Raw genomic sequence first — 1,041,863 nt, forward strand, 5'->3', positions numbered from 1 at the left:
CCCCATGAGATATTGGCAGGGATATGGGTGAGGATTTCATCATAGAACTCTTCATAGTTTGTATAGACATGCATATGCTCGTCCTCTGCCAGTGGTTCAAATACAAACATGGCAGGATTCACTATTCTGCATCAAACTATTTTGATCGCTGGATTCGATATGACTACCTCATAGGCAGAAGCCCTTTGAGAAGTCAACGTGACCTTTGGTTTCTCTAAAATGGCAAACAATGCATTTTTAACAAATAACATCATAGACCATTCCATCACTATGCTTGCAGCATTCTCCATGGCGAATGGGGCGGCTGCCAGCGATTGCTCACACAGAAAATGACCCCTCATCACTGGGTCTAAAATCCCACTGTAATAAGCAAGGGGCTTATACCCCAATGTGGTTCTCTGTATAAGGACTGCTGTCATAACAAAGCCATCCGTGTGCGAAAACAAAAATAATTTTGCAGCATAATTAGGAATCCCTAAAACTGGAGCTGTGCAAATCGCTTTTTTCCACTCATCAAATCCTTCTTCCATTTCCTCAGGCCACATAATTTTTTCCTGCGTTACCTGTGCTTTCTTTAAAGCCTGCAATAAAGGCTTTATATAAGAACTGTAGTCCAAGACCCATTCTCTGACATAATTACATAATCCCAGAAATTCTGCATGTTCTTTTACGTGTGTGACTTTGTGGTTCTCAAAATAGCCTCAGCTCTCTCATGAGTAACCTTATTTCCTTCATGTGAAATCAATTGGCCTATGTACAACACCTCTTTTTGACAATACTGTAACTTCTCTTTGTCAACCTTATATCCTTTGTCAGCAAGTGTAACCATCAGCTGAACAGAATCGCGTCTGCACTCTTCCTCTGAAGTGCTGCAAACTAAAATGTCATCCACGTATTGCAACACAACACTTTCCAAATAAATATTGCTTAAGTCCATCTGGAGGACTCTATTGAAAATAGATGGACAATACCCCTGAGGTAATCTCGTGCTTTTTAACTTAGTCTGTCTGAACATATATGACATCAGATTTTGCAAGTCTTTGTCCAATGGGATTGAGAAAAACACATTTTTCAAATCAATCACAGTGAAATATCATGCTTCAACAGGTATATTACATAAGATTGTAGCCGGATTAAGAACTAGAGGGAACTTGGCCTCGACAATCTGGTTTATCGGGTGTAAATCTTGCATCAGTCTCCACGACCCACTTTAGATTTCTTGATAGGGTACACCTCAGTATTGCATGGTGACTCTAACATCACTAAGATGCCCTGATCCATCATGGCAGAAATTGTCTTAAAAATACCTTCATCTGCCTCTCGAGACATAGGATACTGTAATGCTTGAGGTAAGATTGCTCCTGGTTTCAATTTAATCTTTACTTCTCCAACCCCCTTCAACAGGCCCACGTCATTGGGGCCTGGGGTCCATAATGAAACTGGCACTTTTGCCATAGCTTCATCAAAATAATCAGGACTTTTTTGGCCAACATCATTTTCTGAGGCACTTATCGTTTGATTGCTCACACAATAAGTGATGCTCATGTCAAATATTACTTCATCAGATAGATGATCTCTGTAACCTTCCCGGATGGCAATTACTGCACACCATCGTCTGCCCTTATCATCATTCCCATCAAGCAAAGCCATTTCGCCTCGCACTATGGCTGCTTGTAGCTCTAAGGGAAAAACTTGTACCTCTTTTTCAAGCATAGGTATTTTCGGTCTAAACAAAAACTCATCAGGTATTCTCATAGTTCTTCCTACTAGGCCTGGTAGCCATGTCAACGGAATGCATACTCCATAATGGAAAACCTCTGGTTCTAGAGGCGTTGCCTGCATGGCCATTTGTCCCGCAAATGCCATAATAAATTTGCGCACGTTTAAATAATGCATTCCTGGTGTTGCACACACTATGCCTTCATCAGTAAACGAAATTGTCATATTCAACTTTGTCATTAAATCTCGACCCAAAATATTGACAGGTGTCTGCCCCGAATAAAGCAAAGGCGCCGACATGTCACTCTCTCCTATAGAGACAGGTAAATCTTCAGTATAGGAACTCTACAACACAAGTATAGATTTTCCCCAAGAGTTGCGTGTCTCCAAGGCCCACTGCTCTTGGAAATACTGAATGTAAACAAGCGGATCATCCCTGTCTTGCATCTTTTTCATCATTATAGCTCCCACATCGGACGTGTCCGGATACAGTACTCTAAGCGATTTCTAGACTGCCTCTCTACAGTTGTTGAACGGTGCTCCATCGTGAACAGTGGTAACTGTAGTAACACCAGCATATTCTGCCCTCGTCCATACGTCATCAGCTCTCTCACCAAGGTCGGCGATGAGGATTCCCTTAATGTCCCCTATAGCCAATAGCCAATGTGTTTCCTGTCGTCATTTTCTCTAACTCATGTATGCACTTCCCAGCGCCAGAAGTTAAACTCGGAAGTTTACACCTTAAAGTATCCTTGTCCATCTGCGGCCACAGTATATACTGTGGTCTGGTCCCCCTTTCTCTAGCAAGGGAAACTGTGAAGCACCAAACTCATTCTCATCTCTCATCATTTGTCTGTCCACCACAGGGACAATATTCCCACATCGCCTTCTTCCTGGCAGCGATCTTAATCTGCTTACATATGGTGGCGACTCCCCCCTCTCATCATGGAGTTGCCCTTTAGGTTGGTCTAACTGCATCAATGATTTTGATGACTGAGGTATAGGTGTGTCCAAATCTGACCATCTGACTTCCTTATCAATTGAAAAACATCCCTCCGGACCACATACATCCCCTCTTTCTTCCCCACGGAAGGTATCTCTGGCTTCGTCTGACATTTCCTGTGCCCAAGTCGTATAACTTCTCTCCTCTTCGTCTCTGCCTCGTACTGCATGAGGCTCCCCCTGTGTCGTATAACTGCGTACTCTCGAGTCGATCATTTTTTAACTTCCCTTTTGATTCTTTCTGGGATTTCATTTCATGGTAGACTTTATCGATCGCTTCCCTAATGCTCCTAGTGTGAAACTCATCCTGTAGATTTACTCTGGACGGGCCTGGTAATGACTAGTATTCTGGAAAGTATTCTTCTATGTCTTCCCATGCTACTTCTGGTTCGGGATTCCTCATCTCTTTTTCCAGGTGATCGAGATCACATGCTCTCTGTCTTCTTTTTCTTTCTATATCATCATTAAGCTCTCTATGCTTTCTTGCTTCCTCCCTTACCCTGTCTTCCTCTTTTTTCTTCATATCCCTTCTCTCGTCTGCTCTGCATATTTCCTCATCCTTTTGTCTTTGTATTCTTTTATCCCTTAACTTCTGTTCCTCTTCTTCTATTCTTTTTTGTTCTAGCCTTTCCCGCTCATCAATTGCTCTTTGTCTATTATCACATTTTCTTTGCTCTTCTGCTCTTTCTTGTTTTCTCAATTGCTCATCTTGATATAACTGCTCTCGTCTTTGTCTATCCTTCCTTTTCGCTCTTTTGTCTTTCAGTCGTTCCTTTCTTTATCCTTTTTGTCTTGCTCATCTTGATCTTCCCTATGCCTTACATCCTCAATGCCGTTACCATTGAGTTTAAGCAAAATGTGACCACCCATCCATTTGTTCTGTAGAAGTGCTAACTCATCAGCCTTATTTCTTTCTCCCTTCCATCTCTTTATTTCCCTTCCTATATCTAGAGATGTGCTTGCTCGATCACTTCTCTCTTTATCTCATCTCTCCTTGTCCTTCGGGACCTTAGAAATTACATCTCTATCAGTATTTTTCTCTGGACCCTCGTCACTGCTTTGCGTAGGTGACTCATATGCCAGATTGCTGTACCCTGGTGCCGCCATAAGCTCCCTCAATGGGTATAAACCATTATCTTTCTTATTTTTGTCTTCTATTTCAGCTGGGGCGGGGGGAGCAGAGGGCTCCTCACCCTCCTCTTTGCATACATTGAGTATCCAATCTACAGGAGGCAGCTCATCTGGCACCTCTTGGTACATCTTCCAAAGCTCTAAGCAAGCTGGTCGATTGTCTAACATGTTTCCCGTATATGCTGGAAATATGTCGTCATATGCTGCAGGACTGCCTTCGACAGTGACTCTCCTTGTGGAGAATAAACATTTGATCTGCGGTTCCTTTAACCCATTCTGCACTGTACTGTCTAAGCTTAGGTGCATGTTTCGGCAATTGCCTGCAGAGGTGCACAAATGGAGTAATATCCTCCATTCTCAACTCGTTTTTACTCTTAACTTGTTTGACACTCGCTTGCTTTAATCACAGATTTAAAAAGTACATTTCAGAAAAATAACATAATATGAGCGTACAACAACCGCCGCAGGCTCGAATCCCTTAAGTCACACTTTTTACTTTAATCTTGCTAAAAAAACAACCACCAAGTTCAATTTAAAACAACCAATTAGTTTTTTCCACTGATGATGTCATCATTTTCATAATCACGTAAAACAAACATACAAACTCAACCGGTCACATATATTCTTCTCTACAGTTTTCTCTAAGATCTGTCTTGCCCTCTACAATACTCCATACGGAGTGTAAATTAACCTCTTTAGATTCGCTTTTAATCGAGTCTGTCTTCCACGTCATCCACTACGGAACTTTAGGTTCAAATTTCTTCTGATACTTTCTTTAAACTGCAGGCCACAGCATACTCTATTTATCGTGGCCTCTATCACGATATTTATCTTGCGTTGCCACACTCAAGTCAATATCTACTTACTATATACATATAACAAACATCCTTATTCTCACGTTACGTTTATCCCGCCTCCCACCGTTACTCACTTTTTTCTTCACTCATCACCCATACGTTTTGCCAACTATCTCAGTTTTTACTCACCACTCTCATTTTTTTCTTCTGACGCTCGGGATTGTACGCCTCTTTTACCGCCTCTACATCCTTCCGTCCGATCAGCTTCTCGTAGACGTCGGAGGGGATTCTGTCTGAAACCAGGGGACCCGTCACACCACGCTTGCAAACTTTTTTAAATTACACTAAGCACTATCTACAGGGAGCTTCACATCCTTTCAGCTGAATGGCAAAGGTCGTTCGATATTGCTGGGACTCTAAAGTTTACTTATGTCAATGGCTCTGAACCATCCTCTCCACTACCATGCGAACTGGATATCCCAACCCTTTAAGGAGATTCGCAATTAGCCTGGAGATGGATGGGGATGCAGATATTTATTCATACATCAATAATCAAACCAACGCAGGTAGTTGGCAAAAGAAAGACTGTTTTAATATCAATTATCTAAAACAGGGAGCATAACAAACATCAACAAATTTGCTCGATCCTCTTACTAAATGCATTATAGTAAAAACTGAGATCTTATACACAAAATTCATCATCAATGACGTTGACCTGCGAAACTACCAACGTCATCCTACGTGGCAAACTACAAAAACCTATGAGTATGGGTGATTGGCTCTGAGTGAACATCTAAGTATACGATCCATAGCTGTCTAAAAAAGTGTGAATATGTGATTGGTTACTTAACATCAGGAGAGGCAACTAAGCCCTCCCCTAAAAATGGCCACTATAAATGTCACTAAATACACAACGTCCCATTGGTTTACACAACAATAGGACCCCTAATTACGTGGTCCTCTACAATTGGTTGGCACTCTAACCTCATCAGTACTTTTCCATCTACGTCTAGCAGCATGCAGGCTGGCCATCCAGGTGCTGGTGAGCTTGCCTTAACTATTGCTTCCCACCAATAAGCATATCAATCTATCATCAACTCAGTGGTCTACTGTCAATTAGGCTTTGAAGCTTGGCTTGAGAGTGTTCTTAGCTCTGAGAAAATCAGGGAGTGAAGGCACGCTCTGCCCTCATGCATAGGGGTGAACATCTTGTTCGTTCAACTTCATCCTTCCATGTGACTAGAGATCATGGAATGGAGCTTTTAGTGCATTTTAATTCTATTTTTTAATAGACCTCTAACGTCTTCCTTGTCTGGTTCATATCTTCTGAACAGGAGTTCTGTTCTTTCACATGATTTGTATTCAATGTCAGTTTACTCCCGTTTGATAAGACCGTGGCTTCTTTGGCTTGTCCAGCCTTGTCTGCCAAAATTCACTTAATAATTAAATTTGCTTTTTAAATGCGACACTCTGAAAATTAGGCTTTTTTTCATCCAGCACTGCAATAATGTGTAGTGGAAACATCCATCCTTTACTTGTCCATATCATATACATATGTATATATATAGGCGTTTGCCGCAACCTATTCACTGTAAAGCCAGCCTTAAGATTACTTAGTATGCTTGTGTTTCTTTTGCATCTGTACACGTGTAACATAGCATAATGTCTTCATATGCTCTGTGGCATAAACTTCTTCATCTTGATCCCAAGATGTCACATATCCTTGATACTTTCTTGATGCCTCATAGAATATCTGCATTCTCTGGACTCTGCATCTCTTCTCAGGAATTCAGTTCAGCTCTGTGTGACGTCACCATTTATCTTGACCATTCATTTGCTCTGCTTCTTCAGGAATCTCATTTAAACAACCATCATATTTCCTTGTATACAGGCATATGTTCCTCAATGGGAATCATGCCTCTAGGATTCCTTTTTCCTTTGTCGTTTCAACTGCTCCGTGTATGTCACATACTCTGGTTTCCAACATACAGGCAGGGACGGAACGGTTGAGGTGGGCGTACTTGGCTCCTCCTCCACACCACGCAAGTAAACTTCACCCTTTTTGCCACAAGATATCATCAGACCAGCATAATAAATAACATACCTATCAGAGAGTGCCAGTGCCTGGCTAAAAGAGGAGAACAATAATTCTTACTGATAATTGTAGTACTGGGATTTTAAAAGGAACTCAAGTCCCACAAAGTTAGAAAAAGTTGAAATTGTTCCATACGTTGATCCGCTAAATAACAAAGCAGATGAACAAAGTACATTTCCAGAAGGCACTTTTCAAATTATAGGTTAAGCAGACCATGAAAAGGAGTTTCCACACAAGCGCCATGATGCCTCTGGGCGACCGTGCACTTTACAAATTTATATAACATAACATAACATGGTGGTGTACACCGCTACCCTTGATCTTCAGGTTGGTGCTTTTGACTACATGAGTAAACTTCAGCAGTGGCTCCCCACAAATCCTCCTACAAAATTTCTGATCACATTTAATAATTTTCATAATCCCAATCAGGCAGCAGTAAAATAAAATGTATTTTGGTTCCTTTAATAGCCAATCGTCCTGAAGTATACTGGTTTGCAATTCCATGGTGGTGGATAAGTCCTCAACACTAGGAAGAGTAAAGTCCACATCACAAGCACAATCGTCAATCAGTAACGAAGATGCTTCGGTTATTTCTGTGTGTGATATTTCTGATTTGTCCACATGTATTGAGGAAACTGGGAACGTTCGGCCTCATAACACCCTTACCAGTATCCTGGCTGTAATCCACCAGGATTCTGGCTAAGGCTGTGTGTGGGAGTGATGGGCCAGTAGGCCCCCCGTCCCTCCTTTCCTGAGTACAAACTTGGACCATGTGCCTCCAATGGTGGGGGGTGTCCCCGTGCCCTTATGCAATGTCAGCACTGGTTGGCATTTGCGTAGATGGGACCACCGCGCAGGACACAAGGCATCCATCTTTGTGCCCCCTTGATGCCATCTTGGTAACCAGGCCTCACTGCGATAATATGAAAAGGCTTCTCGCCCTTTTGCAGCGCCACGCACCCAGCACACATGGCCCCCACCTTTTCTCTCACTGTGTCTGGAAACCTCTGCGGCTCCATTCTCACGCTGAAGCCAGAAGTAATTGCAACAAAAAACAAATGTAACAAACCAGTCTTCCTCTGAGATCACTGCCCTGCAAGTGAACCGCTTGAGCCAAACATCCATCTTCACAAATCTGTCAATGCCCCCTCACCCTCGTCATTTGAACTTGACTGCCGCTATACAACCCTGTGCCCTTGCAAAGTATTCACTTGATGTACCAAATATGTGACCCACCATGATGCCTGCCAAGCAGACCCTCGACTAACATTAGACCCCTGTCACAATATATCGACTCCTAATACTAAGAAATGCCAACGTGCCTTCGAGTCTTTACGAGTCCAGACCCTAGCTTCAATCAACCCTATCATGATGGTCAAAGCTCTTTAACCTGATGTTCGATATAACCCTCTGTTATTGACTATGTAAATACATATAAGACATGTATAGGTCACAGTGATTTGTTCAAATGCATTGCAAAATAATTATTTAGTGCATGCTTCATAGAGATGTATTATGTTAGCTTAGTTGAGCGATCACCCCACCCCACAGCAACCTGACCTTCACCCCTCCTAGACACCGGCGACAGATCATGCAAAGTTCATCCTCCCGGCAAAGGAACAACCAATCCAGATGGAATCATAACATCATCGCCATATGTGCCTACATTGACTAACCAATCATGTACCGCTTTGACACCCTACACTAATTGCGTCATGTATGACGAAATGTACCTTTATAATGTGATGTAACTGTGATATTTGTTAGAGCGCTCTCAGGCAGCAGAGTTCTTTGGATGCCAAATATATAAACTATTTTTGAACTCACGCAACCTGTCCTCTTAGCCTTATTCCCCGTCTGGGGAGGGCACCTACATTTCTGGTGACCCCGCGACGTGATTTGGGACAGGTGCCTCGAGGTCCGTGCAGTGCAGCGAGATCTGGGACCCCCCCCCCAGTAAAACCATTGCCTCTGCGGCCGACCAGCCTGTGCGGACAACGAGAAGGGGTCAAGGGTTCCCAGTTAACGAATACCCAACTGTAAAAGCTGCTCGCCAAGGCGGGCCACGGCTTGGTTGGGATGCAGACCAGATTGTGGATAAACAGTGAACGGTGACTCTTGGACCACCCGACTGAACACGTGAGTACCGGTTGCAAAAGTTCCCAAGAGGTAAGGGAAGGGTTAAGAACGAAGGAGAATAGGTAGCAATTCATTGAAAGAAAGTTAGGGTCTGGGCCTCATTACGACCCTGGCGCTAATGGTTTAACAGCGCCGTAAAGAGCGTCAGCGCCGTTAAACCATTAGCGCCTGATTACAAGGTCCCTTAGCGGGTTGGAGGCTTTAACGCCTACTTTTTGCAGGCATTAAAATCCAACCCGCTAAGGGACCTTGGAGCTAATTACGGCAACCGTAATTTACGGTGCCGTAATTAGCGCCTTCCCCATCCCCATTATGCCCTATGGGGCAAAATGGGAATGGGGAAGGTCAAATGGTGAATGGGGAATTACCGCCCCCGCCAACCTTGTGATGGGGGCGGTAATTCCACCATCCACCATGCCGGAGACCGGCATGGACCATGGCACCGTCCATGCCGGTCTCCGGCATGGTGGATGGCGGAATTACCGCCCCCATCACAAGGTTGGCGGGGGCGGTAATTCCCCATTCACCAGTTGCCCTGGTCCATGCCGGTCTCCGGCATTGTGGATGGCGGAATTACCGCCCCATCACAAGGTTGGCAGGGGCGGTAATTCCCCATTCACCATTTGCCCATCCCCATTTTGCGCCATAGGGCACAATGGGGATGGGGAAGGTGCTAATTACGGCACCGTAAATTACGGTTGCCGTAAATAAGCTCCAAGGTCCCTTAGCAGGTTGGATTTTAACGCCTGCAAAAAGCAGGCGTTAAAGCCTCCAACCCGCTAAGGGACCTTGTAATCAGGCCATAATGGTTTAACGGCGCCGACACTCTTTACGGCGCCGTTAAACCATTAGCGCCAGGGTCGTAATGAGGCCCATTAGGTTTTGTGGAAATAGAGAAGTAAGAGAAGAGTGAGGAAACCTAGGCCGAACGGGGTAGAAGGCAGCGCCGCGTAGCATTGTCTCATCCAGTGCAGATAAATAAGTGGAGATAAAGAGAAAAATAGTAGGGGTCTCATATATTTAGTAGACTCAGAGTAGTAATTTAGAATAATCTTTTTCTGTGTGAGCAGGATTCTTGGTAAGGTAGTAAGAGAAAGTAAGAGGTGGGGAGTGCATGAGAAAGTAAGAGGTGGGGAGTGCGTGAGAAAGTTAGAACAGAGGGGTAACAAACTGAAATAATCCAAAAACTGTGAGTAAAAGCACGGAGGTAGTACATGTTACATGTGATATATCTTCACGTTGTATGTTTTCATGTGCGTCAAGGTGTTACATTTTGATCTGTCAGTAACTGTTTACGTGCCAATAAGTGAAGAACAAATTAAGGTTGATTAAGAAAATTGAAAATGAAATGTATATGAAAATGTTTTGAATATTAGCAAATGACGGATGTCAATAGTTGAAATAATTTGTGCTCTGCTCTCTGTAAGTGGTGAAAGAGGAAAAGTTGTTGAAAAATATTGGTAGCAAGGGGAAGGAAAAAGGTTGCATACAATATTGAAAGGAAGAGAGTAAATCAAGTGTCTGTATATTAATACGCAGGAAATTGTGTTATCATGGGGGGAGTAACACCCTTAGCGCACATCTGTCAACATCTCCCATTGTATAGTGAAAAGATACAGAAATACCACAACCAGTGGGTGACAGAGATAAAAGGTGACAGCGTAAACCCCATATGGCCAGAGGGAGGATCCTTTGATAAGAGGTTATTGGACTTAGTATCGACACATTTGTTGGCCAGATATAAGGGAAAACAGCTGCCGAACAGAAGAGAAGTGTTAGATTTGTGGCGGATGTTTGAAGAAATAGCACCTGCAGGTGAGGTAAGTACAAACAAAGAAGCAGAGAAGGAGAAAGCGCCAGAAGAGGTAGGTGGGTCAGCGAGAGGAGAGTGTACGACAACCACGACTGAGAGTGATACCACTAAAACATACCCTTTGTTGACAAGGCCCACGGTAGGATACAGTGAGCCTCAATATGTGCCAGCAAGTCCTGCCCCGACTACCTCAGCATAGGCAGCAGCCACAGCACCACCTCTTTATGACAGGGGGGGCTGTACAGCCCAACTAGTGCCCCACCTGTAAACTTAGCACGGTTAACTGGGGCTTTAGATAGACAGCTCGCACACGCACAGATGGAAATAACACGATTAAGAGCGTTATGCGATAGAGGCCAAATGTTGCCAGGGAGAGGGGAAGTGCCACCATTAGCAGCAGCTGATCTAACGCCCCCACCAAGTGTCGCAGGAGAGTTGGCGCCGGCAAAGCCAGCGCCATCACAATCAGTGCCATCACAGTCAACACCCATACCAAGAGGGTAAGAGCAAGAATGGCAATCAGGAGAGTTCCTGTTCCATCTGAATGGCAAGCCAGTAAGAATAACACGCCCCACAACCCCAGATAGTCAGTGTGGAGAAAGACAAGAAGAAGAGAGGGAGCAAGAAGAAGAAGTAGAAGAAGTATGGAGCGATCTCGATGAATATGAAGAAGGGGTAGCGGCAGTGGGATCCCCACTGCCATTTCATTTTGATGACTTAGATGAAAGATCGCCGCCAAGATGGCAGGGACGGTTAAGACAACGGGTATGGAACATGCTGGTGAGCAAGACAAAGAAGCGGACGGTAAGTAAGACAAGAAGAAAGCACAAACTACAAATGCCACTTATAGACAAAGGGTCAGGAAGGCCGCACTACATCCCGTGGGCTCAGATGGACAAAAACAACTTGCTGAAACTTCTCCCCCTACTTTCGGGCGGGGCGGGAAAGTGGATACATGCATTCGAAAAGAACACAGCAGGAGTCCCATTAGCAATAGGAGATTTAAAAGGTTTGCTGGTATCAGATGTCAGGGATCAAGCAGATGCGGTGTTGGTGAAGGCAGGGTTCCCGGGAGTAACTATGAGTTGTGACCGCCATGATGGATCGCCATTTAACAACGTTAGAGCACAAGTTTGGGATGCATTGTGGCGCACGTTTCCAGTCATTCCAGACTTACACTTAGTGATGCAGTGGACGATGGGAGAGGAGCAGGAGCCTACGCAATTCATCCTCCAGGTGCAAGACCTGTGGAGAAATTAAACGGGTACGGTGTGGGATTAATCCACCGCCCTGTTCTATTTTATAATCAAAAAGGGGCTTCCGAAGGAGGTACAGAAGGCCTTAGATAAAATAACTGGGATAGAAGCCAAGGGCTGGCCTGAGATTGAAAGCATAATTGTACACCACTGCAGGAGGATCAAAGAAAGGGAAAAAGCAGAAAAGGTTGGCAAACAAAGCAAAGTTAGTACAGAACAAGCTAGTGAAGGTTGCAGCGTTGAACGCAACCACATCAACTGACAGGAGTAGTGAAGGAGATGACGGAGCAGGAAATGCGCCAGTCAGGATGGCTGCAGCATAGGCTACAGGAGGGCAAGAACAGTGGGACGGAGAGGAACAGTACGGAGGGCCCCAGTGGCAAGAAAGACCAGCAAGAGGACGAGGTGGGTACAGAGGGCCACGAGGGGTATTCGAGGGAAGGGGGAGCAGAGGTTTCGGAGGGCCTGGGATGAGAGAAGGACCACAAGGATCATACTGGAATTGTGGTAGATGGGGCACTATTCAAGAGATTGTAGAATGCAACCTATGGGGTATTACCAAGGGCAGCCCCCTATGGGAAACGAACAACAATACGGACATCCACATCCAGGCAGCCCCTATGGGTTACCTATGGGAGGGGGCGGACAAGGTGATCAATACTATAGTGAGCCCGAGATGCAGCAAAGACAACAACCTCAGCAACAACAGCCACAGCAGAGGGGAGCACCACAGCCCATGGCCAGACAGAATACAGTAGGAAACACAAACAACAACATTTTCGCAACATCAGCAAGTGGCACACCTGCTCCTTTTCGCGGCACAGTAGTGGTAGGAGATAATGTTTTCTCGGTACCAGGAATTGAAACATATGCAGACTAGGACAGCCCACAGAGAGAACTTCCGTGTCCAGTCCTATCTACTACCCTACGTGCAGAAGAGGAACCACTAGTGGGAGCAAAGATAGGAAACAAGCAGTTCATCTTTATAGTAGACCCAGGAGCAGAACAATCATGTCTCATGGAAGGGCAGTTTCCGCTCTCGGGAAACATTTTGGAAACGCAAGGGTTCTCTGGGGCTATTTTAAAAGTTCCTTACACAAAAGATCTTGACGTAACAGTGGGGGGGGGACAGTGCGCGCACCCTTACTGTACCATGAAGACACACCAATCAATCTACTGGGAAGAGAGTAAGTTAAATATGACCATCTCCTTTACTGAGCGGGGAATAGTGTGTTCAACTCCAGGAGTGTGTCCCATACGATCAATGCTAATGATTAGCACAATGACAAATGAAGTTGTAGTGAGAGGGGTGCCCATTGCCATAGACATGTTCATTTACGGCATCAGAGTGTTGGCCTGGGTGGTACCAGAAATAACAACAAAGGAATGGAGGGTGCCCGCAGATTTCATTTTCCGCCCAATAGTAAACACAGATGTTGTACCAGGAACCATCCAGTCCATTGATTTAGAGGGGGTTCAGGTCTCAAGCAAACGTATCACGGTAATAGGACTGGACACACATGGCTGCGAATGGAGAACAGTACTATGTATAGATCCAAACATAATGTTGCGCGATTTGTGTGATGAAGAACTGTTCACTGATAATGAGAGTGATGGGGAAATAATAATGGAAATAAGTATACCATGTGACATCATGATTCAATACAGGGAAATGCATATCCCACTCATGGCCAGCGTTGACATCCCGCCTACAATTTTTGAAGAAGATATGAAAAAGCTACTGCCAGAGGTCTGGACCACAGGTCCCCACGATGTAGGGTTATTGCATGATGTAACACCAATTAAGATAAAATTGAAGCCAGGTGCCATACCTCCAAGAGTTAAACAGTACCCACTATCAAAAGAAGCGGAGGAAGGAATAAAAAAAACAATAAGTGCTCAGTTGAAAAAAGGGATAATAGTACAATCCAACGCCCCACATTTTTTTTTTTTTTTTTTTTATTGATTTAGCTGTTAAAAACAACTTTTCAATATACAAAATTCAAACATTTTAAAACCCAACAAACATTTCCATTTAAAATTCATTTAGGATGTACAAACTCAAACAGCGACAGTACTATTATTGCTTTAACATCACGAAAGACATATTGGTACATATCAGTCAGTCTACACCCCTCAGGTAGCTATTACATCACAATTAGAACATTCATAAAACACAGTTTATCTGGTAGATGACTTAGCAAACAGTTACCCCTCTTTAAGTCGGTCGCTGCTTGAGATTGGAACCGCCTCTCAGGTAGAAATGTCCCAGTTTATGGCCATCAAAAAATTACTTAAGGCCACCTTGACAGAGTGATTGTTAGACCACAATAAAAAAGACCAGCGCATGTCATAGGCAATGATTGTTAACGTACTCATCACCTTTAAAAAATGTTTTGATCTTAAGATAGATAATTGGGCACAATTGCAGACCAAGTGCTCAAGAGATTCAATCGTGGTGGAATCATTACAGAATCTGCATGACATAAGTGCTCGAGGTCTCAAATTGTGTCTCACTTGAACTTGATGAGTGGGCCATAGATCAAATCGTGCCCTCATTATTCCTGATCTTAATGCTACTGATGGAAATTTTACTAGATAAGACTCTGGACTTTTTACCGGTTTGGGCCAGAATCGATACTTACATGGTTGGCGGTATTTTTGGCATTTCTCTAAGGTCTTAATCCAGTCTAGTTGGTATAAAAGATTTTTTGCCTTTGTTGGATTAGATATTATCAAGGCTATTGGTATGCTTGCGGCCGCAAGAGCTTCTAAACAGAAGTCAATCCATAGTTTTACAAAGGATTTATCCGATGTTAGCATAAAGCCAGAGATGATCGACAGAATAGTAACTTTTTGAGAAGCCACTATGCATTTACGCAGAAACATACAACAACGCCATGTATAAATAGCATGCATTGAGACGAGTCCCAATTCATAACGCAGCCAAGGACCGGGAACACAGTTCGGCAAAGATAACACCGCTCGCCAATATTTTCCCTCGAATCTATCAAGAATAGATTTTCTAAGATTTTGACAATTCAGGATGGATTCCGCTCCATATATAAACGAAGGGATGGCTTTTACAGTCCAGAAAACTATTGCCGGTTTAATGGAAAATTTCCCAAATTGGTGCAATATTATTCTGGTCTGCGAAATGGTCCCGGTCAGCTTTGCCTCCATGCGCTCTATCTGGCTGCGTGAATTGGTTAGGCCATCAAAATCAACGCCTAAGTAGGTGTAAATTGGCACAATATCTAGTGGTGTATTATTTATTGACCACGCTAGCCTGGAGCTACTAAGTTTGTTAGCTTGGTAGACTACAATCTGGGTTTTTTTAGTGTTGACCACCAGTTGGTTCTTATATAGGTACAGGTTAAACGCATCTATAAGATTCTGTCGGCCCTTCAGCGTTTTAGAAATTAGGACAATGTCATCAGCATAGTTCAAGTTAGTAATTTTAAACCCTTTCAAGACAGGGGCATCAGAACATATCTGTAGAAAGGAAATACTCAGGTCATGTATGAAATAGTTAAAAATTGCTGCCGCTAATAGGCAACCTTGTTTTAAGCCTCGCGCGGTCTTAATAGGAGCAGATAGCAACCCCTCCAAAGTAAACCTTACGCGAATAGAGGTTGCACCATGAAATGCATGGATGATATCAAAGAGGTCTGATGGACAATTATCTTTTATTAATTTCGCCAATAGTAAGGGACGAGAAACAGAGTCAAATGCAGCGTGCAAGTCAATAAACGCGAAATAGACTGACTGCTTATGAGACTGGCAGAGGGCTTTGATTGTGTTCAACGTAAATAGATTGACACAGGTGCCCATGCCCGCAACAAAACCCGTTTGGTGAAGGTCACGTTTACCACAGGTTTCTGTCCATTGATTGAACTCTGACAATACTAGTCTTGCAAACAGTTTACCTGGGGTATCTAGCAGGGCAATTGGCCGGTAATTACGAGGATCAGAGCGGTCACCCTTCTTATAGATAGGGACTATCACAGAACTTAGCCAAGAGGCTGGGAGTCTGCAATTAGTCAACACTTGTACAAAGATTGCATGAAGGTTTAAAGCCCAAAGTCTTGGATTGTCCTTCAAGATGACATTATGGAGGCCATCGGGACCGGCAGCTCGTGATGAGCTTAATTTTTTGATCATTGCTTTGAGAAGATAAGGGGAGCAATGAATGTCCCAGGGTTTAGAGGACTGGATCTGGTGATCGTTCGTATCAAATTCTAGATCACTATAGAGATCAGAGAAATGTGATACCCAAACGGCCTCTGTTACAGGATTTGATTGCACATGGGCTTGAGCTACATTTGGTTTTTGATTAAGATATCACCATATTTCTGCTGAGTTTTTAGACCAAATTGCAGATAGCATCGCTTCACCATCTTGTTGGAAAAGCTTGGCTCGGTGTCCTCGAATCCAATTCATGTATTTGCATTTAGCTGTTTTTAGGTTGCCATTAATGTTAGCGTTATTTGTCATAAGAATTACTCTTTTTTCCTTGCGATATTCGGCCTTGCGAGCTTTAATTGCAAAGTCAAATGTATGCTTATGAGTTTTTACATTTGGATTTGGGACAATTGTGTGCCGAAATGGATCAAGAAAATCAATATACTCAATCAGTTTAGATGATTTATCATACTGATGAATTGCATACGTGAACTTCATAAGATTTCCATGCGTCCATCTGAGCCGATTTTTGGTATTATTGACCATGAAATGCTGGTCAAGCCATTGTCTAGGGGAATTCATAGGCGTCCAAGCTATCTGAAGGGAGAGAAGATGGTGATCACTTACAGACCCCTGTATTATCTCAAACAGGAGAATGCGGGTAAACATGGTTCGCTCAACATACATGTAATCAATGGTACTTTGACTAATGCCTCGCTGCCATGTTGGATTCGGTGGGATGTCACTATCTACAGAGCCATTTACCATACACATATTGCAGTCAGACATTATGCAGGACCACGTGGTAACAGCCCTCGTCTTATTTCTATTAGCCAGGGATAAACAATCCATGTTTAAATCGCCCATGATAAGGGAGTCAGTGATGCCAGGTGTGACTGATATCAAATCAATGAATCCTGTTAAGCCCTCAAAGAAAGCCACGTCTGATAACCCGACCGGGTTACGGTAGATGTTGACAAGGGCTATTGTATGATTTTTACAGGTAATTTTCACCAATTGCATATAGTTGCTGACATGCTTCCAGGCTTCGACTTTAAAACCCAATTTCTTATTAGCAGCCACCAATAACCCTGACGAGGGCCGACCACGTGCTCCCAGCTTTGCAGATAATAAAATGACATCAAAATTGTCCCAGGTTGGAGATTCCAAATACCAAGTCTCTTGCAGGGCAATTATAGCATAGTCTGCTAGTATTTTTAATGAAGTGTGTAAATGCGAATGGCCACGAGTATTCCAGGAAGCTATTTTAATGACATGAGGCTGTAGTGTAGTTGATGGTTAATATCTAGATGTCTGCATGTCATCCCGGGAGCTCATGTAAATTTGAGATTGGTGAACTGAAAGGGCATCTACATGTTTTGTGATACGCTCCGGGTCTTGTGTCAACAAGAAACCCATTTCAAATAGAGACATTTTAGCAAGCCATATAGTATTTAAGACTAATCCTGAGGGGATCCATAGTCTCACAATTGCTGTAGTGGTGTCAGAAATATATTCGACTTGAGCGTGTGATGTTAGGTCTTCTAGTTCAAGTACGTCGCCAAAAATATTCAAGACACTTTGCCTGTTTAGATTGAATTTAGGAAAAGGGCCATCACGGCATTTCAAAATTAGCGTGTGGCAGGCTAGCACAGTAGTAATAAGGTGGCGAGATTGCCTATTGCTGACATTTTTCGTCTCAAGATTATTGAATGAGATGTTGTTTCTTTCCGCGGTGTATTTTTGGTGTTCTAGAGACAGACATGGAACGTGTTTAGATATAGACAAACCTCTATTATTTGGTCGATGTGGAGAAGTTTTAGATTGAACCACCGGGGAAGTCCAAGAGACTGATTTGGTTTGGGAATCCACTGCTGGATTCAAAGCGTAATCATTCAGTGACGGGCAACGCTCATCCATGTAGGCGTCCAGTGCGCGACGCATTTCACTCAAAATAACAGACCGTTGTAATTCAGTATCATGATTGCTAGGAGTTGGTAACTGATGAGCAGAAGATGTAGCCCGAGTGTCAGTCCAGATCGGATCATCAATGTTATCAGTATGGTCAGATTCAAGAGCCTCAACTAGGGCGTCTAATGGGTCATAAACCACAGGTACTGCAGGTAGAGCATGTTCATCAAGATTGGTAGATACAGGACAGGCTGGAAGAGGTTTTACTATTTCTGCAGCTACAGGACGGACCATAGTAATTTTTTTAAAAAAGGCATGTATTGAGGCTTTTGACATTCGTGCAGCAGGCATGTTCTTAGTCTTTTTTTTGGCGTTGGTTTTGACAATCTTCCTAAATTTCGAAGAAACTACAGAGGGACACTCATCCAGGACTGTGGGGTTCATTACAGGCAGAACGTTTTCCAACATAGGGTTAGAAATTGGTGAGTCTTGCACACTCACCCACGATTGATTAGAGGAAACTGGGGGAACAGCCGGTTTTGGAGGACTTACTGTGATAATATGCGCAATAGTGGGCAGCGCCGGGTAAGGCGTGGGCAAAGATGTTAAAGGGACTGGGTCAGCTACCATCCGAGTGCCAGAGGTATCACCACACAGCGTCCCTTCTGTTGGGCATGGGTGAAGGGGAGGCACCAGTTTTACTTGCTGTGTCCATAACAACAAACCATCTAACTTAGATTCTTGGTTTGTTATTTTAAAGTTCAATACTTCAAAGAGTTTAAACAGAGACATTAGTGTGGTATTAATGGCTGTCAATGTAGTTTGTAACAACAGAGATTGAGCCACTGCAGAATCACCTTGAGGAGGTGCACAGGGACAACGCGGTGTAGGGTGTACATATGATATCGCAGACAATGAATGAACTGGTAGAGACACGTTGGATTTTTGGTGAGAATTCTGCGAGTTGTGGATCGGTATTGGGGATTCACACTGACTCGCGTAGAGAGAGACCTCTTGATTCTCATTAGGGTCATTAGAGTCTGAACTGTAATCAGTAGACATAGATGATTGAATGGTTCGGTCTACTATTACTGGTTGGGCGTGACAAGGTGAATTTAACATAGTATTGTCTGAGAGTTCACATGGTGTCTTTAGATCAGCCACAGTTCTAATGAAAGGTCCCTGAGGTGGTAGATCGTTGTTATTATTAGACTTGAGTGACTTAAGTGACCGTGGAAATTGGGTGTGCAACTGAGCACTTTGATTAGGGGTTGACAGACACACAGGATGAAACATGGTAGTACTGGGACCCTTTGGGGTCATGGGGCAAGGAGTCAGAACAATAGATTTATAGGAAGACATTTTTTTTTGTAAATTATTTTGGTTACCGTTAAAACTATTGCCAACATTTACCGTTGATGGCATGTCGGTTTTTAATGAGTAAAGCCGACCCCGCATCAACATTTCAAGGAGACTGAAAGTATCAAATAGAACGGCAAGGTAACGCCAAAACAAAATACTCAGAGCTGTTTATAGACTGAGGTCTGAGGGGGGGCTAAAAGGGGCACTTACTCGTGAGTCAGGATGTAAAAGAGACCACCTCAACCGTCAACGCGGCAAAGCGGGTAAGCGGTACTCAATCCGGTCCTCGCCCGTGTGCACGCGCGCTGTGCGCGTGCGCAATAGATTTGAAGGCTAGGCAGGATCACAGTGCAGCCAATCGCTGCAAGAAGGGGTGGAGCCGAAAAAATGCTCGCACAATTCTGGCGCCAAACGCCCAAATCAACTGAGAAAACAAACAAACAAACAACACAGTGTCACTTCAATTTTGTTGACAACAGTTGCAATAAAGTTTTTTTTCAATTTTGATTAGTTCTTCGCATCACCTCCCAAGTAGAACTACCAGCTGCAAAAATCAATGTCCAACAGTTCGGCACTGGAGACACAGATGCGTAAGCAGGAGCACAGGCAGGAAACAGTGCGGGTAAGCGGTACTCAATCCGGTACTCGCCCGTGTGCGCGCGCGCTGTGCGCGTGCGCAATAGATTTGAAGGCTAGGCAGGATCACAGTGCAGCCAATCGCTGCAAGAAGGGGTGGAGCCGAAAAAATGCTCGCACAATTCTGGCGCCAAACGCCCAAATCAACTCCCAAGTAGAACTACCAGCTGCAAAAATCAATGTCCAACAGTCCGGCACTGGAGACACAGATGCGTAAGCAGGAGCACAGGCAGGAAACAGTACGGGTAAGCGGTACTCAATCCGGTACTCGCCCCACATAATACAGCATTTTTTCCGATCAAAATGGCAAAAGGAGGGGCATGGAGAATGATGCAAGATCTCCGCCTACTCAATGACGTCATTCAGAAAGAGTTCCCATTGGTCCCTAATCTGGCATCAATACTGTGCAGTATTCCCAAGGAAGCTACATGCTTTACCGTGGTGGATTTGAAAAGTGCTTTCTTTTCCATACCACTCGATCCAAGCTCCCGTTACCTCACGACGTTCAGGCTAGGAAGAAACAGGTACGAACACTGCAGATTGCCACAGGGATATTGTGAGAGCCCCAGCATTTTCAATAGGATCTTACACGAAGATCTCAGAAATATTGATGTAGAGAGCGTGATAATACAATACGTGCATGACTTGCTCGTCTGCAATACAACTGAAGAGAAGTGCAGAGAAGACTCCATAGCGTTGCTGAGTCTACTAGCTACAAAAGGATATAAGGTAGATAAAGGAAAATTGCAATACTGCCTAGCTGAGGTCCTATACCTAGGACAGCTAATATCAAAAGACGGCAAGAGAATACTTCCCGGCAGGGCAGCGGCCATACGCCACATGATAATACTGAAAACTGTAAAAGATATGCAGAAGTTTCTTGGCATCTGCAATTACTGCCGCACCTGGATACTTGATTATGCAGCCTATACTCGCCCATTGCTATAGTCATTGAAAGAGTCCCAAAAGAATAATGCCCCAATAAAATGGACACATGAAATGATGACACAATACTTTAAGCTACAAGACATGATCACACATGCACCAGTTCTCGCGAACCCAGATTTTGACAGGGAATTTTATCTATTCTCACACTGCAATGGCACACTGATGACTGCAGTATTAACACAGAAAACGTCCCTAGGTCATAAGCCATTGGCCTACTACAGCGCAGTAATGCAAGGTCACTTCACGTGCGAACAAGCTCTCGCTGCAGCGGCCTTTGCGATTGAGAAGAGCGCCACAATTGTAATGGGCTGCTTGGTAACACTGTACGCAGAGCATTCACTCTTTGCAATCTTAGAGATATCCAAATCAACATTGACAAGAGAGCAACAGCGTATGAGATAATAATTTCCAGCCCGAATATGCATGTAGTGAGATGTAAACTGTGCAACCTACGAGGGTGAGGAAGATGATATCCCGAATGCAAGTGAGAAAGCATTACAGGAAGGTGAAATATACTTCATAGATGGGTCAGCATCCATAGATACTGAAACGGGGGAGAAACATGTAGGGATGGCCGTGGTAAGAATGGAAGAAGAAAGTTATGAAACGATTGTCCAAAAACACCTCCCTCTCATTTTTCCGCACAAGCAGCCAAACTGGTAACATTAATTGAAGCACTGCACGCAGCAAAAGGGTGTGAAGTAACAATATATTCAGATTCAGCCTACGCCACAACAACAGTACATTCAGGATTATCACGATGGCGATGGAGAGGGTTCCAAAGGGCAGACGGGTCGCCAGTTCAACATGCTACATTGTTAAACAAACTAATAGAAGCATTAGCAGAACCATCAGTAGTGGCAGTGGTGAAATGCCAGGCCCATACTAACAACACAGATGCGATCTCATTGGGAAACGCGGCGGCAGACGCAGCAGCGAATGGCACCTCATATTTCAATGTAGCCCCAACAATTGAATGCATTGCCAAGACACCCACTACACAACCATTAGAAGAAGGGTATAGCAACACACCAGTAATGCAGATAATAGAACTGCTGAGGAGAGCACCAACAGAAGAGAAAGAACTATGGGCTATACAAGGGTGTAAACAATCACCTGCAGATCTGATCTGGAGACAGGAAATGAGTGGGAAAGTGGTGATGCCAGTGGAGCTATTAGATGTAGCATTCCAGCAGTTACATTTCCCGGCCCATGTGACAAAACAACATATGACAGCAGACATACAGGAGCACTGGTTTATTCCCAACCTGCAGGATCATTTATCAAAATTCATCATCGAATGCACCACCTGCCAGACATACAGTTCAGGAATGACTCTGAGAACATTGCGAGGAACTTTACCACGCCCAGTGGGGCCCTTCAGGGAACTCCACATAGACTATGCGGACATGGGGGAAAGGTGTAATGGAGCAAGATACTTGATTTTGGTGGTATGCCCCTTTTTGAGATGGGTGGAGGCAGGACCATGCCCCCACCCAGACGCAAAGTGTGCTGCCAAGTTTTTGGTGCGGGAGGTGTTCTCCAGGTCGGGAATTTGTGATGTTATAAGGTCAGACAATGGCACGCATTTTGTGAATGACCTCTTCAAGGAAGTGACATCACTTCTGTGGGTCAAGCACAAACTGTGTTCTATTTATCATCCCATGGCTAACGGGGTGGTGGAGAGGATCAACAGCCTGCTCAAGAGTAAATTGCCCAAATTGTGCAACACACTGAAAGAAACTGGGTGTATTGCCTACCCCTAGCACTGTTCCAGCTCAGAACGCAACCGAGTAAAGAACACCATTTAAGCCCCCACAAAATTGTAACTGGCAGGCGTATACACACGCCACTCTCCCCAATACAAAAAGCATTGGATGTGCATCGGGCTGCTACAGTGTTGGGGGAAGGATTTAAAGAATACCTTACTGAGTTGACGTGCGCAGTGCCTAGTATAGCGCACCAAATTGCACCGCCCTTTACTGAAAATGCTGCAACAGACACTGTAACTCCAGCCCCAGACAGCCCAGGTGGCCCATTAATGACAGGAAACAATGTAACGTGAGGAGTTTCGTTCGGAGATGGAACTCGCCACGGTTTTATAGACCTTATGAGGTCATATACTGCACACTCACTGCAGTCAAAGTAAAGGGACTGAAGTATTGGGTGCACCTCTCAGGAGTGAGGAAGGCACGCGATACAGCACTCCCTCAGTGTGAACAAGTGAGCAACACTGAAATGGTGAATACTGATGAAACATAATTATAAGGGATTTAACAGGAGTAATGTATAACAATGTGCTTGCATGACTCTCTTTCTCTCTCTCTCTCCCCCTCTCTTTTCTCTATCTTTTTTCCTGTTCTTTCGCTCTACCTCTTGCTCACACGTCCTGCACCCACTATCAAGGTCAAATGAAAAAAAAAGGGGGGATTAGAAGATGTATAGCAGTAAACAGTACGCAAATGACTACTAAGAAGAAAATCACGAACAATAGTAAAGTATGCAATGTGAAAAATGAATATATGCTCGCCACTTAACCATTTTATATCGTCCCTCCAAGTAACACATTGGCCGAAAGGAGTGTACTCCCAGAAAATGGCTTACTGTTAGCGATAGGATTGCTAATAGGGCTAACAAATATAACACTGTTGAATTCAGCTGATGACAATTACGATAATGTAACACGCATTATGATGCACTTTAATGATATGTCAATTGTCCCCCCCTCATTAGTTGCTGCTATAAGGGAGTACGATAACAATGAAACAAACAAATATGATGGTGATTATTTTTGGCCGAATGAATTACATTATCGAAAGGTTAGAAGTTATTATAAGGGAAGGGGAAAAGGGAGGGCAGATAAGAAAAGGTATGACATCTACCATAGCCTGGGATTAGATGAAATAGAAGACCCCCGCCATCCTGATCAGTCAAATAAATGGTATTCAGACATGAGCGCCACAGCAAAACAAGCATCCAATGAGAGCTGTTATGTTTGCTCTCTCATCCCACATGCATCAGGAAGGCCCAAAATACTTGTGCCTCAAGAGATACCCTTGTCAGATGTCCAGTGTTTCATTCATCTTATATTGTGTAGGATTCCGAGCACCTTCCAGGCACACACAGTTACAATAGAAATGCTGGAGAACGAGAGGACATGCACAAGCAGACGCCAAGGAGTAATTTGCATCAAAGAACCATTCTTCGTCATAAAAAGGACAAGATTTGCAGAGAACAAATGGCATTACGAAACGATCCAGTGCAAAGCTGAGGCACCGAGGACTGGCTGACGAGAACTTTCAATGGATAAAAGAAACGTGCATGCCCGTATGGTCTCAGCACATTGCCAAACTCATGTGGGTTACCGCACTAGAAAAACCGATCAAAAAGCAGAAAGAAATACCAAATGAACTATGCTTCCACAGAGAGGGAAAAGTGCCAATGGGTGCCAACAGACAATGCAATAAGACAATCATAATTCCAGATATGAAGAAGGGAACAGCAGCCCTCATGGACATGTATTGGATCTGCGGCAAACAAGCATACCCGCATCTCCCGGCGTCATGGAAAGGCACTTGCGCCCTAGCCACACTACATTCGGCTCTGATGGTGATACCAGAAAGTCACATCCGAGGTGGAAAAGGAGAATCGGCTGGCATATCGGCAGCAGGGCAATCGGCTGGTAAATCGGCAGATCCCTGACCAGAGGTAACAGAGCCTCAAGCGTATGAACTGTTGGCAGAAAATTACTTGAAAGATAAACGTTCTCATAAAAAGAGATCATCCAATTACATCTCCTCTGAATCATCTGCCCTTCTTGCCGCAATCCCACCAGAATACAAACTCTTCAACTCCGCACAGACATTATTTGCATCGCTCCTAGCACCAGGTCTCCAGGCCCGAACTAATGCCAAGTGGTTACAAATCATGCGCTGGGAGCTGATCCAACTGGCCAACGACACTGAAGAAGGGTTTAACGTGATAAAGGTGGCACTTCATGCCTTGCGCCTAATGACAATGCAGAACCGGTACGTCTTAGATCTCCTCATAGCGATGGGCGGCGGTGTTTGCCGAAAAATCGGCAGCGCATGTTGGACATTTGTGCCATCTGAAGATGCAGATAATGGAACACTTTCCCATGTCATATCAGCAGTACACAGCCTGGGAGAAATAATGTTGAAAGAAGGGGGAGTAGAACCAACTACCTGTTTTGACAACATGTTCAGCTGGATACCGTCCTGGTTCAACACAATGATGAAAATGTTTGTTCCTATCATCATCTTCATAATGCTATTTTTCTGTGTGTGCCAATTAGGTATCCGATGTTGTGCGAAATCTATGCCTAATTCCGCTATGATGATGGTAACAATGGGCAGACAGACAATGGTAACCACTATGATAGATGCACAAATGCAAACTGGGGAACTTAATCCACCAAAATATCGCATGACAGCAGTATACCATCAGAATGGGGACAGGGTCGACAACCTATATCACACCACTATAAAAGAACCAAGATAGCTGCAGTGGTACAATGAAGTATGGGTGGACCTGGATAGGGATGGGGGGAGTTATATGACATGTACCCCTGATGAATATGCAACGAAAGGGCACAGCCTGAAAAGTGTATGTAGAGCATGGATACCCATAAAAGGCACACCAGCCTGGGATGAAGCAGTAGCTGAAGCTGAGTATTATCGGAGGGAGAATAAAAGGAACTAATAGTTTGTTACTTTAGATGTAACGAAAGGGGGGAATGTGTGGAAGTGAGGGGCCAGTAGGCCCCCGTCCCTCCTTTCCTGAGTACCCTTATGCAATGTCAGCAATGGTTGGAATTTGCATAGATGGGACCATCGCGCAGGACACAAGGCATCCATCTTTGTGCCCCCTTGACGCCATCCTGGTAACTAGGCCTCACTGCAATAATATAAAAAGGCTTCTCTCCCTTTTGCAGCGCTGCGCACCCAGCACACATGGCCCCCACCTTTTCTCTCACTCTGGGCCTCATTACAACCTTGGTGCTAAGTGCACCAACTTTACCACCATGGTGTAAACTCTGTTTACACCATGGTGGATGGCGGATTTACCGCCCCATTCCAAGCTGAGTGGGGCGGTAAATCCCCATTTCCCATTTTCCCTTCCCCATTCCCATTTTTGCCCCATAGGGCATAATGGGAGTGGGGAAGGCGCTAATTACGCCGCCGTAAATTACGGCGGCGTAATTAGCACCATGGCAGGTTAGCGCCATGGATTTTAACGCCTGCTAAAAGCAGGCGTTAAAATCAGAATCAGGCGTTAAGGGTTAACGGTGGCGTTAACCCTTAACGCCTGAGTTGTAATGAGGCCCTCTGTCTGGAAAAATCTGTGGCTCCATTCTCACGCTGAAGTCAGAGGTAATTGCAACAAAGAACAAATGTAACAACCCAGTCTTCCTCTGAGATCACTGCCCTGCATGTGAACCAGCTTGAGCCAAACATCCATCTCCACAAATCTGTCCATTCCCACTCACCCTTGTCATTGGAAAATGACTGCCGCTATACAACCCTGTTCCCTTGCAAGGTATTCACTTGATGTACCAAATATGTGACCCACCATGATGCCTGCCAAGCAGACCCTCGACTAACATTAGACCCCTGTCACAATGGGCCTCATCACGACCTGGGCGTTACCGCCGGTGGTATTACCGCCGGTGATAATAGCCCTACCACCAAACTCCCCGGCGCTAATAGCGCCGGATCACAAGTTCGGTGGTAAAGTAATTCCCCATTTCCCATTGAGCCAGTTCGGGAATGCCCCATTCCCCATTGGGCTCAATGGGGAAAATTCGTGCTCTTACCGCCGGGGGATTTCCCGCCAGCGGTAATAGCGCAAATTTTCGGCGGATTTCCCCCCAGCTAAGAGCAGGGGTGAAATCCGCCAAAGTCCTGATTTGGCAGACCCTTAAATCCGGCGGTAATAGCGCTACCGCCGGGTTTAAGGGTTACCGCCGAGGTCGTGATGAGGCCCAATATATCGACTCCTAATACTAACAAATGGCAACGTGCCTTCGAGACTTTACGAGTCCAGACCCTAGCTTCAATCAACGCTATCATGATGGTCAAAGCTCTTTAACCTGATGTTCAATATAACCCTCTGTTATTGACAATGTAAATACATATAAGACATTTATAGGTTCACAGTGATTTGCTCAAACGCATTGCAAAGTAATTATTTAGTGTATGCTTCATAGAGATGTATTATGTTAGCTTAGTTGAGCGATCACCTCACCCCACAACAACCTGACCTTCACCCCTCCTGGACACCGGCGACAGATCATGCGAAGTCCATCCTCCAGGCAAAGGAACAACCAATCCAGATGGAATCATATTGTCATCGCCATATGTGCCTACATTGACTAACCAATCATGTACCGCTTTGACACCCTACACTAATTGCGTCATGTATGACGAAATGTACCTTTATAATGTGATGTAACTGTGATATTTGTTAGAGCGCTCTCAGGCAGCAGAGTTCTTTGGATGCCAAATATATAAACTATTTTTGAACTCACGCAACCTCTCCTCTTAGCCTTATTCCCTGTCTGGGGAGTGTCTCATTTATTCTTTTGCACATCTAAAGACGGGGAATGGCGCCTACAGCTGTTACCGTTTCTGCCACTTGGATTATGAGTGCCGGAGGGACGGAGTTAATCCCCATTTATAGAGTAAATGAGGACGGTTTTTGCCGGCAGGACACCTGGTTTACCTCCAGCTAACCCAGGTGCTCCATCAGCAAACTCATAGTCAGGCGGTCCGGTAAAGTGCCGGTATCCCCGAATACCAACACTAAATTACTAGACGGCCCGACTTGGAATGAGGCCCATTGTCTGTTTCTTAGATAGCATTTCTTTTAGAGGGTGTGGATTGTGTGAGCAATTCTGCAAGCAATTCTGAAACATCTTCTGTGTTGTCTGTTTCTTCTGGGTGATGTTGTGTGCTGTAACAATGATCCAGGGTTACTTTCCAAGGGTCACTGCTGACATTCAATTCAAATTCCAGCAACTGGACATCTGCATCACGACACTGAATCTCGCAAGGACCATGTCGAGCCTCAAAATGCAGCTGCTCCCAAGTGACAACTGTTTGGCAAGCAACATTGTTAGTTTGTGTTGTCTGAGTCTTTATGATCCTTTTCATCCTAGGCCTCTAATCGAAGAGAAAAAAAATGCTTAATTTATAGCACACATACAGAATATATGAATTACAACATGAAAATGGAATATCAATGAAATAACTAATAAACAACTCATTTTAAATAAAAACTTGCTGTTATGTACCCTTTTTTCCAAATTGTCCTTGAAACAGTCAAATTAGATTTGCTGACCACCAGACCAAACTGAAAAACAGCATTTTTAAATTGTATAAACCTTGAAATTTGCTCTTCCATTATAAGAATCATATATACATATGTACATATATAACAATATGTCAATATGGAAAACGTTAGAACATATCAAATATTACATCACAGTTAAAATGGATGATAACTGATATTTTACAATATCTTATGTATACCTATAAAGATGTGAAGCACGTTGGCTACCAATCAAAGCTAACCTATCACCCATTGCTGTCTCCATAACACAGCCCCCCACCTCACCCATCGCATTGCAAGGAAACTCAAACCTCGCCTCTTGCGATCCTATTCTGCCACTGACCTGACCAGCTCGAGATACACCAGAAAACAGGCCAGAGGGATCAGCTTTACTGTCATCACCCCCACTCTGTGGACTACTCTCCCCCCTATACCCAAGATGAACCATCATATCTGATTTTCAGGAAGAAGGCAAAAATAGCACTATTTAACAAATACAACTAACCGCCATTGCGATGCTCTGTCTCCACCTCTGTCGCCTCTACGTTATAATTGTCTGCATTCATAACTGACCTGTTCTTGACCCACTTTTTCTGTCTCTACTCTTCAACAAAACCTCTCCTAACCGTGACCGCTCTGAAACCTACCGTCAAAATGTACTTACTGTAATTCATCCTGTGTAGTGCTGTGATACCTCCAGGTCTGGGCGCTACGAAACAAATGAAATAAACAGATACATAAATACCTACAAATACATAAATACCTCTTGTCCATGTGTCTCTTCAATTTCGATCGCTTCAGTAGTACATTCCTTCTACATAACAAATTCAAAGAACATTGATTAAATTGTTAAACAATTTAATGTAAAAATCTTTGATCACACAAAGTACATCTTGAGAAAGTTGATTTAATGATTGTCGACCTTACAATACAAGTTAAACTATGTAAAAAGATATGGTTAATTATCTGATTAACATTTTTAAATTAGTATTGACATAAGACAAACACTGTGCACATGTAACATTTTAAAAAGACATATTTGAAAACTGTACCTGATAATCTTCAGAGATGTTGCAGGGAGTTGGTGTGAGATCCTCCTGTAAAACATTTTACTTTACTTTTACTTTTATAAATTTATATTGCACTGGCCATGGACCCATAGGCTTAAGGGCACAACCGGACATGACATATAACAAAAAGGAGATCTGAGGGCAAAACCAGATAGTCGAATAAGATAGCAGGGTCTCAAATTCCTTAGGCAAAGAGGAGTGTCTTCAGTTTTCTTTTAAAGACGTCAGTAGAAACAATGCATCTCAACTCTAGAGCAACGCCATTTCAAACCCTGGGCGCAGCAGCGAAGAAGGCTCCCTTTGAGGCCTTCATTGTTCTGCACCTTGGGATCATCAAAAGGTTCTGATTACTAGACCTAAGAGCTCCGTTCATTTTGTTAGCTAAGAGAGCCTGTAGGTACGCGGGCATGTTTCCCTGCCTACATTTCTGAGTTATTACCAACAATCTATCAGTAAACAACGAAGAGCATACCTTGCCACCGAAACATGGGGCCTCATTACGAGGTTGGAGGTAGCCATGGTGCTATTAGCACCATGGCTACCCCCTTACCGCATTCTGGGTCCGGGTTGTCGGAATAGGGACTTACCGGGTCATTCCAACCTTGGAGGACCCAGTAAGTCCCCATTCTGAAAACCATTCCCCATTCCCATTCGAGCCCCCATAGGGCTCAATGTGAATGGGGAAGGAGCTAATAACGGGCCCGCAACGCAAATAGCGGGCTCATTATTAGCTCCAAGGTCTCTTAGCGTCTCCTGCTAAGGGCAGCTGGTAAAACCAGCCAGCCTTAGGTGGACCCGCTAAGGGGAAACCGGCACCGGCATCCTTACCGGTGCCGGTAACCCCTTACCTCCAACCTCATAATGAGGCCCATGGTCTCTCCCAGCGAGTCCCATAACTACTCTCACAGCTCTGTTTTGGGTGACCTGCAGTTTGTTGCAGATATATTTATTAGTGCCCACAAGTAGGCTGGAGCAATAATCAATTTTAGGTCCCACTGTCGCTCTAGCGATTGTCTCAGCATTTGATATAAAAGGCACAAGATGACACCAAACTAGAGACATGTGACTTGATACTGAGGTATTGGTCAAAAATTACCCCCATTGTTTTAACTTTCCGGAGATGGGTTAATTCAGCTGCTCCGATATAGAAACCTTCATAAGCTGACCCCAATTTTCTTTTTTTTCTTTTTTTTAAAACTTTTATTTATTTAGCTTGGCAGCACAGGAACAGGTGAGTTACATACGTGACAAGTATAATCAGAGCTATGCAGGCAATACAAACATATATAAATCAATTAAAAAAAAACAGTTTGCACATGTGGGAGACATCCAAGGTGGGTGTGGGGGCAATAGGAAACAATTCAGAGGGTTTTGCAGGGAGAGAGGACTGGAGATGTAGAGTCCGAAGCGGAATCAGTGGGAGCTATGTATGAACAAAACCTTGACCAGACATCTCTGGATCTTGAGTGGGCTGACTGTTGTATAGCCCAGGATTCTTCGGTGTCTGAGGCCCATGTGACCGTCCTGAGCCACTGTGCATGGGTGGGCGTGGTAGGCCGAAGCCAACAAAGTAAAAAAGAGCGTACAGCAAGTAGCATGCAAAGGCCAGCCAGTTTTTTAGAATCTCGGCCGAGCTCAGAGAAATCATGGAAAAGACAACTCATTGGGGATGGGGCAATAGGGTGATCCAGGATAGCTGACACGGTAGCACATACTGTGTTCCAAAATTGAGTGAGACGGAGGCAGGACCAAATCATGTGTATATAGCTGCATCATCGCAGCCACACCTGGGGCACCTTGGGGAAAGGTCATTTGAAATGTGGTGCAGCCTGCCCGGGGTATAGTGGTGGTATCTGTGAAGCACCTTGAATTGAATAAAATTAAACTGGGAGTTAAAGGATACCGCTGACCCCAATTTCTGAAGCATATTGGGTGTGCCAAAAACCATCAGCTCAGTTTTATCTTTGTTCAGCGTGAGTTTATTGAGGACCATCCAATTCTCGATCAAGGCATAGATTTTATTAAGCAATGCCTCATCCTGATCGTGGTTTCCTGACATCGGCAAATTTTGATTACATTATGGCCCCTTTTTAGTGCATTTTAATGTTATTTTGTTTCGATGATACAAATTTTCGCTAAGCTGCTAAAGTTTATAAACAATAACATACACCATTCATATAGTGAAAGGGTTTATGTTATTCAGTGACAAAATACATTTATTGAAGGTTTGCTTTCGATGTTGCATGTGTTTCTGCGATAAATACATCAAGATTGTTGATGGAATGCTTTGCAATGTAATGACAGTATTGCAAAGTATCAAGAAAATATGTTCTCTTAAATGTAAAAAAGATATTTTTAATCATTAACCATTAGTATAAATCAATACATTGGGCCTCATTACACGGAAGGCGGTAGGGGATTACTGGCACCGGTAAGGGCACCGGTGCTGGTAATCTCCACCGCCCTACTACGAGGTCCCTCAGCGGGTCCCGTCCTTAACGCGTGGTCAGACCACACGTTAAGGACAGGACCCGCTGAGGGACTTCAGTGCAAATAACGGTACGGCAAATTGCAGTACCGTTATTTGCTCCTTCCCCATTCCCATTGAGCCATATGGGGGCTCAAATGGGAATGGGGAATGGTTCCCGGAATGAGGACTTACCGGTCTCGCAAAGGTCAGAATAGGCCGGTAAGTCCCTATTCCGGGAACCCAGCCTCCGACGGTAGTAAGGGGGTAGCCATGGCGCTAATAGCTAATAGCGCCATGGCTACCACCTTCTGTGTAATGAGGCCCATTATCACTTCTCATACCTCATCCTCCAGACCGTTTGCAGTAGAAGAATAGTACATTGTTTAAGTTCCAGGCTCTGCCTGTTTAACAGTAATTGTAATAATAAAGATGTAACATCGAAAAAGAATTACATGTAAAAGATGGTCGATATTGACAAAGAAGCCTACAAACCAGATTGTATCAAAAGCTAATATTATACATAACAATAATCAATATGTTTTAAGTTGAACTTGAACAAATACATATTTTGTATAGTCGCATCTGAAGGAATATTCTAAAATAATTACTTGAAAGGCGAGTGAGGTTACTGGAATAGTTACTGGATGTAGCATCACGGTCCTATAATCAATGTATATATTCATACCATTGTTCAATGGAAAATGGGCATCATTATTATAATTTAGACCATATCAAAAACTATAAAAAAGTTTTATGTGCAAGCTGCTTCACCTCAACATTAGGATGTTGGACATGTCTGTGGTTTCCTCCATGGTAAGGGTCTGTAATTACCTATTTTTAAAGGACGCAATGTGAGTGTATGTTTGGAAAGGCTCTCATTGCACTGAACTATTCGAGTATCTCTAAAGTAGGGCTACACAAAGTAATCTAAAGTTCAAAATCTACAAACCACAGTACATTGTGTCACAAAGGAAACTTGTGTAGTAAAACATCAATGGAAATATTCCCCAAAAACTAAAAAACATTCATTATGTTACCTGTTCACAGATTATTTCAATATATATTGAGTGGTCATTTATAAGACACAATGTACAGGCACATTTATAAAATGGTAAAATACATTTAAAAATTCAGCGTCCACTACTCACCTAGGTCAGCGTGTGCTGAAATTCAGTTGGAACTGCATTGGGAAGTAATTTGCGAAGGAGTTTGGGGTGACGCTTTTTATTGTACTGTGATAGTTCATACATATCTTCTGAGAAGTGCATGCTGCAGTCACGTAATCGATTGCCCCTGACATCATCCAAGACATCCTTGGCTCTGCTTTCAGTTTCAGACACTGGAAATCTGCAGCTCAAGAGCCACTTTTGTATTAAATTTAAATCCTTTAAAAATTCATGCAGGACTATAATCTGACGTTTAGCATGGTTGTTATTAGTGCAACCCAAAATGATACAGGAAGGCATTGTTGGATTCTCCTTATGATATGTAAAAGAAATATAAATAAATATTACTATTAAAAAAGTATCACAGTTATTAAATCAAACATCATATTTCTTTGATAATAAAAACAAAATGTACTTTATAAAAAATTAAACCTAAAACAAACATGCATTGAAAAGATGCACTAGTAAAGATTACATATGGAAACAATACTCTGTAATGTTATGTGCTAATTACAGAGATAAAAATGCATAGGACGGTTGATAATGGTGTAGACTTTTTGAATAAAATAAAGTGAGAATAGGGTGTACATTGAGTATAAAGCAATAGAAAGTGGTCTAGCAGAGAAAGTCGACACTACAGAAAACAATAGCCAAAGTTTACTAACCGTTACTTAGAAAAACAGATGAGCCGACTCAGCAAGCAAGGTAAAAAGTGGAGAGCTGGCAATATCTGTTGTTGATATCAAAGATGTTTTCTTGTTAACTCCCACAGTGTTTATATATAAAGGATTACAGAAGTGATCTATCTGATCTGATGACTTTTGGCTGATTCAAACGAACTATAAGAACATTGTTGGATACTTATAGCCATAACCAGATGATAACTGATCTAGCATCAACAACGACAGCAGAGTGCTTCTTCCCATACATATTGGTAAGACAATTCACCCCTAAGTACATTCAGAATTTCATTGGTAACCATCTAGTATGGGTCTATCTATGCATTACATTTAATGCTGTCAAATCATTTGAAACAACAGGATGCTGGCATAAGGTAGAAAGTCACCATACACTTTGCCGGATTTACAGTGACCATACTATTGAATCTGCGCAACACCTCCTCTGAGTGTGGTGCAATGGCAGCCCATCAATGGAAGGCCATTGCTACTGCTGGCCTCTAGTCGATAAAAAGCTCTACTGACCTTTGGGAGTTATTCATGTCTGGGAATCATTACGTTAGTATAATTTACTGATCCAGGCTATGGAACTAAATCTATGATAGAATTGCTATCATTAAAGCATGAATTTACAGCCGAAGTGAATCCCTTTTTATTTCTTTTCTTTTTAACAATGCGATCAACACTTTTATTTATACTACAACTTGATTTGGTGATTGATGTAATGTATTAAAAAGTTATTAATCTAACTGCATAATTTTTTTTTTTTAAGAAGTGGGTGGGGTCGTGGCCAACAGCACTGATGATGTGGACACTCTGTTGATGGCATCTGTACGAAGCCCGTCGTAAGAATAGATTTTAATGCACTTTTCCCTTGATGCGAAGAAGCAGACCCCCAGCAATGCCGAGCTGAAGGCATAAGGCACATTCTGGCAGCCTTGGGGGAGTGGGGCAGCCCGGGGATCTGAGCAGGCTCTGCGGCCTGCGTTTCTTCAATGTCCACACCCATGCAGAATCCACAGGGGACGCACACGCACAGGCAGCCCGGAGATAAGCTACGCTGCAACCAGACAGAGTGAAGCAACAGAAGCTCTGATCGTGGAATTATCCACTGACCTGCATAACCATCTGGCCAGTGACAGCATGTGCGGCCCGTGAAGCTGCAGCACCGGGTGAGGGACACAGACACAGACCGCCCCCCAGCTGGGAACACTTTCCCACTACGGACTGGCAGCACGCACAGAGCAGGAGTACTCTTGGGATGCTGTGTGTCAGATCGGCAGAGCAGTGACTCTGGCCTTCCCCCACAGCACCCCTCCTCCTCCCCATGGGGCCTCCAGGTCCTGCAATGTGATTTCATCCCCTGCTGTGTGCCCAATATTTTGCACTGTTACTATGAGGAACTTTGCCCTCCTCCCTCTTTCTGCAGTTTTGCCGGGCTCCCTCGACACTGAGAGATTTCACAGAGGGCCACTGAGGGATCTCCCCTTAACCTGCTGCCCCAAGCTGGGAACAATTAGAGAGGGCATTGCAATCAAGCACACGCTGGAGTAGGTGGTGTCTGGGCAACCTCCCTCCCGCCTCGGAGACAACAGACAAGGGTAAGCCCACTTGGAACTGAACTCTTTGGCAGATCAGAACCAGGTATAGCACTGGCATTGAGGGTTCCCATATTGAGGGAACCTTACCATGTCGAAACACTCGAAGACACAAAAAAATGCGGACATCTCTACAATGCTGCTCCCAGCAGAGAAAAGTAAGAAGCCGGAATTGTCAAAATCCTGCATGGCCAAACTCTCTACTAAACTGGAGCATACCGATCAGAGGTTGGTGGAAACGGAACAGAGACTGGGGGAGGTGGAGGAAAAAACCCAGGACCACGCAACCACGTTGCTGGAGGTCCAACGCAAAATCCAAACTTTGGAGGACAGGAATGAGATCCTGGAATTTAAACAGGAGGACACACGGGCTACAACAATGTCTGCTCTCCTCAACACGCAAGAAGAGCAGACGGGCTCATCAGGCGTGGAGGCGGGACCAGACTGGATCCCGGTCCTCCTGCCTGCAGACCAACAAGAAGCCAGAGGCCCGGCGCTTGTGCCGTGGGTGGGCTGAGATGGAGGCCATGACAGCACTTGGGGTGAGTGAAGACATCAGAGGGGGCCCTGGGCACCGGCAGGTCCCTGCAGCGGCAAGAGGACTACAACGCAAGGCACAGGTGAGCGGCACAAGCTCCAGCAGAGCCGCGAGGGACACTAAGCACTGCAGAGTCCTCATATATAGCTAACGACATAGGAGGCCACAATCCACCACCAGCATACACCGGCATGGAGGTGCATCGAGACACTGGACCGGGTCCGCTGGGCCGCACCAGGGGCGCACCTTTGTGGCAACACAGAGCTTCCGGCCAGTCCAAGGGCTCAAGGCACACACAGGGGCATGAGGACTAGCCCTCCGGGGTCTTCGTTGCATAAGCACACAAGAGGGGCAGAGCACCTCAACGAAGGGAGGGCGTCAAACACCTGGCCCTCAAGACAATTCGGCATGTACACAGAGGCAAGCCCAGAGGGCCGCCTGGCAAGGCGAACACGATGGGGGTACAGGATGCATAACGTCTCACAGTAGAGAATGCCAAGTAAATCAAAAGGTGGAAGAGACAAACAAACCAGCATCAAATATTTTGCCAGAAAGTCAGACAAAAGCCAACCCAGTCCATCAAATGCAAACATGGCTTCCACCAGCTCTGCACAGCAGGTGGGAGGCGATGGTGACAGCCCAATATTGGAAGCCATAGTAGCTCTGAAGGCGTCTCTGGAAAACAAGCTGGACACGGTTATGATGGAAATGAGTCTCCTCCGGCAAGATGTAAGGACCCTGGCAGACCGAGTGGGTATGGCGGAACAGCAGGTGCAGCAAAACACCACTGACGTTGCAACTACCCAGACCCAAATGTCAGAGGTATTACAACGGGTGAAGATCCTGGAACAAAGGGCGGACGGTGCAGGGCATGAAGGAATAATATCTGAATTGTCAGACTACCAGAAAGAGAAGAGGGCAGGGACCCCATGAACTACATAGAGAATCTGCTGCTGCAGGAGATCGGGGCAGGGGTACTGTCCCAAGGTTTCACGGTAGAGAGAGCCCACAGGGCTCTGACCAGGAGGCCCCATCCGGGAGCCTCCCCAAGATCAATCATCGCAAAGATCATGAACTTTAAAGATCGGGAGAAAATATTGACATTTTCAAGAGAAGGGGCGTGATAACTAGGAACTCCTCCAGAATTACAATCTAACCTCACTATACAGTCCTGGTCTAGAAACAACGGGCGCGCTACAACCCAACCAAGGGATGCCACAAATCAGCAGGGATACGTTACATGCTGCTGTACCAGGCATAACTGAAGGTGATACGAGATGGCAGATTGTACTTCTTTGAGCCATGGAAGAGGTTCATGAATGGATGGACCAACAGGGTATCCCTCAACAGAGACCCAGAAATGCCAATAACTATGAAAACATACCCCGGGGACAGCAGGTGTGAACCTAACATGGAAAAAGAATGTTCCAACACCATGGATATCACGTAAGCCAGATGGAATATAAATAAAGGAGCAACAAGCTTTGGTTCTGCCGCAGAGGACGACAGGACACGTAACCCCAAGAATTATAATAGTTTGGATGTCAGCTTTAAGGCATCATGCTGCAGCGGGCCTGCCCCACCTAGGTGGGCAGACCAAGAGAAGCAGTGAGGCCCGAGCGGGGAGAGGGTGGCTGGGCATTTGTTTAATAAGTATAGTTAGTCAGTTGTTTGGTTGGTTGGTCGAAGGCATGAGCAGTGGAGGAAGCAGTATACAAAGAAGAAGATGGCAAGGCGCAAGGGGTGACGAAATCGACGATGATCAAAAGAAGTAAGGCTGGGACAATATCCCCAGTCTGAGGCCCAAGGAGACACTGGTACACAATGACATTAACGGTAGAAGAAAGGAGAGGTGCCTATGGGGGAGATGGACAGCACAGACCTGGGCTGGAGTAACAGGAATCAAGCAGGCGGGCTTGTACAAGACTGAGGGTGAGGCTTGGCCACAGGGCACACAAGTAAAATGGGTCAGGAAGAAGTAATCATCGCAACTTGGAAAGTAAGGGGACTCAATGCCTACGTCAAGAGACTCAGAGTGTACACCTGGCTGAACAGGATGAAAGTAAAAATAGCGATGTTGCAAGAGACTCAACGCCAGAGAAACAGTCCAAGGTAGCCAAGAAAAGGGGCGGCCAATTGTACAGCTCAACGTACTCTAACTATGCTAGGAGCGGCCTGATATGGATTGCCCCGGGGGTCCCGTTCCAGCTGATAAAACAAGACAGAGACCCGGAGGGCAAACACGTGATAGTACATGGAATGCTATAGATCAAGGACATATGCTTGATAAACACATATTTCCCGAATCATGACGCAACAGAGTTCTTTAGGAAATTAGCACCCAAACTGGCCCCATACAGAGAGGCAACATTCATCTGGGCATGCGACTTCAACTGCACCCTGGACCCGCTTCTGGATAGATCAGATGACAAGCATGGAAAACCTGCACCGCCAGTGAAGGCTTTACAAATGATCCTGGACCGATTGCATTTGGAGGATGTCTGGAGGAAGGTACATGGAAATGCGAGAGGGTATACACACTATAGTGCCCCCATGGGATATTCAGAAGCATTGATTATCTGTTCACGGGTACTGAATCTCAGGGGTAAATATTAAAGCACAAACACTATCAGATCACCTACCACTGCTAGCATCATGGGTACATACTTACAGGAGGGCCCCAATACCAATGTGGTGGTTGAGGGCAGAAGCGCTGACAGAGGGTGAATATCAGGAATATCTGCAGGACACGATAGATGGCTACTTTGAGCATAATATGGGAAGTGTAGATAGTATCGGCACAATCTGGGATGCCTTTAAAGTGGTGATAAGGGGGGCAGCAATAGGGAAAACAGGGGAACTACGAGGGAGCGCCTTGGCAGATCTCTGGCAGGTGGAAAGGGAGAAAGAACTAGCTGAACGCCAAGCGGGTATGACAGGCGAGGAATCGGGGGAACTTACAATGTTGAGATTGAGATATGTCGCAATTTGGGAGAGACTGGGCAGATTGGATTATGGGAAGTAAATACAGAGATTGCATGCAGAGGGAGATAAGCCCGGCAGGCTCCTGGCCTGGTTTACCGAGCAGGAGAGTAGGAGAGACCCTATCAACGCAATAAGAGATAAAGCAGGGGAAGAGGTCAGGACCCAAGAGGGTATTAACAAAATATTTTCACAATTCTATGAGCAATTGTACGTCCCCAATCCAGTGGTGGAATCGGGCGATATAGCCGATGCCCTGGCCGAGATCAGCCTACCAAAGTTAGCAAAAGAGCAGGTTCAAATACTTGAAGTTCCCCTCACGGTGGAAGAACTAAAGGCCGTAATTTCTGAGCTCCTGTCTGGCAAATCCCTGACAGGCTCCCAGGTGAGTTCTACAAGGAATACAAGGGCACCCTGGTACCTAGACTGTTGGAAACATATCAAGAGGCTTATGAGAAGAGGCAGTTGCCCGGACAGTATGTCAGAATATGTCATAATACCTATCCTTAAACCAGGGAAATCACCACTGGACTGTGCCTACTATAGGCCAATCTCCCTGATTAACCAGGACTCCAAAATCCTCACGGCAGTCCTCACCAATTGGCTTAAAAGGGTGATACCCACGCTGATCCATTCAGACCAAACGCAGGAAGAAACACGACGTGGAATCTGAGAAGACTACACCACGTGGTGGACCAGATGCACCATAAACAGGGTAAATGCACCATAGCCCACTATCACCAGTGTTGTACATACTGGCCCTCAAACCGCTGGCGGTCTTCCTTAGTGCCGAATACAGAGACACTAGGATAGACATAGACGGGGTGATACACCAAACCTCTCTATATGCAGACGACATGCTCCTCTTTGTGGGGAACCCGTGGGTACACTATCATGCATACTGGAAGCAATAAGTGCATATACCAGACTATCAGGAGTAGCCATCAACAAAGATAAGTTCTCCCTATTCCCCTTGGCCGATCTGAGATGGGTCCCCCCAAACCAACTTCCAGACATGGGACTCACATGGGCACACGTTCCTTCCGCAATTTGGGGACAGAGGTGCATCACGATACGACTAACACACACATATTCAATACACGGGTAGCCCACGTTAAGACACAGAAAGCCGTGGCCTTCTTGAAGACACTCCCACTAGGAATGATAGGGAGGGCGGCTGTCATAATCTGTGTGGGATTGATTATGGCTATGAGTGTTGTCTTGTGAAGGACGGTGATGTCACTAACATTCTAGGTGGAGTGTTGATGTGGTGATGTCACTGGGACTCTAGAGGGAATGTTGATGTATGTTTGCTGTGCAGGGTTCTACTGATGTCAGTTGGACCTAAGGTACTGGACTGGATGGATGTCCCAGTGCTTTCTCTACTTTACAACTAAGAGAAATAAACCTACATGTAAACTACATACCTTCTGGTGTCCATGATTGGGAAGGAGGCATAGTTTATATCACTGGCGACGAGGATGGTTCCAATGCTGCTGGGAAGGGGCAGCTGGTGAGAAGCACTGCCTTCCAAGGAAACATCCATCGAGCAGGAAGAGGCTGCAGGCCGGGCGGTGCAGTGGAAGTCCAAGTTGGGGCCTAGGTCCAGCGGAGGCATTCAGCAGAACGGGCGGTGCAGAGGTCTGGTCAGGGTCCAGGTTGGAGATCCTGAAGGTCCGATTGCCTTGTGGCCGGATGTTGTGGCTGTGAGTATCGCGTTCGGCAGCGCAGTAAAGTGACTAGCGAGCGCTCTGCATTCAGCCGGTGGAGCTGCACACAAGTCGGTGCAGGATTGGAAGTGGACCAGTGAATCAGTCGCTGTGGGCCCTCTGTGTTGGGGCCGGTGATATTGTGTGGTGCAGTCGCTGTCCCGGATCTTACGGATGGGCACGGTGGATTTGTGGAGGGTCTAACCTGCGGTGGCCAGGCGACGCCGTATCAATGTGAGCAGTTCCGTTGTGGAGAGGAGCAGTGAGGTCATCCGATGGAGAGCTCTGCGGGCTGATTCTGGGGATGGAGGAGCTATGGAGCGCCGAACTGCAGGCACAGTGGTTGCTGGCGCAGCGGAGCCAGGGAGCGATGTTTCTCCCGTGGCGTTGGGAACAGCTGTGATGACGTCGGCTGGGGCAGGTCTGACGGCGATTGGAGGAGCATTTGTGCTTGGTATGGTGCTCCAGCTACGCCAGCTGGAACGCAGCGCTGAAGGCCTATCTGGCGTGGGCGTGGAACGCAACGTTCCTCAAGAGGATTACGCTGTCGCTGAATGCGGAAGCTGCGGTGTTACGGAAACGAGCGATGTTTCACTCATGGCGTTGGGTACAGCTGTGATGACGTCGGCTGGGGCAGGCCTGACACCGATTGGAGGACCATTTGTGCTTGGTAAGGTGCTCCAGCTACGCCAGCTGGAACGCAGCGCTGAAGGCCTCTCTGGCGTGGGCGTGGAACGCAATGTTCCTCAAGAGGATTATGCCGTCGCTGAATGCGGAAGCTGTGGTGTTACGGAAATGCTCGACGGTTGGATGGAGGTACAGGCTAGAGTTTCATGCTTCACTGATGGTCCGGGCAAAATCGGATTAAGAGACTTTTTAGCACATGTGGAGCCCGTGGATAGCATGGATGCTAGAAGAGATTTCCTACGGGAGATTGAGGGAAGAACGGACATTGTGTCTGAAATTATGGGCATATACAATGTGTGCGCTAAATGTCGGTGGAAGCCACTTGCAGGTGATTTGGCAGGGAGGCAAGTAAAGTGGCGAGCGATGGATCCGGACCAGTGGGGCATATGTAACGTGGAGAAGGACCTGTCTAAAGACTAAACAGAGGTATGTGTTTGGGGGAGGCCGGTTTTAATTTTTAATGCTGTTTGTGTTTTGTTGTGGCCTCTGGGTTTAGTATAGATATGGTTCGGGTCATGGGTTAATGTTAGCAGTTTAAGGCCTGTCGTTTATGTGTACTGCTGTTGTGTATATGTGGTGGCCTAATGTTTAGGACTTTCATGGGGTTTACAGTATGGACTCGTGGGTAGAGTTCTTGGGCAAAGTTGTAATGTTTGTTTTTTTGTTTTTTTTTACACAATGTTTTTCTTTGTAGGTTGGTTGATTTGGACATGTGGGTGTGGGGATGGCGCAGGGACTTTAGCGCCAGGTAATTTTTTGCATGTATTAGCTTTCACTTCATGCACATGTGGAGTTTGGCGCAGGGACGTAGCGCCTGTTTTTACACACTGTTTTTATTTGCAGGTTGCTTGATTTGGACATGTGGGTGTGGGGATGGCGCAGGGACTTTAGCGCCAGGTCATTTTTTTTTGTTGCATGCATTAGCTTCCGCTTCATGCACATGTGGGGTTTGGCGCAGGGATCTTAGCGCCATGAACTGGATCTGGTTATCGCTTACTGTAGGATTTACATGTTGTCCTGCAGTGTTTTGTTTGTCGTGTTCGTAGGGGCATTTCCCCTGGTTATGTGTGGATGATGCCAGTACTTTTAGGGACAGTGGGGTGCTGTCTGGATTATTGCTTTCGCTTCATGCACATGCAGGGATGGTGGCGCAGAGAATTTGCATTTATGTTGTGCATTTCATGGATATTTTGGGGGTGGCGCAAGAAGTTTGGCGCCACGATGTTATTTAAAATGATTTTCATGGGATACATATGTTGTCCTGTGTGTGTGTTATGTTGGTTGTTGCTTGTAGGGGCATGTCCCCTGGTTATGTGGGGATGATGCTGGTGTTTTTGTCGTAGTGAGGTGCTGCCTGGAATGTTTTAAAGTGGTAGTGAGGTGCCATTTAGGGTTTTAAAGGGGTAGTGAGGTGCTTCCTGGTTAATTTTAAGGGTGGTTAGGTGCTGGTTATTTTAAAGGGCAGTGTGGTGCTGCCTGTCGTTTTTCAGGGACTCTGAGGTGCTGTCCATCAGGTGGTTAGTGAGGTGCTGTCTGGTTGTGTTCTGGTGGTTTAGGGACAGTCAGGTGCTGTTTGGTGTGTTGGGACAGTGAGGTGCTGTCTGGTCGTTGGTGGGGCAGTGAGGTGCCGCCTGGTTGTGTTCTGTTGTTTCTGGTGTTTTTAGGGACAGTCAGGTGCTGTTTGGTGTTTTTAGGGACAGTGAGGTGCTGTCTGGTGTTTGTAGGGGACAGTGAGGTGCTGTCTGGTGTTTGTAGGGGACAGTGAGGTGCTGTCTGGTTATTTTCTGTTTTTAGGGACGGTGAGGTGCTGTCTGGTGTTTGTAGGGGACAGTGAGGTGCTGTCTGGTCGTTTTGGGGTAGTGTGGTGCTGTCTGGGTATTTTCTGTTGTTTTTAGGGACAGTGAGGTGCTGTCTGGTGTTGGTGGGGATAGTGTGGTGTTTGGTTGTTTTAGAGGCAGTGAGGTGCTGCCTGGTGTGGTAGGGATAGTGAGGTGTTGTTGGTTGTCTTAAGAGCAGTGAGGTGCTGTCTGTGTAGAAGGGGCAGTGAGGTGCTGTCTGGTCTTGTAAAGATAGTGAGGTGTTGTTGGTTGTTTTAAAGGCAGTGAGGTGCTGTCTGGTTGTTTTAGGGGCTGCGAGGTGTTGTCTAGGGTTGAAGGGGCAGTGAGATGCTGTACACATGCTGTCAGGTGGGGTAGCGAGGTGTTGTGTCGGTTTTAGGTTTTTGAGGTGCTGTCTGGTGTTTTAAGGGACTGTGAGGTGTGGTGCGGTTGTTTCTGGTGTTTTTAGGGACAGTCAAGGTGCTGTTTGGTGTGTTGGGACAGTGAGGTGCTGTCTGGTCGTTGGTAGGGGCAGTGAGGTGCCGCCTGGTTGTGTTTTGTTGTTTCTGGTGTTTTTAAGGACAGTCAGGTGCTGTTTGGCGTGTTGGGACAGTGAGGTGCTGTCTGGTCGTTGGTTGGGGCAGTGAGGTTCCGCCTGGTTGTGTTCTGTTGTTTCTGGTGTTTTTAGGGACACTGAGGTGCTGTCTGGTCGTCTTAAGGGCAGTGTGGTGCTGTCTGGTTATTTTCTGGTGTTTTTAGGGACAGTCAGGAGTTGTTTGGTGTTTTTAGGGACAGTGAGGTGCTGTCTGGTCGTGTTAAGGGCAGTGTGGTGCTGTCTGGTTATTTTCTGGTGTTTTTAGGGACAGTCAGGTGATGTTTGGTGTTTTTAGGGACAGTGAGGTGCTGTCTGGTCGTGGTAGGGGCAGTGAGGTGCTGTCTGGTCTTTGTAGGGATAGTGTGGTGTTTGGTTGTTTTAGGGGCAGTGAGGTGCTGTCTGGTTGTTTTAGGGGCAGTGAGGTGCTGCCTGGTGTGGTAGGGGTAGCAAGGTGTGTTGATTTTAGGACAGTCAGGTGTGGTTGTTGGTTGGGCAGCGAGGTGCTGTTGTTGATTTAAGGTTTATTTAGGTGATGTCTATGTCTTGGGTAAGGGCAGCTAGGTGCTGTCCGGTCATCCAAGGGGCAGTGAAGAGATGTTTGGTACTTTTAAGGGGCAGGGTGGTGCTGCCTGTGTCTAGGTTAAGGGGCAGCCAGATGATGCTTGGTCATAAGTTTTATTTTTGGGTTCCTTTCTCCTTTGTTGTTATTCAGCTGGTTGATAGTGGAGTGCCTTCAGACTTTGGGGAGGGCCTGTGGTTGGGTTTCCAGCTGTGTGTTTTCAATTTTACAGACTAGGGGTTAGAATTGTGGTGTAGCACAAGGGCTTGGTTGGGAGCTGCTTGGAGATGGTTGGGCCATTTAGTTCGGAGCATTGATTGGCGGTGTTCATCCATCCTCATGGTGGGTGATGTGATTTGTCAGTGCAAGGGAGGGAGACTTATGTCATAATCCGTTCTGGGCCCGATTATGGCTATTAGTGTTCGGTTGGTTGAAGAGAGGGACATATATGTCATAGTCTGTGTGGGTTTGGTTATTGCTATGAGTGTTGTATTGCTTGAAGAGAAGGACATATGTCATAATCTGTGTGGGATTGATTATGGCTATGAGTGTTGTCTTGTGAAGGACGGTGATGTCGCTAACATTCTAGGTGTGATGTCACTGGGACTCTAGAGGGAATGTTGATGTATGTTTGCTGTGCAGGGTTCTACTGATGTCAGTTGGACCTAAGGTACTGGACTGGATGGATGTCCCAGTGCTTTCTCAACTTTACAACTAAGAGAAATAAACCTACATGTAAGCTACATACCTTCTGGTGTCCATGATTGGGAAGGAGGCATAGTTTATATCAGCGGCCCTGCTGAAAATAACTGTGTTACCACGCATGCTACACTACTCCACAAACAACCCACATCATATACATAAGGCATTCTTTACACAGCTGAACACAATGACACAGGAATTCCTGTGGGGCGGGAGGAACAGGATTGCGCTGAATACTTTGCATAGAGACCACGAAGCGGGGGGCATCGGAGTAACGGACTTTGAACGATATTACCTTGCAGGGCAATTGCAATTCGTGGTGAGATGGGTGGGGGATGAAACATCAATAGACTCACTACTCTTCCAGCTGGAATTGAGACAGTACTATATGAGGGAAATGTTGTGGATCGACGAGTCCCTGACTAGTAATCTACCAAATATGGTCAAACTGGGTCTGATCCTGTGGAAAAAAGCATGGAAGATCCAGGGGACGAAGGACCCCTGCTCCGCACAGATCCCCCTCGCAGGGTTTGCCAGCGCGGACACAGGGACCCTCACAACATATCGAACCCATTGGGAAGCCAAAGGTGTAGCTCAGATTGGAGACCTGAGGAAAGAAGGACAATGGGTGGAATTCCAAACCTGATAGAGGAGCATGACACACACTGTGGCCATATCATACTGCACAACAGCATGGTACGGACAATTAAGAAGATATGGACAGAATTGCCAGAGGATGAGGATCCAAAGGGGTTGTTGGATATGTGGTATGATTTATCGGAAAGGGACATACGGTCTCTACACTGTATGATCACTACTGGAAAATAATAATGAGCGGGAGCTGTAAACGTGAGTATGTTGGGAAGGGGAGCTGCAGAGGCCCTTCACCGACCAGGAATGGTCAAGAGTCGTGCGAAACCCTAAGAAAGTGTCAAGAAATGCAAGATTTAGACAAGCACAGCTTTACCTCATGCACAGAGCGTACCTCACACCTAGGACAATGTCTGCGATGGGGGGTGGGAGAACCCTGGAACTGCCCACTTTGCACTGCAGAGGAAGCTGACATGCTACACATGTTTTGGACCTGCCCAGTGATAAGGTTTTTTTTCGGAGGGAATCAAGGAGAGGGTCGAGGGGGTATGGAATCCACATGCAGGCGTGGACACCAGTTCTTACCTATTGGGCCTCTTTCCTAGAGGAGACAGACAGAGGACACATCTGGCCAAGATGAAGGACTTGGTGTGCATTCTGACAAAGCGCTGCATCGCAATAGCATGGAACTTCACCTCGGGTCCGAGCATAGACTCATGGTGGGCTGACCTGAAGAAATGGTCGGTAGCGGAGACGGCAGTGTGGACAAGGATGGTGCAGAGGAGAAAGTGGGAAAGTGGACCTAAGATTCTTACATGGAACTCCCTGATACAAGACTTATTCGGACAAAGGTATGAGAGCAGCACAGGCGGCCCTGGAGAAGCAGAAGAACATTGTAAGTGGACTGGCATAAGGGCAGGGTACTCCCGACAAGAGGAAAGACAAAGGATTCAGACCTGAGACTCGATGGGATACGAGGCCACTGAACTGGGTAGCATGGCCAGAGTACCGCGCCACGACGGAAGACTAGCAGAGCGGAATCCACGAATGAGTGCTAGTTATTTCTTATGTTTGTTGTTGTTGGTTAATGATATAAAACAATAAAGAGTACACAAAAAAAGATGTGTTTTCTCTCTGCAGGAGGCCTTGCTAAACGATGATACCTCTTCCCCTCCCCCCGAGAGGTAAAAGAAAGAAGAAGAGCATATTTTACATACCCACATGGGAAGAATTCAGATTTTCCACACATTTGGTACAGAAAGTCATAATTCTATTAAAGACACGGAAGCGAAGGATTATGCTTAACTCTTCATCTTTACTGTCAGCAGCAAAGAAAACAACATGTAAAATAGCTTACAAAAACCAAGAAAAAACTACAATAACCATGAGGTTTTTCGGATTTTGTAGTCCATCCCTATAGGTCCTTAAACTGACCACGTGTTCGCAACAACCAATAAACAAATATCAGTCCTCTCATAACCCTTGTCCTTTATTCTCCCTCTTTCTTTGATCCTGCGAGGGTGTGTTCAGTACATCTTCAAACTTTATCCACGTCTTGCATCAAACTCCGGTTTGTTTGTTATCCGTCGCTCCTCCTACAAAATAAATTAGGCAAAAGGTGACTATAGACCAAAATAAGGGTGGGCAATCGTATGCATCAAAACATTACTACCGTCTCATCAAACAATATTACCAATAATGCAATATTTTTATCATAAACAGTACATATATAAACACAACATGATGCATATCATTCACATCTCATACGATTGGTAGGGTGGGATAATCCTTCGCCTCCGTGTCTTTAATAGAATTATGACTTTCTGTAACGAATGTGTGGAAAATCTGAATTCTATGTCAAGACCGGAGGCTCGGATTATGCTTGTTCAAAGCTTACTTACCACCAACGATGACGCACTTTCCATGGGTTTAAAATAGAAAGTTTTAAATGTCGACTCATTCGACCAATCTGCAGCTCTCATAATATATTCTATCCTAGCTCCTATGTTATAAGCTTTAGTCGCCATCGCTCTCCTCTAGCTGAATGGGCGCCATACCTCTCAACATCTATGCCCGCTTGAACCATCACCCATCTAAGCCATCTAGCGATAGTGGCCGGTACCACTGCCTTATAGGGTTTGCAAATCGCTATCAACAATTGAGACACTCCTGGAGGTCTAACATCCCTCGTCATATCCTCGTAAACTTCTATACACCTGACTGGACACAATTTTGGTTGATCCGGAAAAGACTCATAGGAAATAGATCTCAAACCTGTTTTGGTCCTTTTAGTTATAAGAAAGGTCACTCCATTCGGAGATATACTCTTCCTGTCAACCTCCAACACTCTCACATCAGAAGATCTCTTAAATGCCAACAGACATAAAAGCATCGATAATTTGCCGGAAATCGCTTTCCGGGATAAGTCTTGATTATCCGGCCAAGATAAAAACAGTTTCAAAACTTTATCTACATCCCACAACTGGTTATATTTAACACTAGGTGGTCTCAACATCTTTGACCCTCTACTCTAGGGTGCCCCGCAGATATCGGCGACCTGGTTGTATTGATCGTTCTGTAAGCCTTGCCCTGTGCAGCCATCTGAGCTAAGAAATTGGTTACATGTACCACATCTGCTCTATCGGGATGAATATCCATACACCAGCTATACCATTTATCCCACGCTGATCTATAAGCTTTGTGAGTCCCTCGGGCCCATGATTCATTAATGATGTTTTCAGCTTCATTCGATAAACCTGGCCTAGCCCAAAATCTCCTGAAATCGCCCAAGCCACTAACTTGAGTCCTCCTGAGTCCTCCTGACCTCACCAGTGGATGACTGCCCCCTCTGGGATCTCGAATGATAAATTCTGTGTCTGGTAGAAGTACTGGGTTGTGATATGTCAGTTCTAACAAACTGGGAAACCACGCCTGTCCCTTCCAGTCTGGCGTGATTAGAATTATGGATGCTTTTTCACGTCTCACCTGTGCCAGCGTCCTCGCTATCATTGAAAAAGGAGGGAACGCATAATTTCTCTGGTGTTCCCAGGATTGTAGGAAGGCGTCTGTCGCCTCCGCTTCCGGATCCGGTCTCCAGCTGAAGAACCGAGGAAGCTGTCTGTTCAACCTCGAAGCAAACAGATCGACCTGACAAGGACCCCACCGTGTCATAATTTCTTGGAACACTACCTCGTCCAGCTTCCAATCGCTGGCGTCTCTGAGGTATCTCGAGTTCCAATCGGCCACCTCGTTCATCTGTCCCGGAAGATATTCCGCTGTCACCGAAACTCTCCTCTCTAGACAGAGTTCCCAAAATTCTTTTGCCAATTCCGCCAATAACTTGGACCTCGTCCCCCCCATTCTGTTGATGTACCTGACTGCGGAGACATTGTCCATCTTTAGCAGGACGCAACAATGTGCTTTCTCCTGAGTCGAGCATCTCACTGCAAAGGACCCTGCCAACAACTCCAGGCAGTTTATGTGGAGTCTCGTCTCCTGGTCCGACCACCTGCCACCTGTGGACACGTTCCCACATCTGGCTCCCCAGCCCCATCTGCTGGCGTCGGACTCGATAATGAGGTCCGGGGATGAACCAAATATGGCTCTCCCGTTCCATGCATCCATATGAATGAGCCACCATTCTAGCTCCTCTCTCACATCCTGTGAAATATTCACTCTTGATTCGTAAGAAACGCCCCTCCTGAGGTGAGATATCTTCAACCTCTGGAGTGCCCTGTAATGCAGAGGCCCTGGGAAAATCGCTTGAATTGATGCCGCTAGTCGGCCCACCAATCTCGCTATGTCCCTCAACGACATCTCTCCTTTCGCTAGAGTATGTCTCAGTTGTTTCTTGATGTCGTTCACCTTGACAATAGGTTAACTGAGAGTTCCCTGTAACGAGTCCACAATGAAACCCAGAAATTCTATTGACTGAACAGGGATTATATTGGACTTTTCCCAATTTATTAGGAAACCCAGATTCTCTAACACCTCTATAGTTATCTGAATCTGTTCTATCAACAATCCCTTCTCTTGACACATCAGGCAAATGTCGTCAAATAGATTATCAGACTTATCCCCTGAGCTCTCAGATGAGACACCACGGGTTTCAGCATCTTTGTAAAACACCACGGTGCTGATGCCAGGCCATAGGGTAGACATCGAAATTCCCAAATCGTTCCCTCCCAGAAGAACCTTAGAAATTTGCAGTGCTCTTCTGCGATGGGAATGGTCAGGTAAGCATCTTTCAAATCTATTCTGGCCAACCAATCTCCCTGAATAAGGGTATCTCTCAACAGATGTATCCCCTCCATCTTGAAATGTCTGTATACCACATAACCGTTTAGGCCTCTCAGATTTATGATCGGTCTTGTCTTGTGTCTTTATTTTACTATGAACATATTGCTTATGTAACCTCCTACCTGAACCGCCGCGGGTCGTATAGCCCGTTTGATTTGTAAAGCCTGTAACTCTTTTTCCAGTAAGGCCTTGTCTTCGCTGTTCATTTCTAAACCTCTTGGCGGTTCTCTCTGATAAGGAGTTTCTATGAAATCTATATAAAAGCCTTGAGCAGTCTGAATCACCCAGGGATCCCCTGAAATGTTCAACCAATTTTCCAAAAATTGAGCGGTCCTCCCCCCTACCTCTGGGGTCACCGCACTTGTACAAGGCAATCTCACCTGTGTTATTTTGCTGACGCTCCCCTTGCCAGATTCTGCCTCTTCCTCTACTCCTCGATGGGAAAAAAGGCATTTGTCTGCGCTCTTCTTGATCGCGCCAATTCGTTCTATCTTGAAAGGATCGGTTGAAATGGTACCGGCCAGCCGAGCGACCCCTGCCTCTGCTGGCCCGTCCAAAAACCTGTCTCCCAAAAACGCTCTTCAACGATGCTTGCGCCTTGTCTAAGGCTGCGTAGGAGTTCACAAATCTGGTGAGCTCCTTGATGAAGGAGTCTCCAAATAACTTTCCTTTAGCTGACGAAGCTGAGTCAGAAGATGCTATCTCACTCAATTTTGGGTCGATCTTGACTAACAAAGATCTCCTCCTTTCGGTGGTTATGGCATGATTAGCATTACCCAACATGCATATCGCTCTTTGGGCCCAACCTATGAGGATTGTCGGGTCTATCGGTTCCCCTTTTATTTTCGCGTCCTCACCCATCTGGAGGATCTTAGTGAGGGGTCCCGTCACATCAAGCATCTTGTCCTGACAGGATCGCCAGGATCTATCAAGTCCTTTCCTCACATCTTTTGTGAATTTACCCATAAAGGTAATCATTTTTTCGTCAATTACTGGCGTATCAGCTGCCCCTTCAGGGAGGAGTGGTCTTGGGCATTCTGCCCTCATTTTGCTTCTAGCCTCTTTGGCTAGCGGCGCCCTCAGGAGTTTCTTTAAATATGACGCAATTCTTTTGGGGGGTTCCCATTCTGAAGATCTGGGATGAATCAGTGCCTCCGGATCGAAATCTTCATCATCCGCACCGTCCCCCTCAGTCTCCTCATTTTTCCTTTTCTTTATCGCCTCATGGCTTTCTTCACCTGAAGAGGATATCGATAGCACTTCCTCCTCTTCAGGGTACTCCTCTTCCCACTCTTTTTCACTCTCATCTGAGGTATGAGATGATTCTCATCCCCTGCTAGGCGCCGCTTTACCTTTTCTTTTTCTCTTTCCACCTTTCTTCTCTGGTGGATTGCATGGGGGGGTGTGGGCTTCCTCCGCCCTACGGGCTGCTTTACTGCCCCCTTTGGATTTCATTCGGGCTTTCAAACCCTTGACCTCCTCCAGGCTCTGAGAAAAACTGAGCCAATCCTCCATCAGCGCTCTCTGCTTTGGATCATGTCCCAATGAAGCCCCCAGGGCTTTGTGTAGGACGTCTGTCATGGCCATGTGGCTCCTCTTTTAGCTAACACTAGCCTTCCCCTCATCACTGGAGGAACTCATTAGTCTCAGGCCCCGGGGAAAGCAAAATAATAATAATAATGTTATATTTGTATACCAGGGATTATCACTCTCTCAGTACAGAGAGCCAAATATGTAAAAAAAAATAGAAATTAAATTCCCTGGTTCTGAGTATATAAATATATACAGATATGTTAATATCCAATAACAGGTTTTACCTGGGACTGTGCCCGTATGACTGCTGTCTCATCGATTGCCTGCAGGGGCGCTGTAGTGGTCCTGACACACAGGACGATACGCTACGTTCGTCTGAACGATGCATAATGTTATGGAATCAAATTGTGATTCGAAAAAGGATTTAATGACCAAAGTCACCAACACTGTCTGACACAAACTCCTCTCAACATGAATCGGCACGGAAGAAGTGAGCGCCGGAACTGCGCGGTCCCGTCGCGCTCCTTCTTCCGTACCGCAGTGCCCTCTTTGACGGTTCTGCGAAGTTGCGGCCGCCGGTGCCCCAGCCCCGTCGCGCCCGCAACTTCTGTAAAACTGTGAATGTAGCGGATATGCTCCGCCCGCAGGCACGATATATTATCAACGTATAGTTAAAATCCACTCTCAGTACATACACACATTTCAATATATAAGAAGAAAAAAGGTACTTAACTCGCTGCCGAGCAGCAAAGAAAGAGGGAGAATAAAGGAAGGACAAGCGTTATGAGAGTACTGATATTTGTTTATTGGTTGTTGGGAACACGTGGTCAGTTTAAGGACCTATAGGGATGGACTACAAAATCCGAAAAACCTCATGGTTATTGTAGTTTTTTCTTGGTTTTTGTATGCTATTTTACATGTTGTTTTCTTTGCTGCTGACAGTAAAGATGAAGAGTTAAGCATAATCCGAGCCTCCGGTCTTGACATAGAATTGGCCCGTAACAAGTAAGAGCTATGTTCCTGCAGAATCTGTCTTGCTGGAGTGCCATTTTGTGGAGGCCTGAGGCCTACATACTCTGTATCCTTGACTGCAATACCTTCTGTGCGCCATTTTAAAGTTTGGTTGCGTACTTTTATGAGACACACAATTGACTGAAATAAAATTGTAAGGAAAAGTCGTCTTTTGCCACTAGCTCAAGCCCAAATGTTTCACTGCTCCAAAGTAGTATATATAGCTCATAATCTGCAGACATTTTATTATTAGGATGAGTCTTGTCACAGACGAAACGTGCACCACGCTCATGACCCATTGTGTGCTCAGAAGGATTGTATTGCATGCTTGAATTGCTGTTCTGGAAATATTTGTCAAATCGGTGGTCATTCCTATGCTCTCAAAATGTACTTTGGTTTTATACAAAGCAGACTTCATTTGCCCCTGCAGGCCCGCCCACGTCCCTCTGACAAATCCCGCACCTTTCTGGACGGAAGTGATGCCTGCTATGCATTACTTTTTGTTGGTGTAACTCTCTTGTTTAAAATAAAGACTATGCACAATGATGGAGTGTGTTGCATAGTAACCCTTGTTGTCATGGGTCACGTGGTAGTAGCCACGTGATCAACATAATAAAAGTAACTAGCCGATTCCGGCTCGTCAGTCACACTCTACTCTGGCTCCGGTGGTGTAGGCCCAGGGACCCTGCTGGGCAACGCCGACCTCCACTGACTGTGGGCCACGTGAACATGGCTGCTGGGGACGACCCGGCCTGGGTGCCCCAGAGCTGGGGCCGTCGTGTGCTGGGTGCCCCCAGCCCAGTGTGGACTCCAGTGACCTGGAGCGCAGTGGGGTGATCCCCACTGCATTTGTGATCACAGCCCAACGGAACCCCATCGGGTGACCCAGAGCAGGCCCCCAACAGAGTGTGTGTGTAAACATTTTGCTAAATTTTTTTAAATGCCCATAAGCAGGACATACACAGCCGGCAATCCCTCCTAACATTTATTTCCGTTTGGATTAGATGACGAATTCGGAAAGTTTGATTGTGTTTCTTTTCAACATTCGAATAATCTAATAATCTTTATTGTTACGAATCGCTTTCAACGTTAGCATGATTTTTGACACTGCAGGGGTTTATAAACCGTCTCCCACTCGGTTTCAGCAGCCACAGCTCGCCTCTTGTTTTATTAGCACCAAGCAGCGCACCCCTATGCACTTTCTTTGGCTTTCACGGTATGCTAATTAAGAAGACTCACATCTCCATGAGGATTCTCCAAAGCTGCTGCGTGGTGTCAGCATCCTTGGTAATACAAGAAGGTGGAGTTATTCAATTGGCAATGGATTACCGATAGGGCCAAAAGGATACTTGAATGTTTTTATATTTTGGGGGATCGAGCACTTTGTTGTATTTGTGCCCGGAAAACACGTTCACCCTCGTACACAGCAAATACACTTTGTCTGGTCTTTATCGTCATGATGCATTCTGAAAAGATGCCGCAGACAGTGGAAACCTCTTCATTACGCGACTTAATTGAGCCAAATAGACTTCCTCTCAACTATTTAACACATTTTAACCTACAAATTATCACCTTTTATTCATACAGATTATCCTCTCATCTGTGAGTCAATTAACTGGTTGAAATGAATGTGCTTTTTATTCTCGCGGTTTTTCCTTCAGTTCATGAACATATGGCAGATAACTAACTGCTCTTGTAACATTTGGCAGGATTCCTTTTCAAATCAAAAGCAACGTTGTCATGCACTTCATCCTGTTATTCTCGTATCTGAAGATAACGTTATTGATTTTTATTTTTTTTTTCATTTCTTATTTTTCTTGTCCTATCAAGAAGTTTTATTCCTGCATTAGCTTATATTGGTACAGAAAATAAAAGCGTACTTCAATTGTGTTTACATAAAGCTCAGTTCATTGTATGACACTGTGTAATATGAAAAAAATGTAAAAATCCAAAAATGTACACTAGATCACTGGTATAGGTAATGAGTTCCGTGTTGTATTGCTGAATAAAATAAAGATGCAAGAAGTTGGCAATTCAATGTATTGAGCAAATTACTGCAGATGTAGACCAATTACATCTGTAGGCAATAATGCAGACCACGCTGCTCAAATATGCTGGCATATACTCAACAAATATATATATTTTTTCCAAAGCAGTTAATTGATTTTAAAATTGACAAGACAATATTGACATGGACTTGCAATGACATACCAGAAAGAGATGAACAAATAAAAACACAGTGAGCTATGTGTGTTAAGCAAATCCATCGTTCTCTTTAACAAAAAAGAGCTTTCCCTCCCAATTCTCCACCCCTCCAACCCCTGCCAAGTGTCTCCCCTCCATCCACCCCAACTTATTAAAGCTGTAATTCTTAAGAAAATAGTTTCGGCCTAGGGAGCCAGATAAGATAAAATGTACATGATCATAGGTTTTCCCACAGGGCTGATCACAAATCTAAACCATCAAATAGGTTTAGCGCACGGAACCTGGGGGGGCAGGCAGTAGGGTATATACATTTCTGATGTCATAAATGATATCGACAATACCCATTTCTGTCTAAACCACTCACTCACATCATTTAGGTCTGCAGAGATCTTTTCCATTGCTAAGATCAACCACAATCTTACTCATCAAATATTTATATCGGGTGTCTCCTTGTTTTTCAGTTAGATGTGGTACCATCTTTGTAGTTAGAAGTAGTGTCATCATCGTCCTGCCTACTAACGAATATAATGGGTAATGGGTTTTGTCCGGGATGCCCAACAGTACTAGGCCCGGGTCAAAAGGAAAGCAGCACCCAATGATTCTAGACAGGTATGCAAGTGCCTATTTCCAAAACTCTCTTATTTTTGTGTACTCCCACCATATATGTATCAGTGTCCCTCTATTTCCACAAGCTCACCAGCAGTCCCCTGTAGAGTCTGGGTCAATATTCTGCAATCTGTCTGGTGTCAAATACCATCTCAACAGCACTTTGTAAGCAGCATCCTTCAGCTGAACTGCTGCAGCCACCTTACCAGTTCTCCACCAAATACCTTCCCACTCTTTCTCAGAGATCTGCCTACCCAAAGCTTTTCCCATGCAGACATGTGTGAGGGGTCAGAAATGTGAGGCGGACAACTTTTAGATGATTTCTCATTACATTTTATTAAATCATAGGTTTCACTAAACGCCTCACTATCCCTACCCTGATGAGGGCTTCCCTGTCTAAAATAAACGAAAGGAAACACTCTAACAAAGGATATCTGGCCCTCACACATCTACATAAAATATACAAGAAAATATATGGCAATTCAGGACAACAACAATTGCATTTGTAATGTATTCACAGTTTCTCTTTATAACCTGTGTGAACGTCCCTTGCCCAGGTTTTAAGCTGGATTCAGTGCCAATGTTCAACAACAAAAAAACAGCAAATTTGAGTTTGTAAACGAAGTTGCAACACAGTTCACAGTTCTTTGTACCTTCAGCTTGTCAAAAGAAAGTTCTATTAATCAAATGTTCAACAAAAGAGAGATTCCTTTTCTTCCTTGAATACTGATTTTCAGTTAATCAAATAGCATCAATGATATTCTTGGTCAGGAGGATTTGCCACAATTTATAAGATTCAAAGAAGCACAGCTTTTTGTAAGATTCAAAGAAACACAACTTCCTGATGTCAGCTTTTCTTGGCTCTCCTTTAAACACGACACATCACAGTTTTTGTATCTGTCAGGACAACTTCACAGCACTTTTACTTCCACCTGGTTTAGTCTCATACCAGGCCCACTTTTATCAGAATTCACCATATGGGTCTACTCGCCTGCCCGATAGTTTTCCACAATCAACACTGCTTCTGAAGTTCTAAATCTACTGATAACCAACAGTTTACCACAGCTTCAGCAATTTGCAATTTTGTGATTTTCAACAACTTTTCAGAAAAGCCTCCACACTTTCAAGTAAGCAAGGTACTCTTCTTCTGAACATTCAACTACCAGAAGGGCAGACTCTTTGTCACATTTGTCCTTCTGCAACATCATTAACCAAATTGCCTTTAAGGATGTGATTCTACCTTTCCTCCTTTTGGCTTTGGCACTGTGAGTTTTTATACCAACTTCAATTTTATGGAACAGTCGCAATCAACACGCTTTACCATTTTTAAAACACTACATTCGCTCCTTCTCTTCCCTTTTGCCCCATTGGCTTAGTGGTATGCCTTATTGTTAGTCTCTTTTTTGGCTCTGGACAATAATTGTGCCACTCTTGGCTTCGGGCAATGATTGTACTACTCTTGGCTTTGGGTAATGCTTGCTTGTTCAGTCACTTATGTTCAATGCTACAATGTTTTCTACTGCTTTACAAATTACTCTTCAGTTGGCCTTTACTTCAGAATCACTTTTAGGTACACGCGATTAGCGGTTTTCTTCAGTTTCACATTCATTTAGTGCCATTCAGGTAGTTTCCCTGATACGCGAGTGCTACATTTGTTGCATTCTTTGTCCGACAAGCAATGGTTGGGTTAACGGCGCTGTCACTCGTACGCAAGTGATTCTCTTTTGCTACAGTTGCCTTCCTTTGTTCGTGCAAGGGATTAGAACGCTCTGTAACACTCATCAGCTTCTGTCTTCGATCCCTTTGCGTGATGCAGGACTTCCACTGCTTTGGTTCCTATTGAACTGACAGACTTTTTTTGTTAAAGCTGCCTTAGTTTCCGCCAGCTGAAGTCAGAGCGCGACTTGCTCCTTAGACCCTTGGGTGCACACCAGGCCCCTGCCACGGTCTCAAGCAGGCTTCCTGCTGCACAGTCTCTTTAATACAGTTGACATGGGGGACAGCCATCTTCCTACACGCTTTGTGTTGCGCAACCTCTGCACTTTAGATTTAGGGGGAAAATGACCCTCTCAGGACTGGCACTCTACAGTGGTCCCGGCACCCTTTCTTTCCTCCAACTTCTGTGTGGACTGCCAACAATGTGCTCTCCTTCCACGGATGCTTCTGATGCTACTACTCCAACTCCACCTCTATCAAATGTCCTGCACCTGAGGGGGCCTCTTAAGCCTCTCTGTCTTCCTCAGGTGTGGGTAATTTGCCTTAAAAAGTGGCCCACTCCAGAAAGGTTGCTCTTGAGCCCTCTTCCTCATCTCAGTACTTAGGGTATTATGGAACTTGAAGTTCCGAACAACAAAATTAAGTTTTCTTATTTCTTCTATTTGACAATAATCCATAAGAAGTGTGGGATTTCGGGGAAAATTAAACAAGGGGGAGTTCCCAGTCTTCCTGACCTCATGTGGCCAGGGAACTGTCCACATTCCCTGGCCACATGAGAAGGGTCCCGGGCCAGGTTTTCTGGAGGAATCATTGCTGATTCATCACACATGTAAGCCCATTTCTTCTTCCTGCCCCATTTTGCAGAAGGTGATAAATATTGGAGATGAACCCTTTAGTAGTGTTAGTTTCTGCCACAAACTTATCAAACGGCAGCAAATTCCTAGTTGCAGCGTCTTTTTCTATCCTACCCATCACCCAGTGACTTAACTGGAATTATTGGAAGCGGTCGCTTTCCTGTAATTTATATTCTTGTTTGCATTCCACAAAGGACTTAATTCCACCTCCTTTGAACACGTCTGATATACACCATCCCCTGTTTTCTCTCCAACCCTTAAAGGAGCCCCTTTGCGTACCCGGTGCAACGTCTGGGTTTTCGTGTATCAGTGTGAACAGTGATGGGACCGCAGTTGGCTTCCCCTCACTATCATCGTATCCCACGTTTTAAAAGCTGTCCTGCTTAACCTGTTTCTATACACTGACTTCAGTCTGTTGCATTTTGGTTGCCAGAGTACTCTCCACTATGGGATACCTGTGACTGCTGTATCCATGTTCCAACACTGCTTAGCGGATTCTATTTGGCACCATACTTTTACTATCCGCATCTGAGCTGCCACATAGTGCGCTCACAAGTCTGGCATCTGCAATCGTCCTCATCTAGTTCCTGCACTCAATAATGCTCTAGATAACCCGCCTCTCTTCCCCTTCCAAATAAATTATGTGGCATCGCTTTGTAGTGCACAGAGCGTCTTGTTTGTTTGTTTGTTTGTTTGTTTGTTTATTAATTTGCATGGCGCACCCAACCCAGAGGTATCTGGGTGCCTTTCCCCAGAGTTACAAGTACACTTTCAGCATAAGTTACAGTAGTTACAGTAGATTTATATATGAGACAATGAAAATATACATGCAGAACAGGTGCAGAAGAAAATAACATTAGTAGTCAAGGCAGAGGTTACAGTGCCAAGGAGTCATGTAAACACACATATACAAGTCTCGAACTATCCAGTTGTGTCAGAGATACTTAGCTATGAGCCAATTTATGGTGTTCCACCTGAAATTTAAAAAGGGTTGGTTAGCTCTCAAGGAAGGAGAGAGGGCATTCCATGCTTCCCCCTGCTTTTTGTTTTATTTGAATCTAGGAACGACCAGACAGAATGAGTTGACTGTCCTTGTTTTTTTGTTTGTTTGTTTGTTTGTTTATTCATTTATAAACCGCACCGAACCCTTAGTGATCTGGGTGCATTACATTTACAGATAAGTTACACAGTTTCAATTAAATTATAGTTTACATACATTGAGTAAGGCAAGCAGATATCAGGTTATATAGAGATACAGTCTGGAGATATTGAGTAATTTCTTTGGGTATATTATAGAGTAACATTGTTTTAAAACACACATATAAAGATTTATACAAGAAATAGCTGTCCAGTGGGGGTACCACCTTGGGTATACTATATAGTAACATTGTTTAAGAACACACACCCAATAATATATACACGAATTAGCTATACAATAGAAGATTGAAAATCAGGAGGCAGGAGTAAGATAGAGCAGATTATTGTGAACATTTGCCTTTCAGATGTTCCTCGTGAGGAGACAGTTCTTGGCATTTTTCCTAAAACTGTAGAATGACTAGTCAGTTCTCAGAGAGGTTGGGAGCGAGTTCCACAGTTGGGTAGCCAGAACTGGGAAACTGCTGCCTCCTGATTTTTTTGTTAAGTTGAATCTTGGGACTGTAAGGCAGAAGGAGTTGGCTGATGTGGTTGGGCGTGTGGACGTTTTTTGATAATGTTTTCCATTAAGTTGAACAGGGCAGCGTTATTGAGACATTTGTAGGTGAGCAAAATAGTTTTGAGATGGACTCTGTCATTCATGGAGAGCCAATGAATATTCTGCCTTGCCTCTGAGATGTGTTGTCTCCTGGGTATGCTAAGGGCAGACCTAAGGGCATTGTTTTGGAGAATTTGGAGCTTCTTGATAATGTATTTACTCGCCCCTATGTATAGCGTTTTACAATGATCAAGTTCCAATTATCAAGTTCTGTGAAAAGAAATGGTTTGCAAGCTTGTATCAGCTTGCAGGTATAAGCTGTTGCCGAAGCGGTGGCTTTGACTTGTTTGTCTAGACTTAAGGTAGAATCTAGGTAAAAACGAATTGTTACTAACAGATACAGCATTCTTTCTCTTCCTCTGAACTCATTGCCCTGTGTGTGACCGGGGCGAATCTTGACTTGTGTACTCATCCATCTCCACAAAACCGCATGTGCCCTCTCAACCTCCACCTTCACACCCACTGCTCAACAAACCCAGACCCCTATGTCCCTTTGATGTTGATACCCCTCTAACCCCCTGTAGTGACCAGAGCACCCACCAACTGCGGTCCTAAGTCCCCCCGTACCATATAGCCGATGAAGAGACAACACCTATCAATCTGTATCATGAGGCACCGGGTAGATCAAACCCCTCCAAGGGGGGCGCTGGGATTAAGGCACTATGTTTTATTGTTCCTTGAGGGCAAAGTATATGCTGGATTTATAGTTGTTAGATTCACTTTATTGCACCTTCAGTAAATGTCAAAGTTTAATGTTGATTTGTTGTTTCTAGCCTTTTGTCATGTTGTCAGAATAAAGAGATTAGTTAGCAGATCGGTGCCCGGTGCCTCTGACCTTCACCCCTCCCAGATGAGCCCAGCTGATCATCGTGCTGCGAGAAGCAACAGCTCAGTACCAGCCAATCAAGCTGCATCATCCCAGTATGGTGCATACTGCAACTATGTAGTGAACCAATAACCATGTAGTGTTCATCACCTATACTGTTTGTCACTGATGTCGAAGATTGCTATTATAACGTGCTGTTTCTGTATTGTGGGCAGAGCGCTCTCAGAGCAGCAGAGTCCTCTATGTGCATCTTTAGTCTGATATAAACTTTGTTCACTTTGCAATCTATCACCTGGTCTCATTCCCTACTGTGGTATGTCTATTTATTCTGAGTTTGGGATTTGTATTTTGGGAATGGCCGCCTTCATCCTTTTGCTGAGGAAAGAGTGGATCCAGGCTGTGGCTTCCTGGGAGAAGTGGGCTGCTGTCGAAAGATGTTTACAAAGCACTTTGTGGTCTACCAGATCGAAAGCAGCAGTTAGGTCAAGTAAAAGTAGTAGGGCTAGTTTCTTTTTGTCTTTGATACGATTAATTTGGGTCTTTAAATCCATAAGGGCTGTTTCTGCCCCATGTTGTGGCCTGAAGCCAGATTGCCGAAGCCCTAGAAGATTATTGGTCTCCAAGAAGTCCTGAATCTGGTAGTAGGCTGCCTTGTCTAATATCTTAAGTAAAAAAGGGTCTGAAGTTAGTAGGTATAGATGGGTCCAGGGATTTTTTTTAAGCGTGGCCGCTCCCAGGCGTCCTTCAGATTAGTGGGGACGTTGCCTGATAGGAATCAGGCATTAATACATTTAGTGATGAAGTGAGCCAAATCTCTGTCTGCTTCTTTAATAATCTGGGTTGGGCATGGTTTAAGTGTGGCAATGATCTTTACCACCTCTTGGGCAGTGACTGGAGTAAATTTGGGAAGGGAAGGGTTTCGTGGTTTGATCTTGGACTTTTTGGTGGGGACCTGTAGTGGGTAAATTAGCGTATTTATCTGAGATTTCCTTTGGAGTAGTGACATTTTATTGGACAGGGCATTCTGAATGTTAGTGCACCATGTTTAATCCTTAATACATGAGTCCTCGGGAGGATTAGGGTATTCCGGTTCTTATAGGTCATGAGGTGGATTTTTTGATGATTCTCTCAGAGAGGTAGTGAGGGGCCGCTTTATTAAGACATTTATGGGTGAATGAGAGAGTTTAAGCATTTAAGCAAGTCTTCACAGGGATTCTCACCAGGAGGGCCTGGCAAAAGTACAAGAGACATGGAAGTACAATCTTTTTCAAAACATCAATATGCCCAAACCAAGAGATGGGTTTCTTACTCCATCTCGGTATGTCAGTTTTTATTTTCTCACGCATGTTCAGGTAATTAACGTCATAAAGTTTGTCTAAGGCAGCAGTTAGTCGCACCCCCAAGTACTTAATGCTCTCTTCAGCCCTCAGATCAGAAGGCCCGTGTTAAGCTGGGTGTACACTAGGAGAGGTGTGGTTACGATTTCTGCAGGTTACTTTGAATCCATGTGATCACTGGGCCGCCCGTAAGTGCGCCGACAAAAATGTTGACGCCAATTACGGCGCAGCACAGTAATAAAATAGATCCGTTTCCCCACCTTCCCCCCCTGCATACCCCTACCCGACCTCCCCACACCACTTACCTTCACGGCGGCACACTTCTGTGTGCGGAGCCGACTCCCTGCTATCCCTGCAGCATCGGTTTCTCCTGCGTGGGTCGGAGCTAACGCCACAGGGTGCTTTTTTTGTTTGTTTTTAGTTTTTTTTACCTTTCTTGTCACCCCTTTACCACAATGGTAAGCAGGGGACACCCCCGCAGCCCCTGACTCCTGTTACTGCTCCCAAGGAGAACGGGGGCAGTAATGGGAGTCAGTATTTTGTGCACCCCCAAAGTTGCAGTGACAGTGGGGCGCAGAAATGGGGGCAACATTTTTGTATATTTCCAGTTACTTTGAACCCTGACGCCCGCCCATAGTTCACAAGTTCATCTTGTACAACTGGTAGGGACTTAAGAGGATCTCGGAGAGACAGGATGATATCATCTGCAAATAAAGCAAGTTTATACTGCGTCCCCCCAAAACATATCATCTGGCTGTCCGTCGGTGTCCTCACACTCTGCAAAAAGGGCTCCATCACCACTGCAAAGAGGAGGGGTGACGGGGGACATCCTTGTCTAGCTCCCCTACCTAGGACAAACGGGGCAGAGAGGACACTTTTGGCTCTAATTATTGCCATGGTTTATTATATATAGCAACTATCCACTTGATCCAGTTGGGGCACATCACCATCCCCACCATTAACTCCTTGAGAAAAGTCCAACTGACCCTGTCAAACGCCTTTTCAGCATCTAAAGAGAGGATGTTATGCTCACCTGACTCCCACAGAGGCGCCGGTCTGATCTGGGCTGCTGCGGCCTCCTACAGCGTAATGCGTAGGGCCGAGATGTGTCGTTTATCTGGCCGGTAGGAGTACTCTTCTGTGAATGGAGAAAGGGGAATTAACCACCCGTGGAGTTGAGCGTAAATTCCCCCCAAACCCCCCGGTGTTCTCCCCATAGACCACCTCTGATGTCCCCTCTAAAGTCTCATCTTATGGTTTGAAAGGATGAGCTCTCCATCCTGCTTCGAGCGCAGGGGCGCGTGATGGACCAGTTGCTCCACTGGTCGAAGGAATTGGTGAGTTCCAGGGCTATTTTGACTCTCCCGGCAAGACGCCGTAAGTATGCAGTTCGTAACAATTCAAATGCCTGACCATCACTCCTATCCAATCCCGTAATCTGTGGTCTTCTCCTTTATTCAGGTGCTGAGAGAAAACCAGAGTCGAGGAGTTATACCTCCGGCGATAAAATTAGGTAAGTCTATGGCCGGAGGTGGCTCCTCTTGATTGTCCTTTTGGTTCACCCTGTTGTGCTTTTGTTTCCCCTTAGGGGCCGGGGTACGGCGATGGTGCAGTGGGAGCTGCGCCGACCCGAGGAGAGGAATGGTTTCCCCGGTGGTAAATCAGGTAGGTCTTAGGGTGGTAACCAGTATTCCTCTATATGTTCCCTTGGCTCACCTTATTGTCTTTATCTCCCCCTAGGTGCCGGATTGCGGTGGGAACATGCAGGAGGCTGCGGTGAAACGTGAAGATGCTTCGAGGAACGGTGAGTGCAGCGCAGCGCTGCTGCTGGCGATGCAACGTGTTTTAAAATAAAGTTTTTCCTTTTGTTCGACAATGCGATGGCTCTGAAATCAAGTAAGAAGCTGGTAAATGTTCTGGTTCTAACCTTTCCCCTTCTTTCCCTTGTTTATAGGTGCTCCGGGTTCGAGGCGGGCGTGGCTGAAGTCTGGATGCTGCTGCAGGCACGGTGAGCGTTACGCTGCTGGATGCAGAAAAACGCGAAGTGTGTGCTGCTCTTTGGGCGTGGTTTAAATAGTCTCCAAAGTAGTTCCAGGTAAGTATTCCTCCACCGCCACACCCGAGTGGCAAAAGAGTTCCTAGGTAAAGTAGTCCCTTCTAGGCCTCTTGAGGGCTTGGATCCCTTGCAGCATGGTCTGCATCAGGTAAGTCCAGGTAAGTTTTCCCCTTATGAGCCTGGCGCCTATGGCGCCAGGACTGGAGTCTCATATGAGCCTGGCGCCTAAGGCCAAAGGCGCCAGGACTGTGTCCAGATGGCCCCTAACAGGGGTCACTGGGCCTTTCCCCGGGAATGTGATGCCTGTTCCCGGGGCTGCTGGACCTGGTCTGGTTCCCCGGGGGTAGGCATCATGACAGAGGAGTGGTGCATGATCTAGTGGTCTTATCAATTAGGTGAGTGAGTTTTCTAATATTATCGAATGTCTGGTGTCCTGCTATAAAGCCATTTTGATCCGAATGGATCAAGCTTCGAAGCACACCTTCCAGTCTCATTGGAAGGATTTTAGAAAAGATGTTTTCATCCGTATTCAAGAGCGTAATGGGGCGGTAGGATCCATAGCTTTCCATGTCCTTGGCTGGCTTATGGATAAAACTAATCACGGCTTGGTTCATATCTCAGAGATTGTCCCAAATGTTAAAAAGGAGTTGAATCCAGGGAGTTCAAGTGGTCACCAGTGCACTTTAGGTATCTGGGTATCATAGTATCGACTAACCGATACCACTCGCTGTATATGGACAACCATGATTCCTACTTGCAACAATTGACCAATAGGCTATAGTTATGGGCTAAGCTCCCAATCTCATTGTACAGTTGGGTAGCCCTGTTAAAGATGGTAGTCCCCCCGAAGTTATCGTATTTTTTTGGCAACGTCCCCCTGTGGCCAGGGCAAGCATTTTTTTCTAAACTAAAATCATTAGCCTCCATGTTTGTATGGGGTCCCGGGGTGGCGAGAATCAGCTGGCGAAAACTGTCCGAACCATATGAACATGGAGGCTTAGCAGCAACTGATTTTTAATTATATTACCTGACAGCCCAGACTCAATTCGCAAAATACTGGTATAGCAGTGGGCACACAGCAGTACATATGTCCTTAGAGAAATATGGGGCGTCCCCGACTGAGATTGGTTCTGTTATTTTCAGTGATAGATACGACGACTCTTGCGCCTTTGAGCCCGTGAGAACGACCATTGAAGCTTGGTCAAGAATCTTCAAGAAAATTCAGTTAGTGGTTCCCTACAACTGGGAAAGTCCGTTGTGGGCATATCTGGGCATTTCCCCCACATTTGATAAAATTCTACAGAGATCCTTAGGGATTTCTTAGGGCAAATGAAGATTGGCGACAAGTACGCAGAGGGACGATTTCAATCCCAAACCGAATGTATCGATATCCTGGGGAGTGGCCAACTGAGGGTACTTCAATATCACCGAATGCGATGTCAATCTGTCAAGGAAGTGTGGCAAAAACAAGTGGGACTCACAATAGGGGACGAGAAATGGAGCAAATATTGTCAATTAACCAAGTCAGTATCCCTGAATGATGGGCTGCGATTTATCCAATTTAAGGTTCTGAACCAATTACATTACACCCCCGCCAGAATGGCCAAGTTTACTCCAGGTTGTATGGGCGAATGCTTGCAATGCAGGAGCCCGCATGCGTATGCCTTCCACATGTATTGGGTATACAACCCGGTCCTGAGATTCTGGGGCACGGTAGCCGATGCCATAGAGGACATAATGGATATCCCATTTTCACTCACTCCCCTTAAATACCTGTTTGGGGATATTGGGAAAGCTGCAGAGACTAGGAAGAGATTGTTTAATGTTGCTTCTGTAATTGCAAAAAAGTGTATATTAACAAGTTTTGAGGACTAGCTGCATGAATTAACATATGTAAATGAATGCGGAGAGAAATGTGTTCTGTCTGTATCCTCAACATACTGCCCTAAAGATATTTGGGCTCCATTCAGACTTACCTGACTGAGACGAACTATGAAACCGATGTTGTACCCTTGTAAGTGAAACAGCTGCTGCTTTACCAAGAATACTGAGAATATGCTATGCACCAAATGTTTGTAATTGTATATGCATGAGCTGAATACATGACTGTTGAATAAATAAAGTGTTAAAAAAGGAGTTGAATAAGTTAGTTAGTAGCTTAAGTAATAACTCTGAGACTGTTTTATAGAATTGGTTTGTCAGACCGTCGGGTGCTGGGGCCTTGTTAGACTTCAAAGCTTTAATCGCACCAACAACTTCCTCGATCGCAATAGGGCTCTCTAGCACCTGTCTTTAATGTTCTGTTATTTGCCTTAGTGACGCTGTATTCTCTAAGGGGCTTGTACTTCCCCCCTGTCTGCAGTGTATAACTCCTTATAGAAACCCCAGAAAGCCTCTACAATACCATCAGCATCATATTTATAATTTCCCCCTGAATCTTGCAACGCCACAATCTGACTTTTGGATTTGTTGGCCTGCAATGTTCTGGCTAGCATTTTACTGGGCATATTGCACCATTCGTAAAACGTACTTTTCAGATTTAACAAAACATCGCTCTGCCCTGTTCACCTCCATCGTGTTTAGTTGACCATTAAGCATTATTAATCTTCTTCTGACACATGTCCACCTGCTTTCCCTATACTTTCATTCTACCTTTGAGATTTCTTCAAACAACCAGTCTTTTTCATCTCGCCTCATTTTAGCTCGATGGGCGGCCATGGATAAAAACATGCCCCTCAGCGCCGCTTTAAGTGCATCCCAATTCTTATTAAATTAAGTGTCTTATGACTTATTGTATTAAAAATATTCCTTATTTGCCCTTCTATTTCCTCTCTTACAGTAGCGTTTCACAATAAATGTTTCGGTAACGTCCACAATCGTTCATCTTTTCTCAATTGCGGAACGTCTAATTTCAATAGCATAGGGGCGTGATCTGACAATGTAAAGTGCCCAATATCAGTCTCCACCACATTGCCCCTCCAAGACTTAGCCAATAAAATATAATCTACCCTTAACTGTCTTGAGGTGGGCCAGGCTGGGCATTAGGTCTGGCCAGTGTCCCTGATGGTCCTTTCATGATTCCGTCCATTCCCAGATCGATACAGCCTCCATCCAGAAGGGGCGGGGGACTGGTGCCCCCCTGGCCCTGTTCCCTGTGGCATCCGCAAGCAAACAGCCATCCAGAACCAGTGCACCAACCAGTCTATGGGACCACACGTATTAGCCTTGATAAAGACCCTGAGAGGTTGAAACACGTGTCAGCTGGCCACTCAAATCACCCTAATAATAAAAAATAAAAAGTATACAACCCATTACAAACAAAGATGTAAAGAATCCCTTCTTTCAAGAGCAAGGTATCCGGGAACAAACAAATACTAATCCTAAGAAAAGGTGGGGCAACACCTCCACGACCAGTGACCTCGAAGCTAATCAATCAAATAAACTTACCAGAAATTATCAAGTGCAGTGCAAGTGGATTCAAAACCCTATTGCCCAAACATCTCTACTCACAATTCTCATAATTATCCAAGCGTTATCAAACTGATATCAAACATGTGTCAGCGTTGTGAGCCCAGCTCCACTGTGGAAGGGTCATGTGTAATCTGGTCAGATATCCTGGCCCTATGAAGTGACAGGGCAGGAAACTGGAAGAATGTGCTCACCTTTTGATCCCTTGTGAGGTCAGGGTAACACTTCTCTCCAGTGAGGCAACATGAGCTGGGCTGGGAAACAGGAATCAAAGGTCACACCCATTCCAAAAGGACTAGCCTCACACCAGGGTGCTGCATACCAGAATGGCCTTTTAATGCTATTGACAAGGGAAGGGGTGGAGACAGGGGGAGCTCAAACCAGCTGGGGGAATATTCCACCATCTTGTTTTCTCTGAATATCTCTCTTCCTTTCTATCCCCTCTACTTCCTTTAACACAAAGCACTTTGGGTTTCATGTCAGAAGGCAAAGTCGACTTGTTTCAAGGGCAGTGATTTGATCCCTAATGCCGGCTTGCTTTAGTCCAATCACCTGTAGGCTTTTGCCTTTAAAAGAAGGGGGTTCCACATGCTACTCCACACATGTTACTGCTCTCCCTAGCCTATGAATAAGTGTGATAATTCAAACCTCTAATGTAGGAAGATATGTGCTCTAACCTGCCGCTGTTGAAGTGTAACATCACTGGCACAGGTTTGGGTGGAGATCCTTTTGCATGTTAAGCTGGAGCAACTGTCAATGTGAAGTACAGACAACCCAAAGTCGGGCCAGATGGACAGTAACAAGTGCCGTACCACAGCAGTCACCGCATCACAGCACCAGTCACAGGCAGAAGGAACAGTGAGGCAATGGTGCTCAACAGATCCCACACCTGGGCAGGTATGAGGCTTCAGATTCTTGAATGTAACAAGAGTCCATAGGGGCTGTACGTGGCTTCTCACCCATAGAGATTACCGCACACCCTGGAGCAGAGTCTCCTTGCCGGTAGCCAAACCTGCTTCCTTTGTTGCTCCAGCATCGCCACCTACAACGGTATGCCAAAGAGGTAGCCTCAAATGGAGGATTTCATGATGGATACGTAAGTGTCCATTGGAGCTTTGCGATTAGGTGGCCATGTTGGTCGTGTTACCCTAGTGCCCCCCTGCCATCTAGTGTAGAACTTCCATCCTGACTAAGGCCTCCCTGACCCTGTTTAGTACATACAGAAGATTGGTCTCTACTGTCTAGTTCTATTGCCTGCTAATGTTGAGGACCTAAAGGCTGAACAACTTATCTCACTAGAGTGCTTCAAGGTATTCCTAATTTTCCCTACACTATCCAGCTGTAAGTGTTCTCATAGGAGTTTGGTGGTGCATTGCATTTATGCATTTTGAATCAGGCGCTTTCTACCACGCCCATGCACACCTGTTCCTTTCTACCCTTACTGCTTTGCCCCTCCACCTCACTCCTGTGTTCTGTTTCTTCAATGTTTCACTTTTCCTAGGTCTTGGCTCCACAGTTAGATTTTACTTCTCTTTCCATGACTGCTACTCCCTCCTCTTCCTGTGATTAATCCAATTGAGTCGTCACGGATTACCCAGCGATAACCTCCTCCCATGTGGCCAGACACCGCTAGCCGCTACCTGATCCTGATCCTGGGGCCGGCAATATGAGGTAGGATCACATGGGAGGAGATGGCCACCGCAGAGATGTCATGGCTTCATTGGCTGAGGTGTGGTATCCCCCATTTTTCCATGAGAAAGCCCACCTGTTACCCAAAACCCTAATGGCCCATTGCCATATGTCTGTTCCCCCCTCATAGGAAAAATAAGGAGTCCTTTCGCCAACACCCTTTAGCCCAAACTCCCATCCATAAACTAAAGATTACAAGCTCCAAGAAAACCATTTTCAATTCTAGTTTCCTTCATGTAGAACTGATCTTCCATATGGAATCATTAAGAAAGACTCTCCAGGTTTTATGCATCAGAAACCACCAATGCACTTCAATTCCCACAACCACCTAAGTACTGAGACGAGGAGGATGAAGGAATGATGCAGAGTGGCAGGAGTGTTAAGCTTAATGAACATGCTAGTTGTTGGATGAACCAATTCTCTCAACCACACACCCCAGGTCCCTGATTACCGGGCAGACTACGTCCGTGAAAAATAGACTGTATGCATTGATATATCAAAAAAAGATAATGTACATTTAGTCAAAAATATATATTCAATGTTAAAACATAAATTGACCCAAAACACAGAACACAGTGAATACAAAAACTAATACCTAAAAAATTAATCTAAAACATCCTAACACAATTTGACAGACAAAAATGACAATACACTAATACATTCAACATTCTAAATGTGTCGTAAAAATGATTCCCGACATGTTTTTGTTCTTCCAATTCCTCAAAGGGTGAACATTCTTCAGGGGAACTCTGTAAAATATTGTAGACTGCTTCAACACTGTGTTAAGGGGGGTCATTTCACACATCACAGCAATGGATGTCAATACACCTAAAATACAAAAAAGGGATCCTTAGGATGTGGATCAAGTGTTTACAGTACTAACTATACCACCCCACACTACAGAAATTACTTCTGGAGTATGAGGACTGGAGGCATGGTCCACAACTCGGTCACCCTCCCAAAAGTTCTATAAGTGAACTCAAAATTACTTACGTAATCTTAATAATCGCTACACCAGACTTAACCATGTGATGGATCTACTCACCAACAGATACAGCGACAAGCGGAACTCTATACGCCAAAAGGAGGAACACTGGCTATATCCGATACGGAACTTATACTCTCCATTGCGGCGCGGGTCGGGAAACAAATGACAGACTCGACTCCAAGCTCGTGAATGGTAGCCACAAACAAAGGACTACTATATAATTTGAACATTGTGAAGTTACAGAAAATGAAATAACAAGAAGATGGTTTGTGAATTGAAAGGGCAGAACGCCAACCCGAACCCCCAATAAGAAGTGAATGCAGATGGGGGGAAAGTTTAAAAGAACTGTGAGAACAAGTATATATTCCAAGCTAAGAAAGGTACATGCTACTTGGATTTAAAGAGGAATGATGAAATATGAGAAGTCCTGGCAAAGCATACACCAGGCAGTTGAAAGTACAAGAAGAGAAGCCCTGGCAGGAGTGTACACCTGGCAGTTGGAAATGCACAGAGTCTTGGCAAGGGCGTTCAGGCAAATTGCAAACTTGCAAGGAGTGGCAATCAGAAACAATGAGCCTCATTACGAGTTTGGAGGTAGCCATGCCCTTAAAAAGGGCATGGCTACCCCCAAACTTGGGTCTGGCTCTGGGTCCCGCAAAAGGGGACTTACCGGGCCATTCTGACCTTGGAGGGACCAGTAATTCCCTTTCGCGGGACCCGGAGCCGTTACGTACCCATTCCCATTTGAGCCCCCATAGGGCTCAATGGAAATGGGGAGGATGGTAGCAGCGGTACCGTTCATAACGGTACCGTTGCTACCATCCTGGTCTGCTCGCAGGTACTGCTCTGCGTGCCTGGTCTGACCAGGCGTTCAGAGCGGCACCCGCGAGCAAACTCGTAATGTTGCAGCATGGCAACAACGTCGCCGGGAGCACTACCGGCGCCATTGTTGCCTTACCGCAACAGTCGTAATGAGGCCGTTTTTAAACAAACAAAAAAACTTTGTTAAAGAAGAACTTATAAGGCTGAACAATTTGTATCTAATAGGATTGTTGTGGGCCAAGAAAGACACATAGAACTGTTAGACGCAGAGACATTTGTGATACCAGCGAAGAATCACCCTCTGGAACTAAGGTCTTTTCAATTTCTGGAGAACATTTACATTGGTGCTATTCTTTTTTTGTTTAAGAACACGTTTTGCAAATGCCAGGTTAAAGACATTTCCCTTGTCACTTTATTATTTTATTTTAGTGCGAGGGTCAGAATAGAATGTTAGGACACAAGGACACTGTTTGATTTATGACATCCTGAAAAAAACATATCCTTCGTTTTTGTTTCTTAGGTAGGGAAACTCCTCTTTAGAATAGGGCCAGAGAGGTATTTTCCCAACCCATTTAAGTTGAATAGAAGTATTTAACCAAAAACATGACAACTTTGTGTCCGGCTTTTATTTCTGACCCCTCAGATTCCCTAATGCTCCCACCCTTCTCTGACTACTCCCTCCTCTATACTACTACTATCTACCTACACACTACTAGTTTCCTCATCCACATTACTACTTTCTCCTCTCTCCTAACTATTCAAATACACTCCTTTCACCGAGTGACTTTCTCTTCACAAGCACTCCTTGCACTACTCTTCCTACAGACTCGCCACACAAACACACATGCTTACACCGCAGTGCCACTACCCCTCTCTAGCCAATACCTCACCTGCTCCACAGCCCAGCCCCCATGCTGGTTTCTTGGTCATCCTCCACCTCGACCTCTGACTTCACCTGAATAACCCACACTCCCTCTTTCCTGCTGCTTCCTTTTATCCTCCTCCCTCTCTTTGAATGTGGCTCCTGTTCCTAGCCAGTCCTGTCCTGTCTTCCCTTCCCCATACATGGCAGAATCAGGAAATGTAATATGTAGGGGCTTTGCCCCACCCACTTCTTCTGTGCAGATGTGCAGTGGAACTGCCATGACGGCCCGAAAGTGTGAATATCCAAGTTTGGTTTGTGGGGCTTGCTTTCCAGGCCCCCACAAGTGAATATGGTGGTGAGGGAGGATTGAACTCCCACCCCCTGGTGGGCCTGGTGTTAGGAGCAAGATCGCCGGTCTTCCCCAGCTGCTCCCCTCAATGTATAAGTTGTGCGTGTGTAACCACTGCTTGTAATTCTCCATGACCAGCACTCCCATATGAAACCGACGGGTGGCTGCTGCTTCTTTGTATCTTGCTGGGCTCCTCATTTCCTGCGATGGGTGGCAGCTAAACAATGGTGGCAGTGTGTCTTTGTTCTTTGCAGGTTGTGAGGTGTCGTGTCCAGACACAATGGAGTTAACCCTACTCAGGGGATGCTCACAATGTGCGCATCAATCAACGCACAAAGAAATGGGTTCTGAGGCGCGGTGCATGCGCAGCATAGATAAGACAGTTTGTGCAGAAAGAGAACTAAAGCAAGACGCAACCTTGATGGTGCCTCATACTCTTTTCTGACCAAGTGTGGTTTGTATACATTTACTCAGAATATGGCAACATGGCGACAAGGATGTGGTCCAAAATTCTGCAATCCAGCGCATGAGAAAGGCAGTGACTCTTGTATCAACCGGCTGTGTTCAGTGTGCCTTGTTAATTCAAGTTAAAGATTCCGTAAGGGGCAGTGTTCCTGCTCTATCATCGCTGGGCTCACTTGGGTCTAAGACCTATCATGCAGCTCACATATCTGTTGCAGCAGAGCTACCGAGATAACCGTCACGATGTCTGATACTGAAATTTCTGGTGCTAAGCTCCGTAATGCAGCTGCATTTCGTCGACTCGACATGACTGATCAACAGGCTCTGGGTCCATGTTGGGAACGTTGGCTGCGAAGTTTTGAAAATTACCTTGTGCTTACAGCGAAAATGCATCTGACATATTCACTGCGCGTTTACTTATCAATCTAGTAGAGGAAAAAGTTGACAACCTCATCCTCACTCTCCCTCCGGAACAGATTAATTCTTGCACAGGACTGAAAGATGCACTTAGTGGCAATTTTTACCCCCAAAGGAACATTGACCATGAGAGGCAAACGTTCAACACTGCCTGTCAGTCCCCAGGAGAATCCATGGATGCAAGCTAGTGGCTCACTGTGATTTGCACAGGTTCATGAATGAGGAGGTCATTTGGCTGCAAATCAAAGGAGGGTGCCTTATCCTTGTTCAAAACTGTTCTCCTCATGGCCCGAACTGGAGCAAGGGCAGAGGCGCAAGCCACCCAGAGAGAAACTGGAAAGGACTCCAAAGGTAAGGAACTATACCAGGTTTTTCATTCATCTTCTCACTTGATGAGGGGCCTATATGGAATTAGTACCCAGCGAGAGTCAAGCAGAATTCAACATGCATTCTGATTGGCTGTCGCCGGGTCCTTACCTGGCTGAGAATCCTTCGATTCTCGGCCGGGATTCCAGCAGCCTTGTCTTCGGCGTGGGGCGTGGCAGCCCCTCAGCCAATGAGGAGGCTCGAAGTGGGGCCATCCCCGCTCCGAGCCTCCCCATGGCTGAGAGGCTGCCTTCGTCCCCCGCCAGGGACTCAGGTAAGCTTTTTTTTTCGCTCTTCCATCCCTCCTCCCTGCCCTCCCCACCCCACTTACCTTCTTGCTCCGGCGTTCCCGGTGGGGGATGATGGCAGCCTCCAGCAGTGTGGAGACTCAGAGCAGGGCCATCCCCGCTCCCTGCCTCCACACGGCTGGAAGCTTTCATCGTCCCCCGCCGGGGAAGCAGGTAGGTTTATTTATTTATTTTTTTCTCTCTTCCCCTTCCTCCATTACGCCCTCCCAACCCCACTTACCTTCTGCTTCTTTTTCTTTTCAAGAGCGGACGCGCTGGGAACACTTCTGTTCCCAGCGCATCCACTCCCGATGGCCGCCATGGAAAGGGAAAACAGACTCTGTTTTCCTTTTCTCGGCGGCCATTTTCTTGGTTGTTTCTTTTTTTAATTTTTTTTATGTCCCGATTGCTTTTAGTGCCCCGGTCACGCATATATTGCGGGCCTGGGTACTAATAGCAATATGACCCTCGCTTCACTCTGGCCTATAACTGTGGGCCCCGGGGCATTACCTGAGTCGGTAATGCCCTCGCTGCTTGGGTCATATTACTTAAATCAAGCACCCGCAAGAATGCATTCCCCCCCGAGATAGATGTTACTGATTCCGTCTTCCATTTCCGTATGAAGAGGGAGTGAGATGTCCTGATATAGGACAAAGATGCGGCAACTGTTATGGGGAAAATCATTTCGCAAAGTTATTTAATTCAATACCCTCTAGACATGAAGGAGGCAATCCGGTGATGATAGCGTGAAACTCCCACATACAGTCCTGCACCTGCATGTCGAGACACGAGTGCCAAAAAAGGCATGGTGAGTCATGTTTGTCAAATTACAGTTCATCCTTCCTCGCTCCTACCATCTCACCGTGGTGAAAAGGTAGAACATGCCCTGGGTGAAAGCGAAGACTATGCCTATATAATGACCGATCCAGTGGGATCGTATGGCAGTGATGTCAACGTCCTAGTAGGTAACCTTGTGGCCAAGTTTGTCAGACACTGGGGCAACGCTAAACATCATGTGTGTCTCCGAATTTAATAAAATGGTCCACCCTCCGACACTGATGCCCTCTGAGATGACAGTGTGCCAAAGGGCTGCCAAGGGCCAAGTGATCATTCATGGCAAGTTCCAAACTAATCTGCAATACAAAGAAAAACGACTACAATTTCATGCTCATGTGCTTCAAGATAAAGTCCCAAATATTTTCCAAGCTTAATAAAGGGTACCATCAACTTTAACTGGATGATACATCACTACCTTCTCCTCACATCTAGTGCTATTTCGGTACAAATGCCTCAAGGCATTTTGTCAGTAGCCGAAATCTTTAAGAAAGCATTCACAAGGTGATACGGCACATAGCGAACTGTTTCAATTATAGCGATGATATTCTTGTCTATGGGTCCAATTTGGAAAAACGTGATCGAGCATGCCTATAAGTGTGTGCCATGCTTGACGAAGCAGGATTGAACCTAAGTGCGGAAAAGTGTGCATTTCACAAATCTCATCTGAAGTTCTTCTCTCACATTTCTCTCAAAAGGGGATGGGACCGGATCCGGGAAAAGTAAAGGCCATTTCTGAAGTTTCTGCTCCTAATGACACTACTGAAGTCCATTCTATTCTGGGGATGGCCAGTTACTGTAGCAGATCTAGCCCAGATTTTGCCACCACAAGCACGCCATTAGGGGAACTCGCCAAACAAGGTATACCATTTCAGTGGTCCTCTAGGTGCCAAGAAGCATTTCAGATAATCAAACAAGACATTACATTGGCTGAGTACATGGCTTATTTTGACCCTTCTATCTGCACGGAACTGACAGTTGATACTAGTCCCGAGAGTTGAGGACTGTCCTTGCTCAGCACAAAGAGAGGAGGTTTACACCTTGCTCAGTGATTGTGTACGCCAGCAAAGGTTTATCTGAGGTAGAGTCGATAAACAAGAAGGGTTGGCCAAGGTATGGGCTTGTGAACACTTTCAAATGTTTCTGCTTGGCAAACCATTCACAATAATAACGGACCACCAGGCCCCAATAACGATCTACAGTAATCCCCGGTGCAAGATGCCACCAAAAATAGAACAGTGGGTTCGGCTACAAGACTTTCATATTGTTCACAAACCGGAAAAGGAGTACAGTCGGCAGATTTCTTTTCACCGCACCCCCTTTCCGACTCAACAGTTGACCCGTCCATGGCTGAGGAAAATGTCAATTTAATTATGCAGGCATTGCCATCTGGACCACTATCCATATCGCTCATTGATTAACATGTGCATTGTGACAACCCTTTACTCAAGGTGTTTCCAGGCAGTGGGGACCAGTATTCATGGGAAGTGATCCTGGTAACCAGACATTGACGACAGATGTTTGTGCATTCAAACAGGTGAGAGATGAACTGTCTTGGGAGTCCCTCGAGTGCTAATTCTGAAAGAGCTTCAACAACAAATCGTTGGCGTGACACATGAAGGGCAGAGGGGCAGTTGCAACCAAGCAGCAGATCAGAGATACCATGTGGTTCCCAGGGTTAGTCGCACTCATGGAGTGTACAATACTAGCATGTCATCTGTGTCAGAGTATCATGAGACCAAAATGACCGGAAGGGCTCAGAATGTCTGTATTGAATCAAGTAGCAGCTGATTTCTGCAGACATCTCAAGAATGGCGAGTGCATAATGGTAACAATGGATGAATATTCCTGATTCCTGATTGTGCAGATGGTTTCATCCACTGCAGTAAACAGAATAATTCCAGAACTAGACAACATATTCTCAGCATGGGGTATTCCGGAAGTATTTAAGACATACCATGGACCTCTATATAGTGGACATGAATTTTCCAGGTTAATGCAATACATGGGCGTTCCTCACAGGAAGATAACTCCCCTATGGTGTCAGGCCAATAGCGCGGTCAAGATGTTCATGGGTAGGCCCAGGAAAGTGATTCAGCAAAATGAACTGAGACCGATGACACTAAATCAAGCACTGTGCAATATGCTGCAAGACTAACTCGCCCCATGGCTCCACATACAAGTGTCCAGCCGAGTTAATGTATGGGAGGAAGTTCAAGATGCGCTTGCCTCATATATCACTGAGAGAGGAACATCTTGTGAGTGAGGAATTGAGGCATCAAGATGTAGCCAAAAATGATTGGGAGCGGAAAGAGAAGATGAACAAACATGCCGATCAAAAGAGGTATTCTGATGGGCGCCCATACACTCTGGGGACATGGTACGTGTCCATTGGAGGCAAGAGTGGAAAGCGGATTCAGTATTCAACCAAATATCATTGACGGTATCACATGTCCCCTGATAGGGTGATTACCCGCAACATATCATACTTCAAGAGATACCATGGGGAGGAAGGAGGAGAATCGAAGGTTGAGTCACCTGAGGACACATCAAAAGGTGGACAAAACATAGGAGACGGGAAGGAGCAGAGAAACATGCCTTCTCGGCCTGTTCGATGCATTAGAATGCCAGAGTGTCTAATTGAGGAAATGATATTATATGGCATTTATAACGCACCTGTACACAGGTGTTTCTAGGTGCAACAAGACAAGGAGGGGGAAACAGAGGGAGGATAAAAGAACGATCTTACTAGGCCTTGTGTCATTCAGATCGCGCAAGCACAGTGAAGGGGAAGGGGAGAAGTGCAAAAGGGTGTGGGGGAGAAGTGCAGGTAATCAAAGTGCAGCCAGTGGGAGGCTTAGTGCAGGTAATCAGAAAGTGCAGCCAATGGGTGGCTCATAAGTGCAGAGAGAGGGGACTGTAGGGTTACAGATATAGACCACAAGTGCTGGGAGAGCCAAAAGGCAATGCGAGGTGCAACTGGACAGGCAGGAACATGTGCCCAAATTCAGAGGGTGGCCAGGCGAGCAGTGCGAAGAGAAGACGGTTCATCAGCAGGGGAGAAGAAGAGAGAAAGTGGAAGCAAAGATGAAGGTCTTGAGTTGCTTCCGAAACCGAAAATGGTTCTGCTCAAGTTTGAGAGAGGCAGGGAGGCTGTTCCAGACGGAGGCTCCAGCTGAGGAAAAAGATCTTCCCCCAAATCTAGAAAAAGGAGTAAATGGGCCTCATTACGAGGCAGGAAGTAAGTAACGGTCCTTTCCGGCATGGAGCAAATAACGTGTACGTGTAATAACCAGCCCCCTAATTGCATTCCATTACAAGTACGCGCGCACGAACTTTGTGCCGTGCCGGTAAGGACACTACCGCCATGCCGGTAAAGACCCGAAAATTTCCCTTTGCGGCATCAAGGAAAGCGCTGATAGCAATAGCGCCATCCATGATTCCAGCATTAGCGGTGACCGTAAATAAGCAGAACCAGAAGTAGCATCATCGCACAGGAACGGGAAAGAGCACGGCGCCTATCATTAAAAACACAATCCATTGCCATCCTCAGCCCCCAGGACCTGCAGCAACACTACAGCTGGCCAAACTTCATCCAACAACACTTGAGAACGCCCAAGGCCTTAAAGCAAGGTGCCTCACGCCAGCGCAAGGAACAATTCTCTAATGAGGAACTACCATGCTTGCAGATACACTAGCTGCAAATGCAGAGGTTGTGTTTGCACAAGACATGCGGCGTCACGCCCAGTTAAAAAAAAAGGAGATCTGGGCGGAGGTGGCACGGAAAGCCAGTGCGGTGGGCTCCACCCCCTGCACTGTAAAGGACGTCCGTAAGTGCTGGGATGACCTGCGCCTCTGTGTCCAGAGCATACTTGCAGCCAACAGGAGCCAGGCCATGGGTACAGAAGGCGGAGGAGGATCCCCAATTAAGATGCAAGACTGGGAGGAGACATGTGCCAGCACTATTGGCATAGAGTCACTCGAGGGAGTGGGGGAAATGGAGCGCGGTGTGCCGTCATTGGCAGATGGAGGTGAGTGTCAACACAAAACACTGCAATGCAAAGCATGAAGTTCTCTCCCAAATGTGACTTGAAAAGAGCTAATGCATGGGGCATCACACACACATGTACACAACCCTGCCGATATGCTGTGCACATCCCCATCACAGCTCCATGCATGCAGCACCTCATACATGTGTCACCCAGATGTATGCCTGTATGACCCACCCATATGGCAAACAACCTGATGTCCGAACTCAAAGTCCAAATGCTCAGAACTGCAGCAATAACAACATATGCATGATGCACGTTGACCCAACACCGATGCTATCCCTCTCTTGGTCTGCCACAGGCTCACACTCTGACACTGAGGAGCAGGACTCTGCGGTGCAGGCCCCAACACCGAAGAAGAAGGCCAAGGGCATGGAAGGAGGCACCAGGCCTAGCACATCGAGGGGCACTGGGAAACCAGGACTGCCGCAGAGGGCCAAAGCCACACATGTAGCCACGTCACCAAGGCGTGAAAGGGCGGCCGACAATGTTGTAGCAACCACACCAGCCACTCCCACCACACAGGAGCCAGTGGCAGAAGGCTCACTGTCTGCTGCCAACAGCTCGATTGGCGAAGCAGCTGCCACAGACCCCTGTCGGATATCGAGGAACCATGCATAACACCCGTAGGACACCGCACACCCAGCCCGCAGCTGTCAGGCCACCACAGCCCACACGCCACATCCAATGCCAGCAGCCATGAGTTGTCTGGTGGTGAGTCAGCTTGGAGATGGAGTCCCATGGAGTTCTCACCTGATGGCGGACACATGCCGCAAGCTGCGCCAAGAACAACCAAACGCAGGCCCAGAGACCAGGGAATCAGCATCATACAACAGCGCCAGGAGGAGCTCACTGCACTGGTTGGCCAGCACGTGAGCGATGGTGCCCTGGTGAGGAAGGAGTGTAGGGAATATGCTAAGGGCATAAATCTAGCTATAGAAGCCAGCACTACACTCATTTGCGATGAGTTGTCAGCTGTGAGGCAGGTCCTCAGTTGCAACGCGGATGCAATGGAGAGCCAGCGTCCCGCACAGGGACTGGAGCAACCAAGCTCCTCCTCCTCTGCCGCTCCAGGCTGACCAGCCCCCTTCGCAGGTCCGTGCGGTCCATGCGGCGCCCATACTTGCAACCACCCAATGCTGGTAGAGAAGGTGGGAAGAAGGGGCAGCCTGATGTTGGAGATTCTTGCACACAAATGCTGGACTGAACTGCACGCCATGTTTGGGGCAGTTGTGGGTGGAGGGGGGTAGGGTGTTTGGGGCAGTTGTGGGGGGAGGGGGATAGGATGTTTGGGGCAGTTGTGGGGGAGGGGGGATAGGGTGTTTCAGGCAGTTGTGGGGGGAGGTGGGATAGGGTGTTTGGGGTGGAGGGTCCATGCACTTCAAAATCACTTAATGCTTAATACACCCGTTGTGTCAAGAACAATCACATGAGTGGACATTCTTTATTGTGTATGTGTGCTTTATTGGTGAACAGTGCACAGTGTTCATTTCCCCACAACACACAGTGTCATGTGTCCCACATCCATTGCACCCTCTTCATCCATGTGTATTAGAAATATTGGTCTATCAGATGCTGGCGCACAGCACGTCCCTCCTGTGCATCTCCACCTCCCTGACCTGCAGCCCCATCTTGTCCCTCCTCCTCCTCCTCCTCACCAGGTGGTTGCAGTTCAATGTCAAGGCACGTTCCGTCTGATGCACATATTGTGCAGCATGACACATGCCATGATGATCTTGGCCACCTTCTCATGCCCGTACAGGAGTGCCCCACCCGACCTGCTGAGGCAGCGAAACCGTGTCTTCAAAAGGCCAAATGTCTGCTCGATCATCAAACGGGTACGGGTATGTGCATGACTGTAGACTGTAGTCCTCTTCGTGCCTTTTCTGTGGGTTCCGGACAGGGGTAAGGAGCCACCTCTTCAATGGATAGCCAGCATCACCTGCATGGGTGCAACAATGGTTATGTGTAAGTGATTTCATCTAATGGACCCTGTACCTATCACACACAAGCCTGCTTTGATTTCTTGATCACATCCATATATCCCTGCATGCATGGAGGTAATCAAAGTAACTGCAATGTGTGAAGGTGTCCTATTCCTTGTGAGTGTTCATGCACTGTGCATGCCTACGGCAGTTGTTGCCATGATCTATTTTGGGGGTCGCCTGCCATGGTCGTCCGGCAGGCGCCCCTGGGTGCTATCTCTGTGAGCATGACACAGGCCCACTATCTGTGGGGGTTGGGGCCTGCCCTGGACATCCGGCAGGGCCGCTGGTGCTATGGGACATCAGCACCATGTGGTGGGGTCACAGCCTGCCAGGCCCCTGACAGCGCAGACATCGGCTGCCATCCTGGCATGCGGGTCCCACGGCACCAGGGCATGCAGGCCTGTGCCTCCACGGGTAGGCCTGCGGCCTACATCAATAATGAGACATGGACTCAGTCGTTCCTCTTTGGGAGTCTGCAGCCGTTCTGTCTCACGTGCCTGCAGGAGCTCCTTTTATTAGCTTGGGCCATGACAAAGTCATGGCCCCTCTTAAAGGGGAAATACACGTGGGAGGGACACATCCCCTTAAAGGGGCAATGCACACATTGGGAGGGTCACCCATAACAATCTAGGTGATGTGTAGTCATTCATATCCTTTGATCCTGTCACCGTTGGAACCAGACTCTTAGTGATCTGCCATTCCACCCTTGATGTCCCCATGCTGGCATGCTGCACTTCTGTGGTGGTGTACGAGTGAGAATCTGTATATTAGCTTCATGTGATTCCTTTGTACGCACTCATGGACGCATTTCCGTTGTGATGCTGTTCAGCGGTCATTTGCATTGGCCATATTGGCAGCATGTCGCTGCATTGTGTTGTAGAGGGTACGGTCTGATGATGTGCAGTGTACATGTGGATGGATATGGCATGGTTGCAGTACTGGCTTGTTGTCATTGTTGTGCAGCTTACGTCTTCCATATTGTTTTCATGTGTCAGGTTCAGTCTGGCCTGCTTTGGGGGGCAGTGTATTTCAGTATGGGCATTGTTCAGTCTCTCAACTAATCTCACACAGTTGATGTATGCATCCCTCCCCCCCAATCTCACCCAGTTGAAGTATGCATCTCTCCTCCCCAATCTCACCCAGTTGAAGTATGCATCTCTCCCCCCAATCTCACCCAGTTGAAGTATGCATCTCTCCCCCCAATCTCACCCAGTTGAAGTATGCATCTCTCCCCCCAATCTCACCCAGTTTAAGTATGCATCTCTCCCCCCCAATCTGCTCCCCACATCACACTGCCATGTGCTTGCCATGCAACTCACCGAGTAGCCAGGAACGTTGCCCGGCATGTCGCTCCATGTAGCATGGTATCGTTGAGTTGCGCAGAACCATTGAATCATGGGTTGATCCGGGATATCGGGCACAACAATGTGTAATGATCTTGTTTGAGTCACATACCATTTGCACGTTGATGGAGTGGTATTGCTTTCGGTTTCGGTTTCGGTACACCACCTCCATGGCATGTGGGACCACCAATTCCACATGGGTGTAGTCGAGGGCACCGATGCAACTTGGGATGCCTGCCAGTGAATGGAAGCCAACTTTGGTGTTGGAGATCTCCTAGGTAGTCCGTGGTAGGGATTTGTGTTCACTTGTGTGCTTCAGGAGGGCATTGAGCACTTGGCTCAGCGTGCATGAGAATAATGGTTGTGATATGCCATGCATCTGCCCTACCGTGTGCTGGTAGGTGCCTGTGGCCAGAAAGTGGAGCTCAGACACCATCTTCAGTAGAGGGGGGATGGCGGTACGGATGTCTATGAGGCTGAGGATGTCATTATGTATCATGTCCACAATGGTGGTGATGGTATCCCGGTCCAGACGGTACAGGGTGTGGCTCTCCCCAGGGGTTAGGTTGAATGGACTGGCTCTGATTCTAGGGATTGGGGGCTGCCTCTGTGGTACAACTGCCTGCACTGGTGGGGCATGCTGTGCATGTCTCGCCCTCCTCCTCCTGCGTCTCCTCTGCACTGCCTGTTGTTGTTGTTGTTGCAATACAAGCATGTCCTCCAGCCCCAGGATTGCTACCAGTATTGGCATCATTTTGATGTGTGAATGGGTGTGGGAAGGGGTGTGGTGTGCTCCTTTTGTGCTGGCCCAGTCTACATTGCCTCGTCCTGTGCTGATTGTGTGCACCTGTGGCAGTTGAGAACACTGCACATGGCCGTTTACAGATGGTTCGCGATGGCGGTATTTCCGCCATGCCGGTATCCACTTTTAGCGCCTGCTTCATGCCGCTATTTGCATGTCCGCCTGACTTGTGATGTACTCCTGTTTCCGCCATGCCGCTATTGCCGGCATGAAGGGTTGCGTGCCCGCGCCCATGCCACTATTAGATGCACCGTTCTTTACGGTGCAGCTAATAGCGGGAAGGCAGGTCATAATAGACCGGAGCGGTAAGCGATGCCGGTAATCCTTTACCGGCATCATTTTTCCCTTACCTCCTACCTCGTAATGAGGCCCAATGACTTTACTAAGGTACTTTGTTTCGCACGAGGGAGATGTCATGTCCCAGATGGAGTTAACCCTACTCAGGCACGGGGCATGCGCAAGCACAGCATTGTGGCAAGGCGTAGGCAAGGCAGTTCACGCATAAAGAGAAATAAAGCAAGATGCAACCTTAATGACTCCTCATTCTCTTTTCTTGCTGGGTATACTGTGTATACATTTACTCAGAATGTGACATGAGGTACTGGGTCATCTCACATTTTGTATTCTTTGCTGGTAAACCATGCTGTTATGTGTTATTACAAACATTTGAAAAACACTGGCAAGGATCTGGGAAAAGAGGCATGGCTTGAGATAACAGTGGTCTGCATAGGAACATGCTCATACAGTGTGGGAGGGCATGAGTTCTAGCCCTCTCAACAGATTGCTCCCCAAGGGTTGGAGCTGGCTCTGGATTTCTGCCTCCCACTGCCCATTGAGAGGGGTTATTCACCGTCTTTGACAAAGCCAAGGACATAGCTGCATGTTTTCCAAAACAATTCAATAATGTGATTTTTAGAAAGCACCTTGCTTTCTTTTAAAATTATATTTTCTGATTTTTGCAACAATCAGACATTTCCCTTAAAACATTCTTCTTTGATCTATGCTTGACTCCAAAGAGAGATATGGGGATTTAGGATGTGCTACTAATGCACCGTTATTATCTTGATAAAACAAATGAGATCAAAATGTCCAAACCACTCGTTTTAAATGATGGAGGGATCAGAACAGGTTGGTGTGGTAGTCAAACATAGGAGACAGACAAGAAGAAGGATGCTGGTGCCTTTAACCCCCTACTGCCGCATTCTGAGGTCCCTTAGCGGGTCCCACTAAGGCCGGCAGGTTTTACCAGCCGCCCTTAGCGGGAGCAATTTGCGGGCCCATTATTAGCTCCTTCCCCATTTCCATTGAGCCCTAAAAGGCTCATAGACCATATGGGCTTTCTGGAAATCCTGGTCCCTGCCACCACCTTCTGAGGAGGGGGTGCTGACGGAGGCACAATCCAACAAAATGTCTGAGAGAAAAGGGATTGTCCTGCCCAAAAATGTGCTAACAGAGGCAAAGAGAATCTGGAGTAAACCACATTCTGTTTCTCCCACCAACCGTTGAAGGCTATTGCAGACCGAGGAGGTTGCACTATCCGCCTGCTGGCAGCGGTCTTCTTCATTTGTCACTGCAGCAGCAATGTTTGTGTAGCCAGCGTCTGCGACATCCTTTACTGCATCACAGGTGCTCAGCAAGGAGGATCATGTCCTTGAGGGCCTGTGCAAGAAGGTTTTTGAAAACTCTGCCTTTCACTTGTGGTAAGCCACCCCACGTTGCTGTTCACAGCCACGAACCAACAGTTATGGAAAGATCTGGTAGAGTTTGAAAAATTCATCCCTCAAGACTGCTTGGACAAGTTCAAGGGCGGTTTGGCGGATGCTAGAATGGTCACGCAGGACCTTCTCAAGGCGACAGCGCACCATGTTGTCATATCAGCAAGGGGAGGGGCGTTGGGTGCGATGGGTGCCGGCAGGCATGGCTGCACGCTACAAAATTCACAAAAGAGGTGCAGGATAAGGTGCTCAACATCCCGTTTGAGGGGGTGGATCTGTTCCACAGCTCAACAGACGACAAGCTGGCTAAGAGGGTCAGTATCCTGACGGCAAAGTCGCTGTCAGTGCTTACACATCCTGCCCCTCACAAGCAAAGGCCCTTGTTCCGGTATGAGGCCCAATCCAGATCTATTTCTGGATTCAGAGGTTTCCAAGAGCGAAAGCGAGCTTACAGGACAGATCAACCACTATGCAATGTAAGAAGCAGCAGAAAACCGCTACTAGGGTTTTTTTCTCCCATCAAGCTGCCTCAAACAGTTCTTCTAGCTCTTCCACTGATAAGACAACTCAAATGATGGCCTTGTCCATTCCCAAGGGACACCAGTGGGGGGGTGGAGGATTTCCCTCCACATGGAGGCCTGGAGGACCATAACGGTAGACTCATTGGTGTTGTCCATAGCCAGCAAAGGGTTAAGGCCCCCTCTTCCTCCTGCCCCTTCCTTCCCATTAAAGCAGGCTGGGTTCTCCTCATTTGGGGTGGAGATTTGCAAGCTCCTGGAGATGAGGGCTACCAAACGAGTTGCAACCCCAGAAACTGGACAGGGGTTCTATTTTCATCTGTTCGCGGTGCCAACATCCAACCAGGCAGGCCTGCACACCATTCTGGGCCTTGCCGACTTCAATCTTTTCCTTCACCTTCAGAAAGTTAAGATGATCACACCCACACAGACCCTGTTGGCCTTGCAGCAGGGGGAGTGTATCTGAAAGATGCTTACCTGCTTATCCCCAAGGGGAGTTTTTGAAGTTTTCGGTGGGGGAGTCCCATTTTCAGTTTCGAGTCCTACCTTTTCGTCTCAACTCCACACCCAAACTGTTCACGAAAATGATGGGCGCAGTGGCCTTCTTCCTCCTTCCCAGGGTATTCACATCTACTCGTACATTTATGACTGGTTGGTAAGAGGGCAATCCCCGTAGAAAGTGAACTCTCACTGTCTCCTAGACTTTCCTTATGGCCTGGGCCTTTCAGTCAAACCTGGCTGCATGGCAATGATTGGTCTCCAAAGGCTGTTAAGACTGATGGCCTCCTGAGTCCAGGCAGTGCAGCTAGCCAGTCTGAAAATGAGGAGGACTCAGCTAATGCTGAGGTCGGCCTGGTCGCAGGGGGTGGATCATTAAATTCAGTTGATTCAAATTCCTCAGGAGTTGACTCAGGACCTTCTCTGGTGGGCAGAAACCCAGAATGTGTTGCAGGGCGTACTCTTCCATGACCCGTTGACCCAGGTGTCTATCTCAACAGAGTTGTCCCTGCTGGGATGGGGGGCAATGCTGAACGGTCTGCAAGTCTACGACTTGTGGATGGGGGAGGACCATTCCTGTCACATAAATTATTTGGAATTTAAGGCCATCTTTCTGGCATGAAGAGTCTTTCTGCCTAACATTCAAAGCGAGACGGTGTCCATTACAGATGGACAATATCGTCCCAATGTTCTACAAGCAGGGGGGCACAAAAGAGCAGGACTCTTATGAGTCCTCTCCTCATAAGTCTAGCACTGGAACTGTGAGAGTGGGCTATTGCTCACAATGTGTGGCTCCAGGCAGTCCACCTGTGGGGTGCATTCAATATAAAAGTGGACCAACTGAGCTAGTTCACGGAAGCCAGCCACAAGTGGCAGCTACACCCAGAGGTGGCGACGGAATTCTTCCACCGGTGGGGTTTCCCCAGGTGGATCTTTTCATCTCCTGCTTGAAAAGCCACTGCCTACCTAAGCATCCATGGGGGCACTGGGAGGAAGCTCTCTGCGGACACACTAGATATCTGGGGAGATGGGCTGATAGCTTACACCTTTCCCCCGATCCTACTGATGTATCGGGCGCTGCAGGAGTTTCAAGAAGCTGAGCACTGCTCTCTCATTCTAGTTGCACCCTGGTGGCCAGTCAGGTTCTGGTTTTCAGACTTAGTGAATCTGATGGAGCAGACTCCAGTATCTATACCAGTTCACCAGGACTTACTGGCCTTAGCGGAGGGAAAGATTGTCCACCCCTCCCCAGAATCGCTGAGCTTGACAGCATGGTTCCTGAGGTCAGGTCCCTAGGTCCCCTTGGGCACTCAGATGACAACATCCAAATATTACAGGTGGCTCAGAACGATTACACCAGGGCTCAGTACAAATGTAAAGGGCTAAGATTCTGCCACTAGTCATTTGGGAAACACAAGAATCCTTTATAGGCTGCTTTGGATGACCTTCTTTCGTTTATTTCCCATCTGGCAGAGTCAGGTAATAAGCCTTACTGCTTTACCAACCTACTTTTTAGCTCTAAGGGCCTACCTGAATTCGGACATTGAGAACTTCTCTATCACGAATCCGATGGTAAGGCGACATTTTGAGGGACTGTACAGGTTGTTTCCAGCGGTCAACCCTCATTATCCCAAATGGGATTTCAATGTTTATTTAACGGCCTTGTGTCACAAACCATTTGAAACAATGGCTTCTGCAGATATCAAGACCAAAAGGTTCCTGTGGCAGACACGTAGTTATACATGTTCCCCACAGGAGCTTTTTGTCTAGATTTCTATCCCGGTTGAGGGACGCAGTAGTCCGGACCCCACCTTTTTCAGGTTCTGCAGATGTCAGACTGGTGTCTTGGAAGACTGCATTCCTGGTGGCCAAAACTTCAGCCATAGGATAAGTGAAATACAGGCTCTAGCGGTGGATAAACCTTTCACAACCTTATATCGTGACATGGTGGTGCTAATATTAATATATGAATAATTGGATATTTGTAACAAGCTTATCGAACCTGTGTTGCTCCACATCGTCTTGCTTCCAAGGCGAGCTCGTTGCCCATGAGCTATCCTCCCAAGTCCTGCACACATACTTCGTTCCTACCCAAGATAGTATCTGAATTTCATATTAACAAGGAGATTTTCCTCGTATTATTTTTTCAAAATGCAACTTCTGAATTGGAGAGAGTTCTTCACTCCTTTCACTTCTTGGACATTAGGAGAGCCCTGAAGTTCTACCTCTACAGGAGCAGGGAATTTAGGAAATCTCCTCAGCTCTTTGTTATGTTTTGGAGGCAAGCAATGGTGCATCAGTTTCGAAAGGCGACCGTTGCCAGGTGGATTGTGGTGGCCATTCTGGAAAGCTATTCGCTACAGAAACGCAGACTCCAAAAGGTCTTCATGCCCACCTTGTCAGAGGTAAGGCATCCTGGGTGGCATTTCAGAAACATGTTCCGTGAGACACTATTGTGAAGACAGTAAACTGGACTTCACCATCAGCCTTCTGTAAACACTATTGTCTGGACATGAGCTTGAGAGCCGATGCTCAGTTTGGTCTGGCAGTATTCGAAAATCTCTTTGGCTAAATTAAGGAGAGGGACCTTCCGCCCTTGGGCGACATATGCTTGCGAATCTCCCACAAGTACAAGGGAAAGGGGACAGGGCGTACGTAGGAGTAAGGAAAAGTCACTCACCGTAATGACTACTGTACTCCTCATCCATAGTCTCCTTTCCTCCATACGCCGTCCCGTCATCCCCCTAAAATGCCCTCAGTTAGTCACGATATACCGACCTACGCTGTTCAAAAAGGACTGAGGTGTGAGGCTAGTGGAGGCAGAGCCTGTGACTAAGCATGCGCTTAGGCCCACAACATAAAAGTAGGACAGAAGATTTTGTGTATGGTGCTACAAAAAGCTCTGGTCTCGTCCCGAAGGATGGAATAACCCACAAGTATGGAGGAAAGGGGACTATGGACTGGGAGTAGAGGAGTCACTATGATGAGTAACTATTCCTGTTCCTTCCTGAAATGCAAGAGAGGATACTGTTTGTCCTGGGCTTCATATAGGGGCGTTACCAAAATGGAGTCAGAAACCAACCCAAACCCATTTAATGTGCGATCCATCGTATGACAAGGCTCTACTGTCATATATCCTGCAAAGATGGGAGAGTTAGCATAATAGGGAGGTATGGAAGCATCTCTACTTGGGAATGCCTTATCCCATAAATTCTTGCTTGCCCTGTCCCCTAAGGAGTATATTGCATAGCAGGCTCGCCTCCCTCGTCCCAAAGGGGGCGGCTCCCCCTTGCATAGAAGGGATGAATGCCCTGGGTTACACACATGTGCTGGTCTCCAAATAATCCAAAGTCAGATTGAATATGTTCTGTAGTATGACATATTATCCTAATTTTAAGAAACCTCTCACATGGAAACCATGGGCATGTTCTTCAAAAGGAAAGGTGTTGTTGGATGGTCTTTTATTGAATGTTTCCAATTCTGAGATTTAGAATGCAGCTGTTGATGCCAGACTTGTTTGGAGCGTACCTTTGATTTTGTTTTCCTGATCTGTGGACCACCTTGATGGATCCATGTGCACACAAGCTATCATCAAGAAAACATTCATTTTCACTTCTACATCATCCAACACCTATGTCTGTTGCATTTCACCCACACTTTCCCATCCTCTTATCATCTCTCTACTCCTTTTCCTCCACAGACTGAGGTCTGGATACCCCGGACTGGTACACAATACAGCAACCCTTAGATAAAACAGTGTGATGGGACGGCCGGCAGCAAAGAACCAGATTGACTCCCAGCCAAGTCCTCATTGTATTTATTTAAAAATCTTTGCAGGCAGGATGGCTGTACCTGCTGGGCAAAGGTATTTTTGGCCTAGCAGGGATTGAGACTTTGGCACTAGGGCCACCCCCCTCTATCTTGTGTACCGCAGCCTTTTTGCGGCCTCACTAACCTAGGCATCTCTAATGGGGGTCTTAGTACTACAACCAGGTGAACCCCTAGTCTCTATCGTTCTTCCTGGAGCTAAGTGTGGCTTCCCTAAGGCGTTGGCTACATGACTCCCTAGGGATCTCCAAACTCTCCCTCTCTGAGCCCGCAAAGTTTTCTAGGGATGTTAGCGATGGTGCTTTCTGTGAAGGTAGTTTCTACTGTATATGTTCCACCATATGCTTCTTTTGGACCCACTAAGTGGACATGGCCTTAGGCCGTGGCCACTCTACATGTCTTTCGGGCCCACTAGCCAGGGCCTTTCAGCCCTGGCTTGTGAGCTTGGCCTTTGGCCATGCCCACTGTATATTTTAAAACACTACCGGGCCGCTTGGCATTGCCTTCCGTCGTGGCCACTGTACATGTTTCCACAATATGCTTCTTTTGGACCCACTAGGTGGACACGGCTTTCTCCCACGGCCCGCCACATGTCTCGGGAGCCCAGTAGCCAGGGCATTTCAGTCATGGCTTGTGAGCACAGCCTTTAGCCGTGCCCACTGTATTCTTTAAAATACTACCAGGCACCTGTACATGTATATCCAACACGGGATTGGTGAACAGCGTTTATCTTATCATACAGGCATGGATGGCCACCCATGGCCTCTGCCTGAACGATGATAAGACTGAGCTGATAATCCTAGGCACTCATACCAATATTAAAAAACTTGGCCAAGAATTTTCCTCATTTAATATTGACGGGAATATCATTCAAGTCTCAAAGGAAGTAAAAACCCTTGGTTTCTACCTTGATTCCACTTTGTCATTTAATAAACAGGTAAAATCCTTGGCCTCTACAACGGCCTAGACTTGCAAGCTGATAAGAGCCGGTAAGCCATTCCTCTCCAATGACAGCTGCATGATCCTGGCTAGAGCCTTAATACTCTCCAGAATTGACTACTGTAATGCCCTATACAGCGGTGCTAATAAAACCACCATCCAGAGGTTACAAATATTACAAAACAACGCCTTGAGAGCAGCACTCTGCATAAATAAAAGAACCCATATATCCTCTATCAGATGCCAATATAAATGGCTATCTACTGATAACAAAATACAGCTAAAGATGCTATCTCTGACCTACAAATCTCTAAACAACACTGCCCCTAGTTACCTTACAGACAAACTCCACAGGAAAATCTCTCCCAGACCATCCAGAGCTGGCAACGCTAACTGCCTGGCAATTCCTAGATACAGGCTTACCACGATCGGTGGAAATAGCTTCCCAGTGAAGGCAGCCAAAATCTGGAACCTACTGCCACAAGACCTGAGAGTGGATCACCCTTACCTACACTTCAGAAGAAGTGTAACCAAACATATCATCTCCACTGACCCCTAGTAGCTCACCACCTGACGCTCCCCACCCCCATTTGCCCTTGGTGTCATTGCTTTGATGACTATGTGTTACCTAATTTAGGGTAATACCAACGTACTGTATATATCAAGTGTATTATCTGGTAATTTGTACTCTTGTATATTGTATATTTTGTATCTATGTGAGATTTATATATGTATATTGGATATTGTATAACTGTTCTATTCTGCAACTTATAAGCTTTGCATTTTATTATCGCTGCGCCCTGTTACCCACGGATCTGGTGCACATAAAAAGTGAATAAACAAACAAACAAACATGTTGCCTCAACATGTTTCTTTTGGACCCACTAGGTGGCCACAGCCTTTGTCCGTGACCACTATACATGTCTTTCTGGGCCACTGGCCAGCGACTTTGGCCCTGGCCACTGAGCACTACCTTTGGCCAGCCTACTGTATATTTTAAAACACTACCAAGCCACACCCTTTGGTTGGCCATGTCCACTGTACATGTCCCCCAATATGTTTCTTTTGGACGCATTAGGTGGCCATGGTCTTTTGGGACACAAGTCAGGGCCTTTGACCCTGGCCAGTGAGCACGGCCTTTGTGCTCACTGGCCAGGGCCATATTGCACCCCTCGACATGTTGCTGAATAGATCACCCCACACCTCATTGTAAAATTCCACTTTTTTGGTATTAATCTCATTTTTTAACTGTCTCTTTTTTTTTAGAAAAAACGTTTTTTTCCATATCGTGGTTATTTCAGCAATTAACTGAAAATAACCTCTAATATGAAAAATAACCTCTGATTTGGAAATAACCTTGAAAATGAAAAAAGTAACCTCGAATATCCGAAAAAGTTTGAGCTCTGAACTTGACCCCCAAAGACACCCCCGACCCCATCTCCCCCAATTTCACATTATGTCCTCTTTCACCCTCCCCACCTCTGGCCTGATGCCAGTTCATCCTTTTTCTTCCTCTTCCCCCAAATTGCATTGTTTTTTACTTTTTCATTTTTCGGATAACCTCGAATATTACCCAGAATATTCAAGAATATCTCTTGCACCGGAAAAAAAAAGATGGCATTTTTTTTTTTTTATTTCGGAAAAGCCTCTCTGCTGCAAAGCACCATCGGAGACATCTCAATCATTTTGGGAGAAGGGGGCACCCCCTTCTCTGCCAAATATTTTAAAAAGTCCTGGACGCAACAACCCCAAAGCACACTTCGGAATTCGTGTCAAAGCTTCATACCCAAGTTGTTTCGTACCTGGTCCAAATCCATCCAGTGGTTTTCGCTGTGTGGACCGACAAAATCGGGCAATTTTTGTATACAGGAAAATGAATGGGGACTAGACCAAAATGTTTTTTGTTTTTTTTTAAATCGATCTTTCCCAAAATGTCCAGGGTGTTGGTGGGGGGGTGAATGGAGGGGTGTAGGGGTAAGCCAAACCGTTGTATGACTCAAAGGTTATTAGCAAATCATTTTCCGGATTTCCTATGGTACTCACAACATGCACCTTAACTAAATATAAAATCCTGGTGGTTTAGTGGGTGCTATTACGGCATTCATGGGTGCCTTTACTTATTTAATAGAATTCCTGGGGGGCTAGTGGGCCCGTTCTCCAAAAAGGGGTTCCCTTGTGGGTTAGTGGAGGCTCCCAAATGGTGCCGGCTAAAGCAGACATGATCTGCCGGAGCCGCGCCTGTGCTGTGTATTGAGTCAGAACCCCATAGTGCTGCATCCTGCGGTGCTGTTTCTGGGCTGCACTGACATACGCAGCCCGGTAACCTTGCTGGTATCCTTCTGGGTGCAGCAGGACTCCCCCTGGCCCTGCTGCCAGTGTCTGCTGCTTCATGAGGGGTGGCTGCCCCTCCCACGCCCACCAGGTGATCCGCCACAAAGAAGGCGAGTCCTGTTTTCTGCAATGGCTCTGCCGCCATCTTTACAGATAAGGTAGGGCTGGTAGGGGATCTGCCCGCACTCGAGCACCTTGGTCAGATTGGGGTGGGCTCCCTCCATCCCCCTGACAGGGCCACGGCGCTTGCCCTATCCGACCCGGCATTTTGAGACGACTACGGTTGTGATTTGGCATAGTATAAAGCCTTGTAACATAACTTAACAGTGGGCCTCATTGCGAGTTCGGCAGTAACCCGCTGGTGCTACCGGCGGTTTGCCTCTGAACTCGTAATACTGTTTCTGCAGCCTGATATCCCGGTGCCACCGGGATATCAGGCGGCGGAAAATGTAAGTCACATTGGACTCCATGGCAATGGGGACACAGAAGCAATGGCACTGTTGCTTACAGTGCTGGTGCTTCCGTGACAGCTCTGCATACTGGATGTTGCGCCCGTCAAGTCAGACCTGCCAGGCGCTATGGCCTAGGAAGGCAGAGTTGGAGTGTGGTGGTCCGGACAGGGTGCCCGTACGGCGCGACTGGCACCCTTATTTCCAGACTGCCACACTCGGAATGAGGCCCAGTGCCTTGGAAAATGTAAGTCACGTTGGACTCCATGGCAATGGGGACACGGAAGCACTGGCACCGTTGCTTACAGTGCTGGTGCTTCCGTGACAGCTCTGCATACTGGGGCTGTTGCGCCCGTCAAGTCAGACCTGCCAGGCGCTACGGCCTAGGAAGGCAGAGTTGGAGTGCGGTGGTCCGGACAGGATGCCGGTACAGTGCGACTGGCACCCTTATTTCCAGACTGCCACACTCGGAATGAGGCCCAGTGCCTTGGAAAAAGCAGAGGCACTATTTAAATCAATATTTACAGCACACTTTCCAATTTTGGTACCGTCTGTCAGTAATTCGACCATTGATTGTTATATCTATACTAGGAGAAAGACTACCGAACTCACGGAATGACACTTTGAAAAAAAAGAGTATGGAGTTTCAGCTGCAGCAATTATAAATACTAGGAGGTAAAAGAATAAGGAGAGATTCACATTTCGCTTAATGAATTAAATGTCCATCCTAATACCTTTTTCCCTACCTGCTCTGTAAAACAAGGCAAAATGTACGGGACAGATGGTGCAAGTCCTGGTATCACTATCATCCTGACAAATACTCTATTGTGTTCTGACAGATAGTCTATTCGAATAGTGTCTGTAACCCTGGCACTACCCACCTCCAGTGAAAACCTAAATGAAACCACTCATTGATGGGAAAGACCACGGATTATATGACACTTGAATGAACAGCTGATTTTCTGGGAGCATCAGTCAATGGAAAGAGTGAGCAGCTTGATGCCAGTCCTGGCAGTCAAGGGGCAAAATACACTGGCCTTAAGGACATGGTCTGACAGCGGCTATTGGATAGATGTGTGCATAAAAGCAACTCGGATAACGTAACCTAAGCCAGTGGGCAATGTCGATCGAATGGCATAAAATACGGATTCAAACCATGGGGCACAAGTTAAGCCAAATTATGGTTAACAAGGACCACTAGAGCGGAATGACCAGCTGCGGCAAGTACGAGCTCCATCTCATTGACAAGAATAGGGAACAGAATATGATAACCAGAATTTCAAACCCTTCTGCCAATGAAGAAGACCTGGTACTTACTCTGTCCCCTAGGACAGTGAATGAGAAGAAAAGAACTGTGCTTGAATTTCTATCCCACCTAATCATTAACCTAGTTTCAAAATAAGATGGACCTTTTTAAGGTTGTTTATAAGGGGAATTTAAGCTTTTTTTTCATAATTACCACAAACCAAACACACAATGGAAGATGAATGTCAATATGTGGTGTTCAAACCCCAACATATTTTCAGTCCTATGGTGCATATGCCTACAATTGACTTATTCCACCAGTCAATTCCCATCAGTATGAGAACAATAACATTTAAATTCAACATAGCTTGCCACTTGCTTCCCACTGCCGCTTGGGGGAGGGGACCCCTGTCACCCACATATGTAAGTGAAGGCTGTTCAGACCAAAAAGCCTAGCTCGAAACTCACCCCCCTTCCAACGCAACCCCAGACCCTCCATCTCTTAAAAAAAGGCCTCAAACCACCCCCTGTGGGTACTCTAACTGAACCCTGAAAGGAGGAAAAATGGCGCTGCGACCTGCTTGCAACATTTCCTTTATTTATCTAACCTCTCTCCTTACTTTACCGGCCCCCATCTTTTTCCCCCAGCGAGGTGCTCCCTGAGAGGGGTCCGGCCTGCAACACTTCTGGCTCACAACACCTCCCACACACGTGTCCTTACGTACATGTCATATTTACTAGTGCTTCATCCCCTTCATTGAAAACTTTCATCTTCGCTCCTCTTTTCCAGTTGGTCCATTCTTTCGTTAATTCCTTTTCACGTGCGCCTCTCTCTCATACTCCTGCTTCTGTCACTTCCATTCCACCTCCTTCTGTCCAACTTGCCACAGCCTGGGATAACCCTGTTTCACGTGGTAAACTACCATCAGGTCCCCAGATGTAACTTCTGTGGCGGTGTGTGGCATGTTTCTGTACTTTCGTAGCATCCTGCACAATTCTTGCTGTATTGGCATCCCTTTAATCATATCCCTCTGGAACATCCTTTTTATCGACATGATGAACTGCTCAGCCATCCAGTTGGCCTGGGGCCACAGCAGTGTGGCCTTTTGGTATACAAACCCTAGATTTTTGGCAAATACGTGAAATCCGTGGCTGTTGAATGGCAGTCCATTGTCTGTCTTCACTGTGTGGGGAATGCCACACTTGCTGAAAACTTCATCAATTATCCCTCTGTGAATGCAGTCGAGACGGTCCTTTGTACAAAGGGAAACCTTGCGAAATTGTCCCTGATGACCAGCCTGTTTTGTAGCGGTTCTCTTTTGGATGTGCACTGGCACGGGAAACACTTCTTGACTGCCTCCTCCACCATGTTGTCCATGAACGGAAACCATACGGTTTGTCTGAGCAGCTTCTTGGTAGCCTCCACCCCCTGTGACCTTCATGTGCTGTCAGCACAAGGTTCCTCCTGAGTGCCAAGGGTAAGACCAGACGTCACCCTCTCAGCCGTATCCCTTGATGTGACATAGTTGCCAGCTCTGTGCAGACTTTCGCTAACCATTCTATCGCTTTCCTGTCGGCACCGTGGTGCAGGTGTAGCCGCCGCCTGCAGTCCTTCTGCTTGTTGGCACTGGTCAGTTTGATCGCCATGACAAGAGAAGGGTCCTCTAGCTCCTTTAACATCAAAGCCGGGGCTGAGCATAGGTAGTGACGTAGCAAAGGGATTCCGCATCTCCTTGAACTACGGCTCCGCTCACGTATGTCACTGTGCAAGATATACGATATGCAAATTATGGGCAAAGATTCAGTTCAGAGGGTTTTCCGGAAGTGACCCTGCTGAACATGAAGATACTGCATGCCATGCGATTCTCTAAAAGCGGCTGGTATCGAGAACTGGTCCATTCTGTAACTGCACATCTGAAAGAAATATGAGTAGATACGCTGCACATAACATGGCAGAACTTCTATCTTCTAAAACTGGGACAAAAGCCGAGATACTTGGCTATATCCCAAGCTGGTAACCACCTATCCAAGCTGCGAAAATATGTAATATACTCTCATCAGGGTTTCTCTGTTGACTCCCCCAGGAGTTTTTTGACCAAACGTAGCTCTCCTTCTCTGACCAGATTCATCCTTGCCTTATGTTTAAATACTCTTCCTGTCCTAGAAAACACTGGATCCTGGCTGGGCTTCCCACGGGGACAGTGGCTATGTAGAATCTGCTCTAACCAAGCGGAGACTCAGAGGCATTTCCTCACCAACTGAGGTGCTCTCAATAGGGAAAATGAGAAGGGCTATGGGAAGTTCAGGCTATACTCATCAGACGAAGGTTGGAGTATGATTTTCAGTGCAGAATCCTTGTTAATAGCTTCTGCCGCACACCATACATGGCAACAGGTGATGATTAAGATAATTAGATTAACAGAACACCAAACTACTGGGTCGTTAATACCACCAGGAAAGGAATAGTTATTTAAAAGATGAATTGGCCTTTACTGGCAACCTTGGAATATAAGCGTAGAAAGTTTTACGTTTTGATATAATCAGTTTTAAGGTATGGATGTTTTTATAGGTTGAAGTAATTAATTTGTTGGATTGGTTTTATAATGTTTTTGTAATGTGTTTTTGTTGTAAATTGCAGTAGTGTAAAAGGTCGACAATATTCTTCCAAATGCACTAAAAAAACAAGTTAAAAAAAAGATATATATATATATATATATATATATATATATATATATATATAATGATTTTTTCTCCATTTGAGTTGAAATTTTTAGTATTTATTTCCTTTTATCCAGGGCGGGTGTTCGCCCACGAGCAACCCACGCTCAGCATGGGGCTGGCTGGCTGCAGGAGCCCTCAAGGCTGGAGGATGCTGTGGACCACCTGAATGACTGAACGCATCAGGGGAGCCCTTGGGCGAGACGTGTTGTATGAACACAATGCGAAGGATGCCGGTGGAGAAGATGGGATGCTACAGCAGGGAATATTGCCGACATTGCTTGTCGGCCGGACGTGATAAAGGAACACCTTCAGATGGACGCCACGCTCGTGGTTGATCAGGATGCTGTGGTAACAGCCAGCAGCGGTGGGCAGTCCGTCCTCTTCGTCGCCACTTGTTGGCACTGTAACTCAACAATGAAAGGGGGACACATGGAACCGCAACCTGCTTGGAACATTTTCTATATTCATCTAACCTCTCTTCTTCCTTTTCTGGACCCCACCTTTTTCTCCTGGCGCGGTGCTCCCCGAGAGGGGTCTGGCCTGCAACGCTCCTGACTCACAACACCCCCTTCCACCATGACCCCAGCCTCTCCATCTTTAAAAAAATAAAGGCCCCAAACTCACCCCCGCTTCAGCTGTGACCCCAGTCCTACCCTCTATTTAAAGAAAAGCTCCAAACCCTCTCACAGTCAGCCCCCCCCAGGCCCTGATTGGTGTTGCTGGGGGGTCACGTGTCCCAAACAGCAACACCAAGATCACTTGGACAAGCAGGCCAGGGAAGACACTTGATTCTCAATGCCGCTTGGGAGAGGAGAGACCCCTGCCAGCCAGCCAGGTAAGTGAACGACATTCTGGCCAACAACCCTAGCCCCAAACCGAGCCCCCCTTCCACAGCGTCCCCAGCTCCTACATCTTTTTTTAAAGTTTGGAAGCTCTGTCTCTCTAACACTTTTGAACTCAGCCATCTTGCTATCCGACAACTCTAATACTCAAAACCCCATTGCCAACTCTGACCACGTTATACCTCCTGCAACAAACTCTGCCACTACGGAGTGGGGGCCTGTCATCGCAATAATTCTTACAACTGAGAAGCAACCGCCACAGAGAGTCTGCCCCTGGGGTAATCTGCCCCTGAGACGGTCTCCCCCTGGGATAGTTCTGCCACTAGGAAAGTTATACTCCTGAGATACCTGTGTCCCTTAAATTACTTGAGCACCTGAGACGGCCCCCCTCTCAAGATATTACTGCCCCTGAGATGGAATAGGCTTGCCCCTGGGATATAGATTTTGCCCCTGTGCCAATAGTCTTGCCTCTGGGATAACTGTCTGCCCCTGGGATAGGTATCACCTCTGGGATAGTTTTCCCCTGATAGGACTAACCCATGGATAGGTGTGTCATAGGATAAATTCACCACTGGAGAGGTTTACCAACGGGAGAGGAACACCGACAAAGGAAAATAAGCCACCACATACAATCGGTGGGAGGGAAAAAGAGGAGAACCCTGTAGACAAACCAGGTGTGAAGAAGAAAACATCAACTCCCCGAAAACACTAACAAATGCACTAGCAATGATGCATCTACAGCAACTGGTGAAGGGAGCAACAAATACAGTACGGTACACCCTAGATGCAGTGTTTTGCAAACGGCACCATGGTCACAACGGCACCCCCAATGCATATTCTCTGGAGCGGCCACCTCATATTACCCTTCGTAATCCACCCGCCAACACGACTAATAACTAAGATCACAAAAACCACTCAAATTCATAAAAGGAACTGGAGATCAGTAAATATTGCAGACCTAAATACCAGACTGGAATCCATAAAATCATCAGCCTCCTTCTTGGACTAATAATCGAAGAAAGAACTGAGACAATCCAATCATGGATCAGAAAAACACTAGATGACATCGCCCCAGATAAACCTCACACCCCCTCGCTGAAGAAAACAGTAGCAAAATGGTTCACACCCCACCTCAGAACACTGAAGAAAACAAACATGAAACTGGAACAAGAATGGAGGAAAAAATACGGTCATCAAAAAAACTGAAAATCCAGAGACTGATACAACTACAAAAAGCCGAAATACTAAAAACAAAAAATATATACTACAGCTAATGCATCACTAACTCAAGCAACACCCAGAAAGAGATGTTCAACATCATTAACAAGATAAGAACCTCGACAACCTGCAACAACACACCCACTCCTCAGATAATCGTGTGATGACCTTCACAAAATTGTGCAATGACCTTGCAAACCACTTCAAAAACAAAATAGCAATCATCCAGCAAGTCATCAAGAGTATGCCCAAAAACACCAACACCCAAAAACAAGCCAACACTAGAACCAACCGCTAGATTAACAGACTTCACACCAATCTCAACAGAAAAATACATCAGCCTAGTGAACAAAAGCAACACAGATGGCTCACCTGCAAACCCTTGCCTGCCAAATATATACAAGACTATCCTCACTCAAAACACAGATGGGGTGCTTCCACAACTTCTTTAACCATTCATTAGCAACATGAAATGTGTCATGCGCCTTTAAATCAGCATACATCAAACCACTCATTAAAGACCAAGCAGGAAACAAAAAAGACCTTACCAACTTTAACCAATTTCAAACATCCCGTACCAGGAAAAACTCATAGAAAGCTACATCTATGAACAAATCCTGAAACATGTAGAAAATAACTTGATTCTAGGTCAGGCACAAAATGGCTTTATACTTTATATCTCAGAAATATTGGCCGGCAAATGTTTTTTGATATGTAAGAGTGAGATGTAGAATTAAAGCAAGTAGCTGAGCGAAGTGATCGCGGTAAAAGCGAGTACGGAGAGTGAGTGTGAGTAACGACTATGACATTGGGAAGGGAAAAGAAGGTTTTTTTTGGAGAAAAAACGTTGTGTACCGCAGGTTCAGTTTCTGTGCTATTTTTTGTATTGAAAAAAGGGTTTGGATAAACTGGGTTAGAGCATGGTGACTCTGCTGGATCATTTGTGCCAGGTACTTCCTATATGGCGAAGATTCTAAAATACCATAGGAAATGGCTGCATGAAACTCAGGGTAAAATGTTCCATTCTTGGCCTATCGAGGGGACCTATGATACAGCAATATTGGAGCACCTGCATACTTTGTTAACTACAGGACATAAGGGCTCGAAACCTAGAGAAGAGGTTGAACATATTAGAGCTATGGAGGATGTAAGAAAAAGGCGGGAAGACCCATTGTGTTAATATCATGGAAGAGGGGCCAAAAAAAGGAGGGGGCTGGAATTCCTTCGGCCCCACCCCAATATGGGTGCTATCCTTTTTCGCTCGCAGAGGAGTATAAAGACCTTGAGTGTGAACCTCCATTTTATGCAGTGACCACTACAGCGGTTGCAAGAGAGTCACAGGTAAGGGTTTAGTTCGGGGGGGGGTGTGTGTGTGTGTGTGTGTAAATTATCGGGGCTGAAATGTCCAAAAACAAAGTGTTCGAACTTTTAGTAATTCGAACATTTTGTTTTTGGATATTTCAGCCTCGATAATTTCGCCTTCGGTCAAATCCATCTGCTATGATTTCTAGAAATTGGGATATCAAGGAAAGTGGAAGGGTAACTCATTCAATGGTTAGGGCTGAAGAAAGGTTGAGACTGGAGAGCGGAAAGAGAATGACTCCCCCCACTGCTAAATTAGCAGACAGATTAAGGGTGGAGGAACAAGAGAGAGTGAGGTTGACAGCTAGAAGAGCGGATGAAGGATTGAGAAGAGGGAGAGGGAGGAGGTTAGGCCCTTTCCTGCTAGACTATAGGATATATTGCATAGAGTGGTAGAGATACAAAGGCACGAAAAAATTGAAGAAGTGCTGGGGCTAGCAGAGAAATAAGTAAAACTGTTACGGCAGCAAAGAAAAGAAGAGGGGGAAGAAGTGAATAGGCAGGAAAAGGATGTAGAGAAAGGAAGGTGGGGGCATGGACACGTTCTTGTTAGATTGAATGCATCGATTATTAAGGAGGTCAATGTGGACATGGAGAACAGACACTTTGCCAGGGGTACAGGAGTCAAGAAGAGAGGAAGAGAGAGGGCACACTACAGTAGTGCTGAGTATGCTTCTGTGCCTGTAGAAGTGTCAGATGTGATAAGAGGAGTAAGAGTTGAAGAGGAATGGGAATCAGATGTCGAGCAGGGAAAAGCAGGGTGTAGCCGCCCTACCTCCAGCACCAGGACCAGTCATAGAGAATGCACCATGCAGTGTTAGAATGCGCCAGCATACTCGCATGGCTGTAGTAGGTAGCAGGGGAGAGGTAAGGGAAGCCCCAGTAAGAAAAGGTGTAACTCAGTTTCCGTTACTCCAGAAGGGTCAGGGAATGGCGTATTATGCCCTGTGGTCACATATGGATGGGAATAACATGATAAAGACATTCCCTTCACTCACTGCAGGGGTGGGGAAGTAGATTTATGCATTGGAGAAACATACCGCCAGTGTCATGTTGGCCATAGGGAATATGAAAAGCCTATTCACGGCTCTGATGGGGGAGGAGAGGTCAGACGAGCTTTGTAGAAGAGCTCGGGAGTTCAGTTAGATACAAATACCCACGGCGGAGCAGCTTTTAATAATTACAGGGCACATGTATGGGGGGCCCGGGGATTATGTATCCCAATACACTGGATATATATTCTATTTTAACAAAAGTAATGAAATTGGATGATGACACTGCCACACACATCCAGTTAATTCAGGCGATGTGGAGGGCAGAGACAGAGATGCCTGTGACAAGAGTGGGACGATTCTTTACCACATGCTGAAGAAGGTACTCCCCAAGGAAGTTCAGCATGATTTACGTAAGGTAGTAGGGATGAGGCCAAGAGTTGGCTGGAAATTAGAGACAAGAAAAAGAAAAAGAGAGACAGCTGAAACCGCAGCGTGAGAAACGGCTATCCATGTGCAGAGACTAGATTCCAGCGAGGAACTGCACCGTTGGGTGGCCCTGATGGTGCCCTTGCTCAACCCTGAGTTGAATGATAGTGAGCTGGGTGGAGAGGGTTTCCCAGACCTGTGCACGGACTCGAGAGGAACAGTGAACTGACCGTGGTCTCGGGCAGAGGGTGGGGGCTGTTGTGGTTATTTCTCTGATATGCTTGACCAATTCCTAATGATATCGGTTTCTGTTACCTCATGTTATTAAACCAATAAAGACATTTAAAAAATAAAAATAAAAAAATTTAAAAAAGAGAGTATTGAAGAGGCACAGAAAGCAGAGGCTAAGCTTGAGTAGAAATTGGCAAAGAGTTGATGGAATGGGCAGTAATTACTAACTCCATGGAGGGACAGCAGTGACAATTAGGATAAGAGGGACATGGTGAATTGGTATGACACAGGGTTGGTTGGATGGGTATGCCCCCGGTCCAAGGCAAATAAGAGGGTTTCAGAGGGGTGAGGAGAATTTCCACGAGGAAGTGGGTCATTTGGGGTGTTCGGAGGAATGCGTCCCCAGTGTAATGGGCCAATGGGAAATAATTAGGGAGGGTTCTATGGGATTCCGTGTTGGTTGTGCGAGAGGTTTTGACATGTGTCACGGGATTGTCAAAATAGGTCACAGTATTTTTAACCTGGGAGCTCAGCAGATGCAATCTCCAACCCTGCAATATGCCCCAGGTTCTGTGCAGTCACAACAGGCAGAGGTGGAACAGAGCCCAGTGACTGGGGCTGCACAGACCTATGGTATCTCACAGACTATGCCAGCACAGGCACCAGTACAGACATGGGAGAAACATTCTTTACCCCAATGATTACACTTGAGCAAGTGTATTTGGAGCGAGTCCTGTTTCGCTCCCCGGTGATAATATATACCAGGAGTAGGACAGCCCAGAGGGGTATCTGATGTGTCCAGTCCTGTCCGTTACTACCGTTCTGGTAGAGGAACCCCAGATAGGTGTACAGGTAGGTGACCAAACGTTCTCATTTATGGTCGATACAGGTTCTACAAGGAAGGTGAGTTCCCCTTGTCAGGCAAAATGATGGACACACGTATATTCTGTGGGGCTATCCTGTTGGTTCCTCATACTGAAGATCTATGTAGTAAGGTAGGTACACAAAATATATCTGCTCCTTTGTTGTATTTTACATATACCTGTGATGAGTTCTCACAAAGATCCTAACTAAAGTCTACTCCTAGGTGGTCAGGGGAAGGCAGCCACTTCCTGATCCGACCCTGGAGATGGTATTAGCCAAGAGAATCACCTAGGAGGAGAAGGGCCCCGGGGGAGCAGGAGGACTTTGTTGGGTGAGACGTGGTATTTGTCTTCCTCAATGAAGGAAATATCAGTGATACCGCAATATGTAGTGTCTTGCTTTCAGAGAGAGCTGTTATTGCCCAAAGATAACTATATTAATGTGAGTGCAAACCATCATAACCAGTTATGCATTGGGAGTAAGAAACCCTCTTTTAAAATCACTGACATCTATAGAGGTGAAAGCGCCTATAACCCCCAGGGGAATAATAAAAATAAGTGTTTGGGCCTCATTACACGGATGGCGCTAAGGGATTACCGGCACCGGTAAGGGCACCGGTGCCGGTAATCCCTTAGCGCCATACTACGAGGTCCCTCAGCGGGTCCCGTCCTTAACGTGTGGCCAGACCACACGTTAAGGAAGGGACCCGCTGAGGGACCTCAGGGCAAATAATGGTACCGCTAATAGCGGTACCGTTATTTGCTCCTTCCCCATTCCCATTGAGCCCTATGGGGGCTCAAATGGGAATGGGGAAGGGCCATGGTGAATGGGGAATTACTGCCCCGCCAACCTTGGAATGGGGTGGTAATTCCCCCATTCACCAAGACGGAATCGGTAAAATACCGGCGGCAACCATGGCACTAATAGCGCCATGGTTACTGCCGTCCGTGTAATGAGGCCATTTAAATATTAACAGTTTAGACTCTGAAAACAATAATTCCCCTGTAAATTCAAACACTTTCTTGAATCCTTATGATATTTCTTTAGGGGATATAATTAAGGATGGAAATCATTTTGGTAATTATATTCCCATTAGAAGAGATTATTTGACCATTGGGGACTTCAAGTCCCACAATGCCCAAAGTACTGGGATGAAGAATAGGGCTCCAGAGGCATAAGACTGCAAGTTGCAGCCCAATAGAGTTAATGATACACACCTGAGGGATTCTGAGAGGCATACAAGGCCCCCTCAAGTGCAGGCCTTACTTAGAGAGCAGTAGTAGGAGGTGGAGTAGTCATGTAACCTTCATGTTGCATTGGAAGCAAAAGCTGAAAGAGAGCACAAATGCTGGTACCACCGTCGTGTGTCAAACGGATTCCAGTCCAGAGAGGATCTCTTCTTCCCAAGACCTTGTTTGCAGAGGTTGCACTGTGGGAAGCGCTGGGTTTGACAGCTTTCCCCCTAGACAGCGTAGCTGCAGAGGTCGCACGGCAGAAAATGTGAAGATCATAAGCTTGCTCCATAACAAGTCGGACGCCGGTGGCGTGGGCCGTGGAAGGCAGATAGAAGCAGTTTTCCGGGCCATGCAGAGCAGCAGATGCAGAAGACCTGGAGGCAGCGAGGCGAACGGATGCACATGCCAGGCCCAGTGAGTTCACTAGAGTATTTTGACACTGGAACACTCTGTGACCGCCGGCTGGCCAAGTCTGGGTGCATTAAGTACAAAACTTAAATAAAGAGAGTGAAGTGGCAAAATAACTGTTATTTTGAAGACCGAACTGATGTAAAGAAGACTAATACTCATTTTGAAAACCAAGCTGACTCAAAGAGGAGAAGCTTGCAAATTAAGAACTTGACAAGCAGACCAGAAGAGTGTGATGGTGTTTATGTGGGTCAGAATAATTGCCAGCTACAAAAGAGTGCAATATTACGAGAAACAAATATGCAAACAACTATTGCCAAAGCCAAAAGGGAGTAATATCAAGGCAAGTTAAAAAGACCCAACTTTGCCAAAGCCAAGAGAGAGGAATAGAGAAACCAAGTGTGTGTAAACCGTATTGCCAATGTGTAAAATAATCTATAGGAGGAACTGGCTTAAACTCACATTGCCAAAGCCAAAGAAGTGTAAGAGTGAGAGAAAACCATTGTCAGCATTTGGTTAATGCGGAAGTGAGGAAACAAGAGTGGAAGGAAGGCTCTCCTTTTGACAAATGATATTCAGGAGGAGTGGAGCATAGCCTGCATTGCGTTTGGCAATCACAAGTGTGTAACAAACAGCACCAATGTGTTTATTGTCTTCCCAGAAGAAGTATTCAAATCTGAAGGAGAAAAGCGAAAAACATTGCTAAACTGTTGGAAACAAACCTTTACCACAGAAGTACTTGCAGTAGTTAGTGGTTTTCATGAGTCCTGTCAGGAGAGTACACCAGGGGAGAAGATCTTGTAGTAGTATAAGTGACAGATAAGAGGACAAGGTGGAAGTCATTGAAGTACTGTGGTGTGGTTGGTTCAAAGTGAAGAAGAAGTAGCAGAACCACTATTGTATTTTGTGCCAAATGTTGAAGAAGAAGTGGGCGCATCACTATTGTGTTTTGTGAACTGTTGCAGAACCATCCTGACAAATACATTGTTATTAATTCTAATTAACTATGGAAGTATTCTTCATGAGAATAAGTTGTATTGAACTCGTTGTCACAAGTGGAAAGAGGGAAAACTTGTTCAACATTGTGAACTGTTGGTGGAGTTCAATTTGGAACAAAATTTACTTTATTGGGACTTTGTTGTGAGACGGGATTTCCTTATTCTTTTTTTGCAACAGTTGAAAAAGATCCTGCTTGAAGGGGAACTCACCGAGGTTATAAGAGGAAACAGTTACGAGGTTGTGAACATAACTGTTATGTTTGTTATATTGGAAATGCCATATGTTACCTTGTTAAGTCTGTTATATGGATAAGTGTGAGGGACTGAAAACCTTTGTGTTTCCTTTAGTTTATTTTAGGCAGGGAAATCCTTGTCAGGGTAAGGGTAGTGAGGCCTTTAACCAACCTTTTGAGTTACTAAAATGGCATCTTTTGAAAAACCTTCATAAAGTTGTCCTTCTCACATTTCTGACCCCTCACATACCCCAGAAAACCTTCTGGGTAGATACCTCTTGAGTAAGTTGCGAATGTCGATTGTTTTCACAGAAGATGGTATAGTATGCTCAACTCCAGGTTTGTATGCGGTAAGGGAAGCAGCGCGTTTACATGCATATTGTAGCGAAAGCGCAACAAGGGACTGCCTATACAAAAAACATAGCTTATTTATGCATCAATGGTTTTGTTGAGTTGGGTCCTGTAAGGAAGGCATGGTATCAAATAGGAAGACAGACAGAAGTGACCACAGTTCAAGGGTGCTTATTGAACTTTGATTGGGTTTGAAAAATGCCTATGTAAACCTAAATCTAAAGATGGGAACAAGCTACAACCATCAAATAATATTTTTTTTTTTATATTTTTTTATTGGTTATATTACAAACCTTTAAAAAGACAAAAGAAGAAAAGAAAAACCAAGCTAAGAATGTATGCATTCATCTTAAATCGATTCAAGGCCTCCTCCCTTCATCTGTTTCCCATAACATAGTCTCGGGTGCAGACCTCACGTCATCCCAGCGTTCAGGTCCACCGAGGTATCGTGTAGACGGTCTTTTATAACGCGAAGAAAAGAAACCAAAGCATATAACAACACTCTGTTTGATCCATCAAACAGTGCTCTCCACCAGTCATCACGGGTGAGGCACTGAAAATTCATTGTTACTGGGCTGAAGATGTTAACTCTCTCAGTCTCAAACTCGGGGCACATTATGATTAGATGTTTAAGAGTTTCCTTTGTGAGGGAACAGAATCGACACACAAGGTCCGAGTCCGAAGATTGAGACCAATAACAGAGACGTTCTTTAGTTGACATAGCATTCAGCCTAAACTGAAGATAGGCAGCCCGAGCCCATTGGTCCGGGAAGCAAGCTATGTATGGAGATACATATCCGTATGCTCTTGCCTCGACCGGCACTTCACGCATGGATTTAGAATTAGCTCTTTTGTCACAAGTCTGGATCCAGTCACTTCTCCAAAGCTTTAGTTTTGCAGCATCAGGGTTTTCAAGCAGCAGTTGCATCGTAATATCATATGAGCTAAGCACATCATAGCATATCTTATTCCATTGAAATGCAATTGTAGGAGCTTTGGCGAACTGTATGCTATGTAGAATCTTCATCTGAGGCAATACGATGTTAGAGTTTACTTTCCTAAACATACTTAGAAGATTCCAAGCGACTCTTGCTTGCATGGATATGTAGCCAAGTTCGTATCTAATACAAGCAGTGGACGTGCCTTTAGGGAGATGGAGAACCCTGGTCCAGAAGATGTTTTCTAAGGAATTCCACACTTCAAACCCACAACCAAAGGCGTTATCGCCAGCATAAATCAGAGACGGTACCACCTTCTGCTGAAAGAAGGTTAGCGTCGGTTTTAACGTAAATTTCCCAAATTTTTTGTTAATTAAGACTGCTTGGCACGCTAATTGACGGCATTTTTTCTTGGCTAGGATCACCCAATGAGCGTCATTTCTGCTGGCACTTAGTTGCATTCCTAAGTACCTGGTGGTGAAGACGCATCTAATGGGTTCTTTATTTACGTACCATTTAAATTTCTGCTGGTTCAGATTGGATCCTTGCAATCTTTCAAGGACCATTATTTCGCATTTCCCTCTGTTGATAACCAACCCATTATCTGTTAGATATTTTTCCGCGGCATTTAGTTTTCGCTGTAGACCTATGGGAGTCTATCAGAATGATGTCGTCTGCATAGACTAAATAGTCCACATGGGAGTTGTGGAGTTTTGGCGGGAAAGTGCGTAGGCCTCTAAAAACATCCTTGATATCGGATATGTACAGGTTAAATATAGATGCCGCAAGCGGGCAACCTTGTTTGACACCTCGGGAGGTGTCGATGGGTACAGAGAGATTACCCTTTTGATCTAAGCGGACTCTAATGTTCGTGTTCGTATGTAGTTCATGAATGGCGGCCAGCAGACTTGCAGGGCAATTCCATTTGGTCAATTTAGACCACAGTAATTCTCTGTTAATACTGTCAAACGCCTGAGACAAGTCCACCAAGGCGAGATAGATCTTGGAATTCGATCGTAAAGCTTCCATTTTCAATAAATTTAGTATTAAGAGGTTAATACCGCAACCCAAGCCTTTGACAAATCCTGTTTGTCTTGTGTCCATCTGGTTGCACTTTGTTAGCCACTCCATCAGTTTTTGTTGGAGGAGCGTGGCATAGACCTTACCCAATACATCGAGTAGGGCAATTGGTCTATAGTTCTTGGGATTACGACGATCGCCTTTTTTGAAAATAGGTACGATCACTGCTGATTTCCAAGACAAGGGGGTCTTGCAGTTGTTGACAATTCTTTTGAACAGTAACTCACAAAAGGTAGCCCATAATTCAGGTTGGAGTTTGAGCGTAAAGTTCGTTAAGCCATCAGGACCGGGGGCTCTTGAGTTGTGCAGGTTCCTAATGACTCTCAATATCTCCTTATAATCAAAAACCAAGTCCCAATGTGGCAACGCTGGGGGACTCCAGTCAACAACCTCATTGTTGCCACAAAAAAGGTTGGTATAAAAGGACACCCACTCAGACTCAGAGACCAGGTTTGCCGGTAGAGCATGTTGCGGAGCAAGGTTGTCATTTATCAGTCTCCAGTATTCGACAGCATTAGAGCCTTTCATTTTTGATAGCATCAGCTCCGTGTCATTCTGCAGCATGATAGCTTTATGGGACTTAAGCCAATTCTTGTATCTTTGTTTGAAATTTCTTACAAGCCCATTTGCAACAGAAGGCGTTTGTTTTTGGGCTAATCTTATCTGCCAACGTAAGAGGCGTTTCCGCTGTTGCACCTGAAGATCAAATTTGTGCTTTGGAAAGAAGAGACTGTTGCCCATGTGATTCTTGCGTTCTTGGTATTGGGTTAGGAGATGGCTATACTCCGTGATTTCCGAAATCTGAAGACCTCTCAAGATATTGCCTGTCTCAGTATGGTCTAGGTTTAGGCGAATCCTACCGACTCCTGTTCTGGTTTGAATGGCCCAGCGATCTTGGGGCCTTTTGTCAATTGCCGCAAGTGTCAGTACAATCATGTCATGATTGCTATGTTGCATTGTTTGGACAGACAGGCTGGTCGTTCTCATATGAATCCCACTGGATACAATGATGTAATCCAAGGTTGAGCTTAGGTCACCTCGTCTCCATGTGTGGGCAGCAGGAATGTCGCCTAACCTTTGGCCGTTCAGCATCGTCAAGTCCCGTAACTCCATTTCCAGCCACCATTGGGTTGCCAAGTGTGATTGTAAGTTGTTGGAGGTCTTCTTGAGATCAGATGTATCCTGGTGATCAAAATAGTCGATATTGAGATCTCCACAAACTATCAGGTCAATTGGGGGGCAGGCTTCCAACTGCTCATCCAAAGACTTGGTGACTTCGTCTATGAAGTTTTTGGCTCCACTGGCCACATGGTTCCAGTAAAGATTAAAGATGCAGATGTTAGTTGTTACGCCAGCAGCTATGCTTCCAACCCCGACCGTGGTCATTTGAATGTATGGGGAAATGTCGATTGAGTTCAGGATCCGAAGTCCTGAGTTAATCCTGACGGCAACCAGAAGGCCTGACATCGGTCTCCCCCTAGTCTGTTTGAGGGCTGGTGTCTAGGCAATTTCGAAACCTTCCATAATGGGTTTTTCACATAGCCATGTCTCCTGTAGACAGATAAGATCCAAATCATCAGCCCAGGTGGTATCAAACAGATGTCTAAAGCCCCTTGTATTCCAGGAGCCCAGAGTAAGAGTTTTGTCCTTATTAGAATGCTTGGGGACCTGGCGTTGGCATGGCATTGTATTGTTTAGCGTTTCAGCAACCCAAGCCCACTCCTTCCCTTGTACCCTTGGCTGCGTGTCAGAGCCTAGCAGGTCTTCGGTTGCATGTGCTTGACTTGCACCTGTGATTGTAATCTTGATGTTATTTAGACTAGATGTCTCATTCATGGGCTTGCTGGTCTTCTGTGCCAGGGGGAAGGATCTTAAGTGAGAACCTACAGGGACACTCTCACACGAACGAGCTGAAGGGTTTTTGTAGTCTCTTCTAACCTCCATCGAGTTCGCAGCTTTATTCATTGCTTCTTCAGGGATCCGTATTGGGGCTAAAGAAATATCAAAGCCCAGAGACATTAGGACCGGTCCAGCTTGGAGCAGTGTAACCGCTATCAGTTTAGATTGGACATGTAGAATAACTGCGTCATTTTTACTTTCCTCAAAAAATTCTACAATTTTTATGTCATCAGATTCTATTGCCCGTAGGCTCGGTACCAGATGACAAAGCCGCAAAATATTATGCCGATTCATTATCAAGTCATCAGCAGAGTCGATACGTTCCAAAAGTACTTGGTAGTGAGTAGGCTCAATCGGCCAATGTTTGCTCTTCAGGGGTTTGTTTACTATTTGCTTTTTCATAGATAGATTTCTTTGCGCAACCCCAATGGCCTTAGGTTGCAGCGACTTAGGCAGAGTCCCCCTGGAATTGGCGCCTAATGAGTCATTCTTGGCGACTACAGAAGATGGTGGGTTGATGCAAGGGGCAGAGGGAATTTGTGCGTCTGGAACTTCCGTTTTGCTTTGGCCGCTGTAAAATAGGGCACACGTCTTGCGACGTTTCTCCTCTAGCGTCATAAAAGATTTTGACCAGATGTCTGTGTCGTCTGAGTAAATAGTAGATGGCCCAATTATCTCGCATAGGGAAACAAATCTGGTAGATTTTGAGGCTGGCACTTGTGAATGAGTGATGTTATGGCCAGACAATTTTAATCCAGTGTCAAGCTGGTTAATCAATTGAGGACAGGCTAAACTCAAAGGATCGGCTGTGCTGCCCGTCTGCTTGGATGCATCAAGTGGGCTAGCCGTTAGAGTGTCAAGCTCCTCGGGCCCCTCCACGTCCTCAGCAACTTCATCTTCATATACAGACATGTTTAGCAAGTCCTCAGATAAGTCACATAAGTTGATTATTGGTTCAGCGGCCATGTCCAGGTCGCTGGGGGCAGCATTTAATAGAGATTCCGGTCCATCCTTTGTCCCTTTTAGAATTGTCTTGTTAACATTTACATTAATCGTTTTTATGTTACGCAGAAATTTCTTAGAATTATTACCTCGGTTTCTTTTTTTCATTGGCAAGTTTTTTGGTTTTTTGGCATCCTTGCCTCTACAGATTCTAGATTTCGGATCTGTACTGGGGCCGCACGTGGGATGCTTGAAAATGTCGAAGACTACAGCAGCAGCGTTGTTTCCATGTTTTTGTACAGCATTGAACACTTCTTTAGCGGGATCAAATTCAAGATTCTGGTTATGAGAGACAGCCAATTGAGGATTCTGAAGAGCCAAATTCGCTGCAGCTTGAGTTTCCGCAATAATGGCCTGGAGATTGGCCGATAAGGGTGGAATTGGATCAATGTCAGAGGGGGCAGACTCATCCGTTTTCGAACCTGAAGGGCGTAGGGCCGGCAGCAGCGAGTATTGATCCTGACCAACTTCAGCGGTCATTTTTCCATTACATGCCAACATGTCTGGACTTCTATTCAATTCAATAGCAGTGGCTTCTGCAGTATGAGCACATGTGGCTAGAGGACCCTGAACAGATGAACAAGCGGCAGGGTTGTTTGGAGTTTGAGAGTTTAAAACTCCTCTATCTTCGGGGATACCAATATAGCGAGGCTTGTCGACTTTTTGTTGGAAAAGGTGTAAAGCCTCTTTTGCCACTTCAGCCAATAATTTTCTGTCTAAAAAAGCGTTTTTGTTACTGTCTGTTAATACACCTAATGCCAGTTCCACCTGTTTATCAGTATATAAAGATGTATTCATTAAAATCGTTTGAGAATTCTCCAGTTCAACAATCTTCGTCTTCATACCAAGAATTAAAGCTGTTAAATCTTTCATGTTGCCGTTTATGTGTTCATACATTTTCAAAAATGGCGCCAGAGCAATTGAAGTTGATGACAGAATAAGCGTCTGAAGGTCTTGCATGCTTGGTAATGGGCGTTTATTGCCAGTGCTATTGGTTTGGAGGCCTTTAGATCGCCTTTTACTCAACGGAAGGCGTCTGATTTTTGGAAAAGGACGCTCCATTAATGATGAGTCTGATGAAAATGACTCTGACGTAACGTCGGAGAGAAAGCCCACGGTTGAAGGTCCATCCGTACGTTGGAACAAATTCGTCACTGTAGCATTTTGCGGTGTGATGGGGTCAGTTCTTTTTGCTGTAGTAAGATTCTTCTGTGAGCATTGAATGCTCGGAGAGAGACTCGAGAGTCTGTTTCTTCTTTGATTCACCTTGGCCATGGAACAGCTCTGTGGAGGACTTATATCCCGCTGTGCAGATGGGTGCGTCCCGGCCACAGATATAATGGACGCCCCCACAATGGCTGTAGCACCCGGCATACAGTTTTTTAATGCCGAGTTGTTCAATCTGCTTTTATTCAAGTGCTTGAGGTCCATTAACAGTTTGTTCACTACTTCTAAGGAATTTCTTCGATTATTAGGATCTTTTTCTTGCAGGGCCGACAACCTCTCCCGCTCAGCATTTGCTAAGGAACCACGAGTAGAAGATTCTGACTCTAGATTTTGAGCTGATTTGTCCACTTCATCAAATGTAAACGCTGTGTCAGAGGGCCCAACATCGGGCATTGTGTTCGATAACATTGCCGGCGACGGTAGCAGCTTGTCATGTGCACTGTAGAATCTTGTACGCGGAGATCCACTACCTGTTTCTTTTTGCGTTGGAGCACAAACTGCCTCACATGCACCTGGGCTCTTTTGAAGAACATGAACATTAGACGTTACGCCAGTAGGCCAACAAGAAGGCAGTTGCGCAATACCACAGACGTGTTGCATTGTGTTATTGTCATGTGGTGCGGCACAAGTTAGGAATGCAGCAGATCCATATGTTGAAGCCAAGTTAGACATCGCTATCGGGATGATCTGTGCTTCATAAGGGCTGTCACGCTTATCGGATGGCTCCTCCCGTTTACTATGACACAGGGAGCCTGATGGGGAGTCATGGAGGGTGTCCATTTGGGATGGGCTAGGCTGGGTACTAGCAGTGTTAATAGTGTACTGTGTTGCAGATGGCTCGACCACGAACTCCGGACCCCTACCCTCAATGGACCCTCTTGTGTGCGCGACATGTGTAGGAGCGTCTAAATTTACTTGCGAGATAGCAGGCACACAAACACTTACTATAATTTCATCGTTGTTGTGTGTGGGAGTCAAGTTCATGGTTGACTGCATCAGACATTCCGTTTCATTCATGGACTGTACGCATTCAGCAGCAGCAGGGACCGGGACAGGTGTGCGGGGTGCCTCCGAGGATTCCGCCGAGAGCCATGAGCGTTCAGAGTCGTTACAGGCAGACTCATGCGTACGCTTCCTTTGGGCTCGAGTCTTTATAGCGACACTCGTAGACTTGCCTTTCACCTGAGCCGCTGTAGCGTTTGTTCGCATTGTAGCCTCTGCAGCAAACAGTATGTGCGGGGAGCAAAAGGCGGCCGGAGGGGAACCGAAGAGAGAATCCTGCAGATTCCTTAAACTCTACCGGACTCCGCTTACCTTTATGCAGCGGCCCCAGCGTGCCAAACAGCCGCACAACAGCCGGTGGGCTTGTCTCCTGTCGGGCTTAACGCTGCGAGGGTGGATGTCCCAGCTTAAGATGGGCAGGTGGGTCACGTGACTTGTCGCGTGTCTTGAGACAGCTCCGCCTCCTCCAGGAAGCGAGATGTCCACAGCAAGAGCCCCTAGTCAGCTCGCAATGCCAGGAAAGAGAGAGCAGTGAAGCGAGGTTTTCCACCGTTCAAATTCAGTTCGCCTTTTACAGCATACGCACGCCTCTCGGGCGGATGTCCCAGCTTAAGATGGGCAGGTGGGTCACGTGACTTGTCACGTGTCTTGAGACAGCTCCGCCTCCTCCAGGAAGCGAGATGTCCACAGCAAGAGCCCCTAGTCAGCTCGCAATGTAAGGAAAGAGAGAGCAGTGAAGCGAGGTTTTCCACCGTTCAAATTCAGTTCGCCTTTTACAGCATACGCACGCCTCTCGGGCGGATGTCCCAGCTTAAGATGGGCAGGTGGGTCACGTGACTTGTCACGTGTCTTGAGACAGCTCTGCCTCCTCCAGGAAGTAAGATGTCCACAGCAAGAGCCCCTAGTCAGCTCGCAATGCCAGGAAAGAGAGAGCAGTGAAGCGAGGTTTTCCACTGTTCAAATTCAGTTCGCCTTTTACAGCATACCCACGCCTCTCGGGCGGATGTCCCAGCTTAAGATGGGCAGGTGGGTCATGTGACTTGTCACGTGTCTTGAGACAGCTCCGCCTCCTCCAGGAAGCGAGATGTCCACAGCAAGAGCCCCTAGTCAGCTCGCAATGCCAGGAAAGAGAGAGCAGTGAAGCGAGGTTTTCCACCGTTCAAATTCATTTCGCCTTTTACAGCATACGCACGCCTCTCGGGCGGATGTCCCAGCTTAAGATGGGCAGGTGGGTCACGTGACTTGTCACGTGTCTTGAGACAGCTCCGCCTCCTCCAGGAAGCGAGATGTCCACAGCAAGAGCCCCTAGTCAGCTCGCAATGCCAGGAAAGAGAGAGCAGTGAAGCGAGGTTTTCCACCGTTCAAATTCAGTTCGCCTTTTACAGCATACCTAGACAAGTCTATCAAAATAAAAGGGCCCATAATTAACCTATTGCCAATCCTTATTTCTGAACACAAAATAGTGTGGGAAACGTTATGCAAAAGAAAAGTGTTCAAGAAATGATATCTCAGATATTCAAGCATTGGTCTCCATTGCCCACGTTTTCAGCACGGGACAAGGATGCACACTCAAGCTTAGCACAGCCTCTGGCTTCTCTAGCACGAGGTTGCAGTTCAAATCTTAGTATCAGGGCCTTCTATGTCAAAGTCTTTTTGCCATTCAAAGTCTCTTACTTCAGAGGGCCTGATGTGACAAACATTGAAAAGTTATTTTATCCTCAGGATTGTAATGCACAACTTCTTGGGTGATTTTCGATTCACCCGGGGCCCCTCTGCCGGGCTCAGACCCACTTTAACACAAAACTTTCAATGTATCTCCCTCTGTCAGGCTCGGACCAAATCCAGGTACTTTTCCAAACCTTCTCTACTTCATCAAAATTGAAGACTTTTGACGGTGCATGGGATTTGACTTGACCCAGCACAAGACCACTTCGATTCACATTTATTAATTTGCTTTCAATCGATTTCTCTCTGCCGGGCTCGGGCCAACTTTATCTACTGTTATTACATCTCAGCTGTATACCTTAGAGAGACCTTCGATTGAGCATCCACATGTGCCGGACCACTCCGTCAAAGGTATCATAGCTTGCTTCAAAGTTCAATCACTCATGAGCAGTTTAACTTCATTCACGTCTCTTATCACATGCGTTTTCACAATGTTAATTCCAGCGCTCGCCATACAATGTTGTTGCTTCCAACCTTGGTTTCCACACAGACCGGTCTTGTATCAGTCTTTCCAACTCACCGGCTGTGTTGTCTTCACTGAAGCTGCTTTGTTCTTGGAGCCAAGGACAGTACCATAGTGGCTGGAGATTCTCCCCACCTTATTTACTGATGCGGGAGGGTGCCCGGTACCTCGACACACAATGCAGGATTCTTCAGCCTGGTTTCCTGGTCTTACGTTTTCTGTTCTCGAGGCTTCGTGAAAGTAACAGTTCTTTGTCGAAAAGGTCAAGGGAACTTCCCATCTTGCGAACCCCTTCTGTTTAGCTGTCTTTCTGTTACGCTCACCTGGTATCCACGGGGACGCCCTTATGCCCTGGTTGCCAGATTCACCCTGGACGTTCCCAATCATGGACAATGCCTTCTATGGTGGTTGCCCTGAAAACACAGGAGGACTGGACTTAGGAACAGATTTGTTTCCTCCCACCAGCCCCCTGACTCGACCTGTTGGCACACACCTCACCTTGTTATGATGTCTGGCATGCTCTCCATCCTGCCTTCTGTGCAGGGGCGCGTAGTTTTCTGCGGGTTGAAGCGACCGAGTTAACTTCACTGGTGCTAACCCATTCAAGTGTCTTTACGGAGGTAAGTCTGCTTATTGCAGTCTTTAAATGTCCTTACTTTCCTTTCCTGCTATTAATGTCTTTTCTTGTTTGTTCCCCCTTAGGTGCACGGAGGTTTGGTGGATGCGCTACTTGGATCAGGCTCCTGCCAGGATGAGGGACGCAGGAAAGTATGATGGATGGTAGGTTAAAGCGCAAAGTGCAGCGCATTAATGTCTTTTCTTGCTATCCTGTATTCTTTATTCCTTTTCAGGTCACGATGGTCTTTCTGGGCGTGTGAAGATTTCCGGAGCGGAACCAGTCAAGAAATGCCAAGCCAAGTGAGGATTTTGTGATTACTGCCGTGAATGCCGTGAGTAACCTGTTTAACGTTGTCCTTCTTTCTCTCTCCCTCCAGGTGCTTCGTTCCGGTGCGTGCGTGGTGTCCGGATGATGCTGCCAAAGGGATGGAAGACCGCAAGCAGCAGGGATCGACGGATGGAAAGTTGCAGGTAAGCAGAGACTGCTAATGATGTTGTTTTGTCTCCTCTGCAGGTCTGCTATTTAAGGATTGCCGGGTGCTGGTCTCTGGACACGATGAGCGTCACGCTGCTGGCTGCAGAATAACGCAAAGCACATTCTGTAGCTGGGTTGTGGCTTATATAGCCCTCTATAAAGTAGTCCAGGTAAAGTAGTCCGGGCTACCACACCCTAAAACACTGCACGGCACAGTCTGGTTCTCAGGAACTAGACTGTATGGGTGCCTCCATGTTGGCTGCAGGCCTTTACAGAAAAAGTAGTCCCTTCAAGGTAAAGTCCCAATCTGAACATGTGCCTGGCGCCCAAGCCGCCAGGACTGACTCCAGGAGAGTCCATGATGATAATGCAAGGCCCTTGGGGCCCCAAATGAACCCTGAGCCCTAACCCTACCTGGCATGTGAACATGCCAGTGGGGTTCTGGGTCACGGGTCGTGACAGCACTTCCCCCAAGGCCCCTCCTAAGGTGATTCTCCTGCCTGGTCCAGGCTTGTCTGGAAAGTTTCGATGAAACGTTCTAATTAAACACAGTGCATGAATGTTCTCACTAGGTTCCCAAGATCTGTCTTGAGGGCCGTAACCCTTCCAATCGACTAGATAGTATAGTTTGGATAAGGTATATTTGGAATCCAGAATTTCTTTCACTTCGAATTCGGGTTCTCCATTGATCATTATAGATTCAGGTGGTGGTTTAACTCATGTACCAGGTTGTACTGGCTTTAGCAGTGAGACGTGGAATACTGGGTGAATTTGCATGTTGGCTGGTAATGCTAGTTTAACTGCTCCTGGGTTGATGATGGCTTGAATAGGATAAGGTCCCAAATGGCGAGGGCGAAAAGTCTGGGTTCCTTTTAGCGGTATGTATTTTGCGACTAGCCAAACTCTGTCTCCTACCTGATAGTCAGGGGGCTTTTTCCGATGTTGCTTATTTTTGGCTTGGATTAACTGTTCTGTTGCCTTTTTAAAGGCTTGGGTGATGTTTGCATGAAGAGTCTTTACAGCCGCCTTTTCTAGACTGGGAGGGCTGTCTAGTTCGGAAGTACGTGGATGTCTGCCGTAGAGGGTGTAGAAAAGTGTTTGACCAGTACTGGAATGCAATGAATTGTTGTAAGCATATTCGGCTATCCATAATAGATCTCTCCAGGTTCCTTCGACTTGGTGCAGCATGCATCGTATGGATTGTTCGAGAGTCTGGTTGGTCCTCTCTGTTTAACCATCCGTTTGTGGGTGATGGCTGGTGGATAGCCGGATGTCAATGTGAGCCAGCACATTTTCCAAAAGTGAGATACGAATTGGCTGCCTCAATCAGAGACCAGGACTGAAGGGAATCCATGCAGGTTGATAATGTTTTCCAAAAACACCTTTGCTAGATGGGATGCATCCGGAAGGCCTTTGAAAGGGATAAAGTGTGCCATTTTAGAAAATAAGTCCACTACTACTAAAATGGTATTGAACCCTTGGCTGGGAGGTAAATCGGTAATGAAGTTGAGAGAAAGTGTGTGCCATGGTGCCAGAGGTATTTCCAATGGTTGCAGGAGGCCAGCTGGTTTTTGCTTCAATTACTTGTTTTGTGCACACACCCCACATGGCTGAACGTATTGGATGACGTCTCGACGCCAAGTGGGCCACCAGTAATTGCATTTCACTTTGGCTAGGGTTTTGGCAATTCCGGGATGACCCTCCATCAAAGAATTGTGATAGTCAGAAATGATTTGTCATTGTAGCTCGGTTTTAGGCACGTGCAGGCGTTCATCAAAATATGGCAGTTGATTTTTAACAGTGTATTGTTTTCCTTTGGTATGCCATTCCAGTAACTCGCTTGGGGTTATTTCACATTGGATCACGTTTCTAAGCTCAGTTTGTGTTAAAGCTGTGGTGAGGCCTAAAAGCTTGTCCTCAGGTATAATTGCCACTGGATCTGGGGTTGCATATTCTTTTTCATCGATGCCCATACGAGATAGTGCGTCAGCTTTCCCGTTTCTTACGCCTGGTCGATAAGTGATTACCTAGTCATACTTGGCGAAGAAAAGGGCCCATCGTAATTGGCGTGAGGATTGTGCTTTTGCTGTTTTTAAATATTGTAAATTCTGATGGTCTGTAATTACAGTGACTATATGCCTGGCCCCCAAGAGGTAATGTCGCCATGCCTTGAAGGTGGATTTTGTAGCAAGCAGTTCCTTATCGGTGATGGCATAATTGAGTTCAGGAGGTGTGAATTTTCGTGACCAGACGGCCACAGGGTACAATTGGCCAGTTTCAGGGTCTTTCTGAGAAAGAACCGCCCCCATAGCCATGCTGGAAGCATCCGTTTCCACGATGTAAGGGAGATCCGGACGAGGGTGTCGTAAAATTGGGGCTGAGGTGAACCTTTCCTTAAATTCTTGGAAGGCCTTTTCAGCGTTTTCTGTCCACATGAATTTTTTATTGGATTTTCACAAAAGTAACGTGATCGGATGCACAATCTGAGAGAAGTCCGAAATGAATCGACGGTAGAAGTTTGCAAAGCCCAGCATGCTCTGGACCCCTTTTAACAAGGACGGAGAGGGCCATTTAAGAATGGCATCCACCGTGTGTGCATCCATTCGAATGCCTTTCGGAGTAAGAACGAAACTAAGAAATTCTACTTCGGTTACGTGGAAAAAACATTTTTCAATTTTGCATATAGTCGATGTTGGCGCAGTTTGGCAAGGACCGCACAGACGTGCTTGACATGGTCTTGTTTTGAGGTTGAGTACACTAGGATGTTGTCTATGTAGACCAGGGCGCAAACATCGATCAACTCCCTTAGGACATTGTACATAAAATATTGGAAGGTGCCGGGGTATTGCAAAGCCCAAAAGGCATTACCTGGTACTCAAACAACTCATATTTAGTACGAAAGGCTGTTTTCCATTTATCTCCTTTTTTAACTCAGACCAGGTGGTATGCTCCTCTGAGGTCTAACTTAGTACAAATCTGGGCATCTTTGACTTCATCCAACATCTCAGGAATCAGCAGCAGGGGGTAACGTTTTTTTACGGTGATCTGGTTCAGGGCGCGATAGTCAATACAGGTTCTCAAGTCCCCTTTCTTTTTTGGTACGAAGAATAGGGGACTGGCTGCCGGTGATTTGGATGGGCGAATGAACCCATTTGCCAAATACTGGTCCAGATAGAACTTTAGATGCTGGTTTTCTGGTTCTTTGAGCGCATAGATTCTGCCACAAGGGATCTGTGCACCAGGTATGAGGTCAATCTGACAGTCATAGGACCTATGCGGTGGTAGTGTATTGGCTTGTTCCTTCTGGAACACATCCTGGAAATCTTGATATTCTTCAGGGAGCGTACTGGTTGCGCCAAGTGTAGATATGCCGATTCTAGGACTCGTAGGAACCTTGAAAGTGGACTTGTTTTCTTGGAAATAACAGGTGGAAGCGCAATTACGAGGAAAAGTCTATTTTCTTGCACGCCAATCTATCCGAGGGTTATGAGCAACTAACCATGGCATCCCTAATATTAGCTGAAACTGAGGCGCCTTGATGAGATCAAAGGAAATTGATTCCCGGTGTCCATCCTGGCACAGCAGGGTTGTTCCTGGTGTACATTGGGTTAGTGGTCCGGAAGCAGTTTTAGTCCCATTCACTGTGGTTACCTTTTAAGTGTTCGGTTTAAAACTTAAGGGAAGCCCCATCTGTGCGGTCAGGTCTCGATCAATATAACTCCCAACTGCTCCGCTGTCTATGTAAGCTTCAACGGAATGCATCCTTGAAGGTTGTTGGTGATTGATTAGGATCACTGGTATTGCAAAATGTGAGGTTGGTGGCTCATTCTTCTCACTCGACAAACTGACCTCTACTTTTGTCGAGCTAGGCAGTTTTCTGACTCCTTACTCTCATCCTTTTCTGTAGCTCCCACAATTCGCTTGGGGGGTTTTATCGGACAGTCTTTTAGGAAATGCCCCGATTGTCCGCAGTACAAACATAACTGCTGTTGTCTTCTCTTGTCTCTTTCAGCTTTTGTTAACGGTGGTCGTATGCCTCCAATTTGCATTGGCTCTGTGGTATTCTCTGACGTGCGCAGAGTAACATCCTTGGTTCGTAGATACACGGGCCGTGTGTCTGATCTGGACCGATCTGCTTTCTGATCTTGTAGTCGATGATCTAGTTGCACCACCAGATTGATAAAGTCACTACAGTCTCTAGGTGGATCAACTACCTGAGCCAAGACGTCCTTTAATTCCCCTCGAAGGCCTCAGTGAAACAATGTGGTTCTCTTGTCTTCAGGCCACCTGGTTTTGGCAACTAACCTATTGAAGGTTGCTATGTATTTTAGTACGTCCTGATTCCCCTGCCGGAGTGATAAGAGTTTGTTGTCTACAGCTTGTCCATGGGTGTGTCGAGCAAAGAGCTTGTCCATTTCTCTTTGGAAGCCCCAAAAGTCACGTAGTAACGGATCATCATAGCCCACAAGCGGCACTGACGAGTCTGCCGCGCTACCACTCAGTTATGACAAAATAAATGCTACTCGTGCCTGATCGTTAGGGAAAGCGCCCAGTCTGCAGAGGAAGTGGAGGCGACATTGATTCATAAATGCAGCATACTTCCTTGGATCACCTGAAAACCTTTCTGGCGGTGCTAACGGTATTGTTCAGGGTAAGGTGATTTGCACTGGAGCGGCAGACGACGTGGTTGCCTGTGGGATTTGTCCCGGGTAATGGAGCTTGTCCGGCCTGTGATTGCAGTAATTGCCTGCTGATTTCTTCGGTGCGATCCTTGGTAACGACACAGTCCCTTCGCAGGGTATTAGTCTCTTGCCTAGCCGAATGTACTTCGGCGCGTAATTGTCCTAATAACTGAGCCAGTTGGTCCATTTCTGAAGTCTCCATGGTGCCCAGGTGGATAATGTTATGAGGCTTCACGTTCTGTTATGCTCACCTGGCATCCACGGGGACGCCCTTATGCCCTGGTTTCTGGATTCACCCTGGACGCTCCCAATTCTGGACGATGCCTTCTATGGTGGTTGGCCTGAAAACACAGGGGGACTGGACTTAGGAGTAGATTCGTTTCCTCCCACCAGCCCCCTGACTCGACCTGATGGCCCACTCTTCACCTTTTTCAAGTGTCTTTAAGGAGGTAAGTCTGGTTATAGCAGTCTTTAAATGTCCTTACTTTCCTTTCCTGCTATTAATGTCTTTTCTTGTTTGTTCCCCCTTAGGTGCACAGAGGTTTGGTGGATGCAGTACTTGGATCAGGCTCCTGCCAGGATGAGGGACGCAGGAGCATATGATGGATGGTAGGTTAAAGCGCAAAGTGCAGCGCAGTAATGTCTTTTCTTGCTAACCTGTATTCTTTATTCTTTTTCAGGTCGCGATGGTCTTTCTGGGCATGTGAAGATTTCCAGAGTGGAACCAGTCAAGAAATGCCTAGCCAGGTGAGGATTTTGTGATTACTGCCGTGAATGCCGTGAGTAACCTGTCTAACGTTGTCCTTCTTTCTCTCTCCCTCCAGGTGCTTCATTCCGGTACGTGCGTGGTGTCCGGATGATGCTGCCAAAGGGGTGGAAGACCGCAAGCAGCAGGGATCGACGGATGGAAAGTTGCAGGTAAGCAGAGACTGCTAATGATGTTCTTTTTATCTCCTCTGCTGGTCTGCTATTTAAGGATTGCCGGGTGCTGGTCTCTGGACACGATGAGCGTCACGCTGCTGGCTGCAGAATAACGCGAAGCACATTCTGTAGCTGGGTTGTGGCTTATATAGCCCTCTATAAAGTAGTCCAGGTAAAGTAGTCAGTGCTACCACACCCTAAAACACTGCACGGCACAGTCTGGTTCTCAGGAACTAGACTGTATGGGTGCCTCCATGTTGGCTGCAGGCCTTTAAAGAAAAAGTAGTCCCTTCAAGGTAAAGTCCCAATCTGAACATGAGCCTGGCGCCAAAGGTGTCAGGACTGACTCCAGGAGAGTCCATAATGATAATGCAAGGCCCGTTGGGCCCCAAATGAACCCTGATCCTAACCCTACCTGGAATGTGGCCATGCCAGTGGGGTTCTGGTTCACGGGTCGTGACACTTTCTCCTATCGTTAAACTGCCAACTTGGAGTTGCTGTTTCCTCATGTGCTTCACCCCGCTCAGAGTGCGCTCTCGTGCACCGCCTTTCATCCGTGTGGGGAAGTGTAATGGAAATCAGGTGTGTGTGAAGATCAGTAATTGCCTGACCATGCCCGACCATTGCATTAGGACACATCAGTTATACGGCTCAGGTGTTAGTCCATTTTCTCTCAAAGCAGGCTGTCCATGAGAAAGTGTTTGTGTTGTAAAAAGGGGGAGGTAAAGTTCCTGCATATCCTACTTGGTAGGATGGGGAAAAGGTGTAATAGGGAAGGGGATACCGTGTCTCACCATCCGGTGTCCCATTTCCACTACCCGAAGGCCCCTCCCCCAAGTGATCCTCTCGCACTGGTCCACCCCCAGGAACTGGATCCAAAAGCGATGGCCGTGTCTTGACCACCTGGATGACTAATCCCCAGGGACTAGCGGGTGAGACACTTTCTGGTTTCTCACAGTCCCGGGAATCAGAAATCAGACATGGCGGGTACCGATTGAATTTTTGTTTTGGCCTGTTGTGTTGCAGGAAGTAACACCAGGCATCATTGTTCTGATTCTCTTAGAGGCGGTAGTGATCAAGAACAACAGGGTGGTTCTCTCAGGCACAGATAAGGCAAGCGGAGAATGGCGCACAGTGCTCATCTATCCGACCTTCTCGTTAAGGGACGTGCCGGATGAGCAATTCTTCAAAGACACCAACAGCACAGAAGAGATGGTCTTTGTAATTGGGGTGCCTTGCCAGATAGTGATAGAGCAAAGGGAAGTACCACAAACCATGTTCATCGTTTGAAATACATCACCACATTGGAAGGAGGATTTGGAAAAGGTGCCTGACTATTCATGAACCAGCAATCCTCATGATGTGGGGCTGCTCAAGAGTGTTGGAGAACTCGCAATAAAATTGTGGCAAGGTGTGGTATTACCACGGGTTAAGCAGTCCCCCAGGTCTAGAGAGGTGGATAAAAGGATTTATTAGACCATTATGGCATTGTTAAAGCAAGGCATAATGCAAAGCTCTGTGTCCCCATGTAATGGAGCCATCTACCCTGTGAAGAAAGCGAAGAGGTGTAATATGCCTACTGGGTCGACCCACCTCATGGTGATTGATTTAAAAAATGCATTGTTATTGGTCCCTTTATCCCCCGATTGTCAGTACCTCACAGCGTTTACGTTTCGTGGTCAGAGATTTGAGCACACAAGGTTGCCCCAGGGGTACTGCGAATCTCTGAGTGCCTTTAACAGGGTGGTTCAAATGGATTTGGGGAAGTTACGTGTCCAGTACAGTACTCCAGTACATGGACGATTTGTTAGTCTTTAGAACTTCAGAGGAGCAGTGTTGAGAAGATTCAATAACGGTCCTCACCCTGCTCGCGAAGAATAGGTACAAAGTGGACAAAGAGAAATTGCAGTACTGCCAGACATAGGTAGTGCATTTAGGTCAAATTATATCACCTGCAGGAAGGAAGGTAATGCCAGAGAGAGCCACCATAGTTCAAGTCATGGTGAAACACATTCAGCAGGTTTTGGAGCTCTGTAACTATTGTAAATCATGGATCTTTGACTACTGTAGTTATGTGAGGCCCTTACAGCAAGGGCTTAAGGAAGCACAGAAGGAGAAAGGTCCGATGGAATGGTCTGAAGAAATGGTCACTTGCTTTCAGGAATTCAAAGCTGCAATCAGTAATGCTCTGGTCTTGGCGACCCGGAATTACAAGAAACCATTTTATTTTTTCTCTCATTCAATGGGCAGGTGATGACAGCGGTGCTGATCCTGCAGATATTACTAGGCCACAATCCTTTAGCGCACTATAGAAGATTCGTAGACCCAGTGATGCAGGGACAGCTCCCTTGTGAGCAAGCTTTAGCCGCAGGGGATTTTGCAATTCAAATGCCTTCAATCATTACCATGGTTTGCCGGTGACACTGCATGTGGAGCATGCAGTCTTTGTGATCTTGGAAAAGTCCAAGTCAACTCTGACGACCCAAAGAGTTTTGGGATACAATGTCATTTTATCAAACGTATCGATACATCCTGTGCGTTGTCACCTTGTCAATCCTGAGACATTTGTAGCCGAGCCAGTAAAACCTGATGACATTGTTCATGACTGTGCAACCTATGAGGGAGAAGAGGAAGAGAGGACACATGTTAAAGAGGGTGCCTTGGAGGGAGGTGTGGTACTGTTTGTTCATGGGTCCTCAACAATTAATCAGGACACTGGTCAAAGGCATACGGTTGCAGCCATTGTGGGCCAAGTGGAGGGAGAATACTGTGTCAGACTGAAGAGATAGTTGCCTTTGTATTACTCCGTGCAAGCAGCGGATCTAGTGGTACTTATAGAGGCGCTAGAGATTTGTAAGTGGAAGGCAGTAACTAATTATTTTAGCTCTGCGTATGTCACCTCCACTGTGCATTCAGGGTTATCAAGGTGGCAGAGAAGAGGGTTTAGGAGATCTGACGGGCCCCTGTCCAGCATGCAGTGCTGCTATCCAGACTAATCAAAGCGTTAACCCTGTCTGCAGAGGTGGGCCTAGGTAAATGCGCTGCACACAATAACCATACTAATCTAATAGCCCTCGGGAATGATGCAGCAGACAGTGCAGCGAAGGAAGTGGCATACTTACCATTTACAGATTCCCAGAAAATGAAACTGTGTCCCAGCAGGTACAGTTGACAGCCCCATACACTGTAGTCCCTACAGAAGAACAGGATCTCTGGAAAAATAGAGATTGTGTCCTCTTGCCCACGGATTTGCTTTGTAGACAGGAGTAGACAGTGAAGGTAGTAATGCCAGTAGAGCTGCTCCTTGTGGCTTTAGAGCAACTGTATTATCCATCACACACTTCTCGATGAAAGATTGCAGCAGAGCTCCAGAAGGAATAGTTTATACCGAACCTCCAGGAACAGGTAAGTAGATTCATAGGAAACTGTCTAGTTTGCAAATAATTAAATCCAGGAAATACCATGAGGTCAGTAAGGGGAGTCTTGCGTAGGCCCTCTCGGCCTTTTAGGAAGCTCCATATAGATTTTGTAGACATGCTCACAAGATGTAACAATTATCGGTATTTCATTGTAATTGTTCATTCTCCCAGTGGCTTGGGTCGGTCCCTGCATACATCTTGATGATAAGTCTGCAGCAAAATATCTGGTGAGAGACGTGTGTCCACGTTAGGGCATTTGTCAGGTCTTAAAATCTGACAATGGAACCAACTTTTTTAATGCTTTGTTTTTCAGAAATGACCTTGCTTTTGAGAATCAAGCAAAGATTGTACTCACTATACCACCCGCAGGCCAACAAGTTCTTGGAAAGATTAAATGGGATCCTTAACGCCCGGCTGGCGAAAATATGCAATGATTTAAGAAAGTCATGGTATTACTGCTTATCCTTAGCACTGTTTTATTTGAGAAATCAGCCAGGAAAAGAGCATCACCTCAGCCCCCATGACATGAGATTGAGACAGGGCATAGGATACACACACCTCTCTCACCTGCATGCACTGCATCAGATCCACAAAAGACTACTGAGGTCCTATGTGAGGAGTGTAGGCAGTACCTTAGGGATTTAGCCAAAAGTGTAAAGATTATGGCCCTCATTACAAGTCAGGCGGTGGACCATGGTGCTATTAGCACCACGGTCCATGCCGGATTCCGCCATGGTGGATGGCGGAATTACCGCCCCATTCCAAGGTGATTGGGGTGGTAATTCCCCATTCACCATTTGCCCTTCCCCATTCCCATTTTTGCCCCATAGGGCATAAAGGCGCTAATTATGGCACCGTACATTACGGTGCCATAATTAGCACCAAGGTCACTTAACGGTGGCTAACCCAAGATTTGGGTTAGTTTTACTGTACAGCATCATCTAGCTCCTCCCCAGATGATTGTACAATAAACTTGCTTTACGCACAAATGTGCACTCATTCCTTAAGTGGTGGGCCTGCTTGGGTGAAGATGATTAGGGGCCCATCTATACACGTCCATGCAGCTAACCTTTCTATTTTACATTCATCTCATTAATGTCTCTATTCAACAGTACACAAAAATGCTGTATCATTGCTCATTTTAAGTCTTGGATACAAATATATTCTGGTGACATTAGAAATAGTTGTTACACTCACCTGGTATCCACAAGGACGCCACCCAGCCGGGTTACTCGCTGGTATGCTTCTCAGCTTTGCCCTGATGTGGTCTGCGGGGAAGGTTCTGCCTTGTGGTAGAATTAGGCGTGCTCTCCGTCCTGCCTTCTTTGCAGGGGTGCGTTGCCTTTCATGGGCGAGTGCAGTCCAGTTACTTCACTGACACCGGCCCGTTTGATATTGTTCAGGTAGGTTTTATTGCTGTTCTTTAGTTTTGTTGCTATCCTGCATGCCTTTCTTTGTTTAAGGTATGCAGAGCTTCAGCACGACGAACTGGCCTAGTTGAGCCCCGCTGGTAAAAGTTGGTGCATTAAGAGCACTATGATGCGGTAAGTAAGCGCTATGCGCAGCGCTGCGAAGTCTTTCCTTTGCTAACCTGTGTTTTCCTTCCTTGTAGGTGCGGTGTTCTTCAGCGCAAGTGGAATGTCCGGAGTGGTGCCAGCCGAGAGGCGACCAGCCAGGTAAGCCATTTGAGCAGTTCGTAATTTGTAAATGTCTCTACAGCTTTCTTTAATGTTGCCTCTATCTTCCTCTTTCAGGTCGTTCTGTCCGGGAGGCGTGCAGATTCGAGGATTCTCAGTAGCTGCAAGTGTTTAAAGATGAAGACTACAGGTAAGATGCTGCTGCTAATGATGTTCCTTTTGTCTCCTTGCAGGTTCTGCTGTTCCAAGGTTCGAGGGAATAGCTGGACACGGTGAGCGTCACGTTGCAAGATGCAAAGTAACACGAAGCATGTTCTGCAGTCAGGGTGTGGTTTATATAGCCCAGGTAAAGTAGTACCAGGGAAAGTAGTTCCAGGCCTGCCAAACCCAAAACACTAGACCACATAGCTTGAAGTCTCCTGCCAGGTGGCCAGGGAAAGGCAGACGCTTCCTGATCCTGGCCCTGGGGGCGGTGGTAGCCGGGAGGATCAAATGGGAGCAAAAAGGCCCCAGAAAAAAAGGAGGACTTCATGGGATGAGACGCAGCACTTGTCTACCTCCAGGAAAGGAATATCATTAATGCCAGTACATACAATAGCATGTTATCAAAGAGAAAAGGTACTCCCTAAAGTTAGTTAAAACAATGTGAGTGAAGACAATTATAACCAGTCATGTAGTAAGGGTGAGAAAATCTCTTAAAAAATGATAACACTCCTAGAAATAGAAAATCCTATGAGTTTCAAGAAAAGCTTGCAGGGTGGTCTTTAAAACCTACCACAGGGAAAATCTCAACCCTCTGTAAAACCAAATATACATGTGTATCATTGTGATACACATTTGATGAAAATCCTTAAGGAGAAACAGGAATTTGGTGTGCAAATATTATTGAGAAGGCCGACCTTTGTATTAGGGACTTCAAGTCCCAGAATTCCAAGAGTACTAGGACGAAGCAGAGGGCTGCAAAGGCACAGGGTTGCAAAGTGTAGCCGATTAAGATTAATGGCCCGAGATTAATGACCCACAACTGAGGATGGCTGAGAGGCATAAAATGCCCCCTTAGTTGCAGGCCATTAGATCAAGGCAGAAGAAGGCAGGGTGGCTGCGGTAGCAGCAGCAGGAAAGCAGTAGTAGTAGTGTGTGGAGGGGTTTTGAATCCTCCTCGAAGCAGCAGAAGAAATTGCAAAAGAGCCAGGAGGCTGGGACAAGAGTGGCAAGAGAAGTGATGCCAGTCCTGAGAGGCTCGTGTGGGCTCGAGATTTTAGCTGAAGAGGTCATACAGCGGAAAGCGCATTTGTTTGTAACTTTCCCCGAAGTGAAGCATTCAGCAGTGGCAGGTGAGCACTGGATTGCTGGGGTATCCACGAGGGATCTGGGACATGGGAAGCCATACAGGAAAGGAGAAGAAGTGAACCAGATATGCTGGGAGCAGCGAGGTACACGGATGTGCACACCACAGGTGAGTTCACTGTTATATTGTGACCCCACAGCGCTCTGTGGTTACTCGTTGCCTGAATCCAGACTCCCTACTGAAAAACGTACTAATGTAAAACAAAGTACTGATTATGACCTATACCAAGCTGATGTAAAGGAAAGCAGTTGGCAGACAGAGATTCTAAGTGGGAATAGAGGGCACAAGGATGGCCAAACATACAGGCTACTATAGCACACTATTGTAAAAGGAAGCATTAGGGTGAGACAGGCGGCCGAAAACACGGCAAAGGTGGAAAACAAGCTGGTACAGTAGAAGCTTGCTAAGTTTGTGATGGAAGGGGCCATGCTCATACCTAATGCTGCTGAAGTGGGCCCCGCCCAACAGGGAGGGTTCACAGTAGGGAATGTGCCCCAGCACAGGGGAAAGGGCCGTTGCAGTATGTTCTACAATGGGGGCGTACAACCACTGGGGAGGTTATCTAGAAGGGAGAGATGTACCCACCTATGGGATATTATCCAGTGGGAAGAGGGTACTCAGAATGGAGGAGAGGGGGAGGATATAGAGGTGCAGGGTTCTGGTTCCATGGACCATGTTTCATGTGCGGGCATCAGAGACATTTTGCTCATATCTGCCCATTTGGGTAACAAGAGCAAGCATATCAAATAGCACAACAGCAGGGCTTGGTCATGCAGCAGACTCAGCCACAGCAGTTCCAGCATCCGCAGATGCAGCCCCAACTAGTACAAACACAGCAGGGACAACCGCAGCACCCACAGGCGAAGGCTCAAACATCAGCAGGACAGGTTGGGTTCAAGGCGATACCCCGAAGCATACTGCAAGCACCTGCAAAGGCAGCAGAAAAAGTAACATTGCTGGGACAGAATGTGGTACCCCACTACACCAGAGTAAGTGTTCTGGGTGTAACTGACAACCAGCTTTTCTGAGAAGGGGAGGAACAGAAGGAGGGGCAAAAGTGATCCTTCTACACATTCTCTGGCCCATAAGAGCATTAGAGAGGCTAGTACTACAGCTGAAACAACTGGCGAAGAAAGAGGCCAGATACACACAAGAGGATTTAGTAAAGGTCCCTGGGAAACTGTGGACAACTGGACCCCAAGATGTGGGAGTGATAAAAAGAGCAGGGGTTATAAGAATAAAGTTGAAAGAGGGAGCATTGTTACCAAGAGTAAAACAGTATCTACTGTCCCGTGAAGCAGATAAAGGCATATACACCACCCTCCTTGCACTATGGTAACAGGGCAGAATACAGAAATTCATTTCGCGTGCAACACAGCCATATACCCCATAAAACAATCAATGGGGTGGTCGTGGAGATTCATACAGATCTCTGCCCCTTAATAATGTTGTAGAGGCCGAGTTAATGCTCATGCTGAATCCAGCCACACTACTGTGCAATATCCCACCGGGAGAAAACTAATTCACAGTAATTAACCTCCCACTACACCCAGATTCCAAATACCTGACAGCGTTTACATATAGGGGGGTCCAATTCAAACACACAAGATTACCACAAGGGTACTCTGACTCCCCCCAGTATATTTAACAGTGTGATCCAAATGGACTTGAGCAATTTGCAAATGCCAAATACGGTGATACAGTATATAGATGGCTTATAGGTATGCAGTGAGTCTGAGGAGCAGTGCATACTTGATACACCTCTTAACACTGTTGGCTGACAATGGATACAAGGTGGACAAAGAAAAATTACAGTATTGCCAGCAAGATGTTTTGTACCTGGGACAGATCATAACTAGTGAAGGACAAAAGATAACACCAGAAAGAGTAGAGGCAATCCACATACCCCTATCTCCCGCACAGTAAAAGAGATGCAGCAATTCCTGAGGTTGTGCATTCATTGCAGGGCATAGGTCTTCGACTAATCCACGTTCACAAAGCCCCTCCCCCAGGCACTAAAAGAAACACAGAAAGAGAAAAGACCCATAAAATTGACTTCAGAAATTAACAAGAATTTTTCTGGACTCAAAGAGTCTTTGACCCATGCGCCAGAGTTGGCAGCACCGAACTAGAAGGAACAATTCTACCTGTTCTCCCACTCAGACTGTTCAGTGATGACAGCAGTCTTCACTTAGAAGAAACCACAGGGACACAAGCCTCTGGCCTATTACAGCGGTCTCTTAGACCCAGTGATGCAGGGACATTTTCCCTGTGAGCAGGTGCTCGCAGCTGCAGCGTTTGCCATAGAAAAAGCAGCAATGATCACCATGGGGTGCCCAGTAGTGGAACACTCCCTTTTAGCCCTATTGGAGGAATCCAAATCCACTCTCAACACGCAGAGGGCTTCCAGTTATAGGATTATACTGACAAACCCAGCCATTGAGGTTGTTAGATGTCCTGTGGTAAGACCAGCAACCTTCATAGGAGAGTATATGCATGACTGCGCTGAATACATTAACAGGATGGAAAGGAACATTCAGGTAAAGGAAGAGGAAATAGAGGGAAGAGAGATGGTTTTCATTGGCGGGTCCTCGAACATAGACCCAAACATAGGACAGAGACACACTGGTGCTACAGTAGTATACCTAGGATTTCCTGGTTTAGGGTTTTCTTTTTGTTTACTTGTGTGTGTTTTTCCAGGGTTTTCAAATATTTTCAGAATCTGTGTTTATCAGTGGTTTCCTGCTTGCCCCCGTCAAAAAATCACACATAACTGTTTTTATGTGAACACACAAATATTAATTTATTGTTTGGGCACTGCTGGGATAACAATGTGCCCACCTCACAGAACAATGCTGCTAAACGTTGTTGAGACATGCCTCATATTTTTTCTTTGTGCATTTTAAAATGCTGCGCTTTACTATGCTAAACTGGTATCTATTGGAATTTCTTGTGTTTTCCTCTACAAAACTGATACAAACTGCATGCCTCTTTTTACCCAATTTGTCAAAAATATACAGTGGAAAACACACCGTTTCAACGTACTATTTATTTTTATGATCCCCGTTTTATTATTCTAGCTTTCCTCTTTGAATGCCCTTTCCTTTTCTTCTCCTCATTTTTCTGTGAATTTTACTTTTAACTCATTTGTGTGCATTTTCAGTGAGAAAGTCTTGCATTGATTTTGGATGTATTTATTTTGATTGGTTTCATTTTGGTTGTATTTAGATGGGGGTTCCCCGAATTGCATGGGGAGAAATGCTTTGTATTCAGTTCTGCAGATATTAAAATGCTGTGTTTTGAACTACAGCACAGCACGTTTTGGCTGGATTGTGAATGAGATATTTTCATGGCCGAAACAGGGCGTGTTTTTAACCCTTCCTCACAGAAGAAAGCGCCTAGGTCACGGCTTGTCATTCCCACTGGGGGTCATGTTCTTCTTTCATTTCATGGGTCAGGTTTTGGCAGTTAAAACAAATAGCACTTCACAGGTCTGACCTTTCCTCCTGCAGCTTTTGTTGTGTTTTCTCTGTGAGATGCCCAGTTAAGATGGGTGTGCACCAACAGTGTCCAGTTCTGCAGTTTCGAGCCAGCAGACTACTGAGCTTTGCTCTTGATTAGTCACTGTGAGTCCTTTCAATGAGATATGAGTGTGTGCATTTAAAGCCAGAATCCTTTTTGCAGTTACCCCTTAAAATATAGCTTCCAAGTGGTTGTGCCATGCATGTCATTTTCTGCAAGCTCTGGCTTTTCACTCAATAGAAATTTGCATTTTGACTTCTTGTGTTGCCCATTATAAGAATGTATGAACAAGTGCCTGCTTGAAGCCTGAGATTGGTATAGCAATATAGAAATACATGACTGGTTTATATTGCTATGCCAAATCTACCCCAAGGTAGCAATAGTGGTTATAGTAAATCAGGCTATAGCAATGTCAGTTCTAATAATAAGGACAACAAGAGCTGATTGGCAATGCATCTGTCTTGGCAACAAGACAACGCAGAACTACAGCGGTTCGAATCTGGCTCCCGCATTCAGATGCTATGTGGAAATTAATAAGTCATATGTAATACCGATGTTTATCATAGTCCCCCAAGGAGTATAAAAATAATCACGGGAGACATTCATTGGATTTTTTCTGTACCCTACAAAAATCGGAAACCCTAAGTATACCATAGCGACAGGGAATTTTGGATTGCCTCCCAGATGAGATTGCCATCACACTATTCGGCGCAGGCAGCGGAATCCACCATGCATTCAGGCTTGGCCAGCTGGGAGTGGAGAGGGTTCACAAGGAGCAACGGGTCCCCAGTACAACATGCTGAATTATTGAGTGAACTAATTAAAGCATTAAAACGGCCTACAGAAGTAGCGATAATAAAGTGTGCTGGACTTCATCTCCCAGGGGAACGACATGGCCACAAAGCAACAAAAGAGGTGGCCTACCTACCAGAAGGGACCACCAAGTTATGCCAAAGTGCAGAGGGGAGGGATATTATGATGATTGCAGGTGAAAAGAGGAATAAAGGGTTGGAGAACACAGAGCATTTCAGCTCAATACCCATTGTACAGATAATTGACCTACAGAGGGAAGCTCCCCAGGAAGAGAAGGATTTTTGGGTACAGTGGGAAGCTCTCTTTCTCCACCAGATTTGGCATGGAGATAGAATAGCACTGGGAAACTAGTGATGCCTAGGAAATTATTGGCTATAGCATTGGAGCAGCTCCATTTTCCCCACCCATGTGGAACAAGTGGCGACAGAAATAAATGATGGTTGGTTTGTCCCCAATCTCCATGACCTAGTAGCAGAGTTTATGGGGAATTGTGTGGTGTGTCAATGACTTTGGGCATGTCATTCATTAAAAACAATATAAGGAACACTGCTGCGACCGGAAGGACCCTTACGACACTCGCATATTGACTCTGTCAATATGCAAGACCAACGTGCGTCCTATAGGTACATGCTTTTTGTTGTCTGTCCTTTTTCACGTTGGCTTGAGGCGGGAGCCTCTGCTCATATTGGCGCAAAGTCGACGCAACATTCTTGGTGAGAGAGGGTTTTCAAGATTGGGAGCATGTGATGAACTAAGGTCAGACAATGGGCAACAAGCGAATGGTGTGGTGGAGTGATTAAATGGCCTGCTTAAGGAATGCTTAGCAAAGCTAACAACATCTTTGGGCAAACATTTTCTTTATTGCCTCCCATTAGCGCTTTTTGCATCATGTAAGTCACCTGGCTCGTATCATCATTTGAATCCGCATTAAATTGTTACTGGCAGGATAATGCATGCACCTTCCTCTCCTGCACGCACAATTTTGGATGCTAATCTCTTGGATTCCACTGGGCTACACTTTATCAACTACGCCGATAGCACTCAGCTAGTCTTTAAGCTGAGTGGAGACCACAGAAAAGACTCTGACCTTGTCATGTCTGTTTATGACAAAATACAAATTTGGATGATTGGAAATGGGATTTGTCTCAATAGTGAGAAGACCGACCTTCTTATCTTTGGCTCATCTCAAGCTAGGGAAACACTAGGAACTGATTATGCTAATGTTTGTATTGGTCAGCACCTTATAAAAAAAGTTAGTAAGGTGAAAACACTTGGTGTTATAATTGGGGCATCTCTTAATGTTGATGCTCAAGTTACCAATGTTAAGAAAAGTGTACAATATTACCTAAGGCTCTTGCGCTTGATCAAGCCCTACATTTTAGACAAGAATTGCACTACTTTGGTCAGAGCCTTAAATCATGCCTAGATTGGACTACTGCAAAACCTTATTTGGTGGAGCAGGTAAATCTTGTGTAAAAAAAAAGCTTCAGATTTAGCAGAATGACACAGTTAGCGTTGTAAATAAGGTTCCCAAATATAATCACATATCATCTTACAAAAGGGAACAGCACTGGCATCCGGTGGAAGCCAGGATAGAGTTTAAAATTAATACCATGACTCACAAGTACTTGTTTGGCGATGCTCTTATTTGCTTAAAAACACGCATCACTGTCCAGAATCCTGTCAGGACTACCAGATCTAGAGACTCTAAGAGATTGATTTGTCCTAGATTTAAAATGAGCCAAAGGGAAAGAGAGGTCCTACCCGGTGAGGGCTCCTGTAGCATGGAACAAATTACTGATAAACCTTTGCTGCAAAGAAAATCTTCCCGCCTTCAAAAAAGCATTGAAAACACTTCTCTCTTCTTAAGCATCTCAATTCACTGTTAATGTCCTTGTTCTTTTGAATCTCTTTTGACCTGTCCTCTCCGCGCCCTGATGCCTGCAGGCTGCGGCACGTAAGAAATAGACAAATACAAAATACAAATACAAAATAACACAACAGCACATGTTCTGGGGGAAGAATTCAATGCATATGACTGAAGTCACTAAGTCATTGAAATACGTGTCTCATCATGTTCAGTGACCAACCCGCTGGCCAGTCAACGAAAGAACACCCCTTCAAGTGCCCACAATGAGGACTAATTTCCACAAGCGACACCCCTGTATCCCGGAGAAAAGGTGTTCATCCACAAATTTGTGCGGAAGTGGGGAGATCCTAGGTTCCCCGGCCCCCACGAAGTAGTGTTTTCGACACCTGCAACAGTGAAAATTAAAGACAGAAGAGCATGGATCCACGTGTCAGACATTTGCAGAGACAACACTGTCGCCCCCTCCAGAGAGGAAGAGAGGGGACCAACTTGATAGAAAGTTTAACCCAGCTATCGCCAACACTTTTTTCTGCTACAAGACTTTACAGAAGGTGCATAGAAGAGGACGACAATGGGCATACAGTGGGTGGGCGGAATGGAAGAAAATGTTAAAAAGATGTGCCATGGAAAGGGATATGATTGTTTTGCATTTTTCTGCTGTTTCTATTTCTCTTATTGTTTCTATTGCACAATGAGTCTGGCAACATGCCCAAAGAAAAAGAGAAAAGTATGAGAACCATATGTGTATTTAAAGTAGACAAATTTCATGAGACGAACGGGAGTGGGGGCAGGATGCGACATATGGGAACGTGTGGTATGAGGAAATGAAACGTGTGGGGCAAGAGAGGGCTAACGGCACCTGCCATGTGAGCCCTCTAATCCCACATGTTCCAGGTACACCCAAACTATTCCTTCCCTAAGAAGTAGCAGAAGGGGAGAGAGATGAATAATTCACCTGTCTCTATACAAGACTCGGGGTAAAACGGTAGCGGTTCATTGGATAGATGAAGGGGAAGAAGTATACGCTGATAATTATATACAACTGGAGAGAATGTCCAAAAATGAAGCCACAAAGCACATAATACTAGAATATGTAACAGACAGGGCAAGAAGGGGTGAGAAGTTGTTCACGACCCACAACAGAATACACTGTAAATATTTGATGAGAATACAGGGTTTGGTGTTTCACAATGGAAAATGGGAAGGAGGATGGTACAGTGCCGCGTGAAAGGGATAGTTGGATTTCAGGACGATGTGGTGAGAAAGATAAATGACAGTTGGCCATATGGAATGACCATTTCAATGCTTTAACTTGGATAGATGAGAGAAAACTGGTTCATCTTAGACATATTAACAGCCATGGCAGGCAGCGTCTGCTACATGATAGGCAGTAGTTGCTGCACAGCAATAGCCGCCAACAATGCAGTCAAATGGAGACTACCTGAGGCCGTCGAGGAAATTTGGACACTTGATGAGAAGATCACCAAAGAGACACACAATACCACATCTGACAGTTGGCTGGACACACTGTTTCCCTGGGTGCCCAAGTAGCTGGCTGTGATGTTCAGGGTGACTGTCCCCCTGCTTGTCGTGATGCTCATCGCCTTCTTTGCAGGTCAGTTGATTCTAAAAAAACTGTAATTGCAGCAGGAAAATAATTTGTTATATAATGTCTGCTACTGATGGGGTTAAGGAGGGTAGAGCAGGTGGTCATTGCAGTGCCACCACAAAATACAGAGGATTATGATGCATTTTGAGTAGCATGTTCCTCAGATGGGTGCGTGCAACTGCATGGTAAAAGGGTTCCACCTTAGAGGGGTATAAAGAAGAGGCAGGGGACATGGACAGGGTAACAAAGTTATGGATGCCCAAACCAGTGAGGAGGAATGCAGTGAAGGTGCTGATCTAGTGCTATCAAGGGGGCGTACCTACCAGCTGCAGGAATGATGGGAGCGGGTCAGGGCACCCCTAGATGGGATAATATATAATTGACAGCTGTAATAAAGGTGTCTTAGGCACATATGCAGCTCGAGAAGTCCGGGGACAAGATTAGGGTGGAGGTAATCAAGGGGGGTCATGAGGGGCTTCAGGAGCAGCTGACTGTTCCCAGGAGACAGTAGTCGCCGGGAATTGGAACTAACAGATACATACAAGGTCAGAGAGCTAGGCTCTTGGGCACTCGCTGGGACCGGGGAGAATTAAACTCATAAAAACCCATTCAGGGAGGCACTGATGCAGTGTGGTCAGAAGATTCAAATTGCCCCCTTGGCAGGTGGATATGGGAAGAAGGATGTGGGACAAGGGGTTGATAGAGGAAGGAGCCAATCAGAAGGTGAGTTTTGGTGTCCCTGAAAGGTTACAAATATATGTATTTATTTATTTATTTATTTATTTATTTATTTATTTATAAAGCGCACAAACAACTTGGAGGCATTGAGATGCTGTTGCAGGTCCAAGTCAATGAAGCGTAGTTTGTCACAGAGTTAACTGAATTACATTACAAGCAAGGGAAGCGTATATTGTCATACAGTTAGCAGAATTACATCAGTAATGAGAGCAGTAGAGAAATTACAGAGAACAGAAGTGGTATCATGCATGATGGTGAGCAGACTACAGTTAGCATTTTCATGTCTGGGGGATGGGTGGGAGGGGTTGCAGGTTATGAGAAGAGCTGGGTTTTGAGCTTTTTGCGGATTAACCAATATGATTTCTCAGCTCAAAAGGAGGGGGGGGTTGTTCCAAAGTTTTGTGGCAATGTAAGGGAAGCTGGAACATCCTGCTTTGCTTCTCTTGACTTTGGGCCCGACTAGGCGGTCATGGTAGGGAGACCGAGTGGGTCTGGAGGAGGGCGCCTTGGTGATCCTGTGTGTGAGGTATAGGGAAGCTGTGTTAGATAAGCATTTGTGGATGATGGAGAGAGTTTTAAATCGGATGCACTCCTGTCTGAGGAGCCAATGTGCTTCTCTTCTTGCTTTAAAGATGTGATCTCTTTTTGGGATGTGGAGGGCCGCTCTCAGGGCTTTGTTTTGTACCACTTGTAATCTTTGTATATTTCTTGCTGAGGTGCCCGTGAAGAGGACTTTACAGTAGTCGATCTTGGAGCCAATGATTGCGCGGGTGATTATGAGTCAATTATTTTTGGTGAGGAAGAGTCTGGCTGCGTTGAGAACCTTTTTTGAATACGCAGCTGCGGAGGTAATGGCGCTTTCTTGCCTGGACATGGTAAGGGAGGTGTCAAGATAGACTCCTAAGGTCTTCATGGCTGATGAGACGGGAATTGTGCAGTTATCTATCTTGAAAGCAGAGAACTGTTTATCCATGGACTTCAGGGCATTTGGAGGGCCGACAATTAGAATTTCTGTCTTATCGCTGTTAAGGCAAAGGTGGTTGGCTGCCATCCATGCCTGTATGGTCGAATAGTTACTGCTCAGGGAGATGCAATCGACTGTGTAATTCCCAGATAGAGGGATCACAATTTGAATGTCATCAGCATAGTTGGTGAAGGCTATGGCTAGTGAATCAAGGATGTTGAAGAGAGACCTGGTGAAGATATTGTAGAGAGTTGGTGCGATGCAGGAGCCCTGTGGTACGCCGCAGGTGATTGGGGACAGCGAGGTGTGCGCAATGTTGGAGAAGACCTTCATGACCCTCCCTTCCAGAAAGGATGCAATCCAAGCAGTGGCAGGTGGGAAGAAGTTGGTGTGGGTAGTGAGGTGGTGACACAAGATTTGGTGGTTGACCAGATCAAATGCCGTGGTAGGTCTAGGAGGAGGAGCAGAGCAGAGTTTCCTTTGTCTCGAATCTCGTCAAGTTGATTCTTTAAATCGAGAAGGGCAGTTTTGGTCCCATGGACTGGGCGGAAACCAGATTGACACATCCCTAGTATTTGGTCATCTTCCAAGAAGGGCTATTCCTGCAGATAAGCTGTGCGGTCTAAGATTTTTAGTAATAAGGGGACTGTGGTGATCGGCCTATAATTTGATGGAATTGCAGGGTCAAGGGTGGGTTTTTTAGGAGACTCCGCTCCCGCTTCCACAGATTTCCCCTCACAACTACACCTCATAAACTACTTAAAAGAAATACCTCCCTTCGCTCACGCACACGTCTTACAACACCCTGCCATCAATCTACGTCTTCTGTCCAAGAGCGAGCCTCACTGGAAGGGAACGAAAGAACAATAACACGCACGCGAAAGAATTTAAAGCAGGACCTACCACAATGAATCACCGTCAGGTTCAGTGTACCCCGCCAACTGGCACCTAAAGCTGCAATTGAACATTCTAAGCACACTAAACCCCTCTCACAGTGGAGAAGACATGGATGATTCATTTTTGCAAATGGCTGATGCAACTGGGGATCTATTAAAATAAATTATTGACTTAGAGATGCCAATAAGATTTCCAGAATCCAACCGGAAAGGTTTAAGGTTTTGGAGGGGGCTGCCTTTTTAGAATTCCCCAAAATCATAAAAAACAAAACTGTCACAGATCTTACAGGGGAACGGGGTAAGGAAACTATAGGACCTCGATGTATAGAGAAAACGTACGACCAGAAGAAAGCTTCTTTGCCCACTAATGTCAAAGAGGGTGGCACACAAAGTTTTGCGATGGATCAGAAGCCCGGAGTGAGAGTGTGGATGAGGTCCCAGATAGCGAGTCCAAAGCATATGAAAGCCTACCCTGTATTCCTGTCACAACGGAGCAAAAACCTACAGCTAATTGGGGAGGTGGCGACATTACTTTGTTCCTCCTCGCTAACTTACATATTAGTTTGAATTTGGCTCTAAAAACCTTGGGGGAGACACAGGAAACCCTGGAAAGTGTCTTGGCTGGGCAAAAATTGGCCTTTAATGAATGAACTTTACGATTGGCCTTTTTGGAGGGTCTTGTAGAGGGAAAAACAAAGAATGTGCTTAATGTGAAAGAGGATGACAGATGGAGGGTCGATCAAAACATCAGGCTGGCTACTATGGACGCCAAACTCAGTACATTACTGGAATTAATGATTTCAGGGGATCGGCCATCTCCCTCCTATAGGGGGGAAAGAGTTGAAGAAACCATATGCCCTTGTTGCAATACTGCAGAGAATTTCCAGGACGGTGGGAGGTCAAATGCTCCAGATAGTCCATCTCTTCTGTTGGATGTGATGGTAGAAATGGAGGAGGTTAATCACAAACAACACATAGAACCACCAAAGAGAGGGATGATTACGAGTATTGGTAGTGAAGAATCAGGCGTAGTACACCAGACTCCGCCACCTAAAGGGACTAAGTGTAAAAGAAATCCAAACATACAAGAAAAACAGTGGAATTTCCACACGAGGAAACCTCAGATTTACCGAACTTGCATAACCAGGGGGAGGTCCCTCTTAATGTATCTAATTACGACATTAATGAAGTTCCTCAGTCGCCCGTTCATAGGAGGAAAAAAGGGAAAAGAGGGGCGAGAATGCCTAAGAAAAAATATGCCAGAAACGAAAATTAAGGGGAGAAATTCCAATCTTAGAGCAATCAGAAACTTACAAAACTAAACTGCCTAGTACTGGGAATAACCCTTCTAGTATTGATATGGCCCATCCTGGGGAAGGGTCTAAGGGGGGGCCCTTCAACTGGGAGGGAAGTCTTAAATGACAAAGAGATGCAAACGCTATACGATAGGGAAGAAAACCAACCTAGAGCAGTGCCTGTGCAAGACCGCCCACAGACAAAACAAACCAAGATGACAGCCTGCACGCCAGACTTTGTACTGGATCACAGCAATTGGGGGTTCCCCCCTCGCTCGGCCCACAGTCCTTAGTTCCTGTAGCGAGCGAAATTCCACTGACAGGCTTACAGATAATTGGGGCACAGTCCATGGTTATCAAAGAAAGTGGGCTGGTCTCTAATAATACGACTAAGGGTGTAGTGCTCACAGGCTCAATGATCCCATTGTGTGACAATATTCGAGGGATACCTATACCTAAGCCTGAGGAATTAGTCTGTAATAAGAGCTGTTAGTTCCTGAAAACCCAGTTGCTTCGACTAATACAGATAAAATCATTGGCTGGATAAATAACAATAAGGCAGATCAAGTGGCCAATCTAAATAGAACTAACTTCTTAAATATCTTTAAGCAAATCCCTCTACTTCGTTTTATAACCAGTGACGATATTGACGCCATATCCCTGCCAGCTCATAACCTCCGAATGGTATGTAATTTCCATTCGGAGATGGCGGCCGATATGGTCAGAGCTCAAGAGAAAAACCTTGAGTCATTGGGATTTAACCCACTGACACTCTCTAGTGCCAAGGAGGCTGATATCTTCCTTGCATAAAAGGAACGCGCAACTATTCCAGTGGGGCAAATGGTACATTCTGGCTCTAATTATTCTATAAGTTCCGCACCAGTTCTGTCCTTGATTTCTAGTGTGTTAAACAATGGACAGGACTGGTCTTCACTAGAGCCAGCCCTAAAATGCTGGAGACCCTAAAACAGGGTCCAGGATGTGCACAACATGACTAATATAGAAGTCATTTCATGGAATACGTGTGGGAGTATAAATCTGAATATATTTTTGTGTAAATATTCCACCATACTAATACCATTAGGAGATTTAATACCGTCCTTACAGAACACTTAATTAAAGCTGCTCAACCTGATTTGGGGGATACTTCCCACTTACGAGGGGGAATTTGTACAACAACATTATGCTGTCCTGTGCCTATAAAATTAGTAAAGTGGGAGGCAACATCATCAATAAATTTGAGAGCTTTAGATGGGACTCTAGAATTTATAATTCCAAAATGAATAAAGGTAGGGACTTGGTGGCTCTGAAAAAACAGTCCTTATCGTTAAGGGAGTTCTTGGTTCTAACGAAAAAGATCATTCTGAGACACAAAAACCTGTTAAATCACTTATAATGGTTCATTATCCACCAGAATATGATGGAAAGCCTCAGTAAGGGCATGGATGGCAAATTCTGGGCTACTGTTAATAGGACCTTAGTTCTTCTAAGGGAAGTCTAGACTGCCCAATCCAAGCTACGGCTTGGATCACCTATTACACAAACAAAATTGCCCTGCCCTCAAAATGTGTTATAGGGTCAGATATGGATTTAGGATCTCCCGCAACTGGAGGCTGTACATGGGACCATGAGATTATTCTATGGACCATCCACAAAATTAAGCCGTCTAGAGCCCCTGGCCCTGATGGCATTCCGCCTTTTGTCATCAAGGCTGCCCCTGAGCTGTGGGCCAACCTTTTGAAACCTGTCTTCGACTACATCTTTGAGACCCACACAGTCCCGGAATCTTGTGTTCAATCCATCATCGTGCCCATATATAAGAAGGGTGATATCATAAACCCGGGTAATTATAGACCCGTAGCGCTTATTGATGCGGCTAGCAAGGTTTTTGCCATCCTGCTCTTAAGAGACCGTAACAAAGTGGTCAGGCACAATTCACATATTAGCAAATTTCAAGTTGGTTTCAGGGAAGAGCTGGGAACCAACCTAAATGCAACGGTTCTGGCACACTTAAGAGACTTGGTACATCAGTCCAACATAGGATGTGTGTTTATATCATCATTGGACCTCTCTAACGCATTTGATGGAGTAATATGATCGAGATTGTGGTCCAAAATGCTAGCTATGAACATCCTGAGTAAGATTGTTCAGCTCCTTGCATTACTTCATACAAGCACAACCATTAGGTTTCGTCTGACTAAGGAGGGACCCTGTCCAGGGAAATTGCTACATATGTGGGGGTCAAGCAGGGCTGTTCACTGGCACCATTCTCTTCAACCTGTACATGTGCGATGTGGAGGGAGGGTGGCAGGGACTTTCCATTGCACCGGCCAGGTTGGGGAGGATGGCAGTGGAGTGGTTGACATTTGCAGATGACTTCATTCCCTTGGACCAAACCCTGTGTGGCCTTAGGAGAAAAATGTATCTCTTCTATCGTTATGCAGTTGCTAATAATCTCATGCCTAACGCATCTAAATCTCAAATGTTGGTCTTTTCTAAAAGAAGAAAGATACAGACTTACAAGTGGACCATGGGTGACGAATCGGTGGACCAGGTCCAAGTCATTATATACTTGGGGTACAATCTCACAAATAGAGTTAGTGCAAAACTATGGAAACAGAGCCTTGACGAGAAGGCCTCCAAACTTAAATCCCAAATGACATTTTTGAAAGTGAAGGTTTGCAGATTTTCTCTGATACCGATAAGGCGATATTATCTTGCCAAATGTGAGCCCATCTTACTTTATGGCCTCGACCTGTGCGCCCATGATATGAGTCTGATTCTTAACAGCATTCAGGGAAAGTTGTGGAAAGAGCCACTGGGTTTATCTATGGCAGTGCCCAATGCAGTTATCCGCCATGAGTTCTGCCTTATATCTCTCAAAGCTAGGTACCTTTGGAAACAACTTTCCGTTTAGGAAAATAAGTGACCCTCCGATAAACACTCTATATGAAACCTTAAGAGAGGTTGCTAGATCAGACTTAGTTTTATCCATGGAAAGGTTTTATGCCAGAATGAACTCTATACTACTTTCCCTTGGCTTAACTATACAACGCCCAGGACTAGTGAAGGGGTTTCTCTTCAGGGCAGACTGGGTGGAAATGGTCGAGTGCATCAACTATCACTCTACATACAAAGAATATTCCAATTTTGGCCATGCTAGGGAATGCTTGCCCTTCTATCTTCAAAGGTTTCTGTGTGATAAGGGAAGAACCAGCTATATGTGTTTGAGGCTCAACCAGGTACCGACTCTCAAAAGGACACAGCACTGGGGTAATAATGAAGCGCTGGGGTCTAGTTCCCTCGACTTTCAGTGTCTTTTTTGTGGAGAAAACAACTCCCAAGAGACACGTAAGCACTTAGTGCTTACTTGTTCTTCTTTTGAGCCTATGCGTGTCTTGATTTTCAAGGATAGGTTTGAGAAAGATTCAGAGCTATCAGTGAACCTTTTCTGGAGTAGATGTACGTGGGGGCTAAATGTATCCCTAATTGTGACCTTGAATGTGCTCCTGCAAGATGTAACTAAAGAACTGGAAAAAATGAATTTGGTCAGTCAATGCTAACCTCACATGCTGGAGCTTTCATCTTTAATGAACTCTGTAAATGTGTTAATTTATATTGCTCTACACTGTGATGAATTTAATGGAACAGTCTTTTTTAATGGCTATGTATTCTATATCTTGCTTTTTCTACATGTTGCGTAATGTTTTTTTGTAAACTAAACACGCAACAATAAAAAAAAAGAAAACAAAAAAAAAACTCTCACAGTCCACAAATAACACTGCAGAGGACACCCCTTATTCATACCTAGCCAGCTCTCTCCCTCCCATTACCACTGTATCTCAACTCATCCATACCCACAGCAACCTTAATCCACCAATAAACTCAACCAAGGCTGCAACTCCACCTGCCCTTAGCCAGCACAATAATCCTCAACCAAGACAACTGACACCCAGCTCACCCCCATGTACAACCCCTCCCCCACATAACACAAGCCCTGACCCTCGCACCTGCAGTACAGCCATTTTCCCACTCCTGACTTGCGCCCTCATTAATGCCCACTCACTACCAGCCCATGCACTCGACATCCACGACCTCATCACCAAACATAACCTTGACACACTAGCCATCACTGAAACTTGGCTTCATGATGCATGTGGCCCAGCACTCTCCCTAGCCATGCCCACAAGGTTACACAATCTTCAGTAACGACAGACCCACATCCAGAGAAGGTGATGTCGCATTGATATCCAAGGATACACTTCCCTTAAGACAGTGCAACACATCAATCGAAGGCAATTCTGACCTCTTAACGCTTAAATATACACCCTCACCCACCTACACCATCACCATCCACATTATCTACCGGCCACCCAGCGCCATTCAAAATTTCCAGCTAAGCCTTCTTCATATTCTCCAGGATAATCTAAAAGCCTCATCCAAACTAATCCTATTAGGAAACCTCATTCTAGGCCTATCTGACCCAAACGACCCGCTAGCTTCAACTCTATCCGAGGCCCTTGATACTCTAGGCTTCCACCGGCGGAGAACAAAGTCTCCCCATTGCAAAGGACGCACGTTAGACTGGATCGCAGACTTTAACTGCCAGGTCACCACCAGTACCATCATCCCTTGTCTCTGGTTAGATCACATCGTCCATTTCTCCATCTCACATCCCAAAAAACCCAAAAACATTCCTAACCTACTTCCACCTGCCATTACAAGAAGCTCACGTAAGCTCACCAGAGAAAACATCAATTTCCTACTTAACACCCCCACCCTCCCTTTGAATCCAACCCCAATTCGATAGTGGACACTAACACTCTCATCCTCTCTAATGCAGTGAACACCATAGCCCCCCTAGCCTACCAAAAATCCCAAAAGGTCTGACACTCAAACTCTTGGTTTACCCCCAACCTACTCGAACTGCGCTCCCAGAAATGACACACCCAGCTAACATGGATAAAAGACCTGACTGACGCTCACAAAAATGACTTCAGTGAAATAGCCAAACTCTACAAATCTGCCACCATTGCTGCAAAATCTAACTCTTTCAACTCTAGAATTAGCAATGCAAACTCTGATGTAAAAGAAATGTTCAATATCTTGAGAGAACTCGAAGCTAATGCCCCATCCGCCCACTACACTCACCAAAGACGCCTTGTGGTGTTCAAACATCCAGGCAGCATTACTAGGTGAAAACAATACCTTAAATGCTAAAATGATCTCTCAACAAGCCCTATTCAACACCCACCCCACAGCTACCAATATCAGCTTCTCACCCTTCACCACTTCACCCCCACAGTTTTATTTCAGCATTCTCTCTGAAAGTGAAGTCCTTAAACTGATTAAAAGCTTAAAACCCTCCAAATGCAAAGGTGACATCTGCCCTGCTACCCTCATCAAAGACTGCGCTGACATGCTATGCCCAGTCATCACCGCCTTCATAAATGCGTCCTTTGTAAAGAGTATTGCCACTTTCAGCCTCAAAGAAGCATGGGTGTTCTTGCTGATGGCTGCGAGGCACCTCATTGGTCGGATGCCGTGTGAATCATTCCCACAGGCTGAGGATGTCTTGTGTTTTTCTATGTGTGCTGGCCAATGCCAGAATAATATAAAGTCCCAGGGGTCAGCACGATTTTGTATTAAAAATAAAACTAAAGGGTATTTCTTGGGGAGGAGCGGGAAGAAATTTGATGCCACTGGGGAGGTGATAAACAAGGGGGGTCAAGATTGTTTGCTCCAATCATCATTGATTAACATATGTCTAGCTATAGGGGACTGGCGTAGTCCCACCAATCAGCTTAGTAGGATGTCTAATATTTTGCAACATTAATCGCAACTGCTTTTGACTATGCAAATAACCTTTAAGTGTATCAAATATCTGACCGGAGTGGCCGGTGTTGTCAGCTCCTATCAACCAGTTCTGTTCCACTGTGCTGTTTGATTTGTGCTTGTCCAGCTGTAATAAACAGTTTTACTTCTTGCCTGGTGTACGCTCCTTATTAGATTACCTCTGATGTCCTGTTGACTACATGTCCGTAGAGGACCCCTGATACGCTTGTGTCCCCTAAAGAAAACCCTAAACCTAATTTTGTGTGGCAGAAAACAGGGCTGAAACCTTTGAAGTTGACCCTTACCACAGAAGTACTTAGAGGTAGTAGTTTGGCCTGGCAAGGGTGTATACCAGGTCTAGGAACTTTGTGCCAATTGGTTCTATTTAGGTAGCAGAGTATACCCCTAAGGAGAACTGCAGTAGTTTATCTTGGATGAAGGGAGAGTAAACCAGACCAAGAGCATTGGCAACCATTGGCTCTGTTTGGGCAAGAGCACACCAGAGCAAAGTGTTGTAGAAGTGGTAAACCTGGCATGAGAGTAAGCCAGATAGAAGCTCATAAAGTACTCTGGTGGGGTAAACTTATGACGAAGTGGTGCCAAAATATCCTGATAAAGACATTTGTTTTGAAGCTAATGACATTCTGAACTATTCACTCTGGATGACAAGAGGATGTCTCAAGACCTTGAGTACAAGTGGAAAGAGGAAAGCTTTGTTAAAGAATTGTGAACTATTCTTGGAATCCAAGATGGAACTTTGTGTTGTCAAGTTGGATTAAAAAAAGAAATGAAGGGGAACTTGGTGTTATGACACAGAATGTCCTTATCCTTTTAGAACATTTAAAGAAAGACCTGCTTAGATCTGGGGATGGGGCGTTTTCCCAGGTTATCAGAAGAAGCAGCTATTGTGGTGTGACTTATACGGTTTTATTTGTTGTTGTTAAACTGCCATATATTTCCTTATTGATTTGGTATGTATACAATTGTGAGGACAGAAACCTTTTGTTACAGTGTTTTTCTTCAGTTTATTTTAGGCAGGGAAATCCTCGTCTGGGTAGAGATAGTGAGACGTTTATCCAAACTTTTGATTTAATAAAAATTGTATTTGTTGAGAAACTTTCAAAAAGTTATCCGCCTCACATTTCTGACCACTCACATTTCCCACAGAGAACACTCACCGTTATCTTGCTCGTCATGTCAAGAATAGACTACGCCAACAGCATCTATCTTGGAATGCCATAATACCTAATACCTTAGCAGAAAACTCCAGTGAATACAGAACGCATCAGGAAGACAACTCCTCCGTCTGAATAAGAGAGAACATGTAATACCAGTACTGACAACCATGCATTAATTAACAGTCTAAAAAGAACATTTTCTTCAAGACACTCTGCATAAGCACAGAGCAATACACGGCCAAGGAGTAGAATTCATATAGGAAAAGTTCTCCATCTACAAACTCTACAGGGCATTAAGGTCCAGCAATGACATACGCTTCGGACCAAAACAATATGCAAAGCAGACATTTGGGGGATCAGCTTTCTCCTCTATGTTGGCAAAACCTTGGAATTCACTTCTTAAGGAAATACGAACAACAGAAGATCACCTAAAATTCAGGAAACTGCAAAAGACATGATTCTTATTCTCTGAGCTAAACAGGAAACACAGTTGAAGAGTTGCCATCAACACCTAAAATAGGCATAGCCCTTATGATCCAAAACCTGGACACCCAATTAACACAACCCACCATACAAGAGTCTGATCCCTGCGGACCAACTTAGCCAACACAGAGAAACGATGCCCATCATTAACCCTACTAAACATTTTCCAATATCCTCCGTACTCACACTCGAACACCAAACTAAGCACACTCATAACTCTACCACAGCAGAAACATAAAACCACCACAAACTGCACACATTCTGCAACACCCAACCAAACCCAACAAACCACAGAAAACTAAAGCTCGTACACACAAACCAGCCCACACACACTCATACACCGAAAACCACCTAACCTCTACCAACTACACACAAACCAACCCAGCACACAGTGACTGTAATTTCCGATCTTAAACTACCAGCAGCTCATCAAAGCTCTCTAGCGCGCTCCCTCTCGATCCCACTAACCAACACCCCCCACCTCTGCTCCCCCCCTGAGCCCTCTTTCCTTTCCAGATCCTCCAGTGCACCTGGAGAACATGAAAATGGCAGTGGTGCGTGGTATAAATCACAATAAAATAACATAACAATAACAAACCTTGATATATTGCTCAGCTGTCCTGCGTACAGTTAAATGTCAAGGTGTATTGACATTGTTTTACATGTGGTGCCGACACGTGTTTCGACCGTAAAGATCTTTATCAAGGCTGTTTGGTGTATGTCCTTAATTAAGGTTGGGGTTGGTGCAGAGAGCGATCTCTTAGTGCCAAACGATGTCCTGAGTTGCATGGGGAGCGCAGGTTGTTAGCCATGGCTCCTAGTGGTCATCACAGGATGGTACCTGCTGTCTGATGTACATCGCATTCACTGTCCCGTCGGACCTTTATGGTCGATACAGGTGTCGGCACCACATGTAAAACAATGTCATCAATGACATCACCTTCCTTTCCCCTCACTCTCTGGCCGGCCTCCCTTGGCCCTCCTCCTATCCCCGCCTGCGAGGCCAAGAACCTTGGTGTCATCTTTGTTTCCACACTCTCCTTCTCTGCCCACATCGCTGATGTATCAAAAAAGTCAAACCTCCTACTGCACCTCCTCAGAGGTATTCTTCCTTTCCTCTCATTCCCCCAGAAGCTCGCTGTCTCCCAAGCTCTGGTTCTCTCTAAGCTGGACTATTGCAACAGCCTCTTTCTTAATCTACCTGCCTCTACTCTCTGCCCTTTACAACTTATCCAGAACAGGACTGCAAGACTTGTCCTTGGCCTCAAGTCCTGGGATCGTATCTCTCCAGCTCTGAAATCTCTCCATTGGCTCCCAGTGGATGCAAGGATTAAATTCAAAGCCCTCTACATTGTCCACAAGGCTTTCTGGGGCCTTGGTCCAACATATCTTCAGCTATCCCTCCGCAAATACCTCCCATCTCGAGCACTCTGCTCCTCTACCTCTAACTCCCTCAGGGTCAGTCTTTTCTCAAAGAAATGAGCTGGGGGTAGATCTCTGTCTTCGGCTGGGGCCTCCCTCTGGAACAGCCTCCCTGCCACTCTAAAACTTGAGGAGAACCATCTCCGGTTCCGGAAGCACCTCAAAACCTTCCTCTTTGCCTCTGCTTTCTCTCCCCCTCTCCCCTGCTAAATCACTGAAACTGTACTGAATCAGCAACTGGGCCACTCACCAATCTTGGTCCTTGGCCCAGCCACTCTCCCCTGCACTGCCTCCCTGGCAACCCCTGCACTGCGAGACTGTCTCTGTATCGCTACAGCCCCCTTCCCAGCACTTGTCTGCACTTATACTGCACTTGCCACCAGCTGGCCCTTACTATTTATCTTGTATTTTACTAATTACTTTGTACTGCACTTTCCCCTCTCCCTTTCCCCCTTGCACTTTTTCCCGTCCCCTCTACCCATGCACTTGCGCGATCTGAATGACACCTGGCCTAGTAGGATCGTTTGTCTGTCTCCCCTTGTTCCCCCCTCCCTGCCTCGTCACGCCTTGAAACACTTGTCTATAGGCGCATTACAAATGCCATATCATATCATATCAAATCAAGCTGTGTGGGTGAAACCAGGGTGCAGGTTTTTTTGTGTCAGTTGTTAATTATTTTTTGTTGGGTGTGTTTTTACTCTGAGGAAAAAACAGAGCCTGCACAATATAATTTTGGAGAGTAGCAAGAACAAAGACAGTTAATTACATTGCAATGTAACACATACAAACTGACAGCATAGCCCCTTCTAATTCCCACCTCTAAGACTATAACATTTGTAAGAATAATGCTTGCAAAAAGCGATGTAAGAAGGCCTTAGTTAGGCCTGGCAAGACACCCTGTTCTGCTTCGGAAGTAAGTCCTTCTTCCATTCCTGCCATGTCTGTTCTGTTGCGCAGTGCGCAACGGTTGTGAGCATGCCTAAGTTGGGCTGATGCATGCGTGGAAAATAAAGGGAGGTCCCCGGAACGGCATTCGCCGCCGGGACTCTGTGCGAGCAACACGCGTCCAGTCTCTTATTGTGTGCGAGTGTGTGCGTGCGTGCGGGGGCACCCCGGCTGCGTCCCGCCTCCAACACTGGCGACGAGGAGGTGCCGCGGCCAGGTGATTACAACCCTGCTCCGGCGATAATTTATGTCAAAGAAAGTGTTTTTCTCCTGCACTATGCGGCCATGGACCATACGCAGTTGCCGGTGGCCATCTTAGATCAACAGATTACGACAGTAGCGGCCCACACAGGTGCTTGTGCGCTTTCTGTAATCAATATTGGTGTAATTTATGGAAACTCCATGGCTATTACAGAACTAATGGCCATGGTCAACGTGTTTTGATGAGGAAATACGCACTACAAGTGGGCTGAAGAACCGCCTGCACCACTACCAGGCCCAACCTATCCAACTGGACCACCAGACACCAGTAGTTTCACCCAGCAAGCAGAGGTCAGTGAAGCATACCCTGTGTGAACAATAACCACAAGGCCCAGGACTGACCCTCACGTACACACTCACACAGATCATCACAGTGGTGGAACATGAGGAAGAAGGTGCTGCACCCATACCAGTACCAGGCAGGCTAAGCAGCACCCTGGCACCTATGTCGGAATTTGATACCTCTGGTCCGCCATCCAAATTGAGTCCCAAATGACTGCTGTGGGTCAAAAGACTTGAGATGTTTTTCAGGGCCACGGGTGAAACGGATGGGGGAATGAAGAAGAGATTGTGCGTAATCAGTTAATTCAAGGTTGTAGCTCTGGGAAGCTGCGGAGACAAGTACTTCGAGAACCCGGCCTGACACTTGCCCAAATCTTGGACACCAGGCGTGCTTACGAACTGGCTGAAAACAGAGGTGCCAGGATGGACGTGGCCGCACATCCTGGTAAGAGTGATTGGTCGCCCAGCCCTAGGGAAGACATGCTGGGGACAGAAGAGAGCGGACAGGTCCTCCTCATCTACGGGCACATAGTCCTGTCAGTACTGTGGGTACGACCTAGCGCACTCTGGGTAATGCCCCTTAAAAAGGAGAGTCTGCAGAAGGTGCAACACGCCTGGACACTATGCGAGGGTGTGTAGGGCAGCAAATCCAATGGCTGCGTCAAGGGGACCAGCAAGAGCAAGTGGGGGAAACCCCAGATGTTTCAGGAGTGTGACGACGGTTGAACAGGGTGTGTAAGAGTTAGACATTGCCGAGGAAGAGGGGGATGAAGAGGAGGTATTTTTCACCTCAAATATTGCTTCAGGGGAGAAACAGAGGAGGCAACCAACCTGCACAGTAAACATTGGAGATGTACCTACACATACTGCGATCGACACAGGGGCATCAGTCTGCGTCCTAGCAGCGGAACACTATGAGGCCCTCCCAGGTCTGCCCAAATTAGAAGAGTCCATGGCCAGAATATACACTTTTGGTGGGGACACACCGCTGCCGATCCAGGGAGTCTTCGTGGCACCAGTCTCACACGGACTGAATAAGATCAAGGCCAGATTTTTTGTGACCCACGTAAGCCTGCATTCGCTTTTGAGTTGTGCAGCCTCTGAGGCCCTAGACATTGTGCATTTCACTATGGCAGTATACCAGTCTGACATTGACCGCCTGCTGAATCGATTCGACAGCGTCTTCCAGGGTGTGGGCAAACTAAAAGGTGAACCTATTAGACTGCACATTGATGGGTCCGTGAGACCAACAGCCCTCAAGCACAGAAGGATACCATTCCATCTTCGGGCACAAGTGGAAAAAGAACTTCAATCGCTAGTCGACATGGACATCATTGAAAGGGTGGAAGGTCCGACGCTGTGGGTCTCCCCCAAAGTGGTAGCACCCAAACCCAAACAGCCAGGGGCTGTCCGCATCTGCGTGGACATGAGACTGCCAAATGCCGTCATAAAGAGAGAAAGACACCTAACGCCCACACTGGATGACATCGTGGGCGAGCTGCAAGGAGCAAAAGTGTTTTCTAAGCTCGATCTGAGGTCTGGGTATCACCAGCTGGATCTCCACCCAGACTCACAGTACATAACAACTTTCACCACTCACGAAGGACTATACCAATTCAAAGGACTCAGTTTTGGTGTCTCATCAGCGGCGGAAGTTTTACAAAATGCCATCCGTGGAGCCCTGGCGGGACTAAAAGTTGTCCTCAATATGTCTGACGACATCCTGGTGTTCGCGCAGTCAGAGTCTGAACACCTATGAAGGCTGGAATGTGCGATGGAAAGACTGAAAAGTCTAGGACTCACATTACATAGGAAAAGTACAAGTTTCTTAAGAATCGCATAGAGTTCTTTGTATTTGTTTTCCACGCTGGAGGCATTTCTCCCCACTCGAAGAAGGTACGGGACATTCGCGAGGCGGCTCCCCCGGAGTCACCAGCAGAGATAAGAAGCTTTCTCGGTATGGTGAATTACTGTGGGAGGTTTATTCGCGACCTGGCGTCGTTATCAGAACCCTTAAAGGCACTGACGAAGAGGGGGCAGTGTTGCGCACGACAAACATGGCTGCGTGATTCGAGGTCTCAGGCCCGAGAATCATCCGTTATATGAAAAAATCCTGATTCGGAGCACGCTGCGGGATACCGACCACACCGAGACGTGCCATGGGTGTTGAAGCACCCATACGAGAAATCCTGGAGGGATAGGTTCCTGGGCTGAGGAGTTACGAGACCTGGTGTTCACCGCGAGGAGGAGCGGTGGAGCGCGCCGATCCCCGGAACCAGGACATTGCGGCGCTGAGCTGCTAACGCTCTATCTGCTGGGGGCATAGAGGGGAAGGCCTACAAGGACGTAGTGAGCACGGACCAAGACTGTGTCCGCCCGCCCCGAGCTGGTCGGCCTATACTCCCTTGCTTGGATATTCGAGAGCGATCCGAACACAATGGGGCTGGATCGGTGCTACAGAGGCCCAAAAAGAACCACTCCCCATACGACGCCTGCCCGAGGTGATGCGACTGAGCGCCGGATAGGTGAAGTCCCCCGCACCTGAGGGCCAGCGGTTACGAAGGTAGACACAAGGCCCTTCAAAATCCGAAAACGATCCGGACACAGAGGGACAGGGTCGGCGCTGCAGCTGCCGGGGGAGGACTGTTCCCGGTGCGCCGCCTGGCCGAGAGCTGGAGAGGTGGCCCCCCCATGCTTGAGGAACCCACGGCTGCGGAGGCAAACACAAGAATCGGGGTTGGAAGGTTCGAGCGCGACGCCAGTATATCCTTTAACAAGAAACATGGGAGAGCGCAATCCATCGGAAAAGATAGACGCATGTACTGGACTTGGCGGAGGGCCGTGACTGAGGTGCGTTGGCCCGACGATACAGAGTAGTAGGCAATAACTTCATATTCCTACGGCCCCAAACTACAGCGAAGAACAAATATCCCCTCAGTTTGGCTGGAACAGACCGCCAAGAGACTCTGGGGCCATGGGAAACACGAGAAAACAAGACAAGATGGCGGAGGGAGCGAGCGCCAAAAAGAAAGGACCGATGGACTCATACACTAGCAGCCAGGCGGGAAGCAGTGAACTTGAACCACCATTGGCGGCTAGCCCTGTGCCCAGTATAGAGGGCGAGGACAAGGTTCAGTACTTGACTAACATAGTCCAAAATGGTTTCCTAGCGCTGAATATGAAGCTGGATGACAAATCTCAACGACCATTGGCACATTGAAGACTAGAGCTGACAAACATGACCAGAGCCTACGGAGGCAGAGAACAGAATTGGTACTACCGAGGACACGGTTGCTCGCCATGACCGGGACATTGCCCAGCTAAAAGACAGCTTGAACAAATTACAAAACAAAACAAGTGCGAAGACCTGGAATCGCGCTCGAGAAGAAATAACGTGTGCATCGTTGGTGTCCCAGAGTCATTTGGTAGAGACAAAATGGAAATACGGGTGGAAGCCCTCTTCAAAACCCTGTTTGGAGCAGACTCCTTTTCAGAACACTTCCTGATTGAGCGTGCACATCGAACGCTGGCTCCGGGACCGAAGCCTGGGGCACCGCCCCGCACAATTATCGCAAGAATGCTCAACTACAGGGACAGAGATACGGTCCTTCGGAAGGCAAGAGAACTTGGCACGCTGCAGTATGAGGACAGTCGCATACACATCTACCCGGACTTTGCCACTGGGGTTCAGGCCAGCCGAAGATCGTATGAGCCAGTCAAAAAACTTCTGAGAGCGCGGCAGGTCCCGTATGCACTGATATTCCCGGCCAAATTGAGAATCCAATATGGAGGAAGGGCGCACTTCTTTGAAAATCCTGCTGCAGCCCAAGCCTATGTGGAAACCACTATTCCGCTGCCCCCGCGGGGCCGAGGACCAGATCAGAATGGAAGATGCCTGCATGCAGTGGAGGACTTAAACTTGGCTGAATAGCCCGGCAAATGCAAGTAATATTTGATGTTTCGGAGGTGGTCGGCCCCGTGGGGGCTCCAAGTAATCTACACCGGGTCGTGAGCCTGGTCGGGTGGCCTCGTGACTGCAACGAAGCACCCTCAGGAATATTCCTAACGGTTACTAGGGTTCATCGTCAAGTTGGGGTGGATGATGTGGGTGGAGGGGGGGATAGGGGATGTGGGGATGTTTTTCGGTATCGCCACCACCTAGACGAGTTTGAGCCTGGTGGGAAAGTTTGTATTGATGGATGTTGTAGATTAATTGAAATGTGGTCTCGCAGACAATGGCGCTATGCAAAGGCTGGTTACTGGGTTACACAAGGTCACTTCTGTACAAATATGATGTATACACACACCAAATGGGAGACGGACTACGGATAAGATTAATGTCATGGAACGTCCGAGGCCTCAATAATCCAATGAAAGTTAGGAAGGTCAGTAATTGTGTTACTAGGCATGGGCCTCAAATCTTAACGTTGCAAGAAACACATGCACAGGGCCTGGTCAATGAGAGAATACTGGCTAATGGGGCAAATTGCGCTATTACACGGACTATTCACCACAGTCTAGGGGGGTTTGCACCCTTATACATAGCTCGCTGGGCTTTATAACCAAAGGACACCTGGTGGATCCGGTGGGAAGGTATGTACTGGTTTGGGGGGAACTAGCGGGGAAGCATATAACCTTGTTAAACACCTATGGACCCAATCTAGACGACCCTGATTTCTATTTACAAATGCTCAATTTGCTCGCCAAACACGATGCAACCACTGTTCTTTGGGGTGGGGACTTCAATGTTGTATTAGACCAGGCCTTGGATAGATCCGTCAAGGTAAATAGGCCACCTCCTTGGGCGGCACTAACTTTGAAGCAGATAATTTCGCAACTGTCCCTACAGGATGCCTGGAGGGTGCTCCATCCGGTCGATAGGAGGTTTACATTTTATTCTTCCATACACGACAGTGAGTCGCGCATAGATTATTGGTTTGTATCCTCAAATTTAGCACACGCTCTACAAAACTGCGAAATCCTTCCTCACACACTATCGGATCATTCCCCGGTGGTGCTGGAGAAAGATGTCCATAGACCAACAAGGAGATGGAGAATGCCTAGAGACATATTGAAAGACCCAAATGTAGTTGAAACTCTACATATTGAAATTGCCAATTTTTTCACGCACAACGTCGGGTCCGTAGATCACATATCATCAATGTGGGAGGCTTTTAAAGTCTGGGTCAGGGGGGCACTGCTGTCCAAGACCGCTGGTCTGCTGAAGGGAGTACGCTGAGAATAGGAGAAGGTAGAGAGGGACCTGAATACATTGGAAGAAACCTATGGCCGCACACATAGTGGGGACACTCTGGCGGAAATCCACAAGTCCCTTAGAGATTTTGACCGGCTGGCAGCTAGGGAAGTGCAATATATAGCAGCCCTTACACGGGCTCACAGATACGGGGAGGGTAATAAGGCAGGAAAAATGCTGGCCAACCTGGTAAAACATGAGAAACAAATTACCCCGATCGCTATAATCGAAACGGCACAAAATTAGATAATAACGAGCGAACAGGGTATAAATGACAAATTTGTTAAATTCTACAAAAATCTGTATACGAACAAGGATAGGAAATCCCCTGCTGAGACTAAAAACTACATAGCCATGTTGAATTTCCCTAAACTCCCAGAGGAAAGCAGATTGCTGCTGGAACAACCTGTCACGGCAGAGGAGCTCACAGAGGCAATTAAAGAGCTCAGATCTGGCAAGGCACCGGGCTTGGAGGTGTGGGAAAAGGCCCTGGGAAAACAAATATTGCCCCCAACAATGAGAGAAGCTATAATCACAGTATTGCCTAAACCCCGACGCCCGCCACAGGATATGTCTTCATACAGGCCCCTATCCCTGATAAACGTAGATGCAAAAATCTTTGTGAAGGTGCTAGCAAATCGCGTATTACCCTTAATGCCCACGCTAGTTCACCCGGACCAAAGTGGGTTCATTCCCCAAAGGTCCACTGCCTTGAATCTACGCAGGCTGTTCGGCATAATGTCACAAATAAATCCGAATAAACAAGCAGTAGCGGTGTCCCTAGACGCCGAGAAAGCGTTTGATTCAGTTTCGTGGGAGTACCTCTTCCTGGTGCTTGAGTCGTTTGGGATGAGCCCCTACTTCATTAAATTTGTTAGAGTGCTATACACTGCCCCGGGTGCAAGGGTGTGCACGAATAGAATTATATCCGACCTGTTCGAGTTGGGCAGAGACACCAGACAAGGGTGCCCTTTTTCCCCTATCCTTTTTGCCTTAACAATAGAACCCATGGCAGCGGCGGTGGGGTTGCGGCATGTAAACAAAGGTATAACGCTGAAAGGAGCCACCCAGGTAATATCGTTGTACGCGGACGATACACTATTGTATATACGCGAGCCAGACAAAAGCATAGCCCCCATCATGGCAGACATTAGTGAATTTGCAGAATACTCTGGATATACAGTGAACATTACTAAGTCAGAAATGTTCCCGCTTACCCCCTCTACAAAACGCCCTGCCCAGACATGCGGCCTTAAGTGGTCGGAGCGATACATCAGATACCTGGGAGTACTGGTTTCAAACAGCAGGCAGACCCTATACTCTAATAACCATGACCAGGTGCTACAAACACTCAGTACCAAGCTACAGGTCTGGGGGCACCTCCCAATCTCATTACACGGTAGAATCGCCATTCTCAAAATGATTGTACTCCCCAAGCTACTATACTTATTTGTAAATATTCCTATATGGCCAGGAAAGGAATTCTTCTCCAGATTGCGATCCATGGTAGTGTCGTTTCTGTGGAACGGCAAGGTGGCCAGGATATGCTGGGAAAAGTTGACAGAACCGTACGAAACAGGGGGAATAGCAGCACCAGATTTTGAGCTCTACTGCACGGTGGCGCAAGAACAGTTTGCGAAACACTGGTACGATGAAGAAGACAACTCACCCCACACGTGGATAGAGGAATACACCACTGTACCCACAAACATTAGATCCGTTATATTTGATACTAGACACAGGATTCCTGTGATTTTGACCCTGTGAGCTGCACCGTAAGGGCCTGGGGAGCTATATATAAAAAGTTGAAAATAGAACTTCCACACAACCCTGAAATTCCGCTATGGAAATACCCAAATGTTCCCCCTACATTCGATACCAGTATACAGGAGGCCTGGGACCCCGATATGGAGATGAAAGTGGGAGACATGTTCATAGATGGGAAGTTCGTAACCCTTGCAGTATTCACTAGGGGTGTGGGAGGAGGTCCGCTCCGTACGTTACAATACTACCGGATGAGATCCGCATATCAAGCGCAGTGGCCATCCTTCCCTGATGAACCTCCCTCCCACCCATGCATACAATTAGTTACAACCCGGGGAGGACTGGGAATCTCTAAATTGTATAAAACAATCCAAACCCACACCCCCACGTCCAATCGAAGGAAAGAGAAATGGGAAGTGGATATGAGAATGCAGATACCTGAAGACAAATGGGAATGATATTGTGCACTTACAAAAACGGTGTCCCTCAATGCGGGATTGCGCCAAATACAGTTTAAAATCCTTAATAGATTGCACTACACCCCTGCCAAAATCGCTAAATTTACACTTGATGATCCAGGCAACTGCCCCAAATGCGGGACCCCCCAGGCGGGATCCTATCATATGTATTGGGAATGCCGGTCGTGGCAAGATTTTGGGAGAAGGTTGCAACCATGTTGACAGACATCACGCAGATTTCCCCGTGTCTGACCCCACAAAAATACTTGTTTGGGGATATTGGAAATGCTCTGAAAAATTTAGAAGACTGTTCAATGTATCATGTGTTATTGCCAAGAAATGTGTATTACAAGTATGGAAAAAGCACACTTATTTATGTGAATTAACTTATATCAATGAATGTGAGGAACAATACGTGCTAACTTTACCAAGTAAGACCCGACCTAAAGACATTTGGGGCCCTTTCAGGGCGTACCTATGCGATATGCTCTCGGACAATGAAACAACTATGTAAGCTGTAGATTCTTAAACATCTGGTTGAAATATTGTTATATGAAGGACCATATGTTGTGTTAATTGAATGCTGCTGTAACTGTTGAGACCATCAATAAAGAGGTGTTTAAAAAAAAAAGGCACTGACGAAGAACGACGTGGCTTGGGTGTGGACAACCAAGGAACAGAGGGCATTTAACAATATCAAGAATGCACTGTCGGGCCAAGAGACAATGGCATACTTTAGCCTGGACAAGGAGCCAGAGATTGTTGTGGACGCCAGCCGGTGGGACTGGGTGCAGTTCTGATGCAAACGGACTCACATGGTCTGATATGCCCCATAGCGTACGCCAGTAAGGCACTCACGGAAACCGAGATACTCGCAGATTGAGCGGGAAGCTCTCACCATTCTGTGGGGATGCAAGCATTTCAGGATATACATCCTAGGAAAGCCTGTAGTTGTCATCACCGATCACAAACCGCTCATTCCAATCATGGCTTGGGCATCCTCCAAACCACCTCCATGCATCGAACGGTGGATGCTATCGCTGATCGAGTATGGTGTCAAATTGCAATATCGTCCAGGCACCCATAACCCGGCGGACTATCTATCCAGGCATCCTGGAGCTGGGCGTGACCTTGACATGGGCGTGGTGGTAGACTGCATCGACATAGTCCACAACGTAGTGGAGGCAGCTCTGCTGGTGGCACTCTCGCGCCAGGAAATAGCCGATGTATCAGAGGAAAACGAAATATTCCAGGTCATCAAGGGAGCTACGAGCAATGGCAAGTGGAGAGACGTCCTCAACAACAATGCCAGGCAGGAGGCTGGAGCCCAGCGAGATCTTCAAGCACTGTGGAAAACACGTAATGAGCTCTCAGTGACCGAAGATGGTCTCCTGTTGCGGGGCCGTCAAATTGTCATCCCGCGGATCTTGGTGACTAAGGTGCTACAACTGGCCCACAAAGGGCACCAGGGGGCCCCTAAAACAAAGGCGCGCCTGAGACTGAAATCTGGTTCTCCGAACTGGAACGAAGAGTAGACGACTTTGTGCATGCTTGCATTCCATGCCAAGTGGCCAGTCCCGCTGAGAGGGGCCGACCGATTAGAGCCACAGAGAGAAGTGAGCAGCCGTGGGGGACAGTGCACGCTGACTTCGGGTCCACAGGAAGAGGCATGTACTTTTTGGCAGTTGTGGACCAGTGGTCGAGCTACCCAGAGGTGGAACTGGTAGAATCTACAGCATGTGATCACACCATCTTGGCACTGGAGAAGATGTTCGCCACCCATGGCTTCCTGATTGAATTGTGCTCTGATAACGGCCTACCCTTCCAAGGGCAACGGTTTGCCAAGTAAGGGGGAGGGGAACTGCGACAGAACCTTTTCGAGTTCCTCCGAGAATATCGAACTACCCCCACCAATCCATGGGGGTTGCACCGGCGGAGGCACTGTTCAGCCGCTGCCCCAGAGGACTGCTGCCAGAGGTAGAGGGACGAGACCCAGGAGTGATTGACAACCACCGCATCAGCCTGGAGCGACGGGCCAAGAATTAAAATGAAAGTGCATGAAGGAATCTCCAAGAGAAGACAATTGAAGTAGGGGAGACTGTGCTAGTGCGGAATATGCGTCCGAAAGGGAAGTTGTCCCTCACGTACGAGACCCTACCGCTAGGAGTGACCCATGTAAAAGGGTCTATGGTCACGGCGTCCAATGAGAGAGGGACGGTCACAAGGAATGTATCCTACTTCAAGAGGATAGAGCCAACCTGCCGGAAGGAACACAGAGGGTTCTGGCCGAGGTGTCCTCTGGAGGAACCCGCCCGATAGCAGCACGGGAGGAGGAAGGATCCCCGGACGCTCCAGGGACACCCAGAACATCCCAAGAAGATGCCAGAAGGTATCCGAGCAGGGAAGGGCATCGACACCCATCAAGGTTCCGATATTTTGTCATGGACCCGGTCTCGTAGGAGTGGAAAATAAAGGGAGGTCCCCGGAACGGCATTCGCCGCCGGGACTCTGTGCAAGCAACACACGTCCAGTCTCTTATTGTGTGCGAGTGTGTGCGTGCGTGCGGGGTCACCCCGGGTGCACCCCGCCTCCAACATGTTCCAAGTCTGTCATTGTTCTCCGATGCACCTACTATGCCGATCACGGGGCTGTGAACTTTATAAAAGTGTCCAGACTATAGTATCCTTCGGGCTACCGGACACATTTCTAACATGCTAGTACATTTCCATCACCCCATATGTTTAGAGCAGTCTTCTGTTTTTCTGTCCAGGGATCTTGATACTTTCCCAGGCCCAATGCCTAAATGTACAAAGTCAGCAGTTTACCATACCAACTTCCTAATGATGCACTAGCCTCACAGTACCCTAACCCTAGAGTCCGCGCTAATAACTGTGGTCTCTTATACATGTATGAACAATCCCTAAAGGAAGCAGTCCCTTAATGTTTTTTTATCAATGCAATGCATTTCTATGTTCAATGTCATGTTGCAAAAGGAGTGTTACTAATTCTATGAAAAGAGGAAACATAAAATAGTTGCATACTTAAAATCACAGCGAACAAAGGTATTACAAAACAAAATAAAATTATGCTTCCACAATTCCCCCTTTTACACTTTATGCCAAAACACTCACTTTATCCAAAATGTTAATTCCCTTTTAGAAGAAACTAGCAAAAGTACCCGTTCTCCGAACGGGTTCTTTAGACAGACATGCTAACACTCTCATCAATTGTTGAATATCAATGACCCTGTAGGTCGTTGTTCTGATTCGCTTGATGGTCTTTGCACCCTGAGATAAACTGCATTGAGATGGGCGCATGTGGCTGGCTGACATACCCCTGACCAGACATGGGGGGGAAGCGAGAGTTGGTGTGCTGCTGCATACTGGGACCTTCTAGGGTGCTCTCTCCCGACCTGACACCTCACCCTGACATGGTGCAGTTTGTTGCGGTGCAAATATATCAGAAATCTTGCATCGTAGGGCCTTGAAACATCGTTTTCAAGGTTTTGTTCCTCGGGTCGGGACTGGTTCTTCTACGACCACATTGATGTTTTGCCGATGTCAGGCAACCACCTCAAGAATGAAGGTGCTGAAATCCGGGGAAAGGGGTGGGGTGTCCAAATGTCATGTAGCCAGTAATGTCCAGAGGGTCCTAACAGGTAACTATGCAAAATGTGGTGCAGATTGGTGAAACAGTGTGGAATTTTATAAGGAACATTGCTTCGCCAAGCCATGAACCCACAAATTAATTTTGACTTGTGCTGAAATCTGAGGAAAGGGGTGGGTGTCCACATGTCATGTGGCCAATATTGTGACCAATATTGTCCAGAGAGCCCTAACAGATAAATATGCACAATTTGGTGCAGATTTGTGACACATCTCCTTTGTCTCCCTCGCACTTCCTATTCCATCCCTGCAATGTTCCTCTTTCTAGTCCTCTCTACTGTCTGTCTCCACCTTTCGAAAGTACTCTCTCCTAGTATGCTCCACTCTCCATGCAATTACTGCTCTCTCCTTGCCACAGTCCTACTACCTCCTCCTCACTACTACTACTCCCCCTCCACACTACTATCCCCTCTCCACACTACTCCCTGCCACCTTTCTTCTCTCACAGCCACCCTTCTTTCCTTAGTGAAGGTGTTACAGTTGAGTAAAAGAATGAAAGGGGTCTTAAGCCCTTCCCCTCTTTAGTCTGTGTGTCTGCTGGCTTTCAGCAATGGTGGTCCACTGCAGTAAGAATCGGTCTAAATGTCCAAGTTTGCGTGAGAGCTTCCCAGCATTTATGGGATGGCGATTGACATCATGTACAAGGAGAACTATTTTCCAAAAAGACAAAATTCTCATCTTGCTGTCAGATCACACATATATACTGTCCCTACTAAGAAGAACACCCTCCCCCTATAAGGGGTATATCTTCCTAGCTGTCTGGTGGTGCACCGCCTATCTAAAAGGGATAGCGAGGATACCACATTTTTGTCATCTTCTTCAGGACCTATATTTCTTATTGTGGGCTTCGCTCCTTCTGTGGATCATCAATTGAATCCAGGTGGCACCTTCCTTCCCCAGTCGCAAGCGTGATGTCCTGCTTGGTCAGGAATCAATGGAGCATCAAGTGCGAGATGTGAATCTACATCTGTATCATGGCGTTTCCGTTTATGCTAGCTGCTGCATGTAATTCGCACCATGCCCTGAAATAGATCACCATGCGTGCCAATTCGTTGTCGGAGTAATGTCGATTCAATCGATCTATCTGCTTTTCGAATGCTGGTGGCAAAATGTTCGTACTTGCTCTGACCAAAATAACTGTGATTATCGAAACCGGTCAACCAATATGCCCATGAGCACACTCATGAGCACTACGATGTTCAACTAATGAAGCTTGCACACGTCTTAAATTACTTCTTACTCTAGATAGGCTTTCAGCTTCTAGTTTGTTTCCCCCTCTTCTGGGGTGTTCTCTCCCGACCTGGCACCTCACCCTGGCATGGTGCAGTTTGTTTGCGGTGCACATATATCAGAAATCCTGCATCGTAGGGCCTTGAAACATTGTTTTCAAGGTTTTATTCCTCGGGTCGGGACTGGTTCTTCTACGACCACATTGATGTTTTGCCAATTTCAGGCACCCATCTCATGTGTGAAGGTGCAATCCAGGGAAAGGGGTGGAGTGTCCAAATGTCCTGTAGCCAGTAATGTCCAGATGGTCCTAACAGGTAACTATGTAAAATGTGGTGCAGATTGGTGAAACAGCATGGAATTGTATAAGGAACATTGCTTCGCCAAGCCATAAACCCACAAACTAATATTGACTTGTGCTGAAATCTGAGGAAAGGGGTGTGGGGTCCACATATCATGTGGCCAATGTTGTGGGCAATATTGTCCGGAGAGTCCTAACAGGTAACTATGCACAATTTGGTGCAGAATGGTGACACATCTCCTTTGTCTCCCTCGCACTTCCTATTCCATCCCGGTAATGTTCCTCTTTCCAGTCCTCTCTACTGTCTGTCTCCTCCCTTCGAAAGTACTCTCTCCTAGTATGCTCCACTCTCCACACAGTTACTGCTCTCTCCTTGCCACAGTCCTACTACCTCCTTCTCACTACTACTACTCCCCCTCCACACTAATCCCCGCCCCCTTTCTTCTCTCACATTCACCCGTCTTTCCTTGGTGCAGGTGTTACAGGTGAGTAAAAGAACAAAAGGGGTCTTAAGCCCTTCCCTTCTCTAGTCTGTGTGTCTGCTGGCTGTCAGCAATGGTGCTCCACTGCAGTAAGAATTGGTTAAATGCCCCAGTTTGTGTGAGAGTTTCCAAGCATTTATGGGTTGCCAACTGACATCAGGTACAAGGAGTAGTATTTTCCAAAAAGACAGAATTAAATTCTTGCTTTCAGATCACACATACAGACTGTCCCTACTAAGAAGAATACCCTGACCCTACAAGGGGTATCTCTCCCTAGGTGTCCGGTGGTGCACCGCCTATCTAAAAGGGAAAGGGTGAGATACCCCTTAAAGGGGCAGGGTGTTCTTCTTAGTAGGGGCAGTCTGTATGTGCGTTCTGACAGCAAGATGAGAATTTTGTCTTTTCTGAAAATACTTCTCCTTGTACCGTTCTTTTGTGATAAAAAACGTTTGCCCTAATGGCAGGACAGCAATGTTAACAGATTTGGTTTACAGTTAAGCCCTAGGTGTTTTTGTAGCGATTGACATCAGGACCACTCCACAGTCTTATATCAAATAACTGCATTTTCCTTGTGGGCAAGTGTGTTGCACAGCTGAATGGAGCACCCTGGTGTTGGGTGCAACCGTTATTGGAGACCAGGTTGCGTGGGCCGTCCTGCAATGCATGATCAGTGTATGGGTCGTTCTGCAGTTTGGAACGCTCTTGCATTTTCTCTCCCGGTTCGGTTGCTCGCTTGCTCTTCCACTGCTAGGTCTTCTGGGAACTGTGGCTTCCTACAGCAAACATAAACTTGACTGGCCAGAATCATGTAGTACAGGTATAGGGCAACAGGAGGTTGTTCTCATTTCATGCATGCAGGCACAAACAGAAGGGACAAGAAATGGGACCCTCCCAAGTCCCACATCCCACATCTGGGGCAGGAATGGCTCTTGGAATCCCGTTGGTAGGCCTCCCAACACAGGCTGAGAGGGGTCCCCAGGCCCTCTTGACAGGGTCAGGTCCTTGACCCTGTCACAGTAGGCATTTATTTTCATCCGGGTATCAATTGATGGCCAAAGTCATGTTTTATTTCACGATCTGTACTATCAAAATAAAACATACAATACTTAGGTTTCTCAGTAGATGTGGCCTTGTATATTTTTACTGCTCCTTTTTTAGTGAGACACGTACAACAACACATTATTACACCGACTAAGGCAACACAAACATTGTTAGAACCACTCCTAAAGAGACAAAAGGCTCAAATTTTATACTAATTTTTCTCCTCGTCAATTGTAGTCTCTAGCATAATCCCTAATAGATTCAGAATCCATGTGACAAGAGTGCTGACCAGTTAAAAGGTGGCGCATAGCCAAGACCTACTAACCTCTTGTTTTCCTTGGGCCAAAACACATTCTGAGTTCTGGTGCATGTGCACAGGATAAAATGTATGTCACAAGAGGGAGGACCACTGGCACAAATTAAGCTGAAATTTGTATTAAATAACTTTGATACTTATATTGAGGATCCTTGTCCCAACCCCTCTAACAGATCCTATTTCCTGCTGTTACTACCTATCCTGCCTCTGATTTCCCGACACATTGTGACTGAGGTGGTTCAAGGGGCCACAAGTGCTGATTTATTCCAAGATCGACCCAGGCATCAAGTGGTCTTTCTAGGGGCCTGAGCACAAATCTGGGAGACTGTCCAACAATCTTAATCAGCCACACATCTCAATACACAACCCTATTCTTAGCATTCTTCCTGGCCACAGGTCAGGTGGAATTCTGGGCTCTTGAGTCAGTTCTCCGGGCCAGGCATGATGTTGCACATCTTCATGGATTCTCAGCAGCTGCCCAAACAGGAAGCAATGAATTTCCAGACCACAGAAGTGATTTCCCATTGCAATGCTTTTCCAGCCATGGTGACGTACCTGATCAGAGTTCTCAGATATTCTTTGGGGACAGTACACTCAGCAGAAATTACTTGATGTTCCCCAACACTGGCATCAAAATTTGACATTTGTTCCAGTTAGTAAATCCAGTTCACTTTCACATCAAGTGATTGGCCCCTATAGACACCCCAAGCTGCAAGAACAGAACTCTCCCCATTCAATACCCAATACCCTATGTCCCGCTTCTCGTGGTGAATAGTGCTTTCTACTGCACATTTGGAGCAGTTCAGATAGTGAGACAAGACGTGATAGACAGAGAAATATAATTTTGTAGTGGCTGACCTATTTGTTGCTTTATACCGCAGCTGTTCACCTGCTTTGGTAGTGACATTATAAACATCTGCTGTGTTTACAATATGTGAAATGGAATATTTGCATGATGGAACAGAAGGTATAATTTTTAATCTAAACGTATACGAAATTAACATGGTCTATCCGAACACACCCTCTGAATGGTGGTTTCGTTCTTTTACGTGATACGTGTAACTAAGAAACGAAAGGCCCATTAAAATTGTCTATTTTTTCAAGGTCTCCATAACTGAGCACTGACACAATGACCACTGCTTCTGGAGCAAGTGGTCCAAAGTTTGCATAGAGTGCCAAAAACAACCATGTCCCAGTGGCAGCTTGAAGGGCATTGAGTGCAGCCTATTTGGCTCAAAGATCTTGAGGTGACAAAATAAGATTCTAGCTGCATCTCTGTTGCTTGGAGGCCTAATCCAGGTTTTCCAGGACAAGGTTCTTTAGTTCTGCCCTTCCATGCCAGGAAGTTGGCTGGCACCTACAGGGACTTCTTCACCTCCAGTGAAGGGTCCTGGTTCCAGTGCCAAAGCCAGCAGAGGTGCCTTGCTCCACAACTATTCACCCCACACTGCACACTACGAATCGTTAAGGGACAGCCTTGCTCTGCCTTGGAGGCCTTCTGTCTTCGCCTCAGTGGATTTTGGGACGGATTGTATCCCCAAAAGAAGTCTTGTTCTTCTGAGAGTCCAGAGATGAATCAAAGAAGAAGAGCATTTTCTCTCCTTTTAAAGGCAAAATGTCAGAGGATTGATCCAAACTCAATCTGCTATAAGGGGCCCAATCCAGGTGGATCTGACAGATGCCCTTTGCCTCCTGACATACTCAAAGTGCTTTGTCATGCAGAAAATTGGGGTGATAGGGAGTGATAGAGAACCCTCTCAGAAACCAACATGGTGGAACCACTCTCTCAGCACCCCCTATCTCTTCTGGCTTCTCTAATTGATTGATTGATTTATTTATTTATTTATAGAGCGCTTTACACCAACAAAATACAAAAAACCAACAACACTTAACAATGGGAGCAAAATTTACATCTTGAATCATTCAACAAAACAGTGCAAAGAGCAATTAACTGAGGAGGGGTAGAAAGGGGAGAGGGAAGAGCTGGGAGGGAGTAGGAGTTGGACAGGGCGATTCAAGGAGGAGAATGGAGGAGGAGGGATTTAAGGGAAGTGCGAAATGAGGCGAAGGTCGTGGTAGAGCGAATTGTGAGAGGGAGTGAGTCCCAGTGCAGAGGTGCAAGGAGTTGGAATGAGCGGAAACGGGAGGAAGCGCAAGGGGAAGGAGGAACAGTGAGGAGGAAATGGTCAGCGGAGCAAAGGGGGCGGGATGGGAAGTAGAAGGAGAGAAGGTAGGAGAGATAAGGAGGAGCAAGACCATGGAGGGATTTGAAGACAAGGCAGAGAAAGTAGAATTTAAGCTGTGAGTGGAAAGGTAGCCAGCCAAGGTAAGAGAGCGAGGAAGAGATGGAGTCACAGGAGGTAAGGAGACAGAGGGTACGGACAGCAGAGTGGTATATGGATTTACGAGGGGCAAGTTGAGATGGGGGAAGGCCAAAGATTAGAGAAGAGCAGTAGAAGAAGCGGAGGAAGATGAGAGAGGAAATTAGGAGTTTGGTGGCGTGGAATGTGAGGGAGGAACAGATTTTACGTATATTGTAGAGGTGGTATCGGCAGGTGCGGGAGGTGAGTGAAATGTGTTGTGAGAAGGTGAGAGAGGAATCAAAAAGTACACCTAGATTACGAGCTTGGGGGGAGATCGGGAGATTAGAGGGAGGAAAGTGAATGAAAGGAGGAGGGGATGGAGGGGGAAGAGAATTAGAGGGGAAGAAAAGGACTTCGGTTTTATCGGCGTTAAGAGAGAGAAATCGGGAGGACCTCCAGTTCTTGATAGCAGTGAGGCAGGAGGAGAGTTTAAGGTGGAGGTCAGGTGAGAAGGAGGAGAAAGAAAGAAAGAGTTGAGTATCGTCAGCATATAAGTGATGGGAAATGCCAAACGAGGAGATGACAGGGGCAATGAGAGAGGTGTAAAGAGAGAAAAGGAAAGGACCAAGTACAGAGCCCTGAGGAACACTGTAGATAAGAGGAAAGTAAGGAGAGGACTGGCCTCCCCACGAAACAGCAAAGGAACGGGAGGAGAGGTAGGAGGATAGCCATTTTAGAAAAGGGTCTTTAAATCCGAAGTAGGAAAGAGTATGGAGTAGGAGTGGGTGATCGACAGTGTCAAAATCTGCAGAGAGATCAAGTAGAATAAGGATAGAGGATTGCTTAGCTTGACGAGCAGAGAGGAGTGAGTTAAGGATAGAGGTGAGAGCAGTTTTAGTGGAATGTTTGGGACGCAAGCCAGATTGGAAGGGAGGAAGGAGAGAGGAAGAAGTAACAAAGGATGAGAGTTGAGAGTAGGCAATGCGCTCAAAAAGCTTAGAAAGGAAAGGTAGAAGAGAGATAGGTCTGTAATTAGCAGTGAGAAGTGGATCGGCGGAGGGTTTCTTTAGAATAGGAATAATCATTGCGTGTTTGAACGTAGAGGGAAAGATTGCTGAGGAGAGGCAGGATTTGAAGAAGGTGGTAAGGTAAGGGATAAGAAGAGGGTAGATCTTGGGGATAAGAACGGAGGGGAGAGGGTCAGAGGGGCGGACGTGGGGTGGGCTTTGGATAGAAGGGAGGAGACCATACCTGCTGACTTCAAAGGGACTCCAATTGTCAGCACCCTGTGTGAGTGTGGTTTTATGTCAGTGCTTCTTTTGAGGTATTGATTCCCAGGAGATCTGGTGAGGGTTCCTGTGCCGTTGCCCATCCTGGAACATCTAAAGAAACAAAAGGCAGCAGTCTGGCTATTGTCCCGCACAGCAGCTGTTTAGACAGTCCGATCAGACACTAATACACATCAGTCCTTTCATAGCTTCCCCCTGCTCACAGAGCACAGAGTGTGATATCAAATTAGAATTGTGTGCTCTTAGTAGCCACTATGCCCCAAATAGGCTTGGCTTATAGTTAAACATTTGTGTGCCACCAGACTGAGTAAGGCATAACATTATTAACTTTGGAAATAGAGGCAGAAAAGATTACCCTTCCCCCACTCCCTTGACTGCTGCCACTTTGTGTTCCAGTAGCTGTCAGCAATCACATGTGACCTTTGAAATTGCTACATGCCACTGCAGGGCTGGTTCTAAGGGCACCAGGGGGTTGTCTCAGCAAAGGCAACATGTACACACTATCATTTTGGCATGGAGCAATTACAAAAGGGGGTCTGACTAGCAGGCCTCCTTTTCAGAAACATAATTACCTGCATCATTTTATCTTAATGAAAATCAATAAAGCTATCCCGCCCACACCAGATAGCCATGTAGTCACAGTACCCTGCATGCCTTTTTAATAAGTGGGGTCTTCTCCCTTTAAGTGGACCTTTCCAAATACAAACGACTGAAACTGCCAATTATCATCATTTGAATCCAACAAAAAGCCACAGGGTTTTGACATTTAGAGGACAAGCGCCAATGTGAGGTGCCATATTGCTCTATGCTAATAAGAAACCAGGCCTGCAATGCGTGATGGCTTGGGCCACTTAAATTCATCTAGCATAACCATAGTAATGTCGACAGTAACATGGACAGTTGGGTTTATTCACATGGCAACAGTTTGTGGTAGAAGCAAGTGTCTTCACATAATCCTAATCTGATATCCATCTGGAGCGAGCATAGGAAGGAGGAATGAACTGCTCCTCGTTAGCTTTTCAGCAAATAGATAGCTAACCAGTCTATGCCACAATGCCAGACACCAAGCAGGTCATAACCCACCCATTGCAGCTCTATCCCGGTCTACTTCCTCCACCGCAGCTCCTCGCTTTGGCCATAGTTAAATAACGCTACTTAAATCAATTCCCCTGACGAAACACTCTAATTGAATTTCTCTTTCCCAAGTCACAAAATAAAGAATACTGAAGAGAAGGCCAAATAAGATCACTCGGTTTTGCATATTTGATGGCAACGCCCTTTTTGCAATGGATATTATGCACCCACACTAGGCTCTCCCTCACGTAATAGCAGTGTCCATAGGGTGGACGACTTGAAACAATCCTCTCCATCGATTGTACCTTGATGTAGACAAAGTTCTCTGACTTAAAGAATTGGCACGCTTCGTCTGGCTCATTTGGTAATGCCTCTCTGACCTGCATATGAAGAGAATTCTTGGAAGATATGAGCTTTTTCCAGTAATTTAGCATCATGTCATCAGCAAAGTGTATATTCGAGCAGTCATTGTTCAGCGGCCACGATGAGGGGAGAGGCCTAGGATGTCCCACCAGGGATTCATGGGGACGCAAACCAGTTCTTCCGCTAACTATGCTTCGAATACTAATAAATACCAGGGGCAGCACTGCCATACACTTCAAGCCTGTATCAGCATCGAACTTGGCAACTTTACTTGGGTAATTCCATTCCACCTCTCCGCTGGTCATGCTGATCTGGGAATTGGAGTTTTTAATGTATTTGCAACACCGGACAGAATTCCTTTACTACTTGGCAATTGAAGAATGTGCCTCTGTCACTATTTATGCTAGCACCCAAAACCCAAATACAAAGTCTCTGATCACCTCTGGTGCAGTGTCCAGCTTTTGGCATTGGTTGTCCTCCACCCACCCTGAGAAAGTACCCATTAATACCAGAATAAATTAGTATGTGCTGCATTTTTGGAGTTGCATAAGTCTTCTTGAACACTGATAAATGCCCCCCCCACCCCTGTGTGATGGTGTACCCCTGGGGCATCTTCACTATCCTGGCAGATAGTACAGTGTTGACAATAGGCTTGTGCCACTGATGAAAAGTCTGGTGTGTATCAATCCTGATTAGGGATGGTGGACATACATGTTGTCAGAGTGCAGGTAACAGCCCATCCTAGACAAGCACGCTTTTTCTGATTCAGGTGTGTTGTCTTGTATAACTGATACTTCTGCAGTGAGGAGAATGTACCAGACTCTTAACACATATTGAGTCTGAGACCTAGAAACATCTGCCTGTTTAGCATCTGCAAAATAATGTTCTCTTAAAATCTCATCATGAAGTGGTTGATGTGTTGTGCATTTTACAATCACTAATTGTTTAGGCAACATTGTGGCATCAAATAGCTCGGCCACATGCTCATTTTATTTTACAAAATGTGGGAAACTGATGATGTGAGAAAGTCTCTATGCTTTCACAAACGTCCAAAGTCATAATCTACTCCAAAGGTGTAGCTTGAATCAATGGTTAAACTCTGTTGGTCAGCAAACAACCATTCTCGTATTATGGCTATTTATTCTGAAAACTGGGCAGAGAATATATTTGATAGCTTGGGGGGAACAAACTACATAACTACAACAGGTTTTTCAATCTCATCCCAGGAACAAGACCCAACACAAAGTATACTAAATCTGGATTTATCAAGAAGGTCCTTTCGGTTGTGAGCAGTAGCTACACAATCATGGGGTTCACCATCAAGTGGAATAGATAACAAGGAAGGTGGATTTAAAACAGGACAGTGTGTCAATGTAATGTCAGAAGAGTTTAGAATCAACATCTCGTACTTGATCAAGCAGGAAAGTCAAAGGTGATGCGTTTGAGTGTTCCATAACAAAGCAGTGGCGGCATGCACAGCTGCAACTTCCAGTGGAGAAAAACTAAAACAATACATATTGTGAGGAGCCAGAATGAGACGCGGACACAGAGGACTTATATTTTGGCTTTAAACTTTTATTGAAAATAAAAGGGTAGGGAAAATGCCTCACTATCCCTAATCTAGTAGGGGTTTCCCTACATCAACACACACTAATTATCTGTACTTTGTCAAGATGTCCAAAGATAAGTATATGTCCTCTGTCCGTAATACTATTCTGGTCCTCATGCTATAAAACGAATTCTAAGGTGCAAAGCACAGTGTCTCTGTTCTTTAAAGTGCACAAATGTTCCAATCCAACACAAAAGTATAACTGCAACCAAAACGGTACAAGCAGACAATGTTCACAGTTCCAGGAAGTGATTCCCTTCCTCAGATTCCTATTCTCAGTATATCAAGTTCCTTATAATCCAAGAGGGCAACTTCCTCCTCTTGGCAATGCCACAGTTCCAGAAAATAGCTCCATTCCTGTGGTTTCTCTTTATTTTTAAGACAGTAAAAAAACACTCTCAAGGATATTTGTTCCCTTTGGGTTTCTCCTTTTTACTGTATTCACAATTTAGTTGCAGGTTCCAGACTCACACCTGGTATAATCCCCTACCACGTTCCTTTCTTTCTTGACAACAATTTACAATTTCAAAGGTACGATTCTTCCTTAAGATTCTTTGCATACTCTACACTGTGTTTCACACACTTTTCCGCATTTTATAATGACTTTTCCTGGTATACTCTCCTGCCATACTCTCTATTAGCACTTTAACAACAATCTTAAGGGTATAGATCTTCCTTGAGATTTACTCATTAAACATACTTCCCTCAGGCGGTGGGCTTTCAGCTGCCTGATCCCTTTCTTCACTCTCTGGGTTCGCCACCACTCCATTTTCAATGGCGTTCCTGCCCTTAGCGATCTGACCAGTGCGAAAGCCAATTGCGATATCCCCTGGCCTCTTCAGCTCTTTCCTCTCCTTCTCTCTGTCAGCTATAGTGCCAGCAGATTTAAACTTCCCAGTTTCAGCTGCATTTCCCCAGTGAGGGAACCTCCAGCTACTCTCTGGTACACTGCTGGCAGCTAGGGGGTTTAGCCCCTTTCCGGGGGCCACAGCGGTTATCAGGGTTCCCCCAGCAGTCCCCAGTTCCGCACAAGGTGTTGGGGTGCAAGGGTTCCCCCTTCTCTCCTCTGGAACAGCAGTCCAAGATCCCTTCTTCTGCAACAAACAACTCCTGCAACAAGGTCATCCAGGGAGGGCCTCTCACTCACTTACTAAGTCTTTCCTTGCTTTTACACTGTCTCTGGCGGTATCTGGTCAATCCGTCGAATGCTATTGCATCTAACACCAATCCATCGAATTATAAGCATCGAAATGCCATTCCATTGAATGACCATTTAGTTATTTATAATTCGATGGATCCATCGAAATGTGTTATATTGGATTAGGGTTAGGGGTTAGTGTTGGGGCTAGGGTTAGATTAAGGATTAGATTATGGTTAGGGCTAGGGTTAGATTATAGATTACATTAGGGTTGGGGTAAGGTTTGGGGGATGGGCGTGGGGGTTGGGGGGTTGGAGGGGACCCCCAATATACATAAACACTTTAAAACGTTACAAGGAGCTAGCCAGTGCCAACATTTCATCACTGGACAGCTCCATGTAACGTTGTAAAGTTACAAAAAAAGCATTGAAATGCTATTTATTACATGTAAAAGTGCATTTCCATTGAAAGCAGTCCATTTATATTTTCGATGGACTGGTTTAGATGGAAATGCACTTTTACATGTTAAATATAGCCTGTCGATGCTTTGGCAGACAATGCTTTGCATTAGATGGGTTGGTATGTCGTTGCTTTTTTTCGACGAATAGACCATAAACCGACTCTGGCCAATAGGTTTTGGGGAAAGACTAGACTGCTGACAGTGGTTCTCATTAGGAGGGATCATCATTCCTCCATACTTCTCCCTTGTCGCAGTACTGATCTTATAACTCCCTTGTGAGTCATTGGGGGTCTTTGTCACAGTACTGCAAAAGGGATCTTCATTTAGGTGACTGCTATACTTCCGAATCCCAGTACTTTTTAGGGGAATGGTAAAATAAGTACAACTTATGAGCCTATTAGGGAAGGGTCTGTTCCCAGAGTTGTAGGAAGTGGGTCAAGGGTCCCTTGATTGGTGGGGATACCACGTTCCATCCAGCAATCCCACTTTACTCCAGTGAGGGTTGTCTCCCCCATATGGGCCTCACTCGGGCAGCCAGCCGCAGGGTTGGGATCAAGTAGCAGCTGCCCTTCCCTGGCCACATGGGGAGATACTTTTCCTGAGGAGACAGTGGTGACATCGCTAGATTCATCACAATGTCTTCTGTTTTTCTCAATAAATGTAATTTCTATTTAGATGCTTTGTGATCTTTCTTAGAGAAAGTTGTTAACAATAACAGTGTATTCTGCTTCCAAGCCTCATGGGACTGTGAGAACAAGAGAATACCATCTACATTCTCACCTAACACAGACTTTCCAGGAAGGTTTATATCTACTATATCTTTCTTCCACTGTATAGGTGGTGTAAGGAAGGCATGGTATCAAACAGTAAGCCAGACACAAGTGACCACAGTCCAAAGGTGTCCATTGAACTTCAATTGGGTTTGAAAAACGCCTATCTGATCCTAAATCTAAAAATGGGAGTAAACTACAACTATCAAATAATAAATAACGCAGTCCTTATGGTGTCTTGCCAAAATAAAAGGGCCTATACTAATAAACCTATTGCCAATCCTTACTTCTAAATACAAATATTGTGGGAATCAATGTTATGCAAAAGAAAAGTGTTCAAGAAAGGATATGTCAGGATATTCAAGCCGTTGGCTCCCCTTCCCTGCGTTTTCACCACAGGACAAGGCAGCACACTCTAGCTTAGCACAGTCTCTGGCTTCTATAGCACGAGGATGCAGTTCAAATCTCAGTATCGGGGGCCTTCTCTGCCAAAGTCTTTTGTCATTCAAAGTCTCCTACTTCAGCGGGCTTGATGCAACAAACAAACATTCAAAAGTTCCTTTCTCATCAGGATTTTCATATACAACTTCTTGGGTGATTTTCAATTCACCCCGGGTCCTCCTCTGCTGGGCACAGACCCAAATGAACACATAAAACCTTCTCGGTGATTCACTATTCACCCCGGATCCCCCCCCTGCTGGGTTCAGACCCACTTTAACACAAAGGGCCTCATTCCAAGATTGGAGGTAGTCATGGCGCTATTTGCGCCATGAATGCCTCCAATAACGGTACCGGCACCGGTCTCGTTCAATGGGGACTTATCGGTATAGTCTGACCTTTGCGGGACCGGTAAGTCCCCATTGAAAAAAACATTCCCCATTCCCATTTGAACCCCCATAGGGCTCAATGGGAAGGGGGAAGTAGCTAATAATGGTACCGCAATTTGCGGTACCATTGTTGGCTCTGATTTCCCTTAACGGGTCTCGTCCATAACGCCTGGTCAGACCAGGAGTTAAAGGAGGGACCCGCTAAGGGAACACGTGGTAGGGCGGTAAGGGATTACCGGCACCGGTCGCCTTACCGGTGCCTGTTATCGCTTACCGCCCCACTCGGAATGAGGCCCAAAGCTTTCCATTGATCTCCCTCTGCCGGGTTCGGACCAACTTGCTCTACTTTTTCAAAACTTTCTTTACTTCAGAAATCAAAGACTTTCGATTGTGCAAAGGGTTTTGCTAAACCTGCCGTAGGACCACTTCGATTTACAATTACTCGCTCTCTTCTAGATGTGCTCTCTTTATCACTTTCACTTTGTCAATTCTCAGCTGGATACCTTACATAGACTTTCGATTGAGCACACACACAGTGCTGGACCACTCTGTCAAAGCTATTGTATCTTGGTTTCAAAGTTAAATCACTCATCAGCAGTTTAACTACACTTGTGTTTCTTATCACACGCGTTTTAACAATGTTCATTCCAGCGCTTGCCATACAATGTTTCTGCTTGCAACCTTGGCTTCAACACAGACCGGTCTTGTATCTGTCTCCCCAACTCGCCTGCTGTGTTGATTTCCTGCTTTGAGCTTGGAGTCAAGGACGGTACCACAGAGGCTGGTGATTCCCCCACCTTCATTACTGATGCGGGAGGATGCCTGGTATCTCCGAAACACAATGCTGGATTCTTCAGCCTGGTTTCCTGGTCTTATGCTTTCTATCTTCAAGGTCTCTGCAAAGTAACGGTTCCTTGTCGAAAAGGTCAAGTGAATTTCCCTCCTTGTCATCCCCTTCGGTCTTGCTGTCTTTCCTCTCGTGTTAAACTGTCATCTTGGAACGGCTGTTTCCTTGTGTGTTCTCTCGTGCTCCACATTTTATCTGTGTGGGAAGTGTAATGGAAGTCAGGTGTGCCTGTAATGATCAGTAATTGCCTGACCTTGCCTGACCATTGTGTTGGAACACGTCAGGTATACGGCTCGGGTGTTAGTCCATTTCCTCTCATAGCGGCTGTCCGTGAGAAAGTGTTTGTGTTGTAGAATGGGGATGGGTTAAAGTTCCTATGTGTCCTACTTGGTAGGATGGGGAAAAGGTGATACAGGGAAGGGGATACTGTGTCTCACCATCCGGTGTCCCACTCCCCAAAGACCCCTGACCCAGGTGATCCTCCCGCACTGGTCCACCCCCAAGAACTGGATTCAAAAGTGATGGTCGTGTCATGGCCACCTGGATGACAGATCCACGGGGACTAGTGGGTGAGACACCTTTTAGTTTCTCACATGCCCTTCCCCTATGCGATGTAGCCGCATCTGTTTCACAGGGAACTGAGAAAGGACGTTCCCCTGGTCTTTACCTTTTTCGGTGCTCCACAGTGAAACACCTTCTGGTTTCTACATGCCCCTGCAGAAGGTGGGTCTAGGTATATTGGATTTTGCAATACGAAAAAGCAAAGAGATTCTGGCTACCTGTTTGCACTTAAGTAGAGAAGAAAGCAGAGCAGAGATCTACTATGGTAAAATAAGTGGTTATTTTTGGAATACAGAACAGTATGGTTGCTGGGTTCACAACCATTGGAAATGAGAGTAATGCCATTGCATTGACAGCATGCCAATCTTGCACAAATCGATAAGTGTTCTTCCAGGCTTCTTCACAGGGAAACTGTGTTCTATATTATGTCTTTTTTCTATGTTAATGCTAATTTGGGGAAGTGGGATAGTCTGCATATGTAGTCTAGTCTTTTTCCTTTTTAAGAAGTATGAAAAGAAAAGAAATAGGGGGTTTAACATTTCTGTTTAGATGTGTTAAGAACCTGAGGGTGTCCTCACCTCTTATTCCCAAGAATCCTGCTCTCAGGTGGCCACCGAAAGTCCATTGCTTTTGGATCCTGACCCTGGGGGTGGATATGCAAGGGAGGATCACCTGGGTGGAGGGAACTTGAGGAATGGGAAGAGGACGCCCTTAGATGAGTCGCGGTATCCCCCTTTACCCTTTCATAATGAGCCCTCTTTTCCTCTGTCCATAAAGCATTTGTGGGACATTGTCAATGCTTTCCCTTTTCCTCCTTCCAAACTGGCCCCCAGAAACAACACCTTAGTACTGTCTTTCATGTATTTTTTAAAACATCATCTTTCAGTCATGGTGTGATCTTATAACACTCTATTGCTGTCTTTTATGTGTTTTAACACATAAAAGACAGCAATAGAGTGTTATAAGATCACACCATAATTGAAACATGATGTGGGGATCTAGAGTAGTACGACCATTACATTGGCTTCACTTCCCCCACAGAGTCTCTCCTGTGTGAATACTCGCCTCTGCAGGCAGTAATCAAATATCTGCAATGAAATGAAAACAAGATGATTTAAGTACGAGCACAGTCAAAAATGATAAATGGAAAAAAGTGGTTTTGAAGATAGATACGATGGTAATAGACATCTTGGTCTATCCCACAGGGTCAAGTGACAAGACCAATCAGGAGTGCAGATAAAGTCAATAAGTCTGACGGTTATTGCTCAGGACAATACGCTACAAAATTTGGAGGTTAGTGACTAACATACTAGGAAAATGTTTTCAAAACCCAACACAATAGAGTCTTTTTTTATCGCAAACCTTTTTTAATTGGAAAATGTTTTAACAGAGGCACAGAAATCTGTTTATGTTGCAGTGCCCAGAAACGCAACACACTCACGGGATTGGTGTGAAATACCACCATGAAATTTCCTGTCCTGAAGAAGGCCCAGAAAATCGTAGACGATATGGGTTAGGGATAACGGCCAAATAGCCTTAGGGGCCGAAACATATGTCAACTATCCAAAAAGCCATATCCATGTGCTTTTTTTGTTGAGAGGCTATACCATTAATAAAAAACCTCACATTATTGTCATCTTTCTTTTTCGACTGTGTTCATGTTTATGTCACCTATTAGTAAAAAATATTGCTAAGAAAGCAAGATTTTTGTGCTCTCCTTCCATGTCCATGGTTACCAATAATATTAAACAGGACTACGCAAACAACACAAGTCACTTACTAGCCCCATCACAAAAATATTTGGTGTATATTTTGTGGCAAAAGTGAACAGTATCCAAAATATGTTTTTGTCGACTGATGTCACAACTTTTTTTCATTGATATATGAATTGTTTTTAATACTATTTGACTTTGAATAAAATTATTCTGAAATACGAAAATGTGTTTGGGTAAAGCACAATGTGGAAAATAAAAAAACATATATTGTAGGTAAATGTTGGTACACTACATTTGCATAGACCTAAGAGAGTGGTAACTAGCTCACTATTCTGCTGTAAAGGAGAGCATACCGACAGATTCAAGTTGCAAGTGTGTTAAGTGAAGCACAAGAGAAAGTCCTGGCAGGAGAGTATACCTGGCAGATTCAGGTTGCAAGTGTGTTACATGAAACACCTGAGAAAGCCCTGGCAGGAGAGTATACCAGACAGATTCAAGTTGGAAGTGTGTTAAGTGAAGCACAAGACAAAGTCCTAACAGGAGAGTATACAGGCAGATTCAAGCTGCAAGTGTGTTAGGTGAAACACCTGTGAAAGCCCTGACGGGAGAGTATACCAGGCAGATTCAAGTTGCAAGTGTGTTAAGTGAAGCACAAGAGAAAGTCCTGGCAGGAGAGCCTACCAGGCAGATTCAAGATGGCTGTGTGTTACGTGAAACACCTGAGAAAGCCCTGGCAGGAGAGTATACCAGTCAGATTCAAGGTGCAAGAGTGTTAAGTGAGGCACAAGAGAAAGCTCTGGCAGGAGAGTATACCATAACCACAAAAGTGATGGGTGAAAGGTTTTGAATGAATCTGAACCACTGGTATTGCTCTGGTTAACCTTCAACACCACCGTTTTTTAGCCCATCTGCACCACTGCAAAAGTCGTCCAGCCATATGCAAATTAGTCAGGTACTGTAGCAGCCCAGGCCAAACTGCTAGGCCAAGTCCCCTATGCATGGAAACACAAGCAACCCCAAACATGTTTAGACTTGTTGGGCCTCCTCAGTGAGGTGCAGCTTAGTTCCCTATTGCGCAGCGAGCAAGGGACCCACGTCTGGGCATACCTTCTCTCACATAGTGAGACAAACTATAACCACAAAGGTGAGGGGTAAAAGGTTTTGAATGAATCTGAACCACTGGCATTGCTTTGGGCAACCTTCCACACCCCCGTCTTTTAGCCCGTCTGTGCCATTGCAAAAGGGGTCCAGACATATGCAAATCAGTCAGGTACTGCCACCAATGGCAGAAGCCCAGCCCGAACTGCTAGACCTGGTCCCCTCTGTACAGAAACACAAGCAACCCCAGACATGTTTCAGCCTTGTTGGGCCTCCTCAGTGAGGTGCAGCTTGGTTCCCTGTGGAGCAGCGAGCAAGGGACCCACGTCCGGCAGATCGACTACCCAGAACCCCCCCTTGTTTTTTGCATATTTTAAGTAACTTTGGGTTACTAGGGGAATCCAGATGTGGACCTCTTGCTCACCATTCTTAGAGAGTCACAGCTCGACCCTACTGATGAGCTCCAACCAGACCGAAACACGTGTCTGGGGTTGCTGTTGGTACTCGTGTTCAGAGGAGAATTGCCTAGTATTTCGGTGCTGGACTGCCCCAGGGCAGGACAAAGACTGATATGTTTTGGATATTTCTCCTAGTGAAAGATAGTGAGCTAAAGAATCTGAGCAAGGCTCTCGTAACCGGGACTAATGTCCAGCAGAGGGACTTCCCAGGAACCCCCTTGTTTTTTGCAGATTCACGTTTGCAACTGTATCGAATGTAGTATATGAAAAAGCCCTGACAGGAGAATATACCAGGCAAAGTCAAGTTCAACAGTGTGTAAAGTAAATCACATGAGGGAGTCCTGATAAGGATACATCAGGTATAGCCAAAGACTGTATTGAGATTATATTGAAGAGGAGAAGAAACCTAGCAGGAGAGTACACCAGGTATCCTATCAACATTAAGACTAACAGCCACGTTTTTTTGCATACAAGTTATTTTGCTAACCAAAAGAAGCCCGGGAGGATAGCTCAGCGGCAGCGTGCGCGTCTTGGAAGCAAGACGACACGGAGCAACAACAGGTTCGATCCCCGGGTCCGCGCTTAGAAACCTTTGGGTGTTTAAGCGCGTTATAAATACGTAACTAAGTAAAAAAAAAAAAAAACACACAATTACGCAACTAAGAAAAACAAAAAAGACAATTCCTGTAACAGCGCCTCGATGCCTGCGGGCTGTGTGAGCGCTTTATAAATGTGAAATAAATAAATAAATAAGCCCAAGGAAAACTCAAATCCTTCAAAGTTTAAAGTGCAGTGAAGAGAAAGCCAGGGGAAGGAAGCCATCCTCTGGAGCTGTGAACTTTATCCATCTGGAACTTCTGTGTTGAAGTTACGCCTTTCCTTTTTGAACATTTGTACACTTTAAGGCCAGAGACATTTCCCTTTTCACCTTAGGGTTAATTTTCAGAGTTTCAGGGCCAGATTAGTATTTCGGACAAAGGCAATTTTGCTTTGGACATCTTGTCATTGGAGAGACCCTTAGTTTTGCTTTAGGTGGGGAAATACGTCGTAGAATAGATATAGTGAGTCCTTTTCCAAACCCTTTTTGTTTCAATAAAGTCTATGGCCAAAACCATGAGTCCACTGTGTCCACGTCTCACTCCTCGCTGTTAACATACTGCTAATATGCGGTAGCTTTTGGAATCAATCTGCATGCCTCGCTTGTTTACTGGTACAATAATACTTTTAGTCCATGTTTCAGGAATCTAATCTGTACTACTGATACCACTTGTCCTGAACAAGGCAAAAAGGACTCTGCGCTAACCTTCAGGATTTTTTCTCATGAGTGCATTACAAATGCCATCTAGTCCCTGGGCTCTAGAATCCTTGATTTTTTAAATCAGAGTAACAATACCACACAATCTGTATTTGAGATACCAGTGTTCTTCTCTTTCAACATAGTTCTACTTGGTATCACTAACCACTACCAGTGTGTTAGATAGGAACTGTTCCCATGCCCCCTTTGAGGCACCCACAGCTAGCTTAGTGTCTTAAGCTTCTGTTTAACTACTTTCCAAAAGCTGCGTACATCATCATTCTCCATAGTCTGGATTAGAGTTTTCCAGTTTCTCAGTTTATGATCTTTTTTATAATTATGGAGCCATTTTTGATAAACCCTTTTTATAGCCTTGCAAACTGTTGCTATGGTGATGATTTCTTTGCCAGAGTTAGTATATTCCCCAAGAGTCTTCCTCAAATCTCTTTTCTTGTCTCTGATATTTCTATTAAAGTATCGATTATACACCCTATTCTCCACCTTCTTGCAATGTGTAATCCTAACATGATGTTCACTCCGGGGTGGAAAGGCCACAGAGTTTATCTTGGCGATTAAGAGCAGATATTCTGCACGCACCACAGCTAATAACAGTTTGTCATTCACAGATCCTCCACCTAGTGTCATGTTCACTGTAGGAGATTCACAATACATAACGCAAGAAAATCATTGCATTGCAGGGTAAAAAACCTGTTGGCTTCCTCTAATTTATTGTGTTTCGACGTGATTCGATTTCCCTCATCGTTAATGCATATGTCTCCCACTGGATCTCTCGTGAGAACTGATCTGGACGAATAGCAAGTAAGAATGATGGGGAAATTATCACTCTCCTCTCCGTCTGATTTGCAGACTACATATTGGCTCATAGAATTGAGCAAGTATAAAACGGTAGTCTATGGTGGAAGCACTTCATTCTAACACTGTAGTGTAAGCACCAGGGATGTCTCCCACACTTCTTCTGTTCAACATGATTAATTTGTGGCTTTTTAAAAATATCAACCACGGGAGCCGCCGCGAGTGGAATGGCTTCTTAGGAGCTCCTGCTGGCCCATCGCGCTGTTACCGCCACCGCCGCTGCCAGGCCCGTTATGGAGCGAAATTAAAATGCCTTTTGTATGAATCCATGCGGATTCCCGTTCCGTGGCCGAATGACAGAGTTTCAGCGTGTTCCTTTCCACGGGACCCAGCTCGTAGGCAAGATGGCGGCCGCGGAGCAAAAGCAGAGGAGTACCTCCGTGAGGGGGAGGGGCAGGCGTGCTAAAGCAAACGAAGCCGTCTAGCGCTACCAGCTCTCCACCCCGCACTGACTCACCAGCATCTCGCCCTGAGCCGAGCACATCGTCAAGCCCGATCATCTATCTAGTACTGCCCTGGAATCCTGCGCAGCGAAGATGGCGTATCAGCACATGACTGCGCTACCTCTGACGGAGTCCGCTTTGTGACTGGTGCGAGTCTCTGGCCAGGGGGGGTCACACAGTCCCGGCTCTCAATCCCACGGCCAGCGCGCCTCCTCTCCCACATCTTGCAAGGGGACTTAATCACACGCTGCTCCGCCTGAAATCGGCCTGGCCGGAGCTGATCCTCCAGGGAGGGGCTACAGGCGGGAAGTGTCGCGCTCCGTGGGCTCTTGTCTGGAACTGTCGGCCTCTCGCCCCTGGCAACCGCTCCAGCGGCAGTAACCCTCCTGCCCAACCAAAAACAAAACTCAGCCGAAGGAGCCCGCCACAGTCTTGCACCTCCCTATCTCTCCTCCCTTCTCTCCTTCTACTCCCCCTCTCGCCCCCTTTGTTCTGCTGACCACTTCCTTCTCACTGTTCCCCCTTCCCCCTGTGCTTCCTCCCGGTTCCGCTCCTTCCAACTTCTTGCTCCTCTGCATTGGAACTCTCTCCCCCTCTCAATCCGCTCTTCCACTTCCCTCACCTCATTTCGCACTTCCCTTAAATCCCTCCTCCTTCACTCCCCACCTTGATGCACCCCCTGCCCTCTTTACTCCCCCCTGTGCTTTTTTCCCCTCTTTTAATCCCTCTCTCCCTTCTATCTTTACTTTCTTCCTCCCCTCCTGTTACATTTATTCAATCCTTCCCCTGCCCCTCCCCCAACACTCATGTTCCCACTCCACTCCCCCCCCCTCTCAGTCAATTGCTCTTTGCACTGTTTTGCTGAATGATTCAAGTTGTAATTTGCTCATAAAGTTATTGTTATTACTCTGTATTTTGTTTTTCCAATGTACAGCGCCTTGGTGTAAAGCGCTCTATAAATAAATAAATAAATAAATAAATGAATAAATAAATAAATAAATCACAGCACCTTTTCTGCACCTGTTTCAAGCTGCAGCCGGTATCCATCCGGATCTACAGCCCAGCAGTCCCCAGAGCACAGAGGACCTCCACCAGCCTGCCCAGCCTTGGCCCACAGAATTCTCGGATCGTGACACGCTGGGTCTGAGATCCCGAGAACTCACAGGGCAACACGGAGTCCACGTGCCTCCTGGAAAAGTACATTAAACCGGCATCAGCATCTTTAAGGTGACGAGTGGGGAGGAGCGGGGGACACGCGCATGATTCAGACACTTCCCGTAGCCTCATCCATATCGGGCTCCCGACTCACAACAGCACTAAATGCTGCGGGACCACCCCGCCTGGCCCCGGATACACCCCCAAGCCTCCTCTATCTGATACTCCACCGCATTTCCCCCTATCACCAGGATGCTTCTTACGGCCCGCTGAGGCCCACTGCAATTTGCCACAGGCAGCCGAATATATGCCACAACCCCCCCTTGACACTTGTGCTCCCTAGACCGCACCAGACGGGGCAGGTAACTAAAGAAGATTCCAGAACTTTCCCCCTAGGGAAATTGGCAAACTCCCACGCAGTAAGGCCTGCCACAGAGACCCAACTGCACCAAAATGTCAAAAAGCAGCAAAGCCTCTAGACAAGCTGACATTGTCTCCTTATTGGCGAACACCACTACTGAGAGATCCAGAAAGGGGGACCTACCTGAAGATCCCGCCAACAATCCCATGTCCACAGTACCGGCACCAACCCACTGCCCATCCCAATCGGTCACTAAAGCTGATTTGCAAGACCTGCTGTCAGCTCTGACTAAAGAGATTCAAAAAAGCACAGAAGAGGTCACAAAGAAAATTAACTCTCTGGATGGGCGGGTGGGGGAAGTAAAACACTGAATGGCCGAGGTTGAAACCGAGGCATGCGACCAAAGATTTGAAGTCGAACAGGACAGGGACAGGATCGCAGCCTTAGAAGCAAGATGCAACCTACTAGAGGCAAAACAGGAGGACGCAGAGAACCGCTCTCGGAGAAATCACATCTGCCTATGAGGGATCCCATCCTCCATTCCAGACGCAGAATTAAAAGGCTGTGGGCCTCATTACAACCCATGCGTTAAGGGTTTAACAGCGCCGTCGGCGCCGTTAACCCTTAACGCCTGATCACCATTTTAACGGCTGCTTTTAGCAGCCGTTAAAATGCAAGGCGCTAACCCGCCTTGGTGCTAATTACGGCACCGTAATTTACGGTGCCGTAATTAGCGCCTTCCCCACTCCCATTATGCCCTATGGGGCAAAAATGGGAATGGGGAAGGGTAAATGGGGAATGGGGATTTACCGCCCCACTCACCTTGGAATGGGGCGGTAAATCCGCCATCCACCATGGTGTAAACGCAGTTTACACCATGGTGGTAAAGTAGGGAATTTACCGCCTGGGTTGTAATGAGGCCCTATGTCTCAAATCTACTCAGATTCATAATTACACTCCCAGACAGTGCGCCCTTGGAGCTGGACCGGTTACACAGAACATCCCCAAGACGGGAGTCGACATTCCCCCGGACGTCCTAGTTAGAATCCATTTCTTTCAACTGAAGGAAGAAATTATGCCCGAGGCGAGGCAAATGCACCAGATCACCTTCCAGGGATCCACAATCTCGCTCTATCAAGACCTGGCCGCCTCTACTCTCCAAAAGCAAAAAATCATGCAACCTCTAACGGAATGGTTACGAGAAAGAAAGATCCTGTATCAATGGGGTTTCCCGACCTCAGTCAAATTCAAGTGGGAACGAGCTCTGAGAAAAATTCACACACCAAAAGAGGCGGACAAATTTATGGGTCTCAGAAAATCTGACGAGGAATCGGAATCAGAAGAACCAACCCGCCCCCCTCGTGAAAAGCCTCCCACAGGAGTATGGTCAAAAACCGGCAGGCGACGCAGACTTCGGGGTCCCCCTAAGAAAGACAACTTTCCGGGCTGACCAAATTAGCAATAACTCAGCTGAGTCCTGGCTCTCCAATCTCGGGCTGTCACCCTGCTCAGGTAGCCGGTCTAAAGACGAGGTACAACTCACAGCTCACAACGACTCAAGGACATCGAGGAAGTCCTCAGAGACATTTACTCTCATTCATGCCAACAGTGCGGGAGCAAGGATGAGCTCCAACATTCTTCAACTCAGCGGCCCAGTTGGCCAACGCTAGGCGCCTTGGTGCCACCAGTTCCCCCAGTGGCAGCAAAACAATGGTTCTACTACCAGTTCAAGTTGGGGAGGAGTTGAGGGGGGAGATAAGTTACCAAGGCAATCAACCCAGAGACAGGCACGCCGAACCCCACGGGTTCTGGCCTCACAGTCAATTCCGCAGCATAACGTATCAGCAACTCAGCTTTCACCAGACCAATGCAGCAAGCAATCTCTTCTAATAGACTCTCGGCCCTGGAGTGGGAACACGGACCACGACACATCTGAAGCTAAAGCGGATACCAGTGGCCGATACAAGTGAAATAGTGATACTCACATGGAATGTCCAAGGCCTGAACTCGCCAAGAAAGTGTAAGTCAGTGGAACACAGACTGGGTCAATTATCGGGTGACATCGTACTTCTCCAAGAAACTCACCTACTGCAAGAAGACGAAATCCGAGTGAGATTCAATAGATATAAACACAGAGCATACTTCGCCTCCTCCGGAAAGAAGAAGAGAGGAGTAGCAATTCTATTAAGCGATAGAGTTCTAAAGGGCCTGTTTGAAAAATTCCTATCACCATCGCTTCAGTTTATGGCCCCAACACATCCCAAGCCAACTTCATCACAAACCTAATTCCGACCATCCTAGCCTTTCACCAAAGGTCACCTGATCATGAGTGGAGATTTCAACCGCATGCCAAACCCACAAGTGGATAAAACTTTGCCCTCCACGAACACAAACTTTGCAGAAGCACTGTCAATAGCCAAATTGCTAAGAGAAGCCGTATCTGTCAACGCATGGAGGCTATTCAATGGCACCTCAAGGGACTACACTCACTACTCCTGCGTGCATAAAGGCTTCTCAAGAATAGATCTCATACTATTATCTGGAGTCCTGTTCCCATGTTTAAACAATGCAGAAATCCACCCCTGCATGATATCGGATCACGCCCCAGTATCCGCTAATCTAGTCATCTCAGGACAAAAACATCCAGTTCAAAGGCATTGGAAACTTAACGACTCATTGCTACTAGAGGAATGCATCCGATCGGAAACTGAAGAAACTATCTCCAACTATTTCAAAGAAAATATGACGGAGCATTCTCCCATCAACATCATCTGGGACGCCATGAAATAGGTCGTCAGAGGCACACTGATCAGTGCCGGAGTGGAACAGAGAAGAGTCTCAAATATCATGGCTGCTAAACTGGAGGGAAAAGTAAGGCAATTAGAGGACGAACTGAAATCACACAAGTCCAGAAAAACGGAGAGAGCCCTAAGGAAGGCTAAAACAGCGCTGGAAATGCACTGCGCCAACCGCACAGCAAAAGCCTTAGCATTTACAAAGCAATTTTATTACAGCAAAGGGAACAAAGCAAACGAGGTGCTAGCGCACAAATTGAAAAATATCCGCAGCCGAAACAACATTTTTAAACTAAGAAGGGAAGATGGGAAAATGCTCTACTCCGAGACAGAAAAAAAATCGAAGAACTAGTGTATCACCATAAATCAATCATGTCCGGGAACCCCACGGCACTAGACAATCTGCCAGAATATCTGAGCCCCATACCCCCTCGAGACACATCCCTCTTGGAACCCCTAGAACTGCCCATCTCTACTGAAGAAATCATTGAAGCTATTAAATCCCTCAAAACCACCGCTCCGGGCCCTGATGGTTTATCCGCAAAGTTCTATAAAAAATACGCCAGAATACTAGCCCCTCAGATGTCGGCCCTATTTAACTCCTTCCTTACCTCAAAGTCAATAACCGGATCAATGGCGGAATGTAATAATTACGGATTCAGAACAAGTTAGGTAACTGACAGGTTATCTCAATGACTCACCGATACTCCTCTTCCTCTCCCTTCTCTCTCTCCTTCTCTCTGACTCGGATATCCTCCAACAGGGGGATGAATACAAAAGCCTCCCTAAACCCTTTTCTCTACCTCCAGAAGACTAGAGGAGAGAAAAGGTCTCAGGCAAACCCTCTGGGGAAGAAAACCCTGTGTCAGCGACTGCAGGATCGATGTCGTCTGTTGCAGCTAAGATTCAGGTGAAGATTGGTGGAAGGCGGTCTTGACGGAGAAAGAAGAAGAGAGTTTGATAAGTATATGAGGGTAAGTGAGTGATAGAAAGTGGAGGTAAGTATTCTCAAGTTACCCTTAAAAAGGATTAGGAGGGGTATCACGCTGGAAGAGGAGATTTCTGGTTTCCACCTGATGAAGTACGGAATTACGTTAGCACAGTACAGAGTATAGAGTGAGCAAGAGTGTACAGTAAGGGATCTTTACCTTGCAAGTTGTGAGAGAGGAACTTGGCTGTAAACCCGCAATCACAGGTGTTGAACAAGTGGGTCCGAAGACTGAATTCAGAATCCCTAGATATTGGATAAGGGAAAGAAATAATGTGTCAACTACAGGTTACTGTTGGAACCAGGGGGTGTCTGTTACTGCTATCCTTCGTACCGATGAAATCTAACAGTCTGCTCGCCGGATTCCTGACTAGGTGTGAGCGAGACGGAGCTGGAGTCTCTGTGGTCGGAGAGGAGGCGAGTAGAAATGCAGAGTCTGAAAGTCGGAAAGAACGAAGGACAGCTTTAGGTGTAATGAAGTTTTGGAAGTAAGCAAGACGTATTGGAAAGGTATCCCTAGATACGAACTTACGTAGCGTTGTCTGTGAGGAGTAGCAATGCATCCGTGCGTTGTCAACAGGGACAGATAAACTGAATCTCGAGTAGGAGGGCGGAGCGTCCCTGGTGCTGGGTTGTACATTGTCTAGACCCACATCGTCCGTTGTGGCGGCCATCTTGGAAGGAAAAACGGCCGAAATCCGTCATCCATGGGACCAACAATGCCACAAAGACCAATGTCTCCGAAGGGGCATGACACGGAATCACTCACAGTACTACTACACAAACCTTGAAAAGACCCCGAACTAGCTGCCTCCTACCGGCCTATCTCACTCCTGAATAATGACGGGAAGATCTTTGCCAAAGTTCTGGCCAGTAGACTGGGACCAACCCTACCAACCCTAATTGATCAAGACCAAACAGGATTAATCCCTGGGAGAAGCACCTATTACAACATTAGAAGGACGATCAACATCATCGAAAGTGCCCACAAACTAAAGGTAGGAATGGCCGCCTTATCTTTAGACACACACAAAGCTTTTGATCTGGTTGACTGGGGGTACATCCGGGCAGTCGTGGCGCATTTGGGCTTTGGCCCCAACTTTATCACATGGGTAATGGCCAACTATCAATCGTCCACCACACAGCTGCGGGTCAATGGCACAAGGTCCAGCAAAATCCACATATCCAGGGGTACCAGGCAGGGCTGCCCACTCTCACCCCTAATCTTTGCTCTATCTGAGGAGCCCTATGCTGCAAGAATCAGGCAAAATGCGAATATCAGTGGGTTGTCCGTGGGAGGCCATGAATATAAAATATATACGCGGATGATGTCCTAATAAATGCAACAAATCTGACAATGCCCTTGGGTGCCCTGTGGGAGGAGATTTCGGAATTCGGGGCCCTGTCAGGGTTCATGGTAAACCTGTCTAATGTGGGATGTATTTACCCATGCATCCGAGCCGTACCTCAAAACTGTGCAGTACTGACATGGAAAACATCATGATGGCCAGAGCTTCCCAGAAAATGCACAGGGAAATGCATGAAGAATAGGCTACCACCCATTTTTGCCGATGTTATGGGCACAGAAGGACACTGCCTAAAACCACCATTGGACTACCCACACAGTAGTCTGAAACCATTGGGAATGGCAATGCTGATTGCCAAAAGCAAACCCATAACTGTTGGGAATTCATTTTCTTAAATCCCAAAAAGGGGTGCAGTACCAGTACTCACCACTATCCAAAAGCCGGCGTTTTAAAACCACCCTGTGTTTCTCTGAAGGCAGGCTCAAAATGCCTATTTTCAAACATTGCAACATGTGCAAAATATTCACTGAACACCAGCAGACATTTGGCAGAATGGAGTTTTGTGTGCTTACAAAATCTGGGAAATGAAGAGCCCAAAACAATGCTTATAACAAAACTGCTATGGAGTCAGCAGTTTAAGTTGCACTGGATTTAAAGACACTAAAATCGAAATGTTTAGATTAAATGAGTGACCTATGTTTGGTGTCACATGCCTTTGTAACTGTTGAAATGCCATAGTTTTGCACTTAGAATCAGCCTTCTAGCTGCATATGTGAAAATGTTTAGTTTTATTTGAATGCAGAAACTGGGGAACAAAAAGTGACATTTTATCTGAAACCTGGCTTAAGGAACTGAATTCTGCCTGGCAACTAGCCCCATCAGGAGTGAACTTGAGTCACAGCTGTGTTCCCAGGCCTAGCTGCCCTTTTGCTGCTCACACCAAAAGGGATATGACACTTCCCTGATTGAATTACCTGTGCTCTACAGGAGCTCTGAACAAAGCCTGTCTTGACTCAGGCAAAGGTTTTATTACAGCGGTCGTAAAATGTAGCTTCCTCTTGGCAGAAGCTGGGAGGGGCACTGCCTGTGAGAGCAAGCTGGCTTGGCAGAACTGGATAAACCAGTATTTCTACCTTGTGCTGAGAGGAAACCACACCCCTTTGGAGCCAGAACATAACTCTAAAAAGATGAATAACTCATAGAGCGGACATGTGAAAATTTTATAAATGATACCATAATTCTTGTGATTTTTCTGCCCACCTTTTAAGACGTGCTAGGACCCGGTGGTATGTTCAGGGGGGTGTTAGCGGAAAAGTGGATATTACTCTAAATGTATGCATGTTAAAAATCTGAAACTTCATCAATTAATGTCCATACTCCCTGCGCACATGTATGTAAAGTTGGGTCAATGTCAGAAATTGAAAAATCAGTTAAAAAGTCAATTATCTGCCATTTCTGAATGCAAGCTCTTAGAAACAGCAGATTTGGACAGAGACATGGCTAAATTCAGCCACACCATGTATATGTAATTTCAAACAACTGTGTAACTGTGAAATATGGATTTTGATCATATATAGATTTGGGTGCACAGATGACAGGGGAGGTTTTTTCAAGAGATCATAAATGGCTGACATCACTCTGACACAACTTAGTTCCCCAATCAAATGAGAAATGGAAGTTTGACCAATGATAAGTGGAGAGGGGCTGGCTAGTGATGCTGCTCACACACACCCATTTTAAAAACACAAAAAAGCAGAGAGACAGGACAGGTAGAGACCTTCAATTCCATCTGCCGCTGGAAGCTCTGCCGGAAAAATCCATACTTACCTCCATCAAACTTCAAAGAGCCAACACTTAGACTCCAAGATAAACAGAGACTTCAGAACCTTAACCAAAAAGGTCACTGCCAGCAAGAGTATTTGTCAGCAGGCCTAAAAATCTTTTTGCAACTGAACTCTTCAGACAGCCGGCTGACGCTGTCTGAATTTTGCCAAGAACTTTTGCAAGAACCCGGTGACAGAAATATCCAAAGAGAAGGCAGGACCCGACCCAGAGAACCGGTGCCTAGCAGAGACCAGGCCATTGTGTCCAGAGTGCTGACCCCGATGCTGTGAGCAGTTCCAGAGACCAGACGCTGTGCCCAGAGACCGTCCGAAGTCCAGACCTGTTGACCAGATCGTGACAAAGCCGCCTTCCTGTTTAAAATCTCTTGTGAGTACCGCCAAACTGTACCAAACCAAAGCTCTTAGTTTAAATTCATCTAATTCAATCTATTTAACCTAAGTAGAACTGCCTGATAGCTCCAAATCTGTCACTTGTCATTTTCTAGTTGCAAGCTGCACTTGTCTTTTTGAGCTTTTAAAATTTCAAATCTGAAAAACGACCTTTATTCAATCGCTCATATCTCCGCAACCGTTTGTGCTAGAGACTTGCAGTAACTTTCATCTGAAAGTTGAGAATCTAAGCTTTTAATCGCACTAAAAACCGCATTCCTACCCCCTATAGTTTTGCCGCAATCGCGGAACACGCATCCGCGAATTTTACCGCGATTTGCAAATTTCTCCTCGTGTAAAAACAGCTGCTGCTTGCCTTCCATTTGCCAGAAATTCGTTTAACCTGCTAATCATTCCTGAATCATTGCAAGAGTGAGCCTGAGCTAATATTAACCAGATACCACTCACCCTGAACCTCTGAAAGGGAATTAAAAGCATTTCCAGCATATTTCTCATCCATTGCCAGCACATATCAAAGCAATTTGGGCCTGTGTTTTCAAACTTCTGTAGTCTAAGCTTGCTGGGGTGAACTGAATCACATTTGATTGCATTTCTGAGAACTGTGTGTTTTCCTTCCATTTCCTTGCCTTGCATCAAGGGGGGGGAGGGGATTGCCAGAGAAAAGTGATTACATTGTTTTGTTGAAATCATATTGAGTATTTTCTATACTGCATTTCATTCATTCAACCCTGCATTTCCTTGAACCCTATAAAGCATTCTCTACCACATTATACTTCTGTACCTATTTACCACTGTGCTACCTTATCCATTTCATGTCAACTCCTTATTGATTATAGAGAAGCGTGTTGGTGCCAGATTCTCCGTTGTTAATCTTTATCATATCAGATTAAGTGTGCTATTCAATTATTAATTTACTATAAAGTTTGATATATATATCTATTGTTTAAATTATCAAATAAACCTTTTAACTTGCAAAACAGAACTACTTCTCGGCTCAGTGGGGTCAGGGGGATTCCAAGAGAGGGGTGTTATATAGGGGTAGTCATCCAGAACGCATGAACTGGACATAAAGATATATCAATAAGGGTTTTCATTCAGTATTATAGACTAGGCGTTGACTCAGCTGTAGTGTTGAATTGAATCCTCTTACAAATTGGGGGCTCGGCCGGACGTTTGGGTTAGAATACCACTTGTGCAGCTTAATACAGTGTGATAACTGACGGGATACATACATCCGGTCGGATCACCACGCTGCATTACGCTGTGAAGCATTCCTCAAAAGGGACACTCCAAGAAAAGTTCTGTTCTGCAAAAATAAAATACTAACTTCTGTAAGTCAGGACAGAGACCAATCTCTAGAATGACGACCTTGGTAGATATGAAAATAGCCAGAGAGCACTTCTTACATAAACTATTTGTGAGAGGTGAATGGGCTGAGCAGGGCCAGGATGCCTGGTTGCAGGCCATCACGCGACAGGTCACTGAAACAGGGTCAGACTTATGGAGAGATCAGGGTCCATTACATGTGGCCCTGAGTGAACTATATATGGCTCCTAAAGCCAAAGAGGAACACAATAAGATTGCCAGGATAGCAGCATACCTGTACCTATATATGGGAGACATGCAGGATAGATGTGCTGAAAGCCAAAATCTGGCAAATAGGCAACAGGTGGTGTTAGAGAAGGTCCAATCTGACCTGGTCTCTTCTGAGCAGAGGCTGCAGGGGAGCCAGGAGTCAGAAAATGACAGCAGGCAGTACATCATTAAAATAAAAGAGGATATGGGCATCTTACAACAGGAAAAGACAGACCAGGATACCAGATTTCTGGCCCTGCAGAAGGAGCACCAAGACAGTTTGGACTCCTTACTGCAGAACCAGAAAAAGTTGGAGCAACAGATCAATTTCAACAGGGCATGCGCGGAGCAGGTAGTCACCCTGCAAAGCCAGCTAGATAGAGAGAAAGAGGAGAGCAATAAACTGATTCTGAAAGACCTGGATACCCAGGCAGAGTTTGATCAGGAGCGCCAGAAAGCTGGTGCCTTCCAAAGGCAGAGGGACGACCTGGCGGCACAAATGCAGGCTCTTAGTCAGGAAAGAGACGCCATAGGCCAGGAAGTCTGCCATTTAAAAAGGAAAATGGAAGAAAATCACCTGGCCCTCCAGGGGCTGGGTGACCTCCAAAAAGAAAACCAGAACTTGTTAGAGCACACCAGGAGGGTGGAGGATGCTCTAGCAAGAAAGGAGCAGGCCAATAGGGACACAGCTCAGGAGGTAAACCTCCTGCAGCAAAGACTGGCCCAGTGCTCCAGGACCAATCAGGAAGCACAGAGGGAAAATGAGGCTCTCTGCCAGCACAATGAGAGGCTCCAGCAACAGGTAGCGATGCAGGAGAAACTGATAGAGTCGAGTAAGGCCTTAACAGAGGAACTGAAGGCACAAATGCAGGCTCTTGCATTGCAACAGGGAGCAGGGACGGATAGAGATGAGGTTCGCTGGGAAATGGAAACTCCGGAGCATAACCTCAGGAGCCCTAGTACCAGAGGCCCTCATACCTCTCAGTCCCTGGACTCTGCCACCCCCATGTCCCCTGGCGCACACGAGCACAGGGCCACAGGGATGGCAGATTACTATCCAACCAGAAGCATGGGGCTCATAGGCCAGTACCACTCAGGAATGGAGGGGTGGGCATCCGGGTATGGGCACCCAAGTACAGTACAGTTCAGTGGGGAACCCCAGGAGAGTAGGCCCCTTAAGGGCATCCTGAAAACCTCTGCCCAGTTAGGTCAGTGGGGGGGGGTACCCATCAAATCCTGGCAGCAAGGAGGAATCTGAAGACTCCTCAGAACTGCGCAGGACACAGGAGACCAGGTCCCCACATTCTGCCAGCCATTCCCAGGCTCGCAGAATCCGGGAAAACCTGGAAGAGCAGACAGGAACCTCTGGGAGCAGTGCCTCTGAGTCCGAGGACGATTGGACCAGGGTTACCCGGACCAAAAGGGCCAATAAGACAAAAAGGGCCTTGCTTAAGGACCCTTTAAAGCAGATTAAGGCGATCAGGAGCGTCATCACGCCTTACCATGAGAACGCTAAGTATTCTGTTTGGGAGCACTTAGAGTTGTTTGAACAAATGATGGAGACTTTCCATTTGAAGGACAGCCAAAGCTGTATTCAATATGTAAAGTGGACCTTCTCCCCGGAATACTCCAGTTTCTTTGCGGGGCTGGAGGACCAAAATCATTTAAGATGGTCCACCTATAAGGCGGCCATCCTGAAACATTTTTCCATTCATAGAAATCCTCAAGAGGCTCGCAAGGCAGCCTACAATTTACAATGTGGGGAGGATCAGGCCCCACAAGAATTTGTGCAGGAACTGAAACGTGCTTTTGCGCAGACCACCAGAAGGGTGCGCACAGATAGTAGAGAGTTCATTAATACGTTTTTTCATGCCTTGCCCAAATACATAATGACCCAGCTCGTGAGGGATTTTCACGAGAAAAGATCTTTAGACTGGGTCATTGAACAGGCTACCCGGATCTATGAGGTGCAGAAACCGGTAGATAGCAAAAGTAATGCCCAGAAAAACCCCAAAGCCAACAGCACCCCTGCTGCTGCCAAGGTGGCAGAGGTAAAGGTCACCCCCGTTTTGGATTTGGAGATGGGGGGGCCTAAAAACCTACCTGCACCTAATAATGCTAGGCCCAGGAGGTCCTCGGGTCAGTCACAGACAGGGAGCCAAGGAGGCAGCCCCACAAATGGGGTCCCTCGCTCTCCTGATTATGTAAGTCCCCGTTACAAGGGAAATCGACCCATCCTGGGTTATGTGTGGACTCCTCCAGCCCAAGGGGGGGGATCCAGCCAAGCACCTAACCCAGGGAACTTCCCTCCCAACTTCCCACAGGAGGGCAGAAATTCTCCAAATCCTGGGCAGAACTTTTTCCCCAGGTATCCACCCAATTTCCAACCCCAAAATCATCCATCCTTCTTTCCCCAATTCCCTGAGCCCAGACAACCTAATCCGGGAGAGGGGAGGCCAAGGGTGGAGGGGTACCCAAATCTTCCCAACCCGGGGTATTACCAGAGGAGGGATAGCTACCCTTCCCGGGATCAGCCCAGGGGAGAAAACAGGGCCCCGTATCAGCCTGAGCGGGTTTCCCAGTTAGAGCGCCAGGTTCAAAACATGGCGCGGGATCTGGGTCACATACTGAGGGCTCAGCAGAACCCTCAGATCGGCATGCCGGCGCAGAACGCACCCAACTCTGGACCTGGTGCTCCAGAACAATGACGGGGGCAGCACCCCGATAACTCACCGGTTCCCAGGGAGGAGGCACAAGGGGAAGGGGGGTGTAAAGCCTTGGAGGAAGCTTCCTTCCTCACTTGTAAACAGCCCCTGGAAACCCAGGAACCGGAAACAAAATCTCTTGCCCCTGAAAGTCTGCCTCCTAAGGAGCAGAGGGGGGGTAGGAGAAACAAAAGACCCAAACAGACTCAGTTTGAGGAGGAGGTACAGATCTTCCAATTTGAGGGAGAGGGATCCTCAGAGGATCCTGGGAAAAGGATCTTCTCCTTCAGAGAGGGGGGAACTCCTCCCAAAGAAAAATGGGTTCCTAGGGATGCAAATCCAGACTGGGGAGATGTGGAGACTGAGCTACCGCCGCCCACCCTCTCATCCCAGAACCAACAGCAAGAAAATCCCCTGGTTCAAACCCATCCTGGTGACTGCCTCCAAAAAGGGGGGGGCGGCCCAGAACCGGAGCCAGGGGAACCCACAATGGCTCTGATCTCCAGTTGCCAACTTTTTCTTTCAGATTCCCAAGGCTCTCCACAGAATTCTGCCCAAAATTCTTCTCTCGCGATGTCCAAAACCAGAAAATTAGCCCACCAGTTGTCCAAAAATGTACATTATCTGTGCCCCCTTGAGGAGAAGGAGGGAAGATATTATGCCCCGGTACAAGTACAGGGGCAGGGTACAATCTCGGCACTGGTGGACACTGGATCTCAAGCTACCCTTCTGTCCAGAAGGGCCTTTGACGAACTGAATGCAGGAAGGGGAGAGAATTACCAAATTCCTCTCACCTCTCTTCCTGGACAACTGCAGAACTTTGACGGGAAGGAAATTCCCGTTGAGGGGACTGCAGACTTGGACATTAAGATCGGGCGACACAAGTTGAAACACCCGGTCATAGTTGTGACCCCAGAGGGCACCCCTTGTTTACTAGGGAATGACCTCCTGAGAAGGTTGTCACCCCTAATAGATTGCGTAAACAAGGTCCTCTGGACCCAGACTAGCCGACCAATAAAATTAAAACAGAGTGTCAACCATGTTAGTTTAAACGGCACCTGTCACATGGTTGAACAAAAATCTGACCAAGTAGAATTTCACTTCCAGAACAACCAGATTCCAGACGTGACAGTAATAGCAGTAGGACAACAGACTGGTGATGGGGGGTCCTCTCTATTTCTGAAAATCAACCTTCCTTCCAGTCTAAAGTGGTATTCCACGCTGGAAGGAAACACTCTGAAATTCTATACCAATCCACAATCTGAAACTCCCACTCCTATAGTCCAGAAAGATGTGAAATCAGCTCAGAGCCTGGCTGAGATTCAGCAAATTGGAGAGCAGTTGTTCATCCCTGTCCAGTTAAATGATGGGAAGGACTCTGTTCTCGCTCGAGTGTGTGTGAACAACGGTAAGAGCTTCATCAGCGAAGCCATGTTCCGCCAACTCCCAAAAGATCCAGCCATTCCCACATTCAAACTGATAGACAAATGGGAAATGGACCTGGAAGCACCTAATTCCAAACAGCTCCTGCCAAGCAGGTGTATGCTCAAAATCTCCATTGGCAACAAGAGCATAGTCCACAATTGTTGGGTCGTGTGAGACGTCCCTGCCGCCTTTTACTTAGGCAGCGACATTCTCAATCGCTTTGCCATTAGTTTGGACCTAATAAACTTCAAAGCTTGGTCCCGATTAGCGGATAATCCCATGAGCTTTGATGATCCAGAAAAAGCATTTAGGTCAGCTCAATTGCTACCTTATGCAGTTGAAATTCAGGTTAAAGAGGAAGTCACCATCCCAGAAAGGACCCGACAATTCTCCCTGGAAGTGAAAGTTAAAAGGGGACAAGAGTTGAAAAACCCTGATGCTTACATACATCTAAATGCTTCTCTCCAACAGCAAGGGTTGGGGGTAAACCCAACACCATTAGTCAACATAGAACATGACACCATTCCAATAGAGGTGGATAACAGCGACTTAAAGAGTATTACTCTAGCCGCAGGCACCATTATTGGAATGGCGGTTGATGACCGACATTTCTCCATTGATCTTAGAAATGAACTGTTAGGACCAATCCCCAAGGACTGTTTTGACAGTGACAGTGAGGACAATACAACACCAGACAGGATTTTTACCCGGCATGGGGGGAACTTCCTGGTGTACACTTCCTGCCCTTATGGTAAGGAAGATGTGACTTGTGAATTCAGGAGGGATGAGGTGATTTTCCAGGTTCATGAAGGCTGCCTTGCCCACCTGAAGCCTCCGGTCCAAATCAGCACTTTGACCAGGGACTTCTCCACCCAGCTGGAGGAGGCCGCGGAGATAGCCAAACCAGAAGTCTTTCCAGGCTTCAGGCAGATGGTGGAAGAGAGAGTCAACCTAGTTGATGCCTGTGTGACTCTGGAACAAAAGCAAAAGTTGAAACAAGTTTTCTTGGATTTCCAAGATCTCTTTGCGGTAGACTCATATGACTGTGGTCGCACCGACATCCACACCACAACAATCCCCACGGACCCTGGCATGACTCCTGTGTTTGTGAAGCAATATCGCTTGCCTCTCGCATCAATGGAGTCCCTCACTGAAATAATTAAGAACCTTGAGTCCCGGGGAATAATCCGTCCAGTCCACAGCACCTTCAATAATCCAGTGCTGGGAATATTGAAGCCAAACGGCCAGTGGAGACTCTGCGCTGACCTCAGGGAGCGCAACAAACGGGTCCATACTTCCCGATGGCCTCTGCCCTACATCGACCAAGGGCTGGCCCAGATCCAGGGGTCACAGGTATTCACTGCAATAGACCTGACCAATGGCTGTCAGCAGGGACCGTGCCTGTCAGCAGGGAGGACCAATACAAACTGGCTTTTACCTTTGGGGGCCAGCAGTACACATGGACCCGGACTCCCTTCGGATACCTTAACTCCGGTAATGAGTTCAATATTTTCCTACATAAGGCCATGCCCGACCTGGGTGCGAGGGGTAACCTGGCTTATGTAGATGATGTCCTCATCAAAAGTTCATCTGTGGAGGAACACATAGCGGAGATCCGTTATGTTCTGACGCAGTTGAGGGCCGCCGGAGCAAAACTTTCCTTTCAGAAAGCACAGTGGTGTAGAACCCGTGTTAATTTCTTGGGGCATGAGATTACTCCTCAGGGTCTCTGTCCCCAGGAAAAGAAAGTGGAAGCACTTCAGAAACTGAAAGACCCCACAACTCTGCGGGAACTAAGGAGCCTCCTTGGACTGACTAATTACAGCAGAAAGTTCATTGAGGGCTACGCAGAGATCACCAGACCCCTGATTCATCTCCTGAAGGGGGGGGTCAAGTGGGAATGGGGTCCAGAACAAGCCGAGGCAGTAAAACAACTCAAAAGAAGCCTCTCACAAGCGCCTTGCCTAGCTTACCCTGTCAGAAACAAGGAGTTCTTCCTGGAGACAGGGTTCTCTAATATGTGCTTGACGGCAGTATTATACCAAAAGCATGACAAGGTCAATAAAGTAATCTCCTATGCGAGCAAATCTTTATCCTCTGTGGAGGAAAAATTCAACGATTGTGAGAAGGCACTCCTGGCAACGGTGTGGGCATTGAAGAATTACCGCCCGTTTATCCAGGGGGAACACATCATAGTGGAGACTCCACACCAGCCTCTGCGATATCTCCAAAGTGACAGAATCCGGGCCGGAAATGTGAGTAATTCCCGAATTACTTCCTGGATTCTGTCAATGCAAGGCTTTCCTGTGGAGGTCAGATATGGCCAAAACAAGAAGAGTCCCCTCGCGCAAGGTCTGGCTGACTTGCATGATTGTGCCAGAGAAGACTGTCTCGAGGACGAAAGTCTAAAAGTAAAGGACAACATGGAGGCATACCTTAATTCCCCACACAAAGTCTTTGAAGAAGACAAGTGTGAGGGAATGCCCACTGTGTATGTGGATGGATGCTCTTACCATGTTGACAACGACGGGGAGAAAGAACTGGTGGCCGGCGTAGGGAATGCATGGGTGAATGAGTCCCCAGAACCCTCCGCTGGATACAAAATTGGTCTCCGAAGTAGTCAGGTGGCAGAATTGATGGCTGTGCATCAGGCCATCCTCACTGCTGTCCAGCATCAACTCCACGAACTGGTCATAATCACAGATTCGGATTATGTACGGAACGGGTTCGTGGAGCACCTGGTTAATTTGAAAACCAGAGGCATGTTATGTGCTAACAACAAACCCTTGAAACATGGGAAGTTGATCCAAAACATTGATGATCTGGTCACCTCGAAAGGAATGACCATCTATTGGAAAAAGATCAAGGGTCATTCCAAAGTAGAGGGACCAGACAAAACTGGAAATGACTTAGCTGATCAGCTGGCCAAAACCGGGGCCATCCAAGGGGATCTAATTGAGATTGAGTCCCTGTTGGGGGAAATCCAGGTCACTGCTATCACTAGGTCCCAGACAAATGCTCACAACGACCTTTCAATTGCACAATGGAGTAAGGAGGCCCCTGATGCTGATTTGATTACAGCTCAGAAGGGGGATCCGATAATTGGTAAATTTTACCAGCACCTTGAGGACCCTGAGAACTTTCCCCTGACGGATACCGATTACACTGGGAAAGAGGACCTAAGAGTGTTGATGAAATGTCCAAAAATGTTCCGAATCCAAGACGGTTTGTTGGTAAGGAAATCCAAAGCTGGCCACGATCAGTGGGTGGTTCCTACCTCATTCCGAAGCCTGATGTTAAGTCACGCCCATGATGCGGCCACCGCCGTTCATAGGGGGTTTCACACAACATTGGAAATCTTAAGAGAGGTTGCATACTGGCCACGCATGGGGCAGGACCTCGACCAGTACTTGAAGGGGTGTCTTGTGTGTGCACAATTTCAGCCATCATCCCTCACGCACCGTGTGCCTCTACAAAAGAGGGGAATGACACTGCCATGGTCAGATTTACAAATCGACTTTGTAGGCCCTGTGATTCGCTCGGCTAGGGGGAATAAGTACATGTTGACTGTGACATGCTTGTTTACCAAGTGGGTGGAATGTCTCCCAGCCCCAAATTGCAAGGCAGAAACTGCAGCTGCCTTGATGATTAACCACATCTTTTCCCGTTTTGGTCTACCTCAAAGGATTGAGTCAGACAGAGGTAGCCACTTCACCAGTGAAGTAATGACAAAGATGTGGGAGATACTGGGGGTCAAGAGAAAGCTACATATTGCTTATAGACCAGCTTCTTCTGGGGCAGTAGAGAGATATAACCGAACCATTGTGAGCATATTAAAGAAGTTTGTGGCAGATTCTGGGCCAAGTTGGGATATCCGATTACCTCTGGTCCTAATGGCCATCAGATCTACCCCTTCATCTGCAACCAAAATGTCACCATTTGAGTTGATGACTGGGCGCAAGATGGTGCTTCCGCAGCATTTGCTCTACAGGACCCAAGAGCAGACACTGATAAATGCCTCCACTACTCATGAGTATGTAGAGAATTTAAGGAAACACCTCCAACATGCTTTTGCTTATGCTCAGCGGAATCTAGAAAGATCAGCTGATAGCATGAAGACCCATTATGACCTGAAAACTTCCAGGAAGGAATATCAGGTGGGAGACCGGGTCTATCTATACAACTTCCAAAGGAACCAGGCCAAGCAGCGCAAATTTTTGCCTACATGGAAGGGACCATTCGAGATCATAGACAAAATCTCCCCTGTGGCCTACAGAATCCACATCCCCAAAGGTCCTTTGGCAGAGGGAGAAGACAAGTGGGTCCACATAAACCAGTTGAAATGTTGCCATCCCAGGCACACTCTGCAACAACTGGAAGAATCCTCTGGAATCCTAGCGGGTATTGTCTCAGACTAATTCAGTTCCAATCATAAAACATACCACATCTAGTCTCTAAATATTGTGATTTGCATGAAACTGTCTCTTAGTTATACTGTTTTTTTTTCAAAATAAGAATGTAATGTTTCGTTATGATGAAATGCATATGCTGCCCCACTATCTCAACAGTGGTGGAAAAACGTCTATGAGTAGGTATTGCCGCTCTTCCTTTGTCGTCCTAGGAGAAAGAAAACCTGAAGACGGGCCAAGGAGGGCGATCCGGAGACCGGGAACGAATATCCAATGGGCCCAGTGGACCGCCCAATATTCCCATCAGGACCGGCGAGGAGAACCGATCGATCAGTACCGGATGGAGGAAAAGATGCTGAACTGTGCCATCTATTGGAAGAAGATGAGGAAACATCCCAGGTCTTGCGAGTCCCATTCGTGAAATAGAATGGCCATCGCAAGAGGGGGGCTTGTGGGATGTATTTACCCATGCATCCGAGCCGTACCTCAAAACTGTGCAGTACTGACATGGAAAACATCATGATGGCCAGAGCTTCCCAGAAAATGCACAGGGAAATGCATGAAGAATAGGCTGCCACCCATTTTTGCCGATGTTATGGGCACAGAAGGACACTGCCTAAAACCACCATTGGACTACCCACACAGTAGTCTGAAACCATTGGGAATGGCAATGCTGATTGCCAAAAGCAAACCCATAACTGTTGGGAATTCATTTTCTTAAATCCCAAAAAGGGGTGCAGTACCAGTACTCACCACTATCCAAAAGCCGGCATTTTAAAACCACCCTGTGTTTCTCTGAAGGCAGGCTCAAAATGCCTATTTTCAAACCTTGCAACATGTGCAAAATATTCACTGAACACCAGCAGACATTTGGCAGAATGGAGTTTTGTGTGCTTACAAAATCTGGGAAATGAAGAGCCCAAAACAATGCTTATAACAAAACTGCTATGGAGTCAGCAGTTTAAGTTGCACTGGATTTAAAGACACTAAAATCGAAATGTTTAGATTAAATGAGTGACCTATGTTTGGTGTCACATGCCTTTGTAACTGTTGAAATGCCATAGTTTTGCACTTAGAATCAGCCTTCTAGCTGCATATGTGAAAATGTTTAGTTTTATTTGAATGCAGAAACTGGGGAACAAAAAGTGACATTTTATCTGAAACCTGGCTTAAGGAACTGAATTCTGCCTGGCAACTACCCCCATCAGGAGTGAAACTTGAGTCACAGCTGTGTTCCCAGGCCTAGCTGCCCTTTTGCTGCTCACACCAAAAGGGATATGACACTTCCCTGATTGAATTACCTGTGCTCTACAGGAGCTCTGAACAAAGCCTGTCTTGACTCAGGCAAAGGTTTTATTACAGCGGTCGTAAAATGTAGCTTCCTCTTGGCAGAAGCTGGGAGGGGCACTGCCTGTGAGAGCAAGCTGGCTTGGCAGAACTGGATAAACCAGTATTTCTACCTTGTGCTGAGAGGAAACCACACCCCTTTGGAGCCAGAACATAACTCTAAAAAGATGAATAACTCATAGAGCGGACATGTGAAAATTTTATAAATGATACCATAATTCTTGTGATTTTTCTGCCCACCTTTTAAGACGTGCTAGGACCCGGAGGTATGTTCAGGGGGGTGTTAGCGGAAAAGTGGATATTACTCTAAATGTATGCATGTTAAAAATCTGAAACTTCATCAATTAATGTCCATACTCCCTGCGCACATGTATGTAAAGTTGGGTCAATGTCAGAAATTGAAAAATCAGTTAAAAAGTCAATTATCTGCCATTTCTGAATGCAAGCTCTTAGAACCAGCAGATTTGGACAGAGACATGGCTAAATTCAGCCACACCATGTATATGTAATTTCAAACAACTGTGTAACTGTGAAATATGGATTTTGATCATATATAGATTTGGGTGCACAGATGACAGGGGAGGTTTTTTCAAGAGATCATAAATGGCTGACATCACTCTGACACAACTTAGTTCCCCAATCAAATGAGAAATGGAAGTTTGACCAATGATAAGTGGAGAGGGGCTGGCTAGTGATGCTGCTCACACACACCCATTTTAAAAACACAAAAAAGCAGAGAGACAGGACAGGTAGAGACCTTCAATTCCATCTGCCGCTGGAAGCTCTGCCGGAAAAATCCATACTTACCTCCATCAAACTTCAAAGAGCCAACACTTAGACTCCAAGATAAACAGAGACTTCAGAACCTTAACCAAAAAGGTCACTGCCAGCAAGAGTATTTGTCAGCAGGCCTAAAAATCTTTTTGCAACTGAACTCTTCAGACAGCCGGCTGACGCTGTCTGAATTTTGCCAAGAACTTTTGCAAGAACCCGGTGACAGAAATATCCAAAGAGAAGGCAGGACCCGACCCAGAGAACCGGTGCCTAGCAGAGACCAGGCCATTGTGTCCAGAGTGCTGACCCCGATGCTGTGAGCAGTTCCAGAGACCAGACGCTGTGCCCAGAGACCGTCCGAAGTCCAGACCTGTTGACCAGATCGTGACAAAGCCGCCTTCCTGTTTAAAATCTCTTGTGAGTACCGCCAAACTGTACCAAACCAAAGCTCTTAGTTTAAATTCATCTAATTCAATCTATTTAACCTAAGTAGAACTGCCTGATAGCTCCAAATCTGTCACTTGTCATTTTCTAGTTGCAAGCTGCACTTGTCTTTTTGAGCTTTTAAAATTTCAAATCTGAAAAACGACCTTTATTCAATCGCTCATATCTCCGCAACCGTTTGTGCTAGAGACTTGCAGTAACTTTCATCTGAAAGTTGAGAATCTAAGCTTTTAATCGCACTAAAAACCGCATTCCTACCCCCTATAGTTTTGCCGCAATCGCGGAACACGCATCCGCAAATTTTACCGCGATTTGCAAATTTCTCCTCGTGTAAAAACAGCTGCTGCTTGCCTTCCATTTGCCAGAAATTCGTTTAACCTGCTAATCATTCCTGAATCATTGCAAGAGTGAGCCTGAGTTAATATTAACCAGATACCACTCACCCTGAACCTCTGAAAGGGAATCAAAAGCATTTCCAGCATATTTCTCATCCATTGCCAGCACATATCAAAGCAATTTGGGCCTGTGTTTTCAAACTTCTGTAGTCTAAGCTTGCTGGGGTGAACTGAATCACATTTGATTGCATTTCTGAGAACTGTGTGTTTTCCTTCCATTTCCTTGCCTTGCATCAAGGGGGGGAGGGGATTGCCAGAGAAAAGTGATTACATTGTTTTGTTGAAATCATATTGAGTATTTTCTATACTGCATTTCATTCATTCAACCCTGCATTTCCTTGAACCCTATAAAGCATTCTCTACCACATTATACTTCTGTACCTATTTACCACTGTGCTACCTTATCCATTTCATGTCAACTCCTTATTGATTATAGAGAAGCGTGTTGGTGCCAGATTCTCCGTTGTTAATCTTTATCATATCAGATTAAGTGTGCTATTCAATTATTAATTTACTATAAAGTTTGATATATATATCTATTGTTTAAATTATCAAATAAACCTTTTAACTTGCAAAACAGAACTACTTCTCGGCTCAGTGGGGTGAGGGGGATTCCAAGAGAGGGGTGTTATATAGGGGTAGTCATCCAGAACGCATGAACTGGACATAAAGATATATCAATAAGGGTTTTCATTCAGTATTATAGACTAGGCGTTGACTTAGCTGTAGTGTTGAATTGAATCCTCTTACACTAAATCCGCAGCCCAGGCGGTTAACCTTTCTAGGCAGGAAAAAGACACTCTCAGCCCTCTAATGCCAATCCCATGGTCGACAGGCCCAATCGATTATCTCGGGGTTCACATCCCCAATGACCCATTGCGCTTGTATTCAAGCAACTTCCCACAACTGATCAGAGATCTTCAAAATTATCTCAAAAGGTGGAAGCCCCAGGAAATATCCTCATTTGGCAGGATCACGGCCATCAAGATGAATCTGATCCCTAGATGGCTGTACCATTGCACAGCACTCCCAATTCAAATCTCGGGTCCTGCCCTGGCAGGCCTGCAAAAGCAAATCCAAGCATTCGTATGGGGGGGGGAACCTCGAATAGCCAAACGAATAATGATGGGGGGGATACCACAGGGAGGACTGGGAGTACCGGATCTAGCCAGATACACTCTAGCAGCGCAACTGTCTCACGCCTTCACATGGGCCCAAGAGACAGACAAATCGAAGTGGGCACAACTCGAAGAATCTTGGTGTCCGGTGGCACCATCAGCCCTCCCACACCTCCCACCCATAAAGCCACAAGCAATCAGCGGACCCCTGCTGGCAACAATTGCGACAGTCCGCTGCTGGATGGAAGCAGCCCGAAAATGGGACATCCGCAGGTCGCTAGGCCCCCTAACTCCCATCTGTAATAACCCTAAATTCTCCCCAGGCCTGTCGGTGCACAGCTTCCAACCGTGGATGGAAGGTGGTTTACATAAGACCAGCGATTTCCTGGAAGCAGGAGCACCCATCTCATTCGAAAGATACAAAGCAAAATTCGGGGTAGATGACCGGGAAAGATTCCGCTATGCCCAAATCCGCCACTGGATGTCCCACAGAGTAACCAGGGAGAAATGCTGCAGAGAATTAACAGCATTGGAACTATCTATAGCAACCCCTACAAGCAAAGGCAGGATCTTGACTCTTTACCGACTCCTAGACAGGGCAGACCTCTCTAAAAAGGAGAGATACATGCTCGAATGGGAAAAGGACCTGGGAAAAGAAATTGAAGTCGAAGAATGGGGAAAAATTTGGACCAGGCTGCACAAAAGTTCACAATGCATTACAAACAGAGAAGGGGGCTACAAACTCTGCTACAGGTACTATGCAACTCCTGCTCAAATCAACAAGGCCAATCCAAATATTCCCGGAACCTGCTGGCGTGGGTGCCCGACTACCGGCTCACTATTCCATACGGTATTGACATGTCCGAAGGCAGAAATATACTGGAGAGAGGTAACCAAGCACATCAAGGAAATCTCTGGCCTCACCATCCCATGGGATCCTGGAATCATTCTTCTAGGCAACACAGGTGACGGCGCATTCCCAATCTCAGGTCAAATCCCCAGGCTATGTACGCACCTACTCCTAGCAGCAAAAATAGCAATGGCCGGGTGTAGAAAAATAAGGAAGGCCCATCCGTGGCACTTTGGTGGGCGAAATGTTGGTACATAGTGGTGGTTCAAAAAAATCAATGCGATCCGAACAGGCTCTTTGAATAGAACCATAAACAGATGGGACCCATTTATGGACTATGCCGCCAAATTCCCGGCCCTCACCAGGAGGCCTCCATTAACGAGATGGCTCCAAAGCAGCCCGCTTTATTGAACCTCAGCCTCACACTATAGCTATCCATCACTCCGTATTCCACCTGGCGACCAAGGACAGGACAAACCATGGTCAATAATGTCCAATTTGACAATCTGGTCCCCCTCACTCCGACCCACCCGAGAGACGCTATCATTCTATCATACCTATTGAATGCTGTTCTGTGATTGCTGTTATGATCTATGTATTGCTTCTTTGTAAAATCAAATTAAATGTTGTTATGAAAAAAAAATATCAACCACTTCTTTCCTTTTGAGATACTTTAAGTTTGTCTTAGTTGTGCTGGAGGAATACAGAACGCCTTTTCCAGGTTATCTATATAGTTGCAGGGTATTTTATTATTGGGATCACCTACTGTGACAGTTGCTATTGGATCCAAGGGATTGTATTGCTCAAATAAAAGTTCCAACTTAAAAAGTATCTCGTCAGTGGCATCAGTGCAATTGAATGACTATCGAGCCTCTTCCCAGAGAGGAATCCATCCAGAATAAAGTAAGAATCTACATTTAGTGAACTTAGATGAAAGTCATTTATCATTTTTAAGAGACCTCCCCTTGGCCTCCCTTTCAGATCTTTCTAGCTGCTTTCACTCACAAATAAGGTCTTCTGTAGGCCAAATCTCCGGTAATGCTATCAGTGTGTTTTTCTCATTGTGGTTCCATAATCCCACTCTCTCTCATAAAGAGCATTTCCTCTTGTATTCTAGATGAGCAACAGGGTATGGGTGTCAGGATCGCCTTATCTCCTTGGGTTGAAGGCAACCAGTTAGCCACGTCCAATCCTCAATGTCTCCTCCCACTCTGAACTACTGTTTATTAGGGTGTATGTAGTACCTCCTCACACCCTCTCTGGTGATGGTAGTACTCCTGACTCTTTCCAAGTTAAAGGAGTGTTCACAGTTACCCCTCCTTCGGTCACCCATTGCTGATTCTTTTATCAGACCACATGTGAAGCCAAGTTTAAGAAATTCATCAGATATTTCTTATCATCAGATTATGGAAATAGACTAGCGTCCCTGCCAATTTCTGTCAGTCAATTTGATCAACTATATTAATGTTCCTCCAATGTCCCTCCACTCTGTGGAACATAGTGGAAAGATTAGATGTAATACATTCAATACAGCACCACGATTAAGTATGCATATATTTGGGGGACAAAAATACTTTTTATCTTGACCCCATGATAAGACTCCAGCTCCTCCTTAGATGTCCATATAAACTCTGATTGCCAAAATCCATATTTATCTCTTGAACATTTTTAATCTACTTTTGCCTATTGGCCCATCATGATTCAGACTCTTACATTCCAAGTCAAGTCTTTGTTGTCAATAATGTCTTCGAAAAAGTGTTATCTGACGTCACTGAGTGTGAGGAAGTTCTCTGTATTTGCATAACCAATGACTTCTGTAATATTTAGTCCATCGAGTCTGCAAGCAACAGTCTAATACTATCTAAATTGATAGTATCATCGAGGAATGTGTCCAGTGGATTAGCAGTAGCTGGGAATGCCTGTGTGGTCGTGGCAGGAACATCTAACAAATATCTGGTGGATTCCGCCTCGGTTGTCTTTTGTGGTAAACTAGTGCCTCTCTCTTGCTGATTTTTCATGCCTTCACATTCAGTTATAGGCTCTTTTGCTTCTGCCCACGCTGCCTTCCTAAGATCTTTTTGTTTTTATTGTTTAGATTCTTTTACCTCTAGATAGATTTTGTTTCCATAATTGTATCAGTCTCTCCTTGCACACAATCATTCTTAGAATAAAAGATCTGGTTACTCTTGTATTAGGATGGATTTCCCACTTTCTTGTTAGCCGCCTGCGGTACACCCATTGAAGACCTCAACTTCTTTTTAATTTTTTTCTTTATCTTCTTAGGCTCTTTAAGGTTATAGCTGATACTAGACTCAGTACAGGGTGCATTGTTCACATTTGTGATAGGTGGGTCAGCATCCAACGCCTTTTTCTCTTTATTTAGTTGTGGGAACATCTCACCACTTTAATTAATCGTCCCATCTTTACATCTATAACTTGTACCAGGTTATTTGTTTTTGTCTTCAACCAATTTAGATACTGGCTTTTTGCAGCACGTCTGCTGAGCCTCCTCCATCGTTTGATGGTTTACAGATGCTTTAACACTAATGCGTTCTTTGATTATGCACTTCACATTAGCTATAACAGGTTTCATTTCCAGTTGTTTCATTATTACTTTTAGATAATCCAAATGTGTATTAACTTTCTTAAATATCCTCGCTGAGTGATTCACTTGTGACTTCAACAGAAAGGTAGTTCTCCATGGGAGATAGGTGGGCTGCAGGTAAACGTCTAGTTTTGTAATTGTTATGCCTTTTCTTTAGTGGTTTCTTTTCCCTCTAATAAATTCTCTACATGCCTTAGAGAAGGTTGAACATTCAGCAGTGGTTCCCTGCTTTTCTTGCCCCAGTATTCCAATGTTGACTCATGGACAGGCTCAATAATGGTGGAATTATGTTGTGGCATGGCCCCAGTAAACAAAGAAGTTCCAGCTCTCTATCCACTGTTACACTTAATTCCACAGTTCTAAAATCTTCTTGCCAATGGCAGTGTTAAGGCTTGCTCTCCTCTCTCATCCAACTTCTCAATTTCAGGTGTTTTGTTGACATAGTGTGTGCCACCATGTTTTTACTATGAGGCTCAACTTCAAATACTTCAATGAGGGATTCCATGATTTTGGCTCCCAGGCAAGCCAAGGAGGAATTAATATGGTCTACGCGCGACACCTTTTTTATTAGTAGTAGGATGGCCAGGAATAAAATCAGTGATCTTGTTCTTGTCTACTTTAGTTACTGCCATGTTTTTTACTGGTCTTGCCAGTGGTGATGTAATGCGACTTGGCTCTTCTCAAGTTGTACGAGTGCTGGGGTAATGAGTTAGATGAGTTAGTGAGTCCTCACTTAACTGTCGTAGCTCCTCCCCATCTTTCCCACGGCTTCCATAATTTCTTTAGTAGTCATCCTCTCGGATGAGGCCATAGCAAGACTGCTTGCTCTACCCTGACTCCAGGGCTTCTGGGAGACCTAGGGACAGCGATAGCCTTAGCGAGCTTTGTGCAACACATGTCATTATCGGCACGCTTCAGTGCTGGGTAGGCTCTTTTCAATGTGGCTAATGGCTAAAAGGGCACACCAAATGCCCCGCAGTCACCACAGCACCTCCTGGGATCAATAGTATCCACAGCTCCCGTCACAACACAGCAGTTCTCATGGCAAGAAAGCTATGATACACAAAGCGCCACATCAGCACTGGGTAGGCTCTTTTCAAGGTGGCTAATGGCTCAAAGGGCACGCTAAACGCCTGGCAGTCACAGCAGCACCTCGTGGGATCAATAGTCTCCACTGCTCCCGTCACAACACAGTAGCTTTTGTGGCAGATAAGCTACGATACACAATGATCTGATTCTGAAAAGCATTGGGAGCAGCCTCTTTTGGTCTATTATGACTATGAATTAATAGTTATATGTGCAGTGATTTTGGGGGGGAATGCTTCACAACCCACAGGGCTGCAGTAGCTTCTTTCTCCATCAATGGGTAGGGTTGTTCGTTAGGAGTGTTTACTCTGCTGTCATAAGCTACCACCTGGTGATGGTTGGTCTTGTCTTCCTGAACCAGGACACCAGCTAGTTCACATGGGCTTGCATCTTCTTGGAGAGCTCAGTGTTTGCTCATATCAAAATGTGCCATTTTTGTATCTGAGAAGTACATCTTCTGTGTCCTGGAATGCCTACTGTTTTCCATTTAGTGTCATGTGATATTGGGCTTTCAGTGGATCAGAGATCATTGCTAGTCATGGTATAAAATGGCTGCAGTACCTGGCCATGTTAAGGAAACTGCAGAATTCCGACTCTGACTGGGGTGTGGCTGCTGTCTTGATGTCTTGTGAAATTATGGGGGACAGGGTCAGGTTGTATACTCTCCCAATCGAAGATGTACGCGAAGAACTCAACGCGAATATTCACACTTTTCCTGTGGAATGTAAGGCCATCATCATTAATACATGTATACCCTGCAAACAGCCTGTGAAAGTGCTCGTTCTCAGTCTACGAGTACACTAGGATGTTGCTGCTAACATTTACAACTTGTTCCAGGCTGACCAGTCGTCCATGAATGGTGCTGTGAAATACTTAGGCTGCTGATAGATACTGAACTTAAGCCTTTTGTACCTCCTTATGCTTGTGAGTCAAGAATGGTCCAATTTTGAGAAGTAATTTGCATGTTTTAGTACTGTGGCAATGTTGTTGACAGTTTGGGTCATATGGCCTTCCTTTTTGATGTGTTTGTTTAAAGACTCATGCCGACACAGATTCTCACTTGCTGGACCCAGTTAGCTTTGCGAGTGAGAGCAATCGGGAAGACCCGCGGTTTAGACCCTGGACCCGCGGTTTAGACCCTGTAGATTAAAAATGCAAATAAATGTGCATTAAGGATGTTGATGGGAAATAGAATTTCAGGCTGAGATAATGTAGCTATGGGAACTGTGTTCATTTTAAAAACCATGCCTACAATCAATTGAAAAGCAGAAGCCATTTGAATGGTTTGTATTCAAGAAGAATAGAGGTGAAACGCTTAGAAAATAATGATGCATTTACTAACACATTTGAAACTGCTGCACCAGCACAATTATTTAGGGAGACTCTTTCAGTGCAACAATTCTATTAAAGCACACTGACAAAGGTTTCTTTCATACTACCATTTTTAAGAAAATGTTCTATGCTTAATAATGCCTGTCACTTGGAGCTGCGAAGATATCTCACATAGACTTAATTTTGATCTTGGATGTCTGGGATGTCTTGGCTTCACATAACCTGGTATTGTATTCATTGGAGAAAACCCCTCCCTTATCTCATGGTAATATTCCACTCACTGTTTACCCTTACCCAAGTAGAGCGGTGTAGAGTGTTTTGAGTGTTTTGTTCCACTACAGACTGCTGGAGAGTCTGTTTTCCATTGCCATTGCCTGCTGGAGATGGGGCCAACTCATTAAAGCTCTGTACCCAAGTGGAGCAGTGCGCAGTGTGTCGAGTGTTTTGTTCCACTACAGACTGCTGGAGGGTCTGTTTTCCGTTGCCATTCCCTGCTGGATCAGACGCCAACTCGTTAAACACCCCGTACCCAAGTGGAGCAGTGCAGACTGTCCAGTGTTTTGTTCCGGTACAGACCGCTGGAGGGTGTGTTTTCCGTTGCCATTGCCTGCTGAAGGAGGGGCCAACTCGTTAAACACTTCGTACCCAAGCAGAGCAGTGCACAGTGTGTCCAGCGTTTTGTGTTCTGTGCTTCTGAACTGCAGTGGCGGCAGTGCTTGGGAAAGGCGCATCCAGGAAACAGCTGATTACCAAGTACAAACTCCAGCAGTTTGGAGATTCTACGAACCCTGGCTACAAGTATCCCCCCTTTGGAGATTCGCTGACCTTTATCACTACTAATTGCATTTGTTAACAATTCCGTGTTAACAACTCTGCAAATAATCTGGGCTCTCTGCTTGCAGTTTTTGGACTTTTACTCTGCTAAATCCAATTTAACATTGCTATTGGTGTTCGCTTCATATTAGCCCATCAGCCGAACTACAGCGGAAAACTGCAACATAATCTACTGATTGTCTAATTGAATGAAACAAACAACCCATTAACTATTCTAGAGTCAAGTAAGCATTCCGGTGGTGACTGTGGGGTCATCGATAGATACCCTTTAAGCCACTGGCGAGCTACTCTTCCAACTCTTTATACTACGCTCAACTACATACCTTCTTGACACAGACTTTAAAATAAGATCAATTGACTGAGGTATCGTTTGGATGCCTATGAAGTACTTCCTGAGAAGCGTAAGTCTAAAAGACGATTTTAGGACGCCAGAGATGGACGGACCCATACAGACTGTTGGGATCAGTGCTCGAGAATGCTTGGAAAGCCCTAGGACACTTACTGATGCGAATGGGCTAGAAGGTTGTAGTTGGGCCCGAGCATTAGATCTGTCCTCGGAAGAACATAGTACGATATAACCTCCTAAATCACCTGCGCAAATCTGCCCTCTGACGGATCTACTTAAAAATACTCACTCTCAACGTCATCTATTAAAAGAACAATAACACATCTTGTCCAGAGAAAAAGAGCATGCACTCTAGGAGAGGCTGATGCCATGGTTTCCACTCCTGTCTGACCACTCTGGTACTGCAAGGGGGAATTTCTTCATCAAAATAAAGTCTTTGTAGAAGATGTGGGAGAATCAGTGTTATTTGCAAAAGACATTACAAACATTGTGAAAGAGTCAATGAATACTAGAGGAGCCATTTCTCAGAGCACGGATGATCCAATCCCCCTGAATAGTGAAGGCTCCTCTGAGTCCCCACTGGTGGTGTTGAGTTTTGTTCTGAACTCGATGTTCAATGTTTTCGAACTGTTGAAGAGTGAAGTCCAAACACATACAGGTATCCTTTTGGAAATGTTCAAAGAAATTGGCTGCTGTGATGCCTCTATGGTGGGCCTAAGGGGGGTAATTAACACCTCTCTGATGGGCACTCTTCACACCATGATTTCCTCACACAATTATCAGGTATTAACCATGGGGTCATTCAAAGAAAATGTGTACAACCTGAATACTCAGTTGGGCGCAATCAAATGCGAAATCGAAGATCTAAAAGACATCAATGCTGCCAGAAAGTCTGAAATTTTTTTTAATAACCTTGCTTCAGCGACACTCATTGAGGATCTCTTAATGGACAATACACCTCTCTCCCAATCTGTGCTGGAGAAATTTGTCAGGCTCGCACAGATAGCGGAGGTGCAGCCCTCTGAGGCACCCGAACAAACAAGATCAACAGAACAGACATTGAGCATTCTAGTCGCTGGGGAGAATGAGGAAGCAAAAAATAAGAAGTAGAGAGGAAAGAAAAAGAAAGCTAAAAGCGTACTGCTGGCAATAGAAATGGAACAAATAACAAGCCCAGAGAAGAATAAACAACATATCCAAGGAAAAATTATAAAAGGACGAAGGAAAAATGTCTTTAATGCTCTAAATAAAATCTGTGATAAGGAAGTTAAGGGAAAAAATATGGAAAAGCAAAAAAGAAAGACGTTATTCTGTCAACGGACTGATTTGGGAAATGAGCTGGAGATTGTCAGTGAGGTGGGGGACACAGGAAAAACTACCATTGGCTTACAAACAGAGCAGCCTTTGATCCAGAGGGCTAGTCCATTACGTCTGGCTCTGATATTTTGCAGGGAAAGTCAAAACCCGTCCAACGGTTCGATGAATGAAATGCAAAAGGAGAAGCTGACATCTTCATAGTCAAGGGGATCGCCTCTGGTTCCCCATGCTCGTTCCCTCCAATATTCAAACAATGCTGGATGGCTTGTCAATAGAGAAGAACAAACCAATGGCTACTTCATCAGTTCAGTCTCAGTCAATGGAAAAGCCAGCGTGGTAACAAAGATTGATGGAAAGATTGAAGCCTCTAAACCCTTTGCCAAACCCCAAGTTTGGTTAAAACAGCTCAATATAAAGGAAAGGGGCAGATCATTAAACTGTAGTGTAATACTGTCAGCGATGAAAGAAATTCCTGACTTATATCTGTTTTCGACACATGGCATTGAGCGCATAAGTTTCCCCTACAAAGAAGCTACTTTCATAGCAGAGATGACCCTAAAAACAAGGATGGGTGTCATGGCAGTTATAGACTGAGACAGACTTTAAAGAAATGGGCAGAGTAGTAGTTCCCAGTCTTCCAGACTTCTCACCCCCACCCGAGAGGAGTACTAGAGACCCATACTCTGCCCAATACACAGAAGAAAGATGAGGGGCCAAAAACTATACTGAAAAACAGAAGGAGAGGTGGGTGAGGGGGAATGTAGTTCCAGGGAGGATGGAAAGATGAAAATCTGGACTCTCCTTCCATACATATTGACCCAGGTATTTCAGAAACTAAACATGGAGGGGAAGTTGCTTTAGCTAAACCAGGTATGCACTTTATAAGTTGGAACACACCGGGTTTCTAGCTCTTTTAAAGACAGAGCAATGTGATAATTTATCTTTGGCAACAACAATCTGATTTTCTTTCAAGAGACGTGGCTGCAGAGAAGTTTTAAATTAGATGGTTTTACGGTCTGGGACCAACTGGCTATATGCCCAAATGGGGGCAGACCATTGGGAGGTAGGATTATTGCAGCACGAAATTCCTCTATATCTAGATCTGAAGTGGTGGATACTAACACTCAAGGAATAATGGGCATTAGAGCATTTCTTGAAACAAGTAAGGGTACTAAATCCCTGATGGTCATTAATGTTACTGGAACCCCATGTATTCGAATTTGCCAGTGTTCCTGGAAGATCTATCCACTATCCTCACAGAAGGAAATGTTAGGTTACCCTCAGATGGCGTGCTACTAGCAGGTGACCTTAACTCATACTGTCTTGGAAAGATGAACATCTTAAATAAGGCTTCAACTGGGAACCGCAAAGGTGAGATATGGCTACAAATCCTGGCGTATTGGAACCTGCAACTGGTGAACGGTTCTGTAATGGGCGGCTTAGTCCCTAGAGCAACCTGGTCAAATGGGAGGGTCAGCTCAATATTGGACTACTTGATACTATACCCTCAACTATTTAACTGCTGTGAAACCCTGACCATTAAAGAAATGGGCTCCAGTGACCATAACACCCTAATAGCATTCTTTAGCTTTAACCTGCTGGATACAATAAGTGGTGTGTTTGTGTGGATTTTGTAATAAATATGGCAGCTAACAGGATCGCAAAATTCGAGAGAAAAGGGAAAGGCCTCAATAATTGCAAGAAGTAGTGGAGTTAGGCCCAAACATGAACTATGCAAAATTAAACAGACCAGATGGCTTTATGGAATACCTATGGGATTTAGAAATGCCTCGACCAATGAAGGGACTCTCTCAGATCTCACACAGTCATAACTATGACACAGAGACTGCATCGAGAAAGAAAGAGTTGAGGAAGGCGATTCACCAGTTTTGCTGCCATTGGTACTGGCGAAGACAAAAAATGAGCTTAGTAATGGCTCCAGAATTGGTCAAGACCACAGAAATTCAAGCGGAATCTGGAAGACGGCCACGAGATGCTGATACCAGTGCATGCCAGTGATTCTAGACATTTCTGAGCTGTAATTAATGGTCAGAAGCATTTGCAAGGGACCCTGCAGAGTAACACAGTATCCGAGGGGGATTGGGTGAGCTATTTTGCCTGGGAGCCAATGCTCCCTCTAAGCTGTGCGCATGTGTGCTTGACCAGCTTCCTTCTGGGTGCCGCTCAGATTTTTAGCAGCACACACAGGCAATTCTCACCTGTGCAAAAAAGATTTAATAAGGTACAAGCCACAGCAATTACCTCACATTAGCTTTCTTTTAAAATAATTAACTAGTCATGATATTCTGATGTAGATCATTTACATTACCCTACCATGCAAGCATGACCTTAAAAACCTAAAAACGGAATGCAGCCACAAGAGGTAAAAACTAATATGAAAAGTGGCCCCATGAACAGAAAGATCCAACTAAGATATGCCTGCACACATTAACCAACTACTGTTCCCTCCCCACCCATGAATCCTATGCTTTAGTCTACGATACACTTACTCTAACCTCTACCACAAAACATATTTAGATATTACCAGACAACCTTGACACTTCCTCTCTTGGCTCTGTGAAAGGTTACCAGATATGTACCTGCATCCATTTATTCTATGTTTGTTGTAATTGGAATAGTGTTCAAGTACCAGAACATCTGTTATTCAATGTGCCTTATAAAATATTCCTTTTTGGAAGGCCTTCCAGCGTCTACCCTGGCACTCCTGAGATGTGTCTGCATGCTGCAGCATGACTCATGAAAGGACTCTGGAAATTCAACCCTCACCCTCCTCTAACTTCACTGGCTCCGGCTGCAAGCTTGTATTAGCTTCAAATCCTGTTGCATTATCTACAAGGCTGTCACCCTGAAGTCCCCAAGCTACCTCACTGAGAAACTCAGCATCCCCAGAGGCCTGCAATCCTCCAGAAGTAAGGAACGTGAAGGCTTGAACTCTGACGGTGCAGGAAAGAAAAACGAGAATTACAGCCTTCTCTGACTATGCTCCAAGACTTTGGAACCTCCTACCATCATCATCAGACCTACCCCATTGCTGCTACAGTTCAGGAAAGAGCTCTAGACTTTCCTCTTCAAGGAATGGCTCCTCCATAACACATAGGTCCACACACTTGCCACTCCCCATTGTACCTGAGACTCTGATCTGCCCCCCACTGCCTCCTCCCCTGGTTGCTTGTAGATCTCTTGTTACAAATTGGCTGCTGTTGCCCTCCCCTATTAGCTTCCACTCCCTTGTCTCCGTTTCCCTCGCTGTGTTCTTCCCCGTACAATTGTAAAGCACTTGTTGATTCCCGAAGCCAGGTCCGCGCTCAATAAATACATTAATAATGTTAATAATAAAAGCATCACCCACACTAGGTTACCTAATTATCATCTCAAATATCGGATACTGACTGTAGGTAAACAGGCTACTTGGATGTGAAACCTCATCCCATGCATCCTATTCTTAGTACATATGTCACGCAAGCACTTTGAAGTGGTCCCTTGCATGTTAACGCATTATAAAACTCAAATATTAATTGGCTCTCTAAGAATTTTGAGTAGACCAATGTCATGCTCATAGTTTCTACTTTAGCATTGCTAACATTACCCTATAAGTGGAGAGCAACATTGCAACATCACTTACTTGGCCTGCAAGGGATAATGGGTAATGGCTATGCCAGGTATTACTCGTCTATATTATTAGGGCAATGGATATTCAGACAGTAGAATGCTTCTCAGACAATCTGCATCCTTTCTAAGTGTTCAGAGTTGCATTGGGCATAGACCTTAACAAATTATATTGTAATTCGATGTTATACAATAACGATTTCACTTATCAGTTGTATAATCCTACCCAACAATATAAGGGTGGAATACGTTGCAAACGATCTTGTATGCTCTGCAAAATAATTGTGAACCTGCAGATTCATGACATTTTTTTAAAATGCATATAATAAAACGGTGAGGCACTAAATATGTTTTGCTTGCAAAGTATTATGGGTATGCAAATATCCCAGTGATTGTTTCACTGCTACAATCCCTCACATTTTACAGTGCCCAATCAACAAGTGTTGGAGGCGAGCACAGAAGGTGGGGCAGGGTACTGGTGAAAAGGCACAGGAGAACACTCCCTGCGGGTGATGAACATATCAGTAACTTTCAAAACCTAAGTCAGTTGGCAGTACAGTACAGTGTAGAAGATGTGTTTGTTTGCTGAAGGAAAGGAAACTCTAGCAACAGTCTAGAGAACTGCACTTTCTGTTTCTTTCTATGCTCAGCTAATGATGGTATTTCAATTTAAACATGTTTTCTGTGTTTTCTGACTGTAGCATCCCCTGCATCTTGTTTAACTGATAACAATGTATTACAAAGGGATCCCAAGTTACAGAAAAAGGCTGTCAAGCTGTTGTACCTCTGAGTATTTATGCTATTAACCTAAAAGGCATAAATATGTGATTTACTTCAACAGGGCTCTATAGGAAACCTCAGTAAGCCTCTTGTTTAATTTTGCCTAGGCTGTGATGAGGAAGGGCGGGTAAAACTATAGGCTGTATTATGTGCCCTGTCATTTTACTTCCTACGACGAGTTACAACTAAGGCTCTGATAAGAATTTGATTCCTAATTAGAGTGAAATGATTTTTCAGGGAGTAAAAACGTAATAAGATTTGCCAACAGGAATACTTTATGCTTATTAAAAGATGTTCTTTGCCCTTAAAATTCATCTTGTGATTGGTCAGAAATATTATTCTAATGCCACTGCTCTGCTGATCACTGATTCGAAACAATATCAGTGGAGTTTTGTGGGCAGAAGCCAGGGGTTGGTTGAAATGTGTTCCTTGTTTCCCATTTCTTGGTTTTTGGGGATACCAAATGGATGGTGTATATGTCTCTAAGTTGTTTTTGAGTAACTCACAGGGCAACATAATGTGGATTGTAAGTAGAAGCTAGGCAATTTTGATCATCAAATTCTGTGGTGTGGTTATTCTGATGCAATTATCCTTACAAAAAATATTACAGGGATGTTCTCATGGCCCTTGAATTACTTCATTAAAGTGGCACATGAACTCCTATTGGCATGTTTTCTGACACATTCCTTTTAGTTGCCTTTATTCCATCTGAAAATATTGTATCCGGTCTGATTTTTGATAACCACATCAGTTATGAAAAGCAATATTTGTTTTTTTGTAATACACCTGAGTGGTTTTCCAGTGACATAAAGCAAACCTTTTTCTCATCACATAAGTACTTTTGCTAGCTACTGTGGCATCTCTTGAGGTCTTGAACTGGTTGATGAGTTCTCTTTATGATCACATATAAAATATATATTTTTTAACATATGTGTTTGGAAAAAGTGTTGTAAAAAGGCACCTTTAATGCAGATTAGTGAAGAATTGCAGTGATTTGAAAGGGGCAATTCCTTTCCAAACTCTCTTCGGAGATGGTAGCTAACTAAGTACTTGTGCTCACAAAGTGGCTTACTTCGTGAGTCAATTGCGCACATGGAAAATAAAGTGCGCACGAAAGGTAACCAGTTGCGTACTTAGAGAAAAATATTTAGAGGGAACATTGCCGGGAGCTCGGGGAAATAAAAGGGGCCACTTAGGCCATTACATATGATGTCCAGTCAAACCTCCAGCTGTCGCGAGAAGCAATTGGGAATCTGATAGCTAAAGCATACAATCCTAGAGCAGTTGGGCGGAATGGCTTGTCAAACAGGATCTTAAAGAATGATGTGCCTACATGGTGCCAAGTCCTGCTCCAACTCTTTAAAGCGATAATTAGATCAAGAAAAGAGTTCTGGAAACAGGCTATAATTGATCCCATCAATAAGAAGGGCGATAGGGCGGATCCAGCTAACAATTGATTTCCACTGCAGCCCTTAAACTTTTCAATGATCCCCACTCCTTCCAGTTTGTCATGTTTTTCCTCTACTTTCTAGCACACATGGAATCATATTCTCCTGTGGCGGCATTCTTGGATTGAGTGGTCCATTTTGAGTTTCACTGGTATCCTCATGGGGCACCCTATGGTAGTGAAGAGTGAGCTATATTCTTCAAAAGGTCTTCTAGGTCATAATCATGGAGCTGGGATGTAAAATTCATCAAGTTATGTGCCTTGCCAGTTCTGCAGCATGTTGTTGCCGACCTTGGTGACCTATATTCTCTTGGTGATACAGCCATGTTCAATTAATGGGACGACGACCCCTTTAAAGGAATGCGACTTTCAATGACATAAGTCAAGATCTCACTATTGCGCATTATAGATCTGGGAACATAGCAATGTATTGGAAATGGAAGCCAGCAGCACATTGATGAATGCCCTGGTGTCAATGATGGCAGACGTACTAAGGCTATTGATAGGTACCTTTCCTTTAGTTTGATTTGTTCTCTTTTGCCTCGTAGTGTATTTCCCAGTGTTGGGGAGATTTATCATTTTTAAGCTTCATCCCCTCTCCTAGTGAGACCCCCGGCACTTTTTGCTGGACTTCTGGACCTTTTTATTTCAACCCTGAATGAATGGAGCCTTTTTCCACTCATTTTTTTTTTTTTTTTTTTAATTGTTTAATCACATAAGATTTTTACAATACAGATTTTCTCATCATTTCATAAGATTGTTTGTCTGGTCAATTTGTCGTTGTCTATGCACAGTTCGTAGATTTGAAGGTTCGTTTGCTAGATGTTGTGGTCAAGGTTGTCTTTGTTCTTGCTGACACCCATTGTTGTTGAGTAGTTGTTGCTCGATGTATTCTAACATTTTTGCTACTGCAACTTGCCATGTGATTTTATCACCTCCGATCAGCCTGCACCACCATGTATTTTCCTCATGTAATATGTTAAAGCCGGGCATGTGTGACAGATACTGTTGTCTGATGAGGTTCGTTGCTGGGCATGACATGAGGAGATGTCTTATCGTTTCTTTAACAGGGTGGCTGGCATTATCGCAAAATCGACATTCATTAGTTGATGTTTGTCCTCTAATATGCAGTATCTCATTTGTTTTCATTATATTAAGTCGTGCTCGTAAGATTAAATTTTGCGCCTTTTTGTTTAGAAATTGGTTTATGAAGCCTTGCAGCTCGTTTCGTTTCAATATCTTATATGGTAAGTGAGCCGTGAGTTGCGATCTTGTTGTAATGTCGATCGTCATTGCCCAGTTTGCATCTTTCATTTTTTGTAGGACTTTGCATGGATTTTCAATCAGTTCTTGTTCATCCGATGCTATGTCACATAGTACACCTAGGTTTTCCTCTTGCCATGCTGTTAGCGTATGGCAATTTCTGGCATCCATTTCGCATTTGATCATGTTGAAGATCTTATTGCTGGTGTCCAGTCTGCTTTTCCTAAAAAGCATTATGGTGTTGCACACCACTGTGCATTTTAGAGATTGCAAGCTGAGTTCTCGGCGTATGGCCACCCCTGATGTCGATTGGGGTAATTTCAATACCTTTCGCCAAAATGGGGCCTCCAGTTTTGCCCATATTTGCTTTGGCATCATGGGCATCGCTTCCATCCCATATGTCACGGTAGGTACGACCTTCATTTTGTAAAAATTTAAAACTGGGACAAGTGAATACTTCCCAAATTTTCCATCAATAGCTTTTGCTTGGGCCGCTAGTTTGTCTATCTTTCCGAACAGTTCCGTTTGCATTGTATTTTCTTGGCGTGAGCTGTCTAAGAATACTCCAAGATATTTAAATGAGGTGACAGACTCGATTTCGGTATGGCCCAGCCGCCATGTGAAGTTGATGTTTTTTTTCTCACGATTTTGAAAGATCATGACTTTTGTTTTGCTTATATTTATTTCCAGGTGGTTGCTTGTTGCGTATTGCTGTAGGGCACTTAACTTCCTTTGCAGACCTATTTGTGTTTGATCAAAAAAAGTGAGATCATCCGCGTATAGGAGATGGCCAATTTCTGTGGCTCCGATTTTTGGCGGGAATACCCTTATTGTTTTCCCAATGTCTTGAATATCGCCAATGTAGGTGCTGAACAGCGCTGAAGCCAACAGGCATCCCTGCTTTACTCCTCGGGTGCTTTTGACTTCGTTTGACAGGTCCCCTTCTCGGCTGAGACGTACTCGCATTTTGGTTTCATGATGCAGAGCCTGTATCGGGGCTAATATGTCTTCAGGGCAATTCCACTCTTTTAGTTTTCTCCAAAGGAGTGGTCTTTCAATGCGATCGAAAGCTTGAGTGAAGTCAATGAAGACTACGAAAAGACGCTGTTTGTGTTGCAATGCTTTGCTTTTTAAAATGTTACACGCCAGAATGTTACACGTGGTTCCTGCATTTTTTTTTTAAACCAGCTTGATATTCATCGTTGCATTTTGCTGATGCAGCCCATATTTGAAATTTTTTCGTTAGTAACGTTGCGTATACCTTACCTATCACGTCCAATAACGCAATAGGTCGGAAATTCGTTGGATCCGTTAAGTTCCCTTTTTTGTAAACCGGAACTATTATGGCTTTTGTCCATGATTCAGGTATGGACTTTAGTTCTGCGCAGCGGCGAAATATGGCACTTATGAAGCTGGTCCATTCATTTGAATATTTTTTTAGTTCAGCGTTGGTAATGCCGTCTGTGCCAGGTGCTCTGGAGTTCTTTAAGTTCTTGATTATATCCAGGATGTCTTCTTTATTTTCTACATTGACCCAATTTATTGCTTTCGATTGTGGCTCAATGCTGGTTTCTGTTAATTCTGCTTTGAAAACTGTTTCAAAGTGTTTTTCCCACGCGTGTTGACTAATGTTATTCAAGATTTGTCTCTCAAGGGTTTGCGCTGTATCTCTTAATAGAGTCCAGAAATTTCTGCTGTTGTTTGTAATAAGAGCCTTGGTAATTTGTTCCGCATCAGCTTGATACAATTTATATCTATGTGCTCTTACCCATGCTTTGTATCTTGATTTAATATTCCTGATATTTGCAGGTACTTCATTGATGGACTTTTTGAGTGCTTTACGTAGCGCTTTTCTGTACTCACGTCTTTTTGCAGTAAGTTCTTTATTATATGCATGCTTTGTATCAGTTTTCATCATGTGTCCTCTTCTTTTTGTCGGACATATATGCGGAATTAGCAGAGGTTGATAATCAATATCGGGCACTGTTGATGTCAGTGCATCTGCTTCGTATTTTACTGTCGCTTTAATGATCTCATTCGCACTTATTTTTATTCGTGTTCCTTGTGCATTAGGTTCGACTTGCAACTTTTGGCAGCTTTTGTTGTTCTCTGCAAGCCATGATGTTACCAACATATTGTGATCACTCATAGACGTGCGTCGCACATTGAACTCTTTGATGTAATGCAGTAGCTATTGTGATACAAAAATGTAAAAGATCGTGGTTGCCAAAGGCGCACGCTCCCAGGTTGGTGTTCTGTTTATTACTGGGAAAGCCTCGTCTACATTGTGAAGTCCATGCATGCCGGTGAATTTGAGCCATTCTTTGCCGCGTTGTTCCGCGGCTTGCTGTGCTATAGTTTTGCTTGCCTTTTTTGTTGTTTTACAGCTGGCATTTAGGTCTCCACACACGAGTATTGTTGTTACTTGATGCTCGCGCATGGCTACCTCTATTGCATCATCGCACATTGCATTGAGTTTTTTTTGCACTTGTTGTTGCTGGGTTCCAATAAGTATTAATTATAATAACTTTTTTATTTTTCACTTTTTGTTTACTTTCCTCTCTCCAGGCGAATATTACTGCTAGGATTGACTGGTTGGAGGTTATTATTGTTTCCATTGATGCTCCACATCCATTTCGGCATGCTATCATCAGTCCTGAGGTTGGATGTCCTTTCATTCCCCTTGCTGCAGGTGCCAGGATGATCTGATAGCCTTCCATCGTTGGAGTTTGTTGCAGCCATGTCTCTTGGGGACATATGATATCAAATTCTCCAAGATTGGGGTCTCCTAGTGTGGTTAAGTGGGAATGTCCTCTCGTATTCCATGAGCATAACTTTACAGTTTTGCCCCGCTCGTTGTTCTGGTCGCTTGTTGCCGTCTTATCTTGCCAGAATGGCTATTTATTATGTCGGCGAGACAATGCTTTCGGTAGCCAACCCCATAGTCCTGTTTTGATGTTCTGTGGAGCTTCTTTTTTCTGTGTGGTCGGACTTTTGTCTACTCTTTGTGTCCCCGATCTTATTATCACCTTCTCGTCGGATTGACTTCTTTGTACCTTTGTCGTATGGTTTTGCTCGCCTGTTCTACTTTGCGTTGGGGCATGTTTGTTCATTTCGCTTTCCCTGTTCTGTATTCTGTTGTCCCTCATGCGTCGACTTTGTGCCACTTTATAGGCCTGTGTTCTTTTGTGTTCTTTTTGCAAGTTCTCCACTCTTTGTTGGTCGGTGAACATATTATTGCCTGATTCGATTTTCTTATTTTCTCTTTTGATTTCCGATTTGTTCGTCTGTGCTTCTGTATTTGCTTGATGTTTATTTATTGTGATTTCTTCTGTGTGATATCCATGGTTATAGAAATCATCGTGATGTTTCCCAATCATTCGGCATATCGTGCTGGAGTTGAGATATAATATTGCTGCTGCCCCTTTCTGGTATGCCAAGGTTCCACAATTTGTATTTCTTCTGATATTATGCTTCGTAGGTCGTGCATTTGATGTAATATGGCCAAAATTGTTCTTCTATTTAGAATGACCTCTTCTTTGTTGCAACTCCTTTATGTTATTTTGATCATCCATCTGCACTCCCTTTCATTGTTTATTTTGACATTTTCGATGTCCTCATCTGTTCTTCTCCCCTGCCTTATATTACGGGCAGTCGAGCCTTGTGCTGCCGTGGATCTTTTCTCTGGTTGGTTTCGCCTTTTATCATGATTACTGTTTGCTTTCATTGTTGTTCCTCTCTCATAAGTGACTCTTTGTTGTTCTCTTTTTGATTCTTGTCGCTGATACTGCGGTTTGTTCTGTGTGTGTATGAATTCCGATTTCCCTTCTAGGCTCACACTTCTTTTTCGCATTTGCTCAAGATGTTTATTTACTTCTTTATCACTACTTTTGTTTTGATTGTACAGTTCTGATTTTGTTTTTTCATTGCTCACAAAGTTTTGTTTTTTCATGTCCGGTTTTTTTCGCTCACTATTTTGTACATGGTAGATCAAACGATTTTGTTTCTCTTCAAGGGTTTCAAAGTCTCGCTCCTTGTCTGCCTTGTTATGAACTTTTTTTGTTTTTGGAGACGACTCAAATACTGAACGATGACTTGTCTTTGTCAATTGATCTGTGTATCCTGGCGTTATAGGTGGATTTTCGACGTCATCTGTATACACGCTAAAATTCATTAGTGTGTCATCAGGCTCTGATGTTCCTTTTTGGTTTATTGTCGCCACCGACTCTTCTGCTACTTGCTTGCCGCAGTTCTTATTTTCTCTGTCTGTCATCTGGTTTTGCCGATTTCTCTGCAATTTCATGTCTTTTGGCGCTGCCATTGCTGACTTCAAATTTTTCACTCTCGCCGCTGTGTCTACATGCTCCTCGTCATTCTTGTCTATTGGTGGATCCCTGTTGTTGTCTACACGAGTTCTTGTGTTTCCCGTATTGACTTCGTTATTCGCGTTTGTTTTCTCGAACATTTTGTATGTTGTTGCTACACCATCCTCTTGTTGTCCATTATGTGAGGGGGTTTTGTTCAATATTAGGACCACTTTTGGTGTGTGCTTTGTGTTACTTTTGGGCTGCTTATCGCTAATGCTCCTTTTTTCCATTTTGTCTTTCATTTGAATCTTGACTTCTACACTTTTAGTTATCTTCTGTTCCGTTGTTAGATCGATAACCATTTCAGTTTGAGTTTCAGCTTCTTTCAGCTTGGTTTCCTTGTCTTTGGCTTCATGCAGCGCCCCATTCCTGTCACTATGATTTTGCCCATCAGATTTGATTGTTTGATCAATATGTTCCTTATTTTCATGACTGCTTTTATTGGCTGTTATGTATCCTTCCAGAAAGAGGACTTTCGTCAGAACCATAGCTAGAGTGACCTGTTGATCCTTTACTTTGTTGTTTAGTGTCTCATACAGTTTGCAAAAGGGGTTTAGTGCAATTGTAATAGATGACATAATACTTAATAGATACGTTTTCTTTGTTGTGGTCTCATGCGAAGTGCTCGGTGATTGAAACGCAGTGTTCCTACTGTGCACATGCGGAAAGTTACTATATCTTCTTCTTGGCGTTTGAGGCCCACCGCTAGGGTTCTGTGTTCTCGGTGGTGATGCATTGTTCTCTAAATCTGTACGCTGTGTTCTAATTTTCTGCTGCTTAACTTAGTCTTCTTGCTCCTCGATGTCCTGCTGGGCACTTGGTCCTGATGTGGGTCTGGAGTATGGGCTCGTTGTAACTTTCTTTTGCACCGGGCTGTTCATTATTTCTATCTCGCTTCCCCCTATTGTTATGGGCTGAGATATTGCAGATTTTTCTTGTGGTATAATCCTTACAAGTGCTTCCTTGTGATCAGGTTCTATCCTCTTCTCTACCTCTGGTTCCTTGTCTAGTTCTTGTAATCCACCCTGTCCCTCCTTCAATGTTGGTACATACTCAGGCATTATCACTTCTCTGTTTGTTTTGTGAGCATCTCTTACTTCAGTGAGCGTGATGGTTTGTGCTTTTACTATTGTCCTGGGACTTATGACTGTTTCTTTGTTCTTTACTGCCTTTTCTTCATTTGCCTTGTCTCTGATTACTGCTGGTTCATCCCCTATATCTGGCGTTTGTTCATCTGTCGCTACTTCATAATCTTGCCCACTTCCTATTGTGTGTTTCATTTTGCGCTGTTTTGCTAGTGGCATGATGTCGTTTACTGCTGCTAGTATTTCTGCATCAGATAGTTCACTGCATCTCTTGGATTTGGCTAGCAGCTGATTCTCAAAGAAGTCGGTCAGCAATTTCATTGAAGTTTTTCTTGTTGTTGTGATGCCTGTGTTTTTACATAGTCCATCTTTGCTGCTTTGCAAGCTTTTACGATTAACAGTATTTTTTGTTCGCAATTGTCCCTTTTTGTTCTTCTGATGTTTCATGTTATTTCGCGTGGTTGTCTTCCATGTTGTGTTTTCCTTTGATTCTCTTGGTCTCTTCTTATGATTTTCTGCCGTTGATAGGAGGGGCTCCGTGGGCTCATCTCCCATTATGATGTTGTCGATTTGTGTTGCTCCCGCTGGGTTTCGCACCTCTTCTTCTGTGTAGACTGCGTGCACCTGAGCACTGATGCTCACGGTTGCAACTATAGGTGTGGCGTGCCTCGGCCGTTGGTCGACCTGATTAATTTTCTGGGCGTCTAGCTCCTGTTCACCACCTCGGGACTCCTCCTTTCGATTTCCCGACTCTCTCACTTGAACTGGGGCCGTCATCTGCGTCTGCCTTGCTTCGCAATCATTCTCGGCATCTTCAACACACGCCATTGCGCTACCTCCATGAGCATCAGCGCTGTCTCGCCCCGCCTCCCCTCCGGGGGGCTGTAGCGATAACAGCATACCTGTGCCCGGCGGTGCCGCGCTCTGCGTATGTTCTTCTCTGTTGGATGTCTTTTTCGCAGGTTCTGGCACTTTCGGCACCTCCTCTTCTATGACGTCTGGTGAGTTTGTTGCATTAGGTATTCTGCGTGCATTGTCATTTTGTTTGATACGGTTGTAACTGTTGTCTGTTCGCACGTTGAACATGGTTGGGATTTGAATGGGTTGCACCAGACCTTTCGATTTTCTCGTGGATTCTAGCGCGTTAGCCCCGCCCCCTTTCTTCGAGCTTCGAAGGCAGCGACTATCTGCTTCTTCCATATTTTTACGGCTCTGGGGACTGGGGTGAAACCAGGAGTGAAGTCAAGACTGGGTTATGTGGCTGATAGTTACGACCACAGGTACACAGTGCTGTGGTCACTTGCTGCTTTTTGTTGCAGTTAATATTTGCACAGATTTAATGTCTTGCCGTGCTTACCTGCGAGTTCTGCCGCAGTTTCCTGGGGATTCACCTCGTACCAGCACTGCACCAGCGCCGGACACGGCAGACCGCTTCTACTCCTGGGCTCGAGGGCAATCCAGCACAGGGGCTGCCAAGCTGGAGCTGATGGAGGCTCCTCTCTCGTCACCCACCCCTTCAGCTCACAGCTCACCGCTCGCAGCGCTCGCAGCGTCTCCGCTTGTCTCGTCTCGTCTTTTCCACTCATTCCTTCTTGTGGGCTCTGTCTTTTGGAACTCTACTCTTTGTAGTCTACCTGTACTATGGAGTCTGTCTGCTCTATTGCTCTTAAAGGCATCTGTGTTTTTACTATTGCAGCACACAGCTCCTTATTGTCCGTGTTTCTGGGGTCCCTTAGAGTCCTCCTTTAAGATTCTTTTCTGTATCCTCAAGTAACTACAGTTCTTAAGGATAGAGAGATAATTAGTATCTCTCCCAAAATTCTATAGTTTGAGAGATTGGCACACACCACCTTCAGTGGAGTGCCAAAGGGATACCAAGTATCCCCCTTCTCTCTACTTCTGTGACTTTTCAGTCACATAGACAATCTCCTAGTTATGGCTGGTGACAGTGGACATGTTCTACCAACTATTGTGCAATTATTATAACGCAGGCTATGTCCATAGCCCTGGTACTGCACAATATGTGCACCCAAGTAGTAACTTGGGACCTCCCTTCTTTTTTCGACATTACTAGTGTGCTTGTTCTTTGTTAACCCTTTTTCTACCATTCTGGGAGGGGGAGGTCAGTGTGTGTGTTTAGCCTGGGGAGACTTTGCACTTCAGAGAGAGTGAGGGCATTGAACATAGTGTGGATATAGGGGTTGCCACAACACACAATGTGCCAGAGTGCCCCAACAGCTCAAGCAAGACTGAAAGGGTGTAATATGTAAAGTCATGAGGTCCAGTAGGGTGTGTTGTGGATCCTCACCTTTTTGGCAGAAGTTGCATGTTGGTATGGGGCTGCACTTGTCAGCATGCATGGCTGTGCCGCTGTGGCTTCTGTGAGAGCCACACAACCATGATCAGCGTGGTACAAAACAACCAGTGTTGCTGGAATGTTTTGATAGTGACAGCTGACAGCACAGCTGAAAGGATATGCGTCTTGGATGCTCCACCCCAACACACAGATTAGTAGGCATGCTGGTCCACTATACAGAGTTGCGAATTGTAATTTGTGATGTTTTTATTGTATTACAATAGCGTATCCTAGTGAAGAGGCAGGAGAGTGTTTTAAAGCATGGGAGACAAACAAAGGTGCAATAAACCGTTCGAGAAAGAAGGATCGTTAGGTGTCCAGAACTTGGACACAAATAGGCTCTCTTCCACGTTGGATTCTAAATATAATAAAGTTCTTAATCCAATGCACAGTTAAACTTGTCACGCGGTACTTATGAAAAGCTTAAGGGACACAATGTCAGAACATTTAGTTTCAATGCAGAAATATATAACAAACATACAGTCAACCTTCAATTTCAAAATATCCTTACAAAGACAGACTCTTAGTTAAGAAACAGACGTGGTGTTACCAATTAGTAATTGATTGTCTCACTACCCAAACATCCAAGAACATTGCTTATCTTTGCATGTATTTTCAAATAAAAAAGAAAGCTTAATTCTGCTGAATACAGACAAATTCGTGCAAAGATCCCTTTCTTCACAGGATTCCATTATGTTTCTTCATCCTGGCTGCTTGGAGTCAAGGCTTTACCCTTCTATGCTTTCATAACAATTAACAGTGCAGTATTTCTGCACCTTGCTCTAATGTAGCAATTAAATGTATTAGAAATATGAAAGCAAAAAGAAGCGTGTATAATTTTAATGTTTTTCACACAACATATTTACTCATCTGTTCAACAAAAAGTAAGCAATTATCACAGCAACTGCCACATCACATGTGCTCATGCTACAGTACCTCTGAACAGAACAAGCAATGCAGTACAATCTTGTGAATGTTTCTATTTTTTACAGTGCATTTGATGAAGAGAAAAAAAAGGTGCTAAGACCAACTGAAATATTTCTCAATGCGCTTCTCGGGGTAAAGGGTTAACGTTATTAGCTATGTTTCTTGAACAAGCACGGGCCTCTTAATTTTTCAAATGAATAATGGATATTGGGAATTGCAGCAACATCAATTCACAACTTGCAATGCCAATGATACGCTAGCTCATACATATAAATAACGGCACGCCATGAAGGAACTGCAATGCTGATCTGGTCTTCCAGTATACTTTTTACACAAAAGATCCAATGTGGTTGCTTCCTTCGCTCCTAATTTTCAGTTGCTGTCTCTGTGTCAGCATTATTGTTATGCGCTTCCTTTTTATTGGTGTTATTTCAAGGGTTGAAATTGGGATTCACGAAGCAGGTGCTGGATTTTCTTCTGACCAGGAGTCTCTCATTGTGGCCCAGCAGTTATTAAAGTCCATGCTCAAGAATGGAGTGCCTGGAAGATGGGGAAACCTGTTTTTTCCCCTAAACTTTGGCATGCTCCCAAAAACGCATATGCCTTTGAGCCCTCTTTCTATTTCTGTGTTGCTCTGTCCTGTACTCTATTGCTGACTGTTTCTGTGGAATCCTCTGTCTCTTGCGTGTTGCTTTACATGTCTTTACGTTTTAAATTCTTTCATTTGGTTTCTCTTTTATTTCTTTTATATTTCTTTTCCGTCTTTTATTTCATCTTGTTGCTATCTCTCATGTGGTCTTTACTGCTCCATCCTAACTCTGCCACTACATCTGTTACTGCACTAATCTGTCTCTTTACTGGCACCACATATTTGGTTTTGGCATATCACCGACATCATTGCTACAGAGAAGAGTGAGAGTGAAGGTTTACCAGAGAGCTGACTTTGTGGTTGGCATGATACCTGGAAATACTGTGCCATAATCGTGGGCGCACTAAGTATTATTTCTTGCTCCATTAAGCCTATGTAATCCAAACGTGGATTGTTTAACTAATTGTCTCCCAATCAGGAGTACTGTACCATGTTAAGTGTCTGTTTCACTTTCAAAGCTGGGACAGTGTAGTGTTCTTTCTTTTCACATCCAGAAGGAGTTGGGCTATATTTGGGCTACTTTCCTGGCCCCTTTGGGCTACATGTAGGATTCCCTTTCTGGAAACTATTACCATACAAGCAATTATTTTTGGTGGAGTTGCAGTACAACTGACACCATGTAGAAGTCCTCAGAAGACATCCCAAATTCTGAGGACATCTGTATGTTGTCATTAGTACTGCACTTCTCCAATCTCACTGTAAGTTCGTATGAGGACATCTGGATATTGTCAGTGGTACTGCAACTCTACAATGCAATTAGTTCAGAGGGCATCTGTAAATTGTAGTCCATTGGGGAGGTGCAGTCCCACTGACAACATACACATGTCTTCATAATAAATATCAATGTGATTTCTAATGAGGATATCTGTATGTAATCAGTGGCAATGCACCTCCCCAATAAAATAGATTGTGAAGACATCTTCAGGTTGTAGTTCATTTGATTGGTACAGTACCACTGACAACATAAAGGTGAGCTTGTAAGAAATCACATTTAGATCAAAACTGCAATATAGGACAACTACAACCAAAGAGGCTGCAATTATCATACAATCAACAGATGTCACTCCCCACTTGCGCTATTGCTCTTTCCCCCATTGTGCTGTTCCTCCCCCATTGTGCTGTCCCTCCTCCCCCTTGTGCTGTCCCTCATCCCCCCTTACGCTGTCACTCGCCCCCGCTTGCGCTGTCCGTCCTTCCACTTTGTGCTGTTGCTCCTTACCCCCTGCACTGTTGCTCCTTCCCCCTTTGAACTGTTGCTTCTTCCTCCCTTGCACTATTGTGCTGTCCCTTCTCTTCCCATTACACTATCACTCCTTCTCCCCTTGCGCTGTCACTCTGCTCACCTTTGCGCCGTCGATAAACCCCCTTTGTGCTGTTGCTCATACCCTTTGCTCTGTATCCCCCACGCCCATTTGCGTTGTCACTCCTTCCTTCAAATGCTGTACAATGCTTCTGTGTACTGTTATTGGCCTGGCTTTCATATATTGGATTTTTCTATTCTCCCTCTTGCTGCCATTTATTTCTTACTTCTCCCCTGTTAGGGAGAATTCTCTGTTTAGGCTGAATTTCCCTACCTAGTGAGTCCCCCAGCAGCTTTGCTGGATTTCTGGGGTTTCTTTTTTTCTCCTGCCAAGAGTGGGACTCTTTTACCCTCACTCTTGGACATGTTGAAGTGTGTTTTCTTGGTTAAACCTTGTGTTGAATGGGCTATGGGGTCTTTTACTCCATAGGGCCTCATGTATTTTTGTGATGTGGGTTACACAGCACCCTCTGTGCCGTGACCCAGGGGTGTCCTAGGGACTCCCCAACATAGACTCCATACCCTGGGACTGACTACTGTCTCCCAGGGCATGTAAAGTCACCAAAGACTTTGCTAGTCTTGGATCCTGAACAGAACCAGTACAAACCATCATATTGTGGACGTACTGGCTGGGGCAATTCGATTGCCCCAGGGTCTGTTAGTCGAGGGGGCACGTCTCCGTCCCCCCTGATCGAGTTTTGGCTGGTGGCAGTGGAAACTACGTTTTATATTCAACCGCGAATATTTTCCTATGGGATTTCCCATTGTTTTAGGCTAACACATTTAATTATTTATTTACGGTAGCCTTAAACATACCGCCGGTTTATATTTTTATTATTATAACTCCGGTTGGGACTTTTTGCCAAAACTTGATTCTAAAATGGCGTTGGCGTTCGCCTCTGTAACTCTGACCCAAAGTGGAGCCCTTTGTTCCACTTTTGGCGGGCTTCTCCACAGAAGCCCTCCAAAGTGGTGCCACTCTGTCTGGGGTACTTAGGAGGGGTGGAGGGGGGTTTAGGCACCCTGGACTGAGTTACCTTGGTAACTCAAGTCGCACTCCGTCCTGATTGGCCCAAGTGGTGAGCCGGCCGGCTCACCACTTAGCATGTTTGAGTGACAGCTAGGCTGGGTGAATGGGGGTTTGCTGCATAAAAGCAGGGCTTTGGGGACTGGAATTTTAGAAGTCGCCACAGGACCAAGAATCCGACGAGGGAAGAGCTGAGCCGACCTGCTTCGACGACACCACCCGGTGGAGCCCTGCTGAACCGTCTCACCACTTTTCCCGACGACCGAGGAGAACTCTTAACGGAGTGGCTCCTTCCCTTGACTGGTGGGGACAACCAGTTTTCGCCTTCTTTTCGCTTCTCGAGGTATCTCGTGGCCGCCTTGCCAGTGCCAAGCACCCCGGCAACCGGAACCCCACCACTTTTACCCCAACCACGAAAGTCGGTACAACCCTTTGACCGGAGGACTCCGCGGCTGGTTTCTTCCCGGGCAGTGCAACGGCCTTCTTCTTCTGCTCTTCTGCGAGAACTTCTTCTCCCCTGACCGACGTCGAGCCTTGCTTGCACTGCCTGGAACAACTGCCACCGCTGGAGGATCCTTTCCGCTTAAGGTACCGTGTTCCGCCTGGCTTCCCTTGCCACCGACTGTACGGGGTAGATTTATCCCCCGGCTTTCGAACCTGGGAGTGCCTGGAATACCCTGGCTAAACTTCTAAGCCACTCTAAACTCTTTCTAACTCTCTGCAAGACTTTGAATCCCTAATAACAGTGTGACCTTGGGCACATTTTCGCTCCGGCCACTCTAAGAGTGGGCCCTGCCTAGTGACTTTTGCTCACCTGTGACTTTGTGCTTCTTTGAGCCTATTGCAAGTGTTCTGGACCTTAGAGTGGTGGGTTTAACCCATTTCTGTTTCTTTTTACCCCTTTCTTGAACCTACTAGAGTGTCATCTAACGTTAAGCGCTCACCTCTGTTTTAATTATGTGGGGTTAACTTAGAGTTGTCTAGATAGGAGTAAGGGTTGAAACTGCTTTCATTATAACTGTGTTTTAAGTGTTTTTACTATACTTTGCTAGAGTGTTTTCAACTTATGTGTTCTTAAAAAAAATAAATAACTATATACTTTTGAAACCAAGCTCTGGTCAGTGTTCGCTTGTGCTATTGTGTCTGAATACATATTGTGTATACTTTGCATACTGCCTAACTCTTCTTGAGGGAAGTCTGACTGCTCAGCCACAGCTACCAGGTAAATCTGGGTGGTGCGGACTGCTACCAAGTGGGTTTACTGCTATACCTGTAGTCTTAAATCTTTTGCAGTGTTCCCCAAGGGAACTGCACAGGTTTCTGCCTAACACTGGTGTACAGCGGTGGGATTTGTATTGAGTATACATTTTATTGTGCTTTAGATACCTTAGTGCAACTAACCACAAAGCTTAGCACTGTAAAAGTAATCCTCTAACATGTCAGTTATAGAAAGCTATAGTCAAGAGTCCCTTGCAGCCAAAACTGCTGATTGTTTAAGAGTGCTCTGTAAACATAAGGATCTCCTGACTAAGGGCAAGAAAATGGAGCTGATTGAAAGATTGTTAGCTAACCAAAGCCTGGGTGATGGTTCAGAGGAACCTACCACTCCAGTAACTGTAGATGACAGTATTGAAATTAACATGGAGCAAAATGTTGATGATTCTGAGGAAGAGTCAGAAGAGGAGGGTGAGGCTGTTGTGACTGTCCCCCCTAGGCCTCTGCCTGCTCTACCTGCTGTACCTACTGGACCTTTACCAGGTCCCACATTTAGTCCTCAGTACTTTGAACTGGAGAAAATGAAGCTAGAATTGGAGTATAAGAAACTTAATGCTCAAACTGACAAAGAACTAAGGCTAAGGGAAATGGAGCTCAAGTATGACTTAGAAATGAAGAAATTATCTGTTGAGAATGCTTCTCTCTCTGGCTCCTCTAGAAGTTCCAGTCCTAAAAGACCCCGGATGCCTAAAGAATTGGTTGGTATGTATGAGCCTAAGTTGGATGTGTTGGATTGGTTGTCTCTGTTTGAATATAATCATGGGCTCCAGAACATCACAGGAAATGACTTACTCACCTGGTTGTTCTCTAGGCTTCCCCCTGTTGCAACTGATGTGGTAATGGAGATGGGGGAGGAGGATAGGAAGGACTATGAATGTGTGAAACTAGCTTTGATAGCTAGGTTTGGGAAGACCCCTTCCCAGTATCTTAAGAGGTTTAGGAGCCTCAAAAAGCATGATGGTACCCCTTGGGCTACCTGGGTGAATGAATGTTTGAAAAACTTAGAGGGATGGATTAAGGGTTACAAGGTGAACACTTATGAAGGTATGAAGAATTTGTTTATGTTGGAGACTATTTATGATGCCTGCTCTCCTGAGCTCAGACAACACTTGGCTGATTCCAGGGAATTGGATTCCCGGAAACTAGCTAAGGCTGCTGACTTGTGGGTTGCCAACAGGGCCACCCACAAGGATTCTGGGGCCACTCAGAAGAAGGATGGGGAGAAACAGTCTAAAAAGGACTCCAAAGAGAATTCTAATACTGCAAATTCCAAAGAGGGCCCCAAACAAAACTATAAGGGTAAGCCACCAGGGAAACCAAATCAGGCTAGTATACCTCCTGGTCCCAGACCAGAAGGAGGTCAGAACAAGCCTCCATTCCAGCGAGCCTTTGGCTCATGCTTTGTTTGTAAGGCTACTGACCATGTGAAAGGAGATCCCAGATGTAAGGGTAAACCTTCAGGGGTCCCGCTTGCCTCCTTAGCCTTCGCTCCAGAAGAGGAAGTACATATGGCAAGTGGAAACTTTCTATTACTAGCTGATGAACCCACTGGAGTCTCAGCTAGTGTTTCTTTAGTCTCTCTGGGGTTGTGGGAACAACAGAATTTAGATGTCTATAACTCTATCCCAGATAATACTAAAGAGTATTATAAGGACAGTGTCCAGGTGAATGGTCAGGAGACTCCTGCCATTAGGGACACTGGAGCCAGCATAACTGTGGTGGATGAATCATTTTTCAAGGCAGAGGATGTTGCTAAGGCACCCAAATGCCTCACCAAGTTAGCTGGTGGGCCTGTGCAGATGTGTCCCCAGTTACCAGTTCTCATCCAATGTAATGATATGGCTGTAAAAATACCTGTCAGTGTACAATGTGAAGTGCCAGGTAGGGTTCTGTTGGGTAATGACCTCAAAGCTCTTGGAGTTGTATCTCATACCCCCAGACCCCCTAGCAAAAGGTTACAGGAACTCACAAAACCTGCAAGAGAGAAAACCCTGAGAGGGTTATCTCAGGAGATGATGACAGAAATCACTCCTCTCCCACTGGAGCAACTTACTGCAGTAACTACCAGATCAGGAGCAAAGGGGCAACCCAAGACTCCTAGGAAAAAGCCAGCAGCAAGCACCCCAGTGCTTCCAACAAGGACTTCCCCTAGGTTGTCCAAAGTTACACCTGTAACTCCACCTCCAGCTGAGGCTGAGAGGGAGGTACCACCCTGTGTGGTTGAGCTAGACTCTGAGGAAGAGCTAGAAGGAGGCCCCAACCTTATTGGAGATTTGGACCCTGAGGACCATCCTGAGCTGCAGTCTTTACTGGCAGAAGGTGGGCCTAGCAGGGCAGCTTTTCGTAAGGGGCAAAGAGAATGTCCAACTCTGGAGGGTCTCCGCCACCAGGCAGCTTCTCAAGCTGATGGGCAAGAGCCTGGGAAGTATAGGTTACACTGGGAAGATGGCCTCTTCTACAGTGAACCCACTGAGTCTGAACCTGGAGACTACAAACGCCTTGTAGTCCCACAAGAGAACAGACAACAGTTCTTACAACTAGCCCATGAGATACCTTTGGCTGGTCACTTGAGTTTCAAGAAGACCAAGGAAAGGCTCTCACTCTACTTTTATTGGCCAAAGATGGGGGCTGAAGTAGATAGATATTGTAAGAGCTGCCATACCTGCCAGACTTCTGGTAAGGTTGGTTCCAAGAATGTGGCACCTTTAGTGCCTCTCCCAGTTGTGGGAGTCCCATTTGAGAGGGTAGGGATTGATATTGTTGGTCCCCTTGATCCTCCAACCTCCTCAGGCAACAGGTTTATCCTTGTTGTAGTAGACCATGCTACTAGGTACCCTGAGGCAATTCCTATGAGGACTGTTACAGCTCCGGCTGTGGCTAAGGCCCTCCTCGGTATTTTTACCAGGGTTGGGTTTCCTAAGGAGGTAATCTCTGACAGAGGGTCAAACTTTATGTCCCACTACATGAAAGCCATGTGGAAAACCTGTGGAGTTACCTACAAGTTCTCAACCGCTTACCACCCTCAGACAAACGGGTTGGTTGAAAGGTTTAACAGAACCATGAAGAGCATGATAGATGCTTTAGAAGAACCCCTTAAGAAAAAGTGGGACCTGCTACTGCCATGCCTTCTCTTTGCTTATAGAGAAGTCCCTCAGGAGGGAGTAGGTTATTCTCCCTTTGAGCTTCTCTATGGCCATCCAGTCAGAGGTCCATTGGCCCTGATTAAGGAGGGATTGGAAGGTGCTCCTCCCCTCAAGCCAGTCAGAGTGACTGACTATGTGATAGGTCTCCGGAGGAGAATGTCACACATGATGGCAGAAGCAAGTGACAACTTGAAAGCTGGTCAAGCTCTGGTCAAACATTGGCACGACCAGAAGGCTAACATGGTTGAGTTTACTCAAGACCAGCTAGTTCTAGTTATGCTCCCAACAAGGCAGAGGGCCTTGCAAGACAAATGGATGGGACCCTTCAAGATTGTGGGAAAACTTGGAGAGGTCAACTATCTGGTGGATCTGGGCAGACCCAGGGAAGCTCCTAGAGTCTTCCACACCAACCGACTAAAAGCATACATCTCCAGACCTGATGTAGGAGCCTTGCTTCTAGCTTCAGCTGCAGAGGAAGAAGAGAGTGAATCTCTCCCTGATCTCCTCAGAGGTGTGCCTTTAGACGAAAAAGTTGAAGGAGTCAATCTCTCTTCAGACCTGACACCTGAGCAACAAGAGGAGTGCAAATCTATGTTAAATCAGTTTGCCTCCCTGTTCTCACTGTCACCAGGCTTGACCCCTTGGGGTCAGCATGAGATACTCACTGGTGACTGTCTGCCAGTCAAAAGCAGAGGATACAGAATGTCAGAACATGTCAGAACCCACATCAAAGGAGAGGTCAAGAAGATGCTTGATCTCGGGGTAATAGAGCCCTCTACTAGTCCATGGTCTAGCCCAGTTGTGTTAGTACCAAAGGCAGGATCCAAAGACTTGAGATTCTGTGTGGACTATAGAGCTCTAAATGCAGTCACCAAGACTGATGCCCACCCTTTGCCCAGGACAGATGAGTTGGTGGATAAACTTGGTGCCGCCAAGTACCTCAGCACATTTGACCTGACGTCAGGCTATTGGCAAATAGCCCTGACAGACCATGCCAAGGAGAAAACTGCATTTTCAACCCCAGTTGGCTTGTACCAGTTTAAGGTCATGCCTTTTGGGCTAAAAGATGCACCTGCCACATTCCAAAGGATGGTGAACCAGGTTCTGGCTGGGATGGAAGACTTCTGCATGGCATACTTGGATGACATTGCAGTCTTCAGCCACTCCTGGGAAGAACATGTGACCCACCTAGGACATGTGTTGCAGGCTCTGGAACAGGCCCAATTGACAATCAAAGCCAGTAAGTGCCAGATTGGTCAAAGTAAAGTGGTCTACCTTGGACATGAGGTAGGAGGTGGAGAAATAAGGCCTTTGCCCAGCAAGATTGAAGCTGTGCAAAATTGGACAACACCAACTACTCAAACCCAAGTGAGAGCTTTTCTAGGCCTCACTGGATATTACAGGAATTTCATCGAGAACTATGGGACCATAGCTTCTCCACTGAATGTAATCTCCTCTCCCAAATTCCCTAAAAAGGTAAAATGGAATGAGGAGTGCAATAAGGCCTTTGAAAAACTGAAGAGAGCTCTTTGCCGAGCTCCAGTCTTGAGAGCTCCTGACTACCACCAACCTTTCATTGTACAAACTGATGCTTCCAATGTAGGCATAGGTGCAGTTCTAAGCCAACTGGATGAGAAGGGTAGGGAGCACCCCATTTGCTTCATCAGTAGAAAACTGAAGGATCCTGAGACAAGGTGGGCAACTATCGAAAGAGAATGCTTTGCTATTGTGTGGGCACTGAAGAAGTTTAGGCCATACTTGTATGGTTCTACTTTTGTTATTCAGACTGACCACCAACCCTTGAGATGGTTAATGCAAATGAAAGGGGAAAATCCAAAACTATTCAGATGGTCAATCTGCCTGCAAGGGTTTGATTTCACCATTGAGCACAGGTCAGGGTGTCACCATCAAAATGCTGATGGACTCTCTAGGATGTATATCATCGACTAGAGGTATGAGGTTCATCCAGGAGTGGATTAAATCCTCCTGTCCCTTAGTCTGGGGGGGGCGAGTGTTAGGGAGAATTCTCTGTTTAGGCTGAATTTCCCTACCTAGTGAGTCCCCCAGCAGCTTTGCTGGATTTCTGGGGTTTCTTTTTTTCTCCTGCCAAGAGTGGGACTCTTTTACCCTCACTCTTGGACATGTTGAAGTGTGTTTTCTTGGTTAAACCTTGTGTTGAATGGGCTATGGGGTCTTTTACTCCATAGGGCCTCATGTATTTTTTTGATGTGGGTTACACAGCACCCTCTGTGCCGTGACCCAGGGGTGTCCTAGGGACTCCCCAACATAGACTCCATACCCTGGGACTGACTACTGTCTCCCAGGGCATGTAAAGTCACCAAAGACTTTGCTAGTCTTGGATCCTGAACAGAACCAGTACAAACCATCATATTGTGGACGTACTGGCTGGGGCAATTCGATTGCCCCAGGGTCTGTTAGTCGAGGGGGCACGTCTCCGTCCCCCCTGATCGAGTTTTGGCTGGTGGCAGTGGAAACTACGTTTTATATTCAACCGCGAATATTTTCCTATGGGATTTCCCATTGTTTTAGGCTAACACATTTAATTATTTATTTACGGTAGCCTTAAACATACCGCCGGTTTATATTTTTATTATTATAACTCCGGTTGGGACTTTTTGCCAAAACTTGATTCTAAAATGGCGTTGGCGTTCGCCTCTGTAACTCTGACCCAAAGTGGAGCCCTTTGTTCCACTTTTGGCGGGCTTCTCCACAGAAGCCCTCCAAAGTGGTGCCACTCTGTCTGGGGTACTTAGGAGGGGTGGAGGGGGGTTTAGGCACCCTGGACTGAGTTACCTTGGTAACTCAAGTCGCACTCCGTCCTGATTGGCCCAAGTGGTGAGCCGGCCGGCTCACCACTTAGCATGTTTGAGTGACAGCTAGGCTGGGTGAATGGGGGTTTGCTGCATAAAAGCAGGGCTTTGGGGACTGGAATTTTAGAAGTCGCCACAGGACCAAGAATCCGACGAGGGAAGAGCTGAGCCGACCTGCTTCGACGACACCACCCGGTGGAGCCCTGCTGAACCGTCTCACCACTTTTCCCGACGACCGAGGAGAACTCTTAACGGAGTGGCTCCTTCCCTTGACTGGTGGGGACAACCAGTTTTCGCCTTCTTTTCGCTTCTCGAGGTATCTCGTGGCCGCCTTGCCAGTGCCAAGCACCCCGGCAACCGGAACCCCACCACTTTTACCCCAACCACGAAAGTCGGTACAACCCTTTGACCGGAGGACTCCGCGGCTGGTTTCTTCCCGGGCAGTGCAACGGCCTTCTTCTTCTGCTCTTCTGCGAGAACTTCTTCTCCCCTGACCGACGTCGAGCCTTGCTGCCACTGCCTGGAACAACTGCCACCGCTGGAGGATCCTTTCCGCTTAAGGTACCGTGTTCCGCCTGGCTTCCCTTGCCACCGACTGTACGGGGTAGATTTAGCCCCCGGCTTTCGAACCTGGGAGTGCCTGGAATACCCTGGCTAAACTTCTAAGCCACTCTAAACTCTTTCTAACTCTCTGCAAGACTTTGAATCCCTAATAACAGTGTGACCTTGGGCACATTTTCGCTCCGGCCACTCTAAGAGTGGGCCCTGCCTAGTGACTTTTGCTCACCTGTGACTTTGTACTTCTTTGAGCCTATTGCAAGTGTTCTGGACCTTAGAGTGGTGGGTTTAACCCATTTCTGTTTCTTTTTACCCCTTTCTTGAACCTACTAGAGTGTCATCTAACGTTAAGCGCTCACCTCTGTTTTAATTATGTGGGGTTAACTTAGAGTTGTCTAGATAGGAGTAAGGGTTGAAACTGCTTTCATTATAACTGTGTTTTAAGTGTTTTTACTATACTTTGCTAGAGTGTTTTCAACTTATGTGTTCTTAAAAAAAATAAATAACTATATACTTTTGAAACCAAGCTCTGGTCAGTGTTCGCTTGTGCTATTGTGTCTGAATACATATTGTGTATACTTTGCATACTGCCTAACTCTTCTTGAGGGAAGTCTGACTGCTCAGCCACAGCTACCAGGTAAATCTGGGTGGTGCGGACTGCTACCAAGTGGGTTTACTGCTATACCTGTAGTCTTAAATCTTTTGCAGTGTTCCCCAAGGGAACTGCACAGGTTTCTGCCTAACATCCCCCACAGTGCTTCCCTTACCTCCCCAACGCTGCCCTTCATTTGCACCTATGATGTAATTGCTTCCTCCTTGAGCTGTCCTTCCTCATTCCATCCCTCCATTCTAATTGTAAAATGCAATTAACAACTGCAAGCTCCAAAACGACTTGCTTTGCCAATGCTTGTTCTCTCTGCTGGCACCTCTTTCTCCGTAATATGACCTTGCCCACTCTCTCTTTCTCTCTCCTGCTGTTGCCGAATGGGGTGCTAATACATATTAGTACCTGGGGCGGGGGGCAGTTGCAGCCCTTCAGCCAATCAGGAGGCTCAGAACAGGGGCTTTAACGCACGGTAAAACTCCCACCCTCAGCCTCCTTTGAACTGGAGGCCACTTTCTACCCTCACTTTGAATCAGTTAACTGTGCTCCCCGTGCACCCTGACCCTCACCACCTCCAATCCCCCCAACCCACTTATCTGGCGCTGCCTTGTCCCTCTTCTGCACCAGGAACACTAGTGTTCAAGGCACATCGCCATCATGGGAATGGCCGCCATGCTAAGGGAGAAGGGACCAAAAACCACAAATGGAACTCTACAAGGGCGACTAGACCTGAACCAAAGGCCCACAATGTTTTTCACACATGAGAGTTTATCCAGCCAGCCATTGCAGTGAGATGCAGGAGGCTTTTGCAGGCTGCATAATATAAATTCAATAGTCAGTTGAGTCTGTGACCTCAATCCCCGCACATACAAACAAGTACCTCTCACTGGTTCAAGAAAGAATTAATAAGAAGTAGAGCCAGACAGATCCGATAACAAGCACACATGCCCGGCCCCTCCCGCCAATATCTTGAACACATTGACACAACAATTAGCGCTTAGAGACCTGTGGAGAGAAGGCCACCCAGAGAAACGGGAGTACTCCTACTATTCGGCCCCACATGCTGTCCACACTAGAATCGATTATATCCACGTAAGCGAAGAATGCCTAGCCATGTTTAGGGACACACAATACCTAGCCAGGGTACTGTCAGACCACGCCCCATTGATAACCACGTGGTCAGTGTTTGCACCGAGACCCCCTGTGCTCACTTGGAGGCTCAGGTCTGAAGCCTTGCTGGACGCGGCTTTCACCGGACAGATTAGAGAACGCACTCTAGACTACTGGCAATTAAATAAGGACAGCGTAGGGCTCATCAGCACGGCCTGGGAGGCGTATAAAGTGGTCATAAGGGGAGAGATTATCGCAGCAATAGGAGGCATCCAGAAGTCCATACTCACCTCACTAACACGCAACGAAAGCGAGCTCAAGGCATTGGAGGACAAAGCTCCTGCCAACCCCGCCCATGTACAGAGAATAATAGAGCTTAAACAGGTCTGCCTGGAGCTCTGGGCGAAACTAGGGAAGCTTAGTTACACCAAGCATACCGAACGTAGTCATGCCCGACGTGATAAGCCAGGTAAACTGCTAGCATGGCTCTACAAAAGGGAAGCCCCCAGGACGCCCATCTACCAAGTCCATACCCCCGATGGCGAACTGGTGCATAGGCAGGCTGAAATAAACTCAGCTTTTGCCAGTTTTTACCAGGCACTGTACACTGAACCCCAGTCAGCTTCCAATAGCGAAATAGAGGACGTATTAGACATCATAAGGCTGCCCAAACTTGACGGCCAACTAGCCGAGGCCTTAGACGAACCCATTACCCCAGAGGAGGTCCTGGCTACCATCAGATCCCTCCCCTCCGGCAAGGCTCCAGGAACCGATGGGCTCCCTGGGGAATTTTACAAAACATTCCAGGAAACGATGGCCCCGCTCCTGGCTCAGGTGTTCAACGAGGCATACAAAACTGGCACCCTCCCTGAAGCCATGAGGGAAGCTGTGATTATCCCCCTACTGAAACCAGGCAAAGATAGTGGAGAGTGTGGCTCGTATAGACCCCTATCCATGCTCAACGTAGATGATAAGATCTTGACGGCCCTATTGGCGAGGAGACTGCGCAGAGTGATCCCCCAGTTGATTCACCAGGACCAGACGGGCTATGTACCCGGCCGAACCCTCACTGAAAATATACGCAAATTACATAATGTGGTGTACAGCACCAATGGCAAACCTGAGAAATGTGCGGTGGCGTCCCTGGACGCCACCAAAGCATTTGATTCAGTCCGATGGAAATGGCTGCATGCCACCATGACCAAGATGGGGATAGGGCCGGCATTCCTAAAATGGACTAAACTCATTTACACCGACCCTACGGCTAGGGTGCACACAAACAACCCATACTCGGCAAAATGGAGCCTCTACAGGGGCACCCGTCAGGGATGCCCACTCTCCCCCATGCTATACATTATTGAAATAGAACCTATGGCGGCATACCTAAGGCAGGAATATGGGGACGGGGGCATCACGATTGATGGATGTTAGGGAGAATTCCCTGTTTAGGCTGGATTTCCTAACCTAGTGAGTCCCCCAGCAGCTTTGCTGGATTTCGGGAGTTTGTTTTTTTCCATCCTGCCAAGAGTGAGACTCTTTTCTCTCACTCTTGGACAGGTAGGTGTGTAATTCCTTCAAATGTCAATGTGTTCTATGGGCTATGGGGTCTTTTACTCCATAGGGTCTTATATGTTTTTCTATGTGTGTTACACCGCACCCTACGTGCCGTAACACGGGGGCGTCCTAGCGGATCCCCCACCATAGACTCCATACCCGGGGACTGACTACTGTCTCCCCGGGCATGTAAAGTCACCATTGGCTTTACTAGACCTAAATTTACTAACAGAACTAGTACAAACCATCTTATTGTGGACGTACTAGTAGGGGTAATTCGATTACTCCTGGATCTGTTACTCGAGGGGGCACTGTCCAGTCCCCCCTCGTCGAGTTTTGGCTGGTGGCAGTGGAAACTACTTGTTATGTTCGTCCCCGAACATAACCCTATGGGACTCGTCCCATTGTTGGAGATTGATACTTTTTCTCGTTAATCTCTAACGTACCACCGGTCTACTTATCTTAAATAAGTTTATCGGATGGTATTTTCTGCCAGAACTCGGTTTGTAAAATGGCGTCTGTGTTCGTCTCTGTGACTCCTAAACCAAAGGTCGAGCCCTTTGTTCCACTTTTGGCGGGCTCTGTACGGAGACCCTCCAAAGTGGTGCCATTCTGTCTGGGTTACCACAGGGGTGTGGGAGGGGGTTTAGGCACCCTGGACCGAGTTGCCTTGCCAACTCCGGTCGCACTCTGGAGTGATTGGCCCAAGTGGTGAGCCTTCCCGCTCACCACTTAGCATGTGTTGATTGACAGCTAGGCTGAATGAATGGGGGTTTTCTGCATAAAAGCAGGGCTTTTGGGACTGGATCTTCAGAAGTCGCCACAGGACCTAAGAATCTGACGAGGGTAACGCTGAGCCGACCTGCACGACGACACCTCCGGTGGAGCCCTGCGGAACCGACTCACCACTTCCCGACGACAGAGGAGATCTCCCTGCCGGAGAGTCTCTTCCCCTGACTGGTGGGAACAACCAGTCCCCTTTGCTTTTTATTCGCCTCAGGACGCAGTGGTCAAATTGTCCGTGCAGAGCACCTCGGAAACCGGATAGCCACTACCCCTGAACTGCGACCAAAGGGTGGTGCCTTGTGACGGAGCACTCCGCGGATGGTCTCTTCCCTGGTGGTGCACCGGACTTAATTTTCTTCGACGACGAGATCATCTCTACTCTTGGCAGAGACCCGACGTGCATCCACCACCAGGAACAACTGCCCCCGCCGGAGCTGCCCTCCACAACAAGGTACCGTGTCCGCCTGGCTTCCCTTTCGATCGGTTCGAGTGAGGTGTCTTAATCCTCTCCGTTCTGTTGGGTCGCCTCCAAGCTTTTCTCATTCTTTGTTCTGAACTGGTTCAATCTACCGATAACAATTTGCTATAAAGACTTGAATGCATCTCCACTAGAGACTTTTTGGGACATCGCGCCTTGCCTCTCTCCGAGTGGGCCTGGCCTCTGAACTTTACGATCTATTGTGATTCTTGCCTCCCTGCCTTGCATTTTATCCGCTAGGATTGAACTGTGTTGATTTCATAACCTGCCTACCTTTTTCTCTCCCGTCCTAACTAATATTCGAGTGTCATCTGGGTTGAGGTATACACCTCTGTCTGAAAATAAGTGGTACCGGTAGAACCTAGAGTTGTCGATATTACTAGGGGGATTGATCGTTTCTACTTCGTAGAGTAATTGTGTTTGATTTGTTTGCTGTGATTTGCCTTAGTGTTTTCCATACATGTTTCATTATAAATAAATACCGTAATATCTTTACACTAAGCCTCGTTGCGTGTTTGCTTGTCTTGCTGCGAAGAATTGCCCTATTTTGTATACTCCACATACTGCTCAACTTTTCTTGAGGGAAGTCCGACTGCTCAGCCACAGCTACCACGTGAATCTGTGTGGTACAGACTGCTACCAAGTGGGTTCACCGCCAACGCCTGTAGTCCTAAATCTTTTTCAGTGGTCCCAGAGGGAACTGCACAGGTTTCCACCTAACAATGGAGTGACCCACCTGGTCTCCATGTACGCGGACGACACACTCCTCTACTTAAACAACCCAGAACACTTATTGCCCTACATATTGGAGACACTAGACGGGTTTAGCAGATACACAGGAATACTAATTAACCACGATAAATCTTGCCTCTTCCCCTTGCATCGCTAAGCGAAACCAGCGCAGATAGACTCCCAGCCATGGCCTTTAGATGGGAGATTACCTCCTTCAAGTACCTAGGGATAAACATACATCGAGACCCTAAAACAGAGCACACCCTCAACACAGAGAGAGCCAGAGATAACCTGGAAAAATCTATGAGCTTCTGGGGCAAACTCCCGCTTTCCGTCGCCGGAAGGGCAGGCCTGTTAAAGATAGTGGCGCTACCCCGCCTACTCCATTTTTTCACCAACGTTCCCTACAACATCCCCCAGAGGTTCTTTAAGGACCTGAACAAACTGTGCAGGAGATTCCTGTGGCAGGAAGGGTGACACAGAGTGGCTCTGGAGGTGATGCAGACCCTACAACAAAGGCGGTCTAAATATCCCCAACTTTGAGCTATACTACTTAGCCGGCCAACTGAAGCACGTGATTCAGTGGATGGCGGACGAGGCCACCACCGACACTCGCCTTTTACAACCAGCCATCCCCCACATGCTACTCAGAGACCTATTTTGGGCCCCAGATGGAGTGAGCCAGTACGCCCCTCACTTAATGAAGCTGGGAATCCAGATTTGGAAAAGAGCCTGCAGGATCACAGGGCTAAGCGACCCATACTCACCCCAAATACCTATCGCAGCAATCATGGCAAGTAGACCGGGAGGCCTGAAGGAGATCAGAGCACTTGGGAACCATGGGGGGTCGCTACCCTCCAAGACCTCGTGAACGACCAGACCGTTTTGGCGTTCTCTGAGTTGCACGAAAACACTGGATTGCCGGTAGGACAGTTCCTGCTCCACGGAGCAGTGACAAGGAAGCTCGCTAACAGATGGCCTGATGTGGAGGACCCCGAAAATGGACTTGATACCATCGAAAACATGTTAAGTACAGCTGAGGGCGGACACGAAATCTCAAGACTATACGAAACACTTGTAGACAGCGTAACCAGACAAGATCTCAAATGCAAGTCGAAATGGGAAATGGAGCTAGGCCAGCAATTTGAGGACAAAGAATGGGATTCAATAGCCCACTACCATAAGAAAGTGTCCAGAAATGCCCAGCTCCAATTAATACAGTTTTATATCACCAACAGGGGGTACCTCACACCTGAAGTTATCCCCAATTTCAAAGGAGCTAGACCAACGGGGTGCCCCAAATGCAACGAGCCCCATGCGGGAATGACCCACATGTTCTGGGATTGCCAAGTCATATGAACATTTTGGTCACAGATAGCAGCGAAGGTCGCTAACTCGGACATTATCGTGGACGTAACGTCACCCGGTTCGTGCATTCTGGGTAGATACAAAAGGAACAAGAAGAAGAACAGGCCCCTGTGTAGGCTCAAAGATTTGATATATATCCTAGCAAAATGACGCATAGCCATGGGGTGGAAGTCTCCCAAAACCCCCAGCGCAGCATTATGGTGGGAAGATCTCGGCAAATGGTCAATTGCCGAAACGGGAGCGTGGGAAAACGCGCAGAAGGAACAGAGACTCGACATCAGCGAGGACTTTCAACAACAATGGGTGGTGCTCACGGTGTCATTATTTCATCCACCAGCACCTGCTGCTACCTCCGAAAATAGCGGCAGCCCTTAAGGCAACCCGAACTTGAAGTATCGCTATGGAACATTTGTGGTCTTGGAAAGTTGGGATGGGAGGGGGGAGGGAAGAGGGGTTATTTGAGGTTTCATTTGATGCAACAGGGATGTTAACTGTTTATTTGTTCAAAAACCAATAAAAACATGTTAAAATTAAAAAAAAAATTAAAAAAAGAAGTAGAGCCATAACTGACTGCACCAAGTAACAATTATCGGAACACGACGGAGGTTTGAGGCTTCATTGTTTGACCCCATGAAAATCTGCTAGTGATCATATATACTAACACTAGTGATTTGTATTTGGTCCTGAAGAAAGTGGAACACAAGTAATGGAATACCACTGAAACCGGTCGACCATCATAGCAAGGAATGCCACTTCATTATCTAGATACCCAGAAAACGATTGTCTTCTGAATGTTGAAACAAATTCTTGTTTTTTAGAATTGAGCAGACATGCAGGTAGAAATAAATATATTTTAAACTCGTGCTGTGCTCACATCTCGGTATAACCTGGGGTTTTCACTTCGAAACATACACACAGTGGCAGTTCTTTGAGTCTGATTAAATCTGTGCCCATAAAAGATTTTAGGGTCAGGCTCGTTCACTATCCCTTTGCCCTAGATAGGCGGCGGACCACAAGGCGACTTATAGGCGAAGGGACAGTTAGAAAATGTTGGAGGGTAACAATAGTGAGATTTATTCAATGTAATTGTTAAAGTAAGAATCCTAACCTGAACTCTCATGGGCAAAAGGGAAAAGGAACTACATGTAGTTCCCTTCTCCCTGATCCATGCTGGCCATCTTGATTTGTAGTTTTTTCTCATGTTGAAAAACGGCAAACATGCTGTTTCTCAACTGGAGAAAAACACTAGTACCCCAGTATAACCTGCCGGTCTACTAATAGCAATATAACGCTTTCAAGGACAACAATTCAAACTTCCAAATGAGATGCAACTATAACTTTGTTGCTAGTACAAATAAACATTCCTGTTTGATGTTTTGGAGAGGTTTACTAATAAACATTTCCAGACACATATATTAAATGTCAGATAGGTATATTTTTGTGACAAGTTAGCTTGGGGAGCGAAACTAGCTACTGAGAGCTGTTGGTGTCAAGGTAACAAGCTCTTTTAGGCCCTATTCAGGAACTAAATAGTTCCCAGGGTTTTCGAACCCTGTATTCTGGAGTTGTGGGAGAATGGAAAATAGGAGCACTTTGAATAGGAACATGAATTTTCAATACTAGATGTGCAGTGTTACATATGAAGGCAGTCCCAAGACTGTGTTTTTTCAAGAAGTGCTTTGGGCACTACATACCTGGAAGTGTTATGAACACTAGTTCCCTGAGAGTTTATCAAAAGCGAGCTAGGTGCTATAACCTTGAGACTGTTGAGAGGCTTGCAAGACACCATGTCTGGTATTGTTAGAGGAAGATTAGACCAATAGCGGAATAGAGACCAATATCCCTGATAGCTAGGAAATCCCTAATCAGGGGCGTTGCTAGGGGGGGGGTAAGGGGGCTATAGCCCCTGATATTTTGGTTGTAGCCCTGGATAGAATCTCAGGAGCTACAGCCAAAAGACGACCTAGCCCCCAGTCCCAACAGTTCTGACATCAGCTTAGCCCCGGGTCTTTTCCAGACTTAGCAACTCCCCTGTCCCTAATGATTATATGTTATGCCTTTTACAAAAATGTTGCTTCGATTGCTCAGGTGACAGAACTGTTCTGTCATATCACATTCCCTAAGAATCTACAGGCATTTTTTCCCATTACCCATCCTGGCAAGAATAAAGTCTTTTTTTAAACCTATCAATTGTTGTGTGTTCTATTGCACACCACAGAGCTTTAAAGGAAATGGGCTGTCACTTGGTCTATGGAAAGATTCCCTTTGAGTCCTTTGTACATTTAATTTATTATTTATAGAGCTTTATGATGGATTGCTCCTGCTTCTAATTGATGCAATAATATCTGGTGTTATTTCCCAATTTAATGGTACTCAATTCATTGACCACAGAAGGATAAAGGGTGCAGATGGCTCTGCCAGGATTCGGACATGTGAAGTTCAGGCTGTCCCATACGAGAGACGACTTCTTAACCTGTGAACTAGTCACCTGACAGTGTTTTGTCAATTTCATTGTGTTGGTATTTTGAGTGTGCTTAGATCTCAGGAAGATGAGAAATATATTGGCTGACTGGACCTGTTTCCTGATGTGCATGACTTGTTCATAATTCTGAGCCGCTTAAACTGGGTGGGGGTTAGGAGAGGTAGCCAGTTGAGGTCTTTAAGCCTTGGGTGATTCGGTCATAACTGTGTTAACCCGTTGTCATATGTGCTGTGGCATGATGGGCAACTTTCATGGTGGTGATTGTGGAATGAGAGGAACCATGAGCAGGGTCTTGCTGTCTGTTGTGAGGGGTCAGGAATGAGAGCCGGACACAAAGTTGTATTGTCCTCAAAATCAGGCATTTTATTAAACAAAAAAGGGGTTGGGATAATACCTCTCTTGCCCTAATCTAAAGAGAGACTTCCCTACCTAAGAACGAAAAACTAAGAGTCTGTCTGTGTCAGGATGTTAGTTATTAAATAAAGCATTCCTTGTGTCCAAAACACACTATTCTGACCCTCACACCTAACACAACAGTAAAAGGTGCAAGGAAATGTCTTTGGATGTTGGCCAAAAGGTGTTAAAAACCAAAACATAAAACATGACTCCAATGAAAATGTTCTCCAAGGTAAAGACCCTTGGATGCAGAGGTTGTTCCCCTTCCCTTGGATTCCTAGATCAACTGGAAACATGTCTCTTTAGCAAATAGTTCATTGATCAAACAACTACATTCTGTTCCAGTTTTTCTGTAGTAGTTCTGATACTTTGTAGACCACCTGGTATACTCTCCTGCCAGGAATCTTCATACAATTTGCAACTGCCATGTGTACTAGTCTGCCATGACTTTTTTTAAAGGTTTTTCAGATCACCTGATGTGCTCCCCTGCCAGGAATCTTCACATAACTTCAGCAGCCTGGTGTACTCAGATCACCTGGTATACGTCCCTACCAGGAATCTTCTTTATGCATTTTGGAATTCTTTAGCTATAACAGTTTCTTTATTATACCACACCAGCGCATATCGTGAGGTGCTGGGTATATTGGACTATGGTAATCATTATTCAATATTCTTCCCACATTGGCATCTGTGAGAAATCAGAGGGTGTCTCACCCGCTAGTCCCCGGCGATCTCTCTCTCTCAGGTGGCCAGGGCACGGCCATCGCCTTTTGGATCCAGACCCTGGGGGTGGACCAGTGTGGGAGGATCACCTGGGTCAGGGGTCTCCGGGGAGTGGGGGTAAGGCAGCCGATGGTGAGATGCGGTATTCCCAAGGGGAGGACTGGCTTATCAGTCGTTCAGCCCCCAAAAGATTGAAATTGACCTTGGAAATGGCTGGGACGGTTTTATGAGCAACCCTGGGGGCCGGTTTTAGCTGTGCATATTAAGATTATCAACAATAATCCATAGGCTAGCACTAGCTTTCCATTTTTATTTTGCCCTGTTGCCGCCATGCAGCTGATCCATCGATTTTCAAATAATTTCATGCGCTCTGTGCTCATTCATCAAAGCAAGTTAACACTTAGTTTCTAAGTGTTAAGTTTGCTTTGATGAAAGATGCACAAAAGCTGGAGTGGCCCCAGGACCAGCCACCTGCTGGTATAGCGCCAGCAACCAGGAGGCAGCCCTGCTCGGGCCACGGGCCGTGGACCCTCACTCTCTCTCAAATCAACAAATCAACTGGTGGGGCTGGGCTGGCCAGGATGTGTGAGCTGAGCCCGCTGAGCTCGCTCGTGTGTCGTGTCTCAGTCTGTGTCTCTTTACTTTGCATTGCAATTGCAAGTTGCAAGCTCTTGCTAAATTGCGGTCCTCCTGCCTGCCTGGGGTGGAGGGCGGGGCTGGCCCGGGACTGCTGCCTGTCTGTCTCCTTGAGGTGGCAGGACATTGTTGCTTATGTAGCAGCGCCAGGCCGGCAGCGAATCATGGCACATCTCGCTCCCGCCGACCCGGCCCCAGGGTCGGGCTTTCAAGTGCATTGGGTGTGCTCTGCAGCATGTGCTGGGTGCGGCCACCATAACCCCAGCACATGCTGGACTCAGATATTGACAATGAGGGAGCTCAGCAGCAGAGCAGCCAGTTAGTGTGTGAGCAGCAGCAGCAGGCTGGCTGGAGACAGCTATTCGAGGAGCTGCTGCTTAGCCAAGCCGGGGACTGGAGAGGAGACGGCCCGTCTGGAGGAGCCCCACAGCCTAACGTACAGAACAGAACCCTCTTCTAATACCTCCTGACCTGGACTTGTCTCAACCTCGAAAATCCACTTAACCTTATATTCAACAAAGGGTAGGGAACACTTTTAATTTTCAGCGTCATAGGGCCTGTGAGTTGCTACGCTCACTAATCACTGTCCTGTGGCCCTGTGCTGACTGTGCTACAAGGTCTGGGTGCACTGTGACAATGGAAAAGGCAAGGGAGGAAAGTGAGTCAGTCTCATTGCCCGTTGGAAAGGAGAGTCACTGCTGCACCTGCTTGCTGCTCTTTTTCACCACTTAGCAAGCCCCGCCCACCTGGTGCCTTCCTGCTTGCCCCTCTTTTTCCTATTTAAGGAGCCCTCCAGCCTCTTTCCCTTTGCAGATGGAGAGCAGGTGCAAGTGGATCTAGGTCACCTGGCCTAAGCACCACCCACCTTCTTAGCCCTGCCTCTTCCTTCCTGCTCTTAACTATTAGATCAAGGGAGTCTCTTGCCCGGGCGGCTGCAGTGAAGGGCAGACGAAGAAAAGGGCAATTCCTGATTGGACCTGTTCGGACCAGGACAACCCAGGGTCCGACCCGCTGCTCAGACAGCAGGTAAGCATACACCAACATGTGTTACCCCCTCTTTCCCCACAGGCCATCCCCACCCCCTCTGGTCCCCCTGTGATGTTCCCTTGTGCCGCCCCCTTCTCGCACACAGGTGTTGCCTGTTTTGCTTGATTCTTCTACCCTGCTACCCCTCAACCTCCTCCAGCCTACTTCTGCAGGAGTCTGTCCTGATACATTCTGGTTTCACCATCACTGTCTTGTTGCCAATGCTGGATTTGACTTTTATGGACTTGATTCATTCACGGTGCGTCACCCTTTCTCAACTCTGATGCTGGACTTCCTTTGCATCTTGTACTCGTGGTGGCCCTGAATCATGCTGTTTCCATCTTCATCTTGTATCCTGGCTTGCAACATTATGTGTTCCTACTGACTTCTTCAATTGTATTCGCTCTCCAATCTTGCTTCTCCACTTTGACTGCTCACTCTCTGTTCTCCCCTCCTTTCCCTTCTCCCTTTTCCTATCTCCTCCCCTTACTTTCTTCTATGCACTTACTCTATCAGAATTGTCCCTGGACCTAATATGATAGCCACCTCGTCTGTCTCCTCCCCTTACTGGTTTTTTCCTTCCTCCCCACCTCCTCCCCAAGCACCATCTGAAATGTCGTCAAGCCTAGTACGATAGTCGCTTGTTTTGTTCCTCCCCTCCCTTTCTCCACCTCTCCCTCTCACCTTTGTTTTTCTCCGGCTCTACCAGAAATGTCGTCAGGCCTAGTATGGTAGTCGCCTGCCTGTTTCCATTTCCTTCCCACTCTCCCTCTCCCTCCCTTATCTATGTCTTGCACTATCTGAAATGTCATCAGGCTGAGTACAATAGTTAATTTCACATCCTGACTGTTCATGGCCTGTAAAAATGTATTTTCCCTTGTTCCCTCCCTTGCCTTGAAGCGCTTTGAAACACATTGTGTATAGGCACTATATAAATAAACTATCATATATCATATTTCCCTCAACTGGGTTCGCACAGTTATGGATTCCGTCTGCTGCAGTCCCCACTTTTATCAGTGGTGTCCTTTCTTGTGTGTGAAATATCAAACAACACTGTGAAATGCAGGCACAGAAGACAGGCAAAGGGGCTGAAGGAGGGCTACTTTCCTTTGTTGTGCATTAAGAGTGCTTGTAAATGTACAGACCAGCGATATATGGCATTTGTTTCACATTGCTGCTGTCGCATGTAGTCAGTCACCTGTTCACACTACGGTTAAAGTCGCCTCAGCAGCAGCATTTACTATCAGTGAAGGTGCTTCAGTCGGTACTTTGTCCAAGCACACCTGCTTCACTCGGCTGGCTCCTCATGGATAGGCCAAAAGGTGCCCGAGATTCACACAGGAAGCTTCGATGTGATGTAAGTGATTCCAACCCGGCACTCCACCTAAGTCAAGGCCTAGCATGTGATGCACAGCTGAAACCCTTAATTATTTAATTATTTATTTATGTCTATGAGTTCTCTTTTATTTCTGAATGATGTACCCTTATTTCACGCTTTGAAACCCCCCCCCCCCCCCCCCGGTCACACTGAACCAGGAAGCAGGCTGTTTTACAAAGTTAAAATATTTATTTTATGTATTTCACTATATATATATATATATATATCACACTATTTTAATGGTTATACAATGGTCACCAATGGGGTGATGTCACAATAAATCTCTTTAATCAGAATGAGTAAGGATAGGAAAAATAATGCAGCATAGAAATAATACTTTTGTGTGGGGTCAATCAAAAATGCAATGTGATTACTCTTTCCCCCTGCACACTACTCAATACCCCCCAATATGCAATATCAAGAGATGGAAGGAGAGAAAACAGGTTTCAGGAATACAGAATTCAACAAAATAGTATCAATCCCAATTTCCCCCCAGCAAACACAGAGAGAGAAACAGGAATGATGCAAACTTGTCAAAAATGGTTTTAAAGTTAGCTTTGCATGAATGGTAAAAACACTGAAAATGGATTTAATTCACTAAAATGGTTTCAATACTAGTGGCAGCTGCTTCGTATAGTATCAGACAAACACTAGCAATGATTATTGAGTAACTAGCAAGTTGAAAACAAGGTCACATGCAATGAACAGCTATTTCACACGTGCTAGATTTGAGCCAAACGAAAAATTTGCAGCAAACTTTTCCGCGTGCGGTAAGCGCGATTGTGGAATAACTATAAGGAGTTGGGATGCGGTTTTGGGTTCGTTGGAAAGCTGAGGATGTTACCTTCTATAGGACTATAGGGTAAGAGAAAGAGTTCAGGCAAGACAAAAGGATTTTAGCAATGCAGTTCTGGATATAAGAGAATGGGTTGGATATGGATAACTTATGGACAATGCATTTGCTAGTGACAATCCTATGCTATGGATACTCACTACCAATGTTTGGAATGGACCCGTCAGGAATCTGGTCAGGGATACCTTCTGGACAGGAATTCTGCTAGCACACCGGACTGGACTCAAGGCACGCTGGTTCTGCAATCATCAAAGCACTCTGGACACTGCACGGTGGGACTGGACTGGATCTGATGGGTTCTGGTTCGCAGCTATCTGGTCACAGCTCGGCTCTACTGGGTTGGATCTTTGGATTCTGGCAGGGTTTCTTAGCAAGAAAGCAGCACAGCCAGGCTGTTCTTTTGTTCCCCTTAGAGGTCTGGGGTAAAATCTGGTTTCTGGATTTTTAAAGGCCAAGCTGAGAAGGGTTCAGCTTTTGAAATGGGCCTTTCTGCTCTCAAAATTATAGAGTCTGAAATCTGGAATATGGATTTCTCTTGCAAAGTGCTCCGCCAGCAATCGGTTGGTGGGTGAATATGTGTGTGTCCTTCTAGGTCCTAAGCTGTCTCTATTTATGTATTTTCTAAAGGGGTGGATATGCTGAATTATCCTAAGCACACCCCTACATATTCTATTGGTTAGGGTCTTTCCCCTCCCTTGATTTGAGAAGAAAACAGAGTGTCATCATGACGATGTGTTTTATAATCCAGGGAAAACCTCCCCTCTGTTTGTGCACATGAAATCTACTTTTCATACAAGACATATTTACAATTTTACAAACTTGATAGCAATAGCATATCTCTATCCCATATTTTGTGGAGCAAGTATTCATCAGAGCCCCGTCCCGGTGAGAGCTTGGGTCTAGATTTGGCAATTTTTCGCATTTTTGGTCTGGTACCCAATGTCCAATGTCAGATTTGTCCACATTTTACACATATGTGCGCATGATATCTGGGCATAATCATATGAAGTTTCATGTTTCTGACATCACCACAATTGCTACAAAACCACAATTTCTGCAGTCATGTCCCTGAAAATAGCACAGATTTCTGAGTACTTTTAAAACGTACCCAAAAATGTACATTAACAAAACTGTAATTTTACAATTTTTACAAATTCGCACAGTCCATTGTCAGTCCTTTTCAAAAATATACTTTTCTGTGCTTTAAGAATAACAAAACTGTCTGTTCCCACCCCCAAAGTTCCTGGTGGCTCAATATCAATCCCCGCCTGTTTCCTCTGGCAGAGGCTTCTGTTGAATCTGCATATCTTTTCAATCAAGGAAGTCCTTTGTCTCTCCCAGGAGCAGCAGCCCAAATCCCCTCCCCTCTTCATCAACACCTGAATGTGAGTTCCTGAACCAGAGAGCAGAAGGGAGGTACCTTTTGTTGGGGCAAGCTGCGGAATTTGCTTTGTAGTTTTGGCTGGCATCAGGCTGACTTTAAAAAATCCACTTTAAGTTTTTCTTTGATGAAAATAAACTTACATTTTCAAAATAGGCACACAGAACTCTAATTCCAGTCTTCTAAAACATAGGGATTAAATAGTTGCAACCTATATTACGTTTGATAGCAAGTCACTTAATTCCAACCATTTGATTTTAACTGCACAAGTTTAAGCTTCCAATGCAATTAAATGACAGCTGTCATACAGGTGGCCGGTGGTACTGCGCCCATATTTTGACAGATTTTCCCAGACAAGCACAGTTTTTAATGTGGGTATTCTTATGATCGATCCTGCTTTTCCTGACATTGTGTGCTCATGTGGATTCCTTAAATAAGGTGACGGGTAACACCTAGCAAGGATGTTGGATATTTTCTGATGTTTTGAATCATTATTTTGTAATTTCAGCAACCAAGGAAAAAAGGATTTCAGAGCACTTCTGGGTTTCCTTGCAATAAAGCACTGCCCTTCATGTAGTTTCCATTTTCACTATGTGGGCAGCCCAGTGACAGGTTTCAGCAGTGTGGTCTCCTGTTCCACCACTGACACAGGCAAAGTAGATTGGCAGCAATCCTTTCCGGTTTCACGGCACAATTTTCAGAGGTTTAGCACGCATAGGGCTTTTTGCTGCCATTTTGCTGGTTCTGGTGCCACCAGCACACAGGGACGTCGCAGGGCAGAACCTAGTGGGTCAGTTCATCCCACAGTGACCTTAGGCCAGTTCATCCCACAGTGACCTTAGGCCACCTTACAAAAGCAGCTGGAATCGTGACATGCAAAGCTTCCAAACGCACATTCATACACCAAGAATCTATTTATTTATTTTGACACTTATATAGTGCACCGAACCCAGAGGCATCTGGGCGCTTATTCTTAAGAGGTTGGTTACATGAGTTGCGTATGTAGTAGGTTACAGATATGGTTGCAGTGGTTACAAAGTGCAAGTGCTTAAAGGTCAAGTCAGGTAGGACACATTGTATGGACAAGGCATGTGGGCAACGCAAGGCTGCAGGGTCAAATCAAGTAGGTTACATAGTAAGGTTAAGGCATGTGTGGAGCGCAAGGCTGCAAGGTCAAATCAAGTAGGTTACGTAGTAAGGTTAAGGCATGTGTGGAGTGCAAGGCTGCAAGGTCAAGTCATGAAGTTATGAAGAGTAGACAGTGTCCAGGGTCCATAATTAGGAATGCCTCACCTCATGGTGCGGGATGTGCAAGTTGGGGGGTGCAGGGGAAGACCCTCAGACCTGGCCATCGCCCCAATAACACTTATAAACCCATTGAAGGCACACAAACTTAAACACCATTGCTAATAAAACGTGAACAACTTTCAACTAATTCAGGACAATTCAAGGAAGACTGTCAGAGAAATAGGCTCTTGTTTTAATAAAACTAGTTACAATATAAATTAATGTATCCAAGGCTGGAAATGGTGGTTGCACACAGCAACAATGCTCTAAGACTGAAAATGCAGGGGGAACACACCCGCTCATCCCCATTTCAGTCCCTATAACTTATAAAAGGGCCTGGAACTTGTGGCTCTCCAGATGTTTTACACTACAACACCCATGATCCCTCTCACCATTGACTATACCAGGTAGAGCTGATAGGAGTTGTAGTGTAAAATATCTGGAGTCTAGTGCCAAATGTTGTAGGCCCCTGACCTATGAAGTTACGTGAAAGCTTGACAGGAGGTACTCACGTTTGCCACCCCCCCACGCCCCACCTCCCCATCTGTGACCGAGGGGCAGCAGCATGGCATAAATGCCATCCTTCAAGCTTTCAGAACTGCCCTGGTCTTTGCCTCACTCCTGCGGGGCTGTGGCTGGCTTCCCCTGTGCTCTCTTGCTCTTTTCTCCAACCTTCTTCTGTGCTTTCGGTCCCCGGAAGTCCTGCCTTGGGATGCCCTGTGCAGCTGCAGTTTTGCAAGTCTCTCACATGTATGTAAGTAATTGTTTTGTGTACTGTGGATTCAACACTGCATCCGTACTGTTGTGCAGTGCCAGTGTGCAAGGTGCTCTTGCACAATGAGTCCGCACAATGTTATTGTTACACAGACTGCCATGTGTAGTGTGTACATAGTGTATTTTGAAATCACATCTACTTGACACTGGTCATATCTGTTCAGCTGTGCTACATTTGCTCAGCACTATATATGGGTTATAGTTGGCAGTTTCAGAAACCCACAGATGAGATGACTGATCTAAACAAATATTGCCTACCAGCTGGAACTACGTTTGCTGGATGGCACGCTCTTAACTGCTACCAGTGTGGCGATGGACCCTGCTTATTATCAAGTGCTCCCCTAACTATGGAATTTCCTTCCTGCAGTGCAGAGTCCTTGGAAGGTCAATATTCCAGATCATAACAGAGTCTTGCTTTTTCCAGCATTGACCTGATAACATATCTTTTCTGTGACTCTCAATTGTTTCCGAGAACTCTTCATGAAATGAAGCAGATTGTTGGTGAATATTCATGACATCAGTATAAAGAATGGAGGAATAAAGGGAAGGTCGAGAGGAAGTGTCTCCCGTGTCGTGTGTGTGGGGCAGAGATGCAGAGGCCCCACTGGGGTCCAACAACTGGCAACGAGATCTTCACACCCACGTAGTGTGGAATGACGGGACTGATGAGCCACACAGGGGAAAGGTGGGACCAGAATGGCCAGCAGCTCTAGAGGAGGGCCGAGTGTGCCCAGCAGCATTGTGTATCGGCGGGCCGAGCATGCCCAGCAGCAGCGTGGAATGGCAGGCCAAGTGTGCCCAGCAGGAATCCGACGGTCCAGGAAGCAGTAGCCCAGTGGTACAGTGGCTGGAAGGACGCTGTGGGAGAGGTGCTCCATGCCGGAAGGAGGAAGAAGGAAGGCGAGCCCACCGCAGTGTGGCGGGTGGAAAGGAGCCCAGCAGAGCGACAGGCGAGGAAAGCCCAGCAGACCGGACCGCAGTAGATGTGCGGTACGAGAAGAAGGACCTACAACAGAGTAGACTGCGGCGCACCTGGCCCAGCAACACTCAGGAGGAGCGGCAGACCTGGCCAGCAGGAAAGGGGGTTCAGGAGCCCAGCAGTGCGAGGCAGACAGAGACGGGGTCCGCGCATCCGCCACCAGAAGATTGGGAAGCAGTGTTGAGCAAGGGAGCCCAGCAACCGGTACCGCAGTAGAAGCGCAGCAGGCGAGGACAACCATACAGGAAGGAACCCAGCTGGGTGACACGCCGGACAACCTGCAGCGAAGAGAGGGCGAGCATACAGATCACCGGCTCTGAGCCAGAGCCGGTGGAGCCACGGAGACCAGTGCAAGCCGGACTCAGGAAGAAGACTGCCAACACGTAAAGCACAGACCAGCCTGCACGCGCATACCATCGAGGACAGAGAAAATGCTGGGAACACCACACACACCATCTGTGAACCCGTCCAGCAGCCTGATCACAACGGTAAGGTGTTCTGGGCCCACTACGCACTGCTGTATGTGGCACAGAGTGCAAGTCACCCAGAGGCCTTCACATAGACACCTGTCTTTACCAGGCCTTCCAACAATCCTCACCCCAAACAGAACACGAGAGCAGCGAGAGACAGTAACAGACTTCTATGTCCAGGCAACAGGTACAGGCAGGTGGGAGTTCACTGCACTCCGCCCACGCTGAGGACCATACCCTGCACCAACAACAACAACAGCACATGTGGCAGCGCAGCAAAGCATAGCAACAAATGCCACCTCATTGTGTGCCACGGGAAAAAAAACAATAAAGTGGGAGACAAGCATACCCCACCCAAACCCACAACTCATACGCCCAAGCCGGGGCACACCAGCGGGACCTGCAACCATCACCAACGCACACCAGCATGTGCACCCGCCACCTGACGGGGAGCACCGCCCCACCAGCCAGAACTATGCAAGCCAGGAAAAGGGTGCAGACAAGCTCCAGCACCATCCTAGCACGCCGAAAGCGGAAGCTGCCGAGCACCACAAACTCATACACATCAGCAACTAGGGCCTGCACTGAGCCTTGAAGGAAGGCCAGGAACCTCACCCACCACAGACTGGGAACTCTGGAGCGGCAGCCCGCAACACCCCAGTGCAAAGTCCAAAGCACACGCAAGATACTCAGCACACCATCACTAGCCGGCAGAGAGGCTCCGCCATGCAAGTAAGCAAGAGTGGGAACGCACCACTCACACCATCACTAGCCGGCACAGAGGCCCCACCATGCAAGTAAGCAAAGAGTGGCAACGCACCGCTCACAACGCCACCAGCAGCCAACGCAGACCACAAAGGGCAGTGGCCCCGGCAAGGCCTGGATGCTCCAGCACTCGCTATACCTGGCCCTGACATGGCCGCATACGGCCCTACAATTGAACAAGCGCCAGCAACCCCAACAAAGCATAGTAACGCCCAAAAGTAACCTGCAAGGCCGCACCAGTCTGTTCACAAGACCACATACGGTGCCCACCTCCACAGGTGGCCCAGAATGCCACACAAGTCCTGCCGCCCTACAAACAACCAACTGTCTGGGTAAAACAGATCGGTGACGCCACTAAGCCACACCTGCGAACCACACCATACCCAAGACGGGACACCGCAAGGCCGTGCCCTTGCCAATATGGGGCCCGCTTCCCACGCCCCATTCCTACGATGGCCCGACCCATTCACCCTCCACCCGCACCATGATCAAAGCTAAAGGTGGGAAGAATGGGTCGAAGAGTTTGAGGACTTCATGCGGGCAATAGGTGACCATGACCCGCCGAACAAAGTAGCCATATTCACCAACCTAACAGGAAAAGAGATCAAAGGGATGACAAAAATGATCCCCACGCAAGAAAGGAACACATACCAACGCATCCTTGTGGCAGTCAACGACAAGCTGATTATACACACCAACAAGGACTATGAACGCTATGTATTCAATCAACGCGTGCAGCTTCCACATGAGTCCATTGATGAGTTTGTCATCCGTCTCCAGTAGAAAATAAGCAGCTGTGACTTCAACAACTTCAATGATGAGGAGGCAATGCGACTGAGGATCATAGAAGGGTGTACCTCGTCAACACTCAGGAAACATCTTCTCAAAAGGCCCCTCTACAAGATACTCAACCTGGCAAAAACACATGAGCGAGTGGACGCACAGGCAGCCGCCATTGAAAATAAAAACCAAAGTGACTACATTGCGGCCCTCACAGTAGGACAGCCGGGATACCCTGGCCTACCAGACCAAGGAGAAGGCGAGCACTCAGAAAACCCACGACACCAAACCCGGAACAATGCCACAGGTGCGGATTGGAGGTCCCACACAGACGACCATGCCCAGCCATCGGAAGGAGATGCCGGCGATGTGGCCAAGAAAGCCACTTTCAGGTGATGTGCAGATTGTAACCGCCTACAATCCCTGCATACCGACCTACACCACCACCAAGCCCGGCTAGAGGTTCTCACCCATCAAGAGGGCCCAACGCCCGATCAATATGCAGAAGTATCCAGGCACCGCAGCCGCAAAAGAGAGACCGGGTACACTGGTGCCACTGACTGCCGTCATGAGGGCCATCCCGCCGAAGCAGCACGGGCATGAGCACCCACTCCACCCAGAGTCAAACCACTGAAGACCTCACGAGATGCCGAAACGATTGACAACAATCAACACTATCAAACCAGAGAGGAAGCATACCCCTGGGGCAGGTCCCAAACACACATATTCCAAGAGGGAATAGCACAGCCGGTACAACCAAAAGGATATCCACGCTGCTACTTAAGCAATAAGCCCTGAGCCGCGGGGGTATTACCGAGTCAGGTAAAGCCCTGGGGCCCATAGTTACGGGCCCGAGCAAAGTTTCAATAGTGCTTTTTAAAATGATTTACATCTGTCCATTTCCTGCTGCGGGGCAGGATGAGGGTACACACAATTTAAGACGCTTCATGAACTAAGAACACATTTAATGTATAAATGTACTCCAGGAAATACTATCATCAAGCTGCTTTTACATGCATAGACACGATTAAGAAGAGTAAATAGGCATGATTCACGATAACATGACGCTAAAATGCTACTTCTCACGTTTTTACTCACAATATTCACACTGATCATAACTGCTACTTTAAAATCACTTTTTAAAATTGCGAATAAAAGATACATTTCAACCTTTAACTTTTTACAGACTGTTTGGACATCTTGAATACTCATTAAATCAACATATAGTCCAAAAGAAAACGTGGAAACTCTTTGCGGATGGAAGATACAATGCACACAAGGATCACTTGATACACTTTTGTTTCACGTTGAATCCACCAGGTGTATGCACGGTTTGCGTCACTATTAACCATACATACAAAACTAGGAGGCGCAGTGGATGGACACACATGGGAGAATATGGATTAGCAGTAGTAATACATTGTGCCATTGAACAGCCTATTAGACTGGTGAGACTACAGTCACGTTTTAATAATATTAATATCCACTCAATGCATGAACAATATCCCATAGCTCATGCAGCTATTATTATTATTATTATTATTATTAGCACATGTAGAATAGGACAGGTAAAACAAGCTGATTTAAAGTCTTGATACTGCTAATAGTGAAACCAAGTAGATATATAATTCATGTGACTGGGTTTGATACAGGGGTGTCTACTTCATTCCCACTGCCTTGCATCTTGAGTTCTTTCATGTGTCTTGCTTGTATTTCTGCATCACTATTGTGATGAAGCTGATGATGTCATCACTCCTTTCCCTGAGGTAGCCTCACCTCATGTGGTCAGGGGATCATTTTACTCCCAACTCTAAAAAATATGGAGTAAAATGCTCCCACTTTGGGGTGTGGCGAGAGGCCATGTAAGGAGGACGTGTGTTCCGTAACCTCCTGATGATCCGTCCATTGATATGCGGAGAACGAGCGTCCATATTGACTAGAAATATTCTAAAAACAGGGAGCGGCAGTGTGAAGGGTCAACGAAGCTCCGTACCGAGTGGCATTGCCTGAGAGGACGAGATTCAAGGCGGATCACCAGGAAGACAACAGGCTATGGAGCAGGTTGAGAAAATGGCAGCCGAAACCTAAGGGACAACAGTGACACGGCAGCAGCTGCACGGCACCCATGGGGAATATAGCTGTGATAGCCGAGGAGTGGCCGTGACACCCTGCTTTCCAAGACCGCTTGGAATGTTAACTGCTGCGGAGGAAGCACCAGAATCCTGCTGACTGATGTGAGGTGATCCGGGCGGATTGCGCAACACAAGGAACAAAGGGAGCCAGGCAACCGTTAGTGCGAGGCATCAGGGGCGCCCAGCAGCGAGAGCTACGAGCCTGCGGCACAGGTATAGTCCAACAAGCAAGGTTGCGGCACAACTGCAGAACAAGCGTGCAGACTCGGACGATATGGGCTACCAGCAACTGTGAGCGGAATCACAGTCCGAACTGCAGCAAACATCTGCTTGAGGACCCCTCACCACAGAACAGCCATGCACGAAGCAGAGTGTTGCAAGAACGGAGGAAGGGTGAGGATCCGGCTGAACACCATATCAGCGGTAAAGAGTTGGGGACAAGGAGGGGACCTGAAGGGACAACAATAATCATCTACCTGGAAGAAGGCTCCCCCCCACCACTCCCAGCACCCCGGGGAGGCCAGACCAGTCTAAGTGCAACACAAGCATTCAGGTGCCCAAGGCCAAATCGCCCCCCCTCCTGAGTAGCGAATCCACTACAAGCTCCAACACCCCCATGGGGGGGCTCTATAGGAACAATTGCCCACACTATTAGGCATGAATGAAGAGAGCAGTGCACAGCACCCTGGTGCAGCACCGGCCACAAGTCCCGGTGATATTACCAGCCTATGCGGCGAACGTTACCCAGCACCAACAAGAGATCGCCTGGTGGGGGTCGGACGGACCACCCATACTTAGCGGCATGGTCAGAGTAGGAGAGTACCGCGAGAAGAATCGCATCTGCAACTGTTGGAAGGAAGCCAAACACATTAAGGCAAGGCATGAGCTGCTGATAATAGCAGTGCAGCAATCTACCTGGTCACCAGCCCCGGTCCCCACAACAGCCTGACTCAGAGCTACCACCTAATCTGAGGGGGTTATACACTGAACTGTGCTCATAAATACTGGCTCCACCACGGCACATCTCTCCCAGCGTGCCTGCAATTGGCTGCACATACCCGATCCACTGGTGGGCAAAAACAAGCAGAGGAGGCTCTGGAACCTCAGGAACAATGCACCTCAACGCTTGAGTGAGACAGCACTCCGGAGGACACAGGTAGAGGGAGAAGCTCACCAACAGGGATACTGCATCACTGGGGGCAAGTGAAAAGCAGGGGCCACACAAAAGTGCTGGTCCTTGCCTGTTGGGGGGTTGGAGGTCTGCATGCCACGGACCACAGGGGCAATAAATCACCCCCTGGAACAACTGACATTTAGCAACCCCACAGTTTAATAAGCAAGATGATGACCAAGGGTGGCAAGGACGAAGAATAAGCAGACCACATTGGAAACCTTGGCATCGGGTCCAGGCCACCGACAAGAGACAGGCAATGGGGACAAGGCGAAAGACCAGTCAATGCCCACTGGGAACTCAGCAGAACCAGGGAACCAGCATATTCTGGAAGCCATTGTGGTGCTTCAGACAACATTGGAGAACAAGATAGACGCTGTGGCTATTGACATGGCACTTCAACGCCAAGACGTCCAAGCCATAGCAGAACAAACAGATAAACCCTCAGAACAAGTCCAGGAAAACACGAGGGTCAGAGTGCAGACAACTAAAGATATGGACATCCTCATGCAGAAAGTGAAGTTGTTGGAAGACAGAGCTGAAGAAGCGGATACAATATTGATACACGAGATTGGTGCGCAAGACCTTACGCAAGGGTTCACAATTGAAAGGGCTCTTGTTCCCTCATCAGGAAGCCACTGCCGGGGGCACCACCCAGACCAATGATAGCCAAGGTACTGAATCATAAAGATATAGAAAAAAATCCTGGCCTTCTCCAGATCCGGAGGAACGATACAAAGGGAATTGGTGAAGATTGCGGTGTACCCTGACTACACCTTCCAGGTCCAAAAGAGGAGGGCACAATTTATCTCTACAAAAACCAGGCTAAAGAAAGCTGGTCTAAAGTATATGCTAATATATCCGGCGAAACTGAAAATGATCTACAAAAGCAAAACCCTCTTCTTCGAGTCGGCAGCGGAAGCATAAGAATGGATGGACAATGCACAGGTAGCGGACTCAGAGGAGCAGAGTCAGAGGGCCTGACGAGTGCCGAGGCTGTTGAATGGACCGATATGAAAGATCTGATACTGTAATGATGATACTGTGGAAAGAGATATGCTCAGGCTGCGCAATGAGAATATTTTATTAATGGTATGGTAGGGACGTGTTCCGGTAGAGTAATAGCAGGAGCAATAAGGGGAAGTCACAGATTCCTGTTAGTGGTAACGCTAAGGCTGGTCCACTACCCCCTCGAGAAGTAGTTTAGGGCACTATATATATCCCGCCCGTAGGCCACCAGGAGACTAGTCTGGGGACTGGCTCAAATGCAGCGGAAACAGGGTAGTCCTAGCAGGGATCTCTCTGCTGGACAGGTTATGTGTGAGTTTGGTTTGCAGTTGGGAAGGGAAAGGGGGTTGTTTGTTAAGTGGAAAAGCGGGAAGGATAAGGGTGGGAGCCCCGATGCACCCTGGAATATACAATGCACAAGGATTTCTAAAGGCTATGCCAGATTCATTGCTCGCATGATACCTTGGGTCTCGAGACACAATGGCTGAGACTGTCAGAATTATGACATGGAATGTCAGAGGTTTAAATAGCTATGTTAAACGCTGTAGAATAAGTATGTACATCAAGAGGAATAGAGTTGGGATAGCACTATTGCAAGAAACACACCTAGATGCACAGAAACCACAGAATTTGGTGGGGGCGTGGGGAGGTGCACTTGTGGGCTCCACATACTCAACCTATGCAAGAGGGGTCTTGATTTGGATAGACCCAGCCATCCCATTTAAAGTCCTTGCTACTAAAACCGATGATGAGGGTAGGATGACCCAAATACACAGCATGCTAGAGAACTGAGAAGTTTGCATAGTGAACACATGTGCACCCAACCATGACGCTACAGTCTTCTTCTGATCGCTGTATACAAGGATAGGCCCTTATAGGGACGGGCTCCTACAATGGGGTGGGGACTTTAACTGTACTCTAGACCCTACTAAGGATGGATCGGACACTAAGCATAAGAGACCAGCCCCCGCCAAGGTGTTGGCTTTACTGCTACGGCATTTCCAGCTGAATGACTTGTGGAAAGAACAGCATGCGGAGGGTAGGTAATCCTCTCATTTCATAGTACCACATAGCGTTCACACAAGAATAAATTATATGTTTGTGGGGGTTGAGAATGGGCCAGCGTTCTCCGAAGTGAGATATTTAGCAAAGGTCCTGTCGGACCATTCCCCACTCTCTGTGACTTGGACAGTATCTGCCCCGAGACCACCTGGAGATTTACGAAGAGAGCCGTTGCTAGATGTTACATTTTGCAAACAAATAAGGAAGTGTACTACAGGCTTTATAACGACAAATGAGGGAAGCATGAAAAAAGTGAGCACGGTGTGGGAGGCCTATAATGTAGTTATTAGGGGGGAAATGAGGGCAGCCTCTGTGGGTGCCCAAAAGTCCATAGTGAACACCCTTAGTGGTATTGAGGATGAATTGCATGTATTAGAGAAAGAGGCAAGAGTAGACTTGGAACATATAAAAGAGGAGATCAGGTTGAGGCAGGCAGGCCAGAAAAGTGGGACAGACTGGGAAAGTTCAATTATGCGCGATTCCTGGAAAGGAGCCATGCGCAGGGTGACAAACCCGGCAGAATGCTTGCCTGGCTGTACAAAAATAAAGCTACCAGGACCCCACTATGTTCCATCCACACCTCAGATCAAACAGTGGTAAATATGCAAGTGGGCATAAATGCTGTCTTCTCAGAGTACTATCAGACACTATGCGCCGACCACCCCCAATTGCGGCTGATAGCAACATACTGGATGTCTTAGACATAATAGTACTGCCTAGACTGGAGGCACAGCAGTCAGAAATCCGTAGGGCACCATTACCCCAGAGGAGGTCCTGGCTACAATCAGAACGTTGCCCTCCGATAAGCCCTAGGTTCAGACATACTAACTGGGGAGTTCTATATGGCTTTTGAGGACACCTTGGCACTGCTCCTTGCCAGGGAGTTCAACAAGGCTTTTGAGGAGGGGATCCTCCCAGAAACCATGAGGGAAGCAGTGATAATCCCACTATTGAAGCCTGATAAAGTGAGTATGGACTGAGGATCGTACAGACCAATGTCAATGTTAAACCAAGATAGCAAGATCCTAATCGCGCTGCTCGCAAACAGACTCCGGAAGGTGATTCCCCTGATAGTCCACCAGGATCAGATGGGATACGTGCCAGGCAGGAACATCTCTGAAAACCTGCGCAGACTGCATCATGTTATCTTTAGCACGAGGGACAGAGAGGCGTTTGACTCGGTCCACTGGAACTGGTTGTATGCCACCATGGTAAAAATGGGAATATGGGCAAACTATATGAAGTGGGTAAGGCTAATATACACAACTCCGAAGGCCAGGGTCAGAACAGGGAATATGTTTTCAGATAAGTGGCAGCTGCACAGGGGCACAGGACAGGTGTGCCCCCTGTCTCCAATGCTTTACATCATTGCTGCCGAACCTATAGCTGCAAACCTGAGACAGGAATACAATGATGCAGGACCTGTAATAGATGGATTACAGCATATAGTGCCCATGTATGCTGACGACATGTTATGTATCTGAGTGACCCAGAGAACATCCTGCCATATGTGCTGGAGGTGCTTGACGGGTTCAGTACACTAACAGGGATCCAAATGAATATAAATAAGTCATGCCTCTTCCCACTGGCCACGATGGCAACGCAAGGGAAGGAGAACTTGCCAGCCCTGCCCTTGCTGTGGTGCACTGACTCCTTCAGATACCTTGGGGAGAATATACACCACGACCCCAAAACAGAACACGCCCTAAACACGGCACGAGCCAAAGAGGGGTTGGAGTAATTGATGGCATTCTGGGGGAGCCTACCCCTGTCTATGACGGGGAAAGCGGCACTCTTGAAAATGGTGACACTACAAAGACTTATGCACTACTTTAGCAACGTCCCGTTTAACATCCTGAGGCAATTCTTCCGAGACCTTGAGAAGCTTTGCAGACGTTTCCTATGGCAGAGGAGGAGGCACAGGGTGGCGCTAAATGTATTACAGAGGCCCTATGAGCGAGGGGGACTGAAAATACCGAACTTCGAGCTGTACTTCTTGGCATGCCAGCTGCAACATGTGGTACAATGGATGGCTGTTGAGACCACGATAGAAACGACTCTCCTCCAACCGGCCTATAAAAAATGTACCTCAGGGACTTGCTTTGGACCCCAGGGGAGAACAGAAGGGCCACCCATACCTAGTGAGATTGGGAATCCAAATCTAGAAGAGAGCCTGTAAGATTATGGGATTGGAAGATCCGATCTCACCGCAAACCCCTATAGCAGCAACTATGGTGGGCATGTGAGGGAGCAGTGCAACGGTTACGGACCAAGTTGGAGCCCTGCAGTATTGCCACACTAGGGGATCTACGCGATCTGAGAGGGTTACTGAAGTTTGTCGAACTACAGGAAATCGCTGGCATACACACGGGGCAATTCTTATTGCATAGTGCGGTGCTGAGAGTAGTTAAGGGGAGGTGGCCTTGCATCAACGACGAGGCGATAGGAAGTGAGGAAATAGAGAACCTGCTCAGTGTAACAGAGGGTGGACATGACATTTCAAGAATGTATGAAATATTGATAGGGAGAAACTTGAGGGTTCAGCTAAAGAGTAAGGGGAGGTGGGAAGTTGAATTGGGTAATGAATTTGAGATAATGAGTGGGGTGCCATAGCTATATACCATAAAAAGGTCTCCAGAAACACCAGATTGCAACTAATACAACTCTACATCACACACAGAGCATACCTCACGCCAGCGGCAATTGCAAAATTCAAGGGAGCAGGTAAACAGGAATGTACTTAACCCTCTCCCTCTCCCATGCACTTGCATGTTCTTCAATGTCAATGGGTCTAGTAAGATCGTTGTTTTGTTCTCACCTGTTCCCCATCCTTGCCTGGTTGAGCTCCGAAACACCTGCCCTAAATGCAGGGAAGAAGAAGCCAGGATGACACAAATTTTCTGGGGATGCCCGGCGATACTGGCGTTGTGTGTGAAGGTGGCCCATAAAGCTGCCCATGGTGGTATAGGACTGGATATACAAGCTCCTGAGGCGTGCATGCTGGGTAGATACAGGAGGAGTTTGAAGAACAAACCGTTGAACAAACTTGAAGATTTAATGTATATACTATCCAAACGACCTATAGCCATGAATTGTAAATATGCTAAGGGACCAAGTGTGGCCAGATGGTGGGAGGATTTGGAGAAATGGTCAGCGGCTGAAACTGGGGCGTGGGAGAAGGCACGGAGGAAACAGGAACTAGACCTGGGCACAGACATACAGCAGTGGATTGCCTCGACAGTGAACTTGTTTAACCCAGATATAAGGGAAGTTGCTGTACTAGACGAGGCACACGATGCGAACTGTGGACACAATGAATAACGTTGAAGCAGGCATAGACAGGGTGGGGGGGAGTTGGGGAGTTCATATGGTATGATTCACATGTTATTTCAAGTGACACATGTGTAACTGTGTTGTGTTGTGGTTGTTTGCTGTACAAAAATAATAAAAATCATGTTTTTTTTAAATAAGTAAATGAAATGCTCCCACTTTAAAATCTTATCTGGAGCACTGTTCACAGGTCTTCCTCTCACTAAGATAGCCCACATTGTTAACAACGTGCTTAAAGGTATGGACTACAAAATGAGTTATCAATTCACAGTGCACAAGCTGACAAATATAACTACTGTTCATGTTAAAAGATGTGTATGCATATTGAAATGCCTGTATTCATGGCTGCAATGTAGGATTATATTTCAAAAAGTGTGCGCACAGTCAAGGTTTGAGAAAGTTGGTCATTAAGAAGTTGTGAGATGGGTCATGACCTCATCTTATAACACATAACCGTAATGTCATGTAGAAAGAGATTTGGTATAACATATATTTAGCTTTAACAACATTTTCAATGTGGGAAAACAATACCACAGACACAAACATGGATAAAGTGAAAACTAACAAACGCTCTGTTGATATGCATTGTCAACAAGAGTGCTTTCCTCATTTCGATGGTGACAAGTGATTGCATCAAGAGTTTGGGAGAGTATAGAGGTATGGTGGCCGCACGTGTCATCAGCAGCAGGGAACTGTGTTATGATCTGTCTCACCAGAGCATTATGTTACCTCCAGCAGGTCTGTCTATTAAAACAAGATGGCTTGACAGGCAACACTGGGTTGCACTGTGTAGGGCATGGGAAAAGTAAGTGAACCTCCATAGAAAACATGATTACAATACATAGCTATGAAGTGCAAAGAGGGTATATAGACAATGTATGGAGAAAAAGTGAGAGGTGGGATCGTTGCTTTAAATTTACATCTAGTCTGGAATATGCTTAAAAATCACTTTTAAGCATCAGTATTAGTTTTTATAAATATGTATTGATGATCGTCCCTGTTTACTAATGGTCTTACACTATAGCACTTTCATGTGCATTTTAATAATTAAGTGTTTCATGATAGTTTCCAAACCCACTCACACCATGTTCTGTTGTACTCACATCAACCCCCATCCTGTCAACTCCGTAAATGTTATATGCTGTCTACCCCTCCGCACACTTGCCCTCTTCCTACCCACTGTCTCTCGCCCATTCCCAGTATATCTCACATTGCTCATCCCGTCCTTGACAAATGTTCCTCGTTATCCGCCACTCTATCAACTAGCTCCTTTTCTCCCCTCTCCTCACTCCTCCTGCGCTCCTCTATCCCTTTCTCTCTCACTCTTGCTCTTTCTGCCTTTGCCTGCTTCTCTCTTCCCTCCACCTCTCCACACATTGACACACACTAGAACATTACTAACTGGGAATGGGGAGACCCACAGGATCTTCTCCTCATTTCTGACAGTAATCACAAATTCACTCACATCAGCCCAAAAAATGTGAGATTGGTAGAGGACTTCAGACCTCTCACAACCCCATACTGAAAGTTCTAGAGAGGGCCGGTGTGTTCCTAACGCATTGTCAAGACCATCACCTTTCCTCCTACACAGATTTTCACCATGACCAAGACCCCTGAGAGAAATACTCCACTCTCCACACTAGATTTTCTCCATTAAACGTAGATGAATTAGGTCAATTGATTATCTTCATCATGTGTGCAACTGCAGGGATGGTTTGCATACAATCTTGAGTAATTCTTTGAGTCCATTCCTACCAGCATTGTTAAGGGCTTTTCTGCCATTTTGATTGGTTTAGTTGACTTCCTAAATTGCAATTCTGAGAGATTAATTTTCTTCTGTAAATCATACCTGACATACCAGTCTAATAGCTTCACAGCCGTGAAATCGCTACCTATTATTGCAATTTGGAACGTATCGTCAATATATTTTTTTAAACCTAAGCCAAAATCAATGACCTTAGAAATTGCAGTGTTTATAGCCTCTTGCTTTGTGGTCATTGTTTCACAAGCAATGTGTACCATGATATTTTGCAGCCCATTTAAAGACCCAAACAATGAACCAATGGCATATTGTGGTGCTAAACAGCAAGCCATTTTATTGGTTACATTTCTGTTATGACTTTTGTGGAGGTGCTCATTCTAGATTCAGTAAATGTACTGTCAAGGTCTGCAATTGTTTTGGGAAAATGCCTGATTTAGTTATGTCTTTGTGCATCCTCCGACGATGCAGACTTAATGTGATAATCAAATTATGAGGTACCGCCTTGCTGAACAATAATACAATTCCAACACTTAATGCCACTTGAAAAATAACTTGAATGCAAATGTAGCAACACTTATTTATTTGAGTGTGCCTGCTGCAAGGAATAGACCAAAGTACTATTTGTAAAAGGTCATGCTGATAATACACTGACAAATTGGGACAAAACATATGAGATCAGTTTTATAAAAAGTCTTTTGTGAAGCATGTAATGCTTTCATGGTCACTACTTTACATAATATATTTAATGTCAGCAAAATAACACAATTTTCTATGTTTTGATGGTGCGTAAAGCGAATGGAGCAATCATAAGCAATAGAAAGCGCTGCACAAAGAGAGTTGCAGCATTTACCAAATGAATTGTTGTAAATGGAAAACATCCATATTCTACTTTGTTATTTAACAGTAGTTTGTGTGCATTCAATGCATGGGAGGTCCTCCAGAAATTGATATTTAAATGATACTTCCCCGCTGTTAGGCTGGGAATCCTCATGGTACAATCCAGCAGAAGATGCTTCTGGTCCACACATTCTCTCTACCTTTATGCCACCCACTAATCACATAGGAAGAGAAATTATTACTTTTTACAACCATGCAAGTAAATTTGAACAAAAGCCAGAATTTCGGAAGTACCATTTAAGCAAAGGTGAGAATGAGGCCATACAAAACCTATACCAACGTGATCATTAAACCTCTAGATAAAAGGTGGCATTGTATTATTAAATACATTATCAGATGAAGCTGAAGTATTACGCCAGCTAGGTAACACTTAACATTACAGTTGGATAGACCATAACCACCCAGGTGAAATGCCGAGTTTAATGAATCACCGGGTTCACCAAGCACTTCATTAAAATTGGAATATCCCCCAGGAAGGCCAGTTTCTTAAAAACAGATTCCAGTCATCATTGGTAAATACATATATATATATATATATATATATATATATATATATATATATATATATATATATTCAGTGAATACCCGTTGTGAAAGGGATGTTATGGTTACAAGTAAAATGGAAAACCCCCAGAAATTCACCCATTATGGTGATCTAAGCAACCATAACTAGCACCACCACCGTGCACTGTTAAGACTAACACCCAGGACATCAAAGATGACATCACAAATGGCATTGATGACATCACATATCTAGGCCACTTGTTTTCATTCACTGACATATCTAGTACAAACACAAAAGGAGAGGTGAGAGGACAACAACTTGCCCACTACTGACATATCTAGTCCAGATGGTTTTGTTTACAGACAGTCAGAATATGAACATTTTAAAGCTGATATGTATTTAGACGTTAACCTTGACATTTGTTTGTAATCATACCAAAATGTCGCCCTCACAATTACGACAGCCGAAAATGCTTTTTGTTTTTGGTCCCCCCCTTACACCACATATATATGTGGGGGGTATAGAATATAATATTAATAAGGGGGGCTTGCAGGGATCTCCCCTCGCATATATATGTGGTGTAAAGGGGTTAAAAAAAGTGGACATTTTTGGCCGTCGCAATAATCACATACATCCGTTTGTTCTTAAACTACTTTCCTTAGGCTTTGGTCTCAGCTCATTGTGCACATACATGGGACAAGAAGCAGGCCTCAAACACTCAATTAATTTGTATGAAGAGAACATTTAATGTTATTAACATTTTGTAGTACTGTTGTTTATTTCTTCTTTAATTTAATTTCTTTCTATGTGCCTGTAATTTGTGAACATTGTGGGCCTTTGTATGTATTTTTTGTACTAATAGAAGTGTATACCAGGTCTTGAATTGTTAGCTATTTATTTCTTGTTTAACATTACTTAAAACTCTGATATGGTAGCATTCATTATTTTACTATCCAAAATGACCAGATTAAAAATATTGTACTTGCTTGTACAGTGCATGCTGGAGCCATTGCTGATGTGTATGTACAACCAAACTCTAATATAATGTTTTGTTTAACTTAGTACATTCTTTAATACATTAAGTAGTTCATGATAGGTCCCTGATCACGCCTAACATCCTGGTACCACCATTATAAATACAACCCTTTGTAGGGACTTTTCATCAAAATTAATTTCATATGTGATATCCTCAGTGATGTCATCAATGACATTAGTGATGTCATCTTTGATGTCCTGGGTGTTAGACTAAGCAGTGCATGGCGGTGGCGTAAGTTATGGCTGCTTAGCTATCCATAACTGGTGAATTTCTGGGTTTTTTCGGTTTTACTTGTAACCATAACGTCCCTTTAACAACGTTTTTTCAGTGAATTTCATAGGTTTTTACCAGTCTACCCTTAATTTGCTACAAGTTCCTTATATTATACTTACCCCCAATGTAGCAGTTGTAGAGTCCGCGTAAAGTATGAATGTCCGCGGACATCAAGTAGCATTCACAAAGCCCAGAAGCACAGGGGAGAACAAAAAATGTTCTACCCTTCAACCAACAAACACATATACATAAAACAACATTACGTATATTTACTACACCCAAATATATCTTTTTGTACAAAGTCATCATTTGAAATTGTACACATTATTTGTTCATGTAGCACACAACATAATGGAATGCACCAAGCACAAACCATAACTGTACACCTCATATTATCTCCTCAGTACAAATCTTCATACAGACTCACATACACCAGGCGCTTATTGAAGAATAAGCTCTTACTAAATAGTAAGTATGCTGCATTTATTTCTGTATTATTACTATTTATTATATAAACATTTCTTATAAGCAAAAAGCACTATTTTTTATTTTCACAGAAGTGGCAACTTAAGTGAAGAAGAAATGAGTCATGATGACATATCTAATGGTGTCCAATACACCTTTTAATATAAATAATGTAATTTGCACTTACCTCACTAAAATAAAAATCTCATTTTCTTATAGTGCATAGTTTTCACGAAGAAACAACAACCCAATGTAATTATGCAGAATCCCAACAGTGAGAAAGAGAGGCCCTATCCCCAACTGTACATAATGAAATCATGATGTTATCTCCAAAATTGGATGAAATCAGTAATGACTTTAAGGATCTTTTAAATTATATCAAAACTCATGTGATTAAAAATGTTCATTATCACTGTCCTTCTTGCACCTGTCCCCCCTTGTCCCCAGCAATCACCCCCATCAAATTCCCAAAATGTAAATGAAAAATGCTTTGATGAAACCTCACTACCTTCCTCCCCTTATCATTATGGTACAGAAATTCTTAATTCTCCCATTTATGTTTCCCATCCTGATACTCCATCCCTTTCTTAAATAAATGTATGTTTTATACTATACATATCTGTTGCATTGCTCTGTTATATTTGGGTTTTTTTAAGAGCCCAATTAAGAGTCTGCGGACACTGCGACTGTCTGGAGTGTCTGCACTCAAAATGGAGGTGCCCCCGGACACGTGCGTTGGTTTGGACATGTTCGGTTTTGCATGACACACTTTTAATTAGTCTGCGGACAGCGTGCCTGTTCTATGGACACTTACGCACACGCACATGCATCCTGCGTCTCCTGCCGGATTGGTGTCTACAGCGGGACGTCAAGGCTGTGGATGTCCCCAGACGTCATCATGTGACCGCACCCATGTGGCTTGACTGCCTAACCGTGAACAGTGTCTGTGCTCCACGGACAGTTCAAACACTGTAGATTGGTGGATAATTCAGTTTCAAAGTTGAAAGTGTATCCTCCTAAAGCTCCTAGGCCCATTCTTGGTTGATCTGGCAACTTTTTACAACATTTTAAGGCCTATTTGCGACTCAGTAGTCCGCAGACAGAACAACTGTCTGCAGACGGTTCCTCAGAAGTAACCCACTCATTACTTTTCCTCATTCTCAATATGGCTATCCAGGAGACAGTACAGGACACACCTGCTGTGGAGATTACCTGTAATCCTGCATCAATGGCATCTGCTATGGCCATTCCTCCTCCCAAGCCACCACCACAACCATCACCATCTGGAGCGCCTGGACAGGGGAACAGATGCAGAAATGCAGATGAGGATCAGGAGGAAGAGGAAGATGAAGGGTAGGTAGAGGAAGTGCCTGTCCCCAGTACCCGGAGTGAGTCATGGGTGTGGCAGTTTTTCACCATAGTTGGGGGTGTACCAAAGGCTCGGGCAGCCAATATGAGATGCAATGAATGCCAGGTTGTACTCAGTCATGGAAACCCTGGGCTGTACTCCTACTGGACCATGCAGCACCACACAAGATCCAACCACCCGGGTGCTCTGAAAAAGACTGTTCCTTTTTCAGGGAGACGTAGGCTATTTTCCTCTACTCCATCTTCCTCAACTGCTTCTACCACCACAAAGGGTACTCCTTTGGGGCAGAGGATGCCACCAGCAGCCTCGCAGGCCATAAATATGCACTGTTGACCCTTACCATGTGAGGGTCACAGTTTTATGTTTGTACTGCGACGCAACAATCTGTAGGCGGGAGCTATTTTGTAGTGTTTTCGAGGCTTTGGTGAAAGAGCATGAAAAACACTGCCCCCACCTAAGATTTAAGGCTCAGACAAAATCTTCCACTGTCCACCTGCTCCTTGTCTCTGTGCTTGGAGCCCCTTCCTTCCCTTCCCTCCCCCACCTTATTTTGCCTCTCCTGAAAAAATATTTGAGAAACACCCAAAAAATACTAAATCAGAAAAACACAAACAAGGTCCCTTTAGGAGCCACTTTTCACAGTTAAAAGATAGAATTCGAAAAATAAAATCACAGCCCTTTTGCGGCAGTGCAGTAGTCCACAGACATCTGGAAAATTCCAGGGGTGGGGTGGGGGAATAAAAATCACTTTAATAGTTTTTTGGGCAAAGATGGTGGCTCTTAAAAGAACCTTTTATTTGTCTTTTAAATATTTTATTTCTATTTTTCATTTTTATTCAATACAACTTCTAACGAATACTTGAATCCATATTTTATTTACAGAAACTGATTCAATGCATTTTGAATGTTTTCCAGCAGAATCTGATTGCCCACATCATTTAGATGCAGTCCATCTCCTTGAAAAATTTCGACAGTATAACAATTAATGTTTTCATTTAGAAAAGATGAGATACCAACATCTCACAAAAAAACACATACAGCTTTTTTCACATTGCGCCTTGCTTTTTCCATTTGTGGATAAAATAAATGAGAACGCATCCACATTTGTCTCTTAGCAATCCAAGAAATATATATATATTTTTTATGTGGAAACCATTCCATCAACTTTCAAAACTTATCCTTCATTGGAAACTGTAATGAAATTCCATTAACGTAGCCCACACTATTCCCACCACAGTGTACAACATTTATGTCCAGATGTTTCAAGTGAACCATATTCTCACAAAACAGGAGGAAATCTGCCCACTTCATTCATCACACTTCATACCATGACACTTGAAATTCATAGAATCCAAGATTTGTAGACAATCCACAGTGCTCAGAATAGACCTTCAGCCAATGGATCCAAGAGTCCCCCAAAATCCATACAATCTGCCTCCTTAAAGACCTAGCCGTAGCCATCTTCAGTACTTCACAAAACTCCTACAACCCTCTCTTCCTGTACCCCACACACAGAAAACCTGATAGGCTGATCCCCAGATTTCTGTGGACGCCACGAATGTCCATGGTCTCCGCAGTCCCCTTTCCATGCCAGGCACCCTTAAAAGACCTGGATGTGGCACGCGCCATCCACAGACTACCACAATGTCCGTGGACACCGTAGCGCAGGGCAGCCCTTCTACCCTTTCCACTTTCATGTTTCTAACACTCCCATATTGGCTACTTTCAAACAGTCACACATCCATCCACCAATCACATCCAAAAACTGTACACCTAACTCTGTCATCTGTTCAACACTTCATATGTGCACTTGAACTCTCAGAGTATATATCTCCTGTTAATTACAGCCATCTGCATTAAAAACTACTCTGTAACGCTCCAAGATTTCCATTTCTAGATTCAACAACATCTGCATCTAACAATACATATTACAGGTATGCTTATATTTTTTAAGTATTTTCTGCAACTCTTTTACAAATATATTTGTAGAGGGCTCCTGCTATTTACCCTGTAATAAGCTTCTCAATAAACATATTCTCTTTTTTAACCACTCTAGCAAAATACATGCATTGCGGCATTCAGCACTTGCTCACATCAAGCAGAAAATACTTATAATGCTGTGGCATTTAGAAATGTTTCTTTTTAGGACCAATTTGATCAAAGTTAAAATGTCCATATAAAAAGTCAGACTTTCCAACCTCACTCATTACATCCCTTACACTACCACCATTCTCCATCTGCTCACACATCTGTATACCACCAAAGTATCTATATACAACACTTCACCATACATATAAAGTACTCTTCTTTCCCAAACTCTACTTTAAGACACCACACTGCTGCAACAACAATCCGCTATTGCATTACCACTAAGCCACAGTTTCCCTATTCTTTAAAAATACTGCAACACAATACAATACAAATACATTACACCACAAACAGAGCACTTCCTTTATTAAAACCAGCAGCACAAAAATCACCTAGATATGCACTCACGTGCATGTTTGCCGTGTTCCTTCCAAGGTCCAAAACACAACTACTTACACTCCAATTCTTCTAACAAAATAGTTAACACACATAAGTACACCACCCATAACATAACTTCATTAACTCTTTTTCCCAAGAACTCCTCCTACCTTCATTAATAAAAACCTGGCTTACAAAGGTACTTCACCATTACCACATATACCCACTAATTATAATTACAGGAAAGAAGAAGATTGCTGAAACCTCCAAAGTAAGTACATTAATGTACCATGTATAGTTCTGTAATTGTAAACATATACTTCCACTATATATTAGCCCAGAGTATTCTTTTCCAATCAACATTTATTTCACTCAAACCCATTTTATTGCGCCATTCACACTCTTTCTATTCCCATCTCAACACCACCATTACAACACCCATGGTTTTTCTCAAAACATCACAATGTCCCTACTTATTCAATCACACCACCACTCCCTTGCTCACTAAGCCAAGCCCATCTCAACCCTACAGACTCTCACTCTTCCAACACACATCTATTATGACACTTCACAATCAAACAGCACTCTATTCTTCTCTATAATCACACCCACATACCCATGCACCATACATGAATATACATTCCACAACTTTCAAACACATACTCTATTTTTCCCCAACAGACACAACAAAATGCCTACCAAAAAGCAACTCCATAGAAAATAAAGAATAGAGCAGATAAGAATACAAGCAAGCCATATAGTCATCCACCTCTAAAACAATTCATAGAAAACAATAAAATGAAAGAGCTAGTAGCCTCACTCAACAAAACGAAACCAGCCACGACCAAAAAAGGTAAGACCCCTTCTTCCAGAAACTAGAAGTAAAAAACATGCACAAAGAAAACCAGATCTACTAAAGAACCTAACACTATATCTACCAGAGTTAACATAGCCACTATAAAGCAATCCCAAAATGAGTGTTACAAAAAATGTTCCACTGTGGAGTTCTTCACAATCTTATCACAAAAGTTGAAAAGTCACAATCTACACTTAAAAACATCCACAGGAGACTAATTCTTCAAAATCTAATTGACTTCGCATTTCTACTAAAGAGAACATTGTTTACCTTGATTTGAAACAGAATGAAACCACTAACTAAATTAATTAATAAATTACAAAAAGTACTTCTAAAAATGTGCACTGTCAATATAGATAACTTTTCAAACTTCTGTGAAGGTGAATGGATTCACACAAGCAGCAAAGGACCATATTTCAATGAAGAGGCTTATTAACAAGAACAACAAAAAAAAACAATTGCCATAGACAGGTCATGGCTGTGGGTATGAAATGGTAGGTGACAGTATGGCAAAAGAAACCCTTATAGGAAAAACATCCCCAATAAACTTTCAACCAAACATTCCTTTCACCCCAACAAACCATCCAGTGTACAAATGGACATGCCGCTCATTGTGCAATATATACCAACGATCCTTTAAATCTTTACAACAATTCCTCAGTCACTATGTCAAACTAAGAGACAAAAATAAAATGAAAAATGTACAAAACATGGACTCCTGTCCAGTGCACAGCCACAATGGACATTACGGCCATTAATTAGCCTGCATTTTAGGTACTGCTTGCACCCTCCACCACATCAAAATGTTAGCAACACACCATTCTGCTATACGGAATCTTGTGCATAGAATATATTATGCAAAAGGCCCAGCTCTAAAACTGCAAAATTTAAATAACATTCTCCTACATCGAACAGCCAAAGAGCTTCTTCAAAAAATAGAGCACATCCAAAGTAAATACTTTGGAAATGAAGATGACTTAGAAAATTCAGTAACTTCAGAAAACATTACCGAAAACCTCACAAACATCAATCTCCTAGCAAACACATACAAAAAAGAAATAGCTAAGTTTCAAAACACATCTGCTGAAATACCAGACCAAGTATGTGTCTGTTGTCGCAGAATGTTTTATGAAAAGAGCACAAAAAGAGTAGGTATGGCCTACAAAATAGAGGACAATGAGGAAGTCCAATGGTTCCAATTAGCTTTATATCCATCATCAGAAAATAAATACAAAATAACTGGCCCATTAATAGTTTGCACGTACTGCAAAACAAAGCTTGACAATAACCAAATGCTGTCACGTGCTCTCACTAATAACTTTCAAATTCTCTCTAACAACTTAACTTGTATGAAAGCATTTTAATCCAAACAGTACACCCATTTCAAGCTATGATACGCCTTCAAAAACAGCCAAATTACCTCCATCTGAGTTACTAAAGCGCATCTGTAGCAAAGTAGTATAGTTGCCATTAGATCTTTAAGAAAATGTAGAAGCCTAGGAGTACAACAACCAATAAATCAATCTTTGATTGTACTAGTTAACAGTGTACCAACAAAAGACAAAAATTATTGGCAAAACCTATTTGGCTTAAATAAAGTTAGACAAGCCCTACAATATCTGAAAGAAAACAAAGAATACTACAAAGATATAAACATAGAGGAAAACCTAAGAGAAACCATGCAAATAATTCAAGATTCACCAGCAACTGGCCAATTTCAAAATGTAGATCCTGTTACTGCAGCCAACATTTTAGACCAATATACAATTCACCCACTACACTCCAAAGACACCATTGAAGATGCATCAGAAACATATCAAATGTGTCAAGCAAAAGGATCTCCAATGAGCATATGGGGAAAAAAGTGTAGAAGCACGTTCCTTCCCTCTACTCTTTCCAACAGGAAAAGGAGGAAGATATGATGAAAGGTCCAGACAATTTTCCACCCCCTGTTCGAAAGTGAACTAGCAACTCTATGTTATGGAGTTGCACACACATTAAAAACAGGCTCTAATTATTTAAACATATCCGCTACCCAACTGCTTCAAAAAACTTAAAGACAAAGATGAAGTTTTGCAGTCAAGTATCACAAGTCTCTTGGCAAACAGGCATGGTACAAAAGATTACTGGTTCCGATGTCACGCTGATGTACTTTGTATGCTAAGGAACCTAGGCCCACCCACATGGTTTGTTACTTTAAGTTGTGCAAAGTATGCATGGGATGACGTGCACGACTACCTCTGCACTGCAAACCAAAATAAAGATGGAATAGATATAAAAAACACCATGAGAACTCTGTTCTCTTGACCCTGTCAATGTATCAAGGTACTTTTACCATCGCTTCATTACCATGCTGCACATCATCTGCAAAAAAAAATCTACTCCGCTCGGAGAAGTGCAAAACCTTTTGGGGAGAATAGAGAGCAGCACCACACATCCACATGCTTTTGAGGATAAAAGATGCGCCCACATTTGGCTATGACAGCAGTGCCACTGTTTTACAGTTTATTGAAAAGTACATTACTTGCGACATCCCTTCAGAAACCACAGATAGTGACCTATGTAAATAAATCTTACGCTTCCAAAAACATAAGTGTGGCAAATACTGCTAACAGATATAAAATCAAAGGTAAATACTATACCACATGTCGCCTTGGCTTCCCTAGACCAGTTTGCAAAAAAGGACAAATAAATAGGTTGTTGTCTTCTGTTAGACACGGTGTAAAAGGCAAATCCTCTAAAAACATACAACATTAAAAGGGGCGAAGCATCCAAGTAAATCAATGATTACAATGCAATCATTGCCCTCTTTTGGAATGTAAACGTAGACCTATAATACATTGCAGACGATTCCACTGCAGTTGAAAGATATGTCACAGCCTGCTATACAGAATCTTGTGCATAGAATATATTATGCAAAAGGTCCAGCTCTAGAACTGCAAAATTTAAATAACATTCTCCTACATCGAACAGCCAAAGAGCTTCTTCGAAAAATAGAGCACATCCAAAGTAAATACTTTGGAAATGAAGTTGACTTACAAAAAAGAAATAGCTAAGTTTCAAAACACATCTGCTGAAATACCAGACCAAGTATGTGTCTGTTGTCGCAGAAAGTTTTATAAAAAAGAGCACAAAAACAGTAGATAAGGCCTACAAAATAGAGGACAATGAGGAAGTCCAATGGTTCCAATTAGCTTTATTTCTATCATCCGAAAATAAATACAAAATAACTGGCCCATCAATAGTTTGCACGTACTGCAAAACAAAGCTTGACAATAACCAAATGCTGTCACATGCTATCACTAATAACTTTCAAAGGCTCCCTAACAACTTAACTTGTATGAAAGCATTTTAATCCAAAAAGTACACCCATTTCAAATTATAATACACCTTCAAAAACAGCTAAATTACCTCCATCTGAGTTACTAAAGCGCATCTGTAGCAAAGTAGTATAGTTGCCACTAGATCTTAAAGAAAATGTGGAACTCTGGAGTACAACAACCAATAAATATATCTTTGATTGTACTAGTTAACGGTGTACCAACAAAAGACAAAAATTATTGGTAAAAACGATTTGGCTTAAACAAAGTTAGACAAGCCCTACAATATCTGAAAGAAAACAAAGAATCTCCCAAAGCTGAGAAAACAGAGCTAAAAGACCTCTGGTATGACATATCACCTGACAAAACACTATTACAAAAATTGTACAACTTCATTTTTCAAAATGCTCTCCGATAGAGAACCTGGGTGCTACAAAGCTGCAGACCATTTAACAGGTACGGCCTTATATGGCAAACTAGTATACATTGTCTGGCTAAATCTTGGTCCAGCTTCATCTCAAGAAAGAGTACTAAAATCCTACCAAGAGATAGAAACAATAGCCACAAATGATCCCAACAGCCAGGAAATGTAATTGCCCGACAGTACTCACACAAAAACAATGTTACACCAGATGAAAAAACTGGCAAATATTCAGTCTCAACTTGTGAAGGAAGCATTGTGAAACTTACCAAACCCAGACTAATTAATCATACAATGTTATCATTTAAATCTCTGCAACATGGAGAACTGTATTACATGGCCCTACTGCAACTTTTTAAACCTTGGAGAAAAGAAGAAGACTTATTAGGTGACTATGACTCACTTGAAGCTGCATTCAAAGCAAATAAAAGCAGTATAACAAATGTCAATATCAAAGAATACAAAGAAATGTACGCCAACAATAGGAAGACATTGAAGCTCAACTAGATAAAGACACTTGTGAGGGAAGTCAACCTACCCTCACTGGAAGCCAAGAACCACTTGGAGAAACACTCAATCTAAATGAAGCAGAAATGGCTATGACTGAGGTAGAAAATACCATGTATCAATATAAACAATCTGAAGAAGACTTTTCAGTGCTCAAATCACAGCTTAATGATGAATAATTCAGCATGTATCTAGAAATCACTGAAGAAATTGAACATGGTTTTAAACATGAAACTAAAACTTGTAGCTGAAAAAAGTATACATCTCTACTCTTGTATGTAAGTTGTGAAGCTGGTTTTGGTAAAAACATTCTTAATTAAAATAATCAGCACATTTCTACAAAACTTAACAAACAAAAACCTTTTGGCTGTTGTAACGGCCCCCAAAGGTTTAGCTGCCTACAACATAGGAGATGTAACTTTACACCGACTAATGCTCTTTCCAGTAGAACACCAAAACAAATTAGAATACTACAAATTATCAGCAGAAGCTGCCACTGAAGTACACAGAATTCTGAAACAAATGAAAGTGCTCCTGATAGATGAAGTAAGCATGGTTTCCAACCTCATGTTGGCTTCAATTCACTTCAGAATGCAAGAAGTCCTAAAAACAGACTACAAACAACTTTTTGGAGGAAACACATTATTGTTTTTGGAAACCTCCAACAGTTAACACCAGCAAAATGTCAACCCAATTTCAAAACATAAGGACACAACCAATGCTGCAACATACTCAGCAGCATTGGAAATGTAAATCTCTGGCAACATTTTCAGTACAGAGAACTAACTCAAAACATGCATTAGTCTGCAGACCTCAGCTATGCTGACATTTTCAAAAGAATTAGAACTGGTCTGCTTACTAAAGATGCAAAACAATCTTAAATCGTAAACTAATACATGAGCTATATGGCAAAATAATTCTGCTCCTGATGTCATGGAACAATTAACTGAACAAAATATAAAATGCATGCCCTTAATGCCAACCCTTGCAAGCTGTAGTCAATTCAACGAGACAATGGGGGTAATTCCGAGTGCGGCGGTAGGGGGTTTAACGGCACTGGTAAGGATGCCAGTGCCGTTAACCCCCTACTGCCCTATTACAAGGTCCCTTAGCGGGTCCTTCTAAGGGCGAACTGCCCTTAGCGGGCGCCGCTAAGGGAGCAAGTAACGGGTCCGCTATTAGCGGGCCCGTTATTAGCTCCCTCCCCATTCCCATTGAGCCCTATGGGGGCTCAAATGGGAATGGGGATTGGTATTTTGAATTGGGACTTACCGGATCCTCCTAGGTTGGAATGACTCGGTAAGTCCCCATTCAAGGAACCCGGACCCAGACCGATTTTGGAGGCAGCCATGTTGCTAATAGAACCATGGCTACTTCCAAACTCGGAATGGCCCCCAATGTTTTTTTTAAACTTATTTTTATTAGCATTTTCCAAACATAACAAGCACTGAGGTGCTAACTTCAACATTAACCCATCCCTTCCCTCCCCCAGTTTTCAGCAGTACATTTCAAAGGGAATCAAAGTACATATACTGTTTTATGCATCATATGTTAATGCACTTTCCGTGGTTGGTCCTTTTTCCCTGAGGTGGGAATTTGCTTCAGGTCTTATTCCGTATTGTTGTGGAGGTCTGTGCATTGACCTTCTCCGGTATCTCTCTGACTGTGCAGGGTCTGTTGATTTCCAACCAGTACTTAGGTTTCACCAATCAAGTACTGTACAAAAGGGCCCCATGTTGCACTCTGACTAGAGTTGGTCCGCCGTAGAGCACTGCACTCACTTTCCTTGTCATGGCAATACATAATATCCACCCTCCATTGCTCCACCGAGGGTCTTTGTTTCCCTCCCCACATCAATGCCACCCGCTGTTTGGCTAGAATTAGTATCAACCCAATCAGTTTCTGTGTGTTTTTTGGTATTAGTTTAGTATACCGCAGTAGCACCATTACTGGATCCGGATCTATCTCAACCCCTGTAATGCCAGATATTGTTTCAAATACCTGTGTCCAAAATGCTAGTGTGGGGGGGACACTCGTGATCCCGTAGGCTCTTTAAGCGAGGTAGCGCTTTACTGGATGGATGGGGATGCAGAATTTACTCTTACACCAATAATAAAACAGACTCAGGAAGTTGGCAAAACATAGCTGTTTTATTTGCAATTGTCTAAAACAGGGAGTACAACGGACATCAACGGACGTTCGCTCAATTCTCTCAATGTTTTAAATACACATTTATAGCAAAAACCTGTCTTCATTGATGTCATACTACGTGGCAAAGTAAACATACTTGGCGTTGTGGTTGGACTAGGGGGAACATCTAGGTATACTTTCTGTGGGGGATAGGATTATGATTGGATCCCTAAAGTCAGGTGGACAACTATGACCACCCCTAGTGCAAGTCATCTTCATTGTCATCAAATACACAACATTTCATTAGCTTTCAAACTATAGGGCTCTTTGCTACATGGCCCTCTACAATTGGTTGGCACGCTTGTACCTTTCTGGAATATTCCACTCGCTAGCAGCACGCAAGCTGGTACCCCAAGTGCTTGTGGGTGGACTTGACCATGCCTTCCCACCCAATTAGCCCATCATCCATCATCACTCCTGCTGTCTGCCATTCGAATTGTCTTTGAACTCCGCCTTGTAAAGTATCACTGTGCCTGAGAATAGAAGGTAGTGTGAGCACATTCTTATCGTCAGTCCCGATATAACTTGGCCAAAGTCTATTTCCATTTACCACATGTGACAGGAGACCGTGTTTTAGTTCCTTCCTCGCATGTAATACTATTAAATGAATAAAGCTTGGCACTCATAGTGTTTTTCCATTGCACCTCAACAGGATCTCACCTCGCTTCTCACGTTCATTGCATCTTCTTGAATAGATAACCAGTTTCTTGGCTGCCTCAACCATTGACACTGGGCCAGACAAGCCCTCTCAATTCTTCCTCCATCATCAGCTGCCTTTTTCTGCTGCGCCACACTTTCAGCCCTTCTCACAGGTCCTGGCTTACTAAAATACAACGTGGAACATCCAGATTATATATATATATATATATATATATATATATATATATATATATATATATATATATATATATATCTTGCTTCAGCGGTCGTTTCCGCAGTTGGTGGAGGAGCACTCCTTGGTCCCAAGTGAATTCACAAAATCAGGAAACCAAAATGCAAAATTGTTCCACTTTATTTAGGTATCAAAAAATTACATAAAATCATTGCACATCCTCATGGCAAGAAAAGGTTTTCACAAGCCACTCACATTGTGGCCCTCCCCAGGTAGCTGGCGCATAGTAGATGGAGTCTACGCGTTTCACAGTCCACTGACCGCTTGTTCACAACTAGTGACGCAAACATTGTAGAGGGTTAAAATACCCCATGTGACATGTGGACAGACATAGAGAGAGGACTACCCAATCTATCTGCTGAAAAACTGTGTCGGCCATTTTGGAACGGGTCTGTTCTATCATCTATCAAATGGGTTTGCCATACCCAGGCTGCTAGCCCGTATTATGTATATCTCGGCCCTCCTTGTTGGGTAGCATGTCATGAAACCCATTTGGTAAAGGTACCAGTAACTTACATAAGGTCTGTGTGTCCCAGCATAGTGCTTGTCGTTGCCTCTTCATTCTGTGGTGGAGATCACATGAACTGCTGCATAACCCTGCACAGATAATAGTCTTTGTTAATTCCAATGGTAGTAGGAATACAATGATATTATAAATAATGAAATACATTTCATATTATTCATATTCATATTATAACATAGCTAAAAAGTGCATAGTGCTATCGGCGTAACCATAAAGTACATAGTGCACATATTACTTAATCCAAAAAAGTATTGCAGATTACTCGCAGCATAGCTGTAAAGTGCATAATGTCAGCAGCATGAGCATAAAGTGCATAGTGCACATATTTGCTAAGTCCAAAAGGTCCTTCACAAGGCCTGCCATAATTTATATTACGAATTGGCGGTTATTTAGCTAAACAGTCACCGAATGGCCTTCAGTTTATATATACACATGATACTCGTTCCTTGGTCCAAAGTGCAATGTGCTAGCAGCAATTTTTAAAAAAGTGCTATTCATCTCTCCCTCCAGAAAGTGCAAGTGCCTATAGTGCTACCAAGGACAAGTACCGGTCTCTATATGCAGATTAAAACCAGAAGAAGGTTTAAAATCTCAATATGAACGCCCACATGTCACATCCAATCAAAACCCTACATTGTGAGTTGGATCAAGTGAATTAAAATGACACAGTCTCTACTGTTAACCTGATATTGGAGAAGAGAGAAGGTGGGAATCAAAAAGACCAACACAACAGACAAGATCTCCAAAAGGGCAAAAGGACTTATTACAACTCAGGAAATCCTTTCTTCTCATACTGGATCCAGTCTACTCGGGAGAGTTAGTTTGCTTTCATATCATGGTCCACATCAGTACTCCGGTTAAAATTATATCGGTCTTATTGCATCATGACAGTTCAAATATTAACCCAGGAACGTATATAGTTCCTCATCTGTGTTGTGCCCACTGGGTGTTTTGCTTTCAAAATCTAGGATGCAACAAGTCTCTTTTTGCCGAAGTTTCTTCTCTCTATTACCTCCTCTGGGATCAATCTCTATCTTGTGTATCCCAAAGAAGTAAAAACTGTCCATCTTAGCCTCATAATAATCACTAAATTGTTTGGCCATGGGGTAATTCGGATCTTGGTGTTGAATGGCCCTCACATGCTGTTGGATCCAAATTTTTTATTTACACTTAGTACTCCCGATGTACCATTTCTTGCATGCACATGCCAGTACCTAAACTTCAAAATCTGTTTCACATGTGATCTTCTCCTGAATGGTGATGGAATTACCTAGCACCGGATGTTCATAGGACACACAATTTCTTGCAAATTTACAAATATTGCATCAAGTGCACTTTCGGAAGCCTGGCTTCTGTGTTTTTAGCCATGTTTCTTTTGTGGATGGACAGTCCCATGCCATGAAACTTTGTACCAAACTATCTTTCAGAGATCAATTCCATCTGTAGCTTATTTCAGGATTCATTTTCAGATTTGCAGCCAAATCCTTATCTGCCAGTAAGATCCTCCAATGTCTACGGAATATTCGTTTTACTTCTGTTACCTCATTATCAAAGGTTAGAATAATTCTCGTAGTTTTGTTTTCATTTATTTGTTCAACTGGCTTGTGTAGTCCTGTGAGGAGTTCCGATCTTTCTTGTTTTCTTGCTTTCATGTATGCCTTCTCTATAACTTTTTTGGGGTAGCATTGTTCAAGGAAGCCAAATGCTGTGCTTTTACTGCCATGATCATATGCTACTAGGGTGGAGCTGTTACGCCTAATTCTTATAAACTCCCCATACGGGATGCTCCACACCAAGTTCTTGGAATGTCCACTCGTCGCATGCAGACGGGTATTGGTTCCAGTAGGTTTCCTGTGCAGCTCAGTTGTTAGGGTCTGGTTCACAATCCTTAAGTTCACATCCAGGAAGGTTAGAAAGGTACGACTATGTGTCTCTGTAAACCTTAAATTATGTTCATTCTTGTTGAGTTTTCACAAAGTCTACCCAGGCTTTTTCTGACCCTTTCCAAATTATAAAAAGGTTGTCAATGTATCGTAGCCATAATACAACATCTTCCGTGGATATTTGTTTTTTGTCCGACCATACATCTTTTGCTTCCCAAGCCCCCATTGTCAGGTTCGCATACGATGGGGCAAATGTTGTGCCCATTGCGGTGCCTTGCACTTGTCTGAAATATTCATTGTTGAATAAGAAAACATTATTTGTGAGGCACAAATTGATCATTTCAAGAATCATTTCTGTGTGTTCCAGGTAATTTAATGATCTGGTGTTTAAAAAGCTTTCACATGCATTGATGCCGTATTCGTGTCCTATGCATGTGTATAAAGAAACGACATCCATTGTAGCCAGTATATAGTTTGTGTCCCAAGGTATATTCTCAATACGTGTGAGAAAGTCTGTTGTGTCTTTTAAATAGGATGGAAGAGATGACGCGAAGGGAAAGAGGGTCTTGTCTATATATCTTGACATATTTTCAAACATTGAACCTATAAATGAGACTATGGGCCTCCCTGGAGGTTTTTTCATGTCCTTGTGTATCTTCGGGAGAAAATATATTGTGGGAATTGTTGCATTCGGGGTTGAAAGGAATATACAATTTTCATCTGTTAAGATGCCCTTCTCTTCCCATTTCTTAAGGAAATAATTTACCGCGTTTTCCAATTCTTGACTCGGGTTGTTTGGCACTCTCTCATAACACTTTTTATCGTTAAGTTCCTTGTATGCCCCCTTACTGTTATCTTCTTTGTCCATGAGGACAATATTGCGTCCTTTATCTGAGGGCTTTATAATGTAGGTGTCAAGGGTCTGTAATTCTTTCAGAGCCACCCGGTCCTCATTGATAAATTGTCTTTATATCTTGATCTTTTCTTTCTCCTGAATTTCTTTAGGTCTTTTATCATGAGTGTCTGGAATGCTTCAATATTGTTCCCCAAGTTGTTAATTGGATTAAACTTTGACTTCTGTTTTAACTTGCTCTTCTTCGTCCAGTCTGTTCTTATGTTTAATTTGTCTAAATTTATTGTTATCAATTCTGGATTTGTGTCACGTTCTGTTTCTTTTCCTTTTTCAAGATCAACCAAATCTGCCAGTGCCTCGATGTCATTGATTGTTATTTCAGTTCTACCACCTTCTTTTGGTGGCCTCTTCATTGTGCTTTGGTTAATTGCAAAGAATTTCCTTAAGCGTAGTTTGCGCACAAAATGGTCGAAGTCAATTCGAGTTTGTACATAGTTAAAATGGGCAGTGGGGCAAACATTTAGACCCAAGTGCAGAACTTTTTCTTGTTGTGCAGTCAAAATATGTTTGGACAGATTGATGATTTTTAAACTATCTTCTTTCTTTATACTGGCTCTGTCCCAGAGCGCAGTAATCTGTCCGGGATGCTGCTTTCTGTTTTTGTTGCCCCTCTGCCCCTCCTCATTTTGCTCGACCTCCTCTGCTTATCCCTTGAGTTTGGTAACCTCCTCTTGTTTGTTTTCGTTATATATATATATATATATATATATATATTTGCAGCACAGCCTGCAGTCTATTCATTACATATAGCCAGCCTTCATGGTTACTTATCCTCCTTGCATTACAGCATCTATACAGTTATAAATCAATTTAGCATTTTCTTCAGTGCTCTTCGCACATGCAATTTTCATTCCGCACATGAAATGTTACTCAATTCTTTACTTCGTCATCAGATTCTGTAAGGTCTATATACTCCCCTCCTTGGCATTTCTTCTTGGTGCATCACCTCTGCTTCATGTGATATCATCAGTCTCTTGCCTTTGTCACTACACACTTCATCAGGGACCTCCTTTAAGAGACTGTCATTTCTCCCCGGGTACATCATGTAGGTCTTTCGCAATGGATACCTTGTTTCAAGAATTCTTTGTGGGATAGACACCATTATTGGCGTCGTGCATATCACAATTTCCGGCTTCCAACATATAGGCAAAATAGAGGTGGGACTTACGGTGGAAGTATTTGGCTCCTCCTCTACACTCCCCCTTCTGATTGATTCATGGAGCACTCTTCCATCAATCTTCACAGTCTTCACATCTAGACATCCTCGTCTGAAAAAGTGTTTCTTTGGAGTCCATATCTTCATTACTCCTTTCAAAGATCCTGCCTATTTGACATGTTCATCAACACTCAAGGTCATGTGACTACATTGTCCATTCGTGCTACAGTAGATCCATCTTCCCACATACTTCTTGTGGTTTCTTGGATATATGAACTTTGTTCTCTCAGGTGCTAGAAGGCTCACTTCTATATATTTTCTGATTTCTTCATCTCTCAGCTCGTTGGGTCCAAATCCAGACTCTACATCGATCATGATTTTCATTCCTACTGCTTTCTTTTCTGTCTTCTTGCACTGTGTGATTATTATTGTGATCACACAGAATCCGAACATGATCATTACCAATAGTGCTCCGAGGAACTTGAAGATACTAGCCATTCATTGCGGAACCCATGAGAAGATTGATGCAAACCAGCTATCATCCATAATATCTTCTGTCTCATCTTCCATTTTGATGTGCAAGTTCACCAGCATCGCTATGGCCTCTGTCAGGGTCCCATTCTCGTCATCGTGAGAAGGTATGTATGTGCAACATGATTCTCCGATTTTGGCACAAACACCTCAATCCATAGCTGTAATCATGTCCAGAACATATCTATTCTGCGGGGTCATCAGTCTTATGGCTTTCAACTCTTCCTTGATAGCGTTGAATCCCTTTATGGTAGTGTTGATCGTCTGAAGGAGCTCCCACCAAGTGATTTGCAACCACTTTGCATTCACCATCTTCTGCATTCCTGGCATGAAGATAGTTGTGACTACTGAAGCAGTTTGACTGAACAACCTGTGTTCATACAGAATAGAATCAAAAGCTTCTATGGGCTTGGCTGAAAAGTAATTTTCTCTCTTTGTTCGATTAATAAATCCAACTGATCTCCTCTTCCTCATGTGAGCATCTGCTTTTGGAAACTCTGCAATGTTAAGGTCACTCTTTGGAATCACCAATGCCGGAACACGAATGAGTACTATGGAACACAGCCCTCTCCAGTCTTTGGGCACTTCATATATGCTCTGGATCCACAGGCCCAGCAGTGGTCCATTATTACTACTGTTCCATCCTTCATTCCTGGTACATCAAAAAATGTGGCTGCACTGCCGATTCATTCCAACTCTTTTTGTGCCATAGTTTCTGAAGCACAGTTCTGCACTAGAGACACTATATGAAACGGGGCCTCCTTTATCATCAAACCATGTCAGCAACTTTGCAATCCTCGGCCAATGATGTTGGCATTCATTTTCCCGAGTATCAATAACCGGCTCACAATATCCTGTAAGTGCTTATGCATTACATATTCAGCCCATCCCTCTGGAGTTAGCACTGTTCCCTTGATCTGCAGCTGACCTCTCTCCTTGCATCTTTATATTTCTTTCCTTGACAATTGAGCACTTTATTTTCTTCCCATCTGATTCATGCTCCATTTATTTCAGGCTGTTCATATCTTATCACTTGACCTCTTGTTACTGGTCTCTCTCTTGTCTTTAAATCTTGCACATAGTCATCTTCCCTTGGAGCTGTCTTCTCAGTAACCCATACCTCTCGTATGGCAGAGTGGAAGGTGCGTCAGGCAGTGAACTTTCTAGACTGCTACTTCTATAGCTATGAATATCTTGGAATTCCCCATGTCATAAGGTATGAGAGCACAAACATAGCAACTCTCCTTGGACGTTCTCTCTCCTACCCTTTTCATGTGCTGATACCACATGTTATTACCCAAGTGTGCTGTGCTGTCTAGATAATCATTTAATTCATAATCCTCTTCCCTTATATTTCTCTTGTGTCTTCCTCTTGCAAAGTGAGTGCTACCATAATACTCAAGAAGTACATCAGTAATGGTCTTTCTTACAGGGGAGATCATCGGTAAATTCGCTTTAGCAATAGGCAATCTTACATGAGCTAATGGTGTGGGAAATATCACAAATGGTGTTGGTCTTTCAGTATAGACCATTATGTGGGGGTCACTGGAGTGGGCAGACTCAAAGGGACTCCTACCTTGCTTGGACCAATAAAGTAAACAGTATGTATTAGCAACATCAAGAAAACAACAATGAATGCTGAGCATGCATATATTATGCACCAATACATCAATCCCCACCATTTACGATTCTCCACACTTCGTTGAGTTTGCTCATTTTCCAAAACTGTACCATTCTGACATTCCTCATTGTGCCTGTATACTGCTCTAAGGAAGGAAAAAGCCTTTTTAATCAGGCAACCCTGTTAAATGTTCAGGTAACTGTAGGATCTGTTCAACTATGGCCATACGCATCCTCCTAATTGCAGGGCCATTTTTAGGATCACGCAGAAAAGTGTGTATATCAGTAATGCACCCAACAAGAGCAGGATCAGCTCGAACTATGAAAACAAAACAGCGAGAAGTAGCCTATGGGCATCAGCATCTGTTAGGACCATTGAATTAACCAAAAAGAAACTCAGTGAAGAGCGAGTCTGGAAACTGCTCACGTTTCCAGTCGTCAAATTCAAACTCCAGGTTTGGCTTATTTAGTATGTCAACAGTTTTGAAAGTCAATTCCAAAGATTCCTGTGACTCAAGCACTGGGTTTGCACTCTTGCTATAATATCTATAAAGAGCCTCAGTCCAAATGCACACTTGCATTTATTTAATCAGCAGCGTCCGTCTTCCTCGTCATCGATCGGTTCTGCACATGCTGAACAACTTCTTGTCTTGCTTCTGAATCAATAGTTGGGGGTGCATCGGTCTCACCAGCGTATGGATTTACGTCTTTCGAATGGACCCATGTGCGTCTCTCCTGGACTTTTAGTGATGAGGGAGTAATGTTTTCCACCACATAGGGACAACTAAAGCGTGGCTCGTGCCACTTCCGGGTGAAGTTCCTTATTAAAACTTGGTCTCCAATAAAACATCTAGGTACAGGAAGTAGTTCTTGAATTCTGGTTGCTGAATGGTCTTCATCTGTGTCCTGAGGCCGACCCCCCCTTGTGCTTGAGTTGATCTGAAATGACAGAGATACTAGTGGTCATACATGTCAAATAAGCATGTAACTCATTTCCTAACATTTCTGCAGTCTTCTGGGCATCACTTCTGCTCCTCGATGGAGGAGACAAAGGCATACTCATGCACTACCCTGTCACCAGCTCGTGGGGTGTGAGATGGTGATCCAACGCAGGCTGATTCCTTAATGCATATAATGAAAGGGGCAGTCAGTAAAGCCATCCCTTCTTCAGTGTCAATTTTAATTTCGCCTTTCTCTCTTTAAGGAGACCATTTCACATATCCCATTCGCTTGCAGGTGATAAGCAGAAGAAAACCTGTGTTTTATACTTAGTAATAGACTAATCTGTTCAAATACTTCATTAACAAAATGAGTCCCATTGTCGGAACTCAACACCTCACACACTCACCATCTGGGAAAGACTTCTCGAACTAAGAACTTTGCTCCACAAGTGGCATCAGGGTGTGTACAAGGACCTGCTTCGATCCACCTAGAAAAGGGACACACCACCACTATCATATACCTATATCCACTACATACTTGCAGCATGTCAACATATTGATATGTAAATTCTGAAACGGACCATTCGGCTGCGGAATCACTCCTCTGATTGTTCGCAGTGTATGCCCAGTGGTAAACTTTTGACATACGATGCAATTTACTACATAAATGCAACATGTTCTAACTTGTTTGGTATGAACCAATCCTCCGCGATAGCTGCTGCAAGGTTTTCCCTAGTTACATGTGCGGGGTAGTGCAGTTGTTCAAGCGCTACCCTTAACAATGCCACTGGCATCACTGGCTTTCCAGTGCTGTCCTGTTGCCATAATGCTTCAGAGGGGGATAAAGAACACCATCTCCGTTTCCACAACTCTTGCTCTTCCTGTGGTGCACTGCGTTTAACCTCTATCAACTGTGTTCTTGATAAATGATTAAACCCTTCATTTACTGTCATCATTCTGACTACTTTTTCCTTTACATCTAGAGTATCAACACTTGAAATACCTGGCGAATATCCAACCCTGTTGGCCTCTTTGTCTGCGGCTTTGTTCCTGCGAGAGAGAAAGTCAGTTCACTTAGTATGTGCTGTGCATTTAACTATTGCAATGGCTACTGAGAGTTGTAGTGCCTTAATAAGCCTGTCCAAAAATGTTTGTGTTGCACTGGAGTGCCATCCGCTCGGAGGTAGACCCTCTTTTTCCATCGTGCTAGCCCTGCATGCACGGTTGACGTCACATAGGTGGTGTCACTGTACACTGTTACTTCCTGCCCTGCATGTTTCTCAAGTGTGACAATAAGTGCCACCAATTCTGCTGCTTGCAGTGAAAAGTAATTCACCATTCGCTCTATGTCTTACCACAGCTGAACAGAATGGTTTTACCCAGTTGTTTGAAGAACCATCAATAAAGAGAATCTCCCCCTGCTAACGCATTTTCCTTTACTCGCGGGATATCATCATAGAATTCCTCATAGTTAGCACAATCATGCACATGCTCACCCTCTACTAGAGGCTCAGCTACAAATGTGGCAGGGTTCACTATTTTTTACCTGACTATTTTGATTGACTGATTCGATATAACTACCTCATATGCAGAAGCTCTCTGAGATGTCAATGCACCCTTGGGCTTTTCCAAAATGGCAAACAAAGCATGCGCTACAAAAGGTATCATGGAGATCCCCATCACAATACTAGTAGAGTCTCTATTGCGAACGTGGCTGCTGCCAGCGACTGCTCGCAAGGAAAGTGCCCTTTCATAACTGGATCCAGAATTCCACTATAATATGCAAAAGGTGTATGCCCTAATGTAGTTCTCTATGTAAGTACTGCTGTCATGACTGCCCCATTCGTGTGCGAAAATAAAAAGAACTCCTCGTCATAATTGGGAATTCCTAAAACTGGAGCTGTACAAATTGCTTTCTTCAGTTCTTCAAACCTTCCCTCCATTTGCTCAGTCCATTCTATTTTTTCCTTATTCACTTGTGCTTTCTTCAGAGCCTGCAAAAGGGGCCTTGAATCTGAACTATAATCAAACACCCACGCTCTAACATAGTTGTATAATCCCAAAAACTGTTGCATGTGTTTTACCGTGTGCGGTTTTGTTGTTTTCATAATCGCCTCAGCTCTTTCAGGTGTGACCCTTTTTAACTCATGTGAGATCAACTGGCCTATATACAACACTTCTTCTTGACAATATTGTAACTTCTCTTTGTCTACCTTATATCCCTTGTCTGCCAGGATAGTCATTAACTGAATCGAGTCTTGTCTACACTCATCTTCTGTTGTGCTACAAACCAAAATATCATCTACGTACTTTATCACAACGCTTTTCAAATCAATATTGCTTAGGTCCATCTGAAGGACCCTGTTAAAGATTGATGGAGACTCATAGTACCCTTGGGGCCAACAAGTGCTTTTCAGTTTAGTTTGTCAAAACGTAAATGATGTAAGATCTTGGGAGTCCTCACGCAACAAAATTGAGAAAAATGCATTTTTCAAGCCAATCACTGTAAAATATTGTGCTTCTTCTGGGATACTACATAATATTGTCACCGGATTAGGAACTAAAGGAAACTCTGCTTCTACAATCTGGTTAATCGGGCTCATATCTTGTATGAATCTCCACAACCCTCGCTTCGATTTCTTGATAGGATACACCACGGTATTACACAGTGACTCTGACGTCACTAAAATACGTTGTTCCATCAGGGCTGATATAGTCTTAAAAATACCCTCATCTGCCGCTCGAGACATTGGGTACAGTCTTGCTTGAGGTAAAATTGCTCCTGGCTTCAGCTTAACCGCCCCTACCCCCTTCAATAGGCCTACGTCATACGGGCCTGTAGTCCATAAAGAGTTTGGCACTTTTTCCAAATCTTCATAAAAAAATGCTGAGGGCTGTCGTACTATCACCATTCGCTGTGGGATCTCTCTTTTCTCTATTCTGATCTAATATGTAATACACATCTCGAATATCACTTCATCATTTGATAGATCCTCTCTAAACATATCCTTGTCAGTGACGTCAGTCAATCTATACCCTTCCCCAATGGCAATCACTGTTCTCCATGGTCTGCCCTCATCAAAGGTTCCTTCAAGGATGGTCATCTCCCCTCGCACTATGGCTGCATTTAACTCTAGGGGAATATTCTGCCCCCCACCCCTCTTTGTCCATAGGTATCTGTGGCCTGAACTAAAACTCATCAGGCATTCTCATAATCTTTCCCACTAAGCCAGGTAGCCATGTCAACAAAATGCATACCCCATAAAGAAAGACTTCTGGCTCTAATGGCATTCCTCACAGAGCCATTTGCCCTGTAAATGCCAATATAAATTCACCGACATTCATATAATGTAACCCTAGAGTAGAATACACTATGCCTTCACCAGTAGAAGAAATGGTCGTTTTAAGTTTTATCATTAAGTCTCATCCTAGCATGTTAACCGGTGTCTGCCTTGAATACAATAATGGAACAGACATGTCACACTCTCCTATGGAGATTGGTAATCCGTCAGTAAAAGGAACTTGACTCGTAGCTCCAAAGAATCCTTGAGTATTCAGGGCATTTCCCGACATTGGGTATTTTCCCTCTCGTATACATGAACGAGTAGCACCAGTGTCTACTAAAAAATAAAAAGATTTGCCTCCTATCGTCACATCAACACTTGGTTCCTCTTGGGGGTCTGGTGTCACCGATAGTACTGAACACATCAAGTCGCCCTGTGAGCTGTCCTATTGTGGATACATATATATATATTTTTTTTATTTGCATTTTTAAAGCGCTCACACAGCCCACGGGCATCGAGGCATTGTTACAGGAATCGTTTTTTAGTAGTGGAATTGTTTTTTTTTGTTGTCTTATTTGCGTATTTATAACGCGCTTAAATACCCAGAGGTTTTTAAGTGCGTGCCCGGGGATCGAACATGTGTTGCTTCGTGATGTCTTGCTTCCAAGGTGAACACGTTGCTGCTTAGCTATCCTAGCCCTGTACCTGTGAAAGCACTTCCTCCTACCACAGTGACACCCGTACTCTAGGTGTCAGTAGCTGTCCTCTGTTTGTATTCTGCTGTATCTGCATGGGTGTGTGCTGTGACTGCCCTTGTGGGGGATTCAATGGTGCTTACTGTGGCTGCAATGAGTGTTGCATTTGGGGCGCTTGTGCTTGATACACTATCTGATCTTGGACAAACCCATCCCTAGCTTTTGAGCTATATGCTGGAGGATAAGCTGTCCTCCCTCTTGAGAATTGCCCATTCTGTACATACCCTTGGCTTCCACATGTGCGCGCAATGTGCCCTGTCATCCCACATGTCCAATATACAGGAAGAGCTCTTCTGATTTGTCCCCCTTGGTTAAATCCTCCTTGCACATTCTGATTATCATTCCACATATTTTCAAAACCGCCTTGATTATTCTGAAAACCTCCCCTTCCTCTGTAGCCCATTCCTCTGCCTCGCGACATAAACCCATTCCCTCCTTGATCCATTTGGCGCTGATCATTCACCTGTGATGCACCCACTGCTTGTTGCATTCCCAATCCTTCTCCACTTTTGAGCACTGCCCCTTCTATGGCAATTTTGACAATTTCTTTTGAACTAACTTGGCTTCCACAAGTTTTCTAACATCTTCCTTCATCCTATTTTTTGCTTGCAACAACCGACAGTGATGGACTATGGTCAACTGTATTTCTGCCCATGGCTTCGCTTCCATTCCCACTCATTTCTTGAGCTGTCTCAGTACCTGTTCCGGCAATCATTGACATAGAATGTGGTAAAATACTGCCACTGATTTAGCCCCACGGCTCCCTCGTTTCAAGAGTCCACTGTTCCTGTACACTTTGAATGTAAGCAAACGGATCTTCGTCATATTTCTTCTTACGTGCCATAATTGCACCCATATCTGATGTACCAGGATACAGTACCCTGAGCGCTCTCTAGACATCTGCTCTACAATTATTAAATGGTGCTCCATCGTTCACTGTGTTCTGTGTCGTGACACTTGAGTATCCTGCTCTCGTCCAAATATGATCAGCCCTTTCCCCATGAATGGCTGCTAGGAGACCCTTAATGTCCCCCATTGCTAAGATATTTCCCCTGGTCATTTTTTCAAGTTCATAAATCCATTTTCCTGCACCCGCCATTAAACTGGGAAATGTACACCTTTAATTATCCTTATCCATTTGGGCTAAGGAAAATACTGCTGTCTGGCCCCTCCTTTCCCCAATAAAGGGAACTGGGAGAACCCAAATCCACAATCAGCTCCCATTATCTGCCTATCTATAGTTGGGACAATGGTTCCTGATCGCCTACTACCTAGCAATGACCTCAGCCTGCTCACATATGGTGATGACTCTCCCTTCTCGCTATGCGATCGTCCTTTAGGTTGCTTTGCATACGCTATAGGATCTGACGTCCTATCTTTAGGGAGTTCTAGAACAGACCATCTTACTTCCTTGTCTGTCTGCAGACATCCCTCGGGGCTGCATGCACTTCTTCCCTCCTCCCCACGGAAGGTTTCTCTTTCTTCGTCTGACATATCTAGCCCCAAGCTAATATGGCTCTCATCCCCTTCACCCTTATCTAAAGTCAGCCTGTCTAAGGACAAGGCTCTATGCTCGAGACTGAATGGGTTGTTTTCTTCGCTTTGTGATTGGAAGACCAGGGACTGTGCTCGCTTCCCTCGGCTTCCCGGTTTGCTACTTTCTCTTAAGTCTTGATAGGCTTTATCAATCCTCTCTCTGATGCTCCCTATGTCGAAATTCCCATCTAGGGATACCCTAGATGACCCTGGCATTGCTCCCTCTAATGGGAGGAACTCCTGTATATTGCCATGATATTACTGGGCTTGATTCCATTAACTCTTTCTGAATGTTATCAATATCGTGCTCCCTTTGTCTACTTTTTTGCTCCATTTCTTCATCTAACTCTCTTTGCTTTCTCACTTCCCATCTAACTCTTTCCTCTTCTTGTCTTTTCCCTTCCCTTCTTTCATTCGAGTTACGCTCTACTTCTTCCCTTCGTCTTTGTATTCTTTTATCCCTTAATTGCTGCGCTTCCTCCTCTTCTCTCTCCCTTTCTTTCCTATCTCGTTCTTTGATTGCTCTCTGTCTGTTGTCATATTTCCTTTGCTCCTCCGCCCTTTCTTCTTTCCTTTGCTGTTCTTCCTGATACATCTGTTCTCACCTCTGCCTACACTTTCTCTTATGTTCATCCTCTTTCAATCGCTTTTCTCGTTCCTTGTCTTTTCTATCCTGCTCATCTTGATTTTCCCTTTGCCTAACTTCCTCGATACTTTTCCCATCAAGCTTGAGCAATACCTGTCCTCCCATCCATTTGTTCTGTATGAGCTTTACCTTGTCGGCTTTATCCTTTTCTCCTTTCCATCTCTTAATCTCTCGTTCTATGTCTGTGGGTACATTCGATCATTCACTTTTCTTCTCCTGGTTCTGTAAGATCTTAAAGATCTCCTCCTTTCTTCTAGCCTCTTCTGGACTATCGCCACTGCTATACACAGACGGTTCATATATCGGGTTGCCATACCCTGTCACCGCTTTTAGTTCCTTTAACGGATACACTCCTACGTTTTCTACATTATCGCCGTTTTCTTCTAATGAGGTAAGGGGAGCAGAAGGCTCAACACCTTCCTTCTTACACTGATTAGGATCCAGTTCTCAGGTGGTGGATCCTCTCTCTCTTCCTGATTTTCCAGAGCTCTAAATTAGCTAACCTTTTCTGTAATTTCTTCCCTGTGTATGCAGCGTGCAAGTATGTGGTCATGTGTTGCAATGCCGCTTTCAATAGCGATCCCCCTTGTGGCCATGGCATGAACATTTTATCTGCTGTGCCCTTTAGCCTTCCTGCACTATACTGTTTGAGCTTAGGCGCGTGTTTTGGCAGACTCTTAACAGGTGCATCAATGGAGTAATATCTCCCATTGTGACGAGTCTCAATTTACTGTCAATAGTTACCGTTGTTTACACAGATACGTTTCAGAAAAACAACAAATATGAGCGTGCTCCTTCCTTCGCTGCTCAAAACCTCTATTTCTCAATTATCTCAACCTATTTTTCAGTCTGCGTCAACAATGACCTAAAATAGGTAATAACTCCTGTCGCTTTTGGGCACCTTTTTTCAATTGCAAAATACACTACAAACAGACAGACTAGACGACTTTTCACACATATATATAAATATACATATACCATGGTACTCCTTTTCTCCTAGCGCCTAAAATACTCCGATTGGAGTTTGAGTCAATCCCTATCATAAACCTATTTATGTGCCACCTATTTATAACCCGATTGGGGTTTGAAATGAGTCCTTCCAGACCTGCCTTGAGGTAGGAAACCGGGTTCTATAAACACCAATGCTGGTTTTACTATAAACGGTCCTCATTATTTTTCAAACAGACCCCTGTTACTTTTTTTATGTCACCACAATCCCATTCCCTTATTTTGGCAGGCCCCTTAGTCTACTCACCATTCGCTCTTCAACTCAAAGCCTTCGGTATAGTCTCCCCTCCTCCAATTGACCACCGTCACCTTCCGTCCGCTCAGCGCCTGTGGAAACCAGGAGGGATTTCGTCAAAGAGGGACCCGTCCCACCTATATTGATCTTCTTGCAAGTATTCTATATCGGCCGCTCTACACAGGAAACTTTGCGATCTTCGGGCTAGATGGCGGAGGGTGTCCGATCGTCTGAAACAATAGAAACTTACTGGTCGATGGGTCTTTTGAAACCATCCTATCTCTACCACATGAACCCATAGGCCCTTCAAGTGAGGTCACACTTTATTGGATGGATGAGGATGCAGAATTTACTCTTAAACCAATAATAAGACCGACTCAGGAAGATGGCAAAACTTAGCTGTTTTATTTGCAACTGTCTAAAACAGAGAGTACAACGGACATCAATGGGCATTCGCTCAGGTCTCTCAAAGTTTTTAATGAAAAAATACACATTTATAGCAAAAACTTGTCATCATTGACATCATACTACATGGCAATCCTACTTTGGGTTGTGGTTGGTCTACGGGGAACATTTAGGTATACTTTATATAGGGGATAGGATTATGATTGGATCCCTAAAGTCAGGTGGACAAATATACCCACCCCTAGTGCAAGTCATCTTCATTGTCATCCATACACAACATTTCATTGGCTTTCAAACTATAAAGCTCTTTGCTATGTTGCCCTCTACAATTGGTTGGCACGCTTGTACTATTCTGGAATATTTCACTCGCTAACAGCACGCAAGCTGGTACCCCAAGTGCTTGTTGGTGGACTTGACCATGCCTTCCCACCCAATTAGCCCATCATCACTCCTGCTGTCTGCCATTTGAATTGTCTTTGAACTCGGCCTTACAAAGTATCACTGCACCTAAGAATAGAAGGGAGTGTGAGCACATTCTTATCCTCAGTCCCGACGTAACTTGGCCAAAGTCTATTTCCATCTGCCGCATGTGGCAGGAGACCGTGTTTTAGCTCCTTCCTTGCATTTAATACTATTAAATGAATAAAACTTGGCACTCGTAGTGCTTTTCCATTGCACCTCAACAGGAGCTTGGCTCGCTTCTCACGTTCATTGTATCTTCTCGAATAGATAACCAGTTTCTTGTCTGCCTCAAACCTTGACACTGGGCCAGATAAGCATTCTCGATTCTTCCTCCATCGTCAGCTGCCTTTTTCTGCTGCGCCACACTTTCAGCCCTTCTCTTTCATGGGTCTTGGCTTTCTAAAATGTGACGTGGAACATACAGATTATATATATATATATAGGTGGCACCACTTGTAGTCTATTCACTACATATAGCCAGCCTTCATGGTCTCTTATCCTTATTTGCGTTATAGCATCTGTACAGTTATAAAGCAATTTTGCATTTTCTTCAGTGCTTTTCGCAAGTGCAATCTTCATTCCGCACATGAAATGTTACTCAATTCTTTACTTCGTCATCAGATTCTATAAGGTCTATATACTCTCTTCCTTGGCATTTCATCTTGGTGCGTCACCTCTGCTTCATGTGATGTCACCAGTCCCTTGCCTTTGTCACTTCACACTTCTTCAGGGACCTCCTTAAAGACACTGTAATTTCTCTGCGGGTACATCATGTAGGGCTTTCTCAATGGATACCTTGTTTCAAGAATTCTTTGTGGGATAGGTACCATTATTGGCGTTGTGCATGTAGCAATTTCCGGCTTCCAACATAGAGGCAAAATAGGGGCGGGGCTTCTGGTAGAGGCATTTGGCTCCTCTACACTCCCATGCCACATGTATAAAGTCAGCTGGGGCCATACCACATTTCACACAGCTTTCCAAAGTATCCAGGAATAACCCCTTGAGTCGAGCAGGTGTATAGTAAAATTGGTGTAGGTACTTAAAGTTTATCAGTTTGAGATTCGCACTAATTGCCCCTTTCTTTGTCCCCTCACAACAATAACTCCATGCCCCAGCTGGAATCTCCCGTCCCAGGGATTGCTCCCTTTTCCTTTAAGGAGAGGCTTTTGTCTCCTCCCCCACTGTGAGGCACGCAGCATATAGCGTCGGTCACCCTGCTATCGCATTGGCCTTGGAGAAATTTGGATTGGTGCTATCTCTGGTTGTTCGGGAAACGTGGTGAACAGCTGTCACAGAGATACCCGCAGCCTATAATATTGGTACACTTCCAATGCTGTGATTTCCCCCTTAACTCTCTGTTCCTCCAGTGTGATAAATGTCCCGTTCGGGAAGAGGTCCCCAAAGTAGGTGATCCCCAATCCTCTCATCATAGCGGTGAAACTAGCTTCGCCGTGATAGGAACTCCAGGCATGTGTATAAACGGTAGCCTGGGGGAGTATAGGACTTCTTCCCTAGACGTGCGTTCTAAATGGTCCCACGCTTTACACGTAACCTCAACCATGTTCTGCGCTCGAGTATGGCTGCTGGGTGCTGTGAGAATTACGGACTGCAAGAGCGATGGTGCTGCCCCGCTCTCTCCACCTCCACATGGCCCCTGTCCCTTTTTTCCCTAAACCAATAAAGGAGAAACCCTGCTTGCGCCACCTTGTAGTAGGTTTCAAAGTCTGGTAGTTCTAAGCCCCCCTCATGTATGGGTGCCTTCAGTTTATCCCAGGAAACTCTAGCTTGTTTACCTGCCCAAATAAACCATATTACTGCAGTTTTCAAATCTTGGAAGTATTTCCCAGGTATCGCTATGGGAGCTTTTAGAAATACATACATGAACCTAGGGAGCAACGTCATTTGGACCAGCGAAATTCTGCCATAGAGATTCAATAGTAAGTACATCCACCCATCCATGGCTGCCCTCGTCTGTTCAAGCGTGCTTCTATAGTTGTGCCTGTATAGCACCTCCCTTTCACGTGCAATATTAATCCAGAGGTAGCGAGTGTAGTCTACGTGCCATTGGAATCCCCAATTATCCCGGTATCACACACTTAAAGCTTTCCAATAGGACCCCGGGCGAGCTCACTGAGCTGGCATTGATTTCAAAGAACGGGTCTATTGCCTCACCTAGACCATCACGGAACAGCATATCCGTGAGGCTATCACTCTTAAATTGCCAAGGGGCCATCCCTTTCTCTCGGCCTACCATTTGGATCATCATCAGGACTGGGACATGATCTAACAGTGTGTGTGCAAGAATTGTTAACCGGGTGTTTTTCACCATCAGTGTGTGTGAAACCAAGAAGAAGTCTAATCATGAAGCTGAGTCGTGGGCAGAGGAGTGGTGCTTGAATTTGTGTCTCTCTCGGTTACTGACCCTCCATACATCCCCAATATCCTACGTCAGGCACATCCCTTGTAATTTGCTCGTCCCCCTGGGAACCATGTGATAGTTACTCCCTGACCGCATTAAAGTGCCCTGCCCAAATGACCTCCGCCAGTGTGAGCCTCCCCAGCTGTTGATCAATTGTCTAGTGTCTCCACCTTGTCCTGATAAGGTCCGTAATAATTGACCAGGGTGTACAACTTGCCTTGTATGATTCCCTGTAGGATCAGGCTTCTCCCATCCTCATTTTTAACCACATTTGTCTGGCGGAATTCTACTGAGCTATGGATCAGTACACATACCCCTCTTGCATACGAGGAGTTGGACGAAAAGTATCGGTGGCAAATTTAGAATCCTCCCCCGGTACCAGGTGGGTCTCCTGCAGGAATGTGATCCCCACCTGGTGATGTTGCATGTATAACAGGACTTTACGCCATTTAAACGGGCAGTTCAGTCCGTGCACATTCCAGGTGGTACATTTAAGTGATGCAGCCATTATCGTCTGTTGGAAGCAGATCCCCTCCAAATTTCCCAGTATGCATGTGATGCTTTCTGACTCCTTCCACCCTACCAGCACAATACTTACTGCCTGGTACCCTTTTCATTCCCTGAATTGCGGCTGTTCTTCTTTCCTCCCCTCTCACCTCCCCCACTGATAACCCCAATCTGGCAGTAATCCAGGTGCCCACCCCCTTCTCCCTCTGAACTACCCCCAGTCTCCCCCTCCCTCTTTATAGCTGATCCCCCCCCAACCCCTCAGCTGTAACCCATCTTCACAAAACTTGAGCTTCTGCATGGGGGATAGCTTGAAGTCGAGCCAACCATCACACCTCCATTATCGTGCGGTTAAACCCAACTACATGTATCTTACTCCCATTGTTTTAGTTATCCCATATTATCAAAGCATATAATATTCTAGGTCTGAGGTCACCCATTGTTTCCTCGCTGCCGGGGGATCCTTGGTTATAGTTCCAAAAAGGCGTTGGCATCCTCCAGGATGTGAAAAAGATTGCCCTCCCCTCGTGTTCACTCTAGATTTTCTTCCCCCGTTTTCGCTGCTGATAACGGGCAGGCCTTGCCCACCTCAATATAGGGGTTTGTGAAATATTATGTCCCTCTCCCAGTCCCCTTTCACACTTGAATGCTCTCCTTGACCTCATGAGGGGTGGTTCTTCTGAGTGCAGTGCAGCAGCGCTCCAACGATTTGTTGTCTCACTCCGGTCTCCCGAAGTCCCAGCTGCAGCTGGGCCTGCAATCCATTCCCACCTTGTATAGTGGGCTGTCACCACCCACGGGTTGAACCAGATCTTCTCAAGGGTTGCATGTTCATCCACAGGCACTACAATGCTGCTGTTGACAATGTCCGGGTTCTCTGCACACCTGGCGTTGTAGAGTTAAGTGGCTCGCTTGGTCTTACATACCAGGATGTTAGGCCGCTCCGACCCACCTCCTAGACAAGTGTCACTTAACAGTTGCTCATTTGTTTATCTCCCTCTGAGTCTGTGTGACTCTATATGTTCCGCGGGTTGATGCCGCATTTGTCCCCTTCATTTCACAGCCGAACCTTCTCTCGAGTCCTGGGATCTCCTTTGCTCCGGACCAGTGTGTGGTACGCTACGTTTTTCCTCCTATTGCAGGCTGCCCCGGATCGTATTGTTCGGCGGTTTGTTATGTGAGCGCAAGCAGTTCGGGATCACTGCTGGCCAGGTGTCACCATTCTCAACTTCTTATTCCGGCTTGCGGTCACCTCCCATATATAATTGTGGCTTTTCCAGGGTCATGGGTATGCTGCGATTCCTCGCTCACAGGTCTTGGCCCGCCCACCCAGTGTGGGACAAATATGGATTGAGCGAGATTTCTTTTGGCCGTCGAGCTGTGTTTGCTCCCTATGTGGTTGTTTGTGTCGAAGCAGACTCCCGCTCAGGGCCTCCTCCTCCTTTCTGCCTCCAGGCCGTTGCGCTCCACAGCTAAGTGGTGCCCCAGTTCTCAGGATTCCGGACAACCTCAGACTTCTGGCTTCATCACGGCGGAGTCATGGGTGTCCCAACGTACTGGTATTAGGGTAGTCAGGAAACCTCTGGATATGTTCTGGATCGTGCTAGGTGATCAGGAGCTCATGGCCATCTTGGCTGGGCTCACTAGCGCCCCCTCCAACAAGACAATGTTAAAAAAAAGAAATGCAACCCATACTGCATATCAGCTCCACATGAGTGCTTTGAAACACTTGCCTTGTGTATAGGCACTTTAATAATAAACATTACCATACTATACCATGTCACAGACAAACAAGAAGTGCATGGCATGACACTCTCATGTGTCTACAAGCAACAGCATGAATAATTAGCTTAGAAAAATGTATCTCCAACGCAGCTGGATTGAAGAAAATGTTAACTTTGTATCTAAACTGCAGAGTAATTCTAAAATATAACCTTGACGTAGAACAAGGTTTAGTCAATGGAGCAATTGGTACAGTTGTTGGCTTGAAAATATATCCACATGACAGCATTCAGTTTGTCAACACCCACTTTGACAAACTAGCAGAAGTTAAGAAAGTAGGCCGCACAATAGCATGCTTCCATCTTTTCAAAGACATGTAGGTACGCAGAGAACAATTATCTCTGTCTCTTGCATATGCTGTCACTATTCACAAATCGCAAGGTCTAACCCTAGATCACGCATTGATTGACATTGGCAGCACAGTCTTTAAAGAAGGTATGAGTTATGTAGCACTTTCACGTCTCTGTACACTCAAGGGTCTATTCCTAGTTAACTAAGATGCAAACACATTTTACACTGATATTCCTTGCATCCTAGAATACAACAGTCTACGTGCACTATACACCCTCATCTAGATATGTACCCAGTAGCTCAAAAAAGAAAACCTTTAAAAAGAAAACTAATACAAACAGAACCTATAACATATCTCCCAACAATACAGCTAAAGAAACAACAACCAACTGCTTCTCCACCTAATAATACAACCACAAAATAGTCTACTACAAACACAACTGCACTTCCATCAGAAGAGAAAGAGACAAATATCTCTTCTCCAAAAGAAATCTGCAGGCCCATCAAACGATGCAGAGACACAACTCTCAGGACCATTTAAATTCAGCAACACAACTGGAGTAAATTGCTAGGCAAATGTAACAATCAATCTTCTCTTCCAATGGCCACCAATTGATCACAACATTTACTTGAATGGCTCAGATCAGCTGTGTTTGCAAACGCTCATCCTTCATGGAAATGCCACAAATAATCGTGGTACCACTTGCAGTGTCTCAGGTATAAAACAAGAATTGGACTACCGTGCAGGAATTGAACAATTTACCATAACCACACAAGAAGATCCCCAAGAATTCCTAATGTATTTACTACAAGTAATGGAACCTAAAAACATCCCTATTAAAGAAATATTCCATATTTCATACACATGGAAAAATACATGCACTCTCTGCAACCATGTTTCACAAGAGCACATCCCTAACAAACGATTTCTATTTGTATCCATACCAAATTGTGAATCCATTCCATTTCAGCAGCTTCTGCAGAATACAAATCATGGGATATTAAGCCCTTTTTACAATTCAGACAATCGTTCCAGCATACAAATAAACATACACTAATGCTTCTAAGGTACAATGCAGATGATACCAAATATAACTGAAAGCTCACTAGCTTTACACACGGCCAAGTATTACTTGGCAAAAAAAACTTCACAACAGTAGGCATAATATACCACACTGGTGCCACAACCACTTCAGGGCACTAGGCTCTATATATTAAAAAAAGAAGTGGCTGGTTTGAATGTAACAACACCTCTGTTACTCCTAAACATAGGTTACCAGCAAAACTAACAAATGCCTACCTAGTATTCCTTCAACCCAAATTTACCCAGTAAACTGTAGCACAATCAACAGTTAGAATACGCCAACAGGTATCTAACTACATCCATAATACTACAATGGTACTTTTAAAACACAATATAACTACTTCAAAAATATCCTTCATTACAATACACTTCAAATACGTAATCACAATACTTGTTAAAGTAAAACTTCTAAAGGCTAATGTGGTTAGAATACACCAACAGATATCTAACTACTTTAAAGTTTCTCTTAATGACAACATACTTCAAACAAATACACTATCACACTTACACTCACATAATTGTAATAGTTTTTTTTATCCTATATGGATTTCTTTCTTCCATGACCCAATGATTATTTAATGTCAATACAACAATGGTGTATCATACACTAACGTTGTACCAACCATCGTACATAGAATGTACTGTTTATGAGGGTCAACAAAAGTAAATGTATATGTAAAATTGTATGCAATTAAATCTCTTAAACTATCCTGTTTAACAAATGACAGTTTTTTCTTCCCACAGAAAATGAACCAGAGATTCCAGCTTCATTGCTGTATGCAACTAAGTAACCATACCAAGAATAAACAAATACATATTACATAAGCACTATCCTCAATTGTACTATAATCATTAATACCATATACAGTTCAACTATATATTTTCACCACATTACAAACACTTTATACTCCCGCTACATTACCTATAACTACTATACACATATTACTACTCTACTGTGATGGTACGGCCATGCCCCAAGAATCTGGCCACTGGCCACAACCACCACGATAGAATTAAACCATTTAACAAGTACGTGCAATACACCTTCAAATAACAAAACGTGCCCTGATCCCCTGCAGTTGAAATGATGTCTGGGGACACTAAAAGTGCCCATGGACTCAACGGCATCTGCAAACCCTTTTTTCACCTATATAAAGAACTCCATATCATCTTTATTCCACTCCTCCACCGTTTCCAAGGCCTCTTACAGTCATCAAATAACCTAAAATGTGTTTTCCAATCTGTTTGTTCACTGCGCTGTCTGCAGACTACTGCGCTGTCCACAGACAGGGCGGCCCCCACACCCATTTTTTTCAACTAGAAAAACAGCTCTATATCATCTTGATTCCAGCCCCTCTTTCGGCCACCAAATAACCCCAAATATGTTTTCCAGAATTATTCCCCACCGCGCTATCCGCAGACACCGGCGGCTGTCCGCTAATCCAACATGTTACTGTTTCAGAAATATGACGCACCTCATGCTTTCCACCATCCAATCTGCGGATGCGTTCGATCTCCCCGGACATCACGCCGCCCCCTGATTGGTTCAGGGGAGTGTCCACGGACTGAAAAAGAGAAGTGAGTCTGCGGACCAGACCCAGATATCACTAATATTTTTTTACCTATATTTTGGCTGTTTTAAAAACAAAATACTGGACGAAATTTACAACAAGCCGCCACTCCTGCCGCAAATTTTGTGAAAATGCGTCCAGCAGTTTGGGCTGTAGGTGTGAGAAAAATGTTTTTTTCCAACTGCGTCAATGAGGATTTCCACACATTTTCGGGCCCCCCTATAACTTTGGCCTTGTGTGGGAGCGAGGGGCCAGGAGGCCCCTCTCTGCCTTCACTTCTCAGTACAAAACTTGGACCAAGTGCCTCCAGTAGTGGGTTCGCCCCTTGCCCTTATGCGATGTTAACTTTCGTGTAGATGGGACCACTGAGCAGGACACAGGGCATCAATTTTTTTGTACGCCCTTTCGACTCCATCTTGGTGACCAGGCCTCACTGCGATAGTACAAAACGCTTCTCTCCCTCTCCTCACTGCGGTCAGGCACACAGAGCACATGGCCCCCACCTTCGTTCCCACTCTGACTGGAAAACTCTGCGGCTCCATTCTCACGCTGAAGCCGGAGGTATTTGCAACAACTGAAAAGCTGCTCGCCGAGGCGGGCCACGGCTTGGTTGGGGTGCGAACCTGACTGGGGTCGGACCGCGAACGGTGACCCTCAGATCACCTGACTGAACACGTGAGTGCCGGTTGCGAAGGTTACCAAGGAAAGGTAATGGGGAATAGAAGGGAACAGGAGAACAGGTGGTAATGGGTTATAGCGAAGAGCAGGGCCTGTGTGAGCGATGATGAGGCTTTTCTGATCTGTCCTTTATATGGCCATTAGATTTCGTGAGAAGTGAGAAGAAGAAGAGAAGAGGTATCCTAGCCCGATAGGGGTAGAAGGCGGCGCCGCGTAGCATTGTCTCGTCCAGTGCAGATAAAATAAGAGAAGATAAAGAGAAAATAGTAGGGGTCTCGTATATTGAGTATTGGAGTAGTTATTTAGAATATTCTTTTTCCGTGTAAGAAAGGAATTCTTGGAGAAGAGTAAAAGGGTGTAAGAGGTGGGGAGTGAATGAGAAGAGTAGGTGAAAAGGGGAAAGGTTTGGTAACGGGAACAAAGAGGAAATAAAAGCGCACAGGTAGTGCATGTGCATGTTATGTGTTATATGCGTTTCCATGTTCTGTCTATTTTTTGGTCAAGAATATCAAAGTATTTTAATTGATTGATTGGTAAAGTGGTACACATGCGAAAGTGAACTGTTGAATTTGGAAATGCAATAATTACAAAAGTAACAGTGAATACTGATACATAAAAACTACTAGTAATTGAGAAGCATTTGATATATGGTTGGTCTAAAAGAAAGGACGAGTGGGTGGAAAGGTGATTAGGGGGAGAAACATTGTCATGTGGGGAATAACACCACTAGCTCATATTTGTCAACACCTTCCGTTATACAGTGAAAAGATACAAAGGTACCATGATCAATGGTTGACAAAGATAAAAGGAGACAGTGTAACGCTGATTTGGCCAGAAGGAGGGTCATTTGATAAGAGGGTGTTAGATTTAGGTGCTACGCACTTGCTAGCAAGATATAAGGGGAAGCAGTTACAAAATTGAAGGGAAGTGCTGGATCTATGGCGAATGTTCAAGGAAGTTACCCCCACAGCACAGGTAGGTAAAGGAAGAACAACTGAAAAACAGAAACCACAGGAAGATGTAAGCGGAACGCCAAAGGGCGTGTGCACAACAAGCACAGCTGAGGGCAATACAACCAAAATATATCCTTTAATGACAAGACCAGCAGTGGGGTACAGCGAGCCTCTGTATGTACCGGCATGCCTCACCCCCATCCCTCAAATGGAGCGGTAGCTACAGCACCACCACCCTATGACAAAGGAGGTTTGTATGGCCCAACGAGTGCACCCCCCGTGAATTTAGCACACTTAACAGGGGAGTTAGACCGCCAGCTACCACATGCACAGATGGAGATAACACGGCTAAGAGCAATGTGTGATAGGGGCCAAATGCTGCCAGGGAGAGGGGAGGTACCACCATTGTCTATGACAGATCTCACACCCTCACTAAGTACAACAGAAGAGGTGGCGCCAGCAATTTCAGAGCCAGCACGATCCATATGATTGCAGGGGACACACATACCAAAAGGGCGAGAAAAAGAATGGCAATCAGGAGAGTTCCTGTTCCATCTGAATGACAAACCAGTGAGAATCATACACCCAGCTACCGCAGAAAGCCAGCAAGGGGACGGACAAGAGGAGAATGGTGAGCAAGAAGCAGAGATAGAAGAGGTGTGGAGTGATTTAGACGAATACGAGGAAGGAGTGGCCGCTGTAGGATCCCCATTGCCACATCATTTCGATGACTCAGACCCACAGTCACCTCCATGATGGCAGGGTAGGTTAAGACAGCGAGTAGGGTATATGTTGGTAAGTAAGGTAAAAAAGGGGACGGTAAGTAAAACAGGAAGGAGACATAAGTTACAGATGCCGTTGATACATAAGGGAGCAGGTAGGCCGCACTACATTCCATGGGCCCAAATGGACAAAAACAACCTGCTGAAAGTGCTCCCCCGACTAGCGGGAGGGGCTGGGAAATGGATACATGCATTTGAAAAGAACACGGCAGGATTGCCACTAGCAAGAGGGGATGTGAAAAGCTTGCTAGTGTCAGCAATTGGTGACCAGGCAGACGCGGTGTGGGAAAAGGCAGGATTTCCCGGAGTAACAATGAGTTGTGACCGCCACGATGGGTCACTGGTTAACAACGTTCGAGCACAAGTATGGGATGCATTGCGGCACACGTTTCCAGGCATTCCAGATTTACATTTAGTGATGTGGTGTACAATGGAGGAGAACGAGGATCCTGTGCAATTCATACTACGGGTGCAAGATTTGTGGAGAAGCGAAACTGGTACGGCGTGGAACCAATCCACCGCCTTGTTCTATTTTATCATCAAGAAAGGGCTCCCGAAGGAGGTACAGAAGGCCTTGGATAAAATAGCTGGGATAGAATCCAAGGGTTGGCCTGAAATTCCGAGTATAATTATACACCACTGCAGGAGGATCAAAGAGAGGGAAAAGGAGATAGCACAAAAAAGGCTGGCAGACGAGGCAAAGCTGGTACAGAACAAATTAGTGAAGGTCGCCGCCATAAACGCCAGCGTAGCCGCAGATAGAGAAAATGAGGGGGATGAAGGAGCAGGAAACCGACCAGTTGCAATAGCAGTGTTGCGGGCAGCAGGAGAACACAGACAGTGGAACGAAGAGGAGTCATACAGAGGATCACAGTGGCAAGAAAGACCGGCAAGAGGAAGAGGTGGGTACCGTGGCCAGAGAGGGGGGTTCAGAGGTATGGGGAATAGAGGATTTGGTGGGCAAGGGATGAGAGGAGGACCGCAAGGGTCTTGTTGGAACTGTGGGTGATGGGGACACTATTCAAGAGATTGCAGAATGCGGCCTTTAGGGTATTTCCAAGGGCAGCAGCCCATGGAAAACGAACAAGGATGGGGATGCCCACACCCAGGTAGCCCCTATGGATTACCAATGGGAGGGGGAAGACAACAAGACCAGTGCTATAACGAACCCCAAAAGCAGCAAAGACAGCCACCCCCACAACCACATCACAGTGCATCGCAACCCATGACAAGGCAAAACGCTGTAGGAAACGCAAACAATAACTGTTTCGCAATGGCTGCAAATGGCGCACCTGCACCATTCCGTGGCATAACAGTGGTTGGAGATAATGTCTTTTCAGTACCGGGGCAAGAAAGGTATGCAGACTAGGACAGCCCACAGGGAACACTTGCGTGTCCAGTCCTATCCACCACACTACGTGCAGAAGAGGAACCACTAGTGGGGGCAGAGATAGGAAACAAGCAGTTTATCTTCATGGTAGACTCAGGAGCAGAGAAATCATGTCTTATGGAAGGGCGGTTTCCACTCTCAGGCAGGAATTTGGAAACGCAGGGGTTCTCTGGGGATATTTTAAAAGTTCCTTACACTAAAGATCTTGATATAACGGTGGGGGGAAAAAACGTGCGCGCACCCTTACTGTACCACGAAGACACGCCAATCAATTTACTAGGCAGAGATTTGCTAAGTAAATTGAACATGACCATTTCATTTACTGAGCAGGGAATAGTGTGTTCCACCCCAGGAGTATGCCCAGTACGAGCAATGTTGATGATTAGCACAGTGATGAATGAAGTTGTAGTACAAGGAATACCCATTGACATAGACATGTTTATCTATGGCATCAAAGTGTTAGCCCAAGTGGTACCAGAGATAACGAGAAAGGAATGGAGAACACCATCAGATTTTATATTCGGCCCAATTGCACACACAGATGTTGTGCCAGGCACGATCATGTCCATAGACATTGAGGCAGTTCAGGTATCAAGCAAACGCATTGTGGTCATAGGATTGGACGTGCATGGGTGTGAGTGGAGAACTGTGTTATGCATAGATCCAAACATAATGCTAAGAGACATAACTGATGAGGAATTATTCATTGATAACGAAGATGACGGAGAGATAATAATGGAAATAAGCATACCATGTGACATCATGATCCAGTACAGAGAGGTACATAACCCACTTATGGCTAGCATTAATGCCCCGCCGACAATATTTGAGGAAGACATGGCAAAGGTGACGCCTGAAATTTGTACTATAGGCCCCCACGATGTAGGATTACTCCAGGAGGTTACACCAATAAAGATAAAACTAAAACCAGGTGCCATACCGCCACGAGTGAAACAATATCCCATATCCAGAGAAGCAGAGGAAGGGATTAGGGAAACAATAAATGCACTCCTAAAACAAGGTATTATAGTGCCATCAAACTGCCTGTGTAACACGGCTATCTTCCCGATCAAAAAAGCAAAAGGAGGGGCGTGGAGGATGATCCAAGATCTCCGCCCACTCAATGATGTCATTCAAAAACAGTTCCCATTAGTGCCTAACCCGGCATCAATACTGTGCAGCATACCCAAAGAATCTACATGTTTTACTGTGGTTGATTTGAAGAATGCTTTCTTCTCCATACCACTTGACCCAGGCTCGCAGTACCTGACAGCATTCACACTAGGAAACAACAGGTATGAACATCACAGACTCCCACAGGGGTATTGCGAAAGCCCCAGCATTTTTAACAGAGTATTGCGTGAAGATATTGGAAACATAGATGTAGAGAGCACCCTTATACAATACGTAGACGATTTACTCGTCTGCAGCCCTACAGAATAAAAGTGCAGAGAAGACTCCATAACACTATTAAACGTGTTGGCTGCCAAGGGGTATAAAGTGGACAAAGGAAAATTGCAATACTGCCTTGCAGACGTTGTATACCTCGGACAGCTAATATCAAAAGATGGAAAACGGATACTCCCAGACAGGGCAGCTGCTATACGTAACATAATCATACCTAAAAAAGTAAAAGACATGCAAACATTTCTTGGCATATGTAACTATTGCCGAGCATGGATCCTTGATTACGCAGCATACACACGTCCATTGCTACAAGCATTGAAAGAGGTACAGAAGAGTAGAGCCCCAATAAAATGGACACATGACATGATGACAAAGTACTTTAGACTAAAAGACCTCATTGCAGATGCTCCTGTACTCACGAACCGAGATTATGAGAGGGTATTTTTCTTATTTTCACACTGCAATGGAACACTGATGACAGCAGTGCTCACACAGAAAACCTCATTAGGACACAAACCATTGACCTATTACAGTGGAACATTAGATGTGGTGATGCAAGGAAGCTTCGCGTGCAAACAGTCCCTCGCTGCAGCAGCTTTCGCCATTGAAAAAAAGTGCCACAATCGTGATGGGATGTTCGGCAACATTATATGCAGAACACTCCTTATTTGCAATTCTTGAGAGGTCAAAATCAACATTAACAACACAGAGAGCAACAACATATGAGATAATAATTTCAAGCCCCAACATACACGTTGTCAGGTGCAAAACAGTAATTACAGAACAATGCACCACAGAGGACATGCAGGAACACGACTGCACCACCTATGAAGGGGAGGGCGATGGCATTCCCAAAGCGAGCAAAAACGCCCTGAAGGAAGGAGAGATATATTTCATAGATGGATCAGCATCAATAAACCCTGAAACAGGGGAGAAGCATGTAGGGATAGCAGTAGTACGCATGGAGGAAGATGGCTATGAAACAATTGTCCACAAGCGCCTCCCGTCCCATTACTCCACACAAGCAGCAGAACTAACTGCATTGATTGAGGCACTGCACACAGCCAAAGGATGCACAGTAACAATATATTCAGACTCAGCATACGCAACAACCATAGTCCATTCAGAGCTATCCCGCTGGCGTAGGAGGGGGTTCAGAAGTGCGGATGGCTCCCCAGTACAGCACGCCACACTATTGACTGAATTGATAGATGCATTAGCAGAACCATCGGTAGTGGCAGTGGTGAAATGCCAAGCCCATACCAACAACACAGATGCAGTCTCATTGGGAAACGCGGCAGCCGACGCCGCAGCGAAGGAGGCCTCGTATTTCAATACAACACCAACAATCGAATGCGTTGTGAAACCAACCATTACAGAGCAATTAGAAGAGGCGTACAGTAACACACAATATAGCCTAGATAATAGAACTACAAAGGAGAGCACCACAGGAGGAGCAAAAGTTGTGGAGCAAACGGGGATGCAAACAATCAGCCACAGACTTAATTTGGAGACAGGAGACAACGGGAAAGGTAGTGATGCCAGTAGAATTACTAGAAGTAGCATTCCAACAGCTGCACTTCCCAGCCCACGTAGCAAAACAACATATTGCTGCAGACATCCAGGAACATTGGTTTGTCCCCAATTTACAGGAACATCTGTCAAAATTTGTAGTAGAATGTACAACATGCCAAACATTAAATTTAGGGATGACACTGAGAACACTGCGTGGTACCCTGCCCCGACCAACAGGACCATTTAGGGAACTCCACATAGACTATGCGGACATGGGAGAGCGATGTAATGGAGCAAGGTATTTAATTGTGGTGGTGTGTCCCTTTTCAAGGTGGGTGGAAGCGGGTCCATGTCCCCACCCAGACGCGAAGTGTGCGGCGAAGTTCCTGGTGCAAAAGTTTTTTCTCGTTGGTGAATATGTGATGTGATAAGATCAGACAACGGCACCCACTTTGTGAATGACCTTTCCAAGGAAGTGACGTCACTCTTGGGGGTGAAACACAAACTGTGTTCCATTTACCATCCGATGGCGAATGGGATGGTGGAAAAGATCAACGGATTACTAAAGAGTAAACTATTGAAATTGTGTAATACGCTGAAAAAAACCTGGGTGTATTGCTTACCCCTAGCACTGTTCCAACTCAGAACGCAACCATGCAAGGACCACCATCTGAGCCCCCATGAGATTGTTACTGGGAAGCGAATACACACACCACTCTCCCCGATTAGGAGAGCATTAGACGCACACAGAGCTGCCACAGTGCTGGGGGAGGAATTTAAGGAATACTTGACCCATCTGACGCGTGTAGTCCGCAGCATAGCGCGACAAATTGCACCACCATTTACTGAGAATGTAGCAACTGATACTACCACGCCAGCTGCAGACAGCCCAAGTGGGCCACTGATGCCAGGAGCAGAGGTCTACGTTAGGAGCTTTGTGAGGAGATGGAATTCACAGAGGTTTCATGGCCCCTACAAGGTCATTTATAGTATGCCCACTGCAGTTAAAGTCAAGGGACTGAAATATTGGGTGCACCTCTGGGATGTGAGGAGGGCACGCGATAGTACACTCCCTCAGACTGAACAGGAATGTGCAAGCGGCACCGCGGATGAGGTTCAGACACAATGATGATGTGATTTAAGTAAACAGAACCTGTAAAGGGCGAAAGTGACGACACGCCCTCTGGTTTAAAGTGAACTATGTCCATGTCATTTTCTCCTTCCACTTTCTTTTCATCACTATCTCTCTCTCTCTATCTTGATATGAAATGCCTAAAGCAAAGGACATAATTAAAATAAGAATAAACAAAGTAAATAGAAAAAATGAGTAAAGAATTAAAAGTAAATATGTAGATATACAACTGTATTTATTCTGGTGACCTAACAACTTCGTATCGCCCCTGCAGGTGGCAAATGGACCAACACAGCGCAATCACCGAAAACACCATTATGTTAGATAGCGATAGGGACACCATTAGGGCTAATAGGTTCAGCAATGTTGAATGTGTTTTGAAATGTGCTGCAGTTTTGTTTTCAGTGATGTTATTTTTCATGGCCTGGTACTATACACTTTTATCTTTGTTTAATGACATGCACAAGGGGGGGCAGCGGGGCTAACCTGATACGAGAAGGTTCGCACTTAATATGGACTGGAGTAAAGACAATGTGGAAAGAAACATATGACATTGATGCTAATGGTACAAATCCAATGCAACCTTCAGAACACTCCGCCGCATATCCAACAAGTGTCTCCTTGTTACATCCGAGTATAAATATAAGTAATGATTATGAGTTGAATGTATATGATGGCGACTACTATTGGCCAAGCAATGTAGCTAACACAAGCTCGCATGCACAAACAACAGTAGAGCCTACCTCATATTACGCTGCTGCCACTAATGAGTACACACATGATAACATATTTAACGGTAATGACACAGCTTGGGCGGGCATATTCCCAATACACTACCAAAGAGTGAAGAACTACAAGGAGGGAGGGAGAAGGAGAAGGAAGAGGGGGGCGGAAGGGAAAAGATACAACATTTATCATGACCTGGGGTTAGATGAGATAGAAGACCCCCCCCACCCAGATCAATCAAACAAGTGGTATTCGGACATGAGTGCCACGGCAAAGAAGGCGACAAATGAGAGCTGCTATGTTTGTTCACTCATACCACATGCATCAGGGACACCGAAAATGTTGGTACCACAGGAAGTGCCCTTGTCGGAGGCCCAGTGTTTGATTCATTTAGTTTTGTGTAGGATAAAAAGCACCTTCCAAGCACACACTGTCACTATGGAAAGACTGGAAAATGAGAGAACATGTACAAGCAGACGCCAAGGAGTAATTTGTCTTAAGGAACCATTTCTTGTCATCAAGGGAACAAGGTATGCAGAGAAAAAGTAGCACAATGAAACTATCAAATGCAAAGCAGAAGCCCCCCGGGGTCTACCTGAAGACACCTTCCAATGGATAAAAGGATTATGCGCCCCCATCTGGTCGCAACACGTAACTAAGCTAACATGGGTAACAGCATTGGAAAAACCTATCAAAATACAGAAAGAAGTACCACATGAACTGTGTTTCCATGGGGAAGGAAGAGTGAACATGGGGGAAACAGAGAAATGTAACAAGACGGTAATCATACCTGACATGAAGAAAGGTACCGCTGCACTAATGGACATGTACTGGATTTGCGGCAAACAAGCCTATCTACACCTCCCAACAGCATGGAAATGTACTTGTGCCTTGGCCACCCTCCACACAGCCCTGATGGTAATACCAGAGAGTCATATACAAGGAAAAGCAGGAGAATTGGCTGGCAAATCGGCAGCAGGAGAATCTGCTGGCATATCGGCAGCAGGGCAATCGGCTGAACCATTGACAGCGCCCAAACTAATGATAACAGAAGCTCCAGTTTACAAACTATTGTCAGAATATGAACTGAAGAAAAAACTATCACTAAGTAAAAGGTCCTCCAATTACATCTCATCAGAATCATCGAAACTCCTTGCTGAGATCCCGCAGAAGTAAAAGCTCTTTTCATCAGCAGAGACATTTTTCGCATCGCTCCTTGCTCTGGGAGTCCAAGCATGAGCAAATGCCAAATGGTTGCAGATAGTGCGCTTGGAGCTCATCCAACTGGCTAACGACAGTGAAGAAGGGTTCAACGTTATAAAAATAGAGCTCTGTGCACTGCACCTAATGACAATGCAAAACAGATATGTCCTAGATCTCCTTACGGCAATGGACAGTGGTGTTTGCCGACAAAATCGGGGGGGGGGCGTGTTGCACATTCGTGCCAACTGAAGATGCTGATAACGGGACACTCTCACATGTGATAACAGCAGTACATAATTTACGAGAGAGGATGAGAACAGAAGGAGGCGCAGACGAAAGCACATGGTTCGACAATCTGTTCAGCTGGATACCATCATGGGTAAACGTGGCAATGAAAATACTCATCCCCATCATCGTCTTTGTGCTCCTATTCTTCTGTGTGTGCCAACTGGGACTCTGGTGTTGTGAAAAGAGCATGCCTCCCTCAACTATGATGATGGTAACAATGGGCTGACCGACAACGGTAGCTACTATGATAGATGCACAAATACAAACAGGGGAATACAACACACCACAATACACGATGACACCATTTACAGGCAATACGGGGAGAGGGTGGACAATTTGCACCACACAGCAATAAAGGAACAAGGGAGCTACAATGGTACAGAGAGGTATGGGTGGACTTAGATGGAGATGGTGGGATCTACTTGATGTGTACACCAGACGAATATGCCAGAAGAGGGAATAGCTTAAGAAGTGTATGTAGGGCGTGGATGCCAATAAAGAGCACCCCAGCGTGGGACGAAGCAGTTGCGGAGGCTGAGTATTACCAAAGGGAGAATGAAAAGGATAAAAAATAAATATTCGTTACTTTAGATGTAACGAAAGGGGGAAATGTGTGGGAGCGAGGGGCCAGCAGGCCCCTCTCTGCCTTCATTTCTTAGTACAAAACTTGGACCAAGTGCCTCCAGTAGTGGGTTCGCCCCTTGCCCTTATGCAATGTTAATTTTCGTTGACTTTCATGTAGATGGGACCACTGAGCAGGACACAGGGCACCCATTTTTTGTACCCCCTTTCGACTCCATCTTGGTGACCAGGCCTCACTGCGATAGTATAAAACACTTCTCTCCCTCTCCTCACTGTGTTCAGGCACACAGAGCACATTGCCCCCACCTTCGTTCCCACTCTAACTGGAAAACTCTGCAGCTCCATTCTCACGCTGAAGCCGGAGGTATTTGCAACAACTAATATATGTATCACATCAGTCTTCCTCTGAGATCACTGTCCTGCATGTGAACCACCATGAACTAAGCACATAGCTCGTTCATCTCCACAAACGTGTCCTTGCCCCCACACCCTCGCCGATGGAAACTTACTGCCATTCTGACCCTGTGTCCGTGCAAGATATTCCTTTCATGTGCCAGACCACTGACCATGCCATGATGCCCACACAGCAGACCCCCAAATAACATTAGACCCCTGCTGCAGTATATCGTGCCTAATACTAACAAATGCCACATACCTGAGATTCTTGTGAGACTAAACCTACAGTTCAATCAGTGTATCATAGTGGTCAAGATCCTTAACCTGTGACCTGTATAATCCAAATGTTATAGATGATATAGACACCTGTGTGATTTGTATAGTGACATGATAAACTACTGAGAGTCTTTTTGAACAACTATTATTTAGTGCATGCATTATTTCGAATGTATACTTTAGCTTAGATTGTGACCACCCTGCTTCACGGCGTCCCGACCTTCACCCATTCGGAGCACAGATATCTTACGTCCATCCTCCCGCCAACCAAACAAACAACCAGGAGGAAGAGATGATGCCCACACCTAAGACACCAACCTGGCTGACCAATCCGGGTCCAACGTAGCATTGTATGTTAGACGTGTCATTGTACCTATATAATGTACTGTAACATTAATTTTGCCAGAGCGCTCTCAGAGATCTAGATTTCCTTGAACTCTCGCAGCCTGCTCTCTTTGCCTTATTCCCCGTCCAGGGAGTGTCCGTTTTATTCTCTTGCACGTTGAAGACGGGGAGGGCACAAACAGCCCCTCTGAACAAAACCATACTAACTTCGCAGAATCATTCCCAGGGGCCATATACTTTTTTTGCAAAGTGAGGATTCGTCCAATGGGTGTGAAGTTATAAGCTGCACAAAAAGTGCTCTTTCTATGAGCTGAGAAACGTAAGCATAACTACAGGGCCACTACTGCAGGCCATGTAATATAATAGGACGGCAGTCACAGCCCTATATTTAAGGTGATTAAGGTGAGTCGGGCTCCCACAGGAAACCCACAAAAATGAATTGCTAATAACTTTTGACTTATGCAACAGATTTGGCTGAAATGTTGAATACAGTTAGGGTGAGTGAATCCACGTTGCCCTGCGCAGGGGTAGCACAAACCTCTCGCCCCAGTACAGTTGTGGGGTTTGCAGTTCTTAATACACACAGACCTCAGTAACCCCAGCAGGGCAGGAGGTTTAGGGTTTTGTTGGTTCGATGGGTAGGAGGAGTTAGGGAAACCAGGTAGAGGGTAAGGGAGAGGTTGTGGAAAGGTAGGGGAAGTTAGGGGAAGTGCTGCTCCACGGCTTCTGCATTCCTGTCCTCACACATACTTTTGTGCAAAGTGAAATCTTGGTGTGCTTTAAATTTTCGCACCCTCCACTTTTGTGCTACTTTAGTGCTTTTGTGCAAAATCAAATCTTGGTGTGCTTTTAAATTAATTGTCACAGCCTCCATTTTTGTGTTATTTGGGTGCTTTTGTGCAAATTCAAACATAGGTGTGCTTTTTAAATTGTCGCAACCTTCGCTTTTGTGCTATTTGAGTGCTTTTGTGCGAAGTCAAATATTCGTTTGCTTTTTAATTACCCACTACCCCCGGCTGCTAGGCTACCTGGTGAGCTGTCTCATGCCTGTACAGTATCTATCTACTCCTGTACCACGCCCCTCTCTACTTCCCTCTAAGGCTCTCTCCATCTCTCCTATCTACTCTAACTGCTATGCTATCACCTATACCCCCTCTCACACTACGTCTGGAAGGAAAAAACTCAAGAGATCTCCTTTCTTGTAATCCTAGATTAACTGTCACAGACACATACGTCAGTGCCACATCCAGACAACCTGTCACTGACATCCTCTTTTCTGTCCCCTCTCCCGATCTATGGACTCTGCATCTGATTTCCACGCTCTCCCCTTCCTCTTCCTCACCCATTAATGGTGGCACTAGATAGTTCTCTTGGCTGGCTTATCATCCTTGAGGTGCCTCATTAATGTCTATCACAATGGCTCTATAATGGACCAGGGTCTTATCTTAATTGCATTTACAGAGCGCAACATAGGCCGAAGGCATCTTGGTGCTGAACTAAAAGGTGACGTCAACCAGGAACCAGAGGGACTAGAAGAGAAAGGTCTTCAATACCCGACGAAATGCCAGGTGAGACTCAATATTACGCATAGGAGAGCGGGAGAAGATTCCAGGATTTTGCTGCCGCCACCGAAAAAGCATGGCCACCCACTCGAGCAAGTCTAACCCTAGGGGGCTGTACAGTCTTCAATGCTTGCGAGCAAAGTGGCCTGACCGGTTTATAGATACTGAACTTAGCCTGAAGAGACTCAGCTTCTAGTTTGTGGACAGCCTTATGCACAAAACATAGGGATTTGAATTTAATACGCTGTTCCACGGGAAGCCAGTGAAGTGGATGCAAAGAGAGACATCCGAGCACCAAATAGAGGATGGAGAACTGCCCTGGCTGCCGCATTCTGCAATAGCTGAAGGCACTAAAGCAGATAGCGTGGAAGACCAAGATACAGGCCGTTGCAATAGTCAATATTGCTAATAACCAGGGAAGAAACCACTGGTGCATGAAATTTAAGAGGAATACAGGGAGGAACTTTGAGAATAGTCCAAAGTTTGAAGTGAGCTTTCTGGCAAACTGAGGAAACTTGGTCAGCCATAGACAGGGAGGCAGAGATTTTTATACCCAGATCTTTCACTTTAGAGACCGGCAGGGGAAACGGGCCAAGACTCTCAGGCCAGAAGTCAAGGGTCCAAAACAGAGAGGGCAGTGGTGTACCAACCACCAGCACCTCTGTTTTGTTTCCAATCAACTTAAGCCAATTCAAGGCCATCCAGTCCCAAATAGCCTGGAGGCACATCTTCAGGGTAGGGTGGTAAAACGCTGCTGATAAGTCGACCAAAATCAGGGCTCCCACCTCACCCTGATCAACCATACGTGTCCGATTGTCTAAAACAGAGACAAGCACTGACTCAGTACCCCGATCGGGGCAAAGCCTGACTGGAAAGGATCGGAGAAACCTGACGACTCCAAGAAAGGGCACACCAGGGATTCCAACAGCTTTATATGGCATGGAAGCAAGGAAATGGGCTGAAAATTAGATAGAACTGCGGGATCCAGGCCAATCTTTTTCAGCAAAGGGCGGACCAGGGCGTGTTTAAGATTATCTGGAAGAAAAGGACTCATTAATGGCCTCAGTAAGTGTCAGAACAATAGTATCCGAGATGTCCTTAAGTACAGAGAGCGGGACGGAAACATTAGCTGACGCTGACTTGATACTGTTAAGAACGGCTAGCACTTCCCTATCAGAAAACACAGAAAAGCAAGACCACTGTGCGTTCAGAGCAGGTACAGGGCAGATGGAACATCAAAAAGATGTAGGTTGCAACTCCTGGGCTCAAACCCCATCAATATCTTTGCGAGTGGTAATTATCTTCTCATCAAAGAACATGGACAAAGAGTCACAGAGGTCCGGAGAAGGAGGAATAGCAGACTATGACTTAGCCTGTACTGATAGAGACTGAACAACCGAGAACAAAGATCTGGGTTGATTTATGGCCTATTCAATTTTAATGCTAACGTACGTCTGTTTAGCAGACACAATGGTTCTATGATAATCGAGAATAGCGAGCTGGTATAAGGCACAGTTAGTTGACAGATACGCCAACCTCCATTTCCTTTCCGCCTGCCTACAGCGAATTCGGGTCTTCACCAAGGAAGGCTTGTGAGGAGCAAGGGCATCAGCCTCAGATGTAAATGTCTGAAAGACAGTCTCGAGTGTCCACTGGGGCACTTTACACAGTCGTCAAGGATCACAGCTGCGAGATTGGGCAGAGAGACAACCCAATCTCCTCCTCTTTGACCGGCGTCTGCCGTGCCTTATCAACTTCCTTCCTGATTCTGCTACTCTTCCCTCCTCTCTCTCAGCACCACCTTCACAACCTCCGATGGGTGTACCACTCCCACTACCCCTCTTCGGAAAACCTTTAAGGGTGGTGACCGGCTCCACTTAGGCACACTTAATGTTTGCTCTGCTATCAAACATTCTTCCGATATCTGCCTCCTCCTTGAAGACTTTCATCTTGACATCCTCGCTCTCACCGAGATGTGGTTCAATGCCATCTCAGTCACTGCTTTTGACTCCCTTCTCCCTGACGGCTACAAGATCATCTCAAAATCTCATCCCAACCGCACAGATGGTGGTGTAGCCTTGATCGTCCCTGAGTGGGTCCCTTCTTCCCTCACAACCATCATCCAGCCCTACTCCTCCTTTGAAAGCCTAGTCTGCAAGTTTGGCATCTCTCACACTTCCTCTCTGACCATTGCTACTATCTACAGGCCCCCAGGCCCTATCTCCTCTTTTCTTTCAGAATGGGCCGATTCCTCCTCCTCTCTCCTGACCTCCACCTCCAATCTCCTTCTCCCGGGTGACTACTTCAACATCCACTTGGACTCCTCAGTCACGGCCTCCACTCTCTTCTGTGACCTCTGTACCTTTATCTCCCTCTCTTTCCCTCTCTATTCTCCCCTCAGGCCCTAACCATCGGCTGGACACAATCTCGATGACTTCATTCATTCTGATCTCTTGCTTATTCACCCTGCTATCCTGGCCTGACCAGACCCTCCTTTTATCCCTCCTTCACCCCCGTCCTCCTTCCACAATAATCTAGCACTCGCTATCACTCACATTCTCAACATTCTTGCCCCTGTTATGAGGGTCCTCCTGAAACCTGACTCCAAGCATAACACCTGGTATGACTGATCTAGCAGCCCTGGAACGCAAGTGCAGAGCTGCTGAACAGAAGTGGCAGACCTCAAGCTCATCCTCTGAAAAACTAGTCTGTGGTCTTCTCCAAAGGCAATATCATTTCTCCAGTTGCTCCAAGACGAGGGCTCACATCCAGGCCTGCATCTCTGGAGCTTCTAACAACACATCTGAACTCTTTAAAATCTGCAAGGAACTAGCCAATCCATCTGCAGTCTCTACCTCACCTCTTCCTTCCCAGGCCCTCTGCCCTGCACTGACCACCCACTTCACTGATAAAACTTAGGACAACCTGAGTTCTCTCTCATCCTCCCCTTCCTCATCCCCTCCCCTGCTGCCTTTCGCTCCTACTCCTCCCTCATCCACGCTTTCGTCCTCTCCTTCTATCGCACGGGATGAGGTCACTAGAGTTGTCAGCTCTATGAAGGTCGCTTACAAACAGGTCTCCCCTGCTCTTCCAGAACTATTAAGGACAATATCGGCTTCCTTGGCACTGCACTTGTGGACATCTGCAATCACTCTCTTGCCACTGGGTCTTTCCCCTCTTCCCTCAAGCACTCTCTTATGCACCCCCTCCTGAAAAAGCCTTTGGCAACCCATCATGTCCGGCTAACTACCACCCCATCTCTCTCACTCCTTGGGAAAGTCCTGGAGAAGTTGGTCTTCTCCCAACTGGTCCAGCATACTGAGCTTGTTGGTTGCCTGAACGACCATGAATCTGGAATCCGGCATCCAGAGGCACGGAAACTGCTCTTCTGAACACAAATGAAGAATTGCTTGCATCTTTGGACCTCAACTCACCTGCTGTTCTCATTCTATTCGATCTCTCCTCTGCCCTTGACACGGTTAACCACTCCATCCTCATAAAACAGCTCCATGATACCCTTGGTATCTCGGAGCAGGCACTGGACTGGCTGACCTCCTTCCTCACTGACCGACCCTCCCATGTTATACTGTGTTCTTTCTCTTCTCCCATTTCTATCTCCACCTGTGGCTTCCCCAGGGCTCTAACCTTTTGCCCCGGCTCTTTAACATCTATCTCGCTCCTCTCAATCACCTTTCTCCACTTTCTCACCACACTTCCAGTGTTATGCAGACGCAACCCAACTCTTCTTCAGACTACCCTCTGCATCTCTTCTGACCTCCTTTGTCATTCCTGACTTCCTGTCCGCTATCCAGTCGAAGTGTGCCTCCAATGACCTCTGTCTCAATGCGAGCAAGACTGAGATTCTTCCTATTGGGGCTCCTGTTCCCTCTTTTCTCCCCTCACTCTGGCCAGCCTCAATGGGTTCTCCCCCTCTCCTTCCTCTGAGATCAGAAACCTGGGAGTTATCTTTGACTCCTCTCTCTCCTTCATTCCGCACATCTTAGAACTTGTCTAGAAGGCTCATTTCCAACTCTACCTCTTCAGACACATCCTCCCTTTTCTCACTTTCCCCCAGAAGCTCAATGTCACCAGAGCTCTGGTCATCCCCATGCTGGACTACTACAACAGTCTCCCCTTAATCTACCTTCGTCTTCTATACGCCCCCTCCAGCTAATCCAGAATAGGGCTGCAAGACTTATCCTTGACCTTAAGCCCAGGGACCATATCTCTCTAGCCTTAAAATATCTCCACTGGCTCCCGGTTGCTACAATGATTAAAATGTAAACCCCTCAGTATCTGGGGGTCCATGCTATCTGCTACTTGCTCTCACCAAATACTCTCCTTCCAGATCCCTCCGATCCTCCGGCTCAAACTCTCTGCTTGTCAAGCGCTTCTCCAATCAGAGAGCGGGTGGCTGTTCCCTCTCCTTAGTTGGCTCCCTTCTCTGATACAGCTTCCCCCTTTCTCTCCATCTTGAGCCGGATCACCTCAGGTTCCACCAGCACCTTAAGACTTTTCTCTTTTCCTCCACCTTCCCTCGCTCCCTACCGTGCTACACCCTACAGTAGCTGTGATTGGTGGCCTGGGCTCTTTTGTGTCCTTTTGCATCCTGGCCTTCTGTCTGATCATCAGCAGCCCTCCCCTACACTTGCCTTCAGGCACCACTCGGCCTGTGCTGCGTCACAGGCCTGCATTTATTGATGGGCTGGTGGCACGCCCTCCATCCAGTGCTCACTGTCTGGCACTTACCTGTTGCCTTAACAACAGGCTCTTGCACCTTCCTGTTGCCTTAAAACTACCTCCCTGACACTTAACCCCTCTTGGATCCTCTAGAACCTACCCCACATGCAAGGCAAACTAAAATGACGTTAGTTTGCCTTGCAGGTGCAAGCTGAATTTGCAATTCTCCATGTATGCGCAGCTCCTTAGCCAGAGATCGAAGCTCTTTTAATGTGGGCCTCCTGACAGGTTGACCTTTAGAGTGCAAAAATAATGTGGATGCCATGTGTTTTTTTATGTGTTATGAGATATTTAAAACTAAGAAAACCCACGCTATCCTGCTGTAGCAGCCCTGTAGTTAGGGTTAAGTTGCTCAACTCATAGGAAGAAAACTTTTTGGGCGGCTTATAAATTGATCCCCCCTAAACGAATCCTCACGAAAAAAGTATATGGCCTTGACAGATTGATCCTGCAAAGTTTGGTGCAGTTTCGTAAAGGGGGAGCAAAGTTATAGGGGGGTCCTAAAATGTGTGGTTTTTCCCATAGATGCAATGGAAACATTTTTTTTCACGTCTACGGCCCAAACCGCTGGACAGATTTTCACCACATTTGCAGCAGAAGCGGCGGCTTGGTCCCGAAAGCGTGTTTTTGTAAATTTGGTGTAAATCTGTTCCATATTTTGTTTTTATTATGACCAAAAAATAGGTACAAAGAAATATGCGATATCTGGCTTCAGTCCTTGGACTCACTTCCCTGTCCATTCCGCGGACGGGCCCCAATTGGTCCAGAGGACGGCGTCATGTCCGCAGACTTCGGGTGCGCCCGCTGATTGGTCAATCAAAAAAGTGACATGAGGTGCATCATATTCTTGGAAATGGCCGCCATGTTGGATTCGTGGACAGCGGCCGGTATCTGCGGATATCGCGGTAAAACATAAAAAAACACAGCATTGCACTTTTCAAACTAAAGAAACAATCTCTGGGGAGGTGAGGGGTGATCAGGATGGGATGGGATATGGCCTTAAATAGCCAAAAAATGGGTGTGTTTCTTCTCCCAGGTCTGCGAAAAAAAACAGGGCTTTCCTGTGATGTCCGCGAACATATTAGATGTTTTGTGGGCATCTATGCTTATTTGTCCATTACAGGGTTAAACTGCATGAAATTTTGGAATCTCATTCTAGAACTGATTCCAAATGGTTTTGAAAAGTGTGGCGCTGTTTTGTCAAGAGGGAACAAAATTAGAGGCGGGGTCCCAAAATACTGTAAAGGCTTATAAATGTGGTGCTATTTGATGAAATTTGCACAAAAGTTTGCAAAAGGATTTTCGATCTAGGTATAAATGTTTTTGCAATGTTTGGTGGTATTTTGTCAAGAGGGGGCTAAATTAGAGCAATTTGTTGCTGTTTGATGACTATGGACAAAGGTTTTCAGAAAGATTAGAGAACCAACCTTAAATGTTCGTGCAACGTCTGAATGGATTTTGTCCAGTGGGGGCTAAGTTATATGTCTATTGTATGTATGTACATTTTGCCACATTTGAAAAATAAAACATGGGCGGAGTTCCAGCAAACTGGTGTAAGGAGCATTGGCAAGGTCCTGAAAGCATGGTTTTGCAAATGTGTCCGTGTTTTATTTTTTGACAAGTGCCATAATGTAAGTACAAAAAATAGTGATATACCTTTGGTGACTGAGGTATAGCCTGTGGCCATGGGCAGTGGCCAGATTGTCTGGGTCATGGTATAAGGTCATGACCCGAACTATCTGGCTACTGGCCATGACCACGAGGGACGACAAATGGGGATAAAGTGGCCATGTCCACTACGTGGTAAATCTTTTTTCGAAATTAGGATCAGTTTGAAAGGAAAATAAAATGTGATTGTGGTAATATGGTCATAGGGCTCTCTCTTCCCCTTCTGCAGGATGCCATGGAAAGGGAAGAGGGGCTCTGTATGGAGCCCGCCTTCCCTGTCCATGGTGGCCATCTTGGGAAAGGATTTTCCTTCCTACAGTGAGACAACCTTTTTTTGTTGTTTTTTGATCTTTTTCTTTTTTTTGCAGGAGAGGTTAGAAAATAAGGTGGGGAGGGAAATGAGGGAAGAGTCACCAAGCATCAAAATGGAAGGGCAGGTGGACAGGGGAAGATGTTGCACGTGTGTTACATCTAAGGTGGGGGCAGTGTTTCTCATGCGCCTTCATTACAGGTTAAAAAGCACTTTGAAATTGCCCCCCCATGCAGAGTGATGTATACAGAGAACTGTTGTCGTCGAAAGATATGAATCAACAGACTCTTTTATTGCTTTCAAGGTAGGTGATGGGACTTTGTGTCCCACAGAAGTAGGCTGTGTGGTTACAGTACTGGTTGATTACGATGAGGTGTAGGAAGACAGCATACTACTTGCTAAGAAAGGAACAGCCTTTCTGAGAGTTCTGCAATGGTTGGATTGGGTGTGGCGGCGCATGGAGGTGGTCCCGTAGGAGTACTGTCGAGGTAGTCTGCAACTGAGTACAGTGCATTTCACTTTGGGAGCGTTGGCACATTCCCAACAATGGTAAAGAAGCACCCCACCCCTGATTCTCTCTTGGTGCTAGAGGTAAGCACTGCCTCTAACTCATCTTCTTGCTCCTCTTCATCGTCTTTGGAAGTACTGTGCTTTTTTGTCGTGTAGATCCTCCAGCTGGTGATGGTGGCTCTTGGGTAGAAGGAATGGCAACAGCTACCATTTTCAAGATAAATAGCAGTTTTGCTAATATTCCTCCAAGTATGTACTGTGTTAATGAGATAATGAGTAATAATAGTTGTAGAAGCTGTGCAGGGGGAACATTTTGTGCTTGAAAGTTCCTAGATCAGTAGAAAGTGCAGTTCCGAACTGTCTGCAAAGCACAGACACGATTGCACGATTGCGAAGTGTGGACGTGTTCGCGTCATCATACCGCGCGTGAGCGTGCGGTCACGTGACACTGTCCGGAAGGTCTGCGATGACATCAGATGTTCGCGAACATCGACAGACACAAAAATAGTGGAAAAAGTTGCAAAAAGTGTATAGAAGTGTTAAAAATGATGCTAGAAGATGGGAAATGGCAGAGTTTTAAGGTGCAACTTTGTACATTGGACACAAATTTTGATATACTGGGGTAGGTATGATATTATTAAGTTGTAGGAAATTCGCATGCACTGGTAAAAACTCATGAAATTCACTGAAAAAACTTTGTTAAAAGGTGCATTATGGTTAAGTTGCGCTAAAACAAACCTATGAAATTCACTGAAAAACTTTGTTAAATGGAAGTTATTTTTAGGTTGCACTTATAAAAACCCATAACATTCACTGAAAAAACTTTGCTAGAGGGAAGCTATGGTTAAGTTGCACTAATAAAAACCTGTGAAATTCAATAAAAAACGGTGTTAAAGGGACTTTATGGTTAAACCGCAAAACCTCAGAAATTCACCAGTTATGGTAAGCAGGGGGGATGGCTGAAGGGCGTGGCCACTGATGATGCATGAAGGCCATGGCTAGTGGCCCCTTAATGTGGTAAAATATAAAGGGGACATGGCCATGGCTAGTGTCCGGTTACTGTTGTAAAATATACAGTGGGCACAAACGAAAGGTGTGGCCACTTCCCACTTAATGTGTTGAACTATACAGTGAGCACAGGCAAAAGGATTGGGCACTGGCCGTAGCATGTCAGTGTCTTAATCTAATCAGAGATTCCATCAGTGATGTCATAGATGATGTAATTAGTGATGTCACCAGTGATGACATCACAAATGTCATAATTGTGGTCATAGGCTGCACAACAGGGGGCACGAAGGTAAGGTTGCTTTCGACTAAATTTCAGGGGTTTTGTTCTGTTAAGTTCTGACCTTAACGTCCCTGCAAGTAAAGTGTGTTCCTTGAATATATATATATCAGAGAAAAAAAACAAGTTGCCTAGATATGTGATGTCATCAATGACATTTGTGATGTCCTGGGTGTTAGTGTTAGCAGTGCACAGTAGTGGTGAGTTATGGTTGCTTAGTTTACATAACTGGCACATTTCTGGGGGTTTCAGTTTTACTTGTAAACATAACATCCCTTTAACAAAGTTTTTTCAGTTAATTTCATGGGTTGTTACCAGTGCACCCTTAATTTTCTACAAGTTCTTTATATTATACTTACCCCCAATGTAGCAGTTGTAGAGTCTGCGGACAGCATGTATGTCTGCGGACATCAAGTAGCATTCACAAAGACCAGAAGCACAGGGGAGAACAAAACATTTTCTACCCTTCAACCATCAAACTCATTAGCATAAAACAACATTACGTATATGTGCTACACCGAAATATACATTTTTGTACAGTCATCATTTGAAAATGTACACATAATTTGATCATGTAGCACACAACATAATGGAATGCACAAAGCACAAACCATAACTGTACACCTCATGTTATCACCTCAGTACAAATCTGCATACAGACTCACATACACCAGGTACTTATTGAAGAATAAACTCTTACTAAATAGTAAGTACACTGCATTTATTGTTGTATTATTGCTATTATATAAACATTTCTTATAAGTAAAAAAACTTATTTTCACATAAACGGCAAACACACTTGAATGGCTGAAAGAAAACTTCCCAAAAGAAGAAATTAGTGATGAAAACATCTCTAATGGTATACAATACATCTTTTAATAAAAATAAATAATATAATTTGTACATACCTCACTGAAATAAAAATCTTTTTTTTTCTTATAGTGCATAGTTTTCACGAAGAAACAACACCCCACTTTAATAATGTAGAATCCCAACAGTCAGAAAGAGAAGCCCTACCCCCAACTGTACATAATGTAATCATGATGATGTCTGCAAAATTGGGGCAAATCAGTAAAGACTTTAAGAAACTTTTAAATTAAGGCAAAATTCATGTGATAAAAAAATGTCATTATCAATGTTCCCCTTGCAAGTTAACCATAACCCTTTTTCACTGAATTTCATGGGTTTTTACCAGTGCACCCTAATTTGCTACAACATCCTAATATCATACTTACCCGCAATATACCAGCATTTTCGGCTGATCTAGAAATGTTCAACTTACAACTGTTTAAGTATTTATTAAGATAGTTGGATCATACAGAGCAGTTCAAGGAATCTCATGGTAGTTAGAACAGTATAACAACATTTATTAAACACATCTGTAAAAAATACAATTAATCAATCTAGAGACAATGATACATACATTCATTCAGATAAAAACTATCTGCTGTTGGTACTCGTAAATTGATCAATAAAGAAAAGAAAAGAGAATCAAGGCTCTTAGTTTTCATTCGGGTTATACACATATATAATTTGTTATTTTCATCTAGCCTGGTATCACAATGTTATACTAGGTATAGCTCTCAACATGTTTCTGTTCACTATTGTAATTCTGGAACATTCATCATGAGTAGATGTAGAAGTCACATGGGCTATTAGGAAGTGCAGTCTAAGTCTTCCTCTCTTTCAGCTGTATCAGCAGAGACTCTCTGAATTGTTAGGTAAAAACAAACAATGTAGTGTGCTCTAAATGCTCAAATTAATGTTTTTAAGTCAGAAAAGTACTATATAACTAGTATCAAGAGAATGATTACCTGATACTGTTAGTGGGTGAATATCCAAGTGATTGGAAAATCTTCGGAGTAACTAGTAAATAATAGACTCCACCAGTAGTATCTATAAGAGGATACATGTAAATCAGATTAGCCCTTCATTCGCTCCAGTTTGACTCCCCATTCATCTTAGCCATATTTAGCAGTATATTTATTACAGTTCAACCTACCTTCATAAGGTTAGATTCAATTAGCCCTCATTGCACGAGGGAGTTGCAATAGCTCATAGGTTCTCCTTGGTAATAACAGTACTTTTATCCGTCTGAGCTTCAGTTTCTGTGTGTCCAGGAATCACTATTTAGTCATTCTGACTGGGGTAATAGAAAAAGTTCCCATCAAGGCATGGTTTTATTACCCTAGTAGCTGAGTAGTCTCAACTATTATGAATAGGAATGATTCACTTTTCACCTGGAGCATCTTATTTATCAGTCGTGCTTTAGCCTCATTGCCCTGTTTAAAACGATGAAGTAGATTTTTATAAATCACTTTGTAGAGTGTTCTAAAAGGCTGGATATATACAGTTGCAATGTTAAAGATTTTCTCAGTACATAGGGCTCGGCATATTGTTATGCGTGTAATTAACCACATTTACATCTAACTACGGCTTACCTTGGAGCTCTCTGTTCGTTCTTGCTAAGTGTCTCGTGGCAGCTCCTTCAGTCTCTATGATTGTGGTGCTTAAGACTACTTCTATGTTTTTTTGTGAAATGTGCAATCAGGCATCGTATTATCAATCGGCCATCTTGGAAAGGTATAGGTCTATATAGCTTGTATCCTATAGTACTGTCTCTTATTGTTAGTTGGACATGATCCATTGGGTTTACAATCATTATTAACCGGATATGTTGGAGTATTTAAGAATGAAGTTTACATCATGTGAGGAAAATACTATTTAAACCTCACCATTCACGACAACCCATGGTCATCAAGGGAGCCATCTATGTGTGTCCCTTCATATGCATATTATCCCCATAGCCGCCCAGATATGGAGGGTATGTAGCAGAGAAATGGATGATGAAAAATTAAGATTGCCATTTAATAGTCTCTGAAAGGGTACTTTAATTATAATCTATTAGATAGAATGCTATATACTGGGCTCTTCCCATAATCTAACTGTCTCCCCAGTTAGTCTAAACAGTATCTTTCATGCAGGCACAATCCAAGACTTATATCAATAAGTAGATGTCATTTATTTTATTTTATGCCATTAAATGGCTTCATTTAGACCTTGGGTATTGCTTTTATTTTGGTAAATTAGTTCTTGTTCTTTTTGAAAGAGTCCTCTTTCTAATATTTTCATCCTGCCCTTTCACCGTTAGCATTACTATCCAATTAAATGCTTCATGGCCATGATTTTTAGCCATGAAGTGTTTCACCATTGGTGCTTGTTCGATTTTATTTTTCAGACAGCTCCTGTGTTCTGTTATGCGTGTTTTCACTGTTCTACAGGTCTTACCTATACATCTGATCATGTAAATTACATGGTTGGTGTTGCACTTTGTAAAGGTTTCTTGTTCCCATTTTCTGTTGTTACCTATGTCTATTTCTTTTGTTTTGGACATAATTTTGCAGACTCCACAGTTATCGCATGCGTAATGTCCCCTAATGGGATCCAATCCCCATCGTGTAGTAATATTTTCAACCACTGGTGTCTTAATCCTGAGTTTGCTGCTACTTTCACAATTGCCTATTGATTTAGAATGTTTTGTAGATGAAGATTGGAAGAGGCAGTTTGGAAGCTGCAGTTTTAAAAATCATCCAATGTTTTTGAATGATATTGTGTATTGCAAGACTTTGGTTGGTAAAATTATTCACACAAACAATTTTATCCTGTGTAATTTTTTGGCTTTCTCTTCCAGGAGGGCCTCTCTACTGTTGTTAAAAGCCTGTTTTGCTGCCTTTTTAATCAATTATTTGGGGTAACCTCTTTTACTTAGTTTCTTCATAAGGATATCTGCTTCTTCCTCATAGGAACTCTTTCTACTGCTGTTTCTTTTTAGCCTTAATAATTGCCCATAGGGCAAATTGTTTTTTAGGTGTTTAATACGATGGCTTTGGTAGTGTAATATTGAATTACAATCTTTTTTTATGATATGGTTTTACCAATAGCTCACCTCCTTCATGCAAGATGGTCAAGTCGAGGAAGGTAATCGTTTACTTATTGACAGTCATTGTGAATAGTAAATGTCTGTTATGTTTATTTAGCCATTTAAAGTAATCCATCGCTTTTTCCATAGTACCTGACCAGATCACTAGAACATCGTCTATATATCTAGACCAGTCCATAATGTATTGCTTATAAGGGTTAGTGGTATAAATGTGTTGTTTCTCAAACATTTATACATATACATTTGCCAGGCTTGAGGCCATGGTGGCTCCCATTGCAGTTCCCTCAATTTGCTGGAAGAATTCCCTTTTCTTTGAACTCGAAGTAATTTTTAGTAAGTGCGAGTTCTATGCACCACATTATAATTGAGGTGGGGACTGGATTGTTGTCAGTCCTTTCAAGCAGGATTTCTTCAATCACAGCTAAGGTTTCCTGTTGAGGAATGTTAGCATAAAAGGAAATTATATCAATCCCATTAGATAATTTTCATCAGGATCAAATTCTAGATGTTCAAATGTTTTAATCGCCTCGGTTGTATCTTTGAGGTATGATTTTGTGGATCTGCGAACTTGGAGAGGGGTTCAAGTGCAGAGTTTATACCTGCTACAACTGGTCTAACAGGAGGTTTCACTAAGGTCTTATGTATTTTCGGTAGACAATAGAATGTTGGTACCGTGGATTCTGTATTTATCAGGAAAGCGCTTCCTGTTTGCTTATCCATTCTCTGTTTTTGGCTTTTGTTACTTTTGAATCTATCTGTTTAAGAAGTTCTTTAGTGGATCCTCTGTGAGCTTTTTATAAACATTAGTATTCTGTAGTTAGGTCAGACATTCTGTGATGTAATCTGTTACATTAAGTATCACTATACCCCCTGCCTTATCTGCCCTTTTGATTACGATATTCTCATTCTCCATTAAGGTTTTAAGAGCTTCTTTTTCAAGTTTATTAAGATTTAGAAAAATTCTGGTGTTGGTGTTCTCCAGTTTAGCCATGTCTCTCAGTATTTTCTTTTTAAAAAGTATTGATTCTGGGGAGAAGGTATTGTTAGGGGATACAACGAGGAGGCAATTCTTAAACCGGTACAGTTCTTGAGCCTACCTTCAGTTGAATCTTCAGTTTTTTCAGCAAAGAATTCTTTTATGATGATCTTACTCATCAGCTTGTAAAAATCGGCCCTGAACTCAAATGGGTCATGTTGCTTACTGATCACATAGCCTAGGCCTTTATTCAGTACTTGGTGTACCATATTTGTAAGGAGATGATCTGAAAGGTTAACAAGGAGCGATTCCCGCTCCTCGTTTGCCTATGATCGCCGTTCCAGTTCCTTTTGTTTTGTCCCTGGTATTAAAAAAAAGGTATGTTATGTAGTGTTTCTGTTTCCTCTTCCTTGTTCTCTATTTGGTTGCCCTCTTCCCCTATTATAGAGTTTTTTATATTGGAGGTACCCTCTCCTGGGTCGGCTGGGTCGCTGCTATCATTACTCGTACTATACTTTATTAATTTATTTATTACATTTGTTAAACGCCCAGACCCTCGGGTATCACAGCGTTGTTGCAGACATCTTATAATACACTTAACAATATTCCAAAAGTACATCAAATAATAAAGGTACAAAAAGTTGCGTCAATTGCATTATTTACAGTTAGTAGTAGCAGCCTACCCTACGGAGGCATGGATAATATCCTACCGTGGGTGGGTATTTAAGTTTATATATAGTTAACTAGAATTGGTTGAATAGCAGGCCTTGACTGCCCCACCGGGAGTTTCGCCGGTATGCTGCGAGGCATAGGGCCTCTTTTTACTTGGGGGCGGAAGGATACATAAATTCATGCACATTATAATGCTTCATGCAGTGCTGTGTCGGCTTGTGCCTGCTCATTGTAGGGTGCGAAACTGCACGTGCCGTAGTGTGCTCAGCAGCTAAGGCCGGGGCCATCCCTGCTCACTTCCTGGCTACATTGCAGCCTCACTGATCGGATGGACTACCAGTCCCTCCGAACACCCAGCTGAGGGAACACAATGGCTGTAGGAAACAAACTTCCCACCATCCCCGTTACAGGACGGTGTCTGGAGACACCTGTGGGGAATCGATGCTGTGCTCAGGGAACGAGGTTTCACGCTTTCCGAAGACTTGACAGCAACACAAAAACCTATTAACTGCATACTGGGAAACCACCCAACTGCACAGTCGCAAGATTCTGCTGGATGGGAGATTTTGCTGGATGGTGAGTCGTGCCTGGAAAGAAGCATTCTTTTTTAATTGTTCAGCGCTCTAATGATGGCATTGGCACTTGGTTTTGTTAAAATTCGAATGCGCCTTTAAAGAAAAGTATATGCTTACACTTTTCTGCTTCGTTGGGGAAGTGTTGTATCTTTGCTCTGGAGTAGCATGTTTTTTTTTCATCCTTTGGTATGATGCTGAATCACATATTATATCAGGCAGTTTGTCCTCCCTCAGTTTCAGCAGATCAGGACCGAAAACAGAAGCTGCAGTTTTGGGCTTCAGCAGCTCTGCTGGTTGTTGCTCTGCTTTCAGTATTTCTAGGGATGTATGGTTTCAGCAGGCACTGGCAGGTGTGACTAACCATTGTCTTGTGCATTAAATTTGCATGCAGTTCACTAACTCCTGCATTACTTATTTGATTGTAAATAACGGACAGATGGGTCTGGCAGCTGGGTTGGTTGTGCTGAAGCTGTGTTCTCTCCCCAGTACTGACTTGATTCCCTATCAGATGTGTGCTCTCCTTCCAGCTAGTGTGTATGTAAAGACGTACACACATTGTGGTGGAGTTCATTTCTTTTTCGGTGTTCTTGCACTTGTGCTGGATTTCCGATTATACAAACAGCACTTTAAGTCACAGAATGCAAAGAAAGCAAGCATTGACAATGCTGACAGTTGGGGCTTTTGTGTAGGCATAAGAAAGGCACTTGCCAGGCACTGCCGTAGTGGTATCAACTGGCTATTGATAGAAGCTGGTGCAAAATGGTGCACAAAGCACATACGTGGGCATCTAATAGAAGTGCCTGGCAAATGCCTACTACACATACATAAGCCAAAACTGTTGGCTTTGCCAATGCTTGTGTTTAACAGGACTTCAATGAAGGACACACATAGTGCTTATATATCTAGTAGCAGAAGACAGACCTGGTTAAGAAATTGTTATTATACCAGTAGCACGTTTACCACTCCAATGAACTCATTAACTCACAGAAGACAGCTTTGACAAAACACTGGCAGCCGCTGTGAGTGCAAAGTTTCATGGTAAGGCTTGATTAAAGTGAGCTCAAAGAGTTTACATGAGGAGGTGTTTTTGTTGGGCAGAGGCAGGAACTGGGTGTGAATGGCCTTAGGGATTAGCATGACCACGGGCAGTCAATGGATGGGAAAATAACCAAACACTTTAAAGCTTTGTGTCCCTCCTGATATGCCAATTCTCCCCATCTGTTTTCTAATGTAATAGGCCTTGATACATACAGACTCTTTTCTTGGGGGAGGAAGGATACATACATTTGTTTGCATGATGATGATAGTGCCCGTGCCGTGGCGGCTCGCACCTGCGCATTGTGGGGCACGAAGCCGCATGTGCCAAAGTGTGCTCGGCATGTCACTTGTGTGGACCTCCTGGCTGCCACTACCAGTGCTGTGCTCCTCCAGCGATGACGAGGCGAGCAGACGCCTGCATTGACCATTTGGCACTGGCTGCACACAGCAGGGTAAGCAGGGTTCCGTTCCAGACTTCCAGTACCACAGTTAGATTGTTTGTGCATGCGCTGGCAGGGCATGATCACTTGAGATTGGTGTGAGGATCGGGGTGTCATCTGTAAAGTTGGTGTAGATGACACTCATGGCGTCCAAGGTTGAGAAGAAAAGCTTGGTGTACGCGTTGTATAAATTGCCGAGAGACAGGACCCTTGGGGTACCCCAATGGGGACTGGTATGGGGTCGGCAGCCTCTTTACCTATACTTACTCTGGAGGAAAGTTCAGCTAGAAAGGATTTCACCCAGAGGATGGCATTTTTTAGAGAAGCAGAAGTCATTTGCCACAGTGGCACATAGTTTATCATGGTCCACTAAGTCAAATGTTGCGGATAGGCCTAGCCGCAATAATATGCCGAGTTTACCTGAGTCCCTTATGGTGTCTATCTGGATTTTCAAGCCCAAGAGAGCTGTTTCTGTGCTGTGGTTGGGCCTGAATCCAGATTGTCTATCTCCAAGGAGCTGATTTTGTTCAAGGTAAGCTTGTAATTGATTATATGCTATTTTGTCAATAATTTTAAGCAGATATGGTACTGCAGTTATAGGTTGGTAGTTGGTGGGTACAGTTGCGTCAAGGGATTTTTTTTTAGCATTGGGGTCACCCATGCTTCTTTTATACTTGCCTGGACTGTGTTCGTATTAAATGAGGCATTCACAAAATTGGTAATGGTGGGGGTGAGGAGGGGGGCACAGAGTTTAACTGAGTGGGCTGGGTAGTTGCCCCCTTTGCAGTTGGAGGCTTTTAGTTTAGCAATAGTGTCAGACACTGTGTCTTGGGTCACTGAGGTAAATTGGAATTGTGGGTTTACATTTTCTTTAGTTTTATAGAGACTAGTACTCGTTGCATACGAGGTGGCTCTGAATCACACTCTTCTCGATTGGTTGTTCAGTCCTCCTCGTTGCAACAATGGGTTTTTATAACCATCTTGTACATAGGGAAACACTTTGTCATGGCTGAATTTGTCTAGACCTTTCTTAAGTCTCTGTATACACTCTTGTGTGTTTATTTGCTTGAAATATTTAATTTCTTTTTCGATTTCTTCTATTCATTTTTTGTAGTTTTCTAGTAATGTTAATTTTTTTATATCTTCCTCTATTTTGTTAAGATCTATTTCAATTTTTTCTACAGTTTATTTGGCTGCATCAATTATAAGAATCAGCCAGTCTCGGCCACAGCGATTGGCAATGTAGCTCCATTGTACTTTGAACTTTTAGTTATCTAAAAATTGACAAGGTTCATTCTGAACAATGAAAGCTTGTGGTAATGATTTATTTTTTAAATACTCTAGCATTACAGCTCAGTGGAGTTCTGAACGAATAGGCCTTTTGCGTAGTTGTACTATCTCATGTCAATCATTGGGTTTTTGTTTTTTTTCCCTTAGTTCGCGGTTATTGAGGATGGAAATGGCTGTCATTACGGCTGCTGCATAGCCATTACTATATGCTAGGATTTTAGCTTTGGCCACCATTTTAGTGCTTTTGAAGGATTTGGGAATAAATGGGGGGGGGCAGTAGGAGTATCCCACAATAAAGTAATTCCTGTGACTATTCAGCCATTTATTCGAGAAGAGTGTTTTGAACGACTTAAACAGAATTGACTGCAAAAGAAAAACACCAGTTAACATCAAGAATTGCCGGCTTGACTTAGTGGACAACCTAGCCAAAAGTGAAGCTATTACCATTAAACCTGCTGACAAGGGAGGCGCCTTTGTAGTCATGGACACATCTCTATACATGAACAAATGCTCAGATATCCTTAATGATACTGACACTTATGCTATCCTTGATAGGGATCCACTACCGGAAATTAGGGAATTGATCAACAAGACACTACAAAAGGCTAAAGAAAATAAGTGGATCAGTGATAAAACTCATCAATTCTTAACCAACTGCCATCCTAGAACACCAGTATTTTATGGCCTCCCCAAAATTCACAAGGACAAATACAACCCTCCCCTAAGACCTATCGTTGCCGGGATGGAGAGTATTTTTGATCCCTTGGCAGATAGACTAATACAACCACTTATACAGGCAACATCAACTTATTTGAACGATACTAGGGATTTCCTGAATGGTTTGAAAGATTTTACAGCACTTAGCACAGACTGCATATTATTCAGCCTTGATGTATGCAGCTTGTACACATTAATTCCTCACAATGAGGGGATAGATTCAGTCGAATGGCTGCTCCTGAATAGCTCTCGGTTGAAAGGCAATGCTCAGTTTATTTTGGAATTACTAAACTGAATTCTTTATAACAGCTATTTCAGATTTCAAGGCAAATACTATTTGCAAACTTTGGGTACCTCAATGGGCTCATCAATGGCTCCTGTATATGCCAATACCTTTATGTTTCAATTTGAGAGTCAGCATGTCCTAGAACACCCCGTTTGGTCCACATATATTCTCACATGGAAAAGATTTATTGACGATATCTTTGGCATCTGGTGTGGCACAAAAGATTACCTCAGTCTATTCTTTGAATATCTTAACCTGGTACACACACAAATTAAGTTCACCATAGAGATCGATAATCCTTCGCTACACTATCTAGATGTCAATCTAAGAATTGCTGATAACAAAATGGCCACATCTATCTATCACAAACCAACTGATGCCAATCATTTATTACGTTACCTGAGTTTTCATCCTAGGGCAATTCTCCAGAGCTTGACCTACAGCCAGATTCTGCGACTTAAGAGAATTATTTCTGACCCAGAAGAGCTAGGGAATGAGTGTACTAACCTTATTGACAAATTTCAAAATAGAGGTTATCCTCCTGAGATTCTAGAAGAAGCTAAAAACAGAGCCTCTGAGATAACACGTACCGATTTACTAAAACCTAAAACACAGGTTAAAGAAGCTCCGCTTCTTTTCATATCAAAGTTTTCGAGGCAAAGCTTTCAAATCTCGAAAAGTATTAAGAAGCACTGGAATATTTTACATAATGATCCGACCCTTCTAAAGCTATTCCCTACCCCACCGATGATATGCTTTAAAAGGGGTAAAAACAACAGGGATAAATTGGTTAAGGCTGAGAGGACTCCCAAAGACAAACAACAATTCTTAACCACCAGAAAACTGGGTACCTTTCCCTGTTTGGGATGTATACACTATAATAATGTCATCAAAGTTAATGTGGTAACCCACCCTAGAACTGGAAAAAAAAATCTAACTCAGAGACTACTCCACTTGCATGTAATTGGGAGTAATTTATCTGTTAAAATTCCCTTGTGGTGAAGTATATGTCAGACAAACTAAAAGATCAATAAAATTGAGGTTGACTGAGCACAAGTCCAACATAAGGTGGAATAACCAACATTCGCCAGTGGCTCGCCACTTCAATTCACAAAAACATTCAATTGCACAACTGAAGTTTCAGATCCTTGAAGTAGTGAAGCGTCCCACAAGAGGAGGTGACTTTCATTCTCTTTTACTGCAAAGGGAAGCTTACTGGATTGACACGATGGGCTCCATACATCCATGGGGTTTGAATGAGGAATTCTCCTTGAATTGTTATTTGTGAATTCTAAACTCCTGTTGAAATAGATGTGTACACTATACAGTACCAAAAGGACCTTTCTGAAGAATCCTGTGAAGCTTGTCAGATGTGATCACACTGTATTTGTTTTCATTGAGATATGCATGATCTATTTCTACTCTTGATCAATTATATCTATTTATAATATGTAAGATAATATGTATTTTGATTAACAACATACACTGTAGGTGAATCGTGTTCTATATAACACACTCTATTATTCAATCTTTTATTTATTTTTTGTTCCCATTTCTTGTTTGAATACAACAAATATTCTGTTTAGGTGTATGCCACATTTTGTAAATGAATCGAGTCATGTTGAATATGCTCTATTTAAAACTTGTGGATTTGCTTATTCTGCAATTGAATTCCTGTAGAAATGTCTTCTTTTTATGTCGGTTTGTATATTTAAATTGGTACTTTGAGTATTTTCTACATTGGTTGGCTGATATTATCTGTATGTCCAGAGTCACTCTGAATTTGAATTTAATTTGACCCGGTCTTCCGGTACACTCCTTATTTTAACATTGAGCTAGTGTCAGGCCACCTATTTATAACTATATCTTTTACATTTCCTCATTATTCTCTAATAAATACTTAAGGTTTTTTTTGTTACTAGTTCAGAACTATTTTTAGACACATTCTCATTTTTTTGGCTGCTATCTTGTAGTACACGTTGACTTAGGAAGCCTCAGTTGAGCTTTGCCTTAAGATGCAGCTTACACCATCATGTGCAATACCGTGTGAAGTCTTTCACATTTTATATACTCTTCCCACTAAGACACCATATATATTGAGAACTTGAACGTCCAAGACCAGTTGTCCTATTTCTACTTCCAGTAAATATACACTATTTAGCTGCTTCCAAGATGACGCGTCTAGTTTCCATGGCAACCTTGGAAGATACCGACCATCAACGCGGACCTTGCACTCTGTAGTCCACTGAGACACAAGTACGTGACTGTTTGAACACCTTTCTCTCTACTAGGGACTATCTATAAATGATTAGGTTCTCACCCATACTCTTCACATTTTTTTAGTATCGTGATACCGAATGAGCACGTCCTTGCGCTTGAAACTCAACAAAAATACGGATGTCGGAAACAACGGCATCCACATTTACTTTGTGAGAATGGGGAACACAGCAGTAGGGGAGTAGACATTTCTGTGGTTATGTTCCAATTCACGCCCCTTTTTTAAAAATATATATGGTGACTGATTTGGATAAATATATCTCCAGTTCCTTATTGTATTTATCATCCCACAGATTGAGTGGATTATCCCCGCTCTAGTTAGGAGTCTTCTGTCTGAAGTTGCGGGCATTTATTTACATCCTGAAAACATTTTTGAGCGGATTTAATCTGTACTAATTACTCCCGATTGGATGCCCTCTAGGCATGACTCTTCCAGATAGTGGACGTTTAACAACTTTTGCTGTGTTCTCTTTATACATTATTGTACACTTTTATTCTTCCAGGGCGCAGTTCACCTTTGGAATCAACACATGACAATTCTCAGAACCATTGGACCGATTACCAGTTTTATCCGCCTCACCGAGATATTTTTCTCATTACTCAATCCAATTGTGATTTTTATCACACACCATTTTTAGTAATTACTTTCTCCCTTATACTTTAGCCTCTGTTTCCTTTCCCAAACTGTTAAATGGACCCTTACCCCATTTGGTATTACTATGAAGGGACAATCCAGATCAACATCAGTCAACCAACCAGTGTTAGGATTATTTGATGAGGGTTTTAACCTTGAACACTTGACTGTAATAGACATTGCTTGAAAAATGGAATTTCACCATGAAGCTTTAATTATAAATTTAATTGTGGTTTTAACATATTGTAAAACAGTGAAAAGAATGTAATTTCATTAGGATAGGGATATCCAACTCCAGGAAAAAACCTGATTGTTTAATTTACGCACCTACCATGTATAAGAAAATGAATTGAGTGTAGTATTTTGATTATAATGTTGTAAATCGTTGTCTCTTTTCTTTAAAGAGTCCATTTTGGCCATATGAAGAAGAGGAAAGTATCCTCAAAACGCGTCGCTGAATTAATCGGACTCCATCTCTTCTTAACTTTTTATGTTCACCAATGATGCTACATTGTTTCCTTTTTTACAAACAATAATTTTTCTTTGATGTTGAAACAAATTTTCTATATAATATATTTTGTACATAAGATTTTGGTTGTCTAGCTTTGTTTTGCATAACACTTTATTATATTCTTTGACAAACTGCAGAATTGGATTTTTTATCCAAACAATTGAAAGTATGCAAGGGACGGGAGGTTTCCTAGGTTGAATCTTCTCTCTCTCATTGTTTTTTGTAGGGGTTTTGTGCCATGATCCCAGTTCCTCCCCCGCACCTTAAGACAGAAGACTGATATCTAAAGTTATTACTAAAAATTCTTTGTACATTAGGTGTGCACCGGTGTTCAAACATTATTATTCAGCCACTGTTATCACTCTAAATTTGGAGGGAATCCCGAGAGACACTAAATTATTTAGTATGATCCCTATATATATAATAGGGTATATTTAAATATTTAGTAAGGTACTTGAATCATAAAGAGCAGTTCAAGAAATTTCATGGTAGTTAGAAAAGTATAAGAAAATGTATTAAACACATCTGTAAAAACTTCAATTAATGAATCAAGAGAAAATTAATGATACATTCATTCAGATAAAAACTATAAAAAAAATAGTCTGTGATTGTTTAAATCCTGCTGTTGGTACTCGTATGACTGAGAGTAAATTGAACAATTGGGTTATAAACATATATAACTTGTTATTTTCATTTAGCCTGGTATCACAATGTTCTACTAGGTATAGCTCTCAACATGTTTCTGTTCACTGTTGTAATTCTGGAACATTCATCAGGAGTAGTTATAGAAGTCACATGGGCTATTAGGAAGTACAGTCTAAGTCTTCCTTACTTTCAGCTTTATCAGCATTAACTAAGAGCCTTGATTCTCTTTTCTTTTCTTTATTGATTAATTGACTCTGTCATACAAGTACCAACAGCAGGATTTAAACAGTCACAGATTATTTTTTAATAGTTTTTATCTGAATGAATGTATCATTAATTGTCTCTAGATTCATTAATTGTATTTTTTACAGATATGTTTAACACATTTTCTTGTACTTTTCTAACTACCATGAGATTCTCTGAACTGCTCTGAATGATCCAACTACCTTACTAAATACTTAAATATTCCCTGACCTGAAAAAAAGGTAGGGATCACACTAAATATTTTAGTGTCTCGCGGGATTCCCTCCAAATTTAGAGTGACCACAATGGATGACTAGTCACAGGAATTACTTTATTGTGGGATACTCCTACTGCCACCCCATTTATTCCCAAATCCTTCAAAAGCGATAACAAGATGGACAAAGACAAAATCCTAGCATACAGTGATGACTATGCAGCAGCCTTAATAACTGCCATTTCCATCCTGAATAACAGTGAACTAGTGGAACAAAACCAAAAACCCAATGACTGGGATGAGATAATATAACTACACAAAAGGCTTATTCGTTCAGAACTCCACAGAGCTATAATGCTAGAGTATTTCAAAAATAAATCCTTACCACAAGGTTTAATTGTTCAGAATAAACCTTCTCTATTCTTAGATAACGAAAAGTTCAAAGTACAACGGAGCTACATTGCCAATCGCTGTGGCCAAGACTGGCTGATTGTTATAATCGATAGAGCCAAAGAAACTGTAGAAAAAATTGAAATAGATCTTAAGAAAATAGAGGAAGATATAAAAAAAATGAACATCACTAGAAAACTACAAAAAAAAGAATAGAAGCAGAAAAACACACAAGAATGTATACAGAGACTCAAGAAAGATCTAGCCAAATTCAGCCATGACAAAGTGTTTCCCTATGTACAAGTTGGTTATAAAAACCCATTGTTGCAATAAGGAGGACTGAACAACCAATCGAGAAGAGTACAATTCAGAGCCACCTCGTATAGTATGAGTAATCATAGCAGCGACCCGGACGACCCAGGAGAGGGTACCTCAAATTAAAGAAAACTCTATAATAGGGGAAGAGCACAACCAAATAGACGACAAGGAAGAGGAAACAGAAACACTAAATCACATACCTCTTTTTTATACCAAGGACACAACAAAAGGGAACTGGGACAACGATCAGAGGCAAACGAGGAGCGCGAATCTTAACGAATATGGAACAGCAAGTACTGAATAAAGGTCTACACTATGAAATCAGTAAGCAACATGACCCATTTGAGTTCAGGACCGATTTTTACAAACTGATGAGGAAGAGCCACATAAAAGAATTCTTTGTTGAAAAAACTGAAGATTCAACTGAAGGTAAGCTCAAGAACTGTACCGGTTTAAGAATTGCCTCCTCATTCTATCCCCCTAAGCATACCTTCTCCCCAGAACCAATAATTGTTTTTATAGAAAGTCCTGAGAGACGTGGCTAAACTGGAGAACACCAACATCTTAAAACCTTAATGGAGAATGAGAATATTGTAATTGAAAGAGCAGATAAGGGAGGAGGTATAGTTATACTTAATAAAACAGATTACATTACAGAATGTCTGACCCAACTAAAGAATACTAATGTTTATAAGAAAAACTTACGGAGGGTCCCACTAAACAACCTCTTAAACATATAGATTCAAATGTAACAAAAGCCAAAAACAGAGAATGGATAAGCAAACAGGAAGCACTTTCCTGATCAATACAGAGTCCTCGGTACCAACATTCCATTGTCTACCTAAAATGCATAAGACCTTAGTGAAACCTCCTGGTAGACCAATTGTAGCAGGTATAAACTCTTTACTCAAACCCCTCTCCAAGTTCGAGGATCACTATCTGAAGGGACAGGTAAAAAACATGAATATCATACCTCAAATATACAACCCAGGTGATTAAAACATTTGAACATCTAGAGTTTGATCCTAATGAAAATTATCTAATGGGATTGGATATAATTTTGCTTTATACTAACATTCCCCAACAGGAAACCTTAGCTAAGATTGAAGAAATCCTGCTAGAAAGGACCGACAACGATCCAATCCCCACCTCATTTATAATGTGGTGCATATAACTCGCACTTACACAAAATTACTTCGAGTTCAAAGGGGAATTCTTCCAGCAAATTGAGGGAACTACAATGGGAGCCACCATGGCCCCAAGCCTGGCAAATTTATATGTAGAAATGTTCGAGAAACAACACATTTATACCACCAACCCTTATAAGCAATATATTAGGGACTGGTCTAGATATATAGACGATGTTCTAGTAATCTGGTCAGGTACTATGGAGAAAGCAATGGAGTTCTTTGAATGGCTAAATAAACGTAACAGACATTTAGAATTCACGATGACACTCAATAAGGAAATGATTAACTTCCTAGACTTGAATATCTTTTATGAAGGAGGTGAGCTGTTGGTAAAACAGATCATACAAAACCAGTTGTAATTCACTATTACACTACCAAAGCCATCACACTAAACACCTAAAAAACATTTTGTGCTATGGGCAATTCTTAAGGCTAAAAAGAAGGAGGAGTGAAAAGAGTTCCTATGAGGAAGAAGAATATATCCTTATGAAGAAACTAAGGAAAAGAGGTTACCCCAAAAAATTGATTAAAAAAAGGCAGCAAAATGAGCTTTTAACAACAATAGAGAGTGTTACGCTCACCTGGCTCCCACAGGGGCGTCGATCTGAACTGGACAGCTGCGGTCTCCACCAATGTGATGCCTAGTGCCGAGATGACAGACTGGACTGGCCCACCTCGCTTCGTTTGCTTGGCCCGTAGGAGTATTGTTCTGTAAATGGAGAAAGGGAATTAACCACCCGTGGAGTTGAGTGTTAACCCCCACCCCCGCTGTTCTCCCCACTGATCACCTTTAATGTCCCCTCTTATAGTCTCACCTGATGGTTTGGAAAGATGAGCTCTCCATCTTGCATTGAGCGCAGGGGCGTGTCGATAACCAGTTGCTTCACTGGTTTGAAGGAATTGGTGAGTTCCAGAACAATATTGACTCTGAGATTTCCGGCGAGACGCCGTACGTATATTGTTCGTAAGAGTTCAAATGTCTGACTTTCACTCTTGTCCGATTCCTTGCAGGTTGCAGCTTGACCCTAGCGAAGAGTTCCTCATGGCAACCGGTAACATTCAGGTAAGGATTTGTAGTATCCAACACAGTTCGATAAAATAATGTCAGTATGTAACCTGTTGCTGTCTCCCTTATTCAGGTGCTGAGAGAAATTATGAAGTCTCGGGGAATAATGCCTCCGGCGGTTAAATTAGGTAAGTCTATTGTGGTGAGGAGGATTCCCCTTGTTTGTCCCTTTGTTTCACCTTGCTGTCCTTTTGTTCCCCTTAGGGGCCGGGGTACAGCGAAGATGCGGTGGAGGCTGTGCCGACCCGTGAAGAGGAATAGTACCCCCGGTGGTAAAATCAGGTAAGTCTATGGGGGGTAACTAATATTGCCTCTGTTTATTCCTTTGGCTCACCTTGCAGTTCTTGTGTTCCCCTTAGGTGCCGGAGTGCGGCGGGAACATGCAGAAGGATGCGGTGGATAGTGAAGATGCTGCGAAGGCCGGTGAGTTCAGCGCGGCGCTGCAGCAGACGAGGCCACGTGCATAAAATAACTTCTTTCTTCCAGCTCGTAGGCGCTGTGAATCGGGAATTCAGGTATTGCTCTTGTTCTAACCTTTTCTCCTTCTTTCTCCCTTTTTCTAGGAGCTCCAGACTCGAGGCAGGCGTGGCAGAAGACTGGATGCAGACTTGCAGGCACGGTGAGCGTTACTCTGCTGGATGCAGAATAACGAAGCGTGTGCTGCTCTTTGGGCGTGGTTTAAATAGCCTCCAAAGTAGTCCTAGGTAAGTATTCCTCCCAACCCCACCTGAGTAAAAAAAATAGTCCCTAGGTAAAGTAGTCCCTTCCAAGCCTCTTTTGGCTTGGAGCTCTTGCAGCATGGTCTGAATCAGGTAAGTTTGCAGCATGGTCTGCATCATGTAAGTTTTAATCCATGAGCCTGGCACCTGACTCTCCATATGAGCCTGGCGCCATAGACGCCAGGACTGCACCCAAATAGCCCCTAGCAGGGGTTGTTGGGCTTGCTTGGAATAACTTGATGCCTGCTTCCGGGGTTGCTGGACTTGATCTGGATCCCCGGGGGTAGGCATCATGACAGCATAGGCCTTCCTGGAAGAGAAAGTCCAAAAAATTACATAGGATAAAATTGTGTGTGTGACTACTTTTACCAAACAAAGTCTTGCAATACGCAATATCATTCAAAAACATTGGAGGATTTTTAAAACCGCAAATTCCAAACTGCCTCTTCCAATTTTCGCCTACAAAAAATCTAAATCAATAGGGAATTGCGCAAGTAGCAGCAAACTCAGGATTAAGACACCAGTGGTTGAAAATACTACTACACTATGGGGATTGGATCCCATTAGGGGACATTACCCATGTGGTAACTGTGGAGTCTGCAAAATGACATCCAAAACAAAAGAAATAGACATAGGTAACAACAGAAAATGGGAACAAAAAACCTTTACAATTTGCAACACCCACCATGTAATTTTCATGATCAGATGTCCTGTGGACTTATATATATAAGTACGACCTGTAGAAAAGTGAAAACATGCATAATAGAACACAGGAGTTGTCTGAAGAGTAAAATCAAACAAGCAGCAATGGTGAAACACTTCATGGATAAAAATCATGGTCATGAAGCATTTAATTGGACAGTACTGCTAACTGTGAAAGGACAGAATTAAAATATTAGAAAGATGAAACTCTTTCAAAAAGAACAACAGCGACACCCAAGGTCTAAATGAAGCCATTAAATGGCATAAAATAAAATAAATGACATCTACCTATTAAGGTAAGTCTTGGATTGTGTCTGCATGAAAGATACTTTTTAGACTAACTGGGGAGACAGTTAGACTATGGGAAGAGCCCAATATATAGGATGCTATCTAATAGATTGTAATAAATCTACCCTTACAGAGACTTTTAAATGGCCAATCTTAATTTTTCTTCATCCATTTCTCTGCTACATACCCTATACATTTGGATGGCTATAGTGATAATACGCATATGAAGAGACACACATAGATGGCTCCCTTGACGACCATGGGTTGTCCCGAATGGTGAGGCTTAAATAGTATTTTACTCACATGAAGTAAACTTAATTGTTAAATACTCCAACATATCTGGTTAATAACAATTGTAAACCCAATGGATCATGTCCAACTAACAATAAGAGACTGTACTATTAGGATAAAAGCTACATAGGCCTATACCTTTCCAAGATGGCCCGTCGATAATACAATGCCTGATCGTACACTTCACAAACAACATAGAAGTAGTCTTAAGCACCATAGTCATAGAGTCTGAAGGAGCTACCACGCCGATATGTCAAACGGTAAATATACTGGCGAAAGCAATCGAGCGATCGCTGTATTCATTTATAGATTACGGAATGTGAATCAAGCCACGAGACGCGTAGCAGGAACGAACAGAGAGCTCCAAGGTAAACCGTAGTTAGATGTAAATGCAGTTAATAACGCGCATAACAATATGCCGAGACCTATGTACTGAGAGAAACTTTAACATTGCAACTATATATTATACAGCCTTTTATAACACTCTACAATGTGATTTACAAACGGTTGCTTTATCGTTTTAAACAGGGCAATGAGGCTAAAGCCTGACCGATAAATAAGATGCACCAAGTGAAAAGTGAATCATTCCAGTTTATAATAATTCAAATACTAGGGTAATAAAACCGTGCCTTGATGGGAACTTTTTCTTTTACCCCAGTCAGAATTGCTAAATAGTGATTCCTGGACACGAAGAAACTGAAGCTCAGATGGATAAAAGTACTGTGTTATTACCAAGGAGAACCTGGGAGCTACTGCAACTCTCTTGTGCTATGAGTGCTCATTGAATCTAACCTTATGAAGGTAAGTTGAAGTCTAATAAGTATAGTTCTATTGAAGCCTAAACTGAATGGGGAGTCAAATTAGAGCGAATGAGTGGCTAATCAGATTTACATGTATCCTCTTATAGATACTGCTGGCGGAGTCTACTATTTACTAGTCACTCTGAAGATTTTCCAATCACGTGGATATTGTTGTCCCTCCACACCCACTAACAGTATCTGGTAATCATTCTCTTGATACTAGTTTTATAGTAATTTTCTGACTTAAAAACATTAATTTGAGCATTTAGAGCTCACTACATTGTTTGTTTTTACCTAACAGTTCGGAGAATCTCTGCTGATACAGCTGAAAGAAAGAAAGATTTGAGACTTCTAGAACTACTCACTGTTGTAATTCCGAAACAATAAGATTCTCTAACATTCCCATTAGTATTTTCTACTATGCTAATGGAAATAATGGACAATTGTATACTACAGAAACAGAAATAGCGCAGAAACAGTTTTCTGTCCCAAATACATAGCATACAATAAGGACCGTAATCCATGGACCTTCATGACTATCCGTGGTCTCTGCAGTCCCCTCTCCAGGCCATGCATCATTAAAAAACCTAGATTGCACGTGCATACCACTGCACAAGACAGCTCTTTTACCCTTTTTACTATTATGTTTGTAACACTCTCTCATTGCCTGCTTTCAAACAGTCACACATCTATACACTAATCAGTTAAAAAAAACTCTACATATAACCCTATCAACAAATTAAAGTTCGACACACCAACTGCCACTTAAGAATGTTCTAAAAATTTTCGGATCTGCATTTCTCTTGCTTTTCCAAAATAATTGTACACAATGCTGCTATAAATACACATATGCATTGTGCAGAAAGAGAAGTGCATGAATGGAAAGGGGAGCAGGGATTGCCAAGTGTTCATAGGAGCCCAGAAGGAAAGTGCCAAGAGATGCCAAGGTGGGAGGGCACTGGGTAACTGCTGCGGCAGAGGAGTGCCAAGGGTGGGGTACACAGATGCCAGGCGGTATACCCACGAGGGCAGTACTGAAGGGGTGTACTGGTGTCGACTAGATATAGGGCTTGGAACCTGTGAGGTCCCAACACTCGGCTCAGGCAAAGTCAGGCAATTGACAATAACCACGCACACCTGATGGCCCTTTACCTTCCCCATAGCGATAAAAGGCAGAGCATGAAAGCACACTTCAAGCAAGGCCGAACGCACAGGGAGACAGCTACACCAAACCGACAGTACAAAGGAAGGAGAAAAGCAGTGAGACCTGGAAGGATGACGAAGGGGGAATTTCCCTTGCCCTTTTCAACTCAGACCCACACAGCCTCTGAAAGGGAAATTTATAAACCAGGAGTTACAGCTGGCGTGCAGAGAAGCAGATGTCAATGGTACACGGGGGCCTCCCGCATTGATAACACAGGCAGAGAGGCAAGCTGGCTACTGTGATACTATCCTTGACTCCAGAGAACAAAGAAGCCAACGGGTTCAACACAGCCGGTGAGTCGGAGGAAACTGATAGAAAACCAAACTGTGTTGAGCCCAACGTTGCAAGTAGCAACATTGCTTTTGAACAAAAGGAATTTGCAAGAAGAAGATGTTACACATTCCAAGAATTGGACCTTATGGTCCCGAAACCGGCTCTGTGGCTCCATTCGGAGCGGTAATTCCAAGATGGCGGATCGCATTACTAACAGTTCCAAATGCACAGTTTCAGTCTTTTCACATTCGCCAGAAGCATGGCGTGAGGCTCACGTGACTCCTTATACTTCACGAAGTTGGTCAGTTCTTCGCGTCGCTACTGTTCTAGCTGATGCTCTGTGAGTTCGCTCCGAGATATTATTGTTCCATTCTCCCCTTGATTCTACCTACCCTATCTCTAACGTATACTAACTCTGTCTATAACCTATTTCGCAGAATCTTTCCTCAGCTTCCGAGGTTTACCCGACCCATCGTCGTGCTACCCATATCTCGTAACAAGATAGTTTCTTGGTCATTGTGCTACTGTTCCCCGGGTAATATTCAGTCAACATCAAATCATATTCAAAGCATCCCTCTGGGTCTCGTAAGCTCCCGCTCCTAGTGCTTCACTTACCTTTCTATCTTTGACAGGATTCTCGCTGCAACGCCCTCAGTAGCTCCCGCCTCTTCGGCTTCTCTCCAGGTATTCAAGACTCGACAGGTTCAGAGGTTAGGGGGAGATCTTACTGTTCCTTACTTTCTTATCGTCAGATTCACTTCCTTCCTCCTTCTCACCCTTCTCTGTTGTCATTCTCTCCAGAAGAAGCCTTCCCGAGTATGAACCTCCATTACATCGGTGACGCTGTCTTCAAGCCGCATCCAAGTCACCGGGATACACTTCCAACCAGGGTTTTCTACCCGAGAGGGTTTCCCTGACGGACGCGCACTTCCTCTCAGGGTATTGTTTCTGAGCATAGAGTGGCACGTTGGTCGGGGTGGTCCTTGCATTCAGCATTGGCTTTCCATGGAATATTGCAGTCTGCTAAGGTGAGATTACCATTTGATTCAAACTGTTATTGTGATAACTTGGTCACACAGCAGTAGTGTTAACAGTTAGCGACGCCAACAAAATAAGGGGTGGCAGATTGCAGTTTCAATGGAACAGCAAATGCAACAGCTTATTGCAGCTATGCAAACCATGTCCTTAGAGATGCAATCTCTCAAACATGATAACGCACAGTTGCGACAGCAGGTCACCCGTGCCTTTTCGGACTCACCACCATTGAGTTTAAATACCGGCAAATTTGACGGTGACCCTCACAAACTAAAAGAGTTTCTTGATAGTTGCAGAGTGCAATTTACCTTTAAATCCCGATTCTTTGCCACCGACAAAGACAAGGTCGGCTTTGTGATTTCTCATCTGGCTGGGCCTGCTTTAGCTTGGGCAACACCCTTCATGACTTCAAACAATGTGATTTTGGACTCGTATTCAGCCTTTACCAACAGTCTGAAATCAATGTTTAGTAGACAAGAAATTACAGTATCCACACAAGAAAGATTGGTAGACCTAAAACAGGGTAGTACAGATCTTTTCACTTATATCACGCTCTTCAAGCAGCTTTCCTCTGAGTTACGGTGGCCTGATGACGGGTTGCTCACATTATTTAGGCGGGGGTTGTCGGACGATCTAATAGATGAGGTTGCCAAAGTTCCCTGTCCAGCCAATCTAGCTGAGATGATCACTCTCGTCATGCAAATCGATTACCGCTTACATGAACGATCACATGAAAAGAAAAGAAATCGAGGTATACGATTCCAACTCGAGCACCATTCCGTCACTAGTAAGCCTGTAGCAACTGATGAACCTATGCAAATCAGGACAGTAAGAGGACCATTGTCTGCTGCTGAGAGAGCGAGAAGAAAGACCTTGGGTTTGTGCATGTATTGTGTATCCTCGTCTCATGTGTTAAGAGAGTGCCTCTTAGTCCCTTCCCCAATTTACTCAGGCTACGGGGTCGGGAAACTACAAAGCCCTACCGCAAGGGGAACAATGGTAGGGACTCGTGAATCTGATTCCCCAAAGCAAGTCAATTTAAATCTGGACACTACAACTACCACTCAGAATATGGGGGTTATTGCTGTTACCATTGTCTTGCCCAAACAGGTCTTACAAAGCATACCGGCATTAATCAACTGTGGAGCTTCAGGGAATTTTGTGGATGACCAGTGGGCAAATAAACACGGGATAAAGTGTATACCCAAAACTGTGATCACCCCTATCCAAGGGGATGATGGTCATCCGTTAAGCTCAGGCCCGATCCGTCAACAGACACAACCAGTCATTTGCCAGATTGCCACACACAAGGAATCCATAGTCTTTGATTTAATCAAAGCGGCCCATTTTCCCCTCATCTTGGGTCTACCGTGGTTAAGGAAACATAACCCTTTTATTAACTGGTCTGCTGGTACTCTCTTTCTTGCCTCTGAATTTTGTGTTAACCATTGCTTGTCTCAAGAGTCAGTGGGAATACACATCCCAACCGAAAATTCAAGATCTCCTTTAGTTTCAACTATTAATCACTTGTAGGTTATCCCAGAATGCTATCAAAAATACCAGTCTGTTTTCCAATCCCGAGTTTCCTACCTTCCAACCTCACAGGAGAGATGACTGTCATATAGAACTACTTCCTGATAAACCCATTCCTTTTGGGAGAATGTATGTGCTTTCTCAGAGAGAAAAGGAAGTCCTCAGAGAATACCTTCAAGCCAATTTACAGAACGGACTCATTACCAAATCAGTTTCTCCCGCTGAAGCCTCACTCTTCTTCATTCCAAAAAAAGATACAAATGAACTTCGACCATGTATTGACTATCGAGGGATCAATAAGATTACGGTGGCAGATAAGTATCCTATGCCATTAATCCCAGACATCCTTTAAGCGGTTAGAGGAGCTTCATTCTACACAAAGTTAGACCTCCGTGGGGCTTACCATCTCATCCGCATTGCCCCTGGAGACAAATGGAAAACAGCGTTCAGAACACCATTCGGCCACTACGAATACCATGTAATGCCCTTTGGTTTAGTTAACGCTCCTGCGGTGTTCCAACGCTTTATGGACCATCTCTTATCTGACATTCTATTCCATTTTGTTATCATCTATTTAGATGACATCTTAATTTACTCCTCCTCCCAAGAGAAGCATATTAAACATGTAAACACCGTACTTGAACGCTTGCAGAATAATCAGCTTTACTGTAAAGCTTCCAAATGTGAATTCCATCAAAGGCAGGTGACCTATTTTGGTTTTATGATGTCACCACAAGGTATTTCCATGGATCTAAAAAAGGTCTCTGCTGTAATCTACTGGCCAATACCAACAAACGTTAAGGAGATACGTTTTTTAGGTTTCGCCAATTTCTATAGAAAATTCATTCCTTGTTTTTCGGAAATAATACTACCTCTTACTCGACTCCTAAAGAAAGGGATCCCGTACCTTTGGAACGATTCCACCAATCATGCATTTCAGACTATCAAAACCATGTTCACTTCTGCTTCCATTTTGGTACCTTCTGACCAGACTAAACAATTCTTTGTAGAAACTGATGCCTCTCATCATGCATTGGGCACGGTTCTACTACAACACACAGATCAGGGAGATGAACGACCTGTCGCTTATCTTTCTAAGACCTTCAATGCCTCTGAGCAGAACTATTCGGTACTCGAGAAGGAATTACTGGCAATAAAGAGGGCCTTTGAGGAGTGGAGACACTTGTTATTAGGCTCTTCCTTTCCCGTAGAAGTATGAACGGACCATCAAAATCTCAAGGTCTTAGAGAATGCACACACGACTAATAGTCGACAAGCACGCTGGGCATATTTCTTTCTCCCGTTTTGAATTGAATTCACCTTCCTTCCTGGAAAACAAAATCTAAGGGCTGATGCCCTCTCTCGTAAAGACTCTCCCATCTCTCAATTCAGCTCGGAACCCTTATTTCCCAAAGCCAAATTCATCTCAGTCATTACCGAATTTCAACAAGAATTAAAGACTGCATCCACAACTAATCAGGCATTCTGCAGGGAGATTGCTTCCACTTCTCCTCTCGTCCAGAATAATTCGTACTACTTTTACAAATCCCAGGTCTTGGTGCCCACCTTGGAACTACAACAAGAAGTGTTACGAATGTGCCACGACTCTCGAGCCGCTGGTCATCGAGGTGTTCAAGGCACAGTAGAGTTGGTACACCGACACTTTTGGTGGCCCAAGGTTCGCAAATATGTACAGGATTATGTCATGACATGCAGTGTTTGCTCCCAATCCAAGAATCCTAGGACTCCACCTCTGGGATTACTCACCCGGATGCCGATTCCAGATAACCCTTAGCAGGTGATCTCTACTGACTTTATCGTAGATCTTCCCGCTTCACATAATAAGACTACTATAATGGTCACCATAGATTACTTGACTAAGCTAGCCCATTTCACTCCCTTGAACAAACTGCCAGGTGCTGAAGGAATGGCTAAAATCTTTATCTCCGAAATCTTTTCCAGGCACGGTTTACCAGACACTATGGTTTCAGATCGAGGCCCTCAATACACATCAAGATTCTGGGAAAGAGTATGCCGTGTCCTGGGGATCAGGAGGGTGCTCAGTTCTGGATATCATCCGCAGACTAACGGACAGACCGAGCGCCTTAATCAAACCCTGGAAAGTTATCTTCGGTGTTTTATATCAGCTGCCCAGGACAATTGGTTGGAATTGCTACCATTCGCTGAATTTGCCTATAATAATGCTCGACATTCAGCACTTCACAATAGTCCTTTTCATAGTTCTTATGGACTTCATCCATCATTTGTACCTTCTGTTGTCAGTTCCCCTTCATGCTGCCCAGGAGTAGATGGCCTCATATCTGAGATCCAGGAAGGTCATAGACTCGCTAAGATATCCTTACAAACTGCTCAAGACAAAGCCAAGATGATGGCCGATAGACATCACTGAGACGTCCCACAGTTGAAACCTGGAGATTCTGTTTGGTTGGCTTCTCGCTTTCTCCCCTGTCATCTGGTTCCCTCTAAGCTGTCCCCAAGGTATTTTGGCCCTTTCAAGATTCGGTCTTTGGTGGGTTCAGCTGCTGTCAAACTCGAGCTGCCTCCATCCTGGTCTAGGATACATCCTGTATTCCATCTGTCTCAGATCAAAAATGCAGTTCAAGACCGGTTTCATCGGTCAGATAATACTCATCCACCCTCAATTTCGACAGATACTGGCCCAGAATATGAAGTCGCCAGCATCTGTGATTCCCGGTATCACAAATGGAGATTACAGTTTCTGGTGGACTGCAAGGGCTATTCTGCGGCCGAACGGACTTGGGAACCAGCTTCAGGGGTTCACGCACCCCGACTGGTTCGACGATTTTTTAGATTACATTCTGGGAAACCTGTGTCGCCTCCCAGGAGAAGGGGGTTTACTGTTACACATTCCAAGAATTGGACCTTATGGTCCCGAAACCGGCTCTGTAGCTCCATTCGGAGCGGTAATTCCAAGATGGCGGATCGCATTACTAACAGTTCCAAATGCAGAGTTCCAGTCTTTTCACGTTCACCAGAAGCACGGCGTGAGGCTCACGTGACTCCTTATACTTCACGAAGTTGGTTAGTTCTTCGCGTCGCTACTGTTCTAGCTGATGCTCCGTGAGTTCGCTCCTAGATATTATTGTTCCATTCTCCCCTTGATTCTACCTACCCATTCTCTAACTTATACTAACTCTGTCTATAACCTATTTCGCAGAATCTTTCCTCATCTTCCGAAGTTTACCCGACCCCTCGTCGTGCTACCCATATCTCGTAACAAGACACAGTTTCTTCGTCATTGTGCTACTGTTCCCCGGGTAATATTCAGTTAACATCAAATCATATTTAAAGCATCCCTCTGGGTCTCGTAGGCTTCCGCTCCTAGTGCTTAACTTACCATTCTATCTTTGACAGGATTCTCGCTCCAACGCCCTCAGTAGCTCCCGCCTCTTCGGCTTCTCTCCAGGTATTCAAGACTCGACAGGTTCAGAGGTTAGGGGAAGATCTTATTGTTCCTTACCTTCTTATCGTCAGATTCACTTCCTTCCTCCTTCTCACCCTTCTCTGTTATCATTCTCTCCAGAAGAAGCCTTCCCGAGTTTGAACCTCCATTACATCGGTGACGCTGTCTTCAAGCCGCATCCAAGTCACTGGGATACACTTCCAACCAGGGTTTTCTACCCCAGAGGGTTTCCCTGATGGACACGTACTTCCTCTCGGGGTTTTGTTTCCGAGCAGAGAGGGGCGCGTTGTTCGGGGTGGTCCTTGCATTCAGCATTGGCTTTCCATGGAATATTGCAGTCTGCTAAGGTGAGATTACCATTTGATTCAAACTGTTATTGTGATAACTTGGTCACACAGCAGTAGTGTTAACAGAAGAACTTGTGTGTATGTATAATCTCTAAAGAAAGCCCAGTTGAGGTCCAGGTGCAGAGGAGTCAGGCGCCACATGGGCGCTCATTCGAAAGGCTCTGACCGGGACCTGTTTTTGAAACTACAAGAATCAGAAGGCCCTAGGAAAGGGTGGTGTGATTTGTCAGGGTGGTCCTACAAGGGTCATGTCAAAACCCTTGTACAATCGAAAGTCTCTGACCCATTGCCAGAGGAAAGCTAGGGGAAGGGAACCCTGCTTTCCGTTACAATTGTGAACTGTGATAATTGGCAAATGTGAACCCAACAGAGGGATGCTGAAAGAGAGCTAGGAGAAAGAAGCACCAGTTTCTGATGAAACTGAGCAATACATGAACTGCATTAGGAATTCATGAACTGTGTTGAAGAAAGGCCATAGTGAACCCGACGGAGGGAGGCCCGTTTTTATAAAGGATCCAAGCCCGGCAGGGAGATCCTAGAGGTAAAGAGCAATCGCCCAAGTTACAAGATCACCAAGAGAACTCGTGTTTGTTTTTTACTTTGAATCAGCAAACCTTCTAAGGCAAGAGACTTTTACTAAAAGAGACTTAGGGCCTCATTACACGGAAGGCGGAGGACCAAGGTGCTATTAGTACCTTGGTCCATGCCGGTAAAATACCGGCACTGCCTTGGTGGAAAGGGGAATTACCGCCCCATTCCAAGTTTGGCGGGGCGGTAATTCCCCCTTCCACCACTGCCCTTCCCCATTCCCATTTTTGCCCCATAGGGCATAATGGGAATGGGGAAGGTGCTAATTACGGCACCGCAATTTTGCGGTGCTGTAATAAGCACCAAGGTCCCTTAGCGGGTTGGTTTTTAACACCTGCAAAAAGCAGGCGTTAAAGCACCAACCCGCTAAGGAACCTCGTAGTAAGGCGGTAATGGTTAACGGCCACCGTTACCATTAACGGTGACCGTTAATCATTACCGCCTTCCGTGTAATGAGGACCTTAGACTCTGAGGGGGTTTTCGCCATCGTTGAACTGAACTGTGAACCTTGTGCTGTCAAGGTCCAGGAGTGTGCTGTGCTCGAAAATCCCACCTTGTCCCGTGCTTCAAACATGAGGAAGGGAGACCCAGCCATACCATCCTGATTTATCATTTTGTGAACACTTCTTTCTTTTCTGGTGAACATTATCCAAACACTCTTCTTATAATTTAGTAGTAGGGATTGACAATATTTATTTTTATATAGCCCCTTTTTATTTGACAAGACGCCACTAGGACAGCCTTATTATTAGATGATGGTCGTAGCTTGCTCCCATCTTAGATTAGGCGTTTATCTCACCCATTATAAAGTTCAATTACCACCCTTGAACTGTGATCACTTGTGTCTGTATTTACTGTTGCCACCACGAGTTCCTTACAGTTAGCAGGGAAGGGATTAAGTAAAAGAAGAAGAGAAAAGAAGCATTTTCATAAGTTGTTCGTAACTTAAGGAGGTCCAGCTGAAATATAAGAGGGGTAGGAAGGTTGTTCCAAAGAGAGGCACCGGCCGAAAAGAGAGACATGCTTCCTGTTCTCTGTTTCAAAAAGCATTTGACAAGCAGAGAATTTGAGTTAGAGGAGTGGAAGGGCTCTAGCAGGGCAGTATTTAGGGAGACTAAGTTGGCGATATTGTAATCCCAAGCCCCAGAAAGCCTCGTCAATGATACAGATGATCTTGAATTTCATCCTTGCAACCACCAGGGGCCAATGTACACATTTTAGGGCTGCCGCAATCCGATCCCTGGGCTTGACGCCAAGGATAAGTCTGGCAGCCCTATTCTAGATTAGCCGATAAAGGGCGTAGACAACAAAGGGGGAGGTTAAGGAAGAGACTGTTGCAGTAGTCCAGCCTATAGAGGACCAGGGCTCTAGAGACGTTGAGCTTCTGGGGGAAGGTGAGGAACAGTAGAATGCCTGTAAGAAGGTGAAGCTGAAAGTGGGCTTTCTTTACAAGATCCAAAATTTAAGTAGTAAAGGAGAGAGAGGACTTAAAAGATGACCCCAAGGTTTTTGGCATCATAGGATTATGAGAGTAGAGGGCCAAAAGAGGGCGGTCAGAAGGTAGGAGAAAAACAGGGCACATGTGTTACAAAAGAAGATCTCTGTCTTAATGGCATTGAGAGAGAGATTGTTAGCTGCACAAAATACCTCGATGGCGGTCAGACAATCAGGGATAAAAAACGAGAAAAAGACATTAGTTCAGGGAAATTTAAGGAAAGTTGTGTGTCATTACCATAACACTAGAAATGAGAAAAGTAGAAGGAAATCAGGTGAACCAGAGGGACGAAATAGATATTGAAGAGCCACAATTATAGGACAGTAGAAATGGACCAGCTGCAGCTGGGAAGGGAGGGTAGTGAGGAAAACAGGTCAACCAGTCTAGTGCCCGGTCCATGATTCTAAAGGTATCATGTAACCGTTTAATGAGGATAGAATGGTTGACCATGTGAAAGGCAGAGGAGACATCAAGGAGCACTAACCTCAATTGTCCTACTATCGTAAATACCACTGATACTACGATTATAGCAGTCCACCTTATTACAAATAGTGTATACTCTCCCTAGTGTACCTATAATTACCATACACATTACTATACTATGTATTGCCAGTGCCCCCAAGAATCTGGACACTGGCCACAACCACCACAATATAATTAAACCATATAAAAAGTGCGTGCAAAGCACCTTCAAAATACAAGACTCACACAGATACCCCTGCCATCCAAATGATGTCTGTGGACACTAAATTTGACAATGGACTTGGCAGCACCAGCAAACCTCTATTTCTCAGCTCCATACCAACTTTATTCCATGCCTCCACCCTTTCCAGGCCCTCTTTTGGCCACAAAATAACCCCAAATGTGTTTTCCAGACTTTTTTCTCACTGCGCTGTTCGCAGTCAGCGGCGGCTATTCACGGGTCAAGCATGGCGACCGTTTTGAAAAATATGATGCACCTCACATTTTTCACCATTCAATTAGTCGGTGGGTACGATGTCCGCGAACAGCACACCGTCTCCTGATTGGCCATTGTCCGCAGACCCCGAATCAGGAAGTGAGTCCACGGACTGAACCCAGTTATAACTAATTTGTTTTTACCTACTTTTTAGCATTTTTTTTAAAACTACTGGACGGATTTACACTGAATTTACAAAAGCACGCTTTTGGGACCAAGACGCTGCTCCTAGCGCAAATGTGGTGAAAATCCGTCCAGCGGTTTGTGCTGTAGGCAAAAGCAAAATCTTTTTCCATTACATCTATGAGGATTCCCACACATTTTGGGACTTCCCCTATAATTTTGCCCCTCTGGTCGAAACTGCAGCAAACTTTGCAAAAACGTTATGAAGGGGTCATATACTTTTTTGCAAGGTTTGGTGAGGATTCATTGAATGGCGCCAAAGTTATAAGTCACCAAAAGAGTGCTATATCTAGGAGTTCAGCAACTTAAACATAACTACCAGGCCGCTTCTGCAGCCCCTGTAACTGTAATATATAAAGTTCAGTATTACATAGTAAACCCGAAAAATTAATTGCTAATAACCTTTGACTCGCATGACGAATTTGGCTGAAAATTTGCAAACAAAATTGTACATACATCCCTCTGCCCCTCTGACTGGAAACATTGGGAAAGATCCATAAAAAAAATAAAGAAGATATTAACAAAACAGAAAAATGGCCTAGTCCCCTTTCGTTTTCCCATAGACGAAAATACCCAATTTTTGCTCCAACGTACAGCGGAAACCGCTGGACAGAATTGGACCAGGTACGAAACTATTTGGGCACAAAGCGTTGACTCGCTTTCCGTGGGCTGGGGGGTTATAGCGTCTAGTAGTTTTTTTTAAATAGGAGGTGCCTTCCTCTCGAAATTATAGTGATATCTCCCATGGTGCTTTGCAGCCGAGAGGCCTTTCAGAACTGATAAAGCCGCCTTTCTTTTCTTTTTTTTGCTCGATGCAAGAGATATTTGCGAATATTCAGGGTAATATTCGGGTTATCTGAAATTAAAAGATGAAAAAATGCCATTTGGAGGAGGAACAAGGATTAAATGTCTTCTGGCTAGAGGTGGGGAGGGGGAAAAGGGACATCATGTGAAATTGGGGAGTTGGAAGGTGGGTGGAAGCTAGGGACTAAATTCAGAGCTCGAACGTCTTTGCATATTCAAGGTTATTTTTTCATATTCAAGATTATTTTTGAATATTCAGGGTTTTTGTAAGTGCACCACATGTGTAATAACCACAAATATGTTTTCAATATTCAGGGTCATTTGTAGTCCATTGTTAATAAAACGGCAGTTATGGGGAAAAAGTTTCCAAATTAAAAGAGAGAGTTAAAAGAGATGAATACAAAAAAGTGGAATTTTACAGCTACAGTGAGGTATGGGGTAACCTATTGGGTCCACATGTCAAGGGGTGCAATATGGCCCTGGCCAGTGAGCACGAAGGCCGTGGTTATGCTGTGGCCACCTAATGGGTCCAAAAGAAACACATTGGGGGAGAACATGATATAACAAAACCCTTGAAATTAACTGAAAAAACCTTCATTACGGTGCAGTTAACTTGCACAGATTTAACACAACAAAAGCCTTGAAATTCAGTGGATGTGGGAAGTCATGACCAGCTTAACTCGGCACGTTCCCGTTGCAAAGCCCGCAAACACAAAAATATTATAAGAGAAGGGATTCACAATGACAAACAAAATGCCATCATAGGGGACATGGCATTATGAGACACATCAACTGGAGAACGTCGAGCTGGCCATGACTTCCCACAACAAGGCTTTTGTTACGTTAAATCTGTGCAACTTAACTGCACCTTGACCAAGGTCAAATATGTGTGTGTATTTTGGTGAACCAGAAGAAGAACTCGGACTACATGTGGCCATGATTCGTGAGTTATATTTAAATACAAAGTAAAATGCCTAACTAGCCCTATTGCTATGAAGTAAGTTCCCTACCTAACAAAAATAAAAAAGGTCTTCTGTATGAATCCTAAGTATTTAACTGGCCCTACCACTTTAGAAAAATACCTAACTCCAAAGAAAAGGGAGGTTTGTTCCATAGCCTCAGTATGGACTTCTGCCTGGCCCAATTGCAGTTGACTTGTTCTCAGTCTTAAAGTTCTTGTAGATGGTCTTCAAAATTTTAGTACCAAAACCTTTTTGGAAAATCAGCACCTGGCTTCTGTAAGGGTTTCTCTCTCCCTCTGATAAGGAAAGCGTTCCTTGTTTTTACTTGTTTTTGGGACTTCCCAAACGTCGGTTAGCTCTGTGGTCAAAAGCCTTATCTCTCAGTATATAATTTAGCTTGGGGTTCTTGCCCTGTCGAATAACACTGCTCCCTCTGATTTATGCAATGTGCTGTCCGGGTTTTAGAGTATTCTAATTCTTTGTACTCTATCTCAACATGGGACCTCTGTAATATAGGTTATGTTAGAAGTATTTGTAGAGCATGTGTACACTAAAGTAATCTTGACGCTGAGGATGCAACAGGGAAACTCGAAGGAGAAAGAGTTGGAACTAGAAGAGATGAGTCTTGAGCTGTCGTCGAAACTGTAGGTGGTCTTTGGTAGTCCTAAACTGAAGTGGTAGGGCGTTCCAAAGTCTGCCTGCTGTGATAGGAAAAGAGTACCCACCACTCCTAGCCAGACGAAACCGAGGGACTGAAATTAAGCAAGCCTCCTGGGAGCGGAGTGATCGCACCAGAAGATAAGGAGGGAACTTCGCTTTCCAGTAATTCTGCACCCAGGAAGTAAAAGGCCTGGTGTGCAACACACAAGGATTCAAATGGTATGCGCTTGGGAACAGTAAGCCAGTGCGGGGAGTGGAGCGTAGGGGAAATATGAGAACCATAAGAAACACCTGTGGCGAGAAGCGCTGCCAGGTTTTGGAGGCTTTGAAGACGGCGAATAAGATATAAAGGTTGGCCGAGAAACAAAGAGTTATAATAGTCGATATGACTTAAAATAAGGGCAGCAACCACTGGAGCACGAAAATGGGAAGGAAGAAAACAGAGGACATTTCAAAGCTTTAAACTGGTAATGTCCAGCCTGGCAGATGGAGCTTACTTGTGCTGCAGTGGAAAGAGATGCAGAGATTTGAAAGCCAAGGTTCTTCACCACAGACAGGAGTGGGAAGGGGGCAAAGTTCAGGGGGCCAGAAGGAAGAAGTCCAGAGAGAAGAAGAAGGGGAAGCAGAAGAGGGAGCCATACACCAGCATCTCAGTCTTGTCGCCATTCACTTTAAGCCAATTGCTGCTCATCCAATCTCTGACTGCCTCCAAACAACCCATAAACTGAGACATCATGTCTGGCAGAGGTTAATTCAGCTGACCAATGATTTGCCTGTCATCAGCATAGGAGTAACAGCGGAAGCCAAAGAAATGGTTCTGTTATTACAACAAATCAAAAAATATCAAATTAAATATTAACAGGAACAAACAAATCAACTTGTGTTTTTTAATTAGGGGGCCTACCCCCAAAAAACCCATTCCCCCACACTTCTAACCCCACCCCGAACCTCCACACCTCTTAACCCCTTACCCCAATACCCCATGTATTTATTTTTCTGTATTTTTTCGTTAATATTTAATTTGTTATTTTATTTTTTTCATTATAATCCATGGATACCAAAGAAATGGATGAGCGGTACAAGGGGCTGATATACACATTGAATAAAGTGTGGGACAAGGCTGAGTTCTAGGGGACCCCACAGGAAAGTGTAAGGGAAGAGGAATAGAAGGAGGAGAGCAAGAGGACCTGGCCCCTATCAGCCAGGAAAGAGGTAAACCATGACAGGAAAAGGCCAGAGAGTCCAACGGAGGAGAGACAGCTGAGCAGGAGGGAGTTGTCGACCTTGTCAAAAGCTGCTGATAGATCTGAAAGAATCAGGAGCTCCAACTCCCCCTATCAACTAACCGGTTGAAGTCGTCCACCACCAACAACAGAACACTCTGTGTGCCCTGGCCCAGACAAAACCCTGACTAAAAAGGGTCAAGGAAATCAGAACTCTCCAGAAAAGAACTTAATAAAGGAGAGATCAGAAATTTGAGCAGCTTCATAAGAAAGAGAAAAAGAGAAATGGGGTGGAAATTTGCAAGAATGGCAGGATTCAAACAATGCTCTTTCAAGAGAGGAATGATAAGTGCTTGCTTAAGTGCTGCAGAGATAGAGCATGTGGAGCAAGAAAGATGTATAGCTTGAGTCACCAGATGAGAGATGGATGGCATAATTTCCTTAAGAACAGAGCAAGGGAGAGATTTAAACGTGGAGGCAGACTTGAGACAGCCAGTAGCTAATGTGATGTCAGCAGAGTTGAATACCGGGAAAGAAGACCAAAGGCAGGCAGGGGGTACTACTAAGAGACTGGCCGGCGGAGCGCCAGTTCTGGGCCCCCCTAGCAAGATATTCTTCCTAAGGTCTACAAACTTGTTGATGAAGAATTCGGAGAGAGTCACACATTACCTGGGAGGGAGTGATCCCAACCAAGGATGTAAACTTTGCAGATAGTCACCGCACTAAAGATAAAAGCTCTTTAAGTTGATTCAGGGCCCGGGTCATCTTGTCAGCATAGAAGCATTTAGCCTCTCTGATGGGCAGGTTATATTGCTTGGAGGCAATCTGGAACTTCCTTTTCTCCTCATCAGTATAGGCGGAACGCCACTTGCGCTCTGATTGACTTTGCTTAAGCCAAAGGGATCTTAAATTCTTGTTCAACCAGAGTTCAAAGGGCCGAGAACAAACTCTACATGATTTCAGTGGAGCCAAGTAATCGGCCACTGAGGTAAATGCCTGACAAAGGAAAGAGATCAACAGAATTCACTGAACTGAATTTGTAACCCAAAGAGGCAATAATATACTCCCTGACCACAGAGACCCAGCAATATTTAGGAACAGTCTTGGCTACTGGGGCCAAACAAGCAAATGGGGTGCAGATTATAAAAGGAATGACTAATTGATCAGACCAGGTAATAGGAAAGGGGCAAATATCATAGTCAGAGATACTTCATAGAAAACAAGATCAAGTAAGTTACCACGAGAGTGTGTGGGCTCAGCAACCAGCAACCAGCTTCTCGAAGCCAAAATCCTTCATTGTGTCAAGAAACTGAGAGGCAGAAGAAGAGAGTGGAGCATTAGATCTCAAATTAAAATCCACAACAATCAGCAGCTGGGAGAAATGATTGCGGAGACTGGCTATAAATTCACGAAATGACTTGCAAAAGGGCGACTATGTCCCAGAAGGACGATAGACTATTAGAATATGAATGACCAGAGAAACAGATATGTTAAAGTGTAGCAGAAGAGCCTCACACTTAATCTTGTGTATATTTTGAGGATTTTAATGTACAGTTTCTGTATCTTTTAGTGAGGGTCATGTGCCCGTCTCATTCTCTTAACTTGGCGTACTTGGTTGGCTATTTCATCCTTGTATTACATTGTTTGCATCCCTTTTCTCTAAGGATCAGAGGGACCGGATGCCTGTTACGTTCTCTTAACTGTTCATAGTATTGGCTGCTATTCTAGCCTTTCAGTACAATTTTCATATTGTTTGTGTTCTGATTCAATGGGGCCGTGTGCCGTTAAATTTGATCTGGGTTTCGTACCTGCGCTGGTTTCTGTGCTCCTGGAATCCCACAGTCATGTACCTTGTTCGCCTCCACAGGTCCGTAGCATCTCTATCCTGGCCAATGTCTCTCGTGGCGGGAATGACACCTGTCGATGGGAGCTCGGGATCTTGGGCTCCTCTTTCCTCTCGGGTCTCGGCGCTGGTTTCTGGCTGCCAGGCCCACCAGTGGTCATATCAACCTTGAAGACAGTTGTGTTTCTAATCCTCGATCTCCACTTGTCTGGTGCCTCTTGCTCGATCAAGACACCCGCTGTCCAGCCTCCAGCTAGCCGGTTTCTCGCTCTGCTTATCACTGCTGGCTTTGTGGCTAAACATAGCTCCGCCCCTCCAGGGCGTAGGTGCTCCACTTGTTCTCATCTGCATATCACTTGCTCTCCTCCCACCGTGGGAGTTCCCACGCCATTCACAAAATGCTTGCGTCCTGTGGGTGTCTCAGGAGGATAGCTCAGGGGCAACGTGCTCGCCTTTGAAGCAAGGTGACAGAGCACCACAGGTTCGATCCCTGTGTCCGCGCTTAGAAACCTCTGGGTATTAAGCACCTTATAAATAACCTATCATATCATATCATAGACATCTTTCGAATGTATGAAATGATGTCGCCTTCCATGATTATGGCACTCAGGTGAGATTCACCATTACCTGAAGCCAATAGGATCACAGAAGGATCTTTGTTACTTATAGATTTAGCAGGGAATTCAACAGCTCTTCTGACATCCATATATGCAGAAAGGGTAGTTCTGACTGGGAGTGTCATGTTGTAATGGAAGTCCTTGTCCCCACGAGGGGAATACTCCCAGTGAGGTCCCACTTGCCCAGAGGCCTAAGGTGGGTGTGTATGGTGGGCTCACCTCCCTAGCCTCAAAGTCGGTGGCTCCCCTATGGGGAGAAGGGGCGCATACTCCAGATTCATCAAAGTAAATATATGCATCTATTATAGGGTGACAGTCGTAACCCTATTATTTTTTTTGTTCTTTTTTTTTTAAACAAATGTATTCTGAAGTTTTCACAACAAGAATAAACATAAGAACATTTATAAACCAATATATTTCAAACCCCCTCCCCACCAAAGGTACAAACATTCAAGAACAATCCCCCAACAAGAAGTATCTGCAACCCAAAGAACAAATCAACATAGAAGCAAGGTAATCAAAAAAGAAAGACATTAAAAAAAAACACCAAACAACCAAACCCAAAACCACATTTGAATAATCTCCCCTCCAACCCTGACCCTCCAGGAAAGAGCATATCTCATGGTTTCAAATTCTGTAAACACTTGTAGTTATTCAAACTTAAAACTACATGACTGTAACATTAATATAAGAAATAATAGAAAATTGTACATATCTTCGCAGCCATCCACTCCCAGAGACGCATGTTCAAGCCAGGTCCAAGTTCAAAAAAGTCCCCCAGATTTTCCGAAACAACGATTCTGCAGTGAGTAAACCACTCTTTCAATATTACAGATGTGATACATTTCCTCTAACCAAATGTCACTTCTCATAATATTTTTCAATTTCCAGTCCCTTAAAATTAGTATTTTTGCCACAGAGGCCCCTCTCAAAATCCAAGTTATTTGATGCCCATTCAAATACTCTAGCAGAGTGGTTTTTCCTAGAATCATTGTCTCAAACTTGTAGTCCATGTTTATGTTTAACACTTTATTCATCACTTTGGCAATGCCGTACCAGAAATCCTTCACCATAATGCACTCTCAGAATAAGTGTTTCGTCGTGCCACAATCCATACCACAACTCCAACAAATATCCATATCAGTTAAGCCTTGCTTAAACAACCGAGCTGGTGTCCAAAATACTTGATTGAGGATCTTCACCTGACGAGCCCTCTCCCTATATTCAAAGACATCCTTTTATGTTCATACAAAGATCAATTCTCCTTTGTCCAGTCATTTTTTCCTTCAAAATTGTTGACCAGGAATCCAAACTCTTCGTATTTACATCAGAGAACCCACTTGAGAGATTATACGTCCTAGAGGCCATATGATCACTGTTGCTGATCTTCTTAAGATTGGACAATAAGTTAGATCTGTCTAAAGTAGGCAAGTTCACCGCTCTAGTCAGTCTCCTATAATCACCATAAGAGCCATCAAACAATTCCTATTCATTCTTCAATTCTCTGAAAGTTTTCCATCTCTGCCCCTCAAATAAGTCATCAATTTTCTTAATACCCACTGTGAACCAGCTACCCCAGAATAAGATTTTATTATCTATCTTAATATTCGGATTCAACCAAATGGAAGAAGTGTCGGACCTTCCAGGATTCAATTTTGTAGTTGTCTCGTAAGCACTCCAGGTGGTTCTGAGAAATCAGAACCACCTGGAGTGCTCTCAGTTAAATCAGATCTGGCTACACGTTCCCTATTTGTTGCAGAGGGGATAGCCCAGGTGTCTAAAGGCCCTGCCCCATTCACCTCCTCTTTAGCCCACTCATCCTCTTGATCCGATATAAATAGTTTGATATGTCGGATCGTGAAGGCCTGCTGGTATCTCGCAAAATTCGGGATGTTCAAACCCCCTTTATCATACTGAAGCTGTAGCTGAAGCTGTAGCTTCCATAATTTTAATCCATAATTTGCCATAGCAAAGACTGAAGTATGCTGTCCAACTTCCTCCAAGTTGATTTCCTCACTGGGAGAGGGATCATGCTTAAAACAGAGGTGTTTTTGGGTGTTAGTTTGTTTTATTATTTGTAATGCGCGAGCGTACCCGAGGGTATCAGGGCGCAGCTTTATCAAGAATATGCGAAGCTTAGTTACAATAGTCATAGAATATACAGAAAGACAGGAAGGTACAGCAAAATTATATACATATCAACACTGAGTTACATAGATAATATATACATATAGACAAGTGGGCGCACATGCTTACAGTCTGTGCGGGTCACTTGAGTATCTTTGATGGCCTACATTTTCAGCCAAGAAACTAACTTAGATCGGAAGTTCTGGTAGGGTAAGTCTGCTCTGAGAGTAAGTAAGGAGTTCCAGTTTGGCTGCTTTCACTGGGAAACTATTGCCCCCTATGGTGGCTCGTTTAAAGTTAGGGACTGTTAGGCAGTCTTTGTAAGCAGTTCTGGTGGGTCTCAGGGAAGGTTGTCTGTGGAATCTATTTATCAGGTAGGGGCAGCGTTATTGAGGGATTTGTGAGTGAGCGATGCAGTTTTTAAAAGAATTTTGTCATTGATGGATAGCCAGTTCTGTTCGCTAAATCCTGAGATGTGCTCTCCTCTGGAGATGTCCAGAGCCACTCTGAGGGCATTATTCTGGAGAGTTTGTAGTTTGCTAGTGGTAGTCTTGGATGATCCTAGATAGAGGGCGTTACAATAGTCTAGGCGGGACAGAATAAGGGCTCTAGCAAGGGTAAGGCAGCTAGTATCAGACAGAAATGGTTTAGCTGTGCAGATTAATTTACACGTATATGCCGTGGAGGAGGCCAGGGAGCTCACGTGTCTTCTGAAGGAGAAATTAGAGTCCAGGTAAAAGCCCAGAGTTTGGACCTCTTGTCCAACTTTAATGTTGTTGCCCTCCATTATGAAAGAGTTGTACACAGGGACAAGTTTCTTTAGGCTGGATGTGGTGCCTAGAATGATGAGTTCAGTTTTATCATCATTCAGGCATAGTCCATGTAGGGCCATCCATGCCTGGATGATGATGTACACCATATTTAGCAAGGCCAAATCCTGAAAGCGGAAGGAGGATCTGGGTATCATCTGCATAGTTAGTGTAGGTGATACTGAGATGACCCAAATCATCGAAAAGGGGCTTGGTAAATATGTTGTATAAGGTGGGTGAGACACAGGAGCCTTGTGGGCCGCCACAGGTGATGGGAATGGGGTCTGCCACCACAGTAGGTGAGAAGACCCTCATGGTTCTACCGTTGAGAAAAGAGGTAATGCAGGTGATGGCCTCGGCCGAGAAGTGAGCTGATGTGTGGAGGTGTGTGCATAGGACAGAGTGATCGACCAGGTTGAAGGCTGCAGACAGACAGATCGAGGAGGAGGAGTAGGGCAACTTGCCCGTTGTCTCTGAGCGTATCGATCTGAGCTTTCAAGTCAATGAGGGCGGTTTCGGTTCCATGTTGAGGGCGGAACCCTGATTGTTTAGAGCCTAATAGATGGTGTTCTTCCAAATGCTTCTGTATCTGTACATAAGAGAACTTGTCCAGGATTTTTAGTAGGAAGGGAATGGTCGTTATGGGTCTGTAGTCAGTGTGCATAGCTGGGTCGAGTGTGGGTTTTTTTAATAGTGGAAGTACCCAGGATTGTTTCAGATTAGTGGGGATAGAGCCAGTGGCGAAGGAGGCATTAATCAGTTTCGTGATGAAGGCAGAGAGGTCACGGGCGGCATCTTTAATGAGCTGTGCTGGGCACAGGTCTCCCTGACAGTTGGAGGGTTTCAGAGACAAGATGATTTTTTCTACTTCGAGAATCGTGACTTTAGAGAAGTTAAAGCGAGGGAGATCTGTGAGTGTGGGCGTGTCTGGTGTTTTTGAGGGAAGAGCGTCGTTGAGGGACATTTTACTTTGGAGGGTCGCGATTTTGTTAGCTAGGGCGCTTTGAATTTCTGAACACCAGTTTTTGTCTTTAGTACAGGTGTCAGGAGGTACTATGGGGGTTTCAACTTCTTTAAGGATGGAGAAAAGTTCCTTCATGTTTGATTTTGCTTAGGATATGCAAGAGTGAAAGGAGGTTCGTTTAGCCAGGTAGATTTCTTTCTTGTAGAGTGTGGCTAGTTTGGAAAGTTTGAGTCAATTCACGGCTGAGGGGGATTTTTTCCAAGTGGCCTCACAATTCCTTTTTTGCTGCCTTAAATTTTTAAGGAATCGGGTGTACCATTTGTTTAGGTGTGTATTTGGTTTGCTGGGTCTCAGCTTGAGGGGGGCAATTAGGTCCAGCGAGGTGGCCATGATCTTATTATATTCTTCAACCAAGGTCTCAGGGTCTAGGTTGTCTGGGAGTGAATTGAGTGTAGGGAGTAGGTTTGGGATGAGTCTTTCAGCGGTCATGTTTTCTTATTTCTTGTGAGGGTGGGTGGGGCCCTGAAAATAGGTGGGGTCTGTCAGTAGAGAGCAGGAACGAAACCAGTTGGTGGTCGGTCCAGGCTAGGGGTGAGGTGTTTGTAATGTTCGCTAGACAGTTGTAATCGGCCACCTAATCGAGTGTTCTGCCTTTGTCATGTGTAGGTGCCATACTTCTTTGCGTGAAACCTAGTTCTGAGAGAGTGTTGACTATGGTGCTGGCGGAATGGTCTTCAGGATCATTGTAGCCCATGTTGAATTCCCCCAGGGTGAGAACTTGGGTAGAACTTGTAAGGTTACTGGAGAGGATGGTATTAATATCTTCATCGAAAGTACCAATGGGGCCTGGTGGGCGGTAAATCAGGTGGATGTTGAGAGTTTGGGTGTTGGTAAGTGGGATTTTGACTGATAGTGTTTCGCACGATGGGACGATGGTGGGTGTTGCTAGTCTCATGGTAAGACTGCATTTGTGGATAATGGCAACACCTCCTCCTCTGGAATTAGGACGATCTTGTTTCAGGATGGAGTAATTATCTGGGACTGCCAACATAATCATGGGTCCTGCTGCTGGGTGCAACCAGGTCTCAGTAATGGCAAGGAAGTCAAGGTCTTCATTGAGGATTAGATCGGCAATTTCTGTAGCGTGAGCTAATAGTGATCTGGCATTGATCAGAGCTCCCTTTATTTTAGGGCTGGTGATGTTTTTAGTGGTAGTAATGTGGCACTTGTCCTGTGTGTACTCAGGAATAGCCTAAATAGGGGAGCTGAGTAACATCTTTATGGCATTGACTCTACCACTTAATGACAGATTGAGTGCAAACCAACAGTTAATTTCAGATTTTATCTTTTGTATATTCAAATCCATATTAGTACTCATCATCTCCTTCAGATTCTCGTTGATCCAGATGCCGAGGCATTTAATCTTGGATGGACACCATTTAAAAACAAAATTCTTAACTAATATATTGCTCGTAGAGTTTGAACATGGCAAGCCTCTGATTTGGTCCAATTGATTTTATAGTTTGATATTAGACCAAAATCCTCAATTACCTTCATCAGTTCTTCAATCGATGTTCCAAGCTTCTGTAGCAGCACTAACAGGTTGTCAGCATATAGCCAGACCTTCTGACACACCCCATTGTAATTGACTCCCTCAATCTTAGCATCTGATCTTACCGCTTCTGCCAGAGGTTCCAAAGAGATCACAAAGAGTAGAGGGGATAGCGGTCCCCCCTGACGTGTCCCATGCTGCAACTCAAGTTTCTCGGAAAGCTGGCCATTTGTATTAATCTCTGCTGTGGGCCTAGTGTATAACACCCTGATCCATTTCAGAAATTCCCCTCCAAAGTTCATTCTCTCCATCATGTACAACAAAAAATCCCACCTCACTCTATCAAATGCTTTCTCAGCATCAAGAGACAGGACCACTGAATCTAGCGCAATTTTCAGACACGCCTCCAGGGTGGGTAGTAATCTCCTCATATTAATTGCTGAGACTCTACCCCTAATAAAACCAGCTTGGTTCTGATGTATCAACCTGAGTAAAATCTTCTCCAGCCTTTTGGCCAAGATCTTTGACAATATTTTACTGTCTGAATTTATCAAGCTGATAGGCCTATTGTTTCCTGGGTCTATTCGTCACCCTATTGTTAAGGTGAAATCTATGATTCCTTGACTTTACAAATATTATATTCCTAATAGCTTTTGACTCATTTGATGTATCTGATATTTTGAGATTTTATCTGCCTGGGACCCCCCCACCCCAAAATAAGAACATTTGGTGCAAATTCTTCCTACGGTTTAAAAGTTATAAAGCATTGGAGAAAGGGACATTTTTCACATTTTGTATAGGCAGGTTTTCACATAGGTAAAAATGTGCATTCATTGAACAAGCGCAGAACAAAAACAGCTGGATGCGTTTGCTCCAAATTCGAAATAGGTTGTAGGTTGGGCACAAGGAGTTGCAGATGTGCCTTTTGGTGATTTGGTGTGAATCTGTCCAGTATTTTTTAAAGAATTGATGCAGAACAGGGTTCCCTCCAGGATCTTTTGTATATCTCTACTGGTTCATTGCAGCAAGTCAAGCTTTTTTTGGCCACATGGTAGAGGGAATGGATTTAGAGGAAGAGGAGACGGATTTCAAAACCCTCAAGGGGGAGGAGGATTACAATCAGAGAGGTTTTGGTGAGCACCCCCGACCAGAACGCATGCATCCATGGGCAATCCCACACTAAGTGGAGAAACCACAACGGGGCAAAACCACACCTGCCGCATATGGCTGGGGTATCGGGAAAATGCTTATGGAGCATGGGAGGGGTATAATAGACCTGGTGCAGGAAGCTGAAATGTATTAGCTTGTATTTGGAATTTAGGGAGTCTTTCTGAGTTTGTTTCAACACATACACTCAGTCTTCATCATTAATGGTTTCCCCCATGCTATCTCCCATTGCCTCCTCGGGGCTCCTCCCTCCCAGGGTATCTCTGACTGCAAGCCATTATAGATTTATGAGACCAGGTGCCTGCCCCTTGTGATTGAATCACCCCTTGCAGTAGCGGCCACACCAAGGGTTGCGTCGGGAAAGAAGTAGGAGAGCCCTAAATGCACGTCACAGTCGGAAGTACATAAACACATCCCGCGCCGAGGTACCACTCCCCACTCCCTTGCCTGTTGGGCTGTGAGGAACTCCCCATCCAGGAACAGGTTGCCGAGGTTTTCAATCTTCAGTTTGTTGGGCCATTGAAGATATATACCCATTCATTGGTTATAAGTAAGCCGGGGATGTGTTGCGCTGGAAGGATGGGTGAATACAGAATGGTGGGGCCCACCCTCGGAAGGATGGGTGAATACAGAATGGTGGGGCCACCCTCCCTGCAATTTCTTTCCAAACCGCACAAGTAATTTTAACCACATTTAGAGTGTTGGGTGTCACCCGCGTCTTGCCCTGGATCATCGCCAGGAGTAAATAGGGGGGTCACCAATGCCCTTTCCACTTATACATGCGGTCTTACAAATTGCGTGGCATACCAGTGTCCCAGGAAGTGCGCCTGGGCTACCCAATAATAGCGCTCCAGATCGGGCTGAGCCAGGCCCCCCCTCGCTGTCAGCTGTGTCAGCATCGTGCAGGCCACGCTCGCTGGACCTCCCTACCCATACTAAATCAAGGACAGGCCCTTGCAGTCGCCGAAAGAAGCCGCCCGACAGCAGCAGGGTGAAATTGAGGAAGAGAAATTGAAATTTGGGGAGAATGATCATTTTAACAATTGAGATCCACCCAATTAGTGTGAGTGGAAGCATCCGCCATCTAGCCACCGCCTCCTGAAGTTTCTCAGTCGCCCTCCCATAGTTATCGTGGTATAGTTCCTCCCAATCGCGCGACACCAGTACTCCCAAGTACCAAACTCCCGCCATCTCCCACATGAGGCCTAACTCGTCTCTGTACTCCACAGTTCCTTCCGTTAGCGGAAATACCACAGATTTAATGTAGTTGATTCTCAGGCCTGAAAAACGCAGCACTTCCCTCATCACAAGGCATAGATTGTCCTCCGGGTTACTGCTGTAAGGGCTAGATCGTCCACGTAGAGAGATATGATCAACCTGTGTGGGCTGAGACTGAGCCCCTTTTGAATGGGTCGCTCTCTTAGGATCGCTGCAAACGGTTCCATTGCCAAGGCAAACAGGAGCAGGGAAAGAGGGCATCCCTGTCGGGTCCCGCTCCCCATCTCAAAGCCGGCTGATCTCGCGCATCTGACAAAAATTTTCGCTGAGGGGTTGCTGTATAAAAGGGAGCCATCTTAATGAAATAGGGGCCCAGTCCAAATTTCTGGAGTACCGCAAACAAGTAAGTCCATTCGACAGAGTCAAAGGCCTTTTTGGCATTTAAAAACACTGCAATCACCTGAGATGTGCAGTCGAGTGCCCCCATGACCCCGAAAAGGCGGCAGAGCCTGAATGTATTATTCTTCCGGGGAATGAAGCTCGCCTGATCTGCTAGCACCAGTCTGGGCATCAATGGAAGCAGCATGTTTGCAAGGATTTTGGCGAATATTCTGCTGTCGAGGTTAATCAAAGAGATTGGCCTATAGGAGGCACAGTCTTCGGGGAGTTTCCCTGGTTTGTGATTCAATACTATATTGGCCTCTCACAACGTGGGGGGTGGGTGATCCTGACGTGAGTGACTCCTCATATACCCGGAGGAGTATCGGAGCCAGGATAGGGGCATAGGCTTTGTAAAACTCACCAGTTAAGCCATCTGGCCCGATGACTTCCACGCAGCAACAAGCTCTTTAATTACCTTTAGGATTTACTCCAAGGAAATTGTCTGCTCGAGAGGTTCATGGCGGTCAGCCTCTACCCAGTACAGTGCCACTTCCTTGCGGTGGCGCTGCAGCGTCTCTAAATCCTGCGAGTTCTTAGATCTATATAAACACTCATAGAAGGATCGGAACACCGCTGCAATACCCTCCTCAGAGCACACAGGTTTAGCCAGGGGGGTCTGTCACATACTTCACGTGGGGGAGTTGTATGTCGGCAGCCAACAGTCTTGCCAGCAATGCCCTCGGCTTCTGTCCCTCACCATATTGCCGCACTTGACAGCCGCAGGACAAGAACCGAATCTCATGATCGGCATTGGCAATGAACTTGTCGAGCTCCACCTGTAACTGTGCCAGGGTACGTGAGTTTGATGACTCTGCATATTCACTTTGTAGCTCCTTGAGTCTGACCTCTCCCCTCCTGAGTTCCCTTCTAATTCCACAGAGAATTCAGTTTTCCCTGGGCATGCACACCCCTCTAATGAGAATCCTGACTGAAGAGATGGAGTCCTCGTTATCCTGGAGGTAGGATTGAATGTCTCCTCGCAGTTCCTGGCAGAACACCATGTCTTGCAGAGCCAGGATTAACCTCCTCCCCCTGGCCTTCTCAGTCCACAGTCCAAGATCACCGGGAGTGTGATCGGAGAGAGCCCGCGGGAGTATCTGACAGTCTCCCCAGTGGAACCCCTCTCCGGGGACACCATCAGATAGTCGAGTCTGGAGCTGGAGCCATGAACCCAGGAGTGGTACGTATAGTCCCGGTGGTGTTGGTGTCTCCAAGCGTCAATAAGCCTGTATGTCCTATATATTTCCCGTACCTGTAGGCCTTGGGCTGCTGCCCTGTCCCACTCCGGTCCTGTCCTGGCAGGGGTCCAACACCGTGCTCAGATCTCCCCCCCACACTATGGTGGTGCCCTGACACTGAACCAAGTGTACCATGACCCAGTCGAACGCGTAGGGACAGTCCACATTGGTGCCCTAGAAGTTTACCAGGGCCACCGATGCGTCCTCGAGGACCCCATGTACCAAAAGTGCCCACCCATCGTCGTCCCTCGCAGTTGAGATCAGGGGAAACTTGATGCCTCTGCCGATCAGGATGCCGATTCCTCTGGCGTAAGACGAATAGCAGGAGAAATATCTGTGACATCCCCAGTTGGCGCTCCACTTGTTCTCGGGAGAGGGGGTCAGATGGGTTTCTTGGATAAAGGCCACATCGCTCTGTTGCCTTTCAAGGTACTGCGCAACCCTCCAACTCTTGGAGGGGATGTCCCCCCCTAACATTCCATGTTGCTACCCGGAATCCCAGTGATCCCCTGAGTGTCTTTTCATTGGGAGGGGTGCCCCCCATTTTACCTTTATTCTATTTGTGATCTGACTGCTCCATCGGATTTAGTGGTGAGATGTACTGACGAGAACCGGACTCCTGAGAACCTGGATCAACCTAAATCCCCTCCCCCCTCCAGTTAGCCTACTACTCCCCCGACCCAAATAATCCACAGCCACCCCCCCTACCCTTACCCTCCCAAATCTCCCTCCCCCACGGGCAACCCCCAACCCATCCGTTAACTCCATCCTGGCCCCCCAACCATGAACCATACTGTTGCCGTGTTCGGGCCGCTAGTGCCAGGCCAAGTCTGCAAGGCTCCACCACCGCTAGGTGGTATATGAACAAACAAAGGCAAATTAACTAAGGATTAAAGTGTCAACGGGCATTGTGCAACTATTCGCATAACCCTTCTTATTTCCAAGCGACCTGAGACTCCTCATCCCGGATCTCTCCGGTCCTCTCGACCCCGTTCTCGATCGTCCCCTTAAGGCCTTGGGTTATTGCAGGGAGAGTGCCCGCCGATCTCGTACAGGAAGGCGCTCGCGATGTGAAGAATTGTGTTCTCCCCCCATGCTGGATTTGGAGTTTTGCCGGTAATAGCATAGAGTATTGGATGTTGTGATCCCTCAGTCGCCTCTTGACCCCTGTGAAGGACCGCGGGTGATGCCTTGGCAGTGGATCCAGACGCAGTAAAGTCATGGGCCTGCACTGGGCCCAGCGCTGCGGGCGGAGACGTCTGAGTTTTCTGCCGCTGCGCACGCTCTGCTCGCTGGTCGCGTGGTACACTCCAGCTAAAGTAAAGTTGGGCCCTTCCAGTGGGACCCACGAGGACTCAGTATCTCCCACTGGCATCTCTGGGCAACCCTGGGCCACAAGGGAGGGAGCCAGCCAGCCAACCCCCTATTCCAGGAGAATGGGTAATACGTCACAATGGAAGGCCAAGTTTATTGTTGAGGCCACCCTTCATCAGCTCAGTAACCATGAGGATCTTCCCCGGGCACGCCTGTCTTCCAAGTCCAGCCACCAGTCTTGTTGCCTCTCCTGCACTCTCTGCCTGGGATCCCCCGTGTTCCAGCTTACTCAAGGCCGCCCTGTTCGCCGGCTACAGCCTGGGGGTTGGGTCCCCACTTACCTCCATGCCAGTATCTCTCAGCACTGTGTCCAGGTGCCGTGCAGCATCCCCATCAGAGTGTGCCCGCCTCTGGGCCTCTCCCATGCTTTGTGGGCATTTATCACCCAGTGCAAGTGCTCTTGGCGGGGGGGGTGCAGGCTCCAAACTGTCTCTGCTCCCAACTGCAGAGTATGGAGTCACGGGGTTGCCATCACCGCGCAGGGGGCGTTGCGTGGTGCTTCTTCAGAGGGGCAGGGGAGAAGGCCCTGTGCTACGCGACACTCCCCCCCCGCCTCTCACCTTCCCCGCTCAGGGCACCAGGTGGCTGTAGTTCTTGTCGGTGGGCTCCGAACTGCCTCCGCTCCCGGGCCGTCCGCACGTCTCGTGCCTCTTGCGCACTGCCTTTTATTTGCTGCCCCAATCGGGCCGCTCCACCTCGTGGTTGCCCAATCCACTGCACGCAGTTATGTTGTCGCGACCAGGCCAAGGACCGAGCACTCTCCTCCTCCTGCCGGCTCCTCCTCGTGTCTGCTGTACATGCAAGGGTGCCATATGGAAACAGCAGCCAGCACTTTCACTCCAGTTTGCAGGCTTCAGGAAGGGGGGGCTCAGCTGCACTCCACCATGCCGTTCTGGCGGTTGAACTGCTTCAGAAGCGGCCGTTTGTCAGGATTTACAAGAGCCTTGCACGGAGCTCAGAAGGAAACTGCCATGTTGGCCGGGCTCTGTAGTGCCCCCCCATCCCCTTATCTTGTTTCCAACCCGCCATCTTATTTGGTTCGATTTTCGGTTGAGCTTGTACAAAACACATAGATGTCAGAGCTCTGTGCAACTTTTAAAAGATACAAGAAAATCAAAATCCAATTACACAGAAGCAGACTAACCAAATTGCAGACGCTCCCCAACCTAACTCAGAGCCTGGTTTAAAGAGATGTATACAATATTATCATAGCAGGCCTACGTCTGTGGGTTAAAGATTGCACACATGCAGAGCACTGCCAAATAAAGAGTGTTTAAGGGTGGCAGCTTTGCAGAGTGCACCCCCATTCGTAAAGTATTCATATGCCTAAGCCCTAGAGAACACCCACATGATGCTTATTTTCTCAATGTAATAAATGGCTGCCCCCATGTGGACGTCCTTCTAAGCCTACCAGCGTACCCTGTACTGAATCCAAGCCACAAGTGGTTTCCAATGCAGATGTTTTAATACTGGAGTGATATGATTAAAAATCCTGCACCTGCCTCAGCCTGGTGGCACCACAAAGGACCACCCTCAACTTGGCACGGGTAGACCGATGAAGGCCAAATAGGTCAATGGTCCCACCATCCATGCTAGAAAGGACAAATACCCGAACCTCCCGGTCAAAGGTGAAGACATTCAAAGCTAAACCTAACCTGCTAAGACTAGGCAGGCAAGGCTAAGAAAAGAACAGCACCATACGCTTCCAATCCCTGCCAAACCTGGTATCTACAATGGAGTCGGCAGTTTACACTGTTGTTTCTGTCATGTTGGTAGTAAGTTTTACAAAATGTTTTGCCATTCCCTGCTTGTTCCTCTTAATGCTGCCAGTCAACAGCTGAATATTGCACCCAGACACCCACATATGTAAAGCTGAGTATCCTCAGTATATTGATGGGCAGACACACCCATAGCATTGACTAGATCAGCTATGGGTTCCAAGCCTAGACTGAATAACAGGGCGAGAGAATAGAGACCTGCATCATCCTCTGTGTCCATTCTTCTGTCCTGTTTCCAACCTACTTTCTTCTGTCTCCTCAGCTTCTCCTCCCTTGCCATCTATTCACTTTCTGTTTAAATATCTCCACCCTCTGGCTCCATCCTTACCTCGTTCATTTTCTGTCCATCCTCCAAGAGTGGAAGTATAGTTTCTGGGGATAGGGATAACAGCATGTAAGCAATGGAGCGATGACAGTTAGAATCTGGGAATGATGTGATGGTTGGTACACTCTCTAGCACAATTTGGTTGATGCATCTCATCATGTTCATCTCAATATCTCTTCGCTCTGCCTGGAGCTCTCCCCTGTTTCCTTCTACCCATCCCTGTCTCGCTGGTGTCTCTACTAATCTGTCCCTCCTTTCCCCGACTGATAACGTGTCTCTATTTATCCATCACTCCATCCTCTAGATCCATCAGATGGAGCACACAGTGTGATGCCCGATTTTGTCACCTTTCAGGGGCATATATGAGATATGCATCTTGCAACCTGACCACAATGTTAAGTGTGCCACACACACACCCCTTTGGCATTTCTTCGATCTTGCATGCACTCAGACAACTCCCAGCCTCCATGAGCCCCTCTGTAAAATCATACTGCCAAAGGCTCAATGCCTCTCCATCAAACTAAAATATTAAAGATTGTTAATGAAGCAACCAGGGAAGAAGCCTACTTTTTAGTTTGGATGTATGATTTCAAAGCAAATGCATTACAAGTTCGCCGAGAAAAGGCCATGCCATTGGAAATGGGAAGGGATAAATGCTATCATTTGAGGTTTCCATTTTTATAAAACACGGCTTACCTTTATTTTTCTTCAGAATGGGTGAAAACAAGAGCGGTTTTAAATTGAATGAGGCATCCTGCAATGAAGTCGCAATCTATGGTGTGACAGAACAATAACTAAAAACAACATTCCTGCTGTAATAAAAATTACAACACATGTATTGTTCAGATTACTTTTCAACAAAAAAATATGCTAATGGTAACTAAGGAACACCCAGGGCATCTTAATTACTCATACTATTTCCAATTACAATGCCGCTATTATCCTCTCTCTGTCGCATCTCCCCACTCTCCCACTGGCATCCTTATTTACATAGTCTCTATCTCTCTCAAACTTCTATCCCTGCATCCTTTCTTGCATCCATCTCTGCGGGTTTGCTGTATCCGCCTTGCTTCCTATAACTATAAATGCAAACTGCAATGGACATTAGCAAATGCCAAAACTATTGGCTTTGCCCGTCCTTGTTTCTCTGGAAGCTAGTCGCGCTAACTTCGCCTGCAATGCAGCTCCTGGAAGCCGCCATCTTTGTTCTGATTGTTGACAGAAGAGAATCCTGGGGGCTCGATGCCTCTGGCCAATCAACTAACAGACTGCATGCTAAACTGGCCAATGGGAAAGGACATCGTTTCAAAGGCGGAAGAAGCAGTTTACAGCAGTGTGGATTGCACCACGGGTATGTACTTATCTCTTTTATTCACGCATCGGCTTTCAAAATGTAAAGTTTATAATGGTTTACGCGTACTTTCACAATTTGGATTTTAAAAGGAATTAATATTAATATGCTCAGCAATGGCATGTGTCTGTCTAAAGTGAGCTGACAGCCGATAACGTGAGTGCTACGTTTACCCTCCGCTCCCGCTCTCTCCCAACAGGGACTCCTCTTCTACACTGTTAGTCTGCGCCTTCAGGTGGGTGGGAATTTGGTATCACGAGCCGCAGAGCACTCAAGTACCTCGTGGCCGGACGTGAAAGTCCTATTTTTTTCCCCTTGGGATTCTGGGACGTGTAGTTTTTTTTTCCCCTTTTGAAATGTAGGAACACTACAAGTCCTGGAATTCCAGCAAAAACAGGACACCTATAGCCATGGGAAACTTAAGAGCTATGGAGACGTGTCTCTCCTTACCTGGTTTCTCCAATGTGCTGCTTGGGGGGAGTGGGAGGGGGTGGGGGTTGGGTCGCCCCAACTCTCGCTAAGATTATACTGTGCTGGGCATGAATTTGTGCTCCTCAATTCCGCCTTACACTTAGGGTTGACACCTTTTGTTTGAACCACAAACCAGACTTTAAGCCTCATCCCCTCGACACTCCCCTTTTTATCAATTTGAAAACTGTAGAGCAATTTGTAAGTACGTATATTTCAGTTTTGAAAAGGCAATCTTAATTATGAAAATAAATTATGTTAGGCTGAAAATTACATTTCACAAAATTTTACACCTGGGCATGATGAAAAGATGAGCTGCTTCTGACAAAATTGGAGCCATTGACCGTGAAGCTCTTCAGATTTTAACAAGCAGTGCATTAACACTCTTGCCAGGTCAGTAAATGGCACTGATTATTTAATTTCTTAAAATGTTATTCGTTTTAAAAGTGGGTGTAAAGATGTTGCTGGAAGCTTTATCTTAAGCTTTGAAAGCCTGTGAATCCTTTGCATAGCTCAGTGGGTAAAGAATCGGGAGCAGGGAGTTGGCTGCAGGTTTCACATAAATCACTGCAGTGGGAACGTTAACCCACCAAACCAACATTGCAGAAGAAATTCGCAGGGAAAAAAAGATGAGAACGATTCTTTAACCATTTTATAAAATGTACATCAATAACAGAATGGCCTTTTGCAAATTTAAATAAACGTAATTATTGTCCAACCAAATACATTTTTATGAGTAAGAACTTCTAAAAAACGGTTTAGGCATATCTAGCATTAACAACCTTGGTGGCCTAAGGCAGTCATAAAATCATGTCAGATAATATCTTCCAACAGAATCGTATTAATTTTGTCAAATGAGCTAATAGGCCGAGCTAGGTACACTGGCTTGTGACTGACCTTTCCCTGTTTCTCCTAGCCATTCACAGGCTTGGTCTGTTATTCAATCTCCTCAGTTGTTCTTTATTGTGCACTTGTTATCCATATCGTACAGCAGTATTATAGACATCTTGCTCAATGTTGAAGCTTAATTTTCCTAATGGAAATGCAGTTCTAAGTAAGCAGGTTTGAGAGTTTATGCGAGAATGGAAGTCATGAATGGTGTAACTTTCACTTGAAATTGGTTAACTAAATAGATCTATAATGAGGGAGTACATTCCAACGAATTTTTAAGCATTGAGAAGGGGTCCCACAATAAGCCTGACAACTCCCATCCAGCCATGGCTGTTCTTTCAACAGCATTTTACATTTCTGGGACTTGTAATTAAGCTTTTTCCAAATGTGTTTTCCGTAAATCAAATGCAAATTGACATTAGCTAAAAAGCTAATACTGATCACTAGTCTGCTTCTTTCTCAAAGCTGCCTCCATACTCCAAATGGTGGTTGTTAATCTGGGATGTATTTTCTCTCATGCCATGTCAGTCAGTGTGAGTGGTCCATCCTGTGAATGTTGTTGGTAATAATAGGTAAGGGGATGGAATAGTAAAAGTAGCATGTGGAAATTGAAACAGACCCAGCACCTTGAGGTCAAAACGGTTCAGAGTTTATTTTAGTTCATGGTGATAAAGGGCGGTGTCTTACATGAGAACAGGCTATCAGAGTATAGGAATGCATACGTCATCTGTAGCGAGAGCATATATAGCCTAAACTACAGATGCAGGCGGAGTTAATTAGACTATCTGAAAGGCAGCAGGGAATGTGGAAACAAATACGGTAGCTAGAGAGGGAAAGATCAAGTGCCTGTCTTTCTACATAGACAAGCTGACGCCCCTCTGTCACATCACTATGCTTTGACTGTTACCATAAGACTACATCAAGCTGTGTTCCTTCTATAGCACTTTGCACCACAATAAGCTACAATAAGCTACCCCTCAGGGCCATGGGGAAGAGAGGAAATCTTTCAGGTTGCAAGCCGACAACGTTAACACCAGTGCACCCAAACATTTGCACCCAGGAGCACCTATGCTAGACAACCAGTTGAAGTGGAGAGAATGGGGTTGAAACTTAAGTTAATATGTGCTCCAAAACGTATTCAAAAGACAAAACAAGTGGTAATGTGCACAATTTATACACCTGGAATGCTTTCGACAAAAATCTGGACGGGTTGTATGTCAGAAATGTGAATTTGACAATAGGCAGCTATGTCCAGTAACGGACACTCGAGCATGACATTAATGATACCCCCGAATTGCTCTGCCCCCTTTGCCAGACCTTCAATGTCTGTGCAATTCCTAGCGTCTCCTTCACCAAGTGCCCAAAGCCCCATTAGCGGTAAGAGCCGAACATGGCATGTGACATACCACTGCATGTCCCTTCTACAAGTGACACGTGCCACTGGCAGGTGACACATGCAATGCCAAAAAATGTCATAATTGAGAAATAAAACTCAGATGTGCATGTCACTACATGCCAAACAATGTCATAAAAGAAAAAATAATTTTCGAACTAACGAGCTCCGGGACTTGTGTCCATATCCTTATCCACTAAGCCACCACGCTGCTGCAGCAAAGAAGCTGTCATTTTCCTTAAAACCCACTTCCTCCGTGCACTGTCATGTGCTTCAATGTTAGTCCTTTTTTTGTTTTTAAGTCAAATGTTATTCTATAATACTAAATGTAAAGAACAGTTCCATACACAATATGTTACTGTCTAATGCTTAAAATGTCCTATTGTATTCTTTAAATGTTTTCCAAAACAGTATAGTAACAATATTGAAGTGTGTGTTTGTGTAGATTAATTCATACTTTTTACAATTTACTATATGAGGTGTGATAAATACAGTACAATTACATTTTACTTATAACATGTATAACTTATATTGCAGAGTATATACAGATTCACGAAAACGTTTTCATTAACAAGTGTTACTAAATCTTGAGATTTAGGTTAAACAGCACTTACATATGGTACATTCAGTCTTCCCAATGAACGTTTTCAGAAGCTCTGTAATGTAATATATTTGTATTAATGGAAAAGGATTAGAAGTAAGAAGCAAGAAAAACGGAAGGAGCTTGATACATACCCTTGTGCTCTGGCTTGTTTCGTAGAATTGGCGTGCATTCTGTCCTGTTGTCTGCTGGAGTTTTTCTCTTGTCTCGGTACATTTTATTTGCAGGTTCATTGCTGCCCCAGCCTACCTGAGAGCTGCTTGAATAACCCATAGTGAGGCATGGGTTTGGTGTCTGATCGAAAGTTTCGGTTGTGTTGGTAATGGAGTACTTTCTTTTGGAGATATACTGGGCCTGTCTTGTGGGGGGCACATGACTTTGAAAGCGGTCCGTCGCCAAACAGGGAGCCAGTGGAGGACGCGGTGGGTGGATGTTATGTGCTCTCTGGAGCCAAGGTTCAGGAAGAGCCTAGCTGCAGTGTTTTGGACCTCTTGGAGCTTTCCGAGTTGAATTGTGGGGCACCCAGGTAAAAAGAATTGGCATAGTGAAGGCTGAAGAAGACGATGGTCATGATCGCAGTGACTATGAGGTTATGAGGTAAGACAAGATACGTCTTAGAATGCAGAGGTGTAGATAGCAAGGTTTGGGCACAAGTCTCCATGGTGCATCCCAGGTTCTTTACTGCATTGGATGCGGCACAGGGAGGACCTAGGGAGGATGGGCAAGGGCTGGGTTGGGGGAATAGACTGTCTTCCCGCAGATCATGATTTCAGTTTTTCTGGGGTTGAGTAGGAGGTAGTTGCCAGGAGGTCTGTAGATCAGTAAAAAGCTATGTGTAAGAGATGGGTTGATGAGATATTTCACAGGGACTGAGTCACAGTCTGCATTGCACGCTTGTTGCTCAGAGTGCGAGATGGAGAGGTGTGATTTGTGGAGGATGACGATCCCGCCTGATCTGCAAGTTCTGTTATGGCCGATGAGTGTGTAGCCTGGGGGTATTGCCTTGTGGGCAATGGGTCGGGAGTCATCAGAGAACCAGATTTCTGTGATGAAAGGGGTGCCTGGATTTTCTGAGGAAATGAGGTTGTATATGTTATGCGCTTTTTGGCGACAGATCTGGTGATAATGAGGATGCATGAGAGTAAGGAGCAGGGGCAGGTGTTGTTTGCCCCGGAAAGGCGGGCTACGGAGTGCCTTTTTGGTGTTGTGGAGGGCAGGGTATGGATCCCCTGGTGGGGCCCCAATTGGGCATTGCAGTGTGAATAAGGTTGAGTGTAGGAAGTGAAGGGAGTGGGAGAGATGGTGGAAGTAGAAGGGAAAAGGTAGTTAGGGGAGGGTGAGCTGTCTCTAATTTCAAGATGGGATGGGGAGGCTCTGAGTTTTCTTTGAAGGTCAGAAAGGAGGGCGCGTGATGTATGGTTCCAAGGGAGGAGGATTGGAGTGGGAAAGGGGGTAAAGGGAGAATGTAAGAGGGGATTGCAGGCGTGGAGTCAGGAGGGTAAGGGGCAGGGGAAGGTGTAGGGTGGTGAATGGGGTCACTGAGGGGGGTCGTTTATGAAAGGGGTTTGGAAGAAAGGAAGATTTCCAGGGGATTGTCGAGCGGGCTGAAGGGGGTTTGTGCTGAAGGAGTTGAAAGAAGTGTTGAAGATGGATTTCACTAGGTTGGGAGAGGTGGCAGAAGTCGTAATGGTGTAGGTGAGGGTGCATGCAGTGGACTAGGGGAGAGATAGGGAGAGGTTTGCAGAGATGAGAGGGTTTGGGTGTTTCAAATTCTGTGTTTGAGGGGGTTCTTTGGTACCTGTGTTGTGTGTGTGAAGGTCAGCGGGGCGGCCCAGGAAGGGGTGATGGTAAGGGAAGCATGAGTGGCGCTAAGGGATGCAAAGACTGAGGAGCGAAGGAGCCCGGGGAGGGTGGTCTCAAGGGTGTTGTTAGAGGGCAGTGTGGGACGGTTGGGGCTAAGGCTTGTGAGGGGGCAGAGGGAGGTGTCTGAGCAGGGTAGTTCTTCCCCAAGGGATGGATTTGTGGAGGGTGCAGTGCTGCTATAATCAAGTGTATGGCTACAGGGAGGTTCAATGCAATGGCTATTCTCAGAATGCAACTAGAGTTAACACAGTAGTGAACTCTGAAACGCTGCTAGCGTGGGAGCGCTGGAGAAGTTCAAGTACAGCTAACGTTAAACAGTGACTGCACTCTGAATGCAGCTATGTCCAATGCAGCTCAGGGGCAATTAGGTTCAACACAGTGCTGCGGTTCAAGCACCGCTAGAAATAAAGCAGATGCTACCCTCCAATTACAGCTATCTTCAGTGCAGGGGCTATACTCGGAGAACTAAAAATAACACAGTGGCAGATTCAAAGTGCAGCTGAATTCAGTGCAGCTATGTTCAGCACAGTGGCTATACTAAAAAAATCAGTAACTTTTTTATACAGTGGCTATTGTAAGGGTGCAGAAGTATACTCGGGTCACAAAGGTGGCATGCTTGTTGGTATAGACTTATATTGGACTGAAAATGAGCAAGAACCCTACCTCTCCCTATGACTAAGAGGGTTTTCCCTGCCTCAACCAAAAAGAAGGATAATGTCAGAATGCCCGTCAAAAGTATAAAGTTCCCTGTCATGTGTCCTAAACCTATTTCCGTCCCTTACACTTTAACAGGTTGTAGATAAGTTATAGGTTTTTAACAGAAAACCTATAACTAAACTACACACTGCTTAGAACAGGATGACTCCCTTCTTCGGGGCGTCTCCCTTCCCCAAGTGTTCCTCAGCTTCTCTTTATCAATAGTCTCTTTATCACAGTTCTGTCTTCTGCCAAAGGATATGACTCCCTTCCTCTGGTCGTCTCTTGATTTGTGCCAACGTGGTCTTTCCCCCTTGGGCTTTCCGTGACTTTTGCTCGGGAGGATAGCTCAGGGGCAACGTGCTCACCTTGGAAGCAAGATGACACGCAGCAACACAGATTCGACCCCCGGGTCCGCGCTTAGAAATCTCTGGGTATTAAGCACGTTGCAGTGCTATGCGGATGACACTCAGCTCATTTTCAGGCTACCTTCAGCCCCCTCTTCTCCTTCTCTCATCCCTGACTGTCTGCTATCCAGGAGTGGTGTGCCACCAATGATCTCTGCCTTAATGCCAGCAAGACTGAGATTCTCCTCATTGGCACACCCGCTCCCTCCTTTCCTGTTACTCTCTGGCCGGCCTCTCTTGGCCCTCTTCCTGCTCCCACCTGCGAGGCTAAAAACCTCGGTGTCATATTCGACTCCACACTCTCCTTCTCTCCTCACATCTCTGATGTCTCTAAGAAGTCACACTACCAGCTGCACCTCCTCAGAGGTATTCTTCCTTTCCTCTCCTTCCCCCAGAAGCTCACTGTCTCCAGAGCTCTGGTTCTCCCTAGGCTGGACTATTGCAACAGCCTCTTTCTAAATCTGCCTGCTTCTACTCTCCGCCCTCTGCAACTCATCCAGAAAAGGACTGCAAGACTTGTCCTTGGCCTCAAGCCCAGGGATCGTATCTCTCCAGGACTGAAATCTCTGCACTGGCTCCCAGTGGCGGCGAGGATCTAGTACAAAACCCTCTGCATTGTCCACAAGGCCTTCTGAGGTCTGGGGCCTCAATACCTTCAACTCTCTCTTCCTAAATATCTTCCTTCTCGAGCTCTTTGCTCATCCGCCTCCAACTCCCTCAGGGTTAGTGCTTCTCCAAGCAGCAAATTGGTGTTAGATCTCTTTCTTCAACTGGGGCCTCCCTCTGGAACAGCCTCCCTGCCACCCTGAAACTTGAGGAGAACCATCTCCGGTTCTGGAGGCACGTTAAAACCTTCCTCTTTGCTTCTGCTTTCTCTCCGCCTCTCCCCTGCTGAACTCCTGACTATAACTGAGACTGCACTGGTTACCTGGCCACCCTCTGACCTTGGGGCCCAGATACCCTCCTCCGCCAGTTGCACACCTGCACTGCCTCCCGGGCTACCCCTGCACTTGGGGACTGTTTTTTGTATCCCTAAAGTCCCCCACCAGCACTTTACACCTGATGTCTGCACTCACCCTTGCACATGCCATCAGCTGGCCGTACGCTTGACTTACTGCTTTTACTGCTTTTATTTATTCTATCTATGCCATGTACTGCACTGTCCCCTCCCCCCCGCATTTTTCCCCTTCCCCTGCACTTGTGTGATCTGAATGACGCCTGGCCTAGTAAGATTGTTGTCTGTCTTCCCTTTGTTCCCCCTCCCTTGCCTCATTGCACCTTGAAACACGTGTGTATAGGCACATTATAAATGCCATATCATATCCTAATTAACCTATCCTATCATATCATAAAGAGTCTCACCCCTTGGACTTCTCGCAACTTGTGCCAAAGGTTCTTTGCTCTTGGTCTTCTCATAAATTATGTCAAGGTTTTCTTCATCTGGACTTCTTATGCTTTGTGCCAAAGGTTCTCTTCCCCTGGACTTCCTGTTCTTTGTGCCAAAGGTTCTCTTCCCCTGGACTTCTCATACTTTGTGCCAAAGGTTCTCTTCCCCTGGACTTCTCATCTCGTTCTGTGGGTCCCAGACCCTTTTTCAACTCTAATGTATCTTAACTAGGCCTGGGTTACTAACCTGCCAAGGCACCCTTTCAGTCTCTCTAGAGTGCTCTTTCACCCCATCCCTTTTCAACTTGGCTATTTTGATGTTTGGGTCCTTGACCCCTCCTGCAGCTTTGCAATCTCTTTTAACTGGGCCTGGTTCACTATCCTGCCAGGTCTCTCTTTCAGTCTCTTTGGGCGCTCTTTCACCCCCTCCGTTCTCAACTTGTGTCTCTCTTCTGTCCCACTGAGACGAGGAAGATGGCTTTGCAGGCTAAATGTTACCACGGCAGACACCATATAAATGTCATAGAGCCACTGTATACATTTCAGCTGTATTCTTTAGTATAGCCACTGAATTTAGCTGCTATGGGGTATCCATGCCTGCCCGGTCCCCCTACGCATACCTTTGTACTTGGTCTGCGAGGGTTCTGTTCCTCTGAAACACTAGCCAGCTTCCCCTGGGCTCTCGCAGTCTTCGTTCGGCGGCTGTATCACAGTAGTTTCTCTCAGAGCGTCGAGTATTGTCTGGACCACTCGGGAGACTTTGCTTCTACCACCGGACCCCGGATCCCACAATCATGTAATTCATTTTGCTTCCCCGCCTTGCGGTTTTCTGCCTCTCTGTTCCGGGAAGCCAGGTCTGCCAAGGGACCTCTACTCGACATTCGGCTTCCCGGCGGGAAGCTGCTCTGGGGAAGGACAGACCCTATGGGGGATGCTTGTGAGTGTTTATTTCCTGACTGCTTTCTAACTTGCAATAGCTAGCATGCTCAAATCGGATCCGCGTAGGTGTAGGTAGGGCTCTGCATCACTCTTCTCATCCTCGTGACAGTACTTTTGAGGTTATCCATATTCACTCTTCCCTCACTCTTCCTCGTCATAGTGTTATTTGCCTGATAAACACAATTGCTATGTATAAGGAAATTAGTGGAAGCAAGAGAAGAAAGAAGAGAGGATGGGGTTTTTTGAGTGCTACATAGAAAGCTGGTTATCTCTTGTCTAACAGCATGATGGTGTGGATACCGCATTCTCCCTCGACAGTCTTCACTCCTCCCAGAGAGGGGGTCCCCACCCATGGGATCCTCCCACTGAGTAACACCCACAGGGGGACTATCAGGTAGCGGCCTCAGCTCCCTGGCCCCATGGGAAGGGTCCCTCTCCCGGGCAGAAGTGACAACATCGAGGGATTCATCACACTATACTCGGCGATGCAGCTAAATTCAGTGTCTATACTATAGAATACAGCTAAAATGTATACACTGGCTCTATGACATTTATACAGTGTTTGCCGTGGTAACATGTAGCCTGCAGCCATCAACCCGATACGACTGATCAGGTAAGTCGAATCTTGGTCTGTTGTATTGTGCTGTGCTCAAAAACTTGCCTTTTTTCCACCTTGTGGGAAAGTCCAATCTGGGTGTTATGCATTCTGGTAACTGTGACATTTTTGCTGGTTCTCTCTAGGCTCCCACCTAGACGCCCCCCCCCCCACTGCACAAGACGTGCTGTTCATTGTTGGAAGTTACTTGTTCCCCTTGTGTGTCTTCCTTTGTTGTGACTTCGACCCCCTCCTCCTTCCCCTGCGCATTCTGGTTTGTGTGCCACAGGGCTGTGCACCTCTCTCTCTTCTCCCACCCCCTTCCCCTCCACCTACCTCCTTTGCAGCTCCTATGGTGCTCTCTGTCCCTCCCATCTTCTCTAACTGCTTCCTCTATCTCTTACCCTATCCCTCTCACTAAGACTGGAAGAAAGAAGTTCGAGGCACATCCTGGTCTTCAACCGAGGCCTCCCTATCGCTAATACCTACATCATTGCTTCCTCCAGACAGACTCTTACTGACATCATCTTTGTCGTCCCCTCGCCAGAACTATGGACCAATCATATATGTTATCTCTTCTTTCTCCTCCTCTCCCATCAACGGTAGCAATTGGTTGGATGTCCTCTTGGCCCCCTTCCACTCCTCCAAGACCATCATTAATGTCAATCACCTCCTTTTTGATAGGCGTTTCCTGCAACTTAACAACTTCCTCCCTTCTCCTGCTACTCCTTCCACAACCTCTTTGGCAACCTCATCTTCCTCCTCTGCCCACCCTCGGGGCCCTCTACCACCTCTGCGGTGTGTACCTCAAGCCTGTACCCTTCCGCAGAAGTCTTTCAAATGTGGCAACCTGCTCCACGTCGCCACTCTCAACTCTCGTTCTGCTATCAAACACTCCTCTGATACCTGTCACCTCCTCGAAGAACTCGACTTAGATGTGCTTGCTCTCACCAAGACATGTCTGTCACGAGTTTTGACACTCTTCTCCCTGTGGGCTATAAGATCCTCTCCGAACCCTGAAACAACTGACCTGGAGGTGGAGTAGCACTGATCTTTCTGGAGTGGGTTCCAGCCTCTGTCAGGCCTACTCCTCCTTTGAATGCCTGGTCTTCAGGCTCACTTTCTCTTCAGACCTCTCTCTAACTGTGGCCACCAACTACAGGCCACCTGCCAGGCAGCCCTCTTCCTCTTGGAACGGACCAACCTCTCTTCTTCTCTCCTTGTTTCTACTTCCCCTCCTCAGAGATCTCAATATCCACCTGGATGCTTCTAATCCCTCCTCTGGGCTTTTGTGCAACCTCTGAGACACTCTCTCTTGCCATTCTGCCCTCTGGCCCGACAAACTCTGCCAGACATACTTTGAATGTTCTTATCACCTCAGACATTCCCCTCTCCAACCTTCTGACCACTCCTCTCTCTTGGACTGACCACTTTCTACTTCCTCTCATTTGAAACTCTCTATCCTTCAGGCAAAGCCCCCTGCAGCACTGCCACCTACCTTCTCGGTCATTCTGCCCTTGAAGCGTGTGTCAGTGGATGCCTTTGCCTTTACTTTCTCTGCTCCTCCTATTCCTACGGCTGACTCACACCTTGGCACAGCCCTTTCTAATCTGCATCTTTCCATTTCCAACACCCTGGACATCCTTGCCCCTGTCATGAGAATCCAGTTGAAGCCTACCTCCAAGTGCAAGTGCAGGGTGGCTGAGAGAAAGTGGAGGGCTTCGGGCGCATCCTCTGAGAAATGGGCCTGCCGCCTGCTCCAAAGGCAATACAGACTCTCTGTCCTGTCCAAGAATAGAGCACACATTCAAGCCTGCATCTCTGCGGCCTCTAACGACACGGCCAAACTCTTTAAAATCTGCTAGGAACTGGCTAGTCCGGTTGTAGTCTCCACCTCTCCTGTTCCCTCCCAGGCCCTCTGTATGGCTCTGGCCTCTCACTTCTCTGTTAAAACTCAGGGCATCCTGTCCTCTATCTCCTCTTCCTCTCTCGGCCCCCCTTTGGCCATCTATCCCTCTCCTCCTCCTTTCTCCTCTTTCTCTCTGACACCTGACAAGGTTTCTAGACAAGTCCAATTTATGAAAGTGTCGTCCAAACACGTGCTCCCCTGCTTCTCCACAACCATCAACGACAATATTGACACCCTCGCTCCAGCCTTGGCCGATTTCTGTAATCACTCTTTCGCCACTGGAACTTTCCCCTCTCCCCTTAAGCACCCCCTTGTGCACCTCCTCAAGAAGCCGTCTGCCGATCCTACCTGCCCGGCAAACTTTCGCCCAACCCCCTTTCCTGGGCAAATTCTTGGAAGAGCTGGCCATCTCCCATCTTACTCTCAACATTGAATCTGTTGGTTGTCACCATTACCATCAGTCTGGCTTCAGAGCTGCCAGAGGCACAGAAACTGCTCTCCTGAACACATGTGAAGATCTGCTCTCTAACCTTGATTCCAGTATACCTTCTGTCCTCATCCTCCTTGATCTATCCTCTGCTTTTGACACGGTCAACCACGCCATCCTGATCAATCGTCTCTGTGAGAAACTGGCCATCATGGATCAGGCCCTGGAGTGGCTAACCTCCTTCCACTTGGACCGCCCCTCCCAGGTCCAACTTGGTCCCTTTCTCTCTGCCACCTCTCTCTCTCTACCTGTGGCATTCCTCAGGGCGCTATCCTCTCAACCTGGATTTTCAACCTCTACTTGGCCCCTTTGGCCCACATGATCGCTACCTTCTCCTCTAACTTTCAGTGTTATGCGAATGACACTCAGCTTTCCTTCAGGCTCCCCTCAGCCTTCTCTCCTCTCTCGCTCATTCCTGACTGTCCGCGATTCAGGATTGGTGCACCTCCAACGGTCTCTGCCTTAATGCCAGTGAGACGGCGATCCTTCTCATTGCTACCCCTGCCCCTGCTTTCCCTCTCTCACTCTAGCCACCTGCCTTTGGCCCTCTTCCTTCGCCTTCCTGCAAGGCAAAAAAACCTTAGTGTCATCTTCGACTCCACTCTCTCTTTCTCTCCTCAAATCTTGCGCATCTGAAAGAAGTCCCACTTCCAGCTGCACCTCGCCAAAGGGACTCTGCCCTTTCCCACTTTCCCCCAGAAACTCACTGTCTCCAGAGTCCTGGTTCTCTCTAGGCTGGACTACTGCAACAGCCTCTTTCTCAATCTGCCTTCCTCCACTATCCGCCCTTTGCAACTAATCCAGAACAGGATTGCAAAAATTATTCTTGGCCTCAAGCCCAGGGACGGTATCTCTCCAGCACTGAAATCTCTTCACTGCTTCTCGGTGGCTACAAAGATCAAGTTCAAGAACTTTTGCATTGTCCACAAGGCTTTCTGGGGCCAGGACCCGCACTACATCAAATGCTCTCTTCCAAAATACCTTCCTTCTCAAGCCCTTAGCTCAGCTACCTCCAACTCTTTAAGGGTTAGGCGCTTCTCCAGGCAGAGAGTGGGGGTAGATCCCTCTCCTCTGCAGGTGTCTCCCTGTGGAATGGCCTCCCTGCCCCACTCAAACTTGAGCCGTAACCACCTGAATTTACGGAAGCAGCTTAAAACCTTCCTCTTCTCCTCTGCTTCCTCTCTCTCCCTCCCCTGCTGACCTACCTGACCTATCTGTCTGTGCTACAGACTGGTTGCCTGGCTACCCTGAGAGTCTCACTGGGTAGCAGGCTCTTTCATGATCAGTCACCCTTGCACTTCCTCCAGGCGTACCATGAACCTAGGGGCTGTAACTGTAACCCAATAGGTCCCGTGTCCTCCTTGCACTACCCAGAGCTGCGCTGCCCTGGCTTCACTTACTCCGCGCATTGCTGCCCTGTTTTCTCCGCCCCTCTCCCTTGCACACCCCCCTCCCTTTCCCCTTGCACTTCTTGTTCTCTCACTTGCACGATCTGAATGACACAAGGTCTAGTAAGCTTGTTTGTCTTGTCCTCCCTCCGTCTTCTTTCCCTTGTCTTGTCACGCCTAGAAACACTTGTGTACGGCACTTTTATAAATGACTTATCACATCAAATTCTATCATACACAGAGAAGCGGCTATATTCAGTACAATGGCTATCCCCATAAAATCAGTTAAAATTGTAAACAGTGGCTATACTCAAGATGGCGCTAAGTTCAAAAACAGTAACTATACTAAAAAAATGAAGCTAAATTTGACACAATGGAAAAATCGTTAAGGAAACTATTGTGGTAATACAATAGTTTTGGTAGATACAAAACAGTGTCAAGAGTTAAAAATGCTGCATTGGCTATGCAACCAAAATATTCCTTTCTTAACTGGAGTTGTCTGTGGACAGCTTTTGGGTGTCTAGCTTGGGCCCCCTAGGGCAAACAGGCAAATGGGTGATGTAGCTGCACCACGGTGGTGCCCTTTGCTGTGGCACTGAGCTGTCTTCACAGGAAGGCTGTGCTGGGGAAGCCTCTGAAATCAGGCTGTTCCGGTCATGTGGGTAGTGCACTGGGCAATCCACAGCACTGTGGAAGGGAGGGGACGGCGGGCACTGGGGAGAGGAGGGTCATGAGAAGGAGCTGTGTGCTGGGCGCACCAAGCTAAAAATGTCACTCAATTACAGGGAAGCCAAAACAAGTTACCAGCAATGGAGCATACCTTTTGGAAGATGCAGCACCAGCAGGAGCATTGAACACATGGGCCAAATAGAGTCTGGTGCAAGGAAATGGGATTTCCATTACTGTGAGTGTTCCGGTCCCATGGGTACTGCACCGACCAATCCGGAGTACATAATGTATTATGTGCATTATGCTTTTCTTTTCATTTGCACCCTGGAAGGGGGTGCTGGCCGATCAGGAAGCTCGGAACACAAGCTGTAGTCTCTGGTTCAAGCCCGGGTTCCGAGCAGCCTGTGTGCTGCTAGCCAATAACCCTTCCCTTCCCCACTCCTCCTTTTCTTCCCCGCCCGCTCAGATCTTAGTTCCTGTGTAGTTTGCTATGCCGGTGCTAAGAGTGTGTAATATATCTTATTTTGCTGCGTGGCCTGTGCTGTACAATAATTTCCCAAGTTTGTTTTATTGTTGTCACAGTTGACGAGAATGAGGACAGTGATTGCAGTCATCTAAGACACAGCAGCAGTAAGCGTACTGAAAGGACAACTGACTAGAAGAGTAAATGAAGCAGATACAAAATGTCCTAAAACCAAATGTAATTTTATTGTGATGCAATAATACAGAGGCTTCATTTTGTACATACGTGGATTTTTTTCATCTAGTCGGGAGCTGGTATTTCTTCATTTACAGCCATTGGCAGTTCCATGTGTGATAGATGTGTGATTTGGTGGACCTCACTAAAAGAGAGATAGTTTGCCATGGGAGCATTAAGCATCTGTAGATGAAATTGGGATGATAAATCACTCAGTAAGCAAGTATGAAATACAACCAGACCATGTAAATGCATGTCTTTCGACTCCAATCGAGCTCACCTACACAGAGAGCACTAGACCGTACTCCAAGAGACTATTAAGTCTCTGGATGTGAAATCGGGATTAGAGTTCACTGGCTGGGTTGAAATTAAATGAAACACAACCATTGAGCAGACCCTCCAGCCTATAGCGATTTTGCAATCCGCAAAATGCTGCGAAAATGGCTGTTTTGGGGGGAAAAAACTACAGTTTTTGCAAAAAAAAATGCAAAAACTACTATTTAAAAAAAAATAATAATAATACTCATGGTGCCAGATTCTCAAAACCTTTTAACGCAAGAAATTGAATGCGCTAACACGTCTCATCACTTTCACACAAAAAAAGAGCAGCCCAACCCGCAAGGGACACCTAAATGGGCACATTTTACTAAAATGTGCCCATTCAGATGTCCCTTGTGGATTTTATATGCACGCCCATTCAGATGGCCTTTTTCATCTCCTTGAGCAAATCAGGGGGCGTTTTCGTGACCCTGTCATGCATTTCTTTTAAGGTATGATCCGCTGCTATGTCGCTTGCATTTCTGTTCCCCAAACAGGATAGAAATGCTTTTTTTGTGTGGCATTTTACAGTGGCAGGCCCCTGTCACTGTGAAAGGCATTGGGAGCTTGCAGAACACTGTCGAGAGAGTGCTTCTATTCAAGGTACTACCCATTTTGACTGCCAAAAATTGATCGAATGGTACAATTTGACCTATTTCACCAGTACCATTCGATCGATTTTTATAAATACCGAACATGTGGAGTGGGAGTTGCAGGGGTGTCACCCGCTCTCCATGTTCAGTATTTTTGGGGTTGGGGGCTGCAGGGGTGTCCCCAGCTTCCTCAAAATTTGAGGTGGCAGTCCAAAAACAAAAAAAACCTAAAAAGCGACCTTTTGGTGTCAGATCCAACCTGCGTTAGAGGGACAGATCTGACACCGCAGGGTTGCAGGGGAAGCGGCAGCGACCAAGCAGTTAAGTAGGAGGAGTGGGCTGGTGGTGAAAGGTACATTTTGGGTTGTTTGGCTGAAGTGCAAATCTATTTGCGGCAAAATTGACTACGGTCAATTCCACCGCAATAATTGCACTTCGGTTAAACAACCCAGAACCCTATCCAAGGTAGCTGGCCAGCGCACAAGTTGCTCTACAACTCAGCCCCATGGAAATGCACAGGCCACCTTTGAGAATAAGGTTAACTGCTCATTTCCAAAAATGGGTTATCTAAAAATAGCATATCCTCGGCTCTATTTTTAAATGCCCCATTTTTTGAGGATCTGGGTCAAAATCTACATTTTAAAAAAATGTTCACACTATGAGAGGGAGAGATGTGACGTGATAGGCAATAACGCAGAGGGAGAGAAGTGGTTCAGAATAGGAAGCGGTGCACAAGAGAGCAGAGGAAGCAGTAATGAGGTGGGCCAAAAATCTGAGAGCGAACGGAGGTACAGAAAGTAGAGGGAGGGTGTGGTCAGGGGGAGCAGTGAGGCGGAAAGCAGAGAAGAAGCGGTTGGCCGGAAAGAGGCAGTAAGCTGCAGATTGGGAAAGAGGGTGAGTGAAGAGTGCGATAGAATGGGAGAAAGGATGCAATATGCAGAAGCAGCACAAAAGAATGAAGGACTGTATATTGCGGGAGGAATTCTAGAGTGTAAGTTGGGAGTATGATTTATTTGGGGTTTGATAGGGGCTGGGGAGTGCAAATTGTGACTTGACAGTGTGACATAGCACGTAAGTATTTGTATGACAGAGTGAGAGGTTCAGGAATGCATGTTGTAATGGGGAGTTGGTGAAATGTGTGATGTGTTTTGGTGAGAGAGGTGTGTGGATGTTTGGGGATTGGAGAACATAGAAGGGGAAAAGTTTCAGCATTCCAACCGATAGTGATCAATTTAGTTAATACTATTAAATAGGGATGCACATTAAACCAAAAATGTAGCCAAAACAAAAACGGTTCTGCCAAGCCAGAGACATCTGGGACTCTTCCTATTAAAAAAATACAAAAGCTATATAATAATGACACCGTGTCTCTCTTGTAGCCTTGCACTCTGCCTCTTTCCTACAATGTTGCAATCTTACACCCTCCAGTTAATACAAAATGTCCTGCAAAAATGCCCAATAAATAAAGGTTTGTGCCGCAATATTTGCCATTTCATGCCGCAGAATTTGCCATTTAATGCCGCAATATCTTGGAAGGTCTGATTGAGATGGACAAAATAGAACTGGGAGTTCAACATTATGGGATTCAATATATGGTTGAGCAGTATTGTAACATGGAGCGGTCTAGGTTGCATTTTTTTTTTAAAGAGAGTTTTGCATAAAGTTTAGTTATTAGTGTTTAAATTAAAATGTGACCATGCCCAATGCTGCAAATGTGCTTTAGTGAGTACACCAGGGGACACAAATGACTGGTCTGGGGACTTAATGTGGGACTTTGTGACAGATTATCATTTGGCCAGTGTGAAAAGCCCTTCCTTTTTAGATTTGTATTACTTAATAAAATTATGCAGGTAATTCAATCTGCTGATGAGATTCCCCTTTCATGAGTTCAACACTAAATGCACTGTTCGTATCTGTGCCTTGCTGCATCAGTATCTTGATCTGCAGTGCTTTCTCTACCAGTAGGAGTGAGCAGGTTCAGGCTTCACAGTTGCCGATTTGACAGCTGTGGAGGCCGCCAAGTCTATGCAGCACAGGGGATGAATTTAAGATATGCACCCCTGTATCAAAACTATGATGATAAAAGTAGCCCAGGCAGGGGGTATGGTAAATAAAAGATAAGCTATGCATAGGTTTAGGCATACTACTACTCATGATCATTGCAGCCACATTCAATTTGATATCAGGCAAATTTCAGCTCCTGTGAGCCAGCTCAGCTGTGGAAGTTGATGTGTATGCTGACCAGACAGGTTGATACTACCAACTGACAGGACAGGAGCCTGAATAACCATGACTCTTCGTTGATCTCCTGTTGTGGATAGGAAACATCCTCACCTAGAGATAGCTTGCACCACAGTCAACCATGCTGGACCCAGGTATCAAAGGAGCACACCCATTCAAATGGAGTATCCTCACAAATGGGAGCTGGTGGATGTAATAGGCACATACAAACAGTTAACACGCAGAGGAAAGGGGGGTAGTGGGCGTAGGACTGAGGGGAATAACAGCAGAGGGACAATGGGACTGAGGGAGTGTGAGGGAACAGGTAGCAGACTAGACAGAGTACAGAGGGGGTGGACTTGTGAACACATTCACATGAAAAGCAGGTTATGCATACAGCTAAAAAGGAATTTCAATATCAGCAGGACAATCAAGATGTGCACACAGCCAACAACGATTTTAAACAGTAACAGGACAATCAAAATGACATTCATTTGACCATGCTAACCAGAGCTTTTGCTTCAACTTCCACTGCCTGCGGTGTGGACACCTGAAGACCTGGATGACCCAGAAGGTAGTCCATGGGGTTGCCAGCCACTGCTTCTAAATGGTCAGTGACCACGTAATCTTACAGTTGCAACATCTAGTGCTCTAATGGCAGCGGTATGCGAAGAAATGACCCTTGGAAAATTGTCACTAGGGGTTTTGGGTCCATCACGATCATGCTAGAATTATCAAAAATGTAAAGGTGGACATGACAACACCACAACAGAACAAGGAACATCTCACACTCTATTTGTGAATGTCTAATTTCTGTTGGTATCAATGCAGGGGCGTCTCACCCAGTCGTCCATCTGAGCAAGCACATCCCTTAGGCCCACAACTCTAGCATCAACCAATAAATCTGACTGTTTAAGAGGGTTGAAAAATACCATTGTGGTATTTTCTGTTAGAATTGCTTTGGAGACTTCAAATGCTTTGCAACAACACTCAATACCCATTTGATGTTTTTGGACATAAGATGGAGGAGTGGCTACATTATTTTGGGAAAGTTCAGGATAGAGATACCACAGAAATGTATCTACACTAGGAAAGTGCTTACTGCAGAAGGGGATATGGGCTATGCAAAGTCATTCATGCCCGCCACCTTCCGAGGATCAACTAAGATGACTATGCCTTGGAATACAAAACAAAAGAAGTGTAACTTGGACTGCATGAAAGGGCATTTCTTTTCATGTAATACAAGTCCTTTCTGACGCAATTGACTGAAAATCACTTGAAGTGTCTTGAGATTTTCTTTTTCAGTTGTTCAATATATCAGGACATCATCACTCACATAATGTAATGTCTAGGCTAGGTAGCAACCCTTTCAATGTATGTTGAAAAACCTTGGTAGCCGCTGATAACCTGAAAATGAGTGGCTTGTATCTAAACAAACCTCCATCAGAGGATCAGCTCACAATTAGGCATAACGGACAACAAATCGATTGAATAAAATATTTTCGTGTCTTTTAGATTAGCCATGATACCATCTAGTGCCGGCTGGGTAACCGCAAGTCTACACCGATGCATACCTCACTGTGCTGTTTAGGTTTTGTCGCAATCCATAACAGTGAAAGCAAAGGTGTGGGACGTTCGATTTTCAATAATTTCTAGCCTTCCGGTGTCTGAGGTTTATCTTTCACCTTTTGTCTAACATTAAATCAAATAACGGCAATGCCACAACACCAATGAATAAATCCTGTGCAGCAGCAATGTTTGACCTTACCGGTACGGTATCCTTTAAAATACGTTTTAAACTAACCTCTAAACATTGGAATAAATCTCATTTTGGTATTCATTAAATGGTAAGTGGATCAGTCCCAGATCCTGAGCCATGTTTCAACTGAGCAAGTTGTCTTTTGAGGCACTAGTAGTATAACATGGGGTCGAAGTAGAGGCTCTGTAGTGCAAGATGTGCATATTGAATTCTCCTTCCAGTGGTGGCGGCTGTTTGTCTCCAGATGTGTAGAATTGTATTGTGGGTGTTGCTAGTTTTGGTATCGGCTTCAGCCTGTGGAATTGGATCGAGGGCATCTAGTTGACTGACACCCCTGCATCAAACAGCGCTGAAACACTTGATAGGATCATTAACACAGACTTGCGCGATAGCAACCGACTAGCAAAAATACACACTAGTTGAAAGAAATATGAGAGCCTTGTTAGCACTGATAGCACAGTGATAGAGTATTGAACTATTGTTGTGAAGGGTGCTAATCCACCGTCATCCTTTATTATATTTTAATATAAATTGACTTTACATTTATTCTTGAAAATTATTCTTTTAAAGTTTATCTGTATTTTCAGCAAGCCTTGAAATAAAATAACCTTTGCAAATCTCAGCAAAAAGGGAGTCCAGGTTTTCTATGAGAATGTGAATTAAGTGATTTCAACATGCAAGTGCTGAACGTTGTAATATAAGACAAGAAGGTACGAGGAGAGATGTTCACAGAATTAGTTGAAGCAAACAGAAGTCTGATTTAAAGGTGATAAGTACAGAGATGCCAAGGGCAAGACTGGGTTTTGCATTCCACAACCACCCACCATGTCCACATGGAAAAATCTTGACTTTAAGCGTATATTTGTTGGCAGCTATGGCACCTCAGTTTCCCATTGCCATTTGTGTGCTATTGCCCGTTGTGGCAGGCCGTTCTGCCTCTGTACGTCCTCCTCCCATAGTGAAGGTGCCTCCTGAAACCCTGTGTCCCTTGTCTGATGCATTCTTTGACTTGGTTCCTTTGCTTTGAGCCTCCACTCTCTGCACTCCCTATTCCAGGATAAAGGGCTTTCCTTCTTTCCTTATGTAGCTGAAATGCCTGGTCTGTTTAATATACCATGCAACCCCCAGTCTCCATCTAGCCCATGTATCCCTTGAAATATTCTTTTTAGCTATACTGTCACTCTTTCCTTCTATTCTTTGACCCACTCCTGAGATCCCTAAAAGTAACATGTAAAATGTGACTCAGAAGCAATGGGCCACCCAAAATGATCGACGTATCAAAATGCAACACATCACACACATCTATATCAGCTGCCTACAGAAAGACAAACATATGGCACATAGACTTTAAGACAGAGCTATATTTCACATGGGCCCGCTGTATAAGAATATTGTTACTCTCTTACCAACATGGACTGGATTAGGGGAAAAGCCATAGAATTGCTGCCATTTCTTCCATAAAGCTGTGGGCCTTAGGGCAGTTGTCCATTTCATGCATGCCTTTGAAGGACAATAGAGGTTGGGCAGAGTGTGAGACATACCAGCCACAGTGACATTCAGAGGAACCAATCTGTTGGGAAGGGTCTTGATTTTCCTTGAGCTGAGGCTTGGGGGAAGTGGACATTAAGGTGAAGTAGTCCCTCCATAAGCCTATCCATTGACGTTGACCGGGGTCTGCAGCATGGAACTGACCTGGTAGTGATGAACTTGCACATGAAATCAATAAGAGAATTTCAAGGTCCTCTCCTGATGTCACATTAAACAACTAAAAGTCTGTCATAGAAACCCTTAACTGTGCTTAAGATGAGACTGCAGGATGTGGTTTTTGGTCAGATTTAGAAGAAAAGTAAAAATATGTCCTGTCAGACACTACAGTCATGTTTGTGTGACAGAATATGCATGTCAGACCATCACACGGGCTATGTAGCCGCACACCACCTGTGCTGAAATTACACCCATGATCCTCTTATCTATTGCATGTATCCCCCTTTATCCAAAGTTGCCACTGGGATCAGCTGGAAATTCAGCAGTCGAGGTGTACAGGACACAGCTTAGCCCCAGTCAGACCAGCATGTGCTGTCTGAGGCTGTGTTCAGCAGTGTGTTACTTACTTCTGCCCAGCATTGCCACAAACAAAGGGACTGTCTGAGGCGCAGCTAAAGATCTTTGCAGATGTAGAAAGAAAATTCTATTCAAATACGAGAGTGCAGGTGTCTGTCTCCTTTTGCTAGAGACTCCTGTGATTTTAGGGAACTTGGCAGCTCTGTTGACAGAGAAATGTAGGGGGCACTCCATGACACAATATGGAATACATTGACAGTACAAAGGGACTAGCCAGAAATGCTGTCTGATGGTAAATTCTATTAAGGCAGTTAGTACTGTGGTAGAGTCCAGGTTTTCCATACTAACTTTCAGGAAAGTCATGATTCTATTAGAGACAGAGGCTTGTATTATGCTTACTCTTCGTTATTAAAACTCAAGCAGCAATCTTAAAAACAATTCAACAAAAATCAAAGAAAACAACAATTTTCTGTGACAACGTAGTCTTTGCAGTTTGAAACTCTATTGCCCTCAGGCATGACACTTGTCCATGAATCATGATGTTACGGTCCTATCACCTCACAAAAGTCCTCCTCCCTAATTCGACTTTCTATCACTGGCTCACTGCAGCTTCCTAATGAACGACTCCATCTCGAACAGGGCATAACGAAGACCAAAACCTGTAAGGAACGATACAACATCCAAATCTGGCAGGGTTCCGCCCTGTGTTGTCTGCTTGTTTGGTGTCCAGACCTGCTGTCAGGTTCCCTTGGAGGTTCAGCAGATTCCCTTTGAGGCATCCTGTTAGGAAGAGGCTAGTGGCTTAGTTTAATTTTGGGGTTAAGTTGGCTTGAACTGTACTTCTCCTTAACCATGTAATCAGCCACCTTCAATTATCCCAATCCATGATGGAGTATTGCCTGCACAACAATGATTGCTCCAAAGACTACTGTGAGGTAGTTTGGAACCTCTGGAGAGGTTCTAAACTGCCTTTCATTCGAGTTTCTTCCAAGAGAGGTCACAGCTACAAGAAGCTCCATTAAAAATAGAAGGAGAACTAAAGTGACCAGATCTGAAATATTTCAAGAATAACAGATGGAAAATCCAGTGAAAACTATCTCAGATAAGTGACTGTAAATTTACTGAAGAATGCAACTTGTTATGACATGATTGATGGAAAATTGATCAGTTAGTTAAAAGAACTTTTAAACAGAAGAGGTGATTGAGCAAACATAAGACTGCCAAGTAAAGGTCAGTCTTTAATGGAAAGTCAACTGTGTGATGTTTCAAAGGTTATCAAAATGTACTCTGTAAATTTGCGCGATCAACAGCAGAAAAGCAAGGAAACTCATTCCATGACTGGCGCGTGACCAAGTGCGTGACCAAGTGCAATGTTTACTTTCCAAGGGTAGTGCGCTCTTGAATGATCTGTAAATAGTTTGGGAGCTCCGTATCGTGTGTGCGAGGTTTCATTGTTTCAGATGCGCATTAGAGGAGGGTACATAAAGACGTGGTCCAGCGTCGTGTTGTAACAGTCAAGCAACGCATCGGAAGTTTCTCAGCCTTTGGAAACTGTGAAGCAGGGAAGCCATGCGTTGGATCAAAGGCGTTGTGGAAGCTGCCGAGGATTAGTGGATATCTGTCAGTTTTGCATCGTGTCGCAGGCACAAGCAGAGGTTTCAGAAAAAGCGTGTGTCATTTTTCTTCAGTTAATTTCTTTTCCCCTCATACAGTAAGAACGTTTTAGGAGAAGGAGAACATTGTGGTAACCTGGCAATACGATTTCCAGTTAAACGTGTCAAATACATATACCCTGAGCAAGTGTCAGAATTCGCCTTTGTACTTGAACACGTAGTGTAGGGGAAGAATTCTTCCTAACAATATAACCCTTTGGATATGTACTGTAATGATACAAAGGGATTTATTCTTTGGAAGAATGGACACAACAGGATAACCTGGCTACATAAAGAACAAGAAAAGAACTAGGTTAGGGAGGCGGAACAAAACACTATGCAACAACCAAACACACTTCAACCAGAGGCTAACATGATCATGAATGAGGTAGGAGACTGCGAGCGGTATCCTTCCTAATGGGTGAATTTGGAACTCTGTGTTTTTCTGCAATACATATACCCAAGTATTACTATATAACAAAAGCCATTGAGCAAGACAGGAAATGGATTGATCTGTAGCGGTGTGAAGTGCTGTGTCTACCGTAGGTGATGTAAGAGGTGTCCACAGATGCAGATGGCTTTGATTCCCAGATAAAGATGGTAGTTCATAGCAGTTGAAGCACCAAGAAAGGAGGAAGCAATTACCTTAAGCAACTAACCCAAAACGGCACGAGGACGCCTACAACGGTATCGGAAGTCTCTAGTTCTTTAGCCACCTAGCCCGATGGAACGTGGACGCCTAATGGCTCACCGCTAACGCACACAGGCAATCAGTAGTCTGTGCGCAGCAAGTAAAATCCAATACGTGAATGCTTCCGATATTTCTTGGTGTGGAGTCTGGGTGGAAAAATGGGTCGACAACAGTACAGCAGGCGACGGTAACAGGGGGCGAGGCAAAGCAGTCCTGTAGCAAGTTCCGAGTCATAGTAAACACAAAGTTGACAGTAATCCAAGGCAGACTTGGCACAGACAGGGGCAACACAATAGGCAGATTGAAAAAACAGACAAAAAGGTCAGGCAGTAGATAATCCACAATATCAACGTAAGGAACAAAAACCAAGCGTACTTCCGCAAAAACCCAAAGCACTGAAGCAAGGATAGGCGGTGCCTAAGTACTATGGGTCACATGACCAGCAACGTGCATGCTTCGTGGATAGGAGGCGTGGCGTAAATCGTGACAGGGGCGCCACAGTCTCCATGGTAACCTCCAGTTTCTTTCGTAGAGCGTGTTACTGCAGACTTTCTTAGCTTTCCGGGATCCGTAATGAGTGGACTGCTGAGGTGAATAGAGTCGCATGTTTTTATGAATGGAATGAAAACGTGGTTTGAGTGTATGTGCGCCTGTGTTGTGCAAATACCTTGTTCCAGAAACACTAGCCCAGTGTGGTCTGGGGCTACTGGTGCCTGGAATCCTGACAGAAAGCTACTTAATTGCTGTTTACAAAGAGACTCAACGTTAAAGAGACTCGTGTTTTTCTTGCAATTTGCATCGTCAAACGTTTCTCGAGCATAAGCAGTGCAAGCATCATAGAGAAACAGAGATGGAGTGAAGAGAAACTTAAGAGTCATTTTGTTTTTCACATTGGCCTCCAGGCTTGGGGCGGAGGCAGTAAGGTAACAAGGGGGAAGGTGGGACAAAATATAGGAAAGTGTACTGGTTTGTTAAAATGTCTAACCATGGACATATTTATTGCAGGTTTCCTGAACACTGAAAGATCCTAGAGTAGGAGGTTCACAGAGCAGACCTGTTCTTTGTTGTTTTATCCACTTCCCCCTCCCCCGTCCTGGCCTGCGCAGTAGTTGTATGTAACTGACTGCTGAGTGAACCAGACTAAGGGTTCTGGCGGACTACTTGTCTGCTCCTGCAGGTTTTCAGTGCTGGGTCCTCACACCTGCCCAGATAGAAGAAAAAAGGAAATAACACAACCATGTTAACGTTAACCGTGGGTGGGCGATCGCCACTAACGCTGTGCTGCGCTTCTTGCGCTTGCAGTAATCATTCATCTTGCCTCACTGTGCCCTATCTACACAGATTTTAGCAATTGGACAGGTCGGTTAACACTTCACCTCTGTGTCTTTAATAGAATCATGACTTTCCAGAATGTTAGTATGAAAAATCTGGATTCTATGTCAAGACCAGAGACTCGTATTATGCTTGTTTAAAACTTACCACCAACGCGGCAACCTGGTTGATTTGCTTAGTAATGATCTTAAAAGTAAACTAGCTTGACCAGTGTGCGGCCTTGAAGATATCCTGCAGTCGAGCTCTGCTGGCAAAGGCTTTGAAAGCCATAGCCCTTCGCGTGGAATGCGCTCTTAATCGACAAGTGTTTATGGCTTCTTCTTGCATTACCCATTTCACCCACCTGGCTAGGGTGGCGTTGGACACTGCCTTGAAAGTCTTATGGAGCGCAATGAAAACTCGACTTTCTATGTGAATATTTGGGTAATGGGCGGCCGGATCACACTTGCACCCTTGAGCAGTCTGACAACTAGGGTGTATTCGCTGAACGGAGCTTTGTCCACTTTCTTGTGACCCGCAGAGATGACAGACCTGAATGTGTTCACTGTTCTATGGGCCTTAACCTGAGCAGCTAGGCTTGCCAGGAAGTTTACTACGTGGATCACATCCGCTGTAGCGGGATGCATGTCCATAACCATACACCAGCTGAGCCATCTTTTCCAATCCATCCTGTAGGATTTGGCCATCTTGGGTGCCCAGGATTCTTCAATGAAGCGCTCAGCCTCTCGCAATAGTCCTGGCTTTCTCCAGGCACTCCTGAAATCACCCAAGCTACAAGCTGTAGATTTCCTAGCATGACCAGAGAGTGCTGGAAACCTGGTGGGTCTGCCAGAATGCCTGGCTCGTCCAGTAAAAGGATCTGGGTGTCGCAGGTGAGCACCACCATATCCGGGAACCAAGCCTGACTCCTTCAAGCTGAAGTAATCTTGCTTGCTGTTGACTTACATACACCAGTGCCCTCCCAGTCATTGCAAAGGGGATAAAGGCGTAGTTCCTACACTGATCCAATTGCTGTGAGAAAGTGTCTGTTGCCGCTGCCTCCAGCTGAAGAATCGTTCCAGTTGGTGGGTCAACCTGGATGCGAAGAGGTCCGACTTGCAGGGACCTGTGCTCTTCATCAGCTCATGAAAAACTGAGCTGTTCAACTTCCAGTCGCTGGAATCCCTGAAGTGTCTGGCATTACAGACCACCACTTGGTTGCTGATTCCTGGAAGGTACTGCGCTGTGACACTCTGGCCTTTATCCAGGCAGAAATGCCATACATCCTTGCCTAACTAAGCTAACCACTTGGCGTTCGTCCCTCACATACGATAGATGTATTGTACCACTGAGACATTGTCAATTTTCAATAATATGCAGCATTGCACTCTGTCCCAGGTTAAACATTTGATCGCAAAGGAAACTGCTAACGGCTCCAGGCAGTTAATGTGAAGCCTGGATTCCTCTAAGGGCCATCACCATGCGGTAGTCAGCTCTCCGCAGTGGGCCACCCAACCTTTGCGGCTGGTATCCAACTCTATCATCAGGTCCGCAGCAGAGCCGAAAATGACCTTCCTTGCCACGCTTCCATGTGTCGACGTCACCAGGCCAGTTCCGTGCTTGTGTCGTGCAACATCGGCACAGTGTGCTCTGAAGACATTCACTGTCAGAGGTATTGAATCTTGAGGCACTTGCGGGCACTAAATGGAGGGGCCCGGGAAACATCGCTTGGATGGATGAGGCCAAGTGCACCACTATCCTCTCTAACTCTTTGAGGGAGATCTGATCTTTGGACAAGACTGATCTGATCTCTTTCTTTATGGCATTCATTTTCTACAGGTGTAAATTCTAAATCCACAAGGCCGGGGTCTCCTACAATAAACACTCTAGTAAGTGAGTTTAACAATTATTTATTTAAATCAAGACAAAGGCTTTTGCAAAAGGGCCGACTGCAGTCCATCATCATAGTGGTGATGTCTGAGTGAGCTGCTAACATTAGTCGATACATTTTGTAGGAAAATGCTAACAGTGCTACGGCTGGCAAAGAAATGAGACACTTCCAGACATACAATGTCCTGCCAGAATACTTTTGGCTGTAATCCCGGACATTGCAGTGAGGAACACAAAGGCAGGACATTCTAAAAGGCTGTTAATTCATATTTCTTATGAGGGCGTGTCATAACATGTTCAAGATGCAGATGCCGCTTTGGCACGCGAGGACATGCAACACAAGCGTCTCATCACATTTTATACAATGGGGGATTTTACCAAACAACATACATCTTGCTGAGGCAACAATAATCACTTCCTTTTATAGACATGGAACAAAAAGCAGGACATATACCTTGCATGGTGACGCACTGATGTCAGACGAAAATTCCCCTTCACACACATTCCAGGAAGTAACAAATGCCAAACGTAGATGGTTTTATGCTTATGTTGCAGGAAAGAACGCAGATGTTGAATAATCATTATTCATGAAAGGGACTCAAGGGTCAGTGAATGTCATGAATCGGCGATATCGACCCTTCTGGTCTGCTGGTCCCTCAGTCAATAACTATTTACTCCACTCCCTTTCAACATGGCCGATGCCAAGAAACCGCGCAGTCTAGTCTTTCTGTATTCATGCACATGTTTCCTTGAAAACAGACACGCCCCGCGCTTCCGCGCGTCTCAACGCTCTGCTTGCCTGCACCTTCGTTCTGGCAAGTTTGTTCTAAGTTCCCAGTCCTTTACTGTTGTGATCCCTGGTGCCCGTCCTCTTATCATTCCTGGTCTCCCTTCCTCTCCCCTTCGCGACCTCCGTATTCGGAGCCTTGTTACCTTATTCCTCCCAGTCCTGGTTCCGTCCCGGATCCTCCCAGGAACATTGAACGCCTTCCAAGTCCCGGAGCTGCTGTGGCCGGGAGTCAGAAACCAGTGCGCTCGCCGTAACCCAGCAGACTGGATTCAGAGGATTCTAGACCTAACCTCTACAAGGCTCGCTCGTCCAGGAAAAAGAAAACCGCGAACTCCAAGAAGAGAAGCCCAGAACATGTGCAGCAACCCAGCCGCCTCCTCTCCGCACCAGGGGCATTTCTGTATTGCCGGGCCGCCAAACCTGGCTATTTTGCCGGGGGTCAAATATGCTCTATGAGTGACATATAGTTGGATCTGCTGAAGTCTTGCATTTCGGGACACCTTCTTATGATACCTTTGGGCTCTATCCCACTGTCCATCCGTCATGGGTTCACCCACCGCCTCCTCCCAGTCTCGCCTCAGTTGGAGCAACTCCTTCCCCGCCCTAGTTCCAAATAACTAGTATATACGAGATATTTCATGCCCACCCTCCGAGACATCATACATCGTCTCAATAGTGGCATCGGGTTGTTCCGCTAGCACTGCCCCAGGCCACCTTTCTCTCACCCGTTTAATGATTCTAGAATAAGTAATATGTTGGCCTATATGTACCCCGGTATCTTCCATTAATCTCTGAAAATCCAATGCTTCCCCCTCTTGCCATAAATCTCCCAGGTTGGCCACGCCCTCCGGTTCCCAGTATCTGCGGGCCACTTTTATTTTTTTGGAGGTCTCCCCCCACATAACGCCACTAACGGCACCTGTAGGGAGAACGGAGCTGGGTCACCCACTGTCTGCCATGCTCTATGCCACACCTCCCATCCGAGCACCAACAACCCCGCCATTTCTAGTATCTTAAATTTAGGCAACCGCACTGTCGCTCTGAGGAAGTAGGGAGCTGGATCCTTCTGCAGAAGCCTGGCTTCAGCCGTGTCCTCTTCGGACACCCGCCTGCCCACATATAATAGCTGTCCCGCCAAGTAATATAATTCAAAGTTTGGCAGGTTTATACCCCCCTTATCGCATAAGTTCTGTAGTTTTCAGAGGGCCACCCTATTCCTAGAATTATGCCATATGAAACCCCTGCACAGCCTATGGAGCTTGGCAAAGAAGCGTCTTGGGATCAAATACGGGATGTTTACAAAAAAGTGTAGCAATCTAGGCAGGACTATCATCTTAAGCAAGGCCGCTCTCCCCATCATGGCCAGGGGCAACCTGGACCAAAATACCATGCTATTTTTAATACCTTCCACTGCCTTCTCCGTGTTGTGTTTGTGTTCTGCCTCTGTCGTGTGGTATATATCGATACCTAGGTATCGAAACGTCTTTGTTCGCCAAGGTATTGGCAAGATGGGCAGTCTGCCCAATGGGGTGCCTTTGTACCTCCCCAGGGGGAACACATTGGACTTCCTGGGGTTCACCGCTATGCCGGAGAGGATAGCGTAACGTTCCATCACATCCAAGACATATTGTAGGTTCTCCTCCGGGAAGCGCAGATATAAAAGCATGTCATCAGCGTACAGAGATATAAGATGCGCACCTCCTGCAGTGCGGATCCCTATCTCCCCGTATTGTTGCCTCAGGCAGACTGGCAGTGGCTCCAACGCAAGGATGTATAACCTGGGTGACCAGGGGCATCCCTGTCTTGTTCCCCTACCAAGTTGCGATTTATCTGAGATTATAGCGCCCGTTTTAACCCTCGCTATTGGGGAGCTGTATAGCATTTTAACCCATCTCAGGTACCCGGCCCCATCCCATATTCTTTCAAAGTCGCCATCAACCAGGGCCATCTCACTGAATAGAAGGCCTTGACCGCATCCAGCGAGACAATAGCCAGCTTGCAGGGGTCTTTCTCTGTTTGGTCAGTAATGTGATGGAGTCTCCTATGATTATCAGTTATGTTCCTGCCTGGGACGGAACCCGTTTGGTCCGGGTGTATTAGTATGCCGATGACTCGTTTAAGCCTATTGGCCAGCACAGCTGTAAGGATTTTACTGTCCTGATTGAGCATTGATAAGTGCCTATATGACCCACAGTCTGTACTTGGCTTGCCCGGTTTCAAGAGCGGGATGATCACTGCCTCCCGTAGGGACTCTGGTAACCTCCCGCGTTCATAAGCCTCATTAAGCATGGCCAGCAGCGACGGGAGCAACTCTTGTTTATATGCTTTATAAAAATTACTGGGGAGTCCGTCCGACCCCGGCACTTTACATGTCAGCAGCGGTTGAATCACTGTCTCTAGTTCATCTGAGGTGATTACGGCATCCGGGTCTGCCCGTTCCAAGTCATCTAAAGATGGCAGGCCTATGTCTTCTAGTGTTTCTTGGATTTCTTGATCCATATTTCCCCCCCACCCCGTCCTCATACAAACATTTATAGTATCTGAGGAACTCTTCGTTCACTCCCTCTTGGGTGTCCCAGATCTGGCCTTCCTCGCCCGTAACTTCTCTGATCACAGGTCGCGGTGTCTCATTTTTATATAACCAGGCCAGCAGTCTGCCCGGCTTGTCACCACCCGCTTGCTGCCTTTCCACATATTTCTTGTAGTTCAGTTTACATAGTCTATCCCAGAGCTCACTGCTGGCTTGTTATAGCGACCTCATCCTTACTCCATCCCCTACTCATCATGTCCCCCATCTCTCTTTCCGTTTCTTGCAATTCCCGTTCTATACCTCCTTGGAGCCCTCTGGATTTTGATATGGCTACCCCCCGCACTACCACCTTGAATGCCTCCCATACTGTTCCTTCGGATTGCACGCTACCAGTGTTAATGTCGAAGTACTCCGTGATCGCCTCCCTCAGGTCCTCTCGGAATCCTGAATCCTGCAGGGCCTCAGCTCTGAGCCTCCACGTCGGGATCCGCGCCCTAAGGGGTTGGTGTCGCCATTCCAGGACCAAGGGGGAATGGTCCAAAAGCACTCTGGCCTTATATTCCGTGCCCACCATTTCTCCTGCAATCTCAGCCGTGGCAAACACATAATCCAGCCTTGTGTGCAGGTCATGTGGCGCCGCAAAGTGTGAGTACTGCCTGTCTGCTTGGTGCAGCCGCCTCCAGACATCTTTGAGTTTAAAGTCTGTCAACAGGGCCTGCAGCGCCTTAGCAGCCGGGGTGGGTTTGTCTAGCTTACTGTCTGACCTGTCTATTTTAGGATTCAGAGTGCAGTTAAAGTCCCCTCCCCATAGGATCGCGTCACCCAACATAGGGCTAATTTGACCATATAGAGACCTAAAGTAAGTATTGGGGGCGTATAGATTTATAATGCTCCCTTCCTGGTTCTCCAGCAGCCCCTGTGCTACCACCATTCTACCCTCCGGATCCGCCGTCGACCGGAGCAACTGACACGGTACATGCGGTACCACCCATATGATGACTCCCCTCGCATAATCCGAATATGTAGCTCCCATGACGCTCCCCCTCCATTTCCTCTTAACCACCTCCAGTTTCTCTCTGGTGAGGTGGGTTTCTTGCAACAGTGCTATATCTATCCTCATCCTTCTTAGGTACATCATTACTTTATTACGCTTTAAATAACTATTGAGGCTCCTCACATTCCAGGTCACCACTTTGAGGCTACCCGACGCCATTTATTTGATATCCCACCTCCACTCCCCATTTCACTTTTCGCTCCTGATTACATATAGTTTGGCTCATTCCCCTCCCGCTCCCAACAAACTCCCCCCCTTCCCTAATTACAACCCACTGCACACAACCCCTTCCCTCCCCCCTCCCCGCCCAACCCCAACAAGTGCCCAGCTCCATCCCTGGATCTCGGGACCCCCCGCGTTTGGTCCTGCCTAAGAGTGTCGAGGCGGCCTCCTCATCAGAGCCCTGTGCACTCTTTCCACCGCAAACTCCTGGGTCAGCCCTGTGCACTCTTTCCACCGCAAACTCCTGGGTCAGCGCTCCTCCGGTTATCTCCTGCAATAGCATAGATTCGACATACTCAGTGGGGTTCGACCCCTCAATTCCTTCCGGCAATCCCACTATGCAAATATTATTCCTTCGGGCTCGTCCTTTTGCCTCCTCTGCCCTGCTTTCTAGGTTGCCCACGCGCTGCACCAGGGCGTGAAGTTCCAATTTGTGGGCTACGCAGTCCGCTGTATTTGGGACCATCTCTTTTTCTAGGTCCCCAGTGCGCTCCGCCAGTGTCCTGACAGCCTGCCGAAGAAGTTTCACCTCTTCCTGTACCGCCCCGACTTTGAGCTCCAGTGCCGCCTTCAATTCGGTCATGGCCAGTTCCAGTTTGGTCTCCCAGGCCACTTTCAGGTCCGCGATTGCGGCGAGGATCTCCTGGTTCATGCCCGCTGTGTCCATGCCTCCCACAGGAGTTTTGTCTTTGCTCCTGGCCCCTTCTGCCCCTGGCGATGTCCTGGCATAGTTGTCAAGCGTGGGCTGCTTGCCCTTTAGTCTTACGGGTTTATTGGTCATCGTGCTGCACCAGTGAAGTGTGGGCGAGCCCAAACACTTATGGCCCACCGGCCTTGGCAAAGTCAGGCAGCTCTTAGTATTTGGGCCCAATCAGTCCGTATCACAGGTATCAGCAGGCTGCCTATTCCGCTCCTGGAATGGGTTGTGTCCTCTCACGTGTTGGAGCAGGCCTATCCAACCCAATCGGGCTTCAAGCCACGGCACCACCAAGTTCTGGTATGATCCACCCCACTGTGTGGGCTATATGGTCCACTTAAGACTGAAGCTCCAGCTCAGCGGCCCGCTGACATGCCCACCCAACGTGGCTTATTGAGTGGGGGCCCTGGCACTGCGCAATGTCCCTGCGCATCATCTCCCACAGGGGGCTGAGCCCGTGGCTTCGACCTGGCATCCAGCTCCCAGTGTCACTGGCCCAAGTGCGGCCCACTTCTGTCCATGGGTCCCGGCACTCAGGCTTCTACCGCTCAGCCAATGCTTGCGGCTTGGTGCCGCTCCGTTGCTGCGGGCGCTGCAGTACCACAGGCCTGTATCCCCAAGTGTAGCCCACCGCTGCAGGCGCACGTAAGAATGCGCTCACTGCACATCCACCAGGGAACCATCTACATACCAGGATCTTAGGCTAGGCAAATGTCTTTTCGGGCCCCCAATCCCATAGGAGATCTCTCCAACCGGGCAGTCATGCTTTCCTGCAATGTTGGCCCAAGCGCCATGGTCCCGTCACGGCTGGACTCACTGGGCCCTGACACATCTGTTGCCACCGTGCCAGTGTAGGGCGGGCGCTGCCGCCTCCCGCACTGCGGTACGGGTCTTTTCAGGGGCCGATGCCTCCTGCCACTTCCAGCCCCCTCCGTGTCCAGGCACCACGGGGGCCTCCGGATCCCCGGGAGCCCCGATGCTTGGCAGAGGCGCCGAACACAGTGCGGCAGCCACACAGCTGTGCAACATTCCGCGGCAACAGCGAGTTCGAGGGCAATCCTCCCCAGCCTTATGCAGCGTCTTATTGACAGTGCCTCAGTGGTCCCAAGCCGCACTCCACATATTACGGACCACGGTCACCGACTCCTGGTTGCGCAGGACCCCCCTCCGCTCGGGTCCTCCTGTAGCGGCATGCAAGCTGGGCTTCTGCTGTCCCTCACGGACCCAGCTGGCTTGAACTCCATTGCGCTGGCCTGCTGCCTCGGTCGTGGCGCGGCGGTCAGTTTATGACCGTTTGTGTGCCGTCCGCCATCTTGTGCCCCTCTGAGACCTGGGCACCGCACTTCTTCCGGCAGATACAACTCTCCCGTCCCTCTGCAGATCAAGCCGTCTCCGTGCTCAGCTTGTGCCTCCACTGGTCATGCCTCAGCGGGTGTGCGGCAGGCATGCATGGCCATGGTGAAACACTACTATTCCGAAGGATCAATGTCGGATCCGCGGGGGCTCTTAGTGAACACGTCCTCTCACGCGGCCATCTAGCCTCGCCCCCATCCTACAAGCTTGATAGGAATTCTGTAATGGCTCAGGTGTTAAATGCACTATTCACTGAATGCATCAACATGAAGGAGTTGTGCGCTCTTTTAGGTGGTGAGGAATCCCCAGTAAAGCAGAACAAACGAGCCAGGAAATCCTGCAACCAAGAACAAACGGCGTCAAAGTAAATGGCAAAAAAGGTCTGCTTTATGAACAAATCTCATAAAGCAGGGATCGCAGTAAGCACAAAGTCTCAGCTAGCTCTCAAAGATTACATGGTTGTGAGCTCTTTTGTTACAAATCTTAGTCACAAATGACTTTATATTACACTCTTGATTACAAAACCTTACAAACTGATGAGATTGGTTAGTAGGGTACGCTACTTATAGATTGTATACAGGTTAAGCATTTCATTGAACACAACGTATCTGATGGCCACACCTTAGACCACCCTCAATTACTAAAAATAAGAAAACATCATTGTCACTCTAAATAATTGACTAGTGCCACATGGACAGAGAAATAATAGTTAACTATGAATAATTAGTTGCCACTGGTTTTACCGACCTTGGACAGCTGACAAGTTTTAGAAATACGAGTTGATATCGAAGTGGGGTGACGGAGCCCAGGAGCTGCTTCACATAATTATAACCCCACCATCCCATATCTCCTAGGCAGTGAGCCAGGACATCTCCTTTGTAGTTGACCTTGTCGGAAATTGCAACTTCTGTAAATTTAAGGGAGTCGAGCAGGAGCCTGTCTATGTCTGAATTTAGAATTACTCGGAAGGGCTCCAATCATGAATCATGTGTGAAGAGACCATGTTTCAAACTGTTTTGCTGTGAATTTAACTAATATTGAGGCAAGTGTCATTACCTCTTCTGACCTTTAGAGACTTGGTCTATCCATCTCTTGTCTTTCAAAGGTTGGCTCTTCTTTTAATCTTAAATTAAATATGTCTGGCGTTCAGGGACTGCTATCTCTTGTCTTCTTCAGAGCTATCCAAGCCTCCCTTATTTTCACAGTAACCTTGGAAAGGGGGCTGCTCTGCTTTTGTTCGTTCAGCACTATTCTGCTGCTTTCAGATAGTTCAGTCCATCGTGTCCTGCGGCTTCGAACTTCTCATTCTGTGTAGCGCGGCCTCATCAACTGATCCAAGATGGCTTCCCATTCCTGTTGCATTTCTACGTTAAGCAATCTTATACATGTTTTTTCTTCATGTTGCTTTTCATTGCCTATACCAACTGTGTCATCTTATACCGAGATGTATATATTCTTCATATCTAAATACATTTTGGCCTAATGTCTGTGTAGCTTCATGATTAATGCAGTTTGCTTCATGTCTGATGTAAGTGCATATACTTCCATTGGCAGTTTAGTACATTCGTCTTCATTATATCCGTGCCATCAGGTTAATCTCTTCCTGCACCTCTCCTGGATATGGTCGATATGGCTGTCTCAATGAGTATCGTCTCTTGTATCTGCGGTAAGGAGGTGGGGGAGGGGCTGTCGCTTTAGATGATGCATTCATCTGTGTGAGGGGTCAGAAATATGAGGTGGGCAACTTTTAGGTGACTTTTCCCAAAACTTAGTAAAGTATACGGTTCAATAAACACCTCATAATCCCTACTCTGATGCGAATTTCCCTGCCTAACATAAGCTAAAGAAAACACTCTAATAAAGGATATCTGGCCCTCACACATATACATAAAATAGACAAGAAAATATATGGCAATTCACAATAGCAATACTTGTAATAGCAACACATTCAAAGTCTCAGGTTGTAAAGTGGGTGAATTCCCCTTGTCTAGGTTTTAAAAGTCAGTTCCACACTGTTTAACGACAAAAAAACAAGGAAATCTGTGTTTGAAACAATGTTCCAACGCAGCTCTTGGCAAAGTCAGTTTGTCAAAGAAAACTTCCAATAATCCACAGTTCAACACAGAAAAGATCTCCCTTCTCCTGGAAATTGATATTTTAAAGTTAATCAAACAGCACCAGTGATATTCATGATCAGTATGATTGTTGTCACAACGTATTTGATTCAAAGAACACAGTTGGTTGATATTGGCTTTCTCCACTCCATTCTTCTTAGCACCACAAACAACAACTTGCTCTTTATCAGAAGAGCTTCACAGTGCTTCCCTCTAATCACCATTAACAACAACTGCTACTTTATCAGGTTAATGTCACAGTGTTTCCTTTTTAGCACCGTGAACAACAACAACTTGTTTTCCAGGATAACTTCATAGCATATTCTTCTGCCTGGGTTACTCTCACTCTAGGTCTACCACTTGAGCTTACGCCTGGTCCACTCTCCTGCCAGGCCTATGCGATCTAAAAATAACCCTTGCAGTTCTACTTTTCTGCTCCACAGTGTTCCTCAATGTATAAGCTTCTGAAGTTTCAGATCTACTCTCAATTTAAAGTTCACCTCGGCTTCAACATTTGGTAGCACATCGTCTTCAACATTTGATGGCTTAACAACTTTCCACAACTTTGTGATAAAGACCAGATTTGCATCATTGCCCTTTAAATCTGTTAGACAAGCAATGCTTCTCTCCTCTGAACACTAGCTTTTTAAAGGGCAACTTTTCAGCCACTCTTGTCTTTCTGCTGGATCATAAACCAAGTACTTTCAACTTAACCTCTGTTAGCTTTGGCAATGTGAGTTCATGACTAATTGCTGTTACTTTCAAGTTGTAGTCAATCATCTACAAACTTTACCTGTAGACATGGTTATAGACCTTTGTTAACTTCCTTTGGCTTAGGGCAATGCTTGTTCAATTCTTGGCTTTAGGTAATGCTTGTTTGTTCTCTTCATCTCATAATATTAAAGCTTAGCAACTTGATTTTAAAGGATTTACAAGGTTATTGTCACTTTAAACAGATTCTGTCCTCTTGTTAGAATCACCTTAAGACACACGCAACAATTATTTAAGTTGTTATAGCTATATTTCTTTAGTTCGATATTCAACAAGGGTTGGAGTAACATTTATACTTATACGCAAGTGTTACATTTGTTGCACTCCATTTTCTGTCAATCACTGGTTGGGTTTCCTTCAGTTAACTCATTCACAAGTGAATACTGCTGCTACTGTTGCCAGCTTTAACAATGCGCAAGGGTTGGGAACGCTCTGTAACACTCACCAACCTCTCGTTAAACCCTTTGCAGGCTGCAGGACTTATACCACGCTGGCTCTCGCTCCCAAACTGACACACTTGTCTTCTTAAATTGTCTTCAGTCTGGCCACACAGGCACACAGTTCGGCTTGCCATAACCCTCTGAAACACGCCAGCCTCCAAGCACGGTCTGCTGCATGCTTCTCGCTGCAAAACCTCTGCAATCAGGTTCACATGGGGGGGGAGCCTTGAATTCTCATGCTTCCTGCTGGGCACCCACTTGAAACTTTGAGGGAAAAGGACCCTCTCAGGACTGGCAGTTGGAATTTGCTGGTCTGTAGTCCCGGCACCCTTTCTTTTCTCCCACTTATATGGATTCCTCCAGCAGCGTGTTAGTTTCTGCTGCTTTGTCCTTCTGCCCCAACTGCTTCTACTGCTCCAGCTCCAACTGCAGCAACTAGTGAAACTGCTACTAATGTTCTGCACGTTAGGGGGTCCTTTTTAAGCCTCTCAGCCTCACTATGTCTGTTAGACTTAATTGCTTGACCTTCAGGCCTGCATTGCTCTCCAGCCCTCTTCTTCGCCCCAGTAACTTAAAGTCCCAAAAAGCAACATTTCTTTTTTGTTTTGTTATATGGTTACACATAACCTTAACAAATACATCAATTTGATACAATCACACAAATGAATACATTTCATATTCAAATGAAATTTAAGTTCATGATAAAATGTCCTTTTAAAAAGTGCACAGCTTCCATAGTCCATTGATGTTGTCCATAAGAGAACATAAGCTGCCACACCACCTCTGCTGATAGCACTTCATATTTCTGCAGTCATTGTGAAATAAGATTCTATCTTTCAGTGCATAACAATTTAATAAAATATGTTTCAGAGTTTCCAACAGGTCTATACTTCTACATACTCTGCAAGTCCTTTGATCTCTCTGTGTCTTATTTCTAATTCCGATGATTTCACGCATTAATACCAAGTTTAATCTTAATCTCATTGTCTGAGCTCGTCAGAAAGCACTTGGAGACTTAATCAAGTAGGCCGGAGATACTCCAATAGGTCTCACATTAAGGATTAAGTCGACATACAGACGATATGTTCGGACGTTCTCGATTTGTATGGATCCAGTTGGTTTCACTGAGCTTTCTTTTTGCTTTCAAGGGGGTTCGGTATAACATATCGCATGATATGCTGTACTCGGAGCTAATTTTCTCACACTCTTTAACCAATTTGACAAAGATGGCCAAATATCCCTCTCCTGTAGGACTTTCAATTCCACCCAGATTGATCCCTCCTCCGCATACATGATCTTATTTAATAAGGAAAGGTTCTTCCATAGGATCACAGATCTGATTGAAAGTAGGTCTAACTGATATCGGAAATCCGACCACTGGAAACCCATTTGGAAGATTCAAAACCTAGCGGCAAAAATGGCCTTTCAGCACCTTGCAATCCAGCAGAACTGGGAGACAAAGATTTTCTGTCCCATATGTTATGGTAGGTAATAGCTTCATTTTGTACAATTCCAGGGAAGGAGTAAGTGAAAATTGACAAAATTGTGTGATTGATTGTAGTAGCTTGTGCAGCTAAGGCGGTCATTTTTGCTCTTTAATAACCATACAATTCTGCCTGGTTTTGTTGTTCAAACACCCGTATCCCCAGATATAAGATATTCGGGACATGTTCCAATTTCGCCGTTCCTGGTGACCACTGAAATTCTCTGTATTTTTACTTCATTCCTGATCTAAAATCTTTGATTTGGTGCCAAACAGGTTATTGGCCCTAGTGTAGGATCCCAGTGCCTCCAGTTTGTGTTGCAGACCAATCTGGGTATAGTCAAACATTGCTAAATCATCCGCATATAATAAGCAATGCAAGCTCGAGTTTGCAAAACACAGAGGAAATCAACGCATGTTTTCAAAGACTTCATTAACATCCGAAATGAATGAACTAAACAAAAGTGGGGTCAAGACACAAACTTGCTTAAGGCCACGTCTTTTAGCATTCCTTGATAATGGCTTTCCCCGATTGCTCAACCTAACACACACTGAGGTATTCAAATGCAATGCAACGATCATCTGTAATAGGCTAGCTAGCCGGACAACCCCACAGTTGTAATTTTCTCCAAAGAAGGTTCCTGTTCACACTATCAAAGGCCATGGTGAAGTCAATAAACGCTATATAAATAGGCCTAGTCTTCACTATGGCCTCTTGTTTTAATAGACCAAAAAGAAAGGCATTTCCATGAGTACCAGGCCCCTTCCTGAACCCTGTTTGGAACAAATCCAACCTGCCTTCTCTCTTAGCCCACAGAGATGATTATTTTAAAAGAAGAGAGGCTAAGATTTTGGCTGGAATATCCAGTAGCACTATTGGGCAGTAATTACCTGCTAGGGTCCTTAAGCCCTTCTTATGTACAGGTACTATAATTGACTCAGTCCAGGATTTAGGAGACGCTGAGTTGATAATATCACATCAAATATACTACCCAGTAGCAGGGCCCAGAGATTAGAGTTTTTCCTTCAGAACCATGTTAGATAGTCCGTCTGGGCCAGGAGCACATGAGTTCTTCCTACTATTAATTACCAACCTAATGTCATCTTCGTCAAAGTCTAACTTCCAGGGTTCAGTGATGCGCTCCATTGTGATATGCCCTTCACTGCCACTCCTCGAATACACTGACCCAAAATGCTCAATCCATACTGCTTCAGATATCGGGTTAACCTGGGTATATGAGAGTGTTGTTGTTGCTTGGTTAATCAATCTCAAGAACTGTCTAGCGTCCTGGGTCAGTATCTGATGCAGCATCTTTTGAGAATCTTTCAGCACCATTGCATAGTGATGAAACCTCAGCCACTCTTTATGTGCAGTTTTAAGTGTACTCCCTTCAATTAACCCCTTATTTTTACAAAGTTGTTTTCTCAACTCCCTCCTCTTCACCTGCACCTCACGTCGTACTCATAGTTCCTCACCACACAGCCTTTTCGACTTTTACCATGGCATTAATGAATCAATCTGATCCAAGACAGCGTTGTAAAGAATCTGGAGCAATGCTGCCCCAAGTTCTTTGTGTGAATACAGGTGCCATAGAATACAATAGCATGATTGCATACTAGCTCTGTTCCAAGCCACACAATTTTTACCCATATTAACCTCCAATTTAATGAGGTAAGACAGGTTGGAAGATTCTGTATTCACTAATCGCCAATTCAATAAGAGGGGTAAATGATCACTCGTATTCTGGGGCAAAACTGATAGATGGATAATTTCCTGAAAGGTTTCCCCAGAAACAAAGCAATAATCCAGGATACTTTTCAAGTCCCTTTCTGCCATTTATGCATTTGTGGACAATGCCTGGGCACTATTCCATTCAAAATACTAAGCTCCCTTGCCTTCATTAGTGCTGACCAAGATTTACCACGTGTACTAATTGGTACTTGCCTGTTGCGTCGCTAACTAGAGGCAGGTTTCATTAATAGCCTCACAAATTAGCACTGAATTCTTCCTCTTAATTTTCCACAAAAAGATTATCTCCTCAATAGACTCGAAAAACTTTGATTGCTCTGTAGCCCCTGGTTCCAATAAAGATTTAATATTAAAGTGAAACTAATTTCTGGATATTTCCCCTCTATCCCACTCTAATTCTACTGCTGGGATAAAGGGGTTATACGGAGCCAGGGCCATGGCAGATATACCAATGTCATTCCTCACACCAAACAGCAACCCCGATGCAGGACGCCTCTTGTCTCCCTTTATAAGCTGAGAAAAGCAGAACCATATACCCATCCATGGCCATGAAACACACTGCCTGGCTCTGAAAAGAGATGAAAATGGCCCCTGCTATTCCACAACAGAATTTTAAAAGTAAACCAGTTCCTTGGGAGGGGGCTAGTGGCTAATATTTATGAGAGTGTAGTGTTGCAGCCAACCAACTACAATCATCTCCCCTTCTCATTTCATCCCTGCGTCCACAGGATCTACTACTTGCTTTTTGGTGGATCCTCCCACTCCACACCTTATCAGTAGGGTTGCTGGTTGGGGATGACCAGCATCCTCAACTACTTGCACTCTAGGTTCTGATGCAGAGCTGGAGATAGTTTCCTTAACACTGCTTAATGCGACAGAAAAACCCAACAACCTCAGATGTGGTGCGGCCTGAAGGACTTGCTCCAACACCAACCTTGAGTTTAGATGAAAAAGCACTTTGTCCAACCACACGTTATTACAGAATTCCACCAAGTTAATGTCAGAAGAAGGTATGTGAATGACAATTGGTACTTTATTTAGCAAGTTTAAAACACAAGATCTATTTAAAGTTTGTGGCACTCTATCCTACAACACTCGTTCAAGAATAAGACTCAAGTTGGAGTTCTCCAATCTCATGCAACCTATTATCACAGAATGACCTATCTGCTTTCTTCTTTCCTCTAACATCAGAAATGCTTGTTCCCTAGACACTGCACCATTTCTGGTTACCCTAAAAGTCTCTGGTGGGGACCTGTTGAGTGAACCTCCACCAACGTGACTGCCTGTATAATCTTTCTTTCTTGGGGTTACTTCCCATAGTCAACCCCATTTTAACAGAATCAATTTGAAAAGGCCCCTCACCCACAGTCAATATACCATCTGAGGGGGATAGACCTAACTTCTTATTCACCTCAACCTTGCTAGAAGACCTTCTTTGGTTTGTGTTGGACTTGTGGTTGGGAAGAGGTTTTGGGAGATCACCAAATTATGCAAAAAATCTCTAGAGCCCTTAGAAGGATACTTTTACGAATTCTTCCTGTTTTTTAAATGTGTTTTATTGCAGGATGAAGGAGGCTCCAGAGCTTTTTGCTATAATTTCTTTTTTCTTAATCCTCACAGGGTCAAAGATCACAAAATTCTCTTATTCTGCTTCCAGGTAGACATCTTCCCTGCCCCCAAACCCGCCAGCAGTTCTTCAGCTACCAAGATTATGCCTCGATGAATTGGGGATAATCGCTCCAACGCCACATACGTAAGCTCATCAAAGCAGGCAATCAACTCAGATGCAGGAGGCTTAGGGCCACTGACCCTTTCCCCTGTTAACACCCACTCCAAAACCTCAGGGACTGCCAGCCCACTTGGAGCTACAGACCCTTGGCTTGCAGCAGAACAGGGGACTGGATCTATAAGAGATCTACAATATAGCCCTTTCATTTAAAATGGTAAGTAGATTTGCGTTTGCTCTGACTGCACATGACACCAGTTCCTGCTGACCATGCAGTGCTGTGAGCTCTTTACTCCTGACAACCCTTTGGAGAGGCCTGAGGGCCCTGAAGACATTAATTGCTTCTGAGAATTTTACCACTCTCCTGCAATGTTAACAATTCAACATTTCCTTTTAAAGCAGGAGAGGGAGAACTCCCCAGATTCCCCAGAGCATTGGGAAGAATCAATGGGCCCACAGCATCCTTTATTGTTAATTCAGCTCCAAATTCTTCCAACAGGGGTGATTTATCTTTCTGACCCTCAGGAGTCTCCCCATTCAATATAAACAATTATTTGCCTCATACTAGAGGTTGGTAAGGACTTAAACTCCAACAAGCAACTCTGATTACTCATGTTTCAAGCCTGCTCAGCCTCCATTTACCGAGGAAAGAAGGTAGTATTAAGCTGACATCCAACAACCTCCACCATAGAGGAAGAACGACCAACACTCAGCCACATTTTTGTTTGCTGTAGTAAGCCTTCGTCCTCGCAGCAGGAAATTATCCCCAGGTCGTAATTTCCTCTAGAATTTCACTGCTTTCTGTCAGAAGCATCAAGAGAGTCATTTAGGAAAGCCTGCTTTCCTACAGCTTCACAGTTTCCTATAGACTCAGTGGACCCTCCTATTGCTCCTGTTACTCCTGTGCTTTGGGCGGTATAGTGGAACGGGGCCTCAAAACCCTGCTGCGCTATGGGCGAGTCTCAGTAATTAAATGAATGAGATTGCATAGAGCTAAATTGAAAGATACCAGCTTCCTTTCAGCTGCACATGGACCGCAGAGGGGCCGTCTTGGAGAACTCTGGAAACCGCGACTGCGATTTTGGAGTAGAGACAAACAAGGAGGCATGAAATCAGACCTGTTTTAGAGCAGGGGAGGGAGAAGGAGCAGCTAGCAATGCAGCAGATAAAAACCTGGGCACGCAAGACCCGGGTTGTCCATTACTTTCACATAAAGTCTCTTTGCTCACTTCACAAACTCTACAGCTATTAACAGTGAGTGCCAAGGAACAAGCCTCCGTGGTCACCTGTTCCATGGTTCTCAGCAGAGACTGGGGTCCAGATGCCCCGTTAGAATTCTCAAACGAAAACCCCTTCAGTTTAGATTTAGAGTTCGCATTTGATTTTGTAATATTTGAATAGAACGACAAATGCGGGAACACGCTATTTCTCAAATCGTATCTGTTCATTTCCCAGATACACCGTTTGGGGAAAGAAAGGCATATGTGGGAGGTGCAAAAGTTTCCTAACTGGAAAATATCAGTTAAACTACGTAAAATGTAACTTGCTGCCTCGCTTCGGTTAGAGGTGAACAGGATTCAAACTCGCATGCATGTCACCGCAGGACCAGGCCTGATTTGCATATGGTTTTTCCCCTTCTTTGGCAGACTGAAAAAACAATGGTCTGGAGGTTTGCCCAGAGCTGTGCCTGTGGTTATGATTTATTCAAAACCTTCAAGCCATCACCTTTTCGTTTTGCTAAAGTCACCAAGAGTGGGACGGGTATGCCCAGCCGTGAGACCGAAGATACTCCTCACTGATGATGCCCAACAAGGCTGAAACATGTCTAGGGATGCTGGTGGTCTCATAGAAAAGGGATGTGACCTAGCAGTTTGGGCTAGACTGCCCCTTTTGGGGTAGGACCAAGCCTGATTTGCAGATGGTTTTTCCCCTTCTGTATTGGCTTGGCAGGCTGAAAAACAATGGCTTGCCCAGAGCTGTGTCTGTGGTTATGATTTATTCAAAACCTTCCAGCCATCGCCTTTTCGTTTTGCTACCGCCTGCACCACCTACACCGCTGACCAACGCAGATCACACTTGCCTTACACTCTGCAGTTAGTGAGAATATGTTGGTGCCAGATAGGGCTCCACCTACTCCAACAAGGAAAGCAGAAACAGACTCCACAGGTTTTTGCAAGTTTCTCTGCAGCGAGGAACCCCAGCCATCGCAGACCACACACTCTTTACACTCTGTGCCCATACAAAATTAGATTTAAGTAATTTGCTACTTTTAAATGTAGAATTTTGAATTATTTCTTTCATACATTTTTAAAGATACCTCACCATGTTTTGTTTGAGAAGGGGAAGGCAGTTATTTTAGATCATTATTGACAGGTTTCCTTTCACTGTACCTTTGGGAGCAAGGGGGATTTTTAACCATACAATACTCAACTGGTTTCTCTTTAAGTGTGGTATTTAAAGATGTCACACCCACTTTGCCCACATCTATAAACTTAATATGGGGACCAGATGAATCATAACAACAATAGGCCATTACATGTTTTGGTATCTTGGATAGGCTATTCCCTTTCAATGAGAAATGCTGCGTCTCATCCCACGGGATCTCCTCGCCACCCTGGGCCTTGTCTCCTCCCATGTGATCCACCCTCAGTACACCACCCCCAAGGTCTGGATCAGGAAGCGTCTGCCTTTCCCTGGCCTCCCGGGAGGAAACTTTAGGCAGGGGTTCAGTCAGGGAACCGTAAGATTCATCACATCCTGTCTCTCGGCATTCCACCCTCTGGTTGTGTCCCCAACAACATCTCTTCTGAGCCCCCAAACCCCTGAATAGTTTGTTTTGGGGATCCAGATTTTCACCACCCCCCACAAGTCACCTGAGTACGTCACGTGTTTGTCCAGACTCCAGTTCATGTAGCAGCTTATCCCATCTGGGTTGCAGAATACCCAATGTCTCACGTAGTTGTGGTGGTCTCGGGGATAACAAAAGTTCGATCCTGGATGGACGATAGGATCTTGATCTATGTTTGTTTGAGGTAGACCATCTGTGTGTATTTATGCACCTGTTTGGTCATGTCGATTACTATCTTCATTCCAATCGCCTTTTTTGCAGTCTTTTTGCATTGGCTTATTGCTGGTCCCAAGATGCAGAAACTCAATAGTACCAGTATTGCTATCAGTATCTTGGATGCATTTGCTAGCGAGGAGGGGATCCATGATAACAAGTATGAGAACCAATCATCGTTCAGGATGTCCCCCACCTCCTCTGTCATTTTATGTTTGCAAGTCTGTTAGGATTGTTATCGCTTCTGAGAGGGTGCCCTTCTCCTCATCATTAGCAGATGGGTATGTGCAGCAAGAGGGACCAATCTCTGCACACATGCCAGGACATTAGTATTATGGCCTTAACTCTGCCCTTATGGCATTAAAACCTTACATTGTGGTGTTAATTGTCTGCAGCAATTCCCACCTCATAATCTGAAGCCATTTAGCATTTGTGGGAGCTTGCTCACCAGGAGCAAATACAGCAGAGGGAACCGCTGCTGTTTTGCTGAATAACATGTGCTCATCTGGTATATCATTCAATTCTCCAGCATGGGGTCTGGCATGGATTCACATGCTCATGAATATTCCCCGTCGTCAGGCCGGGAATCCTCGGTATAGAAATAATCAGTATCAGTTTTGTTTCTGATCTGTCTTTCTCATTAGTAACCAATCACTGGTCTCTGGGTCATACTGCCCCCAGCCAATGACTGCCCTCTCCCTAAGCCCCTCCCCTGGCAGCCATCCTCAGATTTTTACCGCACGTTCAAGTGTTGGGAGTCCTCGTGCTTAGCTCTTGAGCTTTTGCTGCGTTTTCGCGCTTTTTTCAGGAGATTTTCTCATTTTTTTCAGTTAAAAGAGCCTCAAGCTCCACCATTTCTACTTCCGATCAACGGGGATCCGTTTCTACGCCCCTCAAGGGTGAAGATTTTGTCAAGTTACGCTTTTGGAGGATTCCAGAAGTTCCGAGACCTACCCCAGACATGGCCCAGGAGAAAGGGAGCTCGGCGCCCGGGAAGCTATTCAGGACCTGCCCTGGATGCCAGCTTCAGAACGTTTTCAAGGAGGACGAGCATTCGTTATGCCTCTACTGTCTCCACGAGGACAAGACGCACAAGGAAAAGGACTGCGCATTTTGTGGAAACATGTCGGAACGGACCATGAAGGATCGCCACCTCCGTCTCGCCAACTGGCTGTAAGGTAAGAGCCCGCCAGGCGAGAAGAAGAAGAAGTCCGAGCGGTCTTCTAAGTCCTGTGAGGGTGCTCCGGCGACGGGGGGCCCAACAAAAGGCTAAGCACCGCGAGAACGCGGGCACCGGGAGCGCCGAACGGTCGGGCTCCTTGGCTGCCAGGCAGGGCGCACCCTCCCCGGCGCCATCGACCACGAGACGAGGCTCCTCAAGAGCCCTCACGCCCGTCGTTTGCGGCGCCGCAGGACACCTCGGCGGCCATTTTGTCAGCCATCCAGTCCTTCTGCTCGGAGATAAGGACTAGGTTGCCCTTTCCCCCGACGGAGGAACCTGAGCCAGACCCGACGGAGGATCCGGAGCCAGGACCTTCGGGGAGCCCACCACCTAAGAGGAGGAGGATGCATCCTAGGCCTCCTCACCCGCCTCTGCGGCCTTCTCTGCCTTCCCCCCGGTCCACTACCCACGGGGATGATACAGGCATGGACACGACTACGACGGGTATGGATGACGACGGAGGCGACGACAGGACGTGCCCCCCGTCACCCCCCTGCACGGGCGTCCCCGCCCGACGAGATTGGATCTTTCCATGCAATGATCTCCAGGGCATCCGAGCTCTTCCAGCTCTGCCCTGAGGAAAAGAAGGAGGGGTTCCTTTACCAGCGACACAAGGCTAAAAGGAAGACGGTCCTCGCCGTACCGCTTCTTGATGACATCTGGGATGAGGGGCTCGCCCTCCTCAAGAACCCTGCCACGGCTCCTGCGAAGAGGGACCGGTACGAGAAGAAGTACCGGGTCCCCGACGCTGCCCCCTTGTGCCTTATGGCGCAGCCTACCCCGGACTCGGTCGTTTTGGCGGCGGCCAAGAAGAAAGCTGGGGGGAGCATCGGCCTCGACTTCAACCTCCCCTCCGGACGGTAAGGGTAGGAAACTGGATGCGATGGGACGACGGGTCATCTCATCTGCAGCGACGACCATCAAGGCGGCCAACGCCGTGGCCATCGTAGCCCGCTACGACGGGGAGTTGTGGTTCAAGATCGCCCCTCTGTTGGACTTCCTTCCAGATGCCAAGAGGGCTGAGGCCCTGGAAATCTTGCAGGAAGGTGAGATTGCCTCAGACCACGCCATTACGGTGGCTACGGACATCGCCGACACCGGTTTCCGTCAGTTGGGCAACAGCGTTTGCCTGAGACGACGAGGATGGCTCAGGGCGACGGATTTCCGCCAGGACGTTCAGACCAAGGTTTTGGACATTCCCTTCGATGGGAACAACCTTTTTGGCAAGGCGGTTGATGAATCCCTTCAGGCGATCAAGATGGACACGGAGACGGCCCGTGCACTGGGTGTGCTCCAACAACGACGGCCGCCCTTTCGGAGTTCCGGAGGCAGACAGGGTGCCTCCAAGGGAGCCGGCAGCAGCTCCTCTACTTACCGTCAAGCGGCAAGGTCTTTGTCGCAGGAGGCCTACAGGGGACGCGGCAAGTCAGGTGGATCCCGCCGTCATCGCCAAGGTGGTCAAGGAGGCAAAGCGGCCTCCAAGCAAGATTGAACCGTCCGTCGGGTCGGGCCCCCGCCGAAGCACCCCGGTGGGAGGCCGGCTGACGAAGTTCCTCGGCGTGTGGGAGTCCATCTCCACCGACCGTTGTTTGCTGGACGCCTTGGCCCTGGGGCACGCCCTCGAGTTCCAGAAGAGGTGCCCCCGCATTCCTCCCGAGGCCAGGAAGGAAAATCACGTCCCTCAACTGCTGTTGGAAGTACGGGCGATGCTGAGGAAAGGTGCCATCGAGCTCGTCCCGAAGAGGCTTCGGGGCTCTGGAGTTTACTCAAGATACTTCCTCGTGAGGAAGAAGACAGGAGGATGTCGTCCCATCCTGGACCTGCGACGACTAAATAAATACATCAAGGCACAGAAGTTCTGGATGGTCACCCTCCAGCATGTGCTGGGACAGCTGGAGGAGGGCGATTTCCTGTCGTCGTTGGACTTGGAGGATGCTTACTTCCACATCCCTATTCTAAAGAGGCACTGAAAGTTCCTCAGGTTCGTGGTCAAAGGGCGGCACTACCAGTTCAAGGCCCTCCCGTTCGGATTAAAATCGGTGCCCAGGGTGTTCACCAAGTGCCTAGCACCGGTGGTGGCACGGCTGCGCCTGCAGGGGATCCACGTCTACCCCTACCTGGACGACTGGCTCATACGGGCAAGGACAAGGGAGCTCGCCGTGGAACACACTGCGAAGTCCGTCCAGCTGCTCACGGACCTGGGGTTCTCCATCAACTTTCCAAAATCCCACCTGGTCCCGTCGCAAGTCGCCCTGTTTCTGGAAGCACAGCTCGACACAGTGGCGCGGCGGGCCTCACCGTCGGAGGAAAGGATAAGGACCATCCTAAGAAAGGTGCAACGTCTACTGGCCACGGACGTGGCCAGAGTGAGGTCTATTAAGTCCCTCCTTGGAATGATGTCCTCCTGCATTTATCTTGTGCCCCATTGCAGACTTCGGATGCAGCCCTTGCAAGAATTCCTCGATGCCCACTGGATCCAGACGACGGGCAGCTTCGAGGACAGGATCTCTCTCTCGAAGAAACGTTCCGTCAGGCGATTCGATTGTGGGGTGTCCGCGCTCATCTGACAGCGGGAACCGGCTTCCTAGCCCCGGCCCACCAGGTGACGGTGATGACGGATGCCTCCCTGGAAGGTTGGGGAGCGCACACCGGGGGCCTCCACGCGAGAGGCATTTGGTGCTCGGAGGAGAAGACTCTCCACATCAACATCTTGGAGCTCCGCGCAGTGTTCTGGGCCCTCAGGTCCTTCCTTCCGTCCCTCAAGGGCAAGGTGGTGAGGATCTTCACCGACAACACCACCACGATGTTTTACATTCGGCAGAAGGGCGGAACCAGATCCCCTGCCCTGTCCAAGGAAGCCCAGGATCTGTGGCATTGGGCCATCGCACAAGGGATGTTTCTGGTACCCTTTCATCTGGCAGGGATAAAAAACACCATCGCCGACTCACTCAGCAGGGAGCTGGGCTCGTGCCACGAGTGGGAACTGCGCCAGGATCAAGTGGACAGACTCTTCCGACGATGGGGCGAACCCCAGATCGATCTCTTCGCGACGGCGGCAAACTCCAAGTGCCGGAGGTTCGCCAGCAGGTTTCCCCAACCGAGGAGCATGGGCGATGCTTTCTCGTTCCCCTGGGACGGCCTGTTCCTTTATGCATTCCTGCCGTTGCTACTCCGGCTCGTCAACCAGCTCAAGAGGTCCCGGTGCAGGATGATCCTCGTCGCACTGGCGTGGCCGAGGCAGATCTGGTTCCCGGACCTTCTGGACTTGTCAGCGTCTACACCAGTCAAGCTACCGACGGACGCGGATCTTCTCTCCAGAGAAGGAGGCGCCATTCTTCATCACGAACCAGAGTCGCTGAACTTGCAGGCCTGGCTCCTGCAGCACTAGAGTTTGGAGGATACGACATCCCGGCCGACTGCAGAGAGGTTCTTGCAAAGGCCAGGGCATCCTCAACTCTCAAGTGCTATGGACACAAATGGAAGAGGTTCTCTGTCTGGTGCCGAGCACAGAAGATTAACCCTCTGCAGATTACGGCCCCTCAAGTATTGCCGTATCTACTGTCTTTGGCCAAGGCTGGCCTATCTCACGCTTCCATCAAGGTACATCTGGCTGCCGTCTCACGTTACACCAGAACTACAGAACGGGCGTCCTTGTGGTCTCATCGTCTGGTAAAGGAATTTATGAAAGGACTGTTCCGATCATTCCCTCCGGTGAAGGCCCCTGCCCCGGCGTGGGAGCTCAACGTGGTACTAACTAGGCTCATGGGGGCCCCATTCGAGCCTATGCATTCAGTACCGTTGAAGTTTGTCGTGGAAGACAGCATTCCTCGTGGCCATCACCTCTGCACGAAGAGTGGGACAGATCCAGGCCCTGTCTTGCAAACCTCCATACTTGACTTTTCACGACACAAGGGTGGTGCTGAGGACGCACCCCTCCTTCATGCCCAAGGTGCCGTCGGACTTCCACCTCAACGAGCCCTTGGTGTTGCCAGTTTTCTTCCCGTCGCCTTCGTCGCCGGCTGAGAGGACTCTGCACTCGCTAGATGTAGCTAGAGCGCTGAAGTTCTACGTGGACCGCACGAAGAGTTTCCAGAAGACATCACAGCTCTTTGTGAACTTTGGACCTGTGAATCAAGGGAAGGCTCTCTCGAAGGATTCCATTTCCAGATGGCTCTCCGGCTGCATCATGCACTGTCACCGGTTGGCAAACCGACCGTTGCCCGGCTGCCCGAGAGCCCATTCGACCAGAGCGATCGCTGCTACTACGGCGTTCCTGTCTGGTGTGCCCCTGCTCGACATCTGCAGGGCTGCTACGTGGAGGTCGACGCACACCTTCACGAGATTCTACTGCGTCGACCGGGATTCCTGGGAGGAGTCCAGAGTCGGCCAGGCAGTCTGCGCAACCTGTTCGCCTAAGGTGAGCCTGGTGAGGAGGTAAGAGTTGCTTAATGTTGAGTTGTTGTATTGCTTGATATTGAGCCTTGGGCCACCTCCCGTGGTTGTGCATGTGTATACTGCTATGTATTCTTATATTCATGAGCATGTGAATCCATGCCAGACCCCATGCTGGAGAATGAACAAGTTACTTACCTGTAACTGTTGTTCTCCACCATGGGTCTGGCATGGATTCACATGCGAACCCTCCGCCTACCCCTCTGCGGCTCTTCACTTGGTCATACTGCCACTTCACGTGCTACCAAATCTGAGGATGGCTGCCAGGGGAGGGACTTAGGGAGAGGGCAGTCATTGGCTGGGGGCAGTATGAACCAGAGACCAGTGATTGGTTACTACTGAGAAAGACAGATCAGAAACTAAACTGATACTGATTTTTTCTATACCGAGGATTCCCGGCCTGACGACGGGGAATATTCATGAGCATGTGAATCCATGCCAGACCCATGCTGGAGAACAACAGTTACAGGTAAGTAACTTGTTCCTTCTCCAGCATGGGGTCTGGCATGGATTCACATGCTCATGAATATTCCCCGTCAGGCTGGGAATCCTCGGTAAAGAAAAATCAGTATCAGTATCAGTTTCGTTTCTGATCTGTCTTTCATAGTAGTAACCAATCACTGATCTCTGCGTCATACTGACCACAGCCAATGACTGCCATCTCCTTAAGCCCCGCCTTTAGCAGCCATCTTCAGATTTTTACCGCACGTTCAAGTGTTGGGATCCTCGTGCTATTGCTCTCGAGCTTTAGTGCGTTTTCGTGCTTTTTCATAGGAAAATGTTCTCTTTTTTCGGTCAAAAGAGCCTCAACCTCCACTGTTTCTTTATCCGATCAACGGGGACCCGTGTCGGATTCTTCTACGCCCCTCAAGGGTCAAGATTTCGTCGAGCCACGCTTTTGGAGGACTCCAGAAGTTTCTCAGGCCCATCTCGGACATGGCCCAGGAGAAGGGAAGCTCGACGCCCGGAAAGCTGTTCAGGGTCTGCCCTGGATGCCAGCTTCAGAATGCATTTAAGGAGGACGAACACGCCCTTTGCCTCTACTGCCTGCATGAGGACAAGACGCACGTGGAGAAGGACTGTGCGTTTTGCGGCAATATGTCGGAGCGGACCATGAAGGACCGCCATCTGCGTCTCGCCAGCTGGCTGGAAGGGAAGAGCCCGTCAGGCGAGAAAAAGTCTGAGCGGTCTTCTAAGACCTTTGAGGGTGCCCCGGCGACAGGGGCCCAATAGAAGGCCAAGCACTGCGAGTCCGCTGGCACCGGGAGCACCGAACGGTCGGGCTCTACGGTTGCCAGGCAGGGCGCATCCTCCCCAGCGGCATCAACCACGAGTCAACGCTCTGGCTCGGGTAAGAGGAAGGCCGAGCACCCGGTGTAGCTCCTGGAGAGATCCCGGTCGAGCTTGAAGGCCCCATCGGAGGGGGAGTGAGGCGGTGACCTTCCCCCCAAGGAGAAGGCGGTGAGCGCACCTAAGGTGGTGAAAGCCTTGATCCACCCTGCCAAGGCCTCTATCGAGACAGTCGCGGCGGCCCTGGCTCAGCCTGTGGAGGCTACACCAGTGGAGGCGACCTCGGGGCCTAGATTCTCCCTGCCACCGCGGAGGGAGTCCTCTTTCAAGCCCATCGACAGGACCCCCGTGAAACCTCCGACGGAGAAGAAAAAGGGGGGCAGGAGGTCGTCGTGGATTCGGCCTCAACCTCTGAAGAGGAGCTGATCGAAGTCTTAAGCTGCTGCATTGGCATGGAAGAAGACCAGCCCGTCGGGAGGGACCCCGACGTAGGAGACGATGAGAACATCGAGGGAGCCGACAAGGCTCCTGACCGCCCGTCGGAATACCCTCAACCAGTGCCGCAGGACAACTCGGCGGCCATTTTGTTGGCTATACAGTCCTTATGCTCGGAGATAAGGACGAGATTGCCATTACCACCAACGGAGGAACCGCTCCCGACGGGGGACCCGAAGCCAGGCCCTTCTGGGAGCCCTCCTCCTAAGAGAAGAAGGATTCGTCCTCCACCTCATTTTCAACCATCGCGCCCTGCTCAGCCCTCCTCCCCGTCCACGACCCGTGGGGATGATACGGGGACAGACACGGCCGCGACGGGTACAGACGACGAGGTTTACGACGAGGATCTTCCGTCGTCACCTCCTCCCCGGGCTTCCCCGCCCGACGACATTGGATCGTTTCATGCCATGATCGCCAGGGCATCCGAGCTTTTCCAGCTCTGCCCGGAAGAGAAGAAGGAAGGTTTCCTTTATCAACGGCGTGAGACCAAGAGGAAGACGGTCCTCGCTGTACCTCTACTGGACGATATCTGGGATGAGGGTCTCGTCCTCCTCAAGAACCCATCCACAACGCCTGCGAGAAGGGATCGGTACGTGAAGAAGTACCGGGTCCTGGACGCGGCCCCCTTGTGCCTTCGGGCACAGCCGACCCTCGGTCGTCTCCGCGGTGGCCAGGAAGAAAGCGGGGGGGCTTCGGCCTCTACGTCAAGAGCGCTGAAGTTCTAAGTGGACCGCACGAAGAGTTTTCGGAAGACATCACAACTTTTTGTGAACTTTGGACCTGTCAATCAGGGGAAGGCTCTCTCAAAGGCTTCCATTTCCAGATGGCTCTCCGGCTGTATCATGTACTGTCATCGGTTGGCAATTCGACCGCTGCCCGGCCGTCCGAGAGCCCATTCGACCAGAGCGATCGCTGCTACTACGGCGTTCCTGTCTGGTGTGCTCCTGCTCGACATCTGCAGGGCTGCTACGTGGAGGTCGACGCACACCTTCACGAAATTCTACTGCGTCGACCGGGATTCCAGGGAGGAGTCCAGGGTCGGCCAAGCAGTGCTGCGCAACCTGTTCGCCTAAGGTGAGCCTGGTGAGAAGGTAAGAGATGCTTAATGTTGAGTTGTTGTTTTGCTTAATGTTGAGACTGTTGCCACCTCCCGTGGTTGTGCATGTGTATACTGCTATGTATTCTTTTATTCATGAGCATGTGAATCCATGCCAGACCCCATGCTGGAGAAGGAACAAGTTACTTACCTGTAACTGTTGTTCTCCAGCATGGGTCTGGCATGGATTCACATGCGAACCCTCCCGCCTACCCCTCTGCGGCTCTTCACTTGGTCATACTGCCACTTCACGTGCTGCCAAATCTGAAGATGGCTGCCAGAGGCGGGGCTTAGGGAGATGGCAGTCATTGGCTGTGGTCAGTATGACGCAGAGATCAGTGATTGGTTACTACTACGAAAGACAGATCAGAAACGAAACTGATACTGATTTTTCTTTACCGAGGATTCCCAGCCTGACGACAGGGAATATTCATGAGCATGTGAATCCATGCCAGACCCATGCTGGAGAAAGTAACTTGTTCCTTCTTCCACTGATTTTGTTGTGAAATAGTTTTCTCTTTTTGTGCGGGGAGGTGGATGCTGGGTTGATACACATGTTTGGGGCTTGCCCGGAGGTGGGCAGATTCTGGGCTGAGGTTAAGCTACGCCTAGCAGAAAAGCATTAAAGGGGATTGCGCTGGAAGTGGAGTCAGTCTGGGAATGCATGCTGGGGGTGTTCGCCAGACCGCGCAAGCTGAAGCACATTAGTAAAATGAAAGGCCTGGCCTACATCCTGGCCAAACGGAGAATCGCAATGGGTTGGAAGGCTGCCCAGCGGCCCAGAATAGAGAGGTGGTGGGCGGACCTCCTGAAGTGGGCAGATGCACAAACGGCAGCCTGGTATGAAGCAATCAGTAGAGGGGGGGGAGAAAAAAGCGGGACCTGTGATAGCGCATCGGGAGGCATTCTTCAGGGGTATTATCTGCAATGGCCCCCCCACATCATCAACCCCAATTAGTAATTTTTAAATCTTAGGCCATTGATCGAGACACCTGATTTGCATTTACCACATCTTCTTCCCATTGTGCCAACAGTGCCCATGCTTTGCACACTAAGGTCCTTCAGCCCATCCTTTTAGTATGAGTACCATCCCTTTTATTTGCAGCTGGCCTCTTTCCCATCATCCCGGTATTTCCTTCCCTTTCTTATCATTACATTGTAGAATATTGTTGTCTTCTATTGTGATCCCTACTCTACTTGCTCCAAGCTGTTCATATCGTATTATTTTATGCATTGTGCCTTCATCTGCTCTGGATTCCATATCCTGCATGTAATTATCTGCTATTTGGGATTTTGCTTTGTTCACACCTACTAGTGAAGCAGTCTGGCCTGGGAATTGCCCTCTGGTCAGGCAGTGCGCCTTCGCTCTGGGTATGTATGTTGCTATACAAACTCTGGATGTGCTCATAGCATAGGGAATGAGGGAACACAGATTACAGCTCCCCCTGGATGTCTCTCACCCCACCTGACTCGCGTGCTTATACCACATGTTATTGGCTACTTGGGCATGATCAGTAAAATACAAATTCATGTCCCAAAGTCCTCCGCTATCTCTCATTTGAGATGCTTATATTGTTTGTTAATTGTAAAGAACTCTTGGGTGGTAACCTCATTCAGTAGGGTAACGGGGGTTGTATTTCCATATGTGGGCTTGGAGGCATTATAAAGAACCACTTCTTGTAATGAAATAAAATAATGTAGAAATAGAGACCACAGAATGTAAAGAATGTAGCTATAACTATCACTGCCCTTTGTCTGTATGTTCAAAATAATCACGTGTAATCACAGAATTAAACCATCCCAATGTATTTCTTCAGTGGTTAATTTGTGTGTATTGTAAAGGAATGCTAATACGTTTAGGAAAAACTGCACTATTTTTGCAATAAGATCCTTTTCAAGAATAAAATAATTCTTCGGGTTAGCTAACATTTTGTCTACTAAACGCAGAGTAAGTATCTATTATGTAGAAAAATATTAAAAAACAATAGTGTTTCTAATGGCAACATCCATTAATTTGTACTTTGCTTGCTTACTTCAAAGTAATTTGCCTACTAGAATAACTGTAAAAACTGTATTAGTACAATGATGAAAACTCGTTTAAAGATTCAACATGTTTTCAGATATGCTAGACTCCCAACAATAGCCTCATTGGTCAGGTCATGTTTTCTCTTCTTAAAGCAGGATAAGAGTTCACAATATATGATAATACTTCAAGAAAGATGGTTTCTAAGCAAAACATCTATTCTATAAGCTTCTGTAGCTAAAGAAAGTGCAGGTCATGTGTCTTGTGCAGGCACAGTTTTTATTATAAGAAATTTTCAAAAGTTCCTTTCATTTGCAGATTTCAGAAATAGTCTCTTTTATCCTTTGTCGATCTTAGGTTTTCATTTGCTGTCGGCTTCTAGTCACAGCTCTGCTCTGGACCCACGTCATCTCCTCTTCCCTCCCAGTCTCAGGGACTTCTGGCAGGGAGGTCTCATCTTTTGTAGGGTTTAACAGCGCTGAGATGGAGCCATGCTCATCTGCCATGAATTTTTACTGCAGTAGGAGAAACTTCTTCAACTATATATGCGCCCTCAAAACGCAGCTTCTGTCATTTACGGATAGGATTCCTAATCAGGATAAGGTCACCTGGATATAACACAGGGGGCTTTAACAAAGTATCTCTATGAGGTTGTTTGTTTTCTTCATAATTCTTCTTTGACCTCCCTTGCTGGGAACAAAGCTGTTGAGACATAAAAGAAACATTTGCGGTCATAGCCATTAAATAATCATGCATTTCTTCGCCAAGTACTTTCGACACAGTGTGGGCATCAGTTTGTGCTCGAGTGGGGGGAGCAAGAGGCATGTGCGTATGGTGTCCAGTCATCAGCCCATAAGGAGTCGGGTGATGTTCTAAGCCGGGTTGATTTTGTAATGCAAATAGGGCTAAGGTAAGGCAATGGAGCCATCCCTTCCTCAGAGTAGCTTTTAGCTTGGCAATTCCCTCTTTGAGCAGGCCATTGAGGTGTTTGCATAGTCCGTTCACCTGCGGATGATAAGCGGATGAGAAGCTTAGTATCCAATAGAATTGTGATCTGCTCAAACATGTCATTTACGAAATGCGGCCCATTTTGAGACCAGAGAACTTTGCATACTCCCCATTTCGGAAAGACCTCGTGCATGAGGAACTTTGCTGCACACGAATCATCAGGAAGTTTGCATGGACCTGCCTCGATGCATCAAGAAAAGGGACATACGACTACTATGTATCTGTAGCCGTTACAAGTTTGGAACATATCCAAATAATCGCTATGCAGGCGCTGAAATGGTCCAGTAGGCCGGGGTATTGTTCCTCGCACTGTTCGCAATGTATGCCCTGCATTAAACTGCTGACAAATAAAGAATTGTACAATAAATGCTGCCACATGGTCCATCAAGTTGGGCATAAACCACTCTTCCACTATCAGAACTTGTGTTGTGTATGCTGAATAATACAACTGGTTTAACGCTACATTAAGTAATGCAAGAGTCATAACCGGCTTCTGGGTGCTGTCCTGTCACTGCATTGCATCTGTGGTGGAAAGCGAGCACCCCCTGCGTTTCCAAAGTTCCTGCTCCTCTAATGGAGCTTGTCCCTGTAATTCAATAATCTGAGATATGGATAGTGCATTAAATCCTTAATACATTACCATGCTCCGTTTTCGGGTATATTTGTTAGGTTCAGTGTCAACCTCAATTTATTTCAGGGAAATATGCTGCTCTTTTGGCCTCTAAATCAGCTGCTTTCTCACAGCAACAAATTAAATTGGTGCCCTTAGTAAGGGCTGCGCACTTCACTATGGCTGACAGTAACTGCAGTGCATTTATAATCCTGTCCAACAGTGCCACATGTTGCACTGGCATGCTGTCCGCTCAAAGAAAACTATGCCTCTTCCACCGTGACAGTCTTGCGTGCACTGTCAATGTCATGTAGGCGGAGTCTGAATACACTGTTACTTACTCATCTGCATGTGTTTCAAGTGGTACAATAAGCTCTACTAACTCTGCTGTGCTGCTTGCGCTGAAAACTCCCAAGACAATCTTGTGCTTTTCAGTGCCTCAAAGTTACAGTTTAGTTTTGCTTTTACCACTGCCATCCCAGAGTGCCTTTCACTTGTGCTCTGGTCGATTGATGATGAACCATCAATGAAAAGCCCCCACCCCCCCCCCCCGAGGCATTTTCTTTAACCTGTGGTATTTCATCATGGTGTTCTGTATATTTGGGGCAATCTTGCACATACTCTCCTTCCTGTACTGGTTCTGCTACAGAAGTTGCCAGATTCACTACTTTACATCTAACAGTTTTAATCTCTGGAGTTGAGATAAACACCTCATATCCAGATGCTCTTTGTATACTTAATGTACTTCTAGGTTTTTCACAAATGGCAAACCAGGCATGTTCCACATATAGCGTGACCAAACATCCCATCGAAATACTGGCAGACTTCTGAATTGCAAATGCTGATGCAGCCAATGATTGCTCCCAGGGGTAATCGCCTCGCATAACAGGATCTAAGAGCCCACTGTAAAATGCCAATGGCTTGTGCCCAAAGTAGTCTTTTACATTAGCACTGCTGTCATTACCACACCGTTCGAATGTGTGAAAATAAGTAGATTTCTGCACAGTAGTCAGGGATCCCTAAAACTGGTGCTGTACATAGTGCCATTTTGAACACATCAAGTGCGCCCGCCATTTCATTTGTGCAGACTATGTCACTGTCCTCCTTTTGAGCTTGCTTCAGCCCTTTCAAAAGGGGTCTAACGTTTGCTGTAGTCAAAGACCCATGCTCTGCAATAGTTGCAAAGACCCTAAAACTGCTGCATTTATCTTATTGTCTTTGGTCTGGCTGTCTTCATAATTGCTTCTGCCCTTTCAGGAGTTACCTTGCTCCCCTCCTGGGATATCAGTTGTCCAATATACAGTACTTCTTCCTGACAAAATTGTGTTTTTTCTTTGTCTACTTTGTACCCTTTCTCTGCCAACAGTCATCAAGTGTATCGAGTCATTTCTGCACCGCTCTTTTGTCTCGCTACTTAACAAAATACTGTCAACATATTTTATTACTGTACTGTCAAGATGCACGTTGCCCAAATCCATCTGAAGGGTTTGGTTGAATCTTGAAGGGGATTCACAATACCCCTGGGGTTTCTACTTGCTATTTCCATACGGAAATGAAGTTGTCTTGTGACTCCTCCATGAAGTCGAATTAAAAAGAATGTGTTTAAAAAAAAATCAATTACTGTAAAGTATTTAGCCTTGCATGGGATGTTACATAATATGGTAGCAGCGTTCGGAACCAATGTAAACTCTGACTCAACAATGCTGTTCAGGGGACACAGTTCATAAATAAATCTTCACAAAATCTTGTTACCCCCTGCCTCCCTCCGCCCCCACACATTCAATTTAAATTTCATGTTATTTTTTTACACTGGGTATACCTCTGTATAACACGGGGATTCTGATGGCACCAATATCCTGTGCTTCACTAAAGCTGAAATCGTATCATAACTGCCTTCATCTGCTTCTCTGGACATGGGGTACTGCTTTACCTGCAACAAAATTGCTCCTGGTTTTAGTTTAATCTTAGCCGCTCCTGCCCCTTGCAATAGACCGACATCATATGAACTGCTAGTCCATAGTACGCTTGGTACGTGTGCCAAGTCTTCCTGGAAGAACGTTGTTTTTTTTCCGTAGTAACATTTTATGTGGCACTTCCCTCTTCTCAATTTTAATCCAATAGGTAAGACTTATAAAAAACACTACTTCATCATCTGTGTCCTCATCTGCAAATAGTTATTTGTCAAATAAGTCAGCCGACTTCCCTCTTCTAATGGTACTACTGTCCTCCAGCCAGTTCCATGTAGAATCGCCCATTCTTCTCTCACTATGTCTCCTTCTACTTCAATTGGAATCACGTGTCCTACTTCCTCATCAATTGGTATTTCAGGCCTGAATAAAAATTCTGAAGGTAGATGCAAAGTTCTGCCTTCGATTCCAGGGAGCCATGCGTTTAGTAGTTGGACCACATAGAAAAATACTTCCGGATCTAGGGGCCCACCCCTTTGCGCTTTCTGGACATAGACGGCTGATATAAACTGTTACACCTTTACATACTGTATTTCTGGGGTCGAACATATTATCTCATTAAAGGGTATAGTCCTGTTGAGTCGGCTTATCAAGTCTCCTCCTAGAATATTTATTGGTGTCTTTCAGGAATATAATAGTGGCATGGAAAGATTATGTTTCCCTATCTGGATAAGTAAATCGTCAGTGAATGCCGCCCCAGAAAAATACGGTGCATTCATGGCAATCGACAAGGAAGGAAAACGTCTCCTCACCTATGGTTACTTCGACCCGTGGTTCCTCACCTGGGTCTGGTGTAGCTGATAAGATGGAACACATCAAGTCTCTCTGTGAGCTGTTCTATTGTGGATACAAACTCATCCCTATGCCGGTAAAAGGACTTCCTCCCACCATGGTCACACTACCTCCTATTCTGGGAGCTGTCGTTGGTCACCCTGCATTTGTGCCCTATGTCGTGATTGCATTTTGTTGTGTGGTTGCTTGCAGCTGCGTCTGTGCTTGTTGTGCCTGCATGCGATTGTGTCAGGGCTGATTGTTCTTGCATTGGCCTTCCCTGCTGAACAGGCTGTTTTTGTGGTGCAAATCTCTGAAACTGTGTGTGATTCTGAGCATAATATTCTGGTGCCTCCGCACTGTATGGTGTTAGGATATACTGTTCCCCCCCCCGCCCTCTTTGATTATGCCAGTTCTGTTGCATCCCTCCCCTGCTTCTACATGCTCGGGCAATGTGTCCCATTTTCCTGCATGACCATCATTTCTGCGACTGTCCTCCAAACCTAAGAGGTCCCTCATTAAACCCGTCTCCCTGTGATGTTTGAGGCCCAACTCCCCTGCCTCTTTGCACACCTCCTCTTCCTCGTGGCCAATAATTATACTCTCCTCTCCCTGCTATGTTACCTCTAGCCTGTGGCTGCACCTGCTGTGCCTCTAGTGCACGCACTCCCTCACCGCTCGTTAACACTGCCCCTTCTATGGCAAGCTTGGAAAATTTCTTCTGAACTAATTTTGCTTCCTCTAGCTTTCTCTCGTAGGTGTCCCCCGCAACCCCTGCTCCCAGTATAGTGAGCAAGGGTGTGGGGGACGCGCCCGCATCCCCCAGCACTGAATGTAGGATTTGGTTGAACTTTTCGACTGTCAGATTTTTCCAACGGCTGAAATTCAGCCAAATCACGCATTCAGTATTTTCTATTCGCTGGCACGTCACACTATTGACTGCCAATACTTCACAAAGCTTAATGTTGTGACAATCTTACTTCTCATCTTACTCCCCTACACCCTATATTCTCTGATGTTATTACTTCTTTGTTTCCTCCTACCATCACACCTTCTCATGTGAAAAAAAACAATTATCCGGGCAAGCACCACAATCGCTGCCCACGCCCTGGACTTCATTTTACAAGCCCAAACCACAACTCCATGTTTCCCACACAATATACTTTTGCTTCACAAAATCTCACTACTACTAGTACTTCTACCACTGATACTTCTGCTATTGGTGCAAGCACTCTCTTGGACGTCACGCTAGGGATAGTATTACTGGCACGCCCTAGATCGACGCCCCTTTTCGAGTTTCGAAAAACAAACTGTAATACTCCGTAGCTTCCACTAGATGTCGGCCTATGCACAGCATGTGAATCTAGCAGATCCAAGCATCAGAAATACAATTACGGTGAGTAATGTAGCCTATATATATATATATATATATACAATGAGAAACTTTGTTAAAGGGATGTTGTGGTTAAGTTGCACTAATAAAAACCTATGAAATTCAGTGAAACCTTTGTTAGTTAAAGGGACGTTATGGTTCCAAGTAAAACCAAAAAACCTCAGAAACACTGTGCACTGCTAAGACTAACACGCAGGACATCCAAGATGACATCACAAGTGTCATTGATGACATCACTGATGATACACTTTAATGTTATTAACATATTTTAGTCATGGTTTTTCTTTCTTCCTTACTTTAGTTTCCCTGTATGTGCCTCCCGTTTGTATGCATTATGAGTCTTCACATGTATTAGGTGCTTTTGTTCAATGACAGTCAGAATATTAAAATTCAAAAGGAGCTATATATCTAGACATTAACCTTGTCGTATATTCTTAAAACACTTTCCTTAGGGTTTGGTCTCAGCTCATGATATGATATGATATGATAGTTTATTTATATAGCGCCTATGCACAATGTGTTTCAAAGCGCTTCACAGCAAGGGATGGAACAAGGGAAAATACAATTACGTTCTTACGGGCCATGAACAACAAGAATGTGAAATTGACTATCGTACTCGGCCTAATGATATTTCAGATAGAGCAAGAGCTAAAACAAAGATGGGAAGGAAATGGGAAACAGACGGGCGACTACCGTACTAGGCCTGACAACATTTCTGGTAGAGCCAGAGATTAACAAGAGGTGAGGGAGGGTGAAAGAGAAACGAGGAAGAGGAACAAAAAAAGCGACTGTCTTACTAGGCCTGACAACATTTCCAACATTTCTGATAGTGATGGAGGGGGATGAGGGAGGGAGAGGGGGACAAGTAATGGGGGGGGGGTACAAACATTTGTTGTTATCATACTAGGTCCTGGGACAATTCTGATAGATTAAGTGCATAGAAAAATGCAAAGGGGGATGGGGAAGAGAGAGGGAGAAGGGAGAGGAGGAGAAAACGGATAATAAAACAGTACACATGGTGCACATACATGGGGCAATAAGCTGGCCTCAAACACACAATTCATTTGTATTCATGAAGATAAGCTTTAATGTTGTTAACATTTTCTGATGATGCTGTTTCTTTCTTCCTTACTTTAGTTTACCCGTATGTGCCTCTGATTTGTATGCATTGTGGGTCTTCATATGTATTGTTTGTACTAGCACAAGTGTGTAGTAAGTCCTGAATTGTTAGCTAGTTATTACATGTTTAACATTACTCAAACCTCTGATAAGGTAGGGTTCATTATTTTACTATCCAAAATTACAAGATTATAAATATTGTACTTCTATGGTGCATGCTGCAGCCATTGCCTATGTTTATGTATGATTAGGTTTCTGTATTAACAACACTCCAATACATTGTTGTTTATATGAGTACATATCTTTAATGGATTAAGTTGTTCATGATAGGTCACCCGATCACCCCTGACATCTTGTCAGCAACATTATAAACACAACCACTTGTAGGAACTTTTCATCAAAATTTATTTCACATGTGATGTCATCAGTGATATTCATCAATGACATTTGTGATGTCATCTTTGATGTCCTGGGTGTTAGTCTTAGCAGTGCAAGGTGGTGGCAGGAGTTATGGTTGCTTAGCTTAGCACAACTCGTGAATTTCTGAGGTTTTTCGGTTTTACTTGTAACCATAATGTCCCTTAAATAAAGTTTTTTTCACTGAATTACATGGGTTTTTACCAGTGCATGCTATTTTCCTACAACTTACCAATATCATACTTACCCCAATATAGCAATACTTCTTTCCAATTTACAATATTTCACCTTAAAGTTCTGCCATTTCCCACCTTCTAGCATCATTTTTAACACTTCTATACACTTTTTCCACTGTTTTTGCATCCGTCGACGTCTGCGAACGTCTGATGTCATCACAGACCGTCTGGACAGTGCCACGTGACCATGCTCTCACACGCAGCATGATTACGTGTCTGCGAAGGCGTCCGCACTTCGCGATCGGGTCCGTGCTTCGAGGACTGTTTGGAACTGCATTTTTCGACTGATCTAGGAACTTTCAAGCTCAAAATGTACCTGTGCACAGCTCCTACACCTATACTTACTCATTATCCATTAACAATCTAGTACAAAGCACATACCTGGAAGAATATTAGCAAAACTGCTATTTCTCTTAAAAATGGCATCAGCTATTAACATCCCTCCTCCCCAAGAGCCACCACCTCCACCAGCTGGAGGACCTACACTACAAAAAAAGCACAGTACTTCCAAAGACAATGAACAGGAACAAGAAGATGAGATAGAGGAAGTGCCTACATCTATCACCCAGAGAGAATCATGGGTGTGGCAGTTCTTTACCACTGTTGGGAATGTACCAAAGGCTAAAGCTACCAAAGTGAAATGCATTGAGTGCAACTTTGTACTCAGTCGCGGACTACCTGGACCGTACTCCTACGGAACCACCTCCATACGCTGCCACACCAAATCCAACCACAGCAATGCTCTCAGAAAGGTTGTTCCTTTCTTAGCAAGTAGTAGGCCTTCGTCCTCCACCTCATCGTCCTCAACCAATACTGTATCCACACAGCCTAATTCTGCGGAACACAAAATCCCACCAGCTACCTTGCAGGAAATAAAACAGGCTGTTGATCCATATCTTTCGAAGACAGCATTCCTCTGTACATACAGCAACCCACCATTCTGCAGGCAGAAGGAATTTCTAAGTGCTTTTGGAGCTGCAATCAATGAGCATAAGAAATACTGCCCCCTGCCATAGAAGAATCCAAGAATCTGGCCACTGGCCACAACCAATGTAATATGTGTCCAGAAATGGAATTCAGCCATTGGAAACAACCATTATAATATGTGTATAGTAATTATACATGGTGTGTAGGCAGTGCATAATTTTTGTAACATGGTAACACAATACCATTGCAGTGGAAATGGTACTTTTGATTGATGTGATGGGGGGGGTACAGGTTGACTTTGTTGTACATGGTGATGCAGGAAAAATATACAGCGAACAGCTCAAGGATGCATCTAGTATTGAGGGTAGACTGCACCTCCTTTGATAGTACACCAATCCGTATGTTTTTTTTAAAATGTTGGCGTAGGTGAGGTCTGCAGACTGACGCATGTTTTGAGTTAGTTCTCTGGGAAATGTTGCCAGAGATTTACATTCCCGATGCTTCCAAGACTTTTATGGCACTCTTTGTGTCCAAAGGTTTTGAAGATAGGTTCACCTTTGACTGGTGTTAATTGAAGGAGATCTCCGAAAACAATCGCATGTTTTCCTCCAAAGAGTCCTTCATAGTCTGTGTTGAGGACCTCTTGCAATCTGAGATGAATAAAAGCCAACATTAGGTTGGAGACCATGCTCACCTCATCTATTAGGAGCATTTTCATTTGTTTCAAAACTCTGCGTAGCTCATAGCAGATTCTGCTGACAGTTTATAGTACTCTAATTTGTTTTGGTGTTCTACTGGAACGAGTAGCAATCGGTGTAGAGTGACTACACCTATGTTGTAGGCAGCCAAACCTGTAGGAGCAGTTACAACAGCAGAAAGGTTGTTGTTTGTTAATTGTTGGAGGTATTTATTGATAATCTTTATTAAGAATGTTTTACCTGACCCAGCTTGACTACTTACATACAGCAGTACAGGTTTGTAGTTGTCACAGTTGCAAGTTTTACTCTGTGCTGTATACCATGTTCAATGGTTTCACTTACTTCGACAAAAATGGTACGCTGTTCATTGTTTAGTTGGGATTTCAGTACTGCCAACTCTTCTGCACAGAGCTCATACTGAAGCATAGTGGTGGTTACTTCCGTCATGGCTAATTCTGCCTCATTTTCTATGAGTGGCTGTCCAAGTGGTTCTTGGCTGCCTGTTTGAGAAAGTTCACTGTTCTCAGAAGTGTCTAAATTTAGTTGTACTTGAAGTTCTTCTTCTTGTTGGCGTTCATTGTCCAATATGGTTTTGTACAGTGTAAAGTTTTCATCTGTAATTGTACTTTGACTGGCATTGAAAGCATCTTCATGGGAGGTTTAGGTGGCTAATAAATCTTCTTTTCTCCATAGTTTTAAAAGTTGCAGTAGAGCAATGTAGTACAGTTCTTAGTGTTGAGGAGGTTTTTTTTTTAATAACACATTTTATTGGTTTTATAACATACAACCGCTGGGCCTTCCGGGGTCAGCGTTTAAACAACAACAATATTAATAATAACAGAGGTAAAAATAACATTGGATGGAAGTAAACACTCATGTGGGACACATACTGTATGCTTTCATGCAGTCTTTGATACGCAACGTAATGCAGTTTGGTACAATAGGAGGTCTTCGACAGCATCACCCACAGCCCCTAGTCCATGATGCTATGATATTAAAAGTTCAGTATTTCACAACGTGTCTTCTCAGCGCTGCCATACTTTATCTGCTTTTTCAGGGCAGCCTCTGGCTCTGTAAACCCTCCTTTCTATTGCGATGCAGATTTCTACATCCGTTATCCATTGATCCACCTGCGGCGATTCCGCTGCTCCCCACAAGCGTGCTATGTTCCTCTTGATTATCGCTGTTGTGGTCATGAGGCAGAGCTTCTTGTATTTTGACAGATCTATCTCACTGTCCACTCCTAGTATCAGCAGTTTGGGATCTCTGGGGATCGTCTGGTTCAGAACCCTTGATAGTACATCGCAGAATTGCTGCCAGTAGTGGCTAATTACTGGGCACTCCCACAGTATATGGAAGAAGGTTCCATCCTCCTCTCGGCAGCGCAAACAGTTGGGTTCAGCTATTTTGCCCCAGTGGTACAGGGCTACTCTTGGGTAATAGATCCTGTGTAATATCTTCAACTGTAACAGGCGTAGTTTGACTGATATGGTGACTTCACGGGGGTACATTAGGATTTGGATCCAATCTTCCGACATAATTTCTCCCACTTCAGCCTCCCATTTCGACTTCAATCGTTCCAGTTCTGGTGTGGCAAAAGAAGTAATAACACTATACATAACCGTGGTGACTTTGGCTGGGATATGGTCCACCACTATGTTCCATTCCAGTGGAGTGGAATCTGCCATGTCGGAGAGAGCGGGGAGGTGCTGCTGCAGAGCGTGTCTGAGCTGTGTATAGTGATATCTCTCTGCTTCCGGGAGGCCAAAGGTCAAGGTTAATTCATCAAAAGGTCTAATGGCTCCTTCTGCTACAACGTCCTTCACCTTTTCTATACCATGTCTGGTCCACACTGGCCATTTCGGCAGTTTGATCACCTCGGGGAGGTTCCTGTTATTCCACAGCGGCTGTAGTGGAGTGATCTTATCTCCCCATCCTATAAAGGTGTGTGACTCCGCCCAGATGCGTGGTGTGTGTGAGGTCATGTCCAGAGGAGATGCTCTAGGTGTCACAGCATATAATTCCATGGGGCTAGATGCTCTCACATGTGGTAATGTTGAATTGGCGTGTAGAGCGTCGTTTATCACCGCCATCTAACTAGCCCAGTAGTATGTCTGTAGTCTCGGTAGACCGATACCGCCTTCCCATATTGACCTTTGTAGTGTTTGAAGTGCTATTCTCGGGTGTCCGCCACCCCATAGGAGTTGCCGAAGTACTTGATCTATCTCCTGGAACGTCTTGGTCTGTATGTGCAGCTGAGCATTCTGTAGTACGTACAGGTAGCGGGGAAGTGTTAGTATTTTGAACAAATAGTGAGACTCTATCTTCCCACCCTGGTCCTCCAGGGATGCCTTTCCAAGTCTGCGTGTCTCTCAGCCATTGGGCCAGTGGTTCCATGGCCAGCGCAAAAAGGAGGGCCGATGGTGGACAGCCTTGTCTTGTCCCCATCCCCAGGGCGAAGGATCGCGACGTCCAACCATTCACCCTTACTTCAGCCATTGGTGCTTCGTACAGTAGTTGGATCCAGGTTATAAATCGTTCGCCGATCCCCATCTTACGCATAATCGCCCAGAGCGCCTCCCAGTGGACCGAGTCGAAGGCCTTCTCAAAGTCCACCGCGAGTACTCCCACGGGGATGTCCAGGGTCTGGGCGCGCTCAATAGCTAGGTGAAGTCTGCGTATATTCATTCTCGTAGATCTACCAGGAATGAAACCGCATTGATCTGGGTGTACTAGGGATGTTATAACCTGTTGTAGGCGTGTCGCCAACAGTTTAGCCAGTATTTTCGTCTCGCTGTTAATGAGAGATATCTGCCGAAAAGAGCCACATTCGTCCGGGGGTTTGTCTGCTTTGGGTATCACGATGATCGTTGCCTTCCTTAAATCGCTGGTAAACTGCCCTCATCTCGGGCATGCTGATACAGTTTGAGTAAATGTGGGGCTACTTCGGTTCTACCTATCGCCTTCCAAATTTTAATGGGGAAACCATTCGGGCTGGGCGTCTTTCCAGACTGGAGTTGCATCATAGCCGCCACTATCTCGTCTTCTGTGATTTCCATTTCCAGCCCAGCCGCTTGTTCAGCGTTAAGAGAGGGAAGTGCGATCTTCTCTAACACAGAGGTTTCAGGGGGAATTTCAGGTGCGTTGTATAGTTTTTCATAGTACTTTGCAAATTCCTCTGCAATATCTGCATCTGTTGATCTCGTTTTGGCGTTTTGTGTTGTGATCACTCTTACTTGGTTGTGTCCCTCATCTCTCCGCTCAAGCCATGCTAACATCTTCCCAGCTTTGTCGCCTGTTTCGTAGATTCTGGCTCTCATCGCCCCGTGTGCCTGTTTAGCGTTGTCTAATGCAATATTTTGTAATCTTTTTTTGAGCTAGGATCAGAGCTCTGTTCGTGTCTGGAGTGTCCTGGAGTAGGTGTGTTTCATCTGCCAATTTGACGTTCGTTTCTGTCTCTTCTGTTAATTTCAGGTGTGCCTTTTTTTTGTGCCGCGACCTAGGAGATGATCTCTCTGCGAATTACAGATTTATAAGCTTCCCATAGAGTAATTGGGGAGTCTACTGTTCCTTCATTTAATTCAAAGTACATTATGCTAGCGTTCTGTAGACGTTCCAGTAACTCCGGGGACCCTAGATGGTAATTGTTCAGCCTCCATACCGGTGGTGGGATTGGTTTATGCGTCGTAATAGACATTAGTAGCAGAGAGTGGTCCGAGATGCCTCTTGGGAGGTAATCTGCCTGTGTCGCCATATGTATTAATGATGCTGGTATAAAGAAATAATCTAGGCGCGACAGTGATGCATGTACCCCAGAGTGATAGGAGTATTCTTTGCCTTCCGGGTGGAGGTCCCACCACACATCTCTAATTCCAAACGCTTTGACGAAGGTAGCTAGATTAGTAGGGTGATTGGGGTCTCTACAGCGCAAGTGTGTGCAGTCTCGGACATTGCCCATGACATCGTTAAAATCACCCCCCAGGATTAACATGTCTGAAGTGTCCATAGTGAGCAGTGGTGTGAATTCTTCTATTAACATGGCTTGCAGCGTAGGTGGGGCATAGATCGCCAGTAGGGAGATCGTTTTGTTCCAGAGCGTGCCCGTGACATGCGTGTACCTGCCTCCAGTGTCTTGTCTTGTGTGCGTAAGGGTAAAAGGAAGCCTTTTATGTATCAGTACTATTACTCCTCTGGCTCCCATCGTGAATCCTGCTTGTATTGCTGTGCGGTAATTGGATCTCCTAAACAGTGCATTGGTTGTTCCCGCTAGATGGGTCTCAGTTAAGAAGACAATATCCGGGCTGTGTCTATTAAGGAATGGCCGCACCAATCGCCTCTTCAGACTGCTCCCCAGACCATTTATGTTCCAGGTGAGGAGCTTTAAGGTTCGAGTCCTAGTGTCTTGTAAAGTCATTTAAGCGTTTGTGGGTGTTAGCAACAACATTCTCTGGGCACTGACCATTGTAACCATGCATACCATGGGAGGGAACAGCGGCCCACGCTGCATCGAAACCCTGTGTCTCAAGATCAACAATGTCCCAATGAATCTGTCCATCCTGTAAACATAAAAACAAATACCCAATTCCCTCCTCCCTATACTTCGCCCCCAACTGACGCATCTGTCGCCCCATTGTAACTCAAAATACAAATTAACTTCTAAATAAGTTCCAAGGAAAGGTCCTTTTTAGGGGGGTCCTCTTTCTTGCGCCGAATGTTGGCGTTTTGTATGGTGGGGCGCCTCTCGTGACCCAGACGGGGGTATGTCCTCGGTGCGCCTGTTTTTTGCAGCGGAGCACTCCGTCTCTCCGCTGCAGGGTGGGATATTTATTTATTTATTTATTTTCTTTCAGCATTCATCCTGTTCAGCAGCCGGCTCTGGAGCTTCCTGTTCCTCCCGCTCCGGATCTATCCTCGGGGAGGCTCGCCGTGGCCTGGGTCGGGCTCTACCTCTCTGTCTTCGTGGTCTCGTGGACCAATCCCCTTCAATATGAGCCTCGGCCAACTTCCAGGCCTCCTGTGGGTCCGTAAAGTGAACTGTCGATCCCTTATGGTGAATCTTCAGTTGGGCCGGGAAGAGAAGGCCATATTTCACCTTTAACTGCGCCAGTTGCCTTTTAAGTGGCTCAAAGGATTGCCTTGCGCGTTGCACCTCTCGGGTATAGTCTGGGGAAAAAACCTATTCGCGACCCATTGTGTGTAATCGACCCATGTGAGTGCGACATTTGCAGGAGAGCGTCTCTGTCGCGATAATTAAGTAATCTGGCATTTATGGTTCGGGGTGGAGTGCCTGGGATCGGTCTACCCGAGGGCATTCTGTGGGCCCTCGCCACAGAGAAAAACTTTGAGAAAGAGTGGGGTTCGAAGATGTCTGTGAGCCACTGTTCGAGAAACAATTCCATGCACTGCCCCTCCTCTCCCTCCGGCAGGCCCAGAATGCGGATGTTATTGCGGCGGGACCTTTCCTCTCCCTCATCCACTCTGGCTTCCAGGGTCTTCAGGCGGGTCAGGGCTTGGGACAGCTGCCTGTTAATCCCAGTAATGTTATCCTCTGCTTCTGAGATACGGTGCTCGGCCTTGCCAGTTCTGGAAGTTAACTTGTGTAGAGCATGTCGCAGGAAAGAGACATCTGCTGCAATGCTATCCATCTTAATCGCCATGGAGGAGTGGGAGCTGGCGATGGCCACCATGACGCCCCGCAAGGAGAGGGATTCTTCATCTGGTGGGGAGTTTGTTCGCGTTGTTGCTCCCGCGAGAGCCGGGGCGGCGGCAACCGCAAACTGGTCCATGCTGCTTTGGGTAGATGCTTTCCTCTGTCTGTCTTTCCCCATCTTGATGTGTGTTGAATATCGCAGTGGGGGGGATTAGTGCCTCCTAATCAGTACTGGGGCAGCAGCCGAGTCTTGGCGGGGCCCGGCACCCGCGTTGGTTCTGCTCCTCGATGGTTCCTCCCCCCAATTATGCACTATATTGTGGCTTGTCCTTCAACTGGCGCAGTTGCTGGGTGGGGCTCGTGTTCTAGGATGCTTCCCAGTTGGGGCCGTTAGTATCCCCCGCCAAGGGCGCTCGGCGTAACCCCAGGTTTCTACTGGGTTCTTCCCCCTCTGTTGGCTTGCGGGGCCTCTCCGCACTCTCAATCCCCTCCCCGGTGGAAAGAGATCACCCCCTCGCCTCAGGTGTTCCCTGGGTTGACTGTTCAGTGTTGGCGGGAAAGACCGAGGGGGGAGGGAGCCCACTTACTTGCTTGATGTGCTTCAAAAGCGTCTCTGGTACAGGCGCAGGTCTCGTCCCGCAGGTCACTCTCCGCACGGCGCTACGGCCCGAACTCACGGGGCGGAGGGGAAGACTCGCCACACACAGGGCCGTTACCAGGCTCCGTCGGCCATCTTGGACGTGGGTCGCAGGTTGTCACAGGGTGTAGTCCACCAAGCTTTGCGCTCCAACGTCCAAGGAAGCACCAGTGATTCTCCCAGTTAGAAGCGTCGGGTGTTCAGGAAGATTGCGGCCGGCGGATATAAGGCTGTGTGTCTCAGCCTGTCCTCCGTCTCTTAGGCGCACGTCTCACCCTATCACGAAGGGCGTGGCTGGAACTGTGGACTCTCCGATCTCGGGGACAGCTCCAGCGGTGTCTGCTACACACTGTTACCCCAGCAGCCGGGCCTCGGGTTACAGCCCCGCTCCCTGCACTCCAGTAGTCGTTCACCAGGAGCCGCTCTCCATCATCCGGCTTCGTCGCGAAGCAGCACAGAGGTCCTCCCCCACTACGGGCACCAGGAGATTCCATCCATTAAGGGAATCGGACCGCGGCAGCCATCTTGAAGTCAGCTTTCTCGTGTCCTATGCGCCGAAACTTCTCTTCGCTCTATCACCCCAGGGATTAGGGTTTCTGGGCTGAAAGTTGCCACGGAGCTTCTCCCAATAGTATCTAAGCTGTTCCTGGAATCACAAGTCGTTTCGTCCCACCAAACAGGATGATAAACTCAGGATGTTCAGTGTTGAGGAATTTTTAAGGACAACTTCATATGATTAATTAGGCTGTGTTTGGTAAGTTTCACCAGGCTGCCTTCACAACTTTCCACTCTGTATCTACCTCTTTCCTCATTTGGTTTAATGTTGTTTTTGTATGCAAAGTTTTGGGCTATCTGGTACAGGAACAAGGCTTCTAAAGTAATACTCCTGTTCGGGTAGTATGTGTCCAATAAGTTGTTCTTCAAAATGTCCTGGCTGCTGGGATTGCTTTTGGCTATTGTTTGTATGTATTCATACAATTTAAGTACTCTTTTTCTGGATGCAGCAGGCCCAAGTCTTAGCGACACTATGTTGTCAGATTTTCCATATAAGGCGGTGCCGGTTAAACAGTCAGCGGCTTCGTAGCTGCCACATTCTCTTCTGGACAGCATTTTAATGCCAAAGCTGTACAATTTCTGTGCCAGCGTTTTGTCAGAGGATATGTAATCCCAGAGGTCTTTCAGCTCTGTTTTCTCTGCTTTGGTTAAGTAGGCGGTGCCATATCGTGCAACTGCAGTGGAATTGTCTGCAATGTACTTATCAACATCAACATTGAAATTCCATAGGAGGGCAATAATTGCATTGTAATCATTGATGTACTTTGATGATTCGCTCCTTTTTATGCAGTATGTGTTCTTAGGAGATTTTCCTTTCACACTGTGTCGAACCGAAGACATGAAGCTGTTTACTTGGCCTGTTGTTGAAACTGGTCTAGGGAAACCAAAGAGGCATTTGGTGTAGTATTTGCCCCTGTTCTTATATTTGTGTCGACAATACTTGCCACACTTGTGTCTTTGGAATTGCAAAATGTGTGATCGTAGGTCACTGTCAACTTTCCGAAATGATTTCGCAAGTGACATATTTGTAAATGAACTGCAACACAGTTTCATCACTCTCCTCACCAAATTTAGGAGCATTTTTAATCCACAAAAGCATGTTGATGTGTGGTGCTCCTCTGGCTTGATATTCTTTTCTCCAAAAGAAGTGTTCCAATTCTCTTACAGGAGGACGTGCTTTATTGCAAATGAAGTGCAGCATGGCAAGGAAGCGATGATGAAAGTAGCGTGAAACATTTACTGGATCGAGAGAGCAAAGCTCTCCTTGTGTTTTCATGTCTACACCTGTTTTGTTTTTGTTTGCTATGCATAGGAAAGTGTACAAGTCTTCCCATGCATACTCTGCACAACTTAAAGTGACAAACCATGTGGGTGGCCCAAGTTTCCGTAGCATACACCGTACATCTGTGTGCCATCGGAACCAGTACTCTTTCGTACCACGCATGTTTGCCAAGAGATTTGTAATACTTGACTGTAAAACCTTGTCCTTCTCTTGCACCTTTTCAAGTAGCTGTGTAGCAGACATGTTTTGAAAATGGGAACCTGTTTTTAATGTGAGGGCAACTTCATGACACAGCGTTGCCAGTTCACTTTCAAAGGTGGAATATGTACTCCACGTTCTGTCTAAATCTAGGGTCTTCAGAATACATTTGTAAACAGCAGTATTCTGATACTGTTTTTTGTGTGCATCTTTCATCATATCTTCCACCTTTTCCAATCGGGAAGAGTAGAGGAAAGGCTTGTGCTTACACACTTTTTTCCCATATACTGATTGCTGCTCCTTTGGCTTGCCGCATTTGATATGTTTCTAGTGCATAGTCTAAGGTGTTTTTGGAGTGCAGTAGCTGAATTGTATAGTGGTCTAAAATATTGGAGGCTGCACTAGGATCTAGACGTTCAAATTGGCCAGTTGTTGAGGAGTCCTGAATTATTTCAGTTGTTTCTCTCAGGTTTTCTTGAACGTTTATTTCCATGTAGTATTCACTGGTTTTTTTAAGGTATTGCAACGCTTCCTTAACTTTGGTTAAGTCCACTAGTTGCTGCCACATTTTTTTGTCTTTTGTAGGTACACCATTTACCAGGATAATCAAAGATTCTTGTATTGGCCTTTGCACTCGCAGAGTGTCTACTTTTTCTTTGAGCTCTAATGGTAAATAAATTACTTTACCACAAATGCCTCTCAGTAATTCGTGGGAGGCAATTTAGCAGTTTCCGCTTGAAGTCGTATTATTGCTTGAAATGGGTGCACTGTTTGGATTATAATGCTCTCATACAAATTAAGCTGATGCAGTGCGTTTTGGCAGTGGAAATAGTTCCAAATTATTACTAATTGCCCGTGAAGGCCTGGTTATTGTCAAGTTTTGCAGTGCCGTATGTGCACAGTATGGAGGTGTTCGTAATGTCGTTTTTGTTTTCAGCTATAAGGTACAGAGCTAATTGAAACCATTGGGATTCCTCATTGACTTCTATTTCCTGCATTATATCTATACTTTTGGTGCTCTTTCTGTAGAAAGTTCTACAACAACACACACATACTTGGTTTGGCATTTAAGCAGATGTGCTTTTGAACTTGTCTATTTCTTTTCTGTATGTGTGATGCTGTCATGATGCCTACCCCCGGGGACCCAGACCATGTCCAGCAACCCCAGAAGCAGGCATCAAGTTATCCTAAGCAAGCCCAACAACCCCTGCTAGAGGCTATTTGGGTCCAGTCCTGGCGCCTATGGCGCCAGGCTCATATTGGGAGTCAGTCCTGGCGCCATAGGCGCCAGGCTCATAGATTAAAACTTACCTGATGCAGACCATGCTGCAAGAGCTCCAAGCCAAAAGAGGCTTGGAAGGGACTACTTTACTTATGGACTATTTTTTACTCGGACGGGGCTGGGGAGGAAAACTTACCTGGGACTACTTTGGAGGCTATTTAAACCACGCCCGAAGAGCAGCACACGCTTCGCGTTCTTCTGCATCCATCAGCGTAACGCTCACCGTGCCTGCAAGTCTGCATCCAGCCTTCTGCCACGCCCACCTCCTAGAAAAAGGGAGAAAGAAGGAGAAAAGGTTGGAACAAGAGCAATACCTTTAATCCTTACCTTAATTCCCGATGCATCGCGCCTTCGAGCTGGAAGAAAGAAGTTATTTTATGCGCGTCGCCTCGCCTGCTGCAGCGCCGCGCTGAACTCACCGGCCTTCGCAGCATCTTCACATCAGACCGCATCCTCCTGTATGTTCCTGCCGTACTCCGGCACCTAAGGAAAAGACAAGAACAGCAAGGTGAGCCAAGGGAATACACAGAGGAATATTAGTTACCCTCCCATAGACTAACCTGATTTTACCACCGGGGGTACTATTCCTCTTCACGGGTCGGCGCAGCTTCCACTGCATCTTCGCCGAACCCCGGCCCCCAAGGGGAAACAAAAGGACAGCACAAATCCTTACCAGAATACTACCGGTTACCACGAGGAACTCTTCATTAGGGTCAAGCTGCAACCTGCAAGGAATTGGACAAGAGTGAAAGTCAGGCATTTGAACTCTTCCAAACTTTATACTTACGGCGTCTTTCAGGGAATCTCGGAGTCAATATTGTTCTGGAACTCACCAATTCCTTCGAGCCAGTGAAGCAACTGGTTATCAACGCGCAGGATGGAGAGCTCATCTTTTCAAACCATCAGGTGAGACTATAAGAGGGGCCATCAAAGGTGACCTGTGGGGAGAACAGCGGGGGTGGGGGGATTTGCGCTCAACTCCACTGTGGTTAATTCCCTTTCTCCATTTGCAGAAGAATATTCCTACGGGCCAAGCAAACGTAGCTAGGTGGGCCAGTCCAGTCCGTCATCTCGGCCCTACGCGTCACATTGGTGGAGACCACAGCTGTCCAGTTCCGATCGACGCCTCTGTGGGAGCCAGGTGAGCATAACAGATATAAAAAGTTGATAGCTGCACTGTGGTCAATAAATGCTGGAGTTTGTAAATGCTCTTCAGTTCCACAATATTTCCTTTGGATATGCTCTATTTCACCAAGCACTTGTTTGGCTGTACCGTGTAGGAGAATTTCATTTAAATGTTGGAGTGCTAAAGCTGGACGTTTTGCATAGTACAGTTTGTAAACTAGATTTCTGACTGTTGAATGGTGGGTTGCTAACATTTTGATACAGTGGAAGGTGCTTTTGCATGCAGGTCCAGAAATACAGGCTAAGGGATTTATTTCGAAGTAGTGCTTGCAATTTACCACTAATCTTGTTAGTGGTTTAATTCTGTTCAAAATTATTTCCGTTTCACGCTCATTTTCTGGTTTGATGTTTGAGGTTGATTTCCGCCCTCTATTTATAAGGTTCTGAAGGACTCTGGTGGAATATTCTTTGTACAATTACTTTTTTAGAATGCTTGCTTGTGGTTACATTACCATTTGTATGTGCTCTCTTAGCAGTAGTGTGCATTGCACTGTACTTAGCGGTTTTCTTCCCATTCTCATATTTCATCAACTATCAACTACACTGGGCCTCATTACGAGGCTGGTGGTAGCCGTGCCTGTAATACAGGGATGGCTGCCACCGGTATTTTTTTTCCGGCGGCCAGAAATGGACAATTACCGGGTCATTACGGCCTTGCCGGACCCGGTATTTGCCCATTCCGGGAGCAGGAAAAAGGTCTTCCCCATTCCCATTTGAGCCCGATAGGACTCAAATGGGAATGGGGAAGCCGGATGCACCGGCACCGTTATAAACGGTGCGGGTGCATCCAACATGCTCTGCTCGCAGGTCCCGTTACGGGCGCCAGGCCAGTCCTGGCAGCTGCAATGGCACCCGTGAGCAGAACTCGCAGTTTGCCTTTCCGGGAACTATGCTACCGGCATGCTTACCGGTACCGTAGTTCCCGGACCGGCAAACTTATAATGAGGCCCACTGTCTTTACTGGTAGATGCATCTGTTTTCCTTAATGACTGAATTACCTCTTCTCCTTCAACTTTCAGTTCACTTTCAGCTTGCAGTGGATGGCTACTTTCTGTGTTTTTAGGTTGCGTGGCTCTCTTTCTGCGTTGCTTTCTATGGAGTTGCAGTTTGGGAGGCATTGCGTTGTAGCTGTTGGTGAAGAAAGGGAAGTGTGGGTGTGCACATTTTCAAATGTATATGTGTGCAATATGCATGAGTGGGTCAAAAGGAGGGTAGGCATTTAACTGGTAGTGTGTCACTGTGCAGTGGTCTCTAACTTTTGGTTGGGGACAGTATCTTACTATGTGGGGATTAGTCTAATGGTGGCGGCATAACAAACACTGAGCACCTGTAGAGGTGTCATCAGTAACAATGAAATACATACTGGTGGATGGCCTCACATCTATATGCTACAATACAACAATAGTGCACTCTTCTAGTAAGACATATAACAGTATGATGGTATTGTACTTACTTTGTTGCTTGCTGAGAGTAGGTTTATTGTAGGCTTTATTTTGAAGTGCACACTCAAGTGGCTTTCCGGACAGAGGTAGTACTGCACCTGTATAAGAAGATGGTAACAACATATGTTGGCTAATGGTATAGTGCTTACATTTGTGCAATACATTATTCAAAACTATAGGGGGATGTCTTGGCAGGAAGAGAGAGAGAGAGAGAGAGAGAGAGAGAGAGAGAGAGAGAGAGAGAGAGAGAGAGAGAGAGAGAGAGAGAGAGAGAGAGAGAGAGAGAGAGAGAGAGAGAGAGAGAGAGAGAGAGAGAGAGAGAGAGAGAGAGAGAGAGAGAGAGAGAGAGAGAGAGAGAGAGAGAGAAAGGCTTATGACTCGTTATGAAACACGTCTGTATTTTAGTGTATGCCTTCGCATCGCAGAAGGATGACTAAAAAAGTTGCATACATTTTTTTATTGTTTAACTACTGTTGTTATCTATGACGTGCGGCAGGAAACTGTTGTTATGCTTGCAATGTATGCACTTGGCTTAGTTTGGTGGGAAAGGCTTCCTGATCATTCTGTGTGCGATTTTTACAAATTTGATAGGTGGTGCGTTAATGGGGGGAAAGCGTTGTAAAATTGACAGAACAAAAGAACAGAGTAACCGTTTCCATATACCAATGGCTGTTACGAGCAAACGGCAACTTTGCCACCACCTACCACTTAATGGTAGGTGATGGGAGAATTTTGAGTATGTTATGGAGATTCACTGCTAGGTAGCATGTTGCTACGAATTTATAACACAGTTGCCACTGTACTGTACAAAAAATAGTAATACCTACTAGGCGTGGTGATGGGTAGCGATGCCGATGTATGTGGGTGCAGAACTCGTAGATCGTGTTACAGTACTTTCCCATGCAGATGCTTTTGATTCACATGACATTTGACCTCTGCGTGTTTAGTGGTTGGTATGGACTGTTCAACAGATGTGATAGCATTATATGCACAATTCTTGGATATAATTGGTAGATGCGTATGTAATCGTTTAACAGTAGCCAATCAGGGAGTGCCTGTAAGAGTACTGGTAAGGGAAGGAGGACTGGCCCTGCTTTACTGGGCGCGGCCCTCGCGGTAGTTGGGGAAAGCGCACATACTACATGCTGTCCTTCTTAATGTGCTTTTCATGGAAATGTTCTTAATGTGCTTTTCATGGAAATGGAATATGGATTATCGATTCAGGTGTATGTATGCTTTTTTCCATGCTAGAATGTGCTTCTGTGCCCATGAGAACCTTAGTGCTTCTAGTGTGACGTTTGTCAGTAGCTTGGATATTTTTTTTCCCCTATTGAAATTAGTAATCTGTTGCACTATGTACAATGTACGCTGCAGACACTTGTGTAGAAATGTACGGAGGGAAAGCAGAGAGAAATCCCTAACAAGGAGCACACAAAAAGGTGTTTCTTTACACATTGCTTTAGCAAAATTAGAAAAATCACTTTTCACAACTTCCACCAAGACACCCATTTTCTATGACGCTTAAAATGTGTTTGTGCAGCCCCCACACAGGGCCATATGTTCGTGAAAGCCATGCTATTTGGAGGTGTGCATGTGCTGGATCCGGGTCTTTTCAGGTTGACTGCAATGTAAATGGGACTGTGCAGGAGTTGGGATTGGTCAATATGATTTCCTGGGTGTGGTGTGTAGCAACAGATTGTGCCAGAACGTCTGCTTGCCAATAGGAGGGGAGATGGCTAAGGGGACGGTGTGACATTCAGTAGGTGGACTATATGGCCTTTGGCCGACTCCTGGATACATTGGGTACAAGTTTACGCTGAACGCTGTGCACTGGCAGCACACCTTGGTTTCCATAATGTCGATGTACAGTGGTACGGAATACGTGGGATGAAGTGGCTCCATGTGGGTCCTCTTTGTGCCAGTTTGGTGATGCTCGCTCATCCAGACATTATTATTGTTCATTGTGGAGTGAACCGTTTAGGGCATGTTAGCGGAATTTCACTGCAGTTTGCAATGAAGGAGACATTTCGACAACTCACGGAAATGTTTCCAAAATTACACATTATTTTTTCTCGCATTGCCCAGAGACAGATGTGGCTACATTCTTCCTTGTGTGGCCCACAAATGGAGAAAGCGTGGCACAATGTGAACAAGGCTGTTTGTGCTTTTTTTGCGCGACGTTGGCATGTTCTCCTTCCACAATGAAAACATTACATTTCGTAGTAGCAACATTTTTCGTTTAGATGCAGTTCATATGACGGATGCTGGCAATGAGCTGTTTCTGCGTAATATCCAAAATGCAGTCCGGCACTTCGTGCAAGTCTAGAAAGCATTTTCCCTGTGGTTGTTCACCACTTCCAACGTTGCAAACACAAAGAGTACAAAAAAAGTCTCTTTTCAGAGCCACCACTTTGATTTTCAAATGCGTACAATGCTTTTGACTGAGTCGCGCCCCCCATTGTTGCCATCTCTGTATGCGGTGCTCATAGGCTGCGTCACCGCCTGCACGCTTTCTTTCAACTTCTATTTTTTAACACTGCAAGGTGGCTCTGAAAAGAGCCTTTTTATACCCCCCCAACACCCATATCTGGTTGTGTAGCATGTTTCCTGTTATAAAACATGCCGCAAAACCCAGCAATGGAAGGGAGATTTGGGTAGGGGGCACTCTTTGCCATGCTTCCGGAGCAAAGCCTCCAAAAGCACTTAGAAAATGTTCCCCACTAAACAGTACATGTCGCAGTATCTGCACAATACAGTGACCTTCAAAAGGTACGGGTCTGTTGCAGTGTGTATGTCCTCCAAGGATGCTTGCAGGATGCAGTGTCCCACTGGAGTGTCCCTAGTGGTGGCAGGAGCAGATGCAGAGGATGCTGTAGAGGAAAATAACCTACTGCCTGCTTGGAAGGGGACAACTCTCCGAACAGCAAGTGCCGCCGCATGGAAGTGGTGCCGTAGCTTTACAAGCCAGGTTTTCCGTGACTCAGTACTATGTTGCACTCAATGCATTGTACCTGGATTGCACAAGATGTTGGCACATCTCCAACGTTCCTAAATAGCTTCCACACCCACGACTCACGCTGGCTTCAGGCAATGGGGATTTCTTCTACTTTATTCACGTTTCCTTTTCGATGTCCCTCTACATTATGACGCCTGTTCCCTTGCTCAGGACCTTCAGAAGGAGGTGTTGGTGGTGAGGGTGTGGGTGCTCCTGAGTTGGAGGTAGTAGCAGAAACTCTGGTGGCCATTACTTGGAGAGGTACTTTGCAGGCACACATTTGGTGAGAAAGCAATTTCTGCACGAAGCAATGTGCACCGCTGATCTTCTCGGGAAAGCCAAACAGGGATTGCAGCGCACTTGTAGGGTGTGCCCTTTTATAGGACTGTTGTGGAGCATGTGCCACCGCAAAATAGGCCTAGGTCTTTTCTCTACAATATCTATATGCAGAAGGAAGAGTGTAGGATCTCTGTAAGGGTGCACTCTCAGTGTAACACTCCATACATTGCAGAAAATTGTCCTCTTTCGATGTGCACGGATCTGGCTTGTGTCCGCTGAATAAGGGATCACACGCAGCGTTGTTCCATTACCATGGTGACGTCGCCATTGTTCTCCATTTGGACGCTTGTCTGTGGGACGTATATTGGCCGTAATACTTTGTGGCCACGTGCATAGCTCTCCTACGAATACTCTTGACATCCCCGGACTACTCAAATATACGGCACACATGCATTGAACATTTCTACATAAGCTTGGTGTGAGCACGATACAGTAGGCGGAATGTTTACATGCAAAGGTACTCACAGGACGTGGGTGTGCGCTTCCACCTACTACAACTCCATTACACATTTCTTTGCATATCTTGACCAGGGACGGTGTTACCAGACATCACAGGATGAGATACGCAGTCGTGTGACCGACAAACGTATGGTCCTGAAACTACTTACAGGCGGTTCTGTGCATGCAAATATGCTGCCCATACTGGCGTCCTATGGATGCTTTCATTGTGATTGCGCATAGGGCATCCAGGTGCGGCGGTCATACGACTCCTCCATTTTCCTCACTTGCAATCATCCCCACTAGTGCTGTGCCCATCACACTTACAATGGCCTTCTTAAAATAAAGGAAAAGGCACATGTACAATCAGTACACATTAACATATCAACCTTTATTAGCACACATTCATAGCCACTATTCGGAAAGGGAAGGGAGGGACCAGAAACCGATACCTATACTGGGGATTTTACCATTTCAACAAGCTGCTGGTGAGGGGAAGAAGGGATTGAGGTCTCATCGAAGCATCTCTCGTGACACATAATTTGAGGGATGGGGGGCTGGGAAATGGGGAAGGCGGGCATGTGCAAGTCGGGCAGTGATATTTTTTTTCCCCATAATATGTTCTTCTACAAAACATTTCAAGGCACCAATTTGGAGGAGCAATTCATCCATTTTGGCGTCCAGGCGGTGTACGTTTATATGTTCTGTGTTTACTTCAGTTTCGGTGGCCGTTTGTTGCTGTGCAAAAGGTGCCACTTCTGGTGTACTCCTTTGCATTCCCGTATGTTCTGTTAAAGGACAACACATATGGTTAATTTACATGAAGCGCTATATTGTAATTGTCTTAATCTTGCCACTGCGTTCCCTACCTATGGGGTTACTATGCTCACTTATTTCGTCATGCGGGAAATTCTCCTCCAGCCATTCTAGAGTGCTTGCCCATGCAGTAACTCTTTCCCTTTTCACAGTGTGGCAGGTGCCAATGGGGCTATCGTCCTCACTCATTTCTTCATGTGGAAAATTCTCCTCCAGTCGCTCTAGGATGGTAGCCATTGCTGTGCACAAACAGAAAACATCATGCTTTCCTACTATTGTACACTACCGGATCTGTGCAATTACAACATAAACTTTTGTGTACCACGTTGCAGTGATGTTCTGTTCTCGGTAGTGGACGTCTCTACCTCTGCCTCTTCGCCTTTTGTTGGATTGTGAATCAGGTGTGCGGTAACATTGATGAAGGCAAACATCACTTCTCTTGTTGGTGAATTCCATTATGCTGTGTACCCTATGCCTTTGCGCTCTTTATTGCGAAAGTACAGACTTTGTACAGCTAAAGCATTTTCCCTTCCCATTCACACACTTGTTGCTGTTTCTATATGGTTTTTGTCTTTGCTGCATGTTACCACTTTTTATGACCACCCCTCCCTTTCTCGGCATGTTGGACTCCACCCGATGTTCGCGAACAGACGCAGTGTTCCCAACCACTGTGGCTGTTAGTATAGAGCCACCGGATTCAGTATGCTGTATAGTACATCTATATAAACTAAGCGTATCCTCTTAAACACTAATGGAATTCAGTGAAAGAAACATTATTAAAGGGACGCTATGGTTCAGTTGCACTACTAAAACCCTTTCACCTTTCCTGAAAAACTATGATAAAACAACGTCATTGTTAAAACACCTACTAAAAACCTATGAAATTCACTAACAAAGAACATTGTTATAGGGACGATATGGTTAAGTTGCACTACTAAAAAAAAACTATGAAATTCAATGGAAAAACGTTGCTACAGAGACGTTATGGTTACAGGTAAAACCGAAAACCCCTAGATATTTGCCCGTTATTGTAGGGTATGCAACCATAACTTGTGCTATCACTGTGCACTGCAAGGACTAACACCCATGACTTCAAAGATGACATCACAAATGCCATTGATGACATCACTGATGCCATCACATGTGCCTTTAGTTTTAAAAACAAGTCTCCACAATGATTGTCAATATAATGTTGACACAAAATTATCAGAGGAGAACTATCATGAGATAGATAATTCAGTCTAAAATCCATTGCTATAAACACCATTGCACTACAGACTTCTTACCAGTATAGCAACCACCTCATGCAGAAACGTAGGCGTTGTCTGCAGCATACACCATGAAGGTCCAATATTCATATTTTTCCCATGTTACAAAGTATAATGTTGAATGCTTTATTTTCCGAATTCCGCGTACTGTTAAACATGTAATAAGTAGCTAATACCCCCTCACTTGTACTACTACACACAAACCATAAAGAGACCCCAACGCACACAAATATGCCCATATACCGGGAAAGTAAAGTAAGCAAAAAAGCAGCAGTATTACCAGAAAGTGTTCATAACCTAACTGATTATCTTCATGCACAGAAGTGATTGCTATGTTTCTGGGCTGATTCTTCCCCTATATACATGTTTCCTAGGATGTGACTGAACCCTTAGGAAAAGAGTGTAAGGACATATGAGAAGTACCTTTTGAATGTTCACTTCCTGCGTCAATGAAGAAAACCACCTGCCCTACATATGTCGGTGGACAAAAAAAGAGGGAGCCAGACATGTGATGGCATCCGTGATGTCATCAATGACATTTGTGATTTCATCTTTGAGGTCATGAGTGTTAGTCCTTGCAGTGCCCAGTGGTAGCGCGAGTTATGGTTGCATACCTTACCATAACTGGCAAATTTCTAGGGTTTTACGTTTTTACCTGAAACCATAACGTCCCTGTAGCAACGTTTTTCCATTGAATTTCCTAGGTTTTTTAGTAGTGCAACTTAACCATAATGTCCCTTTTTAACAACGTTTTTTGTTAGTGATATATATATATACACACACACACAACCACAGGTCCACCTTAAAAAAAAAAAAACAATACTGTGAGAAACCTGACACTGTTCTGCTGAGTAGAGCCCTGAAATCTCTTATCCAGGTGGCCAGGACACGGCCATCGCTATTGGATCCAGTTCCTGGAGGTGGACCAATGGGGAGGACCCCCTGGGTAGGGGGACCCTGGGTTATGCTCGGGGGGGGGGGAAGGCCCGAGGGGAGAGGCAGTATTATGCTGAGGTAAAAGAAGAGGTGGATGACATCCCGGAAACCTTCATAGGATATAATACCTCTGCCACGCTTCCTCCCATTAAATCTCTTCTGCCCAAGTCCAACAACCTCTCCATGTCTGACAAACCTGCTAGGAACCGCCTCGATACAAGGAAAAACTACATCTCCCAGAATCCTGTCGTTCCTGTTTTACTCTAATACTCCTGGTCATTCTTCTTCACGTCCCACTAATTATTTTCCGAACTCCTGGTCCACTTTGACCAAACACTACCGTTCCCACAATCCCCCTTGTAAAGTTCCCGATAAGAATCCTGTTCATTATACAACTCCTATAAACCCCCCTCCTTTTCCAACACAAACACTTTCTTATACAGTGATAAAAGTAATGTTAAAACTGTTTACCTGACATGTCCCAACCCCAGTCAGGCAATTGACCTTAATCGCATACACCTCACTGCCCTTTCTTTTCCCCACAGGGATAAAAGGTGGGACAAGAGAGCACACTACGAGCAAGGCAGACTGTATAACGAAACAGCTATCCAAGTCCGACAGTTCAAGCGGAGGAGAAAGGCGGCGAATATCAAGAGGCAGACCAGGAGAGACGCAGCCTTGCCTTTTCTGGCGCAGACCCGCGAAACCTTTGCAGATGGAATAGTAAGACGGAGGACAATAGCCCAAGTGTGATGCAACATATGTCAGCGGTACACAGAGCGTGTCAACGCTGATAAGCGGGAGTGAGGGAAACTCCTACTACCATGGTACCTGCCTTGACTCCAGTTATGGAGAAAGCAAGCGGTTCATCACAGCCGGTGAGTCGACGGGAGAGCCGATAATAATCGGGCTGTGTTGAATGAGAATCGCAAAGTGGCAAATTTGAACCAAGTTCAATGAACTGTGAAAAGTGTAAAGGGGAGACCAGCTGCAGAGGGAAATCGGCACCACTTGGGTGCTAACTCGAGGGACTCTGGTCGATCCCCATGGGAATTAAACTACAAAAACCAGAAGGCTGTAGGAGAGCCGCCAAGTTAGGTCAAAGTGGTCATAAAGGAGGTCAAGCAAAATTTCCGGACAGTCGAAGGTCTTTGATCTATGAACTATAAAGACAGCAAGGGAGGTGAATCCCACCACATTAGAAAGCAAGGGAAGTGAATCCCGTTATCATTTGTGAATGTGAAGTTGGTAAGGGTGAACCCGACCAAGGGATGCTGATGAGAAGGGGGCAAGTCTGAAGTCCCAAGAAACAGTGTGTTGACAAGAGTGAACCCGGCCGAGGGACGTCCACTGGAACTGTTTAAAAAGACATTAAGATTTCTGAAAGAGGGATCTACGCCTGGAAGAGGAGGTTCCAGGGGTGAAGAATCCTCACCCTAAGTGAAACCAAGAAACAAACTTTCATTTCGATGAAGGACCTTTTGTTTTGTTATTTGAACACGTCAGGCCCTCGAATGCAAGAGACTTTCTAGGGAAATGAGACTTGGCCATCGAGGATCCTGATAAGCTGGAACAGAACTGTTGACTCGTTGCGAGGAAGCTCGAGTGTGTGTTGTGCGCCAAGATCCCACCTTACCCCATACTTAAAATGCGGGCAAGGGTAGACCCAAGTTGCTGTATCCTGACATATTATTTGAGAACACTTCTTTCTTTTCTTGAAAACTATCCCGCACCCCTTTTTGTGTTTAGAGTAAGGCATTGGCAATAGTTCATTTTAAGCATAGGCCCTTTTATTTTGACACAACACCACTAGGACTGCCTTATTTTCATTTGATGGTCGATGTTTGCTCCGATCTTAGATTTTAGGTTTAGCTTAGATGTTTTTCAACCCTGCAAATAGTTCAATAAACACCCTTGAACTGTGATCACTTGTATATGTCTTTACTGTTGTCACCATGAGTTTCTTCCAATACCCCATAGCAATATTCTTGTTTTTCTCTAACAAGGTAATCTCTTATTGACCCCCGCCCCCCCCGCTGGAGGTAGGAGATGCACTCTTTGTAGCCCCTTGTCTAGAGAAGTCTTTTATCTTTGTCCTCCATCTTCCAGGTTCTAGTGCATCACCTTCTACAACCTTGTTGCAGGTATACGCCTCATACTTAAAGGAATAGTGCGCTCAAAACTGTTATTGTCCCGATCGTTCGGGCCTGTGGTTTTAAGCAATCTGTGATCAATCATAAAAACATTTCCTGTGCACCGTACCTTAGTTTTCCTCACTTTTACACATGCAAAATCAACAAGCGAGCGTGGCCATCTTGTGCTAATCTTATCCGTGGATCGATCGCACTAAGTTGAAGTGCCCCTGCAGCACTAAATCATATCACCCCCCCTGAAGCTGACATCACTATTCCTAGCGATATTCTCCACCTATTTTCATGCCGTTAGTGGGCAGCGGAGCCAAACGCACCCAGTCATCACCTACGTCTTAATGTCAGTTGATGCAAAATCTGGAATATCAACACACACATCCTCTCACGGCACAGCACGTCCCAAATCGGAATAGAAAACACTATTTTTAAAGGAAACATCAGCACTCTGAAATTTACAATGTGCTTTTATTTCCCAAAGAGCGCTCGGAAAACATCCAGTGATTTCAATTTACCAGCAATTTTTTTAAGTTCTTCGGTTATAGTATCAAAACTTTATCATGAGGCACGCAGTGTTCCTTTCGGGAGAAGATGTGCATTCGACGCACCTTGAATCGCAATGCTTCGGCATCAGCTTCTTGCTAGACTACCATAAACAATGACAAGTTGCTCCTTGTCGCTGGTACCGTGAAACGGCATATCGGTCCCGGGCGATCGTCCCACATCAACGTAAAGTAAATCCATCCGTTTAGGCGTATCTGCCACTTCTGGCTGAAGAAACCATCTGTCGGTATCTGCAAGCGATGGCATTCGCAGAACGGCAAAATGTAGCTTTGTAGAAAACATAATAAAAATATATTTTTGTAGCCCTTCTTTATTCAACTTTATCCATTTACCCTGTAATTCTGCACCGAGTGAAACCTAATAACAAACACAAACCTCAAACAGTGGAAACGCACAGCTGCGGACACTCAAAGTGTGAAAAAAACACATAAAAGGTTATCATGCCATGTTCTTTCTAGCGAGGGGCGCCTGCTGCCTTTTTTTTTTTTTTAAATGTAACGGAACTGGCGACATCAAATTTCGACAAGCGACCCAAGTCCCCTTGGAAAATGTTCTGCACCCAGCTCATCCAATAATACAATGTTGATAGCACACACTGATATGCCGTGGGACGAAGTGCTTTAGATATAACTAGCCTGCATTCAGGTTGTGTTTGCAGGTAATCATGACAATATGCTCCAACTAACAACCCATGACAATGTAAGCAAGCAATACCGCTCAGAAAATGAAACCTTTCCTCATTCATCTATAAACTCGTCTTTAAACTGAATAGTTAAACTTACATCATAATTGCTATTTCCATTCTCTTGGCGTATCGCAGAGTGTCCGCTCAGAACAACGGTTTCCATAGAATGAAAATAAATGTTCCAATGTCCAGTTTTAAAACGGTGAATCTTATCATTTTTGTGGCTATTCAACACCTTTCGCCCTTCAAGTCATAGCGAATCCTCCCTTTTGTTCAAGGTCGAATAACAATTGAAGCTTCTTTCGAGCATGTATGCCTGGTCGGTTTTTGTTTTTGTGAAGTAAAGCCATAAATCTAAAACATACTGTACAAGACGTGTCGGTGTGAACTCCCCAAAAGCAACATCAAACAAAGTGACCTTCACTCCATGGGAGCGATGAGCCCAGTCGACCAATGTGACGTTTGAAAAATGTATGAATCGTTTGCTGGCACACACCAGTTACACTGAAGCTCAGTAAAACTGATAATACAAGCCACTGAAAGTCTGGTGTAACCTAAGATTCCATTTGTGTCTTTCTGAAATAGAACCTGATAGCATATGATGAAATTATATTGCATTTATAACGCGCCAATGCACAAGTGCATCAAGGTGCGACGATGCAATGCAGGGGGAACAGAGGGAGGACCAAGACAACGACCTTACTAGTGTTGGGAAGTAGATGATCCTTGCCCCCCTCCCCTCGTTCGTCACTCTCGAAACATAACATATGTAATAACCAAGGGGGGAGGCGTAGCCAACCCCCGCGACATTCCGTTACACCACACCCCATCTCAATAACACATACACTATAGGTTCAAGCCCAGCATTAGGAAACCATTTTGAAATAGCCGGAATGACATAGTCTGAATGACATCTTTCTGCTAGGCCGGAAAATCCATCTCTCTGTACAAATGCAGCTCTCCCATCCACAGCGGCTCGCTCATCCAGCCCATACCATCTCCTCCCCATTGCAAAGTCTGCGTGCGCCCTGTTATCGCGTAGGAATGTGCTCTGCGGATAACTTGAGACACTGACCAGTCATAAAACCAAGTGCCCATTCATCGCCACTGAACTTCCTGTGCACTAACAACCTCCACTCTGCCAGGCCTGAACCCACCAGCTCAGACCCTGCAGTTCTTTCATGCTGATATCCATCTGACCCTCCCGTGCCCTAATCAGTCAAGGACCCAAATCTCGGCCCTTATCCCATGTAGTGATATATTCTCCCAAAAAGCAACACACGTCTACCTATATCCGGAGGACCCAAGCAGGGCAGATGATCCCACAAGTCCAGTAAAGGGGTGAAGGGGGAAAAAAGCGGCGAAAAAAGTTGACAAAGAGGGTACATTTGAAAAGACAATTCAGGCCATCAACGCCAGAGCCATGCACTGCATGTGTGGATGTGGTTTGGGTGTAGCAGAGGGTTTTACAGGCACCTAGCAACCACAGACATGTATGTTATCGTTATAGGACCAGTAATATAAATGAAGGGAAGGGAAAAGATATACCTTAATGAATCATAAACTGGATTAAATAGGCATTATTAAACACTTCTTTATACTTTTTGTAGCATTGAAATTCGAGTTTAATAGCATTCCATTGTTGGTGTACAATGTACAAACATTGGGGAACATATCCCAAAAGTTATAGTTGGCACATTAAGAACACCACTGCAAATCATTTATACCGGGAAGTCAACTGTTCAACAAGTTCAGTTTTAGGTGGACAGGGCTTGTTGGCATTGTATGTGTCCTAGGAACAACATCAGGATTCATTCCATGTGTATGCATGGCCAACACAGTCAAAGTGAGAACCTTAAAAAAATTGAATTCCATTTCTTAGTATATTGGCTTTGCCACCCATTTTTTGCTTCATTTTGCAAAGGCCAAGGTTTAACGAAGCATCCCAAAGTTTCCAGCAGTTCTCGATTGTTCTCTACTCAGGTTCTCGTTATGCGCTAATACGGCTAGTAATGCTCTGGCTTGCATACCGTCTATGCCGAATTGCAACCTTTTGAGCATGCACTTTAGGCACATATTGTGGAACACCTCCAAATCTCCGGTGTGACAAAATTCAGTGAGTCCCTTCAGGTCTGTTGAAAGAGTTTTGTGATACACAATCTTCTCAAGAGCTTTGGGTGGAGGTGAACATGGCACCAACCACTTCTTCTTGCGTTCCTGCTCCTCCGATAACAGTCCATGTGCACTTTTGTGAAATTGTTGGTTTTGTGTCCATGAGTGAACGTTGGAACAGTGGTGCATCAATGAGTGCCATTTTTCAAGTAGAATTTCCACAGACCCATCTCAAGTTTTGGAGCTCCACCAAAGATGATTGCTGAAAGACTGAGACCACTGTAAAATATTTTCCCAACCCTTTTCATTACCAGCAGCTGTGATTTTTATATTCACTGATTTGGCAACGTGCCATACATCAAATTGATCACAAATGTTTGGAAACTGCTCTCGCACAGCCTTGGATATTGAAACATGTCTGTCAGCAGCTATGAGGTCTATTTGCATTCGCCTCAATTGAAGATGTCCGAGGGATTTTATGAAACCATGTTTCTCCATGGCCGCTGAGGATTTACATTGGGACACCTGCACGATCTCCGAACTCACAATTTGTTTTGTTTCCATGTCTTGAAAGTGGTATGTGCAGTACTTTGCTGTAAATCCGGGGCTATCGCACTGTCCGTCGCCAGCTAGCCTGAACCGTTTGCCAGAGAATGTGCTTTCAATTGACATCTGTGCAATTTTCCATGCTTGACTAATAGCAGGGAATAAGAATTCCCTTTTGAAATATGTAGTATTGGGTTTTAGCAAGGAACTGAACTCCCACAAATTGACAGAAACTGGACATTTTACTGAAAGTGGACCCACTGAAAAGTAAAACTGCTGAACATAGTAGACTTCCAGCTGGCACTTTGCCCAGCATCGATTGTGCGGACCATGAAAATGTATGATTGAGGTGGACACAGCTGGCTTGGATTTTCAGGTTAGTGCCTTGTAATAAACAAGACACATGAACCAATGGCTGCCCGCATATTTTCCAACTCAATGTATGGACACATTTCAGTATCAGTATAATGTCTATCAGGCAGCTGTTGAATACAATGTATTTTTGTTCCTTTATTAGCCAATCGTCCTGCATGAATGTGGTTTGTGACTTAACTGTGGTGGACAAATTGCCTGAACTAGCCAAACTGAAGTCAAGATCTTTGGCAAGTTCATCGGTCAATTGCTTTGAAGCTTCAGTCTCTGTTAGTTCAGCTTGTGTTATTTGCACACGAGTTGGAGAAACCGTCAAATTCGAATGTTTATTGGGTGGGCCTTTTTTTGCGGGTGTAGATTCTGTCAAGTGGTCTGCGAGGAATTCCAATGCATCTTCATTATATTCAGTTTCATCTTGTCGAGTTCTCACATTGTAGCAATGGTCCCAGGACACTTGCTGACTTCGCCCTTTACATTCAATTCAGTTTCAGGCCATTGGGCATAAGCATCACAAGTCTGCTTATTGACAGGGCCACACTGTGCCTCAAATAGTAGTTGCTCCATGGTGAAATCTGTTTGGCAAGTGGCATCTTTGGTTTCATTTGTTGTCTGTGTTTCTATACTTCTTTTCCTTCTGGGCCTCTAGGAGATGTGTTGTAAAAACATGTTCAATGTATAGCACACACACAGCAGATAGCACTTTAAATACAAAACATGTTATGAAGAAAACACCAGCCCAAAAAACTTCTAGAAAACAACATTGTTTGTTAGTTACCCTTGTTTTCTTGATTTTCTGTGAAACCGTGGTCTTCTCTGCAACGACTGCTCTGGCAAGCTGACCCGCCTCCTCTGATCATGTGCCTCCACTTCTAATTCCACACCTTGTGTACATTCCTTGAATAGAATATGCATTAAAAAGAAAACAAAAGTCAATCGTATTGGAAATTAAAACCTTTCATTGCACACAGTGCTTACACACATACCCCCGCAAACAGCATATGTCATTAAGTCAAAATATACATTTCAAATTTCACCTAATTGATGGGAAGCGTACTTGATCAGAGATCACTGTGCAAAACATACTGATTGTATTTTGCAATGTATTCTGCATTTGGGAGGAAGTGTAACGTTCTAACTGAAATCTGAAAAGTTTGAAACACTGCACATTTATATGATTGTCACTGTCTAGTAGGATTTACTTTCTTTCATTTAAGGGAACTGTAAGTATGTATACCTCATACTCTGGACCAGCTGCAAAGGACGATGTAATTGTAGTCTAAGTACCAGCATCCCCCTGTAACACAGTACTTGTTTTAGTACGGATGAAAACAGCGAAACGGAACAGAGACCATGGGATGCAGACAATGGTACATATACAGAGAAACCCATAAATGACACCTAGTGTAAACAACCGACAGGATACATAAACGATTTCATATTATTTGAAATTCCAAGCATAATACATTCTCGTAATTGAAAAATGAAATAAGATTACCTGATAGGCCCTCGAAGTATTTGTTGACTCCTGAAAATAAATGGTGGTAGAATCTTGCCCCTACATTTTCAGTGCATTGTCATAAAGTGGTACACGGGAAAATTAGTTTTGCATTAGAAATGTGGGAGAATCCAACTGTCCAAACTTATGCAAGTATGTGAGGCTCACCATTGGTATACAGGACGTGTCGGTGGTTTCGTCCCTTGCGAGGGTCTATGCTTCCTTCTGTATGCTTTCCTAAAACAATTGACATGTCAAGCAACCAATTCCGAAAACATTATGCTTCTTGTAGAGGGCACTATGGCATTGTTTTCCATGGTCATAATGACTTCATTTGAGGATCCATAAACCAGGGACAGATGTATAGTAAAATGTGGTATAGTTAAAATGTAATACAATCTGGTAAATATGCAAACTTTAGTAAGACACATTTACACCGAAAGCACCAATCCGTTCATGAAGTTACCTTTTCAGTACTCCATCGCCTAATCACCTGGGACTCACCTGAAGCAGCGCATGCATCAATAGAGTTGGAATTGCATTTGGAAGCAATTTACGAAACATTCTGGGTTGACACTTTTTTTGTGTACTTCGATTGGTCGTACATATCCTGGGTTAAGTGCAGGCTGCAGATGCGGAATCGATTGGTCCTCAAGTATCCCAAGACAGCCTAGGCTCTACTTTCAATCTCGTCCACTGCAAAACCACAATATCGAACTCATCTTATAAAAATCAATATCCTTCAGGAATGTATGCAGGATTGTGCCCTGACTTTTGACATGGCTCCAAGATCGGCAACCCAAAACCATACAAGCAGGCATTCTTGAAAAATCTATAAGATCTATATAAAAAAAGTATGAATAATTACAACAACAAAAAAATTCTGTATGTATGAGATTGATGGAATTATATCACAGTTTTCTATGCAATGTTTGTTTTGGTCAAAGAAGCAAAACCTGTGTAGCGTAGTTGAGTATACACTGAGATAACTTTCATACAGAATTGATTGATATAACGCAAATCGTAACGTGTTACTCGTCCGTTGAATGTACTTTCATGCATCAAAAGGAAACATGCTCATAGACATGGTTCGAGAAAGATGCGATTCTATTACAATGGACACTGATGAAATGTGCTATATATCGAGATCAGAACACTTGAAACATTAGACAATGGTAAAGTTATTGAGATGAATAAACATTACACTACTGGGTACATTCGGTCGAAATAGATAGAATGTTTTCAGATCAGAAAGAGATGAATATAGTGAAGTTTATAGGTACCTGCCCTTACCTTGACTAACAAACAATTAGATTCAGCAAGCAGGGGAGTTAGTAGCAGGAGAACAGGTAGCACGATCAAGAGTTGACCTCCAGTGCTCAGAGATGTTCCCCGGATAAATATCAAGAGGTTTATAAAGGATTAGAAAAGTGGGTGTGTATGTGAATGTGTGACATGTTTCTGACTGGGGTCTGCTTCAGAGGAGCCTGGAGGCACTGGGTCTGGGGAGGCCATGTGAACAATGGCCAGCTCTGCGGGAGATACCTTTGAAGTTTACATGGTGTTTGGCACCTTGGCCGGTCCCACCCTGCCAGCCCCCTTGGGAGTGCCCGGCTACCCGTGCAAACTGCCATTGATAGTGGAGCGGGGATGGATGGGCAAGAGGCATACAGAAAAGGGCTGGAACACTGCTGAAGGGAGATCCACTTATGTGGATTATAGGGGCGCAGTCTGCTTCAGGGGAGCCTGAAGACACTGGATCTGGGGAGGCCATATGAGCAATGGCCCCTGTGTGGAAGATGCCATTGAAGTGTACATGGTGTTTGGCACCTTGGCCGTTCCCGCCCTACCAGCCCCCTTGGGAGCGCATGGCCAGACGTGCAAACTGCCATTGATAGTGGAGGGGGGGATGGATGGGCAAGAGGCATGCAGAAAAAGGGCCAGAACAGTGCTGTAGGAAGATACACTTATGTAGATTGTAGGAGTGCGTTCTGCTTCAGGGGAGCCTGGAGACGCTGGGTCCGGGGCGGCCATGTGAACAATGGCCCCTGTGCGGAAGATACCTTTGAAGTGTACATGGTGTGTGGCACCTTGGCCGTTCCAACCCTGCCAGCCACTTTGGGAGCGCACGGCCACACGTGCAAACTGCCATTGGTAGCCAAGGGGGGGATGGATTGTTGCAGAGGAGGTGAGCGTTAAAGGGCACCAACCATTCTTTCATGTCCTTCATAGTCAAGTGAGTGTGTCATTGATTCACTGACAAATTTAAATAACTATTCATAAAACTTATTTTGTATTTTATTTTGTTGCTGATGTTGATGCCACAAATATAATACACATTGTATACTTCGGGTTGCAGCGCAGTGTGGGAAAATCCCCTGTACTGTCTGCTGTCACTGGGAAATTTGGCGCGAATGGCTCCAACGACGCAAGCGGGTATTACTCGTCGAACGTGGAATCCAAGCCTCCCATAAAGCCACCATGTAAATGAACGGTAGGCCACCAGCCTGTACCACCTGTGGAAGAGAAACACACGTACTGTATTTAAATGAACCTGATAAGTGTACAAACTTTACTTGGACATGCACCCTTTATCCTATGGCATAGTTGCTTGTACAAATGTTACTTCATGTATCAATCAACTTGGGCTTTGAAGTGTAGAAACATTACAAAAGTGAACACCCATGCAATCCATAACGTTTGGGGCACAGAGAAATATTGTTTCTTAGTAGAACGTGAAAGACCCATAACATGAACACTCTGATTTCCCCTAAAACGCGAGAAATGTATTCAATTGGCAGATTACATTTATTTGCCAGTGATAGATCAAAGTTACGCCAATATTGGAGACAAACAAGAAATGTTAGTGGCCTCAGTGGTCAAAGTGACATCACATCTGGAGTACACTTACTCGTTACTTGGATTGCGAGGGCAAACTGTTGTGCAATGTTCGTGCATAAGCAGCATCAAAATCCTCAACACAGACCTTGTGAGGCAGGCTGCCCTGAAGTCATGCAGCTCGGTAACGCATAGCGGCGGTGTGTCTTCTTCCGATATGTAGGCCAAGCATCCAGAGTTTTCTCCGCAGCAGCAGTTCTCCTCCTCGGTTGGCATGACCTCGCACTGATTGCAGGTACACCAGGTGGACAGGTCTTCCATGCAACTAGGCTCTGGCTCAGGATCCAGTGATTTGTCTTCCCAACTGTCGTCCGATGCCCCATCGTTTCTGCATCTTTCTCTATCAACTAATTCCGCCTCGGAATACTCCGGCTCGTACTGGTAGGGCTGTATTGTTGCCATTTTACGACAAAATTAAAATATATAGCAATGCTAGTATAAGTATCTGTTCGCAGAGGCTCTGAGCAACGAAGATAGCTGAACACAGCAGAAACGAGTTACAGACTATACAAAATAAAAACTAAACGATTGAAAAAGCAACTCTGATGTTGTCTGATGAGAAACGGTCTGTTTATACTTATTGAGGAAAGAGGCGTGCTGCCATTTCCAAGGAGACACGTCATTAGCTGGCGCACAGGGAACGTTGACACAAGACTTTAGTGCTGCAGGGCACTTGAACTTAGTGTGATCGATCCAGAGATAAGATTAGCACAAGATGGCCACGTCCGCTCATTGATTTTGCATATGTAAAAGTGTGGAAAACTAAGGTAAGATGCATAGGAAGTGTTTTTATGATCGATCAGTTTGCTTAAAACCACATGCCCGAACGATCAGACAATAACATTTTTGAGTCCACTATTCCTTTAATCCTGTATCATCACTTTATACCCTGTTATACACACATTTCCCTACCGCCAATATCTTTTTGCCACATCAGTGCTCTACTTACATCTGTGAATCAGCTGACAGCATTCGGCATCGATCCTCCCTCGATCAGCCAGTCGCCCTCTGTCTGCGTGATGCTGCCGCGTGGATCGGACAGGATTTTTATTCAAAGGGGGCTCCTAGCTACCTCCTCACAGGTCCACGTTCACAGTGGTCCGGTTTCAGCAAGGAGGCTTCGACAATCCAAGTGTGATGCCCATCCATCCGACCGCTACCACATGTTAAGGTTGTGGGGAATCCCCAGTAAAGTGGAACAAACCGGCCAGGAAATCCTGCCTGGTTTATTAACAAATAACAAAAATCAGGGATTGCAATAAGCACAAAGTCTCAGCTAGCTCTCAAAGGTTACATGGTTGCAAGCTCTTTTGTTAAAAATCTTCATCACAAATGACGTCATATTGCGTTTGCATAGGAATCCATGGGGATTTCATCAGATTTGCTGCTAGTGGCAATTTTTCCACAGTAAATGAGTAATATGTGAAAGGAAAAGTAGAGAATGCACCTCCTTTGCCGCAGGTGAATCCTCCACTTTACCTCCAAACTGTGAATTCACAGTGCCAGAAACTGGCAGTAGCGCTATAGTAGTTCCACTATCGCCATTTCTTTGCCATAACGCCTAGCTCGTAATAAGGCCCAGTTTTGAGAGTAGTGTCCACTGTATACCACAAAATAACATTGATTGAGCAGATCAAAACTTGGGGCCCAGTTGATTGATGAGTTTACCAGGTTCAAACTCTGTTTTCCGATCTTTTATGGGTACTCCAGGCAGGCGCTTAACCTCAAGTCCACTGATGTTATAAAATAGTGGGTGCTTGAACATTAATGTGCTTGCAAAATCGTGTCTGTCACACCCTTCTCTTACTAACAGTTAATTTGTAGCTAGGGCATGAAAGTAAAGGTACTTCGAACCCGGTTGAATGACGAGGAGCCACCCAGTCATGCAATGAGAAACAGTTTATCTAAAGCATGTGTCCGGCCGGTATCGGCACTAAAGTGGGACCAAAACATTGGTAAAATGAATTGATCAGATTGATGTGATTTATATCACCTCTACCTCACAGCGCCTTTCCTCCACCCCTCCGGGAGTGTCCTACACCCCTCCCCCCAGTAGGAGCTCTGGTAGAATATACCTGTCACTGTGCATCAGATGAGAGAGTAGGCAACAGACCCCTGCAGTAGGTAACTACTCTGACTCATCTACACAGGACCAATGTACTAATGTCACATATATTTTATTGATGATCCACTGCTCAAACCTTCTACTTAATCTTTTCTTTACAAAAGATGCACCATATACAATATGTCAATATACAGTACTTCAAATAGATGCCCCAAACTTCATGTATGTGCTGTAATATTTCTGACTTGATCATTCTCAATACTGAACACTCAAGGAATGCTGGTATACTCTCCTGTATAGTGCAATGTGTTTTATTATGAGAAATTACTAGTAAAAAAGATTGCTACTAGTATTCTAACTGCACATAACACACTTAAAATGCAATACGTTATCAATGAATATGCAGCTATCATTGTCATTGGCTCTGTCTGCTCAATACCAGACAGCCATTTCAGAAGTATAAAAGCCACTTTAAAAGCAACTGACTGCCTCATTAGATATTACGAGACCTCTCCTCTTTCCCAAAGTGATATTGAAGATGTGCAACAGCCCCTCATACTCACTACTGTCCTTGGAGGGTATGGAGATGAGAGCTGGAGGCTGGATGCCTGCTGGCCTGTGGTTTGCACAGACCCAAGAATAATTAAAAAAATATCAAATCCAATTGGAAAAACCACCCATCAAAATCACCATGGTCTCTTTGCAAAAAGCAGCCAAAATAGGTATACCTGCCTTAAAAACATTGTGTCAATTGGAATTGAACATGGTGCAAACAACATGCAATTATTAATAAAATATGTCCATATGTGGTGAGTGGATTGCCATAGAAATGATTCTATGTGCTGCTCAGTCCAAAATAGAAGTTCTGCTCAAAAAGCAAAGTCTTTCTAAGACTCAGAAGCCCATAAATGCAATTTCAGAGGCTTCAAAATCCAGACAGAAATAAAGGAGGAATATTCCCCCATGCTCCCTGCATTGGCCTGCTTGGAGAGTGGTTCCAGTCTGCTTTCATGGTCCTTCCAGCTTCATATGCCTCCTGTCTTATTCCGTCATTCTTATTCTGTCTTATTCCGTCAGTTCCGCGAATGTTGGATTTTTATAGCATCAGAGCGCTGTTTACTTTAGCTGTCTCCTCCCCTTGACGAATAATGTCTTACTCAAGGCCTTAGCAAGTTGGTGAGTAATCTCTTACTGCCGCTGAAGGCCTTGCCAAGTTGCTTCGTAGCAAGTTGCTAAATTATCTCTAAACCCCATCAGGTTTTGTAGTCCATCGTAGTCTTTAGGACATTGCTATTGTTTACAGGAACATTTAGAACTATTTACCAAAACACGGAACAATTGAAACACCAGACCAGTGGAGTGCAGAAGTATTGTCATTGTAATGTACCTGTGTGTTGCAAAACAATAGATGTCTGGCAAAATCCCAGACATTCAAACTGAACAAGAAACTCTGTTCATAATTGTTAATAAATGCTGACTGCCTGAATATATTTCAATGCATTTCACTATGTATGTGCCTAAAGGGTGCACAGCTTGAGATATCATGCCCTAAACCTGGATAAAACTAAGATTACATAACAAGATGGTTGATTCAGACAATAAAAAGGACCACTATGTACAAACGTAATTTTCCAGTATGGTAGGTGTCTAAAGATTTGGATAGAGGGAGAGCTAAGTCTTGGAAGGTTAACTATCCAGATATGTCTGAAAACCCTGAAATAATGCGGTCTCCATTGCAAAAAAAAATGCAGTGTCAGTATCAGAAGGCGTGGCCCTAGAGTAACGCATTTTAAAGCTCACTGAAGCAGTTGCGAAAGTATTGCAACCTTTTCTTAACATGTAACATTTTCTGATGGGGACATTTGAAACCAAAACCTTCAAATGAAAATGTTCTTCGGCCTGGATGGTTAAGCATGAACAAATCTGTTCCTTCACATTCCAATTTAAGACCTCGCTGTTTAAGCGGCCTTAACAGATTTATTTCAATTTTACTTCATCACATACCATTATTTGTAGTGTATACATTAAGTTAAGATAAGGGAGCCAGAAGTATTGAAATGCCAAATATACACTGAAACCATCTAAAAGATACTTAAAATTAAAAAGTCAATATCTGATCACACCTCATTTAAAAATAAAATATTGTAGGAGAGCATGTGTGTGATCATATTTAAAGATCTTGGACTGAAAATATCACTTGTAATATTATAGTCAGAAAAATGTCTGTTATGGAGCTGGTTGCTCTCGCTTGCCACGTGGCCTTGCTGTTAAACATGGGATGCAGGCCCCAGCTGTCACCAAAAGCTAATCATAAGCTGCCTCTGTATCTTTTCTGCATAGATGATATTGATGATGAATGAAGAGTGGCCAAAGCCCACTGCACATCACCGGAAGATAAATTGCCATCTGCATTCAGGTCACCCGCTAGCAAAATACAGCCTCGAGGGTTGAGGTCACGCCAATTACCAATCCGTAAATTTTAAGCATGCTAACAGATTTTACAGCTGCTCATCGTTATTTTCAGCAGTGTTCCAGTAGATGTTAAGCATCATAATGGGAACAATACAACCTTTGGTTTTAATTTTAAAAGTTGCAGAAATGGTGCATTCCATAATCCGAGACTTAGACTCCAACACAATTGAGGTATCACCGCGATATGCAAGGGCTAAGCCACCCTTCAGTCGGCCCCTATGTCCTTTTCTGGCAGCCATACATATAGAGGTAAATGCATCCAACATCAAATTACCTGTGACCCAAGTCTCTTGGAGCAAAATAAAATCAAACTGTTCTGATATTTTACAGTTATTAATATTTGAAACAAATTGAGAATAACCCCTAGTGTTCCTAGAGACTAGACTATATGAAGTATCATTGTTATAGGGGTTTTTTCACTGATTTTAATTACTCGATATATTCTCGCAGAGAGAGAGCCAACCAACGCCATTCCTGCATGTCCTTCAGTTGGGACCTAGCTTCTGCGATAATTGAGGAACCCACTTTGTGATGTGAGTTTATTACATCATGACTTTCTACATTTTCCATTCGTACCATATTCGAATTGGGCGCAGGTTTCATATTAGTGGTGTCTAAATATGGAATTACATCAAAACTTTTTTTGTTTTTTGTTTTTTTGTAAAGAACCAACCTCTTTCATGAGTAAGGCCCTTACCGAAGGAGAAGAAATTATGAGCCTCACATAATCATCTGTATAATTGTGAATAAGATACACAAATTGAATGTCTGCAGATGAAATCAGGCTAATTTCTTGGATATCGCCGAATAGATTTGGTATATATGGCCTGTTCAGTAACCTTGGACCCCCATCCTCAAACACATAATACATTGTTAAGCTGGGCTCATTTGGAAAAGCAGGTGCTCTTAGAAAATTAGATGTTACATTATTTAAATCTTTGTTGATATCTTTAACACTATAAGAGGCACCCAACTTATGATGTATATCACTCTCACCTAATTTCTTTTGTGTTTTACCCCATATGACACCTCTAGGCTGATAATTAGCTTCCTGGGTGTTTCTCAGATCATGTTGTTCCCCAGACTGCATCATTTTCAAATGATCGACAATGGCCCCTTGCCCCGATATTGTAGGCTCATTACTTGCTACATTTTGTTTGGCGTCTAATATTTTTTTATTCAGTATGTTCTCTATGAGGGCACTCACTGTTGCAACGGACAGACCACTGTCGGTGCAGAATCTTTTGCCGGTGCTTCCTTCGAGGCACATTTACTGGTGTTCTCGATTCTGCTATTACTCAAAACAGGGACTGCAAGACCAAAATGCAATGAATGAGGTCAAGGGTGAGTGCCATTCTCAGTATTACTGGACACACAAGGGGATTTCTCAACATCTGAGCACAGAGCTGTATGAGCTTTCGTAGTGTTCGCCGTTGCCATGCTATCTGGGCGGCAGACGTGGGAGTGTTGGTACGTGACGGTACCTCAGGGTTTTTGAAGATGTCAAAAATATCCAACACCCCTTGTTACATTATTTTAAGATTCCTATCAACCTTTGCAGATATTTCTTTGTGTTTGAGTGTCTGATAACCTTATATTGCCGTCAGAATATTAAGATTGCTTATCACAGGTCACGTCTTCATTGTTTACTATCGGTCTTTTATCTCCCAGAGAGTCAGTATTTTTGTTACTTTTTTATTACTTTTTTATGACGGTCTAAGACGTGAGTGCCATCTTTATCTTTTTGATATTCCACACAGTATGCATAAACTTATGCGAGGACATGTTTGGAGCCTTGATGGCACATGTGTGTTTCCGTCTTAATTTCTTTTCTTTTTTTGGGGGTATTTTTATAGTAAATTGTTCCAATGTATTACTCTTGGGAGACCCCATCAAGTCTACGTCCCGCCTAGCAGGGGTCTAGGTTTACATTTTCAAGGTTACTTGAGGGTATAATATGGTAAACATTATTATCCTGTCCCGGCTCGACCACCACCGCTGATGCTAGAGTGTCATCTATATGTCCTGAGACTTCCTTTCTCTAAGGTGGAAGGCTGAGTATGGGATTAGAATCCACAAGATGATCCATTTTTCATACCATCCACAGTTCACCTACACAACTCAGGCAAGGCAGTTAATACCATTACTATTTCGTTTAGCAATCTTGAATGTGTTTTTTTTTATTTAATAAGCATCATATTATTCATTGTTTGATTTCTAACATCACCAGGCATCGTTGGTGTTGTCCACAAATTCCCCTGAATATCTAGAGAGCGGGTCAAGATTTTGTGAAAGCCCCAACAGGGTTATTTCACCTGTGCTAAATATTGGGGGAGTATTTGCATATAGATCGCTTGAATTTAGTTCTTTTGCTGGAATTGCGTTAGCCATGTTAGATCTAATCTGTTTGTAGCCTTTACCAAATAATGATTGAGATAAATCAAGCAATTCTTCGAATTTGTCGTCACCCTCCCTACCCAGTGAACATATTTGCACACACTCTATCAGATCCTCATCTGTATCTAATGACCCTGGCAACGGCAGGGCAGCTGCGCAGGCTAGACTCATACGTCTTGTCATTATAGCGGGAAGTACGGAGGCAATATTTGCTTTGCCTTACCAGTTTTTCACGCCATTGCCCACTTTTATTCCCATATCGCTATTTAACCTCCGACCACGACAGTCCAGAAAATACATGTAGCATTTGCTCTGTGTTGATTAGTTAGCAAGCAATTACGTACCTCCGTTTACATATTCTCTGTAATATTTATTACAGTTGCTTTACACAAAGTGCTAGCTATAAATCACACACCATCGCAACAGACAGCCTGTGTTGACAAGTGTACTCTGGATTTTATAACATACGGGCCGCTCATTCGCTTAATACTGAATGTGCTGCACCAGGTAAAGTATTTACAATTCCAGTCTCAGCCGTTCTATAGAATCCGCAGCTTTTGCAGAGACATAAGTGGGCAGAAACCCGAGACAAAAACGGGTCCCGGCCGGCTGTGCTCAGTGCTTACCAGTTGCCTAAACAAACCACACGTTGCAATTGAAAGTCGCAGGGAGCCACCACAGGTCCCCTGCCCCAGGCCAAACCGGCACAACAGGCCACTTGAGAGACCACTTGCTGAGGTGCGCGTGCTGAGGCGCGCGGGCCCGCCTTCAAATAGGGCTACGTGTCCTACAAAGATGCATATAAATCAGCATTTATTACGGTTTATACATATGTGTGCTGGTATTAGGGTAATATATTATGAGTCCGTAACATTCGTATAGTCACCAGTTAATTAGAGTTCAAACTCAGAAATCCAGATTAACGCGAAGCACAATCATCGAGGCAGTCCTTCCCAGAGCTTCCGGCACAACAGGCCACTTGAGAGGCCACTTGCTGAGGCGCGCAGGCCCGCGTTCAAATAGGGCTGCACATTATTATAGTTTAATCAGTCCATTACTGGAGGGATGTCCAACTTTCAAATGCACTTTGTAAATGGAGATCATGTTATTGCTCTGGGAGAAAAATCAAGTGCTTTCTTTTGGAAAAGATCTCTACTGCATATATATGGTTCAGTTGCTCCACGGTCACCAATAGGAAATGGAGGGGTTTCCAGCATCTTTCCAATTAATAGATTTTAAACCTGATTGATAAGGGGATCACACACAGGTATGCATTGACCCATTGGAGGTGTGTGTGGAGACTATCTTATTTTAGCGGTATAACTTGGGGAGCCATGTTCTTTTATTTTAAATATGTTGAGTATAGTGTTTCATATTACTTATTATATTAGCACCATTTACCTGCAACTAATGGTGATATATACATGTGATTGTACGTTCTGTTAGCAATGCTTACACTTAAGTCAGATCGATATCTTTTAGGTGTTTGTGCGTGATACCGAAATCACAAATAGTCTCTTCCTGTATTGTCTTCATCCTCCTTACCTTTTTCTGTCTGTAGGCTATATAGGAATTCTTACAGTTAACTAATTTAAGCTAAGCTGTAGAGTGTGTCTTCATAAGAGTAATGGCTTGGTGGCTATTTGAAACATTTTCATATTTCTATTTTTTTGTTTTGTACTGCTCTATAAGCATAACACACATGTTGAATTAGAAGAAAAAAAGCGATCACGGAGACTGGGAGGTTTTGCTTTGTGCATCTCTTTTGGGCTTCAGTTCATTCTCTGAAGAATAGAATAGTTTGATTGGTCTTCATTGCTACGCCTTTCATTTGTCTTACTCCTCAAATATATAGCTGGTCTTAGAGGCAAGTCCCTTCAGCCAAAATGTATGTGGTGTTTATCTTTTTACATAATGTCATAACACAGCCTTTCGCAATGTGCATACTGTTCTGCACCTCGATCTTTCTGCTCATAAGAATGCAAACCAAATCCCGGAGATTATTAGTTAAACTACAGGGCAAATATATATACATACATATATATTGTCTGTAGTAAGGCATTGTGTAATGTGCTAGCATGGTTAGATACCTTGATTATGCAGTGCATTAGGAATTATATTAATCGTTACCGTATTGTGTGTCAGATTATTATTGTTGTCTGTGAATTCTAACATATATGTTAACCTGCACGTGTCCCATACTTGTGATATTATGGTTTGCTCGCCCTGAATTAATAATCCTCTTCCCATAGGATAGAATACCTGGACCATTAATCTCATGTATCCTGATAAGAGTTATATTGGTTGCAGGATAGCGTCTGCAAAAAGTATTACAATAGATTATGTGCCATCAAGAATGATAAATTCCAAGTGATCTTAAGTCGCCTATGTAGTAGTATATATATTATTGATAAACATTAAAAATGTAGTTTAAGCCTATTTTATCAAGCTTTATTTAGCATTTTCAAACATTACCGGGAACATTCTGCATCAACATTGAAGTGTAAGCAAATATGTTCACTGCTGTTATTTAACATAAACACAGCAGCAAGCAGGAGAAATACATTCTGCATTGCCACCCCTTATAGCACCGTACCATAAGCATAACAAAGAACCCCATGAAGCGGGACCCCACTTCCACTCCTTCTCAAAACAGGACCCTTCTTGCCTCTCTGTCCTCCCCCACCCCAGTCGGTCCTACCTGCTTTATGTATGACCCCAGGCACCCACCTCCCCAACCCATACCCTACAGCAATGAGAAATGATTCAGGAGTTTCGGTCTATAGTACAGGTGTGCCCTATCCCTCACATAGTCGATGACAGGAGACCATACTCGTCGGTATCCCTGGTAGGTCCCTGACATAAGTGGTGAAACCTTCTCCATTGCCAAAACCTCCCAGATTTTCACCGACCAATATGCTATTGCCGGGCCCAAAGTAGCCTTCCACTGTAGCCTTCCACTGACACGCAAACACCAGTCATGCTGCCGGAAGTAGGTGGTGGTCATGATTTCACTCAGTCCCGACATCAGATACTCTCTCTCCAGGTCCACCGCCTCTTCCCCCAGGACCACATATATCGGATCCCATGGTAGAGACCAACCCGTGATATCCTTAATATGAGATAAGACCTCTTTCCAATAGATGGTGGCCACCGGACAGTTGCACCACTTATGCCCCAAATCACCCACCATGCCCCAGCCTCTCCAACATAGTGGCGACAATCCCTGACCCATTTTGCTCAGGCATTGAGGAGTCAAGTACCATTTTAAGGCATATTTTGACTGCATTTTCTCTGGCTGTGACACATCTTGATGATTTTCGGGCCCTTTCCCAAATGTGAAACCGCCCGTCTTGTTCATTTGGGACATTCAATTCCATGCCCCATCTTTCCGCATAAGCTAGGGAGTCCGAGGGCAAATGTCCTTGCAATAGCAGATATGCTTTAGATATTCACTTTGTAGATATGCCTTCTCTAAATGTCAGTTCTAAACCTCTGGGGACTCGTATACCCTTCTCGTGAATTTCCTTTTGATACCCTGTGTTGTGGTTGTTCAAAATCGCTCCTGTTCCCCGACCTCTAACTTCAATTTTCAAGGCTCAAATGTGAGTGTGAGGGCAGCCGAGTATAGTGCTCCTAAGGTGAAGGCTCCCTGCACCTCCCAGGCTGCAAACTCGTTACCACTCAGCGCCAGAGAGAAATGTGCATTCTGCATGACCAGGGAGAGAGGACCCAACCCAGGTGAGACACCACATAGCTGCATTGCATTATCCCACTGTGCAAGTGAATCCTTTGTCGCATACAAGAGAGCTTCACGCACCGATATACCCCTTCTGCTTAAAAATGGCAAGTGTTGCAGAGGTAAGCAGTCGCCGCCTGTTCAATATCCATCCAGCTTTTCACTCACCCCTGTACCCCCCAGTGAAACATCTGCACCACCAGAAATGTTTTAACATCGGGTACTCTTAAGCCTCCTGACAGTTGTCTCCTTAGCATAATCTTCCTCTTAATCCATGATCTCTTCCTTCCTCATACATACTTCAATATCTCATTCTGAAGTGTGCCGAGGGAAATCGAAGGGGCAGGGTATGGAATGCATGAAGCAGCCTCGGTATCACGGATGTGTTTACCGCAGTGAGCCTACCCATCCATGATACTGCTTGCTGATCCCACCCCTTCAAGTTGGTTGCTTCAGTCTCTAGGCTCAGCAGGCTCCGGACCCATGTCTGTGCATACTCGTCCCACTTGGGGTGATTTATGCCCAGAGCAATGCCCGAAGTTAAGATTCATTCTAAACCTTCCAGCCATCACCTCTTGAGTTTTGCCATCTTGCTCATGTGCCTACTCGTACTGCTTATCGTCCAGCTATTTCAAGTGTCTGTCAGACCTCTGAAGGTGGCAATCCATTTCTAAAATACTGTGTGACAATGCCTCATTGCCCTTCTGGATGTCCCGTTTTTAACTCCGGAACGAGTGCCTGAAGATCAGCTGTAGATGCCGTAGTGCTTGCCCCCTCCTCGGTACCCCCATGCATTTAAACTTGAGCAACCGCCTGTTGGGTCTTCTCCTTTGGTTTTTGCAGGGTCTCGAGGAGGACCTTTATATCCACATCTGAGCAGGCCTTGTGTTTAGACACATTTTTAGACCTGATGCTATCTTCCGGTAATCCTCTACATGTATGTCAGGGCTCAGGTGTTGCAAATCTCAGGTGGGGGTGGGGGGGGGGGGCAGATCATGCGTCGCTCAGACACACTCCAGCTTGACCAACTGTATTTGACGTAGGAACACTGCAGGGGTAGCTATCTGCTATTGTTCCTTCCAACACCTTCTGCATCTGTCGTCGGGAGCTGAAAGTCTTCTCGGGCTAATCACCCCCTTTCCAAAACCATGCACGTGCAGGTGGACATAGTAGGAACAGGTGGGTAATTAGGCATGGTGCACACTTCCCACTCCATATGTGCCAAAGCTCAAAGTCTATCCATTGTCTCTCCAGCACACTCGCTGACGCACCGAGGCCTGTTTGCCCCCACTACAACTCAGACCAACCTCGCTGGCCCTCCGTGGGTGAAGGCAGCATGAGGGGCTCCAGAGTCGCGCAATCCCATTGTTGCTGGTGAATGCAGCTTCCCCTTCGTCGAACAACCCCCAAGCAGCACCAGCCACAGAGAGGCACCAGGGCAACTCAAGCAGACCATGTCGAAATGCACTCCCACATAGAAGCGCACCACTCAGGAGACTGATCCTCCACCCTCAGACTGCGCACCGCACAGGCATTTGCAGCGGCAGGCCAAGGCCCATTGCAATATCTGCACCACCGTCCAAGAAAGAGGATGCACCGTTGCCATCTTGTAGGCCACCCTGCGACTGAGCGAGGCTGTCCGATTCCCTCGGGTCTGCAGCCGCGTTGTAGTGACCTCGCTCAGTGCTGACAGACAACCCCTGACATTATGGACAGCAGAGACAATTAAATATCGTTAACAGAATTGGGGAAGGAGGGAGAGCCTCCATGCCCCAGAGAGCTCTCGTCTAAGGGTGACAGCATTGGTCCTCTGCCAGACCACGCCCCCTGATCAACCAGGTTTCGGGTGTTGTGTTGAGTAACGCCACGCCCCCTGATCAACCAGGTTTCGCTTGTTGTGTTGAGTAACTTTTATACATTCATGGAGTTTTGTTTCAGAGAGATGTTTGATTTCATGTTTAATTTTTGTGATCATATTGATGAGCAAAATGATCTTGAAACTAAAACATGGTAAAAAAAAACAGGAATACGTACCTAGTAAGGTGTAAATAAACTAATTTCTGATGCTTGTTAATCTGCTTAGAATCACATGCTGTGCATATGGTCCGACATCCAGTGGTAACCGCGGAGTATTGCATCTTGTCTTTTGGGGGACCGAAAGGGGACGTCGGCATAGGCGTGTCTGAAACACTATCCCTATCGTGACGTGTGTAGTACCCAAAATCCCTCACGCGCCGAGGTCCCTCAGATTGTTTTTTTCCGCCCAGATAACTGGTCGCCCTATAGCGGAGCTCTTCAAGAGACATTGTTTATCTTGCCGAATTGTCGGTTTAATCCCCGTTAAGTCACTTCGCCTATCAAGAACATCTTCGACGAAGACTACGGGGGTACCGTCTACGGCTGTGTATTCCGGCACCTAAGATCCGGCGTTCGGACCTCCAAGTGGTCGAGCCTTCTGGCCGGCCTACACAGTAGGGAGAGTGGGCTCGGGGTTTGCCATACTGCTATGATGTCTTTCCTCTTTTCCACTTCTTTCCTTTTTGGTCTAGTCACCCTTCCCTTCTGCTATGGAAAGGACTCCATTTAGATTCTGCCCTCTGTGAAGGGTCAGATATCCGTGGAAAGACGAGCACACTTCGTGTACGCTTGTCTCCCCCAGAGCACTAAAGCGGTGTTCGGCGTTAAACTCCTAAACCTAATCCCTTAAGGAGCGCCGGTTGAAGCGGTGGGCCGCGTATGGTATGTCACACGTGCAGCCTCCCTCCCCTGCCACGACACCAGCCGAGAGTGACGGGGGTACATCGGATGACCAAACGTCCAACGCAGACGTTGTAGACCTTGAAGCGGACGATTCTAGAGCCGCCATGCCCGTCCCCGACCCTTCCAGGCTCGACTCCGGTCTTGCTACAGGGACCACACCCGATGACAGGGGCGTACAATCGCACCGCACAAAACACACAACCCAAGCGCCCTCCTCGACGACCTCGTCGAAGAAGGCGCAAGCGCCATCGGATCGATTTGATCCGAAGCCTTACCCGCATCCGCAGCAGCGCATGACGACTGGGCTTAATAAACATAACAAAGGCGCTACTCCCCAAACTACACACGCCAAAGTTTCTGAACAAGAAACTTCCACGAGTTTCAAGGTTTCCCCAGGCCCGTTTAGGCCCGAAAACTACGAGTAGGCCTCTAACTACCAGGAGGCCTCTACCCGAGAAACCATCATCGGAGGCTTTGTCCCCCGAAGATTCAGTAACCATCAGCAAGAGTATCAATAGGATTGCTACAGCGGTGGGCCTAGTACCGGTTTTGCCCACAGTTATGGGCCAATCCGCCGAAAGGTTTTCCACAGTTTTGGAAGACGATCCTGAGGACTCTTACGAAGAGAGCCAGGTACCCCTCTCAAGCACCCTGAGGAGATCCTCTGAACGCCTTAAGGCGGAGGACCCTGTTCCTGCTCAGCTGGGTCCATTTGGGTCATCCAAGTGGACTACGGAACAATTTGAGGGGTATATGGATCGGCTGGAGCAGGTTTTCAGGGCTTCTGATCAACCGCCGCCAAAAAAAGCTCAGGTAGACCCTAACCCTCACACACAAGTTGCCCAACACCTAGATGTTCAACACTATGTTGATTATCAAGAAGATGTCCAGAAGGACACGTATAGAGACATCTATATAGAAGAAGAGGAGACTTCTTTTCTGGACAATTATGGGGAAGATCAAGGCGCAACGGACAACTGGGAGGACCCCCAGCAGGACGATCACAATTCTGATATCGTTTGCCTCGACTCTTCCCCATCCACACTGGTTCGGCAAGCTCCCCCGGTGGATGATCAAATGGCTTTCAACAACACGTTGAAAAAAGCAGCGGAATTCTTTAAAATTGCCACGCTTGAGGCATTGCCTGATCAGGATTTCGCAGAAAACATTATTAATGACAAGCCTCCGGCAAGCCAGTCTATTCCTCTCTTGAGCTCGGTAAAGAGACGGCTGGCCCCTTCTTTACGCACACCCGCTCAGACTAGGGCTGTGAATCCAAGGGTCGAAAAACTCTTCCGGCCCTCCCCCATCGACCCGCTTTATATCAAAGGACACGCAATCCCGGACTCGCTGGTGGTGACCAACACTCGCAAGAGAGCAGGGGTTCCCCTTGCCACGGGAGAGTCATCCCCGGACAAGGAGTCCAAAAGGTAGTATGCCTTAGGCAAATGGGTCACGTCTGCGGCTGCTTATACCGTCCGGATTGCCAATAACACGATGTTACTGGCAAGCTACGTCGACGCCCAATTGAACCTACTCCAGGAAGGCCTCCAGGAGGTTCCGGAACCAACCAGAGCCAAGCTTCTCGTCATTGTCTCCGTGGGCAAACTTAATATGCGTTTATCAGAAAGAAAATTCCAAGTTGGTCACTAATAAAATCTTAGTGAGGCCGCGGCTAACTCATCCCATAATTGTTATAGACATAAAGTGCCAATGCATTTCGGAGCATACAGCTCCTTCATCAGGGCAGGTCTAATTTACACAAACTGTGGAACATTTATACCAGAAGCATCAAGTTTTGAAAAACATAAACAAAATCGTGATTGTGTTACAAAATATAACCATGCGTGAAAACAATATAAAAATAACATACCAATTTTCGATGAGTTGCAAGGTAAATGGAAAAGGTGAATTAAGCCAGACAGTAGGGAAAAGAAAAGATGCCAAAATAAATAATGTGTAAATGAAATAACAGTTAATTTGAACATGATCAGAAAACCAAGGAAAGTTACCTCAAGGGATCGAGGTAGCCCGTGGAAAAAATGTGCGGGGAGTTGACGACAACTTCACGCAAGATCAAAGGTCTGGAAACCAGACCAAATCAATTCTTCAATCTGTAGGTGCAACAACATGTGTTTTAGTGGGTTGTCTCAGAATTTGTCATACACACTAGTTGTAGAGGTCTGCAGGCTTACCTGCACTCGTAAAGCTACGAGTGTACTGAGGCTGGGATTGCGGTCAAGCAGGGGACGCCATTCCGCATTGCCAGGGAACAGCGTTCCCAAGGTTACTCATACTAATATAAACACGTGAACCAAATGTGTCCATTGATCGACACGATGCCGATAGGCAGTTGCACTCTATGCAATCAGGCAATCAAGGCTAAGAATCATAGAAATAAAGAATTTGCAGTAGAGCTGATGATAATTACGGAATTATAGAAGGAAAAAAATCGAAAATTAAATATGAGAAAAACGGCTGATAGACATAGAAAACATACTGCCGATTACACTCTATGTAATCAGACAATTCAAGCCAAGAATTCAAATAAAAAAGAATTTGCAGTAGAGCTGATGATAATTACGGAATTATAGAAGGAAAAAAATCAAAAATTAAATATGAGAAAAAAGGCTGATAGACATAGAAAACATACTGACGATTGCACTCCATGCAATCAGGCAATTCAAGCCAGGAATCCAGATAAAAAAGAATTTACAGTAAAGCTACTGATAAATGTAGAATTGTAGAAGGAAAAGAACAGAAAATTGAATATGAGAAAAAAGGCTAATAGACATAGAAAACATACTGACAATTGTGTATAAATGAGTGAAAATGTCATAGATAAAATAAACAAACATTGTGATAATAATAATAATGATAATAATAAGCATATTAGACACACTGCGATATATGGAAAAAATCATGCAAGGGTAGCATGTGTATCTAAACCATTACATAAACAACTAATGGGTGTAATCGTAGATATATCATGTACATTTATCATAAATACACCAGTCGCATGCGGTAGCCCCCGGAAGGTGCTACCTTGGGTCCCAAACCTAAGTTCGGGAAGGGCGACAATGGTGTGTAAACGTTGGTGATTGGATCCTAATGTGATAACAATTCATATTGAATCCTAAAATAAAAGACATGAATGACCCCCTTAAAGAGAGAGGTCATCCAAAGTGTCCCAGTATAAATGTACATTGGTAGAGGAAGGGAATCATGTACTAGTCACTCATGTATCAACATAATCCTCTTAAGTCAAGCATGGAAAACAATGATTCAAATGTAACAGTGATAGTTAATCTCTTCATTTAGGCCATTTGGGTAGAGGCTCCCAAGTTTGTCTATCCAAAAGGTTTCTCTTTGGTTGAGTCGCAGGCCCAAATCCTCATGGGGATTCGATTTCTTTAACACTTCAAGAATGACAAATCTAATTTGAGTCAGGTTGTGGCTCTCATCACGCCAGTGGCGTGCCACCGCCGAGTTGGTGTTACATGTACGTATGCACGAACGGTGCTCGTTCCAACGTGCCTTTGCTGATCTCGTGGACTGCCCTACATAATACTTACCACAGGGGCATTTTATACCATATATAATGTTCACACTATCACACGTACCAAATGTCTTCAGGAAAATCTTGTTGCCTGTTCTGGGATGGTATATCGTGTCACCCTTGATCACCAAATTACAATTGATGCAATGTAAGCACGGATATGTTCCTGTGCGTGAAGTAATGGGTTCTTTTATCGGTGGCCTCGTGTGGACCAGTTCATCTCGTAGGTTTTTGCTCCTTTGATAAGCAAAGACTGGAAGTTGTTCAAATAGATTCTGGACCCTTACATCATTCTTAAAAATGCTCCAATGTTTCTTAATGGAATTCTTTATTTTGTTACTCTGAATGGAAAATTTAGAAACATATACTGGAGTTTTGAGTTCTTTCTTGGGTTTAGTAGTACTTTTCAATAGGCTGTCACGATCAAGGGAATTAACCCTCTGGACTGCCAAATCCAATTCATCCTTTCTGTATCCACGTGCTTCAAATTTCTCTCTCATGTTCAATTGCTGTGCTAAGTAGTCTTCAGGATCGCTCACGATCTTTTTAACTCTCAACAATTGACTGTAAGGAAGATTTTTGAGTAAACTGGACTGATGGAAACTCAGGCGGTGAAGTAAGTTATTGCGATCTGTGATTTTTCGAAATAATGTAGTAGAATAGTTGGCGTCTTTTTTCTCAATCTGAACATCAAGGAATGTGATTCTGTCTCTGGAGGTCTCTTTGGTGCGCTGGTCGATGTTGTTAAGATATGTGAAAAAGTCACTGAAGCTCTCATCCGTGCCTGTCCATATTCCAAAAATATCATCGATGAACCGTAACCAGAGGTGTATATTTTTGTTCCATTCCTGGTTATTCAGTATATGGTCCATTTCATACTTATGCATAAAACAGTTCGCATAGGATGGTGCCATAGTGGCCCCCATTGATGTACCAGACACTTGAAGGAAGAATTTGTCTTGAAATTGAAAATATGAGTTCTCTGAAATAAAGTGAAGGAGAGATAGTATAAATTCCTTCTGTGCTCGAATTTCTGGTGCTTTTAACAGCAGCCATTCAACTGATTCTATCCCAAGGTCATGAGGTATAGATGTGTATAGACTCTTCACATCAATGGTAAACATCAGGTGATCACAATCAAAAATAACAGAGTGTAGTTGCTGTAAGAAGTGTGTGGTATCTCTAACGTATGTGGAAGTTTGTTGTATTAGAGGTTGCAGAAAAAAGTCAATATACACTCCCAATGGTTGATTGATGCTACTCATTCCAGCAACAATAGGTCTCCCCGGTGGTTTAACAAGATCCTTATGAATTTTGGGCAACGTATAGAAATTGGGAACCCTTGGGTGTGGGTTGTTGAGGAATTTATAGGTGTGTTCATTTATCCAGTCTAATTTCATGGCTTTATCCAACAACATCTCAAGGTTCAATTTGATAGAAAGAGTGGGGTCTTGGTCTAAAGGTGCATAAATGGTTCGATCTTGCAGTTGTCTGATGCATTCAATGTTATAATCTGTAGTGTTCATGATGACTAGGGCGCCTCCCTTATCAGCTGGGCGTATGGTGACATCCTTATCACAATATGAATCTCCGATGATTTTTATTTCATGAGGTTTCATGTTTCTATGCGGTGGAGTTTTATAACTGATCCGTTCAATGTCTCGAGTAACAAGTTTTTGAAAAATATCAATTGATGGTACTGAGATTGGTGGTATGAAGCCACTCTTAGTTCTGAATTCTTGAAAATCTGGGGCATCCGAGGTGTTCTCGTATGGTTCTAACTCCTCAAAGAATACTTTCAATTTAAGTTTTCTTATGAATTTGTACAACTCAATCTTGGATGGGACCCTAGCTTTGTATTCTGTAAGTGTTACCTCCGACATTAGTTTGTGCGTGACAAACATGTAATCCAGCCTAGTGTGCAAATTTTGTGGGGGTGAGTAATGGGAGTATTGTCTTTCTGACATGTGTTGCGCTCTCCATGCATCTTCAAACCCCAGGTCCGTCAGCAGTGTCTGCAGCTCTCTGGCTGCTAGGGTTGGTCTGTCTATTTTATTATCCAATCTATCAATTCTCGGATTGAGTATGCAATCAAAATCTCCTTCCCAGACCACCGCCCCCCCCCCCCCTAGGCACCTACCCATCTTACTATACAGAGACCTAAAATACGCTGCTGTATCTTGGTTCGGGGCATATGTATTAATAATACTTATTTCTCTATTTTCTATCAACCCTCTTATCATTACCATCCTTCCATCCTCTGCCACCGTGGATTGTAGCAATTGGAAAGGGACATGCAGCGCCACCCATGTGATCACACCTCTGGCGTAGGCCAAATATTTGGCACCTACCACGGTCCCCTCCATTTTTTTAAAAATCATTTCTAACTTATCGCGCGTGAGGTGTGTTTTCTGGATCAAAGCTATATCTATTTTTTGTCTGCGCAGGTACATCATAACCTTGTTCCTCTTCAGGAAACTATTGAGCCCTCTTACGTTCCACGTAACAATTCTGAGTTCTCACATTATTTATCAATCTGTCTCTCATCCACCTACCGGTGCAGATTCTATTCAAAGCGTTTATTCTCGCGTGTAGACTCATATAGGCTTGGTCCCCAACTCCAAACACACTCAACTCCCCAACACCCCCCCTACCCTCCTTTTTCCCCATCCCCCTCCCCAACTTGCCCAAACACAATATCTACCCCTACACTACTTCCCAACCCTCCCAACTGTTGCCCAGCTCCATCCCTGGATCTCAGGCACCCCCGGTCTAGCCCTTAACCCGACAATACGCACGCTCGGGGCTCAGCGGGGTGATTCAGCCCTAGTGGCTTTTCTCCTCACTCTATTTACCGGGGGGTAGGTCACGTCCCGTTAGTGGCTCCTGCATTAGTAATCACATTGGAATATCAATATCAATATTTGACAGTGCCATCTATATTCCAGTCCAGTATGTCCAGCATCCCTCATCTTGAGCAATCAATGTCATGCCCCTAGGTAGCCCCCATTATATCTCTTTTGCGGCAACCCATAGCATTGCCACACATCACTTATCTTGTGCCTCTCGTCTCTGATCCTCTTCAACGTCCAAGCATCCTTGGGCGTCCAGCCAGTTCGTCGCTTCTTCCGGGGTTTCGAAGAAATATATTTTGCTCTTGTATATTATCTTGAGTCTTGCAGGATACAGAAGCATGCATTTAAGGCCAGCCGTGCGTAGTCTCCTCTTCACGGCTACAAATCCGTAGCGTTGCCTTTGTACTTGCATGGTATAGTCAGGGTATGTAGTTATGGTCGCTGCCGCTCTTTTTATCTTCCCTCCTTTCCTGAAGAACTCCAGGATCTTCTCACGGTCTCTATAGTTAAGGATTTTCGCTATGATCGCTCGGGGCGGGGTCCCTGGTTGCGGCCTCTGCATGTGCTCTTTCAATTGCGAATCCTTGAGAATGCTTGCCGGCCCCAATCTCTTGTATAACCATGCTCTCTACGTAGTCCGTTGGATCTTGGCCTTCCTCTCCTTCTGGAAGGCCCACCACACGTATGTTATTACGTCTCGCTCTTCCCTCGGCTACCTCTGCTCAGTTTTCTAAGTTCGATACTTGCTGCTTTAGTACGTGGACCTCTTAAGTATTGCTGGTGCTGGTTTCTGTGTCGGATTTCACCGCACTTTCCAGACTGGTCGCCTTCTCCGCTAGCGCCCTCATGTCTTGCCGCAATAGATTGACCTTTAAGCCCACTGCGTCTATTTTAGTCTCCAGCGCCACTTCAAGTCTGCCATTGTTGTCCACCACAAAGTTTTCAGTTCTGTGATAGCAGCCAGAATCGCCTGGTCATCTCTCAAGGGGGCGACTTCCGCTTACCCGCTGGTGGGGGTCTGTGCTGGGGTGGTCGGGGTCTTAGAGAATATATCTATCATTGATTGTTTAGCCTTCACTTTACCTCCTCTCACCGCCATTATCCCACTCTTGGTTGAGTAATTGCAAGTCGCCACCACCTGGGCCTTGCCCTGGAACCAAAGTCAGTACTGCTTTATGTGGTGTGTTGACCAGAGTTGGTCTCTACCTCTCCGATGTCCGCTGGCACTGATATGTCCGTGGGGATTGTGCACGATGCGTGCCCACTTGTTCCTCCGTCACATACAGAACCTTTCACCAGCAGTGTTCGTGTGTCCCGGCCTCCTTGCCCCGGCATGCGTTATGTTTATTTTTGGTCTATAGATACCGACCTTCGGGTGGGATCGGGCGCCATCTTGTTTGAATCTCCACTGTTTACCGCTGCTTCCCTTCACGGCGATGGTTTGATACACGTAGGCCGCAATGTACGATCCTTGTTACAGCCGTTCACTTGCATCCAGGTCCTCTCCAATGTTTCAGATCCGCTTTTATTGGCGAGCGACGCCGTTCCACGATGTGCCAATGCAGCTGTCCTAAGGCTCACCCCTTTGTTCAATTGTGGGCGCCATTTTGTATCTCTCGCCGACCAAAGCTTGTTATCTTCCTTAGCTCACAATACAGCACTTTGTACACAGGTAGCGCCAGCTCCACGACCTCCATATGCCTCTCATATTCATGTATTCATAGTTCCAATAAGGCAGCACTCTGCGGGCTCAAAGCATGTTTTTTTGGTCGGATCAGCAGGAGCTCATAGGGAGCACGTCCTAGCCCGTGGCCATGTAGCCACGCCCCCTACCGAGATCAAAACTTGCTAGATTCCACAATTACGCGGACAAAGCCCGAATCCTTGACGAGGTCAGAAGAGGCACCCACATTCCCCTTGAAGGATCGAACATAACCATCTACCAGGACCTCTCTTCTCTCACATTAGCAATGAGAAGGAAATGTCTCCCGCTAACTAAATTCTTGAAAGACAAGGCCGTGAGATATCGATGGGAATACCCCTTCGCGCTAACATTCGAATGGGATGGCTCCCTGATTCAACTGAAAAATAAATTGTGGGATGTATAGCAGATATAGCTGGAGGACAGGAAGGAGGATCAGCCTCAGACGATGGAAGAAATAGAGAGGCTTCATGGAAAATAAAAGGACCAAGGTGGAAAAAAATCTCTGGTGCAACGGAAATTCAGAAGGATGAATGTACCCTCCAACTCGGAACAATAAAAGCCAGAGACCACAACAATAAATAACCGAGGTGCAGCAACACATGAAATCCAAACATCGACTGCCTTCAAGTGAATGGTTCCAACCACGGGGACAAGAAGCAGACAACTGCAAAAGAAGTACAAATTTTTTCTTTAAACATCATGCATCTATAACACACGAAAGGTGGGGAGAATGATGAGAACACTTCATTGGCAGTGGTGCACACTACAGCCAGGACAATAAGGGAAGGGGGAACCAGGGAGGGCTCACAAAGAAGAGAAAAGTGCAATTTACGGACCTATGGGGTCTCGAATGGGAATGGGTTCCCTGAATGGGGAAATACCGGGTCCTCCAAGGTTGGAATGGCCTGGTATTTCCCCATTCAGGGAGCCCGGACCCGGTATGGGGGTAGCCATGGCGCTAATAGCATCATGGCTACCTCCATACAAGTAATGAGTCCCATAGTGCCCAAAGTTATGCTCGAAGCGGAAGGAGAAGTGATCCTGGGGGGCGACTTCAACATGTGGGCTGACCCTGCACTTGACAGACAAGCTGGTAACCCCCGAGTGAATGAACCACCTGAAGCCGGCTGCTCCGAAGTAATTGAAATGATGAACACCTATAAGCTATAAGACGCAATTACATGGTCGGACCATGACATGGTCACCGGGCACTCTTAGCCTACTGGCGCTTCCCCACAGAAACTCGAAATGGCAGTGCAACAAAACACTTTGTAAGGACCCGGTATTCCATGAACAACTGGCAAAAGAAATTGGTGAATACTTCGACCGAAATAATACAGGGGAAGTGTCGTATGGGAGGCCGGGAAAGCAACTTGGAGAGGTATACTAATGAAGGAGGGTGCAACCAAGAAAAGGGAGCGAACACTGATAGAAAATAAGCTCAGAAATGAGATCTCACAACTAGACCTCTGTGCACAATCCAATGGCGCTGAGAGAGGAAAGCAAATGGCGGAAGCGGCCCAGAAAATTGGAGATCGGCCGAGTTGTTCATAAACTCCAATTCCTAAAACAAAAACATTACGAGAAAGGTGACAAAGCATATGCACTACTAGCATCCAGACTAAGAGGGCAACGAGCAGAAAGATGGGTGTCATCCATAGAAAATGTAAATGATACCCAACCAACAAGCTCCACCAATGTCCCAGAGGCCTTCGCCGAATTCTACAACAAATTGTACACCTCCGAAACCGTACCGGATGAGAAAGTAATGGACGAATATATGGACAAGATTACCATGCCAAGACTCACCCAAGAAATAGTTGATACACTTGAATCTCCCAGCACCCCCAAAGAAATAGAATACACCATCAAAAGGCTCCCAACAGGGAAAGCCCCAAGAAACGGCGGCTGCACCATGGGGTTCTACAAAACCTTAATAGACCCTCTCCTCCCATTTATGGTTGAGCTTTTTAACCATATTCTCCAGACCGGATCAGCGCCAAAATCCTTCTCCGAAGCATTAATCTCAGTGATTCCCAAAGACGGCAAAGACCCCAAGCAGTACCACCTTATCTCCCTCCTTAACATCGATGCCAAAATATACACATGAGTACTCACTGGCAGGCTAGAAACACACATGCCCTCCATAATCCATCCAGACCAGGTTGGGTTTATCCTTGGAAGACAGGGTGCCGACTCCACTCGTAAAACCCTCCACCTGATACATGAAACTAAGAAAATGCCAAATACCCCTGATCTACTCTCAGGGAGTATTTGGCGTAGAAGGCATTTGATAGAGTTGAATGGCACTTCCTGGAGGCAACGCTAAAAAAAATAGGCCTCGGCCCGACAATTCGACCAGGAATTAAAGCAGTATACAACTCACCTCAAGCATCCGTAATGGTGAATTCACAATATTCATGATGGTTCTCCTTGGGAAGAGGCACGAGGCAGGGATGCCTCCTCTCGGTAATATTATTCGCATTATCCCTAGAACCCCTAGCCCAAACAAACTAGAGCCGACAAACTAGTTGAAAGCTTGCACGTCCAGGGAAGAGAATACAAATTGGCCCTATACGCCGATGATGTCCTACTCCATGTTCAAAACCACATGACATCCATACACCGCGCCATACAACTCATCAAGGAATACGGCGCATTATCAGGCTTTAAAATCAACAGAACCAAATCCATCCTCTTCCCACTACACGAACCTACCACACAGCAACTCTCTGAATTTTCCCAACTGGGCCTTACTATCGGAGGCCTAACACTCCGATAACGAGAAACATTGCCGACATATACGAGGCCAACTTCTCACAACTCCTCACTGCGTTTCACTCAGACGTCGCGAAATGGCGACCCCTCACGATCTCATGGATGGGATGTCTTAACGCTATCAAGATGGTTAGCCTCCCACTTCCTATATCCATTCCAGGTTCTCCCTGTGAGGATCCCAGAGGATTTCTTTAAACAAGTAAGAAGGGCGATACTACGGTTCGTATGGGCTGGAAAAAACCCAGAATAGTCTATGAAACTCTCATACTCCCCAAAGAGCAAGGCGGTGTAGGCCTCCCCGTCAACAAGCTGTATTGTCAAGCGGTCCAGCTGATAGTACTTATTCCCCATCTAAGAGACAATGACAACCTGACCCCGGCGACCCTTTCAGAATGGCTATGGGTCCCCAGATCGAAGCTCATGCGAAAAACTGCACGACCACCCCATCCTGGGAATGATATGGGACATATGGAAGAGGGAAAAGAAATGCTAGGGATAACATGGCCTCCCCCTTCCCCCCCTAAGCCATCTGTGAGTCCCAGAAATCAGAGAAGAAATTCCAGAACACCCCAGATATCAATCCTGGTTTGAAGCGGGGTTAGAAAGAGTTGGACAATTATGGAGGGATGAAAAATTCATCGCAATCTCCGAGCTAGAGGAAGCCCTCCAGTTGCACCCTATACCAATGCCTAAAAGGCGTCCTGTCTAAACGAGAGTGGCGTGCAAAGCTATGCAGGAAACTCACTACATTGGAGAAATTCTCGAGACAGCCACCACGACTAAAGGGCTGATCACTTGCATCTATCGAGCACTACTCGACAAAGGTTAGAACCCAATCACAAGCCTCAAAAATAGATGGGAGAAGGATTTCATCAGAGAATTTGATCAACACACATGGGATATAATCTGCAAAACGCCATCTCAAATATCAATGACCGCACAATATAAGCTACACACCATAAAACTGCTACACAGATGGGAATATGACCCCCACAGACTATCCAAAATGTTTCGGACCAACATCCCAAAATGCTGGAGAGAATGTGGAACTAACGCCAACTACTGCCACATGTGGTGGGACTGTCCTAAAGTACGCATCTACTGGGGTGAGGTTCTAGGTTGGATCAAACAGATGGTATCGATAGATAGGCATCACCTCTCCTGCCTCTATGTGGCCTAGAAGAGGAAGAACTAATCAGAATAAAAGGAATAGCATCCCGACTACTACTACCAGCGAGAGCAGGCATAGTGACTAAATGGAAATCCCCACACCTCCCAGCAAAAAAAGAATGGATTGGAATTGCCACAAACATATACACGATGGAGAAAATTACAGCGACCCTCCATGGGAAATCTGCCCGACAAGAAGAACTCTGGTGTGATTCCGCAGCATTACACGTCCCAAATGCGGGACGAAACCGCTCCAATAACTCAGAGCCTCTTAGCTCACAAACTCAATAACAAATCATACACCACTCACCAAACCATATGGGAAAGGGCCTGCTGCAAGCCACAAAAATGAGTAAACAAATAACCTGACCTGTGTCCCAACTACAACTGAAAATACATCTCTGTCAACAAACTCTGTAAAAAATATGCCTGTCTTGGGGGGAGGGGGTGGGAAAGGGAGTTAATAACATAATTGGAATGGTACTGTCTGCAATGACATAGACATGTTTCTTTATGATTACAAAGTTATCTTGATGTAGCTTGATAACGATACCAAGAAAGTTGTATTCGTTCTTTCTATTCATATGTTTCAAAAACCAATAAAACTTAAATTTAAAAAAAAGACAATTTCAATAAAAAAAGTACATCAGCTGGCATACTGGCATAAAAGTAATGTATGCTTCGAGTATCAACCAAATAAACTTTGTTTCGGTTTGAAATATCGGAAGAATAAAAGTTAAAGACTTCTAAATATTTACAGAAATACAAACCATAAGAATGCCAAAATTACAATGGAATGCTCCACCTATCACAAACTTGGGAAGTTAAGTCCATGAAGTAACTATCCTAAAATATATAGTGGATGGGATTCCTGCAATTGACTGTGTCACATTCCTATAAATGACCAGATATGCAATTGCATTGTTATTGGCAATATTTGCCACATCAAATTGAATTGTAAACTATTGATTTTTTTCGATGCCGTCCTAAACTATTGTGGATCAAATATGGTATTTGGTCCTGAGATGGTGATTTTTATTTTACAATGTGTCGGAGGGTTTGTGTTGCTAGGTTGATCTGACTACATTTAGCTAATTATACACAGCGGCGGACTTGCCTAAAGAAATTCTGGAGATTTTCCAGTTGGCCTCTATGCAATGGGCCTCTTTTGTGTGGTTACTCTGAATTTAGTGCATTGCGGCACAGCACACGCACATTGATGATATGAAGAAGCAAACAGAACACTGCATACCCTACCATGGCTCTGATAAACAAGTACTGTTTTTTTCTTGAAAATGTGAGATGTGCAGCGCTATCACTCCTTCCCAGAGCAAGCGTGGGCATGATTGGCAGTAATAGCATGGAGCAGAATTGTATAACCTTGACTATTTGACTTCTATGTTGTGGCGAATCTTCGTCCATTCTTCCCTACGGGGAGCCACCCCCTTTGAGGCTAGGGAGATGAGCCCACTTAGCAAAACCCTCCCTAGGGGTTTGGGGAAGCGGGACCCAATGGGAGTGACTGTCCTTTAGGAAACAAGTCCTCCCATTCTCACAGGGATCTTCCTATACCAAACAAATTATCTACCTACATGGGAGTAATAGAGACTGATAATACCTCTGTAGGTTGGACTCAAAAAAACGGTGGCATTAGCACTATTTGTTTGGCTAAAGGTAATGCTGAAGTCTCCATAGGCTCGACAGCTGACAGTGAACAATACACCCCTTTGAAGTCACGGAACGGCGGAAATAAAGGGCCAACAACCCTTGAATGGAGGGAGAGAAGCCATTCACAGGGGCAATCCTTTGAAGGGATGTCGAAGGTGGTGGTGCTGTGCTGAATAGCAGTCGGCTGTGGCAGGAGCGAGGCGGACGGTGAACGGAGACGCCGCCGACCCGACACTGAGACGTGTGGGATCTGAGGTATAGGCCGCACTAAACAAAACTTACCTGGAGGCCCGACCACTCCAAGGACATGGTGGGCCATGTGCCTATGAACTGATGCCGAAACTAGTAACCGAGGGCGAAGTTAATCCTCTGCTTGCAACGCGAGAGCAAGAGGGCAAGAGAATGCAGAGACGAGCGGAACCCGAGAATCACTGTTACCCAATCCCGGGGAGCAGCAAGCTGTCAAGAATGGCACTGCTGCCGAAGAGATGCATCCAAACTGGAGCAAACCATGCAACATTTAAGGTATGCAGGTTGCCCAGATCGAAGGAAGACAGAGAGAGGAAAGAATGAGTGGGGAAGTAGGAAGGATTGCCCTAACCCCATTCCAGGGTCAAAGAGGCCCAGAGACCGAGAGAGAAAAAGTACGAGAGAAGGGTTACGGGAGCCTGAGAAACCCGACTAGTTACGATGTCCAGAAAGGTCACAGGAACCCACAAGAGCTAAGAGAGCCAAAAGAAGATAGGCTACCAATGGGACAGAGGAACACAATGTAGCGAAAGGGGCTTAATAAACAAAGTGAAGAACAGATATGAGGGGAGCATGGAGGCTCTCAACATCTGAACCAAGAGCTGAAAGAAACTAGACACAGGTCAGCAGTACTCCAGAGGGATAAGTGAAAGAACAAGGAGGGATAAAGGGCATCCCTAATACCCTAAGGGTCACAGGAGTCGGACAAGAAAGAGAATACAAGACTAGGAAGAGGGTTGTGGGGGAGCCTGAGAATCCTGAACAGTATAGAAGCCAAAAAGACGCAAAGTGAAAGAGGTGTCAACCCTATAACATAGAGATAACTGGGAGACATTTGGCACAGAGAAACACAACAGAACCACCAGGGCCCATTAACAAAGTGGAGAGCAGACAGAAGTAGAACGCGCAGCACCCAACATTTGTAATAGGAAAGAGGTGGAGAAGGATTAGAGAAATAGCCCTCCACCTACAGAAATGTGGACAGTTTGTTTTTGCAGGAACTTAAGACTTTTTTGTGTTGAACTTGGGGAAACTGAAGAACTTTGATGATCTGACAAGAACTCTTAAATAAGAACTGTTGTCCAAGTATAACCAGTGACTCCAGAGCCAGGAAAAACTCCTTGAACACCTGAGATAGATCAGGGTGAACAACCCTGAGTGGCGAACACCCTAGCTAATTTAGTTTTACATTTTTTCTAAGTGGTAGAGCCAGTTTACTGGATATTGATATTTTATTTCTATCACGCTCGTACATAGGTGTTTCAGAGTGCAACAAGGCAAGGGACGGGTACAGGGGAGAACAAAACGGCGATCTTACGAGGCCCAGTGACATTGAGAACGTGCAAGTGCATGGGAGAGGGAGAGGGGAAAAGTGCATGGAAGGGGGGAGAAGTGGAAAGTGCGAAGCAGAGGAGAAACAGATAAATAACAATAAATAAGAAAGGCAACAAACAGTGGCAGTGCAGCCAGCAATTTGCAAGTGTTAAGTTTAAGGCAGCAGACAGGGTAGGTCTGATAAGTGCAGAAAGAAAAAGGGGGAGCAGTATGGGTACAGATACAGACCCAAGGGCGAGAGGCGGCCCGGAGGCAGTGCGGGAGGGTGGCAGGGTGAGCAGATACCTGGGCCCTGAGGATAGAAGGTGGACAGGTGCACAGTGCCAAGAGAGAACTGATCAGCAGGGAGGAGGGGGAGCGAAGGCAGAAGCAAAGAGGAAGGTCTTGAGGTGCTTCCGGAACCAGAGATGGTTCTCCTCAAGTTTTAGAGTGGCAGGGAGGCTGTTCCAGAGGGAGGCCCCAGCCGAAGACGGAGATCTGCCCCCAGCTAGTTTCTTTGAAAAACAACTGACCCTGAGGGAGTTAGAGGTAGAGGAGCGAAGAGCTCGAGAGGGGAGGTATTTGCGGAGGGATAGCTGAAGATATTTTGGACCCAGGCCCCAGCAAGCCTTGTGGACAATGCAGAGGGTTAGTGAATTTAATCCTTGCATCCACTGGGAGCCAATGGAGAGATTTCAGAGCTGGAGAGATACAATCCCATTGCTTGAGGCCAAGGACAAGTCTTGCAGTCCTGTTCTGGATTAGTTGCAGAAGGCCGATAGCAGAGGCAGGTACACTTAGAAAGAAGCTGTTACAATAGTCCAAGTTAGAGAGAACCAGAGCTTGGAATACCAGGAGCTTCTGGGGAAAGGAGAGGAAAGGCAGAGTTGCCCTGAGTAGGTGCAGTAGGAAATTTGACTTTTTAGAGACCTCAGAGATGTGGGCGGAGAAGGAAAGGGTGGAGTCAAAGATGACCCTGAGGATCTTAGCCTCGCAGGTGGGGGTAGGAGGAGGGCCAAGGGAGGCCAGCCAGAGAGTGAGGGGAAAGGATGGTGAAGGTGTGCCGATGAGGGGGATCTCCGTCTTGCTGGCATTCAGACAAAGATCATTGGCGGGACCCCAATCTTGAATGGCAGTTAGGCAATCAGAGATGAGAGAGGGAGAGGAGGTGGCAGAGGGCAGCCTGAAAATGAGTTGAGTGTCGTCAGCGTAGCACTGGAAATTTGAGCAGGAAGTGGCAATGCAGTGGGGGAGAGTTGCCAGGTATTGGTTGAAAAGCCAGGGCGAGAGGTTAGACCCCTGGGGAACACCACAGGTAGAGAGCAAGATAGATGAAAGGAAGGACCCAAGTTGGACCTGGGAGGGTCGATCTGAGAGGAAAGAGATCAGCCAGGCCAGAGCCTGATCAGTGATACCCAGGTTTTCACAGAGACGGTTGTGCAGGATGGTATGGTTGACCGTGTCGAAGGCAGAAGAGAGATGGAGGAGGATGAGGACAGAGGGAATGTTAGAGTCAAGGTTGGAGAGCAGATCTTCAAGGATGTTCAGGAGAGCAACTTCTGGCAGCTCTGAAGCCAGACTGGTGGTCATGGAGACAACCAACATAATTGGAATGAAGGTTAAGCTGAGAGATGGCCAACTTTTCTATATCTTTGGACAGAGGACTATTGACTATTTTTCTGGAAAAACAGGCTGGTGGGATATAAAAAGGATTAGAGGGGTGTAATAATTTATTTACGTCTGGATTATTTTACATAAATGTGCACTTACCTAATTGCTAGTTTCTGATACTTTTAGTTCTGTCAGGGTGTTTGTAGATTTCTTTTGACTATTAACGAGTACATTCGTTTAGTTTTGATACGAAGGCAAGTCCCCTTCAGTTGTAGGTTTAGTGAGGCGTTTCCTTTTAAGTTAAATGAAGTTATTTAGAAAGTATATCCTCTGGTCCTAGTCCTCCTTCTGGCTTGCCACAGTGTACACTCCTAATTTTAAGTACACTTGCAAGACCCATCCAGCAATAAATACATCATTTAGGTATCTCATCCTTGCCAATTGATGATGTTTAGCATGTGAATAAGGCAACCTTTTTACATATACAAGAGAGCATACTTGAAGGTAGCCTGTTAAAAAGATCAAACGTATAGTAACGTATTACTCCTGCCCCATTCGACTTTGCATATTTCAGAGAGCAAGACATTAAAATCTAACTTGTACCATGCATACAGTGTTGATTTCTCGGTTGAGGGAAACTGTTGGTTCCTGCTTGCTGGAACCGTGCAGTGCAATACAGTGCAGAATTAGCACAGTCTGTCGTCCTGGGGATAAAACATGCTAGCATTAAAGTGATGAGTGCTTGTAGTGGGAGGGAATTGTTAGGTGGCTGCCGACAGTATAGAGTCTCTCTTCAAGAGGAACTGTGTGTGGCAGTTGCAGAGTCAAATGCAAATAAACATACAATGATGGACTGAAGACCTTGCAATATCTCTAAACCATTCACGTTTTTTACTGAGCTTAGTCACATCAATGAGAACTCAGTGCTACTGTGCTGTAGGCCTCCCTGATTGGGTAGGATATTTCTAGACATGTGACGAATGGTGAGTAGACATATTCTACTAACAAATAGATGTTAAATGTTACGTTTTTGTTGTCAGTCTACTTTTATTATCTACACATAATGTGCCTTGCAATGCACCATTTGGACCTTTATTTGTACATTTTCTTGGGAGGAAATTACCCTAACCCCTCCTCAGCGGGGTCATTCTCTCACACAATGTTCGTTTGCAGGGTGTAATATACGGTGACTTTAAAATAAAGAGTCCATGGCCACTTTTTGGTTCCCAGTCCACCTCTAATTGTAGATGAGATCAAACAGCCTAATCTGCCCCTTGAATAGTTGGTGTTGTGTTGGTCTATTTTTATACTGAGCAAGACAAAAGCTGTCTAAGCTAAGCCAAAAGATAGACCGATTCACTCGGATTTGTACAGTATTATATGCTATTCGGTTTGTTTTCGAACGAAAGCATGTAATAATAATACTACTTTTACAGGTACTTGGCAGCCTGTGTGAAGTTTTTAAATGATGTGGATTTGTAAGTATTGTATTTATTCAGTGCTTGATTTACAAAGGTGTATAACAAATTCTATAAAATTGTGTCCTAAAGTGTCAAAGAACCTGAGAAGCGAGTCTGAAGATGGCTACTGGGAGATTGGTACAAAAGGACTGGTATAGCATGTTGGGTGCCAAGTCTACAGACAGCCTGACAGAACTAAAACAGAAGTATCAGAAACTAGCAATTAAGGTAAGTGGACATTTATCTAAAATAATCCAGAAGTAAACTAAATATTACCAACCTCTGATCCTTTTCTATCCCACCAGCATGCTTTTCCCACCTGATAGACATTCAAGGACATGGTGCCTGATGCTTCTTATCGAATAGCCCTGCATTTGTGCCACAAAATGACTGAACATGAACACAACTCCCAAAAAAAAAGCAAAGATGAGTACATTGTGAATGTCGCTCCTGTGAAAAACCAGATGGTGTTTCACACACAAGTCTCCAGGGATTCCGTATTCCGGTGGCCCGTGAAGGGCCATCGCCTTTGGATCTCGACACTGGGGGGGGGGGCACGTGAGGGAGGATCACCTGGGTAGTGGGATCTCAGGGAGTGGACAGGAGCACACGATGGTGAGATATGGTATACGCCTCTTCCAGTAATCCATCCAACCCATATCCCTGTTTTATTTTATGGGAAACTACAACTCCTATAATTCCTCCCTAGTGCACATTGACACTACTACTGATCCGAGGAAGATGAGAAATGAGGCTAGTAGGATTGCCTCCACTGACTTACAATGGCTCTGCCCCTCTAATGAGATAAGGCAGAGTCAGGCACATAGTACATATTACATACAACTGACACTTGTTAACACTCATTGTCAGGATAAAAGGTGGCATGCACAAGCACACTCTGTGCGAGGCTGGGGGCGAAAAGGAACAGCTTTTACGGGGCAGATGCGTACCAGGCTGTGGAATGTAGAAGGCCAAGGGGCTAATCGACTGCTGCGAAGAGCGAGCAAAAGTCCAGCTGGAATGCTATCTGTTAGGGAGAATTCTGAAAAATGTACTAATTCCTCTCTACCTTAGAGACACCCAGCTCTTTTGCTGAACTTTGGGACTTTGTACTTTTAATTCTTATTGTTTTCTGTGTTTTTCTTTTGGTTATAAAGTCTAGCCAACTCCATAGGCATCATCTTTTGCAATTGTGTCACACAGCACCCTCAGTGCAGTGACACAGGGAAGCCTTTCAGGCTTTCCCAAGGTTTAACTACCTTCTCTGGGATAAACTACTGTTTCCCAGAGTAAGTAAAGTGAAATTGACTTTACTAGTCTTTTAAATTCCTAGACCCAGCACACCCTATCTTACAACAGAGTGCTGAGGGGGTTGCTTAGTATCCCCTGTGTCTAGATACTCATGTAGCTGTTAAATGCTACCCTTTCCTCTCAGAATGGCTGGTTGCAGTGGTTTTACAAGAAACTACCATGATTTTTCCCGGCCGTGAACTGTCCGCAGCTCCGGTAACATTAAATCGCAGGAGCCATGTTTTTCAAGATGACGTCTGAGCCCCCTTTGTTAAAACAGGTCCTAGTCTTCTTTTTTTGCCATTTCTTTGTGGAAAGGTCCTTCTACAGTTATTCTCTGTGCGCCAAACCAGGTTTGGTCTCTTTGTTCATTTGCCTTTGGCGGGTTCAGGAGTGAAGACCGCAGGAAGTGAGGGAGGTGCCCGAAACTCCCTGTGCTTAGTCTCCTAGGAGACCCAAATGCACTCAGTGGTGATTGGCCGGCTGAATGTCCAGCAAGGACAGCCACCCTACTGGGTGAGTGACAGCTAGGCTGGAATGAATGGGAGAGAACTGAATAAAAGGCGAGTTTCTTGGCTTGGAAGGCAGAGTCGACCACTGGACGAAGGAACCGAAGAAGAGCTTGAAGAGGATGCCTGCTGCAACTCCTGGACCATTGGTTTGCCTGGTGAAGCCCTGCTGCAGGCCCGAATCACCAAGTTCGCATCGACAGAGAAGACCTGCAAAGGACCAATTAACTCCAAAGTAAGCCACATGGACACCCATCTTGGAGCTGGTTGAATTTCCTCAGAGTTGCTGCAGGAAACCGAAGGACCAGGGAGAGGGAAACCAGCTTGTGTGCGTTAGTTACAGCCACCGGAATTGAGGTTTGCCAGTTGCGAGCTTTTGACCAGTCTCAGTGCAGTGCAGGAGTCCCCCGACGTCCTCCCTTTTGTCCCCACGACTGAGGCCCATGAACCGTGAGATCTGAAGGAACTGCCAGGAACAGAAGTCATCAGCTGCCTCTTTTTCTTCATTGTCAGGTACTGTGAATCAAAACTGAGAGAAATTACCTCTTGCAGTGAAAGTGCTTGAAACATTTGCAACTCACAAGCCTAATCAGCCTGTAACCTACATATGGTTATTCTTTTTACAAACTACTTCTGAGAACTTGTGCAGAGACTTTACTGTTTACTTACCAGAACCGCTTTATCCTATCCAAGACTTTAGCCCATTGACTTTGGCCTAGCCTATTCAATTGAATTGACTCTTCTGGTGAACTCATAGTACTTGCACTAAGAATAATTGTAGTCTTTTATGTTCTGATAACCTTTACCTTTTACTCCTCGTTTGAAAAGTATTGAAGTATATTTGTGTGTTATTATAGTGCCTCCTTCTAATGAATGTTTTATAACTGACTGATAAATTAATAAGTATTTATCCAAGAAACCTTGAGTGTAAGAGTTTATTTGAACACCTGTGATTGTAGACCTCGTGTAACATCATTACTGCTCACATTCCCCTCTTGAGATAAGCCTGGCTGCTCAGCCCCGCTACCAAAACTGTGTTGGTTTGCTTACACCTGTAGTCATAGTTGTGTGTAGTGTTCCCACACGGTACTGCATACAACTTTGCCTAACACTATCCTTCCAGGGAGCCGTAAGCGTTGCATGTCTAAACAGAGGGAAGTGGAAAGGACAGACCTTCAAAGCGCTTCCAACCAGCCCGCTATCCTCCCGGGTGAACGACGGAGTTGGGGAGGAAACAAGTAGGCGCTGGTAGTAGGGAGCGGCACAGACCAGAGAGGAGGAAAGCAGGAAGACAAGCTGAGCGTGTGCAGAACCAACAGCGACCTGATACCCTGGGAAGTACCAGTAGCACTCCCAAGTGAAGATACAGTTAGCGGTAGTTGGGGGGGCGGGAGGAGGGAAGCTTGATGGGGTCGAGGGAGCCCAAAGAGTCCATTATTCCTCGGGAGTGAACTCCCTGATCACAGTAGTGGTACCCAAAGAACCTATGAAGTGATATCCTTCATCACAGCAGTGATACCAAAAGAAGCAAGTGTCAATTAGTCCTCGGTGGTGATGCCACCTCATTACAGTACTGATACCAAGAGAACCAAGAGTCAAGTATTCCTCAGGAGTGAATTCCCCTGTCACAGTGGTGACACGCAAAACCATAAATCTCAAGAGTGCCTCGGGAGTAAACTCCCTCGTCACAGTGGGAAACTCCACTTCTCCAGCATGGGGTCTGGCATGGATTCACATGCTCATGAATATTCCCCGTCGTCAGGCTGGGAATCCTCGGTAAAGAAAAATCAGTATCAGTTTCGTTTCTGATCTGTCTTTCGTAGTAGTAACCAATCACTGATCTCTGCGTCATACTGACCACAGCCAATGACTGCCCTCTCCCTAAGCCCCGCCTCTGGCAGCCATCTTCAGATTTTTACCGCACGTTCAAGTGTTGGGAGTCCTCGTGCTTAGCTCTCGAGCTTTTACTGCGTGTTTCGCGCTTTTTCAGGTGAATTTTCTCATTTTTTCGGTTAATCGAGCCTCAAGCTCCACCGTTTCTACTCCCGTTAACGGCTACCCGTTGCAGGAATTTCCTACGCCCCTCAAGGGTGAAGATTTCATCGAATCAACTTCTTGGAGGATTCCAGAAGATTCGCGGCCTACTTCGAGATGGCCCAGGACGCGAGTTCGTCACCCGGACCCAAGCTGTTTCGCAGATGCCCTGGATGCGGGCTGCAGAATGTGTTTAAGGAGGACGAACATTTGCGATGCCTCCATTGTCTTCATGGGGACAAGACTCATGTAGAGAAGGACTGCCAGTTCTGCAAGAACTTGTCCGAGCGGACCATGAGGGACCGTCGATCCCGTCTCGCCAGCTGGTTGGAGAAGAGCTCAACGGGTGAGAAGAAGAAGAAAGGGTCCAAGCGGGCTTCTAAGTCTTGTGCGGGCGCCCTGGCGACGGGGGCCCAACACCAGGCCAAGCGCCGCGAGTCCGCTGGCTCCGGGAGCGCCGAAAGGTCGGGCTCTTCGGTCGCCAGGCAGGGCGCGCCTTCCCCGGCACCGTCAACCGCAAGCCAGCGCTCAGGTTCGGGGAAGAGGAAGTCCGAGACCCCGGGTAAGCTTCGGGAGAAGCCCTGTCCAATCTCGGAAGAGGGGGAGCGAGGCGTTGCCCCTCCCCTAAGGAGAAGGCCCGGGACGCACCTAAGGTGGTGAAGGCCCCTACCCAGCAGGCAAAGGCCTCCATCGAGGCGATCGCGACGACTCTGGCCAAGCCGGCAGAGACCCCGCCAGCGGAGACTGCCTCCGGGACTAGAGTTTCCCTGCCGCCAAGGAGGGAATCCTCTTTTCAGCCCATCGTCATGGCCACCATGATGGAAGAAGCGAGGGGGGGCACGGTAGCCTCCTCGAGCTCGGAGTCAGCCTCGGAGGAGGAACTGACCGAGGCCGTGAGGAATCTCGAAGTCCAATTCGAGAAGGTTCGATCCCGTAAGGAAGATCCTCGGGAGATAACCGAGGAAGACGACGATGGCGAGGAAGAGCAGCCTTCCCTTCCGGCGCAGCCGGAACCTAGGCCTCAGGATAGCTCGGTGGCCATTTTGTCTGCGATCCAGTCCTTATGCTCTGAGATAAGGACGAGATTACCACGCCCCAGGCCGGAGGACCCGCAACCTGGCCCGAAGGTTTCCTCTATCAGCGCCGGGAGGCCAAGAGGAAGACTGTCATCGCGGTGCCTCTAATCGATGACATCTGGGAGAAGGGCCTGTCGGTTCTCAAGAACCCCTCCACGGCACCAGCCAAACGGGACCAGTACGAGAAGAAGTACCGGGTCCCCGAAACCGCTCCCCTGTGCCTCAGGGCCCAGCCAACTCCAGACTCGGTCGTCTCGGCGGCAACGAAGAAGAAAGCAGCGGGGTCAGGAGCCTCGACGTCGAATTCCCCGCCGGATGGCGGGGGAAAGAAGTTGGACGCCATGGGGCGGCGGGTCATTTCGTTGGCGGCGACGACGATCAAAGCGGCCAACGCCCTGGCGATCGAGGCCCGTTACAACAGGGAGCTCTGGTTGCAGCTGGCCCCCATATTGGACTTCCTACCGGATGATAAGAGGTCCGAGGCCCTGGAAATACTTCAAGAAGGCGAGGTGGCGTCGGACCACGCCATAACGGTGGCAACCGATATTGCCGATACCGGGTTCCGCCAGCTGGGCAACGGTGTTTGCCTACGATGACGGGGTTGGCTCCGGGCGACCGACTTCCGTCAGGACGTCCAGACCAGGGTGTTGGACATGCCGTTCGACGGCAGCTACTTGTTCGGGAAAGCGGTGGACGAATCCCTCCAAGCCATAAAGACGGACACGGAGACGGCCCGCGCCCTAGGAGCCCTTCAGCAACGACTGCCCTTTCGGAGCTCCGGAGGCAGACAGGGTGCCTCCAAGGGATCCAGCGGTGGCTCGTCGTCCTACCGCCAGGCGGCACGCTCCTCATCTCCGGAGGCCTACAGGAGTCGCGGCAAGCAGGGAGCGCCTCGCCGCCGTCGGCAAGGTGGCCAGGGCGGCAAGGCCACCACCTCCAAGCAGGACTGAACCGGCCGTGGCCTCGGGCCCCCACCGAAGCACCCCGGTGGGAGGCCGGCTGACGAAGTTCGTCGGCGTGTGGAAGTCCATCTCCACCGACCGTTGGGTGCTGGATACCCTAGCAAGAGGACACTCTATCGAATTCCTGAAGAAGTGCCCTCACGTTCCACCTGTGGCCAGGAAGGAAAATCACGTCCCGCAACTGCTGTTGGAAGTACGGGCGATGCTCAGGAAAGGCACCATCGAGCTTGTCCCGAAGAGGCTCCGGGGCTCCGGGGTGTACTCAAGGTACTTCCTCGTCAGGAAGAAGACGGGCGGCTGGCGCCCCATCCTGGACCTTCGTCGTTTGAACAAATACATCAGGTCACAAAAGTTCAGGATGGTCACCCTCCAGCACGTGCTGGGACAGCTGGAGGAAGGTGACTTTCTATCGTCGTTAGACCTGGAGGATGCTTACTTCCATGTTCCCATCCTCAAAAGTCACTGAAAGTTCCTCAGGTTCGTCGTCTAGGGACGCCACTACCAATTCAGAGCACTGCCGTTCGGATTGAAGTCGGCCCCCAGGGTCTTTACCAAGTGCCTAGCACCTGTGGCGGCGCGGCTGCGCCTGCAGGGGATTCACGTCTACCCCTACCTGGACGACTGGCTCATCCGCTCAAGGACGAGGGAACTCGCCATCGAACACACTGCAAGCACCGTCCTGCTACTCACAGACCTGGGATTCGCCATAAATTAACCAAAGTCCCATCTGGTGCTGTCGCAGGTGGCCCTGTTTCTGGGAGCGAAGCTCGATACAGTGAGGCGCCTGGCGGCACCGTCGGAAGAACGGACGAAGACCATTCTAGGCAAAGTGCAGCGTCTGCGAGCCACGGACGTGGCCAGGGTGAGGTCCATCAAGTCACTCCTGGGGATGATGTCCTCTTGCATCTACCTGGTGCGCCTCTGCAGACTACGGATGCGCCCTCTTCAAGAATTTCTCGACGCCCGTTGGATGCAGGCGACGGGCACCTTCGAAGACAGGGTCACCCTCAACAAGGTGTTCCGGCGGGCGATTCTGTGGTGGGGCGTTCGAGCGCACCTCACGACGGGCAAGGACTTTCAGACGCCGGCGTACCAGGAGACGGTGACGACGGACGCCTCCCTGGAAGGCTGGGGCGCCCACACCGGAGATTTCAACACAAGAGGCCTCTGGCTCCCGGAGGAGAGGCTACTGCACATCAACGTCCTGGAACTCCGAGCCGTGTTCTGGGCTCTCAAATCGTTCCTCCCGTCGCTCAAGGGCAAGGTGGTGCGGATCTTCACGGACAACACCACGACAATGATTTACATACGGAAGCAGGGAGGCACCAGATCCCCAGCCCTATCCAAGGAGGCACAGGATCTGTGGCACTGGGCGGTCGCCCAGGGGATGTTCCTGGTTCCCTTCCACCTGGCAGGAGAAAGAACCACCATTGCCGACGCGCTCAGCAGGGAGCTGCGTGCGTGTCACGAGTGGGAACTGCGCCAGGATCAGGTGGATCAACTCTTCCGACGATGGGGCAAACCTCAAATCGACCTGTTCGCAACAGCGACGACCTCGAAGTGCAAGAGGTTCGCCAGCAGGTTTCCCCAGCCGAGAAGCATGGGCGATGCGTTCTCGTTCCCCTGGGATGGCCTATACCTGTATGCGTTCCCTCCGTTGCCGTTGCTGCTTCGACTCGTCAACCAGCTCAAGAGGTCCCGGTGCAGGATGATCCTTGTCGCACCGGCGTGGCCGAGGCAGATCTGGTTCCCGGACCTTCTGGACTTGTCAACGTCCCCTCCCATCAAGCTGTCGGCGGACGCAGACCTTCTCTCCAGAGAAGGAAGCGCCATCTTCCACCACGACCCGGCGTCGCTGAACCTGCAGGGTTGGCTCCTGCAGCGCTAGAGTTTGGAGGCTACGATATACCGGCCGATTGCAGAGAGGTTCTTGCAAAGGCCAGGGCGTCCTCGACTCTCAAATGCTACGGTCATAAGTGGAAGAGGTTCTCTATCTGGTGCCGAGCACAGAAGATAAACCCCCTACGGATTACGGCCCCTCAAGTGCTGCCGTACCTGCTATCGCTGGCAAAGGCTAGGCTAGCCCATGCCTCCATTAAGATTAATCTGGCGGCGATCTCCAGATATACCAGAACCACAGGACGGACGTCCCTATGGTCCCATCGACTGGTAAAAGAGTTTATGGAAGGACTGTTCCGGTCGTTCCCGCCGGTGAAGGCCCCGGCGTGGGAACTTAAAGTGGTGCTGACCAGGCTCATGGGGCCCCCATTCGAGCCGATGCACTCCGCACCGATGAAGTTTGTGTTGTGGAAGACTGCATTCCTGGTGTCCATTACCTCTGCACGACGAGTGGGAGAGATCCAGGCCCTATCCTGCAAAGCACCGTACTTGACTTTCCATGCCTCGAGGGCGGTGCTTAGGACGCACTCCTCCTTTATGCCCAAGGTGCCGTCGGACTTCCATCTTAACGAGCCACTGGTGTTAACTATTTTCTTCCCGTCTCCTTCGTCGCCGGCCGAGAGGACTTTGCACTCGCTGGATGTGGCTAGAGCGCTGAAGTTCTATGTGGACCGCACAAAGAGTTTTCAGAGGACATCACAGCTATTCGTGAACTTTGGACCTGTGAATCAAGGGAAGGCTCTCTCGAAGTCTTCTATTTCCAGATGTCTATCCGGCTGCATCATGCACTGCCACCGGTTGGCTAACCGACCGCTGCCAGGCCGTCCGAGAGCCCATTCGACCAGAGCTATCGCTGCTACTACGGCGTTCTTATCTGGTGTGCCCCTGCTGGACATCTGCAGGGCTGCTACGTGGAAGTCGACGCACACCTTCACGAGATTCTACTGCGTCGATCGGGATTCCAGGGTGGAGTCCAGGGTCGGCCAAGCAGTGCTGCGCAACCTGTTCGCTTAAGGTGAGCCTGGTGAGGAGGTAAGAGATGCTTAATGTTGAGTTTTTTGTATTGCTTAATGTTGAGCCTTTTGCCACCTCCCGTGGTTGTGCATGTGTGTACTGCTATGTATTCTTATATTCATGAGCATGTGAATCCATGCCAGACCCCATGCTGGAGAAGGAACAAGTTACTTACCTGTAACTGTTGTTCTCCAGCATGGGTCTGGCATGGATTCACATGCGAACCCTCCCGCCTACCCCTCTGCGGCTCTTCACTTGGTCATACTGCCACTTCACGTGCTACCAAATCTGAAGATGGCTGCCAGAGGCGGGGTTTAGGGAGAGGTCAGTCATTGTCTGTGGTCAGTATGACGCAGAGATCAGTCATTGGTTACTACTACGAAAGACAGATCAGAAACGAAACTGATACTGATTTTTCTTTACCGAGGATTCCCAGCCTGACGACGGGGAATATTCATGAGCATGTGAATCCATGCCAGACCCATGCTGGAGAACAACAGTTACAGGTAAGTAACTTGTTCCATATGTGAAAAATGCCAAAAGGACAAAGAACTGTCAGGAAGTAATCTCCCTAACAGTCGAGATAGAAGAAGTCCTGATAAAGTATCGGCAATAAGAAGAGTGGATAAATCCCTAACACCATTGTTCACAACGCCTTGGGAGGAAGTAATGAGACATCCGAAGACTTATGCAAAGGCCTGTCCAGTCTCCAAAACTCTTTCAGCTAGACCAGGAGCAGGGATTCATTCTCCTGGTCTAAGCGTATTTGGTAAACATAAATAATCCTGATAAAGTACCAGCAATAAGAAGAAGAATTGATAAAGCCTAATTCTGCTGTTTGCAAATGCTTGCGAGGAAGTGAAGAAACTTCTAAAAAGTTGTACAAAGAACTATCAAAAGACAGTCTCCAAACCTCTTCCAGACAGACAAGGAGAAGAGAGAAATTCTACTGGTCTAGGTATATTTAGTAAATCGGACCATATTTGAAGAGACTGCTGTTAATTCGGCCCAGGACTGGATTATTTCACCAGGAGAAGGGAGACATTCTCCTGTTGGCTTGGATAAGATGTTCATTGAAACCTTTGTTTCTTGGTTTATTTGTTAGTGGTTGGGATAAAGTAGTTGGTTTGGACAGAGGACGGTATATTGGTTTTTGACTTCCATCCTGACGAGCACCCAGGTTATTCTAGGTTGAGGTAGAGAAATCCGCTCTAGAAAAGGGAGAGAAGAGATTAATTTCTTTATTTGAATAAGAGTATAGCCAAAATGATACCACCTTGTCAGCCTCCTTACTCCATCTCGCACAACACCCACCCCCACATACCTTAAACCTCCCCCTTGTTGACCTATTTCTTTACATGTTGGTATTTTCACTAAATGGCAATCGCTAATGTAATGCTCTCTAGTATACAGCCCCTCCCCCAATTCGCCAACAATAAACAGGCTATTTATAATCGAAGTTGAAAAAAAATGTGGCCCCCTTATTTTATGCAGGGGAAGTCACAATCGGGTACATACATGTTGAGAACTTATGTACACAGTTGGAGTTGGCCTGCCTGTAACAGTCGCACTAAATGTAATAAACACATTCAGTCACACAATTCAGTTAACATGTACATATAATTAGTTTCGTTATAATCACTCAGCAGGTTTAAAACATTTTATTTTCTCCAGTATCTAAAAAGTATTTGTACCAGAGAACATTTTGCATGTCTATCAATATTCTCATTCAAAAGGAATCCACCCCGCCACAGTGTAAATATGGTGCCAAGTATTATGTGAGGCGGACAACTATGTGAAAGTTTTTTAAAAGATGCCATTATATGAACTGAAAAGGTTTGATAAATGCCTCACTATCCCTACCCTGACAATGATTTCCCTGCCTATCAAAATAAGCTAAAGGGAACACTCTGTTCCTCAACTTGTGCATACAGCAAACTTAATCAGGAAATGTATGGCAATTCAATTATATTCAAGACCTGATAACTGTACCTTCTTATAATCTGGTTAAATTCCCCTTTCCCAGATTCAAACAGGAGTTCAAATAACAGTTCAAAAGGATAAGGGAATTCCGTCTTGTAACTATAATATATTTGTAACGCGCCTATACACAAGTGTTTCAAGGCGCATCGAGGCAAGGAAGGGGGAACAGAGGGAGGACAGAGACAACCATCTTACTAGGCCAAGTGACACTGTGATCATGCAAGTGCAGGGGAGGGTGGGAGGGGAAAAGTGTCAGGGGAAAGGGGAGGGGGCAGTGCTGTACATGGGATCAAAACAATAACGAAGTGCAGCTAGCAGGTGGTAGGTATAAGGGTAAGTGCAAAGAGCAGGTGTCCAAAAGTGCAGGTAGGGGGGCTGTAGGGTTACAGATGCAGACTCAAGTGCAAGGGTTGATGGGAGGCATTGCGGGTGTGCAACTTGGCGGGCAGGGACCTGTGCCCAAAACCAGAGGGTAGCCAAGTGACCAGTGCAGTATCAGAGAGGAAATCAGTAAAGGAAAGGAAGAGAGAGGAAGAGAGAAGGCAGAAGTAAAGAAGATCTTGAGGTGCTTCCAGAACTGGAGATGGTTCTCCTCAAGTTTCAGAGAGACAGGGAGACTGTTCCAGAGGGAGGCCCCAGCCGAAGAAAGAGATCTACCACCAACTCGTTGCTTGGAGAAGCGACTGACCCTGAGGGACATGGAGGTGGAGGAGCGAAGAGCTTGAGTAGGAAGGTATTTACGAAGAGAGAGTTGGAGGGTTTGAGGCCACGGGCACCAGAAGGCCTTGTAGACAATGCAGAGGGTCTTGAACGTAATCCCTGCAGCCACTGGGAGCCAATGCAGACATTTCAGAGCTCTGGAGAGATACGATCCCTGGGCTTGAGGCCAAGGACATGTCTTGCATCCCTGTTCTGGATGAGTTTGGGCAGAGAGTAGAAGCAGGCAGATTTAGTGAGAGGCTGTTGCAGTAGTCAAGCCTAGAGAGAACCAGAGTTGGTAGTTTGACTTCTTAGAGACGTCAGAGATGTGAGGAGAAAAGGAGAGTGTGGAGTCGAAGATGACCCTGAGGTTCTTAGCTTCACAGGTGGGAGCAGGAAGAGGGCCAAGGGATGCCGGCCAGAGAGTGACAGGAAAGGAGGGTGCAGGTGTGCCTATGAGAAGAATCTCCATCTTACTGGCATTAAGGCAGAGATCGTTGGCGGCACACTACTCCTGGATAGCAGACAGTCAGAGATGAGAGAAGGAGAAGAGGTGGCGAGGGGAGCCTGAAAACTAGCTGAGTGTCATCCGCATAGCACTGAAAGTTGGAGCAGAGAGCAGCAATGCGGTGGGCGAGAGGTGCCAGGTATTGTTTGAACAGCCAGGGAGAGAGGTTAGACCGCTAGGGAACACCACAGGTAGAGAGTGAGATAGAGGAAAGGAAGGACCCAAGTTGGACCTGGGAGCGTCGATCTGAGAGGAAAGAGGTCAGCCATGCCAGGGCCTGATTGGTGATACCCAGGTTATCACGGAGACGATTGAGCAGGATGGCATGGTTGACCATGTCAAAGGCAGAAGAGAGATCAAGTAAGATGAGGACAGTGGGGAGATTAGAATCAAGGTTAGGGAGCAGGTCTTCACAGATGTTCAGGAGAGAAGTTTCCGTGCTTCTGGCTGCTCTGAAGCCAGAGTGTGGGTCATGGAGACAACCAACAGATTCAGTGTGAAGATTAAGCTGGGAGATGGCCAGCTTTTCCAGGAGTTTGCGCTGAAAAGGAGTGATGGAGATCGGGCGATAGTTAGCTGGGAAGGAGGGATCGGCCGAGGTTTTCTAGAGAAGAGGGTGCGCAAGAGAGTGCTTCAGGGGGGAAGGGAAGGCACCAGTGGCGAAGGAGTGGTTGCAGAAGTTATCCAGGGCAGGAGCAAGGGTGTCAATGTGGTCCTTAATGCTTTTGAAAGAACAGGGAAGAACCTGCTTTGACGAGACTTTAATAAATCAGACTTGTCTAGAAACCTCATCAGGGGAGGACAGAGAAAAGGAAGAGAAAGAAGGAGAGGTGGACACAGGGGGGCAGAGGTAGAGGAAAGAGTAGAGGGAGGAGGAGGAGAGGACAAGAGGGTGGACAGGATATCCTGGGTTTTAGAGATGAAATGAGACGTCGGGGCTGTGCAGAGGACCTGGGAGGGGACAGGAAAGCTCGAGACTGCAGCAGAATTGTCCGGCTTCTTGCAGATTTTAAAGAGTTCGGCCAAGTTGTTAGATGCCGCAGAGACGGAAAGTGCTGCCTGATGTGAGTCAGCCAGAGGAGGAGGAGGAGGAGAAGGAGGAGGAGGACGAGGACGAGGGGGGAAGGGGGAGAGAAAGTGACGGCGAAAGCCTCAACTGACACACGCTTCATGGGTCGGATGACCGAGAAGGTAGGTGGCAGTACTGGAGTTGGCTTGGCCTGAGGGGTAGAAACTGAGAGATGGGAGAAAAGAAGAAAGTGGTCACTCCAGGAGAAGAGGAGTGGTGAGGGGGATAGAGAGGGGGAGGCCTGAGGAGATGAGAACATCCAGAGTGTGCCCTGCAGAGTGAGTCGGGCCAGAGGGGAGAATAGAAAGAGAGAGAGAGAGTCGCAGAGGTTGCAAAAGAGTCCAGAGGAGGGACAGGAAGCATCTAGGTAGATGTTAAAATCTCCAAGACGGAGGAGTTGAGTGGTCGAGACCATGAGGGAGGAGGAGAGATCCGCCCACTCAGAGAGGAAGGAGGTGATCTGACCAGGTGGCTGATAGATAGTAGCCACTGTAAGAGAGAAAGAGAGAGAGAAAGCCTGCAGACAAGGCATTCGAAAGAGGAATAGGCTTGCATAGGAATGACAGAGGCAGGAATCCACTCCGGGATGATCAGGGGTACACCCCTGCGGATTGGTTGGATCTGGGCACGGAGAGGATCTTGTAGCCATCAGGGAAGAGAGTGTCAAAGTCCCTGACAGAGCAAAGTTCAAACCAGGACTTTTGTAACAAAGTTCCAATAGTTGAAAACACTCAACAGGTCTTTGGGTCTCCCAACGGGTGGTAGAGAGTTTGACAAACTTCAGCTTCAGCAATAACAGTTTATCAGGATGATTTTTAACAGTTCAACAATAGTTCAAAAATAGATTTCATAACATTTTAACCACATCTCAGTACTCCAATTTCTTCTAACTGGTCCACTTGCCTGCCAGGTCTAACTCTACAAGGTCTTTGGCCCTGGCATACTCTCCTGCCAGGACCAAAACTACTTACTACAAAAACTACTTCTTGGTTAATGTTTGCTTCAAAATAAACCCTGCAGCAATGCCTTTTGCTTCTTCACAGCATTCAGTTTTACCACTTCTTTTGGAAAGACCAGATACACATTGGTGCTGTTACACACTTGTGATTGCCACAGGCAATGTCAGTTATGTTGCACTCCTCCTGAACACCTTTTATCAGAAAGACGCCTCTCTTTCTACTTTTGTTTCCTCTCTTCTGCATTGACCAAATACTGATAATGTTTCTTTTTCCCTCTCACACGTCTTTGGTTTTGGCAACGTGGGTTTAAGCCAGTCTTTCTTACCTCGTTTACACAGGAGCAATATGCTTTGCAAACACTTACATTCCTAGTTACCTTCTCTCGACCTTGGCAATCTTGGGTCTTTATAACTTGCCTTGGTGTAAGTCTCTTTTGGCTTTGGCAACAGTTGTTTATAGTGGATTTTCGGTTTATTGCCTCCTCCGGCTGGTGGCTTTTAATCTGACCCACATGGTGATATGCACAACCTTCTGGTCTAATAATTATGTTTTTATTCTGCCACTTGCTTCTTTGTAAATCAGTTTGGTTTGCAATTGAACAATTATTCTGCTTTATATCAGTTTGTTATTCAAAACAAAGTTTCTTTCCCCATTTCACTTAGGTTACACCTTTTCTGTGCCCAAGGCACCCGGACTGGCTAGCAGGTGGTTACCGGCACTCTGCTGTCACAATGTAACAGTGACCTCACCAGGTCTGCTGTGCGCATCCATTTGCCTTGCTGCCTCCAGGTCCTCTGCTTCTTTTTCCGTGCACGGGCAGGTAACCTCTCCTTCTCGATAAAGGAGCTCTCCTTAATCCTATGGCTCTCCGGTGCTCGCCTGCCAACGAAGCCTGACTGCAAATGGGGAAACCTTTCAACTGGCAGGTTTCCCACTGCACAACCTCTGCAGCTGCAATCCTCAGAGGGAAAGCTGTCAAGCCCAACCCATCCAGATGCGCAACTTCTGTAATCAAGGTCTTGAACAGATGAGACCCTCTCTGGACTGGCATCCATTTGTAACATGACGGTGGACCAGGTGTCTCTGCTATCTTTTAACTTTTGCTCCTGCTGCCACGTGGAGGAGTCACAACTACTCCACCTCATGCTGCTACTCTTTGCCATGGCCTGTACCTGAGGGGGCCTTTTATGCCTCCCAGTCTTCTTCAGGTATGGGTCATTACTACTAATACGCTGTAACTTGAATTCTCGTGCCTCTGCAGCCCTCTTCCTCGTCCCAGTATTTTGAAAATTGTGGGACTTTGAGTACTGTGAGATACCTGAAGGTTTCTCACTTACTAGTCGCCGGGGATATGTCATCCAGGTTGCCAGGACACGCCCTTCGACGGGAACAACCTGTTTGGAAAGACAGTAGACGAATCTCTGCAGGCCATCAAGACCGACACGGGGACGGCTCGGGCCTTGGGAGTTTTGCAGCAACGACGGCCGCCCTTTCGGAACTCCGGAGGCAAGCAAGGTGCCTCCAAAGGATTCGGCGGTGGCTCCTCGATGTACCGCCAGGCGGCTCGCTCCTCGTCGCAAGAGGCCTATAGAGGACGAGGCAAGTCAGGAGGATCTCATCGTCGTCGCCAAGGAGGTCAAGGCGGCAAGTCCGCTGCCAAGCAGGACTGAACCGGCAGTAGCGTCGGTGGGAGGCCGGCTGCCGAAGTTCATCAGCGTGTGGGAGTCCATCTACACCAAGCCGTTGGGTGCTGGAGGCCGTGGCCCAAGGGCACACTCTCAAATTTCTAAAGAAGTTCCCCCGCATTCCTCCCGTGGCCAAGAAGGAGAACCACGTCCCTCAACTGCTGTTGGAAGTAAGGGCGATGCTGAAGAAAGGAGCCATCAAGCTCGTCCGAAAGAGGCTCCGGGGCTCCAGAGTGTACTCGTGATTCTTCCTCGTCAGAAAGAAGACAGGCGGTTGGCGACCCATCCTGGACCTGCGTCGGTTAAACAAGTACATCAAGGCCCAAAAGTTCTGGATGGTCACCCTCCAACACGTGCTGGGACAGCTGGAGGAGGGCGAATTCCTATCGGCGTTGGATTTGGAAGATGCTTACTTTCACATCCCCGTTCTAAAAGGACACTGAAAGTTTCTCAGATTCGTGGTCCAGGGACGGCACTACCAGTTCAAGGCCCTTCCATTTGGTTTAAAGTCAGCACCCCGGGTATTCACCAAGTGCCTAACACAAGTGGTGGCGCGGCTGTGCCTGCGGGGGATCCACGTTTACCCCTACCCGGACGATTGGCTCATCTGTGCAAGGACAAGAGAACTCGCCGTTGGACACACAGCGAAGACCGTCCAACTGCTCACGGATCTGGGATTCTCCATCAACTACTCGAAATCCCGCCTGGTTCCGTCCCAGGTCGCACTGTTTCTGGGAGCCAAGCGATTGGCTTCTCCATAGGAGGAGAGGATGAAGGCCATCTTGGGCAAGGTGGAGCGCCTACTGGCCACGGACATGGCCAGGGTGAGATCCATCAAGTCCCTGCTCGGCATGAATGTCCTCATGCATCTACCTGGTGCGCCTGTGCAGGCTGCGGATGCGTCCTCTGCAAGAGTTCCTCGACGCCCGTTGGTTACAAGCGGCGGGCAGCTTCGAAGACAGGATCCCGCTCAACGAGGCCTTCCGCCAAGCGATTCGGTGATGGGGCACCCGTGTGCATCTCGGGGCGGGCATAGACTTTCAGACCCCGGCACATCAGGAGACGGTAACGACGTACGCCTCCCTGGAGGGATGGGGAGTGCACACCAGAGATCTCCACGCAAGAGGCCTTTGGCTCCCGGAGGAGAGGTCACTCCACATCAACATCCTGGAGCTCCGAGCCATGTTCTGGGCCCTCAGGTCGTTCCTTCCGTCCCTCAAGGGCAAGGTGGTGAGGGCCTTCACCGACAACACCACCACAATGTTCTACATCCTGAAGCAGGGAGATCACCAGCCCTATCCAAGGAGGCCCAGGATCTGTGGCACTGGCCCGTCGCCCAGGGGATGTTTCTGGTGCCCTTCCATCTGGCAGGAATAAAGAACACCATTGTCGACTGACTCAGCAGGGAGCTGCGCTCGTGCCACGAGTGGGAGCTGCGTCAGGATCAAACAGATCGACTCTTCCAACGATGGGGCAAACCCCAGATCGACCTGTTCGCGACGGCAACAAACTCCAAGTGCCAGACGTTCGCCAGCAGGTTTCCCCAGCCGATGAGCATGGCCGATGCTTTCTCGTTCCCCTGGGATGGCCTGTTCCTGCATGCATTCCCCCATTGCCGTTGCTGCTGCGACTCATCAATCAACTCAAGAGGTCCCGGTGCAGGATGATCCTTGTCGCACCGGCGTGGCCGAGGCAGATCTGGTTCCCGGACCTTCTGGACTTTTCAGCGTCGCCCCCCCCCCCACTCAAACTGTCGACGGACGCGCATCTTCTCTCCAGAGAAGGAGGCGTCATCCCCCATCACGACCCGGGGTCGCTGAACTTGCCGGCCTGGCTCCTGCAGCACTATAGTTTGGAGGGTACGATATCCCGGCGGACTGCAAGGAGGTGCTTGCAAAGGCCAGGGCGTCCTCAACTCTCAAGTGCTACAGACACAAATGGAAGAGGTTCTCTGTCTGATGCCGCGCACAGAAGATTACCCCCCTACGGATTACGGCCCCGAGAGTGCTGCCGTACCTGCTATCGCTGGCCAAGGCGGGGCTAGCTCATGCCTCCATCAAGATACATCTAGCTGCGATTTCCCGCTACACCAGAACTCCTGGGCGATCATCTCTGTGGTCCCATCGCCTGGTGAAGGAGTTTATGAAAGGACTGTTCCGTTCATTCCCGCCGGTGAGGGCTCCAGCCCCAGTGTGGGAGCTCAACATGGTGCTGAGCAGGCTCATGGGGCCGCCATTCGAGCCTCTGCATTCGGCCCAGTTGAAGTACTTATCGTGGAAGACAGCGTTTTTGTGGCCATCACCTCCGTACGATGAGTGGGAGAGATCCAGGCCCTCTCCTGCAAGCCTCTGTACTTGACTTTCCACGAGACAAGGGTAGTGCCCAGGACGCTTCTTCATGCCCAAGGTGCCGTCGGACTTCCACCTCAACGAGCCCTTGGTGTTACCAGTTTTCTTCCGGTCACCTTCGTCGACGGCTGAGAGGACTTTGCACTCGCTGGATGTAGCTAGAGCGCTGAAGTTCTACGTGGACCGCACAAAGAGTTTTTGGAAGACATCACAGCTGTTTCTGAACTTTGGACCTGTGAACCAAGCGAAGGCTGTCTCGAAGGCTTCCATTTCCAGATGGCTCTCCAGCTGCATCCTGCGAGAGCCCATTCGACGGGAGCGATCGCTGCTACCACGGCATTCTATCTGGTGTGCCCCTGCTGGACATCTGCAGGGCTGCTACGTGGAGGTCGACACACACCTTCACGAGATTCTACTGCGTCGACCGGGAATCCAGGGAGGAGTCCAGGGTCGGCCAAGCAGTGCTGTGCAACCTGTTCGCCTGAAGGTGGGACTGGTGAGGAGGTAAGAGATGCTTAATGTTGAGTTGTTGAAATGCTTAATGCTGAGCCTTGCCACCTCCCGTGGTTGTGCATATGTGTACTGCTATGTATTCTTATATTCATGAGCAGGTGAATCTATGCCAGAACCTATGCTGGAGAAGGAACAAGTTACTTCCCTGTAACTGTTGTTCTCCAGCATGGGTCTGGCATGGATTCACATGCAAACCCTCCCTCGTTCCCCTCTGCGGCTCTTCACTTGGTCCTATTGCCACTTTGCGTCCTACGAAATCTGAGGATGGCTGCAAGGGGAGGGACTTAGGGAGAGGGCAGTCATTGGCTGGTGGCAGTATGACCCAGAGACCAGTGATTGGTTACTACTAAGAAAGACAGATCAGAAACGAAACTGATACTGATTTTTTTTCTTTACTACGGATTCCCAGCCTGACGACGGGGAATATTCATGAGCATGTGAATCCATGCCAGACCCATGCTGGAGAACAACAGTTACAGGTAAGTAACTTGTTCCTTCTTTTCTGATAAACATTATCCCACACGATTTTGTAACTTAGCGGTAAGGAATAGAAATAGGTTTTTTAGTAAAGGCCCTTTTTATTTGACAAGACGCCACTTGGACTTCATTATTATTTGATGGTAGTAGTTTGCTCCCATCTTAGATTTAGGTTTAGATTAGGCGTTTTTCTCACCCATTTATACAGTTTAATAAACACCCTTGAACTGTGATCACTTGTGTCTGTCTTTATTGTTGCCACCATGAGTTCCTTACAGTACACAGTGTAAAGATCAGCTTTTATAAAGGAAACGTCAACACCAAGTTAATTTCTTTCCCTTTTTTTGGTCCCTAAAGGAATATTATAAGGATTTAATTAATAATTTGGCTTTCAGAGGAATAAGGGTTTTCATGGTGTACATTAGTAACATTTAAAGACTCCTCTTTATTATTTCCATGGTTTTTATAGGAGTTTTCTTCTATATAAATGTTAGTGGTTTCTAGGTTTTTTTTCTGACTCCCAGTATATAACTGGTTACGATTTTTTTCATCTACATTCACAGGGTTCGAAATTGAGATCCGATGAGCCGGAGCTAAAACCAGCTCCAGGGTATCGGGCATCACCCAGTAGGCAGGAGCTGCCAGAAATGCTTCTTTAACTTTTGGCCCATTTTTTATAAACCATTGTGTTCAAATGTGCATTAGGTATGTTCTAATTGTTGTTTATTAACATTCTCAAATACTCCAACTTAATGTCGCATTTGCATGTTTGGAATCTGCAGTTGGCTCTAGGAGCCAAAAGTAGCTCCTGGCAGCTGATGGTTTCAAGCTAACCGGGCCCGCTATGCTAGAAGCAGGAGCTAAGTAGCTCCCAGCTCCCCTCATTTTCGAACCCTGCATTCAGATATTTAGCGTGGGAAAATCAAAGCTCTTTCTGACAGCAAGTCCATGCATATTCCGGTATCAATGATCCGTCATTTTTGGAGGAAGATGATAAATACCACGTCTCACCCAACAGAGTCCCTCTGTTCCCTTGGTGCACTTAAGGGGATCATGCAGAAGTCCGAGTGGTCAGTTCCATGATAGCCACCTTATTTGTATTTTTTTTTTTTTTGTGTGAGCAAACCCAGCTTATGCACTTGCCTCGGCCTGCGTTTGTTCTAAAGTAAAGCCCTTTTAGCACCACAATCGTTTACCCAAGATGTTATAGGAGTAATACCGAGGCCGGCAGGAAAATAACAACTTGCATTCCTCGGGCCTATTAACTAGGTTTTTGTGACATTATCACCTGGTAACGCTGGTTCAACTCTGCATTATTTCTTGAGTAGCGTTCTCAAAATGTCTCTGCAACGTGGCTCAAGTGTTGCTTGTTCTCACTTACACATGGGTGGTTGGTCAGTTGCTTTCAACTGTACATTCCTAACTGATAACTTGTTGTTCGCCCTCTTATAAGCCTTGATCCACAAAGTCATGATCTCACATGGAAATAGAACAACTGTTCTCAAATTACAGCACTCATTTCTAACTCTGCACCACTGTCTATGGATTGCTTAGTGGACCCAGAAAAGCACAGGGACTAGGCAGTAGTAAGTACTTTACATATCATTTCCTAGGGTTAAGTTTAATTTTACCTATTTAATTCAGTCCTCATTTAAAACATTTTTCAGGCATGACCCTGTCAAGCTGTAAACCTGATCTATTTTTCTTAGAGCAGGGCTCAAAACATGCACTGGCCACTAGCTGTCGGCTAGTGGCACTTGACTCCTAGTGAGTAAGAAAGGGTGAGCTGGTTGTTTGTGTAGAATTGAGGTGGCAAGTGACCTACTGCTTGCTGGTCCTTAAACAATAGTGACCAAAGTGGGGTGTGGGGCTGTAGCGGTGAAATCTAATGGTATGTAGGTTTAGTCTACTCTGACATCCCAACAGAAGCCTGCAGTCCCCTCTTTATCACTACAGCCTGTATGGACAATTATTCAGTAGTGCCCATAACTCACAGAGAATGCTCTCTGTTCAATCCGTGCGTGTCTATTGCTTTCGCTCATGCTCTAGAAGCCTTATGATTTGATTGTCTGCTATGGTAACTTAGAATGGTCCGAAAATGACGGCTGCCATCTCATCCACCATACCATTGAATGGGTTAGGGCAGTCCAATAGTGATAGGCATGGTGTAGTTTAACACAACTAGTAATTATGTTAGGAAAGTGCACGCCAGATATAATAGATGATTCTTTTTTGCAAGATGCAAATTATTTATCTACCAGTCTAGAGGAAACGGTAGCTAAAAGTGATTTGGTTTCAAAGCCAATTAATAAACAAATTTCATAATTATTCAATTTATGAAAGCAATTAATTATTCTAAAATCAGTATTATGCTATATCGTTTGAATTAGTATGCAAACTATTGTCTGAGGAAACTCATTTTAAGGCCATTGTTCATGTTCATCAATATGGATTTCTGTTTAAAAAAATATATTATATATTTTCATGTGTTTTAGTGTCAGTAAACGTTTGTCTCCAAATGCGCCTGCAGCTGTTATGCAGTGGAAATTAACATTTAAAGGGCTAGCACTTCAAAATCGAAAGCAAAATGTACATGTTCGTGTTAATGCTAGTGTTAGAGGAGACTCTTTAAATACAGAGAAGAAATGTGGAATATGTTGTGCACATATAGAATGCAATAGTCATGCATGTGGTATATTTTATAAAATGTGACACTGGTTGAGAAGTGAGAAAATGTATTTTCGATACGTTTTGACACTATAGTCTTAACTTTGAAATGCTACACATACTGCCATAATGCTTTGCTTTGTCTATAATCTCTCGGAGCGCAAAATAATGGTAATTGCCACCTTTGAATGACTGGCCTGATAATTGCACCTTCTTCTCTTAAATCAGTATATGACCGCCAGGTTAAATTTGATAACAAGCTTTGCCTTCAACAACAAGCCAACCAATTAGTAAATATCCGCAATTTCGATTTCAACTTTGCCGTCATCCCCCCTTTCCGTCTTACTTGCCACTTTCTATCTCTCATCAGGGTCATCATCCTCCAACTACACCAACTCCTTATTTATCAGCTCCCTTCATCTATTGAGACCAATCAACAAGTCATCCAGAACAAAGCAGCATGGTTAATATGAAACCTTCAGGCCCTATGCACCTTAAATCCTGAAAAATGCACCCCGGCTCTCATTTGCTTTCCATTTCATTATGAAAACTCTGTCTTACTCACATGGCAATTAACAACAATGTCCCTGTATAACTCAGTCCCATATTGGGATACCGTCACACTCCAGAGCCATCTGGTACTCAAGCACACTGCTCCTCAACATCCCTAGACTCCACATAATCTGATATGGGGAACTGTGCTGAATTGGAGGCACTTATCATCTGTCATGAGGCGGCCGAGTCACATGAGAATGGGGTGGTCCGGCTGCTAACCGATGTCCCTTACACAGGGTGGATGGAGCGGGATTCCCTGGACTTGTCACGGCTCCATGATATGTTATTATGTTTGCCTCACAGAGGATGCCAGAAGGTTGAACATCACAATGGGACCACAAGTCCCAGAAGACCCTGTGCTTGAACAGGACAGATTGCTGAGAGAAATTATACCTATCCACGATCCATTAACAAGCCCAGCATTCCTGCATGGAAGAGGGGAAGGCAGGTTCCAGGCCGGTTGTGGACTAAACAGTCAGGTGAGAACACTGCACCCACCACAATCATAGGCAGCCAAAGAACACAGTGGAATCGAAAACAAAGCCACAATGAATTCCAATATTGTACTGAGGTACGGCATATATTTGAAGCTGCAGGTGCGTATAATGGAGGCATTATACCATTTACACAATGTTGGAAAATTAATTACCTGAAAACCCAAATACAGTACCAATGGAAAACGGACCAACCAGAAGACCCGAAAAAGGTCACCCGAAAGAGAGACCAATCCCTGGCTGGCTTAAAAATCCACTGACTGGCCCAGGTGTACAAAAGGATCTGCAGAAGGCCGATTAGGATGGCAGGAAGCAGATGTGCTACCCACCGCTTCCTGCAGAAAGGATAGACCGCTACCTGCACCAAAGTAATCTACCTGTTGGCCATTATCCAGCAGTAGTTCTTCCAGTCCTACGCAGTGACCGTGCCATAAGGATCTGTACTGTGCAGGAGGCAGAGCACACAATATTCTGCAACAGGGGCCTGGAAGAGTGGGGAGACCTAAAAACTGGGTTCTTCGAAGAGGATCCTGAGCTCAACGAAATCCTGGCAGGATGGTAATACTATTGGCTGCCTGGCCCTGATTGAGGAGGGAGCAATACTCTTTCAATCTAGAAGAAACAAGTGGGGTGTGTATGTGTCTTTGTGTTTTTGTAAGGAAAAGAAGCCATCATCCCAAAGCTAAACGCAGTAGAAGGATCAAGTGCCCTGGCCTATGAAAATCCAGAGTGCTGAGTGGAAACCAGGAGACTGTGGAATGGTCTGGGTAAGAAAGGGAAATACTGTGGTGTGGTCTAGCGAATGAGATGGACCGCAGAGAGCTATGGGTAAGACAGAAAAAGACTATGAAGAGGTCTGGAAAAGAGAAAAATACCCTCAAAACGGCCAGGGAGAGAGGTTAGACCGCTAGGGAACACCACAGGTAGAGAGTGAGATAGAGGAAAGGAAGGACCCAAGTTGGACCTGGGAGCGTCGATCTGAGAGGAAAGAGGTCAGCCATGCCAGGGCCTGATTGGTGATACCCAGGTTATCACGGAGACGATTGAGCAGGATGGCATGGTTGACCATGTCAAAGGCAGAAGAGAGATCAAGTAAGATGAGGACAGTGGGGAGATTAGAATCAAGGTTAGGGAGCAGGTCTTCACAGATGTTCAGGAGAGAAGTTTCCGTGCTTCTGGCTGCTCTGAAGCCAGAGTGTCGGTCATGGAGACAACCAACAGATTCAGTGTGAAGATTAAGCTGGGAGATGGCCAGCTTTTCCAGGAGTTTGCGCTGAAAAGGAGTGATGGAGATCGGGCGATAGTTAGCTGGGAAGGAGGGATCGGCCGAGGTTTTCTTGAGAAGAGGGTGCGCAAGAGAGTGCTTCAGGGGGGAAGGGAAGGCACCAGTGGCGAAGGAGTGGTTGCAGAAGTTATCCAGGGCAGGAGCAAGGGTGTCAATGTGGTCCTTAATGCTTTTGAAAGAACAGGGAAGAACCTGCTTTGACGAGACTTTAATAAATCAGACTTGTCTAGAAACCTCATCAGGGGAGGACAGAGAAAAGGAAGAGAAAGAAGGAGAGGTGGACACAGGGGGGCAGAGGTAGAGGAAAGAGTAGAGGGAGGAGGAGGAGAGGACAAGAGGGTGGACAGGATATCCTGGGTTTTAGAGATGAAATGAGACGTCGGGGCTGTGCAGAGGACCTGGGAGGGGACAGGAAAGCTCGAGACTGCAGCAGAATTGTCCGGCTTCTTGCAGATTTTAAAGAGTTCGGCCAAGTTGTTAGATGCCGCAGAGACGGAAAGTGCTGCCTGATGTGAGTCAGCCAGAGGAGGAGGAGAAGGAGGAGGAGGACGAGGACGAGGGGGGAAGGGGGAGAGAAAGTGACGGCGAAAGCCTCAACTGACACACGCTTCATGGGTCGGATGACCGAGAAGGTAGGTGGCAGTACTGGAGTTGGCTTGGCCTGAGGGGTAGAAACTGAGAGATGGGAGAAAAGAAGAAAGTGGTCACTCCAGGAGAAGAGGAGTGGTGAGGGGGATAGAGAGGGGGAGGCCTGAGGAGATGAGAACATCCAGAGTGTGCCCTGCAGAGTGAGTCGGGCCAGAGGGGAGAATAGAAAGAGAGAGAGAGAGTCGCAGAGGTTGCAAAAGAGTCCAGAGGAGGGACAGGAAGCATCTAGGTGGATGTTAAAATCTCCAAGACGGAGGAGTTGAGTGGTCGAGACCATGAGGGAGGAGGAGAGATCCGCCCACTCAGAGAGGAAGGAGGTGATCTGACCAGGTGGCTGATAGATAGTAGCCACTGTAAGAGAGAAAGAGAGAGAGAAAGCCTGCAGACAAGGCATTCGAAAGAGGAATAGGCTTGCATAGGAATGACAGAGGCAGGAATCCACTCCGGGATGATCAGGGGTACACCCCTGCGGATTGGTTGGATCTGGGCGCGGAGAGGATCTTGTAGCCATCAGGGAAGAGAGTGTCAAAGTCCCTGACAGAGCAAAGTTCAAACCAGGACTTTTGTAACAAAGTTCCAATAGTTGAAAACACTCAACAGGTCTTTGGGTCTCCCAACGGGTGGTAGAGAGTTTGACAAACTTCAGCTTCAGCAATAACAGTTTATCAGGATGATTTTTAACAGTTCAACAATAGTTCAAAAATAGATTTCATAACATTTTAACCACATCTCAGTACTCCAATTTCTTCTAACTGGTCCACTTGCCTGCCAGGTCTAACTCTACAAGGTCTTTGGCCCTGGCGTACTCTCCTGCCAGGACTAAAACTACTTACTACAAAAACTACTTCTTGGTTAATGTTTGCTTCAAAATAAACCCTGCAGCAATGCCTTTTGCTTCTTCACAGCATTCAGTTTTACCACTTCTTTTGGAAAGACCAGATACACATTGGTGCTGTTACACACTTGTGATTGCCACAGGCAATGTCAGTTATGTTGCACTCCTCCTGAACACCTTTTATCAGAAAGACGCCTCTCTTTCTACTTTTGTTTCCTCTCTTCTGCATTGACCAAATACTGATAATGTTTCTTTTCCCCTCTCACACGTCTTTGGTTTTGGCAACGTGGGTTTAAGCCAGTCTTTCTTACCTCGTTTACACAGGAGCAATATGCTTTGCAAACACTTACATTCCTAGTTACCTTCTCTCGACCTTGGCAATCTTGGGTCTTTATAACTTGCCTTGGTGTAAGTCTCTTTTGGCTTTGGCAACAGTTGTTTATAGTGGATTTTCGGTTTATTGCCTCCTCCGGCTGGTGGCTTTTAATCTGACCCACATGGTGATATGCACAACCTTCTGGTCTAATAATTATGTTTTTATTCTGCCACTTGCTTCTTTGTAAATCAGTTTGGTTTGCAATTGAACAATTATTCTGCTTTATATCAGTTTGTTATTCAAAACAAAGTTTCTTTCGCCATTTCACTTAGGTTACACCTTTTCTGTGCCCAAGGCACCCGGACTGGCTAGCAGGTGGTTACCGGCACTCTGCTGTCACAATGTAACAGTGACCTCACCAGGTCTGCTGTGCGCATCCATTTGCCTTGCTGCCTCCAGGTCCTCTGCTTCTTTTTCCGTGCACGGGCAGGTAACCTCTCCTTCTCGATAAAGGAGCTCTCCTTAATCCTATGGCTCTCCGGTGCTCGCCTGCCAACGAAGCCTGACTGCAAATGGGGAAACCTTTCAACTGGCAGGTTTCCCACTGCACAACCTCTGCAGCTGCAATCCTCAGAGGGAAAGCTGTCAAGCCCAACCCATCCAGATGCGCAACTTCTGTAATCAAGGTCTTGAACAGATGAGACCCTCTCTGGACTGGCATCCATTTGCAACATGACGGTGGACCAGGTGTCTCTGCTATCTTTTAACTTTTGCTCCTGCTGCCACGTGGAGGAGTCACAACTACTCCACCTCATGCTGCTACTCTTTGCCATGGCCTGTACCTGAGGGGGCCTTTTATGCCTCCCAGTCTTCTTCAGGTATGGGTCATTACTACTAATACGCTGTAACTTGAATTCTCGTGCCTCTGCAGCCCTCTTCCTCGTCCCAGTATTTTGAAAATTGTGGGACTTTGAGTACTGTGAGATACCTGAAGGTTTCTCACTTACTAGTCGCCGGGGATATGTCATCCAGGTTGCCAGGACACGCCCTTCGACGGGAACAACCTGTTTGGAAAGACAGTAGACGAATCTCTGCAGGCCATCAAGACCAACACGGGGACGGCTCGGGCCTTGGGAGTTTTGCAGCAACGACGGCTGCCCTTTCGGAACTCCGGAGGCAAGCAAGGTGCCTCCAAAGGATTCGGCGGTGGCTCCTCGATGTACCGCCAGGCGGCTCGCTCCTCGTCGCAAGAGGCCTATAGAGGACGAGGCAAGTCAGGAGGATCTCATCGTCGTCGCCAAGGAGGTCAAGGCGGCAAGTCCGCTGCCAAGCAGGACTGAACCGGCAGTAGCGTCGGTGGGAGGCCGGCTGCCGAAGTTCATCAGCGTGTGGGAGTCCATCTACACCAAGCCGTTGGGTGCTGGAGGCCGTGGCCCAAGGGCACACTCTCAAATTTCTAAAGAAGTTCCCCCGCATTCCTCCCGTGGCCAAGAAGGAGAACCACGTCCCTCAACTGCTGTTGGAAGTAAGGGCGATGCTGAAGAAAGGAGCCATCAAGCTCGTCCGAAAGAGGCTCCGGGGCTCCGGAGTGTACTCGTGATTCTTCCTCGTCAGAAAGAAGACAGGCGGTTGGCGACCCATCCTGGACCTGCGTCGGTTAAACAAGTACATCAAGGCCCAAAAGTTCTGGATGGTCACCCTCCAACACGTGCTGGGACAGCTGGAGGAGGGCGAATTCCTATCGGCGTTGGATTTGGAAGATGCTTACTTTCACATCCCCATTCTAAAAGGACACCGAAAGTTTCTCAGATTCGTGGTCCAGGGACGGCACTACCAGTTCAAGGCCCTTCCATTTGGTTTAAAGTCAGCGCCCCAGGTATTCACCAAGTGCCTAACACAAGTGGTGGCGCGGCTGTGCCTGCGGGGGATCCACGTTTACCCCTACCCGGACGATTGGCTCATCTGTGCAAGGACAAGAGAACTCGCCGTTGGACACACAGCGAAGACCGTCCAACTGCTCACGGATCTGGGATTCTCCATCAACTACTCGAAATCCCGCCTGGTTCCGTCCCAGGTCGCACTGTTTCTGGGAGCCAAGCGATTGGCTTCTCCATAGGAGGAGAGGATGAAGGCCATCTTGGGCAAGGTGGAGCGCCTACTGGCCACGGACATGGCCAGGGTGAGATCCATCAAGTCCCTGCTCGGCATGAATGTCCTCATGCATCTACCTGGTGCGCCTGTGCAGGCTGCGGATGCGTCCTCTGCAAGAGTTCCTCGACGCTCGTTGGTTACAAGCGGCGGGCAGCTTCGAAGACAGGATCCCGCTCAACGAGGCCTTCCGCCAAGCGATTCGGTGATGGGGCACCCGTGTGCATCTCGGGGCGGGCATAGACTTTCAGACCCCGGCACATCAGGAGACGGTGACGACGTACGCCTCCCTGGAGGGATGGGGAGTGCACACCAGAGATCTCCACGCAAGAGGCCTTTGGCTCCCGGAGGAGAGGTCACTCCACATCAACATCCTGGAGCTCCGAGCCATGTTCTGGGCCCTCAGGTCGTTCCTTCCGTCCCTCAAGGGCAAGGTGGTGAGGGCCTTCACCGACAACACCACCAAAATGTTCTACATCCTGAAGCAGGGAGATCACCAGCCCTATCCAAGGAGGCCCAGGATCTGTGGCACTGGCCCGTCGCCCAGTGGATGTTTCTGGTGCCCTTCCATCTGGCAGGAATAAAGAACACCATTGTCGACTGACTCAGCAGGGAGCTGCGCTCGTGCCATGAGTGGGAGCTGCGTCAGGATCAAACAGATCGACTCTTCCAACGATGGGGCAAACCCCAGATCGACCTGTTCGCGACGGCAACAAACTCCAAGTGCCAGACGTTCGCCAGCAGGTTTCCCCAGCCGATGAGCATGGGCGATGCTTTCTCGTTCCCCTGGGATGGCCTGTTCCTGCATGCATTCCCCCATTGCCGTTGCTGCTGCGACTCATCAATCAACTCAAGAGGTCCCGGTGCAGGATGATCCTTGTCGCACCGGCGTGGCCGAGGCAGATCTGGTTCCCGGACCTTCTGGACTTTTCAGCGTCGCCCCCCCCCCCCCCCCACTCAAACTGTCGACGGACGCGCATCTTCTCTCCAGAGAAGGAGGCGTCATCCCCCATCACGACCCGGGGTCGCTGAACTTGCCGGCCTGGCTCCTGCAGCACTATAGTTTGGAGGGTACGATATCCCGGCGGACTGCAAGGAGGTGCTTGCAAAGGCCAGGGCGTCCTCAACTCTCAAGTGCTACAGACACAAATGGAAGAGGTTCTCTGTCTGATGCCACGCACAGAAGATTACCCCCCTACGGATTACGGCCCCGAGAGTGCTGCCGTACCTGCTATCGCTGGCCAAGGCGGGGCTAGCTCATGCCTCCATCAAGATACATCTAGCTGCGATTTCCCGCTACACCAGAACTCCTGGGCGATCATCTCTGTGGTCCCATCGCCTGGTGAAGGAGTTTATGAAAGGACTGTTCCGTTCATTCCCGCCGGTGAGGGCTCCAGCCCCAGTGTGGGAGCTCAACATGGTGCTGAGCAGGCTCATGGGGCCGCCATTCGAGCCTCTGCATTCGGCCCAGTTGAAGTACTTATCGTGGAAGACAGCGTTTTTGTGGCCATCACCTCCGTACGATGAGTGGGAGAGATCCAGGCCCTCTCCTGCAAGCCTCCGTACTTGACTTTCCACGAGACAAGGGTAGTGCCCAGGACGCTTCTTCATGCCCAAGGTGCCGTCGGACTTCCACCTCAACGAGCCCTTGGTGTTACCAGTTTTCTTCCGGTCGCCTTCGTCGACGGCTGAGAGGACTTTGCACTCGCTGGATGTAGCTAGAGCGCTGAAGTTCTACGTGGACCGCACAAAGGGTTTTTGGAAGACATCACAGCTGTTTCTGAACTTTGGACCTGTGAACCAAGCGAAGGCTGTCTCGAAGGCTTCCATTTCCAGATGGCTCTCCAGCTGCATCCTGCGAGAGCCCATTCGACGGGAGCGATCGCTGCTACCACGGCGTTCTATCTGGTGTGCCCCTGCTGGACATCTGCAGGGCTGCTACGTGGAGGTCGACACACACCTTCACGAGATTCTACTGCGTCGACCGGGAATCCAGGGAGGAGTCCAGGGTCGGCCAAGCAGTGCTGTGCAACCTGTTCGCCTGAAGGTGGGACTGGTGAGGAGGTAAGAGATGCTTAATGTTGAGTTGTTGAAATGCTTAATGCTGAGCCTTGCCACCTCCCGTGGTTGTGCATATGTGTACTGCTATGTATTCTTATATTCATGAGCATGTGAATCTATGCCAGAACCTATGCTGGAGAAGGAACAAGTTACTTCCCTGTAACTGTTGTTCTCCAGCATGGGTCTGGCATGGATTCACATGCGAACCCTCCCTCGTTCCCCTCTGCGGCTCTTCACTTGGTCCTACTGCCACTTTGCGTCCTACCAAATCTGAGGATGGCTGCCAGGGGAGGGACTTAGGGAGAGGGCAGTCATTGGCTGGTGGCAGTATGACCCAGAGAACAGTGATTGGTTACTACTAAGAAAGACAGATCAGAAACGAAACTGATACTGATTTTTTTTCTTTACTACGGATTCCCAGCCTGACGACGGGGAATATTCATGAGCATGTGAATCCATGCCAGACCCATGCTGGAGAACAACAGTTACAGGTAAGTAACTTGTTCCTTCTTTTCTGATAAACATTATCCCACACGATTTTGTAATTTAGCGGTAAGGAATAGAAATAGGTTTTTTAGTAAAGGCCCTTTTTATTTGACAAGACGCCACTTGGACTTCATTATTATTTGATGGTAGTAGTTTGCTCCCATCTTAGATTTAGGTTTAGATTAGGCGTTTTTCTCACCCATTTATACAGTTTAATAAACACCCTTGAACTGTGATCACTTGTGTCTGTCTTTATTGTTGCCACCATGAGTTCCTTACAGTACACAGTGTAAAGATCAGCTTTTATAAAGGAAACGTCAACACCAAGTTAATTTCTTTCCCTTTTTTTTGGTCCCTAAAGGAATATTATAAGGATTTAATTAATAATTTGGCTTTCAGAGGAATAGGGGTTTTCATGGTGTACATTAGTAACATTTAAAGACTCCTCTTTATTATTTCCATGGTTTTTATAGGAGTTTTCTTCTATATAAATGTTAGTGGTTTCTAGGTTTTTTTTCTGACTCCCAGTATATAACTGGTTACGATTTTTTTCATCTACATTCACAGGGTTCGAAATTGAGATCCGATGAGCCGGAGCTAAAACCAGCTCCAGGGTATCGGGCATCACCCAGTAGGCAGGAGCTGCCAGAAATGCTTCTTTAACTTTTGGCCCATTTTTTATAAACTATTGTGTTCAAATGTGCATTAGGTATGTTCTAATTGTTGTTTATTAACATTCTCAAATACTCCAACTTAATGTCGCATTTGCATGTTTGGAATCTGCAGTTGGCTCTAGGAGCCAAAAGTAGCTCCTGGCAGCTGATGGTTTCAAGCTAACCAGGCCCGCTATGCTAGAAGCAGGAGCTAAGTAGCTCCCAGCTCCCCTCATTTTCGAACCCTGCATTCAGATATTTAGCGTGGGAAAATCAAAGCTCTTTCTGACAGCAAGTCCATGCATATTCCGGTATCAATGATCCGTCATTTTTGGAGGAAGATGATAAATACCACGTCTCACCCAACAGAGTCCCTCTGTTCCCTTGGTGCACTTAAGGGGATCATGCAGAAGTCCGAGTGGTCAGTTCCATGATAGCCACCTTATTTGTATTTTTTTTTTTTTGTGTGAGCAAACCCAGCTTATGCACTTGCCTCGGCCTGCGTTTGTTCTAAAGTAAAGCCCTTTTAGCACCACAATCGTTTACCCAAGATGTTATAGGAGTAATACCGAGGCCGGCAGGAAAATAACAACTTGCATTCCTCGGGCCTATTAACTAGGTTTTTGTGACATTATCACCTGGTAACGCTGGTTCAACTCTGCATTATTTCTTGAGTAGCGTTCTCAAAATGTCTCTGCAACGTGGCTCAAGTGTTGCTTGTTCTCACTTACACATGGGTGGTTGGTCAGTTGCTTTCAACTGTACATTCCTAACTGATAACTTGTTGTTCGCCCTCTTATAAGCCTTGATCCACAAAGTCATGATCTCACATGGAAATAGAACAACTGTTCTCAAATTACAGCACTCATTTCTAACTCTGCACCACTGTCTATGGATTGCTTAGTGGACCCAGAAAAGCACAGGGACTAGGCAGTAGTAAGTACTTTACATATCATTTCCTAGGGTTAAGTTTAATTTTACCTATTTAATTCAGTCCTCATTTAAAACATTTTTCAGGCATGACCCTGTCAAGCTGTAAACCTGATCTATTTTTCTTAGAGCAGGGCTCAAAACATGCACTGGCCACTAGCTGTCGGCTAGTGGCACTTGACTCCTAGTGAGTAAGAAAGGGTGAGCTGGTTGTTTGTGTAGAATTGAGGTGGCAAGTGACCTACTGCTTGCTGGTCCTTAAACAATAGTGACCAAAGTGGGGTGTGGGGCTGTAGCGGTGAAATCTAATGGTATGTAGGTTTAGTCTACTCTGACATCCCAACAGAAGCCTGCAGTCCCCTCTTTATCACTACAGCCTGAATGGACAATTATTCAGTAGTGCCCATAACTCACAGAGAATGCTCTCTGTTCAATCCGTGCGTGTCTATTGCTTTCGCTCATGTTCTAGAAGCCTTATGATTTGATTGTCTGCTATGGTAACTTAGAATGGTCCGAAAATGACGGCTGCCATCTCATCCACCATACCATTGAATGGGTTAGGGCAGTCCAATAGTGATAGGCATGGTGTAGTTTAACACAACTAGTAATTATGTTAGGAAAGTGCACGCCAGATATAATAGATGATTCTTTTTTGCAAGATGCAAATTATTTATCTACCAGTCTAGAGGAAACGGTAGCTAAAAGTGATTTGGTTTCAAAGCCAATTAATAAACAAATTTCATAATTATTCAATTTATGAAAGCAATTAATTATTCTAAAATCAGTATTATGCTATATCGTTTGAATTAATGAGTATGCAAACTATTGTCTGAGGAAACTCATGTTAAGGCCATTGTTCATGTTCATCAATATGGATTTCTGTTTAAAAAAATATATTATATATTTTCATGTGTTTTAGTGTCAGTAAACGTTTGTCTCCAAATGCGCCTGCAGCTGTTATGCAGTGGAAATTAACATTTAAAGGGCTAGCACTTCAAAATCGAAAGCAAAATGTACATGTTCGTGTTAATGCTAGTGTTAGAGGAGATTCTTTAAATACAGAGAAGAAATGTGGAATATGTTGTGCACATATAGAATGCAATAGTCATGCATGTGGTATATTTTATAAAATGTGACACTGGTTGAGAAGTGAGAAAATGTATTTTCGATACGTTTTGACACTACAGTCTTAACTTTGAAATGCTACACATACTGCCATAATGCTTTGCTTTGTCTAGAATCTGTCGGAGCGCAAAATAATGGTAATTGCCACCTTTGAATGACTGGCCTGAAAATTGCACATTCTTCTCTTAAATCAGTATATGACCGCCAGGTTAAATTTGATAACAATCTTTGCCTTCAACAACAAGCCAACCAATTAGTAAATATCCGCAATTTCGATTTCAACTTTGCCGTCATCCCCCCTTTCCGTCTTACTTGCCACTTTCTATCTCTCATCAGGGTCATCATCCTCCAACTACACCAACTCCTTATTTATCAGCTCCCTTCATCTATTGAGACCAATCAACAAGTCATCCAGAACAAAGCAGCATGGTTAATATGAAACCTTCAGGCCCTATGCACCTTAAATCCTGAAAAATGCACCCCGGCTCTCATTTGCTTTCCATTTCATTATGAAAACTCTGTCTTACTCACATGGCAATTAACAACAATGTCCCTGTATAACTCAGTCCCATATTGGGATACCGTCACACTCCAGAGCCATCTGGTACTCAAGCACACTGCTCCTCAACATCCCTAGACTCCACATAATCTGATATGGGGAACTGTGCTGAATTGGAGGCACGTATCATATGTCATGAGGCGGCCGAGTCACATGAGAATGGGGTGGTCCGGCTGCTAACCGATGTCCCTTACACAGGGTGGATGGAGCGGGATTCCCTGGACTTGTCACGGCTCCATGATATGTTATTATGTTTGCCTCACAGAGGATGCCAGAAGGTTGAACATCACAATGGGACCACAAGTCCCAGAAGACCCTGTGCTTGAACAGGACAGATTGCGGAGAGAAATTATACCTATCCACGATCCATTAACAAGCCCTGCATTCCTGCATGGAAGAGGGGAAGGCAGGTTCCAGGCCGGTTGTGGACTAAACAGTCAGGTGAGAACACTGCACTCACCACAATCATAGGCAGCCAAAGAACACAGTGGAATCGAAAACAAAGCCACAATGAATTCCAATATTGTACTGAGGTACGGCATATATTTGAAGCTGCAGGTGCGTATAATGGAGGCATTATACCATTTACACAATGTGGGAAAATTAATTACCTGAAAACCCAAATACAGTACCAATGGAAAACGGACCAACTAGAAGACCCGAAAAAGGTCACCCGAAAGAGAGACCAATCCCTGGCTGGCTTAAAAATCCACTGACTGGCCCAGGTGTACAAAAGGATCTGCAGAAGGCCGATTAGGATGGCAGGAAGCAGATGTGCTATCCACCGCTTCCTGCAGAAAGCATAGACCGCTACCTGCACCAAAGTAATCTACCTGTTGGCCATTATCCAGCAGTAGTTCTTCCAGTCCTACGCAGTGACCGCGCCATAAGGATCTGTGCTGTGCAGGAGGCAGAGCACACAATATTCTGCCACAGGGGCCTGGAAGAGTGGGGAGACCTAAAAACTGGGTTCTTCGAAGAGGATCCTGAGCTCAACGACATCCTGGCAGGATGGTAATACTATTGGCTGCCTGGCCCTGATTGAGGAGGGAGCAATACTCTTTCAATCTAGAAGAAACAAGTGGGGTGTGTATGTGTCTTTGTGTTTTTGTAAGGAAAAGAAGCCATCATCCCAAAGCTAAACGCAGTAGAAGGACCAAGTGCCCTGGCCTATGAAAATCCAGAGTGCTGAGTGGAAACCAGGAGACTATGGAATGGTCTGGGTAAGAAAGGGAAATACTGTGGTGTGGTCTAGCGAATGAGATGGACCGCAGAGAGCTATGGGTAAGACAGAAAAAGACTATGAAGAGGTCTGGAAAAGAGAAAAATACCCTCAAAACGTCTGATTAAGAAACTGAAAGGCTGAGGAGAGACCAGAACTGAGAGCACTTCCTAGAAGAGGTTTCCCATTGTTTGTTTGCAGACTATGGTGGCAAAACTACATTTTAAGAGTAGGTTGGACTTTTCTATTGGCCATCACCTTTCATATTGTTTTTATCGAAAATGGAATCCTTGCTGGGACAGCTACCTGCTAGGATTATGTTTGAGGCTTTTATGTTGACTGCAAAAATTGCCTCAAGGTATAGGCAACACTTAAAGAACACCACTTTGTGTTGTCCTATCCATGGCACTGTACTACAGTTATTCATGATTTTTTGTCGATTATTTCCCCCGAGTTCCTATAGATAATTAATTTAAAAAAACTTTAAATCACAAAGGTACTAATTCTTTCCAACGGTTTTTGCTAACAAGGGCCTGGTTAAATGGTTTCCACCTAAAGTCAGTGACTTGCACCGGGGAGCATAAAGGGGATAGGTTCTGTTTACGCGGAGAGTGGGATTCTCTTAACACTTAGTTTTTTTTTTTTGCCCACTCTATAACGACATCCGCAAATGTTTTCTCTTAAATTTCCTCTGTGAATCTGTATTCCGTCACTGGAGTCCAGCTTTTCTCAGGCTGCTGTCCCTTCCCAATGTGGGGACCGCCTTTGCTCTTGCCAGCTATTTGAAAGGAGCCTGGCCTGGCAGATCCAAGCTCCTTAGTCTGTAGCCCTCTTGCCCTGTATGTGCTGTGGGATGCTTTGATTTCTACAGATTAGTTGTGCTGCATCATGATGATTTTAACCTACTATATGTTCTCTGTGTGTCTCAGTATTCATATTATGAACTGGAAAGAATCTGTATTCATTTATCTTATGGTGTACTGCTTTTTTTTTTTTTTTTTTTTTTTAACTTGTTTATTTTCAGTCGGCATACAGGAGAAAGCATTGACATCTCAGTTTAACACTTTATCTCGGAGTTATAATCCGCTTATTTACATCCGCCCCACCCAACCCCACTTCTTGTTCTCGGGGGTCTACCGTGGACTGTCTATTTCCCTCCCCATAAGGTCCGATTACTGATTCATTCGCTCCTGTCTCTTCCCACCTCGGTTCTCCTTTCTCCTTCCCCTCCCCGCTTACGTCCTCAAGTCTTGGATTTGGCTATCCTCTGGGGCCTGCTCCTCCATCAGCTGGGACCGTTCCCTGTCCGCCGCCTGCTGGGCCAATTGCACTAGGCGCGGTTTGTATGTCATGGCCGGGAAGCGTAAGTCATAGTCAATCACAGGCGACCAAATGTTTGTGAACTGATGGAGGCGGCCTCTGTTTGCTGCCATCACTTTCTCAGCAATGAAGATGTCCCAGATTTTCAGCCACCATAGCACCGGTAGGGGGCCCTCCGGGGTCTTCCATGTCCGGGCTATTGTGATTTTAGCGGCTAGGAGTAATTGCGTGATGAGGGTCGCGGGAGCGCCCGTTTTCGGGTAGGTGTCCGGGATCGGGGTCCCCAGCAGTAGCGGCTCCGGTTCCAGTGGCAGTGGAATTTGGGTTATGTCTGTGATGGTCCCTATACATTGGGTCCAGAAGCTCTTCACCACCGGGCATGACCACCACATGTGTAGATAGGAGCCTGGCACGCCGCATCGACGCCAGCATTGTGGGTCCAGTGACTGGTTGAAGTGGTGTAGTTGTAGTGGTGGGAAATACCATCTCATGAGCAGTTTGTATGCACATTCCCGGTTGGTGATGCAGAAGGATGAGGAGCGTGTGCGGGCCCATATATCGATCCAGTCTTGATCTTGGATTGCGTGTCCTAGGTCCTTTTCCCACTGCGCCATATATGTCGCTCTCTTGGACAGGAGGTTCTCTTGGAATAGTCGGTGTAGTGTCGAGATCCGTCCTCGGGAGGGGGGGTCCGCTACTGTTAGTTCCAGGGCATCCAGGGTCCGGGTGGCCGCCTCTCGCGTCTGGGGGTGTGTGCACCAGTGTCTGATTTGGCAGTACGTGAATCTGTCTGACTCAGTGAGGTTGAACGCACTTTTGCATTGGGCGAATGTCAGCGGCTGGGTTCCTTCAAATAGTGGGCTTAGGGAAGAGAGTCCTCCGGCGATCCATTTCTTAAAGTTAGTGGGGTGAGCTCCCCGGGGAGAACGCCGGGTTGTGGAAGACTGGGGCTGAGGGGCCCAGCGCTCTCGGGATACCTCTGGCTTTGTGGGCCCAATCCCATGCCTTCAATGTTTGCTTGGTTGAGGATAATATAGCTGGCCATGTCCGGCGCAGTGCGGTTGGCAAGTGTAGAAGGAAGCGTAATGGGAGGGGTAATCTGGACTGCTCTATGTCCATCCATTTGGGGCGCCCTGACGTTATAGTCCAAGCCCTAGTATGCGCTATCTGCGCCGCCATTAGGTATTTTTGGAGGTCAGGGACCCCTAGACCTCCCTGGTCTGAAGCACATAGCATTGTCCTCCGGGGAATGCGGGCCTTCCTCCTCCATATGAATCCAAATATCTTCCTTTGCAGTCTCTGTAGTTGTGGGCGAGGGACTATGATGGGGAGAGCCGAGCAGGCGTACAGGAATCGTGGCAGCAGGTTCATCTTACAGGCTGTGATACGGCCTATTAAGGATATTTCCTGCTTGTGCCAGGAGTCTAGGTCTTTTTCCAGGGCTTTCATCAGGGGGGGGAAGTTTATCCGATAGATGTCTCCTGGATTAGCGGGGATCTGCACCCCGAGGTAGGGGATGGATGTGTCATTTAACGGGACCGCGCATTGAGCTCTGAAGGATGCCTTCTCTCTCTGGCTCAACCCTATCCCCAGGGCTGTCGATTTCATAAAGTGAATGGCGACTCCGGATACTCTCCCAAATCTGTGGATTTCCGCTAGGGCGGCTTTTAAGGTATTGCGAGGTGTCTGTGATGGTTATCATCACGTCGTCAGCGTAGAGCGCTACCTTGTGCTGGGTAGGGCCCACTTGGAGGCCTTTGATTCTAGGGTTAAGTCGAATCCGCTGGGCTAGTGATTCCATTACCATAGCGAATAGCAGGGGGGAGAGGGGGCAGCCCTGTCTGGTGCCGCATGTCAGGGAGATCGGGTGAGTCAGGAGGCCGTTCACTCGGAGCAGGGTGAGCTTTAGGAAGGAGGGCCCAATGCCGAATGACTCCAGAGTGAGGCGGAGGAACGACCAGTCCACTTTGTCGAAAGCCTTGGTCGCATCTAAGGCTAGCAGGGTGAGTTTTTTCGAATCTTGTCTGGCTATTTCGATCAGGTTGAGGACTCTTGCGTGTATTATCTGTGGTGGCTCTGTTTAAGATGAATCCCGTCTGGTCTGGGTTTATGATGTCCGGGAGAAGCCTCGCTAATCGGTTTGCCAAGACCTTCGAGTAGATATTCGCATCTAGGTTTAGTAGTGAGATGGGTCGATAGGCTGCTATGTCGCTGGGGTCCTTTCCTGGTTTCAGAGCTAATACTGTTATTGACTCTCTCATTGACGGGGTTGTTGATCCAGAGGTGGCGAAGGAGTTGAAGAGGGTCGTCATTGCGGCTAGTAGCTGAGGCCGGAAGAGTTTGTAGAATCGGGACGAGAAACCGTCCGGGCCCGGGGCTCTTGTTCTTAAGCTTTTAACGGCATCGTCGATCTCCTCGCTGGTACTCGGGGCCTCCAATTCTTCTCTGCTCGTAGCTGAGAGCTTAGGCAAGGCGGCTTCCCGTAGGTAGGACTGCTGCTCTTCCTGGGGCTTTTGGGTAGCTGTCATGGTTTCGGTGACGTGAGCTTCTGCAATTCTCAGCTTATCTCGATCCGCGAATTGGGCTGCACCCTGGGGGTCTCGGAGGCTTAGAATAGTGTTCCTTTTCTTGGTTCTTGCGAGTTTTTCCACCAGGAATTTATTAGCTTTGTTTCCCCTGGCGTAGTAGCTCTGCTTCGTCTTGGTTAATAGCTGGGCTGTGTCCTCCGCGTAATGAGCCTCTAGTTTCCTCCGTGCCGTCTGCAGGATTCGGTAGGTTCTCGGGGACCAGTTCTTAGCTTTACATGCTGTTTCTGCCTCTAGAACCTTGTCTTCTAGGATGCAGCGGGTCTGTTGCTTTTGCCTGTGGTAGGCTGCCCCTCGAGAGATCAGCACCCCTCGTACTACGGCCTTCATTGCATCCCATGTCGTTGCTGGGGAGGTGTCTTCGTTTTTATTGTCTTCGAAGTACTGTTTGATGGTTTTAGCTACTACGTCCCTCGTCGCCATGTCGTTTAGAATCGGGTCATAAAGAGACCATCTGCGTCTTGGGGGCGGGTCCGGGTTATAGGCTCTTAGCGTTAGCATCACGGGGGCATGATCTGAATGGATTCTGGGGCCTATGAGGACATCGTCTGTGTATGACAGGATCTGGGGGATGCCAGTAGGAGGTCGATACGTGAGTAAGTCCTATGCACGTAAGAATAGCATGAGTAGTCTCGTTCCTCTGGATGGAGGATCCTCCAGGTATCCACCACTTCGAAGGTTCGGAACAGTTTAAGTAGGGCGATCGCCAAGCCAAAGTCTCCGCGGGCAGGGGGGTGTGATCTATCTACCAGTGGGTTGGGGACTCCGTTGAAATCTCCCCCGATGATGGTCTGACCTTCAACAAACGGGAGCAGGGAGTTTTCCAGGGTCGAGTAGAATGCCTCTTGTTCTTGGTTTGGTGCGTATACTGAAATCAATGTGTATACTTGGCCGAGGATTTGGGATTTCACCGCTACGAAGCGGCCGTTTGGGTCCCGTTTAGAGTCCAGGATTTGAGGCTTCAAATCTTTGGCGATTAAAATAGCCGTGCCACCCGTCTTCATTCCGTTCGAAGCCAAGAACTGCGTTGGGAATTGCCGGTCTCTGAGCCTTGCGAAGTCAGCTGGGATCAAGTGTGTCTCCTGAAGGAAGACAACGGAGGCTTTCTCATTCTGGATGCGTTGTAGGATTGTTTTCCTCTTCTGTGGGGCGTTGAGGCCTCTAACGTTCAGTGTTAGGAACCTTAGCTTCTGGATCAGCGGGGGGGGGCCTCTTGGGTGCCTTCTGGGGTGGGATACTGTTCCTCGTGGGTGGGTTGGGGGTATTCAGTCTTCATATCGAGATTCCGAGTTAGCTAGGTTCTCCTGCAGCCGGGTTTTCTGTGTCCTCCAACGGGAGGGCAATATTTTGTCTGAGTGGGGCCACCAACGGGTGGGCAAACTTAAACGGGTGGGAGAACTCCCAACTGTACGGGGGCTGGAGGTTTCTCCGCAGCCGCCCTTACGGCCAACGTGGCCCAAACAGTTTTCCTCGCCAACAGGGCGGGGGACGAACCATTGAGATCCGCTCGGCTCCAAGGGTTGGTAGGTGGCATACTCCTTGGAGAGGGGGGACTGGACCGTTCGGGGCCCGCGGCGTTGCCATGCTTCATTTTGGCTTCAGCGTCGGACCAAATATCGTGGCCGCTGACCTCTAGATCATTTCACCTTTCGGCGTCTTTGCGATTTAGACCAGGGTTGTTGCTGTCCTTGAGGTGATTGATCTGGTTCCCCTGGCGGGAGGAGTGGACTAGGGGTGGTCAAGGTTTCTGGAGAGTTTGGGCGGAGGATCGATTTAGCATCCTCTAGATGGCTAATTTTGCGTAGAGTTCCCTGGAACGAGAATTGTAGAGTAGCGGGGAAGAGCCAACGGTAACGGATTTGCTGGCTCTGGAAGAATAGGGTCAAGGGCTTGAGAGCTCTCCTCTTCTGTACGGTGATCGGGGAGAGATCTTGATATATCTGTAGGGGGGTGCTCATGAACGACAGTTCATCTTTGGAGCGGCTTATTGCCGAGATGGCTTCTTTGATCGCGTAGAAGTGTATTCTCGTGATCACATCCGGAGGGCCGTCTGAATCTACACCTCGTCTCGGGCGTAGTCTGTGGGTTCGGTCCAGGATGAGTTGGGCTTTGTCCGTTGATGGAAGGAGAGCCTGGAAGAAGTTGCCTATATACTCCGGGAGCTCTTTATCTTGGATCGTTGCTGGGACCCCACGGATGCGCAAGTTATTCCGTCGGGCCCTGTTTTCTAAGTCTTCTTGCTTGAATGTGAGAATCTCATTGCTGGACTGAAGCGCTCGGATCTCACGACGCATTTCTATTATGGCCGCATCGTGGTTCTGGGTCAGGTCTTCGGTTTCTCCTATCCTCTGCTCTGCTTCCGTGAGTCGCTGGTCGGTTTGTCCAAGTCGTGTGGTGAGCTCGGTCATGCAGGACCGAATTTCGGCCTTAATATCTCTCATGAAGGCCATTAGGTCATCTCTGGTGGCGAGGTTACCTTGTTCTTCTGAGGGCTTTTGCGGGGTAAGCTTAGGTGAGGGGTCCGGTTTTCTTGACTTGTCTGTTGCTAGGAGCATGGTGGAAATGTCCGTGGTTTTGGCTGGCTTGGTGAGTCTCGACATTTTGCTGGGGCTGGGATTCAGGGGATCTTCTTCTGGCTGGACGCTCCTGGTGGGGGGCGCTTTGGGGAGGATGATTAGTTTCGGAGGAATCTGCTGTGCATGGCGAGTGATCCGTCTACCGTGTTAGGTGTCAGCTTTGCGGTGGTTATGCTTAGGTCTTTCCACTCCTGGATGTAGTGGAGGGGGGGGGTCGGCTCCGCCCGCGGTAGGTATTCACCCAGCCAAGAGGCCGGAGCTATCCAGGATGATAGGCCTGGTGGATGAGGTGGGCAGGAGCGCCCCAGGATGTTCAGATGGTCGGAGACGTGGGGGGTGTCTTCAGGAGGTCTGGGAAGGCTGAGTGGTCAGGGGGGGGGACCACCCGAACACTCTCCTGGCTGGCGTGGTATTTGGTGGGCCGGGGCGCCCCAGGAAGCTGGAAGGGGGGACTCTGGGTCCAGGCTGGGGGGGGACCGTGGGGGGACGGCGGACACTCACCCAGTCAGACCTCCGACACCGCCTCCAGGGTGCTGGGCTGTAGGGAGAAGCCGCGGCCCCCTCCGCCGTCCGGGTAGATCGTTGGCAGGATAAGAGGCGGGGGGGCGGTGAAAGGGCCCCCACCGCAGGTTTCGAAGCTAGGGGGCCTCGGGGGTCTGGTCGTCCTCTCCGCGATCTGGTCCGCTGCACGGGGTCCCTCCTCCAGGAGGGACCACCTCCGAGGCCGGAGAGTCTACTGGACTGGGGGGTATAGCTTGCGGTGAAGGCTGACGCCGATCCCGGCCTCCGATCCAATGGAGGGGGGAGACGGCTGGGAGAAGCACCCGAGCCCCCGCCGAGGCCTCAGGAGGAAGGGCTCCGGGGGCCGGAGCGACCGCCCCTCCGGCGAAGCTTAGGATCGGGGCAGAGGGCGAGAGCAGGGGGCCCTACGGACGTCTCGTCCCTGGGTGTCGGTGGGGAGGAGGGGCCTGGGCCGCGGCCGCCATCTTGGTTCGGCGTGGAGAGGCACCCGCGTCGCGCTCCGTCGCCGCGTTTTCGGTGTTCTCGCTGCGATCGCTCTCCTAGGTTGAAGCGGTGGATGCCTCAGAGATTCCGCCGGCTTCTCCCGCCATAGGAACAGCGGCGGCGGCGCTGGAGCCGGCTAGATTTCAGCTGGAGCCGCGGGTCCTTACGGAGGCCATTAACAGAGCAGCCTCATCAGTGGCGCTCCAGACCACGCCCCGCTTTTCTTTTTTTTTTATATGTGCTGTTTAAGGGATTCTTACAATTCGAATAAACTTTACTTTACCTTACCAAATACATTCTGTGACTTCTCAGGTGCCAAATGTCCAGCAGTCAGATTTGAGTGGGCAAGCTCCAACACTGCCTTTCTAAACTGTTTGGGTACCAACAGCTGCTGATGGTTAACTTTGCTGCTGTGGGCATTGACACTGCTTTATTTCTCCGAAATCATATTCTTCTTGTCCTGGTCCAAGAGAGCATCTGATCTATGAGCTGTCCTAAATTTCACAGACCCTGGGGTCGGAGGTTAGCTGGGGCTTCTTCTTCTCCCTGGGCTTCTGTCATCTCTCCAAAACTTGACCCGCCTAGGTCTGTGGAATTTATTGTCTCCACTTCTCCATCAACTTGCTCTATTTTAGGATGAATTACCATTTTCCTATGCTGAGCAAGAGCACCTTAACCTCCCCTCGAAGTCTTGGTCAGTCACTCCTGCTCTAAACTCCACCGAATATTGTGATGCCAGCCCAGACTTCGGAGCTATTCTTCCATATGTTTCCTCAAGTACATCCATCTTCAGCCCGGTCCGAACCATAGCTTGAGTCTGGGGTGGAATAGTTCTTCGCCTGCATATAGGTCACACTTGGCGGCCCTCTGGGGTGACACTGGTAGCTAGCCATCCGGTACTAGTTAGTTTCACTAATCTAAACATCTATGCCTCATGGGCAACCTCTTTATCAGGGTCTACTTGCATCCCGCTTCTGTCACCACGTGGCACAGAAAACACTCGGCCTCAAGGCCGGTTCAAGGGTTTTTGTTATGGAAATGTGGAAATAGCAGTCTCAGCGGGTGGATGTCTGTTGTTTCTGATATATTGCATTTCAATGTATTGCATACCTGTGATTCCTATATATGTCATGTGTTGCATTTTGTGTTGCATTTTAATGTATTGCATGTCACTTGGTGCATTTTAATGTATCTTATTACTTTTCAATTCCACAAATGTATTTCACTGTATGTGGCTGCACTGGCCCAGACACAGGGGATTGCTACATTTCAATGTAATACACGAGAATTGCCCCCCCCGCCCCTCAAGCACAGTTTACAGCTGCCAGTTATATAGCCAGTGAATCACCTCTTCCTGAGGAACTCGTCCCATCCCCAATCCCTGCATGTGTACCCTGCTGTCCCCATCTTGTGAGCTCTTCCTCCCCTTTCTGTCACTTCGACAACTGTGTGGGGCGGGGGGCGAAGAGACAGCCGTACAAGAGGGGGGGGGCTGTGCCTGCATGTGTCATGCTACACCCTGTCATAATCCGTGCCCCCTTCCTTCTTGGACCGTGTGGGTGGGTGAGGAAACACAAGGACACGAGGTAAGTCTTTCTGGTCCTTTATTTAACAGGCCTGCAGGGATGATCACTCCAGCATCGCCAACAGCAACCGTCCCTCATGGATCTCCAGAGTATTCCGAATTCCATTTGGAAGACTCAGGCGCTAGAACCCAACACATCTCCCCCCCATAACAAACCCCCCAAAATAATCCTCAACATTAACCCTCAACTCACAAGACCAAAACAGGAATGTGGAACAGGGGCACAGGGATGGAATGTGACTTTGGACAATAACAAGGTGATCATGAACTAGAATATCTAAATTACATTAAGGATAATAACTGTGAAACTCTAAACTGTTTTCTAAACATTGTCCTAATTGCATATGCTAGATCATTTACGCACAAAGTTTTCCAACCATTTGGGTTCTCTTCTCAATCTCTCAAAGATAAATCGACACCCTTGTTATTTGTGTTCACTGACACCACATCCTCAGAATTTGTGTTCACTAATATCCCATTCTGACCTTCCCCATACTTCGCTAATTTACACATTGACCACACCAGTCTGAACAGCAGAAATCCTTTTTTGACCAATATAGTTGCTTTCAATGTACTTTTGAGTGTACCTGGGATTTTGAATCATCACCCAACTTCCTACTTTCCAATTCTGCTTCTTTGCTCCTTTTTTCACATCAAACATTTCCTTGGTATCTCTTTGACACCTCCTTATACAATTCATTATAGCTTCCCTATTCACCTCTCTTGAAGTAACCAAACCTAGCCACCCAGGGCACAATCGCGTGCCTGGCTCCCTCCCTTTTAATGACACAAACGGTGATGTTTTTGTTACTGAATGCGTTCTGGTAAGGTAACCCCACATCATGTGATTTAATACTTCTTTCCATGGCAACTTTGATCTTAACGCTAACTGAATTTCTTCTTTAATGAATCTATTGGCTCTCTCTACCAATCCATTTGCCTTGGGTGGCACAATGCCGTACGTGTATGTTTAATGACATAACTGTTCAAAAACCTTTTCATGAACTCTGAACTGAACTGAATTGTCGGTGACTATTTCCATGGGAAAACCTTCCCTAAAAGAACTCTCTCCAGGAATGCCACTAATTATTTTGCTGTCACTTCTCTGACTCCACTCTACCCATTTGGTATGAAAATCAACTAGCACAAACAAAAATCTCAATCCCTCCCCTAATCCATGAACTGGACCCATTATGTCAACTGCTACCTTACTCCAGGGCTGCACAGGAACAACATTTTGAACGAGCGGGGTTCCACGTACAACCTTGGTTTTTTATCACTGAAGCAATAAGGCACACAATTCCTCACATACATTTCCACCAAGCATCCATTCTGGCCACCAAAAGCTCTATTTTAGCCTTCTTTTAGTGAAACTCACCCCTAAATGGCCCTGGTGAGCTGTTTCCACTAATTGAGTTCTGAGATTCTCTGGAGGGACAATACACAACCCTCTCCTGAGCCTTCCATCAATTACATTCAATTCTTCTTTCACTTCCCACCAAACTTCAAATCTCTTATCTAAAATGTCTTTATTTGGCCAACCTACAACGTTGCATTCTTTAATGATATTCATATCCTCGTACATATTTTCACAATTCTCCTATTCCAATTGCTCTATACTTCCTATTTCCACATTTGCAAAAATGACTTCTTCCTTCCACTCATCATCCCTCTCCTAATCCAGTGCCACAGGCATATGTGATAGACAGCCTGCAACCACATTACGGTTTCCAGGAATGTAACACATTTTGGAGTTATGGCCTTGCAATCCTAAGTACCACCTACTAATTCTTGGTGACCCTGCATCCCATTTCCCACATTCAAACATTTGTGCTAATGGCTTATGTTCTGATCTGACTATGAACTCCCTGCCCCACAAAAAGTATTTGAAATGCAATATCGCCCAAAACAGTGCAGAAGCTTCTCTTTCAATGACCTAATAGTTCTTTTCAGCTCCTTTCAATGTCCTTGACGCAAACACTATCACCTGTTCTTCCTTGTCTCCATTATGCTGAGGGAGAGTCGCTCCTAATCCCAACACACTGGCGTCCAGTGTGAGAACCCACTTGTCTCATGGACGGAATTTCCCTATCGACGGTGCCTTCACAAAGTCCCTTTGTATTCTTTGAATTGCTTCTTCACATTCCTTTGACCAATTAAGTTTGACCCCCTTCTTGAGTAAAGATCTCATTGGCATGGATATGACTACAACATTTTTTTTAAACTTATGATAATACTCTGCCAACCCTAAAAATGATCTTAGTTGGTCCTCTGCATCCTCTAACACCTTTTCCATCACTCTCTGGAATGCTGCCGCTGCTGAGGCTAATACAAAGGGCATTCTGCAGTATTTTAATGACCCCTCAATTGTGACAAAAGCAGTCAGATGTTGACACTTGCTAGTGAGACGTACTTGGTGATATGCAGAAGACAAGTCTATCACTGAGAGTGGATCATGGCTGAAACCGCGGCGTGGGAAACGGCTATCCATGTGCAAAGACTAGATTCCAGCGAGAAACTACACCCTTGGGTGGCTCTGACGGTGCCCTTGCTCCACCCTGAGGCGGATGATACGGAGCGGAGTGGAGAGAGTTGCCCGGACGCGGGCACGGACTAGAGAGGAACAGTGAACTAAACGTGGTCTTCGGGGGGTGGGTGGGGAGGAGGAGGGTGGGTGGAGTTTTGGGTATTTCCTTGATATGCTTGACCAATCACCAATTATATTAGTTTTCTTTCTTGTTTACCTCATGTTATTAAACCAATAAACAAATTTAAAAAAAAAACAGTCTATCACCGAGAATATTCTGGAATTTCTTAAGCTTGACAACGCTTCTGCAACGGGTGACGATTTACCCAAATGTTCTTGTTCAGATCTCTTAAATCGACACAAAGTCTGATGCTCCCATTGGTTTTTGCCACTATTACAACCAACGATAACCACACAGAACTTTCTATACGCTCAATAATGCCTTTTTGAAGTAATTATTTCAATTCTTCCTTTAATTTCTCTTTTAACTGCCGTGGAACTGACCTCAGGTTGTGTCCCTAGTAATGCTGCTTCTTTAAGTTTGATGCAATGTTCAAAGTCTCTTAGTTTTCCTAGAAATTCCGAGAACACCTCTGGGAATTTCCTTTCCCATTTGTCCCTTACTTCAGCTACAGTTATTGGTGTGGCAGCGTTGGCCTGGATACGAATTCGGAGGTTGTACTGCTCCTGCCAACCTAGCAGAGACGACACTTCCTTAGTAACATACACATCTGCAGTACAGCTTCTGCCCTTGTATTTGATAACAGCCGAGAATTTCCCCATTAACTCAATTTTCACATATGGTTCAATATGGTTCAATATCATGTCTGATAAAGTTCTACATCTTTCCTTCTACACACTCCTCATATGTCTTGAGCGACATTATGGTTCACGGAGAGCAGCTATCCACCTTCATAGTCACCACCTTCCCATTTATTATAAACACATCAGGCCCCTTCCTTTTTCTGACAAAGCACTTACTTCGAGAACGTGCTTAATTTGTGTCGCCACATGACTTGCTCTTGCAGTGCAGAATATGTTTGAGGCAAGGTGTCTGTTGCTGCCACATTTATAGCACTTTATTTCTTTCCTTCCATTCGTTTTCCTGTTCTGCCTTATTGCGGAGACTTCTTGTACCTGTCTTTCGTTCCTCATACTTCTCATGTAGCGAGAGGTTTGTTCCATTCCTCTTGCAACTTCGATTGCTTGCTCCAGTGGTAAATCCTTAGAGAGAGTAACTTTTCTTGTACCCTTGTGTTATTGGTGCAGCGTTCCAATTGATATCTGATTAGGGAATTGGTTAGTGCTCCGAAATCCCAGGTGTGGCTTAGAGTTCTGAGAGCTGCCACAAAACATTCTACAGGCTCCTGAGGTTCCTGGGACCTTTCAAAAAATGTTGTTCAACAGTTATGTTTTTCTTTGGTTCAAAATGTTCCTGTAGTTTTTGTTCCGCTAGTATATATTCATCTGGTGTGAATTTGTCACCACTTATTGCTAATAAATAGGTGTCGAGCAGTTTTTTCCATCTGTCCTACCTGATTGCGGGTGTGCCCGGTTCAGGTAAGAAGGGTGGCGGTGGGGCCATGCTGGCTGCTGCCATGTTTGCATAATTTAAATTGTTTTCTCTCAGGCCAATGCAGTCTCTATTCACAAAATGTATTTTTGTGATTTATGAAATTAATGTTGAATCTGTTTTTATATACTTCTCCAGGCCAATGCAGTCCTTATTCACACAATATCTGTTTGTGATTTTGTGAAATTAATATTGAATTTCTTTTTTATATACATCTACAGGCCTCCATAAGGCTTGTTTACTGGGTGTCATTTTCGTTCTCCTTATTGACAGTTTATATCTATGAATTTATTGCTTGTTGTGCTCTGTTTTTCAAGGCCTCATTAGTTCAAGGTCTTGTTTATGGGCTGCCCTGGCAACCTTTTGTTGCCTTGCATGTTGCGCTGATGCTCGCGGGTGGTTTCCTCTAGCCTGCAAGCGTTGCGCAGCTGCTGTTTTCTGTTTTGCTTCACCCCATTTATTCAATTATATGCATGTGCCCCCCTCCTTAGCTCCACCCCTTGTCATGCGTCGTCCTTGCTGTGGCAGGGGTGAGCTGCTGAGAAAGGAGGGTGCTCGCCGCTCTCAGTGGCCTTCAGCAGGAAAAACCACGGCCGGAACGGAAAGGCCAGATCGCCCGTTTCCTTTCCTAGATTCTGGGTCTCCCACAGGCCCATTCCGACTCTTCGTCACCAGTGAGGAAACACAAAGACACAAGGTAAGTCTTTCTGGCCCTTTATTTAACAGGCCTGCAGGGACGCTCACTCCAGCTCCGCCAACAGCAACCGTCCCTCATGGATCTCCCGAGTCATCCCAATTCCATTGGGAAGACTCAGGAGCTAGAACCCATTGGTGGGCTCTGCAGGGGTGTAGCAACAGCCTTATACGTGGACAGAGAACCAGGGCTACAATGCTGGATGCATGGGTGGGCGCAGGGGAACTACAGAGAGCCCAGCAGTTATACTGCTCCCAATCTGGCCTACTCCCTTTCCATCCTCATGTGCCCCTTCATCCCCAACCTGCTTTCCTCTGCTGCTGCCTCTTGTTTCTCTCTCTCTCTCTCTCTCTCTCTCTCTCTCTTTCTCTCTCTCTCTGTGCCCCTCACTATGTCACTCTCTGCACCCCTCACCCACTCTCTCTGTGTGCCCCTTACTCTCCCACTCTGTCACACTCTGTGCCCGTCCCTGTGGGTGTGCCTAGCCAGTATCCCTCTCATCAATGCCCCTCCTTGTGCCTGCAGGCCAGTGCAGACAATCATCCAGGTCTAGTGTGCGTAACTTACTCCGCTGGCAATGAGCCTACTTCCCTGTCTGTAATCAATGTGTTTCCATATTTCTGCAAAGACATTGGTGCCTTATTTTGTGAGCTCACTTTCTTGGGTAGCCTGCCTGTCTTTGCCATAGGGGGGTCCCAGTCTGCATATACAACGCACACCTCACCAGGGTCTGTTAATACCCTGACCCAAAACTAAGGCTCTACGTGGGGTCTCCCAACACAGCCTTCTCCATTTTGGCGTGCATTCCACTTCCCCATTATTCATTTTTTCAAGGGACCTATGGCCGTCCTTCTCTCTCTCATCTTCCCACAAACCTCTGCTTTAACCTAGGCAGTCCGTAGCCCCTGGTTGTGCTAGAGATTGTTGGCCCTCTATTGTCTGCTTTGAGCTACTGATGTCCCTGAAAACAGGCTCTCTCTCCCTCCATCGGGGACGTCCTAATTTTCACTGCTCACCAGATGTTGGTGTTCTGATGGGATAGTTGGGGGTTGTGCCTTACAGATGCTCATTAAGATTCACCTGGTTCCGTTTACGTTCACTGTTACTTTTCCCTTCTACTCATCTTGCTCCTCTCCACCAACCTACTGTCCCTCTGTTGTTTGACGACTCCTCTATCCTGCCTCAGCCCTTTGATGTTAACTGTTCTTCCCTCCTTCCTCTCCACTACCCTCCTCTACCACTCCTCCTCTTACTACCAATCCCACACTACCATTCCACTATTCAGTCCCCCTCCTTTTACTCCTTATTCTCACTTCACACCTTACACTGTGTTTTCTACCCACACGTCTTATATACACACGTTCACACTACAGAACGCTAACATGCCTACGCTTCACCTGTCCCAAACCTCATCTCAACAATATCCTGCTCCCTCCTTCCTCTTGCTGGTCTCTTGGTACTGTCCACCTCCTCCTCCGACCTCACCTGATTCACCCACACTTCCTCTTTCCAACTTCTATCTCTCTTTCTTATGGTTGATTAGCTGTCCCTCCCCAATCTGCTTGCTTCCTTCCCCTCACCGGGCATGCATGTGTGAGAAAAGGCTTCAAAGTGGATCTTACCCTGCCCACTTTCTCCGCACAGACTTTCCCCCTGGGATATTTACTGGTTTTGGAGTTCAAAGTTCGGTTTTTGAGCCATAACATCCGGTCCTCATCGGTAAGGCCCGGGGATGCCCCATTTCAAGCCCAGTCTGAACTGCTACTGTTATGCATTAATGTATTTCCTTCATAAAGGGATACAAACAGTTTTTCTTTTTTTTACATTTCAAAATGATGGACCTTTTCATAAAGCATTATGTAAGAACAGCACAATGACAAAGTAAATACATTGTAGGCATGCTAGCTTAAAAATTAACTGCTTTTTTTACACATAGCCTACAGTAAAAAAAGAACAATGCACGCCAGGCCAGGATTGGGGATTTGTAGCTGTGAAAGAATTAAGGGGTGCCTACGTCTTAATAAACAAGTATGCACAAAAGAGTTTTGTGAGATGGGACTTAAACATTAGAAACCTTATGTAATCAAACATGTCAAATCATCAATAAAATGGGTAGTGACAAAGGGTTGACCTGGCAGAAGCAGCAGCACATGCACCCTGGTCATGGCGGTGATTCATAGAGAAATAACAATAAAAGCTACATTTATCCTTGGGCATGAACTGTATCAATTCACAGTAGGTCTCCTTCATAAGATTACATTATGCAACGTCTTGCAACCATTTCTCACAGATAAAAATCCACGAAACCCAACATGGCCAACTTGCATCTTGTCAACAGAAGACCAATCTCAATAACTGCAGAAACTTCTCTGACGATCCCTGGTAAAGCCCAAGACGCCAAGCAGAGGGAAGAACAGGATAGCCTGCCCCAGTACTCACTACGCTGCTTACAAACCCCAACCCAGAAAGGCATGATTAGTTCACAGATCCACACAAGGTGCCAAAAACCATCACTATGGGGCCCCATGGTGCAACTATTAGAAATCGCTAGTAAATCAAACGTAAACTGTAAAGCATGTTGTACACTCCATGCAGGAATTTGAAGAGTGAAAGCTTATGTATATAGTTAAAGGACATTTCCTGCGTCTACCTGCTGTGGCGAGTCAGAAGAAGGACGCAGACTCATTGTGGGCATTGTAGTCCGTGTTTTATTAAGCAAAATGAATAATGCCGACCTTTCTCTATAACTATAAATATTCCCTGCCTACTTTAATAACTAAGGTGCTAGTCATTCAGTCATGATTGTCCAAACAAAATAAGTCTGCTGTCCAAACTACCCTCACTGACACTACCACTATGCACAATTAACTTAATTCAGGAGAATGACTCCTTTCTTTCGGAGAAACTGATACGAAATCAGCTTGTGTTTGAACAGAGGTTGCAAGTGGCATCATTGAAGGAAGAAATCCATAAAGGACAGTGTTTGAAGCGCATGTGATGAGAGGCACAAACAAGTGGAAACTAAAGGAATTAATGTACTTTGAAAAAGCCAACTAGGATACCGTGTACAGAGTGGTCCTAGTACCAGATTTTCTGTATGTGAATAAAACAAAAATAGTCTCTTGAAAAGGATTCTGAGGTCAATGTTCTGGGGTACTCCTAGTACCGACTTTTCAATAGATGACTTATGAATAGTCTCTTGTGATTCTTCTCATTAAACTCTTTAATTCCTTATTACTTGGCTTTCTTTCTTCCTGTCTTATCCCTCTAAGAATTCTCTTATTATTCCCTGTTTCTGATTTGGATTATCAGTGTAGGCCTTTACAGTCTCTTGATATACTTTATTTAAGTTGTGATTCGATTGCTAACTTTCTTTAGACTTTTGCTCATATCTCGTTTCCTATTTAAACTTATTTTGACTATGTTACAGGATATCGAGTTAAGTTTCCCTTTCCCAGGGTAGCTTTATCTATTCTAATTTTCCTTTGGTATTTACCCATTCAATAGTTCGTTTAATTCAATTATTCCTCTTGGGTTCCCTTTTTCTCCAAATCAACTCCTTTTCAGATTTGGTACTGGGACGAGTGAACTGATTATTATGATGATCCTTTGGGGTCTCGCCAGGCCTCTTGTTCTACCCGTCACCTTTCTGATGATTGGAGAACCTCTGTGGGTCTGTGGGAGTTTTTGTTGTTGTAGGTCTTTCGCTGTCCAGTCTGCTGGCGTCTCCCCTGCTTCAGCATCTCCTTTCTCGTGGTTTCCTGTTTCTGCACGTTCTGCGTCGTCCTGCGCGCGACCGTACTGTGAGAAACCTGAAGGTGTCTCACCCGCTAGTCCCTGGGGATCTGTCATCTAGGTGGCCAGGACACGGCCATCGCTATTGGAACCAGTTCCTAGGGGTGGACCAGTGTGGGAGGATCACCTGGATGAGGGGTCTTCAGGGAGTAGAGGTGGGACACTGAAGGGTGAGAGGTGGTATCCCCATCTTTGTAACACCTTTTCCCCATCCTACAAGGTAGAATATCTAGAAGCTCAAACCCTCCGCCCCCGACCCCCTTTCCCAACACAACACAAAAACGTTCTCACGGACAGTTCATCATGAGCGACAACGGACTAACACCAGAGCCGTATGTCTGACATGTCACACCACCATGGTCGGGCAAGATCAGGCAATTACTGATCATTACACACACCTGACTCCCATCACACTTCCCCCAAACGGATAAAAGTCGGAGTACGAAAGCACACTTGGCGCAAGGAAAAGCACACTAGGAAGCAACAGTTCCAACATGGCGATTTAACACAAGGAGGAAGGCAGCAAGACCGGAGAGGGTTGCAAGGGGGGGGAAGTACCTTTGACCTCCAGAAACCACTACTTTCATGAGCCTCAGAATGTGATAAGCCTAAGACCGGGAACTGAAGCTGAACAAACCTACGCTGTGCAGCAAAGGTATATGGGGCGCTCCTGTGTCAGTAACCCAGGCCCAGAGGAGTGACTCCTTCAAGAAAGTCATGACAGTAAAAGCAGCACAGCCGGTGAAACGGAGAAACTGATACGAAATCAGCTTGTGTTTGAACAGAGGTTGCAAGTGGCATCATTGAAGGAAGAAATCCATAAAGGACAGTGTTTGAAGCGCATGTGATGAGAGGCGCAAACAAGTGGAAACTAAAGGAATTAATGTACTTTGAAAAAGCCAACTAGGATACCGTGTACGGAGTGGTCCGGTGCCACGTGGGTGCTCATTCAAAGGTCTGTTAGGTATCCAACTGAATGGCAACTGCATTGTAAAAAGGGAACTTTGTATCAAAGTGGTCCTGCGACAGGTCAAGCTAAACCCTGTGCACAATTGAAAGTCTTTGATAAGTATAAAGTGAACTGCAATTGGTCTGAGTGCGGCTGAGGGAGATTAATTGAATGTAAAGTAGAGATCTGAGCCCGGCTGAGGGGGATCTAGTGTGAACCGTGAGTCAACCAAGAAGGAATATTTTTGGAATCAGAAAATAAAGGGATCTGAGCCCGGCTGAGGGGGATTCAGGGAGATACACCCGAATCACATCATTATAAGAAGAAAATAACTTTCTATTGTTGTTTTGTTCATCACGCCCTTTGAATCAAGAGACTTTGATAAGAGACTTGGGCGCAGAAGGCCCTGATGCTGGAATTGGAACTGTAGCCTTGTGTCGAGGAAGCCAGAGTGTGTGCTTGGCTCAAGTAAACCGCCTTTCCCTGTGCTACAAACGTGGGGAAGGGAGGCCAACAGCACAAACATCCTGGCTTATCATTTTGTGAACACTTCTTTCTTTTGCGCGAACATTCCACCAAACTATTTGTAAATTAGCAGTATGGACTGGCAATAGGTTTTTTAGTATAGGCCCTTTTATTTTGACTGACAAGACTCCACAAGGACTGCATTATTATTTGATGGTCGTAGCTTGCTCCCATCTGTAGATTTAGGTTTAGATGGGCGTTTTTCAACCACTTGTGAAAGTTCAATAAATCCCCTTGAACATGGTATTGACGTAAAACAGTCACTTGTGTCCGTTTTACGTCAATACCATGCCTTCCTTACAGTACCTACTGGTACTTCCAGTCATCAGTGGTATCGGTGACGTTACTTGAACACCTGGTCCACCAAGGATTCTTATCCCTAGTCTCGCCACCAACTTTGTCTGGCCATTTTGGTTTCTTGGGCTATTCGCTGGCCCTGGCTTTGACGTATTGCCTGATACTCTTACGTGTGTACTGCTCTTTCTGGTGTACTGCTCCTTCTGGTTTGCATCACGCAGTTCAGGACCTTTCCTAGCTGATGTGAGTCTCTCTCTCTCTCTCTCTCTCTCTCTCTCTCTCTCTCTCTCTCTCTCTCTCTCTCTCTCTCTCTCTCTCTTTCTCTCCTCCCTTTGTACAATAAAAGCCGGTTCTATGAGTGAGATGAACAACCTAAACAGCCTGTGATTGTCCAGGGCCACAAAGGCATGTTCCAAGAACACATGTATCCGATTCAGGACCGTATCACAACAAAAAAGAAACGGATGAGACTCGAGACATCCACTAATATAATTCAAATTCAGGAACAACCAAACTGCCATCAGATTATGATCTCAGCAATACATCGCACTTCATCAGGGATTGTTTATTTATTTTTTTATTTATTTAATATTTATATTGCGCCGGTAGCTCGCGAGCCTCGGGGCGCAGAAACAAGGACACGAGAACGGACGGAACAGATAGTGATTAGACAGAGCAGACGGGACAGTCACATAGAATTAAGCTAACTGAGGCATATGCCGTGATGGCCGTTTATTTGAAGATATGGGTTTTTACCTGTTTGCGAAAACGCGAGTAGTTGGTTTCCAGTCTAAGGTGGTCTGGTAGGTTGTTCCAAAGGTTGGCTGCAAGGGTTGGAAAGGCTCTACCTAAGCCACTTTTGAGTTTGTGAGGTGACGTAGCAATTTTAACAAGTTGGGATGATCTCAGTGTTCTATTAGGAACGTATGGTTTGATCCTAGTTTTTAAGTAGGTTGGTGCCTTTCCGTAGATGCATCTGTGAACGATGGTTAAGGTTTTGAAATGCACCCTATCTTCGATTTTCAGCCAATGAAGCTCTCTTCTGGAGTTGCTGATATGTTCTGTTTTAGTTTTGAGCTTGACAATTCTTACCGCGTTGTTCTGTACAATTTGGTAGCTTTGTAGGCATTGCTTGGAGGCTCCCAGGACTAGAGCGTTGCCATAGTCAAGGCGCGATAAGATGGTGGCTCTTGCTATGGTCGCACAATTTTCCTCGGATATGAAAGGTCTGATGGCTTTTATTAGACGGAGGTGGTAGGCACAGTTTTTTTGGATGAACTGTACTTGGGCGTCCGCACCCAACGATGCTTCTAGCAGCATACCTAGGGTTTTAACCTTGCTTAGGACCGGAATGGGGGTATCTTTAATGTGGAAGGATGTGTAGGATGCGGGTAGCTTAGCACGAGCAGAGGATGAGCCGAAAATCATGAGTTCCGTTTTTTTCCGTTAAGGCACATCCAATTGGTGTCCATCCATTGCTCCACGTGGTTGTATATCGTGGTAAGTTGCTCGCTATCTTTCTGATAATTGCCACTTAGTTCGAATACAAGCTGTGTGTCGTCAGCATAGTTAGTGAAATAGGTGTTTATGTGGTCTAGAACAAGGCATAGGTATTTTAAGTAAAGATTGAACAGTAGGGGTGACATACTGGCCCCTTGGGGAACTCCACAGAGGATTTCTTTTTCAAGGGAGAACTTGTCCCCCCAGTGCACTCTGGATATTCTGTTTTTGAGAAAGGACATTATTGTTCACCCACCCAAATCATTAACAAAACTTTTGAGTGCAATTTGTAGAAAAGGACTTTCGAAACATACATTGGAACGTTAAGAAACAAGTACAGAAACCTAGACTGCACGACCATTTTACTAAACAAAACCCCAGAAATCTCTGACTGTGGCAACTTAACACATTGGGCAGCTAGGTACGCAGTCTTTACAAAGTGGTTACAAGATTAACAATGTACAACAGAGTCCTACTTTGACAGACATGAACACTCAAATGGCAAAACTCCTTCCAACTGACCAGAGAATCCAACGCAGTAAAGGACATATTATCCATTAAAGGAAGTGCATCAGGCTTATGTTTATTAATCAAAATGGTTGCCAACATGTTTACCCCAACCAGAAGTAGGGGAATAATGTGTGAGGGATCCAAAACAAAAAGTAAAATATCAGAGTTTTTGAAAATGAAGGGAAAGACCCCTATAAATGTGAACACTGTTGAGCATCCAAAGACAAGAACTAAGGTATTAAGCGCAGCTCCTTTTAAGACGTGCCCTGTTGATGGACCATGACCAGCAGGACGCAGGGACCAGTCTGTGCCACGATATAACTGTTTGCATAAATGTGTTGTCATCCTAAGCACTAATAGGTTGCTGAGTCTCTCGTGTCATTTATGCAGAACTCAGAGACGTGTTTGTGTGGGGATCATTTGCTTACAGTAGAGCTCCATGTAATGAGAGTGTGGTGTTTGCCGTAACTATATTTTAACTTTGTGTTCAGTCAGTGCTGCTAATATTTCAGCAAGCCCAGTGGTGGGCATGCCCTGCTGCTAGCTGTGGCTAGGTACAACAAACATTGTTGAACTTTTTCCAAGGACCAGAGTACACTCGCTCTTCCAAAGCACACTTGACCAGTGTGCAGTCAAGAAGAGTCCATTCTTTGCTTCATGCTGTATGCTTGCTGCATTGATCCTGGCCTGCCACCCGCTTGCCTAGGCTCGGTTTATCTGAGGTAATCTCTCCTCCTTCATGATCGTCTGCTCCACAGCTCTGCATGGTCTGTGTACCTGTTAGCTAAGGATGTCATGGACGGGTAGTCCAGGCCGGGCTGTTCACTGTCGTACCCAGAGCCCCAGGTGGCGTTCTCAACACACAAACACATTTTTATATGGAGAGGCTGCCCATAAAAGATTTTTGTATGTTCATTCTTATTTTGCCCAAATGCTCTTTTTGATTTTATGCAGAGCTACTTGCTTACATGGGTTCTACTTGACCTCCCTCTATAATGGCTGATTTTAAGACTGGCTGAAGGTGCATGGAGGCTTACCCCATTTCAAAATCATCTTTGGGGCCCTTTAACTCACCCTTCTGATGCATCTGTGTATGCCTAGATTACAATAGATATTTTTCCTAATGCAAATACAATGGGTGAGTTCCCTGAGTTTATAATACAGGGTGAATAACGGGAATCACTCCTTGAACTTCATTATTCCCTAAGCGCATGTCTTGCCCCTTGCCAAAGAGCGAAAAGCAGAGTAAAATATCATTGCGAAGTTAACACCTTTTAAAGAGGTCTGTCTTTGGAAAGAAAAAACGCGTTTAAATTGACACAGCGTTTAATTTAAGACTGGTGCCTGCCTAGGGAATATTTACATACTATCAGTCCTTCCTTGCTGCTTCGTACTGTGGCAAAATCCTAAAGCTATGATTACTGGTTTAATTTTTAGATTTTCACAGGGGATGCCACATTTGAAACCCTAAATGAGCAATTAAGAAAGCCTGTTAAGCACATTTTGCGTTGGTTTTATTTACAGAATGAAGGTGATGTACTTACTGATTGTATCGCTTATTCATTTCCTTGATTCCAGAGCAATACCAATAATGTCTCTTTTTATGGTATCTGGGTACCGGAGCTTCAGATTTAAAGTGCTGCAACCTTTGGTAATCTCGCTGCTTGATTTGGAGGTTAGGAAGCTTTGTAAAAATGTCATGGTAAATGCTACCCAGAATGATTTCTCTCTGTTCAATCATATACACATTGCTTTGTTTAAAACACACACACACACACACACACACACACACACACACACTCTCTCTCTCTCTCTCTCTCTCTCTCTCTCTCTCTCTCTCTCTCTCTCTCTCTCTCTCTCTCTCTCTCTCTCTCTCTCTCTCTCTCTCTTTTATTTTGCCCTGGGCTGGTGCTTTAAACAGAGATTGTAGGGGGTGTTTCAGGCACTTTTTTGGGTGACTAGTCTTCATAGCTGGCATTAACTTCATAAACACTGGACCAGATGAGTTATAGAAGGGACAATTCACATTCAGAAGAGTGAAGCTGCAAGTGTTTACTGCTGTCCCCAGCTTTACAACCTGGGACTCCAGCTTTTGCGTGTGTGGTCTCCTTTTATTTTCAAATGTATCGGTTCACCATATATGTTGCTATACAAAAGTATGTTTTGATTCATCAAGTTTGTCACCTTGTCGCATCTTAAATAATATCATTTTGTCTCCCTTGTGTTTGACGTGCCACTTTGTTGAATACCATAGCTGCATTTCTAATGTTTTAATCCACCCTTTTCACTACATTGCTTTTGTAAGATCTTTATTCTCTGTTCTAATTTTACTTGATTTGCTTGACATGTTTCTGTATCCTCTTATAATTTGCCAGGTTCACAAAAGTCAAATAAATGATAGCCTGCGTTGTTTGGTAGGTAGGGAGATTCCCAGGGGGATAGGTCTACAAAAGATATGTGGCATCCTGTGCCAAGGTTAATCAATCAGTGTTTACTCAAAAGTATCAAAAATATGTGGTAAATGTTTTCGTGATATGATAATACGTACATGTTTCCAACTGTTGGAGTCACAGGTAAGTCATCTGGGAACGGGAGAAACGAATTGAGTGAAACTGAGTGATTCTGGGCATATCATCTTCTTGCTCTGTGCTTCAGTGCACTTAAGTGTCAAAATTGGGAGTGGATAAAACAGTGACTATCCTAAGAAATGCTTTATAAAAACTAAACCAGCAATGCCAATGCCACTAGTTTTGGCTTTAGCATAGGCTGTGCAAAGAGGGTCTATGGGGGCTGAGACAGGAGCGAGGGAATCACTAGTGGATTTAAATGTTATACAACGTTTTGAGCAGCATCAGGAGTACACCGTTAAATTTGTTGAATGTTGAGTGACTAATCCTAAAGCAGAAAGCTTCAAAAGTAGCTGAGCAGATTGTCAGACTGTTGCTAAGAAGTTTAGGTCAGAGCTGCCTTTAAATCCTCTCACTTGTTTCCTATAACGTCTCAGAGATGTTCTGTAAAATGCACAATTTTGACCAGAGGAAGAGTCATGCCAATGTTCACTGCCTGGGTGGGAGAATTTCTGCCCCTGTAGTGATACGCAAAATAATGTTTTGTGAATGCATGCTTTATAATTGCCATATATGATGCTGATGGTTAGGGCACATACGTGTCTTTGCTGCAGCAGGGGTAGAATGTTTTTAGGCGTTATGAAAATATTGTAGTTTTGGATGAATTCATTAACAGCCCATTAGAATAGTCTCCTAACTAATCAATTTTTAGCCAATGTTATTGAAAAGAAAAAGCTTTAAAATTCACCTTTTCAACCCATTGCTTTATGTTCTGTGAGGGGGGGGGGGTGGACTCCATCCCAAGGCTGCTAGGGGCTTGCTAAACTCGGCCTCTCTGACTGTTTTCAAAAAATGACATCCAGTGTCCTCAATTTATTTTCTGAAAGTTTGCAGTTCTAGATTTGAGTCCCCTCCCCCCAGTGAGCCTACGGAGTTGAGCCCACTCCGCAATACCCTGTCTAGGGGTGCAGGCAAGTGGGGCCTTACTGGGAGAGACTCCCCTTAGGGGACAATTGGGGGACAAGGACTCCTGTTCCTGTGAGGAACTGCCTAAAGCATACTGAGGCCTAAATGAGATGTTCAAAAATACCAGGAAATATGAAATACCATGACTTGGACGAAGAGACACCCGAGAGATGCCATTATCTTATGGAAGAGGAGCATGTCCCTTTAAATCAATATATGCTATCCACTGGGACTAGAACCTGTATTAACGTGTCTCAGAGAGAAGGCAGCAAGGAGAGAGAGAGGAACATATACGCAGGCCTGGGAAGCTCCCAAGCTGTGTAGAACCTGGGAAAGACTGAAACCAGGAAGCCTGCAAGTTTCAAACTCGCTCGATATCACAGAGCAGGATGCCAAAGCTACGGCGAATTCAAGAAACTAGCAGGGCAGGAGCCTGCGAGAAGGTGGTAGCGAGACCACGAAGGAGAATTCATGGTGGACAGCTGATCCACAAACCATCGCCTAGACAACCGCCAATAACGAGATGCAGGGTGTCCGATCCCGCATTGAAGCATTGGGATAGTGTGATAAAATGAGTGACCGGGGGAGAGGAACAACAGCATAGAAAAGGCAAGGGTGGTCTATGACCCAGGAGGAGGTCTCGAAACAATGAAACAACGAAGCTCCCAAAGACGTTCTCCATCAAGAATGAAGGTAACGGGGAGAACAGGAAGCACGGGAGGACCTGGGGGATAATCCATATGCCACACAAATAACTTGTCTCAGTAGAGATGATAAAACAGAGTTAAACCGGAAATGAAAGCAACTCAATATCTTCTACAAGAAGAATACAGTACCAAAGAGAAAGAAAGAAATGACTCAAAGTTTAGAGGAAATAGACAACTGAGCCACATACAAAGTCAAGTAGACCAAAACAAGTTGAGCTACAATTGCCCAAGAGGGAAAGCCTATCAAAGTGATAATACCTTACAAGGATACTTTGAGACAAACAATCAGGACAATAGCTCTTATAAGAGAACCCCAAAAGGGATTCCCAAAGAGGAGGGTAAACTCAGTAACCCTCTTGAAGCAGTAAAGTGACTAATTCAAGAACTCACAAGAGACTATTTGCTGATTGTTTACAATGGAGAAGTATACAGAATGGTACTAGAAGTACACACAGGAGAAGGGAGTCATTGTCCTGTCCTAAGTAATTGTTCATAGTGGTAGGGTCAGCTACAGTAGTTTTTGAACAGCAGACTTATTTCTTTGGACGTTTGAGTGACGAACAAGAACCTTAGTTAGAAACCTAGGTAGGGACTACCCATAGAGATAGGGAAAGTTAGGCCTTATATTGTTACTTTAAAAAAATGCTGTGCATCATGTCATCATAGAGTCTGTGTCCTTCTGACTCACCAAAGAGTCCTCTTGACTCCAGCAATCACAATAGGAGGCCTTGTAACTGCAGTGCTCAATTGAGCCCTCAGCCCAGAAACCCAAATGTGAGCCTCCTCATAAAGTCTGTAGCATGAGCCCTCATTCCAGCAGTCCGTATTTGAATTCCTTATCCCGATAGTCATCATTTTGGCCCTTACTCCCAGGAACCCCTATGTCTGTATATATCACCATAGAATACATACAAAAACCTAACCCTTTTCATGCTTTTTCTAAAGTGTACCTTTTGAGCGCACAATTTCCATGTGCATGCTTTGTGCACACATCACAAGCACACTTGTTGGTGCTGCAGCTGTTTGAATTGTTGAGATCTGCCAGTGCTACACACAGCTCCTGAAGAGTATAGCCTGCCCTCAAAAGTCATACCATTGAAAGAAAGGTGTTACTGACTCTCATCTGTCTAGGTACTGAGAAAATAAAAAGCCATTCAATTGAGTCAAATGCCTTTTTCTACATCCAACATGGGCGACTTGGCTAAAATTGTAGGTTGAAGTTGCTTGAGAAATGACAAAAGATAACGTAGATTGTAGGACCTAGAACAACCAGGAATGGAGCTGGCTTAATCGTTTAAGGAAATCTGGGGTATTTACGGAAGCAATCTGCATCCCACAGCTTTGTCTAGATGTGATTGTCTGTATTAAAGAAATTGGGTCATACGAGCCACAAAGATCTGCTGGCTTAGTTGGTCACAAAAGTAAAAGACTAACCGATTCTAAGGTGTCGATATAAAATGCAGCAGATTGGGCACTGTGGTGAGTTAATACACAGGGCTTTAGGGAGTGGGGGGTTTAGTACACAGGCTGATCCACAGGTACGGGGTTAGTCTGGCTGCTACCCATTGAACCTCCCAGTGCGTGAATGGAGTGGGATTCTCTGGGCTCGTCGCCCCATCTACAATTCCTCTAAGCATTCACTGGCCCCTCAACAGTTGAAATAGAACTACAAGTTCCAGCAGCCTTGGGCTCTGATAGAGGCAGACCACAAACAAAAGTTTTCCCCAGACCCCAAGTGTTTGGCTGAACGAACTTAGCTGCATATTCAGAAGGATGGAAGTATCCTGACCGCCTATCGGGTGCTGGGAGAACATGCCACACCAGCTCTCCCACATGCCCTGACAACTGCAAAACACTGCAAACAAGTATGCCAGTGATATGAAGATGGCCCCCAGCTCACATTGTGTGTTTAAAACTTGGGAGCAGGTAATTGAGAACAATACAGGCCAGTTAATAAAACATTCACCCAAAATGAGGAGGGCAACAATGGAATTACAAACCATTTTTAAAAGATCAATGGAAAAAGGGCCAATCAAAAGACCTAATACAGGGCAATAATGAATAAGACCAATCCCGGCCCATCTTACACAGAGATCCTGTGATCCAGGTGTATAAAAAGGGCCAGGGAAAATCACTAAGGGGGACAAGCTCAGAGGACGCAGACGTGTTAACTCTCCGGGGAAACAGGTAGACTGTACTTGGACTGAGGTAGTCGCTCTGCTTGCACTGCTGGATCGGAAACTCTGCTAAATACAAATCAGAAGCACCACCATTAGTATCCATCTTGGACAGGATGTAGGACCCACAGTGGGGTGTTGCCACAGATAACAAAAGTGATTTGGAAGGCTGAAGGACTGTGCCATCCAAAGGGAAGCCTGAACGGGAAGAAACTTGACAAGGAGATACCCCTGGCAGGAGGGTGAGAATATTAACTGCCTGACAAGGAACCAGATTGAGCTGGGGGAAATACTCTTTCTATCTGATAAAGAAAACAGGCAATGGAGAGGGCTGGAAAATTCAGGGGGTGGAGTGAGTGCTGTAAGGGTGGGCCCCTTAATCCCGTCAATCCAAGCAGGCCCACCAAGAACAAGTGAACGTTTTGTATATAAAGCAAGTTTATTGTACACTTTTCGGTGGAGCAGTTTGATGGTGTTGTAAGATCAAACTAACCCAAGTCTCAACAAACCACATCAGTTGACATCTTATATACATTTTTGCAAAAGTTAAAACACTACCGGATACTTTATTACAATCTACCCCACACATGTGATTGGACAACTCCTCTTCAAAGAAATCTCATTTCTCCCCCAATTCCTACATTTCATTGCCCAGTTTTATCTTAACTACCTTCTTCAGATCACATGTAGAACACACCTCTTCTTGGGATTTGTCCGAGGTAGGTTATGACATCATCACCCAGTTATACATTTGTATGCAAACATAAGTCATTACTAGTAATAACTGGCCTAAGCCTTTTTAACCTTTAACATGGTTTTGCATCAATATTCCAAGCGATATGAAGGGAGGCTGGGTAAATAAGTTCTCTTTGAGTTAGCGATACTATCTCATTCCCCACACAAACATTCTAATCTAAATAACTGCCATTTTATCACACACAACACATCTAAAATACAATAGGAACTCCTAGTTTCAGTCCCGTTAGCCATGAGCACTGAGTCACCCGTGGTTTACGGCTGAACAGAACAAACAATGAAACCCCTCCTGTCATGCTCTCATGCATCAGGAGATTGTATCTTCCGTCTGCGATATTTATCAAACCATAAAAACTGATGGTCAGCTTCTTCAGCTGCGCTGACCCCGAAGGTTAATGTCACCTATTTAGTTGTTCTGTGGCCTCTGGAAACGTTAGAGTCAGTTTCTCAAAAGTGAAAGTGCATTTTGCAAACAGCCCCTATTACCGTGTTCTTTTATTAATTTGTTCATGGGTTCCCCATATATTTGCATCAATGTGCATGTATGTTTCATACCTATTCTCCATAACCAGTCCTCTTCCTTGCATGTGCAAAACACCCTTCCTGTCTCTTATTTTCCATGTACTTCAAAGCTCCCGATGTGTGAACTGTCTGTTTGGTGGGTTTAACATTTTTATCTTTCTGCATGCATGCAAGTTAATGTGCATCAGTCCAAACCAAAAAGTAGCACAAAAAAGTTAACATAGCCCATCCACAATTAACTACACTCAATATATATAAGATTGTAATACCGCACTCAAGTTTGCCGCACCCCCAGTCATCAATACAGCACGCACAACATAAAACCATCTTGCTCCTGGGGACTATTCATGACCACCCCAAGAGTGCCCTGGCCTAGGAAGTAATGATGTGCTGAGAGACTGTGGTAAGGTCTGGACAATTCTATCAAAGATCTATCAAAGTATATCTCAAGAATACCAGAGGCTATGGCGAGGTCCAGAGAAATAACTGAGACGCAGAGGAAGGACTTAATTCAAAGAGAAGACACAAGAAGAGCCTGAAGAGGTCTAGGCACCCTCGAAAGAGATATCCAGGGAATTTTCTTGATGTATTTGTAGACTAGGGGCGGACGTTGCTGAGCTAGGTTTTGAACAAACTTCGAGAACCTTTCTTTTGTAGGAGAAGGGTAAGCCAGGAGGACTTGATAAGAGTACGTTTGGACATTTGTGTTGGTCACTTTGGTTATTAGAGAGGGCATCCCTGGAGGGACAGAAACTTGTAAGAGTATGATTTCCGATTATTTTTCTCTGTTGGATGAAATCCACATCCAGAGGTGCAGGAACCACCTGGAGAACCCCACTTTGTGTTGTCCCATCCTTGACAGTGTTATACAGATCTACCATTTACAATTTTCAAGTTATTTCCGTAGCTCCTGTAGGTGTTTTTCCTGACCCTAACTTTAAAGTATGAATATCAGATGAAAGATCAGTTCACTTAACATTTTGCTTGCTTTGTATCATTTTTAAACCTTCCTTACAGGGAAAAGTTAGTCATGAAAAGATGTTTAAAATCCTGCAGAGAACCTGTAAGACCGGACCTGTTTCTCATCTCTGATCAGCAAAATTATTCCTTTTTGGACAGGGCACAACTCTTTAAGCTTGAAGCCCATGAGTGAAGGTGGAGTGTTGAATGGCCCTATAGCAAGGGGTGTGATTCGCTTGACTGTGCAGGCAGGGGTTACCTATGGGCATCCCCTGATCTCTGATCGACCCTCCCAGGTCCAACTTGGGTCCTTCCTATCATTTATCTTCCTCTCTACCTGTGGTGTTCCCCAGGGGTCTAACCTCTCGCCCTGGCTTTTCAACTAATACCTGGCAACTCTCACCCACTGCATTGCCATTTTCTGCTCAAATTTCCAGTGCTACGCTGATGACACAACTCCTTTTCAGGCTGCCCTCGCCCACCTCCTCTACCTCTCTCATCTCTTATTTACTAACTGCCATTCAAGATTGGTGTGCCGCCAGTGATCTTTGTCTGAATGCCAGCAAGACGGAGATCTTTCTCATCAGCACACCTTCACCATCCTTTCCCCTCACTCTCTGGCTGGCCTCCCTTGGCCCTCCTACCCCCATCTGCGAGGCTAAGAACCTCGGGGTCATCTTTGACTCCACACTTTCCTTCTCTGCCCACATCTCTGATGTCTCTAAAAAGTCAAACTTCTTACTGCACCTTCTCAGAGGTACTCTGCCTTTCCTCTCCTTCCCCCAGAAGCTCATGGTCTCCCAAGCTCTGGTTCTCTCTAGATTGGACTATTGTAACAGCCTCTTTCTAAATCTACCCGCCTCTACTCTCCGCTCTCTGCAACAAATCCAGAACAGGACTGCAAGACTTGTCCTTGGTCTCAAGCCCTGGGATCGTATCTCTCCAGCTCTGAAATCTCTCTATTGGCTCCCAGTGGATGCAAGGATTAAATTCAAAACCCTCTGCATTGTCCACAAGGCTTTCTGGGGCCTGGGTCCAAAATACCTTCAGCTATCCCTCTGCAAATACCTCCCCTCTCGAGCTCTTCGCTCCTCTACCTCTAACTCCCTCAGGGTCAGTTGTTTTTCAAAGAAACGAGCTAGGGGTAGATCTGTCTTTGGCTGGGGCCTCCCTCTGGAACAGCCTCACTGCCACTCTAAAACTTGAGGAGAACCATCTCCGGTTCCGGAAGCACCTCAAGACCTTCCTCTTTGCTTCTGCCTTCGCTCCCCCCTCTCCCTGCTGATCGGTTCTCTCTTGGCACCGTGCACCTGGCCACCCTCTGTCCTCTGGGCCCAGGTACCAGCTCACCCTGCCACCCTCCTGCACTGCCTCCGGGCCACCCCTTGCACTGGGGTCTGTATCTGTACCCATACAGTCCCCCCTTTTTCTTCCTGCACTTATCAGACCTAACCTGTCTGCTGCCTTAACCCAGCACTTGTCAATTGCTGGCTGCACTACCACTGTTTGTTGCCTTTATTATTTATTTAGTTATTTATTTATTTATTAGTATGTATCTGTTTCTCCTTGGCTCTGCACTTTCCACTTCTACCCCCTTCCATGCACTTTTCCCCTCCCCCTCTCCCATGCACTTGGGCGTTCTCAATGTCACTGGGCCTAGTACCATTCTTGTTTTGTTCTCCCCTGTTCCCCTCCACTCCCTTGCCTTGTCGCGCTCTGAAACACTTGTGTACTAGCGCGATAAGAATAAAATATCAATATCAAATAGGTTTGACCGAAGTTTTTCTGGAGAGCGGGGAGGAGAGTTGTGTGTTCAACCGTGTTGAATGCAGCAGAAAGGTCCAAAAGGATGACTATAGAAGAGAATTTGGAGTGGTGAGCATCAGAGAGAAAGTTGGAGACCTGCATGAGTGCAGTCTCAGTGGAGTGTTTACTATGGAGGCCAAATTGAAGTGGATCTCCAAGGCCATTATCCTCAGAGTACTTGGTGGTCTGGTTGAAGGCCACCCGCTCAAGGACCTTTGAAGAATGGGGAAGCGGATAAAGTGAGCAATAGTTGTCTGGGATGTTTGGGTGAGCAGAGGGTTTCTTCAATAGGGGTAAGACAGTTGCAGATTTGAAGCAGTCAGTCAAGAGTTCAGCGAAGAGTGAGAGTTCAAGAGCTCAGACAGATATGGGCAAGTGATTGAGACTAATGGCCTCATTACGTGTTCGGCTGCGTGGTAAAAATGTGTTGGTAATTCTGTTACTGTCACCTTTTTTGGCGGTAACAAAATTATCGAGCTTCAGATTAAGGATTATATTAAAATAACTACTCTGAAGTATCTGAAAACTTGAGTACTTAAGACTAACTACTCCAAAAGTCTGGTTCGTCATAATTGGGGCTGTACAAGTTCACAAAGAGAACTTGTGTCAGTCCAAAGGTACCTGCAAACTACAAAATATTACCCTGAGGGTATTAGAGGGAGACAGAAGTTTTAAAACCAGCTGGGTATTAAATCAGAATGACTCCTTCGTGAGAATGGCTGGTGTGAGAGGAGAAATGGTGACAGGACCCCCATGATTATTCAAAAAACACCTCTCGAACCAAAGTCAAGTGCATGTTTTGCAAAGAGGTGATAACAACCTTTCTAGTCTTAATTAACTGGTTAGGTTGGAGAGGATGAGTGCCGAGGAGGATCGGAGGAAACGAGATGGTGAGAAAACTGACATACAATCAGACAGGTAATTCAATGGGAGAGGTTGGAGAGAAGTGTTGAAAATAAGAGAGCTAGAGGTTCGAGGTGGTGGACAGAAGGGGTGTTTGGGAGGGAGAGAGGAAGGGCTGTGAGAGTGTCACAAATTCTAGCGATTTTAGAGGAAAAGTAGTGAGCCAGGTCCTTAGCAGAAATCGAGGAGGTGATAGATATTAGCTTGGGAGGTGTTGGCAAAGCTTGAAAGTTTGTGCAGGTGATCAAAAAGGGGATGAGATTAGGTTTGTGAAGTAGGAGGATTTGGTAGAGTCCAGTGCAGAGGTGTGGCCAGCAAGGGAATGTTTGCAGTCTAGGAGTAGAGTAGGTGTCCGTATTTTGGGTAGGGGTCCTAGGTCATGGGTCATGTTTGTTTCGAAGAACTGAATTGCAGAGGTGATCGAAGGCGGAGAACGGGGACAGGAAGTTCTGAATGTGCGAGCAGGATAGTGTTGGCCAGATGGATTCATATATGCATCGGATTTCTTTCTCTTGCCTATACTACATTTTTAATTGATGTTTTAGATTTGGTAAAAGGTCAGTGACTTAATTATTTTTTTTATTTATGGAATTGTCTGTGTGTTCCGTTTGTCTGCTTAGATGGATTGTATATTCTTCAGCCTTTCTCTAAACAAAATAGCATTTTAATAAAAAATAAAAGCGTTACTATACTCTGGTAGCTTACCACAATGTAAGGCACCAACTTGTCTCCCTGTAATCTAAAATAGTCTAGCACGAAATGACATGGGACACATTTTTAATAACTTTTCCACATCAAGGTAGCAGTTTTTTTCTCCAATGTCACTGTATTAGTTTGACCACTTCATTCCCTTACTTTCTGTTACAAACAACATTCACTTTATGCACAGTCTATTCTTGACTGTGCCACTCATCGCTCAGTTGGCAGCTATAGGATTAACATGCGGATGTTTGCTGCAACATATGGAGATGCCCAGGCAAATAAGCCACCAAACTTACAGGATTGCACGAGCACACTCTCGAGCCCTCCTGGATCCAACAGTACCTTACAATTATCCACATCTGCCTTAGAAACACAGCCTAATTACCAGAACACTTTAGAACATATCAGCCTCTTCTCTATTGCAGAACTATGGTCCACTGAGCAGGACCGAACTCCTTCCCCTGCTGCATCCTTCCTTCACTCCTGCCCTGTGTTTTGTAGCATCTATTTCCCGCTTTCCCATGCTAATTTTCATTCCTGGAGCAGACTATGGTAAAGATGCCCTTGGCTGGGTCCAGTACGCCACTGCACAGTCAAGCCTAGGTGCTCTGAAAATACAACGGCTGTGATTCTGGGCAGTTTGGCAGCATATTAGCATAGCATAACAGCTGTACTGTCACCCCCCGGCCCCCTCTTCTGCCTCCTAGCCATCAAGCGAGTTGTGGAATATGATGATAACCAGCATTTCATTATGGCTGAATGAAGTTTGCCAAACACACCCGATGAATGTCGCTGGGAACATTTCAAGTGATGTAATTCTGCTTCTCCGGAGCCCGGGTGCTGCAGGACCGACCTTCCGTGCCTTCTATATAGTAATATTGTGGCATGCATTAGGTGGCAGTAGTGTGTTATAGTTGGGTAATCCTTGCAATCAGCTGTTCTGTATGTTTCTTAGTTTCAGCTCCTAAAAAATGAACGCCACTGTTACTTAAATTCTACTTGCCGGTAACGGGTTACTTACTATTTCTTAATGTATTTGAATGCAATTGGCCTTGGAAAGATCTGTGCTTTCTCGTAGTTTGTTTTGTATGATATCTGACATTAATTGTCTGAAATGAATGAAACTGTAACTCCGGTCACTACTTAAGCCATGGTTTAATTCCTCTAGGGTCCATCGTCAAAGGCGCTGTTTGCTTTAATGCAATGTTTATTTCCTATCTTTGTGCCAAGGTGTGTCCCTAAACAGCCCATGTGACCAATTATTTTCCAGTAAATAACTAAAGGAATACATACTTGCTGTCACAGGCTAAAGTCTCTTTACTTGCTAACGTGTTTTTCCTGCCTATCAGATACTAAAAATATGTTGTCGTCCAGTCAGAAGTGTTTAGCACCAGAGGTAAATCTTTCGTTCAGTTAGTACTCATTCCCTCAACAAAGACAAAGGTAATCTCAGAAGTGGGTTAATAATGCACCTATTTAATGATTCGGATACAGTAAAGGCTTTGGGACAATTTGGCAACCTTTGGACTGTGAGGCTTATTTATTGATCTGTTTATTTATTTGCCTTCCTTTTGGGTGATGCTAAGGTATTGCCCAGAATCTGGCAATTCCAATAAAGTGAAGCTCAAGGTCTTCTTTCCATTCTGATTAGAACTGCAACCCTTCACTTTTGATAGGAGTCTTCTAGGCAGTGCCTGCAAAGGTAGCTGTAGTGTTTGATGTGTTACATATGAAAACTGGTTTAGTAGCGACAGAGTTCATGTTAAAAGCTGTCCTGGGCAGCAAGAGAGCTGTTACCATAGAATATCTCACTAGTTAATGGATTCACCTTAGACCTAAGGCCAGCCTCCACCTCGCTTGTTCAAATCCCTGCAAGTCTGACGCAGACCATCATTAATCTGATGTCGATATCTTGAGTACTCTTAAATTGGGTAATAATAACACCTAAAATTACACTCTTACAAGTGGGAGGAATCTGACCTGAAGTGTAGAGGATGGGCAGCTCTAGCAAACCAAACTCTGAGCCATGAAGGGCATGCCTTCCTTTGTATTTTCTATTTGTATTTATTGAGCATTTGTTAGGCGCCTATACAACAGAATGGTGTTTCCAGGGCCAAATGGCAAAGTGGGGAGGGAACAAGGGGACTAAATAACATTGGCAAGAACAGTACATCTACAATTGTGGTTCTACCAGGCCTTGTGGCATTCGGACATGCAAGTACAGTGAAGAGAAGTGCATGAAATGGGGATGGGTGCGGCGCAGGGCAAGGAACAGACAAGTGCTGGTGGGGGCCCGGGAAGGAAGTGCCAAGGGGAGCCAAGAGAGGAGACCTCAGGCTAAGTGCTAGGGCGGATGAACCCCAAGGGTGGGATGAACAGCCACCAGACCCATAGGGGGAACTGCAGTGGGGGTGGAGGGTGGAGGGTGCTGGTATCGACTGGATAGAGTGCCTGGTATCCTGTGTGGTTCATGAGGACCAGGCCACCGGTCTCAGCTGCAGTCTTGATCGGGTAGTCACCATGTAGGGCAAGGGAATGGTGTCTTACAGACCACTAACCACTGTCTAGATTACGTGCTATGTAGTGTAATTCTGGTGGCAGAGGGAGCCACAAAGCAATACCTGAAAAGAACTCTGTTGTGGAAACGAGGCAGAAACTGACATGCAGGGGTTACACATAGTTTTGGAGAATGGTCTTCTAACGAGTGCCCTTGATCAGTTTCCGAAACTACATTCAATCTGCTTAGGGTGAGCAGATGTGTCCGTTTTGCCTGGACCGTCATGTAATTTGACCTTCTGTCCCCTCGTCCTGAGAGATTTTTTTATTTAAAAACCTCATCACGGTTTTTGGTAAAGGGAGGGCGAACATTGCCACAATCCCAGCTAACTGCTTGAAATTACCACCATTTCACAGTCAGCAGCGAAATAAATAGCTTAAAGAATCAGAATATTGCAGTACAATTTAGAGAACTCTATGGGCTCGAACCCGTTGCCTTGGAGATACCAGCCCCATGCATTAACCGATTCCACCACAGACACCTTTGCAAATAAGCACATTGAAATATCAATCGGAGCAAAGGCTGGGTTATATTCACAGTAAAAATCGCACTATTTGTTTTGTTGTATCCAGGAGAAGTGCTCAAAATAGTGTGGGGTCACGATTTCGGGGGATTAGAGGGGTTATTGGTGGGTGTTAATTTTAGTTAAATGTGTGTGGATGGCCCTGGTTTTTTATTTTGAGAATCTGGTCACCCTAAATCTGGGGCCAGCACAGAGCTCGACCAAATGTTGAAGTGGTGAACTTGTAATTAATATGTTCTCAGTGCTAGGGCATGTATTGTCTTCCAAATTAAAGGGTGTATAGTGCACTGCCTAAACACCTCACTCTCTGACTTTGTTCCAGAGGCCCCCCAAACCTTAGTGCTCTTTGTGAATGAATTCCATTTTCTTTGCCCCTCTACATTATCAGATGTTGCATGTTATCCACACTTACATTTGGATTTTACCTTCTGTTCAGTAACCAACAGCAGCCATGTCTTTTCAATGTTTCACACCTTTTGAATGCTTCCAAGCAGGGGGGGTCAAACCCTCACATGAAATTTCTCATAATTGTGTGGATCTATGCCCCAGCTATGATGATGTACAAGACACTCAAACACACCACTATCCCCTTTCCTCAACACAAACAAACAAGAGAATGCAGCTACACCCCCTCAAAATCAGTCTAGCTGCACACATAATCTCATTCTCAAACACCAGCACCGCCAGAATGCAGATAACCAAGTCCATTGATCTTGCTGCACACCTTCTACTGATCTCACACAACCACTGCATCACATCTAGCACTAGCATGCAGCTTAACACCACCTATTGCACGCTGGCTGTACCCATTCCGAGTGCACACAAGTAGTGCTTTACTTCCTCCACTGACCTGGACTGTGGTTCCTGAGGGCGTTCAATCCACTGCGCTTTGGAATCCTACCAATGGTAAAAGGCGCTATACAAATGTCCAATCACATAACATAATGGGGAGTTTCTACATAAGCAAGTGGTAGGCTCCCTCCTCGGAGGAAAATCCTCTCACTGAACAACCAACGGGCCTACTCCCATCTCCAGGTGACATTCAACAAGTCCAAAATATTTCTTTTCACCAGGACTCTCACATTTTTCTTAAGAATACGAAATGGCAAAACACGTTTTTATCAGCAGGTTTTTCTGTGTGCCCCAGCGCTGGTCTTTCAAGCATAACGTAATGGCCTCCCAGTGGATATTATTTCCCAGGAGTGGGCAATATAGGTTTTGCTAGCTGAGCAAACGTGTTCCCACTGATGTGAATGCCATATAAACTGGATGGTGTTCCTTCAATTTTGCGGCCATTAATATTGGCGACTAGTAGATTTATTATCCTTATACCTCACTTAGTTATTTTTATTTTCTTCGTTGTTCCTGGATTATTGGGTTACCAAATACAATTATCTTTTTATGGCTTCTGGAACTAATAACTCTTGAGTCAACTCCAAGCTGCGTCAGCAAAGCCATCTTCCTCAATTCTTCTGCAATACCAGGGTTTCTTGTGCTGCTTTACCTTATCGTCTTAAGCCCTTCACCTCCTCTAGGATAAACAAGAGCATAAAGTAGTGCAAAGGGCATCGTTCAGATGGATATTAATGCTGTTGAGCTGTGGCTGTGACCCCCTCGCCTGCCCTCTGCCAGCCATCTGGAGGACTTTGGAGGTGTTAGGGTAACGCGGCTTGAATTGAAGGAAAAGGAAGACGCGGTGCAGGAGAGAGTGTCGTTGCGCTGGTTGGCTCCGCCCCTGCCCGCCCCTTTGCCACGAGAGACGCCTACAGGAAGTGCTACATAACTAGCACCAAGACACCCTTGCGGCGCTAAGCCCGAGCGCGCAAAGGGCATCGTTCAGGTGGATATTACTGCTGTTGAGCTGTTTGGCTGCTTGCTCTGGCTTGGCTGTAGGCTGCCCAACTCGACCGAAACTAAGGCATCATTAAGAGGAGATGCACACCGGAATGAAGTCGGCTCCCGTAACTCCGGATCTTCAAGCTACTGCACTGAGAACTCGACTCCAGGTAAGGCAAAGATTTGCATCACTCCCAGAGGTAAATGGGAGTCCGGAACATACACTGAAAACATCAATGCTTAAACAGAGCCGGCTACCCTTTTGTACCAAAAAGCGCAATAGTTTATCTGTGGGGGCAATCTTGGCCAACACGGAAATGGCAAGCCACCAATTGTTGAGCTTGGATAAGGAAGATAATATGCGGCTGGCTCCAAAATCTCCTGATCAACCCATGGCCTGTACTATCCCTATTGCAGCAGAGACTTTAAACCACCCACTTCTAGACCCTGTAATGCATAAGCCGTCTGACATACACGCAGGCCAGTGGAAAGTGGCTGAACAAATTGTTGGTGTTTCAGACGAAACGACTCCAAGATATGGCTCTATCCCGCTGAAGGAGTCTGAAAGAGGGCTGGATGAACCTAGCATGCCCTCGGGGGTTCCTCCTGAGAAAGCTTTCGACGATCGAAGACCAGACATCAAAAGTGAGAAAGTGAGATTATTGAGCCAAGATGTGAAACCGAGGCCAGTTAGAACCCGCCTAGTTTGGAATTATTCCCGACTGCTCTTAGTGATAGGCAGTACCCCTCTAATAAAATCGATGGTGTATTAGCCGGAAACTCAAATTTGACTACACACTCTCCTGGCGAGGGCATGATAGACCAACATGACCCCCCGGCAGAGGGGAGAGCTGATTTGATAAAGGAACCCAGCCATGCCTCCGAGCCTCTTAACAGTACCACTAGGGAACCGCAATTATTAGAGGCATTAGAGGCATCATGGGAACATGGAGAACAGTGGGACGTGATTGAATTAGGTCAATTGGAAGAAGTCCTTCAGGACTCTACCGCCTTGGGAGAAAAGTCACAACATACTGACACTACGGAGGCAACCCCAGAAATGTTTGTTATCTTCCTCCAGCCATATAGGAAGGCCTTTTCAAATCAAGATCATAAGGGAAAAAGCTATCAAAAATATAACCAGATGGATGGAAGGGCTACGACTACAAAATGCCAATGAGAAATAGGGAGCTTACATCTAAGTGCCCTTAATGAAATTAATAAAAACGCACCCCACCCCTGTACGCAATGACAAACAAGTACAGAGAGAATCGGGGAGGACGATTATATCCGGAAGACTTGGTACCAATGGGAACTTCGATTGACCACCAGCCAACCTGAGCAATTCAAGTCTAGCAAATAAAATCTTGCAAGATATAACCATATTGATGTGGAAAATCGAAAGAGAGAAAAGAAAGAGCTTCTCCCTAATAAACGAGAGAATGGCAGCACTGGACAAAGATCAAGCCGAAGGGAGATCTTTTGGGGTGGAGGACTCTGTCATGATAGCAACTAAACACCAGGGGAGTCAAACATCAATGAAAATGACTCCAACACCAACCCCCGAAGAAGGAAATCCATCTATGCAGGATGAACCACAGAAAGATCAAATCTTAAAAGTACCAAACTATGAGGATCAAAAAGCAAAAAAAATGATCGAGACACCAGCATCGGAAGACGCTAGCCTGCGCACAGGAGAGCTACTGGATGAACATATTATTATACAGATAACAACTGAAGCCTGTAAACTTGGAAGAGAAAAGGATATGGAGCACATTCAAAAAGTGATCATGGCCTTGCTAAATATTACATTGGCCCCTTTTTTAAAAAACTTTACGAGGTGATTAAAGACTCCGTTCAAGAGGTGATTACCAGCAACACACAAATAAAAGAGGCAAAAGTACACATGGAAGAGTCTTTGCAGAGTTTAAATATACAAATAAACAAAGGAGCAGAATTAACACAACTCTGGAAAAGTCGCCTCAGTGAACTAGCAAGAAGAGACGCAAATGACAAATCCCTATTGATGGAAGCGGTCCTTGAGGACTGCAAATGGATGAGAACTGTACATAAACAAAAGAACAATGGAGATCTTCTGGGAATAAACCCTAAAGAAGGGAAAGGCCCAATGAAACTGAAACAGGGCAACAGTGCCCACCTCAAACAAATAGAGCTACAACTTGAGGATGTGATTCTGATCCCTTGTGGGAGAAAGGTAGAGGATAAAAGTGTTACGACCCCCGAGCCGGCCCTAGCTCAGCCGGATCAATCCAACTTTGTTTTTTTTGCACACTCTTTCCCCTTTTGGTGGGCCTGTTCCTTGGAAATACCTCCTGCAAAAATTGGAAACGAAAAGGGAAAAAAATCAAAAGAATGAAGCTCTCAAACGTAAAGTAAATGGTTCAAGAGCTTTTTTGAGGAATTTAATAACACCGCCCAGAAGAGAAAACATACAGTGTGTAAAGAAGCCCAGAAGAGAATTGACCATGAGCGAGTTTGATAGCATAAAGACTAATGGAGAAAAAGGTCTAAAAAATGCTGCAACAGAGGCTAAACGGGAAGAATGAGAGCAGCCAGCGAATTTAAGTGATTTGATTGAACTAATGGACAACATCAGCGACGAGGAAGGCTGGGAAAGCATTAGCCTATCGGAATGGCAAACGATAGATAACTGGGACACCGCTGACCCGGCCTTTAATCTAAAAGATCATAAGAGAGCGAAACCCCAAAGAGAGACCATCCCAGAGACCATCGGGAAGGCAGGCAGAAGACCAGAAGCACTGGAAAGAAAACCTGTTAGCAATACTGAAAACGATTCTGCCCAATTCAGAACCCTGGAACAAAAAAGGGAAGAGCAGGACAAGAAAGAGATGGAAACATGTAAGCAACAGGGAAATCCCCGTCCAAATCAAAAAACTATATCAAAGCCAAGGAGCAAATTTAAGTAAAGAAAAGGAAAGTGTCCCCCTTACCATCCCCGAGGAAATCTATTTTATTCAAAGGATGCTACCTCAAATTAGAAACCACAACTAACGGCCCTAGAAGGGGGGTGCTAAACAGGAGCTATGTGATGGAGCTCTGCAATCAAACTGCAGCCTTACGCACGATATCAACTGATGATATAAAAATATTTGAATTCCCAAGGGAACAGAGGATGGACCAAGTCATACTACATCTGACTTCTTACAAGGCCAAGCAGAAGTTATTAGCGGCTAGTGACATCCTAAAAAAAAGGGCTTTTGACTCGAGGATCTGGGTGATGACTTTAAGAAAAATAAACCAAAAACAACAATGAAAGAAAGAAAAGAATCCAAAGAGGAGATTTCAGTACATAACAAAGAAAATGCTACATGGAAAAATCGCATAAAAAACAGATCTGTCGAGGAGTTGGCCCTAAAAAAGGACGAAAAAGAAAAAAGAAAAGATGAAGAAAAAAACCAAAAAGAAAACTTGTCAATAACAAAAAAAAGTGACGAGACATTGAAAACCCTGAGATTTACGGTGGACAACTCAGAGAATCCCAAGAGGATGAAAAGTAGCTGAAATAAAGCAGGAAATAAAGTTAACGATTGGTCATGGATGGCGAGCAACGTGAACTCTAAGAAGAAACAATAAAGTGAGGAGGGTAAACAGAGACCCGTCCATTGTGCCTCATGGAACACTAGAGGATTTAAACACCTGCTTTCAAAAGACAGCGGCTTCTTAGCCAAATATGACCTCCTCTCGATTCAGGAATCCTGGTTGCGTGAACCTCCAGTGTGTGAGGGCTATGGAGTCTATATCAACCCGGCCAGAAAAGGCCCTAAGGGAAGACCATTTGGAGGCCTTATGATACTAAAGAAAATGGAAAGCCCTTTAAAAGTGCTAGAACATTACACGCCAAATCCATACGTGCAAATACTGAAAATAAGATTCAAAGTGGAAGAAAGGGAAGTGCCGGAAAAAATGATTCCGATTAATACCTACTGGAGTGAAAACATGCCTAGGCCAATGACCTATCTAAAATCAATCATGGACACCATTGATAAATCCATGACGGAGGAAAAAGATCAGCGGATACTATTAAATGGGGATCTAAACATCAAATTGCTAGAAAAGGAGGGTAAAATCAAAGAAATAGAACAACTATTAGGAAAAGAAAAAACATGGATGAAGGAAATGAGAATCCGTGATATGAGAATGCTGAATGGCCAGACGAGAGGAGATCTAATTGGTGCCAACACATGGCACAGTGGTAAATCGGGAGCGTGTCTAGACTATTGCTTTGTAGGAGGGAACACGTTAGCTGGGATAAACTCATTCAAAATAATTAAACAAGCGACTAGCGACCACTGTCTGTTGGCAATAGAACTCGTCTGGGAAATGAGACCAACCAAAGGAGGCGAAAGAACGATGCAGACAGAGGTCTCATGGGGAAGAAATCGATTGAGGATAAAAAGTCAGGTGATCCCAAAACTGGTGCAAGAATACAAAGATGCCACAATAGACGATGAAGAGGTGGTTGAGTACAAATGGTTGTTGGAAGCTTTTGTGGTCAAGCATGATTCAACCAAAACTAAGCAAATAAAAAAAAAAACATGCATATGACGAGCTTGTAGTTGGTAGATGAAAACAATATAGAGCAGATCTCATATGTATAAAAAAGGACAACAGTAGAGAGAGAGATGAACGCCTGAGAAAGTGTCGGCAAACATATAAAAACTGGCTGCGCTCAACCCGCTACTTGAGATTACAAAGAGATGCTGAACAAATGATAGCCGCAATATCCACAAATAATTCAAGATGTATGTGGGACCTACTTAACAACAGGGACCTCAATCAATCGGCAATAGGTGTCAACCAAGTCTCAGAAGAAAATTGGTTTCAGCACTACACTGCATTATATGCAGGGAAAAACGAGGAAAATGTCACCAAGGTGAACATATGCCAGGCCTATTTTTGGCGAAAGATCTTGCGCCTTCCGAATTCGTAACCGCTAGAGCTCCTAAGAACCAAGCTAAGGCTACAATCTGTGGCCTCAATTGCGCTATGGAAATCCTTATCCCTTTATAGAAAGTGTATCCTTGACAATCCGGCTCAGCCTTTTGAAATTTTAGTACAGACGGAGGTACCAAATGAAGACACGATGTTCCTCAACTGGATAAAAAGATGCAAAGCAAGCTTCGAACAGGCAAATGTCTCGGAAGATACCCTGAAGTACAACCCAGATAAAGCCAAAAGAATTATTCGGGAAAAGGACTGGGATGAAACACAGGAGAAAAGACTGAAAAGAAACCTGTGTTATAATATTATCTGGGAAAAAAAAGGCTTAAATCGACTTCCCCTTACCTGATGAAATTCCCATCTAACCACTAGAGAGACTTGCTGATGCGATGCAGACTTAACATATGGCACTGCAGAGAGGTAAAATGGATAAGAAGGATCATTGAAAAAACAAAAGCTTACTGCAGGTTCTGTAAGAATAAAGACCAACTAGAATCTGTCAGGCATGTGATGCTAGTCTGCCTGAACTTGGAATCGAAATGACAGGCCTATATGGGCAGTTATATTAGTAACATCACCGAGGAGACGGAAGAAGAATACTGGGAGCGGCTGCTGACGGTTGAAAGGGTCGGTAGAACCTTAGACGCATTAAAATTTGACGAATCCCTAAAATTGGACCATGAGGAAGTCAGTCCTGGACTGTGAGTCAACTCCAGCAGGCCGATTAGATTGAACAAACTAATATCAGCAAATTTTAACCTATTTTGAAGAACATTGGAGATGCCCATTCTATGATGATGAATTTGAAAATGGAGGAATATTAAAGGTTTAAATTTGACTAACTAATAAAACACACACACAAAAAAATAAAGTAGCCATTTTACTTCATGTTTCTGTGCATAACTCGATTTTGGTGGATTATGTGCAGCATTTCAACTTTTCGATTCTTGGTTGGGGAAGAAGTCTGCATGAGACTGGCACACCTTGCTTTCTCAGGTTGCTTTCATTGATTGCTTGTATAAACTGCTAGATGGTGCTCCTTCCCCAGCTCTTTATGGCATAGACCAAAAGCGCTGCCATACAGGTCCTTATTTTTCAGAAGGATCACTGCTCTTCAAACGCAGACATTTGCCCAGTTAACAAAACGTCCCTAAAACTCTTCTCACCTGTTGTTTTTTATTGTCACATTACTCAAAGGAGTACATTGAAGAACTTGGGCAGGTTTCCATCGGGATCCCTACCATCCCAACAAAGATGTTTTCCCCCCCAAGGTCCCTGAAATCTGGTCCTCCTTTCTGCCACTCATTCTTTTCAAGTGCACCAACACAGTGTTTGCCCCCTTTGCATCCAATACCACTGTGTCTAAGGTGACGCCATTAAATAGTGTGCATGTGAAAATGCCATCTCAAGTTAATAACCACATGCATTTTTTGAGCTCTTACTCTTTCATTTGCTTACTTTAAGTGGGTATCCAGCTGCGTTGGTTTTTATGACCCAGAATTGTTAGTTAGGACATCTATGCTGGCTCTCATAACAAAAGAGTTGTGAAGGTATGGACCAGTTGTATAAATGGTCAAATGTTGCCGTGTACCGTTGCTTGCCCAGTGCTGAGCTGCGACTCTGCCGTAACTTTGCCCTTTTCTTAATTCACTTATCAGGCATAAGGAAAAGGGTCTCTTTGCATTGCGGTGTACGTGGGTCACCTTATTAATATTCTGGAGGGACATTTGCAGGGCACTGGTGTTGAGAATGCAAAAGCACGTAGTGTCTGCCAGTGGTGTAGCCAGGGTTTCTAGCCTAGTCCTATCTGCATATCAGTGACGGCACCCGTGACGAAAGGAGACAGCATTTCTTTATGTGTGTGCTTTCTTTGTTATGTTCCCGTCGACCATCTGAAAGTTGAAACCATTCTAGGCCATTGAATATTTTTAACTAGTTAAAAGACACAATTCAACCAAATGCCTACTTCTTGTGCACTAGAAAACTAAGTAAAGTGTGAGCACAAACAATATTCGTAGAGATGTACGATTGTACTTTCAAGACAATCAGATTAAGAAACTGTGTGATAAGAGCACCAGGCTTTAGCCATTGAAAAGGGCATGCAGCTTGTTGTGGTAAAACAATTGAAGTTCTACAAAAAAGGAAAGTGGTTTACTTTGGGATTCAGTTTGTTGTTTTAGCTGCATATTAGATTGCTTTATGGGCTGTGTTAGGGCTTCGAAATCAGTTGCACCTATTGCATTGTGAATGACTCAAGCATCCATACTCACTAAAAAGAATTGACACAGGCAAAGGTGTAACATCCACTGCATCATATTGAGTACCAGTAGCTTCATAAAATTATAAATAGTGCATTTTAATATTAACCAACTAAACAGTATTCATTTAATTAACTGTTTAATAATAGAAGAAATAGTTGTCCCATGCAGAATTCAAGCATGTGCATGTTCTTCCCTCTGGCACAGAACAGTAAAATGCATGAAACATAGCTGCTAAATATGAACATTCATAAGCCTACTAAAGGTATAAATGCTAAAAAAAATTTAAAAAAACATGATCCCCTTTTCTCACCCAACATCTTTCCTTTATCACACTCCTGTTTCTTTAAAATAACCCAAAACAGAGATCTCAAATCATGACCTACAAGTCCTGCTATTTGTATCTGATGCCATTTTGCATTCATGTACATGCTAGAATGTGATTTGAAGTAAACCCCAAAACCCAAACTAGTTTATTTTACAACTGACATGGTACAACTTGCGATCAATGTAAACTACCTCACGTATGCCTGTACTTTCAGACTGAAATCCCATACTGCATGTAGTCGTTCTTTGACACATACAAGAATTTGGTGTTTTGCAGAAACGCATATTGGTAAATGTGCCATTAAAGATGTTAGTTAACTCCCTTCCTTAAGGGTGGCTGGTCAAACCATACTGCTTAGGTCAGAGTCGGGAATATCACAGATATTACTGGGCTTTATTTGTGTTTGTTTTAGCAATGTGGTCTTTCTACAGAAGCTCCCAGTGATTTCCTTCAAGGCTTAGGTTTCCAGGTGGGAAACAGCTCTGAATATGGATATGAGGCTTCCATGCATACTTGACCTGGGTAGCATGAACATCCAACATCCTGCAGTCAGAGGAGGGAAATAGTTTGTAACAAGATTTTACTACTAAGCCCATTCTCCATTTGCATACATGTAAGTAACAGAAATTGATTAAATGATTGTATCTAATGAAGTAAACCAAACTGCAACATAGCTGTGCTTTAGATGGGGCTTTGGTGGTTTGTTTCTCACCTGTCCTATCTTCTATTCCCTGTGAGTTTGTGTCCGATCCTTTTAAGCCAGGGCCATCTTAACGTATCTTGGGACACAGACAACTTTGGGTCCCCCCAAACATATACAATTAAACCTATGGCTTGGTATGTTCCCTTAGTAATGCTTATAATAACTATGGGAACTACCTCAAAGTCCCCTGAACCGGTCATCCATGCTGGAATGGGAATGATAAATGGTTGCAATGCAAGGGCAACTTTAGCAGTCCATAATTATGGTACTTGTGGTCTAGCATAGGTACAGGCCACATTTAAACATTAAGAGCCACAGAAAGGTATAGAGGATGTAGTATAGATGCAGGACACGGATCAGTAGCCGTATGCCAAATGTTCATGTAGCGTAGCATAGGTGGGGGAACTTAGATGAGCATCCTAACAGATTGTACAACTGCTGAAGCATGGATGAAGGAGAAAGATTGGAAGCAATGAGAAATGTGCACATACCACAATATAGAGAGACATAGAGGGAAGATGCAGATCGGAAGTTATCCGATTGTTGCATGTACCCAGATATAGACTGAGATTATAAGAGCACTTGTTCAATTTATATGTAATTCAGGATTTGTTCCTAATATTTAAATGTCAAGTTGGGTCAAGTAAAACACACAGTATACAGTTACTGTTCATGTGCCTGTTCAAGTTCTAGCCAACACAGGTTTTGACCTTTTCAGTCTTACAGGACATCTATAAACTCAGCTTGAAAGAATAATACTTGATCTGACTGATCATTAAACACAAACATTGATTGACATGAGTATTGATTAACAAAGCCATTCAATAGGCTAGAATTAGTATCCTATAGATGATCTCTATGAGTAAACTGGACAAATGAAAATTATAAGCGGGAATCCATGATTGTGAATGGAAACGTTGAATATTTGCTATCCAGTACTAGTTTTGAGGAATCCATGAATGCTAATGGAATATGATGAGTGCCTTAAATTGAATATCAGCAATGAAAAAGACTGAGAAGGTCAAAACATGTGTCAGCTAGAACGTTAACAGGCACACAAACCACAAATGTATATTGTGTATATTTCTCGACCCAACTTCATATTTAAATATTATCAATTATTATATATATATTATATATATATATATATATTTATATTATCCTGAATTACATATAAATTGGAATAGCGCAATTATTCAGGTTGACTCAATTGTTCTTTGCTTAATTTGGGTATAGGTGCAGGGCAATACCCATGTCAACCAGATTTGCAGCTACTGACACTTACTTTGTAGAGGAAAAAACTTAACCTGAGTGCATTCAAACCCTGTTTTGCCCCTCCACTGTATCACTGAGATTATAAGAGGCCAAGCTTTAATTGGTGTAGTCATGAGTGTGGCAAGAGACAAATTGTGGTATGTAACATATCAATGGTCACTGTTATTCAGGGACGTCATTTCACCAAAATTCCTGGGGTAGCTCAAGTGACATCACACGACCTGTGATCTCTGATGACATCACAGGAAGTGATATAATTTGACCCCACCCCGAAGTGACATCACGGGAAGGGATGGAACACGACCTTTCACCCCTTGACAAAACATGAAGTGGCATCGCATAGCATTGTTCCTTAGTACACTACAAAAAATATGGTTACGATATCACTATAATGTGATATACGTTTCATACAAGAATGGATCACCATATGTAGTGTTAATAGCGTGTATAGGCCCATGTTACCAAATTACTGTGAATGCGAGCAGACGTCCAAGGCCAAATGATAATGATGCGTTTATTATATAGCACTTACGCTTAAGCGCTTTATATAGAACAGATATACATACAATATCGCCCAACCTGTGTTGGTACCCATTTAGCGACCTGAGAATAATGAAAGGCTGAGTTGAGGTGTTTAAGAACAGACTCAATCAGTGAATCGCCCGCTGAAGTGTGACTGAAACAAACCTTTAATGAGTCTGGCATTTATTGTATAGAATTCCAGAAAGACACATTGGGCCTCATTAGGAGTGTGGTGGCCGCGGAATGAACGGTGCCGGTAAGGGACCGGCACCGTTCATTCCGGGCTGCCACATTACAAGGTCTGCAGCGGGTCCCGCTCTGGATGCCTACCCAGACCAGACGTGCAGAGTGGGACCCGTTAGCAGTCCAGGATGATAACAACAGGCCAGTCATTAACGTGCCCGTTGTTCGCATCCTCCCCATTCCCATTGTGCCCTATGTGGGCTCAAATGGGAATGTGGATGTACCGGGTCCTGGTCCCGCAAAAGGGAATTACTGGGCCCTCCAAGGTTGGAATGGCCCTGTAAATTCCCTTTTGCGGGACCTGGACCCAAGTTTGGGGGTAGCCATGCCGCTAAAAACGGCATGGCTACCTCCAAACTCGTAATGAGGCCCATTATTTGTTATTCCTATTCTTTCTTATTTAGGGTCAGTGCTCAAAGTGTTACACTTTTGGAACCCCGTGTTTTTTTAAGAGGCCTTAGCAAGACAGCCAGCCACTCCAGAAACAAAGAGCCACCACAGCCTAAGAGCTTACATTTAAAAAAAAAAAAGATTTTTTTTTTTCAGGAGTAACAAGGAAGACCACAGGGATAGCAAGGGATACTCCTGGTGACCCCCAAATGACGTGCCTGCTGTTCTTATATATAACTCGACACTATAGCCATTTAAATCAGGAGTGTTGATTTTTGGAGAGGACGGACCATTTTGAAATATTATGGACTGGCAATTTTGACAGGCCAGGCACTATGAGATTGAAGGATTTCAGACTTTGTCCCCAGTTTGCAATTTAACTTTTAACCACATTTTCCAATTGTTGTCAAATTGCAAGGTACACATTATTTGTTTGTCTGACTTTTATGAACTAAAAATACTTTTTTGTAGACCAGACTTGGAAAGTACACAAATCACAAGATAAACCAATATAATGATATTGTTTTTAAACTCTGTGCAAAAGGAGAATAAATAATTTTAGCTTTATTGTCACCATATTAAATGGAAGCACTACAAATATTAGAATGCTATGTGACATGAAACTAAAAGGTCGCCTCTGGATTGTCTACTGTATTCTAAAGTTTTAAACGCACTCAGCACAAGAACATTTGTGATAAATGTACCTGCTTGTAGTCATTGTTTATCTTGCGGATTGTTAACGTTCATTAGCAACAAACAGAAGTATATTTTTCTGATTATTCACAACTACTGGGTGAATAAGCCGAAAAATCTACTTCTGTTTGTTTATAAATTGGATTTGTCTTGAGAAGAAGCTGAACTTCTCACTGTGGTGTGTCCTTCACCTAAGGAAGATTGATTGATGCTTTTCTGCATATTTGACACGTAATTAAGCTGTCTTTTGTTGTTGAGTTATCTAATATTTCTTTAGTTATGTTTTGGAATATGTGTCCTAGCTCCCTTTCTGCTTGTTTCTTTTCAATAGTGTGCTTTTAATTATTTCAGTATACATACTTTTGCATTTCAAATACAATTTTTGAAATGAGTGCCATTCGATTGATTTATTGACATGACTTTTTTGATTGCCTGAACTAACACATTTTTGTGAATATAAGTTGTAAAATGATTTGTTGAATTATTCCCACTGGGAAGAACCTTTTTTGTAATATATCCCAATCGTTTGTATGCATTTCAAGTGGTGCCAATGCTGATTTTCAAGCCCTTCTGGGATATCTAGATCCCCCTGGCTTTCTCGGTGTGGATGCCTGCAAGTGTGTTGTCAGGGTATACAAGGTCAGGTGTAGAATAGGGGTATGCATTACTCTACTGTAAGATGTAGCCAATAAAATACTTACCTGATGTACCTATCAGTGGCCCTAGGATATCTTCATTACTATACCTTTTTTATGTATGTTTCTTATGAACTTGATAATTTTGAGTTCCTTTGGACTATCGTTTGGATTTAGCCTGCTACATTACAAACGCCAAACAGTAATGAAGGACTGGTGACACCTGACTTTACATAATAGCTGAGCTCCAACATGTTGTATTACGTTGTATAAAGAGTTTGTGTTATCCCAGTGCACTGAATAACACTGAAGATAATGCAGATGGGAAACCTTTTTCTTTTTCTACATGTATAGTTTCTCTGATCGTAAGTGGTGAACAAACTACCAGTATCACAGAGAACATTATTTGGCACATGCAAATAGTTATTGACCTGGTCTCAGGCAATCAGAATGTTGCGAGCGCAGTCAATAACTACTGATATTGACAGCAATCTGAACAGTCTGACTTCAAAATCACACAGCGAAACAATAATACACTTTCCAGGCAAGATGTCTTTCAACCAAGACACTTCCTCTCTAAGAGCAGCATTTTTCCCACTTCAACATCCAGTTTAGCACATCAACGAGAAAGCTAAAACATGGGAAAATGCTTTCAATTTCTTATAGCAAAACTGTTTACTTTTGCACGACCCCTAATCCATGCTCATGTTAAACCCACTCTGTTTTTAACCATGTTTACAATTGAAATGCTTAACGTATGACGGCAAGCTTGTTATTTGAATACTACAAAATAAAACCACATTTAATTTACTTACTCAGTTTGACGATTTACTTTTCTATTTTTAAACAAACACATTTTACTTCAGAATCAAAGCTCCAAAACATGATTTGCTACTACCATTATCTACTAATAGCCTTGTCGACCTCAATAGGGGCCATTATGGTAATGACCCTTCCCACAATTTATTGCACTTGGTTTTGCCTCGGGCTATAACTTGGTGCCAGGTCATTCTCCCGTGGTAATGCGCCCGCCTTCGGTCTATAATAACACACCTTTGTGTGCAACGTAGTAGAGGCATGGCGCATGGGCAGTACTTTGTGCGACGTTGTTGAGAATCTGAGCAGGTTCCGTACATTCGGTCACAGGGTTTAGTCTGATTGCTGATAATTGTATTTTTTACAAAGGAGACTCGTGCAATACAAAGCTACAAAAATGCCTGTGCACTAAAAATCTTTTTTCATATTAGGGCGCTCGCCCCCAAAACAAAAGAAATCCATAGTTCTCCATAGATGTTGTATTGAGGCCGATGGTATACCTTTCCACAAACTGATCCGAAGTCACATTTTAGTAATAAGGCCACATCTCATAATGTCAACGCATTTAACTAGGTATGACGTGTGAAAAGTTGCCAGAAGGTTCCTATTTAGGCTTTTTTTTACTAGGGAGGGAAATTATTGCTCTGGGGAATGTCGCCTCAAACAAGGTGTATGTAATTAACCTTTCAGCATGGTGTTGCCTTCTGTTGTTTCAAATCCTGGACAGATACAGTTAACTTGTGACCTTTTTATATTTCCCTTGCCCTCCCTCCCCCTGAGTCTCACAGGTATAGCAGCCCAGGGAATCGAAAGTCAGCGCCACAGTGTCCCTAATTTGGCACATTCATCAATTAATCTGAAAGGAGCATGGAAGTGTTGACAGGACATGCTACCTAATTAGTCGCCAATGACCCGTGCAGGCCTCAGAGCAAAGCCTGCTATGTGTTGTTTCAAGGTAGCAGCAGTACAAGCCCTCTCGAGAGCAGTTTAAAGCACACACATGACAGTATAATAGTGGACGTTGGGTGGTTGCCTGTTGTTCAGTTGCTTGAAGGATTTCTTTGTAACAAAATAATTAAACTGTACTAAGTGTTGTCTCGTACAAAGTCATTCTTTAGTATGTTGAGCAAAGCTCAGAAATTTTACAAAACGTTACATAAATACTGCTTACAAGGTCCAAAGAAGCCCTTCACTACCGGCAATGTATAGCAATGAGGAAGGACACCCTAAAAAGTGTAACTCAGTGAAGTTCATAATTCGCATTCAGAGAAGAGTAATGTAACATAAGATAAACAGCACATACAACTCTATATTGAGCTCCAGGAGACCATGCCAATGGTAAAAGTGTGCGGTATAAGACAACATAAAAACATAGCATATGGGATGACTTTTTGAAGTTCCAAAATTAGCCCTTCACTGTGGGCAGACTATAGTGGTAAATTGGATACCTTAAAAGTGATATTTGGTGAAATTCAAATTTGCATTAAAAGCTGAGTAGCTAATGCTATGCCTTAATTAATATCAATTTGGCACATGTGAATGCCTTGTGCTACCTAACCGCTTTTGAAAGAAAAAGTAATCCTAATTAGGAACCCTGCGTCCCCTGCACACTATTAACTGGCCGAAGCCTAAAGTAGTCTTAATCAGGCACAGTCTAATATCAGAATCCCCATCATAAACAGGGTAAACTGAATAGCCTGTCCTGTACTTATAGAGCATTAAAGGGTATTTATTCAATGGTTTGTTGTCACCTTATAACATAGCGTACATTTTGAATATAAAAAATATGTCATTTGATCACTTAGAATTGTAAAAACAATATAAATCTATATTTGTTATGAATGGCCCAAGCGTTTCGAGTAAGAATCACTGCTCATCAGTGTTCGGATAAGAAAATTGAGCCTCAATCATGGTTCTAGATTAGAATTTTTTTTTGGCATAAGCGCTCTTGCATTCTGACGACTAGGCAATTCTGAGTATTATGTATGAAATTGGAAACCTCAGAAACTAGATGCTACAGAGTTCTGTAGAGTATAATCTTGAGCTAGGAGCCCAGAGTCTCTGATATTAAACGGGTCTATAATTATAAGTTTAGGAAAGTGCACATGGCTATCTGATAGCATTGCTTGGATGGGGGTAAACATCGAATCATCCCTCTTTAGATTTGACTTAACTCTGGGTTCCACTGCAATTCTCCAATAGGATGAATCTCACTTTATTGCCACGAGATTGATTAATCCCAGAAGTATGACCAACATTCAGCTCATACGAAGGGAATACAGTAAGGAACGGAAACTAGAATCTAGCATATCAAGGTGCTCAGGATGTTATTTCAGTCCCTTTAGAGCTAGGTCTCCACACTTTATGTTGGCAAGAGCTACTTGTAGTTAATGGTGACTAAGCGGTAGCTACTGGGGTGTTGTGTAGGAGTATGAAAATTAGTACCAAGTTTTTTTTGTGCAGTTTATTTGCTCTGTATATACAAAAGGAATAAAGTATGCATTTACCAGGATATTAATAACTACATAAACATTTTATTTTTTATTAGTAGATGTCTCCTAAAAATGGTCAACTCAAAATGTAGGAAATCAATCAAGACCTTCAATGTGAAGGCTGACACTGCATGCAATCCACCATTGCTCAGTAATCTGGTGTGTAGCTTCATACAAAAATAGCACTCAGATGCTGTCCGATAGGATTAAAGCTTTGATTTCAAGATGTTCATGTCTGAAAATGGCAGATGTGCAGAGATAGGCGATCACATTGGCTGATAGTGCAGATATGCTCCTTGCCGTAGTGTTTGCACATAACTGCACACCCGACATGGCAGGCATACACTAAGGAAATCTTTTTTAAATCTCTTACAACAGACCCAGCCACGGGAGTCACTGTGGCCTTCACAATTGCACCATCTGTAAAAGTACATTTGGTTTCCATCAAATAATAAGCAACTTTGAAGGATATCTCTGTAATAGCATTTGCATTGCAGAGTTTAGTTGACCTACTTTTTAGGATCGCAGACCGCTTACTTCGGGAAAGATATTTGCATCATTTGTGTGTATTATTGCAAAATGCCTATCAATGTTACTCTTGAGCCCCCCACAACCCTCCACTGTAACGTGGACACCGTAGATTAAAGATACACATTTTCTTTTTACACTGGAATGTGGGGTGCACTTAAAGGCCCACTCACCTGAACAGCAGCTTTTAAACACTGCAACCAAAAACGGCCCAGGCTTTTGCTTTCCCTTTCACATGAACAGCAGCCCTTTAAACACTGCAACCAACAACGGTCTGGGTTTTTCTTTTGTGCTTATGTAAAATTAAAGAACCATGTGGAAGGGGACCTACCCATCATTATCAATGGACAAGCAGCAATGTAAATTCACCCAAGGAGGAGGAATCAAAGAATCCTGTGACCTGCAAGACAGGATTTTTCAACATTAAAAGCAAACACGGCCTGCACATGTGTTTCAAATAAAAACAGCTTTAAAAAAGCCACAATGGAAAAAGATATCACTGCTCAAACAGAAAATGTCAGGGAAACATGATGTGGTGGGTGACAAAAGCAAATGTATATTAGGTTTCACCCACAAAACTCCTGTAACCGGTGAAGAGACATTACTTCAGGAAAAACTGGTTCTGGCTGAAGCTGGAACTTCACAATGAAAAGCTCCACTTCCAGCTGGATATCACACCTCTCCTCTAAACAATCCCGCATTATAATGTGATGCTGCAGAGGGCGTCGAAAATCCTGATTCTGCAGACATGATGGCAGGAGCCCAGAGATTTCAAAGAAGGCAATCCTTGGCTAAAGCATGACGAAAAGATGCAGGTTCTTGTTGCACCCACTTCAAAGAGTAAATTGCCAATTTCAAAGAGACTCATAAAAACCCTCTGGTCACAAGCTGACCCAGGGGAACAGATGGCTGTGGGGGATGAAGCGGCCAGCCCATTTGCTGACATACACACTCATCATTCATATAAAAGACTATTTCATTCGTAGGCGTTTTGCACAGCCATCAGACTAAGGATTTATTTCCATTTCATGCCATTTGTCATGTGATTTCCAGGCGGTTTTAAGGATATAAATTGCATTTACCTGGGACTCTGGGAACTGTAATGGCCGGTTTCTGGCTGATCTGAACATGTGACAATTATGAGATTTGATGAAAAGGTGGAAATTGAAATTAGGAATATGCCTGATGACTTACATTTTCATAACGGTTGTAAATTTTATGAAAATAACAAAAATGTGCCACATGGCCATGCTACAACGTACGGATATGGCAATCGGCTTATCTAATTCCCCATGATTAACGAAAACCGGATATATGTTTCATATGGCAGTGGCTAGTACAATTATGAAGTTATAATACATAACTAGATTTTTCCCAAAAGTTGTAAGGGGAACAAAAGGAGGATGACAAATGGAGAAGACAGATGATGCTCTCCTCTCCAGAAACAATCCCGACAGCGGGTGGAGAGAGGGATAGTAACTGTCCAATCCGAGCAGCAGGGATAATAACAGGGTACTTCAGTAATTTCTGCTATATAAGGGGAACTGTACTAGGACTCAGGACACACAAAAACCGGGGAGACAGGAGAAATGGTACGGAGAGAAGGCTGCCAAACCTTACCATCTTTGAAAGTTCAGTGACCAGACCCCTTGCCCCATCTGTTCAGAGTGTCGCGATCCAGCTGGCTTTCCTGAATCATAAACCAAGGCTTGCTATGTAAGTAGCATATAACCCCAGCCCTAAATTGCATAAACCCTTCATTTTTGTAGTAGTACATGCAATATCCCAATTGAAAACCCAAATTGCCAGTGTAATTCAATCATCTCCCCATAGAAGAATCTATTGTTTGCCTGTGTATGTTGGCATATCTCCTTTGAAACACCTCTCAGTTGTCTGTGTAAATCCCTAGTATTATTTTAAGTAAATCAATTAATTCCCCCATTGAAATTCACGGATCAAGATCATTGCAATTCGAAAATCAACAATCTTGTTCCTAGTGTTTTTATTTCATTGTTATAGTCATTAAAGTGTTGCCCCAAAAGAATGATTCCCACTGTGAGCTGAAAACCGAATTTGTCTGTGTATTGGGTGCGTCACTAAACCAATTCCTATTTGCATCTGTCAGTTTAAACCCCAACTTGTTTCATTAGTGTGAGAAATCTCTTTTGCCTAGAAATCTACCTGTTATGTGCCTCTGTCCATGTCAGTGAAAACCGATTTTCCTATTGTAAGCAAAACCCCTTTTCTGAGCTGCTTGTCATTGTTAGCGCCAGTGTAAACGAATTTCCATTTACCATTGTATTTTCCCTTTTGCATTTGCTTTCTCCCAAAACCGATTTTCCCGCTTAATTTCTATTTTGCCCTGGTGCTCTGATTAGTATTCTCTATAAAGATTTGCCTATCTAAGTGTAAGCAATATGCATTTTCTTCTATTCTGTCCCCTAGCAGTTGTGAGAAATAATCAAAATCCCATTCTTCCATTTTGCTCCAAAAACTGGTTTTCCTTTCCTTTACTGGCTTCACCACAAATCCGATTTTCCCCCTATATTCCTACTCCTTGTCACTGCCTTCCATTCAAAGGAATCCAGTTTAATTGATGTTTGGGGGGGGGGGTGTTGCAGGGGAGAGTGCTTAACTGTTAGTGCTATCACTTTGTGGTATACTGTTCTTTTTCTGTTTTGGCATTAAAAATGTGAATTAACTAATAGGATATCTTAACCTAGTTGTTTTGTAGAGATTATTGCATTTTGTGTTGCCTCAATTTTGGTGGCTGCTGTATTTTGATAATACTCCTTTCAATAATAAATTAATAAATATAATATTGATACACACCAGCCTGGTTCCTAGTCCATTGTGACAAAGGGTGTTTCTGAGGTTGGGTGTGAGACGGGTTGGAGGCCTACTCGAAAAGAATCCATAGTATATTCAAAATAAAAAGCGTTTTATTGTGTGCCACATTCATTGTAAGGGAAGGAGTTTCCTAGCTGGCGTGTGCCGTGTAATAAGCCGTGACGGGAAGAAACAAAATTTTTTCCCACTCTGGATGGTAATGGTACACCTTTTTGCCTTTTATTGGATGGCGCACCTGCATCTGCATCCAGGATTTCAACAAGGATAGTTAATTTGTCTCTTTTGGTGCTGCATGTGCAAAAACAATGTGACGAGTATTTTAATCAATGTGTTGAACATTTTTGAAAAAGTTATGCATATATCATTTTCTGCTTTGTCAAAAAATATAATTCACTGCCAGTTTAACATATCCCCAGTTCATATACATTGCTTTCATGCCAGGCCACAGAATTCAGCCAAGGAAAAGTAAGCCATAGCCTAATTTGTTGACCATACTTAAATGTTTTTATGGCAAAACAATTGGCAAAATTGAAAAAATGTAAATGTGGAAGTCATGAGATCAAGTTGTATGGAAAACAAAGTGTAAATTACAGGGCTAAAATAACATTTAGTTTTATAGTGAGGACTTGAAACCTGCACAAACTCTATAACAACCCAACCAGACAATATATAACAAAGAGAGGATGGTTGTAGCAACGGGAGACATATTCATAATGGGTAGCGACCTGCCACCTCTCTACCCTTTATGAAAAAGTAATCAGTATCACAGGATCGCTACCTCTCTCTGTACAAATCATACAAGTCATTCTGGTGCATGACCAGTGGGCCACGCCTGGCTTTTTTCATGTGTTAGAGACTTACATGTACATTGCATGGTGATTTGTCCGATTTCTTTGCTAAAAACAGAGCTCATAAATGACACCATTTCAACCCAGTATTGAAAGGCTGGAAATCCCGTGCCAGAATTGGAGCATATGTGGACAGGTTCCCCACAGATCTCTGTAGATCTCCCGGCGTGTGCACATGCACATAGCCAAAGGGGATCAACCCTATTCATTGTTCTCCCATGCCCTGCTTCTCCTCATTGCTCCCTCCCTGTATCCACCACCCTGTTTAGTACAGTGCTCTGTTACTTAGTAACTAAGTTTAAGCTATATAATATATATATATATACACCACTGCCCCCTTTTCTGACCCAATTACTTCATTCATACTCTTGTTTGGTAAAACAGACTGAAACAGAGCTACCTGCCCCCTGGCCCTATTGCTATCAGAGTGGGCCGACCTTGCCTCCTCCCTCTTGACCTCTTCTTCCAAACTCCTCCTCCTTGGTGACTTCAATATCCACCTCGACTCCCTTGAATCAGCCACCTCACAGTTCCATGTCCTCTGTGACTCCCCCACTCACTATTCTTCTTTGTGGTCCAACCCACTCCGCCGGACACACTTTGGATACCCTCATCTCTGGTGACATCCCTATCTCTAACCCGGTCACCCCTCACCCTCTCCTGGTCTGACCACTCTCTCCAAGCTCTTGGGGCCCCTTAGCCCTCTATCTGAGCCACCCCCATCACTGCCAACCTCCTTTGCCGCCATTCGACCGATGAAGCGAGTGTCAGTCTGCTTCTAACTCCGGGGAGACAGGAGAAGGAGGACAGAGAGAAGGCTACTGAACCTTACCATCTTTGAGAGTGCAGTGACCAGGCCCCTTGCCTTATCTGTTCAGAGTGTCCTGAGATCCAGCTGGCTTTCCTGAATCTACTCGCACTTGCTAATCTGCACCTCTCCATCTCTAATACCCTCGACATCCCTGACCCTGACATGAGGATCCACCTAAAACCTGCCTCCAAGTGCAACTGCTGTTATGACTCCGATCTAGCATCTCTGAAACGTAAGTGCAAAGTTGCTGAACGGAAGTCACAGACCTTGGGTTCATCTTCTGACAAACGGGCCTGTCACCAGTTCATAATTTCTCTGCAAGGAAGTTGCCAATCCAACTGCAGTCTCTACCTCTCTGCTTCCGTCCCAGGCTCTCTGCACCGCTTTTGCCTCCCATTTCATATCTAAAACTCAGGACATCCTGTCCTCTCTCTCCTCCACCCCCATCGCCACTCGCTCCCGTGCCTCCCATGGCTCCCCTCTTTCAACCCCCACACTCTCCTTCCTCCTGCCCATAGCACCGGATGAGGTCTCTAAAGTTGTCCGCTCTATGAAGGTCTCCTCCAAGCAGGTGCTCCCCTCCTCTTCTACAACCATTAAAGACAACATCTCCTCTCTCGCCCCAGCTCGACTTCTGTAACCACTCCTTCGCCGCTGACTCTTTCCCTCTATCCCATAATCACTCCCTTGTGCAACCTCTCTTAAAAGAAAAAGCCACATAATGAACCTTCCTGCCTTGCTAACTATAGCCCTATATCCACTACCCTCTTCCTGTGTAAACTCTTGGAGAAGCTGGTCCACCCCCAATTGACCCTCCACACTGAACTTATTGGTTGGCTCCATGACCATCAATCTGGATTCCGGGCATCCAGAGGCACGGAAACTGTGCTCTTGAACACCCGTGAAGACATGCTTGCCAATCTTGACTCTAACTCTTCTGCTATAGTCATTCTCCTTAATCCCTTCTCTCCCTTTGACACAGTCAACCATTCTATCCTCATAAAATGACTCGTTGATAGCCTCAGCATCATGGACCGGGCACTGGAATGGCTGACCCCTTTCCTCACTAACCGCCCTTCCCAGTTGCAAGTGGGCCCTTTCTCCTCCACTACCACACCCTCTACCTGCGTTGTCCCCCAGGGCTCTATCCTATCGCTGTGGCTCTTCAATATCTGTCTCGCCTCTTTTGCACACCTGATCTCCTCCTTCTCTCCTCATTTCCAATGTTATGCTGATGACACACAGCTTTCCTTCAAACTTCCCTCTACTACCTCCTCTTCCCCCTCGCTCATGCCGGATTGACCGCCATCCAGGCATTGTGTGTGGCTAATGATCTCCTGTTTTGATGCCAGTAAAACAGAGATCCTTCTGATTGGGACACCCATGCCCTGTTTCCCTCCTACCTTTGGGAGTGCATTAATAAAGAAGTAGCAGTAGCGAAACTCAAAGTTCTGTGGAAAGACGTGGAACTTTGCATAGAAAAGAAGGAGCATTTGAAAGGGTTGCCTGTGTAGTGCAGTTTATTTTCTGTTCCCTTAAGGCAGAAGAGAAGACCAAAAAAGACATGGGGCCTCATTACGACCCTGGCGGAATTCCAAAAACGAAGGCGGAAATGAAATACCGCCATCGAATACCGCTCGTTGCGATCATGACCCATCACCGTAAAGTACGATGCCATTAGCGACACCGTAGTGAACGCCAACGCTAACTGCTCCAAGCACGCGCACGCGCGCCTTGCAAAACCGTAATTTCCGCCATGGCGCAACGGTACGCAAATTCTGACCCTAGCGGACATGTACTCAACGCCATCAAGCATGGCGGAAAGTACCTTTCCGCCATGGTGAGAATTACGGCATCGCGAACCAACCGTACATGGCCCTACTGAGTGCCTGTACTCCACTCCCTGCCCACATTGCACAACTCCTCGTAGGCAAACGCGGCCAGTACAGTACCACACAACTCCACTCAGAAGCCGGAACCCAATGCAGATCATCTCACAATACATCGCGCTACAAATCGGAATATGCAACATCACTAGTAAAGAATAAGGCCACACGGTCAATATCTGAACATAATTTTAATGCACATCCAAATCACCAAGCCCATACAGCTATTCACAAACTAACTCCCAAATGATTTCCATCACTGTGGGCTGCATCCGCAATGAATGACCAGCTTCTACTTGTGTGACGCCCTGTTCCTTCATGGTACACAGGGCCTACATTTACGACCAAAAAGGCAACACGGAAGCGCCTAGAACCGCAGGGCAGTCCCATGAAGTAGGCACTAGTCCAGCTGAAAGGTACATATGTTGCTCCTAGCCACTAGTACTGCGTAAGGGCATGTGGCCCATTGGCGATCGTCCCATAAGATCGTAATGGTGCTCCACTGATTAACTCGAAGCTGCAGGTGTCGAGTGAAAAAGCCATCTGCAGGAGTGGCGTACAGATGGCAGCGGCAAAAGGGGAGGAGATACCTGTCACCCAAAAGAAAAAAATAATAGCATGGGCATCCGAACTTCATATGAATTACTCAGTTCATTCAACACACTAAATATGCAACCATATGCATGCTAGCACACTCAAAAGGATTAATGTCACCAAAAAATCACTTGCGAATCATAACAACATAAATCGAGCTCAATACACTATTACTAACGAGTGTATGTGTGCATGCGTCTGTCAAAACAGAATCCATTAGATGTGATTAGTAACGTGCACAGACACAAGTGTTTGAAGGCGCGTCGAGACAGGGAGGGTTCAACAAGGGCAGACAGATGATGGACCCACTATGGCAGCTTTGCATCACATAGCGCAGGGGAAGGGGATAGATATCAAAAAGCCATGCACATGACAAACTCTCAATTAAATCATCTGTCCATGCATCCATTCATCATTCCCTCATCCCGGAATAGAAACGCCTGAATATTTACTCACATTACATTTGAAATTTCCATTGAGTCTGTGCGGAATGCAGTCTGCAAAATCCACTGTGCTCCTGCCCGGTTCACTAGTGTAGTGAAGTAACATGTATTTGGGGACGTCCTGCCTCATCGTCCACTACGCTATTGCGCATCCCATTCAATTCACATCAATCATTGCATTCTCGTCATGGGCCCTGTCCCAAGGACATTCAACAATAGAACGTTACATTTCCAGTCAGACCTGTGGGCGTCTCCTCGCCGCTAGTTGAAAAGCAAAAGTGCTGTCCTTCGAATTCCTCATTTGCAACATCACGTCGAAAAGGCATCTGTGAACGCTTGGATTCACAAATACATCTATGTAGTGCGGCTGTGTGTGAAAATGGCAACTGGCTTCAATCACTAATGGGACTCCCCGCCCGTCGGTGAACGTCGGTACAGTGCTGCATGAGGGTCCACCGTTGATCGAGTACTACATTCCACTGACCCTTCACAAGTTTGTCCGCGACTGCAAAAATAGTATGTGAAACAATGGGACCATAGCAGAATCAACATATTAACCAATATTTCACTGCCATCGGGATCACATACATGATTGTAATTGCAAGATGCCATGCGTCAAATAGCAGCGTTGTGTGCGGGACGTGCTCGCCCAAAAGTAATTGCAGCTGGCACAGGTGAAATGAATCACCACAGGTGGAGGCTATACAGCCTGAAAACACATAAATTGCATACCCAAACCCCTCCCACAACCACACCCACTCCCAAATGCTACCGACAGGACTAGCGATGTTGGGCCTGGGGGACCTGATAGCACTGCAAGTACTCCAACTTCAAGAAGAAGACGAACACCAACGACTGCAACAACCGGCCGCACAGAGGAGACGCAGGAGGAGGAGGAGGAGGGCAAGGCAGGGGCAGCAAGGCCCACCAGCACAGCCACTACCACCACGCAGGCAGCCCGCAATCCCACGCCTCCGTGCCAATCCGTTCAACCTCACTGCTGAGCAGATCCACACCCTCTACCGTTTGGACCGGGACACCATAACCGCCATTGTCGACATGACACACGCTGACCTTGTCAGCATGATAGATAGCCCAACCGCCATTCTACCCCTACTGAAGGTGGTGTCTGTACTCCACTTCCTGGCCACAGGCACCTACCAGCACACAGTCGGACAGTTGCATGGCATTTCACAGCCACTATTGTCACGGACACTATTCCAAGTGCTTGATGCCCTCCTGAAGCACGCAGACGACTACATCTGTTTACCACGCTCGGAGCAGGAGCTCACAAACGCAAAAGTGGGATTCCATGCACTTGGCGGCATACCGGGTTGCATTGGTGCCATCGACTGCACCCATGTGGAATTGGTTGTCCCACATGCCATGGAGGTCCAGTACCGCAACCGGAAACAATATCATTCTATCAATGTACAAATGGTGTGTGACTCCAACAGGATCTTTACACATTGTTGTGCCCGATTTCCAGGATGAACCCATGACTCTATGGTCTTGAGGAACTCTACAGTACCACGCTACATGGAGCGACACGCAGGGCACCGATCCTGGCTACTCGGTGAGTCTCATTTAATGCATGTGAATGTGGGGTAGGTGATGCGTCAATGACGTGGCAGGAAGGGGGGGGGTGCGTACGTAGCAATGTTATTCCACAAACATCCTTCTTTGTCCACATACAGGTGATGCCGGGTATCCACTGAAGAGATGGCTCCTTACACCAATCCGGAACCCACAGAACCAGCATGAGGAGGACTACAACCATGCCCACTCACGTACCCGTGTAGTCATAGAACAGGCATTCGGCCTACTGAAGGCTCGTTTCCGCTGCCTCAGCAGGTCTGGCGGGGCACTCCTGTACCGCCATGAGAAGGTTGCAAAGATGGTCATGGCATGTGTAATGCTACACAACATGTGCGTACGTAGAAATGTGGCCATGCCCCCTGACGCAGAACTGCAAGCACCTGAAGATGGTCATGATGAGGGTGGGGATGTGGCAGCAACTCAAGGAGTCCGCGAGGCACAGGAGGCCCGTGAGATTCGTCAGAATATCATAGATGCATGCTTCTAGTACTCACGCCTGGTGGCTGTTACATGGACACGGGACTTGTGGCACTGTGTGTGTCGGGAACATGCACAATGTGGCCTGTACGCCAAGAAAGGCCTTGTACACAAAGATCAATGTCCACACATCTCATTGGATTAATGTGTATATATGTATTGCAAATGTGAAATGGTATTACACACCCAATCGACCCGCCACCCGGAAGAACCCTACACACCCCCTCCACCCTCCTACCTCCCCCCAGAACACCAGTGTCCAGAGATGCTCATTGTCATTGGTCAGACGCTATTGCAAGCCCCCTCTCCGGGTATCAGGGGCACCCCTGCCTGTGGAGCGCAGGTTCCTCCCAGATCTGCGTTGGGGGCTGCCCTGGACGGAACTTGCAACGGATGCTGTCTCTGCCTGCTCACGTCCATGCATGTCCCTAAGGGTTTGTGAGAGCTCAGTGAGCACACGGCGCACAGCGGCAAGTTCAACACATACATCTTTGGACGTCGCATGCAGTTCCCCCTCAGGCTCTCGGTGCTTCTCTCCATTTGTCCCCTCAGGCTCTCGGTGCTTCTCTCCATTTGTCCCCTCAGGCTCTCGGTGCTTCCCTCAATTTGTGCCTTTAGTGTCTCTGTACTTCGCTCCATTTCTGCCCTAAGTGTCTCAGTAGATGTTTCAATGGCTGCCTTAGAACCCCCACATTCATCAGCATGCTCCTTGAGGAGCGTGGCCAGTTGCTGCTGTTGCACTGTCATCTGCTCGAGGGACTGTTGCCTCTGCTGGGCCATGCCCATTTCCGGTGGTGTCACAGAGGGGCTGATCACCTCATGTTGCCTTGCCACAGGCCTTGTGGGGGTTGGCCAGTCGTCGTCTTGTGGGTGCCCCTGCGTGGTGTCCTCATGGTGTACGGGATGAAACATACAGGGGGATTGGGACAGGTCATGGATGGATCCTACATCTACAGCACCGTTTTCTGTGTCGGAGCATGCTGGCATGAAAGCAGTGTCACCTATGGTGCTGCTGCCACCAGAAGCAGTGCCTTCTGTGGCATCCATTGGGGGGACCTGTGGTGCTGCTGTTGTGGACATGCTGGCTGCTGGGGTGCCTGTTGATGTCCCCTCCAGTGTGCTGCCACTCGATTCGTGCTGCTGACGTGTCTTGATCCGTGCAGCTGAGGTGGAGGGTCTTTGGCCGTTGGTCTTGGCCCTCTTTGCAGGTGTGCTGGTAGGGGTGTCCTGAAGCTCGTCGTTTGATTCGGACCCTGTGGTGGAGTAAAGGAGGGCAAGCGTTATTTATGGGTCTGTTGTAATTGGAATGGCAATGTATCACATGCATTGGGGTGGTACCTGAGGGTGATTTGGGTCAGGGCCTTGGGGGAGGTCTCATTTTCGTGTGGATTGAGGGTGCAGTTATTTTGCAGCCTGCAGTTAGGGTGTGCATGCTGCACATGCAGAGGGTGTTTTTAGGATTTTTACTTATTTATGTATTTAATCTGACTTTTACAGGGCGCTATCATGGCAATGTATGTGGACGTTCTCCTGGACATGTGTTTCTATTGCACTATGGGGACACATGGTGCTTCACATGATTGGACTTTGTGAATTTAGCGTTGTTTAATTTGGCCCACCTACCTGATTCTTCGGATGTCTGCACTCCTTTCTCCATCCCTCCGACTCCCTCTATGCTCTCCATTCCAATGGTGGAGGCACAGATTTCTTCCCAGGGGGTCAACTTGATGGGTGAATCAGATCCTCCCCCGGTAGCTGTGGCAATGTTGCGGTTGACTGAAAGTATGCTCCGGACGCGTATCCGCAAGTCGTCCCATCGCTTCCTGCATTGCTGTGGGTTGCGGGGTGCGGTCCCCACCGCACTTACCCGCTGTGCCACCAGGGCCCATATGTCCTTCTTGTTCGCAAGTGCCGTCCTGGTCATTTGCGTCGAGAAGACGACGGCAGCGTTCTCCTGGAGGGTCTCTGTGAGCACGGTGAGTTCCTCATGGGAGAAGTGGACCTGCCGCTTGCGATCGCACGCTTTTTTAGCAACTTTTCCCATTTTTCTTTTTTATTATGGGGTGGCTAACGGGTTGGGATGTGTCTCAGGGTCGGTTTTTTATGGTTGTGTTGGGATTCTGATTTTATAGGTGTACGGCGTCCTGTTTCCCGTTCCGGCCCCATGTTTTTACTTCCGTTTCCGTATATTTACGGTGACCGTAATTTGCGCTGACCGCTCATTACGGTGACCGCTAAGATGGGTGGCGGAATTGCACCTCGGGCGCCGTACGACGGCGGAATGGGCCGTTTTGGGGTCATTTCCGCCATCGCGGACTTTGCACTTCCGCCATGGCGTGGTGCTCGTGCCCGATGGGTCGGAATTGGCCGCACTTTGCTCCATCGTGCAATGGCGGAAACGCTATTTACGCTATGGCGGTCATGTCAGTTACTTTCCGCCAGGGTCGTAATGAGGGCCATGGTATTCTAAAGAAGGTAAGCATGGTAAAAATAAGTTGCTTATCAAGTGAAAGCACAATTTGACTTTAAAAATGCTATGGATACTTATGCTTCTCAAAATCGATGGCTGCCATTCTTTGAAGCTCTCAACATCAATGGGAGCCTTTAAAATAGCCTAGAAGGGGCTATATGCAAAGCTGAGGCAGGGAGATGTCAAGGTGTTCAAACTAGGGCACAGTAGAGAAACATTCTTGTCAGAATCTTGCTCGGATTGAGTGAGATCTGCAAGGATATCTCTTCAAATGTATCCCCTTATCCCCTACCAGAAGACCATAATGATCGATTCTAGCCAGACAGTTGGCCGAAAGGTGGTGCAATAATACAAACCAGCACTCCCATACTGCAACAACAAAAAAAACAAATACCTTAATGCATTTATGCCCATGTCACCTCCCTTCCCCCAGCTTCCCTCCTTATCCTACCTGGACTACCTTAGAGTGGTGATTTTAAAAAAAACAGGGGAACCTAGGTGTATTCCTCCAAGCCTTTAGGTATGCTTCACTGGCGTGGCAGGAGCCCCCACAGTGCAAGTTGCCTGGCCACACCAGGTCTGGGGGGAGGAGGGGGCGGCCCAGTCCTCCCCCATCAGGGTGAAGGCTGTGCCGGAGCTTGCAGTGTGAGGCAGAGGCGTTCAGTAGGGGATAGAGCTGACCATGATATGTGGCACATGCCACATGCCATGTTCAGCTCCAACCCCTTCTCCTCCGGCTTCCTCGCGGCTTATATACAGCATCCAGGAAGATCTACCAGCATCCGGGTTCCTGTTTGAGAACACCACGGAGGAGCCTGGAGTGACAGACCAAAGCTGGAAAAACAGGTAAGGCTTTTTTTTTAAAAATTGATATATATTTTGCGTGTGTGAAGTGCGTGTCAGATTATGTATGTGTTATGGAGGGGGGTGTGTGTGTGTGTGTGTGTGGCGCGTGGCGCGTGGCGCGCCCTGGGAGACTGGGGATCACTAGAGCATTTTTGACACATCCTTTATTGACTTTCCATACTTTACTGGTATTTTCGGGCAAAGCCAAGTTCATGTGTGTCATTACCTGGCTGGACTGGCATTTTGGTGCAGCTAGTCTAGCCATTGCTTACTGTGGCATGAGATTTATTACTTGCATCTTTGATAAAGCAAGCATGATAAGTAGTATTACCTCGCTAGACTTGACGTTTTGGTGTAGCCTGTATATTTCTTACGGTAGCATGATTTTTTATTTAATGAGCATTTATGATAAAGCAAGTATGATAAGTGTTCTTATGGGTCTAGACTGGCTTGCATTGGAACTAGTTTGGACATGTTTTCTTATTGTGACATAAACAACAAAGAGTGGGGTCTCTCGAAAGCAAAGTAAATGTAACAAATATAAAAGCAGTTAGTCACAAAAGTGTATATAAAATCAAGCAGGTGGCAAACAATTCAAAGAACACTCAATAGCTTCACATTGAGTGCATTTAACACAGAATGATAAAAATGGTGGGTTAGGATAAGCCCCTAAGTAACACCCTGTCTCTCACTTAACTAAGGTATGTTAAAATGTCATGGCACCTATTCAGACACTAGCTAATATATGTGTTTGTTATTATTACCCTCTAGGTTGTAGAATAAATTGGATGATGATATAAAGTAGTATACCCTTGTCTTGATCTTTGCACAAAGAGCCTACAAAAAGCCACCTAATGAAGACCCATTTGAGACAGCAGCCTGCGTCAATCAAATGAAGGGAGGTGATCCACAGGTTTGTTAGGTCCTGAGGAAGATGGTTGATGTTGTAAAATAAAGTGTTTTTACCGTTGAAACTAGTAATAGGGAAGATATTAATTTACTGTGAAAACCAATGTATTACAGTTGTGTTTTGCTTTTATCACCCTCTAGTTGACCACTGGCCACTACTAATGGTCTGATATTAGACCATGGTTGTAGTGTAAGGTCCAACACGATCATTGGTGTATGAAACTAGGTATGAAGTATCTTTGAATTCATTGACTTCTTTTATTTGTTGTACCTGTGCTTCTGTGTATGGTTTATAGGTTGCGATGGGCATAAGTAGCCTTTGTCCCATAATCTTGTACTCGTATGCATTCTTTGACTATTTACATTCATGTTGTTGTTACTTAGGGAGTTATCCTAACCCACCATTTGTATCATTATGTATTAAATACACCCATTGTGAACCACTTGAGTGTTCTCGGAATTGTTTGCCACCTGCTTGATTTTATGTACACTTTTGTGACTAAATGCGTTTATATTTGTTACATTTACTTTGCCTTCGTGAGACAGCACTCTTTGTGGTTTACTTCTAACTCGCCCCAGGTGTCTACAAGTTTAAGGGGTACACCCACCCTAGGGTGAATAGTAAATATTCTTATTGTGACATGTCACTTTTAATGGCCAAACCAAACTGGATATATTCTTACGTACTGGCATATATTGGCAGAGCCAGCTTTGTGCCTAGTGCCAGTAATGATACTATAAAAAACATCTCAAGGCAAACATGAGTATGTTCTTATATGGGAATACTAGCATGTGTTGGTGAAGCCAGCATCGAAATGTATGGGCACAGCCAGCATGAAATTGTTTTTTATACTGGCATATATTGAAGGGACCGCCATGACAATGCATTGGGAAATGCGCCTGTTCACTTTTGGTGACTTGCATTTATTTTACTTTTTTTCATGAGTAACTCTACACCCTACAAAACAGATTGCAAACTGTCTCGGCTTTTACCCACATTTTCACAGAAAGTGTGCTGTGTAATGCACCATTTTAACCCATTATTCAAAACATTTTCTCAGGGGAGTGGAAGAATCCCCATGACCCGCCTGCCCACTGCCCCACCAAACAGTTCACGTTAATACGGACTCCCTCGCTGTGCTCGGACGCAATCACATACTTGTGGCAAATATTTACAGCCTCCAATAAAACAACTCGCCAGTCACCTGTTACAGTGGGGTGGAAACCCCCTGGGGATAAGCAACGAGGGCAGGCCAGGGGAAATCCTGAGTCCAAAAACTTGTCAAAGAACTGTTTTATTTAATAAAACCCACTGGAAATCTATGGAAATCATGGTGATCTCCCAACTCTCAAATCCAAGCTTAACAGTACCTTAAACATGGGTATGACATCACAATTCACTTTTCATCTTGGAAAACCTAAGGTGGAAAGGGATTGGTTAGGGGAATTTACTAGTTATACATTCCATAGGGGTTAGTGCAGTCATTGGTCACATTTTGTATGGTGGCTCTGCCTGAGACCACCTACTAAAATATACAAGTAAAAACATGTCATCACAATGCAGTGTAATTGGCTAAAGTTGGGTAGGGATTGGTCATTGGTGTTATTCTCAGCCTTGGCACTTTGGAAGGTTACCAGCGCATGAGTAACATTGTGGGGTGGTGAGAACGGCACCAGGGTGCTACTTGTCCCAGTAAGGTTACCATTTCTGATTCTGTAGGCCATAAATCAGGACGTCCCGGTTTCAACATTGCACTACCTTGTATCTGTTGTGTGTCGGTCACATCTGTGGGGACTGCATTTTGGATTATTCTTCTCAGCTTTTATAAGGATTTTAGCCTTTTTTACCATGGGTGTCATTGCCTTCCTTGGCCTCTAGAGACTTGTTCAAACTACGTTCCTCTCACTATTAAGTCCGAGTTGGTGGCACTCTGACCTTCCTTGTTCGATCTGAGCGGAATGTGTCTCCTGCCTGGGAACTGTTATCGTCTGTTCTCTTGGGGCTCGATTCAAACCTTTCTTTTCCTAGTAACCTTGGCAAAACAATGGCACTTGTTGTCTGAGCTGTTCAGGTTTGGCTTTTCTGCTAACTCAGCGAACCAGGCCCCCTTGCAGCTTCAAAGCTTCTTCAATGTCTCCCTTTCACCAACATGTGGCTGCGCCGTCCATCTTGTTGTACATGGCCACTAATTTTAGGTGTGTTCTGCATTAAGCAAGCATTGTATGTATTCTTCATGTCTAAGTGCAATTTGACCTAGTGTTTGTGTATCTTTGTGGTGGATGCATATGTTCTTCGTGTCTAATGCACCGAATTGTGTCAGTGTTCAATAGTGGCATCATTTGCTTCCATCACCTTTGTCACAACATGTTTATATCCTCCAAAACTTGCAGATTTAGCTCTTCTGTGATCCCTGCTGGGTACGGACAGTAGGGTTGTCTCTGTGAGTACTGTCTCTCACACCTGCGGTACAGTTGTGGGGAGGCATCGGATACCATAAGTGATGTACATGTACCGTTTCTATAGCATCAGGACTAGGGAGGGGCTAACGTAATGAATGACACATTCATTTGTCTCGCTTTATTCCCCCCTCTGGTCAAGTTCTCGACCACACTTTGCGGAGGACCCTCCTCATTGTTGGGTATGTTAGGGATCCATATCTGTCACCCCCTTCAGGTAACCTAAGTTCTTTATATGCTCGTCCACGCTCCAGGTCATATAGCAGCACTGTCTGTCTGGTTTGCAGAACACCCAACATCCCACATAATTGCAAGGGGCTCTGGGATAACAGAAATGTGTACTTGGAGGAACAATGGAGCTTTGTTTGATACGAAACAGAAATAGATAGCCAGTCTGTGTTTGCTCATCCGTCTTAGTGTCCACATCTACCAGTATTTTCATTCCTACCGTTTTCTGGCAGTCTTCTAAATGGCTATTCTAATGACAGAGAATCCAAGTAACACTAACACTGGTGCAGCTATGAGTAGTTTTAGTCCTTTGGGCATCCAGGAGGGCATCCAGGAGAATAGATATATGAGCCAATCTTTATCCTGCCCCACTGTGTCCGCTTCCTCCCCCATCTTCGTGTGCAAGTCTGTTAGCAGTGTTATAGCTTCTGTGATAGTAACTTTTTCTACATCACTGGCATGTATGTAGGTACAACAGGACGATCACTTTGTGTGCATATGCCACCCTCCGTGGCTGTGATGAGGTAGAGGATGTACCTATTTTGAAGAGCCACAAGCCTCACGGCTCTGAGATCCTCCTTCATGGCGGTAAATCCCTTTACTGTTGAATTAATTGTAACAGCTCCCAACGTGTGATTAGTACACATTTAGCATTTACGTTTGTATCCCAGGAACAACAGAAGCAAAGAACATCTCTGTTGTACTGAACAGTCTGGGCTCCTCTGGTATTACATGAATTGCTGCTTCCATCTTGTCAGAGACCTAATTTCCTCTTTTTACCCATTCTAGGGACTTTTCTTCCTCTGGTGTGCATCCATTTGGGGAACCCATCAATCTTTGTCTTTCTGGGCTACTACCAGGACTGGGGTATTTAGTAGTACCATGGAGACATAGGCCTCCTGTGAGAAGGCGGCCAGGGGAGTACCATCGCTCTTGGATCCCAACCCTGGGGGTGGATGAGGGCGGATCACCTGGGTAGGAGAGTCCGGGGTTGCCCCCATGGGAAAGCCACAGGTGAGGCGCGGTGTGCCAACAGGAAGATGGGCGTGGAGGAAGAAGTCCCTGAAGCTTTCATGGGATATGCAAGTCCCACTGTCCCTGATCAAATAGGGAGGCAGAAATATCATACCATAACAGAAGCAGGCAGGGAGGAGCCTCGGAGGAGACAAAAGCATAGCTTAACCTCAACAGCTATTTACCTTCCCCCATTTTGGTTCCATGTGTTCATATACCCGCAAAAATATCGCCATACAAGAATATCGCCATATTTTTTGCAGCGATATTGATATTTTATTTCTATCGCACACATAGACAAGTGTTTCAGAGCGCGACAAGGCAAGGGAGGGGAACAGGGGAGAACAAAACAAGGATGTTACTATGCCCAGTGACATTAAGAACGCGCAAGTGCACGGGAGAGGGGGAGGGGAAAAGTGCATGGAAGGGGGAGAAGTGGAAAGTGCGGAGCAAAGGAGAAAATAATAATGAATACATAAATAATAAAGGCAACAAACAGTGGTAGTGCAGCCAGCAAGTGGCAAGTGCTGGTTTTAAGGCAGCAGACAGGGTAGGTCTGATAAGTGCAGGAAGAAAAATGGGGGGCTGTATGGGTACAGATACAGACCCCAGTTCAAAGGTTGGCCCGGAGGCAGTGAGGGAGGGTGGCAAGGTGAGCAGGTACCTGGGCCCAGAGGACAGAGGGTGGCCAGGTGCACGGTGCCAAGAGAGAACAGATCAGCAGGGGAGAGGGGGAGCGAAGGCAGAAGCAAAGAGGAAGGTCTTGAGGTGCTTCCAAAACCAGAGATAGTTCTCCTCAAATTTTAGAGTGGCAGGGAGGCTGTTCCAGAGGGAGGCCCCAGCCAAAGACATAGATATACCCACAGCTCGTTTCTTTGAAAAACGACTGACCCTGAGGGAGTTAGAGGTAGAGGAGCGAAAAGCTCGAGAGGGGAAGTATTTGCGGAGGGATAGCTGAAGGTATTTTGGACCCAGGCCCCAGAAAGCCTTGTGGACAATGCAGACGGTTTTTAATTTAATCCTTGCATCCGCTCGGAGCCACAGATCTCCTGGGATAAAATGACTGAGCCGTACGGGAGGGAGTGGGGGGGGCCTGCAGCCCCAGATTTTGAGCTCTACTACATAGCCACACAGGCTAATTTGGTCTGCCATTGGTACTCAGATGGGCCCCCAGCGGTACATCTGCCTCTGCAAAGATATGGGGCATTGTCCACTGATTTGAGATCGGTCATCTTTAGTAACCGGTACATGGAGGCCGTGTCCGGAGCTGGAGGAAGCCCCTTTCCATGCCGCTACCCCATCACCCTGCCTCCAGGCAAGTCTCCCAAAATAAAAAAGAAAACAAACTGGCAGTGACCCCATACATGCTCCGAACATACATAACTCCTGCTTTTGTAATGCACCGGTAAGCAACCCAGGTTCTCTTTGATCTGGCCCACACACCTCCAATGGTCCCTCTACCAGTGGTTGCCTGGTTGTTTGTGCCTCCTTTTCCCCACTAACCTAACTGTAAATCTTAATTTCTGTGCCAATTGCTATATGTCTCTTGCAGTACCTCTCATTGGATGCTTTTCTGCTCTTAATGCCTTGCTAAAATCCTACTTTAGGTGTGCTTTACATTTGTGCATCCTCCATTTTTCTACTGCATTGCTGTGCTTTTGGAATAATTCAAATCTCGGTGTACTTTACATCTGCGCATCCACCTGCCTGCCCTCGGCTGCTAGGCTACCTAGTGAATTGTTTGTGCATTGTGCAGCCTCTCCTTCTGTCGCCCCACCTTCCTTTCCAGCTAACTATCGCCCGAACTCCATCACTCCTTTCCTCTTGGAAAAGCTGGCCATCTCCCAGCTTAATCTACATACTGAAACTGTTGGTTGCCTCCATGATCACCAGTCTGGCTTCAGAGCTGGCCTTTAGCAGCACTGGCGCTCTCCAAAGTTTAGTAAACAATCAAGAAGGTGCGCTGCTACCAGTGACTATGCCCTAAAGCTGGCCAGGGCTTTGAGGTAACTTGTTAACTTGCACTTTCACCATAATATTTAAATGAATGATGCGTTCTAAACAAAAATCTATTGTTTATTGATTGGTAATATCACTGTGATAGATGAGTAGCCTCTTGAATTATCTTAATTCAAATAAATAAAGGAGAAATGTTTTCAGTTTAAATTCACTGTGTTCAAAGTAGAATGTGGCTAAAGTTTTCCCTTTTTCTTTCAACCTTGTTTTAGGCTCACATTAATATTTGTTGCATATTCAACATTGTTGCCTGCTCCCCGACACGTGTTTTCCCACAGTTTTTGTCTAGCGGTTCTTCACGAGGTGCACTTTTGAATGAGATTAAAGTGTTTATTACTCAATTAAATCTAACATTTTGTTCTCTTCGTTTTGTTGTTTCATTATAGTTAGTAGGTTTATTTGAGTCCGACAAAACAAGAATATGGACCAATTTGCAATCAGATGCCTGTGTAGATAATGGTAGAATGATTGTAGCTCCAATTGAATGATGTTGTGAATAACGCTATTAGGTCATATGGCTGCCCTGAAATTGGAAGCATATGATATGCATCTTAAGTAAAATAAGGTTTCAAAATGCTGAAGACCATACTTGCCATTAGATTAGATGCATGTAGCTCTAATTAAATGATGTTGTAGATAGTACTATTGGTTCATATAGTTGCCCTGAAATTGGATGCATATGATATGCATCTTAAGTAAATTAATGTTTCAGAATGCTGAAGACTGTGCTTGCCATTAGATTAGTCATAGCTAGAGAAAGAAAGGATTATAGCTTGCGTCCTTATCTTACATGAAGAAATGGATTACTTGGTCTATAGATGCTCTCTGACAATGGTACGATTGCCATGGTATTTTCTGTATCAAAATGGCCGTTATTTATATCACGCAGTGATGTCATCCCGTGTACGTGTGCAATGACATCACGCGTGGTTTACGTGTGATCGCTATTTTGGTTCATGAAGACGAACCTGGCATTTTTTTTACATCTCTTTTGTTTCTACTTGGAGGAAAAATTCTACTTACTGAATATATTTATTAATTTCTTTGTTTCTTGTTTTTTTCAAATAAAGCTAGCTTTGTCTTGGTTATAATCAGATGCATGAAAAAGCTGAAGTGGTCACTTAAGCTGAAGTGATAGTCCCAGTAAGAACATTTGTACATATGGTGATGAAGATAGCTTATAGACCGAATGAGAAGCTGAAATGGTCTCTTGAGCTGAACTGATAATCATAATGGTTCATTACATAGGTAGAGAGTTGTCATATTATATTATTGAAAATGAAAAGACAATCAAATTAGGTAAAAACAATATAGCATAATGTGATTATGATGGTGTATTTCATAAAAAATGGTATAACTCCTGGTCTGTGTTAAGGCCGGAGTGGCACGTGTCCATAGTGCAAATCCAATTTGCTTCTCGTTTTCTCAAATATTTTTCTAGGTTGCCACCTCTGGGTGGAAGGGATACCTTTTCTATCCCAAAGACTTTGAGTTGACAGAGTTGTTCCTGATTATGTGAAAATGTGTAGCTAGTGGCAATCTTGGGTCTCGTTTGATGATGCTCTGATGTGTTCTCCAATCCTTGTTTTAATGTCCTGATGGTGCTGTCTATATAAAGTTGGTTGCATACACATTTTATAGCATAAATCAAGATAATCCAAAATAGGGCTGCAAGACTTATCCTTGGCCCCAAGCCCTGGGACCGTATCTCTCCAGCACTAAAATCTCTCTGCTGGCTCCCGGTTGTTGCAAGGATCAAATTCAAGACCCTCTGCATCATCCACAAGGCTTTCTGGGGCCTGGGACCATGCTACCTGCAACTCTCTCTTACTAAATGCTCTCCTTCTAGATCCCTTTTGATCTTCTGGCTCCAACTATCTGTTGATCAAACGATTCTCCAAGCAGAGATCTCTCTCCTCAGCTGGTTCACTCCTATGGAACAGTCTCCCTCTCTCCAGCTTGAACCGGATCACCTCAAGTTCTGCTAACAACTCAAGACCTTTCTCTCCCCCTCCTGTGCTAACCAGCCCCTCTGTCGCTGAGATTGGCAGCTTGGTCCCTCAAGAGTCCAACAGGCTCCTGGTGTTCTACTCAATTGCCCCCAGCTCTGCCCACTGGCCCCACACCCGCCTGTCGGGTGGTTTCGCCTCCACCCTGGACGTACCAATTGGGCGGTAGACCATCCACGTACCCTGGGTTGTCTACGCCCATGCACTTACCTGTTGCTCTCCCCCACCCCCAACAGGCACCTCTGGCACTTCTCTCCTAAGGGACCCTAATAGCACTTACCCTATCCCCATCCCCCTTTTTCTTTTTCTTTCACTGCACTTGCACGCTCCAACTACCACAAGGCTTAGTAGGACTGCTGTTTCTTTCTATGTAATCATTGTTATTTTTTGATTTGGGGTTGAATGCCCGAAGCGGAAATTTTCGAGGGAGAAAAGACCGAAGATTATCTTTTCGAAATAATCTTCGGTCTTTTCTCCCCTGAACATTACCAATGTGGACCTACCCCCTTTGTGGACCACCAGTCCAGACGGGGATCCATTATGAGGTTGAAGTCCCCGCCCAGTATCATGCCCCTCTTTGCCCACTCGTCCATGACATCAAAGATCTGGGTAAGGAAACGTGTTTGTCCTGTGTTGAGTGCGTATAGAATGACCACGGTGATGCGCCCTCCCTCACAGGTTCCCTTAATGCCTAGGAACCGACCCCCGAAGCCCATTTTGGTTTCTTCTCCCGTAAGATGAAACGTCCTGCCCAGGAGAATGCCCACCCCTTCCTTCTTCGAACTCCTATGTGAGGCCCAGTAGTTGCCACCAATCTCTCTCCCTTTTATTTTCGACTCCTTGCCTTGCCTGTAGTGTGTTTCCTGTAGGAAAAGGACTGTTAGGCGGTGTTTACGGAACATATTGCTCGTGAGGGACCTTTTATTCTGGGAGTTGAGGCCCTTGACGTTTAGCGTGCCTATTTTTCCTTCAATCATTATCGTCTTTCATTGTGTGCTCTTTAGACCCCTGTAGGTGTATGGTATTCCGAACCCGTTGCAGAACAAGTGTCAATGGCTTGAGCTGGTTTCCCCCCTCCCCCTTAACCCCATCAAAGACTCCATCTCCCCTCCCTAACCCATTTCGTAGGGCGTTCGCCGCCGGCTCCCCAGGTGGGGTTGAAGCGAGCAACGAACCGCCAGGGTCGCTACCCCGGCCCTGGGAAAAATAATTTTTGGTGTAACACCTTTCGTCATGCCTTACTCCGCTAAGTATCAGCCCCTCCTTCCTGGCGGTGGAGGTCCGGTGGTGGTGCCCTCCACACATTATGCCCCCCAACCTTGGCATAAGGTCAACACCCCTTGTCCCGCGTGGTGACTGACGCGGTGCGGGGCCAAAGGCCGCCAACACTTCTCAAAGGAGAACCACAAAGTGTCACTCTATGGAACTATAAAACGGCCTCTGAATGGGCAACATTTCAACTCTGACCTGGGTCATTTGAACAAAGAACTCCCTTTCAACGATGGGAAAAACATTGTGCAACCAGCAAAGTCATCAGGCCGCTGTGGGCTCCAGAAGGGCATGGATCAACCCTTGGCGTGGTAATTAAGCCTTGGGTGCCGCGTGTGTGATCAAGTGGGGTCCCCCCGATCCGTTGGTGGGGTGCCTGGTTTTCTGAAATTTGCCTTTAACTTTTAACTTCCATTGAGAGAGGGCCGGGACCCAAGGGGCGCGGCCGTGTCCCCCGTCGGTTCCATTCTGGTCTTCCGATGTTCCCGCAAGGTCACCCGTAAGGTCATCTGCGGCTCTTTGAATGTCCATTTCCGTGACTAGCTGGTATCTCTGGCCCTGCCATTCGAACGCCAGGTAAAATGGATGACCCCATCAATATCGTATTCCCTTCTCTTGTAGCCATCTTGTGATAGAGCCGCATTTTCTTTCTCATCTGGAGTGTGAGGGCAGAGAGGTCTTGGTATATTGTCAACCTAGAATTCCCATGTTGGATGTCGCGTGAGGTCCTCGCCCTCTCCAACACCCTAGCGTTGTCTCTGTAATAATGAAATTTTGCTAGGACTGAGCGTGGGCCCCTGCCTCCACCGCCGGCCCGATGGACCCTGTTGAGCAGGAGGGTTTTGCCTGAGTCTGACCCCAGGACAATTCTGATGATCTCTTGGATTTTACTTTCCAGTTCCACCGGGGTCTCTGCTTCTGTCTCCTCGAGGCCGAAAATTCTCAAGTTGTTCCTCCTCTCCCGGTTTTCCAAATCATCGACCTTGAGCCGGAGATCCTCCTCGCGGCGTTGCAGTTCTTTGAATCTGGTGTCAATCTGCGTTTCGAGGAGGTCCGTTGATGCCTGATTATTCTCGACCCCCTCCATCCATCATCTCTAGCAAAGAGACCTTGGCCGTGAGGTCTGCCAGTTTGGCGCCCATATCTGGCCTCATGCCCCTGATCTCCTCAAGGATCATTTGAATGTTACACTGCATGGCGTTCATATCTGGGGGCTGCACGGCGGTGGGGCCGGTCTCCATTCTGAGGTCTCCTGGGGTGAACTGGTACTTCGCAAGAGTCTCTCTCCAGCTCATGGGGTGTTGGTCGCCTTGGGTTACAGGGACCTCTCGGGGTGCCTTCTGGGGGGGTCCCAGGGCCCTGAGTCACTAGCCTCGTTGTTTAGCCCGAGTCCTGGCGGCGGTGCAGTGCAGGGATGTAAGCTACAGAGATGGGGCCCAGGCGCGCTCCCGTGACGGCCCGGTCCTGCCTCTGTATTTTTGCGGGCTCCTCTGCCCGCGATCGCTGCCCCTGGGGCGGGTTGTACAGGGCGGGCGCCTGCTGGTCTTGTGGCGGTGGTGCAGTGCAGGGATGTAAGCCACAGAGATGGGGCCCAGGCGCGCTCCCGCGACGGCCCGGGTCTGCCTCTGTATTTTTGCGGGCTCCTCTGCCCGCGATCGCTGCCCCTGGGGGGGTTGTACAGGGCGGGCTCCTGCTGGTCTTGTGGCGGCGGTGCAGTGCGGGGATGTAAGCCACAGAGATGGGGCCCAGGCGCGCTCCTGCGACGACCTGTGCCTGCCTCTGTATTTTTGCGAGTTCCTCTGCCCGCTATTGATGCCCCTGGGGGGGTTGTACAGGGCGGGCCCCTGCTGGTCTTGTGGCAGTGGGGCAGTGCAGGGATGTAGGCCACGAAGATGGGGCCAGACCGTGTCTGAGGTGCTGGAGTCGGTGGGGAGGACACGGCTCCCACAACGCCCTGTGTTGTGCTTCGCATGGCGGGGTGCCGCGATCGGTTCTCGCTGCGTTCCCCTCGCCACGGCGGCCCTGCGTTGCTTGTCAGCTGCGGTGGGGGGGCAGGCTGCCGGCGACCAACAGAGATATTCTTGGAGTCCGTCCGGCTCCGCGATGGTGTGTCGGGTGCCGCTCGCTATGTAAGCGGGCGCTGACAGGAGGCCCGGCTCCTCCTCCCTCAGCAGCGACCACACAGCTCCCGGCGCGGGGCTTCCACGAGGGTGCTTGGAGGATCGGGGGGAGCCGTGGTCCACGCGCCACTAGTGGGAGAACGGGGGCACCTCCCGGGACCGCGGAAACTCCCTCATATTCCTCATCGGTTCCCCTTTTCGGATTTAGCTGGCAATTGGGGCTTGTTGAATATTAAAGCATGGTCTTTTGCTTGTTTCCCAGGGCCATGCAGGGAGCTTGAAGATCAGGCAGCCATCTTGCCTGCGCCTCCTGGTGGCCTCCAACCTTTCTTTTTTATCATGACTGCGGGACAGCTGCGTGGGACACCCTTACAGCTCTTTTTATGTTATACTTACCAAAAGTCATACTTTTGGTAGGTAGAACATTTGGTGGTACCTATTTTTGAACTTTAGATGGGTAGGTCATTTGGATTCAGTCTTTTTGGCTGAGACCGTTATTTCCATTGTATATTTTTCTCCCTTGTTCCCTTGTGGCGCTTTGAAACACTGTTTTGTTGTATAAGTGCCTTATAAATGGTATTGTACAAAAAGACTGTATCTAAACGGTTGCATGAACAAACAGTTCTAAAAATGCTACCACTAAAGGTTCGAACACCAAAAGTTCGAACCTTTGGTGGTAGGATTGCAGGTAAGGAAAAGAACTGTGTGGTATAGTGAGCGGGGATTATTGGGGAAACCCCTGCAGCCCCCGTAAAAGAAAGAAAAGGACCCTGCGGCGCCAGTTCCCGATTTCGGAAGTGAAAGGGAACTGGTGCCGCAGGGACTCAGGGTGAAGAAAAAGGTAAGTGGGGTTTGTTTATGTTGGGGGTGTGGGTGGAGGTGTGTCATGGGTGTGTTGTGGGTGGGGGTGGGGTTGTGGGTATGTACATGTGTTCACATGAGAAAGGTGCAAACTTTTGGTGGTTGGCACCTTTCTCATGCAAACTTTCCGGCCACAGCAAAATCACCCGCGGTCGGATCACGTGGATCCTTATAAATGACCAATAAATACAATAGATTCCTGTACTTTCGACCCAGCAATAACAACCATTGACGCATGCTCGAGATATTCCGTAGGTTGGACATTCAGACACCATACCACAAGGCAGTCCCTCTGTGGGGTTTTCCCCAAATCCCTCCCACCTTTGATAAGGATCTCGAGAGATCTTGGGGTGTGCAGGCACAGTTGACCATAGGGGATCTGTTCCTGGAGGGGCAGTTTGTGCCCTGTGAGGACTTCCTTGGGAAGTTTGGGGCTGGGGTGAGAGGGCCAACCCTGATCTTGCAGTACTACCATATGAAGGCAGCATTCCGCAAACAATGGGCCTTCCTTCCCTCTAGGACCCAAAACACATGAGTGCATTGCAGCGGTAGTCGCCGCTGACTGGGTCAGGCACGGAGATGTTACCTGTGTAATTACTGTTAAGTTCTAATTTCTTTCTTAATTTCATGACTCGTTGCTATTGTGCCGTGTTGGTGAATGGTCTGTAAACACATTATGCGATGCCGCTGTCAACCGCTTGTTATATGACTGAGAAATAAAGGTTTAAAAAAAAAAAGTAAAGACAGAGGCCTAGACTTGGGGAAGAGAACCCTGAGAGGCCTAAAAGGAACTGTGTCCCTTTATTTTGGAATAAAGGGAGGGACCAGAGCTTGGGGAAGGGAACCCCAAGAGACCCAGAGACATTGTAAACTGCATTGTCTTGCAACAAGAACCCTACCTGGAAGATCCCAAGGGCACCCCTTTTTGCTTAGAACTATTTTTAAACTGGCAGAACTAAACCTGACTGTAAGGTTACCTGAAACCAGCCTTGGTTTACATTTCTTTTTGAACCACCATTTTTCTTTAAGCAGACCTAACATCACATTTGTTTTAAGAGTGAGAGAAGCATCAGTTGAGGGAACAACCTCATTAGAGTTGGGGCCAGTTAGGCATTACACCAACCCTACAAAGTTTTATAATAAAGGTTTTCAAACTGTAGTCTGTGTCTCTCTTGATACCATGCCTGCCTCACACTCCCCATTTTGGAGGCAGCTGCATGTAAGCTCTGGTGCCACACACCCAGTAGTGATCTGTGAGTACTACGTACCTACTTTCATACCAGGTATTTTCGATATCCGGTTGCAGCCCTCATTTTCTGCAATCTTTACCAGGCCATCATTCTGGAAACATAATGAGACATTCTTGAGGGGTATTGGGGGCATGGAGCCTGCTTCTGTTTCTACCCACACGTGCAACTTGGAATACTCGGCCTGTTCATTGAGGCACTCATCATTCTCTTTCTGTACTACTTCTACTGGTACTTTCAAAAGTGCTTGTGCTTTGCACCCCTTCAGTCCCTCAACCCATTAGTCTCCTGTGAACACCTGCCCATATACAAATAGTTGAAGCTCTTCCCAACACCCAGGCATCCCCCACCTCTCTTCTCCCATTTTTTTGGACATCGTAACTCCTTTTGGGTTGGTTTTCTAGCATCCCCTCTATTTGGGCCATCCAGTATGTATTGTCATGCAATCCTTTTTCCAGTAGTCCTCTATTAATGCTTTTATCTTTAGCTATCCTCATAGGGGAACATCTTTTGCGACATCCACTTCAATGTGGCCCATTTCCCTTGGAACTGGCCCTTAGTCGTGCAGAGTGCAAATGTATTAGGCACTGTGTTCTAGTCACTGGGATTTCAGTGCCCACATTACATTGGTGGGGGGTACTGAGAACCCCCTTTTCCACATCTCCTGCTCTTCTGATGGTGCTCGCTCCTGCAGCTCTAATATCTGTGTGATGGGCAAGGAATTAAAGCCTTCTTTCATTATCATGTTGCGCTCTCAGTGGTGTCAAATTCAGTTATTTCGGGAAAGTATGCTGCTTTTTTGGCCTCTGTGTTAACAGCTTCATTGCACCGGGAGAATATGTCCTCCCCCCTCACATGGATCGTGCACCTCACCACGACAATGGACGATGGGAATTGTAGTGCTTCTATGAGCCTATCCAATAGGGGCGCGTGCTGCACTGGTGTGCCATCAGCACGTACAAAGCCTCGTCTTTTCCAACGTGACAGTCCTGCGTGTGCTGTTTATGTCACGTAGGCTGAGTCTGAGTACACTGTGATCTCATCCTTGTGTGTCTCTAGAGCCACAATAAGTGCTACTAATTCTGCTGCTTGTGCTGAACGATTTGTGGGCAATCTCGCCACTACCTCAAAGATCCCATTCTGTCTCATGTTTACCACTGCCGTCCCAGTATGCCTTTCCCTCAAATTCTGATGAATTGTCAAGGAACCATCAATAGAGTATTTCCCCCCCTCTGAGGGCATTTTCTCTGACATGGGATATGTTGTCATAATACTTTATGTATTTGGTGCAGTCATGCACATAATCTTCTTCCTCCACTGGCTCTGCTATAAATGTCACTGGGTTCACAACTCTGCATTTCACTATCTTGAGTGCTGGGTTCGAAATGATCACCTCCTCCCCACGTGCTCTGTGTTGTCAGTGTGCGTTTGGGGTTCTCAAGAATGGTGAATAGGGCATGCTCTACATACAGTGTTCTTCTGCAGCCCATTCTAATATTGGATCTAAAAGCCCACTCTAATATGCCAAAGGTTTGTGTTCCAGGTCCGTCTTGTGGGTGAGCACTGCTGTCATTACCACCCCATTCGAGTGTGAAAATAGGTGGAATTCTGCACTGTAATCAGGAATCCCCAAAACATGTGCTGTGCATATTGCTCTTTTCAATTCGTCAAATGGCTATCTTTCTGTCATTTCTCTGAGCCTCTTTGAGTCCTTTTAGGAGGAGCCTAACATATTTGCTGTAATCAAAGACCCACGCCCTTCAGTAGTTACAAAGACCCATAAATTGCTGCATCTCTCTCACTGTCCTTGACTGCAGTGTTTTCATGATTACTTCTGCTCTCTCAGAGGTCCCCTTCCTGCCTTCTTGTGATATGAGATCCCCAATGTATAGAACCTCCTTCTGACGATCTTGTTATTTAGCCTTGTACCCCTTGTCTGCCAAGACTGTCAACACCTGTATCAAGTCCTTTCAGCACTGCTCTTATGTCTCATTGCACACCAAAATATCGTCCACGTTTTGAATTACTGTGCTGTCAAGGTGTACATACCCTAAGTCCATTTGTAGGACCCCATTGAATATAGAAAGGGGCTCAAAATACCCTTAGGATATTCTTGTATGTTTCCACTTTTTATTTCTATATGAAAACAAAGTCGGATCTTCATTGAGGCGAAATGAGAAGAATGCATTCTTTAGATCAATCACTGTGAAATGTGTGTCATACACTTAGAAGCTGTGCTAAGCCCAACATTACTCTATTGACTTAGGTAATGAGATCATGGGACCAATTCCAAATGACTGTTACAATTTTGACGAAGATATCCCTCTGGAAAAGATTTTCACCTGGCAAGGGGGGGGGGGGGTTTCTTGGTTTCTGGCAAGGGGGGGATTTCTTGGTTTACTCTTCCTGCCCTTATTGTGGGGAAGAGGTAACCTGTGACATGAGGAAGGATGAGGTGGTATTTCAAGTCAACAGTGACTACCTCCTAGCCTTCAAACCTCATGTCCAGGCAAACACCATAACAAGAGATCTCTCCACTCAACTGGAGGATACCGCTGAAATTGCAAAACCTGAGGTATTTTCAGGCTTTAAGCATATGGTTGAGGAACAAATCAACCTCACTGAAGCTGAAACAGGTGTTTTGAGATCTTCAGGAAGTCTTTGCCTTGGACTTGTACGACTGTGGGCGCACAGAGATACATTCAACCTCCATACCAACGGACCCTGAGATGGCTCCTGTATTTGTGAAGCAATACCGGTTGTCTCTCGCGTCTATGGAGTCACTCACAGAGATTATATTGTCCAGTCCACAGTACCTTTAATAGCCCGGTCCTGGGGATACTCAAACCCAATGGCCAATGGAGACTTTGCGCAGATCTTAGGGGGTTAAATAAATTAGCCCACATGTCAAGTTGGCCCTTTCCCTACATCGATCAGGGACTGGCCCAGATCCAAGGGTCAAAGGTGTAAACCAACATTGACCTGACCAACGGTTACTGGACAGTACCCGTGAGTGGGGAAGACCAGTACAAGCTTGCGTTTACCTTCGGGGGACAGCAATACGTGGACCCGAACCCCCTTTGTATACATAAACTCTGGCAACAAATTTAACATCTTCCTACACAAGGCCATGCCTGACTTTACTGAAAGATGAAACCTACCCTATGTAGATGATGTCTTAATCAAAAGCTCAACTGTGGAGGAACGCATAGTTGAAATACACTATGTTCTGACCCAGTTGCAGAAAGCCAGAGCAAAACTGTCCTTTCAGAAGGCACAGTGGTGTAAAACCAGCCTGAACTTCTTGGGGCTTTACATCACCCATGAGGGTCTCAGTCACCAGGTGAAAAAGTTGGAAGCTCTATTGAAATTAAAACACCCTACTGCTCTGTGTGAACTAAGAAGCCTTCATGGACGCACTAATTTTCATAGAAGACTACGCAGAGGTCACGCGACCCTTTACTAAAGGCCGGGTGTCAAGTGTTAGTGGGGTCCAGAGCAATCAGAGGCAGTGAAACTAAAGAGAAGCCTTTCCCAAGCACCTTGTTTGGCTTGCCCCATAAAAAAACAAGGGGCCTCATTCCAAATCCGGCGGTAACCAAGCCGGAAAAAAACGGCCGGTTGCTGCCGGACTTGGAATGAATTACCGCCTCCATAGGACTCCATGGGGATGGGGACAATGGAATGGACAGAGCCATAGAAACACTGGCTCTATGACGGAGCCAGTGTTTCCATTTCTGTCTGCGGGCAGGTGGAATCATTCCCGCCAGGTCAGACCTGGCGGGAGTGACACCACCCGCCTGCAGAACTTGTAATCTTTCGGTCCAGAAACAACGGTGGCAGGGGGTTTACGGCCACCGTTGTTTCCGGACCGGCAGACTCTAAATGATGCCCAAGCAGTTCTTCTTGGAGACGGGATTCTCAAATACTTAACAGCAGTATTATATCAAAAGCATGACAAGGTCAACAAAGTAATCTTGTATGCGAGCAAGACCTTGCCCTCTGTGGAGAAAAAAATTCAACGATTGTGAAAAGGCACTCCTGGCAACGGTGTGGGCATTGAAGAATTGCTGCCCGTTCATCTAGGAGAAGCACTGTCGAGACTCCTCGCCAGCCCTTGCAATAGCTCCAAAGTGACCGAATCGAACAGGGAATGTGAGTAATTCCAGGATTACTTCCTGGATTCTGTCCATGCAAGGCTTTCCTGTGGAGGTCAGATATGGCCAAAACAAAAAGAGTTCCCAAGCGCAAGGTTTGGCTGACTTGCATGACTGTGGTCAAGAGAACTGTCTCGGATGAAAGTCTAAAGACCCAAGACAACATGGATGTATACTTTACTTCCCCGCACAAAGTCTGTGAGGAAGACGCGTGCCAGGGGATACCCACAGTTTATGTGGATGGGTTCTCCTTCCATGGTTGGCGTTGGAAATGCCTGGGTGAATGATGCCCCAGAGCTCTCTGCCCGGCACAAAATAGTTCCTCAAAGTAGTCAGGTGGCAGAATTTATGGTGGCTCATCAAGCCATCCTCACTGCCATGCAACACCATCTCAAAGAACTGGTCATAATCACTGGTTCAGATTAGGTCAGGAATGGGTTAGTGGAGCACCTGATTAATTGGAAAAATCAAGCCATGTTGTGTGCGAATAATAAACCCCTCAAGCATGGTAAATTAATCCAGGCCATTGAGGATTTGGTCACCTCTAATGAGATGACCATCTATTGGAAAAAGGTCAAAGGTCACTCTAAAATAGAGGGGCCAGACAAAACTGCAAATGACTTGGCTTACCAGTTGGCCAAATCCGGAGCCATCCACAGGGATTTCATAGAAACCGAATCCCTGTTGGGAGAAATCCAGGTCACTGCTGTCACCAGGTCCCAGACACATGCCCAAAATTAACTCTCAACTGCCCAGTGGAGTAAACAAATAACAGGTGCTGATTTGATAACGGTACAAAAAGGGGGCCTGATATTGGGAAATGTTATTGACATATTGGAGACCCCCTGAATGTTCCTCTGACCGAATCTGAATATATCAGGAAAGAGGATCTCTGGGTGTTGATGAAGTTTTCCAAAATGTTTCGAGTCCAAGGTGGTTTGTTGGTATGGAGGTCCATATCTGGATACAACCAGTGGGTGGTACCTACCTCATTCCGGAGCCTGATGTTAAGTCACACCCATGACGTGGCCACTGTCGGTTATAGGGGGTTTCGTACAACTTTAGAAATCTTGCGAGAGGTTGCATACTGACCACACATGGGTCAGGACCATGACCTGTACTTAAAGGGGTGTCTTGTGTGTGCTCCGTTTCAGCCAAGTTCCCTCACACACAGAGCTTCCCTACAGAAAAGGGGAATGACACTGCCTTGGTCAGATTTGCAAGTCAATTTCATCGGGCCAGTGATTCGCTCTACATGTTGACCGTGACATGCGTGTTTACCAAGTGGGTGGAATGTCTTCCAGCCCCAAATTGCAAGGCAGATACAGCTGCCACCCTAATTATCAATCACATCTTCTTGCGTTCCGGCCTTCCCCAAAGGATTGAGTTGGACCGAGGAAGTCATTTTACCGGTGAGGTGATGACAAAGATGTGGGAGATACTAGGGGTAAAGAAAAAAACTCCACATTGCCTACCGGCGAGCTTCGAGTGGGGGAGTTGAGAGGTACAATAATACAATTGTGGGCATCTTGAAGAAGTTTGTGGTGGACTCTGGACCTAATTGGTACATCCGATTACAGCTTGTCCTAATGGCCATCCGGTCTACACCATCTTCTGCGACAAAAATGTCACCATTCGAGCTCATGACTGGATGAAAAATGATGCTACCTCAGCATCTGCTCTACAAAACTCAAGAGAAGTCCCTGATCAACGTGTCCACGACCCATGAGTACATTGAGAATTTACGGAAACACCTTCAGCATGTTTTTGCTTACGCTCATCGAAATTTAGAAAAATCGGCAGAGGGGATGAAAACCCACTACGACTTAAAGACCACCAAGAAGGAGACAGGGGTCATGTCCAAAATGGTGGTGCCATGAAAAATGCGATATATAACTTGTTGTGTTGTTGTCAATTTGCACATCAGTACCGGGGAAAGCAGTACTGTATGAAATACTTAACCACTCCTTTATTCTCGTCAGATTAAATAACTCCTTGCCTCTACAGGCCGGAGGTGGAGCTACCGGAAAGGGAGGGGTCCATGACCAAAATCTGAAAAGAGTGGAGTGCAGACCCTACCGCCACTCCCTTAAGATAAGGAAAAGAACAGACGTGCTCCCAAGGAAATCCCTGAACAAACACAGGCCACAAGGAAACGGACACCCCACTCTCTCCTTGCTCTTCTCTCTATCTCATTAATCAAAGAGCCAGGAGGGGGGAATCTGTGGGGTGAAATACATCCCCTGGATACCAGAAATAAAGAGGCGAGAGTCATTTGTGCATGCCCACCGAATCATAAGGCCAGCACAGAAATGATTCCAGACCTGAGGCCTATGGAACCAAAAACAGGCCTGAAATCTAAGGAAAGAAAGTGGGCCCGACTCTAAAAAGTGCAAAGATGTGTGCAATGCCTTTCAGGAAAGAAAAGAAAGGCACGTAGCAATGATGTTTTGATTCAATCCATGGAGAGCTGCACTTAAACATCAAGAAACGCAGTGCACAATATCTTCAATGGGATACCAGAATTGTGCTCCAAGCAGCTGAAGTGAAACAGAGCATTGCATGTAAATTAAATAAAAGAATGTCATTTTTGTTTTTCCCTCCAACGTGACAGTATGCTAAGTGAAATGCCCACTAGACTTCCAAGCTTGGGCATGGTGTTCACATAACATAAGGACAATTTCAAAGAATTACGCATGTATTTTTGAAACTGTTTGCCTTATAAAATGTCATTTAAAATGCATTATGTGCGAGCTAAAGGCTGTTTGCTGCAGGGTACATGGACGGTCATTTCTCCAAACTTGAAACTAACCTGTTGTCTTCATCCATCATTGCCCTTCCTTAAAAATACAAGCAGGAATACTTTTAGATCAGAAATGCGGTGGAGACCAGATAAAGTCAGGTCTGTTCTGCAGCAGGAGTGACCTCCAGGTCACAATTATCATAAAAAGTCCATTAGTGGCAATAGGTCATTGAAGGGGGAGGTGGAACCTAAACACAGACCATGCTCTGCTTAGTCACATGTCTAAAGAGAAATTAAACTTTAAAAAAGTGGGGGCCAAGTGAAAGAGGAGATTGTGAAACTGCAGTTTGACTAAATGGGAGAAATACTTTTTATCACATAACATGGACAGCGTACATGTCACAATGGTAATTCTAGACTTTTATTAAAGGTGACCGTCACCCCATTCTAACCATGCTAAAACGATTTTGGTGGGATAAACACAACTCAAGTTATTAATGAAAAATGTGATTTGGGCCTTCCCTTGATTCCAAGAGATGCGAAAGTTGGTGAAAGCATGCCGGTAATAATTAATATGACGACTGTAAAGTGGTTCCTGAGTGAATGAAGAAAAACTGTGTCTGCACAAGAAGGGCGTGCAGACTCCAGACTAGTGTCATCTGATTTGCTTTAAAATGTACTTCTTATAAATATATTCATATATGTGAAGATTTGAAAATTTAGGGTATTTGCCATGTTGAGAGATTTTGAGTTAAAAAACATAACCAAGCCATCTGTCAAAGTGGTATGATGATGCTCTCTCCTCCCACAGCTATCCCAAAGCACTCCCCCATCCCCTTGTCCCATCAGCACACAGGTAGGAGGTGGGTAGGGATCATCAACCAATCCCTTTTGCGCGAATCATGACATGTTAGTAATGTCATTTGCCATATAAATGAACCAGTTTGCATCAGAGCTGGACTTCTTCCAATAATTCCGAGAGGCGACCTGCTGCTGAAACCTGGCAAATAACATCCCAGCAGAGAGGCCTATGTTTGCATTGGAGATGAACCAGGAGACCTAGAAGCTGATTGGGGCCCCTTGGAGAACTCGGAGAAGATCTTTGACTGACCCTTCGCTGTCCCAGCAGTGCTCTGATGTTTCCTGATGCCAAGTCCAGACTTCTCTTGTAGGTAAGACTACCCAAAGTCATAGATTGTGTAAGCCCTATATTCTTCCAGCATTGTTTTAGTTATTTCTCCATTGAAAATATCATATGTATCTTTGTAGATCCCTAGCATATTAGTCTAAGTAAATCAATTAATTCCGCTATTGAATTCACAGGATCTGTATTGTTGGCATTCAAAACCAACAATGTTTTGAACCGGTATAGACATAAAGATCTGCCAAAAGAAGTAATCCCAAAGCCCTATTTCCACGTGAGTGCGCAGGGTGCAAAACAAATTTCCCCTTGCTTTTCATTATTTCACATTGCAGCTGTGCTTCTATCCCAAAACTGATTTTCCCATTGTGCTCTGCAAAACTAATTTCCCATTTTCTTTTCGTACTCACCTTGCATTAGAGATCCTAATCCCAAAACAGATTTTCCCACTGTGCTCTGATCAAAACCCCAAAGCCCCACCTGTTCTTTTTAGGTGTGGCAAAACGAATTTCCCCATGTGCTTTTCTTTCTCCCATTGCAGCTGTGATTAATGCTCAAAATCCGATATTCATATTGTGTTCCCACTCCCTGCCACAGCCTTCCATTCAAAGGAGTCAAGCCTAATTGATGTTTGGATGGTGAAGGTTGCTGCGAGGAATGGTATCATAACATTGTGTTTTCAATCTGCACTTATTGCGTGTCTTGAATTGTTCTATTCTGTTTTGGGGTGATTTAAAATAAAACAATTGTAACTGCATATTTTGCATCATCTCTGTGGTGGTACTACATAAGGTATTTTGTTCTTGTGTTGCCACAGCCTTGGTGGCTGATGATAATGTTTGTCAAATTTGATTTAAATTAATGAATTAATAAATATATTCTTGATACACACCGGCACCGGTTTTTGTTGGGGTTGGGTGCGAGACGGGTTGCAGGCCTTACCAAAAAGAACTTGAAATGAATCATAGTGATTTGTTGTGCGTCACATCCATTGACGGAAAGTCACTCCCTGAGTTGAGTGTGACCACGTAATAAACCGCGATACAACTATGTAGGTCAAATTCCCATAGTTTGGGGAAAAAAATTGAAAAATGACAGAAGAAAAGGTATGTGATGGACGTGGTTCGACCAGTAAGGCAATGGCTTCTGTGAATATTGAGAAAAGCAATTCACTGCTACGTTCCCCCGACTCTTCTAGATAGGAAATCACACATTTTTTGTAATGTTTCACAAAACAAGCAATACCACACACAAAAAACTGAACCATGCTACACAGGTTTTTTTATGCTGACGGCCTAATCCGGTGTACTTAGCATGTGTAGATAAGGAAAACAAATGTGGTGAGGAATGGCAAGCATACATTTTTTTTAAGTGCACAGGCAGGCCTTTTGAAGGGTAGGTGACTTGTGCAGGTTTTTTTTTTTTAAACTTTTATTTTTGTTGGCAGAGGCAAATAGCATACACATACATCAGAGCAGCCAGAAATGATTAGATACATGTTTCGGTGGTACATAGGAACAGTGACGCAATAAAAAATAAGAAATACAGCATCACGGAGCATCCAAAGCTGCGGTACTCAACAGAGATGATTGCGAGGAATTGTCCACAGAAGAGGGTGCGTCTAGGCAGTTAAGGTAGCTGTTGATGGTGGACCATATGTTTTTGGGGCGGGAGCAGGCCGGGAGCATACTGAGAAACACTTCTTCACAGTTCCGGGACCATGTTAATAAGTTCAACCATTTCTGGAATGTGGGGGGGGGAGCACTTCCAGTTCTGTAAAACACATTTCTTAGCAATTGTACAGCTCACATTTAAGAATTTAGCTGCCCCTTTAGCCCCCTCAGCCTGCCACACCCCAAACAGAACCCCCATCGGGTCAGGATCAATAACCGCGTCAGATTTCCGACAGTGTTTTCAGCATCTCATCCCAGAATGCGGCCAGCCTCGGGCAATCCCAAAACATGTGCAAATGGCCTGCTCCCTCCGTGCCGCAGCGAGGACAGAGCCGTGGGTCGGAGCGCACAAACCTGGAGATCCTACGTGGGGTGTAATACAGCCTATTCAACAATTTGTACTGAATGGTGCGATAGCGAAAGTTTAGGGAGAGTCTATTAGTATCAGAGCACATCTTTTCCCACAATTGGTCTGTGAGTTCCAATTCCAGTTCGGACGCCCCATCATCCCGGGCACTAGAAGGCTGTGGTGGGGCACCAGTTAGGAGAAGTTTGTATAGTGAAGAGATCACCCCGTGGGCGCCACCCTAATCGGCGATATAGGAAATCCCGGGGGAGTCCGAGGATTCATTGGGAAACTCAGGCCAAGCACTTCGGAAGGCCGCCCAAAGTCTATAAAATTGCAAGAGTTCCAGTGGTGAATCCGAGTGGCCCGGTCTCCAAGTCTGCAGTGTTATGAACTGCCCGTCCAGGTAGAAATCGGTTAGGGCAAGGTCCCAGTGTCGTGCCAGGGCCATGTCGTACGTGGGTTTCAGCCCGGGAAATCGCCATGCGGGAAGCGACTTGTAGTATGGGTGTTGTTCATCACATGTGGCAAATATCCGACCCCACGCTTGCACAGTGGTTCGGACCGGGTCAATGGTCGAGTCCGGTTCGTATCGTCGGTGTAATATTAAAGACATTATGTTGGTGCCGGCTGCCGCAAGGGACTCCAGCTTGACATGGGGGCGGGGAGTGGGCCCGGGGTACCAGTAAGAGGCAAACTGTGCCTGTGCTTCGATCCAATACCGCAGCATATCAGGGGCGGTGAACCCACCTCGTTCGTAGGGGAGTGTCATATCAGACCATTTTTTACGCACAGCACCCGAGTGCCACAGGAACTGAGCGCACAGCTTGTGTAAATCTGTTAAGTATCTCTTACCGGGCCAGATAGGTACATTAGTAAATATGTATAGCAGCCTGGGGAGCAGTATCATCTTTATAAGCGAGAGTCTCCCCGCTAGTGATAGCGGAAGGGAACGCCAGCACGCCATCCTGGCTTCCGCTTGCTCTGCCGCGGCCAGGTAGTTGTCTGCTAGCAGTGTGTCTTTGGTCAGGGACACCTGGATTCCCAGGTATTTAATCCCGTCAGGGGACCAGCAGAGCGAGTACTCAGTGGCAGGTTGTACAGTGGAGCTTGTGAGAGGGAAGAGCTTGGATTTAGTATAATTAATAGTGAAACCAGAGTATGTGCCTATGCGGGTGATGTCGCGTAGGATTGGGTCAAGGTGAAAAGTTGGATCTCTGATAAACTGCAGCATGTGGTCCGCGTAGAGTGAGATAATTTCGGGGGTATCCTGCAGCTGTATCCCTTTACGTGAGTGACGCTCCCTGATGTAGTCCGCCATTGGCTCGATTGCCAGGGCGAATAGGATCAGGGAGAACGGGCATCCCTGTCGAACGCCTCTGAAGAGAGGGAACAAAGCAGACGTTTGGGAGTTGACTCAGACCCTGGCAACCGGGGAGGTGTATAACAACTTAATATATGCAATCATCTTGGGTCCTATGCCTGTAGTTTCCAGGACGAGCCACATGAACTTCCAGGACACCATGTCGAATGCCTTCTGAGCATCCAGCGTGACGGCGACTGCACTTACACCCTGGTCAGTTAGTGACATGACATTAAGCAGCCTTCTAATGTTATGGGACGTGGACCTTCCCGGGCACGAAACCTGACTGGTCATCATGAACCATATATGACATGACAGGGAGGAAGTGGTTAGCGATCACCTTGGCAAAGATTTTAGTTTCCAAATTCATCAGTGAAAGGGGCCGATATGATCCACAGTCAACGCCAGGCTTCCCAGGTTTGAGTAGGACCGTAATGACGGCCTCACGTAGTGTTGGGGGAAGGGATCCTAGCCGGAGTGACTCGTTCCATACTTCAAGCAATTTGGGGGCCAATATAGCTACATGCTCCTGATAAAATTCAGCCGTTAGCCCGTCGGGGCCCGGTGCCTTACCTTTAGGGAAACTAGATATGGCCTCCACTATTTCATCCAATGTAATTGGAGAATCTAGTTGATCTCTTGTTGCGGGGGAGACACAGGTAATCGGTATCTGCCCAAGGAGATCCCGCATTTGGGAGTCACTATGCTCTGGCGGTTGAGAGTATAGTTCCGAGTAGAAGCCTGTGAAGACCTCCAGGATTTGCTGGTCGGACCACTGTATTGCCCCCTGACTATCCTTGACGCAGGTAATTTGGGTTAGGCCCCACTCACCCTTCGCCAATGAGGCAAGTGTTTTGCCGGGTCTATCACCCTCGCCGTATTTCCACGCAGCTTTTGGACGGCTGAAGTACTGGACTTCCCTAGTGGCTTGTTCATTAAAGAATTTGAGCTCTTTGCTAATCTGGGAGAGAACGCCCGGGTCGACCGACGCCGGGTGGGCTCGCTCCAGGTCGCGTAGTTTAGTTTCGGAGCAGGTAAGGGCAGTTCTTATAGTTTTGAGGACTCCAGCCTCCCTAGAAATGGACATTCCCCTGATAAAGGCTTTGAATGAATCCCAGCAGTCTCCCAGGGTGGTGGACTGGGACGTATTGTGCTCAAAATATGACTGGATATCAGCAAGGATGTCCGCCTTAAATACAATAATCTGCAGAGCGGACGACTTGAATCGCCATGAGTTGATGGTAGGGGGAGGTACTCCCAATTCCAGGGATATCAAGATCGGTGAAAGATCCGACAGGGTGCGCGCAAGTATCCGTGTTTCCACCACTCTACCCAGCATAGCACAGGATAATAGAAACATGTCACTCCTGGAGGAGCTGTCGTGTACTGAAGAGTAGTGTGTGTACTGTGTGGATGTAGTGCCCTCCATGCATCGTGAATGTCGAGTGTTGTGCTGTGTGCCAGTAGTCTGCGCGCTGCACCAGACAGGGATCTGGGGGCTGTGCCAGTCCTATACAGCATGGTGTCTAATATGAAGTTCATATCCCCACCCCAGATAATCTGCACCCCCACGTACCCCAACAATATAGACACCACCAGGTCGACAAAGTTGGGGGAGTCAACATTAGGGCCATAGGTATTCACCAGCAAATAATCTCTGTTAGCTATTGCGCAATGCAATACAATATATCTCCCCTCCGGCTCTATATAGCTCTTATGGAGAACAAACTTAAGTGATTTATGGATCATCATCAACACCCCTCTGGCACGTGTGGAATATGAAGTGAAATATCTGTGTGGGCCCCATGATGGTGCCATACATTTGGTAAGAGACCCCGTGGAGTGCGTCTTCTGCAGGAGCAGTATTTTGCAACCATATCTGTTAGTGTACGACAATTTTACGAGCCTTGGTATGATTGCTCAGGCCCCGTATGTTCCAGGACATCACTGTTACAGGTATTTTAATAGTCTAAGGAACATCCCACCACCGTTGTCGTAGAGTGAGTTCAAGGCGTGAACCGCCCCTACTGGGGACTCCCGATGCTCTGTGGTCAGCCAATCCACCTCCGCCTTTTTCCATAACACAAAACAAACCCGCACCACCCCATCCAAGCAGGCAGTGTAACCCCTCTCCCCCCTCCAGTCAAAACCAAAATGTCCCATGGATGGAAGAGGGGACAACATGCAGTCCCCAACGTGAGTCCGCAATTCCAATGCCCCAACCGGGGCCAATGCCCAACATCAAATTAACAAGATTAAACATTGCAATCGCAGTGGGGTGCGCCGTTGCTGTGTAGTGGACACTTAGGAAAATATAAATGGCACTAGGTTACCAGCGGCACATTAAACAGACATATGCAGAATGATCAAACCTGACCCACATGGCCCGAACCAGAGCGAATAAAAAGGGTAGAGCTGCCCAAAGGGCGGTACCCCTCACCCCCCCCGCACCCTGGCGGTCAGCATTCAGGCCTGTAGGAACAAGTGGGTCAGCAATCAGCGGAAGAGTTAGTCAATAATGGCAAGCAAATAAGCATGGCGGAGAACCGCCCGTGGTCACAGACGGTGAACTGTGCAAATGTGATCACAGGTATTCAATGCGTACATATGGGTGAGCCAATAAGGTTACAATACTATCAGCACATGAAAGAACAAACAATAATAAGCAGATAGTTGAAATACGAGGTGGTTTGGGTCTAGTCATCAACCATGGGGTTGCCATTGTGGATTAGGCAGTGGGATCTGGGCCTCTATGTATTTGACAGCCTCCTCCGGCACAGTAAAAAAATACAACTTTTCTCTAAAGGTAATCTTGAGCCGGGCCGGGAAGAGGATTGCTTGGGGGACGTTCCGTTCATGCAGCAGTTTCTTGACTCCCAGGAATTGGCGTCTCTCCTGTTGCACCCCGATGGAAAAGTCAGGGAATATCCGAATGGTATTTGAGTCAAGGCATAGGTCGCCCTTTTCACGTGACAAGCGGAGAATGTGGTCCCGGTCCCTATAGTTGATGATCCTGGCAATGATGGGTCTGGGGAGATCCCCCGGCCTGGGGTGTGGGGACAAGGCCCGATGAGCCCGCTCGACTGTAAAGAAAGGGAATAGTGCGGGTTCTCCCAATCGGTCTTTAAGTAGATTTTCGACTGTCAACTCCATGCGCCCTTTCAGGGCATTTTCAGGGACCCCAATTATGCGCAGGTTGTTTCTGCGCGAGCGGGATTCGAGGTCATCACACTTTGACTTCACCATTTTCATGTCGCGAGTCTGTGGCCACCGCATCCTGCAGAGTGTGCAGTTGATCCTCATTAGTCCCGATTATGTTTTCCGCCTTGGTAATCCTGGTTCCCGCCTGATCGACTCAGGATTTAAGGGAAGTGACATTGGCATGGATATCGTCCAGTTTTTTCTTGGAACGAGGCAACATTTTTGGCCATTGACTCCATCATGGCAGTAAGATCAGGGGCCACTGCTCCAGGGGGGACTCGGGTTCGGGGTCTCCCTGGCCGGATGTCGCAGCGCCCTGGTTTGCACGTGGGGTAGCCTTTGCAAACTTGTCCATGGCGCCCACTTTGTTGGTCCCTCTAGATCTATTGGACGTTGCAAGCGTCATGAGGAGTGACCCAACAGGTCTAACCCAAACCAGAGTGAGAGGCAAGGGCAAAGTGCCAAGTTTTTGCTGACCAGTGGTCTCGGGGCGCTGAAATAAAGGGGAAGAACGGTTGCAGTATTGGATCGATGTGGCCAGCTATGCCCGTGGTCCTCCTGCGCTAGGTATATCAGGGAGGCCAGATGGTCCCGCTGTTGAGCTGCTAGAGTGTAGTTGGGGGCAATAGAGTATGTAAAGTGGCTGCTGGTACAGCAACAAAGAGTCCGCCGGGATATTGCCACCAGTGCTATTTTGCCCAGGCCGCAGATGGAATCAACTGCCCTCAGCTAGAGTTGGGCCACTGCCGGAATCCGGGGCCAAGAACAGCAGGGCCACCTGTCCAGGAAGCAAGGTGCTGTCTACTTGGGGATGCAGGTAGCCACCAGGCAGGGATGTAGCTGCAGACTGTCCTTGGGATGAATGGATGTTCTCATGGAGGGGGGGGCGCAGCACACGTGCGCCCAGGACTCGGGTGTCAAATGACCACGGTGAACTTCAGGTGGGAGTGTGGTCAGAGGGCCCCCTGGCAGCAAGGAGATGTCCGTGGGCTTATTCTAGCGTAGCAAGACCAACTGGTGGAGAGTCCGGGCCTCCCTCCCCTCCCCAGCAACTCCTTACCTGCTCACTGAGCAGCCCGCGGCCGCCGGGTGCGGCGCTAGGCCGTATGTCAGTTGTCATCCGATGGCGGGCCGCAAGGCAGGCACAGCCGCGGTGAGAGCTGGCCCCTCGCGGGAGCCGCAGGATGCAGCGGAGCAGGCAGAGCCGGTCGGGCGGGGGAGTCCACGAGGCGAGCAGGAAGACCGGACGAGGGCCTCAGGAGACACAGCCCGGGGCCTCAGCGTGGCACGGTCTGCCAGCTGGAGCCGTGCAGCCCTCGGGCAGGAGGAGTGGGTGAAGCCGCCGTGGCTCGCACACAGGGAACAGGCGTTCGCAGAAAGTCAGCGCCAACCAGGCAGGTCCACGACACCGGGAGCGGCCTCGCCTGAACACAGACCCAGGCCAGGCCTCCAGCAGTTTAAGGGGCAGCCCACTCCTCACGGCCCCAATCCTCAGGAAAGTGGCGCGGACTCCCCAGGCACCGATTCTCACTGAAACTTGGGCCCTATAGGCAGCGCTGTGCGGGAGATGTTCGGAGCCCCAGCAAGAGAGGCTCAGGCCGCTTATGTGGCGAGATGTAGGACCACCCTTCATGGAGCACAATTGCTAGGCAGCCATTTTCGGGCTGCTCAACAGCGCCCTCTCCCCCGACTTGTGCAGGTTACAAAAGTGTACAGTGCCTAAAGCAGCAACTAAATGTAGGTTACATTTGGGAAATGAAAGAATTGTGTAACAAAGTGCAGTAGAAAATGTATGAAAACGTTATGAAAACCAAGAGAATACAACAAATATCCTACCTTCCCACATTCTCACACGTGTTCTGTCGAAAACGGTACCTCACATGTTGGGGTGCACCTAGCTGGGCGCAAAGGGAGAAGGCCAAACCACTGGTTCATCAAATGCCATGGGGAAGACTGGATTTGGCTTTGTGAACAATCCACAGATTTGGGCTTGGAGTGTCACAGCCCCCAAGGAAAACTGGGAACCCCATGCATTTCTGAAAAATAAGACACCGGTGGGAATCCACAGGGGTCTGACTTGCGCAAATTGCCCTAGAATATATTACCCACAAGCCTTGGCAAGGTGCAGAATTTAGGGGAAACATTTTTTTTTCCAGACATTTGCCACCAGGAAGACACAGAAACACGCCACCAACAACACATGTCCTACCTTCCCGCGTGCCCAAGGGTGTCCCTACGAAAACAGTCGCTCACATGTGTGGGTGCGCCTACCTGGGCGCAAAGAGAAAAGGCTAAACCAGTGGTATCCCAAGGTGTTTTGGGAGAGCAAATGTTGCAGGATTTTGCTCTTGTGGACAACCTACAGATTTGGGCCTGGGGTGTCGCAGCCACCAAGGAAAACAGGGAACCCCATGGATTTCTGAAAAGAAGACGCCAATCACGTGTGGAGTCCCGCAGGGTTCGTGTGTCTCCCCAACCCTTACATCTTCGCAAAGCTCTTGTTTGACCAGTTAGATGACCTTGGTGTTACTTACACCAACTACGTGGACGATACACAAATCATCATTACACTTTCAGACATGTACAACCTAGACTCAACACTCCTAAACGAAATATACAGCAAAATACAAGCTTGGATGGCCAAGCAGGGTCTCTCTCTCAATGATAAGACCGAGCTACTGCTCATCGTAGACAAGGATTCCAAAACGCTTGGAGTCTATCCAGACTCTACCCTATCCCTCTCTAGACAAGTAAACGCAACAGCATCAGCAACTGCATACACGTCCAAACTTATAAATGCATGCAGAACCTTCCTGTCCACCAACAGCTGCATCACCTTGGCAAGAGCTCTTATACTCTATAAACTGGGGTATGACAATACTCTATACTTGGGCACTAATCAGCGAAACCTAAACAAGTTACAAGTATTGCAAAATAAGGCCCTTAGAGTTGCCCTAAACATTCCTCGTTCCAACCACATCTCACAAACCAGACGTAACTTCAACTGGCTCCCAATAAAAGATGGGATCACATTCAGAACCCTAATGATCACCTACAAATGTCTGACGAACTCAGCCCCCTAGTACCTTGTCGACATTCTCTAGAAAAGAATTGTCTAGACCTACAAGAGCCAATTACGCTCATTGCCTCAACATCCACAAATTCAAACGGGATCTAGCTTCTCAGTGCTAGCAGCCAAGACTTGGAATGCTCTACCACTGCTCTGAGGGCAGAGCCTTCTTTCCCGTCTTTCCGGAACAAAGTAAAATCTTGGATCTTCTCCCAGACCAATTAATGACACACATCGCCCTTGTGACTGCTGCTTAAACCATGGGACCACAAGGACTAGATATGTAACACTAGGTGACCGTCCTGAAGGTTTATCTTCAGAACATATCAGCAGTAGATAAGAACACTGTCTACATCTGCTCTCTAAATCCTATGTTATCTGTCAATATACGACTTGATCTGTAACACAAGTCAAGTACCTATATGTTCGGCAATGCACTTTTTCTGCCACTATTTGTCTTCACCTGTCCATGTAATATCATTACCAGTTTCCTTTTAACAATTGTATATTCAAGTAAAAGCACCCAGATACCCCCGGGTTCATTGCGCTATATAAGCAAATAAACTAAACTAAAATAAGACACCCGTGGGAATCCACAGAGGTCTGACTTGCGCGAATCGCCCTAGAAATTATTACCCACAAGCCCTTGCAAAGTGCAAAATGTAGGGGGAAAAACAGTTTTCAGTCATTTGCCACTGGGAAACCACCAAAACACCCTGCCAACAACACTTGTCCTACCTTCCCAGGTTTCCACATATGTCCCAATGAAAGCCAAACCTCATATGCGTGGGTGTCCTCACCTGAGCAAAAATGGGCAAATCATCCATATGCCAAGTGCTCTGGGAATACAAGAATCATGTCAAGGCACCAACGGGTTAGCCATTCATACATCTTTCGTGTCTGCAGTCACTAGCCATCCATTTCAGCAGTCACACCACTACCAAATCACTAGTTCCATAGCAACCGTATCTGCACACTTACAGCAAGTGGACATCCACTCACATTGCAACCTTGTCTCCAGGCGATATATTTCACACCAACTTTATGTACTTGCAGATCAACTGTGCCTGCATTCAAATGACATGTGGCACTAACCGTATCTGCACGCTCACAGCAAGTGGACATCTCCTCACAAGGGAACCTCGTCTCCAGGCAATATCTCCCACGCCAACTTCATGTACTTGTATATCAACTGTGTCTGCATTGAAATATCATGTGGCACCAACCGTATCTGCACACTCATAGCAAGTGGACATCCGCTCACGTGGCTACCTGGTCTCCAGGCGATGTCTTTCACATCAACTTTACGTACGCACATAGCAAGTATGCCAGTATTGAACAATCATGTTGAACCATCCAAATCTGCAAAAATACACACACTATATACACATCCGCCAACATGGTAATCATTTCCCCAGTGATGGCAGAGTGCAGACACAGAAATCACATCTGCATGTACAACACAGCTTTACCTCCCACAAACACACACACACACACACACACCAATCATATCTACATAATTGTAACAGAAGACACTTCCGTCACCCAAACCATGACCTTTACTGTAGTAAAAAAGAAAAAGAATTGTGGTAGCAGTTATACAAGACACTGCCGCCATATAAATGGTGTCCAGTTACAATTTTCATTACACTTAGGCCTCCAGGGAGGGAGCCAAAGTGGCTTTTACAAATTTTGAAAAACACGCCTTGAGTGGAGGGAACTGGAATGATGTTCCCATCTTATCCAACACACCCCTCGAGTGGACGGAGCATGACTGGTGTTTCTTTCTAAAGCACGTCTCAAGTGGAGGGAGCTGGACTACTATTGCTTGCCAAGGCACGCCTCCAGTTGAAGAAACCTGAATGGTGTTCCCTTCTTGTCAAGGCATGCCTCAATTGGAAGGAGCTGGATTTGCGTTCCTTTCCAAGGCACGCCTCGATTGCAGGGAGGTAGAGTAGCATTTCTTACCAAGGCACGTCAAAGATGAGTGAACCTGAATGATGTTCCCTTCTTGTCCAAGGCATGCCCCGAGTGGCAGGAGCTGGACAGAGGTTTCTTTCTAAGGCAGGCCTCGAGTGGAGGGAGCTGCACTAGCATGCCTTGCCAAGGCACGCCAAAGGGGCGTGAACCAGAATGGTGTTCCCTTCTTGTCCAAGGCACGCCTCGAGTGGAAGGAGCTGGAGTGGCAGTCCTTTCTAAGATACGCCTCAAGGGAACCGGAAGGGTGTTTTCTTCTTGTCTAAGGCACGCCTTGAGTGGAGGGAGCCTGAATTGCCTTCCTTTGCAAGTCACGCCTCGAGCAGAGGGAGCTAGACTGATATTTCTTTTTAAGGCAGGCCTCAAGTGAGAAGTGCCGGAGTGGCATACCTTTGCAAGGCAGACATGAAGTGGACCGAGCAGGACTAGCATTGCTTGTCAAGGCACGTCAAAGTGAAGTGAGTCGGAATGGTGTTGCATTCTTATTGAAGGCACGCCTCCAGTGCAGTGAGGAGTGGTGTTCCTTTCTAGGGCAAGCACGAATTGAGAGCCTTTGGTTCCCTTTATAGGAATGATGTGCATTCCAGGAAATCACTCGATCTCCCAATACTTTTCATTTGTATGATACAAAAGAAAACAAGGCTGTAGGCAGAGGGCTGGCATGGAAGGGCATTGGGGACAGTACACCAGAGTATCCCTCCTCCTTCCTTGTTTTGTGCACACCTTACATTTTCTGTATGGTTGTGTCTTCATGGGTGTGGCAGGAACATAATCAGCAAAGTGTCGTCCTTTCAATCTGGCCACATCTTCACCTTCTGGAAAGGAGGAAGTTCGTACATGGACAAGGGTCAGCGATTTTGCAACTTATTTTTCAAAGTTCAAAACTGAGTTTGTTTTGTGGAGCAGCTGCATGGTATAAAACCTAATCATTGTATGTAGCTGCATGTCTAATGTGTACGGCCAACTTCTTCGAGACTTGGATGCTGCCTGGTATGGCTCAATCAATAGGCCTGCTTTATCTACTCCACCCATGTACTTGTAGTAGTGCAGAATGCACTTGGGATTTTGCACTTGCTGAGCCTGCCCATTGACAGTGACAAGTGAAGTACTTTCATCAAGAATGGTACTTGCCATGTGCATATCCCTTCTGTCACCGAATTTTACTGCCAACAGTTTGTCCCACCACAATGCCATGCTCCTTTGTCCAGCTTCTTACACACACGTTGTCTGGGGAAGCCTGTGCGGTTACTGCGGATTGTACCACATGCCAGTGCGACCACATTGTACACTTCCTTGAAGAGTAGTAGTCATGTGTAGAAATTGTCCACATACAAATAGTGACCCTTGTAGAACAATGGTGTGGCAAGATCCCAAACAATCTTCTTACTTATCCCTAAATGGACTATGCATCCCAGAGGGTTTATGCTAGAGTCTTTTCCAGTGTAGAGTCTCAAATTGTAGGCATACTCAGTGGTACTTTGGCAAAACATGTAGACCTTGATCCCATATCATGCTCTCTTGCTCAGAATATACTAGTTGAACAGAAGCCGACCTTTGAACAATTCCAATGATTCATCAATGGATATGTTCTGGCTAGGAACATACACCTCCCTCCAAAATTTCCTGAGTAAAGTGCTTCAGAAATGGCTGCATTTTGAACAGCCTATCTCAATTTGGTCAGTTCTGGGTAATGCTGCCGAGTTGTTGTCATTGAAATGCAACATACGTTCTAGTGCTTGGAAACAAGTTCTACTCATTATTGCTGGAAAAAGGGCTATAAACACTGCTTCAGTAGACCAGAACAGTGAGATAGACAGCTTCAGCACTATTCCCATGAGCCGAGTGAGACCCCAACATTTCTCATCTCAACATTTGTAGTTGGAACCCAAGATTGTGCCCTGGAATGGGGTTTCAGAGTGGGAACCCGTGACCGCAAGAACTGTTCAGCATACAAATTGATTTGCTCAGCCACATCTGAAATTAACCCATCATCCACAAAAAGGTTGAAAAGGTCAATAGGCTGAAAACCATCTGTATTCTATGTGCACCCTGATATTCCAGTGAAAGGTGACACAACGGGCTGAGCCATTGCTGGAGGCACCCAGTCTGACTCATCAGTCATGTCATGACCTGGCACATTTCTTGCACGTCCTGCATGTTCCCTCAACCTTGCAGGTAACCTGTGTGTGTGAAGTGTCAACCAAGTTGGATGTACACTTTCATTATCTTCGTCATCAGATGAGGAGGTGGAACTAGTCTCCACCGAAAACTCACTTCCCGAATCAACTGCCTACTCACCCTCAGAAGCAGATTCTGTTTCAGATTCCACATCTGGTTCTGAGTCAAACTGCATCAGTAAGGCCAAAGCCTCCTCACTAGACATTTGACGTGAAGCCATGACTACTGTTGCGATGTAACCCTTTACTGCCCAAAGAACAGATAAAGACTGAAACAATAAGTATCTTTGCTTCTCAAAGTATGGAAGCTAGTAGAGTTAGACCACACATATACGCCATAATGTCCAGAATCTGCTCACAAACCGTAGCAGCCCTCTGCAATGTGATGTACTCTGAGCACGCTAAATAAAAAAATAGTACTAATTTGCTAACACACACGTGAAATGCAAAGGAACAGCTCACTGCTTACTTACAAGTGATTAGACTGCTACAACACACCTGGGCCTACAACAAAGAGAACACAAAATCTAAGCAAGATGTCATCTTCACCTATACATTACACAAACACAAGTGTGGGGAAGAGGATGGAACCCACACTACCAATTCAAAGACAGTCATTGTGCGTTGAACCTTCCACTCCCCAATGGGGTGCAGGTGAATGGGAAATGCAGATGAGAAGCAACATTGTAATGTATTTGTAATTGGGTGAGGTGAAAAGACAGAGGCGCTCTGGACGCAATGAAGATGAGGAAAGTACATGGCAGGCCCTTCAAGACAATTGCTAGCACACTTTCCACAAAACCCCCTCCTCATTCACATAGGGTTGTGTGTGAAGGGGGAAGGTCACAAGGACCAAATGACTGCAAGGGCCAGCAAGTGGAATTAAGCAGCTAAATGCGGTGATGCTTTGCAAAGAAATAGCCAGCACTGACATATTGAATACATTGACATTCCACCAAAACAAAGTATTATGCAGTTGCTAGGAAGTCAGAGTCTCACTGTCAACAGATTTAGTCACCATTTTATTATCATGTCACATGACCCAGTAAGTCCATCCATTATTGGGATACCCCCAACATAATGTCTCGGCAAAGTTCATAAGGTCCTCAATGAAAACTTCCATACCTCTCTTAGAAAGGTACACTCTGTCTCCTGTGAAACATCAGTTCACCTTTGATGAAGCCATGGCGAATTGTCCAAATTTTGTCATTGTCCTTGCTCAGTCTTTCCAGCTGGCTATTAAATTTCCTCACTGAGGAGTAATGGTCTTTTCCTTCCCAGGAGTTCTCCAATCCCTCCTTGGAATCATTTGCGACCAAGCCACCACAGGCGTTTGGAACCTTAATGAAATCCACTCCACTCCAGTTCAGTAATCAGTAGCTCCCGTACCTTCTCTGCCCCATAGAAGCCATATAATTTGCTCCGAGATGCACCGCTATAAGGAAAGGTGGTGGAACCTGGGCATCGCAGATGACTCCTCTGAGCTGGTGAAGGCGCTTTCCCCCGACACCAAACCAGTGCAATGAGACACCATCCCTCTGAGACCCAGATGTGCTTAGGCCTGTGAAATGTGCTGCAGCCCTTCAGATGAAGGAGTACCCGACAATCCATGCAACCCTCATCCTCACTAGGAAATGGAAACATGAAGAACTAACATGAATAGGACCAGACGTACAGTTTATCCATTAGCACAGCAAATGCTTTAACACATGTCTCTTGCAACTATCCCAGACACAGACTTCCCCCAATCTAACATGCACTTCACATGTGAGAGAACAGTAGGTTATTACGTAATTGACACATACTTTTCAGGGAAAGAGGTAAAGGTCACATTTGTCACCTTATGCCAATGGCATAGTTGTGCTGGGACAATTGTAATCGGTGAATGTTTCTTTTCCTGCAGCCCACCGTTTGTACTGCACGTTGGTAAGGAGAGTTGCACGTACTACACTGTGATACCGAGGTATCAGGGAAGGTAAATGGAAGTGAGATTCTGCCAGAAAGGAAGACTAAGGCTCAGTGAAGTCTCCATGCATAGCACTGATTAGGGCACTGTACAATGCGCATAATTCTCCCAAAACCCACTGACTTTCCTTCTTTATACCACACACAACACAACACTCCTTACCACCATACACTTCACACAGTGCCCCAAGATCTTCCACACCTCCTCCAACAGCGGATCACACCAGTCCAACCTGCCTCCTACCTTTCCACTACAGCCCAAGCACAAACAATAAAACTGTTCAATACTTTGCACACATTTTGGCAGGGTGACTATTCTGACAGAGGAAATTAGCTCAATAGTAAGTCTCTATCGTGTGGTCTTTCAAATAGGCACCCTGAGAGAATGTGTCCCAATCATCACAAATTAATAGAATTTTGGACAGTTTCATTGTGAGAGCTTCGGCCAAAGCTCCAGGAAGGCCGTGGATGCTGGCACCCAAGGCCGGGGCCATCATCCTGACTGTCCTGGCCCTCTGGCTGGCCTGTGTTACAACTTTTCCCTGCGGAAAAAGATGGGGACCCTGCCGGGGCTCACTGGGATGGCCACTGCACTTGGGAATGGTCGACCAACATGGGAGACAGCCGCCAAAGGCCGGGGCCATCACCCTCCACCATCCTAGTGTTCTGGCTGGGCTGCGTTAAAGCTTTTCCCTCCATGGAGGGATGGGGACCCTGCCTGGACTCTCTGAGACCGGTGCAGAACTTTGGGACAGTCGTCCGACAAGGGAGACAGCTGCCCAATGCTGGGGCCATCACCCCGACAATCCTGAAGCTCTGGCTAGGCTATGTTGAAGCTTTTTCCTCCGTGGAGGGATGCAGATCCTGCCAGGGCTCCCTAGGGCTGCCACTGGTCTTGGGGACGGCTGACCCCTATGGGAGACGGGTGCCAAAGGCCTGGGACATCTCCCCCGACTCTCCTGGGCCTCTGGGTAACCTGCATTACTGCTTTTCCCCCTGGGAAATGATGGGGACCTTGCCGGGGCTCACTGGGACCGCAGCTGGACTTGGGGATGGTCCACCAACATGGGAGACGGGCACTAAAGGCCCCCCGGCCGATGTCCCCACATCACCCCCCCAACCATCCTGGAGTTCTGGCAGGCCTGTGTTACAGGTCTTCCCTCCAGAGAGGGATGGGACCCTGCCGTGACTCCCTGGGACCGCCGCTGAACTTGTGGATGGTCGATCAACAAGGGAGACAGGCGCACAAGCCTGTGTCCATCACCCCCGACCATCCTGAAGCTCTAGCTAGGCTGCGTTACAGCTCTTCATTCAGAGAAGGGGTGGGGACCCTGCCAAGACTCCCTGAGACCGCTGGACGAACTTGTGGGGGTGGGAGGGGGAGGGGTCGACCAACAAGGGAGACAGGCACCCAAGGCCAGGGACATCACCCCTGACCAGCCTAGACATCTGGCTGGGCAGCGTTACAGCTTTCACCTCCAGTAAGGAACGGGGACCCTACCAGGACTCCCTGAGACCACCACTGAAATTGGGGAGGGTCGACTAACAAGGGAGACAGGTGCTCAAGGCCGGGGCCATCACCCCCGACTATCCTACAGCTCTGTCTGGACTGCGTTACATCTTTCCCTTCCAGGAAGGAACGGGAATCCCCGCCGGGGCTCCCTGGGGCCACTGCTGAACTTGAGGACGATCGACCCACATGGGAGACGGGCGCCCAAGGGCAGGGATATCCCCTGACTGTCCTGGACCTCTGGATGGCCTGCGCTGCAACTTTGACCCCTGGGAAAGGATGGGGACCCTGCCAGGGCTCACTGGGACCACTGCTGGACCTGGAGACAGTCGACACAAATGGTAACCATCCTAGTAAAAGGCAAGAGCTCCATACGAAGTGTGCATTGCATGCAGAGATGAAATGAACCTATGTATTACTAGCACAAACATGTTTCAGAAAGTGGTAGTCATTATGTTTACTAAAGTCTTTTTTCATACAAAGCTGCCAACATCCTCTATTCAGGGCACACCCATCATTCAGCAATTTTCCTCTGCACCCCCATTCCCACCCATACCACTGACACTCCAGCAACAGTCCCACCCACCACACTAACAATCCGCCCCCCAATTACAATGCATAATCACAAAAGCATATTTCATACTACTTGCATAAACCAGCAACAGCTTCGACCTGCCACAACTGCAAAGGAAACCAAAAGAAAATTATCATCTGTACTCAGCCCAGCAATAACACATCCAAACTTTCGGGCTGCTATCTCTAAACCTTTCCCTTCTTTGGGCCAAATACATGGAACATACCGGTCATCTGCCACCAAGGAAGGGTAAACTGCAAACTGATAGGACATGCGAATGAGGCCAATGGGCATATGGAAACCCCCACCACAAAAACATTGTCTAGATAGCCTAGTGCCAAATTGCCCTCCCGGGGGAACAGCATTGTTCTGCTGGCAGGGGGGCAATTTGTGGCCTGACCCTGCAAGTGCGTCCCAGCCAACCACAATAACTCCCCCAAGCGCCCACTCCCACCACCAAAAATCCATAATGAGTCCATCCCACCCCACTAACAATCTGCCCCAACCATAATATACAGTGTTTTAAAAAGAGCGGATTCACTACTTGCATAACAAAGGAGAAGCTTGAACTGTACTAGACCTGTAAACTGAAAACAACACGTTATCAGTGTCAGCCCAGCATAAACCAAACCCAACTGGCATGCTCCTATCTTCAGCTTGCGCTACTGAGCGGGGGTCGGGGGTAGTCACAACGTTCATGCCTTTAAAACGCCCAAGGCACACTTAAAATGGTGTCACTTCCGCTGTCAAAATACTGTGCGCAGGATAAGCACCACACCAATGTGTAGTGCCTTTGCTGGCCGCGGATCCAGCGATCCACACCCAGCAATGCACTTGTTTTTCCTGCTAAGCAGCCAGCACCCTTCTGTTCCTGGATACACTCATCCCAGGTGGTCTAGACACCCCCCACCGCCCAGTAAAAAGCCCAATTGACCCTTCCTAGAGGCAGATTGGCAGATTACACTGACAATTTGCCCCCAGGGAGGGCTACATCACATGCCCCATCCATTTGAGGCTGCATGGTGAGAGTACCATACCCCCCCTTTTTTCATAAAAGCCTTCCTTGGTGGTCTAGTGACCCCAACTCCCAGCACAAACACAATTCCCCTTCCTAAGGACAGATTGCCAGATAACACTAACAATCTGCCCCTAGAGAGGGCTAAGTGACATGCCCCATCCATTTGGGGCAGGAGGGGGAGAGGGCCACCCATGCCCAGCAATGCTTCAGGGTAGGTGTCTTTGGAAAGGGGAAGATTTCAAGATAGGGATCTGCCACGTTATCATTTACAGGTGATGGCATAATGGTTTTCTAAACCCTAATGGTCTTCTAAAACTGATAGATGGCTACTTAGCTTGTATGTCCGAAAGGAAACTGCAAATGGAAGTTACTTAATCTAGTATTCTTTCCCTATGGTAAAGAAATGGTAGCCATATGCCTTTTTTATTGTCTCAGAAACAATTCCATAATACCACTTGAGGAATTTATCATGGTCACACTAACTTGAGAAGTTAGTGTGACCCCCGGCAGGGGGTAGCAGACATGGTCTGTAATGGCCCCCTCTGCCCGAGCCATGGTATTCCTGAGCGAAGCAAGGGCTTCAGCGCGGGCAGTAGGCCATTACCGGCAATATCTTCCCGCTCAGTGAACGCCATTGTGGCCCGAGGTTTATCCAGGGTGCGTATAGTTTCCTTTCCCCCCCTCTGGAGATTCGTGCTGCTTGCACAGCCAATCTCCAGAGGGGGGTGAAAAATGTAATGAAAAAAAGATGGCCACTGTCATAGGGAAAAGGGACTAAATCCCTTTTCGATTTCTATGGCAGCGACCGTGATGAGAAGGAGCACAGGGACCGCAGCTCTAAGCTCCGGTTTCGCAGATAAGTTGGGAGGGGGTGAGGAAGGGGTTTTATCGGTTTTGGGGGTGGGGAAGCAACAGGGAGAGACTCTTTGTTGCTTCCCCAGATAAAAAAAGGAATGGCGCCACCCGCGTGGCTGTTACTGCGAGCGGAGAATGTGTATTTGAATGAAACACGCACGACGAAAACAAATGGAGGTATCTTGTCATTGTACATTTTTAGCAGATCCGTCGATCCATTGCTAAAGAGGTATAAATGGAGACCATGTCAGTGGCACTATAGACCCATGGCATCTGGAGCAATACATATGCCAAACAGGTTATACAAAAATAAGCACTCGTTGTGCTTCAGTCAATGTGAACTAAACTAGTACATTTAGAGGGAGGAATAACTATCTCAAACTAGCTAAAAATGGCTCCCATCATTTTACGGGCCTCTGGGCTGCTGAGGCACATTTAACAGAACCCTTTGTATAGATGATGTATTAGCACACACAATAGCTAAAATAATAACATGGTTACATTTTCCTTTTATTTCAGGGCCCACAAAGGTATTGAGTTTTAATTGGTTCCTCTTTAGACCTGATATGTTACTAAGTTTTTATAATGCATCAAATCACCGATGTAGTGGATGTTTCCAAAAAGTGGCATATTGTGTCCTGCTAGTGTTCTCTAGACTATAATCTGCAGAAGAAAAGGGAAAGTTTAGAGTGAAAGCAAAAGGAAAGACAGAAAGAAAGGGTAAAATTGATTAATTCATGGGAAATCAACTGGCAGAAGAATTGTCGTGCTGCCTTCTTACTTTTATGAACATGCAGAATTTCTTATGACTAGTGCAGTTCATTTTGTGAAGCCAAGCCTGAGACGTCTGTTCACTCCTCATCATGTAAAATAAGTGAGCACTCTGCATCCTTCATACAATGCTGTTTAGAACCAAGTTTTATTAATGTGATAAATTATTCATAACATATGAGATCAAGCCACTGGTTTGGCGAGTAGTGTTACTTATTGAGTTGATGTAAAAACAGCGGATATGTGCTTCGTAACCAGCGCGCTTTCTCAAGATGGTAAACCAAACACAGTTTTGACCAATTGTTAGTGGACATGGAGTAAGATGCAACTTATATATTGGCCACATTAATGTATGCACACCATATTCCTCCATTGAACATCACTTAGGCAAAGCAGCAGAAGTAGCCCTCAACTCAAAACTAACACAGTTGTTACCAACACAACACCCTATTACTGGATATGTTAGACATTGTATTAACCAACATTGTGTTAATCTTCAATAGAATAATTTTCAGGAAATTGAAGGGAGTCACATTGGGTTCAGAGTTTGAACCCCCATGAGCAACTTATTCATTTAGCAATATGAGAAATTACATGCCTTGTATGATTAAATGATGATTACAAAGCATGCGCAAGGCAAATTGTGTTATGGAGCATTACAATGATGGCAATGTTCTCATCTGGAATAGCAATGATAATGAACTACTCCAATATGTTGAAATTCCTAACAGTGGTTTTAAAATGGATCGATTACTCACCCATAGCAGAGAGGGAATAGTTTATTTTACTAATTTATTATTTTTTTTTTTTATTTTTTGTATATAATCTATATTAGATTTTTACAAAAGGAGTTCTCGTATCCCTGACATAGGAAATGTTAAAGTGTTGAAAGTTACGTACTAATAGAAGTTTTAGAAGATTGTTAGTGTTAGTGTTCTTCGTGCATGAAAGCCACTTAAATGGCCATCTTTTGGAAAAGCACAGAAGCCAAAAATGCTTTAATTGCAATATGTAGCCACCAAAGAATGATTATCAATAATATCTGGGAGAGTTCTTAAGGGCTAAGAGAAACTACACTGGTGGCAGAGAATACAACATAAAAGCAACATTAATTAGATATAGATTTCTTACTGGCTATGAAAGTAGTACCGTCAAAATGTCATGGTAAAAGCCAATCGAAATAAAGAACTGGCCTCCTTCCTAAAATCAAGTCCAAGATTGGCAACAGGAAAATCTGTATGTATCTGACATAATCTGGATAAATTCATAAAGAACATAGAATCACGCAAAAGCGGGCACATTGTACATGGAAAATGAACCTAAAATTATATATATATAGAGACATAGACGTTGATCAATACACTTTGTCAAAGCATTTTGGCTTTGAGGAAGGAACCCTCAGCAACTTGGTTACCATCATTATTTCACGCATGTGGGAATTGTGCACTTTACCCATAACACATTAAACAGGATAACTGAATTTGATACCCAAATCCCTTTCAAGTACAAATCGAGAGGATTCATCAAGTGCAGCTTCACATATGTAGTGTATATCATTTTGTGCGCATGTCAAAGTTTATATTGAGAGCACCATCACACCACTGATGAATTGCATCTCTGAACATTAACTTCCCCAAGACTCCCCTCTTTAATGAGTGGGCTCTCCTTGCCACCTAGGTTCACAAGCCCTAAACCCACCATCTAACCTGGGGTTGGGGCCATCTGCTCTCTCCTGTTAACTGCAAGTTGCATGTCCATCCCTTGATGCCAAATTGCCCACGCTCCACATCCCCATTGTTAGCATCCTGCACACTTGTATTGTTCCTGTGCAATATGCTTCCCTCGTGCGTGCTTCCCCCTGACTTATAACGTGCTGTGCTGCTTTCTGAAGCTAGGTGTCATGGTGCATGCTCCCAAAACCCTGAAACTGGCAAGTCCATTCCTGCCTCAGGCTTCCTTGGGGGCTTCTCAGGCCCCAGCTAGGCTTACCTGGACTCAGTCCTGGCGCGGATGGCGCCGGGCTCATGGTAGGTGTTAAACATATGGTCCATATACTTGGCTCTGAGATGCTAAGCCATTCAGTACAGGGTGTGGCTTGGGACTATTCTACCTGAGAGGCAGGATACAGTTAAAGGGGACTATTTTCATGGAACTACTTGCAAGGCTATTTAAACCGCACCCTGCAAACTGAACACGCGTTGCGTTATTCTGCACTCCTGCAGCGTAACGCTCACTGTGTCAGGTCAGCTCTTGCTTCCCTTCTGCCACGCCCGTCCAGAGTCTTCTATCCATCGGCTCCTGTGAAAAGAGAAGAACAGGAGTTATTCACGCATTGAAGTCCTTACCTGCAGAACATCCTGACCTCGCCTTCTTCTTACCCACGGACCGCCGCATCGGTAGAAGAACCGAACAGAAGGTACCCTCTCGGGTAACTACTCACCTGAATCGGCCACCACCAGGAACTCTATCGAGCAGTTCTCCATCATTCTGCATCGCGCCGCCACTCGACACGTCAAACGGTTCTTCCATCTTCTTCCTGGAATTGCGCCGCACCTGCCGAACAGAAAAAACAAAGCAGGTTAGTCGCACACAGCAAAGGAAAGCTAAATAAAGCAAACAATTAACGCATGTCGCACAGCGCTATACTTACCAGCAGGAATCCTGCTCATCATTGTCAGAAGAGTCATCCCATCATCCGAAAGCTGCTTGATGCCGCACCTGAAAGACAAGAACGAACATTAGATACCTTGAGCAGAAAGACTTAAAGCAGCTTTTCCAAGGAGTTATTGGAATAGAGACTTACCTGCTTACTTCGGTCCTTCCACTTCAGCAACCTCCATCGGATCAGTGAAGTAACTTGATCCTGGAATGACAGTGTAACCGCGCCCCTGCCAGAGTGTGTAGGACGGAGAGCTCACCCATTAAAAAACCAAGGTGAGCCAGAGGAAGAGAAGGAAAATCGGAAGGAGGTGAAAACTAAAACCAGCTCCATTCAGTTGGCTAATATCTTGTTTCGACTTGCAGGCGAACTTCTCCTGAGGCAAGAACGAAGGGAAGACGCAAGCTAGCACCCTCATTTAAGCAGAGCAACACCAGTGCAGACATCATCTTGCGGACACGAGCACGCCCCGTGGAGACCAGGTGAGTGTGACACTAGGTCCATACACTAATAATAACCTGCAATCGGACAAAAAGATGCACATTGGCATATTACTTGTATATTAAATAAATGATCAGAAATGACTTTGGCAGGCATCCAACATGTACAGCCTCACTAAAAAGAGACAGAACCTGAAGTTGAGGTGATATAAAGCAAGCTGGATGATCAATTTGCAGCTAAAACTAATGGGCTTAACTTTGACAATGAACGTGTAGTTCTTTTAGGAGAAGGACTATGGTATTGCAATGTTGATCGTGACTATTCAGAACTGCTTTTTGCTCATCTGAATCTATATTTAGTACTTGATATTTATTCTTCTGTTAGCTGTTTTGTTTCCTTGCTCATTGAATATTGCTTATTTGTGATTTAATACAAAATGGATAAATCCACACAAATGTATTATGATGTAAAAGTCATAATCTCATTTTACTTCCATTTTTATATTTGTTCATTTTTTTCCGAACTTCCATGCAGTGTTGATGACCGGCTTGCATCTGGATAACTGATACCAATAGCTTCTGCTCTCCTCCTGAACATCTTCCTCTTTGCATTGCTCCACACTACCCTTCAGATTAGTCAATTGGAGGACCACGTGTTGTACTCGAACCGAGTGATGCCTTCTTCTGTTTTAAAAGTTGTAAAAGTTGTAAAAAATGAGCTAATGGGCCTCATTATGAATTTGATGGTATTTCAGCGGTAATTCCGCTGAGATACCACCAAATGGATTTACTGTTACTGCCACTTGGTCCGGCTGAAACCTGCCGGATTACTGATTTGATTTGATTTTGATTTTTTGTATTTATAGCGCGCACATGACAAACTTAATCGTATTTTGGCGCAGATGACAACAGAAATGGTAGAATGTTCAAATTGAAACAGATTCCCCAAAAAGCACGGCTACCTACCTAAAGAGAAAGGTTTTCAGTGCTCGGCGAAATTGCAGAAGAGAGCTCATGGTCCTAAGTTGCAAAGGTAGAGAGTTCCACAGCCTAGGACCGAAGACAGAAAATCTTCTGTCACCTCTAGAGATACAGATTGAATGGGGAATGACCAGAAGATGACTGTCACAGGAGCGTAATTGTCTTATTGGGTGATAAGGCTGAATTAGCTCTCTCAGGTACAGAGGGGCAATACCATTAATGCATTTGAAAATAATGCAGGCTGTTTTAAATTTAATACGGTCAGCAATTCAGAGCCAGTGTAGCTCTCTCCGATAAGATGATACATGAGTAAATTTGCCTAATTTAAATATCAGTCTGATGACTGCATTCTGGGCTCTCTGAAGTCGCTGAAGTTGTTTGGAAGGGATGCCCATCAGTTGACTGTTACAATAGTCAAGGTGGGCACTAGTTAATGCCCCTACCACAGCGGCATGAGCCTCATTAGGAATATAAGGAAGTGCTTGGCGTAGCATTCTCAAGACAAAGTTAACTGCTTTGATCTTAGCTCCCACCCGTATTTCACCCCCCAGGTTTTCTTGCTACATACATCCCAGATTTTTGATTTTTGAAGCAAATTGAAGATTTTTGCCTAGCAGTGTTGGTACAGGCAATTTTTAAGCAGCTGTCAGCAAATGTTTAGGACCGAATAATATAAGTTCGGTCTTAGCAGCGTTAAGCTGTAGATAGTTCTTTGACATCCAGCTGCTTACCTCTGTCAAACATTGCTCCAGTTTACTATACGCTTCCTGAAAATGAGTAATTTGCAGGAATATCTGGGTATCATCGGCATATGAATGGAAATCCAACCCATACCGTCTAAAGATTTCCAGGAGGGGTCGGATATATATAGTGGTGACAAAGAGGATCCCTGTGGGACTCCACAACTTAAACAAATGAGGTTCGACAAGAACTCTCCCCATCTCACACGCTGCTGGCGGTTAGTCAAAAAAGACTTAAACCATTTCAATGCTGAGTCTGAGACTCTTCCTACCTCCTGTAGTCGTTCTAAGAGGATTTTGTGATTCACTGTATCAAAAGCCGCGGACAGATCCAGCATCACCAAAAGTGTGAGCTCCCCCTGGTCCGAGACCTTCAGTAATTCATCCTGTACTATTAGGAGGGCTGTCTCTGTTCCGAATTTTGGTCAGAATCCTGATTGGTAATTATCTAGCAGTAATTCATGTTCAACAAACTCCTGGAGCTGGTTAGTAACCACCTTCTCAAGAATTTTAGCTTGCCAGGACAGTCCTGCAATAGGACGATAATTTTGCAGAACCTCTGCGTCCAGTGATGTTTTTTTTAGTAAAGGTGAAACTATAGATAGCTTTAAGCTCTCCAGAATGGTCCCTGTTAACAAAGACTTGTTAACAAAAGTGGTGATAAAAAGGGTCAATTCATGTGCCAATTCTTTGGCTACATAAGCTGGTAAGGGAGAGAGGGAGTCGATTGTAGGTTTAAGGGTTGTAATAATAATATCTTTTTCAGTGACTGAGTAAAAACCAAACACAGATACAATAATCTGATTTTGGGGACTGTCAGATTTAGATACCACAGAATTAGTAGTACATATCAATGGATTTACATAGATTGTCTGTTCAATATCTATCCTTATTTTTTCGATCTTATCTATAAAGAAAGAGTTGAACAGATTAGCTCGTGCTTCTGTGAGATCAGGTACTGAATTTTTACAATCTGGATTACAAAACCTAGATATGATGGAAAACATTTCTCTCGGTGGATTACTAGCAGATTGTAATTTTTTCCCCAAAAAAGCTTTCTTGGCCGCAAAAATGGCCATTTTATATTCCAACAGGGCATTTTTAGCTTTAATTTGATTTTCTGAAGTAGACTTTTTAAACCACGTCTGACTAGTTCTACCAACTGACCTGCATAATTCTCGTAAATTAGCTGAGAACCAAGGTTGAGAAACTTTCTCAACCTTTCTTTCTCAAACTTTCTTGGCTTTTGGTTTTTGCAGAACTGTTTTATTACATATGGCATTAAGAGCCGAGAATCCCATAGTAAAAAACTCCTCACATGAGGCTGTAGAGTCAATAGAATCAAGAGACCCAGAAATTTCAGTGCGAGCGATTTTATCTAAATCTCTGGCTTTCGGAGAGTAGGAAACCTGCCTAGTCTTAGTGTTGAGTTTGGCCTGATTAGACATATTCAATACAAAGAATTTAACAAGTGGTGTTATAGTAGTGTATGTCCCCATTTATGGAGTCTGTACAAGTTCTTGGGGGTTTCAGCAGAGTTATCACTGATGGTAATTCCGCCGGAATTGCTGTTTTTTGGCAGTAAGGTGGTGGGAATTACCTCTATCCTTTTGCTGGAGGTTTTTCCTCCACCTTACCTCCAACCCCATAGTTCAATGGTAATGCAGTGGTAAGCATTGCCGTTGTTTTTGGCCACACCGCCAAACACATAATCAGGCCCATATGTACCGTAACTGATCGCACCACTGCATATTTTTGATTGCAATGTTGTATTTCCATTGCTTCCTAAATAATATTGTTCCCCGTCTTAAGATCTTCAGTGACATACCTTTCTTAAATGGCTAACAAAAATCATGTCTGCCTTGCATTAGGATCCATCAGAGTAGACTTTTTCAAAATGGCCACCCCATCCTTCAGTGGTCAATCAAGCAAGCTAGCCGGCGACTCGTAACACAAAAAATGGCATTCCACATGAGTATATCGTGCTCAGCAACAGCCACCCTCATATGGCGCTTCATCAAACTTCAATGTAAAAGTAAGAACAAGACCAACAAAACAACTGATGCTACTACCTTTCTCTACCTTGTTTTTTCAATTTTTTTTTAAAGTTTTTAAACGTTTTAAATTATTTTTGCGTAAACTATATCCTCCTATCTTCTTTACCACTCAGCTAACGGAGGATAGCACAGGAGCAACGTGCTGATCTTGACGTAAAAGTTCGAATCCCGGATCCGTGCTTAGAAACCAAACTCGGTACGGTATTAGGCGTGTTATAAAAAAACAATTAAATAATTAAATGAAGCTCCTGGACATAGTAACATTATATGCAGGGTAAGCTCATCTTTCCAATGCAAAAAATGATATGCTAGCATAATTATGTGTTCATTCAGCGATTAATCATTCCACTCTTATATTAAAGACCCACTTAGATAGTACTTATAGCCAAGAATAGGTCATTAGTTAAGTGCGCATTAGTCTTTTTGTAGGATAAACGGCATTAGCAATATGCAAAATATGAAACGTTTCTACTTTTCTAGGTTCATCGCCCTAGCCTCACTCTTTCTGTCCCCCTTTTCCTTGCACAGTGTCACTACTTTAAGTTGCTTACCCCGTATGCCTTTTTTGTACTCGTGTGAAAGTTTAAATTATGTCATTCTTCGTGCACCATGCAGGCTTTTGAATAATTTATCCAGAATGTAACATTTGACTGGCATGTTGTTTTGTGCTGTAATGTATACTTCTATTCTGTTTGTCAGTTTTACAACCTTAATAAAGAAAACCTTGGTGCAAAGCATGTCGGCTGTTTTTACATCACCTCAATAAATATCACTACTCGCCAAACACAAATGGGTTGAGCTCACATGTGTTACATTATGAACAAAGTATCACATTATTAAGAAATGGTCCAAAACAACACACTGGAGGATGCAAAGCGCTCAGTTATTAAATACCTAGGATTGGCTTCTTATTGGCTAAGACACACTAATAACGTAAATAGTAGAGGGAAGTGACTGTGATAACTTGGATGTATGAAACTCAAAAAGTGAGGAGTGTGAATGAATAGTGTAGAAAGTGAGAAAGAAGTTCCAATGTGTCGGTAAATTGAGGTTCATGTACTTTAAGGCAGTTTTTTTATAAGCTTTATTTACAAATTTCCAACAATGTAATTTAGACAAATGGAAGGCAGTTTTAATTTATTTATTTAATGCTTATTTATAATGCACCTATATACAAGTGTTTTGAGGCGCACAAGGTTGAGGGATGGGGGAACAATGAAGGCAAGGAAGCGATCTTAATAGGCCTTGTGACATTCAGATTGTGCACGTGCAGTAACGAGAAGTGCAGGAAGGGCAGAGGGGCCCATGAGAAAGAGAGTGCAAGGGAATACTAGGAGGAAAGGGTCGGGGAAGCGAAGGAGGAGGAGCGGGGACCAAAAGCTAAGTGCGATGAAGGTGGCTGGAATGGCTCAAGGCCACCCAGTCAAGTGCAGGCAGGGGGGCCCTGAAGGCAAGTGCAAGATGAGGAGGGTGGAGGTGGGTCAGGGGAGACCAAGTGCAGGGGTAACTGGACAGGAGGGGCGTGACTGGAGCCCTGTATGACTCTGAAGGAACCAGGCTGCCAGTCAAGGCAGAGGAGGAAATTATCAGGTGAGGGTCAGGGGGAAGGAAGTGGAGAAAAGGAAGGTCTTGAGGAGCTTCTGGAACTTAAGGAGATCCGTATCAAGTGTTACAATATTATTAATTGTAATCTATAGCCTCTATAGCTTTGTTACAGATTCTAGAATGTCCTAAATGATCCCTTGAAGAATTGAGTGATATGTTGTCTGAGAAAGGGTTTAATATCTCTGATTAATTAAACACCAGCAGAGTGATAGTGGAAAATAAAATTGCAGAATTACTAGAGGATTAGTAATTGTCAGAATCCCAATCTTTTGAAGTAAGTAACCGAAGCTGACATGTCCAAGTGTGAAGGCATAAAAGGAAGTACTCAAAGGTAAGGATTCTTCTCATAAAACAGTTACGTTTAATATGCAAACAGATTGAGGTACTGCAAAATTTGAGCAAGTTAAAATGGGTACAAACAGCACAAAACTCTCAAGATCCTGAGATTTAGAACAAAATTTACTGTACCTCTAATCCTTCTGACATTGGTAAGTAAAACTTATTCCATATTTATATTCGTATGTAAAATAATGTTTGAAGCAGTATTAAGTATATTAAAGCATTACAGAGTAAACATTTAAGCTCATCTTTAGGTAAATGTAAAGTGCAAACAAAACATCAACTATAATAAAAATAAATCATTAAGCTAATCAAAATCATAGGATACAAGTCAATGAGTAACATGCTCGGTATAATGTACAAGCTGTAGACTTGTTTATAATTGGTCCGATCTGGTTTGTATGTCCCTGTGGTTTGAAAATGCAATCAACCATTTGATCCTCCCAAGTAAAGTACAATGCTCATTTTGAGGATTGATGTCAAATTAAAGGTACACATTTCAGAGTGATTGTATGGATTAACAGATCAGATTCGGGGGATTCATATTATAACAGTCCCGTTTGTATGGCTTTTTTAAAAGCTGGAAAATCTTTAATGGAGCTGATGTAATGTGGGATTACACTTTAAATGGAGTTCTCTGGCATGCTGAAAACCAACGTAGTGAAGCTACATCTGGGGAATTATGTCCATTACTCCCCAGTCTTAAGAACAGATGGGCCGCTGCATTTTGCACTCTTTGCTGTCTTAGAATACATAAGCTCGAATGCCAAGACAGTGACTATTAGCATAGTCTAATCTCAACATATGCTGCCCATGCTTGCAATGTATTTTGCAGGAAGGCTGGCAATGGAAATAGTCTTCTTAGTGGGTTAAGATAGATAAGGATCGCCTAGCCACTTCTGTGATCTGGGAACATAGTGTTAACTTCATGTTCTTTGTTATGGGGATGTTTAAGTTAGATTGGAAGAGTTAATGGAGAGAATGTTTGCCAGTATTGATGATCTCTATTTTTTCTGGGTGGGGGAGCAATTTACTAGCCGTCATTCACTGGTCAATCTGGAGGATATACTCAGTGATGATGGTTTTAGGAAATGTGAAAATTAGTTATATCTCATCAGCATAATTATGACAAGCGAGAGTTTTCAGAAAAACGTAGATTAAACAAGTGAATGTTAAACAAGAGAGGTGAAAACTAAGAGCCCTGGGATGTTTCAAAGGGACATTGTTTGGGCTTAGAGATAAAGGGTTCTGTAATTGCTTGTTGTGCTCTATTTATGAGAAAGGGAATCATCTTTTCCAGTACCAGATCTTTTGTTTAGCTCAAACATACAAGACCTCAACATTTCAGGATTTCCTTAAATAAAAACTCACCGGACATCTCGGCAGTATGAACACCAAAGCATTATTCTAGCCATCCTCGCCCCAGTTTAGTAGTATGCTGCACCATATAGAACACATAACTTATTTAGTACTATATCTGGGTCTGAAGCCCACTTGTGCCACTGTCCAGCAAGTTATTATTTTCAGTCAATAGTGGCACAAGGATCACTATCAGTCTCAGGCGGTTCAATTTTTGTATTGAAGATTTTGTGGGCCCTAGGGACATATATCTCTCTCTCTCTCTCTCTCTCTCTCTCTCTCTCTCTCTCTCTCTCTCTCTCTCTCTCTCTCTCTCTCACACCAGGTGTAGCACCTCGCCCTAACCAAGGTGTCCCTGTTCCCAGGTTAATAGATACAGAAGATTGACCTCTACAGTCTAGTTCTTTCTTCTGCTAGTGATGAGGACCTAAAGGCTAGACACCTTTATATCTGTAAACTCCCTCAGAGATTTCCTAACTTTACTTACAAATTCCAGTGGATAGTGTTCTACCAGAATGTCAGGCGGCTATGCCTTACAAATGCTGTTTTATTTAGGCTCTGCCTAACATGCTTGCTCTTACCCTCTCCCTTTTCTATTCTTTCCTCTTACCCACTCCCCCTCACTCGTCCCTCCAATCTCCTGTCCCTTCAATGTTCTCACTCCTTTTAGGTCTTACCTCCAACCTTTGTTACTACACCTCCGAGTACGCTACAGCTCCCTTCTCCATGCTCCTGCTCCCTGCACCCTACTACTCACCCCAAAATACTACTACACCCTCCAAACTACTACTACACCCTCCAAACCACTACTTCTCCTTCCACACCACTATACCTCCCTCCAAACTAAAAGTACTTAAACACCTTCCTTCTATCCACTCAGTACCATACACTTCAGAGTCACGCCTTACACTGCCTTTCTAAATACAGTCACCAAACAAACATCAGCACTCGCACAACAGTACCACTTTTACTCTCTAGCTAATACCTCACCTTCTCCAGAAATTGCCTCCTCAGTCCACCGCTTCTTTCTCCCTCACGCTAGTCTCTTGGTCATCCTCCACCTCTGACCTCACCCAAATAACCCACACTTCCTGCTCATATCTCTCTCTCTGCTAGCATTGGACCTCTGGCTTGCCCCCTAATGGAAATGTCAGCCAGGGAAGGCAAGTGTTCTTGTTTATGTTCCGGACCCCTTTTCCAGGTCTCACCAAGGCAGGTTCTCAGAGAGGAGATTGGAGGTTGGGTGGGTACATCTCCTCTTTCTTTCCCCATAGGTATAGGCAGTTTGTGTGTTCCTGCATGGGCTGGCCAGTGCTGCTCGGCAGCTCTGTGAATTAGTCTTGTCTGCCACGTAGGAAGAAGGCTTCAGCCTCCTCTCTACCCGTTGTGGATCCCTGCAGCATCTGGTGACCAGGCCTGGTCGCAATTGCAAGGGTTGATTATAGGCTGCTTAGCCTACACATTTTTCTAGAAATATGCAGTTAGATGTAGCCCAAACATGTTATGATTGGTTCAATCTAAACCTGCTCTTTATCAGGTGTTTATAAAAGGCTTTTTTGGAACTGTTGAGTTCCAATCCCAGATGCAAAAGAGCAGTTGATGATCAATCTGGTTGCTTCGGTTACCAAGGGGAATCATAGTAAGTTTTTGAAAATTGAAAGATGACATGGTTCATCTGGTGATACAGCCAGAGTACTATTGGATACTGGGTGGTCAAACTCCTCTTTAGATAGTCTGCTGAAAGAGGAGAGTGTTTCATTGCAACGGCCAGTGCAGGAGATCAATTTTTCAGAGAGGAACAGAATCAGGAAAATGCCAAATGGGCGTCCAGCATAATAATGAGAGAATCAGGAAAACTTAAATGAGAAGACTGTTGATGACTGTCAACCCTTTATTGAACACAGACAGCCTCTTCTCTGACATCCCAGTCTAACTGACATGACGCATCGGCCAGAGAAAGCTTCACACACACTTACGTGTCTCTTGATCCATGATATCATACATACCAGGATAATACACAAGGTAGAGAAGTAGGCAGATTAGCACCATTCCCCTCCTTTAAGGTCAAGTTCCAATGGGAACAGTTCACATCTAGCAGCACTGAAGGTGGAAAGGGGAAAGACAAACAACGACCCTACAAAATCGGTAGAGCTGCCTGCCTTGAAGTTGAGTGGAAACAACACAACAGAAATCCTTTTACAATCTTTACTTAGCTCCCTATTCTGAAAGATTATGCTTTACAAATAATGTACAGAAAACGTTCACAACTCTCCCCTTTTTCTGACCTCAATCCAGCCACTTCTCTTCCCCTTCTAACAAACCCTGGGAACTTTCAGGAATTTGATGGATGGGCTAAGGCTAGGGTCTGTGGTTTTAGTCTTTTAGGTCTTGATGTGCTCTTGCGCCAACATAAAGCAAAATGCCTCTTGAATTCCTAAAAGGATTCCCCAGGGATTTTCTGCAAGCAGGGTTGTCTGAACAAAGGGACACCAAACTTAAATCATGGTGGGAGATACCAAAACACTAAGGGGTTTTCTCCTATGAGTGTGCAAACTAAAGGCTATCCACTTCCAGGGTTCTATCCCGGGAATATCTAATTGACTCGCAATGTGGGCTTTAAGTTCCTGCACTTATTTCCTTGACTCCTGGCTTTGGTATTGGTTCCTCTGTTTCTTGTCATTGTTTCTCCTCTACTTCTCATCCTGGTCTTACTTGGTTCTCAAGAGACCCGTCTGCCTGCGTCTTGGGCCAAGAGGGAGGCCCCAGAATCTTGTGGTGAGGCCACAGCATGTGGACTGTGGACTCGCCACGTGCGTTATTGCATTATCAGTACTGAGAGACAGACAAAGGATATGTTTCAAGAATTTACTTACAAATGTGACAGCAATATAGAGTGTCAGACGTTTTCTCAAATCAAATGCTAAAAGTGTCAGAATAATGGTGGCCAAAACTGTCCATCCCTAGGGTGAGCATAAAGTGCAAAGGGTGGGGGGGTCCTTAACAAAGGAATCATAAGAATATGGATTTTCTCTCTTGCATCAAAGGGAATATTTACTGTACTGTGTGTCTTATTTCAATATAAGTTTCTTGAAGGGTCTCTCCTTTCTCCCTCTTATTCTTCCAATAGCCACCTCCAAGTATTTCCCAACAGTCTTTCTTGTCTCTGTATTCTATCTTTTGTGTTTTGTTTACCTCACTTCCATCTCTGAGGCTGTAGCCTTCGTTCTCAGTTCTCATATAGTGCCTCTCTATTCCTTTTCCAACTTCCCATCTATACTTTTACCACTATTCTTTTGACCTCTTGTACTTTTATTGACGACTTTCTCTCTCTTCCCACATGGTACCCTGGCCTCGGAACGGTCGGGAGCAGTGTTCCACTACTTTTATTTTTTCTGTTTACCATTCGTCTACCTTTTACGACCATATTCACCACTCTATATAGCGGATTTGTCCATTCATATCCTTGTGCAAGTGTAAAGTTATAATAGGTACCTTAGCTACTAGTCACTTAGACTATTGGAGTGCCATGGCCGCAACACTTGCCACATGTTGCACTATACTTCCCCTACCGAGAGAGACCACAGTTCCACTACTTTGTTCAGTACACCTCTAATGAATACCTTCTTTATACTCTAACTCCCTCTATAACAATATGTCTCTTGCCTGTTCCATCCAACAATTATTTTTGTTCTGCTCCCAGCAACTCTTTAACAAAATCCACCCCTCCCTATTTTCCCACACTTTTCTTAATTCACCATAAAAAAGGGTCTGCTTTTCCCAGTACTCAGTTGTGGTGTTTCCTCATGCTTGTCAAGGAATGCCTCCTCGTTAACAGCTAGGTCCACACACCCTGCACTCCCCACCCTACCTGGGACTCTGTGATCTGCTCCCCTCTGTCTCCCCCCATGCTGCCAATTTGCAACCCTCCCCTGTTACCTTCCCCCTATGATTGTAAAGCACTCCATTGCTTCCCGAAGCTAGGTCCATGCTCAATAAATACCCAAATAATAATAATTGCAGAGCCTCTATGGTCAAGGCTCCTAGGGTTTGCTGCTCTCGACTGTCCAGCTCTCCCCAGTCTTGTCTCCCCCTCAACAAGCGTCTCTACTTGAGGTCTCCCTGGACCTGCCGTCTTTGTTCATGATCTTCCCTGGACTGACCAAAACTCTCCAGGTCCCCTCACTTAGGATCTGCCTTCCTCTAGGTGCTGCCCAGGACTCACATTCTTGCTGGGTTATCAGGATTTTACAGCCTACTGGCTCCTCCCTTTGGGTGGACCTTAGGGTGATAGCCTCCAGCTGGGCGCTGTAGGTTGTACATTTTCCTGATTAGGCCATATGCTCTGAGTCAGATGGTCTGTCGAGGGTCTGGCCTAAGGTTGCATTAGAGCCAGATGCCATTTTGGATTTTAAAGTGGGCTGGATGGTGTACTGCATCTCATCCTCCTCCCCTGGGGCGGTCTGCTTTTCCTAGTGTCTCTTTGTGATGTCAGTGTTTTCATATAGAAACCCTCCAGTAAGGTCAGAGACTGTGTATTTAGTTTGGGTTGCTTAGCTGCCTGTTCAAGGTGCATGAATGGCAACATTTTGGCTCCTGTGATGAGTGTATCTGCTGGTTAGGATCTATGAGTGATTCTCCAGCAGTTGGCGTTGAGGTCTGGTATGGATTCAAAGCAGTGACCTTGATATTCCAGTATGTGTTTCGAGGTCGAGCAAGATCGAATCATTTGGTAACAGCCCGGAGGAAGTTGGCGAGTAGCGTCCTGGTGGTTATAGTCGAGAGCCAGCAAGGAGCAGTTAATTCAAGCCAGACAGGTGACTGGCTCAGCGTGGTAAGAGGTGTCATTGAGCTGGTTAGATCAGTGCAAGCACGTCGGGTCAAAAAATTCAAGGGCAGTAGTTGCATGGTTCCATGTGGCGATCAGGTGCTGAGTAAAGTCGAGGCAGGAGTACATTGCAGTGCTTAAAGAGATGCAGATTGTGTGGGCCACTGGTGTCAGTTTGACCATCCAGGGGACGGCGAAGATTCTGGTGGCTTGATTGCACAAACAGGTTTGAGCAGTTGGAGCAAAGATCGCCATTCAAAGGAGTACCCCCCAACCCTGTCCTGGCCAACTTTTGATGAAGATTGCTGGCGGTTCGACTGCGGCTCAAAGGCTGCAGCTGCAACAAAGGTCTTCTGGTTTGAGCCGAGGCAACGGCATGCTCAGCTGGCACAGTGTGGCAGTGAACTTGTTCTAATATGCAGCAAAGCGGTCTGAGATGGTAGAGAAACAAAAGCAGCAATGTCGGGTCCTGTACGTTGGAAGGTGTTCAAATCAGGCTTGAATCATGAATCAAAGTAGTTTGTCTGGAGAACACAGAACTCCTAGCTGGTTCTGTCCACTGGTTGCTGCAAGTCCCAATCCAGCTGCTCAAGGATGCATTTTGGTCCTTGTTATCGTTCTCCCAAGCACTAGGGAGGCTGGTCCACAACTGCAGGTATTCTACATCACAGTGAGTTCCTTGGTACCATTGTGGCTGGTGGAGTGGCAGGTCTTGCTCCTGCAGCAGATTATCCCCAATGGTCCCTGACAATAATTAGGGGACAGAGCTTGCCTCTGCCTTTGACACTCAGTCTTCACCACACCGGCAGAGGACTTTGGAGGGATCCACTCTCCCGACAGTGGTCCACTGAAATCTTCTTGAAAGGTTGAAGCCAAATTATAATTCAAAGAAGTGGTGTGAGATCCCCTTTTTTTTAAAAGACAAACCCCCACAGGTGATTGGACTAAAGCTAGCCTGCTTTAGGGATCCAATCCCTGTACTTGGATGAAGAAGACTTTGCCTTCTGACATTTGTACATGATTCTCCTTATCTAAACTCGCCCCGACTCCTTCCCTTCTCACTAGGATCAAAGGTCTCTTGGGTATGCAACACCCTGGTGTGAGGCTACTCCTCTTGCATGGGCATGGTCATGCTTGATTCCTGGGCACAGCGCAGTTTCCCCTTGAATGCCTTTCTCTATAGGAGGGTGTTACCTACCCTCACAAAGAGATCAAAGAAAAGGCATGGACATTCAGGTTCCTGCCTTGCCATATGGCAAGACCAGCCTGTCACATCACCTTCTACAGCTGATCTGGCTCACAGTGTGGTGGAACCGAGGAACCTGATGCACAGGGCATTCGCAGATTGGAGAGATCTAGTGGGAACATAAGGGCAGAATTTGTCCCAACGAAATTCTGCATTGTGACCATAAAAGGCATGGTGGACCATGCAGAGGGTCTTAAATTTGATTCTGCCAGCCACAGAAAGCCAGTGTAGGACACGTGTATGGGAGACGTTTGTGCACAATATAAGTAACCTGAGGCCACTCTAGTGGCAGGATTCTGGGGAACTTAGCCGGTGGAGGAAATACGCAAGATGAGCGAGATAAAGAGAGTTGCAATAGTCCAGATTACCAAATATAGCAGAGGTGACTACAGGTGCATGGAAATGGGGGAGGAGCGGTATAAAAGAAAGGACCTTACGTAGGACCTTGAGTTTAAAGTGACCAGTCCAACAAACAGAGAAACTGAGATCTTAACGCCCAGGTCTTTCACAGTGGCCACCAGGGAGGGAAACGGACAAAGAAAGGAGGGCCAGAAATCTGCGGTTCAAAGAAAAACTATAGGAGACCCAACCACCAGTACCTCAGTTTTTTCACTGTTGATCTTGAGCCCGTTAAAGCACATTCAGTTGCCCATTGACTCAAGGCAAGAGCGGAGACTTGTAGCAGCTTCAGATTGTTGAAGATCCAGACGTACCACAATTCTGTGTCATCCGTATATGTGTAAGACCGAAAACTATGAGAGTGGATCAATTTAGCCAGAGGCTGAACATACACGTCAAATGAGATGACTTGGGCCGGGGCCGACTGAAAAGGGGGAAGAGAAAGAGACTGACAGCGATCCATTAGGAAAGAGTGAAACAAAGACAGGGCCTGTCCAGAGAGGCCAGCCCTGCCGACACCACCACTGTCGGCTAGGCTGGCCAGGTCGTCAGTTACCAAGACAAGCACTGACTCTGTGCCACAACCTGGTCGGAAACCGGATTTAATGGGGTCGAAGAAAGAAGTGTGTTCAAGAAAGGAAGAAAGAATGGGGGTGATGAGATCTTTCATAGAAAACGGAAGCAGCAAAATAGGTTGGTAGTTAGTCGAAGAGCAAGGGTCAAATGAGGGTTTTTTTAAGCAGTGGACCATGCCCTTCTCATGCCCTTCTCAGGCATGGCTTATTTTTAGACTTTAACATGCCACCAGAATGGGCTACTCATAATCATGATATTTTGGAACAAGGGTGCATATCATAATTGCTCTCCTGTGATGCAGTGACTTTGACTGTCACTTCAGCTGTCAAGAGGGCTCCTGTGACCTAACAACCCAAGGAGGGGGCAATTGCTCCTAATGAACCTTACAGGTTATGCCCCAGCTGTATATTTCAACACGAAAATTAGGTCAGGCAAACCTTTTTCGCTGGGATCGACTATCGCACTCAGCAATCTAGCGGTGTTAAAAAAGTTCTTGAGGAGAGACCGACTTTCAGTGTGACGACAAATGCGATCAAATACACGCTCAAACAAGTTGCTTATCGTGTAGTTAGTTAATCGTACTCGATAGTTTTTAGGCACAACTGTAGCAATAAGAAACAGAACAAAGGCAGACAGAGACATTTTCTAACTCAACCTTCCTATGCCAGGGAATAGCCTTAATCTGCACTGGTGAGCCACCTGTATGTTAGTGGATAGAAAAAGGAAACAAGTTATTAATGTTTTTGTTATTGTAAACAAAGGCTGAATATGTTATTTTATAATTTCTCATAATGCTGTTTTCCAATAACGAGTAGCTGTCTGGGTCCCCTTTTACACATAAAAAGGAAAATAACAGGATAGGACGCCTAGTAAGGTAAATCTGGCAATGTACAACTTTATTGGCCTATACCCTAGGAGTTTCAAGCAAGCTAAAACTAATATTATAAAAACGAATCAGTGCATTTAAAGTCTAATCAGTAAGTCGAACAGCTTGCTAGCCGTTCGGACCAACTGGTATTCATAGTGTCTGGCAAGTATTTTCTAGCCTTCACTACCTGTGTGTCTACCGGTTTCAGTGGTTACTTTCATGGTACCACCTTTTTCAGAACAGTCTTTGAAGAGCGTTAAGCTCCCATGAGTATAATTTAATACTGACTTATCATAATTGGCCAAACACTTTTTACAGCCACTTCGCTTGCCGAACCAAATCGTGTGCCAGCAAGTCAATTGTAACTGTCTCATCTTCTGCTTCTTTGGTGAGGTGTTGTACATTTTATGGAACCCTAGAATGTTAATATGAAATCAATCACTTCTCTCTCTTAGACATTTAGAGCCATAACTTCCTGATCATGTTATTCGAATTTAGACACTTGTTTGTTTAAAATGACATATAGCAGCCTTACTTCGACTTTGTGGTTCTCAAAATGATACTCAGTGGTATGAAAGTGTATATTTTCTTCATGTGGATACTTCATGCAAGAGAAAACCTGTAATCATGGGTAGAAAATGCATGGAATTCTAAGTATTCTGCTGAATATACTTGTTCTGTATGTCGATGCATTTGCTTAGCTGCGTTAGTGTGGGTGATTCAAATTAAGGGATCACACACTCCTAACTAAGGAGTCAATGCTACTATGATGCTAGTCTTAGCAACGATCCAATGGTAATATTTTGCTGATTTAACTGTTGCGTGCCAGAGAACGCATGCCGTAGAATACACAGATTCGAAGCAGGGCGTGTCTACAAAGCCCTGCTTAATTCGAGCCGCATGCTCGTCACTGCTAGCAATGGATTCCCAATCTAGTGTTGCCCTTGGTGGATGTCCCCTGCTATGGCACAGAGGTCCTGCAATTTACCGGGAAAGGGTAAAGTTAATCCCCGTACTGAAACGAGCAGCAGTTCCTCGGGTTTGCGTAGTTGACACCAGCAGAATATTTGCATCACTGTTGCCTGACTACATGCTGTCACTTGACCATGTCACAGTATGCCGGCTTTTCAGGGTTTTAGGCTCGTACAAAGACTGCCATCTTTAAGTGGACAATGCATATAGCAGTGTTTGCCAAATGCGACTCGGTGGGTTTCCCGAATTGGGACAAAATCTAGTCAACATCACCTAAACAACCAGGTCTTCTGTTTTTTTCTAAACATTGCAGTGGATCCCATTTCCCTGAGATCTGAAGGGATAGCATTCCAGGCTCTGGGAGCAGCCAGAGAGAAAGCACAAATCTTCACCTGCATCAATTTGCAGGCTGGTATTTTAAATTGATTAGTATTGTTGGACCTAAGAGTCCTTGTACTGGACTTATTAACCAGCGCTTCAGTTGGGTATGAAGGGCTTACACCAGCCAAACGTTTATGAGTGATCAATAAGAGGCGGAATTCAATTATTGTCCCACTAGGCAGCTGGGTCTGGCCTCTGACACATGATCCCTCCTATTGAGGCCAATGATCACACTGACTGCACTATTTTGCAGAGCTTGCAATCTAGTGCAGTCAGATTTGGCGATGCCCACCATCCACCTACTGCAGTAGTCAATTTTTGACCCTATAATTGCTCTCGATATGGTTTTACAGCTGACTTGGGAGATGTATGGATGAAACATTTTCACTTTGTCTTTATTTTTTATGTTGCATCCTGCCAAAAGAAACTGAGTGTATTCAGTACCCATCCTCCGTAATTTAGCCTCTGTGCCTATTACCATGAGTTTGGTCTTTTCTTTGTTCAATACAAGACCAATACTTATCATCCAGGTTTGTATAAGATGATATATTTTATGGATAGTCTTTTCATCCTCTAGATGATTACCAAAGAAAGGGATGACACATTGCGTGTCATCCACGTAATACCTAAAGCCAACACCGATTTCCTCAAGGAGATTGAAAAACAGGGACAGTCAAAATATTATAAAGTGAGGGAGATAAATGGGCCCATTGTGGAACTCCGAACGCCAAGAGCTAATGTTTAGCTTCTGCCTCCTTGCTACACACTCTGCACCACTGGTTGTTCAAGAATGAACTAACCCAGAGGGAAGCACTTTGAGAGACACCTGTAACATCCTTGAGCCTGGCCACAAACAACCCGTGGTCCACCAGGTCAAAAGCTGCACATAAATCAAGCAACATAAGCATTGCGGTTTGCCCTTGTCCAAGATCTGTAGTAGTCTTGATTTCAGATCTAGCCGGGCTGTTTCCGTCCCATGCCCCTGCCTGAAACCTGACTACCATTTGTTAAGAATCTCATGGGCATTAAGGTGTGTCGAGATTTGAACATACGCTACACAGTCTTGCTGTAGTTTAGTTTCTCACAGGATATTCTCTGGCTAGTCTCAGAGGTTTCCTTGGATATCCTCTTTCCCATAGCCGGTCAGTCAGTGCATTTGCTTGTTCATCATATTGTCCAGTTTCAGAGCAGTTCCACCTGAAACAGAGATATTGCCCAAAAGGCAGTTTGTCTTACAATATTTTAAAATGAAAGCTGTTGAACTGCAGTAGAGAATTCCTGGCTATGCTTTTTCTGTAAACTTTGGTCCGTAAGTGATAATTTTTAGCTTGAATTTCCAGATCTAGGAAATGCACTGCTTCCTTGCTGGAAGTGAAAGTGAATTTGTGGTGCCTGTTTCTGGTGTTAAGCCAGTTTATGAATTCCTCCAATTGTGCGTGGTCCCCTGTAAAGATCTTTGGAGCATAGTCGACGCATCTACGGCAGAGAGCGATCCTGCAATTGTACTCATACATGTGGTTGTTTTCAAAATTGGCAACATAAAGGTTAGCAAGGGTGGGGGCAACCGTTGTTCCCATTGCAGTTCCAGACAGTTGCTCAAAGAATTCTTCCTTGTACCTGAAGAAATTCTTTGCCAGGGGGATCTCTGTTAGCTGTAGTAAGAGTAAGCGTTGGATTTGTAAAGATGACCCCTTATATTCTGGAATGTATCTTCTAGAATGTTGTTGACAACAAATAGTCTCCATCTGGGGGATGGGTGTGTACAGTGACTCTATATCCAGTGTGACCAATATCTGAGTTGTTGGATCAAAGGTGATCTTTTACCAAATTCAGTACTGCAGTAGTGCATTTTATGTACGACTTGATGTGTGTTATCTCAGGCTGTAAAAAGAAGTCAACAAATTGGGACAAGGGTTCAAGAATCAAGTTAATGCCTGCAACAAAAGGGCAGCCTGGTGGTTGGGAAACTCCTTTGTGTACTTTAGGTACGGCATAAAACGCTGCGATACGTTGGAAGGGTAGCTTCTTCCACTATTGATGCTATCATAATTCTGATGTTCACTGTAGGATCACGTGGGAGACGTTAATAATGCTGGTTGTCATTCAGCAACGACCATATTGTCATAAGTTTCTCTGTTCATTACGACGATCACTCCACCCCCTTCCCCCTTATAAGCAGGCTTGATGATAATTGGGGTATTGTTACTCAAGTTGTCTAGAGCTTGTCGTTCATTTGTCGACAGATTTTGGTAGTTAAGAGAACCATTAGAAGAACAAAAGGTAATCGATTCTGCCATCACAGTCGGGGTGGTGGGTAGAATTTAGATTTGGCATGCAGTCCTGAGGTGTCCCAGATATCTTCCCTACTGCCAGTTCTAAAGCCCCAAAATACTGTTTCAACCTGATCTTTCGTAGGAGTTGGGCCACTTCGATTTGTGTATTAAATTAATCATAATTGGCTGTAGGTACATAGCTTATACCTCTCTGTAGCACCTGAGTTTCACATCTAGTCACCGAGTGGTCTGATAAATTTATAACTAGTAATTCTGTGAGGGAAACCTCCCTCTCCCTCGGCTCCCGGTGATCCTGGGTGATTTCTGGTCTCGTCTCCTGCTGTGTCCTCGTCCTCTACCTTGTTGCTCTAAAAAGGCCTTTTCAGTCTCCCCTGAAAATGCTGGAAACTACCATCTTGGTATTGGAAAACTGGTTCTCTTCTCTGCTTCCTGTCTCTGGACTGATCTGTTGTCCATTCCTGATGTCCCAGTCTGCGCTTCTTCCTCTTTGCTTGCACTAGAAAAACTCCAGTGGAAAGGGTTTTTTTTCTTTTAGGTTGTTCTTGGTTGCCGCCACTGTCGCACATTATACCCATTTGTGTCTGAGGAGGAATTGTCCTCATATTACACATTAGTGCTATATAGGTAGATATGTTCATGGGTCTATGCCACCAGATCTTTTAGTTTTGGGATTTTTTTTTTGTTAAGATGAATCTCTTTAAATTCTTTTATAGTGGCATTCAGCTCCTCTAGTTCTTTCTTATAAGCCTCCAGGACAATTTTTTTATGTTTATTGCTCCTGTTTTTGTTGGATTTCATTCGTTAATTTGACACAAACTGCGTTTGCTATGTTTATAATTCGGATGAGCCAACCCCTGGTTGATTTGTTGGCGATGTAGTTCCAGTCCTTTTGGAACTGAAGCACATCTAAAATGATCCGGGGCTCTATCCTGATACTAGGGCCATTCGGTTCGGTGTGTGACCTCAGAAATTCTGTAATTAACGAACCATGGAGTTCGGTCCTTTAAAGTTTCTTTTTTAATCCCTCCAACTCCAAGTTCAGCTATTGGTAGTTTAATGAGCGGTGGGGGGTTAGGAAGGAAAGAAATGGGGTTTCTCATGGGAAGGGATGTAGATCGTACACTAGGGGGACACCCCAAGTGACTTGGGCATGGGCCGACTGAAAAAGGGAAGAGAAAGAGACTGAGAGCATCTGTGAGAAAAGAGTGAAATTAAGACAGGACCTGCCTGGAGAGGCCATGCCAGGCCCAGCCAGACGGCCAAGTAGGATGGTGTAGTCGATGGTATCCAACGCTGCTTGCAAATCTAAAAGAATTAGAGTGCCCACACCACCACTGTCGGTCAGCCTGGCCACGTCATCGACCACTGAGACAAGCACTAACTCTGTGCCACGACCAGGTTGGAAACTGGATTGAATGGGGTCAAAGAACGAAGTGTATTTGAGAAAGGAAGCAAGAATGGGGGTGATAAGACCTTCAAGTAATTTCATAGAAATAGGTTGGTAGTTAGCCGGAGAGGATGGGTCAATTGAGGGTTTTTTTAAGCAGGGGGACTATGCCCTTCTCAGGCATATCTTATTTTTAGAGCTTACCCTTCGACCAGCATGGGGTACTCATAATCATTATATTTTGGGAGAGGGGTGCCTATCTTCATTGCTCACCTGTGCCGCAGTGACTTTGACTGTCACTTAAACTTTCAAGAGGGCACCTGTGACTTAAACCTCCTCTGTGCCACTACAATGTAGGGCAGGCGTTGCAATCAGGCTACTGATGCAACAGTGCACATATGTTCACGAAGCTTTTGACACGGAGTGTAGGGAAGGGGAATCTGATCATCAGATTAGCCTTTCCGAGATGGAATTACCTGCATCAATTTATTAAATTGATAAAAATCAAAAAAGCCATGGCTTCTCCAACCTTGCCAAATGGCAATCCGCCACAGTAACCAACAGCACTTTTTTGTTGGGGATGGAAAGATGTTACCTACAAAAAAGACTGTGAGACTGTGTGCCCCAATCATGCAACGGACTGTTAGATTAAAAGTAGGATTGGATAAAGTGACTGACATGTGGCCAGATTGCAGATGTGGAAGTAAAATGGATGGGGGCAGAAATTACTTCAAAGCCACTTTCGGTTAAGCACAAATATTTATTTTGTATTTATTTATTTGCATTTGTAAAGCTCCAAAGCCCGAGGGCATCAGGGTGCTGTACATACGGGGCACAGGACCAGATTGGGAATACGGTGAAGGGGGTTATAACAAGGGCATAGCAATACTTCTGGAGTCAGGACAAGCGGGACAACGCCATCAGTTTTTAGGGCAGGTCACATTAACTTCCAACCACGTTAAAGTTGTGAGAGCATTTGTAACTTTTTTTTTAGACTTTAAGAGGACGGTTTTGATCGCCCATTCCCTGTGATCCTTGCATGATTTTTGTGTGCCAAATCTGAATTCCTTTGCAGAGATTCAGTAATCGCTTGGTGTTATTATGGCAAAGAGGTGCCATCTTTACCAAGTTGGTTAGATTCAGCAGTTCGAATTACCTGTATATACAGTCCTGGGTGCACAATGCGCTCTTAAAGTAGCTGTCATATTTGTGTTTATTAGATTTAAAAGACGGGTTGAAAGTAGTTGATTGATCTCTTTTATCCTCCGTGTGCAGTGGGAATCCGGGATACCCTATAATAATGGGTGTAATAAACGCAGTGGGATCGCAAATCATTTTATGGAGTGTGGTTTCCCTACTGTGTAGTGTCTGCTGTGTTCGTTGCTCTTGGGAACATTCTGACAGCTAGACATTTAAAGCCCTAAATTGAGTGTTCTGTACATAAATACAACGAGGACTGCAAAAAGGCCACGCTCGGGTCATAAATCGTTCTCTGCAAGTGATTTTAGGAACAGAGACACCGGGCAGACTGGAGAGCCATGCCTGCCCGGCCTCATCACGCTCCATCAGTATTGGTTCAATAAGCCGAATGTGTTTTTAATGTCAGCGGTGAAGACGCAAGAAATGGGACTTGCAGTTCAAACGATTTTGCTTTCCCTCCTGATTTATCTTCAGCCCGTTCCTGAAATAACCATTTCCCAACTATTATGACTCAAATTATTCAGCCAGTGATCCATGGCTTCGAATGCCAGATCTGAAAGGGCTATTGGTTCACTGGACTAGAAAGAAGTTAAAGATGTTAAGGTGTACTTTCAGCCATACTATTAGGTCTTTTGTGAATGTTCTGCCCCAGCTATTGGCACTCCACTTTTAATGTAAGGGCAGCTTTGGCATTCCTTTGAAAGCAATGGTTAATGCCCTATGACCACATCTCCTGGTGGAATGTACACTTGCCCTGAGTAAAGCGTATTCTTTCAAAGCAGATCTCTTAATCGGCCTCGTGTGCTTCTTATGCGTGTCAATGTTTACTTGCCATTAGTCATCTGCCTAAGTTAAATCACCCTTGATGCCGATGATTTCATCAGCAAATTATCCAGAAAATGCCCTCTAGCTTATTGTGACAGTCCTGCCACCCGATGGCTTTCCTGCGAACTCCTGTGGCCTAATTAGCCGGGTAGTAATCTCCTGCACCCAACCCTTTTGCCCCTTTTTCACGACACCTACGTTCACACGTCCCAGCTTAGATGAATTTGAGATGTACAATCGATTTTTGTTTTCACCCTCTCTCAGCCTCTCCCTGTCTCTCTCTCTCTCTCTCTCTGATTGACAGTATCATCCAGACAAACAGAGTGCAGACGTGCCAGCAGGAGAACTGGAGGAGCGCGTGCAGAGGTTCATCGAAATCGATCAGGCGTGGAAAATTCTAGGGAATGAAGAGACAAAAAAAGAGTATGACCTGCAGCAGCGTGGTAGGTCTCTGCCTCCCAGTCATGCCGTGGAAGCAGCTTTTCCAGCACAGGGCCTAGCAGCGCTTGGCAGATATTTCCAAAGTGCTTTTGTGTGATCTCTGATTTCAGTTTAATTGCTTTTTTTGCTGGCAAACTGCTTTACACGCTGTTGTGTTTTAATGTCTGCGATTCTGTTGCTGTTTGCGGGCTCTCTTTTTTAATGATATTGTGAGCTTTTCATTTGGAAAAAATAATTGTTCCCAATATTATTGACAATGACGTATTTTAAATTCCAAGGTTATTGAAACATACTTTTATGGATCACTAATGGGTTCATATCGACTCCTAACATATCACTTGTCCTTAAATTTGGTTATCAGCATTTTCTCCATTTTAAGATTATATATCTTTGCAACATTACAACTGCAAAAACTAAAGAGGGAAGTCAGAATACTGTTTTTAGAAAGGTACACCCGTGACCGTGTTACAGACCCATGTAATGTAGATACATAAAGAGTGGACTCTGCAGAAGGCCAATTAAATCCCATTTTTTGTATTCTTGAGGTGTTTGGACAAACTGTGAGAAATGTGGTCTTCTAAATTCTGTTTCCCATCAGCGTGGCCTATATTCCAGAGGGAAAAAAAGATGTGACTGGATTGCAGTGGATCCGGATTATAAATGCATAATTTGGCGTTTAATATTAGTGTTGCCCTTTATCTGAAATTCGTATATCGTCTAAGCTTCCTTTAAAATACAAATATGGATGTATAAAACATTTCCGGTAAAACACGTTATATGTTTGGCCTGCCTCCTTTTCAGGCATCTTCAAAAATAGCTTCTTAAATAGCCAAGAGTCTGTTGGAAGCAAGAAAGGGAGAAATGTAGGTCAGGTCTGTCACACATGGGCTGCCGTTACATGAAGTGATAGGCTGTCTTTCTGCTCTGGCCTCGGGATAGGCGTCCCTCAGCCCTTCCATTAGAACCTGCAAAAAATGTATATACACCCTACATGTTAATGGGGGTCGTCAATAATGGTGTTCTACCCGTAGGGAAAACACTCAGTTGCACTCTGCAGCCGTGTTCTCTGCCCCATTGCGTGTAGCCACTGCCACTTTTCAACGTGTCTCGTAAAAGCCAGCTGCCTGTTGTCCAATCCTTCTCTATTGTACATGGGAAACCTGTTGTCCTCCAGCCATTGTTTCTTTCTGCTAAATGTACACATTTCCTTTACGCAAAAAAAGTTATATTTGTTAAAGTATGTCACAGGTCAAAAATATTATGTTAAACCTAGCATTTATCTTTGGTCACGCCTCTTCTTGTTCGTAGGATGAAATAGGACAATATGTTTCTTCATTGTAAAGTTATAAATTGAAGGTTCTTTCATTATAGCCTAATTTTATTTTATGGCCGAATTTAAGTCTTCAATACAGTGTGATATATCCCTTTACTTCACCCAGAGACCAAGTAACTATACCTGTTTTTTTAAGAAGCAGCCTGAAATGCATTTTCCTGTTCACTCACTTGTATGTGTAGCAATGTGTGTGCATGTCTACATCAACGACCTTACAGCTCTTTGTAAAGGCTCCCAATAATTTCCAGAAATACACACAGGCGCATTTTAACCCAATTAATATCTGTTCTGCTATTTGACTATAGACATATATAGATCATCATGTGATGCATATAGTAATCTATACATGGATGCATGGGGACATAGTAAGCAACAAGATTGATTTTGAGGAAATTCCTGGATGGCTAGATTGTGCTTATTATCCTGGTAGCAACTTATTGTAAAAGCAAGCTGTATCATATTAAATATCGATATATAAGAGAAAAAATATGCAACCAAGATGAAAAATATGTGTATACGATCCAATTCCAGGTGAGCATTTCGGAAATGATGCTGAAAAGGCTTGAATGGGAAGGTCCTTGGGTTAGACTATTTTTGGCTCATCCTATCGGGGCAAAAATGTCATGTGTGGAAACAGTCTTCATGTAAACAGTTGCAACTGGAAACCTAAACAGCACAATGCCAGCCTTGTGATGGCTCCTGTTCAATTAGCAGTAGACTATCCATATAGGAAACTGGAATATTCTGGTGGTAGGGCTGGTTTGGGTTATTCAATGCCTTCGTGCTGAGGAGAGAGGTGTTCCTGAAAAAACACACACATACACACACACACACATACACAGACACACACATACACACACACACACACACACTAACCAGCTTTAGCTGATGAAGAGAAGCAGGAAAGAAGTTGGCTGCAGGTGGGAGGCCAGTTGCTGCAGGAGAGATGTGGGTTGATCCAAGAGAGCGCTGAGCTACAGGTGTGAGCGAAGTTGGAATAATGAAGTATCTTGGGTTTCTTTTCTAACCTTGGCAGTGGTTACACCCTAGGTTTACCCGAGGGAGGACTGGTCATCAAACAAGTGACGTATAGAGCAAATTTGTCTAGCAAGCCAGGCAGTGCTGTACGAAAGGAGGTAGGGTACAATGAAACCAACTGGTCAGAGGCGATGGTAAAAGAGAGGGAATAGTGGCAGGAGGGGGTACGGAAACATACATAGTCCGCAGCTCAGCAATCGACGTTTGATGAGGAGTTATTTGAATGGCAGAGTGTTCTGTTCCTTCCTTAAATACAGACGGCAAGTGGGTAATCTGTGGCAAAGTCTGAGTCCTATACAACAATGCGTCTGTTACCATAACATTGACGCCATTACAAGTCAGGGTTGTAAGTATTACAATTTGTTTTTTTTAGCATCTCGCTAGTAGAATATTGTTCCATAACTGACAGGTTTTTCAACAATTTAAACAAAACCTATCTAAAAGCACAAATCAAATCCGGGTTAAAGTAAAACAAAACAAATTCGTAAATACATCCACAGATATTGTTTATGAGTAAATAGTAAGATGGGGCTTGTAGATTAGGTCTCATGCGGGGGCACAGATAAAGCACTTACTACAGTAGTGAAAAGAAGAACATCTAGTGGAGCATATGATGTATGTTAGTATTATCAGAGTCACTCACAAATGTGATCAGTGGGGCCCGGACCGCCGAAAATTTCGACATTTCACCCCCCATTGCTGCCTCAATTGTGGACATGGCAGCCACATACCACATTCTGGCCCACCATTCCTTTATACCCGGCATGTTTTGTTACTTCCAGTGCTGTGCAATTACTAAGCGTGCCGCTACCAGAAAAAAGGTAATTAGAGTCTAGAGCTTCTGGTGCTTAACTTGTAATGTCCTTGTTTGTCTTCAGTTCCCAGAAGTAAAACCAGGGGGTCCATCTCCAATTCGAACCTGCATATTTCTCTAATCTGGGTGACTACTGCCTGCCAAAACGTTTGTACTTGTGGGCATTCCCAGCACATGTGGAAAAAGGAACCTGAGGATGCGTTGCACCTTCAGCATCAAGGGGGATAGTCGGGGTGATTTTATGCATATGCTCCGGAGTAAGGTACCATCGGAGCAATAGCTTGGAGCTATTTTTTCCTGAGGTGAACAGCTTTGGAAGTCTTGTTGGCTCTCACACAATTATTGCACCATGTGCGATCATCTATAGGCCTCCCTACATCTTCTTCCCATCTGGACATATAGGCATGCAGGGATTTAAACATGGATCCATTTAACACCTTAAAAAGAGTTGTTAACTTGGCTCTCGGTGGGCCGGGGGATCCCCAATAAACATCTTGGAAAAGAGTAGTCTTGCGGTTCCCCCGGATGCCACTTGTGGTTGAATTGCCCACTGGTGAAGTAGTAAATACTCAAACCTATCCCTCTCCCCTAACATGTAGGCTTGTCTACACTCTTCACATGTGAGATATTATCCTTGTACAACTGGCTTACTCTGTACAGGCCCCCCTCTTTCCAGCGAATGAATTACAACCACTGTCGAACCCCGGGGGAAACTCCTTGTTGTCCCAGAAACCTGTTCTAGGCGAGGGAAACGTCATCACCGCATATTTGCGCGCAGCTTTGTCCCAATATTGTAATGGGGCTCACAAGTTTAAAAGACCCTGCTCACCTCTCTTACGGACATTTGGAGAAACCCAATATGTTTTGTGTAAATGAGTTCCCATGACACTCTGTTCAATATTCACCCAGTGTTTAGTTTCCTGCACATGAAACGCCTTCTGACTCTCCAGAACCGGCACCAGTGTTCAATATTCACCCAGTGTTTAGTTTCCTGCACCTGAGACACCTTCTGACTCTCCAGAACCGGCACCAGTTGGGGCGCATATAGATAGCTTTCGATATCTGGCACAGCTACACCCCCCGCCCCTTTGAACGCCATTAATGTACATCTAACTATTCTCTGCCTCTATCTGGACCATATAAAACTGAATATCTGTGATTGTAGTTCCTTCAGGGCCGTTCTCGGTATCCAGATTGGCAACGCCTGAAACACATACAGTAAGCGTGGTAACAGAGTCATCTTGACAACTGTTATTTTTCCAATCCAGGAGATTTCAGACTTCCCCCATCTCACTAAATCCTGTTTGGCCCTAGCAAAAAGTGGTATAATATTGGCCATATAAAGATCTGCATTCCTTGCTATCAAGTTCACCCCTAGATATTTCAAGGTCCGTGAAGCCCATGAAAAGGGAAGATCTCCCTTCAAATGTGCAACCACTCCTGGCGGCCGTGGAATATTAAGTATCGTTCATTTTGTTAAATTAATTTTAAAGCCTGAAACCAGGTGGAATCGTTCCAGTAATGAAAAGATGTGTGGTAACGTAGTTCTGGAATCTTGCATATAAAAGAGTAGGTTGTCCACGTACAACGCTAATTCAAGTTGGTGGGTACCATACGGGCTAAGGGTTCCATATTATACTAATCAGTTCCCCTCTTAAAGTGGGTTTAAGAGCTTCCCAGACCCATGTAATGGGCACCTCCCCTGGAAGGTTCTCCTGAAAGTACTGTGTGGTCCTTTCTTCAATGGCAGAGCATATGACACGGTCTGTAAGTAACAAATCGTTCAACCTCCATCCCGTGGACCTTTCTGCCTCCCAAACCATAACCATCTAAGTGTACGGTCATAGGGGAGTGATCTGATACCAGGGCTACCACTAGTGGCTGCTGAAATCCCAGGCAATAAAGAATGAGACACCAAGAAATAGTCAATTTTGGAATAGGTACGATGCATATGTGAGAAGTCTGAATAGTCTCGGTGCTGGGGATGAAGGTACCGTCACGTATCAATCAGGTTCATGTCGGCCATGGCCCGTTTGAGTGGAACTGCTCTTGTCATCTCAGAGGAAGACTCAGAGCCAAACCTGTCCAAGCCACCATCCAGCACTAAATTAAATTCCCTTACCAACTCCCCTTGTTGGAATTGTGCTATTTGAGGAAACAAATGGGTGTACAACTGATCATGATGTTGATTGGGACCATACATAGACATCACTGTGAGTTCTCTACCAGCTATGACCACAATTACCCATATATATTTATATATATATATATATGCTCAGAGTGTCCCTTACCATCTTCACCTGTTCAAAATGTAGAGCCTTAACTATTAAGATGGCTACTCCTGCTTTCTTAGTTGCTGTGGTAGTAGCAAAGTACTGATGCGGGAACCAGCATGATCTGTGTCTCATCCCGTTGCAACAGATTAGTCTCTTGAAGCAGGGCATTGTCTGCCTTGAGCTCTATTAATTTTGAGAGAACCCCTTTCCTTTTTGCCCCTGGATATTTATGGAGACAATTTGTATATAATAATGTATTTCTTATATAGCGCTACACACCCATAGGTCTCAGAGCGCTCAAAATAACAGAAGGCATTATTATCCCACAGTGTGGTACTCAATTTATCAACCTCGGAAGGATGAAAGGCTGAGTTGACCCTGCCGGGATTCGAACCTGCCACAGCAGGCTACACACAGATATCAGGGGCGAGAGCTTATCTCGCTGTGCCATCTGACCGGCATATGTTAACAGACATTGTGGTGGTTTAGGTGAGTCTCAAGTATCCCTGGCATTCTGGCCCGCTACCCATGGTCCCCCCTTCAGATAAGACCCAACTTAGTATTTCGGTCCTGCAATACCCACCCCCCCTCAGGAGGATATTGTATAATGTTCCAGTACTTGGCCAAATAACACCTCCCATAACAATACTGAATGTATAACAAAACACCAAAAAGAAAACCAAAAATAGAATAACCTTGTGTGGGGCCAACATCAAGCAATCTGGGCACACACTCCCAATGCCCCTATAAGTATAAATGATTTCAAATTAAACAGCTTGCTGTAGCCTTTCCAATTACTTTCATTGGCACCTAGCTACTTAGCATCATAGTTCCAAAGTGTTCAGTCACCTATGTTCACCATGGGGCTCCTACGGGAGCTAAATAGACCACCAATAGACCACCAACCTCGCCGTTCAGTCTGGAGCTTCTGTATCTCTGTTCCTTTCTCTTTTGTCCATAGACAGCCTCATACGTTCTTGGCGTCTACTCTTCCTTGACTTTGATTGTGACCATTGGGCTGCTGAGGTCTCGGGAGCATGATCATCTCGCAAGTGTATGTCCGCTTCTGTGATCTTTAGGGTTGTCTCCGCCGCCATGAGAGATGTAAATTGATGCTGGGACCATCTATCTGGAACATAATTTGGAATGGATAGCCCCACTTATAGCGGATGCCCTTTTCCGAGAGCCATCTGGTCAACGACCTCATTAGCCTGCGTTGTTGCATTGTCCCTTGGGAAAGATCTTGAAATTGCTGAAGGTCTGATCCCTGGAACATTAGGTCATCCATTGCTCTAGCCTTTTGGAAGATGAGGTCTTTAGTTTTAAAAAAATGAACCCGTACCAGGACATCCGGGAGAACAGTTTGTCTCATCTGGAAATTGGAGAACACCCTATGTGGTACAGTACAGCATTAGATCAGCCGTCTCATCTCAGAGTATCTCCTGGAATAAAGCTCGGATATACTTTTCCAGGTTGTGGTCTTGGACATCTCTCGGTACTCCTCTGATGCGCACATTATTCCAGCGAGAGCGAATTTTGGCATCATCTTGTTTATTCATTTCGCAATACGTTGGTAAGATTCCAGTGCTGCCACTCTTTGCTTGAGCTGGTCATTCAAGTGTGTTTGTTCGCAGAAGGCTGATTCCGGGACATCTAATTTAGACTCTCTAACAAGATCACTAGTGTTTGTGAAGATATTAATTGTTTTGTCAAATTAAATATGAACTTCAAATCTCTCCTCTGATTCTCTGTTTGCTTTAATCACAGAATGCTACAGCTTGCACAAGCTATTGCTCAGGATCCCCTAAAGACCTCAGCCCACTGAAGCTAGTTAAAAAATTAATAAGAACATGTGTACATGTCTTTACATTTCTAATGATATCTTCATTCACCTGTACCCTATCGCTTTCATTTGTGGTGGTTTCAACACTGTTGAACAATTCTTTGTTAAACCTTGGTAATACAGCTAGCTTCCATCCTGTTTTGATCCAGCCGTTCCTTGGCAAAAGTGCTGGAGCATGTGTCAATGTGTTTTATTTATTTAATGTCTTACAGTATCATATAAAACTTTCCACACAATATAATTAAGACTTCCACACAGTATAATACATTAAAATAAAATACAATAAACCTATTATCTAACACATTATTAAATATTCATCAATTATCTTCCATGCTCGTTAAAGTGTCCATCAAATGTTCCAATCATATGCTAGAAAACATGTATATACTGATGCCTATACTGATTGTCTAAATACATACTCTTTTACAAATGTACAATATTATTTATAAAATAACTAATTCGTTATTTGCTCGTGTGAAAGTGCTCTGGAAGTGTACAGTGGTTTGGTGGAAATCACTGCTTCTGGCTCCGTAACTCCCTGCCTCTGAGCCCCTCCTGTGGATACCAGCTGAATCCCATTACAGCCTGCCTTCCTCTCGGGAGAGCGTGCTTTTGTAAAAGTGCTCTAAAAGTGTAAGGTGATTTAGCGGTTCAGTGAGGCGGCGAGTGGTGAGCATTCGCATTGACTTGGTTGTTTGAACTGGTACGTAAGATCTAGATTACAGGTTTAACATTGAACGTTATTAATCCCGCTGCAAGCGTCTTTCTCTTTGACTTTAGAATCTGGTCATGATGACGACCAGATCAAAATCTAAAAAAGCTAACAATAATCTATGCTTGAACGGTTATGAGACAAAAAGCAGAAGGATGCTAGCGCTAGTTGCATTAGAGAAAGAGCAGAGCGAACGCTGTGTGCACAGAACAAGCCTGAAAGTAGGAGGGGGACTAACGGTGAAAAGAAAATAATGTCCTCGTATACATCCATTAAAGGACCCAATACTCCGCAGGCCGAGGAAATCCTAATGAACACAGTACTGACAAATGCACATGATAAGGCACACTCAGTAAAGATTGACAATCATTTGTTACTTGACTTGTGCTATTCGCTTTAGTCTGCTATTGCTGCACAAGTATTGGTACCTCCCATGAATTATTTAATTACATCTATACCAAGTGTTACACAAAATGAAGATTTAATATCTCTTTTGGAAGGGACTACTGTGCCCAGACAAAATGCATCTCCTGTACTGTTTCCTGAGACTGGTGAAGAGTCAAATGCAAGTGCTAATTTGACACATGAATCATATACACAGTCAATATATCTAAAACATTAGAGTGGTACATTTCAGAGTGGACCATAATACAGAAAAATACTGAAAACATGAATTAAATAAATAAAGGGTAGTGGGGTAAAGGGGTTAAAATGGGTCGGTATGGGGTTGGCATTATAAGGGTAAAAACACAGAGGGCGTTGGGGGGACACCCCCAAATTAAATGTTTGTTCGCGATGAAATGTACCACTCTGTAATTGTGGTTGGTAAAATCACATAAAACCAAATCATCCCTTGATATGGTGTCGGCAATTTCCACAATCCAATTTGCGCTACAAATCCTGGTGAAACTAGGTGGCAGCTTGAACGATGAAATGGCGCTGATTGGGGCCATTTTAACAAAAATCAATGCCACATTGCACCAACAAGGTGGTCATCTATTGCCGGACCACAGCACAGCATGTGAAGTTAAAAATCAACCGAACACAGTCGAGTTGGAGGCTCTTAAAAATGCTAAAAACACTAAACTGACGCTAACACAAATGGAACCTCAAGCTCGGTCTCAAGATGGCTGCCAGCACTGAGTAGATGTGCCGACGGCGCTCTCCGGACCCAGCAGCATAGGGGTGCCCACCGCTCCTTTCACAGGAGTTCTTAGCGAATAAGACGCCTCACCGGAAAGGGAGGGGAGTGCGGAGAGCAATTTCGAGCCGGCGCAAACCCTGGGCGGCTTCCCTTGGAGGCCTTCGATGTGAGGCTGCCACCTCCTACGGGTCCAGCCGCGGAAGAGGTTGGAGGCCGCGGGTGCAGCTGTTGGCTGGGGGCTCGCGAGGAGGAGCAGCGAGGTGACGAGGATCGGGGCCGAGGGTGGATTAGAGCGGGACCCGCGATCTGGGTCTCGCTCGGTGTGCTCCGCAGAGGACGGGAGAGGAGCTGCGGGGGAGTGTGTGCTCGCCCCCCCCTCCCGCATGTGAAGAGCAGACGGAGTGGCGGTGGAGCGGCTACGAGTCGGATCGGGGTGCCGTGCAGAATAGGATTTCCAACGGTGAGACGCAGTGAAGATAAGGCGGCAGCTGCAGTGACTTTTTTTTTTCTCTTCTTCTTCTCCACGTCGCGAAGAGTGGACACTGTGTAGGGGGAGCAGGCTGGGGGAAGTGCCAGCCTCCCAGTTACTGCAGATGATCCATTTGCAGAGGGGGGGGGGTTCGGAGCATTGCCCCCTGGTGGAATCACCCCGCTGGCACCAGAAGCGGCGGGTGGAGGGACAGGGGCCGCCTCACAGGGAACCTGGACCGCGGTCTGCGGTGCCGCGCGGCCCACGTGGGACCTGGGGGACGCGGCCCCTGGTGATACCCTTGCCTCCCCGCAGATACAGGCGCTCCTACTGCAAGGGACTGGCGGGAGAGCGGCTCTCCCCCAGAGGGAACTGTGAGGACTTCAGGGAGGTGCTTTTAGGAGACTGCCACGGGGGTCAGTGTAATCGGTGGTGCCCCGAGTGGATCTGCCGGACTACTGGAGGGGGATCAGGGGGGCACCTCTGGCAACCGTAAGGTTTTAAGGATTTGAAGGACCTCTTGCCTGTTTTTTTTTCTTTCTTCACAACGCTACCCCTGGTCCCCGGTGGGTTAAGAGGTGGGATCCGTGGACTCAAGCTCATCCACGAGCCCTGTTTGGGTCTGGCAACTCAGAAGGTGACAGCGGGGACTGCTACAACATGGCCACCAAATCCAAAAACAAAGGTGGGAAGGGGGCGCCAGCCGGAGGTGATTTAGTTGGAACACTACCTGCAATTTGGCCAGCGCATACCACAAGAGAGGGCCCTGGAGCAGCCCGGGAGAAGTCGGGCGACGATGCAGATCAGGAGATTGCGGAGGGGCGCTCAATGATGACTAGACAGGAATTCTTGGGAGAGCTCCATGCCTTACAACTGAATTTAGCCAAGACCTTTCAAGATCAATTTCAACTAATGAGATCAGATCTGAATGAGGCCCTGGGAGAGATAAGGCAGGAAACGCGCCAATTGGGGGAAAGGACAGATACCTTGGAAAAGGGCCTCCAAAAGATAGAGGAGGAAACCACAGCAAACAGTGAAGCCATAGAGTGATTGGATATGGCTACGAGGAATCTGGAGATCCAACTCGAGGACTTAGAAAACAGATCACGTAGGGTTAACATCAGAGTGAAATCGTTACCAGAATCTGTCTCGGATAAGGATCTAAAGGAGGTTCTCCAGGGCATCTTTGCGGGCATCTTGGGCGAAGGGAACCCTGAGAACATCGAGTTGGACCGGGTTCACAGAACCGGGCGGTTTGTCAAAAGCCAGACAGCGAGACCCTGAGAAGTCCTGGCGGCGTTTGGTAGATATGCCCAGAAGGAAGCAATACTACGTGCGGTGAGAAGGAGCGAACCCCTTATGTTTGAAGGCCAGCAGATTGCATTGTTTCAGGACTTGGCAGCTAGCACTCTTGTGAAGAGGAGGCAAATGGGTCCGCTAGTGAAAGTGTTGAACGAGAAGGGCATTCGATATAAGTGGACTTTTCCGTTTGGGCTACTTTTTGAATGGGAGGGAGCCCAGAGGCGAGTGACAACCCTGCAGGAAGGGGCCGACGTACTTCACATTGAACTAGAGGAAACTCTGACGAGCTCAGGAGCTAGGGGAGCAATAGGACGCAACAGGCCGAAACCATGGAGCTGGTCAACTGTGGGAGAGAGGAAGAGGAAAAGTGGCAAAGATGGTATGAGGAGGCAAAACGGAAATCCTAATGTCGAGCGGCGTAGCTCTCCCAATGTCTTATAAATCTGACTCGAAAGGAGGGGCGGTGGGCCTCTAGAAGGAGAAATGAGGACTTGGGTCGGAGGAGGAGCAACCATTTTGGGTACGGTAAGGGCGGAGATGCCCGAGTTGGGAGTGGTGAGCAGGCGGGAAGGGGGGGGTCTTCCAGGGAGCGGGAGGAGGGGTTTGGTGAGGGAAGGTGGAAGGGGGGGGTGGGAAGGGGTGGGGATGGGGCACGACATTCAAGGAGAAGAAAGGAGGGAGGACAGTTGTTCAGAGGAAGATCTCAGTTGTAACTATTAACCTCTTAAGTGGATAACGCATAATGTGCGTGGATTAAACTCTCCCCTGAGAAGGAAAAAATTGGAACTCTTTGTGAGAAAGGAGAGACCCGATATTATGGGACTCCAAGAAACGCACTTGCTATCCAAAGACCAGGGTCGGTTGAAGCTGAGAGGCTTTGATCAGATATTGCATGCCTCAGGTCATAGTAAAGCAAAGGGGGTGGCACTGGCTATCCGGAACACAGTTAATTTCAGAGTGAGAGCGGTCACGAGAGATAAAGAGGGGAGATACTTGGTGGTTAGAGGGGAATGCCAGGATACCCTTTACACAATAGCGATGGTATACAGTCCCAACTCTGGTCAGGAGCAATTTTTACTGTCGGTGTTGAAAGTGTTGGAAGAACAGTCCTGGGGGCAAATTGTCCTATTGGGAGACCTGAATATTGCATGGGATGGGGTACGGGATAGAAGTGGTTACGGATCCAGGGGTGGAGGGGCAGTGCTGTTGGCAGAATTGAAGGATAAGATTAGGAACCCGGGGATGCGGTATGTGTGGAGGGAGATGAAGGGAAACGCGGAGGCATATACCTCAATCTAGAATAGATTATATATGGGTCTCAGCTGGGTTAGTGGGTTATATTCGGGAGGTACAGGTAGGACCGATTGGAATAGCCGACCATAAGGTAGTATCAGTGGTGATGGATTTGGGTAGAAGGGGGAGGGGTGTATGGGGCTGGAAGTTTCCTAGTGCGCTTTTGAGAGACCCGGTAGTTCGGGGAGAAATTGAGGAGAAGATTAAGACCTTCTTTGCTATAAATAGGCTGGAGGACACGGGAGAAGGGATACGGTGGGACGCTTTTAAGGCGACTATCAGAGGGGATCTAATTGCTGCATCCGCTTTTCGAGTGAAGCAGTTAAGAGCTTTGGAGGTGCAATTGGAGGCGGAGGTTAAGGCAGCTAGGCAGATAGCAGGGGCAACTCCATCCCGGAAAGCTATGCGGGAATATAGGAAGGCGCTGGGCCAGTTAGAATTGCTACGTACCAAAAAGGCGGAAGGGGCACTCCTAGCCGTGAGACAAAAGTATTATGCAAAGGCAAATAAAGCGAGTATGCTTCTAGCACGGCTACTTAGAGGAGCAAGGGCCAAAAATGCCATCACGGCCTTGAAACTGGGCAATGGGGTGAGGATAACTGAGAAGGAAGAATTGAAGGAGGCCATTGCAGAGTTTTATGACTCCCTTTATACGTCCCAGAACCCCCTTAGTGAGGCGCAAGACAGGTTTCTACAATCCGTCCAGCTGCGGGAAATAGATGACGACTCGAGGGAAGCCTTAAACAGAGTAATCACAGAGGAGGAAGTAAGGGGGGTGGTCAGGGCTCTTCCAGTAAATAAAGCCCCCGGGCCCCGACGGTTATACAGCTGCCTTTTATAAAATGTTTTTACACAATTAGCACCGCAATTGACTTCCCTATTCAACACGTTTCGACGGACTGGTAAGATTTCCCCGTCGATGGAAGAAGCAAAGGTGACTCTCGTCCTCAAGCCGCATAAGGATCCAGAAGAGCGAACGGCTTACCGCCCCATTGCTTTGATTAATATAGATGCCAAGATTTATACTAAAATCTTGGCAAATAGGTTGAACACTATTTTGTCCTCTCTCGTGCATCCCGACCAGACGGGTTTTGTCAAAGGCCGGCAGACAGCAGATAATATCAGACGGGTGGCTCACTTAGTTGAAAAGGTCCAAAGGACATCTACTCCAGCGGTTTTGGTGGCGCTTGACGCGGAAAAGGCCTTTGACCGTGTGGAGTGGCCTTTTCTGTTTCGCGTAATGGAAAGGATGGGCATTAAGGGAGAATTTCTCATGATGGTCCAGGCCAATTATCAAGCACCATCCATTAGAATAATGGTTAACGGGTCAGCTACTAGAAAGATCAACTTGCAGAGAGGGACTAAGCAAGGCTGCCCCCTATCCCCTATTCTCTATGCGCTGTACCTGGAACCCCTTCTGCAAGCGATCAGGGAAACACCGGATATACGAGGCATCCCGTTTGGGGGGGGGGGGCGGCAGAAGGTCGCAGCTTTTGCTGACGACATGCTGCTGATGTTGACGGTGCCCAAACAGTCGCTTCAGGTTAGCCTATCCCTATTAGAAAAATGTGGGGAGGCCTCGGGTCTCAGGGTTAACGCTACCAAGTCAGAAATCCTCAATCTAACGCTTAGGGGACTAGAACTTGAGGAGATGAGGGAAAGTACTCCCCTATTGTGGAGTCCGGGTGGGATTAAATACTTGGGGGTAAAGATTACGGCAACAATCTCAGGGTGGTACTCAGCGAATTTCCCCCCGCTCATTAGAGCTTTTCGCAGTGACTTTCGCATATGGCGGAGCCTTAGAGTGTCGTGGCTAGGGCGGATCGCAGCAGTGAAAATGGTTGTGCTCCCGCGGCTGCTGTATTTATTCCAGGCTATCCCACAACCTGTTCCACCTAGCTTCTTTAGGGAGCTGGGGACTCTGACGGGGGATTTCATGTGGGAAGGGAAAAGACAGAGAGTGCGGGGCGGCTTGTTAATGGCATCTAGACAGGAGGGGGGCCTAGCTTTGCCGAATTTTCGGCGGTATTATGAGGCCACTCAGTTACGAATCGTCAGGGAATGGCTGCAGGGAGAGGAGAGCCAGCGAGAAAAAATCTGGGCGAGAATGGATAGAGCTGTAGCCCACTGTTGTCTCTCAGAGTTCCTATGGCTCCCGAAGGAGCATAGGCCGCGGCACCTATATGAAAGCACGATCACCAAACTAATGGTGGACATCTGGGATGCCATGGTGCGGGCCAAGGGAATGACTTCTTTCCCGTCTCCATTTACGCCGCTATTCGGAAATGGCGACTTCTCCCCGGGCTTGGACAGGGGGGCTTTTGTGTGTTGGCAGGAAGGGGGATGTGGGAAGTTATGTGACATGTTCCGGGAGGGGGCATTGTTATCATTCGAGGACTGCAAGAGGGTTTTTGCAATACAGGAGAAGGAAAGATTGCGCTACGCTCAAATAAAACATTGGGTACTACATCCGGGAGTTAGGAAAGCGGCAACTAGGGGGTCCGACAAAATTTGAAAGGTTTCTGCTGACCAATGACGGTGCGAAAGGCCTTATCTCCAATATTTATAAGATCCTGAATAGTTCTGATTCCGATCTTCAGTGGCCATATATGCAGAAATGGGAAAAGGCCCTAGGGAGGGAAATCAGTAGAGGGGAGTGGGAAAGTCTTTGGAAGAAGATACCCAAATTAGCCAGAGCCTCCCAGCTCCAAGAAGCATGGTATAAGCTTCTATTCCGATGGCACTACACCCCAGCCAAACTGCGTAAGATGTTTCCCACGAGACCGGATGGGTGCTGGAGGGGGTGTGGGCAGGTAGGCACGGCAGAACACGTTTGGTGGCAATGCTTCTTTTTGGGCCGAGATACAAAGGGCGCAGGAGAGGCTTTTTGGCCCAGGAGACACACGGACCCCGATGCAGATCCTCCTGGGCGTCTGAGGGAATTCTGATGAGGGGAGGATGGGGGGTAGGGAGAAAGCAAGAGTAATTTTGACGCTGGCAGCCCTTTTGCTGATAGCCCAAAGATGGAGGAGCCCAGAGATTCCAAAGGAACAAGACTGGCTGCAGAAAGTTTGGGACATAGAAGCCTTGGAGTGGGCAACATATGCCATGGAAAATAGAGCGCAAAGTTTTGCTGCCGAATGGGGAGAGATTATGTCTTTTCTCAAGGATGACTACAGAGTGATATGGTGTCCTCAGTGATTGAGACTCCTTGAGCTACAATAGGGTGAGGGAACTGTCTCGGAGAGGGACTATGAGGGATTTTGAATGCTCGTCGTCCTGGGGAGGAGGTGTGGGGGGCAATTTTTCTTTCTTTATTGTTGCCTTGATGTTAAAATCTGAAAAGTTCAATAAAAAGAGTTTTCAAATGGAACCTCAAATTAATGACACAATGACAACAAACCTGACGAGTTTCTGTCTCGTAAACAGCGGCGCTCTTTGAAAGTTTTGCAACGTCACATGGGTAAATAAAACCAATTCTGATGCTGCAAATAATAAATCTAGTACCCCATTAGGTGGAGTTTCCAGAGCCAAAAAGGGAGCAGGCGAAGAAAAGCGCCTCCATAATGGGATGGCAGATACAGGAACACTTGCCCACAAATTCTTCCAACAAAAAGTCATTGGAAGCCTGTGAGTCTGGTTTCACTGAGTCTGAGACTTCTACTGGTTCAGTGATCTACACTCGAACCACAAATCAAGAAGTGTGAAAGGTGGCAGAATTGGGGCTTGAGGGCTAAGGTGGCACAAGAAAATGAAAGTATCCCCGTGCCTCCAGTGGAACCCCAGATTATAGCTCTGATGAGTGTATATTTGACAAAAAGTGGGAACGTGATTAACAGGGTGGTCCTTTTAAACGTACTACAACAAATTCCTTCTCTCAGAGTACTTGGCACAGTGGACTTTGAATTTGTTGAAATCATAAAAAACTCCATGACAAGTTCCTTGCATGTTCATTGCATCTCTTAAAGAGGTGGCTGGCACGCTTAGAGACCATAGCTCCGACTTCTTAAAATTGGATAATTAAAGAAGTGAAGCAGAAGCCTTCGACTCAAATTAAGTCTAACCAGACACAGCCTGGTTTATAGTTGAGTCAAAATAAAAGGGCTGATTCCTGTGGAAAGATGGAGGGCATAAATGACATTTGGGGTTGTAAGTGGCTTACCAAATTGCTCCTGAATGTTTTAATGAACCAAGAGTGAATCTAATAACTTACCTGGAATTCACATGGATTCATTCATTTATTGTCTCCCACTGATTCATTACCCCTGTTGTAATCCACGTCAATTTTTCTTTTACAAGAAACATGGACGACTGGAGACCTGTTAGTTGAAGGGTTTTCTATGTAGCAAAAGAAGGGACAGAAGGGTTTGTTGGGGAGGCCTTTTGGGGGTCGTAATTGGCATCAAAATACTATTTGTGCAAGTCAGCTGAACAATCATGCGTTTAATAACAATGTTCTAGCAGTTGAAATACGGTTGAATACTTCAATCAGTGAACATAGAATTCTTCTTATAAACATCTATGACCTCCCTGGGGGGAAAAACACTGAAGGCATATTCACTGCTGTTATAGAATTAATTTTAAATTGGTGGACAACTAGCACGGACTATATAACTTTGCCAGGTGACTTAAATGGTCATTGTAAGGACTCCAGTAAGATCAATGCTAACAAATGGGTTTCATGTGACTCTAAATTGCTGCAGGAACACACCAACGGGCGTGGACAACAATGGTCTAGGTTTCTGGCAGAGTGTGACCTTGTAATGCTCAATGGGTGCACTTTGGGGGATTCACCAGATGGTTACACCTGGCACTCTGGATCCAAGAGAGCTACCATTGATTTTGTGTATTGTTCACGTGAATTAACCCAGATTGTAAGAGGCTTGACACTCTGCCCTAACACTAATAGCGATCATAGGACAATTAAGCTTTCCTTAGATTTGACTCAAGCTAGCAGTTGTATGAAGCTATTGAGAGGGGTATAGGGGAATAATTCTAAAAATATAATTAGGTGGTCAGAAAAAAGTGACGTATGTGCTAATATATGGGGAAAACTGGTCCCTTAGAATTAAGTGAGTTGAGTTGTAAGAATCCTGAAGAGATCGAAACATGGATAGCACAATTAACATCTAGATTTGCTAGTGCCAATTTTTCAGTGGCATTACAAATTAATGACACCCAACGTGCTAAAAAACTTCAATATTAGCATCAGGAATGAGATTGAAGATCAGGGCCCTACGGAGCGCTGTGAACGACAAGTCATGTCGTATTTCAATCAGACAGGCAAAAAAAATATTTATCAACTGGCTAGGAAGGCACCAATTTTCCCTGAAAAATGCACAATGGCAAAATATTACTAATTCTTGGAGGGGGTAACATCAAGAAGATCAGGAAGCTTTAGGTGCATGCAATGGTAACAGGAAAAAAGATTCCGTTAAAACCTATTTCAGTTAATGATTGGACCCCATATATCAATAAGATCTTTAAATGCAAGACTGCACAGGTTACAACTCATTTCTATCTATCTAGCTACAGGTTTCTTATATCGCGCCACATGCCCGAAGGCCTCAGAACGCTCACAATACAGACATACATGAAAATGCAGGGCGCAGAAAAGGGGGTCAGTAGTACAGAGAGAGGAAATGATTTGTAAACTCGACCTATCCCCCATCAAACAGGAGCATCTTGAATTGTTTCTTGAATATGGTTATTGAATCACATACTCGGAAGTTCCAAAGGCAAGGAGTTAAAAAAAAGGTTGGTGCCCAGGCGTTAAAGCCTGCGCCACCAAACGTTTTCAGAGCAACACAAAGTTGTGGAAAGGAAACAAGTCCAAATTGGAGCGGATGTGCGTTTGATGGGGGCTCTTTTGATTCTAGAGGAGAAATATAGAGGAGCCTGGTCCGAGAGACACTTAAAAATCAGGACGGAACCCTTAAAAAAGAATCTGCTGTGCAACAGGGAACCAATGAAGCTTCATGCAAGACTCCGAGACCTTAGACATTCGGGTAAGCCCACATAAAGCACGAACAGCTCCATTTTGTGAGACCTGTACCCTCTGGATGTTTGAATTAAGGCACGGTTATCCTCAGACAGGTAGGAAAAATGTACCACAGTAGGCTACTAAGGAAGGCACATGAGGATTTAATAGATGAATTATGTTTCTGAAAAGTAAGATGGGAGTCAAAATAGACTGTTTTAACATTTTCAGATGCAGCAATAGCTGTACTGTTTATCACAAAGGAGTTGTATAGATTATCAAGACTTCTCAGTTTGTGTTGAGTTCCAACAATCAGCAGCTCCGTTTTTGAATCGTCCAAGGCCAAGGAGTTTAAAGCCATCCATGTTTGTATGGCCAAAAAAACGTTGTTTACCCTAGTAGAGTCTGCAGTATAGACACCAGACAGTTGAAACACCATCTGTGTGTCGTCTGCATAGTTTGCGAAATAGACTCCTAGAGAGGCAAGGAGATTGCTCAAAGGTCTTGAGTAAACATTAAAAAGCAGAGGCGACAAACATGATCCCTGATGGACACCACACGTCAGCATGTTTCTAAGGGATTGAGCATTGCCCTTCACTACATAGGCCGTCCTGGGTCCAACAAAAGACCTGAACCAGCTAGCGGCCTGAGTGGTACATTTACCAACTTTGATCAATCTTTCCTCCAAAAGAGTATAATCGACCAAGTCGAAAGCTGAAGAGAGGTCCAACAAAAGAAGTAAAGCAGCGTTACCATCAATAATTTCCGTTATGTTTGATTTTACGTTAAAGGCGGTCTCTCTTCCAGAATTTGGACAAAATCTGGATTGTTCATTTGCTAAAATAGAGTTGTGTTCCACAAAATGCTGTTATTGGGTATAGGCTATTTTATCAATTATCTTTACCAGAAAAGGTACATTAGTTATCGGTCTGTAATTACCAGCAAATGTGGGATCCAGATTCTCGTTTTTAATAAAGAGGTTATCCAGGCCTCCTTAATGTTAGCCGGAACAAAGACTTCTTCAAATGATTATCAAAATTGGTAACCCAAGGGGCCAGTGTGCTGGCAAAATACTTGAACAATGTTGCTGAGAAAACATCTCCCTTACACAAAGTGGATTTGAGCCTCTGAATAACTTCCAGAACCTCATGTTCCGATACCTGTTTAAAAGAGAAGAGAGTAGTATTAGAAGGTTAGGGGGGACTATCACATGGTAATGCAGAGTTATCTGGACTTGACTGCAGCTGTTTAATTTGATCCAAAATGTGATTTTGGTGTTTTGTTGTTTTTTCAGTAAAGCTTTCAAGAATGCCTTGACACCAATTGTCATCTACAGTAATAGAAGAGTGCAAGTGCACTGTGGGCCCCTTAAGTTCTTCTAAGACAGAAAAGAGCTCCTTTGATTTTGATTTGGCTTTGTGGATTCTTTCGTTGAGGTTCTTCTGTTTAACTCTAAGAATTTCCTCTTAAATATTCCTGACTGTGATTTTATATTTGGTCATGGATTCGTCAGATGGATACTTGCACCAGAAACGTTCAGCCTTGCGTTTCAAATCTCTTAGATGTAACACATCTGGAGTAAACCATTGATTGAAATCAGTGGCGTTATTCTTATTAATGTGTCTCATAAGGGCTAGTAGGTCAAATACCTTATTAATGGCTGCTCTAAAGGTAAAGGTAAAGTCATCCAGAGATAAAGGTGTTGATTCATGGAATTAATGTGCGCCAAAAATTCCCGCGCAGAGGTGGCAAAATGTGCGAAAATCGCAGTGCAGGTGCGAAAATCGCAGGGAAACCAGCGCACATCGATTCATGGATGTCCGTGCGCGAGAAAAACATTGGATGTGCGCTGAAAAAGTGCGCCGCGCACGCCGGCGCACAGGTCATCCAACAGCGTGCGCCACAGCCACTGCGAAATCGCACATAGCGCGGCGCACATCACAAAAGTAGGCGGAACACGGAGCGTAACACTCGGAATGGGGAACAACGCATGAAAATATGGGCGTCACGGGTGAAGTGCAGGAGGCAAGTGCGCGGAACGCCCACACGCTCGCCTACAACCCATATTCATGGAATCGAATATGGCAAACCAGCGCACAGTGAAAGACGCGCACAGGGCCAAACAAGTACGCCACAAGAAAGCAGGCGGTAGCGTCCCTGCGCCTGAAATAAATGTGCACCAAAATATGCGCTAACAAAAAGCACCCATATACAGCCATGATGAATGGTCCATACAGTGGCCCTCTACGACAAATGAGGTGCAAAGGGGTACCGACAAACACGGACAAACGCTGTGTGAAAAATAGCTTGTGCGTGTGTTTCGGGATGCGCGGGAAGTTCCACACGCGATTGGCCTGGGTACGTGTACTTCGGGGTGCTCGGGAAGTCCCACACGCGATTTGGCCATGTGGGTCCTCCCAGGTGTTCCCTCTACACCCTCCACGGCCCCTGCAGGCAGCCCACACCACAGAGGACTACCCTGCACCCCTGCTCATGTCCCACAGGCAACCCATCCACCATGACCATGCCCCCCAGCCAACCCACATGTCACCTTGCAATACTGATCACCAACACATGTCTCCCAGCACCCCCACCCCCCAGCACTGTGGGGCACCCTCCACCAGGCCCCCACTCATGTCCAACTCATGTCCCCCTGCACCCCCACCCCCCAGCATCCAGGGGCACCCTCCACCAGGCCCCCACTCATGTCCCCCTGCACCCCCACCCACCAGCATCCAGGGGAACCCTCCACCAGGCCCCCACTCATGTCTCCCAGCACCCCCACCCCCCAGCATCCAGGGGCATCCTCCACCAGGCCCCCGCACATGTCTCCCATCACCCCCACCCACCAGCATCCAGGGGCACCCTCAACCAGGCCCCCACTCATGTCTCCCATCACCCCCACCCCCCAGCAGTGCAGGGCACCCTCCACCAGGCCCCCACTCATGTCTCCCATCACCCCCACCCCCCAGCAGTGCAGGGCACCCTCCACCAGGCCCCCACTCATGTCCAACTCATGTCTCCCATCACCCCCACTCCCTAGCAGTGCAGGGCACCCTCCACCAGGCCCCCACTCATGTCCAACTCATGTCTCCCATCGCCCCCACCCCCCAGCAGTGCAGGGCACCCTCCACCAGGCCCCCACTCATGTCCCCCTGCACCCCCACCCCCCAGCAGTGCAGGGCACCCTCTACCAGGCCCCCACTCATGTCCCCCTGCACCACCAGCCCCCAGCATCCAGGGGCACCCTCCACCAGGCCCCCACTCATGTCCCCCTGCACCCCCACCCCCCAGGATCCAGGGGCACCCTCCACCAGGCCCCCACTCATGTCTCCCATCACCCCCACCCCCCAGCAGTGCAGGGCACCCTCCACCAGGCCCCCACTCATGTCCAACTCATGTCTCCCACCACCCCCACCCCCCAGCAGTGCAGGGCACCCTCCACCAGGCCCCCACTCATGTCCCCCTGCACCCCCACCCACCAGCATCCAGGGGTACCCTCCACCAGGCCCCCACTCATGTCCAACTCATGTCTCCCACCACCCCCACCCCCCAGCAGTGCAGGGCACCCTCCACCAGGCCCCCACTCATGTCCCCCTGAACCCCCACCCACCAGCATCCAGGGGCACCCTCCACCAGGCCCCCACTCATGTCCAACTCATGTCTCCCATCGCCCCCACCCCCCAGCACTGTGGGGCACCCTCCACCAGGCCCCCACTCATGTCCAACTCATGTCTCCCAGCACCCCCACCCCCCAGCAGTGCAGGGCACCCTCCACCAGGCCCCCACTCATGTCTCCCATCACCCCCACCCCCCAGCAGTGCAGGGCACCCTCCACCAGGCCCCCGCTCATGTCCCCCTGCACCCCCACCCCCCAGCATCCAGGGGCACCCCCCACCAGGCCCCCACTCATGTCTCCCATCACCCCCATACCACAGCAGTGCAGGGCACCCTCCACCAGGCCCCCACTCATGTCCCCCTGCACCCCCAGCCCCCAGCATCCAGGGGCACCCTCCACCAGGCCCCCACTCATGTCCCCCTGCACCCCCACCCCCCAGCATCCTGGGGCACCCTCCACCAGGCCCCCACTCATGTCTCCCATCACCCCCACCCCCCAGCATTGCAGGGCACCCTCCACCAGGCCCCAACTCATGTCCAACTCATGTCTCCCAGCACCCCCACCCCCAGCAGTGCAGGGCACCCTCCACCAGGCCCCCACTCATGTCCCCCTGCACCCCCACCCCCCAGCATCCAGGGGCACCCTCGACCAGGCCCCCACTCATGTCCAACTCATGTCTCCCACCACCCCCACCCCCCAGCAGTGCAGGGCACCCTCCACTAGGCCCCCACTCATGTCCCCCTGCACCCCCACCCACCAGCATCCAGGGGTACCCACCACCAGGCCCCCACTCATGTCCAACTCATGTCTCCCACCCCCCAGCAGTGCAGGGCACCCTCCACCAGGCCCCCACTCATGTCCCCCTGGACCCCCACCCACCAGCATCCAGGGGCATCCTCCACCAGGCCCCCACTCATGTCTCCCATCACCCCCACCCCCAGCACTGTGGGGCACCCTCCACCAGGCCCCCACTCATGTCCAACTCATGTCTCCCAGCACCCCCACCCCCCAGCAGTGCAGGGCACCCTCCACCAGGCCCCCACTCATGTCTCCCATCACCCCCACCCCCCAGCAGTGCAGGGCACCCTCCACCAGGCCCCCACTCATGTCCCCCTGCACCCCCACCCCCCAGCATCCAGGGGCACCCCCCACCAGGCCCCCACTCATGTCTCCCATCACCCCCATCCCACAGCAGTGCAGGGCACCCTCCACCAGGCCCCCACTCATGTCCCCCTGCACCCCCACCCACCAGCATCCAGGGGTACCCACCACCAGGCCCCCACTCATGTCCAACTCATGTCTCCCACCCCCCAGCAGTGCAGGGCACCCTCCACCAGGCCCCCACTCATGTCCCCCTGGACCCCCACCCACCAGCATCCAGGGGCATCCTCCACCAGGCCCCCACTCATGTCTCCCAGCACCCCCACCCCCCAGCACTGTGGGGCACCCTCCACCAGGCCCCCACTCATGTCCAACTCATGTCTCCCAGCACCCCCACCCCCCAGCAGTGCAGGGCACCCTCCACCAGGCCCCCACTCATGTCTCCCATCACCCCCACCCCCCAGCAGTGCAGGGCACCCTCCACCAGGCCCCCACTCATGTCCCCCTGCACCCCCACCCCCCAGCATCCAGGGGCACCCCCCACCAGGCCCCCACTCATGTCTCCCATCACCCCCATCCCACAGCAGTGCAGGGCACCCTCCACCAGGCCCCCACTCATGTCCCCCTGCACCCCCACCCCCCAGCATCCAGGGGCACCCTCCACAAGGCCCCCACTCATGTCCCCCTGCACCCCCACCCCCCAGCATCCAGGGGCACCCTCCACCAGGCCCCCACTCATGTCTCCCAGCACCCCCACCCCCCAGCCGTGCGATTTGCCTGGGTGCGTGTATTCCTGGGGTGCGCGGGTAGTCTCACATGCGATACCATCAGGGTACGTGTATTATGGGTCCGCGTGAACTTCCACACGCGATACCAGCAGGCTACATGTATTACGGGGTTCGCGGGAAGTTCCACACGCGATTGCCCTGGGTACTTGTATTTCGGGGTGCGTGTGAAGTTTCACACGCGATTTTGCAGGGTATGTGTATTTCGGTGTGCGTGTGAAGTTCCACCCGCGACTGGGCCTGTGAGAGTGGGGTACGTGTATTCCAGGGGTGGGCGGGAATATTTACTCGCGACTGGGCCTGGGAGAGCGTGTTACGTGTATACCTGGGGTGGGCGGGAAGATTCACACGGTCGCCTACAACGCGCCAAAAAATAAATGGTCCAATCCTGAAACACGTACGCCAGCATGAAGCAGGCGTACGTCGACCCGCACAGCATAAAAGTGCGCGCAAGCAACAAACAAGCTCAGACGCCAGGATGAATATACCGTTCCTAGCAGCAGTGGCCGTGGGTTACCAAAAGAGGAGGAGGAGGAGGATAGTGAGGGCCCAAATTTTCACTCCCAGAACCAGCCTTTTTGAGATGCCTGATGACCAGGTGTATGGGAGGTACAGGTTTCCACCACACATAATACTGGACCTGGTTAGTGAGTGGGAGGATGACCTCACATCACCCACCCTGTGCTCCCAAGCACTCAGCCCCCTGGAGAAGGTCCTTAATGTACTGCACTTCTTGGCCACTGGATCATTTCAGCGGACAAGTGCCATAGTGGGTGGTGTGTCACAGGCCACGCAGTCACGCTGCCTACACCAGGTCTTGAACATCATCACTGTAGGCCCATCAGTCCGCAGGCACATATACCTGCCCAGGACACCTGCAGAAAGGCAGGCTGCTGCCCTGGATTTCTACGGTGTGGCACAAATCCCCAAAGTGCTAGGTCCCATTGACTGCACCCATGTGGCACTACGTCCCCCCAGGGCATCTGAGCACATCTATAGGAACCGCAAGCACTGGCATTCCATCAACGTGCAGGTAGTATGTAATGCCAAGGGAATCATCACCTCAGTATGTGCCAACTATCCAGGGTCCACCCACGACCGCTTCATTTACCGAATGTCTACTCTAAGCCGGGACCTAGAAGCTGGGCGGCATGGCGATACATGGCTGCTTGGTGAGTATGAATGCCACTGCACATGCATGCATGTCAGATGCAGAGTTATGTCACTACCCCACTAATGATACCCATCACCTCCTCACCAGGGGACAGTGCCTACCCTCTGAGCACCCACATGATGACGCCAATTCGGAACCCCATCACGCCTCCCGAGGTAAGATACAACACAGCCCATATTGCAACCCGGGGCATAGTGGAGCGCACATTCGGAGTGCTCAAGTCACGCTTTCGCTCCCTTGACCGTTCTGGCAGGCAGCTGTTATATGCGCCCCCAGTAGTGTGCAGGATCATAGTGGCAGCATGTGTCCTGCACACTGTTGCAACACGCCGGGGCTTGGCTGTGGACATGGTGGTGCCCCACATCCCCAACCACATGCACGCCCACTGCGCATGGGAGGGGAAAGGGCACGGGGTGAGGCAGCCCGTACGCAGCTGGTGGCTAATTACTTCACATAGAAATCACACCCCTGTGGAGTGCACACAGCCCTGGCACATACCATCTGATAAGCAATGATGACTCGACCTGACAATTATGATGAACAAAGGGACAGTCAACTGTCAGAACCATAGCAGCCTGAGATTGTTCATGTGGAAGTGTCAGAATGTGTGCATCTCTACCTACACAAACACCACCAATGCAGTGTCATCAAAAGACACACTTCCATGCTGCAGAAATGAATACCCACTTGCAAAATACTACATGAGAACAGTGCCATGTCACCCAACCCCTCCCCGGCACGGCCACACAACACACCATGGCATGTCATGCAATGTGAGAGCAAACAAATTAAAACCCGCACAACATGCCCCAAGTGTCACCAACTACAGTGTCCCTAATGGAAACTGGCCACACATGAAATGCTCACAGTAATGCAGGACCTACAACACACATTACCAAATACTTACCAAGAATACCAATCACCTACACAACCTCCAACCTACCTTAAACATGACATTACAGACTTAAAAAATTGGTAGCCTCACTACCTGATAATGCCAGCACTTCGAACACTTCCAAGTATACAGTGTTAGCGTCACGAAAGAGTGTAGGTGGACTGCTTACAACATAGACTCCAGTTCCAAGGTAGACCGCCTTGTGAAGACATGAGAAATGGACCTGCAAATTAGGAGGATGAGATGGATGCAGAGGCACATATCAATACACCATGCAGTGTACAATACAACAACAATATGCACTATGAATGTATACACAGTATTGACTACAGACTGCCCACACATCAAATGGGAGTCCAACGTCACCATGTACGTCAATGTCACTTGGGCACACCCTTTGCAAGCCCATGGAAACGTGAAGCAGGAGGGGTGTGTGTCACACAAACCCAAGCATCTGAACCAAATTCATGACAAGCCTGCATGTGCCCAGCATCAATACAGCGTATGCCCACGGGAGCCACACAACGCAACACACTGTCCAAAAAACAAAAATTAAAAAAAAAAATAATTAAAAATGGCCATTAAGGGGCCCGGGGGGGTGGGGGAAGCCACCCAGGAGGTCCGAGGACAGGGTGCACACCAAAACCCACCTGTGTGGATCTTGGAAAAAAAACACCTCCATGGGCTCATGGCCTGCACGGCTACCCTATTGTGAGAAAATCACTGCTATCGCTCTCCTCACCCTCTGTAGCTGCATCAGGAGGTGGTGGCACTATGAGAGGCAGCCCACGAAAAGCCCTAGTCTGGTCCTCCATGGCAGCAAGCATGCGGGTGTGGAAGGTCTGGTTCTGGAGGATAATTGTGCGTAGGTCCCCATGCAACAACTCAGGGGATGCCCGGACCTCCGCCCTAGTTGCCTGCATCTCAGCTGAGAGCGTACGTGTGAGACGCTCCAGCTGCTGTTCTGTCCTTCTGTTTGTTGAAGCCTCAAGCTCAACAAGAGTCGTCATGAGGTAGAGGAGTTCCACCCTCAGGGCTTCCCTGTGGCCCTGGGACTCTATGGAAATGGCTTCCCGCAGAGTCGCCAGTGCCGCCCGCCTGTCCCTGTCGGATGCCAACATGTCCTCCCTGTGTGACTGGCAGATGGAGTCTGTTGCCTGCTGTAGTCGCTCCGTCAGCCTTTCGGGGGGGACAATGGAAGTGGCCACCCTATCCATGGCCTGAGCCATCATCTCTGATGATGCTGCCTGTTGGGTTACCACACCGTATATGGATTGCTCCCATGCAGTATTGCCAGGTGGCGTACGGCCACCACGTCGGCGGGCACCACACCTGTCTGGGGCAAGGCAAACAGGCACTGCCGGAGGCTGCAGGACTGCATTCCCCCTCTGATCTGCTGGCCCAGGAACAGGATCATATTTTGCGGAGTGTGACCCTGCATCTGTAACCACCAAAGGCGTACCTGCCAACACTGACATCCCCATTGAGGGTTCTAAGACTGGTGCAGGTGGGTCGGACAGAACAGAATCCCTCCCAGGATCACTCACCTGCGACGGCACATAGGTCTCATCATCCGAATCGACACCTGAATACAGCTCGGGGAAGGTGCAGCCAGAGACACCCCTTGAGAGCACGACCTGCAGCAGTTGTGGGTTCTCACCCACCACCACACCACGTCCCTCACTGGTGGTCGGTCGGGCCTGAGACCCCTCCTGGGTCTGCACCATCTCCACAACCCCAGCAGTATCAAGTGCGTCATCCCCTGCAAAGACATAAAAGAAAACAAATGGAAACAGGCATTAGCACTATGGCACACAATTAGGGCTGAGAAGCTACAGAAACAGTACTTGATTGACACATGTCCCACATGACTAAAACCCTCCCATGCATGCACCGTCACTGCGTGTGAAGGGGAGGCAGATGGCACACATTGATGACACCAAGATGGAAGATGAACACATTTGCTGCATGCTGCCTAGTAGTGGCATCACACATTGGCCTGTGATTGGCAGGTCAAATACACATGCCATCACACAGATGGCATGTACCCTAGCCATAAAGTGAACAGGGAGAGGAGGGCACCAATTGTTCATTCAGTCTAGTTTGCTCATGAAATTGATTTTTTCATTGAAATGGTTCAAATGTTTAACCTTGAGCTGCCAGTCCAAAATGGTCCTATAGCACAGGGACATGTCTGAACAAATCATGTCCAGGAAACAAAGCCAGTCCACTGCGCCATAGCCATGTCAGACATGTGACAATAGGACTGAGAAATGCCTAGTAAAAGTGGTGGTATGCAAACAATCTGCCTGAATAAACAGAGGAAAATAAGCAACAATGTTGTGGCAAGATGACACTTCAAGGGCAACTGGCGTGGTGTTGGGCTAGATGTCTAATGTTGGCAGAAGGGATACTGCTATACCCAAATGCTGGTGCGCAGAATGTATTGGATGAGGCACATGGGTGACCCAAACCACTCAGGCACACACACCCTCACCTGGCACCCAAACAGAAGCCCTCACACACACCATGCACATGGATGACACACACATGCATATGCACTCACCGGACAATGCCTCGTAATCTGCCAGTTCTCCCACGCCTTGGATCTGTTCCTCCGTGACGTAGGTCCCAGCAACATGCTCATGTGGAGTGAGTTCTATGTCCTCTGCTGGAGACCTACCTCCAGTCACTAGAGTAGCGGCATGACGAGGCCAGCTTATTCTTTGCCCTGCGCTTCAGGTCATTCCAGCACTTGTAGCATTCATTAGCTGTGCGCCTCACGATTCCAAGGGCACTTATGATGTCCGCGATGGTCTGCCAGTGTGCCAGATGTTGTGCAGGTGTGGTCTTGGATCCTGCAACAATCACCATTTTGCGGTCATGTGCGGACACATACTCTACAAGTGCATTCAGTTCGGCCTCATTGAAGCTGGGCTTCCTTGACGGGCCGGACTGTGTAGCCGTGTCTGGGGCATCAGCCTCTACTGGACGAGCACTCTTCCTCTTCCGCTTGGAAGGTGGTGGGGATCCTGAGTGTCCTACGCCGCTCTGGACACTAGGGGCAGGAGCCCCAGTGGACTCTGTACTAGGAGTGTGGTATTGCACACTCAGCATGGGAGTTGGTGCAGGCATTAGCTCAAGTGTGATGGTGTCAGGGGGAATGTCAGCAGGATGGACTTGGACCGACACTGTCCTGGCTGGGTGTGTGGGAGGTGGGGTGGATGGAGCCGTAGCTGCCCCTGCAGCCTCCCCAGCCTGCCTACGCGGGCCAGCAGATGACCTAGCTGCCCCTAATCCACGTGGCCTGATGACATCAACGTGCACCGGCACACGTGGCCTAGACCTGCTGACCTGGAAGTCAGCCATGGAGTCACCCTGTGCCAGGTCTGGTGCCACAGTGGGCTGGTCCAACAAGGGCTGAGCATGGATGGTGTCAGCCACGTTACCCTCAACCAGGGAGGGGGGCCTGGGTGTCCCTGACTGTTCCTCCACACATGGGGGGCTAGGGGCACCCTGCAAGTCACAGCCACGTCCCCTACCGGATCCACCACGGCCACCACTTGGGGCTCGGCCACCTTTGCCACCCTTACGGCTTGTTCGCCTCCCAGCCATGGCACTGATGTTATTGTGCGTATGGGAGTTGCTGTGAACTATTGTCCTGGGCAATTGGGGGTCAAAGGGGTTGGGTACCAGATGGTAATCATACCCTAGTGCTCTAGCAAGGCTGTATGTCACCCCTGGGGAAAGATGACGGGTCACGCAACGCACAGGCACCCCAAAAAAGGGAAGTAAGGTGCATGCAACCCCTCCTAGACCACGTGTGTGGAAAAATAAACCTGCACTACGCTGTGGCACCCAGAAACACAAGAATGAACGTATGCGTGTCACATGCAGCCTAGAATGACCTCTGAAGGGGTATGCGACACACGGGGCAAGCAAAGATGTTAAATACGTGCGCGACTCGCCGTCTGCCAGGAACAAAAGCGTGAAAAATGTGTGCGCGTTGGCAACACCCCCGCCAAAAGAAGAATTGTACGCTGTCTGAGGAGACAGGACAAAAGTAGAAGGGAACGCTGTTTGAGGAAACAGGCCCAGGAAAAAAAGGAAAAGATAAAAAGCTGTCAGAGGTAACAGGGAGTACGAACTTGAAACGCCGTGAAGTAAATCGCGTGTGAACCAACAAGAAGTACAGATTTCACCCACTCGCTCTCCACGAAAAGCACGTACAAGGAAATGGCGTTCTACACGTACCTTTTATACACACGTCACAGACGCGCATACACGATGAGGCCATTTCCACCAATTACACGCTTTGACACTCGGACGTGTATCTTTTTTTTTACACGTGCCATTCTCTACGGCCATGCGCGTGATGTCATAGATGCGCATGGGGGCCTTTGGGCCAATGAAATCGCGTATGCGTGCAGACGCACTTACGCGCTAAGGGCCTTTCCTCGAATTACACGCAGACGTGCAGGATTTTCACGTGCCAAATCACTCCGTATCAAGCTGGCCATGCGTAAGCACACGGAAGACCACGCTCCTGCCCAGAAAGCCGATTTACTGCCCCCCAAAGCCCCGAGCACGCTCCCACCTGCCATCTGCTGCTGCCTGACTGCCTGCTGCCCACGTGCCCTGCCATTTGCTGCCTGCACATCAGCCAGGGGTGCTGTTGCTGTGACCACCCCTGCTGGAACCGAAGACTCTCGACTGGGATTCCATCGCTCCACAGCCCCGCCCCAGGACCCAGTTGCCCACCCACTCCTGCCTCTGGGGTTGTCATGTTGGGCACTGCAACATCTGGCACCACTGACAACCCCCGGCCAGAGAGGCAGAGGGGCACCAGCTTCACTGCCACCGAAGTTGGTGTCCTGGTGGAGCAAGTCCTGGGGCAGTATGATGCCCTCTTCGGAAGTGTGCGCGCCGACAAGGAAGGACGGACTTGGATCTGGACGGACATCGTGACTGCCATCAACGCGGAGGGGGTGGCAGTCCGCGACTTCCAACATGTCAAGAAGCGCTGGGAGGACTTCAGGTCCAGGACCCTCAACAAGGCCCGGTGCCTCTTGAAGGCAGCGGATGCTAAGGGGCGCCAGGGCCACTTGTCGGAAGATCAGATGAGGGTCCTGGAACGCATGTCCCCAGCGCTCCAGGTCCTTGAGAGGCAGACCCATCTGGAGTCGAGCGGTAAGTGTACATGCATCATGATTGTAAGCTGTGCGTGTGGTGATGTGCCAGTAGTGTGCAGGTTGCACATCTGTTTGTATGGGGCCGAGTATGGGTGGGGGTGTACAGGGCCGTGAGGCTAACACATGCGAGGGCTGTCATGTGTGAGACATGGATGGTGCTTGTGTGTGTAGGCTTGCATGCCAAATGCAGTTGTGTGGGCACACATGTTTGGATGAATGTGTATGTAAGTAGGCATGTTCGTGATGTCATGCATGTATGTTGTTTTCAGGTGCATGTTATCAGCACTGTGTACATGTGCATGTGTGTGTATTTGACAAGGGTGCAACAGTGATGCAACATGGATGCATGTGACAGCGGGATGTGGAAGCCTGATTGGCAGATGTGACATGGATGCCCATCTGAACACTGCGACGGTTGGCTGAGGTGTACACATGCATGCAAGTGTGGTGGTGTGTGTGCATGTGTAGTGCACTCCCTGTGTTGCATGTGATGTCTGGCTCACCTTTGCCTGCTCATGCTGTTGTATGTGTATGGATGGTGCTGGCAGTTGGAATATGGCTGTGGTATGGCTCATGTGTGCACGTTGAAATGACATGTGTGTTGCCGATTGTGATGCCATGTCTGAGGTTTGCCAATGCCAATCATGTGCAACAGTCATGTGTGTATGTGTCCATTGTACAGTGCCCTGATGCCTGTGTTTTATTTCTCCCTGCCTGCAGCGTCAACTGATGAAGAGGGCGGGGAAGGTGCTGTGGAGCACAGTGGCGGGGATCGCACCGCCAGCCGGAGACGCAAGGCCTGGCTCCCCTCCCAGGTTGTGATCTCGTCGGGGAGTGAGGAGTCCGGTGCCGCGTCCCAGGCCGCAGCTGCCGGGGGGAGGTCCAAGAGGCAGAGGTCGGAGTTGGACTCCTCGGCAGCAGAAGGGGCAGCTGGGACCCCACAGGGCCCAATGGGGGAAGATGGCACGGAGTCATCCAGGTTGGTGGGGGGTTTGGTGGAGGAGGAGGTCGTGCAAGCAACAGAGACGGGGTCTGGAGGTGGGGATTCCACTGGTGCTAGTGGTGCAGTGCAGGACCAGGGACAGGAAGCAGCACAGGTCGCCGCGGAGGTGCCTGTGTGCAATCCTGTCGCTGATCCTGTCACTGCATCATCTTGCACCAGCAGGGATGCCTACGTCCAGACCCGTTTTCAGGCAGGGGATGAGCTCACGACAACTGGCCTTCCTCTGCCTGCTGACGTGGATATCCGGGTCCGGGTTGAGCCTGTCCTGACTGGTGTGGTGTTGCGTCAACGGGCCATGCGAGGTGACCTGCAGTCTTTTCATGAGGAGACTGCACGTCATCTCGAATGGCTCGTTGACCGCGTCGGCCTACTGGGACAGGTCACCCAGGCCGGATTCCTCCGTTTGATGGGGCTTGCTCAGACCCCCTCCTCAACTGAACCCGCTATGCGCCAGTCGTCCTCCGTGCCATCATCCCATCCATTAGTCACCTGGGTGCCCTGTGGAGCTGCCTCTGACGGTGCGGCCAGGCTGGTGGAGTAGGTATCCCTGCTACAGTCGGGAGTCGGACGTCCAGCAGGGGTGGCCACATCAACGACTGCACCCCAGCCAGTGGAGGATGTGCAGGCAGCAGGAGGCAGTGCACAGGCAGAGGCACAGCAGCAGCAGCAACGTGGTGGGAGCCATGATGGCTCGGGGCCTTCGACATTGGAGGGGCAGGCATCGGCCGGAGGGCAGGAGGACCCAGGACGGGAAGTGTCTTCCGTGTGGCAGCGGTTGGGCCACGCCATAGATGCGGAGCGGCAGCGGGCGGACGGAAGAGGCACGGCTCACGACGGTCAGGACGGAGAACTCCATGCGGAGGGCCCTGAGGCGGGCCGAGTGCCTCGAGGCAATCCGCAGGGAGTTTGGGGTGAACATGTCGACGGCCCTGCGGACCCTCGGGGCCATGGAGGAGGACCGCCTCCGGGACATTGAGCAGGAGTTCAATGATGCCCTGGCCCGGAACATCCCGAAGTGAGCCGTCGGACTAGCCCGCTGCCCTTGTAAATAGTTCTGTAGTTAGTGTTAGGTTTCCTTTGGATTCGCATTTTTTTTGGACCTTTTGGACAATGGGCCACATTTTTGTATATAGTTTTTTTTTTTAGGTAGTGTTATTAGATAGGTTTCATTTCTTCTGTTGGGATCATGGACCCTGGATTGTTTATCTGTATATAGTTGACTGTTGGATTTTCATTTTTTTTTATGATTTACCCATGGAGCAATGGTTTTTCGATTTTAATTTTCCATTGAATTTACTTTTGTGGACTGTGACTTTGGACACCTTTCCTTTGGATTATGATTTGTGGTTTTGCATTATTTCACGGACATGCTGGTTTATTTTTTTTAAATTTCCATTATTGTTTGTTTATTTTTGATTCAATTTATGTTGCTTTTAATACATATGTTTTCTTCAAACTTCAATGTGTAGTATCATCTCATTGGTTTCATGCATATCATGATATGGGTTTTGACATTCACTGACACCCATTGGGTGTATGTGAGGGACATGTGTTCATTTCCAAACTTGCAATTGGGGTTCTATCATGTTATTGCCATTTCTAAGTGGGTGGATGCAATACTCGGGTGGGTGTTTGGCATTTGGAGGCTGACCATAACGGCCAGGGATCTAGATTGTGATGACATGTTGGCTGGGGGACATGAGTGGGGGCCTGGTGGAGGGTGCCCCTGGATGCTGGTGGGTGGGGGTGATGGGAGACATGAGTGGGGGCCTGGTGGAGGGTGCCCTGCACTGCTGGGGGGTGGGGGTGATGGGAGACATGAGTGGGGGCCTGGTGGAGGGTGCCCCTGGATGCTGGGGGGTAGGGGTGCAGGGGGACATGAGTTGGACATGAGTGGGAGCCTGGTGGAGGGTGCCCTGCACTGCTGGGGGGGTGGGGTGTTGGGAGACATGTGTGGGGGCCTGGTGGAGGGTGCCCCTGACTGCTGGGGGGTGGGGGTGATGGGAGACATGAGTGGGGGCCTGGTGGAGGGTGCCCCTGGATGCTGGGGGGTGGGGGTGCTGGGAGACATGTGTGGGGGCCTGGTGGCGGGTGCCCTGCACTGCTGGGGGGTGGGGGTGGTGGGAGACATGAGTTGGACATGAGTTGGGGTCTGGTGGAGGGTGCCCTGCACTGCTGGCGGGTGGGGGTGCTGGGAGACATGAGTGGGGGCCTGGTGGAGGGTGCCCCTGGATGCTGGGGGTGGGGGTGCTGGGAGACATGTGTGGGGGCCTGGTGGAGGGTGCCCTGCACTGCTGGGGGTGGGGGTGCTGGGAGACATGAGTTGGACATGAGTGGGGGCCTGGTGGAGGGTGCCCCTGGATGCTGGGGGCGCAGGGGGACATGCGTTGGTGGGCAGTAGTTCAAGGTGACATGTGGGTTGGCTGGGGGGCATGGGCATGGTGGATGGGCTGCCTGCGGGACATGTGCAGGGTAGGCCCCTGTGGTATGGGCCGCCTGCAGGGGCCGTGGAGGGTGTAGAGGGTACACCTGGGAGGACCCACACGTGCAATTCACATATGGTGCTCCCCGCACACCCCTGGAATACACGTACCATGATGGAATCGCATGTGATACTTCCCGCGCACCCCTGAAATGCACGTACCCTGCTGCTTTTGCGTGTGATACTTCCCGCGCACCCCTGGAATACACGTACCCTGATGGAATCGCATGTGATACTTCCCGCGCACCCCTGAAATGCACGTACCCTGCTGTTTTTGCGTGTGATACTTCCTGCGCACCCCTGGAATACACGTGCCCTGATGGAATCGCATGTGTTACTTCCCACACACCCCTGATGTACACGTACCCAGGACAATCGCGTGTGAAACTTCCCGAGAACCACTGAAATACACATTCCCCGCTTGGCGTTTGCTGTTTGGCAGCCCTGTGAACTGGTCCAGGGTTAGCGCAGCCCTTTGCGATGATTTGGGAATTTTGAAGGCTTTTCCTTGCGCGAGGGCGTTCTTGGGGGCGTAACTGGCGCTGCTGCAGGGTCGCTGCGCCACTCTGCGCCACGGCTGGTTTCGGAGGCTAAAATCCATGAATTCGCTGTGCGATGAAAAGGATGTTTTCGCGCACGGCTGGCGCAGTGTATCGCACGGGGACACTGTGCGCCACTTTTGTGCGAATTTCTATGAATTACCCTGATAGACTCTTATCCATTAACGGAAGGAGGGGTAATACTTTAGATGAAAAAGAGTCAAGAGATACTTTATTGCAGTTATGCCTCGATGTGCTTGGTTTTATTATTTTTGGTGGTTTAGCACGAGGCAGCATAATAGATATTTTGAAACCGAGGAGACAGTGATCAGACCCGATACATTGTTCCGCTGATTGTACTTTCAGGATTTTATTTTTTTCAGAAAATCCAATCTAAGGTATTTCCTCACCTCTGAGTGTGTTGGGGTGTGGACAATCTGAGAGAAGCCAATGGTTTGAAGTGAAGATAAAAGTGAAAGAGCCTCCTGATCAGCAGGGTTGTCCGTCCATAAGTTAAAATCCCCAAGAATGACAAAAGGTGTAACATCTTTGGAAATGCCACCAATAAAAGAAAGAAGCTGCTCTTCAAATAGCAGTGTTTGTTTAGGTGGTCGGTACACAAGTAAAATACTGAGAGATCAGGTGCAGTTAGTATTAATTTTAGCAAATAACGCTTCACATGCATCTAGGGAGAGGTGGGTAGAGGTGTGTAAGTTTAACGTTTGTTGGTAAATTAGCGCAACCCCCCTCCTCTGATGCCAATTTCGATTGTTATAGACACACAGGTAGCCCATCGGGGTAGCCAGCTGTATGCAAGGATAAGCTGCTTCGTGCAGCTAAGTTTCAGTAATAAAAAGGAGGTCGATGTTTGTTTGTGAAAGATAGTGCAACATTTTCACTGCATGTTCATTAGGCAGCATTCCAGTGCTTCATTTGACACGTCCACCACAACCAGAAGTGCAATAAAATCAAATGCGCTTATGACATGATTCTGCAGATTCCGAGCCGGAGAGGCCTGGTAAGTGGTAGCACCATGTGTTCCTGGTGACGAAAAACTACATGAAGTAGATAATGGGCCTCATTACGACCCTGGCGGACAGCACGCCTGCCACCAGAGTAGTTTTTTCCCGGCGCTGAAGGGCGCCGGGAAAAGTTCTTCCCCATTCCCATTTGAGCCCTATAGGGATCAATGGGAACGGGGAAGCCGCATGCACTGACACCATTCGTGAATGGTGACCGTGCATGCGGCATGCTGTGCTCGCGGGTGCCTTTCTGCCCACCAGGTCAGACCTGGCGGGCAGAAAGGCACCCGCGAGCACAACTCATAGTTTGCCCGTCTGGGAACTACAGTACCGGCAAGCTTACCAGTACCGTAGTTCCCAGACCGGCAAACTTATAATGAGGCCCAATAGATTACTGTCCTGGGGGGGAGCAGGTTTCTGTCAGTGGAGTCTTCCAAAACACTGTCATCCTGGCTGGCTCTAAGGTGAGCCTTGAGATTTCTTTGTATTGCTGCAACAAGGTTGCATTGAAAAGACATTATACTAACAAGATAGAGGAATAAAGTAAATACCTGAATGAGACGGCAATGAAATGCACACCTCGCACAACCTTGCATAAACCGCCAAAAATCGTCTCAGACGTGCCGGCGCTAACGCGCCAGATTTGTCTTTGGATACGTGAAAGAACTACAGGTATTCTGTTTGTGATGTGTAGTTCTAGGCAAACTCACGTAAGGGGAAACAGGTGAGTTTGAAGGAGAGAAAGCTGCACTTTTAAAGAATAGCACGTGGAAGCAGCCTAGGAATGGTTCCTATAACAGATTAGCACCGAAACCCAATTTTAGTAAAAGATTTCTGGTTTCTAAAATTCTAAAATCAGTTTGTTCTAATTTAAAAGTACGCAAATAAAATGTAATGAATTATATACCTTTTGAGCTAAGATATGACCAGGATGATCTGACGAACTACATAACAAAATTGAAATGCTCAAAAGCTCCGGGTCTCAATGGCCTTGCTAACGTCGCTCTAAAAGAAAATATTGAACAGTGGGCTGCATCGCTTAAGATATTGTTCGATAAAATCTGTGCAACTGGGCAGATTCCTATATCTTGGCGTCGCTCTATATTGATCCCAATCCCGGCCACACTATTTATTATTTATTTATTTTATTTATTGTTCTTCTATAGCGCCCAAACCTTGAGGTACCAAAGTGCTTTACTTGAAAGGTTACAGTGATAGAAAACAGTTACAACATTAGATACAAAAAGGGGTAAGTGTATGGTGCCGTCCGCATGTTGCATGGCAGTAGCAGGATATACAAATACCGGGTCATAATAAGTGGGCAGATACATGGTGCCAGCCACATGTTGCATGGCGGCAACTACATACAAATGCATGGTCAAACGCACGTATATGGTGGTTGCATGGCGGCAGCAAGACATATATATGCAGGATCTTTATCAGTGAGCAGATATGGTGCCGGCCACATGTTGCATGGCGGCAATGAGCACATATAAGCTAGTCAAAATGGGTAGGTACATGGAGCCAGTCAATATTACATATTATCATTCTTCATATTAACCGTGTGAAAACTCTAAAACTACAATCAGTGCGCCAAATATGGCAAGTACATACCGATTTTCAATCTGCTGGTAATAACGCGGAAGCGATGGCAATGACGTAGGGCGACAGCTGCTTGTATACATGAAGTCGGGCCATGGAGGCACTCGAACCGACAACCTTGGCCCGTTAGGAGGGGGTAGTGGTTCATGAGAGAGCCATGAAAACCAAGGGGGCAAGGGATGGGAGGCAATCGCTTGCACTGGCGACCGAGGGGGTGGGAGGCAATCACTTGCACTGGCGACCAAGGGGAGGGGGTGGTAGGCAATCACTCGCACTGGCGACCAAGGGGCGGGGTTGGGATGCAATCACTCGGTCGAGTATGCGGCGTGCTGTGGTGGACAGGGGTAGACAGGGCCTTAGGAGTGCGCCTTGTGGGGAGGGACGGCCTTCCCATTGGCCCTGATGTTATGTGCGCCAACCAATCAGGGACCCCGAGCAGCACCAAGCCCAGCACTCCAGTGCAGGTAAAAACGAACCGCCATCTTGGAAAGGCAGCTCCAGATCATTACAGAGCATGCAGGGCAACAAAAGCAAACAAAACGAAGCGATTTTAGGCTCCCAGAGTCTGTGATTAGCAGGTGTGATGTGGTACAATGGTTAAGGACTAACCTTCCAAGGTAAGCAAGATCATAGTGCAGGGAGCAAAGAGAATGTTATGGGGAGGAGAAAGGCTGAAGCCGCTCCGGCAGCCCCATCAGGTAGAGAGAGTAGAGGAAAGAGTAGATAGTGGGGCGTGCCAGGAGTGGGCCTTGTGAGGAGGGCCGGCCTTCCCATTGGCCCTGATGTTGCGTGCGCCAACCAATCAGGGACCCCCCAGCAGCACCAAGCCCAGCAGTGCAGGCAAAATCAAACCGGCATCTTGGAAAGGCAGCTCCAGATCAATACGGAGCAGGCAGGGCAACAAAAGCAAATGAAATGAAGCGATTTTAGACTCCCACAGTCTGTGATTAGCAGATGTAACACATGCCTATATGCAGGCAATGTTAATTAATAAAATGTTTGTTGCAGAGCGCCCTTGTACACATCTTGTATTTCCATTAACTCCTAGACCATAGCACCCTTTGCTCCATACTGTGGCAGTTGTTGGGGACGGGAAAACAAAGGCACATGACCTGTCCCAACACCAGTACTGTTAGAAGAGCAAGCAATACAACTACTGTGGAAAATACCAATCCTGCCAACTACAGTTTATTATTAGTGATGGCCGTTACTGGCAAGATACTTGCAAAATTCTTATTAAAGTCATTTCAAGATTGGGTGATGGCACAGAATATCTTGTCCCTTTTTCAAACCGGTTTTAGGGCCGGTTCATCAACTACCATAACCTACTAGTGTTTAACATCTTGGTGTGAAGAGCGTCCTCCCGAGATATGCCCCCCTTAAATATGTTATTTGTAGACCTATGAGCTGCATTTGGCACAGTGTACAGAGTAAGGCTATGGGGGAAGTTAAGCTCACTGGGTATTCCGGCAGGGCTTTCGTCAGCCATTCGGCAGTTACGTGAGCAAACTCATAATTCAGTGCAGTTGGACGGAAGTGGTGCCAGCACGCCACCTATCGCCACCGGGTGTGGGGTTAAACAAGGCTGCTTGCTGCCCCCAATTCTGTTCAACCATCACTTATCTGAATTGCCTAGCATTTTGTCTGGGATTCAGAGATATCCCCCAAGGATTGGAAATACCTGTCGATTGGCTGTCCTATGCAGGCAATATCATATTATTCGATCATACTTTTGTAGGTCTGCGTAGGGCGGCCATCGTCTTAGAGTCCTAGTGGAGACCGATTTGATCATGAATTATGAGGAGACCAAGTTTATGAGCTATGGTATGCGTGGAACTATCCCCATTCTGAGATTAACAGGGGGATTGATTTAAAAAGTCCCTATTTATTCATATCTGGGGCTTGAAATGGACATGGGTAAAAATGAGGCAATGATGGAGGGGAAAAAACATAAAGCCATGATTCAAAAAGAGATCTGCATCGTGCACTGCAGGGTATAGCTATGCTGGGATATTGAAGCTCTACAAACAGAGCTTTTGCCCAGCAGTATTGTACGGCCTAGACGCTATATATATGGGAGAGCTGCAGTGGATTAATAGGCTTGAAGGGAGATTCTGGCGTTCTCTTTCAGGCCTGCTTCATTCAGTTCCGAGTGAGCACATACGCCTTGAACTTGGGTTGTTTTCATTGAAGTATGAAGTCTCTAGGAGAAGAGGATTGCTATTATTAAAGGCATTGTAAACCCCTCAATGCCCTCTGCTTGCCCTATTGGGCCAGGAGATGATGAAAGATCCTGGAAATAATAGGGTTTATGCTTGGGTGAAACGGTCTTTAGCCTTTTTTGAAAGGATTTCTGGAAATTGCAGGATGTATTCACAAACAAAATAAGGCATGGGACTGGATAGAAAACTTTAAACATCTAGAAAGTTTAAAAAGATATCAAAAGCATTATCAGTTGAATTATACATTCATATCTCCTCAACGTTACTTGATTAAATGTCCTGATGTCCAAATAAGACGTTTCTACTTACTCTTAAGGTTAGATCAAGTTTCAGTTTTGTGTGTAATTGATCCACAGTTGGGCGTGCCGAAAGAGAAGCGAAATTGTCGTATTTTCCGAGAGAGAGGCATGCAAGAAATGATTTGTCATGTACTGACTGATTGTAATCAATTGGCTCAAATCTATTAGACATGTTTGGGCCGTTTTGCTGCTTTAACGTCCAGTTTAAGTGGTGACGCTTTTTGGATTTATTGCATTAATTAATGTAACACAGCATTAATGACTGCTCTGTATAATGTCTGGAAGATTGTTGAGGGTACATTAGGGAGGGCTTTGATGGGCTGATTTGTATAGTATGTTTACAGGTGTGAAGGCAGGCGCTCAGTTACCAGTCTTTAGCTTCTCCTCCTAACGCACGTTTTCATGACTTCATCAATCTTCAGGGAGGCTGAGTTTCTTTGTTTTTTCAGGTGGGTCTGCATTTATGTTTCAGGTGTGACAAATTAATTAGCTCTGAGGATTCTGGTACTTGTATTTTTCTCACTTGATTTTGCTGGCAGGTGACTGGAAACAACTCCCTCCATAGCACAAATCTACCCCTTAATGGGGGGAGGGGGAAAGCCATGGTTGTGGCTCTCCAATGTAAGGCATGGTGGCCCTGCTGCTACTGCCTTGTGAGCCCGGGACTCCTGGAACAATGTTTACAGGTGTGAAGGCAGGCGCTCAGTTACCAGTCTTTAGCTTCTCCTCCTAACGCACGTTTTCATGACTTCATCAATCTTCAGGGAGGCTGAGTTTCTTTGTTTTTTCAGGTGGGTCTGCATTTATGTTTCAGGTGTGACAAATTAATTAGCTCTGAGGATTCTGGTACTTGTATTTTTCTCACTTGATTTTGCTGGCAGGTGACTGGAAACAACTCCCTCCATAGCACAAATCTACCCCTTAATGGGGGGAGGGGGAAAGCCATGGTTGTGGCTCTCCAATGTAAGGCATGGTGGCCCTGCTGCTACTGCCTTGTGAGCCCGGGACTCCTGGAACAATGTTTACAGGTGTGAAGGCAGGCGCTCAGTTACCAGTCTTTAGCTTCTCCTCCTAACGCACGTTTTCATGACTTCATCAATCTTCAGGGAGGCTGAGTTTCTTTGTTTTTTCAGGTGGGTCTGCATTTATGTTTCAGGTGTGACAAATTAATTAGCTCTGAGGATTCTAGTGCAGCAGGGCCATCATGCCTTACATTGGAGAGCCACAACCATGGCTTTCCCCCTCCCCCCATCAAGGGGAAGATTTGTGCTATGGAGGGAGTTGTTTCCAGTCACCTGCCAGCAAATTCAAATGCGAAAAATACAAGTACCAGAATTCTCTGAGCTAATTAACTTGTCACACCTGAAACAGAAATGCAGACCTGCTTGAAAAAACAAAGTAACTCAGCCTCCCTGAAGATTGATGAAGTCATGAAAACGTGCGTTAGGAGGAGAAGCTAAAGACTGGTAACAGAGCGCCTGCCTTTACATCTTTAAACATTGTTACAGAAATCCCGGGAAAGGCAGTGCAGCAGGGCCATCATGCCTTACATTGGAGAGCCACAACCATGGCTTTCCCCCTCCCCCCATCAAGGGGAAGATTTGTGCTATGGAGGGAGTTGTTTCCAGTCACCTGCCAGCAAATTCAAATGCGAAAAATACAAGTACCAGAATTCTCTGAGCTAATTAACTTGTCACACCTGAAACAGAAATGCAGACCTGCTTGAAAAAACAAAGTAACTCAGCCTCCCTGAAGATTGATGAAGTCATGAAAACGTGCGTTAGGAGGAGAAGCTAAAGACTGGTAACAGAGCGCCTGCCTTTACATCTTTAAACATTGTTACAGAAATCCCGGGAAAGGCAGTGCAGCAGGGCCATCATGCCTTACATTGGAGAGCCACAACCATGGCTTTCCCCCTCCCCCCATCAAGGGGAAGATTTGTGCTATGGAGGGAGTTGTTTCCAGTCACCTGCCAGCAAATTCAAATGCGAAAAATACAAGTACCAGAATTCTCTGAGCTAATTAACTTGTCACACCTGAAACAGAAATGCAGACCTGCTTGAAAAAACAAAGTAACTCAGCCTCCCTGAAGATTGATGAAGTCATGAAAACGTGCGTTAGGAGGAGAAGCTAAAGACTGGTAACAGAGCGCCTGCCTTTACATCTTTAAACATGATTTGTATAGTATGTCATTTTCATGGTCTTAACTTGTGTTACTTTTATTTCTATTTGTTAAACTATATATTGATTTGTTGATATATGTATTGACATGTTTTTCTTAGCTTTTGTTTCCTTTTTAGATTGTTTATATGTTTTTATATGTGTGGAGTTTAAATGCATATGTGAAATAATTCTTATGAACTAATATACACATTAAATTAGTTATCTCCACATATAAAATAACACATTAGTAATCTTCACATATAAATTGTGCAATATCGATTAGTGTAAAACAGTTCAGTCATAGTGCAGAATTGTACAAAATATATCCAAAATGTGTAATAGGCTAATCTCTTTTTCCACTAGTTCTCATGCTGCTGTAACCTTAGTGTTTTATTGCTTCATTCAGTATGCAGAGTACTTTTATATTATTGAATATAATGATGTACTGATATGTCCTGCATGTTGCGTTACTTCGTTCAAAATGCATCTGCATTGTTACAAAATAATTCCATAGTGCACTTATGGAATATATATCGTACCAAACGTCTTAGGCCATTACTCCTTTTCTCTCAGTAGTACCCTGAATACCAATGGATCGTAATTTCTCCTCAATCCTAAACCATAGGTTGATGATTGCCAGATTTAGTGAAGTGCCAGTGCCCCCCAAACTCTGCACTAGACAATACAATATAGACCCATTCAACACAGCACAGTATAGGTGCAGGTGTAACTCGATAACCTGAACATTAGATAGGTTACTTGGGCTACTTAGGTGCTACTACTATGGCTACCTATCGTTGCTCAATACCAATATTGCTGTAACAAAATACTAAACTCCAGAGTGCTTGTAACTAAAATATATATATTTTATTCTTATATTATATCTTTAAAAAATATACAAGATTCCTATAAACACTCCAAAAAGTGACTTGTGCACCCGTTAAAGAGACTTGTGCAGTGACTGAAAGTATTTTAATTCTAAATTTAACAGTTTAAGAAAGCATTTCCAAACGCTTATCGCTAACCAGATTTCAAAAGTGTAGTCATGACACGTAACAAATTGTGCCCACTACCACAATATGAGTCTTGAAATGTCCATGCTGCTAATATGCAGCAATGAATGCCAATCGATGGTGTGTGAAACAGCTGCTCATAAATGCAGTTGCTATCGACCTGACATGTTTTGCTCCAACTTGCATGCTCCTACAAATAGCAGAACTTCTTCAGGGGTATGTTCTTCTAGAAAATGGGTTAGCTTTGTGACAAAACACTGTGATGTTCGGTAAATCTTCACAATGTTCATAATTCAAATAATAGGATATTATTGCCACAGTAACGCTGTTTTTTTTTAACACCAAAGCACAATGCAAAAATAGCCTTAATTAGTGCTATATATGGTAAATATATTTACGCACTGATCCAAAAAAGTAAATAAAGTGTACACAACTACTTGTACATGTATTTACTTAGTCAGCGATCTTGTGTCTAGCAATTCCCTCTATGTACGTATAGATTCATAATTCTCTGAATCTCCGATTGTGCATGTCCAGACGCTGTCGAGTGTCAAGTTAATTTGGGACAAACAGGGGAGGGAGACAGAAAACACTTAAGTACGTTTTTGTTGACTCTGCTGTGGTAGAACCTAAACTACGATGTTAATAATAGGCTCTCACCTCACAAAGCAGCTCGAGACCCCAAACACCAGAGCCAAAATGCCTCCTTTTGTATACATTCAATATTATGTACATATTTCCAAAAAGCTGCCACGTACCATTCCTGGATTGCACCGCAACATGTTAACACACATGGTTACTTTCTGTCTCCTCCTCAACTTTACAATATCTGCAGTACTCTCCTCAGGGACCACACCGTACCAATACCCACAAACTATAAGTAAAGGAGGTTTACTAATTCTCAGGAGGAGAAAACCTCTTCTGATTCATGGCAGAGGAAATTGAATCAAGTAAATCTGCGCAGTTAAGAACTTATGTTCCGATCTAGAAAACATAATATAACTTTCCAGTTTGGTTTCATGTTGATGTGTGCATACCCAATATAATGCTTTTGCGATAAATTATTTTTTAAGGAAGTAGAATCCTCTCGCCCAGTGTGATAACCATCCCATTTCTCTAAAGTATGCCTCGTTATTTTTCCTAAAAGTCGTGCTCATGGTGCAACGATCAAATTTGAATGCTTTCCCCAACAATGCCAATAGAGGGCACATGCGATTCGTCATAGCTTTAATTTACAACAATCCTCTTCTGATCAACATGTTTTTGTGTAGTGACCTTATCCCAACTCCAGTCAAATGGCTTCTACCGGTACATTCTGGGATTCAACCAGCAATCTCCTCCATAAGGATGCCTCCAACTTCCACAACCGGATCTCGTGTTTCCCAAAAGTAGTTTCCAGATCGTACATCACAGTGAGCATAAAGCTCTGCTTGAGGGCAGCATAATATCTAAAATTCTGCAGTTTTTTTTGCAAAGGTCTTATTTACCATCATCGATGTGTTAGCTTTCCAATCTTTAGTCTCTGAGTTCCTCATAACCTTTCCTGTCGGGGATCTCTTGTCCCAAATAAAAAAAAAAGAAGGGGCTAATAGAGACCCGAGGAGACATTTGCCAAAGAATGCCAATAGAATTTATTTCATTTTATTTATTGTGCATTTGTTATGCACTTATACAAGTAAATTGTGTTTCAAAGCTCCCACAGGGCAACAGGGAGGGAACATGGGGATTGAACATTAATACACTGGAGGATAAAGGCGAACCTACTAGGCCTTGTGAGCATTCAGAGCGTGTAAGTGCAGAGAGAGTAGAGGGAAAGAGGGAGTGGGGTTAAGTTCTGGAGTGACCGTGCTCGTGGGTGAGCAGCTGATGTAAGTTCCTAGTGTAGGAAGTGCTAGGGAGCGTTCAGCTGCAGTAAGTATGTAAGTACATGCCTACAGTGCAATGGAGGCTGGGGGCAATTTGGTGTGGGAGGCCAGGGCCCTGAAGCACACATAAGGGCCCTGGTGACCAATGTCAGCAACTGTGGTATTAGCAGAGGAGGGAAGAAGGGAAGGAGGAGGTGAAAAGGAAAGTCTTAAGGAGCTTTCGGAATTTGAAGAAATCCAGCTCAAGATGAAGAGGAAAGAGGAGGCTGTTCCATAAGAGGGAGTCAGCTGAGGAAAGAGATCGTCCACCGGCCCTCTGTTTAACAAAACACTTGACACACAGAGAGTTGGTAGCAGAGGAAAATGAAGGTCTAAAGGGAGAGTATTTAGTAAGAGCAAGTTGCAGATAGCGTGGAACCCCGACTCAGACATCTTTATGGATGATGCAGAGGAATTTGAATGTGATCCTTGCAGCAACCGGGAGCCAATGAAGAGTTTTTAGGGCAGGAGAGATGTGGTCCCTGGGCTTGAGGGCAAGGATAAGCCTTGCTGCCCTATTCTGGATAAACTGGAGGGGTCGTAGGAAGGAAGAGGGTAGATTCAAGAGAAGGCTTTTGCAGTAGTGTAGCCTAGAGAGAACTGGGGCTCTGGTAACATTGAGTTTATGGGAGAAAGTGAGAAAAGGGAGAATTCCTTATAGAAGGAAGAGTTGAAAGAGGGACTTATGTCTTGAATGTGAGGGAGGAAGGAGAGAGAGGAGTCGAAGATGACTCCAAGTTTTTTTGGCTTCAAATGATGAAGGGGGAGAGCCCATAGAGGATGGCCAGAGTGAGGGGAAGAAAGAGGGAGCAGGGTTCCTGATAGGAAGGATCTCTGTCATGCTGGCATTGAGGCAGAGATCGTTGGAAGTGCACCAGGATTGGATGGCAGATAGGCAGTCTGGGATGAAGGAAGAAGTAAGAGGGTCAACAGGAAGTTTGAAGAAGAGTTGTATGTCATCTGCATAGCACTGGAAGTTAGGGGAGAATGTGGAGATGAGTTGTGCCAGTGGAGCAAGATAATCATTAAAGAGCCGGGCGAGAGGTTGGAGCCCTGGGGGGGGGGGCACCACAGGTGGAGAAAGAGGTTGTGGAGGAGAAGGTGCCCAGAATAACCTGGGATGGATGGTCACTTTAGGAAGCAGGTCAGCCAGTCCAGTGCCATCTGCGAGATACCCAGAAGAATTTAAAACAGAACGAAGTGGAGCCAGATGGGAAACAGGAAGACCAACAAGAAGAAAGGAGCAATAATCAAGACAGGGAAAAAACTAAAGCAGTGAAAAGGAGTGTGGTGGCATGAAAAGTGAGTAAAAGACAGGCTTTACGGATGTTAAAGAGTTGGAAATGTCAGGAAAGAGCAAAAATAGCGATGTCAAGTGTAAAGGAAAGTGAAGAATCAAGTGTGACATATAGATTCCGGGCAGAAGAAGAAAGATGAAGAGTGGAGGGTGGAAAAAGAATAGAAGATGGTAAGAGGGGAGGTGGGATTGAGGAGACAGGAAAGAAAATTGTTTCAGTCTTAGAAGCATTCAGATGTAGGAAATGGAGTTCATCCAAGATTGGATTGGTACTAGGCATTAAGAGATAGTGGAGTGAAGGTTGTCGGAATAAGAGGTAACAGTCCTCTGCATAGAAATTTGCAGAGACCAAAGGAAGAAACAATAGAAGATAAGGGGTAGGAGTAGAGGGAAAAGGGAAGAGGACCCAGCACTGAGCCCCGGGGAAAGATATGAGTCAGCGGGAAAGTAGAACACTTTAAGCCACCCCAAGAAACAGAAAAGGAACCGTTGTCAAGGTAGGATTTAAACCAAGAAAGAGCAGTACCAAGCTAGCCCAGTGAATGTAAGGCAGAGCAAAGAATAGGATGGAATACTGTATCAAAAGCAGCAGAGAGGTCAAGTAAGATTAGAATAGAGTAGAGCTTACTGTGACATGCGGACAGAATAGAGGTAGAAAGAGAGAGGAGTACAGTCTCCGTGGAGTGAAACAGGTGAAAGCCAGATTGTGTTAGTGGGAGAAGAGTGAAGCTCAAGATAGTTGTTAGGATACTTTGGGGTACCTTTTCTGTACACTGGGATCAAAATCACTTTTTTGAAGATTCCTGGAATGAATTATTAGCCATAAGGCACAATATAACTGAGCCAAGAAAGACACCCAGAATTCAGGATTTTTCTTTAGAATAATTTTCCGGCCCAGATGCACAAGGCGGTTTTAACTTTAATACGGCCTCCTCTATGCTTTCTTTATGTAAGGGTGCAAAAGAAGGAGACTGACACAGAGGTGGCATAGGGGTACAAAGACTTTTATTCTTCTTGAAAAAGAAAGTGAAAGGCCTATTTCTATGAGGGGTTTCCCTGCCTCATCTAAACACTAAAACAGGTCTGTCAGAATGTCTGTTTAACTTCAATGTTCACCATCTTGTGTCAATAACCCCAGTTTGGTCCCTCACACTTATAACTAAACATAGATAAGGCTTAACTGTTCATTGCCCATGAGAATGGCTCCCTTCTCCTGGGTTTGTGATCACAGTTCACTTCAGAAATCTCAATAGTGCTCACCATGGGGAATGACTCCCTTCCCCTGGTTGGCGTACTCTCAACACAGCAAAGTTCAGACAATGTTCGCCAGGGGAAATTACTCCCTTCCCCTTGTTGAAAGTGTCCTCAAACTAAGAAAGCAAGCTCAACAACTCTTCTCCTCTTGGTTCGTTGATGTACCAGGGGTAATGCTTTCCTTCCCCTGATTGAAAAGTTCTTTGAACTCCTGGAAGTCAAAGGCCAGGGGAATGACTCCCTTCCCCTGGCTGGAAGCCTGTTCTTACTTCCGCCACTTTATCGGGAGGATGACTACCTACTCCTGATGCTTCTTATTACAACGTACCGGTCACACTAGTCCCAGTGGGGATGACTCCCTTCCCTCGGATACTCTGGTGGTGCCTCTGTACACTGTTCAATACCATATAAAGTTCCAACTGTGGTTGGGTCCTGACCCAGGTTCTTCTTTTTTGACTCGGCAGACCTGGTTCACAATCCTGCCAAGTACTGCCACGAGGAAGATGACTCGTATTATTCTCCGGAGTAGGGTTGCTGTCCCTGGTATCTCTTATTCCTTTTATATATGGGTCCGTGATCCTTCTCTGGTGGTCAGTGGGATATCCACATCCATTGACAAGAGGAAGACCTCCCCTGACACACAAACAGTTTTCTTCACTGTTGGGGTTTGTGACCCTTCTGTGGTGGTCAGTGGCTATGGTTCTGCCACTGACACAATGAAGAATTCCTCTTCTACATAAACAGTCTTCTTGACTCATGGGGTACGTGACCCTTCTCTCAATGTTCATGTGAAAGGGATTACACCAGGGACCAAGCAAAAACCCTCTCAACTCCCTTCACTCCCCCTGGCATGCCTGTGCCTGCCATTACCTTGTAGGGACCTGCGGTGCGTCTCCGGACCTCAATGGGACTGAAAGGGGCATCTCGTCAGCTTTGCTAGTATTTCCCATTCTCTCCCATTCTTCAAGCGGGTCCACTTCCTCCCTCTGACTACGGTCTCAACACTTGCCAAGGACTCGCCGGTCTGACTTCTATGGGCAGTGTTACCGTTCCTCTCGGTGGCCTGAGCTGTGCGCGGTCTTTCTCCTCCAGGGTTGGACGGGGGTTTTCTCCCTTTCTCACCAGCGTCCTCTCGTCTCTGAATTACAACTCCCTGCCTCTCACAGCATCTCTGCTCTATCTGGCTTACCAGCTGGGCTCTCTCTTTTGGATGACCTTCTTCGATTTTGAAAGTATTTAAATGTTCATTTCCTCGTGGGAGACTAGGCTGTTGTTCTCGGTTCTGGAGAGTGATCAGCATGTCTGTATTTCGCTTCTTTGTGCCAGTACCTGTTTCATGATTGATCGCTACACTGACTGTCAGCTTCTGCATCCCAGTGAGTGTAACAATAGTGGGGTTACAAGCGAACATGGGGGGATACTTTGTAAAGAGGTGTTATGGGGGAAGATTCAGAGGCTTTAGGAGCATTATGTGGGGGCCTTAGTGGTGATGAGTTCCCTGGTGGTTTTCCTTGTCCCCAGGAGAGGAGTTCCTCCTCATATGGTCCTCCCTCACTAATACCCCCCGATAGAGGGAATATGAGGTAGCGTCGCTCCTCCCAAGCTTCATGGAACGGGGCTCGCCTCCAGAGAGAAGTAATGTCAACCAAAGGTTTGTCACATTTATCGAAGTTAACATCGTAAAACACTGGCCAATCTAAAATATTTGCTTGCGGCTTTTCGCATTTTGTCCCTATGAATGACTGCCATTCTACCACACCTATTGGGTTGGTAATGAGGGTTGCTTTAGTTCCTCTGACCTTGTTTAATAATTGCAAGAATTTCCTAGTGTCCCTTATTCTCAGGACGTTCTACATCGTTTGCCATTGAGCATTGTTAGTAGCAAATCTGTGTCTCTTCACCCAATTGTCTTTTTTAGCCTCCTAATCTGGGGGCGTCTTTCGATTTCCTAGAGACCATTTCTATTGCATTTCCTAACTTTTTGCCTCATTTCCCACCCTGATTCCCTTATCTTTCCATCATAAACCCCTTGTTCCCTGTCATTTATATGCAGATGCCCTCCACCAATAGGTAAGAATTCTACAGTAAATTTAGATTTCCAGTCTACTATCTTGTCAAGACAACTATTACTCTATAATACAATATCTCTCTCATTCAGATTCTGTATGTGGTGACAAATGACATTTAAATTCCGTGCAATCCCCCCAGCCTATTAGCCCCCTGGTTAATCTCAACATCGCCAATCTTTTTGTTCAGTGCGGGTAGAGTTCTCATAATTAAACATAAATGTAACTACCATGTAATCACTGTATTTGTTTAATGCTGTGCTTAGTGTCAGGACTAACTCTATTTTATAAGCATTTGTAAGGAGGTCCTCTAGAGTTGCTCTACAGGTGCCCAATCTCCAGGTGTAATTTCCAGGGCAGTTGTACTTAACACCTTCCATTCAACCTTACCAAATTCCAGTTCTAAAAAAGTACACCCATGGTTTACCTTGCTTTTTCTGTACATTTTGCCTCATTACACTTGTTGAATATACATGATCTCTGGGTATTAGTGGACCTATCAATGCAATCTGCGTCAACATCCCCACCAATGATTAAAACATCCTTTCCTGTATTGCATTGTAGTCTTTTATATAGCGCCATTTCCCCATTTGTTTGGCCTCAATGCGCTTTGTGGTTGGAACACCCTCAGGGACCGAAGTCTATGTATGGGAAAGCGTTATAAGAGTAGACTTAAAGATGCGCATGTGCATTCTGCCAGGATTAGGACTTAGGAGAGCGGAGTAGAATCATAATTGTTTAAAAGTATTTCATATATATGCACAACGCTATAGATAAAGGGTGTATCAGCCACTTGTACACTTGTACCCCCTAAAAATAGGCAAATATTGCCAAAAAATAGAACATAGGGAGTAAAAATACCCCCAACAAAAAATAGGAAAAAATAGGAAACTGACATGTAGGACCTTGTGCCCCTGCTTTCACCCACACAGTTCCATAAATATGTTTGGAACGCTAGTGCACGTTGTACCACAGGAAAAAACTACTTTTATCAGAAGAAGTAAACCTGTATCCTTAATGTGTATGAATAACTAGGTGCATAGGAATAAATATTACTAAAACATTTCAATTTTCCAGTTAAAACATATTTTTTCCCTGCTTATAAAGAGAATTTGACTTACATTTTTACTCCCTAAAAAATAATTTTACTCCCAAATTTACAAAATAAAGTAAAATACTTCCACTTCAAAATCATATCTGGAGCACTGCATATGCATCATGATTCTTACAGCCTCCTGTCTACCCGGGTGACTCCTAGACATTCCCGAGCAGCATATTTTTCATGTTATCATCATATAGTTGGTGTATAATTATGGCCAAGATGTTTTTATCACTGGCTGTATCAATTTGCGTGACTGTTAAATGATTGCAAATTCCTATTATCAAGCCCCTCCAATGCTCTATCCTTTTTGCCCTGTGGCTAAGCTTTGATAGATCTTATATCCATCGACGCATATAGGTGGCGTCAAACAGCTCTCTTGTATTAAAAAAAAGATAGCCTTAACTCAATAGATCATGTCCCCCACTGCTCCCACTGCTGCTCGTAAAGTGCCTATGTCCTTGAGTGTATTCATTTGCATGGTCAGGGCCTTTATGTTGATCTGGTTGGTAGGAACCTGAATAAACAAAGCCATCGTCCCTCCCCTTTCAATTTTCCAGGGTGGTCTAAGCAGTCCTTTGTGTTACAGACCACCTTACATCTAGTAATCGTGGTATTGATTTTCAACTCCTGGTCTGTTTTTCACAATCCCTGTTGCTGAATTGGAAGGCTGTAACTGTCTAGGTCATATCATACCTTAAGGAAACTTTGTATATATATTCCTTGATCATGTTTACAATTACAGCTGAGACACAGTTCATGCATGTAGCATGTATGGTGGCATCCTTCAGAAATGAAAGGAGCTAAGGATTTTTAATGGGGGGATAAGCATTAGCAATTGCAATATGTGTGAGCTTTTCAGTGTTGCATTATGTTTATCAGGAAACAATTTGCATATGGTAAAGGATGTTTGGGACTTTTGCATCTTTAATATAGTGCCCCTATTCGCTGGTTTGTGGTTTTGTAGATGCAGTTCATTTGTTTTTTCTTCATCCTTATTTGTACAGTCCCTTATTGAACAAAGACTATCATCCATTTCCAGGTTCGGGCTACATAAAGGGGCATTTTCTGTAGGCACATTGATAGACACCTTATTTGATGCAGTGTTGTTAGGTTTGATAATCCCGTCTGAAAGTCACCATGTTGCCTTGTCCTCTTCAGTTGTCTTTTACACTGCTTCTTCGCTTTCCTAGGTGCAATCATAACCACTGGGTTTGCTAATGGTACAACTGTTTCATCAGTCTTGGTTGGTGCCTTTTTTTTATGTCTTTTGGGGCCACTTTTTTTAATTTCGTGAGGCTTAAAACGCTTTTGTCTTCTTCTTTCTTTATGCTTAATATATGTGCCTCTGTTGCTTTCCGTGTCCAGATCCACGGTAGACACTGCTTGAATTTCTTCTTCTAGATTTGTAGATTCAGGAGTATTTTTAATGGGGGGTTTTCTTGAATGACTTGACCTAATCGATGTTCCAGTTAATCAATGCAGCCATTTCCCTCTTCCATGCAGTGCAACAAGCACATTTGTTATTTCATACCCTCGTACATTTTATTGCATAACTGCAGAAGAATCTTCAAGCTGGACTGTAGGGGCTCAGTGCTGACTCTAGTCAGTGAAGTAATCGTGGTTGAAACAACCGTAGTATAGTCCCCATGTTCACCATGATCCTTAAATAGTTCTTGGGTGTCTGTTGGACTAGCGTTCAGGTGCCTGCCCTGCCCATGACTATTTGTACTGAACTGTGTAGGTGTATGGAGCGATCTCAATGGTGACATTATGTCGACTGAGGCTAATCTGTTTACCTCGCTTTGAATTGAGGAACACAGATTTAGTACAAGTTATTGTCAATGGATGTAAGTTTGGATGTGTTACACACTGTGGGCTACATTGAACCGAACCACTGAACAAAATCTCACCAAAACCAAGCTGCATTTGTACAGAAACAGCAAAATGGTTGCGCTGGCTCCTGTGAGCACCATGGCCTTAAAACTGTGTTTCGAAGGAACACAAATAAATGACTGCACCATCTTGCCAAGCACACATTGGGCAGGATGGAACAAGGGGACACAGTGAGGGAGCGTGCCGGTGTGTTATGACACATACAAATGGAATAAAGTGAAAAGGCAGCACAGTTTAGCTGCAAGCCCAAAATCCCCATTAAAAAGGAAACTTTTTCACCTGTGAAATAATGCTGCTGGCGCTATTTCCATCTGTTCTTCGTTAAACCACTGTGATTAATAAGGCCCTGCCATACCCAATATCTCTCATTGTGCTTCAGCAAAACCAGGCATGATTTCTGAATGACAGGCCCAGTCAAATAAACTCTGAGAAAAATCAACAAAGAGCTTCACTTTTCCCACATGGGAAAACGCGTTCATTTTCTTTACAATGTATCAAAGCTCAGTAGTTCAAAAGAAACTCCAGCTATCTAATCCATGTCTATTTCAAGGCATCTGTGCTTCAAAACAAAACTCCTGCATACAAGAAATAACTATAGCTGCAAGCCAGTGTGGGAATCCAGAGGGAGATGCAAAACCGAATTTAAAATGAAATGCCTGCTTTTCACCACACGTGTATAAAAATGTGCTTTGCAGACTAAAAAGGAGAAAAATGCCTGTTTAAAAGTAAACTGTTGAATGAAAGCCTGCCTTTTCTACTAATGTGAAGGGGTTTTGTTGCTGGTGATGATACGCACATGGGCTATTTTATTCCACAGGTTTGTTTTAATTCAGGACCTAAAATAAGAAAATAAAGGTTTTAAACCACCTGGGCTGGAGTATGCAAGCTCTAAAAAAAAATAAAAAAACGGGTTATTCCAGTTGGCAGAGCCAAGGGTTCCCCTAGAGAAAGGGAACCACCATAAAAACTCTCAGCAGAGACTAACATCCCAATGGTAATTACTAGGTTGGAAAGAAGCTAGTCTGGGCTGAAACCCCTGACAACAAAACTCCCAGTACAAGAAAGTGTGAAGTGGGAAAGGGGCAATAAACCTTCAATCAAGCTGGAAAACCCCCACCTTGCTCTGAAGGAAATTAGTTGGTGGCAGCTGAAGAGAAAAAAAATGGTCCAGTGACAGACAAAGAATTGCCATTTGCTTCCAGAGACCATTTCATTAATAACTTTTAAAGACTTTTATCTCTGCAGCAAGACTTCGTAAACATGCGAAAATGTTAGTTTAAATTTGATTTTATGGGCTTTCATTGAAGACATGGTAGAAGTCACTGACAGCTTGGGAATAGAAATGGCAAAGTATTGCGGATTACAAGAAAAGCATCCATGTTGCCAATGCACATTTTTATACTTGCATCCCTTATGATCTTCCACATATGTGCATAAAGTTATGGAATTTTAGGCCGAATCTTTCATACTCAAAATTACTAAAAAGTATTAAACGGTCCAAACAATGTCTCGCAGATTGCAGGATTGGACTGCTGTGCTCTACATAAAATATGTAACCTGATTATGTAATTTATTAAGGTGCTGCAAATGTACAAATGTGTAAATTCTGTTATGACAGATTTTTGGCAAAAAGGTCTGTGGGAAGTCTTTTTACACCATAAAATGCAACCTCCTAAACTGAATCACATCTTGGGGGAGGCAGCCAACATTGATTGTCCAAACCAGTTGCTTAGAGGTGTGCTTAGCTAAACCGGGCCGGCAATGTAATCTATGATGTCATCATGCGCTATATAAAGAGTCCCTGACAAGACTCTAGACACACACTCTTCCTGAAGTTCCCGCGCTGCGTTCCTGATCTGCTCCATCCAGATTCCAGACCCCACCACAAGGCCAAAGCATTGCTGACCCTACTCCAGAGCCCACTGCAAAACCCAAGCATTGCTGATCCTATTCCCTGCAAGGCCACAATCCTAAAAACCCACTAATCTCCCATTAAAAATGGGAAAGCTGTGGTATTCCTTTGGGGAGCATCCTGAACCAGCCTGGCCTGCTGCCCACTAACTGCATACCCGCTGCAGTCCTGCCATCCAGCTGACCTTTAGTATCCAGTGATCAGAATTGCCATTTCAATGTCCTTGCCATCAGATGACCAGAACGGCCCAGCTGTTTTCTTTTGCCAGGCGCACAGCCGTGTGGTGACCAGAATCTATTGACGGTCCAAAAATCCCAAAACTAAAAGTGGACTGTGAGTATTATCCCTACCCCATAGAAACCCATAACCTATCTTGTATTGCCTTTGTCCTTATCCTACTCTCTAAGCCATCCTAGCGTAATCCTGATAACTTGTTAAAAACTGTTCGAAATATATGTGCACCTGCCCGTGACTTTCTAAAGTGCTAGCGTCATTTCTTTTCAATTTTGTCTTGTATAATCCTTGGTCATTAGTCCTATTTCGAGTGATCGGACTGGTTTCCACCAGGGTTGGGCGCTGGGGTGACAGGATTGAAATCGTGAATCAACCTTGGATCTTACTGTGTCAATCTTTGGTGGTCTAGCCTGAATACTCTAGTTTAGAATAATACTGTTCTTGTCACAACTGATTTCTTTTCCTATTTCACGGCTTCATTTTGCTCAAAGCGAACCTTTTTATATCTTGCATAACTCATCCAGTTTCATAGATAGAGACCTATTTTAAACTCTATAGTGTCCCTGTGATATATATATATCCCCCAACCCAAAGGAAGAAGTATAGGGTGCCGGACTCTGCACCCAAGTGCCTGAGGTAACAGGCATCGCCGGACTCGGTGGTGTCGGCTGCTGTGAGAAAACGCTCAACTAACCCGTTTTAATCGTCGTCAGTCCCTCTTGACAGCGAGGGGAAATGGATGGAGGCCATGGGAAAGAAAGTGATCTACAAGGCGGCATTCCACAATCAAGGTAGCCAACGCCCTAGCGATCCTAGCCAGGTATGACAGGGAATGGTGGTACAGGCTAGGAACGATTCTGGAGTAACTCCCCGACGATAAGAAGATCGAAGCCCTCACCCTCTTCCAGGAAGGAGGCGTGGCATTGGGCCATGCCATCACGGTGGCAGTGGATATTGCCAACACAGGGTTCCGCCAGATGAGGAACAGTGTCTGTCTTCATCAACGGGGATGGATGAAGGCCTCTAACTTCGTCAGGTACTTCACATGCCCTTCAATGGGGAGAATTGAGAATTGGTTTGGGAAGGCCCTAGATGATTCCCTCCAGGCCATCAGGATGGCTACAGAGACGGCACGTTCACTCAGCACCCTCCAGCAGCACTTGTCGTCTTTTCGCTCCTCCGGGGGAAGATCTAGCAGTTCATCAATAGGTTTCTCCATGTCTTACAGACAGCCTTCCCGGTCCTCAACGCAAGAAGCTTACAGAGGCCGCTCCCAGGCCTATGGTAGTGGAGGACATAGTCACCGTCACCCGCAGGGCAGGACGCCGGTACCCAAGCAAGCCAGAACCAGCCAAAACATCGGGCCCCCACTCCTGCACCCCAGCGGGAGGCTGGCTGATGAGGTTCATCAGCGAGTGGAGAAAGATCACCACCGGCAGTTGGGTTCTGGACGCTCTTGCCCAGGGACACACCTTGGAGTTACAACGCAGGTGTCCTCGTAGGTTTATAGTCAAAAAGTCAAAATACAAAAAGTCGAAAGTCATAATGTCGAAAATAAAAAGTCGAAAAAAAGTCGAATGTCCATTTTAGTATGTTTTTTGTTCGAAATGGGGGGTTCTACCCCAACACCCCCTTTTTTTTAGCCCTTTTTTTATTAACGAAACCCAAAAAACATATAAATAAAAAAATAAAACATTTGACTTTTTTTTTGACATTTTGTTTTCAACATTTTTGTTATTCAGCTTTATTGTTTCGACTTTTTGACTGGCCACCGTCCTCGTATTCCTCTGCTTCCCTGTCTGGAGCAACACATCCCTCCGCATCTGGAAGAGGTACGAGCCCATACTACGAAAAGGGGCGATAGAGCTAGTTCCCCAACTGCTCTAAGGTTCTGCAGTCTATTCCAGGGGGCTGGAGACCCATCCTGGACTTACGATGTCTGAACAAATACTTAAAGTCTCAAAAATTCAGGATGTTCACGTAGCATCATATGCTCGGCCAACTGGAGAAAGGGGATTTCTTGACATCGTTGGACCTGGATAATGCCTATTTCCACGTCCCCATTCACAAGAAACATCGGAATGTCTACGCTTCATGATGGAGGGCCAGCACTACCAGTTTAAGTCTCAACCATTCGGCTTCAAGTCGGCCCCAAAAGTGTTCACAAAATGCCTGGTGCCAGTGGCAGCCCATCTACGCCTATAGGACATACACGTATACCCGTACCTGGACAACTGGCTGATACGTGCCCGCTCGGGGGAGCTAGCCGACGAACACACAAAGGTGACCGTCCGACTATTGACGGATCTGGGATTCTCCATCAACTGTCCGGCGTCCTGCTTAATGCCATCACAGAACACGCAGTTCCTTGGTGCCAAACTCAACACAGTGGGCCTCATTACGAGGTAGGAGGTAGCCATGGCTACCCCCTTACCGCATTCCGGGTCCGTGTTCCCGGAATAGGGACTTACCGGGTCATTCCGACCTTGGAGGACCCGGTAAGTCCCCATTCCGGGAACCATTCCCCATTCCCATTCGAGCCCCCATAGGGCTCAATGGGAATGGGGATGGAGCTAATAACGGGTCCCTTCCATAGCGCCTGGCAAAACCAGGCGTTGAGGAACGGACCCGCTAAGGGACCTCGGAATAGGGTGCTAAGGGATTACCGGCACTGGTGTCCTTACCGGTGCCGGTAATCCCTTATCGCCCACCTCGTAATGAGGCCCAGTGTCTTGCCTGGTGTCGCCCTTAGAGGACAGGCTAGCAGCCATTCAAGGAAAGGTGCAGCGACTGTCTCGGCGAAGATGTCCACGGTGCGGGCCATGATGTTGTTACTGGGCATGATGTCATGCATCTACCTCATCTGCTTTTGCAGGTTGCAGATGTGACCCCTATAAGAATTCCTGGATGCACGTTGGATACAGGTGTCTGGAAGTTTCACAGACAAAATTCCTCTCAACTGAGAGTTCCAACAGGTGGCGGGCCGGCTCCCGCATCGCCCAAGGCACTGGATATGAAAACGCCCATACCAGGAGACGGTCACCACAGATGCCTCCATGGAAGGTTGGGGAGCACACACGGATGTCTACACACCAGAGACCTGTGGCTACTGGAGGAGAAAGATCTGCATATCAACATCCTGGAGCTACGGGCGGTGTTGTGGGCCCTCAAGTCATTCCGAACATCTCTGAAAGGCAAGGTGGTGAGGATCTTCACGGACAACAACACCACCATGTTCTACATCAGGAAGTAGGGGGGAACTCGATCCCGGCACTCTCCAAGGAGGCCCAGGACTTGTGGCACCGAGCCGTCGGCCAGGGGATGTTCCTCATCCCCCTTCACCTGACAGGAGACAAGAACACCATTACAGACTCCCTCAGTAGGGATCTCCGCTCCTGCCATGAGTGGGAGCTTCTGGTATACAAGTAGGGTCTGACCTTCCCAAGCGAATTTGTTAGCACACTTCTGATTTCGGTGTGATTACATTAACTGAAGGGGAGGCTCTTATCAAATTAGCCTCCAGAACCAACAAATGTTGAACCCTAAAATAGCTCTGGATATTCAAGAATCTAGACCGATGGCTGGCCTAATTGGAGTGAGAAGCACCAATAAGAAGAAAGAACAACAACTCTGATGGGCCACTGTTTGACTTAGTAGCCACTATTTAATCAAAAACCGTTTTTGTAAATATGATTTTTTCAAAATAAACCACATTCATGCATACACATTCATACAATCATAAGTGGAACAAAAAATATATCGAAAGCAATGCTCCAAACACAAATGTGGATCGCACTTGTGAACAGAATTTGCTACAAATATGCAAAAACAGATTTAAAGCAGAAATTGTGTTCTGTAAACATGATCAGCAAAAAAACATAGTTTTGCCTATATCATGTAAGGTACATGAAGAAAAATGAAGTAGCCACCCACGGGGTTCCAACCTGCTGACGTCAGGTTAAGAAGTGTTTTCCAATCCTATCGCCTAAGAGATTACTTTCTTGTGATTCTAAACCAGTTCAAAAAGAATTATTATCCTGGTAGGATGGGGGACCAATCTGTGGTTACTGTGAGTGTGTAGAGAGACCAATCCAAGGTCGGGGTAAAAAAAACACCATCCCTGTTACTGCCAAGGAATGCGAACAAACTTAATTGTAAGGACACCCTAAAACAGCCAAAGCTGTATCCTGAAAATGATAAACTAAAGGGGTATCACTATATACTGGGAAGGCCCAAAAAAGGGCATCAATAACTGGTATACAAGTGGGGTCTGACCTTCCCAAGCAAATTTGTTAGCACACTTCTGATTTCGGTGTGATTACACAAACTGAAGAGGAGGCTCCTAACAAATTAGCCTCCATGACCAACAAATGTTGAACCCTAGAATAGCTCTGGATATTCAAGAATCTGTACCCATGACAACAACTCTGATGGGCCACTATTTGACTTAGTAGCCACTATATAATCCAAAAACTTGTTTGTAAATATGATTTTTTCAAAATAAACAGCATTCATGCATACAAATTCAAACAATCATAAATCAAACAAAAAAAAAACTGCGAAAGCGATGCCCCAAACACAAATGTGGATCGCACTTGTGAACAGAATTTGCTACAAATATGCAAAAACAACAGATATAAAGCAGACATTTTGTTCTGTAAACATGATCAGCAAGAAAACATAGTTTTGCCTATATCATGTAAGGTACATAAAGAAAAGTGAAGTAACCACCCACTGGGTTCCAACCTGCTGACGTCAGGTTAAGAAGTGTTTTCCAATCGTATCGCCTAAGAGATTACTTTCTTATGGTTCTAAACCAGTTCAAAGGGAATTATAATCCTGGGGGACCAATCTGTGGTTACTGTGGGTGTGTAGAGACCAATCCAAGGTCAGGGTAAAAAAACGCCCTCCCTGTTACTGTCAAGGAATGCGAACAAACTTACATGTAAGAACACCCTAAAACAGCCAAAGCAGTATCTTGAGAATGATAAAGAAAAGGGGTAGCCATGAGTGGGAGCTTTGTCAGGATCAGGTAGACCACCTGTTCGTCTAATGAGGCAGTCCCCAGATCGATCTGTTTGCGACAGCAGCAAACTCCTAATACCAGAAGTTTGCCAGCAGGTTCCACCAGCCGAGGAGCTTGGGGGCTGTGTTCTCCTTCCCGTGGGGACTGTGTCTATACGCGTTCCCTCTCCTGCTAAGAGTCATCAACACACTCGGACAGTGCCAATGCAAGATGATACTCATCGCCCAGGCATGGAAGAGGCAGATTAGGTGTCCGGACCTTCTTAGCCGATCAGCAGTGCCTCCAGTCAAGTTGCCAGTGGTTCTAGATCTTCTAATCAGAGAAGGAGGCGCAATCCTTCAACACGAACCAGGATCGCTGAACCTGAAGGATTGGCTCCTGCAGCCATAGGGTTTGAAGGTTATGAGTTGTAAGGAAACTGCAGAGAGGTCTTCGTCAAGGCCAGGGCGTCGTCGACTTTGAAATGCTATGGCCATAAATGGAAGAGTTTCGCTACGTGTTGCTGGTCGCAGAAGATTACCCCTCTGAGGGTCACGCATCCTCCGATCCTTCCATACTTGCTGTCCTTGGCAAAGGCTGGGCTGGCTCACGCATCCATCAAGGTACATCTGGAGGCCATCTCCCGCTACACAAGATCCCCAGGTTGATCCTCGCTGTGATCTCACAGACTCGTCAAGGATATTCTGAAATGCCTTTTCCGATCCTTCCCGCCGGTGAAGGCTCCTGCCCCGGCGTGGGAACTCAATGTGCTGACGAGGCTCATGGGGGGGGCCCCCTTTGAGCCTTTGCATGAGGCCCCGCTCAAGTTTCTCTCGTAGAAGACGGCTTTCCTTGTGGCTATCACTTCTCCCAGGCATTCAGATGAGATTCAGGCCTTATCCTGCAAGCAACCGTACCTGATTTTCGACGAATCAAGGGTGGCACTGCGTGCACACCCCTCTTTCATGCTGAAGGTTCTGTCGGAATTCCACTTCAACAAGCCTTTGGTGTTGCCTGTTTTTGTTCTGAAACCTACGTCGCTGGCAGAGAGGGACTTGCACTCGCTGGACGTTGCTCGTGCCCTGAAGTTCTACGTGACGTGCACAAAGAGTTTTCGGAAGACTTCACAATTGTTTGTGAACTTTGGATCTGTGAACAATGGGAATGCCTTGTCAAAGGCTTCCATTACAAGATGGCTCTCCGGCAGCATCATGCACTGTCATTGGTTGGCGAACCGACCGCTGCCTGGCCGTCCGAGAGCCCACTCCAACAGAGCAGCCACAGCAACAACAGCGTTCCTGTCTGGTGTCCCTCTGCAGGACATCTGCTGGGCTGCTACATGGAGGTCCATGCACACCTTCACAAAGTTCTGCGTCAACAGGGATTCCAGGGAGGAGTTGAGTCAGCCAAACAGCGCAACCTGTTCGTTTGAGATGAGTCTGTTCTAGAGGTAAGAGTTAATTGCTTCTGTTGAGCCTTGCCACCTCCTACGGTTGTGTAAGGTTGAACTGCTGTGTATTCTTTATTCATGAGCATGTGCATGCATGCCAGAGCCCATGCTGGAGAAGGTTTAAGTTACTTACCTTTAACTATTGTTCTCCAGCATGTGTCTGGCATGGATTCACATACAGACCCTCCCGCCAGCCCTCTGCGGCTCTTCTTGGTATACTGCTATTTTACGTGCTTACCAAATCTGAAGATGGCTGCCAGAGAGTCGGGACTTAGGGAGAGAACTGTCTTTGGAAGGGGGCAGTATGACCCAGAGGACAGTGTTTGGTTTAGAGGAGACCCAGAGGACAGTGTTTGGTTTAGAGGAGAAATACAGTTTAAAGTGAAAGTGAAACAGTTTTTTCTTTTGCCAAGGATTCCCAGCCTGACGATGGGGAATATACATGAGCATGTGACTCCATGCCAGACCCATGCTGGAGAACAATAATTACAGGTAAGTAATTCAAACTTTCCACATTGTTTGGCAAGGCACAAAAATAAACTGTTGGGTTGCTTGGAAGAATCCAGCATGGTTTAAAACAAATCTTTACAAACACACACACCAGAGAGCAAAATAAACATTTAAAATCACATAGTTAATCAATATTCACAACTAAACAACAGACGTAAAACCCTATCTAGTGCAAAAAGATCAGCTCTTCTCCATTTAATAAATAAAATTCATATCTAAAACCCTACATTATTTCTTATAAAAATCACATAGCTGTTAAAACCTTACTACTGCAAGTTCCAATGCCTTAGAGCTCCCATTCAGCATGTTCAACCACAAGTTATCGGAATTAACATTTGCAAGATTATGAACACACATCTCGAAGTATATCACCCGCCGAGATAATAACACTGGACATTTTAAAATGAATTGATGCAAATATTTTTGTATTTAGATCTTTACAGAATCTACAAAACAAGATCTTCGATGGAAGTGGTTTCTAATACATATGATCTCATTTGTTAAAAGCACATTTAGGGGCCCTGTTGAGCAGCAAGAGTAATGGATGCCTGAGCGAGAGGCCGGAATTATCCTGATCGAACAAATGTCCTTTTAGTGCCAGGGTCAACGTTATCAAAAGGCTTGCAAAGGAAGCTGAAGGTGTGTAGCGAGCCCAGCCCAAAGCGGGAAACAATCTGTTCAGCTGAAAAGGTGAACGAGCCTCGGCGGAGTTAATCGGAGCAGCTGCCTGTCTAATTCCGATACAGACCTACACGAGGCAGGGAGGAGCGGCCACTTTCACCCACGGCGTAGTCAGGCCAGAAATGGGAGGGGCTGAAAGATCCTGCAGCCTGCCCAGCACCATACCCAGCCTCCTGTCTCACTGAGGAACAGCAAAACAGAATAAAAGAAAACGCACCCGGTGGTGGGTGAGCACTGGCCAGTAGATGACTCTAGAGAGCAGAGACGAAACCGGATCACTGGGAAACAAATGCTGAAGCAAACCCAGAGAAACAAAACGAGAGGAAGGTGAGCCGCTCACTGATCACCACCTAAACTGTTCACTCTCCCTCTGTGGTGCTGATCTGAGACCAGCAGCGGCATCTATCTCAGGGACGATCCACCACCCTGGACCACAGCAGGGGACGGCTGAGTGCCGCGGCGACAGGCCTGGCCATCACAGGGGCAAACACGGGAGAGAGGAGGGACGTCTCCCAGGAGGGAAGGTGCTGATTACTGGCCAACAAAGGAATACGATTGCTGGGGCCTGCAACTCGCATAACAAGTAAGCGGTAGGAGACACAAGGGTGCCCCCACACACGCAGCAAATGACTACTAATCCAGACAGCAGATAATGGTGTCAAAGCCATAAACTTTGTGATTTCAACTGGGAGCTGGGTGCCTACATCTAGCAGGGTCGTAGTTAGGCCATTTGATCAGACTTCAGTTCGCACTGGATCCTCGATTCTCCACTGGGCTAGTGGGGGGCGCCCCAGGCCTGGGAACTGAGACAGGTAGCTGGGACAGACATTACGCTGATGGCCACAAGACAGTTGGTGAGGTCAGACCTTGTGAGAAGACACCTAGACACTGATCGCCTAAGATCCTGTAGGCACTGAAGATCAGGAGCAAATTAGCACAGCCTGCCATCCCCGCTAAAATATATCGCCATACAAACATATCGCCATATTTTTGCGGCAATATTAAGGCATGGAACCTGCGGGAGACACCCCCGCAACCCCTGCTTTATTTTTAAAGGAGCAGGGGACACCCCGCAACCCCCACTCCCAAAAACCCAGAAAAAGACCCCCACCAAAAATATCGCCTATGGCCGTTCCAGACGACCGTATATAAGGCGATATTTTTGGTGGGGGTAATATGTAGTGATACTGGTGCTACTGGGACTATGTGCAGCCGAAAACCGCACTAAAAGCCAGACTGAAGCTGCATATCATCAGCTCCCCTCAGTGGAGAAACAGCTGTCCTCTCACTATATCTGAGTACACTGGACACCCCATATAAATTCCCCCCACCTGGCTTGGAGGGCAGTGGCTAGTGGTAAGAGGAGGTGCTGCGCTTACCACTAAACAAATGCAGAGGTGCTTTTATCATTGGACCACTAGTTGTGATATCCAACCTGAACTCGGAGGTACATCGCCATACTAGAAGCAACATAGAACGTCCAATTACTATTTGGTACCACAAAAGAGAACATAGAGAATGAACTTGGCAATATGATGAAAGGTGTAGGAAAGAGGCGTGGCCCAATGGATTTGTTTACTAGCACCCAGGCAGCGGCCCCAGGGACATTGGAAATGGGACAGGGAGAAGGCCAAAGCATCATGCCCGGTGATGCCCTTGAAGATCAGCTACTGATGGGCATGCAGAGTGGCTTCATGTCCGAAGTTGGATGATACAGTAGCAACTATTGGATCGCTGAAATCAAAACTTGAGAAAGAGACTGGCCGCATCAATGAATCAGAAACCAGGATTGGAGAAGTGGAGGACAAGGTGGGCCTACACAATCGCGATATCACGGAACTAAGGGCTGATATCACACACAAAAGTGTATGGCAAATGTGACGATCTTGAATCACGTTCAAGGTGAAACAACGTATGCATTGTCGGAGTACCCGAAGCGGCTTGTAAAGGGCCCATGGTACAGTTAATCGTAGACGTTCTAAAATCCATGTTCGGAGCAGCTACATTTTTCACACATTTCATGGCAGAGCGTGCACATCGCGCCCTTGCCCCTGTGCCTAGGCTTGGAGCCCCCTCCGCACTATGATTGCTAAAATGCTTAGTTACCGGGACAGAGACCTCATCTTGAAACTGTCCAGAAAACAAGGAAAGCTCTTTTATGAAGCTAGCAACATTCATATCTATACAGATTTTGCAGCCTGAGTCCAGGTCTTGAGAAAATCTTATGACCCAGTGAAGAGACTATTGAGGGCCAGACATTTCCCATATTCCCTAATGTTTCCCGCAAAGCTGCATATTCAACACAGCGGCAGGGCACACTTCTTCGAAAATCCTTCAGATGCCATAGCCTATGTGAAGGCATCGATCCTGCTCCCAACGCAGGAACACGGGAACTATCAAAATCATGACCCAAGAGTAGAAGCCGGACTGAACGACATGGGTGACTGAACATAAAGCCCCTACACTGAATTATCAAGACAACGTAACAATATAGCACAAGAAACTGTTAAAACTAGCCGGTGCAAACGGTCGCCAGGTTGGCCGTTGTAAGAGGTGGCCACTCACAGCGTACCCCAGGAAAGTTCCATGATTATAGAAGGGATGGTGAGAGCGGAGGGTATAAAGCGGGGAGTACACAAAGGCCCCATCAGGCAGTTAAGAGACCGGGACTGGGAGGCGGGAATAACAGGATGTTTGGTTCTACAAAAGTTATTGGGCAGGCTGGCAGATCGGTGCTGAATCACAAGATGATAGTTTAGTTTATATTCAGGGATGCACGCATACGCATTGCACAGATGGCTACACAGCAAATGGGAGACCCAATATTATTAATGTCCTGGAATATACGGGCCTAAATAACCTCATCAAAGCCAGGAAGGTATTAGCATATATAGACCGCCATTATCCCAAGATAATAATGCTGCAAGAAACACACACCTTGGGGCCATTACGCAACAGATTTGCACCTAAATGGAGAAGACAGAGATACTATACCTCCTACTCATCCCAAGCAAGGGGAGTGCTCATTATGGTACACCGATCATTACCCTTTGAAGCCAAAGAGGTGCAGGCAGATCCTGAGAGAAGATACGTAATAGTCAAAGGAGAACTATTAGGCCGAAAAGTAACATTAGCAAACACGTATGGGCCAAACATAAATGACCCGAACTTCTACAATCACATATCCGAAATACTGGTGGGAGAGGTGGATATCCCCATCATATAGGTTGGAGACTTTAACACAGTCCTGGATGTGACTAGAGACAGGTCGTACACAATGCAGTGCAGACCAACGGCTGCGGCTCAGACAATTAGGCACATTATAGATCAGCTAGGGCTGATCGACGTATAGAGAAATGAGCATCCATGAACAGCTGAGTATACATACTACTCGACGGTCCTCGACGCAATGTTGTGGATCAATCTATGGTTGCTCTCAACAGAATGGTCATGAAGGCTGCAGGGCAGCAAGATAGTGTCACGCACCCTCTCTGACCATTCACCAGTAGTGATGACTCTATCATTGAATGAAACCATGAGACCCCTCCCCGTGTGGAGAATGCCACCGTCGGCGCTACTAGATGGCACGCTGGTATCATCCTTGCAAGAGAAAATAGAAGGGTTCTTTGAAGTAAATGAGAGAACGGTGCCACGATCTGGGAAAAATTCAAAGTATGGCTGCGGGGCACGCTAATCTGTCACTACAGGGGTACTGAAAGACACTAGACAGGAATTATGGGAAGTAGAATGACAATTACGTAAGATGGAGAATCAATACGGCACAAATAAAGACAAAGCTCTTTTGGGGATTATCAAAGGGAACTTGTTGAAGTTTCGTGAACTGGCGGACCAAGAGGTGCAGTATATAGCTAAACCAATCCATGCTCACAGATATGGGGAGGAAGACCGACCTGGGCGAATGCTAGCAGGAGTAGTGAGGGGTGAAAGGGGGAGCACAGACCATAGTAGGAATATAGGGAGCTGCAGGTCAGTTTTTGATGACAGCCGAAAGCAATAAATGAAGAATTCCAGAAGTATTATAAGGCGCTATACATAAATTAAGACACCTGCTCAAATGAGGAAATAGCTCAATACCTGGGAGAGAGCACCTTCCCGAATCTCCTGGCAGAGGCCATAGAGGAACTCAATAAACCAGTACTGGCAGCAGAAATAGAAGAAGCAATCACCTCATTAGCCTAAGGCAAAACTCCAGGGCCTGATGGACTGGTTGATAGAGCTCTATAAAATATACAGGGAGGTTCTGGTCCCTCGATTGTTCAGGATGATTCCCACCCTCACTGTCGGAAGCCGTAATATCTGTGCTATTGAAGCCAGGAAGCCCACTGGGCTAGGAGACCTCTCCCCCTCTACCCCCCCGCCCCATTGTCTTTGATCAACTCGGACGCTAAGGTATTCGCCAAGGTGTTAGCAAATAGACTTCTTCCATATATGCAGTAGCTAGTGCACCCAGATCCATCATGGCTTTATCCCCACCCAATCAACAGCTTTGAATCTACGTCACCTCTTTGGTGTTATTTCACAAATAGTCCCCCAAGCTAAGGCAGCAGCGGCCTCTCTAGATGCTGAAAAAGCTTTGAGTCTGTATCTTGGAAATTCTTCTTCAGGGTTTAAACATAATGGGCTGGGAGATCACTTTATTAGATATGTCAGGTTATTATATACTAATCCAACTGCTAGGGTCCGAACCAACGGGGTAATATCCCGGGCGATTACACTCGCTCGAGGTACACGACAGGTATGCCCCTTTTCCCCCCATGCTGTTTGCACTCACCATAGAGCCGCTTGCCTGACGGATGCGGGAAGGGAACGGACACAGGGGGATATACATTTAGCGGGACCCCCTCAGATTGCGTCTTTATACACAGACGACACGTTGTATCTTCGGGACCGACCCCAAGGTCAATCTCAAACCAGTAATGGAGGAGGTTGCCGAGTTCACAACACACTCTGGATATAGAATAAACACTACAAAATCTGAACTATTCCCGTTAACTGAGGGTACTACCAAACCTATTGATCTATTGGGATTCAAATGGGTTCCAACTAGCCTTAAATACCTGGGAGTGAAGGTGTCTCACGAGAAGAAAACATTATATGAAGACAATCATGAAACATATCTTAATGTATTAGCGATCAAATTAAAATTATGGGCCAGACTCCCCATATCCTTATATGGCAGATTATCACTACTGAATATGATAGTGGTCCCCAAACTATTGTATTATTTTAATACAATCCCGATATGCCCAGGTTGCAGATTGTACTGTCAATTGCGGTACAGTTCGTGTGGGGAGGGCGGGTGCCCTGTTGAGCTGGCAGAACCTTATAACCAAGGGGGATTAGCTGCCACACATTTTGAGCTATATTACTTTGTGGCACAGGCTCAGTATACAGGACATCGGTACATGCCGATTCAGGGTCTAATTCACTTGGTATTGGAACGGTACGGGGCAGCCCCAACGGACATCAAGGCAGTTATCCTTCAGGACCGATATGTGGATTCATGTGCATTTGACCCAGTACGCACAACAGTCAATGCATGGGCACGGGTGTTTAAACGTCTGGGAATAGCAACTCCTTATAGTGACAAGATTACTCTATGGAATTGTCCATGGCTACCCCCACCATATGATCCAAATTTACAAAGATCCTGGGATCCTGAAGGTGTAATGAGGTTGGGAGATATATTCCCTGAAGGGAGGTTCGTAACTAAAGAGGAGTTTACAGCTAAGCTAGTGGATAGCCCCGTTAAATTATTGCAGTATTTTCGGATGAGGGCAGCAGTGTGCTGGAAATGGCCATCGTTCCCGCAGGAACCAGAGACCAATGAATGCATAGATGCTATAATATTACAAGAAGTACCAAGAAGGCAGGTAATTAGGCTCTACATGATAGTATAGACTGGCCAGGTGCAACAGTACAAGGCAAGGGCAAAATGGGAGACGGATCTGGGTGAGTATTGATGAAACTAAATGGCAGAGGTACTGCCGACTAACAAAGGAAGTTCACTCAATGCACGTCTACGCCTTATACAGTTCAAAGTGTTGAACCGGCTACACTAAATGCCGGCAAGGGTCTCGCGATTCTCTCCTGACACAGTAGATAAAGGCATGAAAGGCAGAGGAGATGGAGCAGGTTCGATCCATATGTTTTAGAATTGTCCAAAGATAACGCAGTACTGGCGGGAGGTAGCAGAGGTATTATATGAAATGATTGGGATCCTCCCATGCTACGACCCTTGAAATACTTGAAATACCTTCTGGGGGACATACGCAAAGTTTCTACAAAAGTACGTAGACTGTTTAACAATGACTGCACTGTAGCAAACAAAATGCATCCTGATGAAATGGAAATCCAGAACAACGCCAACACGTCAGGAATGGTTAAAAGAAATGTCTTATGTAGATGAAAGGGAGGAGGGGTATGTCAGGTCAATTACTGCAACAAGTAGATCCAAGGACATATGGGGCCCATTCCGGGACAACCTGATCAACAAACAGATGAAACATATATGTATAGATAACTGTGCATAAGAATGTTAACATGCAGTGTGAACCAAAGAATGTAACTTACATTGAATAAGAAGTATGTGGTATGCAGCGATGGAAGCAACCTGTTTGCATATTACTTAAATTAAGTTTAAGCACATTTAACCTAAAATGTATGAACTTTATTTCTAAAAGGTCTGTCTGCAAACCTCCTCAAATACCCTTCCATGGTCCCCACCTTTTTATGACATAGGGCCTCATTACGGGTCCGGCGGTAACCCTGCCGGTGTTACCGGCGGGTTGCCGCCGGACCCGTAATATTTTACCATCGCCTGACTTCCCGGTGCCACCGGCTCATTACTAGTCCGGCGGCCCGGGAAGTCAGGCACCGGCAAATTTTAAGTCCTCATTCCCATATGATACTCTATGGAAGTGGGGACACGGAAGCACCGGCAAGGCTAGCAATGGTGGTTCTGTGAACAGTCTGCCTACCGTGGCCGCAGCACCCAGCAGGGTCAGACCTGTCGGGCACAGCGGCCACGGCAGGCAGACTCAGAGTTTACCAGTCCAGAAACAATGGTGCCGGTGAGCTTAACGGCACACTTGTTTCCAGAAATAGGCAAACACGTAATGAAGCCCATATACTTAAGTGAGTGTACAGGGGGGGAGTCGACCAAAGTTTCTCTTGTCGAGATCCAATCTCTCCATTGGTTAATTTCCTTCATTTTAATGGGGTTTGGGAGTAGCATTTCTAATGTCGCGTCCAATTTTATTAAAAGCTGTATACAATGTTCACCAAACTCTCTCAGCTAATTAAGTTGTGCTTTCCCCAATTTCCCAAATCTGCATTAAGTAGATGTGAAGTAGAGCTTAAAAACTTGTAATACAAAACTAACTGTTTCCACCAAACTCTGCTTTGCCAAGACTGTAGTCCCATCTCAGGCCAGAATACCACAATGGAGAAACTTTGAGGAATAAAGTACAAGACTCTTCGCCAAATAATAGCTTCAAAGCGGTCAAGTTCTTCCACAAACCACATTGGTAGAATCTCCACTCCAAAAATAAACTTTGGTCTGACGAATATAAAAGTTTAAAAACGGAAGCATGGAGAATTTACCAAATGTTGCGTTCACCTTTGCCATTTGGGCGGGGGAGCATCACTGCTTTTTGCTTTAAAAAATGGTAAGCAAATGTTTTAGAGGGGTGAGCTAAAAACATCATATTATCCTAAAAGACAGACTAATACCATTTATGAACCAAGTAAAATGATTCCTCTTTTCCTTTCTATAAAATTTCATTACCACCATTTTGTTCGGATTTATGTTAATGTTAATGTTAAAGGATATTTGTACCGCGCACTAGCACTCCCGGGGTGGTCCCCTGGCTATCTTCAATTTGTTTTATTCAATAAACACCACAAATGCATACACAAAAATGTGTTAGGGGGTCTTTTGTCAAAAGTGGAAAGTAGTGGTTCAACAAAAAATGAGAAACCAAAGTTGCTTTCAGGTGGTCTTCTCACCAGGTGCACTTTAGTCAATGTCGCAAAAATGAGTTCAATCAAAGGGGCTGCTCGTAAGACCTTCTACACAGGTCCCTTACAGTGATTTCAAATACATTCAGTGTGTTTGGTTCCTTTGGGGTTCCCTTCCCCAAGCTTCAACTTATTCAAGTTTGAAATGCCACAAAAGAAATGTAACCCAGTTTCTCTTGAAGCTTCTAGGGGTTCCTTTACCCACGCTTCAATCCTTTTGACAAGTTTAAAGAAAACCAATAAGTCTTCAACTCGCTTGGTCCTCGTAGGGTTCCCTTCCCCAAGCTCAGGCCCCTTCCAGCTTTAAAACACAATATACATTTGATCAGGATGCACTTTGCTTTCCTCGATATGCCTCTCGGGGATCCCTTCCCCAGGCACAGGCCTCTTCCTGCTTTCAAACACAAAACAAAATATATCACAGTCCCTTTTTGGTTACTCGGGGTTCCCTTCCCCAAGCTTTGTCCCCTCTAGTTCCAAAAACAAGTTCAGCTGGTCAGGATGTGCCTTTTCCTTATATACACTTTTTCTTACATACAATCCTCTCATGGGGTAGAATCAGAGGCTTTCAAAAACGCTATGCTATTTGCTTTTCCTTAGCGCGACCGCTCTGATCCTTTGCCCCTCTTTGTTTCTTACTCTTGCTTTTGTACTTTTTATATTCAGGTGCTTCCTACACCACTTTCATGTATTTCTTTCCCTTTGCCGTGCACACTTGCACTGTCTTTTATTTCTTAGACTTGTGCACACTTGCACTGCCTTCTTACTGTCGTGCCTCTTGCACACCTGTGTTTCCATCTTTCTGGGTTGCTCGCACCCTTTCCTTTTCTTCTGAACTTCACTTTTACTCCTGCGTGCAAATGTATCTTTTCCTCCTTCTGTGTCACTAGCGCGCTTTCTCTTTCTTTCTTACTTTGTTTCCTAAAACTGTCCTAGCTTTCTGCTTCGTGACGCTTTACATATCTTGCTTTTTCCTCTTTCCTGCTCCAGCCACCCGCACGCTCCAGAGATTCTGTCATGCAAAACTCACCGGGTAGCGTAGCGCTGGCGAGCGGTCTCTCTATGGATGCTTTGGGTCGAGGTCAGGATTTCACCACCTGCCCCTCAGGCACCTATGGGCCCGGCACGCAGCCCAAGGGAACAAGCAATTGCACGGACACCGTCAGCAGCGTCCAAGCTGACTCGCTCCGGCTCTCAAGAGACACAGCTCCCCAGTCATGCTGCAGCACTTCTCAAACACCAGGCCAGCGTCGTACGCTGCTCTCCTCCAGATCCTTCATTCTGCAGTTCCCAGCTTTGTGGCTTCTCTGGTCCAGTATGCCTCTCTAGCTTGCTCATCCATCTGTGCAAAACCACACCTTTCATAGTGGAAAGACCAGTCAAGTGGAGTCGGGTATGAATGGTCACTATTAAATACCTGACCCTGCCTGACTCTATTAGTGGGACAGCTGGAGTTTCTTCTAGGGTAGGTTGCCATTAGTTTCCCCATGTTATTCCTATGGGTAATCTTTACTGATCTTAGTTTCCTCCTCCTTGTCTCAGCATTAGTTGGCAATGGGACTGGGAAGATGGGGTGAGATTGGAGATACCACATAAAGGCCTACGGGAGAGTAGGTTGGGGTATTTTTGGGGCTGGGGGATACCATGTTTCGCCTTTGGGTATCCTCCTTTCAATACCTCATGACCCTCCACTCAGGTGATCCTCCCTTGCTTTTCCACCCCCAGGGCCATGATCCAAAAGCCACCTGAATGAACGATCCCGAGGGAGTGGGTGGGAGAATATTGTCAGGTTTTTCACACCCCGAGATACATCTATCACTTTTTGGGCAATTCTCTGCTTTCGGATTATCTTTGACTGAAATGTAACACTGTGAAGTCTTTTGAGATTATGAGAGATTGACAAACAATCCAGAGAAGTGTCAGAGAGTTGCAATTGGAAACACCCAAATATTGTTTGACTGAGTGTTCTTCATTACTGACGCTACGATGAAGGCTCTAAATTCGGCTGGCCTTGAAAGGAACTTTGCAGCTGAGGTTCTCTGGAATCTTTTTATGAACGGTTGTCATGAAGCATGCATAATATTTCTCACTATTCTAGGAAAAGAATGACCAACATCATGGAGACTTTAGTATAATGCGCATAGATGAATGTGAAGTAAGCAAGCCGGCAAACTGACGCTTGAGCTAAGACTATTATTGAATGATTTTATTAATGCTTTTTGTTTTTATTTTCATGTTTATTTTTGGAATGGATCCGGTTTACTAGCGGGTGGTATTAAAAGCTGTGTTTTCTCTTAACTGTATAATACTGTAATAATAAAAAATAAAACGTTCTGTGTGCTTTCAATGGGCAAGGCAACCATCAGAACTGGAGCAGACCCTTTGTTTGGTGCTTAAAGGAATAGTGCGCTCAAAAATATTATTGTCCCAACAGATGGGCAATAATGAAACACATGCACTAAACACATTTTTCTGAAAGTTCCTATGTAAACATTTGAGCAAATGAGGCTCAAAAGAGTTTACATGGGAGCATCCATTTTGCCATTGCAGGCAGCCTTCTCAGCTCATGTTAAGGTCTGCCCTGGTGGCACTAAACAAGCAGCAAAACCCCCTATTGGGAGCTTTTGTTTACTGCAGCCAGAGCAGAGCTGCATGAGCTGAGGAAGCTGCCTTCACTTTCATTGTATGTTTTCGGTGCTCCCCAAGCCCAGAGAAGCACGGAAAACGTAAAATGAAAGTGAAAAAAGCAAAGGCGCAGCAATTATATATACAATGTTGTTGTATTTCGGATTGCCGTGGTTGAAAAACCACAGCAATCAAAAATACAACAGCGTTGTAGTTCTGACTGTGGCGGCTTTCGCTTGGAATCTCCTGTGCATCCCCGGGTCGGGGGAGTCCAGGAGACTCAAAGGACTCAAAGGAAAAGCCGCTGCGGTCAGAAATACAACATTGTTGTATTTCTAAATGCTGCAGTTTACTTTCTACATTTCTCGGGCTCTGGGAAACGTAGAAAGAAAACTGCAGCATTTTTACAAACAAAGTTGTATTTTGGTTTGCTGTGGCTTCAGCTTTGAGTACCAGGGCATTGATACTATACCAGTACAGCAATTATCAACCGGCTTAATCACCCCAACTCCCACCCTCTCCCCCATTGCAACTCATTTGCAGGTATGAATGGGTTGTGTTCATTGGTCATGACAAACACCAGTCTTTTCATTCAGATTTCTCTTTCTGGCGGGGTCAGATGATAATGTGAGCAATTTATTAAAAGTGTCAACCACTTCTAGCCTTCCATTGTTGATTTTGGCTAACCCTTTGCCTGTCTCCTCTCTGACCTCTTAATAAAAGAGGAAGGTATGTTTACAATCTGTTACCTCTATAACCCCTTTGTTTAGTGCCTCTCTGACACCTATTTCCAATCTGCATCGCTGATGTTTTGGAGGTAAGCTTAATTCTTCTATTTCCTTCTAGGGGGTGGCAGAGGGTCTGGGGGGGTGGAGAGCAGTTCTGTTGGTAGATGGTCTTCCCATCAGAATAGCCATCTTCCGAATAGTTGAATACTGCTCTGTGGCTGAACTTGTATAACTCTCTCCTCAGTCTTTTAATTCTCTCAATCATGGTGCATTCGTTCACTTCTTTTATGTCTTTTTCAATCTCCAAATCATTTGTAAACCTTCTCAACTGGTTACTTTGCCAGTTCCCAGACTGTGTCAATTATCGGAATCAACCAGTCCCAACCAAATGTATTTGATTTATTTGTAATTTGACTCTAGATACATCTGAATGTTCAATTGTCTAGAAATATATGTGGCCCATTACGTACAGTAGTGATTTTCCTCTAACATACTCGAACATAATAGCACACTGTAATACAGTATGTGTTGAAGGTTTTGGATGTTTTCAGTTGAATAACCGTACCCTGGTTTGCTATACCAGTGGTTGTTTCTGCTGGGTCCCTTCTCCTTGTGAGCACATGGTATTCAGTAATTGTTCCAATGCATCTCTCTTCCAACATCATGTGCTTAACTTAAGCAAAGATAGTCAGCCTCATTACGGGTCCGGCGGTAACCCTGCCACTGCTGCCGGCGGGTTGCCGGCGGACCCGTAAATATTTACCAGCGCCTGACTTCCCAGTGCCACCAGGAGATTACATCCCCGGCAGCCCGGAAAGTCTGGTGCCGGTAAAATGTAAGTCCCCATTCTGTTAGAGTCCCATAAGACTCTATGGGCGTGGGGACACAGAAGCACCAGCACTGTTGCTAACGGTGCCGGTGCTTCCGTGACTGGTCTGCCTACCATGGCCGCTGTGTCCGGCAGGGTCAGACCTTTCAGGCATGATGGCTCCTTCAGGCAGACCTGTAATAGGCCGGTCCAGAAACAACGGTGACGGTAAGTTTACCAGCACCCTTGTTTCTGGACCGGCAAGGTCGTAATGAGGCTCAGTGTCTCTTGTCAGTGGGCCTCATCGCGAATTGGACGTTATCCCAGAGGTAATCCCGCCGGGCTACCACCCACGCTAATAGCGCTACTGCCACCCGGTCCCGCGCTATTAGTGCCGGATCACAGGTTTGGCAAAACCGTCCTTCCCCATTCCCCATTGGGCCCATTCAGGAATTCCCCATTGGACCCAAAATCGGCAAATTCCCAGCAAGTTTCCCCCCAGCTCATAGCTGGGGAGTAAATACTGCCAAACCCGTGATTTGGCGCAAATGGAATGTTGACATAAAATATGAGCACAGCATCATGAAGGTTATGTATAATGGCAGTGCTGGCATGCATTGTGGGAACAACATCACAAACTTTATCAATGGTGGAATGTAGTTTTGTGGGCTCAGCTACAGCTTTATGAAGGTGATTTGCAGTGGTAATGCTGGCATATACTCTGTGTGTGACATCAATGCTATTTACAATGGCAAGTATGGCATATATTGGTGATGAGGGCATCAGGCACATTTTTCAGATGTTCCTGTGTTCTCTGGGTGACTTGGAATCTGTTCGATTTTTTTTTTTATTATTATTATTATTATTTTGTATTTGTTACCCTAGAAAACCATTGTAAATTGTTTTGGGAGAGGCAGAATCATTGTACACACCCCAACACATACTAACCCTCCCTCCCCCAGACACACACATTGGGGGGGGGGTAATTTCCCAAGACCTCACCTTATCCTAGTCCCACTTTATAAACTACGCAGACCCCATGGTGCCTGACCGGACAGACCAGGCAGCCTTCATATTCTGCTCACACTCCCCGACATCCCACAAGGGTCAGGATAAAAGCCTCATTGTTACATGTTGCTCCTTCAAAAACTTTCCAGTAGAAACTCTGAATAACCATTTCTCCAACTTCCTGACCTCTGCGAACATTTTCTCACTGTTAGAAGCTTTTAGCCAAACCTCAAAGGAGTTCATAGATACTTTTGCTCTACAATAATTGGGCCACATTGGAGCTCTTGAGAAATGCTTGCGCAAGGTCCAAAAATCTCTATCTTTCAAGGCCTTATGTTCCAAACGATAGATCCTGATATCAGAAGCCAAGGCTACTTATTACACCACCGCCATGATGGGGACCAATAACTGGAGCAAAGCCCTTTTTGTAGTAGTCAACCACTGTTCGAACGCCACACCAGACCCAGAGGTACAGAATCCTGAGAGAAGTGTGAATCTATCAAATAACTTCTTTATCAGCAAGCTTTATACCATTAGGCTCCACATCCGGGGCTCCAAATTCTCAGACCGCTCCGTCTATATCACTTTATGGGCTGTTCAAACCTGGACCAACTTCTCTCTCCTCTCACCCAAGGAGGTTTCATACATGCTCAAATCCTTAAAACCGACTTCAACACCAATGATATCCTCCATACGACCATCCTTAAAAAAACATACATGTCCTACCCTTACTGCTATTCTTGGGATAGCCAATGACACCCTCAGTGAGGCTACATTCTCAGATGTCCTAAAAACAGGGATTATACACGCAGTCCTGGAAAGCTCCTCCCTCAACATAGATGATTTAGGAAACTACCGGCTGATCCCCAGTATCCCATTTATCTGCAAAGTCAATTATATGCTAGTTGCTAGCCAACTATTTATTATGCAAGGGTGCAGAAGCAGGAGACTGACATACAGGTGGCATGGCAGTTGCTATAGAAGAGAAAACCTAACTCAAATAAAGTGCTAATGGGTCTGTCAGAATATCCTTGCCAACATCTCTAATCCACTACACTTATAACTAAACTAGAAGGTTGCATCAATGTTCTTGGTCCAGGAAAATGACTCCCTTCTCCTGCACTGGGTAGCACAGTTCTGGTTGCAAGTTCTTCACCAGGGGGAATGACTCCCTTCCCATGGATGACAATATTCTGTGGTTTGATCCTTTTTGTAAATTCAACTAGCAGGAGAATGACTCTCGTCTCCTGGTCTCTGGCTTTCATTGTTTTTCACACAACGCCAGAGGGAATGGGCCTCATTACGAGGTTGGAGGTAGCCATGCCGTTTATACCGGCATGGCTACCCCCAAACTCGGGTCCGGCTCCGTGTCCCACGAAAGGGGAATTACTGGGCCATTCCGTCCTCGGCGGGCCCGGTAATTCCCCTTGTGCGGGACCCGGAGCCTGTACGTCCCCATTGCCATTTCAGCCCCCACAAGGCTCAATGGGAATGGGGAGGATGGTAGCAGTGGTACCATTGATATTGGTATTGTCGCTACCATCCTCTTCTGCTCGCAGGTGCCGCTCTGCACGCCTGGTCTGACCAGGCTTGCAGAGCGGCACCCGCGAGCAGAACTCTTAATGTGTCAGCATGGCAACAAGGGCGCCAGTAGCACTACCGGCGCCGTTGTTGTCCTACCGCCACAATCGTAATGATGCCCAATGACTCCCTTCCGCTTGCCTCTTGGTTAGATTGTCCTTTTTCCTGTACATGTAGCACTAGCAGCAGAATCATTCTTCTCGCTGGGTATATTGGTTTTGCAATAACTTCACACTCAGCGGTAGCAAGGCAGAATGACTTCCTTCCCACGGGGATCCTTGTTTCACTCTTTTCTTTCTTTCCCAACTGTTCATGTACAAGTATGATTCTTGACCCAGGTTTCCACAGTGTAGCCCAGTTGACCTTCTGGCTTGCTAAGTACTGCCACGAGGAAGAGGGTAGTTCTCGATTGCCTTCTTTCTTTGTGGGTCCCAGACCCGTATTTCTCTATTCAGCTCATTGGACAGACCTGGTTCAGTATCTTGCCAAGTACTGTCACGAAGAAGATGATTTACAAAGTTCTCTTGACTTACTCTTCGTTCATTGGACAGACATGGTTCCTACTGCTGTCCACCACCCCCAGGGGGACTATCGGGTAGTGGCCTCACTTGCCCGGCCTCTTGGGAAGGGGCTCCCCCTTGGGGAGAAGTGATGACATCTAGTGATTCGTCACAACAAACAAATCAAGCAACTCAGTCTGCTCTGGGATTACCAAACCGTGTTCCAACCCAAATACAGCACTGAAAAAGCAACAACCCAGGTGATCGATGACACCATTTAAAATATTGCTAAAGTGGACTAATGCGTTCTAGTCCTCCTGGACGCTAAGCTGCGTTTGACACTGTCGACCATCTCACACTACTCACCGTCCTTGCACACAGGATGCACTTCTCTGGCACTTTCCTGAAAGGGTTCACATCTTCGCTATCTGGAATATACCTGCCTGTCTGGATGGGCTCCCGCAGGTACCTATGCTGCCCTATCACCTTTGGAATCCCACAGGGTTCCATTCTCTTCCTGGTCATCTTTAGTCTCTTTATGGAACCAATGGGCTCACTCCTAGATAACTCAACATTATGATACACCAGTGCACAGATTATAAACTGTTGTACCCAAAGGTCAAGGGTCCGCAAGATATCATCTGCTTTCACTCATGCTTTGCAACCATTCCAACATGGATGACAGGTGCCTACCTAAAGCTTTGCTTCACCCCAAAAAGATGGAATTCATACTTCACCCCCCCCTACAACTAGGAACCCATTCAAAGATGGCTGGATGAAATATGCTTAAATTGGTTCAACCTTTACCTTACCCACTCAGCAGAATCCCTAGGCTTCATTGTGGATATAAATATATACTCCCAACAATACATTTTGAAAAAGGCTTAGTATCAGATCTCTCTACTCACAAGACCAAGCCCTTCCTCCCTCCCCTAGACTTTCAAACAATGGTTCAGGTCCTAGTGATCTTTAATATGGACGGTGGTAAGGCCCTCCTCGCAAAACTCATGGCTGCTCGCCTCATCACCACCTCTAGGAAATTGCACCACATCACCCCACCTTTCACAAATTACATTGGCTCCCTACCCTGGCTAGGATCTGGTGGCTGCATAACCTACAAAGCAACAACAGCCTGTATAAAAACCTACCTGATGGGCAAACTAAAATAAAAACATTGGGCAGCAGAAAGTCATCTTGCAGTGAAGACCATCGCCAGACTGGAAACTAGACTGACTAGCAAGGAGAAAACTAGGAAACAGTCATTCTCACACTCACCATGGTCCTCTGGAACTCTATCCCAGTGGCAATCTCGACGATTTCTTGTCTCCTTCAGTTAAGGAAAGAACTGAAGACCTAGGTCTTCCCACAATACCTTTTTGTTACCTAGATTCCTGCTTTCTTGTGCATATTTCCATCTGTATATTGTACTGTGATCATTGTTTCTAATGTTTACTTGCTCGAATTATCAGTAACAATATTTTGCTCTCTGACTTGTACGGCGCTCCATGGCTCCCAAGCCAGGTTCACGCTCTAAAGATATATATATAATGACACAATAAATAATTTGGCTTTTGCGAACGGGTAGCCAGATGGGAGGCACAAAGAAGCTGATGCACAGGTAACAGAAAATGGTTTACTCTGCAACTACAACAAAGGAATGATAAAGTAATGTCTTGTCATAAACAAAGAAAGTCTGTTGTGACATCCACTGCTTCTTGTGTGTCTGATCGGTAACCCTGGTCTTGTCTTCAGGTTGTGGGTGTGAGGGTTTCCCAAGCCCTCTTCGATTGAGTACAATGATAGGCCTTCTGTGATTGGTACACTCTGGGTTTGGACAAGTTCAAAGGTCTCCTCTAGCCGGTCAAGACACTGGGTGTGTCTTCCAAGGACTTGCTTACTCTCAGAGTCTCTTTGCGTGGGGCTGGAGATGCTCTCAGTCAATTGTCCGACTATGTGCTGCTGTTCCAGAGACACTACTTCACTGGTGTTCCCTCTGAGTGTAAGCTTCCTGGTCCCCGTTGAGATTGCACTGTTATACCTTTTTTCCTCCATCTCCATGTCCCTTTGCTCAATCCTCTACCTCTCCTCCTTCCTCTCACTCTAACTGTCCCTCTTGTTCTAGGCTATGCTAGGTCAATTATGCTAGTCAGTCATGCTAATTCAGTAGTGATATGCCCCTTCATTGAAAGTACGCATAAGCCGCCTCTTCCCTTGAATTATTTCCAATGCCGGTGGCTCCCTTAGGAGCCCACCTGCCTTTCCTGGCATATAAACCTGTCACTGCCACTGTGGCCACTACTTTTATAAGATCTCAAAATATTTGAGCAGCCATCATTCAACTCTTAATGTGTTGTTCTGAATTGCATGTGTGTCAAACATGGCTGCGTATACTCATCAGCCTTCGGTCTGCATCAGGGTTTGACTTGAGCCTATTGATTAGTTCCCTTAGAAGCACAAAATCCTTGCATGTAGTCATATAAAGCTGAGCTAATTACATATACCCCTCCGCCCACCCCACGTCACATCCTGGTTTCGGTAATTCAGCCACAACCAGACCTCACATATGAAGCTGTTAAGATCGTGCAGAGCCTGCTAACGCAGGTGCGAATCCCGGCAGGGCCAAACTCAGCCTTTCATCCTTCCGAGGTCGATAAATGAGCACCACACACCGTGGGTAATAATAAGCAGCGCTCAGGGTTCGTAGCACTATATAAATGCCAAATTATTATTATTATTATTATGTGTCCCTCCTGCTGGGGATCTTTGAAGATCCATCACAATTTAGTTTCACACCTTCCTGACCATTTCTTCCCAGATATATCAGTACTTAGTACGAAACTGATCACACAGCTTGGGCTTTCCAGACAACGTTTGGCTAGTATGAGTCACATCTAAGCTTCATTGAAATCCCCAGCAATAAACCCCTCCATCTACACAAGATTAAAAAATCCGATATTAAAATACTACTTGGTTATAAGTCTTTTTTATTTCAATTATGACATATTAAGTTCACAATATTACAGCAGCAGAAACTGTGCACAGGTGTTAAGTTAGGTTATAAAGCTTTCATACTACGCCCATCTCCACCGTTGTGGCGCGAATATCTTGTCTGGATAGTGGTGTCTTGTGTCCTCACTAATGAACCAGGCCCTGGTCTGTGGTAGAAAGGAAATGCTGTGAAAGGATGTGAAATGAGAGAAGCAGGAGTAGAACAGAATGAGCAAATATAACGGGGAGGGTGGGAGTGTTACTAAGCAAAACAACGAATACAAAACATTTGAACAAGAAATAATGGCATAAATCAGCGTGTCCGGCTCGATACAGTACATTCAGGTTTTCTGCCCTTTTCACAGAACGGAAACAGACTGCCCGCTTTGTATAAATGCGGCCTATCAGTGATAATGCGACCTTGCTAGTGCTAGATTATTTTCATTAAATCTGCCGCTTGAGCTTCTACCTAACCAAGTGTCAAAAAGATGTAAAAGGGTTGTTTGCCTTTGTGGCCGTTTCCATTTTATGCCGCAGATGTTTTCAATGATATATCGCTGACATTGCAACAATGAGCAGCAGAACACCTTTCAGCGAACAGTTTATGTATGAGAAGCACCTAAGAATGAGGTGCTGTCGGATACTCTGAACAGCTTGATATGTGAGGTCTGGTTGTGGCGGAATTACCGAAACCAGGATGTGACGTGGGGTGGGCGGAGGGGTATATGTAATTAGCTCAGCTTTACATGACTACATGCAAGGATTTCTTTACACTTGCATTAAACAGATGTACAATTTGAGGCTCAGGTATATTCTGTGATCTGCCTAGGACAGCACTATTTATTTTGTCAATTCAAAAAATCTGAGCAGAGGTCTCAAGGTTCTCCCATTTAACCTCTTAGCCACTAGACCACATCTCCACCGTTAGCAAACTGCATGTCCCACAAAACCCTCCTATTCCCCTACCTGCACATGGCGCTGCTAATATTCACCTTTACTGCCAGTCACCTTATCTAATGGATTCTTATGTTCGTTTCATTCCTTTTGTTAGTAAGTAATAAAGATCAAAGTCTTATTATACCCGTTCCATCATAACACCCTTAAAACGATTACAGCACTGACTATAATGTTATATTTTATGTAATGTCACTTTGTGTTGAACTGTCCAGCGATACTATTTTATTGAATTTCTATAATGTGTTCTGCCAAAACACTTAAACATAGATGTTACAGGTAAAACCAAAATGTATGACTGGACATTAAGAGGCGAGTAGAAGCAGAACAGGGGAAAGAGATTGGATATTAAGAGGGAGGGTATTCCAAAACTTGGGAGCTAGAATTGTAAAAGAACGAATTTGAGATGGGGCACAAGGGATGTGATGAGAACAGTAAGAAGAAATTGAGACTCAGAGAGCGGAAGAGTATGGTAGAAAGAGATGAGGATGGAAAGATAGAGAGGTGCCACGCTAAAGAGGCTTTTGAAAACAAGGCATAGGGGGTCATTATGAGTTTGGAGGTAGCCATGGCACTATTAGCTCCAAACCTGGATCTGGGTCCGGTCTGGCAGAATGGGGATTTACCAAGATATTCCGACCTGTGTAGACCCGGTAAGTCCCCATTCAGTTTACCATTCTCCATTCCCACATGAGTCCCCATAGGTCAGACCAGCCGTTCCTGCTTGGACCCGCTAAGGGACCTCCGAATAGGGCGATAAGGGTTTACCGGCACCGGTCTCCTTGCCGGCACCCAATAACCCTTACCGGCCACCTCGTAATGAGGCCCATTGGAAGTGAAACAGACAGAATTCAAAGGACAGCCACTCAAGGGGCAGGAGAGTCGAAACAGAAGCCTGATGGAGGAGTTGTAGAGGGATCTAAGCAGTGCAAGCTGATCAACAGGAAGACCATGAAAAAGTGTTGAACAGTAGAAAAGTCGGGGGGAAATGAACAAAGAGATCAGGATCAAATACACATATGTAATGTTACTTTGTGTTGAATTGGATAACATGATTGTGCAGAACCTTTTATAAAACAGAATTATGGGGCAGCCAGGGTCGAAGATGGATGTTTTTCGGTTGATGGGGTCATGTTAACAAGGATGAGCTTACAATGGTGCATAATTCCACGTACACTGCTCTCACTCCCGCCCGCTCCCTTTACCTCGCCACTGCCAGGGGCACTTTGTGCTCCTCTCTAGCTCATAGTCTGCCTATCTCCAGCCCTCTCTTTAACCTTATTTTTCGGTGCTCGAATCCCTCAGAGTATCTTCCATTATCTACACACTCCTGGACTGCATCATTCTTTACCTGACGCAAAGGGTTCATCCTTTCTGACCTCCTTGCGTGGGAAGGTCTGTCTTGGGGTTCACCCCGGAGACTGATGTCCTTTTTGTGCTCTGTGCACCCTTTCTCTGCATGTCTTTCTGCTCTGTCTGCCTGCCAAATCAACCCACCTTTCTCCCATATTATAGTGTTGCAGAAGCAAAAACAGTCGGTGGTATTTTGCTAGCTGTAAGGTGACCTGTTCCATTTTCTTTTGGCTCTATGTTGCTCTCGCATTGGGTCTCTGCCCTGGGGTGGCTGAGTCTGGGGCTGGTAGCTGAGGGTGAGATCTGAAAGCAGAACCGGACAGGAGATACCCCTATTAAGACCCTCAAATGGAACCACCTTCTCCCCTGGAAGATGGTTGTCACAACTGGCAGCCGCACATCAGCCGCAAGGAGAGGGCTGCTGATCCTGCAGCATGTGCTCTGTGCAGGCATCTGTGAACAAGAACCACTGCATTGCAACCTTAACCCAGTTGGAAAGAGCCAGGGTTGCTGCATAGAGGCTGCGGCCTGATCCGAGTTCTGCAATCCATACATGTGAGAAGAGAGTTCGCTGACCCATATGGATGGTCGAAGCAACCAGATGTTGGCCCAGATGTGACTAGGCATTAAGAGATTTGACATAATGACGTCTACCTTGGAACGATGCAAGACTCTGGATACAGAGCAGTGGTCAAGTTTGACAAAGTTCCTTAAGTGAAGGTTTGTGTAATGAGGGCAGTAACCCCCCCCCCCCCAAAAAGCCGACTTTCACACAGTAGTTGAGGATCATTCTGGCAAGCGGTAAGGAGACATTCTGAATTTATGGAAGTGATTCTGTCATGATGAAAGAAGGCTAAACTGCTTCATGCTGAAAGAGGAGTGAGTCTTTAGGCACACTTGACTACATCGATGGAAAAATGTGTTTTACTAGTGAGTGTTCCTACCGGCCAGATCTCGGAGGGTGTGTGTGCTTGCAGCCATAAACTAAACAATCAGTGTTTTATCAAATGGTGACCAAAACTACCAGTGATTCCTGTACCCTGTGTTCTGCCGCCCTCTTCCAGACAGGTGTGGGAGACCTTGGAGCTGGTGTGGTAATCAACCGCAGACGTTGTAGTTTCTACTGTGAGGCTGTTATTTTGAGGATAGCTTTTTATAGCTGTGCAGTTACATGCCAAGCGTGGTGACCGTTCTTGGGCTAAGGGTGTTAACAGTCGAAATGAGGCTGTGGAGCCAGGGACCGATAAGGAGTAACTACGTTCAAATACAGATAGATGGGCTATAGAAATTAATTTCATTTTACGTAAAGAGCACATTCATGCATTTTGCCCTGTTTTCACCACTTTCCACTGTACCCCCTCTACCTCTTTTCGGAGGTGAGACTGTTATGCTGCCATGGTGATAAACGTGAGATACAAAGAAGGTGAGAAAATATAGACAAAAAGCAGCTGATCGGTTGTAGCTGCTTTCCCCTCTTTGGCTGCTGAAAGGTTTTCTTGTAACTTGGATCTGCTGGTTATAGATTGTTTTCCTTACAATGTAAAGATATTACAAAAAATACATTCTATATACTGTTTGGCTTTTGTTGCTGCTGTAGCTCAGCGAATTATGCAATCCACTGAGACGTGTGTGCAAGATGCCGTAACAGGTTGACTTTTTAGGATAATTGGAGTGCCATTGAATTGAGGAGTAATAAAACACCTAAGAAGTGGAGGGAGCTCGGCATAAAACTCTGTATGAATCCCTATTATTATCGTGGCCAAGATGGGTCTGTCACATGAATGGATACATTTTTCTTTAGCTGCGCTACAGAACTGTGTATAATCTTCACCAGGAAGTGCTAAATTACGTTTGATGTCTTCATTCGGAGTTGCTGTGTTTTTTATGGCATAGAATCGCCCTCTTGTGCTGTGTGAAATACGGAATGTACATTTATTGTATTTCTGAATAGAGGCTGAAAAGAAATGACATTTTTCAAAGCTGTGAATGACCCAACACGAGCTCTGGAAAACCTTTTTTTAAATCAAGCTGATAATAGTTTTTAATGTTGTTCTTCGGTTTGGGGCAATCCTGGTGGACTGTTATTCTAATCTGTTTGAATTGGGGCCCCCACAGGCACTCTGATGAGCCAGCTCGTGCTTTTGTAGATCCTGCGGTGGAGACAATGGAGACTCTGAATCCTTTCACCTCTTGTTGTCTGACACATTCTGGTGGATTCATGGTCATGTGGCTCATACATGTGGAGATTGGTTTCAAGTGGCCTCAAGCAATATTGATAAAAAAAAGTATAAGTCACCCACTCCACAGCACCCCTAGTAGCCATCCCTGGAAGTTCACCTTCTGAGCCACAACAGCAAGGCATTGTGGGTATGCAAAGAAACCCAAATGCAAACCTTTTCTCCAAGAAATTGTCTTTGTCTATGCTATTTTATACATAGCTTTATCAACCCAAGACAGACATTTTGCAAGGCTGTCACCATTACTTTCTTGGTGTTGTGAAAATATATGTGCATATATATATATATCCTTTTTATTTTACTGAAAAAACCTTGAAATTCAGCTTATGTGGGAAGTCATGACTAGCTTAACTCGCCATGCTCCCTTGATGTCCCCCATAATGCCATTTTGTATGTCATTGTTAATCCCTTCTCTTATAATATGTATGTGCTCATGGGCTTTGCAACGGGAAGGCGCTGAGTTAAGCTGGTCATGACTTCCCACATCTGCTGAATTTCAAGGGGTTTGTTGCGTTAAATCTGTGCAACTTAACTGCACCTTAAATACGTTTTTTTTGTGTGATTTTCACATTTTTTATACCATAGTTTTTTGGCGGGCCTCTAGCCATGGCCTTTGGCCATGTCCCCTGTACACGTTACCCCAATACGTTTTTTTTTGCACCTACCTTGCTTGCCCACTGTATATTTCAAAACATTACCTTTCTTTCTTACTAGCCATGGCCTTCGCCCATGACCATTTGCCGAGTCCTTTCGCCGTTGCCCCAATAGCTTTCTTCCGGTCCCACTAGGCATGGCCTTTGGGCTTGGTCAGTGCCCATGGCCTTCAGCCGTGGCCACTCTATATATTACTCCAGTAGGTTTCCTAAATGGGCCCACTAGCCATGGCTTCGGCTGTGGCCATACCACTAGGTTTTTTTGGGCATACTAGCCATGGCCTTTGGCCGTATCCACTTTACATATTGCCATATTGCGCCATTTGGTTCCTTAAGTAACCACATCCTTAGGCCACACACATTACCCCCGCCCCCGCTCCCGCCCCCACTATAGCTGTAAAATTCCACTTTTTTGTATTAATCAGATTTCTTTAACTCTCTCTTCTAAAAGAAAGCATTTTTCCCCATAACCGCGGTTATAGCATCAATGTACTATAAATAACCCTGGTTATTCGTAATCGCCTGCAAATAACCACAGTTATCTGTAAAAAGTGTGCAAAATCCAAAACTCTCCCCTGCCCTCCCTGGCACTCACCAGGTGCCCCTTCCTCTTGCCATGCCCCCCAAAACGTGTTGATTCCTGTGACGCACGTCCTGTTCCCATTTTCTACTATAACTTTGGTTATCCCCAGTATAACCCCGGTTATGACAAATCGTTAAGCAATGAACTTGGTGCCCAGCTCCCCCCACGCCCCAATTTCTCACGGTGTCCTCTTTATCCCTAACCACCTCTATCCTGCTGCCTTTCATCCTTTTCCCTCCTCAAAATGTTATTTTTTGCACTTTTCATTTTTGTTATAACCTTGGTTCTCTCCAGTAGTTTTTAAAATATTTGACACAGAGGGGTATGCCCCTTGCTTCCTAAAACCTTTTATCGGCCTTGGTGCTTTTTACAGCAGAGAGGCTGAGCCAGGCTAGTAACCTTTGACTTGATGGATGGATTTGGATGACATTTTGTAGACCAAAGGTTTAAGACACCCACAGCGAACAGGAAGTTTTGTAAACAATGCACCAAAAATGAAAACGTTATTAAGAAAACCTAAAAACTTAGTTTTCAGCCTAATGCGATTTGTTTTCCTGTAAAGAAAAAGTGTAGTTCTTGAACAGCCATAGCATGAAAACCGCTTGGCAGATTTGGACCAAATAAGAATCAAATGAAGCACAGGGTTCCTTGGCTGGTTTGGGGTAAATCCATCCAGTAGTTGTTAAAATATTAGACAGAGAATGGGGTGCCTCCTGCGCTCATGGTTGGACTGGGGCATAGTTGCAAATGGCAATTCATTCCACTTGTCACAGACTGTTTGAGTAGTAGGGCAGTAGTAGGGGAGTTTTTTGATCAAATGTGATGCACATTCTGCATTTTAAACAATATTTAGTAACACTGGTAAAAACTACTAACCGCTTGGTGAAGTAACCTATCAAACTAAAAAGTGACCCACTTTGACCAAAAGAACTGCCCCACACTAGCATTTTGTGTTTTTGGTTCAGTCATTGCCCTATAGGCCAGTCTGAGCCTGCAGGCTGCACCTTAAAAACCTTTATATTGGTCTTGGTGCTTTGCAGTAGAGATGCTGAGAGAGGCTAATAACTTTCGACTTGCTCAATGGATTTGGATGACATTTTGTAAACCAAAGTTTGTCAAGGGCCCCCCCAAACTGGAAGGTTTGGGAACAATTCGTCAACAAATGAAAATGTTATTAAGAAAACATAAAAATCAAGTTTCCAGCCTACTCTTTCGTTTTCCCATACACAACAAATGCAGTATTTGAACAGCTGTAGGGAAAAAACCACTGGCCAGATTTGGGCCAAACTTTGGAATTAATTCCCCCACGACCTTAGAGTCTAATATTGTTCTCAACATCATAAAGAGACTCAAACTCTTCTGTTTACATAGTCACTCCTAGGGGAACACTGATTGTTTTGAACGATAGCACTTGGATGGCCTGGCCGTGGGTGCTATATAAATACCAACAGCAATAGCAGTCACATCAGGCTAGAGGTCTGGAGACACCAAATGAAGGATTTGAGCGTTGGTTTGGGGAGCCAGTTATGGTTAGCAAATGTTCAGTTCATCAGGGGAAGACTGCGGCAAAGCTGCACTATGCACTCAGAAAAAAGGTGCGTCACACAAAGCAATGAATGATGGGGGTTAATGGGAGAGAGTTAGGGAGGGAAAAAGAAATTAAATGGAGTAAGGGGACCTGGAAAAAAGAAGTAGGACACATGTTGAGTGCCTGTGATGAGGTGGAAGACTTAATTCTAAGTAATTCTTCCCGTTATCGCAAGAATCGGTAAACCGTCACTCTACCACAGGAATTTCTGTAATTGGAAATGATTACTGAGAAATTATCACAGGAATAAGGAGTTTGAAATAAAAAGAGATTTAACATCTACAGTGCCTACACCTACTGGGCAGGGGGCAAAGATCTCTGCAGATTGCTGCCTGGAGAGCCACACCCAACACGCCTTAAGATACTCTGCTGAGGTCACCTTCCCCCATCCCTCTAGGTGGATGCAGATATTCACACCATTGGTGTTGGGTAACAAATTAATGATGTAACATGGCTAGTCGCCATAGCTAGTAGGCCCAAATGGAAGATATTGGTGCAACACGTACAGAGGCCATAGCTAGTGAGACCTCAAGAAACTATGCAATATGTTCAGCCGTGGCTACTGGCCATGGCAGAAGGCCATGGCTAGTGGGCCCAAAAGAAAGCTATTTGTACAACATGTACAGTGGCCACAGCAAAAGCCCATGGCTAGTGGACCTTTACGAAGCTAACGCATGGCAAAACCCTTGAAATTAAATAAAAAAACATTTGTTAAGAGAGCGTTAAGGTGATCAGTTTTAATGCAACAAAACACCTGAAATTCAGCACTCTCATTTCAATCAAGTCCACCTCACCTCGGAGAAGAAAATGCATCACACAAACCAAACAGTCATATATGGGTAATGGCCAGGAGAGGGGCAGGGGAGGACAAAGACAATTGAAGGGAGTGTGGGGAGGGGGCATGGAAAGAGGAGTGGGGCTCTTGGTGAGGGCCTGTGAGGACAGGGAAGAGTTTGGGATTTTCGAGTGACATCAGGGGAATACTGGGTGAATCCCAAGCGCATGGGTAGTTTAATGCTGCTGTATGTGTAGTTTGTTGCTATTATCGGGGGAATCCCACAGTAATGGGGAGGGAGTTATTTTACACATGCAGTTATCACATCTCCTAGGCAGGGGGAAATAGGTTTGTGTGTCGAAGGTCATGGCTAGTGGGCCCCATAGAAACCTCTATTGGTGCAAAACATATACAGAGGCTGGAGCCAAAGGCAGTGGCCACTGGCCATGGCCAGTGGGCCCCAATGAAACCTAATGGTGCAACATGTACAGTGGCGGCTAGTGGGCCAGGATGAAACCTATTGGTGCAACTTGTACAGTGGCCACAGCTGAAAGCCGAGGCCACTGGCCAAGGCTAGTGGGCCCCAAATAAACCTATTGGTTCAACATGTACACTGGCCATGGCTGAATACCATGGCTAGTGCGCCTCAAAGGAACCTATTGGTTCAACATGTACAGTAGCCTTGGCCGAAGGCTGTGGACAATGGGCATGGCTGAAGGCCATGGCTAGTGGGCCCCGAAGAAACTATAATATAACAAAACCCTTGAAATTTAGTGAAAAAACGTGGCGAGAGTTAAAGTGATCAGATTTAACGTGAAAAATACATAGCAACACAACCTTTTGAAATTCAGTGGGAAAAACTTTGGTTAAGAGAGAGTTAAGGTGATCAGATTTAAAACAACATAACTCCTGAAATTCAGCAATCTCATTTCATGCAAGTCCACCTTAACTATGCGCCCCCTGTTACGCAGTGTATGACCACAATGATGCCATCACAGATGACATCACTAATTACATCATACATGACATCACTGATGATGTCACCAATTACATCATGCATGACATCACTGATATCGCTATCTTGATTAATTGCATTTTGAAATAGAACAACTCTGTTTTTTAACCTAACATACGTGTACATATTTCATACTTACATAGTACAATGTATTTTGCCCTTGTTTCTGTAAATATCACATGTGTTATACAATTATGTAGCATAAGTAACAGATTTGTTTTTCATATTAACCAAACTTCGAATTCTTAGATTATATATTATCACAAGGCACACGGGCACATACTTCCTTTTCTATGTGATTATTTTTTCATAAAACTTGTCATTTAGAAAAGAATGTGTTCATGTAATGTTATTACAATGAGGAGAATTGTAAATTTAAATGTGAACATTGACTGTTTTCATAACACTTATTATTAAACAGGTTTCCTCTTTTATCTATTCTTATTTTTTTTACTACTACATATACTTATATTATGTTTGAAATACCTCAAATAAATTTACCAGAATCAGGTACTTTTCCTGCGATGAAGTATTGTAATTGTTTACTAATACGTGATTGAAACCATTTGTATAATGTTACATATTTTTATTTTAAAGTTTATAAGTTGATAAGTGTTTACAAATGAATCTACTACACATAATCGTATAATATTTCTGTATCAGTGCATTGGTCCTTGTCATGTTGTTGTTAAGTGTAATAAAATATATATCAAAAGCGGTCAACAAAAATATTCTAACTTATTTAATCAGTAATGTCACATTTGATGTAATTATTGATCTCATCACTGATTTCCTGTATGCTGTAATTAGTGATGTCACCAGTAATGTCATCTGTGATGCCATCATTGTGGTCCTATGCTTCGTAACAGGGGGCAAATATTTAAGGTGACTTGCTCAAAATGTGATTGCTGAATTTCAGGGGTCGTGTTGCGTTAAATCTGATCACCTTAACTCTCTCTTAACCAAGATGTTTTTCACTGAATACATATTTAATCTGTTTAGTGACTGTATTTATGGTTGAGCCAGTGTTTCCATAGTAAGAGATATTTTTGAGATGCGCAAAATTTGGCCATGAAACTTGGCAAAAAAAGTGTTCCTCAGAATTTGTTTTTAGAAGTTTTGTGAAGTTATGTGCAGTGGTGCCAAATGTATGGGGGTGGGGTAACAAAAGTTGCATTTACCATTTAAAATCTCATAGAATGTTTGCTCTCATGTACAGGAAAAAACACTGGACTGATTTTTACCAAACCATAGCAAATAGGGTTGTGTCTTACTTGGGTGATTTGCTTGGTTTTGTGAAAATCCGTCAAATGTTTTGTGTTTTAAAAAAATAAAAAACATCTGAAACATTTTGATTTAAGTATATTTTGGCAATTAAATGGATCTGTCATTTGGAACTGAAAAACTTCAATTGGATTGGCTCAAGCAAAAATAATTGGCTGTGAGCGGATCCGGCCCTACAATGAAGGTGGATTCTTATTGGAGGAGTTCTGACTGAAAAATATGAAGTGCTGGCTGTATTGAATGCTTGAGCTCCAGGTCAGATCTGCAGATCCTGTAACAAAAAGTGAAATGGGCCATATACCTTCTCTGATCTCAGGGTGGGAGAGGGGGATGCCCCAATGGGATAAGAGATGGCTTTTTGGCGGGGGCATGGCTTGGCGCACACAATGGTGGCTGCCTTTTGAAAGCACTCTGTGGCACTGGAGCAAAACCTAGCGAGTAAGGCCATGCCTTAATCCTGTACTTCTGCCAAATGGGATGGAGCAGCCAACGAGTGACGCTTGGCCCAACTTTCAGATCATAGCTCTCCAATTACCAACTCACATGGTGCACTGCCCACCTCTCTCCACCTGGCTGTGGATTGGCTATGGCGCTACCTCATTCCAGCTTGGGATGATAGATATGTTAATCAGGGATACTGCACTTTAGCGATTCAGCGCTTCTGCAGCCGAGCACGCTAGTGTGGAGGACCCTCTGCACAGTCCTGCATACTTCAATGCCTATCCGTCAACCCAGTAGTAATTTTGTTGCAACTCGATACGACATAGGCCCAGAGGGTGTGCCGCAACATGATATTGGAGTTCTGTTAGGGCTCCGGTCCTGTCACCTGTCCGTGGCTCGCTGCGGTCTCCGGGGTGCCCATATTCTCAGGGCCCTTTTTCAGCTTCCAGTCATTCTTACTTCTACCACCTCGACTGACGGCTTGCCATTGCCCCTCTAGCTGAAGAATGCGCTGTATAGTAGACAGATGATACAGCCATCTACCACCAGTACCCTGACGGCCACATCATAGAAATCCTGCAGCACAAAGGAGGCGGGGTGACATGGTAGTAGAAACCGGCAGGCTTCTCCAGGTTACCTACCTTTTCCACTTGCCTGGGACACACGCTAACAATTCATATCCTCCACAAGTAATGGGTTTCATCACCCTGTCCTGAACCAAGATGTTCACCTGCTCACACTGCGCACCATTTTTGGCCCGCCAGCTATACCTCTCTGGCGTTTTAAATTCTGAACTGCACCTGGCTCCCGGACGGAGACCTTATCAAAGGCCTAAACCATCTTTTCAACTCAAAAGACTATACTAAGGCCAGACCTCAAAAAAGCCTTCCCAAAACTCCACCCTATGTCACTCTTCTCCAGGTGGCCCTCTTCTCAGCTACCCCTAGGGCAATGTCTTGCAACTCCCAAGATGGCTAAACACTCTAAGATGCCCATATCTAGCGATGTACTGGCGATGTCTGCAGGAGAGAAACTAAAACAAACAGGAATTGGTAGCCGTGGCACAAACCCATAACCCAGCTAACCCAGACCTATTGTTGAAATCACCAGCCACCAAATTAGATCTCCAATTCCAATGCCTCCTTATCGGTCGTAAGATAGAAATACACAACAGAATTATTGCAAGAAGTGACATCCCTGGATAAACAAATAACAGGAGTGAAAACTCCTGGGAACAAGCTTACAATAGCACTACACTCATTAAGACTGGAGGTACTGGAATCACTTGGGGACTCATTACTGGCGAAGCAGGAGAATCTAGATAACTGCTCGAGGAGGAACAACCTTTGCATTAGCGGAGTGTGAGGGAATATGGAACCGAGCGCAGATAGTTTTCTGAGAACAGGGAACATCTGAGTTCCCTCCTTGAAAGAGCCAGAGGGGGACCATTCACAAAAGTATGATTCCTATTAGATTATGCATCTTGCTCATGGCCATGATGAAAAGGATGTCCCTGTAAAGTGTGACATGTAAATCATTGCACTCGCACCCAAGAATATTTTTCAACCGAGTGCAAGGGAAACCCACGAGCTGCAACCATTGCCAAAACCTATTAGTTGTATTTAAAGACTGGCTTATCTGTGCTGAAAACATGACGAGAACTGTGTGTATTCTGGTTGAAACTTTCTACCTATAAGCAATCCTCATTAATAGGTAAAGAAATGTAGAAAAATACTAAGGCCCATGCAAATGGTTATTAGCAAAAGAACTGACCCTGGGTCTCAGAACACTTATTTATTGCAGCCTTGAAGCTTATAAAGAACTCTGCTTCTCTGCATATTCCTCTAATTTGAATTCCTTGTGTAGAGAAACATCTGTAATATTAAAATGTGTGCCTTTCCTTTCAATGGGGAGCTCATTGGAAAATACAGTTATAAATGAACATGTGTACGTGTGTGTTCTAATATAAAATAATGTGAAATGTAATGTAGAAACAGGAAGCAGCATTAAAAGTTACATTTTAATCTGCCATGCATGTACTTCACTTTGAATAACACTGTAGTATTTTATTTGAAATGAGACCTGCCCGAACCTATCTGGATGTGGCTTGTTGTCTTGAACTGACCGAAAATCCACCTTTCTAAAAGACCAACCCCAGTCCTGGAATTCGCATCACATAACATGAGACCACAAAGCGCTATTCGGTTAATTGTGTTATAACTGGTTTGGAAGATTAGTCAAATAAAGCCCTGCCAAATGGCACTGGACCTTTTGTACTTCAAAGGGGCATGTGATCTTTATCATTCCAGGCTCCTGATAATATCCATTAGCTGTTGTTATACAATACTTTATATGATCTTTGTGCAAAAGCAAAGAACCTTGCCTTGATCTATATTCTTACCAGGAAGAAGAATGTGCAGGGGATGTATCAACAATAACATCAGCAGGCTGAGGTCAGCATTTCCTCATTTACAATTTGAATAGAAAAGCTAGCGGATGGTATTTTAAATAAAAAATGTAATCCCCAGAAATCCTGTAATCAAAAATCATATCTTTGAAAGGGAAGCTCCAGTCAACTCAAAACAAATTCCAATTTGTAGACTAAAGTTATAGCTTCCAACCCATATCAAATTTGGTCTGGTGCGTAAAGAAAATCTATCTCTCACATTCACATCCAGAATTATTGTAATTAAATAAAATGGCAATTTTACTTCTGGAGTATAAAATTCCCTCCTACATTTGCAGTCCTAGGACTGATGGACGACACACCTTGTCACAAGGCTGGGGTAGAGCCAAGGATTATAAAATAGAATTGATTAATTAACATTAGGAGAGGAATATTGAAGAATATTTCTGGAAAAGGGTGACCAAAGGGAAGAGAACTGAACCCACCTAGTTGACTGATCTCCATGGAGACTGGAGAAAAAAGCCATCGACATAGGGATGAACAGCCACGGTTGGACATTGATTTCCAGACAGCCAGCTGAAAATAGAGCTTACTGCTGATTAATTTGAGTCTGACTGGGTCTCTGCTGAGTCTCCAGAAATAAGTTGGATTTCAAAAGTAAGTAGAACCCTGAGATAACCCCAAATTGTCCATAGTATCAATTGTAAAATCCCAGGAATCGATGCTGGAAATCAAGGGCTCAGTTAATTTGACAAAGACCCAGGTGTAGCGCTAGATAAAATGCCCTGTATCTCCATTTAAATTGAATTTTGTGAGGAGTCAGAAATAAAAGTCAGACACAAGTTTGCCATGTTTTTGGTTAAAGACTTTTATTGAAAATAAAAGGGGTTGGGGAAAAGGCCTCTCTGACCCGGCTCTAAAAGGAATTTCTCCAACTTAACAAAAGTGAAGGCTCTGTCTGTGTCAGGATGTCAAAAACAAAACTGTCCTGTGTCCAACGTTCTATGCTGACCTTCGCCCTACAAACTTAACTCTAAGTGAAAAGGGGAGTTGTCTTTAACCTTGATTGGTTTTAAAAAAGTGTTCATAAAGGAAAATGACTTCAAAGAAAGTTTCTTCAAGGACGAAGTTCTTGGTTCCAGACCGTAGTTCCCTTCTCCTGGACTCTTCTTTATTCCTTGGGCTTTTCATATGCAACTGTTCTTTGGGCCCTTCTTTGCCAAGTATAACACCTGTACAACAACTGTTTGACTTCACAATTGTAGCGTCTCTTCAGAACAGTTTGTTGGGCCTCTCTTGGCCAAGTGCAACACTTGCACACACCAACTTGCTTCACACAATCCTTTTCAACTCCCTGGTATACTCTCCTGCCAGGACCTCTGCTTCACACACTTGAGATTGCCTGGAGAACTCTCCTGCCAGGACTTCCAATGTCCACACACTTGTGACTGCCTGGTCTGGTCCCTTTCCAGGACTTCTGCTTATTCAGGGTTTCGACCCGTATTCGTGTTTTCTACATGCTCAAAAAGCTGCTTGTGTATGATATTGGATAATGCATCTGCTTGATATATTATCTTCTTCCTGTTCTTTTCATATTGGCACTGTGTACATTTACACATTAGCAAAGAATGTGTTTGTGACTTAAGTTTCTTTCCCCTTATATGTCCATTTCTATGCTCTTTCTCAGGTGAGTAACTTTCTGTAATGTGCACTCGGCATGCTCGCCGATACGACCCAGTGTCCCTGTTGCCCTCAGGAGGACTCACTGATTTCTGCAGGCGTTGCCAGCTTCTCTCGCGGTCGGCCAGTGAACGATTCCCTTCTACTTCTCTCTCACGGTTTGGTTTCCTTCGCTTGCCAGACCTCTCCAGCTTCCACTGGACATGCCTGTTGTTCTCCCGGGTCCGGTAAGCGGAATGCTGCTTTTCTTCTGTGAACACCCAGAAGTTCTCCACCGGCGCATGGCTTCCTTGCAACGTCCCTTGACTCGGAAAGTCCTTCTTTTTCCGGTGGTGCGCCGCCTGGCTCCACAACGCCGGTTCTGGCTTCTCGACCCTCCACTCCGTGCAGAGTGACTCGACTCTTTCGCCAATCGCCACTGTAGCTGCCCTCCATTCTTTGTTTGGGCTATTTACATTTCCCAGGCACAGGTCTGTTTCGGGAAACACTAGAACACTCACTAGGTTCACAGTCTCTCTTGCTCCACATTGCTCGATCCTTCCTTTTCTTTGTCTCAGTATTTTGTGAATTCTGGGAACAGAAGTCAATTGTAAATGATTGACTTGTGGAGGTTGAATGAGCATTTTTAAAAGGTCTGAATGGTACGTCATTTCTGATGGAATACGTGGAATTGACTAAAGTGATTCCATCAGATTGGCAAGGTTATCTCACAGACTTCACTAAAGGGGTTTCCCTGTTTATGGGAAAAGGGGAGGAAACAATGGCAATATGCTATGAGGGTTTCAGACATGGGGAGGTTATTCTCAAGGGAAAAGGGGGGATAATATGTCTCACATGATGGAGTCATGGCATCTCCCCGGAGACAGTCTCCTCCCATGTGGATCTCCCTCATATTGCCGCCACCTAGGGTCAGGATCAGGTAACGGCTGTTGTCCTGGGCCACATGATAGGAGGTTACCACAGAGAGATCAGTGATGACTCCACCGGATTCACACAATACCCAATGAGATGTAATTTCCTTAAAGCCTAATGCATTTTTATATTGAGAGTTAAAACTGAATGCATTTTGGTGCAACTTAAATGCAGAATAGTTTTTTGTAAAAAATAAATAAATAAAAAAAAAAAGAAAACATTTGTAAAATCCTTGGCCCATGCCTCTGTAGAATCACTCGGGCCATAGTGTAAGTCATGACACACTATTGTAGAACATGATATCGGGCATATTTGCACCCATCGTGAGTTTAGGCATACTCCGGATGTTTGCACAAACGAAATTAGCACAGAGAATTAATAATATTCATAGAAAATTGTGCCAAGTGCTTCCCATGCAGTACCTTCTCTTGAATTACACATGCAGACCTATGTGTAATGTGACAGGGCAAGGGTGCTGTAACATTTTACCTTTACTCTAGAACATTACATCACCAACCCAAAATGTATAGAGCTGTAGGCAAATTAATGGGGGTAGATTGAAAGCTGCGCACACACCCACATGTACACATGTACACAGAAAGTTATCCACACACGTTCAGAGGAAGCTATGCAAACATATTCTGAGAAGAATGCACACACGTGTTCAGAGAAAAGCGCACTGTTAAAAGAATTATTTTTCTAATCCAAACCTGCAAGATTCAGATTTGATTAGTTATTGCCTATATTTAAATGACTTGCACTTAGGCTACAAATTCCCTACTTCATACTAAACAGGGAACCACGCAGCATGTATATATGTTGATATATTTTATTTGTTCACGTAACATTTCTCTGATACCATACTTGTTTTGATATTGGAGCATTCTGAAACGTTTGAAATTGTTACGCATCAATAAATGCATACGCTTGCCAAAAAGCGGCAATGTTATCATTGAAGTAAAGTGTGTTGCCTAGATGGAAGCAATCCTAGAAGGAGTGTATTTAAATTTGTGTTACTGACCAATTGTATTTGAACCTATAATATTGTGGTGACCTCCCTGGCATAAAGCTTTAGACCACCTTTTTTTTAAGTTGACAGGCATGTCCAGGGACATCCAAGAGCAGGATCCAGAACAATAAATTCAAGATCTTTTCAGAAGCCTTCTGCAGTTAACGGATACAGATCCTATCTTACTAAAGCGCACACATCAGGTCTTCTCCTAGTTTCAAAAAGACAAAGTCCTCCTGCCGGACATTGTTATCAGGGTCTACAATTTTCACTTGAAAGACCAAATCCTGTGAGCAGCTAGGGCCAAAGGCATGTTACAGTTCAAAGTCTCAAAAATATCAATTTATCAAGACTTTTTGGCCTCCACCCATGCCAAAAACCATTCTCTTTGCAAAGTGTGATGAATCCTGCCGAATACTCACAGAATCCCAGCCTAAAGTCTCCTCCCATGTGGCCAGGGGGAAGGCAGTTGTTACCTGATCCGAACCCTACAGGTGGTATTAGCTGGTTGGATCACATGGGAGGAGAAGGCCATCAAGGGAATGTGAGGAATCCGTCAGAAGAGAGGCAGTATTCCTCCTAATTTGAGGATGGAGTTCCCATGGTGCCTAAAAGATTAATGGCATGTTATCATAATCAGGCCTCCCCTTCAGAACTTTCCCAAGATACCAAGAAGAAGAACTCTCTTTATAAATATAGAAGTAATGCATATAGATGACAGGAATTCAATATTACTACTGGGATACTTCATGGGATTCAGGTTGCAGACCGGAGAGAACATCTATATGTCCTTTAAAATCTTCTCTTAAACATGTGCCTTGTAAATACCCTAAACAATATAAATTAAAAGGAGTTAAAACACCCAGGAACATTATGGACTTCATGTCACATAATGCCCCTACTACTGAGACGAGGAAGAGGGATCAAGAGTTTCCAAAGTGTGAGGTGCTGTCTTTTGTTCCTAATGACCCAATCCTAAGCAGGCCCTTTAAACATATAAAGGTCTGTCTGATGCGGGCCAAGAGGAAACAGCAGGGGAGACTGCAGAGGAGACAGCAGGGGAAGCAGCAAACGCCACAGAATGAAGAAGGGACCAAGGCTGCCGTTGTAGTGACAGCGGAACACCATCCTGAGAGCCTGGAGGAGGTTGGAATCCAGAAATGCAGAGGACAGGCAGCAGGATGCAGTATTTTGTTTTTAAATTGTATTTGGTAAAATTACAAACCTTTACAATTTGAAAAGAAAAAATTACTACATTTAAATCATAATACAACAAATATCAACAAAATTCGTTTCATACATAATATACAAAATGATAAATACATCATTAAAAACAATCAGATTCTAAGTTAATAAAATGTTTTGTCAACTTTATGCATGATCAACCCTGATTCCAGGTCTTAACATAGAGAGTTGATTACCTTTAGTTTAGTATCTAATACACCTAGCAGCATAGTCAATTCAATAGTCAGCTTCGGGCTATTGCCCCACATGCACCGCGACCATAGAGACAATCTTGACATTAAAGAGTGCGAATTAAGATAAGTCCCAAAAATATAACATCTTAAAGGCTCAAAATATTCACAAAAAATAACCAAATGTTGGAGAGATTCAATCGCATTTTCATTATGACAAAATCTACAAACACTTGATTGAAATAATTCATTGCATCTTCCCCATTGGACCAATCTTTCATAAGTTTGGAATTGGTTCAACCTAAAGCGAAGATGGAGATTGCATCCCACTAAAGAAGGGAACTGTATAATGTAACTGGGGCAAGTTCCCCATTTCCTTCGAACCAGGGCATATTCGTGGTACGAGTTGTACAAGCCGATACGATCAGACTGACAACACCAATAGTAGATTCACATTTTCCTTTTACAGCTAGGTAGCTTCAATATTAAATCTTCCTTAGAAATAGCCGTGAGTGCCAATATGGAATTCATTTTTTCAGCAAAGTCTATTAGTGAGGGAGGATACCCTAGAGATAGCTGTTTATTCAAGTCTTCATATAGGGAGTTTAAGGGAGGATTTAGAATCTTACCATAGTTACCAAGCAGCTTCCAGTGCCATTTTACAGATAAGGGAAGAAGCCCCAACTCGTGTCTAACAGTATCATTGGGAATTGATAACGCCAATCCCAGCACTTGTTTCCATATACAACCCTGTTAAGAGTCAAGCACATCAGATATTTCATAAACACACATGTCGAGGAAATAAAGAATACAAGGTTCAACTTTTAACAAGTAAAATTGTAGAACAGGTAGCAGAGAAAAGCAACAATATTTCCTCATAATGATTCTCATTTGAGAAATTAAGGGCTTGGCTTTTGCATGCAATTTATTCTTCCACCAATACAAAGAATACTGATCAGACAAAATATAAACAAGATAGTTAATGGATTTTGCTTTTTCGATGGAGATCCCATCCATAGTCCAAGTAAATCGGCATGTCTTTTTTTCCATCTGCAAAAACAATTATGTTTGACTTTAGCTGATTAGCTGATTCACCTTTAAGTTATGAGCGGCCGCAATTTGTGAGAAGGAATACAACTTATTCCGGAGCCCATAAGGGGTCTTGTTAAATGTTAAATGTTGAAGGTATTTGTACCGCGCACCGTCACCAACAGAATTGGTCCCCAGGCGCTCTGGCGGATCTGTAAGTGATAAAAAAGGAGGGGGGTTGGTTAGTAGGGTGAAGAGGGAGTAGGATAGTGAGAGGAGTGGTGTTCTGTTGGCAGCTTCAACTCGGTATACACCGGGTACTGAGCTTTGGTGCAGGTATTGGATCGGTGTCAGTCCGCGTGTGCTGTTGCTCTGGCTTATGTGTTGTTGCAGTGTTGTGAAGTGCGTGCGGCTTGTTGGGCGAGAAATGGTTGTGTGAGTTTTTTGAGTGAGATAGGTATGCAGAGTTTGAGCTTATATTGGTTAGTGGGTTACAAGACCTTTAGCATGCTAACATTCACTGTTTGTCTAAGTGTGGCACGTGTTTGCCTTCACATGTGGGCATGCCAGCATTCACAGACTTTTCCAGGTGCGGCGCAGGCTAGCGTTTAGAAATCTGTCCAGGTGTGGGCATGCCAACATTTACAACTCAATCTGGATGCTAATCGGCCGGTGTTCACAGTTCAAAGTGTGGCACCTGCTAACACTCAAGTTTCATCCAGGCGCGAGCATGTTATCCCTCAATCGATCCTATCCCGATGCGACGCAGGCCAATTGTCCACAATTCCAAGTGTGGCCTGTGCTAGTCTTCACGTTTAGCGTAGGTGCGGGCATGCTAATATTTAGAGTCTCATCTAGATGCGACGCAGGTTACCATTCACAGGTCTAAGTGTGGGCATGTTGACATTCAGGTTTCACCTAAGTGCAGGCATGCTAACATTCAAGGTCCTATCTAGATGCGACGCAGGCCAGCATTTACAACTCCATCCAAATGTGGCCATGTCAACATCCACAATTCTATCTATGTGTGTCTGCCGGTCTGGGTATGGTCCATCCGGTACGTACGAGTGGGTGAGTCATTGAGGGCTTTTGTCTGGTATGTGGTAAGTATGTGATCAGTCTCTGGAGCCTTCCTTAAGTGGCTATTTTCCATGATATCTTGTGTTCTGTCGAGTGCATGGTTCTTTGGTTTGAGTGTTTGTCCAATTTGGGAGTGGCCGAGGTTGGAGTTATTTGAACCGTTGTTTTAATGTCTGCGCATTCTAGTGCGTTTCTGTTGTGGTTACGCTGAGAAGAGCCATGATTTGAGGAGTTTCCTGAATGCTAGGTGGTTTGTTGTGTTCCGTATATGTTTAGGTAGGTCGTTCCAGGTTTTGGGTGCCTGGTGAGAGAAAGAGGATCCTCCGAGTTTATTTCTGTTGTAGGGTTTAGGTTCCAGGCGTATGTCGGTGCTTGATCTCAGTGTTCTTGTCGGTTGATATAGGGGTAGTTTGTCGCTTAGGAATTGTGCGCCTTGTTTGTGTATTGCTCTGTGCGTGATGCACATGGACTTGAACTTTATTCGCCGTTTTAGTGGTAGCCAGTGTAGTATTTTTAGTGCAGGTGTGATGTGTTCTCTTCTGGGTAGCTTGAGGAGGAGTCTGGCTGCTGCATTTTGAATGCGTTGCAGTTTTTTTAGAAGTCATACGGTCATGCCCAGGTATAGGCTGTTGGCATAGTCTACTCTGGACAGATCAGAGCGATGATGTTAAGTGTTTTGTTGGCGAACGACTTGAAAGGTAGGATCCTTTTTGCTGCTCGCAGGAGGAAGAAACATTTCTTGATTACCGAGTTTACTTGTGGCTCTAGAGTGAGGTGTTATCCATCAGGACCCCTAGGTTTTTTACAGTTGATGATGGTTCTGGTGTGGTGCCAAGCTCTCTTGGCCAGGGGATGTAGTTGATGTCTCCTCCTTTTTTTGAAACAATCATTATCTCTGTTTTGACTCGGTTGATTTTGAGATGGTTGAGGTTCATCCAGTTAAATATATCGCGGAGGCAATTCTCTAGTGTGGTGTTTTCTTCTCGGGTGTCTTGTATGTTGAAGATTATTTGAGTATCGTCGGCGTAGTTGTAGCATGCAAGGCCGTGTTTTTTGATGAGTTGGATTAATAGGTACATGTAGATGTTGAATAAGAACGGTGAGAAGGATGATCCTTGTGGTACGCTGCACGTGGAGTCTCTGGGTTTGGATTTAAAAGGTTTCATCCATACTGTTTCTGTTCTGTTTGTTAGGAATGATTTGATCCATAGTAGGGCAGTGTCTGTTATCCCCTAGTCCTTCTAATCTCTTAATGAGGATGGCGTGGTTGACAGTGTCGAAGGCTGCAGACAGATCAAGGAGAATCAGGGCGGTACTGTTGTCCGAGTCCGCGTTTGTTTTTAGGTCGTCCCATATTGAGAGGAGAGCTGATTCTGTTCCTCTCATGGGTCTGAAACCAACTTGTGCCTGGTCTAGTAGGCAATGCTCTTCTATGAATTCCTGGGTTATTTGGTAGACGTACGTTTCTAGCAGTTTGGCTATGTAGGGTATGTTGGAGATGGGTCTGTAGTTGGATAAATCCTCTAGGTTTCCTGTTGTGTCTTTGAGAAGCGGCTTGATGTAGGCCGATTTGAAGGCCTGTGGTACTTTACCTGTTGAGTTTGAGAGGTTGAGAAGGTTCCTGTGGTATTCCATGGGGGTTCCTTGTTTGAGGATTGATTTGTATATGTCCGGGGGGTAAGGGTCTTCAGGAGAGCCTGATTTGTTGCTTTGGTTTACCAGTTTGACGAAAGCCTCAACTGATATTTCTGGGAAGTCTCGTAGCTTGTTTGCATGTTCCTCGTCTGTGTCAGTGGGGTTTGAGCAGTGATCGCTTGGTCTGTTTTGTATGGTGTGTTGGATGGAGGTTATTTTGTTTTTGAAGTGGTCTCCGAGGTCCTCGCAGAGTTTCATCGATGGAATTGGCGTGTTATTGCAGCCCGGTGTTTTTTTATTTCGTTTATGATTTTGAATAGTTCTTTTTGGGTGTTTGGTGCTCTGAAGATTCGGTTGTTGTAATGTTTTCTCTTTGCTTTTTGTATTTCCTTTTTATATGAGCGGATCTGTTGTAGGAATTTCAATTTGTTTGCAGTGGTGTTGTTGGTCCTCCATTCAGATTCTAGTTTTCGTTTTTTTCTTTTCATGGCGTTGAGTAGTGGGGTGAACCATTTTGCTGTAGTTTTCTTACGTGATGGGGTGAAGCGCTTTTCTTTGGTGATGTCGTCTAGGGTTGTTGCGATCCAGGTGTGAAGTAGGGCAACTTTTTTGTCTAGGTCTGCTTCTTCCATGGTTGATGCTTGTGGTTTGCTGAGTTCTAGGAGCTCGGTTAGGTTGGAGTTTTTTATGGTTCTCCAATTTCTTTTCCTCATGATGGTTGTTTTTCTTGTTGCTTTTTTGTTGTAGCGGTCGTTGTGATTATGAATGGAATGATGAGGTGGTCGCTCCAAAGTATTTGGATTGGGGGTGCCGTGGTGATGAGCTCCTAGTTGGCGAAGATTGCGTCAAGTGTGTGCCCTGCTGAGTGGGTTGATCCTTTGACTAGTTGTTGTAGGTTCATGGCTGCTAGTTGGGCAGTTAAGGATTTTTGTATAGTTATGGTTTCTTCGTCGAACCAGATGTTGAAATCTCCGAGGATGATCAGATGGTTGTATTTGATGGCTAGGGTGGTGATTGCTTCGGTGAAAGCGTCTATGAAAGTCGCATCGTAGGTTGGTGGTCTGTATATCAGGATGAATTTCAGGTTAGTTTTGGGATTTACTGAAAGTCGTAGTATTAAGGGTTCGCATTTCTCGATGTTTAGTGGATCTTCCATTTTGATGGCCGGTTGTTCCTGGTGGATGATCGCTAGCCCTCCCCCCCCCCTCTTTTGGATTTTCTGCTTGTTTGGATGCATTTGAAGTTTTCAGGCAGGCAGTTGTTGAGGGTGATCTTGTGCTTGTCGTCTAGCCATGTGAGTGTCAAACAATAAAAGGTCATCAGCAAAACCTACATAGTTGAGTTTACTCTGACCCAGTTTAACCGGGAAAGTAATTGCATCGGCTCAGAAGTATTAGATTTCACAGATATATAAGTTAAATAGTACCGCTGCAAAGGTACAGCCTTGTTTAAGCCCGATTGCAGACGGTATTAAATCTGTGAGAGCACCTGCCCTATTTAATCTTACTCTATAAAAAGTCGATGTATGTAAGAGAGCAATAAGTGCCACCAAATAAACCGGAAAACCCATATGCAACATTTTTTCCCACAGTATTTCTCTCACAACAGAGTCAAAAGCTGCACTCAGATCAAGAGCAGCCATATATACAGGACCTGTATGGTTGTGTTTGGTATTCCATTGAATGTGGGATACCAAGGTGGCATTAAGGGAGCACCCCATGGAACGGCGAAAACCAGTTTGATATTTAGAAAGGGTAGCATTAGCTTGCATATATTCTAAGAGCTCCTCCAAAATAAGATGTCAAAAAACTTTGGAGGAGGCATCTGTCAGGGCTATCGGTCTAAAATTGTTGGGATCATTTATAAGTCCCTTCTTATACATAGGTATAATGGTGGCACCACGATCTAGGTAACACTTGGGTAGAAAACACTATCGATTTAATATTTTATAATTTTTGCCCATAATTGTACATCAGATTTAACAAGGCAAGCCGGTAATCCATCAGGGCCAATAAGATCAGGTTGTTTTATCATGTTAAAGTTAGTAGGCATTTTCTAATTTAGGGTAATATAGGTTACCCATACAAATGCATCAATAGTGTTTTCATTTAGGCCCACATTTTCCCCATTGATGGATCTTAAGATTGCCCAGATGTTACGAGTGTCGCTTTTCAATAAAAGATACATCATATTTTGGTTGTCATTTAGATATAGGTTAAATTTAACACTTTTAAGTGAATTTTTATATGTCTGAAGACTCCTTTCTCTGGTAACAATACAGTTCCCTATCCAAGTTTAATCTTGCCAAGTTTCTCAGTCTTGCATTTTTTAGTTTCTTTAAATTAAAAATCTCTAGATTGAAACTGTGCTTATGTGTTTTAGAGATGTTAATAGGAACTCTCTTAGTAGCCAAGGCCAATAAGTGGAAACTGATTCTGTTTGTTAGAAAGGCATCCATATATGAAGGATCATCATTTATCATTGACATCTTGTTTATTAAAATGGAGTCATATTTGATCCTACGGATGAGCTGATAACACATGGATGCCGACCATCTAACAGACAATCCCGGTCTATCTATTTCCACCAGTTTGAGTACTGGGTTAGAATTATAACCCCAGTCATCAAAATTTACTTTCAATACAATTGCACAGTGATCCCCAAAGACTAAATCTTCAATTATAACAGGGTCACTAGATTTAAAAAGGGCAGTAGACAGGAAAAAATGGTTGATGAGTGAAGATAGCCCCCCTCGCAACCAAGTATATGGGGCAACTATATCTCGCACATCTACCACCTGGATGTCCCAATTCAAAAAGAAATTCACCCATTGTTTTCCATTTCTGATTGTAGGGGAAGACGGGTGTAGCTTGTTACCCAAACTCTGCCTATTATATAAGCAAGAAGAGTTAAATTCTCCTCCCACCAAAACCCCTACCTGGGAGTGTCGAACCAGGGCACCCTCTAGAATAGAATCAATTATGCCTTCAAGCTGATTATATGGGGTAGCCACCTTGTTCCAATACACACATAGGATCAATAAGGGTTTAACATGTACCAAGTTAGACGTCATCTTAACTGCTACTACAGCAGCGTCCTTGTATATCAATTTTGAATCTAGTTTGCAAGAGTTTTTAATCAGGATAGCAAGGCCGCTTGAGGTTCTCCCCATCTCCCCTCTGTCAGCAGGTTGCGAATAGCGCATAAATCCTTCTACATTAAAATTAGTCAAATGCATTGTCTCCTGCAATAATAAGTGGGTTCAACTGTATCCCACCATCATAGAAAGTTTGCTAGTCCACAGCTATTCCATTAACGACACTTAAAGTGAAACTCATTGTTGTGTTGTTTAGGGGGGGGTGGTACAGTAATTGGGGCAACCGTGTTGGTCGGTGCGTTATTGAAACCATTCAAGCCATTCAGAGCTACTGCTAAAGCAAAAATTTGTTTGATCATATCATCATTGACATGAAGTGATGCACCCATCACAGAGCTAGGTTGTTCGTTAACAGTCTTAGCAACAGACTTCTCAAGAAATATCTTAGCCTCTGATTAATTTTGCAACACATATTCAAAATTATCCCTCTGCTCCCAAACCATTTTCATTATCAGCTTAGAATGGAAACCACATATCATCCTGTTATGGTTCGTTGTTAATTTCACCCAGTCGATGTCATCAGAGCAAAGAGTTGTTAAAAAGGGAATAGATTGGAAGGCTTTTAGCAAGAAAGATTGATTTAAATTGGATTTACCATTTACCTTAGGATTGCTCTCCCATCCCAAGATGAGTGGCGTCTCTGAGGTAATTAGATTTTCTTGAATTTCAATGGAATTCACATCAACAGTCTGGACATATTGTCCCACCTCTTTTCCATGAGCTTGATTAAAACATGCTTGGTGGGGCACCTCCTGTACAACTTTTGATGGAATCACATAATTTATAGCGATTGAAATTGTAGGTGTGACCTTATTAGTTGCCCTTGTTGGGTCTGTATGTATTCTAGATACAGATGGTTGTTCATCTTTGATTTGTGATAGTGTCTCGTTGTTAACAGTGGGCGCACTAGGTGTGGCATTCTTAGAAGTAGTAAATGCAGATAGTTGTTCGTCTTTGCCCAGTATCCCCAGCATCCACGGCTCACCGTTTTCATTTTGGACATGAGGAGCAACCTTATTGGACAGGTGCTCCTCCAGTCCCTTATTTTGTTTTTTCGTAGAGGTACTCTTAAGAGCCATGGGATTGAATTGGGAAAGAGAGTATTTGAGGCTACCAACTTCCACTCCATATGGAAAGGATATATATATATATATATATATTTTTTTTTTTTTTTTTTTTTTTTTACTGATATCATTTGACTTAATCGAGTTATCGACCAACGGTACAGAATATTTCTTTTTTACACTAGTATTTTTTTGGGCCTTTAAGGCTCCCATTTTGTCATTTGTTTTAAGGTCTAAGAGTACCCTTGATTCTTCATTTAATTGTGATAAATCAATTACCACATCATCAACATGGATGGCAGAAGATGCTTGAGAGGGGGGCTCATATGAATTCTTCACCACCTTCTTAGCTAATTTTTTCTTTAGGCAGTTGGTTTTAGCTCTTCTTTTCTGGGCTCTTCCCGTAAGTCTTTTTTCTCTGCGAGTGAGCACAACTGTGGATTTTACTTCAGAATTCATTTCCATTTGATCACATACCTGGGAATCGTCTACTGTTAGACAATCTTCAGTGAGATCAATCAGATCTATCAAGGGCGAGGGGCTATCAAGTCCCTCCTGTCTTATGATCGTCTCATGTACAGGTGAAACAACCAATCCCATGGGTCTTGAAGACCCATAACATTCTCTCAGTACTTGAAAATCATGTTAAATTTTTAGGATTGAACTAAACACATTACCGAACCCCTCATTATCATAAGGTAAGTAGTCAGTCTGACAGTGAATGGCTATCATCACCTTGGGGGCCCTAACCTCAGCGAAAGTTCTCTTTTCGGTATCCATCCCACCCAAGTCACCATGGGATTGAGTGGAATTATCAACCGTGACTTTATCTTTTTTGGGCTTCGTGGCTAATGCAGCCACGGCATCACACGTGAACAAAAACCCTTCAATCCGATTAGTATTGGTCACAAGTTCTCCGATTACTGCCCTCAAGTTGCCTATCTCATAATGTGAGCGTTCGTGACCTTTATCTAATAGGTCTAAGATTCTTGCTATTACTGGAAAAGCAGCAGTCAGAGATGGTCCCTGCAATATGACTGTTTTTTTAACAGGTGGTGACAATGCCTTGTCTTTATCATTTATACTCGAGTGAAACTCTTGAATATCAAGATTCATTCGAGCATCAATGACCGCTTGGGGGCAAGACATCTTGGGCGAGCTCATCGTCTGTTTCTCTACCATATAATCAGGAGGGGGATCCACCTCCCATAATTCATCTGTCGGATCAGTTTCCTGTAACTTCAGATGGGGCGAGTATGCCTTGGATTTTCTTAATGGGAGGTTGGAAAGCATGAATACATCTTCGCGACCTACAATCCGACGGTTTGCTGGTGTCGAAGGGCCGAGAGATAACCATACTCTCTCCCCCAGTTCAGCTTCTATTGTAGGTCCCATCATAGAACAGTCTATAGTATCAACTGACAGGGACTTAGTTGCTATAACAGGCATGTCATTTAGAGGCTGCCCATGAAATTCCACGTCTTGGTCCTCAAATGATATATCTGAATGCAGGATATCATTTAAGTCCTTTACTGCAAATTTGGTTACAGGTAAGCATGATTCATATCTGAATTTTGGTGTATGGATCATAGCAGTTATCAATTTTTTTGGACAATTCCCATTTAATTCAGGACCCCCTCCCTACCATCCATAGGCAGATTTTTCTCTTCACTCTGGGATTCTCCCTCAACCCCACCTAGCGGTATAGGTGGCGATACTACATCAACCTCGGATGTGGACATTACAGACACGTTAGGAGGCAGCAGCGTGGGGCATTGTGGGTCATTGAGTTTTCTCACACTCCTGAGGCCATTAACCATGTTAGCAGACAAAAAAAAAATAGGATGTCCTAGGAAGAATAAATTCAACAACTCGTTTGCATATGAGGACACCTAAAGCTAACTTGCACCATTCAGGAGTAAAGAACCAAACACAAAACAAATATACACTGTTTAGATTTCAGAGTGTCAACGCAAATGGCAAAAACAAAAGCCGCAAAATATCCCCTTATCGCAAAAACGCATATACCATTTGTGATGAATTCTAAGTGCAGGGGCCCTGCACACCTGCCGCACAGCCGAACAACCAAACAGCACACTTACACACACTTGGAAGCGGTATTGGCGCCGGTGAACACTGGGGAGAGAGAAGCTTGCTGCGTCCGACAACCCGCTGTGGTGTGTGGAGTTCGCATAGAGTGAGCATTACAGGTTGTGCATGCACCGGGGGCAGACAGTGAGAAACGGCGTGTGCTGGCAGGAGCTATCAAACTCTGCAGAAGTCCCAACTAACAAACAAATGGTGTCAGCATGTCAGAAGGAGACGTCAGGACAGAACAGTGAGTTTGCTTAGTGTAGGTAACGCCAGGGCTCTCTGAGGGAGACCGCTGAACACTTTTGAATACTGAACAGTTGAAAGTAAGCAAAATGGGCACAACTCTCCTATTTGGGATGTCGGACTGGAGATTATTGTAACCCGCATTGCCAAAGCCAAACGGGGGGATATCCAGTATAAGATTATTCTAATCTGCATTGCGCGAGCAAAATAGGGCAATAATAAATCAAAGAAGATACAACTCCCATGAAGAGGGATATTTAAAAAGGGGACATTGTAACTTACATTGCCAAAGCCAAACTAGGCTGAGAGTGAGATCCAGGCAAGTGAAATGCGATAATCACAGAGACCTCCAAGGAGCGAGTTTTAAACCATATTACCAACAACCAAGACGTTTTATTAAAGAAAGACAGATACAGCAGGAGAAAGGCCCTACTTGTGACAATGAACACGGGGGAGAGAAGTATAACCTGCATTGCCCATGGCAAATCGATTCATGTGGAAACTGTTGTCTTTTTGTGTAGCATGTTGGAAAAATAAACTGTTTACCAATTGTGTTAACATACCTTACCACAGAATACAAGTTGTGTGAGTTTTGTTTTTCTTAGGAGAGTAAACAAGGAGAGGGACAATTAGTGATAGTCCTGGCAGGGAAGTGGACCAGGAAGAATATAACTTGAAGTCTTATTGAATGTGGTGCAAGGTTGTAACAAAGAAGAAGTGACAATTCCATTATTGTGTTTGATGAACTATGACAGAAGAGAAGTGGTAATGCTATGATTGTGTTTAATGAACTGTGGCATATTCATCCTGACTAAAACGCTGTTTTTAAATAGGAACAATTGTTTTGACTTTCAACTTGAAGAGTGGAAATAAAGTAAAGTCACTTTGTCCAGTAGAGAATATTTTGAATGAAAAGAACTTTTTTTTAATAACACTTATTATTTTCTGTTGAGTGTAACAGCAACTTTCAATACCACAAACAATACAACGTTAAACAAAGATGGTGCTTGGGTCATAAGCCTGATACTTTGAGCATTCCTGTGCAAAACAAACGGGTATAATGCAAAATACATTCACGATATTCGATGTATACTATTATCCACCACTATGACAACTATTTGTACTTCATTCACAGTCCTCCCATCTCTGCCAAATCTTTTGAGCCTGTCGGGGGCATCCTCTGGTAGTGTATACTCGAGTCTCCATTGCAATGCATGCATCAACGTCAGCCACCCATTGTTCATATTGTGGCGCAAGATCTGATCCCCACAATTGAGCCACATTTAGTTTTGCGTGTCCAATGGCTGTCGAAAACATCAGCTTCTCAAAGCGCGACATTTCTCCATCAAATTCCGCCCCCAGCAACATCAATTTGGGGTTCATGGGTACCACTTGCCCTATGACCAACGATATTCTATCACTACATTTCTGCCAAAAGGGTTGCATTTTTGGGCTTTCCCATAGGATATGGAAGAAGGTTCCCTCCCCTTGCCGACATCTCAGACAGTTAGGGTCTGTGCTTTTACCCCATTGATATAGCGCCACTCTTAGGTAGTATACTCTGTGTAGTATTTTGTATTGTACAAGTCTAATTCTAGCAGATATGGCAATTTCTCTAGGGTGCATTAGAGCTGTGGACCAATCCTCTGGTTGTATCGAGCCCACATCCTTTTCCCATTTGTTTTGCAAGCTGCAGAGAGGTCGTGTTGCAAACGAGGAGATTGCGTTATACATTATGGATGTTATTTTCGTTTCGACCCTTTCTAGAACAATATTTCTTTCAATTGGTGTACATTCAGGCATGTCAGCGAGATCCGACAAGTGTGTTTTAAGGGCATGTGTCAGTTGTCTATAATGGTATAATGTTCTGACAATGGGAGACCAAATGTACTTGCTAGGTTCTCGAAGGTTACTATTTTACCCTCTTTTATTGTATCACTAATCCTGGCTATTCCAGCCTCCTCCCATTTCAACCATTTGGGGAGTGTGGAGAGTCCAGGCACGTGTTTATTCTTCCATAGCAGCTGAACTGGGGTGATCTTGCCTTCGCACCCTATGTTTATGTGCTTCCATCCATATGTGTGTTGTATGAATCGCTATTGTGACAGGGGGTGGCTGTTTGATGATCTGATAGAGACTTTCTTGTGGGGACATCCCTTGTCTCATGTGCAGTTCTGCACGGATATGCAGGAGTTCTTTGTTACTGTGTAAAATATCGTTCACACCGCCATCTGTGTTGCCCAGTAGTATGTCTGTAAGTGTGGGAGTCCTATTCCCCCTTCCCATATGGAGCGTTGGAGAGTTTGCAACGCTACCCGGGGATGACCACCACCCAATAGTAGTTTCCTAAGTATCTTCTCATTTTTGTGAAATTCTTTCGTAGTAATGTGCAGTGGCGCATTTTGTAGGATGTATAAAAAACATGGGGGGGCCAGCATCTTCAATAGTGCCGCTCTACCCAGTACAGTAAGCGGTAGGGCCATCCAGTGGCTCACATCATTTGCAAATCTAACAACAATTGGGCATAGGATTTTGGGTACATAATCTCCAAGGTTAGCTGTGATTTGTATGCCAAGGTAGTGAAATTGTTGTGTTTCCACTCTGTATGGACAGTTATCTGAAATAGTGTTACTAATGCCCTTCACTGGAAATAGTATTGATTTGCCCCAATTCACCTTCAGCCCGCTAAATTATCTGTATCTTTCCAATAATTGTGAATCTACGGGGCAGAAGTCCACTGGGTTGCTCAAATACATTAATAAGTCATCGGCATACAGGGATATCCTGTCCTTCCAACTTTGTGCAAGAGGTTCCTGTTATACAGGCGCACGCTCGATGGCTAGGTACAACCTTCGTATGTTCATTTGTGTGGACCCTTGGGGCATAAAGCCACATTGGTCTGGGTGAATCAGGGACTCTATCACTCCTTGCAGTCTGTTGGCTAGTACTTTCGCTAAGATTTTGGCTTCGCCGGTAATTAAGGAGATCGGCCTATAAGAGCTACACTTATCTGGAGGTTTGCCCTCTTTGGGGATTACTATAATGTTTGCTTTCCTCAGATCTGGGGGGAGAGTTCCTATTTATCTCGAGTGTAGAAACATGTGGAGCATATGTGATATCACCTCACTTTCCCCTATCTTCCTCCATGTCTCTATTGGAAAACCATTCGGCCCTGGGGTTTTCCCAGATTGGAGTTGTGATAGTGCAGTTGAGAGTTCTTCTTTTGTGATCTCACCTTCTAGTCTCTCTTTCTGTATATTATTAAGAGTGGGTAGAGTAATCTCATCTAGAATTGTATTTTCTGTGGGGCCTGTAGGAGCTCGGTACAACTCCTCATAATACACCGCAAAGCACTCAGCAATATCCCGATCGGCAGAAGCCCGTCCTGCAATTTCAGTGGTTATGTATCTGACCTGCTGGTGCCCTTCATCTCTTCTTTCCAACCATGCCAGTAGTTTGCCAGCCTTATCACCTGTCTCACATAATCTTTCCTGCATCGCTCTGTGGGCTTGTTTTGCACAATTTAATGTTATATTCTGTAATTTCTTTTGCGCAAGAATCGGGGTTCTGTTATCTTCAGGCAGGGTCGTATTTATGTATAGTGATTCAGCTCGCTGTACTTCCAATTCAGCGTTTTCCACCTCCTCACTGTGTGCCTTTTTGTGTGCCGCCGTCCAACCTATGATCTCCCCCCTGAGGACTGTCTTATAGGCCTCCCAGAGTACCACTTTGTTATCTATCGAATTTTCATTTAGTTCATAGTATAAGGATGTGGCCGTTTCGATTTTCTCTACTAGATCCGGAAAGCCCAGATAGTAGTTGTTTAGTCACCAGGTTGGCGGGGGACAGGGGTCTTACCATTTCGAAGAGGATCAGTAACGGGGAGTGATCCGAGATGTCACGGGGGAGTAGGGTTGCCTCTGTCGCCTTATGTATGTTTGTTGCAGGCATGAAGAAATAATCCAATCTGGATAGAGAAGTGTGGACTCTGTAGTGAAACGAGTATTAACGCTCAATTGGGTGTAGGCCGTGCCATACGTCCCTCAGCCCCAGTGCCGATGTAAATGTCGCTAACTTGGTGGGTATTGTAGAATTCCTACTTCTTTTGTGTGTACGGTCTACTTCGATATTCATTACCTTGTTGAAGTCTCCCCCAATTATCCACATATCCACAGTATTGTTAGCTATTATGGGTGTGATGACCTCCATTAAGGCTGACAAAAGTGTTGGAGACGAGTAGACCGCTGGGATAGCAAGAGTTTGGTTTCATAGTGTGCCGTGTATATATGCAAATCGCCCTCCTGTGCCTTGGATTATGTTGGTGATCATGAATGGGGTTGTCTTATGCAGTAGGATTAGTACTCCTCTCGAACCCATGACGAACCCTGCATGTGCTGCTGTGCGATAATGCGTTCTCTTGAAGAATTGGCATGAAGTGCCAGCCAAGTGAGTTTCTGTGAGGAGCACTATATCCGGACTATGTCTATTGAAGTATTGTCACCAGTCTTATTTTAATGCTATTTCATAGACCGTTCACATTCCAGGTTGACAGCCATAGTTGTTTAGTGGTGGACCCAGTTTGTATCATTATGTGGTTTGTAGAGGTTATACCTAATGTAGTTTGTTTTCTCTGAGAGATGGTTTCCATTCTCAGAGTCCTGTAAACCCAAGTGTAACTCATGTCTAGTGTTAACGACTGACCCGTGGAACCTATAAGAACAATAACATCCCCAACACCCCCTTCCCCACACTTCACCCCAACCTGAAGCATCTGTCGCCCAAATAAACTAAAACTTTACATGAACCAATCAATGCTCAACGTTACATTCACACTAGTCTATAATCATAGTGTACAGTAAACAAATAAAATAGTTACCTATTTTATACACACTGTGACCACAGTGGGGGAGCGTTCAGTTAGGCCGCCCACTATTCTGGTAGCTTACTTTATTGCAGATTTGAAAGAGTATAAACATAACATTGCTGACATTCTGTTTCCTGATGTGTATTGTATTTTCAGATGTTTTTCCCATTTTGTTTCAGTCATTGTCTTCGTTTGGCAGTAGTTCTGGCTCTTGTTGCGGTCTCTCAGGAGACGCTCTCTCTGGATGTGGATGACCCCTGCCACCGGCCTGCCTGCGGCCCGGTCTCCAGTCCCCTTCCAGATAATTTTCGGCCCAGTTCCATGCCTCCCTAGGGTTTCGTGAAGTGCACAGTTGTACCATTGTAGTAGATTTTCAGTTGTGCAGGGAATAGCAGTCCGTACTTTATGTTGAGAGTCTGCAGGCGCTTCTTCAGTGGGTCAAAGGACTGTCTCGCTTTCTGTACCTCCCTGGTGAAGTCCGGGAAAAAGGCGATCTTGGAGCTATTATATGTGATGGATCCTTTGGTTCTCACCATCTGTAGTACGGCATCTCGATCTCTATAGTTCAGAAGCTTCGCTATGACTGTGCGCGGGGGGCTGCAGGTATTTGTCTGCCCGATGGCATGCGGTGAGCTCTTTCGATAGAAAAGAATTTTGATAGGGACTTGGGAGCGAACAGGTCTGTCAGCCATTGCTCGAGGAACAGCTCCATGCTCAGGCCCTCAGCGTTTTCGGGCAGGCTGAGGATCCAGATGTTATTCCTTCTCGCTCTGCCTTCTCCTTCTTCCACAAGCTCTTCAAGTGCCTTGAGACGTGCCAGTGTTTCTGCCATTTGACGGTTTACAGTTCTCAGACCATCCTCAGTTTCTGATATGTGGCCCTCAGCTTCACCAGTGCGGGCCGTGAGTTTCTGCAAGTCGTGTCGCAGTAGCGACACCTCCATACTTATGCCATCCATTTTTTTTCCATGGAGGTTCTTGAATTGGCAATGGCTTTCATGACATCCTTTAGGGATATAGCGTCTTCTTCCATTTCTGGTGTGACACTCGTTTTAGCCTGCATCTGTTGGGGAGCCGGGGTAGAGGTTGCGTATTGTTCTATCTTTCTCTGCGTTGTTGAATTCTTCGCTCTGTCCTTCCCCATTGGGTGCAGTCTAGTTTTGGTATGTTATTTGGTATCTCTTCAGACTCCTAGAACCACCGGAGTGTATGCTCTAGGTATTAGGTGCAGACCAGGATCCAGTTGACGCTGTTTTACCGGGGTCCGGGGAGGGCAGCCCAACAGATCTCGTCAATATTTGTTTCCCTGCGCAGAGTTTGGTAGCCTGCAGCAGTGGTACAGGGACACTGCCAGATAAATGCTCTGTGTGGACAGTTACCAGTTTCGTTATTTCAGAATTTGTCTTCTCTCTGTGTCACTTTTAATGGGATTCAGGCTTGTGTGCTGTTCTTAGTATCGTTGCCTCTGCTTAATAGATTGTATGTTGGATTCAACAGTGTCTGCCGTGTTAGGTTAGTAGGATCGTAGCATAAGCATGTGTGGCGTTAACACTGCATGTGTAGTAGTGAACAGGCTGTACTGCTCAGTATTTAACGCACAGTGTCAGGGGGCACACATGCGGCAGCTTGACAGCCCGTGACTTTAGGCATGAGAACCACTCCCAGTGTCTCTGCAGTACTTGAGACCCACCGAGTTAATGTATGCAGAGAGTGTGGGTGCCACTCATTATAAGATGCAAGTACTGCAGAAGCGGGGAAGGTTGCAGTGCTTTCAGAGCAGCGCCGAATGCACCTGCCAGTGTCTTGCTATATTTTAGAGCCCTCCACTTATGGTTGCCTGCTGGGGAGCATCCAGTCCGCAGCCCAGTATTTGGGCCTGCGTGATAGATTACCAGGACTTGAAGGTATTCATCAAGTAGATGTGGGCAAGGTTCCTGCTTTGCGGTGTAGTATCGGGTCATACAACAATCTTATTGTGATTCGCAGCCAGGCAGCCTACCTCAAGAGTCTACTATCAGATCCTGTAGCTTTGATCACAGCAGTGTCTCAGATTTGTGCCATTGTAGTTGCAATGCCACACTTCATTTGCTGGGGCAAAGACAATGTTGCAGCTTTGTTTGTAATTTTAGGGCAGTTCCGTTTAACCGTTTCGCAATTTCCAGGCCGATATGCTGCATGTATACCGGGACACCTCTGATTGCGACGTTCTGGTATTCTGGTCTTTCAGTCCTTCAGTCACGCAGCAGTACGTTCGGGATACGCCAGAGTCAGGACGTTTCCCGCTCTGTTGCTGAGCTTCCCGCCGGGATCAATATCACCGCGGCACCCCTCACCTCTACTCAAAGTGAATCTTGGTTTATGAAAATAACTTTATTGAAACTGAAAGGGGAAGGGGATCCAACCCTGGTCACAAGGATTCTTGGTTATAACTTTGTTTGGACAATAGGTAATTTTCCTTTAGCTATAGTTTGTTAGGTAGGGAAACCTCTGTTAGGCTAGGGAAAGCTAGGCATTTGTCTCACGCATTTTGTTTAATAAAACGGCGACTTGTGACAAACGTATACCTAAATGTGCTTCTCACGTGTCTGACTTCTCACAAAAGTCACCTACAGGCTTCAAGCTAACGGGATAAAATACCACTGTAGTCCCCACAACATACTCACATTCTCTCAGGATAACCACCCCATGTCCATCAATTCTCCTCTAGAGGCAGAAATCTTACGTCACCCAGAGTCCCAGAATAAGCCTGAGAAATCATCCATCCCGAAACCCAGAACAAGAAAACCTGGAAGAACACCGGTCATGGTAGGCAAGGAAAACAAGGATGACTGCTTCCAAGCAACCTGTGGACCCACATGCAAATCCTGAAACTTCTACTCTCTGATTTTTTTTTGTTCCTACTTGAAATGATTTAGATTTTTTGTTTTTGTGTAGCTCCACTCCATTGCCGTGGAAATAAATGGCTGACTCTATTAGGCACACAATATAAAAGCACCTACTAGTTCCTAACTAATCCTTATGTTGCCACAGAACTTCCCCCTGCTGGGTAATGCTGAAAACAACTAGCAACTAGTTTGATTACTTATTGCTGTTTGAATGGCTCATCGAGAACTCATTGTTCACAGTTGATATAGGTTTTGTTTTCTATACATTTAATGTTGCAGGAGGTTGGGTTGAATGGCAAGTTGTTAACGTGTTTAGCTGTGGAATGGAAACTGATTACTGATAAATACAACCCCAATGTGCCTAACTGAAATCATGTTAGTCTCTCTAAACGTTTAGGGCTTAAACTCCCCCGTGAAATGCTGTGGTATTCTCTCCAGGCTGTTACAGCTGGGATCACAGTTGGCTTTACTTCAGGAATCTGTGATTAATCTAGCAGAGTAATCGCTGACTTCCCCGCAGTGACCTCCTCCTCTGTGGCCAGGGGATGGCAGCCGCTATCTGATCCTGGCCCTTGGGGCGAATATATGAGGGAGGATCACAGGGGAGGAGACAGCTACCAAGGGGAGGTGGTGACCCCTTTGAATGAGATGCAGTATTACCCTCTTTCCTCTGAGGAAGACTCTATAGTGCCTGAGACCCTAATGGCTTACTGTCACCTAACAGTTCCAACCTATCGGAAAAGTCAGAAAACCTGTCCTCTATATTACTCTAGACAGGCTCCCATTTATAACTCAAACACTCACAATTCTTATGTAACATCTGGTTTTGATATGTCTTTGTAAAATCCTTGAACAACATATGTCCCAGAAATTCTGCAACATCTATGGACTTGAACACCCATAAATCCTCAGGTACTGAGACGAGGAACAAGAGAAAGGCGTTTATGCAGATCAAGAGAAACTTGAAGTCTAACGTGCAGGCTAGTTGTTTTGTTAGCTTTAAAGTGAGCAGGACATTTAAAAATGGCAGAGGCAGTGCAGGCAGGAGCTGTGCAGCAGAGGACGAGGAACCCTGTGCTGGGGCTCCTGACTGCAAGGTATCCAAACCGGTGTGGCGAGCAGGAAAGCGAAACAGAGAGGAAGGAAAGCCATGGAGGTGCTGGAGGCTACGCAGAAACTCCAGGGAATACGACCGGCCAAGCGAACAGCACTCTCTGGTCCAGGGTAGTCGGGGGTTGCTCACAGAGCCGCATCGGATGCTGACAGGACATCTGCACATCCCCGACGGGGAAGGGGCAGCACTGTCGAAGTGCGAGCAAGTTCAGAGACGCAAAGAAGACCCACTGAGTCTGCCTAGAGCAGCAGGGGACCCCAGGGAGTTACAATGCACATGCCAGCGAATGTGTGAACTGAATGAAGTTGCAAATGACAAAGGCACAAAGCTTGTTTAAATGCAATCAACGAAGAGTAAACGTTTAAACACCAATAAGAAGAACATTTGAAAACAAAGCAAAGTGCTGCAACAAGCCTCAGGCAAGCATGGATGTATGAGATGTCAATGTGACGGAGAGTTGAAGTGCTACCTTAGGCAAATATACTGAACCCCTCAGGGTATATGCCACTATGGTATAGTGAAAAGAACAGTGAAACAATTACCAGGCAGTTGGGAAGAAAAGCCTCGGAGAGTTAAACGGGGGGCGGGGGGAGGAGAAAGGCACCTTGTGAACCTTTGCAGAAGCGCTGGTAGGTACACAAGGCAGTTGGGAAGCAAAGCCTGAGAGAGGAAAAGGGGGGGGGGGGGATAATGGAAGACCCTCACCTCGTGAACTTTTGCCAAAGAAGTCCTGGCAGAGAAGTATACCAGGCACCTGAAGTTGTATAAAGAGTTTGACACTGCAGGAAGATACCTGGCAGGGGAGTATAGCAGGGGATCTGAAACGCCCATAGAAGAATTCCTAGCAGGGGAGTATACCAGGCAATCTGCTAAAGTAGCAAGGAGAGCTAAAGAGAGCCTGTTATGGAATGTGTTGTTTGAAGCTAAAGAAGACTGTTATGGGATTTACTGTTTGAACAAGAACTTTGTGAATCCAGTACCAGGACACAAAGGAACTGTTAGATAAAGAGACATTTTTTCACAAAAAGGAGTTGTGGGATAAAGATGCACGTTTTGACAGAGGAACCGTTGGATAAAGAGACACGTTTCACCATCCTAATAATCCTGGGGAAGTGTTAGGGAGAATTCTCTGTTTAGGCTGAATTTCCTAACCTAGTGAGTCCCCCAGCAGCTTTGCTGGATTTTCGGGGTTTATTTTTTTCTCCTGCCAAGAGTGAGACTCTTTTACCCTCACTCTTGGGCATGATTTGAGTCTGTTTCTTTGATTCTAGATGTGTTTAATGGGCTACGGGGTCTTTTACTCCATAGGGCTTCATGTGTTTTTGTGATGTGTGTTACACAGCACCCTCAGTGCAGTGACACAGGGGTGTCATAGTGACCCCCCAGTATAGACTCCATACCCTGGGACTGACTACTGTCTCCCAGGGCATGTAAAGTCACCATTGACTTGACTAGTCTTAAATTCTGAACAGAACCAGTACAAACCATCATATTGTGGATGTACTGGCTGGGGCAATTCAATTGCCCCAGGGTCTGTTAGTCGAGGGGGCACGTCTCTGTCCCCCCTGATCGAGTTTTGGCTGGTGGCAGTGGATACTACTTTTTATATTCAACCGCGAATATTTTCCTATGGGATTTCCCATTGTTTTAGGCTACTATCTTTATTTAATTATTTACGGTAGCCTCGAACATACCGCCGGTTTATTTAATTAATATTAATTCTCTGGTTGGTATTTTTTGCCAAAACTTGACTCTAAAATGGCGTTTGTGTTCTCTTCTGTGACTCCAACCCAAGTCGAGCCCTTTGTTCCACTTTTTGGCGGGCTTCTCCACAGAAGCCCTCCAAAGTGGTGCCACTCTGTCTGGGGTACTTAGGAGGGGTGGGGGGGATTTAGGCACCCTGGACTGAGTTGCCTAGGCAACTCAAGTCGCACTCCGTCCTGATTGGCCCAAGTCGTGAGCCGGCCGGCTCACCACTTAGCATGTTTGAGTGACAGCTAGGCTGAGTGAATGGGGGTTTCCTGCATAAAAGCAGGGCTTTGGGGACTGGAACTTCAGAAGTCGCCACAGGACCTAAGAATCCGATGAGGGAGAAGCTGAGCCGACCTGCCACGACACCACCACCGGAGCCCTTCATCTTTCACAGGGGATCTCATACCTTGGCTCCATGAAGAAGGCTGTGACCCACTGTTTAGCCGAAACGTCCAGGGACCCTTCAACCTTCTGCTGTTAGGTCCCCCCTCCCCCTTTACAATCTTGGGTTCGATTTATGTCAGGGACGTCGATCCACTTTGGTCACCCTCTAGCTTGGCTTTTGTCAGACCTATCCAAGGCCCTGTGTTTAGAGCAATAATTGTTTGTTGTTTCTATCCGTTCGAGGTAAATGTGTATTTTACCTGGTGTTGATATTAGGTGAATTATGAGAAGAACAGGGGGCGTGGCTTGGAAGCCATGTGAGAGGACGCGCTCTTGGAAGAGCTCCTGAAGATCCTGCATTTATCCTGTGTAAAAGTGCATTGAGACTAACTTTCGCGAGTCAGGAACGAAGGAACCCGTCCATGAATGTATGCTGCATAAATATTGAGGAGCTGAATCCTTCGTAAGCCCGGCAACAACAGAAAAATTGCGATCGAAGATCCGGGAGTCACGGCCCGGACGGAGGGAAGATGGCGGCCATGCCGGACAACGGAGGAGATACATGCGGGGCGATGAAGAGGCATTCTCGTAGTGATCGGTGGCAAAGTAAGCTGTGAAGTGTGAGAATGGCCTCTGGGAGAGAACCGGCGAGTCTCGGTGGGCACCGATTACTTATCACGGGCTTTGGACAGTGACGGTCAGTGGTCGGCACTAGGACCCACCCGAGCTGACCACCCGCCTTGGGTGCCGGAGCATCGCGTGCTGGTCAAGCGGCAGCCTTGGGACGGAGGGCCCACATTGTGTAGGAACTCGCTGGTAGGGACCCAGTCGAGTGGCGGAAGGAGTGACTGCGGAGGTACACTTGGTGCGGGAGAAGCGACTCGCTCCATTGCGAGCGGAAGGTGGGCTCCTCTCTCCCGGGGTGGGGGTGAGGCGGGAGTGTACGGGCCCGCGACATACAGTGGTGGTGGAATGGCGAATAAATCCGTCAGACAGAAAGTGAAACAACCCACATTGGATGAGTTTACCAAGACACCACCAGGCCCAGAAAGTGCTCGGAGCAAGGAGAAGCCATCTGCAGGCGGCATGGCCGCCGCTAGCCCAAATCAGGACGTGTTAGTTGCGCTCGCAGAATTGAAAGCGGATTTGAAAACCGCTTGGGAAGCCAAGCTCGAAATGGTGGTGGCGGACCTGAAAACAGTGCTTGACCTCAAAGTGGGAGAAGTTCGGGAGGAGGTGAACCTACTTCGACAAGATGTGAGGACTCTGTCGGAGCGCACGGAGAGCCTGGAAAAGGAGGGGAGCGCCAACACGGCAGATTGCGCCTCACACAAGGCCGACCTGCATGTCTTGGAACAGAAAGTGCGCAACCTGGAGAACAGGGCCGAAGAAGCAGAAGGGCGCGCCCGGAGGAATAATATCCGTGTAGTGGGCATCCCGGAAGGATTGGAGGGTCACAACCCCACGGACTTCATTGAGAATATGTTGCTCCAAGAGATCACTGGGGGAGTGCTGTCGCAGGGTTTTGCGGTGGAGCGAGCGCATAGAGCATTGGCCAGGAGGCCTCCGCCGGGCGGTCCGCCCAGGCCAATGATAGCCAAAATCCTTAACTACCGAGACAGAGAGAGGATTTTGGAGCATTTTCGCAAAGGAGGAACCATCAAGAGGGGGGAGGCCACCATAACGGCCTACCCAGACTACACCATGATGGTGCAGAGGAGTCGGATGAACTTTGCAGCGGTCAAAAGGAGACTTAGAGAGGCGGGGAAGAAGTATATGCTCCTCTACCCGGCCAAATTGAAGGTGATCCACAACAACAGATCCTTGTTTTTCGAGTCGCCTGAGGAAGCCATGGGTTGGTTGGACATGCAGGGCAGCCCCCAGGAGCCGGAGGTCCAGGCTGATGAAGGTGGCAATAAGAGTTAAGTGCGCTACGACGATAAAGAGTGCAGCCAGAAGACTATGGGACTTGAATATAGTTACTGTTATGGCCGGGGGAGGTCGGGCCTGGAACTGAATGATCAATGCACTGTTTGCACCGTACCTGTGGTTATACGAAGGAGCCTTTCGGGGCTAGTCCATTCACCCCCATTTAGTGTTTTTTAGTTAAGTGGCCGTTAGGGCGACTTTACCCTACTGGGCTCTGTGTGTAACAGCCAGAACTAGATGTGGGGGGGCCTGAGTTCCCGAGGTGGAGCTGGGCAACAGTTGGGGAGGGTGTTGGGGGGACGGGTGGGGGGAATGGGGGGTGCGGGGAAAGTTGGGGTGTACATAGCGTTGGGGAGTTTAAGTTTGACCGCGAGCCCTGGGAGTACATTTTGGATGAGATATCTGGACGGCACGGATGAGCGGGGTGGGTTGGGGGGGAGTGGGCAGGATACCAGTGAATTATGGGGGAGCTAAAATTGCTAACATGGAACGTCAGGGGTCTCAATAGCTATCTAAAACGGAATAAAGTCATGCTATACTTGAGAAGGCAAAAGATAGACATCGCATTGTTGCAAGAAACGCATTTGACCCGAGATAAACTGGAGCTGGTAAAGAAAAAGTGGGGTGGAACGGTGGTGGGATCCACGTACTCGGCTTATGCCAGAGGTGTACTGATCTGGGTGGCGCCACATGTCCCGTTTCAACTGAGGCAGGAAATCTTGGATACTGAGGGGCGCCTGGCTATGGTAAGAGGGGCAATCGAGAATAAAGAGATGTGTGTAGTGAACACGTATGCCCCGAACCAGGGCACGGCAGAGTACTATCGGACTATGAGTGCCAGCCTGAGCTGGTGTGTTGGGAGTGCGGTGTTCTGGGGAGGGGATTTTAACTGTGTGTTGGAGCCGGGGATGGATAGATCCGACGATAAAGTGACTAGGCCCGCCCCGGCAGCCCGGGCGCTGCGGACGCTGCTGCGAGACTTCGAGCTCGAGGATGTGTGGAGGACTAAGCACCCCAATGTGAGACAGTACTCACACTACTCGGCCCCGCAGCAGTTGCACACCAGGCTTGATTATATCTTTGCCACATCGGATGTCTTGACAGAGGTGTCCAGGGCGGAATATAAAGCGAGGGTCCTATCGGACCACTCGCCATTGGTGGTGGGTTGGCAATATGGCCGCCCCAGAGCGCGGATCCCGACGTGGCGTCTGCGCGCAGAGGCGCTTAAAGACCAGGTTTTCAGGGAAGATATGCGGGAGGAAATAGCTAGTTATTTCGATACCAATACTGGCAGCGTTGATTCGGCGGGAACTCTGTGGGAGGCTTTTAAGGTTGTGATGCGAGGGGTGGCGATTGCCAAATCGAAAGGCTTGCAGAATGGGGTCCTGGTTGATTTACAGAGGGCAGAAAGCCAGTTGGAACGGGCGTTGAAGAGCGAGCCCATAGACAACGAGCTGGTGCTTAAACTGCAACAGCAGTGTACGGAACATTGGGGGAGGCTCTGTAACCTAAACTATAAAAAATATATTGAGAGACAACACGCGGGAGGAGACAAAACGGGCCGTCTCCTGGCATGGCTATATAAGAAAGAAACCCCGAGACCCCCGATTAGGACGATTACTAGAGAGGATGGGAAGCAGATAGATACCCAAGAGGGCATAAACGAACAATTTGTGAATTACTATAGGGAATTGTACGGGGATCCGGGTGGCGGTGACCGGGAGGATATGCTGGAGACCCTGCAAGATATTGGGCTGCCCAGGATAAGCACGGAAGAAAGAGAGGAATTAGATGCCCCGATAACATTGGAGGAGTTGGAGGCGGTTGTCCGGCAACTACCCACTAGTAAGACCCCAGGGACGGACGGCCTGCCCAGCGAATTTTACAAAACCTTTGGAGCGGAAGTGCTCCCCCCGATGCTTGATATGCTCAATGAGGCGTTCGAGACGGGGAGGTTGCCGGAATCGCTCAGAGAGGCGGTCATTGTACCGCTCCCTAAGCCCAATAAACCCAGGCATAGTTGTGGGTCGTACAGGCCAGTATCTATGCTGAATCAGGACAGCAAGATACTAACGGCTGTCCTGGCAAACAGACTGCGGAGGGTGATAGGCAAACTGGTACACCCGGACCAAACAGGGTATGTCCCGGGGAGGAATATTACCCAAAACCACAGACGCCTCCACCGGGTGATAGAGATGGGATCCATTAGCGACGGGGAAATGGCGATAGTGTCGTTGGATGCTGTAAAGGCCTTCGATTCGGTTAATTGGGGGTGGCTGCTGACGGCCTTGAGAGAATACGGACTGGGTCCAAGATACGTTAGATGGGCGGAGCTGCTGTATAGTGCTCCACTGGCCAGGGTCCGGACGGGGGCAATCATATCCGAGAGATGGCAACTCAGCAGAGGCACTAGACAGGGGTGTCCTTGGTCCCCGATGCTGTATATCCTGGCCCTGGAACCCCTGGCACTGTACCTGCGGCAGCAGTACGACATTGTGGGTATTGAGATTGGGAGGGAAAAGCATCTGATATCCCTGTATGCGGACGACTTGTTATTGTACCTGAGTCATCCGGAGGAGAATTTACAGTATATCCTGGACGTGATGGGGAGATATGCGAGGTTGTCAGGCATAGCGGTCAACCCCCAGAAGTCGAACATTTTCCCATTGGGCTGCTATACGGGTGTCCCCATAGAGAGGCTGCCGGTGCTACAGGTGCCCTGGGCAGTTAACACGTTTCGTTACCTGGGAATAGATGTCTACCACACGGTAGAGAAAGAACATAAGTGTAACACTGAGATGGCTGTTGAGAAGATACGCGCATGCATGAGTTTCTGGCAGAAGTTGCCCCTGGCGATGATGGGGCGTGGAGCAATGATTAAAATGGTGGTTCTGCCTAGGCTGCTACACTACTTTAGTAACATCCCATATATGATCCCTAAGGGTTTTTTTGCTAAAATAAATGGGGTTTGCAGAGAGTTCCTGTGGCATGGCACTCGAAACAGGGTAGCACTCTGGAAGTTGCAGAACTCTCATGAAAAAGGGGGAGTTAGACTCCCAAACTTTGAGGCTTATTACATAGCGAGCCAACTACAGTTTGTATCCAAATGGCTTTCCGACGAAGAGACCCCAGAACTTAGATTATTCGGGCATGATTGTGCCCCATTTTTCCTGAAGGAGGTCATTTGGTTGCCAGAAACTGTTACGAGAAAGTACCCGGCGATGGTGAGGCTGGGATGGAAGATGTGGAGACGAGCATGCAAACTGATGGGAGACCCACTCCCGTGTTCTCCGCAGATTCCACTAGTTGCCCTGGCGGGGGTAGACGGACAGCTGAGGGGGATTATTAGGACCTATTGGGAATCTGTGGGGTTGGTGACATTGGGTGATGTGTGGCAGGAGGGTGCCATCAGAGCGTTTGAGGAACTTAGCGGGGAGGTTGGATTACATGGAGGCCAATATGTAACATACCACAGATTGGGGAGGAAAATTCGGGAACTATGGCCTGAATTTACCTTGGCAGACGAATCGGAGGTTACGCTGGAAGGGATATACGACACGACGGAAGGGGGACATGAGATCTCTAGGTTGTATGAGATGGTGATGTTGAAGGTTGGGAAGGAATTGACAGGCCTACGATCGGAATGGGAGTGCGAGGTGGGGACCCAGATGGGAGATGGGATGTGGGAACGGGCTCTAAGATACCACAGGAAAGTATCTCGAAATGCCAGACTGCAGCAGGTACAGCTATATGTCACGCACAGAGCGTATATGACCCCACTGCGGATATCCAAATTCCGGAATGCGGGCAGACAGGCGTGCCCTAAATGCGACGAAGAAAATGCGGACATGACGCATATGTTCTGGGCATGCCCAGTGATCGAGGGGTTCTGGAGGGAGGTGGCGCGCAAGCTAGGAGAGAAAGGGGTCACGCTTGCCATAGACACCGCCTGGGCATGCCTGCTGGGTGGGTTTTCCAGACCTAGGAAGCAGAAACATGTGTGTAAACTGAAAGACTTGGCGTATGTGCTGGCCAAACGGAGAATAGCCATGGGCTGGAAAAAATGTAGCAAGCCACGGGTTGAGGTGTGGTGGAATGACCTACAGAAATGGGCGGAGGCCGAGACAGCAGTGTGGCAGGAGGCGAGTTGTAGGTCTTGGGAGGAGGAACTGGCCTCTTTGATGGCATGGAGGACTTTGATATCTTGCATATTTGGGACAGGGATGGCTTCGGGAGGGTCGGATGACAACGAGGCCCGCTCATGTGCGGCAGATACGGAATGTGACATGGAAACTGGCTCGCGAGGGGGGAGGGATCAGGGAGGTAGTGCGCACTAATGATTAAATGCTTTATTGTAATATTGTTAATTGCACTACGGTTTGGTTTGTATTGTTGTTTGTGTTGAAAAATCAATAAACTTTTTTAAAAAAAAAAAAAAAAATTATGAGAAGAACAAGTTATGTACTAAATACAAGAAAAATCTGCCTGTACATTGGTCTTTCTCAAAGAATGTCAGCACACGGCATATTCATGTATCCATTCATTCAGGTTCTGTTTTATGCATGCCGCAAAAGTCTCCGTGCATTATGTTTGTGAATATGCGGAACAATTGTATCAATGTATAAATGCAATTTCTGTCTTTCATATTGGAAGTGACAATCCAATTTTTGTTTCCTTTTTAAAAAAAGTGATTTAATGACCGAGGAGAGAAAATAAAAACCACCCTCAGGTTTAATTTAATTTACACGAGTGCATGTGTATTATTACTCCTTTGTTTGTACTCCTATCCTTTGGATATGCATAAATAAGGCTACAATATAGGATCAGATACACCTCAAATTTCTTTTGCATATAATCAAATTGCAATTAACTTTGACTCCATAGACAGGACTCTTTCTTGTGTTTGCTTTCTGCTGGACCGCCTCACCACTTTTCCCAACGACAGAGGAGATCTCCCGCCGGAGAGTCTTCTTCCTTTGACTGGTGGGGATAACCAGTTTCACCGTCTTTTCGCCTTCCCGACGTACCTCGTGGCCGCCTTGCCTGTGCCAAGCACCCCGGCAACCGGGATACCACGTTTTACCACGACCGCGAAACAAAGGTACCACCTTTAACCGGAAAACTCTGCGGCTGGTTTCTTCCCTGGTAGTGCAACGACCTTCATCTTTCTTCCAAGTCGAGATCTTCTCTTCCCCTGGACGACGACGCAACTTGCACCCACTGCCAGGAACAACTGCCACCGCTGGAGGATCCTTCCCACTTAAGGTACCGTGTCCCGCCTGGCTTCCCTTGCTACCGACTGTACGGGGTAGATTTAGCCCCCGGCTTTCGAACCTGGGTTAGCCTGGGACACCCTGGCTAAACTTTCCTAAGCCTCTCTAAACTCTTTTTGAACTCTCTGCAAGACTTTCTAAGCCTAGAGTAACTGTGTGATCTTGGGCGCATTTGTGCTCCGCTCTCTCTAAGAGTGGGCCCAGCCTTTGGACTTTGGCTCACCAGTGACTTTTGCTCTTCTGCCTTGCTCACAGTGTTCCCGAACCTTAGAGTGGTGTACCTTTCCATATTCTGTCTTTTTCCCTCCCTTTCTCACAAACTTATTGGAGTGTCATCTAGTTAAGCGCTCACCTCTGTATGAAAATAAGTGGTGTTTTACTGTGACTTATCTGATAAGGAAAAAGGGGTGTACATATTACAATAGTAACTGTGTTTAGAATATTTTACAACAAGAGTGCTGGAGTGTTTCAAACTGTGTGTTTTTAAATAAATAATTATATACTTTGATACCAAAGCTCTGGTCAGTGTGTGCTTGTATTAATGTATCTGAGTGCCTATTGTGTATACTTTGCATACTGTCTAACTCTTCTTGAGGGAAGTCTGACTGCTCAGCCACAGCTACCAGGTAAATCTGGGTGGTACAGACTGCTACCAAGTGGGTTTACTGCCAACACCTGTAGTCTTAAATATTTTGCAGTGGTCCCTAAGAGAACTGCACAGGTTTCTGCCTAACAGGAAGGGGACCACCCTCTGGATCCAAGGGTCTTTCCTTGGAAACCCCTTTTGTTGAAGCTATCCTTATATATTTGGTTGTGAACACTATTTTCTAATATCAAGTCAAAGACATTTCCATGCACCCTTTGTTTTTTTGTTTCTAGTGTGAGGGTCACCTTAGAATGTTTTGAACAGAAGGACGGCTTTTAAGTTACGGACTACTTTGCGTAGACTGATCCTTAGTTTTCATTTTTTCAAGTAGGGAAAATCCTCTTTAGAGCTAGAGAGGTGTTTTTCCAACCCATTTTTGTTTAATAAAATCTCTGACTTGGAGAATAACCTAACGTTCTGTCTGCCTCTCATTCCATCCTTAAAGACCCGAGCTTCTGCTCCTTCATGGTTAAGGGCATGCTGTTTGGCCATCTACTTACCAAAATAGCTATATATGCTCCCAATGAGAAACAAGACGTCTTTTTCTCAGATGTTGCTTCTAAAACAGCTGCATTTGGGTTTTATATTTGTTGTTTGCTACTGAAGTGTAGAAAGATATTTTCGCATAATGCTCTTCTCTGGTCTTGCAATAATAGTAGACTCATGATGGAATGTGCTATTTGGGGATTGTCTGTGTTCTCACCCAAAGTCCGTGAATTTGTATTTTATTACTTAAACATATGTATTTTTGATAAAGCAGGTATCAACGTTCTTTTCCCAGCAACCCAACGGTGTCAAGCTTTAAGAACACCCAACCCAGTAGTAATTGATTGGATTATTTTCCCTGGCTATCTCTCCAGTGTTTTAACTCTCCTGGTAGCAATTGTAGCAAATGCAAAGCACACAAATTGTTGTTTTTCCGGTTTCCACTGAAAAGCAGACATTTGAATTCAGTTGGTTTGCATCCGTTAAAATGTAAATCTGGACAGTCTAGGTTTCTGGACTACTAGTCAGACGGTTGTGAGGAGCGCAGGAGAAGAGAACTGCACCTTGGCTGTCAGATGCTGCAGGTAAAGGTGAGGGGCTCCTTTATTTCTGAAGGACAGTGAAAACAAGAAACGTGTCAACAGGCATGAAGTAGGAGTATGTAGCCTAAATACTGAGTAGGTAGGTTTTCGTCAATGGTGATTTAGATGTCTGGTGGTCAGGGTAATAAGGAATGGCTACAGGGAGAGTTTAAGCTCGGGGAAGGGAATCTGTGGATCAGAGTGTCCTGGGGGAGCCACCAAGCTGGTGGGAACAAAGCAAGATGGCAGTGCAGCGGCGGGCTACAGTCGAGGAAAGTGCTAGAGCTGCCGCAGAGACCTTTTGCCTGCAGGTCGACACAGCTTGCAGCAGTTTGGGGGTGCAGGAGGCTCAAGGCTGCCGCTAGTCAGCCGTTGTGGCTATGGTCTCTTCACCGCTGGTGCCTCACTGGTGGTGAGTGGAGCAGAGCGGTGGAGGAACTGCTGTGCACGTCCCGCTGTCGATGGCTTTCATTCGGAGTGGTGTAGCCAGGTGCTGCTGCTGGACCTAATTGTCGTGGACCCTGAGAAGCTGCACTTGGGAACCGGGTTGGCAACTTGGACTTGTGACATCCACCCTATCCCTGGTTGTCTGGCCGTCGTTCTCCTGTTCTTTCTATGGGGTCGATTGGCAGAACTTTGCTTGTTTGTTGTTATGATCGTGTGCCGAATATTCAGGTGGAGTCATCCATGGGTTGGTGACTGGTGTGCTTAGTTAATAAGCACATCTTTTTAAGTTCTTTTAGATTTTAAAAATGTGCCTCCCTTATCTTGTTTTCCTGGTGTTTGATGTGACTGCTGTTTTGTCTTGTAACTTTTTTCATGTTGCCAGACTTTCCTTTTCTTTCTGCATTATGATTCATCAATACATTTCTTGCTTTATTGGTAGTCTCTTGTTCTATTCATTTCTATTGCAACCTGCTCTTTTTGTCATCATACCTCCTATTGCACCAATTTATCAACAATTGTAAAGCACTTATAGACACAAAATAAATACAAATGCAACGATTGGAAAGAAATGGATGCAAAGCGCAAGGATCTGTTTATTGGGGATGATCAGGCCAGAGATTTGATGCGCCTACTGGCACGGTTCTGTGAGGGAGTTGCCAGAGTTTTGCATCACCATTTGCCTCATGGGTTACGATGGACAGCCACGTGTGGGATTCCTGGAGGCACACAGTGGTTGTGGGAAGCCATGGACAGTGTGATGGTATTGGCTCTGGAGACGATTTGATTTTCGTTGGACTAAAGCAAATGTATTCGCACCATTTGTCATTTAAGTGGTTGGGTATAGAATGTGAAACTACCATGACTGTTTGCCCACTGCCTCGGTGTCTCATCCATACTACAGACAGTGGGCAACACCAGAACTATTGGGCTGCCTTATGCACAGTGTTCCTGAATGTTCATAAAATTGTATGTGGCAAATGTATTTATTTTGCAAGTTATTTAAACTTCCATGGAAACCAAGTGAATCCCTCCGTGCCTGGAATTGTCCAAATATTGAACACATGTAAGTACAAATCAAATTAGCTTCTTTTTATTTGTACCGTAACATTGAGGTCGTTTTTTTAAATTTTTTTTATAATGTTGCTACAATCAGTTGAATTGGTTTGGGGCCGACCTTATAGATTCCAGGTCGAGAAGGCAACACCCGCAAGGTTGGCCTTTTGTTTACATCCCTCTCCCGGCCCCTTTCGGGCGTCTACCCCTGTCCCCTTCTGCCTCTGCTGAGCAGTACACCTATGCTCACCCTCCACCACACACTTGCCTGCTGGGTTTTCAGGCCTCCGGCTGCTTCTTGCTGGTGGTCTGGACACCGCAACCCCCAGATCTCCGCCGACGCACAGCAACAACCTTTTATGCCTCAGGCTTCCAGGATTGCATTTTCTAGATGTGAACGGTTGCATTTGGTTCGTGCGAATTTTACTTTATGGTACTAACTGTAGAACTCAACTCTTCTAGAGTGCAGACTTTACATGGAGAGCACTAGCAAGGTACCAGTGTAGTGTCTTGTATAATATTTTTGGGAGATGAGCATTCTGATGGCATTGCAGCAACTCATTCCATTGGTCAAAAACACATGATGCAGCATGTGTATTACTATAGATAGATTTGGTGCTGTAACTGGAATGGGACCGGGACCGGGACACACAGGTAAACGCATATCATTCAGCATACCCGCTATTTAATTTGACGGATATAATACGGGAATATGCAGAGAATGCAAAAAGGCTTGTTGAATAGTTTTTGTGCAATGCAGACCTGCTCTCTGCCCATGGACGTTGCTCCAATCCCCGTTCGTGACGCATGTATTGATTCTGTCGTTAATTGCAGCATTATGGCCAATCTTAATGGAGTTAATCCGAGTGCTTTAAATATGCTGCATTCCCAAGTGAACTCTGCTTTAGATCTCATGTAAAATGAGATTCATGATATTGTGCCAGATAAAACGGCAGAGGACACAGTGCAATTTCATGCAGACTAATCTAATCCTAATTAATGATTTGCATTGAAAAATATAATTTGGCCCAATGTTAAGTGCTAATTACATTATTTTCACCAATATATAAGGGCAGTTAAAATATAATAAGGTGTTTAATTTTACCACCGATAGGTTATTATTCATTGCGAACTACTGTGGTGTGATAAATGACGGACACCCAGATTGTACCTCTTTGTTCCAAGGTAGGCTTTAATGAACTGGGTTTACATTTTAGCACTGTGGAAACAGCCTTCTTTGGAGTAACAGGTTTTGTGATTACAGGGATGAAAGCGTAGCATTTTTTTTAACTACAGCAATTCAGAAACAGCACTTTTCCCAATTCTTTCTTTTTTTTTAATAACGAGGCACTCACAATTTTGACATTTAAGGATTTTCTGATCAGCCAAAAATCTACTAATTCGTGAGACACTATGACAATAGGTTGAATGGAGTGCAATAAAGGAATCAAAATGTATTATTTTAAGTGCCGTTTAGGTTTATTGTCTTTGTTTATTGATGCTGTAATAAAGATGTGAAGGTTTGAAGTGGAGCAAATGTCAGCAAGAGGTGGTTTCCATTGCTTCGTGCAGTAAGTGGATCATGTGGAATCTTGAACGGGCATTGATTCGGGGTGGGCGCTGAGGGCAGGACAGAAGATCTACAACATGCAACGTTTGCAAATGGATTCAATGAAAAGATACTTGTCTTGAAATTTAAAGTGAGAAGAGGTGGGTTTTAGTCCGGGGTTATAAGTAGTTGGATAAGTATGGAAAGTGAATGGTAGTCAGAAAAGAAGATACCTGGAATTTTTGAATTTATTAGGTTTTTATATAGCGCTTTACGCCAAAGCGCTTTACAAGAGGACAAGAAATACAACAAGCATTACATAACATTAGAATAAAGAACCAGAAAACTGTATAAGTAACAATTAAATGAGTGAAGTGGTTGAGTATGAGTGGAGAGGACCTCAGTGAGAGAAGCTGTAGGAGGTGTGGAAAGGGGAAGAGAGAGAAATGAGAGAGGAAGTGAAAAGGAGTTGGGGAGGTGAGTGGAAGAGATAGAAGTGCGGAAAGTAGAATAGGAGGAAATAGAGCGGATGGGGTGGGAGAGGCGGCTCCAGTGGAAAGGGGTGAGTAGTTGGAAAGAGCGGAAGCGGGATGGGCACAGGGTGGAGGAGGAGGATTGAGTAGGAAAAAATCAGCAGCGCGGAGTGAGTGGGAAGGAGTATAGAACGTTAGGAGGAGGAGAAGTAAGGAGGGGCAATACCATAGAGGGATTTGAAGGTGAGACAGAGGAAATTGAATTTAAGATGGGAGTGAAAGGAGAGCCAACCTAGTGAGGAGATGGAGTCTTGAGGGGAGAGAAGGCAGAGAGAGTGGATAGCAGAGTGGTAGACAGACTTGAGAGGGGTTAGGTGAGTGGAGGGGAGGCCTGAAGAAGAGAGTGGAACAGTAGAAAACTCTGGAGAAGATGAGGGAGGTGATTAAGTGTTTAGTAGCATGTAAGGTTAGGAAAGGTCATATTTTACAGATGTTATAGAGGTGAAAGCGGCAAGATCTAACAGTAAGAGAAATATGGTGAGAGAGAGGGAGATGGGAGTCAATATGAAGACCAAGGTTACGGGCATGAGGAGCGAAGGAGAGTTAGGAAGGGGAAAAGAGGATGAAAGGGGGAGGGGAAGGGGGAAGAAGCGTGTTGGCAGGGAAGAATAGGACATCAGTTTTGTCCATATTCAGGGTAAGGAAGTGAGAGGACATCCAAGATTTAATAGCGGAGAGGCAAGAAGAAAGCTTCATATGGATGTCGGAGGAGAAAGAAGAGAAGGAGAGAAAGAGCTGGGTATCACCTGCATAGAAATGGTGTGAAACACCAAAAGAGGATTTGATAGGAGATAAGAGGGAAGTATAAAGTGAGAAGAGAAAGGGGCCAAGGACAGAACCTTGGGGGAGACCGTGATTGAGAGGATAGGTAGGGGAGTTGTGGCCACCCCAGGAAACTGCAAAGGTGTGGTTGAAAGATAGGAGGAGAATCAGTTGAGATCAGAGTCTTTGAAGACAAAGGATGAGCGAGAATTGAGAAGGAGGTGATCAACAGTATCAAAGGCAGCAGAAAGGTCAAGGGGGATGAGAATGGGGGATTGCTTAGAGTAGCAGGCAGAAAGGAGAGAGTTGAGAACAGAGATGAGAGCAGTTTCAGTGGAGTGTTGACGGCGTAAACCAGATTGGGTAGGGGGAGGAGTGAATGCTTGAAGACAAAGGTAGAGAGTTGAGAGTAGACTATATGTTCAAGAAGGTTAGAAAGGAAGGTTAGGGGAGAGATGGGGCGAAAGATAGATGTAAGGCGGGGATCAGCTGAAATTCTTTTGACAATGGGGATGATTGTCGCATGCTTAAACAGAGGAGGAAAGGTGGATGTAGCTAGACAAGTGTTGAAAAAAGAGGTGAGATAGGGTAAGAGGAGGGAATGATAATAGAAGTATGCAGATTGGTTGGAAGGGGAGGGGTGTCTGAGCCAGCAATGCTCAAGGCGTCTAAGAGGGCGACGCATGGAGGTAAAATGGGCAGAGGACCAAGGTTGATGTTCTCTGCCCATGATTGATTTGAAGTTTGTCTTCTGACAATTGGTAGAGAGGACATGAGAAAATATGAGTTTGAATAAGGAGTTTTGATGCAGACATGCTGATAAAAGGGATATTTTATAGATTTAAATGCTTGTTGTGCTAACCCTGAAATATATAGGCGTGGGATCAAATGTGTGGCATATGTGTCAAACAGCCCGTGCGCACACTAAGGAGGATAAACGAGGCGGCTCCTGGTGTGGCTCTGTAAAAGAGAACAACCCAGGCCACCAACTACACTACTGCATGATGAGTGTGGGGCCCAGTGGAGATCACAGCAGGCAATAAATGACACATTTGCCTTTTTCTATGCGCACTTATATAGACATGAACACCCAGTCCCGAAAGGAGGATCTGGAGAAGGCCTTCTCCCTGATAAAACACCATACTCTCACTGACAAACAGCACGCCTCCTTAGACCAGGCGATCAGCATAGAAGAATCAGACGAGGCAAGTCCCCCTCCGCACATGCAAAACTCTGGGTTCGGATGGGTTCCCCTAGGAATTCTACAAGGCCTATAATTCCACCCTCTCTCCCACACTCCTAAAGGTTTCGAAGAAGCATATGAGTGCTGTATACTCCCAGGAGGTTTGTTAGTTTGTTTGTTTGTTTATTGCTTTGTATTGCGCACCCGACCCGAAGGTATCAGGGCGAAGAGGTTACAAGATGATTCGCAGCTTGAGTTAAAGGCAATATTACAAAATATAAGTACAAAGAATACAGTAATATAGTTATAACATGTCATAAAAATACAGAACCATAATAACACAGAATTTAATGCAAAGCACTCAGATGTCTATTATCATACAAGCAGGAGTCAGACCTTACTGGTTGTGGGCTCTTAACCAGTTGAAGAGTTTCTGTCTGAAATGCATGTATGGTTGATCAGCTCGTAATGGTGGTAACATAGAGTTCCAAAGCTGAGCAGCTTTTACAGGGAAGCTACCTCCCCCAACCGTGGAGAGCTTCATTCTTGGGACAATGAGGCAGTTCAAGTTAGCTGTTCTTGTGGGCCTGGTTGAGGATTTTCTACAGAATCTCTCACTGAAGTAGAGAGGGGCAGAGTTATTCAGACATTTGTAGGTGAGCGAGGCATTTTTAATCTGGATTTTGTCGCTCGTGGATAGCCAATTATTTTGTGTTCTGAACTCAGAAATTTGCTCTCTCTTTGTAACGCCCAGGGCAGCTCTGAGGGCATTGTTTTGGAGCATTTGAATTCTCTTGGTGATTTATTTATTGGACCCAATGTAGGAGTTACAATAGTCTAGTTTAGAAAGGATGAGGACTCTGGCCAGGATAATGCAGCTGTCTTTAGATAGAAATGTTTTGCCTGCTCTGATAAGTTTGCATGTATATGCAGTGGTGGACGCCATGGAGTTTATGAGAGGTATGAGAGAAACCCTAATAATACCAATCACCAATCCCTAAGCCCGAAAAACCAACATACCAGTGTGACTCCTACCTCCCTCTAGCTGTGCTGAACTGTGATGTCAAAATACTCACTACATTTCTAGCATTACGGCTTCGCAAAGTCATCACATCGCTACTACATGTGGACCAAACCGGGTTTGTGCCTGGTCGCAGCACTGCTCTGAACCTTTGCAGGATCCCGCACATCATTGACCAAACAAGCTCCTCCCAGGAACATTATGTGGTTGCATCCCTGGATGCGATTAAGGCATTTGACTCCATCTACTGGGAGTAGCTGCTTATCTCTTTGCGAAGAGCTTTGGTCTGGGTGACAGGTTTATCCAATGGGTGAAACTCCTGTACACCTCGCCGACGGCTAGGCTAAAGTCAGGTATAAAAATATCTGAAGTCTGAGCAATACAAAGGGGCACCTGTCAGTGCTGCCCCCTCTCACCTATGCTATACATCCTGGCAATGGAGCCCCTGGTGGCATACATGCACCAGGAATACCTGGCAGTGGGTATCCTGATCGGCGGTCCTAGGCACTTGATATCCCTATGTGTGGATGATGTCTTACTGTATCTTTGCTAGCCACACCACCATCTCCCCATAATACTAGACACACTGGAAAACTTTGCCATCCTATCAGGAATCTCATTTAGCAAACTAAACTCTTGCCTATTCCCTTTGGGAGGTCTCCAGGGCAGGGACATATCTGCCTTACCTGACGTGGGACTGCCGTGGGAAGTTCACTCCTTCAGATACTTGGGTATACAAATCACTCACACACCAAAGGCAACTCACGAACATAATACCCTCTGTGCAGTTGAGGGACTCAGAAAATCTATAACTTCTTAGTCACGACTGCGACTGTCAGTTACGGGCAGGATCATATTCCTTACCCACTGAGTGTTATAGAGAGTCAACACACATCTTTTAAGCCGCACCGTCTCCATGGCACCCCCCCCTGTCTCTCCTCTGCCAGAATCTTGAGCGGACTTGTCTGCTCTTTAGCAGCCCTACAGGACGGTTCACAGGCTCTTCCTCCTTATTTCTTTCTATCTATCCATCCTGTTTTCCTTAGTTCCCTCTCTTCTAGCCTATGAAACATCCAGTCCTCCACTGCCCCCGATCACAAGGGGTAATCAATCCATTGTTCTAGCATCATCATTCTAAACAACCCCTTCAGATATTATGGCACTCTGCTAAAGTAAGCACAATACACATGTGCCCATAAACACTGAATAAAACGTGTTCCACTAAACTCAGTGTGGGTTATGCTTATATTTATCTTACCCATGAAAGGGTTTTCACCCTAAATTATATAGGCTCTATTTGGGGCAGAGATTTCACTAACCACTGCTGGATTGCCCTAATGGGATAACCAATGCCATGACCCACCTTCAGTTTGTTGCTCAGCTCTGGCCTGATGTTGTAACACACTGCTTGGCTCATGCATTCATGCATCAGAGGGAAAGCAGATGTAGGGGCAGCTGGTTCAGTATCTCATGAGTTGGATTGTCCAATGAATAATTGTAAAATTGTCTACAGAATGTGGGGCCCTTTAAATAGGGTAGAATGGTAGGAGGCAGGATACTGGTGGTGGCACTCAGCAGGAAGTTAACATGTCCATATCGGAGCGAGAAGAAGAGGGCAAAGCCATTGACAAAGAGGAAGAAGGAAGTAGATTGGAAGCAGGTGGATAACATGTTTAGGAGGGTAGAGGTGTGTTTCCAGTTGTGTGGGCGAAAATTAGGTTAGTAAAAGGCAGTTGTGTGGCATTGGAGTGCTGTAGTGCTAATCAGAGCAGCAGAGACTTCAAGGTGGGGTATTGAAGGGGATTTGTATCATCAACAGAGGTTAAGATGCATTCCGGTCCTGGGGGGGCGCTGTTGAGCGCCGAACAAGATGGCCGCCTGAAGTTCGAGCTCCGTGGAAGGCAGATAACATGATCCTGATATGGCACCTTTACGACCAAAGACTCGGCCCTGGCTGTCACGATTTACGAGCCGCTAGCCCAGGGACCCCACCGTCCAAATCCCGACAAAAAACAGTACCGGGGACCCTTGTAATCGGGCACCGCTGCAACCATCCCCCATCGGCGGCGCACCTACACGCCAAAATCCAGCACCGGCGGAGAGACAGACTGATCCGCCCAGCGTGCCTGAGATACCCATTACTCTTGCGGAGGCCCGCCGGGGGATGGCACGCCTCCGCGGCTCTGGATGGAGGTGAGGATCGGGGACAGCCTGTGTGTGCACTGAGGCCGCTCATCACCGGCGTGGGTGGATGCGGCCGTTGGAGCTATGCGGCCTGGGGTGTGCACCGACCTTTGAGTGCTGGTCCGGCGTCACTTCGGGGAGCCGGCTGCCCCTGCATCGGCCCTGCCCGGCCCTCCCCCTCGATTACTGTGCTTCGTCGGAGAGGCTGTTCAGTGGAGGGCCTCCCCCCCACCATCAGTGAGACTTCAACGCTCGGGTGGAGCTGCGGTACACCAGCGGACACCAGGTACTGCGCTCCCCTGACGACGCGCGCTAAGCTGCCAGATCCTGGTGGCCATAAGGTACGTGGCGGAAGAGGGCCCTATGAACACCCCCGTGGAGTGGCACTGCTTCACTCCTTCCCTGCAGTGCTCCACGGATTGTCTACCGGCAGTGCACAGCCTCGAGGCGCAATAATACTGGTCTGCGCCGCCCTGGGGGGACACCGTGAACACTTGATACAGAACGCACTGGGGCCCGGTGGCTCACATCTGAGGACATACTGTGGCCTGGACCCTGTCGCGGCTCCGCTCCACCTTTTCCCGAGGTGTCCCTGCAGCGCGGGTTCACCTGAATCCTCTCGCTCCATCTACGCGCGGTCTGGACCGCATTAGACTCTTGTATTGTGCCCGGAAGGGCCTTAACCCCTGGTTACATCATTATGGCCTCCCATTTACTTTGACTGTACGCCCCACATATTAACTGGAGCCTCCTGTGAACTACATCACCTATTCCAGAGTTCACATCCTGTCCTTCCTATAGGCAAATACTACAAGGCTGAGAGACATTCACCCTCATCTCCCTAGCAAATATAACTGGATACTTGTGCCTGAGCTCCTGTCCTCCGTGGAGGTGGAATGGTGTCACCGCGTCTAACCCTTCGGTGACCTGCGACGGGTGCCTTTGACTACATGCAGGGGATTTGGGTCTTCATCCTCATCTCCCCTATTACAGGCCGAGTTCCTATAGGCTGCATTGGTAGTTGCATCCAGCGAGAGCACGGTCACCGGACCCACTGATCGCCTACCTGATCCTCTAGGTCCCCCCTCCTGGGGTACGGTAGGCAGGTAGGGCTGCCTGCCGCTGCACACCAATTCAACCGTCTGCACAATCTGGGGGACCCCTTTCTCCTGACAGGGTTGAATACAATATCCTACTGTCACCCTGGGCGGCCACCCGCGGCATTGGTGAGTGACTTGGTCCCCCAGGGGGCTGTATCCTGCCGGTTCCCCTCTCGCACTGACCAAGGCACCACCAGCTCTCCCTCACTCCGCTCAACCCTTGTCATCGCCACAATGACCAAGGGGGCCGGGAAAAAGCAGAGCTCCATCAATATGTTTGCAAAGACTCCGGTGAGATCGTCGGAAGAGGTCCCTGGGCAGGCCCCTACTAACTCATTATCCCTTATTACCCCGGAATCCCAGAACATGATGGAATTCATCCACAAGGGCTTCACCACGCTCCATTGGCAATTAAATGACATGAATTGCACCATATCCTCCATCAAGGCCCATATCGAAAGGACTGACAGTCGAGTGTCGGAGGTCGAGACCAGGGTGAACTCCGCCTAGGATGGGCTGGGTGCCTTGCGTGCTGAGGTCACCGCTGTTTCAAACCGAGTTCTTGAGGTGGAGAAGAAAAATGAGGACTTGGAATCCCGATCAAGGCGTAGCAACCTCCGCATTATCGGTGTTCCCGAGAATGGTATCAATGAACCAATGGAGGACTTTGTTGAACATAAATTGCTGTCGCTCCTTGACTCACCGAGGCTCTCCCCACAGTTTGCTATAGAGCGGGCACACCGGGCCCTGACAGCTAAACCTAAGCCGGGCGCTCCTCCATGGCCCATTATAGCTCGGGTGCTGAACTCCTGAGACCGTGATGCCCTCCTCAAGGCCGCAAGACTTAAGGGAGAGCTTCTGCTGGGTGGCGCAAGGATACACCTCTACCCTGACTTCTCGGTGGCTGTCCAACGAGAGCGCGAGACTTTCCTAGCGGTGAAGAGAAGGCTCAGAGACCATGGAATTAAATACTCCATGCTATATCCCGCCAAACTGCTCATAGAGCACGCCAACCAGGTATTTTGTTTTTTACGATCCCGGAGGAGGCCTCCAGATTCATCGATGAACATTTACCATGCAGACCCTACCCTCCGACCATGTTCCTACAACTGCTCAGCTGTCCCGATGGGGGGGTCACCGACACCGGACACCCCCCTGCGCCAGGAATATATTAGTCTCTTACTCCTTAATTAGCTCAGCTTGGTTCACCGCTACAAGTTTGTGCCACACTAATATGTGCAAAAACCTTTTCCAAGTTACGTACGAAGCTTCATTGTAGGCACTATGTTTTATTCGGATCTGCCATTTGCCCGGAGCAGAGCCACCAGTCCGGCCTGCAGGCCCCCAGGCGTTGATGCCACTGGTTTGGATTTGGTTCAAGGGTTTGGGGATTGTCATTCCTCTAGTTGGGAGAGGGATGTGGGTGGGGTTAGGATACGTTGGGTGTTATGTTATAAAAAGCTTGGTGTTGGCAGCGGAGGCGGATCACAGGGTAACGTGGAAGGACTGGGGCAACAGTGCTGCTAAATCGGTACATTGGATATTAACACTCTCTTGAAACGAACACCGCTGCATTATTGGCTGAAAATAACCTGACTTTCATGAGCTGGAGTGTGCAGGGATTGGGCAATTTTAAGAAAATTAGACAATTCCAGCTGCAGGCCGAACGTCATGGGACCAAGATCCTTTTCTTGCAAGAGACACATGCCTGTGCCGAACAATGTATGAGATTTGCTAAAACGTGGAGTCCCCAAAGATACTTTACCAACTTCTCTACCCAAAGCCGTGGGGTCATGACTCTTATTCATAAGAGTCTTAAATTTGCTCTTATATCCTCACAAATAGACCCTCAGGGTAGCTATGTACTACTCCATGCCACACTTCAGAACAGGGAGGTGGTTTTACTGAACATCTATGGCCCTAACATAGATGACCCAGAATTTTATGCACATCTCGCATCCCTTTTCGATGGCTTCCCTCTAGTTCCCACTCTTTGGGGGGGCAACTTCAACACAATTTTTGACGTGGACCTCGATGGATCTGGGTCCAGACCCCGCCAACTCACCAAGGCAGCCTATACTGCGCTGTCATTCCTGCCCCGCCTCGCTATGGTTGATGCATGGAGACTCCTCCACCCTGATTCTCGCGCCTACTCCTTCTACTCCTCGGTGCATGACTCCTATTCCCGAATTGATGGATGGGTGATCTCAGATGTACTGATAAAAAATGTTACACAACTGATGATCCTTTCTAGAACCCTATATGACCACTCGCCAGTGACCATTACCATGGGTTGGGGTCCGGACCGCGACCGAACTAGACACTGGAGGATGAAACCCCATTCTCTCCTCTACCCCTTGTTCAGCTCCGAGCTCGAGGTAGCTATTGAAGAGTTCTTTGAAATAAACACAGGTTCAGTGTCTTCGCGGCCATTCTATGGGAGTCCTTTAAGGCTTACATTAGAGGTATAGCACTGTCCAAGGAAAATGGCATTCTCAGAACAACCCGGAGAGGCATCGCTGAAAGCGAATCCAAACTATCGATCCTGGAGGCCCAATGCTCACTACTCTCAACCCCTGAGACCCTGGCATCTATAGGGGTGGAATTAGACACATTCCGGTCCCTGGCGGATCGTGAACAAAAATTCTTAGATAGCCGTGGCCTGGCGAGGAAATCCGGAGAGGGAGAGCGTCCTGGCCGCTTCCTTGCTAGACTCATCTGCCGTGAGCTAGGGGCTCCGCATATCCCCGGGATTGAAAGGCCCGACGGCTCTATGGCTATCACATCACAAGACATCAACTCAGAATTTTTTACATTTTATGAAGCCCTGTATTCCAACTCGGATGAGGCCTCAATGGTGGAAGTCAGTTCCTATCTCGATGCCCTCCCCCTATCGGCCCTTTCCCCTGAGACCACTGGGTCCCTCAACTCCCCGCTCATGCCGGAGGAGTTCTCGGGTGCCATAGACTCCCTCTCCTCGGGGAAGGCCCCCGGCTCTGATGGCATCCCGATTGAATTTTACAAACGCTATAAAGCTCTCCTACTCCCTCACTTAATAGCTCTGTGGGAGGAATCAGTAGAGGCGGGCATATTTCCCCCATCACTTCGAGAAGCCACAATAACGGTATTACTCAAACCTGGTAAATCTCCCACACAGTGCGGTTCGTATCGCCCGCCCTTGCTCATAAATTGTGATGTCAAAATATACGCCAAATTGTTAGCGATAAGACTTGCCCCCTGTATGCCATCTATTATCCACTCAGATCAAGCGGGTTTCATCCCAGGGCGCTCTACCTCTTTAAACCTGAGGTGTCTTTTTAATATAATTAGTAGAATAAGTCTCAATGTACATGCGTAGCCGCCACTCTCGACATGCAAAAAGCGTTTGATTTGGTCTCTTGGAAATACCTTTGGCGGGTCCTCGAACAATGCAAATTTGGACCCACCTTTCTCTCCTGGGTCAGTGTGCTTTATTCAAATCCTGTGGCTAGGGTCCGCACTGAGGACCGATGTACCCCTCTATTTAAGATCGCTAAGGGGACGAGACAACCGTCCATTCTCTCCCCTGATCTTCGCTATAGCAATAGAACCTTTTGCTGACATGCTACGCCAATCCTACGCACATAGAGGGCTCCGCACTGCGGGTCAGGCTGACATAGTGTCCTTGTACACTGATGACGCACTGCTTTTCATACGTTCCCCCTCCGGGAATTTATCCCCGATATTGAAGGACGTCGTCCACTTCGGTCGTATCTCAGACCTCAAGGTGAACTGCTCAAAATCCACTCTCTTCCCACTCACGGATTGCACCCTCCCCCCTCCTGATACCCTGGGGTTCACATGGGATCAGTTAAAAATCACCTATCTGGGAATAGAAATAACACGACAATTCGAGTCGACCTTCGAGGAGAACTATCAAAATTACCTTACGCATCTGGCGACTAAGACGCTAGCCTGGAGTAGGCTACCGATCTCCCTTGCAGGCAGAATAGGGATATTGAAAATGATAGTGTTACCCCAACTACTCTACAGGTTCACCAACATCCCTTTATGGCCAGGCGAGGGCTTCTTCCGAGTATTGACTCACACTATTAACTCCTCCTTATGGCACTCGGGTGCGGTTCGACTTAAACTTGGTACCTTGTCTACCCCTATGGCTATTGGTGGCTTTGGAGCCCCTGATTTTCTTAAATACTGGCTGGTTTCCCAGATTCAATACACATCGTACTGTTTTAACACGACGGACCCCCCCTCCACATGTCAGACTTGAAAAACTAGCGGTTAGTGACCGGGACATCCGTTCCCTAGTGATACAACCCGTCCCCTCGGCACGCGGCTCACTAGACCCGGTCGCCTGTCCATCCTTGGCATTAACGAAAACATGGAAACTGTTTGATGCTGCTTACCCGTTCCATGGCAACCTCCCACTTTGGAACTTTCTCCCGGGGGTTCCACGAGTACCGCCACCAATGGTGTGACGCTGGGCTGAGGCGGGATACAAGCTGCTTCGAGACGTCTTCGAGTAGGGCAGCTTTGTTGGGTGGCTGGACCTCCCATTGCCCTTGAGACGTGGCCTATGTGCATGGCTCCAGTATTCGTCCCTTCGTAAATGTCATAAATCACCAAAGTATCAACTGAAAAGGATACAGTAACCAAAAAAGGATACAATTTGGTAGGGCTTTTCCGGATCCTATCTTTACACGACGTGATTGTAGGCAGGTCAAATTAGACCTTCCAAATGATACAACTCTCTGACTGAATGAAACAGGCAGAGAGATGGATCACTGGAAAGGGCGTGGGAATTGTACAGGAAGTATGCCTAGAATAGATAAGTATCATAAGACACTGTCCCAAGTTAAATACTAAGAAACACAGAATTGGGATTAATTCAGACACTGACCTTAAGGTTAAACTGAAGAATTCCAGGACAGTTTCTTGAAGAGTCCCAAGAGTTGAACAAACGACAAAGGAAGGGAAGATTAGTAAGGGAGACTTATCCCGAACGGCACGAGGCTCTCGCTAGATACCGGGTTGGTGCACCACAGGATAGCGTCCAATGTACTGTGCACATTCACCTTCCAATAGTTCATGAAATACTTCCTTTCCCACAAAGAACAAAATAAGAATCTCACCTGTTGACTGTCACAGGTACCAAAAGTTCGAAGTAGTTCAGAAAAACACATGCAGGATTGCACGCGACAGCATACACGCAGCCAAGCCAGCCACGCTTTTAGACAGCGTTTCCGCGTGAAGAATTAGACACGCAAACAGGATTCACGCAGCCCTGGAGAGCCACGCTTGAAGACAGCGTCCGCGTGGAGATTTGGCACGCAAACTGGATTCACGCAGCTCAGGACAGCCGCGCTAGCAGACAGCGTCCGCGTGGAGATTTGGCACGCGAACTGGATTCACGCAGCTCAGGACAGCCGCGCTTGCAGACAGCGTCCGCGTGGAGATTTGGCATGCGAACAGGATTCACGCAGCTCAGGACAGCCGCGCTTGCAGGCAGCATCCGCGTGGAGATTTGGCACGCGAACAGGATTCACGCAGCTCAGGACAGCCGCGCTTGCAGGCAGCATCCGCGTGGAGATTTGGCACGCAAACAGGATTCATGCAGCTCAGGACAGCCGCACTTGCAGACAGCGTCCGCGTGGAGATTTGGCACGCGGACAGGATACACGCAACCCAGAAATTAGCGTGTGGAGGAAAACAAGCTCAAATTAGGCCAAAGAAGTTTGCTGAAAGGAATGCGAGAACGCATGTCCGGAGTTCAGCTACCAACGCCAAAATTGACTTAATCAGAAGCAGCGAATGGAGTTTCCATGCTGCTTATGTACGCACTGCCATGATACGCGTGACAGACCCAAGTCACGTGAAAATTAACGACGTGAAAAATGCAGACGTCGTTTTCCGGGCAATGTATCGAACAACCTCCATTTTGAGTAAAAAGGTCTACTGGTTCTATGGGCGTAACTCATCTTGTATGGAGAAGTTTTTCCTGGTCCAGAGGTATGTCCGGCAGGCATGACAGTGCCACCCCCCAAAGGAGCAGCTTCTCCCCTTTTCGAGTGGAATCGCCTTAATAAAGCAGGAGCATGAATGTTCGACAGAGGTTCCCAGGATCTATCCTCGGGACCATAACCTTTCCAATCTACCAGATAAAATGGTTTTCCAGACCGCAACCTCATGTCCAGAATGTCATGCACTTCATATTCGTCTGACCCTTTCACTGAAATAGCAACAGGCCGTATAGGTAATCTAGTAGCATCCGAACACGGTTTGATGAGCGATACGTGGAAAACAGGATGCACTCGCCACCATTGTGGCAAAGCCAGACGGACAGCAGCCGGATTTATAACTTGGAGAACTTCATATGGCCCAATGTATTTAGGCAACAATTTCCTTTTGCCGGGTATTCTCAAGTTTTTTGTGGACAGCCATACCTTCATTCCTGCTTTGTAGACAGGTGCAGGAATTCTATGAGCGTCGGCATAGTACTTGTCTCGTTTTTTAGCTTGTTCCAATTGCTGCTCAACTTTCTTCTGTAGACTTTTAAGATCCCTAAAAGTACGTCCTGCTGCAGGAGTATCCAAAGACAAACTGGAGTCAAAAGGAATGGAACGTGGGTGTTGCCCATACAAAGCATAGAAAGGCGAAGTACCTATAGCACTATGATAGGAATTGTTATATGCGAACTCTGCTGCCGGCAGAACATTGAGCCAATCTGACTGAAACTGCAAGCACAAACATCGCAGATATTGTTCCATAGTGCTATTGACTCTCTCAGTCTGTCCATCCGTTTGAGGGTGATAAGCACTAGACAACCTGTCATCAATTAATAATGCCAAATTTAGTGCCTTCCAAAAACGTGGCGCAAATTGTGATCCCCTGTCAGTGATGATCACTGAAGGTAGACCAAAAAACCGGAATATATGCCGGATGAATAGATCAGCCAGACCAGCAGCTGTTGGTACACCAATACAGGGAATGAAAAGCGCCAATTTTGTAAAGTAGTCCACCACCACCCATATGGTATCGTAGCCTTTATTTCTTGGAAGTTCAACCACAAAATCCATTGATATCATGTCCCATGGTTTTTTGGGAACTGGTAGAGACTGGAGTAAACCAACTGGTTTGCCGGGAGTAGTCTTGCATTGACTGCATACCGAACATGTTGAAACATAATTTATAACATCTTGTGTTATAGACGGCCACCAACACCATCTTTTCAATAGCTCTAGAGACTTCTTCTGTCCAGGATGAGCGGCAATCAAAGAATCATGACCCCAACTGAGGGTTTTTTTCTGAATGGTATCAGTTGGTAGATAGAGTACTCCTCTTTTAAAAGGCAAACCATTGTAAAAATCAATCTTCAATTCTTGGATCAATTGTGGATTTAGTTTCACCCACTCCTGTAAGTCGTTTTTTAGAGAAGGTTGTGCAGAACAACTACATATCACGTGATCTGCCAACAGCTTATTTTGTACCGATGATTCTTCTTTCACCTCTTCACCGATGTGAGACAAAGCATCAGATTTGACATGTTGTCTGGCAGGGCGATAAGTAATTTGAAAATCATATTGAGCAAAGAAAACATGCCATCTGGCCTGTCTAGCTGTGAGACATTTCATAGTTTTAAATGACTGAAGATTTCTATGATTGGAATACACCATCACCTGATGTTTGGCCCCAAGAAGATGATGTCTCCACTCTCGGAAAGCATCTTTGATTGCAAGTAACTCACGCTCAGTGACAGTATAGTTCTGTTCATAAGGGGTAAGTTTACGTGAGAAGAAAGCAACTGGATGCTCCTCCTTAGTTTCCGCACAAACCTCCGAGAGTACCGCTCCTGTAGCGACACTGGATGCGTCTGCTTCAACGATAAACTGACCATCCGGATCAGGATGCTGAAGTACAGGTGCAGTTGTAAATGCTTCTTTTAACTTCTCAAAGGAAGCTTGAGCATTCTGGTTCCAACAGAATGGAATTTTAGAGCTAGTTAAAGCTGTCAATGGGGCCACTGTTTTGGAGAAAGAACGAATAAATCTGCGATAAAAATTCGCAAATCCTAGAAATGACTGTAGTGACTTGAGATTGTGTGGGATAGGCCAATTCAATATAGCTTTCACTTTAGAATGACTCATTCGAACACCATGATTGGTAATGTCATAACCCAGAAATTCCACTTCTTGTGTATGAAAAACACATTTCTCGACTTTAATGAAAAGTTTATTCTCTCTAAGTCTTTGTAAAACAGCTGAGACGTGTTTAACATGTTCTGGGAAGGATGATGAATATATCAAAATGTCATCCAAGTAAATGACCACAAATTGATCCATCATATCTTTGAAGATATCGTTCATGAAGAACTGAAATGTGGCGGGAGCGTTACAAAGACCAAAAGGCATCACTAAATATTCGTAAAGGCCGTACCGCGTCTTAAAAGCGGTCTTCCATTCGCCTCCTTCACGAATGCGAACCAGATTGTAAGCGCCGCGCAAATCCAATTTAGAGAAGTACTTGGAAGTTCCTAATTGGTCTAACAGGACATTAATCAATGGTAAAGGATACTGATTCTTTATGGTAATGTCATTAATAGCCCTGTAATCAATGCAAGGCCGTAGGTCTCCTTCCTTCTTTGGAACAAAGAATAAAGGAGAAGCAGCCGGCGATTGAGATGGCCGTATGAATCCCATATCCAGAGCTTTATTGATATATTCTTTCAAGACAGCATCTTCTTTGAGAGTCAAAGAATAAACTCGACCAGTAGGAATTTTAGCTCCAGGAATCAATTCAATTGGACAATCATATTGCCTATGTGGAGGAAGCTGTTCTGCCTGACCTTTGTCAAACACATCAGCAAAATCTGCATATTCACTTGGTATATGCGTACCTTTCTGATGTACCACATTGATAGCAGAGATTCCCTCAATAGAGGCCAACATATGTGATTTATTTGATACCACCTGGCTGGTAAAGCAATGTTCGTTACAAAAAACTGAAGGATATTGGATCAATCCCGTAACCCAGTCTATGGCGGGATTATGAAGAGTCAACCAATTCAGTCCAAGTATTATTTGGTATTGAGGAGCCGCAATGACATCGAAGACTATTTCCTCCGAATGACCATTTGATAAAGTCATCTGAATAGGTACAGTCTCCTGAGTTACCATACCGGAAATCAAGATTGATCCATCCACTGTATTAACAGTTTCAGGTTTGTTCTTGTCTATAAGGGGTATAGAACATTTCTTGGAATATGTGATATCAATGTAATTATTAGTAGCTCCCGAGTCAACCATAGCCTTGGAAGCCAAGTCTTGATCATTGAAACGTAACATCATCTCAACAGCTATCGGTGCATGAGTTGGAAATGTAATGTAGTCCGATGTAACACTCGACACAGGGACTCCTGCTACTGTCGAGTTTTGGCGTTTCCCGAAGGCTTATTTGGTCTTTTAGGACATGCCGCCAATAAATGCTCGGAGGAACCGCAATACATACATAAGTTATTTCTCTTTCGGTTCTCTCTTTCGGCTTTAGACAACCGGCCTCTCACCGCGCCAATTTGCATTGGTTCAGGATCATTCGAAGAATGTGCCGGTGTATCAGAACGAACTGGTGCCGGAAGAAAAGGTTTTTTCTCTCCTTTGCGGGCATTTCTTCGGGCATCGATTTGTAAAATTAAATCAAGAAATTCTGAAAAACCTGTAGGAACCACTGGAACCGTGGACAAAGCGTCCTTGAGTTCTTCTGAAAGACCCTTGTAGAAAACAGCCGTCTTCTTGTCTTCCGGCCATCGGGTTTCGGCCGTTAATTGATTAAATCGCGCAATATAAGCCAACAGAGGTTGAGTACCTTGTTGTAAATTCAACAACTCCAGATCTGTGGCTTGAGTAGCATAGCGCATATCAAAGACTTTGTTCATAGCCGCCAGAAGATCATCGCAATCGTACAACAAGGGGCTATTTGACTCCAATAAAGGATTTGCCCAAGCAGCAGCTGTACCCACCCAAATGAGAAAGCACGAATGCTGCTTTAGCAGTAAGATCAGGAAATGAATTAGGCCGGCAAAGGAAATGAAGTTGGCACTGATTAACAAAGGTTCTATAGCTTTTATGATCACCTGTGAACCTTTCCAGAGGAGCCAAGGGAAACTGTGTGGGCATAACCACTTTAAGAGTTTCCTGTGATAATGATGGTGTCGTAGTCCCAGATCCAGATGCAATGGCTGCTGGAATCTGTACTCCCTGAGGAGTGACATGCATGGCATCTTGCATAACATCCATTCGATGCCGTAGCATGTCCTGTGCCGTAATCATTTCATTTCTCAAGTCAGAAATTAACTGAATGAAAACAGTTATAGGATCCGTACCCTCCATGGCTTCTGATTCTGTCATAAATCACCAAAGTATCAACTGAAAAGGATACAGTAACCAAAAAAGGATACAATTTGGTAGGGCTTTTCCGGATCCTATCTTCACACGACTTGATTGTAGGCAGGTCAAATTAGACCTTCCAAATGATACAACTCTCTGACTGAATAAAACAGGCAGAGAGATGGATCACTGGAAAGGGCGTGGGAATTGTACAGGAAGTATGCCTAGAATAGATAAGTATCATAAGACACTGTCCCAAGTTAAATACTAAGAAACACAGAATTGGGATTCATTCAGACACTGACCTTAAGGTTAAACTGAAGAATTCCAGGACAGTTTCTTGAAGAGTCCCAAGAGTTGAACAAACGACAAAGGAAGGGAAGATTAGTAAGGGAGACTTATCCCGAACGGCACGAGGCTCTCGCTAGATACCGGGTTGGTGCACCACAGGATAGCGTCCAATGTACTGTGCACATTCACCTTCAAATAGTTCATGAAATACTTCCTTTCCCACAAAGAACAAAATAAGATTCTCACCTGTTGACTGTCACAGGTACCAAAAGTTCGAAGTAGTTCAGAAAAACACGTGCAGGATTGCACGCCACAGCATACACGCAGCCAAGCCAGCCGCGTTTGTAGACAGCGTTTCCGCGTGAAGAATTAGACACGCGAACAGGATTCACGCAGCCCTGGAGAGCCGCGCTTGAAGACAGCATCCGCGTGGAGATTTGGCACGCGAACTGGATTCACGCAGCTCAGGACAGCCGCGCTAGCAGACAGCGTCCGCGTGGAGATTTGGCATGCGAACTGGATTCACGCAGCTCAGGACAGCCGCGCTTGCAGACAGCGTCCGCGTGGAGATTTGGCACGCGAACAGGATACACGCAGCTCAGGACAGCCGTGCTTCCAGACAGCGTCCGCGTGGAGATTTGGCACGCGAACAGGATTCACGCAGCTCAGGACAGCCGCGCTTGCAGGCAGCGTCCGCGTGGAGATTTGGCACACGAACAGGATTCACGCAGCTCAGGACAGCTGCACTTGCAGACAGCGTCCGCGTGGAGATTTGGCACGCGGACAGGATACACGCAACCCAGGAATTAGCGTGTGGAGGAAAACAAGCTCAAATTAGGCCAAAGAAGTTTGCTGAAAGGAATGCGAGAACGCAGGTCCGGAGTTCAGCTACCAATGCCAATATTGACTTAATCAGAAGCAGCGAATGGAATTTCCACGCTGCTTATGTACGCACTGCCATGATACACGTGACGGACCTAAGTCACGTGAAAATTAACGACGTGAAAAATGCAGACGTCGTTTTCCGGGCAATGTATCGAACAACCTCCATTTTGAGTAAAAAGGTCTACTGGTTCTATGGGCGTAACTCATCTTGTATGGAGAAGTTGTTCCTGGTCCAGAGGTATGTCCGGCAGGCATGACAGTAAAACCCTTAAACGAAACTACCATATGTTCCCAGCGTTACCGCCAGATGACCCCACTATTGAAGAACTGACCTCCCCTACACCCACCAGAGGTAAAATATCTAGGCTGTACACCATGGTGCAATCCAGATCCACTCCAAAATTCACTAAACTGATGCGAGAATGGGAAGACGACCTTGGGTTGGAGGTGACAGATGAACGCTGGGCCCATATGTGTGCTCGTATACACCGGGTATCTTTTAACTCCCGCTTCAAATTGATTCAGCTTAAGGTACTGCATAGGTTTTATTATACCCCGAACAGATTACATTGCATGTTTAGTGACCACTCCCCAAGATGTCCCAGATGTGGCCAGGATACTGGCGATTATATTCACATGATTTGGTCCTGCCCCCGCCTTTCCCAATTCTGGGGTATGGTGTGCTCAACCATATCCGCTATTCTCGACCACCCTATCGACCCCTCCCCAATAAAGTGCCTCTTTCACGACTTCTCCGGACTCCCCCGGGACTCCAAAAAACTGGCTGGCCTTTGCATGCTCCTTGCAGTACGATCCATCCTACTCTGTTGGCTACGCCCCACATCCCCCCACTCATGCTCTATGGCTCAAGGTAGTCACATGGGCCTCAGACACTGAGGAAACCTGGTCTTACCTACAGCCCACTCACTTAAGACCCAGAGATATCTGGCTTAAATTCCGGTCCTATATGTCCAATTTGAATGCGACACCGGACGCATCTTCTCCAGCTATTTTCCCTACCCAACTAGGTTCCCCATCCTGAATCACAGTCCTCTTACGACTCGCTTATTCTGCATATGTACTTGATGAACATGTCCACATTGGAAGCAGTTACTGGATGCCTGTATTGTTTCAGCTGTAACTACATTGTACCTGCCCTGTGTGTTGCTCGCCTGTGTTATGCTGCCAAGCTGAATAAATAAAAGTTTTTAAAAAAAGATGCATTCCGGTCCTGAAGAAGTACATTTTGTGGGTCAAACAGGGTTGAAGCAGAGGGGTGGGTGGAGAAAAGGCGGGGGCAGGGTAATTTTGCTCAAATGGGGGAGTAAGTACTAGGTTTAAGTTTTTGAAGGCCTGGTCTATGGGTGATACCTAGAGAGGGGCTGTCCGCCTGTCGGTCGATTTAACGTGAAGTACTGGACACAGTGTCAGCAATTGCCGGGAACAACTCAAAAGGTGCCCCACAGTAACCATGCTAGGATACACCCGAGACCTATAACCTTCGATAAGGAAACTAGCCAGATTATTGCTGGTGCTGGCAAGGCGACGGATCGCCATGTGTTGGGGCAGAGGACTACTACCGACCAAGCGGAAATGGCTACAAGACGTGACATATTGCCATGACGTTGAAACAAACTTTATCAAAACACTGCCCCTTCACGCCTGACCACCAGACATTTGGGGACCCTATGTAAACTATCTGCTATCCCAAGCAGACTGAACGCCAATGCTTGGGGCAACGAGAGACGCTGCAACAGAACTATCCTGTTATACAAGGCTCACAACTGTTATATATTGATTGAGCTCATGTGCAATAACTGGAGATTCAAACCAATATTGAAAGGGGGGGGGGGGATTTCGGTTGGGAGGGTGGTGCCATAAATACACCAGCTAATGTTACTAGCTTGTTTGTTTGAAAGATAAAAAAAATAACTGGAGAGGGGCAAGTGCAAGGAGAGAGCAATGGATTTTGGCTAGGTACCAAACCATAAAGTCTGGTTTAAATTTACATTCAGTGATGGACAAGTGAAAAATAAAAATACAACACGTTGAGTTGGCTTCCCCTAAGGCTGGTCTTGCGCTGGCGATGCTTATCGATACCTAGTATTCTTGTATTCGTTAAATATTTGTTGACAGTTGTACTAGTTGAAAAATGTCACGTCTCACCATAGTAGGTGAAGGGAAAGCCACATACCACCGTAGTAAACAAGTGAAGGAAAACTCCCAGAGACATGCACCAAGTTGTTAGAACTTGTAAGTTTTAATTGTCTCAAAAATCAAACCGCCCTTCCTGATGACACGCGTTTCCGCTGGTTTGCCTCCGGAGAGCCGATGCGTGTAACAGAGAAATCCACTGTGTGGCGCTATGAAGGGATCAAACCCATGACACTGAATACAAGAACTTTACTCTCTACCAATGACGGATGATTATGCCCCGATTTGCTAAAGGCGAACCCGCCGAAACACGTGTCATCAGGAAGGGCTGTTCAATTTTTTGAGACAATTAAAACGTACAAGTTCTAACAACTTGGCGCATGTCTCCAGGAGTTTTCCTTTACTAAAAAAAAATGCTTCTTCTCCACAGGAGTAAAGAGATGAGCAGTGGCTAAGGTGCCTACTCACCCCACACTACTATTAAACCAGCAGTGATCCCAATCATAAAGGTGAAACTGGTACAGCTGGACAAGTATACCTCTTGCGCCTCTTTTCTTAACATGGACAGGCTGTACTGTTTAGGAGTGGGGTGAGCTGGTATAGAAGCAGCACAAACAACAATAGTAACCAGTACCGAAATTAAAGCATGTCCAACCAATGTTCTATAAAACAATAGGATAGGATTGAGCTAACAAAATGCACATAACTAATAGAAATAATACTTGCCTACACCTGTAAGGTATAACGCAGAGAAAGCCGACTTTATTGTTTGTTTGTTTGTTTATATTGCGCGCCACACCCAAAGGTATAAGGGCGCAGGAGCAGCATGGTTATTCTCAGCTTGGTTACATTGCTGTACAATAATTACAGTGTGTCGATAGGTACATATTTACTGTGTGTACATGGTTAAGGCAGTTACGACAGATGCAGTGATAAACAGTTTACGGTTGTGCATATTTACATAGTATACATAGGGTAGGCATATAAGTTCTGCAGCATGGGGTCTGGCATGGATTCACATGCTCATGAATATTCCCCGTCGTCAGGCTGGGAATCCTTGGCAAAGAAAAAAATCAGTATCAGTTTCGTTTCTAATCTCTATTTCTTAGTAGTAACCAATCACTGATCTCGGGGTCATACTGCCCCCAGCCAATGACTGCCCTCTCCCTAAGCCCCGCCTCTGGCAGCCATCCTCAGATTTTTACCGCACGCTCAAGTGTTGGGAGTCCTCGTGTTTAGCTCTCAAGTTTTTTACTGCGTTTTCACGCTTTTTCAGGAGATTTCTCATTTTTTCGGTTTAATCGAGCCTCAAGCTCCACCGTTTCTACTTCCGATAACGGGGACCCATGTCGGAATTCTTCTACGCCCCTCAAGGGTGAGGTTTTCATCGAGTTTATACTTCTTATAGGATTCTGGAAGATCTGCGGCCTACCTCAACGGACATGGCCAAGGACAAGAGAAGCTCGATGCCCGGATCCAAGCTGTTCAGGTGCTGCCCTGGATGCGGATTACAGAACATTTTCAGGGAGGATGAGCATTCGCGATGTCTCTAGTGCCTCCATGAGGACAAGACGCACGTGGAGAAAGACTGTGCGTTCTGCAAGAACCTTTCGGAACGGACCAAACAAGATCGTCGTTCCCGCCTCGCCGCCTGGCTGGAGAAGGGCACAGCAGGTGAGAAGGCGAAGAAGTCTGAGCAGGCTTCTAATTCCTGTGAGGGCGCCCCGGTGACGGGGGCCCCAACAGAAGGCCAAGCACCGCCAGTCCGCGGGCACCGAGAGCGCTGAAAGGTCGGGCTCTTCGGCTGCCAGGCAGGGCGCTACTTCCCCGGCAAGTCCGAGAACCCAGGTAGGCCGCTGGAGCGGACCCGATCGATCTCGAAGGGGGAGCGAGGCGCTGACCCTCCTCCCAAGGCAAAGGCCCAGGATGCACCTAAGGTGGTGAGGGCTTTGATCCACCCGGCAAAGGCCTCTACCGAAGTGGTCGCTGCGACCCTGGCGAAGCCGGCTGAGACTACGCCTGTGGAAACGCCCGCCGGGCCCAGAGTATCCCTGCCACCGCGGAGGGATTCTTCTTTCCAGCCCATTGCTAAGACCCCCGTGAAGCCCCCAGCTGAAAAAGAGGGGGGGCGGTGGACATTACAGACTCAGAATCAGCCTCTGAGGAGGAACTGGTGGAAACCGAGAAGGGCCTCAACGAGAGGTCCTTAGGCCTAAACGAGAGGTTCATAGGCCTCAACGAGAGGTTCGAGAAGGTTTGATCCCAGTGGCGGTCCCTGCTGACGTGATCGAAGATAGCGACGACGATGACAAACAGGGCCCAGTGGAATGGCCATCCCGTCCGTCGCAGCCATTGCCCGAGCCCCAGGATAGCTCGGCAGCCATTTTGTTGGCAATCCAATCCTTATGCACCGAGATAAGGACGAGATTACCACGGACCCCGACGGAGGATCCAGAACCAGGCCCGTCGGGAAGCCCTCCAAACAAGCGGAGGAGAGTCCACCCCTCTCCGCCCTTTGTGCCTGCGAGACCGTTGGACCCCTCATCCGCCTCGCCGGACCCTAGAGAGGATATGGCGACGGATACGGGGACGGACGATGACGGTGGCGATGACACAGCAGACATCCCGTCGTCACCCCCCCCGCGGGCGTCTCCAGCCGACGAAATTGGCTCTTTCCACGCCATGATAACCAGGACATCCGAGCTCTTCCAGCTCTGCCCTGAAGAACAGAAAAAGGAGGGGTTTCTGTACCAACGACGAGAGGCCAAGAGGAAGACGGTCCTCGCGGTGCCTTTATTCGATGACATCTGGGAGGAGGGGCTTGCTGTCCTCAAGAACCCTTCCACGACACCAGCCAAGAGGGACAGGTACGAGAAGAAGTACTGAGTCCCCGATGCCGCCCCCTTGTGCCTCAGGGCCCAGCCCACGCCGGACTCTGTCGTCTCGGCAAGAAGAAGGCAGCGGGTGCGGTGGCTTCAACTTCCACCTCCCCGCCGGACAGCGAGGGCAAGAAGTTGGACTCTATGGGACGACGAGTCATCTCGTCGGTGGCAACGACGATTAAGGCGGCCAATGCCTTAGCGATTAGCGATCGTGGCCCGCTACGACAGGGAGCTCTGGTTCAAGATAGCTCCCCTGCTAGACTTCCTGCCTGATGACAAAAGGGCAGAGGCCCTAGAAATTCTGCAGGAAGGTGAGGTGGCGTCGGATCACGCCATAACTGTGGCAACGGACATTGCCGATACTGGATTTCGCCAACTGGGCAACAGAGTTTGCCTCCGACTACGATGATGGCTCAAGGCGACAGACTTTCGCCAAGACGTCCAGACCAGGGTGTTGGACATGCCGTTTGACGGCAACAACCTTTTCGGTAAGGCGGTGGATGAGTCCCTACAGTCCATCAAGACCGACTCGAAGACGGCCCGGGCCGTGGGGGTGCTTCAACAGCGGCGGCCCTTTTGAAGCTCCGGAGGCAAACAGGGTGCCTCCAAAGGATCCAGCGGTGGCTTCTCCACTTACCGCCAGGCGGCCCGCTCCTCTTCTCAGGAGGCCTACAGAAGTCGCGGCAAGCAAGGAGGTTGCCGCCGCAGTCGCCAAGGTGGCAAGGCTGCCTCCAAGCAAGACTGACCCGGCCGGGTTGTCGGGCCCCCACCAAAGCACCCCGGTGGGAGGCCGGCTGACAAAGTTCGTCAGCGTGTGGGAGTCCATCTCCACTGACCGTTGGTGTTGGATACCCTGGCCAACGGGCACTCGCTGGAATTCCAAAAGAAGTGCCCTCGCATTCCTCCCGTGGCCAGGAAGGAGAATCACGTCCCTCAACTACTGTCAGAGGTAAAGGCGATGCTCAAGAAAGGTGCCATCGAGCTCGTCCACAGAGGGCTCCGGGGTTGGCGCCACATCCTGGACCTGCGTCGCTTAAACAAGTACATCAAAGCGCAGAAATTCAGGATGGTCACCCTCCAGCACGTGCTGGGACAGCTGGAGGAAGGCGACTTCTTATCGTCTTTGGACCTGGAGGATGCTTACTTCCACATCCCTATTCTAAAAAGGCACAGGAAGTTCCTCAGGTTCGTGGTTCAGGGACGCCACTACCAATTCAGGGCCCTGCCGTTCAGACTAAAGTCGGCACCTAGGATTTTCACCAAGTGCCTGGCACCAGTGGCAGCGCGGCTGCGTCTGCAGGGGATCCACGTTTACCCCTACCTGGACGATTGGCTAATCCGGGCAAGGACAAGGGAACTTGCAGTCGAACACCCGGTGGGGACCGTCCGTTGCTCACGGAGCTGGGGTTCACCATCAACTACCCCAAATCCCACCTGATTCCATCGCAAATAGCACTGTTTCTGGGAGCGAAGCTCGATACAGTGGGGCAATTGGCCTCCCCTTCAGGGGAGAGGACCAAGACCATCCTGGGCAAGGTGCGGCGCCTGCTAGCCACGGACGTGGCCAGGGTGAGGTCCATCAAGTCCCTCCTCGGGATGATGTCCTCATGCATCTACCTTGTACCCCTTTGCAGACTTCGGATGCGTCCGCTACAGGAGTTTCTCGACGCCCTCTGGCTCCAAGCGAGGGGCTGTTTCGAGGACAGGATCCCTCTCGACGAGGAGTTCCGTTGGGCGATCTTATGGTGGGGCATCCGTGGTCACCTCACGACAGGCACGGAATTTCAAATCCCAGCGTTTCAGGAGACGGTGACAAAGGACGCCTCTCTGGAGGGTTGGGGGGCCCACACCGGAGACCTCCACGCAAGAGGAATTTGACTCCCGAAGGAGAGGTCTCTCCGCATCAACATTCTGGAGCTCCGAGCAGTGTTCTGGGCTCTCAAGTCGTTCCTTCCGTCCCTCAAGGGCAAAGTGGTGAGGATCTTCACCGACAACACCACCACAATGTTCTATATACGGAAGCAAGGAGGCACCAGATCCCCAGCCCTATCCAAGGAGGCCCAGGATATGTGGCACTGGGCCGTCGCCCAGGGGATGTTTCTGGTTCCCTTCCACCTGGCAGGAATAAAAAAAACATTGCAGACTCACTCAGCAGGGAGCTGCGCTCGTGCCACGAGTGGGAACTGCGCCAGGACCAAGTGGATCGACTCTTCCAAAGATGGGGCAAACCCCAGATCGACCTGTTCGCGACGGAAATGAACTCCAAGTGCCAGAGGTTCGCCAGCAGGTTCCCATAGCCGAGGAGCATGGGCGATGCTTTCTCGTTCCCTTGGGACGGGCTGTTTCTATACGTGTTCCCTCCGTTGCCTTTGCTGCTCCGCCTCATCAACCACCTCAAGAAGTCCAGGTGCAGGATGATCCTCGTCGCAACGGCGTGGCCAAGGCAGATCTGGTTCCCGGACCTTCTGGACTTGTCAACGTCTCCACCAGTCAAGCTGCCGGCGGACGCGGATCTTCTCTCCAGAGAAGGAGGCGCCATTCTCCATCACGACCCACAGTCGCTGAACTTGCAGGCCTGGCTCCTGCAGCACTAGAGTTTGGAGGGTACAATATCCCGGCTGATTGCAGAGAGGTTTTTGCAAAGGCCAGGGCGTCCTCGACTCTCAAGTGTTACGGTCATAAGTGGAAGAGGTTCTCCGTCTGGTGCCGTGCACAGAAGAGTAACCCTCTGCGTATTACGGCCCCTCAAGTGCTGCCGTACCTACTGTCGCTGGCCAAAGCTGGACTGGCTCACGCCTCCATAAAAATACATCTGGCTGCCTTCTCCCGATACACCAGGACTACGGGACGGGCGTCCTTGTGGTCTCATCGCCTGGTAAAGGAATTCATGAAGGGACTTTTCCGATCATTCCCGCCGGTGAAGGCCCGTGCCCCGGCGTGGGAGCTTAATGTGGTGCTGACCAGGCTCATGGGAGCCCCATTCGAGCCTATGCATTCGGCGCCTTTGAAGTTCCTGTCATGGAAGACAGCGTTCCTCATGGCCATCACCTCTGCACGACGAGTGGGAGAGATTCAGGCCCTATCTTGCAAGCCTCCGTGCTTGACTTTTCATGACACGAGGGTAGTGCTGAGGACGCACCCCTCCTTCATGCCCAAGGTGCCGTCGGACTTCCACCTTAACAAGCCCTTGGTGTTACCAGTTTTCTTCCCGTCGCCTTCGATGCCGGCCGAGAGGACTTTGCACTTGCTGGATGTAGCTAGAGTGCTGAAGTTCTACGTGGACCGCACGAAGGGTTTTCGGAAGACGTCACAACTGTTCGTGAACTTTGGGTCTGTGAATCAAGGGAAGGCTCTCTCGAAGACTTCCATTTCCAGATGGCTCTCCAGCTGCATTATGCATTGTTACCAGTTGGCAAACCGACCGCTGCCCGGCCGTCCGAGAGCCCATTCGACCAGAGCGATCGCTGCTACCACGGCATTCCTGTCTGGTGTGCCCCTGCTGGATATCTGCAGGGCTGCTACGTGGAGGTCGACGCACACCTTCACAAGATTCTACTGCGTCGATCGGGACTTCAGGGAGGAGTCCAGGGTCGGCCAAGCAGTGCTGCGCAACCTGTTCGCCTGAGGTGAGCCTGGTGAGGAGGTAAGATGCTTAATGTTGAGTGTGATGTAATGCTTGATGTTGAGCCTTTGCCACCTCCCGTGGTTGTGCATGTGTGTACTGCTATGTATTCTTTATTCATGAGCATGTGAATCCATGCCAGACCCCATGCTGGAGAAGGAACAAGTTACTTACCTGTAACTGTTGTTCTCCAGCATGGGTCTGGCATGGATTCACATGCGAACCCTCCCGCCTACCCCTCTGCGGCTCTTCACTTGGTCATACTGCCACTTCACGTGCTTCCAAATCTGAAGATGGCTGCCAGAGGCGGTGCTTAGGTAGAGGGCAGTCATTGGCTGTGGTCAGTATGACGCAGAGACCAGTGATTGGTTACTACTACGAAAGACAGATCAGAAACGAAACTGATACTGTTTTTTTCTTTACCGAGGATTCCCAGCCTGACGACGGGGAATATTCATGAGCATGTGAATCCATGCCAGACCCATGCTGGAGAACAACAGTTACAGGTAAGTAACTTGTTCCTTTCCTGGAGCTATTACTACTCAATGGTATGCCAATGTTATGATACAACAGCGCAGAGAGGCAAGGACTTCATGCTAAATTGTATACCTAATCTCATGGTTAAATGGTTATTACAGCAAAGCGCTGTACATGGAACATATTTATCACAATTACCACTAAATCGAAGTTGGTACTCCTATGTTGACCTCAAAAGGCTGAGGCGGCCTTGCCGCGATTAGAACCTGCAACCTACAGATCACGCACAGATGGCAGCAACGAGCATTGAACCAGCTGAGCTATCTTATTGGCTAACATCCTTCAAAGGTCGGTAAACTGAGTATCGACTGAGGTAAAATAATCACAGTGCCTAGATGTTGAACGAACCATGTATGAAGCGCTACATAAAGTTAAATACCTATCTGGATTATCACAGGGACAGGTTTTGCTGAGTTTCTAGTTCAATTACAAATATAACTTTCATTTTTTTGTTTTTGAACAGCCCTTGCACTTCCTGGAGAGTCAGGTTTTGGATGTTTTAATTGTAGTCTTGAAGATTTGAGAGGCTATAACACACATGATTGGTGTAATGACAATCACTCACCCTTGAGCAAAGACACTGCTGCCACTGACAATTTGTAGTAATATACCTCTGTGACACCCAGGTTGAATGGATGTTAACTAGACTGTGCATACTCATCATTTTATACACTGTTTTTATAATTTGTAACGCTCACCTGATTCCCGTAGAGGCGCCGGTCTTGACTGGGCGTATACCGTATCTTCAAAGGTGATATGTAACACACGGCTGGCTCTTTGGGCTGGACCTCTGTGCACTGTATGTCTGGCTCGAAGGGTAAGATGTCTGCAGATAGAAAATGTGGGATTAATGAACTGGGTTATTGAATGTCTCTCTCTTCTTCCCTTTCTCTTCTCCTGTAGAACCCCAAAGGTTAACGCTCTCACCTTAGGTAAGTGAACACCGTGCTCTCCATCTGCCTCGAGGCAGGGTGCTGTAACCAGTTTCTTCACTGGATAAGGGGAGCAGGCCTCTTGACTTCAGAGGACTGCTGTCCGTCGTTTACTGCACGAACGGTAAGTTTCGAGTAATTCTAATGTCTTTAAAGTCTTTAGTAATGATGTCTCTTGTTTTGCAGGGTTCCGGCGATGGCGGATGGTGGGCTGAAGTGAGTTGAAGATGGAGCCCGTGTGATGAATAGAAGCGCCTGGAAGCACGTAAGTAAGCGCTTGTTGCCTGCTTCACGATGCGCTCTAACTGTCTTTTTATTTTGCAGGTACAAGTTCGGGGCGGCTGCAGGGTGCCGGAATACCCACTGGGTTAGATGTGGAAAGGAGTAATGGCACGTGAGTATTAAAGTTCCCCAATGTCTTTAAACGCACCTTGTTTTGTCTTTCAGATGCGGGATGCAGCGCCGAAGGCCTCCGGAGCGTGCGAAGAGTTAGTAAGCTTTTGTCTTTCAGATGCCGGAATGCAGCGCGAGGCGTTGGTGACAGCCGATGGACCAGGTAAGTGAAGAGCTGTCACTGAAGACCGTAATGCTAACCTGTTCTTTCTTGTCTTTATAGGTGTTGCTGAAGACTGGATTCAGAATGGTAAGCCTTTTTCCTTAGGCCCAGGATCAGATGCAGAAGACACGATGAGCGTTCTGCTGCTGAGGATGCAGAATAACGCAAAGCAAGATTCATCCATCGGGTGTGGTTTAAATAGCCTCCTGTAGTGCTTAGGTGTCTCCTTCCACAGCCACGCCTAGGTAAGAAAAGAGTTCCTGCTTTCCAGAAGAGTTCCAGTGTTCTGAATCTAGGGAGTGGCTCCTGCCCCACCCAACAGGAAAAGTAGTTCCAAACAGAAGAGGATCAGAGACTCAACTGGCATGCAAGTAAACAGCATGGTCTGCTGCAGGTAAGTCCACCCAAGCATTATGAGCCTGGCGCTTCCAGCGCTGCGACTGGGCATATTTATGAGCCTGGTGCCACTGGCGCCAGGACTGGGTCCAAAAGGTCCCAATTGGGACTGGTTGGCACTCGGAACCTGGGTTATGGATTTGCTTCCAAGGGAGTTGGGAAAACCCTGACCTTTTGGAAGCAGAGATCATGACATAATTGAAGTGTAAATTAAACATGATTTGCCTATGCATGATTATGCACACAGCACAGGAACTCTGAAAAATACAATTGTGCAATACTGGTTTTCTTTTTTTGGAAAAAAGCATAATTTGTTACAAAAGGTTAATTCTCAGTTGCAACTTAGTTTTCCATCTTATTAATTATACAATCCTAAAATTCTAGGAAAATAAATATGCACAGTGCTTCTGTTTGCTCCATGAGCATCTACACACAACAGATCAGAAGCTGAATGGAACACAAGCATTCCTTTTATCACTTCAGAGAAATATATTCTGTTTCAGAGGCTTTTCTCCATGGCTTGCAATTACATCCATGTTGATAAAAATCGAAAGAAGCGTTCTGGTTTCTGTCAAGTAACCTGACGTTGGCACTGCCCTTTGCTCTAAACTTGTGCGTAAATGTACACAGGAAAATAATAAAGCTGTTGTATTTACAAGATAGTCAAGCGTAAAAAAAGGCCTGGTACAAACTTAGTCTGGTGGCCTGCTTGCAGTGTTCTGTCATCTTTAGTGGCAGCGTGCTGCATACCAGTGTTTCAGTTACAGTGGGCCTTTTCCAGCCATCTGGTCTTCACATATAGATCTGGGGATGGTTAGGCATAAGAGCTTTCCTCTTTGGAGCTCAGAGTCTTCATCTCTATGGCAGAGAACTTTGGTATTGAGAGTTCCAGCTAAATCCTTCTTGTACTGATGTTCAAAAATAATCAACTAATGGAGTCCCCACTTATATAGGAAAAGCTATGGGACCCCCCCCCCCCTCAACCATATATAGGCAAAGTTATGGCAGATTTGTCCAGAGCAAGCTCCTTGTCAAGAATATAATCCAGGCTGCTGTAACAATTGTCCTTTGCCTGGTGATGTTGTTCCCAGAGTACCTTATCTGCAGGAAGTGGGCAGAGGAAGAGGACAGGAAGTTTAAAAGCCCTAGCAAAAACCAGGATAGTGAGACCCCTCTGTCGTCTGAACCTCTCCTCTGGGATATTCTAACTCTGCCTCCTTTGTTTGTCTGCCTGCTTTAAAAGGGCTCCACTATTAAACACCCTGGTGTGAGATGGCCATTGTCATGACAGGACTGTCTTTGAAGCACCTGCAATTAGGGCACCTCCCGGAGAGGATTCCTATTCCCTGACGGAAGGTGTCAACTCTCATCAGGGGGATCAAAGAAGGTTTCCTAGGCTGGGCCCCACATGATTGTTGTGGTATACCCAGGAGAGACAGCTTGGACACACCAGTTCCTGTTGTGATTGAGTTACTGCTCACAAAGCTGACAATAAAGTCACAGGCATTGCTTTATATTCTATATTTGTGTAATATCACTAGCCACCATGTCAGACATAGCTTACATTTAGATTTTGATAACTGCCACCAGGCTGTCTGGGTTACACAAATATGATACCATGAACCAAAGGTGCATACAGTAAAAAAGTCACCTCTGTCTTTTGGAACTTTGAGTTCCAGCAGCTGTGTTGAAGGATGCACCTGTGTCCTTTACACTCGCCCTACTGCCACTGAAAATCAGCTACTAAGGATGTCAGGAGAGGGACCCAGCAAGGGATATGTTTGCATTTTGCTCTTCGGCATGGAACACTATGAAAGTGGGGTCTGATTAGCAGATACTGCTTTCATAAACAAAATTACCAGTATTATGTTTTAATAAAAATTAAAAATCAAAGAAACTAGAGCATTTCACCCTTACAGGTGGTGTTATGTCACACAAGTGGTTATAAGGGAGCAAGGAGAGACCTCAAAGGGAGTAGTTGGGTGGATGAGGGGGCGGGGTGCCAATAGACAGGCGAGTTGTGATGAGAGTGGATGACCGGAAGACCACATTAAGGACATTAATTTGAATATGATTAAGGAGAGTGTCAAGTGAGAAGAGAGAATGGTCCGATAGGATAGGGTAAAGTTCTATTAGGGTGCATTTGAGATTGTGGGGATGTTGAAGTTGGGAGCTTTTGTAAGAAGTGTGTCAAGTAGGGCATAGAGGTTGGTAAAGAATGGATTAGGGGTATGAGTTGGTAGATTATGACAATAGTGAGGGACACAGGTGTCAGTAGTTGTCTGGTAATATGTTTGAAGGAGAGTGGGAGAACATTGGTGTGGAAGTGTGGAAGAGGAGGCTCTATTGATCATTTGGCTAACTCTGCCACCTTTTTGGCGGAGTCTTGGGGACAATGCAAGTGCCAAAGCTTCCCATGATTGAGATGTTAGATTTGTCAAAGTGATCGGAGAAAAAGGACTTTTCTGCATAGTGATTGGGTATTATGGCGCTGGAGAGGAAGTCTGAGTCAGGTGGGAGAAGGGAATAGATCAGGTTAGAGCCTTGTGAATGATGAATAGAAAGCACTTTGTGAGTGGTGCATAGTATAGGGTTTGAATAAGATGGCAAGGTGAAGTGGAGGAGGGGAGTGGTTGTGACAGAATGGTAGTGTGAGGATACACACATTGCCCTAATTATATATTACCCTAATATAAAGTACATCACATTACAAATAAAAACTTAACACAAGTACACAACTGATTGATAAGAACACATTTGACAATAGCATGGATGTGTGTAGAGAATAATTCAACTGAGTTTTGTGACTAAGTGGTGTAGTGAAATTAGGGTTTGATTTTGCAGTGTGATGGACTTTATTACTATCACAAAAATGCTTAATTTGAACTGAATGTTGGTACTGTCACATTGGCATTCCCAGCCTTTGTAGACATCACGTTTTTATAGGTAGTGACTTTAACTTTTAACTTTTTTCTTCACTGATTACCTATTTTTAATTGTTTCGCTGTGCTTGTTTGTATGTGTGTGTGTATGTGTGTGTGTGCGCGTGTGTGTGTGCATGCATGCATGCATAGTCAAATCGAAGGAATTCATCCCTTCTCACCAAGAGGGAGCCCCCCCTTTAAGGCTAGGGAGGTGAGCCTGCTATGCAAGACCCTCCGTAGGAGTTTAGGTAAGTGGGACCTCACTGGGAGGGACTCCCCCCTTAGGGGACAAGGAACTCTCTAAGCTGTTTCCCATGATGGCATACATGAGACTATCTGAGAGGCAAAACAGCAACAATTCCAGAGACTGGGCTGAAGGCAAAGTTAACGTATCCCATGATCATCAAGGAACAAAATCTGTCTCTTAAGAACAAACTTCCAATCAACTGTGATGAGAAGATTGAACGTATAGGACACGTTGAATCAGAGGGAGGAGAAGAAATGCAAACGCAAGCTGGGCAGGCCCGTTGACAGCGTAACACAGGCGAGAGGAGAAGCTGCCAGGAGCCTGCAAAGTTCAGAACTGCTCTGAACGAGAACAGCAGATGCTGAACACTGTGAGAAGCCTGAGGGTATTCTCCCTCCTACTCCCCTGGGATCCTCTAAGCAGGTGGGCAGGAAAAGGACATCGCTTTTGGATCCTGACCCTGGGGGTGGACAAGCAAGAGAGGATCACCTGTGGGGAGGGTCCTTGGGGGTTGAGAGTGGGATACCTTCAGGTGAGACATGGTATCCCAGTTATCCTAAAGTCAACCAATCTAGCCCTTCCTCCTACCTTTATGGGCTATTTTAGGTCAACTCCCCTTCCTTCGCCTCTTGGGACACACTCTCCTCACTCTGGTACAGATACAAAGAAGAGCCAGCTAAGAGTAGTGAACACCACACTCTTTCCCCACTCTGGTACTGAGACGAGGAAGAAGCAACTAAGAGTAATGAACACCATTCACTTTCACCACTTATGTACTGGGACGAAGAAGATGCATTAAAGGTATGAAGGTTAGGCATGTCTTCGTAATCAGAGTCAGGAAAGATTGACTGATGCAATACACCTGCAGCCCATTGAAGCACCACAGTGCATAAAAGGCCAAGACCTGCAGGAGTAAGAGAGAAAGACCTGGGGAACTTGGATGGAGATTACTTTGAAACCCAGGGAATCCGGAGACAGCCATGGTGGAATCCTAGATGAGACGCCAGCAGAATTTCCCAAACTAAGGGAAGCCTCCCTGATGAAGAAGGAAGACTCCCGCCGGAAGTGAGAGCAAAAGAAGCTGCGGCGATACACACAAGCCTGGAACACTGCTCTGGGCCTCGCAGAGGCTCTGAGCTAGCCGAAGCCGACCGAACTCCTGTCCCTACATGAGCAGGGCTCGCTAAAGCAGTGGCCAGAGAGAACCGCAGAATGAAGCCACTTACAACTGGTGAGCATTGGGAACACTATCCAGAGCTTTGTGCTGGTTATACGGGTTATAAATAGCGCAGAGGGAATAAATACTGGCATTACAAGTTAAACAGTGAAGTTAAATGAAATAGCGAAAAGCGATCAGCGCGAATAAAACAAAAAAACAAAACTGATATATTGAATACCGAATTGAATGAACACAGCAACACTACTAATATTGAATACTGAATTGAGTGAAACCAGCAAATCTGCTAATCTTGAATAATGCACTTAATAGAAAAGCAAACCTACTAATATTAAGCTGATGTTTAAGCATGTACTGGAGGAAAATGATACACTAAAATTGAATGAAGAACTAAGTGCAGAGTTGAAATTAAGTCTGAGAAATTGATCGTCTTTGAGCTACCTTTGAGAAACCACTTGTTTATTGAATATTTGAACTGCTCAGAGGGAACTTTCCTGGTTGCGTGACCTGTAATGGGTGGATCGTGTGGTCCAAAACTGCGCCAATACCAGAACCCCTATATACTAACAAGGAAACTTGCTATTGTGTTAAGAGGAAGACTACTATTGATGCATATAAGGCTTGGGGAAAGGAGCTTTGAGCTGGAAAGAATTGTTAGAATTGAGCTCAAAGACAAAGCTTCAAGATACTTATTTTGTGACATCTTGTGACATTGAACTTGGGGGAGGGAACCCCGAGACCTGCTGCCAAGAAACTGTAATGAACTTGGAGAAGGGTATCCTAATATTTAAAATGGTACAAAACTGTCTTACCTTAAAACCAAGAGAAAGTGAACTGAACATTGTGTGGAACATTTTGGTATTTACGGAGAAGAAGCTGAAGACTAGACTAACCTTGAGCTGAAAACAGCTACAAACTAATTTATCGTTGACATCCCTGCACATTGTTTTGATGTTGGTTGTGAGTGCAAATATAGCTTTTGGACACTGTCTTTTAAGTTGAACTTACTGACACAGACTATTCCTTAGTTTCTTTAGGTAGGGAAATCCCACCTCAGCATAGGGCAAGTTATGGATTAAACCATCCTGACATTAAATTAGTAAAAGAATTTTTATTATATTGAATCTGTTCTCTGTGCCTCTTTCCATGATGCCAACCTCACAACACCCAGCATGTACAGTCAGTGCGGAATCGAGGAAACAGGAGTACGAATCACAGTGGTGGCGTGACCAGCGAAGTTCCCTGGTGGGCAGTCTGCCCGATTCACTATGGTAACACCACCCTGCTGAAATATCAGCCACTGGGTGGGTTAAGGAAAAGGGTCATTGGAACGCCGGATGAGAGAAGACTGAAACTCGGACTCCGGCGAGAGCAAGCCAACAGAGAAACCAAGAGACAGAGAAGGTCCCAAGCTGCTGCAGGCACCCCTGTTCCCCTCTGATAGTAAAGGTAACGGGAGGTCCGGGAGACCAAGTGGGAATTGTTATGTAAATGGAGAAACTTGTCCCAGTGAAACTGACGGAGTTCAATATGCAAAGTTGACAAACCAGAACTGTTTAACACTAAAGAAAAGAAGATTATAAGTAAATTTGAGAAAGAGACTGTCAAACCGTGGATAAGAATACCCTGGTAAGAGGGGAGAATATTCCATTGTTCAAGAGCTACAGAGAGGAATATATTATAGAGAGGATACTACAAAGTGAAGGGAACTCTTCCCAGTGGAATGAATGAAACCGTAAATAACAGGTTGAGGAATTCGAACTGTCATAAATGAATGTGAAAAGAAGAGTAGTAGAAACCTTGAGCAAGAGATTATTAAAACTTGGGTAACACCCTGGCAAGAGGGGAGAATCAGTTTGTGTTCGAAAAGCACTGAGGGGGGTAGATGAGAGAATGCCATGAAAAGACTACGAGAGAAGCCATTAAAATAAAAGATATCCTGGATAGACCAAAGATAAGGCAATTGAGAGAGAATGTTAATCACCCAGAAAAGAAATCCCAACTAAGAAAATATATCCCAAACTTTCTGGATCAAAAGACAAACCAAGTGCACGAAAAGACACTTGGAGAGCACTCCCTAAGGATAAGGGAAAACACAAAGACATTATGATGTTAAAGTGACAGTTGGACTGTCATATCTTGCTGACCCATCTGCTAAAAGAGTCTTTCATTTACCGGACCTTAATAGATATGTATATGAGATCAAGTATATGTTTACCTCGGTTATTTAAGGAAGATTACCAAAGACTATCTAAAGATTGGATATTAAGAAGATACTGTCTAAAAAAACAAGCCAACCAGTGCATCAGGAGAAGGGAGTCCTTCTCCTGACCTTAGTTTGTTTTGAATAGTGGCGAGGTCCGTTAGGATTATTTTATTTTTTGGACAGCGGGCTCTTTAATTTGAACATTTCCTGATGTCTGGCAAGCACCTTAGTTTCATATATAGGTAGGGAACAACCCCTAGCAATCGGGAAATATAGACCTTTATTTATTAGGTGTTAATATCTGGTTGGAAATGTATCTGTGTCTGTGTCCTCCTTCTGACCCTCCACAGGCATTACACATATACTACTTGCTTGTTGTTGGTGCATAGACTGGGACAAATAATACAAATCTATGATGCAGCCAGTGTATGCCAATAGCTTGTCCAGTTGCCATACAAATACAATTTTCTGCTTGCCAGTGCAAATTTTCTTCTCTCTCACCATACGTGCCAAGACCAAATAGAAAATCCGAAGACTATGGCTGTTTTGCCCCCCACCTCTTCCCTGCCTTTTCATCATGGGTGCAATGTTTTGAATGCCAATAAAAATTAAAAATAAAACAGACTACCGATTACCGACTCTTGTTAATTGTGTTTCTTTAAAAAAGTAATCTGCTTACTTCAAAAAACCACCGACATTTATTTTTCTCAGAGCCTATTTACTTCTTTGTAAAAGCTCCATCATCAATATATATTTAGTCATCGACTGGGATTGCCCCTCCGGGCAGAAAGAACGGTTTACTTTGCATTGTCCCTTGTCTGGTTAGAAAGAGAAAATGACTGTTTATTGTTTGACCAGGACCTTAATAACAAAAAAAAAAGAAAATACCACATATAGCCCTGATGGTCTGTTCTTACCCACAGGACCCTGACATGTTTTGAAAAGTGTTAATGGATATCGAAGTACTAGCCTAGACTAATAGAAACAGACACAAATATTTGGCCCAATAGAAACACCACTTCAAATGTTTACAATGCTCAAACACGCTTCAAAAATACATTTATGTTTATCATTTTATTTGCAAGAACAAGTTAATATGTTTTAATGTTTTTAACTTAAATGTGTAATTTCTGAAGTGTTCTAAATATTTTTAATTGATGAAAGCATATTATGTTATTACAGGGCCAGATATGATGATCATGTCTAGTATCACATGAATGAGGTGTATGTTTTTCTTTACAGAATCAGAGCTAACACATTATTGGCCAATAGATGCTCATGTTCACCTGGAAGACATGTCATGGGACAGCGGTATGTGTGTCTTCAAAAGAAATTAACCTGTTATTGTCACACTTTGAGTATTCACGCTAAAGCGTCCTGTTCCTGCATATCTGCCAAGAGGCCCTATGTCATTTGACACCTTGTGCCAGTAGATCTTTGTAGCCAATTGTACTTTGAATACATGAATGTGTAGCCCTTATTTGGAATAGTAAGAACAAAACTACAAATCCCCAAATCTATCTGAAGGTCACACAAATAACTTTCTGCTGAGTTCTTCCCCCTTGATGTGAATACCTTGGATCAGATATGTGCAATCACTGTACGTTCCAATTTACTCCTTAGAGCCTGGTTACAAGGATGTAGTTACTCAATCTTTCTAACTGGCCAAGCATTTGCATATGCCTATGCATGCCTATACATTACACATTCTCCTAAAAAACCTCAATTAAATTGAGGTTGCAAAACCTAAACAGGGCTGAAATTCACCAATCATGGTAACTCTCCCCCCTGTCATGCATTGCTCAGGATATCGCGCATTAAATCAAAATTACATCAGAAATGATCAGTAGCAATTCGACACAACCTCTAGTGCTTGCAGCTATTTCCTATGTGCATCGAGGGCGGGCCTTCCGCCAGGCCCTGGGCAAAGTGATCCCGAATGCAATGTTAAACCCTTGGGCATGGCCACTTCGGCCATATCCCTCTAACAGTGAACATACCAGGAGTGCCTTTAGGAATAACCTGTGACAATGCTGGCAGAGACATGGATATTTCTATTGTCACTGCACCTGGGCATGGCTTACTCCAGGCACCATGCCACATGCCCCTGCTACCATACCTCTGCCTGCTCTTTTCGTGTTGGTGTCTCCGGATAACCATTGCTTGACTGTTGGTGTGACATGGTCTGAAAACCTGTAACTAGATATGCTGACCCCAGGGGCGCCAAATGTCTGCATAGGATTGTAAGGTGATGCAAAAATGCATATATCCCTAATCCTTGGGTTCCGAAAGTGTTCTCATTGATGTTGTGTGCCTTAATGAGCAGTGCATGTTGGCAGAGTTATTGTGCTGATAACCATAACTAGAAACATTTCCATGGTTTTTAGGTTTTGCATTAATCCCATCAGCTATATTTAATTTTGAGAATTTGTAAGATCTTTCATACCCTTTGTTAGTATATAACCATGCTTGAATGGCATAACTTGCCCTAAAAGAGCCTTTTTATATGTTACTAGCAGAAATCCAGGGAACGGGGTGGGGTGTCCAAATGTCATATAGCCAGTAATGTCCGGAGGGTCCTAACAGGTAACTTTGCAAAATGTGGTGCAGATTGGTGAAACGATGTGGAATTGTATAAGGAACAATGCTTTGCCACAAACAAATTTGAACTTTTGCTGAAATCCGGGGATAGGGGTGGAATGTCCAAATGTCATGTAGCCAGTAATGTCTGCAGGGTCCTAACAGGCAACTATGCAAAATTTGGTGCAGAATGGTGAAACAGTATGGAATTGTCTAATGAACAGCGCTTTTCAACAAATCCGCCACATACACATTTTGACTTTTATATATATATATAGATGTTATTTGGTATTTGTATAGTGCCTACTTCGATTGTATATGTTGATAGCAACACCAGAGTTAGGGTTCTATTACACCTTACATGAGAAAAAGCTGAACTGTGTTCCTCTGTAAAATGACATCTTTTTTCCATAAATGTTTAAATATAAGCAATTGTGGTGAAGAAGTGGTGTGTTGAGAAATAAGGACTCATTTGTAGTGCAGTGGACTTTGTTTGGACTGGGCGTTTGTAGTAACCTTTAATGTTAGCATTTCCAACATTTATAGACTACGTTTTGTAGGTGGTGACTTTAACTCGCTGTTAAAATAGATTGTTTCTTAACTCTGAAGTTATAGTTGAGTTAGACACTAACAGGAAAAATCGACTTTGAGTTATATAACCTTGCCCCACTTTCATTGACCACTCTGCATGAAACTTTCTGAACCATATATAGAAGTGCAAAAAAAGCTGGATAGATTGCGACCAACTGTGACGAGAAGTTGGCAACTGGGTCAACTGTTTCTCTTCGTTTTATTTTTAGGAGAATCTATCCAGTGGAGTTTGAAAAAAGAGATTCTTCTTCTGTGGAATGTGCAACCGCAAATCGAAATCCAAACCTGGAGATGTGATTTATGGAAGCCAGACTAAATATTTTTAGATTGGATCTGGGGTTTGCAAAGTCTGTGCTGTCAAAACCTTGAGCCATGGCATATAACAGCAGTCAAGGACATGTCCTGATCCTTGGAAAAGGATTTTGCTTTTTAATGGATTCTTTCATCTTGCAGATTTCTCATCTTTAAAATGTATTGTTTAGTCTGACTAGGATTAGAATCTTTTCCAGCCTCCAGGGAGTGCACTGCAGCTTCATTCAGCAAATGCTTGCATGACTCCTGACGTGATGACATGTGGGGGCCGGGGAGGTGATATCTTGTGCAGACTGCTGCACCCATGAGCTCAGTGGGTCTATCCCCATGGTTAGGATGCTGCTTTGGGATTGCCAAGGCTAGTACTTAGCTGCTAATTGACCCCATCATGCCTCCCTTGATGGCCTCAGGCTTCAATCCCGGCACTGATTGTGGGATTCAAATGTCTAAGTCTTACATCCATAAGTATGTCTTTGGTGCCTGGTGGATGTACATGACATGGAGGAGGAACCCTGCTCTTTCTTGCCAGCCTGTGCACCCCAAAGGCCCTCTGCACTGTGCTATGACACAGCGAACTGTCTTCCAAGGAGAAAGCACCCTTGAAGTCACTGGCTTTGGAGCCTTCAGCCTCAAATAAACCATGGGTTGCAGAGAGATCACGTGAAGGTGATGAGAGACTAAGAAGAAGATCCAATACCACATGAGACCCTGCTCTAAGGATGTGACGTGTCTGGAGCAGCAGTCAAGGTTGGGGCTGAATCCTAGACACTAATAGAAAAGTAGTTCCCAGGAAGAGCAGGAGCTACAGCTGAAAGTGGAGCTCAAGAAATCCCAAAGGTCCCAGAGCTGGAAAGGTGGTTTGGAAAGTCTAAACAATTGAGTGGAGGGGAAGCCCCAAGAGTGCTGACACAGCAATTGTGCAGATTCTACTCAGCGGCAAGTGGATTGAGAGTGGTAGCCAATGGATATAGAGAGTCACATGAGTGACTGACACTTTTAAGGTGACGACATCCTGGCAGACACCTTATCTTTAGTTGAGGTAGAGAAACCCCTCATAGGAATAGGGATAGATAGGTTTACTCTTGCTTTATTGTTTAATTTTGTGTCAGCCGCTTCCTTCTGCAACCTCACAGAACACAATCTGGAATTTGTATGCAGACCACCAGTAACCATACGCCAACCTCCCCCCGCCCCTCTTCAGCCCCCAGTTTCACAGACTGGAATAGCTTCTGGATGTTCTACTACAGGAAGTCAGGGCACTCCTGTACCCACATGCCAAGTCAGGGGATTGGCTGTCCATCCTGGACCTCCAATTTCCAACCAGATTTCTGAGGTAACCCTACAAAGAATTCTGAGTTAATTTAAAAAGATTTCCTCTCATATTTCGACATGGCGGAGCCTTAATCCACATGGCATTCCACCGAAAACACTTGTGACGAATCCATGGAATTTGTCACCTCTCCACCCTCTTTGGGACTAGGGGGTGAGCCTGTTAAGCTTAATACCCCTTAGAGGACAGAGCAAGCAGGATCTCAATGGGGCTAACCTCCCCCAACCCCTCTTAGAGGGCAGGTCATCCCTTAACGGGGATATGTGTTACCCTCCCTTGTCTCATGAAGCTAAGGTTTTTATTGGCTAGGAGGGGATTGCAAGAGACAGTGGTGTGAATATCCTTAGAGAGGTGGCTGCTGTGGTTTCTGATCCTTCACTGCTGACATACTTGCATGATGTGCAGGACCAATGGAGTGTTCAAGAGGGGAGTGAGAATCCTACACCCCAAGAAGGTGCGAGAAATCAAACAGCCCAAGAGGGGCTTAGAGATCAAATGGCCTGAGAGGGGCTCAGAGACCAGATACCCCAATAAGGGGAGTGAAACTGAGACCCCAGGACGGGGTGAGAATCAGTTGGGCCCAGAGTGGACTGCTATCAAACCAACCCCAAGGGGTGTAAAACCCTAGGTACCACAGAGGGGTAGGAACCAAAGGGGTTCCGAATAAGGCTGGAAGAGGCTATCCAGAGACATTTAAAAGAATTTTGTTACATATAAGCGATTTGAACTGTGCAGTGGCCCAGGAGGCCTAAAGACACTCATTGCTCCCTTGTACCACGAACGGGAAGCCCTAAGGAGATTTATTGAACATTCATGCTTGAACTGTAGATTGTGTGAACATCTCAGTCACATTTGCCGGTGATCACATTGAAGGGGTGCTTAGGGCTAGAAACTCCTTGTCTAATCCATAGAGAGTGGAGTGGGTGACAGAAACCAGTAGAGATTATATAAATTGGGTAGAAAGCCTTTGGGATCAGAATTGTAGGGAGTAGTAAATTGTTTTGGCACTTCAATAGAACAGTTATGTTACAAACCAAAATGAGTTGTCCGATTCTGACTTTCCAAGCTGCAGGTACCTTGGCTTCGGGATGGTGAGACAGCATTCTCAGTTGAGGGTGCTTCCCTTCGGCCTGAAATCAGTGCTCAAAGTTCTCACCAAGCTCCCAGCTCTGTTAGCCACTCATCTTAAGAGAAAAGGTCTGTGTGTCTATCCATACCTAGATGATTGGCTAATCCAAGCACTTTCGTTTCAACAGTGGGAGCGCCACACCCAGCTGGTGGAAGAATGTCTTAACTTTAACTACAGTATCAGTGAGAAGCAATACCTGAAAAGACTCACACCCCTTGGGGGCAGCACCACATTCCTCTGGTGCTCCTTGATAAACACAAAGGACTTAATTACAAGTTGGGCAGTATTCGGAAGATAAATCTGCCAGGAATACCACCCAATGGAATTCCCGTTACCGCCACTTGGTCCGGCCTATTTGCCACCAGATTTCAAGCGGTGGTGGCAGTGGTAGTCCCCATTCATTTGGAGTCCATAGAACTTCATTAGGGATTTTGGCAGAATTACTGCAGCAGTAATTCTTCCGATTATGCCAATTTATTTGGCAGAAAGTGGGAGGATTTACCTCCAGCATAATGCTGGAGGTAAATCCCTCACTCCAGGGCCAAACTCATAGTATGGGAAAGTGGTAGTAATTCCATTACCACCACTTTATTCCTTCACCGCCATACTCATAATGAGGCACAAAGTTCCTAGGCAGGATGGAGTGGCAGGGCCCTTTGGGTCCTTTGGGCAGCACATCTCAAACCTGTCAATGCAAAAACCTAATAGTAGATATGAATTTTCAGTATTAATTTAACACATTCTTCTGTAAGGAGAATATTTGGTGCATTGTACTGCTCATTAACATTCTTCAGGCGTCAATCTGTTAGCAGTGCTGCACATACTGAACAATACCAAATTAAGTGGTTCTGGCCATTTTAAATCTGTCTTAGTACAGAGCTTGGCTATTTTATTCTTTGGGTATCCATTTTTCACATAATTCTTTCACCATGTGTCCAGTAAAATGCTTACCATGATCACTGTTTATGCTGATAAGTACCTTATTTGTGGCACAAAGTGCTTCTCACTGCAGAATGGGGTTTCTTCCTATGTCTGGTACTGCATACTACCACACCTCTTGCTTCTTAGCATTCACTGTTTAGGTCTCTCATGGACCACAGCTTTCTCAGGGTTCACTTTCCAGGTCTTTCCTAGACCTCAGGCAAGAACTTGTATCTGGGTCTGGGTAGCAAGTAGGAAATCCAGCCAAAGGTACCACCTTGTACCAAGTGTCAGTCTCCCTGTCTCAGCCAAGAGTGGCAAGGAACACATCCTCTTACTCCCTGTCTGTTACCGCAGTTACCGCCTCTACTGGGCTCACCCAGCCTCTCTTCTAGTGGCTTAATGATTGGTGTATTGGTGTCATCACATGTGACTCGCTGAAGCCTCTAGGGCGTCATCAGTTTTGATTGGGCTTGTTGCGTGGTTCCTCTTAATTGACTGTTAGATTTGTAACAAGGACCTTCTTTTTATTGGTTAGTTGCTGTATATAAGAGCTGTGTGCTATCTGTTCCATCTTGGATTTTTGCCTGTCTCAGCTGCACTGTCATTAGCGACCCGTGTTTTCCCAGGTTTAAGAGGTGGAATGCTGTGGTGTGTCTGCCTGAATGCACACTCTGCAGTTGCGTTGTTTCCTTCTTAGGGGGTACATTCGGGGATGAATTGTTTGAGCAGGGTCTGAAGTATTCTGAAAGTTACACTCCAAGTCAGGAATTGGGTATTGAATATCTCTGGTGGGTTAGTACTATGCCTTGGTATGGATGGCAAGCCTGCTGGTTCCCACTCCATCCAACTTCTGGGAGGCACATTTTATAGGGGCTGGGCCAGCCCAGTCCCTTTTGGCTCACCCCCCTCATATATTTATATGGGGACTTCTGTTCACTCACCACACAGCACACCTTGCACATACAATTCACCTTTACGCGATGTGGATAACTGGTGAATTGGAGCCCCTTTTTTTTACCAGCCCCTTTTCCTTTACTGCACTATTGTATAAAATGATGCCAAGCCCAATGCTGGAACCTTCATCTTGTAAAGCACTTGGCTGCTCTTGAGCTAGGTTTGCGCTATAAGCAATACAATTTAAAAAACGAAATATTTATGCAGATCAATGGAGAAAATGAAAGGTGATCCAACCTCTTTTAGAGAAACCACCTCCATCTAGACCTGCTCTTCCTACAGCAGAGATGTCTCCTATTTATGCACCCCAGCCCAGAGTCAGATCAGGTGAGGGGCCACGATGGATTCCCCTCTACCTATTTTGGAAATAACCATGGGGAACCAGCTCACCATCATGGACACTGGCTTAGGGATCTCAAGGGCCCTTTCTTCCAACCAAGTATTACTTGGTTCACTATTGAAAGCGAAGGCATGTACAAACCCTAGGTCCTCTCGCTTGATAGTCAAGCTGTGGGATGCTTCTGTGCATAGAATCCCCATTTACATGCCACACCTGACCAATCAGACTTTCCATCTCCCTCACAGGAGCTGTCCATCCCTTTGGTGTCCTCATCTTGGAGCAACCATGGCGGTGCCTTCAATGTCAAAAGCTCAGCTAATGGCTATGATCCACAGGGAAATTACATCAGACGTCATGAATGCATATTTCTCTTTCATCCTGCTCTCTCTGCTTCCCAACTCATTGGCAATGTCTGCATCTGCAGGTGGGCAGGAAAAAGCTGACTTAAACGATAGCTGCTCCGCGGATGCCATCTTGCTGACACTGAGCAATTCCACCTCCTCCCTGGTGGCGGTGCTGGAGGAGTTGGATGAGTTCGGCCGAGCCTCGGGCTTTCAGGTAAACTACGGCAAATCGCATGGTCTGTATGTGTCCCTCAAGCCCCACGAGAAAGCAGCCATGGGTGCTCTGGCTCTTATACAATGGACCCGGGACTCCATCCCTTATCAGGGGGTCCGGATCCTGAGGAAGCCATCGGAGGTATACCGCATTAATTTTCTCCCATTACACTCGGAATTATGCAGGGATCTGAGGAGGTGGGGACACCAGGAGATTTCCTAGTTTGGCCGCATCACAGCAGTCAAAATAAACCTCATCCCTCGCCTGCTCTACTTGTGCTCAGCAGTGGCAGTGAGAGTTCTGGACTCTGACCTTCGCTCTCTTTAGGGGAAGATCCTCTGATTCATTCGGGGGAATACACGGGCTAGAATATCCAAGAGGGTCCTACTGAGGAGGGCCTTGCGCAGATGGTGAATCTCTAGGGGTTTGGGGCATGTGGAATAACCGGCATTTACGGCCAGGATGCAGGGGACGGGCGGCTTTAAGGCATGGGTGTGGGAGGTCTGGAATGCTTACAGCAGCTCTATGAAGACAATGGGCCACTGTCATTTGAGGAGTGTAAGCTTACTTTTAACCTACAAGAGTCAGAGCGCTTCAGATGAACGCAGCTGAGGCACAGGGCCTCCCATCCAATCACGAGGAGGGGTGCCATTAGATCTCTCTCTGCATTTGAGCTGACCTTAAAAGAGGGCACTATAGTGGGGCAGATATCAAGGCTATACAGGCTCCTGCACACGGGTGATCCTGTCATGCGTTTGCCATATATGTCCAAATGGGAAGACGACTTGGGGCGTCCCATTGAGCATGAGGCATGGCTGAGAATATGGGTCCGGATGCTCAAGTCCTCCAGGTGTGTCACGGACAGGGAATGTACATACAAGTTTTGCTACAAATGGTACCTTACTCTGGAGAGGCTGCACCACATGGACAGTGGCTACCCTGCTGCGTGCTGGCGGGGATGTGACTCATTGGGTTCCTTGTTTCACATGGTATGGTCATGCCTCAGGTTGGGCCTGTAATGGAAGGAGGTGCTGGCTAGAATAAAATAGATCCCGTGGATGTCTCTTCCTTTGGACCCACAGGTGGTGATTTTAGGGGACACGTGGTGGGGCGTTCCCCCTTTCTGGTCCAATGGCGGCCTTGATGGGCCATCTCCTACTGGCAGCAAAACTGGTTATTGTCCACACCTGGGTGTCGGCTGAGGGCCCGGTGGTTCAGATGTGGTGGGCCAAGGCCTGGGACATACTGTGGCGGACAGAATTACGGCTCTATATGAAGGGCGTTATCCAAAGTATGTCTCGGTGTGGGCCCCGTTCATTGATTATGCTGATAGATACCCTGCAATGGCCGCTAGTCCTCCAATGATGCGCCACTTCTCGCCCTTGTGAAATTGCCTTGCCCCTGGAGGCAGCGAGGGGGTAGCTGGAGCGTTCACTCCTCTCTGCCCCGTCAGCTGTGTTATCAAAACTGTCTGTGGTTGAACTGAACAGGGAGCAAGTGCTTTCAGAACTGTGGGGCGGGCGGTCTGGTTTGGACGCAACAAACTCTAGCTTGCACCACATTGCCAGCCAGGAAGTCTGCAGATCTAGGGGTTGCTCCCCATCAGCTTTTATATCTCACTGTACCCAATGTAATGTTTGTCACTTTACTGACAACATGTTATGTTAAATAAAAGTTGTTTGGAAAAAAAAAAGATAGCTGCCCCTTTAAGAACTTTTAAGTGATGAGATTATCATGTGCGCATGTGTCCCTGCGCATGCCAGCCCCACCGTTCACCTCTTTGTCACCAACTGTTCCTGTTTTTCTGCCTCTGGGTAGGTCGGAATTGCTGTGCTCTGTCACAACCCTATTTTCTGAGGCGTTTTTTGCTGTTCACTCCCATTTTTTCATTTCATTGGATGTTTTTCTTTTCTATTTTGATTTTGCTTTTACGTGGTGCCTCCCTCTGATGCATGCCATTTACTACAGGATTCAAACAATGCATCTTGTGTAGGAAACAGTTCTCGGCGGCTGGTTCTCATCATGCCTGGTCCGATGCCTGGGGATACATCATCCAGTGAGTTCTTGTGTTTTCTATCATGGAATTCACCTGAGGTCTCTGCGGAGTTGTCTTCTTTCCATATCACAGCTGGGGCCTGTAATGAAGGCGACCAAGGACTTCGTAAGGACCAGGAAAAGGCTGACATTGGTAAGAAGGAGACCGGGCAGGCAGATGAGGTATGTGTTTCGGAACCAGCCCTCAGTACCAAGGTGAAGAACGCCACCCCAGTTGCGGGGTCTTCATAGGACAGTTTAGGGGTAAAACATTGGATGCTTACACCTGCGAGTACCTCTGGGTGGGAAAACGTTAGTACCTCTTGGTGGGAAAACATTAGTACCTCCAGGTGGGAAAGGATCCAGAACAATCCACCCACTACTGGAAGATTTATTCACTCCAGACAAGATCACTATGGTACCAGGAAAGAGCTCTTCCACCTCAGGTAACAGACAAACATGTGAGATTGACCTTAAAGAGACCAGAGCCTCCAGGGTTTAGACGGTACCGACTGCCTCTTCTGTATCTGCATCAGTTTCCAAATTGGCTACTGCAGAAAAATCATCTGATTCGTTGGTACCGAAGAAAGGGGAGAAATCTCATCATAAGACGCATAAGGATCATTCTGGATCAGTACCGGACTCGGTACTGACTACTCCGAAGAGACATAAAAGAAAGAAGTCTTCAAAGGACAGATGCCCTAATATGGCATTGGGACCAGAGGTTCAAAAACGAGCAAATTGATCTCATTTCTGACTCTGAGGCCTTTGATCCCTCAAAATGTTTCACAGTTCCTCCTGAGGAGCTCTTTGGGACTCCAGTAAGGCCCAAAACACATGAGATTTTCCTCAGTTTTCCCGAGACTAAGGAGATCCTGTCTGAACCAGTTCAACCTACACCACAATTGGTGTTGAGCAATATACAGGTACCCAGACCTGTTGCGTTTAATATATATAACCCAAATGTGAGGAGCCAGGAATGAGATGCAGACACAAAAGATTCATAGTTTTGATCAAAGACTTTTATTAAAATAAAAGGGGTTTCGGAAATGCCTTTATGTCCCTGCTCTAAGAGGTGTTTGCCTACCTAACACCAAAACTAAGGGTATTATTCTGGCCCTCATATTCTAAAAATCAACTCTAAGGTGAAATGAGAAAATGTCTTTGGCCTTTAGTAGAGTACAAATGTTCAAAACAGAAATGCGTAACTCTAACACAAAAAGTTCCAGAAGGATGGAGTTCCTTGTTCCAGTGGGTGATTCCCTTACTATGGATTTCGCTTCTCTCTGTTTTATATTCAAGAATATCTGTTCCTTAAGTACAGCACATCTGGTAAACAAAATAACTTGGCTCTTAGTCTGTATCTTGTTAGGATACCTGGTGTACTCTCCTGCCAGGTTTTCTCTCCTTGTTAATTTGTTTCCACAGCATTTTGATAGTCCTGATGTATCCTAATCAGGACTTATTTGGGTACTTTATATTACACACTGTTCATCTTGACGATGCCTGGTATACTCTCCTGCCAGAGCCTTTGTAATATGTATTCTTACACCTTTTAATCTGCCTGATATGCTCTCCTGCCACAGCTTTTCTCATGCGGGCTCTGCGCACACTTACAAACTTGGTAGTCTTTTATATTTGTTCTGCCTTGTCTTGAATCCGCCTGGTATACTATGATGCATGGGCATCTCTTTTAGGTGTACTGCATACACTCACAAACCTGACAGTCTCTTATACTTATTCTGTTCTGCCTCTTTAAGCAATGTTCACATGTTCGTTCTCTCTCATATACTTCATTCACGTTTATTCTGGTTTGGCAGGGTTGTCAATACGCCCCGTGTGTCCCCTCTTGCCTTGGATGGACTTACGGGTTCTTGCTGGCATATGTTGGTTTTCCCGCTGCAAGCCTGTGGCGGTCTTTCAGCGTTCTGCTCCCTCACACCGCCTCTGCTTCTCCACGTACCTGCCTCTTGCGGCTTCCGCTCATCTGATCCTCATCTTTCGGGGCTTCCGTGGTGTGGAGGCTGCCTTCCAGTGCCTGTGACCGTCCAGAAGCCATTAGTTTGCTTCTGGCATTCTTACAGCTTACTCCCGCTTGCAGTCCGCTCCCCTCTTCCTTGTCGGCGATCCGGTTGGCTCGACGGACACTGCACCAGCCCCACAGTCCCTCTGTCAGCACTGGGAGAAGTAGCATTCTCCAGCCAGCGTCTGCCTGTCAGTTGGTCTGCCGGTTTAAATCTCCCGGTATCTGACTTGTTCCTGCAACAACTAGGGTGCAGTGTGTGCTCCTGGCTTCCAGTGATCTTCATTACTTGGCTCATCTTCTTAGTTACAGTAGTTTCATTTTTAGGGCAATGGTAGTCTGTTAATGATAAATTATATGCAACGTTTGAAAAAGGGTTCTCAGTGATCTTAAAAGGCAAGTCAGTTCTTGAGGACTTTAGGACTTTAGGACTTGTATGCAGAGTCTCAGAAGGCAAGTCAGATTTTAGGGACTTGTATACAGATCCTGGGAAAGTGTTTCCAGTACCATTCCTAGGCGGGTGTGGTATGACAATATGCCATGAAGGCATGGGGAATGGTTGGGGTATCCTCAATAGAAAAAGGGGGATACCATTTCTGGTTCGATGTCATGACACCCTCCCAGGACTGCCTCTCTCTATGTGATCCTCCCTCATATAGCCACCCCCAGGGTCAGAATCAGGCAGGAAAGGAGTGATGACACCATTGGATTCATCACACAACACAAAAGCTGTCCAGAATATATTCTTCTACATCTCCTTTTGAGACCAGGGGATATCCAAGGGGATATGTTGTATGATATTTTTCTCGAGGTTTTAGCTCAAAGTATTAAGGACAAAAAAGAAACACATGAGGTCCCTCAAAATGTGGGAACCACAGAAGCACCATCTGTAGTTACTCTAGTTACAATTGAAGAAGAGGAAACTGTCCCTCCTTATAAAAAACAGAAACTGTCTATGGACACAGAATGTGAGGGTGAAGATTCTTTGGTTTCACCGTCAAAAATGTTCTGTGTCATTTTTGCAAAGGCTATGCAAGCCTTGGGAATGGTCCCAAAAGTCAAACCTGAGACTGTATGAGTTTTTGGGAAACTGCCCTCTCAACAAAGTCCTTGTTACCCATGGAAGTTTCTGTCTTGGAGCATGCTTTGAGTCATTGAGGTAAACCCCATTCAGATCCTCATGGGTCCAAAGCTCTGAAAGCTAAATATAAGGTTCACAAAGAAGACCCATTTGTCTGCGCAATCTTTCGTAGTCTCGGCTGCGTTAGGAACAAAGGGTAAAGGACCTTCACCTTTTGTGGTGTTGGACACAAATGCAAAGGCTTGGGAAGCACAAGGTAAAAAGTCTTACACTAATGCTTCCTTGCAGCTTAAACAAGTTAATACAGCCACACTGAATCGGTTCTCAGAATTTCTACCTTGGGAAGCCGCAGAAGAATTCTCATTCTGGGTCTCAGATGGGAGCGAGGCTGCAATTCAACAACTGCAGGTCATAAAGGACTTGATGGACACTACAGCAAGGGCCATGATGGGTGCGGTATACAATCCTTATTATTCGTTAATGATGAACAGGAAATACAAGCCAAAGGTTAAGTCAGGGGTCTTCTCCTTCTCCTTCGCCTCCATCCAGGAGTGTACATTCCACCAGCTCCAATCTACATCAAGGAGCATACATCCCCAGTAGCAGAAAGGATTGCAATATTCCTACATCAGTGGGAGAACATCATGCAAGAGGAATGGGTATTCAACATCATTTGTATAGGTTACCATCTCGCGCTTCCTGCTATACCTTCATCTTCTCCACCAAAGCTCCAAAAATCATCTCCGGAGCGTCTCAAATAGGTTAAAAAATGTCTCTCTCAGGTGGCGATAGAATTGGTTGCCCAAAGGGAAAAATGTCTGGGGTTTTGCTCCCATTATTTTATAATTCTAAAAAAGACAGGTGGAATTCAACCTATGTTAGATCTTTCAGATCTCAACCAATTTCTATTAATGGAGACTTTTCACATGGTAACAGTACCCCAGATTCTGGCGGCACCCCAGAACAACGACTGTATGGCATCTCTGGATCTTCAAGATGCCTATTTCCACATACCCATTTTAAAAAAACACAGTCAATACCTGAGGTTTACCATAAGGAAGGTACACTACCAGTACACATGTCTCCCATTCAGGCTAAATTCAGCCCCCAGAGTTTCCACCAAAGTTCTGAGAGCAGTGGCGATTGCCTGTTAAAGGCCCAATCCCTGAAAGAAGTGTTGCAGAATGTGCAGTTGACATTCAACACACTGTACGATCTAGGCTACTCGATAAATGTAGCCAAATCAAGCCAAATCCTGTCTCCGAGGATTTAGTTTCTCAGAGCAGTCACAAAAGCCTTTCCCCCTTTGGACAGGTTTGTAGCGATACAGCAGATAATCGGTCTTCACGACACATCAGTCTCTAGTGGCCTGGTGGTACCAAAGACTGTTGCGGTTGATGACATCTTGCATCCACCTAGTTCCCTGCGCATGACTTCGGATGAGAACTATTCAATGGCACCTTGCCAGCAAATGGAATCAGCTGTTGGATCATAATAGCATGGGGATTCCATTCCCAAATCATATTAAAGAATCCGTAATTTGGTGGAACAATTCAGAAAATCTGTTTGTCTAGTTTCCTTTTCATCCCCCCCCCCCCCCATCAATTTGAAGTAACAACAAACTCAGTACGGGTCGGGGGGCTCATTCTCAAGACTTGACAGCTCCCAGTTTTTGGTCAGTGGAGGAGAGGAAAAACCACATAAATGTTTTAGAGCTGAAAGCAATTTTTTATGCTTTAAAGTCATTTCTTCCCTCAGTTCAGGGAAAGACGGACAATACCACTGTTTTATGTGAACAAACAAGGAGGGACTCGCTCCCATCCTCTGTGTATTCTCGTGGAAGAATTATGGGATTGGTCCAGGTAAAACCACAAAATTGAGCTGATGATATTCCGCTCCATACAAATGGGAACTAAAAACAACGGTTATGAGGATGCTCTTCCAGGAGTGGGGTTGTCAGATCATGGACATTTTTGCAAACCAGTACAATGCCTTTTGCCTCCTATTTGCATTGGGTGTGGGTGGTATCGGGGTTGCCATTCCTTGGGAGATACACTGCAGTTGGACTGGTCGAACAAGACGCTGAATGCATTTCCTCTGCTTCCCCTGATAAACAGGATGTTGATGAGATTGAAAGTAACTCAGAATTCTACATTGATGCTCATAGTCCCGTTCTGGCCACGTCAGATTTGGTTCGCAGATCTGCTGGACGTAGCAGGAACAGAGAGTGTAGATTTACCGGTGGCGGAAGAACTTCTGACTCAGCAGAGAGGGCAGGTGCTTCACCCCCAACCCTCCTCAATTACTGTACTTGAAGACTTGGTTCCTGAAGAGCTGACCTTTGTGCATTTACATCTGTCTGAACAGAATCTAAAGATCATGACTGCCTCCAGGGAAGCTTCCACAAGGAAGCAATATCAAAGTAAATGGTTACGGTTTTGTCATTGGGCTTTCGACCAAAGTTTAAATCCCTTTAAAGCTTCAGTCGACAACATGATGTTTTTATGACCTATCTGGTATCAACAGGAATAAGAGTTGACACTTGCGAACATTATTTGTCGGCAAGAGGTGCTTATTTGAAAAAAATATTTTTCCTTAAACGAGGCATTTTGGAGGTTCTTTGAAGGGTATTACCCAATATGATCGATCGATCGAATGGTACATTTGACCGAATTTGGCCAGTACCATTCGATCAATTTCATTTGATAAAATTGGGCTAAAAATACTGAACATGGGGAGCGGGCGTAGGAGGGGTGTCCCCTGTTCCCCATGTTCGGTATTTTTAGCCTTTTGGTTTTGCGGGGGTGTCCCCCGCTTCCTGAACATTGGAAGCGGGGGAGGAAGAAAAAAAAGGGGGACCTTCTGCATTTCCGGATCCGACCCGCGTTGGAGGGACAGACCGACGCTGTAGAGTCTGGAGAGGCAGCGAATGAGAAAAGGTAAATTGAGGTTGTCGGGGGGGTTGTATTGAGGGGCGTGAGGGGGACATATATTGGGTGAGTTTGGCCACAGTAAAATTGTAATTGCAGCGAAATTGACTACGGTCAATTTCGCCATGAATAAATCTGCCACGGTCAAACAACCCAGATTCCTTTGAAGGCCTCCTTCGCTTACATCCACCTATTCGTGATCCTCCACCTCAGTGCGATCTAAATGGGGTTTTGTCGGCATTAATGCACAAATTGTTTGACCCTATGGCCTCTTGTGAGATTGATCTCTTAACTTGGAAGACAGCTTTTTTGGTAGCCATTACATCGGCTAGGATAGTAGGAGAGCTTCAGGCTCTGTCATCTGTCATGGTTTATTACACGTCACACTCCCGCCAGGGAACTCCTTCCCCTGCAATGAATGTGGGGCACAATAAAACAATTTTTATTTTTAATATACTGCAGATTCTTTTGAGTAGGCCTCCAACCCGTCTCACACCTAACCTCCACAAACACTCCATGTCACAATGGACTAGGAGCCAGGCCGGTGTCTATTAATGAGATATTTTATTAATGCATTATTTAATGTAAATGAGGATAATCAAAATACAATAGCCACCAAAACTGTGGCAACACAAATGCAATATCCTATCTAGAGCGACCAAGTAGAAATGGGATGTTACACTCGCTTTTGTTATAATGATAAACAGGAAAATATAATCAGGTTGAAATAGACTGTTACACTCACCTTTGTTTTAATGACAAAAAAGGAAAATAACAATTTCACACAAAGTGATAGCACCTACAGACAAGCACTCCGCCCCCCCCTGCAACACACACGCTCAAACATCAATTTGGACTTGATTCGTTTAAATGGAAGACAGTGGCAAGGAGTAGGAAAATAGAGGGAAAATCGTTTTTTGGGGTAAAGCCCACCACCAAAAGATGACAAGCCTGCAGAGCAAGGGAAACCCTGTTTTTGGAGCAAAATGGAAGAATGGGATTTTGATCATTTCTCACAACTGCTAAGTGACAGAATAGAAGAAAATGTGTATTGCTTACACTTAGGAGATGGGAGAATCAGCACACCAGGGCAAAATAGAAATGAATTAGGAAAATCGGTTTTGAGAAAAAGAAAATGCAAAGGAAAAATATGATGGCAAATGGAAATTCGTTTATACTGGGGCCTACAATAACAAGCAGCTCAGGGAAGAGGTTTAGTTTACAATAGGAAAATCGGTTTTCAGTGACAAGGACAGAGGCTCATATGATGATGATGATGATAGGTTATTTATAACACGCTTAATACTCAGAGGTTTCTAAGCACGGATCCGGGGATCGAACCTGTGTTGCTTCGTGTTGTCTTGTTTCCAAGGCGAGTACGTTGCCGCTGAGCTATCCTCCCGGGACTAACGGGTAGACTTCTAGGCAAAAGGGATTGCTCACACTGTGAACAACGGTTTGGGTTTGGGTTTAATAGAACAGATGCAAAATAGGAATTTGTTTGGTAGTGCACACCATACACAGACAAATTCGGTTTTTAGTTACCAGGATAATAATTCTTTTGAGGCAACATTTTACTGACTATAACAATTAAATAAAAACACCAGGAATAAGATGGTTGATTTCGAATTGCAACAATCTTGAACCGTGAATTTCAATGGGGGAATTAATTGATTTACTTGAAAAAAATACTAAGGATTTACACAGACAACTGAGAGGATTTTGGAGATATGGTAACATATACAGGCAAACAAGAGATTATCTTTATCAGGAGATGACTAAATTACACGGGCAGTTGGGGTATATTAGATGCACTGCTACAGAAATGAAGGTTTTATGCAATGTAGGGGTGGGGTTATATTTTACTTACATAGCAAGCCTAGATTTAGGATTAAGGAAAGCCAGCTGGAGCTCAGGACACTCTGTACAGATAGGGCAAGGGATCTGGTCGCTGCTTCTCTAGGATAGGGCAAGGGATCTTGTCACTGCTTCTCTAGGATGGTAAGGTTCAGCAGCCTTCTCTCCGTCCTGCTTCTCCTGTCTCCCGAGATTTTGTGTGTCTGTCCTGAGTCCTAGTACAGTCCCGCTTACAAAGCAGAAATGAATTCACTAACTTTACAATCTAGGGGGAGTACCCTGTAATTATCCCTGCCGCTAAGACTGGACAGTTACCTTCCCTCTCTCCGCCCCCAGTTGGGATTGGTTCAGGAGAGGACAGCATCATCTGTCTTTTCCATTTGTCATCCGCCTTTTGTTCCCATTACCACTTTTTGTCAAAAACAAGTTATATATCATAACTTCATAATTGTACTAGCTACTGCCATATGAAACATACATTCAGTTTTCGTTACTCATGGGGAATTAGATAAGCCGATCGCCAAATCTGTATGATGTAGCAAGGCCATGTGGCAAATTTTTGTAATTTTCATAAAATGTGCAACAGTTATGAATATGTAAATCATCAAGCATATTCCTAATTTCAATTCCCACCTTTTCATCAAATCTCATAATTGTCACACGTTCAGATCAGCCAGAAACCTAATCTAACTGGCCATTACAGTTCCCAAAATCCCAGGTAAATGCAATTTATATCCTTAAAACCACTTGGAAATTACATGAACAATGGCCTAAACTGGAAATAAATCCTTAATCTGATGGCTGCGCAAAATGCCTAAAACGAAATAGTCTTTCAATATTAACTGGGAGTGTCTTGTTCAACATATGGGAGGGCCGCTTCATCCCCCACGGCCATCTGTCTCGCTGGGCTCTCCTGTGACCTGAGATTTTTTTATAAGTCCCTTTCAAATTGCCAGTTTGCTCTTTGAAGTGGGTTCTACAATGACTCACACCTTCGTGTCATGCCTCAGCCACATTTTGCCTTCTTTGAAATCTCTCGGCTCCTGCCATCATGTCTGCAGAATAGGGAATTTTTACGCCCTCAGCAGCATCACATTTTATTGCGGGATTGTTTAGAGGAGAGGTGTGATATCCAGCTGAATGTGGGTCTTTCATTATGAAGTTCCTGCCTCAGCCAGAACCGGTTTTTCCTGAAGTAGTGTCTCTTCATAGGTTACTGGAGTTTTGTGGGTGAAACCTAATATACATTTGCTTTGGTCTCCCCCCACATCATGTTTCCCTGACTTTGTCTGTGTGACCAGTGAGTTAATTTTAAAGCCGTTTTTATTTGCAACACACGTGCAGGCCGTTTTTGTTTTAATGTTTAAAATCCTGTTTTTGCAGGTCACAGGATTCTTTTATTTCTCCTTCTTGGGTCAATTTACATTGCTGCCTGTCCGTTGATAATGATGGGAAGCCTCTTTCCACATGGTTCTTTAATTTGACATGAACAAAGAGAAAAAACAGGCCGTTTTTGTTAGTGTTTAAATTCTTGCCATTCATGCGACGGGGAAAGCAAAGCAGGGCCGTTTGGTTGCAGTGTTTAAATGCTGCTGTTCAGGTGAAAAGGACTTCTGTTTGGGGCCTTCAATTGCACTCCACATGCCCCCCCCTGCTCTTCCATGACTCTTCGTTGGGGAAGAGTAGGGCAGAGTGGGGTTTCCTTTGGTGTATTGGTGTAATTTTCCTTCATCAGCGAGTGGGCATTCAAGTATCCCCTTGCGTCTCTGGGTTGGGGGTATGGCATAGCACCCCCTTTTCTTCCTTCTTTTGGGAGTGGGCACCCTAGCCCCCTTCCATCTTTGGGTTGGAGGGTGTGGCCCGGCACCCCTTTCTTCCTTCCCTTCCAGGTCTCCGGGGTTCTCCTCACCAGGCTGGAATTTAAGGAGGTTAGTTCTCTAATAGAAGATAAAAAAGTTTCAGTACTTTTTGCTCACATTTTTCCCAGAAGATTTTCAAAGAATTTACAAAACAATACCCTACAGTTACAATACCTTCTTGTTTCATAAACAATTTTTATTTAAATTTTATTCATTAATTTCCTTCTTTTGTACAATAACACCACGTAAATTACTCCCTGTTATATATATATATATATATTTATATATATATATATATATATATATATATATATATATATATATATATATATATATATTCATCCGGGTTCCAGTTCTTTACCTGCACTCTTCGGAGGATTCCTGTGCTCTACCCGCACTGGGTTCTTTAATCAGCCACAAGTCTCCTGCTCTCTTAATTTTTAGGGGGATTGTGAATTGTCGGACCAGTCCTGGGATGGTGACCTCTTCTCCAGTTTGAATTTCAACTGCATACAGTAGCAATTGAGCTGACCGACGTGCCTTTTCAGGATTGCCAAAGCCCATGGGGTTACCCCCCAGTCGGGACCAGACTTTGTAATTAATGAGGTCCTGAACATTGCTCTGCTGATGAAGCTTTCTCCATTATTCAGGCACACTCTGGCGAGAACAGGCTCCCTTGCCTCATTTACCCGAATGGGGAGGAACAGCTGTTCACCATTTTTCTGAATATCAGCCAAGCTTTAAGCTGGCTGTTCATCAACTTTTATCATGGGGTTTGGGTTTTCAAATTGTGGATCAGTATAGCATTTCAGGGTATTTCCTTCCAGTTTAGAATGCCACTTGAAACTGGGAGGAAGGTTGATTTTCAAGTATGGAGAAGAGTTACCATCACCAGTTTGTTCTCCTACAGCAATTAGTTATGTCGAGGATTCGATTGTTCCTAAAGTGGATCTCAATTTTGTCAGACCACTGCTCAACCATGTAGCATGTGCCGTTTAAGTTACATAGTTCATGCTCTGTTTTAATTTTATTGGGCGGTGAGTCTGTGTCCAGAGGACCTTGTTCACACAGTCTATTAGAGGTGACAACCTCCGAAGGAGGTCTTTCCCTAGGAGACAGGGTGTTCCCTCGGTAGTGATGACTATAACCGGGTGTTTCATCTTGTGTCACCCAATTTTGATCTCCAGATCTGCAGTCCCCTCGATGGAAATGTCATTTTCATCGAAGTTTTAGAGTTGTCCAGGAAGAGGTACGAGGGGATTTAGGTGTCTTTCCATCCTTCCTGAATTGATTTGGTCAAATGTCTTTTTGGATATACCGGTGGCTTGGGAGCCTGTATCCACTTGCGCTGAAAATGCACACTGGCCTTGTACCTTGATGGGGGCATACAACCTGCCTTTTTTCTCCTCCAGGGGACAAAGGAAATGCGCATTTTGGGCCAGCTGGGCAGTTAATTTATTTATTTTCCACTCCGACAATGTGGGATCTTGGGCAGTTTTCTGTGTCAGAGTTCAGGAATCTGTAAACATAATTTGGAATTCTGTGATTTGGGGAGTTTGGGAAGCCCCTTTTCCCCTGATTCTGTGCTGTCCCCCTTTTCTTGGAGACAGTCACTTGAACCGGTTTGGGGGATGTGGGAATCCCCTTGTTCCCCAGATTCGGTGCTGTCCACCTTTTCCTGAAGACAGTCATTTGAACCGATTTGGGGGGAGGATCCCTCATTTATTTCTGAGTCGTTGGTGTGACATTTTTGGGGTTGAGGGACTTCTGGTTCTGGCTCAGTCCCCATGCTTACCCAGCCTAAATTAGGGTCCTTTGGGTCATGGATTTCAGAGTCATCGGGGTGACATTTTTGGTGTTCAGGGATCTGTGGTTCTGGGTCAGTCCCCATACTTACCCAGTCTATGTTAGGGTCTTTTGGGACCCATTTTTCTTTGGGAGGAATCCCCCCATCCTTGAAAGAAAAGACTTTCTTTCCAGTGTCCTCCAGGGATTCTTCCCCTTCAAACTGGTGGACGCTGACTTCCTCCACAAAATGGGTCTTCTTTGTCCCCTGGTTTCTCCTACTTACCCTCCTTTGCCTAAGTTGCAGCTTTTCAGGGGTAGGAGATTTGGGTTCAGGTTTAGAGATTTCTAGGGGCCTTTTAACGGGTGAGAAAGGAAGCTTCCTCTAGGGCTTTGCATCCCCCTTCCTCCTGAGCCTCCTCCTCTGGAACCTGTTGGTTGTCAGGGTTTTCTCCCCATCATTGTTCCGGGGTGCCAGACCGTTGGATTGAGCTGTTCTGGGCATCCATGTTCATTTGTGGGCCCTGTTGAGCCCTCACATGCGACTCAGGTCTTGGGTCAAGCTCTGGACCTGGTGCTCCAGTTGTGACACCCTCTCTGGCTGATACGGGGGTCTTGGGTCAAGTCTTTGCTGCTCTCGGGAAGGTTAATGTCCCTTCTTCCAGAGTAGCTTGGGTATTGAGGGTTTCCCTGGTAGCCCTCCATCCTTGGCCTCCCTTCTCCCTGATTTGAGGGTCTAGACTCCTGAAAGTGGGGTGAGAGAGAATAATTATTCTGGAAGTTGGGATTTGGAGGTTACCTGGTGAAGAAGCTTAAATTGGAGGGTGGAACATTACTGCCCACCTGAGTGAATTTTTGAGGTAAATTTGTAGGGAAGTTTTGCGGAAAATTTGGAGGGAACTTGTGAGGAAAATTTCCTGGGGCCATACTTCCCTGGTTGGATTCTTCCCTTGAGCCGGGAGATTCCATACATACTCCCAAGATGGGTCCATTCCCCTTGTACCTCGGGCTAATGTAGGTGGCAGAGTCGGGTGGCACATTTGTGGGGTAGCCTGTCTGGCCACCACCTGCTTGGGACTGGTCAGAGGGTCTTCTCTGCTTCTGGTTTGGTTGGTTAGCAGGAGGTGTATTTTTAGGCCCCCCCATTTCTAGGTCCACAATTGGGGTAATCTTCCCCTCCGCCACTTTGGCAGCAGCGGGGTGTTGGTTGGTTTGGGATTTTGGGGGGAATTCCTATTTCCTACATGCTTTTGGACCTCATAGATCCAGGTAGCTTGCTCTATTACCCAGCCCATGGTCCTTTCTTCGTGGAAGTCCCTAACCAGTTGTCATTATGTACTTGCGGAGGGCATTAAAATGGGTGTTAATGAACTCCCTACTGTTTGTGCGCAGCCGTCTAGTGGTTTGTGCAAATGCCTGTTCAATTCTTGGACAAATTCTCTCGGGCCTGATCCTCTCCGCACTGCAGGTTGTAGGCCACCTTGCGAGCCTCCTGTGGGTTCCGGTGAATGGAGAAGTGCTTCAAGATGGCCGCCTTGTAGGTAGACCACTTTCAATGATTCTGATCCTCCAGCCCAGCAAAGAAGCTGCAGTATTCTGGGGAGAATGTCCTCTTGGTAAACTCCATAGAATTATGGTTGTTTTTTATGCCAAATGACGTCATCATCTGGTCATACAGCTCCAGATGCTCCCAGAATGAGTACTTGGCATTTTTATGGTAAAGGGTAGTGAATTTTTGAATTGCTTTTATTTGTCTAATGGGGTCTTTTACCAGAGTTCTCTTTTGTTGGACAGCCTTCACTTTCTGCTGCACCTGAGTCCATTCACACTCCGACTCAGAGCTGCTGCTATTTGAGGTCCCATCCCTTTCATCTAGGTGCTCCCTGATTCTGTGAGACTGGGAGTCTCTACCAAAATGACGGGGCCTCATCTCTTCTCCCCTGTTGTATTGTAGGCTCTCTGGGTCACTTCCCTTGGATTCCTTCTTTCGCACATAGGAGTACTCATCCGACTCCTCCCTCCTTCCAGGGTTGGTGGAGAACTCCCCCCCCCCCCCCTCCCAGAATGGGTGGAGGTTTTCAGGATGCTCTTTTGGGGCCTAAACTCTGACTCTTCCTCATCCGCAAAGTGGACCAGATGGTCCCTTTGGAGCTGATATCTCTGCCAGTCTAACTCCCTGATCTTCTCTTCACAGGAGTCCTCCTGGGCAGATACATTTGCCAGAATATTTCTGAACCTGAGCAGTGATGCAAGTCCATCAATGTTTGATGGACGCTGGCCTGCCGGCTCAATCATGCTAGGCCGAATGAGTCCAGCTGCCTCGTGGTTCCCGGTTCTTGTGAACTGGTAGACCTGAAGTTAGCAGCGCCTTGCGCATATAGGGTGGTGAATTGGCGTGAGGCCCCCTGTACAGAGGACATCACACCAAGGTCAGGGGTTGACCTTCCTTTCCCTACCAGTTCGGGTTTCCCCAATGCCTTATTAAACCTAGCACACTCCTTCTCTAATCTCTCTGATTTCTCTTTCTCATCTCCTATTTCTTGATGGTATGCAAAGGCCTGAGCTTTGTGCTCTGCTATCAGGGCTTGAGTGGCTTCTATGACCTTATCTTGGCTCTGGAACCCCTTGTTCTCTTCATTCAGGACCTCACTTTCTTTCTGTAACTCTTGTAGGATCTGGGAACACTCATACCTCTTCTTTTGCATGAGGTTAATCTCCTCATTCTGTGCAGTTTTGGTCTGTATGTCTGCTCTGTCACATTCTATACTCCTCATATGCCCCATTAATTTTTCATTCTATAATTTTAGGTCAGTCAATTCCTGAAGACCTGACTCACCTTTCTCCAGGCCTGCCTTTAATTGGCCCATTTCCTGGCATAGGGCATTTTTTTCCTGATACTGTGTGGCATTCAGTTCACTAAGGTTATCTCTCTGCTGTTTCATAGCGCTCAACTTCCTGTGCTCCTGGTCAAATTCCTCTTGGGAATGGACCTCTTTAATAATTAACTTGCTATTCTCCTCTTCCAATTGCTAAATCGGTTTTTGAAGAACACCCATGTCCTCGAAGCAAGCTCCATTGTATGTCACTTGTTGGTTCAATTTCAGTTGACTCTCTTTCAGGGAATCAACACCTTCTTGGTACTCCTCTTTCAGTGCAGAGAATTGTGATTCTCGCTCTGAATTCATTTGTTGCTCTGCTGCCAAATCATATTTTAGCTGTTGGATGATGTCACCTAATTCTAACTCAATATTTTGGCTCTGTAATACTTTCTGCTCTACCTGCCATAACTCCCCTTTTACCTGCTCCAATAACTCAGATTAATTCTGCCCAGAGGCTAAAATCTCATGGTATCTTTATTCCGTAACTATCATGTGGAAGTTCATGTATGCAGTGAGTTGGACCATTTTAGTTTGGTGGTCTGCGTCATGTAAAAGTCAGTCAGGGCTTGATGTAACAGGCCATTGTCCTGCCACACATCCATATTTATAGAGGTCACCTGTTGCATCATAATAGATTGCCAGACTTCATGTTCCTGCTCTGCCCTGCTCTGCTCTGCCCATTCCCCTTTAATTAACAATTTGGACAGAAGGTGCTTCCTAGCCATGTTAATTTTCAAGGAGCTCATTATGAAATGTGTTGGGTTATCTATGCACGGGCAAAATCTCCACCCTGCTCCTGCCTAGTTTATGCTTGCAATATTTTATTTTGAGAAAGCCCTGATACCTAGCGTGCAAGTTTTTGGATGGCGCCTTTACAATGAAACCCAGCTTTCTCTCCAGTAAATGTAACAGTACCTTCAGTGGGTAGTCCGCTGTGCTGCACTGCCATGGGTGAAAAAACTTTTCCCAATCCCGGACTAGCCCTCACTTTGTCACAGTTTATTACACGGCACACACCCGCCAGGGAACTCCTTCCCCTATAATGAATGTGCTGCATGATAAAACGCTTTTTATTTGTAATATACTGCAGATTCTTTTGAGTAGACCTCCAACCCGTCTTGCACCCAACCTCCACAAACACCCCGTGTCACAATGGACTAGGAACCGGGCCGGTGTGTATTAATAAGACATTTTATTAATTTATTATTCAATGTAAATGAGGATGATCAAAATACAACAGCCACCAAAATTGTGGCAACACAAAGGCAATATCCCATCTAGAGCAACCAAGTGGAAATGGGCTGTTACACTCGCTTTTGTTTTAATGACAAAACGGGAAAATAACAATTCCACACAAAGTGACAGCACCTACAGACGAGCACTCCTCCACTCCTCCCCTCCCCCCGCCCACAACACAAACCCCCAAACATCAATTTGGACTTGATTCCTTTGAATGGAAGTCAGTGGCAAGTAGTTGGAAAATAGAGGGAAAATCGGTTTTGGGGTAAAGCCCAACACCACCAGATGGGAAGCCAGCAAAGAAAGGCAAAACCCATTTTTGGAGCAAAATGAAAGAACAGGATTTTGATTAATTCTCACAACTGCTAGGGGACAGAATACAAGAAAATTTGTATTGCTTACACTTAGGAGATAGGCAAAGTTTTAGAGAATAATAATCAACACACCAGGGCAAAATAGAAATGAAGTAGGAAAATCGGTTTTAAGCAAATGCAAAGGTAAAATATGGTGGCAAATGGGACTTTGTTTATACGGGGCTTACAATGACAGGGAATAGGTTTAGCATATAATAGATAAATCTGTTTTCAGTGACAAGTCAGAGGTTCATAACAGGTAAACTTCTAGGCAAAAGGGATTGCTCACAATGGGAACAACGGTTTGGGTTTACTAGAACAGATGCAAATTTGTTTTTTTGTTACAAGGAGAATAATTCTTTTGAAGCAACACTTTACTGACTATATCACTTAAATGAAAATACCAGGAACAAGGTGGTTGATTTCGAATTGCAACAATCTTGAACCGTGAATTTCAATTGGGGAATTAATTGATTTACTTGAAAAAAATACTAAGGATTTACACAGACCACTGAGAGGTTTTTCAAAGGAGATATGCTAACATACATAGGCAAACAAGAGATTCTTCTATGGGGAGATTACTAAATTACACAGGCATTTGGGGTTTAAATGAGGAAATATTAGAAGCCCTGTTACAAAAATAAAGGGTTTATGCAATTTAGGGCTGGGGTTATATGCTACTTACATAGCAAGCCTTGATTTAGGATTCAGGAAAACCAGATGGAGCTCAGGACGCTCTGTACAGATATGGCAAGATATCTGGTCACTGCGCTCTCTAGGTGGTAAGGTTCATATCTGGTCACTGCGCTCTCTAGGTGGTAAGGTTCAGCAGCCTTCTCTCCATCCTCCTTCTCCTGTCTCCCCCGTTTTTGTTTGTCTGTCCTGAGTCCTAGTACAGTCCCCCTTATGTAGCAGAAATGACTTCACTAACTTTACAATCTGGGGGGAGTACCCTGTAATTATGCCTCCCGCTAGGAATGGACAGTTACCATCCCTCTCTCCATCCCCAGTTGGGATTGGTTCAGGGGAGAGCATCATCTGTCTTTTCCTTTTGTCATCCTACTTTTGTTCCCCTTACCACTTTTTGTCAAAAACTAGTTATATATCATAATTTCATAATTGTACTAGCCACTGCCATATGAAACATATATTCGGTTTTTGTTACTCATGAGGAATTGGATAAGCCAATCGCCAAATCTGTATGATGTAGCTTGGCCATGTGGCACATTTTGGTCATTTTCATAAAATGTACAACAGTTATGCCTATGTAAATCATCAAGCATATTCCTAAATCAATTTCCACCTATTCATCAAATCTCATAATTGTCACATGTTCAAATCAGCCAGAAACCTAATCTAACTGGTCATCACAGTTCCCAAAGTCCCAAGTAAATGCAATTTATATCCTTAAAACCGCCTGGAAATTACATTAAAAAAATGGCATATACTGGAACTAAATCCTTAATCTGATGGCTGCGTGAAATGCCTAAAATAAAATAGTCTTTTAATGTTAACTGGGAGTGTATTGTTCAACATATGGGAGGGCCGCTTCATCCCCACAGCCATCTGTCTCCCTGGGCTCGCCTGTGACCAGAGTTTTTTCATAAGTCCCTTTGAAATTGGCTGTTTGCTCTTTGAAGTGGGTGCTACAATGACTGACACCTTCTTGCCATGCTTCAGACACATTTTGCCTTCTTTGAAATCTCTGAGCTCCTGCCATCATGTCTACAGAATAGGGAATGTTGATGCCCTCAGCAGCATCACATTTTATTGTGGGATTGTTTAGAGGAGAGTTGTGATATCCAGCTGGATGTGGGGCTTTCATTGTGAAGTTCCTGTCTGTGCCAGAGCCGGTTTGTCCTGAATTAGTGTCTCTTCACAGGTTACAGGAGTTTTGTGGGTGAAACCTAAGATACATTTGCTATGGTCACCCCCCACACCATGTTTCCCTGACTTTTTCTGTGTGACCATTTATATCTTTTTCCATTGTGGCTTTTTAAAGCCATTTTTATTTGCAACACACGTGCAGGCAGTTTTTGCTTTCAATGTTTAAAATCCTGTCTTGCAGGTCACAGGATTCTTTGATTTCTCCTTCTTGGGTGAATTTGCATTGCTGCTTGTCCATTGATAATGATGGGTAGCCCCCACATCGTTCTTTAATTTGATATGAACGAAGAGAAAAATCAGGCCATTTTTGGTTGCAGTGTTCAACCTCTTGCCATTCATGTGACAGGGAAAGCAAAGCAGGGCCTTTTTTGGTTGCAGTGTTTAAATGTTGCTATTCAGGTGAAAAGGACTTCTGTTTGGGGCCTTTAAATGCACCCCACACATCAAAGGAACCTTATCTGATTTTTCATAGGGATACAGTAGTTCTTCGTACGGTGCCCTCCTTCTTACCTGAGGTGGTATCGGAATTTCATTTGAACCAACAGATTGTATCAAGGACTCTAAAATGTTATTTGGAAAGAACCGAACCGTTCAGAAAATCAGACCAACTCTTTGTCTCTTATGGTGGTCTTTCCCCTGGTAATAATGCTTCAAAAGCATCAATTTCCAGATGGGTTGTCTCGTGTATTACAAAAGCTTATGACTTGATGATGCTTTGTGCTCTGCAAAGACTTCGGACTCGCTCCACAAGGTCCAAGGCAGAATGAGTAGCTTTCATTATGCATATCCCTATTGCTGAAATTTGCAGGGACCCCTACTTGGGCTACTCCCGTTTTGCAAGCATTACATTTTGGATGCATCTTCCAGGAAAGATGCCAGGTTCGGCAAAGAGGTGCTTCGCAATTTATTTGCTTGAATCTTGTATATGCCGTCTCCTCCACCATTCATATTTCGGAGGCCTTTTAGTCTGGTTCCATCCAGTTGAGAAGGAGGGAGAGCAGGACGACAGGAAAATGAAAAACATTACCTTCATGGCGATTCATGGTGATTCCGGTCCTCTTAGTCCTTGCTCTCCCTCCTTCACAACACCCACCCAGCCATCCCCATTAAAAGCATATACTTGATCACAACCGCCAGTAGGCTAAATAGGAACTTGGTGTGGTCAGTTGGTGATGTAGTGGTGAAGTGTGGGGCCGGACCACAGACGGAGGCACACGCGCAAAATAGTGCCATCACTTAAAAGTTCTTAAAGGGGCAGCTATCTTGTTGAGTTTGCTTTTTCCGACCCGCCTGCGGATGCAGGCGTTCCCAACCAGTTGTGAAGGAGGGAGAGCAAGGGCTAAGAGAAAATGAATCACTATAAAGGACATTTTTTCATATATATGACATTGTATTTTTTAGATTTTTTGAAGACTATGGGTGTTCATTTCCTGCAAAAATGACTTCCAATAAAGCATTTACAGATTGCGAAAGCATTCCCACAAAGGGTTCCTGTATAGTAGGATAAAAATAGAACAAGTAGTAAGCCAGTTTATGATGGTGTAAAAATATTAGGACATGTACGAGGGTCAAAACAACACATAATGTATATTTACGAAAACAGGTGACTTACAAAGGTAACATTTACCAAAGGGGCAAGTGCTTCAAACTAGAGGGAAGTGCTAATTAAATATGCAAAATAACATTATTAAGTGTCTCTTGAAGGAGTGGTGGGATCAGGTAGGGAGGATGGGGAGAGGGCAGAGGGAGCTCCCTCGTTAGCAAGTAAGTTAAGTTTTAAGCCGAACTGTAAAGAGATCCACAGTAGGCTGGATTTGAATGTTATGGGTTCCAGTGGAACGGGGCGAGTAGGGAGAAAGAGCGGAAGCGAGAGGAGGCACAGGGGGAGTATATGGGATGGTGATGTTGAGTGTTAGGGGAAGATCGGAGGGAACAAGACGGTGAGTAAACTGAGATACAATCATATAGGTACTAAGGAGCAAAACCACTGATAGCTTTGTAGACTAGTACAAGGAATTTGAAAAGCTAGCAGTTCTGCATGGAGAGCCAATCCACATTATGTGAGGAAGGGTCTGGGTAGGTTGTAGTGCATGCAGGTAGTGAAGTAAACAGTGTCTCAGTCCATTGGGGTGGGGCTTCAGGGTCTAAGACCCGTACAAAGCCCAAAATGTGTTACATCAATTGATATCCCTATCACATGTTTTGTTCTCCCTAACTCTCAACCGTTTTGAGGAGAAGCATCCTTTTTTTGAGCATATCCTTGTGTCTGCTCCTGTGTTAGAAATTAATGCAAGTCTTTTGTTACACCTCAGTTGAGTTTCAAGTGGTCTGTCAATCCCTTGGTCTGCGACACTTATAAACTAAAACTACATCTCTTCCAGATGTTATTAGGCAGTCTAAAGGTACCCACCAACAACCAATTTGCCACTCAGTATCGTTCCAAAAGGCTCCCTCCTATTTTAAATCATAACTATATGATTGCAAGTATTAAACTGTTAGAAAAATAAAATTCCTAGGACAAACAAATCAGATACATAAGGGGGTCTGCTCGAAAATGTTCTAGCCCTGGGGGCATTCGTACTTCAACAAAACTTGTGACATTATTGAACTACCACTCACCTATGTTAGAAACCTGAAGGTGTCTCCCTGACTAGTCCCCAGGGATCTGTCATCCAGGTGGCCAGGACATGGCCATCGCTATTGGATCCAGTTCCTGGGGTGGACAAGTGAGGGAGGATCACCTGGATGGGGGGGGGTCCTCAGGGAGTGGAACTGGGACACCAACGGGTGAGACCCGGTACCCCCTTCTTATAATACCTTTTCCCCATTCTACAACGTAGGATACGCAAACACTCTACCCCGTCCACTCCTCTTTATGACACAAATACTTTCTCACACCATGAAAGACAACAGACTAACACCAGTGCCGTTTACCTGAAATGTCCCAACACAAGGGTCAGGCAATTGACCAGAATCATACACAGATGACTTCCCTTGCCCTTCCCAACAGGGATTAAAGGTGGAGCACGAGAGCACACTACGAGCAAGGCAGACCGCACAATGTGGCAGCTATCCAAGTACAGCAGTTCAAGAGGAGGAGAAAGGCGGCGAAAACCGAGGGGCGACAAGGAAAGAATTGGTCTTGACCTTTCCAACCAAGACCCGCAAAGCCTCCGCCAAAGGAATCTTAAGACTGCAAACAATAGCCAGCGTGTGTTGCAGCAGATGTCAACGGTACACGGAGCCCTCCTACACTGATAACCAGGACAGGGAGAGACGCTTACTACCGTGGTACTGTCCTTGACTCCAGAGACAAGAAAAGCCAAGCAGTTCATCACAGCCGGTTAGTCGAGGGGAGAACTGATAAGAAACCGAACTGTGTTGACCAAAAGTTGGAAATAGCAATTGAAGGAAATTTCAAAGAACTGTTAACAAATTAGGGGGAAACAAGCTGCAGAGGGGTCCGGCACCACGTGAGTGTTTACTCCCTTTTGTTGAAACTACTGATACCATAAGGCCTTAGAAAAGCTACAAGGAAAAAGGTCAGAGTGGTCATAGCAAAATCCTCTGTACAGTCGAAGGTCTTTGACTGACAAACCATTGGAAAGCTAAGCGAGATGAATCCCGAAAAGTGAGAAATCAAAATGAACGTTGTGTTGACATGAGTTAACCCGACAGAGGGAGGTCCACAATTAATTGTTTAAAAAGACATTAAAACTTGTAAATGCAACAGTTAAAATTGTTTGGAAAAAGCTGTAGTGAATCCGACGGAGGGAGGCTAACATTCGAGAAGGGTCTGAGCCCGGAAGAGGAGTACTCAGGGGTGAAGCCATCTGTCATGATGCCCGCTCCCGGGGAGCCGGTTCAAGCCCTGCGTCCCCGAAAGCGGACATCCAGTCCCCAAGGAAGGACCCAGCAACCCCATATAGGGGCCCTTTGGACAGTGTCCTGGCGCCTATGGCGCCAGGCTCATAAAAGACATCAGTCCTGGCGCCATAGGCGCCAGGCTCATTATGGGAGTGCTTGGGTGCACTTACCTGATGCAGACCATGCTGCAGGATCCCGGCCTCCTTGAGGCCTGAAAGGAACTACGTTACCTGTGGGACTAATTTACCATCCGGACGTGGTCGGAGAAGGATACATACCTGATTGGAGGAAGGATACATACCTGGAACTTCTTCCAAGGCTATTTAAACCCCACCGAACAGCCACACGTGCTTCGCGTTGTTCTGCATCTAGCAGCTGGATGCTCACTGTGTCTGCTCCTGCATCCTGACTTCTGCCACGCCTGCCAGCATCCTGGATCACCTGCAAAGGAAGAGAAAAAGAGAACAGAAGAAGGAAAAGTCCTTACCTGCAAAACGCTGCATCCCGGAGGCATCTTGCCGACAATCCTGAAAAGGAAGACTTTTATTTAAAAGCTCATTGCGTCGATCGCTGCAGCGCCGCATTCCACTCACCTTTACAGGGCGCCTCCATGTTCAGCAGCGATCATCCGGATTCGCAGTCACGCCCCAGCGCCTAGGGAGAAAAAGACAAGAACAAAAGGTGAGAGAGAGAAGGGAATAAGGAAAGCTAAACCTCCATGTTAAGACTTACCAGTTGATTCATTCCCTCTTCATTTCGGGTCTGCGCCGCATCCTGGCATTTCCGGACCCCGGCCCCTAAGGGGAAAAAGAGACATCAGCGTTAATGAGCGAATGAAAAGACATTACCAAAAAACGCTCATTAAAGACTTACCTGATTTCTACAAGGATTTCACCTCTCATCTCGGGTCGGTGCCTGTTCCCCGGCATTCCGTACCCTGGCCCCTATGGGGAAAAAGACACTAGCATTAGTACATTAATGCATGGTCACAAGGGGAACCTATTATAAAAAAACTTACCTGGAAGCCAAGCAAGTTTGGTTCTCACCAATCCAAAAATCCAGTGAAGTAACTGGATACCAACGCGCCCCTGCATCAGAAGCAGGATGCAGAGCTCGTCCTTCCAGACCCTAAGGTGAGACGCTACGGGGAAAGAAAGGTTTCGAGGAGGGTGAGAGGGGAAAGTGGGAGGCCGATTGCATTACCCCGCAGACAGTTAATCCCCTATTTTCGCCTACAGACGTATACTTCTGCGAGCCAGACAAGCCAGATTTGGGGGCCCGGTCCAGTCCGTCTTCCAAACCCTGCGCATCACCTTAGAAGAGGTCACAGCAGCGCGAACCAGGCCAGCGCCTCCGTGGGAGTCAGGTGATCGTTACACCATCACCCAATGTACATTGGAAAGGAACTTTTTGTTTATTTTTTTAACACGTCCTCGGAGGCAAGAGACTTTTTGTAGAAAAGAGACTTAACCACCGAAGGTCTTGATAGCTGAGAACGGAACTGTCATCTCGTGCTGGGAAAGCTCGAGAGTGTGCTGTGCTCAGGAGTCCCGATGTGTCACGTGCTTAAAACGTAGGGAAGGGATACCCCCGGCTATCACATCCTGATTTATCATTTGTGAACACTTCTTTCTTTTTTGTGAACACTATTCCACACTCTTTTTGTATTTAGTAGTAAGGATTGCCAATATTTTTTTTTTAGTATAGGCCTTTTTATTTGACAAGATGCCACTAGGCCTGCCTTATTATTTGATGGTCGTAGCTTGCTCCCATCTTAAATTCAGGTTTAGATTAGGTGTTTTTCCAACCTACTGATATAGTTTAATAAACACCCTTGAACTGTGATCACTTGTGTCTGTCTTTACTGTTGCCACCATGTGTTTCTTGCACCTACTAAAACAAAATTCCCTACAATGGTACCTCTTCAATGGTCCTTGTATACTTGGTTGCGTTCCTCTCGCTCCTTTATCTTACATCTTGGCCATAGTGTGGATCGCTCTACCCTTGTTAGCTTTCTTTGACACCTTGTGTCTATGACAATGTGATCTATGAGTGGGATTTTTCGTCACTTGAGAAAATGCCACCAGGATGTCTAAAGGAGAGGTTAACAGGAGACCCGGTTGATTTGAAAGAATGTGATACTGGGGTTTTAGGTACTATTTTGCTTTACGTGTATTGGTTGAATTACACCATGCCTTGGAAAATCTGTAGCTTGTTGCAAGAAATCAATGCCTTTGCTTCGTCCTGTTTTGTCATGTATCTGCTTTAGGGTCTACAAAAGTACTTTTTTTGAAGACTGGAGTACTGTGAGAAACCAAAGGGTGTCTCACTGTCTAGTCCCAGGAGGTCTCTTGCTGAGGTGGCCAGGGCACGGCCACCGCCTTTGGATCCAGACCCTGGGGGTGCACCAGTGTGGAGGATCACCTGGGTGAGGGTTCCTCTGGGAGTGGGGGTGGGATACCCAATAGTGAGATGTGGTATCCCTCCCTTTTCAACACTTTTACGTCATCCAATCCCTCACCCTTCCCTTTCCTGCACCAACACTTAGCCAAGGAAGATGAGGTCTGAGCGAAGAAAGACTAACACTGAAACATTACACCTGACATGTCCTGTTAGTACGGTCAGGCAAAGGCAGGCAATTGACCACAATTGCGTACACCTGATGCCTGTTGACTTTCCCCACATGGATAAAAGGTGGAGCACTGGAACACACTCTGAGAAGGCAAAGCACAAGAAGGAGCAGTTTGTCTGGGGAAGCAGCTGGAGCAAGATGACGGCCGAGAAGCAGAATCAAGGAGCAGAGAGACCTTGAGCATCTCGGCAAACGATTGTTACCTCCAAAGAATCTTGAAGGCTGCACAAGTGACCCCGACGAAAGAGAACCGTGAATCCGGCATTGTGTGCGAAAGATACCAACAGCTCTCATGGGGGAGCAACCGAGTTGGGGAGGTGAAGCAACTGTGGTATGAACCTTGGCTCCTAGATCAACCACGCGAGCACAGAAACCAGCAAAGCTGGTGAGTTAAAGAAAGCCGTGAAAGGCCAGTCTGTGTGGAAGATAACATTTACAAGCAGCAACAGTGTATCACGAGAATAAAGGCTGTGCGCATACTGAGAAGACGCGAGTGAAAGTAAAATGTGAATAAAAGCCACCAAAGTATTGCTGAACTGTGAATCGAACAAGTGAGACATGAAGAGTGGTCCAGCATAGTGAAAGTGCCCAGTCTCTGTTTAAGTGTGCATAGTGGAGCAAGCGGAAAAGTGAAAAGCCGAGAAACCCATGAATGACAAATGTATCTGAGATCAGTGGGAAAATGAATACAAAAAGTGAAATGTAATCAAAGTGGTCATGCTGAAAACCCCTTGCACCTTCGAATGTTTTCGATGAGAAAAGCAAACTGTGAGCAATTGTGATTTGGAAGGTCCGAGCTCGACAGTGGGAGACCTATGTGAACTGTAAAACCTGAAGTTTATAAACTATGAATCCTGGAGGAAATTAACTTTTGTTTCGTTGAATGAACCCAAGGCATCCTGCGAATAAGAAACTTTGTGCGAACAAAAGACTTTGTGCGACCAAGAGACTGTTTCTCATCGAAGGCTCTGGTCCGTGTCTTGAGCTGCTTCCTTGCATCTAAAGCCAGAGTGTGTTCCGTGTGCCACCTTATCCTGTGCTAAAAACGTGGGGAAGGTAGTTTTGCTCAGTTACCTTGACATATTGTTTTGAACACTTTTTCATTTACATATACATTGTTCCCTACACACATTTATTGTAGTAGAGTAAGGCCAGGGTATATATAGACCATTTTGTTTTGACTGACAATTGACTACGACTTTGGTTGTTTACATTGATGCTCGAGAGTACTCCCATTAGCTATAGGGCAGGCTAGGAGTTTTTCAAACCTCCCTTTCAAGTTACAATAAAGGTTTTTGAATTTGCCAATCTTGTCTGTCTTCTTGTGATACCATGCCTCCATAGACTTTTTACTTCTGAAATGTGGGAATTTTAAGTCATCTTGGATTTTAAGAAATTGTAAAGAAATCATGGGGAAAGACTTCAAGATTATAGTTGGTGATTGTATTCAGGATCTCGCTGAAACAAAGGTTATTTCTCCTGTGTGTATTTTCATAGTTCTGCTTATCTATTAGCACCTAAAAGCATTAAGGTCTGTATGCTCGCTACAGTGCAGTTTGCCAGTTAATATCTGCAAGTGGCTTTTTTAAAATGTGTGAGGGAAGATAGTTGGTTAGCTTTCTTCACTGCAATTCCATCTCTCCACTGAAGACAAAGCCATTAAAATACCCCGGTCAATGTGTGTTCTCCCCTCGATGTCATGGGCAGAAGGGGAATATTTCATGTTCTTGAGAGCAGGTTCTACCTCTGAATTAGAAGGCAGATTTGTAAAACTCTTTCTCTTGGTTTCTGGTATGACTTTTGTATCTGACATTGTTTCCTCTGTTGCTCATGGATTCATTTGTGTGCCGGCTTGAATCTGCCTTCCTGTGGTGCCTACTTTTCTGATGTTGTTAGATCTGGCTCTGGTGTTAACAGCCACCCTAAGCCACAACCTGCTGAATCTGCCCAGTTGGTGTCTAGACAAATTTCAATATCCTGGCCGAAAAAGCTTCTGCTGCCATACCAGAGTGCTTGTTATTAGTCCTGCAAGTAAACTTCACAATGAGCTTCATAACGGAATTCAATTTTAACAAAGCACTTATTATAATTAACCTATTATGCTTTTGTAAAAGTAACACAGTTTTTCTTTTTTCGTTACAGTTGAAGAATGCTACTCATCTGTTTGTCGTTGTGGGGGAAAGTACACACTCAGCAAGAATGAGACCGAAGATGTTTCCCTGGTTTGCTGTAATACATGCTCGTTAATTATAGAGATAATCAAGGACAGCTAGTCAAGTGTGTGCTTCAGCGACATCCAAAGGAATACAGCAAATAGAGTGAAATAGGGCTGCCTCAGACGGCGGATATTCATGTACATTATTTGTATCAGGATAAATAGCTCAGATTGTTAAATCCTTCCACATTTCTGTCCTCCTTATTCTGCAGTTACATTTATCAGTCATCTAGGCAAAGTTATTGATGCCCAATACCCTAGCAGGGATATCCAGGACCCTCCTCAACTCTACTTCTAGCCAATAACTGGAGCAAGCATATATTGCAACACAAGGTTGTGTTTGGGGAGATAATGATTTCCAAAAACAAAAGGAAAGGTTGGTTGGACATTGTAAAGGAAATCATTTCAAGAAAAGTGATATGCCAGTCAACTAAATCAGGATGTCAATCCAGCTTTGACCGAGATAACCTTTGTTCCGTGATCCAGATCCGGGATTTGTTTTTATTGTTGGTCAAATGGAACATTGTAAGATGAATAAAGTACAAGGCAACAAAAAGGTAATAGTTGGGTACTATTGTTGAAAAAAGCCTGGTCCAGAGACCACCATCAGAAAAACGGGCTGTAAAAAACAGAAAGAAGTCACCAAGAGGCCAGCATGGAAAAGAGCCATCAAAAAGGTAAACAAAACAAAGCCATGTAGGAAATTATAACCAAAATGTGAGGCAGAAAAGGGGAGCTATTTCAAAATTACGAAATGCGTGGATCACATTGGGCCTCATTATAAGTTTGCCAGTCTGGAAACAAAGGGGGTGGTAAGCTCACCGGCACCCTTGTTTCTGCACCGGCAAACTACGTGTCTGCTTGCTGTGGCCGCTGCGCCTGACAGGTTGGCCCTGCTGGGCACAGCAGCCATGGTAGGCAGACCCTTCACAGAAGCGCCACACCATTAACAACGGTGCCAGCGCTTCTGAGTACCCACTCCCATAGAATCCTATGGGACTCTATGGGAATGGGGACTTACATTTTACGACGCCGGACTTCCCGGGCCGCCGTAGCTGTAATCTCCCGGTGGCACTGGGATGTGAGGCGGCAGTAAAATATTACGAGTCCAGCGGCAACCTGCCAGTAGCACCGGCATGGTAACCACCGGACTCATAATGACGCCCAATATTATCTCTATTTATTTATTTGTTTATAATAAAGCATTTTATTGTTTTTTAAAGTAACATAAAAACATACAGTCTCGCATTGCGAGATAACCATTACTTCCCTTAATCACCCAACATCAAATTCCCACCATGGTTCCAGTTCGATAGTTTCTTAAAACGTCTAGTTGCATTAGCTACGCCAGTGTCTCGTTGTTCTGGTTCTCTTTACATGCCCTTATGTGACAGTTTGGTCTGTCGGTTCAGATTACCTATCAGTGTGCATCTTCCCACTTCTGCCATATTCTCTGAGCTTTCTCAGGGCATGCCCTAGCTGTATAAACTCTTTTTCCCATTGCATTACAGATGTCCACATCGGTGGTCCACTGCGCATAGCTCGGTGTCATCTCTGAACCCCAAAGTTGCGCTATATTTCCCTTGATCAATGCAGTGGTGGTGGATAAGAACAGTTTTTCGTATCATGACAGCTCACCGTCCTCCTCTTTCCCCAACAACAAATGTTTCGGGCTTCTGTGGATCGCTTTGCCCTTTACCCTTGACAGTTCATCGCAGCACTGCTGCCAGTATTGCTGAATAAAGGTACATTCCCACAGTATGTGGTAATAGGAGCCTTCCTCACTTTTGCATCTCAAACAGGATGGGTTGGTGGTTTTCCCCAAATTGAATAGTGGTATCCTTGGGTAATACATTCTATGCAATATCTTCAGTTGGATTAGTCTGAGCCTAGAAGTGATAGCTGATTCCCTGGGGAACATCAGTGCAGCTACCCATTCTTCTGGAGGTATGGCACCCACATCCCTCTCCCATTTGGTTTTCAGACCTGTCAGTTCATTGGTGGCAAAGGAGGTTATAGCACTATACATAGTGGACGTGACTTTGTGTTTGATCATTTCTGGGAATAGGTTGCGTTCCAGCGGGGTGTAGTCAGGCATGTCAATCATTTCGGGGAGGTGGCGCTTATAGCTAAATTGCATGTAGTGAGACTGCTCATTTGGGGGGAGTACAAAGGTGGTGACTAGGTCTGCGAATGGTATTTTGTTTTCTTTCACAACATCCCCAATTTTCGTAATGCCTAATTGGGACCAAGCGTGCCATTTAGGTAGTTTATTCACTTCTGGGAGGTGTTTATTGTTCCACAGTGGTTGTACTGGAGTTAGTTTTTTGTCCCAGCCCAATATTATCTTTTGGTTTAAGGAAAACCTAAAAGGCCTCGTCACGAGTTGGCGGTATCCAGGCGGTAAATCTGCTATTAGCGCCAGATCACAAGTTGCGGTACCGCAGTAAATCCCCATTTATTTTGAGTGTATTGGACTCATTGGATAATTTTTTGGTGCAATTAACGCTGCAGTGATTACGCCACGATAAATGCGCCAAAAATGGGTGGAAAGTCGGCGCATTCACCCCCAGCTCAGAGCTGGAGGTGAATGCTCAGTTTCCCCCGAACTCTGGATTATGCGGAGCGGTAATGCGACGGTAATGGCGTTAATGCTGCATATTTACCACTCTCCAACTCCTGATGAGGTTCATAGACTGATATTGGGTAAGAAAGAGAAAATATCACACCCATCTCCTGGCCAGATGAGGCAACCCCTGAAGATATATACAGTCTCAAAAATGTCCCATTTGCATTATACTTGCCCTCTAAACTGTATATTTTCCCCTAGTAAGCCATGCACTAAACCAAGAGCATCCGACCTTGGTGCCCTTCTTGATCCCAAGTGTCCTATGTGACAACATCTAAATGAACATGTTTCCAAAACAGTAGTTGTCCATTTCTTTTTCAAACATAAGGAGCCCACATGAACAACATGGCACTTCTCCACAAACACTAGAGATCGCTGCTTCATACTGTATGTGTACAAATGGAGAAATACAATTATCTGAGAAAAAAACATTGTCTTAACAATAGTCCAACAAGACGGTAGAGGAATAAAATTACAATGTACTGTCACACCACTCCTAACAAAAACTATTGAGACAAACATTTAACAAAATATTACAAATATAGAGTAATGTAGAACGGGTTAACTATTTTTGGCAAATGGGATTATTATGTTCCTCCCTGCCTTCCTCAGTCCCAGTTTAGTAGTGTGGACACATTGTGGAGAAATGCTCCTGAAATGTATTAATGTTTGCGTCTGAATAGGCCTAAATTACTCCCCATAGAGACTACAAGGTAGAAAGAAAAAAGATCCTTCATAGTCACATTTATGTTGTTTCTATGTTTTATGGATGGCAATGTCATCACTACTTGAATATCTAAAATCAAAATAAGATGTACACATTTTTAGAGTTTAGCAAATAACCGTTTTTTGACCATTCCCAAGCACAGATTAAAGAGTGAAGGCATCTACATGGTGTTTGTCGACTGCACCATTTTGGAAAAGCTTTTAACTGCTTGATGGATGTTTGATCAAATGTAGATGTGCATTTTCTGAAGGAAAAAAACTGCTCTCAATGTACCGTATCATTCAACATATTGAGTGAGCATAGTGAAATCACTCGTAGGTTGTTCATTGTTTTCCTAACATCTTATTAAAATGTTGTATTCAAACCAACTAACCCTTAACAACTGAAGAACTGCATACTATTAAGGAATCTCCCGGTGTAAGCCACAATGATTGAGTCATGTAGTGTCTTTGAATTCGAAAGTAATGCCTCTGTACATCAAAATAAAATAAGAAATCTTTTGCCTTGTATCAGGGACTAATCAATTGCTTTGTTACGGTTATCCATATGCAATTTCAATTTTAAAATCCATCTTTGTTTAATATTTGACCCTTTCAAAACAACAGCTACCACATTCTTCAGATATAACAGTTTCTTGTACAAGCCCCTTAAGATATGTATATGTTCTAGAAAGAGATGTACCAAAGAGGCTTCCAGGTTTTGTAAACTAATTCCAGACTGGTGCTCAACAATCAGCTTCTTTAGTGCTCTGCTTGTTTTTCCAATGTATACATGTACCAGACAGACAAATTCTCTAGTGAATTCAGATCTTAATAAGTCAATTGATGTGGTGCTATGAAGATCACTTCCCTCCTGCTGAGATGGGATCAACGTGACCTATCAGAGAGCAAACTGCACCATGTGCACAAGCAATACACGTTATCCAGCAAAGGCACTCAAGACCATGGGAAGTCTGCATCTGAGTAAATGTACTTGGAGAAAAGGCAAGACGTGAAGCCTTGATTGTGGGGCATTGGAAATGTGTAACTAAGTGAGGAGGCTCCCTAAAGCAAAGTCTAGATCAGATGATAAGTTATCCTGACCTGTCCACACAGAGAAATGACTGGTGGTTTGTGTCAAGGGGAGAGGGATCTGTGCATGTCCATGCATATTCCCTGCTGTTTTCTGTTGACGAACCAGCTGTGTATTCTACCAGGAACTCACCTCCATCAAAGGGACTTATTTTCAGTAGCATGGAAGAAAATGGACAAGGTGTAGGAGTAGTAAGTAATACTGTATAAGTGCAATGTTTGGAAGTAAATTGTCAGGGCAGCATAAATGCCAAGTAATTCCATGAGGAATTTTAGATGTGGTTCGGGAAAATGAAAAAACTTGGGCAACTTAGCAGCCGTAGTCTCAGGAGACCAGACGTGCCAAATATGCAGTTTGACAACAGGTGTTGGACCTCCCACTTTATTCTCACTCCTTATCGTCCATCTGTCATCGGACCTTTAGGAATGGCCCTTAGTCCAGAAGGAAGTATAGCGAGATCCTCTGCTGCATATGTTGAAGGGAGTTCAAACCTAAGCTGTACTCCATTGTGCTATAGAAAATATGAAAATGAATATATTTCTTGTGAGGAGTGCAACTGTTTTTTATAATGCATTAATGGATCATGCAAATTAAAACATTTATATTTTGTTATTTGCTGTTGTCTTCTATTATGTATGTAATTATTAGGTGTCACTCATCTTTAGAAGTAAACGTAGTGGCTTGTTTTCTTTCAGCATAATAGCCATTTTCTTTTAAGATTTTGTAGATCTAAGGATGCTTATCTGGGTCACTATTCCTTCTCTGTTCTCCCACAAGCTAGAGTTTTTTTTACAGTGCTTTCAAAAACTCAGAATCTTAGGTAATCAAAGAAATCACAGACCACGGGTATTACAGTGTATAGAAAAGAACGTTGTTTCTGTTGCTACACATATGACAAGGTAAAGCAGTAAAGTTACAGGATATATAAAGTAATTAAAAACAAAAATATCAGCATCAGCAAAAGAAAATGTTTTTATAAAAAAGATAACTGCTTGTTTGGCACAAGCTTCAAAGTTGTAATTTGCCCAAATTCCCATCGATCAGCTACACTACAGCTTTAAAGAAAGGCTGGTCTCCAGTTGTTTTTGTCTGCAGTAGAAAAGAACACCAATTGGTGGTAGCCTTTTGTTAAACATGTGGTAAAGCCATCCATTGGCTGCCTGAAGTTAGAAAAAAAGCTCTTCAAAGCATGAGGTAAAGAATGAGAAACTGGAGGGGCAGGTGTGATGTTTGGTGGTGATTAGCTGTGCAACTAAATACACCCACTTGGCACTATTGCTGAAGGGCCTGTGGCTAGGGACTCCCCTCCCCCCCCCACACCCTGCTCTTCAGGATGGTGGCCTCACAGGTTATACATGTGGGATCCTCTGGGGCACTGTGCCTCCATTGCATAGTAGTGGTATGTCACTCCCAGAATCCACGTGGCTCCCTAGGCTAATCAGTGGACCCCCATTTAAACCGCATGGAAACCCTGTAATTCATAATACCAATAACCTCATTCCTGACTATTCCCTTTAAGATTACTGCAGTTTGCAAAGCGAATACCAACCCTGCAAGGTTTAAGACCCTATGGTGAATGGTTCCTGTGCCCAATATGGAGTTTCAATGGACCTGCAGATCTTCGGAATAGAACAGTGCAGTTTGAAATTCATGGGAGGTTCATTTAGCTCTGTGGACCTTAAGAAATGCTAGGAACTAAGATAGAGGGTCCCAGGGTGGGTTTGTTTAATCTAACACCCAGTGAAGTGGCTTTCAAACAGGAGTTGAGCAAAGCTCAGGGCTGCAAACAGACCAGGAGCGACAAGGCAGCCTACTAAAATCCCAGATAGGTGCCCTATATCTATTATAGTCTTTGTCTCATTGGATCCACCACCCTGGAGTGACACAAGCAAGAAGTAGCCCCAGCCATTGCAGTGTCCCCCTTACGTCACAGCTGCAACCAATCACTGGGCAAGCCAGTTTAGAGGAGGGGTCAGAACACTATAAAATGAGGTGCAGCCCAGGACATTTGTGGATTGTTGGAGTAGCGGAAGGATGCCATTCATAGAGCGTTGGAGAGCATCCAGGAGCAAGGACAGTAGAGCAAGCATGGATACTGAAGGAGCAGCATTTTGAGGAAAGCTGGTAACATCCTATGAGAAGAAGGAGGTTATAAAGTAGTTGTTGGAAACATAGAGGGATTTGAGGTCGGAATACCATGAGAGGGAGTGGAGGAGGGCTTAACCTCAGAGGGATTGTTGTAGTTGAGGTTGGAGGAAGAGTGGGATTAGCAGAGTGAGCACCATCAGGAGAACTGTTGGAAGAGATTGGAGGTGGTCGTTCGACGAAGGGTGGTGGAGGAGGGGGTATAGAAATCGTGGAATAAGAAGAAAATGTGAAGAGTTGGAAAAGGGGTAGGGAAAGTGGTGGAGGAGGTAGAGAGGTGATTGGACGAGATTTGCACAATTCAAGTATGAGATTGGGGAATTTAAGGAGGAGTTGGTTGAACACAATGAGGAGGTTGAAGGAATGAGGAGGGAAATCAGGATTGTTGAAGGTGGTTAATACTTAAGCACACAGTACTGAAGTCAAGGAAGCGGTGGGGCAATATTAGAATGCGAAAGTGGTGGTATAATATCAGGAGTTCGAAGGTGGTAGACAAAAGGTGAAACTGAGACAAGTGGGAGAAGGTGGGAAAACATCAGTAGGAGGTGGAAGGAGCTAGAAGCAAGGCACAGGTGGTTAGTCTTTGAGAAGCTGAATTGGAGATCTAGTACAAAACAGCATTTGGGAGGTGGAAATGCCAACAAGTGGAAAAAGATATCCCAAGGAATGAAAAACTGAAGGACTGGCATAGGGTGGCGTCCCTTACCTGAAGATGAGGAATCCACAGTGGGAGGAGACAAGAGTATGAGGCATGGCAAAGATGAGGGCAGGACTAGTTAAGGTGCAACGGTACTCATAACGTTGAAAGAGGTCCCTAGGTTTAGTCTGTCAGCCATCCACGCTCTGCTGAACCAGAGACTTGCTCTCAGAAAACAGTAACATGTGTGATAGTGCCCATACCAGGACTGGGTCTGCAAGTGACCTCAGACTTCCACTAAAGCCTGGAGGACCTGCATTTAACCTGGGTAGTTTTCGACCTCCCCTCTGGATTAGTTAACTCTGTAGGGAAGGACTGCATTGGAATCCCCCACCTAGGGACTTTAGTGGGAGTGGACAGTGAGCATCTCACCCCTGGAGTCGTTGATGAGACTTTGTTAGAACTTGAACCTTCCAACCTGTATCCTATAGGATACCAACTCTAAGCAGAGCTTCCTTTTTTTCTTCCCTTGGAAGACAAGGCAGTTCTTTTGTGTTTTCATTAAATAAAACCCTTTTTAAAAAGCAGCCACAGAATCAAGCATAGTATGTTGATAATGGTGGTTATCCCAATATTTGGAAAAGGTGAATGTGATTTTTTTTTTTGCTGCAGTACAGTATTCGACCTGAAGCAATTAAAGTAAAAGTAAAACATAATTGGCAACCTTTCCTACTGATCTGCAAGTCTGACAAACATTATAAAAAGCTTTGTTTGACACACAGCTTCCATCAGGTCACGGCCCCTGCAGGCTTGTTGTATCACCAGAGCTGCTTGAAGTTGTTCCGTTTAATAAATGCAAATCACACAAACAATACAGCCAGTGATCATGAAAATGGTGTTGCTGGGTTTTGTGAGAATCCTGAAGGTGCCTCACCCGCCAGTCCCCGGGGATCCGTCTTCCAGGTTGCCAGGACACGGCCATCACTTTTGGAACCAGTTCCTTGGGGTGAACCAGTGCGAGGATTGGAGGTGGAACATCGTACGGTGAGATACAGTATTCCCTTCCTTGTAACACCTTTTCCCCATCCTACCAGGTATGATACCTAGGAACTAAACCTTTCCCCTTTCCAAACATGAACACTTTCTCACGGACAGTTCACCGTGAGCGAAAACGGACTAACACCAGAGCCATATACCTGACCTGTCCCAACACAAGGGTCAGGCAGAGTTAGGCAATTACTGATAATTACACACACCTGACTTCCAATAACTTCCCTGCATGGATAAAAGGCAGAGCATGAAAGCACACTCTGAGCAAGGCAAAACACACGAGGAAGCAGCGGTTCTGAGATGGCAGTTTAATACGAGGAGAAAGACGCCAAGACCAGAAAGGGTTGCTAGGAGGGAATTGATCTTGACCTAAGAAACCTAAGAGCAGGAATTAAAGCTGAAGAAAGGTGCATCGTGTGTCAAAGGTACCCGGGACACTCCCGCATTGATAGCCGAGGCGGGGAGGAACGATTGTCGTTGTGGTACTCTCCATGGCTCCTACAACAAAGCTGCTCCAGTAAAGTCAGCACAGCCGGTGAGTCGAGGAGACTGATAGCAGACCGGTCTGTTTTAGAACCGAGGTCACAAGCATCACAATTTTATGAAAAAATCTGAAAAGAACCGAGTGTAAGGCGTATGTGATGAGCAACGTGAATATAATTGAATATCCAAGGAGTGACTGAACTTTTGAAACCAACATAGATAACATATACAGAGTGGTCCGGCACCACGTGGGTCACCATTCGAAGGTCTGTTAGTTATCCAACTGAGAGTGTAAAATTGTGATCTGTGTAATCGAAGTTGTCCTGCAGTGGGTCAGGCAAAACGCAGTGCACATTCGAAAGTCTTTGATTGCTAGTGCAAACTGCAATTGGTCCGAACGCAGCTGAGGGAGACTAATTGTAAAAAGGGATCTGAGCTCGGCTGAGGGGGATCCGGGGTGAACCGTGAATCACCCGAGAAGATATTCTATAGGCCTTGGAGAGGAAGATCTGAACCCGGAAGAGGGGTATCCAGGGTGAAGATTGTGGTGCAAAAGGGATCTGAGCCCAGCTGAGGGGGATCCAGAGTCAAGAGTGAATCACCCTACTTCAATATTTGTAAAGGAACTTTTTGTTGTTTTGGTAAATCGGGCCCTCTGAATCAAAAGACATTGATAACTGAGACTTGGGCACAAAACACCCTGATGTTGGGAATGGAACTGTGTCCTTGTGCCGAAGAAGCCCAAGAGTGTGCTATGCTCGAGTGAACCGCCTTGTCGCGTGGTGAAAACATGGGGAAGGAATGCCAACGGTCTGAACATCCTGACTTATAATTTTGTGAACACTTCTTTGTTTTTCATGAACATTTCCCCACATTATTTGGTAATAAGTTTTTTAGTAGAGACCCTTTTATTTTGATGAGACTAAACTAGGAACAGGTTATTATTATTTGATGGTCGTAGCTTGCTCCCATCTTTAGATTTAGGTTTAGATGGGAGTTTATCACACGCTTGATAAAGTTCACTAAACACCCTTGAACTGTGGTCACTTGTGTCTGTCTTACTTTGATACCATGCCTTCCTTGCAGTTTACACCTAAATATTGAAAGTCTAAATAAATTGGACCAATTATTGTGAAATATTTTGTGCACAGGGCAATCCATTTGAACAATGATGCAAGAATCTGGTGGTAACCACTGAGCGAGTTCTATGTGTTGTGTTTTGAAATGATTGGAAAGATAATACCACCACAAAACCAACCAGATTAATGAAAAATGTATATTTATATTTTTAAATGAGTTAAACAAAAACCTCAATGGAAAATATGTGACAAAAAACCACACCCCCAATTATAAAATCAAATTATTTTGTACCTTTCCTTTTTAAAATAGGCAGCATACAAACCCGTCTGTCCTCAATATGCCCTTCCCGTCTCCTTCATTTTCTCTCCATATCCTCGTCACTATACAACATTGGTGGAGGCAGATTTTAATGTCGGGGATCGTAGGCATTCTCTTTTGTCACTGAACCCAGGAAACCAAATTTCAATAGTTTGCTAAATTGCATTAGGTATATATATTAAAGCTGTTTTAAAACTGTTTTGTATGGGGAATGATGCATTCTTTGTATTATGTCTAATTATGGTACATATATTGAATTCTTCTGTACCCTTCTCTCTTCCTGCATCTGTTTTCTCTCACTGTATCTGTTACTCTGACTATTTTCACCTGACTCCTTTGCACTCTGTTCTCTGCACCATTTCTCCTTTGTCATCCATTTTTCTGTCAACTTTTACTTTATACCTTTTTCCCTGCATGCCTTTCATAAAACTACTTTCTTCCTATGGACCTCTCTCACTTCAAACCTGCCTCGTGCTGGCCCTGGTGCCCAATAGACCCCATATCGCTCTATCCCTGAATGAGCATCCCTCGCCTGCAACACAATTTCATTGTTGCTTTATTCCGCCTCCAACTCCCTTGTATGTCTCTCTCTCATGCTCATTAACATCTTCATGACAGTCAGTGCTAGAGTATTTATATATTTTTGGCATTATTTTTATAGAGCACACTCTCGCTCTTGCAGGTGCATTATGGTGCTAAAAACAAAGCAAAAAGGTGTCCAGAATAGAGTTCAAAACATAGTTACCTGGTAAATAGAAAGGGCTTTACTGGTTTCTTAAAGTTTAGATGATTCTCAATTTCTTGACGTGTGCAGGGCAGTTTCTAGCCAACTTGGTGCCCAGGGTGAAACACTACAATGTGCCCACCGACTGGCACACGTTGCTCCCAAACTACACCTCTGTGTCACACGGCAAAACCCCCTCCTCAATATCAATGAATCATTGCTTTATAAATAAAGCTGGTACATTGTAATTAAAGTACTTTACAGAAGAAATCTAATGTGAAGACACAGCTGTTGCTGCCCAAGCAAATGCTTCTTCTGTCACCTGGTGTTAGGGAAGGCCTTGCCTGAATGCAGTTTAAACTGTCTCTACTGGCACACTGCGGTGTGACCAGCCTGCCAAGGTCTGAGGGCCCACTCACCCTGGCCCTGTGTTGCGGGCGTTCTGTTCGCACCACCTCACTTGTATTTCGCAAAGGGCAATACGAGACTAACCATATGAATTATTTTCTGATGGAAGGTTATCATTCCAAGATGGACAGTCTGGTATGCTCCAATTGTACTCTTTCAAAATACCTCTGAGAATGGGAAAGGGGACAGATAGCACCAATGAGTGTTTCTGTCTGCTTTGCATTAAATCACAGAACATTTCAGAAATATAACAATGATCAGAGATCTCTATATTTGATAAACAAGTCTGTGATAAAAAGGGTTTTATTTGTGAATCTCTAAATACATAACAGACACATGGCCTGGTGCTCACAAAACTGTTCACAACACTCACCCTAACATTCAAATGTTTGTAACTATGAACCATACATACTCATTCGGACAGCTTACGTTTTTGGGTGCGAGTATAAAATGGCTGCAATAGCAGCCACTCAAATCAGGTACGAGTGCTATTTTGCTTCTTGTATCTGGAGAATATTAAATGAGGAGGGGCTGTATCTCAGTCAGCATGGCCAGCCCCAATACAGAAACAGAAAAATATTCTTGGTGGCACTTGGAAGAAAGCATAGATTTGGGCAGCTAACGGGTGCTTTGTGCTGGCCTTCAGAATAAATATCCCCCAATAATACTAATAATAATACCGTCATGTTAAACACATACTGTGTAAAAACAATGGGCCTCATTACGAGTCGGGCGGTCCGGAAATAACAGTGACGGTAAACCCGGACCGCCTGATCTCGAGTCCTGCAGGCGGGAGGTGGCATTCCCGACAGGTCTGACCTGGCGGTTTAACACCGCCCGCCTGCAGGCGGACGTGGAAACACCAGCACCATCACGAGATGGTGCCGGTGTTTCCACTTCCCCATTCCCACTGAGTCCTATGGGACTCAATGGGAATGGGGATTTACCGAATTCCGCCTCCGGAATTCCCGGGACACCAGGGTCGTAATGCCCTGGTAATTCCGGGAGTCACGGAGGCGGAATGGTAAAACGAGTCCGGCGGTAACCAAGCCGGAAAAACCGGCTGGTTGCCGCCGGACTCGCAATGAGGCCCAATGGCTTGTTAAATGCGCCATCACTTATAAATTTCCCCCACTTGAAAGGCCGTCAACACAAAGAATGAGGCGCACAGGGTGTGTGTCTCCAGAGCATCCCAGAGCCTGGTTCTGAGTATGCATTTCTTTGTTTTTAACAAAGAAATGCTTAACTTTTTGTCTGGCGAGCTCAGAGGCAGCTGTCTGGGTGGGCCGCTTCTTACCCTCCCACACCCAACTGGTCTATTTAGCTCTATCTATCTACCTATCTATCTATATTTTTGTATTGCGCCACCAACCCATAGGCCTCAGGGCGCTCACAGGAGGAGGAAAGGGACAAAAAACAACAGAAAACAATATCAGACAAGGAGAACGAAAAGACATGAAAACTGGTGAAATCTAAACCTCATAAAGACCAGCAGAATGAGGAAGAAGATAACGGAGAACTGATTTCAAGTACCGAGAGAGCTACGCTAAGAAGACAGAAATGGACCTATCCTTTATCAAACAGGAAGGTCTTCAATTTCTTTTTGAAGATAGGCAGAGACTCACTATTAGAGAGGTATTTAGGGAGAGCATTCCAAAGAGCTGGAGCCCAAGAGTCAAAGCTAATATCCCCAAATCTTTTCAGGATAGATGGGGGCTGAACCAAGACGGTGTTGCTACTTGAGCGCAAGAAACGGGTGACAGGTTTCTTTTTGATCCTGGTAGCGAGATAGGATGGAGCTTGGCCATGAAGGCATTTAAACACAGTAGTAAGGCCTTTGTGGTGTAAGCGCTGTTTCACAGGGAGCCAATGAAGGCTACGCCTGGCGTCAGAGACGTGCATATTGCGCTTAAGGCCCATTACTGCGCGTGATGCGTTGTTTTGTATGATCTGCAAGGTTTTGATGTTGGCCTGGGAGGTACCGATCATTAGACTGTTACAATAATCGAGCTTGCAGTTTACAATGGCGGCTGCAATCACAGCAAGGTTCTCTATAGACAGATAAGGACGGATCTGCCATAAAAGTTGAATATAATAATGACACGAGGATTTGAGATAATTGGCCTGACGGGTGAAAGATAGCTGCGGGTCAAAGTAAACTCCTAAGGTCTTTACGGACTTAGATACGGGGATTGTATGTTGGCCAATCAGAAAGTTGTCATATTTTGTGTCAAGTTTCTTCAGATTTTTCTGGGTACCTAAAATCAACAGTTCTGTTTTTGCATTGTTGAGAGCCAGTAAGTTTAGAGCCATCCACTTCTGGATTTCAGTGAAGCATTAAAACAAAAAGCAAAGCAAGGCTAGGGATCGAAATAAGCGAAATAAGACAGTCGCCCGCCCCAAGAAACTAATCTGGAAGTGTGATGGAAGGCAGTTCCAGAATATGGCAGTCACGTAGGTAAAGGAACGTCTGCCACATTTGGTCATTTTGTGAACAACTAGACACTTTTCTGTGATAGAGCGCAACTTGTGTTTAGGTATGTATCTCATTGCTTTATTCATAGAACACTGGGGCCAGTTCAATTCAGGCCTTTGAGTCAAACAAATTAACTTGAAATCTATGCACTTAGCCACAGCAAGCAGTGAATAGGAGGAAGTGCTGCTGCAATATGGGCCCTTCTGGGCAGTCTCATCACAATAAAGGCAACATGCTTTGCTTTTTGTTTTAATGCTTCTAAACTTAAATTGACTACGCTGAATGCTTCTAAACTTAAATTGACTACGCTGAACTCGCCTGTTATTCAGACAGGTTGCGCAAGAAAATAGAGCCCGTCCTATAGAAAGCCTTTTACTAGCATTTTAAAAATATTAATTCTTGTGAATCTATCGCTTTTATAACTTCCTATATTCTTCTCAGGACTGCATTGTGTGAATTACTGTGTTTGCCTTGATAGAACTTGTTGCTTTTAGCTAGAGCAAGCGCTCTATTGCAACCATCGTATCTGTTGCAGCAAAGAACTACAAATACCAGCAGTTCTGTAGTTCTTTGCTCGCATTTATTGACACGTCAGGCGCGTCAGCGCCGGCGCGTCTGAGACGGTTTGTGGCGGTTACTTAAAGGCCAGCCTCCCGCCCTTCTGGTAAACGCTTATTTCGATCCCTAGCCTTGCTTTGCTTTATGTTTTAATGCTTCTAAACTTAAATTGACTACGCTGAATGCTTCTAAACTTAAATTGACTACGCTGAACTCGCCTGTTTTTCAGACAGGTTGCGCAAGAAAATAGAGCCCATCCTATAGAAAGCCTTTTACTAGCATTTTAAAAATATTAATTCTTGTGAATCTATCGCTTTTATAACTTCCTATATTCTTCTCAGGACTGCATTGTGTGAATTACTGTGTTTGCCTTGATAGAACTTGTTGCTTTTAGCTAGAGCAAGCGCTCTATTGCAACCATCGTATCTGTTGCAGCAAAGAACTACAAATACCAGCAGTTCTGTAGTTCTTTGCTCGCATTTATTGACACGTCTGGCGTGTCAGCGCCGGCGCGTCTGAGACGGTTTGTGGCGGTTCGTGGGGTGAGTACCTGTACCTGCACACCCCGATCCGCTGTTCCAACTCTTGCTCATAGATTTCTTATGGCTTCTCGTTGCGACCTCGTGCTTTCAATTGCCCGCAATCGTAGACTAAGGATCAATCAGTGTGCACGCGATCTTTCAGAACAACGTGTTGCTCATACTCCCACACCTATGACTCCGGTCGTTAACCACAGCCACAGTAAGCAGACATTAACAGTGGAATCTACTGATCAACCACCCCAAAGTCCACTTAATCCCCATCCTAAGATTGCAAAAACTATATCTGCATCTGCTGGGACTGGACTGAAACACCTATTACTCAATACACGCTCCCTGGTTAAGCACTGTCATGAGGTAGCAGACCTCATTGTTCAGGAAAAAGTGGATATATGTGCACTTACTGAAACATGGCTGCATGACACCGCCCTCCACTCCTTATTATTGGCCACTCCAACAGGTTATTCCTTCTTTCATTCCGATAGACAGGAAAAACGTGGCGGTGGTGTGGCAGTGATCTATAGAAGTACTATTAATATACACGAATCTGTCAAACTAGTTGTGGATCAATGTGAAACTCTCTTTCTCAAATTGAGCCTTTCTGCTACAGTCTCTCTTAACCTTTTGGTGCTCTATAGACCACCAGTTGATACTCCCTCCTTCGAAGAACAATTACTGGCCTTTATTGGCAACTTCTGTAAACCTCATACACCTACTATTATTCTGGGTGATATTAACCTCTGGGCTGACAATCCCTTGGATGCCTTGTCCATTTCCCTAGCAGATTCCCTGCTCTCCTTATCCTTTACTCAGCACGTTAAAACCCCCACTCATACTGGTGGCAACATACTTGACTGGGTCATAGCAAAAAATGTCCCTATCATCAACATGGTTGTAAATCCATGCATCTGGTCAGATCATTTCTCCATAATCTTTCAGACTAACCACAATTGTATTCTGAGAAAAGATAATCAGCCTACTATTCCTGTTTTGTCAAGGAACCTACGCAAAGTCACCCAAGAAGCCTTTCGTACTACGGTCATTCCTCTATTACCCCCTTTAGAGATGACCATGCCACTCTGCGACTTTGTAGCTAACATAAGATCCGCACTTTACACCACTTTAGAAATACTAGCCCCACTGAAACCCTCCAAAAAAAAAAGGATAAAAACGCTCCCTATACTCCATTCTCAGTTGAAATTACTGAGGCCCGCTCTAAAAAACGCAAAATGGAACGACAATGGCACAAACAACCATCCGAGTCCAGTCTGTATGCCTATAAGCAGGCGCTTTTACAGTATAAATCCCTTATTCGTTCAACGAAAGAATTGCATCTTAACTCTAGGATCTCTAAAGCCAAATCTAGCTCCAAAGAGCTCTTTGTCATTCTTCAGGAGCTCAAAGGTTGTACTACCATGTCAATGCCCTCGGCAGACAGTAATTGGTGTCAAAACATCCATAACAGCTTCACCAATAAAACTCTAACTCATCAAAACAATATTATTTCTCAGGTCAAATTATTGACTAATACCTCCTCCATTTTTGATAACATGGATTCGCCTAATGATTCTCATGTTTTCACCTTTAAACCCGTTTCTACAGCCGAAGTTATCGACATCGTCGTAAAACTCAAACCCACTTCCTGTAGGGGAGATGTTTTTCCGGCCTCCTTATTTAAAGATCATATTCATACCCTTGCCCCATGGATTACTACCTTTGTTAACAGATCCTTCAGTGAATCATATGTCCCCGAAAGCATAAAAGAAGCATGGGTCACTCCTTTGCTTAAGAAGGAAAACCTGGATCCTGCAGAGGCAGGAAACTATCGCCCAATCACTAATGTTCCCTTTTTGCTGAAAATCATAGATAAAATCGCTTACTGTCAATACCAAACTTTTGTTGAGGAACATGATATTCTAGCCTCTCAACAATCTGGGTTTCGCCCCAATCATGGGACCGAGACTGCACTGCTAGATTTAAAATCCTACATTGCTGGCCTTATTGACAAAGGGCATATCGCCCTGTTACTATTATTAGACCTATCCGCTGCGTTCGATTTAGTCGATCATCAACTACTGGCGGATAGACTAATCACAATTGGCAAATGTTCCCCTGAAGCCTCTGCCTGGTTCAAATCTTTTTTGGGACCACGGAACATGAGAGTTACTAAGGATAATGCTCACTCCATGGCATCCCTACTATTATGTGGTGTTCCACAGGGCTCATGTCTTTCGCCTCTTCTCTTTAACATCTACTCTCGTCTTCTCTGCGCTCTTCTGTCAGCCCTAGGCATTTATTTTGCCAATTATGCTGACGACACGCAGGTTGTTATTAAACTCACTGGTGAGTATCAAAAAGATGTTGAGCACATCGTGCAACAAAGGCAACAAAATAGTCTGTCAGTTAAAGTCTTTAGTGCAACAGAGGGAAAGCTGTCCTGCCTATGCTGCATTCAACTAGTCAAAAACGGACACATATCAAGGCATTCAAAAAATGGGTATCCAGGTGCACATCTATGTTTGAAGTTTACCAACACTCTCAATTAGTGGCTTAAAAATTTAGGGTGCAGGGGAGGAAAGCAGGTTTTGACACAAAATCTGACCATAAACAAGAAAATAAAGTGTCTAATCTATAGACACTCCCGTCCCCTGCACACCATCAATGCTGGATAAATCAGTCAAGAATAAAGTTCAGAGTATTCAAAAAATATATATATATTTACTGTTTAACAATGCACAGTTTTACAATATAAGTTTCAAAAAAGTGCTCATGCAATAGTACATTAACAAACATTTCAGTGACGATACACTAATACATAAATCAGACTTAGAAGATCAATAGCCTCTCCTATAATTCTTCAATGTAAAAAAGTAAATGGATAAATAAGATCTCAGGTTCAGTGTTGATAGCTCTACGTGTTTCGGGGTGAAACCCCCTTCTTCAGGAGTATCACAATCTGTTCAGATATATAGAAAAGACCTATAAATACACATGACATATCAATATCCACTATTCAATTCATTTACTCTGCTTCTCTAGACTTCATTAAATGTACAAGACATATTAGCCAACCTTCCATTCTGCCTTAGATTCAACCATAGTTGAGAACCATTCCCTTAGCAGTCTAATATTGGGTCTGTCCTCCCTAATATACATGACACTCGAATATATACTTTGATTGTGATTATTACACAACCCCAGGTGTAAATAGAGATGGAAAATAATGTTTGATTACTTTCACCCCTTCACAAATAGAGACAAGCAAAAAGAACAAAAAAATACTTTTTTTTCTACCTGTATGAAAGGTGTCTAAGGATTTGAAGAGCTATTAACTCTACTATTCATATCTGCTTGGTTACAATTCCCAATTGTAACTCTTGGATACTCCCTCAGTATGGCGATTAGTACCCTAAAGGAATCATAAAAGAACCGTGAATAGATATTTGTGCAGTCTCTACCTTTTCATCATCACTCCAAAGAGTAACATGAGTTTCACCTATTGTGCTGGTTTTGGCTAGAATTCAATAACGAGGTTCAACCAGTCCCGCCTGGTCAATGATTCATAACGATTATGCAATTTCACATCAGTCCCCCATTGCTGGAAAATATATTGAGTTGTGTTAGGGTGCCTGTATATCTATAGGGAAAATTTCATCTGCATAGTAGTGTGCTAATTAATATATGACTCAATAATGGTCACAGTTCCCCTTAACGGTACCCTTTTTAACCTTTTAACAAAAGTACATTGAGAAACACTTCCTTCTTATCTTTTTAAAAGATTCCAAAGATCCATTTGACTAATTAAATAAAGTGACTAGCTTACCTAAAATGCCTTACAGATCTTTTGATGCAGCAAGCGGGTGCTAGTTTAACCCGTCGTATCAATTCCACAATCTCACGTCGCGGGAGGAATCATATCCACCAGAAAAGTAGTCTGTTACTGGACTACGTTTCTGGTGGATACGATTCCTACTGCGACGCGAGATTATGGAATTGATACTCTGAACTTTATTCTTGACTGATTTATTCAGCATTCATGGTGTGCAGGGGACGGGAGTGTCTATAGATTAGACACTTTATTTACATATCAAGGCATTCACCAAGGTGACTTGCTGGGAAAGGAGATAAAGGGCAGACGTATTGTTTAAACATTTTTAGTTGTCCCATGATGATTGTATCACTTTTAAAATCTTGGCGGTTTAATTTAGAGTATTGCCAAGTAACAGCACATCCAAATTAAAGGCTTGGTTGGTTAGATTTGGATGTTCCTCCAGAGCAGGAATACAGAAATCTCCATGATGTGTTAGATTGTATATCAAGATCTCTGCTTTAGTGCCATCGAGTGTGAGCCTATTCTGGGACATCCGGCTATTTATGTATAACATATGTGATGAAACTTCAGTTGGCGTCACTACTCCCCAAAGGGGAGCCCTTTCCCTCATGAGGCAAGGGAGGGGAGGTTGCTACCCGATAGTCCTCCTGAGGTGGTTTAATGTAAGAATTCCTCATGGGGAGGGACTCTCCACATGGGGACAAGGATGACCCCTTGGGGTACAGCCTCTCCAATGCTATCACACCTCAACATTCCCTAACCCCCCTTCCATGCCAAACACTTTCCCTAAGAGTAAGCCCATGTATTATTGTAATGCCTTAAGTATCACCAACCTAGAAAACACTAAGACAATTAAGAGCAATAGGAGTGCTGACAATATCAGTACTGAGACGAGGTGGGCCCTCAGTGTCAAGAACTGCGGCTGGAGGTTCTGGAACCGTTGGAGATATGGAATTCCTTAGTGAAACGTTCTAGTCCTCACCCAATATGGCAGTAGTCCCTTTAAATACCGCCTCCGCCCACAAACCGGCGCATTGTATCTGTTCATCTACAGCGCTCCGTTGCCCTTGTAACGTTTGTTCCTATCATCCAGAGATTACCCTTCTGTGCCTTCTTGTCTGATTTCATTAATTCCTTCCTCCTCATCTGTCTACGTGCTTTCACTTTTTCTTACTTCCTTTCCGCTCCTCTGGCGGTTTTCTCGATCTTACTGCTGTACCAACTCTATTCTTTCGGCGTCTGCCATTCCACTCCTTGCTATCGGCGTTACCTTCCGCCTGCTGTTTTCTCCCTGCTCTCATCTTTGTTTACTTACCTACGATTTCCTGCCTTTGTGGAATCCAGCGCCTGCTGCGCTATCCTTTCTTGCTTACTGTACCTGCCTTGGTTTGCGAACGGTTACGGAGTCCTTCCGGCCGTTCGCAGCTCCCTCCTCGGCGGCGTCTGTCTTTACCAACCGTCAGCCGTTCCGAGCTATTACTCGTTCGGCTGACCTTCCCATTTTCTTGGCTCTCCTACCTTTCTTTCATTGTTTGGGCCAGCCGTGCACGTTATTGCTTATTTCCTATTTTCCCTTTCTTTCTTAGTTTACCTTTTACACTTGACATAACCTTTTGCTTTCTTCCTGATTCTAGCACTCCCTTGCTTCCTTCCTGGATCCCTTCCCTTTCAGTTTATCTTCATCCTCTATTTTAGTCCAGTCTTACCTTCCTGAAATTGGAGATCTGGCAGATTTGCTCTTTCACTTATTTGGAACCTTTTTGGAATCCTGCATCATCTACTTTCATTTGGACTTTGAGTATTGAATTCAGAGCCATCTCATTGAACCCATCTAAAGAAAAGAACTAGGGTTTTTTCTGCCTTCTGGCTTTTTCCCTGGTATTGAGGCTGGCCCCCTGGGATCCCCCGAGGGCAGATCTCCATCTCTGCCAAGGTGGTATCCGGAGGGACCAGACCTTATCTACACGAACGGAAGATCCGAGCACCCAAAGGCAAGATTTCGACGAAGAAGGACCACAGGAAGTTGGAGGCAGCTCTTCAGGTACTGTCTTCCGAGGAATCAGGTGAATAGAAGGGGGAGGTAGACCACGAACCTGACACTCGGAGGCCAAAGGATTGACTCGTTGTAAGAAACAAAAGACTCCAATGCAGAAAAACAACATCTCTCTCATCAGAGTACAAAGATAAACAAAGGACTACCCATGAGAAACAAGAGACCAGCCCGACAGGCTGCAGTGGAGGAGAGCGCAGAAGGCAGGAGCTACAAACAGCTCTCCAAGACGAGAGAGACATAAAGACACCTGCAAACAGAGTGCAGTCTTCTGTGAATCGGCAGGAACGGTTTCATGCAGAGAGACAGCAGAAACACAGGGGAGAACAGGATACCAGTGGGAGCATCATCCCACATCGCCTGCGAGAGCGAGACACTGTAGGAGCCACAACGTCCATCCGCAGTACCTGGAAGTCCCAGCAACATGCCAGAACCCTGAGCAAAGGTAAGAGGGCGCATGGGAGATGCAGAGGGGACGCAGAAACAGACAGTATGCCAGCTACGGTGATTACCACTCAGCCCCTAGACACTCATAATGCTATGGAGGCAGTTAGGAGTTGGAAGTGCACCAAACCTCCTCCTCTTCATTTCAGTGGCATAGATACGTCAACTGACTTGCATACAGAAGTTGAGGACCCCAACACGAGAGTGTGTGAGTTTGGTATCCTGGGCACTTTTCCTCGTCTCATTTGCATACAGAAGACCATTTTCTCGGGAGGATAGCTCAGCGGCAACGTGATCGCCTTGGAAGCAAGACGACACGGAGCAACACAGGTTTGATCCCCGGGTCCGCGCCTAGAAACCTCTGGGTATTAAGCGCGTTATAAATAACCTATCATATCATACAGGAAAGGGCCTGGGACCCTACAGCATATGAAGAGTGCATCTTCATCCCAGTGGTGTCCAGAGGACCAATGAGACACAAAGAAGAAGAGAAACCAGGGTCTGGGACCCAAGGCAAGAAAGTAACACTAATCATCTTCCCTGTGGCAATACTTAGCAGGGAAGGAAACCAAGATGGTCAGTTCAAAGAAGGAGAGAAACCAGGGTCTTGGTGCCAAAGCAAGATAGTGGTACGAGTCATCTTCCTTGTGGCAGTACTTGGCAGGAAATTGAACCAAGTGGGCCATATCAAAGAAGAAGAGAAGACAGGGTCACAGACCCTCCTAATACTTAGAGTTGGGTGTTGTATGTGTAAAAAATGAAGACCAGGTGAAGGGAGTAAGTTCACCCTGGTTGTAAGGAACTTATTATAAGATACCAGGAGATAGGAGTTCTTCTCCTGGTACCCCGGTCCAGCAGGAAAGTAAAAAAAGACCTGGCGAAGGGAGTCCTTCCCAGGTCTATCTGAGACTGGACATCAGGTGAAGAGAGACATTCTCCTGGCCCACCAAGAATGTATCTGTTGGAACTTTACAATCAGGGGAAGGGACCCATTCCCCCTGACAATGTGAGACACATGAGATTGTTCTAAGATTTGGGAACTGTTTCAACAAACCATAAACCAGGAGTTCAGTTGTATGTTACCCACAGGGCTTATTTAACCCCCGGGAAGATTGCAAAGTTTGGGGGATCAGCTATACAGCAATGCCCCAGGTGTGGGGAGGTGAACGCGGGACTGCTACATATGTTTTGGGCTTGCCCGGAGGTGCATAGATTTTGGAATGAGGTCAAGACGAAACTGGCTGGCGGGGGGGTAGTGCTGGATGTGGAATCGGCCTGGTCATGCTTGCTTGGACTATTCCCTAGACCCCGGCATTTGAAACACATAAGCAAGATGAAGGACCTGGCCCATGTCTTGGTCAAACGTAGGATCGCCATGGGCTGGAAGGCGGCCCATAGACCCAGGGTGGAGTTGTGGTGGACAGACCTCTTGAGATGGGCAGAAGCTGAATCCGTAGTCTGGTTTGAAGCGGTCACCAGGGGGGGCGAAGAAGAAGTAGGGCCCTTGTTGGCCTGGCAGCAATTGGTGGCCTCGTTGGCAAACCCTCACCAGGGTGACAACGAAACAGAGGACCCGGTTGATGGCAGTCTAGGTAGTGTGCCACCCAGTGATGTTCCCGTAAATGATATGTGAGAACTGGCTCTAGTTTAAAGGGGGAGGGGGGAGTTGGGGAGTTTGAAAATGTGTTGAAATATGATGCTTTCTATGTTTTGAAACGGTTGTAGTGTGTTTGTTTGACCTTAAAAGAAGGGGAGTCATTCTCCTGGGGCCTTAACAGTAATGCCTTATTCTTTAGTTTCTAGTGTATGGGGTAGAAGTAGCGTTTTCTTGACACAGGACGGCGGACACCTTTTGAGTTAATAGACACCCTGACAGACTTCTTATCTTTAGTTGAAGCAAGGAAACCCCTCTTAGTAATAAGGACAGGTAGAATTTCTCATATTTTCTTGGTTAATAAGTATTTACCCCAAACATGCCACCTTTTTATTAGCCTCCTTCTTCTGCAACCATACACATACATGTCGCTGATGCATACTTGGTGATCTCTAGAGGGCAAATTCTGAACTGTGGCAAAAACTGGAGTGGAAAGTTGACTTTCTCCCCTCCAATTTCCAGCACCACCATTTTGACGTGGGTGGAAGAATTGGACGGGTGTACGTCGTGCTTTCCAGCTGCTAAAGTTCATAACATCTTTCCTTGTGGGAGTAGCGAGAGCACCATGTCACTACGAGGATTTCTAAAGGTCTGCCACTTTTCTTTTTTACTAAAGTTGTGTTGAACTTTCAGTAAATTAGAAAAGTGGTGTTGCCATCCAGGGAAAAGACTAGTTTTTGAAGCAAAAACTCACAGGTGCCATATTTATCTCTTTTTATCATGCAAACGAAGGGCTCTGCAAAGGAAAATGCCAACACAGTGTCTACACCCTGAATTAATGACGGTCACAGGGGCCTTTGTCAGGCCATAAATCAGGCCCGTTCAAAATCAGAGGTTTGGATGCCCAGCTTCCAAATTCTTAGTTTAACAGAATGTGGTGTTTTTAAGAAAAGTGTTGCTCCTCCATAGAACAACACTTTAGCATTTTTGTATTCACCTCATTGTCTGCCTATGCATGACACTGGTTCTAAGTGTGTGCAGTTGTTTACACAGTAGACAAAAGTAAAGATTAAATGGAATGGGTCTCAGAGCATAACCCTCTGGACAATCACGTTTGATGGGATGAGATTTAGAACTGAAATCAAAGGGAAAAGATTGATTTCTATTTGAAAGAAAGGATTTTTTTCCAAACCATGACTTTGACAGACGGTCCCATTTAGATAGACAGTCACTAAAAACAGCATGATCAATGGTGTTGATTGCTGCCAAAAAAAAAAGGGATCAGGACGGCGACATTGCCACTATCCACACACAAGTGGTTACTGTCCATGAGGAAGAGCAGAACTATCTCTGTTCTCGTTCTGAGGTGAAACCTAACTTGATGTGAGTTAAGGAGGATGTGATTCTCAAAATGACAGATTTAGACAGTGTGAAGGCATCAAGAAGCAAGACACAGACAACAGATTTAAAGTTCAAAATAAAATGTGTTATTAAATCAAATGTCAGGATGGTAGAAGGCCTATCTTGCCCTATGCTAAGGTGGGTATTCCCTACCTGAACGAAACTAAGGTAAGTCTGAGTCAAAGAGTTCAACTTTAAAGTCTGTTTGTGTCCAAAACCTACTGTTGCCCTCACAACTCAAGCTAACCAATTTGTAGGGATGTCAATAATAAAATAAATTGTGCTTAACTCAAAGTTCTGAGCTTCTTCCAGCTCCCCTTCCCGAAGTGTAAGAAAGTTCCACATAAGTCTCAAGATTACCTTTCTCAATCTCAAGGCAATCCAGTTCCAAACAACTTTCCTTCCTAAATTCCATGCAACACAGTTCAGAAGCAAAAAGGGTCTTGAGGCTTTGTTATCAAGACAATACATGCAGTTCCTCAATTCTCAGGGTTCCCTTCCCCAAGACTTCTCCACCACTTGTACTTGTTTCAGTCTTTTTACAAAGTTTAAAACAACTCAAGTTCAACTTCAGCATTCAGGGCTCACTGGTCTAAACGCAGTTGTCGGACCGCACAGTCCACCCATCACAGGTTGCGCAAACAGGATCCCTAGGCTCTCCAGCGCACACAGGTTCTTTGGTACTTGCCCTAGTATGCCAAGTGACCTTCACTTAGTTCCTCTTTGTCACCCTCTTGGTTTTATGTGCAATTCTACATTCCTTTGGCTTCTCCTTGTTAGCCTCTTGGCTCTGCCATCACATGTCACACACCACTTTCCAGTCTTTGGCCTTGCCACATTGCATTCACTCATAAAAGTTCACTTTGGGTGGGATTTGTTCATACTCCACCTTTCTATGGCACTCTTTCACACTTGCGCCCTTTTCCGTAATTTGCTCTCACATGGGCAATTTGGCTGGCCTCTATTTTCTTTGCCCATAAAGTTTTATTCCATTCAGTATTTAATATGTTTAACTTCAAGGTTTCGTTTAATTCAGTGTTTAATATGCATTTGTTTTGCTTACTTTCAAGGACTGTTGCTTATATGCGGTCCACTAGGAGTGCCCCGGCTCTCTGCGTCTCCTTCCGGCAGCTCGCGCTGCCTCCTCTCTGCATCTGAAGCCAGCGGGCCAAACTTTGCAAGCCCGCTCGCATGCCGGGTGTTTTCCTCTGCACCCCAGCAATTTAAATGCTTCTCTGTGGACTTAGGTGGCGTCCTCTCTTTTCCTGGCTCACTCACAGCTCCTGCTGCTCGCTCGCTGTCGAGGAGGCTCCCCGACCTGTGGCAACTACACGGCCCGCTTGCCTTGGGCCCCAAATGTCCTCTGGGATATCTGCCAGCATCCTGGCTCCTTCTCTGGACCCACCACAGCTGCCTCCTCTTAAAAGGCATCCCCTTCTGGTGTCTTCCAAACAGGCCTCCCTGTTGCTCTCTCCCTTGCTGTTCTCTGGCCTACTTTTTATACACCTGTAACCACTTGACAGGTTGCAGGTGTAGATTCTCAATTGAACTTACCTGACTATAATTAAAGGGACATCCCTGACCCACACAGCACTTTTCAGGCATCTTCCTCGTCCCAGTACTAGAGTGGAGAAATGGTGTAGTGTTCATCACTGTTAGCTGCCCCTTCCTCGTCCCAGCACTGACAGGTGTCGCATGTGGGGAAATGGGGGAAGCTGGCTTACAATAGCCTATAAAGGCTGGGGAGGATGAGGTTGGTCTTCAATAGGGAAAGGGGGATATCATGGCTCTCCTCTTGGTACCCTGCTCCCAATCCCCAAGCACCTTCCACCTAGGTGAACCTCCCTCGCTTCTCCACCCCCAGGGTCGGGATCCAAGAGCAACAGCCTTTCCCTGGCCACCAGAGTAGAGGATCCAAGGGGAGTAGGAGTGAGAATACCCTCAGTTTCTTACATACCATTCCACAATATGGTTTGGACCGGGGTACTTCACAGGGAAACTGGGAGAGGAAGTCTGCATTACCTTGCTCTCTGCCTTTCCGGTGTTCAACTGTGAAGCAATATGGCTGAAGGTCCAGGAACCACCGCATTACCCGAGGGTTGGATTCTTTCCTCTGACTGATCCAAACTAGAGGATAGTGGTTTGTTATCAGGCAAAGCCTAACACCCAGGAAATATTTTAGATGATTTATGGCCCACTTGATTGCCAATGCCTCTAACTCAATGACTGAATAGTTTTTCTCTCTGGGAAAGAGCTTTCTGCTGATGTATAGAATTGGGTGTTCAAAATCATCATAGATTTGCGATAGAAGGCTCCTAGTCCCATTAAGGAAACATCAGTCCGGAGAATTAATTCTTTAGAGAAGTCTGCTACTCTCAAATTGGGGATTTGGCATAGGGCTTGTTTCAAGGTCGTATAACAGATTTCATCCTCTTCTTCCCATCTAATCTTTTGGGGCTCAGCATTTTTCAATTTGTCTGTCAGTCTGGAGGTTTTGCTTGAAGAATTTGGACTACATCTGTGGTAATATCTGATTAGTCCCAAAAAGGTCCTTAGATCTTTCTTAGTTTTTGGAGGGGGTGTATCAAGGACAGCTCTCACTTTCTCTTGTGGTTGGACAGTGCCATTGCCCACAAAGAACCCCAAATAAGTTTCAATTCAGTTCGGTATTCAATATGCATTTGTTATGCTTAATTTCAAGTTTCCATTCAGTTCAGTATTCAATATGCAATCACTCTGCTTACTTTCAAGGACTGTTATACTTGCATGCGGTCCGGTAGGAGCTCCCTGGTGTTCAAGCGCTCTCCCCAACACTCACCAGATCCCTGCGTCTCCTTCCGATGGCTCCTGCTGCCTCCTCTCTGCATCTGAAGCTGGCGGGCCAACCTTTGCGACCCTCGATCGCAAGCCGGGTGTTTTCCCCTGCACACCAGCAAGTTAAATGCTTCTCTACGGATGCAGGTGGCGTCCTCTTTTCCTAGCTCATTCACAGCTCCTGCTGCTCGCTGTCTGTCGCAGAGGCTCCCAGACCTATGGAAACTAAACTGCCCACTTGCCTTGGGCTTCACAAGTCTTCTCCACCCGCAGGGTGGGGGTCTAAGAGTGATGGCCTTTCTCTGCCTACCTAAACAGAGTTTCGAAGGGGAGTAGGAGTGTAAATACCCTCAGGTTTCTCACAACAGTAACTTTAGCCTTCAGGACATTTCCTGGGATTGTGTTGGTGACTATGTATGCCCATGAGAGCTGTTGCTATCTTTTTGCAACCCTCTCTCTCTCACCCTGCACTGCCATCCTCCTGAATCTTTCCCTAGTTTGCTTCTACTTGTCAGTGGGCCTCATTACGAATATGGAGGTAGCCATGCCGCTAAAAGCGGCATGGCTACCCCCATACCGGATACCAGGTTCGGGTCCCTCAAAAGGGGACTTACCGAGCCATTCCGACCTTGGAGGGCCCAGTAAATCCCTTTTGCGGGACCCGGACCCGGTACAGCCCCATTCCCATTTGAGCCCCGATAGGGCTCAAATGGGAATGGGGAGGATGCTTACAACATGCCCGTTAATGATGGGCCCGTTGTTAGCATCCCGGTCTGCTAGCGGGTCCCGCTAAGGATGCCTGGTCGGCGTTCCTTAGCGGGACCCACTGCAGACCTCGGAATAGGGCAGCCCGGAATGAACGGTGCCGGTCCCTTACCAGCACCGTTCATTCCATGACCGCCTGGGTTGTAATGAGGCCCAATGTCTTTACTTAAATCTCTTACGCCCTGTGTGACAAAATCACCTCTTTTATCCCCTGTGTAATGAAATCAATGAGACCCCACCAGCAAAGAAAAACTGTGGAAGCCAATGATTAACTCGCTCTGTGATGGCTAGCGAATTAGATCTAGAATAAGTGTCTTGCAGGTAGCTGGCAGAGAATCCATAGACCTAGTAAAACCCATGGGAGTCACACTCACATGAAAGTAAAGCCACTGACCAGGAGGGGGTCAGTTCCAGGGCACTAGAGGGGATGCAAACCAGTTGGAAAACACAGAATAAGGATAGAGGCCTACTGAGGAACTGGGACCAGCAGCTGACAGGGACCGGTCCAAGAGTACTTGAAAGGTTGCAGAAGCAGGTCAGAAGCACTACAGACCTTTTAATCACAGATATTAGGTAAGTATGGGGGTATTCAGATTAGCTGGGCAGCAAGCAGGCCTTCAGTTCGACCCTGAAACCCAAGAGGTAGTTCCCAGGTGAGGGGATAAATTCCTATGCACACCAATGCTTTGGAGTGAGGGGTGCCTACCTGAATTATTCTGGTCAGGGACAACTTGGGTGGTAGGAGACCTATGTACCTGCACATTCCAGGTGTAGCGGGGGGGTGGTCCTGAGCCACATGAGGTTGACAGGTGAACGTGGGCACAGCAATAAACTTTGTCTTACACTTTTTCTTATTTATTTTTTTCAGATTGATTTGTTTTATTTGTATTGCACTCTGTGTATTCTTTGGTGGTCCATCATACGTGGATTCCTGGGTTTTCTTTTTTCCACATTTTATTTTATTGTTAGTTTTTGTACACAGAAACAACAAACCTTACGAACAAGAAACAACAAACCTTGCGATCAACTATCTTGTCACCCCCACCTCCTCCTACCCGGTATACCCCCTCACTCCCTAGTAACGTGTCTTTTGAAAATCCAGAAAACCTTGGCCACCTTGACCACTACATGTCGGTTTCCGAAGTTCGTGGGTCATGAATTGGTGAACGGTGGCCCCCCCAGGGGGGAGCTCATACCCGTTTCCTCCAGATCAACATATTACCCACCCGCCATCGTTCTTTGTCTTCGACATTCCGTTATTTCAGTTGCACACATATTTGTTTGTAAAATTCCCCCCAAATGTTCTCTTGAGGCGCGGTCTTCCCATGTAGACCCATCGTTATTCTGTCCATCGTGCATTTATTCAGTGCCACATTGATCCAGTCCCTCTTGCGTGGAGACAGCGCACATTTCCACTTCATCACTAGGAAGACTCGGGCTGCGAGCAGCAGGGGCGCTGCCAACCACCTCAACTTGCACAGTTCTCCCTCAGCTTCATCCATCCCAAACAAAATCAAAAAAGGCATTTTGGTATGGGGAACCCCCTCTAGCTCCTTGATCCAGCCCAGCACTTCGTCCCAAAACACCTGTATTCGAGGGCTCCCCCACCACATGTGCCAATAGTCAGCTCTCTCCCTGCATTGACGTTGGCGTCAGCACATGGAGCTCGCATTCTGAAACATCTTTGAGAGCCTGATGGTGTGATATTACCACCTATGGAGGAGCTTTATGGCATACAATTGGTTTTGGCTCGAGGTCTGAGAAGCCCCGTTACACAATCTCAGCCATATCACATGGTCTATTCCCCTCCCTATGTCACTCTCCCATCTCCATCTCAACTTTTATGTGGGCCCGCTCCCTGCAATTTCAAGTTCCCTATACCTTTACAGAGATCAGACCCTTCATTTCAGTCTTTTTTTATCTAAAAGCTTCTCGAAGGGTGTATGGTCCCTCGGTATCATGTTCCTTCATTTTCCCCCTTGACCACCCCCTTCAACTGCATATATGAAAAGACAGAGTGCATATGCCCAACTTCCCCTCCAGATCAGTTATGGTAATAAAGGAGCCCTCCTTCCACAATTGGCCAACTCTCTCAAGCCCCGCCTCAAACCACGCTCGAAATCTTTCTGCATTCGGGATTGCATCCCGCACTCCGGGCGCCCACAAATGACTCAGGGGAGAGGGCCATGTTGTGACACCCTGCATATCCGCACCCTGTCTCCACACTTCCCATATTGTGCCCAGGATTGTTTGGTCCCGGATTATGCGGGGCAGCTTGCCTCTTCGTACCCACAGCCACCATGGTGGGGGACAGGTGGAGGTTATCCAGACCGACCCATTGGAACTCCCTTTGCATTTTGAGATGGGTTATGAGGATCCTAAACTGCACTGTTTTATAGTATTGTTTAATATTAGGGAGCCCCATCCCGCTCTTCTCTTTCGGTAAGGTGAGAACCTCATAAGTTATTCAGGGTTTTTTTCCCTGCCACAAGAATTTTGCTGTAGCCCCTTTTATCTCCCGAAAAAGGCCTCAGCATTTGGAACGCATATAGGAACCTTGGTAAACAGACCATCTTAAGGGCACTGAGGTGACCGAGCCATGATATAGTCAGTTTCTCCCATTGTTCCAAATCAGTGCGAAATCCGGACAGGAGCATGGGAAAATTGGCCAGGAATAGGCCTCCCATGTCCCTCATGAGGTTAGTCCCCAGGTATCTCAATGTGTCCAGATTGATCAGTAATCCCAGTGAGGCGAACCTACTTATCTCTTCGTCCCTGTCCAGGGCGAATAGGATTGATTTAGCCCTATTGATCTTGAAACCCGAGAGGTCTCCGTACTGCTCAATCAACCCGATTACCCTGGATATATAGGCTAGGGGGTTCCTAATATGCAGAAGCATATTGTAAGCATACAATTCAACCTTATATTCCACATCCCCCCACCATGAATCCATCTACACAGGGATCCCCTGTGTTTCTTTGAGCTAGCAGTTCCAGGGAGAGCACAAAAAGGATGGAAAAGGGGACAACCCTATCTCGTACCCCTGCTCAGGGCAAACCAATAGGAATAACTGCCATTAACTGCCACACACGCCCTGGGGAAATGTAGACCGCCATGATACCCCTCCTGATCCTAGTGCCCAGGCCTACCTTGCCCAGCACTTCCTTGAGAAAGCCCCATTCAACCCAGTCAAAGGCCTTCTCACTGTCAACCGATAAAAGTGCCTGGTCTCCCCACATCCCACGTGCCTCATGAATCAGGTGCAGGGTTTTCCTCAGTGTGTCTGCCCCCTGACGTTCCTTTCTAAAGCCCACTTGGTTAGAATGGATCAGTTGGGGCATGTCTAGGTCCACTCTTGCCGCCAGCACTCGTGTATACATTTTGGCATCGAGATTCAGGAGGGAGATGGGGGCGATAAGATCCACATAGCCGGGGGTCCCTGCCCTCTTTAGGTATCACCGTTATCAGTGAGAGTGAGAAGGATTCTGGGGCCTCCCCTGTCTCCAGGAAATCGTTAAACAGTTCTGCCAAAAACGGGATGAGGGGGGGGTCACAAAAGTCTTGTAAAAGCCTGCCGAGAAACCATCCTCCCCCGGGTCCTTCCCTATCAGTATTATCGTCACCACTCTCTTGATTTCTTCAGCGGTTATCAGGTCCTTCATTGCCTCGGCCTCCTCCGGGGAGAGCCTAGACATCAAAATTCTCTCCAAATATGATTTAATTTCTCCAACTCTGGATTGGCGTCTAGTTTGTAGAGGTTTTCATAGAAGGATGCAAATGCATCTCAGATCCTCTCTGTCCCTGGCTGCAGTGTGTTATCCACCCCTTCTATGCCCTCCACCCACCATTCGGCTTGCTGTTCCCTCAACGTCGTGGCCAGTAGTGCGTCCGCCTTGTCTCCTTTCTCATAACTTTTGTTTCAGGCACTACAGTTTCCTGATTTAGCCCTCCTACAGGAGTCACAGGTCTTCCCGGTTACCCCTTGCTTCCATGACCCTTTCCTCTCGCCCCTAGGTGATGTCCCTGGCTCTCCTATCTAGTTGGGCGATCTCGGCCCGCAGCCTTTTTTTGATTAGCACCCACTCTCTCTTCCTCCGCACCCCTTCCCTGATCAGGATCCCCCTCCATGTAGCCTTCCCCACTTCCCACACCACTCTCCTCGAGACCTCTCCCGTATTGTTTGTTTTAAAAAATTCCCCGATTTCTTTGGTCAGATCCACGTGGAACACTGGGTCCTTCCATAGGGATTCATTGCATCTCCATCTAGACGCCCCGGACACCATCCCGTGCCAGTTCAGGTCCATTGATACCAAATCATGGTCTGACCAAGCAATCAGGGAAATGCTTCCTCCCACAGACCGCTTGAGATGTACATATAATCAATTCTTATGAAAGAGCCATGAGGGGCATAGTAAAAGGTGCAACCTCTTTCATTCAGATGCATGTGCCGCCATATGTCCAGCAACCCATAGACCTATAACATTTCCAGAACCTCTCCATATTCCACTCTCTGCGTTTTGTGTGACCCCCCTCCTGTTTTTGTCTGTTGAGCTTAAGGTCTGCCCACATGTTGAAATCACCCCCCAGTATTATATGGCCCGTAGCTTCAAGCATCATCTTTGGGAGAGTTTTCATCAAAGACTTCATTTGACCCTGGTTTGGGCAGTAAATTGTTGCGAATGTGAACCCAACCTTTCTTATGGACCCGGAAACCAGGAGGGCCCTACCTTCTTTATCAGCCCAGACCCATGAGACCTCCATTCACAGCCCCTTCCTTGTGAGGATTCTCACCCCCGCTTTCCTCAGAGGCCCTGAACCCAGTACTCCTTACTCAGTACACAGCAGGGTACCCTCCGTTCCTCTCCTTTAGCGTATTTAGTCTCCTGGAGGAACATTACGTCAAAGCCAGCTCTCCGAAATTCCCTAGCCACCAGAGACCTTTTTGGGGGTAAGTTCATTCCCTTTACATTGAGCATCCTCACCTGCAGGTGGCCTCCCCCATATCACCCGGAACTACTGCCATCCTGCCAGTCGCCTGCACATGATTCCCCTTAGCTCTCCGGGCAACACCCCATATCTCATTCTCCCAGCGACCGAAGAGCCATATCCTAGTCCCAACCCCGATGTCCCCCCTTCCCCCAGTAGCCCGAAAGGACGCCCGACACCACCCAATTGACATCACCAGGTTAGGATCAGACCACCAGCTGGAACCAATTCCCCCCCAGTCCCGTACCAACTGCACCTCATTACCTATGAGCCCCAACTTCCCTCCCCACAACCGAACTTAACAGCAGCTTTCCAGGCTACAGCCGGCCTCCTCCGCCAGCAGGTACCCCTTTCAAACAAACCATTTAGCGTAACATTCTAGAGTAGGGTGCCACCTGGTCATACATCACCATCCTGCAACATGAAAGTGACCTATCCAGTCTCGTGTCCTCTCCTTGGTTGCTACAGGCTTTAAATTACGGGCCTGATACATAGAACATTTTCCTATGGGATCGCGCCATTATAAAACACTTCCATGAATCAGCCCCTAAATGTCTGCCGTAGGCGATGCATTCAGCTTCCTATATTTTTTGCATCCCAGCATCTGTCTTTTCCTGGGTCACTTTATGAGCCATTGCCTATCCCCTTCCTCCTTTTCTCCCTGGTTCTTTGAAGAGTCGGCTTCCCCAAGCAACTTCCCCATGACCCTCTGAATGTCATCCTCCAACGTCAGGCGATATTGGTGTCCGTCAAATTTGAAGGAGATGGAGAACGGGAACCCCATCTGTACCTCACTCCTTTCTCATTGAGCCACTTGGTCAGGGGCGAGCACAACCGCCTCTTGGTTAGAGTCAGGGAGGACAAATCTTGGAAGGTCGTTACTCTGGATGTGCCGTACATGACTGGGCCTCTCCTCTTTTCTTTCTCAAGGATCTTCATCTTATCAGAGTAATTGTGGAACCGGGCGAGGACTGACTTCGGACCTCCTACTGTACCCCCGCTCAGTGAATTCTCTCGATCTTCGCCTAGTCAATAGTGTCATCCTCAAAGATCAATTCTCCGACCTCATGTAGTGTTCTGCTCAGGTCTAGCTCCGTCTCCCGCTCTCTGTCCCGAATTCCAAAAAGTCTAAGGTTCCGCCTTTCATGGTTTTCCAAATCATCCAATTTCAACCTGACCTCCTCCTCTCTTCGTTCCATATCCGGCATCCGCCTGTCCATTTGTGTCTCTAAGGTGTCGAGTGAAGATTGGTTTTACTCGACTTCCTCCAATCTCTTCTTCTCCATTTTGTCTATCCTTTGGGTGTTTTATCAACCCTACCACCGATGTCCGCCCTCATGTTCATGATTTCTGCCACGATTACAGTGACATCTTTCTTTGTGGCCGCATATTCCTCCGGGGCAGTAGCCATATTGGTCTGCACTGGGGCTTCAACTCTGTTGCAACCCAGTGTGTATTTATATGTGGCCAGCTTCAGCTTCTCCTCCATGCACCCCTTACTACTACTTCCTATGACTTGCACTTGGGCGCCCCAACCCCGTTCACCGCGGAAGATGGCAGCTGGTTCTTCCCCTGCATCCTTCACCATGAAGTACCTTCCTCTCTCATATGTTGCTCGTCTCTGTGGCAAGGGAGGCAGGCACACACCCCCAATGTCGGGGTCCCTCACCTCCCTGCCCCTTCCATGTGAGGCCTCCACAATCTCCACTTGTCAATTGCAGTCCACAACAGGGGGGGGGGGCTCAAGGTATGTTCTGGCTCAAAGTGTCACAATGGCCTTGTCCCGCCTGTGTGTTAAACCATATTTGCATAAATACCGCCTGATTATGAACATCGGCCTGAGACATTCGCATTTGTATTAAAACCTATGATTAACTCGATTTAGACAGAATTGACTTCGCCGCCATCTTGAAAACATCTGCCATTTTGATCCCAACTTTTGCTGCCTGCTCAGAAATGATTAACCTTTGAGCCTATGTCAACACTAGGACTGCCAAAAGCAGAAATGTCTGTCCAGTGCAAAGAGACCTTGTAGTCAGAATGAACTCAAATTCAAAGTGTTATCCGCCTACAGATTCATCCTCTTTCAAACAATGACACACAAAGCAAAGCAACTACAGCCATGTGGTTTAGAAGAAATCCTTTATGCATCTCTTGGAACAGGATTTATCCTAAAGCTCAAAAAAGAAGGACGGATCTACACAGCTGAATACAACAGGGTTTGCCTGTATTGTATCTTTAAGGAACCTTGGAGCCACAGTGAACCTCAATTCAAGTGGTGTCTGCATCAATAGCTTCAGCCATATACAAACATTAGAACTGAATGGCAGACAAACTAAAACCACGTGCCTTTGAAATATACTATTGAATTTGTTTCTTGAAACTGGGCTTAACTTGAGCTGGTGAACCAACATCGCCATTGAATCTCCAAGGATAGGACAGCATGTCAAAAGTGTAAACTAATATTGTTATATTTGTCATGTAAACTGGGCACAAACCCACATTTGTAACTTATTAGTTTGGAGAAGGGCTGGGCAATGACCAGGACTGTGTATAAATACTTCATACTTTGTGATGACCAGTACTCTCACCCCTCACTGTGTCTGCTGGTACACACTGCGAGGCGCTTTGGAGCCAGATAGCTATCTGCTTTGATATTTGTATCTGTACAGAATAAAGTTATATTCTTAACTTTGACTTCGTGACTGGCGGATTCAATTTTGGTGGTACTAAGCCTCGATATTCCTTGATGATCTATCAGATGGCGTCCGAATAGGGACCCTCAAGATTGATGTCACCTCACTAATCAAGGACGTTGCTACTGGGCTGGGATCGGAGAGTGAGATAGGGGCCCCTTTTTGTATGAGACGCGACACCTCGACAGTACTGCACGATCTGATCCCTAAACGGTGAGCAAGCGGTTCGAGAAGACATCTTGACGAGGGTTCCGCAATCGAGGCAGGTATTTTTGCCGAAATCGCCAGCCACGTCGATCCTTTGTAATCGGATCGGATCTCCTTAGTATTTTGAAATCAGGTGAGTCGTGCCCCGATTCCTAAGAATCCTGATATTGGTTGCAGTTTTGCACTTGCAAGCACAAACAACGCCAGGTAACACCAGTGATCTGACATGCCTGGGAAATTGTCTACCTGTTTCAGGGCTTTATTCCGCAGAGACAGACAATCTTTGGAACGAGGCCAACCGGCGCCACCTGTTGGTTCGCCAGCGTGTACTATGTACTGTAAGTACGGCCTAGATAGTATTGTAATTAACGATATTTGTCACAGACAAACTAGACATGCTTCCGAATATCAGTGGCCAGTTCATGGTAGTTTTGAAATTGCCTGTATAGAGTATTTAGAGTCTATATTGTTGAAGAAAAAGGCTAGGCCTGCAGCATTTGATGTAATTAAAGATTGGAGAAAGGAAGCTATGCAGCAACTTAAGAGTAAAGAGAAACATGCACGTCGACATATGTCTAACTCTGAAAAAGCATTATTGTATGATCAACAGAAACAGTCGGAATCTATTAGAAGTATGGATAGGGCTTTCAACTTGGAGTACAGAAAATATATCCGTCTCAGGATTTTCATACCTCAGACAAATTAATCGATAAGCTTTTGAATGAGCATAGGACTGTTGCCACTGCCCCACCTCCTTATGTAATAATTATAAGGATGGGTACTCCCAAAGTCTTTTGTTATCGGGGGGTCAGGGCTGGAGGAAGGGAGATTCTAAAGAGAAAGAGAAAAGCCCAGGCTGACTACCCCTCTCTCTTTGGTCTGTCAAAGAACACAGGGAAGGGATGCACTAAAACCTGCTTAATAATAGAGCAGAAAACTACACCTGTTGGGTGAAAAATTATTTAAGACTGGATACTTAATTACAAAAGTAGAAATTTCTTTTAATATTTTCATTGTTTAAAAAATTGTTAAAACACAGACAGTTACAAATTACAACATGCATTCATCAACAGTTACATATCAATCCATGAATTGTATGAGTCCAGGGTGCTACAGTTAACATGTATTTTAAGCACAGTTGTCAATTTCAATATGCGAGACACCAGAAAAAACACAATTAGGTTTTCCTATAGTCGACATATGTTTCGGCCTTTTTGAAATACCAACGTGGTGAGTGCTGGTCAATGAAATAATTATACGGCCATCTTCAGGACGGTCTTGCTTATTGAGAAACTTAGTTTCTTGCCCCTTGAGCATGTGGAATGTCACATCTAAAAACACAAATGTACAGAAAAATACAATTAGAGCGAGTCTACCTCAACCAGACTAATCCCAGGGTGATGGCCGGCTATACTAATATGCTGCGCCTAGAATAATGCACCCACCTGTGGTCGACAATGATGATTGAAGACCATGGAGTGGGGGCTTCTGGAACGGTTATTTGGATGCCAGGTGCCGGAACCCTATTTACAGGGAATACAAAAGAGACACTAAGGGGGTAATTCATAGAATCCAGCGCACAAGTGGCGCACGCGGCTGGCGCACAGTGTGCGCGTGCGAATCCCTGCGCCAGCCGTGTGCGCTAAAATCCAATTCCACGCACAGCGTATTAATGGATTCCAGCCACCAAAACCAGCCGTGGCGCACAGTGGCGCAGCGACCCTGCAGCAGCGCCAGTTACGCCCCCAAGAACGCCTCTCGCGCAGGGAAAAGCCATCAATATACCCAATCCAGCGCAAAGGGCTGCGCTAACCCTGTACCAGCACAGCAAGCGGGCTACGTGTATCACTGGGGTGCGCAGGAAGTACCTCACGCGATTCCATCAGGGTACGTGTATTTCGGGGTGCGCGTGAAGTTCCACACGCGATATCAGCAGGGTACGTGTATTTCAGGGTGCATGGGAAGTTACACACGCGATTTCCGCAGGGTACGTGTATTTCAGGGGTGCGCGTGAAGTTCCACACGCGATATCAGCAGGGTACGTGTATTTCAGGGTGCAGGGGAAGTTACACACGCGATTACAGCAGGGTACGTGTATTCCAGGGATGCGCAGGAAGTTCCACACGCGATTCCATCAGGGTACGTGTATTTCAGGGGTGCGCGGGAATTTCCACACGCGATTGTCCCGTGCGAGCAGGGTACGCGTATCTCAGGGGTGCGCGGGAAGTTCCACACGCGATTCCATCAGGGTACGTGTATTTCAGGGGTGTGCGGGAATTTCCACACGCGATTGGGCCCGTGCGAGCAGGGTACGCGTATCTCAGGGGTGCGCGGGAAGTTCCACACGCGATTCCATCAGGGTACGTGAATTACAGGGTGCGGGGGAAGTCTCACACGCGAAATCAGCAGGGTACGTGTATACCAGGAGTGCGCGGGAAGTTCCACATGCGATTCCATCAGGGTACGTGTATTTCGGGGTACGCGTGAAGTTCCACACGCAATATCAGCAGGGTACGTGTATTTCAGGGTGCAGGGGAAGTTCCACACGCGAGATCAGGGTACGTGTATTTCAGGGGTGCGCGGGAATTTCCACACGCGATTGGGCCCGTGCGAGCAGGGTACGCATATTTCAGGGGTGCGCGGGGAGCACCACACGTGAATTGCACGTGTGGGTCCTCCCAGGTGTTCCCTCTACACCCTCCATGGCCCCTGCAGGTGGCTCACACCACAGGGGCCTACCCTGCACATGTCCTGCAGGCACCCCATCCACCATGGCCATGCCCCCCAGCCAACCCACATGTCAACTTGCACTACTGCCCACCAACGCATGTCCCCCTGCACCCCCAGCCACCAGGGGCACCCTCCACCAGGCCCCTCACCCATGTCTCCCAGCACCCCCACCCCCCAGCCACCAGGGGCACCCTCCACAGGCCCCCACCCATGTTTCCCAGCACCCCCACCCCCCAGCAGTGCAGGGGCACCCACCACCAGTTCCCCACCCATGTCTCCCACCACCCCCACCCCCAGCCACCAGGGGCAGCCTCCACCAGGCCCCCCACCCATGTCTCCCAGCACCCCCACCCCCCAGCCACCAGGGGCAGCCTCCACCAGGCCCCCACCCATGTCTCCCAGCACCCCCACCCCCCAGCAGTGCAGGGGCACCCTCCACCAGGCCCCCACTCATGTCTCCCACCCCCCAACCCCCCAGGCACTGAGGGGCACCCTCCACCAGGCCCCCACTCATGTCTCCCACCCCCCGACCCCCCAGCACTGTGGGGCACCCTCCACCAGGCCAGGCCCCCACTCATGTCTCCCATAACCCCCACCCCCCAGCCACCAGGGGCAGCCTCCACCAGGCCCCCACTCATGTCTCCCACCCCCCACCCCCCCAGCACTGAGGGGCACCCTCCACCAGGCCCCCACTCATGTCTCCCACCCCCCCGACCCCCCAGCACTGTGGGGCACCCTCCACCAGGCCAGGCCCCCACTCATGTCTCCCACCACCCCCACCCCCAGCCACCAGGGGCAGCCTCCACCAGGCCCCCCACCCATGTCTCCCAGCACCCCCAGCCACCAGGGGCAGCCTCCACCAGGCCCCCACCCATGTCTCCCAGCACCCCCACCCCCAGCACTGTAGGGCACCTGCCACCAGGCCCCCACCCATGTCCCCCAGCACCCCCACCCCCCAGCACTGTGGGGCACCTGCCAGCAGGCCCCCACCCATGTCTCCCAGCACCCCCACCCCCCAGCACTGTGGGGCACCTGCCACCAGGCCCCCACCCATGTCTCCCAGCACCCCCACCCCCCAGCACTGTGGGGCACCTGTCAGCAGGCCCCCACCCATGTCTCCCAGCACCCCCACCACCCAGCACTGTGGGGCACCTGCCACCAGGCCCCCACCCATGTCTCTCACCACCCCCACCCCCCAGTCACCAGGGGCAGCCTCCACCAGGCCCCCACTCATGTCCCCCTGCACCCAGGTCCTCACAATCCCCAATCATGTGCGTTATGGTCAGCCTCCACAGCCAAAAGGCCCTACCAAGTAACCCATTCACCCACATGGAAATGGAAATTACATGTTACACCCCCAATGTTCATAAAGCAAATTAACCCATGTCCGTCACACACAATGGTTGCAAATGAATGGGAAAACACCCAAAATGACATGCATGAAACCAATGAGATGATACCACACAGTGAAGTATGAAAACAAAATTGTATTAAAAAAAATGAATGCAAATGAAATGAAACAAACTACAATGGCAATGAAAAAAAGATAAGCTGCATGTCCGTCCAAAAAAATCAAAACTACAAATCCAAATCCAAAAAAAAGTTGTTCAAAGTCACATTAAAAATAAAATCAATCCCAGAGATAAAAATAAATGCAAAGACCATTGCTCCATGGAGAATACATCAAAAATAAAAAAAATAAAACAATCCAATGAAGAACTATGTACAAAACATCCAAGGATCCATGAGCCCAACTGAACAAAGGAAACCTACAAAAAACCCTAACTAAAATGCAACTATATACAAAAAGTGGAGCTGTGTCCGTCGACTCCAAATCATAAGAAGAAACAAAGGAAACCTAAAACTAAAGAACTATATACAAAGGCGGCGGGCAAGTCCAGCGGCTCACTCCGTGGTGTTCTGGGCCAGGGCATCATCAAACTCCTCGTCTATGTCCCGGAGGCGGTCCTGTTCCATGGCCCCGAGGGTCCGCAGGGACGATGCCATCTGCTCCTCCAACCCCCTGCGGATTGCCTCGAGGCACTCGGCCCGCCTCAGGGCCCTCCGCATGGAGTTCTCCGCCCTGACCATTGTGAGCCACGCCTCTTCCGCCCGCCGCCGCTCCGCACCTATATGCTGGCCCAACCGCTGCCACACGGAAGACACTTCCCGTCCTGGGTCCTCCTGCCCTCCGGCCGATGCCTGCCCCTCCGATGTTGATGGCCCCGAGCCATGATGCCTCCCACGTTGACTCCGCTGCTGCCTCCGACGCCACTGCCTCTGCCAGCACGACTGCATCCAGGCTGATGGAATCCACCAACGTCGTCGTGCACGTGCCCTGCCTGATGATGCCGGCACATCCTCCATCTGCTGGGGTACAGTTGCTGTGGTGTCCACCCCTGCTGGACCTCTGACTCCCGACTGTGGCAGGGATGGGATCCCCACTGAGCTGGCTGCATTGGTCAGGGCAGGTCCACAGGGGGCCCTGGTGGCATCTGGGCCGGAAGACGGCAAGGAGAACGACTGGCGTATAGTCTCCACATAGGAGGAGAGGGCCGCCCGATTGGCCGACACATGCAGGAAACCCCCGAACATGGACGATCCCAATTGGGCCACGTCGGCACGGTGCTCTTCGTGATGATGTGCATGCTCCTCCTGGGAAGCACGCACGGCATCACGAATCACAGCCGTGCGCATCGCGACCCCAATCAGGACCTTCTCCATACGGCCAGGGGTCCCCTTGTCCGGAGGTGAAGGGGAGTCAGATGACATGGACATCCCCTCTACCTGCGGACGGGCCTGGGACGGGGCATCCCCGCTGGTGCATGGTGGTGCACCCACAGGGTCAGGGACAGCGACATGCACAGGCCCCTCCACGGTGACCTGTGCTGCCTCCTGCCCCTAACCCTGGACTGCACCACTTGCACCAGCAGGGATGCCCCCACCAGGCCCCATGTGCGCCTCAGTGGCGGCCTCCTCCTCCTCTGTGGAAACCACCAACCTGGATGGCTCCTCACCATCTTCTGCCGTAGCAGGCCCCTGTGGGGGCTCACCCACCCTTCCGCTGCAGCCGTGGGGGCATCCCCGCCGCCTTGCTCCACAGCGCCGTCTCCGCCCTCTTCTTCACTAGCCGCTGCGTAGAGGGAGACATAGAACACAAGCATCAGGGTACTGTACAATGGTCCCCTACACAGGAAGCAATAGCAGATGAGTGCCACTGTCAAAGTACACTTCCATCATGTCCCTCCACAACACATGTGTCAGTCCAGGCAAAACACACACAGTGACAGTCATGGTGCATGCCATGGACATTTCCATACATGTCCAATGGACTCTCGAAACATACAATGTAATGGAACTCACATGCATCATGGGTCATGCCTATCACATGCACACACTTCACCTCAGTCACATCCATCTGGCCCCGTACACCCCAATCACAGTGGATACAAGGATGACTAGGCTGCATCAGTGAATATGTACATTGTCACGGACATGTGTCATGCATCCATGGCATCCACAAGTCACAGACACGCAGGTCAGGCACACAGACATGGACACCATATATGTACCTGGCATCAGCACCCATCCCTCACCCCCACCCATGTCCAGGAACAGAGACTGCCATGCTCTCATGTGTACAATCTGCATAGGGCTCCCCATGTCGCATTTAAACACATGCAACAACCGTGCGGTTCACACATTACTGGTCGCACATGCATTACCATGATGTCCCTGCACACATACATGCGTACATGGCCTATGTCACACATACAGGCAAGTATCAGACAACCAGCACACTGCAACATGCCCTGTCTCGCACAGCAATGCTTGGCCACTTACCGCTCAACTCCAGACGGGTCTCCCTCTCAAGGACCTGGGCGTGGAGCGCTGGGTGTACGCGTTCCAGGACCCCCATCTGGATGGAACTCATGCGGCCCCGGCCCCCCTCCACGAGGAGCCGGGCCTTCATGAGGGTCCTGGACCTCATGTCTTCCCAGCGCTTCTTGACCTTCTGGATGGTGCGGGTTGCCACCCCATCCGCGTTGATGGCAACCACACAGTCGGCCCAGATCCTCTCCCGTCCTTCCTTGTTGGCGCGGGACGATCCGAAGAGGGCATCATACTGCCCCCGGACTTGCTCCACCAGGACACCAACTTCGGTGGCAGTGAAGCTGGTGCCCCTCTGCCCCTCTGGCCGGGGGTTGCCACTGGTGCCAGATGTGGATGTGCCCGACATGGCAACCCCAGGGGCAGGAGTGGGTGGGCAACTGGGTCCTGGGGCTGGGCTGTGGAGCGATGTTATCTGAGTCGGGAGTCTTCTGTTCCAGCAGGGGTGGACACAGCAACTGGACCCCTGAAGATGGCTGATGTGCAGGCACCGAATGGCAGGGCACGGTGGCAGCAGGCAGGCAGGCACCAGCAGATGGCACGTGGGAGGCTGCTCGGGGCACTGGGGGGCAGTAATTCGGCCTTCTGGGCAGGAGCGTGGTCTTCCGTGTGTTTTCGCGTGGCCAGCTTGATACGGAGTGATTTGGCACGTGAAAATCCTGCACGTCAGCGTGAAAATCGAGGAAAGGCCCTTAGCGCGTAAGCGCGTCAGCACGCGTACGCGATTTCATTGGACCAAAGGCCCTTACAGTGTAAGCGCATCTGTGACGTTTTGCGCACGGGCGTTGCCCTGGCAGGGCTTGGAGATCCCGCGTGCCTTTACACTGTTCTGTACGTGCTTTTCGTGTGGTGCGTGTGTTTTCCATATTACTTCACAGCGGGTGTTGGCTACGCGTTCTTCTACACGCAAGGCAGACGGTGAGTAGTACCCCGCTCCCCCAGGCCCGATCGCGTGAGAAACTTCACGCGAACCCCTGAAATACACGTAGCCCGCTCCCCCAGGCCCGATCGCGTGAGAAACTTCACGCGAACCCCTGAAATACACATAGCCCGCTCCCCCAGGCCCGATCGCGTGAGAAACTTCACGTGAACCCCTGAAATACACGTAACCCGCTCCCCGAGGCCTGATCGCGTGAAAAAGTTCACGCGAACCCCTGAAATACACTTAGCCCGCTCCCCCAGGCCCGATCGCGTGAGAAACTTCACGCGAACCCCTGAAATACACGTAACCCACTCCCCCAGGCCCGATCGCATGAAAAAGTTCACGCAAACCCCTGAAATACATGTAACCCGCTCCCCCAGGCCCGATCGCGTGAGAAACTTCACGCGAACCCCTGAAATACACGTAGCCCGCTCGCACAGGCCCAATTGCTGTATGTTGCCACTTTTGTAATGCGCAGGGACGCTACCGCCTGCCTTCGTGTGGCGGACGTGTTTCGGCTTGTGCGTGTCTTTGGCTGTGCGTGGCTTTGCCCTATTCGATTCCATGAATACGTGTGGTTCGAGTGCGTGTGGGCGTTCCGTCTGCTTCCCTGCAGTACATCCCCAGTTACGCCCTTATTTTCGCGTGTTGTTCCCCATTCCGCTCACTTTCTGGTGTATGCGCCGAGGTTGTGCGCTTTCACTGTGCGCGTCGCGCACGCCTTTCGGGATGTTGCAGTGACTTGTGCGCCATGCACGGGTTTGGCGCACATCCCGGGGTGTACACGCGCAGGGACTTCCATGAATCTGAAACACCATTAAGATGTTAGAAAAAAGGAATGTAGGTCAAAGCAGTTAGACACTTAAGGGTAGCACCTCTATGTAGGTGGGGGCCTCAACAAGCAATTATTTCAGAAGAGGAAGTGAACTTGGATAGCTATATGTATTCAAGCTTTGTTCTGTGGTATTCATCCGTGGTAATGCCTATAGAATAGGACAAAACAGATGGATAATGTAATATTGAATTCAATATCTCATTTAGGCATTTCTTATCTAAAGATTACAGCTGTAATTACAGCACTCAGTGATATTCAAGGCTGCAGGTAACTGTCAGCGACCAAGTTGAAAATAAACCCCTGGTAGCCCACTTTCGCAAAAAAAACACAAGTGCACCGACCTAGTATGGTGCGTCATTCAAGTTATCAAACCATCCCCCAGAAAAGGGAACAGAGATCAAACATTGACAAGATGCGAGCAAAATTGGATATACCATCTGCAGACAGTGAAATATGGGCTAAATATAGCCGTAGAATGGAGCTCATTCCTTTAAAGATAAGCACTCGCTCCTACAACCTTAAAATCTAGTCGTTGTCAATGGTCTCTTACTCTGCCCAGACACCATTATGCAACAGTCTCTTCGGGTTTTCCCTTTCTGATTTATAGAGATCGTTCATGGGTTAATTAATTTCCACTTGTAATAATGGGGCTGTATTATTTTCAGAATCAAGACAACACATGTGTATGGCATCTTTTATTCGACTATGTTCGAGAATATTGATGCAACATAATCATTTTTGCTTTTTATGTGATAATTGCTACAAAGCATATTTGGCTTTAAACAGACTCAGCAACGTCAATGTAAGCCCCGGAATAACTATCCAATAAACATGACCGATCAAAGCCAATTGCGCCATCTGTGCTAAATGATCTTAGTAAAGATCGTTAACACCCTGGTATTAGCAACACATGGTTTTTACGTCCTTAAGACGGACGTTTTTCTTCCTTCCAGACGTTCGGCAGATTAGCGGTCACATGTTTTTCACGGCTCCGCTTTCTAAAATCACCTGACACATAAATAATGGCCATGCCCCTCCTTTCAGTGTTTTCAGGGTTTACAGCGCGGACCGAGCAACTCCAACGCGGAACATTTTGCCTATACCAACAGACATGAGATGTTTGGTAAGTCCAGTTTCCCCCTGTTTAATAGAAATCTGTAGATACAAACCAGCACATACAGAAAATCAGATATGTAGAAACTGTGCCGCTATAGATAAAGTACATATGGTTACTTTTTAATCCGAAGTGCATGGCGTTGCACGGAGGTTAGAAAATGTTTTAACTGACGTCGCTGACAGTTACCTGCAGCCTTGAATATCACTGAGTGCTGTAATTACAGCTGTAATCTTTAGATAAGAAATGCCTAAATGAGATATTGAATTCAATATTACATTATCCATCTGTTTTGTCCTATTCTATAGGCATTACCACGGATGAATACCACAGAACAAAGCTTGAATACATATAGCTATCCAAGTTCACTTCCTCTTCTGAAATAATTGCTTGTTGAGGCCCCCACCTACATAGAGGTGCTACCCTTAAGTGTCTAACTGCTTTGACCTACATTCCTTTTTTCTAACATCTTAATGGTGTTTCAGACGATTTAGTATCTGTTCTGTGTTCCCTGTAAATAGGTTTCCGGCTCCTGGCATCCAAATAACCGTTCCAGAAGCCCCCACTCCATGGTCTTCAATCATCATTGTCGACCACAGGTGGGTGCATTATTCTAGGCGTAGCATATTAGTATAGCCGGCCATCACCCTGGGATTAGTCTGGTTGAGGAAGACTCGCTCTAATTGTATTTTTCTGTACATTTGTGTTTTTAGATGTGACATTCCACATGCTCAAGGGGCAAGAAACTAAGTTTCTCAATAAGCAAGACCGTCCTGAAGATGGCCGTATAATTATTTCATTGACCAGCGCTCACCACGTTGGTATTTCAAAAAGGCCGAAACATATGTCGACTATAGGAAAACCTAATTGTGTTTTTTCTGGTGTCTCGCATATTGAAATTGACAACTATGCTTAAAATACATGTTAACTGTAGCACCCTGGACTCATACAATTCATGGATTGATATGTAACTGTTGATGAATGCATGTTGTAATTTGTAACTGTCTGTTTTTTAACAATTTTTTAAACAATGAAAATATTAAAAGAAATTTCTACTTTTGTAATTAAGTATCCAGTCTTAAATAATTTTTCACCCAACAGGTGTAGTTTTCTGCTCTATTATTAAGCAGGTTTTAGTGCATCCCTTCCCTGTGTTCTTTGACAGACCAAAGAGGGAGGGGTAGTCAGCCTGGGCTTTTCTCTTTTTCCACCTCCTTATGTGACTCTCCCTGTTGTTTTACATCTTCCCACTGTTGCACCTCCTCCGGTTGTTGTTCCTCTTCTTGTTGTTGTTATTATTTTATTATTTTTGTTTTTTCCTTCTCGCTCCGCACTCTCCTTTTGTTCCCCCTTCCATGCACTTCACCCCCTTGCCCCTCTACCCTGCACTTGCACGTTCTCCATGTCACTGGGCCTAGTAAGATCGTTGTTTTTGTTCTCCCCTGTTCCCCTTCCCTTGCCTTGTCGCGCTCTGAAACACTTGTGTGTAAGCGCGATAGAAATAAAATATCAATATCAATTCTGCATCCTCGCCCTTACCGACAGTTGCTGTTCCCTTAATTCTGTCTTTACCGCCAGCGGTAGTGTCTCCACTGCCAATTGTACAAGGTTTGTCTGAACTTTCTTTTCCAAGTGGTTCTGCTCCACTTGTAGCGATTGAAGGTGCAAGTGCCGATTCAAGAATAGTGACCCGTAGTACAGTATCTAAAGCTAAAAAAATAGAATTGTATGCATGGGCTAAGACATATATAGAAGAAGGTGAAAAATCAGCTGTCTTAACCGTTATTTATGACCAAGAATGTATTCCCGAACAGAATATTTTGATAGAGGGGATGGGAATGCATTTGGCTGATATTTGGAGTGATTTGACAGACATGAATGTCCTACAGGGGTTGAGGGATTTGAATGTCTTAGCTCGCTCAAGGGACACTGCAGAGAAAGTACATGAGCATGTTGAGAGGGTTTTTGAGTTTAAGAGGGAGTTAGATTTGTTACAGAATGATGAAATAGATGATACTAGAGTGGATAAATAGTGAATAAATTGCCTATTTGGTAGTATGCACCTTCACATCCTTACACATCCTTACAGTTCACTCCAAATAATTGCTTGAAACTAAATGATGATTTAACAGGCATGTTGAATGTGATTACTCTATTTATGTAATACTAACACTGGTCCTGTGGATTTTTTGGTCCCAGAATACCACTGTGATAATTAATATGGGATTCTAATCCCTATAAGAGTGTGCTAGTGGGTCTCCTGTTAGCAATTAACAGGCTTTGTTTCTGTCACGACCACAGCCCCTGGTCCTGGCATTCGGGGTCTCAGGACCACATCACAGTATTCCTGCGGGCCCCCAAGGGCCCAATCATGCTCCCAAAGACTCTCTTGGAGTCAGGCCTGACGCTTTTGGCGCCAGGCTCATGTTATTGATAGAGAGGCCATAATCTCCAATGGCAATAGCACAACATGGATGCCTCCACATGGTTCAGTTCTAGAACACCTCTTTGGGTGTGGTCAGGCCTGAAGAAACCTGGGATAATTACAGACTATAAAAGCCACGCCCGAGCTGCAGAGCACGCTTCGCGTTGCTCTGCACTCACAGCGTGACGTTTACCGAGGTCTGATCTCTCAATTCCGGGCCTGCATCTGTGGAAAGAAGAAGCAGAACAGCATTATTCATCATTACCTGCGAGAATCCAGTGACTGTTGTTCACTCCAGTGTCCTGCACCTCCGGCATCACAGCAGACGCTCCCTCTGGAATCAACCTGAAGGAAGGAAAGGAAACAAAAGACGACATTAGTAAGCGTTTGCATTTGCATTTAAACCATCATTCAGAAAAAACGCTTACCTGAGTGGAAGTCACGGTTGGCTTATTCTCATCGCGGCCTTCCATCAATCTGCCGTAGACTTACTCGACGGTGAATCCGGACATCTTCCTCTCACTGTGCCGCATCCTTTTGCCAGCCTTCATCCGGAACATCACAGCGACCTGTGAAGAAGAACAGGTTAGCATTTCATAAAAGCGCACATAGCGCTGCGCTCTGCAAAGTCACCTACCATCTCGGGCACAGCTCCAGCCTGCTCGGCGCCTCCGCCATTCCTCCCGCACTTAGGGAGATAAAAGACATTAACAGAGGCAATAACAATTAAGGACCAATAAACAAAGCAAAAGACTTACCTGAAGAACTGAGTCACAGCAGGACTGGACTTGCGGGCCCACGCCAGTGAAGCAACTCGGCGGCGAAGCTCCCCAACCACAACACACCCCTGCACAGAATTGCAGGACGGAGAGCGCACCATATCCGAAGTATCCGGGTCAAAGGCAGTCCAACCAGATCAGGTGGTGTCCCTGTGGATACCAGGTGAGCGTTACAGTTTCTCTCTGTTCCCCATTGCAGTCTTGGGTGGCCCTGAGACTGACTGACCCATCCGCACCTGAAACAACTTAATGTGTCTACTTATATCTAAGGATTAAACTTGTGCTTCATGCTTAACTCCCACAACTTAACGCATTGCACCCCTCTACCCCCCTTGCTCATTCACTAGAGTGGAAGCCTCATATGTGCAGAAACAATTTCTTCGTTCATGTAAACCAATGAGTGAAGAGACGCGTGTTTGCACAAGATAGGCTCTTGGATAGATTTCGGTTGTTTCAATTTCTCCCATCGAAGTATATGACAGGTTTAGTCTGTATGCTCCGGCTATGCAAACGAATGTGTAACAGGTAATGGTAGAGTACCTACAGGATGAGTATATGAAGAAAAAGGTGTTTGAGAGCATTTTCGCCCGATACTGCTGTGGCTACTTTGACACTTTTGACACTTGATTTAGCCTTGTTGCTTAATGAATGTTCAGAATTGCCTACTTCACAATTGCCAATGAGGGAGGTTCCTCTGACATTTGTTCCTAAAGTAGAAATTCCAGCTGTTGCCGCAACAGGCGCAGCAGCCGCTACTATTGAAGCTCATTATGTTTCACAGTTTGTTCATATCCCATTTTCTAGACAGGAAGTGAATACCATTAGACAGACTATTCCAGATATCAGGAAAAGTCCACCAGGATTTTATAAAGAAATGTAATCTTGCTTGCATTCATCAGTTTTCACCCTGGGTGATATAGATTTGATGTTTCCTGTGAACCTACCTGCTGATTTATGGAAACAGATTAGAACTGTAGATGATCAGGCAGGACTGTGTGACACATGGGTCAACTTGGTACGGATAGATGGAGAAAGGAAGGCTGTTGAGAAACTGCCACAGGTGATATTGACACTGCCAGACAGAATAGTAACTAAATTGAAGACTTTGGTTCCAGAGAGAAGAATAGGTTGGGACAAGTTTACAGCTTGCATCCAGGAGAAATCTGAAGGCGCTACCAAATGTTTTAATCGGTTCGAAAAAGTGTTTTCAGATTTTAGCGGTCAGGACTTAAGTACCGAGTCAGGAAAAAGACTGTTTGTAGACAAATTTGTGTGTGGATTGTTGCCTGATATCCAATCACAAATTATGATTTCCGAAAGCACCTGGCAAGCTAAATCACAGTCTGAAGTATTGCACATGGATCAGTATTATAACAATAGAGTCAATACTGAAAAAGAGAGGATAGAAAAGAAGGAAGACTTAGAGAGGATAGAAAGGAAGAATGTGACTTAAAAACAAAAGTATTGTTGCAGCAAATAGTAAGAGGAACTAGAGTTAGGTATCCACAGTTTAGAGGACAATTTGCAACACAGAGTAATGCGCAAATGGGTCTTGTACACATGAACCAATGTGCTTATTGCAGACAAGAAGGTCATTGGCGAGCACAAAGCCCGATCCTTCAGCAGCGATCGAATAACACATATGCTACCATGGGTAGACGATCCAGAGGCTGTCCTGGGATAGGGGGTCCTGGTAGAAGTCAGTTCACTCAAAATCAACAGTCATTTTCACAGGCTAGTCAGCAGCATAGTGTTAATAATGGGAACATTTTTGATAATCCTTCGACGGTTTATTTTTCTGAGGATCTTGCATTTGATGATGTACTGTTCCGTTAGGACAGCCTGAAGCAGAGTCTGGAACCAGTACCTATTCCCGTCGATCAGAAAGGGTCCTATGTTGAAATGAAGGTGGGGAATAGGAGGTATCTATTTTTGATAGATACAGGACCATAGAAGTGTTCTGTTGATCATTTGCGGGTTCCAGACATTCCAATGTCAGGGCAGAACAACATTTCTGTAGAGTTCTCAGGTACGCCAGTGGTTAGTCCAGTCTCTCAGCCGGTACCAATTTCACTGGGGCCATTCACTGATTTGTGTCCATTTCTTTTGTCGACGAATTGTGGCGAAAATGTGTTGGGGTTGAATCTGTTGAAAGAATTGAATGCTGTTATTTACTGTTCTCAGGATGGAGTGCATCTAACGATTTCACCTCAACAAACTTCTGTTTCACAATTCTTGACTAGGCCTTTACCGACTGAATTCGATAAGGTTCCAGCATGTTTATGGGCGGTAGATGATAATGACGTTGGTATTTTACAAATTGAGCCTGTTAAAATTGTGTTGAAACTAGGTGTTAAACTACCACGTATTCCACAGTATAAGATTTCAGTTGACGGTGAACAAGCTTTAAAGAGTATAGTTTCTGATTTTGTACATCGAGGAGTGATTGAGGAAATTGCAGGAAGTTTGTGTAATAGTCTGATTCTACCGGTGTATAAGAAAGGGGATAATGCGATTCCTTTCCGTTTTATTATTGATTTGCACGCCATTAATAAAATTGTTGCTCCACAATTTCTGATTGTGCCTGATGTGACTACAATATTGACAATGATTCCAGCTTCAGCTACTCATTTTAGTGTTGTGGATCCAAAGAATTCTTTCTTTAGTATTCCTGTACATGTTGACAGTAGATATTTGTTCACGTTCACCGTAGGGGGACGCTCGTTTACATGTACTCGTGTGCCACAAGGGTACACTGAGAGTCCAAGCATTTATAGTAGAGCTTTGAAGGAACAGCTTGATACACTTGAGTTGCCTTCCACTTGTACTTTGTTGCAGTATGTTGATGATGATCTTTTAGCTGCAGATTCAGAAGTTGCTTGCAAGGAGGGCACCGTGTTGCTGCTTATTTATCTAGCAGAACATGGGCATAAGGCTTCATTGAAAAAGTTTCAATATTGTCGACAGGAGGTCACCTATTTAGGATATCTCCTGCAAAGGAGGGGAGAAGACTGACACCTGAACGAATACAAAGCATCTCTAGCATGGCTGTCCCAAATACACAGTTAGAGGTCAGAGACTTGATAAGCATGGCTTCGTACTGTAGACAGTGGATCCCTAACTTCTCATTAATGATAAAAAACAATGTTGGCTTTGACAAAGAAGGGCATTTCTTTGCCTCTACCATGGAGCATGGATTGCCAGAAAGCTTTTGATCTGCTCGAGACTGTGTTGTGTTCAGCACCGGTTTTGGGCACACCAAATTATGACAAGGCCTTCATTTGTATGTGCGTGAATGTGATGGATGCGCTTTGGCTGTGGTAACACAGGAGCATGGAGGGAAGAATAGACTGTGCGGTTATTTTTCTTCCACGCTTGACCCTGTTGCATGTGCTTTTCTGAGATGTTTTGAAAGCTGTTGCTGCTGCCGCTGCATCGGTATAACAAAGTGAGGGTATGGTTCTGGGTCACTCCTTAACTGTGATGGTACCTCACTCTGTAGACGTTCTATCAAACAGAATGCAAACACAACATCTCACATCAGCACGATTAGCAAGATACAAGCTGATTCTATTTGCACTGCATATTCAAATTAAGAGATGTTGCTCATTAAATCCGGCCGAATTATTGCCTCTTCCGCAAGAAATTGCTTGCAGTGACAAGATGTCACATGACTGCCTCTATGCCACAGAACAAGAGACTAAGGGCAGAATTGATTTAAGTGATACACCGTTAAAAGATCCACAAGGGGAGCTGTTTTGCGATGGCTTCTGCTCCAAACCTCCAGATGGGACTTCCACTGCTGCTTACAGAATCACTACATTAAGCACTATTGTGGAAACCAAAAGAATTCCGCATAACTCCACGCAGGCCACAGAGATTATTGTATTGACTCGAGCTTGTGAACTTTCCAAAGGGCTTAGCATGAATATATTTACGGACAGCCAGTATGCCTTTGTGGTGGTTCACAACTTTGGTCGATTATGGGCAGAGGGAGGTTTTTTGACCTCGCATGGAACTAAGATACAACATGGTACCCTGATAGTTTGGCTACGTTCAGCACTTGCTCTTCCTACCCAGTTGGCAATAATGAAGTGCGCAGCACACCAGAAAGTAACAGATGATGTGAGGAGAGGAAACACTTTTGTTGACAGAATAGCCAAACAGACTGCCCTTGATTTGCATTCCAAAATGTATATAACAAAAGAGGTCATTAACACTTGTGTGATAGACATAGGAATTGGTTGTATAAAAGACATTCAGGCTGATGCCAATCCAGACGAACTTAAACAGTGGGCTGAGGGTTCAGCAAGTTTAGACGATGAAGGTTGTTGGGTAGAAAATGTGTAACAAAAATGGATGCTGCCTGATGCTTATGTCACTGCTATGGTTACGATGGCTAATGGTCCCACTCACATATGCGCTAAAAAGATTTGTAAATTGTTAGAACCTGTCTGGGTGAATGTAAATATCTCAAAATGCTGAGTGTTTTGTCCAAAATTGCATGGTATGCTTACAGCATAATGTTGGGAACGGTACATCGATCCGGAGGGGTAGTTTTGGTCCCCCCTCTATGCCTTTTGAGGTTATACGCTTTGATTTCATTGAAATGGAGCGTTGTCAGAATGACAAATATGTTTTAGTAGTTATTTGCGCTTTCAGTAAATGGGTCGAAGCTTTTCCTCTAAAAGATGCCACAGCAATGACGACGGCGAAAACTATGCTGAAAGAATATTTTCCTAGGTTTGGTTTGCCGAGAGTCATTTGGTCGGACAATGGTCCGCATTTTATTGCTGCTGTTATCCTGCAAGTATGCATGAGATTGCAGATCGATAAATGGTTCCATTCGATCAGACACGCTCAGAGTGCTGGACTTGTGGAATGCCATAACGGTATATTAAAGAATAAAATGGCAAAAATCTGTGCGAGAAGCAATTTGAAGTGGCCAGATGCCTTACCGATAGCTCTATTATCCATGCGGATGACTGCACAGTCTAGGACAGGGCTCTCTTCCTATGGGATAATCATGGGGAGACCAGCCAATATTTGGAATGTACCCAAACCCAAGCGGTTAAAAGATGTAGAGCATTTGCTCCTTTCTGAGTACTATGACCAGTTAACTCAAAACTTGTATTTGATTTATCAACAGGTGCGAGAAAGCCCTCCCAGTAAAATACGAGGGTCCAGGTCATCGACTCAGACCTGACGACTGGGTGCTCGTCAAATCGTTTGAAAGAGCCTCCTGTCTCGCACCTCGCTGGAGAGGACCGTATCAAGTCCTACTTGCCACACAGACCGCTGTACGAGTGGAAGGGAAACGACACTGGATTCACAAAAAGCACATCAAGAAGATAACTTTTCCTCTGACAAAGGGGAAGAGAAGGAGATTGTTCACTCTGTTCCTCATCACAAGTCTGTTCTAACTGACACTGAGGGTGTCCTGGAAATCCTTCCTGAGCCCGTGGGGTCTGGGGTGACTGCTGTTTTGCCTCCAAGTTCTTCTTCAGATCTTTCTTCACCATTGAGCAATCTTGCTTCTCCTTCATCACTTCCTTCAGGAAACAACGACACTCTGTTCGCAGATCACACTGTACCTGGAGCCTTGATGTACGATCTATGTCCGAGACATCGAACTTACAGCACAGCATCGGCTGTGTCCACAAGGAATCATCATTGAGCCAGTCCCTTGTCACTCTTTCGCTGAAAAATAAACAAGAGGCAGGGACCGGCGAAGTCACCTTCAAGCAAGCTAGTCTACGTGGTCAGGAGCCACCGACGGATGAACTAAAAGAGCCTAATGGAGAGGCTGCTAAATGGACTCTGAGAAACAATGTCCCGTCCTAAATCCACTCGTGCGGAGCAAGCTATTGGTCTTGTGGCTGACATAGACCTGTTCATCAGAGATCATGGTCCTAGAGGACCCACTGTTTTGTAATCACAGTACTGGTTTGTTTAGTAATTATGTTTGCACTTGGGTTCTGGTACATGGAAGGGGTGCATCCGTTTGAAACTTTGTTACCCACTGAAATAATCTCCACTGTGTCTCCACCTTTTGTGCATTTGCACACTCTTCCTATTCGAGACTCCCAACATAGACAGGGTTATCATAATAATACTCTCCTAATGATTATGAATGCGACCCATGCGATTCTAAACGGAACAAATTGCTGGGTGTGTTCATGCTTGCCACAACACAGGGAAAAGGGACTGGGCTGGCATATTCATCCCCTTCCTTTTACTACTGCATGCTACGCCTCACTCAGGGCACTATTCTTTGACAGTTGGAACAATAGTATTTCTGGGAACTTCGATGGGACTAATTTGAATGAATTTGAAAAACAAGTCCTAACACCTTTGGGATGTTCTCTCTTTGTGATTCGAAGCAAACTCAATGTTGCTTCTATTAGGCCTTCTGATAGACTCTCTCAACATTTTCAGTCACTAATTTCTTTCAAGATGGCTCCCGTAGGCAACCATGATGCCATGCCTCCTTCTCATCCTATTAACCATAGCCCCAACTCTGTTTCCTTCTGTATACAAAGGGAGGTTCTCATCCAATGGGTACATCCGGGGGTTGTACTAACACTGCGAATCTAACCAGTGAGGACAGACCTCTGTATGTAGGAGGTCCCGTTTACTTTGTTTGTGGCAATGAAGCTTATCCTTGGTTACCTAGAGATTGGCAGGGTACTTGTTACCAGTGGTATATGTGGCTACCATCTCTGAAGTTTCTAGAGCTCGTCCAAGACGGGATGAGAATGGTGATACTCCTTTCAAAGTCATGGGTGATGTAGTGAAATCGTTTGTGCCATTTTGGGGACAGATAATGAATTCCGAGGATATCAGAAGACTAGCAAGGGTACTGGAAAAAACCATCAATAGGACCACCGATATTCTATATAACATGACGCTGGAGCAGAAGGCAATTAGATTAGTGACCATTCAAAACAGGATGGTGTTAGATGTCATCCTAGCTGAGCGTGGTGGGGTATGTAAATTGGTGGGATCCCCGTGCTGTATTTTTGGACCTGACTCCTCCCCTACTATATTTAAGGCAATTCAAAATCTGCATACCTTGAGTACTGAAGTACATGTCCCCGAGGGAAACTGGGATCTAGAGTGCTTGGTTCTGGGACTTACTACGATCATGGGGTTGGAAACTCTTTGAAGTCGTAATGGTAGTTCTTGGTGTTCTACTGTTTCGTTGTTGTTGGTACAATGTCTTCCTGCCATATGTTCGATGTAAGGAGGATGTTGTGCACAAACGATAGGTACACTAGGACCTAAAATACATGCGCCCAAGGAAACTACTAATGTTTTAGTAATGAAGAATATTACTATCAAGGAACTTATGGCGATTGATATTTCTGAAGAATGTGATTCAGGATGTACAGACATCGAGGCGTGGGGTTTTGAGTAAAGCGAATGTTTCAGTAATGCTCTTGGCTTAGGCCAAAAGGAGGGTTTGTTAAACCATATTCGCATAAATAACGCCCGATTATGAACATTGGCCTAAAACATTCGCATTTGTATTAAAACCTATGATTAACTCGATTTAGATAGAATTGACTTTGCCGCCATCTTGAAAACATCCCCCATATTGATCCCAACTCCTGCTGCCTGTTCAGAAATGATTAACCATGTTTTCAGCTGCCACTGAGCAGAATGACCTTTGAGCCAAGTCAGCACTAGGAGTGCCAAAAGCAGAAATGTTTGTCCAGTGCAAAGAGACCTTGTAGTGAAAATGAACTCCCATTCAAAGTGTTATCTGTACCTAGAGACTCATCCTCTTTCAAACAATGACACGCAAAACAACTACAGCCGTGTGCTTTGGAAGAAATCCCTTATGCATCTCTTGGAACAGGACTTATCCTAAAGCTCAAGAAAGAAGGAAAGATCTACACAGCTGAATACAACAAAGTTTGCCAGTATTGTACCTTTAAGGAACATTGGAGCCACAGTGAACCTCAATTCAAGTGTTGTCTGCATCAATAGCTTCAGCCATATACAAACATCAGAACTGAATGAAAGACAAACTAAAACCATGTGCCTTTGCAATAAACTATTGCATTTGTTTTTTGAAACTGGGCTTAACTTGAGCTGGTGAACCAACATCGCCATTGAATCTCCAAGGATAGGACAACATGTCAAAAGTGTAAACTAATATTGTTATATTTGTCATGTGAACTGGGCACAAACCCAAATTTGTAACTTATTAGTTTGGAGAAGGGCTGGGCAAAGACCAGGACTGTGTATAAATACTGCATGCTTTGTGATGACCAGTACTCTCACCCCTCACCGTGTCTGCTGGTACACACTGCAAGGTGCTTGGGAGCCAGATAGCTATCTGCTTTGATATTTGTATCTGTACAGAATAAAGTATATTCATAACTTTGACTTCATGACTGGCAGATTTTTATTTTGGTGGTACTAAGCCTCGATATTCCTTGCTGATCTTTTTTTTTTATTGTATTTGGTTCACAAGAAGAAAAAAATTACATTTCGTTAGAACCCTTACAATTATTAATCAACTGATACCATTTAAAATTCCCAAAAATGGGGAAAATAGACTGAATAAAAATAATTAAAAAGAAATGAATAAATAACCATTTACATACAGATGTCAATAAAATAAGTCCATTCTCCCCACTTCTTGAGACCCACCGTGGGATAATTACCCCCATCTCCTTTTCTTCACGAATTGCTTTCCAATCAATAAGAGAATACATTTGACCTTCCCCTTTACCCAGCATTCATCAATGATGTTCACCTGATCTAGTTTTCCTTAGTGTGAGTCAACCTGCCTCCCAACCCCTCAAACCTTGACCAGGTCATTTCCCAACATAATTAGTTTAACAGGTTCAGATTTCCCAATATTTCAACCATGTTGCCGTTAGCTGAATATCTTGGCCTGCATCATTCTTTCCCAAAGATGCTCTGAGACAAGACCAACCCACTTATGTGTGAATCTTCTTAATTTCGCTAAGTCCCTTTACACTCCATTCGGATGTGTCGAAGTGATTTTGTCTTGGATCGGAGCATACTTTACATAGTTTGACCGCAAGATATTCCTGCTTTTTTATTGCCAAGACCTCCCCAGTGGGGACCAGGTTCAATCTCACCCATAAAAAGTTGGATCTTATTTTGGGGTCAGGGTATTTTACTAGGTAACGTGGCAAGTGGCCTACGTTTTTTTCTGCCGTCAGAAACGCATTACGTGGCTTAGAGCTTCTCACCAAAGAGGTGGTTTTAATCCAGTCTAACCGCTCCAAATCTGTTTTACCTTAAGAGGGTTAGTTATCAGAGTTTCAAGATCTGCATTACTCGTTCTAGTATGTTTCTTGCTTTTAAAATGGTTTAGGAGACATTATCTCTCTATATAATGTGATTAGCTTCCATTCTGCGCGGCACTCTAAAGAGACAAGGCCTAGTTCAAACCGCAAGTTCCAACCAGGTGTACTCATAGGGAGATTAAGAGAAACTTACCAAATTCTACCTTCTATTCTGGCCCAATTTGCACTCCAGAGTGAGGGTTTCGCTTCTAAGCCGTATAAAATAACCGGTATTATTTTGGCTACATAATATTTGATCAATGGCAAGATGGAGAATTTGCAGTATTTGGCTTTGATTTTTTTCATTTGGGGGATCAGATCATAAGCCTTGGTAAAGATATCATGTTCCTGGTTTCTCGGGCTGGCATAGATCTTGCAGCCAAGACAGATTAGCTCATCCACTCGTGGTATAATCTGCCCGTTCAATGACCAGTTATCAAAGCTGATTTTCTTTCTTGGATGTTTAAACACAAGAATCTTGGATTTTAGCGGGTTTATTACTAACCTGTTTTTCTCAGCATAGCTACCCAGTTTAGTCAGAAGTCTTTGGAGGCCTATGGCTGTTCTGTCCAATAGGACTATGTCGTCCGCATAAGCCAGGCAAAAGATCTTACTCCCATTAAGGAATGGACTGGCCAGTGCGGACGGTTCAATATCTTGCCCCAAATCAGACAGAAAAAGATTGAAAAATAGAGGGGCACCCAAACACCCCTGCCTTACTCCTCTCGCTACCTTCACTTCATTTGACAGATGTCCCTTGTCATCTAACCTTACCCTTACTGTTGTGTCCCTATGCAACTCTATTAACATAGCCAATAGAGAATCAGGAACACCCTTCAGTTTGAGTTTCGTCCACAGCAAACCTCTGCTAATCTGGTCAAATGCCTTCGTTAAGTCAATCCACGCCCCATACAGGGGTAGTTCACCTTTCTCAGCAGAGAACTTGCTCACTAGGCTCAGAATTAACCCATTTAACGATGTGGAAAGGCCCTTTCTAAACCCCGTTTGAAAGTGGGACAGGGTCCCCACACCATCAACCCAGTTTGTAAGCTCCTTAACTATCAGCCTCATAAAAATCTTACATTCAATATCCAAAATCGCAATCGGTCGATAACTAGTGGGTTGGTCCTGTCCCCCCCCTTGAAGAGTGGGATGATCAACGATGTTTTCCAGGATGGTGGGAAGTGTTTTGTGTGCAGAATCTCCCCAAATAGATTCCTCAAGAACCCAGCCCAGAACTCTGGTTCATTTTTAAGAATTTGATACGTCAACCCGCTAGGACAGGCGGCCTCAGATAGCGATGAGCACCTGATTATCTCTGCAATTTCTTCCTCTTCCAAGGCCAGGGACCATTTGGTCTCCAACTTCATTGGCTCCCCTTCCTCGCATGGTTTCTGAAAGATAGCTGATAAATGATTAACCCATTTGGCTTCTGAGACCAGATTACACAAGGTGCTATTTGATTGCTGGTCCAATTGCCCCATTACTGACCAAAACCCTCACGTGTTAGCTTCAGCCACAAGCTTCAACATCTGTTCGCTGTCTTTTTGTAGTCTAGCCATTCTTTGATTTTTTGACCAATGCCTATACTTACTCCTAATACCATTTGCTTCCCTTATGAAACTGTCTGGTGCCAAATTCTGTTTTTTAAGGCTCTGAGATTACTTCGCATGTCCCTCTTTCTGAACATAGTTTCCTCATCAAACTCATGCAGGTGGTGCTGCTTGACATTTTGAGTGGCACGGTTGACAAGATAAAGCAAATATAATTGTCTGGATGACAATGATCTATCAGGGAGGGGTTTGGAATCATCTTCAATGCTTTGTTTAATCCCCCCCCCCCTTGACCATACTTGGCTAAACTGACTCTCCCCCCCTTCCCTCTAGATCTTGCTTATGTAGCCACTGCTGATGCCCCTGAATATCTGGGAAGGATAGCTCCAACCTAGAATGGTCGCTACCCCCCTCATGATTTACTGTCAACGTAGATGTTCTGACGAAAATATAATCTCGTATAGATGTCGACTCTCCTCGCCTCCAGGTCGTGGTAGCGCCTTTTTCCCCCCTCTGAGCTCCCAAGACCACATGAGCTCATGAAAGCTAACAATTTCTGGCCTCTTCTGGTAATTTTTTTTGACCCTTTCGCTCTCCTTTGAATTTAAGCTCTTGATACATATGGAATTGAAATCCCCTGCTATGATAATATTAGCCTTACACAATTCTGATTTCACTGTGGACAATACACCCCCCAACATGTCCAAAAATGTATCAAGTGTAGAAGAAGCAGGGTTGCAATAAACATCTACCACCACCACCCATGGATTTTGGATATTGAAATTAAGTTTAATTTCGGTGGCCAAGATGCCAATTTTGTCCTTAAAGATCACCTTATCATTCTTCACTGAGCTGTTTTTAAGATCAAAAGACCGTCAGCTGGTCTACCCAGCGGTTTTTGACTTGTGGGTAAGCAGTGAGTGGTGAAGCCTTCGATTTCTATTGCATTCACCATCCACATTTCCTCAAATATCAAAATATCCATCTTACCCCAAAGGTGATCTTTAACTTTTTTGGCTCTAATGGTGCAGGAACCCTGCCTATTCAAACTCACTAAATGCAAGGCGGACTGACTAAAGTTGTCTTGACCACCAGTCATTTGGTCGAAAAAAAAGGTCGACAGGACAAATGGTCGACACCATTTGGTCGAAAGACAAATGGTCGAATTTAGTTTTTTTTTGTATTTTCACTTTTTTTTTTGGGGGGGGGGTCTCCCCCAACCCCCTTTTTTTCTAAAAAACCCTTTTTTTCCCTAAACGAAAACCTAAAAAATATATATATAAATAAAAATAAAAAATCGACCATTTGGCTTTTGACCAAATTCCGTCGACCATTTGTCTTTCGACCAAATGACTGGACAGAGTCAAGACATGGGCCAGGATTTCGGGGGGGGGGCAGCCAAAACATTTTCTTCCTTCTTAGTTTCTGCCATATCTCTGCTACCCTCTTTTCTTTGGAGCCCAGGGCATCTTTCTTGCTTCTGTGAATTTGTCTGAACAGGCCCTTGCTCTTTAAAAGACTCATTTAAGTTGAACCTGAATTCATCTCTAGCCACTCTTAGGCCTTTTTCTTCTAACGCCCCAGCAGCTTTTATAATTGCATCATAGGCCCTAGTGGAGCTCAGCCCCAGTTCAACCATAAAACTGTTTTTACAATCAGGGAATTTAACATATTCTATATCCTCTGAGGCAAATAGGTAAAGGCTCTTTACTTTTTTTTTTTTAAAAACTTTATTTATTAATTTTTGGTGGTACACGTCGCCTCCTCAACATAACATTCCATACAATTCAACATTTCGAAAGGCTCTTTACTTACTTAAACTCCTCTAGAATGGTATATCTACTTAAGGATTTATAGTGATTGTTCTTTCATGTAGATTTTAACCACAGTCTAGGGGCTTCGAAACCAGTTCGGTCATCCTCTTGTGGAGGACTGTGTGCCAATTTCCTGTCCCCTTGAAGTATTGGTCCATTTTCATGTTGAACAATCTCTTTCGAATTTCCTGCGCCGTTCCATATCCCCTGGATTGACATGGATTTCCCACCAACCTTAGACATGGATTTCCCACCAACCTTATCGGATACAGCCTCATTGAAATTGGTTGATTCACTTGCGATAGATGGACTCCCTACTTTCTTCGCTGCTGAGAGGAAAATTGGCGCTATTTTTAACTTCGCTCCTCTTGCATCCGTATCAGCACTCTTAACCACCGATCTTCTCTTAGATGACTTACTTTGTGTAAAAATGGGAGCCAGTTTCAGTGGTGGGATAATGGAGTCCCCCTCTTTTTGATTCTGTACATTTTGGCCCGTGCTGGGAAGGAACTCTGCATCCCCACGCTTACTCTCAAGATTACGAGGTCACTTTCCACTGTTCTCTGTTGTAGTGCCTTTGCATTTAACTGCACTCTATTTGGTGTCAACAGAATGTTTGTTTGAGACCCCAACCCATTTGTTGGCTTAGCAAATCCTTTATTGTAGATGACTTCTTTTGCCGTATCTGGTTGAACATCTATATTCTTTGTGTTGATGTTGTTCACGAAATTTAGGATTCCCGCATTTTTAATTTTCCGGGTTTTTTGATTTTTAGTTTTTTTTCCTTGTTTTTCTTAATATTTTTCTGGGTGCTCTTTTGCCCTTTTTTCACCCCTTCCTTTCTTTTCTTTCTCCTCCTCCTCTTGGGATTTTGGTTACTCGCAACAATCCAATATGAATCACCGGCATGCCCCATATCCCCAAAGACTTCCTGGCCTTCGCTACTTACACTCCTTTCCCCGGTTTCCAGCACTTGGGCCTCCGCAACCTGAGCCAATCTCATGAATTCCTCTAAACTTGATTCTGATAACGGAGTATCATCGTGAATACTGGAGGAACCTGCAGAATCACTCAGTTCTAACTCCTGTAAACCGGGCTTCTGGAACTTGTTCTGGAGTAGGTCTCGGATTTGGGCTCATGACGAGGCATCCTCCTTTCTGTTTGCCAGGGAAAGTCTCTGTATAGAGGCGATATCTAACCCCTGCTTGGCCACTACAATTCATATGTTATTTAGCATAGGGGAGATGGAGGAGATGATTGTATTCCTTAACCCCACCAATGAGGAATCACATTTGGTTACTTCATCCGTTAGTTCAAGGAGAATTCCAGCTTGACTTTGGACTTCTCCTTTTAACAGTTCAAACACTGTCACCAATTAGTTAAGCACAAAGCTTAACGCCTTTAGGGTTGAGTTGTCCCCCTGATCATTTGACTGATTCTCCTTCTCTCCTTCGGGAGTAGGGTTCTCCAGTGCCAATCCCCTGTTGTCCTCTGGGTGGTTGGTATGAATCTCCAGCTCCTCTTCCTCATTTTCTGGGCCTGTAGGATCTGGCCGCTTTGGGGCTTTAGTATGACTTAAACTGGCGATCCTCTCACTTACATCCTCTGCTCTTAAGATTGGCGAGCCCCAACTCCCTTTTCTTAAATCAACCACATCATTTGTGCTTTTATGTTTCTTCTTACCAAAATATTCTTTGATCTTCCTTTGAATATTTTTTGTTGTAACTATATTCCAAACCTTGTCTCCACTGGTTTACAATAACTGTCTGACCAGTTTGAGTATCCTGTATTTCAGTCTCTTTCATTGGGGTTTCATGCACCAATGCTATTGTAACCACTGGATGTTTAGTTTGGCTTCCACTATGCAGAGATTCCAAGGTTGTAGAGCTCACCATAGGGGCAGTATATGAGCCATTCCAGTCTGCCCCATTTGCAGAGTCGAGGGCAGCTGTACTCCTCAGCTTCATTATATTAATAACCCACAGATTGAATTAAGAGGGTTAGTAAAGTGGCTATCCGGCTATCCGGCCTTAGTAAGGAACCCCTTATACCGTTTTTTGCCACAATCCAGTCACGAAGGTTAGTTTATGTAGTAACAACCTCCCCACTACGGGCCGCCCTTTTCTCCGCAGCGGGCTTCACAATAAAACCTTCACTCACGATGTGTGGGCTGCCCACCAAACTTACCAATAAGGTAATTGCAGCCTTATGAGGCCACCTGGGTGAAGGGAAGTGCCCACCTATGTGGTCAATGACAATCAGAACACCCTGGACGGCCCGTAACACTAGACAGTAAATCCCAGTATAATTTCCTCCTTGCCACCTTCTAATCACTCAGGATGGTGGCAACAGATGAGCAGGTACAGCAAATGAAACAGAGAGGGCGCTCTTATCCTCGAAACTCTGTGCTCACTGCACAGGCTAACGGCAGCTATTAACTTACTTAGTTCTTGCGCATTCCAGCGCGGCTCTCTGTAACAGCGACACTCTGTCCAAGCCTCTTAGCAGGCCTCTCAGGCACGAGACACAAGGACACAGGGACGGGCAGACCTGGAGCACAAAATGGCAAGCTCGGTTCTCAGTGCTGGCTCAGTGCTCAATACGCGCACAGGGTTCGCTGCTCCCCGCTGCTCACTGCTCGCTGTAGCTCAGAATGGAGGAATAGAGAAAAGGACCTGTCAAACCGTAGGAGGACTGTCAAGCCACACTGTAGTCTCACTTTCTTTGTGCAAAACGGCCGCTTCCAACAGCACTCCTCCTGTAGGGAATCTAAAGCTATTCCTTGCTGATCTATCATGTGGGGTACCAGTAATGGGGTCCCAGTAGCCCCAGTGTGCTGTGGTTGCTCCTCTGTGGCCCCTTGGGCTTCGTGCGCTGTCTCCTCAAGGCTGTCCTACTCGGAGCCCCAACATTTGCCGCCAACTTAGGACCTCTTTAGCATGCAGGTGCCCTGCACCCAGCATCAACGTGCCACAGGCCCTCTCGTGTCGTCTCCCTCCCAATGGCGATAGGTGGGATGGGATGATTCCTGCTTCCTTCCTGATTAGGCGCCCTAGCTATCTCCACAGTCTTCCGTAGTGGGTGGGCACAGACTCACCTCCCCTTGCTCTCTGGATCCACTTCCTCACTTCTCCTTCTTTGCAGCCATGTCCCTGCTCACCGGCTGGCTGTGTACCTCATCCGTGTGGAACGCCTAGGCGGGCTGTTCCACTTTCACCCTCACCAGAAGCCTGGGGGTTCCATTATTCTCCCTGCAAGCGCTCGGGAGGTTCACTTCACCTCACACTCCGGTTGGGGGTTGGGGGGCATGCAAGTGGTGGCTCAAACCACTTTTGCGGGTCCAAAGTGCGGTAGAGCTATGTTGAGGCTCCCTGCATCAGCACGCCCCCTGGTGGCCCTGCCCTTTTTCTTATTTTTAAATAATTAAGCTGCCTCTGGCCTGTTTCCAACAACCCTCGCTTAACCTTAGCTCAAGATCACCCTGGGTGCACCTCTGTGGGAAGTGGATGTGGGCAGGAAAGGCAAAGGTTAGGATCCCCAAGCCCTTTATGAAAAACACTAGGAAAAGCAAACAAAGAAATGGCTATGTACGGTTCCTTTAAATATTGATATATAGATACTTCCTATCACCCAGTACTCTGGAAGTTTTGAACTTTTTCATGAAAACGGGGAATCACAAGACTGGGCTGCATATGTCAGGAGCAGCCCAGCGACTCAGTAGCAGCATAGGAGGTCCCTTCCTTAATTTTGAGCTGAGCCGCGTGATTTTGGGGTTTATTGTGTAATTTGGGCTGCGTATGCCAGTACCATGGGGGCCCTCGTCCTTTGTTCTCAAGGCGTCTGAGGCTCACCTTATCAGGGGGCAGGTATTAAATGTTCATGCAGCACTTCCCTCCCTCCCATGGGAAGCGCTGTATATGGTAGATGCAGGCGGGGAGGTAACCGTGACGTTAGGCACTCCCCGTCCTCACTGTGCATGCCAATTAAGTGAGCCAGGCCCTGCGGCAGTGATGTTGGATGCTCCCCTCCCTCTCATGGAGAGCACCAAAGCAGAAATCCAGGCCTCCGTCAGTGAAAGTAGTATCAACCAGATGATCTTTTATTTTTTCTTTTAAGCATAGCCCTAAGCGAGCGCCAGCTCAACCCTCTGAAGTGAGGGATGCGCTCATCTGACTTAAGGCGATCCGCTTGCACTGTTCCCAATGGTGGTTTTTGTCTTTTGATTGTAGGGATCCCATGCAGCTTCACAAACTAGGTGACCTTAATTTGTGTCTTTTATTTTGTTCTTTCCCCACCACACAGCAGGGGGTTAAAGACACTCCTGAGGACACAAGGGGTCCAACCACCACTGGATCCCATCTATCATTCGAGGAAGGAACATAGCCAAGTCACAGAAGACGAGCTATGACCAGCGTCTCTGAGGGCCATACCCCACCACATTGAAAGAGGTGGCCAAGGGCCCTTTTTTCCCCTGTGAGTGAGTCTCCAGGGAGCCGGAGCAGGATGCAAGACAGTGTATCGGCCTTGTTTAGGCCAGTTGCTCGTTCCCCTGGGACGTGTACGAGTCCCAGGGGCGTCTGAGGGGCAGGTGGTGAGACCCTGACCTCGACCCAAACCCATTTGAACTGAATTGACCTGCTTGCCTACTGTTGATGAGTTTTGTGTAGCAGGGAGAAACCCAGTAGTGTGCGGGTGGCTGGAGCAGGAGCGCTGTGAACGGAAGAGCCTGATGAGCGAAAGCAGGAAGCAAGCAAAGCAAAAAAAGGTAAAGGCAACGCGAACCAGGCGTAAGCTGGAAAGCTGCAAGTGAAAGAAAGCCGAATGTCAGAAAAGGTATGCTAGAGGCATGGAAGTAAAGAAAGACAGAGCAGGTGTGCTGGCAGTGCAAAAACAGCTAAAAGGGGGTTTGAGTGACCCGAAAATAAGGACCAGAAACAAAGAGAAACAGCAAAGTAGCAAAAAGGGGGTGCCAGTGACCTGAAAATAAGTGGACGGGCACAAGCAACCCGAAAAAGAGAGACACTGCAAAGAGAGAGGGGGACAGTAAGCCGAACTTGAGAAAAGGGTGCAAATGCCCCACAGGAAACACAGAGGGTATGCAGGGTACACAACAAAGTAAAGAAAGGACAGAGTGAAAGAGGCAACAAAGAGGAAAAGGTGCCAGAGAATAAGGCAGTGGGTTAGAGGTCAGAGTGGTAACACCTGTGAGGAGCATTCTCGAAAGTCTCTAATGCTACCACCATGAAAGAACTGTACAGTGAAAGGTACATCCCGACAAGAGGAACTTTTATATTTGTTTGAGACAAGAGGGGCCTATGCTTGAGAAAGGGGTCCCTAAGAGGCCCCACCAGAGACATTGGTGAACTTGGTAAGAAAGGGCCTACGCTTGGGGAAGGGAACTGTGGGAGGCCTGAATGGAACTGTGAATCCTCAGTTGAGTTCTAAAGTGATGAACTGCAAATCTTCTGACCCAGAGGGGCCAAAGCTTGGGTAAGGGAACCCTAAGATGCCCACTAACAACATTGATGAACTTTGTGAAGAGAGGCCTAGACTTGGGGAAGGGAACCCTGAGAGGTCTAACAGGAACTGTCTTTTTGTTTGGATCTAGAAGGATCAAAGCTTGGGGAAGGGAACCCCCAGAGACCTTGTGAACATTATTGATTAGCTGCAAGAGCTCTACGTGGAAGGTTGCAAGGGCAACCCTTTTGAGTTGAACTATTTTGGACTGGCAGAACTACACCTACGGGCAAGACTACCTGAAACCAGCTGTGGTTTACATTTTCTTTTGAATCACCATTTTTCCTTTAAGAAGACCCCCTATCACATTTGGTGTAAGAGCGAGGGCAAGCATAGGCTTGGACACAGTCAAACTTTGGTTTTGGACTTACATACATTGACAGCCCTTAAAAACATCAGTTAGAGGAACCACCCCCTTAGAGTTAGGGCTAGATGGGCATTACAACACCCCCACAAAGTTTGATAATAAAGGTTTTCCAACTGCTACTTTTGAGTCTGTGTCTCTCTTGATACCGTGCCCGTCCCACACGTGGTAGACAAAGACTGCTGGAGGACTGGTATGGTCTTGCTCATTAATAATGGGACAGGCCCCAATCCAGTAGAAACGAAATCCCATTGGTTAATTCATATGCAAATTCATTTTTATACCATAGGTATTTGGAAGTCTCTACATTATGTATGTATAGGTGTATGTATGGGATTTATAAAGCACAAACCTAGCTGAGAAGCAATAGAGCACTGTACAATTTTGAATTTGTGTCCACTTGGAGAGTAGAGAAGGGGTTCCGCTCCACCCATCCCCATAATTTAACCAAAGGGCCATGAGAAGGGTTTAAGAAATATCTTTACTTTGCTGCTGTTCTACGAAATGACTCCCCAATGAAGGCAGCTTTCAAAAAGTTGGTTTAAGTGGTGGAAGGAAATGACAAGCAAAAGACCCTTCATTGTGGAAGCGAGGGTTCTGGTGTAGTGAGCAGGGAACAATGGTGAAAAGGGTGTGGAGACCAGTTTCTATTTACCGCTACCAACGGCCTTTCAACCCACCACCATGGAAATGGCACTCTCTTACCTCACGGTGGGCCAGCAGAGGGTAGCTAAAACATAAGATTATGCATTGTCCCATTTTTACTATTCGGAAATTTAAAACCACCTGAAGTAGAACTGCACATACCTCCCCTTTTTGCAAACAAACCTCCCCTTTTGCAAGAAAACCTCCTGAGCGTACATTCCAAAGGCCCCACTATGACTCTTACCCACCATTAACGTCCTATTTACTTTCAGTGCCATGGATATTATGGGACCCGCTGGAAACCGCAAGAACTTGGATCAACATATCCAGGTTATTGTAGATTATGCAACCAGATATCCTGATGCCTTTATAACACCTTCAGACATATTCTTAAACATCTACTACACTCTTTCATTTTGTTGGGTTTCCTAAGGAGATTTTAACTGATCAAGGGACCATTTTTATGTCCAATCATTTTGGGGAGGTTAATGAGTTACTCCAGATTCAAACCCTATGCACCTCCAGAAATAGGCCCCAACCTGATGGTATGGGTGAAAGGTTCCATCAAGCGCTTAATAATCTATTGAGGAAACTGTTCACAAAGGATGTGAAAACTAGGATGAGCTGCTCCAATGGGCACTGTTTGCAGTACCCCCATAAATCCAAAGGTTTTACCCTGTTTGATTTAGTGTGTGCTTGGGGAACACCCTTAGGATGTTTTGGACATGATGAAAGAGAACCGGAAACAACAAGAGGACGCAGGCACTAAAATCACTGAGTCCCAACTTGCAGAGAAATAATGACACTAGTTAGTGATTTGGTACAGCAACACTTCATGCAAGCTTTTCAGGTTGTCCAGAGCTTGTTTTTATGAGAAGGCAAGGTTAAGGAAATTCGAAATAGGGGACCAGGTTATGGTACTGCTGCCAACAACAGACAATGAGTTCCTGGCCCAGTGGCAAAACCCTATGTAGTTAGAGATTTTTGAGGACTTGAATTATAGAGTCCAACAGCCAGACAGATGAAAGAACAGCAATGCAGAACCTGTCAACTGGCTAATGGTGGGGAAGGAGAGCCATGACGCCACTCTTAGGTGCCTCCTCAAGGTTGGCCCTTGATGCACTCACTCTCTTCTAAGCTTCCACCCCTTCAGATTCCTGAGATCTTATCCATAGAGCATCAACAATATATATAAGGCTTTGTGAGACAGTTCACAGATGTCTACTGAGAGCCAGGGTTCTACTGTACTCGTGTGACATTTTTACATATAATGATTTTTTTATCAGCCATTTCACCAACACATGTTGCCACTGTTGTGGCTCCAATTTATCTCTGATACAAGTCAGAAACAGCGTTTGGAGACGCTGTTTATCATTTCATCTCTAAAAGGCTCCTTGTCATTTGTGCGTCAAAGCACTTGCACCTACATCCCCTATCCCTGACACAATTACACAGGGCCACATTGTGAGGAGTGGGAGGAAGAGAATGTGACGTAGATGTCCTTTGAAACTCATAAGTGTTGAGGCGTCCATCGTTTCCATTTACCTTGGTGGGCGAGAAGGCTTGCCTGCTTTACCAGCAATCGATCGGGAACCAGGTATCGATCCATGCCACCAGAGATTATTTTGTCACCATATACAGTAAACATTGTTGAGAGAACATTTTTTGTATTGCTTGGTATTTATTTTTTCTTGCTTTATGGGATGTAGTCTAGTATATTGGAATGTCATACTCTGTACAGTACTCTATTCCCTGTGTCACTTTAAAGCTGAATTTTGAGTACAAGTCCTAAGAATCACCAGATGGCTCATTTGTGACTCCAAACAAATGATGTGCACCTTTTAACTGATAGAGTAAGAAAGTGGGTTCTAGGTAATGAACACAACTGTGCTAAGCTTTGTGTATAGTACTCTTGGAGTTGGAAAAAACACAAAAGTGACTCCAGGACTCTGCGCCAAAGAAAAAAGGATTGTTTAATAGCATAGGCTATAAAAGACATAGCTCCATGTGAGATCAGTAGCCCTCTACTTGATTAGGCGTTTCGGCTTCCACAAGCCTTTCTCAAATCGGGGCTATAGTGATTAGACCCAACATAAAATTGTGTAGCAGTATTTACATTCATACCAGAAATGCAAATTACATAAAATATATTACCATTCAATTTTCAAACATGTCCACATTTGATTAGACAGAGAAACAAGGGTTGGTGAAGGGGAGGATGAAGCGGGTGCAAGAAAACAAAATATTGCCAATAAATAGACACATATAATCATTGCATAGAAAAACCAAAAGATAAAGGGAGGAAGCAATTACAACAATCATACCTAAAAAACGGGACGCGGATGTTGATAAACACATATGTAAAAAGAAAAGATAAATAAAATTTACCCAATATTAGTACGAAAAAATCCATATGACTGTTGTCCGAAATATAGTTATAGGGACAAATCCCAAAGGATGAAGGTCTGTAAATAAAAAGTTAACATAATCCCAAATTAATCTAACAGTGTGATGATCAGTTTGTGGCAACCCATATCTATTATAGAGTGGAAACCCATGAAGGTCACGGTCACAGTTTTTTAGAACGTTGTGGGGTACCTACTAAAAATATAGTGGAATAGCAATAACTATGCCATGAGTGAAATCACACTGCAACGTGTAATGGGGTTACCCATAGTCCATCCATTAAAATGCTCAATGTGGTTCGAGTTAACAAGGTGTTCATGCCCAAAACTTAGCAAAAAACATACACTCGCACGAGCAAGTGTACGTAATCAAATGTAAAAAAAATAATTAACAGAAAAATGAGAAATTCCTCCATGAAACTCATGAGAGATATCACACCGTAGCATGTGATGGGGTTATCCATAATCCATCAAACAACATGCCCACTGCGGTTCGAGCCTAACGAATCAATCACCCCCAAATCTTATCAAAACTGCATACGCTCGCATGAGCGAGTGTACGGGATCAATTGTATCATAAAATATGTCTCATTTAACTCCATTTCAAACACTCGCGTGCGCGAGTAAACAGCGGTTAAGCAACTTACTCTGCTATTCAGGTTTCTATTCGCTTCGGCTGCACAATAGATGAAGGCAGCTGGCGCCATTTTAGTAAAAGCTAATGGGGTGTGCACATTACCATGACAACGCGTCCACTCGTTGTCAAGGAGGTCTCTCTCCCACATCCGCGCAATGTCTGTGGTGAACGGCTGCCGCTAATTCCACACTTCATGCAAGCAGCTGTCATTACCATCCTACAATTCAGAGCATACCATTAGGAGAATACATAAGAGCCAGACGGAATTGCCAACAAGATATTCAATTCGAAGAAGAATGTTTGTTACTACGACATCGGTTTAAAAACAGGAGCTCCTCGGACAAATGTGTCAAAACCGCATATAAGAGAACCAAACAGATGCAACAGCAAGATATTCTTCAATCGAAAGTAGATAGAATCACGGATGAACCAACTGGACCCAGCTTTTTAACTAAATACTGGAGCAACCATCAGCAGATTCGACGAAGATTAGAGAAACACTGCCACCTTTTGAAACTTGATGACCACATTGCTAAACTTATAGAGGGGAGACCTCGCATAATATTTAAGAGAGCTGGAACTCTGAAAACGATGCTTAGCCCATCATTACTACCGGATATTTAACGAATGAACCGTACAACCTGGCTGTCAAGCAATACAATTGGTTTCAGAAAATGTGGCATGTGTACATAGTGTAGATATGCCCATCAACAGACGACTGAATTTATGGATGTTCATGGCAAACAATGGCCAATCCAGCAAGGGATTAATTGTAGAACCAAATTTGTTGTTTATTGTATCATTTGTGTGTGTAACAAAATTTATATTGGGAGCACGAAAAGAGAACTGAGAATAGGTATTCGTGAGCATCTGGCTAAAATTGGCAGCCAAGATATTTCTCTGCCTTTAGCCGAACATTGGCAAAGCTGTCATCAGATGCACGATAAATCTGACATTAGATTTCTAGGTCTCAAACAAGTTACGTTGAACAAACGAGGAGGAGACAGACTGAAGGCCCTGAGGCAGTCTGAAGCACGTACCATATGTTCCTTTAACTCTACTGTTACTGGTTTTAACAATGATAAGGAGATGGCGTCATTCCTATAGGATGTTTTCGTTTCTGTATAACTAATGGTACAATTGTTTCCATACATAATAGTCAATTCACTGACAGAATGTATTCATGTTTGTGGTTAATATAAATATTGCTTTCCATTAATTTGGTGGGTTGGTGGAAAACATACAGGAACCGGTCACTCATGGAGATTTTGTGGGTTGGGCCATATTTTTGACCCAATGCAATTTTTTGTAGGCCATAACATACACCTCAATAGGTGAATTTCATTACTACTTAATGTATGTCAAAAAAAACTTTTGGGCATCTATCTGTAGATTTGGATGTAAGCATCCTGTGTTTTACAACCTAATATTTGGTAACAGTTTGATGTTAATGCATGTAAAGCATTTACATGGTAGCAACAAGATGTTAGCTTAAATACAGGCTTAATCGTAATTCTAGAGTGCAATCAGCAGTGACCTGGCTCAGGGAGCTGTGTGGCAACGCGCTACACTTTGACACTTAATACTGTTTATAACACTTCACTATGGCGGCCGTAGCGGCAGCCGTTCACAGCAGACATTGCGCAGACGTGGGAGAGAGACCTCCTTGACAACGAGTGGATGCGTTGTCATGGTAATGTGCACGCCCCATTAGCTTTTACTGAAATGGCACCGGCTGCCTTCAGCTATTGTGCAGCCGACGCGAATAGAAACCTGAATAGCAGAGCAAGTTGCTTAACCGCTGTTTACTCGCGCACGCGAGTGTTTGAAATGGAGTTAAATGAGACATATTTTATGATACAATTGATCCCGTACACTCGCTCATGCAAGCGTATGTAGTTTTGATAAGATTTGGGGGTGATTGATTCATTAGGCTCGAACCGCAGTGGGCATGTTGTTTGATGGATTATGGATAACCCCATCACATGCTACGGTGTGAAAGCTCTCATGGGTTTCATGGAGGAATTTCTCATTTTTCTGTTAATTATTTTTTGTTACATTTGATTAGGTACAGTTGCTCGTGCGAGTGTATGTTTTTTGCTAAGTTTTGGGCATGAACACCATGTTAACTCGAACCGCATTGGGCATTTTAATGGATGGACTATATGTAACCCCATTACAAGTTGCAGTGTGATTTCATTCATGGCATAGTTATTGCTATTCCACTATATTTTTAGTAGGTACCCCACAACGTTCTAAAAAACTGTGACCGTGACCTTCATGGGTTTCCACTCTATAATAGATATGGGTTGCCACATTCCCACTAGGTGACCAACTGATCATCACGCTGTTAGATTAACTTCGGATTATGTTAACTCTTTATTTACAGACCTTCATCCTTTGGGATTTGTCCCTATAACTATATTTCGGACAACAGTCATATGGATTTTTTCGTACTAATATTGGTTAAGCGTATTTGTATAAATTTCACGGCATGTTATTTAGTAATAACTTTTTTCTGTTGTTACAACTGAACTAATGGTAAATTTTATTTATCTTTTCTTTTTACATATGTGTTTGTCAACATCCGCGTCCCGTTTTTTGGGTATGATTGTTGCAATTGCTTCCTCTCTTTACCTTTTGGTTTTTCTATGCAATGATTATGTGTGTCTATTTATTGGCAATATTTTGTTTTCTTGCACCCGCTTCATCCTCCCCTTCACCAACCCTTGTTTCTCTGTCTAATCAAATGTGGACATGTTTGAAAATTGAATGGCAATATGTTTTATGTGATTTTCATTTGTGGTATGAATGTAAATACTGCTACACAATTTTATGTTGGGTCTAATCACTATAGCCCCGATTTGAGAAAGGCTAGTGGAAGCCGAAACGCGTAATCAAGTAGAGGGCTACTGATCTCACATGGAGCTATGTCTTTTATAACCTATGCTATTAAACAATCCTTTTTTCTTTGGCGCCGAGTCCTGGAGTCACTTTTGTGTTTTTTGTGGCATTATACATGGACGGTATGGGCTTAATATCCATCTGAATCCAGTGACCAGCGACAACTGAGGTGAATCTTTGAATCTAACTTTGTCAACACGTGGCAATTAATAGGGATTGTAAGGAGTCGCCTGCTCGAACAACTTCGCAAATAAGCCCCACATTTACTCTTGGAGTTGATCTGTTGTTGCAAAGTCACAGGTTAGAAGAGGCAAACCCAATAGCTCTTAAAGGGGAGGTTTCAGAGAAAGTGTCCTGGTCACCTTATAGGATAAGTATTCTGACCCTTATTAATGGAAGGATCTCAAGCGTTTCAGCTGTGGTTGTTACATGAAGATTTTTATTTGCATTGTAATAAGATTTAGAGACATCGGGGGTCATTACGACTTTGGAGGCATCCATGGTGCTATTAGCTATTAGCACCATGGCTGCCTCCAAAGTCGTGTCCGGGTCCGAGTCCGATTAGTCGGAATGGGGACTTACCGGGTCATTCCAACCTTGGAGGACCCAGTAAGTCCCCATTCTGAAAACCATTCCCCATTCCCATTCAAGCCCCCATAGGGCTCAATGGGAATGGGGAAGGAGCTAATAACGGGCCTGCAAATAGCGGGTCCGTTATTAGCTCCCTGGTCCCTTAGCGGCTCAACTAAGGGCGGCTGGTAAAACCAGCCGGCCTTGGTTGGATCTGCTAAGGGACCTCGGAATGCAGCGGTAGGGGGTTAACGGCACCAGCATCCTTACCGGTGCCATTAACACCTTACCGCCGGCCTCGTAATGAGGCCCTTTGTCTATTGGGTGAAGGTCAGCCGACACGTGTTTCAACCCATGACAGTCTTTCTCAAGGCAAATTAGTAAGGTTCATATGGCAAATTCCAGGTGGTTCGTAGAGCCATTGGCTAGTAGCAATCCAATTATTAGGATGTTGTAGGCTGATGCCTGCGTTCTGCTTGCTCCGTTCGTCATTGCGAACTGAGACTGTTGTTGGGGAGGGGAAATACATTCCCTGAGACAATGGATCTCATATCATGGCAAAGGGTCATCATGTGCTGGCTGATACTAAAAAATTACAAATGTTGATTATAAGTACTGCGGCTAACTGATGTAAATAAAAAACAAGACGGAAGGAATCACGCTAACCTAGGTTTATATACTTGTTCGAAAAAGTCATGCTGCCAGTGAAGTTAATTTGGTTTAGATCTGGCTACCTCAGACAGGTGATTGGCATTTGAGGCGAAGAGAGAGAGCCAAGCAGAACAGTCAGGGGCTTGACCTTTGCTTGGGCCTAGACTACAAATCCACAAACCTGTGTCTTGGGGCAGTGCTGCAGCTCCCCTTTTCAAACCCCAGAAGCAGGTGCACAAAGTACTTTACTGCAGAAGTAGAGACTCTTAGAGCTCCAACAGACATTAGCGATATCTGTATATCAGCAGACCAAAGAGTCTCTTCATCTGGCAGAGGTCCTCAGTGCCTGTCCCTTGGGCAGAAAACCTCAACCACCCCCATATTGGTATACTCTATTGTACAGGCCATCTTCCTGAATGCTATCCGAGAGGTGCTCTTCTAGTCATGGCCTTTTCTTTGCACTCTTGGACTTCTTTTCCATTTCACGTCAGAAATCTAGAACTAAATGTCCCAGAATGACTGGAGCCTACTGGAATGTACTACAAACACATGTATCCTGTATGTGTTTTCATAGGATGATCGCACAGGGGCAACGCTGGTCTTGGAAGCAAGACCACGCAGAGCAACTGAGGTCTGAATCCCAGATCTACAATTAGAAACCAAACTCAAGTCCGGTTTTAGACGCATTCTAAAAAAACGATTAAATAAATAAATAGCAGATACCACTACACTCCTTATGTTTCAATGGGCATCCCACTAATGTTACAGGTTAGAGGGAACAGTTTACATTGTACTGTAGTTCCGGGACAAGTGTAAATCTATTTGTCTGAGTTTTAGCCCCACAAGATTCACCATATTTATGTGCATTTTAGAATGGGACTCTTACTGTACCAATTAGAGCTTGCAAAGGTTTTTGGAAAGGCATCCCATAAACAGAATGAAGCTGCCCTTCTCAATAAATGCCACTCCCGCACAGCACCAGCTTCTTTAAAATTACTACTAGGCCAAAACTGCTCTCACCAGTTTATACCTGACTGAGTGCTGCTTCAATGCAATGCTTTCCCTAGGGAGTGTGAATCAGTTACCTCCAGGAGAATCCCTGCCATAGCATGGTGGCACTTGAAATAAAAAAAAAGTGAACCATTCACAAGATGGAACTTCTGCTAGATGACAATGGCCTTTTCAGAATTTAAAAACGGTACAAGGTCCCACGTAAGTAAAGGCTGCACCCCAGCCAAACTGCAGGAGGTCCCCTGTAAGTAACAGCTGCACCCCTGCGATTCTGCGTGAGATCCCCCGTAAGTAACGGATGCACCCCAGCTAAACTGCATGAGGTCCCCCGTAAGTAAAGACTGTACCCCTGCAGTCCTGCGTGAGGACCCCCATAAGGAAAGCCTGCATCCGTGCAAAACTGCGAACCATCACCCCTACTCCCAAAGCACCCAAACTGTTTGCATATACCTAATTCACAGTAGCCCCCTCAAGCCCAGACACCACCCACCAGCCCCCCTGTAAAATATCATTTGCGATTATATCTATTACTTCGTGGTATTTTATTGTGGTATTTATGGTAAGCTTGTTGGGGTATTTTTGTAGTGGGGAGACTGATTTCAGATTGCTGCCTATTATCTTTACCAGGGTCACTAACAACATCAAATGCTGGACTTAATACACTCTCAATAGATGGCTCATGCCCTCGTGTGGTACCTTATGTACAATACCACACTGTGCTCTTTTGGCTGAGTTTCAACAAATGTAAAGCATGCGATTGAAATACTGCACATTCATTCAATATCTCTAGATAAACAGCTCACTGCGGCTACTTGGCTTTTAAATATTTCTTACCGCAGGTCTGCATCTCTCTAGGCATGTCAAATGAAAGGGACTGAAAACGGAATAAATATAATGAGACTAAATTACTTTTTGAGTCTGTTCTTTATCTTAAAGTAGAATTATGCAAGTTACACAGAGTGACGCCTATGCCCACATTGTACTTCACAGTGCAAATACATTTCTTCTTGCAAAAGGGGGTTTACATTTCTATGTTAGCCCATGCACATTAAGAGTATATAGTTCTGTTGAATATAGCTTATCAATAATTTACAAATGGACACTAGTTAGTGACAGAAAACTTGTTGTTTTTAATTCAATCCTGTCAGTATATTTATGTACGTAATTCATAATAATTGTGTATCAATTTTTAACAGTTTGTGCCAACATAACTCCGTTAGGAGGCACGTGCGTTTGTTTTCCTCTTTCTTGGGCTTTTTCAAGGCACTAGTACATCGCTTTAATACACAGTGTATGGTTCATAAGTATAGTGCAATATATACATGCTATAGATGTTTGCAATCAAAGTTCACAAAAATGTGTTCCTTAGTCTTGAACGTGTTCCTTAATCTTGTGTTAGTGAAGGTTATGATTGAGCAGATTTCTGTGGTTCTGAGGAGTTAAATGAGAGAAGGGATGCAGGTTAGTATTTTATTGTTTGGTGTATGGAAGGTAACACTAATCAATATGTTCAACTGCAGTCAGTTGTGCTAAAATGTGGCGTTGCTTACCTTTTCAAATTATGGTACATTGTTCACATTTGTGTGATCTTGTTAGGATTACACATGCTGCAATATCTGGCACTCCATTTTTCGGTCAGTTGTTCTTGGTTCTGTTTGCAGTTAGGTTTTATATCATTCCCTAGTTTCGAAAAAAAAATATATAAAATTCCTTTGAGTTTTTTGATGTAATTCCTTTTAATGATAAGTTGGAAATGTAATCTATTAAATCATATCATCATTGCCTTTAGCAGGTGCTAGCAGTGCATTTCCGTGTGACTGGAAGTTCTCCTTATACTCAGATATTCTATTCATTGCACTTCCATGCCAAATTTGTTTTTTGTGCTTGTTGGGCTACTCCAGTTTAGGCTTTATAATATGAGTTTCACCCCATATTAGTGTACAGCTTGTTGCACTTGTTGCATAAGTATAGAACATCAATGTGTTCCCTCAAGTGCCTAATCATGCAAGATGTTTTCTTAATTTGGCCAATTAATCATGTGATTTTGTGTGGGCACTGTTGATAGCCATGCATGACTAGTAGTGCATTGAGGTGTGGTTGTCCGGTTTCATAGTTATTCTTCTTGCAATTACTTTCAGCGCTTTAGCTGTGCAAAGCCCTGCTAATTGACCTTGGCTTTGTGAAACTTGGCAAGAAAAATACTCTTTAAAAAAAAAACAGCAAACCTTTGAGAAATACAAACACAGTAGTACGTGCACGTTGAAATTAGAATCTCTAATACAGCACCTAAAATGGTGAACTACTTAATCTGGGCTACCTAGTATCTTTCACATCACCAGCACCTCACTTAACCTCATATTTACCTATATTCCTGACTCAGGATGGCAGTGAAATCTTCTTCAGCCTTTCTGGCTGCCTTGCACAGGGACGCCCAGATAAGGATTCTCGAGACAGCAGCTTTTCTAAGGATCGTCAGCTGAGGAGACAGCTTCAGCTTTAGCCTTAGCCCAGCAGAAATCAGCTTGCAGGCACTGAACCTAGTCTGCTCAGCAACCAGAGCTTCTGCCTCCTTTGTCCGTCAGTGCCAGAAGAGCAATGCCCCTCTCCTCTGCCTCCAAACCCTTTCCTATGACGCCCCATTTCAATCACGAGCACCTCCCTTTGTCCAGACCTACCCACATCACGTGTTTGTTCTCTGTGCCTTCCTTATTGTGCTCACTGCATTGCTGAAGAGAAACCAATTTAATCTTTCTCTTGCGCTTCCTACTCCAAAACAAAACTATGTTTTAGCAGAACGGAACTTCACATTTTTCAGCTACCACAAAGCGCAGATTCAGCCTGCACGTTTCCCATTTTCAGAGCATTCTGCATTTTCACCAGTCTGCCTCCAGCTTATTTCATGAGCTTATGTGCACTAAATGTTATTATGGGAATCTGTTGGATGTTAAATGGGTTGGGTTAATTAGTATGTTACATTTAGGTTAGTATTATATTTAGTGCAGTTCAGTTCATTGGAATATCATCATGAAGCAAAGTGCAATTTCAAGCATGTGCTCTGTGCATTGGCATCTATTTAATTCTGCCTGAGACTCACACTCTTGAGTCCAGCAATGAGTTTCACACCCTGGGCCCCTGTTGCACCTATCTTCCCTCGCTAAAATGTGCATGCTGAAATGATGAGTCTAACTGTTGAAATGTAGAGTCATAATGTTGAGATCAGAATCATACTCCTACACCTCTCACCTATGCCACCACCCCTAGGCAGCCCTTCAGGTCCAGGCACCACCCACCAGCCCCCCTCACCTTTGCCATCTTCCCAAGCCAGCCTCTCAGGTCCTAGAACCCTCCACCAGACCCCCTGACCTCTGCCACCACCCCCAGGTAGCCCCTCAGGTCCTGACACCAGCCCCCCTGATCTCTGCCACCAGCCCCCGGCCAGCCCCTCAGGTCATGATACCACCAACCAGCCCCCTCACCTCTGCCACAAACCCCAGTCAGCCCCTTGTCAGTACACCCCTGACCTCTGCCACTACCCCCAGACAGCCCGCTCAAGTCCTGATACCACCCACCAGCCCCCCTCACCTCTGCCACCACTCCAGGAATCCCTCTGAAAATACACCCCCTCCCCACACACCCCTGACCCTCTACCACTACCCCCAGGCAGTGCCCTCCAGTCCTGCCACAATCCTCCAGCCCCTTAGGTCCTGACACCACCCACCAGCCCCCCTCACGTCTGCCACCACCCCCAGGTAGACCCCTGACAGTATACCCCCCCTCCCCACACATCCCATACCACTGCCATTACCACCAGGTAGCCCCCTGAAGTCCTGACACCACCCACCAGACCTCCCCCACCTCTGCCACCACCCCCAGGTAGACCCCTGACAGTATACCCCCCTCCCCACACATCCCATACCACTGCCATTACCACCAGGTAGCCCCCTGAAGTCCTGACACCACCCACCAGACCTCCCCCACCTCTGCCATCACCCCCAGGCAGCGCCTCAGGTCCTGACACCACCCACCAGCCCCCTGACAGTACACCCTCCTCCCCACAAACACCTGACCTTGGCTACTACTCCCAGTCAGCCCCCTGAAGTCCTGACACCACCCACCAGCCCCCTCAACTCTGCCACCACCCCCAAGCTGTTTCTCAATGCCTGACACCACCCACCAGCCCGCCTCACCTCTGCTATCACCCGCAGGCAACCCCTCAGGTCCTAGCACCACCCACCAGCCCCTTCACCTCTGCCACCACCCTCAGGCAGCCCCTCGGGTCCTGACACCACCCACCAGCCCACTCACCTCCGCCACTACCACCAGGCAGCTCCCTGACAGTACACCCCCCTCCCCACAAACCCCTGACCTCGGCTATTACTCCCAGTCAGCCCCCTGAAGTCCCGACACCACTCACCAGCCCCCTCACCTCTGCCACCACCCCAGGCAGCCCCTCAGATTCAGAAACCACCCATCAGCCCACTCACCTCCGCCACTACCACCAGGCAGCTCCCTGACAGTAAACCCCCCTTCCCACACACCTTTGACCTTTGATACTACCCCCAAGTAGCCCCCTCAAGTCCTAACACCACCCACCAGCCCCTTTGACCTCCACAGCCACCCCCAGGCAGCCCCTCAGGTACTGACACCATCCACCAGCCCCCCTGACCTCTGTCTAACCCCCGGTATCCCCCAGGTCCTGCCACCACCCACCAGTCCCCATCAAATCCACCACCACACCCAGGCAGCCCCTCAGACCCTGACACCACCCACCAGTCCCCCTCACCTCAACCACCATCCCCAGACAGCCCCCTGGCAGTACACCTCTCTCCCCACACACCCCTGACCTCCGCCACTACCCCCAGGCAGCCCCCTAAAGTCCTGACACCACCCACCAGCTCCCCTCACCTCTGCCACCATGCCCAGGTAGTCCCTCAGATCCTGACACCACCCATCAGCCCCCTCACCTCTGCCACCACCCCCAGGCAGCCCCCTGACAGTACACCCCCTCCCCACACACCCCTAACTTCTGCCACCACTAACAGGCAGCCCACGCAAGTCCTGACACCAGCCACCAGCCTCCTCACCTCTGTCACTACCACAGCCTAGCCCTAGCACATTGCACACCTATCAGTCCAATGTTGACCAACAACTTACCTAAACTCCACTGGCCTGCCTCCAACATGAAGCACATCAGCCACATATCCTCCCCTAGCGTGAACAACTGGGGCACAGCTGCAGAGATCATGTCTGTAGCCCATCACTGGACTCCCTGGTACATCACACTCAGTTGCACAGCAACAGGATATCAGAATGTAGCACCAGCTACACTGTGAACGCACCATGTACATGTGACATAAGAAAGCAATGAAATGCAATGTGACGTATCATTGAACACATGTGCCATTGCAGTGTCCTCAAAGCGCTGTAGGTAACTGACCTAGGAGGACACAACTGCAAGACATCACTGATGGGGCAGATTCCCATGTACTCTATGTGGGCATAGTGGCATTTAAAAATCAATGAGGGGAGTTGGTTAGGAAAGCTTAGTTGTCAAAGCCGCTGCAAGTAACACAAGTTGAACAGGCATGAGTTTGGGTGATGTGAAGGCTGTCTGAGTGTGTGAGCCAAGGAAATCAATGTTGCGTACAGCCAGACTTTAAAAAACATGAACGTGCAAGTGCAGCATCTTCTGGGGGATAGCTGATGTGTTCAGGTGGGTGGCTATGCATTGGGAGGGACACACCTACCGAATAACGACTGCACAAGTGATGAGTGTATCCCACATGTCCACAGCGAGGTCCCCAACCCATGTGACAGTCACAGAACAAATGCATTCCAATACCACAGTACACCAAATTCAGCACATGAAGAAAGAGACAGCAACAACTGTGTGATGAAGAAACTGAAATCTGTATTCATAATATGTACACTATGCAAAATAACTATGTGGAAATGGGAAATGTCCAAGGATCAAAAAGAACAAAAGACAAAAGAACTATATACAAAGGCAGCAGGCTCAATTGTCTCTCATGACGTCCTCACATTCCTGGTCCTCCGCATGGAGGTGGGCCTCTGTTCTTACCTGGATGGCTTGCAGACCCCCTAACATACTCCTCGCCACCTCCTCCGCATCCATGAAAGCCTCCTCCAGGATGGCAGCCCGCCTCAGAGCCTGTCTCTCCACCACCTCTGCCCTGGCCCTAGCAATTGTCACCTCCCTAGCCCGCTGCCTCTCTGCCATCAGCTGCCTTTGGAATTCCATTTGGATTCACACCATATTGCAGAGTCTCCTTCGTTCCTCCTGCCAGGTGTCTGAACTATCACACCCAACTTGACTCCTCGATGATAAATGGCCCTGTGAGGATTGCCTCTGGGCACACCTCATCTGCTGCTGCCTAACTGAGCATAGGCGGCACAGGTACCCCTGCCGTCTAGATGGTACACATTGCGGGGGCAGAGGGGTACAGTGCCAGTAGTGTCCCGAGGGGCCAGCTGTCCCACAGCTGCCTGACCCTGTGTTGGTGCCTGGTCAGGCACAGTGACCACCCCTTCTGTAGTAGGTGGGACTTACCTGCTGTCGAACATTGCGGTAGCATGCATCTTCCATCCGGCCGCGTCTCGCGTCTCACAGCTGCATTGAGGCCGCATTTCCATCTAAGGGAAGACAACAGAAGAGAGACATTATTGCGGGCATAAGGAGGCGGGGACATGCTCACCACCAGACTGGGCGTTGTGGGTGGGGTTAGTGTAGAGGGGGCCTTTATGGGAATTGACAAGAAAGACCCCCCGAAGGACGACTGGGGCACAGAGGAGGCAGTGGAGGAGGGGACAGGTGAATGTGCCAGCGCACAGAGACCACCTGATAGTAGCGCACGTGCCAGTTGGCCCAGTGTCATGGTCATGAAGTCAGGGGCACAGGCATGCAGGTGTTGCATGCACAGGAGACCTGGGTGGGACTGTCCTGGCGCCTTATGGCACCAGGCTCATGAACAAAAGTAAACAGGAACATCCATTTAACACCAAAAAGCTTTTATTATGGACATAGCACTTCAGATGCATTAACCTTGAACATTCCATCCATTAAGCAGCCTCAAGTTTATTCTTGGGTGTGGCTGGTAATGGATTGCCTTTTCACATGCTCACTCTCTAGAAGTGGCAGGGTGTGGCTGGTAAGCCGGCCCTAATGGGCATGCCCACGATCTCAGCTATATAAAATGCCCGATCCTCAAGACAGACGCTTTGCGTTATCCTGCACTTGCAAGCAGCGGAATGCTCACCGTTGCCTGAGGTCAGACTTACCTTTTGAAGATCCTGCTTCCTGGACATCCTGCTTCCTGCCAGCATACTTACCAACTGGGGGAAGCTATTCTTACCTGTACATCTCTCTGGTGAACCAAGTATTCATCTTTACACTTTCCGGAACGCCGAAATCTTCATCTTTGCACCACAGCACGACACGCTCTATCGTCGACAGCAGCGCCTGCCAGGAAAAACAGAAGACAAGGTTAGACATTGAAAAAACAGTCAGTTGAAGGTTGTGCTTTGGCCATACTTTGTGCTTTCCTTAAACCATTACTTACCTGCTGTCGATCATTGCGGTAGCATCCATCTTCGATCCGGCCACGTCTCGCGTCTCACAGCTGCATTGAGGCTGCATTTCCATCTAAGGGAAGAAAACAGAAGAGAGACATTATTGCGGGTATAAATAGGAGCAACATATAAAGACATTAAGCAGAACAAACAGCATCACAAGAGCTCAAGAAAGACTTACCAATCATAAGGAGAAGCACAGTCGCAGCTGGACTGGACTAATCCTTATCAGGGATCAGTGAAGGAACTAGATCCCATTTGACGCGCCCCTGCCAGAAGTAGCAGGACGGAGAGCTTATCTGCCATAATTCACAGGTGAGCTTTATGGGCTGGCGTATGCTCAAAGAAACCATACTTTGGGGTGAAGGGTTCGAGAGGTACAACAATCACAGATTGGGGCACTAACACACTCTTATCTCCACGCAGGAGCAGTATCACCACGTACCACCGCTCACAGCTTTTCTACTGATGGAGAGGCCTGAAGGGGGTGATTCAAGTTCAGGGAGGGCTGCAACCGTGCCCCAACGCCTCCGCAGAGACCAGGTGAGCGTAACACCCAAGTAGAGGCTCATCGATTCATGATGATGTAACAGCTCTGCACCAGTAGCTTTCACATCATCATGAATCGTGGCCATCTGTCTCGCAATACCAGCCTGCAGGGTGTGCGTCATCTCAGGGGTGATCTCCTTGGGCCCATGGGATGACTCGGTCTAGGTGGAGGCATCCATGACGGTAGTCAGTGTTGCATCAAAAGGACCAGGGACAGAAGGTTGGACAGCTCCCTCCACGTTGCACTGCATATCCTCCTGGCCCAGGGGTGCAGCCTGAACACCCTCTTGGGTGCACTCACCAGACCCTGTGTGCTGGCCTTCACTTGCCTCCTCCTCCACCACCTCCATCTTCCTAGATGACTCCCGAGAGCCTTCATCCCTGGATGTTCACTCTGTTACCATACCCTGGCCCACAGCCACTGTGGAGTCCCCCACCACAACAACCTCCTGGGACGTACCCCCAGCAGCTCAGCCCAATGTTACATGTGCTCCCCCAGCGAACTCTCCCTCAGATTAGTTTGTCTCAATAGTGGCTGGCCGGGGTGTGGTCCCTGCTCTTCTGCTCCACAGTGATGCCTCCTCCCTCATCACGAGTTGCAGGAGCTATGGAAAATGGGACAAGAAACAATGACATCAGTCATTGTCATCGATGCATGTGTGGCATACACAACATTAACACCACCAATCATGCAGCATGTTACAACCATGAACTGGCACACACACTGCATACACACATGTACATTCCCATGTAAACTGCAAGTCAACTGCCACATGAGTGTAGTGTGAAAGAGGATTCACAGTCACGACACATGCACATGTCGACACAGCACATTGTTGTGTGGCCACAAACACATCTCCAAAAACATGCTATGCCACCAGACCAATGGCCAACCAACAGAAGCATGACATACAGCCAGGGCCATGGGAACTACACCAGGGCATATGGTCACCCAGTAACCAACATGCATATGTGACAGCATGACCTGCAAGCAACATGTACTGCCACACATACTTGGGACCCAGTTGCCCATGTGGTGTCGACCAGCATAAACATCTTGCATGTACACATGTACACTTGTGCTCACAATGCATTGGGATGTGACATCACATCCCTGTCCCCGAGATTTCAAGGCAACAACTTGCCATTCACAGACATCCATGCACATGTGTCACTCTCTGCAAATGTGTCTGCATGGATGCACTTGCAGGTGTGCCACACATAGAGGTGTCCATCATGCACGTCCCTCACATGCCCACAACATAACATGCCCGCATCCGTACTGTCCCTGCACTTGGTCCATGAGCTCACACAGCATGTACTGTCCAACAAGTCATTGTGGAAAATTCGGCCAATACCCATGTATATGCCAGTATATACTTTTTAAAAACATTTAAAAGCAACAGTGTGTTTAGTTTATGAATAAACGTTTACACTTCAGTACAAAGAAAACGAGAATAGACACTAAAATCCAAAAATGAGCAAAAATTAAATAATTAAATCAGGAACATAGATCAGTTTCCAGACAATTCTCCCCCAAAAAAAGAACTCTCCCCATGGTGAAAGGAAAAAGTTTTCAGCGACTCACTTATAACTTTCCTATTCAAAACAAAGTTAATTCACATTCCAGCCAGTGCCTGTAACCCATAGCAGAGTATGTGTAATACAATCCATCTCCAGGAGAACAATGTTAATGGGTCCCCCATATCACTCTACAGTCTGCTTCTCCCTGTAACATTTTCTTATTCATTTCCTCAAATATTTGTTCAAGCAATGTTGCCAGCACTACTATGAGATCCTCATTTGTGGTTGTCATAATCCTCACCGACAGATTGTCTGACAATACCCAGGAGGTCGAGTGGATGAATCTTCCCAGATTTTCTGCTCCCGGAAAACCGGTCATTCCAGGACCTGATGAAACAGGGATTCGTTTGGGACTAACCCTCATAAACGACATCCTTGCATTTCCCTTGGTACTAGACGTTTCGGCCCTAGAAGTTCCATTGTCGGAAGAACATTCAAGCGGAATCTTATGTTTAGGTCTCTGTGCTTTTTGAATGGAAAACTTTGGACATAAGATCTTACCTTGTTTGAGGAGATGCGCAAGTGTTAATTATTTTTAAATAGTTGTAGCCTGTTCAGATCCTCATAATCAGTGTTTCTGTCCCAACACTTTTAGTTTTTTATTATGAAAGCACGATCAGCGCTCCCCACGTGCATCATGTTCAAGTAGTTCTTAACATTTTTATGAACATTTCGCAGGAAGGATTTATGCTCTAGGCCATTGCGAATGCGTTCTTGCACACAAGAGCTCAGAGAGTATTCCTCACCTTCACCTATTTTGGTCAGTAGGGATAGTGATCTTTTATGTATTGCGCCAACCATTAATTCAGGCCCAATTGCAGCCTAATTGCAATCATTGGGGTGGACTTTGGTAAGCTCAAAACAGGTTTCCAGATTTTACTTTCTAATCGATCAAGGAAAGCCCTGTCCGCATGCAATATTAACCCACAACCATATAATGTTGTTGCCGTTATCTTTAGTTTATATAGCTCAATTAGTGGCATTAGAGAGTATGCACAAAGCTTATCTTTTAAATCTTTCATCACAGTTATTGATGAGTTAATTTTTGTCTCCATTTTCCCATTTTGAATTCTAAGATGTTGCTTTGATGAGATCAGGAAGCCCAGATAGTTTTTACTGGTTACTTGCTTAATTGGGATTTGGTTTACTTTCCACGTGTACCTGCTACCTGTGTGGTTTGTTGTGAAGGTCATTGCATAGGATTTGAAGGGGTTGATTTTCAAATGATTAGTCTCCAGAAGAGCTTAAATGCCATCAAGTAGCCTTGGAGGCCTGCCAAGGTATAATCCATTAATATCAGATTGTTGGCATAAGCAATGATGTTCACCTGCAGATCTCGCCATCTAGGGTCATAGCCTCCCAGGCCAAACTTTCTTTCCATAGATCAGCTAGATATAGATCGTAAATTGTTGGGCCAACTACGCAATGCTGTCTCACCCCTTTGGTAATCGGGATAGAGTTGGACAAGTCCCCTAACTATTTAGCTGAATTCTTACTGAATTTTCCCTGTATAGCAGCTGGATCATTCTTAGCTGGCCCTCTTTAATTCCCCACCGTCTTAGTTTTTCCCATAGGACTTGTGTATTGACATTATCAAATGCAGCACCCAAATCCAGCACTGCCACGTATAGCGTTTTGCCAAAATGACTGGCTATGTCTGAGGTGCAGACAGAGAGAGCCACGGCACGGGATACCCACGCCTTTCGTAAACCCGGTTTGAAGAGGGCTAAGTATTCTATCCTTCTATGCCCAATTTGTTAGATCGTTCAACACCAGTTTGGTGAATATCTTAGCTGCAGAGTCTATCAGCGCAATTGGCCTCTAGTTTTCTGGGCTAGATCTACCGCCACTTTTGAAGATCGAACGACGGTCGCTGTTTACCACAAACTAGGGCAGTCCATACCTTTGCCAATACGCTGGAATAGTCTGAATAGGATGACAGACCATAGATCAAGATCTTCCTTATCAAATTGATTTGATACCCCATCCGGACCACTAGCTCTGGAATTATTCATAGTTTTAATTGCCATAGAGATGTCTGTCGTGTCAAACTCATAATTACATATCTCAGGCTTGATAGTACTTTCCTGGGCCCGTGAGGTGCTTGGATTACCAGAGTTACATTTTGTAGAATAGTAGTCACACCACTTGATCTCTGATACACAGCATGATTACAAACTAGATTGCTGATCCTGGGTCCCATTTAAGATCCTCCAGATCGATCGGGAGTCTTTACCGACCAGACTTTTAAACAGAGTCTGATTTTCGGAGATATAAAGTTGAAGTCTATGCCACTTAAGCCATTTACTTTGCTCTTCCTCATTGACTGCCCGATTTTGCATTGTATTGCTTTGTGTTCTGCTGCATTCTTCCTCCTTCTAGGTTTACATTTGTCAACTGCTTTGTTCTTTTGTATATTGTTCTGTGTTCTGCTGTGCTCCACCCTCCTCTAGGCTCACTTTTTAATGACTTTGCTCTGTTCCTGATGCCCTGGTAACCTGATGTTTGTCCACTATTGTCTTATCCCTTTCTGTCTCGCCTGCTTGTACCCTCCTTGCGTCCTCCCCTAGTGTCTCCCCTCCGCCCATCCTCCTCTCTGCTCTTCCCCCACCTACTCTATGGTGCTCTCTGTTTCTCCTATATTTTCAAACTGCTTTTCCATCGACTATCCTGCTCTTCTCACTAAGTCTGGTAGGAAGAAGTTCAAAAAAGGATAGCCTGGTCTCCAACCCAGGCCTCCCTATCGCTAACACATATACCAGTGCTTCCTCCAGACAGACCCTCACCGACATCCTCTTTGTTGTTCCCTCGCCAGATCTATGGACTCTTCAAATGATCTCTGTGCTCTCTCCTTTCTCTTCTTCTCCCATTAATGGTGGCACCCGGTGGGAGGCCCTCCTGGCCCCCTTCCACTCCTCTAAGGTCATGATTAATGTTTACTTGAATGGCACTGTCTTGGTCCAAGGCCCTCAGGCCAACCTTCTCCTCTTTGATAGACGCTTCCTGCACCTCATCAATTTACTTTCTTCTCCTGCTGTCCCTTCACTCCCTTCATCGGCTTCCTTGCATCCCCCTCTGCCTTCTCCTTGGCTACCTTGCCCTCTCCTCCTTCCTCTTCTGCCCATCCTCGTGCTCCTCTACACCTCTGCAAGGCATACCTCTGATTTGTAGCCCTCCCCGGAAGTCTTTCAAGGTTGGCAACATTCTCCATATTGCCACTCTCAACTCTCGTTCAGCTGTCAAACACTCCTCTGACATCTGCTGCCTCCTGGAAGAACTTGATCTCAATGTCCTCGGTCTCACCGAGACATGGTTCATGGCTAGCTCTATCACAAGCTTTGACACTCTCCTCCCTGATGGCTACAAGATCCTCTGCTCGCCCAGATCCAACCATTCCGGAGGGGGTGTAGCCCTGATCTTCCTGGAGTGGATTCATTCCTCTGTCATTCCTATGCAGGCCTACTCCTCTTTTGAATGCCTCATCTGCAGGCTCACTCTCTCTCCTGACCACTCTCTTACCATGGCTACTATCTATCGGCCACCTGGTCAGATCCCCTCCTTCCTCTCTGAGTGGGCGGACGTCTCCTCCTCCCTCCTGGCCTCCACCACTCAACTCCTCCTTCTTGGAGACTTTAACATCCACCTGGCTGCTTCCTGTCCTCCTCTGGGCTCTTTTGTGACCTCTGCGACTCTCTCTATCTTTCTATTCTCCCCTCTGACCCGACTCACTCTGCAGGGCACACTCTGGATGTTCTGATCTCATCAGACCTCCCCCTCTCTATCCCCCTCACCACTCCTCTCTCCTGGAGTGATTACTTTCTCCTTTCCTCCCATCTCTCCCTCTCTCCCCCTCAGGCCAAGCCAACTGCAGCACTGCCACCTACCTTCTCGGTCATCCGACCCATGAAGCGTGTATCAGTTGAAGCTTTTGCCTCCACTTTCTCGCCTCCTTTGGCTGACTCACATCATGACACAGCCCTTTCCATGCTCCACTCTTATCTCTGATACTCTTGATGTTCTTGCCCCTGTCATGAGGATCCAATTGAAGCCCAAAGCCAGGTGCAACTCCTGGTATGACTCAGACCTTGTCACCCTTAAACGCAAGTGCAGGGTGGCTGAGGGGAAATGGCTAGATTCTTGCACATCCTCTGAAAAACTGGCTTGCCACCTGCTCTAAAGGCAATACCAGCTCTCTGTCTGCACTAAGAAGAGCACCCACATCCAAACCCGCGTCTCTGCGGCATCGAACAACTCAGCCGAACTCTTTCAAACCTGCAAGGAGCTGGCCAATCCTGCTGCAGTCGTCTCTAACTCTGCTGTCCCCTCCCAGGCCCTCTGCACGGCCCCGGCTTCTCATTTCATCTCTTAAACCCAGGTTACCCTGTCCACCCTCTCGTCCTCTCCTCCTCCCTCTCCTCTCTCATCTACCTCCGCCCCCCCTGTGGCCACCTCTCCTCCCTCTTTCTCTTTCCTTCCTCTGTACTCCCCTGACAAGGTTTCTAGACAAGTCCGATCTATGAAAGTCTTGTTAAAACAGGTTCTTCCCTGTTCTTCCAAAACCAACAAGGACCACATTGACACCATCGCTTCTGCCTTGGCTGACTTCTGCAACCACTCCTTTGCCACTGGAGCCTTCCCTTCCCCCCTGAAGCCCTCTCGTGTGCACCCTCTTCTCAAGAAACCCTCAGCGGACCGCTCCTGCCCAGCTAATTTTCTACCGGGAGTCCACCAATCTGGACACTTCATACTCCTCTGCTTCCTGGTCTCTGCTGATAGGCAGACTTGGGATTTTTCAAGAATATGGGTTGGGTACATAAGATTTAAGAAGGGAACAATGAAATATGGGGTGTATTCTTTGTATTCGATAGGACAACTGTAGTTAAAAGGCCACAGGATTAACTTTTGAAATTATGGGGAAAGGACCAATATAGCGAGGGGAGAACTTTCCCGAATGTACCCACCTAGGGAGGTATTTTGTGGAAAGCCATACCTTGGTCCCAATGTCCCAAGAAGGGTTTTGTCTCCTCTTGTCTGCCCAAGTCTTGGAGCACTTCTTACTTAGCTCTAGGGATCAGAGTGCCTCTTTGTGAGTACACCTAAGCTCCTCCAGGAGTTGATTGATTCTGGGTGTCTTGGTGGATGAAAACCCTGTGTGGGATGTGTTTACGGTCATAACCCCAAGTGCAGAAGAAGGGATTCATACCTATGACAGTATGTTTGGTGTTATTGTATGTGAATTCTGCCATGGGGAGATGAGCCCAGTCATCTTATTCTTGGTTACAGAAATATCTTGGGTATTGTTCGAGCGTGGCATTAAGCCTTTCAGTCTGCCCATTACTTTGGAGATGGTATCCTGAAGACAAAGCTCGTTGAATGCCTAGTTGTTTGCACAAGGTTGACCAGAACACCGAAGTGAACTGTGTGCCGCGGTCAGACACGATGTGATATGGCATTTATATCGCACCTATACACAAGTGTTTCAAGGCGCGATGAGGCAAGGGAGGGGGAACAGAGGGAAGACATACAACAATCCTACTAGGTCAGGGGGAAGGGGAAAAGTGCGGAGGGGAAGAGGGAGGGGACCATGCATTACATGGGATAATAGAATAAATAAACAATAAATAAAAGTACGGCCAGCAGGTGGCAAGTGCAAGGGTAAGTGCAGACATCAGGTGTCAAGTGCTGATAGTGGGACTCTAGGGATACAAAACAGTCCCCAAGTGCGGGGGTTGCCTGGAAGGCAGTGCAGATGTGCAACTGGCGGGGGAGGGGACCTGGGCCCGAGATCAGATGGTGTCCAGGTAACCAGTGCAGTTTCAGTTTCAGCCAGGAAATCAGCAGGGGAGAGGAGGAGAAAAAGCAGAAGCAAAGAGAAAGGTTTTGAGGTGCTTCTGGAACCGGAGATGATTCTCCTCAAGTTTCAGGGATGCAGGGAGGCTGTTCAAGAGGGAGGCCCCAGCGGAAGGAAGAGATCTACCACCAACTCGTTGCTTGGAGAAGCGATTGGCCCTGATGGAGTTGGAGGCAGATGAGCGAAGAGCTCGAGAATGAAGATATTTAGGAAGAGAGAGTTGAAGGTATTGAGGCCCCAGGCCCCAGAAGGCCTTTTGGACAATGCAGAGGGTTTTGAACTTAATCCTCGCAGCCACTGGGACCCAGTGCAGAGATGTCAGTCCTGGAGAGATACGATCCCTGGGCTTGAGGCCAAGGACAAGTCTTGCAGTCCTGTTCTGGATGAGTTGCAGAGGGCGAAGAGTAGAAGAAGGCAGATTTAGAAAGAGGCTGTTGCAATAGCCCAGCCTAAAGAGAACCAGAGCTCTGCAGACAGTGAGCTACTGGGGGAAGGAGAGGAAGGGAAGAATACCTCTGAGGAGGTGCAGCTGGTAGTGGGACTTCTTAGAGACGTCAGAGATGTGAGGAGAGAAGGAGAGTGGGGAGTCGAAGCTGACCCTGAGGTTTTAGCTTCATAGAGGGGAGCAGGAAGAGGGCCAAGAGAGGCCAGCCAGAGAGTGACAGGAAAGGAGGGTGCAGGTGTGCCGATGAGGAGAATCGCAGTCTTACTGGCATTAAGACAGAGATCATTGGCTGCACACCACTCCTGTATAGCAGACAGGCAGTCAGAGATGAGAGAAGGAGAAGAAGTGGCGGAAGGGAGCCTGAAAATGAGATGAGTGTCGTCCGCAAAGCACTGAAAGTTGGGGGAAGAGAGCGACAATGTGGTGGGCAAGAAGTGCCAGATGTTGGTTGAACAGCTGGGGAGAGAGTGTAGACCCCTGGGGAACACCACCAGTAGAGATAGAGATAGAGGAGAGGAAGGACCCAAGTTGGACAAGGGAAGGTCGTTCTGAGAGGAAAGTAGTCAGCCAAGCCAGGGCCTGATCGGTGATAGCCAGGTTATCACAGAGACAGTTGAGCAGGATGGCATGTTTGACCGTGTCAAGGGCAGAAGAGAGATCAAGTAAGATGAGGACACAGGGAGTGTTGGAATCAAGGTTGGAGAGCAGGTCTTCAGGATGTTCACGAGCGCTGTTTCTGTGCTTCTGGCTTCTCTGAAGCCAGACTGATATTCATGGAGACAACCATCAGATTCAGTGTGAAGATTAAGCTGGGAGATGGCCAGCTTTTCCAGGAGTTTGTCCAGGAAGGAGTGGTGGAGATTGGGCGATAGTTAGCTGGGCAGGACAGGTTGGTAGAGGGTTTCTTAAGAAGGGGGTGCACAAGGGAGTGCACTCCTGTGGTGAAGGAGTGGTTGCAGAAGTCAGCCAGGGCAGGAGCGAGGGTGTCAATGTGGTCCTTGATGGTTTCGGAGGAACAGGGGTGAACCTGTTTTGACAAGACTTTCATAGATCTGACTAGTCTAGAATCCTCGTCTGGGGAGAACAGGGGAAAGGCAGAGAAGGAGGGAGGAGAGGTGGCCGAAGAAGGGCTGGAGAAAGAGCAGGGAGTAGGGGGAAGAGAGGGAGAAGAAGAGAGAGAGGACAGGATGTCTTGGGTTTTGGAGATGAGATGAGAAGCAAGGGCCGTGCAGAGGGCCTGGGAAAGGACAGGCGAGGTAGAGACTGCAGCAGGTTTGGCCAGCTCCTTGCAGATTTTAGAGAGTTTGACCAAGTTATTAGATGCCGCAGAGACACAGGCTTGGATTTGGGCTCTCTTCTTTGTGTGGACAGATAGCCAGTATTGCCTTTGGAGCAGGAGGCAGACCAGAAGCACGCCATTTCCCCTCAGCCACCCTGCACTTGCGTTTAAGGGTGACAAGGTCTGAGTCGTACCATGAGTTGCACTTGGATTTAGGCTTCAAGGGAATCCTCATGACAGGGGCAAGAACATCAAGAGTATCAGACGTAGCAGAGTAGAGCATTGAAAGGGCTCTGTCAGTGTATGAGTCAGCCAAAGGGGGATGGGGGTGAGAAAGTGGCTGCAAAAGCATCAACTGACACACGCTTCTTGGGTCGGATAACTGAGAAGGTAGGTGGCAGTGCTGGAGTTGGTTTGGTCTGAGGGGTAGAGAGGGTGAGCTGGGAGGAAAGGAGAAAGTGATCACTCCAGGAGAGAGGAGTGGTGAGAGGGATAGAAAGGGGAAGGTCTGAAGACATCAGAACTTCCAGAATGTGCCCTGCAGAGTGAGTCGTGCCAGAGGGGAGAATAGAGTGTGAGTCGCAGAGGTCGCAAAAGAGTCCAGAGGAAGGACAGGAAGCATCCAGGTGTATGTTAAAGTCTCCCAGAAGGAGGAGTTGAGTGGTAGAGACCAGGAGGGAAGAGGAGAGGTCCGCCCACTGAGAGAGGAAGGAAGAGATCTGACCAGGTGGTTGATAGATGGTAGCCACAGTAAGGGAATGGCCAGGAGAGAGAGAGAGCCTGCAGACGAGGCATTTGAAAGAGGAGTAGCCCTGCATAGGAATGACAGAGGCAGGAATCCACTCCAGGAAGATCAGGGCTAAACCTAGGGGTCAAGTCCTAAAAAAAGAAGTGGGGGGGACTCATTGTCATAGCCAACAGGAAGCGATGTCACAGGACGTGTTAAAGTGACAGGAAGTTGTGTGACAGAAAATGATATCACCGGAAGTGACATCACAGGAAGTTGTGTGACAGGGAGTGGCATCACAGGACTTGACATCAGTTGTGTGCCTGTTAAGGGGTACTACATAGATCTGTCCACAGTAGACTGCATTTCCTGCGGTGCCTCCAAGTTCAGAAACAACATCAGTTGACACAGACACTGTTCTAGAGCTGTGCCAATTGCACACCAGTATAGCCCTCCAAGCACTACTTTATAATAGATGGTAAGGGGGAGGTTGGGTATAGGATGGAATTAGATAGTTTTTTATGGAATGGGATGGAGATATAATAAAATGGGTGCGAGAAAGGGATAGAGTGTGAGGCTCCCATATGTGCCCTTCATAGAAAGCACATGAACTGAGGTAAAGCGAGGACACCTAGCTATACCCAATTCTAAAGGCATGGAACTCTCAGGTGGGGGATGTTTTAACCCACTCATCCAAGCCCTACAACAGAACTGTGCATTACTGGCAGCGGAAACATCATAATGGCCGCCGGAAAGCATGCTGCTCGCCAGAGATCATCCAAAAATGCGCAGTAAAAATCTGAAAAATAGGCTGCCACCCACTTTTGCCATGTCAGTGAGCACAGGAGATCACTGCCTAAAACCACCATTGGGATACCCACACAGTAGCCTGAAACCACTTGGAAATAGCAATACTGATTGTCAAAAGCAACCCAGAGCTGTTTGGGAATTCATTTTCTTGATTGTCAAAATTTCTAAAATCATGCCTCACAAAACCACCAAAAGGATGCAACTTCTTGTTGGGTGTTCTACATTACTCTACTGCAAGAATCCACATCAGTACAATGTCAGCAAGAATCATATGTTATTAGGACAAAAGCCCATGTTAAAGACATTTGATTTAAAGACAGCTGTCAAAAATGGGTGCAATACCGGTGCTCGCCACTGACAACTGCTGGCGATTCCTAATCCTGACAGGAGAGCTGTCTTGCAGAAGCTAAATAAGCCAAAGCAGAGAAGTCTATCAAAATGCCATATAGAGTGTCACACATTGATTTAATGTGGAAAAAGACTTGATTAAAGATATGTTGCTTATTCTCAGTTTATAATGCTATTTTATTCACAAGGAACTCTATTGCAATTGATCAGAACAGTAACCTGATGTAGCTAAGACTTCAAAAGGCTTGCTTTTCTATGAGAACTCTTCAGACCTACTCTTCTCAGGCCTCTACACCAGAAGGCAGGAAATCACATGGTCCTGTTAATCGGATGGAGAGTGGCACCCTGGACTGATGCTCTGCTGGCAGGAAAAACAAGACAATAGACTTTTTCAATTGAATAGAATATGCTGATGTTGGGTGTAACTGTCAATACTGCTCTGGGAAAAACAAGACATGTGACCTCTGAGTCAGAGCCAAGCTTCTGGGGGCGGAGATAAACCAATGGATGAATTCAATTGAGAGCAAATATATGTTTTATAAAATTGCAATTTACAAAGTGTTCCAAGCTGACAGAAATGTACAACTTTGAGAGTCTTAAAATGAAAAATGCACTCACAGTTCAAGACTAAGTTGGACGCTGTGGGATGTTCTGAGGCCAAGCCCCGTAATTATTAATATTGTGGATGCAGAGTTTATGCTAGAAACCTAAGAACTTCCAGTAATATGCTCAGGGAGGGTGTGTACCTCTGTGTAAGATTTGGTGCAAAACCAATATTGCGAAACCCAGTAAAATCGCGAATAAGTTGTCATTTCTGAACCCAAGCTCTTAGAAAGATCAGGGTTAAACAAGAGACCTGTCTTAATTAATATGGGATATGTACATGTATTCTCAACAACTTGTCTATCTGGGAAACATGTTTGGTCATGAAAAATTGTTTTTCTAAGTAAATGCAAAGGGGAGTGTTCTTTCCGCAAGCCATAAACATAGCATCACTCTGACTCATTCTGACTCACCACTCCTTTCTCCAGTCAGAGGACAGTAAATCCTTTAACCTATCAGGATCCTCAGAGGGTTGGGCATAGAAATTTAGCCTCCACACCCCCTTTGGAAAGACATAAAAAGAACCACTGAGACCCAGATAGGGACACTCATTTTTCCACTACTCATCGATTCCTGCGCAGCACGCTGCCTGACCATATCCAGACAAAGACTCCAGACTCCTGAGGCTCCAGATTCCAGACAGACTCCAGAAACAAAACTCTGGAACCCAAACTCTAGAACCTTGGAGAATCTGAGGCCTAATCCACAAGCTGAACTCCTCTCAGCAGGCCTCAGAATCCAGCAACCTAACTAAACTATTCAACAGCCGGGCGAGCTGTTTTGCTTCTGGCTTGAACCCTGTGCCAGATCCAGACCCAGAAAGCAGAGCTGTATCCAGAACCCGTCAGACCCAGACCAGACCGCTGTGCAGTGCCGAGAGCAGACCAGAGAGTGTGCTGTGACCAGAACCTAGAGGGCCTGAGACCCTCCGGTGGCGAGAGTGCAGTCAAAGGCCCATTCCAGTCCAAAACTAGGAGTGAGTATCCAGCCTAGAACTGTACAGAACCAATCTCTTAATTAAAAATAATCTTATTAAAACCATTTCAACCTGTCCAGAACTGCATTCCGAATCTTGTGTCCATCCTGTGATTTCAAATTTGGAAAAGCGTCATCTGTCATTCTGAAATCTTGGCTTTATTTTTGAAAATCTACCTCCACAAAACCGTCCGTATCTTTTGAACCGCACGTCCTAGAAGCGAGATTTAACTGTCATTTTAAAGCTAAGATCCTAAGCTGTCCAACAAACCCCATTCCAACTCCTTATAGTTTTTCCGTAATCGCGATATACGCACACGGAAAAAGTGCCACGAATTGAAAAATTAGCTCCATTTCACCACCTGTCAAAATTTCTGTTTTTTGCTTGCAACTGCTGAATTTCCTTTTCAATCTGATATTCATTCATGAATCATTGCTAGTGTTGACCTGTACCAATCTAAAGTAACTATCACCTACCCTGAATCTGCTTTAGTGAATGAAAAATCATTTTAGCATATTTTCTCATCCATTGCAACCACATTTAAAAGCATTTGGCCTGTGTTTTAAAATCATCCCTGTTTCTCTAAGCTTGCTGGGGGGAACTGGAACTGAACTGCATTTGATTGTATTCTGGAAACCTGTGTGCTCTCCTTTCCATCTCTTCATATTGCATAAGGGGGGAGTGAGTAGTCACAGGGGAAAAAGTGATCATATTATCTCTTGTTGAAACCATATCAAGTTTATTTCTGTGTTGCATTCTTTCCCATCTTGCATTTCCTTGAAACCATACAAAGTATTCTCTGCTACCTTATTCTTTCTATACCAACTCTTAAGTGATTAAAGAATTGTGCTATTGTAATATTATCCATTGTTGATCACTATTATACTCATAAGCGTGCTATAAAATATTAATTTATTCATAAAAGTGTGATATATATATTGTTTAATTTTTCCAATAAACCTTTTAATTTGCAAAACAAACCTACTTCTTGGCTCAGTGAGGTCAGGGGGATTCAAAGAGAGCGGCGTTATATAAGGGTTCATCATCCAGATTCAAAGAATTTGACATCAAAATATATTAATAAGGGCTTCCATTGGGCATCCGAGACTAGGCATTGACTTAGTTGGATTGTTGGATTGAAGTCACTTACACAGGAAATTAAACAAAATACTGAAACAAACACAAGAAAAAAGAAGATGATTCCAAATCCAGAAAATGCAGGGAAAAAACATTGCAGTGAAACAATAACACCTGAAATCGAGCAACCCAGAAGAAACGAATGCATTTTAAACACACAATCACAAATTGCAATGAAAGTAGGCCATGATTAACAGTGCACTGAAACCTTAACAAGCCAGCGATCACAGTTTGTGATGTCAAAAAATAGCAACACAGCGAGAATGAGTTCTGATAAGCTGCCCTCCGTGTCATCGCCTTCAACCTTCTAGCAATGCTCTACTGGGGCTGGAAACAGGAATAAAAAATGTTTCTTTGTAATGCATTACCAAAACCTTATCTAGCATCGATGGGCACAAATATTACAAATAGGTTGCGCTGTGAAAACATAATATTAAAAACAGGGCCGGTACTAGGATTTGCGAGGACCTGGGTGGCAAATGGTTTGGGCCCCACTATTTTTATTGCAGGAATAGAGACATCAGTGATATTACACAAAATGTTACATAATGAGTCTTCAATACGCAATGGTATCACGGAAAGTTAAATTAAAAACTTGTTGCCATAAACAAGGTAGGAAATAAATAAACTGACGCCCAGTATAAACATTTTCACCGTTAATATTTACCTGTGTGGAAACATCATGAGTGAGGCTTTTGTGAACAAGAAGACAGTGTGAGCTGAATATCTCATATAGACTTTTAATTTTGGCAGAGAAGGTATATTGAGATGAAAGGATTTCCCCGGGAGCACACACTTTGCTTAAGTGGAGAAGCTGGGATTTGAGACCAAACCAGTCTGCAATTCAGGAACTTGAACACATCTTTTCTCTGATGAAATTGGTAGAAATATTATTTGTAAAAGGTATTTTTGAAACTTTTGTTTGAAAACACCATCTTAATGGAAGGTATTGCAAAAATATGGTATATGATGTTGCATTTATCACGTGCCTGTACACAAGTATTTCTAGGCAAGATGAGACAAGGAAGTGGAGATAGAGGGAGGACAAAATAACAGTCTTATTAGGCCTTGTGTTATTCAGATCGCACAAGTGCGGGCAAGAGAGAAGGGGAGAAGTGGAAGGAGGAAGTGCAGATAACTCACAAGTGCAGCCAGCAGGTGGCTCATAAGTGCAGAGAAAAGGGGCTGTAGGGTTGCAGATACAGACCATTAGGTGCTGGGGAGCTGGGAGGCAGTGCAGGGGCACTGGAGATGCAGGAGCCAGAGTTCAGAGAGTTACCAGGTGACCAGTGCGCTGATCAGTCAGGTGCAGCAGTAGAGGAGAGGCCTCAAAAGCGTCCTTGAAATTGTGCTTTACTAGCTGAAGTTAACTGCTGTTTAATAGGCATATCCCAATTTTATTGTGTATATATTTGGCCATATTGTCCAAACTAGAAATATGCTTTTATTTCAGACCCTACAGATAAAGCTGTGAAATGAAAAACTCCAAGCATGTCATGTCGGGACAGGGATTGGGCCTGAGGGAGTCAGGGCAGATTGCATTTACCACAGGATTTCCTCATAGTGCAATAGAGCCTATTTACCTGGGAGATCTTGAGACATGGAAGTAAGCAATTTTTCAGGTCTTCAAATATAAAAAAATTAGGATCAAATCTTTAAAAAAAAAAGTGGGGGGCTCAATAATATAAGCATAGTCACTGAGTTCACAGGGAAAGAGGGACTCTTTGCATCTGTTTTCCTTGCTATGCTAATCTAAATCACTGGTTGTGGCAGGGTTTCTGCACCTCTCCTGCTGAGCTCATGCTTTGTGTCATGTTAGCATGCATCTTGCAAAATTAGCAAGTGGTGCTCACTTCAGAATGGGAAGGGAGCCTCATTAATAGACCACCTGATCCTTGGAGGGGTAGGCAGGACACATTTGTTGTGTGGGAGTAGCAGGGGATCCTATATCAGAATTCTGCAAAGACAACTCAGCAAGTTAGGTGACTGTTGCTGAGAAGTTACATGTTTAGACCTTCCTGTAAATCATATGGCTTTCTTCCTAGTCCTGCTGCAAAAATCAGGGCTCAAGTCGAGGGTAACCTCGGGCGGATGGAGTCCACCCACTTTATTCAGAAGGGGGACTCAGTTCCCCCCCCTAGCTAAAAAAAGAAATATTGATTGTCCTCTTTGAATTTATTAATTAAAGCCGCCCTCAGGGATCAAACTGCAGTCATCAGGTTTATAGACCGGACACTTCACCACTGCACTACATTACCTGATGAAAAATAACAAGCAACTAAAGGGGAAATATCCCATTTCGGTACTGCATGTGCCAGGGAAAACATTTGCATTGGTTCTTGGAGTTTAAAACATGGACACCTTTTAACGTTTTCAAAAAAACGCGTTTGTTGATGAGTCCGACACTTACATTTTCAGGACTTGAGCCCTGTGCAAAATGTTCTGTACAACGTATTGTTTCGACTTGGGAATGGGTACAGCTCCCTCACTAATCTATGCTCCCCCACCGTAGTGAAAATCAAATGCTGACACCCACTAATATATGCACAGTAAGTAAACATAAAGTGACATGTACACATTTAGTTCAAAGTGCGTAAACACGTGCCTAGTTTAATTGGCAAATAACCACACTCCACGGCTGGATTACACCTACATAATATGGCTGTTAAAATGTCATTGACACGTGCAGTTGGAGAAAGGAACAAATTGTCCTGAGACGCAATTATCTCAAACTATACTGTCCACCCCATGTGGCATGCCACATCATGTCACTCACCCCATGGAATGTCGTGTCTGTGGCAGCAGCAGCCCCTTGCATCCAAGTATCAGCTGAAGTCCCCATTCCCCACATGCCACCAGTGCAAGCAGAAGCATGCTACGTTCTATTACAAGCAGGAGCCCAAGGGCCACCAGACGCCCCTAATGGCCCAGTAGACTCCCATGCCTCACTGGCAAGAAGCCCACACATACCTCCAAGATTGGTCCGAAGACTCAGGGCTTTTGAGTCTTTCTCTGGGGCAGTGTGATACCTCAGGGATTTCAGATGTGCCACCAGAGTCTGCGATTGCAAGATTCGAACCTTTACTGTTGCGGATTATGCGTGTTGCAATGAGCACTCGACACATTGTGTTATCTCATAAGTGGTGCATTTGATGAGTTTTGTCATTCGTGCTGCCATTCCCCTCGCTGTCACAAAACTAAAGACGTTATGTGCATAGTGCACTATACAAAAACTACTACTAATCATAATAGTATTCAGAATGAAGGGGAGGGGGTGAAATGGAAGAGTAGCTGTCTCTACCTTCAGTTGTTCAAAAGCAGTATATGCCTGTTGCTGTAATAGGCAGGCTACTGGACACATTACTTTTTGACTTAACATATTTCTATAGGGGTTCATATATTTGTCAAACTGGTTTATGATTTGTGCACTTTTGAAGTTCTCTTTATGAAAGAGTTTTCATGAAATCCGCACATTAAAGACATTTCTAATTAGACCTGAGAGAATATGAGGTCAAGTTGCAGACTACTCCCAGCTTCACCACTTAAATTAAGTGTGTGATCCTGTTTCAAGACTCGGGCCATAATCCCCCAAAAGTGCACAATTACTTAATGAATTCTATGAGAAGACTGGAGGCGAGCATTATGCTTCAACTTCTTTAATTTACCACTCTTCAGCAGTTTCAACAAAACTCAAAAAAAACAACAAAACATTGAAAACCGTCTGAAACAGACTTTTCTTCTTTTGAACTACAATCCCCATAGTCTCTGTAGTCCATCTCACTCCATGCTCAGCTATGACCACTTCCTGTCCCTGAGCACCTCCTCTTCTTTTACTGCTCTTCAAGCAGATAAGTACTATTCTAGTTATTCTCCTACTGAATGTGGAAATGTGATAGTTTCAGCTCGTAGAGTTAGGATAGCGTTATTAACATATGGTTTCAGACTAAAGCGCAGGAATGCATATCATGTTTTGGCGCTGCGCAGCGTTAATGTCAGACATATGAGATAAGAAGTGCATATTCAATGTCATTAGGAGGCGTCATATTGACAGCCCACGTTGGTAGCTCGTTCGTGCGAGCAGGTGGCTCCTCGACACGCCTGCCCCGTGCGCACTTACGGCACCCTAGGGATGGCTGCCCGTAGTTGAGGAGCTTGCCGCGGCTCTGTGGGGCCGTTCGGAGATACGGAGCCCCAGCCCCTCCAGTGCGAAGGCGAGGCAGCGGAGACTCCAAGCTCTGAGAGCCGCCCCCTCCCTCTGGGAGGCGGGGTCAGCAGCGCTCTTGCACGCTGGGGCCCTACAACCCCCGCCTTTGCAGGGGCAGAGCTGGAGTGAGCAGGGTGCTTCCGCAGTCACGCTTCAGTCCTGCGACGCGGAGCGGAGCACTTCCAGGAGACCGGGCCCGGCGGTGTTTGTCTATTAAACTACGCGGTAGCTGCAGAGAATACTTCGAACGAGTTCCGAGCAGGAGCTCGTATTATTATCATGCACTCGGAGCGCAGAGCAATCAGCAGGCAGCGGCTGAAGGAATACAGCCTCACGTGGCAAAGAAAGGCATTTCATTGAGGCTTACACAGCGCTCCTCACAGACAGTGAGGCCAACACGAATAACGCCCATTGCAAGGCTCATTTAGAAACTGTTATAAGTCCGGCGCAGCCACTATAAAAAAAATAAATATATATATACTTATTAAAAGTAAGAGACGGACAATAAAGGATTTATTATTTTAATAGATTGTGAGCACCTATAGTGAAAGGGCGTGCAGTGACACCCTCACGGGTACATCAGGCACACAGCACCATCCCTTAACGTTGGACTTTGAGTGGAGCAAGAGGAGCAGCCTTCAGACCTTGCTGCCAGCTTCAAGGAGGTGCTGGGAAGTTCACTTATAGATGCAGTGGTGCAAGGGTTTAAACCCCTTCAAGATAGGCTGGAGTCCCTAGAGGCTATGCTGATCCAGCCCTTAGACAGCGCCGGACGAAAAGAGCACACGCCCACGGAACCCTCGGAATCAGGGTCATTGGGAGTACAAAGGCCCGAAAGAGGAAAGCCCCTCTCGACCCCAGGGCCCTTCGGATGGGGCAAATGATAAGGCCCTGGATGTCGTTGATGCTTTCGTGAAGCTCCGTGAAGCATATATGCAGCGTCAGACTGTGCCAGACCTCACGACCCCCACTCCAGGGGAAGAAGGAGATGGAGAAGAGAACCCCGGCTCGGAAGAAGAGCCAGAGGAAGGGGATCCTCCCTCCCAAGATGAGGAGGAACGAAATGAAGAGGAGGAACCCAGACCCAGCGGAGGCAAAAGAATCCACAAGAAGAAACACCTCGAAGAGGAGGAGGAAGGTATGTTTGATCGGATTCCGGACAGCATCCGGAATCTGAGATCCTCAGACTGGCAGCCCTCGCCAGGAGTGGCTCAGTATATGACCAAAAGGTTAAGAAAAGCGCTGGACAAGGAGGTTCGCCAGAGACTTCGAGCGGAGTGCCCAAGGCCGGACCTCCCAGGAAAAGTGGCGAGACACCAGAATTGGGCCCCAAAATGCTAACTTTCGTATCGAAAACAAGCAAAGACCCCTGTAAGGGTATTGATAGATCTTGGAGGAGTTGCTAGGAGAAAGTGTTGGACCTGGCGGGGCCACTCGCGAAGATCATGGATCTGGCTGAGAGAGCCAGAGATACGGGGGACGAGGTAGACCCCGACGCCATGGCAGGCTGGGCACAGAGAGCAGTATGCCTCTTAGGGAATGCGAACTGCGCCATCGCTTCGGAACGCTGGAGAGGCCTATTACTGAAAATTGACAAGAAGCTTAGTGATTTAGCCTCTTACAAGGCCGGAGAGGCAGCTCAGGGACTCCTCTTCGGAGAGACCTTCGGCAAAGAAATGGGCCGCTTTGTGGGCACCTACACGTCTTTGGAGAAGGCGCAGGCTTCCATCCGGAAGATTTTTCCCAACCGAGATTTTGGAGGGACCAGTCGCCACAGGGGTCATTCGGCTGGTCACAACCGGAGTGGAAGAAGACCCCAGAATCCCAGGGCCCAATACTGGGAGAATAGGCAGCAGGACTTCTTCTTCCCGTCAAGAGGACACTTCCCAAGAGGTTGCAGAGGAAGAGGATCGGGTCCGGGTCAAGGATTCACTCAAGGTGAGAGCAGCGCACTATCCCCCAGTGGGGGGCAGGGTGGGGAGAACTGGCATGTTCTTGAGAAACTGGCGCGAGCTTTCCAGCGATGCCTGGGTGTTACAAACGATTTTGGGGATGCGCTTAGAGTTCGTACAACCGCCCGTGCAGGGACACAGGCTTCATCAGCAGCATCTGGAGCGCGCAGAGCATAGGCTGCTAGACCAGGAGCTAGACCTGCTAGCGGCGAAGAACGCCATAGAAAGGTGCCCGAGAGACCCCGAATTTATAAGCAATATGTTTCTAGCGCACAGAAAAAAGAATGTGCGTCCAGTTATAAACTTAAAGGAGTTGAACGGTTGGATAGTCTACCAACATTTCAAGATGGAGGGCGTCCATCAACTCCGAGACTCGCTCAGACAGAAGGATTGGCTGACGAGACTGGATCTGAAGGATGCCTACCTAACGATCCCAATAGCAGAGTAATTCAGATCTTTCCTAGCTTTTCACTGGAAAGGACAGCTCTGGTGGTTCAAGAATATGCCCTTCGGGCTTGCCTCAGCACCATGGGCTTTTACCAAGGTGATGAAGCCAGTAGCGGCGGCAATGAGAGAGCAAGGAATAAGAGTGATCATTTATCTAGACGATCTACTGCTCCTATCCAAGGATCGAGAGACCCTCAAGTACCAGGCAAGATGGGTCCAGGACCTTAGCTTCCCTAGGGTTCCTAGTGAACATAGAAAAGTCAGACACCGAGTCAGCGCAAAGACTGGACTTTCTGGGCTTCGTCCTAGATACCAGGAAAGTGACACTCGAGCTTCCAGCTCGGAAGATTCGCAACATCAAGAGGGAATTGAGAGGATGCCTACAAAGAGAGGTAGTGTCCCTCCAAACTCTAGCGAGGATTGTAGGGCTGTTAGCAGCCTCTATTCAGGTCATATTTCCAGGGCCATTGCATTATCGAGCACTGCAGAGGTTGAAGATAAGATATCTGCAGCAAGGCCTGAGATATCACCAATCAGTGCCGTTAGATCAGGAATCCAAGACAGAGCTGGAATGGTGGTTAAAGAATATGGATGCCTGGAATGCACGTGCCATTTTCGGAGACAGACCAGATCTGATTATAGAATCCAACGCCAGCCGTCTGGGCTGGGGCGCAAGGTGCGGAGACCTGCAGACAGGGGGGAAATAGAGCAAGGAGGAACTCCAGTTACACATAAATTGCCTAGAACTGCTAGCAGGATCCTTCGCGATCAGAGCCTTCACGAAAGGGGAGATAAGATTGTGCGCCCTATTAAAGATGGACAACACATCGGCAGTGCGATATATAAACCACCTAGGCGGCAGCAAATCCAGAATGCTAGCCGAGCTAGTGAAGGACTTTTGGCACTTCTGCCTACAGTCTGAGACGTCGGTCACAGCGAAGTGCCTCCCCGGAGCGCTGAACATAATAGCGGACTGGGACTCTCGCTACCTCACGGATTTCAGCGATTGGAGGCTGGATCCAGCAGTGTTTCAGAGGATGACCGAGAGATGGGGGCCAGTACACATAGATCTTTTCGCATCCCGGTTGAACGCCCAGACAGCAGAGGCTGGACCCGGGTGCTCAAGGGACGGATGCCTTCCTGCAAGAATGGAGCAGAGGTCCACACTACGCGTTTCCCCCATTCCTGATGCTGAGCAGAGTTCTAGCAAAGTGTCGGAGGGAGACAGCGGAGTTGCTATCAGTAGCGCTGTGCTGGAAGTCGCAAGTATGGTTCCTGGCGCTTATGGAACTAGCAGTGGATTACCCGAGGTTTCTCCCAGAAGGAGAGCACCTGCTCACGGACCCAGCTGGGTCGGATCACCCTCTGAGAGTGAGGGGGGACACTCCCGCTCATCGCGTACAGGATATCAGGAGACGCTGGGCGTTGCCAGGCATTTTGTCTCAGGCTGTGCAGCTCATCGCAGACTCCTGGGCCCCGTCCACTAGAAGGAGCTACAACGCGGCTTGGGCCAAGTGGATGAGCTGGTGCAGAGGGAGAGGTGTTCATCCCGTTTCTGCGCCTGTAGTGATGATTTTGAACTTTTTAGCTCAATTATTGCAAGGTGGTAAAGCGTTCCGCACCATAGGATTGTACAGGTCCGCTATATCCGCGGGCCATCTCCCTATCAAGGGTGTACCAGCGGGTGAGCACCCAGCTGTGGTTCGGCTTATTAGAGGAGCCAAATTTAAGGTACCCCCAGAGCCTCGATATAAGACGGTCTGGGATGTTCTGTCAGTTCTTAAGCTATTGGAGAGCTGGCCAGGGAACAGATATTTATCACTGAAACAGTTATCAGGAAAGTTAGCAATGCTGTTGTGCCTAGTTTCTTGTAAACGTGTGTCAGACGTGAGGGCCCTAGAAGTAGATAGGAAGTCATTCGGGCCAGAGGGCGTAACATTTACAATAGTGGGAAGTACTAAGATGGGGACATCCTCAGTCCACTACCCATATTTCCCGAGTAGACCCAAATGGTGCGTAGCAAGCTGCATAAAAGAGTACGAGAGCAGGACGGCAGAATACAGAGCAGCGAATGTTAAGCAATTGCTTTTTGCATGCAGAAAGCCCTTCAAAGGGGTATCCACAGCGACTATCGCCAGATGGGTTAAAGAAATCATGCAGGCAGCAGGGATAGATGTGGGGAAGTATGGAGCACATTCGGTGCGCGGAGCTATGGCATCTAAAGCGTTTAAAACAGGATTATCTCTTAGAGATATTATGTTGACAGCAGACTGGTCAAATGATCGAACTTTTAAAGAATTTTATTTCAAGCCGACCAAGAGTTTAGCCGTCGCAGTGTTGGGAAGCGTGGAACAAGCATAATGCTCGCCTCCAGTCTTGTCATAGAATGAAGATTACCCCTGCTATCTGCGCAGGGAGTATTAATTCTATTAAAGACTAGGATGCGAGCATTAAATTCCCACCCAAGTGATGTATTGTGCATTATAATGGATAATCGTATGCGATAATAATATGATGTTATTGTCAATACATGAACACCACCCTGATTTCTCTGCTTTCTATTATTCCTAGGAGAGGAGCAGAAGAACAATTGAAGTAGGAGACTAGCAGAGGTAGTCGCCTCGGTCGAGGAAGTTCGACATTCGTTTGGAGTGGTTCAAGTCGTTGCCAGTTGCAGGACATAGTGTGGAGTTCTCAGAGTGACTTTCAGAGCGAGTAAAAGAGAGGAGGAGCTCGGGGACAGGAAGTGGTCATAGCTGAGCATGGAGTGAGATGGACTACAGAGACTATGGGGATTGTAGTTCAAAAGAAGAAAAGTCTGTTTCAGACGGTTTTCAGTGTTTTGTTATAGTTTTTTTGAGTTTTGTTAAAACTGCTGAAGAGTGGTAAATTAAAGAAGTTGAAGCATAATGCTCGCCCCCTAGTTTTTAATAGAATTAATACTCCCTGCGCAGATAGCAGGTTTAATCTTCATTGAGCAGAAGAATGATATCATGTTGAAGGGGGTGTGTGCCTTCTAGCAGGTGCTTCACACTTACCAAGGCGCTTGCGCTCGAGACCCCACGATCACACAAGCTGTCAAGGACAGATCCTGGCATTGGTGCGCATAATCCCAAATCCTTTCACCGTCACCACAGCTCTACACTCCAGCCAGCTGATGTGGACGGAGGTTGCCCTGACCTGCTTCCTTCCCACAGCTCGTTATCCCGGCCGGTGGGCGAATTTAAAGCTCCTGCTGCCCGTGAAATCGAAAGCATGTGCTGGTGTTAATGACGCAGTGGACCAGGGTGGCAGGTAGGTGGTACTACATGGAGGTTAAAACGTTTGGGGTATTGAATATCAGGGTGCACACCCGCCCATCCATCTTAATCATGTCTGCAGCCTGCCTCTCCAGTGTATTTCGATTATTGAAACACTTTGGGCCATCTGCCTTTGTGCCGTGTTGGGGGTTGGGAGCCAATGATTATCACAAATTATACACGAAACACGTTTCAAACAAATGGATTGAAGCGTTACAACTACTGACGCTGTTTTATAATGGTGCATTTCACAGCAGGCACAGGTTTATAAAATGTTGAGTCGCCTTTCCCTCTCGCTCTCCGTTTGCTGCTAACGCCTCTCCCTGCCCTGACCAGCACCGGCTCCAGGAGGAGGTCTATGTGCCGCAAGTCTACATTGACGGGTTTAGTCATTTACATGCATGCCACATGTGAGACGTGTGTAGCAGTACACTGTGTGCCCCATTCGCTCTCTGGCCCAGCCGGCTTGCTCTTAAAGGAATAGTGTTGCTTTATGCATACACAATACCGCTCTAGGCATGAAGCAGGGTGATTCTGTGTATGCATGAAGAAGGCTTTCCTATGAGGGCCAGTCACCTCGCTGACTCGGGGGATGGCGTCCACCCTTTGAAAAAAGTGGTTTGGACAAAGACGTGCCATTCAGGTAAACATTAATGATGACCTTAGAGGAGTGGAAGGAGGCCAGGAGGGCCTCCCACCGGGGGCCACCATTAATGGGAGAAGAAGAGAAAGGAGAAAGCACAGAGACCAAATGAAGAGTCCATAGGTCTGGCATGGGAACAACAAAAACGATGCCAGTGAGGGTTTGTCTGGAGGAGGTACTGTATAGGTGTCAGCTATAGGGAGGTCTGGGTTGGAGACCAAGATGTCCTTTTTAAACTTCTGCCTACCGGATTTAGTGAGGAGAGCAGAATAGTCGATAGAGAAGCAGTTAGAAAAGATAGGAGAAACAGAGAGCACCATAGAGTAGGTAGGGAGAGGAGAGAAGAAGAAGAAAGGGGGTGGCAGGAGTGGGTGCGGGGGGACACAGGGAGGGGTGCAAGCAGACGTGACAGATAGGGACGAGACAATAGTAGACAATTGAACAATATGACAAGAGCTAAGACAATAGTGGAGCAGTTTGCTAAATGAATGATTTGCTAAGAAGACAAAACCAAAACAAGGACAAAGTAGTTGGCGAATGAGAACCTAGAGGAAGGGAGAATGCAGCGGAACAATCAGCAGAACAGAATAGGACAGGGCAGTCAGTGAGGCGAATACAACAGAAAACCAATAACAGAGAAATCGACGAAAGCGGACCTAGCTGAGGGAGGAATAAAAGGAGAAATATAGGCAATGTAAGTAAACAGGGCAGTGAGTGAGGAAAACAACAGCAATAAAGAGAGGTAACCTAAGTAGGCAAGGATAAGGCAGAACAGGATAGTAGGAAAGCAGTGATCAGGGCATTCCAGGCAGAGCAGTGGCACATGTGAGCAGAAGAGTGAGAGGGGGGCAGGAGGAAGTGCACGGAACAAGCAGTTGAGGGACGTGAGGAAGTTGCGAGACACGCAGTAAGGGAGTTGCCAGGAACCCCGCAGTCAAGTATTGCGAGGGACCACACAGGCAGCAGGAGGCAATGCCCGGGGCACGTGGTCAGGGAACACGAGGAAGTAGTGAGGACATGCGATAGGGGAAGTTAGCGAGGAACCGCGCTGTCAGGGATTGCGTGGGACCAAGTGGGCAGCACAAAGCAATGCGTGGGGCATGCGGTCAGGAACACAAAGAAGCTGCGAGGACACACGATGATGGAGAAGCGAGGAACCACGCAGTCAAGGATTGCGAGGGACCACGCAGGGCAAGTGTGAGGCAGGGAATAGCGAGGAAGTACCAAGGACACGCAATAGGGAAGTTTGCAAGAAACCGCGTAGTCAAGGATTTCGTGGGACCAAGTGGGCAGTGTGAGGCAATGTGTGGGGCACTCTGTCAGGAACGCGAGGAAGTTGCAAGGACACATGATGAAGGAGAAGCAAGGAACTATGCAGTCAAGGATTGCAAGGGACCACGCAGGCGAGGAAGAGAATTGCGCAGAAGTTACGAGGACACACGATAGGGGAGTTGCGAGGAACCACGCAATTGAGAATTTCAGGCGGGCAGAGAGCTGGGCAAGTGCGGATCACACGGTCAGGGGAACGAGAAAGGGTGACATTGACATGCAATCAAGGAATTGTGAGGGACCAGGCAGGGTTACGGCACGCGTGCAGAGGCAATGGGGGGCGCACAGCTGGTGTGCGAAAGGTCAAGCAGGTGAGGGGGCAAGAATATGTGTGAAGCAGGTGGAGGGTGCGGGAGGAGGGCAGGAAGTGCAGTGCAGCAATCAAACTCCCAACCTCTTACCTGGCGGCCGCAGACAGGAGGGTGAAACATCTGCAGTCAGTCTATGCTGCAGACCCCTTCCTCACCAAACACCTGCTTTGCTCAACACTGCAGCCTTGTCCTGCAAGGGCTTTGCCGCAGAGGGTCCTGAACCTTGGAATATATAGGCTCAGTAGCGTGGACTTAACAAACGTGTTACGTGGAAAGTCGTGCAGCGTCTCCTGCAAACCTGCGTTGTTGAACACTGTGGTCTTGTCCTGCAAGGGCTTTGCCACATAGGGTCCCGAACCTCAGATTATAGAGGCTTGGTAGCGTGGACTTAACAAACGTGTTACGTGGAAAGTCGGCCAGCGTCTCCTGCGAACCTGCGTCGCTCAACACTGCGGCCTTGTCCTGCAAGGGCTTTGCTGCAGATGGTCCTGATCCTCGGATTATATAGGCTTGGTAGTGTGGGTGTAACAAATGTGTTATGTGGAAAGTTTGGCAGCATCTCCTGCGAACCTGCGTCGCTCAACACCGGGGCCTTGTCCTGCGAGGGCTTTACAGCAGAGGGTCCCACCAACCTGGCGTGGAGGCCAATATCAAGGGCTGACGGGCTGATCAGAGTCCCTACATGCAGATGCTCGGGCGCATCGAGAGGACCTGAGGCGTGCAATGCTTCAGGACTGCAATGCATGATGAACTCTCAGCCACAAGAACACATCTCCACAAGGAGATGGCCGCCTTGAGACAGATGCTGTCCCAGCAACTCGATGCGTCAGAAGTGAGCATGCATACAGACTCTGTGGCTATTCGTGAGGAAGTGCATTGAGACCTCACTGCCAAACCAAATAAATAAATAAATACATTGGGCTGCTGGTGCATGCATCTGTGTCACAGTTGGCCCTGGCCAAGTAAGATCAGGACTTTGCACTGCTTGGATTGTATCTACCACCACAACCACTAGCAGATCAACTGCAGGATGGGGGAGGCCCATCACACCCCTGCTTCTGGAAGCAGCGTTGCTGTGATGCCCATGAGCCCATGGAAGGAAATTATTTATTTCAATTTCTTTCCACTCATGTGGCTATTGACATGCACCCACCCTCTGCCCCCTCCAGGGTGGACTTTCCCCCGCAATCCAGGATGGACATGTTTTTTCATTTTTAATGTGACCGGTGTGGTCAGAATTTGTATTTTTTTACCCTTTATTCTTATTTTTCAATACCCCTGTCCATGATGTGTTTTTTTCCCCCAATCCAAGATGGACTCACTTTCATTTAATTGTTTATTTCTTGAGAGATGTGCTGTTACCCTCTCAAAAGAATGATGAGTGCAGTAGTGGACATGCAACCATACACAGTGGTGTCAACTGCCATAGTTGTCTTGAGGACAACTGGTTGGCATGTGCAGGTAACAATGGGTTGATGAAATATTGGCACATATGAGCTGTATGCCTAATTAATGACTATGGATGGTGCAATACAATGTCCCATGTTGTTGCAGTGGATCCCGATTCATCCAGCGACTGCACTCCATGGGAGGTCCGCCCATGCATGTGGTACATCATCCACTCCCCGAGCTTGTCTTTATCTGTTGTCTCTGTAGGTTTTCCAAGTGCATCCTATGATTCACGCACACTTATTGGGACTGTCTCGCAAAGGGTGCATGGTCTGTTGGAGGGAGGGTGAACAGCTGCATATTGTCCTGAGGTCCATTCCCAGTGGTGTGCAACAGGGGTGTGGGGTTTGTTGGTTGGTGCAGGGTATGGGTATGTGGTTGTAGGCACTTCTTTGCAAGGATGTTGCAGACATGGGTCTCTTTCTGTTTGCATGCCATGGTGGGCTGTGCATGTTGTATCTTTGATGTTAAGTTGCTGATAGACCTTTCACAGGTGGCCTTTCTTTGCCAGTCTGACCTTCTCCATCACCCACTTATGTCCTTCCACACCCACTACATGTGGTAGTTTTGACCAGGTTGCTTCTTTCACAAATGTTTGTCTCCGTCTTCCTCTCTTGGCCACTGTAGGGAAGGCATGGTATCACAAGTATGACACTGACACAATGGATACAATTTGTAAAACCTTTTTTGAAAATGTTGGGGTCGGAGAAACTCCTAATTTGCCCTAGAACTAAGATGGGAGTAGTCTCGACCATCAAACGATAAACAAAACAGTCCTAGTGGCGTCAGTCAAATCAAAATGGCCTATGCCAATAAAACGTAATGCCTGCCCTATGTCTTATACAAAAAGTGTAAAAGAGGAAATGTATGTAAAAGGAAAAATCAGTGTTCAAAAATAAAAAAGGTAATTGAACCAGCTCTCTTCCTCAAGTTACACCTCACAGAGTAACACTGTCCCTGTAGGCAGGATGACACACTCTGGCTCGGTTTCTAATACTCTAAGCAGTTCCAAACTGTGGATTGAGACCTGTCTGGCCTTCCACGTTAAAGTCTTTTCCTTGACTTTCCAAAATTGTATTTCCAATGTAAAGTCCACAATTCACAAAGGTCCCCCTCTGCCGGGCTCAGACCTTACAACACACAGTTCACAAAGGTCCCCCTCTGCCGAGCTCAGACCTTACAGCACACAGTTCACAAAGGACCCCCTCTGCCCGACCCAGACCTTCATGTCACAGTCAAAACACAAACTTGCAAGGGGCCCCCTTCCCCAAGTTTACTGTACTTCGTATCCACCTCTATCAGGCTCGTACCCATTTAGAAGACTTTTGAATGTGCATGGAACTTTTACCAGACCACCGCAGGACCACTTTGACTCAAACTTCACGGTAACCTCTGTTTGTTTTTTAACTTCAAAACAATGTACCTTTCACTGAGGCTTTCGAATGGGCTACTTCCTTTTGCCGGAACACTCCGTTACTTAGTATCACTGATCTCACAGCTGATTTTTACTTCGATGTTCGTTCACAGGTCTGCCTTTCTTTGCGTCTCCTCCACACACGTGCAGCCTTCACTTACAATACTTTATTGCTACTTCATCCGCTTTAACACACATCGATCTCTCAGGTCACTTGCCAACTCACTGGCTGTTTGCGCTTCTTTCTTGTTTTGCTATTTTCAATTCACGAGTCAAGGTTAGTACCACAGGTTGGGCCTCGCCTCCCCAACTGTGCCGTTCGCCCAGAAGGGTTGCTGGCGTCCTTGGAACACAATGCAATTTTCATTTATGGGATCTGTCCTTCTCCAAATGTCTTTCACAGTCTGTCAGAGGCAACGACCTCCAGTAGGGAACGCTTGGGGTTTTCAACCTGCTGCTCTCATCCCTTGGTCTGTTGCTCTGCTCCAGCAGCTGTTCCCTCATCCTGGAAGTTCTGCTTGTGCTTGGGTTTCCGCCCTGCTCAGAGTGTCTCTTTAGGTGTTGCCTTTTATTCGTGTGAGGAGAGCCAACTGGTATCAGGTGTATGCACTTACAGGAAAGTGAAAGTGCCTGACTTTGCCTGACCCGTTTAACGGGACATGTCCAGTATGATGTGAGAGAGTTAGTCTGGTTGCTCTCAGTCATCCTCTTACTCTTCCCAGTGTTTGTGAAAAAGGGGGCGGGCGGTGTTGGGACTTTGGAAAAACCTTATAAAATAGGATGGGGTAGATGAACAGAAAAGGGGGGAATACCACGTCTCACCATCAGCTGCCTCACCCCCACTCCCCAAAGACCCCTCACCTAGATGATCCTCTCACAATGGTCAACCCTCAGGGTCTGGATCCAAAGGCGACAGCTGTGTCCTGGCCACCTGACAGAGAGATCCCTGGAGACTAGCGGGTGACACACCCCCTGGTTTCTCATAAAACACTCTCTCTGCCCTTACCCACTGTATTGTCAGACATATCCATCCTCATCTCGCCACCAGCCAGACTCCTTCTTGCACCACTTTTCCCCTATCCCCCTCATTGTCTCCACTCCACTGCTATGCATTCATCACTCTGTGTCCTGTCTCCTTCTTGCCCTCTGTCATCCTCATCAGCTACCACACTTGTACTTCCACATCTGTGACATTAACTTCTCACTTGGTATCCTTTTCCTACCCTGCATCCATGGTCGACCCAAAGGCCCACGTGAGACCTGTTTCCAGGATGCATGTTGTGCTGTGCTTGTAATCCGTTTGCTTTTCTGCTAGCGTTTTCTCCGTTTGTCAGTTTTGCTGTGATGATATTGATGGTTGTTCATGCTTAGTTATCACGGTTGTCCAGTATCTTTACATTGATACATTGCATGTCTTTGCAAGTTCAAAATGTTGTTTCAGGTGGGATGCATTGGATGTGAGCCAGGTGGGTACCTTGTGCAGGTAAGTCAAAGGCACTCAGGTTGGCACTTGTGGTGTCGTTGGTGGCAGGGAGTCTGGCACTTTGTGGGATTGTTTTTCTTTTCCTTGTACTGAGGTGAGCGGGTTCAGCTTCATGGGTGCCTGTAACACATGATGATGGTAGGCTGGTGTGTCTATGCATGCTGTTTTATCATGCTAATCAGGGTGGCACTGGTTGTGAGGTGATTGTTGTGAGGGAGGCTGCCACTATATGGTGGCGATTTGTCATGAGGGTGGCAGGTCCGGCTGTATGTGTGCTGGGACACATGGTGATGGGCGTGATGGCGAGTGTTACCTTGCAGTTTTTACATGCGTCTTACCTGCCGTGTGGCATCACATTCACTGAGCTTTTGTAGTCATGTCTACCCACACAGGTATTCCACTCTTGGTCCTTCTGCCCCTTCTGGGGGGCTGTCTTGAGAACAAATCCATACACAGCACAGCATTGCTGGCCATTTGGGGGATGCCATGTTCACCACTGTAACACTTACCTTGTCTCTGTGGGAGCGCCTGGACCCTTGGGATGACTAGTACTGCTTGTGCGTCTGAGCGCTGTCTAGCTTTACCTACTGAGAGAAGACGTGTTACCGGCCTGAAACCTCTGCGGAGCTACCCAGCGCCTTCCCTGACCTCCTCCTGGTTTCCCTTAATGTCCTCCCACTCGGTGCTCAGCTCACCTGGGTGTTTATGATGGTGGGCTCTCCATCCTGCCGTTCATAGCAGGGGCGCTATCATCTATAATGGTGTGCACCACCAGTTTCCTCAGTGGTGTTCAGGCCCAGACCGGCTGTGGCCTGATAGTGCATCATTTCATTGTCCCTTGATGTGTAAGGCAGTTGTGGGGTGGCCTTTGTAGAGTCAAGTGGCCCAAGTCTTGCTGATGCCTTCAGCGGTCTGGCCAGACTCATTGCAGATGATCAGCGCTATTCCGCGCTGTTACTTGAATGTCCAGGCACTGGCAATGTCTTTCGGGGTGTCCCTTGGTGGTTGGGACACTAGTGCCTCAAAGGACCTGCAATGGCTTTGTGCAGGAAAGAGCTGCCCTCTTGCTTCAGCAGTGCTTATACCCATGACAGCTATTTGCAGGTTTCATCAACCCATCGCATGCTTACCCGATGCCACTTTCGTTTACTTATCTTTTCTTTCTTTCTCTTTGCAGTTGCGGTCTGTTGCCGAGCTCCGGAGTGGGTGAAGTCACGATCCGGATGAGGTATCGAAGCCGGAGCTTCTGAGGGAGGGGGCAGGAGGACCACGAGCCGGGTAATGGATGGAAGCAGGCTCTTCTGAGGGATGGAGCAGGAGAACCACGAGCCAGGTGAGGGATGGAAGTCGCCACTTCTGAGGAATGGGCGAGACCGGAGCTGTGACAGGAGAACTTGCGCGATGCAGCTGGTGAGTTGCAGGCTGAAATCTGTGATTGCTGCAATCAGGTCTCTAACCTCTGTTCTTCTTTCTTTCTTTCTTGCAGTTCAGAAGTTCACCGGTAAGCATTAGCTGCTATGCAGAAACAATGCGAAGCAAGGCAGCACGCATGGAGTGGCTTTTGTAGCCAGTCACTCCCATCAACTGGATCTGCACTCCCTAAGAGTGTTCATGGCCTGCTGGTCTGCCATTTGGTGGGGCAACAGGAAATCTATGCCTAATTCAGTGTTACTGACTGCAATAAGCACCAAGTGCGCCAAGAATGAGCCCAACTGGCTCCCACCCTGGTTTCCCTGGACCTGAGAGTGTTAAATATGTGGGAATGTCCTGCCTGCCTGATCCTAGGTGAGGGGAAGGTGTGCACCTGTGGGACTATCCTGTTGGTGGGCATGACAAACATAGACACCAGGCACACACCACTGGCCAGGTGTTGTTCAGCATGGCAAACAACATGTCCCATGCATGGTATACCAGCAGCCTGTTGACAGCTGCTCAGTGCATCTCAAAGCTTCCTTCAGTTGCCAGAAAATTGGTCACCGTTTATTCAAGTCCCTGCGAAGTCTGCCTTCCCTTCCTCTTGCCTTCTCCCATTTGTGTGGCAGAGTCCTTGCCGTCTGATTCTCATTCCTTTCTCATGTCTGCTTGTCCCTTTAATGCCAGTTGCCTCTGTGCCCTGTCTTCCTGTATGACTGCTGCCTCTGTGAACAGCAGCCTTCTGCCAGATCCAGTCTACAATGTAATTGCAGATATGTTTTCATCCCATTGTCTTGGGCTTTACACCATCGGCCCCCCTGCCAGTGTTTACTGCACTGTCCTGCTGCCACATTAATCAGGGGATGCCATTTCGTGGCAGTAGGAGTACTTCCAAGGAGATCCTGGGTTTCCAAGCTCTCACTGATCTCTATTTGTGAGTCCTCTCACTGTCCTTCTGACTCTAGCCAGATCAAAGTGTTCACACTATCCCATCACCACGACATGCCAAGGAATAAGTGGTACCTGCACCTTCAATGCATGGCACTCTGGGGGGCAGGCAGTGTAGGTGTTGTGAGTGGGTGTGGTGTAACTGTGTGAGGTGTTTTCATTGATGTGAAATGGGTGAATCTGGCTGCATGGGTGCAAGGAGACATGGTGATGGATGGCTGGTGAGTTATAGTTTACATTTGTTGCACGGCACTCAGGGTGGCACATATTGCAGTGTAAATGGGTGTAAGTCCAATTTTGCTGTTTTTGCTTTTTGTTGGGAAGTCAAATTTATGCTGTTTTTGCAAATGTTACTGTACTTTCCTTGTGATGTTTTGTTTCTCTGTAACCTGCCAGCCCAGTGACCTCACCACTCTCTTTTGTTCCATACCTACCTCCCTTACCCCCTCATGCTTCTCCCTCCTTTTTCGCCTCCACTACCATGGCGCTTTCTGTTTCTCCTATCTTTTCCAACTGCTTCTCCATTGACTTCCCTTCCCTTCTCACTAAGTCTGGCAGGAAGAAATTCAAAAAGGATATCTTGGCCTCCAACCACGGTCTCCCTGTCGCTGACACCTACTCCAATGCTTCCTCCAGACAGACCCTCACCGACATCCTCTTTTTCGTTCCTTCGCCAGATTTATGGACTTTTCATATGATCCCTGTGTTCTTTCCTATCTCATCCCCTCCCATTAATGGTGGCACCCGCTGGGAAGTTCTCATGGCTTCCTACAACTAGTCATTAATGTCTACCTTAATGGCACTGTCATGGTCCAACGCCCTCAGGCCAACCTTCTCCTCTTTGATAGGTGTTTCCCCCACCTCCTCAATTTCCTCTCATCTCCTGCTGTCCCCTCCCTGCCCCCCCTTCCCTCGGCTACCTTAACCTCCTCCTCTGCTCCTCCTAGGGTTCCTTCCCCTCTGCAGGATGTACCTCTGATCTGTACCTCTATCCAGAAGGTCTTTAAGGCTGGCAACCTTCTCCATCTTGCCACACTCAACTCTCGCACTGCTGTCAAATACTCCTCTGACATCTGACACCTCCTTCAAGAACTAGACCTTGATGTCTTGGGTCTGACAGAGATGTGGTTCATAGCCATCTCTGTCACGAGCTTTGACACTCTCCTAAGTGGATCTTGGTGACCTGGCATAAGCCCCGCCTACCTGGTGCCTTCCTGGTTGCCACTCTTTTTCCACACTTAGCAAGCCCCGCCCACTCTTTTTGACTGCTTACTCTCTGTTCTCTCCTCCCCTCCTTCCCTTACTTTCCTCTATACACTTACTCTATCACAATTGTCCCTGGACCTATTATGAAAGCAACCTCGTCTGTCTCCTCCCCACTCAACTTAATTGCTTTTTTCTTGCCCCCTCAGCCCCCACTCCAGCCATATCTGAAATGTCAGCGTGAGACTGGATCAAGGTATGCCGGGTAGGTGAGGCACTTGGGCAACAATGTAGATAAGAGAGACCCATGTGAAACCACAAGATTGTAATGACATAGAAGCTGCTGCATCCCAGAGGGACTAGTAGTTACCTCGAAACTACTACAAATTGCAAGAAAGAAAGAGGGAGTGTCGCCTCATTCAAGGTGCGCTGCACATAATGTGGGTTGAATAGGATACAGGTGTAGCAGACAAAAGTAAAATAGCAATCATTTGTCAATGAGTATGATTCAGACAGAATGTCAAAGTTGTGAAGCCATCTGGTTTTGAAAAGAAAGTTTATAGTAGAATTTAGAACAGGTCTGCCGACACGTGTTTTGACCCAACACCGGGTCCTTTGGAAGGCAAAACTGTATATAGTTAAATCAAATCAAAAACCTACATAACATAATATTGCAGAAAAGCAACAAAAGTAAAGTGCATGTGCAGGCCTCGGTACAAACAGAAATGGAAAGAACACATTTTAACATCACACGCAGATCATGAGTACAGGGCCAAATACAAAAGAAGAAACACATAAGCACAAAATAGTATTCAAAAACAAATATAACAAAACATTACCAATGTAGATGTTGAATGACGTTGTGTCCGAAACAGGATATTGGGGAACCATGCGACCCAAAAAAAGGGAAGGAAAAAAGTGAAATGAAGGGAGGTCCTAAATGGACAGTCAAAAACAATTCATTGTCTACTTGTGCTGTGGTTGAGTAGAAAACCACGACGAGAGCATTCACAAAAAGACCAATTGGTGAGTCCTCTGTTAGTTACTGGTTCAGTGCCACAAACGGTGCGTTAAATTCTAATGGAAGAATATGTTCGAGCAGCGCGCCAAAGCCAGATTGTATAGGTATAATATTGTCAAAAAGTGGTGGGTGAGGTGTCCAAATCTTGAATACTGTCTCAAAAACTATAAGTTAGAGAGTATGTGAGAAAAGTATATTCGGAAAGGATGCAAGTAAAATGCCAGCCCGCGGTGAGCTCGATTGGGATTGAAAAAGGAGATTAGGGTGTTCTTAAAAAAGCCAGACCAAGTGAAATCACTACATACGATACATAGAAAGTTGGTTACCGTAAATATGGTTGCAGCGAGCACTTCAAAACCTTTAAATGGTTGAGAAAAAGGCAATTGCAACCGTTTGCAATGTAGGCGAACAAGCCTGTAGAAATAAACGAGTTGAAATAGGGAAAACTATGGTTAAGACAAAAGACGTCTTGGGTATAAACAGGTGAGACAAGGCTCTTGGCGAAAAATTGTATAACAAGGGGGGTGGTTACTGCCGATCAAAGTTAGACAATTCTCAGATTTTAGAATGTTTTATTGAAAGTGAACTGTAGTGGTGTTTAGAAGTAATCACCCTATTCCAAACTTGCAAGAGCTTAAACATGGACTCGCATTTTTCTAGGAAACAGCAAAACAGATTAAATCATGTCAATTGTTGGGCACCCTTTTCAATCAGGGGACATGTGTTTATTTACATGTAGTCTAAAAGAAAATCACATAAACATCTTCAGGCAAAAAGGACTCATTGTGCAACATATTGCCATGGTGTATGGATCATAGAAAAATAGACAATGTTGAACACTAGGATTGTCCTCATTCAAAGCAAAGCATAGATTCTGTATTTAGGAGTGCAACCAACATTTGTATTTAGTTAGAAGGATATTTCCTTTACATGAACCTGTCTGCAACAATAATAGGTTCTTAATGTTTGAACCGGAACCCTTTAAAGCGTATATATACACAATTGTGCTACTACTGTGGTCTGCTGACAGAGCTGGAGTACTCTCTAATGCAGTCAGTGTTTATGGCATCAGAATATAATACAATTATACCAAAAAGAAAATTCACACAGAAAGTTAAGTACATTGTGTTCTGTGAGTGCCATTAGGTAGCTGTGTACAAGACATTTTGGTCAGGAGAAAAAAAAGAGCACACAACTCAAGTGTGGCATTATTTGGAAAGTACAGAGTCTGACATTTTGCAATTTGGTTTAGAAAAGCCAAGTTCTGTTTTGTAGTGAAGTCTTGCACATTAGTGGGGTGATGGCCAATCCTTGGTCTACGTCGGGAAATGAAAAATCCCTGATGTTTGACTGGAGGCAGGCAAAAGCCTGCTGCAGTGACGTTTCGGCTTTAGAATTATCAGCCTTCTTCTGGGCCAAAAGGATTGTGGAAGCCTTGGATATGTCCAGGCTGGGGAGGGGAAGGAAGTGGACTAAACTTGCACTGGACGTGTAGAATGGGATCCAGTATCTGGGTATGTAGAGTGCCCTGTTGTGGCATACAGGATAATGGCTGTTGTAAAGCCTGCAAAATAGTAACCAAAGGGTGCGTGCGTAAGAGACAAGCTAAGAGGAGCGAGATCTCATTTGCATACAAGATTCTATGTGCGAGTGTGAGGTGGGACCCGGAGTGGAGGGGGTGCCGGGAGGGGTAGCGGGACTCCGCGGGGTCACGGCAGCAGCGGGCCACGATGCGGAGAGTGCAGCCCCATCCCACCTGTCCTCCCCGGGACTCCACAGGATCGCGGCAACAGGCCGCGAGACGGAAAGCGCGGCCCCCTCCCGCCACCTGAACCCGCCAGGGGTGACGCCGGGGCTTGCAGCCCGGGATCCGGGTTGGTGGCGGCGAACCCGCAGGAAACACGGGTGGTTGCGGAAAGCCGGCCCACACGGCCCGCCGAGCGTCTCTCACCGCCGAGAAGGGAGAGGAGGGAGAGACGGCTTGTTCGGCGAGGCGGTCCGCTCTGGAGCGGCCGGATACACGAGCCCACATGGCGGGAGGGAGAGACTTCCAAAGGGGGGAGGACTCACGGGATGGAGTTGCCTGGGAGCGGGTCTCTCCTGGCAGGCAGCGGAATCAGGCACTTTGGAAAGCAACGGCAGCCTTTAAAAGAGGCGGGACATGGCAATACCAGCCAATGGGAAGCCAGATTGACAGGGGAGGTTTCCATTGGGGGGAAGCAAGTCACTCACATCACATAAAAGCCCGGGAACTAATCCACCGTTTGTTGTTGATTTTCCTAGTCATACGGAGAGGACGAGGAGAGAAGGAACAACTGGTGGGCCTATCTGGACACCAAGGAGCCTTAGGAGGGTTATGTCACGTCCCTGGAAGGCTGCCTAAGAGTGAAGTAACTCTCAAGGAGTTCATGGACTATACTTTCTTTGGTTTAAAGTCACAAGAATAAAGTATAATTTCAGCAACCCAAACCTGGTCCGGGTCTTGATTTGTACAGCGAGTAAAATCGAAACCACGTTGGAAATTTCATGCCTACCTGTTGTCACGGGGTTAGATCCCCTGCGATGTGGCTCCCACAATATGGGTACGCGCTGAATTCTGAGACCGGACAGAGCCTTTTCAAGAGGTATAAGGAGTTCTGGGGGTTACGCAGCGTGGCGCAGTCATGTGTAACATCCTAATCACGTGATATGGTGAAGGAGGCGTACGAGCGAAGTGTGAATTACAAAGCATGTGTCATATAGGAATGATACGTACCAAATGGTACATTGGTTGGCAAAAAATTAAGCGAAATGTTCAATGAAGCCATTAGTATATACTAAAGGTAGAGGAAATTAGTTGGGGTAGGGAGGCGTATGGGCGAAGCGAGCATTCCAAAGCATGTGGCATATAGGAACGATGCGTCCCAAATGTTACCTTAGTTGGATTAAACCTTTGCTCCAGACTGAATGTAGTGCTGAGTTAATGGTTGGAAAGGAAAACTTGTTTGGCCGAATAAAAAATAGTTAGTAAGAAGGGGGATACTGTTAGTGTTGCGCAAGTAAGTATATGGTTGGATGATAGGAATAAGTATGTGTGTATACTTGTGCCAGATGAGAGAAATGAGTGGAGACGTGTTATGTACCAAGTGGGTAAGGTAAATGGACCTAAATCAGGGGGTGAACAAAGTTGCATGGATTACAAGCACATCAGAAATGTGAGAGTAGTGGGCAAGAACAGAACGGACACCCGTCATTAATTCAAATGAAATATTCTGGTATATCGTGATAAAGTGACTGGAGAAAGTAGGGAGGGCGAAAGGGAGTAAGATGTAGAATGCTAACAGAGGGAGACTGTACCAACATTAATACATTGAAATCAGAGTGAGTAGTTAAAGAAAGACATTCAGTTCTGCATCTTTGTTGAGTCCCAGACTAGTACATCTGAGTTTGGCAATGGTCCGTGCCTCAAGTTGACAAAGTTGTAGTTGTCGGTCGCCGGTTCTCGGGTGGGCATGTGCTTGTAGCAGTCCAATGAACCTTAGGTCTTTAACCGAATCCAACTGATGACATTTTTGCCAGTGGGTTGCAAGAGGCAATTTGGGATCCTGACTTTTAAGGTGAGCGAAATGTTTGCGGATTCAAACCTGCAATTCTCTAATTGTCGAACCTACATACACCTTTTGGCATACACATAAGATGGCATAGACTATGTACTTTGATTTGCAATTGATAAAGTCACGAATCTGTATTTAGAGACCTTGATGACATGTGAACACATTCTTGCCGAGAGTGAATTGGCAGAAGTTACATGTTCCACATTTTAAAAAAAACAGAAGGTTTCGGATTGAGCCATGTATTGTGTTGTGAATGGGCAGGCTTTGGTTCAAAGAACGAGGGACAAAGCTGATTTCTAAGAGTTTTGTTCCTGGTAAAGACTAATTTCGGTCGTTTGGAAATGTAGGCATGTAGATCAGGGTCGAGACATAATGAATGCCAATGTCTGTTAAGTAATTGATACATATTGCCACTGTCCTGGGCATATTGAGTGATAAACTGAACCTCAGTGCGATTTGAAGTATCTTTTGGTTTGTGAGTAGCCAAAATCGACTCTCTTGTAATCTTGTTAGTACGTTCCAACCCTTTGTTGATGGATTGGGCTGAATAGCCTTTTTCAGAGAACCTCTGCCTGATCCTAACACACTCCTGTTCAAATGCAGACTGGGAGCTACAGTTGCGACGGCGGACACGATGAAACTCTTCGAATGGGATATTGTTTATGACAGAACGTCTATGGCAGCTCAAGGCATGGAGAATGGCGTTCACAGCCGTTGTTTTTCTGAAGGTTTGTGTGTGCAAGGCCCCATTGATGATTTGGATCTTTAAATCTAAGAATTGCAACAAATCAGGACTCGCATGTTCAGCCAAACAAGTTTTTCTTTCCATCCATTAACTCAGCACTATATTCAGTCTGGAGCAAAAGTTTACTCCAATCAATTTCCTATACTTCCACATTTACCAATGGCTTCATCGAACATTTCGCTTAATTTCTGCCAACCAATGTAACATTTGGGACGCATCACTCCTACATGCCACATGCTTTGGAATGCACGCTTCGCCCGTACGCCTCCCTACCCCAACTAATTTCCTATACCTTTAGTATTTACTAATGGCTTCATTGAACATTTCGCTTATTTATTGCCAACCAATGTACCATTTGGTATGTATCATTCCTACATGACACATGCTTTATAATTCACACTTCGCTCGTACGCCTCCTTTACCATATCACGTGATTCGGAAGTGTTACACGTGACCACGGTACAGTACGTAACACCCGGAACTCCTTATACCTCTTGAAAAGGTTCTGTCTGGTCTCAGAATTCAGTGTGTACCCATACTGCGGGAGCCACAACGCAGGGGATCTAACCCCGTGACAACAGGTAGGCATGAGATTTCCAACGTGGTTTCGATTTTACTCGCGCATAGAATCTTGTATGCAAATGAGATCTCGCTCCCCTTAGCTTGTCTCTTACGCACACACCCTTTGGTTACTATTTTGCAGGCTTTACTATGAGGAAATCATTTGGATACACAAATCATATTCGTTCTGCAAGGGCTACACAGTACGACTGTGACCACCTATTTTTGGCAACATAGAGAATCTCAGGTACATTTTCGCCAAGAGCCTTGTCTCACCTGTTTTTACCCAAGACGTCTTTTGTCTTAACCATAGTTTTCCCTATTTCAACTCGTTTATTTCTACAGGCTTGTTCGCCTACATTGCTACATTCGCCTGTCTGTTTTCATTTCCTTCCCACTCTCCCCCTCCCTTCCTTATCTATGTCTTAGCTCTTGCACTATCTGAAATGTTATCAGGCCGAGTATGATAGTTAATTTCACATCCTTACTGTTCATAGAATGTAAGATTGTCATTGTATTTTCCCTTGTTCCCTCCCTTGCCTTGAAGCGCTTTAAAACACATTGTGTATAGGCACTATATAAATAAACTATCATATCAGATCCTCCTGATCCGCTGGTGGGGTAGCCCTGATCTTTCCTGAGTGGATTTGTGCCTCTATCATTCCCACTCAGACCTACTCCTCTTTTGAATGCCTCGTCTTTAGGCTCTCTCTCTCCTTGCCACTCTCTTACCTTGGCTGCTATCTACCGGCCTACTGGTCAAATCACCTAATTTCTCTGAGTGGGCGGACCTCGCCTCCTACCTCTTGGCCTCTAGCACACAACTTCTCCTCCTCAATGACCTCAATATCCATCTAGACTCTCCTTGTTCCTCTTCTTTACTCTTCTGTGACATCTGCGACTCCCTCTCCCTATCCATGCTCCCCTCTGGCCCGACTCACTCTGCAAGGCACACACTCAATGTCTTGATCTCCTCTGCCCTCCCCCTCTCCATCCCTCTGACCACTCCTCTATCCCGGAGCGATCATTCCCTCCTCTCCTCTCCTTTCATCTCATCTCTCCCTCTCTTCCCTCCAGGCCAAGCCTAGCCCCAACATTGCCACCCACTTTCTCTCCCCCCTCCACCTCTGGCTGGCTCACATCCTGACACTGCCCTGTCTCTGCTCTACTCTTCTATTTCTGGCACTCTTGATACTCTTGCACCTGTCATGAGGATCCATTTGAAGTTCAAATGCAATTCCTGGTATGACTCTGACCTAGCCACACTTAAATGTAAGTGTAGGGCAGTTGAGAGGAAATGGAGGGCTTCTTGTTCACCCTCTGACAAACTGGCCTGTCGCCTGCTCCAAAGGCAATACCGAATCTCTGTCCTCACCAAGAAGAAAGTCCACATTCAAGCCTGTGTCTCTGCAGCATCTAACAACTCAGCCGAACTCTTTAAAATCTGCAAGGAGCTGGCAAACCCTGCTGCCGTTTCTACCCCTACCGTTGCCTACCAGGCTCTTTGCAATGCCCTTGCCTCTCACTTAATATCAAAAACCCAGGACATCCTGTCCACCCTTCTCTCCCTTTGCCCTTCCCTCCCCTCCCTGTGCATGCTGACCCTCCTTCAACCACTCCCCCTCCCTCTTTCTCATCCTTTCCTCTTTTCTCCCCTGATGAGGTTGCTAGACAGGTCCAATCTATGAAAGCTTCATCTAAACAGGTTCATCCCTGTTCCTCTAAACTATCAAAAGGACCATGTTGATACCCTCACTCCGGCTGATTTCTGCAACCACTTCTTTGCCTCAGGATCCATCCCCTCCCCTCCGAAGCACTGCCTTGTGCATCCTCTTCTCAAGAAACCCACAGCCGGCCCTTCCTGTCTGGCTAACTATCGCCCAATTTCTGTTACCCCTTTTTCTGGGCAAACTCCTGGAAAAGCTGGCCATCTCTCAGCTTAACCTTCATTCCAATTATGTTGACTGTCTCCACGACCACCAGTCTGGCTTCAGAGCTGCCAGAATCATGGAAACTGCTCTCCTGAAAATCTGTGAAGATCTGCTCTTCAACCTTGATTCTAACATTCCCTCTGTCCTCATCCTACTCTATTTCTCTTCTGCCTTCGACACGGTCAACCATACCATCCTGCTCAACCTTATCTTTGATCACCTGGGTATCACCGATCAGGATCTGGCCTGGCTGACCTTTTTCCTCTCTGATCGACCCTCCAAGGTCCAACTTCGGTCCTTCCCATCTTCTATTTCCCTCTTTATCTGTGGTGTTCCCCAGGGGTCTAACCCCTCACCCTGGCTTTTCAACCAATACCTGGCAGCTCTTGCCCACTGCATTGCCATTTTCTGCTTCAATTTCCAGTGCTATGCTGATGACACAACTCATTTTCAGGCTGCCCTCAGCCACCTTCTCTCATCTCCAATTGCCTAACTGCCAATTAGGATTGATGTGCTACCAATGATCTTTGTCTGAATGCCAGCAAGACGGAGATCCTCCTCATTGGCACACCTTCACCCTCCTTTCCCCTCACTCTCTGGTTGGCCTCCCTTGGCCCTCCTCCTACCCAAACCTGCAAGGCTAAGAACCTCAGTGTCATCTTTGACTCCACACTTTCTTTCGCCACCCACATCTCTGATGTCTCAAAAAAAAAATCAAACATCCTACTGCACCTCCTCAAAGGTACTCTGCCTTTCCTCTCCTTCCCCCAGAAGCTCACTGTCTCTCAAGCTCTGGTTCTCTCTAGGTTGGACTATTGTAACAGCCTCTTTCTAAATCTACCTGCTTCTACTCTCCGCCCTCTGCAACTAATCCAGAACAGGACTGTAAAACATGTCCTTGGCCTCAAGCCCTGGGATCGTATCGCTAAAGCTCTGAAATCTCTCCATTGGCTCCCATTGGATGCAAGGATTAAATTCAAAACCATCTGCATTGTCAACAAGGCTTTCTAGGGACTGGGTCCAAAATACCTTCAGCTATCCCTCCGCAAATGCCTCCCCTCTTCAGCTCTTCGCTCCTCTACCTCAAAATCCCTCAGGGTCAGTCGTTTTTTAAAGTAACAAGCCGGGGGTACATCGGTCTTCAGCTGGAGCCTCCCTTTGGAATAGCCTCCCTGCCACTGTGAAACTTTAGGAGAACCATCTCTGGTTCCAGAAGCACCTCAAGACCTTCCTCTTTGCTCTGCCTACACCCCCTCCCCTCCCCTGATGATCTGTTCTCCCTCAGCACCGTGCACCTGGCCTACCGTCTGTCTTCCGGGCCCTGGTACGTGCTCACTCTGCCACCCTCCGGGTCACCCCTTTACTGGGTTCTGGGTCTGTACCTGTACTCATGCAGTCCCCCCTTTTCTTCCTGCACTTATCAGACATACCCTGTCTGCTGCCTTGAACCCAGCACTTGCCGCTTGCTGGCTGCACTACCGCTGTTTGTTTTTTACTTATTTATTATTATTTATCCGTTTTCTCCTTTGCGCCACACTTTCCACTTCTCCACCCCTCTCATGCACTTTTCCCCTCTCCCATGCACTTGCACGTTCTCAATGTCACTGGGCCTAGTAAGATCGTTGTTTTTGTTCCCCCTTGTTTGCCCCAGAGGAAGATGGTTGCTGGGATTGAAGGGGACGTTGCTGTTGTATGCGTGTACGGAACACAACATCAGAGTTGGGTGGTTTGCAGGTCTACAATGGGGGACATCCATGCATTCCATGGTACAGCTGGTGCAGGCTCACAATGGAAAAGGTGTGAGGTGAGCTGTGCATCTTTCTTGCAGTGCACTTGCATTTCTCAAAGTTTGCATGACTATTTTGATGTGCATGTGTATTTTGAGCATGCTTGTTGTAAGAGAATGGGTTAGCCACTCTGACCTGTATATTGTTGTGGAACATGCATAGATGGTCCAGGGCAGTACTCACATGTGTTGCTCATTTCCATTTTCTACTATGTCTTCCTACTTGTGATCTCACGCACGTTGTTAGGGTGCTACGTGCAGAATAGTTGTTGGTGTCCATGTGACGTTGGTGGGGACTTTGTTGCTTGTCTTTTGTGCTTTTGGGTGCACTACGTGGACACTGTTGGTTCCAGTTCTATGACTGTGTCAGTGATTTGTACACAGCCCTACAGATAAGCGATGTATCCGCCACTTTTACTCCCTGAAAATGGCAAATACAAAAAATGAAAATAGGGAGTTAAAATACTCCTAACAAAAAATATGTAAAAGGCATGTGGAATCTTGAGCCCCTGCTTTCACCCTCACAGCGACATGGATATGTTTCGCCCAGTATTGCACATAGTATCACAGGAAGAAAATACTATTTGAAGTGCCCGATTGGAAGAAGTAAACCTGTATCTTTTGATGAGCATAAATAACCAGGTGCAAAAAAATAAATACTGCCAAAAAATGCACGTTTTCAGTTGAAACATATTTTTACTCTCTTATACTTGCGAATTGAACTTACATTTTTACTCCCCAAATAATCATTTGTTTCCCAACTTTAAAAAATAGGGAGTTAAATACTCCCACTTAAAAATCTTATCTGGAGCACTGTTTGTGCATGTTATTTTATGACTAATAGACACACACAATTTGCCTCTCCCAGACACACATTCTCAGGGTGTTGTTATGGGGCCCCAATTCATCACTGAATGGCACCTGGGATGTGGCCTCAATGTGTGTGCTCCACGGGGACAGGTTTTTAGGTGGAATATGTTTGCACCAGCTGGGTGTGTGAATTTCTCCACGTGCCCTTTGGGCAACCAAGGGCAAGGGTGGTGTCTGTGGCTAAGGGTCATGTCCTACCTGCATTTCCACTGGTACACCACGCTGTGTGGTGACATTGTGCAGTACACATGCTGCCATTATGATTTTACAGACTACTGGTGGGGCATATAGCAAAACCCCACCAGTGTGGTCAAGGGAGCAGAAATTTGACTTAAGTACCCCAAATGTGCACTCCACTATGGCAGAGTTTTGCGCTGAGTTTCAGTCAGCTGCAGTCACCATAGTGAGAGGAGCTGCAGCTACATCCTGCGTTCTCTGTTTTTTTTCTATCTGGTTCAGTGGATTAAGAAGTGTGCCTTTAAGGAAAACAAGGGCAACATTCCTCAAAAAGGCCAGGACAGCGTGGAGCGCGTGCAGAGTTTCGCGCTGAGTTTCAGTCAGCAGCAGTCGGCGGCAGGAAGCCAGCTGCCAGGTAAGACTATCTGATCATGGACACCCGCTCCCTAACACGTTTAAAAGAACAATATCTTTCTGGCACTAGGAGTGGAATCCCCATGAATTCGGCAGATGCAGTCGGGGACATGAGCCTCTCGTCTGCTGTCTCAGAGGCTGTTCAAAACTCTTGTGAGAACGGTGTGAAAGGAGTGGGAATTGAGAGGGGGAATGAGAGGCGAAAGAGTGGACCTCTGAGCTCCGACCCACAGGGGCTGACGGCCATGCCCCCTTTGACTTGTGTGACTCATGTGCCTCCTCCCCTCCACTCTCCGCCACCCGCTCTGCCAATTGCTACAGCCGATGTCTCTGTTTTGGCAAATGTGCCAACTGCTCAGAGTTTTAGAGATGACACCATCACGGAGACGGATGGCCCGGCTCTCCAATCTCAGCAAACAATCCGCAATCACTCAGTATCGTCTAATGCTGGGGTAATCCCAGTTTCCGCTGTCTCTGAAACAGCAGGTAAGGCCGACGAGAAGCGATCCGAATATGACGAAATCGGACGCGATCAGACCGCTCGAATTGACGTAAAAAGTGAAATGCGTCTTGAAGAACAAAGAAAACAAACTTTGATTGAGCACGTGTTAAACCAACAAAATATACATGGTGTAGGCACTCTTAAGCCCCACAGTTCTGATCAGGCCATCAGCATAATGAACAAAGAAACAACTAAAATCATACAAACACGTGGCTCAGAAGACGGAAATAACGAGGAAGGAGAATAAACATTTTTTTCTCCTTTTGATGTGACGGATGCTGAGCTTCTGAATTCAGAACGCATTCGCACCCTAACAAACACCAAAGCTCTAAGATTTCATTTTCGGAAACATGTTCCAGGACATATCAGTGCTCACTCCGAAGAGCTTCCATTGGCTCAGACGAGTCATCCACTCATTAATCTGTCGGTGACTGATAGAACTTCGGATTTGGATATGCCAAACCTCGTTATTTCAGAATCAAACAATAAAGAAAAAGTGTGAATTGGTGTAACACAAAAAACTCTCTTGGCGAGCTTGAATAACAACGAATTTGACCTACCTTGACGGGAGGCCAGACTTACCTTGAGACTTCAAGCCAATTTCGAATCAATGAAGGCGAAGCTAGCAGAAAGCTATTCCAGGGACAAAAATGGAACTAGCCATGGAAGTAGTCCAATGATGTCCTTAGACCAATTCAGCACTCTGGAAGCAAGAATGACAAATCTCCCACAAAAACCAAACTACCAGGAGCAAAATGAGAGTTCAGTTGTCAGCTCCCCGAGATGGGAGAGGGATGTTCATGGCCCGAATCGGTCCCAAGATTCAAGAGAAGGTCTCGCCGAAAAGTCAAGTGGAGCACCTTTTCCCACCAAACCATTGACTAAAAAAGGCGGAAACAAGGCTCCAAACTGCTCCACGCCTCTAAATGCTCATAGTTGTGATTTAGCAGAGACACGTAGAGATAACCAACCGCCGTTCCGGCTATCAGATCACTGAGACCACAAAAGTCACTGTGAGGACAATGTAGCAAGTCCAATGGAACTAAAAACTGATGTCAAAACAAACTTATCTGTTGCAGCGGCAATACAGATACACAATGTATTGGCCGCGACATCTCAGGCTCTAATCCCTTTCATAAAAGTATATGAAAGTGTGATTGAAGCAATACACAACAATGGAGACATAGTTGGGCACTTAGCTGAAAAATTATTAAAGATGGAACTCATGTTCCACACCCAACAACAACAAAAAGAAAACGAACATATTGAGATGGAAGATGGTTTCAAAAAAATATTTCAGCTAATTGAAAAAAACTCAAATGAAGCTAGGATCCAAATGGACGAGCTGTTGGACTTTATGAAAAAGTCCTTTTCGAATCTAAGCACATCCTCTTCAAAGACGGCCAACACAGGACACAGGACACTGCAGCTGTCATGATTTAGTCTCCACTGCACCAGTTCCAACACACGGAACACAAAGTGGCAATTTGATCTCAGCCAGCTCATCTGTTAGTTCACCTCATCGGGTAGACTCAAATGAGAGTGCAACAAATGGCAACGCAATAATGAAAGAAACTGAAACTGCGAGTGCACCAAATGTTAACGTAATAACGAAAGAAACTGAAACTAACACTGACAAACATAAGAAATCTCAATCCATCATAGAGGTGTCGCATAAACTGAATGATGGGAGGCAAGAATCCAATGGCATTACAAGACCAGTCTCCCCTAGTGTCCGGGAGATCCCTTTGGAAGTGCCTAGCTGCTCCAACATAAAGGCATCATTTGGAATCTTCAATGAAAAATTAGTCACTGCTTTAAATCTCAAACGAACGGCTGCTCAAAAGCAAAAAATTGGCCAACCAACGCCTAAGATCACTATTCCTGGGCAGCAGTCCATTTCATCAAAAAAAATAAAATTAGCAAATGTTTTGGTAGATGATAGTGACGTAAATTTGAAATGTGGCAACGTAATGCGCCTGCTGCACTCAGTGCCCCAACTAAGGACAATCATCTCAGATGATATTCAAATTGTTGAGTACATCTCTGAAGAACGGGTCGACTGCGTACTGCTACATATTAATTCGCAAGCAGTCAGAAGGTCCCTGACGGGTGCAAAGGATGACATCTTATGCCTTGGTTTTGAGATCTCCGAACATCATGAGCAGATAAGACAGATCTGATCTGCAGGCTTGGATAGGTCAGAGTCAAAGAGCTCTCTGTCTCAACTTCGTGACCAGATTCGGATGCACCTGAACTCAAACTCGACGTCTGCAACGAACAATAAGACCAAACAGCAATCAGAAAGAAAATATTAACCAGCCCACGATGGATTGGACGTTGCTGCCACCCTGATCTCGTGGAACACTGGAGGCTTCAGCCACTTATATAACAACTTCCCAGTGGACTTATCAGATAACTTTATAATATGTCTGCAGGAGACATGGCTGCGACAACTACCAGTCAAAGACGGATACCAAACATTGATAAACCCAGCAAGCAAAAACATAAGAGGCCATCCTTTCTCTGGCCTCCTGATGCTGATTAAAACAGGAACAAACTGGGAAGTGGAGGAAACACTTAATCCAATTGGACATGTCCAGGCGTCCTTACTTGTAAACACAACCAGCGGAGCAGTGAAAGACCAACATCTTTCTCAACATTTACTGCTAATTAACATATATTGGAACCCAGCAAAGATTTCTGCAAGCGCATTCATTGAATCAATAACAACTATAATTGACAAAAATCAGAGGTCTCTCCATAACCTTTGGATCATCGTGTGTGGTGATCTAAACATATCCCGGTTTAACGGAAACCAACAGAAAAGCGGCATTCGACTATCCGACGATTTTAGGGACTCCTCTAGAAGAGCACGTTGGACTGAGGCAATGGAATCCAGAGACTGTTCTATGGTGAATGGCAATGTGCTTGGCGATTCACTGCCACAATTTACGTGGCAAAACATGGGGCTGAAGAAAACATTGGACTATATTTGGGCCTCTAATAATGTGATGTCCAAAATCACTAATCTACTAATAACCCCTACGAAAAATAGCGATCACTTTCCATTGATAATGTCCTGGAAACCTCAGTGTAGACCTTTGAGCGGCACGTCTTGCACCCAACTAGAAGTGAACTCCGGGAGTAATAGACTCAGGCTGAAAACCAAACAGATCCAGCGCTTAACTTCAGCCTTTCAGTCAGAAATTAAAGAATGATCAGACTTCACCAAATACCCAGCAATTCTTCTAAACTTGAACACACATTCTTCAAGATACCATCTTCCTGCATTCAACCATAAACATATGTGGAGTGCAAGCTTAAATAGGGAAAAGAAGATTTTGAGGAAAGATCTAAAAACTATGCGATCCAGATTAGGTACCAATAGCGCAGACATAATTAAACAACGAAAACAAAGATACCGAAACTGGTTAATACCGTTTGCACACCAGCGTGACCAAGAACGCGGAGAGGAGATGCTCTCTTTGATAAGAACATATAACACCAGAGTAATTTGGAAAATCTTAAATCAAGGGCATCTAAACCAGGCTGTAACAATGGCAAATGGAGTACCTGAAGCTTCCTGGGTGAGTCACTTCCAGAAAGTCTTTTCATCTTTTGTTAGACCTGCTGAGGAGGATAACAATTCTGCCGAATCTTGCTGGGACACAACTGAGACGATGGGTAACATCGCTTCCGCTATAGCAAAGTAAAACAATTCTAGAGCAGCAGGCCCGGACGGCATCACGTATATGATGCTCAAACAACACACATATGAATGGTCCAAATTCATAGCCGAGCTGTTCAAGATAATAGCAAAATCTAGGAAAATTCTATCCGCCTGGTCTGAGGCAATAATTGTTCCGATCCACAAAAAAGGCAGTAGGGGCGACCCAGCCAATTATCGACCAATTGCATTATTGGATACCATCGGAAAGGTATTTGCAACCTTCTTACAGAAAAAAATCTCTGCTTGGGCCCTCGGGTGCAGTCTTAACGATGATAGGCAAACTGGCTTCACCAAGGGAGTCGGCACTGAAAACAACCTCTCCATATTGAACCTCTTGAAGTTTGACACCATGCGAAGAAAAGAAAATCTGTTCTTTGCATTTATCGATATGCAACAAGCGTTCAATGTCATAAATCGGGCAAAGCTTTGGAGGAAGCTGAAAAAATGGAACTGCCCAGACAATATACTAAATCCTAAAAAAGCCTTACACGAAGCAACTACGATTAGAATAAGGCTAAATGAAAATGGTGATTTATCTGATCCGATTGCAACAAATAAGGGAGTGAAACAGGGCTGCCCGCTGGCTGCGGTCCTATTTAAACTTTACATCGCCGACGTGTCTGGAACTTTAGCAAAAACTCACTGCTTCCCCCCTAAAGTTAACGGACATTCTGTACGATGCCTGATCTACGCGGATGATCTTGTACTGATCGATAAAACGCAAATTGGTTTACAGAGGTTACTAAACATGTTAGACATCTACATGGAGGAAAACGATCTGAAGATCAATGTGGAAAAATCCAAGATAATGAAGTTTGGCTCTGTTGAGGGCAACAGAAACAAAAACCTTAAGTGGACAATCAACAATGTCCTGATTGAGACAGTGAACGAGATCCGCTACCTGGGTATTTCCATCAGTACTTCGATAAGAGAATGGAGTTGGGTGAATGATCTTAATAAAAGAATCAAAACTTTAGCGCTTCAAGGTGCCAGAATACACTCATTATATGGGAAATTTTCATTAATTCCAGTGCGAACCTTTTACTTACAAAAGGCGATCCCAGCAATAACGTTCAGAGCTGAGACTGGCTGGGATATTGACTAAAACATCTGGTCAACATTTGAAGGCCTGTTCTGGCGACGTGTGTTAAGACTGCCTAAATACTCATCAGTGACAATAAATCGCCATGAATTGGGACTGGAGTCTATGTATGGAACTGTCATTTGGAAATCGATGGCTCTGTTACGAAAGATGCTAATTGAGAAGCCGGAACCAGCATTTAAATTATTCACATCTCAGGAAAATTCAAACATGGAATGCTTGCAAGACATGTGGTCCAAAAAAGTAAAAGAAAATATGAATGCTGCAAATGTCACCTTGGAGATGCTATTGGAATGGCCTCAAAATGCTAAGAAAAAAGTTCGACAGTGGCAATGGATCGTTAATCTAGAAAAATATCACGAACTAACGACCGTCCTGGATCTGGGGATGTCAATGAATAAATTGGATCAACTGCCGAAATATTTGTGCAAATTCCCCTCTCGACATCACAGAGATCGCTTTTTATGTTTAAGAATAAATATTCTCAAGACCAGGCAACTGTGCTTTGTCAGACACATCGACAACGTAAAAGATGCTTTATGTAGGTTCTGAGCAAATCATCCAGAAACGACAAAACATCTACTGATCGAATGTCTATCGCTCAAAGATCTTCGAACGCTACATTTGCACAAGTTTGCTCCATTAACTCACAACATGGATGATTTGTTGGTGCGAATCCTAAGTGGGAACTCTGTTCACTTGACCTGTGCAGTCATAGACTTGTTCGTTAATTTGAAACAACCGGGAATATAATCAATCATCAAGATGAGATAATGGAGAGACTGAAAAGGAAAGTTGATAATAAAAAAAAGAGTAATAAAAGTTTGTAAGAAACTAGAAATTACAGATTAAAAAAAAAAATACGGCCTTAGTGGCTACATTTGCTGAATTGCATCTTACCTCAGCTGGTGTGGCAGGATTCCGGTATGGTGTCATTATGAACGGTGATAGTGGGTAGGAACTGTCCCCTGAAAATATTAACATGGTTGTTATAGACATTTATGGTCCTGGTCTGTTGTTCAGTGTGTCACGGGCATGCATGTGTGTGAAGGCTCATACTCACCGATGAGCCAGGTGTTGCCATATTTTCCTGATGCCAGGGCACAGTGGAGTGGTGACTGGCGGTAGATGTAGCTATCATGCGTGCTGCCTGGGAAATTGCATTTTTAGTCCATTAACGTAAAAGTCTACCTGCACGTTAATGAAATGCCAGTGGTTGCGATTGCGTTATATGTGCTCCTTTAATCGGAGGGCCGTAGCACAACATGTGTATAGTCAATTGCACCTAGTACACACGGAAAGTGTGCTACCATGTAGAATTCCTGGCACACACTGCCTTTCCTTCAGTGTTCTGGGCATATATATAAAAGCATGCGCACACACGTATGTGCTGTTATGCAGCCCACTACCTGGTGGAGACAGCAGGATTGTGTGAACTGTGATATCCCACCAACTATGGCCGTGGTACCCTGGAAGGAGCCAGTTGCAGAGAAATGTAGTGCAGTAAGCACTTTTCCAAGGGTGGTAAGGGTCTGGGAGCAGATGGTGGGTGATGCTAGGTCTTGCTATCCACTCCCTGACAAGGTCTACGATAACATGGGGTTGGGGGGAACCGGTACTTGGCATACACCTGGTCATCAGATATCCCAAACAGGGTGGTGCGCTGTGTGAAAATCCGGGCCCTAAGCATCCTCCTCCTCCTTCTGTGTCCATGTACGATAGCGCCTGCTATTGGAGGGTTCATTGTAGCTGTCCAATGTTCATTTGGTGTGCATTGCATACTTTATACGGATTGTTTCCTTTGTGCGTTGACCTTTACGCCAGCTATCATGTGGCGGATGGATCACAGGGTTTGCGCATGACCTTTCCCGACGCGAGGTTGCACGTTGAAATCCACGAATTCGGTTGGGTTTGCGGTGGACTGGGCATGCGATTGCTTGGCATCGACTGTCCCTCAACACACCAACATTTTTCCTTATTCTTCCTCATTCTGCGTGGAAAATGGGGACTATGCAAGTTCCCCCACTATTTTATTCTACGTGCAGGCTCGGCCCACACTGTGTGAGAAATCTCATGCAAGGTGCTCGACCACTCGCAGAGATGTGTGGGGGCTGCACGAAGTCCCTGCAAAGCCCGGAAAAGTCCTGCACAGTGGATTCCATGAATCCACAAAGGGGATTTTGTGTGCAGAATGGCACACAAAGTCCTGATTCTCACTGCAAAAGATTCCATTAATCGGGCCCCAAATGGTTTTACAACAAGAAGGGTACCATGCTACATAAAAGCTTGACTGCGTCAATGGACCAGCTTTGAGTTGTGATGTGCATGCAATGAAAGGGAAGAGACCTCAGAAGGTGAAGGGAAGTGGGACTGCAAAGATGAAGAACATCAGAATGTCTCCAATGAAGATCAATGTGCTCTTTACTGCCATGGGTGAGTTGCTGCACTCCACGGTATGGCGCGTTTCTTTTCCTGTCTCTTCCCCTGTAGTAAACCATTACATTTTCAATTTCTGTATTTCCATCTGAAGGGTTTAATACTGTATTGGCTAGAGAACCATCTACATCATTCTTATTTCAGCCCTTCCCTCTATGTGCATCTCATTAATTTTCTATTCGCATTGGAAGGATTTGATGCTGTATTCCCACTTGTGAGGGCCCCTGGCATTAGCATGCTGTATGCTTCTTTTATTTAGGCCCAATGCTCTCCCAGTGCTAGACATAGTTTTGGGAGAGACATTACCATTGGAGGACACCATGCAGTAGGAAAAAGGTCAGGAAGCAGAACTACCTTTCTAGGTTTTTGCGCGGGGTGCAAAATAAGCCAGTAGAAAACAAAAAAAAATGTATGGAGAGGTTCAGAGGTATTTGACAAAGTCACTTGCTTGCTGTTGGGCAGTATTGCTGCAAGAGCTGATTGAGGTTGGGTGTCGCTACACGCAGGGTGATTTTGGACTCTGAGGTGGCATATGGGGGCAGCAGACACCAAGAAAGAAGCAGGCATCATGGAAATAACCATACTGAGAATCACTTTAGCTATTCAGAGGGCATCTGATGACCGGAATACATTCAAAATGGTAGACTGCCTCTTTTTGGGTTATGCCCATGGGACTGCAAGCTGTGGGGACACAAGGAAAAGGAAAACAGTTATATCTGGTAACCAATCACCCAGCCCATCTGTGGAGGATATACAGCGCCTCCCCCACTCACCGGTTCTGCCTACAGCCTACCCTGCCCACTAGAACATTCCTCATATTTCTCTCCTTTTACCTCAGACCTTTCTTCACCACCTGATATTTTGATATCCTCTTCAACCTCTCAGGGCTCCTGTTACTAATTCTAGCCCACCTCCTTATCTGTGCTTTTTCTCCTCCAGGGTATCTCACCTTGATGTTACAGATGCAACCTCCTCCTTTCCATGGTCTCCCCCTAATGTTACCTCCTCTATGTCCATTCTAGCCTCTGATGTTACTACGTACTCATGTACCCTGATTCATACCTCTTTTTGACTTCTACCCCCTAATGTTGTCAACTCCTCCTGCAATTGTTGTCCTTTTGCTGTTTGCTCATGGACGTCATTTAGGGGTCGCCAGACGGTCACACATGCGACTGTGGACTGGCTGGTTTTCTGATAGCTATAGCCAGTAGAATAGCTCAATGGGTTGAGGGCTCGCTGCTGCAATGTGTGTGACATCTGCAGGTTGTAGGTTCGAATCCCGGCAAGGTCAATTCAGACATTCATCCTGCTAAGGTTGATAAATCAGTACCAACACAGGTTGGGTGTAATTGTATGTATTTGTTCTATATGGAGTGCTATATAATGACACATAATTATCGTTTGGTCTTAAATGTCTGCTTGCATTCACAGTCATTTGGTAATATGGGCCAATACGCACTGATATTAACTATACATATGGTGATCCATTCTTGCATGAAATGTATATCACTTTACATTGATATTGTAATCATATTTTTCATCGTGTACTTGTAAATAGTGCTGTGTGATGCCACTTCCTGTTTTGTCAAGGGGTGAAATGTTGTGTTCCATCTCTTCCCATGATGTCACTCTAGGGTGGGATCAAATGACATCCCTTCCTGTGATGTAATTTCCTCTACCCCTGGCATTTTGGTGAAATGACGTCCCTGTGTTTGCCTCTCCTCTGTCACCCTTTTAACTCTCACCACCATCTCATTCCTTCAGTCTCCTTTCCCTGTTCCCACATCCTCACCTTTTTAACTCTCACTGCCTCCTCCTGTTTTTTCTACCTCCACTGTCAACCATTTAACTCTCACCATCTCTTCCTCGCCACCCATTCCCCTCATTGATTTTATCACCTCCTGCTACTCCACCTCATCACTCGTCTCTGTGTCGCCAGCCTTTGCTTCTTCCACCGCTCTCCAGTTTCTAGCCTTCTCCAAACGCTAGACTCCTCCTCTCGCAACCCAGACCGAGCAGGTGGGCCTAGGTGCGCCTATATTCCCCTTGGGTGGGACTTCAATGAGGATCTGCACATGTGGCCTGTATTTGGGTGAGGGTTGGGGTTGGTTGTTGTCCCCGAGTGCACCGTGGGCTGCTATAAAGCTCATTTGTCAGAATCAATCCCACGACTGGCTTTATGTCATCCTGAATGTTAATTTTCCTCCCCTTCATGGTGCTGGCTGTGCTAAGCTGTGGTCTTCTATGCTTCCAGGATGTGTTTTATGAGCTGGAAACACACTGGATAAGGATTGGTAAAGACTTTGTTTCTGTTTTCGCATTGTGCATGCACTGAAAAGGAAATATTGTATCCCAGGTGTAAGATCTCCATCAAGGGAACCCTGCTTTAGTAATTTCATTTCCTTTCTCTACATTTGGACTGTCGGGGATTGGCAACATTGTATCCGTGAAGATGCAGCGTTCACTATGGGTCCAGCAAACTTTATGAAATTACTTTTTTGATCGATTGGGTGAAGCTGCAAATGCATCTCAACACACGCTACCATTGTCAAGTGAAGGGAAATAATTTTCCTTAGAGGGAATGTTGTATTTTGTCTGTTGGAGCTTTGTGTCTGCTAGGAGAGAGCTCCAGGGGGAGGGGATGCATTATCTTTGCCCTGAAAGGTTGCATAAGGGGGTTTGAGAAGGGTAACTTCATTGTGGGCCATCTCTCCCGTGTAGACTGGTGAGAGTCAAGGCCCCTCAATACTGTCCTATAGTAAGGCACGGTGAAAGTTCACTGACAACTGATGGGGCAAAGGGTAGGGTGACCAAAATCTCCTCCCCATATTACCCCCAGCTCCTGAGTCACCACCTTGCTGGTCCATGGAATAAGGCAGGGCACTTCTTCACATCTTTGAACGTGACCCAACATGCCCACTGAAATTCGCAATGACATCCAACCGGCCATGCTTCCCTTACAAGCCGTATCAGGGACAGCTGATTTGGACCGCTGCACTTTTGAGCATGCGCAACTAACAGGGATCCTTAGATTTACAGAGCAGAAGGTCCAAATGCACAATTGGAGCAATGGTAGAATAGTGGCCAAGTTGTGTTTGCAAAGAAGTATGGGATAGTTGTTGATCAAGGTTTTGTGGTATTGTGGAGGACTTTCAATACAATCATGGCTCCATTGTCCAGTTAACATGTGACCTTATTTATAAGGTAGAAATCGTTGAGGTGCTGTCCCTGGCAACCACTCGTATGAGCCAACAAGTTATTGTCTCCACCCACTCACACCTTGAACGGACCGCACTGCTGGGTCAAACAGAACAGCTTCCCTTCAACCCTGACTAGGCAGAAGCCCAGGTGAACAGCTCCAATTTGATCCATGCCTTTGAACAAGTTATTCCCCACGAAAAAGGGGTAGATGAACACCAGTCTTTTTGTGGAAAGAAGGGGATAACTGTATAGGTCCAAAAATATTATAAAAGGGGATGCGATCACTCAGGGATAGATTTTGCACCCTCCCCCATTTAGAAAGTGTGACAAATCTTAGAAATATGTCCCTTTTCCCCCCCAAGAGGGAGCCACTGCCAGCTTCACAAGAACCACCTTAAGGGTTTGGGCAAGCGGGACCTCACTGGGAGTGAGTCCCGCTTAGTGGATGAGGACTCCCAAGGTAAGGGAAAGACCCCTGTGAAATCTGTACTCTGCCTGTATGGGGGGCCACAGAAGTTAGAAATGTGATAAGACCTTTTGGTTTGACGGACACCCCTGCTGAACCCACCTCAGACTCGACATCTGCCTCTTATTACAGAGACTCCTATAAAAATTATTACAGAGACTCCTATAAAAATGATGACGTCCTCCGCCCAGTGGAGGAGGATCCCAGAGGCAGAGCATAATGGCAGGGGAGGAGACTTGCAGAGTTGTTGTACGGCTGGAGCACAGAACAGAGATTGTCTGCAGGTGGGACCAATTGGAGCACGTGGTGGGCCCGACCCTGCGAAACGCAACCAAATCCAGAGTCGCTGGGGGCTGAGAGAGAGAATGGCGAGTACCGGCGAGGCCCTGACAGGGCCACCAGAGCAAGAAGCAGGTACGTGGCCGATAGAGGAATCAACAAAACTACCTGGCAGAAGCACCGGAAGAAGACAGGAACACAGACCTCATAGGAGGAAGGGTAGGCAGGTGGTAGAACGTTGCAGGAAAACCCAAACCCCAAGTCATTCCCTGCTAGTGGGCTGGTGAACTACCTGAAGAAGAACCAAAGTCTCCAGAGTCACAAGGAACTGGTACAAACACTGAAGGCCACAAGAGCCGCATTGAAAAGTCCCACCAGGAGAAAGGGAAGCAAACCTGCTGGAGGTAGACCAGGGAATAGCAGGGGTTAGAGAAACCGAGAACTTACTCAAAAGTGTTGAGCTGTCTCGAGGGGCACAAAAACTGACATTCATGCTGAAAGCCATAGAAGTGGATTGAAAAACATAATGCCCATGTTAAGCCGGAGTTTGAAGGCTTGAGTGAGCGAGTGGGGTCTCCAGGTGTAGCATTGTTGGAGGGGGCTGAATCGAGCAACTCAGTTATCTTTTTTTCGGAACATTTGCAAATCTTTTGTGAACGAAGTGACTTTGTAACAAAAGGAACTGAGCATTGAAACCTTTGTTTTTCTTTTTTTCTAACATTTGAACACCTTCCAGGAATAAAGTGACTTTTGTAAAAAGAGGAATTGAGATAGACTTGGAACATTTTTGATTTCTTCATTTGGAAGTCGTGCTTGTGACCCAGGCCAGGAACCATGTCCTCGGAAGAACGTTTAATTTGGAAAAGTGCCTATAGTCGAGGGGGCAGCCAAGTGGCACTGATGACCTTCAGTGTGAAAAAACGTTCCTTCATCTTTTTGTTTCCTTTTCTTATAGTGGTAGGCTCAGTTAGTTGGACAGGTTAAGAAGGGGACTGATAGTTGAGTTACCTGTCAGCCTGACAAGCGCTGTAGTTTTGTTTTGTTAGTAGGGGAAACACCTTTTAGGAATAGGGCTATAGAGGTGTTTTCTTTTATTTTAAATAAATCATTTGTGTTGAACCGTGTCCTCCGGTCTGAAACTTACTTCTGGTTCACCAGGAAAGAAAGTTTTCAACCTTGCATGATCCCTTTTGACAGCCCGCTATCGGGGCAAGCCAAACTTCAAGACCACATTTTGGGTAGGTTCTTTTGGCTGGGACTCTACCAACATATTAAGAAATATTGCAAATCTTTCCAAATTTGTCAGAAAACCGTGAGCTAATTTCAGTCGACTCCCACTTCTGCTGCAACCCATTATTGAGGTACCCTTTTCCAGACTGGGGATAGATACTTTAGGTCCCCAAACCCACCCAAAAGTGGGAACCAATACATCCTAGTTGTGGTCTATGTCGCATGCATTCCACAGGCTTTTCACTAAGAGGGTTAAACCACCCAATAGATTATTAGAAGTTTGGTTCTCTATTTCCTCTCGGCTGGTTTTCCTGAAATAATCCAAGCCAACCAGGGTTCAACCTTGATGTTGAACTTAATGTCAGAACTTCTCCACATTGAACCATCCATACTTCCGTTCATCGTATCCAAACAGACCGCTTGGCCAAGCTTTTTGATGAGAACATAATGAACCAGCAAAGAAAACTGGTCCATGAACAATTGGTTTGAGCTGATATGTCAGTCCCTATTTGCTTTCCTTTATATTGGTGAATGGCCAGAAACCTAGAGATGTAATGGATATAACATGTAGAGACATTGGAGAATTGGGAGGCAACAACTTTGAATTCCTCAAACTTGTACAAAATATGAAAGATCGAATGATACCGATACAGGACCTTGTATGTCAACATCTCAATAACATTGATAAATGCCAATAAACAAATTTAAAAAAAAAAACATCTCAAGACATCCAGGAAAAGTAGCTGTAAGATTACCAAGCACCCTTGAGGAGTTTACAAGTGGAACACCAGTCGTGGTCTTGCTTCCCACTTCGAAAAACAATCTTCTATAGCAATAGCATGACTTATGTGAGATAAGTTCTAAGTGATCACATTTATCAAGTCCAGCAGCGTGACCGAAAGGAGACATCACAAGTATATCATGTCATTTGGTTTCAAGCCTAGTGGGATCCTGAAGATGCAACATCTATGGCTAACATTCACTGATGTAATAATGCCCACCGACTGGCTACCTGAGAGCAACACGGGACATTTCTGAGTGGCTGAAAACATGTCAAACAGCAGATCTCCTGGACTTCCTAGTCTTTTTCCAGGACATCTTTGAGTTAAAAATTGTATACATCACATCCACATACCGCTGTTCAAGTCTCTCGGAATCCACCCCTACAATTTGCCAGGAGCAAGGTGCTAAATCATCCAGGCAGAGGTACACAAGATGCTCAACTTGGGTGTTACCAAACCAGAGTCACTGGGTTTCTCCCATTGTCCTAGTGACAACAGTGCATGGCAGTTGGAGATTCTGCATAGACTTTCATAGTGATCAAAATATCATGCTTTGATTCCTACCCGATGCCCAAGTTAGATGAGATGAATGAAAGAATTGGACCAGCATTGTACAGCTCCATGTTAGATCTAATAAAGGGATATTGGCGTATTCCCCCAGCTTTAGGGGAACCACGAGAACTCTTCTATTTCCAACATAGTGTTACTATTATTACCCTTTGGCCTCTGGGGTACCACAATGTTCCAGTGATCAGTGGATCAAGTGCACCAGGCATATATTGGTGCTTATCTAGATGATATAGCCATCTATAGTTAGAGATGAGAAGGAACATACGAAGTATGAGAACCTGGTCATGCAAAGACTCCAATGCCCTGCCCTAAAGCCAAACCTATCAAATGTCATCTTGCTTTACCCACAGAAAAGTATTTGATCCTGAATGTTGAGAAAAGTTTTGTACAACCTCAAGAGACAAAGGTAGAATCAATACAGAAGGAATACCTTGCTGGCCACAAATGAAGAACGTCATGCGTTCCTGAGCTTAGTGAGGCATTATCAACATTTAGTGCACCCGTTTTTCAGCATTGCAGGTTCATTACACACCTGCTAAAAGCATCAAAACCAAGCCAGCTCAAGTTGACCAGTTCTTTCAAGGCATTGAAATGCTTGCTGTGCCATCCAACCTCCATATTATGCAAGACCCTTTAAAACCATTCCTTCTACAAAACTGTCTCTAGAATAGGCCTTTGGGGTGCCCTCACACAAAAGCATAATTGGAGGGAACATGCTGTATTAAAACTACATACAAGAGAGAAAAACTATGCTGTCATAAAAGTAGTGTCTAGCCATTAAGCGTGCCATGGATGCTCTGACGTATTACCTTAAGGGAGATGTTTCAAAGCTGTTACTAACCATGCCCCTCTCACTTCGCTTGCAAGGAATACAGACATGAAGCCTGATATGATGGGGTTGTTCTTAATTTTACAGCTATTTACTTTTATTGTGACCTATTGTCCCATATCACCACAACCCTGTGTATTACACATTGGTAACCAAGGCACATCAGGGGGGTGTTCTTACATCAGGGGATATTACAATATGGTGCCCATAGATGCAATGGTACATAGGGAATGCATTCCCTGAAGAGATTTACACGGCACGTAGCACGTGGAAGAGTCACATGAAACACTTGTGTACAGGCGTGTTATACATACCAAATAATATCAGATCATATCATGACTTTACACCTGGAACGCTGAGAATATGTTTAACATACAAATAAGACTGCACGCTGTCGGACTACATCCAAATCGCATTAGGAGTGTTTTCTACATTGGGATTGTTGAACCTGTTGCGCCATTTGGGATTCCCACATGCACATGTAAAAGTAAGGGACACAAATACTTGCAGACTGTTTTTCGCTACAGAGTGCATGCTAGAAAACAAACAGGTATGCGATTTTGTGTATAACTGTGGGTCCTAAACTAATGCATTCCTTCTTTGAATGCAGTTACTCGTTTTTGTTGCACAAGGCTACAATTGGATACGTGAAAGTGAAAGAACGAGGAGCCATCGCTCTGGGAAGATGTTTTACATTTTATAAGAGACTTTGAAATACAAGAAGGGCTGATGTAAAAATATTGAAAAGAAAAATTAGATGCTTGTATGATGCCACCAACAATGGAGTGGTAACCTACGCTTCCGCTCTTGGTAGATGCGTTGAGGATTAGGATTTGTTCCTGATAATACCATACTTCTGAAGAGAGCTGGTATGGAGAGGATATACAGAATCTTTATAATGGTAATGTAATAGAAGTGAATATTGCATGTACTGCTTGATGAGAATTTAATCTAACGAAGACTTCTTGTACTTTCTTGTACATACAACACATGAGGAATGGATGTCCTATGACAATGCCTTGAACATATTTATCATAAGAAGGCCACACGACTCACCTTGTGTTGTTAAAAAAATGTATAATGTAAATGTATGGGAATAAATGTCGAAACCAAATAGAATATGAACCAGTTTTGGTTCAGATAGATTGGTATTCACAAAGGAAGAGAAAGCACATTGAATCTGTTGAAATATCTAAATCTCTAGTGATTCAAATTGTAAAACAATACTTGATATATAACTGGTCAATGTTCCCTGATGAATGCCAGCCATTGAAGACACAAAGACAGAAACATGTTGGACATACAGCAATTTATGTCGTCATGTGTCTGCATTTTTAGCTTTGAGAAGAGCATGTTTCTGAAAAATATGTTTTCATGATGTGCCGATTTTGCCTCTCTTTGGTCACTAAGTGAGGAACGTGGTGATGGTTTCTCCTTTTTGAGTGTTCACATTTTTATACATATGGAAAATGTAAATATAATTACATATCGCAGAGTGTCTCCAGTGACAATAGGGGCCAATGTGCTGGCTGTCGAGTTGTGGTCAGACTCCCGTGGTAGCAGATGAAAGATGCTCCTTATAAATGTATTTGCCACTCTGGGTTTAGGTACAATGGGAATGTTGTTTGAGCAGATAGAGGAGGTCTTGGCTGCGAGTAACAGAGCCCGTGGGGATTACTATGTGCTTCTGGGAGGAGACCTTAACGCTAAATGTAATGACAAATGACTTTGTGCCCCATGTAAATTTGTGGTCGTGGAGCGTATTATGCTTCAAGACAAGGCAAATTACAAGGGTAAGAGGTGGATTAAGTTCTTGAGATCATGGGATCTGGTAATGCTGAATGGCCGGAAAAAGGGTGACATCCCAGGGATGTACATGTGGAATGGGAATTGACGCTAGATTATTATTTTGGGATTAATCAGTGTCTTTTGGCTGCCACTAAACTTAAGGTGATCTATAATGACTGCGGTGACCACGATTTTTTGGCCATTAAACTTAACATCTCCATTTTCCATGTGAAGCTTCAGGGAGGAGCCGGTATAACAACTAACCATGGAGCAACTGCATTCATTGGGCCACTAGAGAAATTCACAAGGTGGGTAAGTATATTAGTGAATTCACAGAGGAAGCAGTTGAAGGGCTAGCTCTGCTTGGTCCCAACAGAATTGAGGCATGGATGAAGTACTGATGTGGCCCTCTTTATGCCCCTATATTACAGATAAACATTGAGTATTTGACAAGTGGGAATCCAATGTTGATACAAACAGGGAAGACTGACACAGATTTGGAGACTCATGTACATCTAGTAAGTACACAGATTGAAATGTAGAATTGGTTATGGATACATTGTGAGATATGAAAAAGATGAGAGGGGTGCCAGAGCTGACCATGGTAGAGAGTTGTGGCCGTTTCTTTTTCTCTAGATGTAACAAAGTACAGATATCACAGGTCTTGGAAGAGGACATATTGAACGTGTGAAGTGCTCTACCCCCGTTCGAGTAAGTGATATGTTTATTGACTGTTTTTGGCCATTTTGCAATCAAGATTGACAATAGCGGTAATAGCTAAATGAGCGTTCTGTACCCATTAGGTAAGACTGAAATAATTTGGAAGAGTCTAAAGAAGACGAGTTGGAATTTTACCAGTACATCTTGACCTCCTCCACAATACCTGGAGGTGAGTCAGATGGAGCACTATCTAAGGGATTGCTCAGTGTGTAACATTAATATGTATGTTGTTAATATAAAGGAGGATGACAGAAGTGTTAAAGACTGACACATGTTTTATGTATTTTATTATTGTAGATGGTGTGGCTCAATCTGGCATACATGCAAGAAATTATAATTGGTTGTTTAGTCCTGAAGAAGGTTGCGATAGTGTGAGAGCACTATTATTGATGCTCCACCATAGCAATTGAAACACGTGTCGACGTGAAGATCTGTGGGAACAACAGCATACAGATATTGTCATCTTGGATGAATGAAGGGACTTTATTAGCATACAATCTTTAAGAACAGAAAAGTAACAGATGTGTTACTGTTACTCTATGTGTGAAACCAATTTGGACTGTGTGATGAGGAACATATGAGTGTGAGTGAGAGAAAGAGCGAACTACGTGGTATTATTTGTTGTTTAATGATGTTTTAGATATATGGAACTTTTTTGAATAAAAATAAAAAAAGCTTGGAAATACAAACCAAGCCGAAAGTATTGTGTGCCGTCATCTCCTATCCACTAGTCCATGTGCTTCATATTTTCTCCTTTCCTTTTCATTACCTGTAGGACTAGGGATTTATTACAGGTACCCCTTTTTGTTTTTTGCGGCATGGATGAAGGACATAGAGATAACTGGCACGTGTGACATGGCACCCATCTCTAGTTGCGCTAATCCTATTCACAAGTTTGATAGCGCTATAAGAGATGCAAAATGTGCGATGCGGCATAGACTCAGGCTGTCCCGCCACTCTGAGATCCCTGCCAAGGAGAGGTCCTTTAGGATGAAACCGATCAAAAGGGACTATAAATGAAATGCTCTACATTAAACTCCCATTGGCAAAATATGTTTATGGTGTTATGCGGGGGTGACTCCAGGAACATATGGGCGGAGCTATCCAAGGGTGGATCTGGCCCTAGAACTAAGATATTAAACCCTATACAGGAAGGTAGATGGATTGAGTACATTAAGGAGAGTGGGGGGCACAAGTAGACGCTGGTTCCCCTAGTTTCCTGTTGAAGGAGTGGTGCCAGGAAATAGGGGAACACTATATTGAAAAGGTAATTCAGAGCCTTAAGGACTCGAGGGCACCCAGCCAAACTTGTTGGCCAACATGGTTCTAAAGCAAAACCCTGGTAGATCGGCACAAATACTTAAGACTCTATTTGATAAAGTCTGTAGTGTACAAACTATCCCCATCTCGTGACAGCAGTCAGTTCTTGTGCCAGTGTACAATAAAGGGGATTGGTTAACGCCAGACAACTACAGACTGTTGTCTCTTCTGGATGTTTCTGGGAACATTTTCTCTAGATTTACACCGAGGACCCTTCAGAGTTGGGCTGTAAGCACTCATCTATTGCACTTTACCCAAACAGGGTTTCGGTCTGGATGTAGCACGGTACACAACTTGAGGGTCCTAGATTAGCTTTGCCAGGGCGCCTCTGCTGCTGGTGGGGCTACCCTTTATGTCACTTTTGTGGATTTCGGTGCAGCATTCGATGTGTAATCCAGGGGAAGCTGAGGGCAAAAATAAAAAATTGGGGGTGCCCGGAATGGCTTTTGAACTTCATCAGGGGCCTGAACTTTAATACCGAAGCCGGTGTCCGATTAGATGACCAGGGCACCATGTCTCAATTGGTGCAGATATACAGAGGAGTTAAACAGGGGTGTCCTTTGGCCCCATTCCTGTAGAACATATATGGCAGATTAACCCAAGTGCTTTGGACTGGGAGCTGGATTCTTCCCAAGGATCGGAAACTGCCCTATTTCTTGCATGTTGTACGCAGACGACCTGGTCATGTTCAATCACACCCTTTCAGGTGCCCGTGCCATGTTTGAAACCCTACCAGGGTTTGGTAGGGATAATGATTTAATAATTAACATGGGGAAGACTAAGGTAACGATCATCTCGCTTAAAAGAATCAAGTATATTTATTTTTATTTATTTATTTTGGATTTATAAAGCAGCCAGCGGCCCGGAGGCAGAATATCACTTGAGGCATGTCATGACATTTGTTACAAAAACAATTATAGACATTCAATAACCGTGTTGAGAATTGTTACGAGGTTACAGAGGAACAATGATGGAGGCAGTGCAGTATGGTCACGGTTTCTTTGAACAGCTTTGAGGTATATGAGGTTTGACACTTGTTCGTGCAGGATTGAGTATGTGGACTCATGCCTACTTGGGTCTCGAGGGGAGTGCTAATAGGGCCTATAAGGAAATTAAAGAGGCTAAGGGCATAACGGCCCGGCACTTAACTGCATTAAAAAGGACATTCTCGGCTAAGACAGTGGGCTAAACCTTTGACGGAATCATTGTGCTCTATTCGCAATGCTTCTGTCCGACGGTATTGTATGGGCTTGAGTCGCTCTATATGGGGCAACTATAAGCGACTATAAGAGGTTATTAAAACTGAATTACTCTACCCTGATGGAGTACATTTGATTAGAACTGGGGTTGGTGTCCCTGAAAGGACAATTGATGACGAGACAGGGTTTACTGCACATTCAAGTTAATTCTCGATCACAGTGTAAATTAATAGTCACCCTGAGTGAGTCGGAAGGCTGCCTTAACAGACAGTAGGAAACCGAATATGGCAACCTAATGGCTAGGATATATGAGTGGATAGGATGGTGCCCTGACTTTACACAAGGGATGAGGGTCCACTTATTGAATCAATTGTTTAAAAACAAAGTAAGGAAGTGGGATTGGATAAACAATTATTCACATTTGTCTACCTTTACTAACTACACATATGTAGCGAATGAGACTCATTCCTACCTACAAACCCAACGATATCTGAGGCAATGTCCGTGCCCGGCAATGCAGTCTTTCCTTTTGAAACTATGAACAAATCAACTTCCTCTGCTGATAATCCTTGGCGCTAGGCTTCTTAAGATTCCTGAAGTGGATAGGATATGTCGAATTTGTAATGTACCTGGGGCCTTAGAAACCCCTCGGCACGTTCTTACTCAGTAAAGAGTTAGGGGCTGCATATATGACAATCCTTTGTTTACGAGTATGAAGCGATAAAAGATGATGACTTCTGGAATTATTGTATAAATTCAGAATCTGAAAGAGTTGTTTGCTCTATTTCGCCTATGGTGCCTGGTGGTCAAAAACCTTCGCTGATGAAATCTAGTCCAAGTGTCCTGAATGGGATACCCTGAGTTTCTACGTGAAGGCTGTTACTCTTTTTATTCTGAGTTAATTGACATAGTGAGGGTACTGCGTTTGTACGCCCCCATATTAGTTTAATATTTATGTATTTATTGAGAGCCCATGTAGGGGGATCCTTGCTGATTTTATGGCATATCTCAACGAGTAGATGAGATTTGATTTTAGTTGTTTTAATTAGGGGTACCCAAATGATGTTACTCACTCGGTTCAATGTATTTATTGTATATATTGCAACCAGGGAACGGTAAGGGAGTAGCTGTAGACAGAAGCATTAGAAGGAAGAACCCTGATTTGGAATTTGCAAATAATTTGGAATTTATTAAAGTGTAAATTGATAAAAGTGTACATTTGTAACATCTCTCCGAACCTTGTACTGTGTGAACTGCCCGCTTGGCTGGTCTCTATATTTGTATCTGTATTTGTATCTAGATCGGTACTTGTATCTGTATTTGTAATTGGACTGGATTTAATCTTTTAATCTTACATACTGTATTATATTTTGTTTGCAATTTTAAATGTATTGTGTTTGTAAAGGTTCTTTGAATCATACACAAATAAATAAAAATAAATAAATATTGTTGCATAGGTGGTAGAGATATAGTGAATTGGCTGATGTCCGCACATATTTAACGAATGAGCCAAAAGAATAAAAATGTTTACAAAATCAAGAAACTCTTGGAGTATCTTACTCATGTAGATAACTGTACAATATGATCCTGCATTTAAAATCTTGCCACCTTTTTTTTTACAGTATACATTACTGCAGGATGTTGTGGGACCAGCATTAATTTTGAGCAGTTTGTTGGCCCACTGGTTTGATTTTCCTTCAGTGGCAATTTTGGCATCTTGCACATCACTTTCAAGACCTGCTATGTTTGCTTCCTCTGCTTGCCAAGGCGCTAGGAAATGTCCTTTGCAGTGACTTCTATTTTTGTAGCGCTTGACAATCAACACTTACGTAGCGTATATTTAAGAGAGTTCTTCGTGTTAGAGAAGTGACATTTGGAAGAAACACTCGTCACTGTGAGAAATCAGAGGGTGTCCTCATTTCTTTGTGTGAAGCAGAAGACCAAGTGGAAAGCAAGGTCACACAGCCGCTCTCAAAAGCACCCCAGCAGGGTGTGTAGGTAGTTGAATCTATTCGAAGTTGTTTTCAAAAGTAAAAATTATTCTTAATAGAAAGTAATGATACTCTTGAGATTCAATTGTTTTCCAAAATTAATTTATCCACCGAGAATTTGAATAAGAAAATCATATACATATCATGCGATGAAAAGTCACTAATATATCCTTAGTGAGGAGGAAACCGCCATATATGTTTTTTCAATCAGACATAAAAAATTGCCAATGCATTTCGGAATAATATTTCCTTCATCAGGGCAGGTCTACAAGCAATATACATACAATGAATAGATAGTACATAATCAAACCAAACAATAGTGACATATAATATAATCCACATACCATATTGTTGTGATTGTATCCAGTTCACGAGAGAGATCTCCCATGACACAATCACCTTTTTGGACGTTCTCATCAAAAAGCAATCAACTGGCTACAGCACTTCGCTATTCAGGAAACCCACAGATCGTAATAATCTCCTACACCGTCTAAGCTTCCATCAACCGAGTCTGCTTAGGAACCTCCCGTACAGTCAACTGCTTCGGGTGAAGAAAATAGTCAGCGACCCAGAAGATTGCTTAGCCCAAAAGCTTGTGATGAAGGATAAGTTTCTAGCGAGAGGCTACAAACAGAATGAACTCGACACAGCATCCGCCAGAGTGAGCAGCCTGGCACGAGACACTTTGATTACCACTCAGAATCCAAAGACTAAGAGAGAATTGAAGACACCTGTGTATGTTTCTAAATTCTCGGTCCAGAGCAACAGAATAAAGAAAACCATCAATAAACATTGGAGTGTTTTGAGAAATGACACTAGAGTTCAAGGTTTGTTTAGTGAATTACCAGTGTTCACCTACCAACGGAGTAGAAACCTTAGGGACGAATTGGTACATACAAGGCCGCCTCTCAAGGAGCCTATAACTCAAAGGACTGGAACATTCCCTTGTCTACATTGCATCAACTGCAACTCAATAATCAAGGGGAATGTCATCAACCATCCCAGAACAGGGAAAAAGATTCTACTAAAAACATACGGTACTTGTGACAGTGTAAATACCATCTATGGTATCAAATGCCCATGTGGCAAGTTCTACGTAGGTCAACCCACCAGAATGGCCAAAACTAGATGGAATGAACATCGGTCATGCATCCGCAATGCAAACATGAACTCAGCTCTAGCCCGTCATTGGGTTGACAATGGACAGAATCTGACCCAGATGAGATTCATGATTTTAGAGACACTTACGAAGAACAGTCCCCATGAAGACTTGAACCAACGTCTAAACCGTAGAGACACATTCTGGATCGACAAGCTAAGTAGCTTGACCCCCAATGGCATCAATGAAGAGATCAACTACCACTGTTTTTTATGATCCTAACATTTGTTCAATATGTTCTTGACTGCTGGCACTATTTCCTATATGTCATGCCTGAGTGTTAGTAACTGTACTGTACGATTATCCTTGTACCCTTCATGAACCAGGATGACACTGCTCTTCACACTATATTTGTGAATGATTACTACGATGTGTAACTGTATCCAAGCAATGGAACTTTGTTGTATCTCTTGGACATACGTCCTGACCCTAAGCATTACCATGAACATGACATTAATGTACAACTGTATTGCAGCAATGGAACCCTGATGGACCTCCCGGACATCTTAGGATGTCACCACTACCAGCAGGGTTGATTACATGCAAATGCGTAGATTTCACAATAATGATACATTAGTTTGAGTTTACTCGCAATGTAGCTATTTTAGGGCCCTCGCCGCAGGGAGAGGGACACCACTTAAGAATACATCACCAATCGATAGTGTTTGTACCGGCAGCTTCAGAACCACACATACCGATCCATATATTCTGCATGGTTTGGATCATGTACTAGGTCCCTTTTTCTATATGATGCTGCTTTTCCATTTATCACTGTATTTTTTCTATTTTCATTACAGTACAACTTTTTTTAAATTTCAGATTTTTCAGTGACCACAATTCCGCCTGGGTAGAGATGAGGTATGTTAAATATGTGGATCATTGCAATTCGAGCCCACTGGCCTGATTGCAGTGTCTTTACTTTGATCGCGCGCTCCTCGCGGAAGCTTCGCGGTCACGTGTCCTTAAAAGGAAGCTTTGCCTTGGCGACGCTTTGATACGATAGCCTCAGATGTACGCGAGCCGGTCACAGGAGAACGCCTGTTCCTTGCGACTCGTAGGGTAAGTTTGCATTACTGCTAGAATTTTGTCTCTATATACGGATCAGACCTGTTTTTGCAACTATATACACCTTTTGATTTCAGCCCATCTCCTGGAGGCTGCGCTTCAACGCTGACTCCTTATAGACAGTTTAAACATTCGAAAGCTTCTTTAAGCCACTCACGCCATATTGTGCTTACAACCCGCCTCAGGTAAAATACTTTCCGTGAATGCTCGCTGCATTCACTTTACATATTGTTTAATGGTCTTTATCTACATCCAACAGGACCTCATTACCCTTCTTTTTCCTTCTTTTTTCCTTGTTTACCATCTACGTACCTCTACAATCACAACAATATGGTATGTTGATTATATTATATGTCACTATTGTTTGGTTTGATTATGTACTATCTATTCATTGTATGTATATTGCTTATAGACCAGCCCTGATGAAGGAAATATTATTCCGAAATGCATTGGCAATTTTTTATGGTCTGATTGAAAAAACATATATGGCGGTTTCCTCCTCACTAAGGATATATTAGTGACTTTTCATCACATGATATGTATACGATTTTCTTATTCAAATTCTCGGTGGATAAATTAATTTTGGAAAACAATTGAATCTCAAGACTATCATTACTTTCTATTAAGAATAATTTTTATTTTGAAAACAACTTCAAATAGATTCAACTACCTACACACCCTGCTGGGGTGCTTTTGAGAGCGGCTGTGTGACCTTGCTTTCCACTTGGTCTTCTGCTTCACATGTATTTTAGATTTGGGTGTCTCCAAATTTGTCACAGCCAGCTCCTTTTGAACATTTGAATACCGATTGTACAAATAAGCAAATCTATTGCTTACAATTTTTTGAAAATTGGACGAAAGTGGATTCAACAATTAGTGGTGCCCACTCATCTTCCCTCTTGTCCTCATTTCTTTACCTAATATATCCTCCTCCCAGGTGGCCAGGGAAAGGCCATCGCTATTGGATACTGACCCTGGGGATGGATATGCAAGGGGGGACTACTTGGGGGGAGGAGACTCAGGGAGTGGAGATGAGGCACCCTTGGTGAGACACGGTATCCCATTTCCCTTTCACCATGAGTCCAATGTCCCCCAAGCCTTTATGGGGTATTGTCAATCCCTTCCCTACTTTTCCTGTAAATAATTTCCCAATAGACACCAGTTAGGACTGGGACGAGGAAGAGACCAACTAGAGAAATACATCCTCATGTTATTAACACACACACATACAAACACCAGTTATGTACTGGTACAAGGAGGAGGCAAGCAAGAGCAATGCAGAACATCCAAGTCAGCAATGAGCGGTCTAGTCCTTTTCAGACTAATCCAACTGGCAGGAAGTTTAAAAGCAGCAAGAACTGTGAAAATGGAGTCCACTGGGGAAGCAGGTTGTTGCGACTGCTGGAGGAGCACAGACCTTTCCTGGAAGGCGGCGTGGCATACTGAGTGCTCGAGAGCCCCAGCAAGATGCAGAGTGTTAGCAGCGGGAAGCAAGACTGAAAGAAGCTGGAGGCATGTGGTGGACGACAGAACGGAAACCGGCGTGACCAAGCAACGCTTCATTGTGAGCCCTGAGCTGCGAGAGATGCCTCAGTGGTGGCAAGGAGCTGTGGAGAAAGAGTGAGGCGCCGCACAAGGAGGAGAAAGCTTGTGGAGGCCGCAAGCCTCACTGGAGCGCCATAAGCACCGACCGGTGAGTCAACCTAGGAACAGGGACACCGGGGCGGCAGGCAAGCATGTTACACTGGTGCAAACTTTAATGAAAGCCGATCCGAATGGAAACAAGTACTTTTGAATACCGATTTGAATGAAAGCAAGAAAGCAAACACTTTTGAATATCGAACCAAATGAAAAGCAAGTACTGTTGAATACGGAGCTGAATGAAAGCAGTTTAGAGGAATTTTACGCTGCTAAGGAACTGTGTAATTTGAGAGAACAAGCATGGGCAAGAGCCATACGAATATGTGAAAATGCAAGTAATGATAAAGCATCATGAGAATGAACTGAGAATAAACCAGGCATCACTGTGAAGCTGAACAAGTGGCAATGTGCATACAAGGAAGAAGAGGCAAGACAGGTGTCTTGGTTGCGTGACCTGTATTGGGTGGACCGTGCGCTCCGACAACTGCACCTAGAGAGAGGACACCAACCTATGAGAAAGCCACTTAAAATAAAATACTCGCAAAGAAGCTTGTGATTAAATATAAAGGAAGGTTGGTGAGAACTGAAACTAAGGAACTGTACCATGTGAAAGACAACCAAACCAGAAGAGCTGGAAAGTATTACAAAGAACTGTGTTGTGAAAGACTTGCAAGCTTGGAGAAGGGAACCCCCTTTGCATTGTGAACTATTTGAACTTTGGGGAAGGGAAAACGTTTACACACCAAGAGCTGGAAGAAGCTCTGAACATTTATTTGAACACTTCTCATTTTGACACTGACATCCCTACACATTGTATACAAGTAGATGTGAGGCCAAGCATATGCTTTTGAACAGAGACAGAGTTTTACTTTGGACTTTCTGAGGTTGACTATTCTTCGCTTATTTAGGTAGGGACATTCCATCTTAGCATAGGGCAAGATAGGCTTTTTTCCAACCTCTTTTCTGTTAATAAAAGATTCTAACTCAAATTTTAAATTCAGTTGTCTGTGTTTACTTCATGATGCCTTCAAATCACACAATATCCATTGACAAATGGACTGTCTGCCACAGTCATGGAAGCCAAATCCAAGCTGATTATCCACTCATTTAGTAGGGATTGCAGCCGACTCCACACCCAGGGTTACAACCAGCAGATATCCCACTTGTGCACCCGCTAGTACTCAGGATGATATAAGTATTTATTGTTGGATTCGACACATTTCCCTAACTGAGATACTTAATAATTAGAGGATCATTCATGAAGTTACAAAGTT

At 45.7% G+C, this 1,041,863-nt stretch overlaps 1 protein-coding gene across 3 annotated transcripts; it reads left to right on the forward strand.

Annotated features, from left to right (window-relative positions):
• Positions 1 to 383,166: 383,166 nt before the first annotated feature.
• On the forward strand, positions 383,167 to 890,789 carry DNAJC24 (DnaJ heat shock protein family (Hsp40) member C24). Of its 3 annotated transcripts, XM_069623542.1 has the most exons (6): positions 383,167 to 383,316; positions 509,650 to 509,787; positions 679,810 to 679,948; positions 849,634 to 849,702; positions 856,976 to 857,109; positions 885,678 to 890,789. In XM_069623542.1, exons 2-6 carry the CDS (start codon positions 509,680 to 509,682, stop codon positions 885,780 to 885,782), a joined length of 555 nt encoding a protein of 184 aa, XP_069479643.1. In that variant the 5' UTR covers positions 383,167 to 383,316; positions 509,650 to 509,679; the 3' UTR covers positions 885,783 to 890,789. The 3 variants fall into 3 exon arrangements, with proteins under 3 accessions (XP_069479643.1, XP_069479645.1, XP_069479644.1); XM_069623543.1 differs by lacking the exon at positions 856,976 to 857,109 and having other exon boundaries at positions 383,220 to 383,316; XM_069623544.1 differs by lacking the exons at positions 849,634 to 849,702; positions 856,976 to 857,109 and having other exon boundaries at positions 383,181 to 383,316.
• The last annotated feature ends 151,074 nt before the right edge of the window (positions 890,790 to 1,041,863 follow it).

The sequence above is a fragment of the Ambystoma mexicanum genome, chromosome 11 (genome assembly GCF_040938575.1).
Source record: "Ambystoma mexicanum isolate Mex_15411 chromosome 11, UKY_AmexF1_1, whole genome shotgun sequence".
Classification (NCBI taxonomy): domain Eukaryota; kingdom Metazoa; phylum Chordata; class Amphibia; order Caudata; family Ambystomatidae; genus Ambystoma; species Ambystoma mexicanum.

Bases quoted from the DNA above. Each gene is read 5' to 3' on its own strand.
- DNAJC24 (XM_069623542.1), top strand. From the start codon at position 509,680: ATGGCTACTGGGAGATTGGTACAAAAGGACTGGTATAGCATGTTGGGT. The intron at 509,788-679,809 runs GTAAGTGGACAT...TCTGATTGACAG, and splicing joins ATCAGAAACTAGCAATTAAG to TATCATCCAGACAAACAGAG. The intron at 857,110-885,677 runs GTAAACTACGGC...TTTTCGTTACAG, and splicing joins GCCGAGCCTCGGGCTTTCAG to TTGAAGAATGCTACTCATCT.